The 972959-nt window shown below is 44.1% G+C and overlaps 4 protein-coding genes across 8 annotated transcripts; 1 reads left to right on the top strand and 3 right to left on the bottom strand.

The window, feature by feature from the left end:
* Positions 1–166116: 166116 nt before the first annotated feature.
* MAD1L1 (mitotic arrest deficient 1 like 1) lies at positions 166117–880764 on the bottom strand. The gene is made up of 18 exons (XM_066576313.1): positions 880706–880764; positions 876603–876767; positions 875328–875468; positions 873280–873459; positions 869474–869598; positions 866919–867000; positions 866508–866638; positions 863578–863692; positions 863093–863154; positions 813786–813872; positions 724209–724353; positions 643832–643972; positions 596025–596081; positions 514490–514578; positions 497201–497291; positions 438025–438235; positions 352920–353110; positions 166117–167288 (listed from the first exon to the last, which is right to left on the bottom strand). Exons 2-18 carry the CDS (start codon positions 876744–876746, stop codon positions 167130–167132), a joined length of 2151 nt encoding a protein of 716 aa, XP_066432410.1. The 5' UTR covers positions 876747–876767; positions 880706–880764; the 3' UTR covers positions 166117–167129.
* Positions 880765–903365: 22601 nt separating this feature from the next.
* MRM2 (mitochondrial rRNA methyltransferase 2) lies at positions 903366–909866 on the bottom strand. Its single transcript, XM_066576308.1, has 3 exons — positions 909586–909866; positions 905644–905933; positions 903366–903902 (listed from the first exon to the last, which is right to left on the bottom strand). Exons 1-3 carry the CDS (start codon positions 909603–909605, stop codon positions 903466–903468), a joined length of 747 nt encoding a protein of 248 aa, XP_066432405.1. The 5' UTR covers positions 909606–909866; the 3' UTR covers positions 903366–903465.
* NUDT1 (nudix hydrolase 1) lies at positions 909785–918851 on the top strand. Of its 4 annotated transcripts, none has more exons than XM_066576312.1 (4): positions 909785–909805; positions 913072–913231; positions 916062–916207; positions 918355–918851. In XM_066576312.1, the coding sequence occupies exons 2-4, from the start codon at positions 913080–913082 to the stop codon at positions 918525–918527; spliced, it is 471 nt and encodes a 156-aa protein (XP_066432409.1). In that variant the 5' UTR covers positions 909785–909805; positions 913072–913079; the 3' UTR covers positions 918528–918851. The 4 variants fall into 4 exon arrangements, with proteins under 4 accessions (XP_066432409.1, XP_066432406.1, XP_066432407.1 ...); XM_066576309.1 differs by lacking the exon at positions 909785–909805 and adding an exon at positions 909978–910060; XM_066576310.1 differs by lacking the exon at positions 909785–909805 and adding an exon at positions 911449–911512.
* A 9712-nt stretch (positions 918852–928563) lies between these two features.
* Positions 928564–953049, bottom strand: SNX8 (sorting nexin 8). Of its 2 annotated transcripts, none has more exons than XM_066576306.1 (11): positions 952966–953049; positions 946152–946321; positions 944448–944565; positions 939156–939277; positions 938110–938190; positions 935377–935537; positions 934615–934741; positions 931891–931959; positions 931657–931806; positions 931237–931386; positions 928564–930152 (listed from the first exon to the last, which is right to left on the bottom strand). In XM_066576306.1, exons 2-11 carry the CDS (start codon positions 946293–946295, stop codon positions 930039–930041), a joined length of 1236 nt encoding a protein of 411 aa, XP_066432403.1. In that variant the 5' UTR covers positions 946296–946321; positions 952966–953049; the 3' UTR covers positions 928564–930038. The 2 variants fall into 2 exon arrangements, with proteins under 2 accessions (XP_066432403.1, XP_066432404.1); XM_066576307.1 differs by having other exon boundaries at positions 952905–953016.
* Between the last annotated feature and the right edge of the window lie 19910 nt (positions 953050–972959).

Below are 972959 nucleotides of genomic sequence, written 5' to 3'. Positions count from 1 at the left end.
GTGGAACTAGAGAAGAAGAGACAGGGGAGGAGAATATAGCATGCACATGCTGCCACATGACACCCACCTTAGGGAGATAAGCAGTCCACAGTACAGTTAGCCTTAGAGCATGTTCACATAGTGGTGTAGTGGTGTAGTAACTACAGTGGCTGCAGTTGCAACCAGGCCCCTTAGCCGGGGGGGGGCCAAAGGCCCCCTAACTATATTAGGGGTGTGTTCACATGGCGGAATCCAATGCAAATTTTTCCATGTGGATCCTGTCTCTAAAAATTGCAGCAGAAATCTACTATCAAGCCGTGTATTTCTGCTGTGTATTTTGCCCTGGATCCAAACGTGAATTTAGACCCGCGAATAGGCAAAATCCGCATGCAGAATTTCTGATGCAATTCCACGTTAAGAAATGACATGTCACTTCTTAACGTGAATCTGCGTGGAATCGCATTGAAAATTTCACACATGGATTTCGCCCATTCACAGGGCTAAATCTGCATAGAAGTCGGTTGCAAAATATATGGCAGAAATTTGCAGCTTAGCCGTATATTTCTGCCGCAGTTTTTAGATTTTGGCGCAGATTGGATTCTGCCATGTGAATATAACTCTTTGTGTGGTTAGAGGGCTAATGGGCGCCCTGGCTAAGAGGCCCGCCGGTTACAGCTGCAACCCCCATATCGACTGACACTACGGGAGAGTGGGACTTTTTCTACACAGATTATATATTATCACCAGATCCTGTCGATCTTAGCAATTACACGTATGGCCCACATAATCTATCCCTGCGTTACAGGGCTGAGTTAAGGGGTAGGGGCTCACACAAAACCTTTGTCCCACAAAAAGCCTTCCATCAGCCTTGACCCAGTCCATTATAAGTTATAGCTTATAACCCCATGGGTTATATTTTTAGTATTGTACAGGTGATATAAGTAGAGATGAGCGAGTATACTCGCTAAGGCACATTACTTGAGCGAGTAGTGCCTTAGCCGAGTATCTCCCCGCTCGTCTCTAAAGATTCGGGGGCCGGCGCGGGTGACAGGTGAGTTGCGGCGGGGAGTGGGGGGGAGAGAGGGATCTCCCCTCCGTTCCTCCCCGCTCTTCCCTGCCGCTCCCCGCCCACCGCCTGCCCCCGAATCTTTAGAGACGAGCGGGGAGATACTCGGCTAAGGCACTACTCACTTGATAATGTGCCTTAGCGAGTATACTCACTCATCTCTAGATATAAGTATTGTCAAGGTATCAGGATTTGCCATGGGTGTTTTTTTCACTATTGATGATCCTCAAATCATGAACATTTAGAGGTACCAGAAGTCTGAGATTGAGAAACATTGCTGTAGTTGCCTATACATTCAGATGTATCATATATTACAAGCCTGTATGGGCAGATTTCAGCCACTAGGTGTAAAAACTACGAAAAAGGTTTCCTTTCACTGACAGCAAGTAGAGTTCTTTACAACTGTTACACAAAGTTCATCGGAAAGCTCCATTTAAATTCTGCTGGAGATGCCTGAAATGCGACTAATAAGGTATTTGAGAAATTAGTTTTATAGATACCAGATGTGAGCAGGTAAGGCGACAGTCTCCAGGATGCCGACCATCGCAGATAGTAGGAATAAGGTTATTACCTGCAAAATGGCTGACAGCTGCGAATAAAATAGAGACTCTTGACAAAATTGTGAAGCCTTCTATCATCAGCTATCAAGACTATGAAGAGCCTTCCCATCCCTTTAACCCTTTGCTATCCAATTTTGGATTCAGGGTTTCCTAGGGGGTTTTCTTTTTCAGCCATTATACAATAGCGCCATCTGCTGGCTAGAGCCAGTACTGCCGTATGGGACATGCTGGAGAGACCCTGACAACAGAGCCAGTAATTAACAGTAAGAATACCCTGCCGGACATCTTCCGACATCGGAGCTGTACAGCCTTCAATCAGAATGTCTTCAGACGTCAGACAGTGGATTGGAAATGGTTAACTGGTTGTGTGCGTTGATATTACACTAGGAATTTTCATGTCTGTGTTTAAGGCCATATGCAAATGGAAATATATGAACTGCACTTAAGAAACGAGGACACATCTTGCATTGGACAGCATGCAGGTACCCATCTGTGTGCTGTCTGATATACACTGACCTGCACATCGCATACACCATTCTCATCTGCAAAAACGAATGAGAATAGGACATGCAGCAATCAGCATGTGAATAGCCTTCTAGGCTACTATGGGGTCATTTGCTGTCCATGGAATACCCAGATAGCATGCAACCCAAAACCCACACCATCTGAATGGTCACTTAGTTTGAAATATTCTATTATTTATTTGAGATTTTGTTACAGTTCTGATTTTTTTAAATCTGAGCCACAGTCATTAGAAAAACTAAGTACACCCTGTTTGAATTCCTTTGTTTTATTTTTCAGGACATAATGATAAAACGTCTAGTCTTTAGAAGTTCTTAAAATGAGGTAAATGCAACCTCAGATAAACAAGAACACATGACAAATGACACCGTGCCATTGTTTATTTAACGAAAGCTAGGCTAAAATGCAGAAGCAGTGTGTGAAAATTAAGTAAACTCCCTTGAATCAATGGTTTATAGAACCACTTTTAGCAGTAATAACTTGAAGTCACCGTTTTCCGTATGAGTTGATCAGCCTCTCACATCACTCTGGAGGAACTTTAGCCCACTCTTCTTTACAACGTTGCTTCCCTGTTTTACTGTTTATATATAGACTTAATTTCCAGTTGCAACAAATATCCCATATCTACAGGATCGGGGATAACCAGCTAATTGTCTGGGAACCCCACTAGTTCATTTAGGTCCCTAAATGAAGGAGTAGAGGTCATGCCGGTACACCGCTGCTCAATTGATTCCAAGGAAAAGGCCAGAGATTGAGTGCTTGAACTCGGCAGTCTCTGATGCTCTTACTGAAGTGAATAGAGTCGGGATGCACCTGCATGACCTCTATGCCATGCATTTGGGGACCCTTGTAACGGGAATACCCATTTAAAGTATGACTAACTGGGGGTCTGGGTGCTGAAACTTCCAGTGATTGCTGAAATGAAGGGGTATAGGCACTCGGGCAAGTGTTGTCCCTCTTCCACGATGATCGTTCAGCAATTTGGAGGCTCATAGACTTTCTATTGATGCCTGTACGTTGCTCAGAGCAAGAACAAAAAGAGAACAACCAGCACAGCGTTCAGGTGAACATTTCTGCTGATTTATTTTAGCAATTGGTGGGGGGCTCACCTCCCAGACCCTACTAGTCAGACTTCTGACATGTCACTATAACATCTCAGAAATTTTTCAAAAGTTCATGTACTCTGCATAAAAAGTGGGGTTACTCTGTATATACTGTACATTAGGGTGGCCCATAGAGATATGGCAAAAAATAAAGTGGCAGCTATACATTAAGACACCTTCCCAATTTGTTCCATCTGCTAATAGTAATGTAAGGGTATAGTTTTAGCTTTAAAATTCAACTGCAAGATGGTGCTCAAAACTGATGTATATTATGAGAAATGGTGCTTATGTGCAAGATTTCCAATTACACGAGCTACGGCACTAATATTAACAATTTGCTTTTGCAATAGAACCGCTATACTTTAAAACATTGAGTATTGACCATGGTATTTGTGCTGACAATCTACACATTTGTGCTGTTCCTGCAAAAATACCTCCAAATCTATGAAAATAGTCAAAATTACGACACAAATACTTGTCAGTCTGCGCTTAAGGACCAGACAGCGGACGTCTTGGGAAACTGTGTTAGAACAGCCTTGCAATTTGCTTCCACGACTTGAAGCAACAGTTGTTTTTCTTCTTCGTCGTTAGTAAAAAGTCTGAAAATTCATGGTCTTTGAGCGTAAGCTTGTCGTAGACATAAGAACCTGAAACTGACCCAGATAAAGGTTTGCCAAAAGGAAAATAATTAAAGGGTGTCTTGCTTTGTAGTTGAAAGTTGAGTTTTTTCAGCCACCCTGCTGTACATTGCTTTACACGTCTTGTACTGATCCAGTTACAACCTGTATTAAAGAGGTTCTGTCAAGATAGATTTTCATCGCCTATCCAAAGGGGTCTTGCTGTTGAGAACCCCACAGATCCAGAGAACAGGAGTATTTTCTCCCCATACATCCCCACTGTAGGCTCACTGCACCCCTGCAGTGAGGAGGAGATTGAAGGGAGCTATAGCCACACGTGTGTGGTGCATTAATTTTCAATGGGGTTGCCGAAGATAACTGAGTACAAGCACTGGGCTATTTTCATCAGCCCCCTTGATATTGAATGGAGCAGTCACGCATGTGCGGCCATCACTGCATTCTATCTGATGTCACTGTGGGTGAGAGAAGCATCCCTGCAGAGACAGAAGAGGGAAACATAGGACTGCTGTTCTCAGGATAAGTGCGTGTTTCACTGCTGAGACCCTCACTGATTAGACTAAAAGTCTATCTTAGTACAACTCCTTTAAAGCAACGGGAGGGGGAGGGGAATATATTACCTGCTGCCCCCCTCCCCCGATCCACCAGTTTTAGATCTTTTTTCGGCCATTGGCTGACTGCAGCAATTTTCTTACTACTTAGTGCACACTGTGCACTGCTTTCTAAATGGCCAGTGCTGGTCACATGAACAGTTTTGACCAATCAGAGAGCAGGTATAGTGCATTGGTAGTCTAACACTACCAATGCACAGTGGGAATTAGTTGGCCTGAAGATTTCGTCACCCATGTTGGACAGCTGAAAATAAGACCCAAATCCGGCAGATCGGAGGGATGGCAGAGAATAAATGCAGCTACTATACTCCCCTCCCCTGCGGTTCCAGGACAGAATTTTGTCCTTAAGCTGTAGGGTCACTTACATGGCAAGAGCAGTATTCACAATTCTGCATGCTACAGAGAAATCTCCCAGTATTCCTTGCTACCTCAGTGTCTGCTGATAAATTTCCTCTTCACCCATGTGATGTAGAATATAGTAATTACTCCCCTGCATTGTACAAGCCTAGCTAAGATCTTAGGACAAACTTGTTAATTGTTTCCAATAACAACCAGCAGAATTGTGAATACAGAATTGGAGTATAACATAGGCTGTACATCAGGATCAGTAGAAGATATGTACTGTGATGTATATACAAAGTTACTCAAGTCTTAATGTATATAATATTCAAATATAAATTGGAAAGTGATTTTCAAAGGTGGACATATACTATGAAATAATAAGTGGTAGAGAAAGCTATCAGATGTGGAGCCGCCCCATCCGCTCAGTTGCTCTTCCTCTAATAGCAAGAGCTTTACACACTGAGAAACTGCAGCTTCATCCCCTTCCTCCCCTCCTTCTCCAATCTCTGGTATCTTCTGTTACAATGTTACTGAAAATTACATTTTACTGATGGGGGTGGTTTTACTGAGAATAGACATTTAATAATAGATTTTATAGCACAACAAGAATATTATTTGCATAGTCAAAAAAAAAAATCTTTGAATGAAGGATTACGTACGATGAAGCGCCACTGATCAGAGCTATTAATCCTTTAAACGCCGCGGTCAATTCTGACAGCAGCATTTAAATGTCACGATTGATGTTTTGTGGTCCCGCACTCCCCCCGTTATAAGATCACGGGTAGCCATGCAGTTGCCATGGCAGCCAGGGCCCTTCTGGATGGCCACAGGGCTGCCATTGCAGATTACCTATCAAGCCATGCCTGTGCCTGTCAGATAGCGGTATAATGCAATGTTTTGTCATTACATCATACTGCAAGAGCGATCAAAGCATCGTAGGTTCTTGCTCCCTATGGAAGCTAAAAGAAAATGTAAAAAGTTTTATTAAATATTAAAAAAATAAGAGGTAATAAAAGTTTTTAAAAAACGTTTGCCATATTTATAATAAAGGAATCTAAATAATAAAACCTCAAAAGATATTTTGTATCGCTGCATCTGTAAAAGTCCAATCTATCAAAGCAATGCATTATTTATAGTGCTCCATGAAAATCATCAGAAAAAAAAACACCAGAATTGCGCTTTTTTGGTCAACATGTCTCCAAGAAAAAATGTAATGAAAAGCAATCAAAAAGTTGTATATACTCCAAAATGGTATCAATAAGAACTGTAGGACATCCTGTAAGAAATGGCAAACAAATTTTTTTTCCTATTTCACTCCACTTAGAATTTTTTTTTAAGTTTTTCAGTACATTATATGGTACATTAAGTAGTGTCATTAAAACTACAACTTGTCCCACAAAAAACAAGCCCTCATACGGTTACGTCAACGGATAAATAAAAGAGCTGTGATTTTTTTTTTTTTTAAAAGGGGGAGGAAAAACAGAAAATGGAAAAATAAGGGCGGGTGGTAAAGGGGTTAAACAAGCAGAAATTCAGGGCAGGCGGCATTCAGGGCAATACGCGGGCAATACAACGGGCCAAGGTTACATCAGGCAGAGTTTGGGAAATGCGAAAAAGAAAAATGTATAAGAGCTCACATCACAGGTGAAAGTGGTGGATGCCCAGATGGAGACGCTGAGCCGGTATTCAGGAATACATCCACATGTAGAAGAAGATGGGAACTCCAGCCCCGAATAAAGCAGGCTATTTTATTTAGACATAGTTTAAAAAAAAGCCACCAGAGTGCTGACACATTTCAGCTTCTATAAGCCTTAATCATAGTATGACAATAATGAACCGAGAAGAAGGAAATGATGCGGTAACAATGTGGCAGCGCCATCAATGATGTTTGATGTCCAAATGTCTACTCTGTCACTCATTGAATTACAAAATGCTTCATCTTCAGGGAAGAATGAAATTACCACCACTATGAACTTTCAAAGGATTCCCAATCCATATTTTTATCGTACTCAATTCAGAGTACCAGCAATGGATTCTTTCCAGGTGGAGAAAGAATGAACAGCTTTATATCACCAACAATGCACTACACCCTCCAAGCTTACATCAAATGAGCAAAAAGCTTTTCAAGATCCAAAAAATCAATCCATAGACCATCATACGTCCGGCTGACACGGGAGGCGCCATGGTGATTCTGGACAAGCAACTCTATGAACAACTAATCAATACAATGTTATCAGATGGCACCACATACAAACGTTATCTTCTGATCCTACTCATGGTGTTAAATATATATTTTCCAACCTTTTGTAGGAAGGTCTAGTCTTGGACACAATTGATTCTAAACAACAGGAATATTTTTTACCTGATTTTCTAGTTTATCCAGTACTACATGCCTTTCCTAGAAATTCATAAAAATTGCTTTCCACCTCCATTATGTCCAATTATTGCCAGCAACAATTCCCTCCCAGAATGTCTGAGTATCTGGCTGGACAAGATCCTTCAACCACTCGTACTTCTGGTTATATAAAGGACGCATTGCTCCAAATGATGAATTATTCACATTAGAGAGACCAGTCTTCATGAATGACTTTAGATGTCACGTCTCTCTATACCATTATACCGCATGATAGAGCCATTACAGCATTGGGACAGCATTTGGACAAATACAGTAATTGTTCTTTGATCTCAAAGTGTTCATCAAAACAATTGCTACTTTTGAAATATCACATAATTTTTTCATGTCGAATAACCATTATTATTTACAGCATTGTGGATGCCCAATGGGCACTAGTTTTTCTCCATTTTTAGCCAACTGATATATGTCCTCTAGAGATGAGCGAGTATACTCGCTAAGGCACATTACTCGAGCGAGTATCTCCCCGCTCGTCTCTAAAGATTCGTGGGCCGGCGGGGGAGAGTGGGGAGATCTCTCTCTCCCTCTCTTTCCCCCGCTCCCCACCGCAACTCACCTGTCACCGGTGCAGGCCCCCGAATCTTTAGAGACGAGCAGGGAGATACTCGGCTAAGGCACTACTCGATCGAGTAATGTGCCTTAGCGAGTATACTCGCTCATCTCTAATGTCCTCACATATATGGACTCTCATCTATATAGTCCGCATAACCATTTCCAATATTGCATTGGGTGGTATGGGAGGTATATAGATGATCTAAGGTTGGCAAGGAACCTTCAGGAGCATACCAGAATTCATTAATTATCTTAATTCCAACAAGGACAATTTATCTTTTGTACCCCCTACACACCCAAATACCATTGCTGGTTTAGATGTTTCCCTTACCGGTGATTCTACACACTGATACTCTTCTACACACTACTAACTGCCAACCATCTCACATTATTAAAGACATTCCTATTGGTGAGTTCATTCGTGCCAAATGCGCCTGTTCATTTGTAATAGATTATGAAAATAAATCTCATATTATTTCTTGTCGCCTCAAACAATGAGGTTACAACAAACATCTTATTAATGGAGCTAAATGTATCACAGATTCTGAAACCTGTTCATATTACTTGCTCCCAAAATCTGCTAGTGAAATAGATGGATCATACCTTGTTTTTTCCACAGCATATAGTGCTCAATTTACCCAAATTAAGTGTACTATACAAAATAACTAATCTAGTCTATTTTAACCACCGAAGTTTTCAGGTTTTTTTTATTATTGCATACCTAGAGCCATAATTATTAAATTTTTCCATCGACATAGCTGTATGAGGGCTTGTTTTGTGGGACAAGTTGTATTTTTAATTACATCATTTTGGCGTACATATAATATATTATACAACTTTTATAATTTTTTTAGGGGGAGTGGGGGGAAAAAGCAATTCTGATATTTTTTTTTGTATTTCATTTTTACAGTGTTCATAGGGGAAAAAGTGGGGTTTTGACTTTTTTAAATTTTGTTAATACTTTTTTAACTTTTTATTTTTGTCCCACTAGGGGACTTGAATATCATCATCTTTTATCATTCTTATAAAGCACTGCTATACTTTAGAATAGCAGTTTATTATAAAATCTATAAAGTTCAGCCAGAGACTGAACCTCATAGACCAACATAACTGGTAGATCCAGAGGCCATATTCAAGCCTCTGGATGCCAAAGAAACCCATCGGGACCCTGCAATTACATTGTGGGAATCCGATGGCTGACAGAGATCAAATTGACTGTGGCATATAAAAAGTTTTAAACAGCAAGGATCGGAAGTTTCTCAAGTCCCCGCTATTTGAGCGAGCGTGACACGGGAGACTTATGCCAGGCGTCTTATGCAGCGTCGCAAAAAGGTGATTGCATCAGAATAATTTTACGCTCAGGGCTCAGATTTTTTTTAAAAAGTCTCCTGCGTTAGCCCAGTCCTTATCACCTAGTTTGTATTCCAAACCACTAGCACCTCATTCACGTTGGTTAGATTTTAACGGATTGTATAAATGCACTTTACCGCGATGTAGGCTTTTGCAAACACATTAGTCAAGGTAAAGTCCAACTATGCGAATAGAACTTTTCATAGAAATACTTTTATAAACTACAGCAGTAATTATGTAGTTTATTTAGTAGAATGTACTTTATGCCATGAACAATATGTCAGCTGCACGTCTCATAGGTTAAAAATCTGTATTGTAGAACACATAACAGGTGCTTCTACTACCACCAATGACCTGTCAGGACGGGCCCTCTCCAGGCATTCCCATCATTTTTTAGATGCACATAAGTCTGATGTTACATACCTACAACAGCAGTTGAAAGCATTAGTCTACCCATTAGAGATTGGCACAAAAAGCTTCTATCCAGAAAAGCTTTCTGAATAATGCAACTAAGTACTCAATTTCCAACTGCATTAAATCTGCGTTCTGACTTAATGTTTATCTATTAGTGTTCATGTATTTTCACTTTATTTACTTTGCACACTAATTATTCTGTATATGATAATGAAAGGAGGCGTCGATGCCACACTGTCACCAAGTTTTCCTTCCACACCTGCAATCAGTTTATTATTGTTATACTATGATTAAGGATTATAGTAGCTAAAACGCGTCAGTCATGTAGAATTCGAGAAAACTGGATAAATAGGCAAAAGGCTCAAACTGGAAAACAAGCAGAATCAGATACATGACCACTACGAGCCTATTACTCAGGCACCTCCCAGTGGAAGAAGGTGCCTTAAAGGGGTTGTCTCGCGAAAGCAAGTGGGGGTATACACTTCTGTAAGGCCATATTAATGCACTTTGTAATATACATCGTGCATTAAATATGAGCCATACAGAAGTTATTCACTTACCTGCTCCGTTGCTAGCGTCCCCGTCTCCATGGCTCCGTCTAATTTCGCTGGCTTCTTGTTTTTTTTAGACGCGCTTGCGCTGTGGTCTTCTGCCTGGTGAATGGGGCCGCTCGTGCCGGAGAGCTGCTCACCACGTCGTCATCGTAGCTCCGCCCCGTCACGTGTGCCGATTCCAGCCAATCAGGAGGCTGGAATCGGCAATGGAACGCAAGGAAGGAGAAGAAAATCCACGGTGCACCATGGGAGAAGACCCGCGGTGCACCGTGGGAGGAGACCAGCGGCGCCATCTTTAAAAGAAGAATAGAAGAAGCTGCAGAACGCTGATGCAGGTAAGTGCAATGTGCTTTTTAAAAACTAACCTATGCTTTCTTTTTAACAGGGCAGAATGCAAGGGAAAGTGAAAAAAAAATTTTTTCGCTTTCGCCGCGAGACAACCCCTTTAAATAAAATGGGAAGAGCTGGGATATGTGGGAATAGGAAAGCTGGATGCACTCACTCACTGGCTCTTTAAAGGGAACTTATCATCACCATTTCATACTATTTGGGTATGGGGCTGAAAGATGAGAAAACAGGGAGCGTTAGGAGCAGTGTTTCATTCGCACTGGGCACCCTATTTCAGTGCTGTGTCCCCACGAAGTTGTTGCACGCACACAGCGTTACTCTTTAGCTGGTCTGTGCATGCGCTTCCATTCATCTTTATTGTAGAGCGTGCACACACAGCCAGCTGAAAAGAGTCAACTTCCCCATGACACAGAGCTGGAACAGGGTGCCCAGTGAGTATGAAAAATAGCTCCCCAGATCCCTTGTTCCCTCAACTTTGAGCCCCATAACGTAGTTTGTGGGGCTCAAAGCTAATGCCAGGTTCCCTTTAAGAGGTAAGCTAAACAGGCATGTGCACCCTATAGGCCAAGGCAGCAGCTGGAGAAAGGTGTTTGCTACCTAGAAGATGGAGAGCAAGAGGATGCCGATGGCCATGACCTATAGGTGAGAGCAGAGGCGTAACTTGAAGCTCCCGGGCCCCGATGCAAAACTTGTAACAGGGCCCCCAACTGTAATGCTTTACTCATAGTACTGGGTTCCCTATATGGAGAAGAGAGGCCTTATGGGCCCCCTAAGGCTTCTGGGCCTAGGTGCAACCGCATCCCCTGCATCCTCTATAATTACACCCCTGGGTGAGAGAGGTGAGAGGAGGTACTGCCTGCTGTGCCCAGAGGCCATACAGCCATGGTGTAAACATAATATAGTATTTGGCCTCCTGGACTATAGAACAGAGGAGCCTAGATCTGATTGGTAGATAATGCTAAAGTCTGTCATGTCCGCTGGGCGCACCTCACCATGGCACGGACGCAGGGTGATGTTCACGCAGAGCGCAAAGAGAAAACACCAAAACTATGCTGAACAGTGAACACCTCTCCAGGAATAATAAGATGGAAAAACCTGTCCCTTACCTAACAGGGAAGTGAGGAACCCCTGCCTGCAAGCAGAGTAATTGTTCAGATAAGGACAGCCCTGCTGGGCTCTGACTATACCTTGTAGGAACCCCTGGAGAGATGGACTGACACTGCAAAACAAAATAATAAAGGTAACAAAAAAACAACAGAAATAACCACCAGTACTTATCTGTATTCGGAAGTATTTCACCCCGCATAGAGGCACCAACCAACTCGAGTCACTACTTAAAAGCAGGGGTCCCCAACTCCAGTCCTCAGCGACTTGTTTTCAGGGTATCCTATGGTAAGAACAGCTGTAGCAATGTCTGAGGGGCCAACAATAATTACATCACCTGTGCAATACTGAGGAAATCCTGAAAACATGACCTGTTGGCAGTCCCTGAGGACTGGAGTTGGGGAACCCTGCTCTAAAGAACTGAAATCAACAGCAAGGGGAAGAGGGCGTGGTAGGAATTCAAAGCTCTCCACACCTGCTGATAGGTAGAGCAGCTAGCAATCTCTGCACAATGTGCATTAACCCTTGTCTTACATAGTACCATGGTGACAGGTCAGACCCTCTGTCGTGGCCACCATGCCATGATGTCGTCGCGACTGACAAGCCGCGACAAAGACCATATAAATATTCTCCACCCCTTTATATTTCATCTTCTTTAAGGTGTCATCTTTTAGGTTGGCAGTCATCCAAAAGAGATCAGTATAGATGGCAGCAGGAATCTGGTGTACAAGTTACAAAAACCTTTATTCTTCCATCTTCAATAAAATCACCGAGCGGAGTGGTCACTCCCACAAAGACTCCTCCTCCAAGGTGTTCCCACACAGACATTTATGATTAGCATAAATCACATACCATCTTACTGCTATTTGACTCCATCCGAGCTCCAGGGGCACATAGCTGCAGTCAATACGCCTCTCTATGTCTAACTGACCTCATGTGCTTGTCACTGACGTCACCATCCATCTTAGTCTCAAGGTGCATGCATCAACCTCCTACATCGCACCGCTACATCATTGTATTGCATGGGGCTCGGCACTTGTGTATATTGCGCATGTCCATCCGCCCATAGCATATACAATGCAGCGCATGTGCTGGTGTCCCTGACAACCATCCTAAGACCACAATCTTCTTTATAATAGCACATGCGCAGGCGTTCCTGGCAACCATGTTATCCCAGCAAGCTTTGATAGGACTGCGTCTATATACACCATGTTATCCCAGCAAGCTTCTATAGGACTGTGTCTATACACACGTCCTTTGCTGGGATCAATCCACTGAAGTACCAGCGTTTCTGATGTTGAATTTACACCATTAACCATACTGTGCAAATCTATGCCACTTAATGTATTGTATCGGTGCTCAATCAAAAGTAGGTATACGTGCAACACCTCCCACATTGTATACCTCACTACCTGCCCGTGCAGACTGGGTTATGTGGGGGAACGATACAGGAGGTGAAGGCAAGAATTACAAAGCATAAGAGTACGATTCACACGGGGGATACAGAATTGCCTGTCCCCCGACCATTTCGCTGAGAATTTAGTCTCATCGATCATGTGCCTGCGTTACCAAGGAAGGGGGTGGGGGGTACCGTATGCTACGTCTTAAGTGTAAAGAATTGAAATGGATCCATACATTGGATACTATGGCCCCAAGGGGCCTAAACTTGGAATATAATTAATTACCTTCTGCATATTTGATGTTAGATGCTTGGGCTCTCTAAGTGTTGCTGTTGTTTTTAATTGCCTGCATTGTAATGTTATGGTGGTTGATGGTCCTTCATACAAAAATAGTCAAGATTTGTTTTTTTGTAGATCACTGACACATGTGACTTCTGGGTGTTTCAATGAAAACTATCAGAATAGTTCTAAAAGGAAAGAGTGGCTCTGATGAAGAGTTATACAGATGGATATTGGATTGTGCTGCAGATTATAAATGACTGTATGCTATTGTCACTGACTTCATTAATAAATAAAGATCGTTAGATTTGCGCAAATGATGGTATGCATTAATTGGGTAATTGTAAGGAGTTCGAGCCTTGTGGTTGCATGCATTTGAGGGCAGGCTAGGTTGAAAAGGTAGTCATTATAGACACTTTTTGAAACATTAAAGAAAAGGTCATTTGTGATATAAAGAGAGTGCAGAGCACCGATACAATAAATGAAGTGGCATATATGAGCAAGGTATGGTTAATGGTGTAAGTTCAACATTAGAAACGCCGGTACTTCAGTGGATGGATCACAGCAAAGGACGTATGTATAGACGCAGTCCTATAGAAGCTTGCTGGGGTAACATGGTGTATATAGACGCAGTCCTATAGAAGCTTTGCTGGGGTAACATGGTGTACATAGACGCAGTCCTATAGAAGCTTGCTGGGGTAACATGGTGTATATAGACGCAGTCCTATAGAAGCTTGCTGGGGTAACATGGTGTATATAGACGCAGTCCTATAGAAGCTTGCTGGGGTAACATGGTGTATATAGACGCAGTCCTATAGAAGCTTGCTGGGGTAACATGGTGTATATAGACGCAGTCCTATAGAAGCTTGCTGGGATAACATGGTGTATATAGACACAGTCCTATAGAAGCTTGCTGGGGTAACATGGTGTATATAGATGCAGTCCTATAGAAGCTTGCTGGGGTAACATGGTGTATATAGACGCAGTCCTATAGAAGCTTGCTGGGGTAACATGGTGTATATAGACGCAGTCCTATAGAAGCTTGCTGGGGTAACATGGTGTATATAGACGCAGTCCTATAGAAGCTTGCTGGGGTAACATGGTGTATATAGACGCAGTCCTATAGAAGCTTGCTGGGGTAACATGGTGTATATAGACGCAGTCCTATAGAAGCTTGCTGGGATAACATGGTGTATATAGACGCAGTCCTATAGAAGCTTGCTAGGATAACATGGTTGCCGGGGACACCTGCGTATGCGCTATTAAAAAGAAGATCATGGTTTTAGGAGGGTTGTCAGAGATGCCAGCGCATGCCCATGCCTGGTATATGCTATGGGCGGATGGACATGCTCGATATACACAAGTGCCGAGCCCCACACGATACAATGATGTAGCGGTGCGATGTAGGAGGTTGACGCATGCACCGTGAGACTAAGATGGATGGTGACGTCTGTGACAAGCGCAGGAGGTCAGTTAGACGCTGAGAGGCCTATTGACCGCAGCTCTGTGTACCTGGAGCTCGGATGGGGTCAAATAGCAGTAAGATGGTATGTGATCTATGCTAATCATAAATGTCTGTGTGGGAACACCTTGGAGGGGGAGTCTTTGTCGGTGTGATCACTCCGCTCGGCAGCAATGCTATGTATTTTACTATTTAAGGGGGGTAAGTTATGTGGTTACTCATGCTTGATGAAGGCCATTTGACAGTCAAAACGTCGCTGTGATTTTATTGAAGATGGACGAATAAAGGTTTTTGTAACTTGTACACCACATTCCTGCTGCCGTTTATACTGATCTCTTTTGGGTGACTGCTTGATTGGGGCGTTATAGTCCATTATCCCTCAAACGGCTATACACTTTTCCTGCCTCCCCTGAAGAGGGTCCTATACAGAGGGTGCTGTTGGTGATTTCTTCTTGATCTTCTAGGTTAGCGTCTGAAAAATTAAGCAACTTGAATAAAGACGGGGGAATGACACAAATGCGAGCTCTCTGTTTAGGATCTGAAGAATATTCACATGGGAGACACGTTTTAAGTCTTTCAAGTATTTGATATATGACTCCCGAAGTTGCCAGGAGCAGCCACACTGTTAACATTCATCACATTAAAGGGGTTTTTCCATCTTATATAGTGATGGTAAATCACTAGCATTTGCTGTCATTTTGTGATTGGTGGTGATCTGAGCCCCGGGACCCCCATGATACTGAAAATAACAGGGCCATAGTACTGGTTTAGGGCGAGCACCCACTGGCGTTTTTTACCTGCGTTTTGCGTTTTGCGTTTTGCGTTTTTCCTGCACAGGCATAGAGATAACATGTGTTCCTGTCCACTGGCGTTTTTTTTGCGTTGCGTTTGCGTTTTTAACATAGGAGCTGTCAGTTGCATATGTGTCCTTATTTTTCTCCATGGAAATTAATGGAAAAGCCGCGAAAACGCAGCGAAAACGCCGCGAAAAACGCCGCGGAAAACGGGCGGAAAACCCGCGGGAAACGCTGCGAAAACGCTGCGTTTTTTCCCGCGGAAAACGCAAACGCCAGTGGGTGCTCGCCCTTAGTGTTGCATCCCCTTCTCACTTCTTGCTATAATAATGGCAACCTGCTCACCCGTTATGCAGGGAAATGCAGTGAACGAGCGATATGCTATCACTTTATTTGATGGGAATAACCCTTTGAAGACCAGGTCATAGCAGGTGACCAGTGCCTTTGCATGACCTGCATCATCTGCAGACAGGAACAGACAGCTGACTGCTGAGTTTTTGTAAAAAAAAAAGAATATCCACCAAGAGACTTAAATTAACTGTTCCACTATCAGGCTGGTGCTAAATGGTGATGTTGGCTATGTCAAAATCACTATATACTGTAGCCATGTAACAGCACAAACCAATGGTGGTGAATACATTGTACACGCAAGTTAATGTGAAAGCTAGGGGCGCATCTAGACGGTTTTCAATTGCCCAAAACATTACTCTCCTGGTCTTTAAAGGGGTTGTATCAAAATATCAAGTGATCTCCATTTCCTAGGGGATACCTTGCTGATCGGTGGGGATCTCACTGTGGAGAATCCTGCCATTCTGGAGAATGGAACTCTGGTGTCCAGCTCTCCTGTCACTGCAGGTGTCGCTTCTCCCCCTGCAGTGACATCATTCTGAATGGAGTGATGGCTGAGCATGCGCAGTCTGCAATCCATTCATTTCATTGAGAGTGATAGAAATACTCAAGTGGGTTACTACTCAGGTACTCGGCTGACCCATAGAAAGTGAATGGAGCGTGACCAGTGTTCCGTTCAATCTCCTCCTCACTGCGCGGGGGGGGGGCAGGAACCCTGTGTACCAACCACTGGCTTGTTTCCTGACTGTGTCTATGCTTAAATCCTCTGTACTGTATCGCCCTTTCTGTGTACCACCCCCTGCCTTGCCTGACCATGCTGTCCATTTTTGCTTGCTACGACCTCCGATCTAGTGCCAGAATGTGACAGTATTGCTAATTATATATTCAGGGGACACTGTCTATGGCACTATTAAGAGTGTCTCTTAATATAGGAGTTAAGACGTGTAAAAAAAAAAAATGAGCCAAAGACATCTGCATGGCAAACGCTACAGAGACAAGTCATCACTGGGAGAAATTGTCATGGCGGTCTGGACCAGATGGAAACAAAAAGAAAATGAGAAATGTCACCTGTTAATCACTAAATGGCACATTTTTATTCTACCACTCATTATCTCTGATCAGTACTGTAGTCACTGTATGCTCTGCAGAGTGATCATGGGTGATAGCAATCTTGTTTGTGAAATAACAACTCCCAGCATGTATTTATCATTGCTTAGGTCATCTTGGAGCTGTTATTTCATAGGGTACAAATACTGTATATCAGAGCATAACTTCACTTTTCAATTTATTCATCTTACTTCTGGTGCTAAATGTATGCTATGAGCTAGGTTCAGGTGCCATGTATATGTCATAGCAGGAAAAGGTGCTGTAAAGGGGCACTTTTACTGTGTGGGGGTATAAAGAGGAGTAGGTGGGGTTAAATAAAATTGGTACTGTGTGCTATGTGTGCTACATATATTGTCCCTATTTGGGAACCACACTTTAGATATCCTGATTTTTGGCCAGGAAAGCAACCCAACAATTGCAAGACTAGTAAAATATGGCACATAGATGTCATAGAATGGGTCCCCGGCTTGGGACCCCCTTCTGTGTATGAAAGGTACTGATATCTGGCTCGGGACTTCCCCATCTGACTATGGGGCCATCCTTTGATAGTCCACCAGAGAATCAGCCTCCAAGACCAGTTGTGTATTATTAATCTCAGAGAGCCTGGTCATCATGCTCTGGTCCTCCTAGCTGGATAAAAAGGCTTAACAGTGACTTGTGTTCTGGCTTCACCCATACCAGTTTGGAAGAGGGCTTGGTCTAGAAATGAGTCTTGTTAATTCCAGTGGCACACAGAGTCTGTTGTAGGGGCCCGGAGTTAGCGGGGCCCCTCCATAATGTATGCATGCATTTGTCTTGTGCCTATGTGTTGTCAGTGTCTTCTATGTTGTATGAATATGATGTGTATTACATAGCTGTAGCACTGAATGGCTCAACTGTCTGGTATATGAGATGTCTGGAAAATGTATCTTGTTGTTTGTCATGTGATTGTGCTTCATATATGTGATTGCAAGGTGTTTTGCAAGGAATTCTGTTTTGAGCTTGCAAAAGAGAAGGAAGGAGCGTTTGGAGTTCTGCAAGTGAGCCACACAGACACCATCTGCTCTGTGTGGTCCGGAATAGAAGAGGCTGAGAGGTATCCAGCAGCCTGCTCTGGGCCTACTTCATTCAGGAGATTCCAGTGTTACCCCTAAACACTGTGAGGGAGAGAGAAAGAGGAACCGCCATGCAGTGTGGAGTGTCTGTCTTCCCAATGTGAGTGCTGACCGGTAGAGAGCTGGGAAGAGTAATAGAGTTTGGCCGGGAACAGAACCCAACAGATGACATGGACTGTGAATTCTTCTGCTATCCTGTGATTTTTCGCATCACTTTGTGTTCCTGCATTATTTTCCTGCTGGAGTGCGTTTGTACCATTGTTGGACTGTACCCAGTTATTCTTCAAGTAAACGAGCATTGCCAGCCATTCTCGGCTTTGCTCTTTAAACATTTTACCTGTTTGGACTGCTTATTTCTGCTATCTGGATTCACCGCAGAGGAAGGAACGGTGGCGTCACGAGTGACAGGACTGTTAAGGTAATCTACAAATCTTGGGTTACCTCTGTGAAAGTTCCCCCAGCGGTAACTTGGACTGATCTCGTGCTACCTCCAGAGGAGGAGATGGTAGAGTCCCGTGACATGCCCCAAATCTACCCCACTACATCCTTATCTGTGGACCCGCTCTTCGGACGTGGCACTGTCAGTAGCTAAATATAGTTTGAGAGTTGAAATCTTTATACAGATAACTGTAAACTTTAAGAACAGAAAGGCAATTCCACATTTGTTGATCAAATCAGCCCTCTTTCAGAGATTTCTACACTCCGGTTTTACCATGTTAGCACCCATGTACTGAGCTTTCAAGTCCTTACTTGGTAACAGGGCTCGAGAGTCCTTCGCGCAAAACTGTCTAACATGGTAGGGAAGGAGAGACAGACTCTGAGCTCTGTCAATCCTCTATTCTGTCAACAAACTTTACGTGGCATCGTGTCCAGAGGGCAATTTACTGCGTCACTGTCAAATCTCTGAGAGACTTCACAGCTCGACCTCTCACCTGCAGCATAGCTGCGTACTCACTCCACTCTATCCATTATGATTCTCGCTCAGAATCTCTCTACTTCGCTCCTGCCCCTTTTAAAGCCATAGCACTACAGAGCAACACCATAACACAATAACAAAGAATTACAAGAAAACATGTACCCCCAGTTACATATGCACAGAAGAGCCTATGAGCCTATAAAAGCAGCATTCATTCCTGCGGACTTGAACCATCCATGGCCACCATGTCACGCTACATTTCTGAAACCTTTAGCTGACAACGACTTTCGTTGGCACAATCAGCTGTTCATCTGGGATGCTTGGGGCTGGACCCACAGCGTCAGATGATCACCATGGCAGCTCCATGTCATGCAAATAAAAAGAACTACTCTTTCAGTCTAACAAAACCCTTAGCTCTTCAAAACCATGACCTCCCAACATAGCCCAACAGTGGGAGCTACTGTATTTCCTATAACTGCTTTTTTTTTTTTTTAACTCGTTTTATTGAACAGTGTGTATTCCATATAAAACATGAATAAACAACTTTGGTTACATCATAGGCTCCATGTGGTCATACAGTTGCTCTTAAATACGTCACATTAACATATGCAGATTTTGTGTACATTGTATCAGTACATTTACTCGTGGTTTCAGTAGAGGGCAGTAATGTTTACTTGTTTTATGGGTTCATTCTAGGTACAGTTGCTCTCATCAGGCTTTGGAATCGGTCTTGCGTGAATACTGTGTTAGTTGACCCACACCATCTTTCCCATACCTTATTAAATTTTTCATGGCACTTTCTGTTTTTGTAAACTATTTTTTCATACGGTAGTATGGCGTTGATTATATTCTGCCATTTTGAGAGTGTCGGGGGGCGTCTATCCATCCACCGCACGGCCACTGTTTTACGGGCATAAAATAGCACCTTGGTGAGAAATATCTTGTCGTGATATTGCCATTGTTCTTCATCTAAGATACCCAGGAGGCATATCGCTGGATCGTATGACACCGGAACGCCCATCAGTTGAGTTAAGAATTCAGTAACATCTCCCCAGTATGTGGCAATGTTTGGGCAGTTCCATATTAGATGGTTGAAGTTTGCGTTAGGTGCTCTGCACCGATGGCATTGGTTTGTAGGTGTCCTATTCATTTTGTGGAGTCTGGTCGGTGTCAAGTAGCATTGGTGCAGTATATATAATTGTGTTAATTTATTATTTGCGGCTGGTGATACCGCGGTGTACGTGGACATCGCAGTTTCCCAGTCCTCATTAGTAAGGGTGGGGATGAGATCTTTCCATCTCTCTACTACTGTCATGGGCGTATCGGGGATCTTAGATCGTAGTAGGTGGGTATATAGTACCGATATCAGGCCTTTGGGTCCCTGGGTGAGCAGTATACCTATTAATGGGTAATGGGAGAAGGGCTGTCTGGGTTCTGGAAATTGTGCTGTTAGGGCGTGCCTGAGTTGTAGATATCTGAAGAAACTGGATCTTGGGATTTGGTATAGTTGCTGTAACTGTTCAAAGGAAACTAGTACTTGATCGATGTATAAATGTTCTAGAGTAGTGATTCCCAGGTTTACCCAAAATTGTTTGTCTGGTAAATTTATCAGATGTGGTAGCTCTCTGTTGTCCCATAGGGGGGTCTCCAGAGGGGTGTCTTCCCGTTTGGTTAAACGCTTGCACGCCTGCCACACATTGGTTGCGAGTCTATGTATGGGGAGCATCTGCTTGGTCAATAGTCTCTGTTTTTCTAGGAGGATCCAGAGCGATGCCTCTGAGAGAAAGAACATCAGGTGGTGCTCGGAGTTTGGGAGAGGAGAGCCTGATAACCAATGTCGGATGTATCTTACTTGTCCTGCTAGGTAGTAGATTTTGAAGTCTGGTAATGCCATTCCTGCCATTTCTTTAGGCCGCTGTAGAGTATCCTTACGAATTTTGGCTCTAGAGTTCCCCCATATAAATGGTGTTATTAGGGAGTTGGTTTTTTGGAAAAATTTCTGTGGTATGAGTGCTTCTGCATGCTCTAAGCAGTATAAGTACTTGGGGAGTATTATCATTGTAATGAGGTTAATTCTACCTACTACAGACAGTGGCAGGGAGCTCCAGGACTTTAGTTTTTGTTGTAGGGTTGTCAGTAAGGGGGTGATGTTTAGGTCTAGGCTTTGCGTGTGATCTCTAGTAATCCAGATCCCTAGGTATTTAAATTGGGGGGTAACTTGCAGCTTACAAAATATGTCTCCCATCTGCCATCCTTCTGGTTTTAGGGGCATAAAAACGGATTTCTGCCAATTTATATGTAGTCCTGAAAAATTTCCAAATCCGTCTATTAGGAAGATGGCTAACGGGAGGGTGTTTTTGGGGTCCGACATATACAGTATTATGTCGTCTGCGTATAACCCGACTCTGTCCTCTCTGGGTCCTATCAAGATGCCTCTGCATGCGGTGTGTTGTCGGATCTTCAGGGCCAGGGGTTCGATTGCGATCGCAAACAGGAGGGGAGAGAGGGGGCAACACTGTCGGGTCCCCCTATGTAGTTGGAAGGAGGCGGAGGTCAGGTCATTTACCACTACTTTAGCGGTCGGGGATTTATAGAGTATAGAGATCAACTTAATAAATGATTCTCCCAGTCCAAACCTCTGTAAGATCTCCATCAGATATGGCCACTCGACTGAGTCAAATGCTTTGGCCGCGTCTAATGAGGCCAGGGCCCAGTCTGACCTCCACCCCACCTGCATGATTACTTGCGTCCTTCTAATGTTGTCTGATGTAGACATTTCGGGGATAAAGCCTGTTTGGTCGGGGTGAATAATGTCCTAATGGCGAGCGGCCAATATTTTCGTCAGGATTTTATAGTCTGTGTTTAACAATGATATAGGCCTATATGAGCCACAGTCGTCTGGGTTTTTATCTGGCTTTAAAATGAGGACTATATTGGCTTCCAGCATCGATTCTGGTAGCTGCTTTTTATCAAATATATGTTCATATAGGGAGAGCAAGTGTGGTATTATTTCTGTCTTGTATTGCATATAGACTTCTATCTGCAGGCCATCTGTGCCCGGGGTTTTGTTTTTTTGCCATGTCATTTAATGCTTCCTCAATCTCCTCTTCTGTAATTGGGGAGTCTAGTAGGGACTTATGGGTGTCCTGCAGTTCTGGGAATGTTATGTCTGTCAGGTATGATTCCAGTTCTTCTGGTAAATAATCAGTCCGTATTTGATATAGGTTATCGTAGAATTGTTGGAATCTACTTAGAATCTCTTTTGGGTCTGTGAGTGTTTCTCCTTGGGCTGATTTTATTCTTAGGACGGATGGGGGGGCGGTCTCCTGTCGGGCCATAAAGGCTACTAGTTTGCTGGATTGGTTTCCCAGCTCAAAAAAGGATTATCGAGTGTAAAAGAGGTTACTCTGGGCTTTTTCTCTCAAATATAATAAGTAACCTCTACCGGTGTGGAGCCATCTGTCTCTTTTGATGTCTGATGAGTCAGCAATAAACTCTTTCTCTAGTAGTTGACATCGCTCTGCTAAGAGCTCTCCTTCTCGCGCAGAGGCTTTTTTTAATAAAGGAGATTGAGGATCTGAAGCAGCCTCTAAAATAGGACTTAAATGTCTCCCACACTAACATTTTGTCTGTATGCGCCTCAAAATAAATTTGGATTTGGTCTGGTATGCGGTCATTGGGACCGAGCAGTGAAAGCCAGAATGGGTGTACTTTTATTCTCTTGATAGTGGCCAGGCCTTGGTTTTTGAGGATCATGCGGATTGGTGTATGATCCGAGATCCCTCGAGGCAGAAACTCTATGGAGCTGATTTTGGGGAATAGTGAAGGGGACCCGAAAATATAATCTATTCGGCTGAGTGCATGGTTGTGGGCTGCGTGACAGGTGAATTCCTGCTTTTGTGGGTGAGATACGCGCCATAGGTCCAACCAACCCGTCACTGAAATGATAGAGGCCAGGCGAGTCCTGCTCGTGTCCCCCTCCCTCCGAGCACCACCACCGAATCTGTCCATAAAGGGATCCATCACCAAATTCATATCTCCCATACAAATAATTGTTGCGTCTGGTGAGAATGCTGCAAATTGGACGCCATCTGCTAGAATAGCTGTTGTTGCTTGTGGCGGATTATAGCAACACAGGAGGACATATGGGTCGTAATTGATTTTTGATCTTACGAAAATGTATCTACCTTCTGGGTCTCTCTTAATTTGTTCTACTTCCCATCTTAATGACCTTCCTATCAACAGGGACACCCCCCTGGAGTAGGATGTATGACATGAGTGAGCGGACCACTGTACCCATGGCTTCAACAAAACTTTTGTAGTTTCAGGTGTGAGGTGGGTCTCCTGCAGGCATAGTACATGTGGTCGCCAGGAGCGTATTAGAGAATTTATCGATTATCGCTTCCTGGTTGACCCCATTCCCCTGACGTTCCAGGACACGAAGGTTACCTCCGCCATAAGCAAGGACAGGTCAATCGGGTCCGGAAAAATTTCTTTGTAACATTCTGCCTGTCAGGAGTCCCCCCGTGACACACAATTACATCTTTAACATACGTCATGCAACAGTATTTCAATACATTTTTACCGATGATATGGAGCTCTTGATGCACACAATTCGTTAACATTACGGTAGTATAGTACCAACTTGGAACTCAGGTAACTTGTTTTCAACAAACTTTAAATGCTTCCTCTGCTGAGATAGCATTCGTGGCCGACTAATATTTGGGGGAACCTACATAGTATAGCTATATCCTAGGCTATACTTGAGGTATTATTGGATTAATGTGGTAATAGTAAAAGCCATTACTACGGTAGCCTAGTGGGCTTATACTGGGTGGGCCCCCTTGGGGGAGGTGGGGGGGAGGGGTTTGGGAAAGTGGGGGGGGGTTCCTCCCTCCCTGGATACTCCCATTTCAATGTTTCTCTATATAGGTATTAAGTTGTAATTTTCCCAGAGAAGGGGGGGTGGAGAAACGGGAAAAGGAAGGGGTTAGGGGGAAATATGGTAGTGCGGGGAGAAGAAGTTATTAGCGTTGTTACTAATACTGGGGGAGAGGGTGGTCCACCATCATTTATGGGGGGGGAGGGGGGTAGACTGGATAATAGTAGTGTACAGTAGGGATCTCAGTCCCGTGTCTCAGTCTCGTATATGGGCAGGGTGTAGCTAGGGTATAACTTCTAGCGAGCATTGGGGTACCTTTTGTTGCGTATTTACTTGTTTACATTTGAGACCCGGTACCTGTAGGGGAAAAGGAAGGCAGTTATATATACATTACAGTCCTTCTGGTGGACATCTGGTGGCCAGCCACTCTTCTGCTTCGGTTGGTGTAGAGAAGAAACGCGTGCGATCTCCATCTATCACCCGTAGTCGCGCCGGATACATCATGGAGTATGGAAGTTGCAGGTCTCGTAGCTGCCTTTTAATTCCGGTGAATGAAGCCCGTTGTTTCTGGAGGTCTGCTGAGAAATCAGGGAAAATGGATATTGCAGCGTTGTCGTAGCGCAGGGGGCCTCCTTTTCTGGCAGCTTGTAGGATTATATCTCTATCTCGGGAGTTGAGTAGTTTCGCCAGCAAGGGTCTAGGCGGTGCTCCTGGTATAGGCAGCCTCATAGGCACCCGGTGGGCTCTTTCAATCACGAAGACTTGTGATAGTCCGGCGTTGGGGAGGAGTTCACGGAGCCATCTTTCCATAAATTCTTCAGGTCTCTGCCTTTCAGCTCGTTCTGGTAGACCCACTATGCGCAAATTATTCCGTCGTGAGCGGTTTTCGAGGTCGTCCGCTTTTTGTCTCCAGTATTCAGCTTTTTGCGTGAGGTCACGTATTGCGGCCGACATTGGTGGGACGGTGTCATTTAGCGTAGAGATTCTGTCTTCAGTACTTTTAACTCGTTCTCTCAAGTTTTGAAGGTCTTGCCTTAATAGGCTTACGTCCATTTTTACTTCGTCGATTTTCCCCGTGAGAGTGGTCGTAGATGTCTGTATTGCGGATAGGAGCTGCTCAGATAGCTGCTGTAAAGTTTGAACTGTGCCCTCGGGTGGACCTGGGCTGGCGTCTTTCGCCGGTGATGTTCCTGCTGTGGCGGGTTCAGGGCCAGAGTCTTTGCGGGACTCCCCTCTAGCAAACATTTTTAGTTTGTCAACTGACGGGTTCTGCCTAGTGGGTCCCATGATGGGTCTTTTTGCTGTTTCGTTTTTCTTATAGTGGATGGTTCTGCAGGGTATTAAGTTCCCAGTAGGGGGTCTATAAACGGCTTTGCTCTGCTGTGTGATCTCTTTGGAGCATGCACCTTATGGTGTCTTTGTCTGGTGTTTCACAGCCTAGGGGGTTGCTGTGGCTGCCTATTAGTGCTTGTTGTGCCTTCAGTAGCACCTTTAGTTTAGACGTGTGATGCACCACAAGGCTCGTTTCTTTATTTTCCCCTTTCTTCCCTCCTGGGTGATTGCTGCTTGTGCTGCCCCCTTTGTATCTCAGAGGTTAATAGCTGTGCACTTTGGGGATGTCTGCAGTGTAATGGTGCCAGCGGTTGTCCCTTTCCAGGGGTATGCGCACTGTTTTCTGCCTCTGCTTTAAGCGTGCAGCTTCCCCCTCGACCCCCCCGCGGTTTGTGGCGAGAAGGAGCGCAGCTCTCATTCTTAGCGCTGTGTGGGGGCTCCGGTTCAGCCTCTCTCTCCTCTGTTCTGCCGCTCACCCTGCCCGGATCTCGGTGCTGCCTTCTCTGCTTGGGAGTCTCCTCCGTTTCTTCCCCCGGTCTCCTTCCCCCCAGTGGTCGGCGCCGCTCTCAGAATGGCGGCGGCAGCAGTCGTGGTGGCACGGATCTGCTGCCGGCGTTACCTCTGTTGTGGATGCCGCGCGGGTGTTACAGGTGACTCCGTCTGCTCTCCCTCTACTTCAGGAGGTGTTTGGGTGGATTTGGGGACCCTCAGGATTCGTTCAGGATAGCTGGTAAGTCGGCTTGTCCGGGAGCTCCTCTTACATGCGACCGGTCTCCTCGGCTGCTTGGCCACGCCCCCCCTATAACTGCTTTTGACTTCAGAGTTGAATCCCTCAGTCCTATCTTATAGAGATGAGCGAACCTACTCGTTTCGAGTAATTACTCGATCGAGCACCGCGATTTTCGAGTACTTCCGTACTCGGGTGAAAAGATTCGGGGGGCGGGGGGAGGCGTGGCGGAGCGGGGGGTAGCAGTGGGGAAGGAACAGGGGGAGCCCTCTCCCACCCCCACTCCCCGCTGCAACACCCCACTCACCCACAGCGCCCCCCGAATCTTTTCGCCCGAGTACGGAAGTACTCGAAAATCGCAGCGCCCGGGCGAAAAAGGGGCGTGGCCGAGTACGCTCGCTCATCTCTACTCTCTTAGCATTATTGACATGTACACATCCACTTTAATTACATGATGATTTTTTGTAGCTCATCCCACAAGAAAAAGATGCTAGTCAGAAGTGATTGCTCCAAGTTCAACTTCAAATGAGATTGTCTTCTGCTGGAGCTTTTTTTTTTTTTTTTTAAATCTTATTATTTGTATAGCGCCAATTTATTTAACAGCACTTTCAGGTAATTTATTTATTACCCCCCAGCTAGCTGGGTACTCATTACACCAACCTCGAAGGATGGAATGCTGAGTCAACCTTGAGCCGGCAACCTGAACCATGAGACTTATTGTTCAAGAACCTGGGACATCAGCGGTTCCTCTGGTGCTCTGCTGAGCCAGTCTGACCCAAGTCTATCATGGATTTATGGGATGTACCATCATGGATTTGTGGTTTGAGGTTTACATCAATGGATGCTTATGAGAACATTGTCTTCTACTTTTATATCGTTCTAGTGTTTTGATAGGTTGTATTATCATAGAATGTAATCTAATTCAACCCTCTCAGCTACTTTATCCTACAACACAATATACACAGTGAGTATAAGTGCACTCACTTTCTGTAGCCAAAAAACAATTATCTACATTATCTTTCTGATGGCAAAATACACTTTCGGGATGGCTACATGTAGTATTACCTGGCACATTAGATGCAATCTGCAGCATGGTTCCTTTCCAGCATGCCAAACTAATTTACTATCATTGGCAATGAAAACAGAGAACATGAGAAGAGCGAACTAGACTAACCATAGTCATAGCAAATTATCCCTGTGGGTAAATTAGGAAAGAAAAGCACCCTGTAAAGAACAAGCAAGCCAATTATAGTATGACCATTCACTTCATGCTACTAAACAGATGGCCATGTACTTGAAGAGCCCCTGTCTGTTGTGCTCACATGTCTGTTTTATTACATACTTGCATTCCCCATAAAATAACAATTCTGAAGCAACTTTTTTTTTCCAATTCTACTTTTTTGTCATAACATTCAATATACTGTATATCACATTACTGCTGCTAATGCATGACATTTTCAAATTCTCCATGTCCCATCTGTGTAGCAGTTGCCACATTGTTCTGTCTTCTGCCAGAGCTGCCCTTAGGGTGCACCCTTGCAGCCGATCTGCCTCTCAAAGGACCCAACTTTCATGAGCTCAACCAATCGGAGTGTCTTCTGGGTTATTTAAGGCACCACCCCCCACTGCAGATTGTCATTGACTCTTTCAAAACATTCCACTCTTTACCTTCTAGCTCCGAATGACGAACAGCTATCCCACTCAAGGATTGAATGAAATTTGACATCTTTGACTTAACTATTTTTCTGACCCGAACAATGGCCTCCAGATTCCTTGCTCCTCTCCAAAAACTCTTCTTGTCACAATGTCGGACCAGACCAGCACCACTTCTTTAAAGCAATCCCAAAATCGCAGTATGTCCTGTTTCATTAAAACCAAAAGTTCTCCCATCTTCATGCTTCCAAGGTCGTTTCCACCTGCATGGATCAGCAGGATCACTTTCTGTTGGGTCCATCTGCCAATGCACCGTCACTCCGTCCAGGCCCAGATCTCTTCCAACTGGCCATACCGCCACACGTTTTGCAGCCCGATGCACGCAAAAGTGACACGTTTCACCAACTGCAACAAAATAACCGACACGAAAGACCCCAATCCAACAAAACAACATTAGCATACCCAAAAACTGAATTATAACCAACATAACCATCAAATCTGGCTGCACATATACCTTGCATGTCTCCGACTTCCATCTCTCCAACTGCTTAAAGGGGTTGTCTCGCGAAAACAAGTGGGGTTATACACTTCTGTATGGCCATATTAATGCACTTTGTAATATACATCGTGCATTAAATATGAGCCATACAGAAGTTATTCACTTACCTGCTCCGTTGCTGGCGTCCCCGTCTCCATGGCTCCGTCTAATTTCGGTGTCTTCTTGCTTTTTTAGACGCGCTTGCGCAGATGGGTCTTCTCCCTTCGGCCCGGCCCGGCAGCAGCGGCGTTTTGGCTCCGCCCCCTTGTACGCGTCATCACGTAGCTCCGCCCCCGTCACATATGCCGATTCCAGCCAATCAGAAGGCTGGAGGTAACTGCTTCTCACCGGCGTTTCTGCACTGCCGGAAGCTCCCACCGAGGCGGAAGCTCTCTTGTGCCGGAACTTGCACTTTGTATAAAATCCATGTCCCTTGTTGAATAACCAACAGGAGCCATTTTGTCTAGAGGCTGCATCCAGCCACTGCGTCTCTCCATGGAAAAGGAATCTTTTGAGGATGCCAGAATTAGTTGTATCCAAACGTTGTGGCTTTCGAAGCTCAATTAATGTGCCGAGCACCTGACACCCCTTGCCTAAAGTCCTCATCGTAGCACCACTAAACTGCATCACCGTGCAACTTGTATGCACTGTAAATTGTGTTGATGTATACCATCAATTCTGGGCCCTTGCTAGGTTGATGCTGACACATTATGTGCGCCAACACCAAAAAAGCCTAAAACTAATTACCGAGCATCTTTGAGACCTTAGGTTTTTTATCCGCGCCGTGTTCAGCAAAACGCTCCTTGTCGACTGCAACGTGCTTGACCAATAGCAATGACCAGATATCCACAAATACACCTTTCCTAATCTTCTCAACTGTTTCCTCTGGTAAACCTCACCCTAATGGGGCCACTCCACAGAACATGGAATCCACGAATTTTAAACCTTCCATCATGGATCCCCTGTTAGGTGGGCTAACCAAACCCCCAGGTGAACCACAAGGCACTAAAAGCCCTTTTTCCGTTCGAATTTATTCAATAGCGATTTCAAAGCCAAAACAAAATCTCCTTCACTCGCGTCCTTTGCGGGATCCACCACGTTTTTCCACGCATCATGACATAGAAACTCATCAGCCTGACCGACCTCTAGCTCTGCCAAGGTTGGGGTCAGCGCCAACTCGCCGTGATGCCTCCTGCTTTGTCCAGATGAGTGCTGCACACTGCTCTCTGGCGAAGCACCTTGTGACTGGTCACTCCGATGATCTGCAGCCTGGCCCTGCACTGGCCGCAATAACACACGCATTCCTCTCCAGTGACAGATGTGCCCCATGCCCGAGGAAGATGAAGAAGAGATCAACAGCAGACGGTGATGCCCTGCGTGGTAAGGCTGTACTTGACACCTTCTCTGCACATAACCGCTACCTGCCTTGTGTGCCACTGCACTCTTCCTCCCGTCCTCCAACCTCCTCCTCACTTCCTCCTTCAATGGAAATAGGATAAAATGCATTGTGCTCATCCTACCACCCACTTCCACGACCAAGTGAAGGCAGCCAAAACTTCACAATATTTGTACAATAAAGAAAAAAAAATGTCAGCACCACCCAATGGAAATATATCCCAATAGAAATATATAGGTGCATGTTATTATTTGTAGGCTTAGTCCCAAGAGAGGAGCATTCTGAGAGGTAGGAACCCAACTTTCCAAGGTGGAGATTATGCCGCCTGGTTTTAGCATTAGGACCCAGCTTGGTCACCTGGACGTTGGTAGATGGGCCAATGTAATTCGATCAAATTATATACCAAGAACCTGGCATTATTCAATGTGGTTAGAGTATGGATTATAGGTATGTATACCTCTGATAGTAAATTTATTTTGCTTGCTGTTGCCATTTTTGGTTTCTGCTACCACTGTACGTTGCAGCCATGGTTTAACATGCATCTATACATTTCTATTGGGATATATTTCTATTGGGTAGTGCTGATTTTTTTTTTTTTATACAAATATTGTGAAGTTTTGGCTGCCTTCACCTGGTTGTGCACACCTGCCGCCTATTTACCTTCTGTCCCTCCTACTGGAACATGTAAATGGTATCCTACCTTCCCTGGTTTTATTTGTAGGCTTAGTCCCAAGAGAGGAGCATTCTGAGAGGTAGGAACTCAGCTTTCCCAGGTTGAGATTATACCACCTGGTTTTAGTGTTAGGAGCCATCTGAGAGCTTGGTCACCTGGACGTTGGTAGATGGGCCAATGTAACTTAATCAAATTATATACCAAGAACCTTGCACTATTTAATGTGGTTAGAGTATTGATTATAGGTATATATACCTCTGATAGTAAATATATTTTGCGTGCTGTTGTCATTTTTGGTTTCTACTCTTGGGGTAATGACTTGGGGGTTAAAACCAAATCCCAATTGGTGGGGGTTAAAGGGTGAATACCAGAGAACTTCTAGGGGCTGTCCTCAGAACTAGCCCAAAGACAAATTGGTCAGTGGCACAGTGTATCCACACCTGCTGTGTGACATTCCCAGACAGGGGCTCCCCTATCATGAGGCAAGATGAGCCTCCTATCTCAGATGACACCTAGTGGAAAGTGGAGATTGGCATGGCGCAGAAGTCAGAAATGAAGCAGATGAGCCATGATGGGTAGATTAAAACTAATAATGTCATCAGGCAGCGGAGCTCAGCAGTGGAGACTTGTATGCTCGGTAGTGGAGACTGAAGGACTTGTGATGATGTCATCAGGTGGCTGAGGTCAGCAGTGGAGAGTGAAGATCTTGTAATGATGGATGTTTGGGTGAGATCTTATAGCCAGGGAAACACTCTCTCCTCTTATACCAACTGAACATGTCATAACAAGAGCCTGGATGTGCTGTGACTGTGAGTTATAAGTCCTTGAAATGTGCCTGTAATGTCCTCTAACAACATAGTGACAATGTGGGTTTGCTGGGACTTGTAGTCCCCATGTTTATACTCTCCCCTTGTAATTTTCTCTGGTAACACATAATATCCTGGATATGCTGGTACACCTTCTTTAGGTTATGTTTACACATGGCAAATATGCTGTGCATTTTCTGCAGAAAAGTGCATGAGAAATCATGTTCACATGCTGCTGAAAGGTATCTGTAGTGTAAATTGCCCTGCAGTGCAGATTTTTATATCTTAAATTTTTGCTCAGGATTTTTAGTGTGGATATCACCTCTTTAAATACTGGGTTGAAATGTGCATCAAAACCTGTGCTGAAAATCGTGTGGAACATGTAGATTTTGGTGCGGATTTGACATGCATCTGCACCAAAATCCGCCATGTAGCCTTACTGAGGTTGTTCAATAGTTAAAAAAAAACAGAGAATATCCTAGAATTAAAAAACCAAAATATAACAGTGCTCACCTCCTCAGTCTCCCTCCGATCCCATGCAGATGTTCCGGTGACTGCCCGTTGTTTTTTATTTACAGACTGCCAACAATGATGTGCTGCAGCAGCATGTGGAACGTGCGACAAGCAGGAAGAGGTCTGCACTCTCTGAGCAGTTTCTATAGGGTCGGCCACTTAGTTACTGCGTCTATCTTTTCCTTCTGCACTGACAATATGCCCCAAACAGCGAACTTGTTTCTGCAGGAAATTACACTTGGAAGGTTTTACTTTCAACCTATGCATGATTAGGATCTTGAACACCTCATCCCAATGTTCCAGATGTTCCTCGTCTAAGTACAGCAGAATGCTTTCAAAATTCTTATGGCTCAAACATTGTTCCATAAGTCTCTGAAACATTCTTGGAGCGTTACATAGACTAAAAGGTATGCAGTTGAACTCAAATAAACCCATAGGTGTAGTGAATGCAGTATTCTCATGATCTAGTTCTTCCATTGGAACCTGCCAATACCTGCTGGTAAGATCAAGAGTGGAAAAATAAGCAGCAGAGTCCAAAACATTAAGGGTTTCTTCGATTCACGGTAGTGGATATGGGTAATGTTATTGAGTTTACGTTAGTCCACGCAAAATCTGATTCCTCCATCCTTTTTGTTAACTAATACTAAGGGAGACGCCCATGGACAATAGCTATCCCTGATCACATTAGCATCTTTCATGTCTTGAATCATCATTTTTACAGTCTGATATGAAGAAGGGGTCAGGGGTCGATATCTCTCTTTGATGAGAGGATGACCATTTGTGGGGATAGTGTGAGAGATGTGTCTCACTTGACCAAGTCTGCGGTATGCTTGCTGAAGGCTGTATGGTTTTGGTAAGCTACATCTAGTACTCCTTCTCATTGTTTCGTGAGGGTATCAGGAGTACCCACATGAAGATTAGACCACCAGGGTGCTTCAGTGAAAGAAAAGGCCTTCTTCACCTGCTGGGAAGATTGTAGAAGTGTAAGCTGGTCAGAATCTAGGACATTCTCTGGCTGGAGCAATGACACACCCTGCACAATTTCTGCCAGTTGTTTCTGCATTGTTCCCAGTTTCTGGCTCTGCGGAACTTTATGCTCCTCAAATTCAGTTGCTTGGGTGGCATAGAATAAAATCCAAGGTTTGGCACATCGAAAGGGGTATGATTTATCCTAGTAAGGAGTTACCATCTCTGTAACTGTAGGTTTGGTATCTATCACCCAAATGGCTAACTCCTTAAAATGTAGAAAACTGTCATCTGGGTGTTGGTGTGCTAACATTCTCAATGGCCTCTGGAGGTCTTCAGAGGTCACCCTTTCAATAAATTGCTCCCATAGCATTTGGTTAGTAGTGTCAGCCTCTCACGGATGATCATGAATTACGGCTTTCATCCCTTCCTGAAGGGAGAGGACATAGTCCCAAAGGGGTTCTTATTAAAAAATCTTTTTCCGTTCTGAAGCAGCACAGGTCTCAAAAATATTTTGGAGTCTCTCAAATATCTGTTTTACAGTTCTTTCTAAAACTAAGGCTAGGTCTTAACTTCCCTTGTAGTTGCTCCGTCCAACTGTCCTATCAGTATTTCCACCTGCTGTTCCATGGCTGAACATCACTAACATTTGTCTTCAAAACTCTCTCAGGCTGTGTAATTCTCCTTTGTAGTAGGGTAATCAAGGAGCACCTGGATAATAGGGTAGAGTTAGAGGCATCGTAGCGAAAGTTGCAGTTGAGGAGTTTGAACCACTGGGGACTGCTGGTTCCTCTGAATCTAACATTTTCAAGGTGCCAGGGGGCTCTACTAACCTCCAGAAGGATGGGAGCAGATTTTTTTTTTTTAAGTCACGCTGGCCTTTTAAATTTTCAAAATTTTACAAAAAAGGTAATAGAAGTATGGATTCTGTTCATGATGCCAAAACCCTACAACATGCAGCAAGCAGGAAGAGGCCTGCATTCTCTGAGCAGTTTCTAAGGGGTGACTGAGGAGCCATGTCATGTGATGGCGATGAGTGCAGCGCTCTCTCTATATAATATTGCGCACAGATGAAGGTAAGCAACAGGATATGGACGACTAATGGAATTAAGTGAATGTGATGCCAGTGCCTGACTTAAAAGGTTTTGGCAGAGAAATAAGACTAATACATGTATTTGAGTAAACTGCAGGCAAACAATTTACTTTTGAATGTGGCAATCTGCAAGAATATTAAACAATAGAACTTACATATGCACAGTTTAAACCTTGATACACAGATAAAGCAGCCCTGGGGAGGCAGCACTTGAGATAAGAGAAAGCTATAGAGAGACTGACTAAGACTGAAACAAAACCCCTATCATCCGACTTAATTTGCCTGCCTGAAACACGGGCTAACAATTCTCCAGTACTCACTCCACAGGATCCTCTGGAGGATGTCTCTTCTCTGCAGCTGGCAATGCTGTGCCCTTGCAGGCTATTTGGTGAAAGTGGGGATGGAAGGCACGGCTTAGAAGCATTTCAGGTCTTGAAGACAGGAGCAGGCTGCTCTCAACATAGTGGGTGATCAGCTGCACACAGGGTTTCTTACAGTTGTAAGGAAGCTTCTCTAATTACAGGACAGGGAGGGAAACCAGTGACGGCTTCACCCGGCTGCCGACATTCTCTCCCTTCCTTCTGCCTCACTCTATCTCTCCACACTGACGATCTTGTTCCTGCCTCTCAATGCTTTTATAATTATCTAGTACAACACAGATCTGGGGAGAGGAAAAAACTCCACTTTACTCTACTCAGGGCTCTTGTTTCAGCTTGACTGCGGTTAGCTCTACCCCTCAAACAATCAGCTTCTTTCTTCTGCTGAGTCAGGTGATTCACAGGTCCTGTTGCTACATACTGAAAATTTTACCCAGGTCCTCAAATGATTGTTTTACAGTGAAATTGCTAATTTAAATTAACTATTTAGTTCCCTATCCTGACTCCATCTTCTTATTAAACAAATTCCAGCATCACTGCCCTTTGCTAACTGAGCTGTAGTTAAGACAGTTGCTCTAGACTTGCAGTTAAGTACTTTTATACTGTAGTGCCACACTTCAGGTCACTACACATGTGAGTACTGCAGCCGATCACTGGCCTCAGTGGTTACCTGCTGTTCTAACTACCACTAATGCACAGCAGCTGATCACTGTCCTCAGCCATTACATGCTGTTCTTACTGCCATCACCACATATCAAGCAGGAGTTTTTTTTCATTTCATGACAATTTTTCTGCTGATTCATTGAACTACTGGACAACAACTTTACAAGAAAGCACCAGAGCATCAAAGTCTGCGCCCAGACACCAAGCTGCAGTGTATAGTTAGAATACAGGTTACCGAGTGCTCCCTGGGCATTATTCTGGGAGTATAGCGCCACCCTAAACCCTCACCTGATTGCGCACTAAGCAAGAAGCCGGGAGGAGGTAAACATAATTGCCACCGGGTCAGCCAAAAAAACAAAAGGGTCAACTGCTCAGTAAGTCTGCCTATGTGCGTGTGTGTACCATGTTTACCTGAAAATAAGACCCCGTCTTATATTAATTTTGGCCCCAAAAGAGGCACAGGGTCTTATTTTCGGGGGATGCCTTATAATACTTACCTAGCAGGCGACGTCCTGGTCTCTCCCACTTGTTCTCCGCAGTTCCGGCTGGCTTCCTTGCAGTTCTCAGCCAGAACATCGCTTGCTGGTAACAGGGTTTGTAAACCCTGCCTCCAGTGAGTGATTGCTCTGATTGGTTCATCGAGCGCCACATTGGTTGGCTGAGCCGCGGGGCTCGAGAGCCAATCAGAGCAATCGCTCAGGCAGCAGAAGGGTTAGACACACCCCTGCTCCCAAAGTAACGTCAGCAAAGTGTCTTGGCAAGAAGTGCACAGGTGTCCTCAGAGACAGACAGAAATGGCCCCTATTGCAAGAACAGTACATGGACCTCTTGCTCTCAAATAACTGATCATATAGCATCCACCTTAAGGAGATGTTTACACGTTCTGGACAATCCACACCAAATTCCACATCAAAACAGCGGCTGAAAAGACGTCAAAATCAGCGCCATTGAAAGGGCGAAATCTGCTGTACATCCACTCCAAAGGCGCAGATTTTGACATGTTTTCCGTTGCAGTTTTGATGTGGAATTTGGTACAGATCGCATACTGTGGATAACCCACACCATTTTCCGGTACATGTAAACAAGCCCTAAAGAAACTAAGCTCTCAGCAACAATCCACCAGCAACTCATTAGCTCAGTCCCTTACATGCAATGCGATCTAATAGACTGTACAAAGTTTCCCCCCCTACCCCGCCTGAACCTCCATTACTGTCTGGACTGTATTTGTCCTATTGTTTTGATCACATCTCCACTGTAAACTAACTGTGAAACATTCAAAGCCGTACATCAATCTGTCAGTATGTATATTTGAAAGACAGTACATCGTGCAAAATGAACAAAGGCCAACCCAAATCAAGTTCACAGCTTGTCAAAGTTTTTGCTAAGAACAATTTAAGAACGCCCGGAATGCAGCCGGATCCGGGGAGGAATTTTGAAAACAGTGAATATTTTATGCGCATTCTGTCAGTTCTTCGCATTTTGCTATTTTTGCTTCGGCTGGAAAATAAGGTAGAACGACTAGTACAAGCCTGTAACAGGAAGACTCCCACCATCTCACAATGATGGACATGTTGAAGCTAGAACTGTAATTTTTTCACATAAATGAAAAAAAATGCAGTAGGCTATAAAATATAGATTGAACTTAGTCATGAACTTGCAGTATACAAAAACTGTTATGCAATATTTCCCACTGAATGTCTAACAAAATTCAACTACAGAGTTCTGTAACCTTAGAGTCCTACAACAGCATCCTTAACAATAGAAGCATTGTCAGACCTTGTGTGGAGGACATGACCTTGTGTTCCTGGGTAATGTTGTCATTTTATTTCTTGGGTTAATTGCTCTTTAACCATTCTATAAAACCCACTTATCAAGTTTGTGAATTCTTGATTGATTACCTACAGTTCAACATTTCCAGACTTTTTACCCAAAGTGGGTAATTCAAATACTTGCAATCCTACGGAACTTATTGAGAAATGCTCCCTTTTCATATTACTGTACCTACTGAGCGGCACCTATGAGTTACAGTCTAGGTACCCTAACGCATAAAAATCACCAGCCCTTGTGGTGAACAGTACAATTCCAAGACTAAAGTAATATATACTAATTTTTGGATATTTTTTTTGGGGGGGGGGGGATATACTTTAGCCCAGTTTTATACAAAGTATTACAGCCATATTTATGTGCCCATAATACAAATGAGTGCCCCAACCCAACCATACTTCTACTAACCTGAACTTTCAGCATCATAGCAACGATGTTGTGGGTTCAGGCCAGTACACTCGTAGTCAGATAATGAGTGGGTGACTTCAGTGAGTCACCCGGCCTGTGAGTTCCTCATCTGGAAGCTGACAAAGTAAATCTGCTCTTTGGTTTTGGAATTCGTGTAGAGCTCTGTGGACTGATCACTGCCTTGTTTACACAGGGCAATAATTGATAATGAGTGTTCATGATCACTCGGCCAATTATCTGCCTGTGTAAGGGAATGAACGACTGTTTGTCCTCCATACAGATTGCATCAAGCCTTATGGTAGTTTTACATGGGCCAAATATTGGCCAAAATTGATTCAAATGAATGATTTTAAGTGATAGTTGTTGTGTGTAACAGGGTACTGAGCAAGAAATCACTCATTAGTCACTAGTTGCTTTGTTTCAACTCAATGTAAAGATGCAACTAATGAGCAACTTTTTTCTTGCTCAATATAAACAGGCAGTCATTCATCTTTGAATGACTGCCTGTTCACAGTGAATGGAGGCAGGTGGCTGAAAAAGGTTGAACAATTATTGCACTTCTGCACCCAACATTCGTCTTGTGTAAAAATACCCTTAAACGAGCACCTCGTCATTGACCCATGTTTCAGCTTTGTCCCGTTTTAAGTTGAAGCAGTGACCCAGTTTGGTCCGTATGGGAAATTACACACTGGAATCAGTATATTTTGGATCAGCTAAAACTTTTTTTTCCAAAACTTTTTACATTTTTTTTTATTTTCAAAGGTGCAGGACAACAAAATATACTAATCATGTATTTGTGACTAGTATAGTGTAACAGACTAAATCGTACACATAAGTAATAGCACAATATTAATATGTGAACGGTTCTACCCACTTAGTAGTAAGCACTAACGGAGCACTCCCTATAAGGCTAAATAGAAAACAACACTTCTCATCCTCATCTCGAATAGAAAAGTTAATTTTACTGATTTTATGTGTGGCAGTCATTTTGAAACTCTTTTTGTAATGTTAATAAGGCCAGTAATTGACATTATTACATTAATACAAAGGATAATGGCTCCCGAACCATGAATAATAGAGATGTAATTGCATGTAATAGTCGGAGTGACCTATTCACGTTACTACCAGATACAATGCCAGATCTACAAAATGCAATTACATAAGAATCATCTCCAGGCTGGATATTGCTGGAATTAAGAAATAAACATAAAATGGATACTGCATACAGTATAAGAATATACTTCCCATGTAATGTAAGAGAAAGGAACTGTCTTTATAGCATCAGAGCAGAATTATTGCTGTTGAAGTGCAGATAAGATGTACTCAGCCCGGCACTTGAAATCCTGTTCACGATTGCGGAATGAAATCCCTGCAAAATGAACTATAGGGTATGATGTTTTAGAGAGAGAATTTGAAGAACCATTTTTTTCTACTTCTATATGTCTTTCACTTAAGAGCTACATCGTGTTGCTGATTTTGAACATCTTGAAATCACGTATTTTTGCTTATCAGACTGTCAAAAAGTTCATACAAAGTTAATATAGGGGCATACAGTTCCTCGAAGCTCCTGGGCGCTAATGAAAAATCTGTACCACAGCACTCACCTACCATGAGCCATATATAATACTGGTGTCTTTGGCACAGTGATCTTTGGGTATGTTTTACCTCTGCACCTCTGTAGCTCTACCCCTTCATTAATGAACATTTATATTTAGGGCTAGGTTAAGGATAGCAGAGACCCTTTGGTATTTAGGAGCCATTCCTTATCAAGCAATGGCCACATTATTCGGTCATTGGTAGTAAACAGTATGTTGGCACACTCATGGTCAACAGCACTCTTAATTAGTCACTCTCACTCAGACGTGAATGAGTAAGTGGGTGATGGGGAGTGGTACACTGCAGAAGCCACATTTATCACCAACAGCCCAGAAACAAAATTAGAAGTAGGGAATGGGGCAAACTTAACTGTTGAAAACGTAGGACCAATTTCCCCTTTCTCCTCTCAATTTAATTTGTTTATATCATAGTTTCTGTCAAGACAACCAAAAACAAGTCTATTGGTCAAATCTACCAGTTTCGGCAAATCCAAGACATACTTTTAGACACTACCGACTCTGAATATGTTTTTAATATCAATTTCCTAAGTTATATATTTTTGACAGCCTTCAAAGAAAAGAGGAGTGAATAGTAAAATCAAAATGTTGCCCCCTGCTTGTATCAATGATGAGCAGCACTTGCTCCTTCATCCTAAAAGGCCATCCCTATTGGCTATCCCTCCGTCTGATCAATTTACTCTTTGGGAGATTTCTACAGTGCAGAAATTATTGAACTGTAAGGATGGAGAAAGGAAGGGATGACCTGAGGGTGAAACGTACATTCATAAAGCCTAAAGGTCCCCATACACTAGGGAAACGTTGTCCAAGCTTGCTAATTTTGGCGTGATCGGCTAAATATTATGTGTATGGGGGCCGTCCGACTTTCCCCTATGGATGATGCTGGGAAACAGAAGGATTGGCCATGCCGAATATCAACGCCCAATCCTTTACTTTCCCTAGAGATAAGCTGCCACTAGAGCTTACTTTCCTTTGCCTATGGAAAACAAATGAATTCTCAGCCGTACTGAGAATTAATTAGGAAGTTGATAGAAATAACATTCTGTTGTTCGGCGGACAGCTATTGAAGGTCTATGGGCACCTTTAGCTCTTTGTACTATGGTTTCCTATAAAGATAAGCCAATGCTGGATGTATCAGGCTATTCTCTACTCTCCAGCTTGCATAGACATGAATATGTAATGCAATATAACCATGTATGTACTGCATATAGGATGATCTTTCAGATGAGAATGATGCCATCTAATGTATATACAGTATAATAGACTAACTTCTCCCTAAACTTTTTAAGTTCCCAATAATTTACATATCAACCAGTAGTAGAATATCTGTGCAGAAGTTCAGTTTGTAGAACATTCTGGTATACCTTTTCTTTCAAATCAGCCTCGGTCCTTCACAAAGTCTCTGAAGGCCAAAAGTAATATTTTAAAGCACTGTCTTACCAAGTCATTAATCATGCAGACACACTGAACTAGCTTTTTGCTTCCAGCTATGAGCGATTGCTGGAGAATATTTTTGCTGCCAAAGATATTGAAAGGGAAAAATAACCAAAATCCAAGAAACTTCAGGCAGCTTCCTAATCTCAGTGCAGTCAATGAATAGAAGAGTGCAGACAAGTAAGCGTAACTCTTATAGCTACAACAGGTGGGGGCTTCACTGTCACGGACCCTACAGTGGTCTACTGTCTGTTAAAGTGAACCCTATAAAAGACAGGGCATTATAATATACTAGTAGAAAGGCCATCCCTAAACAGCAACTGTAATTTATATATATAAACCTCCTGGTTCAGGAAAATTACATAGTGGAATTGTGAATAATACACAAAATACTCAAGACGAACTAATATACCTCAGTGTTGTCTCAACCGCTGCTTGTGTGGATGTAGAAGATGTGAGGCATGAAGCTTGTTGTAGATGCTATGGTGATGATGAGTGAATAGTGTGTGAGACATACAGTACTATGCAAAAGTTTTAGGCAAGTATAGAAAAAATGCTTTCAAAACTAGAAGTGTTATTAGTTTCTTTTGCCAATTAACAAAATCCCAAGAAATGAACAAAAGAGAAATCTAAGTCGGCAGGGAGGTTGTTCCAAACATCTTGGAAAACTAACTATAGATCTTCTGTGGATATCGGCTTGCTCAAATCCTTCTGTTTCTTCATGTAATCCCAGACTGATTCTATGATGTTGATATCAGGGCTCTGTGGGGCCATATCATCACTTCCAGGAATCCTTGTTCTTCTTTACACTGAAAATATTTCTTAATGACATTGGCTGGATGTTGGGGGTTGATGTCCTGCTGCAAAATAAATTTGGAGTCAGTCAGACACCTCACCTTCAATGTTTTCTCTTGAAATAGAACTCACATTTGCTACTTTTTGGGCAAAACACCAAGACAGCAATAGTAAAAATAAATATTTCATATTTTTTTTAGCTTGTTTTCTCCCAACCAGTATATGTGATGTAGAGGCAGCAAGACATCAGAAAATATGTATAAATTCAAATTCAGAGATCCCCATCTGGTAGCTCTTTAGTCCCTCCTTTGGCCTTCAGAACTGCAGCACTTCATTGAATCGGGCATCTATAGGTATTAGAGGACCCTGAGTATGCCAAGAAAATATTTCCTCCAGAGTATTACTCCACCTTCACCTGCCAGAACTGTTGATGTCTGACAGGAAGGATTCATCGATTCATGCTGCTTCTACCAAATTCTGACCTCCTATCAGCACGGTGCAACAGAAATCTGCATTCATCTGACCGGGAGATGTTTTTCCACTGCTCAGTGATACCACTTTTGTGCTTATTTGCCCACTGAAGTTTTTCCTTTCTGTTTCAGCTAGACAACAATGGTGCTGGAACTGGTTGTCTGCTGTTATAGTCCATCCGTGCTACAGAACAATAAGTTATGCATCTAGGCACATTAGTTGGAACACCAGCATTGTATTTACTTGCAATTTCCATAACTGTGCAGTGCCTATTTGTCATAATAATTTCTTAGATGAGTTGTTTCTATCCACAAGATCTGCTTTCGCTGGATATTTTTCTTGATCACGCCATTCTTGGTATACTCTCCACACTGCAGGATGAGAAAACCCCAGAAAACTGACTTTGAAATCTTGTCCCCGACTAGTCTAGCACCAATGACCAGGCCTTGTTGGAAATGACTCAGATCACTGGACCTTCCCATCTTAACCCCTTAAAGACCCAGAGTGGTAAAGATACAATGCTTGGTCCTGGTCTTTAATCCTGGCCAACAGCAAAAGTATGGCATGGGATTAAAGCCTCTGTTCCTGCAATCAAGCAGGAATAGGTCTGGTCCTTGGCCGTTAAACACAACCAAGGACCCGGACAAAAGAGAAGCAGTTTTTAACCATTTCTGCCTTCTCCTTTTCATGCTACATAGCACTCAATGAGCGCTATGTACTAAAGAATGAGAGTGGAATTATTAATTCCACTATGCAAACCCAGCGATCATATGACCGTTGGGTGCCCCTTTTTACAGCAGAGCTGCAGGGTCCTAGCAGATTCTGATCAGCTCTTCAAGCGACTACAGTCACTACAGGTCAGATGCTGCTCCTATAGATGTCCCAACTACAGTGGAAAAGTGTGAAATTAGTACGAAAAATAGGTTTAAAAAATTACAGAATATAATAAAAATACATACATAAAAAAAAAAACGACCCACCGCTGACGCCAATCAAAACAGTCGCCATATATACAAATTATGTATCAAAATATCCAAAACAAAAGGAGAAACCTGTTCCCTTACTTTTTATACTCATTTTAAAATAAACTATAATTTTAAAAAAAAATCATTTTTAGCTTTTTACCCCTAATAAAACTAAAAAATGGGGAAAAAGTCAGTGATGAAAAAGTTATAAAAAAATAGCCCTATATGTCACGAAAAAAAAAACGCAACAAAAATAATTTTGGTAGCTGAAAAAAAAAAATAGGGCAGTAAAACCACCACATGGGTAAAAATCCCTCAAGTCTCTGGTCTTTAAGGTACAAAACAACCTGGTCCTTAAGGGTTTAATGTGGACTCACACTGAGACCGATCCACAGAAAATGTGTGTTGTGATTTTGAGCTGCATTCCGGGGTCATGGGTCTAATTTCCATACAGCAAAATGCCAATCACGAAATGGCTAGGGGGTCTATAATAGTGACCACTTACTTTACTCCATTCTATAATAGTTGATGCTGAATAATAAGGTATTACTGTCTAGTTTCAGCTGCAGGATACTACACTTGGGAACTACAGATTTTTCCGGCCATTTTGGAGAAGCTAAAACACATAGATTAATAAATCATATATTTTTTACAATTTTGGCACGTTATCATGTAAGGTCTGGGAAGATGAAGCCCACCAGGAGAACAAACTGAGCAGCTAGACTGGATTAATAATAGTAGAAGCATTGGCTGTGATGGAATAAGGTGCGCTGAAGCCGCTGACAGGATTATTAAGTACACTTTTGATCCATTAAGGCTGAAACAGAAGGACAACCAGGCTTTGATATACGAGATAAATATTGTCTTGTCAGTTCTATGATTCTGCGCTAATACCATTTGCTTCAGCTATAAATACTTGAAAAGATGTTATTTTGGAGGATTATCCTATTCTAAAATATTGTCATGCTTATGAAAATGTAGTACGAAATTTTTGTGCATCAATCAAATGGATCATGAGTGATAGCATTACATAGCACAATACTTTAAAGGAAACGGGCACCAAAATGTTGTGCTGATTTAGTTCTTAAAGGGGTCATCTAGTTTAAAAATTGACATGAAAAAATCTACCACATGGCACTACTTTCCGTGCCCACAAAGCTAATCAACTAAATGAACGGGTTACTGAGTCCTACAAGATCAACATACTCATTTCTTGCCACTGTCATCAATCCGGTGTCCTGAATGCCTACAGAACACTGTCCTCCCACTATGGCCCTGCTGCTTTTGTATGGTCTTAATTTCTGTCCTCACTAACTCCATCAAATGAATGGACAGGTCACTACTTCCTGTAAGATCAACACATTCATATTTTGCTGTCATTAATCCAATGGCCTGATCATGGGCAGACATATTGCCTGTGCATCCGGCTCAGCTCCACAGAGGTTCAGAAGGTGAATGGAGCCCTGGGCCAAATAGCTCTGACCCTTGACTAGGGTTGCCACCGAGCCAGTAAACCATCGGCGTGGCCAGTAATTTGTTCTTGAGGCCAGTCTGGTATTTATTTTTTACCATCTAGGTAGCAACCAATATGCACTTTAACTAACTTAACCCCTTAACGACCAGCCCATAGTGTTTTTACGTCCTCCCGAAGTGGGCTTTATTCTCTGAGGACGTAAAAACATGTGTCCTGCAGAGAATAAAGCCCCTCGGGCTGTGGACGTGACAGCTCCATGCTGTCGGTATCCGCAGGTAGCTGACAGCATGGAGCTGTCATCCCGGGCTGTTCGGACCCCCCCCCCCCGGCATTGCGATCGGCGCTATCCAATTGATAGTGCCGATCGCAAAAAAGTAAATAAAACTGCAATAAAAGTTAAAGATTCAGCTGCTCTAATGGATCGGATCCATCGGAGCAGCTGAAATTACTCACCGAGGTCCGCGGCACGGCTCCCCGCTGTCCCGATGCTTCGGGCCCCGTAGCCGTCCTTCTGCGCATGCGCGCCAGGCGGCATTACGTCAGCCGCATGCGCAGAAGGCCCGGCGGCGTGGGAAATTTAAAATCTCCTGGCTCTCGGCTCCTGTAGGTAGCCGGGAGGCAGGAGATGTCAGCGGGGACCGCGGTGAGCGGTCCCCGGTACCGCGATTGCCGTTATACAATGGATAACGGCGATCGCGGAAAAGTGAAAAAAAGTGTAAAAAAAGAAAAGTTTCACCTCCCCTCATGGATCGGATCCATGAGGGGAGGTGAAAATACTCACCTCAGGTCCGCCGATGTCCTCCGGCCGGTGTCGGGATCCCCCGCTGGCTTCTGCGATGTGCCGATGTGGCGCGCAAGCGCAGAAGCCGGCGAGCCCGGCAAATTCAAAATCTCCCTGCACCCGGCTGTCACAGATAGCCGAGTGCAGGGAGATATGACTGGGGACCGCTGTAGGCGGTTTCCAGTCATATGATCACCGTTATCCATCAGATAACGGTGATCATATAAAGTTAAAAAGTAAAAAAAAAAAAAGTTAAAAGTTAAAAAATGTTTAATAAGTTAAAGTTTCATCTCCCCTTACGGATCGTATCCGTAAGGGGGGATGAAATTACGTACCCAAGGTCCCGGATTTGTTCCCTGATGGGATGTTCATCCGTGGACCTTACCCCAGCTTCGGCGCATGCGCCCGTCAGCATGATGGCGGACGCATGCGCAAAAGTGAAAGATTGCCCAAGAAATTTAAACTCTCCCTGCTGCTGGCTACCAAAGGTAGCCAAGAGCCTGGAGATGTCATGGGGAGCTGCGGTATGCGGTTACTGGTCACGTGATCGCCGTTATCCAATGCATAATGGCTATCACGTAAAAGTTCTTTAAAAAGTGGCAGTTTCATCTCCCCTCACCGATGTGATCAGTGAGAGGAGATGAAACATCTTCTCGGAGGCTTCCGCATTTGAATCGAGATGCGATTATCCTCCATGGATCCTGCCAGCTACTGGGTATGTGCCCGCCAGCAAAACGCCGGACACATTCGCAGGAGCCGGGGAGCCCAGGAAATTTTAAATCTCCTTGCTCCCAGCGACCAACGGTCGCTGAGTGCTTGGAGCAGTGACCGGTGGCCACGCTGAGCGGTCCCTGGTCACGTGATAAAGTAGCGAACTAACATTAGGCCGGTCACGCATGACCGGAGAGGAATTACGGGTTCTGCATGCGCTTGATCAGCGGTAATCCACGGATCAATCGCATGCTTTGGACTACACAATTCCCCCCAATTAGCGGGTCGGAATTACGTAATCCACTCGCAGAAACAGAACACGGCATGCTATATTTTACCGCGGATATCCGCGACCTAGAGCCCATTGTGCTCTATGACCGCGGATATACCAGCAGCCCATATGCAAACACATTGTGTACGGGCTGCGGGTACCCGGGTCATCTCTAAGCGACGGCACGGGAAATATAAACACAAAACCGCCTGTGTGAATACGCAGTTATGCGCAGTACATTACGCGGCCGTACGCAGGGTCACAGCCGGGCTCACAGCTGGGATCCGCTGCAGGCCTCCGAAAGCAGATTCCGCCTACGGCTACGTGAGCCCGGCGTTATTCAGACCGCTACCTGTAATACGTAATTTACAAGAAGCCCCTGGAACGTTCGCCTTCCTGCAGTTCCAGGAGCAGCTTGTTGAGCGCCTTCTCTGTGAGACCGCCGCACCGCAGCAAAATTACAAAGCCTCACAGAGTGCCAGTTTTTACACCCCATACCCGCCGCTGAGGTTACGAAATACCCCCCAAAATACATGAGAGGAGGGGGGGGATACCCGGCTTTCTTGCCCCATGTGCCCATCCCAAGCAGCCTCCTTAATTACCCCTGTCTTCGGACATAAAACGCAGTTTATATTATTACCTTTATCTAATATTTAGGGAAGGCCAAAAAAATGGGGATGGCGGGGGTGGGGTGGGGATTATTTTTAGGAAGTCAATTTTTTTCCCGTATAAGTGAACAATGGGGCCTGGAATTTATTCAGTTTTGCCCTGAAATCCAGCGGGCATTCCCTCCATTATGGGCCTAGCCATGTGTCCTGTAAGTAGATTAGGGCCACAATGGGTATGTTTCTGAACACGGGACAAATGGGGATATCCATTTTGGGGTGAACGTCTTCATTCCTATGTACACTGTACAAAAAAAACAGTTTCTAAATTGACAAAATTGCTAAACAAATGAAAATCGTAATTTTTTCCTTTTGCTTTGCTTAGATTAATTCAAATACTTTGGGGTAAAAATATGCAGTACACCCCTAGATGAATTTGTTAAGGGTTCTAGTTTTCAAAATGGGGTCATTCGTGGGGGTTCTCTATCGTTTTGGCCGCTCAATGGCTCTACAAGTGGGCAATGGGGACTGGAATTTATTCAGTTGTACCCTGAAATCCAATGGGTGCCCTTCCATTATAGGCCTAGCTATGTTTCCTTTAAGTAGATTAGGGCCACAATGGGTATGTTTCTGAACACGAGACAAACGGGGGTATCCATTTTGGGGTGAACGTCTTCATTCCTATGTACACTGTACAAAAAAAACAGTTTTTAAATTGACAAAATTGCCAAACAAATGAAAATCGTAATTTTTTCCTTTTGCTTTGCTTAGATTAATTCAAATACTTTGGGGTCAAAATATGCAGTACACCCCTAGATGAATTTGTTAAGGGTTCTAGTTTTCAAAATGGGGTCATTTGTGGGGGTTCTCTATCGTTTTGGCCGCTCAATGGCTCTACAAGTGGGCAATGGGGACTGGAATTTATTCAGTTGTACCCTGAAATCCAATGGGTGCCCTTCCATTATAGGCCTAGCTATGTTTCTTTTAAGTAGATTAGGGCCACAATGGGTATGTTTCTGAACACGGGACAAACGGGGGTATCCATTTTGGGGTGAACATCTTCATTCCTATGTACACTGTCCAAAAAAAACAGTTTTTAAATTGACACAATTGCCAAAAAAATGAAAATCATAATTTTTTCCTTCTGCTTGGCTTAGATTCATTCAAAAACTGTGAAGTCAAAAAAGTCATCGTACCCCTAGATAAATTCGTTAAGGGTTCTACTTTTCAAAATGGGGTCACTTGTGGGCGTTCTCCATCATTTTGGTCACTCAAGGGCTCTACAAGTGGGCAATGGGGACTAAATCTCCTTCAAGCAAAATTTCTGCTCCGAAAACCACTGGTTGCTCCTTTCATTTTGGGCCCCATTGTGCATCCAGACATAAGATTAGGGCCACAATGGGTATGTTTCTGAGCACAGGAGAAACAGGGGTATCCATTTTGGGGTGCAAGTCTTCATTCATATATGTGCTGTACAAAAAACTGCTTTTAAAATGACAGAATTACCAAAAAAATTAAAATCGTAATTTTCTTCCTTCGGCTTGGCTTAGATTCATTCAAAAACCGTGAAGTCAAAAAAGTCATCGTACCCCTAGATAAATTCGTTAAGGGGTCTACTTTTCAAAATGGAGTCACTTGTGGGCATTCTCCATCGTTTTAGTCACTCAATGGCTCTACAAGTGTGCAATAGGACCTAAATCTCCTTCAAGCAAAATTTCTGTTCCGAAAGCCACCGGTTGCTCCTTTCATTTTGGGCCCCATTGTGCATCCAGACGTAAGATTAGGGCCACAATGAGTATGTTTCTGAGCACGGGACAAACAGGGGTATCCATTCTGGGGTGCAAATCCTCATTTTCATGTGTACTATAGAAAAAAGTCCTGTCTTTAAAATGACATATTTGCAAAAATATGAAATTTTAGTTTTTCTCTTCTAAATTGCATTGACTCCTGAAAAAAAACTGTGGGGTTAAAATACTCATGACACCCCTCAGTGAATACGTTAAAGGGTGTAGTTTTTAAAATGGGGTCACTTGTGGGGGTATCTATCATTTTGACTCCTATGAGCCTTTCCAATCTTGGATTGGTGTAGGAAAACAAAGTGTTCCTCAAAATGCTGAAAAGTAATGTTACATTTGTACGTCTCCTAAATGGTTAAAAAAAAAACGAAAGTTTTTCCAATGTACGCCCAAAATAAAGTAAACGGATGGAAATATAAATCTTAGCAAAAATTTCTATATTATGTTTACACATATTTGAGATATCGCAGTTGGAAATGTGAAAAAATGATTTTTTCCAAATTTTCCCAATTTTGGCGTTTTTAATAAATACACACAAATTCTATCGGTCTTTTTTTTTCCACCTAAATGAAGTACAACATGTGGCGAAAAAACAATGTCAGAATCGCTTGGATATGCAAAACCTTTCTGGTGTTTTTCCATGCTAAAGTGACACGTGTCAGATTTGCAAAATTTGGCCTGGTCATTAAGGCGCAAACAGGCTTGGTCACTAAGGGGTTAAGCTTCATCTCTGACGCTGGTCCAGATGCTGCTGTAGTTAAACAATGCAGTACAGATGCTAACGGAGAAGAGTTAAGGCCTTCACTGAATATAACAGTGGAATCTGGACAAGTGTCAGAGGCAGAGCTTAAGTGAGTGAAAGCACTAGAGGTCCAATCAGAGGTTCACTATTACCCCCGATGCCATTAAAGGGGTTGTCTCGTGGCAGCAAGTGGGGTTATACACTTCTGTATGGCCATATTAATGCCCTTTGTAATGTACATCGTGCATTAAATATGAGCCATACAGAAGTTATTCACTTACCTGCTCCGTTGCTGGCGTCCCCGTCTCCATGGCTCCGTCTAATTTCGGTGTCTTCTGCCTTTTTAGACGCGCTTGCGCAGTCCGTGCTTCTGCCTGGTGAATGGGGCCGCTCGCGCCGGAGAGCTGGTCTGCGCGTCGTCATCGTAGCTCCGCCTCCGTCACGTGGTGCCGATCAGCCAATTAGGTGGCTGTATCGGCAGTGGAACGCAAGGAAGGAGAAGAAAATCCATGGTGCACCATGGGAGAAGACCCGCGGTGCACCGTGGGAGAAGACCAGCGACGCCATCTTTAAAAGAAGAAAAGAAGAAGCTGCAGAACGCTGATGCAGGTAAGCGAAATGTTATTTTTAAAAACTAACCAATACTTTCTTTTTAACAGGGCAGAAGGCGGGGGTAAGTGGAAAAAAAAAATTTCGATTTCGCCGCGGACAACCCCTTTAATGAGGACAGTATTATGATTGGAGCCACCGAGAGTGGCCACTACTACTATTAGGGCTTCTAACACTGCTAAGGCCACTGAAGGGGCACTATTACTATTGAAGCCACTAATACTGAGCTCTACTACAATTGGTTCCACTAAGGGGAGGTACAATTAATAGGAGCCACTAAGGGGGAACTATTACTATTGGAGCCACTAAGAGAGGGCCACTATTACAATTGGGGCCAATAAGGGGAAATACTATTTCTACTTAGGCCACTAAGAAGGACACTACTACTATTGTTGGCACTATTACTACTTGGGGCCACTGAGGGAGCACTATTACTTTGTGGGGACACCAAAAGAATGGGGAACTATTACTTGATGGGGGTACTGAGAGGAGGAGAGAGTGGCAGGATGGGGGGTCTGTGCAGAGCCGAGTAATGACTGGAAGACATTTCTATGGTGGTCTGGGCCCAGATCGAGAATTAAGAAAAAAGTCACCAATCAGAGACGACATCTGTGATCACTGGAGGTAACTGCACTGTAATCACTATCACTGTGAAAAGCTGGTATTTATTATTTGGGTCTGCATTATTTAAATGCATACTAGACCTGAGCTGCTGTATCTAAATCTGTCCCCATGTTGTCTTAAAATGTGTGTGTTTGTGTATATAATGTTTTTTGGTTGGGAGGGAAGGACAGGCACATTTTTCCAACAAGGACCCAGTGCACTCTGCATCCGCCCCAACAGAATGCTTTATTCCCGCCCATGTCATGGCACTACTTTAATGGCTAGTGCCTATCATCACTTATCAAATCACATGAATGGACTGGTCACTTCTTCCTGCAAGATCAATACACTCATCTCTTGCTGCTGTCATCATTCCAATTATACGATTGTTTGAAATGTTTCTTTTCGCACCCATTAATATGTTGGCTACACAAAGAGAGGAGATGATGAATGATAACGATTTAGTACAAGGTATAAAGGAACTGTCGTGTCGTAGGTCCTTCCACACCTGTCGCACTCCGCTGACATACACTCGCACTTCTGAGTCTGACATCACACAGTTGTTGTAGCGGAATTTTCTAAACATCATTTTATTACCGAGGAAATAAATCTGATTTTAATGATCAGAGAGTGAATTAGCAGACAGGAATGGCGATAATGTGATAAACATTTTAACAAATGATTGGAAACTTAATGAAAAATATAAATAAATTAACATCCCCTTCTATTAATTCTATTAAGTCATTATGGGCCGTCTGATGCATGTCATGGGAGCTTCTATCCTGCCGTAACTTGAATACCAATATATTCTGGCTGTAATCAATGACTCCTTGTGTCAGGGGGGAACAGTACACATTGCTGAGGAGTAGTTTGCATGCTAATGTGCTGAACGTTTTGCAAATTGCAAAATTACTGAGATACATGCTGCATAATTGACATCCAAGGTGCTATTGCATGATGAAATAAGCGGGTAGAAAACATTTACAATCATGGCTATGGGAGATTGACAGGAAAGTCATGATTGGGGTGATAATTGGTGTAGAGAAAATTACTTTTCAAAAGAGACAACTTTATTAGGAAAGAGTTGGTGAACACTGAATGGCCACTTTACTAGAGACCTCTGTCTTGGAGGACCTCTTTTGGGCCTTCAGACTAGCATCAATTTCTTGTGACTTCAGGAAGAGCCTTGTGTGGCACAGTGTGTTATGGCATTAGAAATGCTCTTGTTCATGACCTGAGGGTTGGCAGTTCAATCCATGCTTGGTTCGGGTAGCCGGTAAAATGAGTACCCAACTTGCTGGAGGGTAAAAGATGACTGGGGAAGGCAATGGAAAACCACCCCACAAAAACAGTCTGCCAAGAAAATATCACAATGTGACATCACCCTAGGAGTCAGTAACTTTTACCTTGTGAGTTCCATCCAGAGGTATCAGAGGACATTCCCCATACCATTACTGCACCTCTACAAATCTGTACTGCTGACACCTGACGGGAAGGGTTTATCGATTCATGCTGCTTTTGCCAAATTCGGACCTCCCATGAGTATGGTGCAACAAAATTTTGGATTCATCTGACCAGCTGATGTTTTCCCACTGCTCAGTGATCCAATTTGTGTGCTCTTTTGCCCACTGGAGTTTTACCTTTCTGTTTCTCTTAGACAGCAATGGCTCTAGAACTGGTCATCTGCACTTATAGTGTAATGTCCCGCAGCAACCAAGACACAAGGCCCACGCTGAGGAGCTGGTGGGGTAGAGATGGTACTTGTCACGGTGGCTCTACCAGACTCTTCCCCGGAGGGACGTATGTAACCTCGGCCAAGGTACTGCTAGGCCTCTTCCAGGCAGTACTGGGACAGCGGTTGCCTGTATAAGTGTAGTGGACTTGAAGATGTCACATGTGACGCCACCATTCTTTTTCACACCGACAAATCCTCGGTGGTAGAAATAATTACAGTCCACACACTGATTAACTCGTAAACCTCAATCACTGGGAACAGGCAGTGACTGGAAACTTTACTGTGTACTTGAAGAAATATAGCTTACTCGCACGTGCAGAAAGGAAAGTGTTTCAGTAGATGGTCAGGGAGGTGAACACAGGAGGAAACCCAGCCCACAGTCTAAGTTATCTGTAGTGCTCCGCTCCTGGACACACACACACTCCGGGACTCTGAATACTTCTGGAGGGGAACACAACACTCCACTGACACTCACTAAGAACTTGCTTGTAGAACACTGCACGGCGGACTCCTTCACTCCTTGCACTCCTCAGAGGTGATTCCTAGAATGGTGGTAATCTAGATACATCTCCTCTTCTTCCATACTTCACCACATGAGGGTTGAAGGTACCCCCATGTGGCCGGCACTCTTCCTCCTCTCCCAGCTGTTGAAGTAGAAGGACTTCACCTTGCTCTCAATCACTCATGACACTTTGCACAGTGCATGGACATAAAAGACATGACATATATGACAATTATGGAGGGGCCAGATATATATATTTTGGGCCACTACAATAGCCCATCTGTGCTAAGGAACAATACACTGTGCATTCAGAGATGTTAGCTGTGTTCACTTAAATGTGCACTGCCTGTTTTTTAGAGGGATTCTTGACATCCTCCTCTGACCCCTTTTGTCGAACGTTGTTTATATCCACAGGATCTCCTTTCGTTGGATATTTTTCCTCAATTACACAATTCTCAGTATACTCTTGACAGTTTTGCATCCCACAGGGATTACGCTGCACTTCGGGGTCATATGTCCGGTTTCCATACAGTGAAACAACAATCATGAAAGGGTGGATGTCTCAAATAAAGTGACCATTCATTGTATAGTGTGTATTTACTAGAGGAGTATCGGACTGTGAATCCTTGGTCTCTCCAGAGGAGGTGATTCTGAGGTCCACCATCTATACAGTAGTAGTGATGTAGTAGTGACTTTTAATTGCATTGTAATTTGTGTTGTTGTCATTGTACACACAGGACATGTCAACAATAAGAGCTAATAGGTTAATTGTGAATTATCCCATAAAACATAAACCCTAGGGGCAAGTGATTGGCTTCAAAGTCTTCTGCTGGAGCTTTGGTGCCATTGCTATGTCTACTGTAGGATTCTCCGATACTCTGGGTAAGTTCAGCCTTGGACAATATGGGTAGACAAAACTGCCATACTTTGGGACTTTTCACCATTTTAAAGAGTGTTTTCAAGGAATCACTGGGTAAAAAATATATGTTCTTAAAGAACTGCAAACCTGTATGTAGTTTGATCCTACAGTCTTGTGTTACTTCACTCCATCTGTTCCCTCTTCATGCTAACCTACAGGCAGGAGAATAGGGGGCATGAAGAAAGAGTAACATGTGACTACAGGATCAGACGATCCATGGGACTTGTCATGAAGACACAAATCTGCATAGAATCTTTATATGTCAAAAAGAAAAATATATGATTTAGCGATCCTGCACTGAGCAGGGGGTTGGACCCGATGACCCTGGAGGTCCCTACCAACTCTACCATTCTATGATTCTATGTTGTGTAATGAAGTTAGTTACTCTACCTATTTTACATGGAGCAGATTTATAAAAATGCAGAAAAACTGTTTTATTTGCCTTTAGCAACCAATCACAGCACTGCTTTCATTTTACCAGAATACAAAATGAAAGCTACTCTGTATTTAGCTGCTAGAGGCTCCTAAGATAGTTTTTCTTTTAGACAGTTTCATAAATCTCCCCATTATGTGGAACCTCTAAAGATATACTTCTCTCAGTCTGGATGGTTCAACATGGCCTCCTGTTATTGTTATGTAACACTGTATACTACATACAGTAGCAGTCTAAAGTTTGGGCACAACTTTTTAGATCATGTTTTTTTTTTTGAACTTTCTACATTGTAGATTCTTATTGAAGAAGTGAAAACCATGAAGGAACACATGGAAATAAGTAGTAAACAAAGTAGTGTTAAACCACAATATGTTACATTTTAGAGTCTTTGAAGTAGCCTCCCTTTGCTTTGCTGACCCCTAGAAGAAGCCATCTTTTGGGAGAAACACTGTGTTGGGGTGTGCATCTAGGTCGATACTAAATATGGTATAAGTATGTTCATTTATTTTGCGTGGTAACATGTGACTGCTATTAATGTATTGTGATTAGAGATGAGCGAAAGTACTCGTAATGAGTTCTTACGCACCCGAGTACCGCCATTTTCGAGTACTTCAGTACTCGCGCGTAAAGATTCGGGGGGCGCCGGGGGGCGGGGAGAGGCGCGGCGGTGCGGGGGGTAGCAGCGGGGAACAGGGGGGAGCCCTCTCTCTCTCCCTCTCCCCCCCACTCCCTGCTGCAACCCCCCGCGCCGCCACGGCGCCCTCCGAATTTTTTCGCCCGAGTACGGAAGTACTCGAAAATCGCGGTACTCGGGCGAAAAAGGGGCGGGGCCGAGCACGTTCGCTCATCTCTAATTGTGATATAATGCTTGTTATACATTGTATCACGCATATGGGATATCAACCATTATACTAATGCAGATTTGACTGATGATGTACTGATGTAAAATAGAAATATTTTATTATGATTGGTAAATAAAGAATTTTTTATATATTTCTAATCTGTGTATTGAGACTATTTTTTGGGGTTGTTTTAACTCTAATGAAGTTATCCTCTGCAGCAGAAGTAACTCTTGGTCTTACTTTCTGGGGGTGGTCCTCATGAGAGCAAGCTTCAGCAGTGTTTGATGGTTTTCATGACTGCACTTGAAGATGCTTTCAAAATTCTTGAAATGTTCTGGACTTACTGACCTTAATGTACTGAAGTAATGATGGGCTGTCATTTCTCTTTACTTATTTGAATGGTTCTTACTATAATGTGGATTGCAACACTAGTTGAATAGGACTAAACATCATGAGTCTAGGTAAATTGGACATTGTGAAACGCGAAATGACAAGACTTAACATTGATGTTCTTGGGATTAGCGAATTGCACTGGACAGGTAATGGATATTTTTTTTGAGTCCGATGACTTCACATTGCACTATGCCGGACATGAGGAAATCAAGAGGAATGGAGTAGCCTTTATTACAAACAAACAGACCTCAAATATTTACATGTGCTTCATTGACTACATCAAGGCCTTTGACTGCGTCGACCATGACAAGCTATGGCAGGCCCTACAAGAGTTGGGCATATCGGCACATCTAGTCAAGCTAATAAAATCACTTTATACCAATCAAGAAGCCACTGTGAGAACACAGTATGGGGACACAGATTGGTTTGTGATCGGCAATGGCGTCCAAAAGGGCAGCTTCCTCTTACCCTTCTTGTTTAACCTATATGCGGAAGTGATCATGCGTAAAATGGGCCTAGACGAATTGGAAATCGGGGTAAAAATAGGTGGAAGAAACATCAACAATCTCCATTATGCGGATGACACAACTCTGCTTGCAGAAACATAAGCAGGTCTGAAGCAGCTAATATATAAGATTAAAACTGAAAGCGAAAAAATGGGCTTCTACCTGAATTTAAAGAAGAAGAAAATTATGACAACTGCAAAAAATGGCCAAATTCAAATCAAAATCGACAATGAGGTCATAGAATGATAGCATTGGGGCGAAGCGCAATGCTAAATGCGTACAAAATCTGGAAAAATAGGGATATTGGTATAGTAACTAAATGCAGGATAGTGCAAACCGCTGTTTTCCCCAAAGCCATGTATGGATGTGAAAGATGGGCTGCGAAAAAAACTGAGGGGCGAATTGATGCGTTCGAGCTGTGGTGCTAGCGAAAGCTGCTATGTATGCCCTGGCTTAGACAGATCAGTGGCAAAATAAGACCCGGCCACCAAAGGACATGATGGCTGATACTGTCAAAGCTGATACTGGCATGGATATTACACAACTGAACGAAGCAGTGCAAAACCAAAAAACATGGAGGGAGCTCACCTTTAGGGTCGCCGAGGGTCACGAATGACTAAACAGCTAACAACAACAATCACTGTATGAAACTGTGTACCAAGCCAACCTCTGCACAAGAAAATTGATGGTCTCAAACACACGAAGAAGGGGTACTGGTGTATCTTGACGCCACCAAGATACACCAGTGACACCAGGAGTGAACGCCCCTGTCACGCCCCTAGCTTACGATTGGCTGTGAAGATACAGCAGTCATGGGCACCGGCAGAAGCGCAGACTGCAGCAGTGATCTGGCATCCCTGCACGGGAAGGGCAGACAGCAGGTGACTGAAACGCACACAGCGGCTGACTGAATAGGAAATCTCCAGTGATCTGTGGAATGGACTCACCACCCCGCGCCACTGAGCTGTGCTGACACTCCAATCCTCCGTTGTGGAACTGCTGTGTTCCTGCGATGATGAAAGTGAACACCCCCTGCGCTGGGCACTGGTGACATTTTCTACTATTGCAAGATGGGGTCCAGTGCTGCGTCTACCTGGTGATCGCCGACGTTCTCCACTCCTCCGTTTACTAGTCTCAGCATCTTGAGGCGCTTTGCATCGCTGACACTCTCCCCACCTATAGCACCACCTGCTGTGCTGAAACGTCTCTCCTCCTCGGGACACTGACAACGGCACATGTCAGCCGACAGCACAGCAGCGGGGACAGCCAACGAGCGGCCCCTGAAGGGCAAATCACAGCCGACACTACACTGTTCTATCTGCGGGGTGCAGCCGACACACTACAGCACAGACAGCCATAGCAGCTGAAATGGCACTGTCTGCGCTTCTAGTGCTGCCCATCACTGCTGTATTTTCACAGCCAATCGTAAGCTATGGGCATGACAGCGCCATTCAGCTTCCGGTGGCGTCAAGATACACCAGTAGCTGAAGAAGGTAATAAATTCCACAAACTGTTGAAAAGGCATCCCTGTTAATTGAAAACCATTCCAGGTGACGACCTCATGAAGCTGATTAAGAGAATACAAGAGTGTGCAAAGCTGTCATCAAAGCAAAAGGGGGCTACTTTGAAGAATCTAAAGTCTGAAACATTCTGGTCTATGTAATGCTTTTTTGTTTACTACTTAATTCTATATGTGTTCCTTCATAGTTTTCATACCTTCAATATGAATCTGCAATGTAGAAAAAAAAAAACAAGGACTGAAAAGAAGTGCAAGCTTTTGACTGGTACTGTACTTCAATATATAAAGGGGTTGTCAATAATTTTGCCCAAAGAAGATCCAATTTACTTGTACATGAAAGTCTGCCATTCTGGAAGATGAGATCACTAGCTGTAAATTGGATTTTATATACTGGAAGCCATGAGGCCCTAGAAATTTTATTTTCAGAACAACTTTTAAATTTGTGTAAGACTGGACTGGTAAGCCCATGACCAGGCTGCGTGCACCAAAGCTGGAATGGAACCGTGGCCAAGAAAATTTTTGGAACCTACCATACCTATCTCCTCTGATATGAGTTACAGTGAGGAGTTAATATAATAATCTTTTGTGCAAAAATAGTATTGTCTGAATAAGATATCTAAGGCTTATTTGTGTGATCGCATGCACTTGTAGTTTTATAAGCCGATGTTATTATAACTAATAGTTTTTTTATTTGATGTAATAATCTCTGTTTCAAAATTAGCTTTCCATGCACTGAGAAGATAGAAGCTTCTAAAGTTTCTGTCTAACCTTGTTATATCGCATATGGATGACTCTCCTACTGTGAGTGTTTTGCTTATTTAAGAACGAGAACATATAAATCTGCTGTTGCTAATTGTATAGGTCTCAAATTAACACCTGAATTTCAAAGAATTAGGTATCAGTAGGATCTACACAGATGTAATATGAAGGCAAAAATTATTCTGCTCTACACATCCTGTAATGTTGGTTCTCTGAGGTCCCTTCCATCTACATATCCCGTAGACTTGTAATTACTAATTAAAGGGGCTGTACAAATCAGCCCCAATCACTTCAATGGAATTAAGCTGCAGTACCAACACAACCCATCAACAGACATGGCGCCATTTCTGGAAGAAAGCAGCCAAGTCTTTCTAATCCTGAACAACCCCTTAATATTTAATAGTTTGTACATAACACTAAGCAAGTAGTGATAATGGAATGACTCCTTTGATTTGAGAATTGCTACCTTAATAATCTGTATGAGATACAGAACAGGTTATTACCATTGTATTTATCACCATTGTCAATTATTTTATTTTCCTTTTTTTATGACTCATTATTTTAAGCTTGCTTGCCTTGCTCTAAATATTTCATGCTAACTCTGATTACTGGGACTTGAGTGCAAACTTGGTTTGGGAGCAAATTTGTATATTCTGGTTAAGCATCACAGGATATAGTAACATAGTATGATAGGCTGAATGAAAACAATGTCCATCTGGTTTAGCGTGTTTCAAACCCTAGTCGATACAGAAGAAGGCAAAAACTCCAAGAGGCAGAAGCCAGTTAGCCCATTTGGGGAAAAATGTCTTCCCGACTCTGTAATAGCAGTCAGAATAATCCCTGGATAAACCTTTGATAGTTCCTACCTAAATGTAAGGCCCGGAGCTACAAACCCACTGGTCACCTAATGTCTATATCCCATAATATCCTTCTCCTCAAGAAAGACATCTAGTCCCCTCTTAAACTCCTCAATGGATTTTGCCATCACCACGTCCTCAGGCAGAGAGTTCCACAGTCTCACTTCTGTGTTGGTGATAAAACCTGCTTTCTTCTAGACGTAGAGGATGCCCTCTTGTTACCGTCACAGTCCTGGGTATAAACAGATCATGGTAGAGATCCTTGTATTGTCCCCTAATGTATTTATACATAGTTATTTATCGCCCCTTAACCATCTTTTTTCCAGGGTGAAAAGTCCTACTGTTGACAGCCTCTCTGGGTATTCCAGTCCTCTCATTCCATTTATTAATTTAGTTGCCCTTCTTTAAACCCCCTCCAGCACCGTAACATCTTTTCTGAGCACCGGTGTCCAGAACTGTACACAGTATTCCATGTGGGGCCTGACAAGTGCCTTATATAGTGGGAGGATAATGTTCTCATCCTTCGCACCTATACCTCTTTTAATGCACTCCAAGACTCTATTAGCTTTTGCAGCAGCTGACTGGCGTTGATTGCTCCAGTTAAATCTACAGTCCACTAATACCCCCAGATCCTTTTCCATATCACTTTTCCCTAGCAGTACCCCATTTAGTGTATATTGGTGACATCCGTTTCTCCTGCCCATGTGCATAACCTTACATTTATCAACATTCACCTTCATTTGCCATTTTTCTGCCCAAGCCCCCAGCTTATCTAAAATTTTTTTCCCAGTTTACGCCTAAGAGATTTTTTTGATGATTGTTTGTATGTTTGTTTTGTATTGTCTGTCAATTAGCTCTGTTTTTAGTATTATATAATAAATAAAATTATTTTAGGGTGTCTTCTGTGAAGGTTATCTTAAATATTAGAGTCCACAAGTCTCCTAAATGGCCTTAATAGTGTCACTGAATTGACTTGTCACCATCTGAACATAGATAACATCATTTGGACCTTCTCATTGGAACACTGAGGTCCATGAGTATTATTATAAGTATTTTGAACTTCTCTACACTAATGGTATCCAAGGATCTGCATTATATCCCATAGATGTTTCTCATGCAGTTACTATGCAGCTCTTGTACATAAGAACTGGCTGTCATGGTGCAGCCAACTCTAGAGAGAGGGAGCAAGAGCAGGTCCAGGCTAGCGTCAGAGTGTCGTCCCGAATCACATGATGGCAAATGCTCAATTTGATTCGGTGCTGTATACTGAGGAATGAACAGCTCCCTTCTGTCTTTTGACTGATTGGCTAGCTGAACTGTCTGGTTTGCCAGCCAGCCTATCAGTATCTTGGTTTAGATATTTCTACCACTGTGCAGAGAATGCCGGTTATACAATTCAGTTTCCTGGTATTCCTGGTCTTGTTAAATAGTGGTTTGGAGCGGTTATTTTTGGTCAGTGTAGTGTGCTATTTGTTGTTCAGCATCAGTTTGTACCCTTATATCCTTGGGTATTAGTGTTTCTTGACACCACCAGGGAATGCCCCTCTCACACCCCTAGCTCCCCATTGGCTGACATACCAAAAGTCCTAGCAGCACACTGTATATAGTTTGTTGCCTGCCATGGATGGTTAGGGTTAGAGATTATGTTTCTTTTAGCCTTATAATGTTACGGTAAATGGAACATAATCCCTAACCCTAACTGTCCACGTCAAGCAACAAGCAATATACAGAGGCAGCAGCTGTCATGTAGCACTGCCCTGGATATGCTTCCGCCGTGCAGGACACAACAGAGACGTGGGGAGACGCAGACAGGAGCCGGGACAGCAGATGTGACGTGTCCTGTGAGCGGGGAGAAGGAAGATCAGTGTCCAACGCTCGCTTTCCCTTACTCCATCTAGGGTCATTTCAGGGAAGCCCCCAAGTTCCTAGTGCAGAGTTGTCTTTTTCAGGGCAGGTACTCCACTCATTAGGCGGGTTCGGTCACTTTAAGATCAGGAATAGATCCCAACTCTTTCTCATTCTTTGCCATGGTGTGTACCCTGTCTTCCTGTTCAACCTATTCCTTGTAGTTTCCATGTCATTCTTGTTAGACATGACACTGGCTTGACACATGACATCCTTCTCTCCTTTATGAAACTGAAAACAATTAAAGGGGACTACAAGACCTGTCTAAACCAGGATGAGGATTGAACCAACTCTATTTTGATTTGTGCTGTGAGGTCCTGTGTGTCCTTGTACTTTTTCCAGCTAGCCCTTTGAGGGCTAATAATGTGTCAGAGCCTAAGCCAACTGGCGACACCCTCTTGCAGTTTGATGTACCAGTCCTATCTTGTATGCAAACCCAAATATGAACCACTACTCTAATGATTACTGAACCCCCTGACAAATACCAAAAAGACCAGGCAATCCAAACTGGACACCAAAATGCAATCACTATTAATTTGATGACACTGGGAATTTACTGTCATTGTATTCATTGAAAAGTTTTCTGTTCTAAAAATACTCTCAGCTGCACTAGATAAATATTCCTCTTCATACCTGCATCTCTGTGGACCTTTGTTTCGAAAAATCTATTTCCAGTTTCTTCAGCAACTGTCCCTTGAGCCAAATACCTAAGGTTGCAAGTGAAACCTAGTAGTATGACTGCCCGGGGACCTATTGTACAGTCTTCTCTTACTGAAGGATTCTATTCTAAAATGAGACAAATGAAACATAAACTTGAGTAAATCTTAAAATATTACTGTACTGATTCCTCACGCGAGAGAGAATTAGACCAACTGAACAGAAGTAGGAAAAGAGAGCACAGATGTTTCTTCACTATGAGAACATCTCCAGAGATCTCAGACCACAGAATATCTAGCCAGAGAGACGAAACAGAGAGACAGAACAGTTGTTTCCTTTCAGCTATTACAGAGAGAGCTCGGAGACAGGACGATCCCTGGTGACTTCTGCTTTGGAATCATCTGAACTTACATGGGACACAGCTGAGGTATGTTCCTCAAACACTTGGCAGATGTATGTTTCAATTGGTGTAAGGGGAAACAATCTACTAACTAGTCTAAATAATTTAGAGCACTTCATGATTGTGCACACTGGGAAACCTGAGCTAAATTAGGAAAGCTCCTCTCTCAGAAATCAAACTGTAGCAATACTTTTTTTTCCTATAGTAGCACTTTGCCTAGAAAATGCATGGCTTTCTGATAACTTTGCAACTTCTCAGCCATCTCCTGAGCACCTAGTATCTTCTCAAGCATATTCTGAGCATCTAGCACCTTCACATCCATCTCCTGAGAACTTAGCACCTTCTTAACCATTTCCTCAGAACCTAACACCTTCTTGTCTGTTTCCTGAGCACCTAGCACCTTCTCAGCCATGTCCTGAGCTCATAGTTACCTTCTTAGCCATCTTCTGAGCGCTAAGCACTATCTAATCCATATGTTGAACACCTACCACCATCTTAATTATTTCCTAAGCACCTAACACCTTTTCAACAATCTTCTGAGCACCTAGCACCTTCTCAGCCATCATTTGAACACCTAGAATCTTCTTAACCATTTGTTGAGAAACTAGTACCTTCTCAACCATGTCTTGAGAACCTAGCACCTCCTCAAACATCTCTTGGGAATTTAGCATTTTCCTAAGCATCTCCTGAGCACCTAGCATCTTCTCAGCCCTCACTTTTGTACGTTCTAAACCATTTCCTGAGAATTTAGCACCTTCTCAACCACTTTTGAAAAACTAATACCTTCTCAACCATCTCCTGCAAAACTAATACATTCTCGAACATTTCCTTACAACGTAGCACCTTTTCAACTATCTCCTGCGAACCTAGCATCTCCTCAGTTATATCCTAACAATCTAGCAACTTCTAAGCCATGCCATGAGAATCTAGCATCTTCTCAATCTTCTTCTGAGAACCAAGCACCCTATTAACTATCTTCTGAGAAACTAGTACAATCTTAGCAACCTCTTGAGAACCCACTCAGGCTATTACTTAGCAGAACAACCTTATCCTATAAAAATAAAGTCTCTTGGAGTACGTTTCTGCCAACCTTACACAGTGTTTGGTAATAACTAAGCCAATTCAGAGCTTTCACTGTTTTGGTGTTTCACTACTCCCAAGCTGCTTTTGGCCAGTGCTTGGAATCATTGTCCTGTTGAAATATAAACATTATCCCAAACTTTAGATTTTTGGCAAACACAAGCAGGTTATCTTGCTATAGCTCTAAAGATTTGGCCTCATTCATCTGTCCTTCACTTTTTAAAAAAGATACTCAGGCCCAACTGGTAAAGTATTCCCACAATATGATGCTACAACCTTATACTTCACTGTTGCAATGGTGTTTGCCAAGGACTGGGCAGGACGAAGTTCTCACCACACATGGCATTCAGAGTTTGGGGCAAAAAGCTTCATTTCTATCATCTAACCACAAAACTTTCTCCCATATTGGCAGTTTTCATTTGACTCTTACAGCTCACTTTCCAGATCTTCAATGCATCCTGTCTGTGCATTAATGTCAATAGGCCCCATGTGATGCTTAATTTTCCCTGTGGTAGTGCAATAGGGAAACATAATACCCGCTGTAATTCTTCCTTGAGAGAAAGTAGGTAATTGCTGGGGGTCCCAACAGCCCTGTGATAAGATTTTCATTGGTGGGCCCTAATAACAAAAAGGGAATTTCCAAAAGTGGATAAACTGTTTAAATATGTCTTATATAGCTAGGACTGGTTGCTATTAGTGGGTGAAGCTTCTGGCATGGGTCAGAGGAGTGTTTTGGTCTGCAAGGAGAGAAGGTGTCCAGATGTTGAGCAGATCCTCTGTATGTGCGACAGCTCCAGGTGAATCAGCTGGTGAACGGGAGGCACCAAACAGATAAAGACACTGTAATACCCTAGCAGCTTCAGTGGGCAAAGCACCACGCAGAACAGAGACATCATCCAAGGATGATGCTCATCCTATCTATTGACCGCGATAAACATTTATTCAGACAGGGTTGAAGTATTACTTCTGAAGTGTGTTCTCTAGGCCGGGGTCATACAGGTATATTTGCGCTCACAATTTTCTGAGCACAATACAAAGAGAATAGAACCCCCTGATTTCAATGAGTTCATTCACATTTCCGTATTTTGTATGCGCATTTCAGTTGTGCAAAAAAAAAGAACATGCTTTATTTTTCTGCGTATTTGCGCACCAATAGGTCCCCATTGAAGTCATTTAAGGATGCGCAATATGCAAGGAGATGCGTGAAACACTGTGTAATTCCTTTGGAAAAATAACTCATCTGAAACTAATTAGCCATTTCCTATCTATGTTTGTCGCACGTAAATGAAAATGGCTAGCGGGGGGGAAATACGCCGATGTTCGCGCAAAAAAGCCTTGTTCATTCTACAAATACGCAGTGTTGAGGCACGCGCAAATACTTATACTCTCGTGTGAATATAGTTTTATAGTATATATGGGCATTGCTAAGTTATCCCTGACACCCAGCCTGCTAAAAATACATAAAGGATACAGAATGTAAGTATGATTAGGAAGATATGCAACATTCATTTTATCACTTTGCAACTATTCAACCTATGAATCATGCTTTATATAAAAGGAGTATTCAAGCGCGTAGAATAAAACAGATAATGTAGGGAGATGAGGAGCTGTCACATAACCTTTGTAATCACGGGCACCTTCATGCAACTTAACATCTAGCATTTCCGCACATAAAAAACTGTCAAAATCCGTACCGTTGGTGCAGATTTTGACTGGAAATACTGAGGGGCGCACCACCTCACCTTCACCAAAGGCTTCCCAACCTGTAGTAGCCTCACCTGACCAGCAGCAGCACACCTGACCAGGCCACTGGGAACCGGAAGTCAGGGAGTGCTGACTGCAAGAAGCTTTCGAAGTAGGTGAGGGCAAGCATCGCATAATATGAAATCAGCTGCGAATGCAAAGCCTTTTTATTTCAAAACTGCCTCGCATCACTTCAAAAGAATGGGGTTCATATTCGCGCGAGATCTGTGTGTCTCACAATGCACAAATCTCGAACGTTTTTTTTGGCCATGTGAAAACTGCCTGGCTATATGGTATGAAGCTGAGCTCACTCCATACATGGTGGGTGACAGCTATCTTTGACAGCTGATAACCGTCCCACAACAGACACGATTGGATATAACTCCCAGAGCTGACATGTATTTCTCCAGAAATACAGTATATTGTAATACTGTAGCATTGCAGTATATTGTACAAGCCAGTACAAGTCCCCTATGAGGGCTAAAAAAATAAAAATAAGTTGAATAAAGTTTTTTAACTATTACAAAAGCGTAAAAGTTTTAAAATTCCTGCTTTTCCCATTTTTTACCAAAGAAAGTAAAAATAAAAAAAAATCATATGGCTTCCAAATAGAGATGAGCGAGCCTACTCAGTAAGGCAGTTACTCGAGTTAGCATCGCTCTTCTCGAGTAACTGCTTAGTGATCTGAGCAGGCTCGGGTGGGCTGCAGGTGAACGGGGGAGAGTGGAGCGGAAGGAAGAGTGAGAGAGATCTCTCTCTCTTCCCCCCGCTCCCCCCCCCCCCCGCAGCCCACCCGAGCCTGCTCGGATCACTAAGCAGTTACTAGAGAAGAGCGATGCTCGCTCGAGTAACTGCCTTACCGAGTAGGCTCGCTCATCTCTACTTTCAACCTGTCCACAAAAGTCAAATCTATTAAACTAATCTATTTATTTATCCTTCAGAGTGAACAGCAAGAGAAAAAAAATACACAACCCCAAATTGCGCTTTTTTAGTCACTCCGTCTCCAAGAAATAAAATTACAAAATCAATCTAAAAATCATGTGTATGCCAAAATGGTGCAGCAAAAAAACTATTTAATTTTGGTATTTCCATAATCGTACTGATCGACAGAATAAAGGTCATGTATAATTTCTGCCATCCCCCTCCACCCCTTAGAAATGTTTTCAGTACACTATAAGGTACATTAAGTAGTACCATTGGAAAATACAACTTCTTTGCAAAAAGAAACCAACAGATGACTACGTTGATGGTAAAATAAAAAAGTTATGATTTTTTTTGAAAGTAGGGAGAGAAAAACAAAAAGGGAAACACAAAAAATGTCAGCGTCTCTAAGGGGTTAAGGTCATAACATATTAAATATGTCCATGGTAGTAGAAAATTTAAAGAGTTTGTCCTCAATCAGACCACTTTTGCCCATTTAATTAGACTTTATTTGGTTTTTATGGATTCGTCAATCACAGTGCTGGTCACATGACTCTGCCTTCTGGTGATTTCAGGATTTCTGCTGATGTTCCGTTGCTTCTCTTGCTGGTTGCCTTAAAGCCCGGCTAATGTACACCATATAAATAGTGATATCACGTACATTGCCTTGCCGAATGTGTGGCTAACAGATTCGCAGGCATGCACAGTCCCTACTTTTGCACTGACTTGCCCTCACTGATACACTGTGCTGGTGCTAGGAAGCAGAGGGATGACCTACACAGGCCCCGGAAGGTGATAACAGCAGGAGTGATATGGAGGAGGTAGAAATCATACCGCAGGATGCTGGGGTCAATTGGGGGAATCATCTTGGACGCTAGAAGCACTTTAAAAAGTCAGAAAAAAACTTTAAAGAAGCAAGTCCAGCTGGAAAGGAAATTATAGAGGAGAATCATGAGGAAAGTCCTGTCTGTCAGCTGAGATCACTCCCAACAATGCTCATTGGCTGAAATCAGGTAATTGACAGAATGCTCCTCACAATGCCCTTCCTTCATGTCCCTTTCAGCTGGAGCTATTCACAATGGGGGTTTTAATCTTCGTGTGTTTTATCTTATGTAATGCAATATTTTTCTGTTCGATTTCATTTTTTATAATTTAATGATTACGAGAGAGAAACCAAACTAAAAGATATCCTTGTAACTAAGGAAAATTGTCACCATGTGCCCGTAAGAAAGACAAAAATTGCATTTTTATAGCACTTCTACTACTTTTTATTTTTCTATTATTAATACTGTTACGATTAGTTTTGTTGTAAACCATTAAAGGCTTTTCTGACAAATTAAAGATAATAAATATACACCTCCGTGACATCTCCTTGTGTGAAGTGATGCAATAGGTTATTCAGCTATTTCCAAACTTATTCCTATTACAAGACAAGGAGATGTCAGGTGATATTAATTAAAGGGAACCTGTCACCAGTTTTCATTGTTGGAAACCAATAGCTGGGCACAGGGGGGGCAACACACACCAAAATCTGACTGTAGGTCTCTGCAGGAGCCGAATCCCATATTCTCTTGCTACATACTCCAGACCTCCACCTATCGTGTCCATCTTTTTATACCAGTGTGGACAAATAGTCCCTTAACATTTGTTATCCAAATGGCGGGCAGTGTCGAGCAGTATTACTCTGTGGGGAAACGAGGGGGCAGTTTTACTTTAGGTGACACTGTGAGGGGCATTGGGGGTAGTGGCAGGATGGAGATATTGTGCAGAGATGAGCTTAAAGAAATCTTTATGGCTATCTGGACCTAATAAAGAAGAAAAGGGAAAGTGGATGACACCAATCAAAGAAGACGTTATTTGTGATCAGTGGAGGTGACTGCACTGTGAACACTATCACTTGTATATGACTATTACGTGGGAGTTGCACTATTTAGAGGTCACTAGAGCTGAGCTGCTGTATCTTAGCTGTTGTGTTATAAATGTTCTCCTATGAATATGTAGATATTCTGTCAGTAAATGGATTATATATGTACTTTTGGGGGTGGACTGCCATCAGTAGCTCTCCCAAGTAGCTGTGGAGTGCAGTAGGGGGGCCCAAGCCAAAATTTTTCACCTAGGTCCATAAGCCTTTAGCTGCCTCCCTTGGTTAAACTAACTGAACATGCACCAGTCCCTGGGAGCGTGGCACATGTACAAAATTAAGATGGGATTGTGAATGGCGTTGGAGAAGCCATCCATGTCATTCAATAGCAGAAGGGCAGGATTAGATGGCATACTCCAAGCTGCAGAAACAATCTCTCTTGGTCATATTTTGCCTTAATACCTCATTATAAAGTCTGTCAGTCTTTAGCTCATGTATCCACCTATCAATTAGACCAATATATGCTCCAACCACATGGTCATCACATGGTAAATGGAATGCGCTTTTAGTCTAAAGGATCTAAACAATTTCTGCAGATCAATCTCCAGACAGAACCAATAAGTTCAAGGATAGTCCTTTATTAACCCTTTCCAATCCACTGTCTGACCTCTGAAGACATTATGATTTAAGGCTCTACAGCTCCGATGTTGGAAGACGTCCGTTGGGGTTCTCTTACTGTATATTGCCATCCTCTCTGCTGTCGGAGCCTATCCAACATGTCATCTTATGCAGTACTACCTTTAGCCAGCAGATCGCGCTATTGTATAATGGCAGAAAGAGTAAGCCCCCTGGAAAACCAGGATCGAAATTGGATTGGAAAGGGTTAAATGCACTCAATTCAATGTCCAACAAAAAAGAAGAAATATTTAATCGTCTCTCACTTTCTGTGTTAGGATGGCTATCTCTTGTGGTCGCATCTGATCTACTTCCCATCTCAGCTTTAGTATCCTTTTACGCTAAACAACTACGATTCAAATAATTGTGATAATCGTTCAGTGTAAACACGGCCAACGTTAGAACGCCGAACAATAATTAGTTTGCTGATCGTTCATTTTACTTAGGCATACAAATCATTATTCACTGTTTGCCGGTTATCCTGTGTAAAAGGCGATTGTTCAGTCGTTCGCAGACCATTCCCAGACAGATTAACCATGGACCGAACGAGAAAATTATGATACAATGTAAACGATATCTATGCCTGTAAAAAGGACGCCATTGTTTGCTCACTCTAAAGATGAATGTAAAAAAACACGCACCGATACTCTGAAATAGCCAATTAGTATAATGAGTCCCCAGATGTGTTCTTTTTCTGCGGAGGATAATAGAAGATGCTGCAGTTTGTTTTGTGCGACAGAATTGTGCCCGCCAAATATGCGCATGTGATCGAACCCTTTGAAATCAATGTTCTATCTTCTGCGTATTGCGCTAGCAAATTTTTTCGTGCGCAAATACGCCCAAGTCAGTCCGGCCTTAAAGTACCTTTTACACGGAGCGATTATTGAAACAGCAATTTTTGGCTATAGTCGAGTCGTGTACACACAGCCTCCCGCCAGATATGAGCTCACTGAAAAAAGCGATAAGGGAGCTCAATGTGAAGAGGAGTCAGTCAATATTTGAAAGACTACCTATTTTCAGTGAATGGAGGCGGGCGGCCAGATGTGATCTCCAGTGTGCTCCGCCTCCATTCACTGAACGACTATCATTCTTTATGCACCTGACAGTTGACTTCCTCTGCTTCCTTCCCATTCCCATGCTTATAGAAGTCGCCACGCAGCTTCTCATAGGCCCTCAATGACATTATTACGCAGGTTAAAATCTGCCCTTCTCCTTCTCCTACTGTTTGTTTTGTGTCAGTTTTCACTGTAGTTCCGACATTCTATTTATGAATCCAGATGCCCAGGGCTGTAAGACCCCAACTTATAGGAGTGTTCAAAAAGTAAAATTTCCTATGGATTTTGTCAGACGAGTATATATATATATATATATATATATATATATATACTGTATATATATATATATTGTATATATATATATATATATATATTTGATTTATATATATATATATTACACTATGTATTTATCTTGTGTCAGAAGTGTTGCATTTTGTCTGCATCCTACGAGTGTCTTTAGGAATAGCACCTTATCTTTAAGCACCATTTACCCCTTTTGAATACCTGATTTTGACAGGTTTACTTTACAAAAGAAATGCTTGAGACTTGGACCATGTCTCAGAAGATCTGCAAATACACAGATGGAATCCTGGGATTCAGGCCTTTGAGAATAAATGCAGTTAAACTGTCATTAAAATGACATTTATTCTGCTCCAATGCTACTTTGTTCCAGATTCCTAAGGACACTGTAGTATGTATTCTGCTGTCCAAGGGGAATATTGGCTCCATGTAAATATTTCAAGCGTGTTAGACAGCTGCTGCTGCTCCAGTAATCAGAGCAGGGACCCTTTAATCCCTCACCCCTCAGTGCAAAAGGGAATACGATAGGATAGAGAAGAACAAAGACAAACGACAATACACGTCAGACCCGGGATGGATGGTTGGAAATCACTTAAAGAGGGTGTATAGCTTTAAAAAAATAAAATTGCGTTTCTCTTGATTTTCAGAAAGCCCTATATAGTCATTGGTAAAAAATCGAAAGCTGTAGCCATCCTCTGCCAGTGTTATGACAAATTGCTCGACTTACATGGAAAACTCAAGTATAGATTTTTTTTCACATTGAAAAGGTTTTTGCAACTTTGGAACTTTACAATTACTTTTTTCTCTGGATGCGCCGTTATGTCATAGCTTTACCATTGATTCTTTTCTAGATTTTCCAGAAAGTTGCTTAAAGGTTATGTACACCTTTGAACTTGTTTTTTTTTAACCTTTTTCAATGTGTTTTTGGAAATAAAGACTTTTTGTAATTGTTTTTCATTAAAAAAAATGTCTTACTGTTTGGTTTTCTATGCTTGTACGGCACTGCAGATTGTAGGACTGTCAGATTAACTAAATCTGCCAGAGAATGTAAACTGAGGGCTGCTTTTCAGCCCCCAACCTAGCCTGCTCTCCTGCATGTTGTGAGGGGGCACATTAAACTGTGAGGGATTTGTGAGACACCACAACTCAGGAAGTGTTGGAAGTGATAGGAAGAAATCAGCACATAGTCATTTGTAAATTCATGTGAGTCTTCCACACATATGTCATTGTTTATTACAGCTGCTCCAAGTTATAACTGTGATATGTCTGGAGGGAGAAACCTTATTATAGAGAGCTGTATGACAGTGTAGAGAGATGCTGATCATTTTACCAGCCCCCATGCCCCAGCATGCTTAATCTTCTAGTTCTGTTTTGTTATGCTCTTTTCTCCATCCAAATCACAATACAATTAGGCTTTGTTTTCCCATAACCTTGTCATTTAATCTAATCTTGTTACATTGTATTCTAATTAACTGCATCTTGCTTATCTGTTCCACCACCACCAATCTCTTCCCCAGTAAGGCCGCTTGCACACGGACAGGTTGGACCCCGCATGCAGGATTCCCGCAGCGCAGTTCGATCCGGTGCCCGGCCAGTGACCCCAGCTTACCTCTCTGGCATCTTTTGCTCTGCTGCAATGTGCCTGCAACCATTCTGCAATGATGATTGTAGAATGACCGTGGGACGGACGGCTTTTATTGACTTCAATGGAAGCTGGCCGTGCGTAGCCCGCACAAAATCGCAACATGCTGTGATTTCTCCCCTGCTCGTGAGCAGGAAATCACATTTTCTCATAGCATGCTATGGACTGGATTTGCTGCAGAATCTGAAGGCGGAATCCCGCTCTGGATTTTGCATTGCAAATCCACCCTTGTGCAGGAGGCCTAAGCAATGTATTCCTAAGTAGGCAATAGTAAACAGAGAGATAGCTATGTGACATTAAGTGGCTACTCAGCCTCTAACAGAGGCATAACTTTAAGCTCCTGGATCCCAATGCAAAATCTGGAACGGGGCCCCCAACTATAATGCTTTATTCATAGTACTGGGCTCCCTATATGGAAAAGAGAGGCCTTATGGGCCCCCCAAGGCTCCTGGGCCCGGGTGCAACCGCATCCCCTGCATCCTCTATAGTTACGCCCTTGGCCTCTAACAGAGGTGTGGGGAACTGAGCTTGTGCTGATCAGTGCTGCGAATGCTCCCAGCCACAAATCTCAATGAAGGACTTAAGGCATTGCAAGAGTAAGGCTTTCTAAGTGCATGACCAGGAAGACTCAATGAAAAAAACAGATAGGTGCATTATTTTTTTCTGCAGGGACTTGGTAACAGAAGTGTGTATTGATTTTTCATGCACAAAGGTTTCCATAACCCTTTGAAGTAATTCTCTGCATTGGACAATCTCTGGTTGCTAGAACGCTCCCTAAGCAATATGCTGACTACAAAAAGTTGTGCAGCTGAGACCTTCCATGTTATCTGCAAGAAAAACAGCAAAAAGTTAAATTTCTATGCAGCGCCCCTATAGGGAAAATTAAGTATTATATGGTTATCATTGAAATCGATGCGTTTTCCAGGGGTGAAACAACTTCTGGCGCAGCTACAGTAGCTCGCAGCCCTGGAGGGGGTTGCCTGGTCCTACCCACACACATGTGTCAGTACCCCCCAGTCCTGGCCCAGGCAAGCAACATGAAGGGGGCCTGAACAGATCAGCTCACACATGTGTCAGGACACCACACCACACCACACTTTTCCACAGTAGCACTGGCATGTCTTGTCCCCATGGAGACATCTGAAAGAGAGATGAGGAGGAGCTGTGCCTGCACTACTGTCAGTGTAGTGGTGTCAGCATACTCCGTCTGTGCATGTGTCATACACAGCAATGTTCCTAGGTGTCCAGCCACCACCCACCAGCATCTTCTTAAGCACTGCCCAAGGACTGAACTGAGTGAACAGTAACTGCAGTAGGAACCAAGGTCGGGGCTTGCACTGCAAAAGGCCCAAACCGAATGAGCAGTGACTGCAGTAGGAGCCAGGGTTGGGGCTAGGCAGCAAGCAGAACAGTCTGAATTTTGGAGACATTGAGCTCAGGCAGGCAGCACAGACAGATATCACGCTCAAACATGTAAGTGAACCCACAGCAGAATCAGGCTGCATTCACACTTTGTGGTTTGGGGTGCAGTTTTGTTCCCATATAATTCGAACATCCAATATTATCATTGGCCTTGTCCCTTGTGCACATGAGTTCCTCCAGATTCTCGAAATCTTTTGATGATATTATGTACTACAGACTGTGGGATACTCAAAGCCTTCGCAATTTTAGGTTGAGGAACACTGTTCAGTAGGTTGTTCCACAATTTTTAGACACAGCTTCTCACAGATTGGTGAAAAACCATTTTGCTTCTGAGAGACTCTGCCTCTCTAACATGCTTTTTTTATATACAGTCATGTGACTTCATAGAAAGTTGACCCTTTAGCTGTTTTTTATTAGTACCACTTACCAAGGTGAGAGGTGCTCAGTGTAGCCATTTTCCACACTGGATAATGAATGAAGGTTCCCAATGGAGACCCTCCTCTACTTACTAAGAAGTTCCTTACACGGTTTTTGAAAATGTTTTTTTTATAGCAGAAAACCCCTTTCAAGGGTGGAAAATGAGGTTGAACATTTGCCATTTCTTAAATGAGATAAGATTGGATCACCTTTCCATTTTGTGAATTTATGACCCTCATCTTAAACTCTATAATGAGTCTCATAGGTAGAGGTGGCCTCCGGTCCCATAGTCGATGAATCAATGAGAGTGATTGAAGGCTGCTTTGCACTACGTATAACATTTATTTATAGAGAAGCCATCAGTGAGGGATTGTGCAGACAGAATGTATTTACATTACTGAGTACCTGTCATGATGACGGATGGCTGGGCACCGCAGACAGCTCCATTACTCCACCCATCATCCAAACTGTGACATTTTCGCTGCAAAGTGCGCACTCAAAGGATTATACAGGATGAACTACCACTAGTGTTATATGAGGTCACACATGTTGAGAGATTCGCCTTTCCCCTAGTAACACCAATGTTTTCCACTGTCTCTATATTTTTTAACTTTGTGACAAAGCCTTAAAGGGCAATTGACTATTTTTGTTTTTAAAAATTAATCATTTACTAAGACGGACGATTATCCTAATGGAGTTTTCTCATCAAGGCAATCCCTTTTAAACGGAACTGGCCTGAAATTCCTAGCGATCAGCTGCTATTCTGAGGATAAACTATAGATGACTATAGAGTGGAAGCTCCAGGGAAAATGTAGTATTACATGGCAGCCATTTAAATGAATAACTAACTTGTAATATATAAACTGGAGTGTCCAACAGAAAGAGAGAGTTTTCTTAGGGCATTTTTGCTATGACTAAGGCCGTCTGCACATGGCCAGGTCGGATTCTGCATGCGGGATCCTGCTGCGGAATCCGACCCTGTGCCCAGCTGGTGACCCTAGGATACCTGTCCGCTGTATTCATATCTGTGCTGCGGTTATGCCGTCCAGCGCACCACCGCACATGCGCAGTACAGATTATGCCACGCCCTCGCTAGGTGAGGACGCCGATCCCGCGACCATTCCACAATGATGATTACAGAAGGGTCGCGGGGTGGACAGCTTTCATTGACTTCAATGGAAGCCATCTGCACGGAAGCCGCACGGAATCACAGCATGCTGCGATTTCTCCTCCACGAGCAGAAAATCGCAATCGATTTCCACTCGTGGGCAGAATCGCATTTTGCCATTGCATGGTATGGGTGTCATTGCAGATGCCCGCTCCTGATTCCACAGTGCAAATCCCACTGTGTGCAGGCGGCCTAATAGAGTGGGCTCCAGAATGAGAAACCCCACTATAATATTTATATGCCCTTATAATACATATATAATATATATATATATATACACTGAATAGCCACTTCATTACAAACTTCCATCTAGGAGCACATTGACTTCCTTTGGCTTTCAGAGCCGCAGCAATTCATCATGGCATAGATCCCACTAGGTGTTGAAGTTGATTTCCAAGAATATTGGCCCATGCGTGCAAGAAGCTTCTTGTGGTTGCAGCAAATTACATGGAAATACTGAGATGCTTTGAACAGGAAGGGGTCATCGATTCATGCTGCTTGTGGCAAATTCTGACCTCCCATGCAGCAAAAATCTGGATTCATCTGACCAGGAGATGTTTTTCCACGACTCTGTGATCCAATTTTGCACTCTTTTGCCTTTCTGTTCCTCTTAGGCAGCAATGGCACTGAAACTGATTGTCTGCTGTTATACCCCTCCATGCTAAGGAACGATGACTTGTGCATTTGGTTATGTTAGCTGCAGCATCACAGTTTATGCATCTGCAATTTGCTTGACTGTAAAGCACCTGTTAATCAGAATGATTTCTGGCATTCTCCTCTGAGCCCTGTCACTGACAACTTGTTTCCATCCACAGGATCCCCTTTTGCTAGATGTTTTTCTTTGATCACATCATTCTCTGTATACTCTACACACCGCTGCGCGAGAAAACCCCACAATGTTGGCTGTGTATCCTGGCCCCGGCTAGTCAAGCAGAGATATCCAGGCCTTGGTGGAAGTCTATCAAATCACTGGATTTTCCCATCTAATGTGGATTCACACTGAAACTGATCCACAGAAAACTTGTCACATGATTTTATGCCGCACTCCGGGGTCACGGGGATCATTTCCATACAGAGAAGCTCCAATCGTAAAAGGGCCGGTGTTTGTAATAAAGTGGTCATTCCCTGTATATAAGTGGGTGTCTCGGTAATAAAACAACTTAAGGCCCCCTGTCCACGGCCGTTATTTCACCGGCAGTAAATCGCCAGCGAACCACACCGGCTGAAGCTTTCTATAGCATTGCTATGGAAAGCACCTGCCCCCTGTCCATGAGTGAAGAATCATTGCGATTCTCCGTTCGCGGCCGGCAATTCGCAGCATGCTGCGAATTGCCCCGATTCACCGCGGTCAGCCTATCTGTCAGATAGGCTGACCTGCGGAGAACCGTGTGTCGGCTCCTGCTCCCGCACCTGAGATCAGCCCTGGGATGCCACAACGCTCGTGGACAGGGGGCCTAAGGTGGTCTACCAGAGTTTCCTAATACATCATATTTTCCAAGATGTCAGAAAAACATTATCAAGCCTTGCCAATATACTGTATATAAAATTACTAAAAATGCTCTTCTAGATCCTGGAATATCTAGATGGAAAGCAAAGCTCCAAGAATATTTCCCTAATAATGCAATTTTCATTCTGTAACTGTTTTTTAATGGCTAATTGTAAAAAGTCAGAATATGTCCTCCAGGACCATTACTGTTCTAGGGTACAAATGCCCACCTGTTCCCGACACGAACTGACAGCAGCTCTTAATCCTTATTTACTGTTATCTTACTGATGGCCCAGCAGATGAAACGTAAAAGAGAAAAAACTGAACTTTACTGCACTTTCCATATATCAAAAGAAAATAAGAGTAATAAGTCACTGACATCTTTACTCTCTGACTCTGGATGTATAAAAAGCGGGTGAACTTGCACATCCATTAACTCTAGTTCATACCATGGGCAGATGGTGGTGAGAGGAAAACCTTAAATTCATATTAAAATACTTCAAGCTGAAGTAAATGCCATTAACACCGGTGACTTCGGTCTTAAATTTTATTGAAATTAATTGTGTTTCGGGTTGAAGCGAGCGTCGTTCTACAGGAAGAAAGAACTGAATTATTTGCAATTAATCTAGACATTTTCTCCCTAAATGGGCTTGGGAATACAGCAAGGTCAACATCTGATATAAAGTCAATGATCATATACAGTTTTTGCTTATTACAGAATCACAATGTGGAGTTTTTTGGCCCTTTGACACCGTAAGCAATTTACATTTTTTAAAATTATAAAATCTGAGGCTCTTGGAAGAGCTTGCTCATACGAATCCCCCATCTTGGTGTCATTCAACCATACAACTATGGAACATTGATTAAAGAAATAGAAAACTTTGAGTTGATTGCAGCCGGAGCAGTTAACAGTCACGTCTAATATAAAAAAGCCTACAGGATTTTTCTTGCACCACCCTTTGACCCCTTCGCCTGACCTTTGGTGGATGATTTTGGTGTCTTTAGATTTGTGACATCCTCCCCACCGCCATAAAATCATAAAATTTGAGATTGATACATTGAGTGACCTGTCAGGTAAGGTCAAAGCTTATATGTTAAGTCTAGTGGTGCTGTTGTGCTTCAGCCAACAGCGCCACTAGGGAGAGTCAGGGCTCCTTCACACTGGCGAGGGCGATATCGGGTCGTGAATCACAGCCCGATATCGTCCTCGCAATCCATGTGGAAACCCCTGGATGCATTTTGGAAACAGCTTTGCATACATGCGGGGCTGAAGGAGTCCACCGGCGTGGTTGTTACAGCCGTGGCATGGGGTCCGCGATGTTCTCCCATTGTTTTCAATGCGACCAACACTGCTGGCACTGGCCCAATTGAAAATAATGGGTTATATAGAAAAAGAAAGGACATGTTGTGATTGCTTCCCTGCATTGCCTCGCAACACAATGCCATGCAGGAAAACATCGCAAATGTGAATGAACCCATTTTTTGTTCAGGTAGCAAACATTGCATCAATCTAGTAGGGCAAATGCTATGAAGATCACCAACAAAATGATATACTGACTCATTTCCTGATATATCTTTCTAGGGGTCAGATATTGTTTTTCTGATACAGAACTCCCAATCCCAGCCTTTTCTACATATAGCCACGCAGTTGAGGGGGTTTTACCGCCTTTAAAAAAACTTGCCCGGGAATGACATAAAAAATAGCCATTACTCACCCTTTCATTGTGTCTTCAATCTAATGCTGCCAACCTAGTCCTTTCCACTTTGGTCTTCTCTGAAACAGGAGCCAGTGATATCACTTTTTTATTGCCCACATGATCGCTGAATCAAATCTCTTACCTTAGCGGTCATGTCTTCTGTAGAGAAGTAACGCTCATTGAGTGCTAACGTGTTTCCCCGAAAATAAGGCACCCCCTGAAATTTGCAGAAGTCCCAAATATAAGGCATCCCTTGATAGTAAGGCATAGTTAAGTGTGCAGGCAAGTCAAGAGGCCTATCCCCTGCTGCCATCCCCGTTGTCTCCTACCTCCAGATGTATAGGTAGATCTGCAGACAGTGTGCTGTTATCCTGTCCCTGCTGTGCTGTACGAGTGTGCTGTTGTGAGCTCCCCTTGTTGGCTGGAAAAGTCCATACTGTACGTTCTGTTCCTGCTGTACACGTCTGCTGTGATGAGCTCCCCCTGGTGGCCGGAAGCTGCAATACCATCCCTGCTTACAAGTGGTACAGGAACTTTTGTCTGCAGACAGGTACGTTACTTTTCAGCCCTTATTTTTTTTATGGCTCTGTGTGTGAGTCAGGCAACCTGTGTGTGATTCTTAAGGCTGGGTTCTCACAGAGCGTATTTCCAGCAGAAATCTCGCAGTTTGGCCACAGTGATAAACAGCGAGATTTCCGCCGGGAAAGCGCTGCTACAAAACTCACGGCGCTCAGCTGCTTGTTTTGAAGCGACCTGGCTGCACACTTTTCCGTTTCTGTGGCCGGTGAATCCGCACCACAACACTGGCTTCTCCCAGCATTGCCGTGACAGATTAGCTGTCCCATGTGGACGAGATTTCTGAGAAATTTCGTCCACAAAGCGGGCCAATTGAGGGATTAGCGGCCACAGACGGATTTGCCACGGCGAAATAAGACACCCCATGAAAATAAGATGTAGCGCATATTTGGGAGCAAAAATTAATATAAGATGCGTCTTATTTTCAGGGAACAGGGTATGTACCCGGGAAAGGAGAGGGTAGAAATGGTTAAAAACTGCTTCTCCCTTCTCCTCCTGGTTCTCAACTGTAACTAACAGCCAATGAGCTGACCTGCCCCTGCTTGATTGCAGCAGTGGAGGCTTCAATCCCATGCTGTATTTTTGTTATCAGGATTGAAGCCCAGGAACAAGCATTGTACATTTACTGTGCTTGGTCCTTAAGGGGTTAAGTTTATTATAATGTATTTACTATCAAACAGACTCCTAAAATGAATAACCAGAGGATGTCCTGTATCAGAACTATGAAATGTGTAGGAGAGTGTGATAACTGAAATGTGTTACTGGTTAAATTCCCGATGTGTGGATTTTAAAATCTGATTTCCAGTAAGTACCAGAAGCTTTGAACATAGATATGTGCCGTGCTGGAAGTTTTTTGCTCCGTCTCAGAGAAAAGTAGATGCATTTGGAGCATTCATTTTTTATTCCATTGGATAGCTTTCAAGTGCCCAAAGCCAGGATATCAAGGATGGCAGAGACCTCAGAACAGCATGAGGCCTGAATTCGAAAAGAGAGGGGAAGTGCCAATGCATGAAGGACGTCAGAAACCACGGGACAACGTTGGCCCAACTTCAAGTAATGCAGGAAAGAGCCACTACATCAAGGGCTGCAGAGACCCCAGAACAGCATCAGGCCCAAATGCTAAAAGACAAAAACAGAGCCAGTACATCAAGGGCAGCAAGGCATTCCAATTTGTTGCTGGAAGGCTTTCAATACGATCCTCACAAGGACTACGATCAACAGCCAAATGTTATTATTGGGCGAATGGACAAAATATGTCACACCAGGAAATTTAAAACGGAGGCTCCTGGAATGTGCTGTAGGAGCGGAAAGCCGGGCAATGCCAGGTTTATAAGCTAGTAGATGTATAATCTGGAACGTATTTTCACATACATTTAAAATAACAGTATCCATATTTCAAAGGCAAAATCTGTCACCATTCTCCAAAAGAGGAATTATCATCTTTTATTACTATTTGTTAAAGAAAAAAAGGGGGACTTTTTTTTTTTAATTTTAAACATTTATTTGATTGACTGAATTCTTCTAGGGTCATCGCATGAAGGGCAAATCATATGACAATCTGTATTATATTGGCCAAAGGCTAAAAAATCTCGAGGATTTTTAATTGGCAGTTCACAGATGTCACTCACACAAAGCCTTACAGGCTGCCTACAGTGTAGTGACATCAGGGAATGTCAGAAATCATAAAATGCCTTGAGAAAAACTGTATTTTTCCAGTACACACCAGCTGTTATAAGTCAGCCCAGGAACATGGATAACAGAAGCCATTAACCCTTTGCAACCCAGTTTTAGATTTAGGGTTTCCTAGGGAACTTTCTCTTTGTGCCATTATACAATGGCGCCACCTGCTGGCTAGAGCTGCTCACTGTAGTATGTGACATGACGGAGAGGCCCCTGACAACAGAGCAGCTGGCAATATACAGTAAGAATACCCTGCCGGACATCTTCCGACATCAGAGCTGCACAGGCTTCAATCAGAATGTAGGAAGACGTCAGACAGTGGATTGGAAAGGGTTAAATGGTCAACAGATTAGTGGTCAGAGATACTCTGTTGCCCAGCTCTCCTGATCACTTTTCTGCTGCCTGGGTGCGACAGCTTGGGGATTGCAAGTTGGAAGAAAAGATACTAAGAAGATGGAAGGTGCTCTATGATAAATGATGTGTGAACGGACACTCATTATAGAATTACGCATGAAGCGATTTTTTTGCTTTTCACTTACCTGAGACTCACACAGAGGCTGACTAGACGGGTCAGTTGCCCAAAATGTCAGGAATATAAAACAGAATTGTTCCATGGTGTCTATGGCTGCAGTAAAGTTGAACTATAATGAGCTCAAATAAATGATCCATAGACTGTGGGACCTTTCAGTACCCTTCAACCAGGTATCTTAGCTTTTCCATTGTGACAAGAAACTGTTATATCAAATAAAAAAGCAGTCTTCACTATTTTACCAAAAGTAATCGAACAGCTGAGAAAGGATCGAAAGTATTTATTTACATATAATAATACTTAGTGTGGCCTCCTTTGCCCTAATGACATTGGATACTCTGTGACATACTTTCTACTAACAGATGTACTGTCCGATACACTTTAGCTGGCATTTCCCTCCATTCATCCTGAAAATGTCTGGCGGGTTCTCTCAAAGAAAATGCATTCGCCCTTATACAATAGTGCAAGGAGTATCATCATTGGACAGTTGAGCAATGGAAGAACGTTCTATGCAGTGCCAGATCACACTACTCCATCGTCAAATGAGGCTTAGACGATGCCCAGGGAATGCTTTCTGTCTGAATGTGTTGTGCCAGCAGTTAAGTACAGCTGTGTTTTATGTGGCATGGTCTCGGTCCATTGGTTGTAGTGACAAGAGTCATGAACATGGAGGTGTACTCTGACGTTTTAGACAATAATGTGCTGCTGCCAATGTGGTAATACTCTGGGAATGGTCAGTAATACTTTCAACAAGACGATGTGCCTCATCACAAATCCAACAATGCTTTATGTTGGTTTGAGGATATGGATGTTCCACGATTGGACCAGCTGCACAGAGTCCTGACCTCAACCCTACTGAACATCTTTGGGGCAAACTGGAACGTTAGCTCAAGAAATAGGAGCAGCATCATTTTCTTTGAGTGAATTCGACAGACATTTGCAGGATGAATGGAGGGAAATACCAATTGAAGTGTATCAGATGTTAGTAGAAAGAATACCATGGAGAGTATTCAATGTCATTAGGGTCAAAGGAGTCCCACTAAGTATTAATATATAGAAATAAATACTACTTTTGATTCTTGCTCAGGGATCCAATTACTTTGGGTAGGAAAGTGTACATCGCCTTTTTCCTGCTCTACCTGCCTTGTTGCAAAGAGATGCCTACTATAACAGTGGCTGCAGCCCACAACACCTATCGTCCATGATAGTAAAGCAGCTGAAAAGGTTAATATCTGTAGAACATATAGACGGAAAGAGTAAAGACAAATACACAAAGCACTTCTTTAATACATGTAAAGCTTTTATTATGCATTTCCCTACGGATGAGGAGGTAGAGCAATGGATGACACCTTTTACCCTTACAGAATGGAATCTGACAGAAAACATATAAGCCAATCTGAGTCGACTAAAAATGTCTTGATGCACTAAGATGTGTGTGCCATAACATGTCGTTATGTTATAATGTGCTAATGCAGCACCCGAGCGAGGCACACCAAAGTGGGGAGGCCACGGGGTAGTCAAGATGGCTGTCACAGGTGGCTCTGCAATTGCACCCGACAATGGCGGCAAGGTGCCTCCTTGGTCGCACACAGTGGCAAGATGGGTTAAGCGGTCTATCGCTGGAAGCGATGGGATTTTGTGTTGTCACGGTGACGCTAGTATCTCTAACACGATGGACCCTCAGTGTGTGCATAAACAATTGACATGAGTCCTGGAAGCTTGGTGATGCAAACTGGAGATACACAGTTTACCTCAGCTTTTGCATAAATGTAGAAAAATAACAATTACAGTCCTTCAAACATTTGCAGTAGACTCTGGAGTTACAGGAGATGAGAACGTTGTTCCATACACTTAGTTCTGATGCAAAGACAATTAAACACTTCAATGTTTCTCGCCGCGGGACCCGACCCGAGCGCCTGCAGAGAGCAGCTCGTACTCACCCGCGCCCCGCAGCTCCGGGCAGCCGGCGCATGCGCAGATCGGAGCCGTCTGCGGGTGAGTGACGTTTCTGTGTGAGCCCCGCACAGAAATAGAACATGCTGCGGTTTGTTTGCCGCACAAGATTTCGCTCGGACAAACCGCAGCCGTCTGCCTAGGATTGCGTTTGCTAACGCAGTCCTATGGCAGCTTCCAAGGGCGGAAATTCCGCGGGAATTTCCGCCCGTCTGCAGGCAGCCCCTCTCAGAGGTTTCTCAGACACATACCCTTGCATAAACGGTACTCTCAGACTCTCTTTGGCAAGACTCAGAAACATACTGACTTGCACATAATTCTTGCAAAAACACATATACATAGCACAATCACATGACTAACAAAAAGATACATTGTCAGACAGACATCTCCCATACCAGACAGTTAACTCTTGAGCTGCTGCAGCTATGCAACACGCGTTCAAAGCTGATTCATGCTACAATTACAAATGCACAAGACACAAATAGATCACTCAGGCACATTCTAGAAACTTCTGGAAAGGTCAAATTTAACTTCAGGACTCTACACTAACACTTTTTCTTTCTTTGAGAAATCAATATCAAGGTTTTGATTGTTTGACTTTCCTTGAGGGCCTGCACACCCACCTTTTCTGATATGTTTTGTCCGTTTATTGAAGGCAGCTTTCTTCCCACTGTTTGTTAAAAAATTATTTTGCAAAACAAATAGAAATTTGTTTAAAAAAATGGTCAACGACCAATGAGATGCATTTAGTATCTCCAAAAGTAATAAACAGCAATGATAAATCAGGATTCAGAGAAGAACAATAATACAAAGGGACTCATATATGAAAGAGTTAATGGCAAATGTTCAGCGGAGCTCATGAGAGATTTTATGGAGATGTTATATGCCTGGGCTTTCCAAAACTGCCATGGAACCAACACTTCTTATACATGAGGCTCATAGGGTTTACACTTGTGGGTCAGTAAACCTTCTGTAATTCATCATTGAAATGCAATGAGTACAAAACAGATTTCAAAAAAATCATTAAAAGGGATTAGGAAAAAACACAGAGGACTTGTCAATCAACCGAATGATATTTCTTCATTGCCTACTGGAACCTCATCAATAGCTCTGGAACTGGTTGTCTACTGCAGTGTTTTTTAACTCCTGTCCTCAGTGACCCCCAACAGGTCATGTTTTCAGGATATCCTATAGTAAGAACACCTTTGGCAATGTCTGAGGCACCGACAATAATTACATCACCTGTGCAACACTGAGGAAATCCTGAAAACATGACCTGTTGGGGGTCCCTGAGGACTGAAGTTGAGAAACACTGGTCTACTGTTATAGCCCATCTGCAATTAGGAATAACACATTGTGCATTCAGATACATCAGTTGGCACACCAGCATTGTATTAGGCTGCAATTTGCTTGACTGTGCACAGTCTGTTCATCAAAATGATTCATCTTCTCTGACATCCTTTGTTGCTGAGAAGAATTTGGGAGTACAAACTTATAACAACTTTTGACACTTACATCAGAGGATTAAATTCCTCAAGAGGATTCATGTGTGTATGGGAAGTATGAGAAATCTATAGCACAGATAACACTGCTGGACTGGTGACCCCCTAACACTAACTCAGAGACCATAAAACCTTCAGATCTTCATCAGTGGACTTTTTAAGTATGTTTTTATTTCTCTACTCATCCTGTTGTAGTATCCAAATGAATCACATCTATGTCTGTGCCTTGTCATACGTATATATATATATATATATATATATATATATATATATATATATATATATATGAAGTTGGCAGTAAAATTCTGGCCCCGGCTAGTCTAGCACCAATGACCAGGCCTCGTTGGATTTTCCTATTACAATGTGGATTACAATGAAACTGATCTACGGAAAACTTGTCTCATGATTTTATGCTGCATTACAGGGTCACGGATCTAATTTCCATACAGGGAAGCTCCAATCATGAACGCGCTGGAGTCTATACAAAAGTGAATATTCAGTGTAGGTCTGCATAAGAGCTGCATGCACAAAACAGTAGGATGATTTTAATTAAGCATATTTGCAAGCTTGCTGCATTTTCATCTTCGATGCATCGGGGCACTACAATTATGGACAAACCTTTTAACCTTCAATAGATAATTCAGAAAAATTCTAAATGTAAGTTTTTTAATGTAACATCACCGTAAATCTAAAGGAATGCTAATAGAAGAGGTAAAAAATTAGGAAGAATCTCACCAGATATTTTCAAAACCATTAAACAAATCTATAATTGCAGTAAAAGCGTTAAGGAAGAACTGAGAACCATACTACGATTTCATATGTTCATTTTACTGCAGCTTAATTGATGCTGCTAATTTAAAACTGAAAAACCTCAAATGAGAGATTAACTAGTTCACGCAAAAGAAGCATAAGGAGCAGCAATAACAGTCACATGGAGAATACAGCACATAAGGAAGACAATATAAGAAAAAGCAAAAAAATGCTAAATAAAATGTGGAAAGAATGGGAAAAGGAACTATGGGAAGCATTCATATTGGCCATTGTCCAAGAACATTGTATGTCAGCTCCTAACAGAACATTTATTTAGGTCTCATGTACATGGTGCTATAAAAGTACATCACCGCAACCCTCAGCCGCCATTCTGGCTTTGACAGCCGTATGGTCATGTAGCCATGTAAGACATTAAACCCCTCTGGAGTGCCTGTCTGTGCATGGATGCACTTGTATATGCTCGTGGACCTTCAGAAAGAGATGGACCTTACCACACCTTTGGTCACTTCCTACATGCTTTAACCTGGAGTGTTGTGCCTCCTCCATTGCCAGATTTTATTCCTATTTTCTTGTCATATAAATACAGAGAACTGCGCCATAGTAAGTGATACAGCTCAGTGGCGCAGGTACAAAAGAGATCACAGCAGAGATAGTTTAAAAAAACTGCAGCAGGTGGTGAAGACAGTTTGGTGAGAGTGTAGCACCCAGGCAGTTTCCCCAGGCTGGGGAGCTGCCAAGAAAGAAACCACCACAGGGCTCTGATGAACTGAGGGCTGAAGAGAAGATGAAGCAGTCAGACCACTAGGTGAAGGACCCCGCAGAACATAGGAGGAGAGGGAGTCTCCCCCTCTGTAGATGCATAATACTGAGGTATTGGTGCTGAAGCTGAAGTGCGACCGAACCGTCAACATGTACCAAGCACCGCGGAAGGGCCGATATTTGCCAAATGTATGCTTTCCTTTGGGGCTGATAAGTATAAGTCCCTGGTCAGGGTGGGAGATGTGGGCTTTATGGGAGTGTGTCAGCATTAGCAAAGAAGGTGGAGTCTTGCTTCATTGTTTAATAAAAGGCCTTACAGGGTTAATAGTTACTTTGTAATTTATATGAGTGATAGAGTGAAGCACTGAGCGGGGACCATTTACACAGAACGAGAAGACATGCTAAATGACTTTTGAGTGATAATCATCCCTTGTTAATGGCCTATAACTCTCCTCTCTGGTTCTGGGCTCAGAAGTCAGACAGCAGTTGCTAATTAGCTAAAAAAAGGCAGGCTAAATAACCCAAATTTAACAGGATCCTCTTCCCAGTCATTGTGTCTTCTTAGTGTACCTGGTGCAATTAATGTGGATTGTTTTTTTTGGATACTTGACCCAATTTATCTTTTACCTTTCTTCTGGATTAATCTTGTCTTTGAATATTCGGTTTCTGACCCTGACCTGCCTGACCTGCTTAGATCTGTAGTTTTTCCACTGTGTTCTAACTCCACTTGTTTCTGACCTAGCTTCCGTCTTCCGATTTGGCCTGTATGAATATTCTGTATTCACCCCTGGCTTGCCTCAGTTAACACTTTTTTCCATTTGCCCAGTTGGTCAATGGTCGCTCTGTGGACATAACCAGGAAGCTCCTTGCAGCCAAGTTTAACCCTTCCGTGAGAGGGCAATGGTGATGACCAGGTGCTCTCAAAGACTCTATAAAGTAGAATGACCAATTGCAAGTCTGACCACTTTGGCCTTTTGGGATGGATAAGCTAGAGCTCTCCGTAAAACATGGCAGAGCTGTGCACATAAAGCCCATAAGGAGTGTTGTGCTTTCATATAGAAAAGGTCACATTTACCTACTTGCCAACACTTAAAGGACTTGTACCAAAATTATAAATTATCCATAGGATAGGGAATAACTTTTTGATCATGGGGTCTCAGCGTTGAGACCCTCGCTGATCTCAATGAAGAGGGTCCTGTATCCCTTATTCTTTTCAATATGGGGTTAGTGCACCCACACAGTTAGGAGAAGACTGAATGGAGCACTGGTCACAAAAGTGCACTGCCGCTTCATTCACCTTCAATAGGACTGCCAGAGATAGACGAACAGCAAGCACTCGGTAATTTCCGTTAGCAACATCAAAATGAATGAACCGCGCATACTCAGCTGGCGCTCCATTGGGGGTTTGGGCAGTGAGCCTACCACCAATCAGAAAGTTGTTCCTTTTTCCTATTGATAGAGTATTTTTACATGGGACGACCATTGGGCACATAAACGTCTGACAGCTGTCTCAGCGATTATCGCTCACTAAATGGAGACCTATAGTGCCTGAGATTTCTTCTGGCCGCCCACCTCCATTCTGGGTAAACTGGTAGTTGTTCATGGATGAACTCCTGCATGCTTTCACAGGCCAATAGTCCCTTTGTTTTCAGGTGAGCTGAAAACCAAGTGACTGCAACAAGTGAATGATTCTCACTCACTTGTCCTGTCTGGTCCAGAGTATACACAGATTGACAGTCACCCATAATAGCTCTTTCGAGCAATTACTTGGGCAGAAGTTGGTCTGTGTAAAAGGGCCATTAGTTGAACAAATATCCTTTTCAGAGGACTGATATATTACTAACATAACTGAATACTAGAAAGACAGAGAGAAATACAAACCTATTAGTATCATATAAAAGGTTACACTGCAATAAAAGTAAAGCCTGAAGAACACTATGGGCACAAAAAGAAAGGTGCTTATTAATCCTGATCACCAACCAGGTGGTGAAGTTTTCCTGTAACCTCTCAGGAACACGGTGTATTTTGTGGATTTTCATCTTCACATTTTAAAAGCCATAATTTTTTTTATTTTCCATTAACATGGCCATATGAGGACTTCGTTTTTATTGGTACCTATTTCTGGGTACATATAATGCATTGCATAACTTTTATTAAGTTTTTTTGGAGGGGACAATTTTGCAATTGTTTTTAGGTTTCCTTTTTACAGTATTAATTATGCAACATAAATGACATGATAGGCTTTTTTCTGCATGCTGGTACAATAACGATGATACGAAAATTCATATTTCTTTTATTTTTTTTTCACTTTTGCACAATAAAAAATGTTTTTGTTTTTTTTTAGAAATTACTATCTTTGGCATTGCTGCATTAAAAAACCCATAACAATGATACTTCCCAGACATATATATATATACACACACATTTTATATATATATATATATATATACACATACATACACACACACACATATATATATATATATATATATATATATATATATATATATATATATATATAATAGTATGATCACTGTACTAGAGACCCTAGCAGTGTATTTGACCTCCTTTGGTCTTCAGGAACACAATTATTTGTTGTGGCATAGTTTCCACAAGGTGCTGAAATCCGTCCGCATGAATATTGGCCCAGGCAGACAGGAAGCTTCTTGTAGTTGCTTCAAATTAGATGGTGGTCCTGACATGTTCTGAAAAGCCGTCAAGAAGGGGTCATCGATTCATGCTGCTTGCACCAAATTCTGACCTCCCATCAGCATGGTGCAACAGGAATCTGGATTCATCTGAGCAGGTGATCTTTTTCCGCTGCTTAGTGATCTTGCGCTCTTTTGTCAACTGGAGTCTCACCTTTTTGTTCCTTTTAGACAGATGTAGAAAACGTTTAACTTGACTCCTAACATATTTACATAACTTTCTGCACTACAGTTTATTTGGCCTTTCAATAGCTTAACAATAGATTTTGTTATGTTAAGCTATGAGAATAACTTTTCAATAGCTTAAGATAACTTGTCTCAGAAAGCTCACACAGTCAAATTAAACTTTGCTACATCTGCAGCCGATCTGTGCTAAGAAATGATAAGTTGCGGATTCAAATTCAATAGTTGGAGCATCAGCGTTGCATTTGGCTGCAGTTTGCTTGACTGTCCACTGTCCGCTAAGCAGGATGATTCCTGACATGCTCCTCTCACCACTTTTGTCTACGAGTTGTTTATGTTTTGTCCTCTGACTCCTTTGCCTACAGGGTTCTTTTTCATTGGGTGTGTTCCTCTATTAGTTTTTGGTGGTTATAGTCCCTCCCTCTGGAGTATGTGGCATAGTGCAGGTCTTTCTAGTGAGAAGGAGCTTCAGGAGTTGAAGTAAAGGGTGTGCGAGAGCAGTATATCCGTATCCATTTTGTCTTCAGTATCCATTCTATATGCTTCAGTATGTTTTATCATATTTTTGTCACTTTCCTTTGCGAGAACTTAGCTGACATACTGGACAACTTTAATTGTTGAGCAACTTGAGACATGGAAACCAGACTGACGACCCTGACGTTATCAGTACCAGTTTGCCAAGAATATGTTCTGTTTTACTTTACCCTATAAATTGAGATACCACACTAATAAAGAGGAGATGACTTCCTTTCACATTCAAAGTTAGTGTGTTTTGTAAGCTTCTTCAGGCTCGAAATATTAACAGTTAATTTGGATACCTGAATCATGGAATCATAGAATGGTAGAGTTGGAAGGGACCTCCAGGGTATCGGGTCCAACCCCCTGCTCAGTGCAGGATTTTACTAAATCATCCCAGACAGATATTTGTCCAGCCTTTGTTTGTACACTTCCATTGAAGGAGAACACACCACCTCCTGTGGTAACCTGTTCCACTCATTGATCCCCCTCACTGTCAGAAAGTTTTTTCTAATATCTAATTTGTGTCTCCTCCCCTTCAGTTTCATCCCATTGCTTCTAGTCTTTCCTTGTGCAAATGAGAATAGGGCTGATCACTCTGCACTGTGTCAGCCCTTCAGATATTTGTAGACTGCTATTAAGTCTCCCCTCAGCCTTCTTTTTTACAAGCTAAACATTTCCAGATCCTTTAACCGTTCCTCCGTTCCTCATAGGACATGATTTACAGACCACTCACAATCTTGGTAACTCTTCTCTGAACTTGCTCTAGTTTGCCTATGTCTTTTTTAAAGTGGGGTGTCCAGAACTGGACACAGTATTCCAGATGAGGTCTGACTAAGGAAAAGTAGAGGGGGATAATTACCCCCACGTGATCTAGACTCTATGCTTCTCTTAATACATCCCAGAATTGTGTTTGCCTTTTTGGCTGCTGCATCACATTGTTGACTCATGTTCAGTCTGTGATCTATTAGTATACCCAAATCTTATTCACTTGTGCTGCTGCTTAGCCCAACTTTCTCTCATCCTGTATGTGCTTTTTTCATTTTTCTTGCCCAGATGTAGGACTTTGCATTTCTCCTTGTTAAATACCATTCTGTTAGTCGCTGCCCACTGTTCAAGCTTTTCTAGATCTTTTTGAATACTCTCTCTCTCTTCCCTAGTATTAGCTGTCCCTCCTAGCTTTGTGTCGTCAGCAAATTTGATCAGTTTCCTATCATTTCCCTCCTCCAGATCATTTATAAAAATGTTGAACAACACTGGGCCTAGGACAGAGCCTTGTGGTACCCCACTTGATACATTCTTCCACTTGGATGTGCAGCCATTTTTGACCACTCTTTGAGTATAATCACTCAGCCAGTTGTGAATCTACCTAACAGTTGCCTTCTCAATCCCATATTTGGTCATTTTTTCAATAAGTATGGTATGAGATAGCTAAAAACATACCAAGTAGTGAATATTTCGCTAACAGGTGAAACTCACTTTTATTTGTAGATATGACAACTTTCAATACAGGTCCAATTTTCATCCACAGCAATCCAGAGTTTGGCGACTGGAGATACCGCCCTTGGAACAATGCGTTGTATCTGGCCCTCGAGATACTGCTCTCTATATCTAGCACCTTTTCTCATACTCAGGGGAATTGCTCAGTCTCTTAAATGTCCTGATTTCCAGCATGTTGTAGCCCCCCAGGGAAAGGAGGGAAAAGTACTGCAAACGCCACCTAGCTTGATGAAGACCAGTTCTTGGTCGAAATGTTGTGATTTTTCTTGTATGAAGGAATAAAATTTATACTTTTATATACATCGTTTGCTGCCATGGACTTTGTATACTGCTCCATAGCAAAGAATTGAGACGCTCACCCTGAGGTCTTCAGACACGAACATGGCCGTCAGTGTCCAAAATAACCCGGATTAAACGCTGAAGACAACCCTGTTCCACTCTGTGGCAGAGGTGATGGTGGGCGGGTGTTAAAGACAGTACACGCAATAGGCGCCATGAGACCAAATGTCCTTTAGCCAAGCACCCGGAAATGGTCCCAACAGACACAGGGGCCTGTAACGATGGTGCCACCTGTCTATGTATGGTGAACAACACAACAGTTGGAGCTGCTCATGGTTGTTGAACAATCTGATGATCATCTCTACTGGTTCTCTGTCGAGGGTGCCTGAGCCCGGTCACCTTGCATACGTGCCCTCATGCATCCACTGGTCCCAACACCTCCTAACAGTCTGCTTAGAATGGCCAAGTTGGCGGACAATTTATCGATACGACCATCCAGCTTCTCATATTCCAATAATGCGCCCCTCTCAAACTTTGCTAACTGGGTGAAATCTCTTGTCTGTGTTGTAGAGGCATCTAGTGGTCAACAAGCTCTACACAAGTGGTAAAAGAGGTCAACTACACACAAGGAGCCTCTGAGGGCCTATATAAAGGTGGAACCACTTTTAGGACCTCAGATAGGAAGATCGCTCGTCTAATCACGCCACAACTCTGATCATTTGCATATCCGCCTGAGATGTAACTGCATGCTGAGTTTTGCAGCAGAATGACAACTTCTTCTAGGTATTTGATTTTTTGACAGTAAGTGTATGTATATCCCAACACTTTTCTAATGTGTGGATATGTCTTGCCTTCACTGACTGCGGGGCATTGCATAAGCCGTGATTAAAAAATGAGTCACGAGTCACGTAGCTGGTGAAGTTTGTTTATTGAGAGTGAAGAAAATTCATCTGCAGAAACTTTTATTTCCTAAATGCCAGGTTTCATTTGAAATCCATTTAAAGCAGTCGCCTGGCAATGAAAGGAATCAGTGATTCACTTTTGTGCCCTATGAATCTCTTATCCCATCTGTCGGGGCTGAATTCAACTCTACTTATAATAAGTCAAGTGAAAAATGGAAGAGCGAAGTGTAATGTAAAAGGTGCCTGTGGTAGGCGAACGCTGGCGTAGTCTGCATCTCTACATCTGGTTTGCAGATTCTTCATTATTGTGCGATTGTCTTTTTAAAGTTTAAGTTTCTTAGCCCTGACCAGAACCGTGACAGCCAAGCTATGTCCCAAGGGTATACATTATTAATTCTATTTCACTTGGGCGCTGAGGAAGCAGGATAGAGGTAGGAAGAGCCAGAGGCAGGCAGAGCAGGGAACTCGGCTGCTTACTTAATCAAACATGGATACGCATTTAGAAAAGAAAATATGTTTTATTATGTTTCTTTTTCAAGTAATTCTAAGGTACAGATTGCTACTTGCAGGATGTGTACTACACTCACAGCTTTCTTTTTTCCATTACCCAGTGGAGCGTCACCTGCTTTATGGCTTTTCTGCAGGTATAATGTGACAGGTGACATTGTACAACATGAAACTTTTGCTTTATGGCTTGGATAACTTTGACTCACTCTAAACTGTAGATAAAAGCTGTTTAAAGTTCTATTGTTGCGATCTGACTCAATAGAAGTGTCATATGAAGTTTTTTCTTCATTTTACACAAATTTAAGCCCCTGCAATTTTTTTTTCTCATGTCCCGAAAAACCCTTTAACATTGAAACACGCACTGGCTGCATGCAGCAGGGTTTTAGCTACAGATGATCAAGCACCCAAATGCTCGGGTTCCCATTATTCAAGTCGAGCTTTTCATAAAATTCGAGAGATCTACTCGAGTAACGAACCCCATTGACTACAATGGGAGACTCGAGCATTTTTGTATGTGGGACGCCGCGTCTCCAGATTTTCTTTTTTTTTTCTAGGTTTGTCTCTCTCTCTCTCTCTCTCTCTCTCTCTCTCTCTCCCCTGCCTGCCAGACAAAAAATTTGCCATAGACATGCGCTGCGTCGCAAGCGGGGAGGGGCCAAAACAGGCATGTCATAGCAGGAAGGAGCCAAAAACTGGGGCGGGGTTGAACGCGGCTTGATGCTCATTCGAGTAACGAGCACCATTGAGTATGCTAATACTCGAACGAGCATCAAGCTCAGCAGAGTATGTTCGCTCAACTCTAGTTTTAGCCATCTTAAGCAAAAGAAGATGGTAATTGCTGTGGGAGTCACTACTGAAAACCTACTAATCAATAAACTTGTAAGAGCCTCAGCCCCAGCTCCCGAAGCAATCGTCTTTCTTCTTTTGCTGAAAGCGGCTCAACCGCTGCTGGATCCAGCTAGTGTATCCCCACTTTCCCCAATGCTTTTGGCTTTCCGACATTATTTCATTGAAATCAACCGTGGGAATTACAGTTGGATCTAGAATAGAGTTGCTCCTAGCAGGTCCTTCCTTTTGCAAATCCACTCTAGACATTTCACAACTGAATTGATTAGAATGGAATTGTTTCTGGTAGATCGTACCACCAGCAACTCCATTCTGCTCAGCTTAATCGTGAAGTGTCTATAGAGTGGAGTTCCTGAATGGAGGTCCTGCAGACAGTAACTCCATTCAGAGCAAGAATCAAAAGTAGTATTTGTTTCCATATGTTAATACTTAGTGAGGCTCCTTTGGCTCTAATGACATTGGATGCTCTCCGTGGTATACTTTCTACTAACATCTGATACACTTCACCTGGTATTTCCCTCCATTCATCCTGCAAACATCTGGCGAGTCCTCTTAAAAAAGATACATCGGCCCATCTATATTGGTGCATGGAACATCATCATTGGACAGTTATGCAATGAAAGGACATTCTATGGAGCGCTAAATCATGCTACTCCATCTTTAAATAAGATGGAGGTACCTGGGTGTGGTGGACACCTGGGTAAGTCTTTTGCCTGAGTGTGTTGTGCCAACAATTAAGTACGGCGAAGGACCTGTTATGATCTGGGGATCTCTTATGTGGTATTGTCTCAGTTGGTTGTAGTGACAAGAACCATGAACATGCAGGTGTACCCTGACATTCTAGATAATAATGACAATCTTGCAATACTCTGGGAATGGTCAGCAATACTTCCAACAAGACAAGCCTTGTCACAAATCCGACCTGAACCCTACTGAACATCTTTGGGACGAACTGGAACGTCAGGTCAGGAAATATAAGCAGTATCCATCTTCTTTGAGCGAACTCAGATGTTTGCAGGATGAATGGAGGGAAATACCAGCTAAGTTGTATCAGATGTTGTTGTGACATGCTGAGAATTGCACTGTTCAAAACAAACTTGCAGCATCTATTCAGAGTCTAGATCATGCTGGGAGTTGTAGTTTCCCAACAGATCGTTAGCAAAAGTTATCCGTTCAGTTGTTGTAGAGGAGGTAAGACCGGTGAGACCCACGGGAGGAAGGAGACAAGCCCTTCTGCACCAATACGAAAGGTCACCTCTGCCTTCCATAGTGCAACTAATAGAGTAAACTGGATAGTATATTAAACTAAACTTTAATAAACTACAATCTCTAACAAACAACACAGTTTTTATATGATGCATTAGCAACTGAGATATCAATGAAGCAGGATGTAATGTGTGCTGCATGTGTGTGTGTGGGGGGGGGGGGGGGGGGGTAAGCAGCTTGCTGCCAGCAATTATAGAGAGTTTTGATTGATAGAAGAGAGTCACAACTTCTTGGTTCTGAGATTCTTCGGGGGATTCACCGTTTCCCTGATGTGCTAATCCAAGTCTGATAACATAGTTGTTACAGCAGCTAACATGAGGGCCAACTCCTGCCAACCTCTGGAGCAATATTTAAAGACAATGTTTCATAAAAACAACTCTTTTAAAAAGAAGGTGGCATAGTGATCAACTAATCACCATGGGAAACAACAGGCAGCCACACATTTCCCCTTCAAGAACTGTAGGGAAGATTTAGCATTACATTCTGGTCCTTCAAATGAATAGCTCTCCATGCTTGTGTTGGGCCTACCAAAGTGGGGGCAGCTTTTAGAGACCAGCTCTCTGTTATGGCACATAGAGACCATACTGGACATTGGTCCTAGCCCTTTTCCTTGAAGAGCTTGTCAAACTAATTACTTCTTTCTTAACTGTCTTGTTTTTAGTACAGCTAGAGTTCAACAGATACAATATTTAAGATTCATTGCTTGTTTTCATGAGGTTTTATCATTTTCTGATTTTTCATGAAAGAACATCAGTGGCCAACCAGAAGGACCCAATCAGATGATCATGGCAAGTAGGGCCCAATAGTTGACAAAATCCCATAACCTTTCTTTAGGGCAACTCCATAGAGCAGAAGGAGCACCACAGAAGTCTACACTTTTCAGTAGAGCTTTTGGGTCGTCTTTGCTCCTGTAACGATGCTGGTTCTTAGGTCCAGAATCCAATAGAAGAAGCAGCTGTACTCAGATTTAAAGGAGTATGGTGCACGGGGTTGGAGGTCAGCCGTAATAAAATATAAGCAGACTTTGGTGCACAGAGTTTGGTGGTCAGGAATAGCAGTGAGCACAATGCACTAAACAGCCAGAACACTCAGGCACCGGAAGCCTCAAGCTGAGGGTTTCAATAAAGCAGCAACAACTGTGATTATTTACAAAACAGGTGGAGTCCATAATTAATCTCAGGATACATTAAGCACACAAGTAAATGGCTGAGGACAGCAAGGTTTTGGATAGCATCATGGCAGGGGTACTAACTACAATAAGAAAAATCATGGTTTAACTCTCATCATGTTCAGTTTCAAACACTCATGTGGTGCAGAGTGTTAAGGCAGCAGAAATGCAACCTGAAGGTTGTGATCAATCCACGCTTGGTTCAGGTAGCCGGCTTATGGTTGACTCATCCTTTCATCCTTCCGAGGTCGGTAAAATGAGTACACAGCTTGGTGGGGTAAATTACCTGAAATTACATAAATTACCTGAAAGCTACGGAATAAGTTGGTGCTATACAAATAACAAGGCATTGATTTTCTATGGTTGGATGTTCCAGGCTTTGGAAATTTCCAAGTGAATGGGACTGGAAGTTTTCTTTGTGGCTATGATCCAATCTGTGGAATTTGATATGGTGAATAAATCAAGATCAATTGTTAATAATCTCCCATGTAACGCGTTTCGGGCATTGTACTCCTTCAAAGTAAGTATTTATATCACTCTTCTCCAACAGTAATCAGAGTAGACTCATTTCTAACTGGGGATTCTACAACGTGAAGTCCGATGAACTTTTAAGATCTTTTAACTCAACCTCTGCAAAACCTAAAGCACAAGTACGGTAAGCATTATGTAATCATTCATTTCACTAACAAACATTCATAAACCAGATTGGGTTTGAGAAGAGTTAAGCAACATAATCTATAAGATTCATTCATTACTCAGAATGTGTTTTTTTACCATCTAATTCATAACACCTGCTAACACACAATATCGCAATTGCAGAAAATGGATCATTTATCATCAAGCTCCATTCTATACCTCACTTTCCTAAACAAAGAGCCAGATATCCCATATGTTTTGTTGCATGATGCTAAGGGAGAGCAAAGGGAATTTTTCTACCAGGTACTAATTTGTATGTGGGAGTCGGAAGATCAAAATTTGTCAGGCAGCTCTTGAAAGTGTTCATGTTATTTTCCAAAGGGAGTGTGAACAGATGAGTGATGCACAAATAAAAGTAATGTTTCATCTCGAAATATGGAGATGTTTTATGGAACAACATCTGTGTTATGTCAACATTTTTGTTAACCGAGATAATGGCGGAGAAACCAAGAAGTAATATAATCACTGTTGTCTGTGCAAAAGTACTGCGTTCACACGTTAGGGAAATGCTGCAAATTTGTTGCAGAATCTCCGCAGGTTAGAGTTATAGTACATTTACAGTAGAAAAGCCATAGCATTTTTTCCTCTACATGTGAACAGGATTTGCTTTAGTCCCATTCAAGTTTATAGTAAATGTATCCACTGTGGTTTTTCCACAGCGTGTTCGCAATGTATAACTGCACCTCAAAGGGGTTTCCCAACAACTGTTATGTTTGTGCAGTGCGCAACTACGATGCCCTGCACAGATGTCCCCAGAACATCATACCAAAACATAATAATGTCCACAATGGACCAACATATACATATATTAAGATACTAACACATAGAACCACATCCTGAACCTAAGGAATCTAGCCTGTCCCTAGATGGAGGATAGGAAAGGATGTACAGCAGATGGAAATGCCAACAGGGATAAGAAAAGGCACATGCAGACAGTGTTCTCCATGTTGTTTCAAGTCCCGTATTGTTTGTTCTGCTTAAATTCTGTTCCCTCCATCTGATAGTACGTGTCTACGGTATATGTCTTGTTGGAATCTCCTCCATTTGTCGGTGTGTGGATACTTCAATTGCCCCCATCCGTCCAGTGTGCAGATGCTTCAATCGCCTCCAGCCATCAGTGTACGCATGCTTCAATTCCCTCCATCCGGCGGTGTACGCATGCTTCAATCCCCTCCATCCAGCAGTGTACACAAGATTCAATCCCCTCTGTCCATCAGTGTACGCATGCTTCAATCCCCTCTGTCCATCAGTGTACGCATGCTTCAATCCCCTCTGTCCATCAGTGTACGCATGCTTCAATCCCCTCTGTCCGTCTATGTACACATGCTTCAATCCCCTCTGTCCGTCTATGTACACATGCTTCAATCCCCTCTGTCCGTCTATGTACACATGCTTCAATCCCCTCTGTCTGTCAGTGCGTGGATGCCTGAAATGTCTGTTTGTTTTATGTGGTGTGGCTACAGATTGCAGTTAATTGCGCGAGATCTAATTAGTAGAAAAACCTGGGATCTGCCTATCTTTGGGAGGCTTGTCTGACAAAGATTGTTGAAAACAAGAAACTCATTTAAAGCTTCTCAGGCTACTGTAACACATGGCATCGGTAAAACGCAACGATTTTGATAGCAGCGTTTTACTGCAAGTTTTAGTGGCGTTTTTGAACGCAGGTTACTGTGTTTGAAAGCGTTCTTTAATGCATCCTATCATTCTGATGGTTGATGAGGTGAGTTAAAAAGCATGAAAATGCACCAAAATAGAGACAGTGCAGGGCCCCATCATAATCAATTGGAGCGTTGTACCACGATTAGTGCGGCATTCAAAACTCTGCGGTAAAAAAACGCATGTGTGAGAGTGGCCAAAGTGTAACATTCTGCTCACCTGAAGTTATGTCCAGGCAGGCTTGGACTATCCCACAGGGGAACAGGTGAATCCCCCGTTGGACTTTGAGCCAGAAGTGGCCTCCCCAGCCACCCACACAAGCGATGAGTGGTGCAGTACACTCAATGCACTACATACATATAGCAATATCTCAGTCAGCCTATAATTCCATATAATGAACTGGATAGTTTATCTACTTATATGGATACTTAATCTGCCTGAGATGATATATCCCCGCCTTCCTGATAGCACTGCACGGGTCCTCTTTACCGATCATCTTACAGCCCCTTGCTGCTGCCTGTGGCCTGGCACTGTGTGACAATGTATGCATGGCTTACAGAACTGAAAGGATCACTAGTCCAAAACTAAAACCAGACAGCAGACTACTGAAGGAGCTACCAGGATTGGTAAGGTCCAAGGCAAAGGCTAGAGAGCCAAGAATCTGCTGCAAAAGACAGGGAGATATGTATTATTGGCATCTAGCTGTAGAGTGGGCCTCAAAATATTTTTTTTCGGTGTGCCCTAGTACCCCAGTCCAATACTGCATTCAAGTAACCACAGGTAACTTGATGAAAGTTATCCAGGGACACAGAGTCAAAGGGAATGACTTTCATCTTTGCCTTTGTACCACCAGCATGTCTTGTCATGTGATATGCTAGAGACTATAAGTATGAGTGCCAGAGAGCAGGAAGTTGTTGTTGTGTGTGGAATTCAGTCCATCATCTTCTGGATTTCTGAGTGAGAGTGCCGGCCACATGGGGGTACCTTCAACTCTCATGCGGTGAAGTGATGGAGGAAGAGGACCCCAATGCCAGGAGCCAATAGAGAGTGAGGATAAAGAGAGATTGAGAGAGAGCATGAGTAAAGAAAGCAAGACCACCGTGCAGAAGTCTTGTGTTACAAGAGTGTCTATGAAATGACCCTACCCCTATCCTCCTCTGAGAAGTTTCCCTTCCAGGAGTGTTACCTGACAGATAACACAGGCCTGCAGGACCGGTGTCATCCTGAGTTTTTTTCCCTGACCTCCAACTGTCTGTTCTTACCTACACTAGTGTGTTCCTGATTTGTGTAATATTGAAGTTTCCAAGTAAAGTTTTGCCAGACCCTGACTGTTCCTAGGGACTGAGGTACTTCAACCTTATATTGTGTGTGAATTCTCTTTATTACAGCCGAGGGTCATACCAGTGGGTAGAAGGAACGGTGGCATCACGCATGACAGAAATGTATTCCTGTTCAATCTATATTGGCCAAGGCTACATGTGTCCCTCCGGAAGGGAGCCTGGTAAGTGCCACCATGACAAGTCACCACTCTACCTTCCCAGATCCCCAGCGTATGCCCCCTGTCCTGAGTTACCCTTTGGGACACTGCAGATGTGCTGCTATGAATATCTTTTAGGCTGCACAGAAGATATGATCACCCTATGAATGAGCATTGGCTCGTTTGCCAGCTGATTGCTACACTTAATGTAGTGACCCAGAACTGCCACTTCATGGGAGAATTAATAGTTCTGGGGAGACTGTGAATATATGCCTGAAAATGTATTATGTACTTTATTACTGTCTTGCCTTGAAAGTGGTGGCTTAAGCAGAGTGTAGTTCAGAGAGGGATAGAACAGCCCAGTGACACAGCTTCCCACAGTTCAGCCAATCAACATTAGGCTGGTGAGAGGAGCAAAAGTTATAAAAGTTCCTGTAGTAGGCTAGAAAGTTCAGAAGAGAATCAAGAGTGAAATGTAACGAACTAAACGGTATCTCACAGCATTCCTGGATCTAGCTCCCAGAAAGAAGTGCTATATGCACAGAGAGGCTACATACTCCAAGAACATGGTGAAAATCCACAACAGGCAGTGCAGTGTGGCAAGGTAGCAAGGGCTAAAACCATCATCCTTGACTTGAAAGTTTTGTATCTTAATCGATTGAATGTTGAACTGACAAGTTCCTGAGTGGAGTAAACATGAGTTGAACTGTTTCCCCTGTCTCCTTGGACTCTTGTTTATCAGGCATGCACTACACTACCACACCAAGGAGCAGAGACAAGTGTTTACGCTCCCCCGATCTTTCACTGTACTGTAGTCGATTATGGGGTAGCTCTCACTTAACGGCCACCATGGGCTTGCTATATTTACACAAGGCAATGGTCAGGTAAATGATCAATCTAACAAATGTTCGTTTACAACTAGAGATGAGCGAGTACACTCGCTAAGGACAATTGCTCGAGCGAGCATTGCCCTTAGCGAGTACCTGCCCGCTCAGGAGCAAAGATTCGGCGGCGGGGAGCTGCGGGGGAGAGCGGGGAGGAACGGAGGGGAGTTCTCTCTCTCCCCCCCGCTCCCCCCTGCTGACTGCCGCAACTCACCTGTCACCCGCGCCGGCAGCCGAACCTTCTCTGCCGGGCGGGCAGATACTCTCTAAGGACAATGCTCGCTCGAGCAATTGTCCTTAGCGAGTATACTCGCTCATCTCTATTTACAATCATTATGCAAGGGCCTTTAGGTGGTTGTCTGACATTTATATTGACTTCTGCTGGAATGCAATAGAGAATACATAACAAACACTGTCATGTTAATATATACTAATGTAATTTGATCCAATGCTCAGATGATAACAAATTAAACCAGATGAAGAGTAAATATTATAAATCTCAGAAGGTGTCATTATAAAAAATCAAGCTGAATTTACAATCTCAGATCTTCTCACGTGACTAGAAGCACTGCGAGGTTCACATATTTTCCGTTTCTAACAAAGAACAAAGTACATCCTGCAGTCTGATGTCGGCGGGGGACATTTATAAATATAATTTGAGAATAAAAGCATTTGAAAAGATGATGATCAAAATACAACTGTACTTTGAATTAGGATACACAGGAAATTTACATTTCATGCGCCACCTGTGGCTCAACGTAGCAAATGTATGATGTCTACTGCAGCCGAATGGGGCGAAGTTTATTAGGATTAGATTATACGTGATAGATTTTAAAATATTATCTTGTTTTGGTCAAATTGTGGGGAAAACAAAGTCTTTGGATTAGAAGTGAAGTGAAAAAAGGATGATTAGCAACAAGATGGATAGACAAGACTAGTGGGGTAACTTAAAGCTCCTGGGCATCAATGATGCAACATCTGCCCCCACCTACCATGTGACTTTTAAACTCTGTGTGAAAAGAAAAAAGCTAGAAGAAGTTGTCGTCTTGCTGAAAAACTTGGCATGCAGTTACATCTCAGTCAGATATGCAAATGATTTTGTTGTGTCATGATTAGATGAATGGTCTTGCCGCTTGAAGGGCCTAGAAGTGGTTCTACCCTTGGCCTATAAAAAGGCTCTCAGAGGCTACATGTGTGTAGGGAACCTCTTTTTACACTTGTGTAGATCTTGTTGCCCACTAGACATGCATCTAGAACACAACTGAAGAGATTTCACCCAGTTAACAGAGTTTTGGAGGGCATGCCTTATTGCACTGTGAGAAGCTGGATGATTGTATCACAGAATTGGCCGTTCCTGAGCCATTCTGTCCAGACTGTAAGGAGGTGTTGGGAATAGTGGTTATGTGTGTTCATTTACACAATGCAACCAAGCTCAGGATTGCATGCGTGTCGGACCATCCAGAGACAGGTGACACCATCGTTAAAGACTCCTGTGTCTTTCGGAATAATTTCCAGGCGCTTGGATGAAGGACATTTGATCTCAAGCCGCCCATTACATGTACTGACTTTGACACCCACCATTGCCTCCGTTTGCAGTAGTGTCATGAATGACAAACCTTGACTGCATTGAGGTGGAACCAGGTTTTCTTCAGGGGCAAATTTAGGTTTATTTAGGGCACTGATGACGGTTGTGTTTGTGTTCGGAGACCTCGGGATGAGCACCTCAATCCTGCTTTTGCTGTAGAGCGGCAAACTGCCCCCACAGCTTGTGTGACGGTCTGACTCATATACGACAGTTGGTCCCCCATAGTAGTGGTATCATGGACAATGACAGCTTAGCGATATGTTCAGGACATCCTGCAACCACATGTATTCCTCTCATGTTGGCTTCCAAGAGGCATTTTCCAGCAGGATAATGCTCGGACGCACACACAAGGGGATCACAGGAATGTCTCCACGACATTGTCGCACTTATGTGGCTGCTCAGTCACCAGATTTATCGCCAATAGAACATGTATGGGACCATCTGAAACACCAACTTCGACAGTCTATGAGTTTGCAAAATCTAGAAGCTCAGTTACAGCAAATGTGGATCAGTTTACCGCAAGATATCATACGAAACCTGTATGCCTCCATGTCCGCCTGTATCACATGTTGTATACAAGCTAGAGGTGGCCTAACAGGGTACTAGAGCCTCCATACCTAACTGTATCATATCTTCCTTCCAAACTAGAGGTCGGCCAAACCAGGTATTAAAGTCTCCCTTCAAGTGTTCAGTTTTCTGCAATAAATTCAACTTAGGCTTTGATATTTAATCACTTACTTATATCAACCTTACAATCACACATGGAATTGAATGAAACTTTCTAACAACTGCTTCTTGGTGCTTGATTTATTTTGATAAGGACTATAAAATATTGCTGTCTTCATATGTGGCAGAGGGGCCCGAATACAGCTGTTTTCTCTGTGTTGTGAGTGGTGATGTTGCAAAGCCGATTCAGGATATGATGGAGTAGAAGGTATTAATAAAATATAGAATATTTATTAAACAACAGAGAAATGCAAGGAGATAGAAGTATATTCACAAGTAAACATTTAACTCTTACTGTAGATTTACCGTATTTTCTGGCGTATAAGATGACTTTTTAACCAAGGAAAATCTTCTTCAAAGTCGGGGGTCGCCTTATACGCTGGGAATACGCTGTAGTAAAAAAAAAATCAATCCCGCGGCGCTGCTGCAGGCTGTCGTTTCCTCCTCCACGCCAACAGAGCATTGCTTTTTGGAGGCGGGGCTTGAATGCCCCGCCTCCAGAAAGCTAATGCTCTGATTGGTTAACTCAGCGCGGCGTCAGGCAATGAAAGTCGGCGCTGTGTTAACCAATCACAGCCATTCAATGACATCATTGAATGGCTGTGAGTGGTTAATGCAGATATTACATGCAGATATTACCCATTGATATGACATTTCCTGTGTGCAGATCCGTGCCAAAAACTGCAGCAGAAAGTCATGGAATTTTACACATTTTTTTGAGGCAGAATTCACAGTGAAAATTCTGTGTCAAATTCCACCATGTGAACATATCCTCACATTGTCAGAACATTATCAATAACACTGTGTTATCAGAACCCCAATGGGTCCCTCTGATTTCACCGTCCATTGCAAATTGGTTCTTGAGAAGTGCGTGCACACTGACAGCTGACACTGGACACAGGTTGTGTGTATCAAAGGCAGTGTACTTCTGCTTTATTAATAGCATCATGGTACATGTACACTAAATGGACAAAAGTATTTGGACACAGCAGAAATTCAGCAAATATTAAGTTTGCCGAACGGTATGCCGGGAAGGGCATGGGTAAAATAAAAGGCTGCTCTTTTTGTAATAACTATTCATTCATCCGATGGAGCACTTGTGGGACGAACTATAGCGATGGGTACAGCACCGCCACCCACGCCCATCTTCACAACAATCTCCTTTCACAGCCTTGCACAAGGAATGACGAGCTATTCCTGCCCAGGCTTACAGAGAACTTGTGGAAAGTATGCCTAGACGTATTGCTACTGTAATAAGCAAAAGGAGGGCTTACACATTACTAAATAAAATAAAGCACTTTTTCTGAAGAACATGCAGTGTCCAAATACTTTTGTCCATATAGTGTATACTCCAAATGACATAGCAATAGAAATACATGCCCATAAAGTCATAAGAACTCATGGTAGGCTCTAGCTTTTAATGATTAACATATGTTAATGCCTTAAAGGGGTTGTCCCGCGCCGAAACGGTTTTTTTTTTTTTTTCAACCCCCCCCCCCCCCCCCCCCCCCGTTCGGCGCGAGACAACCCCGATGCAGGGGTTAAAAAAGAACGCCGGAGAGTGCTTACCTGAATCCCCGCGCTCCGGTGACTTCTTACTTACCTGCTGAAGATGGCCGCCGGGATCTTCTCCCTCCGTGGACCGCAGGGCTTCTGTGCGGTCCATTGCCGATTCCAGCCTCCTGATTGGCTGGAATCGGCACGTGACAGGGCGGAGCTACACGGAGCTACACGGAGCCCCATTGAGAACAGAAGAAGACCCGGACTGCGCAAGCGCGGCTAATTTGGCCATTAGACGGCGAAAATTAGTCGGCTCCATGGGAACGAGGACGCTAGCAACGGAACAGGTAAGTGAAAAACTTCTTATAACTTCTGTATGGCTCATAATTAATGCACAATGTACATTACAAAGTGCATTAATATGGCCATACAGAAGTGTATAGACCCACTTGCTGCCGCGGGACAACCCCTTTAAGGCAGGGGTGTCAAACTCATTTTCACGGAGGGCCTTATGGTTGCCTTCAAAGGGCCGATTCTAATTGTAAGACAGTATAGTAAAAGTGAACCCCATAGTGGCCCGATTGGTAAAAATGTCCCCAGTGGTGCCCACTATTATACATATATATATACACACACACACACACACACACACAGACGCACACTATTCTGCATATATAGGAACTATTCTATGCATATAGCACAGACGCACACTATGCTGCGCATATCCGCACAGACGAACACTGTGCTGCGCATACACGCACACTATGTTGCACGTACACATACAGATGCACACTATGTTGCACGTACACGGGCAGACGCACACTATGCTGGGCGTACACGCACACTATGCTGTGTGTACACAGACAGACGCACACTATGCTGCGTGTACATGGACAGACGAACACTATGCTGCGTGCACACGCGCAGACGTATACTATGCTGCGCGTACACGCACAGACACACACTATGCTGCGCGTACATTCGCAGATGCACACTATGCTGCGCATACGCGCACAGACGCACACTATGCTGCATGTACACGCACAGACGCACACTATGCTGCGTGTACATGGACAGACGAACACTATGCTGCGTGCACACGCGCAGACGTATACTATGCTGCGCGTACACGCACAGACACACACTATGCTGCGCGTACATTCGCAGATGCACACTATGCTGCGCATACGCGCACAGACGCACACTATGCTGCATGTACACGCACAGACGCACACTATGCTGCATGTACACGCACAGACGCACACTATGCTGCATGTACACGCACAGACGCACACTATGCTGCACGTACTCGCACAAACGCACACTATGCTGCATGTACACGCACAGACGCACACTATGCTGCATGTACACGCACAGACGCACACTATGCTGCACGTACACGCACAAACGCACACTATGCTGCACGTATACACAGACATACATACATACATACATATGCACACAAGGACACTTTTGCATTTTTATACTTACCTGCATCCAATGTGGTCCCACTGGCAGGTATACCGGCTGCTCTCAGTCCTTCTTGTGGCCCTTCTGCATACTTGGGCCCCTGATGTCTTCCCAGGCCTGCAGCCATAAATAGAGTTAGGGCCGGTGAGAGGAGTTCAGCACTGACCAGGCTCTCACCCTGCAGCTGCTCCTCCTCAGCGCTGCTCTGCTCGCTTCAGAAATCATATCTTCTGCAGTCTTCTTCCCTCCTCCGCGGCTGTTGTCATGGTGATATTGGCACTCTTCTATTACTGTCTGCACTAGACAAAACAAGCCGATAGAAGATTGCCTACTGACAATGGAGGGTGAGGGAACTTGCTACACAGCCGGCGGGCCACAGAAAATGAGGTGGCGGGCCTTGTGTTTGACACCTGTGCCTTAAGGTGTGTGTTATGACTAAAACACTTGATTTCCAAGAAACAGGGAGAAACTAAACTTACAGGAGGATAAACTTATCAATATCACTGCTTGGCCCGAGAAATGCAAAGGTGGGGGAGGGGAGAGGGAGAATGAGCAGCTCCTCTTATCAATATATAGGTCTCTCTTGTGAGAAAAGCCTGTGGGAGGTAAGTACAAGAATCTAATACATTCCATTGTATAATATAAACAATTTAACCATTTAGCTGCTGCTATTTACTAAGAAGGACAATATACCTATAAATATATATATATATATATATATATATATATATATATAGATATAGATACGCGCATGTTCGCATAGGGTGATATGAGAAACATATGAAAAGATACATACAACAGGATACATATATTATTACTATAACGACTGTACAAAGATTTGTCCTGTAAAACAGAAATATAACTCACATAACGTAATACACAGATCATCATGAAAACGGTTAACACTCTGCTATTATCCAGGTTGTCTATTACAAAAACAGCATTCATACTCTGATTTTAAAAAAGCACATAAAGAATGGGAGTAATTGAGCTAAGTAACAGCACATGGGAAAATACTTGGGTATACTAGTAGATCATAGACTGAACATGAGTCCACAGTGTGATGCAGTAGCAATAAAAGCAAACACAATTCTGGGATGTATTAAGAGAAGCGTAGAGTCCAGATCATGTGAGGTAATTATCCCCCTCTACTCTTCCTTAGTCAAACCTCATCTGGAATACTGTGTCCAGTTCTGGGCATCCCAATTTTAAAAATACATCGACAAATTGGAGCAAGTTCAGAGAAGAGTTAGTAGGATGGTGAGCAGTCCGCAAATCATGTCCTAAGAGGGACGGTTAAAGGATCTGGGTGTGTTTAGCTTGCAAAAAAGAAGGCTGAGAGGAGACTTAATAGCTGTCTACAAATATAGGAAGGGCTGTCACATTGCAGAGGGATCATCCCTAGTCTCATTTGTACAAGGAAAGACTAGAAGCAATGGGATGAAACTAAAAGGGAGGAGACACAGATTAGACATTAGAAAAAACAATCATTGAGTGGAACAGGTTGCTAGGGAGGTGGGAAGTTCTTCTTCAATGGAAGTGTTTAAACAAAGGCTGGACAAATATCTGTCTGGGATGAGTTAGTGATCCTGCATTGAGCAGGGGGTTGGACCCAATGACCCAGGAGGTCCCTTCCAACTCTCTGATTCTAAGACAGTAACTTGCTACTGCTCTTTGCAGTCATCTCAGTCCAGCCAGTCCAACCAGGTTGGGTCTCCCTCTGTTGGTTTCTAACACAACAGCAGATCTTTGGGTTTTCTTCACAGTCAAGCACTCGGCTTATCTTGGCCCATTCTCTGTCCTCCAGAAGCCTTCTGTTTACCAGGGGACTAGGCTCCGAATGCCTTTTTCTCTTCCTCTCACCATAAGCAGCTTCCCAGCAGCATCTCAACTCACTCACTTGGTCCTTGCATTTCTCCTGTGGCGCAGGATAAATTATCCTCTTATTTGTGGAGCCTTAGCCAATCAGTAAGCGTCCTTCAAGCATGCTCTGTTCAACCATGCCAAAATTTGACACAACTTTTGCACGAACAATTGCACAAATTTTGGCACAATTGTTGGCATGTCTCTCAGTGCATTGCCATGGCAACACTTTAACCCTTTACGGTTGCCCCTTACATCTGCACCCCCAATGGCTACACCCATGGATAGTACAATAAACACTTGACTGAGAACTGTATTGTGCTGAACAGAAGCTGGAGAACCTCGAGTCTTAAAGGGGTTGTCTCGCGAAAGCAAGTGGGGTTCAGAACTTCTGTATGGCCATATCAATGCACTTTGTAATATAGATCATGCATTAAATATGAGCCATACAGAAGTTATTCACTTACCTTCCCTGCGCTGGCGTCACCGTCTCCATGGCTCCGTCTAACTTCAGCGTCTAATCGCCCGATTAGACGCGTTTGCGCAGAAGGGTCTTCTGCCTTCGGCTCGGTCCGGCAGCAGCGGCGTTCTGGCTCCGCCCCCTTCTACGCGGCATAGCGTAGCTCCGCCCCGTCACATGTGCCGATTCCAGCCTCCTGATTGGCTGGAATCGGCACACGTAATGGGGCGGAGCTACGCGATGATGCGTAGAAGGGGGCGGAGCCAGAACGCCGCTCGTTCCAGACCGAGCCGAAGGCAGAAGACCCTTCTGCGCAAGCGCGTCTAATCGGGCGATTAGACGCTGAAGTTAGACGGAGCCATGGAGACAGGGACGCCAGCGCAGGGAAGGTAAGTGAATAACTTCTGTATGGCTCATATTTAATGCATGATCTATATTACAAAGTGCATTGATATGGCCATACAGAAGTGCTTAACCCCACTTGCTTTCGCGAGACAACCCCTTTAAATGGGTTTTCTGAATTACTTCAAATATTGATGGTAGTGGGTGGGATGTTGTAAAATAAAATAAAAACACATTACTTACCATTTAATTGCAGCTGCTCCCTGCCAACGCCCCCCTCTCCTGGCTGATCTTTCTTTACATTCTCTGCAGCAGTGACAGTGTTTGTATATAAACACTATAATTAATAGGAAATTATAGCACTAGTGTTTCTGGTGGCGCAAAGCGCTACACAGCTGTGTTACATGGTACAACCATTATGATCCCCACACATCACACACACAGCTCTACTACATGCATCCTTATTCATACACAGCTGTGATACATCTTCATCCATGCTGATTTCCAGACATCACTAGCTCAGCAGACTCCGGGATACAGTGATCAGCCCCTGGTCATGTGATCCCTGACTCCCCCCACATAGGTGATCACATGATGGTGACATCATCAGCAGTCCTTGTGGCTGCTGTCGGCTTATCCAGTATACAGCACTTTCTACCAAACTGCAAAATGGCTCCTACCACAGCAATGTCGTCAGTGCAGGTCCTTCAGCCCACCGGATCTCTTTTACCAAACTACACAATAGCTCCTCCCACAGTAGTGATGTCACCGCAGGTCCTTCAGCCCATCAGATCTCTTTTACCAAACTTCACAGTGACTCCTCCCACAGCAGTGACGTCACTGCAGGTCCTTCAGTCCACTGGATCTCTGTGGTGGTGGTAGGTCAGTGTCTTCTGTCAGGGCTCCTGAGTTGTGCCTGAGGTAATAACGGCTTAGTTGTATTCTCATTTTGTTATTTTTGTCCTCCCCTTCCAAGAGCCCTAATTTTGTTGTTCTTCTATCGGTCAGGCTTTGTGTTTTATATATGATGTAGGACCTGTGATAACATCACCAGGGGCAAAGCAATGATGCACACACAAACATACATACATACTCATGGTCAAGTGGTCATTAGTAGTTTGATTATAGTACCAGTGTTTCTGGTGGCGCAATGCACCACACAGCTGTGCTACATCGTACATCCATTATGATCCCCACACATCACACACACAGCTCTATTGCATGCATTCGGATTCACACACACACACACACACTACATCCATGCTGATTGTCAGACATCACCAGCTCAGCAGACTCCTGGATACAGTGATTAGTCCCTGGTCATGTGATCCTTGACTCCACCCACACAGGTGATCACATGACTTTGACTTCATCACAGGTCCTGGTGGCTGCTGTTGGCTTATCCAGTATACAGTACTTTCTACCAAACTTCACAATAGCTTTTCTCACAGCAGTGACGTCACCGTAGGTCCTTTAGCCCACCAGATCTCTGTGGGGGTGGTAGATTGGTGTCTTCTGTCAGGACCGCTGAGTTGTGTCTATGGTAATAATGGCTTAGTAGTATTCTCATTTTGTTATTTTTGTCCTCCCTTTCCAAGAGCCCTAACTTTGATGTTCTTCTATTGGCCAGGCTCTGTGTCTTATATATGTTGTAGGACCTGTGATAACGTCACCAGGAACGGGGTAATGACGTCCCCAGGGGCAAAGCATGAGAAGCACCCACACACAAACCTACATACAGACGGTCAAGTGGTTGTTAGTAGGGTACTATTATACCTTGACGCCACCGGAAGCTAGGGGTTTGCAAAGAGGAACACCCCTAGCTCCAGATTGGCTGCATTCTCTAAGGTCCTAGCAGCGTCTGTATGGATGTCTTCCTGGGCTGGAGGGTTAGGGTTGGCTTTCCTGTTAGGTTGCCTGTCCACGAGTGTATATTCATTGCCTTACCTGCGGTGATAATCCAGCCGCGGGGACCGCAGTGAAAGCTTTCCATAGCATTGCTATGGAAAGCGCTTCCCCCCTGTCCACGAGCGGAGAATCACAGCGATTCTCGGCTCGCGGGCGGCAATTCGCAGCATGTTGCGAAATTACTGCAATTCTCTGTAGTCAGCCAATCTGTCAGATAGGCTGACAGCAGAGATGCATCTGCCGACTCCTGCTCCCAGGAGTCGGTATCCCGCGGCGGATACCGCAACGCCCGTGAACAGGCAGCCTTAGGCTTACATTTTATGTAAGCCTAACAGGAAAAGTAACCCTAACTCTCCAGCCCAGGCAAAAATCCATACAGACGCTGCTGCTACTGGCTCTCGTCCTGCCGCCGCCGCTTCTCATGGCGCCAGGTCTCTTCCTGCCACCACTGCCTAAGGGTCTCCTCCTGCTGCCGTGGATCTCATGCTGCCGTTGACTTGGGCAATTATACACACCCCCAGCCAATCAGAAGCTAGGGGCGTTCAAAAATGTGTAGACAGCTGTATAATATTGCCAGCGCTAAATTCCGGTGGCGATATAATACAACAGTAACCGTTAGTAGTTTGGTGTGATTGCTGCAGCTGTCCTCCTAGAAGCTGCTTGCCCGAAATAGGATGTAGGGCAACGAGTATAAGCCCTACTGCATAGTTATGGTATAGGCCTGTCTGCGGACCAGGATCAGACCCAGACTCACAATTTGGTCAACTGCTCATGGCAGCTGCAAAGGGGGCTGCCTCCATAATCTTTTTTCTTCTATTCACCTTGTGTGCAGCAGCCCTAGAGCAAAGTCCCACTGATGTGTGATTACCAGCCACTTCCTCCCTTCAGTAGGCACACAGCAAGACTCGGTTATCGGCTTAGCTTCCTTCCGCAGAGCTCTCCTAGGTCTTGTGTCATGTGACCAGAACAGAAGATGAACGAGCTCCAGGGAAGAGCAGCTGATGACCGAGTCTTGCCAGAAAAGAGAGGGCCGACTGAAGGGTACGCTGACTCCTAGGGGCACATACTGTATATGCAAAGGAGAAAGACATGTATGAGGGGGGAGAAAGTACTGGTATGAAGGATATATACTCAGGGGGAGATACTGTATATACTGTGGGGGCAGTGATATAGACTGCTTGTTATATAATATGGAGGAGAATCTACTGGGTGGATTTATATACAGTGGGGAGAGATATATACTGTAGGGTGGACATATTGGTAGCAGTTAAAGGGGTTGTCCCGCGCCGAAACGGGGTTTTTTTTTTTTTTCAATAGCCCCCCCGTTCGGCGCGAGACAAACCCGATGCAGGGTTTAAAAAAGAAAACGGGATAGTGCTTACCCGAATCCCCGCGCTCCGGTGACTTCTTACTTACCTGGTGAAGATGGCCGCTGGGATCTTCTCCCTCGGTGGACCGCAGGTCTTCTGTGCAGTCCATTGCCGATTCCAGCCTCCTGATTGGCTGGAATCGGCACGTGACGGGGCGGAGCTACAAGGAGCCGCTCTCCGGCACGAGCGGCCCCATTCAGAAAAGAAGAAGACCGGACTGCGCAAGCGCGTCTAATCCGGCGATTAGACGCTGAAAATTAGACGGCACCATGGAGACGAGGACGCTAGCAACGGAACAGGTAAGTGAATAACTTCTGATAACTTCTGTATGGCTCATAATTAATGCACAATGTACATTACAAAGTGCATTAATATGGCCATACAGAAGTGTATAGACCCACTTGCTTTTGCGGGACAACCCCTTTAAGGTTTCAGGCCTGGGGTCTGAATTCATGTAGGAGTCTGGGGTTAAATTAAGGGACCTTTCACATGACTGTATGCGCAAAAACACTCATATTTGTGCTGCGAATGAGTTTGGCCAAGGTAGTTTTGCACGCACTATACTTTTTGCGCACGGTGGGACAGTTCACACGAGGGTCACCCCTTTCTGAGTATTTAAAGGCTGTTAGCCTAATGAGATCCAGATGTGTCCTTTTTTGCGGTTTTGCGCAACGTTTGACGCATCACCTTCCATATTTATGCACCTTCCATAGACTTCTGTGGGACTTTTGGTGCACAAATACACACAAAATTAGAGCATGCAAAGTTTTTTCCAAGTGCGCAAACTGTGTGCGTAAAAAAGTGTGAGAATGAATACGTTGAAATCAGTAGGGTCTATTCTCTGCATATTGTGTGCGCAAAAATAAACGCAATCACGGTCGTGTGTAGCCGACCCAATTTGAGGGTTTTGTCTACAGTCTGACGTTATTTGTGTTGTAATGTTCCTGGACATGTTTGCCTAAAGCCGGGTCCACATTGAGATATTTGGGGACGTAACTAATTCACTTTATAGAACTAGAGCTGCAGTACAAAGCAGCGCACTGTATGTGTTACATCGCATGTCCGGCCTGCGATACAAACCAACCACCTCTGAGCAGTGCTGTCGTTAACGATGAAACTGGATGCTATAAAGTGGAACCGGGTTGTCTTCAGCGATAAATCCAGGTTTAGTTTGGGTACTGATGACCGCCATGTTCGTATCTGGAGACCTCGGGGTAAGCGCCTGAATCCTGCCTTTGCTGTGGAGAGGCACACTGCCCCCTGCTGGTTTGATGGTCTGGGGCGTCCATCACATATAACAGTCGGTCCCCCGTAGTAGTAGTATGAGGGACAATGACAGCTCAGCAATAAGTACAGGGCCGCACACACACAAGCGGGTCACAGGAATGTCTCTACAACATTGTCACACTTCTGCGGCCACTTGGTCACCAGATTTATCACCAATAGAACATGTATGGGACCACCGGGGATGCCAGCTTCAATAGTCTATGGGTTTGCACGATCTGTAGGCTCAATTACAGCAAATGTGGGTCGATGACCAACAGGATACCATAAGGAACCTGTAGGCCTCCATGCCAGCCGTATCACATCTTGTATCCAAGCTAGAGGTGGTCCAACAGGGTACTAGAACCTCCATGCCTGCCTGTATCACATCATGTATCCAAGGTAGAGGTTGTACAATAGGGTACTAGAGCCTCCATGCCCGCCTGTATCACATCTTGTATCTAAGCTAGAGGTGGTACAACAGAGTACTAGAGCCTCCATGCCTGCCTGTATCACATCTTGCATCTAAGCTAGAGGCGGTACAACAGGGTACTAGAGCCTCCATGACCACCTGTATCACATCTTGTATCTAAGCTAGAGATGGTACAACAGGGTACTAGAGCCTCCATGCCTGCCCGCATAACATCTTGTATGCATGCTAGAGGTGGTACAACAGGGTACTAGAGCCTCCATGCCTGCCCGTATCACTTCTTGTATCTAAGCTAGAGGTGGTACAACGGGGTACTAGAGCCTCCATGCCTGCCCGTATCACATCTTGTATGCAAGCTAAAGGTGATACAACAGGGTACTAGAGCCTCCATGCCCACTCATATCACATCTTGTATCCAAGCTAGAGGTGGTACAACAGGGTACTAGAACCTCCATGCCTGCCTGTATCACATCATGTATCCAAGCTAGAGGTTGTAAAACAGGGTACTAGAGCCTCCATGCCCACCTGTATCACATCTTGTATGCAAGCTAGAGGCGGTACAACAGGGTACTAGAGCCTCCATGCCTGCCCACATAACATCTTGTATGCAAGCTAGAGGCGGTACAACAGGGTACTAGAGCCTCCATGCCCGCCTGTATCACATCTTGTATCTGAGCTAGAGATGGTACAACAGGGTACTAGAGCCTCCATGCCTGCCCGTATCACTTCTTGTATCTAAGCTAGAGGCAGTACAACAGGGTACTAGAGCCTCCATGCCTGCCTGTATCACATCTTGTATGCAAGCTAGAGGTGGTACAACAGGGTACTAGAGCCTCCATGCCTGCCCGCATAACATCTTGTATGCAAGCTAGAGGCGGTACAACAGGGTACTAGAGCCTCCATGCCCGCCTGTATCACATCTTGTATCTAAGCTAGAGGTGGTACAACAGGGTACTAGAGCCTCCATGCCTGACCGCATAACATCTTGTATTCAAGTCAGAGGTGGTACAACAGGGTACTAGAACCTCCATGTCTGACCGCATCACATCTTGTATCTAAGCTAGAGGTGGTACCACAGGGTACTAGAGCCTCCATGACCGCTCGTATCACATCTTGTATCCAAGCTAGAGGCAGCACAACAGGGTACTACTAGAGCCTCCATGGCTGCCCGTATCACATATTGCATCCAAGCTAGAGGCAGTACAACAGGGTACTAGAGCCTCCATGCCTGCTCGTATCACATCTTGTATCCAAGCTAGAGGCAGTACAAGAGGGTACTAGAGCCTCCATGCCCGCTCGTATCACATCTTGTATCCAAGCTAGAGGTGGTACAACAGAGTGCTAGAGCCTTCATGCTCCCGCATCACATCTTGTATGCAAGCTAGAGGTGGTACAACAGGGTACTAGAGCCTCCATGCCTGCCCGCATAACATCTTGTATGCAAGCTAGAGGCGGTACAACAGGGTACTAGAGCCTCCATGCCCGCCTGTATCACATCTTGTATCTGAGCTAGAGATGGTACAACAGGGTACTAGAGCCTCCATGCCTGCCCGTATCACTTCTTGTATCTAAGCTAGAGGCAGTACAACAGGGTACTAGAGCCTCCATGCCTGCCTGTATCACATCTTGTATGCAAGCTAGAGGTGGTACAACAGGGTACTAGAGCCTCCATGCCTGCCCACATAACATCTTGTATGCAAGCTAGAGGCGGTACAACAGGGTACTAGAGCCTCCATGCCCGCCTGTATCACATCTTGTATCTAAGCTAGAGGTGGTACAACAGGTACTAGAGCCTCCATGCCTGACCGCATAACATCTTGTATTCAAGTCAGAGGTGGTACAACAGGGTACTAGAGCCTCCATGCCTGCCTGTATCACATCTTGTATCTAAGCTAGAGGTGGTACAACAGGGTACTAGAACCTCCATGACCGCTCGTATCACATCTTGTATCCCAGCTAGAGGCAGCACAACAGGGTACTAGAGCCTCCATGGCTGCTTGTATCACATATTGCATCCAAGCTAGAGGCAGTACAACAGGGTGCTAGAGCCTCCATGCCTGCTCGTATCACATCTTGTATCCAAGCTAGAGGCAGTACAAGAGGGTACTAGAGCCTCCATGCCCGCTCGTATCACATCTTGTATCCAAGCTAGAGGCAGTACAACAGGGTACTAGAGCCTTCATGTCTGCTCATATCACATCTTGTATCTTTTTGTTAAAACCCTGTTCCTCATGCAGTAACATAACTAACCGGCATATACTCACCTCACCCCACTGTGTCCTGTTCTGCTGCTCCAGGTCTCCCCTTTGACATCATGTTTACAGGCTGCCCTGCCTGTTTATGGGACATTACAGGCTGCTGTAGCCAATGACAGAGCTCAATGTTCAATCGCTGAGCTCTGTCATTGGCTGCTGCAGTCTGTGACAACCCTTGAACAGGTGAGATTGCAGCTTGTAAATAAACAACGGTAGCGAGGACCGAGCGGCAGCATTGGACACAGCGGGGAGATGAGTATATGCCGGTTAGTTATCTTACTGCGTGAGGAACCGGCTTTTAACCAAGAAAAAAGTCGGACAACCCCTTTTAAGCATCTGCTGCCAATTCCTTCATACAGCAGATGATTGATAGATGTCTCAGCAGTAGGCTACCCTGTGCAGCTGATTATTGGAGAAGTCGTCTAACAAAAAGCAGTCGTTATAGGCACAATAACCCCATTAACAATTCAGTTATACGATAAAGTAACACAAATCTGCACTTCAGAATAGAGTGGGTGGTCAGAGACAACATAGGTGCCTAACCAGACTGTTCTGATTTTGCAATATAGTGATTTACTATTTGCACATAAGTAGATGGAAAATACCTCTACAGCGCCACCTATGAGAAGGCAGCATTCCTGCAAGTTAATGTCAGACAACAAGCCTTGTAACAATGACTGGGAATGTAAGCCGAAGCCAAAGTCTTCTTCAGAAAGAAAAGATTACCATGTACAAACTGACTGTTTAATGGTTTTCTGCCTTCCAACAGGTGGCGCTGTAGAGGCATTGTACTATCTTCCTATTTGCATAAATTTCCCAGAGCAACATGCACGGCCTTATAAGTCTCCTTGCACTTTCTAGGTGCTCTCCCTAAGGAAAAACCTTACCGCTCCCAACCAGGTAACACTATTCAAGCTTGTCGACAGTGAAAATCACCCTGCACCCCATTATCTGTTAAATATAAGGTCAGATATGCTGATACAAATGGTGACTAGACTCGTCCCTGTGACTACTAAACCAGCAGCACAGCAGGGACATTGATACTGGGGATAGGCTGCACATACCTCCCCCACCACTCATACATCATCAGATGTCCACTTTTGATATTGCTGCATTCCATATGCAAATGAGGCTTGAACATGGCGGTCCATTACTAGAGAGCGGTCCTGGGCTTTCACCTCTTGATCGATGGCTCAACTATGACACTAGCAGACGTCCTTACAGAAATCAATTTCCTTTCTACGTGAAACCCAGCAAAGCCGTCTAAATATCCTGCAAAACACGTAGAACCCAATGATTTCCTTCATTGACGTCTGCAGATTTGTTTCCACGCTGCGATCATCCCGGATGTGTCACGAGGCCCCATAATGGATTACTGCAGAAAGAAACATTCATTACGGAGCGTTTAAAGGAGCTATGTATAGTCAATGCTGCATTAATTCAGTGTAATGTGATTAGATGGCCAGCGCAGCTCCGACTATTTTTAGATGACCTGTGATGCAGACTCTATTATTAGCAGCCGCGCTGAACGCCGCCGTCTATACGGAGCAGGAAGATTGCCAGCTGTATGCAGATGTGCCTTGTACTCTATAGATAAGCAAATACTAGAAAACCCTCAGCAAAACCTGTTTCATTACTGTGTGACCTTTACTAATCCTAGCTAGTCATCCGTGCGGGTCAGAAACGTACAGTAGGTCTCCATTGAAGCGTAGGTAGACTGCTCACATACAACTAAAGTAATAAAATGACAAACAGCAAGTTGATTAATACATTTTATACCTTGTGGTAAATCAATCGCAGCCTCCCTGGTGGTCTAGTGGAGTGGTGATGCTAATGCCAACTTCCATGTTATTCGACTAATACGGGCGTAGTAAAGAGATTAATTCCAGCTTTCCTGGTAGTCCACAGTATTGAAGTGGTTAAAGGGGTATTTGCTCCTCAGACTTTTATGGCATGTCCAAAGGATAAGTGCAGTCCATCTCTGAGACCCTTCCCGATCTCTAGTTCCCATTGTTCGTGCCCAGGCTGTCTGAGGTCGCTGGGGGTGGTTGAAATTACAAAAACAGCCAAGCGGTCTGTATTGTTTCTACTACTCCTATAGAGGTCAATGGCAGTTAGGCAAACAACATACTACAGCAAACTACGCTGTTTTTGTAATGTCACCATTTAATGGCATTGATCTCTATAGGAGTTACGGAAATGGTGTTAGCCAAGCCACACTCTACTGTTTTTGTAAGCCTGACCACCTAGTCACCTCTTACATAGTGGTATTCCTGTTGCGGTCATGTTTGGCCGAGATGGGACACCCCTTTAGTGTCAGCCTTTCTAGTTTTCTAGAGTAGTGGAAAAGTTAATGTAAACATCCTTGGTGGTCTAGGGCATTGAAAGGGATTATTTCCCTATTGGTAAAGGGTATTGTAAGCGTTAATGTCAACTTCCCTATTGGACTAGGCTAGTAAAAGGATTAGCCCTTTCAGTGGCAGGTTTATAATTACCATGTCAGCGCAGCAAGCCCTGGAGAGTTTCCTGAGGTAATTTGAAGTGGCAAATGTGTACAGTGGCACAATAACTGTGTCCTAGCCAGCATTTCATCACTAGAGCTGTCCACGGAAATATTCCGGGGTTTAACTGCATGGTCAGTGCAGCAAGCCCCAGAGATTTTCCTGGCGGTCCACTAAAGGGGTTAAAGCAACCCTCCAGGTTTGGATAAAGGTGGACAATCTACTTCTCTGACTACCTGATGCACACTGTACATTAGTATGCATCGGTAGCTTAAGACATGCTGCACTGACTGAGACGAAGACAGCACTGGTCAATCAAAGCAGGTGTAATGTCTTAGATGAATGATGCTTACTATTGCACAGTGTGCCTCAGGTAGTCAGAGAAGCTGGTGTGGCCATCTTTGTTTGTCCAGGACCGAAGGGTCACATTAAGGTCAACTTTTCTGGTCTTTTAGAGTAGTGGAGTGGTTAAAGGGTTATTCTGGGCAGTATTGCTGATCTATCCTCAGGATAGGTCATTAATAGTTGATCATCAGGGGTCAAGACCTCTGGCAATCAGCTGATCTCAGCCCCTGTACAGGGCCTGAGATTAAAGTGACCCCTGGCCCTGTTAAATCAATGGGAGTGATGCCTTCTATTGCACTTTCAGCTCCAACTTCAATATGGGCAGAGCTGTCAACATCTGGCCCACTGCAATAAGTGCATGGTCTGAAATCAGCTGATCCTCGGGAGTCCTAAACAGCACACCCCAGCGATCAGTTATTGATGAGCCAGAATACTCTTTTAATGTGAATGTCCCTGGTGATCTGTGGTAAGGAAGGGTACATACACAAACAGCAAAGAGAGGAGAAGGAAGCAAGCACAGAAGACTCTGTACATACGTGCATGCACCCTGAGTGACTGGATGGCTACTCCACACAATAATTGAGTTAGGCCTCATGCCCACGGCCCGGTTGGATTCTGCCTGCGAAATATCACAGCAGAATCAGACCCGACGCCCCCCAGAAACCCTATACTCACCTGTCCTGATCCACCGCAAGTGTCTCCCCGGCACACGTGAGCAACGCATGATTCACCGGCGTTGGCTGGTGACGTGGATTCTCGCAATATTTCAGCAGTGCTCACAGCAGAGGTATCGCGGGACGGATGGCTTCCATTGACTGCAATAGAAGCCGTCCGCAAATAATAGTACATGCTGCGATTGTTTTCCTCGTGAGCGGAAAATCGCAGTTGATTTCTGCTCGTGGGCAGGGGACAATCGTTTACCACAGCATGTCAATGGATGGACATTGCTGCGGAATTTGCGGCAGGTGTCTGACTGCGAATTTGGCAGCGATAAGCCGTCTGTGGGCATTCGGCCTTAGAGTAGAAAAAGCAGATCTGGAGCTCCAACTGCTGCCCAGACATGCTGTACTGAGGAAAGGACAGAAACTGAACCGTAAGTTTATTTTCCTCAAGTATGTTGTATAACAAAAGTAGATTATCACAAAATGCTGTAATATATTTTCCATTTTTTTTAGCATTCACATGCTAGAATTAGATTATGTTATTATCAATTTTGCCATCATTTCAGATGTATGTAATCTACCAGACACAGAATATTGTGTTTTTACACAATATGGATAAAAGTTTCTGTAGTTACTTAGCAACTTGCAGTCACAGTGCTGAGGAAGCATCTCATCTTATTTGGGCTGTGTAATTTAATTTTAGGCTTGTTAGCCATTTTCATGTTCAGCTGTAGTCGCTTGGTACGCATCACACAATTAACTTTTTATCACATATTTCTGCGTGGGCTTTGCATTAAAATATGTTGTATATTTCAGGACTATTGAAGCTTGGAGAGGATCCTGTAACAGGTGTCATAGAGTGCTACAGCTGTCCATTTGGTTAGCACTGTGCACTGAATGAGCACTTTAATAGAGACACCCATCTAGTAGCACGTTTGACCACTTTTGGCCTTCAGAACCGTAGTAATTTGTCATGATGACCATCCACTGGTATCAGAGGACCCAGGATGTGCTTAGAAAACATTCCCCTCCCCACCATTACTCCACCCCCCACCAGCCTGACCTGCTGACACCTGGCAGGAAGGGGTCATCGTTCCATGCTGCTTGTGCCAAATCTTGACCTGCCATCTGCATGGTGCAACGGAAATCTGAATTAATCTGAGCAGCTGATGTTTTTTTAATGCACAGTGATCCAATTTTTGTGCTCTTTTGCCCATTAGAGTCTTGTCTTTCTGTTTCTCTTAGCAATGACGCAGGAACTGGTCATCTGCTGTTAAAGCCCAACCATGCTAAGGAGTGACAAGTTGTGTGTCTGGTCACATTAGTTGGAGCACCAGTGTTGTATTCAGAAACAATTTCCTTGATTGTGCACCGCCTGTTTGTCAGAATGATTCTTGGCATCCTCTTGTGACAAGTTGTTTCCATCCACAGGATCCGCTTTCGCTGGATGTTTTTCCTTGATCACACCATTCTCTCTATATACTCCCGACACTTTTTGTACAAGAAAACCCCACAAGGTTGGCAGTGAAATCCTGGCCCCGGCTAGTCTAACACCAATGACCAGGCCTTGTTGGAAGTCACTCAGATCGCTGGATTTTCCCATCTAATGGGAATTCACACTGAAACTGATCCACGAAAAACTTGTTATGTGATTTTACGCTGCACTCGAGGGTTACGGGTCTAATTTTATACAGGGAAGCTCCAATCATGAAAGGACCAGTGTCTCCAGTAAAGTGACCTAATTCAGTCTTTCATTGTCAAACTACTAACGACCACTTGTCTGTATGTATGTGTGTGAGTGCTTCTCATGCTGCGCCCCTGCTGACGTCATTGCTCCATCCCCTGGTGACACCATCAAAGGTCCTATAACATATATAAAACACAGAGTCTGACTGACAGAAGAACAACACAGTTAGGGCTCTTGGAAGGGGAGGACAAAAATAACACACTGAGAATACAACTAAGCTGTATTATCTCAGAAAACACAACTCATCATTCCTGACAGAACACACTGACCTACCACCACCACAGGGATCTGGTGGGCTAAAGGACCTGTGGTGATGTCACTGCTGTGGAAGGAGCCAAGCTGTGTGTGTGATGTGTGGGGTGTAGTTGAGCGGTGTGTTTGCATGCACCATGTTCCAGAGCTGTGTGGCGCATTGCACCACCAGAAACACTGGTACTATAATTTCCTATACAGCTCAGCAGTCCTGATAGCACACATTGACCTACCACAGAGATCCAGTGGGCTGAAGGACCTGTTGTGATGTCAATGCTGTTGCAGGAGCCAAGCTGTGTTTTTTTTTTTTTTTGATAATCAAGCTACTGTGAGTGTGATGTGCCACCAGAAACACTGCTACTATATTGTCCTAATAATTACTAGTCATGTAATATCCAGTAAGGGCATTTGATATGTTGCTGAGTTATGAGAAATTCTGGAGTCTGGACGGCCATAGAATTATGTATAAAACTTGCTTGTTGGGGTGGAGAACATTATTAGAGGCAGTATTGCTTTCTGTAACACTAGGGGGCACTATAAGCTTGTGGAGTCATAAAGAGAGCTCTATTACTTTCTGTTATCTTTGTTGTTTATTCGTTAAGTTGTTTCCGACTCTTCGTGACTTAATGGACCAGCCCATGCCAGAGCTTCCTGTCGGCTGTCGCCACCCCGACTCCACCAAGGTCCAGTTCATCACCTGAAGGATATTATCTATCTATCTTGCCATTGGTCGGCCCCTCTTCTTTTTGCCTTCAACTTTGCTCAACATCAGCATCTTCTCCAAGGTTACCTTTAGGGGGCACTATGACCTTGTTGGGAGACTATTATTTAGTAAGGACACAAAGGATGGTACTATTTGGGGGCACAAAGGGAGACACTATTACTTTCTGTGACACTAAGGGGCACTATTTGCTTATGTGGGCACAAAAGTGTCACTTTTACCTTCTGAGGCACTATTTGTAGGCAGCACAAAAGAGCAAATATCTTGTGGGGAGTCAGAAGATACGGGACAAAGGGGGCGCTACTGCTTTGTGGAAGTACTATAACTGTGGGGCACTGAGAGAGCATTTTTACATTGTGGAGGCACAATGGGAAAATCATTTTGTGGTGCACTAGAGGGGACATTGTACTGTTTCAAGATTAAAGCGCTGTGGAATAAGTTGACTCTTTACAAATAAAGATTATTATAATTATTTAAGGGGGCACTATTACAGTATACAGAGCATTGAGAGGGACATTGTGGGACATGATGGCTAGAGTGTGTAGAGATGAATCTTGGCTGGAAGTAGTCTTCATGGTGGTCTGAGCCCATATACAGAGGAAAACATATGTTGTTTGGAGTGTGCCCAGGAACTTTTAAGACTTGGGCAATGTCCCTGCCACCTAGTGCTGCAAAAAATATATGTCACCTGAGATTCTGAGTGATACAGATGAAGGTTATGGAACAGCCATGGCAGTAAAGAAAAGATGGTGGGGTTGGGCCAAGCGGAACTTTTGCACAAGTGCCCATGAGCATCTCGCTATATGCCTGTATTCAATTAATTTCATGGAGGATCTGCTCTGTAATTCAGACAGTGTGAATTTTTTTCACCCTGAAATATCGTTTTCGATCATCCTGTCATCCAAATGCTACTAAACAAAAGTACATAATGATGCAGTCCACACAAGCCCATTCCAAAAGTAGAACCCCCAGCCTTCAGAGTAAGAATCCCTTGCAAGGCTTAAAGTAATTTGACCATACTTCATCAAAGCTTAGGGAATATGGGCTGTGCTCTGGCATCTGATACCCATGCATACTTTGGGGTTCAAAATCCTGGATGTTTGCTTGAGTTGTGCAGTTGTGATGATGATCTTATTTCTCCTTTCCCATTGGATGGAGTCAGGATGATGCCCACATTCAGCACTGAATTTTAATAATGTCTAGCACTAAGTATTCCCAAAACAATACAGCTGAACGCTTTTATTCACAATTTTGCTTTGGGCTACTCCTAATGGCAGCCCTGTGGTACATTAGTTTTTACCCTTTAACCCCTCTAGTTGGGATATGCTCTTGGCTGCAGGAAACCCAAACCATTAGCCTAAGAGTAATCTTGAGTTCTATTACAGCTAACAGAGACAGGTCAAAATCACCGCAGTGCGATACAAAAGGGTTTGGTAGAGATGTGATCGATATACAAAGTCGAGGTCAGGACAGGGGGGGGTTCTTGCATTAAGGTGAGTGCAGGCATTAGCCAGATATAATGTAGTCAGAGTACAAGTTGAGGTCAGGACAGAAAAAGATGGGAAAGCTGGGTGAAACATGCAAGCGTTAAACCAGGAATCAGTTGGGGGTGGAAAAGCCAGATGCATGGGCTGGCCCTTTAAGAGTGTGTGCACCTTACAGACACCAGTGACAGAAGCCCTGACATGACAGATAATGTCTGCTGCATCTGACAGCAGACAAAGGTCTGGGGCCATAACTAGTGGAAGAGGGAGGTAGCAGGAGCCAGTGGCTGCAATCATTGACCGTGGTACACACATGTTGGTTCCATGTTATTGCTGGTGGTATTACTGTATAATTACACAAGAAAGTGAAATTCTTAGTTCTCGACCAAACAATATGCAGTTTCTAAAATAGACTACATCTGTGACAAGTCAATATAGCAGCCTGCATTTGTATTTATCCTTGGGAGTTCAAAGGGTACAGTACTTCACAGAGGATATTCGCTGATCTTGCAGACATAGGAACAAAATGCTCAAGAACAAATTGTGCACGTGACCCATGAACTCACCTTCTGGTAGATAAAAATATATGATTATCTTATCATCTATGTGCAATAGACGTGGATGGAACTGATGTGGTATTATCACATGTACCACATTTAAATGGGTCATCACAATCAGAGAGCTGCCCTTATGATCACTGCAGTTCGGGCTTCTGGAAACCATGAAGATCTGTTTTGATTGGGGAAAGTTGGCCAACCATACTTTTCTTTCGGAAATGTAGTACTGTATCACATGTATTTCCATTCTTTTAACCCTTTCAATCCAATTTGTATCCTGGTTTTCCTAGAGGGCTTACTCTTTTTTTTTTCTGCCGTTATACAACGGCACTATCTGCTGTCTAAAGTCAGTACTGCATGAGTTTATGCGTTGGATAGGCTCTGACAGCAGAGAGGCTGGCAATATACAGGAAGAGAACCCGGACAGATGTCTTCCAACATCGGAGCTGTACAGCCTCAAATCATAATGTCTTCAGAGGTCAGACAGTGGAATGGAAAGGGTTAAATCAGAGAACATGTAATATTTTACATGGCTGGGTCCACAGCTTCAGAGCAGAACCACTTTCTTAGCAGCTCTTCAGAAACCAGTCAGTAGACAGCAGTATCAATGCACTTGCTAGAGCTGCGTCAGAGGGTCCATGTCTAGCCAACCAGTACCCTGCGAGTTCCGTGACAGGGGTCAAGAACCTCAAAACTGCTGTCTACAGATGGGATTCTGGTTTGACTCAAAGGAAAGCTACCTCCAATTTCCTCCAGTTTTCCTCTTCTGGAGGAGAGCTAATTTGGAAACATTTTTTCCCATGGAGCATAGCCTGTAAGCGGAATTCTCCATGGGACAAAAAGCATGCAGAGTAAAAGCCCACGAATGGTGAGATAAGGACAGAAGTCATATTTATCTTTAGATTCCCTCTTGGTTATTTTATTAATTGGAAACCTAGCATTAACATAATTTAAATGGGGTTGTATCAAGAGCACAACCCCCGTTCACATGCCCTATCAGGGCACATGAATGTTGTACAGTGGAATCCCCCCCACCCCGCTCAGGACCCCTTTCTCCCTCTATACCATAAAATAGTGAGAAGTAAGAGTAACTCTTGTTCTGGTGGAGCTAAATGGTCATCTTGTAATATTATATTTCCTGTGGGGGAAACTTGTGTATGGCAAAATCAACGAATCAACCCAGGGCGATGAGCTGGGAGGGGTTGTGTAAGTCAACACAACCCCTTTAATAATTCTCTGTTCAACTAGCAGAGCTCCAAAATTAAGTGGAAACATTTTATTCATGAATGAGCCTTAGAACCTACATTAATTACTCAATCAGTAGCTCTTTTGGCCTATTGGACCATGTCAGCACAAACCAGGAATTTTGGGTTATTGACTTATAAGATATACCTATAGGTGGCACTAGACAGTTTATTCCCTTTCGAAGAGAAGAATTCATATATTGTAAGAGTGAGCTTTTTACCATGCAGTGTTAATCAGTTACCTAAAAAACATTGGAGTCCATGTCCAAAAGTCCCACACCAGTTGTAAGGGAGAAGCCGCTCACTGTGCACATTAGAATGATATGTTTAAATATTCATCATCTATTTGAATGAAAATTCATAGCTTGGATGTTGACATGGAGCTATAATGAAGATGAGATGATCGTAGCCACTAAAGGGTCCTTAGTGAGTTTCGTGAAATATTTTTGGATCACAACACTCAACAAATAATTTTGCCTGCCTCAGTTTAAACAGTGAATTAAGTAGACTGCTTTCTTGCATGCACTGCTGAGCCATCAAACGCTAAAGAGGTCAATATTAAATATGCTGACCACTCTCCTCCCTGGGTCTTCATGAAGATAATGAGATCCAAACAGAAGCACTCTCGGGATGAGGCCGGAAGTCCAGGTGTCACCTGAAGACAAAGAGAATGCACTTGCTGCAGCTGAATTTCTTCACATACAAGGAGTAGAACGATATTACGATTATACAGCGCTAAGCTTCGCCTGTGGCTGCCAGCCAGAAGGAAACACAGCCGATTCCCCGCTGTGAGCCCTCACAATAATATGCAGTAACCCGGGCCGCAGGCAGTCATACAGACACCTCTGCTTCAACTGGAGTCTTTTCACACTTAACCTGATCTTAAGGTTTCCAAAAAAAACTGCTTCTGGTAATCAGCGCTCCTTTTCCCTATAAAAATAGTTGTCGGTTAAAGGGGAAATATAAAGAATGCAGAGATTCTGGTCTACATCTTGTTTTTTTTATGCATGACTTTTCATAGGTTTTCTTCTATTGTTGACCTGTGTGCTATCAAGGGCCAGTCATTTATACCTTAAAAGTCAGGCAAGGAGGCCAAGCGGGTTCTTGTCTTCATCAGGCTGATAGTTTTTATGGATGAGAGGGCTCACAGGTTTCAATAACTCCTTTTTACTGTAGAATGGTTCGGTTTGGCTGGGTGGCTGCCTTATAACAGAAGGATCATGACTTAGGTATTCACTAACCAGACTCCTCTGTCATATTGCCTGCAAGAAGGCTAGTATCCAAGGCGGTGATTGAGGGGACAGGGGACAACAGCCAGTAGCAGGGCAGCATCCGCTCAGGCACTTCAGGTTAAATCACCTGCTCTGTTAAGCCATGCCCCAAACCACACCCATTTTTTTTTTACCTTGCTTAGTAAAAAATGTGGCATCCTTAACCATCATACTGTACAGGCCATGTATAAAGGAAATATACACTATGGAAAAGAGAGATATACCTGTATGGGTATAAGTGTAGTATGTCTCCACCGGAAGTATGGGTTGGATGGGCTCATCTACAGGTAATGCCCACACGAGCTTCGAACCGACAAGCAATCAGCCCCGAGGCCACAGCCACCTTCGAGTTCACAACTGGCTAGCATACGTTTTCTTTGCTGCTGAAACTAGGCCTGCACATCCAATTGTTTCGAGAAGGCATCATAAAAGCTGCTAAGCAGAAAGCAGTAGTGCTCGTGAGCTCGGAGGTAGGCGTGGTGACCGCTCGTTATCTCGGGTTTGGAGCTTCGAAGTTGGCGTGGCTGTAACCTTGGGGCTGATTGCTCGCTCAGCAGTTCAGCTCGAAGGTTGGCGTGGCTGTAGCCTTGGGGCTGATCGCTCGTTCAAGAGCTCAGCTCGGAGCTCTGGAATCTGTGAAGCTGTGTGTGCGGGAGCCAATCTGGAGTTTTTGGCAGCTTTGGGACTGACCTGGGCATTAACTGTAGCTGAGCCCGACCAACCCATACTTCTGGTGGAGACATACTACACTAATACCCAAGGTATGTGTGGCACTATAAAAGTCAAAATGGCAGAATCAGCTCTCTACACCTGCACAGAGATACAGATGTAGCAATTGTTAACGTGTGGGGGGGGGGCGCTCTGGTATTTTTGGGTATAGGGACAAAACAGAAAACTTGCGGCTTGTACTCCAAACTAGCTTCAAGTTCTGCAATATCCAATGATGCATAGCTGAAAGTCACAGGTGGGCTGTGGGCCTAAACCTCAGATGTCCAGATTCACAATGTGTAAAAATAAATTGTTGAATTAATTGATCGGTGTAAGGGGTGCAGCAAAGTGAATTAAAGGGGTTATTCCAGAATCTAATCCACAGGCTAGATTATAAAGGTCTGATTGGTGGGGGTCTTACTGCTTATACTGCTATCTCCAGCATTCCCACTGAAGTGAATGGAGCGATCGATTCAAGCTCCTCAATGTGAGGGTGTGCAGTGAGAAGCCGGAGACAAAAAACACCCCTCTTCTTGAGTTCGATGGGGGTCTCAGCAGTGAAAACAGTCAATTCTGGGATATCCCTTTTAAGCTTTAAACAAGGGGCCAGCTCCAAACTGAAACATTGCCCCAGGTGCTGGAAAACCTAGTTATACCTTTGGGGCAAAGAAAGGGGTGTCATATCATATGAGCCAGTGTCGAAACCAAGCCATAAGTGAAGAATCCACCACACAGCTCTGTGTAAGTATTTAAACTCCCTGGGTAACCCTTTTAATTGTAACATTTGTTGTTATCACTGTACACACAGGATATATCATCAGTAAGGTTGGATAAATTATTTGTAACTCATCCCATAAGAAGTAGACCTTCCTGGTAAGCGATTTAATAATAATAATAATAATAATAATAATAATCTTTATTTGTATAGCGCCAACTTATTCCACAGCTCTTTCAGGCATGGATAAATGCAAAACAATACAATTGCAACAATTACAATGTGAGATACATTGGGTTAGACACAAATGGGGTGGGGGTGGTACAGGAGGTGCAGGGGTTGGGGAACACAGGCAATAGGAAATTTTATGTACAGATCATTTATCAGAAGGCAAACAGGGTGGAGCACCATAGGGAGGGGCGAGGGACTAGGTCAGGAGATTTGGTATGCTTCCCTGAAGAGGTGCGTTTTTAAGGCACGTCTGAAATTTCGTACATCGGGAATTGTCCGGATGCCTTGGGGTAGAGCATTCCAGAGGATGGGTGCTGCTCTAGTGAAGTCCTGTAGGCGAGCATGTGAGGTTCGTATTTCAGGGGTGTTTAGTCTGAGGGTGTTAGCCGATCGGAGTGAGCGCGCTGGGTGGTGTACTGACAGTAGGGAGGCATTGTATGGTGGCGCAGCGCCATGCAGAGCTTTGTGAGTGAGGTAGAGGAGTTTAAATTTAGTTCTGCAGTGGATGGGCGGCCAATGCAGCGACTGGCATAATGCAGAGGCGTCTGAATAACGACTGGATAGAAAAATGAGTCTAGCTGCTGCATTTAGTATGGATTGGAGTGAGTCTAGTGCGGGGGAGGCCAATGAGTATCGAGTTGCAGTAGTCAAGCCGGGAGTGGATAAGCGCAACCACGAGCGTCTTTAGCGTGTCCGTGGTTAGGAACGGACGTATTTTAGCAATATTTCTGAGGTGCATGTGGCATGCTTGGGCCAGAGATTAGATATGGGGGGCAAAGAAGAGGTCAGAGTCCAGTGTGACCCCAAGGCATCGGGCATGCCATCTAGGGGTTATGATGGTGCCAGACACTGGAATGGAGATGTTGAGGGGAGGTCGGTTAGAAGGTGGAAAGACAAGGAGGTCAGTTTTAGAAAGATTTAGTTTGAGAAAAAGGGAGGACATAGTGTTAGAGACAGCAGACAGACAGTCGGTGATATTTTGGAGGAATGGTCCAGAGATCTCACGAGAGGAAGTGTATAGTTGGGTGTCATCAGCGTAGAGATGGTATTGGAGGCCAAATCTGTGGATGGTTTGTCCAATTGGGGCAGTATAGATAGAGAAAAGAAGGGGACCAAGGACCGAGCCCTGGGGTACCCCGACAGCGAGAGGAAGGGGAGCAGAGATAGAACCAGCAAAGGAAACACTGAAAGAGCGGTCAGAGAGGTAGGAAGAGAACCAGGAGAGAGCAGTATCCTTTAGACCAATAGAGTGGAGCATAGTGAGAAGGAGATTATGGTCGACAGTGTCAAATGCAGCAGACAGGTCAAGGAGGATTAGTAGGGAGTAATCACCTCTCGACTTTGCAGTCATCAGGTCATTTGTTACTTTTGTAAGGGCAGTCTCGGTCGACTGTAGAGAGCGGAAGCCAGACTGGAGGGGGTCGAGGAGCGAGTTGTCAGAGAGAAAGCGAGTAAGGCGGGAGTAGACCAGGCGTTCCAGTAATTTGGAGATAAAGGGGAGGTTTGAGACGGGTCGGTAGTTGGCAGCATTAGTCGGGTCCAGGGTTGGTTTTTTAAGCAGAGGGGATATAATGGAGTGTTTGAATGAGGAGGGAAAAGTGCCAGAGGTTAGGGAGAGGTTGCAGATTGTGGTGAGGTGAGTAATGAGAGCTGGGGAAAGGGAGCGGAGGAGGTGAGAGGGGAAAGGGTCGCTCGCGCAGGTGGTGGGGCGGGCAGCGGAAAGGAGCCTGGAGACTTCTTCCTCTGTCGTTGGTTCTAGCGTAGATAGTGAGTAGGTGCTGGGTGCAGTGCTGATGAAACTGGGGTCAGGGCTAACCATGCAGCTTTCAGAGATTTCTTTTCGAATGTGGTCGATTTTTTTTTTTTTTCTTTGAAATAGGCAACTAGTTCTCCAGCAGTCAGGTCTGTCACAGGGGCCTGTTCCTTGGGGCTGAGGAGGGAGTGAAAGGTCTCAAAAAGTTGTTTGGGGTTGTGGGATAGTGAGGAGACAAGGGAGGTGAAATAAACTTGTTTGGCATGGTGAAGGGCTAGGTTATACATTTTAAGCATGAATTTGAAGTGGAGGAAGTCTGCTGGCAGCTTTGACTTTCCCCACAGCCGCTCGGCGCACCTAGAGCACCGCTGGATGAAGCGCGTTTGGGACGTGAGCCAGGGTTGCCGTGGTCTGCGTTTGACGGCTCGCGTCACGGGCGGTGCCACTTCATCCAGGGCACGGCTGAGGGTGGTGTGGTAGTATTCGGCTGCCCGGTTAGGGCAGGGGAGGCGAGACATAGGCGATAGGGAGGACTGAATAGTTTCGGCAAACTGTTTAGTGCAGACAGACTGGAGGTTCCTAGAGGTTCGATAGATAGGAGGGTCAGGAGAGATGCTAGGGTGCCTGATGGAGAAAGAGAGAAGGTTGTGATCTGAGAGTGGAAGTGGGGAGTTAGTAAAGTGAGAAGCAGAGCAGAGACGGAGGAAAACTAAATCGAGAGTGTTACCATCTCTATGAGTGGGGGAGTCAGAGATTAGTGATAAGCCAAGGGAGGAGGTAAGTGTTAAAAGCCGGGAGGCAGATGAGGAGCTAGAGTCGTTAGTAGGAATGTTAAAATCACCAAGGATGAGGGTTTACTCCAAAGATATCTCCAAATGGGGCTGTCTACTGCTGGACCATTATTGTGTCAAAGCATAAACCTACTGGAGGATCCTCTGGTACTTCGCTGTGTCAGTCCAACTCTACATGTTCATTAAAGGTTGAGAAATGATCTGTAAGATACAGTATATTAGGCAATTAGATATTTATTAACTCCCCCAATTTTGCAGCCCCCACTTGCATGCCTAAGGAAAGATGATGTCCTGATTTAGGCGGGACAGTCCCCCTTTGAAACCCTGTGTCCTGCTTTCCTCAGGATCCCAGATGGAACAGCCATTTGTCCTGCTTTCGGGACGTCTGTCCTACTTTCGGGAAGTGGGGTAAGCATTAAAGTGATTACTAGCTGAGGTGCTGCAGCTCCCTGGCCAGTAATCACTCTGCACCGCTGCAGCCAGATGCACATACTGGGGGTCACTATTACCACTGAGGCCACTGTGGCAGGCACTATTACTAATGGGGCCAATATAGGGAACACAATTACTATACAGGCTATTCTGCAGCTGGCAGCATACTTAGGGTATGTTTACATGTGGCAGAAATGCTCTAGAATGGCCGTGGCAAAAACTTTTGCAGCAAATTCTGCAGCATTTCCGCATTCAAAAACATTTGAAATCTGTACCACTCGTACAGAATTTGACTGAACATCAGCCGCGATCTGCAGTTGATTTCATACTATGCGGTGCTCCCCCTCTCTTCCTCCGAAGGCTTCACGCTGTCAGCACTCCCCGGATTCCGGTACTGGCCTGGTCAGGTGCGGCACCGCTAGTCAGGTGATGCAGGCAACAGCAACCAGAACCGGAAGTCGGGGAGCAGTGACAGCAGGAGGCCTTTGGAGGAAGAGAGGGGGAGCACCGCATAGTATGAAATCGGCTGCAGATACACAGCTGATATCCAGTTAAAATCTACACAAATGGTACAGATTTTTACTGTTTTTGGATACAGAAATAATTCGGTATTTGCCCCCTGTCTTTTTTTAAACGGCCCTGTACATATTATAATAATGGAGGTAAAATCGTGTTGTGATAAGCCCCACCCCCTGACCACACCCCTCTGTCTGTTTTAACCCTGAGAAAATCTGGTCACCTTAGAATGCCACCAGCATAAAGTACGACACCATTTAGATTTACACTGATCCACAATAAGGTTCATACTACAACTTCTGCACAGTCCACTCCCTTGTGGGTATAACATAAATGATTCATTTAGACACCTTGGGATTTGTTGCCATTTATATGAATTTGATGCAATGAGAATATAAAATGTATATACACCCCCTAAGCATATTGATTTAATTTTCCCGTATCTCGGCTGCACATCGTTCCTCGGCTGCATTAAAAGAGACGGATATTATGAATATGTATAGTGCACCTTTTTTGTTTCTGATTTGTGTGGCCTTTGCGCTACCCTGATTATTCCCCCGCTTGTCAGCAGCCTGTAGACTGAGAATTTCCATTTTTAAGTTGGAAAAACAAGTCTGCAGGTAATTGCTGCAATTATAACAGTATCATAATAAGGAGACAAAAAGAGGCCCCTATTGTGACGCCTGTCAACTTTAAATGACAGAACAAGACGACTGAGTGACGAACGTAAATGCAGGTGGCAAACTGCGGCCGGTTACTTCCCAGTGCTAAAACGATACAATAGTCTGGAGAATGTGTCACGGTTAATTAAATGTTATTAAATATTTTTCATTGATATAGTTTAGTGAATCGTGTCAGTGGGAACTAAAATGAAGGAATCTGACTTTATTAAATATGTAAATCTCCTTGCTCGGTAGTTTGTAGAGAATAGGAAGAGACATAAGGTGCTGGCGGCTATTGAATGTCGCTTATTACATGAAAATTTTAACTAAAAATACAACTTGCAAGGTCATACATAGAGGAAAAGTGTGATGCAACACTAAGGAGTCCTCTAGTTTTTACTCATTTACCCTTTTTGAGAGATCTGGTCTTCATGGCAGGAAACCCCCAGGCCACTTCCCCAAGAGTAGTCTCAATACAGTGACAACTGGTACCAAAGGGACAGGGAAAGATGTACTCAGTATATTAGGCAAGTGTAGGACAAATGGAGTTCATAAAATATGGTAAATCAGGCTGGAGATCAAGGATGCAGTCAGCAAGTGGAGGTCAGGACAGGCAGAGTTCATGAAAGCTGGGTATACAAGGCAAGCACGGATCAAACCAGGTAGCAGGCAGAGTACTGGAACACCTTTACTTGAAACACTAGGAAACTTTTGCTCATGGACCTTCTAGTGAATGTGCGTTAAATAACCAAGGATCGGTTGGGATAGGCTGAGGACCCTCTAGTTTCACATCTGTGGCAGTTTGGAGAGCAGGAAAAGGGAATTCCCGTGGATGAACGGTTCCATCTCTGGGCGGAACTGAACAGAGCCTCACGGACGCAATACATTATGATGGGGTCCACACACTTTCCGCTCAGATGCATGGCTTTTGAATGGAAGAAAAAGTGCTGCACGCAACCGGTTCTGTAAAGAACCCAATGGCCAGAGGTTCTGATGCAAATGTGAAACCAGCCTAAACTTCCTTTCTTGCTGTGAATTTATAGTGGACTGTATTAAATGCTGAGCACAACCAAATGAATTGGGAGTCCCATCATTGGCTAAAAAGTACTTGTAAAACAGTTCTGAATTATCCTCTGTACAGTGACAGATTGCAATCCCTCACATCTGTCCTTGTGACCAATCCAGTTCACAATCTAGAAATCTATTGCAACTAACTTAATGTTTTTGGATTTGGTTTTGGAAATCAGAGCTAGGAATATCTGCCCCGTACATGCTGTCCATTTCCATTTTACATCCCCTTGGTAATGCCGCAAAACTTAACGATAATCCTTCAGTTTGAACGCAGCGCACGACTGAACGACTAATGAGAATCGTGCGCTTCTTGTCCGTTGTTCAGTTTCGTTCGTGCACGAGAAGTGCACGATTGTCGTTGACCTCACCACCCCGGGCAACTGAGAGTTGTGAGATTCTCGGCCCGTGTAAAAGGAGCATAACAAGATTTTTGACATTTTTCCCCATAAAACCTACTTTTTCAGTTTACCTTCTTAGGCAGAACCCGGGCAGTTCTAAGCATTTCCGAGCAACACAGGAGAAACCCACTGTGTTGGGAAATATCAGACTTCGTCCTTTCCTAAAGCATAATTAAAAACACGAACTCCTGTTATAAACTGTTAATTATGGTTTACAACAGCAGTAATCCCCTCAAATCAGTCATTAGCAGCAATTTTGTGCATCAAATAGTTTAATGAGTCGGCGTACTTAACGATTGTGTAGCCGAAAAGCTAATCCTTTCAACATCACCTTACAGCCGCTAACTAGCCAATGGCACATATAATTATCCAGTGATAAGCATGGCTGTGTTTACAGCAAGTCTACTACATAAAAACAACAAAAATACCGTAGGCCATGCATCCAAGTGTAAAACGTGCACAAAAAGGCGGTTTGTCAGCATTAGGCTGCAGACAAGCTTATGTTTATCAGCATCAAGTTAAAACACTTCTGACATTTAAATCGAGTCATTGTTATCCAAACGAGTGTCACGTACCGCTCACCGCCGCCCCTCATTCTAGGCCTCCCTCAAATTGTTTCATTTCCATTCAGTTTGGCAGCGCAAAAGAAAGGGAATTTGACAAAGAACGGCAGGTTTATTAAATCAACCCAGAAGAGAGATGTTATCTGGGGAACTTTTATCAGCCTTCCCAGATACAGCATTTCCGTCACTAGCTTTCTTTTAAAGTGAAGGGGAAGAAGGAGAAAACAAGAAAATGAGAGATTAAGTGAGTTTGGGTCTCTGTCGCTTCCTGGGCTGCCAATCAAAGACATCAGAGTTCTCGGCCTTATCAGACAGGGAGATTCTGAAAGATGGAGGCAGAGGAAGCGGGAGGGGGGGGGGATGTGGCCTTGACTTGATATGTAAGATGCTACCGGAGTAAAAGATCACAAAAAGGTTTTGCTTTTTTAATAGGGTGCCATCCGCAGCACGCACATGCGCACCTCCGATGACAGGGTGCCCTCAGGCAATCACCTTTGGCACCATAATGTCCTCAGCAGCATGTACGCACCTTCGACAACAGAGCACCCTCAGAGTCACACATGCACCTCAGACGACAGGGCGCCCTCAGGCATGCACCTCCGGTGACATAGCGTCCTCAGCAGCAAGTACGCACCTCCGGCAACAGGGCACTCTCAGAGGCACACACTGACGCACCTCCGACGGCAGGGCGCCCTCAGGCATGCACCACCGGCGACATAGCATTCTCACCAGCATGTACGCACCTCCGGCAACAGAGCACCCTCAGAGGCACACACTTGCGCACCTCCGATGATAGGGTGCACTCACGCATGCACCTCCAGTGACATAGCGTCCTCTCCAGCATGTATGCACCTCCGGCAACAGAGTACTCTCAGAGGCACACATACCCGTGCACCTCCGATGACAGGGTGCCCTCAGGCATGCACCTTCGGCAACACAGCATCCTCAGCAGCAAGTATGCACCTCCAGCAACAGAGCACTCTCAGAGGCACACATACTCGCGCACCTCCGATGACAGGGTGCACTCACGCATGCACCTCCGGCGACATAGCATCCTCACCAGCATGTGCGCACCTCCGGCAACAGAGCACCCTCAGAGGCACATACTCCCGCACCTCTGGCAACAGGGTGCTCACAGCGGAATGAATGCACCTCCAGCGACATAGCGCCCTTAGCAGCATGCACGTACCTCCAGCTGTAGAGCACCCTCAGCAGCACGTGCCTGTGCTCTCAGCAAGGCGCTCACAGCAGCAGGCACTCACCTCCAGCAACAGAGCACCCTCAGCAGTACGCACTTCTGATGACAGAGCGCACTCAGCAGCCCGCATGCATCTGTAACAACCTGTACAATAAATTGAACACACTTTTTAACCTTCACAGCAAACGCTATAAATAAAAAAAAGACCCAAAATGCTCCTTTGGTTCACCTTGCCTTCTGAAAAATGTAATAAAAATGCCATATGTATCCCAAATTGGTATCAATACAAAATACACTTTGTCACACAAAAAAACAAGCCATCACAGAGGTCCGTCGATGAAAAAATAAAGTTATGGGCCTTTGAATGTAGCAAAAGTGGAAAACCTAAAAAAATATAATTTTGGTATTTGTAATTTTACCAAATTACCAATTTTGTACAGTATTTTCACTGCTGAGGAACTGAATAGAGATGTGTATGGATTGTGAAGAGTTTGTGATTGTGTTCCCCTTCTGAATAGCAGAGTCAGAACTTAAAACATGGATTTTTTTATGCTGCGTGTACACGAGATTTGTTAACATTTCACCCACTTTACTGCTACTCTAAATGCTGTGAAATTTCCACATGCAAATCTGCTACAGATAAACATAGCGTATCCACCCCATGTGGCCTTACACTTTGCTGCTTCTTATTTAAAAGTTTGATGTTGTTCCTTTTTTTACGTTAAATACGTTTATGAAGTTAGAAAAACATGGCTGGTTTTTTTTCTAGCAACAGCACCACTCTTGTCCATGTGTCTATGTCTGGGACTACACGTGAATAAGGCAGACACAGCTCATGGACAAAAGTGGTGCTGTTTGTAGAAAAAAAAGCCATCTTTTTTTCTAATTCCTAAACTCCTTTAAATATTGGTCATAACAGTGCAGGACATGCTACTATATTGTTCAACAAGTTGTGGATAGAAAGACTGAGGTGTGATAAATCCAAATGTTTAGTAGACAGAAGAGTCCAATGTGTCCACTGCTAATCTAAAAGGGATGAGGGACCATGGAAAATCACACCCAAAGCTAAATAACATACAGTTAGTAGGAATTTAACTCAAATGAGAATTACACTCATTGACCCCAAAAATAAAGCACCAAGAAGGAGTTGCTAGAATAGAATGAAACTTTATATGTGTGAATGTAATGGTGATATATCTAAGTGATTACAGTATTAAGATGAAAGTAGGCTCTAGTACCCTGTTGGGCGACCTCTAGCATGGATGCATGATGAGATTGGGCATGGAGGCATACATGATTCATATGTTGTCCTGCAGGACATTTGCCCACAGATGTTATAACTGGGCCTCTAAATCCTGCATGCTCATAGGCTGAAGTTGGCATCCCAGATGGTCCCATAAATGCTTGATTGGCGATAAATCTGCCGACCACGTAGGCCAAGGAGAATGAGAACCTGTCGGAGGCGTTCCTGGGAAATCCCTGCTTTGTGGGCAAGCATTATCTTGCTGAAAAATGACTGTTGGAAGCCCAGCATTAAAGGCAATAAATGTTGTTGCAAGATGTCTTGAGCATTTCGTCGAGCTCTTAAGTGTCCCTTGATCACAACTAGGGGTGACCAACTGTTGCATTCAATAGCTCTCTAGATCATCACACCAGCAGTTAAGGCAGTGTGTTGCTCTGCTACAAAGGCAAGATTGAAGCGCTGACCCCAAGGCCTCCATACTCTAACATGACTATCATCGGCTCCCAGACAGAACCTGGAGTCGTTGCTAAAGATAGTATGGTTCCAGTCCATAGGACTCCACATTTCTCAGTCATGACACTATTGCAAACAAAGATAATGGTGTTGAGGTGTTAATGGCAGGACACATAATGGGCCAGGACACCAAATTTCCTACTGCTAAACGCCTGGAAATGGTCTGGGCAGAGAAAGAGTTCATTAATGAAGGTGTTACCTGTGGACAAAAAAATCTGTTAGATCTGTTCCTCCTTGTTAGAAGATCAAATGATGATCTCTGCTGGTGGTCTGTTCCGGTCATCCAGAGCCTGTTTACTATGTAAGCATGACCTAATGTAACCATTACTCCCAACACCTCTTCACAGCTTAGTCAGAATGGCCTAAATGGCCAGTAATTCGTCAAAATGAGCAGCCTACTTTTCTCATTCCAATTTTGTGCCCCCTCTCAAAGTCTGTTAACTGGGAAAAAAGTCTTCAAATGCGTCGTAGAGTCACGTCTAGTGGTCAACGATCTCTCAACAAGCTATACTACATAAAAGTAGCCTCTGAGAGCCTTTTTATGGGGCAGCGGGGAAGCACTTTTACAGTCACTGATGGCAAGACCCAGTGTCTAACCAAACCCCAATTGTAATCATTTACATATCTGCCTGAGACATAATTGCATGCTAAGTTTTATAGCAATCAAAGATTTTTATCTTAGTGCTTTTTTTTGTCAATGAACGTAAAAATGTTTGTTTTTGAAATTTAAATGTTAAAAAACACATTCATGTAGAAGAGACATGCTTGCCTCTTAAACATTAGGTTAATTTCATGAATTTTTCCAATATTATGAAACCTACCAGACTTTCGAGACCAATGAATTCCGGATCAAAATAATTTTAATATACTATGGGGAAAATATTTTACAGTTGCCAAAGTTTATCCTTGTACACATTTAATATAATCAATAACGCCTTGCATTAGAAATAGACCTTAGTGATAAGTGATTGGCTCCAAAGTCATCTCCAAATGGGGTTGTCTTCTGCTGGAGCTCTGGGGCCCATTGTTGTGTCAGCTCCTCTGGTGGGCTAGTCCAGCCTTGGTTATACATGCACAGGACACAAACAATATAAAGTTTTTATATAGCTTTTTGAGCGATTTTTCTCTTTGTGACATTAACATTTCTTCATCAGACGAAATATCAAAAACTTCAACATACTGTAGGGTACCAAGCAAAAGATAAAATATACAGAGCGGAGAAGATCTAGTAGAGCAGTTCGAGAAATAATCTTACCAAACTATATATTCTTCTGACAACTAGAATGGCTCTGAAGTCACCAATGAAAATTTACTGTATTTCAGCTCTGCACTCCTGAAAACCGTAGGTAATGACCTTACTCAACTTTACCCAATGTCCTCTCTGCGGCACTGAGCTGCATAACAATCTTTAGAAGCCTAACAATTTAGGATTTCAATTCCCGTGGCTCAATGAAGCCGTGTCCTCATTTTCCACCATGTTGATAATGTTCTGTGTGCTGCGAATGCTGATACTCGTTCCCTCCTTTCGCTGTCCTTCCAAGCCATAGGTCTGAAGAGGTTCAAAGTTACCTTGAAAAGGGCATAAGATAACGAAAATCTACAGGGATGCAGAAAAGAACACATTTTGTCAAGAAGTTGTTAAGGAGACGATGGAGCTGATACATCATGCAGTAGACGATGCCACAAAGTGATCAGTGTTATAACAAGCGACAGGCAAATATGATAATTGCAGTCAATGTAATTGCAACCAAACTAAGTTCACTAGTGGATATAGCAATGATGTCCATTCAGAGAGCACAAAGTATAATATACCTAATGTACAGAAGTAGCAGAGCTGGGTCTAATCACAGCTCATTTTGGTGTATTTTAACATAGGACTGCAGAGAGTCTAATGTGTAATCGGGTCATAGACACTATATACAAATGATTTAGCAGCGTAAAACTGAGTAAGAGAGTTAATGTTTCTCCTTGCGGTGAGTACATGATGGTGTAGGGAGTCTTATAGAGCTGACAGGAGCCCCAAAACAGCTGTTTATACATGGGTGTTGAAATCTCTAGTCATGTCATAAGGCCTGTTAAAAGGTCAGCTATTGACTCATACGGTACCTACCTCCAATAGGTGGGGCTGTAGAGACATAATTTCATCACTGATTTGCATGTTTTTTTTCCCAGGGAGCATTGCATGGCCTATAAGACACCCAGCACCCCGCTGATCATGCAGTTATAAAGTCTGGACCACCAACAATTACACATCATCTGAAGGATGGGTCATCAAGGTTATATTCTGAAACCCCTTCAAAGATTTAATAGCATTGAGTCATAGTGGATATGTTTAGACTTTTTTAGACACTGATCAACAGAAAGCTATGTATATAAGACACACCAAGGGAGTAATAACTTTTTATTGACACAGTATGAACACTTTTTCTGCAGAACATCTTTATATCCAATGTCCTACAACTGTATCATTTGCAGTCAATATGTGAAGTGGAAGGACTATTTTTTCCTAGTTTAAAGGGGTCTCCAAGACTTCAACATTACAAGTCTATTCATATTGAATCGGACGAGCTGCAGTACCAGACATGGTCGACCACATGGATGGCATGTTGTGCTAGTGTATATAATGAAGAAGACTATGGGCATCATGGCCCCCTTCAGTGTGCTGATCAGTGGGGGTCTACGAAGTTAGACCCCACTTGTTTAATATTGATCGTCAATCCTAAAGATGGGCCATTAATATTAACAGAGCCTGAACAGACATCTGTCTGGGATGATTTAGTGATCCTGCATTGAGCAGGGGGTTGGACACGATGAACCTGGAGGTCCCTTTCAACTCTACTATTTTGTGAAGTCCAAAAAAACTAATTTAATCGCCTTTATTTGAAAAAATATGTGTCCACCAGGTACTATAGTCTAAGAATTACATTATGGAGAATCAATGAAGAGCAGGATTTTAAAAAATCTGCCCATTTCTGTCCCATCCCTTATATCTGGAGATTAGTAGTACAAGGTGGATCATATATGTATTTGTAGGTTTCACGTGAATCCTCCCTCCCTCTGACCTCTTCAGCCATCTCATCACAGAATATGGGTTTTTAAATGAAAGGAAACCAGAGTGCAACCGTAATAATGCACATTTACCGGATCTATCGTAAGGATGAAAGAATGTAGAATGGCAAGTCCATTGTTCGAGTCATTAAAGTGCTCGGACCTCACATGACTTCTTGAGCAGTGGACTCATTGGTAAGTTTCTCATATGTTACCATAGCAACAATAAGAATAAATGGTGGCCCTGAAAGAATGTTTTTCCCTGTCTTTTATCACCTTGGTAACGAAGTGCTAACCAACTCTGCACCCATCTTTATTTTTCTATTGCTTTGCAACAGACCCAGGTCCTAAACACATACATTATCTGATGTGAGAAAGAATGAAAGTGACGGAAACAAATCATGCATTTGAGCAGGACTACAAAACTGGATCCAGATATCTCTGTGTGGCTGCACACATGTGGTTTTCTTGTCAGGCTGAGGAGGAGTGATACATAGGATAACAAGTACTAAGGATGCACTGTGTAGTCATGTCTGGGTCGGCTATATATTAGGACAAGTACTAAGGGTGCACTGTGTAGTCATGTCTGGGTCGGCTATATATTAGGACAAGTACTAAGGGTGCCCTGTGTAGCCATGTCTGGGTCGGCTATATATTAGGACAAGTACTAAGGGTGCACTGTGTGGTCATGTCTGGGTCGGCTATATATTAGGACAAGTACTAAGGGTGCACTGTGTAGCCATGTTTGGGTTCACTATATTTTAAGGCAAATACTAAGGGTGCACTGTGTAGCCATTTCTGGGACCCTTATATTTTAGGAGAAGTTCTAAGGGTGCACTGTGTAGTCATGCCTGGTCTCCTGTATATTAGGACAAGTACTAAGGGTGCACTATGTAGCCATATCTGGGCCCCCTATATATTAGGACAAGTACTAAGGGTGCACTATGTAGTCATGTCTGAGTCCTGTATATATTAGGACCAGTACTAAGGGTGCACTGTGCAACCATGTCTGGGTCCACTATATATTAGGACAACTACTAAGGGTGCAGTGTGTAGCCATATGTGGGTCCGCTATATATTAGGACAAGTACTAAGGGTGCACTGTGTAGCCATATGTGGGTCCCCTATATATTAGGACAAGTACTAAGGGTGCACTGTGTAGCCATGTCTGGATCCCCTATATATTAGTAGTACTAAGGGTGCACTGTGTAGCCATGTCTGGATCCCCTATATATTAGAAGTACTAAGAGTGCATTGTGTAGCCATGTTTGCGTCCACTATATATTAGGACTAGAGATGAGCGAGCACACTCGTCCGAGCTTGCTGCTCGTTTGAGCATTAAGGTACTCGAGATGCTCGTTACTCGAGTCGAACACCACGCGGTACTCAAGTCAATTGCATTTCTTTCCCCGCATGTTTAGAACCATTTTCTAACCAATAGACATGCGGGGAAGGCATTACCTTTCCTGCTATGACGTGCCAGCCCTATCCCACCCCACAGCAGTGAGTGACTGGTGAGATCAGGTGACCGTGGAGTACTTAAAGTGGTCCAGCCCGTGGCTCGCCTCAGACACACGCTGACAGAGGTTAGGGAAAGTGCTGCTGTTCATTCAGGGATAGTGTTAGTGTAGGATTCTGTCTTCAAGAACCCCCAACGATCCTTCTTAGGGCTACATCTGACCGTGTGCATTACTGTTGTGGCTGGCTGGGAGCAGTAGTGCACCATTTTTATTTTTTTTTCATCTTGGGCTGTGCAGGCCATTTCATCTATAGCGTTCTCAATCTGCAGTGTATTACGCAGAGTTTAGGGAAAGAGCTGCTGCTGATATAGGCAAAGTGTTAGAGTAGGATCCTGTCTTCAAGAACCCCAAAGCTCCTTCTTAGGGCTACATCTGACCGTTTGCATTATACTTGTGACTGGCTGGGAGTTTCAGTGCATCCATTTTTGATTTACGCATCTAGGCCTGTTCCCAGCCTTTCAGTAATAGTTTTTTCAGGCTGCAGTGCCGTACAACCAGCTCTCACCGGGAAACTGCACTCAAATAATTCCTAGCTTGCTGCGAACGACTTCATTTATACTGTTCTGTGTCTGGAGTGCATAACACAGAGTGTTGGGGCACAGCCACTTCTATAGGGAAAGTTATATACACTATACAGTCCGTATCCTCTGTGCAAAACCCCAAAGCTCCTTCGTAGGGCTACAATGGACCGTGTGCATTATACTTTTTGCTTGTCTGGAGTTGTATTGCATCTATTTTTGTATTACGCATCTAGGCCTGTTCCCAGCCTTTCGGCAATCGTTTTATCAGGCTGCAGTGCCGTACAACCAGCTCTCACCGTGAAACTGCACTTAAATAATTCCTAGCCTGCTGCGAACGACTTCATTTATAACGTTCTGTGTCTGCAGTGAATTAGACAGAGGTCTCACTGCTAAACAGTACTGTAATATTACCTGGGCCACTGCAAAGTATTTCAGCTCTGCTGCTGTGCAGAGCGTCTCACTATACCCTTTTCTTGGGGGGGGGGGGGGGGGTGTTGAGATAGCCGCAGTTACCAGCATTATCCACTGGCTTTAGAGTCTTCTCCCACTCCATACAGCCTCTATGATCTACAAGTCTCTGCAGGCAATAAATTACCCCTACGTATCAGCGCAAGACAGCGCATTAATTTTTTCAAGTCACAGCATAGAGCCTACGCTATCTACAAGTCTCTGTGTGCGGTGAATTAAGCCACAGTTGTCATTGCTGTACAGTGGGGTAATTTATTTGGGCCCTGCTCTATTCTTAATCCGCCATGATGAGGAGTAGGGGTAAGGCTCGAGGACGTGGACGCGGACGTCCAAGTGAGGATGTGGGCACAGGCTGAGTTCCTGGTCCAGGTGAATCACAGCCACCTGCTGCGGAATTAGGAGAGAGGCAAGTTTCTGGGCACCCCAGCTTCATATCACAATTTATGGGTCTGCGTGGTAGACCTTTATTACAAACAGAGCAGTGTGAGCAGGTCCTGTCGTGGATGGCAGAAAATGCGTCCAGCAATGTATCGACCACCCAGTCTTCTACGCAGTCCACTACTCCCGGCCTAGTGACTGCAACTGAATCCTCTGGCTGCTGCTCCTCCTTAGCCTCCTCACTTGATGAAAATGACATATTCTGATGAGCAGGCAGACTCCCAGGAACTGTTCTTGGGTCCCTGCCATGAGTTGGAAAAAATGGTTCCTCTCTCACCTGAGGAGTTTGTCATGATCGATGCCCATCCTTTGGAAAGTTCCCGGAGTCCGGGTGATGAGGCTGGGAACTTCCGGCAACTGTCTCAAGAGCTTTTTGTGGGTGAGGATGATGATGAGACACAGTTGTCTGTCAGTGAGGTAGTAGTAAGGGCAGTAAGTCCGAGGGAGGAGCGCACAGAGGATTCGGAGGAAGAGCAGCTGGACAATGAGGTGACTCACCCCACCTGGTTTGCTAAGCCTACTGAGGACAGGGATTCAGAGGGGGAGGCAAGTGAAGCAGCAGGACAGGTTGGAAGAGGCAGTGGAGTGGCCAGGGGTAGAGGCAGGGCCAGAGCGAAGAATCCCCCAACTGTTTCCCAAAGCACCCCCTCGCTGCAAGTCTCCGTGCAGAGGTCTAGGTGTTCAAAGGTGTGGGTGTTTTTAGTGAGAGCGCGGACGACCGACGAACAGTTCTGTGCAACCTGTGTCGCACCAAGATCAGCTGGGGAGCCACCAGTACCATCCTCACCACCACCAGCATGCGCATGGCATATGATGGCCAAGCACCCCACAAGGTGGGAGAAAGGCCATTCACCGCCTCCAGGTCACACCACTGCCTCTTCCCCTATGCCCCAACGTGCCACACAGATCCAATCCCCCTCCCAGGACACAGGCACGAGCGCCTCCCGGCCTGCACCCACACCCTCACCTCCACCGTCCTCCACTCCATCCAGCAATGTCTCTCAGCGCAGCGTTCAGCTGTCGCTAACACAAGCGTTGGAGCGAAAGTGAAAATACGCCGCCACCCACCCGCACACACAAGCTTTAAATGTGCACATTGCCAGCCAAATTAATCAGCCTGGAGATGCTGCCGTACAGGCTTGTGGAAACAGAGGCTTTCAAAAAGATGATGGCGGCGGCGGTCCCACGCTACTCGGTCCCCAGTCGCCACTACTTTTCCCAGTGTGCCGTCCCAGCCCTACACCAGCACGTCTCCCGCAACTTAAATCGTGCCCTCACCAACGCGGTTACTGGCAAGGTCCACTTAACCATGGACACGTGGACAAGTATTGGCGGGCAGGGCCACTATATCTCACTGATGGCACATTGGGTGAATTTGGTGGAGGCTGGGACCGAGTTAGAGCGTGAGACTGCTCACGTCCTACCCACCCCCAGAATAGCGGGTCCTACGTCGGTGCTGGTATCTGCAGTGTTTTATGCCACCTCCTCCAAACCCTCCCCCTCCTCCGCAACCTCTACCTCTCAATTAAGACGTGTGAGCACGTCCACAGCAGTCTGTATTGCGGCGCGGCAGCACAGCAGTGGGCAAGCATCAGCAAGCCGTGCTGAAACTAATTAGCTTAGGTGACAAGAGGCACATGGCCCCTGAGCTGTTGCAGGGTCTGACAGAGCAGACCGACCTCTGGCTTTCGCCGCTGAGCCTCCAACCGGGCATATTCGTGTGTGACAATGGCCATAAACTGGTGGCAGCTCTGCAGCTCGGCAGCCTCACACACGTGCCATGTCTGGCCCACGTCTTCAATCTGGTGGTTCAGCGGTTTCTGAAAAACTACCCCCACTTGTCTGACCTGCTCGGCAAGGTGCGCTGCGTCTGCGCACATTTCCGCAAGTCCACCATGGACGCTGCCACCCTGAGGAGCCTGCAATATCAGTTTCAGCTGCCAGAGCACCGACTGCTGTGCGACGTGCCCACACGCTGGAGTTCTACGCTGCACATGTTGGCCAGGCTGTACGAGCAGCGTTGAGCAATAGTGGAATACCAGCTGCAACATGGGCGGCGTAGTGGTAGTCAGCCTTCTCAATTCTTTACTGAGGAGTGGGCATGGATGGAAGATATCTGCCAGGTCCTTGGAAACTTTGAGGAGTCTACCCAGATGGTGAGCGGCGATGCTGCAATCATTAGCATTACCATCCCGCTGCTTTGCCTGCTGAGACGTTCGCTGCAAAGCATAAAGGCCGACGCTTTGCAGTTGGAACAGGAGACGGGGGATGCCAGTATGTCGCTTGATAGCCAGACCACCCTCCTGTCTATATCTTAGCGCGTTTTGGAGGAGGAGGAGGGGGAGGAGGAGGGGGAAGAGACAGCTGTGCACACTGCAGAGGGTACACATGCTGCTTGCCTGTCATTTGTTCAGCGTGTATGGGCTGTAGAGGAGGATGAGGAGGATCCTGAAAGTCATCTTCCTAGTGAGGACAGTGATGTGTTGCGTACTGGTACCCTGGCACACATGGCTGACTTCATGTTAGGCTGCCTTTTCCGTGACCCTCGCGTTAGACGCATTCTGGCCAACATGGATTACTGGGTGTACACCCTTCTCGACCCACGGTATAAGGAGAACCTTTCCACTCTTATTCCCAGAGAGGAAAGGGGTACGAGAGTGATGCAATACCACAGTCCCTGGTGGAAAAAGTGATGCTAAAGTTCCAATCTGACAGCGCTAGTGGCAGAAGACGCAGTTCTGAGAGCCAAGTAGCAGGGGAGGCACAGGGATCAGGCAGCATGTCCAGCGCAGGCAGGGGAACACTCTCCAAGGCTCCCCAGCAAGACTGTGTCACCACTCCCCAGTCAAGGCTGAGTCGGAGGGAGCACTGTAAAAAGATGGTGAGGGAGTAGGTAGCCGATCGTACCACTGTCCTCCGTGACGCTTCTGCTCCATACAACTATGGGCTTTCAAAGCTGGACACGTGGCACAAACTTGCGCTGTACGCCCTGGAGGTGCTGGCCTGCCCTGCCGCTAGCGTATTGTCAGAGAGGGTGTTTAGTGCAGCTGGGGGAATCATCACGGATACGCATACCTGCCTGTCAACTGCCAGTGCCGACATGCTTATACTCATAAAGATGAACAAAGGCTGGATTTCCCCAGACTTCTCTTCTCCACCGGCGGAGAGCAACGGAACCTAATGATTCTTTTTGCTGCAACCGGAGAAAAAAGCATTCTCTATCACCGGGAAAAAAGGGCGGAATTAGCTTTGTCAATCATTCTCGGATATTATTACTCCTCCTCCTCCTAAAACAGCATGTCATCACGCTGAACTGCCAATTTTTCTGAGGCCCAAAAGGCTCTGCTTACAATTTTTTTTACAATTTTTCAAAGTTTCAAAAGTATTGATACTTTAACAGACACCAATTTTTTTCAAAGGACAGCCTCCAGGCTCTGTTCTAATTAAGCAACAGCGAACTGCAGCTTTAAAAAATGTTTATGGGTTTCACCTGCCCTCGTGGTTGAGCAATTTTTCAGGGGTACACTTGTACTCTTGGTACACAAGTTTTTCTGGCTCTCGCCTATACTTTTATCTAACTAATTTTTCCGGCCTTCGCCTACACTCATAGTACACTAATGTTTCAGGGGTTCGCCTATACTCTTGCTACTGAAATGTTTCAGGGGTTCGCCTATACTCTTGCTACTGAAATGTTTCAGGGGTTCGCTTATACTCTTGCTACTGAAATGTTTCAGGGGTCTGCCTATACTTCTGCTACAGAAATGTTACTGGGGTCTGCCTATACCTTTGCTACAGGAATGTTACAGGAGTCTGCCTATACTTCTGCTACAGAAATGTTACAGGGGTCTGCCTATACTTCTGCTACAGAAATGTTACAGGGGTCTGCCTATACTTCTGCTACAGAAATGTTATTGGAGCTGCCTATACCTTTGCTACAGGAATGTTACAGCTGTCTGCCTATACTTCTGCTACAGAAATGTTACAGCCGTCTGCCTATACTTCTGCTACAGCGATGTTACTGGGGTCTGTCTATACTTCTGCTACAGAAATGTTACTGGGGTCTGTCTATATTTCTGCTACAGAAATGTTACTGGGGTCTGCCTATACTTCTGCTGCAGAAATGTTACTGGGGTCTGCCTATACCTTTGCTACAGGAATGTTACAGCCGTCTGCCTATACTTCTGCTACAGAAATGTTACAGGGGTCTGCCTATACTTCTGCTACAGAGATGTTACTGGGGTCTGTCTATATTTCTGCTACAGAAATGTTACTGGGGTCTGCCTATACTTCTGCTACAGAAATGTTACTGGGGTCTACCTATACTTCTGCTACAGGAATGTTACAGGGGTCTGCCTATACTTCTGCTACAGGAATGTTACAGGGGTCTGCCAATACGTCTGCTACAGGAATGTTACAGGGGTCTGCCAATACTTCTGCTACAGAGATGTTACTGGGGTCTGCCTATACGTCTGCTACAGAGATGTTACTGGGGTCTGCCTATACTTCTGCTACAGAGATGTTACTGGGGTCTGCCTATACTTCTGCTACAGAGATGTTACTGGGGTCTGCCAATACTTCTGCTACAGAGATGTTACTGGGGTCTGCCTATACTTCTGCTACAGAGATGTTACTGGGGTCTGCCTATACTTCTGCTACAGAGATGTTACTGGGGTCTGCCTATACTTCTGCTACAGAGATGTTACTGGGGTCTGCCTATACTTCTGCTACAGAGATGTTACTGGGGTCTGCCTATACTTCTGCTACAGAGATGTTACTGGGGTCTGCCTATACTTCTGCTACAGAGATGTTACTGGGGTCTGCCTATACTTCTGCTACAGAGATGTTACTGGGGTCTGCCTATACTTCTGCTACAGAGATGTTACTGGGGTCTGCCTATACTTCTGCTACAGAGATGTTACAGGGGTCTGCCTATACTTCTGCTACAGAAATGTTACAGGGGTCTGCTTATACTTCTGCTACAGAAATGTTACAGGGGTCTGCCTATACTTCTGCTACAGGAATGTTACAGGGGTCTGCCTATACTTCTGCTACAGGAATGTTACATGGGTCTGCCTACACCTTTACTACAGAAATGTTACAGGGGTTTGCCTATACTGTTGGTGCACAAAGACTTCCCATCACAGTGTTTTACCTATCTGGCACAAATACACTGACTGACTAGGGCAGAAATGTGGGCCGAGGCCTAGGTTCTTTGGGGGGTGAAACTCTCCCATGTTTGGGCACTCTGATTTCTTCCTGTGTAATACCATCTTTGTGCACTGACAGCATAGGCGAGCCCAAGAAACTCAAAGACTTCCCCTTGCGGTGTTGAGCTATCTGACATCTACACAGAATCAATTGTGTGGGGACACATGGATTTCCCATTGCTATGTAACTCAGGGCACCTTGGGTCACACAAGGTGGAGGCTGGGACCGAGCCTGACCCTGGGCCCGCTCACATACTTCTCACACAGACTATTGCAAGTCCTACCTCGGTCACGGTTTTTTGGCCTTGTTATGCCACCTCCTCCTCCTGCTTGGGGTCAGGGGATCAGCACTGGGCAACATGTATTTTCTCTAGTGTTACCACAGTTATCTGAGACACTGGTTTGGGCCAAACAAAAGGAGCGTTACTGCATTAATGAGATGTTCACAGCTGTACTAACATCGGAGTCCGCTTTATGCCCATGATTGCTAAGGGTGTGGGCAGAGGCCGAAGTCCTGGGGGAAATGCAACTACGCCAGGTTTGGCCCGTGGAACTTCTTCCTGGTTCATCTAGTCTTTGGAGAGATGAAAGCAACCGCAACTAATTAAATGAGACGTTCACAGCTGTACTAGCATTGGAGCCCGCTTTATGCCCATGATTGCTAAGGGTGTGGGCAGAGGCCGAAGTTCTGGGGGAAATGCAACTGCGCCTGGTTTGGCCTGTGGAACTTCTTCCTGGTTCATCCAGTCTTTGGAGAGATGAAAGCAACCGCAACTAATTAAATGAGACGTTCACAGCTGTACTAGCATTGGAGCCCGCTTTATGCCCATGATTGCTGAGGGTTTGTGCAGAGGCCGAGGTCCTCGGCGGAGTGAAAGTCTGCCATGTTTGGGCACTGTAATTGCTTCATATTTAATACTTTCCTTGGGTTCCTTTGGCTTGCCTATGCTGTGAGTGCCCAAAGACTTCCCATAGCGGTGTTTTACCTGTCTGACACAAATACACGGACTGACTAGGGCAGAAAAGTAGGCCGAGGCAGGGTGAAACTCTACCATATTTGGGCACTCTGATTTCCTCATGTGTAATACCATGCTTGAGTTCCTTGGGCTTTCCAATGCTGTGAGTGCACAAAGACTTCCCATTGCGTTGTTTTACCTGTCTGGCACAAATACACTGACTCACTAGGGTAGAAATGTGTGCCGAGGTCCTTGGTGGGGTGAAACTCTGCCATGTTTAGGCGCTCTGATTTCTTCTTGTGTAATACGATCTTTGTGCACCGACAGCATAGGCAAGCCTAAGGAACTCAAAGACTTTCCATTGCAGTGTTGAGCTATCTAACACATACACAGAATGAATTGTGTGGGGACACATGGATTTCCCATTGCTATGTAACTCACGGCACCTTGGGTCACACAAGGTGGAGGCTGGGACCGAGCCTGACCCTGGGCCTGCTGACGTGCTTCCCACACAGAGTATTGCTGCATTGTGGAGATGTGTAGAAGTGCTGGCACCTGAGTCCCCTTTATGCCCACGTTTGCGGCTCCTGCCTATTTTGTGACAGAGGTGGCACGGGATTGGAATGATGATCGTATGTCAATTTATCATCAATTCTCAACAGCATTGTGGGCTATCGCCCACACTTTCAAAGAGGGTCGCTGCCTGGCCCTGCCAACCCTCTGCAGTGTGTGCCTCCGATTCCTCCTCATCCAGTACGTGCTTATAAATAGACATGAGCGTGGTGTGGCTATGAAGCGAGCGTGTGGCATGAGGGCAGCTGAACGCTGCTCTGGGAAACTTTTGGGTGCGCTGTGGACGCAGGATCGTGCGGGGGGTTGGACAGTAATGCCAGCATGTAACCCAGGAGGAGAGGCAGCGGTGTCACCCACATGCAGTGATTGTCCTTCGTTGCAGGTAGTGTGGTGCTTAGCTAAGGTGTGCCTTGCTAATGAGGGTTTGTCCGAAGTAAAAATTGTTAGGGGGCGAGGAAAGACTCTTGCCCCCATTTTCGCTTACTAGTGGGACCTGGGAGCCTCAGATGCAGCTATGCATGCTGCCCCTGTCCTTCCCTATCAGTTTCTGTGGTGTTTCCATGACTTTCTGATGTTTTCTGGTGTTCGACAAGTCATCAGCTATGCGGAGCATCGGTCCCATACAAAAATGCTCGAGTCGACCATTGACTTCAATGGGGTCCGTTACTCGAAATGAGCTCTCAAGTATTGCGGAAAGTTCGACTTGAACAACGAGCACCCGAGCATTTTGGTGCTCGCTCATCTCTAATTAGGACAAGTACTAAGGGTGCACTGTGTAGCCATGTCTGGGTCCCTTATATATTAGGACAGGTACTAAGGGTGCAGTGTGTAGCCATGTCTGGTCTCCTATATATTAGGACAAGTACTAGGCGGGCATTGTGTAACCCTGCCTGGGTCCCTTATATATGAAGACAAGTACTAAGGGTGTAGCAATGTCTGAGCCCCCTATGTATTAGGACGAGTATTAAGGGTGCACTGTGCAACCATGCCTGGGCTCCCTATATATTAGGACAAGTACCAAGGATGCACTGTGTAGTCAAGTCTGGGTCCCCTATATATTAAGACAAGTACTAAGGGTGCACTGTGTAGTCATGTCTGGGCCCCCTATATATTAGGACACGTATTAAGGGTGCACTGTACAACCATGCCTGGGCTCCCTATATATTAGGACAAGTACCAAGGATGCACTGTGTAGTCATGTCTGGGTCCCCTATATATTTGGACAAGTATTAAGGGTGCACTGTGTAGCCATGTCTGGGTCGGCTATATATTAGGATAACTACTAAGGGTGCACTGTGTAGTCATGTCTGGATCCAGTATATATTAGAAGTACTAAGGGTGCACTGTGTAGTCATGTCTGGTGTCCTGTATATTAGGGCGAGTACTAAGCGTGCACTGTGTAGCCATGTATGGTCTCCTATATATTAGGACAAGTACTAGGGGGGCACTGTGTAGCCATGTCTGGGTCGGCTATATATTAGGACCAATACTAGGGGTGCACTGTGTAGCCATGTCTAGGTCCACTATATATTAGGACAAGTACTAAGGGTGCACTGTGTAGCCATGTATGGTCTCCTATATATTAGGACAAGTACTAGGGGGGCACTGTGTAACCCTGTCTGGGCCCCCTATATATTAGGACAAGTATTAAGGGTGCACTGTGCAACCATGTCTGGGCTCCCTATATATTAGGACAAGTACCAAAGATGCACTGTGTAGTCATGTCTGGGGCCCCTATATATTAGGACACGTATTAAGGTTGCACTGTGCAACCATGCCTGGGCTCCCTATATATTAGGACAAGTACCAAGGATGCACTGTGTAGTCATATCTGGGCCCCCTACATATTTGGACAAGTACTAAGGGCGCACTGTGTAGCCATGTCTGGTGTCCTGTATATTAGGGCGAGTACTAAGAGTGCACTGTGTAGCCATGTTTGGGTCCACTATATATTAGAACAAGTACTAAGGGTGCACTGTGTAGCCATGTTTGGGTCGGCTATATATTAGGACCAGTACTAAGGGTGCACTGTGTAGCCATGTCTAGGTCCTCTATATATTAGGACAAGTACTAAAGGTTCCCTGTGTAGTCATGTATGGTCTCCTATATATTAGGACAAGTACTAGGGAAGCACTGTGTTACCCTGTCTGGGTCCCCTATATATTAGGACAAGTATTAAGGGTGCACTGTGCAACCATGTCTGGGCTCCCTATATATTAGGACAAGTACCAAAGATGCACTGTGTAGTCATGTCTGGGGCCCCTATATATTAGGACACGTATTAAGGTTGCACTGTGCAACCATGCCTGGGCTCCCTATATATTAGGACAAGTACCAAGGATGCACTGTGTAGTCATATCTGGGTCCCCTATCTATTAGGACAAGTATTAAGGGTGCACTGTGCAACCATGCCTGGGCTCCCTATATATTAAGACAAGTACCAAGGATGCACTGTGTAGTCATGTCTGGGTCCCCTATATATTAAGACAAGTACTAAGGGTGCACTGTGTAGTCATGTCTGGGCCCCCTATATATTAGGACAACTACTAAGGGTGCACTGTGTAGCCATGTCTGGATCCCCTATATATTAGAAGTACTAAGGATGCACTGTGTAGTCATGTCTGGTGTCCTGTATATTAGGGCGAGTACTAAGAGTGCACTGTGTAGCCATGTCTGGGTCGGCTATATATTAGGACCAGTACTAAGGGTGCACTGTGTAGCCATGTCTAGGTCCACTATATATTAGGACAACTACTAAGGGTGCACTGTGTAGCCATGTCTGGGTCCCCTATATATTAGGACAAGTACTAAGGGTGCACTGTGTAGCCATGTCTGGGTGCCCTATATATTAGGACAAGTACTAAGGGTGCACTGTGTAGCCATGTCTGGATCCCCTATATATTAGAAGTACTAAGGGTGCACTGTGTGGTCATGTCTGGTGTCCTGTATATTAGGGCGAGTACTAAGGGTGCACTGTGTAGCCATGTCTAGGTCCACTATATATTAGGACAACTACTAAGGGTGCACTGTGTAGCCATGTCTGGGTCCCTTATATATTAGGACAGTTACTAAGGGTGCACTGTGTAGTCATGTCTGGTCTCCTATATATTAGGACAAGTACTAGGGGGGCATTGTGTAACCCTGTCTGGGTCCCTTATATATAAAGACAAGTACTAAGGGTGTAGTCATGTCTGGGCCCCCTATATATTAGGACGAGTATTAAGGGTGCACTGTGCAACCATGCCTGGGCTCCCTATATATTAGGACAAGTACCAAGGATGCACTGTGTAGCCATGTCTGGGTCCCCTATATATTAAGACGAGTACTAAGGGTGCACTGTGTAGTCATGTCTGGGCCCCCTATATATTAGGACACATATTAAGGGTGCTCTGTACAACCATGCCTGGGCTCCCTATATATTAGGACAAGTACCAAGGATGCACTGTGTAGTCATGTCTGGGTCCCCTATATATTAGGACAAGTACTAAGGGTGCACTGTGTAGCCATGTCTTGGTCCCCTATATATTTGCACAAGTACTAAGGGTGCACTGTGTAGTCATATCTGGTCTCCTATATATTAGGACAAGTACTAGGGGGGCACTGTGTAGTCATGTCTGTTTTCCTGTATATTAAGACAAGTACTAAGGGTGCACTGTGCAACCATGTCTGGGCCCCCTATATTTTATGACAAGTACCTAGGGTGCACTGCATTGCCATCTCTCTGTCCATATATATTAGAACAAGTACTAAAGGTGTCCTGTGTAGCCATGTCTGGGTCCTCTATATATTAGGACAAGTACTAAGGGTGCACTGTGTAGCCATGTCTTGGTCCCCTATATATTAGGACAAGTACTAAAGGGGCACTGTGTAGCCATGTCTGATCCCCTATATATTAGGACAAGTACTAAGGGTGCACGGTGTAGTCATGTCTGGGTCTCCTATATATTAGGACAAGTACTAAGGGTGCACTGTGTAGCCATGTCTGGTTCCTCTATATATTAGGACAAGTACTAATGGTGCACTGTGTAGCCATGTCTGGGTCCCCTATATATTAGGACAAGTACTAAGGGTGCACCGTGTAGCCATGTCTGGGTCACCTATATATTAGGACAAGTACTAAGGGTGCGCTGTGTAGTCATGTCTGGTTTCCTGTATATTAAGACAAGTACTAAGGGTGCACTGTGCAAACATGTCTGTGCCCCCTTTATATTATGACACGTACTTAGGGTACACTATGTCGCCATCTCTCTATCCACTATATATTAGGACCACTACTAAATATGCACTGTGTAAGCATGTCTGGGCCCCTATATATTAGGACAAGTACTAATGGTGTACTGTGTATCCATGTCTGGTCTCTTATATATTAGGACCAGTACTAAGGGTGCACTGTGTAGCCATGTCTGGGCCCCTATATATTAGGACAAGTACTAATGGTGTACTGTGTATCCATGTCTGGTCTCTTATATATTAGGACAAGTACTAAGGGTGCACTGTGTAGCCATGTCTGGGTCTCCTATATATTAGGACAAGTACTAAGGGTGCACTGTGTAGCCATTCTGGGCTCCCTATCTATTGGGACAAGTACTAATTGTGCACTGTGTGGCCATGTCTGATCCCCCTATATATTAGGACAAGTAGTAAGGGTGCACTGTGTAGCCATGTCTGGGTTCCCTTTATATTAGGACAAGTCATAAGGATGCACTGTGTAGCCATGTCTGGGTCCCGTATATATTAGGACAAGTACTAAGGGTGCACTGTGTAACCATGTCTGGGTCCCCTATATATTAGGACAAATACTAAGGGTGCACTGAGTAGCCATGTCTGGGCCCCCTATATGTTGGGAGAATTAAGTCTCTTTCTGTGTTTGGTACTCTAGAAAAGTGTATATGAGTTAGAGGCATGTACATACGATGCCTCTATCTCCATTGTAGTTCATTGGACTTCTGAAATGCCAGATCGTTACCACGACATCTACCATCCACAATGGAGAGAGCCACATCCAATGTCTCGTCCTCTCTGGAGTGCTGATTGGGGGTGAAGGTGGCCCCTATTCTCCCAATAGGTCAGAGTCTTGGATGTGGAATGTACTTCGACTTATAGCATATACTAAGCGTATACTATATATGTCTCAGATGGGAACACTCTTGGAAGTGGTATAGTGTGGCAATGTGGTACTCAGAACCGAAAAAACGTACATCCTTGAATTTGAAGAATATTGGTAGAGAAGATCAAGGTGGTCGTTGCATAATAGTAACCAGCAAACCTTGTTAGCTGAACCTGCACTCCATCATCTTCATGACTATGGAGCTGTTGCATGGGACGCCTCTCTTATCATGTGGACATTCACTTGCTTTTTCACATTTTTCGGAGATCAATATTAGTAAAGCTAATGACCTAATGTCTCCCAAAACTGACTAGCTGTCTTTATCTGGTGCTTAACCCTTTCCAATCCACTATCTGACCTCTGAAGACATTATGATTTAAGGCTGTACAGCTCCGATGTTGGAAGACGTCCTTCGGGGTTCTCTTACTGTATATTTCCAGCCTCTCTGCTGTCGGAGCCTATCCAACTTGTAACCTCATGCAGTACTGGCTTTAGCCAGCATATAGCGCCGTTGTATAATGGCAGAAAAAGAGTAAGCCCCATAGGAAAACTAGGATACAACTTGGATTGGAAAGGGTTAACCTTCTGTGAAGAGTCAATCACTGTTTTGGACTATTTTTGAGCATACACTATGGAATCAGCACCCCCACAGTGCGGAGGAGATTCATTTGCGGCACTCCATTCATCTACAATAGGACTGCCAGAGACAGCAGAGTGCTTATACTTGGCTGTTTTGTGAGCCGCATTGAAATGGCAGCTAATGTGCAGCAAGTGTGATTAGTACTTGTGGCTACTATCAGTATTATGGTTCAGTTCTGTCGATTTACCAAATTTTCGTAAATAGTTATGTTCTTTCGGTTCAGTCCAACCAAACCGGAACTTTACCAATTGCCCTAAATTGGGAGCAGGAGGAAGAGGAGAAAAAAAGGAGAACTTTTAGCAAAGGAACAGGATTGGACTGCTTAGCTTCCTTTAACACTTATGGAGATTTCGTGTGGCAAGACTTTCCAATTCTAAATAAGAAGCTGCAGCCGCAGTCCAGGGGAATCCTGTGAGCTGCAATGAACTGATTGCACTTCTGGGAACAGCTGTCACTCAGTAGTCACACTACAAAGTCTCCATATAACCCCAGCCTTATGGTGACACATGGGCACCTAAAAGCTTGCATGTAAGGGCCCCATAATCTATGAGGTTGGCCACTACTATTGACATGAAACAAGTATCTACCAATTAGCAAATACATTTTTATTACATGTCATGTTCAAGTGGATTAATGGCTGGCTGACATTTATCTGCATACACAGCAACCCATCAATAGTTGTACAGAATGAATACACCACACTCATACTATGTATTCTCTGATCACTTCTTTTATCGAAGTGGCACAGTTTTTTGGTGTTGTTTTGGTTAATAGGAGAGCATGCAAGAGGGGTGAACCAAGTTCCCTTTTCTCCAGATAGTAGACTGCTATGTACACTATCCTACCAAAAGTAATTGGACACCTGAACAAAAATCAAAAGTATTTATTTCCACCCTAATGACATTGGATACTCTCTGTGGCATACTTTCTACTAACATCTAATATACTTCAGCTGGTATTTCCCTCCATTCATCCTACAAACATCTAGTGAGTTCTCTCAAAGAAGATGGATGCTGATCATATTTCTTGACCCAACATTCCAGTTCATCCCAGAGAAGCTCAGTAGGGTTAAGGTCTGGACTCTCTGCAGCCGATCCAATCATGGAACATTCATGTCCTCAAACCAACGTAAAGCAGTGTTGGATTTGTGACAAGGCGCGTTGTCTTGTTGGAAGTATGGCCGACCATTCCCAGAGTATTGTCTAGAATGTCAAGGTACACCTCCGTGTTCATGGTTCTTGTCACTACAACAAGCAGACTGAGGCCATGTCATGTAAATCATCCCCAGACCATAATGGAATCTCTGCCGTACTTAACTGTAGGCACAGTTGTGGCACAGATGATGCTTCCTGCGCCATTGTAGACTGGCCAATGTATGTGCAGGAAAATGGGAGAATTCTGGGAAACAGTTACAGCAGAGGTTTGGAGCTGAGCTATGTCCAGAAAGAGCCTTGGCTGGCAGACGGAGCATGCTGATGCATGGTGATGCCCCAATGCTGGTAAGAGAGAGCCTTTAAAAAGAGAGGCATTGACACCATTACAAAGTGCGGACTAGAGGTGCATTTACACCAATTAGTAGCATGTGAGCTGCTGGGAGCTGTATTCAGGGAACAGACCACCCGCTGTTCCCTGATTACATTGCCTTTGTTCTGCTCAAGGGGCTGACAGCTGAGAACAGCTGAGACAATGCAATCAGCTGTTATCAGCGGTCCCCAGAGTGTGGTCGCTTATCAGCTGTTCTGCTGAACGACAGATTTCAGGCACAACTGAAATTCATCATTCGGCAGAACAGTGAAATATGGGCACATTTACACACAACAATTATTGCTCAAAAAATGGCTTTTGAGCAAATTCTGAGCGATAATCATTGTGTCTAAATGGGCCTTCATTGTGTGAGGTGCTGAAAGTATCTGTTCAGAGCCTGTGCAGAGTTAGGCCAGGATCTGGTCATCTATAGGAGCAGTCTTGTCGCCCTGTGGTGGGTTGGGGAAAGACTGGATGTTGGGCTGAGGAGGGGGCGATCTGGAGGTCAGGAGTCTGGACAGATGACTGAGGGCCTGCACAAACCTGAGAAGGAGATTGCTATAAAAAGTGATCAGATCCTTAAAATGTGGGGGCACAGTGGCCTTGCTAAGCAAGAACCAGGAACGTGGGTCACAGAGTAGGCAGTGAGCTAACTTGTGACCATTTGTGGTCTGAAAGCGGACAGTGGGGCGTCATGTGGAAAGTGGGCCTAGCAGCATTCCATGTTTTTGCATTTTAGATGTTGGTGACTGAAGCTTAACATCAGCTCTATGTTATAGTCTTGGAGAGTCCATTGGGACCTTAGAAATAGCATGGTGTGGGTACCAGTGTTGCCGGCAAGCTAGACAATGCTCAAACTCGAAGGAGGCAGTACTTGAGTCCAGAGTACAACTGGTAGGTCAGTTTGGCTCTTTCTGTAGTTCCGAACTCTTTAGACAAGGGGTGAGCGGAGATGGTGTAACTCTTCTCGTTAGATGCAGGACCCACATCTGTTAGACAATTATTGCACATCCTGCAGATATGCCAGATAGGAATACTCCTTTAAGGGAATGTCGGACAATAAACTTGCTGGCAATTACCAATGATGACCAATAGAATTTTTAATGAAGTTCTGAGATAATAGTACAAGCTGTTACTCTGGATTAGTACAAGATAAGTAAAGTATATATTTACTTGTGTAGATGTTTATATAATATATAAATGTTATTAGATGGCGGTTTTAGAGGGATGTGTCATTACAGACAGGAACATGCTGCAAGATAACCTCATCACTCAAACTCGCCTGTCATCTCAAAGTCTTAGGGCCTATTTAAAGACTAGGACTGTTGCAGTGCTCCTGTGTCCCTTTAATGGAAAAATAAAAGTATATTCATTCACAACTCTCCTAGTGGGTGAATTAATTATATAAAGACCAGAGATGTGGGTCTTATTCAGAATAGAATAATCCTATTAAAAATGCACAGGGATCTCAGATCATTGCTGTTTGTGATTAGTTGATGCCTGAAGTGAATTTCTTACAGATCACAAGAAAGAGAATTTCACACTGCAATGGGATTAGTGAATTTTTGTTAAATCCATCAGAGGGAAAAAAAGAGTACCTTGGAAAACCAAAAGATGCGGCATCTGTGCTCAGTTTAGAGATTTCCTTAGAGCTGAATGGCTCGGAAGCACTAGTTTTGCTGACCATTTGATAAAGTATATTAGTTAATTATGTTTTATTAAATGACTAGCTTACCCGTCACGCGTTGCTGCGAAGACATACATACTAGAGATGAGCGAGCGTACTCGGAAAAGCACTACTCGCTCGAGTAATTTGCTTTATCCGAGTACCGCTGTGCTCGCGTCTGAAGATTCGGGTGCCGGCACGGAGCGGGGAGCTGCAGAGGAGAGCGGGGAGGAACGGAGGTAAGATCTTTCTCTCCCTCTCTCCCGCCCGCTCTCCCCTGCTCCCCGCTGCGACTCACCTGTCAGCCGCAGCGGCACCCGAATCTTCAGACCCGAGCACAGCGATACTCGGATAAAGCAAATTACTCGAGCGAGTAGTGCTTATCCGAGTACGCTCGCTCATCTCTAATACATACATACATTCGTTTTTATATATCTAGATAACAACCAATCACAGCGCAGCTTTCAAGTTACCTCAGCGGTATAATATATAACAACCAATCACAGCGCAGCTTTCATGTTACCTCAGTGGTATAATATATAACAACCAATCGCAGCGCAGCTTTCATGTAACCTCAGTAGTATAAGAAGTAGCAACCAATCACAGCACAGCTTTCATGTTGCCTCAGCAGTATAATATATAGCAACCAATCACAGCACAGCTTTCATGTTACCTCAGCAGTATAAGAAATAGCAACCAATCACAGCACAGCTTTCATGTTACCTCAGCAGTATAAGAAATAGCAACCAATCACAGCACAGCTTTCATTTTACCTCAGCATTCTCAATATCCAGCAATTGTCAAGCGAAACGTTCGGCGGATGCATCATTTTGTAGTTGAACACGCCTCCCGTTGCTCGTAATGCCTTTTGCTTTCGTGCTTGAGATGGAAATCAAACTGGGGGGCATAACTGTCGATAATGCTCACACGCGCGCAACCTATCGTAGGATAGTTGTACTATGCCAGTAATCTTCCCAGGAGTGTACTCAACAACTTCCCAAAGTTTCATGACGATTGGATGAATGGTGTAGTAATGCATAAAGGACAGACAGACATACATTCATTTATATATATATAGATGACATCAGGAAGTGAGAGAATTAGATTCCGTACTACGTAAAATGTGGACGCTAATTCTTTTGTGCTTAGAATTGAATAATCGAGTTGGGACCCATTAACTTTTCCTATTTATGACATAATCAATGCTCGTGCAAAATTTCATGTTTCTATGACAACGGGAAGTGAGAAAATTAGAGTCCGTACGTAAAATTTGGACGCTAATTCTTTGGCGCTTAGAATTGAATAATCGAGTTGGGACCCATTAGCTTTTCCTATTTATGACATTCAATGCTCGTGCCAAATTTCAAGTTTCTGTGACATTGGGAAGCAATGGAATTAGATTCCGTACGTAAAATTTAGACGCTATGAAATGCTCATGCCAAATTTCATGTTTCTATGACATCACGAAGTGAGAAAATTAGATTCCGTACGTAAAATTTGGACGCTAATTTTTTGGTGCTTAGAATTGAATAATCGAGTTGGGACCCTTGAATGTTTCCTATTTATGACATAATCAATGCTCGTGCCAAATTTCAAGTTTCTACAATATTGGAAAGTGATGGAATTAGATTCCGTACGTAAAATTTGGACGCTAATTCTTTTGCGCTTAGAATTGAATAATCGCGTTGGGACCCTTTAACTTTTCCTATTTATGACATAATCAATGCTTGTGCCAAATTTCAAGTTTCTATGACATCGCGAAGTGAGAAAATTAGATTCCGTACGTAAAATTTGGACACTAATTCTTTTGCCCTTAGAATTAAATAATCGAGTTGGGACCCATTAACCTTTCCTATTTATGACATAATCAATGCTTGTGCCAAATTTCATGTTTCTATGACATTGGGAAGTGAGAGAATTGGTGGCAATGATGGAAATCAAACGATCTACGTGGGGGGGGGCGTAACTGTCGACGCTCGCACGCGCGCCATTTATCTTAGGATAGTTGTACTATGCCTATAATCTTCCCAGGAGTGTACTCAACAACTTCCCAAAGTTTAATGGCGATCGGATGAATGGTGTAGTAGCGCATAAAGGACAAACAGACAGACACACATGCATACATTCAATTTTATATATATAGATGGTGGGAGGAGGAGGAGGAGGGATGGGAAACCAGAGCAGCAAAACAACAAAAGATTTGGCTGAATTTCAGCACCAATATCTCAACTTTGTATCTTGGGTTTCTATGGAGATCAAAGTTCAGGTCAGTAGAAATGTTAAATGCAGTGGCATTACTAAAATTCACCAAACAACACACAGGGAGATTAGGAAATGACAATTGAGCTCTGATTGGTTATTATGGACAGGAAAGCCAGTTATTCTCAAAGACCGTGTTGATAAATACGGCTGTGTTCACACAGCGGAGTGCGTGCGTGGATTTCACTCTGAGATCTGCATCAGGATCAGTATCCCATTATTTTCAATGGGAATCTGCACTGTAGTCTATCCGGGCGAAAAATAACTGACATGTCAACTCTTGCCACAGTTTCTGCAGTGGGCGGCCACATACGGATTTGCCTCATTGAATGCGGCCAAGTCTGTATGTGGACGTGCAGCATTTTAAAATGAACATTTGTGACAGAAATCCGAGGTGCAGCGAGCCAGGGGTAGCTGGTGGCAGATTACACTTGGTCACAGTAGCAGCTACTCTGACAGATATGGCGACTTGCGCAGCAGGCGGTTGGTAAGAGTCTCTGCATAGTTTGTGTATTCATTGCTGATATCTGTATGTGATGCCAGTGCCTTTATATGAGAAAAATCTTACTTATGGTAATGAAATAACAAGACCAGTAAACTGAAGGCACACAGTTTACTATGTAACATAGGGTCACAGAAAGAGTTCACTCGTGGATTTGGAAGTAATGATAACAACAACAACAGGTACATTTGTATCCACATTGACAGTGTCAGATTTCTTACTTCTCTCAGGGTGAAGGTTATTTGGATACAATAAAGATTTTCCCTTTACTTTGTCCGGGAATGTCAGCAGTGAGAGGGTGGAAGGGCTCATGCAGGGTAGATTATATTCCACTGTTAGCTAACTGTGCAAGGAGAGGTAACACTCACTATTATGATCACCTCTCTTTCTGACTGGCTCCGATATCCTTACTTAGGATGGAGGAGAAACTCCACTACTCTCCGTGCTTCCTCCCTCTATCTCTTCTGATGACACACTCGCTGTCTCACCGCACTATATCCCTCTCATGCTCGTCTTTGCTTCTGCCCTCTTCTGCTCCCAAACACCAACTGACAACGTACGCACACTTAAAATTACCTTTTCCATGCGGCCTCTGGTGTTGCTAGGCAGCTAAAACACCAATCAGTAAGCTGCAGCTAAACCACCAATCAGTAAGCTGTTGCTGGGATAACTTTCAGGAATAACAGCTTCTATCTCAGGTGGGGCATCTCCCATGTCCCCTTGAGGCTCATAGTGAGATCCCAGGAAGTTAACTCTTTGACTACTTTGTAGGCCCTCCGACTCACTACAGAGGGTCGGCCATGGAATTCTGCTGTGGATTCTACAGTGGATTTTACTCAGCATTGTTGTTGGCAGTTGGAGAAATGATACAATGTGATCTATGGGATGATATGGGCATTACTTTCAAACTTTGTTAATTTGTGGCTTGGTACTGATGCTAGGGAAATCGAAACAGCTTTATATCGAATGCACCCCAAGTGGTGGCCATTGACCCACCAATATTTTGAGAAGCAAGTTAGAGTGGTTGTGAGATGTAAAGATATGCAAGAAGAGGGAGGAACATGTCTGCCCCTCCGACACTCCACCACAATGACAGTGGCACCGAGCACTGCGCTAAGCCCCTTTCCCTCCAGCCAGTGATGCAGTCTGGAGTTGGGAGAGGCAGAGACATATAGATCAAAGGTGCTCTGAGCCCTGGATGGAAGTTCTGTCCCTTGAGTGTGATGCAACCAGTCAGGAGGACAGGAAGAGAAGTGCCATGTAAAAGAGTCTCTGCCTGTAGCTAGTGCATCATAGCTGAGAGACAGCCCCATCTATTGACAGTGTATAGAGGCTAAGCCCCACTCACCACCCAAATGTTCAGGAAAGTTTTTGGTGCCTCAGGAGCTTGATATAAAAGAGTATGAGCTGCGTCACAGGGATTGAGTAGTGATGCAGCACCTAAGTAAAGAGCAGTGACCACCAGTACAGCAACAAAGAGTGAGCCAGCGCACAAATAGCAAGATTTAAAGTGGCGGAGGCCATCTGTAAGAAAGGCAGTGTAAGCCGCAGGTGCAGTGCTGCCCTCATGCTGGGGAGCAGCACGGAGACTGAGAGGCCTGGAGAAGGCCTGCGTAGCACAGTTGAAGTCAGCAGCTTCCAACAAATGTGAAGGAGCAGCCAGACCAACAGGGCAAAGAACCCTGCAGCATATAGGAGGGGAGGAAGTCTCCCCACTGCAGTTCCTGACTCCAAGCTGTAAGTGTCAAAGATGGAAAGGCTGATACTCAGCTAAGTGAAGTTCAGCCGCTGTGTTAGTGCATGTGTTCCTATGGAACTCCATTACGTAAGATCCCTATTCGAGTTGGGGGTTGTGGACTTTGTTGTGCCCTTAAGGGACACTCAAAAAGAGTTAACGCTAGCATATAAGGTAAAGGTTGGTACCACAGTTAATGTAAGACCAAGGGTTAATATAATGTATGTTATACGTCCATGATTTAACATGATATGTATATGGCATTTGTAATGGTGCAGCAAGGCACCTGATATAAGGGGGCAGTGCATACGTAAGGTCAAAGATGGTGACCTCAGTGGATATAGCATCTACGATGTTGTGCATCCTCTGGGCTACGGACATTGTCTCTACGGAGTGTTGAAGGTTAGGTCTTCCGATGTGGAATCCCAGTTTAACGGTAACAGGCATAGTTGGGAGAGGCCAGAATACTCATGTCACTTGGGAGTGATGTAAACAATGTTTCTGTCTGTAGTAAATTGTTGATAACTGTCACTTTAAGAGAATGGTAACAAGAGTTATGATGTAACATCTAAGTATGAGACCCCCCCCCCCCATATGGAACGGCATAATGTAAATATGGGTTTTGTTCAGTAAAGTTATTTTTGATTTTATAAAAGTAGCGCCCCCATCTGTAATCCCCGTACCATCCACCCGTTTGTTAAGAAATGTTTTATTGATGTGTATCACTCATAAGGATGGGAGTCAAGTCCCACAGGATCCCGAGGCCGATCCGGTCTTGGCCCACAATTGCTTTACCTATTAGAATCCATTTACTGCAGTGCTAACTACATTAAAGCACCACCTCCGGCTCCGGCTCTCTGATTGTGAACAAGTTATATAATACAGGTTATTCCACGGGGAATGACTTTACTTTAAATCTCAGCCGTGCACCTGATTCTGTATGTGCTAGATAGGGGGCTTCGTTGTAAAGCTATTAATTACCCAATTTACCGTTTGCAGCAAAGTGGGAGACAATATACGTCTGTCAGCCAGACTATTGTGACTGGCAAGTAGAGCGACTCTTACGTCACCCTGTGGATAACCATGAATGATGAAGCTGGTACTCAGTAGTCCTTAATGATTGCGAATCAGACCCTTCTGTCAGCAAGCAGTGGGTGAATACATGATACATTGAAGCTTCAGAAGGCAAAACTAACTCTTTAATTGTAAATTTCCTTTTCAGTGTCTCTCACGCGCATTAGTGCGGCATTCTAGTTACTGCTAATCTTCTCATTCTCTCTCTATAATCATGAAATTACTATGCAGGATGTTTGAAGTTATGTATAATTTGGGAAGGCGGGGAATATGATCAGAAGTGCTTTAGCACAGTAAGGTACATTGTGACACAGGAAGGAACCAAGCTCAGTCTAGAACTCTTAATTCATATCACATAGTTCGTATACAGTCGTTACTGTATGCGTTGCAAGCTGGGATTTAGTTAAAATGGATTTTCTCATTTCCAGCTGCTTTGCTGCAGGAAGCAGACAGCTCCATACATTGTGCAGTGGCATGGATTGGTATTGCAGGTCGAGTTCTATTCACTTCAATAGAACTTGGCATGCAGTAACAACCAAGTGGGACAACCCCCTAAGGCCTTGTGTACTGTACCTGGCTATGTAAAATTACCCAGCCTAATGCATCCATAATACATCTCCAATAGAAGTGTATGGAAGTTTCTTGTGACAGATTCCATATGTACAGTAACAGAAGCATTGCTTCAAGGAGGATAAGGCCGTGCCAGAGGGAAGTACCGTAGTGCTTCCAACTATAGAACTGACTGTTGCATGACATCTAAATTCCATCCTAAGACCAAGAACACAACCAGCAATAACTTGGTGGCATTATGTACACAATGTAGAAGCTGGTGGTGGTCTCCAAAGATCTGTTATATTGACTCAGATTTACTATTCTAATACACCTCCTATTAAAGGGGTTTTGTGTGCTTTTACTATCCTCAAGATGTCATCGGTAGTTGATCTACAGGGGTTTACCACTCTCTGGCCAGAGATGATCAGCGGTATACAGGGCCAGAAGTGTAATAGACAGCTTCACTGCCATTGAAATAAGTGGGAATTATGCCTCCTATAACAGTTCCAGCTCTTCATTGCAGTCAGAGTTGGAAGTGTAATAGAAGGCATTGCTCTCATTGATTTCAATAGCAGTGAAGTTATCTATGTTATTACACTTCCGGCCCTGAACATCGATGACGACGTGCAGCCCGATGCACTGACAATGGCCTGGAAGATCAGCTGATTGGCAGGGATCCCAAGTGGCGGATCACTGCTGATCAGCTATTGATGACCTATCCAGAGGGTAGGTCATCAACTGTAAACGCCAGGAATATCCCTTTAAGACAGCAGAAATGAGGCATCATCATATATAACTCTTCTATGCATCAGCAACTGCAGCTTGTCACGTCTCATACCAGATATTCACCACTGTTTTAGTGTCTGAAGCTGTGTTACACTGTAAGGTCCCACGTAATAGTGCAGTCACAATCCATCATATCAATTAAACTAATATATTCAATTGTGGCATAACTGCAGTAAACCCCAAATTTCATCTTTCCACCATGCCATATTCACAATGGTCCAGGAAGCAAAGCAAAATATGGGTCACTGAGGGTCAAAAAACTACTATTGTATTAGTAATGGAAAGAAGAACATTGGCGACCACACTGTTACCACCACATCAAATGTAGAAAGTGTAAGGACCCAATCAAACTTCTCTTTATGTCTCAGCTTCCTGTGACTGCTTGAGTGTGACATGGGATGGCAGGGGCAGAGGAATATTAGTGGTAAAGCAACCCTCTGGTTTCGAGAAAAAAAAACGTATCCTGGCAACGGAGAAGACAGTTATAGTACCTGCTGTTGGTCTTCTGTGCCGATGCCCCCTGATCTTCTGGGTCCCATTTTCAGCTGTTCAAGATGGCCAACGCAATCTTCAGACAATTTAATCCTATAGCGCATTGGTAGTGTTAGACTATAATGCACTTTTTCCTTCTCTCTGATTGGCTAACACGTGGTCAGTGTTGGCCGATCAAACAAGAGTGCAGAGTTTGGACTAGGTGCCATTTTGGACAGCTGAATACAAGATCTTGAACCAGTGGTTCGGTGGGAGATTTGTGCAGAAGAGCAGCAATAGGTCTCATATCTCCCGCCCCCTCCCCTATCTCAAGTCGTAAGGCAGAAATCTATCTCAGAATAGAAGTGTTGCTTTAACAGAGATCACATGAGAAACCATTGAATGCAAGACAAGTGGGGGTCCGATCACTGATGCTTTGTGTAAGCTTGAATCACACAGCATGGAAACTTGAGAGGGAAAGTGTGCGCCCCCCATGAAGGCTTCCTGAGCTCTCACCTAAGAGATAGGGCAGAACATTCATGGAACAATCTGCCCATTCATAGTTACAGCTGCACAGTCCTCTCTGTGATCAGTGCATGGGAATACACGATAAGTACAGGAAGCTGAACAATCAGCCTTCAGTTACAGCCAGGACAATGCTGGAGACCTGAGGGGAGAAAATCCACCGGTCTACAGGTATGAAGAATCAAAGGGGTATTCAGGGTACTTCAGGGATTTTAGTTTCAAGTTTTCACTCATTCACTGGATGAGTGAAAACTGTTAAGATAGGTGGAGGTCCAACCACCGGGACCCCTACCAATCCCGAGAACAGGGGACCCTTGTTCACAAGATCAGTGGGAGTTTCGATTCCAGATTCCTCCTAACTTCCGGGTGGCTTCTTCCACCCTCAGTGACGTCATTGATTGGAGCGCCAATTGCGCTTGCATGGCCACTGCTCCATTAATTTTGATGGAGCTGATAGCCATCTCTAGCAGTTCCATTGAAAATGAAGACAGCAGCACTGCACTTGTTCGACTGGCACTCGATTTGGTCTCCTCCTCACTGTGGGGGCCACATCCCTTTGTCGATCTTGGGATCGACAAAGGGATAACGTTTCACAACCAGAATACCCCTTTAACCCTATGCACTGACCCAAACCACCAGGGATACTGCTATTAACCCCTTTTCTGCCCTAGACCACCAGCATCCTGCCAGTAACCCCTTCTCTGCTGTAGAATACTAGAGACACAGACAATAACCCATTCACTGCTCTAGATCCCATGGGTTACAGACATTAACCTCTTTTCTGCCCTAAACCCCAGGAATGTTACCATAATTCTATTAACTACTTTCTGGAATACCCCTTTAAAAACTAAATGAGAACACTGTGACATAGAAAATTGCTTTTATTGGTTACAACGGACATAACAGCTCAATAATAGTCAGGAATGTTACAGTAAAAGGTCTGAATTGATGAATAGATAGTTTAATAATCATCATTATCAGCAGAAACTAAAGAAAGAAGTCAGCAAGGTCAATTTCTCCATGTGACACCGAAATACCATGATAAGAAGTCAAGCTGTTGTATACGTGCCTTTGGTAACATAAGATACAGCTCAAATGCCATAATGAATGGGTGCACGGTAACCTTTTCAATTATTGATGCAGTGAAAGGCTACAGTCAAATGAAGTCTATTCTGTACCCGAGGGACCAGCATTTCACTTTACAGAGTGCATGCTAGTCGGTCCGGAGAGCCTTGCCGCATTGTCATTGCTGGTAATACACAATGTTTTGAATATTTCATTGTTAATATACTGTACAATTATTCAATTACAGGGCAGAATTTTATCTTCACTTCTAGCCAAACTAATACATTGACTGGATCAGTCAACAAAGATCTAACATCTACGGCCACCTTCAAGATGGGGCTGATAACTAACAGGCATACAAAGGGAAGGACTTCGATCAGAAACTAATTTTCAAGGACTCTTTATGCACACACCATTGGAAAGAAGGTGTAAAACTAACGCATGGCAGTCACATCACATACCATTACAGGTCAATGGAAGGGGGCCTTTATCACAAGTTATTGTCTTCTCCAAACTAAATGGGTCATTCTGTATAGGCCCCTGTAGCTGTAGAATGTCCATTATGCATCCTTTATCTAAAAATATACTATCCCTGGCAAAAATATATTTAATATAAAATATTGCTTGACCCCGAAATAGTAAATTAGACACAAATATAGTGGAAAATAATCAACATTCATAGCCTAAAACCCAGTGAACACCCCCATTACTTCTATATGAAACACCCGTGTTGGTAGAAGTTGTGCAAAACCTATTGCACCTTTTTTTGCATGTGCCGAGGTCTAGGAGTGGTAAGGGACAGGTTCTAGATGTCTGTTAGGCTAAAGTTTGACGGCTGAAGAGGTCAAGTGTGACAGAACTCAAGAAGACTGGGATACTGTTCTGGTGATGGAGGTGAAGATCAATGAAGTCCGTCAAGGTCCTTGAGAAGTTTGTTTCCAGCAGTTGTAACTTCACTCCGGACGGACTTGTTGACTGTGAAATAATAAAGAAAAGGTTAAAATGACTTCCGTTATCAATTTACATCATATATTAGTGGTGTGCATAATATATAGCCACATGTAATTGTAATCATAGTAAAAACCCTATTAGGGCCACCTTCGTCATGTCATCACAAGGTAACATTCAGGGACATGGGAATGGGGTAGCAAGACCTGGGCCCCCATCACTTGTACAGTAAGAGGGCAGCATTGGCCACCTCCCATAGTAGCTGCATGGTCTACCTTGACTTTGATAAAACTGATAAAGATTTTGCTACTGGGAGCAAAACATGCTATTTACATTAAATCGAGTGCTCTAAATCTGAAGTCAAAATAGGTGTAGGACGTCTAGATCTTAAGTTATAGGCCAACTACAGGTTGGCGACATCTTGGTAGATTAGCCACGTACTGATGCATGGCAACATAACTGCTGCACCATTACCTGCTGACACATTCAGATCCAAATTGTGCATGCTTGATCTCACCGCTTGGAATGCATTTATGCTAGTTGTGCAAAACTTTCTTGTCAACCATTGGGATGACAACCATGTCGAACTTGTAAGCAACATGTTAGCAGCGTATCTGCAACTCGGCTGCCGTATGACACTCAAAATTCATTTCTTACATTCTCATCTGGATTTTTTGGGTCATATGAGTGATGAACATGGGGAAAGATTCCACCAGGATATTGCCACCATGGAAAATAATATATCAGGGCCACTTCAATACCAACATGATGGGCGATCACTGCTGATTTCTGCAGCGGTTAACAACAGACACATGCGCCAAAGCAAGTGCCTAAAGCACTTCTGTACAGTGTATGTGCATTGTGTAAGGACTTTAACAAACGTGTAAATAAAAAGTTCATTTATGTGAAGAAGTTTTTGTAATCTCTCAGGTTTGAAGTACAATAGAGTTCTGTACAGTGGCTGGATAACTAACCTAAAATCAGTTTCTCATATCAGTATGAATAGCCAATGATACAGTGTATAACTTTAGAACCCAATGTCCTAGGCAAAGTCAGAGTACAGATTTGGACTCTACAGACTCGGTTTAGTAGGAAATACTCCAAGTAGCAGACAAATGTTTTTTCCTGGGATCCAGTGTAATAGTACATACAAGATGAATCAAATCCTCCCAAATCTTTTAAATGGGAGATCCAGTTGAGTAAAGTCTTCTAAGACCTGCAAGGTGTTGCTCAACAAGGCTATTTTTGTGTGAGACCAAAAGCCTTTTACTTTTTCAACATCAAGAGGGTGCAGGGTTAGATAAAGCATTATAGTTTGGGTGAAGTGTCAGTCAGGGGATTAGAAGTACACTGGAGTCAAAATTGTCATGAAGTGTGTCATTTGACCGACAGTATTTTGGCTCTAATCAATGTCTAATAGGGATCAAAGCGGGGAAGAACATACAGGTATATCAAAAGATATATTCCGGCCTTGGGGAGGCTGGTTAGTAGGTTGAATTGCACCCTATAGTTTGGCAGTATTAGGGCATCTTTAAAGAGGCTGTCCAGGTGTAATTTACTGATGGCCTATCTGTAGTATGAATCATCAATAGTGGATCTGTGGGGGTCTGCTGTCTGGGACCCCTGTCAATCAACTATTCTCTTTGGCCGATTTCTGCAGGAAGCAGGCAGCTCTGTTCCCACTGCAGCGGCTAGGCTTGGTATTGCAGGCAAAATTCCCATTGAAGTAAAAAGCCTGTAATACCATTGTAGTTGAAACGGGGCTGTATGCTTCATGTAGAAATGTAGAAATTGGCTTAGTGCATTAGACTAGTGAACAGCTGATTATCGAGGGTCCTGGGAGGCAGATGCCTGCTGATCTAATATTAATGACTTATCCTATGGGTGGGCCATCAATACTTTACAACCCCTTTAAGAGGAGCCAATGACGATCCAAGAAAACTTTCATTATGATTTTCTTTAGTGGAGATAGAAAAAGAGAATAAGTCTCCCACCATTTCTCAGCTCATGTAGAAGTTTGAGGGATGCCATATAACTGCTGGAAACTTCGTAACCTTCCTTTTATTAGATGTCACCCTGACGTATTACACTATTCAGGGAGAGGAAAGTCAATCACAACACATTTTTTGCCTCCTCTGTTTTTTTTCTCTTTTTTGAGCAAGGTCATAGATGAATACAACAAAACAATACAGGAAGATCTTACATGGGAGACAAAAGAAATGCTGGTGTGCAACATAACTGCTTTGTGAGAGGAAGACAATTAGCATAGAAATGGCATCTCATGAAGATCAAAGAGGAGACAGGAAGCGAATGCTCTGGAAGATAAAGGAGCATCCACACTGTAGGAATCTAACCTGCCGTAGTAATGAGCTTCATACCTTAAGCAACACCGTAAAACTCTGAAATTCCAATGATCCTGAGTATAATAGTACAGAACAAGCAATATCTTACTACTGCCGAACAACAACGTGAAAACAGGCTTTTTGAGGAACTTTCAAGGGGAACCAGGAATCGGAACAGTTTTTGCGAGACTATAAGACTGATAGCCTATCATTAGGATAGGTCATCAATGATTAAGTGCTGGAGTTCTGACCTCTGAGACCACTGGTGATCTGCACAATAATGGGAGAATAGTGCTCACAAGAACGCAGCGTCCTCTTCAATGTTTACATAGACACAACGCCACCAGTGGCTGCCCCTAGTACTGTAGTCTAAAGGCCCACCTCGACACAATGATTTTCGCTCAAAATCAGCTCAAAAGCCATCTTTTGAGCGATAATCGTTGTGTCTAAATGCGCTGCCATCATGCACTATTCGTTCATCGATGATTTCTAGCTAGCTATCATCAGCGCCTCACGCTGATTTTCTCAGCAGGCGGTGCTGATGGCATTTTTTCAGCTGGTGTCCCGCTGGCAGTTCTCAGCGGGACACCAGCTGAAAGGTCCAAGAACAATGCAGCTGTTTGCATATAAAACAGCTGCATTGTTTTCAGAGCTATCATGGCTGTATCGTGCTCCGCCTGCATAAACTCTTAAGTAGCTAATTAGCTACTTAGAGTTATGCAAAGATGATCGCTCAAAACTGTCACTTAAACTGTCATTTGAGTGATTATCTTTCAGTGTAAATGGGCCTTAAGAATAATAAGTAACCAGAACTGGATATGCAGCACAACCTTCCATAGAACTAGAGGATGAGAGAGTAAAACCAACTTCTCATTTAATAATATTTCAGCAACCAGCAAAAAAAAAAAAATTGTTTTGTAGCACCACCTCCTTTACTCATTTGCCCCCCTCCTTTTAGGTTCCTCTGGCTACGACTAAACCCTATCGTGGTTTCTAACTGTGCCTATCAGCCAAACTGATGAAGGGGTCTTACGCCCTGAAACGTGGTTTTATTGCTGGTTGTTGAAATAATAAAAGAAGATGGATTTTACTCTCTCTCGTCCTCTTGTTCTTTGGAAGGTTGTGTCATGTAACCAGTTTTTGTTGCTTATGATTCTTACTTTAGTTCACACCCATGTCATGGAGTGGCTATCTGGTTGGCAGCACCTCCACATACTGTCTTGAATTATTTTCATTCTACGGCCTCTGACAAATATTTGGGCCCACCTGCATTATGGGTTTGCTCCATTAGTTTTTCTTCTTTACCTAGTGCTGCAATTTGGCCTCTTCACTCTACTGATCGACTGAGGTCTTGGAGATTTTACAGATACGTCATGAGTGTTATAGTCTGGAAAGCCACATTACCGTCATCTAGACAAAGTCCTAAAGGGCTAGTATGAGGTTGCAGAATCATAGCTACTCTTGTTGATGGCAAGGGTCTATGGAGGGAATTCATAAATATATTTATGCCAAAATTCTAGCATAGAAAAGTCACACATTTTTGCATAAATCCAACTTATGCAAAATCTGCAAAATACCCTTGACACACTTTAAAAAATGGGCAGGGGTATAAAATTTATTATGCTTTACGCCAAAAACTGGCTTAAATTTTATCAGAAACCTACGGCAGGTTTCATCTGTCATAGAGTTCAGTAAGTCACAATACGACACACGGCTCATGTACAAGAGTGGCGCCATTCCTGGAAAAAAGTATCAGCACTTCAGGAAGCAGTTTAATGAGCAAGTGCCCTTTATTAGGACATCTAATGTAAAGGAGAACGATCCAGTCTATAAAGCATTACCCTTCCCCCTTGATCTGACCCCACATATCTTTATAATGGTGGCACTAAGACTAGAACTACCAAGGTTCTCGTTTTTAAATTTCCATTCCTATAATACTTCGCATAAAGAACAGACATTTGTGCTTAGGAGAGAGAAATGGAAAAAGATGGCACGGCCGCCGTCCTCGCAAGTATAAATCAGAAATTATCACCTTAAGTAATTACATGGTGCGGAAAAGTGGTTTAATTACATCAGAATCAGTAATTCCAGGTACTGCAGGTCCTGGAATTACTCTGCTCGCGACGCTGAAGACAAACTTCCAAGAAGAAACCTCGGGTGTCGTGAGATTTGTGTTCGATTAATGCCAACTCCTCCTCCCTAAACCTGTAATTTTTTTTCTTCTGCCTTAACATTGCTCACTTTTTGCCTTTAGCGGTGACTGTGCTGTAAACCAATCTGCAATCATCGGCACGTAGCAGCTGCAGACAACTATAGGAACAATTATTGAATTATTTATGACGGGTTATTACACCAGTCTCTTTCCAAAGCTTTAACATTTTTAATCACTTCAGAACCTAAAAAAATGTAAGTGTTTAATCAGCGGGAAGGAACAAGCATAGATTTTTATATAAAGACAACTAAGCTGTAAAGCCGCACATCGCAAGGACTGGTGCAATAAGTAACTGAGGTCTAGGCTCATTGTAGGAAGCCATTTTGGGGGTCTGAGATAACATTTACAACAGCCGGGGGGGAAACACAGGAAGCTACTGCTCCAAGTTTTTGGATCCTCCATAGTTGATTGTGCATAAACAGATCCCTTAGTGATCCCATATGACAGACCTTGGAACAGAGGGTTGCTAACCTTGCATTGGAGACTGTATAATTGTAATTCCTCGAAGAAAAATCCACAACACACAAGATGATCTTGATGCAATTAATGATTTAATTTATTGGCACAGATGAATGAGTCCAAGTTATTCGTTGAATTCATGGGTTCGGATAGTTACATGCGCTGTCATGCACATTTCAGTCAAAGGACCTTTTACAACACAATGGCTGTTGTCTGTAGAGGAGGGAGTTAGACAGCTGTTGGACTCCGATCTTACTGAACAGACTTACTAAGCCCAGCATTTCCTGCGCCGAGCTTAATAAAACGTCCTGCGCGCGCCTCTTTATGTTTAAGGCTGGTTTTTAACTAGTGTACATTTTTTAGTTTAATTTACAACAGTTTTTGGTGTAAATTATACATATGTGTTGCTCCGAGGTGGTCACGCCCGCTCCTGACAAACCCCACACTTTTTGATAAAAGTGTAAGGGTCGGTGCAAAAAGAAGAACACACATTTGCATAAAAATGTGCAACTTTTTAATGCCAGAAACTAGCATAAAAAATGTATAAAGGTGCCGCATTGTGCTGAAAAAGTTCTTTGATCGAAACATCCACATTAGTGGATGAGCAGACTTTTTAACAGCTAAAGTTTAAAGGGGTTCTGACACGAATCAGATTTTTATGCTTTAGCAGCCATTGTTCCCTGGTCTGCCTAATGGACACAAGGAACCCACGATCAATGGCTGGTAAAGCCCTCCGGGAATCCGCGCATGCACAGTGGAGAGGTGCCCTCTGACAGCACCCAGGACGGGCCACGTCTCCACTGCGCACGCGCAGAACTCTGACTTCAGCCAGGACGGACGGGCCGCCCACAGAAAGCACTGCTTGTGACGCACTTGCTGTGGGCGGCCTGTCTGTTCACTTCGGAAGTGGCTGACGGACGGAGCAGAGCAGGAAGCGGTCATTTTGACCGCTCCTGCTCTGCTTCTAGAAGCCACTGAAGAAGATGCCTGATGGAGGGGACATGCCTTGCGATCGGTCCTGGCCAGGCAAGGTGAGTAAAAATGTATTTTTTCGGATCAGAACCCCTTTAACAGAGTCGCTGAACTTTTGCAAAAAGTTTAGTTCAGTCTGAATTTCAAACTGAACCGGAAATTCTAATTAAAACTCCTAAAACCGATGTATAACTGGGGTATAACACTGTCTAACTGCCTTAAAACCCTGTTTAACCCTTAGGGTATTATACAGGGGCTTTAATGGCTTTTAGACAGGCATACACCAGTATTCTGTGTTAATGTTGAGTGAACCGAACCAGTAGAATCCTTTTTCAGATAGAACTTTGCTAAGCGCTTGGCTTGGGTTTGTGCTGAACCGAGCTTTTAGAAAAGTTCAACCAGAAACAGGGTTCTACTGGTTTGATTCGCTCAACAGTAGTCCACATATTAACATCTGGCTGTTATCAGTGGATTCAACTAATGCCTTGGACAATCATATTTGTCAAATGATATCATTAATTGCATCAAGAATATCTTGTGTGCTGTGGATTTTCCTTCTACATGTTTGTTGGGCTGTTTCCAGGCTTTTCATTAACACCTTAAACAGAGTGCTGGAGCAATTATTGAGAGGCTAACTGTCATTCCTTACCATTAGTGTGTTTAGCATTTTTCACTGTTACTGTACCTTTAAGGGTCTTGGTTGCAAGTATATAGAAAAATATGCAGGTTCTCATGTGAAATGTAGTAAGGGGTTGCAATGCTATAAAAACACATCTAGAATTTATTCAGCCTGGCAGAAGCTTGATGTATTAATTTCCAAGGGCTGCCTTGGGCACGTGCCAAAGACCAAGTGTACCAGCCTCATATAAGGTGCTAACGCAAAAGGGAACTGTAGGGAATGGACGGGCGAAGGAACCAGTCCAGTCAGATGACAAGCCACTCTACCGAGAGTCTGCCCTTTAAGTGTGGAAGCCTGGTGCCGGACCACTAGTGCACTATGATATTGACATCGGAGTTTGTACTATCTACTTGCCAAATCCAGATTCAAGTTTTATTGCAAGTTGTTAAAGACTCGTGCTGTGGTCACGACCCTTGACTACACCTCTCCACCAGCCGATGATTCAGAACCACGGCTCCGGTGACTTATCAGCAGAATGCTGCACACATCTACCTGTTCAAGGTAAGCTCCCAGATGGAAGAAGGCCCCTCCATGATACCTCCTGAGCCAGGCGTAGCCCTTGTCTCTTATAACACCATCATTATTATTACTGCATTATATTTGTGATGGATCTTCCAAGACAAATATGAACAAGAACCATCATAACGATGATGTCCATCTGACATATATGATAACCATCATACATAGCAACAGTTTCACCCTCAAAAAAGTACAATGAAACCTCTATGAAATAGCACTACAAACTGCAGAAAAACAACGGTCGTCTAGATAAGGGGCAGAGACCAGAAAATGAAAATCCTAGATACTGCGCTCCGCATTTAGATAGTCAATAACTGTGTAAGGCTCGTTTACACGCAAAGACAATCTTTCAAATGATTGAAAGATTGACAGTTCTAGAAATCATTTTGCATAAAGTACTAATGTGGACTAATGCCCATTAGCACTTCAGCTTCATTTCCATGTAAGTGAGCCTCCAGGCAGCTGTTTGCAAATCCCAGCATGTGGTCTGGACTTTGCACTCAGCTGCATTGTCTTCACATGGGCTGCCATGAGCTGTCAGCTAAATACAATGTAATCAGCTGCACCTGTTGAGAACACAGTGTGCAGTCCATACTATCTCTGGCTGAATGATGGATTTTATGCTCACCTAAAAATCATCGTTCAGCCAAAGAGTAAAAGATGGAGGCATTTATACACAACGATTATCACTCAAAAGCCATCGTTTAAACGAATTTTGAGCGATAATCGTTGCGTGTAAATGAGGCTTTAGAAGAACAGTGCAATGATCATTAATCTATTATTGACAATTTGTCAGACAATACGCATGGCAGAGAATGAAGTATTGGCTGACCCGATCCAATTTAACAAAAATCGTCCTGAATTTACCTGCCAGACAACTACAATAAGTAACACTAATCTGCAGCCAGTGGCTCGCAAACCCCAGCTTAGTGGCTCTCCATAGAATCCCTAAGTTATGTCTGAACGCACTGATTAAAATGCAGCATCCATACTGGCAATATTCAAACATATCCGACCCCCTGAACAGTGATAAAGTGGATGTTAGAATTCCAGTAAATATTAACAAATTGGTTTCTTAGGTCTCCATGTTTCAATGTGTTTCTTTTATTTTTTTTTCTAAGATAAACGAGGCTCCTGGTCACCACTGGAAGTTGAATGTGGCTCACATGGTACAAAAAGTTGGAGACCTCTCAGCTAGTATATTTATGAATGACTCAATAATAGGGATGAGCAAGTATACTCGCTAAAGCACTACTCGCTCGAGTAATGTGCTTTAGCCGAGTATCTCCCTGCTCGTCCCTGAAGATTCGGGGGGCCGTCGCGGGGAGCTGCAGGGGAGAGCGGGGAGGAACGGAGGGGAGATCTCTCTCTCTCCCGCCCGCTCTCCCCTGCTCCCCGCCGCAACGCACCTGTCAGCTGCGGCAGCTCCCGAATCTTCAGGGACGAGCGGGGAGGTACTCGGCTAAAGCACATTACTCGAGCGAGTAGTGCTTTAACGAGTATACTCGCTCATCCCTTCTCAATAACAAATGTTGACTGCATCATCCATATAAAATTAAAAAACAAACGTTATATCCCTCATGACACGAAGCAAAAGGTGAAGGACCAGAGAAGATCGAGTCGTATCATCTTGCTGCTAATTAATTTTAAAACGTCCTAAAGTTCATTAGATACCAGTAAACTCCTTTACTTTAGACATAAGGAGTGGCAGCGATAATAAAGGCCTGTTCACATCATGTTTCAGGTTCCGTCCGAGTGTTCTGTTCCAGAAAACTGGACTGGGATGGAACCCCTGGAAGAAGCCATCTCTGCCATTGTAGAAAGCTGCTGAAATGGAAACCAATCGATTTCTGTGCAGGAAAAAAATAATGGTGGCCCACCATGCTATTCTTTCCGGTGCCTGCCTATTGGGCTTAGATTCAGCAGGTTTCTTAGATGCAGAGATAACTTCTATCCTGATCCCATTTGTAAGATTTTAGACATAACCCAGGAAGGAACCCCTGGACAGAACCTGAAATGTGATGTGAGCACACCATAATGAATAATGGACAAGGTTGAAGCCACTTTCAAAAAGTAATTTGTAAGTTGATTGGTTGATAACACTCATAGTTTCCCCGAGCAGCCTTGTATATTTTTCATTCTGGTATTTGTGCACTATGTAGACATCACCTTGTATTACGGTAAATTTTGCCCTTTGATCTTGTTTTAAGTTACTGTTAATGTATCACCATAAGAGTAATTGTGCTCAGAACAAGAGGCACCACAGTTTCAGGCGTTTGGTTGAGAAGTCAATGGGCAGAACATATCTGTTAGATTACGACTGAGGAGCTTATAGTCAACGTACGAATACAAGAAAATTGATAGATGTGGTGGTTCTTTTCTCAACAGGATGGGCAAGATGTGTCAAAATGGGTGCAGTGGAGGCTTACATTTTCCAAACCGTCTTTGAACAATGAGAGACCGTATCAAACTGTCTGCTGTGTGCAATAAAAATGATTTTTACTCTGCATCAGTTTTAATAAATCTTCCCCCAAAATATACATTTTCACTCATCTCAAAAACCTTGACTCTATGGCAGAAGCCCTACTGGATTCCAAAAAATTCACCTTCAGCCAGAAGATATGTTCAGACACAGCACAGTACCTTCGTTAAGAACTTGTGACATCACTGAGGCCAAGAAATGTTGTGTTTCGGCTGACAGTGAACCAATGTATCAAAACTGCTCAAAAAAGAGTAATTCGAAAAAAACTTAGAAACCTAAAAAATTCTAAAATTTCAGTTGATAGTCATTAGAGATGAGCGAGCATACTCGTTAAGGCGATTTACTCGAGAGAGCATCGCCTTTTTCGAGTACCTGCTGGCTCGTCCCTGAAGATGCAGGGGTGAGCGGGGGGTTGAGGAGGGGATCGAGAGGGAAAGAGATCTCTCTCTCTCACTCTCCACGCCGCTGCTCCGCGCAGCCCCCTCAAAATCTTCAGGGACGAGCCAGAAGGTACTCGAAAAAAGGCGATGCTTTCTCGAGTAAATCGCCTTAACGAGTATGCTCGCTCATCTCTAATCGTTATATACTTTTGTATTCAGGCCTTTACATTTTACTAATTATCCTGCTTTCTTACTGCTTTTTTCCATGATAATTTCTAAATGTTAGAATTCCAACTCTTTACCTGACAGTGCAGGAACTACTGAAAAGGAGCCACAGAAAGAAACCTCGTGGAAGGAATAGGTAAGCAGCAGATAATGAAGAGCGAGCTTGTACATTTACATGATGTAAGGTACTTGTTCTGAAGACAGGTGAAATATAATGACATCTCCCATCAAAGCAAGAAACCGAAGCATCACAGCATAATCAAGCATCAGGGACTGATGGGAAACTGTACACCGACTGCTTGAGTACACTCTTCGAAACGTCTTAATTATATGGACTCTACGTGACAACTTCGCACCAGAAAGAATCGGATGATTTACGTTCCGCCATTATAGACACAGTGGATCCTATGTCTGTACGCAAGTTAAATGCATAGGCAAACGAGGTCGATTTTTCATGATGATGATCATCTTCGACGATAATAGGCTTTTAAGTAAAACTTTTATTTCTACATTACCGAACTTATGTTGGACCACGTCACGACCAACATTGCTTCTACTAGGAATCATGGGAGAATTCAGTTTGCTTCAATTTTTGGGATAATTACCGTCATCTCCTCAAGCAGTTTTTACAGTAAATTTTTACCCTTCATACGGGCATATTTGCGCACACAATAGGTGGATGGAACCCATTAATGCATTGCTGTTTCTCACATTTAAATGAATTGCCGATGCCGCCCACAAAATAGGACATGCTGTGGTTTTCCGATCTCCCACTATTACATACATTAACCTACTGTAGATAATGGATTATTACAAAGTGCAAGTTATGTGCATCTCACAATCGCATGTTTTTCTTGCTGGTGTACATGCGGCATAAAACAAATTCTTTCCTGTCCGTAGGGTAGCTCATACATTCTCTCATGTTATTATCACTAAAGGAGTTGCTAAAGATTCTAAAAATATGGCTGACTTTTTTTCTCTTTATACACAGCACCAGTGTTGTTCACAGGCTGTGCTAGGTACTGCAACTTTGTACCATGTAAGTGCATGAAACTCCACTCCATACCAGACATGGGTCATGGACAAGAGTGCTACTGTTTCTGGGAATAAAAAACAAACAAACTAACAGAAACAGCTGCCTGTGTATGGATTCTGGCTTGGTTTTCAAATCTCAGTCATTGTTATAAGGCTTGTTTAAAGAGTCTTACACTGACTTGCAGGAATGCTGCCTTACAATAGGTGGCACTGCAGAGGTATTGTTCCATCGTCCCTATTTGTACATTGAGGTTGACATGGCAATTGGATTTCAACCCAAGTTCCCAAAGTTGCAGGACAGCCAATAAGCCACCGTGCTGCTCCCTACTGATGGACACAGATGCATTATTAACGTGTTTTAGTGTCCCCGACATTGACCCAGTCATCCAATGTTAAAGCTAGATTACATCTCCCGCTATCTTTATGTAGTTCCTATTGAGTGATTCAACCGAAGGCTTCACTTTAGGCTACAATCTATATAATCAATAGAACAAACTAATCCACAGGCACCCAAGTGTGAAATAAAACTCCATCTCCGCACCACACCCCAGGGAAGTCTAAAAAGGCAATTTATTATTAAGCAGTGAGATCCAGAACACCATTAAAATTTTCAGAAACCTTAAGGCGAATATTACACCCAGAGGCGAAAGCTCCTCATACATTTATGAATATTTATTTATCTCTAGGTGTTAAAGAAACATAAGTTGCATTTACTGGAACCATCTATCTGTATTCATAGGAGTACGCAGCGGTAAATTAAATGCATTAGATAACCTAATGTATTATTCAACAGTCGTTAACTAGAGGATGAAAGTGGCACTTCCAAAAGGAGCCCCAATGTATGAAGCTATGAACCCTTCCCATCAGGTGTCAAGAGCTCAGGCTGGTGGAGGTGGGAGTAATGGTGGTGGTGGTGGTGGGGGATGTTTCCTTGGCACACCCTGGGTCCTCTGAAACCTGTGGATGGACTCCATGACATATTGCTATAGTTTTGAATGTCAAAAGAGCCCCAATATATGAAACGATGAACCCTTCCCTTCCCATCAAGTGTCGAGCTCAGGCTGGAGGAGTAATGGTGTGGGGAATGTTTCCTTGGCACACCTTTGGTCCTCTGATACCTACGGATGGACGCCATGACTTATTGCTGTAGTTTTGAAGGCCAGAAGAGCCCCAATATATGAAACGATGAACCCTTCCCATCAAGTGTCAAGAGTTCAGGCTGGTGGAGGTGCAGTAATAGTGTGGGGAAGATTTCCTCGGCAAGGACATCATGACTTATGGCTGTAGTTGTGAAGGCCAAAGGAGGTCCAACGAGCTACTAAATAGGGGTCTTTAACAAAGTGGGCGTTCTGTCTATTTTGGAACGGAGTTCATCACTGCTGCAGAGCTGGATCGATCATTCAACACCACACATGGTAACAATACGAAGTACTATCTGTGGTATTCTATAGTCCTACAGTCTCTCTCTCCAAGGCGTCTATATTTATGATGCACCATGTATCCAGCTCACATCTTTATTCTCCTGGTTTTGAGAACATTTTATATGTTCATATCACAGAGATGAGAGTGGAGCGGTTGTGTCAGTACATGAAGGCAATTTTATGATGCATAATGGGGCTTTGTGCCAGTCTAGTACATGAAAATACCCATGGATTGGACAGCAGGGCAGGAAGCAATCTGATATCGGAAAAGCAGTTTTCGGTTGAGACCCCTACTGAGTGATTTATATTTTCCTTTCTTATTCTGACACGGCAATTCATTTGCTTTACTTTTCAGCTGTAATGGGAGAGGAGCCTATAAAAGCAGCTCAGTTGTGAATTCATTATATGGCCAATGCTGTATGCCAAGCCGTTCATACTGAGCAATCCAAAGTGTTTAGATTTAGAGATCAAAAAAATGTATCCGTACGGGTGTATGCACATGGGCAGCGCGACTCACATTGCACAGGGCACGGACCCGGTGTGCCTTGTAATGGGCAGGAGACCGCACATCCACACCTTCTATTATGTGAGACTCGCATGAAAATAGAACATGCTGCGATATTTCCAGCTCGCCCATGTAACTAGACCGACTGAAAAGAATGGGTTCTACTTTCATGTGAGCTTTGTGCATCTCACAACACACAAGATTTTATCGCCTAAGTGAATGCACCCTATAAGGGTATATTCACATAGGCGAGTTTCACGGATGGTTAAATCCCATAGCGATATGGATGGAATTTGCACCGGATAATAAAATCGCTGCATGCCCTATTTTTGGGCAATTCCTCATAAGGAATCACCTATCACTTCCTATATGATCTGGAGTTTTCCGCATTTCATACATGGCACATTCAACTGTTTCCGTAACTCCACTCCGTTCTTCCCATAGGCAGCCACATCTGGTTACCTTGTTTTGCCGAACATGATTTAGAGGGCACTTTTTCTCCTGAGAGATGGGCACTTTTGGCATGCCATGTGGTCCTGACGGAAGACCCCAGAGGGAAAGGAACAGAACGATTCCCTTGCATTAGAGAAACCGACACCACTTTGGTGTCCGTTTTCAAGGAAAACATAGCAGGCAGCCATACCTACTGATATAATGGTATACAAAAACAAGGGCTGGTGAAAACTTCACTCCCCAGCACCGTGCAGAACAGGCAAAAGCTATATGAAGGAGCATCGTACAGGTGCAGTATAGTGATGAACAGCTACTCACATCTACTATAAAATGGGGGTGTGAGGGGCTACTGAGTATTATGCTTGCACACCGATAAGGCATACAAAGGGTTTCAGCCACAGACAGATACATGTAGTGCAATATGGAGGCATTTTAAAGTCAGACTGTTTACTACGACGATAACAATAAATATGAAGTATTAGTTTTTGGCCAAAATATGCAAGCTCTCAACTCAGTCTAGGCCCTTCGTTGTCTTGCAACTTGCTACACAAACTCTATAAAATAACATTCCAACATTTCTGTTATTCTTGGAGTATAGAAAACGCAGTCAACTGCTTATTCTATACTTCAAATACAAGGGAAGTGTTATCCTTGTAATACCACGTAGCTTATAGCTTGCATGAGCAGGGTCTAGAGTGAGGGACTATCACTAGAATGTCCATATACCCTAATAAGCCTAAGAATAGGTTCGTCTTCAGGTCTCTTTAAAAGGGTTTCCTTCTTCAATGCCTTTAAAGGGGTTTCCTTCTTCAATGCCTTTAAAGGGGGTTCCTTCAATACACACATAGGTGTATTAAAAAACTTCAGGAGCTTTCAGAAGGGTTTTTCAGGAGTGCATCCTTAGAATGGGCCATCAATGTTTGATCGGTGTGGGTTCAACTCTTTGGACCGCCACTGATTAGAGAATCTTTCAATATACTACTTTGCAACTTCCCAGTTAGCGTGGTCTCTAAAGTTGCACATGAGAAAAAAAAAGGTCAGCTGAAATGGAAAATTTTGACCATTTCGGCCAACCATCATTTAACAATTATTCACCATGGCCAAAGGCAAATTGCTGTCTGCCAAAATGGATTTTTTTCACCCGTGATTGCCACTTGGCGCAAACCCACTGTTTAAGTTTCACCTTTATTGGCCATTTTATTGCTGGTAGGAACGATTGTATGAATAATCCCATAAATGATCGATTGACCGCAAAATCTTATGCATGAGTAGCTCTGCACAAGAGTGACCATCAATGATAATAGTCATAGCCGTTCCCATTGACAGACCCATAGCACTATTTTTTATTAGGATGGCCATAGCTGCCTTATTCAGAATGGCATTCCTCCAGCAGGAGTAATGCAAACCTGACATTATATTTCTGGGAGTCTGATAGATCAGTGTGGTTATTGCTACAAGTCATTCCGGCCTATTGGTGGAGTGTTTAGTATAGGAAGACACAGAAAAAACATGGCTTACAATGCAACTACTGTCAATAAGCAATGCAGCCTTGGTAACTGCAATCCCTGTGGGCCTCTCTGTATACCTCCTGCTCACATTACTATGTAAATTATAGGGAGGGGTCTTATTTAACAAAACTATAGTCATTAGAAAGATGATTCTCCTCAGTCAGAGAGCACTAGACTGGCAATCACAAAACTTATTGTCTATTTAATGCCTTTAATCCGATTTAATTGACTCTGAATAGAAGAATCTGATCATCGTACTTTAGTTCGTCACATCTAGATGCATCCCTGTTTGATGAATAAAGGACAAAGATGCAATTGGATGGAAATTATACCTGCATTTAAGTGTTGAGATTGTTCATTTCTTGGGTGAATGCCAGGGCTTTGGAGCTCATTGTGTGGCGAGAATACTTTTGTCTTTGTGAAAAATCTCAATTAAAGGTGAAGTTGGGTTAATTGGTTCAATGAGCATTAGTGAGTCAATAATGCTCCATAAAAGATGGCCTGCCCAGGCTGTGACTTTTTTTTTTGTCTTTCTGTGAAAAAGTCATTGCATGAAATAGTTTAGTAAAGTATATCCTCATACATGAAATTAAAGGGGTTATTCATTTATGGACAACTGCTCACCACATGCCCTGTAGTGAGATGAAACACCAATTTTGGTGGTAGTCAAACAGGAAAACCCAATGAGAAGAGAGGGACAGCTCAATAAGAATATGGTCCAACATAGACAAGCCTCGAAGACACGAAAACTGTCTCTTTCATTGAGATTCTTGGGCAGCACTACTCAACAGAAACGGCTTGGTTCTTACAGTGGATGATAATACGGTATAGGAGTTGTCTGAGTTGCAAGATCTCGGTACAACTCCTTGCCTACGCAGTAATACAAGAAATAGTCATATACTCGCCTGTCCCTGCTCCCAATATGTCCTGCTCCGGTGCAGTCACCCACTCCGGCCTGTGTTCACAGCTGCAGTCCCGCCCACTTTAAGGGACGTCACATGGGCTCCAGCCAATTCCAGAGCTTAGGGATTGATTGCTGATCTCCGTTATTGCAGCAGTCCATGTGATGTCCCGTAAACTGGGTGGGACTGCAGCTGTAAACACAGACCGGAGCGGGGGACTGAGCACCGACACAGGCCACAGTGGGACCCGGGAGAGGCGAGTATATGACTACTCTTATGTTACTGCATGAGGAAGGGGTTGTACTGAGATCCTACAACTCAGACGAGCGAATGTTTTCAGACAAGTTATGTTTTGATGGCATCTACTATTCATTGACAAAATCAGTTTGCCATGTCTGAGATTCACTTCTGATGAATATAAAGGATCAATAAAGCCCTTTGTTCGTAATTTCTTTCATTTTCATGAAATATTAAAACACAAAATGCTGAAGCGTTTACAGGATAGTAATTCTCCAAGGCAAACAGACGTGGACCCGCTTCTGCACATGGCTCCGTGGTTTTTATTAGGTTTCTTGCTTTCGTTATAGTTTTATATTTTGGGTTTTTTATGGGTTTTTTTGCAGGTGATTCAGTGCAGATTTCATTCAGAGGGTGCCATCTGCAGCAACTCTGTGTTTCGGCACCAAAATCCACTGTGGATTCACCACAAATTTTCTGTGGGTTTTACTATTGTAAAAGATCTGCAATGTTCAGAAATGAGCCGTCACCGACACATCGGAAACCTTTTTATGTGTTATAATACTAAAGCCGTTTGTACAAAAAACAAGCAGCTCTAGAAAAATGTTGTCGCTCAGTTGTTTCATTTTTCATCTTAAAAATCCATTGTGGAGTTTCGTGTCAAAATCTGCATGTAACATGCTGTGGATCTGCACCATACACCGCATGTAACATGCTGTGGATCCGCACCATACACCGCATGTAACATGCTGTGGATCCGCACCATACACCGCATGTAACATGCTGTGGATCCGCACCATACACCGCATGTAACATGCTGTGGATCCGCACCATACACCGCATGTAACATGCTGTGGATCCGAACCACATACCGCATGTAACATGCTGTGAATCCGCACCATACACCGCATGTAACATGCTGTGGATCCCCACCATACACCGCATGTAACGTGCTGTGGATCCGCACCATACACCGCATGTAACGTGCTGTGGATCCGCACCATACACCGCATGTAACGTGCTGTGGATCCGCACCATACATCGCATGTAACATGTTGTGGATCCGCACCATACACCGCATGTAACATGTTGTGGATCCGCACCATACACCGCATGTAACATGCTGTGGATCTGCACCATACACCGCATGTAACATGCTGTGGATCCGCACCATACACCGCATGTAACATGCTGTGGATCCGCACCATACACCGCATGTAACATGATGCGTGAGACATTGTGCTCATTGAAATGTATAGAGAACCAAGGGGAGAGAGGACGAGGGTAGGAGAGACTCACAGACACTGTTGGCAGCTCATAGCAAGTCACTGTTTACTACCGTATGTTTTAGCTACAGAGATCACATCTCCACTACTCCCTCTTGCTGTACACTGTCCTATATAATGATTTTATGTCTATGTGTGTTACAGACATTTAAAGACTAGAATCTCTGCAGTTCTCTGTGTACCATTTACAGAACACAGCAGAGCAGGCAGGCTCCTCCAACCAGTCCTGCGAGGTCTGAGAATCAGATTTACAACCCGCAGAAGAGAAAATCAGGAAAATGCAAGATTCAAGATATGTAATGACAAGAAATAGTGCATACAGTTTGTAGCAGCTTATTCTGAAAAATCATCTGAAAATATGGGATTGCTTTACGCATTCCTACAGGGCATAAAGTAAATGCAACTGGTTCACAATACATGAACAACCTTGTTTTTTGTGTTGTATTTGGGGATGGTTTGTATTGTTGTCCTATAAGGGGATTCAGGCCATTATGTTCTTCAGATAACATGGTGTGTATATGAAGCAGACCACAGCCAAGATTAAAGAAGATTAAACCAGGGGAAATGACAGAGGAAACAACAAAATCTGTGAGCATCGAGGAATGAAAAAAACAGATTTGCATAAGATACCAAGGGCAATGATCTTGGGAGGTGAACACTGTAGTGGACTGTCACTGCAGCTGAAAGGAAGGAAGAACACAATAGAGAAATGTTATTTTATATTAAAAAAAATTTGTGAGTCAATGCTGACACCAGAACAAGAGATTTAGATCTAAGTAGAGAACATTGAGCTCTGACACCAATGTTCCTTTTTTACTAAGACTCTGGCATTACAATCTGCAAAGAACTTAATTGGTCTCCCATTGTTACTTAGTTTCTGCATAGAACTGGGAACTCCAAGCTGAAAAGTGCCAGTGACACCTATAGTTCTGCAATGAGGAGATGTGACATTAACAATAATGGTGAACTGGCAAATGAGACTAGTATCATCTTCCACTGGTGAAGAGAACAAAAACGTCATACCTTCAAAAAGTCACATCGCAAAATGAAAATTAAATTGCTGTTCATTCGTCGGGCAATTCACATGAAACCAGATTAAGGAACTCATATAAGTTCTTATTGTAATCAGTATTTGGAGGAACGCAATATAAAAACTTTCTGGAGGAATTTATGTTCATAGTTGCAAGAAAAAGTAAGTGAACCCTTTTTGAATTACGTCGATTTCTTCATTGATTAGTAATAAAATGTGGTCTGAATGTGTTGGTCAATGGCGGTGATTTAGATAATCTAACCAATAACATACAAGCAGTTGTACTGTTCATGTCTTTCATTGTGCACACTGAGTAAACATCTACAGTGCAAGGAGAAAAGGTAAGTGAACCTCTAAAGTGATAACTTTTACAAGAGCTAATTGGCAAAGGGTGCTTCAATTAAGGAGTTGAGATTAAAAGTGTGGGTTTCACAGGTGGTTTGCCATGAAATAAAACTACACAAAGCCTGGTTACTGATAAATATGTTCTACTGAAGAAAAAAGTTATTATGAACCATGCCACAACGTAAGCAACTTTCAGAACTCATGTTATACTTAACACATGCAGCTGGAAAAAGCTACAAAAACATTGCTAAAGACTTGGGTGTATATCAATCCATGGTTAAACAAAATCTACAAATTGGCAAAGCACCTGTAAAACCCACACTTCCATTCCTATTTCCTTAACTGAACCACCCTTTGCAAATTAGCTTCTAGAGAAGTTATTAACACAGAGGGTCACTTACTGTTTTCCCTGTACTGTGGATGTGTGCTGAATAAGAGACATGAATAGTACAACTGTTTGTGTGTAATTAGCATATCAAGAAAAAACACAATTGATAATTATCAATTACATTAGAACATGATCAGACAACACCAATCAAGATGTCACTCACTGACAGTGAGCAGTGGGAACAATTGACAGCGCCAGGAACTGGACCTAAAAAAAGAGCCTGTCTGGGTGAAAGGAAGGGTGTATATAAAAAAAGAAGCAAAAACCTGCAATAGACTCGTGGACGTTGGGGGCACAGCGATGCAGCCAGCTCCACTGATTTATCCCATGACAGGACCTTTTTAAGTCAAATCTGACAGCACACAGACCCCTCAATGCAACCACCCAAAACACCCATGGAGCCAAATTAATATGTGTGTATTAGGGCTCATTCACATAGGCATATGCAATTTTGTTCCTTAAAAGATGCACTGTTTTTGCTGCATGTTACATGCGTTGTTACTGCGTATGTGCGCTTAATGAGCGATTTTGGTCCATGAATACAGACCATAATAGGACATGCTGACATAATGGAGATTGTAAATATTGGTGCTGCCCGGTCTAGTGATGCTGGTCAACCAAAGCTCACGTTAGCAAAGAATGCTGATGTAGAGGGTGGTGAAGAAAAACTAAAGGTTAGAGATGAGCGAACGTACTCGTCCGAGCTTGATATTCGTGCGAATATTAGGGTGTTCGGGATGCTCGTTACTCGTAACGAGTACCACGCGGTGTTCCGGTTACTTTCAGTTTCCTCTCTGAGACGTTAGCGCGCTTTTCTGGCCAATTGAAAGACAGGGAAGGCATTACAACTTCCCCCTGTGACGTTCAAGCCCTATACCACCCCCCTGCTGTGAGTGGCTGGGGCGATCAGATGTCACCCGAGTATAAAAGTCGGCCCCTCCCGCGGCTCGCCACACATGCCTTGTGAGTTAGCTGAGGGAAAGTACTATCGTGCTGGTGCTGCTGTAGGGAGAGCGTTAGGAGTCAGTGTAGGCTTCAAGAACCCCAAAGGTCCTTCTTAGGGCCACATCTACCTGTGTGCAGGCTGCTGCTAGCAGTGTTTTTTTTTTTTTTTTTCTCAAAATCGGCAGTGCAGAGCATTGCACCCGGCATTAGGGACAGAAGTGATGCATAGGCAGGGAGAGTGTTAGGAGTGAGTGTAGCCTTCAAGAATCTCAACGGTCCTTTCTAGGGCCACATTTAACTGTGTGGAGTACTGTGCTGGCTGCTGTTAGCAGTGTTGCATTTTTTTTTTTTTCTAAAAATCGCCTCTGCAGAGCATTGCACCCTCCATTGATACTACAGGGACAGAATTGTGTAGGCAGGGCCACAACACAGTTATTGTTCATTGAATATACGCAGTGGGGCCCTCCCTTTGCAAAAAAGGAAAAGAAATTATATTTGGCCTGCCTGTGTCAGTCCTAAGGTCTCCGTGTACGTGTGTGCTGCGTGGACAACGTACAAAAATCAGACGCAACCAGCTACGGTTTACTGCAGGCTTGCGCCATTGTCTTTCCTGACTGGCAAATACCTGCTCTGCTAGAGTTAATAACTCTGCTACACTAAAGTTGTGTGTCACTTTTTCAGGGCCACACTACAGTTCTAAAAGTTATTGTTCATTGAATATACGCAGTGGGTCCTTCCCTTTGCAAAAAAGGAAAAGAAATTGTATTTGGCCTGCCTGTGTCAGTCCTAAGGTCTCCGTGTACGTGTGTGCTGCGTGGAGAACGTACAAAAATCAGACGCAACCAGCTACGGTTTACTGCAGGCTTGCGCCATTGTCTTTCCTGACTGGCAAATACCTGCTCTGCTAGAGTTAATAACTCTGCTACACTAAAGTTGTGTGTCACTTTTTCAGGGCCACACTACAGTTCTAAAAGTTATTGTTCATTGAATATACGCAGTGGGTCCTTCCCTTTGCAAAAAAGCGAAAACATTATATTTGGCCTGCAGGCTTGCGCCAATTTATTTCCTGCCTGGGAAATCAAATCACTGGTAATACAGCATGCTGAGGGGTAGGGGTAAGCCTAGAGGACGTGGACGTGGCCGAGGACGCGTAGGCCCAAGTGAGGGTGTGGGCACAGGCCGAGCTCCTGATCCAGGTGTGTCGCAGCCGACTGCTGCGCGATTAGGAGAGAGGCACGTTTCTGGCGTCCCCACATTCATCGCCCAATTAATGGGTCCACGCGGTAGACCTTTATTAGAAAATGAGCAGTGTGAGCAGGTCCTATCCTGGATGGCAAAAAGTGCTTCGAGCAACCTATCGTCCAGCCACAGTTCTGCGCCGTCCACTGCTGCAAATCCGAATCCTCTGTCTGCTGCTCCTCCTTCCTCCCAGCCTCCTCACTCCAGTACAATGACACATGCTCAGGAGCGGGAACACTCCCAGGAACTGTTCTCGGGCCCCTGCTCAGATTGGGCAGCAGTGGTTCCTCTCCCACCAGAGGAGTTTATCGTCACTGATGCCCAACCATTCGAAAGTTCCCGGGGTCCGGGGGAAGAGGCTGGGGACTTCCGCCAACTGTCTCAAGAACTTTCTGTGTATGAGGAGGACGATGACGATGAGACACAGTTGTCTTGCAGTGAGGTAGTAGTAAGGGCAGTAAGTCCGAGGGAGCAGCGCACAGAGGATTCGGAGGAAGAGCAGCAGGACGATGAGGTGACTGACCCCACCTGGTGTGCAACGCCTACACAGGACAGGTCTTCAGAGGGGGAGGCACGGGCAGCAGCAAGGCAGGTTGCAAGAGGCAGTGCGGTGGCCAGGGGTAGAGGCAGGGCCAGACCGAATAATCCACCAAGTGTTTCCCAAAGCGCCCCCTCGCGCCATGCCACCCTGCAGAGGCCGAGGTGCTCTAAGGTCTGGCAGTTTTTCACCGAGACGCCTGACGACCGACGAACAGTGGTGTGCAACCTTTGTCGCGCCAAGATCAGCCGGGGAGCCACCACCAACAGCCTCACCACCACCAGCATGCGCAGACATATGATGGCCAAGCACCCCACAAGGTGGGACGAAGGCCGTTCACCGCCTCCGGTTTGCACCGCTGCCTCTCCCCCTGTGCCCCAACCTGCCACTGAGATACAACCCCCCTCTCAGGACACAGGCACGACCGTCTCATGGCCTGCACCCACACCCTCACCTCCGCTGTCCTCGGCCCCATCCACCAATGTCTCGCACCGCACAGTCCAGCCGTCGCTAGCGCAACTGTTGGAGCGCAAGCGCAAGTACGCCGCCACGCACCCGCACGCTCAATCGTTAACCGTCCACATAGCCAAATTTATCAGCCTTGAGATGCTGCCGTATAGGGTTGTGGAAACGGAGTCCTTCAAAGCTATGATGGCGGCGGCGGCCCCGCGCTACTCAGTTCCCAGTCGCCACTACTTTTCCCGATGTGCCATCCCAGCCCTGCACGACCACGTCTCCCGCAACATTGTACGCGCCCTCACCAATGTGGTTAGTGGCAAGGTCCACTTAACTACGGACACGTGGACAAGCACAGGCGGGCAGGGCCACTACATCTCCCTGACGGCACATTGGGTGAATTTAGTGGAGGCTGGGACAGAGTCAGAGCCTGGGACCGCTAACGTCCTACCCACCCCCAGAATTGCGGGCCCCAGCTCGGTGGTGGTATGTTCGGCGGTGTATGCTTCCTCCACTAAAGCACCCCCCTCCTCCTCCTCCTCCTCCTCCTCAACCTCTGCCTCGCAATCTAGATGTGTCAGCAGCAGCAGGACGTCGCCAGCAGTCGGTGTCGCGCGGCGTGGCAGCACAGCGGTGGGCAAGCGTCAGCAGGCCGTGCTGAAACTACTCAGCTTAGAAGATAGGAGGCACACGGCCCACGAACTGCTGCAGGGTCTGACAGAGCAGACCGACCGTTGGCTTGCGCCGCTGAGCCTCCAACCGGGCATGGTCGTGTGTGACAACGGCCGTAACCTGGTGGCGGCTCTGCAGCTCGGCAGCCTCACGCACGTGCCATGCCTGGCCCACGTCTTTAATTTGGTGGTTCAGCGCTTTCTGAAAAGCTACCCACGCTTGTCAGACCTGCTCGTAAAGGTGCGCCGGCTCTGCGCACATTTCCGCAAGTCCCACACGGACGCTGCCACCCTGCGCACCCTGCAACATCGTTTCAATCTGCCAGTGCACCGACTGCTGTGCGACGTGCCCACACGGTGGAACTCTACGCTCCACATGTTGGCTAGGCTCTATGAGCAGCGTAGAGCTATAGTGGAATACCAACTCCAACATGGGCGGCGCAGTGGGAGTTAGCCTCCTCAATTCTTTTCAGAAGAGTGGGCCTGGTTGGCAGACATCTGCCAGGTCCTTCGAAACTTTGATCAGTCTACCCAGGTGGTGAGCGGCGATGCTGCAATCATTAGCGTCACCATTCCTCTGCTATGCATCTTGAGAAGTTCCCTGCAAACCATAAAGGCAGCCGCTTTGCGCTCGGAAACAGAGCCGGGGGAAGACAGTATGTCGCTGGATAGTCAGAGCACCCTCCTGTCTATATCTCAGCGCGTTCAGGAGGAGGAGGATGAGGAGGATGAGGAGGAGGGGGAAGAGACAGCTTGGCCCACTGCTGACGGTACCCATGCTGCTTGCCTGTCATCATTTCAGCGTGTATGGCCTGAGGAGGAGGAGGAGGAGGATCCTGAAAGTGATCTTCCTAGTGCGGACAGCCATGTGTTGCGTACAGGTACCCTGGCACACATGGCTGACTTCATGTTAGGATGCCTTTCTCGTGACCCTCGCATTCAACGCATTCTGGCCACTACGGATTACTGGGTGTACACACTGCTCGACCCACGCTATAAGGAGAACCTTCCCAGTCTCATTCCCGAAGAGGAAAGGGGTTCGAGAGTGTTGCTATACCACAGGACCCTGGCGGACAAGCTGATGGTAAAATTCCCATCCGACAGCGCTAGTGGCAGAAGGCGCAGTTCCGAGGGCCAGGTAGCAGGGGAGGTGCGTAGATCGAGCAGCATGTACAGCCCAGACAGTGCAACAGTCTTTAAGGGCCGGCCAGCTTTATGGCTCCCCAGCAAGACTGTGTCACCGCTCCCCAGTCAAGGCTGAGTCGGCGGGAGCACTGTAAAAGGATGGTGAGGGAGTACGTAGCGGATCGCACGACCATCCTCGGTGACGCCTCTGCCCCCTACAACTACTGGGTGTCGAAGCTGGACACGTGGCCTGAACTAGCGCTGTATGCCCTGGAGGTGCTTGCTTGTCCTGCGGCTAGCGTCTTGTCGGAGAGGGTGTTTAGTGCGGCTGGGGGAATCATCACAGATAAGCGTACCCGCCTGTCAACCGACAGTGCCGACAGGCTAACACTCATCAAGATGAACAAAGCCTGGATTTCCCCAGACTTCTCTTCTCCACCAGTGGACAGCAGCGATACGTAAGCAATACGTAGGCTGCACCCGCGGATGGAAGCTACGTTCTCTCTCACCATCCAAAACGGGGACATTTCTGCTTCATCAATCTGTGTCTAATATTCCTCCTCCTCCTCCTGCTCCTCCTCCTGAAACCTCACGTAATCACGCTGAACGGGCAATTTTTCTTAGGGCCACAAGGCTCACTCATCTAATTTTTCTAAACAATTTTTATATGTTTCAATGCTCTTAAAAGCGTTGAAACTTTAACTTGAACCAATTTTTCGTTAAACTGGGCTGCCTCCAGGCCTAGTTACCACTTAAGCCACATTAACCAAAGCGATTAATGGGTTTCACCTGCCATCTTGGTTGGGCATGGCCAATTTTTACTGAGGTACATTAGTACTGTTGGTACACCAATTTTTTGGGGCCCTCACCTACAGTGTAATCATAGCAATTTGTATGTTCTTCGCCTGCACTCATGGTACAGAAGTGTGTGTGGGGTTGGCCTACACTTTAGCTACATAAATGTAACTTGGGCCTTGGCTATACTGCAGCTACTGAAATGGAACTAAGACTGCGCTCCCGCTATACTGCTGCTTCGGAATTGTTACTGGGGCCTGTCTTGAGTGCTACTATTGCTGACATGGAACGAAGACTGCGCTCCCGCTATACTGCTGCTTCGGAATTGTTACTGGGGCTTGTCTTGAGTGCTACTATTGCTGACATGGAACGAAGACTGCGCTCCCGCTATACTGCTGCTTCGGAATTGTTACTGGGGCCTGTCTTGAGTGCTACTATTGCTGACATGGAACGAAGACTGCGCTCCCGCTATACTGCTGCTTCGGAATTGTTACTGGGGCCTGTCTTGAGTGCTACTATTGCTGACATGGAACGAAGACTGCGCTCCCGCTATAATGCTGCTAGTGATATGTTAGTGGGGCCTGTCCTAATGCTACGGCTGAAATGTTACGAATTGTGGGCTCTGCCTATACCGCTGCTAATGGTATGTCTCTGGGGTGTGGAAACAGAGGCTTCCCAAAGACATGATGGCGGCGAGGCCATTTCCCACCAACGCGGTTACTGTTAAGGTGCATATAACCACGGACACGTGGAGAGGACACGTAGTGCCTCAAAAACATCCCCCTCCTCCTCCAACAGGGAAAACATTCTTGGCAAATGCCTTTGCATTGGTTCGTCTGGTGCCAGTCCAAGAATTTCACCTTTACCGACACTACAAGAGAGCCCCCCCACCATCCCCCCGCCACGGCCCACTTAATCCTGGCCACATTCCGAAAACCAACAAAATAAAACCGCGCTACTAGGTCCGCAGTCACCACCACATTACCACCAACGTGGTTACTGTTAAGGTACATATTACCAGTCTGACTGGGGCATGCAGACACCTTGACAGAATGAATAGTGTGTGGCACATAGGTTCCCCATTGCTATGCCCACGTGTGCAGCTCCTGATGGCGGTGGCACAGGATTCTATTTCTCATTGCTTCTGTACAGCATTGTGGGCTATCGCCCCACCACTTTTAAAGAGGGTCGCTGCCTAGCCGTGCCAACCCCTCTGCAGTGTGTGCCTGCGGTTCCTCGTCATGGCAGACGCACTTCTAAATAGACATGAGGGTGGTGTGGCATGAGGGCAGCTGAAGACTGCGCAGGGACACTTTGGTGTGCGCTGTGGGGGGGAGGGGGGGCGGTTGGTCAGCATGTAAGCCAGGAGAAGTGGCAGTGGAGTGTCATGCAGGCAGTGATTGTGCTTTGTTGGAGGTAGTGTGGTGCTTAGCTAAGGTATGCCATGCTAATGAGGGCTTTTCAGAAGTAAAAGTTGTTGGGAGGGGGGGGGGGCCCACTCTTGCCGCTATTGTGGCTTAATAGTGGGACCTGTGAATTTGAGATGCAGCCCAACACGTAGCCCCTCGCCTGCCCTATCCGTTGCTGTGTCGTTCCCATCACTTTCTTGAATTGCCCAGATTTTCACACATGAAAACCTTAGCGAGCATCGGCGATATACAAAAATGCTCGGGTCGCCCATTGACTTCAATGGGGTTCGTTATTCGAAACGAACCCTCGAGCATCGCGAAAAGTTCGTTCCGAGTAACGAGCACCCGAGCATTTTGGTGCTCGCTCATCTCTACTAAAGGTCCATTTACTCGCAAAGATAATCATCATTTTGAGCGATTGTTTTTACATAAACTGCTAGCTAATGGACTCTAATGTCCATTAGGGCTTATCACCTTCATTTGCATGTAAATGAGCCTCCAGGAGCTGTATGCAGAGAACAGAGGGTGGTCTGTTCTCTGCATTCAGTTCCTTTGTTCTGCTGTGGGCTTTTTGCTGAATACAATGTAATCAACAGCTCCCGTAGAGAATACAGCACCATGGAGAGCAAACACAGCATGCGGTCTGTGTGATCTTCTCTCCGGCTGAACGATGGATTTTATGCTCACCCAAAAATCATTGTTTAGCCGAAGAGTGAAAGCTTGGAGCATTTACACACAATGATTATCACTCAAACGATGGCTTTTGAGCAAATTTTAAGCGATAATCGTTTTGTGTAAAAGGGCCTTAAGGCTCTCGTGCAACCTAATAGCAGGTCTTTACTCTAAATAGAATAAAGCCAATGGTGTTAAATCAAAGAAACAATTTATTTAGAACCAGCAGGGTTTTTTCGATTGATACCATCGGCTTCACTCTATCTAAAGCAACCACCCGCTAAAAGGTTGCACCAGAGCCTTATTAGTTATTCCCTGCTGCCTACTTCATATTAATACATGGACAGACCAGCTATGTCCTAGCAAGAGCCACTGTTTGTTGTTGTCTCTCTAGGGGTCCTGAATGAGGGGTATCCATAGGTCTTTACGGGTCACATGGAAAGGAATTATTGAGATGATACAACCTACTGAAGACAGACATCAGAGGTCATCATCCTGTAAACTCTGCTAATTTCTTTTTTGATGCATTTAGGATTCCCTCTGCACTGTTATTTCTAAAAATGCACAGTTTTTTCATGTTTGGCTTATTAGTTTGCAGCGGAAAAAGCTGTTTTTGGAGATGCAAAGTCATCAGTAATCACAGTATCTCCAGCGTTACCCCAGAAACTGTCACAACATCATGTTCTGTTTAATTCTCCCAGCGCTCAAAAATAATCTGAAACAGGTTGATGTGCGGCAGCTTAAGCGATTTCCATACTTTAAGAAAAGCCTTATTTAACCCATGCTTCCCTACATCCTCATAACATTCAACAGATGCTCTCTTGTCTGCATTGTACGCTCTTGAGATTATAGTAGTTTGATCAAAACTAACGATTCAAACTATTAAAAGGTAATAGATTTTTATAACTGCAAATTGCTTGGATAAATTGCCTTAAAAGGGTAGTCCAGACGTTTAACCCCTTGTACTATTTATCGGCAGGGGTATGCCGCTCGGGCTCCCCAGCGATCAGTTGATTTCAGACTCTGCACTTACTGCAGTGGGCCAAATGTTGACAGCTCCATTCGCATTGGGGCTGGATTTTAAGGTGCAATGGAATATTTCCCTCTCATTGAAATCAATAGGAGCTATACCTTCAATAATAGCATGTAGAGGCAGCACTCCAGACAGAAAAGTTGAATATAGTCAAGAGACTTATTTTAGCCCATGGCACAAGCCCAGCAGCGACGTTACGACCCTATGGGTCTCTGTAAAGCTTGACAAAGACCCATAGGGTTGAAACGTCACTGCTGGGCTTGTGCCATGGGCTAAAATAAAAGCCTGTTGACTATATTCAACTTTTCTGTCTGCAGTGCTGCCTCTACATGCTATTAATAGACTATTCTTGGAACCAAGGATCCAGTTCCTTTAGGCGTGCACCGATCCAGTTTTAAAAAAACTCCTACCAATTATATTGGTCTTGGTGAGTGCTGCTAATATTTCTCTGCTATCTAAAGGAGCTATACCTTTGATTGCACTTCTTGAGGATAAGTCATCAATACTACGAGGGGTTAAATGCCCAAAAAAGCCCTTTAAGGTAAAAGCATAATAAAGTTCATCTTCATGGATGTTCCATTTAGCGTTTGGAAGGAGCAGTTCAGAGCTGTTGCCCATCTCTTCCACACATCCACTGAGTAGAGCTGTCCATGGTGCTGATATCTTCGACACATCCATTGAGCTGTCCAAGGTGCTGATATCTTAGACATATCCATTGAGCTATCCAAGGTGCTGATAACTTTGACACATCCGTTGAGCTGTCCAAGGTGCTGATTTCTTCGACATAACCACTGAGCTGCCCAAGGTGCTGATATTCTTGACATATCTATTCAGCTAAATACATTTATGACATATCTAGGTATTGGCATAAATATCTGATAGGAGAGGACCACACCTTTAGGGACCCAATACATATTTTGACAATGGATGTCCCTCCTTTGCAATTCAAGCAAGCTGGTAGGAAAGTGAGAAGCCATAAAAAGTTGCATTGGGTCACACTAGGCTGGAGACTTGTGTATCACTGCACAGCGGATGTGAATGTCATCTAGCTGCAGGCCAGAGAAAACATGTGTGGTCTCCCACATTCACATTGTAAATGAGATTTTCCTTTCTTACTCAGATCTCTGTGTGTTGGATTCCTCGTGTTGAGAGGGAGAGCTAGTAGATGTATGTAGGAGCGTGGGAAGCTGGTGGGTGGACACAAGCTTCGGGAATGAAGAAATTTAAAAAAAATGCCTGCAAGGCATATCTCGGCGAGAATGATTGTTACTTTACAACTGTACAGACACCAGCTTGTGATTAATTATATCTTCCCAGTTTATCGGCGCTAAAATGTGTTTCCATGTACCGCGTGTTTACAATAAAATACGGATTTAATGAATTAAAATGTCATGACAGACGTACCGGGTCAAGACCAGCCGGAGTCAAATTATTCTGCAGCACACCCTTTCCACTAAGCCTGCAAATCTCATTCATCTCACTTAAAAAGTCTTCCCTCCTCAATTGCTTTACATTTCAAGAAGGTGAAGGATGTAAGGCCAAGACTCCAAAAGTCTCAAGGAAAAAAAAAGAAGAAGGAACAATTAAGATTGTTTTTCTTCATCAACACCCAGGGAAATAGCTCAAGTTGCAAACACTAGAGTTAATTCCTCACATTTCTGTCTACAAACCCAACGAAAAAACCATAGCCGCTATGTGTTTAAGAAAGCAAACAATTACAATCACACTTGCTGGGCTCATTAAAGATAGTAGGGATTAAGATGTGTCTTGGAGCTTCATTTTCCTATATTATTCCGAACGCTAATGGTTTTTATAATATTTGTGATGTAAAGGCCCCTGGCGACAGTAGGAGGATTAATGTTATTTACTTGGAATGTTTAAAAGTTGCACAAAAGTTTGAGGACTAAGCCTGAGCAAGAAAGTTTCATTTGGAAGTTCTATCATATTCGATTAGAAATGCAAAAGCCTAAACCAGATTTAGAACTTGAAAAAAAAGCTCCACCAACAGCAGCTAATCTGCTGGTGGATCATTTCATGTTAATACTAGACGCAGGTCCACGACCGGGCATAATTAGCCTACAGGAATTGCTGTTCATTGCTACAGCATGTAGGGAAGGGTCACACAACTCGAAGGTTGCAAGAGGTGAAAAAGTTCCTAGTTGCTTCTTCCTTTAATAATTAAAAACATGTTAAATTAAAAAAAAAACATTTATTCTCTAAGAATGGGGACAGGGCAACATCTATAATCATTGGAATCAATGGAGATTGCAACTTTTTAACCACTATCAGTCCTTCCAACCTTTGTCTGTCAGTGCCATAGACCCTGAATGCAGCAGCACGGCACATGCTTGATGGCCGCTCCGTTTAGACTCGTTCTGGTCATGGGTGTCCAGTTCTGCCGATCGGTTGGGGTCCCAGCTGTAGAACCAGTACCAATCTAGCAGTTACCATGTGTTCGTAAGTGCTGATTCTTTTTGACCAAATGAGAAAATTGCGGTAATAAGAATTTAACCCGAAAGGCCAGAGACATCGAGACCAGATTGTGCTACAGATTAGCTGCATCGTGGGAAGCGAAGAGACCAACCGTGTATTACGTTACGTAGGCTAGATTTTTGACCGTTTTGGTTACATTTCCGATACTGTTTTGCCGGCGCTGTTGTGCTAAATACAAAGCATTATTGTTCCTTATTGTGAATAAAGTATTAATAATCCTGGGATTTAGTCAGCCGTAGCCGGCGACGGGCGATTCTATGGTAGCAGCTTAATTGCTTATTATAACGTTACTCATTTTCATTACTTTGTATCCCGAATCTGCACTGCAACACTACCCAACCTGTGACAGGGTTACAAAAACTGCGCCTGCCTATGCATAGGTTGGATCACGTGTAATGCTGTTTTTTTGGGGAAAAAAAGCAGTTATGGTTTTCTTATCCTGAAAAAACTCCCTTAAATAGATAAGTACTGTAGGTATACTGCAGCAGGTTTACCCTGGCCGATCCCACAAATTACGATTACATTTCTTGATTAGATCAAGAAAAGCATAAATTTCCAATTGGAATCTTTTTTACAAAAATGCAACCCCGTGTGTAGATATTGCTGTTACGTAATTGCTATGGTGCCCTCTTGTTCTTTAGATTCCGTCTCGGACTGCCCACCTAATGCATCCACTGCTGGTGGTCACACATGCTCAGTAGCTCGGTCCCACGGCCTGGGTCCTCTTGTACATGGGTGTCGGAGTGATTCCTGCCAATAAGGGGCAGTGCACCAGGAGCAACGCGCAAAAGTACAGTAAAATACGTCGATGCACACGCAAAAAGCAAAGTTCCTTCTGGAAATACGCAGCGCTCGTATGAAGCCGGCCTTATACTTCATGACAGGTACCTCTTTGCAGTTTCTGCATCCATTTCTATTGCTACAGAACTGTCCATCCAGGATAAACTGCATAAGAGTTTTTGCACTGGGCACTGCCATCTTGGTGCTCTGCTTTCAACTCTGTGGGCTGTGTAGTAATCATGAATGTGCTCCAGAGATGCTCCTGGCATTGATGAACAGCCAGAGCATGTGTTCTATACTCTGAGCAAGCTCAAAATGTAAAAATGAATATGTGTACATTCTGAGGGGGAATCAAAAGAATGTTAGTGGGCACCATAAGCAGTGTGTAACAATATCATCTACACACAGGAGCAGTTTGTTAAATTTACTGTAGAAGTGATTTAATTGAAAAATAGCTGTTTAAAGGGGTACGGTCAACATTGAAAGTTATCCCCTATCTACAAGATATTGGCTAACCTACTAATCGGTAGTGGTTCAACCGCTCCGATCCCCATCAATCCTGTAACCGGGGTCATCAAGGTCCCCACATGAATGGAGCGGCAGTAGAGGATGCAAGCTACCACACTCTGTATTTCAGTGGGACTGCTGGAAATAAAAGAGTTCAAGCCCCGCTGTGAAGAACATTATTTCAGTCCTGTGGATATGGGATAACCTTCAATGTTGTCACAATATCTTTAATATCACTTTTTGCAAAAAATGTCCCCATTCCATTCTGCTATTATGTAATATATCTTATGTATTCTTGACTTACAATGCTGTAAGCATCGCCCTGCCGTCTTTCTCGTACTATTAATGACAAAAGCAAAGTTCTAGAAATAAAAAACCTATAAATCTCCCTTTTCAGGTGGAGAACGAGCCACTATTTTTTTTTTCTTACGTCGGCTACATGTCAGACTTTTGACAAGACTAGAAGAAGCTAAGGCCTTTTAGAGCGTGTTATTTTGACATCTTTTCTTCCTTCGTGTCGTGTCTCCCAGCTGAATGTCTCGGTGCATTCAGTTATTGCCTGAGGTTCAGCAGAGAGACGATTTATGCAGACACCATCTCCACAATTATCAAAACAGAGGAGGAAACACCCCGATATCAAACAAATTGATGCATTTTGCCAGTAGGCCCATGTGCACAGCCGGGTAACAGCTGTCAGCCTTGCAAACAAACTCCCTGCTCTCAGGAATACATCACAATCATCATTCTTCCTTTCTGTCTTCACCTGTTTTTACTTTTTTTCCCCTCATCTAAAAATTGCCCAAAAGTTGCATCTATTACAAATGGATTCTAATGCAGATGTTTACGACTTTGGGCAGTAGACGGCTAATTAGGATTGACCTCCGATCGGTCCTGGTGTCCCCAGGCAGTTTATTAGTACATGCTCTCACTGACGACTGGAACCTTGAAGTATTCTCCCCCAGAGACCAGAGGGTCAGCTATATGACAGGGAGTGATTTGTACAAGCTAACCATATACTTCATTTTGTGACATAGAGTCTTGTGTCCAAGTCAGTGGAACTGAAAGGTGATGGACAGGCCTGCCAAGGGTTACGCAGAAATTTGCAAACTATTAGAATATCAGGACATTTGGGGAATGACAGGACATGTTTTTTTGTATTCTAATCAGTAAGAAGTAACAGAAGGAGTAACAGATAAGACAATGACAGATTAAAGTGGCGATGAAGACTTTAAAGTTTAGGTAAAAGATTCTACATATCTAAAATAGGCATAGAATGGTGAAGTTGGAAGGGACGTCCAGGGTCATTGGGTCCAACTACCTGCTCAGTGTAGGGTTCACTAAATCATCCCAGACAGATGTCTGTCCAGCCTTTGTTTGAACACTTCCATTGAAGAACTGACCACCTCTCATGGCAACCTGTTCCACTCATTCATCACCCTCAATGGGCAGCAGAGGTTCAAGGCACGTTCAGGAATAGGACAATCCACTCATCTGTCCAAATGTGTAGTGGAGTAGTCTACGGCTGGACATACACAATTTGGTCCCAACTAGAGATGAGCGAACGTACTCGTCCGAGCTTGATACTCGTTAGAGTATTAGCGTGTTCGGGATGCTCGTTACTCGTGACGAGTACCACGCGATGTTCGAGTTACTTTCACTTTCATCTCTGAGACGTTAGCGCGCTTTTCTGGCCAATAGAAAGACAGGGAAGGCATTACAACTTCCCCCTGCAACGTTCCAGCCCTATACCACCCCACTGCAGTGAGTGGCTGGCGAGATCAGGTGTCACCCGAGTATATAAATCGGCCCCTCCCGCGGCTCGCCTCAGATGCATTCTGACATAGCTCAGGGAAAGTGCTGCTGATGGTGGAGCAGCTATAGGGAGAGTGTTAGGAGTGATTTTAGGCTTCAAGAACCCCAACGGTCCTTCTTAGGGCCACATCTGACTGTGTGCAGTACTGTTGAGGCTGCTTTTTGCAGTGTTGCACATTTATTTTTTTTTTTGTATATCGGCCGTGCAGAGCATTGCGTCCTCAGTCTGCAGTAATTTTACATAGTCCAGGGCCAGTAGTGGTGAGGCAGGGACAGTGAAAAAGGTGAAAGACGTATACTGTCTATATAGGCAGTGGGCTTTTCCCAAAAAATTTGGGAAAAAACATTCTATTTGGGCTGACTGTGACCGTCCTGAGTGTACTGCGTCTCTGCTGGGGGTAGTAGTCCTAATTAATACGCAGCCAGCTAAGTGTTACAGCAGGCTTGCGCAAAATTCTTTCCTGGCTCTGCGTTGGCCGTTACATCACCGCTGTCATCCTGTCCAGAGGGAAACAGTCTGCAGTAATTTTACATAGTCCAGGGCCAGTAGTGGTGAGGCAGGGACAGTGAAAAAGGTGAAAGACGTATACTGTCTATATAGGCAGTGGGCTTTTCCAAAAAAATTTGGGACAAAAAAATATATTTGGGCTGCCTGTGACCGTCCTGACTGTACTGCGTCTCTGCTGGGGGTAGTAGTCCTAATTAATACGCAGCCAGCTAAGTGTTACAGCAGGCTTGCGCAAAATTCTTTCCTGGCTCTGTTGTGCGTTCCGTAAGCGAAGTCAGCCTCCAACCACAGGCCAATAAGCGGCACATTTAATTACAGCATTCTGTTTCTGCACTACTGGTAATACACCATGCTAAGGGGTAGGCCTAGAGGACGTGGACTCGGGCGAGGACGCGGAGGCCCAAGTCAGGGTGTGGGCACAGGCCGAGCTACTGATCCAGGTGTATCGCAGCCGACTGCTGCGGGATTAGGAGAGAGGCACGTTTCTGGCGTCCCCAGATTAATCTCACAATTAATGGGTCCACGCGGTAGACCTTTATTAGAAAATGAGCAGTGTGAGCAGGTCCTGTCGTGGATGGCAGAAAGTGCATCCAGCAATCTATCGACCACCCAGAGTTCTGCGCCGTCCACTGCTGCAACTCTGAATCCTCTAGCTGCTGCTCCTCCTTCCTCCCAGCCTCCTCACTCCATTACAATGACACATTCTGAGGAGCAGGCAGACTCCCAGGAACTGTTCTCGGGCCCCTGCCCAGAATGGGCAGCAATGGTTCCGAATCCTCTCCCACTGGAGGAGTTTGTCGTGACCGATGCCCAACCTTTGGAAAGTTCCCGGGGTCCGGGGGATGAGGCTGGGGACTTCCGGCAACTGTCTCAAGAGCTTTCAGTGGGTGAGGAGGACGATGACGATGAGACACAGTTGTCTATCACTCAGGTAGTAGTAATTGGAGTAAGTCCAAGGGAGGAGCGCACAGAGGATTCGGAGGAAGAGCAGCAGGACGATGAGGTGACTGACCCCACCTGGTTTGCTAAGCCTACTGAGGACAGGTCTTCAGAGGGGGAGGCAAGTGCAGCAGCAGGGCAGGTTGGAAGAGCCAGTGCGGTGGCCAGGGGTAGAGGCAGGGCCAGACCGAATAATCCACCAACTGTTTCCCAAAGCGCCCCCTCGCGCCATGCCACCCTGCAGAGGCCGAGGTGCTCAAAGGTCTGGCAGTTTTTCACTGAGAGTGCAGACGACCGACGAACAGTGGTGTGCAACCTTTGTCGCGCCAAGATCAGCCGGGGAGCCACCACCACCAGCCTCACCACTACCAGCATGCGCAGACATATGATGGCCAAGCACCCCACAAGGTGGGACAAAGGCCGTTCACCGCCTCCAGTTTGCACCACTGCCTCTCCCCCTGTGCCCCAACCTGCCACTGAAATCCAACCCCCCTCTCAGGACACAGGCACTACCGTCTCCTGGCCTGCACCCACACCCTCACCTCCGCTGTCCTCGGCCCCATCCACCAATGTCTCTCAGCGCAGCGTCCAGTCGTCGCTAGCGCAAGTGTTTGAGCGCAAGCGCAAGTACGCCGCCACGCACCTGCACGCTCAAGCGTTAAACGTGCACATAGCCAAATTGATCAGCCTGGAGATGCTGCCGTATAGGCTTGTGGAAACGGAGGCTTTCAAAAGCACGATGGCGGCGGCGGCCCAGCGCTACTCGGTTCCCAGTCGCCACTACTTTTCCCGATGTGCCGTCCCAGCCCTGCACGACCACGTCTCCCGCAACATTGTACGCGCCCTCACCAACGCGGTTACTGCCAAGGTCCACTTAACAACGGACACGTGGACAAGCACAGGCGGGCAGGGCCACTATATCTCCCTGATGGCACATTGGGTGAATTTAGTGGAGGCTGGGACAGAGTCAGAGCCTGGGACCGCTCACGTCCTACCCACCCCCAGAATTGCGGGCCCCAGCTCGGTGGTGGTATCTGCGGGGGTGTATGCTTCCTCCACTAAACCACCCTCCTCCTCAACCTCTGTCTCGCAATCAAGATGTGTCAGCAGCAGCACGTCGCCAGCAGTCGGTGTCACGCGGCGTGGCAGCACAGCGGTGGGCAAGCGTCAGCAGGCCGTGCTGAAACTACTCAGCTTAGGAGAGAAGAGGCACAAGGCCCACGAACTGCTGCAGGGTCTGACAGAGCAGACCGACCGCTGGCTTGCGCTGCTGAGCCTCCAACCGGGCATGGTCGTGTGTGACAACGGCCGTAACCTGGTGGCGGCTCTGCAGCTCGGCAGCCTCACGCACGTGCCATGCCTGGCCCACGTCTTTAATTTGGTGGTCCAGCGATTCTGAAAAGCTACCCACGCTTGTCAGACCTGCTCGGAAAGGTGCGCCGGCTCTGCGCACATTTCCGCAAGTCCCACACGGACGCTGCCACCCTGCAACATCGGTTTAATCTGCCAGTGCAACGACTGCTGTGCGACGTGCCCACACGGTGGAACTCTACGCTCCACATGTTGGCCAGGCTCTATGAGTAGCGTAGAGCTATAGTGGAATACCAACTCCAACATGGGCGGCGCAGTGGGAGTCAGCCTCCTCAATTCTTTACAGAAGAGTGGGCCTGGTTGGCAGACATCTGCCAGGTCCTTGGAAACTTTGAGGAGTCTACCCAGATGGTGAGCGGCGAGGCTGCAATCATTAGCGTCACCATTCCTCTGCTATGCCTCTTGAGAAGTTCCCTGCAAAGCATAAAGGCAGACGCTTTGCGCTCGGAAACAGAGCCGGGGGAAGACAGTATGTCGCTGGATAGTCAGAGCACCCTCCTGTCTATATCTCAGCGCGTTGAGGAGGAGGAGAATGACAAGGAGGGGGAAGAGACAGCTCAGCCCACTGCTGAGGGTACCCATGCTGCTTGCCTGTCATCTTTTCAGCGTGTATGGCCTGAGGAGGAGAAGGAGGAGGAGGATCCTGAAAGTGATCTTCCTAGTGAGGACAGCCATGTGTTGCGTACAGGTACCCTGGCACACATGGCTGACCATGTTAGGATGCCTTTCTCGTGACCCTCGCGTTAAACGCATTCTGGCCACTACGGATTACTGGGTGTACACACTGCTCGACCCATGGTATAAGGAGAACCTTTCCACTCTCATACCCGAAGAGGAAAGGGGTTGGAGAGTGATGCTATACCACAGGACCCTGGCGGACAAGCTGATGGTAAAATTCCCATCCAACAGCGCTAGTGGCAGAAGGCGCAGTTCCGAGGGCCAGGTAGCAGGGGAGGCGCGGAGATCAGGCAGCATGTACAGCACAGGCAGGGGAACACTCTCTAAGACCTTTGACAGCTTTCTGGCTCCCCAGCAAGACTGTGTCACCGCTCCCCAGTCAAGGCTGAGTCGGCGGGAGCACTGTAAAAGGATGGTGAGGGAGTACGTAGCCGATCGCACGACCGTCCTCCGTGACGCCTCTGCCCCCTACAACTACTGGGTGTCGAAGCTGGACACGTGGCCTGAACTCGCGCTCTATGCCCGGGAGGTGCTTGCTTGTCCTACAGCTAGCGTCTTGTCAGAGAGGGTGTTTAGTGCGGCTGGGGGAATCATCACAGATAAGCGTACCCACCTGTCAACCGACAGTGCCGACAGGCTTACACTCATAAAGATGAACAAAGCCTGGATTTCCCCAGACTTCTCTTCTCCACCAGCGGACAGCAGCAATACCTAAACAATACGTAGGCTGCACCCGCGGATGGAAGCATCGTTCTCTATCACCATCCAAAACGGGGACCTTTTTGCTTCATCAATCTGTGTATAATATTCCTCCTCCTGCTCCTCCTCCTGAAACCTCACATAATCACGCCAAACGGGCAATTTTTCTTAGGCCCACAAGGCTCAGTCATATAATTTTTGTAAACAATTTTTCTACGTTTCAATGCTCATTAAAGCGTTGAAACTTTCACCTCAACCAATTTTTATTTTAACTGGGCTGCCTCCAGGCCTAGTTACAAATTAAGCCACATTAACCAAAGCGATTAATGGGTTTCACCTGCCCTCTTGGTTGGGCATGGGCAATTTTTCTGACGTACATTAGTACTGTTGGTACACCAATTTTTTGGGGCCCTCGCCTACAGTGTAATCCAATTAATTTTTTGCCCACCTGCATTAAAGCTGACGTTACATCAGCTGTCCTGGGCACTGCAATGGGATATATTTATGTACCGCCGGTGGGTTCCAGGGAGCCACCCATGCTGTCGGTCCACACGGAGTTGTAACTGCATGTGTCCACTTCTAAAGAACCCCAGTCTGACTCGGGCATGCAGTGTAGGCCGAAGCCCACCTGCATTAAACATGACATTACCTCAGCTGTGATGGGCAATGCAATGGGATATATTTATGTACAGCCGGTGGGTTCCAGGGAGCCACCCATGCTGTGGGTGCACACGGAATTCCCATTGCGGAGTTGTACCTGCCTGTGACTATTTATAAAAAAACGCGGTCTGACTGGGGCATGCAGACACCTTGACAGAATGAATAGTGTGTGGCACATAGGTTCCCCATTGCTATGTCCACGTGTGCAGCTCCAGATGGAGGTGGCACAGGATTGGATTTCTCATTGCTTTTGTACAGCATTGTGGGCTATCGCCCCGCCCCTTTTAAAGAGGGTCGCTGCCTAGCCGTGCCAACCCTCTGCAGTGTGTGCCTGCGGTTTCTCCTCAAGGCAGACGCACTTATAAATAGACATGAGGGTGGTGTGGCATGAGTGCAGCTGAAGGCTGCGCAGGAACAATTTGGTGTGCGCTGTGGACACTGGGTCGTGCAGGGGGGGGGGTGTTGGGCAGCATGTAACCCAGGAGAAGTGGCAGCAGAGTGTCATGCAGGCAGTGATTGTGCTTTGTTGGAGGTAGTGTGGTGCTTAGCTAAGGTATGCATTGCTAATGAGGGCTTTTCAGAAGTAAAAATTGTTGGGAGGGGGGGGGTGGCCCACTCTTGCCGCTATTGTGGCTTAATAGTGGGACCTGGGAACTTGAGATGCAGCCCAACATGTAGCCCCTCGCTTGCCCTATCCGTTTCTGTGTCGTTCCCATCACTTTCTTGAATTGCCCAGATTTTCACAAATGGAAACCTTAGCGAGCATCGGCGATATACAAAAATGCTCGGGTCGCCCATTGACTTCAATAGGGTTCGTTACTCGAAACGAACCCTCGAGCATCACGAAAATTTTGTCCCGAGTAACGAGCACCCGAGCATTTTGGTGCTCGCTCATCTCTAGTCCCAACCTATAGTGTCACGTGGAATGGCACCAAGTTGAGGTATAATACAGGGCAGAAGTTTTACCCCCATTTGCCACAACCCAAGATAACTCAGATTGTGGCTTTTAATCCTTTAAATGCAGCAGTATTTAAATGTCCTGGACAGCCTTACCACAATAAGATCGCAAGGTTGCTGACTGAGCATCATGGCAGCTTAAGGTATTCTGAAGGTCCCCAAAGCTGCCATAATTGTTTGACAATTAAAATATGCCTTTAGTAGGCAGCCTGTAATACAGTATACTTTCTCCCCCCCCCCACCCCATACACACAAAAATGAGCCCTCACACAACCGCATCGACACAAAAATAAAAAAGCTATGATTCTTTTAAAGTGGGAATGCAAGAGCTGCAGAATATGACCTGGGCACAGGAGCATGAATGATCCCTGGTCATGAAAGAGTTAAACTTCCCCGTTATGTTTAGAAAGGATAATGCAAGGTGTGTCCAATTTCTTTTAAAAGAACCTATCGCCAGGTTTTACCTTTTTGAGCATTTGTAGCAGGATGTCAGTCATCATGAGCTATCCACAGGATAGGTTATCAATATCAGATCGGCAGTGATCTGACAACTGGAACCCTCGCTGATCAGCGGCTTTTCTGAATACCTGTGCACCTAGAACTAGCACAGCTCCAAATACTGCGCAGTGGTCAGGAATGGAACTGCAAGCTTTGTCCGATTCACTTGATAGTCATATGTAATCCAATGAAAAAAGGAACTAAAAGGACTGCCTTCTAGAAGTATATCAAAGCTGTTCCAAGCCCACGCTGGTCACCTTCATGCCAAAATGAGATGAGAAAAGAGGCAATAACAGGGTTTCCCTCTCACATTACAAACAGACTTGAAATCTACAGGATTTCCTTGAAGATGAAGAGTCTATAAGAAAGAGCATACAGGATGGGAACCCATGCCATTTGGTACTGATGACTCTTTAATAGCCAAGTCATCACAGACCATTAAAGGGGGCACCTGTTTACTTTAAAAAAATGTAATGTTAGGTGCAGATGTGTGGAAACAATAAGTACAGCAGTACTTACCTGTCCTGAGTCCCCGTGACCAGTGCCTGCCTGCCAAACAGAGGCCGCAGCATCACCACCCTTTCCCCTGGCATCAGCACTCACATCCTGGCATCATAATATGAGGCGGTCTGAACAGTGATGCCGCAGCCGCTGATAGGCAGGCAGTGGTCACCTGACTTGCGCTGTCAACACACCGGGAGAACCGATGGGTAAATACCACTCTATTTGTTGTTTTCACAAATCTATACCTGACATTATTTCAAGAAGTAACCAGACAAACCCTTTAAGTAAGAGTTGGTTAAAGAAGTTGTCAGGTAATCGGACAACATCCCTGCAATATGGCTGACTGTAGTCAAATAAACTGAGCATTACTTACCCCTCTGCCTGGATCCAGCCCTGCTGCAATCCCAGCATTTGTTGTGACAGCTCATGTCACCGGTAGTCAGGTGACCGCTACAGCCAATGAGAGGCTGCTGTGTCACGCTTCCAAACTCCTGGCATCATGGCGCTCAGGATGTGAGCGCCAATACCAAGAGAATGATCAGTGATGCTGCAGCCTCTGATAGGCTGCATTAATCACCTGACTTCCTATGATGACAGCTGTCACAACCAACACTGGGACCACAGTGGGCCTATAGCAATGGATTCCAGCAGAGGAGTAAGTAATGCTCAGTTTATTATTTTACTACAGTCAGCCATATTGAAGGGATGTTGTCTGATAGCCGCACCACCCTTTAAATCACATTATATATATGACCTCTTCTTAAAGGGTCCATCCAGGATTAGAAAAAGAGGACTTTCTTCCAAAAAACAACCTCACAACTATTCACAAGTTGTGGGTGGTGTTACATCCAGTGAATGGTGTTGCTCCATTCACTTCAGTGGAGTTGAGCTGCAATACTAGTCACGACCCATCAACAGCTATGGCGCTATTGCTGGAGGAGTACAGCCATGTTTTTATGATCCTGTACAGGACCTCTATGTTAGTACTAGGACTGTTGATTTCCTATTGTTTCCTTTATTAAGAAAATTTTCCACCATTGTACACTGAGGCGGCAACAAGTACCGCTGTGGTAGAATTAGACATGTTAGCTGTGGGTCAAAGGATCACGTCCCGGGCAAGCAGAGGAAGAAGATGAAGCCGAGCTATTTGTTTTCTTTCCCTTTTATTTCCATTCCGGGGACAGAATATTTATTTCCTTGTTTTGATCTTGCTGCCTGTTCTCTGTGCTGACATACTGCTGCCGATATTTTGTGCGCTAGACCCGGTGAGAATCAATATTTTTCTTGAGTCGATTATAATGATGGTTGTTTTCAAAGCTACACTGCTTGCAATTAAGCCCACTAAAAGTCAGTATCATGGAAATAGAGAAACCAGCAGAAAAATCTATTTTAGTGATGACCAAGTAGAGGGAAGATATAAATGAGAAAGGCTGGCAATCGGAGAAATAGGACATTAATATATTTTACACTTGGTCTATAAAGTGCAAAGGTGTCAGAAAGATGTTTAATTAGTTCTTTGATTACAAAGTAAGGTTTCGCAGTGGGCAAGGAAACATATCAATCTTCTAGCCTCATGAAGAAGAAGATTTCGAGAAATGTTGCACATTGTTGTAAGGAGTTGATCTTCTAAAAATACTAAGGGTCGTGACTAACCTAAAAGCCCAGTCAGTATAAAGGCAAAGAAAAGGATAAAAGGAAAAGAATGAAGAAGTACTGTAGTAATCAGAATATCCTTCTCAATGGAAATCTAGAGGATACGCAGCACTCTTCATAAAAAACTACTAGTAGAATTATCGCTCTTTGATATTCTTGTGGTCCCAGGTTCAAGGAGGATGTAGTTACATTACCTGAAGTCTTTCCTCTGGATTCACTGGTTCCTGAACCTCTTTTCACTCTTCCATGATGCCCCAACCTTCTATAATCTGTCTCACGAAGAGAATGCAGCGACATTGAGTGCATCACTCCACCGTTTGTGGTTGGAGGATTGGCCACCCATAATAAACATCACTGGTGCCGATCATGTGACCGTCTCTGTTGATCGGAAGAGAGGCGTTGCCTATTCACTTACTATAATACACGGCAGAGTGATACACTCAATGCTGCCGCTTCGTTAGACAGACTATAGCCAACTAACACACACTTGTCTGAGGCATTTCATACTGCTCTCCGATTGTCCAATGCAGATCATGTGACCAATACTGGCCAATCAGAAACAAGGTTACTGCATCAGTAGTCCAACACTATCAATGCACAGTTTGTATTTGCCAGTCAGAAGATTGCAGTAGCCATCTTTGAATAGTGAAAACGGGGCCTAGAACCTGTAGATCTGAGGAACAATGGTGCAGAGGGCAGGTAATATAACTCCTCCTGCAATCCCTGGACAGAATTGTCCCAGAAATGGAAGGTTGCTATAAACTGAATATATGGAAAACCCATTTAAAATACCTAATCAGGAAATTCTGAGTTACCACAAGAGAGTCCCCTGTTGAAAACCCTCATCTATTAGCCAGTGTGGTTACAAAAAGTGTCTCTGGAGGACCTGGCATGTCCATGAATTCCATGAACAGTCCATTGATTTAAATGGGAGAGCTGTGTAACACTTTTTTATCTCATGCAGAGGTGCTGTAAGATAAGTGAATACTTGATGATGGGTTCCCACACAGGTTCCACGACCTACCATAAAGAAATGAGAACCAATAAGGCAACACTTCCTTTTCCAAAAATGGCCACTACACCAAAATAGAAAAAGGTCAGTATCTTGGTATGGAAATATAACATAATTACCAAATTTTGGCTACTACTCTAACTCCAGATTTACTAACACATGGGCAATTATTTTGCTTTGAGCAGAAATCCCCTTGGAAGAGTGAAAGTTTTTTTGGTACAGTATATAAACTAAGCATGCTGCAAGTGATGTTAAAATAGGATATCAATAAGAAATGATGAACTTTGGCATATTTGTCTGTTAATCAGGTGGATGGGTGTCATTATATGTATTGCTTTGTTTTTCCTGTATTGCTGAGTATACATAAATGAAAAAAGTTTAATTTTATGGACTTACTCTCCAGTTTTGGAGTGAAGTATAGAGATATAATTATACATTATTCAGCTCACTGAATCAAAATATTGCTGTTTCTTCCCAAAATTATTACCCATAGGAGTTAAAATTGAGAGATAAAATATTTCTATAACTTCATTCTCCGTTCCTCAATAAGACTTGGGTTGGAATTCAGCATATTTGACTGAAAGAAAAGGGGGCTGGTATTAAGATGAGATATATATAATAAAGATTCAGCTCACCCTAGTAAATTCATAGTGACAGTTCGGCTTTGATCAGCACTTTGTATGTATGAAGATTTTTCTGGCACTTTATGGTGGAATAGCATTTGTTGATTTCTTTTGACACCTAGCTGAAGAGGTCGGGGAACTTTTTGCTTTTTTGTATGCCAATGAAATTCAATGCAACACTGTTGGATGCTGAAAATTAACAGAGTTGGGATGTGCATGACATACAGTGCCACCATGTTCTTCACAGTGCCAGTTGGAAGCCATTCTGTTTGCCAAGAAATATGTTTGGACCATGCTCTATGAATAGGGACAATGAAAAAAAAAGATTAGACAATGACACCAGGGTAGTGATTATGGGGTGACGACATTGTCCTAGGTGAACCTCTTTAATGGTTGAGGTCATAGGAGTAACTAAAGTTATAGGAGCCATAGTAATCGTTGTGGGGTCCTGAGAAAGGTCTCAAAATACTGTCTCTTTTTGACAAAAACAGTATTAGCTTTCTTATATCACTCCTATGTGCACATGATATAGCATATGGCAGGATTATTTTCTGATCATAGTAAGAGATTATTCAATTGGTAGCTAAAAGTATTTAAAGTATATCCAAAGTGACTAGTCATGTACTTGTTTTTCCATTTCCATTCTATGGACTTAAAGGGGTTGTCTCGTGAAAGCAAGTGGGTCTATACACTTCTGTATGGCCATATTAATGCACTTTGTAATGTACATCGTGCATTAAATATGAGCCATACAGAAGTTATTCACTTACCTGCTCCATTGCTAGCATCCCCGTTGCCATGGTTCCGTCTAACTTCGGTGTCTTCTTGCTTTTTTAGACGCGCTTGCGCAGATTGATCTTCTCCCTTCGGCTGGTCTCGGAAGCATCGGCGTTTTGGCTCCGCCCCCTTGTACGCGTCATCGCGTAGCTCCGCCCCATGACGCGTGCCGGTTCCAGCCTCCTGATTGGCTGGAATAGGCACATGATGGGGGCGGAGCTACGCGATGATGCGTACAAGGGGGCGGAGCCAAAACGCCGATGCTTCCGAGACCAGCCGAAGGGAGAAGATTGATCTGCGCAAGCGCGTCTAAAAAAGCAAGAAGACACCGAAGTTAGACGGAACCATGGCGACGGGGACGCTAGCAACGGAGCAGGTAAGTGAATAACTTCTGTATGGCTCATATTTAATGCACGATGTATATTACAAAGTGCATTAATATGGCCATACAGAAGTGTATAACCCCACTTGCTTTCACGAGACAACCCCTTTAAGCATTTTTGGTCAACATAGTGCCATACAAAGAACTTCTTCCTCCAGCCATGGTCAGCTTTTGGAGGTTGAATGCTAATAGCAACGTACAAGAAAAATCGGGCATGTGCTATTTTCTGTTATTCAAGCTACAGTATATAAGTGTATGACCAGAAGAACCTATTAATAAAGATATAGCAATAAAAATAAATGCCCCCTCTCTCTCAAGCTTTGAGGGATTACTTTTATCAGACTCACAAGGACTGCAAAGTAGTTGAGTCATCCTACTAAAAAGTTTGGGCAACAAACCTCAACGCCCATTAGCCATTATGATTACAATCAGAAACTTACCTTGCTGTGTTACTAGTGGTCGCCATTCTGGCCAGTGCGTGTATCAGTTGTAAGATCGTGGGCCCATCTGATCCTGATGACCTGTTTGGCTCTGCTGTTCATTCTGCTATCCTAACTACATTTGCCCACACCCAGTAGTCGCAGCTTAGAAAGCAATAAAGGGGTTACTTTATAAAGCATGATGTTTTTCCACAGGATAGCTGATAACTTTATGATTGGTGGAGGTCCAACCACTGGGACCCCCACAGATCCCAAGAATGGGGGTCCAGTTGGTCTCCAAATTAAGCAGTGGCGCGCTTGAATGACCAATCCTCCATTCATTCGGGGACCAACCAGATTCTCCCTTTCTGGGATAGTGGATAACTTTATAACGCTGAACAACCCCTTTAACTCTCATCTCTGGTTCTGGGGTCAGAAACCATGCAGTAGTTGCCCATTAACTAATCCAGTGCTATATAACTCAGATTTTCCAGGACCCTGTGCCGGTTATTCTCTCTTCTGAGTGCTACTCTGGTGTGAGCGCTGTGTTTCTATTCTGGATATAGGACCCAGCTAAGTTTGACCTTTCTTCTGGATAAACCAAGTCTTTGATTCTTTATATTTGCTCGATTCTGCTGCTGCCTATCATGCTTTGATTTGTAGTTCCTCCTCTGCATTCTGACATGACTTATACCTTACCTGGATTTCATCTACTAATTTCACTTCTACTATATTCTGTATACCCGGTACATACCCCTGGCTTCCTTCAATTTACACTCTTCCTGCCTGTCGAGTCAGCCAACAGTCACTCTGCAGATGTAACCATGAGGCTCCTTGAAGCAAAGTCTAAGCACCTTGAGGGGTGCAAGGCTGAAGATCAGGAGCCTCAAAACACTAATGAGTAGAATGCCAAGGCTGACCCACTGGATGAGTCAGACCAGTCCTTGACTATTACAGACTCTTACTAATAACTACTAAATGAAGCTCTATTTACGTGCACAACTAGAAAATAAGATTTCTGTTATTTTTCTTAATATAGGTGGCTTTAAAGACGACTAGTATTGAAAAGAGCAATATTAGCATCTTCTTGGAGTCATCTCGCTGATTTCATTTCTTGGCTGTCATGGAGCTGCTAGACGTTTGCAGGGTAGAACACAAGTATGTTTTCCTATACCAGTATCTACCGGTGATGCTGAGCAGCCCCTTTTGCCCAGGGTTTATTTTGTTCTTTATAAATGAAACAAGATGAGACAGCTCCGAGACGGTGTTTTGTCAGCAAGTGTCATCGCAGCCTACTGCTGATGGAAAACATGGAAGCAAATACCTGAGGCTCCGCACATCAGCCTCTGGAGACCTTGTGTTCCCATGATAGCATCTGTCGCAAGGTGTGAAAATTCAGGGAGTCGTCATGTTGTAGGCTACCTTTCAGCTTCAGCTCAATGTAGTTGTTCTACATGGTGCCTGCATCTTAGATTATAAAAAAAACTGTGTCCCTTTCTCAAGCTCAAGGACACCAACTCAAAGCTTCTCAAAAAGAAGCACAAACTACCAGGTCTTGTTGGCTCATTGAGCTTGTCGGTAACAGTCTATATTAGAAGATATAACCGCAGGAATAAACATCCACAGTCAACAAAACTAAAAAGTAAACTAAAGAAGTCATAACCCCATACAGAACAAGAATTGTATTTTCCAAACCAGAAAAATGTAACGCCCAAGGCCAACCTGAGTCTCTAGGTCGAGGGAAAAAAAATGTTTCATTTATTGGATGCAGTTTTCTCGGCGGTTCTCAGTCTCAAAGTGTTTAAAAGATGGACAGGGGAAGCATGAAGGAGAGGCCGACTGGAAGAACACATTTGCAATGCACTACAGTTGCTGCAAGGCATGTAGGTTAGAGGCTGCACAGCTTGGGGAGCGCCATTCACAGTTCACTTAGAGCACATATCTTGGGTGCTCTTCATCCATCATTTCCTACGCGGGTCGTAGTAACAGGCACAAGGTATACAGTATGTCCTGTAAGCAGAGTAGTGAAGTTTAACCGTGATAAGCCATATGACTAAGAGGTACAGTGGTGTGTGTACCTGCAACATACATACAACCCATGGGCAGGTGTGATGCTGTTTTGGAAAAAAGCGGCCATGTTTTTTTTTAACCCCAAGAAACTCATTTAGGAAAAAAAAGTAATTGGGTGCCAACTGCTAAATGTGAACAGATCTCATATAGTAATTTGTGGGAAGGGCATACCCTACAAGCAACCTGTGCATCGTGAGTCCACTATTAGCTAGAAAATTACTAATAATAGTGTTCCATTGTGTCTATTAGATCACAAGTAAGGGCTTATGCACATTCCCAATCCATGTCTCACCATTACCAGTGGATTGATACACCAGTGGAGGAAATTTTGGCAAATAAAATGGTTTATGACTACCATCACACGGTCATTAAATTGCCAGCTGAAAAATAAGAAGCCCAAATAATCATCTCGTACAGGGGTCCTTGGGTTAACCCATTAATGTTCTGCCCCGACACTGACTTTGGGTAAAGTTCTCTGTAACCCCTCATTCAGATCATGTTCCCATTCAGGGAATGTCAGGGTCTCTTTTTTTTAATCTGGCTATCCCCTCCACCTACAGTGAATTACCAAAAATTGTGTTTTCACGATTAGTCTCTCCTCCAATCCGGTTTCTGGAGATCTCTACTATTAGACTGCCAGGAAGTAGAAGAAATCCCTGATCTCGGGACTAGATGAGGTTGATTGCTGAAAAATCCTTTCATATGTGACTTTTCCATTATTGGGTGAAGTTTTCTTTTAAGTCCAACTCTTGCTACAAAAAAGGGCCAGCAAAAGTCAATGTGCAAGCGGCCATTTTGAACTTGGAACTGCGGTGATGTTGATAATGGTTTGTGGGCTTCAGAGTTCATTGTCCAGATTATCAGTGGGCTACAGTGGTCAGGCTGATCTATAGATCTAGACTACAATTGTTTACAGCGCTGAGTACACTACACGGCTAGTCAGAGGTGATTTGATTTTAAGCAGAATTCTCTGTCCTCTTTATATTCCTGACTTATATTTTTTTCAAGGCACAAACTTTTATGCTCAAGCAAGTCAACTGGCCTTGAAATAAAAGGATAATAAATTGCAATGCACAGTGTGGATATACTTTCACTAGATGCTACTTGTAAGTAAACTTCATTTTTATTATATTCAGGCTATGCTGGCTGGAAAATGATTTGTTGTTAAAGCCTTGTCTTGCAGATCACAAATCTGCATTTATAGCTTTACCAGCAAGCTTGTTTAAGCAAGTCACTTCCAACACCTTTATATTCCCCGATGACTGTAAATCCCATCTGTATAGCGCTACCGGCAGCTAGATATGACAGTGCAATGCAATGAAACTTAAGCCACATAATGCTCAGCGGTCGTAAAGCACATGGACCCGGACTCTAAATAGGCCTAACATAATAGTAAATCTTAAATAGTATTACTAATGGCAGGTGAGAAAAGAACGATTCTAACAGATTCACTCATGTCATCAAGCATTACAATTAACACCCAAGGTGCCTAAACCATGGACCCGATTTAGGATAGAGCCAGTAAGTAACTATTAAAGCACAGGGAAGATGATAATTATTTCTGCCATTGTAACAAAACATTGACGTACGTAGAAAAGAGAGGGACCGACAGCAAAACTCAAATTAGGGCCCTCTGCTGGCGCTGCTTGACATCCCAACCATCAGGTACAGGAGTAATCCTTCCAGTGTTGTGCTGGTTAGGATTCTTCTCGTGTCCACTGATCAAAATTTGTCCTTAAAAAGGTGTAAGACAAGGGGTCATCTACAAGCAGACAACTCTGATGGATTTACCAAGGCCAGCACAGGCGAGAGGAGGAGATGCTGAGCTTTGGAGTATGCACCGAATGGCCAGTTTATCAAGAAACACCCATCTAGTAGCAGGTTGGTCTCATTTGGCTTTAAGAAATGCTGCAATTCTTTGTCAGAGTGATTCTTGACATCCTCCACTGACCCCTTTTCATTGACAAGTTGCGTCCACAGAATCCTTTTTTGCTCGATATACTCTGCACAATGTTGCATAAGACCCCTACAACATTGGCAGTGAAATCCTGACCCCGGCTGGTCTAGCACCGATGACCAGGCCTCCTTGGAAAACAGTCAGATTGCTGGATTTTCCCATCTAATCTGGAATCATGCTGAAACTGATCCAAGGAAAACTTGTCACTTGACTTTATGCTGCACTCTGGGGTCACGGCGCTAATTGTGAAAGGGCTGGTGAAGCTAATAAAGTGGCCAATAAGTGTATGTATAGCTTTTTACCATTTGCTATTTGTATTTTCTTAGAAAAAGCTGCTAAATTGCTGCCAGGATTTAGAGAGAGAGTCCGCGAGTCGTGCTTCCCCACCCACACACAACGGTTGTATACAGACTCACACAGGAAGATCTGTCCAAGAGATGTGTCCATCGCTGTAGGTAAGCAGGAGAAGCAGGACTCTCAAACTTTTCTATGAGTCCTGGCAGCAGTTAAAGAGCTTTCGGCAAGAAAACACTAACAAACTATGTATTTCCAAGCTCAGCATCTCCCTTTATATCCTGTGCTATCTGATAAAGGAGACCTGAGATCCCTTTAGAGTTCAGATTCATAACGACCGTACAAGAGGGTGTTGGTGCTCCAATACAATCAATATCATTATAGCTGATGAAGCTGCTAACAAACAGTTGGGTCTTTCTCCACAAAATGGTAATATATACCGTACATGTAAATTCAAGGTTTTTAAAAAAAATTTGGTGCCTATTACTTCGCTTTAACAAAAAAAAAAAAGTGAAAACCAGACAGATAAAAGAACCAGAATAACCTTGTGTGATGGCACGGAGTGAGTCATTGAAGAAACCATTGTAGAAACGTGCTACTTTTCTGTACAGATGCAATAATCTGGGTTAACTTAGATATGCAAAGGCTCCGCTGTGTTCCGAGACGCTTGCATTAATCCAGTATAGCCGTAGGTAATTTCTAATGTCTGACAACAATGCATAAAGATACAGTTTAGCAGATAGATGCTGCGGGCTGTTCCAGAACAGAATGTTCTTGACCCTACATTAATAAAAGGATTAAACATGCCTCTTCGAAACACATCATCATTTACCAACACCTCCATCCCCACTGGGATCCTAGTGCTCAGCAGTGGATGGACAAAGTCAGCCAATGCTTACAGCCGCCTCCAATACTCAACTGTATATAAATGAAGGCTGCATTAAGTTAAAGAGAACCTGTCATGTCCTGTAAGCGCCATAAACTGTAAATTATTGTGCTTATTAGACAGCAAACGAGGGATCCGGAATGTGCTTTTAACCCTTTCCAATCCACTGTCTGACCTCTGAAGACACTATGATTTAAGGCTGTACAGCTTCGATGTTAGAAGACATCCGTCGGGGTTCTCTTTCTGTATATTGGTAGCCTCTCTGCTATCCAACATGTCACCTCATGCAGTACTGGCTTTAGCCAGCATATAGCGCCGTTGTATAATGGTAGAAAGAGTAAGCCCCTTAGGAAAACCAGGATACAAATTGGATTGGAAAGGGTTAATACTTGCCTAGATCGCCGTTCCTGCAGTGTGGAAGTTGGCGCTTGGTTAGTCAGTTTGACTCTTTTGGGCACTCTTGTGTGCACACTCCCATTGTTCTCTAAAGGAAGCGTGCATGCGGCCTGAAGAAGAAACTCAAACTGACTGACCAAGTGTGAACTTCCATGGGTGGCAGCATGGAAACAGGGAGCGAGGTGAGTATAAAAAGCACATTACTGTATTCCTCGTTTCCTGTCCTATAACTTACTTTATGGTACTTATAGGATCCGACGGGTTCCCTTTAAAACAGAATTGATTGAGCAGTTCTTCTAATGAAAAGGTTTTCCCATCTTTAAAAATAATGGCATATCACCAGGTTCTCTGGGACGCTCACCGATTCCGGAAATGAAGGGCACATGGCACTGGTGTAATGCTCTTTTTTACCTGTACAGCGGTCCCTGGTCAACCAACTGTGTGAAGAGAATTAGTGGAGGGGCCACAGCACTGACTTACTGATGTGGCCCCTTCTTTCTCAAGATGTCAGGATAGCAAACATAGCAAGTACCACCTTAATGATGCCTATGTCAGCCAGCCATGGCCACACTATGTAAATATCGAATATTGTGGCATGCCTACCCTTTTACGTTTGCAGGCCAGTGATGTTGGTTGGCATTGCTACAGCTGTATGCGATTATCTGTTACATCTGTATGGGAAAATTCCCATAAGGTCATTATATAGACCAATTGCTTAAAAAAACATAGAAGAACACCACCTCCTGTATACGCCCTGCCAAACTTACCCCTATTCAAACTTGCTCACAAAGGAAGTATCCAAACTTAGAGCCACAACGTAAAGCAACTGCCTGGACCAGAAACAAAGATGGCCACACCAGCTCCTCTGACTACCTGATGCGCACTGTACATTAGAATGCATCCTTAGTCTAAGACACTGCACCTGCTTTGATTGACCAGGTGAGTAGCACTGGCCAGTCACATCAGCATGTAGTGTCTTAGACTAATGATGCATACTAATGTCTATAAGGTAGTCAGAGAAGCGGTTCAGCCATCTTTGTTTCTCCAGGACTGGAGGGTCACTTTAAAGCGCCTGGGCCTCAATGCAAAATCTGTTAACAGAGCCCCTCCCCTACCATGCCCCTTTTATAATACAGGAGGCATCCCATTTTGACAATAGGTGTTTTGGGCCCTTTCAGACACCAGGGCCCAGGTGCTATTGCTACCTCTGCACCCTCTTATACCTACAATGTTGGTATATCTATTTATTCCTTCCAAAAACACAAATAAAAATTTAAGAACTCAGGTGCAGTGTCTTCTAAAATTCTGCTCTTTGTCGAAATTATACACTACAACAAAAAGGAACTAAATACACTATATTTATAGAATATCTCCGGTCCAAAGGGAGGGATGTGTGATCATTGTCCCATGTGAAAAGTGGATGTGCTGGGGTCACATCATTACAAAAGCATCACCAATACTGGTGCAATACAGCAGGTGACATTGCAGGGTACCCAAAGACCATGAAGAACCAATGTAGTCACCAAGATCTGTTTGTGACAGATACACCACTTTGCTTATCACCATAGACTACGAAACCTACTGAGGTCTCTTCCAACAAACTTATTCGTGCAGCAGTCATGGAATCATAGCGTTGGAAGGGACCTCCAGGGTCATCTGGTCCAATCCCCTGCTCAATGCAAGATCACTATATCATCCCAGACAGGTGTCTGTCCAGCCTTTGTTTGAACACTTCCATCGGAGGAGAACTCACCACCTCCCGTGGCAACCTGTTCGGTAGCATGAGTGAGATCAATACACTCTCATTGCATGTCCTTTACTACACTGACCACTCTGGCAGCTGTGCTGCTTTTGTCTCTTCTCCTTATCTTCCATTCCTGTTAGCAAAATCTAGAGTCCCCTACATGTCACTGATATAGTCAACTATGCAAATTGTGGCAAAGCAGTAATGAGTAGCCCCAATAATAATAAAGTGCTCCTAATAGTAATGATGTGCCCTCTTAATAGCCCAAAAGTAATAGTGGCCTGAGGAAGGTACCATCCCGGGACTGAAACGTGCTGTTTTTCTCAATACAGTTCTTTGAAGTTAACCTGGTCGCCTTGGGACCCATCTGTCTACCCTGTGTCAGCGCGTCCTGACCCTCCACTCTTCACCTTCTTCTGCAGTAATGTACGAGGTGGCTGCTGCGAAGGCTATTGTAGTATGTGGTCTGCTTCTTGTGTGCTCCCCATAGAGTGTAACATTTCGGCAGGCACAGTATGGGTGAATTCAAGTACACGTGCTTCTAAAAGGTTAGTGTGCCATTCATGTGCAGGTTTTTCTACAGTGTGCCAGAAGGTGTTGTATTGTACAGACCACAAGGGAGACCAGAGCCCGGCTAGAAGTCAAGGAGCATGTTAGAATGACCTGTCATCTGTAGACTCTCTAGACAAGTCCCTGTCATCTGACTTCTGGCTGCTGAGCAGAAAATGAGTAGCTGCAGGACTTCTAGAGAAGAAGACGAAAAATAACCACATGTTCAATGTCTAATAGTTAAGGGTGTAAATCCAATCAGAGACGCTTCAGGATGAACTGGGCACCCAAGGAGGACCAACAGGAGATGAGGCGGCAGCCCCTGTGGGGGGCGAATCACTTGGTTGGATCCCCACCGATGATACGTTTACAGTATATCCACATACGTTATGCTTCTTTCCTATTTTTTATTGTCAGTATCTAAAAAGGATAAGTCCCTTCTTAAAGGTGTTACTTACCTCGAAGAAGGGACTAATCCAGTCCTATACTACACCTTGTAGATATGGATGCAGTCCGATACTATAATATATGCTGTATAATACATAGAAAAGCAGTCGTACTATATAGTACATATGGGAGTAGTCCTATGCTATACCCTGTAATATACAGTCTAATACAGATGGGAGCAGCCCTATACTATACCCTGTATATAATGCATATAGGAGCAGTCCATTACTATATCCTGTACTATATAATACACATTCCACCGGTTTGATGCTTTATCCTTTACTACTGCATATAATACGTATGGGGTAATATACCTTGTACTTCAACATATTTTCCAACTCTTCTAAGTCGACATAAGATGGCACAAACAGTTAATTATTTGGCATAGAAGACAATTTCATATAAATTGCTGGGTACAATTTCTTTTGTGAGCTGATTGAACAGGAAAAAAATTAATTGTGTAATGAACACCGGCTACAACGGCCAACAAATCCCAGAGTCTGAGGTATTCATGCAAATAGGAACAATTTCTCTATGATTAAAAAGGCAATTAACGAAGAAAAAAGTGCAGCAATTTATTTCATCCGTCCGGGTGTCATGGAGTCCGGCGTGTAATAAGTTGAGCTGCTGTCCTGTCAATGAGGATTGGGATGCGGATGTGTCCGGCACAAGCTCCATTATGCAATGATTATGTGTCGCCCCCGTTATCCATCGCTACCAATTTCCGTCCTAGTGTAGAGCAATGTATACCGGGGTGCACGCTTACAATGGTGATATGAATAATAGGCTCTGCCCTTCTCTCATTTAATTCCTTACATAAATCATGCAGATTAGAAACCATAAATCTATACAATGACTTCAACATAAAATGCTTAAGGGGTATTTCAAGCATTGCAAATGAGATCATATTGCCAGGATGTGCTGCCCGTTACTGATCACAAGAATGAAGGGACATAAGGGGATCAGCAGTGGCGGCGCGGTGCCTGGATGGCGGTGATTCTGCAGTGACAACTTCAGCAACTACCCTTATGTAGCATGGCCTCCTCATTCTAGCAATCGGTGAGGCTTATGATCGGATATCCTGGCAATAGGTCATCAATTCCCCTTTAAGTATTTTCCGTAACACCCGGCCTCACAGTGAAAAAAAAAGGAATTCTATAAATTCAAGGAGTGTTATGTAATTTCCAGGTGACACCCCAGACTTAAAAATTGATGATACATACTTAGGTCATCAATAGCAGATAAGGAGTCTGACTCCTGATACCCCCCCCTATCAATTAGCTGTTTCAATAGCTTGCAGCGCTTCCCTCTTCCTGTGTCGTCATGTTCATGGCCTTTGTGCAGCTCAGTCCCATTCAAGTGAATGGGACTGAGCTGCAATACCAGGCATTACCACTACAGAATGTATAGCGCTGTGCAAGGAATACAAAGATGATGCTACAGCACCTCAGCCTGTTCAGCTCTGATACAAGTGACCCATTTATTCCGAAGTATAGATCATAAATATTTGAGCCATATTTAGAAAGAAAAAGGAGCCCATCCAGGCAAAAGAAGGCGAGTACGGGAAGGGGGGGGGGACTAGAATAGAGACAGCGAGGTAGGAGCTGCAACCCAATGCAGCCCGCCCTGCTGACTTTTTCCAGTGACAGGTCCTCTTCGGGGATCCGCAATGAAGTTGACTTACTGACCTAGAGAACTAATGTGCAACCCTCTCCCAGTCTGCATATATAACAGCAATCAATTCCAGTGATGCAAAGGTTAAACTACTAGAAATAAGGGCTCTTATGGACACGCAGGGGATTGGTAAGAGCTCTCGAGAAGATCTGAAATTTAAATAATTCTCCCACTCCTCCCCCCAAAAAAAAAAAGTTGAGCGTTGAGTATGTTAACAAGCATAAATTGCTGCCATGAGCGGTTGTTGTACATCTCAAGGTTACAAAGGGAGTACTGGGGAATTTTAATGTAAGAATTATAAGCAGATGATCTAATTGTAGTCAATTAAAGCCATCCTGCTGTCACCCCAGGTCACACATGCAGCTCCAAGGGGGCAGTAAATGCTGCGTAATTGTGCCGGGGTCAAGCTGCGCTCATCCTCTACCTATTGATTCGCTCCGCAGACCTGCGCAAAGTTGCAGCTGAAAGTTTCATGATAGACAACAGCAGCCTATTCACAGCAAGGACACATCAGTGTCAATTCATCTGCGGTAAGTCACTCAGAAAGGGGATTTAGCTCCTTGCGAATTATGCACTGAAGTCAAGATCAGTGAAAACAGACAGATGTTCAACATTTCTTTAAAGGACGTCAGAAGGTTTGAAGTAAATCAGATTCATCATAATGAATCATCACTTCTCTGACATTGTAGAGCGTGGCAGGAAAGAGGCAGCGAGGAAAGGAAACGGAGATTTCGATACGTAACTATTACAAGAATCTCCAGGCAATCTGATGGCAAGGATGAAAGATTCACAAACAATTAAACAATTGTACACTATTGCAAGCAGTTTATTGCTCCAGTGCACCTGCAAGAAATAAGGAGGCAGCTTTTAAAACATGTCTTAATTAGAGACGCTCTACCGTTTTGTGTACACAGATGCTACGCAGAACAATGCGTCTGCATAGCTACAAATAAGGGAGATGGAATTATACCTCCACAGTGCTACTCATTGGAAGGCAGCATTCCTTCAAGCCAAAGTTACACTCTTTATACAAGCCTTGTAACAATGACCGGGAATTAAAAGCAAAGCCAGACTGCTACAGACATACCCTGCCATTAGTTTGCTCCTGCAGTCATGTGTTGCTCTGTTCGCTCTTTGTTTTTTACCTTGAGACAGTTAAAGTGGTGGTAGATAGAAGGGAGTAGTAGCACATGGTGTGACTACTGTACACATTGGGGCAGATTTACTTTTCAAAATAAGACGGTTTTCAAGTGCAAATTGCGCCAGAAAAAACGGTCTTATATGCTTTGCACCACATTTACTATGTGTTTTTAGACATTTTTGAACAATTTTTCAGACTCATTTAAAAAGGGGGCATAGCCTAGTGTAAAGGGGGCATAGCCTAAATTGTGCCACAACTAATAGATGGTATAAACTCAGACTAGGCAGTCTTAAAGGGGTATTCTGAGACTAACTAATGATGGCCTATCTTCAGGACATGTCATCAACCGCCGTACCTATGCAGAAAACACCTTACTAGTACCGACAGGCTAGGCCGAAAGAATAGATCAACATGACAGGAAAACCACAGAACACCTGGTACAAACAGGGAACAGGTCAAAGTACCAGAGCCAGAACTCAGCAGGTCTGAGCACAGGACTGCTCAGGGATCACTGGAGAATAATCGACCACTCCCAGGCTGCAAATGCTGAATCATATAGGGAGGCGGGAGAAGCTGGTTGGCAGACAGAAATGTCAATCACCAGCACCCCTCTCAGACAGTAGCAGGGTAATTAACCTAGACTAGAAGGCACAGGAGCTGTTAACCGTGGCTTGTCTGGACAGAACCTACAGAAACAAGGTGTGCTGGCAAATAATTACACATGTACTGACTGAGACGTGACAGCTACTTTCACACGGGCTACAAAATCGTACGATTTTGTAGAAATATGACAGCACTACAATCGCATATATGTGAAGCCCATGCTTTCCAATGGGTTCTTTCACATTAGCGATGTTTTGTAGGCTGCTACATTGCGAGCCTACAAAATCATGGCATGCTTTATAGTAGTCCATGTTTTCCTATGGAGCCTTCATGTTTATCGCATTACATAGCACGAACTTACGATTTTTGTGCAATGCAATTTTAATATTAGAAACGCCTGTTAACTTTTGCGCGAGAAAATAGCGAGTAGTAGCGATGTAAGGTTTTTTCACAAGAAAAATCATCACTGATGCTACAAAATCGTGTGTACATAGCAGTGATATCGCAGCAATTTTGTAGCGCCGATATCGCTGTTGCCTGTGTGAAAGAGGCCTAAGGGGCAGAAATATTTGAACAAAGGATTTGAATCAAAATTTGCAACTTTTTTTCCATCAGAAAAGTGGAGCCTTTGATAAATTCTACCTTAGACTCTGCTCATCAAAGTATGTAGTCATATATGGCTTTAAAATGAAGAACACTCAGTGCCCTCTGTAGCCATCCTGTTGCCCCTTCCTAGGTGTCCTCCACAGCAGCACTATCAGCTGCCTTTCCCTTAGAACAACCAACAGGCGCAGTAAGCCTGGTAAATTCAGCCATGCTGCTGCCCCAAACTTTTGGCTTTGGGTAAAAAAAAAAATCTCACATTTATGGGACCATCATATAACCAAGGACTTGTAAAAAAAAAAAAAAAAATAGGGGGATGATAATGAGTGATTATTAGAGATGAGCGAGCATACTCGCCAAGGCAAACTACTCGAGCGAGTAGTGCCTTATTCGAGTACCTGCCCACATGTCTCTGAAGATTTGGCTGCCGGCGCGGGTGAGCGGTGAGTTGCGGGAGTGAGCAGGGGAGAGCGGGGGGGAGAGAGAGATCTCCCCTCCGTTCCTCCCCACTCTCCCCCGCCGCTCCCCACCCCCCGCCGGCAGCCAAATCTTTAGAGACGAGCGGGCAGGTACTCGAATAAGGCACTACTCACTCAAGTAGTTTGCCTTAGCGAGTATGCTCGCTCATCTCTACTGAATATGGGTTTTCGGTCAAAAAAAAAAAAACATTCTCCCCTTTGTGTACCTAGAATGTTGAGGAAATTGCTTTGCACAGACAATATTTCTGTAGTCTGCCTATCCGGACGTATTCCAGGCCTATAGCTACATGATACAGTACATGCAGCTATATTATAATTTACACTCATAAACTGCTGCTACAGAGACTGTCTGCATATAAGGTGTCCATGGACAAGCAATGTCTGTAGATGAGCGAGTGAGCCGCCCGTACAAGAGTTGCAAAAAGTGAGCGCTCTTCAAGAAAACATATTTACACATTCCTGGAAACGCAAGCTCTTGTCAATAAACCTTATGTATCACAACATAGAAAAGTAAGGTCTTGTCCAGAATTGATACAAACCGGGAAAAGCAAGCTCTCTTCAATCAACTTTATTTATAGACTCTTGGAAAAAAAACTTTTTCTATAATCTTTAGCGGAAATGTACCTGTGATCGTACATCAGTCGTTAGTAGCAGTTTGGTGGAGTAAGATGCCCCAAATGTATTAAGAGCTGCATGCCTCTTAAAGGGGTTGTCCCGCGCCGAAACGGGTTTTTTTTTTTTTCAACCCCCCCCCCGTTCGGCGCGAGACAACCCCGATGCAGGGAGGTAAAGAAAGCTCACCGGAGCGCTTACCTGAATCCCCGCGCTCCGGTGACTTCTCTACTCACCGCTGAAGATGGCCTCTTCCTCCGTGGACCGCAGGGCTTCTGTGCGGTCCATTGCCGATTCCAGCCTCCTGATTGGCTGGAATCGGCACGTGACGGGGCGGAGCTACACGGAGCTACACGGAGCCCCATAGAAGACTGCAGAAGACCCGGACTGCGCAAGCGCGGCTAATTTGGCCATCGGAGGGCGAAAATTAGTCGGCACCATGGAGACGAGGACGCCAGCAACGGAACAGGTAAGTATAAAACTTTTTATAACTTCTGCATGGCTCATAATTAATGCACAATGTACATTACAAAGTGCATTATTATGGCCATGCAGAAGTGTACAGACCCACTTGCTGCCTCGGGACAATCCCCCTTTAATAAATCTGGCCCATCTTTGGCGAGTTTGTGAGCCAGAAAAGAAATCTGACACATGTTTTGCCAGCCCATGAGCCAAAAAAGCAAATGCACCCCAGCCATAAGCTGGTATACGTTTGGGCTTCAATTTACACCCGTTTCTGGCACAAAGTATATTAAATCTTTCGGGACAATAAAAGATCATATGCCTCTCGGCTGAGTCTTGCCCACCTTTCCATAAAATTGCCGAGAGTAGTACAAAAATTAGCAAATTTTTGCAGAAATGCGGCATGTGTCAAAATTTGCAACCCTTTTCTGCCATAATTCAGAAGCAATTGCATAGATAAATATTCCTCTGATGTATTCCGTTTTGAGACGCCAGGTTCCATTAAGTCCAGGAAACTTCCCTTGAAATGTCCCAGGCCTTACGTACAACATAAAGCACACAATTAAGGCTTCGCTCCCGCTGTGCATATTCTGCTGGAAACCAGCCCGGCGGGAGCGCAGCCTAGGCATTCCAATGATGCTTTGAACTCTATTTATACAGATATATGTCGCTAATTAAGAGATGGAAGCAGATTGTCAAATATTGAACACAAGCCCCATTGGTCACTGTACAAAACCTGCTTTCTTCTTGTCGCGTTTTGTAGAACAAGTGCAAATGTGCTGGCATGCTATTAAAAAGCACAAGCCTGTTGTTATAGCAGGAGCGACAATCCTGGGGAATATTGGGTACAGCTAAACATATGTATAATTCAAAAGATAAATGCCTGCCAGATCCCTGTTCAAAAGTAGCGTATTCACTGCGAAAGGGAAAAAAAAGCGTAAACAGATGGGGTGACAAGCAAATTCGGCATTTACGAAAAGCGATGAAATGGAGGAAACAGAGGGAGATAAGCTATTTCACTGCAAAATACAGACTAATTTCACAGATAATGCAGGGACTGCGTATCACACGGCACCGCACATAATCTCTCAGCTTTTAGGATGAATCATATTGCAGGAAGCAACTTCCAGTTAATCTACTGCCACTAGACCTCTAATGTAAACTATAGACACAAGCATCCATGCATAAACCTTCACATCTCCTCGGGCACGTTGTAGGCTTTCAATGGGCCGAACAAGTGTTCATCCTTCTAGAAGTGTTGGCGGCTGATTTATTCTTTACTGGTAACCACTCATGAGTCAATAGCATTTGTAGACCTATAGAAGCACAGTGCAATCACTTCCTCTCTACTGACTAGGAGCACAGCTGCCAAGTGTGTTTTCCCGGACAGCCTCAGTAGAATGATATCACATGCCCTCAAGCAGTTGGAGTATTTATCTGTAGTTACTATGTGTAGTTGTACTAGGACAGTCAGCAAGATATTGATCTCTTACCTGTAAGGTCTTCGGTAACCAAAGCACAAGATGAACCGAGAACACCATAATTGGTTGTGCCCACCAGAAGACAATTGAACACCCCCAGAAAGGGATATCCACTTAGTAGCAGGAACCTTTCTAGGCAATGTAGTGAAGTCATCCCACCTCAGATTTCAAAAATGGAAATCCCCTTTAAGTAAAAAATATTGTATAATAGAACTTCTCCTATTGGTGCAGTTTGGGGGACATCAAGAATGTGCATTCTTTATAGTCATCAGAAAAGCATATCTGCCTACTTATACAAGGATCAATACTTTACTTGCCTATAGATGCTTGGCGCCTGGAAAGAACTTGGTTAACAATCCCTTTTGGAGCAGTAATGGTGGCCATATCAGTTGTCAACCAATAAACAGATGCGGTAACTGAAATTTTATTTGAGGACTTAAATTTACTGGTGATTTTAAGAGGTAAGGTTCTCCAATAGCAGTGTTACTTGAGAATTCACAAAAGGGAATCCTGTAGTTTTCACCATTTGTTTGATAAATGTCTCTGATACACCAGATACTCATAAATCCATTATAGGTCATCATTTATAGATCATTGACATTCGTAGGTAAGACCGGAGATCAAATATTCTGACCAGCATCTCACCATTCTTGACTAATGTGACATAACTCCAGCCTTAAAGTCACCCCATAGCGACCTCATCTATGGTTGCCAATTTAATGGTGGATAACTAGCCAATGGGCATTAGGGAAAGAAAAAACTTACCACCACTCTCCTCTCATACTGACGAAAAGTGATTGTTGAGAAGTCAACAAGCACCACCTCCCCTGTCACTTCCAAATGGTTCACATTGGAAAGGCGGACATCTAGCTATCTATCCATCCATCAGTAATGGTCAATGACTGTTCCTATCGGAAAGCAGCAGACTCCTGGCTCAGTGGGAGACTTTTCTGCTCTATCAGAAGTCCAAGGGGTCTCCTCATAGTTTGTGAGCTCCTTGACATTCTGGTAAAGTAGGTAAATATAATCAAAATGTTATCAAAAGAAAAAGATGGCCTTGCTGCTTACAACAAAATCATAGCTGCTTTCCTCCAAAAGCACTACATCCTTCCATAGGTTGCGTCTTGAGTGAATGGACCACAGTTGTGATACCAGAAGAAAACAGCTGTATTTTCCAATCCTGTACAACTGCTTTAAAAGGTTTGCCCCACTTCTAGATGTTTTGCTGCCGAAAGTAGACAGCTCTGCACATAGAGCAGTGGCCCGGGTTAGGACTACAGGCTGAGTTCTATTAAAGTGACTGGGACTTAACCTGCAGTACCAACTTTGGCCACTACACAATACAGCTAGAAATGGGACATTTATGCCATATCCATAGTAATACCATAAAATGCCTGCACCTATCAGAAGAAAAGGGGTGTACTAATGCACACTTTTTGATGCAACAGAGCCACCAGTTACATCACCTCCAATCAAGAGGTGGCCACCCCTCCAATGAAGCCAAAGCAACAAGACTTCCTAATTAGAAAAAAAAACAAACCTACCGGTTGGAAGCCAATGATGTTTTGCAAACATTACATTTACCACACAGCAAATAACATAATTACCGACCTGCTCAGCTGTAACCAACTCGCAACTCATTCAGGATTTTCAACATTTATGACATTGTTATTGACGGTGACAGGTTTTATAACCATTTACACAGCTGAGGGGAATGACAGGGCCGCACATGATCTCTCCAGAGAACAAGTCAACAAAGCATTTCCTCAAAACACCAGTGAAAACATAGGGGCCCGTGAGCAAGAATTAGAAGTGGCAAGCCAAACACTGCTTATTATGAGTCAGACACTTGAGTTAGAGGGATCTGAAGGACATTAAATGATTTAAAAGTTAATTAAATCAAATGGTATAAAGTCTATCAGCCCCAGGTGTTTATTACACAAGAGTATGCTTCGTACAGTGCTCGGCAAAGAAAGACCAAGGATTCCAATAGTAAGAACAGAAATCCTTGTCAAGTGATATATTACGAGTTAATCCTGCTGCTAAATCAGTTCAGTTCCGGCACCCGTGTTTTGCTAATCTGCTAGGCTCACTAGAGCTGACTCATTTACATCGTACTGTTTTCACCAAATTAGAAGACGACGGGTATTTTTGTTAGAAGGAACCTCACAGGCTCTGGCACAAAAAGGGGAAAAAACACAGAAAACCCAAAATTTCAGATCGGTGAAAATTGCAGCGCTGGTAGTTCTGTTTCGGGGCAAGAGTTCAGATGTTGGAAAGCAGGATTGGAGGATGTTGGCCCATAAAAAAAGAAATCAGAAAAACATGGCTACTTACTTAAAAAAAAGTACAAAAAAAACCTCTACCACACCTGTCTACAGGTTGTGTCTTGTATTACATCTCTGTTCAATTCACTTCAATAGAGCTGAGCTGCCATACCAAACCCACAGACAGAAGTAGTCATGTTTTTCTAATCCAGGAAAACCTGTTTAAAGGGGTTGTTTCATCAGACAACACCTTTCGAAATGTGGCCACTGTGTTAATCAGTTGATTATGTGTGGCCGGTCAAGCATCTCCTCTCCAGCAGCTGCTGTTGTGAAATGTAGTATATGGCAGCCACTCAAAAGTGAATGGCTTCCATGTAATACAAAGTTGGGTCAAGTCCACCAAAACTGGAACCGCTTCTATAGAGCAGCTCTCTGGTTCAGAAGAGCATTCCAAATGAGGGACCCCATTCGATAATGTCTGTATGCACATACAAGGTGTATAAAAATGATTTTTTTTCATTAGACAACCCCTTTCAAGTCCAGAAGGGTCACTATGGGGGTAAATTATTCAAATGTAAATAATCTGGAAAAATTATTGACTCGAGTCCTTTCTCTGCTGCGTCTTCAGAGTATTCTTCGACCCCACACTCCTCAAGTCTAAATCATTACTCAACCAAAAGCAAAACCAAAGAATCTAGCTGGTAAATAGAGCAAGCCATAAGCAAATCATCCAGTGAATTTCCAAGTCTTGTGCTCTTACCAGAAGCGTAGTGCCACATAAATGGGCAATTTTTTGCTAATCCATTATCTTTGAGGAGTGTCAAATTATGCAACTCAGTAGGCTACATTTCAGTACACATAATTAGCCAGTCTGAGTATGTAGCTACTGCCCAAAGGAGAGCCTAGCAGGACACCCACGCACCTTCACTGTCTTTGTGCCACAACAGTGGTTCTGTGGTTAGCACTGTTACTTCGCAGCACTGGGTTTCTGGGTAGAAATGTAATAAAAGGGCAAATATCTGTATGGAGTTTGTATGTTCTCCCTATGTTTGCATGGGTTTCAACCAAGTAAGCTGGTTTCTTCTCACAGTCCAAAAACGTACTAACAAGCGAGTATAGGTTGTAAGTAGTGATGAGTGAACTTTTCATAAGTTTGGTTCAGTTGGTTTGCCCTGAATTCAAACTGATCTTTCACCGATGATGGAGAAATTTTTGTGGGTTCGGTGAAGATGAAACTAACCAAGGTTTGGTTTCACGCCAAACTGAACTTCTAGAAAAGGTCAACCTGATACAAGGTTCGACTGTTTCGGTTCGCTCCACACTAGTTGTGAGCACCTCTTGGGAGCAAGGCCCTGTGTACAGCTCTATGCAATACCTATGCAGTATGCATACAGTGAGTAACAAATCATTAATCATGACTGATGAGATGAACAGAGGAGCACAATGGTTAGTACTGTCGCCTTATGGTAGGGTTCTGGTTTCAAAACTGACCATGGGTTACATCTTCATGTGTTTGCGTGGGTTTCCTTCCACACTCCAAAAATATACTGATCAGTTAAGACTCCATAAGGAATTGACCCTAATATACACATATGCATAATAGCAATTCAGATTGGGAGCCCCATGGGGGACAGGGACTGATGTGGTGCGCTGCAAGTTCAGGATGGAGAAGGAACAAAGTCCTTTGCTGCGCTTATTGTGAAGTTACCTTGAAGAAGTGGCCGCCAGTTGATATGATCCACAAACAAAATGTATTGACATAAAAGCACAGAGGTCATAGAACCTCTTTTTGAGATCATATACACAAAAAAAAGAATGCAACGCGTTTCGGCAAACCTTGGATACAAGATGTGATACAGGCGGGCATGCAGGCTCAAGTACCCTGTTGTACCACCTCTAGCTGGGATACAGGATATGATACGGGCAAGCATGGAGGCTCCAGTACCCTGGTGTACCGCCTCTAGCTTGGATACAAGATGTGATACTGGTGGACATGGAGGCTCTAGTACCCTGTTGTACCACCTCTAGCTTGGATACAAGATGTGATAAAGATGGGCATGGAGGCTCTAGTACCCTGTTGTACCGCCTCTAGCTTGGATACAAGATGTGATGCGGGTGGGCATGGAGGCTCTAATACCCTGATGTACCACCACTACCTTGGATACAAGATGTGATACTGGTGGGCATGGTGGCTCTAGTACCCTGTTGTACCGCCTCTAGCTTGGATACAAGATGTGATGCGGGTGGGCATGGAGGCTCTAGTACCCTGTTGTACCGCCTCTAGCTTGGGTACAAGATGTGTGACAATGTTGTAGGGACATTCCTGTGACCCCCTTGTGCGTGCAGCTGAGCATTATTCTACTACAACAAAATGCCTCTTGGAAGCCGCCATGAGAGGAACACATGTGGCTGCAGGATGTCCTGAACATATCGCTGAGCTGTCATTGTCCCTTGTACAACTACTAGGGGAGACCGACTGTCGTATGTCATGGATCCCCAGACCATCAAACCTGCAGGGGGCAGTGTGCCGCTCCACAGTAAGGGCAGGATTAGGGCGCTCACCACGAGGTCTCCAGACACGAACACGGCTGACGTCAGTGTCCAAACTAAACCTAGATTCGTCACTGAAGACAACCCGGCTACACTCCGTAGCATTCAGTTTCATCATTCACGACACAAGCGCAAATTGAGGCAATGGTTGGTGGGTGTTAGAGGCAGTACATGTAATGGGTACTGCGGGACCAAATGTCCTTCATTATTTCAGGCCCCTGTATCTGTCCTGTTCGACCATCCAGTCTATCGCGCTCCAATAATGCGCTCCCTGTCAAACCCTTAACATCATGGCCTCAGTGCACCATAGTTGCCAACATCAGTGTATAATACAGACTGTTAGGGCAGGCTCAAAGGAGCGTAATTCGATCATGTATTATGCACGCACAATACCATAATGGTTCCAATGAACCTGCATGGATTTTCATTGATTCATTCACATTTGTGTATATACATTGCCTACAATATGCGAGTTAAAAAGAAAGCAGCATGTTCTATTTTACAGCGCATTATGCAAAATAGTACCCTATTGTTCCCTATGGGTGCGTAATAAACGTTGTATATAAGCAATTAAAGTGCATATGTGTGGCACTTATATGCATCGCTGCTAAGCAACAAAGTGGAATTTTTTTATTTTTTTTTTAAAAAAAGCAAAAACAGGAAGACTGCACATAGCAGCGTGCGTGAGATACGCTGTCATGTGCTGTCCAAAATTGCTGCCGTACGCAATATAACACGGGCTCACACAGCGGTAAAATTCTGCATTATACACCTAGCGTTTTACGCATACGCTTGTGTGACCTGGGCCTAACTTTTGTGTAGTTTTAGAGCCCCGTCTACTCGTTGACTCACCGCACCATAGGTGCATAAAGCACTAAACGCGGTAGATCACTTCCATCACATAACTTGTCTATGGCACATAGCGCCTCCGTGAAGTGCCCTACCAAACCAGTACATCTCACTCAGCACATCACTAACCCCCCGCATACCCAGTACACTATATTACCCTAAAGTGTACTCAAAACTGACAATTAACTCCAAGACAACCAGCACACATATCAACTAACCGTGTCCGTCCGTCATAGTCTGCTAAGTGTCAGTCAAGTGTGCACAAACTTAGTCCTTGTAGGCCGGCTTCACATATCTGACAGCTCTCGATATTCCGGATCGATTTAGCTGTCATCTACTTTGGGACCCGAGCCGCTTTCTCCTTCCGCGGTCAGTGTTTTTCTTGTTTGGACTTGGTCATCGGGCCCTTTCAGGGTCTTGCACCCTCTCTTTGTCTGCCCTCCACAGCTGTGACTGACTGAGAAGACCTCTACACATTGCCACAGCGCTCCCCAGGCCAATGATGGCAAGCGCCAGCCTCCTATTTTTCCCCCTAGCCAGGAGGGCCAAGGCTTAAGGCACAGTCGTCAACCGCAGATTCTGATAGGCTGAGTCCCTTACATTGTAACGCCGGACTCACACAAACAAGTTGGATTCCGCATGCAGGAGGCCCGCACCGGATTCCGGCCTGTGCGCCAGGCTGGTGACCCGGCGTATGGACTAACCTGTATTGCGAATGACAGCAGAGGATCGCAGGCAGTCATGTGCAGTACAGTTTTTTTTTTTCTTTGTTTGTATTTTCCGCGCCGTTGCTTAGCGATGACGCGGGTGCCCGCAGCCCATACACAATGTGTATGCAATACCAGACACAACCCTATGGTGCCATACCAGACACAACCCTATGGTGCCATACCAGACACAACGCTACGGTGCAATACCAGACACGACGCTACGGTGCAATACCAGACACGACGCTACGGTGCAATACCAGACACGACGCTACGACGGTGCAATACCAGACACGACGCTACGGTGCAATACCAGACACAACGCTACGGTGCAATACCAGACACAACGCTACGGTGCAATACCAGACACAACGCTACGGTGCAATACCAGACACAACGCTACGGTGCAATACCAGACACAACGCTACGGTGCAATACCAGACACAACGCTACGGTGCAATACCAGACACAGCCCTACGGTGCAATACCAGACACAACGCTACGGTGCAATACCAGACACAACGCTACGGTGCAATACCAGACACAACGCTACGGTGCAATACCAGACACAGCCCTACGGTGCAATACCAGACACAACGCTACGGTGCAATACCAGACACAACGCTACGGTGCAATACCAGACACAACCCTATAGTGCCATACCAGACACAACGCTATGGTGCAATACCAGACACAACCCTATAGTGGCATACCAGACAATGCTATGGTGCAATACCAGACACCACCCTACGTACAGGATGTGGTGCTGTTTCTGGAAACCATGTTTTCCTTATCGTTTTCTGCATTGCAGCTGAGTCTGGAGTGCTGCCCCACTGATTCTTGTTGTCAAACTCTCTTGAAAACATGTCCAGCAGATCCGTTATGGGCGGAAGCCATGATTCCAGTGTGTACAGAGCCTTATTCCAAAGCTTCTTTGGCCCCGGGTCTTCTGTATATAGGCTGCCCTGTATATATGTAGCATATCGCTTTCCTGTTCATGACATCCGTGCACAGATTACAGTAATTACAATGACACTGCTCTGAGATAACGCTGTGAATGAAAGGTTGTAATGTAACACATTAAAATTAATTGTGATTTCATGGTAATTTAGTACAATATTTTCCTGGGCATTTAAGCAGTCCCTGATTTATGTCACAATAATCGAGCAAGTACATACACCCCGTACCTATCAGTAATTTTCCTGTGGATTTCACTCCAATGCACAAAATATGAGCTGGCTGCATAGATCTTTCATGCTTCTCGACTGTTAAATAGTATAATTGTCTTCTCTATCTTCAAGGAGCTTCATTTTAGATGCTAATTGCATTCAATTTATTACTCGCGAGCTTTCCTGCACAATGCCAGGTATTCTGGGTGCATGATGGATGGCATTGTAAAAGCGGAATGGATGAGCATGTTGTGCGGGGTCACTCTAAACAAATGAATATTAAAACCAGTCGCTTCCTCCTTCATTTTCAGGTGCAAAGTTGTTTTCTATTATGATTTAGCCGCCATGCTTATTGAGCAGTAATTAAAAATGGAGTGTACATAAATTATAATTAGGCCAAATAGTGATCAAAACACCAAGTGCTGAAAATCATTTTTTTTAAAGAAATTGGACAAGATTTAAGAAAAAAAAAATGGCTGCTTTCTTCCAGAAAAATCTCTACTTCCGCCTATGAATTGTTTTGTAGATCATGGTTGTTCACCGAAAGGACCAATAAAAATAAAATATAACCTTTATTTCAAATTTCTAAAAAATGGCGTACCCACAGACAACATAAAAGAGTTGAGTTTATATAGGACAATTTAATGTCTCTATATTTGCTCAACACGATAGATGTTAAAGTACCAGATGTGTCACTATTCTGTACCTGGGCCTGATTGGTAAACAATGCCAACAGGACAGATAGTATATGTATTTACGTTGTTTTTTGATAGGTAAAGGTTTTTAAACACATTTGTGCCCTATCAAAGCACACACTTATCGGCACTTCTAATTTACTGCACACTCATGGAGCAATATCCTCAATTCCGCTCCAAATGAATGTAATTAGAGCCTGATATAAATATTATCAGCTGGTATTGAAGCCTATGATCAGGCACAATACTAAGGTTAGTGGTAACACCCCTCAAGGGATCCACCAACGCTAAACAACTGATAGTAGGTGTGCCAAAGTCTAACATCACCTGATTTGTGTGGTAGACACTGTTACAAACTGGTAACTATAACCTAGTACGATCTAAAGCCCAGTAAGGAGGATTTTATTTCTGTAGCTTAGCCTCTATCTAATAGTAGGTACGATTCTCAATCCTAACTATCTGGCTGCTATTGTAATTTTAGGGTGTATGTTACATAATTCCCCTAATCCCCATCGACGCGTTTCAACAATCCTTTACACGGATTGTATCATCAGGATGGTATGCCGCTAATGATGAGCGACGTACAGCCTGGTCGGCTGTCGGTTAACAAATGAGCATAGATGGTATGCCCGCTCTTACGTTGGGCTTATGTATCCGTAGCCCCGCCTACCACTTGGAGGCTTGTCCTGACCTGCTCCAATCATCTAGCTATAGGGCGGTTCATCCTGTCACTCCCGTAATCCCGCGATAGTATAGAATTTTCGCGCATGCGCTTATTAGTGTATGAGGCCATTGCCCTTACTATAATAAGATATCCCATTGATTGGCACCCAGGCGCCGTCAGACTAGCAGCGCTAGGTGATTAGCGCATGCGTAATGTGTTAAATTGAGCACTTGGTAAAACTTTCTTCTTAAGCCATAGTATACTTAGATTCTCTCTTGACTTTATGCGCATGCGCTCTCTACCTACTTCTAGACTTAGCGCTGTTTCAGCAATCGCATATTCTGACATACAAACTGTGCTAAGTAAATCGCGCATGCGCTGTATATTCGAGTCAAGACTTGGTAGAATTTAACCGTAGTATATAGTTTATACGCTCTTTGCATCACATAGATTATGCGCATGCGCTGACTCACTATTTTGGGACTTAGTACTATCTCATCAGTAATGCATTGTGATATTCTATTAGCGCTTAGTGAATCACGCATGCGCTATATATTAGTAAGATATACTCCTCTCAAGCACGATATATAGTGCGCTTATTCTATCGCATAGAATATGCGCGTGTGTTGCCTCGCTATCACAGGACTTAAATCTATGATGTAAGGGTTGCATAAGGTAAGAGATGCATATTTCCCAATTGCAACCTATTCACTAAAGGAATATGTTTGATCATAGTTCATATATATATTCCTATGTTATCCATGCCGTATGTAATAGGGAATATTATAACTAGATCCCTGTTTTTTAATATATTATCTACTATGGATAGCGAGATATAAACTAAAAAAAAAAAAAATTTTTTTTCGGGAAATATACGGGGTAACGGAAGAATCGCTATCAGGACCAATATAGCCCCTTAGGGGTGATATCGTTAAGCCAATGAGTCAATATCTGATTCGATTTATGGCATATAGTCATCGCCACACCTATTAGATACAGTATTTATACCATCATTACTGAAAGGGTCTTAAAAAAGAGGCAACTTCAGCATTATTATAGTCCCCATATATTACTAGAGACGTTCATATCAGTTGTACAAGTTTTATCAAAGGAAGGTATTATATAGTTCCTACAGCCAGATAATATACATTTATTAATCACATAGGGGTAATGTCTCATAAGTTCACGTGACGTACATTCAGTACACCTCATTATATGAGTTAATTGACTGGAAAAGACATATATCAGAATTTTAATGTGATGAAGAGTGTTAGATGAATGACGTAAAAGATAAACACTCGTTCAGACCTTTAGGGGAGCAGGATTCTAGTCTAAAGATCCAGGCGCATTCTTTCTGCAATAACTTGCGATCCAAGTCGCCTCTCCTTGTGTTGTTCCTAATCACCTCTATGCCCTGGAACCGGATCACATCCGGATTGTTATCATGCTTCTCCTTGATGTGTTTCGCTATCGAGGTGTTTTCATTGCGGTTGATATTCCCTATGTGGGACAAGACTCTCCTCCTGTGCCCATCAACATTAAGGGCACAGGACGATGGAATAACGTTTCTTCCTGCAGAATCTACATCTATTACCCCACAAGTGAACCATAATGAACCCACCACCTCATGTGTTGAAGAGGAACTACAGATTATCAATTTATCACCAAAAGTTCTATCGGTTGATGAAAAATCAGTACTCAAAAAAGGTTTGTCATTCATCCCCACTAACAAATATGATTGCTTTGGCTGGACAAAAGATATCTCATTGTTCTTACGAAAGTTACGTTGGAAGAAATTTTTCTCAATTAAAGACCGTAAGAAATGTGCTGAACTAGGCCTAGAGATGGAAGATTTGGAAGCTATTAACATGCTGGAAGAATTGGAACAGGAAAATATGAGGGACCCAGCAAAGGGACCATTCACAGAATTGAAACCAAAGAATTCCAGTATGCCTCCTTCAGGGGAATCACCCTACATAGATATCTTCGAGGCCCTAGTCAATAGGGAACTGTTAGATCTATCCCGACGCAAAACTTACCGATATCAAAATCTTTCGGCAAGAGAGAAAAAAGCCTTGGTGTCTCTGGAGAATGATACAACTATCATCATAAAGCCCTCCGACAAGGGGGGCAACATCGTAGGGATGAGCAGGGAGACTTACCGAGAAATGTGTCATAACATCTTGAGTGACAATAGTAACTATGAGATATTGCCTGGAGATCCTACTAACGAATTCACCAGAGAATTGACAAACATTCTATTACCGGCCAAAGAACATCAACTCATAGGGGATAAGGAATTCCTATTCTGTCTACCACAAAATCCACAGATAGCCACGTTTTACAGCCTTCCGAAGGTACATAAAGGTTTATCACCATTGCGAGGGAGGCCTATAGTATCAGGTATTGATAGTCTCACGCAAGGGATAAGCAAATACCTTGATCAATTGTTGAGACCATTTGTGGAGGCTTTACCGGCTTACATAAAAGACACTACTGACGTTCTACGTAAGCTGGAAGGATTATCTATCTCTGCTGACACCAAATTAGCCAGCTTAGACGTAGAAGCGTTGTATAGCTCTATCCCCCATGAGGGGGGACTTAATGCCGCAGGATACTATCTCAAACAGAGAGGTATCCAGTTGAAGCCACACAATGATTTCCTATTAGACCTTCTCTCGTTTGTTTTGCACAGAAATTATTTTCTATTTGAGGATAAGTACTTCCACCAGCTCAGGGGTACGGCTATGGGGAGCCCATGTGCCCCCAGCTATGCCAATTTGTACCTGGGCTGGTGGGAGGAAAAATCCGTTTTCTGTGAAAAAAATGAGATCTGGACGTCCCATATAGACCTATGGATCAGGTTTATAGACGACGTTCTTATTCTTTGGAATGGCTCGGTGGAGGAATTTTCCAATTTTGTTAAACAACTGAATAAGAACAAACTGGGCTTATTCTTTACGGCCGAAATTGATCCTACAACCATTACATTTTTGGATCTTGAAATTCACAAATCTGAAAAGGGGACTCTTGAGACCACCATACATCGTAAAACCACTGCGACCAACTCTCTTCTGCATTGGACTAGCCATCACCCCTTTACATTGAAAAAGGGAATACCTAAAGGTCAGCTAATAAGAACCAGGAGAAACTGTTCCCAGGATACAGATTTCAAAGTAAAAGCTGACCAAATGTCTCGACGCTTTAAAAATCGTGGTTACCCTGGAGAAGTAATACAAATAGCTACTGATTTTGTCAAGGACAAAAACCGTGAGGATTTTTTGAAAAACCAACCCCAGAGGGTGAATGATGGTAAAGTCCGCATAATAGGTACTTACGATGATAATAACAAAGAAGTAAGGCGCATTATTGAAAATCATTGGCATATTCTACAAAAAGATAATGACTTGAGCAAATATTTGGCGGAAAAACCCTTAATTACATATAAACGGGGTAGGAACTTATATGACCGATTGATTCATAGCCATTTTTCATTAATTTCTGAACCAACGACATGGCTACCGAGGAACCCCCCAAAAGGGAATTTCCAATGCTCTGGATGCAAGGCCTGCAGATTCATGAAGAAGACCTCACTATTTGTAAGCTCAGTCACCGGAAAACAATATAGGATAAGGGACTTTATAAACTGCAGGACCAGTGGTGTCATCTATCTGGCCTCATGTCCTTGCCCAATGGACTATGTGGGCAAGACAAGACAGCAATTGCGGAGGAGAGTCTTGTCCCACATAGGGAATATCAACCGCAATGAAAACACCTCGATAGCGAAACACATCAAGGAGAAGCATGATAACAATCCGGATGTGATCCGGTTCCAGGGCATAGAGGTGATTAGGAACAACACAAGGAGAGGCGACTTGGATCGCAAGTTATTGCAGAAAGAATGCGCCTGGATCTTTAGACTAGAATCCTGCTCCCCTAAAGGTCTGAACGAGTGTTTATCTTTTACGTCATTCATCTAACACTCTTCATCACATTAAAATTCTGATATATGTCTTTTCCAGTCAATTAACTCATATAATGAGGTGTACTGAATGTACGTCACGTGAACTTATGAGACATTACCCCTATGTGATTAATAAATGTATATTATCTGGCTGTAGGAACTATATAATACCTTCCTTTGATAAAACTTGTACAACTGATATGAACGTCTCTAGTAATATATGGGGACTATAATAATGCTGAAGTTGCCTCTTTTTTAAGACCCTTTCAGTAATGATGGTATAAATACTGTATCTAATAGGTGTGGCGATGACTATATGCCATAAATCGAATCAGATATTGACTCATTGGCTTAACGATATCACCCCTAAGGGGCTATATTGGTCCTGATAGCGATTCTTCCGTTACCCCGTATATTTCCCGAAAAAAAATTTTTTTTTTTTTAGTTTATATCTCGCTATCCATAGTAGATAATATATTAAAAAACAGGGATCTAGTTATAATATTCCCTATTACATACGGCATGGATAACATAGGAATATATATATGAACTATGATCAAACATATTCCTTTAGTGAATAGGTTGCAATTGGGAAATATGCATCTCTTACCTTATGCAACCCTTACATCATAGATTTAAGTCCTGTGATAGCGAGGCAACACACGCGCATATTCTATGCGATAGAATAAGCGCACTATATATCGTGCTTGAGAGGAGTATATCTTACTAATATATAGCGCATGCGTGATTCACTAAGCGCTAATAGAATATCACAATGCATTACTGATGAGATAGTACTAAGTCCCAAAATAGTGAGTCAGCGCATGCGCATAATCTATGTGATGCAAAGAGCGTATAAACTATATACTACGGTTAAATTCTACCAAGTCTTGACTCGAATATACAGCGCATGCGCGATTTACTTAGCACAGTTTGTATGTCAGAATATGCGATTGCTGAAACAGCGCTAAGTCTAGAAGTAGGTAGAGAGCGCATGCGCATAAAGTCAAGAGAGAATCTAAGTATACTATGGCTTAAGAAGAAAGTTTTACCAAGTGCTCAATTTAACACATTACGCATGCGCTAATCACCTAGCGCTGCTAGTCTGACGGCGCCTGGGTGCCAATCAATGGGATATCTTATTATAGTAAGGGCAATGGCCTCATACACTAATAAGCGCATGCGCGAAAATTCTATACTATCGCGGGATTACGGGAGTGACAGGATGAACCGCCCTATAGCTAGATGATTGGAGCAGGTCAGGACGAGCCTCCAAGTGGTAGGCGGGGCTACGGATACATAAGCCCAACGTAAGAGCGGGCATACCATCTATGCTCATTTGTTAACCGACAGCCGACCAGGCTGTACGTCGCTCATCATTAGCGGCATACCATCCTGATGATACAATCCGTGTAAAGGATTGTTGAAACGCGTCGATGGGGATTAGGGGAATTATGTAACATACACCCTAAAATTACAATAGCAGCCAGATAGTTAGGATTGAGAATCGTACCTACTATTAGATAGAGGCTAAGCTACAGAAATAAAATCCTCCTTACTGGGCTTTAGATCGTACTAGGTTATAGTTACCAGTTTGTAACAGTGTCTACCACACAAATCAGGTGATGTTAGACTTTGGCACACCTACTATCAGTTGTTTAGCGTTGGTGGATCCCTTGAGGGGTGTTACCACTAACCTTAGTATTGTGCCTGATCATAGGCTTCAATACCAGCTGATAATATTTATATCAGGCTCTAATTACATTCATTTGGAGCGGAATTGAGGATATTGCTCCATGAGTGTGCAGTAAATTAGAAGTGCCGATAAGTGTGTGCTTTGATAGGGCACAAATGTGTTTAAAAACCTTTACCTATCAAAAAACAACGTAAATACATATACTATCTGTCCTGTTGGCATTGTTTACCAATCAGGCCCAGGTACAGAATAGTGACACATCTGGTACTTTAACATCTATCGTGTTGAGCAAATATAGAGACATTAAATTGTCCTATATAAACTCAACTCTTTTATGTTGTCTGTGGGTACGCCATTTTTTAGAAATTTGAAATAAAGGTTATATTTTATTTTTATTGGTCCTTTCGGTGAACAATTGTTTTGATAAAAGGACATCACTGCCTCGGTGATACAGTCTTTATAGAATTATGGCAGGCTTTCTAACAGGGGGAATAGATACTACCCCCTGGTTGGCAGAAGCCAAATCAGTCTTCTCAAATAAAGATATGGATACAAATAGTCAAGCCACCTCAATTAATCAGGCATTTAGAAATATCACAAAGTTCTATAAGGACTTTATCAAGTCATGGTGGGAAGTTCAAGGGTTGAATAATTATTTGGAGAGTAAGATCGTCCCTCGTGGCCTGCGTATACAAATCTTACCCCCGCCTAAATTAAGAACTAATGCATTTATGGAAAAGTGGGAGAGGGAAGTAACTGATTGCTCTCTTAAACTTATGCAATTGCTGTTGGAAGAGGAGAAACAAATTTTAGAAAAAAATGGTAAGATCTTGGATGAGTCCATTAAGGACATACAAAAATTCTCAAGTGAAGTTGAATTTAATAAGAAGGAACATACTCTCAAATTGACTCTTGATAAATATACGGGTTTCCTAAAAGAAAGGAAACATTTCTTATTTAATAGAGATTTGCGGGACTTCAATGAGAAGAAAGCGTATGAGGCCCGATCCTTTACCGAATCGGAACTTAGCTCCTCAGAGGGTGAAACCTCAGGGGGAGAGACCATATTTAAGAGAGGCTCTTACCCCAACCGTATAAAGGGGAGAGGGGGCTCTCGTTATAAGACCCGTGGGAGAGGTAGAGGATTTCCTAATGAAGGCCATTTTTTAGGACAGCCGATCATCCAATATATGACTCGGAATCGGAGTGTACCGTCCACGGCCCATCAACATTAAGGGCACAGGACGATGGAATAACGTTTCTTCCTGCAGAATCTACATCTATTACCCCACAAGTGAACCATAATGAACCCACCACCTCATGTGTTGAAGAGGAACTACAGATTATCAATTTATCACCAAAAGTTCTATCGGTTGATGAAAAATCAGTACTCAAAAAAGGTTTGTCATTCATCCCCACTAACAAATATGATTGCTTTGGCTGGACAAAAGATATCTCATTGTTCTTACGAAAGTTACGTTGGAAGAAATTTTTCTCAATTAAAGACCGTAAGAAATGTGCTGAACTAGGCCTAGAGATGGAAGATTTGGAAGCTATTAACATGCTGGAAGAATTGGAACAGGAAAATATGAGGGACCCAGCAAAGGGACCATTCACAGAATTGAAACCAAAGAATTCCAGTATGCCTCCTTCAGGGGAATCACCCTACATAGATATCTTCGAGGCCCTAGTCAATAGGGAACTGTTAGATCTATCCCGACGCAAAACTTACCGATATCAAAATCTTTCGGCAAGAGAGAAAAAAGCCTTGGTGTCTCTGGAGAATGATACAACTATCATCATAAAGCCCTCCGACAAGGGGGGCAACATCGTAGGGATGAGCAGGGAGACTTACCGAGAAATGTGTCATAACATCTTGAGTGACAATAGTAACTATGAGATATTGCCTGGAGATCCTACTAACGAATTCACCAGAGAATTGACAAACATTCTATTACCGGCCAAAGAACATCAACTCATAGGGGATAAGGAATTCCTATTCTGTCTACCACAAAATCCACAGATAGCCACGTTTTACAGCCTTCCGAAGGTACATAAAGGTTTATCACCATTGCGAGGGAGGCCTATAGTATCAGGTATTGATAGTCTCACGCAAGGGATAAGCAAATACCTTGATCAATTGTTGAGACCATTTGTGGAGGCTTTACCGGCTTACATAAAAGACACTACTGACGTTCTACGTAAGCTGGAAGGATTATCTATCTCTGCTGACACCAAATTAGCCAGCTTAGACGTAGAAGCGTTGTATAGCTCTATCCCCCATGAGGGGGGACTTAATGCCGCAGGATACTATCTCAAACAGAGAGGTATCCAGTTGAAGCCACACAATGATTTCCTATTAGACCTTCTCTCGTTTGTTTTGCACAGAAATTATTTTCTATTTGAGGATAAGTACTTCCACCAGCTCAGGGGTACGGCTATGGGGAGCCCATGTGCCCCCAGCTATGCCAATTTGTACCTGGGCTGGTGGGAGGAAAAATCCGTTTTCTGTGAAAAAAATGAGATCTGGACGTCCCATATAGACCTATGGATCAGGTTTATAGACGACGTTCTTATTCTTTGGAATGGCTCGGTGGAGGAATTTTCCAATTTTGTTAAACAACTGAATAAGAACAAACTGGGCTTATTCTTTACGGCCGAAATTGATCCTACAACCATTACATTTTTGGATCTTGAAATTCACAAATCTGAAAAGGGGACTCTTGAGACCACCATACATCGTAAAACCACTGCGACCAACTCTCTTCTGCATTGGACTAGCCATCACCCCTTTACATTGAAAAAGGGAATACCTAAAGGTCAGCTAATAAGAACCAGGAGAAACTGTTCCCAGGATACAGATTTCAAAGTAAAAGCTGACCAAATGTCTCGACGCTTTAAAAATCGTGGTTACCCTGGAGAAGTAATACAAATAGCTACTGATTTTGTCAAGGACAAAAACCGTGAGGATTTTTTGAAAAACCAACCCCAGAGGGTGAATGATGGTAAAGTCCGCATAATAGGTACTTACGATGATAATAACAAAGAAGTAAGGCGCATTATTGAAAATCATTGGCATATTCTACAAAAAGATAATGACTTGAGCAAATATTTGGCGGAAAAACCCTTAATTACATATAAACGGGGTAGGAACTTATATGACCGATTGATTCATAGCCATTTTTCATTAATTTCTGAACCAACGACATGGCTACCGAGGAACCCCCCAAAAGGGAATTTCCAATGCTCTGGATGCAAGGCCTGCAGATTCATGAAGAAGACCTCACTATTTGTAAGCTCAGTCACCGGAAAACAATATAGGATAAGGGACTTTATAAACTGCAGGACCAGTGGTGTCATCTATCTGGCCTCATGTCCTTGCCCAATGGACTATGTGGGCAAGACAAGACAGCAATTGCGGAGGAGAGTCTTGTCCCACATAGGGAATATCAACCGCAATGAAAACACCTCGATAGCGAAACACATCAAGGAGAAGCATGATAACAATCCGGATGTGATCCGGTTCCAGGGCATAGAGGTGATTAGGAACAACACAAGGAGAGGCGACTTGGATCGCAAGTTATTGCAGAAAGAATGCGCCTGGATCTTTAGACTAGAATCCTGCTCCCCTAAAGGTCTGAACGAGTGTTTATCTTTTACGTCATTCATCTAACACTCTTCATCACATTAAAATTCTGATATATGTCTTTTCCAGTCAATTAACTCATATAATGAGGTGTACTGAATGTACGTCACGTGAACTTATGAGACATTACCCCTATGTGATTAATAAATGTATATTATCTGGCTGTAGGAACTATATAATACCTTCCTTTGATAAAACTTGTACAACTGATATGAACGTCTCTAGTAATATATGGGGACTATAATAATGCTGAAGTTGCCTCTTTTTTAAGACCCTTTCAGTAATGATGGTATAAATACTGTATCTAATAGGTGTGGCGATGACTATATGCCATAAATCGAATCAGATATTGACTCATTGGCTTAACGATATCACCCCTAAGGGGCTATATTGGTCCTGATAGCGATTCTTCCGTTACCCCGTATATTTCCCGAAAAAAAATTTTTTTTTTTTTAGTTTATATCTCGCTATCCATAGTAGATAATATATTAAAAAACAGGGATCTAGTTATAATATTCCCTATTACATACGGCATGGATAACATAGGAATATATATATGAACTATGATCAAACATATTCCTTTAGTGAATAGGTTGCAATTGGGAAATATGCATCTCTTACCTTATGCAACCCTTACATCATAGATTTAAGTCCTGTGATAGCGAGGCAACACACGCGCATATTCTATGCGATAGAATAAGCGCACTATATATCGTGCTTGAGAGGAGTATATCTTACTAATATATAGCGCATGCGTGATTCACTAAGCGCTAATAGAATATCACAATGCATTACTGATGAGATAGTACTAAGTCCCAAAATAGTGAGTCAGCGCATGCGCATAATCTATGTGATGCAAAGAGCGTATAAACTATATACTACGGTTAAATTCTACCAAGTCTTGACTCGAATATACAGCGCATGCGCGATTTACTTAGCACAGTTTGTATGTCAGAATATGCGATTGCTGAAACAGCGCTAAGTCTAGAAGTAGGTAGAGAGCGCATGCGCATAAAGTCAAGAGAGAATCTAAGTATACTATGGCTTAAGAAGAAAGTTTTACCAAGTGCTCAATTTAACACATTACGCATGCGCTAATCACCTAGCGCTGCTAGTCTGACGGCGCCTGGGTGCCAATCAATGGGATATCTTATTATAGTAAGGGCAATGGCCTCATACACTAATAAGCGCATGCGCGAAAATTCTATACTATCGCGGGATTACGGGAGTGACAGGATGAACCGCCCTATAGCTAGATGATTGGAGCAGGTCAGGACGAGCCTCCAAGTGGTAGGCGGGGCTACGGATACATAAGCCCAACGTAAGAGCGGGCATACCATCTATGCTCATTTGTTAACCGACAGCCGACCAGGCTGTACGTCGCTCATCATTAGCGGCATACCATCCTGATGATACAATCCGTGTAAAGGATTGTTGAAACGCGTCGATGGGGATTAGGGGAATTATGTAACATACACCCTAAAATTACAATAGCAGCCAGATAGTTAGGATTGAGAATCGTACCTACTATTAGATAGAGGCTAAGCTACAGAAATAAAATCCTCCTTACTGGGCTTTAGATCGTACTAGGTTATAGTTACCAGTTTGTAACAGTGTCTACCACACAAATCAGGTGATGTTAGACTTTGGCACACCTACTATCAGTTGTTTAGCGTTGGTGGATCCCTTGAGGGGTGTTACCACTAACCTTAGTATTGTGCCTGATCATAGGCTTCAATACCAGCTGATAATATTTATATCAGGCTCTAATTACATTCATTTGGAGCGGAATTGAGGATATTGCTCCATGAGTGTGCAGTAAATTAGAAGTGCCGATAAGTGTGTGCTTTGATAGGGCACAAATGTGTTTAAAAACCTTTACCTATCAAAAAACAACGTAAATACATATACTATCTGTCCTGTTGGCATTGTTTACCAATCAGGCCCAGGTACAGAATAGTGACACATCTGGTACTTTAACATCTATCGTGTTGAGCAAATATAGAGACATTAAATTGTCCTATATAAACTCAACTCTTTTATGTTGTCTGTGGGTACGCCATTTTTTAGAAATTTGAAATAAAGGTTATATTTTATTTTTATTGGTCCTTTCGGTGAACAATTGTTTTGATAAAAGGACATCACTGCCTCGGTGATACAGTCTTTATAGAATTATGGCAGGCTTTCTAACAGGGGGAATAGATACTACCCCCTGGTTGGCAGAAGCCAAATCAGTCTTCTCAAATAAAGATATGGATACAAATAGTCAAGCCACCTCAATTAATCAGGCATTTAGAAATATCACAAAGTTCTATAAGGACTTTATCAAGTCATGGTGGGAAGTTCAAGGGTTGAATAATTATTTGGAGAGTAAGATCGTCCCTCGTGGCCTGCGTATACAAATCTTACCCCCGCCTAAATTAAGAACTAATGCATTTATGGAAAAGTGGGAGAGGGAAGTAACTGATTGCTCTCTTAAACTTATGCAATTGCTGTTGGAAGAGGAGAAACAAATTTTAGAAAAAAATGGTAAGATCTTGGATGAGTCCATTAAGGACATACAAAAATTCTCAAGTGAAGTTGAATTTAATAAGAAGGAACATACTCTCAAATTGACTCTTGATAAATATACGGGTTTCCTAAAAGAAAGGAAACATTTCTTATTTAATAGAGATTTGCGGGACTTCAATGAGAAGAAAGCGTATGAGGCCCGATCCTTTACCGAATCGGAACTTAGCTCCTCAGAGGGTGAAACCTCAGGGGGAGAGACCATATTTAAGAGAGGCTCTTACCCCAACCGTATAAAGGGGAGAGGGGGCTCTCGTTATAAGACCCGTGGGAGAGGTAGAGGATTTCCTAATGAAGGCCATTTTTTAGGACAGCCGATCATCCAATATATGACTCGGAATCGGAGTGTACCGTCCACGGCCCATCAACATTAAGGGCACAGGACGATGGAATAACGTTTCTTCCTGCAGAATCTACATCTATTACCCCACAAGTGAACCATAATGAACCCACCACCTCATGTGTTGAAGAGGAACTACAGATTATCAATTTATCACCAAAAGTTCTATCGGTTGATGAAAAATCAGTACTCAAAAAAGGTTTGTCATTCATCCCCACTAACAAATATGATTGCTTTGGCTGGACAAAAGATATCTCATTGTTCTTACGAAAGTTACGTTGGAAGAAATTTTTCTCAATTAAAGACCGTAAGAAATGTGCTGAACTAGGCCTAGAGATGGAAGATTTGGAAGCTATTAACATGCTGGAAGAATTGGAACAGGAAAATATGAGGGACCCAGCAAAGGGACCATTCACAGAATTGAAACCAAAGAATTCCAGTATGCCTCCTTCAGGGGAATCACCCTACATAGATATCTTCGAGGCCCTAGTCAATAGGGAACTGTTAGATCTATCCCGACGCAAAACTTACCGATATCAAAATCTTTCGGCAAGAGAGAAAAAAGCCTTGGTGTCTCTGGAGAATGATACAACTATCATCATAAAGCCCTCCGACAAGGGGGGCAACATCGTAGTGATGAGCAGGGAGACTTACCGAGAAATGTGTCATAACATCTTGAGTGACAATAGTAACTATGAGATATTGCCTGGAGATCCTACTAACGAATTCACCAGAGAATTGACAAACATTCTATTACCGGCCAAAGAACATCAACTCATAGGGGATAAGGAATTCCTATTCTGTCTACCACAAAATCCACAGATAGCCACGTTTTACAGCCTTCCGAAGGTACATAAAGGTTTATCACCATTGCGAGGGAGGCCTATAGTATCAGGTATTGATAGTCTCACGCAAGGGATAAGCAAATACCTTGATCAATTGTTGAGACCATTTGTGGAGGCTTTACCGGCTTACATAAAAGACACTACTGACGTTCTACGTAAGCTGGAAGGATTATCTATCTCTGCTGACACCAAATTAGCCAGCTTAGACGTAGAAGCGTTGTATAGCTCTATCCCCCATGAGGGGGGACTTAATGCCGCAGGATACTATCTCAAACAGAGAGGTATCCAGTTGAAGCCACACAATGATTTCCTATTAGACCTTCTCTCGTTTGTTTTGCACAGAAATTATTTTCTATTTGAGGATAAGTACTTCCACCAGCTCAGGGGTACGGCTATGGGGAGCCCATGTGCCCCCAGCTATGCCAATTTGTACCTGGGCTGGTGGGAGGAAAAATCCGTTTTCTGTGAAAAAAATGAGATCTGGACGTCCCATATAGACCTATGGATCAGGTTTATAGACGACGTTCTTATTCTTTGGAATGGCTCGGTGGAGGAATTTTCCAATTTTGTTAAACAACTGAATAAGAACAAACTGGGCTTATTCTTTACGGCCGAAATTGATCCTACAACCATTACATTTTTGGATCTTGAAATTCACAAATCTGAAAAGGGGACTCTTGAGACCACCATACATCGTAAAACCACTGCGACCAACTCTCTTCTGCATTGGACTAGCCATCACCCCTTTACATTGAAAAAGGGAATACCTAAAGGTCAGCTAATAAGAACCAGGAGAAACTGTTCCCAGGATACAGATTTCAAAGTAAAAGCTGACCAAATGTCTCGACGCTTTAAAAATCGTGGTTACCCTGGAGAAGTAATACAAATAGCTACTGATTTTGTCAAGGACAAAAACCGTGAGGATTTTTTGAAAAACCAACCCCAGAGGGTGAATGATGGTAAAGTCCGCATAATAGGTACTTACGATGATAATAACAAAGAAGTAAGGCGCATTATTGAAAATCATTGGCATATTCTACAAAAAGATAATGACTTGAGCAAATATTTGGCGGAAAAACCCTTAATTACATATAAACGGGGTAGGAACTTATATGACCGATTGATTCATAGCCATTTTTCATTAATTTCTGAACCAACGACATGGCTACCGAGGAACCCCCCAAAAGGGAATTTCCAATGCTCTGGATGCAAGGCCTGCAGATTCATGAAGAAGACCTCACTATTTGTAAGCTCAGTCACCGGAAAACAATATAGGATAAGGGACTTTATAAACTGCAGGACCAGTGGTGTCATCTATCTGGCCTCATGTCCTTGCCCAATGGACTATGTGGGCAAGACAAGACAGCAATTGCGGAGGAGAGTCTTGTCCCACATAGGGAATATCAACCGCAATGAAAACACCTCGATAGCGAAACACATCAAGGAGAAGCATGATAACAATCCGGATGTGATCCGGTTCCAGGGCATAGAGGTGATTAGGAACAACACAAGGAGAGGCGACTTGGATCGCAAGTTATTGCAGAAAGAATGCGCCTGGATCTTTAGACTAGAATCCTGCTCCCCTAAAGGTCTGAACGAGTGTTTATCTTTTACGTCATTCATCTAACACTCTTCATCACATTAAAATTCTGATATATGTCTTTTCCAGTCAATTAACTCATATAATGAGGTGTACTGAATGTACGTCACGTGAACTTATGAGACATTACCCCTATGTGATTAATAAATGTATATTATCTGGCTGTAGGAACTATATAATACCTTCCTTTGATAAAACTTGTACAACTGATATGAACGTCTCTAGTAATATATGGGGACTATAATAATGCTGAAGTTGCCTCTTTTTTAAGACCCTTTCAGTAATGATGGTATAAATACTGTATCTAATAGGTGTGGCGATGACTATATGCCATAAATCGAATCAGATATTGACTCATTGGCTTAACGATATCACCCCTAAGGGGCTATATTGGTCCTGATAGCGATTCTTCCGTTACCCCGTATATTTCCCGAAAAAAAATTTTTTTTTTTTTTAGTTTATATCTCGCTATCCATAGTAGATAATATATTAAAAAACAGGGATCTAGTTATAATATTCCCTATTACATACGGCATGGATAACATAGGAATATATATATGAACTATGATCAAACATATTCCTTTAGTGAATAGGTTGCAATTGGGAAATATGCATCTCTTACCTTATGCAACCCTTACATCATAGATTTAAGTCCTGTGATAGCGAGGCAACACACGCGCATATTCTATGCGATAGAATAAGCGCACTATATATCGTGCTTGAGAGGAGTATATCTTACTAATATATAGCGCATGCGTGATTCACTAAGCGCTAATAGAATATCACAATGCATTACTGATGAGATAGTACTAAGTCCCAAAATAGTGAGTCAGCGCATGCGCATAATCTATGTGATGCAAAGAGCGTATAAACTATATACTACGGTTAAATTCTACCAAGTCTTGACTCGAATATACAGCGCATGCGCGATTTACTTAGCACAGTTTGTATGTCAGAATATGCGATTGCTGAAACAGCGCTAAGTCTAGAAGTAGGTAGAGAGCGCATGCGCATAAAGTCAAGAGAGAATCTAAGTATACTATGGCTTAAGAAGAAAGTTTTACCAAGTGCTCAATTTAACACATTACGCATGCGCTAATCACCTAGCGCTGCTAGTCTGACGGCGCCTGGGTGCCAATCAATGGGATATCTTATTATAGTAAGGGCAATGGCCTCATACACTAATAAGCGCATGCGCGAAAATTCTATACTATCGCGGGATTACGGGAGTGACAGGATGAACCGCCCTATAGCTAGATGATTGGAGCAGGTCAGGACGAGCCTCCAAGTGGTAGGCGGGGCTACGGATACATAAGCCCAACGTAAGAGCGGGCATACCATCTATGCTCATTTGTTAACCGACAGCCGACCAGGCTGTACGTCGCTCATCATTAGCGGCATACCATCCTGATGATACAATCCGTGTAAAGGATTGTTGAAACGCGTCGATGGGGATTAGGGGAATTATGTAACATACACCCTAAAATTACAATAGCAGCCAGATAGTTAGGATTGAGAATCGTACCTACTATTAGATAGAGGCTAAGCTACAGAAATAAAATCCTCCTTACTGGGCTTTAGATCGTACTAGGTTATAGTTACCAGTTTGTAACAGTGTCTACCACACAAATCAGGTGATGTTAGACTTTGGCACACCTACTATCAGTTGTTTAGCGTTGGTGGATCCCTTGAGGGGTGTTACCACTAACCTTAGTATTGTGCCTGATCATAGGCTTCAATACCAGCTGATAATATTTATATCAGGCTCTAATTACATTCATTTGGAGCGGAATTGAGGATATTGCTCCATGAGTGTGCAGTAAATTAGAAGTGCCGATAAGTGTGTGCTTTGATAGGGCACAAATGTGTTTAAAAACCTTTACCTATCAAAAAACAACGTAAATACATATACTATCTGTCCTGTTGGCATTGTTTACCAATCAGGCCCAGGTACAGAATAGTGACACATCTGGTACTTTAACATCTATCGTGTTGAGCAAATATAGAGACATTAAATTGTCCTATATAAACTCAACTCTTTTATGTTGTCTGTGGGTACGCCATTTTTTAGAAATTTGAAATAAAGGTTATATTTTATTTTTATTGGTCCTTTCGGTGAACAATTGTTTTGATAAAAGGACATCACTGCCTCGGTGATACAGTCTTTTGTAGATCATGGAAATCATTGGAAACCCCAAATGCAAGTTATTTCCTGGGTGGCTTGGTTTATACCAGTGTTATGGCTTCCAGTTTCAACCAGGATCCCTGACTCATATGATGGAACAATTATGAACCATTTGTTGGAAGTGCCATAATCAATGCTCCAATTGATTGGTCCAAGTAACTTCCAAGGAAGCCTGGTAATCGCTGCTAGACTAGCCGGGGCAAAGATGTCATAACCAGCCAAGCTTGTGGGGTTTTCTCATGCAGTGGTGTGGAGAGTATACCGAGGAAAAACATCCAGCAAAAGGGGATCCTGTGGAAGTAAGCAACTCGCCACCAAAGGGGTCAAAGGAGAATGTCAAGAATTGTTCTGATGAACAGATGCGGCAAAGTTAACCCTTTGCAATCCAATTTTGGATTTAGGGTTTCCTAGGGTGCTTTCTCTTTCTGCCATTATACAATGACGCCGTCTGCTGGCTAGAGCCAGTACTGCGGTATGGGGCATGCTGGAGAGACCCCTGACAACAAAGCAGCCAGTAATCTACAGTAAGAATACCCTGTCGGACGTCTTCCGACATTGGAGCTGTACAGCCTTCAATCAGAATGTCCCTTTAGACGTCAGACAGTGGATTGGAAAGGGTTAAGAATACTGCAGCAGAATACAAAGCCGACTCCAACAAGCATATCTGAACACACAGGTCACCATTTCTTTGTACGGATAGGCTAAGCAGGCGATCAGTTTCAGCACCACTGCTGTCTAAGGGAAATAGAAAAGCGGGACTCCCAGAGAGAAGAAAAATTTGGAAGACTAGACAGGAGGAAAACATAGCCTGATCAGAAGAATTCAGATTTTTGATGAAAGGGGCTGAATTTGGTGCAAGCAGCATGAATCGATGAACCGTTCCTGTCAGCTGTTCAGGACACGTCAAACCCACCGTCTAATTAGCAAGAAGCTTACTGTCCTCATGGGCTGATATTCATACAAAACAATTTCTTCACCCAGTGGAGTCTATGCCATGACACATCGCTGTGGTTGTGAAGGCCAAAGAAGGTCCAACACGCTACTGGATGGCGCTCTCCAATAAAGTGGCCATTTAGTTCATATACCAATATACTGTAATAAATCCTTATTCTATATTTTGGTTTTTTTTAAAGTAAACTTTTTTTTTAGGAAGAAAACTAAGATACGTCGATGTTTTCTGTAGAGTTTATTGCTTTACAGTACATAATTTTCTAGATCAACTGCTGTGTAGAAGTATGTGAACCCCTCTGGAGTCTGAATCGATTTACAGCTTTCTCAGAATTCTCTGCAAAAAAAATTATAAATGACCTAAAAATACATTCTTACATGTTAAATATTCTATTTTGCCTTTTCAGAGGTTTTTTTCATTCTATCTGAAGAAAGGCCGGGCAGCGACCGATAACAACTGTTATTACAGTACCCGTGAGTGTTGTCTCTCACCCCACCCGAACTTCTGCACATGCCAAAATCTTCACTATTATTTTTCCATCTATTCATGATCCAAGAAGCTTAGGATGAATAGTGCAATAGTCTCTTACTAAATAGTTTAGAAATCCCACTGGTTCATCGTGGGCTTAAGCCTGGGAGCAAAATCATCAGATAAATGGGATTCTAATTTTGGGTATCTTCGTGTCTGTACCGCAGGAAAATAATTCTCCAATTCTTACATTTCACATGCTTCAGTATGATCTACTGCAAACTGTTCTTGCTGTACCCATTATTCAGCTAGCAAAACTAGACATTTAATTATGGCCTACATCCTACGCTAGGAAAGGCAACTTCATTTCTGAACACAATGCCAATGTTTTTTATGCAGGCCCGTAAATATGGTACCATGGGATATGGCCTCTGAGAGTACACCGATAAGGATTATAGAAATAACAGTCTTTGGCTGGCAGGGCAATTGTGTGCATATCCTCTAGCCGTGAATGAGTTAATCAAATGCCTCTTGAAGACCTTCAAAAGTCAGAAGCTTGAGTATTGTCGGGATGCCTCCCCTCACTATTAATAAGGCTCATTGTGAAAAGTAATTACAGTCTCTATCATGCGGCGTCAGGCACTTTTATCCACGCAGAACATTCGCTGACTTCAAACTCTATCATTCAACAAGCTGCCAACTATGTATGGGTCACTCGAAAGTTTTCTCATGTGAAGAATTAATAAACTACGAAGATTTTCCTAAAGAATTAGGTCATCAATTGTGCTATTAAGTTACAGCACAAGGCATAATATACGGCTACCCAGATGATGACCTTGCCAGAATCAATGAATGGTCTTATAGCCCCATGTGAATTCTGGAAACCGTGGTAACTTGCAAAAAGTCAAAGACTTACTCATATTGGTCTGTTTAAAATATGTCCCCAATCATGTATTATAGATATGAAGCAGCAGCTCTTAGCTGTCTAATCGTACCAGAGGGAGTAATATGACGACCAAAACGTTTGGCTGTTTGGGATTTAAATACTTTTTTGGGAAAAAAAGGGATAAAATATGGATACGGTCTCAACTCCAAATTGTGATATTATAAAAAATCCGAGTGGTTGCTACCAAGTTTCTAGGTTGTTACCAGAAGCCCCAATATCAAAGACCAGCAGTATATGCCACAAAGCAGAATAGTCACCATTGGGTTCACGTATGTGGGCATGTCCTGGGTGCAGGGAAACATGACAACATCATTACGGTCAAGGACAGATTCGGAACTTCAAGTGGTCTCGGAAAAAGAAATCTAAGGCTGGATGCACACTATCATATTTGAGACTATGTACTGTCCGTATTAATTCACCACCCCATTATAGCACCGAGGTTATACACATTAACTTTTTCCACATTGACTGATGGTCTACAGGGGGAAAAAAAACTCATGGCATGTCCATTTCATGGACAAGAAATAGGATATGGCAATTCATGTCAATGTGCATTGTCCTTGTAAATGGGACAACACACGAACTGTTGTCCATGTACTGTCTGATGCGAGCTGTTGAGGCCTAAAACTGGCCTCATCTTGAAGATGAGCACACTGCAGCAATTTTTTTAGGTTAAACCATGCCTCTAGGACCACACCTAAAGGGGTAACACATTTTGGGAAAACTACAACTCCTAGTATGCCCTAGAGGTCTGCAGCTGTCAGTGCATACTTATAGTTTCCCAAAAGAATCAATGGAGAGCCACTTGTATCAATCTAACCACACATCTACCTAGCCACTTTTCTATCTATCCATTGATGTCCACCCACCATCTCTCCATCTTTCTCTCTCTTTTAGTGTCTAACTACCCATCCATCCAATTTCTAGATAGAGGAACAGACAAACTGAATCGCACAGGGATTGGTGACTTATCTGTGACATATGCCAGTCCTGGAGGTCTTGTATCAATCTAACCACACATTATCTACCTAGCCACTTTTCTATCTATCCATCGATGTCCACCCACCATCTCTCTATCTTTCTCTCTCTTTTTGTGCATAACTACCCATCCATCCAATTTGTAGATAGAGGAACAGACAACCGTGCCCGTGCCAGTGACTGACATATGCCAGTCCTGTAGGTCATTGGAGGAAACTCTACGCCTGTCTCATGACGTCTTGATCTAACCGGTGACTTCTCCTAGTAGAGCCAATACCCAATCTGCCAGTGATCCAGGATTGCAACACAGCGATTGACTGGATCTCCCAGGGACGCATGTACTAACAAGAGGGAATCTACAGGTTCAAGATAGCAGGCTGAAAAAGCTGAAGAATTCAAACATTTTTTGTTTTTCGAACACTTCTTGAATGTATATTCATCTGATGATACTTTGTAGATGTTAATACTACATAAACCACAGCAATGGCTCATCAGAAGCACTGATAATGCGTAATATAAGTTACAGTATAATACATTTTTGCATGTTTCAGTTCATTACATCTGGACCTAAACTAAAGGAATCTATAGCTATAAAAAGGCAAGTGCAAAGCAAATTGATGGAACAGGGAAATACTGGCATGTCCTCTATATTCTTCACTATTGTATCTAATGTCCAAAAAAAGGAAACATTGAGAACATGTTTGATGACATTTGCATGCTTTATTACCTCTGTGAGCTGGAATTCGGACAACTATTCAAAAAGACAGCTGGAAAGCTAAGCTACTAAAACTCTCAGTGGGTTGTATGAGATTGGAAGAACAGGTTTACATTTTTTTTCCCATCAACCGTGTTCTCTTTTTAATGACCTGTGACTGGTATTCACTGGAATGGAGTGAGCTGCAATACCAGACACAACCAATGGGCAAAAGGGTTGTACTGTTTCCTGGAAGCAAAACTAGACCTTTTTTCTAATTTCATACAACCTTTTTAAGCTAGTCATTAATGACCCAATAATTCCAACACTCATGAAGAGAACTGCACAGTACATGCTTGGTGACAGAATGGGTTATGAGGGTCTCACATAGACTATTAACCTAGTTGTTGCATGACTAGGGATATGGAATGAAGCTTATTGACCACTGACCAAATGTCTCCATGACTCCTCAGTTTCCAAGCAAATATAATAATTGTCCACAAAAAATTAAGAAAATTGTCAACAATAAAACTATTATCACTGATCTCCATTAAAAATAATATTAATTACAGGTGGCACGGTTATTACATGACATTTGTAGCAACGTCTCTAAAAAAAACCCCAAAACAATGGAGTTGGGCAGTAGTTTTTTTCCCCTTAAATGAGGAAAAGTGTCTTCTACCTCATTGTTTTTTTTTTTACTTCCTCTGGATCAACATTGGGGGTAATAGACTGAACTGGATGGACATATGTCTTTTTTCGGCCTTACATACTAAGAATAATGACGCTCTTCATCTAGCAGGGAGGAGGCAGGAAATATCCATCATACCCTTGGCAATGGTCTTTAAGACCACTGATTTCTCATTTAATGTTGACTATATATTGTCATCATGATTTCTATGCTGTACACAGAATGCCATCACTATTACGATCAGCAGGAATCCTGCTGTAGCATTATCTCTTGTCTTCTAATTTGTTGTTTGGGCAGTTGCTATGTAACTGTCCTACTGCAGATCCATTAACATGGGTCTGCTGACTACACTGCTGCAACCCATCTCTGTTTGGGAAGGATTCCAGAGTCTCGCTTTATATTCCTGGCTTCTGCATGATTGCTGGTTATAGTGCAAGCTGTGTGTTTAAATCCAGGATCTTGCTCCTAGTCAGTGTAGCCTGACTCCTGTGGCTATTTTTAGTCCAGTCCTTGCTTCTTAGCCTTGTAGTTTTTGTTGCTCTTTCCCTTTTTGTATCTGCCTCATACTGTAGTTCAGCTTTGCTCACATTTGGTTTTCTAGTCTCTGGGTCTTAGTGCTCTCCCATTGTTTGTGAGGGTCAGTTTTTAATATTGGGTTTCCAACAGATTTCATGGGAACCCATGGTTATATTTAGGAAAATACAGATGCTCCCTTGTTATTATCTGTATTAAGGGAGTGTTAATTGTTTTTTACGCTGTGTGTCCAGCATTATAATGATAAAGCAAATGACTGGGTGGACTACAGCTGGTGTGGTATCTTGAGTAAGCGTGTCAGTACGGAGGGGTGTAGTCATAAACCCCGGTTTCTGCACAGGTTGGCATGTAACATAATAGCTGACTGTGACAGATGTACTTAGAAGACCTAGTGGCTATAGCCCTGAAGAGTTTTACCAGTCTCTGTATGAATATTCACAGTATTCCTGTCTAGAGAAAGCTGACTACGGAAAAGTTCAGTGAGTAGTGTCGTTGCGCCATTCGGAAAAGACTGGTCAGTTGCCATCATGGATGGCTTTACTGGCTATGTGCAACCCATATGGTTGCAAAGGGCACCGGCCAGCAAATTATACAGGGGCACCTACAACCCCCACAAAGCGGCAAACGCAGACTGAAATGCAGAACTGAGAAATCGACTTCATACTCGCAACTGACAACCCACGAACTGATGAACTCAGACCGAACAGCAGGACTGCAAGACCGACGACATACACAACGACAGGCGAAATCATACAAAACCGCAGAACTGTTAAACGAACTGCATGCCAACAGACAAACTCAGATGGTAACACAGACCTGCTAAATAGACTTCATACACGCCGATAGGCGAAACCTCAGAACTGCGAACGGACATAACTGAGAAAAAGACATAAATCAAACACTGACAAGCACTCAAAACACTTACCTGCATAACTGCACACATAGCCAGATGGAACAACTATAGGATGTACGAGGTATTCGTTTATATTTTGGGCAAGATACTTAAGCCCGCAAGCCCACTTCAGCGGTCCTCATGGTCTTGCTGGTCCCTCCTCTAACGAGACAACTAACCCCAGGAAAACCTGCCTGCATATGGAGCGATTGATCCAACAGCGATGACCCCGCGCTAGAACTTAGGAAACCTACCTAATCCTAGACGATAAAGGACCCACAGTTCACACTACACATACCGAAAACTGCACAGATATGCAGTGACATGACCCTGTTCACATCTAAGGACACTGAACATGACCGCTCACACCTCATGTCCGGCCACATGCACAGACATGCAGAAACATTACACTGTTCACACTGAAGTAACTGAAAGCTGCACAGAAATGCAGGAACATGACACTGTTCAAACTGAAAGCTATACCATGCACAGACACGCAGGAACATGACACGGTTTACACTGAATATGCCCGCTCACATCGCATGTCCAGCCACATGCACAGACATGCAGGAACATGACACTGTTCACACTGAACAAACAGGGCAAAAGCCAGCAGCCACTAGCAAAGGAGCTGGTATATATGAGCAGCAGACCTGGGGGATTGGCAGACTGGAGCAAACCACACGCAGCCAACCACTACCTGTGGAGCTGTGCTGCTGGAAGCCTACGTAGAACAACAGATCCCAGCAGAATGCTCTAACAGCCTACAGGCAATTGTCCCTCTTAGGACCTCCTTCTTCCTCCTTTGTGGCAAAGTGGAGCTACATGAATCATTCTCCTCCTGGCTCTGCCTACACCGCTCTGATTATTTACTGTCTGCCCATACAACGCAACTGCTTGGGTCTGTTGCTGTATTTATGTTATGAGTTTGGTTCTAGTACAGCCAGTATTTATTCACTTAGCTGTTGGTGTGGGTTTGCTGCTTTCGGCACAAGCAGAATACAAACAGACAGCCTATCAATCCAATACATTTTTTTTTTCTTATGATAGTGGGGAACCAGAAAAAAAGTCTGCACAGAGTGCCATGTAACCTAAGGCTGGCTCTACTTGCCATATCGGGCCCAAATGAACCAGGTTATTTGTGCTTACCACCAATAAAGTATATCGCCAGACTTACCGCCTGAACAAATTGCGTACAGAACTCTTTCTGTGGTCTCACCTTTCTTACTCCTTAGTAAGCACTATCTCTGATCGTCAAAGTGAATCTTAGTACTTGTATAGCGCCAACTTATTCTGCAGCGCTTTCAGGTAATTATTATTTATTACCCCCCACCAAGCTGGCTTCTCATTTCTCAGGATGGAAGGCTGAGTCAACCTTGAGCCGGCTACCTGAATCAAGCGGGGATTGAACTTGCAACCTTCAGGTCATAGCAAAAGCTTACACAATTGTCCACAAGAGGCTCTGATGATGAATCTGCCACTTTACCCAAGTTTCTGGAGAACGGAGAAGACTCCTGAAACCACATTGAATCCTAGGACCCCAGTCCTATAGGGTAACAGTACAAAACACTGAACCACTGCGCTGCCGTAGTGCGATACTGTGTATAGGACATACAACAGAAAGATGCAAAAAAGAGGACAGCAGTAAAATATTAGCAACAATGTCCCAAAGCAAGAAAAACCTAAAACAATATTTAGTCTGAAATGCAATAAGCGACACGGAGGCAATTAAATTAGAGATTTGCATGCCTTTAAGAATTTCCCAATGTTTCACACTTTACAACATTTTGTAATCGCTTTGCTCGCTGCCAGTTGGTTATTTGGCTTTCGGTAGATTGGAAAGAACATAACTTGCTCTTTTATCTGCTCGGCGATTAAATGAATCCTTTCACTGTAGATACTGAATAATTACACACACTTTATCGCTGCATATTAGACAGTGATATAAAACATGCAAATAGCATTCATCGCTCAAGTCCAGCTTTGCTAAGCATAGTAATATTGTAGAACCCCCAAGTGACTCATATCTCCTTCTGCCGTGCCACAGACAGAGCCCCATAACTCATAACTGTTTGCACTAAACCATCCAGCAGACAGCTCTGAAGTCTGACGACGTGCCCTGTGTTTCCACGGGACTTCCTGCGGGGAATACGCAGCCGCCGACAAAATGGGATATGATAGACGTCTACTTAAAATATATAGAAAGATTTGTTTTGGATCCATCTGTTGGGGCTAATTTGTTAATTATTAAGTAGATCATTTATCATCTCTGCCTGCTTGATCTGTTTTATTACTCTGCTGTCTGCGGAATAGGGGAATGATTGGAGAATGAAGGCGGAATTCATTAAGGGAGGAGAGTCCGGAATGAGAGCTGTGCTGCGAAGATTAAGGAACACTCGTAACATGAACATGGCTCTGACACCAGTGGAGGCTTGTTATCTGCGCAAATGTTAGTGCAGAACGGTCTGTGAAGTCTTTGAGAGGACAGTCGTCGGAGCGCAGCTGATAAATTCGCTCATAAATACGGACATCAATGAGAAATGAGGCATGCAGTTCAGCTATGAAAGGGGTTTTCCCAGAAATTAGTTTTATGACATGTCAATCAGACATGTCGTAGGGATTGAAGGACTTGTTTGATTTTAGAAAAAAAGCATCAGGATTTTTTTTTTTTCCTTCAAGAAACAGCGCCACTCTTGTTCGTAGGCTGCGTCTGGTATTGCAGTATTCAAGTCAATAGGGTTATGTTACAGTACCAGACATAGCCTTCAGTGGTACAGTTTATGGAAACCGACCCCCCCCCCCCCCTTTTTTTTTTAAACTAACACCTGACAATGCCTTTAAATCAATGATGGAGCAAGCAGTTGGTTCCTCCACTGATGCTGGAAAACAATGAATCCATTTCCCTATTTTTAGTGGACAGTTGGCCACATAATGCACTCGTAGGTTTCAGTACAGAATAGCTAGGCATGCATGGCTAGCTCTTTACTCAAAAGGGTTGTCCCACTTCTAGCTGTTTTGCTACAGGAAGCAGGCAGCTCTGTATATTGTGCAGTGGACCAGGTTGGTACTGCATGCATGACCATCTCTTTATTCAAAAGGCTTATCCTACTTCTAGCTGTTTGCTGCAGCAAGTAGGCAGTTCTGTACATTGCGTAGTGGCTTGGGTTGGTACTGCATGTTGAGTCCGATTCACTGCACCAGGGCTCAACATGCAGTACCTACCTGCGCCACTGCACAATGTATGGAGCTGTCTACTCCCTGCAGCAAAACTGCCCGAAGTGGGACAATGCCTTTAAAGAGGACCTCTGTCAGCACTTCTGAAGGCTCGTTCACATCAGTGCTTGCTACAGTTAGTGCCCTGCAAATGCCTATAACGAAGCAGAACATGGACGATAACAGCAGTGTCAGATCCAGCATAGGCAGGAGACCAACAGCAGCGGATGGACTGCAGCAACTACAGTGTCAGGCATCTTACCAGAAAGAATTATCGTTGTATCCTGTGCTATAGTTTGCATTAAGTTAACAGAATCTGGGACAGAGCATCCGAAATGAATCTCCAATGCAAAGGTGAATAAGTCCTTATATGTAGATCCTTCAAAATAATTGAATTTCCCTTGAAATAACAATTCAGGAGCATCTTTTCTCATGACTCTGCATTGTGCCATTCCTCTGTTATTCCTTCTAGAAATGCATGAATAAACAGACAATTAATTGGGTGTTACCATTCCACTTGTCAAAGGGGCATATCTCTACTCAGTCTGGCAATGTCGGTGCTGATTGGACATTGTCAGCATGTGTAGGGACACCCCCTCATTTGGTAACACCCAGTTGTCAATTTATTCATACAGTTTGCAGAGGAATAACTGAGGAGCGGCACAATGTAAAGATCTAAGAAAACATGTTCCAGAGTTTCTGTTTCATGAAGAATACAAGTAATGACTACAACAGACATGGCACCAGAGCCCACAGGTCCACTTTAAAGATATTCCCATTTAATACTACGGCATACCCGCAGGGTGTCCGATCTCTGTGACCCACACCAATCACAAAAATGAATCGAGAGTTCAAAAATGCACAGAGTTACTAACACTCTTGTGATGGTCGCATCCACTCTTACCCTTCAAATCCCCCAGGCACATTATAATACAGTCATCAGACCATGCTAATTTTGGTGGGATCGGATGAAACTCGTACGAGTATAGGGATCTCCAGATTTTTCCCTGACAGTTGATATTGGCGGAAAGAAAGATCGGGCGTGTTGAATTTCAATGCCTAGAGATAAGCTGCCACTGGAAGTGTCTGTCTGCGACGCTCTCCTCTCTCCCCATATAGAATACATGAACGCTTGGTTAAACTGAGCATTCATGTGTATTGGGGGTTCGGGAAAAAAACTGTCAACTGACTTACTGTTCAGCTGACAGTTTTTGAAAGTGCATAGAAGTCTTAAAGGGAGCCAGTCTTGACCATTGAGCCCAATAAACTATGTTATGGGACTCAAAAGGTTAGAGAATGAGGAGTCCAGTGCTTTATACTCGCCGGGTGCGCTGTTCCAGCGCCGTGGCCCCACAAAGTTGGTGCGCACACACAGCATGATTCTTTTCAGCCCGCTATCCCATTCATCTCTATGAGAGAGCATAAGCACAAAGCGAGATGAAAAGAGTTGCGTTGACGGAGAGCGTTGAACTTCGTGGGGTCACAGTGATGGAACATGGTGCCCAGTAAGTATAAAACCGCTCCCCAGATTCCCTGTTTACTGACCTTTCAGCCCAATAATGTAGTTTATGGGGCTCAATGATCACGACAGGTTCTCTTTAAATGTTGAGATATCGAAATACCCCTCAATGCCACCATCAGATGCTACTGGAACAATGAATTAGCTCTTCCAGTAGTACAAGCTTACAGCATTGCTGAAATGACAAGACAATTACCACCGTTCTATATTATACTGGATATGACAGTCAATGAAATTTCCATGAGTTTCTATAGCTAAGGTATGATACATAATGAGGTATGTCCTTCTGTGATCAAAGAGCCTTTGCTGTGGTTATCAGGCCTGAATTGGCAATTCCAACTTACCAATCTTTTTGCTACAAATGACAGCAAAAGCGACCTTACAGCCCTGAGCCAAATTTTATTCAGATTAGGGGTGAGAGTAATACTACTTAGATCTCTTCCTACTTAGATCCTCCGTTTCCCATGGCCCCTCATCAATCTTGACACTACAATACAGACACTCATGTGAACATTATTGGCCAATCAGAGCAGCGTGAAGTGCCCAAGACTTCTGTTGCACAGTGTGCACTTGGTAGTGACAGCAGTAGGGCTGCCATCTTGAAAAATGGAAGATGGCAATGCGAGCTGGCAGGAACAACAGCACAAAGGAAGAGTGCCAACATTACGCTCCTTCCCCATATGGTCGTGGAGCAAATTCTGTCCCGACACCAGAGGGTTGTTATAAAAGATGGCAAAATTCATGTCTTACATGTGGATTTTGAAGTTGATAGCTGCAGATTTCTTATCATTACTTGAAAAGCCCCTGAAGAGGTTAATAAGAAAGTTATAAAACTATAAATTTTGTAAAGGCCGCACATCTACATTAAGCCTTGGCACTTAGGAGGAACGAGAATAAAAAAATCAGCACCAACCCTGAACAAACAAAAGACCGTACGCGGAATAAATTAATTATGACAAATTAAACAAAACCTTTTTAAAGATGCATCTTTCCGTGTGATTGCTTTTTTAATGGCTTAGTTTAACATTTAAAATTTGATTCAATTTAAACTTGATTTTCTTCACCACTGGGTCAGCCCAACAGCAAACATGATATGAAGGAGAGTCTCCAAGGACTCTTACCTCAAGGGATGTTCTTGCTTAAGTTATATTTTGTATATCAGTTACGCAAGGCTTGAAGTGATTTCAGTCATGAGAACATAAAGGTTCCAAAGGGTGCCGAAATTATAGTGTCAGGGAACAGCCATGTTGAGAAGTCAAGGCTTTCAGTATCACGAGGTGCATTCAAGTTCGAAGATCTCCAAATTTTTTTTCTAAAAAAGCTACTTAAACCAGAAAGCTGCAAGTATTGTTTCTTCTCAACATAATCTCCTTGTTGCTGTACACATTTTTTACAATGTCGGCGCATTGAATGCATGGCCGCTGCAAATGCTTCTTCAGGGGTCTATTTTGCCCACTGAAAAATTGCTAACGCAAGAGCAGCATGACTGCCAAACATGCAACCATGGAGAGTGTCCTTCATCCACATCTCATCCATTGTCACAATAGACGGAATGAAGGCAACGTTCATGCCGTCATTGTGTGTCAAGATCGCCTGACACACTGCCACCCGTGCAGCCTTGTGATCGTTGGTCAAGATTCGCAACATGCACCTGGAGGAAACCTTCCACATCTTCAGGTCTTCATACAGGATGGGGGGCAGAGATCCTATGGAAATGCCAACTTTGCAGGGAATCTTTCCACAGTTAATCGGCGGTCCTCCATAACCACTTGGCCCACTCACGCAATCATGTTGTTGAAAGTCTCGTGCATGGCTGAGGCTCATATGACTCATTCTCAAACAATACCCAACCTTCTTTGACCTGTCGCAATCATGAACACACATTTTTCACCATGGCCTATATAACAGGTGATTGTCGAGGGTCCCAATTTGGTGTACCTTCAGTGATCAACTATTGATGACCTATCCTAAGGATAGGTCATGAATAGTTTAGACCTGGACAACTGCTTTAACTGTAGCGGTCACAGTGCCTGCCTAAGTGTAGTGGCCTCTTCAAAAAGCCGACCGACATGGGGCCGAGAGTTGGTCCCGCACTGATCTGATCTTGATGGCCAATCCTAAGGATAGGTCATTAATATCTAAACCCTGGATAATCCCTTTAAAGCATAAAAAAAGATTTGAAGATGCCACCAGAAGCCAAAGGCCTGCTATATTTACCAGAATAAACCATTGAGCCCTGGCTTTAATTATAATATTACACATAATGCCGTTCAATCACTAGCATTCCAGCTTAAAAACCAAGACACTCACGGCTTGTCAAAACGTTGTCATTCTCCGACAACGGATAAAGGGGTGTGAACAATCCAGGAGATTTCCGAGAGGAGTTTTGGCAGGACAGCTATTATTTTCAACCTTGAGCAGAAGGACTAACGTGCTGCTTTCATAGATATAAACAGGGTTTTTTATATTCCGGATTCTTCCCTCTCAGCAGCCTTAGAGAATATTTGCCGTGCCTACTGAAGCAGCCAGTTCCTCACTCTAGATTCATTTACCATTAATCATCTCTCTTCACTTCACGAACAGAGTGCAATTGCAGGCATATTTTGATTTGCTCTAAATTGACTAGTAATGGTGGGTCCAGACATCAAAAATGATTGTAATTATGTCTATGTCATCTTGGTACACTTGCGTGCCGGGTATGACAGAAAGGCAACAATGAGAAAATGTCCCGGGAAGGCATTAAGGGAAGAAACAAACAAAAAAAAGTCCAAGATATGAGAGATATGAGCCTGTAAATTCACGTTGAGTCTTCAATTAGAATATCAAGTGTCTGGAAGGCAGATTTATGGTTGAGCGAGTAGGTGATCCACACAAAAAGCAAAATATACTGGAACATTTGCCGTTTTATTCCCTCTTTACAGGCAATCATGTTCATTTGAGAGAATATACAAATGAGTATTAAAATGTTTTTACCAAAAAGAGATGATTTTCTGAAATAGATCTATTGAGCTTCTGACTCAGAATGACGATGTTGTCTCACCGGTCACAGTACCAAATGTTATGACTAGATATGAGCGAGTATACTCGCTAAGGCACATTACTCGAGCGAATAATGCCTTAGCCGAGTATCTCCCCGCTCGTCTCTAAAGATTCGGGGGCCGGCGGGGGGCGGGGAGGAACGGAGGGGAGATCTCTCTCTCCCTCCCCCGCAACTCACCTGTCACCGGCGCCAGCCCCCGAATCTTTAGATACGAGCGGGGAGATACTCGGCTAAGGCACTACTCGCTCGAGTAATGTGCCTTAGCGAGTATACTCGCTCATATCTAGTTATGACGTTAGAAACTATAAGACATGGCTATGAATAGGCAAAAGTTAAGGACAGATGCCAAATCATGGTGGTTGGACCTGTCATAGAGAATGCTGTATGTGGTATGTCTGGATTGGTGACCACAAGAAAGGGCTTTTCTCAACAATTCCATTACACAATAAAGCAGGCCTGGAGGTATCAGCTTATTGCTGCTTGTCAAGCTTCTGAAACATCCATTGACAAGCTGTTGTGGACGGACAACCATATGAAGGGGAAATGTAGTACTAAATAATGACCATTCAATGACCAGACTGACCATGCAATACATCACAGGGTGAAGCCCACTATGTGTTAAACAGCAGAGGTCTTGAATGGAAGGTCTCGGATGGGACTGGTTGAGCAGTTGATCTCAAGAGGAACTGATCACATACTTTCAAGTATCTGCATAGATTACAGCTTATCCTTGTGGGTCCCAGCATGGGGGACAACCTGCGATGAGCTTAACATTTGGGAACTGAACTGTTCACAATGCAAACAAACAGATTACTGTAACCTCCAATTTGTTTCTTTTTTGTGCAACCCCAACGTAAGCTATATTGGAGCTACATGGCAATGTATATGGAAGCCCATTGGAAAGCCATGCACTGTCCATTTCTGCCAGAGATCCTACATAATTGTCAGGCTGTTGCAAGGAACTTGCCATAATTTCAAATGGCTAAGACTAAGTTTACACATGGAGTATTTGACTCAGATATTCACACTGAAATCTGCATGAAATCCAATCTCAATTTGCCTCTCATGCAACTGAATGGACATTGATTCGACTATCATATCAACTGGAAATTCACATAGTCATAAAACAACCCCATTGACGACAAAACCTCATGACATGTGAGTGTAGAAATGTCTGACAAAGCTACCATAGCCACTTTAGTGAAAGCCACATTAGACCCTCAGCTCATAAGCCGATACGAAAAACAATAATCAGGTTGATACAATGGATTGAGAAGCAAAGGCGCTAGAAATCACCATTGAGGTATCCATCATCTGCTTATGTACATGTGCTGGTCAGCTTCCCCAATTACACCATTCACAACCATGAAAGCGATTGCCATCACCATAGCACTGACTGCACAGAGTATAATGCAATGGCCCACTGCCAAGAGCACATGAAACGACTTGGCTGATTAGCACAAGAGCAAAGACTTCTGCAAGCAGTACAAAGCCCCCGGAACAAAGCAGGCTTGAAAGGGTTACCCTACTCACCTGGAACAGTGCTCACACTTTGTACACTCAAGAAAGGAAGAAGAAAGTTGAAATGCAGCAATGACCTTTTTAACAACTCAGTGTGGGTTGTGTATTTTAGCCCGGAGAGTATACAATTTCCTAAATTATGCATAATTATCTGTCATTACTACTGAAGTTTTTTTTTTTTCTTAACCACCTCGTTATTTAATTACGTCTTATTCACTCAAAGATTTTCCAGGACACGCCGTGATTAAATGAAAGGAAAAGACGGTGGACAGTCATGAATGCCGCAGATAAATCACACAGATTGCTGGCTTCAATGCACCTCAAAGGAATAAAATACATTAATACATAAAAGGGGTGCTTAGGTCCCAGTCGAGAGAGATCGGAGATACAAATGTCAGAAGAGTACACAAAAGTAAAGACTGGCAGAGTTATCGAGGGGCTTCAGTCTGCAAGGAAAAGGCTCAACAAAAATGGATTTTTGGTAGGGGGATGGATCTACCAAGACCTATTCAAGACCAACAGTTCCTTGAGGAGATAACCCTGCAATGCATGATGTAATATGTTTTCCATAGTGGGTCTTAAGAACATTAATGTATCAAAAACATTTCCATACAACATCAGACGTGAGGTCTTGATTATGGTGGTTTAAGGTGCTGAGATCCCATTCTATTGTTGAAACCAAGGGGCAGAAGTGTTCCCCAGCTGACAACTCCCACCTCTTAATTTTAGCAATTGGAGGGGTCTCATCACACAGAACCCACCATTCAAATCTTCACGTCAAAAGTTTTATGAAAGTGTAGTTAAAAATTATGCTTCAGATATAGACCCAAAGTGAAAAATACAGTACATCATGTAATGTAGGGTCATCAATCGAAGGAATTGTTGATTGGGGTTCCTTGGGTTCACTGAAAAGAAGTGATTATGAGGGACATTCTACAGTTGCAAAAAAAAGTTAGTGAACCATTTGGAATTCTCTGGACTTCTGCATTGACTACAAGTAAGATGTAGCCTGATTGCTATCCAAGTCATAATTATAGACAAAACACAAACAGTTGCACTGTTGCACTGTTCATATCTTTTAATGAGCACACGGAGTAACCATTCACAGTGCAGGGAGAAAAAGTGATTCCTTGAATTTAATAACCTGTATATTCCCATTAGCAGTAGTCTTTCCTGCAGCTGCAATTAAGATTTGTAAAACGTTGAAGATACATTTTGAACTGTTCCTCCCCTAAAATGTGATTCAGTTAATCAATATTTCTGGGATGTCTTGTGTGGACAGTCATTTTCAAGTTGTGCCTCATAATTTCCATAGAGTTAAAGGGGTTGTCTCGCGCCGAAACGTTGTTTTTTTTTTCAATAGGCCCCCCGTTCGGCGCCAGACAAACCCAAGGGATGGGTTAAAAAAAAATATTACTTACCCGAATCCCCGCTCTGCGACGACTTCTTTCTTCTCCAAGATGGCCGCCGGGATCTTCACCCACGATGCACCGCGGGTCTTCTCCCATGGTGCACCGTGGGCTCTGTGCGGTCCATTGCCGATTCCAGCCTCCTGATTGGCTGGAATCGGCACACGTGACGAGGCGGAGCTACGATGACGACGCGGGACCAGCTCTCCGGCACGAGCGGCCCCATTCAACAGGCAGAAGACCGGACTGCGCAAGCGCGTCTAAAAACGCCAGAAGACAGCGAATTTAGACGGCGCCATGGCGATGGGGACGCTAGCAACGGAGCAGGTAAGTGAATAACTTCTGTATGGCTCATAATTAATGCACGATGTATATTACAAAGTGCATTAATATGGCCATACAGAAGTGTATAACCCCACTTGCTGCCGCGAGACAACCCCTTTAATGTCAGGTCTTGGCCACTTCAAAACACAAATCTTTTTCAACAATTCTTAGTTGATTTACTTGTGTGCTTTGGGTCATTGTCTTTATGAATCCCCCCATAAGAAATAGCTGCTAGAGGCGAGCAATTGGCTACAAAGTCAGCTCTAGGTGGGGTTGTCTCCAGCTGGACTTTTGCATCTCATTAGTATGTCAAAGCCTGAGCTCACCAGATGATCCTCAGATATTTTTGTGGGCCTGACTGACCTTTGTACCTTTTTCACAAATTTGTGGACTATTGGACAATTTAGCCTGGGTTCACACGGGGCGGATTTGCCGCAGTTTTGCCGTGCGGAAATTCGCCGCGGCAAATCCGCCCACAGCCGCTAATCTCGGGATTAGCCAGCCATGTGGACGAGATTTCTCAGAAATCTCGTCCATACGGGGCGGCCAATCCGCTGAGGTAAGTCCGGCTGAAACCGCGGCTGTGGCCGCCGCAGCCGTGGTTTCAAAAGATGCAGCATGTGTATTTACTTTTATTTTTTTGTTGACTTACGTCGCGGCCGCGCTCTCCTCTATGGGAGCGCCGGCCGCAGCGGAAAAGTGAGCGGCCAGGCCGCTTCAAAGCCGCCGCGGCTTCTTCCGCGGTGGTTCTCCCGGCGGAAATCTCGCGGTTTTTGCTGCGGCCAAACCGCGAGATTTCCGACGGGAATACGCCCCGTGTGAACCCAGCCTCATCAATGTTCCGGATGATCAGATTTCAGAACAGATTAACTAGAACCAAATTTCTGGTATTTCCAATATTAAACCACTGACGACTTCCAGGATTCATTAATATGTTTTTCATCTCTCCCTTGCATAGTACGCTTCTGTTTCAGCATCTATTAAGCAAGTTAAACTGCTTAGATTACCGACCTAAATAAAGTGACATCCAAAAGAAAAACTATTCTCGCTCCCTTCCCCACCCATCATCACTGGGGAGATGTGCGATAACTGCATTACTTCAGCTGTTTGCTAAAATCTCCCTGTGGAAGACTTAACATTGTAGCCCTAACAAGACAGCTACTCAAGTGTACAGAACGAGGAGTCTGAGCAGCACGGCAGATGGGGTGGAACAAAAATGAAAGGAGGGACGGATTGGGGATGTCAGACACTTTCTACTCAACCATGGACTGTCATTTTTTATTTTTTTTTGCAGGAGTGATAAGCGAGGCGAGTCATCACCAGGAGAGCATATGTATACAGGGCTACGGAAGTGAGGAGTTTAGGAACATTACACTGAATGCAAAGGTGGACTATGCACCTTGGAATTTTTTTCTCAAGTACTATATTTATAATGTATATACAGTACTGTGTTATAGTAGAAGGTTATTGTTTACACAAGAGGTCCCCAACATTTTGTACCTTTGAAGCCACATCCAACTTTATGTGATAGTTGGGAGTTCCATTAAATTCAAAACTGGAGACAAGACATATTTTAAGCGACTCTTCGGTTCCGGGACAAAATGAGGAGGAGAGAGTTATATTACCTGTCGTTCGTCTTCTGTGCCGATAGAAAATATTGTCAGCCATCTGATGATTTAAAGTGAGATCAGAGGGACAATGGCACAGAAGAGCAACAGCAGGAAATGTAAAAGGAACTAAATTTTGTCCTGGGACAGGAGGGTTGCTTTAAGGGCTAATTCAGACGGGCGTATCTTGGTCAGGTTTTCACGCCCAGCCGATATACGCCGCCTCTCTCTGCAAGGGGAGGAGGCGGGGTGGGACAGGAGCTAGTGCACTGAGCTCCCACCCCCAGCTACTGTTTGCAAACAGTGGTGAAAGGCGGTGAGGGGGTGGGAGCTCAGTGCACTAGCTCCTGTCCCACCCCGCCTCCTCCCCTTGCAGAGAGGGGCGGCATATATCGGCTGGGCGTGAAGACCCGACCAATATACGCCCGTCTGAATAAGCCCTTAAAGTGGTAAAACAAAAAATTGTGTTTGTAAACAATTGATGCTCAAAATTTGCTACTAGTGTGCTTCCTTCACGCACACGGACACTTTTGTGTGCTTTTTTTTAACCCTAAAAAAGACATAAAATAGGCCAGCAGTTTTCTACATGCATAAAAGCTAAAAAAAAAAAACATAAAGAAAAGCTAGTCAAACTAACAGCCTGCTGCAATTAGAAAAAAATTCCACTTTTTTTTTAGTGCATTTAATATTTTCTCATTGACTTCATCAAAACATTGCAAAAAAAGCAAGAAAAAATGCTACTAAAAATGTGCAGTTTTCTCTAAAAATGCTGTATGTGAAACCACCTTCAATATGGCATCCAAATTGGCACTGTTTGGTGGTTTGTATGTGATCGGAATAATTTTTATCGCCAGTGCATATGGTATATAACCCAGGATGCACATGGAGAGTCTCAAAGCAGGGGGCTGTGAGCCATATGTGGTTTCTAGGCCACTGGTTGTGCACTACTGGCTTCCAGAATATCCATCCCTATGGGTATGATGTTACTGGACAAATGATTATGCACTGAATGGACAGCACAAAAAAGGAGAAAATGAAAACAGAAAAATGTAGCTAGAAAACTAAAAATAAGTTTTTAAATATCAAAGAAAAATTTAATATAAAAATCTAAAACAAAACTTTGACACATGGCATGCTAAAATGACAAGTCAACGAATGGTGTTCAAAATAAATTATATATATATATATATATGTGATAATATGATATATAACTACAGAACATGAGATTAAAGGGGTTGTTCAGCTTTAAACTACAGATGGTCTATTCTTAGGATAGTGGATCAGTTGGATTGAGTGATTGATCAGTTGATCACTAGACAAGTGACCTTGTGCACAAAGGGAATGTGTGCAGGAAGCAAACAGCTCCACACCCACTGCAGTGGCCCAGCGTGGTATTACAGGAAAAATTCCCATTCACTTCAACGCCTGTAATACAAAGCCAGACCACTACCGAGGAAATGGAGGAGCCTGCTGCCTGCACACATCAGCTCCATGTACGAGTGCGATGGCTCGGCGAACAGCTGATCAGCGGAGCTCCCACACAATGGACCCCTACCGATCTACTATTGATGGCCTATCCTGAGGATACGCCTTCAATACTTCAATTCCTTTCATGACAAAAACAACCCTGTAAGTAATACAAAGTGATGTTTGAATGCAGTCGATGATTCAGCTTGTGCACAGACACTATTCATCACCCATGTACAAAACAAAATTATAATCTCAAAACAGCGATGAAGAAATGAATAAATAACCCATCATTTTACAGCATTAATGGGATCCGACGTCCCACCTGCCTCTCCTAGTGCAGGGCAGGAAAGAAGAAAAAAAACCAAGTACGGTATTTGTCTAATGAAAGGTCAATCCATTAGTTGCCACGTATTTGCAAACTGAAGAGCCAATGTCTCTCGCTAGAAATTGCTGCTTTTGATTTTGGAATTACTGTAATTAAAAGGCAAGTTGCGCTTGGATTGGTGCCAATCACTGTGAAGCCTTAGGCTCGACCCATCATGCTTGGTGATGGGCAAAATCGCTCCATTAACTCCTGGGGAAATTAGCCGTCATTAACAAGGAGATGCCTGCTCCTTCGTGTTGTCAAACTGCAATCATGACGGGGTCACAGGTGAAGAGTAAATACCTTCAATACAAGCCCAATTACACCACTTACATTTCATTACAGAACCTGCCTGCTTTAATGGCGGGCCCTCGCTGTTCTTGTTTGCAGGTTCTTTTGCCTAAATGAACAGGACTGGGAAGGGTTAAAGTCTGGAAGGTGCAAAATGAAAGGAAAAACATTTTGCAGCAGTTAAAATGGAAACCACCTACATATCAGCATGTAGAAGTCTGCTGCTCACTGCATCTGACTAATCGGATTACATATTTCATTCCATCTCAGTTCATTTACAAAGTATAGGACTTCTCTCTTTTGAAACATCAGAAGAATAAAAGAGAAATTTGGGGATCAATATCCCCATTTATGTTACTTACGGTCCTGTAACACAAATATACACAGTCGAGTCACATTATTATGGCCACCAACTACTTTCGACGTTGGTAGCGCATAGCCCATAGCATGCTGCTGTAGTGAAAGTGTCTAGTGAGTGGGCAAATGGCACCATTGGCAATAACCGAGGTGGAAACTGTGGAGGACCACCTGCCACTGATGTGAGAGGTGAACATCGGCTATGAAGGTGTGTGAGGGTCAACTGATACGCTACAATGGAGCAGCTCACCATGAAGATGAACTAGGGGGCTACCAGATGGGTCTAAACAACAGTTTAGTGAACCCTACTGTGTATCAGGGTTTCGAAGCAGATGGATGGTTACTGCACCAATGCTAACAAAGGTGCATGGGAAGAAAAGGCTGCAATTTACATGGCAGTATCAGAACTGGACCACCGTTGATTGGCAAAGGGTTGCCTTTTCTGATGACTCACATTTTTTGCTTCATCGTATAGATGGATGTTGGTGGGTCAGGTGAGAAACATCAGAGAACAAACGCCCTGCAGCCATTGCCGGAAGAACACAAGTCGGTGGTAGAAGTGTTATGTTCTGGGGAATGTTTTTGCGGCATTCTCTGGGCTGCTCATTCATGTGGACGTCACTCTGAACTGATTTGGTTATGAATCCATCCTTGCCGATCACGTCCACCCATACATACGGTTTGTCTTCCCTGGGACAGATGGGATCTTCCAACATGACAATCTGGCTTGTCACATGGCTAGAAATGTCCAATAGTGGTTGGAAGAGTATGAACAAGACTTCCAAGTACTTCCTTGGCCCACTAATTTCCCAGACTTGAACCCAAGTGAGCATCTGTGGGACCATCTCGATCGTGTTTGCTCCATGGATTACCCCCACGCACCCGTCAGCGACAGTGAGATGCACTGCTGTCAGCATTGCTCTAAATACCTGAGACCACCTACCAGCCCATCTAGCTGCTGTCCATGTGGCACAGAGCAGTTACTCTGGATAGTAGCTGGTGGTTATAATAATGTGACTTGACTCTTATCTCAAGAGGCTCCTTGGCTGCACCGTCTGCTGAAATCCAACCTGGGTATCATCATGTACTGTCAATAGGGAGGTTTGTAGATAGAAAGGTGACCCATCCAGATTCATAGATGAATACTGTGGCCAGTGTATACCTTACTTCAGACAAAAAATTTTTTTTAAAAACCTACGTGACTTATGAAGCTCTATTTGCTTCTTAACCCTTTCACGGTGTGTCCCTTTTTTGTTTTTTTCATTATCAACCCCCACCCCACATACGTTTTAAAAAAAAGTTATCCATATTTTTTTTATCCTTTTGGTAACAGGAGGGCTAGTTTTTTGAGAGACTAGCTGTATTTTTCAAATGTGCAATTTAAAGGATCATATATTGGACTCTTTATAAAGTCACTCTCACAGAGACGGTAATGCGTTTCCGTTTTTTTTTAATTAGCTGCTACAGTGATGTTCGATCTACATATGACTGCTGCAGCAATTCACTGGTCTTGATCCAATGATTGGCTATAGTGGGCACTTGTATACATAACTTGGCAGCTGCATTCAATAATAGAATCATAGACTGGTAGAGTTGGAAGGGACCTCCAGGGTCATCGGGTCCAACCCCCTGCTCAATGCAGGATCACTAAATCATCCCAGACAGATATTTGTCCAGCCTTTGATGGAACGCTTCCATTGTAAACAAGCAACTCTGAAAAGTTAGTGACAGAGCTGGCCATGATAATGGAGTACTACTAGCATACAGTAAACCATTTGGGGTTCAACATATAAAATATTATAGCTCCCACCATGACAATATAACTGAGCAATGCTACCATAAGACAATGGGGAGATAGTGTAGGAAAATACGTCACGACCATTGACCACGACTAGCATGTCTATTATGTGTATACTCACTGTGGTCACCAATATAGGAAGTTATTAAAACAAGATTAGTAAGGCATGACTGCTTTCTTTCAAAAGCAGCATTATACTTATGTCTATGAGTTGTATCTGGTACTGCAGCTCAGCTCCATTGAAGTGAATTGGACTACAGCAACATTCAGGCGGCTATATCCGAGTTGCGCCTGAGAATCTTAGGCACAACTTGCATCGGGCCTGTGTGCTGTCAGATCTGTGGGGACAGTGGACATTGCATGTTCTACTCTTATCTGTGATGCTGACCAGAATAAGACATACAGGAATTTTTTTCACATGGACCATCAGTCAGTGTGAAAATGTACCCATGTGAATAGCCTCATAGGCTATAATGTGTCTGTGTGCCGTTTGTGAAGTACATGGATAGCACAAGGACAGAAAATAGGGCTGTCCTCAAGACCAGACACCACTGCCTCTAAGTGGCCCTCAGCTGTTTCTACTGGCGTTCCTGTCTGAAACACTATCCCTGAGAACAAGAGGGCACTAGGACCCAGACAAGAATCTATAAAGCAATGCTAAAATATGAACCAAGGCAGAAAGAAACAAACATGAAATGATAGGACAAACCACAGACTAGGACATATAGACTGGACTAGGAATAACCAGAAGTCAGGACTCTTATTGTCTCTCCTAGGAGTCCTGTCTAGATATATTCAGTTTTAGTTTTTGGGTTTTTTTAACGCAGAAGTCCTACAACAAACCACATAAACCCCTTTATCACTGCGCTCAGCGTCTCTCCCTCTATCAAATCCTTCTCTAAGGGCGGCTGAAATCACTGACAAGTTCACTTTAAGATACAAGAGAAAGTAACTACAACTACTACCGAGGCACATATAAATATGTATGGATACTAACACATAACATGGGCAAAACAAACCTCTCCTCAGTAGCAGTCTCCTGATTTAATATGCTTTTGGCATAAAATATTCATTTGCCATTTCACTATGTAAGAATGAAAAATCTCACGGTATCGGTGACAAATACAAATCAGCTCTCCTATTCTAAAAAATCAGATAACGAAAACAGTCTTTAGACTGTTCCTGAAAATACGCGACTGGAAAATGTGAAATGTAAATTCTTAAAGTACAATTTTATAAGTAGCTGAAAACTCTAAAATTAACAGTACAGATCAAGTAAAAGCTACCGGCAGCGTACCCAGAGTAACCTTAAAGGGAACCTGCCACCAACTATAAGCACCATAAGCTAAGTTATAGCACTTCTAGTTGAGGTGATGTGGGGTCCAGGGAGCTTCTTTTCATACACACCTGGTCCCCCCTACGAAGTCCCCTGATGAAGTCATGGCACAACAGCAAGCATGACTATTTTCAGAAGGTAGTGCATATTCCCCGCCATAGAGATGAATGGAAATATGTGCGCACTACCTGGGGGGGGGGGGGGGGGCTGCTGTGGGGTGTCACTATTACTACTGGGGCTGATATAGGGGATACTATTAGTAATAGTGTCCCCTATATCGGCCCCAGTAGTAATAGTATTACTCCTGGGGGGCCGCTGTGGGGTGTCACTATTACTACTGGGGCTGATATAAGGGATACTATTAGTAATAGTGTCCCCTATATCGGCCCAGTAGTAATAGTATTACTACTGAAGCCACTTAAGCCCCACCCCCATATGACCAAAGACCCGCCCCTGCCCTACCCTATCCCCAACCCACCGGGTTATGGAAAGATGGTTGTGCTTAAAGCCGGTCCCTGGTACAAAAAAGGTTGGAGACCACTTGTATAAACCATGGATGCAGACCATGCAGGCGCTATGGGGTTCTTGGAGAGAAAGTGTACAGGTCTAGTTGGTTGCAAGAGTGGTACAACTATCAGGACTCCCTGTTAATAAAGGAACTACACTGTTAGAAAACAAGAAGTGGGGAATTAGACCAAAATGGGATTACAGCTGTAACCGACTGCCACTGTCCCGCTGCAACTGCTGGAAACAAGGCTAGCTCCAATCCTGTAATTTAACCCTATAAATGCCACAGTCAATACATTCAGAGGCATCTATGGAGTTTGGAGAGGAAGGGGCTCCCTCCTTTACCTCATTGGTATCCCTTTAATCAGGTCGTGGGGTGCTAATGGTTGTCATTGCAGTTGTAGGCCAAATGATGTTCTCCAGGTCTGCCATGTTCTTCACTGACAGTAGATGTTCTTTGCAAAATACTTTATGTGGTGTGAATATCTTACAAACAATGAAAATCAATGATTGAAAATTACAAATTTTTCAAAGTTTTCTGTAAATTTAGGATTTTTTTAAATAAACACAAGATTTATTGACCGAAATGAACCACTAACAAAGCACAATGTATCCCCCCCCCCCCCCCTCCCCAAAACAAATCTCAGAATATTTTCTGCAACTGACTTTTATAACAGTAAAAGTAGGGCATCTTGCAGCTGGAGTGAGCCCTGCACTTACTATTTAAAAGAGCTATACAAGATTAGAAATATGTTGCTTTCTTCCAAAAATAGCTCCACATCGGTCCACAGCTTGTGTGTGGTATTGCAGCTCACCTCTATAGAAGTGACAAGTTTGTGCTTATCCCTAATATGCTTTCATGTGTCTCCTGCTTGGCTGCATTTCCGAGGTCCAAGGATGGCTGCTGGCCGACTGCCAAAGAACATCAAATGAAAAGGAGAAAGTCTAGAACTTCTGGGTAAAACAACCACTTTATCACAAATATTAACCCTTTCCAATCCACTGTCTGACTTCTTCCTACATTCTGATTGAAGCTTGTACAGCTCCAATGTCAGAAGACATCCGACAGGGTATTCTTACCGTCTATTACCAGCCACTCGCTGTCAGAGTCTCTTTGGTGCGCACACACTGGCTTTAGCCAGCAGATGGCACCATTGTATAACAGCAAAAAGAGAAAGCCTTTTAGAAAACCCTGAATCCAAAATCGGATTGGAAAGGGTTAAAGCCAAGTTAAGACATTGTCTACCAAACAACATGCATGTTAGTGAGCATATTATTTGGCAGAGCAGATCTTAAATTAGTTTTAATATTTCTAATAAAGTGGTTGCTTCACGCAGAAATGCCGGACGTCCTCTTTTCCATGAAGTGAATGGAGTTGAGCTACAATACCAATTGTGGACAGGTGTGGCGCTGTTCTTGTAAAATAGAAGTCATGCTCTTCCAATCCTGAGCAACCTCTTTAAAAGGCCACTTTGTTGAAATTTTGTTTCATTCATTCAGTAGCTATCCCCCACCAGTATATATGTTGGCTAGTGTTACCTTAGTTATTCCTTTCTATCTGAAATGTTCTCCTCAGATAGTCATGTGACCAGCTCAGATCTACTTAAGTTTATGTGTTAAAGGGGTTTTGGAATTAGAACAAAACCCCATCCCCCAGCTGGGGCCAGCCTGAAATAAAAAAAAAAAATGAGGGTATACTCACCTCTTTTGAAGTCCCGGGTTGCAGCTGACAGCTACTGCCATGTGGAAGCACATGACTGTTGTGGCCAATCAGTGGCCGGAACGTCATATCCCCAAACCCCTGGCATTATGGCACCCAGGTTATGATTGCTGATGCCAGGAGCACCGAAGGTGATGCTGCAGCCTCTGACTGTAGTGGTCACGTGCTTCCGCCTGGTACCGAAAGTAACCATCGATACCAGCAGTGGATGTCAGCTGGGCCCTGAGGCTCCAGGAGAGGGGAGCACACCCTCATTTTTTATTTTAGGCAGGGCCCATCTGGGGGATGGGGTTTTGTTCTGATGTCAAAACCCCTTTAAGTTTTTAGTCCATCTATATTGCTGCAGTGGTTGGTTGGTAACGCAGGTAATGAGATACAAACTGGGCACCGGAGTTACAAAAATAAATATTGTTTTAACCAATGAATCAGGAAAGAGTAAGTTGATGCAATCAGGGAAAAGGTTCAAACACAAATCACTGGTAGCGGCACGGTAAATAAGCCTGACCACCTCTAACTATGCCGAACAGTCTTTGTACATGTATCGTAGAATAACAATGTTTTGTATCTTGTAGCGAACAATAACTGTGTTAGCCTCATGCAGTAGTGATGAACCGTTTTACACTTCAATGGGAAATAACGGAACAGTCAATATTGAGCTCCCACACAGCGTCCGGGAATAATGATGCATACACCGCGGATTTCTGATGAAATAGGAAGAAACGGTTATGTGGTTTCTCAGGATTTTCGGGCTGGAAGGACTAGGAAGTTCCCAATAACAGCTTGTTAGCAGCTGTCAGAGCCCCACGCCTCACCTAGAGTCTCCAGTAACTAGCGTGATTGCAGACCTGCTAACTTTCCGATAGTCTCTGCGAGTGCACAAGCCGCTGACTTTTTCTGAGGCAAAATTTATGATTACTAAAGGAATAAAGCTTTTTTTCCTATTTTTGCAATGAATATGCTGTCACGTCTTCTCTCTATTTTATTATAAGATTGGATGCTGGGATTCCGATTCCCGGTGACTGTGCACCCAATTGCCCCACTGCATTAGTGGTCAGGATAATACTGCTGGCCCCACGTTTATTTCTACTAGATCACAAAGCTCCTGTCACACAGTTATAATAGAGGAGATCCCAGCTCATTTTCCTAACTGTATACTTATTTAGGGGACTATAGAAGGTAAAAATTATTAAAATATCCCCCTCCTCTCATCCTCACTCCTAATTTTCCTAGGTCTGTGCCCCGCCCCCACCCCACCCCCTCTTCCTCCCAACTAGTTGCTTTTAGAATAAGAACAGTGGTCTCACAGTAGTGAAAAGTTTAGGTTCCTGGACAGGTTTATTTAAATCACAAGTTGGAAATAAGGCAGCAGAACACGAATTCTATCTTACTGTTATGTGTGCTGCTGAGACCTGTATTACTATTGTCTCTAGCAGCACAGCTCCACAGGTGGTTGAGGGTTAATTGAGCTAGCTGGGTGCGGTGATCTCCTGCTAGCCAATCCCCTGGGTCTGAGCTCACATATAAACCCAGCTCCTGTCAGTGTCTATCTGGGTTCCAGAGTGAGCAGTCAGGATTCCTTGTCTGTTGCAGCTTGCGGTGTGATCTGTGTTTTGCTGGTTCATGTCCGTTTATTTTCAGTTTTGTGTTAGCTTACTGTCTGACCTGCAATCTGTGTCCTGTTGCAGCTTGCTGTGTGAACTGCGTCCGGTTCTGCTGGACTCCTGGTTAGTGTAGGGACTAGTGGTATAGCCAGGAGCTGTGAAGTGGCCCACTAGCTTCCATGTTTTGATCAAAATATCAACTAATACCTGGTATTTACATTCTGTTACTAGTGGTTGCATTTTGGCTGCTGTATGCTGTGTTCTCTGTTCTGTGTATCCTGTTGTTTTGTCCCTGTTATGTGGCATGTGAATGTGTCCTGTTCTGGTGCGTGGTTCCTAGGATCAGCTAGGGCCCAGTTCCGAAGACCGCTGGGCAGTCATTTTATTGGGGCTTTGTCCCCGCTTAGGTAGGGCCATGTCATCCTCCCCAGTAGCACAGGGCAAGTTTGTCTGAAACAGTTGTGCAGCCATTTCTTTCTCATTTGGTCACGATCGTGTGGGCCACTTTCTTAGTTTGCCCACAAGGTTCCCAACACTTACTAGGGTCCACCTTCCAATACTTATACTGCAGGACCTGTTAGGGGGCTTACATGGCCCATACGTGACTCTACTCCGCTTGATTGGTTCATTGGATGAGATTGAATCTGGTCCGTTTGGCCAAGAATTATGTTGAACTTAAGTAATGCAAAATCTTTATTATTACCAATTTTGTTTAGATTTATTTCCTTTACATGACCCAACAATGTCAACCATGATGTTTGAAAAAAGAGAAAACATTTATAAATAAAGAATTTATAAAAGAATATCCCCCTCCTGACAGGAAGAAATGGTACAGCATCTAGTTAGACAGGAAATCAGGTGAGGAGGGCAGGGATGGTAAAATGTCTTTCCGCTGGAGTGGCCCTTTAAGCGACTCTAGTATACTTGCACAAGTCCTATCCTAAATTAAAAGACCATTTACAACACCATGTCTTTTTCCAAGTCTGTAGCTTATATCATGAATAATATCATGGAACGAAGATCTCCAAGGCACCTAAAATGGGCAACTTTTTCTGATCAAATAAAATGTAGCTAAAACATAAAAACAAAAAAAAACTGCACAAAAAAGACACAAACAATGTATCAAAAGTTGCCAGAAGGCATCTACAAGGCAATAAAGTTATATAATCAACAGAGTTCAGAAACTGAATTGCGCAACGTACGGCTTGTGCTGCAGGAGGATGCTGGCTATAAATATGTGTACATCAACAATAAGAATACTCTCTAGATGCTGATTGATGGCATGTGTGTGACCAGGACGGACGCTGTGCCCCAGGCTTTGCTTCCCTGCTAGGATGCACCAAACAGACAGACCACGCTGGGCTTGTGCATTTGGATCATATTTTTTGTGACAGCTGGCATCGGGTACCTGAGCTTGAGATTTTCCATCTCACTAATAAGCAGTGAATGTTGGAATGCCACGTCTCCTGCTGGTCGTCCATTTAAGTCATGCACACATCCAGCTAAGAAATCAGATTGTACCTGACTTCTCCCTACACCAAACACCAGGGCTGCCCTCTTTCTCCAAGAATGCCATGCAGTCGCCTGCCAACAAGTACATGGCACAGCTTTATTGCAATGTACGTTACACCATCAGAGATGTCCTATGACCATAGAATTTAATATTTGAACAAGCTGCTCTTTACAAGGTCTGAATCCGCCGGCTATCACGTGGAACCGCGCAGACAATCCGTGGAGGATTATTTCCAGAAACTTTGGTGATAGCTAATTAAGTGTGCATAGTTAATAAGATCCGGGTGTCTAAAACAGCCTACAGAAAACAAAGTCATAATGAAGGAACAGATAGCGTTTGAATTTCAGGCTTCTACATCTGTTGCTTTTCTCTATTCGATTCCCATCGCAACCATTCTGTACTTTCCTCAATGGCCCCAACAGCATGGACCAGAAGTTCATTAATGAGAATGGTGGAAGCTATCTCCAAATGACTGACTAATGGCATGCTTCAAGGTCAAGACGCATGAAAAGTAATGAAGACTTTTAGCGTTGACTATTAAACATAACACTAAAATAAACCTGTGTGATTAAATAAAAAGTTAAGGGGATATCAGGGAATACATAAGTAGCATTGAAATAACAGCCTGGCTGTGGAGATTCTTTACGGATATTGGAGAAGCCAAGAGTTTACTGGTTTAGAAAAGACCTTACTAAGTAATTCAGAGTTAATAGAGTGGGGATTCTCTGTTTGGGACCCTCATTTATTAGCCAGAGCATCTTCAAAGAACACCTCTTATTGCGGATCATCAGGCATTACACATTGAGAACCTGTTGATTTCAATTGGAAATATGTAATACCTCATTTCACCTGCGGACATGCTGCAGGAAAATTGAATACCTGCTGCTAGCTCTCCCAACAGAGTGCAATCAATTGCTGAATAGAAGCTTATTGGAAGAAGGCCTTCTGAACAAAAATGGATTGACTAAAGTCGACAACTCCTCTAAATATAGGATGATTCGAGATGTTGGATAAGTTTCCACTACAGCCAAAAGTCCCCAAGATCTTAACTTGGGACCATATTTTAAAACAGAGCACATTACATCAAAATAGACCCACTGCTCAGTCATTGAAATTTTACCTAAAAGTGTATAAGGAGAATTTTAGTTTTGCAAAATGCTTATATAGGTTTCACACAAAAGCTCAGATAGTTAACGCAAGAGAACAAAATTGTCCTTTAAATGAAATGACAACAATGACAGAATATCACTCAGTTTATCTAGAATTAGATAAATTACCATAAACTGTATGAAGAATAAAACCTATTCACTAATCACAATAGAGACCAATAGTGCGGAACCGAGGTTGATGACAATGTATTCCATCATTGAATTAAAGGGAACCAGGTTCACGCTACCTGAACCACAGCCAGGATGAACCTGGGACAGGTATGCACACTGAGTCTGTGTATGTCTTAGGGTGGTTTCCCATTTGAGTCAACGGTTCTTGTTTCCTGCTCCATTCGCGGAGTAGGAAAGGGGAATTCCCTGGCTAAACAGATCCGTCTTATGGTGGAACTAAATAGCGCCGAACAGATCCCAGTGACAATAATGGGATCCGTTCACTGTTTACTCAACTGTCCAGCTTTTGCAGATAGCGCTTTTTCTTCCAGCATTTTGTGCAGGATCTGCGACGGAACCTCCAACCGAAGGTTCCAGCACAGATGTGAAACCACACATATTCTAAAACACAGTAATGTATCAGGATAAACAGACTGTGAAGGTTGACTCAGAATGCAGCTCCGAGTCACAGGGGTGGTCACACCAGCTTCTCCCCGTCAGCACCATATAGAGTGACATATCTCTTTCTATACACAAAAGGGGAGAGATCTGTCACTCTACATGGTGCGGACAGGGAGAGGGCGATGGGATCTCTCTTTCCCAGGTTATAATTAAACCATATGCCTGTATTAGTGTAAGGACACATCAGAAAACATGGTCACCTGGACATAGGTGGATGGGCCAATATACTATGATCAAACTATATACTAAGAACCTTGCATTTTCTAATGTGGTTAGTATATATATTACAGATATATATTTCTTCTGGTAAAAAATGTATTTAGGTGTTGTTGCTAAGTGTTTTTACTGTCCAGCATTAGTGGCTGCCATGAATCTGGTGCATTTTAAGGCTGTCTATCTTAGCTTGCACAGTCTACCTAGCTTGCACAGTCTACCTTTTAGACATTATTAATAAATGTGCCCCAATGAAGGTACAAGTAACACAAACTAATATTCTGGACTGGGGACAAAATGGCAATATCTATAATAAGTAGCCAATGGGCATTTGAAGGATCTAGTGTGAGTGCCTCTTCGCACCATTTCCATGACCCTTAAGACCAATTCCTTACTACCCCGTTTAGTAACAATGCAGTTTGTCTTAAGGTGTCCTCCTGAGCAGGTTCTTGCCAACCAACAGCAAGAGGGTTGGAACAACCACAGCAGAGATCCCATTATCAAAAGCGCTATAGTAGCCATACCTCCATGATGTACAGTAGGTCCCTTGGGGAGGGCCAGTTGGCTATGGAAGAAAAATGTTTTGTCATGTCAACATTTTATGGAAGGTTTTCAAGATCACTAGCTACCTAGATATGTAAGGTTCTCATCCATCAACTTCTATTCCTTTGGTCGAACACATTAGGCTAGTTGGGACATCACTGAAAAGACCCCTGACAAATATCTTTCTTTATGTATGTACAAAGCTGTTCCAAAGATGAAAACCATGTGCTCCCCATATGCTTCTATACTATTACATTACACATGAAGATTTTCTATCTCTCTGGTAATGTAGTAGAAAATTTACTTTACGCTGGACTGTAACCCACTGGCCATGATCTGCCCATTTGGTCTACTCCGGTTACCTTTGATCCTGCATTCTTCTTTAGAGAAGACAATGAGGCTTAAGACTTTGCGGGAATGCTGTTCCTTTCCATATCTCATTCCTGCACACGGGGATTCATTAAGCATTAAGTCACTCAAACAACGAGACCAGAAATAAGCTTTTCAGATTTCACCGAGAGAAGAGATCCTACTATTTTCTGTTATCTGGAGCAGGAGTCCATACAATTCACTTATTTAGTATCCGCACCTCCTGGGCTGACACATAGTCAAGTACCAAGCTTCTTCCAGCCTCCAGAAGAACAGTCCATGATAATGTCCGTGCCACAGGCCCCTGCACAGGTGAGATGTTCTGTCTCAGATAAGACAAGAGGAGCAGGGCTGCTCGTTCCTATCATAGCAACTGCCGGGAAACAGCTTCATATTAGAGGCGCAAAATTGCTGAGCCAGCGGTACCCATGTGAACAAACATAGAACTTGGTGTATATTCACTGCATTACATGAGCATGAACAAATAATAAGATTTCTATGTACATCCACAGCTGCAAATCTGTAACTGCATTTATGTTTACCGGGTACACCGCCTACTATTGTTCTCTGATATCAGCTATTTTTAGCTATGGATTTTTGGAGTGGTTAGTGCATTTGTCAGTATCCCATATTCAAAAACTGACTGGCCATTAGGATGCTACATATAAAATACAGTGAGTGACTTAAGTTAACTACTGAATCATATGTGACTAAGGGTTCATGCCCACAGCCGGGTCGCAGCGGAATCAGACCCGGCGCCCCGCAGAGACCCTATTGCTCACCTCTCCGGATCCGCTGCGAGTGTCTCGCCCGGCGAGCATGTGCAGTGCCTAGTGGTGACGCGGATTCTCGCGGTACTTCCGTTGTGCTCACAGCGATACGCATGACGGACAGCTTCCATTGACGGCAGTGGAAGCCGTCCGCACGATTTTCTGCACAGAATAGAACATGCTGCGATTCTTCCCCTGCGAGGGGGAAAAAAAATCACAGTTGATTTCTACTCGTGGGCATGGGAGAATCGTCTACCACAGCAGGTCTATAGACGGACATTGCTGCAGAATTTGCAAACAGGTGTCTGACCGCGAATTCTGCAGCGATAATCCGTCCGTGGTCATTAGCCCTAACTCATTCCTAAAGAGTGTTTAAACGATTTTATTAGGGTTTTGCAAATTAAATCTACCATATCCAAGAGGTTTCACCGGACCATATAATGAAGAACAATAAAAACATGACATTTACATAAGTAACTTTGAACCATCACTTGTAGGTTACGACCTGTTTGTTTCTGATATATTAGTATTCAACAGCATGTGTAAACCGTATACCGTGTTCAAAATTATAGTATTAATTCAACATTTATGTAGCAGGCAGGGGTGCTCTCAGCGACCTCAGATAGGCAAGAGTGATTAAGTGATAGTTAACTGTGAGCTTCTCCGAGCCGGAACTGTAGAAGGAGACCTCTGGGGATCCTAACATCAATGCAATCTCAATGTCCATTGTCTTGTGTCGTGTCATATGACACGGATTACTATTAAACACTTCGATATTTCAGCCATGGTTTATCTATGTAGAAGGAGAGGTATAGCAGAGAGACAAACGTAACAAAAGAAAGGAAGAGGTTAAAGGGGGAGAGAGGGTAGGAAGGTGAGGGGAAGAGGGATGGGGCTCATTCCTAAAGTTTATGTATTGTAGCTACCGTGTTTCCTCGAAAATAAGACATCATTTTTGCTCCAAAATATTTCTTTTTTACATGTATAACGGCCTGGACACTATTTAAAAATCATGCTATGGCTTATTTTGGGGTTAGGTATTATTTTCAGGGAAACGGGGTGTATATACACTTAATGGCCACTTAGAGACATTGGCCCTTTCATGATTGGAGCTTACCTGTATAGAAATTAGACCCCTGACCCTGGAGTGAGCATAAAGTCAAATAAGAAAGTTTTCTGTGGATCAGTTTCAGCATTAATCCACATTAGATGGGGAAATCTAGCAATCTGAGCGACTTCCGAGATCTGGTCATCGGTGCTTGACTGGCCAGGGACAGGATTTCACTTCCTGGAGTAGAGTATACAGAGAATGGTATAACTGAGGAAAAACATCCAACGAAAGGGAATCCTGTGGATGTAAAGAACTCACTGACAAAAGGAGTCAGAGGAGGATGTCAAAAATCGTTCTGATGCCCAGGTGATGTACAGTCAAGGAAATTGCAGCTGAATACAATGCTGGTGGCTATTGTGTTCAAATGAATAACTCATTGAGCCATTGTTGTCTAAGAGAAACAGAAATGCCAAACCCCCGTAGGCAAAAGAGGCAAAAAATTGGCTCACTGATCAGATAAATGCAGATTTCTGTTGCACCAAGTTGATGGGAAGGTCAGAATTTGGCACAAGCAGAATCTAAAAACCCTTCCATCGGTTGTTCAGAACATCTCATGAACACCTCTATTTACACAACGAATTACTGAGGTTTCCAAGGCCAAATTAGGTCCATTGCGCTTATAGATGGGGGTCCCTAATAATGTGGCCAGTCAGAGTATACAGATAAAAAACACAAAAACACAGTTCTATCTAAGTGATGTGTTCTTCTGAAGATCCTAAATGGGTATCAAAGATTACACAGGTTTGTTTTTTTTTAACCCCAGACACAATGGCACCAGCCCATGTGGTTGTATCTGGTATTACGGCTAGCCCCATTTAAGGAGGTTCTTCATTATTAGAAAAACATGCCATTATCTTCCAAAATGAGTGGCACATCTGTTCTCAGGTTGCAGCTCAGCCCCGGTCCATTCAATGGAGCTGAGCTGTAATATCAGACACACCCTATGGACAGGTGTGGTGCTGATTATAGAAGAAAGCAGCCATTTTCCTCTAATTCTGTATAACCCCTGGAGTATGTTGCATTGTAATGGTACAAGGGATCAGAGCAGCGAGGGCAATGATGGGTTAAACAACCCATATCTCCAGCTATAGATCACAACAAAGCAATTCTGCACATTTGCCGTCCATAGTCTGTAAATGGATATCTCAGATAGGGCTTCCTTCTGATAAAGACATCGGCAATATCATCGGATATAAACCATAGCCAAGTATCACTACTGCTTATATTATATAGGAGTGACTCACAATGCAACTCCCTAAAATACTTGCACAAACTGAAGCTCACTTTATGGCTGCTTTCACACGCAGCATTTTGCAGCACAGTTTCATTTTACTGCAGCAGCAATAGTCATAATGTTAGTGAATGTCAATTTATACATTCACATTCAAGCAATGAGGTTTTGAAGTTTTAGAGCAGTGGTCTCCAACGGTTGCAAAACTAGAGAGTTGGGTCACATTATTATAACCACCAACTAACATTGAGACTAACCACAGTTTGCCACATGGACAGCAGCAAGACGGGCCGGGAGGTACTCAGTAAGGTCCTGGTAGGTGGTCTTGGGTATTTGGAGCCATGCTGACAGCAGTGCATCTCACAGTTGTTGGTGGGTGCGTGGGGGAGGATCCATAGAGTGAACATGAGTGAGGTGGTCCCACAGATGCTCAATTGGGTTCAATTCTGGGGAATAAGTGGGCTAGGGAAGTACTTGGAAGTCCTTGTCATACTCTTCCAACCACTGTTGGACATTTCTAGCCTTGTGAGATCTCGCTTCATCCTGCTGGCTGTAGATGATCTGCAAGGATGGATTTATAACTAAATCGGCTCAGAGCGCCGATCACACGGATGAGCGGCCTAGAGAATGCCATGAACAAATTCCCCAGACCATAATGTTGCCCTCACCATCTTGTGTTCTTCCAGAAGTGCTTGCAGGGTTTGTTCTCTGAGGTTTCTCACCAGACACGCCAAAATCCATCCCTACGATGAAGCAGAAAATGTGACTTCTCAGAGAAGGCAACCCCATGCCAATCAGTGGTGGTCCAATTCGGGTACTGCCGTGCAAATTGAAGCCCATGTATCTTTGTTAGCATCGGTGCAGTGACCATCCGTCTGTTTCGGGGTCCATATGCAGTTGGGTTCACTGGACTGTTTTAGACACGCCTTGTAGCCCCCTGGTACATCTTCATGGCGAGCTGCTCCACTGTAGTGTATCGCTTTGGTCCTCGCGCACCTTCATAGCCGATGTTCACCTCTCACATCAGTGGCACATGGTGGTCTACAGTTTCCTCGTTGGTTATTTCCAATGGTGCCATTTGTTCACTGATGATACACTTCCACCAGCATGCAAACAGTTAAACTACGTTGTTTGAGAAATACAGTCACTTGTGTCCCGAAATGCCAATAATCATCCCTTATTGCAACTCTGATAAATTGCCCATTTTACCAATGATAACGAGTGATATACGAGCAGACGGCTTATTGCATACCTTATATCCCCAACAAGCCATCCCATGACACATCACTTCCTTCATGGGCTATGTGCCACCAACATCGAAAGTAGGAGGTGGTCATAATAATGTGACTTGACTTTGTACAACCCCCAGTTTGCCCTGGACATGACGACTCACTGCTTGGCATGCAGTTGGCCACCTTTAATTCATGTAGTATCACCTTCCTACACCTGCATGTTCTTCTTGAGTGAAAAGTCATGTCTGCTTTGTGTTTGGCTTTACTAATGAACAGATTGCAATTAAAGAAAGCCAAGGCCTGGGGGATGACGAATATATGGGCATGTAGTGAGGCATGAAGACATCACAACCCCAGAGCTCACATGGGTTTCAGTATCTTCCCACGGTGCAAAAACCTGCTGATAGGTTAATTACCTTCTCGTGATGGTGATGGGCACATGTGCACTAGTGGTTGGCATCGCCCTCTATACCTAAAGCTTGCAAGAGGGAAACTCTCCATCCCATAGATCATGCCGGAAATTTTTTTTTCTTGCCAGATGCATACGGTAAAAAGACTCTGAAATCGTAGTTGTGTGGAGGTCCAATATAGGGAGTCCCCGTAGTCTAAGAGTGCGCCGGAACAGCTCCGTACAACTAGCAGAATACAGCATGAGCAACTGCTGGCATCTACAAAGTCGATCTTTTACTTCATACTTGGAAGTGATGATTGGACACAACGTGCCGCAGCCGACGCGAGGGAGATTAGGCAGATGTATTCGGCAGCGGTAGGAAGTAGTTGCGCACGTTTTATCTTGATTAAGCATTTCTTGTGACGCTGTTAATGTAGCAGACTTCTCTCCACGAAGAACATGAAGAGCCTGAAAGAATGAGGTGTCTGCTGCGACACGGAGAGTTCCACTCACAGAATATTAAATAACTTCAGGAATTGCAAATAATTCATCAACAAGATGCAGCGTCGCCCGCGCCTTCCGTCTACACGAATAAATTGGTATGTTAATCGCAAGAGAAAACATCAAATCAACAGAACTTATTATCGCATTATTACGAGGGGAAAAAAGGGAAGCTCCACCTTTCATGAGATCGTCATCTCTGTGATATATCTTCATTACTTCATTTGTGGTAATCACCCAATGCAGGGGGGAAGGACAATATTTGTTTTGCTATGAGGAAACAGTCAAAATGCAGCTGTGGGTGGTTTTTCATATTTTTTTAACAGGATCGGTCCTCATGCCTGACTTCTCAGTTTTAATAAATATTTGTATAGCCCCCTAATATAATAATATTGGAGTATCTTTTCTTAGAACTCTTTTTGCACTCTTCCCCTGTTTTTCCGACTTATTAACCCTTTCCAATCCAATTTATATCCTGGTTTTCCTAGGGGGCTTACTCTTTTTCTGCTGTTATACAACAGCGCTATATACTGGCTAAAGCCAGTACTGCATGAGGTGACACGGATAGGCTCTGACAAAGAGAGGCTGGCAATGTACAGTAAGAGAACCCCGACGGGCATCTTCTAACATCGGAGCTGTACAGCCTTAGATCATAATGTCTTAAGACGTCAGACAGTGGATTGGAAAGGGTTAATATGACGGTACATGTTGCGCGTACACAATTCGTGCATGCAATACGCAGTGAATAGAACCCATTGATTTCAATAGGTTTGTTTAAATTAGCGTATTTTGCGCACGTATTTCGTCAATGCAAAAAAAAATATGCAGTATGTTCTATTTTTGTTTGTATCGGACATCAATATAGCACATATTAAACTAATTTAACTTAATTACTAGAGATAAGCGAGTATACTCGCTAAGGCACATTACTCAAGCGAGTAGTGCCTCAACCGAGTATCTCCCCGCTCATCTCTAAAGATTCGGAGGCCGGCGGGGGGCGGTGAGCAGTCGGGGGAGAGCGGGGAGGAACGGAGGGGAGATCTCTTTCTCCCTCTCTCCCCCCCGCTCCCCGCCGCAACTCACCTGTCACCCGCGCCGGTCCCCGAATCTTTAGAGACGAGCGGGCAGATACTCAGCTAAGGCACTACTCGCTCGAGTAATGTGCCTTAGCGAGTATACTCGCTCATCTCTATTAATTGCCCATTGAAATCGATAGCAGCAGGCCGTCCTCTGAGAAATGTATGAATGGATTAATCACTGTGTGTTACCATCCCTCTTGTTGTAGCCAGTGTACTTGCATAGCACTGATTGCACATTATCACCCCCCCCCCCACCCCCTGGTAATGTTTAATTGTCAAGTTATCCAGAGATTTCCAGGAGGAACAACAAGGGAACCACTAAAGGCAACGTTCTAACAAAAAATGCTCTGAAACTGTAAATTTAAGGAGAATACAAATATGTTTTACTAAAACAAACATGATAGGAAAGATGACAGGTCCTGCTTAAAGGGGATGTATCATCCGAAAAGGACCTAATCAATAGATTATATTTGTGTGTTAAGTCGGACTCGCACGGGCAGATTTGGATTGTGGACTCCGCAATAGACTTCCGCGCAGTAAAATGGGGAATTAAAAGGCACGCATTTTCACTCACGGGTATGAATTGCATATTCCACGAAAAGAAGAAAAATTGTGAAATGCTCTATTCTGCCACAGAATCCACACAACAGCCTTCATTGCAGTCAATGGAGGCTGTTTGACCCGCAGTCTATATGTAAACAACATGGCATATGGGCTGCGGTCCCCACGTCATTGCTAAGTGAAAGCGTGGCAAATACATACAAATCCCCCCTTGCGGTACTGTGTATGACTGCCGGTGAGCCGCTGCGGTCATTCATAAAACAGTGGAAACAGGTACGCAGGGTGAACAGCTGGGCGTGCAGCCGGAATCTGTAGAGTGCTTCCCGAATACAGAATCCTGTGCGCCCACGTGAGCCCCGTCTTCATCATATTTTTTAAAGAATTGTTGGTAACTTTTCAATAGAAATCGATATTTGAAAAGAAAAACTAAATGTATGCATTTTTCACACTAAGCACAGACCCTAATATCAGTTTGTCACTTCCTGATCTGTAGAGAAACCTTTGTCATAGTCATCTCACCAACATCACAGGCAGGGTTACACTGATAGGTAACACCTCTATGTAGATAACAGGATCCACCAGTCACAATAGGTGATGTGCTGTGACTACCTCCTCCCCCTCCCTGCACAATGAACTCTACACAGGTCACAGAGCATGCCTAATAGAGTCTCCCATACAAGTCAATGCGTCCAGATCCTGTCCACTGTGTGAATAGCCCACAAGGCAGCCATAAAGCATACCTCTAAATGCTGTTAAATATAGCTCAGGAAAGACGGCCGCCCCCATAGTCAAGTATAGACAGCAGAATAAAAAAAATGTACACTCAGAAAATAAAAACATTAGAAAAATGTGTTTATATCTGGTTTTAATTGATAAAAAATAGTGATTTACGGTAGCCCCTTTAAGTACTTTGAATGTACATGATGTCTTACTGTGCACCCTTAAATTCACAGACTGTATTGAATACATGGCTTACAGGGGCATTCTGGTGATATGAATTTATCCGCTATTTGATGACAGCCACCGATCGCTAGAATGGGAATCCGTGTCCACTGAGAGACTGGCAAAATCAATGGAGCAACAGCACACACGCTCCACCACCTCTCCATTCATTTCAATGGAAGAGCCGAAAGTAGCCGAGTTCAAGCGATACGCAATCTCCTGTGCTCTCATTGAAATAAATGGCGCAGTGGCCAATCAGGTGTGCTGCCACTCCATTCATTTTGCCACTCTCTCAGGGGACATTGATTGGACCCTCATGCTAACGAATGGTGGGTGTTTCATCAGATGGTGGATAACGTAATGTCACCGAGATACCACTTTAAATGTAAATCATTTATTTGTATGATCACCTTGCAGTGAATCGGGCTGTCCCAAATAGCAGCACAAGCTAGAATTAGAATACAAATAATAGGATCCATCAACAGCAGTTGACCCTGCTTGGTGATGGTTTCCAAGTGTCAACGGATTTTTCCTTACTGCGAAGCATAAAAACACAGAAAATTAAGATATATTACAAAAAGGTGATAGATGTATTGTTACCCACTGATAGTATCATATAAAGTGCTGAAATTAGTGTTTATTAGAGATCATGTACTACTTGGCTGATGGGGCAGATAACGGGGTGTTCTGTTCGCCTATTTCAGACCCCATTCCAAACTTTCCCAATCCATAGTGACTTCCAGGGAGCTCATAGGCTGCAAATGCTCCCACCCAGGTTAGGTTTATTAGGACATCGCATTAAAGGAAGGCTGTTATACTGCGACTTCTTTTAATCATCTGTTCAAGCTGAGAATCAACCAAGAGAATTGTTGGAGGATCGGCTATGATGGAACTTCAAATGATTTGATTGTAATCGTGCTTCACTGTACATACATTGTAAAGTAATGAAATACTGCAACATTAACAATTTACCCCACAACACCCCGTGTAATCCCTTTGTTGCTACCTGGTTGCCCTGAGTAATATGTCATTTGTAGTTCTGCGTTTGTAGCTGGTTGAGAATTGGCAGAACAGAATGGCTGCTTCGCTATAGTAGAGCTCCTTCTCTCCGTGTGCTGTGCATACGCGCCTTGTGGAGTGAAATCGCGCATGCTCAGTTGTGGCAGGTTCAGAGCTTGCTTCCACCCTGTCTTCCTCAGGCATAAGCAGATGGGCATCTAGGCCTTGGGTTCTTACCTTCAGCTCCGATGCAGCAGGTAGCCGCTTTGTCTTCACCCAAGTCTATACATGGTGAATGGCTTATAAGTGTTGGAAAAACTCTAGGTTGCAGTCTGAGTGCTTGGCTCTGGCAGACAAGAATTCATGCCAGTTCCACAATATGCAGGACATGGCAGCTGTATACAGTCTCTGGCTGCAAGTCCAATATTCATTGGAGTCTTACCCTTTTAGATATTAGCACTAGGCACACTCAAGGTGGCCTGGTGCTCAGGGAATGAAAGCTTCAGCAGCCTTTGTTAAATCCTGGAGTGACTTTCTTCACCAATATGCATCACCGGTCTGTAGTAGTACTGTCATAGCCAGGGGCGCAACTATAGGGGATGCGGTTGCACCCGGGCCCAAGAGCCTTAGGGGGCCCATAAGGCCTCTCTTCTCCATATAGGGAGCACAGTACTATGAAGAAAGCATTATAGTTGGGGGGCCCTGTTACAGGTTTTGTATTGGGGCCCAGGAGCTTCAAGTTGCGCCTCTGGTCATAGCCCACAAGGCGGTTACGACCAGGCCTCTTCAACAATTGGGGAGGAGCACTCTTTATTACATGCAGTCAGCTCAGCTTCTCACGACCAACTTTGCCACGCACTATGGCACTATGGCTATTTTGCTTGTGGTGCACCCATCTTAAAGGGGTGGTCTCGCGAAACCAAGTGGGGGTATACACTTCCGTATGGCCATATTAATGCACTTTGTAATATACATCGTGCATTAAATATGAGCCATACAGAAGTTATTCCACTTACCTGCTCCGTTGCTAGCGTCCTCGTCTCCATGGTTCCGTCTAAATTCGCTGGCAGCTTGCTTTTTTAGACGCGCTTGCGCAGTCCGGTCTTCTCCATTCAGCACGAGCCGCTTCAGTGTGCTCCCCGCTACAGCTCTTCTGCGCATGCGCAGATGAGCTGTCACTGCTCGGGAGCGCGCTGAAGCGGCCATTCTGCACCTTCCTCTGTTAGAGGAAGGTGCAGAGCCGCCCAGCTGTCCTGCCGTCCAGGTAAGTGATGGGCCGGGGGGGGCTGTCGTCGCTGCGATGGGGGGGGGCTGCCGCTGCGCCGGGGGGGGGGCTGTCGTCGCTGTCGCTGCGATGGGGGGGCTGTCGCTAGGCCGGGGGGGGGCTGTCGCTGCGATGGGGGGGCTGTCGCTAGGCCGGGGGGGGCTGCCGCTGCGATGGGGGGGGCTGTCGCTAGGCCGGGGGGGGGCTGCCGCTGCGATGGGGGGCTGTTGCTAGGCCGGGGGGGGGGCTGTCGCTGCGATGGGGGGGCTGTCGCTAGGCCGGGGGGGGGCTGTCGCTGCGATGGGGGGGCTGTCGCTAGGCCGGGGGGGGCTGTCGCTAGGCCGGGGGAACTAGCGCTGGGCCGGGGGGGTAAGTGATGGGTCGGGGGTGATGTTCACTGACAGGTGAAGGCCCCGGAGCCCAGCGCTGGGCTCCGGGGCCTTCACCTGGGCTCCGGAACCTAGCGCTGGGCTCCGGAACCTAGCGCTGGGCTCCGGGGCCTTCACCTGGGCTGAGGGTCTAGCGCTGGGGAGCCGGGAGCGTAGCGCTGGGGAGCCGGGGGCTAGCGCCGGTTACCTGCTGCCTGGCGGTGGGTGACTGGTCGGCGGCTGCAGGGCGTCCGGTTGCCATGGAGACACAGCTGGCAGCTTCTCGGGAGCGCGCACGTCGGGCTGCAGCGAGCGACGGGGAAAGAGCCGGCGGCCATCTTGGGGAAACTTTTATAAGTTGCTGGAACGGTAAGTACGAACCAGCTAGGAAAGTCATTTACAGGGGTAATTAGTAATGTATGCTTAATTAGGGGGACTGGGCAAAAAAAAAAAAATCACTGCTTCCTCGAGACATCTCCTTTAATGTGACATTACTCACATAATTGCAATTAAAAAGATAAAAAAAGCAATATTGGGGTACAACCGGTTACACAGTCACACAGAAAAGATGCGCAGGAGAGTGCAGAAAGTCCAGAGGGTCAAGAGAATTAAAGCTTACAACTCTAAAACAGTGATCATCAGTGACTCTCTCTCAAAGACTGCCCAGTGAAGAGAACGATCCCAAAAATGGAACGGAGCAACAGATGCTCAACAATGAAAAAAGACATAGTAATTGTCACAGGGCATGAAACAATATGTATTCCTGAGTAAGAGGGTACTTAGCTGTCTGTATAAAAAGCAGATTGTGGGACAACTCCTTTAAGTCTTAGAACTGTAAGCACTGTAGAAGAAAGCCTGGGATTGCTCGAGTCGATGGATGAGGATGCAACTATGATGCTGTATTTTCAATCTAAGACTATAAGTCTTTTATAAGGGTTGTAGATAGTTAAAGTCCTTCATATAGCGAACATCTAATAAGACTCTAAGACCCATGAATATGCTCTCACCTGCAAGGTGTACGCCGGTTCACTTCTCCATCACTAAGCAAAACCTCATTATTATATCTAGGCACTCATTTTATTGGACTCATCTAAATAAAGCATCACCTTTCCCTTAACTTTACAACTGTTTCACTGGGACAAAATTCTAATTGCTGCCATTAAATGGAAGTACTATAAAGGTTGTCAGCGAGTCAGCAGAAGAATTTCCATATCTGAGTAGAGTTGCAAAAGCCCAGAGAAAAAGTAATGATGGGGAAACCGAAGTTCTGCTTTCCCGAGGAGACGAAAGTTCAGAGAGGACACTGCTGGAAGGAGGAGAGTATCTGCCGCGGCACAGAGATAATCAGCTACATCTAGTGTGTTCATGTTCAGGTGTGTTAACCCCTTTAGAACCCTTAATGGAGCCTAGGTAATGATTAGCTTTTTTTGTTTTTTTTCCAAGTATAGGATCAATGCCAAAAAATCTGCAAAAGCATCTAATTAGTGGAGAGCCACACGGGACATGACCTCTATGCACTTCATCATTATTCTTGGCAGTCTTGGAAGCCATAGGATGCCGATCTATGCTGCAGCTATGAAACATTCAGTGACTTCGAAGAGTGCAGCCTAAGGGGAGTCATAATCCAGCCTCCTTGCATCATAACTAATGGCCATTAAACCTTGGAACAGTCACAAATCGATGGCCCGTAGAGTGATTTACTTATGGCTGCACCAAAGCAAAGGGTCAGTGCTATGAATTTATCGCAGAAGAGGGAGGTTATGTGTAGAGCAGACACATCTCCCATCCTCATGGGCCATTTTTTAGAAGAATGAATGGGAACTATTTTTGGCAGTCAGTTTTAAGGCTCAATCATACTGAAGCTATGGATTACATGTAGGAGTCAATCATGGCGATGCTAAAGGTGGTTTTCTTATCTGAAACTAAACTGAGATTAAGATGATTTGTCAGTGGCTCTAGAGAAATAGCTGGGCTAGGGTCAACAAAGAAGTCAAGGTTAGGGAGGAATTTGTGGCCCTCAACATTATAATTTGAACAAGACTTGGATTACAGGGAAGATCAAACTGCGGATAGATGTGAACAAGCCTTAAGTGTCTTAGTAAACTTCAAGCCGGCCTCCTGCTGCGGGTTACAGTACATGGGGTAAGGATAAACCTAGAAGACCAAGAATATGACCTCTAAAGCTTTAAATCTTAGATATGGATAGAGATGAGCAAGCATACTCGTTAAGGCGATTTCGAGAGAGCATCGCCTTTTTCGAGTAACTGCTGGCTCGTCCCTGAAGATTCTGGGGGGCCGTGGGGAAATCGGGAGGGAGAGAGAGATCTCTCTCACTCTCCACCCCACTCCCCTCTGCCACCCCCCCCCCCCCTGAATCTTCAGGGACGAGCCAGCAGGTACTCAAAAAAGGCGACGCTCTCTCGAGTAAATCATCTTAACGAGTATGCTCGCTCATCTCTAGATATGGACTTATTACTGTGGACCATTCCATTCAGGGTGGGAATATAAACCGTACAACATGAAACAAAGACCAGTACCAAGTAGATGAGAAATAAGACTGGTAACATTGCATGAAAAAAAAACATTTGGAATCCTTATAGCGGATATCTCTTACATTAAACACATTTAGGATGAAAATAATCAAAGCTTAAAATATGATCTGCATGCTTAATAGGAGCCAAGTTGTGGACATCATCAGCTAGAGTTGATTTTCAGTTTCTATGTATCATTATTAGAGATGAGCGAACGTACTCGGTAAGGCCAAATTCGCAATCGAGCGCCGCGATTTTCGAGTACTTCACTACTCGGGTGAAAAGATTCGGGGGGCGCCGTGGGTGAGCGGGGGGTTGCAGAGGGGAGTGGGGGTAGAGGGAGAGAGAGCTCCCCCCTGTTCCGCGCTGCTACCCCCCCGCTCCACCACGCCACGCCCCTCGGCGACCCCCGAATCTTTTCACCCGAGTAGTGAAGTACTCAAAAATCGCGGTGCTCGATTGCGAAATCAGCCTTACCGAGTATGTTTGCTCATCTCTAATCATTATACAAAAAAGGGCCACTTTTTTAGACACACTGGTCCTTTCACGATTGGTGCTTCCCCGTGTAGAAATTAGACCCACCTGAAGTGCAAGTATTTGGTGGATTAGTGTCAGTGTGAATCTGCATTAGATGGGAAAACTGAGCAAGTTCCAATGGGGCCTGGTCATTGGTTTTCGACTAGCCAGGGCCAGGATATTAGAAACTCAACCGCAGTCTCAAATTGCCCCTTACACATAACTGAAGTTTGTTTCTCGCTTTTGTCAGGAACTGCTGAACCGCACTGAAGCCTCTCTCACCTAAGTACATAGGTGGAAAAGCTAACATGAGCAACTTAACTTCCCGCCACAGGATAGGATAGGAATTCTTCACTTTCACCCAAAAACATTCATAGCCACATTGTTGGAAAATTGCTTGGGCTTCGCTATCATGTTTCAAGTCGATCGACTGCTCTTGCAGTCTGGGATGAAATTCTCCTGTGCCTGTGGAAAACGGATTGAGTACTCACGTTGGTATTTCAAGGGTACATAGATCAAGAAACCTAGTTTGCATGTCTTCTTTGGGTTGTTTGAGGTATGAGCAAAAAACGTCTAAGTCTGTATCTTGAAGTTTGTCTCAGTCTTCGCGTGCAATTTCTTGAAGACTCAGAAACTGACAAAGCTCGCGATGACTCAGGTTATTGGTATAAAGGTCCAGTTTGGCAATGAAGGAAGAGAGTATAACTTTAGCCTTAATGAAATTTATTTTGTCTCCTTGTAGTTTTGTGTTAACCTCATTGAGTTTGTCAAATATGTCTGCCAGATAGGCAACGTCAAGACATTGTAGTTGAATTTCATCACAATGGCTTGGGTCAATCGGCCGAAGAAACTTGACTACTGTGTTAAAAAGTTCGTAGAAGCGTCGTAAGCACTTTCCTCTTGACAGCCACCTCACTTCAGTGTGTAGGAGTAGACGTTTGAATTCTTCGTCATGGTCTTGACAGAGCTTGCGGAAAAGGTGTCGTTCAAAGAGTACGCTTTTATCTTAACAGTAATAATTACATATTGCAGAGAATCATACAATCTCTTACATAAATGTTTAGCACCAGGGTGCTGTCGATGGATGACAGTGGACTGCCATTATGCCAGGTACAGCAGATTTTAAATGGGCTAAAAATCCACGATATCGAACAATCAGGGATGAAGCTCCTTCGGTTGCACAAGCTTGTACATTTGTTAAAGGGATGTTTTTTTCTTCCATTTTTCTGTAAATAGAGGAGCCTTTCGTGTCGGTGGTTAAATTTCTGGTAAATAACAGTTCCTCCACTAACTCCTCATTCTAATGAAACGAACATAAGCTAGCAGCAGTGCTTCGTTGTCTCTAACCGTTGACTCATCAATTTGCATTACAAATTATGTGTTCTTTAACATGTCCAAAAGTGTTTCTTCCACATTAGCAGCCCTCTCGTCAATTCTTCTTGAAATGCTCTCATTACTCAAAGGAATCAATTTCACCATGGCACACGTCAGGTCCCAGCATAGTACTGACAATCTCTTTAATTGCGGGTAACAGGTGTTTCCCCAATAGTATGTGATTTGCCACATTGCACTATTAAAGAAAGAGATTTTATATGAAGCAAGGAGGTCTTTGTCAGCATTGAGAGCAGATTTTCCAAATAGCTCGCCTACAGTGCTGCGGTTCTCAAACTTTGACTTTAAACCTTGGAAAAATGAAATAGGCTTACCCACTTTGTCTGAATACATTTTTGCAAGGTGATCACTCAAAGGCTTCATAGCTTCATTTGAAAATGCCTTTTCACAAATGAGGCATAAGGGAAGTGTCCGTTTGTAGGAGAAGGGATTAATCGGTATTTCAAGTATTCATTTGAATATTGACAGCATTTTTTCTTCTCAGCCATTTTTATAAAGTATCCTTTAAGACTGCACTACTTATGTCGCTCTATCATATAATGATGTATGACTTTTATAACTCCATGACTCTGCTACAGATCAATCACACTGGAAAACCTAAAGAACAACCTAACCTGCTGTATTCTATAAAGCCGCTGATTGGCTGGAACTTTCAATTGTGTGGGTCTCTGGGAGTTGCAGTTTATATCTGTGTTCTGAAGACTCTTGGTGTCCACTAAGACTACAACTCCCAGAGACCCACACGAGTGAAAGCTTGAAGCGGTTCCAGCCAATCAGCGGCATTATGGAATACAGCGGGTTAGGTTGTGCTGTAGGTTATCCAGTGTTATGAAGTGTGATTGATCTGTAGCGAAGTCATGAAGTTATAAACGTCATATATTATATGATAGAGGCGCGCAGGCTGCACACAACTCCCATTACATGTACGTAATTCATATGGAAATAATTGCCTCGGTTTTCGTCGGTTTCGAATGGATCAATGAAAGCCGAGGTATCACTACTAATTTTTAGAAAAAGGAAGTTACTAGATGAAAAAAATAAATAAAATTAACAAAGCAAACACAGAACGCCCCCTACTGCCCTCTTTATGCTCCAACACTCCCTGCCACCCCTTTTAGTTCCTCTGCACCCTTGAGAAGTAAAAACATCCCCAAGGGGGCAATAATGCCCACGTTAAGAATCACTGCTCTAGACCACCAGGGATGTTAATATTACTTCATCCTAAGTCACCAGAGATTCTTAACTTTATTCACTTTAGTGCCTTAGGCAACCAGGGCTTTAATTATTAACCTTTTCAATGCTGTAGACCACTAGGGATGGGACTGTTAACCCCTTCCCTCCATATGACACAAAGGTACGTCCTGGAGGTGGGGTACTTCCCGCAACTGGACGTACCCTTACGTCATGTGGATAGCACGTAATTATAAGAGATCTTGCGCTATCCGGCAGCAGGAGCCAGCTGTCACTGATATCCGGCCTCCCGCTGCAACAGCGGGGGTGCATCGGAGATGCCCCCCCGCTGTTAACCCCTTTCCTGACGCGATCAATGTAGATTGCAGCATGGGAAGGGTTCAGAGAGGAAGCGTGCTCCCTCTGTGATGTTATTGGGCTCTCGTAATATAATCGCAGAGAATCCAGCAGGTTGCCATAGTAACAAGACGCCACCTACAGGCGTCCTGTATTACCATTGCCTATGATCGCTGTAATAAGCGATTAGGATGCAGGAGAGAAGTCCTGCAATGCCTTATCATAGCGATCATCAGTGGTATGATGTAGATCCCCCAGAAGGACACAAATGGGGTTAAAAAAAACGATAATAAAAATGTAGAAGAAATAAAAATGTAAAAAAAAAACACATTTTTTGGGCTTACAATACAATAGTTACAATAAGTTGAATACGCTTTTTATCTTGCACGGCAAAAAGCGTAAAAAAAAATGATACAAAACTGAGGTAAAATGCTAATTTTTAGCATTTTGCCTCCCAAAAAACGCAATAACAGTGATCAAAAAAGCCTTATGGTGCCAATAAAAACTACAGCTTATCTTGCAAAAACAAGCCCTCACAGAGCTCCGTCCATGGAAAAATAAAAAAGTTATAGGACTTTGAATGCAGCGATTTAGAAAAAAAAAAAAAAAGGATTTTTCCAAAAAAGGGGTTTTATTAAAGTGGAAAAGCCTAAAAAAATATAAGAATTTTGGTATCGGTGTAACCGTACCGGCTCGCAGAAAAATTGTATTGTGTCATTTATGCTGCATAATTAACGCTTTAAAAAAAACAAACCCAAAAATCTATGGCAGAATTGATGCTTTTCTTTCCCTGCAATCATAAAAAAAAATAATAAAAGTTTTACAATATAGTCAATGTACCCAAAAATGGCACCGATAAAAACTACAGTTCGCCACGCAAAAAACAAGCCCTTGTACGGCCGCGTCGACAGAGAAATAAAGTTATGGCTTTTGAAAAATGGAGATTAAAATCCGCCAAAAATCGTTGCGTTCTTAAGCCCAAAATAGGCCGTGTCCTTAAGGTGTTAATGTAACATTTCTGGAAATCTACAGTAATAATCATAAACCACTTTACTATTGTAGATATCAAATACACTATCGTAACAAAAGTAATTAGAAACCTGAGCAAGACCCAAAATAGTATATATTTTCAAATACTAATGCTTAGTAGAGCCTGCTTTGGCCCTAATGACATTGGATACTCTCTGTGGTAGACTTTCTACTAACGTCTGATACACTTGAGCTGGTATTTCCCTCCATTCATCCTGCAAACATCTGTTGAGTTCTCTCAAAAAAGATGGTCACTGTTCACGTGTCCTGACCCGACGTTCCAGTTCATCCCAAAGATGTTCAGTAGCGTTCAGGTTGGACTCTGTGCAGCCGGTCAAATCGTGGAACATCCATATCCTCATATTACATAAATAAGCATTGGATTTTTGAGAAGGCGAGTTGTCTTGTTGGAAGTATTACTGACCATTCCCAGAGTATTACCAGGCTGCCAGCAGCACATTATTTCTAGAACGTCAAGGTCCACCTTCATGTTCATGGTTTATGCCACTACAACCAACAGACCGAAACCATGCCACGTAAAACATCCGCAGACCATAATAGAACCTCTGCTGTACTTAACTGTTGACACAACACACTCAGTGAAAGGCGTTCCCCAGACGTTCTCCACACGCAGATGGAGCAGCACGATTAGTCACTCCATAGAATGTTCTTCCATTGCTTAACTGTCCGATTATGGTGCTCCTCGCAGCACTGTAAACAGGCTGATACGTCATCTTTGAGAGAACTCACCAGACATTTGCTGGATGAATGGAGGGAAATACCAGCTGACGTGTATCAGACATTAGAAAGTACACCATGGAGAGTATCCGATGTCATTTGGGCCAAAGGAGCCCCATTTAGTGGTAACATATGGAAATAAATACTACTTTTGATTCTTGCTCAGGTGTCCAATTACATTTGGTAGGATAATGCATTTAATCTAATGCTTTAAATTGACCCTTTAATCTAGACAGTTACACAGAAGCAGATTGCTTGGTAAAGCAACCACTTATCTCCATAATTCATATAAATTGCTTAACAAATAAGTTCAATGATCTCATCTCTCTATGAATGCTGCACAGCAGACTGCAGCAGGGCAGCCATGCTGTAATGTTATACACATGTTAGTATCAGGAGACACAAGGAAATGTGTTAAAAACACTTTCACAAGGCTTTTCATTTCTCCAATTTCATTAAAATTCATTGATCTTAAACACAGCGTTTTCACTGACCGGGCATTGCTAGGGGAAATAAGTGTATCTCATGCTAGTCATCATCACGGAGGCCCCATGTCTTGTCAATACGAGACAAGATTCATTATAATTAGTGTATGCCCTCTGGCTCCGACATAGTATATTAATGAACATTTATCTGCACGGGCTGCATAGCTCTCAATTTTTATGACACAGGCCGATCATTAGAAATATCTGTGTGACAAGCTAAAATGGCTACCAATCAAGCCGAATGTATATACACTGCCGAGAAAGAGCAGAGAACCTCGCGCCAGAGCAGAGAGCTGAAATTGTCAAATTTGTCTGATAGTCCGAAAATTCACAAGGCCAGACGGTGGCTGAGAGGAAGCAAATAATTACGAGACTCTTAACCCTTTCCAATCCATTTATTTTTTCTCACCCATTCTCCCCAGCTCCAAATAAATTGTAGCTGGGGAAAATGGGTGAGAAAAAATAAATTTTCCCTGCACGCTCCTGAACTGACAGAGTTCAGGAGGGTGCAGGTGCTCACTGCACCGTGGAGGGACCTGCTTACTGTCAGGCGTCTTCCGCATTCTCCTTCTGCCCCCCGGCTCGGCGATCATGTGACCGCTGGGGTCAGGTGGCACCTGGCGGTCGCATGATCGCCGGGCCGGGAGACAGAAGGAGAATGCGCAAGACGCCGGTCAGGTAAGCAGGTCCCACAGTGCAGGCTCCCGGCTCGGTGTTATTGTGACCGCCGGGGGTCAGGTAACACCGGTGGTCACATGATCGCCGGCCGGCCGGAATCTCTATGCATTACATAGTGCTAATTGAGTGCTATGTAATGTGTAAAGGAGAAGGCAGAAAGGTTTAAAAGCCCTTTCTGCCTTCTCCTAGGGAGTCCTCGATGGGGACCAGTGCACAAGTGTATCTGCACCCGATGTGTCTGCCGATCGGGTGCAGATGCACTCCTGCACTGCAGTGTTGGGCCTGCCCCGACATTGGAACTGTGGAGGGAAATGATGATGTCGGGGCAGGCCCGACATTGGATTGGAAAGGGTTAATCTAGTAATTCAGAATATTTAAAGGGGTTGTCTCGCGCCGAAACGTTTTTTTTTTTTTTCCATAGGCCCTCCGTTCGGTGCAGGACAACCCCAAAGGATGTGTTAGAAAAAAATAATTTTTTATTACTTACCCGAATCCCTGCTCTGCGACGTCTTTCTTCTTCTTCCTTCACCAAGATGGCTGCTGGGATCTTCACCCACGATGCACCGCGGGTCTTCTTCCATGGTGCACCGTGGGCTCTGTGCGGTCCATTGCCGATTCCAGCCTCCTGATTGGCTGGAATCGGCACACGTGACGGGGCGGAGCTACGAGGACCAGCTCTCCGGCACGAGCGGCCCCATTCACCAGGAAGAAGACCGCACAGCGCAAGCGCGTCTAACAAAGCAAGAAGACATCAGAATTAGACGGATCCATGGCGACGGGGACGCTAGCAACGGAGCAGGTAAGTGAATAACTTCTGTATGGCTCATATTTAATGCACGATGTACATTACAAAGTGCATTAATATGGCCATACAGAAGTGTATAACCCCACTTGCTGCCGTGAGACAACCCCTTTAAGAATTGGTACCTACAATTCTGGTTAAATGCATTTTTACCGATTCCAGTTGAGTTCAGGTGATTGAATTTCGATGCTAAAACCCAAGAATCTTCAAGATGAGATAATTCTTGCCAAGTCAGAATCATAAAGGAGAAGCCGATCCATTTATTTCTGAACTAAAGGGACAACATACTGGAACGGTTAGGCCCATCAGACAGAGTTTGGACTCTCCACATAACGGAAAGTCCTTGATAAACTGATCACGTTCTAAGGTCTCCTATAATTTTTTTCTCGGGAATAGAAGAAGATAGTAACATGGGACACATTTTAGAAGACTTTGGCGTTCTTTGGGAATTGTGTGAGACAGATGGAGCATCGTCTGATGCACAGAACTTACAGGACAGCTGCTGGGGTTAGTAATGCTTTCAATACTTAGAACGGCAAAGTTCTGATTCATAGAATAGCGGTAATTTTCAGTTTTCTTCACCTGCGTTCAATGACACCCAACAACATTCATAATCAGTTCAGTGTTACATTTGGAGAAAGTGTCATGGATGTGAAAAATGTGCGTTCATGGATGTGACAGTTCAATGACGGACGAATGTTATGTAAGAACCTATCAAGAGGAGCCTTGGCCATGCACTAGCAGGTCCGAAGAGTGGCAAGGATCGCCGATTGACTCTGGAAGAGATTGCCTGCAAAGTCAGCATTGCCGTAAGATCTGTGCACACCATCCTGTATGAAAACCTGAAGATGAGGAAAGTTTCCTCCAGGTGGGTGCCGTGAATGTTGATTGACGACTACAAGGTTGTGTGTGTGGCAAAGTATGAGGCAATCTTGACATGTGATGATGGCATGAATGGTATCTTCATTGCATCTAATGTCACAGTGAATGAAGGACACTCTTCATTCTCAAACAATTCCCAGTCATGGCACACTTGCATAAGTGATTTGCCAGTGGGCAAAACAGACCCATAAAGTAGCGTTCGCAGCAGGCATACAATCATGGCGTCGACGTTGTAAAAAAATGTGTACGTCAAGAGGGAGATTACGTTGAGAAGCGACAATACTTTCAGATTTCCGGGGAAAGTAGTTTTTTTTAGAAAAAAATTAGGAGACCTTAGAACAAAAATGTACCTCGTATTTACAAAAATCTTTAAAGAGGAGGTCCACTCGGATGCCCAAAAGTAGACTCCTTAGACACATGCAGACCCAGGTACATTAGGACTTGCCAAGTTCTTGCTTCTTTGCATCAACACTGTGGACCCCCCCACTACAAATCAGAGTTACTCAGTACTGAGACCCTAAAATCAGCAACTACCATCAGGCCTTTGATGCTCGGCTCTTAAAAGAAACTAATCAACATTGAGAGGGACTTGCCCTGAATGCACAGCACAAACCCCTGTATTAAAAGAGCAGAGACCCTTAAAATTACATGAAGTGAGACGACTTCTTTAAATCTAGCAAAAGCACCCTAAACATTCAATAGATACTGAATCGGAAATCATGCAACATTAGAACAGTATAAATACACAACTGAAAAACACCAGCTGCGAAGGGGGAAAAAAAGTAGAAATTGACTTAACGGTTTGTGTTGTCAGCAATGAATAGTGCGGCGGTACAATTATCACACCTGGCTGGATGTATACGCTGTTTGTCACATCGCAATTATATATTTGGAAACCATCAAAAGCAGAGCAGTTGCCACCTGGATTTCTTCCCCGACTTATACAGGTCTCCCACATTAACAAACTAGAAGAGAGCACCTACTAGATATCCCCTGTAGGTGACAAATATCTTGTTAGGTAGACTAGTTATAACTAGAGATGAGCGAGCATACTCACTAAGGCAAACTACTCGAGCGAGTAGTGCCTTATGCGAGTACCTGCCAGCTCGTCTCTAAAGATTCGGGTGCCGGCGGGGAAGAGCGGAGGTGGGGAGGATCTCTCTGTCACTCTCTCCCCCCTGCTTCTCCCTGCTCACTTCCGCAACTCACCGCTCTCCCCTGCCGGCACCCGAATCTTTAGAGACGAGCGGGCAGGTACTCGCATAAGGCACTACTCGCTCGAGTAGTTTGCCTTAGTGAGTATGCTCGCTCATCTCTAGTTATAACCAACATATTACACCCTAGGAAATGAATATACAAGACGTCTTACAAATGCAAAGGACAGATCACTCTGCAAATGAACCCTGCTCAGTTGGTACACCACAGGTTGGGTGTTGATCACTATGTTTAGTGACCATTAATTATATAAAGAATGTAGAAGCATTGATAAAGACCAGGATAGGTCGAAACGTTGTGCGTTTCTGCTTTAACATGGAAGAATAACATTTTGTGGTTTTTAAATTCACCATTTATGCCGCCACATTATTTAATGTATATAATTGATGGATTGCTGATGGGATCTAAAACATTCTAGTTCCTGGATTTTCTTTCATCTCATTCCTTGTGGATTTCTTTACTGTGAGTGCTGCTGGACCCCATACCTCTACATTGAGTTTAGTGACCATTGTCACATCTTCTTAAAAGGGACGGTATACAGGAAGTCTCACTGCTAGGGGCTGCTGTGACCTTAACTCTTTTTGCCATTGCTCATTTTCTCAACAGCACTACTACAGGGAGAACACAGTATTACAGGACACCCAAATTTGATGGAGGCCAGATGGCCTACAGTGTGACTTTGGATCTAGGAACTTGCAGCTATGGTAGACCATTTGTGGAGCTTTCTCCACATAGATGTCCATGACAGAAGTGGGACTCCTAGTTGAGGCCAGAGATTGAATAGATTTTTTTTAACCCATAATATGTTGTTGAGGAGCCCAAGAAGGTGGGTAGGATGGTGCAAACCACTTCCAATGGATCCCGTTGATACTAGTATAGGTTATAAGGCAAGGAACCTAAACTAGTGACATAGCCCACTCTTTAACTCATTGGCCAAGAGTTGATGGATTTCACAATGGAAAGCGCCCTATGCAACCTCCTGCCCCATACGTGAAGGAAGACATGTTGTGTCAGAGATATAAAGAAGGACTGTAGAGCTAGCAGAAATAAGCAGATTGGGCGTATCTGCCTCAACTCTAAAATGAATTACTCCAGACAACAGGAATCCCTCCGGACAAGGATCTTTACAACGGGATTTCAGGTGCACGGCGAATGTAAAACAGTAAATCAATATCCATTGTACAATAGAGAGTGACGAGGACGGCTTATAGGGAAAATTCAAACATGCTCAGATGGTCAGAGCCGAGAATTGAGCACATCTCGAATCTTAAAGGTATAGAAAGGCAACTCTACTCAGTCTAGCATACAGCACAAAGCAGCTGCTAACACAGGCAGAGTCCATGTTACTGGAGAAAACGGAAACCTGCTGTCAAAGAGTTTTGGTTAAAAACATCCTATTATTTGGGTATGCCGCTGACCTACGTATGTCTTCATGGTGATGCAAATGGGAAGATGGAACAACGCTTCTGCGGCGCTGCCTATTTTTGCCCCTCATCAGTGTGCAGTAGGTTGCTGGCTTGGTTGGGTGAGAAGCCTATAGATGTGGGTCAGGAAGGGTGTAGTTTCTCCTTAGGGAGAACACCTAAAAATGCGCAGAGACTTATATAAGGGGCCATGTATGCTCTTCCCGGAAATCTATGCAAATGGAAAGATGGAACAATGCCTCTAAAGCATCTCCTATTAGAAGGCAGCAAACCCCCTGCAGTCAGTCTGTACATGGTTATCTTTTCCTTCTGGAGAAGACACTGCCTTATATTCCCAATCATTGTCACAAGGCTTGTTAAAAGGCCAGACATTGACTGGCAGTAATGCTGCCTTCTGTAGACATGCATGGCCTTATAAATCTCCTCACACTTTCTAGGTGTTCTCCCTAAGGATTGACTATAACCTTCCTGATCTTCATGGCTATAGACTACAAACAGGCACTGAGTGGTTTGATGCTGGTTAATGTTACTCGACGCCTTCTGCCCCCTTTTCTTGCTGATCTACAGACAGAGGAGGGGGAGCCAGATGGAAGATAATAAGATCAAACTTCACATAGGGTTTGTATAACGCGTTCGTAATATTTGTAGAGTTTATTAAAAGGGTATCACGTCTGGGACTTATCCACAGGATATGCCATAACAGTCTGATAGATGCGGGTTTCATCGCTGGGACCCGCACCCATCTGCAGAATTGGTTACTTCTGGCGATGGTGTACAGAGGGTATTACCGTCTTGAACATGATGGGGTGAGATGAAAACACCTCTTTAATCTAACCAGTTGCCTCAATGCACAAACATTACAGCTGTGGATTTAAAGGCTATGAACGCCTGGGGGGGGGGGGATTTTTCACTTAAATGGATGTATTTTGGGATATTTTTGCAATAGGGTTTCATAAAATTTTTTTTAACTGTTTGTCTTCTGTAGTTTGTACATATTACTGTATATAGACACTGCAGTCTAAAAATTATAATCTTTATTTATGTAGTGCCAACATATTCTGCAGCCCTTACAAGACAGGGGGAAGAGAAACAAAACCACAGTTATGTGAAGTAATCAATTTATGTAAGCAGTGTGGGTGAGGGTCCTGCTCCAACGAGCTTACATACTACAGATAATGGGGTGATACAGAAGGTAAAGCTTATCAGGCTTTGTTTAGGAGATGCGGTATGCCTCCCTGAAGAGGTGCATTTTTAGAGCATACCTTTAGTTTAGTGTGTCAGTGAGTGCCCGGATAGTTTTGGGTAGCGCACTCCAGAGAACTGGTGCTGCTCTGGAGAAATCTTGTAGGCGGGAATGAGAGGGGTGCTTAATCTTTTGTTAGCAGATTGGAGGGTGCGGGCTGGGTGGTGGATTGAGGTGAGGGAAGCGATATAGCGGGGCGCTGCGCTGTGGAGGGCTTTGTGGATGAGGTTGGTGAGTTTAAATTGAATTCAGTATTTGACGGGCAGCCGATGCAGTGACCGGCACAGGGCAGAGGCGTCCGAGTAGTGGCTGTCCAGGAAGATGAGCCTGGCTGCTGCGTTCAGGATCGATTGGAGAGGGTAGAGTCTGGTGCGGGGGAGGCCGATCAGCAGCGAGTTGCAATAATTGAGCCGAGAGTGGATGAGGGCAACAGTAAGCGTTTTTAGTGTGTCCACGGTCAGAAAAGGGAGGATTCTTGCGATGTTCTTGAGGTGCAGCTGACATGTTCAGCAAGAGATTGGATGTAGGGCTAAAGAAGAGATCAGAATCAAATATAACATTAAGGCAGCGGGCATGCTGGGAGTTATGGTGGTGCCACACACTGAGATGGAGATGTCAGGATGAGGTCAGTTAGGGCGGAAACAACGGTAGGTCAGTTTTGAGAGGTTTTAGGCAGAGAGAGGACATATTGTTAGAGACAGCGAACAGACAGCCGGTGGCGTTCTGGAGGAATGTTGCTGTGATCTCACAAGAGGAGGTGTATAACTGGGTTTCGTCAGCATAGAGATGGTACTGAAAGCCAAATCTCCTGATGGTTTGTCCAATAGGGGCTGTGTAAGTGGAGAATGGGGGAGAGGACCGAGCCCAGGGGGACCCCAAAAGCAAGGGGAAGAGGAGGGGAGGTAGAGACAGAAAATGAGACGCTGAATGAGCGGTCAGATAGGTAGGAGGAGATCCAGGAGAGGGCAGTGTCCTTTAGGCCGATGGAGCAAAGCATACTGAGGAGGAGTTTGTGGTCAACAGATGTCGAGGAGAATCAGTAGGGAGTAGTCACCCCTCGATTTAGTCATCAGGAGATCGTTTGACACTTTTGTAAGAGCAGTTCCTGGGAGGACTAAACTTCAATAGGAGATCCATCAGTGACCCTCGACTGATGCCTTAGTTTTTAACTCTTGAAGTGGCTTTTCAGGGTGAGAACGGAAGCCCCTGAATAGTGGCCAGCGCTTATAATTGCAGGCACAGCTCTCCTTGAAATCAAGGGGAGTTGCTACTACAATTACAAGCACAGCTTCCATTGATTTCAATGTCAACTATGAGCACAGGCCGCTACACAGGGATCGGAGCAGTGGCTTCTGCTCTGACACCGGTGAATTCCAGCACTGACAGCGGAAAACCCCTCTAAGTCTTCTCTCCTGCATGTTCTTTACAGCAATTCATGACCATAACAAAAGATGGACTTTGCTATTGTCATAAATTAATCTATAAGAACACAGAGAGGAGAGTGCAGAAAAAAATTAAGCCGTCAGTCCAGCCTCAATGACAGATTTCCTACTGAGACTTGGATTGCAGTTTCTACACATAGTGCTAAGCAGAAACTGCAGAAGACAAAACGGTGCAAAATTTTTAATAAAACCCTGTTGCAGAAATGATTTATCCATCCAAAATACATGCATTTAAGTGAACAAAAATGTCCTCAAGGGTGTCTATAGCCTTTAAGATTATACTGTAGGACGGACTGCAGTCTTATGTAAAACACAGATAACCTATTGTAATATCGGGAGGAGCTAAGGCAGGTAGCACATACAGCTCTGCTACACCTGTGCATCATTTAATGTATAGAAAATAAACAAAATCAACAACTTTTCGTGAGTTGAGAACACAAACAACTGCGGTCAGGTCTTGCAATTCAATAATGCAGCACTGAAGGAACAAACAGATTAGTGGGTTTAATCCTTGGAAGGGTCTGAACAGGAGAAGGGCTTAACAAAATAGTATCCGTGTAAATTTCTCTTCAGGGTGTCAAGGACAAGTGAGTTACGAGTTAATCTGGAGCCTAGGGTGGCCCAGGAGACCTATAAAGCAGCAGGACAGTGTCAATGGGAGGAGAGCTGAGGCGGCACAAGGGCACCACCATCAAATTAATATGGTTTTAATTCCATATATCCCAGCAGCCATTCTAACGTGTCGTTCTCTCTCGCATCAATTCGCAGGGTCCGACACCTGTGAGCCAAACTGCAGATGAAGCGAGGATTTGTGGATTAATAGCAACATCAAGCATGTTTTACAGGCTCAGTCCTGAAATATCCTTGTATTGCACAGAAAGGACAATGATACTATCAAAAAAAAATCGTGCTGAGCCAATCCCATTTTAGCAGAAAAATATGGACAAGAATATGAAGCATGAAAACAGCCATGTGAATGATCGCTAAGCGACACTCTTCTTTTAGGTTTTATGTTTCAAAACTTTTCAAACTTTCAATAAACATTACAAAAAAAGTAAATCTAGCTGTCATGTCTGCACAGCAATTCTGGCAGTCTATTCACCAACCAGGAAAATCTGGTGCAGCCGGGAAATTTACAATATGGTTTGTAATAGTAGCAGAATTTGCTTTAACCTTTTTTCACTTCTGTGAATTTTAAGAGGGGGGGTTTGTCACAATGTAGTTATTAAAGGCACTTATTAATCCATATTAACCCCTTCCCGCTCCAGGGCGTAAGTTTATGTCCTGGCAGCGGGGTACTTCCCGCAACAGGGCGTAAACTTACGTCCTGGGGATAGCGCAAGATCATAAATGATCTTGCGCTATCCCACTGTGGGAGCCGGCTATCAGTCATAGCCAGCCTCCCGCTGTAACAGCGGGGGTGCACCGGAAGAAATGCCCCCCCCCCCACGTTAACCCCTTCCCTGCCGCGATCTATCTAGTGACGTCACCGGGCTCTGGCAATATAATCGCAGAGAGCCCGGCTGGTTGCCATGGCAACAGGATGCCAGATACTGCAGTGCCTTATCACAGCAATCATCAGTGCTGTACTGTAAGTCCCCCAGAGGGACCCAAATAGTGTAAAAGAAGATAATAAAAATGAACAAAAAAGAAAAATGAAAAAAAAAAAGATAAAAAAAACTTTATGCTTTTTCTCATATTAGCTTAAAAAAAAAATAAAAAAATCTCACATATTTGGTATTGTCGCGTCTGTAACGATGCGTACAATAAGTTGCACATGTTATTGACTGTGCACGGAAGAAAGCATTAAAAAAGCACTAAAAACTGAGGCAAAATGCTAATTTTTAGCATTTTGCCTCCCTAAAAACGCAATAAAAGTGATCAGAAATGCCGTATGTATCCCAAAATGGTACCAATGAAAACTACAGCTCGTCTCGCAAAAAATAAGCCCTCATAGAGCTCAGTACATAGAAAAATAAAAAAGTTACAGGACTTTGAATGCAGCGATTTAGAAAAAAAAAAAGATTTCCAAAAAAGGGTTTTTATTGCAGAAAAGTGGAAAAACCTAAAAAACAATGTAAGAATTTTGGTATTGTTGTAATCGCACCGCAGAAAAAAAGGGTTGTCTCATTTATGCTGCATGATTAACGCTGTAAAATAAAAAATATATAGCAGAATTGATGCGTTTCCTCTCCCTGTTATAAAAAAATTATAAAAGTTTTACAATATAGTCTATGTACCCAAAAATGACGCCGATAAAAACTACAGTTCGCCTCGCAAAAAACAAGCCCTTATACGGCCGCGTCGACGGAAAAGTAAAAAAGTTATGACTTTTGAAAAATGGAGAAGAAAATTTGCCAAAAATTGTTGCATCCTTAAAGGGGTTTTCCCGCGCCGAAACGGGTTTGTTTTTTTTCAATAGCCCCCCCGTTTGGCGCGAGACAAACCCGATGCAGGGGTTAAAAAATAAAACCGGATAGTGCTTACCTGAATCCCCGCGCTCCGGTGACTTCTTACTTACCTGCTGAAGATGGCCGCCGGGATCTTCACCCTCGGTGGACCGCAGGTCTTCTGTGCGGTCCATTGCCGATTCCAGCCTCCTGATTGGCTGGAATCGGCACGTGACGGGGCGGAGCTACCAGGAGCCGCTCTCCGACACGAGCGGCCCCATTCAGAAAAGAAGAAGACCGGACTGCGCAAGCGCGTCTAATCCGGCGATTAGACGCTGAAAATTAGACGGCACCATGGCGACGGGGACGCTAGCAACGGAACAGGTAAGTGAATAACTTCTGTATGGCTCATAATTAATGCACGATGTACATTACAAAGTGCATTAATATGGCCATACAGAAGTGTATACCCCCACTTTGTTTCGCGGGACAACCCCTTTAAGCCCAAAATCGGCCATGTCCTTATGGGGTTAAAGGGATATACCCATTGTTATAGTAATAATAAATGTGTTTCTTAAATCACAAGTCAAAGTCGTATATATTCATATATCGATCTTCATAGGAAATAGCCAGTAGTTAAATGATTAACAAGCTCAATATTATACCCTGGTATGTGCAAACAGAATGTTGAGCTATACACCCCTACACATCTTTCTCGCAGGAAACTTATCTAGGGGAGCGGCTTCTTATCTTCTCTCTCGCATTCCTATGGTTCAGGCAGGGTTTTTAATAAAGCCTGTGCTACTTGAGTCTTAGAAATTGCGTGTTTGGTAGCGGCATACACCTGGGGCATTAACATATGTTAATCATTAGAGTCATCATATACTAAGCCAATCATAAGTTGTTATGATGTTGGGGGCGTACATGGGTATCAATGTGTCAAGTTCAAATATATCTGTACCGTTATGATCTGAATAAACCTAAAGTGTATTAGAGAATGACCAACATAGGCTCAGACTCAAATACACCTGCATGCATGCAACTTCTCATTATAACCATTTTGGAGCAGACGGTGAACTCATCTGGAATAAGACATTATTCCCATAACCCCATGATAATAAGTGGTGAAATAAGAGCCCATGTGGAAAACAGTGTCCTGATACCACAAGTGCAGAGATGAGGTCCTGCATAGCACACAGCTGGGGTACCTGGGGAAAGTTTGATGGAGACCACTAGGCAAAAAATGTGATGGGCCCTCCTCAGTAGCCACGTCATGTAATGGGTGGAAAAGTCCTATGTCTTGCTGTATAGAAGGGCAGGTTGGAATTAGTTGTCAGAGGTTCCTGGGCAATTGCCGCTGGCAGCCCACACAGGTTGTAGGACCACCACTGACTATAATAGACTATGGTTTTTATAATGGATCAAGTTATACAATGCTATAGACACAGATGCCATATATTTGTACGCTCACTATAAATACAATACCCTTCTGCTGAAGCTGATTAGTATTAGCCCTACGAATATATTTTTTATACTACAAGATAAATCCCCGTTTCTGCTCTACATTTAATTGATGTATCCATATGGTGAATGGCTACTAAGACCTTCGTTGTCTCCTCTGGTAATACCCATATACCATGCTCTACTGGAGAGCAATTGAGACATTTACATTGATAATCAGTTTACTAACCTCCATATAAGCTGGAGGACATACCAGAAGTAATTGGACATCTGAGAAAGAATGAGTAGTAGTATTTATTTCCATATGTTAATACTGAGTGGGGCTTGCTTTGGCCTTGATGACATCAGATACTCCCCATGGCGTACTTTTTACTAATGTCCGATGCACTTCAGCAGGTCTTCCCTCCATTCATCCTGCAAACATCTGCCGAGTTCTCTCAAAGAAGATGGACGCTGTTCATATTTCCTGACTAGACATTCCAGTTCGTCCCAAAAAAGTTGAGTGCAGGCCGGTCCAATTATTGGCAGCACATGATTGTCCAGCATGTCAGAGTCCACCTCCATGTTCATGGTTCTTGTCACTACAACCAGTGGATCAAGACTATGCCACATAACACATCCGCAGACCATGACAGAACCTCCACTGTACTTAAATGTTGGCACAACACACTCAGGTAAAAGGCGTTCTCTCAGGATCCTCCACACCTGATTTGAAGATGGAATACCGCCATTCATCATCCCTTCATAGAATTTTCTACCATTGCTCAATCATTCAATGACAATACTCCTTGCAGCATTGTAGACCAGTCGATACATTTTTCTGACAGAACTAACCAGACTTTGCAGGATGAATGGAGGGAAATACCAGCTGAAGTGTATCAGACGTCAGAGTCTGACCACATTCTATGTTGCATTTTTTCTTCTGGGTTGATGAAGGGCTTTAACTGGAGGCCTCCTAACACATTTAGGCCCCATAGACAACTATCAAGGCTTTTTGACTTGGGATATTGTGCAAGGCAATCACCAGGTTTGAATAGGAGAAATGAGGTGTTACAATAATTTTATTTATCAGCCCAACATTCAGCATCACACAACTATACCGCAACATCTCCGTCCTGAAGGGAAAATCAGATGTGACGAGTCACATCGGAGAATTTAATGTATCTGCTGAAGTTGTACTATATTACATGTGACAAGGATCAAACCTCACTGCTGAGATTGAATATCACAACTTTTTATATACCAATAATATATATCTGTGCAGAGTTTATTAAGATGCGGCAGAGCCGAGTTGGTCATCGACATTAACCCATCATTTACATGTTAGTTTCACATCTGACTGTATTAGGGCTTATTAAAGCCCACCTAAGGCGGCTTAAAGCAACCCTCCAGCCAGGAAGTCAAAATTGAAATCTAAGTCAGTACTTGCAGAGACACCTATGGCTCAGATCTTGCTCCTTAGCTTCTTTTTAGCTCATCTCTCTTAGGACAGAGCTGTGATGTATGACTGTAGTTCAGCTACAGTGAAGTAGTCTGGGACACACCCCCTTGCTTCATCCTTGTACAGGAGGCGAGGGGTGTGTCTCCCTGAACCAATGATGAGGCAGTGTATTAAAGGAACTCTCTGGTTTCGGGACAAAATTCTGTTCTGGGACTGGAGAGGATATATTACCTGTAGATGATCTTGTTCTGTGTGCTATTTTCAGGTGACCAAGATAGCTTCCGTCTCCTTCTAACTACACTGTGCATTGCTATGTGACTAGCCAACACTGATCACCTGATCAGCACTGGCGAATCAATAAGGAGGTATAGTAAATTGTTAGTTCTAACACTACTAATGCACTACGTCTGAAAATGGCAGTGTCTGTCTTGGCCGCCCCAAAACGGCACCCAGAAGCAGCAGAATAAAGAGACAGGTGAGCAGATAATCTACAAGTAATATACCCCCCTCCACCCCCCTGTCCCAGTAGAGAATATTGTCTTGAAACCGGAGTGATGCTTTAAATCTGCCCGTTATTGAAAAGTCATTGTCAATATATTTAAATAAATCTATTCACGTTTATGTTTTTATAAGCACTTTTTTAGAGCACTTTTTTCTATTTTTTTTAATCTGCAGCATCTTCCAAGAGATCCATATGGGTACTTTTTGATAGGATGAATTTAAAAATGCATATTTTGTGTTTTCTTAGTTCACATGTGCGGATTTTATTTTTTTTAACATACATATTAGGGCTTATTTAGACGACCGTGTATCGGCCGCGTATTCACGCCGGCCCTCTCTGCAGGGCGAGGAGGCTGGAAGAGCCGGGAGAAGTGCTCCGAGCTCCTGCCCCCTCTCTGCCAATTCTCCCCCCCCCCCCCTCTGCACTATTTACAATGAGGGGAGGTGGGGCAGGGGCGGAGCTAATTCATGGAACTTAGCCCCGCCCCATCCTGTCTCTCTCATAGCAAATAGTGCACAGGGGCGGAGAGGGGGTGGAGAGGAGGCAGAAAGGAGGCGGGAGCTCAGAGCACTGCTCCCAACTCTTCCAGCCTCCTCGTCCTGTAGAGAGGAACGCCGTATATCGGCCGGCGTGAATACCCGGCTGATATACGGTTGTCTGAATAAGTCCTTATAGCAACATTACAAAGACAAACAATAAGTTGAAGAGTGTTTTCCGCTCGGGGAGCAGGAAAGGGGAACCTCTGCGGCCGAACAGTTCTGTCTCTGGACAGAACCGAACATCGCTGAATAGACCCCATTGACTATTATGGGGTGCGTCTACTTTCCGCCCAGCTGCCTGGCTTTTGGACGGAAGAAAAAGTGCTGCATGCAGCTCTTTCTTCTGATATTTTCAACCGCATCTGCAACGGAACCTTCATCTGGAGGTTCCTACGTAGATGTAAAACTACATAAACAAGGATGAAAAAACAAGAAAACTCAATTTATTTGGGGACAAAAGTAGATAAAATACTACAATAAAAAAACAACAATGTAACAAACACAAACATCCATATGCATCAACCCCTAGGCTGGTTCAAGATGGCCATACAAGTTATATGGCAATTTAATGTTCATTCGGTACCGTGGCACTGTTGTTGTCCATATGGGTGTAGGGAAGACCCCCAAATAGCAATAACAAATCTAGCTCTGCTACATCTGCGTAAATCAACTCTTTCGCCTCCACAATCCTCAATAAGTAGAGTACAAAGCAGTGACATAGGAAATTACCATTAATTAGCTATTCCCCTATTGCAGGGGTGAACTCAGGTGACGAGATGAGCTGGAAGTCCTCGTCTGACCCCGGGCCTGCTCATTATTTGGCGTTTCATTACTGGCCCCAGGGATGGGTGATAGAGAAGCTGCAAGTAATCAGTAGCCGGAATGAAGGTTGTAACCCCCCTGACTCACTCCCATTTGATGAGCCTCCATTGAGTGAGGAAGGTGCCTGGATGTGATGATCACTGACCTCAATACTCGGCACTATGGAAGTATCTATGGGATTAGCAGTTATTTTCATCTACAGCTGCAAAAAGCACATTGGAAATTCCGATAATCCAGAATGAACTGGACCATGTATTAAAACTTTCATGCGCCAACAGACAGAGACTATGTTCTGTACACAGCCCCGGAGGTGACACAGTCCTCTCTGCTACACCTGCATTAGAACAGTCATAACTCGGCTACCGCTTTCAGGAATTCCTGCTGTATCAGTATATACGTAAATTGCAATTTTTGGATACATTTTCCAGTTCTTGAGGTTCATCACATCACATACAAAAACATGGCTGTTTGCAAAAGTTCGTGACCCAGCGTGATTGGCGAGTGGCAGCGGCACAGAGTAAGTGGAAGAAAGTTGCAGATTGAGACAGAATTTACAGAAAAGCGATAGTAACAAGAGCATTTCCAAAGGACGCCTCTCAGCAGCTGACCGCAAAATCATTAAGATCCTGTCAAACTCCTTAGAGGAGATTTATTTTAACTGCTGTTGACTTCTAGAGCAGAAGCCACCAGTCCTGCATAAACAGAAGCTGTTCCAGTGTCACCCAGCTTTCTACAGGCACTGAATGTAATCTGCACAGTTATATCCCCTGACTCTCTGCTCTATATGTGCCTGTGTCAGTCTTCACTGAACCTTTGGCATTCAGTTCAAGAACTAGGAAGCTCAGGATGGATAAATAGACAGATTCTGATTTAAAGGAATAGACACAGTGCCTAAATTCTATTTAGCGGTCTAGGTCTCCGGCATGAGTAATAAATTATGGGTGATGACAACCAAAAACAGTAGCCAACAACTTCCACCCTACTTTCTACAGACATAAAAAACAAAATAAATATACTTTGTTAACCCACACTCCAATTTCTGCTATGTAAGTGCAAGTGTCAGTCTTCACTGTATCTCTGGCATTCTATTTACGAACAGAGCTAAACAGGGCTGGAAATTGGGGAATGACAAAAAAAGATGGAATGTAGTTGGTGAGATAAAGTGAATTCAATGTTCCCTTTCATCTGGATGATCTGAAGTCCTCTGCGCTGCCGCTAACTTCCATCAGGACCGCTGCTGGTACGTTGTTTGGGGAGAAACCAGATGTCTAGAGGACTGCAGGAGCGAGAAGAGAGTAACAGTTTGTATTAGCTTAGGGGAGCTGTGTTTAAGGACCATATTGCCTATATTTAAGTGGTCTCATATGGGGTCTATATTAAATTAGGGGATCTGGCCTAGGTCCATATGTACTCGGGAGATTTGGACTAATGACTGTTTAAAGAGGGTATTCTTCCTGTTTACGGTTTCTGTTCTAAGTCCTATCTACTGAGGGGGGTCTGGTCTGGAGTCTGTTTATTTAGAGGGTCTGGTCTGGGGTTTGTATCTATTTGGGAGGTCTGGTCTTAGATGCCGTTTAAAGGGTCTTCTCTCTGTGTTTACAGTTTCTGGTATGGAATTTTTTCTACTTAGGGGGTCTAGTCTGGGTTCTGCCTACTATTCTGTCTACGAAGGGAGTCTAAAGCCCCATTTACACGCAAAGATGATCACTCAAAATTCGTTCAAGTGATAGGGATAATGACAGTTTGAGTGATCATTTTGCATAAATTGCTAATGGGCACTAATGCCTATTAGTAGCTTAAGAGCTTCATTTGCTGTATGCTGTTCTGCCTCGGGACTGCAGCTGAAAACAGTGTTATCAGCGCTCCCGTGGAGAATCACAGCCTGTGGTCTCTGCTATCAGCTGCCCAGCCAAACAAAGGATTTAAAACTCAACATAAAGTCATCGTTTGGCCAAAGAACAAACGATGGGTATCATTTACACGTAACGATTATCACTCACAAGACATCGTTTAAGCGAATTTTGAGTGACAATCGTTCCCGTGTAAATGGGGCTTAAAAGTCTGTTTGCTCGGGGAGTCTGGGGTTCATATCTATTTAGGTCTGGAGACTTTGTTAAATGGGTCTTCTTTCTGTTTCTGGTCATGGAGTCTGTTTACTTATGCGGTCTGGTCTAGATTCTGTCTACTTAGGAGTCTGATCTGGAGCCTGTTTACCTAGGGGGTCTGGTCTGCGGTTTGTATCTATTTGGAAAGTCTGGTCTGAAGACTTAGTTTAAAGGGCCTTTTCTCTGTGTTCACAGTTTATGGTCTAGGGTCTGTATTTACATAGCTGATCTGGTCTGGAGTCTAGAGGGTCTAGTCAGTGGTCTGTATTTACTTAAAGGGTCTGGTCTTGAAACATTGTTTAAAGGGTCTTCTCTATGTGTTAAAGGTTTTTGGTCTGCAGTCTGTTTTCAAGTGGGTCTGGTCTGGGGTCTATGCTCATTTAGGGCGTTTGCGATCTTAATTTTTTTAGGGTGTCTATTTAGAGGATTTACGGTCTGTGTATATGGGTTTTGTCTGGGCTCTGCATTCATTTATGGCGACTTGTTTGGTGTCTATTCAGTGGTCTGAGCCTGTACTTATCTAGAGGGTCTTCCTTATTTTGGGGTGTGATGTAGGGGTCATATGCATTACCTGTTATTAAATAACAGATTTAATAGTCCTCTTCTTGGAATCTTCGGGTTATCACTAATTTCTCTCAGTTCCACCGGATTTTGAGTCTATTCCAGGGGTTAACCAGGGCGGAAAGCCGCACAAAGGAGGACGGAGCTAATCTCCGATACAAGGCGGCTGTTCTTCCCCTTTATTTTGCTGTGATCTAGAAAACAAGTTCTTCCAAGTAGCAATTAAGGAGGGGTGAGCCGCCTGGCAGCGAAGCATCATGTTTGTGTGGGGCGAGTGGCTTAGACACGTAGCAGACCTTTGTGTGCAGTCCTCAGTAAGGGACTGTGTTTACCAACAGGATAAATGCGGACAAGTCGCAGCTTATTCCGGCTTACAGTCGCGCTTTCTATTAAGAGGTTTGTAGTATCCTCAGGTCTTCAATTTTATTAGTCTTATCTTCATGGTGCATTCCTCCAGCAATCAAACTGTAGTAATGCGCAGTCAGAGTCATTCCGCTATTCAGCAGCAGAATATACAGTATTACTAAATGCGGGTGAGAAACGGCTGGAGGATTGGAGCGGGGAACACATGGAAATTTAATTGACCCAGAACAACATACCAATGCGAGATGAAGGAAATGCATGACATTACATTATACAGCAGTCGCACAAGAGGACCTGGCAGTTTTTTGGGCAGCGGCAATAAAAATGTTTATTGCTAGAATGTATCATATTCTTTTATATCTACAGATGTAGCAGAGCTGAACCAGTTATTGGCATCCCCAGAATTACATTATTATCTGCAGTCCCATGTAAATCCACCGATAAACTTCGGTCAGTTATAGGGGAATGTGTGTGGTCATGACGGCTCTTCAGTGGCCCCTACATAGCCGGGAGCACATAGTACAAGCTGTAATGTTACATCACTTATGGACAATGTACCAAGATGTTCTCTTAGGGTAAAGGGTCGGCAAATTATTCTCCTCTGCGGTATGTTAGAACATATTGAATGGCCTTTAGTGTACATTAAATAAGTGAAAACTATTTTTCACTATATTCATTCTGTACTGAGGACCTGTAATTTCCCCCCCAAAAATCCTGAGGCTGCACTGCTGACACATTCTAGGGACACTAAAGAACCACTCTGATGAAATTATTTCTTCATTATCTAACTATTCCCCCCAGTATATATAAGTTGGCTACTATCACTTGGTTTAGTTATTCCTTTCTACCTGAATATTCCTGGAGTCGTCCTCAGGTGGGTTATGTGATCACCTGGGGATTACTTGTCTCTCTGTTCTCCCCAGGAGTCACTACTTCAGTCACTAGAATTCATGTATGATGAAACTGCATGGACTGTACTACACAGGATCTTCACAGGGAGTAGGGTTGCCACCTTTGTCACCAAAACTATTGACCAAGATAAAAGAAAAGGGTGTGTGGTTTAGGGGTGCAGCTAAGATGCATGGCCTATCACAAGAAGAAAGGTTTCTATCTTGGCTATTTCAGTGGCCCCAGTAATAATAGTGCTCCCCCTCAGTTATCCCAGTAGTAATACTGCCCTCTCTCAGTGGACCCAATAGTAACAGAGCCCCCTTCTCAGTGACCTTAGTAGTAATAGTGCCCCCTCGCCGTGGCCCCAATACTAATAATGCCCCTTCTGAGGGGCCCCAGCCATAATAGTGCCCACCTTACTGGCTGCAGCAGTAATAGTGCTTCTCCCCATTAGTGGCCCCAGCAATAATAGTACCTCCGCTTGGTGCCCTCCCTAACCCTGAACCTTCAGCGGAGCAGCAAGCACATCAACAAGCACTTCACTGCTCACAGAACATTACTGCACATACATTCTTTGTCAAAAGAAGTCAAGCACCTAGAAGGAGTTTTGCTGTTCAACTTCACACAGCCGAGAATCTCGTGACATTTTGGTGCGTTACAAGACTCACAAAACTAGCGTGAATATAAATTCCAATCTATAGAATGGAGTCATAAATATAAGCGCTGTGGGAAAAGGTCGTGGCATGCCCTATCTTTTCACATGCCTCGGAAAACACATCGACCATTGTTTTCAATGGGACATTAAAATACATTGCACGCCGTGTGATGTGCATGCGCGTGCAATGCAAGGTTTCCCATTGGAAACAATTGTCAATCCTGTAGCACACCTGAAAATAGCGTCGGAGGTTCACTACTTCACAGAAGTGATGGGAGGCATTGCCAGAAAAATGTCTCGCATCGGTGTGAAAACACACGATGATAAAGGTTTCTCGGCTCGATATCGCACTAACCCGTGTATAGGAAGCCTCAGGCGGATATACAAATGATTAGTGTTGTGTGATTCGATGAGCGGTCTTGTCATCTGAGGCTTTAAAATTGGTTCCCAACCTTGGCCTATAAAAGGCTCTCAAAGGCCCCTTGTGTGTAGTGACCTCTTCTTCCGCTTGTTGGCCACTAGACGCCTCTACGACACAGAGAAGAGATTTTACCTGTTACCAGAGTCAGAGAGGGGGGCATTATAGGGATGTGAGAAGCTAGACAGTTGTATCAACAAATTGCCGCCACTGGGCCGTTGTGAAGAGACTCATAGGGGGTGTTGGGAAAAGCAGAGGTGTAAGGGCACACACACAAGGCGACCGGGTCAGGATGCCCTCGACAGACCACCAGTTGAGAGGATCATCTGCTCGTCCAACGAATGGTCAAGAAAATTACTTTCATTTACACCAGAAATTGTTGAAGCGATAGCGCAAACCTATGCTAGCTCAAAGCTGTCAGAGAAGGGACAATGATGCACAAAATTTACAAAGAGGCTTGAAGCTCTTAGTAAATTTGGTACATACTACTCCAGTGCACTGCTAATTGATGGGCTGCCCATCATTGAATAAGAGGAGAACATTAGCAGCAATCTCTGCCCTACTAAGGCATATGAATGTCACTATGTCGCAGAACAGGGAACTACTCAGCAAGAGCGGCTCCCGTCCTGCCCGATCTTCTGCCATTCTGCAGAAAGGTAAGGCTAGCTATGGCTTCTCCTAGCAAAATCAGCTTTTTGCCAGGGCATTAGGACTGGGGGCATTCAACTGATCACCCTGAGCCCCACATCCTCAAAGGGCTTGTGCACCATCATTGTGGTTATACCTTTGAAAATTAGATCAAATGACAAATACAGGTTACTCCAGCCTCCGATTGACGGCCAGCGGCCTCCTGACTTCCTCTATCAATAGAGACTGAGAATTGCAGCGCTGTTTCAACGGGGCTGAGGCCAGGTAACTAATAGAGATGAGTGAGTATACTCGCTAAGGCAAACTACTAAAGCGAGTAGTGCCTTATTCGAGTACCTGCCCGCTCGTCTCTAAAGATTCGGGTGCTGGCGGGGGGCGGTGGGGAAGAGCGGGGAGGAACGATTTCTCTCTTCCTCTCTCCCCCCCCCCTCAAGCTGCAACTCACCTTTCACCCGCGCCGGCAGCCGAATCTTTAGAGATGAGCAGGCAGATACTCGGCTAAGGCACTACTCGCTCGAGTAGTTTGCCTTAGCGAGTATGCTCGCTCATCTCTAGTAACTATCCTTTACTTTATTGTTTTCACTTATTATTTAGTTCGTTTTTAACCAATCACTTTAACTTTGAAGTCCCTAATAGAGTATTTGGGTCTTCTTTTCCAACAAGCCCTTTAAACAAGACAAGTGAGTTGTGACTAGTACATTTACCGCAGCACAGTGCAGAGCGGGGCCAGCACCACTTTCACATTTTTTAAGCGCTGAAATATTTAGGTTTATTTAATGTAAGAGGTCCCCTTCCCCAGTTTGGGCGTTCATCCCTGTACAAGGTAAATTATTTATCTGGAAACATCCGCCTAAACTGTAACAGCATTTCAATAAAATGTGAAATATTTAATTTTACCCAGAGTGACAACATTTCTCAAGCTTTCTAAAAGTGTGTCCAAAACACATTTGCTAACCTTCCTCTTCTTCCTGTAATGTTATTATTCACGGCATCCATTATTAATGCCAGCTGGCAGGAAAAAATTCTACTCTGGTTCCTGTAAAATTAATTCAATGATTAAAATTTAAGTCCCTCGGAGGCAGAGGGAGCTCCAACAATCTGTGGATGTCCTTATGGTTTGGGGGACTTTGGCACACAGTCAAATTCCTCCCTGTAAGGTAACTTCCATCTAGGAACTATTGGAAGTTGCTCTAGAAGTTGGCAAATAGTGCGAAAGCCCTGTACTTATGCCAGGAAGGGCATCAAAGAGCAGACAGCTAAGTTTGTGAAAGGGTTCATGTGAATGAATATCCCCTTAGGTGTAGCAGAGTTGAACCTGTCATAAACCTGGCATAAGGTAGGGTTATCTGCAGTCCTATGATAGGCCTTACATGAAGAAATAACACTATAACTCCTATCAATCAATGTATTTGCGAAAGTTTTTGTCATATACTGTCGTAAGAGTTAAAACGGGAACCCGGCCACTATGAAATGCACATGGTCTCCATGGTTAAAGGCATTATCCCACTAAAACTGTTAGCACCTATCCACTGGATAGGTGATGAATGTATGATTGCTGGATCCAAGCACTGGGACCACCACCAATCATGAGAATGACAGATCCCCACGTGAATGTAGCAGTAGGGTGCACGTGCTTGGTTAACTCTTTCGGTCCCATAGAAGTAAATGGAATGGTGGCCACCTCTGAACAAAAACTGTTCCATTCAGTAGGAGGACTCTGAGACCGCTGCTGTTTTGTGGTCAGGCCCAGCAATCACAACTTTTTATCACCTATCCTGTGGATAGGTGGAGTTCACTATGGACATTACCTCCGCACTGTGACGTCACTAAGGACATTTATCCCTGCACTGCGTACATCATCACCGCACTGTGACGTCACTGTGTACATCATCTCCGCACTGTGACGTCACTGTGGACATTATCCCCGCACTGTGGCCATCATCTCCGCTCTGTGACGTCACTGTGGACATTAGCCCCACACTGTGGGCATCATCTCAGTACTGTGACGTCACTGCGTCCATCATCTCCGCACTGTGACATCACTGTGGACATTATCCCTGCACTGTGACGTCACTGTGGATATCATATCCACACTGTGACATCACTGTGGCCATCATCCGCACACTGTGATGTCACTGTGGCCATCATCTCCACACTGTGGCGTCACTGTGGCCATCATCTCCACACTGTGGCGTCACTGTGGCCATCATCTCCACACTGTGGCGTCACTGTGGCCATCATCTCCACACTGTGGCGTCACTGTGGCCATCATCTCCACACTGTGGCGTCACTGTGGCCATCATCTCCACACTGTGGCGTCACTGTGGCCATCATCTCCACACTGTGGCGTCACTGTGGCCATCATCTCCACACTGTGGCGTCACTGTGGCCATCATCTCCACACTGTGGCGTCACTGTGGCCATCATCTCCACACTGTGGCGTCACTGTGGCCATCATCTCCACACTGTGGCGTCACTGTGGCCATCATCTCCACACTGTGGCGTCACTGTGGCCATCATCTCCACACTGTGGCGTCACTGTGGCCATCATCTCCACACTGTGGCGTCACTGTGGCCATCATCTCCACACTGTGGCATCACTGTGGCCATCATCTCCACACTGTGGCCATCATCGTGGCCATCATCTCCACACTGTGGCCATCTCCACACTGTGGCATCACTGTGGCCATCATCTCCACACTGTGGCATCATTGTGGACGTCATTCCCACACTGTGAGGTCACTGTGGATATCATCCCCACAGCGTGACGTCACTGTACCCGATTCCAGCAGCATGACGTCACTCCGTACATGATCCCCGCAGCGTGATGTCATCGTATACATGATCCCCACAGCGCTACATCACTGTGTACATGATCCCCTCAGCTTGACGTCACTGTGGACATGATTCCAACAGCATGACGTCACTGTGTATATGATGCCCGCAGCATGATGTCACTGCTTTTATCTGTTTACTGTGACATCACTGTGTTTATTATCCTTGTTCGTTGACATCTCTGTATCTATTATCTCTATTCTTTAACCTCTCTGGGATGGGATACTGTTGTATTATCCATTTTTCATGTGCAGTGACATTACTACATACATTATACTGTAATTGCAGTGCTTAGAGGGAACCTATCACCGGCCTTACCTATGGTGCTGTTATGGCAGGTGACAGGGAGCCGGGGGATGTATTATTCATAATTATCGGCTTCCTGGTTCCTGCTGTTGAACCCCGTCTGCCGACCACAGAGTCCTGTGTGCATGCTCTCCCATAGATTGTATAGCAGCGCACATGCAAAGTTTGGACTGACGCACATACTTCAGCAGCAAGAATCAAGAAGTGGTGGATTCTGAAAAATACATCCCCCGATTCGCTGTCACCTGCCCTAACAGTACCATAAGTTAGTTTATAGTGAGTTAGGCCGGTGACAAGTTCCCTTTAACCAAATTGGAGGTAAAGTAAGCCTTGACACAAAGGTTGTAGCTGCATCTGAGAGCTGGCGCCTAAGGTGACCCATTGCTGTGTCTGCCACATGAGGGGACACCGATACTATGAATTGCATGGAAGGTTGGGGGCCCTGCTATAGATTTCACAGAAGGACCCAGGAAATTTAAGTTACGCCTCTGCTAGATAGTCTACTAACACGAAGCCATGTTTAGTTAAGGATATAAAATAATTTTTAAAAATCCTCTTTATATATAATAGCGCACTTTTGCCCCTATTTAACAAAGGTTCATTATGTGACATCATCAGGATGCCAGTCAGTCATGTGTATTGTCATTGGCTCAGCACATCTGTACATAGACCTATACTGTAGGGACAGTGCTGTTAAGTTATTAAAGGACAGGGAAGGCAAGTTAGCAGCCATTACTGATGGGGGCAGATGTGAAATATAGGCAGTTACCAAAGATTACCTTACAAGATGAAATACTGGACACAATGCATGGATAAGAGTTTCTCTTGCTATAAGACTCCCATATCGTATTGATATTGCTCAAAGGGGTGCTTCAGGGCTATACTTGAACTCAATTGAACATCTCTGGATAGACCTGAAAATGGCGTCCACAGACGGCCTCCATCCAACCTGAAGGAACTTGAGAGGATCTGCAGAGAATAATGGCAGAGAATCCCCAAATCCGGGTGTGCAAACCTTGTGGCATCAGACCCAAGAAGACTAGTGACTGAAATAGCTGTGAAAGGTGCTTCCACTAAGTACTGAGTACCGGGTGTTAATACTAATGTCAACGCAAAATGGTAGATTTTCCTTTTCTTTTAATTTAATTTACAAAGATTTCAATTTTTTTTCTTTCACTTTGTCATTATGGGGTACTGAGTACAGAATGATGGAGATTTTTTCATGATTTGCCCAAAGCCACAACATAAAATATTAAAACAAATTAAGGGGTCTGAAGACTTTCTGGACCCTCTGTAGTTGTATTGATATTGCTCACAGCTCAAAGGGATACTTTAGGATCATACTAATAGGGATAAAAGTGATAAGCATGTCTAGTGCTCCAACACACTGATATACATATTTAAGTCATATCATTATGACCACCTCCTACTTTCGACGTTGGCAGCACCTAGCCCATGAAGTGATGTGTTGTAGTCTGGCTTGGTAGGTATCTAAGATGTGCAATAGGCCGTCTGCTCACATATCGCTCATTGTTGTCATGGGTAAAAGGGGCGATTTATCAGAGTTGCAAAAAGGGTTGATTATTGCCTTTTGGGACAAGGGTGGTGGTATTTCTCAGCGCAGTTTGTGAATTGCCCGCGTGCTGCTGCGGTAAAAGTGTCTAGTGAGTGGGCAAATGGCACCATTGACAATAACTGAGGTGGAAACTGCGGAGGACCACCTGCCACTGATGTGAGAGGTGAACATTGGCTATGAAGGATACGCTACAGTGTAGCAGCTCACCATGAAGATAAACCAGGGGGCTACAAGACGTGTTTAAAACAACAGTTCAATGAACCCTACTGTGTATCGGGCTCCAAAGCAGATGGATGGTCACTGCACCAAAGCTAAGAAAGGTGCATGGGAAGAAAAGGCTGTAATTTACACGGTAGTATCAGAATTCGACCACCGCTGATTGGCATAGGGTTGCCTTCTCCAATGACTCGCATTTTCTGCTTCATCGTATGGATAGATGTTGGTGGTTAGGGGAGAAACATCAGAGAACAAACACCCTGCAACCATTGCTGGAGGAACACAAGCCGGTGGTGGCGGCTGCGTTATGGTCTGGGTAATTTGTTAATGGCATTCTCTGGGCTGCTGATCCGTGTGGACAGCATTCTGAGTGGATTTGGTTATGAATCCATCCTTGCAGATCACATAGACCCATACATGCTGTTTGTCTTCTCTGGGGCAGATGTGATCTTCCAACAAGACAATATGACATGTCAGACAGCTTGAAATGTCCAATAGTGGTTGGAAGAGCATGACCAGGACCTCCAAGTACTTCCCTGGCCCACTAATTCGCCAGACTTGAACCCAATTGAGCTATGTGGAACTGCCTTGATCATCATGGTCGCTCTATGGATTCTCCCTCATGCACGGTTCCAGCAACTGTGAAATGCACTGCAGTCAGCATGGCTCCAAATACCTGAGACCACCTACCAGCACCTCATTGAGTCATTCCCGGCCCATCTAGCTGCTGTCCATATGGCAAACTGTGATTGCTCTGTATAATATCTGGTGGTCATAATAATGTGACTGGACTGTATATTCTGCATGTTACAGAACAGTCATGGCCAAATGATTTTGGAGTGACTACTTGTCCAAAGTTCGGAGAAGACATAATAGCAAGGTGAAGATCCCAAATATGCATGTATCCCAGTTCATGTATCCAGGTAATGGAAATCTACAGTGAACACTAATTATTACTAAATGAGCAATTATGTAACCACTAACAATGTCCACCGAGTATTGTACTATATAAAGCCCCAAATGGGAATCTCTGCAATCTGTTCTTCTAAAGAAACTATGAACGAAGGCAAAATACACCACGCTGCGACTAAATGTTCCAAGTGCAGGGCGGTATGTGACTAGCAATGAATGAGAACACTATCATACTTATATCCATGCTCCTGATTATGTGCTATTAACCCTGTGGAGTTATACAGAAACAGATACAATCCCAGCACTTTTGTATTGCTATTTGTATATTCAAGTCTTTACCTATAACAATCCCCCCAAAAAAGCCAATCAGGAGGCTGGAACCGGCACACGTCATGGGGCGGAGCTACGCGATGACGCGTACAAGGGGGCGGAGCCAAAACGCCGATGCTGCTGAGCAGAGCCGAAGGGAGAAGACCCATCTGTGCAAGCGCGTCTAAAAAAGCAAGAAGACACCGAAATTAGACGGAGCCATGGAGACGGGGACGCTAGCAACGGAGCAGGTAAGTGAATAACTTCTGTATGGCTCATATTTAATGCACGATGTATATTACAAAGTGCATTAATATGGCCTATACAGAAGTGTATAACCCCACTTGATTTCGCGAGACAACCCATTTAACTGTTCCCCAGGAATCTCCACACCCCGGTACCGTCTTCTGATTTGAAGATGGAGTAGCATGATTCGTCACTCCACAAAATGTTCTTTCATTGCTCAACTGTCCAATGACGACGCACTATTGTAGAAGGGCCAATGCATCTTCTTGAAGAGAACTCAACAGGCGTTTGCAGGATGAATGGAGGGAAATACAAGCTGAATGGCATCAGATGTTAGTAAAAAGTATTCCTAGGACAGTATCTGGTGTCATTAGGACCAAAGGAGTCCCACTAAGTATTAACATATGGAAATAAATACTACTTCCCATTCTTGCGTAGATGTATAATTACTTTTCGTAGAATAGTGTAGTTTTACACAGCGGCCATTCAGAAATACTTTCTGTTCCAGCTCACGGAGATGGAACGTGCGTGGGGGCGACTGAATGTCTCTGTGTGTATCTGGGGGAAGATACTTTCATCATATAGAATATGCCATGCATAGATGTTAGATGTTAATTGCCTCTTACACCATACAAGCCAATCTGCAGAATATAAATGTCTGTTCTCATCTAAATCTGACATGCTTCCTGGGCAGTGTAATATATTTTGGTCTCATGGTTACCGAGCCCTTTTTTTTTTTTAACCCTTCTGTTGGGTATGAGAACACTAACCTGGCAGCTCTCCCCCCAAGACGCGTCATCGGTGTTCTACATTCACCCGATGAAATGTCTTCCAGAAATATATCACATTTTTCCCTGAGAGAGTAAACTTTCCGCCCCCACGTTGTGAGCAGACTTTACTATTCAGCTGTCATCCTCGGTGGGAAAAACAAAGATGTTCCATGTGGATGTGGTATATTAGATTCAAAATGACAGCTGTTTACATGAGCGGTACCTTACACTGCTTAAAGCGATCCCCCTAATTTGCCTCTCGTCTTTTCACATCGCTGCGTAGCGGCAACTCTGTTGACTTTTAACATTTAAAAAACAAGGTTTAGTAATAAAAAAAAAAAAGTCTGTGGTATTTAGGATAGAAGTCGCATAGAAAACCTTTCATCTATGTCATGAGGAGCTGAGGATGAAGCTCAAACCCAACCTGTCCTATTGGGATGACAGCTCCCCCAACACCATGCGACAACTAAGGCAAAATAGACCCGCCAGGAACGAGCCAAATGTTACATAACTGTATTAAGCCATACGTGGGACTAGCCGATTCACAGCCTTCTAGAACATGGCAGATGATCTTCTTCAAGTGCCACTAAGAGCTGCAATACACATTAAATATAGTCCAAGTCCGCTGATTTCAGTGGGAGTGGCCATAGATCTCATGTATATGGTGGCCTGCTGACTCTTCCTCCACAGTGGATGTAGGGGAAGGTAAGTGATCAGGCATTGGGCTATCAACTGCCCGTTTTTTTGTTCTCTGGATATTAGCCGCCACCAGAAATTTTTTCTCCGCTCATTACATATGTATGGTGGGTTTTGGAAAGATAGCTGTTGGCCTAACTAGGATTCAGCTGACAGCAACCTCATGTGTATGGGCAACTTCAGGGAATTGTCCTCAGGACAGGTCATCAATAATAGATTGGTGGGGATTCATTGCCAGAGACCCCCGCCGATCAGCTGTTCTCTGGGCCAGTGTACTAATACACTGAGCTGATTTCTTCAGGGAAGTAAACAGCTCCATTTCCACTGCAGTGGCCAATTTTGGTATTGCAGGCACTGTAATGAATGGAAACTTGGCTTGCAATACCAAGTCTGGCCAATGCAGAGGGAACAGACTGTTTCCGGTAGAAATAAGCTTGATGCGTGAGCACATCTGTCCAACGAACAGTTGATCAGTGGAAATCCTGAGCGATGGACGCCCATCGATCTATTGCTGATGATCTAACCGGAGGATAGGTTATCAAACGTTTACAACTGAACCACACATTTAAGAAGCAGTAACAGAGGCACTAAGTGACCTTGGTTCATGGTGACCGGGTGTGGTACACACTAAGCAGTGAACAATGAGTTATTATGTATGTAAATCTGCCCTGTTGGAGGACCCAACATCTCCATGCATTACACAGACAGCCTACTGATTTCAATAAGAGCTCTGTAATGCTTCTTTTCCCCTGTGGAGGTGCTGCAGGGCAACTGAACACTTGCTACAGGTTTCCCCCACAGATCACAGCTGACTGCTGAAGGTCTAAGCAACGAGACACATTGGGGATTATTTATGAAGTCTTTTCCACCAAACTACTGGTATAACTTGTGCCTGAATAACGGCATACTATTTTTACGACTGATTTGCGCCAAAAAGAATAAAAAATTATGAATGGCTCTGAATTTTTTTTTTAACGAATGTAGGATGTTTTAGACAAATTTATGAAGCTGAATGTCAGAAAATAGGTGCAAGTAACACTTGGTCTAAATACCATAGGTAACAGGTTGCGCATTTTATGACGCTAGCTGTGCATGTCCAGATTTTTGGGCAGCCTCTAAGGTAAATTTTGAGCGCAGTCAGAAAAGCGCTTTAATTATGGCATATCTGTGTGATGTTTGGTGCAACTAAGCATATTTTGGGGCTTAGGACTCACCCGGTGCGGGTCCCCCATCGCAAAACAGGCCGCCACTCCACTGGTCCTATAGTTCGCTTTTAAGGTTATATGGCACTCGTGTGGGTGGGTACAGTCTGTATATGCTACAGGTGGCAGTAGTGAGCGCTTATAGCAGTGCTGGGCTGATGGAGTTCCCAGAATGTAACACTAGGCTTGTGCAGTATACATGTATAATGCATCACTCAGGGAGGATAAAGGGATGCAGTCAATATATGAAGTGGAGCACTGTAAAGAATAGGAATAAGAATTTAGACACATTCAGAGAAAACATTCCTGTGCGCGGAATAAAAAAACAACCTATCCTTCGGAAAACATTTTTCAATTTTACCACTTAGAATGTGTCAGTCATAACTCTTGCAAACAGCCAATAAAGTCTGGGGATGTGACATGCAAGTACTTCACAGCACATGTAAGGGGCCCGATACCATGCTGGGTAACGCTATATATCATGCAGTCTATTTAATGGCTTCGGAGAATGTAAACCTCATCTTTAGGGTTCAGGACCCCCATTTCATACATCAATAAAGCAATCTGATGGACTGCAAAGTAAAATGTAAAGGTGGTTTGAAAAAACAGTAAATAATACTATGAAATATGAGAAATATATAGGGCTAGCTAGACGCTTCGCAACATCTACACAAGTTTAAAGGGGTTTATCGAGTTAATTGTACATAGTTTTGGGGCCCCCAGTGCCCAAAACTATATAAAAGTAATGTAATCAGCCGGATTGCCACTTCGGCACCACGGTACCTGATGGATGATGTCCCGTAAATCTGTCACATGGGTTTCTAATATAGAAGCCCCAAGGCAGGTTTACAGGACGTCCCAGCTGTCCTCCCATTGGTAAACAACCCACATCACCGCTGAAGCCGATGTAAATAGTAGGCTTGAGCAGCGGTGAAAGGCAATGGGGGAGCAGCGCACGGCAGGAGTTGAGTTTTTTTTTACCCCTTAAGCTGCGCTAACATGAGGAATACCACTATATCTGGTCATTAATTGACTTGTATCCTGTATTTAATCACAAGTTTTCCCTTCTGCAGACTCAAACTCTAATTTTCAGTTCACCCTGAGCAGGTGAGTGGAAACTACTGTTCTGATGTATTCTATACACTGGTATTGCTGCTGAGCTGCAGAAAGGCCATGCCAACGATGGACGGGATACCACAAGCCAAGAAAGAGGTTGTAGTGCTCTCCTGAGCGCTGTGGCCCCTTTAAAAAGAGGATTGTCAGGGGTGCTGAACGCACCAATCTTATATTGATGACCTATCCAGAAAATGGGTTTCTTAGGGTCAAATAGGTAATTAATTTATAGATCCTATTCACTTCAATGGAGTCAAACTGCAATACTAGACACAACAGATGTGATGAGGAATCTAGATGAAAGTTGCCATGTTTTTCTAATCCTGGACAACCTCTTTAAATAAAAATATTTGAGGGGTTTCCCAGACATTTGGGACCTTTTCTATTGATGACCTATCCTCAGAAATGAGAATGAATTCAATGGCAGCTGTGCCTGCAGCACCCATCCGAACTGCCGCAATGCAGACCTCACTATCAATACTTACAGCAGTACCAGAAGTCAGCTGATTGGCGGGAATCTCTGCCATTCATGTACTAAAGACCTATCCTGATGATAGCTGATCAATAGAAAAAAGTATAAAATTGTATGCCAATTCTACATGGTCAGATGTGCTGAGGCAATCAAAACCATTGGTGGCCATCAGTTGTGTATGAGCAGCCAAGAGCAGTAAACAGAAACGTATGCATTATCTTTATGAGAATCAGGAAGCTGCAGTCAAGACTGCCTTTGGTAATATGGACTGGTTTGAAATCAGGAAAGGCGCCCGACAAGGCTGCATTCTATCCCCAGCCCTGTTCAACTTGTATGCTGAAATGATCATAAGGCGATGCAATCTGGATGAACCCGCTATTGGAATGAAAATTGGTGAAAAAAAAAAACAATCTTCGATATGCTGACGACACAACTCTACTTGCAGACAATGAGAAGGACCTTGAATACCCAATTTGAAGAGCCAAAGAAGAAACCGAAAACATGGGACAGTATCTCAATATTAAGAAAACAAAGCTGCTGACAACGGCAAGCAATGTTGTACCACGCTTTGAACAATTGACAATGAGCAAATTGAATCAGTATAAGATTTGACTTTCTTGGATCCAAGATCGACTGCAGTGGTGAATCGTGGCTTGAAATCAAATGAAGAATCAGCCTTGGCCATAGTGCAATGCAAGGAATGGCGAAGATATGGAAGAGCAAAGACATCAGCATTACAACAAAGATCTGAATCAATGCCATCATTTTCCCAATAACTACATAGGCATACGAAAGCTAGACGCTCAAGAAAGTAGACAGAAGAAGGATAGAGGCCTTTGAGCTGTAGTGCTGGGAGAGTATGCTGCATATACCATGGACAGAGATGGTCACAAATAAGGTGATCCCAGACCATGTCAGACCAAAAGTATCACTAGAAAGCAAAATCACACAATGGCTTTCATACTTTGGTCATGTCATAAGAGCCAATTCTCTCGAAACCACATTAATGCTTGGCAGTCAATGGGGCCAGAAGAAGAGGACGCCAAAGAACACGCTGGCTAGACACAATCAAGGTTGACACGACCATGACTGTGGGAAATCTGAAGGAAGAGGCCAAAGACGGGGAAGCATGGCATATGCTGATCCACAAGATGACCGAAAGTTGGCAACGACTGAACGGATAAGTAATCATCATGCATTATCTGCTGGTTTGAAATAAAAGCTGATGTTCATCTAATTCCTTGGCTTCGAGTCAATATAATTGCCAATGGGTTCCACCAGTGCCTCCGTCTTTTTGACTTTCTTTCAAATCAACAGAAACCTCCCCAAAGTCCTGGACAATCCCTTTAAATGATAACACATATAAGAGGCTATAGACCGATAACTTCCACCATGCACATCGTAATCCTGTAATGCTCCATCTCATTGTATCGTAGCTCATTCACTTTGATACAGATACCGGAGATATTTTGTTGCCATAGTCCTGTATATTCTCTTCTAACACTATAGCCTTTGATGATTTCTTGTATAATGTGGGAAGAGATGGATTGTCTGATTGTCTCCAATGAGCTGCTTTAATAGGGGAAGAAAATGGATTTACAACAAGATGTTAACGAATGAATAGGAGAGCGGCAGCGGAGGGATAGACTCATTGCACATGATTGCACTGATAGTCGAGGAGAGCCATTTATGTGACCCGTTGCTATTACAGCTGCAATTTCACTCATTTATTCTTTGATATCTATTGATCTTGTACAAAGCTTCTGATAGAGAGAAGGGGGTGAAGAAGAGACGATGAAAGGAGGGTAGAGAAAACCTGCAACATGCCGACATTTTGGAAAATTTCAACAATTCATCTAGCATCTCTGCAGCATCTGCATTGTCATATAGACGCCATGGACTCTCTTAGTCCCATTAATTCAGGACAGATTTCTGAATTTCCGTTACGATAATTACATTAAACTATAAAAAAAAAAAAACTTCCTGAAGTTGCAATCACCTATTCATGGTATATCCCGATTAAAAGACCATAAAAGTGGCAAGTGTAGTCATTAGAGATGAGCAAGCATACTCGCTAAGGACAATTGCTCAATCGAGCATTGTCCTTAGCGTGTATCTCCCCGCTCGGGAGAAAAGGTTCGGCTGCCGGCGCGGGTGACAGCTGAGTTGCGGCAGTCAGCAGGGGGGAGCAGGGGGGGGGGTAGAGGGAGAGAGAGATCTCCCCTCCGTTTCTCCTCGCTCTCTCCTGCCGCTCCTCGCCCGCCGCCGGCAGCCAAATCTTTGCTCCGCTAAGGGCAATGCTCGCTCATCTCTATTAGTCATGATCCGTCTTGTGGTATGAGTTCTTAAGAGTGTCATGACAGCCATGATGGATTTGTTTTCAAACAGATCTTTTTTTTTTTTTAGTATTTTTGGCGGCAAAAGTACCGCTTTATCGTAAAATATTCTTGCCTAAAAAGTAACAAAACCCCAACTGGACAGGAACACAACCCGATGAGTAGACCTCCCTTCTACAGATACTGCCTTTAAAGAGGACGTGCTGGCTCTCCTGACTTGTCTACTTAAAGGCTCATTCACATGAGTGTAATATCAGTCCATATGTAATGCACCACCTTCACAGCGTGTGGATGTTACATATGTCTTTGGTGTGTATGTAGGGGGTCTTTTTTAAATCTACAAGTTTTATTGGATTTTCTAAAGTTTTACAGCTACACAACATTCCCCAATCACAGTACGTGTATGCGGCATACGAGCAACAAATAAGTAGAGAAAAAGTGTCAAAACCAAACCAGTTTCCTATGGGCCATTGATTGCTATGGGAGTACATGTGCAACGTGTTCAGCCAGCGGTCTGCGCTGACTTTCGGGGGTGACCGCACCGGATCGGAGAGCCAGGTAAGTATAAGAAATACCCCCCTAGACTCCAGGGAACCTGCTGTATGACAGTATAACTTAGTTTATGGTGACAGGTTCCCTTTAAGAACTTGTCTTCCATATATTTTTTTTTATAACTCTGTGCTGTGCCGTCACTCTGTTATTCCTCCTGGAAACACATAAATAAATTGACCACTGCGTATTATAACTCCATTGTCAATGGTGTGTGTCCTTACACAGCCTGGTAGTGCCAGCACTGATTGGGCAGTGTCAGAGTACATAGCGGAACAGCAGTTAGTTTAGTCATACATTTTCAGGAGGAATAACAGAGGAATGAAACAGAGTTCTAAGAAAAGATGATCCTAAGTTGTTACTTAATTGAGAATACAAAACTTACTCACAGAGAAATATCAGGAGAGCCAACAGGTCCTTTTTAATTTATGTGCTATAGGGCATGATATGTGCAGTTCGTTCTCTGCATCATTAGTGGTGGCCCACTGGTGTTTACTCATAAAGCTAGTTGATTGGATGGTTGGCTGTACGGCTATAAAACGGAGAAAACCTCCCTAAAGCTCAATGAAACCCAACATTGTGACTAAAGTATGAATAAGATAGTGCTATTCATTCATGAATAACTAAGCACTATCTGTAATTGGCTGAGCGCTCAGCCAATAGCTAAGCACTAGCTGTTATTGGCTGAGCGCTCAGCCAATCAGCACAGCCCTTTCAGGAGGCGGGGAATTTTTAAATCCCCCGCTGCTGAAAGTGCTGGATAGCAGTGTCGGGGAGCCAACTGGAGGATGCGTGTGAGCAGCGGAGAGGTGAGTACTTTTTATTTTATCTTTTTAACCACTTATTGATGATTTTCAGGGAAGGGCTTATATTTCAAGCCCTTCCTCGAAAATCATACTGCAGGGTTTGCCAAAAACCACTGTTTTCAATGGGATCGGCAGCAGCGCCGATCCCATTGAAAGCAATGGGATAGCATGCTGCACTTCTTCCACATCTGTCACAGCTGTGACAGCTGTGGCAGAAGTCCGCGGTATTCTCCATATCTTTTCAATGGGGGCTAGCGCTGCTGCCGCTGGCCCCATTGAAGAGACTGGCGATATCCTGGTCTCATTCCGGTGTCTTTCTTGCGCTGCGAGGCGAGTGTTTTCACTTGCTCTCGCAGCCCAAGATAGAAAATATTGCCAGTGGGTGTCCGCCCGTATGGATTGATAGGCAGCTTCTTAAAGGTAATCTGTCAGCTCGGCCATGCTGTTCAGACTTCAGGCATCATGTTATAGAGCCAGAGGAGCTGAGCAGATTGATATATAGTTTTATAGGGAAAGATTCAGTAGAACTTGTATTTTATTCATTTATATCTCTGCTCATTCTGAGCTGAAGAGTCCAGTGGGCAGTCCTATCAGCTACTGAATTAGTTACTATAACTGATAGCTCCGCCCACTGGACTGCTCAGCTCAGAATGAGCATAGGTTTAAATGAATAAAATACAAATTCTACTATAACTATATATCAATCTGCTCAGCTCCTCCCCTGCTCTATAACATGCTGCCTGCAGTTTGGACAGCATGGTCGAGCTGACAGATTCTCTTTAAAAACTCAACCTTCAACGAGAACCTTACTTCATCTCGCCTTCACAGGAAGAACATGATAGGTATGCTAAGCAGCGCACCTGGTAGTAGCAGAATGAGAGTAGTGACTAAAACCTGCGGACTATGTCGGAGACAGCGGCAGGCAGCAGTAGAGTTAAATTGTGCTTTCATTCCTTGTTGTCTCACGCAGTGAGGAGAAAAAGCATGATGAGTAATAAAACAAGGAGGAACAACACGTGTGAATGTGTTTTAGCAATAGGCAGCTCTCTTTATACTTCTAAGGGACATAATTGGTTCTGTCAACATGCAGAGCACAATCAAATACATCTGTACCTGTCGGAGAGCCGTTCTCACATCCCCAGAGCCGGAATTACAGACAAGTCTTGTCTTACAAATAACGCAAAAAGAGACAAAACAATGGCGGTCAGCTGATTTTTTTTTTCTTTTCTGGCATGAGGTACCAATTATAGTCTTAAGAGCGCCAATCCCGTCATAAAAGATCACAGAAGCCACAGGCAGTCTGCAAAGGAGAGAGATTTGTGTTTTATCCCTCTCCTCAAAGATGTGAGCAGTGCAATTAGCAGGAGGATTTCCAGGTCAGATCAAGAGCCATGTTTTCTGAAGTCGGATGCAAATGTTTTATACATATCTACAGCCATGAAAGAGTGAAATAATCTCTGCAGAACTTCTCGTTCTTCACCTGTGGCTCCTAATGAGTCTAAAACTACATAATGGAGGAAAGTCTAAAACAAAAGATGGTCTTGTGGCTCATTACAAGTCCCGAGCTGTATGTGGCCACCGGCGGTGGTAATGTTATCCTATGGCGGGTTTGCGTACCTTCATGTGCCATTGTATGTTTTTAAGGAGGTGTTTATATATCACTACGTGCCAACACAAGAAAGTAAAAATCGTGCCATGCTCCATCTGATGACTTATTGTCATCAGTGTTCTCCCCGAAACTGTTGGTGAGGTTGACTCGATTTTAATCAAATCATCAGAACTTATAGGGTACCAGTACAAAACCCCTTCGTACAGAAGTATACAGAACCTGTACACAACACCATATAGGAACATACGGTGGAAAATGCAGTACTATATGATACTGCACAAGTCTTTCAAACCATACAGGGTGTAGTAGGATACAGGTTTTTTATACAGACCATAGCAGAAGTACTTAGCTGGTGCAAAACGTGCACTCGTTTCATCTAACCGTCTACTGAACAGCACCTTGATGGATGTGAAATGGCATTCAGCATCAACTTGGTGACTTCTCCAGTAGTTACTCAGCAACAGAAGACAAAGGGACACTTTTTTTTTATAAAAAGACATACAGAGAAAGTGCCAGTTTCCTATCAGCTGCTGAGAAGCTAATCTGAAGGTGACAGCCAATAGAGGACCAGATCCTTTTGTCACTTTGCAAAAATGTACAATGCAACAGAATCTAAAGGTTCCCATTACAACACATCTTGGCTAACTGAACACATTTATATCGATCCCAGAGCTTTACAGTTAAAACGATACCAATCAAATTTTTATATACATATTAGTCTTAAAGGGTTTTTTCAAGACTAGGTTTTTTGGATAGGTCATCAATATCAGATTGGTGGGGGTTCACTGAATCAGCTGATTGAGGAGGCTGCGAATGCCATGGCCTCTTCTCAAGCATATGAACTCACAGGGGTCAGCGCTATCTGCTTCCGCTCTGTACGCCTTGGGTTTTGCCAGTGACAGTGGGCACCCAAACAGCTGATCGATTGTGATCCCGAGGGACGGACCCCTGCCGATCAACGTTTGATGACTAATCCTAAGGATACATCATCATTAAAAATTGCCTGGAAAACCCCTTTAACTCTAATTGGTGATTTATATTACTCAAGTGGTTGTCTTCCGCTGCTTATTGCTTGATGTTATTAGGCTTAGTGGTCAGTATGAAAACTGCAGGATTTTAGGATTTTTTTTAAAATTTAGATTGTGAAAAAAAAAATCATTAAAAGTCCTTAAAAAATATGTTTAACATAAAAAACTTTCACACTACAAATAACTTTCAAATGACACATTCCCTTAACTTTACGGCCAAACAGCAGATTTGGAGCCCTGCAGCAAAAAAAACAGAGCAGTGACCAATATAAAAGATAAGAGATGAGCGAGCACCCAAATGCTCGGGTCCGCGTTATTCGAGTCGAGCTTTTCGTAAAATTCGAGAGCTCTACTCGAGTAACGAACCCCATTGACTACAATGGGAGACTGGAGCATTTTTGTATGTGGGACGCCAGGTGCCAAGCTTTTTTTTTCTCGGTCTCTCGGTCTCTCTCTCTCTCGGTCTCTCTCTCTCTCGGTCTCTCTCTCTCTCGGTCTCTCTCTCTCTCTCTCAAAAAAATTGCCATTGACACGCGCTGCGTCGCGGCGGGGAGGGGCCAAAACAGGCACGTCACAGCGGGAAGGAGCCAAAAACTGGGGCGGGGTTGAACTCGGCTTGATGCTCGTTCGAGTAACGAGCACCATCGAGTACACTAATACTTGAACGAACATCAAGCTCGGCAGAGTATGTTCGCTCAACTCTAATAAAGATGTATTATGAAATAATCATTACACAATGTTTGATTTAAAGATGTGATGTTCAAACCACAGAACAGATGACGACGTGTAATAACCCTGCGTATAACACAAACATACTGTATAATCAGTCCTGTGGCAGCAAAATACTACTATACACCCAGTTTCCATATGGTAAAGTACTAGAGGTTTACCTAGTGCAGCAATGTAGTGGGGAGTGTGTGGGGAATCAATACACAAAAATTAGTTTAAGATACCAGACTCCGAAAAATTAAAATAACTCGCCTTTTATATCTGCAACATATTGGCTGGCTGGACACTGGCATGGTTTGATTATTGTTAAAAGGCGAACTGCCAAAATGCCGCCGACGGATCGTCTGATGATGGATGCTTTGCTGCTTCATCTTTTATTTTCTGGCTAAAGTCCTGGGAAGGAGGATCAAAGCAACACTGCAGAATTTACACGAAGGGAACGAACAGGTAGAAAAACGAACAATTTTTTTTGCCAATTAAATAACCACAATAATGAGGTTGGGAGCGCGGCCGGGTCCAGGCGTCTAAGGGAAAGGTGGATGCTCACTTTGGTAAGTCTATTCATACTAGATGACAGAAATCTCTAAAGCAGGGAAAGAACGAGTATCCACGGGCCTGTAAGAAAACTTTAACGTTAATGCCCAACCTAACCTTGAACAGCGATTTACATGGCATTTGTTTAACGCCTTCCAGACCACCCAAGGTATATATACATCATTTGATAGTGAAGGGTGTATGGAGCAGGCTCGGAGTTATCAGCTGCTTTTGACAGCAGCTGCCGCAATTAGAGCTAGCCATGATAGAGGTAACTATATAGAAGCCATGGTCAAAGCTAATCATGCATCTAAACAGTCAACCTCATTGATGGGGGGGAGCTTCCCCGGCAATCACGGAATGCAAATGGGCTAGGATGGCAGCCCAGAGCCTAGTGAAAACTCCCAGAGTTGCCATGCATTGATGACAGTTAAGCAACATTAAAAATCACCAAATAGTGTAATACTGAAGTATGATCGAATGATCAGAAGTTCAAGTTCCCTATGGGGACTAAATAAAAATGTAGAAAAAAGTTTTTTAAACAGTCCAAAAAAATCCCCCTTTCCCCAGAAAAACCCCCACATATGTGATACATATTGGTATGCAGTGGATACCTCCTGAACCCCCACCAGTCTCAAAAACAGGGGTCTGGTTGGTCCCCGACTGAATGCAGCAGAGGCTGCACAGGTGTGTCGCCACTCCATTCACGTTATGAAAGTGCCAGAAATTACAGAGAGCTTTGGCAATCTCCAACACCATCACTGAAATGATTGGAGCAGTCATGTGCCTGTGTGATCTCCACTCCCTTCAGTTGGGGACCTACTAAACATCCATTCTTGAGATCAGTGGGGATCCCAGCAGTTGGACCCCACCAATCATAAAGCTATTCCCTATGTTATAGGTGGGGGGTAACTTCAGATCTTAGCACAACCCATTTAAAGAAGCTATTTGTGCAAAATAGAATAGGTTCCTCACTCAAACATCCCAAATCTGAATCTCAAGATATTCTTTGTTATAGGATCAAGAGGGTGAGGAACTTCTATTACGCACTCCTTGGTAAACAAGTCTTCATGCACAACTCCTGTGGGCTTTGCAGAAAGAAGGGATGATTTAAGTACTAATTGAACCTGCCTTACCGAGGAGCTGAACTGCTCCCATAAGTACAGTTAACGTCAGGTTCTTTTCCTGCAGCTAGAGTCTGGGGCGTTATTGCTCAGCAATTCCAGGCAGCATCTGGGACATTAGCCACGGCCTGCATTAATCCATACATTTTTAATGAAATAATTTTCTACCGTGGAGCAGAAAGAGAATGCGAGAAATGTTAGGGCCCGCCAAGCTTTAATGCTGAGATTGGGGACATGGATGAGCTTGCCTTTATGTCATCTGGGAACACGAGGCCCCTGGGACGCGCAGCTATCACGAGTAAAGACAGAGTAAGAAAAGGAGCTTAGTACCATAGAACAGCATTTTAAGTAGCCCTTCTTAATAAAAAGGAATATTTCATGAGTATCCATTTCACCCCCCACCAGTACAGAATGAGTATGTTCTACTCAGCCATATTCATTAGGGCTAGTAGACTGGACCATTAAAATGGTAGAGAACACGGGAGACTTATGACTTTATTAAAATGCTTTGGTTGGCGCAAAAATAAAATTACAGAAAAGTCACATAAAACTAAATTATATAGGGAAGAATAGGCAAGGCATGCAGCTCCCAAAGTCCTGTTGCCAATGATCATACTGGAGTTAGTGTCTTTGTTACCAGTATTTAAAGATTTACAACATTTGGATTGGAGTTTTATCCTATCGAGTGACCATCATCCCATCAAGGTAGCCCCTGGTCTGAATTTCCCTGCCCATGATCAGCTTATCACAGCAGTGCACACGCTACTGGAGCCCCTTAAAATCAGCCATAATTGCTAAGTCAAGTTTTGTCCAGTCATACACTTTTCCTGCAGTCCCTACTACATGAGAAGTGCTGTATGGCACCCACTCAGCAGGGAATGTGCAGGGATCAAAGTGAGTTAAACTGGTTTGCAATGGAGAAGGCACATTAAAAAAATCCAACTTGGACAACTCCTTTAAGAAGCAGGACAGAAAAAGTATTGACACTAACCAATGTTTGTGGTCAAACTACTGAATACTGAAGGAAACCAAAGAAATGGATCCAGGTCAAGCATAAATGTCTTCTTGACTTACAAATGAACAAACTAATGCCATCTTGTCCTGCACATATTATGAGAAGACCAAGTTCATTCAAATTCTAAGAAGTTATGAATGTGCCATTAATACGTTTGTACACCAGAAAAAGTAGTCAGAACTTTCCAGATATACATGACTCGCAGCTGTCAAGACCCAAAACAGATTTGAGGGCACCTAAAGTAGAGAGGCATCAGAACAGTCAAGAAGTAGTAGCAACCATACTGCCAGTGGTTCAGAGAATGTTCATCATCATGGATCCCATATTTTGAAAGAGAAACTATGTGAACTGAGTTTCCATGTTGTCTGGGTATTTTGGGGGGTTCTCCAGTATCTTCCTGGAATCCAAAAACACGACAGATCAGAAGACTTCTAGACCTGGTATTTGTTATAAGCCAAGTCCATTGTAGCTTGAGTTCACATATATTGTAAAAGATGGTAATGCATGTTGTGAAGATGTACGTACTCAGAGGTAAGCTTGTGCTCCCCAGCAGCTCCCTATATTTTAATGTGGTCTCCATCTTCTCCTTCATAGCTCCACAGTAAGTCTAATATAATACATTTCACAAACTCATGTATAATACAGGGTGGTATCCGGATATCATCAGGGATGAATATTGCAGCTTCCTATTCCAGGTAATTTCAAGTACATAAGCAATATAAGAAATCAGCAGGAAGAGCCAGCAGGAGACATGGTCGAGAAGGAAGAGATTATGGAACCGGGATGAGAGTTATTATTACCACTTTGCAGATCATGGCAACAAGAACTTCACATCAATTTCTCAAATGCACATTTCCTGAATGACAAAATTATGAGGACTGACTTAAGGTCTGTTTAGACCTGTCGATTCCTCGATCAAACGAGGCAACCATGTCAGAGTTCGCTTGGGTAGCCTATTATACAGGTAGATACACTGTTGGCTTGTTCAAGTGAGAAATTGATGTAAAGCTGCTTTATTTCTAATCAACTCACTTAAAATCTGACCCCTATAAAAAATAACAAACTATGGATTCAGGTAGATATTCATATTCACACCTTCACAGCCATTCTTCTTGTTGATTTCACGGTTCTGTAATGCATGCTGGGAAAACCATGGCTTTCCCCAGCTTTACAAGAATGTATAATAAAAATGAAATCGTATTTATATCTGGTGGTTTTCTTTGTGTGACTAACTCCTATAACATTCCAGTTTTCACATTTACCTTTGCAGAACACACAAGAATTAGAAATATTTAGTTTTCTGCAGATCAATTGCCAGCTTTGTTGTAACGACTGGAACGTGATCAGCAGGGTTATCTCATGATATCAGTAGAAGAAAGCAACAGTTGATAGCCCTAGTGTGCAGGATATCAACATTACGCACAGATATAAATAAGGCTCTGAATGCAGCTAATCTTGCACTCCCTGGTTATTGGAGGAGGAGCAGTCCTCTATCTTCCAAGAGATTGTATTAATCTACGAACACTTTCCTATCCATTTAAGAGATTGCCTCATGACAGGTTTTTAGCTGTCATGCAAACACCCCAGCCATGGCTCATCCCAAAGTGTTGGAAAGCAGATGGTTGCACGTGCACACCACCGTTCTATCCACTTCAATTGAACCACTAGAAGTGACATAGTTTGCCATCTCTGGCGAACTTATTGAAGTGAATGGAGCTGTGGTGCGCTTGCGCGACCACCCACTACCGCACACTTCAGGATGAGACACTGCTGGGGAGTTTGCCTGACAGGTAAAAGCTAATGTGAGACAATCCCTTTAACTCTCATCCATTTGAGATGCCATAAAGTAGACGCATTCTGCTGTGCTGTCTATACAGAAAGGAAGTATGTGCCTTCAATGATGGAACACCGAATGGCTCCCGAGGCACAGTATGTAAATTAATGTATGATGGGTTGAGTAAAAGAGTTAAATGCAAGAGAAAAATAAGTTGGAAAACTCCTTTTCACTCTACAGAAGTGCATATGACAGTCATGGTTGTGGAAAATGAGCTGACAGCCCCCTTAGGCACTGCAATGACTGCTAATATTGACTGTCAACTGTAGGTTAAATTCACACATCACCGATCTTGAATTCAAATTAAAGAATGAAATCTTCTGCAGATCTGCACCAAAATCTGCATCAAATCAGTGATGTGTACCAGTTTTAAAAAACAGAAAAAAAAAAGTTTTTCCAGAAAAAGCGCCGCACACTTACACAAGCTGTGTCTGGTACTGCGGCTCAGTCCAATTCATATGAATGGAAATATGCTGCACTGCAATACCCGATGCAGCCCACGGACAAGAGTGGCGGTGGTAAACCAAGATGGCTAAACAACGGAAAAAGAACAACTAAAACATTTCTTTTTTTTTTTCAAGCAATACGTACACGCTCTCTTATGCGACTCTGAAAGGAAGGCAGCAATCACTTGGCCGGTTGTTCTTAAACCGAGTAATCTCCGTTGCGGAGGCAGAGAGATTTATTCTTCAAAGTTTTTAACATTTCCATTGTAAATGTGGTGTTATTGAGGGCACATAAAGTAGTTGCAGTAAGGAGTCTGTGTAGGTTTATTAGACAAATTCTGTATGTGCTTATAAAGGGCATATTTTTCTGCTTTTACTACGCTTATTCATTCCTTCCCTACTGTGCGAGGTTCAAAAGCAAACTCATAAAAGCTGAATTCGGAATTTTGACAACACTCCTGCAGAATAAAACTTCACCTCTTCAGATGGAAAGTTATTTGGAAGAAGCACAGAGAAGCATCACAAATAACTGCATACAAAGAGCTATAGAGCAATGGCCAACGCCGCCGCTGTCAGTATAATGGAAAGAATGGCTATGTAGATATAGATTCAACATAGCAGCAAGTAACACACAATAGCATGGATTAAATACAGCCTTGTGTTACATCCGCTTCTCTGTGAACCTTTACCATAGAAATACAGGTCCTGCAAAGCATGCTGAGCTGTAAGATATAGTGGGACATGACAAATTCTCCTATATTGTACAACAGCCTTAGCATCGGCCTCCGCCGCTTGAAAGAAAACAAAAAGACAAAAGTGTACCCAGATAAGTTCTTATATACTGCTGGAAAAGATGATGATTTATTGATAATATGCAGAAAGTTGCAAAACAAAATCTAGTACCTTTATTTATACCTTTAAAAAGGTTGTCGGGTTTGCAAAAATCAATTTTCAAACATTGTATTAGGTAACCGAGTTAAAAGATGGGACGTTCAGTACTGTTATCTATTACCTAGAGAGTAAAGAGTGGCTATAAGTGAGTGTACTTCACTTTGAAGGACCTCCAGCATATCCATGCATTAGATGGAAAGCCTACTGATTTCAATGGGAAGTATGCAATACTTCATTCCGCCTGTGATGGCGCTGCAGGGGCAATAAAGGCTTGTTAATGGATTGTTGCATTGATTGCAGGTGATTGCTGCGACCTGCTGCATTCAGCGGATCTTTCTAACTAAAAAATGGATTTACAAAGAGCATAACAAGTTATGCAGAAACCTGGATTAAGAGATGGCCATGGAAATAGCAGATTTGGATTTCTGCTTAAAGGGAACCTGTCATTAATTATAAGCACCATCATAAACAAAGTTATGGTACTTATAGTTTAGGTCAAATAGAGTCTGGGGAGCTGGGTCTTATACACACCCAATTCCCTGTTCCTGGTCTTTTTTCCAGGCAAAGTTAGCATACGCACAGCTAGAGTGACATTTTTCAGAAGGTTGAGCATGCGCATTCCCATTCTTTTCTATCAGAGTGCTGAGCATGCGCATTCCCATTCTTTTCTATCAGAGTGCTGAGCATGCGCATTCCCATTCTTTTCTATGAGAGTGCATGCACACGGCCTTCACACAAGAGTGAAGCTTTCTATGCGTGCGCTGACTTTGCCGGGGGGACACCGCAGGAACAGAGGACCAGATTTAGTTTATGGTGCTTATTGGTTGATGACAGCTTCCCTTTAAGGAGTATTAACCTGTTGAGGACAACGCAATTTTTTGAGCTTGTCATTTTCATCTCCGACTTGCAAGAGTCATAACTTTTTCATTTTTCCGAGATCTATTTTTTTCTTTAAAGGAAGTCAGTCATGTGAAATTAGCCCTAGTAACCATGAGCGCTATCAGATCAGCGCCCAGACGTGAAGGAGCATCATACTGGTATATGTTCTTAGAGAGCTTCCATCAGTGAGAAATCTTCATGCCTCTGCCCCGCGCACAGTATGCAAACGGGCCTGAGACCGTCCGAAGGGGGCGAGCCGCTCGTCTCAGACTGGTCCTGTGCGTCTCTGCCCTCAGATTCCCCAGAATAGGTCATCAATATTTGTATCCCTGCCAATCAGTTGTTCGCCTGGCCCACCGTCATTGCAGACAGAGCCGGAGCATATAGCACGGCCAACATTGCAGCAACTCAGGTTGGTATTGTAGGCACAGCTCCCAATGAATTCAATGGAAGCTGTGCCTGCAGTACCAACCTGGGCCTCAACAGTATGGTTAGAGTTATCTACTCGCACTGACAGCGGGCTGGGCGAACATCTGATTCTGAGGGATTCTGAATAGCGGAAATATCCTGAAAATAGGTCATCAATAGCAAAGTCCTGTAAAACCCCTTTAAATGGCCAAAACGTTTTGAGATGATACAGTGGTGAGAATGGGCAGCATTAGGATGAAGCCCCCCGCGCGGAGGTTGTACTCGAGTGGACACGGTTAAATCAGTTTCACTTGGTGGATTACAGAGTCCTGCAGAGAGGAACGCTTTACAGTTGTATGTTTTTAAGAATGCATGGCTTTAAGGTGCGAGGAACATTACACATCCGCAGTGCTGCACAACAGTAGGTCAATGAACACGATGTGTGTAAGTGAAAGTGCATGTCTGCAGTTAAGTCCCATTCGCTGTCGTCGAGCTGCCGTCACGCTGTGTCCTCCGCTATGCTGAACTATACGTAACCGACGTGAGTAAAATACACATCTTTCAGACTCAGCTTGAGTTAAACAACAGGTTTCTTTTAGGGTCTTTACTTATTGAGATCCTTGAACCAGCGCTGAGAGCTCCTCATTCTACAGGTGGGGACACAATTTATCAGGGGGGTAAATTGCAGTGTGTCACAAAAATATACTTTATGTTTTTGCCTGAGCGTGTTTGATAGAAATACTTGGTAATCAAGACATACAAAGCTGAAGCCTGCTCAGGCTCTGACCCCATGTCACATTGCTTGGGACTGAAATTACGTGCTGACTAGTTTACAAATTAGTGACCTGTGCTTGACATGGTTTTCTCTTCCCTTCCATCTCCATGAGCTATTCACTTCTACTTCACTATGTCTCTAGTCTCTGTCGCAAATGAAGATAACAAAATAAATTGGGTTCCTCCATTAAATACTGTATCGCACTGTACTTACAATAGATCCGTGTAACACAAGCAGGAGCTGGAAAAAATATGGAGCTTGGCAAAATTAAGTTATATGTTAGAATCTCTCAGCTGACCACTAATGGTAATAAATAGGTTTCAGTGAGTGGGATAGATTAAAGGTGTTTTCCAAGACTAGGGTATTGGAGAAATGATGCGTTTGAGCTGTGGTGCTGGCGAAAGCTGCTGCGTATGCCCTGGAGGGCGAGAGTAACAGACAGAGAAGTCCTGAAACATGTAAGACCTGATATATGACTGGAGGCCAAGATGACCGGACTCAGACTCACGGATTTTGGCCGTGTGATGCGAGCAAAGTTGCTGGAAAAATCTATAATGCTTGGACAGATCAGTGGCAAAAGAAGACCCGGCCGCCAAAGAACACGATGGCTGATACTGTCAGAGCTGATCTGACATGGATATCAGACAACTGAAAGAAGCAGTACGAAACCAAAAAACATGGAGGGAGGGAGCCTTTAGGATCACCAAGGGTCGTGAACGACTAAACGGCTAACAACAACAACAACAGGGTATTGGTGATCTCTCCTCAGGATAGGTCATCAATATCACATCGGTGGGGGTCCATTCCCTGAGAACCCAGCTGATCAGTTGTTTGAAGAGACTGTGGCACTTCAAACAACTTCACTACAAATTAGGCACAGCGCTGTACATTTAATAGAAACTCAATCTCCTTTACTTGAATGAGACTAAGCTGCACTTAGGCCCCATGACGAACAAACATGATGTCACTGGACTGGAAAGAGGTCAGCGCCATCCACCAGAGTGCTGCAGCCTCTTCAAACAGCTGACTGGTGAGGGTCCCATACAACGGACCTCCACTGATAGGATATTGATGACCTATTCTGAGAATAGGCCATGAATTTCCTAGTCCCAAAAAACCCTTTAATCAAACTGACGGATGGCACTTAAAAGGGGTCTCCAGGAAACAAATGTCTACTGTCCATGCCATCCATCCTGGCATGTAATTAGGATGGGTTGAATAGAGTTCTAGACTAGAGGGCTAAGGGGGCAGGGCCGTGGAGCCTAATACCACACTGTAGTTCGTTCCTGTCAGACTAAGTGCAAATCAGCCCGACAGGGATGTAGTGGTAGACTCTGTGACCCGTCGTCCCCTTCCTATCTAGAGCTTTATTCAATCCATCCAAGTTGCATTCTACGATGGGTTATTCACGGGTTGCATGGAAGGCAATTTTTTCTTTTTATTGCCAGTGAACTCCTTTAAATGGTTGTTGCAATATGATAACCCCCTAATAGAGCACATGGATGTCGTAGAGAGTTCCCTCTTTTTTGGGAGCGGAGTAGGATATATGTAAAATGATGAGTTGTACCTTGAAAAGCAAGTTATCATCCTTATGTTCAGCATACATGGAGGTAAGCCGGTACTGGTTCTCAGTAGTGATGTCAATGCGGTATCCGGTCAGCATGTAGCATACGGTACGGAACTCATGGATTTTGGTTTGAAATACTTCTCGGAGTCGTTGGTTCTTTAGTTCTGCACTCTCCACCTGTTTCTTCAACTCTGTGACAAAAAAAAATTAAATTAAAACATACAAATTCTATAAATCAAATATTAAAAGGAAGCATTGCAACAGTTACAGCATGTGAAGCTTCACCATAAATGAACATTCGTTAATGAAAGTAAATGCTATCATCTTTCAGATATATATTCATTATTTTTTATGGTCTCACTTATTTAGTCCTTTTTAGGTACTGTAGTAAAGGAAGCATCTCATGTGGCTACCTGGAAACTATGAACAGGCAAGTTGTGTACTAGAAATGGATCTTATAGCAGTTTTTAATTCTTGCACTGGCTTTACCAGCAGCTTATTGACTTTTTCCAGATTCTCATATGATTTTTTTTTCTACACTGAATAACTAAAAATAAGTGTCAAAAACAAACAAAACAGTTAGAACTTTAAATTGAAGCCTCCTCCTAGTATCGAAAACAAAAGCAGCAAAGCAGTAGTAATAGTGGACAGTTTATATGGCTGCTTGCGAATTCTGTACAAGACATTACATGCTATGACTGCGTGTTAATGAGATTACTTGAAAAAATCCAGTTTTCATTATTAGGTGATAGAATGGAGACCATGTTTAATATAAAATAAGGAAAACCCATAAAAACTCAGAATTTGACAATCTGCAAATCACTTTCCATGCAGGAGTCTTCGGTAACATCAAGCAAGCTGAACAACGGTGCCAGATAATGATATCTGGTGACTTTTACACTTCAGTGTTACGAAGAAGAAATTCTGCAAGTTCCTTCTAAACAGCGCTATTCACTTCACGTGCCGCTGTTGTACAAGTGGATACATTGTAATTACAATGAGCTTATTACTAATGTGTCCTTGTAGCAATTAAACATCTGCTTAATTCATCATTTAAGATGCAGGAAACGACCTCCAGGTTTGTCACTTGACATGGAGCTCTTATTACTTGGCATTCAATCTAGAGCTGGTCATACCCAGCAAATAAGTGCCAGTCAAATGAACTTCTGGTGGGTGACTAACACACAAGAGGTGAGGAGCAACCATACATCTGGTGCCTCGGTTCTAAGGAGGATCAACATAAATGGCAATGACAGTCTACAACTGTCGCCACCCCCCCTCCCCTCCCTTTGGTACGCTTCACCAAAGCCCCGAACTCAAGGGCAGATGACCGGAAACTGGTTTACCTCATCCCTTGTGGAGGAACACTCCATAACTGTTAGCTGGTAGATCCCACTTGTTTAGTAGCATTGAGGCAACAGCTCAAGCTGAATCCCCCTCTTCATGATGCAATTGTTTGGTCTTAGATAACCTGCTTAAAAAGGGGTTGGCCAGAGGGGGAAAAAAGCAATAGAAGTTGAGTAGGAAAGGTCCTACCACTTCCCTTTCCATACAACCAGGTGTTACTGTTGGAGAACCCCAACATTAATAATTTTACCTTTGGGGAAACCAAACCCTTATATAAGACCCATTTGATGCCACGTTTGGTTCGGGCAAATTACATATTGGATTCTAATGAATGGACCCACTCTACTACCCCAAGATCACCTTCCAGGGCATAGGAGGTTGTAGAGCACAAAAAAGCATGGCCTAGATGGTTTAGTGAAATGTAGCAATGCTAAAGTAGCCATTTGGATATAGCACAACTGTTGTTTTTGGCTTGATCAAAAAGAAGATGGAAAGAAACGACAATCGCATTAACTAAATATTATATGTGGTTATAGGTATTCTGGAGCAGTACAGTGAGGCATCACAAATTCAGTTGAGGAACAGCATATGCCCAAAATGCCTCAAGTTCACGAGGATTTTCCCAGGACATGATGGCTCTCTTCCAGCAGAGGTGCTCTATAACAGATCACTTTATCTTGGAAGTGTCAGCAAGGTAAAAGGGGAAAGTGCTGTGCTAATGGCACAATGGCTATTACCTAGGGCATTGGGGAACTTGTGGATAGCATTATGGTTGGCATTGATATGTGGACACCATAGGACCTGCTGCACACTCTCCATAGAACATCTACATGCCCCTCTTTTGGTATGGATGACAAAAGCTGGTGAGACCCAAGGCATCAACATAACTAGTAGGGCTTCAGGAGCTAAAGTTTGAAAAGTCTTGTTTTAGAGGATCTGAATAAATCATTACATGACGACTACTGCTGGTAAGAATAGCAATTTTATTTCTTCTCATTTACTAGCCAATTCAGAATGTGACATCCCACTTTAATTAAGAGCCTGTTACAGAGATGGAAATTAATTGTTCATTAGACAGATGCATGTATCACTTACTCTGCAGCAGGAATCCTGGGAATCAATCTCACCGTACAATAGGCAGAAAATCATTGAGATTTGAAGAATATTTATTAGCTTTTTGTGTATGTGGAAAGTGGTCTCACGGGGGCTCTTTAAATATACAGATGTGGGAACATATAATGCCACCTTTCCTGCTAGGAACTAGATGGGGGTGGTTCGTCACAAGATACTGAAGATTACGCTGACAATGGGCACCTGATTGCAGTACAGAAAAAGGCATATTCTGCGCTTTTGTCACAGTAGCAGATGAGCGTTGCAAATGGTAATAATTGTATGGAAGATGTAGATTTAGTCATCCTTTTCACTGCTGTCCTTAAAATTAACTAGACCCATCAAATGGTAATAATAAACACCCTACCTAATCTTTATGGTTATTGGCAGACACATTCACGATTCATCTAACCAGCCACATGTTCATGTTGTAAACAGCACAATGGCTGTTAAATCTAAAGATCAGGCATCAATTTTGAGTATAGGTTCTTTTTAAAGTCGCACATCAGAATATTTTCAAAACTGCAAATATACCGTATTAGCCGACCTGAGTATAAGCTAAGTCAATAAGTGTTACCACAAAAAATTGGTAAAACTTATTGACTTGAGTATAAGCCTACCGGTAGCTATACTGGAGTATATGGTAGGTAAAAAAAGCAATACTCACCTATCAGCTGGCGCCTGTGTCCCCGGAGCGATGCTCTCCCTGGCGGTGCGGCCAGCTGCTGTAGTCTTCTCCCCGCCGTCTTCTCGCTGTTTGCTTTTGAAATCCCTGCCGTCAGTGCTGTGATTGGATCAGAATGACATCACTGAATGGCTGTGATTGGTTTATCGAGCGCCGGATGTGATTGGCTGGCGCTTGATCCAATCACAGCGCTGATGGCGGGCATTTCAAAAGCAAGCCAGGGAGAAGACAACGGGGAGAAGACTGCAGCAGCTGGCCACACCGCTGCGGACAACATCGCACTGGGGACACAGACGCCGGCTGATAGGTCAGTATTGAGGTTTTTTGGTTTTTTTTACCTCACTTGAGTATAAGCCGAGGGGGTCTTTTTTAGCACTTTTTTTGTGCTGAAAAACTCGGCTTATACTCGAGTATATACAGTAAATCTAATATTTCAGAATCCTTCGTTTAGCTACAGAAGTGTTCTAATACCAGAGCTCTACCACAGCGTACATATTATGGCCAACTCCACTGGTTCTACTGAACCCTATAGTGATCTACTTGTAGGTTCAGTTCAGTAGAATCTCTTGTGCTTCTGAGGCTATAACTAAAATATGGATGCTAAAAAGCAACTATATTGGTGCATAGTTGACTTATCTGTGAATCAAAATGAAAAAGGAGGGAGGGTTGTGCTAATTTGCAAATAAAGGGTTGGTTTTTGGCAATTTTGGTGTCATTGGTGCCTCAAATACCCAGTAATCCCAGCAATTTGGAACTCAAATGTTGATAAATATGCTAAAGTTGCGTGAAACTGACTATGCCACTAAAGAAATCAAGGGCTTTTCCAACCAGGTTCCCTGATATATACATCTCCTCTAGTGTTAAAGGGATTTTCCAAGATTCAACTGTTGATTACCTATCCTCAGATAGGTTACCATAGTAGTTTGGCAGGGGTCTGACACTCAGCACCATGGCTGATCAGCCGGAGCCACTGCGGAAAGGAAATATACAGCTCCGTACACTGTGCAGCAGCCAAAAATGGCACTACAGGTTCAGTCCCATACAGCTGAATGGTGGAGGTGTCGGGTGTTGGACTTCGTCGATGTGATACTGATGACTTGTCCTGAAGATAAATCATCAGCGGTTAAATTTTGGTAAGCTCCTTTAGAGTGTTGTTTGGACAAATAACAAAGCTCTGCAACTACTTTATTCTGAGCAGGAGTTCAGTCAGAGTGGCTTCAGTCAGAGGAGTAACAAGTTAACCATGGGTACCCCATAGCAAAGTTTGGAGCCTTACTTTACCATGGCTACAGTAACTTCAGCATCAAGTCAGTTTGGGAACTGAACACATAATCCTTATTTTGGTCCCCCTTGTCTTTTCCTTTTTTCCTTGGTTTCATAGTCATTACTGACGGCATCTGACTTCCGAATGGAAAAGGCCCTCTTGGTTGCTAGACCCCGTAGAGTCATGAAATAGAAGTAGTGCAAAAAATCTAGGTGCAAACTACACATGGAAGATAGATGTGAAGGTAGTGGATGGTGAGATTGACTGTCTTGTCCACTGACTACCAATGGTATTGCATTCAGCTGATGTATACTATGCTTTTATGACTCTTAGGAAACCCATCTAGAATTGGATTCCAGCCATTTGAAAGAGTTTCATCCCTCTCGAAAGGAATCACTTGCTGACTACAAATAAAGTTAATCTCACCATCTATTATCTCCATGTCTATCTTTCATGTGTGGTCTACATCTTTTGCACTTCTCCTTTTTCATGTATTTGACACCACTATAGCCTCTGACTCATCAGTATCACTAGGACGGCAGCAACCCTCTTGCAATATTATTCATGTCCTTTCCATGGTCGTCTGACATGGACTTCTGCCCACTTAATTTCTTCTTTGCGTTCCCATAACTTCATGGCTTCAGTCTACAGAAATAGACCTCCAAAAGATATCTGCTGATGTGCCTTCATGACATCTCAGAAGGCTTTTTAAAGCCCACTTTCCCTTTAATTGCTTCTGAAAGATGTCTTAGGAAGACCTAGTTATTTTCTAAACCATAGCTTTTCTGTTCCAGAGCTACAAATGGAACCAAAGCTCCCATAAACATTGCCTTTCATTCCGTGTAGCTGCATGATTTCCAATACAACTGTGCAAATTCCTATTTCTGTACAAGCTCCAAGCCAATCAATACATTTATACGCTTTACTAACTTCCCAGGGCCTTTCTACTGACCACGCTAAAGCTGTGTAATCTTAAAACAAAAGAAGGGAATTAAAAGCAAAGGATTGCCGTAAAACACAATGGCCATATTGGAGTAAGTAATATTTCACAGCTGTCATCCACTGGACTGGATTTAATAGATCTCAAACAGCTGACGGTATACAATTACATTTTTTTAAAGGCAATGTAACAGGGTAGAAGTAAATAGTTTCTCTCCAGCAACTGAAGAACTAAAGCACATAAACCCATCACTGAAGGATACATACCTACAGAGGACTTAGGTGACTATGCATGGCTGAGTCAAGCTCACCTCTAGCCTGGTCTCCTAAAGTAGATGCCCCTTTTTCAGCACCCTTGTTGTTTCTGTAAGTACACATTAAAGAGATTCTCCTATCAGAAAAGACCCGTCCGAATTTCGTATTAGCTGTTTGGGACTCGCCTCTATGAACCAGAGTGGAAAGCAGTCTTGGTGGCCTCAACATAAACATGTATTATAGGGTAACTTGTTCGAACGGGCACCTTATAAGAAAGAACAATGCGTGTCTAATTGGTGGTCTGACTCGCATGAATTTAATATAGATTTTAGGTTATGGCTAACTATTATCTAGAGAGATGCCAGTCAACTGATCAAAATATTAACAAATCGCCTGTTGGTTATTTGCTTTGTGTGTGCTAAAGAATATGGCCATTGAATGGACAAACTCCATGAGGAACAGTAGGAATTGTACTTTTTGTCCAATAGGTCATGTTTTTGGTTGGTTTAAAGGGGTCCATTGGTACATTGGTGGCCTATCCTTAGGTCCTACCTATTAGTCAAAAATTATTCAGCAGTGGTGGTTGATTGTTGAATTTGTATAAATGCCTCTCATAGGTTGAGGAAAGGAAGATTGGGCAGGTCGAATTTTAACGTCCGACTCTTTTATCCAACCTGGAGACAGGCTGCTGCCAAGGCTGCGGCTTTATTCCCTTTCCCCATAGAAAACACATGAACAGTTGTCCAGATTGGGCTTTCATGTGTATGGAGGACTTAAAGGGGTTGTCTCGCGGCAGCAAGTGGGGTTATACACTTCTGTATGGCCATATTAATGCACTTTGTAATATACATCGTGCATTAAATATGAGCCATACAGAAGTTATACACTTACCTGCTCCGTTGCTGGCGTCCTCATCTCCATGGTGCTGTCTAACGCTGTCTTCTCCTTCCATTTAGACGCGCTTGTGCTGTGTGGTCTTCTGCTGTGTTCAATGGAGGCGCTCCGGCGTGCTCGCGCCGGAGAGCTGGTCTGCGCATGCGCAGAAGACCTCGGCGGCGCGAGCACGCCGGAGCGGCCATACAGAAGTGTATAACCCCACTTGCTGCCGCGGGACAACCCCTTTAAGAAAAATAGCTACTGATGATGTCAAAAAGGCTATTAAAAGTGTATGGTGGCCAAGAATTAGTACTCCCTGGAAACCCCCTTTGAGAATGAATAGTGGGAATCACCGTAGAACTTATGAATAATCTGAATGGAAGTGAACTGAAAGATACCAGATACAACAACAATCACATGAACCCTTTCATTTACTGAAATAACACTTCTGCCCGCAGTTCTTCGTTGTGAGACTCTTCAGATGTAGAGGTGGTTTCACTTCTTCCACTTGAAAACGTCAAGTGTGTAAGGAGCGCACATTATGTTTTCATTTATATGTTGCCTCGCTAGTATAACCGCATTGATCGTTCGTAGTCATCAATGTATTGACTGTTGTTTATATGACCGCACTGAGAATAGCATTGTCCTCATTAGATCGCTTCCTTAATTGTAAGCTATTGACATTATTACCGTGCGTGAGTGAGCGTCTAATTTTGTATACGGCTTAACTGCCCACATTAATTTGTGTACAATGTGTATAAGATATGAAAAGTGAACACTGAAAAGGGACAAACATGTGATGACGGTTTACTTCATCGTCTTTAAGTGGACATATTGGTTTCTCAATGGCACACTTGTCAAGTTCTGCCATAGTATAGCTTACCAAGCTTCAATGCCAGGGAAACCAATTAGATTACAACATATGACTATACGGTCACCCACTTGAAGTCTGCCAAATAATGTTTGTCCAATTGTTCGAACAGCTTTGTTTTTATGTTAGGCAAATAAATTTAAGGAGTAGTCCGATGAGGTTAAATGGACATAACGAAGGGACACCAGTCAATGCCTCGCTCTGGTAGACTTAACACTGCATTTCAGCCGCTAGCATCAGCCCATGGCAAAAACAGCTGCAATGGGATGAGGCTAGCCCCGTGGGTCTTGGGAACTAAATACATGACAGCTCTCAGTTTGAAGGGGATTGAAAGTATTAGAATCTATAAGACTATTTAAAAATTTGCAGCAGGAAGATATGCTTGCTTAGGTGGATATCGGCTTTAATTTTCAAAAGGTACATAAAAGGGAATACGTTATCGGAAAACGTGTTAAACATAGTAGAATCGGTCTTCTCCTATCCACTGTGAATGGCTAATGACTTCTACCATGAAGCATATCTTTAAAGCTTCTGAAAAGCATATCTCTGCAGCTCATGCAAGATGGCCGCCCACATAGTCTGGTACAGAAAATAGAATACAAAAAAATCTACATGTTTTGGAAGCTCCCTGGCGTCATCAGGGGAATAGGCCACTTAACCCCTTAGTGACCAAGCCTGTTTGCGCCTTAATGACCAGGCCACATTTTGGAAATCTGACATGTGTCACTTTAACATAGAATAACTCCGTAAAGGTTTTGCATATCCAAGTGATTCCAACATTGTTTTATCGCCACATGTTGTACTTCATTTAGGCGGTAAAAAAAATAGTCAGATAGAATTTGTGTATATTTATTAAATGCCAAAATTGTGAAAATTTTGAAGAAAATTGTCATTTTTTTCACATTTTCAATTGCAATATCTCAAATATGTGCAAACATACTGTACACATTTTTGATTATATATATTTCCATCTGTTTACTTTATTCTGGATGCAGATTTAAAAAAAAAAAAAAAGGTTTTCCAACCATTTAAGAGACGTACAAATTTAACATTGACCATCAACATTTTGGGGAACACTTTGTTTTCCTACACAAAGCCGAGACTGCAAAGGCTCATACCGGTAGATGTCAGAATGATAGATACCCCCACAAATGACCCTATTTTAAAAGCTACACCCCTTAATATATTCACTGAGGGGTGTCGGGAGTATTTTGAGCCCACATTTTGTTTTTAGGAGCGAACGCAATTTATAGGAGGAAAAAAAAAATTCATATTTTCGAAAATATGTCATTTTAGAGGCAGTTTTTTTTTCTATAGTGCACATGAAAATGAGAATTTACTCCCCAAAATGGATATCCCTGTTTGTCCTGTGTTTAGAAATATACCCATTGTGGCCCTAATCTTATGTCTGCATGCACAATGGGGCCTAAAACTAAAGGAGCAGCTGGTGGCTTTCAGAACAGAAATTTTGCTTGAAGGTGATTTAGGCCCCGTAGGACACTTGTAGAGCTCTTGAGCAGCCAAAACAACAGAGAACCCCAACAAATGACCCCATTTTGAAAACCTGACCCCGTAACAAATTCATCTAGGGGTGTACTGTGTAATTTAATCCAACAGTTTTTGAATGAATCTAAGCAAAGGAGAAAGAAAAAATTACTATTTTCATTTTTTTGGCAATTGTGTAAATTTAAAAACAGTTTTTTTGTACAGCACACATATGAATGAAGACTTGCATACCAAAATGGATGTTTGTTCCCTGTTTGTTCTGTGTTCAGAAACATACCTATTGTGGCTCTAATCTACTTACAGGACATATGGCTAGGCCTACAATGGAGGGAACACTCATTTCAGGGCATAACTGAATAAATTCCGGTCCCCATTGCCCACTTGTGCAAAAAAAATAAAAAATCACTCCCTAAAAATAACCCCCCCCCCCACGCCCTTTTTGGCATTCCACAAATCTTAGATAAAAGTAATAATGTAAACTGTGTGGTATTTCCGAAGACAGGGGTAATTACGGAGGCTGGTTGGGATGGGTACATGGGGCAATAAAACCGTGTATACCTCCTCCTCTCATGCTTTTTTTGGGGGTATTGGGCAGGGATGGGGTGTAAAAAGTGGTGGTTTTTGAGGCTTCGTAAGCTTGCCGAGGTGCGGCGGTCTCAAACAGAAGGCATACAACAAGTTGCTCCTGGAACTGCAGGAAGGCGAGCGTTCCCGTGAATTTCTTGTAAGTTACGTATTACAAGTAGCGATCTGAATAATGCTGGGTCCACACGGTCGTATGTGGAATCTGCTTGCAGAGGCCCGCAGCGGAACCCAGCTGTGAGCCCGGCCGTGGCGCTGCGTATGGCCGTGTAATGCACTGCGCATAACTGCCTACTCACGCAGGCCGTCATGCGCAGCACACCTTTTTTTTTAATATTTCCTGTACCGTCGTTTAGTGATGACACAGGTACCTTCAGTCCATACACAATGTAGTTGCGTATGGGCTGCAGGTATATCCGTGACCATGGAGCACAATGGGCTCTATGTTGCGGTTCTCCACGGTAAAATAGAACATGCTGTGTTCTGTTTTCTACGAGTGGATTACGTCATTCTGACCCGCTAATATGGGCAGAATTCTGTGATCCAGTGCATTTGATTGGTCCACGTATTACCGCAGATGAAACGCATGTGGAATCCGCATTTTCTATCTGGTCATGTGAGACCAGCCTAAGGTAGATTGTTACCTTTTTATCACATGACCGGGGACCGCTCAATGAGGCCACCGATCACTGCTCCAGGCTCTCCGTGATCTTTGGTAGCTGGGAGCAAGGGGATTTTATATTTCCTGAGCTCCCTGGCGCCTGTAAATGTTTCTGGCATTTTGCCGGTGGGTGCATGCGCAGAAGCCAGAGAAGGTCCGTGGAGGAATATTGCATCGGGGTTCAAATGTGGAGACCTCTGGTAAGACGTTTCATCTCCTCTCACTGATCGCATCGATGAGGGAAGATGAAACCAACTTTTTTTTTTACATTTTTTCGTGATCGCTGTTATCCATTGGATAACGGCGATTACGTGACCAGGAACCACATACCCGCGCCCCCCATGACATCTCCAGGCTCTCTCCAGGCTTTTATCTCCCCTGATGGATACAATCCAATGGATAACGGTGATCATGTGACCGGGAACAGCATACAGCAGTCCCCAGTCAATCTTACTTAAGCTTCACTCGGTTATCTTTGACAGCCAGGTGCAGAAAGATCTTAAATTTTCCGGGCTCTCCGGCCTTCTGTGCATGCATGCCACATTGGTCCATGCGCAGAATCCCGTGGTAGTGTAGATCGCCGCGGTACATCACGGAGGACGGGAGTGAGCATTTTCAGATGCCCATGAGTGAAGCTGAATCTTTAACTTTTGAAAAACTTTTTTACACTTGAATGCGATGGGCGCTATGCACCGGATAGCGCCGATCGCGTGACTTGGAAGAAAGGGGCTTACCACGGTCCCCCATGACAGCTCCAGGTTGTCTGCTACCTCTGGTAACTGATAGCATGGAGTTGTTACGTCCACAGCCCACGTGGCTTTAATCCCCAGAGGAAACATGTTTTTTGTCCCAGGGGATTAAAACCCACTAAGGCAGGACGTAAAAAGGCAATGGGGTGGGAACTAATGGGTTAATAGCCTTATTTCACTGATGACGCTAGAGAGCTGGCAAAACACATTTGGGGGTGCTATAGTGTTTCTATTTTAGATTGGCTATGTGCTCATCTATTGAAATTATAGGGATTGTGAGTCCGCAGCTGCATCCATTTATATTAGTGTTACTATAGAATATAGTATGAATATAGAATATATAAAGGAGATACATCCAAAGCTTCACTAGCGAGCCATTACATTATTAGAGACTACTTTATCCTGTTTATCTCTTATAGTATTAGATTGTCATTACTGGTCCTGATGGGTTTTAATATATATATAAAATAAAGGTTAGGTTTTATTTTATTCTGTAATGCAACATATGAGCTGCAATTTTTAATAGAACCTAAGGGCAGAGTTGGCACCGTTTCTCTAATCATGGACAACCCCTTTAAACAACCCTACTGTTGACCTATTGAATACCCATCTGTCAAGCTCCCAGCAGTGTACAGAATATGGGCAGACTGAGAACTGGATGGACAAGCTCTTTCCTCTCTAGACTTTTTCACTGCAAAGATTGGAAATTTTTGAGAAAATGGTTACAAAAAGACTTGTGTAGCGATTTGCTGCCCCGGAGAGCTGTGTGCCTGCATACACGGTGGCCATAAGGCACCTTCACCTCTTTTTTTTTCTGGCTCAAATACAATTATGCTTTAAACAATTTCCCATTTCAGAAGATGAAAAGCTGAACTTGACAGTCAACCTCTGGTATCAACCGCAAGAACTAAACAAGAAACACAATAGATTGTTTTTCTTCTTTGAAGGAACGCAAAAATATAAAGTCAATGACGGAGAGAAGACGAACATTGTGTCCCAACACCAATAAAGAGCGCTGGTTTGCTGCGCTCTCATCGTGTCTGGGTCACTAAGTCATCACCCAAGACCACCAATCTTTCTTCTACAAGTAATCTCGCAGCAACAAACAGTTTGGTCTTCCGCTCCGGCTTCTTGGATACAACACAGAAATTGGAATCTGAATGCGTCCATGTTTCTTTTATCTCCTTTAACATGGGCTCCTCTGATCTGGTGCCTATAAAATAAAGCTGGCAGCAGGAGAGTAACAGAAACGTATGCCCAGAGAATACGAGGAAACGTGCTTCAACACTTCACTTTTGGTCTTCGTCAACAGAAAGAAATTGTAAAACAAAGTGAACTGTAACTAACTAGTCATCATCGCTGTTTTAATTCATAGGTTTCCTTACAGGTGTAGCAGTGCCGAGTTGGTAATTTAAAAAGATTAACCACTTTTACTTAATTTTCTCCAATAGGACTCTTCCAACTTTTCTGGAACCCCAACCAGTTGCAAGTCATTTCTCCTTTGTACTTGCATTTACTATTTGCATCCTGTATATGGACAGGTTTTTATTCCAGTTCATTAATACGTATCTCTGCTTTGGACGATCTCTCAGTAACTTTTTGCAAATTGTGTCTTTATAAATCCAACTTCTCTTCTTTCCTCGTCATCACAACTCGTTTAGGTGACAGACAGGCAACACGTCGGAGCAGCCTCAGCCAGAACTGTGGTACATCACAACCAAAGGCCCAGCGACCAGCAAGGCAGCTAAGCACAGCAGAATCAAAAACAGTCCCAGGTTTTATTCCCACGAGCGCATAAACACTGCGTTTTCACGCCCGGGCGCATATACGGCATCCATGTGAACCATTGGTTTCCACTGTAGCCATTCACATGGGCAAATATACGGCGCTTTATTACACCGTCAGCGTGAAAATTAGAACATATACGCAGCCGGCACATATACGCCCAGCCAAAACATAGTTCTGGAACTATGTTTTGGCTAATATACGCCGGCGGTCACATAGACTACAATGGAAGCAGGGAAAGAGAAGGGAGGGGGAGGCATTTTTGCAGCGTCCAATGCTGCGAAAAGCTTACAGGTGTCTCTATATAGGCACTGGAAAGCATCCTGAGGATTTTGGCAGGTCGAGGGTTTTCAGGGGTGCGGCTTATTTTTTCGCTAAAAATGACGCTTGCGGTCGTGTGAATGGATGAGAAAACGCTTGCCATGATCGCTGAAAAACACCCATTCAGCCGCTTATACGGAGCAAGCGTGGAAACGTAAAATGCTGTTGTCGTTTATGCGCTCATGTGAAAGAGCCCTTTAGGAAAAGAACCAAGCTAGCATAATACATGGGAGATCTGCTGGTGTGTCTCCACTGCTCACATCCCGCTATAGGCCACACACTCCTCAGCCAGCAGAGTTCAGGGGTGTATTTAAGTGCACAAAAGAGAAACATGCACAGTTCGGTCATGTACATACGTTGCATATTTACATGACCGAAAATGCATACACTCATGTCAGTGAGCCTACAGACATAATATCAACATGAGGGACATTAAACAACAGTACTGAGCAGTGGAGATAGGAGTTTAGTAGCTGTGAGTAAATTACTCACCATTAGCTGCTACAGCCGCATCTGTGAGTCTCTCTCCCCCCTCCACCTCTCTATAGATTTCTTTAGGCAGTATGAGTAATCACTTCCTCTTATCTGACTTATCTCTTTTACTAGAGATTGAATTCACTTAACACACAGTGGGCCACAAATTAGAAGGAAGGAAGGGAGACTCATAGTGGCCAGCACTTGAGAGGAATTTTTTGCACAAAAAAAATCATCATTTAAGGTAATTAAAGTGATTTGCGTTTAGTAGTTATGACATTATCTTCTATGCGGAAGTGATCATTAGGTGGGTATTGGGTTGAAAATAGGTGAAAGAACCATTACTAATCTAAGATGCAGACGATATGACCCTGGTAGCAGAGACCATGAAGCATCTGAAAATGCTGATCCTGAAGCTAAGAGAAGAAAGTGAGAAGATGGGACTTCACCTGGACATCAAAAAGACAATGATTATGACCACTGCCAACTAGGAAGTCCACAGAAAGGTCAACAACAAGGAAATTGAAGTGGTTGATATTTTTGTATTCCTTGGGTCCCTCATCGATTATAGTGGGACAACAACGGGTGAAATAAAGCTTTGATTACCACTGGGGTGTACAGACATGGTGAGCATGGACCCAATATGAAAGTGCAAGGATGTCTCCGTGACCATTAAACAAAGGTTAATCAAAGCCAACATCTTCCCAATTGCAACATATGACTGTGAGGGTGAATTCACACGAACGTATATCGGCTCGGTTTTCACGCCGAGCCGATATACGCCGTCCTCGTGTGCGGGGGGAAGGCTGGAAGAGCCAGGAGCAGAAACTGAGCTCCCGCCCCCTCTCTGCCCCTCTGCACTATTTGCAATGGGGAGAGGCGGGCGGGGGAGGAAGCTCAGTTCCTGCTCCTGGCTCTTCCATCCTCCCCCCCCCCCCCCCTTGCACATGAGGACAACGTTTATCGGCTCGGCGTAAAAACCGAGCCGATATACGTTTGTGTGAATTCACCCTGGGACGTAGACATCGAGGATAACAAACAGAAGAAAAATTGCGGTTTTCAAGCTGTGGTATTGGAAAACACTTCTACGAATCCTCTGGACAGTTAGGGTCACCAACTAAATGGTCCTGGACCATATCAACCCAGAGACTGAGACTGACTTGGCCTTGGACACGTGATGAGAGCCAATTCGCTGGAAAGAGAGATGCTACTTGGAATTGTCAGTGGTGAAAAGAAATAGGGAGGACCAAAGACACGTTGGCTGGACATCATCAAGGAGGACATGGGAATGGACATCAGGAATTGAAAGCAGCTGTAGAGAATAGAGAATTAATACAAGATGCCTTGAAGCGTACAGACCATTTAAATTATATAATTAAAATGTATTAGCGCTCTGATATACAAGACATGGTCATTCAGTTCATGGATGTTCTCAAAATCGCTGCTGCTTGGCAGTAAGTGAAAAGATTTCAGTTTATAACGAGAGGCTGGAAACTCATTTTGATCATGTGCAGCTCATGACTGGGACAAATGTATCCAAACCTGGGTAACTCTCTATGAGCCAAGGCCTCCTGCACACGGCAGAGCCGGATTCCACATGCAGAATCCCGTAGCAGAATGCGGTCCTGGGAGCAGCGCTGCCTGCGTGTACCTGGTACTACTTTCGTTTTCATCTGTACTCCTTTTTTTTTTTAAACTCCTGATTTTCCCAAGACCTTTCCGCAACGTCAATTGCGGAATGGCCGTGGATCGGACGACTTCCATTGACTTCATTGGAAGCCATCCGTGCAAAAATAGAGCATGCTGCAATTATTCCTCCACTGGAAGAATTGATTTCCCATAGCATGTTATGGGGGGTATTTGCTGCGGATCTACGGCGTGGACGCCCGCCGTGGATTCCGCAGCAAATATCTGCCCGCGTGCAGGAGGCTGATATGTACACTGATACATTATAGCAAAGTATCAGCACAAAAGAGAAATCTGTTGTTTCCCTTGATGAGATTTGAACCTAAGACCCCAGGATTGCAAGGCAACAGAACTAACTACTGACCACACTCATTGTAGAGATGCCACTACCGCCAACCTCTTTCTTTTAAATGCTGAAAAATGGATGCAAGCAGAAAGCTGACAGGTGCTTTCCATTCCACTTCAGTCAAAAAATATGTAAGTGTGAACAGAGTCTATCAGAGGATTAACTAGCCTACATACACTTGTGGAAACAGTCAGCGGTGATATTTATGAGGTCAAGACAGGTTTTCAGCTTCTGCATGCAAGTAAGACTGTTCATTCACTCACAGCAAGCAAAGATCTTAAAACTGGTTGCAGGGGTTAACTTGTTTGGTGTGGTGGCAAATAACAAAAATAAAAAAAAGACCTGTACACCTCACCTGCCAATCTGGTTGTGAGGGTCCTTGATTCCTGAGCTGCAGCAATAACACCAGGGACACATGGCTGCTGATGCCAATGATTAAAGGGGTGGCACCAAGTAACACTCATCACCCTAGGATAGGTGATAAGTCAGTTCATTGGGGGTCTTAGCGCGTAGACCACCACGGAGCATATGAACAGAGATCCCATGTCCACCTTTTCTCATCACTGTGGGGTCACATCTCTCCCCAGCAGTGATGTCGGAATGAATAAAGCTGTGGCTGTGCATACACCCCAGCCTCTCCATTCAATTCAATAGGGCTGACGGATATAGCCAAGTGCTTGTACTCTACTTCCAGTGGTTCCACTGAATATGAATGGAGTGGCACTGCGCAGGTGCGACCACAGTTCTATTCAATCTACTCTGCACTGCAAAGTGTGCAGTGAGCATGCAGCGATGAGGACAGGGTAAAAATGCCGCCTGTTCCCGTGAACAGTGGTGATATCAGCAACGAGACCCCAACTGATCAGACGGTTATCACCTATCTAGTGATAATTGATAAAAGTGTATCTTGGTACAACCCTTTTAACTGCAGTGGTCACATGTCCCCGTGTCAGGATATCATTGCTGCTGCTGCAGAAAGTAGAGGGCAGGAGGGAACGGGGTACCATGAAACCGGGAGCATTGGGGAAATCGAGTGAGGAAAGTATGGCTGGGTTCCCACATGGCATATTCCCGGCGAAAATCTCGTGGCTTGGCCGCAGTGAAAAACCGCGAGATTTCCACCAGGAAAGCACTGCTTCAAACCCGTGGCACATAGCTTTTCCATTGTGGCCAGCGCTCCAATAGTGGAGAGCGTGTCCACAACGGAGAAAAAAAAGAATGGACATGATGCGGCCAGTGAATCCGCGCCGCAACGCTGGCTTTTGACGGCTTTGACGTCCCGTGTGGATGAGATTTCTGAGAAATCTCGTCCACATGGCTGGCGAATCACGGGATTAGCGGCTGCACGCGGATTTGCCGCAGCGAAATTCTGAACGGAATTTCCGTGGCAAATTCCCCCTGTGTGAACCCAGCCTATGTCTTCTTTTATGTATTCCCAACACCCTGGGCAGAATTTAAAAAATTAGGAACTGGATAAGAATTTACACAAAGTATATTACTCTGTTTCCCCCAAAATAAGACTGTCTTATTCTCAGGGAATATCTCATTATACTTAGATAGCAGACTCGGTTCGGGTCCTCCCGCTGCTCTCCATGGCTCCAGCGCGCTTGCTGCAGTCCTCGGCCACCCACAAAAGATGGCTTCTTGGTTACGGGATTTTTAAATCCCGCCTCCAGGAAGCGATGGCTGTGATTGGTTTTGGAGCGCTGCTCAGGCAATTAACGCAGCGCTAGATGAATTAATGCGATGGCTGTGATTGGTTCATCGAGTGCTGCATGGATTGGCCGAGCAGCATTCGATAACCAATCACAGCCATCGCTTCCTGGAGGCGGGATTTATGAATCCCGTAACCAGGAAGCGATTTTCTGTGTGTGGCCAAGGACTGCAGCAAGCGCACTAGAGCTCCGGAGAGCAACAGGAGGACCCAGACCAAGCCATACCTGCTAAGTAATATATTGCTTTTTTTAAGGTAATACAGTGAGGGCTTATTTTTGGCGAAGGGCTTATATTTCAAGCCTACCCAAAAATTCCAAAAAATCAAGGTAGAGCTTATTTTCGGGGTAGGCCTTATTTTCAGGGAAACAAGGTAGCTGCAGAACTTTGCATTACACAATGATTTTTATGAAGCTTTATTCACATAACAGTAGCACAGCTAGTAGGGTGCAGCAACTATACTATAAAAGTCGCTCCAAAGGCATATGTGAAGAAGGCTGCTGGGAGTAGTAGTTTCCCAACAGCTGGGAAGCCATGGGTTGGAGACCAGGATGTAAAGGATAGCACCTATACCAATATGTGAGCAATCAGCATTTCCTAACAAAACCATTCTCAAATGTATTACACCCCCTTATTGTACGGTACAATAGAAAGCAAATCAGATGCAAGCGCAAGATCCATGACCTGTATATAAAGTGATCCCCCTCCTGCCGTGAGAGCACAGGGCTCAGGAATACGTAATGTATTATCCTTTATTGCTACAATTCGACATCAGTATACTGGAATTCAATGCTCACGTTTGGCGTTGTGTTACATGCCTCATTTAATATTCTAGAACACTACCCACACTTCTGTGCAACCCTAGGTTATATTTTGCGCTGCCAGATGTTTAATTACATGTTGGAACCCAGTGTTTTGGAAACGGAGTGTCTTGCATTATAAGATCCACACAAACACATGAATAACAAAATATGGTTAATGGACCAGATGAGCAAAAACCACTCAAATATTTGGAAACTTCTTGGATAAAAACAAAACTTGTTCCAAGATGGCTGACAGCAACATGATTTCATAAAAGAGCATTTCCACCAAATTACAACGATGAAAGATAGGTCCTTGACCCATCAAAGTCACGAGAAAACTGAAATTAGAGGCACAAAGTTCGGAGCTGAGTAATCTCATATTATCTTCATAGGGATCGGAGATCCATTTTCTCATACTCCGCTTCAGATCTCCCCCTTACCTCAACACAGCCAGGGGGCTACGTCCTCATATCAGTGGGGCTCGCTGCCTAGCTTTGTAGCCGCGGTACAAAAAAAAATCAAACAGCGATTGGCTTATGTAAAGGGGCAGTTGTTCATCCACGAATGACTTCCTGTTTACTGTGAATGAATCCATCCAAAACGATCTCTGTCCCGCTCAGCCTCCATTCACTCAGCGATCCTTGCTCCTGTGTGAAAGCACTGGAGGGAATATTGCTGGGAGGACCGTTGGGTGCTGAAGCGCTGCGCCCAACAGTCTTCCCAAGTAGAAGAACCCTCAAATTTGAGTTCTGGAACTGTAAATGTGTCAAGGGGGTGGTCCCCACTGCTCACTGTCAATGAATGATGTCAAATGTGTTAGACAGCAACAGTGGGGACCCCTCAATTAACAGGTTCACAGTGCCAGGAGACACATCTATTAAGAGCCCATACAGGGGAACGGAGTAGAAACAGGGGTATAAATGAAAGAAACAGACTGTTGGGGTCAATGGGGCCGCAGCTGTGAAGCGATGGGGCTGTCCAAGTTGACATAACTCCTCTTCAAATGATAAAAGTCTGGCTACACATAACAACCAATGGGGACAGACAACCCTCTGAGAATGAGGCCAGAGCAACAATCAACTGACCACTGTGGGTGAAACAACCGATAGTGCCAAGGAAAGCTGCGACTAGCAAGGCATTTGTCCTGGCTCATTCTGACTCACTGCAGTGAGAGGGAGCTTGAATGGAGCTGCGGCTAAGCATGTGTACAACCAATCCATTCAGCTGCATGGGACTGCGGGAGCAAGTCGAGCGCTGCACTGAGCCTCCCTTTGGCAATCTCATAAACCACAGGTGTCAAACACAAGGCCCGTGGGCCGAATCCGGCCAGCCACCTCATTTTCTGTGGCCCGCCGGCTGTGCACAAAGTTCCCTCACCTCAGTGCTGCTGTCAGTAGGCGATCTTCTATCGGCATGTACTGTCTAGTGCAGACAGTAATAGAGGAGTGCCGATAGACTGACAACAGCCGCGGAGGAGGGAAGAAGACTGCAGAACATTTGATTTCTGCAGCAAGGAGAGCGACGCTGAGGAAGAGCAGCTGGAGAGTTAGAGCCTGGTCAGCGCTGACCTTCTGTCACTGGCCCTTCCTCTGTTCATGGCTGCAGGCCTGGGAAACATCAGGGGCCCAAATATGCAGGAGGGCCCCAAGAAGGACTGAGGGCAGCCAGTACACCTGCCGGTGGGACCACATTGAATGCAGGTAAGTATAAAAATGTGTATACAGAAATGCCCATATATATAGTCTGTGTGTATGTATATATATATATATATATATAATGTGTGTGCACCTGTGCATATATATGTATAATAGTGTGCGTCTGCGAGCGTAATAGTGTGCGCCTGTGCGCATAATCGTGTGCGCCTGTGTGCGTAAGGGTGTGCGGCTGTGTTATATGTGCGCGTAATAATGTGCGCTTGTTATATGTGTGCGTAATAGTGTGCGCCTGTGTTATATTTGTGTGTAATAGTGTGCATATGCATATAATATAGTGTGTGCGCCACTGGCCACTATGGAGGACCTTATTACCAATCGGTCCACTGTGGGGTTCAGTTTTACTATACAGTCTTACAATTAGAATCGGCCCTTTGACGGCAACCATAAGGCTGATATGGCCCTCGGTGAAAATGAGTTTAACACCCCTGCCATAGACTATGAATAAATCAGCTGCGAGAATGATCAGCTATACCGCTAATCACCTTCCTTTTTACTGTGGGGGTGCAGAGGGGAAGAAAGAGGGGCACGTGACCCTGTTCTTGTGATAGGTTGTGGGGGTTCGATATATATATGTATACCCTGTGGATAGGTGATAAATGTTAATTCTGGGAAGTCCTCTAAATATTCAAAATGTTTTTTAAAGTTGGACAATAGGCAACATGTTTTCCAATTGTGTTCTAGTCTAGCAAATCTGGCGAAGTGGTCAACTCCAGTTCTCACACACTTTTAGTGAATGGCACACTGTGATACATTGTTACCCCTCATCACTTCATTACTAGGCAGATATCCATGAAGGCTGGGGCATAACAACCCGTGGGGAAGCTTTAATAGTGTCCATAATAGTGAACATCCATCTTGGCCAGAAACCAATAAACAACTCAACACAATTTCTAACAACTTGCCCGAAGAGAACACTTCATGGATTTGAGTTACTAACGATTTGATAGATTTTAGGCAAGAATGCTCTTTAAAGAGTAAATGTTCCTGAATGATTAAGGATGATGATATAAAACTATATGTTTGTCTAGCCTAGGTTAACTAAAAAGCACTTACTGGAGGTGCAGTGACATAGAAGCCTGAGAAATACTTACTGTCAGTCACCAGTTATTGCTCATGGTAGATCGGAAGAAATTGTATTTCCTGTGTTCTACATGAAATCACTTATATTGTTTTAAAGGAAGCCATAAAGTGATAGACGAGTACATCTTCCTGACGGACATGAGTTTTCGAGATACAGCATTCGCCGATTAGCCGTCTCTTAGCCAATTCTCATGAACAGGTGGGAAGAACGTGTCAGGAGACCAAATAGATGCCGTCCTGCCCACGATTCCAAGTCCTTACCATCTGATGTCTGATATGCAGAGATTATCTACAGTTGTAGCTAAATTTAATTTGATATTTAGCACTTTAACCCATTAAAAACCAGTTACTGTAATACAAGGTTCTCGGTCCTGGGCTTTATTTCCTGTGGGCAGTAAAAATATGGCACAGGCTTAAAGCTCCGTCAGTCTAGCAAGAGCAGGTCAGATACCTGAAGGAAAAGGCAGAAGAGGTTTATAAATGCTTCTGCCTTCTTTTTTCCAGCTCCCTCTATCCACTACAAAGAGCAGTATGTAGTGAATAGAGGAAGCTGCTGGGACGTTTCCTCTATGGACCCAGCAATCACATGATTGCTGGTGACCCCGGTTTAGCAGAACCCAGCCGAGCTCTCACAGTGACTATTGTCACACAAAGCAGATGTTTCCCCCTGCAATCGGGGCTCCATTTGAAAACTGTGAAATAGGGAAAAAATATGATGGTGTGACTGTCCCCTAGGGGTCTTATATGAGGTCATGGGGGCATAAAGTATAATAAAATATATTAAAACTACCACCCGCGTCAATCTAAACCATCATCATAGCCGCCCTGTAATCTGAGACTATACAAATCATATATCCAAAACTAAATGCGGAACCCACTCCTGTACTTTATTTTTGCATAAATTTGCTAATTTTTAAAGTAAAGATCATTTAAAAAAAAAAATTTAAAAGGGGTTGTCCCGCGGCAGCAAGTGGGTCTATACACTTCTGTATGGCCATATTAATGCACTTTGTAATGTACATTGTGCATTAATTATGAGCCATACAGAAGTTATAAGAAGTTTTTCACTTACCTGTTCCGTTGCTGGCGTCCTCGTTTCCATGGAGCCGACTAATTTTCGCCGTCTAATGGCCAAATTAGCCGCGCTTGCGCAGTCCGGGTCTTCTTCTTTTCTCAATGGGGCCGCTCGTGCAGGATGCCGGCTCCGTGTAGCTCCGCCCCGTCACGTGCCGATTCCAGCCAATCAGGAGGCTGGAATCGGCAATGGACCGCACAGAAGCCCTGCGGTCCACCGAGGGAGAGGATCCCGGCGGCCATCTTCAGCAGGTAAGTAAGAAGTCACCGGAGCGCGGGGATTCAGGTAAGCACTCTCCGGTGTTCTTTTTTAACCCCTGCATTGGGGTTGTCTCGCGCCAAACGGGGGGGGGGGGGGGGGGGGGGGTTGAAAAAAAAAAACAACCCGTTTCGGCGCGGGACAATCCCTTTAACTTTTTGTACACATTATGCTTAATAAAGCTAAACAATTGGATGAACATTCTGTGAAAAAAGTATTAAAAAATATCTCTACCTGTGAATGAATACATTTCCTTGTAGTCTTGTGCCGCTATACTTTGTACAGTCAAAAAATCATTGACCGCTCAGTGGTTACAAGCTATTCATGCACACAACTACTGAGGCCTTCAATTGGCTGCATGCTGTTCATGCACACATGACTAGTGAGGCCTGCAATTGGCTGCAGCAGTCATGTGAGTAAAGATCGTGACTAGAGATGAGCGAATATACTCGTTTCGAGTAATTACTCAATCGAGCACAGTGATTTTCGAGTACTTCCGAAGCGGGGAACAGGGAGGAGCCCTCTCTCTCCCTCTCCCCGCTGTAACCCCCCACTCACCCGACTCACACGGTGCCCCCGAATCTTTTCACCCGAGTACGGAAGTACTCGAAAATCGCGGCGCTCGGGCGAAAAAGGGGCGTGGCCGAGTAGGTTCGCTCATCTCTAATCGTGACGTCATTACCTTTTTCTATGTCCCTATTGGAGACTTGAATCTGTGATCCCATGATCTCTAAGATAATGATATATAGCTCTCAGGTATTATAGTACGCTGCAATAATTATGTACTGCAGTGTATAATCCCATATCTTTCAACGTTACAAACCATGGCAGACACAGAAGCCACTGTCAGGCATCCAGTTTTCATGGCAACCGATCGACTATGTATGGACTAATGACGTCCCAGAGGAAGCTCCCTTTTAACTGCTTACATGCTACAGCCAACACGGATTACGACTTGCAAAGGGTTAACGGCAAGGATTGTCCTAATTCTCATCCATGATACAGAGAACAACAGGACATGTGGTATGTTTTTTCATGTGGACCAGCAAAAGGCAGTATGCATAGTTCTATAAGTTATAATGGGTCTGTGTGCTGTCCGTGAATTAACATGGATAGCACATTGACCCAAAAACACTAGCGCGCTGGAATAATGGGCAAGGCATATTAAATATAATTCAATTCCTAAGGCACGTTATTTGGCAACGTGGCAATGGCAACCCTTCTTCCCCAAGTCCTGGTTGGACTCCCTGCTCTTCACATCATTGCAGATCTATGTCAAAATATATATATTGCGAAATAGCTCCCCTGCCCCTCTCCAAAAAATTGTATCTAACCAACATATAAAAGGCAAGACACTCACGATGACTCAGCAGGATATAAATCCTGCTGCTACTAATGGGAGGAATTGGGCTAAGCAGGAGCACATGTGAAAAAGACTTGGGTATACTAATAGATCATAGACTGAACATGAGTCAACAATGTGATGCAGCAACCAAAAAGGTAAACACAATTCTGGGATGTATTAAGAGACCTACAGAGTCTAGATCATGTGAGGTAATTATATCCCCCTCTACTCTTCCTTAGTCAGATCTCACCTGCAATACTGTGTCCAGTTCTGGGCACCCCACTTTAAAAAAAAGACAGACAAATCGGAGCAAGTTCAGAGAAGAGTTACCAAGATGGTGAGCGGTCTGCAAATCATGTCCTATGAGGAACGGTTAAAGGATCTGGGAATGTTTAGCTTGCAAAAAAGAAGGTGAAGAGGAAACTTAATAGCTGTCTACAAATATCTGAAGGGCTGTCACAGTGCAGAGGGATCAACCCTATTCTCATTTACACAAGGAAAGACTAGAAGCAATGGGATGAAACTGAAAGGGAGGAGACACAAATTAGATATTAGAAAAAACTTTCCGACAGTGAGGGTGATCAATGAGTGGAACAGGTTACCACGAGAGGTGGTGAGTTCTCCTTCAATGGTAGCCAGGGGGTTGGACCAGATGACCCTAGAGGTCCCTACCAACTCTACAATTGTATGATTCTATTTCTCCCAATCCTGATACACCCTCTAGTGCCCCTGGTACCCCCCACCTGCTTCACTGAGACACCCTTCAAGCCCAACCACAAGTCCATGCATACCCACCCCGGTTTCCTTTCAATGTGCACTCTAGACTTGCCAGTTTGCATGCAAAAAGTTCCCCACTATCCACAACTTTTTGACTGCTTAATCCCTAAGCCAAGCCACGCTGAAACTGACATGCCATGTGGAATTCAAAGCTGCGGCACGGCAATTGTATCGCCGTTTCCACTGCAGGCTCTCCCCTCTCTACGGAGAGAGATGGCCGCATCGGAATAAGCCGCTTTCTAAACCTGCGCCAAAATGTCTCGGGACTTCAGCTGCGTAAATCTCACAGAATTTCTGTGTGGTCCTACTGCGGGTGTGAACCCAGCCTAATTTCTTTATGCGGATTCTGCATCACGGAATCCACATCTAAATTTGTCCCATTGCAAAGGGCAAAATCCATATGTGGAGTAAACTCAAGTGCTCAGCTGTGGATTTTGCAGCAGAATTCACTTGAAAAATATTCTTTCTGGAACCTCTTATATTTTTTTTTTTCCAACATATTTTTATTGGTTTTATGTTGCATATATAACATTACTTTAACATTTTATGAAAGTGGTGTGATATACACATCACCGGCTTAATGCTGCAACTAATAAAGAAGAAACAAGAAAAACATTATGAAAAGCAATAGGTTAATATGTGCGTTATGTTCTGATAGTTAACAGACAAGGGGAGGTATGAGATACGGGGTGGGCGGGGAAGGGGGGGGTGTCGAGGGGGGGGATCCAGGCTAGTGCCTTTTGGTTGTCCCACTACTCGAGATATGAGTTGGCTACTCACAGTTGCCGTCTTGTAGCCACCTGGTGATTAGAGGAGAGTTACGTGCATCTATCCAGACTGCCCAGGTGCGGTAGAAATTCTCGGCTCCGGTTGTGTCTTCCTGTGATCTTATTCTCTCTAATCTTTCGATCTCGTCTAAGGCCCCCACCCATGCGCATCTAGGGATTTCTGTGTCCTTTTTCCAGAATCTGGGTATCACTTGCCTCGTGGCCATAATGAAATATTTCAGCAGGCCTTTTTTGAGTGATTGGGCGCCTAGTGGAGGGAAGGATAGAAGTGCCACCTCAGGTGTCAGGGTCAGTGATTCCCTGCACACTTTCTCGTATAGTTTTCTCATGTCTCGCCAGATGGGTCTGATCATGGGGCACTCCCACCATATATGTAGCATCGAGCCCACTTCTCTGTGGCATCGCCAGCACATATTTGAAGCCGATGGGAATAGGGCGTGGAGCCTCTCTGGTGTCATGTACCATCTTGACAAAATCTTAAAGTTCAGCTCCTGCAGCCTACTTGCCACCGACATCTTATGGGTGTGCTGGAAAGCTTTGCTCCAGAGCTCTCCGGGAAAGGATCTACCCAGGACCTCTTCCCATGCGGCAACCCACCTGGGGGTGTGACCACCCAGCTTCTCCTCCAGTAGCTGGCTATATAATATTGACACGGTATGCTTGGGCGCCTCCCTTCTGCTGCATAGTTCCTCAAACGGGGTAAGGTTTAGGCTCCACCCCCGTTCCGGCCTCACTTTTCCTAGGTAGCTACGAACCTGCAAATATTGCATCCATGAGCCCGGGGGAATGCCTCCTGTCCCCTGTATAGTCGCCAGGTCTCGCATGCCCCGGGCGTCCACCACCTCCCCTATCCTAGCTTCCGTTCCATTGGGCAGGAATCCCAGGCTACGAGTGCCCATTGTTGCTGGAATTTGTGGGTTTCCAGTTAAGGGGGTTAGGGGACCCGGAACCGTTGTCTGGCAGCCCCCCTTCCATGCCCCCAGCAGGGTGATCATCAGGCCCGATGCCTCCGCCCTCTCCCAATTGACCCCCTTCGGGATCCAGAATGCTCCTTTTGGTGAGAAGGTATTATTCTCGTTTTCGATTTGTACCCATATTTTATCTGATTCATGGTGGTGCAGGTCTAGTATTAGGGTGGAACCTCTTATATTTTTGAACACACCAGGGTTCATTGATAGTAAGATATAAACAGTATCTGGGCCAACATTTTGTTCACTTCACTCCCAAAACCATGTGCATCCCACAAGCCTCCTCTCAATCAGTACACCTTTAAGACCGGTGGAAGAAAGAAAAACAAACAAACAGCAAAAACCTTCCAAAAAATAGGATCTTAAAAAAAAAGAAAAGCGCCTGCAGGAACACCGTGATGAGGATGATACATTTTCTATTTTGGGTGCACATTTGACGTGAAGTAAAAGCATTTCTGTTCCATTTTATTTACTGCTAAGCACTTTCCGTAAACTAGACAATAATAGGAAAATGATAAATACTTTAATAAAACTCTTACTTTAGGAGCAAATATGGAAAACAAACGGAAATCTAAAAAGCTGAAAGGGAAAGGGGAGAAAAAAAAAACATGAAAAATAATCTTCCAAGTATCGCTTCAGAGAATCAAAGGGATAAATGATATACTCAAAATTCAGCTTCCAGGAACAAAGTTTCAGCTGGAACATCGGCTGAAAAATGAGTGTGTCAAAAATCAATATCTGCGCAATATGGAGGTTCTAAAAGGAAAATCCAGGCGCCTCTCCCTACCAGCTTGTAATCTGAAACACTTACTGTACATTAACGTCAATGAATAATTCACACCATTTTGTATAAATAAAATATAGAACAAGCTCCGTTTCCTGGTGAATAATGTCCCAGTGTTTTCTCCCGCTGCGTTCCAGCTCCTTCTGTTTATAGTGAGGAGGAAATAGATTTATCTTGACTGTCCATGTCGCCTCAGCTTATTCCACAAAGCTACGGATCTCAATCATGTCAACGGACGGAAGAGCGGATTTCAGCCATAAAGCGATATAGATTGCTCATGATATAGGAAGGCAAAAAGTTCAGAGTTTGCGGCCAACTGGTTGACAGCCAGTATGTCGGTCGCTTGCTGTGTTTGCTTATGAAGTGGGTATGCATTCTAAATCAGTCGTGTGTACATGAGAAATACTGAGGCTCGGTGGTTAGCACAACCGTCTTAGGGTCCTGGGTAGGAATCGGACCAGGGGCAACATTGGCATGAAGCTTGTGTCTTCTTCCTCTGTTCAAGTTGGTTTCATGCAGGACGGGTTTTTTTTTTCAACACCTCAAAACAGTGTGGTGGGTAAATGAGCAAGATATGACACCGATAACTGACAAGTATGACCCTCATGAATTACGATCAGCACCCAATGGGATGTCCCAGTGGTTGCCGAAGGAAAAGAGGCGTGAACCCACAAGAAAGAAAATGACACACATGACCAATGAGGTCTACAATTGGCTGCAACAGTCATGTTAGTGATGATCGTGATGTCATTATCTTTTTCTATGCCACAGTAGGCAACTCGAAAAGCTTGTGTAGAACCATCTCCCCTATTCTTCATATGTCTGGGCTGTGGGGTAGAATGGCAAAACGGAAGCCTTTTCTAACAAAGAAAACATCCAAGCCCGGATATGTTTTGCCAAAACCTACATCAAGTCTGCCAAAAGTATGTGTGAGATCCTATGGTTGCTCAAATAATATATTGCAACACTTCTGTACTGCGGTATATGATCTTTTATCTTTCAGCATTACAAGCTATGGGAGACCTGGGGGTCCCATGACATCCTACTGACCATGAATGGTACAGGGCTAATGAAGTCACAGATGGAAACGAATGATGCTAAATGCATGCAGACTTTAATGGGTCCATTCAACTTCCGTTATGCCCTCCTGTATTTTCCCAGACAAATTAGTGCTGAATGAGGTGCTATTTTATTCTGATTTTCTTCCAAGACATTTTATTGCTTTTTCATAAACATAACACGTAAGATTATAACACATAAAGGAAGGCTTTCTGATATTGTACACCTCAATCATATAAAAAAGCAACCTTTAACGTTTTCAGATATCTTGTACAAAATCACCAATAAACCTTCTTGAACTGAATAAACTTCCTATGTGTATTGATACTCATAATTAACAATAACAAAGGGGGGTTGGGTACACACCGACGGGTGGAAGACAACAAAGGAAAAGGGGAGAAGGGTAAGGAGGGGGGGGGGGGGGAGGCCATCCAGGATCCATTCTTAATTGTATCAGCTGTTATATACATGTACTGTATGTATACCACACGTTCACTCACAATTGCCTGTTGCTAGCCATCTCGAAAACCTAGGTGTATTTCGTATATCTATCCAGGTTGCCCAAGTACGATAGAACTTATCATATCCTGTTGGATCTTCCGCCACTCTGAGTCTCTCCAATCTCTCAATCTCATCCATCGCTCCCACCCATGCACTTCTGGGAATCTCTACACTCTGTTTCCAAAATCTAGGAATCACCTGCCTTGTGGCTATGATAAAGAATTTTAGCAAACTGTTTTGAACAAATGAACTTTCTCGTGAGCGATGGACAAAAGTGCCAACTCGGGTGTCAGGGAAAATGACTCTCTACACACTCTCTCGTATAGGTGTTTCACGTCCTGCCATATGGGTGTGACCATGCTATTTTATTCTGATTTTAACGAGAATCTAAGACAGAGGCTCCAAACAGAACCTCTGATGCAGATGTGGATGAGTAACTACTAGAGATGAGCGAGCATACTCGCTAAGGACAATTACTCGATCGAGCATTGCCCTTAGTTTGTACCTGCCCGCTCGGAAGAAAAGGTTTGGCTGCTGGCGGGGAGCGGTGGGGGAGAGCGGGGAGCAACGGAGGAGAGATCTCTCTCTCTCCCCCCTGCTCACTGCCGCAACTCACCTCTCACCCGCGCCGGCAGCCGAACCTTTACTTCCGAGCGGGTAGGTACTCGCTAAGGACAATGCTCGATCGAGTAATTGTCCTTAGCGAGCATGCTCGCTCATCTCTAGTAACTACATTAGATGATCAGTAAAACTTGTGCGCTTTTGAAATACAAAAGAAAAGGAAAAATATTTGGAGATCCCAAGACTTCACCTTCTCCTTACCAGGAATAAAGCGCAGACCTGAAGCCCATAGTTTAACTTGTCAAGGATAAATTAGGAACAGGAGGTGACCCGTGAAATGGAAAGGCCTCCACTGCTGCGGAACGTAGGGAAACAGAGCTGTCAAGCACAGTTCTGCCTCGCAACCTCCTGCTCTCTGATCCAGAACGCTGACTGACAGCTCCTCCCCAGGTATTTCAGTGGCAGCTGTGCAGCTAGTCTCTCTGGTGGACTAGTGGCTGGTAATGGTGGCTTTGAGTCATTCACTTCACCTCCATCCTGGCACTATACATACTGCCTGCCAGAGCAAAGTCATGGAAAGAGTGTACGAGACATTAAATATTCACCTCTATATCATCAGTGGTCCATGAAATGGTAAATCAGTTGCAAATAATGACATCCTTGATTGAACAGGCATCAAAAGTAGAAGACATGTCCTTATACACGTTATTTGCATAATGCAAAAAGGCTTCTCCTTCAGAGAATAGTTAATGCTGTTATGGAAATGTCCCGGCCTCATAAACAGCTGCTTCCTGACTGCTTCCAAAAATAATGATTACATGTTTGCATTCTAAAATGCTCTTGTATAAAAATAGGCGCAAGTTCAATTAAAATATCAAGTTTATACGGAAAAACATTATATTATATACACACATATATACACACACATATATATATATATGTGCATACACACACCTATATTAATGTGGTTTACCATCATGTAAATCGCTGCTGTACGTTACTTGGCTTTCTGGATTGCCTACACTTTCTGAACGCTGCCCCTATTGGTTAGTTTTGGTACTCTAATCTTTCAAGTACTGAGACATGGAAAAATTAAAGGGATATTCCGATTACACAAAGCTGCTGTCAAATGAATCCTAACCAAAAGTTATTAAAGTTTGCAATGTGGTTCTGCTTTGGATTTTGTCTTTAGCTCTATAAACCATCACCTTCTCCGAGCATGTCAGAAGGCTTTATTCACAGGACGGCCCGATACGTGTAGGCATTCCAGCGCTACAGCTCAGACATGCTCAGTAGGAACGATCGGGGACAGCTTTTTTTTCTTTCTTACTATTCAGCTTACATGATCAGATTGCTGACCAATAGAAGAAAAACATGGAAGGGAATTGTGGGAAATGTAGTTTTCCGCTACATATCGGCAAGGGTGAGGCAGCCATCTTGGAAAATAGTGATGCAGGGAAACATCAGAAATGGACAATAGGATAAGAAGGCAATGGCTGCGCGATTTATACCCATAAGCAATCCAAAAAGTATATAAACTCAGCAGCACTGTATACACAACACAAACAAAGTGCGGGAGTACTAAACTGTGCTCGCCCAATCCAGGATCCGGACAACACGAAGTCAGAAAAAAGGAAGGCAGGCAGCACCAAGCAATCAGATGAATGACCAAGCCCCGGTCAAGAAAACGTCATACTTTATTCCAAAAGATCCGACATGTTCACAGTCTGCTGTGAAGCGGGGCTTGGTCATTCATCTGATTCCTTGGTGCTGCCTGCCTTCCTTTTACCCATAAGCAGCTGTGCATAAACATGGCACAAAGACCTTTCACATCTGGAAGTCTTGACAATGTACTTCACAACCAGAATAAAGGGGTTTTTGAAGTTCTAAAAAAATCTGTCAGATAGCCTGAAATGCTTAAAAATAAAGTATCCTCAATTGCTGCCCCCATGCCGGTGAAGCGCTGCCACACACACAGGCCATACGTACAGTGGATAGAAAAACTCTACACACCCCTGTTAAAATACCACGTTTTTGTCATGTTAAAAACTCTGGCAAAAATGAATCATCTCAGATTCATTTCCACCTTCAAGGCGACCCGTTATCTGTATACTTCCATTCAAAAAGAAAATGAAATCTGGTGGAAAAGTGAAAAAAAAAAAAAAAGATAGTGTGGATGCATAAATATACAAACCCTAAAACTAATACTTTGTTGGCGTACTCTTTGACTTTATGACAGCATTCAGTCTTTTTGGGTCGGTGTCTATCAGCATGCCACATCTTGACTTGGCAATCTTTTCCCACTCTTTCTTATAAAAACGCTCCAAATCTGTCAGATTGTGAGGGCATCTCGTGTGTAGCGCCCTCTTCAGGTCAACCCACAAATCTTCAATAAGAATCAGGTTTGTGGTCTGGCTGGACCATTCCAAAACTTAGATGTTCTTCTGGCGGAGCCATTCTTTTGGTGAGTTAGAGGTATGCTTCTGCCACTCTGAAAGGGGAAATTCCTCTCCATCTTCAGCTTTTTGGCAGAGGTCTGAAGGTTTTGTACCAGAATGGACTGATATTTGGAACAGATTATGATTCCCTCCACCTTGACTAAAACCCCAGTCCCCACAACATAAAAACAGCCCCAAAACATAACGCTGCCCCCACCATCTTCACTGTGGGTCTGGTGTTCTCTCGGTGATGCGCAGTGTTGGCTTTGTGCCAAACATTCTTTTTGGAATTATGGCCAAAAAGTTCCCTCTCGGTCTCATCAGGCCATAATATGTTCTCCCACATACTTTTGGCAGACTTAATGTAGGTTTTGGTAAAACATAGCTGGTTTGGATGTTCTTCTTTGTTAGAAAAGGCTTCCATTTTGCCAACCCACCCCACAACCCAGACATATGAAGAATTTGGGAGATGGCTGTCACATACACCGGCTCCGGCTGCAGCGGTCACATGGTCGTTTACCCATGAGAATGCTAAGAGGCCAGGACACAGGACGTCATCAGCTACATCCCCTACACCCGCCAGGGCTTCTGCATTAGAAATCCACGTGACTGGTTTACCGGACATCACTGGGCTTGAAGACCCAGTAATGACAGAGGTCAGATGCTGTGGCATTAATGCCCTGAAACGGTGCTCTGACACCACAGGAAGTAAATTGCTATTACAAAAAAAGTAAGTTGGACAACCACTTTAATTGAATTAATTTAATTAATCACCATTTTGTTGAGGCACAATTCTAACTTTCGACACAACTGACAAATTGAAATTAGCACTGCCCCCCTATAGGTGGGGCTAATATAAGACTTAGGGGGAAGTGGAGTACGCAGGATCCCTGGGAATGGGGCTGTGATGACTGGGGGAAGGATAGTATATGGAGGCTGTGATGGGGGTGTGCATAGTACATAGGGGCCAGGATGACTAGGGGGTGTTGGGCCCCATCCTTCATGCGTGTATAACTAAAGTAAATACCTCATCCTTTAACATAAAAGAATTGCATAAACTTCACACTCCTTGATAAGTACTGATTATCAGCATTGTCCCATCAAATTCTGAAAATCAGTATATGTTAAAGGGGTTGTCTGCCCTCTTTTCCACAGATGACCTATCCTCTGGATCAGGTCACTGGTAGTTCATGGACATGGGATCCACTGCTTGGGACCCCTGTCCATCAGATAATTGTGCAGCCTTGTGTCCAGTACAGCGGGCCAGAAGTTGTCATCAGCAGCCAGCACAGGAATTGCGGGCATTGGAACTCCCATTGAACTCCTCCCCTTCCTACTTCTCTCCTGGTCAGGACATCACATCCAGTCCTGACCACAAAAGGAGCAGTGCAGCTCTCCCATTGATTTCAATGGGAGTTAAACTGGCGCCTGCACTTCCTCCTCTGTCAACTGATGACAAGGTCCAGGCTCACTGTACAGTACAGATAATAGACGGTGGTCTTGAGTGGCGGAGCTCCATCCATCAACTACCGATGACCAATTCAAAGGACCAGTCACCAGTGCAAAAGAGCGCAGAAAATCTCTTTAGAGGAAATGCTGTGTATGGGATTTCCTTACGTAAAAAATAGGTGTCTTGGTATTTTTAGTTGTTTAGCAAAAAAAAAAAAAAAAAACATTTGAAATGAAAAACAAAATAAAATAAAAAATTTGTTAAGAGATTTAAAAAAAATAAAAAATTATATATCTATAACTATATATATATATCTATACATATATATATATATATAGATATCTATACATATGCATATATCAGGATTTTAATTTTTGGCCAAATTGCCCATTCCTACCCATTAGGTAACTGCACTATAGTTCACATCCGAATGACCTGAAACGTGATGGTAAATATATATGAGAAAACAACTGGATAACATGTCCTACTGGGATATCGGCTCTCGTGACATTGAACATTAGGTGAGATGTGATGGTTACCCGCGAGAAAGCTGCACCTTTAATTGAGTAAAAATCTATCCCTGGCATTCGGGGCTGTGGCAACGTTCTTGACATTTGCTTTGCACTAAGTACTAGGACTAATGGCGTCACCCCCACCGAGAGCACCGAGAGGCTGTGAAATGAAAGGACAAGCGCTCCCGCCTGTGTGTGCAAACAGCGACAGCACAGTGGGGACCTGCTTTTCTTTTCCGACTTCTGACGCCTACATGTCTCATCAATAGCTGCTGCAGCTCGTAGAAAGGAGGCCTGCTGCTGGAGCCGTACTGAAGTGTGAACGGAAAGCATAAGATGATTTAGAGTCTGTGTTCCTCTCAACCTTTCCTTGGCGAAGCCACTCTTTGCTCCCATTAGGTAGTCGCACATTACTACACAAAGAGCTTCACACAGTTGGCTCCTAGGTCACAGTATACAACTTCCTGACGGCTTCTGAGAGCTTTATCCGTATTGTCAGTCGCCGCTTCGCATGGTGCATGCAACTTAGAGGAAGAAGCAGCCAACGCGGCTCACACAAGCGTGCGGCGACAATCTTCCCCGCAAATAATGAGCAGGATCAATTATACGGCAGGCAGCGACCGTTCACTTCTCCTGCATTTAAGAAGTTTTGCTTTGATGGTAACTAGTAACATTTAACGAAGGTGTCCCTGGTGACGGCACGCTCCTCATGTGTGTGATTAAAAAAGCTAGCGAAAATTAAAAAATAAATAAATAAAAACCCATCAGAATACACATTGATTGTTTTATATACTGCCGCATTATGGTGAAAAAGTCATTCTATGATTGCCATTTTCAAGATCTCTGCTTGCCATCAGTGAATGGGGTATTCTAGCTTACAACCAAAGACTGAAACACAGCCTTTATATACTGTACACAGAGCTAATATCTATTTTCAAATAACTATTTAGGGAATTTGGAGTTACAGGGGTTTTCCACGACTAAGCTAAACTCAGCATGCTTCATGAATATTAGATCGGTGGGGGTTCGCTCTTTGGGACGCCCACCAATCAGCTGTTTGAAATGGTTGTGGCACTTGAGTCAGCACTTAGAGATGAGCAAGCATGCTCGGTTAAGGAAATTACTCAAGCGAGCATCGGCATTTTCGAGTAACTGCCTGCTCGTCCGAAAAGACTGGGGGGGGGGGGGGGGGGGGTGGCCAGGGTAGTGGGGTAGGGGAGGGATCTCCCCCCTCGTTACCCCCCTGAATCTTTTCGGATGAGCAGGCAGTTACTCGAAAATGCCGACGCTCGCTCGATTTATTTCCTTAACCGAGCATGCTCGTTCATCTCTAGCTCAGCACCACAGCCACTTCACAGTACGTTTCTTGGAGACTATGTCTGGTATAGCAGCCCAATCCCATTCACTTGAATGGACTTAATCTACTCTTAGGCCATGTGACCACTGAACGCGAGTTCCCTAGCCTGAGAAGAGGACGTGGCGCTCACCTGAGTGCCATTGCCCTTTTTGAGTACCTGATCAGCAGGGGTCCCACAAGCAGTAAACCCCACCCATCTGATGTTGCTAACTTATTCTGAGGATAGGCCATCAATCTCTTAGTCTTAGAAAACACCTTTAATAAATGGTAGTCTTCCAGTTAAGACCCTTCTCATATGCCTCAAATTTTATTGGAAACGTTCATATATTTGGAGTAGGAATTTTTGCATGCACAGCCAGCTTTATAAGGTTTGTGGTAATACTCTAGGAATGGTCGGCCATACTTCCAACAAGACAAGGTGCCTTGTCACAGATTAAACGCTGGTTTGATGATATGAATGTTCCACAATTGGACTGGCTGACCTGAATCCTACTGAGCTTCTCCAGGATAAACTGCATCATCAGACCAGGAAATATGAACAGCATCCATCTTCTGTGAGAGAACATGACAGACGTTTGCAGGATGAATGGAGGGAAAAACAAGCTAAAAAGTGTATCAGATGTTAGTAGAACATATGCCATAGAGCATCTGATGTCATTAGGGCCAAATGAGCCCCACTAAGTATTAACATATGGAAATAAACACTACTTTTGATTCTTCCTCAGGTGTCCAATTACTTTTGGAAGGATAGTGTATACTATTCCATAGCAAGATAAAGAAAAAAGTGTACCATGTGGTATTTTTTTTTAAACCATGGGACCCTGTGGATAATGTACCCCACTGTATGTGTGAACAGTAGATACATTGCAGCCATTGGAGGTATATGCCTATTTCAGGCTGTGTGTGTCAGAGAGCAATAACTTGATGGGAACAGACACTTCTATTTTCCAGTATTGGAGACGAGTGAAAGAAATTGTGGAGCAGAAAGTGCTAATAATGTCACAATAGGAAACACCAAAGTTTCTTTAGAGGGGTGACTGTCGAACCCCACATTAACAAGTCTATCCGGGCAGCCACTTGCTAAGAACAGCCCTTAAATATTTTTGACACTGTCTAGCAAAAACAGGGCATAAAGGTCTTTATTAAGTCTAATGAGTCATTACAACAGGAATCTGATAAAGGACATGACGGTGACAACCAAAGTTGTATCTGATAAACCACTTGGGTACTGCCAAACAACCATGGCAAAAAAGGCAACCAGCCTCTGTAGAAGAGCCGAAACGTATTCCAAAACGATACATTATTCATGCCTTGCTAATTACCAAACTATTTCAGTTTTGTAAGGGTAAATAATTAATATTTGACATTAAATATGGATGCAATTTTATTAGAAATTTTGGAAGCCGGGCAGTATTGTTTAATTGTTAAGGTTCATCATGGGAAACTAATTATGATTTAAGCACTGATCTTTGCTTTCATTTTGTTAGAAAGCCAAACCATAACGTCTGACGGGAGACCACAAGTGCGGGCATTAAATGTGCACAGGCAATTAAAGCAATGTTCTATCCAGGAAGAGACATCTGAGGCGACGCAATGGACATCATGTCTACTGGTTTTATGCCAAGTAGTGTGTTAGGGATGGAAGAGTATGGTCACCTGGGACATTTGGTTAAACATTAGATATATATGAATCTTCATACAGTAATTGTCACGATTTTACGACTTGCCCCTAGATATTCCACAAAACCTCTTCAAAAGACAAACTCTTTGAGAACAATAAGAATAAGATTAGCAAGGGACCTCCATGGGTTTACTGTTCTCTGAGCCAATGCTCTCATGTACTGAGCTGATGTAAGCACAAAGAAGACAGCTCGGTTCTCACTACAGTGGCCAGGCTTATTAGGTATTCTTGTATCTTGATGGAAAACGGTGATCACGTGACCAGGGACCGCATACTGCGGGCCCCCGTGAAGTCTCCAGGCTCTCGGCTTTGTTTTGTAGCCAGGAGAAGGGAGATTTTGAATTACTCTGGCAATATGAGGCTTTTGTAGATGCGTCCACCATTTTGGCAGCAGGCGCGTGCACACAAGTCTTGGTGTAGTCCATGGAGGAATCCAGGGGCCTTTGGTACTTAATGTCATTTCCCCTCATGGATATGATCTGTGAGAGGAGATGAAACTTAAACTTTCTTTTTTTTTTTTTAACTTATTTTAAAAACTTTTTTTTTAACTTTACATGATCGCTGTTATTCATTGGATAACAGCGATCATGTAACCGGGAACAGCATACAGTGGCTCCTGGTGACATCTCTGCTCTCGGCTACACATGGGAGCCGGGAGCCATAGAGATTTTAAATTTCTAGGACCACATGCTCAACATAGGACGTCTGGCGCGCATGCGCAGAAGGCCCCTTCAGGACCTGGGAGGCCAGGACACAGTGGGACATCACAGAGGAGGCGAATGAGTACTTTCAGTTGTCCTGATGGATTCAATCCATCAGGGCAGCCGAATCTTTAACTTCTTTTTACTTTTTATTAACTTTTGTATGATCGCTGGCATTTACTGAATGCCGGATATCATGTGACCGGGTTGGAGGTCCCACGGCCCAGGATGACAGCTCCAGGTTGCCGGCTACCTACAGGAGTTGACAGGATGGAGCTGTCCCATCCTCAGCTTGCAGAGCCTTAATCCCTGCAGGAAGCATGTTTCTACATCCTCAGGGATTCAGGCCCAGCAAGCTAGGACATAAAAAGGCAATGGGCTAGTCACTAAGGGGGTTAATGGGAATTAGGGCTACAATACCAAGCCTCGCCACTGCAGTGGGAATGGAGTTTTCTACAGAAATTTGCTCAGTGATTGAGCGCACTAGCTTGGCAAACAGCAGATTGGTGTGGGTCATGGGCCTATCTACTATAAATGACCTACCATTTGAATTGGCCAACAATCGTTCAACTTGTCATCCTCTTCAAGACAGATGCTATTATCCTCCATTGTATCCTCTTCCCACAGCATTATGAAGACAGTGGTGGATTAAGGAGGCGGCAACCAGTAAAATTAGAGCAGCAGAATGGTGTTCAATATCAGTTTTAATTAGGTCCACCCTTTTGGCACTTTTTATTGAGTGGGACAACCAAGTCGAGCCCATCTTCATCTCTCGACTCATTTTCCTCTTGATGGAATTAGACACTATATTGTATGCTATGAGTTGTAGTACACAAACAATGGGATAGTAGTGAACATAGGAAGACCTCTGTAATCAATCGTGCTTTACACATCACTCCCTTTATTAAACAATTAATAGATATCAGCCTGGGAAGCTCCAGACCAAAGGCCTGTCTTAGTTGCCTTAGGATGTGGTATTCTAAGAAGTATTGATAGATTAACAACAATTTAGTACTTTAAATTGGTTTATGCCCAATGGGCTACCGAGTCATTTGGTGACATTCCCCATGTAAGCACCAGAGATTTGTTCACATATACATTGAATGGCTTCTCTTCTGTTCAGTGATCAGTGGAAACAGCGGAGCCTTCAGCTTCTGTCGTCATGTCAAGGTGACCTTTTTCTGAAATGCCAATCACATGGTTCTAAACAAATATTGTGTTCTGATTCAAGCTGTGTGAACAAAGCTATTACTTTTATATTTGCTTAAAGGGCAACATCTGACAATCATTCATTAGGCTATAATTGCAAGTCTTGCTTTTATCAATGCCAATTTTTTAGGATAAAATGTTCATCTTTTGATGAAAATAGAAAAAAAAAGTTTAGTTATTTTAGGACCTGCATTTGGAGATCTCGTCAGTTCTTATGCTTGCTCTAATTCCTTACAACATAGCCAGTTTATTGTGAACACCCTCTTTCTGCTGACCCTGTAGTAGGTGTGAGGGGGTGGTGTACTTTGGAATCACTTTTTTTAAAGGGTCATCTAAGAATCAGCTCCTCACAGGGTGTCTCATTGGTGGAACTCTCAGTGATCAGCTGTAATTTACTGGAGAACCTGGCAGGAACTGTTTGATTACCCTGCAGCGCCACCACAGGTATACCGAAGAATTGCTCAGTGTCCATTGAAATAAATGGACTGCCCATATAAAACCATGGATGTTCCAGGTCCTCCAGAGTGAAGATACTATTTGTACAGTAACTAGTCTTTGCCCCAGCTAATTGATAGAGGTCATGAATGGGGACCAATATTCCACGTAAGATAGTCAACCAATGTATTAAAATGAGATCAACTGACCAAGTACAGAGGTAATATGTAGTGATGAGTGAACTTTTGAAACGTTTGGCTCAGTCCAAATTTGTTTGAACCAAACCAGAAATTCACATCAACATTACCCGAGAACCATAAAAGCCCTGAATAATACTCTAAGAGTATTACACAGGGCTTTTATGGCTCTTAGGCCGCGTTATACACCAGTGTTTAAGAGTAGTGTTGAGCGAACCACAACAGTAGAACCCTGTTCTGGGTAGAAATTTGCCAAAATCTCAGGTCAGGTTAGGTTCATGCCAAATCGAGCTGTTAGCAAAGTTCAATTCAAACAGGGTTCTACTGGTTCGGTTTGCTCAAAACTAGTAATATGTATCTCCAGTCCAAAGCGGAGTGTTGAGGTGGACACATTCTTAGAGAGGTAAGGCTACCGATATTACGCCGAGGGCACATAGTATGACTTACAGTATCATCTTTGTCTGTCTTATTTGAGCTGTATCCCCCACTGTTTGGAAAATTGCAGGGTTTAGTCAAAAAATGACAACACAGCCCTAGAATTACATGGAAATGAGCAGATTCCCCTCCATCCTCTTCACATCTCCGTATTAGAGAACAGACTTCTCAATAAGTCAAGTGGGAAGCTTCTATAGCATCTTTCAAACAGGAGGCGTCACCGGATAATTATTGCTTCATTCTGACAAACAGGTTGGCATTTTTTACAAAAATGATATTAAAAGACACCAGCAATTATGCCCCGGCAGATTATTAGTTAGAGCCGTTGCTGGCATGATTGCTAGGAGCTGGAGTGACATCACATTCCTTGCAGGATCTCCTTTTCTGTGTCTAACACGCTATAAAAATAATATGTTACGCAAAGCCAAATTTACGTAGAGGAGCTTGGCACTATTATTTTAGGAAGCTGGAAGTCGGAGGGAAATAAAAAGGCTTTCATTATCTAGGGAGTAAAACAAAGCGCAGATACAGACGTAACGTACGAGCTCTAACTTGGTAGGAGAGTTCCCTTCTCAGTGTCCACTTGTGACCATGCAAATTCAGAGCCGTAAACTGACCCGCGCCAAAGAAACCAAGCATGTGAATGGCAATTTACAACTAAATGGCATACGGTTTCTCTCCTTGGGCAATATACAGCTTTCTGATGTACTCTGCACATTATTTCCTCACCTTCTTCAAGCTCTATGATTGCTGTTTGTGGATGGAAGCATTCTTCTTTATATTTAGAGACCGAGAACATCTCCTGATCATGTGCTGCTCACGAAGGTGTTGGGTCTGTTAAAGGGATACCCCACAAAAACTATTTATCACCTAGTCACATGATTGAGGATAAATGATGTATCAGTGGAGGTCCGATTGCTGGTACCTCCCTCAATCATAAGAACAGCACAACTGACACCAGCGGACGAATACAGAAGCAGTGTGCATGTGTGACCACCACTCTATTCTGTGTCATGGAATAATCCCTTTAAGTATGTACTGACTTTTAGATATGCGTGAGCAAGACTTAATGAAGGTTAGGTTTTCAGCAATGAAAAATGAACAGGTGTTCACTTTCAGCAAACAGGGATTTTGAAAACTGAAGATATCTGGTTGTGTAAATCCTCAATGAACAAGTTTGTTATTTCAACAATGGAAAACCTCTAAAAAGAGTGTTTCCATGGAAATACTATTGATGACGAATAATCAGAATGGGTCATTAATAGCTGATTGGCTGAGGTTTTGCACCCGGGACTGCGGCCAAACAGCTGAGCGGGAACCTGCTGTCAGAGCTGCTACACACAGAGATATGGAACTGTAGCTACTACTCCGTCACATGAGTAGTGGCCGAGACTTGTAATGACAGGTGCAGCTCTCATTGATTTCAATGCTAACTGTGCCTACAGTTACAAGCGTCGGCCACTACACAGGGGTCACAGCAATCTGATTTTGCTCCTACTTCTGTGTATTATTGAGCTGATAGAATGTGCCCAGGCAGCTGATTGGCCAGATTCCAAAGCAGCAGTCCCTCCCAGCCAATCAACTATTGATGACCTATCCTGGGAGTTTTAAATCATGACAATTGGGCACTTTCCAATTTTTTAATGCGCAAAAAAATTGCCCCCCAAAATAGATGACAGTTATGAGTGAAAAAAGCAAAAACAGATGAAAAACACACGAAAATTGCACAAAAAATGGACACAGATCACAATCACACTCGCCCATGTGAATAAGGTCTAATGCAGTTTTTTTCTAGCTTGTAAGAAAAATGTTATGAATTTTATATGGTTTTCTTTACATATTTTTGATTGAGAATTTTTTTTTTTTTTAAACACAAATGTATTTTTCAGCTTTTCTCATAGAGAGGGTACTAGGGGGGAAACACCTGAAAAAACATCAAACCTAGAGCATGCCGTCATTAGAAAAGAAAACCACCAAGGGTGCAGAAAGTGAAACCAAAGTGAGAAAAAGTCACAAAAATATCTAATCTTTCATGGCTGCCACATTTTTGATGCAAAGAATGCAGTATTTTGATGTAAACCGCTAGATGTGAAACCAATCTAAAAGATTCAGACATTTGAAAATGTTACCACTTCTTATGTACAAATGTGCACCGATAAACTGATCTACTTTTTGGTAGAACCTGATCTGACCACACGTGGTCAATTGCCCTGCAGCACTGCCACAGGAGCATTGTACAGTTTATATTTAATACAGTGGGCAGGTCCTCCACAGCGAGACGCGCTCTTTGTAGCTATTCTAAACACATTCACTGAAAAAGCCAAAAATACCTGAAGGTCTGCAAAGCAGACACGGTCGCCATAGGCACGATCGCCATAAGGCAGGCACAATCGCCACCGGCACAATCGCCAATATCCTGTATGGTGGGTCACCACCTATCTATGGCTGACATCTTTGGTATCGTTCACATGTGCAGGCTTTTAGTATATGCAGTCACTCCTCCCCATTCTGGGCTGGGCTGAGTGGGTGATTGCATATTAGCTTGCCAGGAACAAGTTGCTCCTCCACACATTATTGTCTGGCTGACTACATATCCTCAGGGCTTAAGGCCATTGCGCCTGCCCTACGGCGATTGTGCCGGTGGCGATTGTGCCTGCCTTATGGCGATCGTGCCTATGGCGACCGTGTCTGCTTTGCAGACCTTCAGGTATTTTTGGCTTTTTCAGTGAATGTGTTTGTTTTTTTTCTTTTTCCTCACCTCTGTGATTTTTTGTAGCTATTCTATGCTTAAAACAAGAATCAGGTCATCGAAAAGGGGCATTAGTTTCCTTCTACAGGTTCTTAGCAAATTGATGAACGCAGTAACTTCTATCTTTATCTGAATGATAATCCATTCATTTAGGCTGCTTACACACGGGCAACAAAATCGCACGATTTTCTTGTGATGCGATGGTGCGACAAATCACATGCATGTGGAGCCCATGCTTTCCTTGTGAATGGAGACAGGCCTCCAGAAGTGATCTTCAGCCTGCTCTGCCTCACCTCCATTCACAAGAACGGCTATTGTTGAGACAGTTTAGAAGGGCCCCTAGACTGCAGTGTCTGTATACAATGATATGTAGAAGCTGCAGAAGACAAACTGCACAAAGTTTTTAATTAAACTCTATTGCAAAAATGGTTTTCAGTCCTATAAAATACATGCGAGTAAAAAAAAAAAATTCCCACCAAAGTTGTGTATGGCCTTTCAGTGATTCACTTGCATAGACCCTCCCCACTTGCTAGGTTATGAGTAGTACTTTAGATAGTGTTAATAGTGGGGAGGTCTCTCCTACAGTATGCACTATGGCAGAAAGTTTCAACCCACCTAATGATCTCAGATAAGGAATGCTGCTCTATTCACCATCTTCAGTTTCCAATGACATGAAAATTATATCAAGGCACTCGAATGAACTTCCTTTCATAAGCCCTACAATGACATGATAAGCCCCAGGCATTTTGAAAGTACGGGTAAAGACCAAGAGAAGCACTTGATAAACTTTTGTCCTCAGGCAAAGGCAGCTTCTATGGTGCTCTATAGTAGAAGCACGCATACAGTACGTTTCAGGAGGGGAAAAAAAGCATTTTTAACATGTATCCTGTGTGTATAATGTAACGCACACAAGACAAAGTGAATGTAGATAGCTTTGAGTCCCCTGTGAAAGGCCACACGCTTACAAGCTCAAGTGGAGATATTGAGAAGCTTCCAGGAGACTTATTATGAAACTTTATCTTATGACTGATTATTTATCTAATGCGCCTTTATCATAGAATCAAACTCCTTAAGAAAGGCACTTATCTTGCTCCTCAAATGCATCTAATCTTTCAGAGGTTGATCTCTAGCTTGAGGTGGCCTTCATCAAGCACTGGTAACATCTGACCAGACCGTTGACTTTTATTTGAAGCCAATATGCTTTATTAGGTTCTATAGGAGATATAGCATGTACCTAATGTAATCATCGAAAGTGTAAAGGCTAGAGATGAGCAAGCACCAAAATGCTCGGGTGCTTGTTACTCGAGCAGAGCTTTATGTAATGCTCAAGAGCTCAGCTCCAGTAACGAACCACATTGAAGTCAATGGGAGACTCGAGCATTTTTCAAGGTGCCCAATGCTCTGCATTGTTTTCAATGGAGCCCCGGCTGCCACATTGAAAACAATGGTCGGCCGGCAACCCTTAAATTGTTTTTCATGGAAGGGTTTTACATATAAATACATTTTAAAAAATTAACCTTCGCTGCTGCCATGTCCCCCGCGGGGATGAAAAACACATCTGCCGCATGCGGCAGATGTTTCCTTCATCCCCGCTGTTATTTATTCGCCGAGAGCTGCCTGTGATTGGCTGAGCGCCTCAGCCAATCACAACCAGCTCTTTCAGTAGGCGGGGATTTTAAATCCCCGGCTGCTAATAGATCAGCACTACAGAGCCAGGGACAGCGCAGAGAAGACATGGCTAAGCCCCAGCAGCTGAAGGGAGGTGAGTGTCTATTTTTTTTTATTTTTTACACTATTTCCTGTTTTTTCAGGGAAGGGCTTAAATTTAAAGTCCTTCCCTGAAATCCAATTACTAGGGGGCTGGCGGCAGGATCCTCTACCGCAGCTGTCATGTGTGACAGCTGCGGTAGGGAATTGAAGAAGTCCTCTGCTGCATCTGTCACAGATGTGGCAGATGTAGCAGCAGGGAATTCTTTTTACTAGCGGGGATGAAGGAAACATGTTCTTTATCCCCGCGGGGGACACGACAGCGGCGGAGGCAATTTTTTTTTTTCTAAACTAAAATTATTGTTTTTCAGGGAAGGGCTTATATGTAAAGTCCTTCCATGAAAAACAATTCAGGAGTGCCGGCAGACCATTGTTTTCAATCGAGCCGCCAGCAGCAGCATGTGGGGAGGAGAGGGTGAAATTTTCTCGAGCACTGCGTGGTGCTTGGCTCGAGTAACAAGTACATTCGAGAATGCTAATGCTCGAACGAGCATGCTCGCTCATCGCTAGTAGAAGCCCATTTACACAAAACGATTACCTCTCCAAATTCGTTCAAACGATGTCTTTTGAGTGATAATCGTTGCGTGTAAATCCTACCATCGTTAGCTTTTCGGTCAAATGATGATTTTTTGTTCAGCATAAAATCCATCATAGTGGTGCCTGATAGCAGGTACCGCACGGTGTGATTCTCCTCGGGAGCACTGATAACATTGTTTTCAGAAGCTGTCTCATGGGAGAACAATGGAGATGTATGCAGATAACAGACCACCCACTGTTATCTGTATACAGCCAAGGGAGGCTCATTTAAATGCAAATGAAGCTAATAAGCTACTAATAGGCAGTAGTGCCCATGATTAGCTATGCAAAATGATTGCTCAAAACTGTCATTCAAACTGTCTTTTGAGCGAATTTTGAGTGATCATCTTTGCGTATAAATGGGGCTTAAGGATGAAGATAAGAATTATATGGTAGCTATAGCTGGGCAAACAAAATTAAAAAAAATCTAGTTGGTGCAGGCAGTAGTTACATGATCCCACCCTTATACCAAAGGTGAGCAACCCCTCGGTGATGTCCTTCACCCATGAGATGAAAAATCTTGACATGCAATAACAGTCTATATTGTATTGTAATGTTATTATTACAATTCTCTCGTAGGATCCTGAACACACTAGAGTCCACCAAGTCTTACCATTTAAAAGGGAAAATAAATCACAATCATCTTCTGATTTTGACTTGGTTTACTTGGACCAGCATTGATTTTCAGCATGAGGCGCTCGATTGAAGACAAACTCCTTTGGCAATACTCAGAGATTTCTATTACAGGAAATCTGACAACATTATAAGCATGGTCATGGATATAGATTGCTAGTCTTTATAATGTTTTCAGATTTCCAATGTTAGAAAGCTGTCAGGGTCTTGAGTACTCCATAGAGCCCTTTCGCTCTGGGAATTCCTGGTGATATTCTAAGACTTCGCCAATATAAACTTCTCAATTGTGTCTGACATATTAGGAGGTACATAACATTGAAATACAGGACTGCAGCCATGGGCAAGTTAGCAAACCAAAGGGTAGTTTTTTAAAACCTAGAGAAATATGTAATATATTCAGGTAATTTTCTTCAAATGTACACTGAATGGACACTTTATTAGGAGCACCCATTTAGTAGTGCATTGGAACTCCTTTGATCTCCAGAACCGCAGCATTCAATGTGGCATCCATCCACATGCATGAGAGGACCCACAGTGTGCTAAGAAAACATTTTCCACATTATGCCACCTCCACCAGCCTGAACTGTTGACCCATCACAGGAAGGGATCATCGTTTCATGTTGCTTAGGGCAAATTCTGACTCTCCCATCATATGGGTTACTGCTAGAGATGAGCGAGCGTACTTGCTAAGGGCAAATACTCAAGCGAGTATTGCCTTTTGCGAGTACCTGCCCGCTCGTCTCAAAAGATTTGTGTGCCAGCGGGGGGTGAGAGGTGAGTTGCAGGAGTGAGCAGGGGGTAGCGGGGGGAGCGAGAGAGAGATCTCCCCCCTGTTCCTCCCCGCTCTCCCCCGCCGGCACCCGAATCTTTTGAGATGAGCGGGCAGGTACTCGCAAAAGGCAATACTCGCTCGAGTATTTGCCCTTAGTGAGTACGCTCGCTCATCTCTAGTTACTGCCTGTAATGGTCACTCAACCTCAATTTTTTTCAAATGTGGAAAAAATTAAGGAAAACCTGCGATGGTCTTGCAACTTTTTTCTGCATGGAAAAACCTTTTTAGATAAACTTGATGGTTGGTGAAATATTGTACAGCTTTGTACATATATGTTACTCTATTGGACATGTAGAAATGTAACGTATGGGGCATGTCTAAATAAACCCGCACGTTCTCCCACTGAGATGATCTACTTTATACAAAGTCCCCAGCAAAGTTGAGTCACATTTAAAAAGTCAAGCTCATGTTTGTGTAAGATTTTGGAGAGATGAATCAATTTTACATGTCGCATGCATTATTAATATGTGACAGTGGTAGCACAGCAGCCCTATTCCCAGGACATGCGCCTGGCTTGACAGTAGGAGAACCTTTCCTACACTCATGCTTTATTGACTCAGTCAATTTCTGACTCAAATCTGTCGTTTCCAAGACAAATCTCTTTGCCGCTTCCGCAGCCGCCGTTTTATTTTGGAGTGGTGGCAGCCTATTAAAAGCTGCTAATCTATGCAGCAAGCATGTCCTTTCCAGCTGTAATGAATTCTTCTAATGGAAGAACATTAGCCGCGAGAAGAAAAATGCAAGTTTTAGAAGATGTAATAATCGAGAGAAACTTTTTTTTTTCTCCCTCCCAGAAACACGACGCTGTAACCTACATGATGATACGAAGCTGAGGAAATGCTGGGCTTAATGTAAAAACTGTTATCATACTTTCTTGATTCAGTCGACGGGATAAAAGTGGTTTTGATGTTCTACATTTAAATCCATCACTCTCTGGGTTGTATATAGCAATGAGGTGAACAACATCTTTCCCTGGACCTTAAAGGAGGTCTTTGATCCTAAGTCAACAGTTTTCATACTGCAGTGGATGGAAAGAAAAGTTACAAATAAGAGCCCAGCAGGAGAAAAGGAGAGGCAGAATAAATCGTACATAAAACAGACAAAATAAGAAACTAAAGTAAGGCTGCAGATAAAACTTTTGAAGACCAATCATGGTCGAATGTGGTCAAGAACATAAACCATATTTGATCTGCCTTGCTCGTGAGGGATACTGCCACTCCTTGAAGAGACTGCCTGCCGGAGTCTTGCAGAAAATGTTCCCTGGGCAAAGTTATGCAAATTAGCTCTCCTCCAAAAGTAATAAAATGGTTTACCTTTAAGGAGGGTTTCACACACAGCGCGTTTGGAAAAGTTACAGTTTTTGTGGCAGTTTTTTCAGCCAAAGCCACAAGTAAATTCAGCGTTTTTCAAAAAAATGCTGTGTGTAAAATCACCCTAAACCCACCTATAGGTAGATTCCGTTTCATGGCTTTCCAATTAGTCGGACACTGACCGCAGGGTGGCTACCTATAGTTGGCTATAAAGAGACAGGTCTCTTTCTTCAGGAGGAGATATAGCAATTGAACCTATTTGGAGACAGCACAACAGTATTGATAAGATGGACACGTCAGACCTTTGTGTTTTATATATGGTGAAGGTTGCGGAGTGTTGAAATAAGTTCTAAAGATCCTGGTCCAGCGATATGCTTGCAGGCTAGAAGGACATACACTTTCCGACCAAAAGTAATTGGATACCAGAGCAATAATTAAAAGTAGTATTTATTTCCATATGTGAATACTTAGTGGAACTCCTTTGGCCCAAATTACATTGGATACTCTCCGTGGCGTACTTTCTGTCTGATACAACTGAGCTAGTATTTCCATCCATTTATCCTGCTAACATCTGAGGTCTTTCAAAAAAGATAGACGCTGTTCATATTTCCTGACCCCCACGTTCCAGTATGTCCCAAAGATGTTCACAGGGGGTCTGGTTGGAACATTGTGCAGCCGGTCCAATCCTGCAACATCCATATCCTCCAACCAACATAAAACAGTGTTGGATTTGAGACAAGGCACATTATCTTGTTAGAAGTATGGCTGACCATTCCCAGAGTATTACCACATTGTCAGCATTATCACATTATAATAGAATGGTAGAGTTGGAAGGGACCTCCAGGGTCATCTGGGCCAACCCCCTGCTGAGTGAAGGCTTTATTGTCTAGAATGTCAGGGTACACCTCCTTGTTCATGGGTCTTGTCACTACAACCAACGGACCAAGACCATGCCACATAACACATCCCCAGACCATAACGGATGATAGGAGATAGCACCACTCCTATTTTTCTATCCCAGTGGAGGTTAGGTGCACTAGGAATTAATGTATCCTTGTCCTACTTGCATATCTTGATGGTGGAATGGCAAGAGTGATATATGCATGTGCTGGATGCAGCCAACCCAGGATCATGCAACCCAAAAACTGAGAATAAGGCGCGACCCTTTGATGAACATGCATACACAAATGTTGTCAGATTAATTTCTCAGTTTTTATTGATAATACCAGCTTTAGGCCTCCTTCCCACGAATGGATTTACGCCGCGTAAATTCGCTGCAAAAATCCGCTGCGTTGCCCCCTGCTATTAGGTTCTATTGAACCTAATAGCACAATGCTCACGATGCGTAATTCCACCGCGGAATTTCGCACCGTGAAATCTCCCGTCCTCACCCGCAGCTATATTTCCACGGCATGCTCTATTTGCCGCGGGTGTACGCGCTGACGGCTTCCATTGCAGTCAATGGAAGCCGTCCGTTCACGCTATCTCCCGCTGTAACACAGCAGAAGATAGCGTGAAAAAACGCTTCCCCGCCTACCGCCGCGCGTCATATGACGCGGCCGGCGCGTCACATGACGCGACGGCGGGGAAGCGTCTTCACGCTATCTTCCGCTGGTAAGTATGGGGTCTCTGGGGGGCGCCGTGACGGGCTTCACTGCGGAATATTCCGCAGCGGAGCCCGTCACGCTCGTGTGAAGCCGGCCTTAAAAGAGGCATTTCAAAGCAACACAATACTTTTTCTTCAGCATTGCTGTGGACACATGCAACTTTGTGCAGAGCAGGGGCTGGACATGTGTGTACAAGAAATTGCCAGACCATAATAGAACCTCCATCGTAATGAACTCTTTGCACAACACACTTGGGCAAAAAAGTGTTCCCCAGCATCCTCCACACCCAGGTACATACATCTGATCTGAAGATGGAATAGCTTGATTTGTCATTGCATAAGACGTTCTTCCATTGTTCAACTGTCCAATGATGACGTTCCTTGCACCGCTGTAGAAGGACTGATGCATTGTCCTTTGTGATGCACTGCTTATGTGCCACAGCATAACCCCTATATCCAATAGCGTGCAGTTCCTGGGTCTGCATGTTATGTAGATGATTTAGGACACGTGACATGCTAATAAGACAATAAGTTCTACTGATAGGGGGGTCCAAATATTTTTGGTAGGATGGTATATTGTGATTAGGAGTGGAAAAAAAGCACCATCATTAATCCCGATAATCGAAGACCTTAGGAAACTTTCTAAGAGAGACAATGGGTAAATATTTCAACCAAAGCTAAAAAGTTTCAATTTTGGGTAGATTCCCTTTAAATGTAACACGCCTATATAATATTCCAAGTACCAAAATCCAGAATAAACCCTCGCCATGTCGAATGAGAGAGATGACAAAGCTTATAAGAATCTGTAGAGCTGATGTCAAAGGGTATTAACCAGTCCCGTGTTCTGATCATCAAATTAATTAACGGAAAGGAGCTGAGCCTCTAATCATCATCACTTAAGATATGTGTCAGATGGTGCTTAAGCCATTTCTACACACTACTGAAATTTGATTAGTTTTGATTAACATTTTAGTCCTGAGAATTTGCCCTCATTTGCGATTGTTCTTTTGGAACAAGAGTGTCAGGCAGATTCACGTAACCTCTCTAATATCTCCGGAGTTGGGAGATGAAATTAATATCCTGAGACGGTTGTGGTCCCGTACGGACGAGTGTTCTACTCGGCTTCATTACATACCCTGCAACCATATCGGAGTACAGGATCGATGCTCTGTTTAATCACAGACTACACAGAATCTGCTCACCCACCAGGTATACATCAGACCCAGGAAGAAATAAAGGAAAGAACTTTAGGCCAAGAAGAAAAAAAACACAAAAAAGAAATATTTTGTGTCAATGTACTCTTAGCAATAGTTACTATAGAAGGTAACAAACTGCAGATTTAGCAGAGCTGTCATGAAGACAGAGCCATTTAAGCAAAAACATATACTAGATTTCCATATGCAAATTCTGAACGGTGCCCTCAAGTGGTAAGAGGGTTGAATCTAGAGCACATAACTGGCCTCACATATTAACCCTTTCCAATCCAATTTGTATCCTGGTTTTCCTAGAGGGTTTACTCTTTTTCTGCTGTTATACAACGGCGCTATCTGCTGGCTAAAGCCAGTACTGCATGAGGTGACACGTTGGATAGGCTCCGACAGCAGAGAGGCTGGCAATATGCAGTAAGAGAACCCCGACGGATGTCTTCCAACATCGGAGCTGTATAGCCTTAAATCATAATGTCTTTAGACGTCAGACAGTGGATTGAAAAGGGTTAATCCCTTCCTGCAGCAGCCTTTTGTAGTTTTTTTTTTATTTTCTTTCATCCTTCCCATTATAAACTTTTTTTTTATTTCTCCGGAGACACGCTAACACAATATTACACTGTGTGTTTTGCAGTGGTACCATTTAACATACTACAAATTATAATGGAAAACTTTAAAAATTGGAAAAAACTTTTAAAGTGGGGTAAATGAAAAAAAACCCAAAAAACCAAAAACATTATTTCACCAATTTTAGTGTTTGCTTTTATAGAGTTCATGTTATATTTATTCTGTGGGTCAGTGCAATATGGCGATACTAAATCTATATAGTTTCCTTATGTTGTACTAGGCCGCTCACACACAATTGGCATTGCGTGTCACAATTTTCCTGCACGCGACACTTAATGCCAATAGCTCATTGATTTGTAATGCACCACTTATACCGGCGTTCTTTTTGTGCATGTATTACTTGCGCAAAAGAAATCACAGCGTGCACTATCTTGGCGTGTGTTACATGCGTATGCATGCAGAGATAGCGCATGGGGATTGGCGGCACGCAGCAAGTACACGTGTCATTGTGAATTGGCTGTGCCGATGTGCAGGAGATTCGTGTGTGGCACACCAGCGCTCACGGACGTGTAAGCCCAGCTTTGCTAAAACAAAAGTAAACGAACCTTTAAAAAAAACTACATTCTATCACTATCCTTTGACCACGGCAATCGTTTTTTTTGTCTCCTGTCGGTAGCGCTGTGTGAGGGCTCGTTTTTAAGCGAGTAACCTGTATCATTTTGGGGAGCAAACAACTTTTTGATCACTTTTATTCTTTTTTTTTCCAGGTATTGCATTTTTTTACGGTGTTTACTGTGTGGGTTTAATAATGTGATATTTTATTACATTGGATTTTTATGGACGTGGCGTTACCAATTTTTTATTTTTTTTTATGTGACAAATGGGAAAAGGAAGTGGGGCTCCCTAAATGTAATATTCTTTGTAATTAAAAAAAAAAAGCTTCAAATTTTATTTTATTTTTACTATTTTTGGAACTGGCAATTGCCTGATTGTTTATAGAATATACTGCAATACTTTCAGCATTGCACTATACAGTATTTTGACAGGTTTTCTAATAGGTCATGCCACAGGCATGGCTTTTTTAGCTAAACATTCATGGCAGCCATGTGGTCCTTCACAAGGCCCTTAGGCTGCCTTAACACCCAAATGGCCACCCGGGATCCCAGTCTGGGTGAGCAGTTTGGGACATTTAAATGTTTCTGTTAGAACTGGTAGTGGCATTTAATTAACAGATGTAATCAGAGTTATCTCTGATCGTGGTTGTTGTCACGGATGAGTGTCAGCTATCAAGGGCTGATGACGCCTGCCGTGTAAGTTCCTACTCAATACAATGACACCTGACATGCAGTGCACATACATGGCGCACATCAAAAAGGGGTTAAAGTGCTTGTCTAATCAGATACAACCTCTTACAAATTGACAAAATGCAAGGTCTAGGACAAATAGCTGTATGTCCCGCTCCTAACACCCTTGGCAAAAAGTTGATTTTGCCAGAGAAAGCCATGACCAGCTACAAATTTCCTCTGAATCGGCCTATTGCACGGGAAATAGGACATATGAATGCACTAGAAGGACCGCTCACCGCCCAACCAAAAGGGAGCTGCGTTGTTCTGGGTCATAGAAGGAGGTCCTGAGCAGGGGAACTCCCTCTATGACATTCATATTCCTTAACCCTTTCCAATCCACTGTCTGACGTCTAAAGACATTATGATTTAAGGCTGTACAGCTCCGATGTTGGTAGACATCCATCAGGGTTCTCTTACTGCATATTGCCAGCCTCTCTGCTGTCTGAGCCTATCCAACGTGTCACCTCATGCAGTACTGGCTTTAGCCAGCATATAGCGCTGTTGTATAATGGCATAAAAAGAGTAAGCCCCCTAGGAAAACCAGGATACAAATTGGATTGGAAAGGGTTAATAGGGTGCATTAACGGGTGCTGTGATCTTGGCACAACCGCATTACATCCTGGACACTGCAGTGTTAAGAAGGCTCACTCTATTGATTTGTAAAGGCTCTCCGAAATGGAATGATTCTTGCAGAGATGCAGTTTGTAGAGTCTTTAGGGTAACGCTCTCCTCCCGAACGTAGAAAAACTGACTCTGCACTGACACCTATAGATAACTACAGTGAAACTCAATGTCCAGCCCTGTAAACATCCTTTAGAGTTGTGTTCTGGTTGACACCTATGACACCTATAGGGGGCACTAGAGAGACTAATTAGAATCTATCCAGAGCTATAAGTGAGCCAAGCAGAAATCTACTTACAGGCGTCATTCCCACAGCCGTATGAGTAAACCACTGCATGTATCACGGAGCGTTTTACCATCATGTCAGCCGGCTATCACTGCGTAAGGCGGCGAATGTGCACTGTGTACGACAACGTATCTCATGCACGCTGTAATGGGCAGTGCGACTAGTTTCTTTTTTTAATTCCTCACTCTGTTTCATAGCAGCATTGCGTATTCAACACCACACACACGCAGTGCATTGCGCATGTACAGCATTGATTAGGCAATCCAAAGAAAACAATAGGGCTGTACACACGTAATACGCGGTAAAATAGAACAGGCTGCGTTCTTTTTTTTTTTTTGTGCATATTACATACAATGAATATTTGTAAGTGTGAATGGTTCAATGAAAAGCAATGTACTTTCGTTGACTCCATTCACTGCATAACATGCTGTGAAAATATGTTCATGGGAATGAGCCCTTAAAGTCTCGCAATGAGGAGGGGTGCAGGAGTGGCCCTTCCACTTGAGCCTTGGAGTCTAAGTGAACCAAAGCAAAAACCAGTAATCTAAATGGCACATAATAGCGGTTTGAGGGGATACTTGTTACAGAATTTGCATTGGGGACCAGAAGACTCAAACTACATCACTACACATGAGCCCTTGTGATGCTATAAGCCAGGTGGCTCAATGGAAGGTGGTACTTGCTATTTACCTAGTCTCTTCTGGATTTCTGTTCCCTGGTCAACTTTTCACTCACACCTTGAATAGATAATCTTATAGATACCATAATTTATATGTGATTGTCCCAGTGACAGAGGTTCTTATTCTACCTTTTAAATATTAGAAATTCTATCTAATTATCTACCAACTGATCAACTTTATCCTTATTCTATCAATGGAGTCCTGACTTCTGTATGAACCTGACCATCTGCCCAGTTGGCTGCCCCGACTCGGTTGGCCACCCCGTTCCAACCCAGTTGGCCGCCCCATCCGTCAGTCTGTCCCGTCAGCCTGACCGATTTGATGGTCTGATGGTGACTGCCTAGCTGCCTGCCTAGCTGTTTGCCTGAGACTGCCTAGCTGCCTGCCTGAGGCTGCCTAGCTGCCTGCCTGAGGCTGCCTCGCTGCCTGCCTGAGGCTGCCTCGCTGCCTGCCTGAGGCTGCCTCGCTGCCTGCCTGAGGCTGCCTCGCTGCCTGCCTGAGACTGCCTCGCTGCCTGCCTGAGACTGCCTCGCTGCCTGCCTGTCTGTCTTGTCTACGAGTGTGTCTGACTACCTGTCTGTTTTGACTGCCTGAATCTGTCTGCCAACCTCTCTGTCTGACTACCTCTCTGTCTGACTGTAAGATTGACTGCTGACTGTCTGTGTACCTATCTGTTTGTCAGGGGGGTAGACCGACCTAACCTACCTGTCTACCAATTATACAGAATGCAAAAATCAGGCAATTTAGTCTCCATTTGTAAATCTCTTAATTTCCACAAACTAAGATTAAGTAGACATGACTTTTGCAGAATTTCTTCCAAGGTCAAACACACAATTGATCTGGTGGGTTCTCACAATGCATGGCGACGGCCGCACTTCGAAACGGGTGACAATTGTGGCCATCAATACCTGTAAAAGCTAATGATGCGATGGCAAACACTACAACATCAGGCTGCGGACATCCTTATTTTCCTCTTTTCCTAAAGCCACAGTAACAGCAGCAAAATACATTATCACAAATGCATCACTCTGATGAATTCCAATCCTTACCGCCAGCATTTATTTATATAGACGCGCCAGTCGGCCCGGTGATGGTAAACATGTTCACTGTGATTGAAAAAGAGAAAAACACTGATGCAGACCGACGGGAATACTCCATGGAAAAAGCAGACTTATTTCTCCGAGCGGCGATGTACCTCAGCGCGGCCCCCTCTCTCAGCCATGGGTCAGGGGTTCATTCTTTTTCTTGCAATTTTTTAAATTTTTTTTCCACTTTTTCAATAACTCGTTCGCCTGAGCACAACCGCGAGTCTCGTACCGCATACACGAAAGGTAAGAAAATATAAAGCTTTAAAAAAAAATGTAATCTGATAGAAGTGAACGCTGATGTCCAATATTTCCTGCAGGAGGCACTCATTCACAGGACTACAGACTACCTACCAGCAGAAGGGGGCAGGGATTTGGGGCCCCTGGTTCATGGCCATCGCTGGGGACCCAAAGGACAGTGTTCTTTAACCATCATTTTTAGTAGGTATTATGCACAGATATAAATTCTGTGTTTGGGTCAAAAACTGGAACAGTGCCCCCCCCCCTTCCCCCTCAAAAAAAAAAGCATCAATGGTGCACAACTTATCCCACTATGAACTATAGGCTCATCTGACATTTTGAACATCTTTACATTACTGCGGTCTGCACTTGCAGGATTTATGCTAATGTCAGGCAGCTGCTAAAAAGCCGATCAGAATTAAAGTGACCTTCCGATTCGGGGAAAAAAATTGGTCCTAAGATCAGAGCGGGTGGAGGTTATATTAGCTGCTCATTTTCTTATCTGCAGTCTGTCCGATCTACCAGTTTTAGGTCTTCTTTTTGGCTGTCCAACTTGGCCGATTCAATCTTCAGACTATCCAATCCCCATAGTGCATTGGTAGTGTTAGGGTGCTTTTACAAGGAACGAAGAAATCGCTGGATCGATCGAACGATGAACGATAATTCATTCACTTATCGTTCATTTCACGCATGCATGAAAATCATCGTTGGCTCATTTGCTAATTGCTCAGTTTAAATATCGATCGTTCAGTCTCTCTCATTCACTGGTACAGTGATAAATCTCTCAGTGTAAAAGCACCCTTACACTACTAATGCACTATACTTACTCTTTGATTGGCCAGTGCTGCTCACATGGTCAGCCATGCATAATTAGTACTAGCCAGATAAAAAATTGTAGTGGTCAACTTAGATGACCGAAAAACTGTGCCAGAACCGAAAGATTGGACGGACGGCAGAGACAAATTTTTGTCCCAAAACCAGAGGGCTCTTTAATATACCACTTTATATTTTAAAAAGTTGCCCCACAATAAAATGTTATACTCTATCTATAGCTGTCCCAGTAGTCGGACCATCACCGATCTGCACAAGAGGGATCCCGAAGGTCCCCAAATAAATGGAATACGTGCACAGCCATCATCAGCAAGGCAAATGAAATAAATGGAGCCGTGGTGAGCATGTGTGATCACAACTCTGTTCATTCCGAGACCGTCTTGTGATCAGTGGGGGTCTCAGTAGTCGGACCCCCACTGATCAGATACCTAACCCATATCCTGTGGAAATGGGATAGCCGCTTTAAAGGGACCGTACGCAGATACAGGTTTGGTGATAGAAGTCTGATCAGTGGTGGTCTCACTACACAGGCGGCCATCAATCCCGAGAATGGGGCTCTTGTTTTCCACATCCTCCTCACTGCTGGCTCAGTGTAACCCCCACATCGAGGAGGAGATTTAGTAGAGCTGTTGCCCCACATGCATGGTGCCGCACCATTCATTTTAAATGAGACTGCTGGAAATAGCGGAGAACAAGTGCTTAACTATTTCCATCAGTCCCATTGACATTAATGGAGCACATGTGCAGACAGAGCTACATTCATTCTGATGTCACCGCAGGTGGGGGAAGCATCCCCACAGCGATGAGAAAAGAGGGACATGAGTCCCCAGTTATTGGTGGACATCTCAGCAGTTGGACCCGCCACCAATCAGACTTTTAGGGTAGGCGATAAAAGTGTATCTTGGTACACCCCAAGGTGATCACACCATGTTAATGCACAGCTGGTTATGGGTATACGGACACGCTTACACGTAGCGGAAATGCTGTGGAATTTCCACTGTGAAAAACTCTGTGGCAAATTCCGAATCCAAAAAAAGTGAAAATCAGCACAATTGGTGGGGATTTTGACTTGAAACCAGCTATGGAAACGTGATCTGATGGTGCAGACTGTCTCTTTTGCGGAAATGCTACAGATCTCGACGCAGAATTTTCCGCTGCCGCAGAATTTCAACTATCTCTGCTATCACTTTTTTTTTTATCTTGTCCTCTGTTTCTGATGCTTACCCGCATCACTATTCCCCAAGACGATTAACGCATCCCTGCCTAAACTATATTTCCCACAATTCCCCGCTCTGTAGTTCCTTCCTGTCTATGCCCCTACTAAGTGCGGCCCTGTTATTGGTCAGCAATCCAGTCCTGAGAGCTTATGGGGGAAAAAAGCCGACCCTGGTTGTTCTTACTGACAAGTCTGATCTGTAGCGCTGGAATGCCTACAGATTGTATTCAAGCCAACCTGTGAATAAACCCTTCTGACATGCCGGGAGAAGGTGATGCTTTATAGAGCTAAAGACACAAAATCCAAAGCAGAACCACATTGCAAACTTTAATAACGTTTGATTAGGATTCATTTGACAGAAATGGATGAAACTGAAAGGGAGGAGACACAGATTATATATTAGAAAATACTTTCTGACAGTGAGGGTGATCAATGAGTGGAACAGGTTACCACGGGAGGTGGTGAGTTCTCCTTCAATGGAAGTGTTCAAACAAAGGCTGAACAAATATCTGTCTGGGATGATTTAGTGAATCCTGCATTGAGCCGGGGGTTGGACTCGATGACCCTGGAGGTCCCTTCCAAGTCTACCATTCTAGGATTCTATGACAGCAACTTTACATAACCAGAATGCCCCTTTAATTTTTCCAGGTCTCTGTACTTGAAAGATCTGACTACCTAAACTAACCAAGAGGGACGGCATTCACAAAATGTAGGTCTAAGACCCCATTTACACTGACAGATGATCACTGAAAAGTCGCTCCAATGCGGGACACAGCCGTGGCCCCGCTAACAGAACAATACAACTGTTTTGCATAAGCAAACAGCTGTATTGTTCTGCAGGCTTACAGACCGTGCCCCACTGTGAATTCACAGCAGGACACAGGCACAGAGAATCTTCTCAGTGCAGCCAGCTGTGATAACAGCCAGCTGTGCTGATAACAGCTGATCCTTCAATTCAAGAAAACCTGAAGTGAGCAAGGAATGACTCGTACACGAAAACAACACAATGTCAGTGCATTTGGATGCAACAAGAATCCTTAAAAAGACGATTTTGAGCGATTTTTGACCGATTCTCGTTGTGTCTAAATGGGCCTTTAGACCAGTGTTCCCCAACATCAGTCCTCATGGACTGCCAACAGGTCATGTTTTCAGGATTTCCTCAGTGTTGCACAGGTGATATCATTATTGCCTGTGCCTCAGACATTGCCACAGGTGTTCTTACCATAGGATATCCTGAAAACATGACCTGTTGGTGGTCCCTGAGGACTGGAGTTGGGGACCCATGCTTTAGATGATCTAGAAACCCAAGGCCCGTACAGCTGTTACTTACATAATAGTAAACCAAATTATAATAGATTTAACGATTTACCTTAGAGGATGTATTCCAAAAGAAATCCCAGCCACTTGTCACAGCTCACATTTCAGAATGAAAACTTTCAACAGTCACATTTTGCTTTCCAGCCACATCACAGTCTTAGAAAATATTATTGCAACAGGTCAGTTGGCTTCAAAAGATTCAGAGTGGAAGAAAGATTTTATTCATTGGCGAGTGCAGTCTCAGTTCTATAAAGGCCTGTTTTATGAGCTGGGAAAATAAATTGAATGTTCCTGGTAGGAGAGTTAGTGAGTTATTTGTGCAGCAAAACCAGAAAGAAAGATTGAGAGTGATGTGCAGAGCCGAGACCGCAGACTGGAAATGACTGATCCGGCCTGTTCCCTATTAACAAGTCAGGTTAGAGGAGCTGTGGAGTAGATGCTCAATTCTGCTGCACAAAATACGGCTCTCCACCTCTGCTGCTTTATTCATCTCATATTTTCTGATGGAGGGCCTAGTCAAGACTGCCCTATAAGCCCAGTGACCCTATGATAACACTGAGCGGTCAGAATACAAGGAAAAGTGTTGTCATAAAGACAGGGGCTTTTCTAATAGAAGACCTGTAACTCAGCGGAGGACTATGGTATTGCAGGAGTATTCCTATCACGCATTTATCACATAGCCACAAGTCACAACTCTGAAACGGGGACACCTGTTTTGGAGATAGTTTGCGACCCAAACCCATAATTTATGGCATGATCTGCAGATATGACAAACACTTATAATGGTAATACCCCTTTAAAAGAGCCTTAAAATATAAAAAGTTCAAAGGGGGGATTTAAAGGGTTCGTAGACGGTTGTAAAAAATGTGGTTTTATTACCAAAACATTAAAAAAGGGTACTACTGTAAAAAGTTAAAAAGTGACACACACCCCGTCCCCCTCCTTAGAATTCTAGACAAGATTTGTCCAAGATTCGAGTGGAGATGGGCTAGTTATTTAACCTTTCTCCCAGTTTGGTCACTAATGGGTCTGTTCTCGGAGCTCTTCTCTGCTCTTCCAAATGGCCGAGGTAAATTTTAGACTCCTCAATGCATACTGATCAGTACTGGTGCGCTGGTAATCTAGGACATTGTAAGATCACCAAATAACCAAAATCTAGATAAGGCTGCCTTCACATCTGCATTGAGGATTCCTGTTTCATTCGGGGAGCAGGAAAAATGTATTCCCTGGCCGAACGGATCCATCTTATGATGGAACCAAACCGCAGCAAACAGACCCATTGACTATAATGGGGTACATTCGGTTTCCGTTCAGCTGCCTGACATTTTACCAGATGAAACAGTGCTGCACGAGAGCTATTTCTTCCTGTGTTTTGTGCCGGATCTGCAAAGGATACTCTGAGCGGAGGTTCAAGCGTAGATGTAAACCCACCCTAAGGCAGTGTGTTCCACATAGTCACGCTGTAGTGACGCGGCTAGAGAACATGTGCTGTGCGTTGGTATCCCCTGTGATAATGGCTGACCACTACCCCAAGTTTCCGGTCTGGAGAAGAGAGACGCCTGAACCCTTACAGACAGTCGAGAAAGGAGGTGCAACTGGACTTTCTTGGGCCTTTCTTTTGTGAAGGTCCTTTCACTTTTGGAGAATAGTACCACGCTGCCTTACCCGACCACCACCTTTCGAGCCGGTGAACCCTGTGGATTTAACCAACTGACACATTTGATTCTGTTCAACAAAATGTTTGGTGAAGAACTGTCTGCCATGACGTGGTCTGTGCGCCGAGAGATCCCAACCTACCGGCTAAATCCTGGTAAGCCTTGCTAAGTGCTCTGTGCCTACGGCTTTCCTGTCCCGGTAACCTACTATTCAGAGACTTCTCTATGTTGCGCTGCGGAATAAGTTGGCGCTATACAAATAAAGGTTATTATATTATTATTATAAGGCCTTCCCCGTGGTAAGGCAATGCCATAACCTCCTCAAGGTCTCCTTTCATGACTACGAATTCTAAGTGTACACCGAGTATAGGCAGGAGTGCTACAACCATCTTGGACCACCGCATATGGGCCCCAGCAAGAAGTGGATCAGTGGCAGGACAAGGATAAAGGACAACACCAGGTAATATAATTCCACCTGTCTAGTCTCTGGACTGGCCACTTTATTTCAGACCCCCATTTAGTAGCGCGTTGTACCTCCTTTGGCCTTCAGAACTGCAGCAATTTGTCATGATATAGAAATCATCACTAGGTGATGAAATCGCTCTACAGGAATATTGACCTAGGTGGACAGAAGAGTTCCTTTGTAGTTACTCCAAATTAGATGGAGGTGCTGACATATTCTGAACGGCTGACAGGAAGGGGTCATCAATTCATGCTGCTTGTGCCAAATTCTGACCTCCTATCAGCACGGAGCAACAGAAATCTGGATTCATCTGACCAGGTGATGTTTTTCCACTGCTCAGGTCATCCAATTTTTGGGCTCTGCAGTTTCGCCTTTCTGTTTCTCTTAGACACAACATCGCTGAAACATTAAAGCACCAGCATCGTATTTGAGTGCAATTTGCTTGACTGCACATTGCCAGTTCATCATTACGATTCTTGATATCCTCCTTTGATCCTTTTTGTCAACAAGTTGTTTAGGTCTACAGGACTACACTAGATCAGTGTTCCCCAACTCCAGTCCTCAGGGACCCCCAACAGGCCATGTTTTCAGGTGATGTAATTATTGTCAGTCCCTCAGACATTGCCACAGGTGTTCTTACCATAGGATATCCTGAAAACATGACCTGTACTAGAGAACCCCACAAGACTGGCAGTGATATCCTGACCCCGGCTAGTCTAGCACCGATGACCAGACCTCATTGGAAGTCCCACAGATAGTTGGATTTCCCCATCTGATGTAGATTTACACTGAAACTGATCCATGCAAAACCAGTGACTTGATTTTATGTTGCTCTCTGGGGCCAGATTTCCATAGAGGGTGCTTCAATTGTGAAAGGAACGATGCCTCTAATGAAGTGACCACTCGGCGTAGAAGTTCTAGAACTTCTGGAAGAGAACGATCTACTCCTTACAAGGAGGAACACTATAGTTTAACATTACAATTCTGTAGACTTGATGTGAAACCATTCGGTGATGTCCAGGATAAGGTATTCTTGGTCATGTGATCACCGACTAATCTTCTGTATATTATATTATTATGGAAGCAGATAACGGGATCTGTCATTCTGTCTAAATGCCAAATCTCAGTCTCTCTAAATTACTTCATCCTTCTGTGGTATTTAGCCGGAGATTTTTGCATTACGCCATGACTGGATGTCGAAGAGCTATTAAAGCACCGAATGAAGTAGCCTTTAACTCGCCTTGTGCCGGGGTGAATACCCCTGTGCTCAGATAAACAGCTGCACCCCCTCACCACTTCTCTCGATACCTGCCTTTGTTGGCACTTGATTTGCAAGTATTGCAGGAGAATTTGCAGTGACAGGGGTTTCATTGTGTTGGTCGGAATGCCTGATAGATTTTAGAAGAGAAGGGACTCAATTCAGGGGCTGCTGATTCATTCGGTGTACTGCTGAGCTGTGGCTTCGGATCCGCTGATATGTAAATACAACGCTGGAAAACGCTTTACATTATCGCAGTTTGTGTTGTCTATTTTGTAATGATTGAGGAGCCACAAGATAACTGCCTCTTCAGTAGCCGCTTCTGTAAATTCACCGAAGTGATTGTTCGGGTCGGCTCTAGTTAGGATTTGGAATGCGAAAAGCTAAATGACATTTGAAGCCACAAAAACTTCTTCCATGGATGCAATCAGCATATTTGTACGGATACAGCGTTAGGAACGAGGACAAGGACAAGTTCTGCCAGGGAAGGGACTTTTCTCCTATTTAAATGGATACATCCGAATCTATGTGCTGATTAATTGCTTAATATGTCTTAATAATGGTAGGAGCTTTGTTTTTCTAGTATAGAACTCTAAATCCCTTACAGAAACGTAGACATAAAATGAAGAGGAGGGAGCGAAGAAGCTAACTGCATACCGTTACATCAATGGGTTCCAATGTCTTTAGCACAGAGGGGCCCTACCATTTAAGACTGGATCCAAGCACAGAGGAAAACTTGCGCCACACATATATTCTTTGGAAAAAATAAAAAAAAATTCTAGCACCTAGAAGTTGTCGTTTTGCTGCAAAACTCGTTCTGCAGTTCCATCTCAGGCAGATATACAAATGATAAGAGTTGTGGTGATTGGATGAACGGTCTTGTCACCAGAGGTCCTAAAAGTAGTTCCACCCTTGGCTTATAAAAAAAAGGCTCTCAGAGGCTCCTTGTGTGTAGTGACCTCTTCTTCCGCTTGTGTAGAGCTTGTTGACCACTAGACGCCTCTACGATGCAGAGAAGACATCTCACTCCGTTACCAGAGTCTGAGACTGGCGCATTATTATATAAGTGAATTGCTAGGAGGTTTTGGGACTAGTAAATGCATGAGGGCACATACACAAGGAGAGTACCAGGGACAATGACAGCGCAGTGATATGTTCAGGACATCCTGCAGCCACATGTGTTCCTCTCATGGCGGCTTCCAAGAGACAGCAGGATAATGCTCAGCCGCACACACAAAGGGGTCACAGGAATGTCTCCCCAACAGTGTCACACTTTCGTGGCTGTCTGGTCACCAGATTTATCACCAATAGAACACGTATGGGACCATCTGGGACACCAACTTCGACAGCCTACGAGTTTATACAATCTAGAGGTGTAGTTACAGTAAATGTGGACTGATATGTCACAGGATACCATACAGAACTTGTATGCCCCTATGCCCGCTTGTTTCACATCTTGTATCCAAGCTAGAGGCAGTACAACAGGGTACTAGAGCCTCCATGCCTGTCCGCATCACATCTTGTATCCAAGCTAGAGGCGGCACAAAAGAGTACTAGAGCCTCCATGCCCACCTGTATCACATCTTGTATCCAAGCTAGAGGCGGCCCAACAGAATACTAGAGCCTCCATGCCCCCGCATCACATCTTGTATCCAAGCTAAAGGTGGCCAAACCGGATACTAGAGCCTCCATATCTGCTCGCATCACATCTTGTATCCAAGCTATAGACGGTACAGCAGGGTACTAGAGTCTCCATGTCCCCTGTATCACATCTTGTATCCAAGCTAGAGGGGGTAAAACAGGGTACTAGAGCCTCCATGCCTGCCTGTATCACATCTTGTATACAAGCTAGAGGCAGTACAACAGGGTACTAGAGCCTCCATGCCTGCCTGTATCACTTCTTATATCCAAGTTAGAGGTGGTACAACAGGGTACTAGAGTCTCCATATCCGCCCGTATCACATCTTGTATCCAAGCTACAGATGGTACAACAGGGTACTAGAGCCTCTATGCCTGCCCATATGACCTCTTGTATTCAAGCTAGAGGTGGTACAACAGGGTACTAGAGCCTCCATGCCTGCCCATATGACCTCTTGTATTCAAGCTAGAGGGGGTACAACAGGGTACTAGAGTCTCCATGTCCACCCGTATCACATCTTGTATCCAAGCTAGAGGGGGTACACAACAGGGTTCTAGAGCCTTCATGCCCCCCGTATCACATTGTGTATCCAAGCTTGAGGAGGTACAACAGGGTACCAGAGCCTCCATGCTGCCCGTATCACATCTTGTATCCAAGCTTGTGGAGGTACAACAGGGTACTAGAGCCTCCCTACAAGTGCTCAGTTTTCTACAATACATTATCCTTTTGCTCCGATATTGTAATCACATACCAATGTTACCATCACATAGAAAGTTTCACTTGATTCCGACAACTATTTCTAGGTGCTTAATACTTTTTGACAATGAGAGCACGTGGCAGATGTGTGACAAACCTGCTGCAATGCGCTACTGGTGGATTTTGTTGTGGTTCTTCCTATGGAATGTAAAGAGTGAAATCAGCAGCATTTGCACAATGGAATGAATCATGTTCTGATTTCTATGAGAAAAATGTCATGTTCATGTTGGGACTTCTAAAACTGTCAATTTCCGTGAATTCTTCACACCTGGACCCGGCCTCAGGCCACCTGCACATTTGCGGAAACGAATTGCGGTTTCTGCGAGCGGAGGAAAAATCGCAGCATGCTCTATTTTTGTGCGGTGTCCGCAAGAAAAGCTTCCATTGAAGTCAATGTAAGCCATCTGACCTACGGCCCTTCCATAATTGACATTGTGAAAAGGTCGCGGATTCAGTATCATCGCTTAGCAAAGGCGCAGGAAAAATAAACATTAAAAAAAACCTCAGAATGTCCAAAGGCAGCTGACCACGACCATCCACAGCACAGGTGAAAAGAGAAAAAGACAGGTACGCGCGGACGCCAGCTGGGCACTGGGTTGGATTCCGCTGGGGGCTCCCGCATGCGGAAATCGTCCCATTTGTGTGTAGGCGGCCTAAAAATGCTGTCATTTTTTATAATGTTTTATCTAAAAAATTTTAAAAAAAAGCCTAAAGCAAACGCAGAAAACACAGCAAAATTAACTCAGACCTCAGAGGTCACCACAACTAATTCACATGTCACACCACACAATAAAATCAGACTCCAAAGCCCAAAATTAAATTGACTGCATGAGAATTAACTTTTATCACCTCTCCATTGTCTAATCATTGAGGGGGTGGAGCAAGACCCCACCAATCCCGAGAGCACGGGTCCCGTATTACTTCTACACACTGTACAAGATTGAATGGAGCGATGCCGCACATGCATTTCAGAATAGCAATCCCAGTACATGTGCGACTGTCGCTCCATTCAATCTCTCTCCTCACTGCGTGCTCACTGTACCACCATACAGTGAGAAGGGTAAAAAGGGCCACCTGTTCTCCACCCAACAACAAGCAGTGGATTGCAGTGGGGCTGCCGCTTTCATACAAGCTTAACTCAGCTGCATTTTTGCACTTTTCAGCCTAACCATGATCCTAGAGAGCTGAACCACATAAACATGAATCACATAACAAGCTGTCAGATTGAATCAAGAAATCCAGAATAAGGGTGACTACCCACTAGCGTTTGCGAATTTGCTGCGTTTTTTTCAGGTGTCTATGGGGCTTTCTAATGTTAAAAACTCATTGCGGCGAAATCGCAATTTACTGCGAAATCGCGATTTTGCGCGATTTTAACATTAACAAGTCCAATAGACCCCTGGAGGAAAAAAAAAACGCTGCAAATTTCGCTGTGAAAAACCCAGTTAAATACTACCATTCTGCAGCCACCACTAGGGGGAGCTCACAAGTTCAATAGCAGCTGTACCACCGTAATCAGTATGCAGTATACTCCCATAGTGATAGCTCCTAACACTTTAAAAGGGACGTCCAATCAGGACAAGCCCTGTTGAAAATGCAAGCAGCATGCAGATTTGCAAAAATATCATGGATCTGGTGTAAACCCCCTCTCTCAGCAATACCATATTATAGGGGTGCAGTGGGTGAGGGGAGGGGGTAAGGTTTGTAAATGTCTGTAAAAAATTAACCACTGATTAACTTTCTGACTTTCAGGGATGTAGCAATAGGGGTTGGAAAATTCAGTAGCGCCTATGCTAAATAAGAAAACCACAGGCCTGGGTCTTTCAGCTCGCTCTCTGATGCCCTTATGGGGTCGTCAGGAAGATTATCCTCCACTTCCATAGCAGGAAATCGCTCTACAGCGCATTCACTGCGTTCTTGCAAACACTGGACTCGCACGTCCGCAGCAGATTCCACTTTATGTGCCGCATAAATCCCCATTTGTTGCTGGCGTATATGATTTATCCTCATCTTCCTCGGAGGTGATGGAAAGCTGTTGAGAAGTTCATCTTCAGCAGAGTTAACACGTACATAAACTTTATGAGTTTACTTAACTGTACATTAAAAACATTTTAAACAGCAGCTCATTAACTTGCAATTAGATGAGAAACTAGTAAAGAAAAAAAACATGGCAGAAGTGCATAAAGCCGCTTGGCAATAAAGCAGGCCATTTTATTTATAGATAATTATACCAGACTTGGAGATTCAGGCCCCGGAATTTTACGAACCAGCAATAACTGCGCTCTGCATACGGCTCGGGGTCAAGGACACACAATTGGAACATGGCCGACGTCCAGAAGTCAATGACTGAGTGATGGCTGCAATGTATTATTCATTTAAGGACACTGCCCATGGGCTATCATACGATAATCAGCATGTACAGCCAAAGCTGTGAGTGTGGATTAGCAGCGATACAAGCTTCTGTTTCCCAGGGTAGGGGAAAAAAAAAAAGGACATTGTCAGGATCATAAGCCGAGAGGCACTGGAGGGCACGGAGGAGCTCAGAGCAGGCAGCAGGCACGCGAGCGGAGGAAAAACACACAAACCAGCAGCGCAAACCTACGGAGCCAGGTAAAACACCGCGTCAACAGCCGCCGAGGTGCTACAATTACTACACCGCGGCGCGTCAATAAGAGGCTTTCTTCTAAATCAATAGCGGATGAAGAAGGAAAAAAAACATTCAATTAACCTCTGATTATACGAAGTGCATTCAAGTTCTAAGGTCTTTTTTTTTTTTCCTAAAAAACTACCTACCCCAAAAATCTGAAAGTGCCGTCACTTGTCAGCATAATTTCCCCCTCCTTGTAGACATTTTTCACAACGTCTACACCATGATTGCTGCTGTGAATGCTTCTTTAAGGGTCCGTCTGGTTCACTGGAAAATCGCTGATGCAAGAGTAGAACGACTGGAAAACACGCGCCCGCGGAAAGCGTCTTTCTGAAAAACGGGATCCGTGTCTCATCCATGGTGACAGGATGAAGGCACCATTTATGCCGGCATCACATATCAAGATCGTCTGACACATTGCCCTGCGCACAGCCTTGTGATTGTTGGTCAATGTTCGCAGCACCCACTTGGAGGAAACGTTCTGCATCTTCAGATCTTCACGCAAGATGGTGTGCACAGATCCTACGGATGTTCGGACTGTAAGGTATCTCTAGTAAAGTCAATCAGCGGTCCTCCATAACCACTTGGTCCACTCGCACAATCATGTTGTCGGACCGACTGGTGTATTGCCGAAGCTCCTTTGGATCATTATCCCACGCCGTTTAGCGTCCACGAACGCACATTTTTCACGTCTGTGACACCTTCGCTGTAAGTCACACTCAACTGACGATGAATGTGAATGGGTGTCATTCCACGCAAGTGAAGAAAACGGAAGATTACCGCTCTTCTTGGAACGTGAACGTCGCCATTTTAAGTATTGAAAGTGTTTCTAATTCCAGCCGCCGTCACACGGGTTTCGTGCAGCGGACGATGCTGCCATCTGTCTCACTCATCCCCAGGGTATGCCCATATCTACTAGAATGTGCCCATGTTTTTATCTGCTCCTATTCCCGAGAAAAAATGAGGAGACCTTAGAATGTGAATGTACCTCGTATAAGGATGGATTTAAGAGGTCGGAGAGGGTGCAAAAAAAAGAAAGAAACATGGCTGAAGTCTTCTAGAAACAGCAGCGATCTGGTTCCTTGGCTGTCTGCGGTATTGCAGCTCAGCTCCAATCAAATTAAGAAGCAATACCAGACACAACCCGTGGACAAGAGCGGTGATGCTTCTGGGGAAGCATGAAGGATATTCGGCTTGCTTCCCTTCCATTAAAATTCCTCTTGTATTGCTAATAAAACTTGAATATGCTAATCAAGATTAGCGTTACTTTAGTTTGCATCATAGTTTACTCGCAAGAACAGCAGTTTGTGGTCACTGGAAGAACCACCTTAGGGTAATGCCCACGGACGGATTTATGCAGTGTTCCCTATGGCGTAAATCCGCGGTAGAACATAGCTATCAGGCACATTCTGCCACGGATTTACGCAGCGGGAAACAAATTGCGACATGTTCTATTTTACCGCATTTCTCTGCGGCAGGAGGTCTCCACTAATATAGTATTAATGGGGACCGCGGAAAAACCCGGTAAAAAGTGCGTTTTTCCGCGATCACTAGTGGGGACTTTACTGCTTATCCCCGCGGGATTCCCGCTCCGTTCATGGGCATGAGTCCTTAAAGAGAACCTATCAGCTCTCCAGTCATTTCCATTTTAGTAAATATTTCCATAAGGAACAATTCTGGAACATCTTTCCTTAAACATGTTGTACTGTTCCCCTGTGATTCCTCCTGGAAATATTTGAATAATTTGCAATTGAGTGTTAGCAGTTCCCACACTCCCAAACATTGTCAAATTGGAAAATTCATTAGCCGGGGCCAGGATTTCACGGCCAGCTTTGTGGGGTTTGGTTGTGCAGCAGTGTGCGGAGTATACTAAAAAAGTGGGATCAAGGAAAAGCATCCAGGAAAGGTTATCCTGTGGATATAAACAACTCACTGAAAGGAGTCAGAGGAGGATGTCAAGAATCAATCATTCTGATGAACAGGCGCTGTACAGTCAAGCAAATTGCAGCCAAATACCACGCTGGTATTCCGACTAATGTGTCTGAATGCACAACTTGTCGTTCCTTAGCGCGGATGGTCTATTATAGCGGACGACCAGTTCCAGCACTATTACTGTCTAAGAGAAACAAAAAGACGCCAGTGGACAAAAGAGCAGAAAATATGGATCACTGAACAGTGGAAAACATCTCCTGGTCAGATGGATCCAGATTTCAGTTGCACTGTGCTGATGGATGGTCAGAATTTGGCACAAGCAGCATGAATCGATGAACCCTTCCTATTAGCTGTATAGCTGGTATAGGTGGCATTATAGTGTAGGGAAGGTTTTCTTGGTACACCCGAGTCCTCCAATATCTGAGGATGGCCAACCACAATAAATTTCTGCAGTCTTGAAGGATAAAGACTGACCAATGTGCTACTAGATGGGCATCTCTAATAAAGTAGCCATTCACCCTAAGTAATGCAACTCTTTAATCCGGCATCCGATTATCCAGAAAGTCTAATAAATATCATTTTATAGTGAACTTTAAAAGCAAAGTTTTCCTTTACATCGAGCCGATTCTTGCCGAATACACTCAGGACTGGATAACTAGAAACCCTCGATCATGCAGGGGTCATTTATCAGACGTCCTATTCCCTTATTAAGACTTATAGCTGCTGGCAGGTAATCAACTTAATGTTCGACCAATCAGGACAAAGCCTGGTATCTCCTAGTGGGCGACGTCTCCTCCTAACGGCTCAGCGGAGGGCATATTAATCTTGCTTTACAAAAGCCTCTTGGCGTTCTCTCCATGCCAGGCAGACGCTACCCTACAGCTAAATGATGACATAAATATCGCCTGCAGTGTAACCTCTACGTCCGCCATGTACGGCACGCACCGGAGGGGCTTGTTACTCCGCTCCTGATTACACAAGACGTCTCCTGCACACACTTAATTGAATCTTTTGGAGATCTTTACCATTCAAGATCCATATGCCTCTAATTTTGTTTCTCCCCTAAAGCCTCTGCATGGAGTCTCTCCTAATAAGACGTCTCGCTATACTGCGGGAAGAAAGGGACACGCAGATCACAGCGCATTTAGCAACGTGGATTAATCCTCTCGGTTTTAAAGTTCAGCTGAAAGGACGCTCCTCGTTCCTCCGCGACGTACGGCCGCCTGATTAGAACAGTGAACTGTGCAATAAAAGGCAGATTTTCTATTGACAGCAGCGGATGTGGCAGCCTCTGAGGCTTCTTTTCGCTCCGGGGCACAGCTGTCCTCATAGTCTGCTTTTTTTTCCCCTAGTCACCAAGTCCTATGAACAGTATTCCCGTTTTATTATAGTCATAGGTATTATATATTTAACCCCTTAAACTCAGAACTCTGCTTTGTACTGTTCCCTCCATTATTCCTCCTGGAAATGTTGGAGCAAATTGAAACGTGGGTGTCACAATTCACCTTTGCAACAAGGTTATTAAACTAAGATATGCCCCAGTGACGGCAAGCACTGATTGGACGGTATATAGGGACGTGCCCCTAGCTGGTAACACTCACTTTTCTATTGATTCATACATTTCCAGGAAGAATAACAGAGGAATGACACAACATAGAGTTCTAAGAAAAGAAGCTTCCGAAGTTTATGGGGAATGTATGTATTTACTAAAACTGACATGTCATTAGAGTCTATGGGGAAAATTTATTAAGAGTGGCATTTCACATTAAGGTAAAGGGCACTGCAATAGGGTATGCAAAATTGATTAAGAGGTGCAGATTGTTGCACAAATTTGGGAATTTTTTCTGCCAGAGAACTGGAGTAAATTGATTGATAAATTGCATACAATAGGGAAAACTTACTGCACGCAGCTTTTAATACTATTTCTCCAGTGCACAGTGCGCTAAATATATTAACCCTCTCCAATCCACTGTCTGACGTCTAAAGACATTATAGTTTAAGGCTGTACAGCTTTGATGTTGGAAGACGTCCGTCGGGGTTCTCTTACTGTATATTGCCGGCTGTCGGAGCCTATCCAATGTGTCACCTCATGCAGTACTGACTTTAGCCAGCATATAGTGCCGTTGTATAATGGCAGAAAAAGAGTAAGCCCCTAGGGGCTTGGATTGGGAAGGGTTAAGAGATGCAGGCTTATTTGTGTAGTCAGCATATTCCTGGCTCATCCACGTGCTTTCTAAGAAATGCATGCCTGGTTCCAATGGTCTCTGTCCGCTGCTTGTAGTGAACACAGAGGTGGACCCTGACATTCTAGACAATAATGTGCCGCCGACAATGTGGTAATACTCTAGAAATGGTCAGTTATACTTCCCACAAGACAACGAGCCTCGTCATAGATCCAACTCTGTCTTACATTGGTTTGAGGATATGGATGTTCCACGATTAGACCGGCTGCACAGAGTCCCGACCTGAACATCTTTGGGATAAACTGGACTTTCGGGTCAGAAAATATGAACAGTATCCATCTTCTTTGAGAGAACTCATCAGACATTTGCAGGATGAATGAAGGGAAATACCAGCTGAAGTGTATCAAGCTTTATAAGAAAGTAGAGTATCCAAAGTCATTAGGGCTATAGGAGCCCCACTAAGAATTAACATATGTAAAAAAAAAAAACTACAACTTTTGATTCTTGCTCAGGTGTCCATTTTCTTTAGGTAGGAAAGTGTATGTTGCTCAAAGGCGCAGTTCATGATCTCTGTATATACCTAAAGGGTGAGTAAGCAAATTGCTCATCCCAATCTGCCAGAAACTGACGGATAGATCCCAAGTGGACATCAGGCTGGTTTTTAATACGCTCCGAGAATTACCACCCAGCAACAGCTACTACAGGGAGAAATGTAGTATTACCAGTGCCAATTCAAGGCTGTCTGTGATATACATGGACAGGCTGATTTTACCATTACTGCTACTTGTTAGTTATTGTGGCGGGCACCCAATCAGGACTTATGGCATCCATATACCCTAGTAAGGTGTGTGTGTGTGTGTATGTATGTATGTATGTATGTATGTATGTATATATGTGTGTGTGTATGTATATCGTTTAGACAAGACAACCCCTTTAATGAATAAAGAGAAAATAAAGACAAATCCTTTTCTTGTTTTCCGTTTCATCCGAGCGCTGATGCATCACCTGCTTTTTTCGAACACCATCAAATCAGTGGAGTTACATCAGGTTTCAGAACGTCCTCTGTCCGTGGAAGAAAAACACTAATTTATGCTTCAGCGCTGCACAAGAGGAAGACGGACGTGACAGCTCAGTTATTACAGAACGTGTACTATCACCACCCAGATGCGGGTCACAGATACATTACTGCCCGAGTATGAAAGATGCTGCAATACTTGAAACCCCGATGGCCGGGATACTGAGCGGAGGAGACGGGGAGCAGCTTGAGACGTCTCACGTCCGCACTCTATAGGATGTGTTCCTTCAGATTCCTGCTGCTGCTCTGTGATCTATGCAGAGAAAACCTCCATGGGCCACGTTCTGTGCGTCAGACTGTGTGCGTCTACTTGCATCACACCCCAGCCGGGCATGAAATACTAATATATAGCACATGTACTGGGCTCTGCACATATATCAGAGGGATGAAGGGGTTAAATACAGATCCACACTGACTGCTAACCAGCAGGTCCTGATATCTACACCCTATACTATAATAAAGCACGCTGTGGTCTGAGGTTATGGTGGACCGCATTCTAACTAGGTATAGAAATAGATCTACCATGAATGGCAAATGTATCAAGGGATTCCGTCATTTCTCAATTAAAGGGGCTGCCCAGGGTTCAAAAAAGATGGCTGCTTTCTTCCAAACAGAGTGCCACCCTTGTTTGTGGGCTGTATCCGGTATTGCAGCTCAGCTCCCATTCACAATAGAGCTGAGCTGCAATACCCCACACAACCCTATGGACAAGGGGGGCACTGTGTTTGGAAGAAAGTAGCCATGTTTTTCTAACCACGGAAAACCGCTTTAATGAGTCTGACTTAATTATTAAAAGCGCCTTGCGGCTGAGGACCTGGTAGCAATCAGCGGCTGTTGTGGAGAGAGGATGACGGAGCTGCTCATTTCTCCTTCAGTGGTCATGTGCATGGCTCCTACTCCAATAAATACAGTGCTGCAAGAAAAAGTAAGTGAACCCTTTGGAATTACCTGGATTTCTGCACGGATTACTAATAAATGTGGTCTGATTGCTATCTGGTTGAAAAAAATGATTTGGTATGACCAAGTCAGAGTCCTGAACTTAACCCTATCAGGTCACTGGGCCGTGACCTGAAGACGGCGGTGCATGCAAGGCCTCAAGACATATCGATGACCTGAAGGACATTTGCAGGGAGCAATGGTCCAAAATTTCTTCTCAACTTGTACTAATCTTCTCTTCAGCTGCACGAAATGTTTGATGGGGCTGACTGCTGCTAAAGGGAGCTCTATGGGTTAATAAATTCAAGGGTTCACTTACTTTTTCTCCCTGAACTGTAGATAATTACTCGATGTGCTCAATAAAAGACAAAAGTGATACAAATGTTTGTGTGCTATTAGTCTGTGTTTGTCTATAACTTTGACAAGCGGAACCCATTTTACTAGTAATTTATGCAGAATGCCAGGTCATTCCAAAGGGTTCACTTACTTTTCTTGCAACTGTGGCGCAATATTTGGTCACACTGAGTATTTTAGCATCTTCCTTTGCAGTGGTTTTCCATTCTGGCTGATAGGAGGTGGTCCACAGTAGGGATATGATAGAGGAGGGGTGGTTCTCATGCTTGGGACACCATCTATCAGCCAGAGGGGGGATGATGCAACCATATATCACCACTTATGCACCAAAAGGCATTTTAGCCAAAAGAGTTGCACTTGAAGAGTTCTTTTTTTAATTATACTTATAATTTTGAGAACTGCATACAGAACATCATCCAACAACACTAAATTTACCTGTAACCTGTTTGCACTCATTAGGAACATGAATGACCTCCTAATAGTGCAGGGTGGCTGTTCTCGCCGCCAGTACTCATCAGACCCAACATCATATACTGGCTTTATAAATCTAAACCTAAAAGTAGCGTATACTTTTACAACCAATCCGTCGCTCCAGTGCATTCACAATACAAAAAAATCAGCAAATCTTCATGAAAAGTGTTCTCTAGGCTTTTTGGTACACAGCTCCTCTGCAGACCGGAGTGTCTCCATGGCTACAGACTACCAGCAGACCCTGTGCAGCCTATACCTGCAGCCATCTACAGCATTCCTTCACTTCCTCCTCCTACTAACCTACAGACGAGGTTTTCTACAGCCGCTCCCATAACAATATATAATTAAGAAACTGCTGAAGATAATATAATACTTAACCCCTTAAGGACCAGAGTGTCTTAGTGCTAAACTAGCAGACATTTTTTAGCTATTTTAACCACTTGGTGTTTTGTTTTTTTTAACTATAATTTTTTAATGCAAATTTTTGCACTTCGTTTTCTAATTAGTTTTTTTTTTTAACTTATATGCCCCCCATGACATCATATAAGACCTCTGGGAGATATTCACACATTTTTTTCTTATTTCACAGTTTTCCATTGTAATTGCCGCATCCATAGGAGCCCCAGTTACAGGGAAAAATATCCCCCCTATAGTGACAATAATCACTAGCAGAGCTGGACTGGGGTCTGCTAACCTCTATCCAATGGACAAGGGTTAGACTATTGAGTGTCCAACCATTCAGACCACTGCCAATCATGAGAACAGGGCTTCATGTCCCAGTGTATAAATGGAGCAGAGGTTGGGCATGACCGATGCGCCATTCATCTGTATGGGACCGACAAAGCCCTGCATTGTGTTATCGTTGGCGGTCCCACAGTGTTGAATGGAGTGGAGGCGGTCCTGTGCAACCTTTGCTCCTTCCAAACAGGACCTTTATCCTTGTGAGCTATTGGGGTCCCGGCGGTCGGACCACCACCACCGATCAGACACTTCTACTCTATCCCGTGAATAGGGGTAAGCTTAAACCTTGGCACGGCCCCCCTTTAACTTGCAATTCCCTAATAGGGTATTAAAAATAAAGTTTTCTAAACCAGTGAACACTAGTTTTATCACAAGAGGACGGATCAGGGACTTCTATTTACATTGTTTTCTTCATTTTCGGTCGAACGTCCTTTAACTAATGTATATTATCATGTAATAAACGGGGACTAATAGAGAGAAAAGCAGCAGCTGTCACACCAAATCCAAAAACCTATAAATGATTCCTTGCCTCCATTAATATTATAAGGCTATTACGCTCACCTCTGCTGTGACCATGAACAGTCCAGTCCGCCGGGCTTATTTCCTACACGTTTTAATAGGTTATTATTAAACAAATGAGACCACCGCAACTAGTGGCGAGAAGCCAAGATGTTATCATGCCTCCCGTGGTTATGCTCAAATAGATTTAAAGCCCGGTGTAACCTTGATTTTTTTTTTTTTTGCTTTTAATGGAGTCACACTTAATGATCTTTAGCGCATGAAGTAATAATTCCATTATTATGGTATCTAACAAGATATTTGAAGAGAAACAGCATTATGTGTCGACAAGATGAACGGGCCCGGAGCATAATATATTAATGGCAGCGTTTTAATACAAAATCCATCTAAATCAAACCCTTTAATGTCATTTTGAGCTATTTGAACTCGGCGGATTATGAAAGAGGTGTTATGGCTTTCATATCGGAGGTGCCAGCTGTTTGCCACAAAGCTGAATTATCATCTCTTATTCGTCACCCGCAGCTTCGCTAATGTGCAGCATGGTGTCCATTAAACATGTGCGCGCCGGCAGAGCGAGAGGGCAAACAATGCAGCCGCCGTTCTAACCGGGTCTGATTATACCCCGGTAATGATAGGTTCATGCTGTACAAGTGAAATGACTCCTGCTTACATGGATATAGCGGATATTGCCGTTTTCATCATCTACCATATCCTGTAATCCTGCAGCTTTTAGATACCACAACGAGTAGAATCGTGTGGTGGCGAATGGGCTTTATTTCAAGATCACCTAGTGTAAATGGCTTTCACTATAGGGTGTCGTTACATAATATTAGACGTGACAGCCTGCAATATGTAGAACATTAACCACAGTGATGCTTTAATGTCCATTTATGTGAAATCTCCACATTTCAACAGGCTTTAAAGGGGCTGCCCACTTGGTAAGCCATTGTTGACCTACTCTCAGGATCAGCATGGGGTCCGGCGCCTAGGACCCAAACCAATCTTCTGTCTGTCAAGGCTGGTGCGTCCATACACCAAGCTGATTTCTTCAGGAAACAGACAGCTTAATTTCCACTGCAATGGCTATGCTTGGTATTACATTCCAAATTTCTATTCATTTAAAGGTAACTTGGCCTGCAATGTTAAGCCTGGCCACTGCAGTGTGAACGGAGCTGTTTGCTTCCTGAGAAAATTAGCTCAATGCGTGAGCGCATAAACCCAGCGAACAATTTATTTCTTATACTTCGTGACTATTGAGATCAGGGTTGTACCTCTGAATTGGCACAAAAGGGGACTAGATGTCTTTCTAGAGCACTACAACCTTACAGGATATAGACATCAAATAACAAGAAGGGTTGTTGATCTCAAATGTGGATTCAGGGATTATTTTGACTGCCATTAGGGAGTTGGGAATTATTGTTTCCCCCCAGAATGTGGGAAAATTGGCTTCTGCCTCGTTTTTTTTTTTTGTCTTCCTCTGGATCGACAAGGGAAGGGGGTGGAGACAGGCTGAACATTTGTCATTTTTCCACCTAGCATACTATGTTACATGCAATGGGCTCTCACTGATATACTTTTGGTAACCAGTCCTAAGAATAGGTCATCAGTAGTTTACAACCAAATAGCCCCTTTAAGACTTGTGCAGGTGATACACTGATTTCTCTGAGATACAACTATCAGGACCCAAGTACGGAGCATTGGATAGTGTAGGACAGGGGTCCCCAACTCCAGTCCTCAGGGACCGCCAACAGGTCATGTTTTCAGGATTTCCTCAGTATAGCACAGGTGATGTAATTATTGTCGGTCCTCAGACATTGCCACAGGTGTTCTTACCATAGGATATCCTGAAAACATGACCTGTTGGTGGTCCCTGAGGACTGGAGTTGGGGACCTCTGGTGTAGGGAGCCAGTGTTGAACTACAGTGAAAGGTTTCTGCCACCAACCAGAGGACTTGATTCTGAGGTTCACCCTATACAGAGCATCCACACAATCACTTTTCTGCATTGTAATCTTTGTTAGTGCACAGAGGACATATCATCAATAACATCTTACAGGTGATTTGTGATCCATCCTATTATAAGTAACTATGCACCCCAAAATATTCAACTAATCTCAGGAGTCTGGGTGCAGGGACATTTTCCTCAATGGCAGAACCAGGAAAAGGTCCTCCGTGCCAGGAAGCCGCTCAGCCTTGGGTAGGGCACTTACATACAAAGCTAGAGCAGGAAACAATCTTGCCCTATGTGACGCAAAGTTTACTTACAATTCTGTCTTCCCCTAATTGGTCACTACATACAGTAGTAACATAGTATGCAAGGCCCAAAAAAACACATCCATCCAGATCAGCCTAGTATTTTGTTGATCCAGAGAAAGGCAAAAACCCCAATGGGGTAGAAGCCAATTTCCCTCATTTTAGGTACAAAAAAAATCCTTCTCAACTCCAATCTGACATTCAGAATAAACCCCGGATCATCGACCCTTCTGAAGTAATCAGTGATACGATAACATGTAATATTCTAATGCTCAAGAATGACATCCAGGCCCCTCTTGAACTCTTTCAGTGAGTTCGCCATCACCACATCCTCAGGCAGAGAGTTCCATAGTCTCACTGCACTTACAGTAAAGAACGCCATTCTACGTCAGTGTAGAAACCTTCTTTTCTCTAGACGTAGAGGGCGCCCCCTTTTCACAATCACAGTCCTCGGTATAAACAGACCTTGGAACCAACTTATAGATAGATATACATACATACACACACTAGGCACAGGTGTTTACCTGTTGTTTGCACGAAAAATTTTCATGAAGTCATGGTTACTTCAGAGGAACTGGGGAATACAATATGTATACATATAGAGGAGTATTACATTCTCCTCAGACTGCATGTACCGATATCCCTCTGCAGAATGTGTCACCCCTCCAACTCTCCTTACTTTTTACCCTTAAAGATAACACCCCTTTTATTCAAATTTAACCCCAGACTGGATGTTGCAGCCCTTTCTTAGTCTTAAAGGCAAGCTCCATCCCTGCAGTCCATGGCTTAAAAAAATCTGTTGGACAATGGTTAAGTTTTGGAAAAGCTATGGGAATAAGAATGTGACATAAACTAAAAACACCAGACATGATAATGTATTAAAAAAAACTATTTCTTACTCCAGGCATTGCACAAGAGGGGAGATGAAGTTCTCTACAAAGTGAAGATGTAACAGACTATTAAATAACAGACTATTAAGTATTATGCCTGGAGCAGAACAATCCCTTCTCAAAGTCCATTAAAGAAGTACTTCAGACAAGTTCTTCAAGTAAACACTCCAAACAACAGTGACTCTGCTCATTTTAGAGTACAGACCACTGTCGGAGAGCGAAAAGCTGAACATCTCAAGTCTACGGGGAGACAGACCTTTATCGCCTTTTCAAGTCTGGATGACATAAATGAACAGTTCTACCGAAGATCCACCAAGAAATTACTAAATATGAGCTCCTCAGTCACATTCTTCTATAAAAGGTGTAAAAAATTCTAAACTAAGGTGCATTTACACGAGCCGGTTATTGGGCCCAAACATTTGTTTTGATAAGTGCAAACCTGAAAAAGATGGGCAGACGTACGAGAAAACACTAAATTTTTTGACTGAACTGCTTGTTTACACAAGCATAAAAATGCTTATCGGTTGGCTGTATATCTTCCTGTGTGAAAGTAGAGACGTACAGCCAACCTAATGATGGATCTATGCCGACAAGCAATCCTATGAACCATCATTCATCCCCATAAAGCCAGTCATCTGTCATGCGCGAACAGCAGCGAATGAGCGCCGGTTAACATGCTTTGTCGATTGTCACTTGTTACAATGGGCCAATTCTTGGTCCATGTAAATGGGCTCTTAGTTGCAAGGTAGGTCACTACATTCCGCCCACAATTCCTACACAGTTTTGACCACCATAATCCTACAGCTTCCTGGATGGCTGCTCATTATTAGATTCCCACTCCTGTATGGTAATAGACAATTTGGGGAACACTGTGTCAGCCATATTAATTGTCAATAGGGCTAGATTATGGCATAGGAAAAGGGGCCTACTGACTGAGGAGTTTCACCCCATCCCCACTATGGTCTGCTTTATTTGAGCCTTATATAGCATTCTTATATGCCCATGTATTATGTTGGTGGTGTATGATATAGATATTTGGCACTGTGTGGTGGTATTATTTAGGTCCAATAAGGCTCTGCTATTATGGCAGTACTATTGTAGAATTTTCTTCCCTTCAAAAAAAATTACCAGGGTTCCTATAGGGCCAAAGGCCTCTACAGACATTGACCAAGCCTTGCTTGTCCCCCAACTATCAAATAAAGAATAATTCAAGGATGTATTACGGTACTTGTCGAGGCTTACATTTTGAGGTGTAATGTTCATTTTCAGGGGGACATTATTTCTTTTTTGTGGCGACTGCCAGGTCTTATAGACCGGGCAATGCTGCCTGAGAAAAAGGGTATGTAAATAAGCTCTCATCCTGGAGGAAGGAAGTGGGCTCTGTATTGTCACTTATTGGATAGCAATTATCTAAGTCAGTGTCCAACCCTTTAAAGGGACTCTGTCAACGGGGTTATGCTGCCTGAATCACGGGCAGCATGAACCCGGAACAGGGTTGTCTGTTGTCTCTATATAGGTTATATTCCGAAATGCTGCAGCAATTCAGAATAACTACATTTTAAAGTTTAACCCTGAGCTAAGCTCCGAGTCACGAGGGCGGGCCGCGCTGCTCTCTCCGTGCCAGCTGCATGCAGTGAAAGCTCTCTGCCTTTACATAAAGGGAGTTGTTACCTTGCATGAAATGGGCAGGAAGAGGCCGGTGCGGTCCGACCCCCGTGACTCAGAGCTCAGTTCCAAGTCAAACTTCAAAGTCTACTTATTCTGCATCCGCAGCATTTCAGATGAAAACATCCACAGGGGCATCAGACATTCCTGTCCCGGGTTCATGCTGCCCAAACCAAGTGTAAGAATCCCTTTAACAGGCCTTGCAACATGTAGGACAAACCAAAGTCTCCTCCTGAAGGAAACCATGCCATTCTGCGGACTCTCATCAGAGTAGAGCAGGGTGCTGGTTGGCTTTAATGTGGTTCTAGGGGTGGCGCAGATTCAGCAAGTTGTAATTTATGCAATGCTTTAATGAGAATACGTTTATTCTGATTACAGTGCACTAGTCAGGTGCAGACGAGGCTTTCGGCTACAAAATAACCTTTACTTGTGTGCGACTGTAGGTTTCATGTGACTATGATGAATGGAGGCCTGCTGACAGCACATAAGCTCAGAGGGTATGACAAAAATACGGTCTCCTTTTTTCATCCTTTGTTGCACACGCAGCAAGTCTGCGCTCTAATCCCTGGCTGACGTCACACAAACCAGGATAGATGGAGAGTTTGCAGATACAATAGAACCAAGTTCTGGCTCATTAAATATATACATACACATACATGGCCAAGTCGAAATTCATTAAAAAGGCAAATGAGGAACGTGCCTTGCATGGCAATGGGCTTATAGTCATTTTCATTCATTATTTCAGTACTTGCCTTATTTCATCCGTAAACCAGTGAATAGTGGGCACATTCATGCATAGTGCTTGGACAGCACCATCTGTGAAGTCAATACAGAATATCTGTGTGCATGGTCATGCGTTCGATTTACTGACCTTAGTTCAGTTTCCGAATGACCAACATCACCAGACTTTAGTGTATAATATAGACATATGACTGACCGGATAAGGATAAACTTTAGATTGCTGGTAAAAAAGGGAGAGGGGTGGAAGAGAGGGAGAAAGTCTTGGTCTGTTATTCACTTAAAGGGGTTGTCCCGCGCCGAAACGTTTTTGTTTTTTTTTCAACCCCCCCCCCCCCCCCCCGTTCGGCGCGAGACAACCCCGATGCAGGGGTTAAAAAAGAACACCGCACAGCGCTTACCTGAATCCCCGCGCTCCGGTGACTTCTTACTTACCTGCTGAAGATGGCCGCCGGGATCTTCTCCCTCGGTGGACCGCAGGGCTTCTGTGCGGTCCATTGCCGATTCCAGCCTCCTGATTGGCTGGAATCGGCACGTGACGGGGCGGAGCTACACGGAGCCAGCATCCTGCACGAGCGGCCCCATTGAGAAAAGAAGAAGACCCGGACTGCGCAAGCGCGTCTAATTTGGCCATTAGATGCCGAAAATTAGACGGCAACCATGGAAACGAGGACGCTAGCAACGGAGCAGGTAAGTGAAAAACTTCTTATAACTTCTGTATGGCTCATAATTAATGCACAATGTACATTACAAAGTGCATTAATATGGCCATACAGAAGTGTATAGACCCACTTGCTGCCGCGGGACAACCCCTTTAAATTGGTTGCCTTGGACTTAACTATTGATGTGCTATCCCCTGGACCCAGTCATTTGCCGGGTCTGCTTTGATTTTTCTTGGATCTGTCTGTAATGATATTGTCATCTTGAGTGGTGGAGCTTCATCAATCATCTGAGGATAGGTCATCAATTGTATAGTCCTGGACAACCTCTTTAAAGTAAACACCCACCCTAAACTTTTTTTTTTAATTCTAGGTTGCTTAATGTGTTACTGTCAATTCATTAAACTTTTGACATGTCATGATAATGTGAGTTCTGCTAGATGGGGTCAAAGTGGTGAGACCCCCACTGAAGGGGCAAAAGTGTGCAGCAGAGCCCTTCTCAGACAACTGAGCATATGGTGTATGGAGCCATACAAAGTATATGGTCTACACACTACTCTCATTGCTCCGACTGAAACCGGGCAAAGACAGTCACAGCTGAAAGAGCAAAGTATTCTATTAACTGCTTCTGAATCTTTGTTTCAACAATCGGTAAAGGTCTCATCACACAGACCCCCAAAGATCAAAACTTCTCATATGTTGTACGACGTGTCCAAGTTTTAGGAAATGATAGGCCCCTTGTTTGACACACTCAGTCTCTGGTCATAACAGAAGTATTCATAGGACTTTGATAAGTCCACAGCACAGTCTTCCTCTCCAAGTAATGGCCTGAAAGTGGCCAGATACTTCCAATTAGCAGTCAACCCCAGTCCCATTAGACATTGGCAAGACCTCAGCTAACATGGGTCAAGAGGACATGGAAGCGCATTACCACCCAACATGATCTCAGGATCAACAATTCTAGTGTGGCCCACTGGCTGGACACAACTCTACTGTTATAGCCCAATCCAGAAGATACTAGCAAATTGTGTAGGCGACACAGCCATACCTTACACTATGTGTACTCTCTACTGTCAAGTACATCACAACACACCACAAGGTACATCAGACAATCCTATACATAGTCTCTGACTCGGCCCTAAACAGCACCTATGTAGTGCCACACTCAGAATTGCCCACGAGACATGCCTCGAACTACTACACCATGAATCTATTTTACAATGTGTATCAGGTCCTAAAACAATCAGCAGGTGCCGCTAAGTAAATGTTTAGTAATTACTTTTGTAATGCTTTTACATCTCTAATACAGATGTTGCCACAACTGCTGACAGCAACATGATGGATGATTCTCTTGCAAACATAACACAGCCACAATATAACCATCAATAATGAATTAGCTTATTTGTTCACTGAAATGTGTTATCTGTGCAGAACGTATATCCACACTGTGCAATTCAAGACATTTGGACAAAAACTGCTGCAGGTTTGCGTACCCGGACATGCTATAAAGCTGTTGCTTTGGTTAATAAATCCATGTTTCATGACATTGTAGAAGGAAAAGCTGTATTAACTGACAGTGAGACCTGACAGAGGCAAAATCAAAAATGCTTTAATGACTAGGTTCTGGGAAGAGCCAGGGCAGTGATTACGTCTAGTAAAATGTAACATGATTGTTTTCTCAGTCACAATGAAGTCAGATTTGTCAGTAACCAGGCTTTGCGCGCCTTTATTTAATGGGTAAAGCATCTGTAAAACCTTTATTTCCAATCTCATTGCCTTAAAGGCATTTGCTAGGACTAATCTACTATACTGATCACCTATCCTCAGAACAGTTTATCAATAGCTGATCTGTGGGTGTCCACCACTCTGCATCCAGCACTCTGCTGACCCCCACAGCTGCTTCAGTTCATAAGACACAGCACTGTACATTGTATATTGGCCGTGCATGGTATAGCGGCATAAATCCATTTACTTGAATGGGAGTGAGCAGCTCTCAGGCCACATGAGTGATGAGCGTGATATTACATGGCTGAGAAGAGGCCATGGCACTAACATAAGCACAGCGGCCTCCTCAATCAGCCAACAGCCAAGGACCCTGAGCGGTGGACACCTGCTGATCAAATATTGATGGCCTATCCTGAAGAGAGGTCAATAGTTTTAGTTTAATTGAAAGACTTTTTGCCAATAAGCTCTTCGAGAAGTCATTAACGCAGAGGTTCACTTAGTTTTCCCCCCTGCAGTATGGATGATTATTCAAGTTCTTCAATAAAATACATACATGGTACAAATTGTTGGTAGTTATTAGATTGCGTCGTCTATAGTTGTAACTTGGAAAACAATCAGACTGCCCATTTGATTAGTAATCCATACAGAAATCCAAGTCATTTCAAAGGGTTCACTAACTTTTCTTGCAACTGTCTAGAGCACAAATAGTTGAGCTTATATGAGAAAGACTGGATATAAAAATAGAGCAGCTTTCCTTTTTATCTGCATGCCGGCTGTAAAGTGTCCGTCCGCTTCAATCTATCTTCCTGCATGTTATAAGATAGGACTGGAGGGGGTCAGTAAATGGGGACCACTACTGATCACAAAATAACTTAGCTGCTGCCCTCTGTAACCTCAATAACAGATTTCTGTATCTCCAGACGTGTTTACTGTACATCGCTCCCATTTAAAAAAACAGGATTGCAATGTGCATTCGCCATAAACTATAAAATATGATCGATCAGGTCATTTTAAAGGGTCGTGTATAACGCTGGACATGAAAAATTATACTGCACTAACAATAAAAGAAAATTATAAATCAGGTATTAAAAGTACAGTCTATGGTGAGGTATAAATAAGTTATATGTGATACTCCCGCTCGCTTTAACCTCCAAAATTCAACCTGTAAAGAGGATCATGAAAATCTCCCTTTAATCTCATATCTCAGACCTCCAGATTATAGGACCTTTATACAATGCTTTGACCAAAGGGGTTTTCCAGGCAAGTTTTATTGATGACCTATCCTCAGGATAGGTTATCAATAGTTGATCAACTGGGGTCCACCACTCAGGACCCTTGCTGATCAGCTGTTTGGACATCCACTGTCAGTGCCACAACACAGCACACAGAGCCAAAGCAGTTAGCGCTTCCACCCCGGTCTAGTAGCTAACGCTGGTAAGTGCAGGCTGGGGTCCCATTAAAATCAGTGAGAGCTGCTCCTGTAATTTTCAGGGCTGGACATTACACAGGGGTCAAATCCATTTGCTGCGACTCTGTACACGGTGTTCTGGCACTGACAGCGGGCGCCTGAACAGCTGATCAGCCTGGGTTCGGAGCGGCAGACCCTCGCCCATCAACTATTGATAACCTATCCTGAGGATAGGTCATCAACACTAATTGTCCGGAAAACCCCTTTAATGTCTCCAACGATCAATTAGTTGCAAACTTAAGTATTTCCAACAGCGCCACCACAGGAAAAAGTAAGCATTACAAGGTATATATATATTAAAATCAATGTACAGTCCGTATAACATATAGGTCCACCAGACAGCTCTCTAAGTAGGGTATTTCAAAATGACTTTTTTAAGGCAAAGTCTTTAAGATTTGAATGGAGACTGGCATTAAGGTATTGTATATACCCAGCAGCACAATGTATATATAGTTCTAAGCACTAAGCCACATGGCCTATAGCATCCAAAATGAAAAACAAACACCATTTCCCTGCTGACCTCAGCCCTGGAAATAGAGTTTATTCTCTTCTGCTAAACTAACAAAAGTGACCTGAAATGTAGTAGGGTAAAGATTATCATAAGCCTGTGCTCCATGCCAAGTCTCCGCACGTTAATGTGACACTGGCATTACTCAGGAGACCGTCCGTACATCCTACTTCTGCAGGGTGCCAATGTACAGAGCAACATATTATTTAATGGAAATGATTGAAAAGTGTAGGCGTTGCTTTCAACCAATCAGAAATCAGATGTAATTAAAACATAGAACCCATACAGCCACATTCGACAGTCAAGGGAACCAATGTACTGATCCAGAGTGTCCCTTTTTAATCTACCTGATGCAGAGTTTTCATGTTTATCTATTATACATCATTGAATATAATACACACTTACCTGTAACATCCTGAGTAGGCATCTGGCTACTTCCAGCTACATCAAGTTTCTCAGGCACTTCGATGCCCCCCTCCAAAATGCGGACGAGTTCCCTCAGTTTCTTGCACTCGTCCTGGAGGTTCTGGACTTCTTCCCTGCGCTGCTGTTGGGCCATAGTAGCAGGATTCATACTAAAATGGATCACTTTTACTTTGCTTGGATCATAGGAACCCTGAAAACAAAATACACATTTCTAATTACTTCCGCCAACTTATCTACAGTGCTTAGTGGTAAAAATGTACCTCTTCAGTAATTTCTGATGACACTTAAATGGTCACTAACTTTTCAATAAACTTGTGTTTTTTCGATAACTAGCAAACGTATACCTTATTTTATGTGCCTAAATGATGTTTTTGTGCTGAAAAATACCTTTAAAAGTAATGTTTATTAGTGGTCTCCCATCCTCCTAACTTGCTATCCACTGCCTGTTGTCTAGTGATATATGGCTGCAAATAGATCTGGATAAGTTAGGGGCTTGGGTAGAAAAGTGGCAATGAGGTTTAACACTGATAAATTTAAGGTTCTGCACATGGGCAGGGCACACTAAATGGGAAACCACTGAGAAACACTGACATGAAAAAGGACTTGGGGATTTAATTAACTGTAAGCTTAACTGGAGCAACCAGTGTCAGGCAGCTGCTGCCAAGGCAAATAGGATCATGTGGTGCATCAAAAGAGGTCTAGGGGCACATGATGAGAACATTGTTCTTCCTCTTTACAAGTCACTGGTTAGACCACACATGGAATATTGTGGATAGTTTTGGGCACCTGTACTCAAGAAAGATATATTGGAATTGGAGCTGGCTTAAAGGCGAGTAACTGAAGTAATAAATGGAATGGGTGGACTCCAACATCCAGACAGATCAAAATTAGGGTTATTAAGATCAGAAAAATGACCGTTAAATATGTCAGAGATCAATATAAATGATGGGAGAGATCTCTGCTTATACCAAGAACTGGGACTGTAACAAGGGGGGGCATCCTCCATGTTTAAAGCCTCGTGTGCCCAATTTGGCCCACCACCTCTTTTTATGTGGCCCACCGGCCATGCAGCAACTCAACAGGCATTCCACTCATTTACCCTGCAGCTCTGATCATTGGCAGCAGTGCAGAGACTTGTGACTCTCTTCCCTCTGGTGTCTGTGTGCGCCGTACTGTACACAGCACAGAGGGGAGAAGTTGGCGGTATCAGAGTCTGCACTGCCGCTGGAACTGAGCTGCAGGCTTGGCGAATGGAATGCCTGCAGGGATGCTGTCTGGCTAGAAACCAATAGGGGAGGGGCCCTATTACTACTGAAGCTACTATAGGGGTCACTATTACTACAGAGGCCAATATAGGGTATACTATTACTACTGAAGCCACTATAGGGGGTGGTTGGGGGGGGGCATCATGTCTCCTGGGAACACCAATATAGGGGGCACTCACTACTGGGGCCACTATATGGGGTCACTACTACTACTTGGGCCGCTACAGGGGTCACTAATACTACTGGAGCCACTATGGAGGTCACTAATACTATTGGGCTATGGGGGGGGACCCTATTATGTCTATGAACACTATGAGGGTCACTATTGGGTACTATTACTACTGGGTTTACAATGGGGGTCACTATTACTACTTGGGTCAATATAGGGGAAAGTATTATTCCTGGAGCCACTATGGGTTTACTTTTACTACTGGGGTCAATATGGGGTTCAATACTACTGGGGTTACTATAGAGTTCACTAAGGACACTATTAGTACTGAGGTTAATTTAGGGCACACTATTCGTAGTGAAGTCACTATGGATGACACTAGGCATATTGGAGTCACTATGGTGGGCACTATTTCTACTGGGGCTACCAATATAGGGAACATTTACTACTGCATCTGCATTGGGGGGGGGGTCACTTACTAATGTTACCACAATAATGGGGGTCACTAATACTACTGTACTAGGGCCACTATGGGGGTCTAAAATACTACTGGGGCCACTGTAGGGGTCTAAAACACTACTGGGGCCACTGTAGGGGTCTAAAATACTACTAGGGCCACTATTGGGGTCTAAAATATTACTGGGGCCACAATGACGGTCACTAATACTACTGGGGCCACAATGGGGATCACTAATACTATTGGGCCCACAATGGGATACCTTAGTACTAGTGGGTCACTATGGGAACACTCGTTACTACTGAGGACTCTATGGGGGGGTCACTATTCTTACTGGGATCACTATGGAGGAACTCGTATTAAAAATCTTACAATTACAATCAGGCCTTTGAAGGCTCCCGTAAGGCTGATGTGACCCTTGGTGAAAAGCCGTTTAACACCACTGGTCTAGATGAAAGAAGGTTTCTACATCAACATAGAAGGGGGTTCTTTACTGTAAGAGCAGTGAGATTATGGAACTCTCTACCAGAGGATGTGATGATGGCAAACTCACTAAAAGAGTGACCTAGAAATTTACAAGCCATCTCTCACCTGAAGGGGCTCCTTTAATTTTCACTCAGTTTTTAATGAATCGATTTGAAATTTCCATAATTAAAGGGGTTGACAGGTTGTAAACTATTGATGGCCTATCTGCAGGATAGACCATCAGTAGTAGATCAGCGAAGGTCCATTGCCTTGGACTACCACTGATCAGCTGTTTGCCGAATGCATACAACTCTGTTCTCACTGCCGTAATCTTGCTTGGTATTACTGGCAAGTTCCCATTGAGGCAGCTGGGCCACTCAAGTGGTAACAGAGCTGTCTGCTTCCTGCAGAAATCCACGTAGTGCGTGCACTGGCCCGGCAAATAGCTGATCACTGGGAGTCCTGGACGGCGCCCCCTCAACCTACTATTGATGGCTTATTTGACAATTAAGCCATCAATAGTCTACAACTATTTGACAACCCCTTTAATAACCATGAGATGCAAAATGTGAGAAATACATAACTACACCTTTAAAAACTGGTGAAGCAGGCTCAAAAGGCAACGAATAGACAAAATAGTCCAACTTTTTATCTGGATCATATCTTTTAGCTGCAACACTGTGTTCAGAGTTGAACTTGCACTTTAAATCATGTACTTCATTGAAATGCAACTTGCTTGGCTTTCCAAGGAAAGATAGCATAATTTAGATCAAGCCAAGTCATCTCGACCAAAGTGCTCAGCCAAGAGGTCACTCTTATTCGAGGAAATCCAAATTCTGTTACATCTTACAGTAAATACAGTGCAGTAACAGAGCGTTGGCCATCCAGAGCCTCATTATCTTTCTTTCTTAAGTCTGTTAAGATTTCTGTCCTAATACACACAAGTCAGGCTGACATCTTACATTTAATTCTACTGTTTCCAAAAAGTTTTTATAAGGAAGTTGCCCTAAATTGCCTATTAAAATGCACTGTCCCAGACAGGGTTTGCATGAGATTAAGAAATATATTTTCTTCCAGATGCAGCAGCACTATTATTCTTAGGCAGGCAGGTTGCATCGTACATAGGCCATAGACAAAAGTGGTGCTATGTCTGGCTATGGACGCCTCGAAAGGATACCGTCTATTGGCCAGTCGTCAACAATTAGATTCATATTATTAAATGTTACATCTACAGATACAATCGGGATGAAAGACCCGTGGCCGCAGGAGTATCCCGGATGGAGTTGACCCAGAGTTTGGAAATAAAATCCATAAACAAGACTCAGACTAAATATATGATATGGTATAAATGATGAGACGCGCTATACTAAAAGTGAATCATCTTTACACCCAGAGAGCAGTAAATGTTCAAAGGCATTAATAAAAGAATGATCATCTTGCAATGCATAGCTCAGGATATAAAACCAGATCTCTGTACACCTTCAAACACAACATCCCAGGAACACACAACGCATCAATCTTTCAAGTCTCTCCAAGCATGAAAGCCAACAAAATCTTTGCAATGTCTCTGCAGCAGCAAATGTTAATAATTATGGGCACTGCGCCTGGCACAACAACCACGGGTAAATAGTAACCATCCATGTTATTGTAAAATGATAGTTTATATGACACTAGAGGAAGCAGCGCAACTTACTATAACTGCTAGGGTTGGTGTGGACGGGGACAATGCACTGGAAAAAGGGATAAAATCCGCACAAGTCCCAGGAAAATGGCAATGAAAAGAACTGAAAAATGTGCGTTTGAGGGATTGTTCAACAGTATTTTGCACCTGTCTTGCTGCTGGGAACTGGCGCTTGTACCTGCCCTTGAACCTTTGCATTAGCAAGTATGGCCATTTTTCAGTGATTTTCATATTGCAATATTGTCACAAAGATATTATAGGGAAGATTAAATAGATAGGGGTTGTAAACATAGTAGACAAAGGAGGGAGACTGGAACCACGAGGGGCGACTGGGACCACGAGGGGCGACTGGGACCACGAGGGGCGACTGGGACCACGAGGGGCGACTGGGACCACGAGGGGCGACTGGGACCACGAGGGGCGACTGGGACCACGAGGGGCGACTGGGACCACGAGGGGCGACTGGGACCACGAGGGGCGACTGGGACCACGAGGGGCGACTGGGACCACGAGGGGCGACTGGGACCACGATTGGCGACTGGGACCACGATTGGCGACTGGGACCACGATTGGCGACTGGGACCACGATTGGCGACTGGGACCACAATTGGCGACTGGGACCACGAGGGGCGACTGGGACCACGAGGGGCGACTGGGACCACGAGGGGCGACTGGGACCACGAGGGGCGACTGGGACCACGAGGGGCGACTGGGACCACGGAAGACTGGAAAGAACAAAAATAGATGATAGACAAGACCAAAAGAAGGGAGGGTGGGAAGGATAGGAAATTGGGAGGAAGGAAAGAAGTTAGAAGGAAAGAAGTTAGAAGGAAAGAAAGATCCAACACTGAAAACAAAAGTAAGAAAGGAAGAGTGGGAAGGACAAAAAAGGAGGGTAGAAAAGAAAAAAAATGGGAGGGCAGGTAGGATGGAAGGAGAAAAGCAAGGGTGGAGATGGAGATAATGAAGGATGAGCAGAAGAGCAGAAATGGTGGAAGGGGCAAGAGAGAAAAGTAGAGGTCGGTAGCCAAAAAGTAAGAATGTGAAGGCATTATGATTAGCCATTAGCTTTAGTGAAAGGGTATTTAGAATGATGTGAATATATGCCTACAACTTAGGACCAAAGTAATATGCTTGAAAATGGGTAGCTTGCTGCTAAAGCCATTATGTAGAGGAGTACAACATATTTAACATGCAACTGTGCCAATGACCGATACACAGTCAAAATTATAGGGAGGCAAATAGTCTGAAATATAGGGCTCCATTTTTTTTTTTTTTTTTTTTTTTAATGAGTCAAAACGTTTAACCATAAAAACACACCTTAACCCCTCTAAGCCAACATAAACCAATTGTTGCTGCCGTTAGCTGTTTAGTCATTTACGGCTTTTAAGGGTCCCTCCATGTTTTTCAGTTTTGCACTGCTTTTTTCAGTTGCGTGATATCCATGCCAGTATCTGCTCTGACACTATCAGCCACCGTGTTCTTTGGCGGCCGGGTCTTCTTTTGCCCTTGATCTGTCTACGCATTATAGATTTTTTGAGCAACTCTGCTCGCATTACATGGCCAAAATCCGTGAGTCTGGCCATCTTGCCATCCAGTGATATTTCGGGTCTTATATGATTCAGAACTTCTCTGTCTGTTACTCTCAACATCCAGGGTATACGCAGCAGGTTTTGAGCGAAGGAAGATGAAGTCTCACATGCATTCTATGACCTTATTGTTGATTATTTTGATTTGAATTTGGCCATTTTTTGCAGCTGTCATAATTTTAGTCTTCTCTACATTCAGGTGGAGGCTAATTTTCTTTTTTACTTCCAGTTTTAATCTTACATATCAACTGCTTCAGACCTGTATCTGTAAGTAGAGTTGTGCAATCCACATAACGGAGATTGTTGATGTTTCTTCCACCTATTTTCACCCCGATTTCCAATTCGTGTAGATCCATTTTACGCATGATCACTTCCGCATATAGGTTAAACAAAAAGGGTGACCAATCTGTATCCCCATACTGTGTTCTCACAGTGGCTTCTTGATTAGTATAATATGATTTTATTGATGACCAGAGAGGCCTTTTGGCAGGCTCTGGGCCTCCCTTAATAAGTACTAAAACAGGCTAATACAAATCAAGTTCCTTCATAAAGTCTATTATACTCGTACCCGTCTAAATGCTATGGACTTATCTCCTAGCTCAGACTGCCGAAGGTGTTTAATGGATACATACACAAATATGCATATGTTCTGGGAGTGTCATGTTTTACAAGCTTATTCGAGGGATGTTCCTGAGTTCATGGAGATGCATCTGGGAGCACCACGTATCCTACACCCCAAGATCTGTCTCTTTGGCCTTGCGGAAGACATTTTGGTCAATGCGGCAGCACACAACCTATACAAATAGTTTTTTTTCTTTGCTAAAAATGTATTATTACTTAATTAGAAACATCACAAAAAAAACCACAAGAGCTGCCTGGCTGAGTGAGTTAACAAGTGATGCCCTTCTATATAAATTGACATATACGGCTAGGGGATGCCCTGCCAAGTTCACCAAGATATGGAGTCGGTGGGTTGACTGCCCCAACACTGTGCTGGAAGTATCTGACTAACTCCTCTTTTTCTGGAAATCCTGAAGGTCTTTTCTCTATTGGTTGTTGTGACTCGCATGCACAATAGGTATATACAATAATGGTAGTGGAGCTGTTGGTTTAGTTTATAGTTGCTTGTTCCATTTGTTACGATTCCCCAAGTTGGGAGTCTTGGTCTACTTTGTTACAACAGCCAAAGTTCTTTAAAATAAAAAAGGGGTATTATAAACTCTTAAAGGAGCGAGAAAATTATAATGTTCTAATTTTGTGAAGTATTCTTGATAACTCTCCCTTGTTGTTTTGTATTGTGATGTATGACATGCCCAATAAACGTTCCTTTAAAAAAAAAAAAGTGATTTTATTAGCTTGACTAAATTTGCTGATACGCCCAGCTCTTGTAGGGCCTGCCATAGCTTGTCATGGTCAATGCAGTCAAAGGCCTTGATGTAGTTGGTAAAGCACATGTAAATATTCTTTTGGCATGCTCAAGCTTTTTCATGGTCCATTACAGGTTTGCAATATGGTCGTGACTCGTGAGTGCCGCATCTTCGCCGGAATGCTGGCTGCGTATCAGGGAGTGCTCCTTCAACTACTGATCTCAGTCTTTCCTGTATAATTTTGAGAAGGCTCTTGCTTGCCTGCGGAATGAGGGCTATTGTTCGGTAGTTGGAGCAATTCTAGGAGTCTCCTTTCTTTGGTGGAGGGATGAAGACAGATCTTTTCCAGTCCTGTGGTCATTGTCTGGATGCCCATATTGCCTGACATAGCGCTGCAATGGTTTTCACATCTTAACCCCTCTGTTATGGGAATAAATCATATTCCCAAAGATTTCCCTGGTTTGCTCGAGATTGGTTATAATGAGAAGCTTAATGCATGAATATATGTATTTGAACTCACAGATGCTATCCGTCAGCCCCCATACCCTTCTGGTTTATTGAAAGGAAGTACAATACAGATATACTGAATATGACGCACCAATTACATGCATACCCCTCCCAACATCATAACAACTCATGATTGGCCTAGTATGTAATGATGCTGATGATTAACATATGTTTACACCCCAGGTGTATGTCGCTATGTGAACACGTAATTCCTATATACCCCACTAGCACAGACCTAATTAATATTCCAATCTCGACCGAAAGTATGCAGTCAGAGATAAGAAGTTCCTCCCCTTGCCAGCGAGCTATGGGAACCATACGTGGGAGCTTCAACTTCTACTTGTACATACCAACCTATAATATTAAGGTTGTTAACAATTTAACTTTCCTTTGAAGGTGGATATATATATATTTGCACAGGCTGATTTAAGAAACACATTTATATTATTATTACTACAACACCTCTAAGCCAACATAAGCCAATCATTAATAATTAAGGGAGAGTGACAGCATGGTCACCTCCTCCTCAGCCCTGTAATAGAACAAGTGGTAGGTGAATCACCGATCCATCTTTAAGATTCTAATATCCTTCACTGTTCGGAAACCATTGGGAGCAGTGCCTGTCTAGCTGTGGACATCAGAAGTTACTCCAGCTTATTCAGATTCTTATCTTCATCTGTTCCCTTTTCCATTATCCTTGTTGTACCAGGCAGTGATTCTAACAACATCAACCGCATAAAATGTTATTACTTTGGTCTCTTGCTTTCTTGAGTACATTGCCTGGTAAAGTTTGTCATTTTTACAACTGCAGAGCAACCAAATACACAGTTGACACAGAGCGTTTACACCTTCCACTTGTTGGGAGCGGACATTAAGATTTATAGGGAACAACTTACCAGGAGACTGGACTTCAGGCCTCCAAATTAGAGTGTAAACAGCTCTAACAAGCTGAGCTCGGCTGGATACTTCTGCAATGACAGGACCTGAGCGTCCACATCTAATTCTAGCAGAATGGAGCTGAAGGTAAAATGAAGCCGGTGATTACAGGTTGGGGGAGATTTATATGTCCCATCATAAAGCAAAACAGCTACCACTAATAATACAGAAGGTAAAGGTCGTCCTCTAGGACTATCACACAATGTGTAAAGCACAAACATAAAAGTACTGCTTCCCTCTGTCCCCAAACTATGAAAGTGGCAACAATTCAATAATGTCGTCTTCTCTAACTTCAAACACATACAGAGTTTAATTGGCTTCCTCTGTAGCTGCTTCCAGTGTGTCCATCTCCCAAATATAGGGACAAATTATTAGAAGTGTTACTATATACAAGGCTAGATGTGTGGAAATACAAATAAGTCCACCCTCACATTGCAGCAAATTTCATAAGACTAATTTCTCACACTAAAAGTTTGATACATTCTTATGTGGTGTGGCAAGTGGGGTTACTCGCCTGTGGGATCGACGACCTCTCGGTCCGGAAATGGGCACCACACATGTAGAAATGGCTCCAGAGACAGGATTTCCTTTTAAAATTGACTTCCACCAGCATTTATCTTCAGAACAACATAAACGCAGCATACAAAAGTCCAGGGTTCACTGTCCAGTCCCCATCACTAACCCCACCCGGGGCGTTCTCCTCCTTTAAAATATCGTGACGGTCCCAGAACTGGTCCAAAAAGGACCTAAGGCTCTAAGTCCCTGATGTGGCTCCTTCACAACTTCCCTAGCTAGCAACCAGCCTTCTATCTCATGAGTATGATCTTTTATCTTACTTCCTGGCACACACAGGTGTTTTTTTTTCTGCATGTACCAGAATGCCTGTCTAACCCCATAGGCCGCATCACAGCTTTTACCCCTCTGAGGTGAAAACTCCAAGCTCTGGAGACATACAGCATACACAACGACCAACAGAGCAATGTAACTTTTTTCCAAAGCTGGTCATCTCACATTACTCTTTACCAGGATATGGCAAGACAAGATGAAAGTTAAGAAAGAGCATGTCTGTATATTAGAGATAATCAAAGAAATGGTGTAGAGGATAATTTGGTGTTCAAGGACTGATGCACATAATGGGTCATATTTGACTTCCTCAATCTCTCGCACACTCATGCCATCTGCACCTCAAAAAAAATCTCCAGAATTCACACTTTTCTTTTTGTGGAAACAATTAAAATTGTTACAGTCGCTCTTATCCATTCTTGGCTTGAATACTATAACTTGCTACTAATCTGTCTTGCCCTCACCAAACTCTCCCCTCTCCAATCTACCCTGAATGCAGCAGCCAGGCTGTTCTTTATGTTTTACACCGATGCCAGTCACTGCGCTGGTTGCCCATCCACTACAGGATTTAAATTAATCAATTTCACCAATAAAGCTCTCCACAGTGCTGCACCTCCAGAGATCTCCTCTCTTATCTGTCTATCACCCTACCCGTGCTCTCTGTTCTACTAAATTCCTCCATAATCTAAACCTCCTACTTCCGCCTCCAAGATTCTTCTTGAGCTGCCCCAGTTCTCTGGAATAAACTACCCCAGGCAATCAGGTTAATCCCCAACACCTACAGTTTTAAGCAGGGCCCTAAAAACACATCTCTTTAACCCCTTAACGCTACAGAAGGTGAATTTATGTTCTGCAGGTTTGGGATATATATGGAGGGAGATCGCGGGTCAATCCCACTCCAAACAATGCAGTTTCCGGCTGTTTCTTACAGCTAACACCCTCCCACAACAGCTTCGATTACCAGTTGATCAGAGCTGTCAACTCTTTAAATACCCTGATAGATGTTTGGGGGTCCCACACTGTCCCCCGTGATAAGATTGTGGGTTGCCATTGCAGCCGGGGGACTTCTGAAAGGCCATGCCTGTAGTGTAGCTTAATATATCGCTTTTCAGATCATGGTATAGTGTAATGCTATGCCATTACATCATACTGCAAGAGTGATCAAAGCATCGCAAGTTCTTATCCCTATGGGGGCTAAATAAAAACTGCAAAAATTAGTTTAAAAAAGTTTTATTAAATATTAAAAATATAAAATGTAATAAAAGTTTAAAAAAAAACCAAAACACAAACCGTTTGCCATATTTACAATAAAACTAGCTGATTTTTTTTTAGACATGCAAAAAATTCAAATGAGTGTGTGTATATAGCGCCCTTCTGGCACCCCCCCCCCCCCCCCTCCTGACTCCCTCCCAGGGTAGTGGGGCTGTCTTATTCCCACCAAATTTGTCTCCATGGGATGAGTTATATAAGTACCAAGTTTGATTGAAATTGCTCTAGGCGTTCGTGAGTTATGGTGGTACATACATACAAATTCATATATATATATATATATATATATATAGATAATCTAAATAATAAAACAAAAATACATATTTAGTATCGCAGCGTCCGTAAAAGTCTGATCTATCAAAGTAACATATTTTTTACCCTGCACGGTGAACGTTGTCAGAAAAAACAAAGCCAGAATTGCGGGTATTTTGGTCACCCTGTCTCCAAGAAAAAAATGTAATAAAAAGCAATCAAAAAGTAGTATGTCCTCCAAAATCATACCAATAGAAACTACAGGCCGTCCGGCAAAAAAATTGCCCTCACAACTATGTAGACGGAAAAATGAAAAAAAAGTTTTGGCTGACAGAAGATGGCAGCAGATAATATAAAGAAAATTAAACATCTTTCAGAAAAATAAAAGTATTTCAGGGTTTGTTTGTTTTTTAATGGGAGAGGAAAAACTGAAAATGTATTAAAAACAAAACAAAACAGACATTCTTTTTTTTCTTCTCATTTACAGACAGCACCTAGTTTTCAGATTTGGCCAAAAAACAGCCAGCCAACTACCATACAGCTATGAGAGGTCATATATTGGCATTTTAGAAAGAAAAAAACTATATGTATGATTTTTATGTCTGTCATTTCTCTTTGGGTATGGTATAGATTAGATGAAATCTGCTCCAAAAAATATATCTATGTTTCCCAGTTTGTGTACAGCGCTGCAGAGAATGATGGCGCTAAATAGATAATGCATAATGAGTAGAGTTGAGCAAACGTACTCTTCTGAGCTTGATGCTCGTTCGAGTATTAGCACACTCGATGGTGCTCGCTCCTCGAGCAAGCATCACGCCGTGTTCAACCCCTCCCCGAGAGAGAGAGAAAACACGAACAGAGGAAAAACGCTCCGCAACCGGCAGGTCCTATACAAAAATGCTTGAGTCTCCCATTGTAGTCAATGGGGTTCGTTATTCGAATAGAGCTCTCGAATTTTACGAAAAGCTCGACTCGAACAACGAGAACCCGAGCATTTGGGTGCTCGCTCACCTCCAATAATGAGCTATAAAGTCTCTAAAGAGGGCAATAAAATGCTGCATACCGGTTACAGCACGGCTCTAACGCATATCAATTACCTTGTGTTAATCTTAATGGATACATAATTCAGAATTACAAGCTATATAGAATGTACGCTGCAGGTTCAACAGCCAAAACTGTTATCGGTTTGGTCAGAACAGTGTGTATAGGACATGATGCCCATCAGGATCAGCAGATTGCCGGATGCTAAGATTTTCCAATACCAAATTGAACTAAAGAGGTAAAAACAAAAAAAAAAAAAAAGAGGCAGATTTATTTTCATAAGGCCGCCTGCAGACGAGCGGGTCGGATCAGGCAGCGAGAATTCTCGCCGCGTGATCCGACCCGAGCGCCTGCAGGGACGAACGCGTACTCACCCGCGCCTGGCGGCCCCCGGCTCTTTCATGTGCCGGCTGCCGCGCAGCCGGCGCATGCGCAGACCGGAGCGGCGGCCGGGTGAGTGCGTGCCCCGCAGAAAATTAGGACAAGCCGCGGTTTGTTTGCCGCGCGAGATTTCGCGCGGCCAAACCGCGGCCGTCTGCATAGGAGTACGTATTTTAATGCACTCCTATACAAACTTTCAGCGGCGGGATTTCCGCTCGTGTGCAGGCGGCCTATGTGTAAGAAAAAGATTGTTGGAGTGAACTGCACCAAACGTATTAAAAGATGCCCGCTTCTTAATAAATTTGTCATATTCTGGACTGTCCTAAGGTTAAGACATGAAATCTACATCTGCTACGAGCAGGTGTTGGACTTACTCCATTTTCTGGGGTTGTCACTACTGATTTACGGGATCTCCCGCTTACGCTGCCAGCCGATCAGCAGTTCCCCTGAGCCGCTGATCTAATGGACAGAGCTGCTGTGCTGGCGTAAGCATATGGCTTTGTACATTGGGCAGTGACCTGGAGAGATACTGCAGGCTCAGTCCCACTGACGTGAACAGGACTCCCACCAATCAGTTACTGATGACCTATCCTGACGATAGGCCATCAATAACTGCTAGAAGTGGGACAAACTAACAAATCTGTCCTGGTAAACTACACCGACCGTTCAATTTTAAAAAGAACAGAGAAAAAATTAGGATTTTGCACAAGTAACAACTTTTGGAGGCTCAGTTAATAAATGTGACCCAAAGATGTGGATAGTATTACTGATGCCGTTTTTTTTAACTTGGGGGGGGGGGGGGGGGGAGGGGGGACAAATTCGTGAGCAGTTGCAACCTTAACCCTTTGCAATCCAATTTTGGATTCAGGGTTTCCTAGGGAGCTTTCTCTTTCTGCCATTATACAATGGCGCCATCTGCTGGCTAGAGCCAGTACTGCGTTATGGGACATGCTAAAGAGGCCCCCGATAACAGAGCGGCCAGTAATATACAATAAGAATACCCTGCCGGACGTCTTCCGCCATCAGAGCTGTACAGCCTTCAATCAGAATGTCTGAAGACGTCTGACAGTGGATTGGAAAAAGTTAAACTCACAGAAGACTCTCTAAAACTAATTTCAAACAGGCGCGCGCGATATCGGGTCGTGAAATGTGATATCACACTCGGGAACGTGCACTTTTCCTGTGGATGTGAGGCATTTTTGTTTCAAAAACACTTTGCATCGCTTTACGGAAGTAGTGCTCCTCCGAAAGATCGGCAAGGGTTTCCCACTGTTTTTGATGGGAAACCTCACATCTAAGGATGAGCGAGTATACTCGCTAAGGCACTACTTGTTCGAGTAATGTGCCTTAGACGAGTATCTCCCTGCTCGTCCTTAAAGATTCGGTGGCCGCCGCGGGGCGGGGAGCTGCGGAGGAGAGTGGGGAGGAACGGAGGGGAGATCTCTCTCTCCCGCCCGCTCTCCCTTGCGACTCACCTGTCAGCCGCGGTGGTCCCCGAATCTTTATGACCGAGCAGGGAGATACTCGTCTAAGGCACATTACTCGGACGAGTAGTGCCTTAGCGAGTATACTCGCTCATCCTTACTCACATCGCATTCACACATGCCTCAATTGCCGTGCAATGCTTTTCCTGGCCCCATTGAAAACAATGAGCGATGCGTTCTGAGGGAACACCCAAAAATAGGGCAAACCGCGATTTTTTACTGCTCATGTATACGACTTGATTCATGATTTCGAGATTTGTGTGTCTCGCAATGGGCAAATCTTGTGTGATTTTCTCGGCCGTGTGAAAGCAGCCCAAGGTTGTTTTCACATATTGCGGATTTATTGCTAGAGTCACTGTGCAGTTACAGGAGAAAGTCCACAGCAGTTTGTTTCCTCTACATGTGAACTGGATATGCGTTAATGCCTTTTTACTTTAAATAGTAAACTTTTTTCGCTGCATTTTTTTTTGTCTTTTTTTACTAAGGCGCGCAGGATAGCACTAAGTGGGTTTTGGAGCATTTCTATTGTGCATTTTGGTCAGTTTTGGTCTACAAGATTTTAACATTTTTTCAGGAGAGGTCATCAATAGCTGATCAATGAGGTCCCACTGCTGGGGAGCATGATCCAGGGCCATGGCAATGTGTATGAAGCGGGTAGCTCTGTACACACTGCAGCTATCCAGGTTGGTAATGTAGGAACTGTTCACAATGCAAATCTGTCTGTACGCTCTACATACTGACACTAGAAGAACCGCTGATCAACTGGGGTCCCAAAGGACCCCTGCCGATCAACTATTGATGACCTATAACGAGGATAGGTCATCCATCGTGTAGAGGTGGACAAGCCCTCTTCCATCTACCATTAATAATACTGGTACCACCTTATGCAGCAGAGACCTTTCAGCCTCCTCAGAACTCTGCTGTGAAAACTATTTCTGTACCCCCAACGCCTTGGCTTCTTGACTATTAAGTGATTTGGCATCGTGCCCATTTTCATACATGGCTGGGCATCAGATGCCAGACTAATGGCCACTGTAATGTATACGAAAGCTGCGGCTGAATGCCTATATGTAAATATCCTATCCCGCAAAGAAACTTTCTTGGAAAAATTATCTCAACATTAACATGACTTCCACCTTAACTTTAGGTTTACGTTTCAGCACATTTAGGATTAAAAGAAGGAAAAAGTCCCAGCCAGCAGGAGCGAACTGCCCTGCATATCAAATTCATTTCCCAGATGAATTTGCACTGTAAGAAGAAGGGAAAAAGAAAAAAAAAGCACAGATAAGACTAAATCCTAATGCATATTTATAAACTAGACGGCATACAAAAATAAATCAATATTCTCTCACTAAATGTATACGGCTTGAATAACTATGAGTTTGCAACTTACAATTGGTTCACCTACGTCTTGGCAGATCTCTGAAAGCCTCTCTGTGCATACTAAAAATTCTAATTAGTTATGTGCTTGACGAGCGGAAGTCTAGAGTGTTCCCATCTACAGCTTAGAGGCTTCAAAGCTTCACGCATCAAATTGAAACACTTCTGGATACAAAGTACATTTGCTCATAATAGAGCAGATACCATATCTTCAGCACGTGCATATCTAATAAAGGGGTTATATTTGGGGATGTGAGAGAGCATTTGCACTTATCGTATCAGTAGTGGAGGGGAAGGAGCAGAATAAGGCTTAATGAGCTCTATGTTCAACATATAAGCCGAAAAAAGCTCCCAGCATATATGTTAAATGTACCCATAGGCCCCATCCAGCAGGTCTTTTTGCCTCCATAAGTTCAGTAAATGTTGATACATTGTTTTTCTTCCAGCTGTATAGGATAGAGTACCAGAGAGCACTTTCCAGTACAAAAGTGCTTCTATTCATTTGTTTTAGTGATTGTGGAGCTCTCAGCACCCGAAACCACACTGTTCAATATGTCAGAATTTTTTTTCATTCATTTTTTTACGTTTAGTTACCCCGCGGGATAAATAACACGGTGATTTTATACTTTAGGTCAATAAAGATGTGGAAATACTCATCTGATACTCAACTATCTCTGTCAGTCTCACAGACAGTGTAAAGTGGAAGTGCACATGTGTGACCACCACTCCATTCACACAGGGGGCTCAAGACCCCCTTTCTGGTGATCAGTGGAGGTCCGAGTTATTATAGATTTATCACTTATGTGGAAAAGTGATACATGCTATCTGTGGGCCAAACCACTTTACCAAGCAGAGAGCTACAAGGAGAAGGCAGATAACCCATAATAGTCATAAACCATATAGAAAAATGGTAATCCATATGTCTATAGTATATAGAGTGGAGGGGAAACATTCATCTTGTTGAGCTCTAACCCTCATAACATGCTCTGTGGTAACAGACAAAAATGGCCACTTTGTGCAGCTCCATTGAGATCAGTAATGGTGGATCCTTGTATGCTACAAATTTAACTTACAGGACCTTAAATACCTGAAAACTCAATCGCAGTTTCAAAATACTTGTCCTTCAATATGATTTGCCTGTAGCCGATCACATGACACCTGTGCCCTGTTCCCACTCTCCATCTGTACCACTATTTATTCCTCTATGCCTCCCCCTAACTTCCTATGCCACCATTCATTCATCAGCCCTCTCCCTGCACCACCTCTTGTCCCTCCTTGCTGTCCCTGTACTTGCCCATCTGTGCCCTCCCCTCTGCGCTTAAAAACCTAAGTTTCATTATGTGTGTACACAACAGCCAATCCATAAACACCACAAAGCAGTGATTGGCGTAGGGCCAATCAAATGTGGAATACCACTGATAACTCACCGAATAGTCAAGAATCCGTAGGTTAAGCCCACCCAAGAGAGTTTTTGTCATTGGACCTCCCAAGCATACTTGGTTCACCAAGGTTTTGTTTCAGAAGTAGTCTTGGGAGATTCTGGAGTGGCCGTTACAGTCGTCTGACTAGAAAATCTTTGGAGGGATGTGCAGAAGCTGGTTGCAACACAAAGAATATTAGTGAAGTGAAGGTCACTGCCCATGAGGAATGGGTGAAGATTCCTAAGGAACGCTGTCAGAAGCGGGTGTCTTGCTATGTCTCACGTATGCAGCAGGTCATAACAGCAGAAGGCTGCTCTAAGTATTAATGACACTTGTCATTATAAATCGGCATTATGTGATGGATTTGGGGAAAAACTCTTGTTATATTAGTTGGGTTGACCTATAGATTATAATGGTCAGGGCCCCCGGAGTTCCATCACGCCTCATTTTTCCTTCTGGTACCCTATTATACATATTTGGTGGGCATCTGAGGAAGGTGGAAATAACATTTTTGAATTAATATACCCCTTTCTATGCAAAATTTGGTGTACCCCTCCGGACGGAATGTAAGAGAATAATATGGTCTTTAGGTTTCCTTTTAGTGGCCGTGCCATAAAGTTTGTGGATCCCTGGGGAACAGAGTAGAAAAATGGACCATATACTTGGACAGTATCACCTATTAAATGAAAGTCATTTATGTAATACAAGTGTGACGCATACAGTGAATTTTGGAGGGTGGGTTGCAGAAGACATTCTTATGTGTTCCTCTTTTTGGTACGCGTTAGCCTGAGCTGCTGACTACAGAACCACCTATACTGGCCTATTGGTGACCCTGGTGTGAACACATCCGAACACAATCTAAGATGCGTTGATGTCAGAATTGTGCCAAACATCGGACTGCGTCCAAACAGGTTTACACACTTCAGTTACATAATGCTCAGTCTCGCCTCCTCGCTGCTCCACCGGGTTGTGGGGGGATCCTGGTGTGATGAGCGGCTGATTCAGAAGCTGCAACGTCTTCTCTGCTCATCAGAAGAGATGCTGAGCTATTGTAATCTCACTGTCCCAATCTCGGACTACAGATACAGCATCTGTGCTGACAAGCAGAGACTATGCTGGGGCTTCAAAAGTAGTAGCTCACCAAACCAGCGATCCCTTCACATACCTAGAGGAGAAGAGAAAAACAAGGCTGAACATGTGTGACCACCTTGGAACAATTACTGATGTGGACAAAGTATAAAAACAGCAGGTGGCGCTATTCTAACATGGGCCCTGGAATACCTGGGGATAGAAACATTTTTTTAGTAAGTGTTTAATCCTCCCTAATATTTACACACTAGACAAGATAATCTTAAAATCTGCAACATTTATCGCAGTGGCTCATGGTGGATGAGAAATCTGACATTTTTAGAGACCTCTGTGTAACTTTATACCACCAATTAGTTGACTTAGCTTCTACCAGAGTTTTCAGAATTCTGGCGCCATTTCTTGAGCATTGCATCACACTGGTACCACTCCCCTTACCCGGATAGCTACACCTCTTTCAACAAACACACATGCGGCAGCATAGAGATGTCTGAAAGTGTCTAAAACATCGTAAACATGGTGCAAAGCATGTAAGACCGTTTTATGGTACATTATATTGGAGAAAATATTGTATTCATGAGATAAATCCCTTAAAAGGGTTGTTTGCGCCGAAACGTTTTTTGGTTTTTTTTCATAGGCCCCCCGTTCGGCGCAGGACAACCCCAAGGGATGGGTTAAAAAAAACAAAAAACATATTACTTACCCGAATCCCCGCTCTGCGACGTCTTCCTTCTTCTTCCTTCACCAAGATGGCCGCCGGAATCTTCACCCACGATGCACCGCGGGTCCTTTCCCATGGTGCACCGTGGGCTCTGTGCGGTCCATTGCCGATTCCAGCCTCCTGATTGGCTGGAATCGGCACACGTGGCGGGGCGGAGCTACGCGATGACGCGTAGAAGGGGGCGGAGCCAGAACGCAGCTCGTGCCGAACCGAGCAGAAGGGGAGAAGACCGCACAGCGCAAGCGCGTCTAAAAAAGCAAGAAGACATCAGAATTAGATGGATCCATGGAGACGTGGACGCCAGCAACGGAGCAGGTAAGTGAATAACTTCTGTATGGCTCATAATTAATGCACGATGTACATTACAAAGTGCATTAATATGGCCATACAGAAGTGCTGAACCCCACTTGCTGCCGCGGGACAACCCCTTTAAATACAGGTCGGTATATGCATAGAGAAAGATCAATTGTATTTTCAATTGTACCTTTTCTGGGTTCTTATACGTTGCATGTTTCTAGGAATTTATCGGGAATTGGGCGTAGTTAATGGAAAAGAAAACTGCAATTTCACGGCTGTTTACGGGTTTTGTTTTTGTAGCGTTCACCATCTGGTATGAATAACTGGGACGCCAGAATTACAGCACTAAAAAATTTACGGAACCTTATTCTGATTTGTTTTCTAAAACATTTTAAAAAACTAAGATTTGGTTTTGTGTTGCATATTCCGATCCATAAACCGCTCTATGATGGCTTATTTGGTACTCAGTGACATGCAGTCTTCATTGGAATCACTTTGGGATACATAAGACTTTTCAATTACCGTATATACTCGAGTATTAGCAGACCCGAGTATGAGCCGAGTCAATGAGTTTTACCACAAAAAAAATGGTAAAACTTATTGACTCGAGCATACTCACCTCTCAGCTGGCGTCTGTGTCCCCAGCGCGATGGTCTCCCCGGTGGTGCAGCAAGCTGCTTGAGAATTCTCCCCGCTGTCATCTCCCTGCTCGGCTTTGAGTGCCAGCCAATCACAGCCAGTGCTTGATAAACCAATCACAGCCATTCAGTAATGTCATCCACTGAATGGCTGTGAATGATCGAGCGCCGGCTGTGACTGGCTGGCGCTCGATCCAATCACAGCGCTTACCTACACAGCGCTGACGGCAGGGGAATTCAAAGCTGAGCAGGGAGAGGACAGTGAGAAGAGTTCACAAGCAGCTTGCCGCACCGCTGGGGAGACCATCGCGCCAGGCTCAGACGCTGGCTGGGAGGTGCAACAGAAAGAATTAGGTAGGAGAAGCAGCACTACCAGTTGATTTAAATCCAGGCATATAAAACAGCCTATGGTGCACGATCCCAGTTGGTGATCCAGACCCTACGATCAGAAAAGCAGTAATCCGTATAGATGTAGCCAGGCCAGCACTCAGGAGTTGTTTCTTTTAAATAAAAATCATCTTTATTCCTCAATACAATGAAAGCGATGTTTCGATCCTCAGATCTTTGTCAAGCAGGCTGGGAGGTGAGTATTGCGGGTTTTTTGTTGCCGTTTTGTTTTTACCTCACTCAAGTATAAGCCGAGGGGGGCTTTTTTAGCATAAAAAATGTGCTGTAAAACTAGGCTTACACTCGAGTATATAAGGTACTTTGTTATTCTACTTTTAAAAAACTGCATTGCCAGCATTGGCTTTAAATGGTGTAGACCTTATGGGATAAATGACATAGTAATTTTAGAGCAGAGGTCAATATGGATGTGACCATACTAATTATATGGTACTTGGCGATAGTCTGTTATCTTCATTATTGTCACAGATAGTGAATGAAGTGGTAGTGCACACTCCCCATTCATATAGAGGACTCAAGATGCCCTTTCTAGTGATCAGTGGGATCCCAGCAATCATATATTCATCACCGATCCTGTGGAAAGGTCATAAATTATAATCGGTGGGCCAAATGACTTTACCAAGCAACACACAAATAATGTATATGTATTGATGTGTATAAACTGTGCTAGGAAAATGAATGTAATCCCAATAGAGATTCCTGGTGCGATGTGCAAATTACAGATGTAGCAAAATGTAACCTAAAGTTGATACTTTACTGCAACAAGTTATCTTATTTTAGCACAACAACGGTCATTGAAAAAGTATTGAAAAAGTTACATGCTAAAATGTATTTACTATACTAAGTCTCAAGCTAAACTTTGCTACATCTGTAATATCTGTATCTCGGAGGGTCCGGACGATTGTATCAGGTCAATCAAGACAAACAGTTTTATCTACCTGGATTAAAAAAAAGGATAATGTACACCTAAACAGATATACTGCAATGAAGCTCAGTAAATGACAGAGTGCATTATGTACTCTGTAATATAGCGCTGATTGTATCTGCACTGATGGGCTGTGTCATTTTTGCTGATACCAAGATTTGGTTTCACTGATATATTGGACATTAATCAGGCTGTGTCCGCTAACATCTATTTTTCAAGTCTTCTAGTTTGGGGTCCATGTTCATTTTATAAATCCGCATTATGCTGAATCCTGTTGTAGCAACAGAATTGCGGATTACCTTTCTATGTCAAAGAGGTTGTCCAGGACTTTTACTATTGATAAGTCATCAATAGTTAATCGTCACTGTCACAGAACATAAACTATTACGTTTCAGAATGCAATAAGTATGTATTTCTTATCTGATTGGACTGTTGACCCTTTTATAGAAGACTAAAATCTATGCATTGTAGTGGCGGTGACAAGGATTAAAAGGATAAGAGGAGTCACTAGGAAGAATGCAATACTAAATAATGTTAACATAAAGAAATAGTCAACAGAAATAGGGTATAATGAGATAACAAGACCCTGGTTGTAGCAGTTTTCTTGTCTAGACGAATCATAAGAGCTTTGAGACTATTTTGTAGATGTCAATAAGCCTTCTGATCAATAATCTTTGTAACCTTTGTAATAGTAACCTTTGTATGACAACGCCCTCTCTCTCTCTGTATAAAAACTGGCAATGTCTTCAATTAAAACAGAATTCCCTGTGTGTTCTCATGAGATATGTCTAGATGTAACACGGATCACTTTCGTATTAATAGATATTGATAGCAATCGTCTCATTACGGGCTTCCATATCTACCAATTTGCAACCTGGCAACCAGGTCATCAGATTGGTACCAGTGTGGTCTGATAATAGTCACAGATCCACTGATCAGCTGATATCAGTGTACACAGGTTATCAATAGCTGATCGCAGGGCTCCATTGCTTGAGATCATCATCAATCAACTTATCCCTGGGCCTGCTGTTAGCGCTGTCAACATTGCAGCTTACCGGTTTGGTACTACATGCTCAGCGCCTATTGAATTCAATGGAGCTGTGTCTGCAGTACCAAACGGAGCCGCTGCAACATGGATAGCACTGTGCACACTGACATCAGGTCCGAGAATCAGACTAGATTAACTATTGAATGATAAACAATCCTAAGGATAGGTTATCAATAGTAAAAGTCCCAGACACACACACACACATATATATATATATATATATATATATATATACATACATACACACACACCATTCTTGGCTGGCTTATCATTGGTCTGCTGCACGAAACCCTTAATATTACAGGAGGAGCTACGGAGAGGTGTACAATGCCTTCGATGCTTACACCCTGCGCCCCCTTTTCTAGATTTAAATGAGCTCACCCAGCGTTACACCATCAAGTCCCTCACCTGCCTCAGCTCTGCCCTTCATCATGGCCAAGATGCTGGCTAACAAGAGAAGCTGCTTGCAGACCACCAGGGAGGCTACGGAACAGCAGGTGCTGGGCTCCATCCAGTCCTCCATGATGGATGTATAAGCAGGTGGAGTGCACGGTATGGGCCTTCACCCAAAACCTGGTCAGTGAGTCAAGTCCTAGGACTTATACAGAGTGCATTACATTTGCAAAGCCATGCACTACATACGCAACGACTGAACATGCTGTGTGACTACTGATGGAGTGCAAGAGAAATACATAAATTAGCAACAAGTGTCTGGAAGTGGTCAGCTATCAAACTCCATGACATGACCTTCGCCCGGATGATGTGACCAGCTGCAGTGGTTTTGAAATAGCAACCAGTGTGACAGCTACCACTGTGTTAATTGACCAACAGCTTACTAAAGTGCTGACAAATGGCTTTACCTTTTCAACTCTAGTGCAAACTTTGGAGCAGAATAGCAAAGTCTAGCAAGTTTTCTGCATGAGTCCTGTTCTAATTAATAGGACTTCATAATTACTGACCATTATTTGGTTGCCTCGGCAGCTGTACCACTCAGCAGACATTTGCACCTCTGCACACCTCATCTAAAGTTCAGGCAAGATGTTGCCTGTCCTGACTTTTCTCCTATTTCAGTCAATCCTTGTATTGCTCATGAAACAACACCCAGATGTCAATGTATTCACTCATTTCTAGTAGGAATAGCAGAACTGATCCAGCGTCAAGTTGGCAGCGGATTGCTTCCAAGTTGCTGCTTCATCTAGAATACAAGCATTTACTACCACAGACATGTTGGGGGCGCCGACGCTCCTCTTTAGGGTAGATTTCCACAGGGTGTAAACGCTGCGGATCTTCTCAGCAGAATTTGCACAAGGAAAATCCCTAATATTTACAGCAACCGCGACGAGAAGGAGATTTAAAGAAATGTCATCCACACGCTGGACAAATCCTCATGAAATCCGCAGCATTCAATCCACAAGCCATGTGGATGAGGGTTTTACAAATCTGCAGTAAAATTGACACGCAGTACAGAGTTTAACCCCTCCGCCCCATGTAAACTATATGTACATCACTGAGGTGCAGGGTATGGATATGAAATGGGCCCGGGAGGCGATAGCCAACACCAAGCAGCTATTTGACATTCTACATGCCCAATCAGTACTGACTGCGGCATGTTAAGTGTGTAGGTCCATTTACACGCAAAGATGATTGCTCAAAATTCGCCAGAAACTGACAGTTTTGAGCGATCATTTTGCATTAGGTACCAATGGGCTAATCAGCCCATTAGTAGCTAACTAGCTTCATTTGCATGTATTTAGAGAACAGAGGGTGGATGTTCTCTAAATACATAGATTTTGTTCTTCCGCAGGCAGCAGGATACATACAATGCTACCAGCACTGCCCGTGGAGAACACAGCATGCAGTCCTTTCCTATCAGGGCCAACAAATTTTATGCGGAGCTGAACTCAGCGATGGACGAAGAGAGTACGGCAAGTGTACAATGGGCACACATTTATATACAATGGCTATTGCTCAAAAGCCATCCTTTGGACGAAATTTGAGCAATAATCATTGTGTGTAAATCAGCCTTAAGCTGGAAGCCTAGTGTCCACCACTGACTCACCAGGTAATCATTATGTCAGAAGGACAGTCAATGGCCGAGTGAATGTCCAGTAATCCAGAATATCTGATCATGTGGCACTGACCAGGCCCCACTGACAATGTATATAAAGGAATACCCTGCATTATTATGCCTACACCAAATCCGAGTGAATGTCCAGTAATCCAGAATATCTGATCATGTGGCACTGACCAGGCCCCACTGACAATGTATATAAAAGAATACCCTGCATTATCATGCCTACACCAAATCCCAATGTGATCACAATAACTGTTTCTACTACTACTGCCCATAAGGAAGAGAACAATAATGGAGAAGTAGTGCCTGAACATATTAATACGATTGGCCTCATCAATATTCACTATTTCCGGAGGAGAAGAAACATTTATTATCCCATTATTATTTATAATAATTATCCTTTAATTAGTAATCAATTAAGGTTCTTACATTGTTAACATCTGTGTCCCAAGCAGGCGGAGAGGGGGGTTAGCCTGTAGCAATCATAAAAGCTGATGAGAGAAATGCCGAGCAAGCGATGAGCGTGAGATAGCATTACCAGGATTGCTAGGCACCTGCTGTGACAAGTAGATAGGACGCTGGAGCTTCAGAGCTGCTGCTCACCACACCAGGTGGAGCAGAGAGAAAGACGACCGGCCATGTGTGACTATGCACAAATAGTCTACCTTAGACCATTTACTATGCTGGATACATACTGGACGTGCTAGATGCTACTCTAACATTAGTCCTGGGATACAAAACTTTTTCTTTTATTTTTTTCCCCAGTGAGTGCAAATGCAAAAAATGTTTATAATTATGGACTGGATTTAACTAGAACTATATTTTTCATGGGGCAAACTCTTTAAAGTTACCCTCTGGTCCAGGACAAACCAAGATGTCTTCACTGCTTCTCTGACTACCTGATGCAAGCTGTATGTTGGTAGTCCTTCAAGATTTAGTTTCAAAATATTTTATTGAGATTTTGCAATAAAACATAAAAAATTGCTTTAGTGAGTTCCCCACGCAGGGGGCATCTTAAGATCATTGACAATACAGAAAAAGAAGAAAAAAAATAATAAATACCGGAGAGAGATAAATGAAAAGAAAGAAAAAAGAAAAGTAAATAACTAAGATTCCACACAGATTGTTAAGTCTTGTGATGTTAGCCGTCAAACTCCAAGTCTTCTCCTTCTCCTCACTCCCCCCTACTTCCGAACATGAATTGTGTGTTGTGTGGGTTCCTTGTTGTCCCTCTCCTCTCTCACCTCTGCGTTCCCAGACAGTCCCCCCTCCAACCCACAACCCCTCCAATGCTGTTGCTTCATCGTATAACTAGATCCGCCTCCCTCCTTCTACCACCGGGACGCCAGGGGGAATCGGCCATCAGTCCCGGTCCGATGTCTTATGGGCTAAGAGGCCTGGAAATGCCCGGTATGTCTAGATAATCTGCCCAAGGTTTCCAAGTCTTGAGGAACAGTTCCATACTGTCTTCCCTCATGGCCGACAGTTTTTCATAGAGCGTCCTTCAGTATTTTAAGACACTGCATGTTACTTTTATTGGCCAGAACTGCTTACATGATCCCGATTGCTGCCTACTAGAGATGAGCGAACGTGTTCTTAAAGAGTACTTACGCACCCGGACACCGGCTTTTCCGAGGACTTCAGTGTTCGCGCGTAAAGGTTCGGGGGGCGGGGAGAGGTGCGGCGGCGCGGGCGGCAGCAGCGGGGAACAGGGGGGAGCCCTCTCTCTCTCCCTCTCCCCCCCACTCCCCGCCGCACCCCCCCGCGCTGCCACGGCAACCCCCGAACTTTTTTCGCCCGAGCACAGAATTCCTCGCAAAGTTCGGTGTTCGGGCGAAAAGGGGCGGGGCCGAACACGTTCGCTCATCTCTACTGCCTACCCATCCTGACCTCCGACCTGATTTACCGTATTGTCTCAACACCGCCTGCCCTGACTTTAGTCCCTTATACTGATGACTATGTCCTTGCCTGTTCTGTTGGTATCTTGTTCCAGGGCCTTTGAGTTGCCCGAGTCAGTGTCACTGCACTGAGACTACTTCTGGAAATATGATCCCTGCTGCGAAGACTAAGTCCTTTGAAAAGGAATTAAAGGGTAAACATCAGGGAAACCTTTAGTGCAGCCCTTAGAAGTCGCTTAAAGCCAAAGAAATCAGCAACAGAGTGGATCTTATACTTTGGTTCATTAGAACATCTGAGGGCTCAAAACATCTGAAGTTAACATCACTCCTCACTAAGCATTAAGTACAGAAATACAGAAGAACACATTCGACTAAATGGAAAAGGCTGAGTTGGAAAGGACTTACATCAAAACTTCATTGATGAGCACAATATGACAATAATCCCTGTTACAGAAAGATTTATTTTTATTTTACACACTTATGTGATAGAGTAAGCCTACAAAACCCTCCTAAATATCAGACCCCCACCCAACATTTACAGCTTACCGATGACCAGCTCTCCAACTTCTATGTATAGCCTGTGAGAGGATAGATTTCATATCTTAAGCCCTCAGGTGGTGTAAAGAAAAGGAGAAAAAAAAAAACCTTCACACTGAGGACTCTTGAAATATACCATCTGTGTAGCAAAAAGGGATAACCACGTTCTGCCGGGTCCATTGAGGAACCTCAAATCCTTTGTGCCTCAGGAGTCTGCCAGTCATCCTTGACATAAATCTGGCTCTTAGGCAAACTGAAATCTATGCAAACATACGTAAGTAGAGCGCTATGTAATCCTTAGAATTGTATGTGCACGCTCAGCTCTGGAAGCAGCAATCTGAACAGCAGACAGAAGGCCTCCAAGGACCAGCACAGACCTACCTGGGAGCAATTAGTGATGACACTAAGCTAGATAGTGCAAGCAATCATCAGTCAAGGATTCAGTGTACTCTATGCAACTGTTACTGGCCCTGCGATATCACACCAGATATTTGAGGTACTGTAGAGAAGCTGGGCTTATCATATAGATTCACACTTGGGAATACACTCTGTGTTGGTTAATGATAAAATTCCGCCTTCTAATTAAGAGGTAGTTAATTAAAGTGTGCCTACATCAAGCAGAGTGGTGATGCAGAACCGCTGCTGAGGAGATCCATGGCTGGGTCAAGATTCCTTCTTCTTTTCTGGTTAGCCTTCATTGAGAATTAGAAAAGTTAACTTACTCTAATGCTTATTACAAAAATCGGTGAAAAAAATATATCTGATCGCTCGGAATATTTTGCAGCGATTGTATTTTGTAGGCTAAAAATGATAGATTCTCAACAAGTGTAAAATCAAGAAGAAGGCTTGTTTTATGATAGATGTGCCACCCTTTAGTACAAATTCCAAACATCTAACAATATAAAAATTCAGGAACTGCTAGATTACAAGGACCGGCACACACACCAATTCTCAGCATACGGAAAGATAAAATGCTATATGGGGGATGTGGCATAGGTGCCTAATACGAATGAACAGCTTCTCACAGATCTACCATTCATTGCAGGCAGGGGTGGCTACTTCGTATTATACTTGCACACAGGTAAGGCATAGGTGCCAGTCAGACAGGTACGAGCAGTGCACCATGCAGGCTTACTGCCTATTACTTACATCCATACTATTAGATCAGGCCAACAAATGTTGGTGGAGGCAAGGTGTCAGTTCTTAGTGAGTGTAGTGCAATTGGAAGGTGCGCTACAGCACGCCTGATTCAACCTTAAATACCATATGCTCCCTGGTACTTGCCATATACTAATAATTCACTGGATAGGAAAAGTATGGGCACAACTAATAGCTGTGAGCATACTACCCATAACCATGTGACTGTTATCCTATACAAGTCTTATCTATGTGCAAGCATAAAGCCAAAAACATGCGAAAAAAATCATGGCATATCCTATTCTAATCTATTTGCATGGATAAGTATAGGACATGCAATGTGCAGAGTTTGTGTCCATGTGCTATCCAAGATAGGCATATAGAGAGACTATTCAAATGCATACAGAGCCTCAGTACATGCTCCACCTGAGTATTGCCTCTATATGCTCCGTAAACATCTGACTTCTTCACCTTTTGTATATAAAAGTACAGAAGGACAGAAGAGGTCAGTGGGTGACTAAACGTCCTTTTACATGGTCTAATGATCAGGCAAGTTCGTAGAAATGTTCATTTGTTTGATCATTGTGCCATGTGATGCTGCACCAATCAGGTGATGAACGCGCAAGTGCTTAAGTCATCAATTGATTGCATGTGTCCAAAAAAAAAAAACACGGTCGGCAGTAAATACCCTTACGTGCATGGGAAATGTGTTGCGGACAATGATGAAACCATATATTCTGAGCGCCATGGTGCCAGGAGTTCGGGAACATAAAACTGCAGCACCTCATTGGCTGCAGGAGTTACCTGACATCCAGTGCTGCCATTTTCAAACAAACACTAGGATCACAGAAGGGGTGAAGCAGGAGCCGGCGCAGGGGCAACCTCTCTAATATCCTATTTGGTCATCATCATAGGCTATCGCTCGTGGTCGAGCATGATTGCCCTCCAAGTATGGGGTCTTTGAGGTGGGTCTGTAGGTGACTATAGAGACCTATTCTTGATCCGCAGATCCTTTTGCATTGGGGACGTCTGTTTCCAAGTGTAAGATAGTCCTGACAAGACTTTCCTCTTGATCTGTTTTCTCCCTTTCTCCCCACCACCCCCACTCCCCACCATATGTGCCTCTTGAAATTCACAGTGCTGTTGGTAATGGCTGACCACCAAATTGAGCGCTTCAGGGCCAGGGCTTCCCTGTTCATGATGTCTATGCCTCAGTTTTTAAGGTTCGCTTTAAGCCTATCTTTAAATCTCTTTTGCTGTCCACCAACACTCTGCTTTCAGTCATTGAGTTGAGAGTATAGTAATTGCTTTGGGAGACAATAATGGGGCATTCGCACAACGTGGCCAGTCCAGCGAAGTTAATGGCGAAGGATCATCGCTTCAATGCTGGTGGTCTTTACTTCTTCCAGTACGCTGACATTTGTCCGTCTGTCTTCCCAAGAGATTTTCAGGATTTTTCGAAGACAGCACTGACGGAATTGTTCCATAAGTTGAAAGTGATGTTTGTAGACTGTCCACGTTTCACAGGCATATACCAGGGATATATATTCTATTCGGTAACCTAGCCATCATTATTCTCCTACTAGATTGATACCGCTTACACTTTCCACAGCTCTCGAGTCGAGAAGAACCTGACATGCGGTACTTTTTGTTTTATTAAGTACTTATTACTATATCAATATACATCCAGCTCTACTGCTGCCCTTCAACACTTCCATTCGGTGCCCCCTCCTAGAGAACACGTTCATTTGGCAGGTGGTATAAAGCTGGAAGCAACAATACCCGTAGAGTACAAAAACCAAAAGGAATTTGTCTTTCTACAAACTTTAAATACATACAGTAGCTTAATTACTTTGACTATCGTTCTTAGGCGAAGTCACAGGGGTATTGAAAAAATTTGAGTTTGCAATGTACTTTGAGAACTTTATAAAAAAAATATGATGTGTATAGTATTTTCCGCATACCTCAAACTCCCCCTTTTCTTGTGTTCCTAAATTCAATTACCTGGCAGCAGCCACTGAAAACCATTAATGATAATTTTATTCTGCGTTTGCTGTTGAAACTCCAAGGCAGATTCTTATCTGATGTTGCATTTTGGAATTCCGATGCTTTGTGCCTAGGCTGAATGGTGCAGGCCTGGCAGCAAGAGGGAGAGTTCAGAGAGGAGGAAAAAAGGCTTTTCTTAAATAGAAAATGTCCTATCTTCATTTACAGTTCAAAGACAGAAGCAAAAAATGGAGATTTGGAGATAAAGGGAAATTATACAGGGTTTTTCTCTGGAGCAAAAGATGTTTAAAAGCAAAGTTTCACAATGGCCTGATCCTCCATATAGCCATTTCCATCCACAACGCGGAGAATAAGTAAAGGGAGATTGAGCGGGTTCCAAATAAATGACATGCTTTATTAGAAAAAACATTTATTTTTGAAGGGGTTTTTATTAAGAACATAAAATGTTTAAAAGAGAAATTATTGTTAAAATGCACAAAGTATTTATATGCAAAAAGGACTGATAAAGTGTGACTGGGTAATGAAGGCTACAGATGCAATTGGGGATATGAAGGGGGCACTGGGGGAGAAAGTTTGATGCAAATACAGAGTCCATGGCTGCTGAAATGTCTTACCAAACATGAGCGTGATCAGTGGGCCATCTCCGTGCTGAGCAAGGATAACCCCAATGTGCCATTTCTCAACTGGAAATAGGACGAACTTCATCAGTGCCCTCCAAACTTTAATTCTAGAGTTGTTACAAACCCGCAATTTTTGGCATCCTCTGTTACCATCCTACATAATCTAAAGATTTTCTAACATTTGGGAAAAAAACAAAAAACTCCTCTAAAGCAATGAGTAACTTGCCACAGAAATTTTTGGGAGTCACAGAAAGTGCATAGTAGCAGCCATTCTCATAGCCAAGTACATCGCCACCTTTCCATTGAACTCTGAAGAGAATGCACCAGTCAGGAAAAGCTGAGCGGGTCGGATTCCCTTTCTTCCACTAGGCGAGTCTCCAAAGAGTAGTTTCCATATCCATTCATGGAATAGCCAGAGGATAAGATGGTTATACCTCTTCATTACCAGTTCCTCATAGTAGGCCATAGACGGACCAATCAACAGCCACAATGTTCTTGAAATATTACAAATGACTTTATGCTCAAAACAACTGTTCACACCAAACAGAATGCCACTGCCATACTGATAAGGCCAGCTAATGAGAAATATCCCGTTGTAACATTTAATCTATAACGAAATCCTAGACAATTAGGAGCTATCTTTGTATGCACTAGAGGTTGGGTGAGAGGAGCGATCAGGGGGCGGCAAGCGTGGACATAATTCTTACATAATAACGTACTACTGTTACAAGGTATGGTAGAAACAGAACGATTATGGCTTCTAACTAGATAGAATAAGCCTACTATCATTGAAATGGAGCTTAGAAACTGATCAGCTGGTACCAATTAGCTTTTAGCTGCTGGTTTGTAGTTCAAGACTCAGAACAGAAGAACAAATGAGACAAGCTCACATTTTAGTATATACCCAATAAGCCACGGTAAAAAAAAAAAAAAGAAAAAAAACCTCACTACACAGCTACCGCCAAGATGGTGGGCATTTTAGGATCTACGCCATACTTGCAAGAGATAAATATGTAAGTTGGACAACAAAAACAGGATTGAATACCATCAGGACAAAGCAGGGAAAACCTTCCCAAGGAACATCTTTACTTATCTCTTAACCCTTTCACAACCATGGGTGTTTTAAGCCTTCCTGCCAACAGCAAATGTTCCTCTTTTAGGGTGCATTCACACGGACGTATATCGGCTCGGTTTTCACGCCGAGCCGATATACGTTGTCCTCGCGTTCAGGGGGGGGTGGGGGGGAGGATGAAAGAGCCAGGAGCGGGAACTGAGCTCCCGCCCCCCCTCTGCCTCCTCTCCACCCCTCTGCACTATTTGCAGTGGGGAAAGGTGGGACGGGGGCGGGGCTAATTCATGGCCCTTAGCCCCGCCCCCTCTTATTGCAAATAGTGCAGAGGGGCGGAGAGGAGGCAGAGAGGGGGCGGGAGCTCAGTTCCTGCTTCTGGCTCTTCCATTCTCTCCCCACTGCAGAGAGAGACAACGTATATCGGCTCGGCGTGAAAACCAAGCCGATATACGTTCGTGTGACTTCACCCTTAGAACGATGCATTCTAAATGTGAGAAAGTTTGGTGGTTTCTGAAGACCCATTTACACGGGCGTATGCGAGTTTTGCTTCAGAATCCAATACAACTTGAATCACACAGCATACAGACACATATGTGTGCTGTCCGATATCTGCAGGCAGTAGACATTACATGTTTGATTCTGGTCCGTGAGATGCGGACGGGTTCCTTTTACGTCTGATGAAGAGGAGATACTTCACTCTCCAGACAATAAATGCTTTTTTCAATACAAGCTGCTCTTTGCTTCCACTGGAATTAGCACTTTAGTGGCAAACTTCACCATTACTGTCATATATGCTACTTTTAACAGACTTCTAATTTCTACCATTATTCATTTTTGCATCTTCCATAAACAGCTCCACCCTCATCTAATGACTAGAATTGGTATTGCAGTTAAACCCCATGCATTTAAATCCTAGAAACAAGCCATGACAAGATTGTAATGATGTGTTGTTCCCAAACCAACCAGCTCCTTTACGCCAACGGCACTTTCAATCTACTTATATGTAAATGGAATGGCAGGTTGCTCGGGCTAACCTGCCCTCCTCTCCATCTAACTTTGTAGGAAGCCCCTTTCACTTCATGGTTCGTTGTATGAGCTGCACCAAGATGTAAAAAGTGGGAGAGGAGATGCTATCTTTCCGCTGTGCTGCCCTCCTCCCCTCTCTCAGATTAGAGATTAGACATGAGACGGAGGGCAAAACAGCCAGCAGTATTTAATAAAGAGCTGCAAGGAGCTAAAAGAGCTGACTACATCACTACATGAATGGTACCATTGTCGGGATAAAAAAAAAAAAAATCTGAATTGTACATGTGTCAAGGTTGCGGAATTCTTCGCCCTTAGTGAAATGTTTAGCTTGTAAATGGACTTCCCCTCTAATGATAAAGATATATATGGATATCTGCAGCCCCTACTCCTACGTTCTGGACAGTGTAATTTACAATTGTGCTAATTCTGAAAATGAACATTAACAAATGATAATAAATACAAACAGATCAACTGCAAAAGATTAAAGGTTTTGCATCCTAATCTACACAACTGATGTCTTCATCACCTTTCTATTCATTAGTGTATTGATTGACTAATTGCTTTCCAGGATGTTCCTTATTGGAATAAGATTGAACTCTTAATATGGAGATTTTATCTGTGTTTTTGATTGTGGACCAGGTAGCAAGGGTAAGAACATTAGGAAGGTGAAGGGGTGGGGAGGAGATAGAAATCCTCAGGGATTTGCAACACAAGGTCCGTTTCTCACATACCTACAACTCTGGTTCTTATATGTGCACAAAAACTATAGTCAAATAAAATAAAAATAAAAAGCTAAAGCTATTCAACTTACTGCAGAGCATGTTCTCCTAAAATAACCAGCACTGGCCTAGGTGGATACAAATGGCCTAGAATTCTTCAGTGGTTTTCTTGGCAACCACTAATGACCACCATTATAAATAAGGTATAGGTACTCACCCAGGTTTCCTTGATTAGATATGTAGTAAGACAGAGGCAGGGTATACACTGCTATACCTCTAATGGCCGGTTCACATGGTCGCATGCAAGATGCTCCCAAAATTCTCAGGCACAACTTGCATCAGACAGCACACAGATCCGATTCCAGGTGCAGTGGACATTGCATGTTCAATCCTTATCCAGGACATGGACTAGAATAGCGCATGGTGTGACTTTATCTATACAGGCGGCCTGTCTGTGTGAAAAACCACCCGTGTGAATAGCTTAATTGGCTACAATGGACCTGTGTGTTGTCCGTGAAATGCACAGACATCACAGGGATAGAAAATACACCCATGTGAATAGGCCCTAAGCAGAGGCTGAGACACATATGAAAAGTTAACCTGTAAGTATAAAAATCTGAACCTAAAAATGTTGTGAGGGAGCAGAAAAAAGAAAGCAGAAAGGAAAACAGGAGAGAAAAAAACTATAAAGGGAGAGTGAGTGAGGAGAATGAAAGTAATGATAAAGGGAAGAGGAGAAAGGAGAAGAAGAAGAATAGAAAGACGGAGAAAAGAGAAGAGGGAAGAGAAAAGATGAGAAAGAGGAGATACAATAAAAAGTATACAGGAAACAACAGGAGAGAAAACAGAGAAGTGAGGGAAAAGAGAGATAGTCAAGAAAATAGAGAAGAAGAATAGAATGAGAAAAGAGACAGAAGAAAAAGCAGAGAGGAAAGAGGAAGAAAGAATGTGTGTGAGAGAAGAAAGATGAGGCAGAAAGAAAAGACTGAAAGCAGAGAAGAGAAAATATGCAAAACAAACAAGAGCAGCCAGTAAAAAAAAAAGACAAGCGAAAAGCAAAGAAAAAAGAGGAAGAACAAGAGTGGAATGTAGCGAGAATACCGAGAAGGAACAAGATACTGTGGAAATGAGATTACGCAGAGTATCTGATGACAAGGCAGTGACGTTATAATGTAATCCATTGATTTATTATATCCTGTATGTGGATTTCAATCTACTTTACAATGTGCCCACTATAACAAGATTCTGAGTTAACAAAGACGTCCTGACATCCTAACAAATACAAATCACTTCCCCTGTGCCCTGAAAAAGGAAACAACTATTTATCTTTGTATCCATAAACCCCCTCTGTGACAATGTAACCAATTACTTTACGATAGGTGCTGTGTCTTCAATAGGAATGAGATAAGAGGCTAGTGTTTTAGTAAAAGGCTGCTATCTATAGCGCAGGTTAATGTATGAACGTCATATACAATGTTAATATATAGAATGTCATATTACCTGGTTTAATTTATTTCTACTGACCTTGAATTAAAACAGAAATTATTCTATAACACACAGTTCTACTCATTTCCTGTTAGGCAGTAGAAGCTCACATAGTGCTGCAGCTCTGCTGGTTCAGTGTCTGCACAGAACATGCTCTGCTGTGCAGCACTGTGGGAACTCCGCCATTATACTGATATCTCAAGTGTCCTCCATCAGATTGCTGGGCGATAATAAATGGTGTTGTCATTGAGTTCAACCATTATAAAGTATAGATGTTAACATTTTGAAGGCCACCAGTAGAATTGTAAACGCAGCTTTGGATGTGAATGTAGTACAGGATATGGCGCTTCTTAAGTACAGTAAAAGTAAGTCTTTCTCAGCTAAATTGGGAGTTAACAGCAAAATGGCATAAAGACATCGGGGCCTGTAGTTCATTAAATAGTATATCATTTTGTGCACAGCTCTTAAGTAAACCTGTGTGTCTCGCTAGAAGAGGAAACCATAAAAGTACTTCAGGCTTTATTAAATTCCAGTGTTTAGAACCAGGGACACACAGGAGCTTGCTGCTAACACATTTCAGGCTTACAGCCTTTAAATCATAGCATATAAATTGACACCAACCAGTGATTTAAAAAGGCAAAACCAACAGCAAACAAAGAAAACAATTAATTTACGGCAAGAAGGTAAACCACCAGTTAAAGGGGTTGCCGACTAAAAAAAATAATTAAAAAACAGCTGCCCATGCAATAAAAAAGTAAGAAGCAATACTCCCCTTTCTTCTGCCTCCGTGGTCCTGACATCAGTGTTCACATTCCGGGTGCCGTGATGCCAGCAGTTCAGAACCATGACGCTGTGGCCTCTGATTGGCTGCAGTAGTCCTCTGACTTCTGCTGTCAATACAGACTGCGAACTTTGCACCATTTCTTGGGGGAATTAGAGATTAGAGTATTGTTTATTTTATTGCATGGGCAGCTGTTAAAAAAAAAAAAACGTTTTTAAAGGTCAGACATCCCCTTTAATAAGTAATCAGATTGGCGTGACAAAGTTGAACACAAAGATTCTTAATTACATGATATATTTATGAACGTAGGTCTACATATTTGTTATGTATTGTTCAGATCTTTTTTTGTTTTTAACTGGTGGTTTAGTTGTTTTTTCTTCAACCTATGCAACTAGTTGTTTTTGCCTTTTAACCCCTTCCTGACATTCACTGTACATGTGCGGCGAGCGTCAGTGTCAAATGTCACAGTATGGCACGGGCTCAGAAGCCGAGCCCACACCATATGGGGTGGATGCAGGCTGTCTTTAACAACACTTCTGAAACTCCTGGTTGCCGCGTCTTCTGCTATACACTTACTAACTTAAGTCACACCTTGTTGAAATGGGGTGTTTAATGGAACTGTGATGCTTCTGCTCACCATGCTGTGATCAAGAAGACTTAGAGCTTTCAAACCCGTATGCTGCGGGGGCATAAAGTTATGAGCGGATACATTTTATCATGATGTTGTAACGAAGATATACATAAAAGAGAAGATTCTTTTAGAAGCTGGCCAGGCATTACTGGATTATTTGCTGCTGGACTCGCAGCAGGACCTAGCTTTGCAGAGAGATTGTCTGGTTACTGGCTTACTACCGTATTAAGGAGCGGTGAGCACTGAATGTCATTTACCTGGCAGCAACAACTGGGAGCCGAAATAACTCTGATCCTAGCCACCTAACCAATCAGATAGCGGCATTAAACTGCTATGACAGAGGGAGGGGCTTCCTCTATCTCCCAAATGGCCACACCCCTTCGATGAGATTGCCGAGTGCCATTCAATTACCATGGTCTAGTGAAGACTCCCAAACCTGTGACCAGGCTTAACAGGAAGAGATTAAATGTGCAATAGATTTAAATGCATAAGCATGTGGCTAATTCTCCGCACAAATTGAAAAAAAGGTTTATGGGGTTTTTTGGAAGTGGAGAAGAAAAAATGAAAATAGGGGAAAAAAAAGCTGGGAGGAGGGGGGAAGGGTTAAATCACCTGTTCGTAGCAATCTGTGTGCTACAACTAAGGGCTATAAAAGCCTGAAACGTGTTAGCAGCAATCTCCAGTGTGTTCCTGGGTTTTATCCAAGGAATTTAATAAAGCCTTAAGTATTTTTAAGGATGTCGGATTCTTTTGTGTTGTCTTCTGCACAGCGTGTTCCAGCATTTCGGCGCATCCACACCTGTCAGGTGAGCTGGGATGTTCTGTGTTCTCCTCCACCTTGGGATTATGGGTCTCCCTAGTTGCACTAGAAGCAAACTGTATATTCAATAAGTTTGTAAGAAGAAAGAGATAGATGGAATGGGGTATGACCAAAGGAACACACCAGGTTTGTTTGCAGTCTGTAACCGTAGACACATAGGGCTGCATACACAAAACGGTATTTTTTTAAGAAACCAAGACTATTTAAAAAATTAATTTCATCCTTTATTTTAGACACAGTGGAGCAATGTAAAAGGTGCATATCTTTCTTTAAATTGAATAGGCTAGAAATGTACCCAGGTTATCTATGGTGAACAGAGCCCTCCGGTCATATTCAAATGTTACTTTGACTAATTTCCGCACTGTGAGATACGTTGATAAATTCTAATTAAAACGGGCTATTTTTCCTTCCACATGACTGATTCCATTTTTACTGCCCAATTAAGATAACAAACATCACTTATAAATTATGTATTTTCCCCACTTAAAACAGAAGTCTAGGTGACCTGGGCTTTACGGTTAAGATCCATTACATTAAGGAATGTAATAGACGCAACGCACAGCTCCTGATTGTGGACGAAGAGCACAAGGCTGATGTCTCCCGTCATTCGGTTTTTGGGATCGTGTGTGCAGTGACTGATACATTCACAGTAGTACAGGGGAAGGTTTCAAGCAGAGTTCCCAAGAAGACAGTAAGAGAATCCCCTGCAGATTCTGTACAAAGTCAAGTTCTGCTCCCGGTGGAGAACAGTCCATGCTGGAGGGTGTTAGGGATGCTGAGTCTAGAAAGTAAGGACAGAGAGAAAACTTATGTATGGTGACTCTGGTGGACATTAGAGGTCACAACACAATGACACACAGCATGCTCCACATCACACTTAGGCGTAAAGTACTTTTACAAGGGCCAAGTATTGATTAAAAAAAAAATAAATTAAAAACAGCACTTTAAGCGATAGTTGTCCCGTATAAATACGGGACCAGACAGGGTACTGAGTGAGAAATCGCTTATTAGTTGCTTCGCTCACCAAAATGAAGTGACCAGTGGGCAACTTCTCGCTCGGTGTAAACAGGCAGTTCTTCATCTTTGAACGACTGCTTATTCCCAATGGATGGAGGCGAGTGGCTGGAAGAGATCCCAAGCCAGCTCCACCTCCATTCACTGACAAACTATCACTCCGGTTGGAGAGCACAGAAGCAATAGTCATTGGGAAGACCGCCAGGCACTTCTTCACCCGACAGTCTCCCATGTAAAAGTAGCCTTATTTGGACCAGTCGTGTGGGAACCTCCGCTTCAGTCTGGTTTGACACTGGATGACGTGGTATGGATCTTCTCTGTGCCCGGGATATCATCTCAGGGAGAAGGTTGTTTAGCACATTTTAATAATTAAACCAGCCCCCTACTACACATGGGCTGATGCAGAGATAGAGCACAGGACTGGCTTTATTATTAGTTAAAGGAGATGTCCCGCGCCGAAACGGGTTTTTTTTTTTTTTAAACCCCCCCCCCGTTCGGCGCGAGACAACCCCGATGCAGGGGTTAAAAAACCCACCTGCACAGCGCTTACCTGAATCCCGGCGGTCCGGCGTCTTCATACTCACCTGCTGAAGATGGCCGCCGGGATCCTCTATCTTCATGGACCGCAGGGCTTCTGTGCGGTCCATTGCCGATTCCAGCCTCCTGATTGGCTGGAATCGGCACGTGACGGGGCGGAGCTACACGGAGCTACACGGAGCCCCATAGAGAAGAGGAGAAGACCCGGACTGCGCAAGCGCGGCTAATTTGGCCATCGGAGGGCGAAAATTAGTCGGCACCATGGAGACGAGGACGCCAGCAACGGAGCAGGTAAGTATAAAACTTTTTATAACTTCTGTATGGCTCATAATTAATGCACAATGTACATTACAAAGTGCATTATTATGGCCATACAGAAGTGTATAGACCCACTTGCTGCCTCGGGACATCTCCTTTAAACAGTTCGCCCCCTGTGATGACGCCACGGCCACAGAGAATGTAAGTGATTCGTTGTCAAAAGTGAACCATAATTGGAGGTTCTTACACCATTGGTGCAGGCAAGTATTTCTACTCCCTGGACATCCTTTTCAACATTAGCTCGGTTTTACGGATAGGCTACAGATGAAAACTAAGCTTAAGTAAAACGAGCCTAAGGTTATGTTCAAATGTAGAGGAAATGCTGCAGATCTTCTACAGCAGATTTACCCACGGCATTTCCATATCAAAAGCTGAGTCAAAATCCACACCATTGGTGTACAATTTCACTTAGTTTCAGTTGCAGAACCGCAGCTGACTTTAGCCTGCAACGCCGCTCCTTTCACGCCACTGGTCAGGTGATGTGGAAGCAGGCGCATCAATTAACCAATGGCAGCAGAGGACTCTGTAGAGGCAGATGGGTGGGGAAGACATGCAAGTGCTCAGCATGGTTAGAGGAGTGGGGCTACAGGCTAAAATCAGCTGCAATTCTGCAACTGAAGACCACTTAAATTGTGCACCAATTGTGTGGATTTTGACTCCAGAAATGCTGTGCATTTTGCAGCCGATTTTTAGGCTGCAGAAAATCGGCAACGTTTTCGCTGTGTGTGAACATACCCCAATACTGTCTCCCCCTTTTCAGTGTACATACAGCAAACTGCTTACAATCCTACTTCATCCTGAACATTGCAGGCTTAATTCTATACTGTTCCTACTCCCAATTTCCTAAATTTTCATGGCAGCACCTTGTTTGTACAGTCTAACATCTCTACTGAATCTGGAAATTTAAAGCACACATCTCTTCCTTGACAAGAATCGTCTAACACCATTTTACAATATATTAGGCTTACACTCTAAAGAGTTATGTCCAATGCTAACATAATAATTCACTTGGAGTTGGAACATTGTTCTAACCACATGAATTGTTCCAGAACAAAATGTGTTCTAACCCCTGGTCTTAGTTTACTATGCGATATGATGACTTCAATAAGGACATTCCCTTCAGCGCTGAAAGATCTAAATCGGAAAAAGATAACTTCTGCACACAAACATCGTGTTTATACACGGCTACACAATTATTACCAATAATGTTAACTGGAAAGTAACACTACGTAACTGTAATCCATGTTCACTTTAGAGGATCTTCCTCCTTTTATCACAACCATTTGTATAGTTTTTTAGAGGGGTTGGCTGCCATTTTTTTCACTGATGACCTATCCTCTAGATAAGTCATCAGTAGCTGATGGAAGTGTGTGTGAGGGATGCCTATCCATCAGCGGATTGTCCATTTCCAATGTGCAGTGCAGCGTCCCGGACGATATCATTAGAGGACAGGAGAGGAAGTGCCGATTGCTGGCTTCACATCCATTGAAATCAATGGGAGAGCAGTGCTGCTACGGCACTTCCTGCTTCTCTCCCGGTCAGGACTGGATGTGATGCCATGGCAAGCAGAGAAACAGGACGTGCCGTAGAAGCATGGAGTGGAGTAAAACAGTGTGGAACTAAGGCCTCTATCCCACTAGGATACTTGGGTCCGTGTGTTGCCTTTGTTAATTTACGGACAGCACACGGACCCATTATAGTTTATGCCTCAATGGTCCACGTGAATTAACTAATCACTTGTCCTATTCTCGTCTGAGATGCATTTGTATGTACTAATTCTCGACTGTGATACAATGTATATTGGAAAGCACACAGAGGTCTGATGAGAGTTGCGTCCAAACCTTTCGGATGCAATGCACACACACGGTAAGGCTGGGTTCATACAGGGCGGATTTGCCGGGGTTTTGCTCATCTCGGGATTAGTCAGCTATGTGGACGAGATTTCTCAGAAAAGATGCAGCATGTCTGTTTATTATTTACTTTCGTCGCGGCCGCGCTCTCCTCTATGGGAGCGCCGGCCGCAATGGAAAAGCGAGCGGCCGGGCCGCTTCAAAGCTGCCGTGGCTTTTTCCGCGGCGGTTTTCCCAGCGGAAATCTCGCGGTTTTTGCTGCGGCCAAACCGCGAGATTTCCGACGGGAATACGCCCTGTGTGAACCCAGCCTAAGTGTGCCCCATTCTAAGGCAGCTAAATTTCAACCCATATTTTGGATATTCTTATCCTGAAAGTACATGCATTCTGCTGCCTAAAACAAATCTGTGTTGTGTGAAGAGTCTCTTGTGCAGCAGATAGGACCTGCTCTTATCACATAGTATTCATTGAACGGAATGCTAGAAGCAGTTTGTCAGGATGTTTCTAGTTACTTAACCACTTTTAGATCAGGTGGGGTTCCCTGCAATGAGTTGAATTTGCTTTGAGAAGCCAGAGTCAACTAGACATTGACCGTGTGGTTCCTTATAATGGGTCATAGAGGGGGGCTTTGTAAGACTAATATACATGTGGACAGGAGCGGTCTCATGTTGACAACCCCTTTACGTTTTTACACTATATGTTTTAAGAAAACAAAACTGTGATGGCAATCGTTCTGCGCATGGCCTTCTACCCTCCTCCCCAGTCGGTGCAATGTATAGGACACCTCCACACTGCACCAACAGCGTTCTCTGCTGTAGTCGTGCCCTCCTGAGTTACTAGTGATACAGCCACAGCAGAAGGTTTTAGTCCCATGATGGCCATATTGTAATTTTTGCTGCAATTGTTACAAAATTACACCCCAATGAATGCATGTTGCTGCAATTTCCATGACAACGGTGTCAAAATTTGTGATATAACCCCAATGTGTGAACACATCTCAAGAGTGAGATGAACAAATATTATAGCCTAGAATAGCAAGAAGGGGTAGGAAATGTAAGGGTGGGAGGGAGGGGTAGGAAATGTAAGGGTGGGAGGGAGGGGTAGGAAATGTAAGGGTGGGCGGGAGGGGTAGGAAATGTAAGGGTGGGCGGGAGGGGTAGGAAATGTAAGGGTGGGCCGGAGGGGTAGGAAATGTAAGGGTGGGCGGGAGGGGTAGGAAATGTAAGGGTGGGCGGGAGGGGTAGGAAATGTAAGGGTGGGCGGGAGGGGTAGGAAATGTAAGGGTGGGCGGGAGGGGTAGGAAATGTAAGGGTGGGAGGGAGGGGTAGGAAATGTAAGGGTGGGAGGGAGGGGTAGGAAATGTAAGGGTGGGAGGGAGGGGTAGGAAATGTAAGGGTGGGAGGGAGGGGTAGGAAATGTAAGGGTGGGAGGGAGGGGTAGGAAATGTAAGGGTGGGAGGGAGGGGTAGGAAATGTAAGGGTGGGAGGGAGGGGTAGGAAATGTAAGGGTGGGAGGGAGGGGTAGGAAATGTAAGGGTGGGAGGGAGGGGTAGGAAATGTAAGGGTGGGAGGGAGGGGTAGGAAATGTAAGGGTGGGAGGGAGGGGTAGGAAATGTAAGGGTGGGAGGGAGGGGTAGGAAATGTAAGGGTGGGAGGGAGGGGTAGGAAATGTAAGGGTGGGAGGGAGGGGTAGGAAATGTAAGGGTGGGAGGGAGGGGTAGGAAATGTAAGGGTGGGAGGGAGGGGTAGGAAATGTAAGGGTGGGAGGGAGGGGTAGGAAATGTAAGGGTGGGAGGGAGGGGTAGGAAATGTAAGGGTGGGAGGGAGGGGTAGGAAATGTAAGGGTGGGAGGGAGGGGTAGGAAATGTAAGGGTGGGAGGGAGGGGTAGGAAATGTAAGGGTGGGAGGGAGGGGTAGGAAATGTAAGGGTGGGAGGGAGGGGTAGGAAATGTAAGGGTGGGAGGGAGGGGAGTTTTTGCATAACAGATTTAAAAAAAAAAAATAAAGTTTATATATAGATATATAAATAAAACCTGCAGCACTAAATAAAGCAGACCATTGGACTTTGTTTCCATATACATATGTGTGTGTATATATATATATATATATTACACACACACATACATACATACACATATACATACATACACATATACAAACACATGTATATGGAAACAAAGCCCAATTGGTCTACTGCTTTCTTTAGTGCTGCAGCTTTCATATAACCTACCCAATCATAAAACCTTTCAATGTAAGATTGAACCTTCACGTTGAATATTAGTGTACACTCCCAACAATTGTATTTTTTTTTTTTTCCAACAGGTAAGGATTGTGATCGCAGGGCAGCTATGACGCTCTTAAAAAAGTAGTCTGGTGCACTTTCTTTAAAGATCTCCTTGTCTGAACAGTAAATGGAGTTCTGCGTCTCACCAACCAGCTGTGAACTAATTACGAAAACTTCCAACTAGTCAAGCTTTCTCTCAAAGCATATGGATCCAATTAACTCAAAGTGTTGCTGATTTTAATCAATCTTTCTTTGAGCACTAAACTTGGGAGATGCTTCTGTTAATGCAGCGACTGGAGCATGGACAAACATACATTACACTACAGTCCAGTAAATAAAGACAAGTGTCGGCTCTGTGGAGGTGTTCCCATCTGTCACAGTGCAAGGATTTCTAATTCGACTTTCGTAAAACTGAAGTAACAATGTGACAGACGAGCTGCAAGTCGAGGATCTACAGACGTAAAGGTACAAGATCCGAGTTAATAATGAATAATTAGCGCTACTAAAAGGTATTAGTGCTACTGGAATGTATTAGTGCACGCAGCAGAGCCCTGTGCACCAAGCCGTACAGGGTCCATCATGCACTGCAAGTGTGGAGATATTCTTCTATAGAAGCAATATGTACAATGGAGAAAACCCTATACATGACGACTCTGATCGTCCATTCTTTTTACGATATTGCTCATTGTTTCCAATGGGGCCGGTGGCAGTAGCGACGCCCCATTGAAATCGATGGGGAAGATCGCAATCTCCTGCCGCAGCTGTGACAGCTGCAGCAGGGGATTCCTTCCTTTGTTGGACCCCGTATGAAAGAAAAAAAACCCCACTATGCTACCATATGAAATTTGTGACTTATAGAGGATACAGTAGAAGCCTCATGTACTTTTATGGCAGCTCCAATATGTCTGAGTGCATGAGGCCTTACTAAGACTTAAAGAGAACCTGTTGCGGGCTCTGGTAAGCATGGCGGGCTGCATACCTTTACAAAAGCATCCAGGTTGATTCCTGGGGTGTTATTTTTGCTTAACTATCCCCTCCTGTTCATTTGAAAGGGTTCCCATTATGTTTAGAGCCAAATATTAATCTATTGCCAAGTTGTCGGTCTCCATTTCCCAGTATCAAAGGCTGGAGTGATGTCTGATCGACGATAGGCGGAGAAGGCGACTTACTTGGTAGTGCACCAATGTAGGACTCCGAAAATAATGGGAGTCATTGAGGTGAAAAGGGAGAAGGGCCATAGCAAAAACTAACACTGGAGGAATGAGCGGAGATACGTCTGTAAAGGTATATAGCTCTTCCTATTCTCAGAGGACATGACAGGTCCCCTTTAAGAAGGATGTACAGATGACTGTACCTTACTTAAAGGAGTTGTCTAGTTACAATATAATTTTTAATGACAGGTATGTATGTTTAAAAATAACAAAACCAGCAGTGATTACCCGTCTTCAGTCCCGGCGATCCAATGCTGAGGCCCTGCGGTCATCTCGGTCTTTGCTTTGAAACAGCAACCACTTGACAGCAGCCAATCAGAGGCCACATTACCTAAGTGCCGTTCTACTGGCATATCCGCTCCCAGCATCCGAGCAGACATATCAGGAGAATGGCACCTGATCAATGTGGCCTCTGATTGGCTGCAGCGGTCAGGTAGTAGTGGATGTAAAAGAAAGACCAGAAGGACATTGGGGCTGCAGCACTGGATCGCTGGGGCTGAGGATGGGCAAGTATCTCCGGTTTTGTTATTTTTAACCATTCCCACCCATCATTGAAAAAAATTCACATTGTAACCCCTTTAACTCTGCTAGTGCTCTCCAACAACAAGGCCAGAATCAAATAATGGACACACGCATAACATTATATGCTCGGATACATGGGTATGCACCCCTGTATGTATTAAAAGCATCAGCTTAAAGAGTGGATATGGCGCCTCATGGTGAAACCATATGGCAGTACGTCTACTAGACTCATGAAATAGTTCAAAAAACAAACATTTACAAAATCTACATGGTTTTCCTAGACCTCATGCACACAGCAGTATTTACAAACTATGCTGTAATGCGTAATACAGATGCGTAATACAGGAACTATAGCGCACTGTAAAAAAAAATCCCAAAAGTTGTGCCACTGTATGCCATATTACAGAGCTGTTCTCCCTACAAGCATCACCTCTAGTGGAAACAATTGAGCCACTAAGGGGGCTCTCTGTACTGTCATACAGGGCTTATATAGAGTGCTAACCATATAAGGGGGATATATGCAAACAAACACCAAAACTGGGGTATACTGCAAAGTAAGGACCAAAAAATGGCAGAAGACCACTTCATAAGAGTCTGGCCTGAGGGTCCGGAAAACAGCAAATGACTAAATGCCCATTTCCATATACCAGTAATACAATGTGATACGTGACACAATGCATATGTTTCTCAGCGATCATAATGATTGTGCTGAAAAAATGTGCAAAACAAACTTTTTTCTACACAAGTATATTGCAAGAGTGATCAAATTTGTGTTCCAAAATCGTGACAGGTGTAATACAGGTTGGCAAAATTTCAAGTTTAGGACATTGTACTTTTAGAGAAATTGACCTATTAAGTGCTTATGCGGGGGAAAAAATAGGTATTTTCAGATTCAACTTAGAATTCCTAAGCCAATAAAAGGGCAGATTATTATGCCTATTTCATGACTATTCATTTGCTGTAAATCAAGCTTTCTGCCCATTGCTATAGACCACCACAGAGCCGCTCATTCAAGTCACTCAGCGTGGCGCTCAGTAAGGTCCGGAGACTTTTTATCACACAAATAAAAATGTATTCAAAATCAGATGAAGCATAAATATAGTCATTCACACAGCAATTCATGACACCGGGGAAGGTTCAGACAAAGACTGATGAAGACAGAGCTGTGCTAGGATAGATCATTTAGATTATGGAGAGTGTTTAGTAGAAGCAATGCATGCTGGGAGGGAGGACCTGAGTGGCTTCATCAGAAAAGCTATAAATAAGAGCATGCTAATACTCCCTATGCTGATTGGCATCCCACAATGTTATATAGCAGCTGAGATTCCCTTTTTTGAAGTGTCCTTGTGGTCAACCATTAGGATGGCTGACCAATGGGATACTTCAAAGAGCAAAACGCACCTACTATATAATATGAGATGAAAACAGATCTAAGATAGAGGAGAAGGAGAAGAAAAAGCTTCCACCTGGTTAACTCACATTGAGTCTACATCTGCGGAATTGTCACGGAATGTAAGGTACTTTGACATGGGCCGGTAGTCACCCGAGCAATTGCTAAAAAGAGCGATTGCTGTGCCATGTAAACATGGGACCTGAGAGGACAGGTGAGAATTGTTCATTTTTTAGAGTAGCTTGGTTTTCAGCCCACCCGTGTAAAAAGTCAGGCGTTCATCTATGAATGACTGCCTGTTTACTGTGAATGGAGGTGGCCCGGAAGTAATCTCCGGAGCGCTCCACCTCCATTCACTAAGCAATCACTGTATAGGAGTCGTTGGGACGACTATCGGGCACTTAGTCTAAAAGTTACCCCATGTAATAGTACGCATGTATGTACAATGTGGAGCTCACCCTAGCCTTTTAATCCTACTAGAAACCCAACAGCTAAAGGTAGTTTTCCATGGGCACATACTTTGCCTGTTAATGAGCGCCAATCGACAATATATCGTGTTGATTACTGCTCATTATTGCTGTTTATATATGGAAGATAATCGCTAGTGTGGGGGCAAATAATTATTACAACTGTTCAACCCCTGCTTGTTTGTCGGCTGACCATGGGTTAAATCACACAGGCCGATGAATGGAAAAATGAACTTTCATGCCCAATCACTGGCTCATGTAAAAGAGTCTTAAAGCGACCCTCCAGTTTCCAGGAAAAATTGTGACCCAGGACTGGAAAGGGGTATATTACCTGTAGTTGTTGTTCTTTGCTGCCCCCCCAATCTGCTGGTCTCAGCCTGTTTTCAGGCCCCGTTTCAGCCTCCCAAGAAGGTTGCAGCACTTTCCTAACTACCTAATGCACACTGTGCACCGCTCTCTGATTGAGCAGCGCTGATCACATGAACAGCTCTGGCCAATTAGAGAGCAGGCATCGTGCCTTAGTAGTCCAAAGTTACCTTTAAACGGGACTACTGTCCGATGCATTACTGCCTGACAGCCACCCCAATGACTATCGCCCTTGTGCTTTCACACAAGAGCGATAGTCATTGGGTGAATGATGGCGGGGGGCACAGAGATAGTTTCCATCCGCCCACCCCATTCACGGAAAACAGGCAGTTGATTCAAGGATTGAGTAACTTGTGCTTACACCGAGCGCAAAGTCGCTTGTCAGTTGCTTCTCTTCAGTAAGCTAAAACAAAGCAACTACAGAGCAATTTCTCGCTCATTGCCCTGTCCGCGGTTCCATGCAAACAGGATGACTGTTGCCGAAAATGGCTGTTTAAAGCTATTATCCGGACGATAAGGTACTGGACCCGAAACCGGTGAATCAGAAGAATTGCGGTTAATAAACCCTACTCGGGTCTTGTGGTAAAATGCTGTCCCAAAACCGGTGGGCCACATTCACATACAGTACAGTGCTTATAGGAAACGTGATGAGCAATTGCAAATATTAATTAACCCCTGCCTTCTGGAGAAGAGCATGCATTGTATCAGACACCTCTGTATTGCTTATAGCAGCCAAAGAGGCCGCTTCATCTTTAACAAGACTTTTACGCTCAGGGATTGCTCTTACCCCGCCTAGTAATATTTAAGCCCCTGCAGGGACCATCAATGGGAGGCTTTTGAAAAAGTCAGCGGGGTGTTCTGCAGAGCGCAGTCAGGGATACATAGAAATAATATTGTCACTATCAGCAGATTGAACACAGATTAAATTCAGTTATGTAAAGATAAGGGAGAAAAAAGCCCTTACATATACTTTATATTTGTCACATCTCTCAGAAGAATCCTACTATACCTACTGTGCACTTTCTGAAAGAGGTGTTTTCCTCTAACCAAGTTCTGTCATCGTCCTCCCTTAAGAGCAAGAATTTTCTATGATGATAGTCACAAATTGCTGGAGAAATCTAAATTGCTGATCAAAATCTGTCATTTTGGTGCATACTTCCCTAAATTCTTGGTAATTAATACAGTCGCTTGCAGTACAGTTTTTGAAAGCTGGTATAGAAAAAAAAAGCTTTTGATTGAAACTAAAGTAAGAGCGCCGTCTAGTAAGGTAAGTACTGCAATGAAGAGTCAGGGGCAACACAGAAAAACCTATAAGGTCCCTGTCCTTGATTGCTGCCAATAGTGATTTGACCGGATGATGAACAATTTCAAGACTTCAGATGTTTCTCAATCCGCTTGCTAACACCAATACCTCCTCCACTGCCGATTACTTGGGAAACTTCTTTAGAGGTGTGTTCATGAGAGGAACACATGTGGCTGCAGGATGTCCTGAAAATATCGCTGAGCTGTCATTGTCCCTCGTACCACTACTAGGAGTGACCGACTGTTGTATGTGATGGACCCCCTGAGCATCACACCAGCAGTGGAGGCAGTGTGCTGCACCGCAAAAAGGCTGGACTGAGGCGCTCACCCCAAGGTCTCCAGACACGAACATGGCCATTGGCAGTGCCCAAACTAAACCTGGATTCATAGCTGAAGACAACCCGGTTCCACTCCGTAGCACTCCAGTTTCATCGTTCACGACACCACTGCAAACATAGGCGACGGTGGGTGTCAAAGGAACAACACTTAAATGGAAGCTGGGAGACCAACTGTCCTTCAGCCAAGCACCTAGAATTGGTTCCAACAGACACGGGATATGTAATAATGATGCCACCTGTCTCTGGATGGCTGACAACGAAACAGTTGGATGATCCGTTGATCCTCTCTACAGACGATCTGTCAAAGGTGCGGTCGCCTTGTGTGCATGCCTCCACTAGTCCCAACATCTTCTAACAGGCTGGTCAGAATAGGCTAGGTGGCAGAGAATTTGTCGATTTGCCCATCTCCCTCTCAGACGCTGGTAACGGGGTGAAATCCCTTCTCTGCGTTGTAGGGGCGTCTAGTGGTCAACAAGCGAAAGAAGAGGTCACTACATACAAGGAGCCTCCGAGAGCCTTTTATAGGCCATGGGGGAACTACTTTTAGGGCCTCGGGTCGCAAGACCGTTCATCTAATCACCACAACTCTAAATCATTTGTATATCTGCCTGAGATGGAACTGCATGCAGAGTTTTGCAGCAAAACGACTGCTCCTAGGTGCTAGATTTTTTTTTGAACAAGAGTGTAAAAAATAAAAAAGAATGAAAAATGACAAATGCGTCTCTGTAATCTAAAAATCCTTATATAGTAAAAGGCCGTCAGTATGATGGGCTAAATGAAAAGTCTCTCGAGTCTCCTACAAGTGTGGCATTTCCCTCTATTCTCTGCCAGCATGAACAGTAAATGAAACAAATGTATAATTACCCGTTGTGGGCAGCATTATTACCTTATCCATAATTGAAAAATAAGTGGTTGGTTTCATTGTTTCCTCGAGCTGAATTCAGGATCTGCGCTGCAGAGTGGAAACTATAACTATCAGCTTCAAGATGTTCTCATTCTGCTGCTCTGTCTAAATGGCAAATCGTGCCGTGATTTATTGTGTTCTGCTCCTGGGGAAAGCAAGCCATGCTTCTACGAATATAGGGGAAATCAGGGGGACGGCACCCAGACCTTACGCTGGAAATGGAGCTCATCTATCCCTATTCACAGCTATAGTCTAACGATGACCAATGGGATAAGCAGTCAGTCTTAAAGAGCCCTTCTCATATAAAACAATGATTTTTAATTCTCTTGTTCCATTAAATTTATCATCTTTAATCTATTTGAGTTATTTTGCACTAAATAATGGCGGCCATTACAGCACCCTATCATTCCACAAACTTCAAGTGGCCTATAGATTGAATGGTCACTTTATTAGAGACTCCGGCCCTATCTCAATTGGAGCTTTCCTGTATAGACGTTAGACTTGTGACCCCGAAATGCAGCATAAAATCATGTAACAAGGTTTTCGTAGATCAGTTTCACTGTGAATCTACATTGTGATGAGAAAATCCTGCAATCCATTGAGGCCTGGTCACCAGTGCTAGACTAGTCGGGGGCCAGGACTTCTCTTCCAACCTTGTGGGGTTTTGTCATGTAATAGTGTGGATCATACAAAGAATTGTGTGATTGATGAAAAATATCCAGCGAAAGTGGATCATGTGGCCAAAAAAAACCCCTAATCGACGAAAGGGGTCAGAGGAGGATGTCAAGAATCCTTCTGATGAAAAGGAGCTGCACAGCCAAGCAAACTGCAGCTGAATACAATGCTGGTGTTCAAACTAATGTGTTTCACTGCTCAACTCGTTATTCTTTAGCACGGAGGGTCCATAACAGCAGATGACCGGTTCTAGCATCATTGCTGTCTAAGAGAAACCAAAAGGAAAAACTCCACTTGGTAAGAGAACACAAAAGTTGGATCGCTGAGCAGTGAAAAACATCACCTGGTTAGATGAATACAGATTTCTGTTGCGCCGTGCTGATGGGAGGTCAGAATTTGGCGCAAGCCGCATGAATTGTTCCTGTCAGCTGGTCAGAGCGCAGGTCAGTGCTTCCATCTAATGTGCAGCAACTACAAGAAGCTTGGGCCAATATTCAATATGCTGACCAATTCCAACACCTAGTAGAATCTATGCTATGATGTACTGCTGCAGTTCTGAAGGCCAAAGAAGGTCCAACACGCTACTAGATGAGGTCTCTAATAAAGTGGCTGTTCCTTTTGTACACATCATCACTGCCGGGGGCGCTATTACTGTAACTATTGCTGCTACATTAAACTTACTCTGTTCAGTCCATCAGATTGCTATGTATTTTCTAACTTGCACGAGAATGCCAATTCCAACACCATGTGCTGTATTTGAAAAATTAAATGAACAATGTTATGGGCATGCTCTGTGCAGGAAGGGGGAGGAGGTGAGCTGTGACCATCACCTATTGTGAATGGTGGATCCCATGTAATCTATGTGGAGATGGAATCTCTCATTATACACCTACCTGCTAACAGAATAAGCTGAAAAGTGACAGTAGGCATCAGCATCTTGTGACGGCTCAATGGTCAATGTGAAAACTGCACTATTTCAGAATTTTTCTTAAGGGGTTGTCCAGTTACCGGACAGCATTGCAGCAATCGCCCCAATGGTCTTAAAATAATGAACAAAGCAGTAGTCACCTGTCCTCGGGGATCCAGCGGTGTTGCCGCTACCGTCCTCCAGATGATTGTTGTGGAAGATTCCGTCACCTGACTGCTGCGGCGTCTCCATTCTGAACTCCTGGCATCATGGATGTGTGCGGTGATGTTTGGACGACAGGCGGTTACACTGCAGTCGCTGATTAGCTGCAGCAATTAGGTGACTTCCACTGAGGTCATCTCACACAATAATCACCTGGAGGACGGCGGGGAAACATCGCTGGATCCCCGCGGCAGAGCATGGGCAAGTACTGCTCTGTTATTGCAAGACAGTTGGAGCTATTCTTCAATGTTGTCTGGAAACCGGACAACCCCTTGAGTATATATAGAGACATTGAAAAATATGTTTTTGTTTTAAGTTTTATGACGCATTTAACATAAAAATCCGATTTAAGCCATTTCAGTTACTTTGCGACAACAGATTCAACAGCAGACATAAACCTTCATCTGATCTCTGAGAGGATTATTACCCTCTATCAGCCAGGGAACACAAAAGGAATTCCGCAAAAAGGTCCATGCTGCATATTATTCAGATGCTTATCCACATCCAACAAATGGACAGACTATCCGTCAGTGCCATCCTCTGCCAACCTTTTATAGGAGCTTTTCCGACAACATGTCTCTGCAGACAAGCGCCATACAGCAGCCCGGCTGCAATGAAATGAGATATAAAGCCCAGTATTAAGTTTAACAATGCGCCCATGTTTACCTGACAATACCAAAGAGGGGGGAAATAGTCCTTCCACAAAACTGTCGCATTTCACATTCATGGCATAACTCAATGTTATTTCAAACCTGCAGTTGCCTTGGCATGAAGCTATTTACGCTGCGGAAGAGAAAAGGCAGGAAGTAGATGATAAAGAATGACTGTCTACTAAACACGGGATTGTATTATCCGATATATAAAGCACAGAGTTGGGAGAAGCCAATATGGTTGAAGCCATCGAGGGTATAGAAGTGATCAAGGACAGCTTTTGGAAGCAATATCCTAACTGCTCGTATGCAGGTGCTCCACTAAAAAGAGCCTAATAAGGAACATAACCAAATCCCATCTATAAACGGTACGGTCTAAAGAGGGGGTCTACGGTTATGGTTAGGGTCTAACCCTGTCGTGGTCTGTAGACCTGCTTTCTTCTGGCTTGTGCTTCTTTTCCACAGGGTTCTTGCAAACTATTATTGGCCACTTAATGCATCAACACTAGAGATGAGCAAGCGTTGTCCTTAGCGAGTACCTGCCCACTCGGAAGAAAAGGTTCGGTTGGCGGTGCGGGTGATAGGCGAGTTGCGTCAGTGAGCAGGGGGGGAACAGGGGGGGGGGAGGAGAGAGAGATCTCCCCTCAGTTCCTCCCTGCTCTCCCCCGCAGCTCCCCGCCTGCCGAACCTTTTCTCTCGAGCGGGCAGGTACTCGCTAAGGACAATGCTCACTCATCTCTAATCAACACCTTTTGAAATAACTGATTTACGACCCCCCCATGGTGTCTTTTTAAACTAATGTAGCTGCATCACTTGTGTAACGTAGTCTTAGAGTTAAAGGGGTGTTTCAGCATTTACTATTGCTAAGCTATCCTCTGGATAGATCATCACCAATTGATCAGCGGAGATCTATCACTCTGGATCTCTGATGATTAGCTGATCATTTGGTCCGCTGTCAATGGGGTCAGACTTCTGCATCGGTGGTCAGAGCCAGACGTGTAATACAAGGCTTCGTTCATATTGCTTTCAATGGGCTTAAAGCTGTCTATTACAATCTTGGCACTGATCACCGATGCAGGGTCTGTCCTGCTGCACTGGCAGTGGGCTAGAGGATCAGTTGCTCAGATGGGATTGTGAGCAGTGGACCCCTACTAATGAAGCATTGTTGCCCTATCCTGAGGATAGGTGATCAATAGTAAATGGATGGAATAAGCCTTTAAGATAATGTACTACGTTGAGCTGCAGTCCTAACTAAATTGAAATCCAGGTTTAGAAGAAAATAACCTGCTTTAATAGAATCTGTTGTCTGGTTTGGAGGTGGGTATAGTGTAATGTTCTATTTCCCCTATGGTGGCTCTTCAGGGTAAGTGAACATGTAGTGCTGGGTTCCCCCAAACGATTACATTTGATTAGTGGTGGTCTTGACTCTTGAACACCTTGTGGCTTACATCTGGGGACCAAACTAACTAAAAGCTGTTTTTCCAAACAGACAGAAACCTGGATGATACATTAACATGAGACACATCCTAATTAGGGGGAATATGTCAGAAACAGACTTGTCAATGAAACGGAGCTTACCAGAGACATGCCAGAGTGAAGCCGCCCAGCGGACACTTTCCATCGAGCACAGACCTTTTTAATACAGTTTTCTCTAATGTATAGTGTTTCAAAGAAAAGACATTTGTGCTATAAGGTTATTGGTAAAGTGTCTCCCAACTATCCATAGCAACTCGCCGCACAAGATACGGGGAAAGATGAATTCAATGTTTTAATCTCCCCTTCCTCCCTCACTCACATCTGAAAGGCCTCTGATGTGCACTGGGCTTCGGGAAGTCTTTTGATCGTGATTAATAATCATAAAATTAGCCAGGGACAGGGGGGTAATAATTACCCCCTGCCAGTGAGGATCATCACTTCTGTTATTTCCCATAGACAGGCCGACTCCAAGGCAGATTAGTGAAAAAAGTTTTAATAAGGGTTATTAGTTGTGCGAAGATCCTATCCCGATAGTTATATTTTTGGAATCGAGCGGGCCATCTGAATGAGGGCTCAGTCACACGGGCGTTTGTACGCGCGTCAGACAGCTGCATTTGCGATCCACATCTATATAGACCCAATGCTTTGCAATGGGAGTGGTCACATGTGCGAATTTTTCATGCGCACAAACGCATGCGGCGAAAATTATAGGAGACAACGATTCGCAGAACGCATGTAACTGTGTTCTGTGGCAAATCAGTGTTCTGTGTATGTGGAACCCCTGGATGATGTTGCATCCAGGGGTTTCACCGTGCGCTCAATGGGGCCAACGGCAGCAGTGCCGACCCCGTTGAGAACTTATACTGAAGATCGTGATCCTTTGTCAAAGCTGTCACAGCTGTGGCAGAAGAGAACGATGTTCTCTCATTGAATTCAATGGAGCCAATCAGAGGCAGCTCTCAACTATTGAATGACAGCTGAGAGCTGACTCTGATTGGTCCCTGCGCTCAGCCAATCAGAGGCAGCACTCACCCATTCATGAATTCAGCTGCAGAGAGGTGAGTATACATTTTTTTTAACACACTTTCTTAGGATGGTTTTCAGGGAAGAGCTTAGATTTTAAGCCCTTCCCCGAAAATTACTACAGCGCTGGCCGGCAGCCCATTGCTTTCAATGGAGTCGGCTGTATTGCCGTCCCCACTGAATTCAATGGGAGAACATTGTTCTCTTCTGCCACAGAGCGTCAAAACACCCATGTGGCCGAGCCCTTTTGTGCGGATTAACACTGCTAGCAGCTTTTTTTCCGCCGTGACGCCAGCTTTGGTCACGCAATTTTTTGAGAGCATCAGTTATGCGCACAAAAAATCCTGCGGAAAAACGCCTGTGTGACTGAGCCCTGATACGCATCTACGCGTTGTGGTACGAGCTCAGTATCACCACCAAACAGGGTATTCGCGTACCTGGTTAGAATTTAAGTGCCATGCTTGATATCGCTGAATAGATAAAATCATGACTAGAAATATGTCTAAATTCTCAATCAGAGGACCTCCTGCCAAGATTTAGCCAAAATGGGGAATTATGTTTTTTTCTACAAGCCCGACACATACACCCCTTCCTTCTCTGAATGACATCAGAGAGGGTAGGGGTGGTGTTCAGGGGGAAAACCTTTAAGAACTAGAGACTCAGAGACTGGTTGTCAGATTTCGGAGAAACACTTTGGCATAAGGCTTTCCCATTTGCTTCCATAACTCTACACAAATCAGAACCTTGGGCCGAGTAACCCAAATCTGTTTTTTTTCTTTATTTTCACCTTGTTTTATTTTAAAATACTGTTTCTTGTGTATGCCTGTATACCTTATCTCCATTGTAACATCATTTTCTGTATATTCTTGTATACTTATAAATATTTAGCACTGCTAGTCTTTATTAGAATAAATCTGCAATTTATTAGTCAATCCTTGTCCATTTTAAAACAAACCATAACTTCGAAGATTGTGTTCATAATTCATAGGCCTTGGTTCCAGCTTACCTGTAAAAGCGAGTGTGTGTGTGGATACTGTAGAGTGTGGTGGCCGTTAGACTGGATCAGGTGGTGATTTGAGCTCTCACTCTGCGTGCGTGCAGGAGCCTGGGATAGCTGGGTACAAATCCACTTGTATTCTAACGACTCTGTACTTACAACCCTGCTAGAGTGATCGTTTAAGGCTCTGCCATGACAATTAGTGTGCTCGAAATAGTCAATCCATGACATATCGGCGATAGAGGTGGAATCAGTCGGGCCCCCCCTCTCTCCTTGACATCATTCATAAAACCTTTTATGCTAGTTTCTAGTGTAAAATAACTGCACATTTTACAATAAGTGGGTATCTCAGAAAAATGTGTGACTATAAAAAGAAAAACAAAAAGGGCCATGTCTTGTAGAGAAGGGTCATGGCTGTCCATGAACGGTCACATTTCTGTATAGTTTACACCAATAACTAGAGTGAAGTATACCAAAAATTAACTCCACATTGGATGTAGTGAACATATCTGTGTGGGTGGGCGGTGGAGCCGCGATATGCCTAATACATAAAGAGCCATGCAACTCTCCATGTATTAGGAGCACAGCGGGTTTTTGAAATGCTGTTCTTAATAAATTTCCTCTATAGTTTTTTGTAATGTGGGAGCCCATTAATACTTCATGGTTAGGACAACATGGTTAGGACAACAAGGTTCTGACAGGTTCCCTGCAATGAAGTAGTCCAATTCCATGAGATTTTTGGAAATTTAATGAAAAATATTTTCCAAAAACTCTTATCCTCATGTGCCCCTTTTCCCCTCTAAGAGGTTATCAAGTCATGTTTTCAGGATATCCTATAGAGAGCTTATGCGGCAGTGTCTGAGGCACCGGCAATAACTATATTAGCTGGGGAAAATAGAGGAAATCCTAAAAACATGACCGGTTGGGGGCAAGGACTAGAGTTTGGGAAGCACTAGTGTACAATATAAGGAGTCCCCTTATCGCTCCTCTGCCAATGTTTTGCCATTTCCTGCCAGTCTCTGCCCTTGTGACCACTGCAGCCAATCACTAGCTGCAGCAGTGATGTGTTGACACCCCTGAGGTCACTGCTGATTGAATACAGCCGTCATGTTGTGTCAAGACATCGTTAGGGAGAACAGAGGCAGGCAGGGGACTGAAGAAGCATGGGCACCAGAGCGGCAGGAGACTGGTAAGGTAGGTATTACTGCTTTTGTTGCTTATCACCACTGTAAGCAGTATAAAAAAAATTCATGAGACTGGACAACTCCATTCAAGAGCAGCTATCCCCCAAAATACCGCATGTGACAGGTAATATTACTTAAAAGTGAAAAAAAGCCTGCATTAGGTCTTCTAGTATACAATTATAATGCAATAAGAACTGTCAACAAGATCCCAACGAGCTCACCAGTGTTGATTATTACAATATCATTCTAAGTACAGGAGCACAGATTAATGAGATAGGTCACCAAAGTAAAAGATCATCTCTCCTGAATAAATTAAGAGGCGTGACCTCTGATCCCCAGTGTTTAAATGAGCAATTAAAAGCAATCTATCATCACAACATTCCTATGGTATCTTTAATGTATGGCAGAGGTTGGCGGCATAATGGTACCCATTTATAAAATTGCTAAGGTAACGCTGTAAGTTTATCTATCTGAAATTGATCTTTGCCTACAAGAAGCCTCTGTGCATCTCTTTGACTTCACCACTTCGTGATGGTTTTAGATTGAAGCCATAAATGAGTAACTCTTTGCAATGCGGAAAAAAGTGTTCTGTATCTTTGTAAAGTGCGGTATAAGGACAGCTTGTATACTTGCCCTGAATCCAACTGAAATGGACATAAGGGAGGAGCATAATGGGGATAGCGTGATCTGAGAGCTGCTTTCAGCCAGTCAAATACTCAGAACACGCCCTATGATGGCTAAGAGCTAGTGATTGGACGGGTCTTAACGCTCCTCCCCGATGTCCTGTTTAGTTGGATAGACGCTCAAGACTGATTCTGTTGCACCGTCAAGTAGTATATGGCCAACATAATAAAGCAAACATGTTAAGAGTTTGAAGATGACACCCATTAGGTATCAAAGTACTTCAACATACTTGTAGGATTTACAATGCTAATAGTTTTTATTCCTGCTTTAACTTTAGTCTATATATCTGACTAAACCCCAGTCGTAATTAGTCTGAGATTAGCAGGTTCCCCTGCTTGCGAAGAGGTAGATGACTTTGCCTTCTAATAGCCAACGTTACACATGTTGCTATGGCCATAGCCTAGGCACTCCATCTTATTACTCCTTTTTTTGGCTTGATGATACTGGTATTTATTATACAGGCAAAACTCCTTGGATTCAGTCTTGGCGAGGTGAAGAGTTTGTGGACTTCACCTGAGGGACAGAATTATTAAGTGTGAGAGTTTAGGGCACTTAAGGACAGTACGCTACTGGGAATTGTGCATCTCCTTACACAAGCTGATATAGTACATTTAGCTTATATTTTTGACACTCACCCTAAACCACTGTACCAATGAAGGTGTATATGAAGCTTTTTTTAAAATGTCACTTTCAATGGGATTTCCGAGGTTTAAAAAAAGGCAGATACTAGATAAAGATGTAAAATAAAGATAAAACTACTCGTTGCCAGATGGCCTAGCCTGTCCAGGGCAGCCACTTTGGTCCTCTCTAGTCCAAGCCAGGAAGTGGCTGCTGAGGTTAAGTAACGTTCACAGGCCTCATCGGGCATCTGTGCATGTATGGTACATGACCACTTTGGTCAGTGACTGGATAGCGGTCATGTGAGTGCACGTGACCACAGCAGTTACTTTCAGAACCGGAGTGGTGGTGCTGGATAAGGAAAGGCCATTGGAAAAGGCGAATATGGCTTTTTTTTATTTACACGTTTACCTGCTCCTTGTCATTTTTTTTTTAATCTCAAAAACCCCTTCAATCGTAATAATAAAGGTAAAGAAGCCATTTTGGTATTAGTGTTTCTGTAAGAAAATAGGGATGTTTTTGTTCTACCACATTGGTCTATGAATTGTATCTGGTACTGCAGTTATTGAGCTGCAATATTAGACATAACCTATGGATAGGTGTGGCTCTGCTTTTAGAACTGCTATGTTTTTCTAATCCTGGACATCCCTTTAAAGCGGTTGCACCTGAATTGACTTATAACTTATCCATTGGCTCTCACCATTGAGACCCCTCAACAATGGTGCCCTGTGCCCCCTTCTCTTCTACACTGAATCCCCCATAGTGCGGAGGAGACTGAATGGAGCAGCGGTTACGCATACAGGATGCCTCTCCAACTTCAATTGCACTGCCAGATAGAGCTGAGTGCTTGGATTTGGTTATTTCCGTCAGCCCCACTGAAATGAAAGGAGCAGTACTGTTCATGTGCAACCATCGCTCCATTCAGCCTTCATCTTACTATCGGTGGGTGCAGCAAGCCATAGTGATGGAGAGGACGACACAGGATTGGTAGGGGTCTCAGCAGCGAGAAGCTTAAACAAACTAACTTCAATCACTTCGACTGGATAAGTGATAGAGGCCTTTTTTGGAATACCCCTTTAAGTCTTAGTAGTGAAATTTCCAATCTGACCAGGTCAGTACCCATAAGGGGTTTGTATATTCCACCTATACTTGTGTAGGTTTCCTTTAGACACTTTCAGTTCCTCCAACACTCCAAAAACATCCTGAAAAGTCAACTGAGGTCTTACAAATGGGCCCAAGATTGCATGTTCATATAACTATGTGTGCTTGATATAGGAACAATTAGATTGGCTTCTCAGGCCAGGAATAGAATGCATTCTCTATAGAATATGGAATAGCCTAGTGCTATATAAAGTACACATCAGTTGAATGAATGGATATATAAGGATAACCTCCGCAGTAGGCTCCACCGCTTGAACATTAAGTACATGATGATTACTAGCTGCATCATATTGGTAAAAGAAAAAATTCAACTTTTGCCTAATCATTGCTGTAAAGTTTACTACTGCTGCTTTAGCCACTTCCATGAGATGGGAAACTTGGCGCGAGGCCAGAGGCATAGCAGTCGTTTCTGTATCAGTGTTGGTGACAGGAGGTACCGTTGTAAGTTGCTGTAAGCAGACTCTGGAGAGAGTGGACATTATAACATTATTTGTATATGACCTCCTTCTCCAGCTGCCAGTCAGCATTACTTCATATTGGAGAGTAATGACAGAGTTTGATGGCCAAAGACCTGAGTGTCAAGAGGATCTGATTACAAAAACACAAAAGCCTCTTCCTTACTTACCTGAAGACTCAGTCTCTCCAGCCTCATCTCCAGGATTTTATTCTCCTCCTCTAACCGGCCACGTTCGGCTTCAAGCTCCTCAATTTTCAACCTGCAAGACAAACAGAGCATGGAGAATACAATATGAAGTGACATGTTTGGAATAATAATACACTAAAGGGCATTTCCATTTCTGCAATTCTCTCCCCGAAGACTGTTTGTCTCCTTGCATCCTCCATTACTAGACTAGAAATGAAAATGCTCCCTTTTACACCCGGTTCTTGTCAGCTTGGACCTGCTCTGATCATTGCAGCTAATGAACATTTGGCTTAAATGCTGTGATCGTGTATTATGATCCATTAGTCAATGATGTTTAGGAAGGCAGCACAAAAAAAAAACAAAAAGAGGAATGTTTTAATAAACGCAATTGTAGCTTTCTCTGTTTTGTGCTTTATATGAATTTTTGTTTTACATTTTAAAGGGGTATTCCAGCTTTTCCTATTTAAGAGCTATCCTCAGGATAGGGCATCATCAGCTGATCGGTAGGAGTCTGCTGCTTAGGATCCCCACAGGTGATCTGAACTTCTGGTACGCTGTCAGTGCAGCCAGGCCGGACGTCCACATTGGGGCAAGACATAAACGAGAATCAGAATCGTTAAGATGGGAGGGACCCCCAGGGTCATCTGGTCCAACCCCCTGCTCAGTGCAGGATCACTAAATCATCCCAGACAGATGTCTGTCCAGCCTTTGTTTGAACACTTCCATTGAAGGAGAACTTACCACCTCCCGTGGTAACCTGTTCCACTCATTGATCACCCTTAATGTCAGAAATCAAAGGGAGCAAAGTCTTCTATTACACTCCTGGCTGGAACCTCAATGCGGACGTCTGGCTCAGCTGCACAGACAGCGGAGATCCTGAGTGGCGGACGCCTACCAATCAACTAATGATGACCTACCCTGAGGATAGCTCATCAATAGGAATAGCCAGGAATACTACTTTTAATACCCTTTATTATTTAACGTGAATGTAATTGGATCTAGAATTCTATACCGATTCCTTCCTTAAAGGGGTTATGTCATGAAAACAGTGTATCACCGATCCGCATAATAGCTAATAAGCCTCTGAGTTGTGAGGATTCCAACCACGGGGACCCCTCTTGGATCATGATAACAGGGTTCCCATGTTGTCCTGAGTGAATGAAGTGGTGGTCATGCATTGGCATTGCTGTTCCAGTCATCTGTATGAACTGCAGGAGATACTCCAGTACAAACACTTCAAGTTGCTTTTGGATTGGCCAGCGCTGGTCACATGAGCAGGTATAGTGCACTGGAAGTGTAAGACATTGACTAGTCTGCGAACTAGTGCAACCAACTTGGAAGATTGAAGAATGGCCTGGGAACTAGCGTATGGGGCAGCAGACCACCACAAAGGAAGAGTAAATGTAACATTACTACTAGGATTGGAGGGCTGCTTAAAAGTAACAAATATTTTGATCTGAAGCCAGTGCATTTTATGGATTGACAACACCCTCCATTAAAGGGGTTGTACAACTTTTAGCTGTTATGCTGCAGGAAGTAGACAGCTCTGTATGTTGCGCAGTGGCCCAGATTGGTATTGCACTTTTACTTCTATTACAGTGAATCATGCTCTGCCTGCAGTACTATCACAGGCCACTATGCAAAGTGCGGAGCTGTCTGCTTCCTGCCATGAATCAGCTAAGAGTGGGACATCCATCTTAAAGGAGATGTCCCGCGCCGAAACGGGTTTTTTTTTTTTTTAAACCCCCCCCCCGTTCGGCGCGAGACAACCCCGATGCAGGGGTTAAAAAAACCACCCGCACAGCGCTTACCTGAATCCCGGCGGTCCGGCGTCTTCATACTCACCTGCTGAAGATGGCCGCCGGGATCCTCTGTCTTCATGGACCGCAGGGCTTCTGTGCGGTCCATTGCCGATTCCAGCCTCCTGATTGGCTGGAATCGGCACGTGACGGGGCGGAGCTACACGAAGCTACACGGAGCCCCATAGAGAAGAGGAGAAGACCCGGACTGCGCAAGCGCGGCTAATTTGCCCATCGGAGGGCGAAAATTAGTCGGCACCATGGAGACGAGGACGCCAGCAACGGAGCAGGTAAGTATAAAACTTTTTATAACTTCTGTATGGCTCATAATTAATGCACAATGTACATTACAAAGTGCATTAATATGGCCATACAGAAGTGTATAGACCCACTTGCTGCCTCGGGACAACCCCTTTAACTAACATCTTTAGCCTATATTTCCAAAATAACCAGGATAACGTTGAGGCATGACCTAAATAGTGGTGCACAACTGGAGGCTAAGGTTACAGGGGACCCTTCCTGTGTACCTCTGGCAACCATGTTTTATTTGAGCACTGTCTGTGTACTATATAATCCTCCAGCTGACATCTTTATTAGGTATAGACACTCAAAGTGACTTAATGAAAAAACATAATTTATAATTTATATTTTTTTTCTTTAACGTTTGATTCATGGGACCGTGCCTCACTGCCATAAGCTGCAGACAGTGACCAGGTACATAGGGTAGGCATCTTTGAGCTGAAGATTGCAGCAAGCAGGTCAGGTGGCTTGTGCCATGTTCTGATTCAGTCCAGTACCTAAAGCTCACATAAATCTTAGTACAGTAATATGCATTTGGTTCTCACTAGGAGCAAGAGCTCTAGGATTAGTAAGAAGCTATGGTGGTCATCGGAGTCTTCTCAGCAGTATCTGAGGTCTTGCGTTGCAGGATTAAAAATGACTCTTCTGGTTTGTCACCTTTAATACCGATAGAACTGTCATTAATACTTGGCAATGCACTAATGTTATGTAAAACAAAAATAGGCAAATTAAGCATAGAAGAAACAAATAACAGATGGCCGCCTTCTATTTTAGCGTGCCAAATGCCATCTGTGGCATCAAATATTTCTTTCCAATGTATGTATTTAAGCTGTGCTCAGTTCTAAAGCATATGTCAGCAATCCAATCCCCATTATTTACTACACCCGCCGCGTTTCGCATTTCGGTTTATCCATCAACCATCTTTTATCAGAGATCTTTTTGCAGGCTGGATCAAAGTTCCTCGGAAGAGTTAAGTTTCACAATGCGATTTGCACAGGCGACTCTGTGACATGGGACGTCTAGTAGCAAACTTTTGGAAATTTTTTTTTTTCCCCCCCTAAAACAGCATCTTAGGGCTTATTCAGACAAGCATGACCCATTTTGAAAAACAGACCGTTTTTAACTGTTTATGACCATGGAAGATTTGTAGGCCCATATGTTGTGCATGTTTGTAACTACATGTGCTATTTTGTAGTGCACTAACTGATATCCAGAAATCGGACCAGAATAGGGCATGCTTGACTCCCTCCCCCCCCCCCCCCCTCCACAAGGTCTTTGTGCAAAACAACGCCAAAAAAATGCATGTTTGCATAGCCCCATTGATTATAATGGGTCAGTGTGTTTATGAGAGCAGTGATTGCAAACATGGACAGCACATGGATATGAAAATTCCCCATGTGAATAAGCCCTTGTACAATGCACACAGCCTCGGCACTGTGTGGGTTAAGCCACTTTGGAGTCCAATAAGATGAGAATCAATCAGCTGAGAGTTTAATTTACATTTCTGCTCTGCAATTTTTTATTTTTTTCCACCTTTTTGCTGCCGTTTAATTAAATTGAATGCCTGGTTTCTAAAACCCTTTTTGCTAGTAAGCAGGTATAAATCTTAGTGCCCACCTATGGCCATCAGGGTGACGTTGCTTCCTTCAATCGTTAATCACAATTAGAGAAAATCAAGCTTCGCCTCCAGTGTTTTCTGGACTCTTCCCCCCGCGGTAACAAAGTATGTTGTCTCGCTGCACTTTTCATTACACGAGCCACAGAATGAAGGAAATCCAATTTGTGCATGTACGGAGGTTAGTGTGACAGATGTGCAGAAGGACTTGATAATATCAAGTTCCATCACCTTCCTGAAAGTGGCCATCAAAGAATGGCAGGTTTAAAGAATTACTAAGAAAATCGGTGTAAACGGAATGGAGAGCTTATTAAAAAAAAAAACTTTCCAGAATTTAAGTCTGCATGGATCATAGCTGATAGATTCAGCTTCATCGTTCAGGTTCTCCCTGCCGGGCTTTGTTTATGTGGCTGCAACAGTGATGTCATGTCAACACCACAATCGAATGCTAGTCTCAGTGGTGTGCCAATTGGCCACCAACTGGTTTGGTGTTGAAAACAGATAGACCATTCAAATAGGTCATCATAAGTCATTTAGTCCTAGAGAATCTCTCTTCAGGATAGGTCATTTATAGTCGATCGGTGGGGGTTCGCCATTCGGAATCCCTGCCAATCAGCTGTCTGAAGAGACCGTGGCCTCTTCTCAGTCTTGTGACATTACGTTAATCAGTTACATGGCTAGTGAGCAGCACAGTTCTAATCAAGTGAATGGGATTAAGCTGCTATACTAGGCACAGGCACTATACAACGTATGGTGTTTTGCACTGTATAGGTTGAAGCTATTTGTCACTTCAATCAACTGATCAGTTGGTATCCCAAGTGGCAGAACCCTACCCACCAACCACCTCTTGAGGATAGGTCATCAATAGTTTAGTCCCAGGAAAAACTCCTTTAACGACCAGGCTTTGAATGCATCATTGAAAGTCCGACAACCCGGACCCCTGTCAACCAGAAGGAGCTGCAGTCCAAAGACAGCTGCCTGTGAGGTTCAGTGGGTGTCTCAGAGGTTGAACCCTTACCAATACAACAATGATTCGTTATCCTAGGGACAGACCATAAATATTCAGAAACCATTTAATGTATAGCCTAATATAGGACACGTTACAAAACCGGTAATGCAAAAAAAAAGTATTGAGGAGTGAAAAGAAAACTATGTTTCTAAAAAGTGGATATCTACTGTCAGTGGCTTATCCCATACCTGCAAATTAAAGAAGTTCTTCACTTTGAAAAATCCCTACTTGTTGGAAGGATTTCTTGACAATATGCTGATCACAACATGTTCAGCTGTGATGTGTGTGGAAACATTTCAGTAAGTGTTCGATTTCACTGCAGCGCCACCACAGGGGAAAGTTAGGCATTACAGAATGCCCATACGAACCTATGGGTTCGTATACGTCACCATGGATCCGTCTAATTCTGATGTCTTCTTGCTTTTTTAGACGCGCTTGCGCTGTGCGGTCTTCTCCCCTTCTGCTCAGTCCAGGCACGAGCGGCGTTCTGGCTCTGCCCCCTTCTACACGTCATCGAGTAGCTCCGCCCCGTGTGCCGATTCCAGCCAATCAGGAGGCTGGAATCGGCAATGGAACGCACAGAGCCCATGGTGCACCATGGGAGAAGACCCACGGTGCACCATGGGAGAAAACAGCAGTGCATCCCTGGGAAAGGACCGGCGGCCATCTTGGGGAGAAGATCTTTTAAAGTTCATATTTCGTCGGATCGGTGAGTAGCAAGCGGCTTAAAAACCGCTTTACTTTGCTATTTTATGCCAGGGGGGTGACAGGGGGAATGGTGTAAGGTAAAATTTTGAGGTTTGCCGCGAGACAACCCCTTTAAGATCAATAGTCAAAGAAATGGGTAAATGATAGAGGAAAAAAACAAACAACTATTTAAATCTATGGTGTCATCTAGTGGATATTTTTATCTTATTGGAAGTATTAGAACACTTTTCCTCGGGCACAATAAGTAAGTTTGTGTAGACTGACTTGACCGAGCAGGGTTAATGCACTTCTCCATAGTGAGGGCTGGTCTTGCTACAGGCGCTATCTCAATCAGTCTGTCAAGGGATAAGTTCTGGTGACTTAAATTTGATATAATAGGGCAGGGAGCACAGCAGCTCCACACAATGATGCCTTGGCCTTCTTAATGACGAGTGCACCCGGTAGCTGGAGTACATACGGTACAGAGGGGAAGAAATGACTTGGTGTCTCTAGTTTATAATTACAAGATGATAATATCTACAGTCTGATTGATACAATGTAACACTTCAGCTTTCCGCTAAGAAACCATTTGTCCTGATACGGTGTTGCTGATCATTCGCACTGCTGATCTTATCCTGTTATTGTTCTTAAAGAAACACTCCCCAAAAAAAAAAAAAAGATCCACCATCTTATACCTAGCTCTGGGCATAAGGGGGTAGTGTACGACTTGGGGATACAAAGAACATGCAAGAAAGGGGTTATGCACTGCCACATTTAGAACTACAATAGCTATAACATGGCATCACTTTGCATGGAGCGTTTCTTTAACTCAAGATTTATCATCAACAGGCCACCAAGAACATCATGCTACTGGAAAAGCCTTCTATGCCCTAGTCTATAGCTGGTTTCGAGAGTCTGTAAAGGTTAGCCATACTTTATGGCTAGAGAGCAAATAACTGTATGAAAGACAGAAAAAAGTCCCATCACTCCGATCTCCAGAACTCCTGAAGAAGCCCCTCATCATTCAGGTAACTGCAGCAGCCAATCACTGGCCTCAGCGGCACATACCATTCATGCACACATGGTGAATGAGGCCAGTGATTGGCTGCAGTAGCTATATGCAGGAGCTTTTGGGGCCAAAGCAGTGGGGGGGGGGGGGGGGGGGAGTGGTGGCGTTGGAGCAGAGGGGGAATTAAAAGGTCAGTAATGTTTTTATTTTGCTTTTCTTTCTTTTATACCTATATGCTTTGTAGTAATTTTTTTATGCTGTCAGACAATAGAATAGCATCATTCAGAAACCTAACTATAGAGAGGAGGAGTACAAGAGCTGCAGTGACTCTCTGGCCCAAGTGAGTGAGGAGGCCCAATGATGTGTCTGGTAATTAAGGGAACAGGCAGTACTACAAAAAAAAAAAAAAAGATATGATGGATAGGGTCTCCGTTAGAAACTTTGCCATGGAGCCCTTCTGAATTAAAGAAAATATCTGGCACCATCAGAGTAAGGTCTCCTGCACACGGGCTGATTTTAATTGTGGAATCCGCGGCGGGCGTCTGCCTCCGGATTCCGAACCAAATACCGCCCATTGCATGCTATGGAAAAGTGATTCTTCATGCACCTGAGCGGAAAACAATTTTTGTTAATGCTCACAGATGAAAAATCGCAGCATGCTCCATTTTTGCGTGGCTGGCTTTCATTGAAGTCAATGGAAGCAGTCCGATCCACAGCCCTTCTGCAATTGACAGCAGGAGTTGGGCAAAAGAAACAAAAAACTGTTCTGCGCATATCCGACGGCGAGCCGAGAAGCCGGAAAATGACAAGTACGCAGCATCGTCGGCTGCATTCTGTGCGGCATTCGGCAGCCGGAATCCGGACGTGCCGTGTGCATGTACCCTAAGGGCTCATGTCCACGGGCAAAATGACATTTAAAATCCGCAGCGGATCTCCCGCGCGTGGATCCGCACCCCATAGGGATGCATTGACCACCTGCGGGTACATAAATACCCGCGGATCGTCAATAAAAGTGATTTTAAAAAAAATGGAGCATGAAAAAATCTGGACCATGCTCCATTTTCATGCGGGTCTCCCGCGGGGACGGCTCCCGCGGGCTTCTATTGAAGCCTATGGAAGCCGTCCGGATCCGCGGGAGACCTAAAATAGGAATTTAAAGCATTTACTCACCCGCAGCGGGCCGCGAAGCTCTGCTCTTCCTCACGGCTGCATCTCCCTTGCTTCGGCTCGGCGGATGTGCCCGGCGCATGCGCGCGGCACGTCGACGACGTGCTGGCGATGTGCCGCCGGCGTCAGGAATTCATCCGCCGGCCGAAAATGAAGATCCGGCCGTGAGGAACAGCTGATCTTCGCCGTCCGCTACGGAAAGGTAAATGCTTTTAAATTCCTATTTTCAGCCCTCATGTCCGCGGGGCAGGAGGGACCCGCTGCAGATTCTACATGGAGAATCTGCAGCGGATCTGATTTTCCCCGTGGACATGAGGCCTAAGGCTGTATTATTTTTCCTTTATTACAAAGGTCGAGAAGCGATGAGTAAGGCTGTATTTACACGGACAAGTGCGATATAGGTTAAAAAAAAAATTAAAAAAAAAAGCGGACTTACATCACACTCACTTTTCTGCGATTTTTCAGCGACTGCGATGCATTTTGGCTGTAAAAATTAATCACATCACGGTATATGTAATTTTCACACATGCGGGAAAAAAAGGAAAAATCGTATGTTGTTCCTATAGTTAAAATGGAAAAAAAAAGCATCACACTCGCATGAAAATCACATAGCATGCAACTGTGAGGTAATTTTTTCAATCACCCACTGTAAATAATGGGCGGTTCTTTTACAAGAATTGCCCAAAACGAAGATATTCTGCGAATTTTCCATCTGGGACCCTCGGTCTGAGAGAAAAATCACCCAGGTCTATAGACTCATTGAAAGTAATGGTTTTTTTAATTGCAAGTTCCATCCGTATTGTCGTGAATTGAACTCACATGCGTCTCTCACCCATGTAAAATGCAGCCTAAGGCCCAATGTCCACAAGCGGGACAGATTTCAGCACGGAATCGAGCCCTGCCCGCGGCCAGTGAGCCCTGCGTATCTGTATTATTCCAGCGGCGGCATCCACGCGGACGGCTCCACTTCCACGTTCGCTGTACTGGGCACGGTCCTCATGGCCCGCCGTCAGACATGTGCAGTACAATTTGTTATTTTTCAATCTCCTGCTTTCACGCGGATCTGCCCGCCCGTAGCATCAGCTGCGGGTGTGCCGCGGATCGGACGACTTCCATTGATTTCAATGGAAGCCGCCCGTGTGGGAACCGCACAAATATGGAAATGCTGCAATTTGTTTTCTCAGACCAAAAGGTCCGCAAAACACATCTGTAAACTTCAATCTATTTGCGGACGCCATCTCTATGGGCTTGAATTGCAGATGCCCCAAACAGATTCTGCTAATCAAATTTGCCCGTGGACACTGGGTAAAGAAAAAAAAAGGCCTCAGAGGTCTCTCCCAGGCCTCAATGCAAAATCTGTAGCAGCGCCCCACAATGTGTTGCTATAATACTGGTGTTCTCTTCTGTGACAGAGGAACCTTTAGGCCCCACAAGCTCCAAAGCCCCGAATGCCACTGCTACCTCTCAACCCCTAAATGGAATCAAAGTGTCTACTGTTGGGAGTCTGAAAATCAGTTGTTTTACTCAAAAATACATAGTTTTAGGGCTTTCTCAAGCCTCCAGTTTGAGAAAGATCACATGGCGTGATCGAAACCTTGCTGTTTCTCTATGGAAGAATAAAGACTTCTATTATATCTTTTTGCACCCGTGTATGCTGCTGCAGAACCTCTTTTATAGGCAATGTCCCTTAGACTGAATACCTTTATAAGTCAGTATATTCATCCAGACCAGGTTGGTTTTATCCCTGGTCAGCAAGCTACTGATCAGATAAGACGGACAATTGATATTGTCTCGGTGGTGCGGTCTGACTGGGACGGGGATAAAACTAGGAAAGGGCTTCTCCTTAGCCTTGACTTGCGAAAGGCTTTTGACTCAGTCTCCTGGCAATATTTATTCTTTATTCTTGAGGAAATGGGATTGGGAACAAGGCTGATTCAGGCTCTCTATTCCTTCCCCTCTGCATCAGTTCGCACCCAAGGCTTCGAGTCCGACACAGCAGCAATTGAAAGGGGGAGTAGACAGGACTGCCCCCTATCGCCTCTTCTTTTCGCACTGGCAATTGAGCCATTGGCATCTATGCTCAGAGCAAATGTGAATGTCAGGGGTATCCACATTGGGGGGCAGGAACATAAATGTGCTCTTTATGCAGATGATGTGTTGTTATTTGTTTCTTCTCCCCTCACTTCTCTCCCTAACATATATCAGATTCTACATAAATTTGGAACGATAATCAGGCCATGATACTAAATTGTTGGCTCTAATTTTAAATTTACCTCCCTTAATGCTTAAAGGGGTTGTCCCGCGGCAGCAAGTGGGTCTATACACTTCTGTATGGCCATATTAATGCACTTTGTAATGTACATTGTCCATTAATTATGAGCCATACAGAAGTTATAAGAAGTTTTTCACTTACCTGCTCCGTTGCTAGCGTCCTCGTTTCCATGGAGCCGACTAATTTTCGCCGTCTAATGGCCAAATTAGCCGCGCTTGCGCAGTCCGGGTCTTCTTCTTTCCTCAATGAAGCCGCTCGTGCTGGATGCCGGCTCCTTGTAGCTCCGCCCCGTCACGTGCCGATTCCAGCCAATCAGGAGGCTGGAATCAGCAATGGACCGCACAGAAGCCCTGCGGTCCACCGAGGGTGAAGATCCCAGCAGCCATCTTCAGCAGGTAAGTAAGGAAGAAGTCACCGGAGCGCGGGGATTCAGGTAAGCACTCTCCGGTGTTCTTTTTTAACCCCTGCATCGGGGTTGTCTCGCGCCGAACGGGGGGGGGGGGTTGGGAAAAAAAAAAAACCGTTTCGGCGCGGGACAACCCCTTTGAACTCTTTAGGTATATATCTTACAAACTCTTTTGAGGCCCCATACCAAGACAACCATCCCTCCTTAAATAGGAATCTAGAGCAACACCTAAATACTTGGGGATCATAGAATGTATTCTACCTAGCCAGGATAAATTGTATCAAAATGTCATGGCTCCCAAAAATTCTATATCTCCTCCATGCTTTGCCCATTCCTATCCCGACTGTAGATTTGAAAAGCTTACAATCCAAACTTTTGGCTTTCATTTGGTCTAACAAATCTAGACGCATTCAGCAGTCTACCCTATACGCGCCTCGGAGACTTGGTGGTCCCCAATATCATAAAATATTATCATGCAGCCCAATTAGCTCAATTAGTCTCCATCTTCTCCCGTCATGATAAACCACTTTGGGTATTAATTGAGGCACAGGCAGTCTTTCCCCTACCTGTAGAAGAAATCTTTTGGCACAGGATGGAACATAAAAAAGCAATCATGAATCCCACCCTTTCTTCCTCCCTGGCTCTCTGGGATGGACTCTCTAAAAGATAGAAACTGATATCTAGGCACCTCCCCATATCTGGTATCTTTGGTAATGCCATCTTTCCCCGGGTATGAACAAAAATGAGTTTGGATGGTGGATAGAGCGACCTCACCAGAATAGTGGATTTTGTGGATAGACTTGGCTTCAGACAGCTTGAGTTTTTCCGGGCTGTTTACTCTATTCCAGGATCGGACATATTTTGTCTTCAAAAAATTAAACGCCGTTTTAGCACTCACGGAGAATAGACGAGACCTTTCCGAATGAACTAGTTTTGAGAGGGGTCCTGGGAAAATCGCCAAATTGTACTCCCACTTTACAACACCCACGGATAAACTCCAATATATGAGGAGATGGGAGGAAGAGCCGGGCAAGGAATTGCCTATTGCCTATCTCGGACGGGCATAAAAGGGAGTGAATTTCTTACCGAAAATTCCTTTTTCCCGAGTCATCCTGACGGCAGACATGGAGGTTGCACCTTGACCTCGTAGGGACAGGAAGCAAGAGACTTTAAAAGGCTCCTCCCGTCTCCCATTCACCAGTGTCTTCTAAATTACTTACATGGACATGTCGTGGTTAACCAAGGAAGATATTTATTTGCTCCGAAAAAAATAACATGGTTAGTTTCATTTGAACATAAACAAAAAGAGGGTAGCTTACCCAGACTTAAACACAGGAAATATGCACAAATTTACCGCATGAAGGGAAATGTCCAACATAGGAGCCTCTGGGCTACAGATTCGTGCCCGCATAAACGTTAATATAAACGTGTGAATTTTTGGGAGGGAAATACGTGCCGTCAGGATGACTCGGGAAAAAGGAATTTTCGGTAAGAAATTCACTCCCTTTTCCCGGCGTCATCCTGACGGCAGACATGGAGTATACCAAATTAACTCTTAGGGAGGGACCACTGCTTGCAGGACCTCTCTCCCGAAAGAGAGAGATCGGAGGAGAGGTCCGCATTCGGCCTGTAATGTTTTGCGAATGTGTGCAGGTTGGACCATGTGGCTGCCTTACAGATTTGGTCCGGCGTCGCCATAGCCCTCTCTGCCCAGGAGCAGGATACTGCCCTGGTAGAATGGGCCTTGAGTCCTTCCGGGATAGCGCTGTTGCAGGACGGAGTAGGCCTGCTGGATGGTGGATTTTATCCGGCGGCTAATGGATCTCCTAGAAGCCGCTCTTCCTCTGCCTGGCCCCTGAAATTGAACAAAAGACAGTCAGCCTTCCTAAAAGGATAATGTCTGCTCTGGGTAGCATAGAATGGCCTTCCTTGCATCCAGGCTATGGTAGTCTCTTTCCCTATCGTTTTGGGGATTTTGACAGAAGGATGGGAGAATAATTTCTTGCTGTCTGTGGAATTTTGAGGCTACCTTTGGAAGAAAAACGGGGGTCTGTTTTTTTTGTATGACTCTATCGTCCTGGCTTAATAGGCAAGACGTCTTACAAGATAGGGCCTGGGGATCGCTTACGTGCCTTGCTGCTGGGATAGCTACCAGGAACACAGTTTTAAACGTGAGGAACCTAATCGGAATCTGATCAATAGGTTGAGGGGGTTTTTGCAGAGGCTTTGGAGAACTAGGTTCAGGTCCCATGGGGGGGGAACTGTACTACGGCTAACTGACCTCATTCTTTCCGCCGCTTTCATGAACCTGCGGATCAGTCTATGATCCGCCAAAGGTTGGTCTAGAATGGCTGAGAGCGCTGCTACCTGTACTTCCAGGGTTCGTGGTCTCAGGTTTTTATCGCAAACAGGTCCACCTGTGGACTGCCCCAGGTTTCTGTAATGAGACGAAATTCCTCTTGATTCAGAGACCATTCCCAGGGTCTAGGCCTCTTTGACTTAGAAAGTCGGCTGTCAGGATCTGGGATCCTTTGAGATGGACCGCTGTCAGGACTGTACCGTGGACTCGGCCCATCAGAAAATCGGGGCTGTTAATTTCAGCAGGTGAAAGTTTCTGGTGCCTCCCTGGTGGTGAATAAGTGAAACGGCGGTCCCGTTATCCGAGAAGATCCTAACATGCTCCCAGATGGCCCTAAGCTCTCTGGAATTTGAGGTCTAGGCATGCAATGTCGGACCCCATTTGCCCTGGAGAAAACGCTGCCCCACTTGCGCTCCCCAGCCGGGCTGGCTTGCGTTGGTGACTACGGAGATGAAGGGCTCTGTCACCCATGGGGACTCCGCCTCTAGGTTGCCAGTTGACCGCCACCAGCGGAGGGACCTTGTGACCGCTGATGACACAGGCATTCTGCGGTCCAGAGAGGTTGTTGCCCCGTCCCAGTTGCCCAGGGTGGCTCTCTGTAGCGTCCTTGAGTGAGCCTGGGCCCAAGGAATAATGCCGATACAGGAGGTCATGAGGCCCAGGAGCCTCGTTGCGTCCCTAATCGTTATTTGTTTCTTCTGGCCGCATTTCTGCACTGCCAGCCTAAGGTTTTCCTGCCTGGGTGGAGGCAAAGACAAGATCTGAGACACTGAGTCTATCTGTACCCCCAGGAGGTCTTTCGCGTCTCGGGGAGAAGACTAGATTTAGGGAAGTTAACTATCCACCCCAGTCTCTGAAATAGGGAGATGATTCGGCTGGTATCCTCTTTGAGGATCTTCGGCGAGGATGCCATTACCAGCAAATCGTCCAGGTATGGGACAATGTTTATGCCTGCCACATGGAGATGCGCCACCATCTCCGCCACTATTTTAGAGAATATCCTGGGTGCCGTTGAAACTCCGAGGGGTAGGCACTGGAATTGAAAATGGTGTACACGGCTGCCCATCCTGATGGCAGACCGCAGGTACTTGTGATGTTCCGACAGGACTGGGACGTGGTAGTACGCGTCCTTTAGATCGACGGTACTCATAAAGTCCCCTCTTTTGATCAGAGTTACTGCAGACCTGATGGTTAAACCTTTTGTAGGTAATCAACCTGTTCAGGCCCTTCAGATTAAGGATCGTCCGAAACTGTCGTTCGTTTTTTTGATCAGAAATAGGGGTAGAACCCCAAGCCCTGTTCTACTGCGGGGACCTGGACTACCGCCCCCATCTGTAGCACCTTAGAAATTTCGTTTCTAAAGATACCCTGCAGGGCGGGGGATCGCGTGGGGGCCAGGAAAGCTCAACAGTCTATCCCCCACCTGGTACTCGCCTACAGGGGAAGGGGTTATTTTTGTTTTACTCCTGCCTCCTTTGGGGTAGGACCAGCACCCCGTCTTTCCTTTGCCTCGGTATGGCTTGAAGGATGGCTGAGGTTTGTGGGGAAATCCCGTTCTTGCTTGGTCCGGGAAACTGCGGGTCCTGTCGGTAGCTCCTTTTAGGATCTCCTCCAAGTCCGCGCCAAACATGTGCTGGCCATGAAACAGAGATGTTACACGGCCTTCCTTTGGAAGCCGTATCTGCTTTCCATGTTTTCAGCCAGACCGCCTGTTGCTGATCTAAGTAGAGGCATGCATTCCAGTAACACATCTCTAGAGGCCTTCTGTTTAATCTGGTCGTCGAGTTCCCCCAATCAGAGGAACATCGACCTTGCCACAGAAGTCGCTGCGACCTTGGACTTCAGCATATAGGCCGTTGTTTGCCAGGCCCGTTTCATCAAGGCGTCGACCCTGTCCATCGGGTTTTTAAGATGAGAGGAGTCCTTGAATGGCAGGGCTGTCTTTTTGGCCATTATGGCCACCTGTGCCCGACGCCGCGCGCGGCCGCACCGGCATGCCTGGAGGAGAGAGGCATCTGAGCCTATGGCCCGCCGCTCTCCCCAGCTGAAACCACTGCGCCGAGCTGTGGCAGGGGAAGGAGGGGACCCAAGGACCTCTGGTCCGCCGCTCCGACTGCTGCGGTGGTGAACCCTGGGCGGTCAGACCCGTGGCCCGCCGTGCTCCCGGACCGTGCGTAGATGCTCACGTCTTTCTCCGCAAAGCGGAGTCTCTCTTTATATTCGCGGGACAAATAGAGGTGTTTGTCCGCGCAGCCCACTCATACGTGATTACTTTCTTCAGGGTATCATTAACCGGAAACACTGTGCGGTTCCTTGGTCTGAGCCCGCCGGACACGGCGTCCTGTATGGACCTTGGCTCGACCACATCCTCGACCTTCCTTGTATCCCTGACTGCTTTGATCAGGTCAACCAGGTCCCCAGATGAGAAATAGTACTTTTTATTCTCATCCCTGGCATCAGGGGGACGGTCAAAGAGTTCGCCATTTGACAAGTCGCCCCGGGATTGCTCAAACTGTGAGCTCGTTAGCGGTATGTGGCTCGCCCTTTTAGCGGCCCTTCCTTCCGCTGAGCTGGGGGGGGGCGGATAGAGGGGGGGGGGGGGGGGGGAGACTGGAAATTGATGCCCGGACCTCCTCTCTAACCAGGGATATAATATCTTCCCTGAATGCAGCCTGTTCATCCGTAAGGATCTTGGAGGTACAATCGGGGCATAGCGGCTTTTTTATACGCCTCGTCCAGTTTTTTTTGTTTGTTTTTTTTAAAGACACAGAGCGCCTTTCCTGTGTTTTTTCTTTAGGTCCTGTTTAGACCGAGTGGATTCCCTGTCCTGCAGAATATATATGCATGCACATAAGGGAAAACCCCCACACAATGCTAAATTCCTGAGCATAACATTCCTGCAACAAGTAACACTTACAGTTTGCAGGGCTTCCATCTCTGGTTCCTTTGTAGTCATGATGCAGAAACGCAGACAGAACCAGGTAGACAGATAAATCCTTCTCTGAAGATGTGCTGTCAGTGGAAGCTTGTCGGGGGGTCTCCATTTTCAAATCTCCCGCTGCTCCGCGTCAGCTGACGGCGTCTGACGTCACCACGTCACGCCGCGTCATTGGCTCCGCCCCCCCCCCGACGCCGCGCACGGCCGCGCCGGCATGCCTGGAGGAGAGAGGCATCTGAGCCTGTGGCCCGCCGCTCTCCCCGGCTGAAAAACAACTCCGAGCTGGAGGAGGAAGGAGGGGACTCAAGGACCTCTGGTCCGCCGCTCCGACCGTTGCGGTGGTGAACCCCGGGCGGTCAGACCTGTGGCCCGCCGTGCTCCCGGACCGCGCTGACTCTCCGGAGGGGAGATGAGAAGGGAAGCAGCCCTGTGGACCGTCAAACCCTCCGGTCAGCCTGCTTGGAAAAGGGTGAGGGGGGAAAACAGCCCTATGGACCGTTCCCCCAGCTGTCATCCTGCAGCTTCCTGGAGGGAGCTCCTCTTGCATGTCCCTGTAGGGACAGGAAGCACTGGAGAATGGGAGACGGGAGGAGCCTTTTAAAGTCTCTTGCTTCCTGTCCCTACGAGGTCAAGGTGCAACCTCCATGTCTGCCGTCAGGATGACGCCGGGAAAATAGCCATTTCAACCGCAAAGCTTTTCATTAATGTAACAATATAGAGTCGGGCTATAAAATTTTAATGCAATGGTATATGGTTCCGAGACGACTGGCCAGTATGTTCCCTGGGATGTCAGGCTTATGCTTCAGAGGATGTGGAGGTGAGGGTTCCTTCCTACACATTTGGTGGAATTGCCCAAGGCTTCGTAGGTTCTGGATCCAGGTATATAATTTAATATTTTCCATTACAAACCTGTCACTACAAAAATCGCCCTGGGAAGCTGTACTAACATCCCCAAACACACCCACAAATGGATATCCTATTGCTTCCTAGCTTCACAGATCGCAATCGCCTGCTCTGGAGGAAAACCTCAGTTAGTATGGACTTTCTGAAAACTAAATTATCTTGGATCATGGTCAACGAGAAACTGGCAGCTATTCTTATGGATCGGGAAGGGTTGAACAAATAAAATGGTCATCCTGGTATCATTATTTGCGGATTATGCACCTATGGAACCCAACTGCAGAGCTTTGACCCTTCCAGGGCAGTCTAGTTTACCATCAAGCATTTCATCTACTCCCCCAACAGATGTATGAGGAGCATGGCTCCAGCCAGGTTAATAGAAAAAAAATCAATTTTTATTTTTCCTTTTCAGGCTCACCTACATAATAATCATATTACAGCCTCATCCCTCTCTTCTCTTTTGTTTTTCCCTTATGAGTTCCTCTTGTGTTCCCCCACTCGTTACTCTCATTTATGGTTCTCTAATGCTTATTCTGACTTATCTGATTAGTAGTTGCAGTAATTGAAGAAGTGGAAATTGGCACTTTCCTTTTATTTTACTTTGTATGTTTATTAGAAATGACATCTGGCAATGTACCTCCTGATTTATCTGTTCAATCTCCTTGCCGCTGGACTTTACACATGACTGTAATGTAATTCTTGATTGATATATTTTGGAACATCATAAAACCAATAAATATTTTGTTAAACTAAATAGTAACCCAAAGAAACAAAGATCGGTGTCAGAACTTGCAAACTTTTCTCACTGACCTGAGAGAGTTGACGGCCTCGCTGGTGATGGAGGTGCTCTGGTCCTTCGTGCCCATCTGTGACTTCAAGAGACTGAGTTCTGCAGCCAGCTACAGGAAGACATACGGAATATATTAACATTACTGCATAAGCTCAGCGGCAGTACATACGGAAGGACAACAAAGCAGCATTTTGGATTCAAGGTAATTACTGAAGAATAATTAATTCAAGGTGACTGCTAATCCTATAGAGCCCAGGATATTTATAGGTGAAATAATTAACAGCCATAAAGTATTGATTGGAGGAAGCAGAGAAGATGAACATGACAGAAGCTACAGGTGGATGGATAGATGGCACTGCAGCAAGGGACGAGGAACAAGAGGCTTACTTCATTCCTTTTACTTAAAGGCTTTTTAAAGGGTATTTCTTTCTCTAAAAAACTGTCGACCTATCCTTGAGATAGGTAATGGATAGGTGAATGCTGCGGGTCCAACACTCGGGACCCCTGACTGGGATCAGCTGTTCGCTGGGCCGCAGTCACGATGTATGGAGTGGGAAGCCGATAGCTTTGTACATTTGGCCTGGCATGTTATTTGCAAGTACAGCTCCCACTGTACTGAATGGGTGACAGACCCTTGCAGAGCAGCTATTGGTGGCCTGTCCTGAGGATACGAGTGCAGGAAGGACATAGTGCTGCTGAAGATAGGGAGTCCAGAAATGGATAGAATATTGGCAAGGCATTTCAGTGCCAGAGTGGCACCTTCTTCAGGCCTATCTTTTCTGCACTTGTGACTCCAGACAAAGGTGGCAGCGGAGGATTCCTGCGCATGCGGTGCAGTCAGCTGCTTCAGACGAGTGCATTTCTGCACAATATCGCTGATCTTATTGAAGTTTCCTTCACATGGAACGCTCCTTCTTGCTATAGGCTGTCCTGAGATAGGTCATCAATCTTTTAGAGCTGAAAACACCCTTTAAAATCACTTTTTTTTGTAAGTCACTGGCTAGAAAAAGAGGGCTGTCTCTTGAAGGGCACTCCTGTCCATTCTGTATGCCCCATTTGGATAAATTCACATAGGGGTGAAATGTTGCGGACATCTGTGCTGCGAAAATTTGCAGTAAAGCTAACCAAATCACATCCACATGCTGCGAAAAGGTTTCTGCACGGATATCAGCCTACAATAAAATTTGCAGCATGTCAATTTCTGGCACATATTGTTCATGAATTGAACTTGACTTGAACGAGAAAGTCGAACGATGCAACAAAATCTATTTTTTTTGTTTGCATAAACTGCACTGAAATCAACAGGAGAAAATTTACCGCCAATCCACATTATTGGAGCTTGTGGGTTTTCCAGATCTCCATGAATATCGTTTGTAAATGTAAATTTACAGTAGAAACCATCTGAAGTAAATTGGAGCTTATTGAGTTCAACGAGAGAGGTCTGCTGCCAGAGTAGACGGAGGAGCTTATGGTACTGTATATCGACCAGCCCGATATATAATAATACACTTGACCATTTCCCTTGTGACAAAAACGGATTGCCAGGGGTTTTAGGAGCTCAATATTTGATTGTCAAAGTGGCTGGCTTTTCAGAAACTAGCTATGGGCAGAGAATGGGGGGGGGGGGGGGGAGGAAAAAAACCTAACTTTGCAGTGCTGCTCACCCATTTAATATCCTACTGCTCCAATGTAACTGCCCTGCTCCCTGCCACTCCAGTACCAGGAGTTCCTGCAGCAGTCACGTGTATGAACGGCACTAGACCGAAAAGACCACTTGACTGCTACAGGGGGTATGGGACCAAAGCGCTTGCACTGTGGCAGGGGCCTGTTTAACGGGCGAGTACTGCATAGGTTATTATTTTATCCCATACCCTTACCAACTTTTTGAAAAACTCTTGGAAAACTTTTTCAACCCAGTGCCAGCCTTCAAGTTAACCTCCAGCTTATATTACCTGCTGCTGCTGTTCTATGCCAATTTTCAGAATCCTGTCTTCACCTGGCTATGGAGGCTACTACAATTTTCTAGTTACCTATCTACCTAATACACATCGCTCTCTGATTGGTCAGCACTGATCAAGTGAGCAGTGCTGGCCAATCACAGAGTAAGAATAGTGCACTGGTAGTCTAAGACTACCAATGCACTGCGGGAATTAGCTGGTCTGAAGATTGCGTTGGCCATACAGCTGAAAATGGAACCCAGAAGCAGCGGATTAGAGGAGCATGAGTACAGAATACAAACCGCAGGTGATATAACTGCCCACAGGGCAAAACCCGAAACCAGAGGGTTTAATAACTCTACGACTATACTGGGGATTCGTTATTTCTATATTAAGACATGAATATGCACATAATGTTGGATCTTAATGCAGCATGGCACACAGTCAAACTAACTCAGAGCTGTGACACTGAAGAGTCTTTGTTTTTCGAATTTGCCTCTAATACATGGAAATGACTGCGTTCTCCTGCACTCCAATGGGATCAGGCCAGGCCTCAGCTTTCATCTCTTAACAAAGTGATATAAGAAAGAAGCCGGCCTGTCAATTCACACCAAGCGAGGAGATGCCTGTCTCAATGATTGCTCAGGGGCCCTGACTAACCCTGGAAAACACAACCAATTTGAATTCATGAGATTTCCCGTCGGAGTCTTCAGAGACCAAGAGAGCCGTCACCACATACAGGGGTCTGACAACACCTGTTAGAGGCCAAATCTTTTGGTCCTGTGAACAAAGACAAGAAGGACTGTGGGAGCAGCGATGCCTGCACGGTGCGGGCGAGATTACCGGCGTGGTCGGTGCGGTCAGTAATGAAGAATATTGTACCGCTTCCTACAGGGAGGCAGGCGCCTTTATCTAAAATCCATGCTGTAGCTTCAGAGCTTCAAAGCGGCCTTAATTAAACGTCAGAGCTTGATCGTAATGACACATTAAGTGTTTTATCTTCCAGTTATTGTTACATGGTGAATGGAGAAAATTGCTTTAGTTGCACTTGGGGTCAATTCCTCCATTGCAATTTGACAAATAAGCTCCACGTTTTAATCAAATGTGTATTATGGGAAATCCTATTAATATTATTGTCAGAAGCACTTAATTTATACATTGATACGGCCATCTGTAGATGCCAATTAAAAAAAGACACACAACATGCCATGGCAGACCTGGCATCAATGGAAATTAATTACAAGGAAGGTCCTTATTTCTTCCACTAGAAATGGCCCTGGGGGTAAATAGTGCTCTAGTAGTTACTTTCTTAGGGTAACTCTGAATGTTAACGGGATCATCCAGAATTGTAAGAAAAATGGTAGAATTGTCTAGCAGGATTTGATACAGATAATCTGTACTTTACCCACTGGGTCAAGCGCCACCTTTCCAATCCCTGCTGATCCTGCAGCGATTTCTAACAAGACCCCATCACACCAAGGGCACGGCATCCTTCTCTAGTGCTACTTGTTGTAGTCCGATAGTTTAAGGAAAGTCTGGGATTAGGCTGAACCATTATTTTACATTTGTGGATTGCCTTAATACATTTTCTTCCATCTGAGCATCACTTTTCGAGGGCCATGTTCTTTTTGGAAATGGTTGCAAGTAGTAGGCTCCTACCTGCTGACCACAGAGTGCCGCACAATCGCTATATAATATAGGTCCTGCAGTGATGATAATATGTACATCATTCATGTGGCCAATGTGGCCAACCACGGGCCTTAGCAGGAACAGGCTTTTCATGGTAAGTATCACCACTGAGGCCAGGGATTGCTTGCAGCAGTCACATGAGTGATGTACATGATGTCATGGATGCAAGACCGATTCGGCAGGGCTAGAACCACTGGGGATTTAACTGGCGAGTATAGGTTATTTATTTTTTAAAATTCTTTTCCTCATTAAGCATTTCTAAAAATATAACAAATGTAGACACGTGGGCCGAACAAGATGACAAACTGTAGTGTAATGTGTTCAAAAAGTTTTTTGGGTGTAGACACATGCAGCTAGAGTGGCGTGGGATTTGGTGCACGCTTTTAGGCGACCTTAATGCACACGCTTGGATTTTTTCCTGCCTGCAGAAGCTGACGGTCGCCGGCAGACAGCCGATGAGTGAGGAAGCGTAATTGAGCGCCGTCTGATTTTCTTTTTTGACAAAATGACAGAAAAACTTGAACGCTGCTTCTTCACTAAATTTTGTGTAAAGCTTGGCAATTCCCAAGTGGAAACAATCTGCAAGATTCAAAGGACCTTCAGGAATGAAGCAATGGGCACCCCACAGATAAAGGAGTGGTACAACCATTTCAAAGATGGGCGCACATCAGTCGAGAGTCCGGCTCCATGTGACTTCTGGCTTTTCACCAAGCTGAAAATGCCCCTGAAAGGAGCCAGATGTCAGTCCAGAGCAGACGACGTGCAGAATGTGATGGACCAGCTACGCGGCATCTCAAAAGAGGCGTTCCAGCACTGCTTCCGACAGTGGCAGAAGTGTTGGGTAAAGTGTGTGGCTGCCCAAGGGGACGACTTTGAAGGAGATTAGTGTAAGATTGTTGCATCGGAATGCAAATATTTTTTTCTGTAATAAGGTTGGATACTTTTTGAACATACATATGGACCTACAATTACTACACCACCCCAGACACCAAGGGAGACAGGGGGAAAAAAAGAGCATGATATCCAACCCTGTTAACAAGTCATAAAGAACCTAATCAGGGTAAAAATGTTTCTATAGTCGAGAGAGTCCTGGAACTCAATCCCATTGAACCAAGAATTTAAAGACTTATCGCATATACCCTTGAGCACTGCAGTCAGCTTCTCCAGCCTCGGGAATACTGGACTTTATTGAACCACTGTAGATGGGGGAGAGGTCTTGCTCCATAAAACAGGAATACAGGCCCTCACCGAGTTTTACCAAATGTCGAACTACCGAGCTTCTACATACCGAGAAGGGTATGTTACGGAGTTGTAGCAAAAAAAAGTGCAGGTGATTAAGGCAGAGGGCCATCTGTAAACCTGGAGGTTTATTTTAGACCATATCCTTGCTCATGGTCAGTTATCTTAATCCACAGCAATCCCTTTAAATGGAGTAAATTAAGAAAAACTGATTCACTGTGTTACACCTAGCACAAGGCCAGAGGCAGCAGAGCCTGACACAGAGATCTCTTAAAGGGGAAATATTAATGATGACTTACCCTCAGGACAGGTCATCAATAGTTAATCAGCTGGGGTCCGCTGCTCAGGACCCCGGCCGATTAGACACCCGTGGTCAGTGCAGCAACACAAAGGCCTCATATGTCCACTAGCAAAATTAAATTGCGGATTTCTGCGTTCAATTTTGTCCATAGGGCATCATTGGCCATCCGCGGTCAATTAAATTGAATTTTGCACCCGCGGATGGCATTTTAATAGATTTGCGTTTTTCACGCACGGGAGAAAAAACGTGGCATGCTCCATTTTTCCGCGGATTCCACGTGGATCGGCCACATTGCTAGCAATGGGTGCGGATATCCACATTAGAAAAAATACTGCTCCAGATTCTGCTCGGATTGTATTTTTCTAGTGGACATGAGGCCAAAGGGGTATGGAATGAAAGCTGCTGCTCCAACTCATATATAGTGTCCAGCACTTCCAACTGTAGGTGCGGCTACCATTTATTTTCATGAAACCCCAAACTGCAATTACACATGCCGAACACTACAGAGCAGTGGCACTGACAGTGGGAACCCAATCAGCTTATCAGCGGGGTCCCAAGTGGCCGACCCTAGACAATCAGCTATTGATGACCTAACCTCCTTAAGTGTTTTAGGAGAACCAGCGTGTTGCTTAACCATCTCAGGTCCTGCATTAGGCATAGCATAATTCACCCATTTTTCTTAGGAGTGTTTTCCATTGGTTTTCTCAACACAGACATTTAGGCCCTCTGCACACGGGCGGAAATTCCGCAGCAGAATTTCCACCCGTGGAAGCTGCCATAGGATTACGTTAGAAAACGCAATCCTAGGCAGACGGTCGCGATTTGTCCCAGTGAAATCACATGCGGAAAACAAATCGCGGCATGTTCTATTTCTGTGCGGGTCTCGCTGAAGCCCGCACAGAAATGTCACTGGTGGGCCGCCGGCTCCGCTCTGCGCATGGGTCGGCTGGCCGACAGCCGGCACATCACAGAGCCGAAACCGTGGGAGCAGGTGAGCGCCGCACTTGTCCCTGCAGGGGCTCGGGTAGGGTCCTGCTGCGAGAATTCTCGCAGCAAAATTCGAAACGGCCGCCTGCAGGCAGCCTTAACCCTTTGCAATCCAATTTTGGATTCAGGGCTTCCTAGGGGGCTCTTTCTGACATTACACAATGGCGCCATCTGCTGGCTAGAGCCAGTACTGCGTTATGGGACATGCTGGAGAGGCCCCCCGACAACAGAGCGGCCAGTAATCTACAGTAAGACTACCCTGACGGACATCTTCTGACATCGTAGCTGTACAACCTTTAATCAGAATGTCTTTAGACGTCAGACAGTGGATTGGAAAGGGTTAAACTATAGCCACAAGATAGATGTCTGATATTGTAGGTGCCACCACTGAAGGAGTATCCAAAAGGTGATGCAGCGTATGTGTAAGGCCCTCTTGATTCAGGTTCATAGAGCTGCCGAAAACACATCCCTGTAAGTGACCTTGGGACACAAACTACTCCAGGACCAAAAACGAAAGATTAAAGTAGTTGTCCAGTTGGAAAATCATGGCTGGTCTATCCTTAGGATAATCCGTCAAGAGTAGATAGGAGGTGGTTGAACCTCTGACGTTCAGCTGTTCATCGAGAGACTGAGCTCTTGCATTGAGCTGATGTTTGCAGAAAGCAGACAGCGCCGTTCCTAGTGCAGTGGCCTAGCTTGGCATTACAGGCAAGCTTCCCATTGAAGTGAAAAAGAACTTTACCTGTAATGCCAAATCTGGCTACTATACTGGGAACAGAGCTGTCTGCTTCCTGCAGAAATCAGCTCAGTGCATTAGTCTCCCCACCAATCTACTTTGGCCTTTCGATAGACAATAGTTTATCGCTGGAAACCCCTTTAATTCCAACCAAAATTGTTAGACCTAACCATGCTCCCCTCTTAAGCTTCCAATACCTTCTCTGTTACAATATTCTAATGTATCTGCAGAAAAAAAACAACAAACCCTATGGGTCCATTTTCTATTGTGCAGCAAAATATGTTGCAACTATATAACAAATTTTAAACAAAACCCTGAAACTAACAATTTTAGGTTAGAAAATAGCAAGTCCTCGGGATAATATGTGCAAACATTCCGAAAATTACAGCAAATTCAAAAGAGAAAATTTCAGCTTCCCAATCGGCAATTCTCAAACAATTTATCTGATGCTAAAACAAATATCCTAAGCAAAATGTTCTCGAAAATAGGAAAGTAAATAAATACTGGACCCAATGCGCAAAACCCATTCAGATCAATCCCATCACATAACCCCAGCCTGACGGAGAGGAACCAAGGTGCTCGCCGTTATAGCGGTACTTTTCAACACCAGTGTTTATTCAGAAACTGATAAGATTATCATAGCAAAAAATGTTTCCCTCAATTTTCTGATTAGTCCTCTTATCGGCGACTCGGCTCAGTCTATCAAAGCCTGCTGGGAGGAGAGGAGAGCCGAGCCATTCACACAAGCACAGAACTGCAAATGGAAGGTAGGCTGTCTGCGGCTCGCTGCTGCACACAGATTCATTATTCTCCTTCTTCCAGACGTCTTCAGATCTACAGAGACATCGGCTCAGGAGAGAAGGATGGGAGGAAATGGTACAGGAGAAATGCCATCACAAGCTCGCATGTTCTCAGCATTTCCTTACAATTTAGATCGGCTGATACTACAACAAATTTAGTTACCAGTTTATTTTATATTACATTTACCGATTGGGAGCAGGGGCTACAAACAGGTTTGGCGGACCATACCTATAGAGCAGGCTCCTTTACAGAACACTGCTACATGTGACCAGTGTGGAGTAGACATGACATAAGCTAATGGGTGAGAACGTAGTCATGGTTGATGGAGCGATCAGTCCAGAACAAGTAATTCATCTTTTTACCATACATCTAGACCGAATGGCCACTGCATTAAAGACCCCATCGAGTAGTGTGCTGGATCTCCTTTGGCCTCACAGTAATTTGTTGCGGCATAGATCCCACTAGATGTTTAATGGGTTCTGCAGGACTATTGGCCCAGATGGACAGAAAGCTTCTTGTAGTTGCTGTAAATTAGATGGAGGTGCTTAGTGCTTACATGTTCTGAACAGCAGACTGGAAGGGTTCATAGAGTCATGCTGCTTGTGCCAAATTCCCCCCCACACACACACTCCCATCAGCATGGTGCAACAGGAATCTGGATTCATCTCACCAGGTGTTTTCCACTGCGCAGTGATCCTATCTTTGCACCCTTTTGTCCCACTTGGTTTCTCAGAGAGCAATGGCGCTGTAATTGGCTGTCTACTGTTCCAATCCATCTCTGCTAAGGGCCCTTTCACACACCGTGAATATTTCTGCAAGGCACACCTAAAGACACCGTCTAATCTGCTGCTGCAGTTTGTTGATCTATAAGCCAAATATATAAATGCCGATTTGTGATGCAGAATTTTCTGCTTCTTTAGGCTAACTTCATACGGGCGAGTGCGATATCAGGCCGTGATTCGCGGTCTGATAATGCGCTTGCCAACATCCGATTTTCTTGTGTACGCGCAGTGTTTTTGTATCAGAAACGTCTTGTATCATCACAGGGAAGTAGCGATCCTCCACCGCAGCAGAGGATCGTGGAGTTTATCCCATAGTTCAAAGGGGGAAAACTTGCATCGCATGGCTAGCAAAGCACAAATGTTGCATAGAACTATCGCCCACGTGAAGCCGGCCTTAGGTGTGTCTTGCAGAAACATTTAGCGCGTGTGAATGGTCTCCTAGGAACAAGTTGTGCATTTCTACACATTAATTAGAGCACCAGCACCGTATTTGTCTGCAATTTGCAGCATCTAAAATCGTCAGAATAATTTTTGACATCCCCTATGACCCCTTTCATCAACGAGTTCTTTACATCCACAGGGTCCCCTTGTGTTGGATATTTTCCCACCATTCTCTGTATACTCTCCACACTGTCATATGAGAACACCCACGTGGTCAGCATTGACATCCTGGCCCCGGCTAGTCCAGCACCGATGACCAGACCTCGTTCGAAGTCGCTCAGATTGCTGGATTTCCCCATCTAATCTGGAGTCGCACTGAAACTGATCCACGGAAAACGTGTCACCTATTTTGATGCCGCACTCTGGGTATAATTTCCAAACAGGGAATGAAAGGGCCGGGGCTCTAATGAAGTGGTCATTCAGTGTAGCTCAGTAGGTAGCGATGTGGAAAGGCGGCTAAATCTTTATTAACTGAATTTGCAGGTTTAACCCTACGCTCCCCCTATGCAAGTTCCTACTGCACATAGGGCAAGAGTGCGGCTCTGTACAACTGTCTGCTGGTCAACTCAGATGATCCCATGAAGTGTAAACCGTACTGAGAAAGTTCACGCAACCGATCAGCATGGGTATAATTTTCACATGTGTAAATCTTCTTTGATGCCAAAAAGTCATTAGCACAAATTAGATGAAAAAGTATTGCTGCTTTCTATTCAACCAAAGCCCGATCTGTGCCAGGAACTCCTGACGTCGAGGTAATGTGTCTTGCATTGTTCCTTAGATTAAAGAATGCCACCTACCGGATGATATTCTGGTTTTTTTATGCTATAACATAATGAGTTTGAGTACAACATGATTAATACATGAGAGATACCATCAGGAGTCCTTATTAAATTCAGCAAAGCCCCACTGGAAGTCAATGAAATTTCCAGAGTTTATGGGGAGTGTAAAGTTAGTGTCTCACGCTCGCTTTATGGAATCGTTTATCAAACGCTTACAAAATGAATACACGGTGCTGCAAAATAAACAGTCCTAGTAATAAAAGCTTATTTAACAGAACCGGATTAATCTTGTATGCCACGCGGCACACTGATGGGTGCTGAGGGGTTGGAAATGATCGGAAATGGGAGAAGCTGTAACTCACCGATTTGGAGTTAGACAGAGGAATGTATTGACGGACTCCCGCTTAGCAGACTAAATCATATACAGCTTGCTTTCTGATGATGTCAAGAATGAAAGCAGGCAGTTCCGGGGATGTGTAGGGGGTTCGAACTGATGGTTTCTCACTCAGCCAACTTTCATAATGTCATTGAAGTGCTTCACCGAGATATATCTAGCCTGCAGGGCAATGGGTGCTACGAGTGACGTAGTGTTCACTGCCTAGCAGGGAATGCTGATCTTCGGCAGCCTGCCTTAGCACTCATGCGCGATATCTCGCCGCTAGTGTTCGTATAGTATATGAAACACTACCACGAGACATTGCACATGCACAGTCGCACTAAAGCAGGCTGCCGAGGATTCGGCATTCCCTGCTAGGCAGTGAACGCTGTGTCACTAGTGATGTAGCATACATTGCCCTGCAGGAAGTAGAATGCCGGCAACGTATGCTTTGTCACAGGAAGTAGAGGATCCAGCCAGCTGGAGGTGAGGTGACCCGGGGGACTGGAGGAGCCAGCAAAAGATCGAGGAGTTAAAGATGCAGTAAGAAGGCTGCCGGTGGAAGGATAGGTAAGTAAAGATTGTTTGTTTTTGTTTTTTTTTAGTAACAGAACCCCTTTAACTGATGAACTTACCTTCCTCTGAAACTGGAGTGTGCCTGAATGCTCAGTACATAACACCATTGTATGTTATACAGTATACAGCACCTCAAAAGACAGAAGGTGACTAGAGCGGAGTGGAGATAGCAGGATGCATGATATTCAAGAAGGAGAGAAAACCCTATGTTCAGAGGAATTAATACCATGTCACTGCATGGTGAGATCATCTTATATAGGTGTCAGCTATAGACCGTACATTAGTAGGGAAGACTCAATATATTTAAAAGCTCCTTTAACCCTTTGCAATCCAATTTTGGATTCAGGGTTTCCTAGGGGGCTTTCTCTTTCTGGCATTTTACAATGGCACCATCTGCTGGCTAGAGCCAGTACTGCGGTATGTGACATGCTGGAGAGTTCCCCGACAACAGAGCGGCCAGTAATATACAGTAAGAATACCCTGCCGGACGTCTTCCGACATCGGAGCTGTACAGCCCTCAATCAAAATGTCTTCAGACGTCAGACAGTGGATTGGAAAGGGTTAATGTTACTGCAGAAGGTTTGGAGCTCTGACCACTAAAGAAATATCAGAAATTCATCAGCACAACAACCTGAAATGATATGGGCTGCTAACGAGACTCGGCACAACACTACTAATATTAGTGCGCGGCAGGTATAACCAGAGTAAATGTATTTCTTACTTTTCATTGTTTTTGCAGTCAATGCACTGGAATATTCCCGCTGACATTAAAAGCTGATCTAGCTCAGTGTGTGCTATAATTATACCTAAAATATACTGGGATATTTCAGCAAAAAAATGAAAGTACCACCTGCTCTTCTCCTGGGTGCTGCCGCTATTTGTTTTGCCGGATGCCCCCTGCCTGTATGACAGGCGTATAGCACAACATATTGTTTTGGAAATCGCATATCAAACACGAAGATGAATAGGAACTGGCCTTGATTCCATATGCTTCCTACGTCTCGTCCGCTAGAAGGTTTACAGACTAGAATCACAGGCGGTTACAAAGAATCATCAGACCCCTGCGGCTGCGGGACTTGAGATCAGCAGTTTCGGGCAGATCTAGAGTGTTATTTATCAAATCTCAAATTAATAATTCAATGTTTTCTGTAAGATATATGCACACCGGCAACATTAGCATAAAGGACAAGTAAAAGTTGCAGTAGGGTTTCACTGTTGTGTCTACAGAACAAGAAGAGGTAAACTTGAAAATATACTGCTTTGCTTTGGTCATGCATTATATAGCATGTCTCACACGTTGAGGATTTGCCTATGGCAACTCTGGCCTGTGTTTTACTAGAGGACGCCCGGTGGAAATCTGAGGCTGGCAACCTTGGATGTACCTTGGATTTGAAATAGCATAAACCCCATTATCATTCAGTGGGGCCAATCCATGCGTTCCCATGAAAAAGCTGGAAGAATAGTGAACACAATTATTTTTCGCATATGGTGGAGCAGACGAAACTCCATGTGAAATGTTGCAAATTAATGTTGTTACAGGAATTCCATTGACTTGCCTGGGAGGCGGACTGAGTGTGGACTTCGGTGAGACAATCAGACGCTTTAATCCACAGCAGAAGATTTAGGGGAAGCCTTGGTGTTCGGTTGTGGATTTTCATCTGGATATGCACACACATCTAGTCCCAGGTCAATGGGGCAAATACACATGCGGTAACCCAATGTGGATTTTACATGGAAACAGTACCAAGAACAGACACGTCAGGTTTTTCTTGTGTGTCTCTTCTTGACGCAGTTTTCACTGGTAGGAACAAGGCCTTATAATCCAGCGTTGCATTCACAACACTACATGCAGCAAAGCTGAAATGTCCTAGCATCCCTTGCTGGTTAAATGGCTGCACAGGTGTTGTAATATGAATTCTGGGAAGTTTGGGTGACAGGAAGGCAATCGTTAAGGCCAGGCAAGACGAGGCCGTGGCTAGGCTAGGCAAGACGAGACGAGGCCGTGGCTAGCGTGGGGAAGGGAAGCAAGGGGAAGGAAAGCCAGGGGAAGGGAAGCCAGGGGAAGGGAAGCCAGGGGAAGGGAAGCCAGGGGAAGGGAAGCCAGGGGAAGGGAAGCCAGGGGAAGGGAAGCCAGGGGAAGGGAAGCCAGGGGAAGGGAAGCCAGGGGAAGGGAAGCCAGGGGAAGGGAAGCCAGGGGAAGGGAAGCAAGGGGAAGGGAAGCAAGGGGAAGGGAAGCAAGGGGAAGGGAAGCAGGGAGAAGGGAAGCAAGGGGAAGGGAAGCAAGGTAAACAAGAAAATGAAGAAAGAAAAGGGAGGAAGAATGAAACAGAATGAAAGAAAACCAAATAAAGAATGAAAGAACAAATAAAAGAAGGAAGGAAAGAAATTGAAGAAAAGGAGCTAGAGCAAATATTTGTAAGACAGCAAAAGAGCAAGTAAGAAAGCAGGCAAACATAACAAGTGGAAGGAAATCACAAGAGAAAAGAGGAAGGCCGCTAGCGGGATCCGATGCCCAGGCAGAGACCCATACTCACCTGTCTCAGCTGGCAAGCATGTGCAGCGCAGGGCATGCCGCTTCTGGCGCGTTGGCGATGACTGAGATCTGCGGCAATTTCAAAACAGACATTTTGACATCGCCGCAAATCGGACGGCTTCCATTGACTGCAATGGAAGCCGTCTGTGCGATTTTCCGCACAAAATAGAGCATGCTGCGATTCTTCCCCGCGAGCGGAAAATCGCAGTTCATTTCCACTCGTGGGTATGGGAGAATCTTTTAACATGGCATGCTATGGACAGACACTGCTGCAGAATGCGCGGTTGGCGCCTGGCCGCGAATTCTGCAGCGGTAATCCGTCCGTGGGCATTCAGCTAAAGAGTGAGAAAGAGAGATGCATTTCTAAAACAGGAAATATAGATTTTTAAACAAATGAGGACAGGGGCTCGTTACAATCAGTGTACAGACACAGCGGGACATGCTGTTGCTATTTAATATGTAATGTATCACTGGGAGCTATGGTAAAATGCTAGCTCTATAAACCTGGGTAAACAGTCAGCAGGTGCTCATACATCTCTACGGTTAAATAACATTTCAGAGAAATAATAAAGAACATCTCCATTAGAAAACATCTCAAAAGAAATAATAGTGATCAGATTGGCACATTCTAAGACTTCATGGCAGAGCACATCAGAAAGTAAGGACACTTCAACCAAGTATCAGGAGGGTTGTCCTCAATCGCTGATGTGTGAAGTTTACAGTAAATCAAAGCCGAGATCCCAGAAGCATGACAACAAATATCACAATAAAAGCACAAAATGACAGGGTTGACGGCTATTAGAATGACGAGCACCTGGAGGACACTCCGAATACAGTTGTATCGGCTTAGCATGTCTATGACGGGTGGTCTGTCATTTTACAGGCTCCAGAGCTTGGTGCAAGGAGCCCTTCCTTGGATGTGTATTACATCACATGGACCTCAGCACAAAGTGGTTTATCGACAGAGAAGGGTTGTCTACGACTCTGCTTTGTACATGAGAAAAACTAGAAGTTGCCCATGGGCGATTCTTTCATCAATGCCATAAATTTTCATGTTGCAGTTCACAATTTAGTATCGAGTATAAGCCGAGTTTTTCACCACTTTTTTTTTTTGTGAAAAAGCCCCCGTCGGCTTATACTTGAATGAGGTTTAAAAAAACAAAAAACGCAATACTCACCTCCCACCGGCATCTGTGTCCCCGACGCGATGGTCTCCCCGGCGGTGCGGCAAGCTGCTTGAGAATTCTCCCTGCTCGGCTTTGAATTCCACAGCTGTCAGCATTGTGTAAGTAAGCGCTGTGATTGGGTCGAGCGTCAGCCAATCACAGGCAGCACTCGATCATTGACAGCCATTCAGTGTATGACATCACTGAATGGCTGCGATTGGTTTATCAAGCGCCGCCTGTGATTGGTTGGCACTCGATCCAATCACAGCGCTTACTTAGACGGCGGAGAAATTCAAAGCCGAGCAGTGACATGATAGCCGGGAGAATTCTTAAGCAGGTGAGAACTGCATTTTCTGAGGTTTTTTTTAACCTAGTATATACTTGAGTTAATAAGTTTTACCAGTTTTTTGTGGTAAAACTTAATGACTCTGCTCGGCTAATACTCGAGTATATATGGTATTTAAAGCTTGGCAAAAGATAAAAGATACGTTTTACGGTACATGCACATGGACGTTTTTACATACAATTTTCCGGGCTTCTTTTTTAATACAGCATGTCCCATTTGTGTACAATTGTCGTACAAAACTAGTACACATTAATGTGTGGTACCCCGCACTTTGAGGATAGAACATGGACAGGATTTCTTTGTGCTGTTCAACAGTGATGCGCCCAAGAAACTCGGGTGCAAATTTTTACAAGCCCGTGTGCATGTACCCTTAAAGGACAAAACACAACACCTTAAAAGGGATTGTCTATTTTGGTTAACCCCGTTTATTAGCAGGGTCTCCCAAAGTTAAATTAATCACAGGTTGTTTTGCTACTGGATTCCCCAGCAATCAGCTGAACTCTGCAAGTATTACCTGGCAGCAAGTTTTCAATGGCTCTACAGTGCCACCACAGGTGAAACGAGGCATTACACAGTCTTTATTGAAATTAATGGTCTGTCTATGTAAACATGGGAATCCCAAGTTCTCTGAAGAGATCGAGTGAGACAATGTACTTGCATCTATTAAAGAGAGGGGTGCTGAATGGAGGATCTCCAATTTTAGAAGTCCCTAATAAGGTATTTTAGAATGGGTTTGATAAACTAAATACCTCCTTTAAAGGAAGTCTGTCATGTAGTTTTTGGCCTACCACCTAATATACTGGTAAATGTGCGATAATATGAGGATTGCATTGTGTTTCACTGCGTCTCCAGATATAGCTCGTTAATTGTGCCATGCGCTACATGCAAATTAGTGAGTGGTCCACCTCTGCATGCGGTCCTGGCTCTCTCACTGCTCATTGTTAAAAAAAAAATAAAAAAAACTGCCAATTCCATGCTTCGTGACGTCTCCACCTCCATCCGCTTGGGACCCCATGCGTTCCACCATCATTGCGCGAGCAAACGCACATTTTTTGACTCTGAGGCATACACTGTCAGAGCAGCGCAAATGGGATTACAGTGCAATGCATGACGTCCCCAGCAGATGGAGCTGGAGACATCACTAAGCACTGAACGTCACCGAAGGGACAAAAGGTTTCAATAATGACTAATGAATAACCCTATGAACCCTCCATGTAGCTGGCAAATCAAGTTCATAAGGAAGCAGGTTTACTACCCGCGTGATGACAAAGGGACCCACGTAACGCGGCGCCAGTTTCAAAGACGGAACCTTCAATTTGAGATTTCTAGAAGACAAATATACCTTCTGTCCCATCCTGTAATGTTCAGATACTGACAGACTCCTCCCACTACGCAACTGCATACGAGCCTCCGTTGCTTCCAGGTTCTTCTCTACTTCTTTCCATACCCCCTGCAGCGCATCTGTGGCGACATCAGCTGCAGACGGAGTAGAAATAGCTGTAAGGAAGCGAGGATGCTGACCATATACACAACGGAATGGAGATACCCCAGTGGAAGAACAAGTAGGGTTGTTTAGCGCAAACTCTGCCAACGACAGGAATTCTGCCCACTGATGAGCCTTTTCGCTAGAAAACAACTGTAAATATTGCACTAAATCCCGGTTCTTCTGCTCAGTCTGACCATTAGTTTGCGGGTGGAATGCTGAGGAGAAGGAAAGCGACGTTCCCAGGTTTCTAAAGAAGGCTCGCCAAAATTGCGCAAAAAACTGAACACCGCGATCAGATACGACGTTCTCGGGAACCCCATGTAGACAAATGATTTCTTTTACAAAAATCTTGGAAAATTCTATCGCAGAAGGTAGCTTCTTTAACGCCACAAAATGTGCCATCTTTGAGAAACGGTCTACAACAACTAGGATAGTGGTGAACTTCTGAGACTCAGGTAGATTGGTGATAAAATCTACTGATAAATGTGACCACGGACGAAAAGGCACCGGTAATGGTCTCAGAGGCCCCTCCGGACGCCGTCGCCAACTTTTACTGCGTGCACAGACAGTGCATCCCTTAACAAAGTCGCGGATCTCCCGAGACATGCCTGGCCACCAGTAGTGTCTAGTACAAAGATCCAGAGTCCCCTGAGCCCCCGGATGGCCTGCGAGAACAGATGAGTGAGACTCTTCAATGACTCTGAGACGCAAGGTCTCCGGCACAAACCATCTGCCTTCTCACACCCCCGAGGGGGCGTCCTGCTGACAATTTTGTAGATGAGGAACGAGATCAGAATCTACAGCTGCCACCACCACCCCAGGTGCCAAGATATTCTCGGGAGCCACTGTCTCACTTTCCGGCGAACCCAAACTCCATGAGAGGGCATCTGCCTTTACGTTCTTCTCCCCTGGAATATATGTAACGAGGTTAAACCTGGCGAACAACAACGCCCACCTGGCCTGACGAGCAGCGAGTCTCTTAGCATTGGCGAGATATACCAAGTTTTTATAATCAGTATACATGGTTATGGGATGCCTTACCCCCTCAAGATGGTGATGCCACTCTTCTAGAGACCACTTAATCGCCAATAACTCATGATTACCCACGTCGTAGTTACGTTCCACCGAACTGAACTTCAGCGAGAAGAACGCACATGGACTATACCCAGGTCTCCCGTTGACTTCCTGAGACAATACAGCCCTTGCCCCCACCTCAGACGCATCGACCTCAATGAAGAACGGTCGCCACGCATCAGGCTGTACTAGCACCGGGGCAGCAGTAAACGCCCTTTTGAGACGAATAAAAGCCTCTAGGGCCTCAGGCGACCATCTAACCAAGTTGGCACCCTTCTTGGTAAGATTAGTCAGGGATTGAGCAATAACAGAATAATTCTTAATGAATCTACGGTAGAAATTTGCGAAACCTAAAAACCGCTGGAGAGCTTTCAGGTTATCTGGTCTGACCCATTGGGAGATTGCTGCCACTTTATCAGACTCCATTTGAATCTCCGTGAGTGAAATCACATAACCAAGGAAAGACACTTGTTTAGTACCAAAAATGCATTTCTCCAACTTGACAAAAAGTGGGTACTCACGCAAACGGGTCAGAACCAGCCTCAGGTGCCGCACAGGTGAGTCCCAGTCTGGGGAGTACACCAGAATGTTATCAAGATATATGACCAAGAATACCCCCAGGAAGTCGTGGTAGACCGTGTTCATAATTCCCTGGAACACAGCGGGGGCATTTCAAAGTCCGAAGGGCATAAAAAGACATTCAAAATGTCCAAACGAGGTGTTGAACGCGGTCTTCCTTTCGGATGCAAATTAAATTGTAAGCCCCCCTTAAGTCCAATTTGGAAAACCATTGGGCCCCTACCACCTGATTCAATAAATCAGGAATCAGGGGCAAGGAGCACTGGTTCTTCACTGTAATTTTAGTCACAGCCCGATAATCCACACAAGGCCTCAATGTCCCATCCTTCTTCTCTACAAGGAGACCTGCCCCGGCAAGGGAACTGGACGGCCTGATATGTCGTTTGGCCAGAGACTCTGAGATATAGGACTTAAGGGCTTCATGCTCACGCCCAGACAAATTGAAAATGGCTCCCTTAGGGATAGGACTGTCGGGGATCAAATCAATACCACAGTCCCACTCCCTATGGGGAGGCAAAGTCTCAGACAGTCTCTTGGAAAATACATCATGATAATCGGACAAATACTCAGGAATAAGTTCGGTATCTGCTGAACACACGGATATAGTAGCTAAGTGACTATGACAGGACAACCCCCAATGTGTCAATTCCCGAGTGGACCAATCAAATGGGGGATTGTGCAGTGCCAACCAGGGCATACCAAGCACTACATCAACGGACATCCTTTCTATTACCAAGAATGACAGATTCTCAGAATGGAGAACACCCACAGTGAACTGTAACATGGGAGTTCTCCATTGTACAACCCTGCAGACAGAGGGGTAGAATCAATACTAGTGAAGGGTATGGTAATCTTTAACGCCGAGAATTCAGTCATCAGAGGTCTGACAAAACTTAAACTAATCAAATTGGCGGCAGCACCCGAGTCAATAAAAGCTTGACCGGACAGAGTGAAATTCCGGAAGCCAATCTGACAAGGCACCCACAACTTAGGAGTACCTGTGATCCTAGGCGATCCTCCCAAAGATCGCCTAGGATCTGAAGTTTTCCACCGGTTCAGACTGATGTTGTAGACGCTTCATAGGACAGGTCAATACACGATGTCCGCCTTTCCCACAATAGAGGCAGAGGCCATGAGTCATCCGAAACCGTCGCCGTTCCTCAGGACTTAGCTGATCCACTTCCATAGGCTCGGCACCAGAAGTTACCATTGGAGAAGGGGGAGCGGGTCTGCCGGATTCCCTAGCTTTAGGGGCCTGACATTCCTCTTTTCTAGATCTTAGCCTCCTGTCAGCTTTGACCACCAATTCCATCGCATCATTGAGTGTCACGGGAGCGGGATGAGAAATGAGTAGGTCCTTTACAGCGTCAGAACGACTCAACAAAAACACCTCTTTAAGGGCACTATCGTTCCAAGAGGTTTCACCTGCATACTGTCTAAATTTAGAGCAATAGTCCTCTACCCACTGCTGCTCCTGACGTAGAGACATGAGATGAGATACCGCCAACCCCGCACGGTCCGGCTCATCAAAAATACCTCCACGTTCCCGAAAAAAACAAATTAACTGACTGCAGGCAAGCCGAACTCTTGGACAAGGAGTAGGGGGAACCCCGAAGTAAGGACATAATCAATCCCACTTTCTGGGATTCTGAGCCGGAGGAGCGGGGCCGCATCCGAAAATACAATCTACTTGCCTGCTGAAAAACAAAAAACTTGCTCCTCTCCCCTGAAAATACCTCAGGAAGGGGACATTTAGGCTCTGGAATAGAAGGGGCAGTAAAAGCATGCACTAACTACCACTGCTCCTGGGCCACCATACGACCGGACAGGTCTTGGATCATGACAACTAAATCCTGCAACTGACTTGCGAGGGTACTCATGGCCTCCATTGGAGAGCAATTTTAAGGGACAGTTATTATGTTACGATATACTACCCTTGATAGGCATGCCTGGGTGTCCTAGATCTCACCCACAACCCCTGTCCCTGCCTGCTTGCTTCCACTCCTGGCTAACCCCAGGCGGGCAACTGGGCGGCGGTCCCTACTCTCACTAGGGACCGAAAAGGGACGCTGGCGTACCTGGATGGAAAGGGTAGAATACCGTCAGAAAAGGCAGATGTAAATAACCAACAATACTAAGCAGAACTGAGGCAGAAGGAAAAACCTAGCGGACAATAGCAAAGTATAGTAGACAAGATGACAGAGGCAGGAGACCAACCGAGGCAGACTAGGTAGCACACTGAGGGAAACCAATAACTGGCAGTGATTGCAAGTCTCTGCCCAAACTTTAAACAAAAGCCTCCAGCCAGGGGCAGAGAGAGGGAGACAGCCAATTCCCAACAGAACATAATAAAAGGGAGCTTGTGCACGGCAGCTGCACTCACAGGTGCGCGCGCCACCAACACCAAGCCACCCAGGCACCCGCGCCCCCGGCAGCCAGACAACAAGCTGGGGAAACGCGCCCCGACCGCGGGACCCTGCACACCGCCACCCCGGGAGGACCAGCAATCGCCGCATGGTAACACCGTCGCCCACTGGCAGGCACAGGAAGATATCATTTTATCACTATGGCTCTATTCTCCTAAGCCACCTGCACTGTTGTAAACCAAGCCAACGCTCCATAAATATACTATGACAGTAACTTCCATAAACATTGTTTAGCTCCCTATAAGCATAGAGACCATTTCTGAAAAGGTGTCAAGCAGTGACCAATAGCTTTCCACTCAAAATGTGCAGGATCCTGGCTTTTAGTCATGATGCTACCTATATGCTTGCAAGGTTCCACCAATTTGTCAAGAATGTTTTAAGGACGTTACATCAGAACTGGGCCAAGATGGTAAATTAGAGCTCAAGGTGATTTAAACTCCACTTAAGTAGTTACTAAACAAGGTCATTACCGAATCATTAGGATTAAACCTTTGTAAAACCCAGGAGATTTTATCTTGAGCTGTAAATTCACTTAAAAGAAAATGGCTACTTTATTTCTTGTGACTGTAAACTTTGAAGTCGGAGAATTCCAACATGCAGGAAATGAAGGTAAATCCCAACGCTACTTGTGAATACGTGACATCCCCTCTTTCCAGGTTCACTGGGTACCTTGACATACCAAGCCATGAGGTCCCCACCACATAACTGTATGTCACCAGCCCACTATAGCCATCATGTTGCCGGTGATACGTCGTCTTGGTTATATAACAAGGCATTTGCAAGGCTCATTAAACAAGTGACTTATATAAAGTTTTTTTTAGGGCTCCTTCACCCACTTCATGATAGGCATAAAAGGCTAGGATAAATACAGTGTGAATTGTAAGTAGAAGGCACATAAAAAAGGTGAAAGTCAAGAACAAATCTCAGAGCAATAGAATAAAGTAATTTAAATACATAAATATTTAAAGGAAAGAAAGAAAAAAAGCTACTGAGGAGGCAGCCGCCGGCACCGAAGGCAAGGACGGGACTCTAGACCTTTATACCACACCTAGGCTTCTAAAGCTCCAATATAATATTTATAGTAGAAAAGTAATTATAATGGAGATCACAGCCACGGCTAACGAAAAATAAAAGTGAGGAAAATGGCAGAAGAAGCAACAAAGTCAAGGAACTTTTCAAGGGTACAAAATCACAATAGTATTTGTACTGTAGAGGTTGTCGCTGCAAGTGCGAAAGAACCCTTGGAGAACCCAAGGTGGTGCCATTCATGCTCCACGTGGACATTAAGGGTCGACACTTTTCTTTTTTTCCATAACGAAACAAAATGGTAACAAAGCATTATCGACCAAAGAAAGGAAAGCTGGGCCAAGGGTCACATCAACCTTCTCTCTTACAATGCAGGAGACAGAGGGAAGGAGCTTGGTATAAGTGTTCCTTATGTCCCAGGTCTAGGGCGTCGCAAGAAACAGCAGTGGCAAGGAGAAGGAAAATCTGATGTTTGGCAGTAATGGTGTGACATTTCAATGATGTTCGATCAGCTTTCCATTTTTGGACATCAGAGGACACAGTCTGTGCCCTTGGCATCATGTAGCAAATAGACTTTTTGAAACTGAGCCATTGTGGTCATTGTTCATTGAAAGAGTCCATTATAGTGTTAAAATGGCCCAGACGTTTACCATAATGAACCACAGTAGGTCTTTTGAAGTTTGGGGAGTATATTCAGTGTTAAAATGCTATTTTATCACAAAACAACCCCTTGACCCACCTAAGACCAGAGAATTTTCGCTATTTCATCCTCAATTTCCAAGAGCCATAAGTTTATTTTTCCAGCAATGTAGCTGAAAAGGGCTTGATTTTTGCGAGATAGGTTATTTTTCAATGGTACCATTTAATGTACTTTATAATGTTCTGCAAAACGTAAAAAAATGTGCACCTTTTTTTGTTTTTTTTTATTTGGGGGGGGGGGTAGTTATTATGGCATTCATGGTGCTGTAAAAAAAAATTATTCTAGGAGTCAGTATGATTAAGGCGATATCAAATTTTAATATTTTAATGTTTTACTACTTTTACAGAGTAAAATAACTTCTGTTTTTTGTTTAATTAGAAATAGCTTCTGACACCCAGAACGTTTTTTCAATCGATCAGGCTGTGTGCATGCTCATTTTTTGCAGGTTGAGCTGTAGTTTTTAGGACATTATAGTCCCAGTGTTTCTGGTGACATCACACTTACAGTAGCTTGATTACCACAAAAGACAAACACAGCTTTGCCTCTCCCTGAGCAGTGACATCACCACAGGTCCTTCGGCCCACTGGATCTCTGTGGTAGGTCAATGTGTTTTGGCAGGACTGTTGAGTTGTGTAGGAAATTATAGTACCAGTGTTTCTGATAGTGCAGTGCGCCACACAGCTCTGCTACATGGTGCATGCACACACACAGCTCTACTACACCCCACACATCACACAGCTTGGCTCCTCCCACAGCAGTGACATCACTACAGGTCCTTCAGCCCACTGGATCTCTGTGGTGGCAGTAGGTCTGTGTTTTCTGTCAGGACTGCTGAGTTGTGTCTGACATAATAGCGGCTTAGTTGTATTCTCAATGTGTTATTTTTGTCCTCCCCTTCCAATAGCCCTAACTGTGTTGTTCTTCTGTCGGTCAGACTCTGTGTTTTATATATGGTGTAGGACCTTCGATGGCATCACTAGAGGGCAGTGTGATGACGTTACCAGGGGCGGAGCATCAGAAGCACTCACTCACATACTACAGACAAGTGGTCGTCAGTACAGTTTGATTTCTGGGTAAATTAATCGCTTGATCACCTTTCATTAGGAGTTAAGGTACAAGGGTTGTCCTTTTGCAAACTATTATTGGCCTATCCTTAGGTTAGGCTATGAATAGTTGGCCGGTGGTGCTCTTCTGCAGGACCCATGTCTAGATAAGGGAATTCCTTTAAGTGCCGCCAGAAATTTAAGGTGGCCATACACTCAAAGTGTAAGTGTCATTTTGAAAAACTTTTGAGATGTCAGAGATGTTTCAGAGGTTTGATTGTGGGGCATTGGGGAGCCTGGTTATGGGACGGTTCACTGAAATAAGGTGGTATAAGCAATCATCAATTGCGGTCTCTGATCACTAACTAAAGATTAAAGTCTACGCACTGGATCCCATAGATCACAACTTCTTATGTTTCTCAATGCTATGTCAGAAACTTTTTAAACTCTCACACCTTAAAATAACTGGTGGCTGAATGCTAGTTCATCCAGCAACTATAGTTATTGACTTCCTGAAATTAAACTGAGCAAACCTTTTTCTTTTAATAGATAAAGGAAGCCAAGACATTGTCAGACTTCAATGGCAATGGCTTATCGCCTGCTTATGCCCTCAACATCTGCTATTGGGCAGAGCTGGGAAGCTCCAATACTGAAGAAAAATGGCGGGTTTGGTCAACAAAAAGAACATGGACTAACTTTAGAGATTAGGCACTTTTAGATAGTCTGATAACCGGGAAGAAATGTTCATTCACTCAATCATCATCCCATGTGAAGGGCTGACAAACGCACACTTACATATATACATAGTTACATAGTTCGTTAGGCTGAATGAAGACAATGTCCATCTAGTCCAGCCTGTCTATCCTCCTGTGTTGATCCAGAGGAAGGCAAAAAACCCCAAGAGCAGAAGCCAATTAGCCCTTTTGGGGAAAAAATTCCTTCCCGACTCCCTAATGGCAATCAGACTAATCCCTGGATCAACCCCTAATAGTTCCTACCTGCCTGTATACCCGGATTAACAATTAACCTAAGATTTATAACCTATAATATCCTTCCTCTCCAGAAAGACATCAAATCCCCTTTAAAACTCCTATATGGATTTTGCCATCACCACTTCCTCAGGCAGAGAGTTCCACAGTCTCACTGCTCTTACAGTAAAGAACCCTTTCTATGTTGGTGATGAAACCTGCTTTCCTCTAAACGTAGCGGATGCCCTTCTGTTACCGTCGCAGTCCTGGGTATAAACAGATCATGGAAGAGATCCTTGTATTGTCCCCTAATGTACTTATACATGGTTATTTGATCACCCATTAGCCGTCTTTTTTCTAGGGTAAATAATCCCAATTTGGATAGCCTCTCTGGGTATTCCAGTCCCGTCATTCCATGTATCAGTTTAGTTGCTCTTCTTCTGTGTTGGGTGATCGCATTTTTTGTGTGGCACCAAAAATGATCTATCAACAGCCCTTTGCCCCATGTAAATAAGGACATGCTGTCGACAGCAACGGAACAATCACTCAGGCATATAGATTAGTGCCGATTGCTCCATGTCAATGAATCTGATTTGCCTTGCAAAAACATCAATCCGCACTCATTTATGGCAGAAAGTCTGCCGCTGTAAAAGGTCATTGATAATATGCAACAAATCTAACTCCTCGTCAAGGGTAAATCATAAGAGTAAAGTGTAGGGCAGCAGCCCAGGTCTCCAGAAAAAAAAAAGTCCCATAAATGCCATATTAAAATCCCGCCGTGTCCACAACAAAACATGAAATGAGCTCTGAGAGTGGGATTTTGTGAAACAAAGAATTCTTGCTGTTCTGTTGCAATTACTTTGTACATGAGGCTTACTGTGTAAAATTATAATGAATCAAAGGGGATATTAAAGAAGTGTCACAGTGGGTGATCCGACTAGAAACATATGAACGAAGGATTGCGTAGCTTCAACATTACCAAGGGGCAAGGTAAATTTAATTTTCTATACACTTAACAGAAAAAGAAGAGACTGTGTGCAGCGGTAATTTTCTGACTTCAACAATCCTTTAAACTCTGCCTAATAAACCAAGAGATAGAAGACAACAGGGGGGTGTTTAATAAGGTGCACCGCGAACGTAACCAAGGAACGGCCATATATTTTGTACAGTACCATCATGCTCACAGACCTAAAAAGGGTTTTATGCATAGAAAAATGTCCAGTCTTTAGTCACACGCATTTGTCAAAAAACATAAAAAAATCATCTAGAGTTCCGACAACGTGTCCAAAAAAAAGTATCCACCGGTTCTTCATCTGAGAGAACTTTATAGATGTGTAAAGAGGGTTTAAGAAACAGCCAGCACCCGCATTGTATGGAGCGGGATCAGCTCCCGATTCCCAAACCCCAACGCACGGGACATAACCATACGTCCTGTGTGATTAAGGGGTTAATAGTCTGTTCTAAGGCTTACAACTGCACAATACCTTTACTCATCACTCTCATTTCCTATTTGTCCAGTGCCGTTGTTCCCATCTTTACTGTTGGCCCTTAGAGAGGTTTTCTTGCCATTTCCTATTGATGAGCCATCTTCAGGACAGATCATCAACAAATACCCACTATTTGGGATCTCCACCGATCAGCCGATTCCCTGCACCACTGTCATTACGGTGGCCCAGGTTGGTATTGCAGGCATGGCTCATATTTAATTCAATAGGATCATTTAATACTAACAAAGTTCCATTAACAGATATAAGTGTTGCCAGTCAATGGTAAACTGATCATAGATTACTCTTGTATAGTCCCCGGATTGAGTCAGGCTTACCCGAAAAGCTTAGGCTCTGTCCACACTAGCGGTACAGACAAAATCTATGGCAGTAACGATAGCTATGCCGATTCTCATTTCACACGGATACCAAGGAAAGCCATTGACTTTAATGGGGTCCATGGGAGGGGTGGGGGTGCCGCAGACTATGCTATGACTGCTATCAAAAACAACTCAAAAGTTAACAGAGGCTCTGGCGCAAATGTAACTGATCCCTGCAATACTTTAAGGCCGTCGCTTTTCATAGCAAATTTGTAAACGTCTTATTTACAGCTGCGCCGCCACCAACCAGACCTTAAAACCCTCCGAAGTTTAAATTGGCCACTGCTAGCGTCAGCATGTGAAATGATTCAGGCAGGATCCGCCATCTGTTCTTTTATTAGCTTTAAAATAAAAGGTACGGCCATAACGAAACTTCAGCAATACAGCGACCTGCTGGAAATTGGGAAGGGACATCGACGGTCCGAATGAGTTTGGCAACTCAATATTAAATGCGATATAAAAATGGAGAACAGCATTTAAACTGAGCACATAAAAAGTATATGGGGAGCAGCGCAAGGGGAAAAAAATGGCCCTATTAAAGCAGACAAATGACATCCCCGGGCCCATTACAGCATATTGATACACTGTGATAGATTAAATGTGGCTGGCAAATAATAAGGAAATCTTTTGGATACACAGACGCATTTATACCTTCAGACAGAGGTAGGATATTGTACGAGGCACAGCAGATTAATGGCAATTGGCTAGAAAGCAGAACAAAAATGATGTATTAAGCGCGGCTCCTAAGCAGAAGGATTGCCTTGCTATATCTTTAGGTGTAATTGGAAAATTCAAGAGGTAAATATACAAACCTCTCTGTATTCGGTAGATGGAAATTCACCATGGCATATTAAAAATTATAGCCCCGCGAAGAGCAGAGCTGCGCAAAATGGCCATAACTTGGCGTTCCTTCAGGAAAAAGACCCTATTCAAATTCATTTAACGCTGTATGTACATGCGGTGACATCCAAAGCCCGTTTTAAAGGAAACGCCGCCCGGTTATCGGGCAAAATACCCCCTCACCATTTTTAGAGAACAGTATTCGTATATTGGAAAAGTGTATATACTAAAATTAATACCGTCATACAGTGCGTAAAGCGACGTTTGGGACAACATTTACTTCCGGGACTGCAGGGGTTAGATTGCCTGCAGTTGTTCTGACATCCCTCTCATCGATCGGTTCCAGGTCCAAGATGGTTGATACGATATTCAGACTACTTAATCTCCCCAAAGCTTCCGTCCACGTATGGGGCATTTGTATATGAGAAAAAATTGGGTAACACACAACTGGGCGGTCTTCTATTGCCCCTTGTGAAAATGAAAAATTTAGGGCCAAAACTGTGCTTTCTAAGAAAAAACTAATTATTTATGTTGAATTCTAAAAACACCCATCGGGACAAAACACTTTATATAACCCCTTAAAGGGGTTGTCCCGCACCGAAACGGGTATTTTTTTTTTTTTGCATAGGCCCCCCATTCAGCGCAGGACAAACCCAAGGGATGTGTTGAAATAAAAATAAAAAATTTTTACTTACCCAAATCCCCTCTCTGCAACTTCTTCCTTCTTTTCCTCCAAGATGGCCGCCGGGATCTTCACCCACGATGCACCGCGGGTCTTCTCCCATGGTGCACCGTGGGGTCCATTGCCGATTCCAGCCTCCTGATTGGCTGGAATCGGCACACGTGATGGGGCGGAGCTACGCGATGATGCGTAGAAGGGGGCGGAGCCAGAACGCCGCTCGTGCCCGGCCTGACCAGAAGTGAGAAGACCCTTCCGCGCAAGCGCGTCTAATCGGGCGATTAGACGCTGAAATTAGACGGCACCATGGAGACGGGGACGCCAGCGCAGGGAAGGTGAGTATATAACTTCTGTATGGCACATATTTCATGCACGATGTATATTACAAAGTGCATGTATATGGCCATACAGAAGTGTTTAACTTAACTTGTCATCGCGGGACAACCCCTTTAATGAATTGCTTGAGAGGTCTATTTTCCGAAATAGGGTCTTATGAGGCTTTTTTTTTTTTTTAATCTCTTGGCACCTCAAGAACTTTGCAAACCTGAAATGATGGCTGGAAAATCTCCCAGTAAAAGTGATGCCCCAAAATTCACAAGGTTTTCCTACATTTCTAAGACGTGTGTTTGAGTCATGCTGTATATTGAAGCCCCATGTGGGATAGTTCTAAACATTGCAGATTCAGGCCTCCTGCAGACGGCCAGGTCGGATCCCTCTGCGAGAATTCTCACAGCGGGATGCGACCCTTGCCCCTGCAGTGACACTGCGGCTCACCTGCTCCCAACGTCTCCCTGCTCTGCTATGTGCCGGTTGTCGCCCAGCCGGCACATGCACATAGCGGAGCCGGTGCGTCACCAGTGACTTGCACAGAGCTTGCACAGAAATAGGTCATGCCGCGATTTGTTTACCGCGCAAGATTTCACATGGTCAAATCGCGGCTGTCTGCATAGGATTGCATTAGCTAATGCAATCCTATGGCAGCGGGCACAGGTGGAAATTCTGCGGGAAATCCCGCTGCAGAATCTCGGCCCGTGTGCATTTGGCCTCAAGGTAGTTAATGTATGTTGAGTTTAGTTTATTTGCTAATGTAGCTGTATTGCAGAAAATTATAATTAAAATCAAAATCTGCAAGAAAAATGAAATTTTTGAATTTATCCTCCACTTTGCTTTAATTCCTGTGAAACAACTATAGAGTTAAAGAGGTATTCAAGCCATTTACTATAGATGAACTACCTACCGATCAACTGTTGATAGGTATCAATAGTTGATTGGCAGGGTCTGCCGCTTGGCATCCCCACCAATCCTCTGATTCTCCATCCCGCTGTCAGTGCAGCAGGGCCAGACGTAGTCATCAGTGGTCAGGGCTGGAAGTGTAGTAGGTGGCTTCACTCCCATTAAAATCAGTGTGAGTAATGCTGTCCATTACATTTCAGGCTCCTGATTGCAGTCAGAACTGGAAGTGTAATAGAAGACATCACTCACGTTGATTTAAATGGGAGTGAAGCCATCTATTACACTTCCGGCCCTGACCACCTATTATCTTAAGGATAGGTCATCAATAGTAAATACCCAGAGCACCCCTTTAACAGACTTCGTAAATGTAGTTTTGAAAACTTTGAGGAGGTGCAGATTTTTAAAATGGGGCGATTTAAGGTCGTTTCTAATCTATAGGCTTTTTAAAAAATAGGTTTTGGATATGGTTTTCAAACTTAAAAAGTTAATAAATATAGGGGCAATTTTTCTGACATCCAAAATAAATAAAAGGACCCATCATTACAAAATGATGGTAACATCCAGTGGTTATATGGTGATTATTATTAACCATTTTCTGAGAACCTTACGAGTTTGGAAATTTCTAATTTTTCAAAAGGGTCTGTAAGTTCAGATTGTTTTGTAATAAACCTGCATCAACCAAAATTGAGCCCTAATAAAAGTATGAATGTGTCATGAAAAAATGTTAGAATTACCATATATACTTTAGTATAAGCAGAGTTTTTCAGCACATTTTTTGTGCTGAAAAAGCCCCTCTCAGCTTATACTCAAGTCAGGGAAGGGTTAAAAAAAAAACACAAAAAACACTCCATACTCACCTCCCAGCCGACGTCTGTCTCTCTGGCGGTGTTGGAGAAAGCCGCTTCTATTTTGGAGTTTCCGTCCGTGGTGCGGAAAGCTGCTTGAATCCTCCCCGCTGTCATGCCCTGCCATCCTCTCTGCTCAGCTTTGTCATTCCCCGCTGTCAGGCTGTGATTGGCTGTGAATGATCGAGCGCCGGCTGTGATTGGCTGGCGATCGATCCAATCACAGCGCTTACTTCCACAGCGCTGATGGCGGGGGATTTGAAAGCAGAGCAGAGAGGATGGCAGGGGATGACAGCAACCGGGAACACAGAAATTGAAGCAGCTTTCCGCACCGCTGCCGGGGACACAGACGTCGGCTGGGAGGGGAGTATGGATTTTTTTTTTACCTAGTATATACTTGGTATAGCTCAGCTTATACTCGAGTCAATAAGTTTTGCCAGTTTTATGTGGTGAAACATTGATTCGGCTTATACTCGAGTATATACGGTACTTGGATACATACAAAAAGCGTTCCAAAGTTACTATCAAATAATATGCTTCTCAGATTTGAAAAAATGGGGCTAGGTCAGAATGGCCAAAAGTAGCCGCAGAGGAAAAGGGTTAACGGGCGTTTCTTCAGGATTAGAAAATCACATCTGCTTTTTTCCAAAAACAGTGCCACTCCTGTCCACAGGTTGTGTGCGGTGTTGCAGCTCAGCCCAATTCCCTTCAATAGACCTGATCTATAATACCAAACAATTCTGTGTACAGCTAAAGCGCCGTTTCTTAAAAAAATAAAAATGGCTATGTGCTAACGTCCTTTATAGCCTTTCTAATGTTTATCACCTAACCTTATGTTAAGTGATAACTGCTAGGGCAGCTTCACATGGGTGTAACTCACTGCATGCTGCGCGCGAGGCGGTACACAGAAAATACACAATGGCATTGTGTACTGGCAGCGTTCTGCTGACCGCCATGCATTATCGCGGCATGTATTTGCGCATATGTGCCAGGATAGAACATGCTGCGATCTTTCCTGCGTGCGTATTTCGCGCAGTGTGTGTAAGCGGCAGACTGGTACAGCGTCATACCCAGTCACAACGCGCCCGTGGGAAGAAGCCCTTTGACTGGTGGTGGGATATTAGGAGTCTGTCTGAGACCTCACTGATAAAGTCCGAACTGTTGAATGTGTGAAGCTAATTAGGTGAAATCTTATGAGAATCTAAACTCCAACCTCGTCTAATTGCTTTACGAAAACAAAAGCTTTTCTATTTTTAGCCATTCCAAAAAAAATGGATTTATTTCAGGCCGAACAAACAAAACAGAGCCGACATCCAAGGTCAAGCAAATAAAAGATGAAACATTTTGGTTTCCTTCCGTCTTTTCCCGGCCGGACCCGCTTCCCATTTTTCGTTAAAGAGAGCAATTTTTCAGGTTTATGTGGAATGTCACCATTTCATTCTAAAACATCATCTCGGAGAGGAGAAGGTTCACTGTCCCCGCTTTCAATCTCTAAAGCTAATACAGAGATTTATATTCTTCACTCCTACCATGCTCTCTTAAATTAAGAGGCGTAATTACCAGCAGCGCTTGCTGCAAACGAATAAAACACCAAGGGAGAGGAGACTGTCAATGCCAGGCGTAGACACACCGATGCGCCCCCTCCCAAGCCCCTCTCGCTGGAGGGGTCTGCGTACGCAGGAGGCAGCTGCTATCTTCTTTTCCATTAGCAACAATTGTTTTGCAAGTAACATCTCCAGCCAGACGCCTGCGTGGAGAGACACATATACCCACACGCAGAAATCAACTTTTTTACAGGATGGCGCCGGTAGAGATGCCATGCTTTCTTGCCAACTTTTTGTTTCGTTTGAGGCCTTTGAAAATATTCTCAAGCTTAATTCATCTGGGAACGCAAAAATATAGGCTGGCACCACTAGATAACCATTCGCAGCAAACACGGCTGCACAACCTACAACGCAAATACCGAAGAGTCGGGAAAGTGCACTACTCGTCGGAATTAGCAAAAATGACAATCTTTATTAAGACGAACGCTCCAAACACTTGTTTAAGAACATTTAAAATGGCTTACAAGAGCCAAGTGCTTACCAATACGTAACAACGACCCGAAATAGTTCACAATGTATCAATAGTACAAAATAGCAACCTTTTGACCCCCTCAGAACGGACATTAAATGTACAAAATTAGAGAAACACAGTTGCAAAGTGCTACTCAAACTGAATGGTGCATTCACATCCCTAATAGGAACATGCAGAGAGCTAGATCCTGTGTGTGTGGCGGGTGCTGGAGAAGAGGTGGAGTGGGGGGAAGAGTTGATTTCCGCTCGTGGGCAAGGGAGATTCTGTTAACATAGCACGTCTTGGGTAGAATGCCCATGGACGGATTACCGCTGCGGAAATCGTGGTCAGTCCCCCGCCACGATTTCCGCCAATAGACATGTTGTGGTAACACATTCTGCCCTGCCCACGAGTGGAAATCAGCTGCAATTTTCTGCTCGTGGGGGGAGACTCGCAGAATGTTCTAATTTGTACAGAAAAACACATGGGCAGCTTTTATGACAGTCAACGGAAGCCGCCTGTCCTGCGCTACTCCTCGCTGTGGGCACAGTGGAAGTATCGCGGGAATCAGCGTCACACCCCAGTGCCGGCATGTCATGCGCGCTGGCCGACACTCTCGCGGTGGATTCCAGACTGGTGAGTATAGGGTCCCTAAGGGGCGCCGGGTCTGATTCAGCTGCGAGATTTTGCAGGATGAATCCGGCCCGGCTGTGGGCATGAGCCCTTATAAGCCAGGTAAAAAAAAAATATATATATGTTTGGAGCATTCGTGTTAAAAAAAGAATGTCATTTTTGCTCATTCGGGTGAGTAGTGCACATCTGACTCTCTTGTTTTTGGGTTTAGTTTAATTAATCTGTAACAAGCAAAAACTGGCAATTTCTGATAGATAACCAACAATGGGGATCTACAGAGATCTATAGAGGACTGAAGACACCAGCTTATAACAAAGGAGCTTATGTCATGAAGAGACAGTCATCGGGCCGCAGGCTTCGTGGTGTTGACCATGCTGAACCCATCTTGTTTCGAATGGAGAGATGCATATTGAAATTGACAAAAATGGATTTTACAGCAAAAGAAAAAAAAAACAACAGAATCAAAAGTATTCTCCAGACCAAGAAATAATCTATTGTTACATGTGAATGAAAGCATGAATGTAACTTTCATCTAAGTATTTCAGAGGCAACATAATTGTGGACAATCTTTTTGTTAGACGGGTTTCCTGATGATAAACTGATCATAATGTGTCCTGTTGCTTGGATCCCCATAGATTAACGGGAATGTGTGGAAAAACCTGGCAGCAACTGATTAATTTTCATGCAGTGCCTCCACAGGTGAAATGAAGCATTGCAGGATGCCAATTGAAATCAATGTGTTGACCATGTAAGACAGTTGTATTGAACTGGGTCCTCCAGAGATGTGTTTTGTTACCCAAGATGCAGATTTTGAGGGTAGTGATGTGTGAAATTTCTTTATGTTTAATCTGTTTATTACATTTTAAATATAACATACAAAGGTAAACCGAGGTCCAGTTATAGATTTTTAAGGCATGACCTTGAATTCTACAGCAAGAGTTGTGCCAAATAGTTCTTAAAGTCAGTCTTTGTAACTTTTTTGCAGCTTTTCTCACAGTCCTTCCAATACCATAACAGCATATATGTAACAACTGAAAAGCAGTCGGTTAAGGGTTCTCAGCCATTTCTTTGGTAACAGGCTGTAGAGTTACTTTTATGCTAGGAGTCTTTTTGTTGAGGCAAATTGCTCATCCTAAGGTTATTGTGTGAAATGTCTTTAGGTAAGGAACTTCCTGAGACCGAAGAGTGTTTACAGGAAAGATCCACATCTGTAGACATTATAGGGGGCTCTTAGCCCCTTAGTGATGGCCCCATTGCCTTTTTATGTCCTGGTGTTGTCGGCTTTAATCCTCACGGATGTAAAAGCATGCATCCCCTGAGGATTAAAGTCCCGTGGGCTGTGGACGCAACAGCTCCATGCTGTCGGTTCCTGAAGGACCCATGAGGGGAGGTGAAGTTACTTACGTAAGGCCTCTCGCGATGTCTCGCAGCGGGATACTTATCTGCTGCCTCGCAGCGGGATACTTATCTGCTGACCTTTCCCTAACTTCGGTGCATGCGCCCATTGGCAAAGTGGCGGACGCAAGCACAGAAGCTGGGGGTGTCTGGAAAATTTAAAATCTCCTTGCTCCTGGCTACTAAAGGTATCCGAGAGGCTGGAGCAGTGACCGAGGGCCGCGGTGAGAATGGTCCCCAGTCATGTGATCGCCATTGCGATCATGTAAAAGTTAACGACGGTTAAACTTCAATGCTTCTTTTAGTTTTGGCTCCGTTGTGCATACAGACATAAGATTAGGACCACAATGGGTATGTCTCTGAACACAGGACATACGGGGGTATTCATTTTGGGGTAAAAGTCTTCATTCATGTGTGTGCTGTACAAAGAAAAAAAAAACCCTGTTTTTAAAATGACATAATTGCCAAAAAAAAAAATCAAAAAAGTTATATTTTCCTTCTGCTTTGCTTCGATTCCTTCAAAACCGGTGCAGTCAAAATACGCAGTACACCCCTAAATGAATTCGTTAAGGGGTCTAGTTTTCAAAATGGGCTTATTTGTGGGGGTTCTCTGTCGTTTTGGATGCTCAAGGGCTCTACAAGTGGGCAATGGGGCCTAATTCACCTTCAAGCAAAATGTCTGTTCTGAAAAACACTGGCTGCTTCTTTAAGTTTGGGCCCCGTTGTGCATACAGACATGAGATTAGGGCCACAACGGATATATTTCTGAACATTGGACTAACGGGGGTATCCATTTCATGTGCACTATATAAAATGACAATCGCAAAAATATGAATTTTTATTTTTTCTCCTCTAAATTGCATTAATTGCTGAAAAGTGGGGTCAAAATGCTCCTGACATCCCTAAGTGAATACATTAAGGGGTGTAGTTTTTAAAATGGGGTCATTTCTGAGAGTATCTATCATTCTGACACCTACGAGACTTTGCAATCTTGGCTTGGTGTAGGAAAACAAACTGTTCCTCAAAATGTTAAGTAATGTAAAATTTGTACGTCTCCTAAATGGTTCAAAAAACAAAGTTTTTCAAATGTGAGCCCAGAATAAAGTAAACAGATGGTAATATATATTTTAGCAAAAAATTGTACGGTATGTTTGCACAAATTTGAGATATTACAATTGAAAATGTGAAGAACAGTTTCCAAAATTTTCCCAAATTTGGCACTTTTAATAAACAAAAATATATACACACATATATATATATATATATATATATACACACACATAGACAAATTCTGTCGATCTATTTTTACTGCCTAAATGAAGTACAATATGTCGCGAAAAAACAGTGTCAGAATCACTTGGATATGCAAAATCTTTACTGAGTTATTCTATGTTAAAGTGACATCAGATTTCCTAAATTTGGCTTAGTCATTAAGGCACAAACAGGCTTGGTCACTTAAGAGTTAAAGAGCTTTTCCTACTAACATCATTTACCTCCTATCCACAGGATAGGGGAGAAATGTCTGATCACTAGGGATCCAACCGTTGGGACTCACAATGATCTTTACATCCATGCACCACGAGTTCCCCATGTGAATCAAACAGTGGTGCACATTTGTGACCACTGCTCCATTCACTTCTACATGAGAAAAGAAGATTGCCGAATGCATCGATCATCTTCCATACCGTATAAATAAACGGAGAGAGGGTCAAGCATGTGCACCACCTATCCATTCACATGGGGAACTCGGTATGTGCAGAATCAGGTTTGCTGGGGTTCCAGTGGTCAGACATTTATCCCATCCTGTGGATAAATGCAATTAGTGGGGAACACCTTTTAACAGACCAACCTCTATTTCCATACTCATCATTCAACTAGCTTGATTAAGACAGTGTTGCCCTGCCTGCACCCCAATCAATGTAAGTGATCGGGGTAGCATTACAGCTCTCGTGTTGCAACAGGCTTGGATTTCTTGTGACTATTGTGTTGTACAACTTGCTTGCCGCAAAGTTAACCCATTTAATTATATTACTGGTAAAGCAGGCAGGGCAGTATGCGTATCGAAATCAAAGTTGCCAAGTAGCCCTAGCTTAAAGGGGTGGTTTCATCAAGACAACTTTTTTTGGAATCAAGCCAGTCTACTGATCACCACAGACTTGACGTCTGAAATCCTTAGAAATGTGGTATTAAATGGCGGTCATACTTATAATACTATGGCAGGTCAGGTCCAGCCGAATGAGAGTTGATTATACTTAGCAGTTCTCACCTCTAGGATGTCCTGGGGAAAAAAAACTACCTCTATGAATTACATATGTCCTATTAGGGCATATGGAAAGGGGTTGACTTAATGAGACAACCCCTTTAAAGGAACGCACTGTTAAATATAGGTCAAAGCAATGCTAAAAGAAGGGATGTGTGACCTGATCATGGACCGGGATAGCAGCGTCTCTGTGCGCTCCGCTTGTTTCCCCTCTACAAGTAGCGATGTTATAGCGGACCTACAGGTGCTGCATCTTCCTGCTTCCTTACTCCAGCCTTGGGAAGTCCGAAGTCTCAGCACACCATACCACAAAGCTTCTAAAGTGCAGCCAAAGTGGCTGACGGAGTTATTTGCAACCCGTGACCCCAGGCAAGACTCTGAAGCTGGTGCTACAGCCTGCAACTCCTCTCCTGGTGACTCACAGAGCAGTGATGGAGCTCCGTACAACTCTATCCCTGAGCCTGAGAGGACGCCTCATGAACCTGTACAGATGCAGAGTGCTACAGCCTTTGCAGGTATGGGGGACGATGCAGGGAGTACAAGCTCCATTGATAATATAGCTCATTCTCCCAAGATGGTGTCTTAGCATACGGCAAGGCCTGTTATTAAGCCTTCTCCCACTAACAACCCTGAAAAACAGAGACCCAGAATGGAGGTTTCCCATTCTTACCAGTTCACATTAACTGTTAATGATGAGAGAGAGAGGGAGAGAGAGGGAGAGAGGGAGAGAGGGAGAGAGGGAGAGAGGGAGAGAGACCGAGACGAACCTAGGAAAAAAAAAAAAAAAACCTCGGCACCCGGCGTCACACATACAAAAATGCTCGACTCTCCCATTGTAGTCAATGGGGTTCGTTACTCGACTCAAATAACGCGGACTTGAGCATTTGGGTGCCCGCTCATCTCTAATGCTCACTGCTGTAACTGAAAAAAGTTGACTATTAAGAATAAACTTGCAGACCTTGAGTATCGCAGTAGAAGAAATAATATAACATTGAGAAATTTTTGAAAAAATATCCCCCTCAGAACTAAAGAATTATCTACTACAACCAAAACATTCACTACATAAATGTATTATTGATAGAGGCCATAGATTGCCGAAACCAAAGTTCCTACCAGACAATGCACTACGTGACATCACAGCCAGCAAATATGTCTTTCACAACAGAGCAGCACTGGTGTTTGCAGCCCATAAAAGCGGCAAACTTTCAAATCCATATACATTCTACTTTTCAATGACCTTTCGCCAGCAACAATCCAGGATAGAGAAGCCTTCACTACTAGGACCTCCAGTCAACGTGAATCCAAGATCTTTTACAAACTGGGATTCTCTAAACATTTAATCCTAAAAAATGGGCACACTCACGTGATTCTGAAACCAGAGACTGTCTAACGTCTTCCAACATTCTGATTGAAGCCTGTACAACTCCGATGTCGGAAGACGCCCAGCCGGGTTTTCTTACTGTATATTACTGGCTGCTTTGTCGTCGGGGGCCACTTCAGCATGTCACATACCACAGTACTGGCTAGCTACCAGATGGCCCCATTGTATAATGGCAGAAAGAGAAAGCCCCCTAGGAAACCTTGAATCCAAAATTGGATTGCAAAGGGTTACAATTTTGCCATCATGGAGTATACAACCGCCACAAACGTCACACCATCATCCAAAAAAATCCTCAAGTAAACCTAAAGAAAAAGCAGGACTGGATCTAAAAGTCTTCTACTTGCTGAGGTAACTATGTATAGTTACCCTTTCTGCAGAGGTGCATAAGGATAAGCAGGATAAGTGTTCTTCTGTAACTTTATTTACTGTTGATTTCTATGTTCTATACTCTGTTTACTTGGAAGTCGTAATTAGTTGGGCCCCTGCCATGGCTGGGGGGCTTATTGACCTGAATTATGACTTTTACTGTTTATGGAGTTCTGTTTTTTATCTACATTACTTCTTGTTTCACTCCAAGGTTCTACTTACATAAACTTCTTTCTTACCAAGTATCTTAAAATATTGTCTTGAAATGTAAAACGGGCTACATCCCCCCTTCAAGAGATCCCTGGCATTGGAAAGACGGTATAAATAAACAAATAAGATATTTTGTACTTAAAGAAACATATTATTCCACGACTGCGTGTCCTATTGTATCTCATATGAAATACCCCAAAATATTTGCCTTTAATGAGAATGTTGACTTCAACCTCACATATATGCTCCAAACTGCTGCCAGATTAGATTCCTAAAGAAAACCATTAAAACAATTTGTAAACAACAAAAAGGAAAACTTATGTGGCGACTTCACCATTGTACCAGATAAAAAACTAGAGTCAACTGGCATCACTAGTAGGCTCTATCCTACTCTTACCCCGTGGCTAAATAAAGAAGCCTTCTATGATACATTTAGATGTCCAATTCCCTCCTACTCCACTCGCCAAAGATCCTTTTCCCGTTTGGATCTATTTCTGGTAGATAAATGGACACTTTCTTCTATTAGCTCTTCACAAATTGGTACCACTACATGTTCAGATCATTCTCCTATCTCATTGACCCTGTCATTAGGCATGTCCCTCCAAAATGCCAGGCCATGGGGGGAATAACATTCTCCTTATGAAAATCTCCCGTTACCAGCATCTTATATCCTCAGAACTTAATGAATATTTTTTTCACAATGCTAACCATGAAACTGATACATTTTAAGTCTGGAATGCTTATAAGGCATTCATATGGGGGACTCAAGACAAAAATATAAACAAACACGCATCAATGACCTTCTCGCACAACTAGACCAGAGTCTACAAACTACTCTCTCAGATACTTTACATATCAATCTTCTTACGGCCAGAAATTATCTAGGAGCGGTGCTTTTAAGGAATATGATAATGATTTGATATTGTTTTGCTCAGCCTATTACTCATGCTTCAACAAACCCTCAAAGCTAATGAGTATCACTGTTAAACAAAAACAAATTAAAGTTCTATACCATTTCAAATCTGACGGTCCTGGTACTAAAATTACCCATTCTCAGCACATTGCTAATGATTTCAGTCTGTATTACTCTAAACTCTATAACCTAAGAGAGGACGAATACTCCCCCAGCCCACCATATCTTTAATTAATAAACTTTCTCCAAAAAGTCAATTTACTAACTATATCTTCTTCACATCTCAAAACTCTTAATGCTCCTATCACCCTTGCTGAAGTCATGGGTCTAATTAAATCCCTTAAATGTCATAAATCTCTGGGCCCAGATGGATTTTCTAATAAATACTGTAGGTTATTGAATACTATTCTCTCCCCCCACTTGGCTAAGAGATTTAACAGAGCAATTTCCTTCGTCTATATGAAGAAATGCTCCATGCCACTATTCTAACTATTCCAAAACCTGGAAAATCACTGGACTCCCCATCTAACTTTAGACCAATTTCATTGCTTAACTGACACTAATATCTACTCGAAGGTATTGGCACAAAAAATTCTTTCAATTCTTCCTGGCATCATTCACGATGATCAGTTGGGTTTTATAAAGGGAAGACAGGCCTCAGATGTCACCAGACGAATGATAAATCTTCACAGAAGCAGGACTCTCTCGAATGCCTTCTCTGCTCCTGGCCCTGGGTGTGGAGAAGGCATTCGACAAACTTCATAGGGATTTTGCTAAACTACATAAATCTGGCTTACATGGCAACATATTTCAAAGCAATCCAATCCTATACACAGCCCCCTCTGCAAAGGTCCTTGTTGATGGAGTTCTCTCCAAATCACTAATGGGACCCCACAAGGGTGTCCTTTGTCTCCATTGCTGTTTGCATTGGTGATGGAGGCTCTTGTGGAAATAATTACGATGAGCTAACAGTAAGGGTATATCAGCAGGCCTCAGACAGCGTAAAATAGGTTTATTCCCAGACCATGTCATTTTGACTCTTTCAAATCTAGTAGATGTTCTTCAGGTGAGTCAGGTCTCATAATCATTGCTATAAATATCTCTGCTTCCCTGATAGTGTCTCTTTAGTGAGAATTTCCCTTTCACTTACAGCAGGAATAATAGTCCTTACCTAGGAATCAGAAATCCAAATAACGAATAGTCCCAGCGTCACCACAAAAAACAGGATCTGCCTGTGGGAGTAATAAACCATGCACACTCCCCTAGGACCAGGGCTTTGAAGATCCTTCAAGTAGCAAGACACAACATGTAGTGGTAGAGCAGCATACAGGAATCCAAGAAGTTCTTCAGAGAAGTTTCATGACAAAGGCCATAGTGCAATGGCCGAAACGTTGTGTATGTGTCTGTGTTGGATCTAATCATGAAACTTCCCTGAAAAACCTTTTGGATTCCTGTATGCTGCTCTACCACTACATGTTGTGTCTTACCTAGGAATCAAACTTTGTTTTCCTCTATCAGAAATGATCTCAACCAATTTCTTGCCTCTTTCGTCAACCCTCCAGAAGGAAATAGATGTCAAAAACATAAACTTTCCTGGTTGGGTCACACAGTTCTATACAAAATGCAAATTCTGCCAAAAAATGTTATGCGATTTTCGTACCATAGCTTTTCCTGTGCTTCATTCTATCATAGCTAAATTTCGAAGGCCGCTATCACAATTTATCTGGAATGGTAGGAGACCTAGAGTTGCTGCATCACCTATCCCCAAAGCAAACCAGGTGGTTTGGGAGAACCAAACCTTTGGTCCAACTATCATTCTGTCACTCCTTACCAACTAGAACTTTAATTCTCCTAATTCCAGCTGGCCTTCCATTGAATACTACATAAAGTGAAATCATTGAAATCACCACTATTAGCACATGCCTTAGCCAATAAGAATACAAATTTAAATCTTCATACTAATCTGCAACATCTGTCCCCCACCATGGTGGCCTTAATTCACTCCTGGAACGTCTGCCTCCATAAAGGTTCATTTGTCCCTAGAAAGGTGTCAGTTGAGCTCCCGGTGGAGGTTCTAGAATACTTTATTCCTCATCTGCTTTCTGTGGGTTGGTCAAGGTGAGAGATCTCTTTTTTTTATCAGATTTAATGCATGAGGGTTAAGTAAAGTCATTCTCTACGTTAATGGCAGAATATGAAGTTCCTCTTAAGGACACTTAGAAATGCCCAAATCTATTCTTTCCGCAAATCCCTACATGTTTATCAATCCCACTCAAATTGTATTCACCATTATTTCCTAAAACAAAAACAAAAAAACATTCATATGGTTCTTATGATTTACAACTTATCGGGAGATATGGGGGAATACAAAAAATAGCACATTTTTTTAATTGGGAAACAGATCTGGCTAATGGTTTCTCCTTACATCAATGGTTCTCAGCGCTCAACTGGACTAATAGATCGTCTCTATGTTCCTCTCTTAGGGCTTATTTAGACGACCATATATCGGCTCGGTTTTCACGCCGAGCTGATATACGGTGTCCTTGTCTGCAGGGGGGGGGATGGAAGAGCCAGGAGCAGGAACTGAGCTCCCGCCCCTTCCCCGCCCCTATTTGCAATGGGAGGGGTGGGATGGGGGCAGAGCTAAGCGTGTCTTAGCTCCGCCCCCATCTTGCCCTCTCCTATTGCAAATAGTGACAAGGGGCAGAGAGGGGGTGGGAGCTCAGTTCCTGCTCCTGGCTCTTCCACCCCCACCCCCCCACACACACACACACACCTGCAGACAAGGACACCGTATATTGGCTCGGCGTGAAAACCGAGCCGATATACGGTCCTCTAAATAAGCCCTTATAGAGGTTTATTACAAATTACTGTCCAGATGGTACTTCACCCCTTTGGGTTTATGTTTTCAAGTTTGTACTTTATCGTTGCCGTTAGGAACTTCAGTAACACTTCTGGCAACCACAGATAACTTAAGCAATGCATGTTTGACGTATTCTGTAAATCCCTTATTTTTGTATGCAGATCATTTTTTCTTCAATAAAGATTCTTATTGATAAAAAAAAAAAACAATGCTAAAAAGGTCATACTAGGAATCAACATGAAAACATGGCTCAATAATATAATCCTTCATGGCTCCAGATGAAAACTTCAAAAGCCTTTTTTTTTTTTGCACATTACTTCATGGAGAGAAATTTTTCACAAACCAAATTAAAATGCATTTCCTAATCAAATGAAAAAAAGAAAAAACTGTGTGTTTTGATAATGCACAGGTTATGGAGCACACTGAGATGAAGTAGGTGGCACTTCCTACATTATCCTGCTGTTTCCAGGATGCTTTTAAGACCTTGGAGATGCTTAATTATCAGATTAGCTTAAAGGTCACACCTGCCCGTTATCAAAGCTCCTCGGAGAGAAGGATGACATGGAAGTTCTAGCTGATACAGAAGTGTTATATAACACAACTCATAATACACCACAGGAGTCGTCATCTCCAGACAAGCGACAACGTATTGAATTATAGGCAAAAGACAAATTGGTGACTGTTTCCTCTGATTGGAATGGTTGGTCTAGATGTAGCACCATACAGTGCAGTGTGTGTAGTCAGAAGGAAAAACACACTAGGAAGAGTAGCCATTAGAAATGATTCCAGAAAGGAAGCATGTGGTCTATGACGACTAGAAACACATGTACAGTAATTGTCGTAGACTGATGTAAAAATTATCCTATGACCAGGTCTATGTTTAAAGCCATGAGTGAAGCAGAATTTTCTTCCATCTACCAGAAGGAAGTCACAGCAGAATCAAAGGAGTTGTATGAGATTGGAAAAAAGTATTTGCCTTCCTCTTAAAATTGCACCGCCATTTCTGGAAATAAAAGTCAAGGAGAGCGCCAGACAACTTTAGAGGCAATCAATAATAAAATCAAATGACTCATCTGGTGCCAGACATGTCACCCTAAGGTGATCATGTTAGCACCCAGTGTCCCGGTAGGCGTGTAGCATTTACTTTACAAATGAATCCAAAATCCACTGAATTGATATCACTGGAGAGCTGCAGATTTCACCAAAACTCCATTCCTCATAAGAGGTCGGATAGTACAAAGATAAAGTAAGAAAAAAACGGTAATCCTGCGCTGCTTCTCATTAAAGAGGACCGGTCAACTTCGGATTAGAGACAAAACATTTATTAGTACAATAAGAGGTCACAGGCTCATATACAAAAACAGGCAATACTTGCGGAACAATATGCATATGCATGTACTAATAAATGTTTTGTCTCTAATCCGAAGTTGACCGTTGAAATTTTTTTTAAAAATCGGTCCTCTTTAATGAGAAGCAGCGCAGGATTACCATTTTTTTTCTTACTTTATCACCGCCATATCTGGAGCAATTGTTTGAATGGTCTGAGCTGTAATACCATAGAAGCAGAAACCAAAAAGAGTGGCAACAGCACACAAAATACCTTTACTATCAGAGGTATACATACCTATAATCAATACTCTAACCACATCAAATAATGCAAGGTTCTTGGTATATAATTTGATCAAATCATATTGACCCATCTACCAAGGTCCATCTGGAGCAATAGTTTGAATGGTCTGAGCTGTAATACCAGACACAAGTGATGGTAAAAAGTGTAGTTGTTTCTAAAAAAAGTAACCATATTTTTGTAATCTCATACAATTGTTTAAAGCCAACCAATCATCATATTTGGGCCCCATAAACTTATGTGATTGAAAAGATAAGGCGACAGAGTCCGGAGAGTTGGGTTTCATACTCATTGGGTGCCCCGTTCCTGTGCGGTGTCCCTTTGAAGTGTGTGTGTGTACACACGTGGTGACTATTTAGAAAGCTCTGCACATGCGCTCTCCCATTCCTCTCTATGGGAAAGCGCTTGCACAGAGCCATCTGAAGAGAGTCCCACTGGGTGTATTCGTCAGTTTCACGGGGACACAGGAATGGGGCACCCGGTGAGTATAAAACACAGCTGTCTGGAATTGCTAGAATTGAGAATCAATACCAATCAGGTTGCTGGAATTGCTGCATAGGGCCGAAGTGGTGATGAAGATGTTAATATGCCTCCTAAGGCCACTCTCACACAAGCTTTTTACCATGATTACCGCTGCATTCAAAATGCTGAGATAATCGCAGTACAACACTCTTATTAATTTCAATGCCCCTCGCAGACCTGTGCTCGAAAGCAGCGTTTTCTAAAGCTGTGATTTTTAAGCGCTGTCTGATTTATTTTAGCGTGTTTTCATGCTTTTTAAGGCACCTCATCACCGATTGGGTGCATTAAAAAAAACACTGTCGAACGCAGTTCCCTGCATTCGAAACTGCCATTAGAAATCACGGTAAAACTCTGCAATCAAAATCGCTGCATTTTACCAATGCCGTGTGTGAGAGTGGCCTGACTATAGCTCAGAAACGGAGTTAAGTCCTTTACCACTGTTCACTACACCTAAGTTCACACGTAAGGCTGTCTGCACATGGCCAAGCCGGATTCCGGCTCTGACTGTGGCCGGCGATCCTACATAGCGGTCTTCATTCTTTTCTGTACCGCGGATGGATGCGGCAAGCCGCTGTCGGACATGCGTAGTATATATATATATATATATATATATATATATATATATATATATATATATATATATATATATATATATATATATATATATAGGAAGCGGTCCTTGCGAACAAGGCAGGAAAATAGAGCATGCTGCGATTTCTCCTCCGCAGCGAGAATCCACCTGTGTGCAGGCAGCCTAATAGTGTGTCACGTCGTCAAGAATCACCGGTACTTTACTACAGACTGCCACGGTTTTGAGATGCAGTTATGGCCGGCGCATATTTTACAAGTGAAGCGCTATCCTACTTCATCTGTAAAACCTACACAGCCCATGTCTACATTACAAAACAACAGGAATCGGGGATAAACCGTATGTATTATTTTTGCATGCAGATCACAGTGCCAGAAGCGGTGAACACAACCTAAAACTATGCAAGCCCTGGCATCAGTCTGCTGGATGCATTCGACAGAAAACTATTTTAGCCTACACTTTTTGCCTTGTCTGTCTGGAAGCGCTCGAGCCACAGGTGGATTGCTAATTCAGAGGAAGCAAATGAACAAAATGAGAAAAGCAACAGTCCGAGAAACACAAGCTTAATTTGCCTGGGAGATAACGACAGATTGCCGTGCTGCGAACCCCAAAACAGACTGCGATGACAGATCTGCCTCCTGTTAGATGAGAAAACTTTTTTTTTTTTCTTCCATTGGAAAAACAAACCGTGTGACATTTCCAAAGTTGTGAAAGAGAACTCTGCGAATACAAAGGATTGGCAAAGAGTGTCTATATATCCTCTAATGAACGGCGCCAACAGCCGTTCTCCTGTGATACACACATCATGTCATTTGGTATCTGCCGGTCTAGAACAGCAGCGGTGTGTTCCGACGCCTGGTACCTAACCCCGAAAAGAAAGAGGCTTGTATTATCAATAGCCTCTTTTTCATTTCTAGGTTTAGACTCCTTGGAAACATAAGGTTTTAGTTTTCATTAATTTTAATTAGTAATTTTGTCAGCAAGTAGGGAACTTACAATCTGTAGTTGTCTACTCTGGAGGAACCGCAGATGTAGCGAGCCAAAGCTGGGATTTGTCATTTACCAGCAGCAAGTATTTGTCAATCTATGCATGAATCTAATGGGGCATTGTGTGGCCAATATGAACACAAGTACTTAATGGGAGGATTCGCTCATATTGTAGGTTATTGGCAAATTGTTTTCCAAGACGAATAATGAGTTAATAGAGGGGGGGTCCATCGTCGGCATAAAGAAAATTGACTTAGGTTGAAAACTTTAGGAAGCAAATAAAGTTTTATTTAATTAATGCTATAATATTTACTGTGCATAGTGCCTCGTATCTCCCCATCCTGTGGTTATAATTACATTTAGCGCCCCCTCCCAGGAGTATATTACATTCAGTTCCTTTAGTCTCTTCCCCCACCCGCCATCCATAGACAAGCCACTCAAGTCTCACTCTACCCACTTTGAAAGGAGCTGCAAGTCGTGTAGCTTGTCTTACTTACCTCAGCAGGTGGGCAGCCAAGAACGAGGTAAGTAAGACAAAAATACAGACGTAGCGTGAATGCTTTTACTTCTTGAGCCCTGGGCCAGCAGCATGTCAGGAAGTGGGTCCAGTAGACATGTGTGGCACGTCTGCTAGATGCAGAAGAAACCTTCCTTTTATTACAACCACATGGCAATGCAGCTGATCATATATGGTGACAGGATTGAAAAATCTTGTCGCCATTTGCAAAATCTCAGGTAAACTATTTAAACTGCCATCTAGACTCCTTAGGAACAGCAACATAGAACATCTTTTCCTTGAGAGGACCCAGCTCTATAAGGTCAGTGTATTGATTTCAATGGGCACCATGCAATGCTTTATTTCGCCTGTGGTGGCACTGTGGGAAAACTCAACACTTGGTGCCAGGTTCTCTGCAGGCTACAGCCGACTGCTAGTGGCCCCAAGAGTAGAACAATCAGTGAAGAACTTATACTTGGGGATCCTTCTGACAAAATGGACTGTAATGAGAGAATGAGAGAGAGAGAGAGAAAGAAAGAAGCATTTATGATCTACTTCTAAACCCCCACACTGCCCACTGATCATTATGACCATCAAGAATGGATCCCAGATGTCTACACAGAGCAGCTTTTTATATGCAATAGCCCTGAAAACATCATTGTTGCTGTTCCAGAAGAAAAAACATTCCTATAACCTGCTAATACATATGAAACTTGCATTGGAAACAAATTCCACATTTAATAAAGATGGATGGATCACTTACGCTAATGCATGTAGCTAGTAATGACCACCCATATCATTTTTATACCTAGCGCCTCTGAGCTGTACGGGAGCAAAAGATTTATAATAATGATTCGCGGTAATAAAACTTCCATTTTTCTAAGGGTTTACACTAATCGGTAAAGATGTAAGCAAAGCAAATGAAAACGGAAAAGGTCAAGGAAGAGAGAAGTCTTTATTTCGAGACTATGTATGGATTCTCCAGTGGATAGCTGTATCTCATTAGTATGCAATAGTTGTGGGTGGAGTTTCCAAAACGTCATTCAGATGTAGCAGGGAAAAAAATTCAAATTTTTTAGTGAATATCACAGACTTTACACATTGCAATGTAGGGGTGAAATTTGCTGCAAAATTCATATATAATGCTGCAGTTTTGCATAAAAATCTGTGTAGGTGTGTCCCCCCCCCCCCCCCCCATTGTGACCTATGGCTATCTAGTTTTTGACAATCCAGATGCAAACCTATGATGAAACCTGAGAATGACAGCCTGAAGATGGTGTGAACAAGCCCTTAGTCTCCATTCACACTGCTGCCATGGCTTTCAATTTAAAACAGAATGTGAGTCCGGTGGTAATGTATCTCCTGTTAGAGAACCCCACGAAGGTGTAGCAAGCGTCGTATGGGCTGTGCAATGCTGCCTGGGAAAAAGTTATGCAAATAAGCGATAGCACAACCTTTCACAGCGGCAGCTATTGAAATGGTAGCCACCCTATGAGTCAACAGCCGACCTTTAGCAGAACTGAACTATACAGAATAGTATCCCATTAATTGTCTGCTGGAACTCTGCTGGAACCTGGAGCTTTAGGTTGGATTCATGAAGTCGTAAAGTGGCTACAATTTCTGCATTTCTATTGCAGCCACAATGCCCGAATCCCCTGTGGTTCTACTCAACTGGACTTGGATCACTTTAGATCCTATGAGGACCTAAATCTATGCAGAAGAAAAATTGTGTAGGCATTTAGACAAGACACTCTAATGCAATAGCATGATGGCTGTCTGAAACTCTAAGCAAGTGTAGATGTAAACATACCAAAAACGAGAAAATAGCATCAGTTTAGGATAACAGTACTACAAAACCTGGAAAATAAATGTATTGTAATATAATTAGGTTTTTGGAATGTTTTGTTGACTGTGGATGGTAAATATAACTCCCAAGGCGTTAAAAAATGAGCGTGCCATATGCTCCTGATCTAGCTGAAGGATGAGAACCTGTCAGGTTTCAGATACGTCAGATGTCTTGGTTAATTGACAAATAATCTGCATTGCAAATGAACGGAGTGAAAACAATGGCTGTCAATCATCAAGCATGATGAGGTATGTCGGGAAAGTTATGAATGGACAATGGGATCATTTGTGTGGTCCTGCTGAAGCAACAAGTCATGTGACCAGACTGGAGGGGTCTCAGGAGACCGCCAATGGGGAGCTGTAGGGGCCAAAGGTAACGGAGACTGCTGTGATAAAACTCCAGAAGATTAATCTGCATGAGATTAACATTTGTTGCATGTCAAACGCCTTCTTCTCTGTGTGCCGGCTGCCAGATTGCCCGCTCCATTACCATGACGTTGATTTATATGTGTGTGTTTTTTGCTATAAGTCGAACTGTAATTCCATTATTGTGAAGCATCTGGTGTTTTAACCAACTATTTAAAGAGCTAATGACTGGGACAAAGTAAACTATGTAGTACTCAACAAAGCATCACTAAAAGGATATGACCAATCTGAAGGATCTTACTTCTAGATATGAAACTGCAAGGCTATGGAAGAAATTCCAAAATATCCATGGTCACTGTTGTTTGCCAACATGTGCCATCCTACTCTCATGCCATTGCTTAAACCCAGTAACGTCATTCCACTCGAAGATAAAGATTTTAAATCATTGTCCAGGAATTCTTATTTTTTAATCTATAAACTGCTTTTTATCCCCAAACAGTGCCACTCTTTCCCATAGGTGGTATCTGGTACTGTAACCCCACTCATTTATTTAAAGGGGTTGAGCCAAGATTGCAACCTTTGTCCATGTCTAGTGGAATGGAGAGTCGCTCTGTAAAAGTGGCTCCCATTTTGAGAGGCTTTGAGCCATTCTTGTATTACAGGGCAGCCAATCATCTTGTAATACTACATTTTTGCAGCCACTGCAAGGAAGTTGTTTGGCTGGCCTTAGCTTTCCCAAGGAAGGATAATCCCACATGGTCAGCTGTTTGTCCTTCAATGCTGCATCCTTAAACTCAGATGGCCTCACCGCTTTTATGACAACCTGCATTGGTAGTCTAAGACACTACACACTACTCCAATTGGCCAGCACTGCTCCGTAGTAAGTCAAAAATGTAGTGTGGCCATATTGGTTTTCCCAGGACTAAGAGGTTACTTTTAATACCAAATACAGCCCAAGTTATGCCAATTTCACATCTGCGTTGGAACCTCTTATAAAAGTTTCCCCAAGATGGCCGCCGGCTCTTTCCCCGTCGCTCGCTGCAGCCCGACGTGCGCGCTCCCGAGACGCTGCCAGCTGTGTCTCCATGGCAACCGGACGCCCCGCAGCCGCCGACCAGACGCCCCGTAGCCGCCGACCAGACGCCCCGCAGCCGCCGACCAGACGCCCCGCACCGCCAGGCAGCAGGTAACCGGCGCTAGCCCCCGGCTCCCCAGCGCTACGCTCCCGGCTCCCCAGCGCTAGACCCTCAGCCCAGGTGAAGGCCCCGGAGCCCAGCGCTGGGCTCCGGGGCCTTCACCTGTCAGTGAACATCACCCCCGGCCTAGCGGCAGCCCCCCCCCGGCCTAGCGGCAGCCCCCCCATCGCAGCGGCAGCCCCCCCCCGGCGCAGCGACAGCCCCCCCCGGCCCATCACTTACCTGGACAGCTGGACGGCAGGACAGCTGGGCGGCTTCTCCGGCAGCTCGGCAGCTCTGCACCTTCCTCTAACAGAGGAAGGTACAGAATGGCCGCTCCAGCGCGCTCCCGAGCAGTGACAGCTCATCTGCGCATGCGCAGAAGAGCTGTAGCGGGGAGCACACTGAAGCGGCTCGTGCTGAATGGAGAAGACCGGACTGCGCAAGCGCGTCTAAAAAAGCAAGCTGCCGGCGAATTTAGACGGAACCATGGAGACGGGGACGCTAGCAACGGAGCAGGTAAGTGAATAACTTCTGTATGGCTCATATTTAATGCACGATGTATATTACAAAGTGCATTAATATGGCCATACGGAAGTGTATAACCCCACTTTGTTTCGCGAGACCACCCCTTTAAATAACTCATCAAAAAGTTGACTTAAATAAGCACAAAGGTCCAATGGGGCATACTTACTTAGAAGGGCATGTGAAACTCCAGTCATAGATAAACTATGCACTTGCACCAGTGCAACAAAAATATGATAAAGGGGTTGTCTAGGAACTTTTGAAATTTTTCCATTAATGACCTGTCCTCTAGGCAGGTCACCAATAGATTATCAGCGGGGTCTGCCATTCAAGATCCCTGTTGATCACTATGAACAGTGCAGGAAGCAGATTGCGCTGACCACAGCACTACGGCCCAGGATGGTATTGCAGGTGCAGCCCCCATTGAATTAATGACGTCAGGTGATCAACGGAAAAAATCCAAAAAGTCCAGGACAACACCTTTAAGAGGAACAAGACTCTTTATACATTTGTTATATCTGGTGACACCTCCATGCACCAAACTGAAACCTACAACAGCCAGTTATAATTTGCACCAGTTTCAATTGAAACTTTTGGCCACCAGAATGACAAACATGCCCCAAAGTTCCCAAGGGTTTTTATCTGAAACTCATCAAGCAGGTAAAGCTCGCTCTTGAAGGGAATCGGTAATGAGGTGTGTTCGTAAGAGCTAAGGAGAAATGCTGGGTTGGCATTCACATAAAACAAAGCTAATTGCTCCTCTACATTCAATCAGGCTTCTAACCAAATGTTTGATTGGTAAATTGACCCTTGTCAACAATTTAATGGAAACCATTAGGCTCCAGCCCTTTCAGATTCTTATGGCTGCCTTTCCGATGTCTGCAGTTAAAAGTGCACTTGTCCGGTGTGAACTGCACTTAAGATCTCCGCTGTTTTCAAAGACAACGAGCTGCGCTCTCGAGATGTTGCAGGGAGCCGTCTCAGGTTATAGTGTTTAACATTGTGTAAACTGTAGAGTTTTCAGCCTCTTATAGAAAATAGGCTATTAATGAAAAGTGGCTTGTATTATTGAAAAAAAAAACTGTAAGAGAGCTGCAACATCATCAAACTAGAATTAGATTATTCAGATTATGTCAAGAGGAGATGCTACCCGAATCAACACTGCCAGAGAGCGAAATGAAAAGGAGGAAAATAGAAGATTTGGAAAAAAGCTCTTAAAAACATCATCAAGGGGCAACTTACTGCTAACAAAAGCGGGCCGAGGATGACAACATGACTTTCGGAGATTGCTCTTCTTTCAGTAAAGCCTGCTTTGGGAAGCTGAAGATTGTTTTGAGAGTTTGCATTCGTGATCTGTAGTGAAACGTTGAACGCGCTTCGCCAAGTTCATTCCCTTTCGTTTTAATCTATACTATTGTGTTTGATATAATAGGTTGGTAAGAAATACAGAAGTGCACAAATGTCAACTCATCCAGTTTTACAGGGAGTCAAACCATTTTAGCCTCCCTCACCCAGTGATATTTCTCACATGGAGACTAAAATAGAGTGAAAAGGGCAGCAAAAAAACCCAAATCTGGCATTATCTAATGGATTAACGCAATAAAGACTGGACTGTATATGTAAGCACCTTCTACACAAGCAGAAGACAACCGATTGTTCGTCCGACCAAACATTCACTTGATCTTCTGTCCATGTGAAAGTGCTGCCGATCACCCGATGAACGAGCAACCGTTCACTTGTCGGGTGACTGCAAAATTTAGACAGCATCAAAAACTCTTGTTGCTGGTGGCACACCACCCCTTGTAAATGGGGGGTATGCTGCTGACAGCATTGGACCGTTATGAACAATCGCTCATTCCACATAGTGGAGCTTATTTATCAATGAAGGTAAAGTTTTCGCTGGTTTTACATCACTTCCCGAAAGATGTAATCTATGCCATAATTATGAAAGAGGTGAATGGTGCTTGTATATGTGGTGAATATTTAGAAAAACTAGTAAATGTGCCGAAAAGTTTTGAAATGCACCAAATTTTGACGAAGTTTATCAAACAGGAAACTTTTACTTGGTCTAATCTGTGCTTACACTCATTCCCACATTCGTAAGTCAAAAACAATTATCAGAGACATTCGTAATTTTTTATTCTTTTTGGCGCAAATCACGTCAGGTCGTAAAAATAGAACGCCGTTATTCTGACACAAATTACACCACAAATCGGGCGGAAAAGGCTTAATAAATAAGACCAACTTTCTTAATGAGCCTGTGTAAAGGTCAGACGATTGAGTGCCGATATTGTTGATCGGCACTCGTTATACGGTTAAGATCAAGCTATCTAAAAGGACGATCACTCACCTTTTGTTCAGCTCTGGGAACTGCTGCACTTATTCCTGATGCCATCCTCCATGAGGATGTAGTGTGTAGGTTCACACAACACCCTAATGATGGATGGCAACAGGACCAAGCCCAGTAGTGTCCAGTGCAGAACAAAAGGTGGGATCATGTAGGGTAAGCAATAAGTGATTTTTTTTTGCCTGATCTGGGGTCTGAATGAGTAGTTGGGTCTGAGGTCTGACATCTGAACAACTTTAGGTGTCTGGGGTCTAAATATATTTAGAGAGTTTGATCTAGGGTTTGGATTAGGTTGAGCGTCTTGGGTCCAAATATATGTCTGGCGTCTGTGTTTTGTTGAGTTATTAAAGCGACCCTCTATACAAAATTCTGTCTTGGGACCAGAGGGTAGAGGGGTGACTTATCTTCTCTTCCTGGCTCTTCATTCCACAAGTTTCGATTTGGTTTTCAAGCCGCCAAGATGACCACCACTATCTTTAAACTTGTGGAGCATACATAGTGCACTGAAAGTGTTAGGACTACCAATGCACTGTAGCTACTCTCTGATTGACCAACTTTGCTCACATGATCAGCACTGGCCAATCACACAGAAGCTCACAGTGCCTATTAGAAAATGATCGTAGGCAACCTGGCAGCTCGGAAACGAAGAGCTGAATGAGTTGAAGGAAGAGGCTTGGAAGAGAAGCTCAAGTACAGGTTTTATACCACTCAACCCTCTGGTCTTGGAACAGACTTTTGTCCCAAAACTAGAGGGTCCCTTTAATAGAAAGGGTCCGGTCTGGCGTCTGAATATATTTAGGGGTGTGTGAAATTAATTCAGAAGGTTGATCTGGTGATTGATAGCAATATACAGTTAGGGCCAGAAATATTTGGACAGTGACACAAGTTTTGTTATTTTAGCTGTTTACAAAAACATGTTCAGAAATACAATTATATATATAATATGGGCTGAAAGTGCACACTCCCAGCTGCAATATGAGAGTTTCCACATCCAAATCGGAGAAAGGGTTTAGGAATCATAGCTCTGTAATGCATAGCCTCCTCTTTTTCAAGGGACCAAAAGTAATTGGACAATGGACTCTAAGGGCTGCAATTAACTCAGAAGGCGTCTCCTCGTTAACCTGTAATCAATTAAGTAGTTAAAAGGTCTGGGGTTGATTCCAGGTGTGTGGTTTTGGATTTGGAAGCTGTTGCTGTGACCAGACAACATGCGGTCAAAGGAACTCTCAATTGAGATGAAGCAGAACATCCTGAGGCTGAAAAAAAGAAAAAATCCATCAGAGAGATAGCAGACATGCTTGGAGTAGCAAAATCAACAGTCGGGTACATTCTGAGAAAAAAGGAATTCACTGGTGAGCTTGGGAACTCAAAAAGGCCTGGGCGTCCACGGAAGACAACGGTGGTGGATGATCGCCGCATACTTTCTTTGGTGAAGAAGAACCCGTTCACAACATCAACTGAAGTCCAGAACACTCTCAGGGAAGTAGGTGTATCTGTCTCTAAGTCAACAGTAAAGAGAAGACTCCATGAAAGTAAATACAAAGGGTTCACATCTAGATGCAAACCATTCATCAATTCCAAAAATAGACAGGCCAGAGTTAAATTGGCTGAAAAACACCTCAAGAAGCCAGCCCAGTTCTGGAAAAGTATTCTATGGACAGATGAGACAAAGATCAACCTGTACCAGAATGATGGGAAGAAAAAAGTTTGGAGAAGAAAGGGAACGGCACATGATCCAAGGCACACCACATCCTCTTTAACCCTATCCTTTAAAGGGGTTGTCCCGCAGCAGCAAGTGGGTCTATACACTTCTGTATGGCCATATTAATGCACTTTGTAATGTACATTGTGCATTAATTATGAGCCATACAGAAGTTATAAAAAGTTTTATACTTACCTGCTCCGTTGCTAGCGTCCTCGTTTCCATGGAGCCGACTAATTTTCGCCCTCCGATGGCCAAATTAGCCGCGCTTGCGCAGTCCGGGTCTTCTTATCTTCTCAATGGGGCTCCGTGTAGCTCCGTGTAGCTCCGCCCCGTCACGTGCCGATTCCAGCCAATCAGGAGGCTGGAATCGGCAATGGACCGCACAGAAGCCCTGCGGTCCACGGAGACAGAGGATCCCGGCGGCCATCTTCAGCAGGTAAGTATGAAGACGCCGGACCGCCGGGATTCAGGTAAGCGCTGTGCGGGTTGTTTTTTTAACCCCTGCATCAGGGTTGTCTCGCGCCGAACGGGGGGGGGGGGGTTAAAAAAAAAAAAAAACCCGTTTCGGCGCGGGACAACCCCTTTAATATAAGCCACACACCTTGGAAAGGCCACTCCCATTTTTGCAATGACCTGCTGCTCCAGTATCACCCTGGAAAGGGCTCTTGAAGCGTAACATGCATATGAGTCACTATATACAGTATGTATATTGCATTTCTTACTTTCCTCGTATAACAAAAAAGTACATAGACTGCCCCTTGGTAACTTTTTTCCCCTCTTTCGAGTCTGCATATAAATGTGTATGGGGTGATCCTCTGCAAGCCACACAGATACTGTACATATTACATCTAGATATAGCTCCACCAAAAGGAAAAAATAAATAAAATTAAAAGCGTTTTGAGCGCGGTGGTGAAGAAGAAAAATAAAATATTGAAGAGACAAATATAACATTCGCTTAGATGTTAATTCCCGTAGAGCAAATTTAGGACATAAATCCCAGAACTGTTGTACGCATAATAAATTAGTGTGATTCCTAAACATAATCATAAACACAAACAAAAGAACGGCCCGTGGATTTTTTTGTAGACATCGGTGTTTACATTAACCACCAGAGGTAACGTCGGTGCGCTGAAGTACTGTGTAGGACCCTCGGGGGAATTACTAGTCAAACAGAACATAAACAAAACAAAAGCGCACAATCCACGGGAAAAAAGGGTTTCGGCTAATTTAATTATCTCTCTCAGTAGGACGCGGCGTTTATAAAATCATCTTTCTCCAGCTAAGAATCAAAATTTCAGATAAAGATCTCCTAATGCGCCCCTTAGAACTATTCCCAACACAGTGAGGGGCGCAGGTAACACACAGCAGAGATGCAGACTGGTAGCATCAGACCAACAACAAGTGGGGGACGCAAAGAGGGAACTGTGTCAATGGTTATTAACTAGACCCAACCCTGAGCTAAGTGGCATCAGAGGTGACACAAGCTTCATGCGTTACTAGATATTATTCTGCACGGCTCATGGATTAGGCATAATGAAAATTTATATTCATACATTTGATGTCCAGGAACTTATATGGACAATCTACGTATACTCAGCATTGGGGTTTTAAAGTGAGTTTTTTACACGATGGATGTTCCTCAAAGATTAATCAAGTAGATGGAAATGGTTTGCTATGACTGGCTTAAAGACAGGAAGCGAGCAAAAGCACGCCAGAAAGACAGGAAGCGAGCAAAAAGAGAGAGAGCGAGCACAAGCACGCCAGAAAGAGAGAGCGAGCACAAGCACGCCAGAAAGAGAGAGCGAGCAAAAGCACGCCAAAAAAGAGAGAGCGAGCAAAAGCACGCCAAAAAAGAGAGCGAGCAAAAGCACGCCAAAAAAGAGAGAGCGAGCAGAAGCACTCCAGAGAGAGAGAGAGAGAGAGAGAGAGAGAGAGAGCGAGCGCAAAGGAACGCCCGAGAGAGAGAGCAAAGTGAGTTTTTACACAATGGATGTTCCTCAAAAATTAATCAAGTAGATGGAAATGGTTTGCTATGACTGGCTTAAAGACAGGAAGCGAGCACAAGCACGCCAGAAAGAGAGAGCGAGCACAAGCACGCCAGAAAGAGAGAGCGAGCACAAGCACGCCAGAAAGAGAGAGCGAGCACAAGCACGCCAGAAAGAGAGAGCGAGCACAAGCACGCCAGAAAGAGAGAGCGAGCACAAGCACGCCAGAAAGAGAGAGCGAGCACAAGCACGCCAGAAAGAGAGAGCGAGCACAAGCACGCCAGAAAGAGAGAGCGAGCACAAGCACGCCAGAAAGAGAGAGCGAGCAAAAGCACGCCAGAAAGAGAGAGCGAGCAAAAGCACGCCAGAAAGAGAGAGCGAGCAAAAGCACGCCAGAAAGAGAGAGCGAGCAAAAGCACGCCAGAAAGAGAGAGCGAGCAAAAGCACGCCAGAAAGAGAGAGCGAGCAAAAGCACGCCAGAAAGAGAGAGCGAGCAAAAGCACGCCAGAAAGAGAAAGCGAGCAAAAGCACGCCAGAAAGAGAAAGCGAGCAAAAGCACGCCAGAAAGAGAAAGCGAGCAAAAGCACGCCAGAAAGAGAGAGCGAGCAAAAGCACGCCAGAAAGAGAGAGCGAGCAAAAGCACGCCAGAAAGAGAGAGCGAGCAAAAGCACGCCAGAAAGAGAGAGCGAGCAAAAGCACGCGAGAAAGAGAGAGCGAGCAAAAGCACGCGAGAAAGAGAGAGCGAGCAAAAGCACGCGAGAGAGAGCGAGCAAAAGCACGCCAGAAAGAGAGAGCGAGCAAAAGCACGCCAGAAAGAGAGAGCGAGCAAAAGCACGCCAAAAAAGAGAGAGCGAGCAAAAGCACGCCAAAAAAGAGAGAGCAAGCAAAAGCACGCCAAAAAAGAGAGAGCAAGCAAAAGCACGCCAAAAAAGAGAGAGCGAGCAGAAGCACTCCAGAGAGAGAGAGAGAGAGAGAAAGGGAGCGAGCACAACAAAGAAACAGAGCAGCAAGGAGAAAGAGAAGGGGTGAGGCAGACAAAGAGAAACACAGATTAAGAGAACATGAAAGAGACAAAGTGACAGATACTCAGGTCTCCCTCACACAGGTGCTTTTTTCCCCCGAGATTAATGCAGCGTTTTCAGTGCCGTGCTAATCGCAGTATAACGCTTCCATTGCTTTCAGTGGAGTCTCTCGGACAGGCGCTCGGTCTATCTTTGACCCTTAGTGCACCTCATCTCTCAGAAGATAAAGCAGAATGGGGGAAATGAGATCTTTTCTGCTCCTTCAATGTCACGGGTCTATAAAGACATAACCTCTTAGCGCCAACTGCTCAAGTTTCATAACCAATTTCATCCCCATGCTGTTCGTCATCTCCTCGATGTTATCGCCAACATGACTTTCTGCAATTAACCATTCCTGAATGTATTTGTGACCTATGGCAGACTATGCTGAATAAATCTGTAAGTTCTAAAGCATTTCCTACATTTCCCAAGGAAGGGTTAGTGAACTTTTACAGTTTGTTAACAAATAACCTCCCAAGTGGGACTGTAATCATTGCTCACAGCGTACCGAGATATAACTCAAAGAACCTGACATTTTAATTTCATACAAAGACCTACACAATGGGGCCATGGATGTATTGTACACAGTATCTAATGCTCAGACTCATAAATTAAACAGGATGATATAACCTATCAAGCCTGAGAAGCTCAAGGTCTTTGTTTTATGATGCCTCACTTTATATGGAAGAGAAAAATTACCAGCACTATTCAAGTTATTTCGGATAAGGTATTATAATATATGGATGTTTTTCTACAGTCTGTGCAAAAATCACAAGAACACATCATATAACTGCCCAGTAAAGAAACTGTATATTGCCAGTGGTGGATCAGTACTACTAAAATGTAAGGACAAAGACTCATTTGTGAGGAGAAGTCAAGGCAAGTTGCAATTTCTTTCTATAGAGTTTTGTATTTAGGTCTATATCTGTGTATCCAATCTGAGTATGTAGAGATTTATGTACACTGACTGGACACTTTAATATACAGACACCCATCTAGTAGCAAGTTGGACCAACTTTGGCCTTCAGAATCACAGCAATTCGAGATGGTGTCCATCCACGGGTATCGGAAGACTGGGGTGTGCCAAGGAAACATTCTCCACCGGCTCGAACGCTTGACAGGAAGAGTTCAAGTCATGCTGTTTGTGTCAAATTCTGACCTCACATCAGCATGGTGCAGCAAAAACCTGGATTCATCCAAAAAGGCATTTTTCCACAGCACAGTGATCCAATTTTTGCGCTCTTTTGCCAATGCATTCAGACATGTTAGTCGGAGAACCAGCATTGTTTTTGGCTTCAAATTTCCTTGACTGTGTAGTGTCAAAACGACTCAACAGCCTCCCCTAACCCTTTACATCAACAAGCTGTTTCCATCCACAGGATCTCCTTTTGCTGGATGCATTTCCTTGATCATTCTCCATCATATTATCCATACTGTTACATGAGAAAGACCCTAAAAAACTGCCAGTGAAACAAGAGGAGCTGGCTAGTCTAGTGACAATGACCAGGCCTCGTTGGAAGTCGCTCAGATTGCTTAATTTCCCATTGCAAAGTCAATCGACTCTGAAACAGATCCACAGAAAACGGGCTCACGTGATTTTATGGAACACTCTGGGGTCACAGGTCTAATTTCCATATAGTAAAACTCCAATGAGGAAAGGGCCAAGGACTCTAATAAAGTGGCAATTCAGTGAGTCAGCATGGTTGCCTCTGGCAAAGTCCCTATGTACAGTATGAATCCATAATTGACAACACCCGGAGAATAAACGTGCTACCGAGCAAACTTGGGCTAGAACATCTTGGAAGGATAGAGGTTTATGTTAAAGCAATAGAGTACTCAAGAACATAAGCAATGATGAACTGATCTTAGAGAAGGTTAGAAGAATAGAGCAGGTCATGTATTCACTATGACACACCTGAGATTATTATCGATTAGCAAGCATTTGTTTTTCTCAGATGGCCAACATTGCACAAAACTTTTCTCTTTTACATATTAGTATGCACAGATACTATTAATAACTGCTGAGTGACTGTTTCTGTATAGGCCTCAGGGTGCAGTACCAACCTAGGCCACTACACAATGGACAGAGCTGTCAGCTTCTTGCAGCAAAATGGCTAGGCATGGGACAACCCATTTAGGCAGAGGCCTTAAGGAATTTCCACGAAAGCGGAAGGGATGTAATATGGATATCATCAATCTTTATAGCAATATGTAGCACCAAAGCATATGGGCAAGAAGGGTCATCAGATCATATAGATTCCCTGTACCTAGATAGTAGTGAATCACAAGCGTCTGTGTGCATAAAGCCAAAATATCTATTTAATATACTTTTGTTTATTTTTCAATGTGGGATAAGGAGTCCAGATAGTGACGTGACTCAATGTCTGACATCCTCTTCTTCACCCCCCCCCCCCCCCCCGTATGAGTGTGCCTATAGAAGCAGCTGTCAATTATCGAGTGGGACCGCCTGCTGGACTCCTGAACCAAGAGATTTAGTTGGATGAAGTTGTCCTGATGCTAATTCCCACAAAACTATATATCAATTTTCTCTGTTCCTTCTGTTTTATACCAGGCTGCCAGCAGACAGAGCAGCATTTCAAGATGTGACAGGACCCTTTTAAAGAGACACTCCTATGATTATTTTTTCATTCATTCATTAAATAAGTGGGCCGGTATTACCTGGGTTTGTTATTCCTTTTTATCTGAAACTCCTGGAGGTGTTCATGTCATCTAAATTCTGACCACCTGAAATTTACTTGGGTTTATGTGCTCTCAAAATAGTCAATTTATCAGTCAGCATAACTCCTATGTAGTGGATCTTACCACACAAGCTATTCAAAAAGGGATAGATACTCCTATAAAAGATTTACTGCTGATGATCACACAGCTGTTGTCACACAGTTATAATAGAGGACATCACAGCTCATCCTTCTGACTTAATGCTCAGTAGAGGTTGCTCATGTGATTATGCAGTTACACCATAGAACAGAATAGGGAAAAAGAAGGCAAGCCATATTTCTGCTTCAAGATGATCCTAATAAGCATCAGACAGGAGGCTACACTGCATGGAAGTGACATCCAAAGTGTGACAATCAGAGAACGGTTGCAGGGATGAAAAAAAAAATAGTTTTTGCTGGAGTGTCCCTTTAAGCTACAATGTTAAAAGCTGTGAAAATATTGTGTAAGCTTAATTGTTAATACAAATATTTGCAGGAAATTCAATGCTCCTGAGCGGATTATCCCCTTTAATAATGGAAGAGATAAGTGCTGCGGCCTCACTGAACTTGGCAACAATTTAAAGGGCATCTTCCCTCTGAAGTACCGTATTGACCATTTCAATTTAACAAGAAAAAAATAAATAAGCGGAGATGAGACGATAAATTACTGCATGAGTTATTTTAATGGCTTGGTTTTTATTTGTGTAACGGATTGTGGCTTTCCATAAATTCCAATGAAATCATCAAAGGCCGGAGAAGAATGAGGAAATCGTGATGCATTATCAGCCTCATGCAGCAGCTCAGAAACCGTAAATTGACATTTTGGAGGATTATTGTCTGTCGTGTTGATTAAGTTACTGGCCTGCCTTTATTTGTTGGCACTAATGATCATTTCAGGAGTTATTTGTGAAAAACAATTAGTAAGAGTACAAATCATTGACATAAGCAGTTCAGGGCCTGCATTTGTTAAGGAAGCGGCTGAAGACAAAACAGAAAAGCAGCCAGGAGAACTGGAGACAAACTGTTCTCCTGCCAACAATGACTGTTGTAATGCGATCATTCAGATATCCGTATTTATAGCATCTGCCACCCATCCATGAAATTGTACATCATCATCTTAGTGGTGTCTCCTAAAATCCTCACATAATCACATTTTGTTTTTCTGATGACCCATCATGGGTCAAGAGCATCCAATGCTTGCTTGTTCCGCCTCTCTACTGCCACAAGGGTTGTGGTAATCTGTCCTGGTTTGTTTTCACAACAGTCTATGTTCAAGCTCTCTCCATCCATTCTGGAAAAGATCATCTAGGCCCCCATTCATGTGGCCAAATGGTACACGATTGGTTGCTTTTTAGCATCTGTTGTTCAAGACAAAGACTGTCAGGAATCAAACACTGGATCTCCAGCACTCCAGCCGGCAGCTCTCCCTGTTGAGCTGCCCAGCCTGTGGATAGTTCCCTTGCATGACTCTCAGCCTTGCTCCATGATCCTGGTTATCCAGTCCCTGCCTCCTGGTCCTGACTCTGATTACGCTTACTATATAAACCTGGCCCTGATCCCTCCTTCCTTGCGTGATTATACTGCGCCACAGCACCATTTGAGCAAGCTCCACTTGCCTGTTTTTTGGCAGTTTCTGCAAGACCTCCTGTTTCTGTCTTCCCTTCTGAATACGCTACTCACCTCATCCATCTGTACGGCAAACCGAGACCCCCTGATACTGACTTCTGGCTTCCCTTCCGACTAGGCTACCTGCCTCATCCATCTGCATTGCAAACAGAGACCTCCCGTTGCTGAATCCTGGCTCTTCCTTGACTACTCACCAGACTTGCAGCTATTACAACTGAGGCTTCAACCCAGTGCCTGAAATCGCTACACTTTAATTATCAATCCATCAAGTAGTACACAAAAATGGTCCAAAACAGTCATCAGTAAGAAAACATTGGGCAAGTAATACTTATTCCAGCAGTGTTGGAAATTCCATTTCCAGCATGGTTTGGATACCGAGTCACATGGTGTGGCCCCTTCAGATTCCGGTAAGGTCATTGCATGGGGCTGGCTGCTCAGCTCATTTCAAAAACAAAACCAGCCCTCTTTCTCGATTACAAAATTAAAATCACAGACTTGAGAGCAAGAAACATACAAAGACATAACTCACAGAAAAAGAAGCCAAACACGCACCACCTGATACACTCCATGGCAGACTCAATCACCATATTCCCTAGTAGCATGCAGAAAGCCAGTGTTAGGGATTTGATGTGGATCCACTGTGTCGCCAAACCAGTAGATGGAACAGACCGGTAGTGGAGACAGCCGACTCGGAATGCAAGGTGACCAGGGGATCTAGCTCTATGCTGGAAGCAGGAGATGCAAGGGCGGCCCTGCACAGGAGCCTAGGTGCTGATGAACCCTGTCAGGACTGATCACCAGGAAGCCAGGAAGTAGGATTATACCACGTTGTCTGCAGAACCAAGGAGTAAGCAAGTTCAGGACCAAGCTGGAAGTTCTTGAGCAAACTGGAGACCAAGCATAAAATGCAAACACTGGAACAAAACAGGGGCAGCTATGACACATGCATATATGAAGGCTCATACATCAACACTGCAGCAGGGGCTATAAGGTCTGATGCCTCTATATAGTAGTGAAGAGATGACAGACAATCTGCAGCTGGGTAGAAGAGGCAGAACCAATTTAACCATGGCAGTGCTGGAAAAAAGGCAATCACAGATTCAGAGAACGACGCCCACGTCTTCCAGACCTAACAGTCAGATTGCAATATGGAGGAGCTAAAGGTTTATGTACAGACTAATGTGCAGCCACTCAACCCAGCCCAGATTTGGGGAGGGGTGACTGCTGACAAACAATCTGTAAATGTGAACTGATACCAAGGATGCTAGTCATAAGTGCACTAAACAATAGACAAATGCAACCCCTACTGGCAAAGCAGTGGATTGCCCTGTATCACCACAGTGCGCCAAACTGGCATGACATCCTGGGTTTCCCCAGCATCTATAGCAGACTGCATGCAACAAAACACTGATAAATGTGGGTGTTAGTTTGCATTTTGGCCAAAACATGTGAGCTGACGGGCCGCGGCAAGGTCACCAAGCCTATGTCAGAACCTACCCCATCTCACAAATAACTAAATTAAAATCCCAGGAGGTGAGAAAAAAATGTACAGAGACATAATTCACAGAAAAAGAAGCCAAATACGCATCACCTGATAAAGTGCAGGTCAGGCTGAATCACCATATACCCTAGTAGCAGTTGATCAGGTGATGCATATTTGGATTCTTTTTCAGTAAGAGATGTCTTTGTACAGTTTTTATCTCATCTCTGTGATTTCAATGTAGTTACTACTGAGACAGCGTAGGTTCTGACATACGCATGGTGGCCTTGCCGTGGCCCATCATTTACATGTTTTGGCCAAAATGCAAACTAACACTCACAATTATCAGTATTTTTACATGCATGCAGTGTGCTATGGATGCTGGGGGAGCCCAAGATGCTCTGCCAGTGTGGCGCACTGTGGTGATACAGGGTAATCCACTGCTTTGCAAGTATGTGCTGCAGTCCTGCATTGTGTTGTGCACTTATCTATGGCTGGCATCCTTGGTATCGGTTCATATGTGTAGACTATGCTTGTCAACAGTCACCCCTCCCCCAATCTGGGTTGAGTTGAGTGGCTGAACATTAGTCTGCACATGAACCTTTAGCTCCTCCATATTGCAATCTGGCTTTTTGCATGCTACTAAGGAATATGGCGAATGAGCCTGCCCTGCAGTTTATCAGGTGGTTCGTATTTGGCTTCTTTTCCTGTGAGTTATGTCTTTCTCTGTTAGACCTGATGCACAGACGAAGAAGGGCCTGGCTAAGCATTTCCATCTAGTACAATATGATGTCTGTATCAGTGGTCAGAGCCAGAGGTGTAATAGAAGGTATCACCCCTATTGAGGGCCAGAGAATCAAGTAATAGTCGAGGATCCAAAATGGCGGACCCCACTGATAAACTATTGATGACCTAACATGAGGATAAGTTATCAAGAGTAAATGCCTAGCAAACATCTTCAAAGAGGTTGTTTAACTTTAAACTCCTGATGGCTCATCCTCAGGATAGGCCATCAATACTCGATCAGCTGTGGTCTGCCACCCAGTGGTCAGCTGTTCATCAGGCCAATGCACTTGTGCACAAAGCTCATTTCTGCCGGAAGCAGAGGGCTCCATTCCCACTGCAATGGCAAAGCTTGGTATTACATACATCGGTGGTTGACCCCCACCGATCAGCTACTGATGGCCTATCAGTCATACTCCTACTCCTTGTCAGTGAGTATGTGAGTGCTTCTCATGTTCCACCCCTGGTGATGTCATCGAAGGTCCTACAACATACATAAAGCACAGAGCCTGACCGACAGAAGAACAACAAAGTTAGGGCTCTCGAAAAGGGGAGGACAAAAATAACACAATGATAATACAACTAAGCTGTTATTATCTCATACACAACTCAGCGGTCCTGACAGAAGACCCCAACCTACCTCCACCACAGAGATCTGGTGAGTTCAAGGACCTGTAGTGACGTCACTGCTGTGGGGGGAGCCAAGCTGTGTTTGTCTTGTGTGGGAATCAAGATGCATGTAGTAGAGCTGTGTGTGTGTGATGTGTGGGGATCATAATGAATGTACCATGTAACAGAGCTGTATGTCGCATTGCGCCACCTATAACACTGGTACTATAAATTCCTAATAATTACTAGTATATTTTTAATCTATTTTGTGAATAAAGGATCAGATAGACTAATGGCTCCTGTAACAGTCTCCAAATCTAATTCCTTATTATATGTAATCTATTAACAATTATTCCAAACGGCCTCTAAGATCTAAGAACGCAATAAAAAAAAAGAAAAAAAAAAAAGAGACCAATTTTAAGCAGATAACTTATTAGAAGATTTGCCATTGTGTGAGACCATCAACCCTAACCTGGCAGATGTAACAACATAATGAAAAACCACTAATACCGCTCTAAAACTGCAAGAGCCATATCAATCCTTCCACAGTAAAAGGAACCTAGCAACAGATTTTCAATGTAATTCACAATTCCTTCCCAATCAGGGCAATACTGTCACACGCCGACACCAACCTATTCCCAGAATGCGGTCAGAGAGCCAGGCTGACAAATTAAGGGTTATCGGTCATGTACTATCAGTATCATTCAATTATACTGGCCGACAGTACCTGATTCATCAAACTGATTAACTGCCCACAGACCCCAAGGGTTCTGTAACAATCCGGAGGAAGAAGAAGAAAATAATAAAATAACACACTCACGACACAAAAAATAGCCCGAGCCTATGCGGCTTTACTCTAGCTCTTAAAGGCCCACGAATGCAGAGCCGGCTGTGCACAGGCGACATATCAGCTAGTGTACCTGGGCAGTAGAACCAGCAAACACAAAAGGAGACCGTGTTACCCTTCTGATGCAATTGCCTTGGCTCTATGTATTCTACTGTAAAGTGCAAGACCATGAAATACGAAAAATGTGTGATATGGTATAGCATGAACGCAGCAAGCGCCTATAGAAATAGATACACCGCCGTGTCATTCACTTAGACAATTATGTAGGTTATATCCCTTGCTTACCAATGTAAAGAGATTGAATTTAGCACTGCACTTTGGGCAGACTGGCCAAAATATGGTGGAAATGGCCATTTTGAATTTTAAACCAAAGGGGGGGGGGGGGGGGGGACGACGACTCCTAAATAGTTACTTAAAAAAGCTGCAGCAATCTGGTAAGCACCGCTTCTTCGGCTACATGGTTTTTGCACAACTCTCCCCCATTGAAGTGAATGGGACAAAGCTGCAATACCAGGCACAGACAAAGTGAAATAGCTGGGTCTGGTATATAATGAAAAGGCCACAGCTCTGCAGTCCCATCAACCAACCAATAAGAGTGGGGGCCAGGAGCCGAACTCCCACCTATCTGATATTAATGATAAATCATCCATAATTTAAGGGGATGTATCGAAATTAGAAGTCATTGCCCATCCACAGGGAAAGGGAATAATTTGCTGATTGGTGGGGGCTCTCTGGTGATCTTGATAACGGGGGGTTCTATGTGCCCCTCTGCCTATCACTGTGGGCATCGCCCGCCCCCCCCCCCCCCCCCCACCACACACAGTAACATCAAAATGAACATGCTTGATCGGTGCTCCATTCATTTCAGTGGGGCTGAAGGAAATAAAGCTTGCAGTTCCATTTAAAGCGAATGTAGTGTATGCAAAACCAGCACTCCATCTCCTCCACAGTGAGGATGACAGAATATGGGACCCCTGTTCGAGATTGACAAGGGTCTCAGTGGTAAGACCCCCACCAATCAGCTAGTCCCCCCTATCCTATGGATAGGGAATAACTTTTAACCCCTTTATGTCCTTTAAGACCCCCTTTAAAAGGGTAGTTCATGACTTGATCATGTTTAATCAGATGTGTCTAGTATTTGGGGAAAAACTGCAATACCAGTCAGTCAATCAGCGCCTGAACAACGGTGGTACTGTTTAGAGAAGGAAAACCAGGCAACTGGAATGAAGACTCTACTCATCTTCTAGTGGATAGGGACAATGTGATTTGGTAGTCTGCACATACTGTAGTACTCCAAGACCCACGGCAATGGCAACATGCAACTAGAAGGATAACTGATACCACCACCATTTTTTGGTACCTCTGTTCTCGGTCTGCAATTTGACTTCTCTTCGTATCATTAATACGTATAGGCCACATAAATAAAAGGTCCCTGTAACTTCAGAACGCAACCTCTGGGGAGAGCAAGGGCAGCTGGGATACTCCAATACGATTAATTGTGAGTATTAACATTAAAAGTCTAAACTACCTTCTAAGTCTAAAAATACCTTCTCATACTAATGGCAGACAAAATAGGTAAAACTTTAAAGGGGTTATCCCAATATATAAAGTTATCCCCTTATGCACATGAAAGGGGATAACTTTATGATCAGTGGGGGTCACACCGCTGAGACCCCCAGCAATCCTAATAAAAAGGCAATCCCGCGTTCCTGCTTTTTCGACATGTCCGGGTGCTTCTCCCACTTGCGGTGATGTTAGACTGATTAGTGTGCGGGCTGCACATGTGAGGCTGATGGTCCTTAAATTTTAAAAGGGCTGACAAATACCCAGGTGCTTAGCCAGCAGTCTTATTGAAAAAGTGAATGGAGCAGCCATCGCTCCATCCAACCCCCTCCTCATTGTGGAGAGTGCAGTAAGGAGGGGAGGGGGCACAGGACCCTCATTTTTAAGATTGGTGAGGGTCTCACTGTTGAGACCTCCACCAATCATAAACATATCCATGTACTGTAGATAAGGAATAACTTTAGATTTTGGGACAATCTGTTTAAGAATAAACAATGATAAAAGTTGCCATAATATCCTGATATTATTAAAGATCACAAGTAAACCAATCATCCTATCAGGAGTGAAGCAAACCATCCATTGGGTCACCATGGATATAAACCATTGGCTATAGCTCTGTCCACACTTGGTTTGGGGGCTCCATGGACCTCTTTGATAAAAAGAATAGCTCCTTCTTTCAAACCTTTCTTGCTGCTAAAAATATTGGAACCCTGACAAAACCATTAAAGTCCATCATCCGTGTCCATTTGGGTCCAGATGCTTCATTATAAATGAAAGCCATGATGCTAGTGCGAACGCAGCCCATCAAGGACAACTCACTCTTGGATCCCTAGGGAGTGGCTCTCCTAAACGGAATTACTAGTATCTGCTTAGCTCTATACTACTAGGTATGTTTTGATAAATACGTAACTAGGTCCACTCTATGGGCAGGTCCGCCAACCTACCTATGATGTAAGGGAGAATAGGGAATGTATAGTAATATAGCTAGTGACATGCATTGATTTTTGCCCCAAATCTATTTGACACTCCCCTCCACCCCTCCTCTCCTTTCATAAAGTTGTCTTTAACCGTATCTGGAAGCAACGAACCTATTCTTCCACCATAATCTATATGCTGTTTATAATATACGGCCGGCATCTCCTAAAGCAATTGTTTGTAGATCCTCTGCCGATAGAGGTGCATTAAGGCAGAAGTTACCTATCCAATCTCATTGATGAATAGGTCAGGCTGATTGGAAGTTCATAAAGCAGGCAAGAAAAAAAAAAGGAGACGACATCCTGCAGTCGAGGGGAAAAAAAATAGCCAGAGTTCAATGAAACTTTAATGAGAATGGCTACAGCGGCGGCTCATTTCTGTAATTGAACTTTTAAACAGACAGTTTATTTCTTTTTAATTTGAGGAGAATGTAGTGCTGGCTCCCACGGGTCCAACTAGCATTATAATATGGCTGTAGCCGTTACGTATCCGTGTGTACTGCCTTCCACTCCTAAGCCATGCCCCACCACTTGTGTTCCAAACTTACCCTCCCAGTTACACTTTTACAGTCGAAAACCGCCTGAAGGTTCCGGATTTCCCTACTGGCCTTCAAAAACTTGAGCAGATGTTTGTATGACTATTTGTTGTCAATGCGGCTATGTCGTAGGGAAACTGCTGGAGGTGCAGTACATCACCGCCAAGCATAACACAGCTGGGACTGAGGATTAGGGAAAATGCAAATGATCCTCGCAGGGTAGCAGGTAAAAAGCTGCAATATGTCAAATAATATATATTCCATGAGCAAACTAGACACCCACTGGAGGAGGTGCGCAAAACAGAGAGACTTGATGGACATGAGGGGTCTTAACTCTTTTCAAAAACGAGGTTTGCTGGATTACAGTATACTGCAGCTGCTGAAGAATCTCTTAAAAAAAACAAACAAAAAAAAAACGAGCGGGAACACTATATTAACCAGTCTCACCTTTCTGTTTCTCTCAGGGTGCATTCACACGGGTGAGATCCTCGCATGAGCTTTGTAGTTGCGAGTCACACAATACTCACACTGAAATAGACCTCATTGTTTCCAATAGGTCTATCTACACGGAAGATATTTCTCTCGCAGAATGTCCAAGTTTCTCAGATAGATCTCACGCTCATCAGCCTTAGACAGAATTGGTGCTGGAACCGGTTCATTTGTTGTTGTAGCCCATCCGAGTTCATGGAAGACGACTTTGGTGTCCGGACACGTTAGAGGGAGCTGTATTCAACGGCAACCTGCTCAACATTGCACTGCCTTTTCATCAGAATGAATCTTTGCATCCTCCTCTGACCCCTTCATCAATTAATGTTGACGCCCACAAGATTCCCTTTCGCTAGACATTTTTGGGTATGCTGTCCATACCGCTGCATGGAAAACCTCACAAATCCTGGCCCCGGTTATTCTAGAACGGGTGGACAGGTCTCGTTGAAAGTTGATGGATCTTCGTATTCTAACAAACCGATCCACGGAAAACTTGCTGCTTGGTTTTATGCTCCACTTCGGGGTTTCGGGTCTAATTTCCATACAGGGAAGCTCAAATTGTGAAAGGGCTAGTGTCTCTAATAAAGTGGCCACTCGGTGTATATTATAAAAGGTGTGTGTTTATGTACTAAGAGACTTTTGGATCATTTCGGAGGGCTCGCTATGTACGATGCTCAGTAATACCTGTGCGCTGCCGCCAGGTCCTTCATGCAAGCGAAGCAGTCAGCATTTCAGTTCAATAAAACATATGACAAGGTTGACACATATATAAGAGATACATATAATACCGGAAAGGTCATTTGTAACATTTTTCAATAGATAACATATTCCTTGCTGACTATATTCAATGCATGCTGCCCTGTTGTGCCTGCTTATTAGAGGGATGATTCAGTAGTGACATTACCCTACATCTTATTAACTTGTGTGCAAGTCACATTCAATCAGTTCTCTACCCTTTCGGCAATTGCGTGTGCCTCAGCGCAATGTATTTGCGTATTAAACAAAAACGCGTATTTTACTGCACTTTTTCAACTCAAAGGGACACAAAGACGTACCAACTGAAATGACTAATTTGTGTAATGAGTTCAAGATGTGTTCTTTTTCCTGTGCAAATAAGGGAGATGGAACAATACCTATGCAGCGCCACCTATTGGAAGGCGGCATGAGGGGCACACACTCCAAACCAGCTGTCTGCATATGGATTCTGGCTTGGCTTTTAATTCCCAGTCATTGTTACAAGGCTTGTATAAAGAGTCTAACACTGACCTGCAGGAATGCTGCCTTCCAATAAGTGGTGCTGCAGAGGTATTGTTTCATCTCCCTTATTTGCATATTACCCAGATGAGCATGAATGGCATTATAAGTCTCCTCACTTACCCACCTTCTAGGAGTTCTCCCTAAGGAGAAAAGATAGCGTTCCTTGTCCTGTGCAATCCCCGCAGCATAGTACACATCTCCTTGCGTATTGTGCATGCATTTGCACCCGCCGACATTGAAATCTATGGGACCTTTGGGGCACTAATATGCACAAAAATAGAACATGTTCTATTTATTTTTTGCGCAACCAAAATGTGCGTGCAAAATACGGAAATGTGAACAAACCCACTGAAATGAATGAGTTCTATTCTCTGCATATTGCATGAGCAAATAAGTCCGTGTGAAGCCGGCCTTACAAGCAAGTTTTATATTCCTTTCTATGATCATGATTAATATACACAGACCCATTAATTAAAACTAAAGTCTCTAAAGTGTCCTCTTCTGGCAGTTGTTTAAATTGCTACTCAGCCGTTTCCTAAGAAGGAAAATTGCAGTTTGACGGTTTTGAGTGGTTTTTCTTTGTTGAGAAATAGCAAAGGTGGGACCAAAAGATGAAAAAATATATAAAACTAGTAGTAGTTCAGGAGTGAGAACAGTGCTGGTAGTCATAGGAGTTATCTGGCATCTCAACACAAACTCAATCACTAAAACAGTTCCAAACTTTTAGTCAAACATTTCTCAGCTGACGATGACTGAAGAAGTACGGCTAACGGGCTAGCTAACGAATCTAAGAGATGTCACATTCAGTGCGAGTAATACAAAAGAAATATACAAAAGGCACATGCATCAAAGAGGAGGGGGGAGGGGGACTAAAAACATCATTGCTCTGCTCTTAAGAGTTACTGGACATCTGCCCATCACATGTGCTGCGCAGTGGGCCGCAGACTACCTTAAAGATGTAGGGAAGTTTAACTTGAGACTTAATGCATTGAGATCGGTGCCACACTTTGTTCGCCCGTCAATAGCTGTTTAATAGCTTTTGCCATTAAAACACATTTTCAATGGATTAAGATAACGTTAAAAGTTAAATCAAAGTACTAACAACCACTTGTCCGTGAGTGACTGAGTTACATGCTCCGCCCCTGATCACGTGACAGTGACGTCATCAAAGGCCCTTCATCGAGAGAGTGAGTTACATGTTCTTCCCTTGATCACATGACGGTGACGTCATCACAGGCCCTTCAATAGTTTGACCAACTTCAGTGTGTTACATGTGATGTCATTCACTATATTATAATTGGTGCATTGCGCCACCAGAAACCCTGATACTATAATTAATACTAATAACTAGTATCCTTATACACACTGAACGTCTGGTTTATTAGATACAAGGGCCCTTTCATGATTGGAGCTTCCCGATGTAGAAAATAAACCCTTGACCCCGGAGTGAGCATAAAGAGAAAAGTTTTTGTGGAACATTTCAAGTATGAATCCACATTAGATGGGAAAGTCCAACAATCTGAGCGACTTTCAACAGGGTCCGATTAGGGGCGTAACTATAGAGGATGCAGGGGATGCGGTTGCACCCGGGCCCAGGAGCCTTAGGGGCCCCATAAGGCCTCTCTTCTCCATATAGGGAACCCAGTACTATGAGTAAAGCATTATAGTTGGGGGCCCTGTTACAAGTTTTGCATTGGGGCCCGTGAGCTTCAAGTTACGCCTCTGGGTCTGGTCATCAGTGCTAGACTAGCCAGGATTCCACTACCAACCAACACTATGGTGTTTTCTCATGCAGTGGTGTGGAGAGTATACAGAGAATTGTGTGATCAAGGAAAAACATTCAGTGAAAGGGGTTCCTGTGGATGGAAACTACTCATCAATGAAAGGCTTCAAAGAAGGATGTCAAAAACTATTCTGATAACCAGGCACGGCACAGTCACGTACATTGCAGCTGAATACAACACTGGTGCTGCAACTAATGTGTACGGACACACATCTAGCCATTTCTTATCATAGAGGGGATAGAACAGCAGAAGAACCGTTCTAGAGTAATTGCTGCCTAAAATAAACTGAAAGGCGAGACTCTAGAGGGCAAAAGAGCACAAAAACTGGATGACCGAGTCGTGGAAAAACATTCCCTGGTCAGATGAATCCAGATTCCTGTTGCACCATGCTGATGGGAGTTCCGAATTTGACACAAGCAGCATGAATCGATGAACCCTTCCTGTCAGCCGTTCAGAATATCTCAGCATCGCCATCAAATTTGTAACGACTACAAGATAGCGATTTGAACACCTACTGGGTTCAATGCCACAATGAATTGCTGCATATCTCCAGACTAAAAGAGGTCCAAAGCACTACTAAAGGGGGGTGTCAGATAAAGGGGTCATTCAGTGTATATTCACGGATAATCTCATATCTACTGCAGTGGTTTAATAAATAGTTGTACCCCCTGTAGTAACCCAACTGGATCTCTGGATTGGCATGGATAGCATCCTAGGCATATTGGATGTGTCCATGTTATGCACCCTCCTGGTGCATCTGTCTTATTGGTTGGACATTGTTAGGCCTCATGCACATACGTGGATTTTCACTGCGGAATCTGCAGCGGGTGTCCGCCTCCGGATTCCGTGGCAATAACTCTCCACAGCATGCCATGCAAAAAATATTCTTCATGTACATGAGCGGAAACCAATTGCGGATGAAAAATCACAGCATGCTCCATTTTCCTGCGGTTCCCGCACGGACGGCTTCCGTTAAAGTCAGTTGAAGCCATCTGACCCGCAGCCCGGCCGAAAATGACATTGCAGACTGAATCCGCGGGAAAAACAGGAGTTTACAAATAAAATCTGTACAGCGCATGTCCGTCGGCGAGTCGTGTAGAACAGCCACAGTACAGAGAAGCCGGAAGAAGAGTGGTCCATGCAGACGCGGCCTACACACACAGTTACGCAGGGTCACCTGCCGCGGTCAGGGTTGGTTTCCGTGTGGGCTTCTGCAGGCAGAATTCAGACCTGCCATGTGCATGAGGACTCACGGTTATGACTGGTTCCTATCGATGAACTGGTTGATTTTTCCGGAGAGGATAACAAATTTTTATGACCTTTTCAGAGACCATCTGCAGGGATATTTATTTTTCCACCACCTGTTACTTAAGCAAGTAAGTGCTCGTTCACATCACACTTTTCATTTCGGTTTTGAATGGATCCTTAAAAAAAATGGAACGGAGAAAAACAAAACGGAATTCAAGCAGAAACAAACTGAAACAATAGATTTTCTTTTAAGGATCCAATAGCTTCTCTATTCAGCTCTGTCACCTATTGACCAGAATGCAAAAAAAAAAAAAATGGATCCATTTGATTTTTGTTTCTTAAAACGGAAATACCAGAGCAGGCGGCTGCGCCATTTTTTCTCCAAAGGAAATCAAATGGAACAGAACTGAGCGAAACTGAAGCTCAGAAAATTCCACCGACATCAAAGTGACTTAAGCGGTGCCATTTTTTTTCTCCGTTTATGCAGCTCCTTTGATGAAAATGCAAAACAGAAATCAAAAATAGTGATGTGAACGAGCCCTAATAAAGGAGAGTTTACAAAAAGGACTCCATTCAACCCAGATTGTTTGTTCAAGTAACATTTCCATATGATTGTAAAGTCGCTCATGATCTGACCGCAATCTTAAAAGATCTCATTGATGTTTTTTCCTAAAAAGAGCCCTTTTCCGACCTCCAATAATTCCTCCACGTTACTTCATCTCCATTTCTGAAGCCGGTCTCGGGCTCTACAGAAATTCCTTCAGAAACCGATCGTGTTAAAGAATGTTGGCTGTAATACTTGGCAAATTGGAGATGAATGAGTCTACATCTCTTCGCTAAGTGACTCCTTGGGGTGACTCTCCAACGTTTAGTAACACCACAGGCATATCAATTACAGAACAAATGAATCAAAAACAAATAAGCAAGAGGTCACCTAGCAAAAACAAAGTGATAATTATAACTCCGGTATAATTGCTGCTGTCATTTCTCGGAGATCAGAAAATGTATCCTTTTTTCCATTAATACTTCCGAGGATTCAAGACATTAGATGATTTTGTGTAGTTGCTATCAAACTCATTTTTACAGCCACTCCTAGCCGTGGCTAATTAGGGTGAAGTATGTTAATGATAGAGCAGTGTGGCCTACAGACGCTGAGAGTTCCCATATTAATTGTGTTTGGGGAAAGAAGCATGAGTTGTGCTCATTCAAGGTAATTAGTGATGGATTTGTTAATTAATACTAGAAAGTCGAACTGCCTTTGTCTTGTCTAGTCTAATTAGCTAAAAAAGTTGAAACTTTTTTTTATCTTAGAGTAAACTGACTAGATGAACGTCACCACTTGAGATGTAAATTATGGTACAACACTCATTAACAGAGACCCATCAGTCCATGCAGTCATAGACTGGTAGAGTTGGAAGGGACCTCTGGTCCGACCCCCTGCTCAGTGCAGGATTCACTAAATCATCCCAGACAGAGATCTGTCCAGCCTTTGTTTGAACACTTCAATTGAAGGAGAACTCACCGCCTCCCGTGGTAACCTGTTCCACTCATTGATCACCCTGTCAGAAAATTGTTTCTAATATCTAATCTGTGTCTCCTCCCTTTCAGTTTCATCCAATTGCTTCTAGTCTTTCCTTGTACAAATGAGAATAGGGCTGATCCCTCTGCACTATGACAGCCCTTCAGATATTTGTAGATAGCTATTAAGTCTCCTCTCAGTCTTTTTTGCAAGCTAAACACTCCCAGATCCTTTAACCGTTCCTCATAGGACATAATTTGCAGAGCGCTCACCATCTTGGTAACTTCTCTGAACTTGCTCCAGTTTGTCTATGTCTTTTTTTAAAGTGGGGTGCCCAGAACTGGACACAGTATTCCAGATAAGGTCTGACTAAGGAAGAGTAGAGGGGGACAATGACCTCATGTGATCTAGACTCTATGCTTCTCTTAATACATCCCAGAATTGGGGTTGCCTTTTTTTGCTGTTGCATCACGTTGTTGACTCATGTTCAGTCAATCTATTAGTATACACAAGATTTCGATAATAGGGTGGAGACCTTAAAGGGGTTGTCCCGCGAAACAAAGTTGGGGTATACACTTCTGTATGGCCATATTAATGCACTTTGTAATGTACATTGTGCATTAATTATGAGCCATACAGAAGTTATTCACTTACCTGTTCCGTTGCTAGCGTCCTCGTCTCCATGGTGCCGTCTAATTTTCAGTGTCTAATCGCCCAATTAGACGCGCTTGCGCAGTCCGGTCTTCTCCCTTCTAAATGGGGCCGCTCGTGCCAGAGAGCTGCTCCTCGTAGCTCCGCCTCGTCACGTGTGCCGATTCCAGCCAATCAGGAGGCTGGAATCGGCAACGGACCGCACAGAAGACCTGCGATCCACCGAGGGTGAAGATCCCGGCGGCCATCTTCGCAAGGTAAGTAAGAAGTCACCGGAGCGCGGGGATTCGGGTAAGTACTATCCGTTTGGTTTTTTTTAAACCCCTGCATCGGGTTTGTCTCGCGCCGAACGGGGGGGCTATTGAAAAAAAAAAAAACCGTTTCGGCGCGGGACAACCCCTCTAATAGTAATAGCTTCCCAAGATGGCAACCAGGCCAGATAGCTGATCAAGATTTTCAAGCACTCCTATGGAAAATAGATACAGTTCAGATACAGATCATTCCATTATGCTACCAGAATTCACAGACAATCCCCCCAACCCTGGTCCTAGTGCAGCAAAAAATGATAAAAGAAAAGAAATAGAAGCAAGGCTGCCAGCCCTGATGGGATGATCTGTATCTGAACTGGCCTTTTGAAATACAGCAGATGGGGGCACTCTATTTTCCATTATCCTATTATTGATGGTGATTTAATATAGCCCCCTGTATGCACAACTTTAAGGCGGTCCTTGGGTTGTCCCAGGTACTCTTACTAGACGGCCATACGTCACTTCTAGGTGTAGTAGTCTTTTGTACCTTTGGACTAAGTGAGAGATTTCACCACTGCCACAGTGGATACCTGCTTTGGGCATAGGTGGAATATTATTTCTTAGCCCACTCTATTCCTGATACAGTGCAGCTTCAAGAAGTCTAGTATTCAGTATCCCGCTAGTATTTACCACTTCACATTCTATTAGTTGGTCTTACAGGATTGGCTGCTTGTCCGATTGTTTACGACTCTGTGCTACAGGGCACGAGTTGTTTCTCTGAAGGTTTAGGGACCAATGCCTGTTCTCCCTTATAACCTGACCACCTGGTTCCTGAAGAGTTGTTAGGTCCAACTGAAATGCATCAAAGCATATGAATTACATGAAATCTATGAACATATTATATAAATCTATTAGTGGTATACAATGAATACCAACTCGGTACTAATCCATTATGGATGAGCCAATCTGTTTTGAAAACTAGACCCTAGAGATAGAGTTATTTTTCTATTTTTTGTATCTAAAGCCTACCTGTTATAGGCTATACCCTTAGGGTGGGAGTCTGTTATATAAGGTAATCCCCAACATCTAGAGGGATCCCTTGAGTCTCACATAGCTGGATCGGTGTCTATGTGTGTGTTTGTCTGGTCTTGCTGATCCTCTGTCCTTAGGACTTCTTAATGGTTTATTAAGAAAGAAATTATTTTTAGAGTTCTTTTTCTGTGAAAATACTTAGTTTACAAGTTCCCTCTGCCTCAGTGAATTGGTTCTCCTTCAATGGAAGTCTTCAAACAAAGGCTGGACAGACATCGGTCTGAGATGATTTAGTGAATCCTGCAATGAGCAGAGGATTGGACCCGATGACCCTGGAGGTCCCTTCCAAATCTGCCACTCTAGGATTCTATAACAAGCATTTGTTCTGGGACGTGTAAAAGGACCTTTAATGTTTACAGCTTGGAGATTTTAATTTTCTCAAGCTATGTTGCTGGACTCTCCTCCTTCATGGGAAGATTACCAAGTACACCACCATGTCCAACAAGCTAATATAGCCTGTATAAGTCCAGCAACGCCTTATCGGATTATATTCTATACCTGGAAGGCTTCTCCACCAATGAGTAACCAATGCTTTGGCCATCTAAAATCACCATACACATATATAGTGTAGCTGACCCCCGCTCAACAATTTTAGACTCTGTTCCTTTAGTTGATCTAAATGATGACCTCTATTAAGGTCCCAAGTATGCTGGAGGTCCTGCTCCTTAACATGCACCCTGTTGGTTTCTCATGATATAAGTAGCCATTCCTCTGGTATCTTCTTCAGGCAGCTATACATGTCACCCCTTGACATTGGAAAAGTGAAAATTCTTCTACCTTAAAGGAATGGTTCAATGAGAAAGCTCGAATAGGACAGAGGAGTTGAAAGTAGACACTCGGGAAGTGTTAGATCATTCCTCCTCTACCTGGTGGGCTTGTCTTGAGTTTCAAAGTTCTAATTCCAATAGATCCTTGCCGAATACGCCATGTTTGTGTGATTCTCCTCTTTGTGCCTGTACTGTTTTGCTCTACCTCGATTTGGCTTGCTCCCACCCCCCTGCCGGTAAGTCCTTGCTCCACATTTTGGTATGATTACTCATATATTGCTTGTTATGATAGGTCCACCTTTCTGGTTCTCCTTTGTTATGACCTGTCATTTTTCTTGCTGAAAGCCATTTGTTTGAATGTGTGACTTTGTGCTTTGTTCCTTTGTGTATGCCCAGGTTTACCCTGATCCGTTTCTTGCCGCTTGCCTTTGTTTTCAAAAACAATAAAAACATTAAATGAAAGTAAAAGTCACAATGCAACCCAAAACAAAGAAGATGTGTAATGGATGAAACTCGAAATATCAAAGTGTCTTATCTTCTAGACTCCATCCACCTACATAGACACAAGGCAGGCTTACTTGCCCCCTTCACCCCCTGGTAGCCAATTCTTAGGATTGCTAAAGTGAATATCTTATTGTATACTCGTAAAAGCAAAAAATAAAAATTCTTTCAGCTTCAACTGCAATGTATCACAAAAAAAACATTAAGTTGAATTCCATGACACATATTTTCCAACAAACTTAGTGAAATTACAGGAAAACATTGTTTGTGAAAAGGTACAGATGTCTGCGTGATGCCCAAGGAGGTGGGAGAGAACAGAAATTGGAAACTGGTCTAAATTAGACATTTTCTGCCAATTTAGCCGGTGAGAGCACTTCATTTGTTTGACGGCAGTGTATGAAGTGCGGGCCTGAATATTCAGCTAACAGTACGAGCGCACTGTGAATGGGATATAAGAGCAGACGATTTGTTTCCTTCACAATGTAAATAGCACCATTTGACGGCACTTACATAGAACAAAAAAACAGAGAATATGCAACTAACACCCTTATTGCCCAATTCCCACAATGTTTTCCGTTCTGCTAGCAGCTAGCTGAAACATTCTGATGGATTATTCTCTCTATGTCTGTAATAGGATAATTTGTATATATTTCTAGAATGATACAAGAAAAACAACACTTAAAAAAACACAATTGCTTAAAGACGACAACTTTATATAGAAAAGTATGTGCAGGCAGTCCAAACTACATCAGTAATGTGAACTGCAACCATCTTGGTAACTGCGCTTGGGCACTTGTGTTGGAACGTTTTTTTATAAATTTTCTTATAGATCACTGCCAAGACGAAAGCTTCAAAGCAAGAAAACCAAAAGACTTTTCTGCAAAGATTTCATTGTGTCTCTAAGAGCTTGCCATCATCAAAGCCTCCTGTACAGATAAGCCATAGAAACCTGGACCTGCTTCGCTATTTGTCTCAGGAAAGTGCCGCGTGGTACGACAGCAGCCCAATGGACGCTATTAGGCCTCATGCCCACGGGGAAAATCAGGCCAGCAGCGGATTCTTCATGCAGAATCTCGCAGTGGGTCCCTGCTTTCCCGCGGACATGAGGCCTTTAAAGAAGATTTACTTATCTGTCCGGACGCTGCGGAGCCAAAGATTTTATCATAAGTGCTAATGGCTTAATTTGCCTCTTAAAGGGGTTGTCCAGGTGCCATATTTTCTTTTTAAACTAGATCCAATCCTGTTAAAACTATAAAACAGAGCACTTACACCCATACTCACCCTTGATGATCTGGCGCTGCAGCCTTGTGGTCCTCCCAGTCTTTGTTTTGGAATGGATACCACTTGAGTTCATCAATGGCTGCAGCGCCAACCTGACATTCTCTTGGCATCAAAGCTCCTGGCATCTGGGCAGTGATGCCAGGAGAATGGACCTTGACCGTTGCAATTTCTGATTGGCTGCCTCGATCAGGTGGTAGTCATTCCAAAACAATGTCTGGTGGGGCTGCAGTGCTGGATAGCTGGGGGCAGAGGACAGGCAGGTACCACTGCCTTTATTGCTTTAACAGATTTGGATAAAGTTTGCTTTTTTTTTAAAATCATAAATCACTCCGGGACAATCCCTTTAAAGTTGTTTTACCACAGCCGGACGAGTAGGTGCTTTAAATTAGCACCTATCAATGAGATTGGCACTTATTTCATATCATTCTACAGGCCAATGTTTCCAATATAGCATCATTAGTGCCAGCAGCACAACCCCGTTCACAGGAAGATGTGCTGCCTTGAATGATGATTTTTTTTTTGCACAGCATAAATGACCCAATCCGTTGATGAACGAGGGTTTGCTCTTTTGTAGGCTGATTGTTGCGCTGTTTACACGGGGTAATGTTGGAACACTTGTTCACACAATCAAACACCTGATCCGCATGTGTAAAAGGGCAGTTATATTTGGCCTACATTAAATTCCCATACAGTGCCTGGTGTAAAGTCTAAATGACACAGAATGCAAATCCTTGGGAAGAGGGGGGCCCACAGCGGGGCAGAGAGGGGGGGCCCACAGCAGGGCAGAGAGGGGGGCCCACAGCGGGGCAGAGAGGGGGGCCCACAGCGGGGCAGAGAGGGGGGCCCACAGCGGCAGAAAGCTATAACAATGTAGCTTTCCCAAGTACTACTTAATGATTTATTTTACATTCCATACCACAAGTGTATCACAATACACCTGGATGAAAGATACAGGGCTGCACAGGTCATTATATTCTCAGAAAAGATAGACTAGTTATTCATCTGAAAGTCTAATTGCCTAACTCAAATTTGTATGTCATGTATATTAAGTTGCGAGGCAGAATTTTTCTTCTTTCTAACAAATTAAAGTTATATTTCAGGAAACCGAATCCCTGCTTTCCCCCTGGGGCACACGGGCCATTAGCAAAGAAGCAAATCCCAAAGGATAGCCACAAACCTTAAGCTAAATGAGAGACAATGAAAACATGACAGACTGTACAATCTATAAGGATCTGCATCTCAATCTCTTCCCCCGCACGGCTAAGAAGCCCCTAGGGCAGCCCTTCATCAAACCTCGCTGAATTACACTAAACTAACAGGGCCTCCTTCCGTCACAAAAACAGGAGAAATTTGAGATAGATTGGTTAGGTTATATTTGGAACGGTGAGATGTTACATGTCAGTAATTCATGCAGGTTACAACCACTGAGACTCACCGGCTGAAACTAAATTGTAGAGCGCAAGGTGTAGAAAGTGGATGAAAAAAACAACTCATCAAGGCTGCATATGAACACGGACGGTTTAAAAGTTGGGCCCAAGATCCTCAGGTGCAACTCGAATTAGACCCCCATCATGTGCTGCCCGATGCGCGGGACATCACACATGTGCATGTACTACTCTCATCCAAGCATCAGACAACAATGGGACACCCTTTAAATTTTTTTAAAGAAAGCTAAGGGGAATACGCCTATTAAGCAAATGGGTTCTATTTCCATCCAAAAAGACTGCGAAAAAAATAATATGTGCGCATATAGCCTTATCCTTACAAGTTTAGGGGAAACAATTGGGCCCCATGAAGTGTAGGATTCATTGGTGTAGAAGTAACCCCATTTTTTGTAGGATAAAAAAAGAAGAAAGGCAAAGAGGCAAGTACACCTAAACATTGTAAAAATAATACACATACATACACACACACCTATATCTATCTAAACACACATATAGTGGAGGGATGGATGGATAGATACACACGTACACTGACTACAATAGACCTAAAAGAACAATTTACACTGGCCACTTCTTGCAGTAATTCACTAATTTCTGATCGATCACAATGATAGCTGGTCAATGTGAATGTACAAAACCAACAATACCAACAACAAAGCTGTAATATATTTTAATACATTATATATATATATATCTGCATTAATCTCTATGAGCAGCATGATCAGTAAATGCCGCCTGTAGAGAGGTTTACATTGACACAGGGCGTTACTGCCTAACATGGGGCTCTTATGATGATGCTCACCATATGAGCACTGACACTTGGAAATGACCATCAGACCCAATGTCACAATTTTGGAAACCACTGATCATTTCTTACAAATGAAGTACAAAGGGATTGTCCCACAAAAACAAGTTATTACGTATATTACCTGCAGTAGTAGTTCTCCTCTGCCCTCTGATCCGCCAGTTCCAGATTCCATTTTTGGCTATCCAAGATGGCTGATGCAATCTTCAGACTACCTAATCACCCAGAGCTCATTGGTAGCATTAGACTACTAATGCACTATACCTGGTCTCTGATTGGCCAGGGCTGCTCATTTGATTAGTGACAAACAGAGTAGTACAAAGTGTGGAAAATTGTGGTGGCCATTTTGGATGACTGAAAATGGGATCCAGAACCAGCGGATTGGAGAACAACAAATCAAGCGACCCAAAACCAGGGGGTCGCTTTAAATGGGGCTACTATAAGAACCAATGGGAATAATGTACGTACATATATCATGGATTTACTGAGAAATCTTGAAGATGTTTCACTAATCATTTTTTCAGATAAATGAACAGGAATAAAAAAAATTATATGGCTCAATGTCCACAATTAACACTTACCAGTTCCGCTCTTTGCTTTTGCAAACCACTTTCTTCCAGAGCCTGAGACAGCTGAGCCTGGAATATCAACAGAAAACGTACATAAGAGAAGCATCGCTGTACATTGTTCTTCCACTATCAAACTCCAGTGTTAAAAAACGATTTCTAACGTACGAGGGGTCGTCTTCTGAAGACAATGCCGTTTCATAGGCCCTACTAGGGGGCATACAGTCATCCCAGATGAAGGTCCATGCTCAGAACGTCCCAGAGTGGAGGGTCTAACAAAGAGTATCTCTTACATAATACAAGGTTAACCATTCGGTTGAATAGCTACAAATCGATGACTAGCTAAACTAAGCTCAAGTCAGTGCCACACATGAAAGGGACTTGGTGTTTGTATAACGCTAACTTATTCTGCAGCGCTTTCCGGTAATTTTTTTTTTTATTTATTACCCCCCAGCAAGCTGGGTACTCATTTTACCGAACTCGGAAGGATGAGTCAACCTTGAACCAGCTACCTGAACCAAGGTCAAGAGCGAGAGCTTAAACTGCATACTGCTGCCTTAACACTCTGTGCCACACGATTTTACATGGACCGATTCCCAGCCAAAATGCATTAAGCGCAAATCCACAAAGTATGTGAGTCGGTGGAGAATTACTTGCATAGAGAAGAACCATCAAAACGAAGATAATTTGTCCCCATAAAGCAGTCATTGGTTAGCTGTACATGTACAGCCAACCAGAAAGCACTTTTATGCTTGCCAAAAACCACAGTCAGTCGATGAAGAAGTGTTTGCTCATTTTTTGACTGATCGCAGTCCTTTTTACATGGATTGATGCCTGGGTGAACGTTCAAGCCCCAAAATCGGGCTATACAAAATAGTCTTTAAAACAGGCTGTCCAACCAAAACAACTTATTAGCTATCTACAGAATAGGTGACAGTTCTCTCATCAGTGGAAGCCCATCCCCTGGAATTCCCAATGATCAGGAACAGGTGTCCTTAGTGTCCCCATATGAATGGAGAGGTGGTTGATCATCCGTAGTCGCACTTCATTCATTTTCATGGTACTGCTAAAGGCAGCAGTGTTTGGCTATCTCCGGTGGTCCCAATGAAAGTTACAGAGCAGAAGTTCATGCGCCTGACGACCACTTCATGCATGCAGGGACCTTTGGGATCCCCATTCTCAGGATCGGTGGTACTTCCAGTGGTTAGTTTCCCAATGATCAGAAAATTATACACTATATTATGGATGGGAGTTATCTTTTAATCCTCTTACAACCCCATTAAGGACCAAAACAATGAGTAATGACACCCTTTACAGATCAGGACACACTAACTTAAAAATATATAACTGAAAGTTGTATCAATGATGGCTTTAGAGAAACTGTAGACAAAATCATGCCAGGCTCTAGTCATTCAGTCCAATCATTGATCCGTCAGGTTCCTTTCAGAAAGCGAAATAAAAGACACAATCATTGACCAGTACGGTAATGAATTTTTTTTATAGTGGATTCAATGACTATCTGGTTATTTTTTTTCCTCCAGCCACATATCAAACAAAAAGAAAAAAGAAGTAACTTGCATTCATTCTGCAAACTTAAGACAAAACAGCTGATATCAGAAAAATCATTCTATGGTTTTCTTTAGGTATTTCAACTTTATTTTTTGCCTAATTGAGGCTTTATTTTAAAGATTGTAAGCCTTGCATATAAATAAGAGCCTTTGCAAATGAATTTTCATTATCGTGCATTTAAACAGTCAATTTATCTTTTAAGTAGGATTGCTAATGCGGGAAGATTTCAGTCTAATGAGGATTTTGAACTACACATAAAAGAAGAGGCTTCTATCGATACAGAAAGAAACACAACAGTTTTGGGACAATTACCAACTCTCTGAAATAGTCACAAATACTCTTTGAGTTTGCTTCATTTGAACGTTAATTTCTGGCAGTAGACAATAGAAGCTAATAAAGCGTTATCATCAGTTTCAGATGGGGATATTTCCATTCTGCGTTCCCAGTTTATCTAAACCTCCCTGATAGCAAACTGCAGTACAGCAGAGAAGAGCGGCGGACACATAATAATGCATGGAATTGTTCCTAAGAGCCCTGGCAGCCGCAGACATTGAAGTATGGCATTCACTGGGTTGTCTTCAAAATGAAATGATAGACTGATACACAGAATATACAATGAACGGCCAGTTTATTAGACACACAAAACCCTTCCTTGTTTGGAAATTAGACCCGTGAACCCGGGGTGCAGCATAAAATCAAGTGCGCACATTTTCCATGCCCCAGTTTCAGTGTGAACCAACATTAGAATAGGAAAATCAAGATATTCGAGTGACTTCCAATGAGGCCTGGTCATCGGTGCTAGACTATCCGGGGCCAGAATTTCACTCCGAACCTTCTAGGGCTCTCTCGTGCAGCGATGTGAAGAGTATGCTAAGAATGGTGTGATTGACAAAAACATCAAGCGAAAGGGCATCCTATGGATGTAACCAGCTAGTCCCCGAAGGATGCCAGAAGAGGATGTCAAGAATTGTTCTGCCTAAGGCTTCTCTCACACAGCCCACTTTTTACCGCGGTTAGCAAAGAGCTTCTAATGCCACACTAGCCAAGGTACAATGTTCCCATTAATTTCAATGGTGCCTTGTAACGCCACAATTTTTGGGCGCTGTCTTCTCTATTTCAGCGTGTTTTAGCTCTTAAAGCACTTCATCATCCATCATAATGATGGAGTGCATTAAATAAACACTGTCAAACGCTGGGAAAGAGGCCACATGAAATTGCAGTAAAACACTGCGGTTTCAGATGCGGCGTTTTGTGAACACGTGTGAGAATAGCCCAAGTCACTGCACAGTCAAGCAAATTGCAGCCAAATACAATGTTGGTGCTCCAAATGCACAACTCATCGCTCCTTAGCACAGATGGGCTACCAGAGCATGCAACCAGTTCTAGCACCATTGCTGTCCAAAAGAAACAGTAACCAGCGACTACAGTGGACAAAAGAACCCAAAATTTGGATAACTGAGTAGCAAAAAAAAATACCACCTGGTCAGATGAATTTAAATTTTTGTTGAACCATTTTTGCTAATGGGACTGTAAGAATTTGGTGCAAGTAGCATGAATTGATGAATACTTCCTGTCAGGTGTCAACAGCACAGGCCGGTAGAAGTGGAGTAACGGTGTGGGGTGGTTTTCTTGGCACATCCTGGGATCCATTTCTCCTGCAGAACGCTTCCAACACCTAGTGGAACCTAGTGGAAAAACTGCTGAGGTTTTGAAGGGCAAAGGAGGTACTACTAGAGGAATCTAATAAAGTGACCAGTGTGGATACTACTAGTCCGAATAGAACAATTGGGGGAGGTCACAACTAATAAAATCTATAATGAAGATGCATTAGAAAACATGAAAGTAAATATGTCAAGCTTAAAGGAGATGTCCCGCGCCGAAACGGGTTTTTTTTTTTTTTAAACCCCCCCCCCGTTCGGCGCGAGACAACCCCGATGCAGGGGTTAAAAAAACCACCCGCACAGCGCTTACCTGAATCCCGGCGGTCCGGTGACTTCAATACTTACCGCTGAAGATGGCCGCCGGGATCCTCTATCTTCGTGGACCGCAGCTCTTCTGTGCGGTCCACTGCCGATTCCAGCCTCCTGATTGGCTGGAATCGGCACGTGACGGGGCGGAGCTACACGGAGCTACACGGAGCCCCATAGAGAACAGCAGAAGACCCGGACTGCGCAAGCGCGGCTAATTTGGCCATCGGAGGCCAAAAATTAGTCGGCACCATGGAGACCAGGACGCTAGCAACGGAGCAGGTAAGTAAAAAACTTTTTATAACTTCTGTATGGCTCATAATTAATGCACAATGTACATTACAAAGTGCATTATTATGGCCATACAGAAGTGTATAACCCCACTTGCTGCCTCGGGACATCTCCTTTAATCAATTCCATAGGACTATTACCACATGTAGCAATGTGCTCCACTCCTTTGCAAAGAGAACACACCAAATCTGGCTGTGTGCCTACAGCTAAAATACTGAGGAAGGGGTGCAACGGCTCCCAAATACGGCTATTATATGCTGGATTAATTCTTAATAAAAACACAGGAGGCGAGCTTAAAAACACGCCTTGTGCCTCTTTTTTCCTACATTTATTACATGTAGCAATCAGGCCAGTTGACTTTGCCTCCTTTGCCAATTTAGAGAAACTAGAGGCTCAAGGGAAAAGCGTATAGGGCCAAATGAAGTTGGGTCCACCCTACTTACACTGGCCCAATGGCATCTGCTTGGGCGACCCCTACAGCTTTCAGGTTTTGTCTTTAGGACCGAATATCAGTGAATACATCTCCCTAGTAGACTTATTTTACATTTTGAGACATCCGCCAAAACATGTTATAAGTAGTTACAGGAAGTAATTTTATAAGGAACTATGCCAATCGGTAATAAAAAAATGACTGCGCAGATTGCCGATATGTGACCACGGTTTAGCAGAAGTCTCTCAAGGCACTAGGCAAACATCTTTTCCTGAGATGCAATGCAACTGAGGACAATGTCCAAGATGCAAGATGGGAGTGTGGCATTGCATTCTATTGGGTCTCCACTGTACAATGCTATGATTGCCATGGCATTCTTTGTTGGTCATGACATCATGCCTCATTTAGTTAGATCAGGAGTGTTTAACGTTAGAAGTGTGATTTACACAATAATGATTTTGCCTGTGGAGAAGCAATGAACCCCTGAAGTTCACCCACATAGCCCAAACCTACAACAATTAAATTTGTACCAGGTGCAATCAAGTTCTAAAGGAATCTTATTTTTTTTCTTGGGAATAGTAGCAGATAGGAACATAGGACACATTTTAGAACAGGGGTCCCCAACCACCGGTCCGCGGACCGGGCCGTTAGGTGCTTAGTGCCGGTCCGTGGCACCGCCGGGAACTTTTCTGCTAAACACAAGGCCCGCGGGCCTCGTGTTATGTGGCCCGCGGGGTGCCGATGCCGCTCACCACTGAAGCGATTACCAGCGGGGGCGCCGCAGCTCCCCGCTGGTAATCGCGCTGATCCCGGCGCACACTGACGTCAGTGTGCAGCCAGGATCCTCCTCCTCGAGTCCTCTGCTCATTAGCTCCACAGGAAAGGACTTGGGGAGGAAGCGTGCCGGGCTACACACTGACGTCAGGGCTGTGGGGGGGGGGGGGGGGGGGAGATTATTACTGGTGGGGGCTGCCTGTTACTGGGGGGGGGGGGCTGCTAATTACAGGGGGAGGGGCTGCTAATTACAGGGTATGGGGCTGCTAATTACAGGGTATGGGGCTGCTAATTACAGGGTGAGGGGCTGCTAATTACTGGGGGGTCTGGCTGCTTATTTCGGGGGGGTCTGGCTGCTTATTTTGGGGGGGTCTGGCTGCTTATTTCGGGGGGGTCTGGCTGCTTATTTCGGGGGGGGGGGGGTCTATTACTGGGGGGGGGAGATAAATTATATGCTGCCCTATGTGTGTGCTGGGGGGGAATAGATTATATACTGCCCTATGTGTGTGCTGCCAGGCGGGAGGGGGGGGGGATATATTATACTGCCCTATGTGTGTACTGCCAGGACATTCTAAATGTCATAATTAAATAAGTATGCACTAAACTCCAACCCCCTTTATAACCTCGCCCCATATAACCAAAGCCCCGCCCACCCTGCCAGGCCTTATAAAAATGTTCTTGCTTGAAGCCGATCCCTGGTGCCAAAAAGGTTGGGAACCACTGTTTTAGAAGACCTGGGAATTCTTCAGGGATGAGTATGAGGCAGATGGTAGCTCGAAGCTTCAGCAATGCACCAGCTAGTCCATCAACATGATTGCTCTTCTTGATTGGGTTTCATTCTAACAACTTTAAAGAGGTTCCTCACGCTGCCTACTCACCTGACCCTGCACCTAGCAATTTTTGGCTTTTTCCAATGATGGACGCTCTTCTTGGTTGCACATTTTCCAGACATGCCGCTCGCTCTTGCATAAGCAATTGTCTAACGGGCAAAATACATCCTTAAAGAAGAGTTCACATCGGCCATGCAATCATGGTGTTGACGTTGTGAAAAACATATATGTCAGGAGGGAGATTATGTTGAGAAGTGATAATACTTTCAAGTTTTCTGGTGTAAGTACAGTAATTAAAAAAAATAAAAAATTAGAAGCCCTTCGAACTTGAATGCACCTCATAGAAAACCCAAGAACTGTGGAAAACAGATGTAATACAATTACATGCAGTTCCATTCCCACATATGGGCATAAAGCAAGAATAAAAAGCGTATACTATAATAAAACTAAAGCACTGAGGCATTAACATTCACAGTTCCTACCAGTCTGAGATGTAAAGAAATCATTCCGATATTCAATATTCAATAGCTTTTAATGGACCGGAGAAATAAGTCAGCACAGAAGCCATCATAAAACATTTAGTGCACTGTAAATCTGAAGCGCAGGTCCGATTTGTGATGGGGATTCATAATGAGGTATCACCATTCCTTCCATGTCTGCTTCCAACACGCAGTACCAAGGTTCTTCAAAAGCCAGCTATTTTAAAGCACATGCACATATGCAAATAGTAAGCAATTAATGCCCAGCGCGGGGCGTTCTACCAGACTATTGATGAATATTTAGGACGAGCTTTCCGGAGCACAATTTCCTTGTCACTTTAGATCATTACCGTTCGATGACGCTGACGTGTTTGTCGACCTGCCTGAATATAGGTAATGACTTGTGATTGAACTGAGAAGGTAATCAAAAAACATTATAATTTACTATTTTAATATAACCGACATGTCTTACAACTAACGAGAAAATATTTCTCTTTCTGTTACAGCTTAGAGAACAACGAATTAAAGGGGCTTTCCAGGAATGTATCATCATGATAGGTCATCAATAGTTGATTGACGGGGGTCCGCTGCCTAGGATCCCTAGAATACCAGCTGATATCGTGTTAGCTGTCAATGGGGATGGAGCCGGAAGCTGACAACTCTGTCTGCATTCCAGTGGCCCAGGTTGGTAACTGAAGGTACATCTCCCACATTCAGTGGGAGCCATACCAACCTAGACTAGCTCCATCCGCAGTGATAGCAGCGCCGAAGCCCTCCAACGGTCAACTACTGATGACCTATCCTGAGAATGGATTAGCAATAGAAAAGTTCCAGAAAATCCCTTTAAGAGAGGTAATTGCCTCTATTGCATGACCTATTCTCATTTTTAAGCGGATATATTACCTGCAGTTGTTCCTCTCTGCTGCTCCTCCGATCTGCCAGATTCGGGCCCTGTTTTTGGTTGTCCAGGATGACTACAGCAGTTTTCTTACTAGCTAAGGTACAATGCGTACTGTTCTCTAATTGGTCAGCGCTGATCATAAACAGCTCTGGCCAATCAAAAAGCAAGTATTGTGCACTGGTAGTCTAAGACTAACAATGTACTATGGGGATTAAGTAGTCTGAAGATTATGTCTGCCATCTTGGATGGACGAAAACAGGAGCTGAAACTGGTGGATAGGAGAAATGATGGAGATTATTATTTGTATCCTAATGAAATCAACAACTACTTAATCTGTGACTTCATCCAACTAGCTCAGACTGTGGGAGACTAGTTTATCATGCCATGTCAAAATGTGAGCCATTAACAGGAACTAGCTTCGACCATGGCCATTGTGGGTGGATGTCAGCTATCATAGAATCATAGAATAGTAGAGTTGGAAGGGACGTCGAGGGTCATCGGGTCCAACCCCCTGCTCCATGCATAATTCACTAAATCATCCCATACAGATATTTGTCCAGCCTTTGTTTGAACACTTCCATTGAAGGAGAACTCACCACCTCCCTTGGTAACGTGTTCCACTCATTGACCACCCTCACTGTCTAATATCTAATTTGTGTCTCCTCCCTTTCAATTTCATCCCATTGCTTCTAGTCTTTCCTTGTCCATTTGAGAATAGGGCTGATCCCTCTGCACTGTGACAGCCCTTCAGATATTTGTAGACAGCTATTAAAGGGGTTGTCCCGCGGCAGCAAGTGGGTCTATACACTTCTGTATGGCCATATTAATGCACTTTGTAATGTACATTGTGCATTAATTATGAGCCATACAGAAGTTATCAAAAGTTATTCACTTACCTGTTCCGTTGCTGGCGTCCTCGTCTCCATGGTTGCCGTCTAATTTTCGCCGTCTAATGGCCAAATTAGACGCGCTTGCGCAGTCCGGGTCGTCTGCTTTTCTCAATGGGGCTCCGTGTAGCTCCGCCCCGTCACGTGCCGATTCCAGCCAATCAGGAGGCTGGAATCGGCAATGGACCGCACAGAAGCCCTGCGGTCCACCGAGGGAGAAGATGCCGGCGGCCATCTTCAGCAGGTAAGTAAGAAGTCACCGGAGCGCGGGGATTCAGGTAAGCACTGTCCGGTGTTCTTTTTTTAACCCCTGCATCGGGGTTGTCTCGCGCCGAACGGGGGGGGGGGGGGGGGGGGGGGGTTGGAAAAAAAACCGTTTCGGCTCGGGACAACCCCCTTAAGTCTCCTCTCGGCCTTCTTTTTTGCAAGCTAAACATTCCCAGATCCTTTAACCATTCTTCATAGGACATGGTTTGTAGACCACTCACCATCTGGGTAACTCTTCTCTGAACTTGCTTCAGTTTGTCTATATCTTTTTTTAAAAGTGGGGTGCGCAGAACTGTATTTCAGATTAGGTCTGACTAAGGAAGAGTAGAGGGGGATAATGACCTCATGTGATCTAGACTCTATGCTTCTCTTAATACATCCCAGAATTGTGTTTGTCTTTTTGGCTGCTGCATCACATTGTTGACTCATGTTCAGTCTATGATCTATTAGGATACCCAAGTCTTTTTCACATGTGCTGCTGCTTAGCCCAATTCCTCCCATTCTGTATGTGTTTTTTTCATTTTCTTACCCAGATGTAGGACTTTGCATTTCTCCTTGTTAAATGCCATTGTTACTTGCTGCCCACTGTGCAAGCTTTTCTAGTTCTTTTTGAATGTAGCTATGTTACAATGCCAGCTCCAACAATGTATCGAGTAAGCTCGGCTCCCAGTGACCACCACCAGGCGACCAATGATGTAAATGTACATCAATGGTAGTCGAGAGGTTAAAGAGGTATTTCCGTCAGAAACATATCATGTGAAGAGGTGATGAATATTACAATGGAGCTAGACGTGCACATGTGCAGCCAATGTTGCATTCAATGTGATGCCAAAGCAGGTGGAAAAAGAGACAGACAACGCAGTCATGAGAATAGAGGGAGAAGACACCCATCTTTGGGATCAGTGGGAATCCCAAGCGGCGAGACTCCCACTGATCAGTCTTTTATAACCTACTTGTAGATGAACAGGTGATAAAAGTCTGTCTTGGTACCCACCCCCCTCCCTTTAAATGGGAAGTACCAAGGAGCCTCATCTGTCGAAAAAGTGTTAAGGCAACAGAAATGCAGTCCTAAGCTCTTGCTCACGACTTGAAAGTTGCAGGTACAATCCCTGCAGGGTCCAGGTAGCCGGTTCAAGGTTGACTCAGCCTTCCATCATTCTGAGGTCTGTAAATGAGGACTGGGGAAGGCAATAGCAGACCACCTCACAAAAACAGTCTGCCGAGAAAACATCATGATGTGACGTCACCCTAGGAGTGGGTCATGACTTGGTACTTGTAACAGGGGACTTTACCTTTACCTTAAAGGAATATATTACAAGTTCTACTGAATGTTTTCCCATAAAGCGACAGAACAATCCACTCAGTTACTTCTGCTCTATAACATAATAAAATGAAACCCAAAGGTTTATTAAATAATGAAACTAGTCTTATACGATACCTAGTGACAACACGTATGTGCATTCCAGCATGATAAAGTCTTCCTTTCAAAGACTTCTCTTCACATTTTTCTTTTAAAACAAAAATAAAAAAAACTATGGTCTTTAAACAGAATATATAATTGAAATTGAGGATTAAAGAACTTATTTTCATGTATTATAGATGATTCTGTCATTACGCACAGGGACACATCTTAAATTCAGATCTGGCAAAGATGGAGCTGTCAACATCAGACTGAATTGGCAATTAGTGATTATAATTATGGGCTTGAAATTCTAAAACCTCCGTGACCTGCGACTTTACAAACTGATCGGTAGTTAGCGCCTAACCTGAAGGCAGAGAGGAAAGTTTGTTTGGCTATGTACTAGACATAAGTGCGACGTCAGGAAGCCACAACTGAGACATTTTGCAAACATTTGTTCTCTTACTGCGGGCGCTGTCAACGCTTTTCACGTAAAGAGCAGGAGAGAAGTTAGAAATTAATGTTTGCAGCCCAGACTCCATTAGTAACAAATCTCACAGTTCCAGAAGCTCGTAGAGATGCGATGCCAATATTAATCACAACGGTGTAAATGTTTTTCTGTTTCCTCTTTGTTGTCTACGGATGGGTGTCTTAGGTTTGGCTAATATCCCTACTCATGTTTCAAGGCTCTTTAATGGGTCGGACATCAGACTAACAATACAGAATTTTCTCCCTTTTTGGAGGAGAGCAAATTTGCATACATTTTCTCATTACATGTAAGACTCGCTAAACTAACTAGATGTTACCATGCGGTGGTTGCGGTCCTCCCGGGATGGCAGTGTAAGGGGGCCTGGAGTCGGGGCGCGTCCCTCTGGCTTGTTGTACGGCTGCCTGGCCGGCGTGCCGAGCTCCCTTTTGTTGTGTTCTGTTGGGAGTTGGCTGTCTCCCTCTCTCCGCCCGTGGGCAGAGGCTTTTGTTTAAAGGTCGGGCAGAGACTGGCAATCACTGCCAGTTATTGGTTTCCCTCAGTGTGCTAGCTAGTCTGCCTCTGTTGGTCTCCGGCTTCTGTCATCTTGTCTGCTATACTTTGCTATTATCCGCCAGGTTTTTCCATCTGCCTCAGTTCTTCTTCGTATTGTTCATGTTGGTTATTTTCATCTGCCTTTTCTGTCGGTATTCTACCCTTTCCATCCAGGTACGCCAGCGTCCCTTTTTCGGTCCCTAGTGAGAATATACCGTAACACTAGATCTCTGTAAGGAGCAATAGTGGCCCAAGAACAGCATTTTCCCCCACACTTACAGCCTCTGGCACACTTGCGCATTTGGGGCCATGTGCTGTCCATGTTAATTAATGGGCAATAAAATACCCCATTATAGCGTATGGAGCTCTACAAATTAACCCTTTTAGTGGCATGTGTGGAAAATCTCTGGGGCTTGCTGCACTGACCATGCAGTTAAACCCCGGAAGATTTCCGTGGTCAGCCCTAGTGCTGAAATGTGCAGAGCACTGAGCAGTCATTTGAAATCTTCTGGGGTTTTTCACTGCATATTAAGCGCAGCAATCCCCGAAGATTTGGTAATAATGACACGGTAATAATAAACCTGCCACTGCAGGGGTTAACACTTGGAAAAAAAAAAACCTAAAAATATGCCATATTCCTTTCCATATCATGAGAAATAGGGCATGCTAATACATATGTGTGCGCTGTATCTATGTGAAGCGGACAGCATACGGACAAGGTTTTTGCGTGCTATCTCATGTGAGTTGCACCCAAGCCTCTCAGGCGCAACTTGCAAACTTCGCAAGTGTGCATCAAGCCTAGGGGCTCCTTCACATGGGCTTATTTGCATGTGCAATATGCAGAAAGCAGAACCCATGGATTTCAATTGGTTTGTTCACTAGCATGTATTTTGCGTGCTCAATTGTGTCACGCAAAACGAAAGCATCATTCTCCATTTTCCTGTGCATTTGTGCAGGAGAAAAGAACACGTCTGGCACTCATTAAAGAATTGGGTCATTTCAATGACTTAGAGCATCAGTGCGTTTTTTTTTTGCATGCGCTATGGCACACAGCTGCAGCTGCACATGCAAATACACAATTTTCCTTCCGCAAAGACGCGCTCAAATACGCTTACGCTCGTGTGAAGAGTTATGAAAACCAGCTGGCATGATCAGCTTAAAAAAAAATAAGTACAGTGGAGCTGGCCGTACAGTTTAGACCTTAGTGGGCGGCTGAACCTGCCAAGTCTGACTACATGGCGGCAAACTGACAGTCTCACAACGGCAGATAACCACAGGAGATAAGAAGAGTCAGTCAACAGCTTATTACCCATTTAAATAAACACAGATGCTCGGAGCAGAAGCGCTAGGCTATCCCCGAATCACCTGCTGAAGTGAATGGAGCAGTAGTGGGCATGACCACCCTTCATTCATTCAAGAACACCCAAGACTCCCACTCATGTTTCTGGGGGGTCCCAACAGTTGAATCCCCTCGGTTCAAATTGTTATTTATTACCCTGTGGGTAGGTGATCATTTCTTTCATGGGGCAGCCTTTTTCAGTGTACTTGATATTGATCATGTCCCATTGACAAAAGTTGTAGTGTTTGATACAAGGTATGGCCCCACATAGCGATCCCTCTGTAGTGCAGCTGAGTGATGGCAGAGATTCAGCCAAGCCGTGAAGGAAACTGTGTGGGGGACCCTAACTTTAGAAACCCCTGTTGGAACAGATTATCCTGTTGTATCAACTAGACATGATCAGAAGGGGTTGTCAGCCTCTGAATTTAAAGGGGTTTTCCAGGACTACAATATTGACAACCTTAGGACAAGACAGGTGACCAATTTCCAAAACATGTGGGACCACCGGCTCCGGACCATTGCCAAGCAGCTCTTTGAAGAGGTGGCAGTACTTGGACAAACCTTGCACCCTGTATTCAAGCCAGTGTCATCACATTCATCCATTATGTGGCCTGAGAGCCACAGGACTGAGCTGCTAGACCAGGCACAGCCACTATGAAATGTACGGCACTGTGCCTGGCATGTAGTGATGAGACCGTGGCGCTAACTGAGGCTTTTCAAACTACTGATCGGCGGGAATCTCAAGTGGCAGTGCCCTACTCATGGGATATTGATGACCTATATTGAGGATAGGTGATCAATATTTTAGTTACGGGACCATCCCTTTAAACAAAAATATTTGCATTCACTTACAGCAAGTAGAGATTATGAAAACAAAAAGAAACTGAAACACATTGTATAATCAGAAAGTTCTAGAACTTTTCACTATAATATACTACTCACATACAAGCGCAAGACCCCTTTAGCGGTAATCCAACCCCGTGAACACAGAGTACTACACAAAACTGACAATGAAGCAATGCGCTAAAGATGATCTGTAACACAACAATCTGTAAAAATAATCCAAGCATGACAAGGAATTGCACCAGAGTGATTTCTTGATGGTAATAAATCCCACATTACACTACATTAGTTGCTTTGGTAATTGAATACATATTAATTTAGTGGAAGCTGAAAGTGAACCATTTAATTGATTTCATAGAGGGTAGTGTAGTCATTAAGTAAAGTTTCATTTGTTGTGGGAAGTCACGAATCACTCGGAGAGCCTGAACAAATACTGCTACCCTCAGCACCGGGGCTAAGTGCGGTGATTTAACTGAGCAGTCAGGATATGACATCAGCACTAAATGAAACTGATTACCTTCATGCTGGAGATGTAATTAGTGCTCAATTACATAGTTAATTATTCTATTTGCTAATTGACTGCCACAATAAAAATAATGCTTGGTCAATTAATTGAGGCATTTGACAACTCTGCAATCTCAGTTTCGGTTTATTCTTATTAGCATGTATTCACATGGCGCTGTCAAATTTAGGTTTTGGATATAACTATGGCGGCAAAAAAATGCTATTTTGTAGCACTGTGTGAATATACCCTTAACCCTTTCCAATCCACTGTCTGACATCTTCCTACATTCTGATTGAAGCTTATACAGCTGCAATGTCAGAAGACGTCTGACAGGGTATTCTTACCGTCTATTGCCAGCCACTCCACTGTCTGAGACTCTCTGGTGCACACACACAGACTTTAGCCAGCAGATGGCACCGTTGTACAACAGCAAAAAGAGAAAGCCTTTTAGGAACTCCTGAATCCAAAATTGGATTGGGAAGGGTTATGGTCTTGTACTGTAAAGAAAGGTGTTTTCCAGGATTAATACTATTGATGAGGTATCCTCACAACAGGTTAATAGTTGATGGGCCGGCACCCGCTGTCAGGTATGGAATGGAACCTGCTGCTCATACCCCTGTGCAGCATCCAGCCGTGGTCACTGCAGGCGCAGCTCAATGCCGGCCACTACACAGGGCTCGGCGTTAGCTGCTTCTGCTCTGTACCGTGTGTTGCAGCACTGATCAGTTAGGGTGACGCGCTAAGCAACTATTGATGATCTATCCTGAGGTGGACGCCGGTAGTCCATGCGGGCAAAGCTTTATTGGCCAAGCACAAAGCACTGTACCCCAGCGACGTAACGGCTCAGCATTCTGCCTTTTTCAAGCAATCAACAATGGCAAAAATGAAAACTATGCATAGCATAAATAAACATACATCATAAGTGCATGACCAATCATATCACCTGACTATAATACAAAGCACAATCACCTAATGCTCATACACAGATATAATACGATCGGATTAGCACCCCGTCTTGGCATCCTCTTCTCTCCAACCACATGCTTGCACTCGCGCCACTTACTTCCGAGTCTCCCATCATGATGCTTCCACCATCTCTTCCCTCAAGTTCATCGATCACAATTGTGCAGGTTCTGCCCCGAAATTTAATTGAATCATAACCCTCAACGTCTACATCTACAACAAACACATTGAATACTATTTAATATTGCTATTTAAAGTCCACATCCTACAAGAATCTAATGGCCAATTAACTTAACTCCTTAAGGACAAGGCTGTTTTGGTCCTAAAAGAGCAGAGACGTTTTAGGGATTTTACCCATGTGGTGGTTTTACAGTTTTTTTTCCTCTCCGGCTACCAAAATTATTTTTGCTGCGTTTTTTTCTGTGACAAATAAGGCTGTTTTTGTTTGTTTGTTTTTTTTTTAAATCTTTCTTCATTAACTTTTTTTCCCATTTTTTTTAGTTTCATTGGGTGTAAAAAGGTTTAAAAAAAAAATTTTTTTTTAAATTTCTAGTTGTATTTTTATTAAATTAGAATATTTACGTTAAAATAAAGTATGGGGATAGATTCATCATCATCATTTTGTTTCACATGTTATAATATGTATAGTTTTGGATTAAAGGGCACATACGGCGGCTGTTTCGGTTAGTGTCGGTGGTATATACAGTATAAGATATATATACAGTATAATATATATTTTATTTTTTTTAGTATGTATTTTTTTTACTTATTTTTGAAACTTTTTTTACCATCTGTGTCCCCCATGATGTCATATTTTTATTATTATTTCACACTTTTTCACTATAGGAATCCCAGGTACAGGGAAAAACACCCCTCTGTAGTGACAATATTCACTAACAGAGCTGATCAGGGTCTGCTAGTACCCTGCAGTTCTGCTGTGACAGAGGGGCACCTGGTGGCCACATGATTGCTGAGTCACAGTGGAAATAAGAATAAAAACAGCTTCTCCATTCTCCTCTGGATCCTCTGTTGTGTCTGACAGCTGTGGACCCAACTTGCTCCTACTTGACTGCAGGAGTAGAGGCTTTACTTATCTATCGGTGGCGATTAAAGCCCAGGACCAAGAGCCATATATTTTCTGCGCTTGGTCCTTAAGGGACTAAATAAACAAAATATGCACTATATATCCACTTCTATATAAAAAAGGGGGGGTTGGGTGCTGTTGGCGCTTTGTTGAGGAGGTCTTCCTCATTTGGATAGGTACATTGGAAGATCTGAATATTTTCCATGAGATGTTGATAGCTGTGTGGATGGAATACGCTTTACTCCAGTAACACCTGGAGAGTCATTCCAGTTTTTGGCACAGAGGTGTATGTAAGAGATGGTAAACTGTAAACTTATTGGTTTGCCAAATCCATGAATGGTAACATTCTTCTGTGCCTTGAAAGTCATCCCCCAAAGCATATGTCTGACTTCTTACCATGCATTAGCTGAATAGGGTCAATCGAATTGCCACTAATGTAATGTGTTTTGATAAAAGGGTACATCAGATGTATAAAACATTTTTAGACAGAAGATAACCGAAAAACCTACTGGAGAAATGTAAGAAGAGAATTAGGAGGGGGGGGGGGGGTTTGCTGCTGAACCTCATGTTGTGCAATGAATTCCACTTCTGCAAATTTTCAGACTCAAGTAAAGATCTTGGGAGGTTTACTGGAGATGAATTAGAATTGATAATAGGGGAGGTGTGGAAGAAACATTACCAGGTGCCTTCTGCTTACACTGTTCTATCACGGATTCACCAAGCTCCCGGCACCACTTCTGCCTTCCAAGATGGCTGCAGCACATCATAAGTCTGAGACACTAATTCAACTCTCCAACTGGCTCACGCAGTTTAAGCAGGCAGTACTGGCGAATCAGAGAGCAGCAATAGTGTCTTCGGCTCCCAATACACAGTGTGCACCAAATAGTGGGAGGAGCGCTGTGGACATCTTGGAAGACAGAAGAGAGGCCCAAAAAACTGGCAGATCCACACCAAAATGGCCCAAGCACAGAACACCAAGTAATATTACTCCCCGCAGTGTATCTTCAAATGCTGTCCCAGAACCAGAGGGTTGCTTTACCATTTACTTGTGTATAATGTAAGGCCATTTACTGCCTGTCAGCTCTGCTCCAACTCCCTACAGAGGTCTATTATGAGGTCATTCTTACTTGTATAATGGGAACAATTCTAATATTTGTCATTCATGCAACTTCCTAACATAACAGTTTTGGTTCACCAAATAAGAATCTACCCTCGCAGGGATATATCCGTTTGCATCATCTCCAGTCCTCGAGTACCCCGTGCAGGTCATGATGTGAGAATATCCTATACAGTATTGCAATGTCTGAGGCGCTGACAATAATTACATCAGCTGTGCAATACTGGGGAAATCCAGAAAACATGACTTGTTGGGGTCTGTGAGGACTGCAGCTGAGATCTGATATACGGTATAGCACAGGAGCTGTCCGTGGTGCTCACGCGAGTCCTACAGAACTATACTAAGAGTTCTGCTTTAGTAGCAACTACATTCCAACACTACAGTAATAGACAATATAAGACGATCCGAGTCTACAAGGATTCAGTCTATGGGGTCAAACCGTCTTGATTATCCAGAGCTTTTATTTTTCACATTGAGGGAAGGAAAATAATTGCTGACCACTGTGTTCCCTCATGTCACAGGCAGGTGGCTCAGCGCATAGCACTGCTAGGCTGGGGTTCAAATCTGACTAAGGACAATATCTGCATAGAGCTTGTATTTATCTGTTTGAATGGGTTTCTTGCACATACTCTGGTTTCCTCCCACACTCCAAAAGTGTACAGATAGGAGAATGTAGTTTGTGAGTCCCAATGAGGACAGAAGCCAATATTTAGTGATATACAGCATTGCGTAATATCCATGTGCTATATAAACGGGATTATTATTAGGAGACACGTAAAGCAACTATTAAGAGACCCTATCAAACAGCTCCCATATCTCAGCTTTCCGGTAAGCTGCACGCTGCTAATTGTCTGCTTACACCACTACCTAGAGGACTGGCAGCAGATGAAGCAAAGGGCTGCAGAAGTGGAAACAGTGTTGAGGTTTCCCCTATGTACAGCTCCGAAAGATACTGCGGTATAGGCATTTTTCTCCCATCTGCACGCAATAGCAAAAAAAATAATATTAAATATACATACATATAACGCAAGGTATACTTTTTGTGCTGGATGTGTCTGTATGGGAGAGCACAGTCTGTGCCGTAATTCCATAAGGCAAGAAAATAAGTTATGCCAACGTGTACTGGCAAAGTGGAGGCTTTAAGGACACCCTGTTTGCCTCCATTGGGTGAATGGGGAACTACTGGTACGTGTGATGTATGTTCCAGGAGCTCGGCCTGTGTGCACCCAATAAATGTGCACTGCTGAAATTAGTGAATCCATTTATGATCGACATCCCAGGGCTCCGTCACATATGGCGAAAAAAGCATTGAAATGGAAGCATAGGCTATCATTACTAAAATGGGGCTGCAAGTCTTGGTGCCAAGAGATTTTCAGCATTTGTGTGAACAAACTAATGCAGTCATGTATGCAATGAGGTTTTGCTAAAATGCTGGAAAGGAATGTAAAGATAGAACCCTGGGACCTTAGGCCTGGTTTATATTGGTCAAGTAACTGGCCCTGCTCACTGGGCCCAGTAACTGGGGTCAGTACTTGACTTGCCCACATATGTTCATGCTGGTGATTATATCAGCCAACCTAGTGAACCGGGCCCAGAAAAACCAACAATGCTTTCTACTGATCTTCAACTAGGTCTGCAATATCATGTCAGTTTACACAGGGACAGTGCTAGGCAAGTTCAAAGTAGAATGGGTAAGGAGAGGGCGAGTAACTACATTGTATATTTTACCAATTCAGTCTCCTAAGTCCTTGACTGTAATGTAAAAGAAAAATAAACTCTTGGTAAGTAAAAAAAAAATCCCGCTCCTAGGAGGAGCAGCCGTTTTGCTACAAAACTGGGCATGCAGTTACATCTCAGGCAGATATGATTAGAGTTGTGGGGTATTAGTGTATCTTGACGCCACCAGAAGTGTGGATGGTGACAAGATACACTCAGGTTGTCAGCTCGGTCACTCCCCCTCTCAGGTCCTGCAATTCAGTAAAGTGTGCTTACCAAGCAAGGGAACGTCGGCGGCACAGCGCCTTCCCCGCCGGGCTGCCTGCACTCGGCAGCGGTGGCGGACAGTAACGGAGTGGTGGTGCAAGTTGTCGCCGGCATCCTGCCTCTACTGGTCTGTGGCTGTGGACTGTGAGCGGTGCGGGAAAGTGGCGGAGCGGCGGCACACACCTTTCCCCACCGACCTGGCTGTACTGGGCTGTGGCGGCGAACATTGAGGGAGCGGCACAGCGCCTTCCCTGTCACCCTCCCTGCACTCTGCATTGGCGACTGACAATGAGGAAGTGCCGGCGGCACAGCGCATTCCACAGCCGCCTCAAAGTAGCTACCATGGGGAGCATCAGCTGAAGAGTACTCTGCCCGTGCTGCGTGAACGGGAACAGGGCATACCAGTGGGAACGCCACTGACAGCGTTCCCAGCTGCTTCGGCTGCAGGGGAAGCGGGCGCGGGACTATACTGGGCCAGGGAAGGAAGGGGGGGCTGTCAGCTGTGAGGCATAGGCAAAGCACTGACCAACAATTTATGCCCGGGATGGAGGGTTAGGGTTACATGTAACAGTTAGCTTTATATTATATCTATAAGACTAACTGTTACACTTTGCCCTCATCCTAATCCTCCATCCCTCTCAGAAATCACTGCAGCTGCTGCTTGGTTTAGTGAGCTGCCAGGACCTGCGGCCCATCGAGCTCTGCAGCCAATCACGTACAGGGTTGTCACGCCCTGTCAATCTTGACTCCACCAGTTCTTTCTGGTGGCGTCAAGATACACTAATACCGAGTTCTGGCGTGATTAGATGAACAATCTTGTCATCAGAGGCCCTAAAAGTGGTTCCCCCCTTGGCCTGTAGAAAGGTTCTCGGAGGCTCCTTGTGTGTAGTGACCTCTTCTTCTGCTTATGTAGAGCTTGTTGACCACTAAACGCCTCTACGACACGGAAAAGAGATGTCACCCCATTACCAGAGTCTGAGAGGGGTGCATTATTGGGATGTGAGAAGCTAGATAGTTGTATCAATGAATTGCCGCCACCGTCCGTTCTGACCGGATTCTTAGGAGGTGTTGGGACCAGTGGATGCATGGGGCTATGCAAACAAAGTGACTTGTCTCAAGACACCCTCAATAGACCACCAGTATCATCTCATCGTCCGACAGGTACAAGCAGCTCCAGCTGTTTCATTGTCTGCCATCCAGAGACAGGTGGCACTATCGTTACAGCCCTATGTCTGTCACAACCATTTCCAGGCTCTTGGCTGAAGGACATTTGGTCTCACGGTGCCCATTACATGAACTGCCTTTAACACCCACCCACCATCGTATCAGTTTGCAGTGGTATCATGAACAATGAAACTGGACTGCTATTAAGTGGAACCAGGTAGTCTTTAGTGACGAATTCAGGTTTAATTTGGGCACTGATGACGGCTGTGTTCATATCTGGAGAACTTGGGATGAACGCCTCAATCCTACCTTTGCTGTGGAGCAGCACACTGCCCCCTGCTGGTGTGATCGCATACAACAGTTGGTCACCCCTAGTGGTGGTACGAGGGACAATGACAGCTCAGTGATATGTTCAGGACATCCTGCAGCCACATGTGTTCCTCTCATGGCGGCTTCCAAGAACAGCAGGATAATGCTTGTCCGCACACACAAGGGGGTCACAGGAATACCTCCAGACTATTGTCACACTTCTGTGGCCACCCGGTCACCATATTTATAGCCAATAGCACATGTATGGGACCATCTAGAAAACCAACTTTGACAGCCTACAAGGTTGCACAATCCAGAGGCTCGGTTACAGCAAAAGTGGAGCAATATGCTGAAGGATACCATACGGAACCTGTATGCCTTCAAGCCCGTCCATACTACATCTTGTATCCAAGCTGGAGGCAGTACAACAGGGTACTAGATTCTCCATGCCCACCCATAACACATTATATCCAAGCTAGAGGTGGCCCAACAGGGTACTAGAGCCTCCATACCCCCGTATCACATCTTGGATCCAAGCTAGAGGCAGCCCAACAGGGTACTAGATTCTCCATGCTCGTCCGTATCACATCTTGTATCCAAGTTACAGACTGTACAACAGGGTACTAAAGCCTCCATGCCTGCCCGTATCACATTTTGTATTCAAGCTAAAGACAATACAACAGGGTACTAGAGACCCCATGCCAGCCCAAATTACATCTTACATTCAAGCAAGAGACGCTACAACAGGGTACTGGAGCCTCCATGCCCCCTGTATCACATCTTGTATCCAAGCTAGAGGTGGTAGAACAGGGTACTAGAGCCTCCATGCCCTCCTGTATCACATCTGGCATCCAAGCTAGAGGCGGTACAACAGGGTACTAGAGCCTCCATGCCCTCCTGTATCACATCTTGTATCCAAGCTAGAGGCGGTACAACAGGGTACTAGAGCCTCCATGCCCTCCTGTATCACATCTGGCATCCAAGCTAGAGGCGGTACAACAGAGTACTAGAGCCTCCATGCCCTCCTGTATCACATCTTGTATCCAAGCTAGAGGCGGTACAACAGGGTACTAGAGCCTCCATGCCCTCCTGTATCACATCTGGCATCCAAGCTAGAGGCGGTACAACAGGGTACTAGAGCCTCCATGCCCTCCTGTATCACATCTTGTATCCAAGCTAGAGGCGGTACAACAGGGTACTAGAGCCTCCATGCCCTCCTGTATCACATCTGGCATCCAAGCTAGAGGCGGTACAACAGGGTACTAAAGCTTCCATGCCCTCCTGTATCACATCTTGTATCCAAGCTAGAGGCGGTACAACAGGGTACTAGAGCCTCCATGCCCTCCTGTATCACATCTGGCATCCAAGCTAGAGGCGGTACAACAGGGTACTAGAGCCTCCATGCCCTCCTGTATCACATCTGGCATCCAAGCTAGAGGCGGTACAACAGGGTACTAAAGCTTCCATGCCCTCCTGTATCACATCTGGCATCCAAGCTAGAGGCGGTACAACAGGGTACTAAAGCTTCCATGCCTGCCCGTATCACATTTTGTATTCAAGCTAAAGACAATACAACAGGGTACTAGAGACCCCATGCCAGCCCAAATTACATCTTACATTCAAGCAAGAGACGCTACAACAGGGTACTAGAGCCTCCATGCCCCCTGTATCACATCTTGTATCCAAGCTAGAGGTGGTAGAACAGGGTGCTAGAGCCTCCATGCCCTCCTGTATCACATCTTGTATCCAAGCTAGAGGCGGTACAACAGGGTACTAGAGCCTCCATGCCCTCCTGTATCACATCTGGCATCCAAGCTAGAGGCGGTACAACAGGGTACTAGAGCCTCCATGCCCAAGATAGAAGCAGGCACTTTAGCACTACATTTGGAAATTCTGTATTTAGAATGAAAATGTAAAAAAAAATGTTTTCAAACATACAAGAAAACATACTTAAAAGAGATGTTCAATAGACAGCTAAAATATGGAATGAACAGCCCTCTACATTCAGGAGAATAAAGGGAAATTTCAGAAATTCACGTAGATTCAGATAGAAATCCTAACAGCACTGAGCAAAGATACAGCCCAACCTGTATATCAAAAGCGCACGCTGCTATGTACTGTATGTGTGTAATCCACACAGGCACAAACCGTACGAAGGGAGAAATCATCACATCTCTGAGCATGTCTATAAATGTTGCAGATCATTAAAGTAAGTGTTGGAAAACCAACTAAATTGCAGTCTTGGGTCTTAGCATAAAGTGTTCTGTCCCAATTCCCCAGTAAACATAGCAATTATAGGCCGGCTGCCTGAGTCCACATCAGCTCAAGTACAGAGCGAGGAGCCGGGGTTACAAATCATAACTGTGATACTGCTGTAATGATGCCTTTATTAACCTACCGCTTCTTCTGGGCAAAGTTTTTTTTTTTTAGTTTTTTGAAATTTTTTTATAGATGGAAACATGGGACGTTTTGTGCAGAGAGAATACATCCACTCATTATAGAAGTCCAGGTCTGGCCGGAGAACAGCGCATAGTTGAGATGATAGCTAGAAGACAATGACCGGTGTAACTTCTACGGAGGTGGTCAACATTTATCTCCAATTCTTCATTATGTCTATGAGTGTAATGAGGAGAGATGTCAGCATAACAATGTCAGCTAACATACCAAAGGGTCGAGTACGGACATCCTGCACCTATTATATAGGGGTTTCGAGAACTTGTATAAAGTAGGAGCCACATGTGAGTAAAAGCCTCACAAGCCCAGATACACAATTAACTCCCTAACAACTCCCTTAACCCCTTAAAAAAAGGGTTGTTTGTGGTAACTTTTACTATTAATGACCTATCTCTAAGATAGGTCATCAATAGTTGACTGGTGGGGGTCGGCTGCTTGGGATTCCAGCCAATCAGCTGTTTCTGGGCCCGCTGTCAGTGTTGATGTCACTGATGGTGGTGCAATGCAGGATTCAGGATACAATGCAGCAGATGGAGTAACCAAAATTTACAATATTTATTGATAAGCATAGAAATGAGCAATACTAGTATAATAATAGTTCCCAATTAAACCTTTTACTCAGAATCACCTGTCATTAATTACGGATAACCAGATCCTAATAATAGTCCATGTACAAAAGGGGATAATTCCAAAAGAACAATATCAATACTACTCAACTATTATGAGCACATTCTGTCCAGTTATGGAATATATGGGACAGCGACACTGCTTCCCCTTAGGAGTTCAACTTTTCTAAGAGATTGTATTAAAAGGTTGTTTCCTTATTCACATATAATGTACTTTTAAGGCCTCGTTCACACGGGCGACATGGCATCGCCACGAGAAAAATCGCAGTAATATCACATCGCTGGTCCGTGCGATATCCCAGCGGTTTCTCTCCGTGATACCGCGATTTTGTAGTGCTACAAAGTCACGTGTGCTGCTAAAAAAATAAACATTTTTTCTTAAAAGTATCTGTCACCTTAGAAGCGCACAGTTTTTCATCTCTTCTGGCTAGAGATTGAAAAATCCTCACCTCCTGGAAGCCTTGGCTGTGATTGGCTGACGCTTAGCCAATTAGAGCCAGCGTTCGATGAATGGCTGTGATTGGTTCATCGAGCGCTGGCTGCGATTGGCTAAGCGTCAGCCAATCAGAAGCAACGCTTCCAAGAGGCAGGGATTTTTCAACGCCCGGCTAGAAGAGATGAAGGAGAATAGTGACGGGGAAAAGACGCGCCGGAGATGACAGTGCTTCTAAGGTAATGTATATTTTTATTTTTTTTCTCCTGCAGCTAGGGCTTAAGTTGGCTTTGAGAGTAGGATTTCCTACTGTCAAAGTTGCATCGCACCGCATGTAAATCGCGTTTTCGTGCGATGCGATAGGGAGGAAGGCTCCATAGGGAAACCTGGGCTACAAAACCTCATGAGTCGTGTGCATATTGCGGGAACCGCAAGGTTTTTGTGTCGGGATGTCGCATGCTACAAAGCATCGCCCATGTGAATTAACCCATAGGAAAGCATGAGCTTTACATACATGCGATTTGTAGAATTGTAGCAATCTGACAAAATTGCGCAACTGTCGCTCGTGTGAACAAGGCCTAAAGAACAGTCAATAACCTGGTTCAAGCATCAGAAACTCGCATGATATTCATGTCCACAATATGAGCCCTATCTCTTATAGTAAGCCTGCTAACAGTCTTTAACCCTTTCCTCAGTGTGCACACCTATTGTCAAGATTGAGGCTAGCCTCACTTACATAAGTTGCATGGCAAGACTCCCTTCTACTGAGCCAAGCTAGTCCAAGGTCTTGGGCACTCCATCACAATTTCTATAGATCCTTCTTGCTGTCCAAGTGTCACACTGGTTTGCAGACTCAACACTGACTCAATCTCGGCTCCAGGCAGTCTCTGGTCACTGTCCTTTATCAGCAGCAACTGCAGCTTCCTCTTACATGCAGCAGCTCCTCAGCTCCCTCAGGCCCAGCTTCAGCAGCACCTCCAGCTCACTCTGCCCAGCAAACAAAAGTCCCTTTTATAACTAAGACTCCACTCTCTAGAAAGTTCTTACTGAGTATGAGCACAATGTGATTTGGGTGCAATTTTCAGCAGAAAAACAGTCCATCTTCAAGGGAACATTTTAACCCTATAGGATAACCCCTTACACTTAGAGCACTGCAAGCAGATAAAGCTGTCCATAATGCAACGGCCTGCGTTGGTGTTGCAGGAGCTGTGAAGCAGTGCCTGCAGCACCAACCCAGGTGGCTGCAATGCTGACAGCACTGTATGCTTTCAGCGCTGAAAGCATTAACAGTAGACCTAAGGAACAGCTGATCATCATGGATCTCAAGTCGCAGATCGCCCCCCACTGGTCAACTATTGATGACCTATCCTGTAGCAAAAGACCCCAACACCTTTAATTTTGCCAAATCTCTAAAAATGAAAAACATGTAATATCAGAATAGTCACTAGGGGCGCTGTCTCACTGCCATCTACACACCTCACTGCTCTATCTAGTCCCATCCATATTCCAGCATCTTGTGCAGTCTCTGTGCAGTAAAGATTTATGCCCCTCTGTCTTCTTACACACACAACAAGATGAAGTTACAAAATATCCATCCATATAAATTAAGACGCCTTTCATTTTTAAAGGAGAGATATTTAATGCATCTCAGAGAGCGTAAAGCAGCACATTTTCTATTTACTGACTCTGGTAGGTTTCATTTGCATCTCATTAATCAGTCCTACAGTAAAAGGTTATGATATAATTAGCAGGAGACATTGTCTTAATCATAAAACATCATTTACAACCGTATGAGCGCGCAGATCAAACGGAACCTCAAAACTTTCATTTTAGAGTTTCCGCACCAATCAATGCAATGTGCAGCGGAGACATGACAGCAGCCCTAATCATGGAGCCCTGTGATCAGAGGCGAGGGGGCTCGTACGGCGTGGCTTCTACCTCTATACTGCAGCACTGCGCTCATCCTGTGTGGATGATTACTACCTATTAGACCATGTCCTGCTCCGGATATATAGCCGACAACCAAGATGCTCAAAAGTTACAGGAAATGTATCACTTATTTGTATTTATTTTTTAACTAAATAAACCAGATAGTGAAACACTTTTTTTTTTTTTTTTTTTAATCTAAGTTTATTTTAGGATTGTAAACTTTTTTATTCTATTGTCCGTATATAACTATGGGGGGCGGTCAGTTTGCCCAAGCAGGAGTTACATAGTAACATAGTATGCTATGCCGAATGAAGACAATGTCCATCTGGTCAGCCTGTTTCAGCCTCCTTGTTGATCCAGAGGAAGGCAAAAAAAAACCCAAGAGGCAGAAGCCAATTAGCCCTTTTGGGGGGAAAATTTCTTCCCGACTCCTTAATAGCAGTCAGACTAATCCCTGGATCAACCTCTAATAGTTCCTACCTGTCTGTAAGACCCGGATCAATAACCCGCTGGTCACCTAATATTTATATCCTGCAATATCCTTTCGCTCAAGAAAAACATCTAGTTCCCTTTTAAATTCCTCTATGGATTTTGCCATCATTGTGTTCTCAGCCAGAGAGTTCCTGTCTCACTGCTCTTACCGTAAAGAACCCTTTTCTGTGTTCAGTTAACTGTATCTGAAGATATGCTTTACAGTAAAAGTCATGGGTGATTCAAACATTGTGCAGGAGGGGGACCCGTTGACTTCTATGGGAAAGTGCTGTGTGCATGGGGGGTAACAGGCTGAACTGAATGGACATAGGTCTCTTTCCAGCCTTAGGCTGGATTCAGACGAACGTATATCTGCTGGGTTTTCATGCACAGTCGATACACGGTGTGTCTCTCTGCAGGGGAGGGGGGGGAGGCTGGAAGAGCCAGGAGCAGTGCTCTGAGCTCCCGCCCCCTCTCTGCCCCTCGCCACTATTTGCAATGAGGAGAGGCGGGACGGGGGCAGGGCTAATTCGCTGAACTTAGCCCAGCCCCGTCCCACCTTCTTTCATTGCAAATAGTGCAGAGGGGCGGAGAGGGGGCGGGAGCTCGTTCCTGCTCCTGGCTCTTCCATCCTCCCCACCCCCCCCCCCCACCCCACCCCTGCAGATGAGGACACCGTATATCGGCTCGGCGTGAAAACCGAGCCGATATACGGTCGTCTGAAACCACCCTTACATACTATATTGTTATTGCTTTTGCTCAGACTGTTAGTCGGATTTTTTTTTTTAAATGTCGCTGTGAATCTAACTATTTAAAACACTGCACTTTATTTCCATCAGAATTCGGTCCGATTTAATTGGACAGAAAAATTGGGCGGAAAAAACTTGCCTATGTGAATATAACATTAGATGAAATATGAAGAGCAGGGAGATTTCTCCATCCCTGGACGGCGGGGAGGTTTATGTCACAGTTACTTCACTGAAAAGATGAGACGATCATTTAGCCGTCTTATCAATTTCCTACTTGAGAAAAAAATAAAATGAAAACCACAACAGCAGCGCTGAAGGTTATCTCAAGGGAAATCCAGCTCACTGTGCGACTTGTTTTATGACATTTCAGCAGTTTGACTCCTCAAAGTAGAGACATCCGTGTAACAGAGAAGCAAACAGTCTTCAGAAAGATCCTTGTCTAATTAGGAAGGATTCTCAATCATCTTTGCACACAGGCGCACCTGCAGATAAAATGAAATTGGCAGCAAGAAGAAAAAAGAAAACAGGAAACTAGAAAAAGCGAAAAAACTATGTGCTGTAAAATGTAAGTGACTGAAGTGCAGCCTCCATTTACGCCATTGTGTCACATCAGTCAGCTGACAATGTAGCACAAATACATATAAAACTTTGTGATATATCTTAAAGGAGCAAAAATAGTGCGGTGCTGTCTTAGAGAATCACAGAAAAGCGTATTGTACCCTTTAAGATTAAAATTTCAAGTTAGCGTATATAAAGAAAAAAAAACCCTTAGGGCTCATGTCCACGGGCAAAATATGATTTAGGATCCGCAGCGGATTACCTGCACGCGGATCCGCACCCCATAGGGATGGATTGACCACCCGCGGGTAGATAAATACCCGCGGATCGTCAATAAAATGGATTTTAAAAAAAATGGAGCATGAAAAAATCTGGACCATGCTCCATTTTCGTGCGGGTCTCCCGCGGGGACGGCTCCCGCGGGCTTCTATTGAAGCCTATGGAAGCTGTCCGGATCCGCGGGAGACCTAAAATAGGAATTTAAAGCATTTACTCACCCGCAGCGGGCCGGGAAGCTCTTCTCTTCCTCACGGCCGCATCTCCCTTGCTTCGGCTCGGCGGATGTGCCCGGCGCATGCGCGCGGCACGTCGACGACGTGCCGGCGACGTGCCGCCGGCGTCAGGAATTCATCCGCCGGCTGAAAAAGAAGATCCGGCCGTGAGGAAGAGCAGAGCTTCGCCGCCCGCTACGGATAGGTAAATTCTTATTTATTTGTATTTTCAGCGCTCATGTCCGCGGGGCAGGAGGGACCCGCTGCAGATTCTACATGTAGAATCCGTAGCGGGCCCGATTTTCCCCGTGGACATGAGGCCTTAGTGTACCCGATAATATCCAAAACTATAATATCTAAGTGGAGGAACCGCCCCGAAAAAGGGCGACCCGCACTGGAACCTGACCTGTTTTTCTCTAATTAAAAAAAGGGAGGGAGTAATAAAAGGGGACGGTATTGAATACCCAAGGTCAGGAAGAAGAGAGACCGGATACAAAAACTAAAAATATTAATAAATCCAAAAAAATAGTAGGAAAAAAAAAAACACCAAAATGAAAATAACCCCTGACCCACCTGCCTCCATTCGTTAGTGCTGCTCATTCCTGGAACGATTATCGCCGAGGCGACCTGTCGGGCATCTGTTTGCTGACATGGTCAATTTAAACGGAACAAGCTGTCTGGCCAATGATGTCTGGCACTAATTCCAGTGATGCTCGCTCCTCTGCTGTTAGACAGTAGTGACTATCGCTGGCATCGCTCACAGCACTTCTCATTCAGTCGGTAAGTCTCTGCACGCATTTACACGGGATGATTATCGTTCAAATTCTCACGCTCCAAGTTCTGAACGATAATCGCCCCGTGTAAAGGGGCCATTCGTTTCAATCCTTATGTTAATGACTGGAAAGTCCTTACCAGTTTGAGTTGACAGATTTCTCTTTGTTGTGGTGATGCCAATGGCAGGTAGGGAAAAATACATTAGAGTGGCAGAGAGTTTTATTACTTAAATGCAGTAATTCCCAGATACCTTGTAACGGTGAGGCTTAATCCTTAGCACGCTGTATGGTAATGACTCCTAAATGGTCCGGCAGGTGAGGCCAGTCTCTGCTGCCCGCTGTGCCCTCCATTCTCTCTGTGATTGATAGGAGATGGCATTCACATCACCTATGTCCTCCACAGTCCCACCAAAAGCTTACGAATGCGCAAAAGAGTCGAATGTGCAAACTAGACGATGCGCTGGTCTGTGTTGTGTGAGATTTATAAGAGTCCGAGGATGACATAGGAGACATCCTCCATAGCAATCATGGAGAAACTGTTCAGGGATTGGAGAGCACTGCCGGTAGCAGAGGCGTCCTGGGACCACCTACCAGACTCTTCGGGATTTTGCTATGCAGCGTGGGGAGGATTAAACTTAACTTTTCGGCTCAAGCACACTAGCGTATTTTGGACCGGGCATTGTCTGTGCTGATACACAGACAGCACACAACCCCATTAGATGCCTATGTGGACATGCACATTGGACATTTCTTCATGCGGACGTATGGTCCATGTTTAAAAAAGTTCCTGACGTGACTTATTCCTGCCTGTTTCGCAGATGAAAAATAGGACATGGGAACGCATGTCAATGTGCGGCCTCACTGTAAACCAGAGAAGACGTGCTGTCTGAGCCTCTCAGGTGCAATTCACATTCACGGCTAGTGTGCACCTACCTTACAAGGTATTTGGGCAATAGTCACTTTCATTGAAAAAAAAACAAAAACCTTTGGCACGGTCTCTAATGTATTGTTCCCTACGTGCCATTGGTGTCACCATCTCCAAAGTGGTTAACAGGTACCCTGTAAAATGACCCTTCAAACTTAAGACCCGTTATATGGTGGTCTCACAGTAAGATATGTTTTCCTACAGTCCCACCCAGCTTCTTTAATGTACTTCCATCCTGAATTGTAGTTTCTGTATGCCTTCAGGACACCTTATTTATCATATCATGTGCACCATATTGGAGGATACACACGAGGAAGCATGAGTGATCTCATAGCCCCGTGTGTTGGGTACGTGCGCTGTGCCTGTTGGTGGGATCTGGGCCAGCAGCATGCCTGTCGTTGCCCTTCCCTTGCCTGCGGACTCCCTCTAACTTCTCATTCTCACTTCGGTAAGAATATTGCATCAGCATTTTGAAGCCAAAACCAAAAAGTAGAGCCTGTAGGGAAAAGGGATAATGGAGAGATCTGCATGTCTTGTGTGCTTTGGTTTACGAATACAGATGCAAAATACTGACCACCCAATGGCATGTCCACAAGTAGTGTAGATGTGAAGGACAGTCAATGTGGATGAGATTCCAAGAAATGGAACATTTACCTCTGGCGAGGGTTTATAATCAGCAGCATGTCAGTTTACACTGTGAATTTGCAGAAAATCTACAACATTCTTGCATTGAAATCTGCACAGACAATGCACTCCTCAGAGGGGTTTGTGCTGCTGCAGAGAATCAGCAGTGGATCACATGTGGTCAACACTAGTAGTGCAGGACCTGCACTGCTCACCCCCTAACAAAGTGATGTAGTACATAGAAGACTAGGAGGAGGAAAGGGAAGGGGGAAGCAGCTGCAGATATCCTATCTGTGTTAGAAGGGAGGAGAAGAAGGGGATTGGCTAAGAGCTAGCATCACACTAGAAATACCCTCTTTGTGCATTTTACGTGTGCATTATTTAAGGACGAGCCGAGGAAATAATCAGCCCTGAAATTCTATAAAGGGGTTGTCTGAGAAATGTCTAATGTAAAAACAGATCCTCCATGCTGCAAAATAACAAACATGCCTATATTCACCTCTTCCGGCTTCCAACATGTCCCCCACCGACAACTCTGGGTCATCACTGTTTGTTGGCTTTTACAGCCAATCACAGGGCTCACCGATCAATCAGCTCTGTGATTACAGGCTGCAGCAGCCTGTGACATCCAGACCACAGGCTGCTGCAGCCTGTAAACCATGCATCACCCAGAGCTGTTGGCGGAGGAGGTGGATATTAGATTGTTTGTTATTTTGCAGCCTGTTTTTACAATTCTCAAATCTCAGATGACCTCCTTAAGTACCCTGTAAGCTGTATCAGTGCTGCTCATGCAGGAAGGTTTCCTTGAGGCTTTTCCACAACAAAACAATTCTTCAGACTCATTTCAATTTTGTGTTATAAAATCTAAGGGTTTTCTTTTACCCAGCATTCACAACTCAATAGACTTCAGAGCTGAAATCTTACAGCATTCCTCATTAGCACCCTTTTTGCTCTGGTGATTTGCATTCTGAGAGGTAGCCATCTTGACACCAGGCACTCTATAGCACTCTACTGGAGCGAAAACCTAATAGCTTTCTGCCTTTCAATGTTCACACTGCAGAATTCTACCATGAAATTCCGCAGCGCAAAAGAAATCGCGGAATGTTCTAGTTGCCACAGAAAAACACGAGGCTGGCTTCCATTGTACTCAATGGAAGTCGTCCGTCACGCGACACTTCCGCTGTGAACACAGCGGAATTACACGTCACCGCCCACCGCCGCCACGTCATGCCCTGCACTGCGCATGTGCGCTGGCTCGCCAGACGGGACTCACGCGGCGGATCCAGAGAGGCGAGTATGGGGTCTTTGGGGTGTGCAGTGTCGGACTCCACTGTGATATTCCGTTGGCAGAGTCCGACATGGTCGTCGGCATGAGCATGTCAGGAAACAAGCTTGTTGACGGTTTTCAATAACAACCAGCAGAATTGTGAATGCAGCTCTGGACTACAACATAGACAGCAACTCAGGATCAATACAAGAAAAGTAAGGTAATGTATTTACAAAATTACTCAACTTATGTAGAATTACTGTATGTAAACTAATGCTGCTTTTAGGCATCATGTCCACAGGCGGGTCGGATTCCACAGGAGCCCACAACAGAATCCAAACCTGCCCACGGCCAAGGACCGTGTGTACCTGTCTGGGCCTTTTTTTTTTACTGCTTTCCTGTGTAATCCACGGCCAGCCTGCAATGTCAATTGCAGACAGGATGCTGATCCAATGGCTTCCATTGACTTCAATGGAAGCCGTCCGTGCGGGAACTGCACTGAAATGGAGCATGCTGCAGTTTGATTTCTGCATCGAAAGATCCGCAAATCAAATCTGCATGCTTTAATTCAGGTGCGGACACCCATGCTTCCCTATGGGCGGCTTGAACTGTGGATCGTCCATACAAGTGTCCCGCACAGATTCCGCAATTCAAATCCGCCCATGCACATTGGGCCTTAAAGACGGGACGAACAGGAGCGTGGAATCTGAACCATTCTGAACGATAATCGTCCTATGTAAAAGGGCCATTAGAATGTATTCTACCATGAACATTAGCCACAAGGATAATATATAGCTTTAGTGTATTGCCCATGTACAAGTGCAGACTATCACGTTGTTCCTCATCAACTGAGAAAGGGCACCATTACACGAGTGCCATTAACATCCGTGATTTAAAGCCAAGTCCAAGCTGCACCTGGACTTCCAAGTTCAGCCCGGTAATCAGCTCTAAACGGCAATCGCTAGCACACATGTAGTAGCGCCCGACAATTTCCAATCAGGAGTTAATGTATGTAATATATGAGAATTACACAACTCACGGTGTGACGTCAGGAAATCGTGACTGGAGAAGGTTTCGCACAAATCTCGTTACATTCAGAAAATTTTATTTCCCGTCTACATTTCTTCCCAACACCCAGACCAATTTTATGGAACCGAATAGAGTAAACAAGTGAAGTCTGATTGGGTGTGGGAGGAAAGAAAAAAACCCTCAAAAACAGGGCTGGCATGTAAAGCGAGACGTTTCCTAAGGATCTATTATTCTCTCCAACAGCCGCACAAATCTGAAACTAATATTTGCACATGAAAATGTTATTATTGTGGAGCATCTGCGGCTTAAAGGTAAAATAAGTCATCGCTGAATAAACTTCCAGGTATTCCTCTGCACAGAAGCTAATCAGGCGGCTTTAAAGAAAGTTTGGTTGAAAAAGAAAAACACAAAATTCTGGGAAAAAAATAACTTTTATTCAGTTTTTGAGCAACCAACTTTTCCCGTGGAGTAAAAGTACGCACAGCAGCGTCTTCTAACAGCCACTTTCTAGGACTAGGTATAAATACAGAAATACTCCTGATAATCAATCTTACTTCAAAATCAATCATAATATTAGAAATTAAAACCCGGCCAACTCAGATTCCTACATCCCCATCAAGATAGCGTGACATTACTCACCACCCCAGCATCCGGCAGGAATGTGCTTTACGTCACTCCAGCCAACGCTTGGCATCATCCGTGGTGATCCGTGCACAGCTGCCCATCCATGAAGAACAATGTCATGGAGCTTCTGACGCACAACCTCGTGCCGATGTCCCTTCTACCGGCATTTTAGAGCTCTGCAGTCGGGATAGGCGAATTGTCAGCACCATGCGCTTCAACACTTGGTGAGTTAGAATGGTCTGAGGCTTCATGACTGAATAACAATCCCAAATGTTATCCCCATAGTACAAAATGGTAGCACATCGCTAGAATTTTGCATCACTTCATAATCTGGGACCCCATTGATCCTGGGAAAGGGGATGCCTCATGAAAGGGAATGCATTTTCCTACACAGTAACGCTTCAGGGAGCCCAGCTGTGAAGGGGACTGTATTGACTACGATGGGACACCGGTGACGGCAAATCCTAGTTGCATACTATCACTTTTCTGGAAGGCAATAACCCTTTTATGGGGTGGATTTGCTGTGGGTTGTCCGCGGTGGACATTTTGCATCAAATTTAGAGCTGAAAGTCAGCATCAAGACCTGCGCCATTTGATACAGATTTTGACATGGTTTTGAATGCAGAATTCAGTGTGGAATTCACCATCCCACTGACAACAGGTGGATTCCGCAGTGTATCCGGTGCTAAAATGGACATGATGATTTATCCATTCAGTCGTTGCCGACTTTCAGTCACCTTGGGGATCAGCATATGCCATGCTTCCACGTCTTTGGCCCCTTCCTTCAGATTTTCCACAGTCATGTTCATGTCAACTTTGATTGTGTCTATCCAGTGTGTTCTTTGGCGTCTTCTTCTGGACCCACGGACTGTGTCGAGCATTAATGTGGTTTCCAGAGAATTGGCTCGTATGACATGACCAAAGTACTAAAGCCATTGTTTGGTGATGTTGCTTCTAGTGATACTTTTGGTCTGACATGGTCTGGGATCACCTTATTTGTGACCATCTCTGTCCCAGGTATGCACAGCATACGCCGCCAGCACCACAGCTCAAAGATCTCCATCCTTCTTCTGTCTACTTTCTTGAGTGTCCAGCTTTCCTATGCCTATGTAGTTATTGGGAAAATGATGGCATTGATTATTGAGATCTTTGTTCTTCCATATCTGCGCCATTCCTTGCATTGCACTACGGCCAAGGCTGATTCTTCATTTGATTTCAAAATTGACATACTGAGGACTTAAATGTCAATTTCCGCAGGGGTTTTATGTAGATTTTCTCCTGCAGCTTGTGGAAGAGGTTTTGAAAATCTCATCCACTTTGCTGCTATTGTAAATGCTGTAGACTTTCCGTTTGGAGGGTCCACATGGAAAATCAGCGACAAATCCGCGCCGTTTGAACATGCCCTTAGGTTAAGCTCACATGTAGTTGTAATGGTGCAGGAAAAAGGTTTCAGTATGTAATTGGCTGTGGAAACTGCGCAGCATTTTACAGTTCTAGCAGTGTAGGGGAGATTTTAAGAAAGCTGATCCACATGCTGGGGAAAAAATCTGCACTGTTAACCAACCGGCGGTGTGGATGGTACATCTGCAGCATGTCAATTTATGTTGTAGGCTTTCATAGTAGATGTCATGTATCTAAATGAGAGTAAAATCTCTGGTGAACCTGCAACAAAATCCACTTGTAACACATGCAGATTTTCATGTGCATCGCACCAAAAACTGTAGTGGAAGATCTGCTACATGTGGAGGTGGCCTCAAGGTTACTGAGCTTCTGAGTACACTCTCCAACCAAAAGGAATTAGACATTGAGCAAGAATCAAAAGTAGTATTAATTTCCGTATGTTAATAATTAATGGGGCTCCTTTGGCCCTAATGACATCGGATACTCTCCGTGGCATATTTTCTACTAACGACTGATACACTTCAGCTGGCATTTCCTTCCATTCATCCTGCAAACAGCTGGTGAGAGCTTTCAAAAAGGATGCATTGGTGCATTTACAATGGTGCAAGATGCGTCATCATTGGACTCGTACTACTCCATCTCAGATCAGATGCATGTGCCTTGTTGTGGAGGATGCCTGGGGAACACCTTTTGCCTGAGTGTGCGGTTCTGTTATGGTCTGGGGAGGTTTTACGTGGCATGGTTTCAGTCCGCTGGTTGTATTGGCAAGAACCATGAACACGGAGGTGGACCCCGACATTCTACACAATAATGTGCTGTTAACAATGTGGTAATAGTCTGGGAATGGTCAACAATACTTCCAACAAGACAACGGGCCTGGTCTCAAATCAACGCTGCTTTACGTATGTTTGAGGATATAGAAGTTCCACAATTGGACTGGCCACACACAGTCCCGACCTGAACCCGACTGGACATCTTTAGGATGAACTGGAATGTTAGGTCAGGAAATATGAGCCGCGTCATTTTCTTTGAGAGAACTCGCCAGACGTTTGCAGGATGAATGGAGGGAATACTAGCTGAAATGTATCAGGTATTATTAGAATGTATACCACAGAGAGTATTTGATGTTATTAGGCCCAAGGGAGCCCAACTAAGTATTAACATATGGAAATAAATACTACTTGCTCAGGTGTCCAATTACTTTTGGTAAGACAATACAGTCTATCCCCTATTCTATTACCAATGTTTGTCTATGAAGGCCGATTGGCTGTGTGCTTGATGCTATGTACCTGTTTACAATGGCTGTGGACAAAATACCCGAAGGGTTCATATACTTTTTGCCACATACAGTATTGCACATCCAGTCTGGTCAGAAAACTGGTGGTTATAGGATTCAGAACTTTTTTAATAAAAGGTAAAAGTTTGCACAGTCCTCCTGACTCATAAGACAAATCCCGGGTGAACAGTGCCCAAATTAGCCATTTGTGAAATTACCGGAAGGACGGCGGTGTTGGCTTCCTTAAACGTGGATTCAAATGTCAGTTGGATTAGAAAATAAAACTGTAAGACAAGTACATAAGGGTTTCATTTAACATTTCATTTTGGAGCGCTTTTTAATATGCTCTAAAATGGTCGTGTCTACCTTAGGTGATATTACACAGCCTGATTTTAATAACGCAGCATTTGTAAGCCGGCCGTGCAATTGGTAACTGCCTACATAATTCCCTTATAAATCAGGCTCAGTAATTTAACAGATATGATGGGAGAAATTTTGCTGGAGCTTTAGTGTAAATGAGGCGACTGGAGGAAGGAAGGGAGGAGAGGAAGGATGCTGAGAAATACCCACCGCTACAGTCTCTGCACCTCGCATCAGCAACGGAGAAACAGATCTTACCATACTTTAATAGCATAAGACATATCAATATATCCTACAAATTAGGTGATGGGCCTCAGCTGAGATCCGAGGGACCATATAACGACAATATACCATCACATATACCCTCCAGTATCTTATTCACATAATGAATGGGGCCGCGTTGCATGTCACTGGCACAATCAATGCCCACAGTACTGCATGGAGAACAAGTGGCGATGTGTCGTGCTGCCAAGATTGATCCTAGAAGAAGAGTAAAACGGCTATCTAAACACTACAGGCATGCAACATGGACATATATTGTAGACATTACAGAACCTACACTGTTCTACCCAAAGTAATTGGACAACTAAGCAAAAATCAAGAATTCTATTTATTTCCATATGTTAATAAATAGTGGGGCTCCTTTAGTCCTAATGACATTGGATACTCTCTGTGGTAGACTTTCTACTAACATCTGATACAATTGAGCTAGTATTTCCCTCCATTCATCCTTCAAATGTCTGGCGAGTCCTCTCAGAGAAAATGCATCGTCTCATCGACAATGGTGCAAGGAGTGTCATCATTGGGCAGTTGAGCAATGGGAGAACTTTCTATGGATTGATGAATCAAGCTACTCCATCTTCACATCAGGTGGATGTACCAGAGTGTGGAGGATGCCTGGGGAATGACTTCTGCCTGAGTGTGTTGTGACTACAGTTACATATGGTGTGGAAATGCTTTACATAGTCTTGGTCCGTTGGTTATAGTGACAAGAACCAAGAACATGGAGGTGGACCCTGACATTCTAGACAATAATGTGCTGCTGACAACCTGGTAATAGTTTGGGAATGGCCAGCCATACTTCTAACAAGATAACGTGCTTTGTGACAAATCAAACAATATGGATGTTATACGATTGGGCCAGGTCAGTACCACGATTGGTCCCGACCTGAACTCTACTGAATATTTTTGGGATGAATTGAACATCAGGTCAGGATATATGAACAGCATCTCTCTTCTTTCCCCACAGGATAGGGGATAACTTGCTCATCGGTGTGGGTCTCAACACTGAAACCCCCGCCAATCTCAAGAGCGGGACTCATGTCCCACTCTCCAGTCGCTGCGGGGGTCACTTCACCCTCTACAGTGACATCAACATAAAGGAAGCACTGGCTAAGCATGCATGCTCTGCACTTCCATATATTTTAATGTGGCTGATGGAAATACTTGCATGGCTGCCACTTGGGTATCTCCGCAGTCCCATTTAAAGTGAATAGAACGCTAGTGTGATCAGTGCTCCATTCAGCATCCTCCTCACTGGGGGGGGGGGGGGAACAGTAACCCGCAATGAAAAGAATTGGGGATGCCAGTTCTCAATATTAGCAGGTTCTCAGCGGTGAGCCCCTCACCAATCTTGCTGCAACCCCCTTTAACATATGTAAATAAATACTCCTTTTGATTCTCTCTCAGGTGTTCAGTTATGTTTAGTAGGATAGTGTACAATCAAAACCTAAGGCCCGTCCGACTGTTCCCACAGCTTCATGCAAACTGTGCTGCCGGAGAGGGATGGCCATCAACACTGACATTGTGACAAGTAATTCAAAGCCTAATCACCAAGCTGGAGCCCCGTGACTTAATCCTGCCGGGGAACCCCTGTAAGTGCTGGGGTCTATGGATCAAATCAGACCAGGGGCAACATCTGCATGGAGTTTATATGTTCTCTGTGGGCTTCTTCCAGTTTTATCCCACATTCCTAAACATACCTATAAGCAAATCTAGATTGTGAGCTGCCATGGGGAAAGACCCAATGTAGGCGATGCCAATCTGTGTACAGCACTGCGGTACATGTAAATGAGTAAAATAGGTAGTGCATTACAAGGCACCTGGTGAAGATCGGCGTGAGGCCAGTTAACACTGCCAGCGCTAATCCTAAACTGAAGAACAAGGATTCCAATAGAGGCTACCAAGGTAGGCGCATCTCTAGCAGGCGAATCTACACCATCTACGATCTGGCGCATGGTCATACTATAATGTATGCTGGTTTCTGACATAATTGTAGTATGTATGAGTCGGGCTGCGGGAGTCCACAGCCCTTCACTAAACCAACATGTAAAAAAAAAAAGTTGCTAGACGTTGCATAAAGAAGCAACATTTTGCATATAACCCCATCTGTGCCTAAAAATGCAACTTTTTTGACGCCAGAATTCTATCATAACTGAGTTTATAAATTTCCTTGCACCGTCTTTAATCTGAGTATATGACAATACATACATTTTGCTTTACTATCCGTGCCTACTTTCAAAGATCTGCTGGTTGCCTTTAGGAAGCAGACAATGGTTTAGTGGCATCCTGCTGTCAGACATAGGATGTTCTTCATTCTACAGTATTGGCCATCTTCGCTCCCACAGTGTTATGCAGGATCACTAAGAGACGGCGTGCTAAAAAACAACTTTACATGTGAATGTGGAAGAAATCATTTAGAACACCGAAAACTGTTGATTGAAAGCAAACCTTTAAGCCCCCGTCTCTGATGGCACGGCGATATGGACTTCTATATAGACCTTCGAAGGGGTTTTCTGAGACCTCACTCTTCATGACCTATCCTCAGCATAGGTCATCAATAGTTGATTAGTGGTGGGCCGCTGTTCGGGATTCCCTGCCGATCTACTGTTAGCTAGCTCTATCAACACTGCGGTGGCCCAGGCTGGTAATGCATGCATAGCTCCCACTGCAGTATCAACCTGGCCGTTGCAACATGGAGGGCTGATCGGCAGGGAATCTGAGGAGCGGACCCCAGCCAATCAACTATAGATGACCTATCCTATAGATAGGTCATCAATAAGGAAGTACTGGAAAACCCCTTTAATTGCTGTCTTGGCGACATTGCACAGAAGTGGCGTGACATGGGCAGGTCTCATTAGCTGAGCAACTAGTGCTGTGTTCCTGGCCATTTAAGCAGATGTTCAAACAACAATTAGAGAAAAGTCACAGACCGTAGAAGCCTTTGCTTACTTATTTGTGGTTCTAATCTATTTTTCTTAATCTCATTAGTAACAAGTGCATGGTGACATTAGGCATCAGCTACCTGGTAAATAAGCAGAGACAAGCGTTGGTAGAAATGCAGGTTAAATGCAGAAACCGTTGCAATTAAATCAACTTCACTGGAAAGAAACTCCAATTTTAAGGGCAAATGACAGGTGTTTGATCAAACCCACTTTAATTCTGCTAGATGCGGAGGCTCTGCTTCAACAAGTCATCCCTGTTAGGATATTTACCCCTCTAGCTGCGTTTTCTGCAATTCCTAAATTACAGGAACAGCAACGTAAGGCTTCTTTCACAGCCGGCCAATATATGCTACGTTGGGGGTGAAAAATCTGGTGAACGGGCGCAGAAATCAAACGTTTGTGTGCCCGTTCATATGACCTGGTGAGGCTGGCGCAAATTCGCCGAGCTCACCAGGCTATCGCCCATTTCCCATTCCTCCCCATCACAGGCTCACCTCGCGTTCCTCTCCACTCGTCCTGCGCAATGGGAGGGGGCAGAGCTAAGCGCCGGTCCGCTCCGCCTCCTCACATTGATGGCTATGGACAAGGGTTCCATGCTTAACTCCTCCCACCCTCGGCCGCTGTCACTGGTTCCCAAAGGAGCCCATGCAACGGCCGACATGTTCCGGCGCAAAAGATAGTTCCAGGACTAACTTTTGGGCCTGACGTAAAAACGCCCAGCGCTAGATTGGCTTGGCCGGGCGTTTTTATGTTTCAGAAATACGTCCATGTGATCTGATACATTGGAATCCAATGCATCAGATCACAGCACATATCGTCTGTCCGTGAAATGGACGGCCGATATGCGCTCATGTGAAAGAAGCCTAAGGCCGCCTGCAGACGGCCAGTTTGGATCCGGGTGCAAGAATTCTCGCAGCGGGACCCGACCCGAGCCCCTGCAGAGACCAGCGCGGCACTCACCTGCTCCGGCTGCTCTGGCTCTTTGATGCGAGCCCCGCACAGAAATAGAGCGTGCCGCGATTTGTTTTCTGCGCATGATTTCGCACAGACAAATCGCGGCTGTCTGCATAGGATTGCGTTTTCTAATGCAATCCTATGGCAGCTTCCACGTGCGGAAATTCTGCAGCAAATCCCGCCGCGGAGTTTCCGCCCGTGTGCACGGGGCCTAAGGGTGAAGTGCTTACAAGGTTTGGCGGATGTTAGAGATCACCAATAAACACTAGATGCATCCTAGTCCCAAGACAGGAATATGTACCATAGATGCACTATTTAATCGAGTAACACAGTCTATGGACAGAGAAATAAACTGGTCACCGCACTTTGAGACAACCTGTATTTATGTGATGGTCAATGTGATAAGTAGCAAAAATACAAGTCACTGTATTTACCTAAATACAAGTTTTTGTGCTGAAAAAAAAAACCCTCCATAGTGCTAGCCACTAGGGATCTACTTTCCTTCTAATATGTCTTTCACTACCTGTTGCCACGAGAAGCTTGACACTAGTAACGAAGACAAAGTGCAGGATGTGGGGGAGTGGGGTTGTTTCATGCTGCCAATAGAAGTCTATGGAGAGTGGAGGAAGCTGCTATAGAGGCAGAGAGATTTCAGACAGACATTACTGCCGGAATTACATCTCCACTGCTCAGTAATGCTGTATAATGTACTCCATGATGACATTTCTCTGTGTGTACTACATAGAGTTAGGGAGCAGAATCTTCTGTTTTCTCTGTGTGCAGGGTGTAGAAGACAACATAGCATATAATCTTTCACAAGTGCAGAGAGAAGTAAGAATCAAATCCACAGCCTGCTGAGAGGAAAACTGGTGAAAAATGCAGGACACAAGCCATATAATGGCAAGATACAGTGTTATTCCTCATTGGAAGAGCCATTTGAAAGTGGGAACACAGGAGCTAGGATCATGAAAACATGGCTACCTTTTTCCCAAAACAGTGCTACACTAAAGCACAGCACAGACTGAGTGTAGTATTTGATGTCAGCCCAATTTACTTCAAATTGAGCTGCAATACCAGATACAACCTTTGGACTTAAGAGGCGTTTTTTCAGAGCTAAGGTAACCACATTTTTCTACTCCTCTACAACCCAAGTGGTCCTCTATTCCTGGGACAAGGAATGTGTCTAATTAACAGTGTCTGATTGCTGGAACACCCAGCGATCACACCTCCACAACCGGTCCCATGTTCCCCTCTTCTCATCACTGTGGGGTACTTGCACCCACTTGCAGTGATGCCATATTGAATGCAGCAGCAGTCACACACATACAGCTCAATCTCACTAATTTCAAGCACTTGGCCATCTCCAGCAATTCCACAGAAAATGAATGAAGCAGTGATGCGCATGCACGACCATTGCTCCATTTAATTTCCTTCTCACTGCAGGGAATGCAGTGAACCCACAGTAAAAAAAAAAAAAAAAAAAAAAAGAAGACGACACACAGAGCCCCAACTTTCAGGATTGGTAGGGGGTCTCAGCAGTGAGAACTCCACTGATCAGACTTATCACATATCCACAGGATAAGTGATAAGGTATTCTTGGTACAACCCCTGAATACGGTTTTATTATTGAGATCATTGTATAACCAGTATGCAGTAAGCTCCCCCTAGTGGTGGCTAAAGGAAGAACAAACGTTAATATGTAACTCAATGTCTTTGCAGGGGATTTGGAGCTCCGTTTCAGAAAAAAACTGAGCTTTGACAATTTTAAAGATATATTAAGAAACTATGAGGCCAGAACTTTGGATTTGGAATATTAAAAAAAAATTAAAAAGCCAACAAAATGCTGCTTGAGGGTGGCCGGCCATCTTTATTAATCAGTACCCTACCACTCAACTTCAAACATCTCCATTGCAGGTCAGAGTCCTGCATTCTCCATAAATCAAACACAAGTGTCAGGAGGCATTACCGCATTAGCAAAGGGCATGATGGAGAGTAAAGCTGCAATCTTTTCCCAAGCAACCATATGGTAACAGGATCACACAATGCCTGATCAATACTGGTTTAATTTCAATTTTGTTTTGTGCCAATCAGCTGCTTTGCAGGAAACAGACCAAAGAGAATACAATGGAGGTCCGCTGCATAGGAGAAATGCTGCCATATTCCGCTATTAACACCTGAATAGCCAAAGACCAGGACTGGAAAAGCAATAACACTCTGCAGCTGGCAGGGCCAGAGCTGCAATCCATTACTGCTTGCTGCAATTAAAATATAAAAACACGAGGGGATTATTGAGGAAGCTGTCCAGGGGAGATCCGCACTAAATAAATAGGTATAGGACGTGCGCAATGCTACGCGTGACTAGAGCCGACGCCAAATAAATGACGGCGGACGCCTAAGCTTTCAATAAAAGTGTAGAGAAGGCGGAATCTTAGCAAACAGAAAATGAATGCAAAGAAATAAACAGAAGAGAAGGTTAGCAGCATATCCTACAGAAGCATGCGTCATGCAAAAGGGCACGAAGTCCAGACCCTGAGCGTGTGCTCTATACAATGTATTCAGCAACACTATTACATGCTGATGCCAACTCTCCGCCGGGCAGCCAGCAACCTCTATCCTGTGGAATTACAAAGACAACAAGGGGAAGGAGTGGACAAAGTGCTGACATCAGCAGATTTCACGCTGGAAGCGTCTGATCTTATTTTAGCGCATTTTATCAAGGCGAGATACTAGTAGAAACATGCCGGCATGCAACAGGAAGTAGTCTGCATCATTTTACTGGACTGACATTACGAATGTCTTCTTTCATGGTTCTCTGAAAAGTTTCATAGGAAGTAACGAAAGTTGCATTGCTGAAGGAGGGATACTTACTAGGATAGCCGATGCATCCACAAAACACAATATGATATATGGCACTTGATGCCGCCATGTGCCACCATCTGACGGAGTCTGCATAGCCCAGCACTAGAGAGGCGGCAGATTTATTCCTGTCCATTATACAAAATCATTTAAAAGCCTGGCTGTAATTAGACGAGTAGAGAGTCATTTGTAAATACCCAATTAAAAATGGAGAAGAGAGGAACAGATAATTGCTAAAGAGTCTCTCTGGAATTGTATCTGTAGCTCATTGCTCATATAGCACCAACGTATTGCACAGCGCAGCACGGAGATAGTCATCAGCAATCTTCGATTCCGATTCACAACCAGTAGGGTTAATGTCATTGCAAGCCAATTAACTAATCAGTGGGACATGAAAAAGGGTGCTGTCTGTACACACCATGGATCCCTGCTGTAGATGTGCGTGGACCTTCGCTGATTGTCAAGGACAATAAGTCCAGGAACTGGACGGATGGCGGCAGAGGTCTGAATGCATTTACAGCAGAGGTCCACAGTGCATACGGGCACCATAATGCCGCGTGCACACTGGGCCGATTTATGCGGACCCGCCGCATGGAATATTTACAGTAGCAGCAAAGCAGATAAGAGTTTCAAAATTACTTTTTTAGCCACACTGCTAAACTCCCTCCCACCTACAGCCGCTGCCATGGGCACCCATAGAAGCCCATGCAGCGCAGATGTATTCCGGGCCAAAAGATAGTTCTTGGACTATCTTTTGGGCCTGACTTAAAAACGCCGACCACTATATTGGTTTGGCCGGGCGGTTTTACGTCTCAGAAATACGTTCCTGTGATCTGATGTATTGGAATCCAATGCATCAGATCACAGCGCATATCGGCTGGCCGATATGCGCTCATGTGAAAGAAGCCTAAGGGTGCATTCACATGTTGCTGATTTGCTGAGCATCTGCAGCAGATTTTCAACTGAACTCAAATTGAAGGAGTTGAATCCGCTGCAGCTCTGCACCAAAACCTGTGACGAAATCTGCCACAAATTAGCGACACATAATCAATTTACATATGATCAGTTTACCTGCTACACGTTTACTGGCAAACACTTTGGGACATATAAAAAAAAAAATCCGGACTGCTGGCTGCTTTCCATCCCAGATGCTAGGAGGTCATTGGCCACCTGATCAGTAGGCGAAAAACCAAGACGTTGTTTCATGCTGAATGTCTAATGTGCACCCTGAAGAGATGCCTGGATACAGCGATACTCCTTTAGTTCGTAGAATTTATATTAAACAAGGTATTTGCTTCTGAAAGTGTTAAAGTATAAAAGCCATATAATGCTTAAAAACAATATTTGCTGCCACCTTGTGGACAGTCCTGGTAAGACGGACAGACAAGAAATTTAACTGCATGCAATGTTAAAATGTATATACTTAAAATATATATGTTTCACTCATATTAAGTAATAGGATACGCTTTAAATAAAACACAACTCAGACTATTCTATTAAGCTTTTTTTGCTTTTCTAGCTGACTACAGATCTGGGGGCTTCTTCAATTTTGAGGATGCCTTAGGAGGTTTTCCGAACAGGATAAAGCAGAATTGTGGGGGTAGGGATCTTTCTTGACACGTTTCTGTAAAGAGTCCCATTGAAGGGCTCTAGAGGGAAACGCAACCAAGTATGAGATGGCTGATAGAAGTAAACAATAGAGCACAATTACAGACTAAAGGTACCTTTTACATAGGTGGGCGCAAAAACCCCCAAGAGTCGCCCCAGTGACTAAGCTCTTGTGCTTTCACACATTAGCGGCTGATTAAAACCGGATAGAACGATGCACTTTATATCCCCCTCCTCTACTGGAGAGGCAGAGATCAGAGCGGAGACAGGCCAGAATACGATAAACCACCAGGGTCGCGGTGCTCTTACTTTGCGTTGGTTGATGTGACTGGTATTGACAATACAAAGTGTCTTATTTTTACGCTTCGCTCTGTATTTGCCCACAGGGGAGCCGGGGTCAGGAGCTCTATTTTTCCTTCCTGCCAAACTCATTGACATGGGTGACAGTACAATGAAACCAACTCAGCGGACTGGCAGCTATCTGCCATGGAAGGAATAGGACTAAAGTCCCATAGAGGCAGCAGTGATAGACAGGCCCATACAGCGGGAAGAGCCACGTCAGGACAGAGGCTGGAGAGAAGAGACAGATCCCACACAGGTAACTCAAATCAAGGCGGCCATCCCGGCCATCACAAGGCTTCCCTGCACAGCTCTGTGCCTTCCTAGTGCCTCAGTGGATGAGGGACAGACAGGGGCAGCTGCTGTGGACCCAACAACAAGAGGGCCATGTTCACTCAAAGTACAGTTAGTGAGGGGTATGAAAAAAGGGTGTGGAGAACAGAATGCATTGGGGGAACCGCCCCGCCACAGCACCATCCCCCGGGGGCGCACCGGCCCCGCCACAGCGCCATCCCCCGGGGGCGCACCGGCCCCGCCACAGCGCCATCCCCCGAGGGCGCACCCGCCCCGCCACAGCGCCATCCCCCGGGGGCGCACCCGCCCCGCCACAGCGCCATCCCCCGGGGGCGCACCCGCCCCGCCACAGCGCCATCCCCCGGGGGCGCACCCGCCCCGCCACAGCGCCATCCCCCGGGGGCGCACCCGCCCCGCCACAGCGCCATCCCCCGGGGGCGCACCGCCCCGCCACAGCGCCATCCCCCGGGGGCGCACCGCCCCGCCACAGCGCCATTCTCAGGGTCATTGTTAGGGCTACAGCGACATTCTCGAGCGAATCGTCCCAAAGCCGCGACATCGCTGTGTGCATATTCCCATTTTCCCTGCACTGTGATGCCACTGCGCGCGGCCACCCCTGCACTGTGATGCCACTGCGCGCGGCCACCCCTGCACTGTGATGCCACTGCGCGCGGCCACCCCTGCACTGTGATGCCACTGCGCGCGGCCACCCCTGCACTGTGATGCCACTGCGCGCGGCCCACCCCTGCACTGTGATGCCACTGCGCGCGGCCACCCCTGCACTGTGATGCCACTGCGCGCGGCCACCCCTGTACATTGACATCACAGTGTGCATTATCCATATGCCTTCAATCAAAAAGTCTTCAATAAATAGCCGTGTCACAATGCTTGCCTGTGCAAACAAGGAGAATATGGCTGCGTGGCGACAAAACGACCCCATAACGAATAGGGTAATAATTACTGGTCAAGGAGTTAACAGGTTTCCATTTTAGCCTTTGGTCTAACTGGCAAACAATGCGTGAACATATGTGCGTAGATGTGCCAGAATTGTCAGCCTCATAATTAACGGATTAGAATACATATGGTGATCTCCGTCGCTAAATCACTAAAAACGCTGGGAACTACTGAACGAGCTCGCGTGTCTTCCCTTCATTAAAGTATCATATAGAGCCAAATGTCTTGTAATAAAATAGCTGTTAATGTTGTTGTATTTATGGAGATGTTGCCGTCTGCGCAGATGAGGCTTGATGGAAGCGCTCTGCCGCGGCGCGCCGGGTATGAAGCACTGGGGATTGAGAGATGAGGCCGAGGGATCAGTATGACATCCCCGGCGTGCCAGCACAGATCACAAGAACACAAGTTCACACATGGACACTTCAAATGTCTGCTTTCCATAGAGTGAATGTAACGGATACCGTACAAGTCATCCTATCCACAATGATGGGACCTGACAAGTGCCAGATTACCAGGCATACACTGGATACTCAGGAACGGGTGTATGAAACTCACTTGGAACCGTAAAAAAAGCTTCAAGAAAGCCCAAAACAAAAATCTGTGACCTGAAGGGTGTACCGGCAGTGCTTTGGCAGTATACATGTAGTTAGTGCGCTGGCATACACGTCAAATGTATCCATGAGGCCTCATTCACCCGATGTGAAGCCAAAAACATGCAATTATGGCATTGGTCAGGCTGGCATATACCAGTGCACTACTATTCTTTGCTGCATAAAACAGCATAATGGACTGCACATTTTTTATTACATACATAGTATGTTAGGCTGAAAAAAGACAAATTTCCATTCAGTTCAGGCTGTTTGCAACCCCCATGTTGATCCAGAGGAAGGCAAAAAAAAGTTCCTTCCTCATTCCAAGTCTGGCAGTTGGAAGATCGCCGGATCAACAACCTTCTGGTTATGTAGTGTCTATATCCTGTAATAACATAGCGCTCTAAAAATACATCTAGTCCCCTCGTTAACTCCTCTGTCGATCTTACCATCACCATATCCTCAGGCAGAGAGTTCCACAGTCTCACTGCTCTTACAGTAAAGAACCCCTGGAGGCGTTCTACTTGCGATAAATGCCATTGTATGCCCATACAGTCCTCGTGTTTTGCTTTCCAGCAGTATCCACGGCCCGTCCTCAGTGTCAGCTGCGGGCGGGCCAGTCGCGGATCAGATGGCTTGGAAGCCGTCCATGCGGAATTTTGCAGCAAAATAGAGCATGCTATGATTTGTTTTCCGGACTAAAAGGTCCATAAAACAAATCTGCATACTTTAACGCATTTGCGGACACCCATGTATTCCTATGGGCAGCTTGATTTATGGATCTTCTGCGCGGATTCTGCAAATCAGATCCGCTCATGGAGATTGGGCCTTAATGAATGATGAAACAGGATCGTGGCTGTCCCTATAGCGCCCTTATCCCGCAGCAATTACCTCCATCTCGGCATTGTGTGCATGCACTCTCTGCAAGTTCTCTTCCACCTCGCGCAGACGCCGACTGAGCTGTGGCGTGTGCTCCGATGGAGTCAGCTCACTGTCGTAGGAATCCAGGATCGCCCTCATTCCATCTCGCTCCTGTACGCAAAAGAAAGGAAAACAGATCAGATATATAGCCAGAAGTGGAAATACAAACCTCTGGAAGTGTCATACATAATACATGCAGAGACCCTGCAGATGCCCAATAATGCTTACTGATCATAGATGGATTTCTAGAATGCGTTAACTCCATGCACTGCATAACTATATGAGAAAGTCTTGCTCATCCTGATCTTCCAGGTTCATGAGAACTCTAATATAGCCATAAAGCTCCACAATAACAGCAGATTAGTAAGGAAAATAGATCAAGAGGACCTTTGCACCATTGCAGATATAAAGGCAGTAAATACAGATGATGATAGTTTGTCTCATATTAAAGAATATACTCAACTTACTTTAATTTGCCTCCCCCAAACACACAAATACAATTCCATTCACCACAGCACAATGTACAATATGAGCAGATCCCATATCACTCTTTACCAGGTTGATGAACAAAATGCAAGAAATACAGTGAAGACTGACACAGACACAACAGAGTAGGATGGAAAAGTAGAATGGAGCTCTGTATAGCGATACAGATATAAGGCCTCATTCACACGGGCAACACAGTATCGCCGCGAGAAAAATCGAAGCAATATCGCTTCGTCTTCTCACGCGATTTTGTAGCACCATATGCAAGGATTTTTGGGGGGGAGGAAGCTTGAAATATAAGCCCTACCCCGAAAATCAGCCATAGCGGAAGAAAAATTTTTTCTAAAAAAAAGTATACATTACCTCTCCAGCGCTATCCGGGGCTCCGCTGCATCTTCTTCTTGAGTCCCGGCACTGATCATCCTCTCCTCTGGACGGGGATTGCAAAATCCACACCTCCTGGAAGCGCTGACTAATTGGCTGATGCTTAGCCAATCACAGCTAGCACTCACAGCCACTCATTCAATCACAGCCACTCATGGAGCGCCGGCTGTGATTGGCTGATGGTTAACCAATCACAGCCAGCGCTTTCAGAAGGCGGGAAATTTCTCAATCTCCAGCCAGTATTTGATGGAGAAGCAGTGCCAGGACTCGGGGTGAAGCTGCGGCGGCGTCAGAGAGCGCTTGCAAAGTGATGTATGTGGATAGGGCTTAGTTTAGGGCTTTGACAGTAGGATTTCCTACTGTCAAAGTTGCATCGCACCACATGAACATCACGTTTTTGTGCAATGCGATGCAACATAGAGGAAGGCTCCATAAAGAAACATGGGCTACAAAACCTCACGAGTCGCGGGCATATCAACAGACGCGTGAGGTTTTAGTGTTGGGTTGTCGCATGCTACAAAACATCGCATGTGTGAAGGACCCCATAGGAAAGCATGGGCTTTACACATACATGCGATTTGTAGCATTGTAGCAACGCGACTGTCACCCGTGTGAAGGAGGCCCAAATGCCACTTAGGATCTTATGAAAAGCTGGATGACAGATTCTATGACCTTCCTAATGGTTATCAACCAAAATAATTCAGAAGTGGCTGAGTATACCATAAGGACGGGAATTTGCTGCTATTTCTATTTATTGGATGGGAAAGAGAACTTTAAAAAACTGGAACTTTTCTAGGTGGTTTTACACGGGCAGACCGAACTAATCAACAATGAGTGTGTCGGTCAGCGCTTGTTGCTTTTATCTACAGGAGCTGCATGAGGACGAATGAGCGTTACTACGACCAATCCACCCCGTACCGCTATTAGCCATACATCTCCATATTTAAATGGAGCCTGCCAGTGTATGAAAGCAGTTTAAAGGGGTAGTCCAGGTATTTACTACTTATGACCTATCCACAGTATAAGTCATCAACAGCTGATCGGCGGTGTCACAGATAAGAAACAGAGAAACTAGACAATCGGCAAAAAAAAAAAAAAGTGTTAAGCAACTTATGTAGCTGGAGAACTTTTAATATGTTTAGTGTACAACATTTCTATCAATTAGTATACGGCATTGTGACTCCCCAGCAGCAGTATATTATGTGCACCTATTTAAAGAGTGACTGCACCTTCGTAAAGCTTTTGACTTGTCCTAGAGCCATATCTAAAGCTTGATCAGTGCTGAGACCCCCCACTGATCGCTCTAATCAAGGGGACGCAGCGATCACTGAGCGCCTATAGCTGTATTTGTTAAAGTTTAGTTGCTCCTGGCAGCTGAATAAGGGGGCTAGAAGTCTATGGACTTTTTTTTTTTTTAGACTTCAATGAGCCTGTCTTTACCTGTCAGGAACATCCGAAGAGTAACAAACACACCCGGAAAGGCTCAGCTGAGTGCTGTAGCCTCTTCATTTGAGCAACCAGTAAAGGTCTCGGCACCTAGATCCCCACTGATTAAAACTTTTGACATTTCTTTAAAAAGTTTTAGGAAAGTGCAGTTACTTTTTACCATCTGAGGCTTATAGGTCCCGCTTCATCACCACCAGGGGGGCCCAGTAGTAATTGCAGGGGAATAACTAGTTGGGTGGAGCTTGCCCCCTTAGAGTTGGTACCACTCTGCCTTGGATAGGGAATTTGGATACAAGGCTAGGGCGGTGAACGGAGTCTTTCCCCCATAAGAAAGGAAGACTATCCAGGACTCCGCACATACCTGGGTAAATGGGGCAGAATATTGCAGGGCCACCTCCACGGCTGCCACCAGTTCACTCTGGTCTTCGTTCATCCAGCTATCACTTTACCAGTCAGTATGGAACAATTTCAGAACGGTTTAAATCTGCATTGTCAGATATTACACATTGATATTGCCAAGAGCCGCGCAGAATGTCAGTTCGATTTAGCGTAGACGAAATGTGCTGCATGAGTCTTGTTGCTGTTTGGACTGAGCCCGGAGAACGTAGGCGCAGGACTTATTATTCCTGCAGCCCTTGTCCTACATTATGAGATACTTCCTGGCCCCTCTCCAGACACAGGCTGCTTTACAGCTTCCGAATATCACGCTGGCAATAGATTAGCTCTAGATTGGGCCTATTTAACAAATGAGCCCTACTAACATTTTACCGTTACTTAGCTTTACAATCTGTCATTTGCTAAAGCTGCGGCTCTGGAATCCCACCAAACGTCTCCTGCATTCCTTTAATCTGCACTGCATCATGCCCGCTGCCAAATGAGATTTCCGCAACGTAATCTTTGAAAAACGGTCACCTGCGCTGCTACTTAGAGCCGCCGTGACACCGAGACCCTGTCAACCATCTTAGCAGAACGGAAGGAGCCTACAGCTGTATTCCAAATAAGTTATCATCATGATGAATGGGACTCTTATGCTTTCTACTACAAAAAGGGAAGGAAAAAAAAACATTGCACAGGTTCTGCTGCATCAACAAGGTGGAAGGAATATTCCGAAGGCTGCCAAGACGGAGAGAGACTGCCAAAAGATTGCTCCGGCCTGTCTGCGGTTAGCGATGACTTGGATGATCTAAGCTGGGAGAAATCTGTCAGATAAGTGACATTATCAAACTTGTTTACACATAGGAGGCCTGGTGTTACATCGCTGATACATCTCCGCATCCCTGGTGGATTGCACTCCTTCATTTATCTGGGGGGTTTTCACAGCCGAGGGGGATCATGCAGCAGATGTAATCTGAAGGGAAGAGGCAATTTTCCTGGTTAATAATACAAGATCTACTGTCATCAGCCGGATGGGGGAAAAACATAAGTCTTGCTGCTTCTAAAAGCAAATCATGAGCTCTTACAAAGAAACTTCTGTCGGAGCTTAAACCGCAGGGAAGCACGGTTAAAGGAATCTGAGCATCTCCGAGGTCTATCTGATGAAAGCAGGAGATTTGTCTGCTAGATACTGCAAGTCCTGTAAACGTCTTTATTAAAAGGGGTTGTGACAAAATGTAAAAAATGTCCATAATGCACAGTATAGGGGATAAATGCCTGGTCGGCGGCGGTCTGACCCTTAGGATCCCCACCGATCATGAGAATGGGGCTCCTTTGTCCCCCACATGAAAGGATCAGTGGCTGCTACTGCTCCATTTATTCCTATGGGACTGTGAAAGAGAAGACAATAGAACGCTTGACTATCTCCATCAGTCCAATAGAGAGGAGCTGAGTACGGGATGGCATGCATGGCTGCTTCTCCATTTATATAGGGGAACACAGGTGGCCCCCTTCTCGTGATTCAAAGGGGTCCCAGTGGTTAGATCCTCCCACCACTACTGATAAGGTAATTAATCCCTATCCTATAGATAGGGTGTAAGTTTATATTTTGGGAAACCCCTCTAAGGTCTAACCTTAGGCCTCCAACAGTCTAGCTGTGCGTAAAAGTTGCACCCAAGTGGGCACAACTTACATCAGACAGCACACGCACACCAGTCCCTGTGCTGTCCAATATAAATGGGCGATGGACATTAACATGCATTACCATGAAACAAACGGGAATAGGAAATGCCAAGAGTATTTCATGCATACCAGCGGTCCGCCAGAAAAAAAAACACATCCATGTGCATAGCGCATAGGCCTATAATGGGGCTGTGAACAGTCCATGGATTCACACGACAGTCCCAATACAATAGAGTGCACCTAGTCTTAGGGTAACACTACACGTGGCCAATCCACAGCAAAATTTTGTGTCCCATTAATTTCCCAATATATCTCCGTGTTTAGCAGTCCATTTTTCATATACACAGTTCTAAATCATCGGTATATGCTTAGCTTTATATTCCCATATTATAAAGTATGACAAATATCACTAGGATATGCCATCACTTTATGATCAGTGGGGGTCTTATGTCTGAGACCCCCCACCACCACCACTGATCCTGAGAATGAAGGGACTGCAGCATTATTGCAGGGCTACATCCCATTAAACATTTTCCTTGTACAGTGACGCCCCGGTCACTCGGAGTCCCAGATATTAGAACCCCGCTGATCATAAAGTAATAATAATAAACTTTATTTGTATAGCGCCAACATATTCCGCAGCGCTTACATAGACAGGGGGATACAGAAAGACAAATAATACAAACATTACAGAACCACGGTTACATAGTAATCAGTTGATGGAAACAATAGGGGTGAGGGTCCTGCTCCAACGAGCTTACATACTACAAGTAATGGGGTGATACAGAGGGTAAAGGGGCTGGAGATGTGCACGGTATGGCGAAGTGTGAGCGATGTTATACACAGACAATGGTCAGACATTTAGCCGTGTGACGGCAGAAACGGTGTGACTGCAGGAGCGGTTTATGATGGCTAGCAGGGATTGCAGTCAGTAGGTCAGGGAGCATGTTATCAGGCGGAGTACAGAGAGGTTTTTTTCTTAGGGAATGCGGTATGCCTCCCTGAAGAGGTGCGTTTTTAGAGCACGCCTGAAGTTCTGCGAGTCCTGGATTGCTCGGGTAGCCTTTGGTAATGCGTTCCAGAGGACAGGTGCTGCTCTGGAGAAGTCTTGGAGGCGGGAATGAGAAGTTTGAATGAAAGGGGCACTCAGTCTGGTTTCATTAGCAGAGCGGAGAGCCCGGGCTGGTTGATGGATTGAGATGAGGGAGGCGATATAGGGGGGTGCTGCACTGTGGAGGGCTTTGTGGATGAAGGTAGCGAGTTTGAATTGAATTCTGTATTTAACGGGCAGCCAGTGCAGTGACTGGCACAGGGCAGAGGCGTCCGTGTAGCGGCTGGACAGGAAGATGAGCCTGGCTGCCGCATTCAGGATGGACTGGAGAGGGTAAAGTCTGGTGCAGGGGAGGCCGATCAGCAACGAGTAGCAGTAATCGAGCCAGGAGTGGATGAGGGCGACAATAAGCGTTTTTAACGTCTCCACAGTGAGAAAAGAGCGGATTCTTGCGATGTTCTTGAGGTGCAGCTGACATGTTCGGGCCAGAGATTGGATGTAGGGGGCAAAAGAGAGATCAGAGTCAAATATGACCCCAAGGCAGCGGGCGTGTTGTCTAGGAGTATAAAGTGATGACATAGCCTAACATATATGCCATAACCTTTTGGGAAATGATGGGAACACCACTTAAATGGAAAAATCTATCATTTGCGATTCTTGGAGTACCTTTTTAAAAAAGCCAGGTGAAGTTCAGGAGGATCGCAGTGTAAGGTGATTAAGAAATGTATAATATATAATATCAGAAATTGACACATTGCCAGTAGATGCTCCTTTAAGTCATCTGCCTTAGACAAATCACTTTTTGCCTAAAGGAATAACCTGGCAATAAGTTGATCACAAAATGCTCTGCTAGGAGTCTTAGCGATCACCTAGAGGAACCTAGCAGCAAGTGTATAATTCCCTATAGCACCCCCACAGGGAAAACAATGCATTACACAGTGCCTAATCATATCCCTGACCTGCCATGTGATACCAGGCCCTCCAAAGACAGACAAGCCGTTTAACGGTTTCCATCTCTGCTTAATAGAGGATCCTGAGAAGTGGACACCCCTCTATTAATTTAGAGCGACCTACAGTATAAAAGATTTTTGAGAAAGCCCTTTCCAAACTCCTTTATCTTATCACACTTTAACAAAGATGCTAGAAGAAATGTGGCAAGTAGGCATACCCTTTAAAACTAAAGTCAACGATAAGCAAATTTCAACGGGAATCTACATCTGACCCGCTTTTATCGTTGCATCGGTCGTCAGCATCTACTCTATACCATACAGGAAGTAATTGCCTAATAATTTATAGCAAGGGCAAGGAAAACGGGCACTTTAGCGTATGTAGCAGAAGTTAACAAGCCGTGCACAGAACATGACCTGTAGTAAAAAGTCAACGGCCTGCACTGCTCATAACCAGCAGACATGTCCTATGCATTGTTCCTTCAGTTCTGCAGGGGTCAAGCGGTCAAATTTACACCAGACTTGACCCAAGTGCGGAGTCAAAACTCCTGGCACCGGAGGCTCACAGCTACCTCAAGTCTTATTCTCAGTTATTGCAATCCCAAGTCCCTATAAAAGCAATAGTTATGGTTTACTGTGTGCTAAAATGCCCCTTCAAGGCAGAGTGAAAGGCGAGAAAAGCAAATTTATCATAGAAATAAACTGAGTGTACAACGTGGACTGCCATCATTCAAAGACGGGGCATAGCCGTAAGAAGAATGTTCACGGGAGGCAATGACTTTACATTTGTAGCATACTGCCACAGGGGCAAGGTCAAGAAGTCTGCTACGGCAATCATTTCTAGTTTAAATACGTTTTTACTATATTAAAAAAGCTCAGAGAAATATAAAACTATAAAATGTGCCCTGTTCTGCACAAAATAATCATAAAAAACCCACAAGCTGCATCTTCAATAAATTGCTCGAGTACTAGAATGTACACTAGTGCATTGTGGAGGACTATTATTTCTTCTTCATCCCAGACTGCTGCACCGTACTAACATCACATAGAAGCAGCAGCAGACACTGATCCAGCAGGGCGCTACAGCTAATGGGAGCGCCTGAGAGCCAACAGAAAGGCAGTAGCATCTTACATTTACAACTGGATCTGAAGGAGTTGACAAACGAGTTGAGAGATCACTTCAAGTAACGGCGGATCCGGAGAGGTGAGTATGGGGTCTTTGGGGGGCGCCGTGACGGACTCCGCTGCGATATTCCGCTGGCGGAGTCCGTCACGGCCGTGGGCATGAGGCCTTAGTGGTACAAGTCTTAAATGCTAAGACTTGATTTGCAGGAGTTCTATCTTCCAATAGGTGGCGCCGTACTATTTTCCTTATGCATATTAAGTTTCCTAGAGGAGCATGCATGGCTTTATACATCTCCTCGCACCTTTTAGGTGCTCTCCATAAGGAAAGCTGTACCCCTCCTGACCCACGCCATTGGTTTATCACCCAGCCAGCAACCTACTGTACGCGGATGAGGGACAAAACCCCCAAAATAGCTGTCTGTACATGGTTACCTTCAAGAGAAGATTCTGGCTTTGGCTTATATTTTCAAGCATTGTTACAAGGCTTGCTAAATGAGAGCTGACACTGACTTGCAGGAATGCTGCCTTTGATAGGTGGCGCTGTAGCGGCATTGTTTCATCTTCCATTTGCATAGCCACTTCATCAGGCATAAAGTACATTGCTCTAATTTGATCCATGCGGTAGAGAACAGCTCCGGCGGTATATGAAAGGTTATTTTGAACAGTGAGTATCGGCTATAACGATTATGACATCAGTGTGAAAACTCGGAGTCACAAATCATTAATGACAGAAATGACTCCGGCACCTGGTCTAAAGATATCAGAAAAGGATTTCCATCTAAAAATCAGAAAAATCCCTATGGTACAAGCTTTTGAGTTGTCTCATTGTCTTCTGTGAGATTGTGGACAATCGTATTCAGTGCAATGTGGGCCAGCAGGATGAAACCACTTGTTGGAGTTGTAGGGTCAGTAACAATCACTGATAGGACCGCCCACTGGACTCCTGAGCATAGACAGAGCAGGGATTTAAACGGGTAAAGTAAAGTTCAGACAAATGCACGTGGCTGTATTTTTAGGCCGTGTGCTGTCCACGTAATCCACATACAGCATTCAGACTCAAAGGGGTTTATGTGAAGAGCCTCGTAGAGTTTACATATGGATCCTTAGTCTACAAGAAAATATCATGGCATGTCCTGTTCTCATCCGTTTCCTTAGACTAGAATAGGACATGCAATTTGCAGGGTCCATGTAAATCAGACAGAACACAGATGGGTTACCTTTTAGCACAATTTGTATTATGTTTGTGTGCCTTTGACCCAAAACTGAAACTTCACCCACAAAGCCATATATCTATGTGCTCATCTCCTTCTACTGTGCATCATACTGTCCCAGATAGAACAGTATGTACAAAGTGATGGGTTCCCCTTTAACCACATAAGGACCAAGCACGGAAAATATACGGCGCTTGGTCCTGGGCTTTAATCACATCCGATAGCAAAAATACAGTATGGCGTTGAAGCCTTTGCTCCTACAATCAAGTAGGAGCAGGTCCGGTCCTCGGCTGTTAGTCACAGTTGAGAACCTGGAGGAGAAGGGATAAGCAGTTTTTAACTACCTCTGCCTTCTTTCCCGAGTACATAGCCCTCAATGAGCGCTACGTGCTAAGTGGAGGTGTTTGTTCCACTACGCGACACGTCGATCACAAGACCGCCGGGTCCCCTGTTACAGCACAGCTGCAGGGTCCTAGCAGACCCTGATCAGCTCTGCCAGTCACTATTGTCAGTACAGGGGGGTGTTTCCTCCTGTAACGGAGGCTCCTATGAATGCTGCTCCTATGCATGTCCCAGCTACAAATCGAAAAGTATAATTAAAAAAAAAATAGGCAATGTGAATGATGTCATGGGGGTCATAGATAGTAAAAAGAAATCATTACAAAACAAAGTAAAACAAATATAAACTACAGAATAAAATAAAAAAATACACATAAAAATGAAAATGACCCAAAGCCGTCGCCAAACAAAACAGTCATTGTATGCGCCCTGTAATCCATACATATTATATATCACCATGTCCCAAACAAAGTGGGGAACCCATTCCCACTTTATTTTAGCGTAAATATACTAAATAAAAAAAAAAAACTATATCTATAAATATTTTAAAAAACACTTTATTTTTATCCACAATTAAACTAAAAAAAAAAAACACGGGAAAAAATTATTTTTAAAAAACAGCCCTATATGTCACAGAAAAAAAAAAAATAATTTTGGTAGCTGAAGGGGGGAAAAATAGGGCAGTAAAAGCACAACATGGGTAAAAAGTGTCTCGTCCTATAGGTATAAAACAGCCTGGCCCTTAAGGAGTAATCCCCCTAGGGGACCACAACCTGCGATGCTTTGATCGCTCCTGCAGTATAATGTAATGCCACAGCATTACATCATACTACAATCTGACAGACAGTCTATCAGGCCACCCCACGAGGATGGCTTGATAGGCATACTGCCAAGACAGCCCTGGGGCCTTTCAGAAAAATACTTAAAAATGAACGACATTCCGCCGTTTTTTGGTTTTCACATCTAACCTGTGAAACGATGTGGTATGACCTTGGAAAAAATGGGTATATCACTTAAAGGGGTTTTCTAAGACTAAGAAAAAAAAGAGAGGTAAAGGTCACATGAGAACAGAGGCCGGTTACACTTTTTTTTCTAATTCTTGGAAAACCACACACAAAAATGTAGTGCCTAATAAAATACATTACTAAAATCAATATCATTCCATATTATTCTACAAACACAAAAAACCTCCATTGGTGACCATTTTCTTTTCAGTCTGGACAGTAAGGCCTCCTGCACATGGGCGGGTCGGACCCCAGTGCGGGATTCCCGCAGTGGAGTTCGACCCGATACCCGGCCGGTGACCCCAGCTTACCGATCTGCCGTCTTCCTCCCCTGCTGCGAATGTGCCTCCGGTGCACATGCGTAGTACAGAGGATGTCGGGCCATCGCTATGGCGATGGTCATGGGAGCTGTGTCATTCTGCAAAATGGCCGCGAGACGGATGGCTTCCATTGACTTCAATGGAAGCCAGCCGTGCGCAGCCCACACAAAATCGGAGCATGCTGCGATTTCCCCCCTCGCAAGCGGAAAATCGCAAAGGATTTCCGCTCGTGGGCATGAAATCGCGTTCTGCCATAGCATTCTATGGGCGAGACTAGTTGCACAACCCGGAGGTGGAATCCTGCTCTGGATTTCACAATGCAAACCCGCCCGTGTGCGTGAGGCCTAAGGGGTGATCAAAATCGTGGCTGTCTGCATAGGGTTGCATAAACCAATACAATCCTATGGCAGCGTGCAACGGCAGAACTTCGTGGTGAAATCCTGCTGCGTAATTTCCGCCCATCTGCATTCGGCCCAAACCTGCACTTTAACTGCTGCTGATGCTCAACTTTGGTTTAAGACATTGTTTTACGCTAATGAGGTCACAAAGTCTCCTAATAATCACTGATGACACTTAAGGCTTGACGTGAGGGACAACGCATAGCAAGTACAACATTTAGACAGATGGAAAATGCAAAGGAAAGGAAAAAAAAAAAGAGCAAGCACGAACGAGGAGCAAAGGGGCAATGCGTAATGACAAAGAAAGTGGGAATCAGAGACGTATTTTAATTGAAGTGGCTTTAGAGTTGGACTGCGGGAAGGAAACTTGGCCTATAGAGAATACAAAGCAGAAAGTCGCAATGTGCTGGAGGGTCGCTATCTGTTACAGCTCATCTAAACAAGACTAAAAAGGGCCTGCAGATGGAACGATCACCGTTAAAAAAAAAAAAAATTCAAGAGCAAAAGTTATAGACAACTGTTTAGTCTAAACGCGAGCCAACGACGAACGATCATCATTCACTGCTCATTAGTCGCTCATTATCTGCAGGCATAAAAATCATCGTTGGCTCGTTGAGTCGTCGTTCAGTTTAAAAAGCGCTCGTTTAGTCCTTCTCAGTCACATAGGGTTTAACTGGGGGGGGGGGGGGGGGGGAGAATCCCCAGCGCGGCTGTCAAAGCCACTGCAAAGGATCATAGAAAGCAGGCTTATACAGCGAATGTGAAAGACTGAGCGATTCTGAACGATTCTCGTTTGAACGAGTGAACAATGTATCTGCCTGTCTAAACAGGCTGCATGAGAGCGAACGAGCTAGCGATGACGTCACTCTCTCGTTCAAACGATAATCGGCTCGTCTAAAAGGACCCCGAGTCTAGAATGCAAAAAAAAAAACCTTTTCTGGCATATATTTAACCTGCATGCCTATGTGACAGGACACAAGGACAGGACAAGTTACACAAGCATTATGTTGTGGGGTTGGAATAGTACAGCAAGCACAGTCTCATTCAAGAAAATGGTGCTGAGCTTGTTGTACCATTTTAGGCCACTACATAGTAGACAGAGCTGTGCTAGTAGAAGCGTACATCGGTTGCAGTGTAAGTGAATTAATTCATTACCTGGAGTCATGAAAGAGGGGGGGGGGTGCCAAGCTGTGAAGTCATAGCTTGTATATCACACACATTCCTGTGTGCTTTATACTCCACTCTTGCCGCTTACTGGGCATGCTCCCATGGAATTTTAGCTACTTCACTAGCTATGACATTAGGAGGCATGAGGGTTGTCAATAACACAAGAATGGGTGTTATTTGCAAGCCATGTCTTGTCTTTGTGACTGGTCATTGCTGCACCTCCCCATTGACACCACATGGTTAATTTACATATATTTGGTTTCCTTTAAAAACACAAACCTTAAGATTTTAGCAAAGATATGGTTGAAATAGTGTTCAAGAGTCCCATTCCACCATGTGCTTGGTGTAATGCTGCAAAAACAAATGCCAAGTTCTCTCTAAATTAACCCTGCAGTCCCAGGACTAAATTAGTCCAGAGACCATTCGAGGTTTTGGGATAGTTATATCACCTCCTGCTGTTCTGCTCCCCACTCTTCCACTAATTTGCTTGTTTCTGGGGAACTCTTCCTTCATTCTTCAAATATGGACGCAGAGTTTCTTAGACTATCAATGTACACTGATCACTGGTTGGGCATCAGTAGTCTAAGACGCCACAGGCTGCTCTGACTGGCCAGCACTGTTCACATGACCAGCACTAGCCAATCCAAATGCAGAACTCATGTGTCTCACTACCGATGCACTGTGTGCATCTAGTACCGACAGGACTGTTGTGGCCATGCTCTAAGAATGAAGAGAAGTCCCAGTTGGAAGCAGAGCTGCAGCAAGTAAAATAACTCCCCCATCTCCAGTCTCTGGATGATTTTTTGTAATGGGACTAAAGAGTCACTTTAATTTACTTCAGTAACCATGATAGCTCTTAAGGGGTACTGCTTCTCCTTGTGGAGACTACAGGCATTGCTCTCTGGGAAAAAAAATATGCAAATTAGCTTTCTACAGGAAAGAAGAAAACAATCTAAAGCCGCCTATAAGATAGTTAACCTGTATTTTAAGGTCTGATACAGAAAAGGGTCTTGAAACAGGACTTGAGAATTTAGACAGACCAGAGTCTCCACCAAAAGAAAGACCTCCCATCTGTAGACGGTTTTGTGAATTTTGCCCCTTGCCAGTACACAGAAGACGACTGACATACCGTAAGCTCTCGGAGGTGCGTTTCCTCAGTACGTCCATTAGATGTATAAAGTCTTACAGTCCAAGAAATTAAGATTTCTAGACTGCAGACAACTATACTAATTAACACCACTTTACATAGAACAGTACTGATATAGTTCAATTTCCCTCCTCATAGAATATAATGCAAAATAGACTAATTCTTCCTTTAAGGGGACCCCTAGGATTATCAGTAGGTCAGAACTATATTAAAAGCTACACATAGCCCGATCTAAGGAACACAAATATTTGAAAATGTGCCTGAAAAGCAATTACAATGGGAAATCTTTGCGGCTCCTATTCTCCAGGCCAGTCTGCAGAAATACAGCTGCTGGAGTGCGCTTCAATGGGGTATTTAATTGTTGCGTAAGTGTCTTTCTGAGACACACGACTCCCTTTCCTTTGCTTAAAGAATCCGGCTAATTAGCAGCAAAGCGGAGAAAAGCATGCAAAATCAATAAGGGAAAAATTAAAGTTACAAATCTAAGTGAAGCCTGGCGCGATCCCTGGCGAGAAGCTCTTCCTGGGGTAAAGTTTATCTAGTGTCATAATTTTATTGAAATCCTATATCTTGCTATTGACTTTTATGGTTTCAAGCAAGATACCAGGGTTATCATTATTGGAAGCTCAATGCTGCTCTGAGGGACACGAAGAGGGCCTCTCTCTACCCGGCCCTCTAAACAAGCTGTAATTGCCTGCTTTATTGATCAATAAATCTCCAAAGTGCCTCCATTCACCGGCATTATGCTTCATTCAGTCCACCGCTCTGTATTCAAGGGAGGTGGGGGGGCTTTAAGACAAAATAAAGGGATGGGGCGGGGGGGAAAGAATTGTTTTGTCATTAGCCCGTATGGCGGCAGGACAGCACAATCTGCTTCTGGTAATGGATTTTCACTTTCTTTATTTCTGAAGGAAGGAAAAACAAATTCTAAGTTGCTGTTCTGAATCATGCGCACCTCACTCCAGAGAGTCCGTCTGTATTACAGCGCGGCTTCCAACATCCAGGGGTCCTTTTACGGAAAAACAATTTCTTCCAGATGACGAGAGCCGATCAAAGAGATTGGCGCTACTTGGTGTGGCTGTCACACAGGGTGATTCAGACTATTAGGGCACAAACGATTATTCGTCCCCCATAGAGTTTTATCACAGTTGGCAGCATGTCTCGCGTTCCCAAGGGAACGTCTTCTACCAATAATGACTTTTTTGGTGGTGCTGCATAAAAGATACGATCAGACGAACAAGCATTTGCGTCACCTTCACGTGTCTCAATGGGAACATTCTTGCTTAAGAATCACGGCTGTGTAAAAGAACCTTAAAGATGGCCATAGATATAACATAGGTATGTTCTCCAACACTTCAATTAACTCATCAAAAGCGGGATTCCCATCTTGGACTTTTACTACATAGAATGTGCACAGGTTAGGCCGTAAAAGTCAAATAAAGGTGGCTTCATGTTTGGGATCCACACCTATTCTCTAGTTGTGGACCCCACCGCCCCGGCAGAGTTATAGGAGGTGGTCGGGATGATGGAAAGACAAGTAGGCTTAATAGTAGTCTATGGCTGAAGCGGTTCAGAATAAACACACTTTGAAGTTTGCTCGTTTGCCTTAGGTATGGAGCTCTTAAGTTAACGAGGCAGACCATGCCTGACTGACAGCGCTTTCCTTGCTTGTTCATAGGGACAGAGCAATCTGTCTACATGCTACGGACGGGTTGAGGTTAGTGTGACCGGCCTCTAACTCAAGAGCCCCGTTCCCAAGGCACTCGACCAAACTTCAAGGTGTGTTTATTCAGAAACGTCATGTCATTTCAGAACATTACATACTAGCAGGCACTGTGCATACGTGCGGTTCGGGCAGCATGAACCCGGTGACAGGTTCCCTTTAAACGGAACTTTGAATCATTTTTTTACGTTGCATTTTACATAAAACATTTTCTAAAGTTAAAAAAAAAAAAAAAAAGTTGTGTTTTTTCCTTTTTGAATATTATTATAGAACAATTTTATATCCTTTATCTGATTGCTTATATAATATACCATAAGACTGGGCTTCCATGCTGTGGAAACGGCGCACAGTCCAAATCTGAGCCACCCGTGTTTGCCACTGGCAGCACATCTTTGCCGGTAATACTGCCAGGATCTTGACTGCATGTGGCTTCCCCAGCATGGAAACCCTGCCTAATTCTTTAGTATTGGCTGGCAACGTGTATGACCACCTTTAGGGCATGGACACACGGATTAAAAAGTACAAGCAACTGAGTGAAAAAAAATGAACGCTCAAGTAACTGCTGCTCATCGACTAAGAAAATGATCTCCAAAAAGGAGAGGGCCTAGAATTCCACTTTATAGATGAAGGGAAATAAGCAGTTATCGAACTATGTTGGTGGCGCTTATTTTAGAAGGCATAGAAGTCTATAGGATCTAAACGATTTTCTGTTGTCTCCTATGAACATATGGTAAAACATTGCCTTTTTGATTTCATGACCCTACAGATATGATGAAGGAAGGACAATAACTGATGACCAAATGGGCAGGCATATGGATACCTAAAGCAGATCTTCAATATGAGGACCTCCAACAGACAACTTCTCATAGCTATGCTTCCTAGCCATCGTGATTAACAATGGACTGCTTCTGGGGGTACTGCCTAAAAAAACACCTCATCTTAACATCTCCCTTCCCAGGCCTTGGCAATGAGAAGCTAAAGAAATTATTAATCAATGCTGGCAGTCAGTTTTAATGAATTCTCTGCAGTGCTTGAAATATCAACTTTTTCTCTCATTAGGCTCGGAAAAGCTCTGATAATTAATAAAAGGAAAATAGACGTATAAGGCAGTATGATGGGGGGCGGGGGGGGATGCGGGAAGTGTTTGCAAACCAGATGTGACTTTTATATCAATCAGCCATTATTCTCTATTCTGCGGTTTCTCCACTCAAATAATTACTTCAATAAGTGCACAATAGAAAGACCCAAAATACAAATATAAAAATAAAAGGCATCATCTCTCTGTGTGCGACATAATCTGCACTTGTGAACACAATACGCTTCTGAGAAAATGCTTCTCTTTTATTGAAAGCTATTGATCTAATCTCGGAGAAAGACGTTACCCGGCGGTGCTATGTATGTAGAACACAATGTGTGGTGGGAGTGATGTAGGACAATCAGACAAGGCGTACATAAGTTTAAGGGAATGTAGACGACTACAAAAAGACCATAAAGAGGGTCAAACATCTACTTCACTTCCGTACGAAAATAATTCAAAGTTATATTATTGTACTTTACAAATCCTTCTATAGATGTGACAAGACTGAAAAGTACAGGCTTCAGATTAGCTATTCAATGACGCAATTGTTTCTGTAGGTTTTTTTATGTTGAGAGGACAGAGTTAACCCCTTTGCATTGTAAGATGATGGTCTCATGGGCTCCATTTTTAAAATAGACACATAATGCAAGAGAAAAGTTTGATGCGGTGTAATCTCACATTTAAAAGTTATCCAAGTCCCCCAAATTTTGATAGAGCAGGCCAACTATTGTATGTGCATAAGGGCTCCCAACACCCATCATTTGTTGGGAAAGATAGCGAGCAGGCAGGTTGAATTCCAACGGCCAATCCTTTTGCTCTCCTTTGAGAAAGGCTACTGCCAGAACTATTGGGTTGCGTCTTTCTTCTCTCCCTGCATGGAAAACACATGAATGCTTGGCCAAATCAAGCGTTCATATGTATGTCGGAGTTGGCAAAGGACTACTCAACAGCTATTGAAGGTACAGTGTTTCCACCAAAACAAGAGACAGTCTTCTATTAATCTGTGCCCCCAAAAAGGTGGTAAGGCTTATTTTTGGATGGTCTTATTTTACTTACTTACCTAGAAGGCTGGGTCCAGGTCCCCTTCCTCTGCTCTCCAGAGTCTCGGCGTGGTTCCTGCAGTCCTTGGCCGCCCACACAAGATCCTGGTTACAGGGTTCATTAATCCCGCCTTCACGAAGAGATGGCTGTGATTAGTTCATCGAGCGCTGTATTGTTTGGTTCATTGAGCACTGCCCAGCCAATCACAATCACCACTTTGTGGAAGCGGGAAGTATGATTTGGCTGATCCTCAGACTCAGCCAATTCATAAATTCGCCTCCACCATTTTTGATGGCTGCGTTTGGCATTCCGCATTAAGCAGCTAGGCTAATCAATGCAGAAATCGAAGAACCAATCACAGGGTTTATTTTCAGGGTAGGACTTATATTTCAAGCACACCTCCTACCCCAATTTTATTACAGATGTCTGGATAAGTCCAACCCACCATTAATTCAGGCTCTTGGATCAGCGCCCAGTTTATTCCATAGTTAATGCAGACCTAAGACCAGACCAAAAAAACTAAATGACTTACCTCTCTCTCCTATTCCAGGCACCAGCCCCACTTTCCCTGCACTGGGTTCCGGCAAGGTAGCAGTAATGTAAAGAGGAAGAGGAGCTGGCAGCAGTCTCCTGCTAGTGGTGCTGCACTTCACCCTGACAATGGGAGGAGTCAAGACACAATGCATTGTGGGCATTGGGACTTAGCGCAGCTGCGAGTAATATGGCAGAACATGTCCATTGTAACCGCTCTTAGAGCCTCTTCTAGTAATGAACTCTTCCATCACTGATGGAAGCACTTATTGTAAGTCAAGCTAAGCTATGGAGAAACTTTTTTTTTTCCAATAAAACTGCGCACCCTTCTCAGCCGTAAGAAGGTGACGCTCTAGGTGGGTGCTGACCTTTGCCTTCCCTTATCCGAGCAGTGAAGAAACCTTTAAGAACAGGCTGAAGGTTCAGTGCTAGCATAGATGCCTACACTGGCTCCAAGATCAACATGGCCACATGGTGAAGTGATACTAGAACCATGGCCTAACCAGCTACGGTATATAGCACATTTATACATGTGAATATAATAAACACTCAATACAAATCGGCAGATAACAGCTCATAATTTGTATGGGGTTGCATTTATGTACATTACTTAGGATCCCTTCCTGTCCCCTCAGTAAACCAAAGAATCTAAAGTCAACTTTTGTTAAAATACTACACAGCAAAATTGGTAAATTTAGTTTGCACCAATAATTTGTATCCCAAAAACTGGGACCCTGGTCGAATGGCCAATTTAATATCCTCTAAACCCAGCCAAGAATTTTACAGCTTATTTTCTCTACGAGTTATTTCAGTAGTATCATGCCGCGCACAATCTCCACTCTAACTTGGAGTCTTCCGTCATGATAGAATATTATATCCGGCCTGTCAACCATCCTCCATACAGCTGTCCAGAGCATGCCACTAACTTTATTGGCTCTCCAAAGAGAAAAGTGCTCTCCGTTCAATCATGCTGCTTGGTTAACTCTGCTAAAACAAGCACCCTCGCATATAATACATATTTATTACTATTTATCGAAGCGTTCTGCTCCAATAATAATTGCTTCATTATGGACAGCGGCAGAAATCTTTCTGATGAAGAGCCGTCTGCTCTGGAATGCACAAGCAGCCTCCTATCTCCTTTCCAATCTACGGAGGCTCAAGCCTGGATAATTCTAGCTTTTTAGGATGCCTTAGAATGACTCTATTACAAATTAAGCATTTTATTCTGAAATATATACATTTAAAATAATTGACAATCTAAGAACAAATTGGGATGTGTCCACCTTTGTTTCGGGAATGCATCAATATACAGAGAAGGAAATTGGTTACAGCACTAAAAAAAAAAAAAATTTGAATCCTACTCAGCGCTGCTATAGATGTGTGTTATATGTAGTGGAACTAGGCGTGTTGTGTAAAGGTCGTTCTCTCTATGCCGTTCCTGGTAGGATGTCAGAGCTGTGGTGGATGCTCTGCCAATCAGATGTATCCCTATGAGGTAGAAGACAATTTTCCTAATTTTAGGGGAAAAAAACTTCCTTCCCGACTCCAATCTGGCAATCAGAAAAATCCCTGGATCACCGACCCTCTCGAGTAATCAGTGACTATAACATGTAATATTGTATCACTCAAGAAAGGTGTCCACCACATCCTCAGGCAGAGAGTTCCATAGTCTCACTGCTCTGACAGTAAAGAACCCCCTTCTATGTTGGTGTAGAAACCTTCTTTCCTCTAGATGTAGAGGGCGCCCCCTTATTACAGTCACAGTCCTGAGTATAAATAGATGATGGGAGAGATCCTTGTATTGTCTCCTGATATATTTATACATAGTTATTAGGTCTCCCCTCAGCTGTCTTTTTCTAAACTAAATAACCCTAATTTTGATATCCTCTCTGGGTATTGTAGTCCGCCCGTTCTATTTCTTAGTTGTCACCTTTGAACCCGCTCAAGCTCTGCTATCTCCTTCTTAAGTATTAGTGCCCAAAACTGTCCCCAATATTCCATGTGTGGTCTGACCAGTGACTTGTAAAAAGTAAGAACAATGTTCTCGTCATGTGCCCCCCTAGACCTCTTTTAATGCACCTCATAATCCTATTTGCCTTGGCGGCAGCTGCCTGACACTGGTTGCTCCAGTTAAGTTTACAGTTAATCAAAGCAAATCCTCTGGGCAGGAGAAACAAAGATGACCACACCAACTTCTCTGACTCAGAACAGTAGAGTTGGAAGGGACCTTCAGGGTCATAGGGTCCAACCTCCTGCTCAATGCAAGATTCACTAAATCATCCCAGACAGATATCTGTCCAGCCTTTGTGTGAACACTTCCATTGAAGGAGAACACACCACCTCCTGTGGCAGCCTGTTCTACTCATTGATCACCCTTCACTGTCAGAAAGTGTTTTCTAATATCTAATCTGTGTCTCCTCCCTTTCAGTTTCATCCCATTGCTTCTAGTCTTTCCTTGTGTAAATGTGAATAGGGCTGATCCCTTTACACTGTGACAGCCCTTCAAATATTTGTAGACAGCTATTAAGTCTCCTCTCAGCCTTCTTTTTTGCAAGCTAAAGATTCCCGGATCCTTTAAGCGTTCCTCATAGGACATGATTTGCAGACCGCTCACCATCCTGGTAACTCTACTCTGAACTTGCCCAGTTTGTCTATGTCTTTTTTTAAAGGGGTTGTCCCGCGCCGAAACGTTTTTTTTTTTTTCAATAGCCCCCCCCCCCGTTCGGCGCGAGACAAACCCGATGCAGGGGTTTAAAAAAAAAAATCGGATAGTACTTACCCGAATCCCCGCGCTCCGGTGACTTCTTACTTACCTTGCGAAGATGGCCGCCGGGGTCTTCACCCACGGTGGACCGCAGGTCTTCTCCCATGGTGCACCGTGGGCTCTGTGCGTTCCATTGCCGATTCCAGCCTCCTGATTGGCTGGAATCGGCACACGTGATGGGGCGGAGCTACGAGGAGCAGCTCTCCGGCACGAGCGGCCCCATTCAGAAGGGAGAAGACCGGACTGCGCAAGCGCATCTAATCGGGCGATTAGACGCTGAAATTAGACGGCACCATGGAGACGAGGACGCTAGCAACGGAACAGGTAAGTGAATAACTTCTGTATGGCTCATAATTAATGCACAATGTACATTACAAAGTGCATTAATATGGCCATACAGAAGTGCTGAACCCCACTTGCTTTCGCGGGACAACCCCTTTAAGGTGGTCTAGAGGGTCATTTTAAGATTCCAAAGTCCTTTTTCATGTAACTTTTACCCTGTAGTTTCCCATTTAGAATGTAACAATGACCTGTATTTTCCTGCCCATGGGAATAACCTTACATTCATCAGTGTTAAACCTCATATGCCACTTTTCTGCCTAAGCCTCCAAGTTCTCCAAGTCCATGTTTAACAATATGTTCTCTTTCGTGTTAACTAGCTTACATTCTCATATCATCCGTAAATATTGATATTTAATTTACATTTTCTCTCTGGGGTCTATAATAGAGATGAGCGAACGTATTCGTCCGAGCTTGATATCCGTGCGAATATTAGGGTGTTCGGGATGTTCGTTATTCGTAACGAACACCATGCGGTATTCGGGTTACTTTCACTTCCTTCCCTGAGACGTTAGCGCGCTTTTCTGGCCAATTGAAAGACAGGGAAGGCATTACAACTTCCCCCTGTGACGTTCAAGCCCTATACCACCCCCCTGCTGTGAGTGGCTGGGAGATCAGATGTCACCCGAACATAAAAGTCGGCCCCTCCCGCGGCTCGCCTCAGATGCCTTGTGAGTTAGATGAGGGACAGTGCTGCTGGTACCGGAGCTGCTGTAGGGAGAGAAATAGCAGTTAGTGTAGGCTTCAAGAACCCCAAAGGTCCTTATTAGGGCCACTGATAGCTGTGTGTTGGCTGCTGTTAGCAGTGCCTTTTTTTTTTTCTTCTCAAAATCGCCTCTGCAGAGCGTTGCACCCGGCATTAGGGACAGAAGTGTTGGATAGGCAGGGAGAGTGTTAGGAGTGAGTGTAGCCTTCAAGAACCTCAACGGTCCTTTCTAGGGCCATATTTAACCGTGTGCAGTACTGTCCAGGCTGCTGTTAGCAGTGCTGCATTTTATTTTTTTTCTCAAAATCGCCTCTGCAGAGCATTGCACCCTCCATTGATACTGCAGGGAAAGAATTGTGTAGGCAGGGCCACAACACAGTTATTATTCATTGAATATACGCAGTGGGTCCTTTTGTTGTAAAAAAAGGGAAAAGAAATCTATTTGTCCTGCCTCTGTCCGTCCTAAGGGCTGTGGACACGTGTGAGCTGCGTGTACAACGTTAAAAAATCAGACGCACCCAGCTACGGTTTACTGCTGGCTTCGCCATTTGCTTTCCTTAATTGGAAAAAAAATACCTGCTCTGCCAGAGTTAATAACTCTGCTACCCTCAAGTTCTGTGACACATTAGCAGGGCCACAGCACAGTTATTAAACTTAGATTATTCATTCACTAGAGGCAGTGGGGCGTTTCGTTTTCAAAAAAGGGAAAAAATTATATTTGGCCTGCAGTCTTGCGCCAATTTATTTCCTGCCTGTGAAATCAAATCACTGGTAATACAGCATGCTGAGGGGTAGGGGTAGGCCTAGAGGACGTGGACGCGGCCGAGGACGCGGAGGGCCAAGTCAGGGTGTGGGCACAGGCCGAACTCCTGTTCTAGGTGTATCGCAGCCGTCTGCTGCGCGATTAGTAGACAGGCACGTTTCTGGCGTCCCGACAGTCATCGCACAATTCATGGGTCCACGCGGGAGACGGTTATTAGAAAATGAGCAGTGTGAGCAGGTCCTGTCGTGGATGGCAGAAAGTGCTTCGAGCAACCTATCGTCCAGCCACAGTTCTGCGCCGTCCACTGCTGCAAATCCGAATCCTCTGTCTGCTGCTCCTCCTTCCTCCCAGCCTCCTCACTCCACTACAATGACACATGCTCAGGAGCGGGAACACTCCCAGGAACTGTTCTCGGGCCCCTGCTCAGATTGGGCAGCAGTGGTTCCTCTCCCACCAGAGGAGTTTATCGTCACTGATGCCCAACCATTCGAAAGTTCCCGGGGTCCGGGGGAAGAGGCTGGGGACTTCCGCCAACTGTCTCAAGAACTTTCTGTGGGTGAGGAGGACGATGACGATGAGACACAGTTGTCTTGCAGTGAGGTAGTAGTAAGGGCAGTAAGTCCGAGGGAGCAGCGCACAGAGGATTCGGAGGAAGAGCAGCAGGACGATGAGGTGACTGACCCCACCTGGTGTGCAACGCCTACACAGGACAAGTCTTCAGAGGGGGAGGCACGGGCAGCAGCAGGGCAGGTTGCAAGAGGCAGTGCGGTGGCCAGGGGTAGAGGCAGGGCCAGACCGAATAATCCACCAACTGTTTCCCAAGGCGCCCCCTCGCGCCATGCCACCCTGCAGAGGCCGAGGTGCTCTAAGGTCTGGCAGTTTTTCACAGAGACGCCTGACGACCGACGAACAGTGGTGTGCAACCTTTGTCGCGCAAAGCTCAGCCGGGGAGCCAACACCAACAGCCTCACCACCACCAGCATGCGCAGACATATGGTGGCCAAGCACCCCACAAGGTGGGACGAAGGCCGTTCACCGCCTCCGGTTTGCACCCCTGCCTCTCCCCGTGCCCCAACCTGCCACTGAGATCCAACCCCCCTCTCAAGACACGGGCACTACCGCCTCATGGCCTGCACCCACACCCTCACCTCCGCTGTCCTCGGCCCCATCCACCAGTGTAGTTCAGCGCACCGTCCAGCCGTCGCTTGCGCAACTGTTGGAGCGCAAGCGCAAGTACGCCGCCACGCACCCGCACGCTCAAACGTTAACCGTCCGCATAGCAAAATTCATCAGCCTTGAGATGCTGCCGTTTAGGGTTGTGGAAACGGAGTCCTTCAAAAGTATCATGGAGGCGCGCTACTCAGTTCCCAGTCGCCACTACTTTTCCCGATGTGCCGTCCCAGCCCTGCACGACCACGTCTCCCGCAACATTGTACGCGCCCTCACCAATGCGGTTAGTGGCAAGGTCCACTTAACAACAGACACGTGGACAAGCACAGGCGGGCAGGGCCACTACATCTCCCTGACGGCACATTGGGTGAATTTAGTGGAGGCTGGGACAGAGTCAGAGCCTGGGACCGCTCACGTCCTACCCACCCCCAGAATTGCGGGCCACAGCTCGGTGGTGGTATCTGCGGAGGTGTATGCTTCCTCCACTAAAGCACCCTCCTCCTCCTCCTCCGCAACCTCTGTCTCGCAATCAAGATGTGTTAGCAGCAGTGTGTCGCGCGGTGTGGCAGCACAGCGGTGGGCAAGCGTCAGCAGGCCGTGCTGAAACTACTCAGCTTAGGAGATAAGAGGCACACGGCCCACGAACTGCTGCAGGGTCTGACACAGCAGACCGACCGCTGGCTTGCGCCGCTGAGCCTCCAACCGGGCATGGTCGTGTGTGACAACGGCCGTAACCTGGTGGCGGCTCTGCAGCTCGGCAGCCTCACGCACGTGCCATGCCTGGCCCACGTCTTTAATTTGGTGGTTCAGCGCTTTCTGAAAAGCTACCCACGCTTGTCAGACCTGCTCGTAAAGGCGCGCCGGCTCTGCGCACATTTCCGCAAGTCCCACACGGACGCTGCCACCCTGCAACATCGCTTTAAGCTGCCAGTGCACCGACTGCTGTGCGACGTGCCCACACGGTGGAACTCTACGCTCCACATGTTGGCCAGACTCTATGAACAGCGTAGAGCTATAGTCGAATACCAACTCCAACATGGGCGGCGCAGTGGGAGTCAGCCTCCTCAATTCTTTTCAGAAGAGTGGGCCTGGTTGGCAGACATCTGCCATGTCCTTGGTAATTTTGAGGAGTCTACCCAGGTGGTGAGCGGCGATGCTGCAATCATTAGCGTCACCATTCCTCTGCTATGCATCTTGAGAAATTCCCTGCAAACCATAAAGGCAGCTGCTTTGCGCTCGGAAACGGGGGCGGGGGAAGACAGTATGCCGCTGGATAGTCAGGGCACCCTCCTGTCTATTTCTCAGCGCGTACAGGAGGAGGAGAAGGAGCATGAGGAGGATGAGGAGGAGGGGGAAGAGACAGCTTTGCCCGCTGCTGACAGTACACCGGCTGATTGCCTGTCATCCTTTCAGCGTGTATGGCCTGAGGAGGAGGAGGAGGATCCTGCAAGTGATCTTCCTAGTGAAGACAGCCATGTGTTGCGTACAGGTACCCTGGCACACATGGCTGACTTCATGTTAGGATGCCTTTCTCGTGACCCTCGCGTTGCACGCATTCTGGCCACAACGGATTACTGGGTGTACACACTGCTCGACCCACGCTATAAGGAGAACCTGCCCACTCTCATTCGCGAAGAGGAAAGGGGTTCGAGAGTGTTGCTATACCACAGGACCCTTGCGGACAAGCTGATGGTAAAATTCCCAGCCGACAGCGCTAGTGGCAGAAGGCGCAGTACCGAGGGCAAGGTAGCAGGGGAGGTGCGGAGATCGAGCAGCATGTACATCCCAGGCAGTGCAACAGTCTTTAAGGGCCTGGACAGCTTTATGGCTCCCCACCAAGACTGTCACCGCTCCCCAGTCAAGGCTGAGTCGGCGGGAGCACTGTAAAAGGATGGTGAGGGAGTACGTAGCCGATCGCACGACCATCCTCGGTGACGCCTCTGCCACCTACAACTACTGGGTGTCGAAGTTGGACACGTGGCCTGAACTAGCGCTGTATGCCCTGGAGGTGCTTGCTTGTCCTGCGGCTAGCGTCTTGTCGGAGAGGGTGTTTAGTGCGGCTGGGGGAATCATCACAGATAAGCGTACCCGCTTGTCAACCGACAGTGCCGACAGGCTTACACTCATCAAGATGAACAAAGCCTGGATTTCTCCAGACTTCTCTTCTCCACCAGCGGACAGCAAGGATACGTAAGCAATACGTAGGCTGCACCCGCGGATGGAAGCTACGTTCTCTCTCACCATCCAAAACGGGGACATTTCTGCTTCATCAATCTGTGTCTAATATTCCTCCTCCTCCTCCTCCGGCTCCTCCTCCTGAAACCTCATGCAATCACGCTGAACGGGCAATTTTTCTTAGGGCCACAAGGCTCACTCAAATAATTTTTCTGAACAATTTTTTAAAGTTTCAATGCGCTTAAAAGCGTTGGAACTTTAACTTGAACCAATTTTTCGTTAAACTGAGCTGCCTCCAGGCCTAGTTACCACTTAAGCCACATTAACCAAAGCGATTAATGGGTTTCACCTGCCCTCTTGGCTGGCCATGGCCAATTTTTGGGATGTACATTAGTACTGTTGATACAGCAATTTGTGGGCCCTCGCCTACAGTGTAATCAAATGAATTTTTAGCCCACCTGCATTACAGCTGACGTTACATCCGCTGTGTTGGGCAATGCAATGGGATATTTTTGTGTATCGCCGGTGGGTTCCAGGGAGCCACCCATGCTGTAGGTGCACACGGAGTGTAACCTACATGTGTCCACTTGTAAAGAACCCCAGTCTGACTGGGGCATGCAGTGTGGGCCGAAGCCCACCTGCATTAAGCACGACATTACTACCTCAGCTGTGTTGGGCAATGCAATGGGATATTTCTATGTACCGCCGGTGGCTTCCTGGCACCCACCCATGCTGTGGGTCCACAGGGAATTATAAATGCATCTGTTTCCACTTGTAAAGAACCCCAGTCTGACTGGGGCATGCAGTGTGGGCCGAAGCCCACCTGCATTAAGCACGACATTACTACCTCAGCTGTGTTGGGCAATGCAATGGGATATTTTTATGTACCGCCGGTGGGTTCCAGGGAGCCACCCATGCTGTCGGTCCACAGGGACTTCACAATAGGGGGTTGTACCTGCCTGTGTCTATGAATTAAAAAGCCCGGTCTGACTGGGGCATGCAGACACCTTGACAGAATGAATAGTGTGTGGCACATAGGTTCCCAATTGCTATGCCCACGTGTGCAGCTCCTGATGGCGGTGGCACAGGATTATATTTCTCATTGCTTCTGTACAGCATTGTGGGCTATCGCCCCGCCCCTTTTAAAGAGGGTCGCTGCCTAGCCGTGCCAACCCTCTGCAGTGTGTGCCTGCAGTTCCTCCTCATGGCAGACGCACTTATAAATAGACATGAGTGTGGCGTGGCATGAGGGCAGCTGAAGGCTGCGCAGGGACAACTTGGTGTGCGCTGTGGACACTGGGTCGTGCGGGGGGGTTGGTCAGCATGTAACCCAGGAGAAGTGGCAGCGGAGTGTCATGCAGGCAGTGATTGTGCTTTGTTGGAGGTAGTGTGGTGCTTAGCTAAGGTATGCCATGCTAATGAGGGCTTTTCAGAAGTAAAAGTTGTTGGGAGGGGGCCCACTCTTGCCGGTATTGTGGCTTAATAGTGGGACCTGTGAACTTGAGATGCAGCCCAACATGTAGCCCCTCGCCTGCCCTATCCGTTGCTGTGTCGTTCCCATCACTTTCTTGAATTGCCCAGATTTTCACACATGAAAACCTTAGCGAGCATCGGCGAAATACAAAAATGCTCCGGTCGCCCATCGAACATCGCGGGAAGTTCGTTTCAAATAACGAACACCCGAGCATTTTGGTGTTCGCTCATCTTTAGTCTATAATTAATATTAAGGATAATAGAACCCAAAATTGACCTCTGCGGTACACCATTGGTAACAGTGAAACAATCGGAGTTTTACTATTTATGGTTTTATGCTTTGTTAGTGACTGAAGAGATTGAACATTTAAAGGAGTCTACAGGCAGAAAAAAATACCGGCTGCTGGACGTGAGCAGATGATAACATGATACAAAGTTTTACATATTCACATGTACTACTGATTTGTGAAAAAATGATGCTATGCATGCCATCACACAGCATCCTGGTGTTAGTAGATTGCTAAAACAAAGACACAAATGTGTTGATACTGATGGTTTACCACCATCAGTGCCAATATTGATCAGCGCCAAAAGTGGTAAAAACAACACTGGAAAGCGTAGGATCTATTTTGCTAATTTAGATCTAACAAAGTCAACATCATCTTCCTACGCATGCATATCGCTTATGAGACATTGGCAGCATTCCCTTCAGCTACAGATCATTTTCACTATCTGCAATGCCGAATTAAAAAACAAATATCTTCTTAATAAATGTAATAACCTTCTACAAAACACCTCTTCTCAGTAACACGACTCTCTCCAACACCCACCATATTCCTTCCTAGACGTCTAGAACAAATAAGTCTGCTAGATAAATAAAAAACTTAAAACGCACAGCACAATGAAGTACGACAGACCGATCCATCTGCTAGTGCAGGCCGTTGCTGCTTCTTCAATAGAAAACAATTTACCCACGGCTTTAAAGAATGTTCAGAAGTCGCGTTGCCATTTTTAAGGGTTACAGTACTTTTGACATCACCAAGTGACATTACTTGGGCATAGCGTCTCAAAAAAGAACGGAAGGGGCAAGAGGGAAGCGCCGGGACAAAAGAGGGAAGCGCCGGGACAAAAGAGGGAAGCGCCGGGACAAAAGAGGGAAGCGCCGGGACAAAAGAGGGAAGCGCCGGGACAAAAGAGGGAAGCGCCGGGACAAAAGAGGGAAGCGCCGGGACAAAAGAGGGAAGCGCCGGGACAAAAGAGGGAAGCGCCGGGACAAAAGAGGGAAGCGCCGGGACAAAAGAGGGAAGCGCCGGGACAAAAGAGGGAAGCGCCGGGACAAAAGAGGGAAGCGCCGGGACAAAGAGGGAAGCGCCGGGACAAAGAGGGAAGCGCCGGGACAAAGAGGGAAAGGTGGAAAGAAAGACGTAAAAGGTAGGATCAGATATTGAAAAAACAACAATAGGGGAGAGTCAAGCTGTCTTCATACACGTGTGTGGATCTTGTTGACACGTACACTCGGTGTCAAAAAAAAAATCCCACCCCTAGAAGGAGCTGTCATTTAGCTGTAAACGTTGTATCAGGCAGATATGCAACTGATTAGATTCAGGTTCCACCCTTGGCCTACAAAAAGACTCAGAGGCTCCTTGTGTGTAGTGACCTCTTTGTCCGCTCATATAGAGCTTGTTTACCACTAGACGCCTCTGTGATACAATCAAAGAGATGTTGCCTAGTTAACATAGCTTGAGAGGGGTACATTATTAGAATCCAGGAAGCTGCATGGTCATATCAACAAATTGCCTTCCACCTGGGTCGTTCTGACCAGATTGTTAGGAGGTGGTGGGAGAAGTGGATCTTTGAGGGCACAACAAAAGGCAACCAGGCTCAGGATGCCTTCAATAATTCACCCATAAAGAGGATCATCTGATCTTCCAACAAAAACGAGCAGTTCCAACTGTTATGTTGTTCACCAACTAGAGACAGGTGGCGCCATCATTAGAGATGCGTGTGTCAGTCTGAACCATTTTTAGGCACTTGGCTAAAGGACATTTGGTCCCACAGTGCCCATTACATGTACTGCTTTTAACACCCACTGCTGCCTCCGTCTGCAGCGGTGTGATGAATGACAAAACTAGATTGCTATAGAGTGGAGGTTGTCTTAAGCAACAAATCTATGTTTCGTTTGGGCATCGACAATGGGTGTGTTTGCATCTAGAGACCTAGGGGTGAGTGCCTTAATCCTGCCTGTGTTGTAGAACACCACACTGCCCCCACTGCTAGGGTCTGGGGGTCACTCGCATAAGACAGTCTGTCACCCCTGATAGTGGTACGAGGGACAGCTCAGCTATATGTTCAGGATATCCTGTACCCATTTGTGTTGCCTCTCATGGCAGCTTCCAAAAGGCATTTTCCAGTAGGATAATGCTCAGCTGCACACAAGGGTGTCCCAGGAATGTCTCCACAACATTACCATACTCCCATGGCCTGCGCGGTTGTCAGATTTATCGCCAATAGAACAATTATAGGACCATCTGGGACATCAACTTCAACAGACAAGTTTGCATGATCTAGAGGCTCAGTTTTAATAAAAGTATAACAATATGCCGCAGGACACCATATGGAACCAGTAGGCCTCCATGTTTGCACATATCACATCTAGCATTCAAGCTAGAGGCAGTACTACAGGTTACTAGAACCTCCCTTCAAGTGTTCATTTTTCTGCAATAAATGATGCTTTTGCTCTGATATTGTAATCACTTACTTATATCAACGTTACAATCACATATAGAAGGTTTCATTCTATTCCGACAACTCCTTTTTGGTGCTCAATACTTGTGTTTTTCTTACAATGGGGAGTAATTACATTAGGCTGATTAGAATTTTTAAGGTCGGCTGCACACGGCCGGGTCGGATTCCGGATGCATAATCCCGAAGCGGAATTCAACCCTGTACCAGGTCGGTGACCCCATGTACTGGTCTGCTTTTCTGTACTGCAGATGGTCCAGACGGCAAGCCGTTGGACATGCGCAATACAGATTTTCCCACGCCATTCATAGGTGATGACGCGGAATCCGCGACCTGTTCGCAATGTTGACTGCAGACAAGTCGGACAGAAACTGCACTACATAGAGCATGCTGCGATTTTTCCTCATCGAGCGGAAAATCGCAATTGATTTCCATTTGTGTGCAGGAAAAAGCTCTTTTCCATTGCATGCTATGGGTGCCCGCTCCAGATACCACAATGCAAATATGCCCTGTACAGCCGGCCTTACCCGTCACACCTTCAAATGATCACCTCCATGATGAATGCTCTATGCTTTTTAAACAAGTCCAATTGTTTTTGACATACCAGTGAACAATGTTTACATTTTGTATCAATACAGTTTTTATTAAGTCTGTAATCTTCATGGACTTTGCAAAACACAGAAGATGTGAAAATACCAATTATGAAGGGAGCCCTAGTGGCCATTATGTCATGCGAGATCACTTGCCCCCCACCCCCACCCCCACCCCTCCCTCCCCCAAATACCTTCTTTACCTAATGCTTTATAGAAATACATTCAACATTTCTCCTGTCATACAAAACTGGTAATAACCCTTTGGGTTCTTATACACAAAGCAATTAATCAATGGCATGAGCGAATGGATCGCTTGCTTTCAAACAACGTCCGTTTAAACATGCGGAAAATAGTTGACATTTTTCGCCATTTTTTCATCATAGCTCATTCAGTCCATCGTTGGTCTGTCAGAGAAGTCTGGAAATGACTGGGAATGGTTTGCGAATGACTATTGCTCATTTTCGCAAGATTTGACGATTCGAACGATACTTGTTCCATGTGAAAGAGCCCTTAGAAAGAAGTTTGCTCTAATTTTTAATCTTTTTACAGCGCGCAAGAAGCCAATTTTTGGTTGTATATCCACAATCCTTCCTTTATCCATGCTTGATGCCCTGGAAAAGCTGAATTAAGGCCATTTAACAGCTTTTGAGAAAAAAAAAGACTCATAACTGCCAAGTTTTAAGTTCAACTAAAGAAAGTTATCAGCGGTATCATTTTCTGGCAGGTACTCCAAGACCGCTTTGAAATCATTAAGAGCGCAGAGCCGGTATGATCTATACTGCGCCGAATGGAGCGCGGTAAACACTTGTAACTTGGCTTGACTAAGAGAGATGTTCACACGGGAATAAAAAATTACCTTATAAAAAGTACAAGCACTTAAATATTGGTGTAATCAATACATCGCTGTAAAAATGAAAGCTCGCAAGAGACTAAAGCAAACTAAGTGCATAATCTCCGGAGCTGTTAATTAACAGACAAAATTATTGTACTTCTATTAACAGCATAAAGTAAAGTTTCTCGCGCAAATAATCAACTTTTAAACTTTAAAGGGCCATCAAATCTAAAGGACTAAGTCTTTGTAAAAAGTGCATCTTAAAACAGGAAGAGGGGTTCGCTTTTTCTTCTCCCAAAAAATAGCGCTACCGTTATCCTTGAGCTGCATTCATTTTTTTGGGAATGAGCAGCAATGTCCGACGCAGCCCATGGACAGGATTGTTGCCGACTGTTGTGTATGCAAATATTTTCGGAAGTCTTTGAATGGAGTATAGTTGGGATAAAAGTAGTGATCACAGGGATAGCAAGTTCCCTGAATGTCTTGTCACATTGATGGGTGTGACAACAAGCTTCTGCCTAACTTCATCTGGCGGGTAACTAGTAATAGACAGATAAGATCGTTTGTCTATTCCAGTCTCCCACAGTGGGCAGTAGTGGTCATTTTTCCTTAAAGGGGTTGTCCCGCGCCGAAACGGGTTTTGTTTTTTTTTCAACAGCCCCCCCGTTCGGCACGAGACAACCCCGATGCAGGGGTTAAACAAGAACACCGGACAGCGCTTACCTGAATCCCCGCGCTCCGGTGACTTCTTACTTACCTACTGAAGATGGTCGCCGGGATCTTCTCCCTTGGTGGACCGCAGGACTTCTGTGCGGTCCATTGCCGATTCCAGCCTCCTGATTGGCTGGAATCGGCACGTGACGGGGCGGAGCTACACGGAGCCCCATTGAGAAAAGAAGAAGACCCGGACTGCGCAAGCGCGTCTAATTTGGCCATTAGACGCTGAAAATTAGACGGGCTCCATGGAAACAAGGACGCTAGCAACGGAACAGGTAAGTGAAAAACTTCTTATAACTTCTGTATGGCTCATAATTAATGCACAATGTACATTACAAAGTGCATTAATATGGCCATACAGAAGTGTATAGACCCACTTTGTTTCACGGGACAACCCCTTTAAGTCTGTTGTCAGCTGAATATAGCATATTACAGATCCGTTGTTCTTTTAATCAAAAATGTATGAGATTTGGCCAATGAGAAAGATGAAAAAGTATGACGAATATGCTACAGACCATAAGTCATGGTGAAGAGGGGTAGGCTAGAGCATAACACTCAAATACAACAGTGCTTCTGATGTCACCGTTATTCCATTAGTTCAGCTAATGTGACAACAGACCTGCATCTGTACTATGCTGCTCTTATATATTCAGCTGACTGATCTAGGGTAGAGGTTCAAGTAGCCAATCGTAAACTTGCTGTCATGGCACCGCTAGCGCCGATTAGTTCCTGGAACATGCATGGGTCTAGTTTCACAATATCAGCACTTGACTGTGTGATGCGCCTCTGGACAAAGGACATCAGTAATACTTTTGTATGCTGGTCCTGTGGTGGTGCTTGGTATTTGGAGATAGTGATTTTGGTGACTGACTTCCTGTGTATGACTCTGGACTTCTGACTATGGTTTTTGTCTCCTCTCTCTGGTACGGACTTTATCCTTTTTTGGACTATGACCCCGGAAACTTAGATTTTCGGCTACTCTTTTGTCTGCGCTATTCTGCCTTCTTCTGTTCTACCCTTCTGCATTTCCTCTGTGTCATATATTGTGTCTATGGATGTTTAGAGAATCCAGTAAGGCTTCTGCTATAGAGTCAACATTTTCGAGATGGGTGCTTCACTCCACACCCCTGTAAAGTTCAGTTAGGGCAGATCTAGGGAAAGATCCTAGACTCCTCTCCTCTCCCACACCCAACTCTTTCTCTGGTACTGTTTCAGACATCTAGTACCTAGTTATCGCCTGTGTTTTACATGGCAGTCAGTCTGTCTCTGCCCTGTGTCAGGACTAAATGGATGTGACACATGCACTCTAAGAAATTCTGTAGAATGTCAGATGTGGGCAAGGGTCAAGCACATTTTGTGTATAAAGATCAGCCATTATGTAAAAAAAAGGATAGGGTTTAAGGCACTTCCTTAAAAGTTCAACTTTATTGCTAATCCATAAAATGCAAGAGCGGTAACACTTGAAACGCGACGGTACTGTTGTGTGCAGTCACTAACTTTGCCTTTTATGAATTAACAATAAAGTTGAATTTTTAAAGAAGTGCTAGGATTTTTATGTTATTTTTTAGATCACTATATATCCAAGAGGGTCCATCGGAGCATCTCTGTGCCCTCCTATAAGCAACATTCAGGTTGAGAGCGACATTTGCCAGATTGGATGAGCTGACCTTTCTGCTTTTTGAGTTTAAATAAGTTGTCCAACCAAATGAAGCTATTCCCTCTATCCACAGGATAGGAGATAACTAACTGATCAGTGATGGCCCGACTTGCTGGGACCCCAGCCGATCTATCTAGATCCTGTAGACAGAGGAGAACTTCATTTCATAGAACAAACCCTTTAAGGGGTTGTCCAACAGTGATTTTTTTTTTTTTATTTTTTATTTTTCATTTTTGCAAATAGTAATTCAATAACAACTGGATTACAACTTTCGAGTTCAATCTTACTTGCGTTTCCAGACAATCTCGATATTGGGTGATTGGGGAATTAGAGAACTTTTCAAATAATCATATAAAACATGGTCATTAAGGTGCATTATAATAAATCCGAACTTGCCACACTTCACGGCTCCGTCTGTAGTCCTTTCCATTGTGCACCGTGTGGGGCTTCAAACCTATATTCACTGTATGATATATTCAATAGCATCTAGCAAAACAAACAGGACACAAGAGGGGTATACAACAATGGTTGCAGGTGAGTATGTTTCTGATAGTATCAGAGAAAGTGAAGAATGCAGTTGGGTAAGAAAACTATCCAATGATACCATGTTCCACAGTGATTTTTTTCAAGCAGTCCAGAGTGTGTTGCAAAAGGGGGAAAAAGTCTTAATCACCTTATGGATTCTCCATCAAATCAATGTTTCCAACACTTTGAGGTCCCCACGGATCTCTGTACTGCCCTGCAGCTTATCAATTTCCATCTAAGCACCACTGCAGTCAAATTGCAGTGGCTCAACACTGCAGCCAGTGATTGGTTGCCGCAGTCATGTGGTTAGATGGAACGTGATCAGTTGCAGGGTGGTACAAAGATGAGTGAGGATTGGAAAGAATCAAAACTGGAACAGCAGGAAAATCGGTAAGAAAACGATGACTTTATTTTATAACACTAAACTGTTAAAATAAATAATAGAAAATCAATGCTGATCAACCTATTTAAAGTAAGGGGGTTTGGATGTGTCATAATAAAAAAAAAAAAAGATACATTAGTAGACTTATAACTTCATCATTAGACTAAAAATATGGCTTGGGCTATTCTTTGTAATCTCTACAGTCACAATGGTAGCTGTTAGTGAAGAAGAGATCAGCAGTCGGAACAAGAGCAAGAAGTTGAAGACAGATGGCTTGCTCAAATTAAAGTAGGTAACAACATGATTAAAGACTGAACTTCTGTAGAGCTAAAGTGCAATGCTAATTATTACCACATTATTCCACTCATGATACAACTCCCCTCATCCGGAGAGTACCCCCGTGCATCTTCTTATGTTCTGTGATCGTACATAGAGGAGCAGGTGCGCCGTAATGTGTTCTCAGTATTGATCTGCAGTAAGAAACAGACCTGGAAAAACTTCCTGTTGAGTGATTTGTTGGCGCTATGAATTATACAGGAGATGCAACAGCTGCCTTTACTTCTGGAAGCCGTACACGGGATGTTTCACTCCAAGCGCAACCCTTATTTTGGCTTGTAATTTGTGAAGAACTGTACTTATTTTCACGTGTCTAGGTTTGACTGATGACTCGAGTTCCGTTTCCCCGCCACAGGTGTATTATTTGTCAGGGGCAGCACCTGCCGGCATGGAGACCAACTTTTGGAAAAAGTGGGGCTCACTTATCAAAACTGTATAACAGTAAGGCTGTCCTTGTTGTGGGTTCAGAAGCGTTGGGTGGCCATTTTGAAAATCTTCGGCAATGAGTTTGAGCTTACCAAGAAGCAAGGTAGGCATTAGTATTTACTCTTGTGAGATATCACTGCCCGAATACAAAATACGCAAAATTACTGAGTTTTGCTTCAAATTTAACACCCTCTACTTGCCTACTTTTTTGTAGATATGGGGAAAATGATAAACTGGACACAGCTATAGGGACTGCAGCGATGGCCGTTCCACTCGGTGTCTGAGGGCTCCATAGGCTGTTCTATAGCATAGGCAATACATCAAATTACAGAAAAATCCTGTTTTTAAGGGGTTAATCAGCTCTTAAAAACGGATTCATGCACAGGCCAGGGCTCATTAGTTGATTGACAGGGTTCTGTTGCCCAAACCCCAGCCGAACAGCAATTGGTCAAGACACTGTCCCTGCTTACGGAGGTGGAAGCAGACAGCTCCGTACATTGCACAGTGGTCTAAGCATGGCATAGCAGGCACAGCTCCAATTGATTTTAGTGGGAAAAGTGCCTGTTTTATCAACCTGTGCCATTGCAATCTGTACAGAGCCATCCCTTTCTTTCTCTGTACACACAGAAAGTGGCACACAGAACAGTTGATCAATGGGGTTCCTGCTCAGCAGACCCCCACGATCAACTTTTGATGACCTTTCCTGAGTATAATGTAGGTCAACAAGTGAAGAGATGGACAACCTCTAACATTATATAGCATACAAAAGCCCAATTCTAAGCTGAACCCAACAAGTCTCCAAAATTTTTGAAAAATGAACTTGTGTTGTGCAAAGGCTGGCAAAATCACTTAGATTTGAACTGGTTCTAAATATCAATGCTACATTTTAGCCAATGATGGCGGATCTTACAGTTTTCAGCTGGAACAGCCGGCTACCTAATGAGGATTACCCAACCTCCATGGGTGTCTTCCATCAGGTAAAGGGTGGATTGACCAGTATGAGGTTTTAGCTGATATTTTTGCTTTCTTCGCCTGAGATAAACCGCACCAGAGTAGCTATTTCCCCTCCTTTCCTATATGTCAGATATGCACTTTAAAAGGAGAGGTGCAATTCCTGCCAGCAAAAACCCTTTCATCTGGCAGTTGTCTAATGCATATGGCCAGTTTCATCTCCAGTGGTGCAGGAGAAAAGGTTCAGGTAAGCGCTTCCCGCGCACACTTTTTAGCATGCAAACCTTTGTAGGCAGCTTTCCAAATACAAATTGAGACAGGCGGGAGGTATGACTGTAAAACACGCAAATTGTGACTAAATAGGCCAAGCAGAAATTAACTGAATTTCAAACTGTGAGTAAGTGAAGTAACCCTGACGGAATAAACGTTCTTCCTTGCACTTCCTTTCCAAGAACTATGCAGACCTCAAGCAAAGCAAATTACAGCCGAGTGGGGAGAGACTTTACTTACAGAGCAATACATTTTTCATACATCAACTAGAGAATGTTACCAATTATTGAAGCGTTTTAGTGACAATGCATTTCAGCAACTTACTAAGTGGTATTCTTATCCACGAACTTCTGTAAAGTCAGATGTCCTAAAGCATCAGACAGGATGCACACTGATCGCCCCACTGTGCTCAGGACCACAATTTTCATGGAAGCCCACATATTATAAAATACAGGTAGATGGATGAATCAGTGATACACCAAAATCCCCCCTAAAAACTACGTCTATATATATACAGAGGAAAATGAGGGAAGAGAAGACACCTGAGATGAGGCAGAAACAATGGGACTTAGGTACTAATAATCTGACAGTGCAAATGAATGGTCCTTTTACACGGGACGAGCCGTCAGGCGAACGATGCCCAAAAGCTCGTACCAGTGATGCTCGCTCTTGTGCTGTTACACAGAAGAGAGTATAGATGGCATTGCTTACAGAGCTGCCCACATGGAGGCGGTGCGGCCGGAGAGCGTTCTCCCCCCCCCCCCTCCCCCCGGCTCGATTTACAGTAAGCTGGCAGTTGTTCAGAAGTGAACGACTGCTATTTACACGGAACGGCGCATTGTTCAGTGTTCTGCAAGCAAAAAGTGGATGACTGAACAATTCTTGTTCAGTCGCTGCATGTATTTACACGGGACGATTATCGTAAGTAAGCCCAATAGCGTTTTGCTCCATTTTGCTCTGGCCTTTTTTTTTCACAATTCTCTAATGTTATCTTTTTATACAGGACAGGCAGCGCACAGGCTATAACTCCTCTGCTTTACCGATAGTCGTTTAGGGAATGAAGGCAGAGTGGACGGAGATCTCCACCGGCTTGCTGCCTCCCTTCACGGCAAACAGGCAGTCATTCATAGACGAACGACTGCCTGTTTACAAGGGACGAAAGTCACCTGGTTTTTAGGAGAGCCAAAAATCAAAAGACTCCAACAAGTGAGTGATTAATCAGTCACTCAGTGTATTGTCGGGGGGCGCTTGTACATAAGACGACTATTGCCTGAATTCAGAGTTTTATTCAACTACCTGTGGTTTTTTGGGGGTCTTTTTTTTTTTTTTTTTCCAATGCAGAATATTATAGCAGTGTTACCTTTTCAGCAAATCTCTGACATTTTTCTTGTACAGGCATCCATTTTTTAATGTAGGAACAAAAAAAAAAATTCTAAATGTGTATTGCATGTTTTTTTACAATGTTTTTCATATTAATCACCATAGAAATCACATGATTTACTTTAAACACACCAATTTTTTGAAAAAGCCAGAAAAAAATTGCAGGTACTAAAACACGTTATATGTTGCAAAAACGCTCCAAAAAGTGAAAATGCCAGAAAAGTGTTTTTACATGCTTTTTTTCCCCTTCAAAATACGGTTTCTTTTCCCCCCTCAAACAAAAAAACTTAAATCTGAAGTTACCCTTCGGATTCGTTGACACTGCCATTCAGGAATTCCCTTTCCCAGGCTGCAAGAGATCCATATGAAGACAGAATGGAACAAATCTCATTAGCTTTATTGGGACCTGTTCAGTTTCTGTTACGTCCTCTGGCATTTTTCCAGATTTCTTCCTGGATTTTAACGGAAAACTCAGACACAGGCTCCGAACTGAACCTCCAACCTCCTACTCCTATTTTACAAAACAAACACTGCAATGCTTCTAAAAATGTTCGTTGCTACCCTTAATGAAAACTAGGACATTTGAGTATGAAAAGTGTATTACAAATGTTCCATGCTCACAGCAAGCTGTAAAGAGAAACAGTTTTCCTTTACCTCTCCCTGCTGTAGTGACATCTACTGGCCAAAAGTGAAATATGTATTTAATGAATGTTTCCTGTCAAAACTTAAAATATCTTACCAATTAAAAATATACAGTATGATTTATGAGAAAAAACACATTACCTGAATAAAATATAATTAATCTCTATTAAGGTTCCAATTAATAGGATGATACATTACTATAACATGCAAAGAGACTAAAGAGGACATTTCCACGTGGGACCTTCTCGTTGCCTGCGAATGATGATTCCCACTATCACCCGGAAGCCCTGGATACATTTCAAACCTCCGTGAAAGGAAGATACAAGATAATGAAGCTCTGTCAGTGCAAAGAGCAGAGTTTAGAAAACAAATTGAATCTCTATCGCTGCCTCCCTTCAAGGGTGATGAAGATCCTTGTGTCTGCTCTGGATAACAGGCTTGTGTATCCTCAGAAGAGAGAAAAGATGGTGACAGATTCGGTCTCCTCGGAGAACTTGACATACAGGGGTATAGTAATAACATACTGCTGATGGAAGGAAGTGCTTGGTAAGATGGGAGGGAGGGGTGTCATCCTTTACACATCCCGTATCTAGTTTATAAACTGCATTGGGAGCTATAATTAGTGCCAGTTAACAATGACTTCCAGGGTCGGGGGGGGGGGGGGGGGGTATCACCACTGCTTAAAGAGAGAACCTAGGAGGTGTGTAAGGAGACCTAAAGGGCATGCATGCTCCTCTGGGAAATATATGCAAATAAAGAAGATGGAACAATACCTCTGCAGCGCCACCTATTGGATGGCAGCATTCCTGTAAATCAATGTTCGACCCTTTATACAGGTCTTGTATAACAATGATTCGAAATTGAAAACCAAGCCAGAATCCAAAACACAGACAGCTGTTTCAGGGGTTTTGTGCCTCATCAGTGTGCAGTAGGTTTCTGGCTTAGCTAGGCCTGGAGTTATTACTCCATCTTCCTTATCTGCATATATATCCCAGAGGAGCATGCATGACCTTATATTTCACTCACCTCCTAGGCGTACTAGCTGTCTTCTCACTCACCTTCTAGGTGCTCTGCATAAGGAGATGACATCCTTCCCGACACACGTCACAGGCATCTCACTAGCCAAGCCAGAAACCTACTGCACACTGATGAGGGGAAATCACCCTGAAACAGCTGTCTGTGTATAGATTCTGGTTTAGTTTTCAATTCCCAATTATTGTCATAAAGAGTCGAATATTTATTTTGCAGGAATGCTGCCATCCAATAGGTGGCACTGCAGAGGTATTACTCCATCTTCCTTATTTGCATAATGACTTCCAGTAACTGGTTAGGCAGCTTGTTAAAAGTGACAAAATAGTAACATAAATAAGAACCAGAGTGTTCACCTCCCCTTCCATCACCGAGCCCAATATGGCGCAATTGTTTCTCTTTTCTGTCACTGCATTCAGAGAGCCATAACATTTTCATTTGTCGACTTAGACCTCAATAGAAGCAGTCAGTGCAGAATCCGCACAAAAATGGAGTATGCCGTGATTTTTCCTCCACTGGCGGTAACCGCAATTGGTTTCCACAAGTGTGCAGAAAAAGAATCTATTTCCCGGATCCGCGGTGCAGAGGCGCACCACGGATTTCGCAGCAAATATCTGTCTGTAGGCAGGAGCCCTTAGGGTGTACCACCTTTTGTCAATGCAAGTAGGTGGTTACAACTCATACACACTGTTTATACGTGCGTATGAGTTGGGTTTTAATAATATTTAATATGCAAGTAGGGGAATGGAAAAGTACCTCAACAGCACCACCTATTGGAAGGTGACTTTCCTATATTTCAGTGTTCAACCTTACAATAAACCTTGCAACAGGATTAAAGAAATAAGCCAAAAGTCTTCTCCAGGAGGAAAAACAATCCATTTATACCTGCAGACAGGGTGTTTGCTCCTTGTCAATGCAGAGCAGGGTACCAGTGGGTTGGGTGAGAGGCTTTTAAATTAAGTTTTGGGGAGGTGGTGGGAGAACATTTCTCCTTGAGGAGAGCACACATTTGGTATGTTACATAGACCATGCAATGCTCCCTGGGAAAAATATGCAAATAGAGGATGACAAAGTAACTCCACAACACTACCTCCTTCTCAAAAGAGCACCTTTTAACAGGTGAAGCTGTGCAGGTACTTTTCCATCAACTATTTAAACTTTCCTTCACACGGAGCATTGCATAGCTTAAACAAGACTCCTTATAATAACTTGGAACTCTCCTCAAAGAGAATCGTTATCCCCCCCAGAATAGAATTTAAAAATGTATATTTTAATTAGGGTTTAATTTGCAGTGACAAGCTAGATATCTCAGACTTTATTAGATTTTTAAGTTTCAATACCAAGTTTAAACTTCTAAAGCCTCACTTGCAGAATGTCTAAGCTTTTCAGCAGCTCATAGACACCAGTGCTGCAGTGATCCTTCTAGTTCACTTGCGATAACATGAAGAGTGATTTCGTGCTGAATGTGCTCATCTACAAAATATACTGTATAAACATTAGAAATAATACAAGTAACCTGGCGCTAAGATTGGGTTCGACAGCCATCACCTGTATTCAGTTTGCCCTGACCTAAGAGCATCCGTTCCTGAACACCAAATATCCCTGAGTAGTTGCTATTACTGTGAGATACAATACGAATTATAATTACAAGTGAAATTGCTCTTAAAGAATTAAAACTTGCCAATTATCAGAAATGATACGAGAGGCAAAATTGTATAAAGACATTATTTATAGGCGTTTATAGATATAGTCACATTAGTGCTAATTTATATAGACCTACTCAAGAAGAATTTACTACTTTGCGGAAAATGAACAGAACTATGTTAATCATGTCCAATTTACACAGAAGAGGAGAAGGGAAGAAAAGGAGAAAAGATTATTCTGGCGTTTGATGAATAATTGTTAATAGCTCAGACAGACAGAAGAGAAAAAAAAAACTTCACTATATCCTGTAATAAAACTTTTAAGCGCGGGGGCGGGGGGGGGGGGGGGGATAGTGAACTTTTAAGTGGACTGCAAACTTGGTAAATTGTCTAATCAGTAGTGCATAATCTTTTCTGATCAGAGGGCCATCTAGTCATACTGAGCCACTTCCAAGGGCTGCGATAAAACTTAAAGAGGTATTACCACCGGAGACATCTATGGTATATCAAAAGTATATAACACAAAGGTACTGTTAGTGCAGGTTACACTTTCAAGACCCCCACCTAGCGGGATAATGGGTAACCCTTCTTCCCCAATCAACACTTCAGATGAGGATAATCATAAATAATAATCTTTATTTGTGTAGCACCAACTTATTCTGCTGGACTTTTAAACATAGGATAAATGCAAACAATTACAATGTGAGGTACAACCAGTTTGAAACAAATGGGGTGGGGGTGTTACAGGAGGTACAAGGGGAAGGAGAGCGAGGCATGGGGAACACAGGCAGTAAGGGACTTCATGTGGAAATTAGTTAATAGAAAGCAAACGAAGAGGGGCGGTAAGGAGGTGCAGGGGGTACTGATCGTATGTGATAGGCAGGGTGGAAGGTGTGGGGAGCCGTAGGGAGGGGCGGAAGACTAGGTCAGGGTATGCCTCCCTGAAGAAGTGCGTTTTTAAGGCACAGCTGAAATTTCGTGCATCGGGAATTGTCCGGATGCCTTGGGGTAGAGCGTTCCAGAGGATGGGTGCTGCTCTGGTGAAGTTCTGTGACTTAAGCGGGAATGTGAGGTTCGTATTACAGGGGTGTTTAGTCTGAGTGTGTTAGCGGATCGGAGTGAGCGGGCTGGGTGGTGTACGGACAGGGGGGAGGCGATGTATGGTGGCGCAGCGGCATGCAGAGCTTTGTGGGTGAGGTTAAGGAGTTTAAATTTAGTTCTGCAGTAGATGGGCAGCCAATGCAGCGACTGGCATAGTGCAGAGGCGTCTGGGTAACGGCTGGATAGAAAAGGGAGCCTAGCTGCCGCATTTAGTATGGATTGGAGTGGAGCGAGTCTGGTGCGGGGGAGGCCGATGAATATCAAGTTGCAGTAGTCCAGTTGGGAGTGGATGAGGGCGACCAAGAGTGTCTTTAGCGTGTCTTTAGAGGGGACTATGCTCGTGGCCGTCTTCACTGTAGATCATAGGTGTCATCGCCTATACACTACAATAAAAAGAGCAGCACATAAATAGCCAGGTCTAACTCATATACTCCTTTCTGGAGTGCCAAAAAAGGGTTAAGGGACCTCATTCTCTTTATATACGGGAGACCCAGAGACAGACATGTGCACCATAGGTACCTTCCCATCCTGAACTATGTGCTACTTGTCTTCTCTCCAACATCGAAGCTACATGACAGCAACCAAACAAAAACAAGCATTATTGTGCCCAATTGATTGGGGGCCACACAAAAAGGCATTATGGGCAGCTGGTTGTGCACCCCTGGACTAAATCCCTCCTTTACTATATATGCCATCACTAACTCTTCCCCAGGTTTTTTTATACTGCAGCTCGGCTTGTTCAGATTTGTTGCTGTAGATAAGCACAAGCCCAGCACCAAGGCAGTGCATAATGAGATGGTTTACCAGGAGCTACCACATTCTGGGGCAATTTGATCTCACTACCAGCTTCTTCACATGGGTCCATTCACAGAACAGCTTCTGTTACGTGTGGGAGTGATCCCTTGCCATATTAAAGGGCCAGAGGGACAGTGTTTTCCATGCAGCAAAGAGGTGCAACGTCCAGGGGGCCTCACTCAATGATGCCCACATGCCCCAATAGTACACAGTGTCTGTGCGAAATTCATCTCAGGTTGGTGTTTTTTGGGGAGAGATTATCAAGGTAAACACCCCTGTAGTTTGACCTACATTAGATGACCGCAAATTTTAATTAAAAGGCAGGTAAAACTTTTCCAAATGTTAATCAAGCTTATTTTACGTCAACTATAAAGTCTAGCCCCCATCCACAAAAAGAAAAACATGACAGCCCTCTCTGGCAAGTCCACAAAGGAGATGATAAATGCAAGAGCTAATTCTATTCTCGAATAACCACTGTTATGGTGACAAGTTTTCCAGACTCTGCAGCAAGTCAAGCAGAAATATCCCATTTCCAACAGCACATTCTAGCATTCTTCTAAATCAGTTCACCATGGCGCCGCTTGAAATCTGTCCTTCGAGATAAGGCTTAAATCCGGCATGGTGCAAAGTTTATTAAAAATTAAAATTTGATTATGGCTGAAAATGCCTTCATTACTTAAAACTGTGAAAATAAAAAAGGGAGAAAAATGGAATATTCAAGTCATGGAGGCTGTTTCAGACTGGCCCAGCAGCAGGAATACAATTATTGATTACTGCATATCACACTGATACAAATATGTACACGTAGTTCTGTCTACATACGGATAGGAGGACACTGATTTACATGGTCAGTATGTTCTCAGATACAGTCTGCATACTGTTCCTCGCCTCATCACTAACAACCTATTTAATATTTTAGCTACAGGTTTGGCTTCCAAAACCCATAGAAAGCAGTCAATTTTTAATAAAAGTGGGTGCCGTCAGCTGCTCATTTTTCCTGCAATATGCACTAGAGGGGAAACACAGTATTACATGCAGCCATTCATATAAATGGCTAGACCAAGTCCATGAGAGCCGCTCGTGTGTATACCCATTCAAATTAATGGATGCTATTCACATTCGATTTTCGTAACGATTTTTCAGTCTGCGAATCGGACAGAAAACACGCCTGTGCGCATGTACCCTAACAGTATACATATAGTATGAATTTACATAAAAAGTATCTTTGTAGGTACATTCCTTATTTTGTACTGATGCAAAGTTAAAAGGGGTTGTCCAATTGGAAACGATCATTCATATAGATCAACAAAATGAGATCAGCAGGGGTATGCTATCTGGGATCCCTGCTGATTAAATCTTCGCTGGGGTTGTGTGAACATTTATGAAGCCAATGTCTGCAGGAAGCAAACAGCTCCATTCCCACTGTTGTGGTCAGGCTTGGTATTACAAGCAAAGTTCCCACTGAATTGAATGGAAATTTAACGTGTAATCCCAATCTAGGCCACTGCAGTGACAATGGAGCTGTTTCCTGGAGAAATCAGCTCATGAGCGCACTGACCAGCAAACAGCTGATCAAAGAAAGTTAATGGATGGCAGACCTTGCCAATCTAATTTTGATGACCTATACTAAGGATAGGCCATTAGTAGTTTCCAAATGGACAACCAATTACAAACTGGTAATTCAGTGTGCCTATTTCAGACCTGGAATTTGCTAGTAGTCCTTCCTGGCTCACTATCTGGAGAGACCTTGTTCTATTTTAAGAAAACCTGATTTTTTTTTCACCTATACAGTAATACAGTAACAGTGAAAAGACATATGTCCAATCCAGTTCAGCCTATTAACCCACAATGTTGATCCAGAGGAAGGCAAAAAAAAAAATGAGGTAGAAGCAAATTTTCATCATTTAAGGGGAAAGAAATTCCTTCCTAACGCCAACCTTGAAATTAGAATAATCCCCGGATCATCGACCCTTCTGAATTAATCAGTGACTGTAACATGTAATATTTTGACGCTTGAGAAAAGCATCCAGGCCCCTCTTGAACTCTTAATGACTTCGCCATCACCACTTCCTCAGAGCAGAGAGTTCCATAGTCTCATGGCTCTTACAGTAAAGAATCCCCTTCTATGTCGGTGTAGAAACCCTCTTTCCTCTGGATGTAGAGGGCACCCCCTTGTTACAGTAGAATCAGAACTCGATTGGCTTATAAACAAAGTGGTAGACTGGGAGCACAGATCATGCAATAATGTTAACTCCCGAGGGATCCCTAAAACAGTGTCAGCCATTGAGCTGATGCAATATTTTACTAAATCTGATGAAAACGCTGCTACTGGAGTGCCCCTTACATGACTTTATTATAGATAGGTCAAACAGACTTCCTAGTCCTAAACATTTGGCGGACCATGTGCCAATAGACGTTTTGCAGTGAATCCACTTCATCCATGTAGAAGAGAAGCTTCTGGAAGCCGTCAGGAAACTAGGTTCAATACCGGCGCCATACCAAGTGCTGTCTCTATTTACAGGCCTGTCTGCAGCAACTCTTGCCCAGAGACGACAACTGCTTCCTGTCAACACACTTCGAGATAACAAAATTGCATATAAGGGAGGTTGTCCTATGTGTCTTCCGATTACCTACAGCAACACTATTTTTGGTTAAATCACTCGATGACTGCATTAACTTCTGTGCCATTGGAATTTAAAGGTCTCCAACCTGTAAATGACTCTAAACAGTCCATCCAACAAGTGTCAGAAGAGAGGCAGATGTTGAAATCTCGCAAGCAAGCTCATCGCTAACGGACATATCTGCCCTGATGGTGTGAAACACTGGAGCAGTAAGAAAATTCGGAGCCGCCGGAGAACTTTTACCCCCATACTTTATGCCCAGCTTCATTTTAGTTGCTACTTTGTTCTTCTAACTCACAGCTATGTGAAGGACTGTTTACAGTTATCGTTGTCTTCTTCGATTTCTTTCCTCTTGGTGTATACCAGGTACAACCAAGGGCGTGCTTGGCATGGAAAAGGTGCTCCTATAATGACAACTCTGTACATCTTTGAGCGTAAGAGCCAACAAAATTATGCTTCTTTACTTACTGTTAACTATGGTGATTAGGGCAGTGTCGATGAAAAGTTAAGACGTCCAATAGCCCCCAAAACGTGCATTTATGTTGAAAAATGTAAAAAAGTTGACCCCAGATGTTCTTTCTGCACAGGACATGCATACACTATCAAAGGGTGTCTTAGATGTTAAACATCCTAGCCACCATATAATATTCCAACCCCACTTTATCTCCAAATCAAGAGGTGTGATAAGAAATTTCAGAGCATTCCAGCTTATTCAGGAGGAGTAGATCTATCCACAAGGCAGATATGTTATTTTAGTCTATTCTATAACTAATTTCATATATAACTTGGCTTCCATTTATGCCGCAAACAAAAAACAAACAAAAGGTATTTTGTTCATCAAATTTTATGTATATTTTCTAAATGCCAACAAGGCAAATTACTTATTTGCAATGATTTTAATGCTATCTCAAACGCCGGCACAGACACCACCCCCAGCTTACGTAGTCATGCTCAATCTTTAAGTGACATAAGGTGCAAAGAGGAACTTTTTGATATCTGGCGAATAATACATAGTTCTGCGAGGGACTAGATCTACTACTCAAATGTTCACAATATCAATTTGCGGAAATGACATGTTCATAGTAGACCAAAACATACTACTGCATTCTTAAAGGGGTTGTCCCGCGAAAGCAAGTGGGTCTATACACTTCTGTATGGCCATATTAATGCACTTTGTAATGTACATTGTGCATTAATTATGAGCCATACAGAAGTTATCAGAAGTTTTTCACTTACCTGTTCCGTTGCTAGCGTCCTCGTTTCCATGGAGCCGTCTAATTTTCAGCGTCTAATCACCGGATTAGACGCGCTTGCGCAGTCCGGTCTTCTTGTTTTCTGAATGGGGCCGCTCGTGCCGGAGACCGGCTCCTGGTAGCTCCGCCCCGTGCCGATTTCAGCCAATCAGGAGGCTGGAATCGGCAATGGACCGCACAGAAGCCCTGCAGTCCACCGAGGGAGAAGATCCCGGCGGCCATCTTCAGCAGGTAAGTAAGAAGTCACCGGAGCGCGGGGATTCAGGTAAGCGCTGTGCGGTGTTCTTTTTTAACCCCTGCATCGGGTTTGTCTCGCGCCGAACGGGGGGGCTGTTGAAAAAAAAAAAACCGTTTCGGCGCGGGACAACCCCTTTAAAAGGCGGCAGTCGAGATGATCACCTGGTCTGTCCATGTTACAACCTTGCTGGCTCTAGCAGAACAATATAACCAATCACCAACAAACTTATAATGAAATGATAACTTCCTGCTATCGCAGGTGGGGCATAGGTCTAATTTGGAGAGAAATGTAAAGGAATATTTCAATTTTTAATGCATCTCCCTGACGTCAACCCTCATGTTTTGTAGAATGCCCATAAGGCGCACATAAGAGGCTTGTTTATAAGGGTAGGACATTATGTGAAAAAAGTAAAGTGCCAAAATTCTAAATGAGCTACTTGATAAAATTAAAGCTCTTGAAATACAAAATAAACGACAGCAGACAACCCAACTTGCTGAAGAGCTTTTTCAATGCGCACAAACTTCAAAACTACTTACTTCAAAATTATGAGAGGAAATGAAAAATAATCAAGGCCCACTATTACTCTGGAAAACTTTTGGCTTCTTGCCTGAAAGCCCAGCATCTCAAATCACAGATCCCATACTTGCTAGTTCGAAATAATAGAGGGAATCTTACAACCCTATAGATATAGCAAACAGTTTTAAGGACTACCACTTGGCATTATAGAATTTAAAAAAGATGATCCCTTTATGTTTCCTACCCAACATACTCGTAGCAGATTAAAAAATGTATACAAAATATTAATCTACCTGCTCTTTCTGACACTCAGAAGTAAATCCTCCATGCCTGAGGCCGGGTCCACACAACAGTGTTTGCCGGCAGGCGGCACACACATCTCTGGCACACGAGCATGCAGCAAGTGCACAACATGATACACGTTAGCCACTAGAGATGAGCGAGCGTACTCGCTAAGGGCAAATACTTGAGCGAGTATTGCCTTTTGCGAGTACCTGCCAGCTCATCTAAAAAAAAAAATTTGGGTGCAGGCGGGGTGCGGCGGTGGAGAGCGGGGAGGAACTGGGGGGGGGGGGGGGGTTCTTCCCCCCCCCCCCCCCCCCCGCTCACTCCTGCAACTCACCGCTCACCCCCGCCAGCACCCAAATCTTTTGAGACGAGCGGGCAGGTACTCCTAAAAGGCAATACTCGCTCGAGTATTTGCCCTTAGCGAGTACGCTTGCTCATCTCTATTAGCCACCAATCCCTATGCACTATTTTGGCATGTATGCGCGTGTAATATGCTCCGAGATAGTACATGCCACAATTTTTATTTTTTTTTGCATGGCTCGTGTTAGCGACCCAATTAAAGTCTTTGGGATTTTGCCAGTGCTCAACAGCCACGCAAAAACTGAGCGGGTATAATGCAGTGAGCGTATGTCCCTGTGGGCCCGACCCAACTTACAGTAGCGGAAGTGCTCAGAGAAATCAACTCCTTACCGCCCAGCAAATTCACCAGGCCGGGATGGGCTTACAAATACTTACTACAAAACTTACTACAAACCATTTGCGCCAGCCCTTAGAGAGAGTACTTTAATCAAAGGAATACAACTTGGAGATCTCTCACATTTAATATCACTGTATGCAGATATTATTTTGACCCTAACAGACCCCATATCTTCTCTAGAAAACTCATTAGAGGTAATAGTAAGAGTTTGGACAAATCCCTCATTACAAGATAAACTTACAGAAATCTCACATCTTGCCTATGAATCCCTCTACTGACAGATCTATAAAACCAACACTCTTGATTCTCAACACGAATATATAAAATACTTGAGTATAACTATATCCGCTTTACACAAAAAACTATCAATATCATTTCGAAACCTATGCTAAAGATATTGGAGGAAGAACACCACAAATTATCTACATTCAAGATTTTGTGGGTGCGAAGAGTTACTTCTTTAAAAATGCTTTTATTGCCAAAATTACTATATTTATTCCACGCGCTCCCTATAGAACCACCACGATTTTTCTTTAAAGATATGAATAAGATCTTGTCTCAGTTAGCCTGGACACAACACAGACTGTAGCTAGCACAATACTCAAAAGATAGCTTGGTGGGAAGCCTAGCTCTCCAGACATTCAAGATTATCTAATCACAAGTCTCCCAAATAGCCCTATGGTGGAGATCCTATATCCAGAAACATTTGGTACATATAGATTATTTTCTAGCCTCTCCTGCCCCAACCAAAACTATACTATACTTGGAATTCCATTATGAAATTTTCTTCTACCCTCCCACTTTTCCCTGTTGACTCAAATATCCTTAAAAGGCATGGAAATATTTCATGACTATGTGAAACCCCAGGGTGCACTTTCGCAGGATTACATTTTTTTTTTTCTCCAATATACTATCCCGTACTTGAATAGGTCAGAGTGGAACTCGCTGAACACTTCTATCCTCACACAGTTCTTGCAAGAGGAATTTTTTTTTTACTCCAGGGAACTATTACAAGTACCTGCAAGTACAACATTTTCTACATACATACACATACATTTCTATTATTGAGAGATAACCCAACTATATCCAAAATATTCTGTAAAGGAATTAAAGGGTTAAAGCCTATATATACTTTATTACATGAACATGCCAGTTTTCAAAAAATGTATCCGTTAAAGTGGGAGAGTCTTGTCCCAAAAATGTAGTGATAAAGAGTGGAAGCAGACTCTCTCTACCCCACAAAGCACTTAAATGTAGCACGCATGTTGAGTAGAAATGAGCGAACGTACTCGTTTAGGGCGATTTCGCAATCGAGCACCGCTTTTTTCGAGTAACTGACTACTCGGGCGAAAAGATTCGGGGAGTGGCAGGGTAGAGCGGGGGTAGCAGTGGGGAACAGGGGGGAGCTCTCTCTCTCCCCCCCACACTCCCCTCTGCAACCCCCCCGCTCACCCCCGCATCTTTTCGCCCGAGTAGTCAGCTACTGGAAAAAAGCGGTGCTCGATTGCGAAATCGCCCTAAACGAGTACGTTTGCTCATCTCTAATGTTAAGACATTAATGAAGATTACAATAAAATGGTATTCTACTCCGGTACACTTAGCCCAAATGCACCCCAATTTCTCGGTGGACTGCTGGAGGAATTGTGGCAACAAGAGAATGCTACTACATATATAGTGGCGCTGCGCTTTTCTCCAACAGAACTGGGACTTTGCGTTTAGGTTATCGTTGTCTCTGGTTGGCTATACAGTCCAGAAATCCCCAGCTTTAGCATCAATAAACATTGGATTACATGTAACCCTACCGATATACCAAATGTTGGGAAGTAGAGTGCTTGCATTACCAAACTGAGACATTGGAAAAGTGTTGACATCCTCAGAATTACAGAAACTATTAGGTTGAGCAACCAGATCGATAATAATAATAATTATATATATGTATATATATCACACACACATATACATCCATACATAAACACACTAGCTTTTTACTTGCAACTTTGCCTGCATGGAATTTTTATTATTTTAATCTAATTTGTGTTTATTGAAACGTCCTTCCATTTTAGCGCTTCGCGATGCGCACATTTTTTTTATTCAGAAGAAGGGTTACCAGCAGCACTCATTTCAACCCAGTCTAGGTGGGACTGGAAAATCTAACAGCCACATGAAAGAGAACCTAGACTGTTGTTCCCAGGAAAAGTACATGCATAACTAAAAAGGCTTGTGGCAACATGTAAAAGGTGAAAGATATATCCAGGAATGATCTAAATACCGGCAGCACAACCAAAGAAATCCACAGCAGTGGGGGAGCAATGGAAGTGTTGTGCACGCTGCAATTAGGAGCTGGACTTCCTAGATCCACTTGTATAATCCATAAAGTAGTAAGACAGCAGAACAACTCCAAAGTATCTTCTTATTGCTTAAAATGCATCTTTTATTGAATCCACAGGTTAAAAGAACGACATTTCGACCGTCTAAGCAGTCTTTGTCAAGCTTGACGACAGTCCGGCGGCCCTGAGATTTCTCCATTGTCTCTGTAGCTCTAAGAGATGCGTGACGCTCACAATCTAAAGTCTGACGGGCCTCAGGCTGCTCCGGGGTCCCTACTGCTCTAAGAGCAGCTTGTCTTTCAGATTGTTGATGCCCTCTTGCCTCAGTGTGGTCATCAGATTCTTGGGTTCTAGTGATTTTCGCAGCTCTGCTAGAGCTACACGCTAGATCTGACTTGCGCGGCATTATTAAGAGATGACCAAAATATGGATAGGAAATACGAGCAAAAGGAAACCATTCCTTACACAGCTGAGGTAACGACGTCTGCCTATTTGTATAGGCATAGCTTATGATGTGCGTCGCCTTCACCTCCGCCTCATGGCACAGCAAAGATGCGCCTGTGTATCACCAAATAAATCTGTCTTGTCGCGCTCCCTAGAGAACAATACATTTTCGGGATAAATCCTAGCCTACGTCCTTCCTCATGATGCAAGCCATCTCCCTGCCAAATTTCAACAAAATCACTGCAGCGGTTTAGCTGTAAAAAGTTAACAGACAGAGAAACAGAGTTACTTTCACATTTATAATATTAGAATGGAGATATATAAAAATATATTAATATATCCATCCGTCCCACAGGCCGAATCTGGCCCGCCGGCCGTGCACCAGCCTACGATCAACTATTGATGACCTATCCTAAAAAAAAAAATCATCAATACTGTAAACCTGGAAAACCATCCTTTAAGCTCCAACTTCAGGACAGACACCCCCCTTGCCCAGCTTTCCAGGACGCCTTTAAGACCAGTATAAAGCACCTTCCATGCTTCGACGCTCGTCGTAGTCAGTGACAGATACTCCGATGATGAATGTGTTGCCGAGCCTCTCTAGTATACAAACACTTTGCAGAAGAGCAAATGAACAAGAAAACGCAAATCTGCTTTGATAGTTTTGTCACAGATGAAAACATCCAATTTGATGTGACTGGCATACAGTAGATTTACTCAATCCTATTAATTTAAAAATCACAACTTAAACCAATAATTTACTACACGGGCAGACAGCGCAATTCTAAACATCTCATTAAAACACGATTAAGGGGAAGGCATACGGAAAACAAGTACAACTGACTAATCCTCCCCTCGCTGATAGCATCATCCCGCTGCACAACAGGGCATCAGGCGGCATTAGAGCACTTCTTTCAGGAATAACTGGGACTACCTACCCCATGATGACTTTGTAGTAGAGTATTAATATAATCATTTACTGATAGACAAAAGGGTCAGCCAACGCCAAGAACTTGGATCTTAATACAATAAAAACTTAAAAAGCCATTGAAAAGGCAGGAAAAAAATTCTGATTGTACCAATATTATAAGTTATCCCCTATACACAATATAGGAGATAACTTGCTGATCAGTGGGGGTCTCACTGCAGAGCCCTGTACAGGGATCCTGTCTCCCACCTCCCACCACACAGTGGGCTTACTGCACCACCTGCAGTGAGGAGGATGCTGAATGGAGCATTGGTTACACAAGGCTGCTGCTGCTCCATCCAATTTTTAATGGGCCAAGTGCTCAGATATTTCTGTCAGCCCCAATGAAATGAATAAAGCGGCAGCTGTGCATGCTTGGCCAGCGCGCCATTCATTCTAACGTCACTGCAGGGGAAGCAACCCTGCAGTGACAGGCCGAGGAGGGCATGGGACTACTGTTTTAGATCGGTGGGGATCGCAGCAGTGAGGTATCCACCAATCAGCAAGTTATCCCCTATCCTGTGATCCTTGTATAATCTCTTTAACAGGTTAACTGTATAAGGCCATGACTAGCTTGGCCTTAATAGAGCGGCTAACATGTAACAAAACTGTAAAACCCGACAGAAGATGCGCAAGTCAAGCCGTCCATAGGGAAACATAGGCGCCAGCACATGAATTAAATCATGCGTATTGTGGATGTACGGGGCAGGTACCGGGCAGGTGCGCAGAAGACGCAGGGGGCAGGTACGCAGAAGACGCGGGGGGCAGGTACGCAGAAGACGCGGGGGGCAGGTACGCAGAAGACGCGGGGGGCAGGTACGCAGAAGACGCGGGGGGCAGGTACGCAGAAGACGCGGGGGGCAGGTACGCAGAAGACGCGGGGGGCAGGTACGCAGAAGACGCGGGCAGGTACGCAGAAGACCCGGACAGGTACGCAGGGTCGGATTCGGAATCTGATCTGCCTGTGGACATGAGTACTTACAACAGGACAATGAACTACTGGCAGAATGGTAGGCTTGCAACAAGCCCCCTGTTTTGAAAGTGTACTGCAAACAGCGGTCAACAAAAAAATGTGGAAAACAACCTTATAATTAAAAAACTTAAAAATACGAAACAGGCTGCTAACAGCGGAAAGTGAGAGGGTAAGCAGGGCCTGGTATATTTTAGAAAAAGTGTAAAAAATCTCAGATATGCTTTATTAATGATCTACACTTGGAATAAAGCAAAATCGGTGGGGGGTTGACCCAGGGCACCATGGTGGATCAGCTGTTTGAAGGCAATGGTGCTTGGGCAAGTACTGTAGTCTCTTCACTGTATACTAAGCACAGTGACGTACATCTTATAGTGGTTATGCCGGGTATTGCAGCCGAGTCCTATTCATCTAATGGACTGAGCTGCAGAAAGGCCACAAGACGAATAGACTGGTCATTACTGCTGGGTCTTTGTCAAGCAAGATAAGGAACTGTATGATAGTAAATCCTGCCAAATGATAAGATCTGCTTTGCTACATCCTTCTAAAGGAAAAAACATGACCGCAGCAAGCAAATCTCAGCCCATAAAGCAAAACAATTACCAAAACTTGCATGGGGAACGGTAGGGGATGTTTTGCATTAACAATCAAATTGAAATACAGTAAAATAAATGAAATTCGCCCTGTCGTTTACGTGGCACAGTGCTTGAAGATTTCCAATTAATTGTGGAAGAAAGAAGAAGAGAAGAGATAGATGCCGTGGCAGGCTGGTGCCCTCCTGTGTGCCAGAGCCTGGCATCTGAAAATAGATCCTACTACAGAACATGATGAATTATTAGTGACCGGTTTCTATATGCAGAAGAAACGATAAAATAACTGGAAAGGTGTCATTCGTTACTGGATGCTGGCAGAGAACTTGCTCGGTGTCATAACAAGTCTGTCAATGAGAGGCAGTCACAGGGCTGCGGCAGAACAGACACGCCGCACTTGTTGGGAGTCTTAAGGCTCCATTTTCAGCTCCTAGAAGCTATTGAAAAAGGTGATGGAATTCAATCAGGCCTCACTCAGTGAATCTCACATCGTCCACACAAAACACATTGTCATATGCGGGTGATGGATGGAAACGTCTGACAGACTGTCCGGTAGCCTACTATTATAGCTACACAATCCTGATAAGTATCAACAGCATAAAATTGGATCCAACACAGGTACAATAAAGGCCTGACAAGGCAGCGGGTCCATTACCCCCTCAGTGCAGACAATCAGGAGGGGCAGGGATGCTGATGGAGTGCAGAGCTTTGTGGCGGAAGAGCTTTTTTTCTTTCTTTCATAAGTAAGGAAACCGGTGGTCAACGCATTGTAGGAAAAATTATTTGCTAAGAGTTGAAAGGAAAGATATCAGAGGTGCAAAAGATGTAGGGAAGAGAAGTGGAGACCCTGAACCAAGGCAGTCTTGGCTTTAAAGAATTACACCATCTAAAGTCAGCAGCTTAGCTGGTAAATCCTCATTCACACAACAGATTGTGGTGCAAAAGCCATGCATATCACGCATCAAAATCCATGCCAAATCCACCTCCGATTGACTTCAATGGGAATTCTGCATTGCTGTTTATAGGATCTTACGGCACACTAGAATTCTATTTTGCAGGAAAAATTTAAAAAGGGAGGAGTCATTTCTTGATGTGGATTACAACAACATTTTAAAAAAAATTTTTTAAATTGGAGACCATGGGTGAATGAAAGGCCAGGCCAAAATCTGCATCAAAACCTATGTGCAAGTTTGAAGACCATGTTCAAAATCCGCAAGTTAAGGGGGTTTTCAGACTTACAGGGGTTTTCCAGGGAAATCCTATTAATGACCCATCCTCAGGATGGGTCATCAATAGTTGATCGGCTGGGGTCCGTCGCTGGGGACCCTGACCGATCAGCTGAGCAGGCACATGCAGTTAGTGCCATAACAGCTGCTCAAATCCTGGGAGCCATGATGCCAGGAGATCCGGGCGGTGACGGTGCAGCATCTGATTGACTGTAGTGGTCACCTGACTTCCGCTGCACGTACATACAAGAGAGCTGCCGAAGATGCTTAGCAGTTTCCGTAGGGGCTGACGGGAGGTGAGTATTGTATATTTTTGTTATTTTATTAATTGCACTATATCTTTTTTTTCTGACGCGCCTCTATATGTTGTATTCATCAGCTTCTAGCTACCCAACCTTCCTGCTTCCCTCCTCAGCCTTTGACGCTCTACACAAAAAGCAGCAGGTTTCATCATTTAGATCTTCTTGGATAGAGCAGGCGATAGATAGAGCAGAGGGCCGTTTTGACAGGAACACGGAAAATTAATTACATTTGTGTTACGGACAAGAAACTGCTCTCATTTTAGCTTTATGACAAGCTGACTGGCTCTGAGAATGAACCTTCCTATGCTCAACGCCTAAACATGATTTGGTTGCAGCCAACGAGATCGCTCACGTTTCTTTAGAAGAAGGTTAACTAAAAACAAGAAAAAATAAACCTCAACATAAAAGAGGTACACAAAACAGTGCTGCACACAGGACAGCTAAAGCACTCTGCGGGTCTCCACCAATGTAGATGGAGCTGCGTTTGGTTAACTGAACATTTTGTGGGCTGTGCTAGAAATTCTAAATTTCAAGGGTATGCATACTAATGCAACCATTTTTTTTTTTAAATTACAAAGACAAAAATAAAGCCGTTTTACCATAGTCAATGCAAAAGGAAACCTATAAATAAAAGATTATATAAATGTTACAAAGCACAAAAAAAAAAATAAAAATAAAAAAAAAATAAAATAAAAACTAATATATATATATATATATATATATATATATATATATATATATATATATATATATATATATATTTATTTTACACACACACCTTGGCTTATGAGTGCCTCAGCTTGCGAGTTTTTTGACTTGCGAGCAGGCTCTCTTGCGAATTTTTGCTCTGATTTAAGTTGAGAAGCTCGCAAGCTTATGCTGAGTGGGGGTCTAATACTCACCTACCGCCTGCGTTCCGATCCTCGCGATGGCCTGCAGCACTCTTGCAGGCCGCCGCGTCCTCCTCCACGCCGGCAGAGCATTTCTGCCTGGAAGCGGGGCTTGAATAACGCACCTCCAGCAAGCTAATGCTCTAATAGGCTGACGCAGCACTGGATTAACCAATGAAAACCGGCGCTCGGTTAACCAATCACAGCCATTCAATGATGTCATTGAATGGCTGTAATTGGTTAACCCAGCGCCGGTTTTCATTGGCTGACGTGGTGCTGAATTAACCAATCAAAGCACTAGGGTGCTGGAGGCGGGGAATTCCAGCCCCGCTTCCAGGAAAAAATGCTCTGTCAGCGTGAAGGAGGACAGGCAGCCTGCAGCAGCTACAGAGACCAGTGTGAGGACCAGAACGCTGGTGGTAGGCGAGTATTGATGTTTTGTTTTTTTTTTTACATGTAATGTAGTTAGGGCTTTGGGGAGGTCCGGAACGCATTCATCTAAATGGGGAAAAATGATTTGACTTACAAGTGTTTTGAGTTAAGAGCTCCGTTATGAACCGAATAACACTCTTAACCCAAGGCACCACTGTGTGTGTATGCATGTGTGTGTGATATATATATTTTTAATTTTTTTTTACATAAACATCCTTTAAAAAAAACCACGAAACCCTGGCCTCTGGAGCGCAGAAAATAAGCTTATTTTATTTTTCCTTCAATTCGCTTTTCCTCTTTGCTATGTAGAATTGGAGAGAGTCATCATTAGAGGGCGGAGGTATGATGACAACTCTATTGTAGTCTTCGAGGACTAAATAAAGCAGGGTAGCAAAGCTGTACATGCAGATAAGGGTCTCTCAGCTCCTCTTCTACTCCTCTGTTACTCTGGGAGGGGCTGTATCACTTCCTGCGCACTCTATTAAATTGTCCTTGTATCTTCAATAGTATATATGCGGTTCCAATAGAGAGACGAGTGTAACACTACGCATACACATAAGTCAGCCAAACACCCATTCAGTCACCAACCTTCTAGTTCAACACCCCTATACACCTGTACGTTCGGCGAGCGTGTAGGTATTATCAATGCAGAGAAGGAAGAAAGCTGCCAGAACAGCTTTATCTAGAAGAAAAGGATCAGGGAGCTCAAACCCAACAGCTTGATACTTATCTCTGCCGCTGGAGGTGCTTCGGGAGGTTTCTATACACAATGAACAAATTAACAAGAGCCTCCGAAATAGCAGGTTTGGACAATTGTAATATAATGTGAAAGACCATTCTTATCCGCTGTCAGACAGCTCGGACATTGGCTTACCTGTGGTGAGAAAAGGATCGGGCATATAAAATTCAACATGCCCAATCCGTCCTTTCCCAGACAAATGTTGGGAGTGCCTCTATATACAATAGAGTTGTTCTGTCCCATTGAAATTGTCTGGCTCAGTTAGGGTGCCTTCATACTTGCGATAAAAAATTGCACGATGCGAGAGTGAGTGAAGACGCAGATTCTGAAACCAATACCCATTTGTGATATTTTCACTCATGCGACATGAAGTGAAAATAAAATTGCAGCATGTCCTATCTTTCTGCGTTTTGCTTTTGTTTCTTTTTATCTCCCATGTTTTCCTATGGAGCTTCCTTTTTATCGCAACGCATGAACTTCGATTTTCGTGCGATGCAATTTTTAACATTAGAAACGTCTAGTGTCCATCACGAGAAAAACATGCGAGAAAATCACAAGCGGCAGCAATGTTTTTGCAAGAAAAAGCAAAGCTGATGTTCTGACATCTCATGAGTAAAATCGCGATCCCCATTCCTTTTATTTACTAGATTGACGCGATTTTCACTACGCGAACATAAAATGGATTCATTCACATTTGGGATATTTCCCTGCATGGCACCGCAATATCGCCCATTGTTGTCAATGGGGTTGGAGACAGTAGAGCTGCCCCATTGCGATGCACTGCTGCAGCTGTGACAGCCACGTCGGGGGTTTCCTTCAGCCCCGCAGGGATGCAAGGCTGTTTCCATGTGAAAACGCCTCGCATCCAGGGGTTTCCACATGGATTGTGAGGGCAATATCAGTCTGTTATTCACAGCCCGATGTCGCCCTCGCCAGTGTGAAGGAGCCCTGACTCTCCCTAGCGGTGTCGGCTGAAGCACAATAGCACCGATAGACTTAACATAGGAGCTTTGCCCTGGCCTGACGGGTCACTCAATGTATCATTCTCAAATGTTATGATTAGAGATGAGCGAGCACCAAAATGCTCGGGTGCTCGTTACTCGGGATGAAATTATCGCGATGCTCGAGGGTTCGTTTCGAGTAACGAACCCCATTGAAGTCAATGGGCGACCCGAGCATTTTTGTATATCGCCGATGCTCGCTAAGGTTTCCATTTGTGAAAATCTGGGCAATTCAAGAAAGTGATGGGAACGACACAGAAACGGATAGGGCAGGCGAGGGGCTACATGTTGGGCTGCATCTCAAGTTCACAGGTCCCACTATTAAGCCACAATAGCGGCAAGAGTGCCCCCCCCCCCCAACAACTTTTACTTCTGAAAAACCCTCATTAGCAATGCAAACCTTAGCTAAGCACCACACTACCTCCAACAAAGCACAATCACTGCCTGCATGACAATCACTGCACGGAGTTCAGCGCGGCCTACAGTGGGTGTGAAGGGGGTGTGAGTCAGACCTGCCCCCTGATTGGCTTAGCCTGAGCCAATCAGAGGCAGGTCTGACTCACACCCCCGTCACACCCACTGCCGGCCGCCGCGGCTGAACTCCTTCTGCCGGGACAAGGTAAGTATATATATTGTTTTTATTTTAACACATTTCTGGATGAATTGCAGGGAAGGGCTTCTATATTTAAGCCCTTCCCGACAATTCATCCCGCGCACGCCGGCAGCCCATTGCTTTCAGTGGAACCTGTTGTATTGCCGGCTCCATTGAATTCAATGGGCAAACATCGTTCTTCTCTGCCACAGCTGTTACAGCTATGGCAGAGAAGAATGATTTGTCTTCTATATGTTCTCAATGGGGTCGGCGCTGCTGCCGCCGGCCCCATTGAGCGCATATAGAGAAGAGAACAGGAATCGCAGATCGCAGATAGGTGCGATCTGCGATTTCTGACTATGGCCCTAAGAAGGACCGTTGGAGTTCTTGAAGCCTAAAATCACTCCTAATGCTCTCCCTATAGCAGCTCCACCATCAGCAGCACTGTCCCTGATCTCTGTCAGAATGCATCTGTGGCGAGCCGCGGGCGGGCAGATTTTAATACTCGGGTGACACCTGATCTCGCCAGCCACTCACTGCAGGGGGGTGGTATAGGGCTGGAACATCACAGGAGGAAGTTGTAATGCCTTCCCTGTCTTTCTATTGTTCAGAAAAGCGCGCAAATTTCTCAGGGAAGAAAGTGAAAGTAACTCGAACATCGCGTGGTACTCGTCTCGAGTAACGAGCATCTCGAACACCCTAATACTCGAACGAGTATCAAGCTCAGACGAGTACGTTCGCTCATCTCTAGTTATGATTTTACGGCGGTGGTGAGGAAGTCCCAAATCTAAAGACACCAAACTCATCCACCAAAGGTCACGCAAAGGGGTCAAAGTGTGGTGCAAGAAAAAGCATGTAGGCTTTATTATATTCAATACTGTAAGGAGATCTTTAGTCTAGACTCTATAGACACTCTTCTATTACAGCTGTTATAAAGTAGTGATAAAGATGTTGCCTTTGATGGTACCAGCCCCAGTGACTAACAATATAGCTCCAATTTTACATCTGATACATTTACATTACTTAAAGATAATATGCAGCTGACTCGGATAGTAATAGAAATGTTCGTTTATGAAGGAGGCCTCTTCGGCTGAGAACACCATTAGATTATAAGGTCTCAGCAGTAGGGTGGCTATGCTGATTTATTACACTGGATCATACCCCATGCACATATAACTAACATGTTACTGTAAAATGACAATCCCAGAAGTCGCTCTTCCATCTCCCGTACATTGTTTTCATATACAGTGTTTATAGAGCATGCCCTGTTGCCATTTGTCCGTGTATAATGTATTATGCTGCACCGTTTATTATTCAGCCTTAATGGGGTGAATTATTTTCAGTTGGATCGCACACAACAAAAACACACAAACTACCGAGCAACCAACGTTCAATTGAGTTTTTTTTCTTCCCCCTGAAATAAATTGCTCATCTCATTATTTTCCGCTGTCTCCTGGTATGATAATATGCCCATTGCTGACACCTCTCCGATTCTCCATGGCAGGCCGAACATTAGCATGTAAATAGCTGACAGATAGTGGCAAATAAAAGAAAAGAACAGTTCTTTAATTAACTTTAATCCATAGCAAATCCATGCAGCAATCTGCTAGGCCGGAGCGGTGCACAGGGCTCTTCTTAGGAGGTTCCTAAATGCTGCCTCCATATGCCCATCAGACCAGAACGGTGAGTGGGAGGGGTACACCGCCATACAGAAAGAGTAATAGAAAAACAGGCGCTCATGTTGTAACAAGACTAGCTAATTTATGCCAACAACACAAATATGCTAAGTAAAGTCTAGTCACTGGGTGGAAAGTAATTTTCTTTATCTAAAGATTACATGCTCAAGTAGGTAAAATACAGTAAAACGGGCGCCGTGCGTTCCCAAGCTACAGGACACGCGAGTACTTTATGTAGCTTAGAAGAATTCTAATGAAATGAAGATATTGGTCCCGTCTCAACGACATACTCTTTCTACATGACAATAAGAAAGGTGCCTTGCAATGCTTCCTGGGGAAATTATTTAAATGGCTGTCCTTTGAATTGGCTTGATTGAGTCCGGTATTACAGAAAAGCCGTATACATACTTACACAGAGCAGAAGTCCGAAAGAGATGAGAGGGTTAAAAAAACATGGACATTCTTTGCACAGTGTTCATATACATTGAATAGCCCATTTATTATAGGACATCGCCTTTTCACAACTGGAGCTTTACTGTATAGAAATTAGACCCCGGAGTGCAGCATAAAGTCAAGTGACTAGTTTCCCGTGGATCAGTTTCAGTGCGAATCCACTATAGATTGGAAAACCCAACGATCTGAGACTTCCAATGAGGTCTAGTCATCGGTGCTAGATTTGACAAGGCCAAGATTTCATACAATGACAACCTTGTGGGGTTTTCACATGCGGCGGTGTGGAGAGTATGCCGAGAATGGTGTGATAAAGAGAAACCATCCAGTGAAAGGGCATCTGGTGGATGGAAACAAGTAATCAGCAACAGGATTCAGAGGAGGATGTCAAGAATCTGATGAACGGGTGGTGAAGAAAACGGCAGCTATACACAATGGTCCTGCTCCTCCAACTAACTTGCCCGAATGCACAACTTGTTGGTCCTTAGCACAGATGGACTAGAATAGTTGACGACCAGTTCCAGCGCCATTACGGTCTAGGAGGAATAGAAAGGCGAGACACCAGTGGGCAAGAGGGTCAGGATCTGGTGCAAGCAGAATGAATTGATGACCCCTTGCTGCCAGCTGTCAACAAGTCAGGCTTGTGGAGTAATGGTGTGGGGAATGTTTTCTTATTTTTGCTTTTAGGAGGAGAAACAAAATCTTGCAGATATTTTAATGGCTAACCAACAGAAATATTACAGCTAGCTTTCAGGACTATTTAGGGCTCTTCATCAGACTGGCATAACAAAATATCTGAAGAAACACATTGCTGAAAGCAACAATATTTTGTTCTACTGGCTAATGCTGTACCAAACTTTTCATCAAATGTTTTCTTGGCACACCCTGGGTACATGGATACCTGTGGGTGGAAGCCATGACAGATTACTGGGGTTCTGAATGTCAAATTAGATCCAATATACTACTAGACGGGGCTCTCTAATAAAGTGGTCATTCACTGTATAAGCACAACTTCCAGGTATTTACCAATTTAGCTTCATTACCAACACATGTACTTTATGTAGTCCACAAGTTTTAGGCGGTGTTCACATCAATATTTCCCTACCGTCAGTCTAAAATTGGCAAATCTTTCCACAGCTATACAAGATTGCAAATGTGTCCATGTTCATAATGGGCCCAACTTATATAATGCAAGTCAATGAGTGACAAACGATTAGTCGGCATGCAAGCCGAACAAGGGGGAAAAAAATCACCAGGGGCAAGACATTTAATCAAGTGAGATGGGGGTGATCAATACTTAGGAAATAAATAATGGCCAAATATACTAATAAACGATTTGAAAATATCCAATTAAGGTCATTATGTCTTAATGATTAATTAATATGAATAATTACATAATGGTCGATTACGATGTATAAAGCCCATCGTCTGCTTGAGAATGGCCGGCACCGATGGGGTTATGCAGCCAATATAAACAGTTCAAATACATTATTTCTCCCCAAGCACACTTACATAAAGCCTATCTTAATAAACATCTTCCCACCAGAAAAAAGGCATTTTTGTTTTGATTTCATTACATTTTCTGAAATTGCTTTTCTAGATGTTGCTGCTCATACATGCAATGCGCTCGCTGCCAAGACTCCCGTTAATGCACCGATATCTCTGACAAGGTCAGCACGCTAATAATTTCATAAAAGGTCATTTCTCCACCCTGTATATGGAAACCTGAGCTGGGAAACATGACACAAAATAATGTCAGCTCACAAAAGATAAGAGACAAAGGCCAAGGTGCCACTCCAGACTATCATTTACCCCCTCTGGCAGGGACATTTGCCACACAAAGTGTTAAACGGTTCGGTTGGGTTAACTCCTTTCGCTCAAGTGGGGGCAAAAGGCTTAAAGTTAAGCAAAACTTCAGGGGGAAAAAGATTATTTCTTTGAAGGACACACAGTATATTTTTCGATGTCTCCTTACTGGTGGCCAATATAAGGGATGGTCGTTACTACACTTATCTTATGACTGAAGATATAATAGGATTCAGTGCTAAAACTCACAAGAAACCCTCAGACAAATCTAAAGAACATAGAAACACAAATGATAGTATGATGAGAACAGACAGACACGCTGAATGACGACATTATTAGACACGGGATCCTTCACGATTGGAGCTTCCCTGTATGGAAATTATCCCGGTAACCCTGGAGTGTGGCGTAAAATCATGTGACAAGTTTTTGTGGATCAGTTTCAGTGTAAGTCCACATTAGATGGGAAAATCCAGCAATCTGAATGACTTTCAACGAAGCCGGGTCATCGGTGCTAGACTAGCCGGGCCAGGATTTCACTGCCAACCTTGTGGGGCTTTTCCTGTACAAAAGATGTTGGAAGTATATGGAGAGACTGGTGCGATTGAGAAAAAGCATTCAGTGAAAGGGGATCCTGTGGATAGAAACAACTCATTGACGAAAGGGATCAAAAGAAAATCTCATGACGACGAACAGGCAGTGCACAGTCAAGCAACTTGCAGCTGACTACAGCTCTGGTGCTCCAACTAAAGTGTCCAAATTCACAATTCGTCATTCCTTATTATGGATTAGCTATAATAGCAGATGACCAGTTCCGGTGCCATTGCTGTCTAAGAGAAACAAAAAGGCAAAAAGAGTGCAAAAACCGGATCACTGAGCAGTAGAGGGACAACGCCTGGTCAGATGAAACAAGATTTCTGCTCACCATGCTGTCGGGATTGTCTGAATAACACTCTTGTCAGGTGTCAACAAATATGGGCTGGTAAGATGTGGAATAACAGTGTGGAGAACGTTTGGTTGGCACTCCTCTGAAACCTGTGTGTAGATGCCAACAATGAATGCAGTTCTGAAGGCCAAAGGACATCAATGCGTTACCAGATGGAGATCTCTAAGACGACGGTCATTCAACGTATGGCGAATGGAGGGAGAATTGAATACGGTATGGTAACTTTTGCAACCAATTCTTGTACCAATGCTCTAATGTACTACCATTTAGAATATAAAGCTGCTTTGCAGATGTACAGAGGTGTTCACCGTTACTGTAACTTGACTTTCATGAACGACTCCATTTCTATGGGAAAAAAGTTAGGAAGCCCCTATACACATTAGATAGTCATCCAGTCTCACCGAAATGGTCAGGTTCGGTCAATATACACCTAACTTGTCCATGGGTCACGTCTGCTATTGTAGCTCAGCTCCCATTCACTACAGTAGTGCTGAGCTGCACTACCACACACAACCTCATGGACAAGGGTGGTGCTGTGTTAGAAAGAAAGCAATCAGTTTTTTTTCTAATCATGCACAACCCCTTTAACCCTTTCCAATCCAATGTCGGGCCTGCCCCGACATCATAATTTCCCTCCACAGCTCCGATGTCGGGGCAGGCCCGACACTGCAGTGCAGGAGTGGATCTGCACCCGATCGTCAGACACATCAGGTGCAGATACACTTCTGCACTGGTCCTCATCGAGGACCCCCGAGGAGAAGGCAGAAAGAGTTTTTAACCCTTTCTGCCTTCTCCTTTACACATTACATAGCGCTCAATTAGCGCTATGCAATGCATAGATTCCGGCCGGCGATCATGTGACCGCCGGTGTTACCTGACCTCCAGCGGTCACATGAACGCCGAGACGGGAGCCTGCACTGTGGGAGGACCTGCTTACCTGTCCGGTGTCTTCCGCATTCTCCCTTCTGTCTCCCGGCTCGGCGATCCTGTGACCGCTGGATGCCACCTGACCCCAGCGGTCACATGATCGCCGAGCCAGGAGGCAGAGGGAGAATGAGGAAGACGCCGGACAGGTAAGCAGGATCCCCCATAGTGCAGTGAGCACCTGCACCCTCCTGAACTCTGTCAGTTCAGGAGGGTGCAGGGAAATGTATTTTTTCTCACCCATTCTCCCCAGCTCCTTTTTGTTTGGAGCTGGGGAGAATGGGTGAGAAAAAATAAATGGATTGGAAAGGGTTAAATTGCTTATAAGAGTGCGACCAAAACAACCCAACTCATCAAGTGTTTAATTCATCGTTACAGCATTGCTCGTCCCTCGTTTTGCAGCAGTTTTCTTCTCCTCTGTCCTAAGTGATGAGTTTGCTCTGAAAAGAACAATAATCAGTTGAGCATTTCTTTTGTGTTATCATAAATTTGCAAGACAAAAAAAATTCTGGAAATGTCTTGCTTATTTTACCGAGCCCTAGGATATGTATGTAATCACGGCTTGTGCCCAACTCGGCGAAACAAGATCAATGCATCTCAACAAAAACAATTCAAGTGGAGATCCCATTCACTTTGATTGTAAAGTGTGCTATCATTTTCTTTCCAATGTTTGCATTTCAGACACTTCAGAAACTAGAAAATCTACTTGCAATTTGTATTGGAGGACGATACGGGGAAAAACCGTTAGAGAGCAATTTCCATTTGCTTAATATAGCAGCAATATTTTAATTATCCTCTTTCGGAGAGTAAGAGACAATGCAATTGAACGCACATTTCAGGTTGTGAATTGCAGACTGTAAAAAGCTCTTAAACAATTACATAATTAAGCAAATATTACACTAATCGAATTTACGGATCAAAGACGACAGAGGACTTTTCTATACGACAGAGGAAATTTTGGTTTGGATTTAAACAGGTTGTATCATCAGAAAATAACAGATCAATCAGATTAATATATACATTTTTTTATATTTTTATTATTTTTATGTGAAGAACGACGAAAAACTGAACAATTTCAGTTTTACCACGGGTTTCTAAAAATACACTATATGTACATTTCCTTTTTTCTGCAGCTTTACTGTATAGCATGGGACAGAGTCATCTCATTATCACTACAGGGAAAAAGAAATGAATGACAAAAGCCACTGTACTGCTAGAGGCCAAGATAAGGTAAGATGGCAATACTATAGATTACCGGCACAAATAAAGCTCTATGTGTACTTCTGTAACTCTCTGGGAGAGGGGCTATGTTCCATCTCCTCCTAAAGATTGTATTAATATTGACACCTTTGCAGACCATTAGCTCTCATTGCAGCTGGTATCAAGCATGAACAGCATGCTGTTCTGTCAATACAAGTATGCCTCCAACATGGCAGTCTCCAATCCATGAACAGAATTGCACGACTTAAAGAGAAAATATTGGCTTCTTTCATAGGGTTTTCAAGGCGAAGTTTTTCAAGGGTAGGTCGCCAGGTCTTTCCTTAATCCTCCCCATTTATCCGGGCATGGGACTGGTGTATATGGATGACTCCTGCGTGGCTAGGTATGCCCTGGACGGTGAGAGTAACAAACAGAGAAGTCCTGAATTGAATAAGACCCGATTTATCACTGGAGGACATGATGAACAGACTCAGACTCACGGATTTTGGCCATGTAATGTGAGCAGAGTCACTAGAAAAATACTGTCAGAGCTAATACTGACATGGATATCAGACAACTGAAAGAAGCAGTGCAAAACCAAAAGACATGGGAGGGAGCTTTTAGAGTCCCCGAGGGTCATGAACGACTAAAAGGCTAACAACAACATTAGCTTCTACGATCCCCATAAAGTAAAGTTATGAACTTAAAGGCACTGAAGCAGGGAATAGGACTATTATACTTGCTTTCCTTGGTGTTTCTTGTTAACTTGCAAAGAAGTCACAGCAGCATGCATTCCTCGCACAACATAAGCACATGCACATAATGACAAGACTAGTTCTCTCATTGTGTGTGGGTGTGTCGGTCTAAGAAGGAGGGGGGGGGGAGAGCGCGTAAATGTAAATGCATTTGCAAATCTTTGTATGCCTCAGTGAACAATTATTTGCACAAATGAAGTTTTTCACGGAACTGAGACTTCCCAAGGAAGGGAAAGCGTGAGATGAGCGTGCCAGTGTGAGGAGAGGACTAGTAATTATTAGGCAATTATAGTACCAGTGTTTCTGGTGGCGCAATTCGCCACACAGCTCTGCTACATGCACGTCACACACACAGCTCTGCTACATGGGCGTGTGACAGACAGACACAGCTCTGCTACATGGGCGTGTGACAGACAGACACAGCTCTGCTACATGGGCGTGTGACAGACAGACACAGCTCTGCTACATGGGCGTGTGACAGACAGACACAGCTCTGCTACATGGGCGTGTGACAGACAGACACAGCTCCGCTACATGGGCGTGTGACAGACAGACACAGCTCCGCTACATGGGCGTGTGACAGACAGACACAGCTCCGCTACATGGCATGAGCCTGACAGACACAGCTCTGCTACATGGCATGAGCCTGACAGACACAGCTCTGCTACATGGCATGAGCCTGACAGACACAGCTCTGCTACATGGCATGAGCGGTTTACCATATCTGCCAGAGGTTGCAATCATTAGTTAGTGATAATGAGGCATTATCACTAAACGTTAAAGTGTTGCCAGTGTGAGCATCATATACTGAACCTTGCATTATCTATCACCGTTACACGCACAAATAGTCCACTGAATGCATGCAACCGTGGATTTGGAAGAAGATAGTGGGGAACCATGAGGAAGGAAAGCACAATACTCAACATCCCAGATTCAGCACTTCAGCTCCAGTGAGCCCATAATTTAAAGTTTATAAGGCTCATGGGACTGGTTCCCTTTAAGACAAATGGAGGGTGAATTTCAGTATACCAATTGCACCCTCTATAACTACCACGATTGTTTGTCAGCCAGCATCGGTAAGTCTACCACGACATGCCATAATTTTTCAAAGTTGCAGAGCTCTTTTCTGAACTATTGTATTACACAACATTGCCAATTGGTGCCACATGCGGAATCCGATCTATCCGTGGACACGAGACCTTGGACCCAAAGTCCAAGGGCGGGTTCGAAATGCGGAATCCGGGCCAGATTGTCTCAAGTTATAACGTACTCAGCTCTTTTCTGAACTATTGTATTACACAACATTGCCAATCGGTGCCACATGTGGAATCCGACCTACCCGTGGACATGAGGCCTTGGACCCAAAGTCCAAGGCCGGGTTCGAAATGCGGAATCCGGGCCAGATTGTCTCAAGTTATAATGTACTCAGCTTACAATGGTCATCCCAGAACCAATTAATACTGTAACTTGAGGGACCACTGTAGACAGATGAATAATAGGTACATAGATGACAGAGAGAAAACAAAAACCTGGCCATCCAGTTCATTAAGACCCTAACCACGCAGGCCAGTTTGATTGTGATGCATGAGAAAGGGACAGATTTTAAGTTTTAGATGAGATTATTTGTCTGAGTAAAGAAAAACATGTGTGTGATTAGAACCATTGAAATCAATGTGTTCTACTCCTAAAGGAGATCGGTCCGATTAAAAATTGGACTGCACTCACAGAAAGAACGCCCATGTAAATAAACTGCTCAGCACTTCAAAACAGCAGTGTCTATCACCATAGTGTTCATGACTCCTCAGGCTTGGCATAGCCTATATCTTCTTCCAGGAAGTGGAGCAACTTAGACCTTACTTAGAGGGGTTGCCCAGGAAGCCAACAAAATAAATGGATGTTGTCCGTACAGCCTGTGGAAAGCTGTCTGGGAATGGCTGAATTCATCTCTAGACCAGATGGGAAAGAGGCTAAGCCCCCACCCCCCAATTGTTGGGACCCCTACCAATCATGACAAAGGTGGTCCCATTTCCTTCCACCTATATGAATGGAGTGTCAGCTGATCGAGAGATTGACAAGCACTGCACTCTTGGTCTTCAGCAGTCCCATAGAGATTTACAGAGTAGCAGTGCCCAGCCACCACTCCCCATTGATATGGAAATGTGTGTAGTGAGTGGGCGCTGTACACAACACTGGACCACTATTCTCATAACTAGTAAGGGGTCTCAACAGTCAGATCCCCAGCAATTAGACAAATCTTCTATCCTGTGGATAGGGAGTGACTTAAGACTAACTTTTCTGAACTTTTTTAGTCCTACCCAGTTATCTCAGACTGTCTCTGATGATTGATAAAGTTTTAGAATATCCTATCACAATATAGATTACCAGCAGCACAAAGCTCAGGGTTATCAACATGTTTCTTTTACAATTTTCTCATGCAAAGCGGAAAAAAAAGGCTTAAATGAAGAAATGACAAGAAGGTATTCTAATTTCAAACTTGTTGAAAGTTGACACAGACTATTAACTCCGGGGTCAGCCGTGATGTATAATGATTCCGCTTTCTTATTACTGTAAAAATTGCATTCATAGACCTACTGTTTTATCTGTCACAAGAAGAAAACCAATATTAGAAGTGTGAGGAGAGGCGCAGCGGCTGCATTCTGAGCACAAACGGAAGAAAGACAGAGTTTTTTATTAATCTTTTGTTCTATACTCTGGTATTCACATTCAAGAACAATAAATCCGCTCGGGAAGTCTTGGCTTTCTAAGTGCGCGGTGAAACAGTTTCCGCTTTTAGATGAGGGGGAAAAAAAACAGTGTTTGATTTCATTCTCTTTTCTTGATATGATTACGATAAAAATCTAAGATTTGTGTTCAGCAATCTCTAAGTAATAGATAAAAAAACAAAAAACACAAAAATGTCCCAATCATAGGTAAAATAAAAAATATGAAGCATCTAAAGGTTTTGTTCCCGGGTTAAGCCATGTTGACAAGAGATAAAGTGGCATGGCGCTTTTTTTTTAACAATTGGTGGAGTCACATTGGTCAGACACCCATGGGCCTAGTAAATGGCCACCAAGATCCAACCTCAGACAACCCCTATAAAAAAATGCTTTAAAAAGGGGGTACTACATCTAGAGAGCTCGTGAGAGGGTTTTGATGGGACCACAACGAGCTGCACACTCTTGCATTGGATAAGTGTGACCTAAACTGTAAGCGGTGACTGTAATTTGGTGGACCTAGTGACAATGAAGACATTACATAATGAACTGTGCTGACTGTGGCCTTGTGTGGGACAGCTAGCCCAAAGCAAAACCTCAACTACAAGAGTTCCTAGATAAGTGGGAGCAGGTCCTAGATAAGTGGGAGCAGGTCCTAGATACGTGGGAGCAGGTCCTAGATACGTGGGAGCAGGTCCTATACGGCTATTTTGAAGTCTACATTCTAGGTTAGTTGAGCCCTGTAAGAACTGCCAAGTAGACCAAAGTTTTTCTGAGCATAACCTGTTGCCCTGTGTTCTATTCAAGTGAGTGCCCTGTGGATTAAGAGAGACTGTGTGCCCTGCAAAGAGGCAAGACAAAAGAGTAGATTGGCGTTTCACGTGAAATCCCGCTGTGCTAATAAACACCTATCAGGGGAGCTGCTTATCTGATTACATGTGTATCACAGCACAACATGTGCTTAACACAACGTGGTTGCTGCTTTCTGTGCCAAGACAGTTCACTGGAACCCAAAGACTCATCTGAGCAGCCAGCGTCGCATTGTGCTCCTAGGACCTGTAGTTCTATGGGTTTCCAAAACCACCCTGCTGCAGGTGGGGTTGATTTGGCTGGCTGATAGGCTGGTTGGAGAACTCCACACTATCACTATCAGTCTGTGCATATACCAGCCCCTGTTACTAGAGGGTGCTGGTCATTTTGCCATTTATCCATTTCCATCTCAGAACTCGGGTTCTTGTGAGTCATGCATGGTCTGTTTCTGTGTAAGTTTCTTACATGAGGTTCTGGGTGGGATTCCTTGTGTCTCTTTGTTGATTTCGACAGTGACTTGTTCGGTGTCTGTTTACAGGTGTTCAGACATTAGGTGTGAACAATGTCTTGCTCTGTGTCTGTATGCATAGTTGATTTTCTGTGTGGTGAGGTATGTAGGTGTGCAGACACCTGTTGAGTTTGTAATTGAGCAGACACCTGTTGAATTATTTCTCTTGTCTTGTGTTCCTGCCTGTTACCATCTAGGGTGAGCCAGGCCCTTAGTTTCCAGTGTGGGGCCGTCCCTATTGGAACAATCGCTCGACTTGTAGGCAGGTTCCCTTGTTGTGGTTTAATGTCTTGCTAGAATAGGAATTCACAATACAATGAGGACCCTTGACGTGAGCTTGTGAGCTTACGTGTTCTGGCCAAAAATACAAGCCAATACATCATACGTACTTAGATATTTCCACTTGTCTGGTAGTTCAGTATATTGACAAGTATTTTGGCATCTGGCTTTGTGGTTGTTTGTATGCATGTTCGGCCTATGTTTGGTGTAAGACTGGTGAGGGTTTGAGTGCTGTGACTGCTGTAATTGCTAGAACAAAGTAGCTCTGTAAAAAAAAGTTAGCAGTCACCAGAAAAAAGTTTTGTTTTCCTGTTTCAGACACTATTAAGAAAATCTATCCAGTGGCTACATGAGGGATTACAGGAAAAACGGCACATCGCATCATTAGTAGATAAACTGATATTTATGACTTCTATAAATTTAGCCAGATCTCCACTATCTAGAAATCGGCATCATATATTGATCACATTTTGAATGAGGAAGTGGGAGGCTGTCAGCATATAAGAAGACAGAAGGCTGCGGACCTCATCAGCCTGGTGCAAGGAGGAGAAGCCATGAGAAGTGCCTGACATTCACAGAACGGTTTAATCATGGCATGCTTCGTTGCAGGGAGCTCAGCGGCTATGGGCCGCAGCGAGTCACTTATATGATTAGTATTGATTGTCTGAAAGACACCTAAGAAACACAATCGTTTCAGGCAATCAGTCGACTTTAATCAATGTTCACCTAACTCGCCACCTTGAGACCCCACTGGAGAAAAAAAATCATTACATCTAAGATTTAAGGGCGACCGTACAACTGCTAATCAAACCCACACAGTCCTAACTCAAGGCAATTCTCTGAGAGACAAGTACAGAAGCAGCACAAATCTTCTCTAATATCAATGGTAGCAAACCCTCAGCAGTGAGAAACAGAAGCTACATGTATATACATGAAGCAAATGTATTAAATCAAAACTTTTATGGCCTTTGGGCCCATGCTTTTTGTGCTCACATGACAACTTCAGTGCATGCTCTCCACTTGTATATGTGACCACATCCACCAACAGAGCTGGCAAGGCGGTCCATCAGCACCGGTTCTACGGCTTATCTATTATGAGGCAACTGTCTAGAAAGGAGGCTTTTACAGACCCTTCTGCACCAGTATGGTGGAAGGGCATATACAGGATAAGCCACAGTTACACATGGAAGAGGGCATAGAAGTTGAAGAGCACAAAGACTTAAAGCAATCCTCCAGTTTTTGAATAAAATTCTGATGCAGGACCAAAGAGGGTGGGGAGTTTATTACCTGCATTTGTTTTCTTCTGCCAGTCCTCCGATCTACCAGTTCCGGGTCAGTTTTCAGCCATCCAAGATGGCCACCACAATCTTCTGACTGCCTTATTCCCCCAGCATGTTAGACTACCAACGGACTATGCCCACTCTACGATTGGACAAGTCTACTTATGTGATCAGTACTGGCCAATCAGTGGACAGTGTGCATTAGGTTGTTAGAAAATTGCAACAGCCATCTTGGACAGTTAAAAATGAGAGTCGGAACCAGCGGATCAGAGGGAGGAGACCTGCAGGTAGTAACCATACACACCCATCCCTTTGGCCCTCTATAAAATGGTTTGGCAGATAGTGATCCAATTTTCCATACAAGCTGCAGGGGAAGGGGAAAACCCGTTATGCCATGTCACCAACATGACAGTCATTTTGAATGCTGCCATCTTGGATTAAACTCAAATTTTTCCAATAGTAAAGTAGGTGTGTGATTCATCATGTTGGCAGAGAATTTCACTACAAAAAGAACGGTGCGCTTAATCTTAACATAACTTTATTCATTCTCATTTTGACAGAGTGATTTTGTCTTCATTACAGACAAATGTGAACGGCGTTATGTCAAGCAGAACATGTTAAGATTGTCCTCATGTCAGATGAACAAAGCACATGCGTCATCGTAGAAGAATTCAACCAGCACCACCCAAAAAAGCCTCCCATTACCCACAGTAGAGCTGTCAAACTTCTTGCCAAATCTGCCTTATCATCGCACAGCACCCGATGAGGAAGATGAGGGTTTATCTAAAGTTGTTGTGTCACCCATTCTGGATATTCTGCCGGTCTGGGTCGTCCTCCATCAGGTGTTGCAGCATCTTAACTTTGTAAAGGTGAGATTTATGCATAGACAAAATACGCTGTACGGAAGGTTTTTCATTTTTTGGTTTAATGGCCACAAAACCGGTTTCTCAGAATTTGGCAAGAGGTTTGGCGATTGCACTGTGGGCAATGGGAGGTCAATTTGGGTGGCATTGGTTGAAATCATCTCCAATGACTCGTGTTTTGTTCATCATCGCATGGCCTGTAATGATAGAAAAAAAAAATCACTGTGTTAGGCCGGCTTCCCATGTCCGAGAAAATCGTGCAAGATTTGTGGGTTCTGAGATGCACAAATATGAGTGATTTATTTCCTGCATCGCACCGGGATGCTATGTGAGAAACTAATCGCACCATGTTCTATCTAGCTGCGTGATCTTGCATTGCAAACACACCTTATTCAATGGGGACAGGGGCAGAAGCGTCGGCCCCATTGAAAGCAATGGGAGAACTCTGTTATCCTCTGCCGTGGCTGTGACAGCTGCAGTGGGGGATTCCCTTCTATCATGAAGTGATGCGAGGCTGTTTTCATATGAAAAGCACCTCGCATCCACGGGGCTTTTACATGGATGGCGAGGGTAATAATGGGCCGTTTTTCACAGCCCGATATCGCCTTTGCGAAGCTAACCTTAACATGCTAATGAATAAGGTTATCTTAAAATAAAGCACACTATTGTTTTTCTGGTAAAATTCTCTGCCAGTTGGATAGATCTCACATCTACCTGTTAATTAGAAAAAAAAATTGAGTTGAATCCAAGATGGAGGTATTCAAAATGGCCGTCATCTTGGTGACATGGCCTAACAAGTTTCCCCCTTCCGCCACAGCTTGTATGAAAAACTGGATCACAGTCTGACCAACTGTTTTATTTTATATGGGTCTTTCCACACCTTTGAGACCCCCAATATAATGCAATGTTTCCTGATCATTGTCGGGAGGACCTATATTATCTGTTCTCGAGGACTGTCATGGCTCACTAAGTGCTACAGTTTTACAACAGCTGGAAAGCCACAGGTTGAAGACCAGTACTTTAGGCTATTTCTATAGAGTGTCACACAAAATAGGTGCCCACCATTTCACCTGGCGCTATGCCACCTTGTAGGAGGAGTACATTGCCCGAACACAATACTACACGAAGGCTCATTTCAGCGCCTTCCAACGACATTGCAAGCCACCGACCTAGCGATCGAGATTTCATTACACACAGACTGAGTCCTCCATAAACCGATATACTGTCTGTTCACTCATTCCCCATAAACCTACAAATGCAGCAGAACTAAACTGCTACTGTAAAACATACAGAGAAGTGAAGCCGGCACGGTAATGTGTCTGGTCTAAGTGCCCGCGGCTGTCACTGCCCTCCTCCTCATACTCACAGGGGGTCCGTTATCCCATATATCTCTGATAACTAGTGACAAAGCACAATATCTCAGCAGTGACAATTTTAGAGCAGGCCTCATCTAAGAAAGGGAATGACAAATGTAATACACTTCACACTCCATGATCTGTGATCTATCACTTGCACGCAGTCTGCCTTAGTGGAAAGGTTTCGCTCATGATGCTCGCTTCCCTAAAATCCATAGGGTTACGTGTACCGTGTGCAATCACTGAGATGGGGTACTAAAACTAGTCCATTCCTCCGGCCTCTAAAAGACATCAGCATTCTAAAATTGTTAAGTTATGGCGCCTCTGTCATCTCCTTGTACACAGCTCTTTACTTTTGCAAGTGAATCTGACATACTTTATATAATTTTCATTCAATAATTCTCAATAAATAATGAGCGCCAGATCCCCAGAGATCAAGACAGAACAAGCGTTAGATCCTCCTAGAGGGCGAAACCCCGAGATCCCCAGAGATCAAGACAGAACGAGCGCAAAATCCCCCTAGAAGGCAAGATCCCCCTAGAGGGTGAAACCCTGACACCCGCAGAGATCCTTATAAGCAATGAACTGGCAGCATAGGTGGATGTAAGAAAATACAAAAAACACTTTATTACCCCATTACATAGAGACGCAACGTTTCGGCCTTGCTTGAAGGCCAGCAAGGCTGAAACGTCGCGTCTCTATGTAATGGGGTAATAAAGCGGTTTTTGTATTTTCTTACATCCGCCTATGCTGCCAGTTCATTGCTTATATGGACATAGAGAGCAAAACCCTGAGACTCCCCGAGATCAAGACAGAACGAGCACGAAATACCCCTAGAAGGCAAAACCCTGATACCGACAGATCAAGACAGAACAAGAGCGAGATCCTCCTAGAGGGCGAAACTTCGAGACCCCCAGAGATCAAGACAGAACAAGCACGAAATCCCCCTAGAAGGCGAAACCCTGACACCGACAGATCAAGACAGAACAAGAGCGAGATCCTTCTAGAAGGCGAAACCCTGACACAGACATATCAAGACAGAACCCCTAGAAGGCGAAAGCCTGACACCGACAGATCAAGACAGAACAAGAGTGAGATCCTGCTAGAGGGCGAAACTTCGAGACCACCAGAGATCAAAACAGAACAAGCACGTAATTCCCCTAGAAGGCAAAACCCTGAGACACGCAGAGATCAAGACAGAACAAGCGCGAGATCTCCATCGAGGGCGAAACCCTGACACCCCCAGAGATCAAGACAGAGCGAGCACAAGATAGATTCCCTAGAACAAAACCTTGAGACCCCCAGAGAACAAATGCCACGCTAAGAGCAAGCACTTGCCCAGAAAGCGAGATCCCCACAGACAGCGAGACCCACCTAGAGGGCGAAACCCAGAGACCCCCAGAGATCAAGACAGAACAAGCACAAGATCCCCCTAGAGGGTGAAACCCCGAGACCCCCAGAGATCAAGACAGAGCGAGTGCAAGATCTCCTAGAGAGCAAAACGCTGAGACCCCCAGAGATCAAGACAGAATAAGCGCAAAATACCCTATAGGGTGAAACCCTGAGATCCTCAGAGAACGAGCGCCACTCAGAGAACAAGCACATACCCCAGAAAGCAAGACCCCCACAGAGAGCGAGCTGAAAACCCTACGTGACCTCTTCCACAACTGTGATGTCATTAGGCTCCGCCACAATATTGCCCATTGAAGCATCTGCGGTCACCGCGACATTCCCTCTAAACCATCACAGAAAAGTTTCATATCACCGATTCATAAAGGAGAAGATTTTCAGACAGGATAAGAAGCGGAGAATAACTGGACACAATCTGCCGTCTACCACCCACCCGGAGATAAGAGAATCCTCAGATCCTACAATTAACCTCCACTCCATGAAATACTATTATTACTATGATTATTCTTATTATTGTGGGAGCTTCTCTCATTGTGATGGAGCGGGCCACGGGCGGCTATGTAAATCAGTTGTATCTCAATTATTCTTCCCTCCGCTTCTTCCCGAGCGATGAAATGACACCGTGCAGCACTATAACAAGCAATTTCACTATTCATTTCCAGAGCCGGCCTGCCCGTATATTGCCATTTACCTAAACTGCTGTGATACAACATGTGTCTGGGATACAGGAGAAAGCTTGTTGTTCTGCATCTCTGCAATTCCGACACAAGACGAGAATGAATTTACAGCTCACAAAGTCACCCAAAATCCACTGAAGAGTCAAAATATTAAAGAGGTTAAAGATCCATATTCCAGGAGGCCCCGGTAGACCGCTGCCTTACACGCATCATTGCAGACGGATTTATATTCCTGCGTCCCGGTCTTTTATGCACAGATTTCTAACAGCAAGCGCCGTAGTTCTGTTCTTTCTGGGCTGCAGATGGCGCTGGCAAGGAAATAGTAGATACTATAGCAGATAATACACTGAATGGCCACTTTATTAGAACTTTCCTTCCGTATCTAGTAGAGTGTTGACCTCCTTTGGCCTTTTTTAAGAACCGCAGTAATTTACTGTGGCGTAGATTCCACTAGCAGTAGAAATCGTCCTGCAGGAATATCAGCCCATATGGACAGGAAATATATCGCAGATGCAGCCCATCAGATGGAAGTACTGACATGCTCTGAACAGCTGACAGGAAGGGGTCATCAATGCATGCTGCTTGTGCCAAATTCTAACCTCCCATTAGCATGGTGCAACAGAAATCTGGATACACCTGAACAGGAAAGGTTTTCCCACTGCTCAGTGATCCAGTTTTTGTGGTTTTTTTGCCCACTGGAGTCTTGCCTGTTTCTTTTAAACAGCAATGGCGCTTGAACTGGTCATCTGCGGTTATTGCCCATCTGTGCTAAAGAGTTGTGCAGTCAGACACATTATATGGAGCACCAACCTTGTATCTGGCTACAATCTGCTTGATTGTGCACCACCTGTTTGTCAGAATGATTCTTGACATCCCCCTCTGACCCCTTTTATCAATGAGTTGTTTCCCTCCACTGGATCCCCTTTCACTGCATGTTTTCCTTGATCTCACCAGTCTCAGTATACTTTGCACACTGGTTAGCAGGCTATAAATCTTGGCCCCGACTAGTATAGCACCGATGACCAGGCCTTGTTGGAAGTCACTTAGATCGCTGGCTTTTTTCCCCCCATTCACACTGAAACTGATCCACAGAAAACTTGTCACTTGATTTTACATGTTGCACTCCGTGGTCACGGGTCTAAATTCCATGTAGGGAGGCTCAAACTGTGAAAGAGCGGTATCTCTGATAATGTGACCATACTATGTATAATAGTATAGTATATGTAGGAATATACAGTGGCTAAACAAACTCACTTGGAAGGGGAGTAAACTTTCAGCATGAAGGCGAAAAAATTGTATAAATTGGTAACACAAAATAAACTGCCAGAACCGCGCTTTGTGATTTGATTATCCCGGCTCAGTCTTCCATATTATATTGGAGCTCTGTGGGCCAGATAATTGTACGCTGTAGTATATTGGATGTCCGAGTACAGAGCCGTCTTATAAAGATTACTGTGTTACTAAATGATTATCACTGTAGCTCTGGATTCAAATGGTGCAATCAAAGTATTCTGGACTCTGTAAGATGTCAGATCTGCTAGCATCTAGAATGGTGAACTATCAGACATTGCTACAGGGAATGAAAGCCATAAGAAATGTACAAATTGCAGCAGTAACACTGTTCTGTTTCACACAGATCTAGTTTACACAAGGGTAAAAAAAAAAACAAAAAAAAACCTAATTAAATATTTATTAATATAGAAGTGGATTAAGAGTGGTTTCACACCTACATCCAGGATTCCGCTTTCCAGCTCTGACTTAGGACTGAACCATACAGCGCCAAAACGAACACCATTGACTATAATGATCAGAGCCCGCCCTTACTTTGGCACGAGATCAGAGCCCGCCCTTACTTTGGCACGAGATCAGAGCCCGCCCTTACTTCGGCACGAGATCAGAGCCCGCCCTTACTTCGGCACATTACGGCTTTTGCTCCATCATCTGACCCTGTTTGGTTCTGAAATTTGCCACATACAAACCAGAGGTTGTGTACTTTATGGGCACAATTACACAGAACACAATGCTATTGTGTATTCTTAATGTGGTGCCAAGACTTTACAACTCAGCTGATGGAACTGAAAGGTGAATATTTACTGTGTATTTTAATATATTGCATTATACAAGAGCCGTGTATTCTTCTTTCATACCCCACTTCAGTGGAGTCTGTGCCTAGGAGGACGGCAGTTTTATTAAAGTTTTTCAGTAACACATGGACTGTTTTTTCTTCCTTCCATGTTGGTGAATGAAGCGATGCACACATTTACAGGATGACCTAAAGCTCCTGCGATTTTATAGCATCAGCTATGGCTTTTCTTGAGAATAATCTCGCATCACATCGCTACTGCCCGCAATGAAATCGCATCTTTTTTTTTATCGCAGAGGTCAATAGAAGCTTCTAATGTTAAAAATGCATCGCATAGCACAAAAATCGTAAGTTCGTGCTATGCGATGCGATAAACAAGGAGGCTCCATAGGGAAGCATGGACTACAAAAAATAGCACATTGCAGAAAGATAGGGCATGCCACGCTTTCTTTTTTCCCTCACAACATAGCCTCAGTGAAAACATCGCTAATGTGAAGGAACCCATTGAAAAGCATGGGTTTCACAAACATGCGTTTTTGTAGCGCTGTCCCATCACCAGAAAATCGCAGGATTTTGTAGCTCATATATATATATTTAAAGTCAGACAACCTCTTTAAAAACCAAGGGTCACATCCTTTCCTTCTCCCGACATATTTCACCAGACCAACAGTATCCTCAGGAGTAATGGGGCAAACTGTGCTGGAAATTCGGCCTCTTTAGGGCTCAGTCACACGGGAGTTTTTATGCTCGTTTATTACGCGTAAAAAAAGCCCGCACTGCGTGTGTTTAAAAAGCCGCGTGATCACATCCATTGCCACCCATATGTTCTATCTTTTGTCCGTTTGAATTTTATGCGCATGTAAAATTCGCACATGTGACCGCTACCATTGGAAAGCATTGGTTCTATATAGTGCGATTGTTTTTAACGCGTGAATAATCTGACGTTAAAACGCCCATGTGACTGAGCCCTTAGAGATAAGGGAATGTGTCGAAAAAGGGTTTATTAGTTTTTAACATACAGTAGTACAGTTTAATCTGTAGCTACCTTTCCAATCACAATACATTCTACTATGAAGCTCAGCAACTGGGTAAACAGTTACGTAACCCATTTAAATTGGCCATCTTCTTTATTTGCATATTACCCAGAGGAGCATGAATGGCCTTTTGAGTTTCCTCACTCACCGTCTAGGCGCTCTCCCTAAGGAGAAAAGATAAGTGTTTCTGACCCCCGTCCGAGGCCTCTCACTTGGAAAGCCAGACTCCTACTGTACACTTATGAAGGGCAAATACCCTGAAACAGCTGTCTGCACATGGAGTCTGGCTTTGGTTTTAATTCCCAGTCATTGTTACAAGGCTTGTATAAAGAGTGTAACTTTGGCTTGAAGGAATGCTGCCTTCCAATAGGTGACACTGTGGAGGTATTATTCCATCTCCCTTATTTGCAATTCTACTTGTGAAGGTGCGATATAGCTCAGGGAGGAACTTTGAATTGTTCATAACTAAACTCAAAGGGGATTTAAAAACACAGAGGTATTACCCTTTCCAAAAATTGTTGTCAAAGTATATTAGTTAAAAGACAATAACATTTAAAAAGTTCTCCCTGCCAATCATTCAATCCTATATCAAACACATACTCCTGGAGCGCAGCACTTACCTTACTGAAAAGTAGCACCCTCTTCTGCAGACGTCTCACCAGCGCTTCGTTCTGCTCCCTTTTCTTCTTCTCTTCAAGGAAATTGTTCTGAGTCTTCAGGAGCTCGTCCTGCAGCTTCTGGCGGGAACTCTCCAGCATCCGGGCGCTACAAGAAAGCAAAAAAGTCTTTTAGTTATCAACAAACAATTACTACCTGAAAATGTGAGAAGGAATTGGGACATAGCATGATCATCAAGAAAGGCATCTACTGCTTAATACCACCTCTATAAGCCTGAACACAAAAGCCAACAGAAACCTGCTTTGGAGGTCCCAGCATGAGCAGGTAATACACTGTCAGTCATTCATTTGGATGGGCCCAGTGTAAAACCACTTGTGTTGCACCGATACGTCACTCACTTCCGCACTACTATATACCTACACCGGTTTACAATTCAAGTATCAAGGAAAGTTGAGACAACTTGTATGGCTGTTAATACTTTTTTATATATATTTAGGGGGTAAATGTCCTTTTAAGATTCCAACCATAAGATAAAAATCACTAAAAAATAAAAGTTCCACAACTGAAAAAAAAATTATATTAATCAGAAAAACCTTAAAAATGAGTATTCCCAACTCAGGCAATCATGGCCATGATGTGAATACACCTCAGGTTGACCAGCAGTATGGAAACCATCAAGTAGGGCTGTGCTACACTGTTTCCGTAATTCTCATAGAAGTGAAGGAGAGTTCCAGAGTTCCAAAGTGTAGCACGGTTCATTCAACTGTTTCTATACTCCTAAACACCACTGGCTACCACATACAGCCAGGGCAGGGTCATAGGGGCCTTGTTATAGAAATAAGTGAGAGTCCCTATAAGACTTTCATGGCATATCTACAGGATAGGATCCATATATGCATAGGAATACCCCTTTAAGACCATGTTAACATTTACATGAGTTACCACAACCAACTCTGTCAGAGTTGATGGCAGGAATACTAGTGCATGCAGTGGTATTCTTAGAGTCAAAATCCAGATTAATTTTACTATAAGTCAAGTGGGTCCATTGGGCGACAGTGTGGTCAACAGCTTGTAAAAATCTTGTCAAATTCTCTTGCACCAGGTCAGAAGTTTCCATCTGGATTGCCGAAAACAGCATTCAAACAGAAACCTGGGTGGTGGGGGGGAACCACTGGTTTCTCTTGCTGAAACGAAGACCAAAGCTGCAAGGTCTTCAGCAATAGAAGCCTATGAAAACTGCATCCAGATTGGATCCAGAGCAGGACCAGCTATCCAGACAGAAACCTGTGAAAGAGCCCGGGGACGGAGGTCTTGACAAGATATGATCAGGCCCTAAAATTGATTGATAGATCATGCAGAGTATTGTAAATAGAAACTAGCATGTACTGGATGTGTGAACAGAACGCAAGTTGCACAACATACACAAAACAAAAAATAAATATCCAATTAACGTTTATACTCAAAAAAATGTGCTAAAAAAAGCCCCCTAGGCTTATACTTGAGTGAGGTGGAAAAAACAAACAAACCCAATACTCATCTCTCAGCCGGCGTCTATGTCCCCGGCGTGATGCTCTCCCTGGCGATGCGGCAAGCTGTTTCAGACTTCTCCTGAATGACATCACTGGATGGCTCTGATTGGTTTATCGAACTCCGGCTGTGATTGTCTGGCGCTCGATTTAATCACATCGCTTCCTTACACAGTGTTGATGGCGGGGGAATTGAAAACTGAGTCGGGAAGAAGTCTGAAACAGCTTGTTGCACCGCTGGGGATACAGACGCTGGCTGAGAGGTGAGCATTGAGTTTTTGTTTTTTTTTACCTAGTATATACTCGGTATAGCTCGGCTTATACTCGAGTCAGTAAGTTTTACCAGTTTTTTGTGGTAAAACTTATTGACTCGGCTTATACTCGAGTATATACGGTATCTTATTTCTTCATGCCATTTCATTTAGTCTTTTTTGCTTTCCTAAACTATACAATAAAGGAGGATTAACTGTGAAGCCTAGAAATATGACGTTTCCGGAGTTAAATGTAATTATCACTATGCCCTGTCTAATAGTATATTTAAGTGGCATTACTGCCCAATGTGACTCGTCCTCTGGGCGTAAGTGATTAAAAAGTACAAAGCTAAACTAACAATGTGTTACTGTTGATAAATTGAAAAGCAATTTTAAGATACAGTTTAATTTCAAACTCTTTATAGTTCAATGTTATAATCAGCAGCTGTGAAATCGAGTCTTTTCAGCGACACATTCAGGTGGGAAGGTTCACTGTTCAGGCTCTACATCTTGCCATGAAAACAGATCATTTAATTGCATAAACTCCACCACTGATTCTGCTCGCTGCTTTAATTAGTTTACAAAGAAGAAAATTTTTGAAAGAAATTAAAGAAAAAAAATTCCCCAGTGGAACAAACATGTTACATAAAGGCATATGAATCTGAGCGCCATCATTCACTTGTTATCTGAACACATACGAAGTGACAGATCTATTCAGATGTATTTCTTATGAAAGGACCTGAAACTATCATGATCTCTTTATCAGCAAGAAGAATGCTTTGTCTACTGAAATCAGGCATCAGTACCCTGCTCCCATTAAGACCAAGCAAGAGACCTCAATGGTGTCTAAAGGGAGGGATGAGGGACAGACAGCTAAAGGGACCGGGGCAGAGAGATGGGAACAGACAGACGGAGGGATAGAGAGAGAGAGTTACCAAATACAAAAGTAGAGTGAGGTCGAGAGAGGAAAACTAAAAGGAAAGAGGCAGAGAACTAAAGCAATGGGAAAAAAAAGTGGAAGATAGGCGGTCAACGAAAGGAAAAAAAGAGAGAAAGACAAGCGGAAAGGGCAAAAAGGAAAGAGGAAAAGGCAAAAAGGAAAGAGGAAAAGGCAAAAAGGAAAGAGGAAAAGGCAAAAAGGAAAGAGGAAAAGGCAAAAAGGAAAGAGGAAAAGGCAAAAAGGAAAGAGGAAAAGGCAAAAAGGAAAGAGGAAAAGGCAAAAAGGAAAGAGGAAAAGGCAAAAAGGAAAGAGGAAAAGGCAAAAAGGAAAGAGAAAGGCAAAAAGGAAAGAGAAAGGCAAAAAGGAAAGAGAAAGGCAAAAAGGAAAGAGAAAGGCAAAAAGGAAAGAGAAAGGCAAAAAGGAAAGAGAAAGGCAAAAAGGAAAGAGAAAGGCAAAAAGGAAAGAGAAAGGCAAAAAGGAAAGAGAAAGGCAAAAAGGAAAGAGAAAGGCAAAAAGGAAAGAGAAAGGCAAAAAGGAAAGAGAAAAAAGAAATAGACAAAAAGGAAAGAGAAAAAAAGAAAAAGACAAGAAGGAAAGCGAAAAAGGAAAAAAGAGGGGGGGGGGAGAAATCTACTAGAGATGAGTGAACGTGCTCATTTAGGACAATTACTGGATCGAGCAGCGCTTTTTTCGAGTAACTGCCTACTCAGACGAAAAGATTCGGGGGGCGGCGGAGTGGAGCGGCAGGGTGGAGGAGCGGGGGGACACTCTTTCCCCCCATAACTACCCCCGTAACCCCGCGCTCACCCCGGCGCCACCCGAATCTTTTCGCCCGATTAGGCAGTTATTTAAAAAAAGCGATGCTCGATCGAGTAATTGCTCTAAACGAGCACGTTCGCTCTTCTCTAAAACCTACCGATCATATTGCATCTACCCAGGTCATATACACCTCTCTTGAACCACATATACAACTATGGTCTATTTTCAATAAGTAGAATTTTTTTTTTTTTTGCATTACTAAACTGCGAATCTCTATAAATGACAGTAAGAAATAAACAGGGCAGCGCTTATAAATAGCCGCCGTCTTCCCCGGTAGCGCACTAGACCTGGGCCGGCTCGCTCTGCAAGCACCGTGGCATTTTCAAAGCTCTTAAATTTCAAAACAAATCATCTTCAGAAGTAAATGTTATGTTCCCGTCCCCACACCACCGCTCCTCAAACTGACTGGACGCCATGTTCATGCTTACATTTACATTGCGAGCCAAGTATCAAAATAAGCAAAGAAAACCCGTAACCCCCGCTCATAGACATGAAATAGAAGGTAAAGCCATGGGGGGGGGGGGGGGGTCTTAACCTCCCGGGAAATCTGCTTAGAGTGCTAGCGAACAGATATTCATTTTCAGCCATAATTAGCATTTTATTGCAAACCGCTTAAACACGTCTTGTCATCTTCCTTCAAGTACGCAGGCTGTTAACAAATAGTTCAGTGTATTTACATCTCCTTATGGCTGAGCAACACATAAGCAAATGACTGCGGTAATGATGTAGGGCTATGTAGACACTCCAAGTTGTTACATTTCTGACGTGGATTCTCTTCCATTGCGTTCCGAGTCATTCTCCGAAGAGACAGGAAAGGAAGAAAAAAGTTCTATCGGAGATTGGAATCTCAAACATTAAACAATTTCCACAGCCGCTTTGGGCCTTAATCTCGATGATAGCTGTCATTTATCAGGCTCCAATGAAGACTATTTTCCAGCAAGCATCACTGGGAACAGCCAGAGGCAAAATAATAGGGCTGTGCCATTGATTAGATATTGTGCGAACAAAGAGGCTTGCCGTGCATAATCTGTCTTTTCGCTACTTTTTTTTCCTTTTTTTACAAGCCTCGAGGGGGGCGCACATCCATTCCAGTAAAAACATTTCAGATATGATTAACCATAAAGTACAAACATTACATCTACAATTCAGGGTAAAAGGAGGACAAGGTGGAAATAAAGATATTCTGGGTCCTATTGATTACTTGTGACCCGCTCGCAACGGAGAAGCCACAATTCATAACTCTGCAAAATATGACGCAACGTTCCAATATGTAGTTAACACCCCATTACCGGAGCAAAATGTGATCCACTCTAGTGACCGGGTGGCCTTGGATATCAGGGGCAGAGTTATGAAGCGGTCTAAAAGAAAAAGTTCCCTACAGCAACCAATCGCAGCACAACTTTTATTTTAGCTGTGCTGTGATTGGTTGCAATGGGCAACAAAGATTTTCTTTTAGACCACTTTCACAAATTTGTCCCATTTTGCCTAAATATCTTTGTTTCCAACAGCCCCCATTACAGATCTGCTCCTCCTGTGCATCTGATTACCGAAGAGAACTAGATATAAAAATTGACACTTCAATTAGGCACCCTGACAGACGGTACAGGTTGGGAAAACAATACCGGTTTATCTCCAAGGTCTGTGGAAATTAGATAACCTTTAAAAGTCACTGCAGCGGCTACCATTAATGGGCGCCACAGGACATCTGTCACCCATATCAGAGACTAAAATAACTCCTAAATGGCTGAACCTAACAGGATGGCCCACGGAAATGTAGCCCGGCACCACCCTCTTACAAAAGCGGTCGAAGAATGCGTTCATAAGGCGCAGAAACATCCAAAACACATTCAAAATCTGCACCAAAATTTAGGCAGATACAGCACTCGCCTCACTTCCCAATGCGTGGCATCACCCGACCGGCGGCGCGGCTCCTTTCAGACAGCTCTGTGTGTGTGCCCGCCATAGAGATTAATGAGAGCGCCAACTGAAAAGAGTCACATTGTGTCAGAGCTCCAACTTTACGGAAACACAGCGCAGGAACACTAACCTTGGAGTCCCATAAAGTTTAAGAAACTCAAAAAAGGTGATAACAGGTTACCTTCTAAGTCTCGTTCACATGGTGCATTCAAATATCAGATCCACGCCAGACTTTTCTGACATGAATCGGACACATAATCTAAGCCTAAGCCTCAAGGTTCTGCCGCGGAACTGCATGCAAGTGCGCACACAGATAGAACTCCGGGTACAGCCACCCAGCGCAAAAACTGCATCAAGAATGAGGTCAATTCTTTAACATGACACAGAATCATAGAATGGTAGAGTTGGAAGGGACCTCCAGGGTCATCGGGTCCAACCCCCTGCTCAGTACAGGATCACTAAATCATCCCAGACAGATGTCTGTCCAGCCTTTGTTTGAACACTTCCATTGAAGGAGAACTCACCACCTCCTGTGGTAACTTGTTCCACTCATTGATCACCTCCTAATCCACTCTCAGAAAAACACGCGTTATGAACTGAGCCTAGTTCACCCAGCACGGTTTTCCATAGCATTCAAAGTAATGCTATAATGGCGTGCATTACAACTTGGATTATTGGCGCAGAACATGCACCATAACGTCCTGTGAACAGGGCCTAATAATTTAGACAAGCAGAAACTGTACAAAAATGTATCACAGTGGTGCACGCTGTGTGATAACTTTGAGGTATCACACGTTTCTATTCTATATACCCCACCTCTTGACTGGCTTAATTCACACTAATATTTTGCGCCAAAATAATGCTGCACGCTATTACTAAATATGTGTCATGTGCCCCCCTTTGGACAAGGCATGCTACATCACATTGGTTTGGAGTGTTGCTTTAATTACTTCTACAATAACAAAGCCCTTACAGTAATAGCAATCACGCAAAAGGGGGAGAGGAAAAAAAAAACGGAAAGCAAATAAAGCTGAAAAGCAGGTGTCGCGGAAGAAATCCATCTTACACGGTCTAATTGCCCGCTTATAGTTCAGTGTTCATCAAAACACATAATATTGATTTTAAAGCCGCAAATGAGAAAAACAATAGACATAAATAATTAGCAATCACAGCAGAAGACTGGCACGGGCAGCTGAAGCGCGGCATCCGCGCCGAGCCAGCCATCTCTCTACAAGTCGTCTTTGATGAGTTTTATATTTCCAGCCTTTCCTTCAATTTGAATCACCAAATTCAATTTGCATTCTCAAATAAACAGAAGGCAAACAGTAAAACACTTCACTGTGACCTTGAAGAAAATTACACTCAAGTTTAATTCAATCTGAGTAGTAATGAAGAGTCACATTTGTCCTCACGGTTACCGGCTTGTCACCAGAACTCAGCTCGAAATACACCAGCACCTTCAGCTTCGGGGGAAAGACGACAGCAAGAAAGCGAAGGGAGGGGGGGAGCGCAAACTAAAGATTATCTGTCTCTAAATATACAGGTGTCCGCACAGCCGTGAATCCCGCTCTCCTCTGCGGCTTTACCCCTCTTAGGTAATTTACTTGCATGTTCCAAGCCTAGATAACGTTATGGATTCATACCGCTAACGATGCATTATTGACTGGCCGTGAATAAAGTTCATTTACTGCATCAGCAATTATGTGATTGACCGCCTGTTCTCCATACATCACGTCAGTCTCAAGCAAGATGGATGAATTAAATCAATTAGAACAAACTTAGGCAGTCCGCAGACTTTCTTTGAGCCTTAAACTTGGTGTAGAAGCCAGGAAAAGTTTCTGGCAGATACATCAAATGTATCCGTGCGGCTCTATTCTTCCGATAGAAGCCAACAGACTGCGCTTTCCTATACGAGAGGCCGTCGCAGTAAACATACTGTGCAGCAGAGGGTTTCTGGTTGGTTGTCTATGTGTTTTTCTTTAATGAAGTCACTATCTGTCCACCATATACATTGATAGGGAACTTTTTTTTCTTAATTTTAAAGACCCCCATCTAGTAGAGCATTGGACCAACTCTGACTTTCAGAGCTGCAGCTAATCGTTGTGGCATAGATATCACTGGGTGTTGGAATCATTCTGCAGAAATACTGGCCCAGAAAGTTTCTTGTAGTTGCCACAAATGGAGGTCCTGAACAAGTCTTAACGTCCTCTTCTGACCCCTTTCATTGACGAGCTGTTTACGTCCCCATTCACTGGATGTTTATCTCAACTGCACCATTCTTGGTATATGCTCCACAAAAATACACAAGTTTAGCAGTGTATGAAATCACTTTAATTGGACTGAACTGCTTTTAGGCCATGAACCTGATGAATGTAGTGTCACAGGCCTGAGAAGAGGCTGCAGTCCTCACCCAAGCACCGTGGTCCATTTAATTAGCTGATTAAAGAGGGTTCCGAGAAGCAGACCCCACAGATCTGATATTGATGCCCTATCATGAGGACAAGCCATCAACATCTTTAAAAAAAACTTGAATATTTTTATTCAGAGTTTGTCTCAGCACATTTCTACAGACTCCACGGCCATTCATCTCAGTTAAAGGGGCTTTTAATGAGTCCCCCATGTTGTAAAATATCTGATACCTCTTCCGTGTAGCAGCTTGTTTGTGGATGGGCACAGGTTGGCTGCAGCCTGGAAAGTGGTGTCGGCCAGAAGACCAGAGCCAATGGCAGGGAACAACGGGGAAGCATAGAAGATGAGAGTATGAGCTGATTGTTATTTTACAGCACTGGGTACTCGTTAAAGGCACTTTATACAACTCAGACAACCCCTTTAAGTGCTTGATCCCAAACTTCCACTATTTTCGTTGCATGGCTCCTATGCAACAGCTGAATCACAGAAACCCTAGCAGAAGTGTGAATAAAACCCAAACCACACCCCCTCATGCTTAGTCATGCACCTTTTCCTCTATGTAGCACCCCTTTGTCAAGCAAGGTACAGTAGAATATTCTTTTTGGTGCATTTGCTTCAGAAATAGATTGAAAATGTTGACACATTTTGCAACAAAGTTTAAATGCAATCACATTGGTAAATCTGCCACAATATTGCATGGCTTTTCACTACACAAGAATTAACTGTGCAAATCTTTTTGTGGCAAGGACTCCATGCAGGGGACAGTGAAGGCCCATTTACAAGCAAAGATAAACTATCAAACAATTGAAAGATTGAAAGCTTTAGCAATCGTTTTGCATAAAGTGTAAATGGACACTAATGTCCATTAACACTTTATCATCTTAATTTGCGTGTAAAATGGACATCCGAGAGCTGTTTGCAGAGCCCAGAATGTGACTAATCACACGCCCTGCTGTGGAAACCGCTGCACTGTTTTCTTTGGGGCTGCCGGTAGAATACAATGTAGGCTGACTTCCGCTAAGAACACAGCATGCGGTCTGTTGAGAAATACTTTATCTATCTGTGGCTGAATGATGGATTTTGAATTCACCTTAAAATCATCATTCAGATAAAAAGTGCATGATGGCAGAGTAGTTTACACGTAACGATTATCGCTCATTTTAAGCGTTTGAGTGATAATCGTTACGTGTAAATGGGCCTTAACACTGTGGGATCACTGCAACCATAACTTCAAAAGGATTTATCTTAGCAAAGACATTTTTTGACCGATCCACAGGATAGGTAATAACTTTTTCATCACTGTAGGCTGTCAGCTGGGACCCAGAGGGATCATGTGAACGCAGGTCTCTAATTCTCCCTGGGTAATTGGAGAATCCATACATACAGGATCAAGGCTCCATTGCCTTTCTATGGAGATTGCCAAGTCCCATGTAAGTGACAAGAGTGTTGGACTGGCATGTTCACATCACTGTATTCCCCCCAGGGTGCACCTTTCTTGGGATCCTTGGATGTCCCAACAGTCTTACCCTCAGCAATCAAACATTTATTATCTATGGTGTAGATTGGTCAGAAGTGTTTTGGATGGACTGACCCTTTCACGCCCCAGGACGAACATATACATATTAGATGCGTGGGATTAGTATGGAGCAGCAACAAGAGCTCTACACGTTCCATACATGGCCAATGTAAGCCGTCTTAGACAGTTAACACCCAGCTGCAACAGCCCCGATCAGCATTCACACCAATCGTGACAGTTAACCCTTTGAATGCTGCTGTAAATTCTGACAATGGCATTTAAATGCCCCAATAGGCATTATGGGGTCCCGAACGCGCTGCTACTACTATGAGATCATGAGGTGCCATCCAAGTGTAATGGCAGCCGAGGGCCTTCTGAAGGTCCCCAGTGTTACTATGCTTTTCTTCCTGGTCCATCTTAGTACAATGTCAAAAGAAATACTATATGCTGCAATACTGAAGTATTGCAGTATAAGGTATAATCGATCAACCAACTTCAAGTCCTGTTAGGGAACTGAAGAAAAAAAAGTTAAAATGAGTTAAATTTGTGTTACTGTAAAAAAAAAAAAAAAGTTTGCCCTCTTCTATATTTATAACAAAGTGAAGACAATAAAAAAAACTTAAACATTTGTTAATTCTGTTTGAAGTAATGGATTAATTTATCCCAAACAGTGAATGGCATTAGAAAAAATATAAATTTATATACACAACGCCATAATAAAAAAAAGAGAAAAGAGAAAAAGAGTTATGATTTCTTGAAACTAGGTAGAAAAAAAAAAAAATAAAAAATGGCGGGGAGAAGAGTCATTAAGGTTCATGGTTCCATTGGGAAAGGAAACTATATCGATAGCCTGCAGGAGTGCAGAGAAGGAGGTAACATCCCAAATGGATGAAGGAAAAAAAATCCTTGTGATGCTGAGGTTTATTACCACTTTGTCGCAACCAGCAACTACTCCGAATTGACCTTTCACAATCAGACATCATTTCTAAAAGCTGCATTACTGTTCCCGGCATGAAATTAACATTTTATGGCACTGCATGCTTCCTATTCTTTGACCAGAATGCATTTTTTTCCCTACCACCGAAATATACTTTTATAGCTGCTGTTCTGTGAATTACTGCTGATAAGAAGTAATGGAATAAAAGCCAGCGTCCAAGAGGCTGGAGGGTCTCAATGAGGGGGGCTGGAGGAGAGAAGTACAAAAATGTGATTAAAAGAAACATGCAAAAATCAGCTAAGGTAAAACTATACTTATTGGCTGGTTTAAAAGGACATCTCTTGCGTATCATCAACCATCACTGGGGGAGGTGGGTACTGTGAGGACTATCAGATGTCAAAAAGTAGTCACAACCAATATAGGTCCAAAAGACAAGCAAAGATAAGTAATGTTAGGGTACTTTCAATCACAAAAACAAGTGAATGGGGTTCACAATGGTGCGCGATTGTATCGGACGTATGAAAGCGGCCTTAGTAATATAAGAAACCGTGAAGGTAAGAACACTTTAAATGCAGGGAGCCATGGAAGGTAGGAGGGGTTGAGCCTGCAAGTGCACAGAAATTCCTGCTTGGTAGTTTGACCATGATAGGAATATAGAGGTTGCCAGTTTAGACTGGTATCACATCTGTGATGGAATCTCAGGCCGGAGGTTCCGCCACAAATCCAAATCAAAATAGCAGAAAATAAGGTGCTGCATGCGGCACTTTTTTTTTTTTGCATCCAAAACCCGGGCAGCTGGGTGGAAAGCGGGTCCAAATAGGGTCTGTCTGCTGCTGTTCGGTTCCAGAAAGAATCGTTTGGCCATGGGTATCCAATAAAAATTAAACTAAAAACTGGTGTAGAAAAGTCTTAAGTTTTGACGTAAGGCTAGCTTGTGCAAAAAAAAAAGTTTTCTGAAAAGAGGGTGCAACTTGTCAGGAGGGGGCGTGATAGTCCCAGACCAGGTCATTTATGTATAATTTACGCCACAAACTGGGGTAAATTATATTCGAAATCTCCTACAGCTCCTAGCTGGAGTAGATTATTGTGTAGGCACAGGGGCGGACTGAGAGGTGCCTATTATTTGAAGCATCATGTGCTAGCAGGGATCATATTAAGACCAATACTTGAAATGCTGGTCTTAATAAATCTTCCCCTGTGTTGTAATATTTAATTTCTTCCTGCAATTTGCCACGATTCCTCAAAAATGGTTTAAAAACAAGTTAGATGGCAATTTGTAAATAGGAGTATACAGATGGACACATCGTGAAATTACAACAACTCTTGTAAATATATTGAGGGCTCCAGATGTACACAGAGTTAGCAATGTTTTAGACTAGTGACCCTTTATCGAGCTATAAGAGAAACAGCTCGATAAAGGGCCACTAGTCTGAAACATTGCTACCTCTGTGTACATCTGGAATCCTCAACATATTTACAAGAGTTTTTGCAATATAATGGTGTGTTCTATCCATCTCTGTGTACTCCTCATAATTGTGGTCCTGGGCAGGCGATTCTGCACCACATTCTCTCAGTCTTAAGAGTGTGTTGCCATTCATTATTAGCAATGTGTGAATATAGCCTAAATGTCTAAGGGCTGACTCTCACCGGTATACGTGTCCCGTGTATTACACACCGATTACACACACACACACACACACACACACACACACACACACACACACACACAGACACAGACACACACAGACACACACACACACAGACACACACACACACACACACACACACAGACACACACACAGACACACACACACACAGACACACACACACAGACACACACACAGACACACACACACAGACACACACACACAGACACACACACACAGACACACACACACAGACAGACACACACAGACAGACACACACAGACAGACACACACAGACAGACACACACACAGACAGACACACACACAGACAGACACACACAGACAGAGACACACACACAGACAGACACACACAGACACACACACAGACAGACACACACAGACACACACACAGACACACACACAGACACACACACAGACACACACACAGACACACACACAGACACACACACAGACACACACACACACAGACACACACACAGACACACACACAGACACACACACAGACACACACACAGACACACACACAGACACACACACAGACACACACACAGACACACACACAGACACACACACAGACACACACACAGACACACACACGCATTTTTGCGGCATATGCTAAATCCCCATAGCCTATATTGGTGTGTAATTATGTATTGCACATGTGAAAAAAACCAACAGATGTCAGTGGTCCAATAGAAATCAATGGACCTTTAGCACCGCGTTATACCCTGGCAACACAAGCCCATGTGAGTGAGCCCTCACTCATCTTAAAGCCACCTCGTCAGAGCTATACGTCATCCCACCATCACTGTTACCTGACAACTGAGTGACGCTATTAACAGACATGAAGATACAGGATATTCTGGCTAGTAGGTATAAGGGAGCATTTCCTAGGCAGATTGCCAAGAGGTTCATAAAGATGGAACTGCAGCAGAAAGTACAGCATCTGCTCTAGATTAGGAAAAAGGTCTACAGTGTTGTAGCGAAGGCCTGAAACTCTGAAGAGACACGTTACAAGGTAGCAACAATAGTAAGGCTGGGTTCACACAAGGTGGAATAGCCGCAGAATTTCCGTGCGGAAAGTCCGCACGGCAATTCCGCCCATGGCTCCTAATCCCAGGATTAGCCAGCAAAGTGGATGAGATTTTGCAAAACTCGCGTCCACATGCTGCAGCCAAGCCAAATGAAAACTGACATGCGGCGCGGAATTACATTCCGCAGCATGTCGATTGTTTTCTTGTTTCTGCAGCGGCCTCTCTCTTCTCTATGGGGAAAGAAAGACGCAGTGGAATGCCGACGGTGAAACAGCTCCAAAACCCGTGGCTAAGGCCGCAGGTTTTGAAGCTGCGCTTATCCCGTCTCGCGGTTTTCCGGTGCGGCTGTTCCGCGAGAATTCCGCTGAAATTTCGTCTCGTGTGACCCCAGTCTTATAATACCTATCTGTAAGGAGAATTTATGTGTTTATCAAAGAGAAGATGATCCCAGATCCCGTGCAGAAGTCTGGGCCCAGGAGAAACACATCACACCAGCCTGTGCGGTATCAAGTGATTTCTAATTTATTCTAAGGTGGTCAAAGATTATATACTATAAATGACATCACAGCAAAAGTATATACCTCCAAGGTGAATAAGGATACATAATAGGCTAAAATAAAAGTGATTAACATAAGTTACACCTCCTTAAGTGTATCTATTACATACAATAAGACCGTCATAAATTCAGGAGAAAGGAAGGCCTGGGAAGGCGCCATACAGTCTATTCTGCTTCTCCCTGTATATGTTATTCTATAAACATACATGAGTGATTTAGTAGACTGTCTTATCTTCTAATCTTTCTTCCTCAGAAGACATGCAGGCCTATAGAAGAGTTTCGTTTAACCCCTTCACTGCTATATATTCCTAATGTACAATGCAATATAGAATAATTAACTGATACATTGATCTACAATTTTCTTAACACTATCACAAATATTACTAACATTGTAAGTAACAAAAGCCAAAAAAGCTAAGGTTTGCCCTGGTCTGCATTGTGCTGTTCCCCACATATTCCTCTAGGAATTCATCTATAATAGACCTACAATTACAATAAAGTTTGAAACATTACTCTAAAGGTTCACACCTTCAAGAGCCGTTAGCCAAATGCACATCTAGCCAACAGTAATTTCTCCTTAACACCCCCCACCCCCTTCCCCCTCAAACGCATGACTACTCGGCTCGGCCAAACGTTCATGTGTCTCCTTGAGGAAAGTGGAGAATGCCATTCAGACAGCTCTGGTGGTGGCTTATCTCTAAAAACAACAAAAGGATTCAGCATGGCAATCCAACATGCCCGATCCTTCTTTCCACCCGACATCAAGTGTTCGGGAAAGTTTGGAGGCGTCGATACACATGACACCAAAATACATGGGTTGGGATGACTTTTCACCATCTATGAAGCCCCTTAACTCTCAATATACACAACAGACCACTCATATAGGTATACTCTCAAGCAATCTGAGATACGGACCACAGTAAAGTTGAAATGGAAAACTTTACTCTGCAGTTCAGCCTAAATACTTTTGAGCAAAAGTAAGACATTATTAGAAGAAACTAAAAGAAAATAGTAATTGCATTCAATTTTATCGCTCTGGTTGCCCAAGGTTTTTCTACGAGTTGACATAACTTGAGAAATGTCACTCGGGAGTAGTTTATGTGTAGATGAACTTTAAAAAACTAGCTGCAACACAGCTGACCTTTAAAAAGGCAAGGGTTATGGACGGGGCCGGCGGAAAGAGGCAATTTGTGCTTATTCAGCTCTTTCATGTTACACACAAAAAAGAGAAATAGAGGGAATAATTTATTTTAGGAACAAAAACAATTTCATTTTTTATTAAAATCTGATATTTGTTTAACTACCTGATAAAAAAAAATAATGGTTGGGGAAAATAGAGACAAACAGGCAGTGATAATACCTGGAGTGATAAGCGCAATGGCTATGTACCATACAGCATGTTCATCTATTTATCAAATATCGAACAAAAATGCATATATAGAATGCCTTCGGATTATCTATCAGTCTCTACACTCCCATCTCCTCCTGGTTGCTACCCCTTTTGAGGTCTGTCGGGTTTTTCTAAAAGTTGACATGACTTAAGAAATCTCACCCAGGACTAGTTGAGGAGTAGATAAACTTTGTAATAGCTATCAAATGTGCTTCTATAGAATGTCTTTAGAGTATCGGTCAGTCTCTATACTCCCATCTCTTACGGTCATTCACTTTTAACCCTTTTGCAATCCAATTTGTATCCTGGTTTTCCTAGGGGGCTTACTCTTTTACTGCCGTTATACAACGCCGCTATCTGCTGGCTAAAGGCAGTACTGCATGCGGTGACACATTGGATAGGCTCCGACAGCAGAGAGGCTGGCAATATACAGTAAGAGAACAACGGAGCTGTAAAGCCTTAAAGGGGTTGTCCCGCGCCGAAACGGCTTTTTTTTTTCAATAGGCCCCCCGTTCGGCGCGAGACAAACACAAGGGATGGGTTAAAAAAAAAAAAGTTTGGTACTTACCTGAATCCCCGCTCTGCGGCGACTTCTTACTTACCTTACCAAGACGGCCGCCGGGATCTTCACCCATGATGCACCGCGGGTCTTCTCCCATGGTGCACCGTGGGCTCTGTGCGGTCCATTGCCAATTCCAGCCTCTTGATTGGCTGGAATCGGCACACGTGACGGGGCGGAGCTACGCGATGACGCGTAGAAGGGGGCGGAGCCAGAACGCTGCTCGTGCCGAGACCCAAGAGAAGGGAGAAGACCCTTCTGGCAAGCGCGTCTAATCGGGAGATTAGATGCTGAAATTAGACGGCACCATGGAGACGGGGACGCCAGCAACGGAGCAGGTAAGTGAATAACTTCTGTATGGCTCATATTTAATGCACGATGTATATTACAAAGTGCATTAATATGGCCATACAGAAGTGCTTACCCCCACTTGCTTTCTCGGGACAACCCCTTTAAATCATAATGTCTTCAGAGGTCAGACAGTGGATTGGAAAGGGTTAAGATCTGTCAAGTGTCTTGCTTGGCCATCATGAATGTCTACATATCTGAATGTAGGCATCATTTGTCTTGATATATGTGCCATGTCCATCAGGAAGAATACTATCAAGACACCTAATAAGTTCACAAATAAATGTTAGGAGCCAATTAGATCACTCTAGAAGCAAATTTGAAGCCAGACAAAAATAACTTAACATAAAAGAACGCAAGAAGTAAAACGTCAATAGTAAATTTGGTTCCTCCGATCTGCTAGCCCTCAACCTCCCTACCTACATTTTAACCTATCTGAATTCGACTGATTGACATACCTTTCAATCATACTAATCACACAGACTAAGGGTACCAGACTATTCTTCAAGAAGCCTTAAAGGAACCTTAGTTTACATTTGGATCTGGAGGCCGCCACGTCTTCAGCAAGTTTTCGGCTATCAACATAAAAGGGTTTATCATAAACAAAGCTGGCCAAGTTCAGATGATTCAATGGTTGCCCAGCTTGATTTTTAAGTAAGGCAAGGCATTCTACTACTAATCCAATACTAGAAAATTGCAACCCAGCATGTATTACTGGACTGGAGGTAATATATGGTCTGTGGCAACCTACACTTTCATAAATGACTGGAATCTATAGAAAGTAGTACTGGTTCCAGGTTGACCTTGGAGTCAATCAGCAAATAAGAGTCTTCCATTTATGGTATAATGCTAAACTAGGAATAATAGATATTGCAAGTCCCTAAAATAGGAGCCCAAGTACCTCAAACCTACAGTTATACCATAACCCCTTAATCACGAGACCCTTTTTTTACTTTTTCTTCGCTTTTAGCCTTTCCTCCCCACTTTCAAAGAGTCATAACTCTTATTTATCCATCGACATATCTGTGTGAGGGCTTGTGTTTTGCATGACAAGTTGTATTTTTAAAATGGTACCATTAAATTTACCGTACAATGTACTAAGAAACTTTAAAAAATTTCTAAGTGGAGTGAAATGGAAAAAAGAAAATGCAATTCCGCCATCTTTAGGGGGTCTTGCTTTTACAACATACATATTAAAGCAAAAATTACACAATAATAGAGCTGAGCGAACGTACTCTGTCGAGCTTGATGCTCGTTCAAATATTAGCGTACTCGATGGTGCTCGTTACTCGAATGAGCATCAAGCCGTGTTCGACCCCGCCCCAGTTTTTGGCTCCTTCCCACCGAGCGCGCATCAATGGCAAATTTTTTTGTCTGGCAGGGCAGAAGGGGAGACAGATGAACCTGGGAAGAAAAGAAGAAAAAAAAGCTTGGCGCCCGGCGTCCCACATACAAAAATGCTTGAGTCTCCCATTGTAGCCAATGGGGTTCGTTACTTGAGTAGAGCTCTCGAATTTTACGAAAAGCTCGACTCGAATAACGTGGACCTGAGCAATTGGGTGCTCGCTCATCTCTACACAATAACTTTAATTTATGGGTCAGCACAATGATAACAACTTTTGGGTGCGTTCACACGTTGCAAAAGTATTACAGAATTTCCACAGTGGATCTGCCACAAATCCGTAGGCTAGCATTTTTTCCCCTCTACATGTAAATAGGATTTGCTTTAATCCCATTCACTTTGATGGGAATCTTTTTTGCTGCCGATTTTCAACAGTGCTTCCGCAACATCTAAACACATCCTTAGGGTGGATTCAGACGACCGTATATCGGCTCAGTTTTCACGTTGAGCCAATATACGGTGTCCTTGTCTGCAAGGGGGGGGGGGGATGGAAGAGCCAGGAGCAGGAACTAAGCTCCCGCCCCCTCTCCACCCCTTGCCACTATTTGCAATGGGAGGCGGCGAGATGAGGGTGGAGCCAAGTCCCAGCACTTAGCTCTGCCCCCACCCCTCCCATTGTAAATAGTGTCGAGGGGCGGGAGCTCAGTTCCTGTTCCTGGCTCTTCCATCCCCCCCCCCCCCCCCCCTGCAGACAAGGACACCGTATATCGGCTTGGCGTGAAAACCGAGCAGATATACGTTCGTCTGAATCCACCCTTATATAGTTTGCTTTTTGCTGAAACTACTATCTTCTGACAGTCATAGGTTTATTTATTTTCCATCAACACAGTTGTGTGAGAGCTCGTTTGTTTTCTGGGATGTCCTGCAGTTTCTATTAGTACCATTTTGGGGTACATACAACTCTTTGATCACATTTTATTACATTTTTTCTGACAACATTCTCTATGTAAAATACATAATGTGTTACTTTGCTAGATCAGAGCCCCTTAACTATCAATATACACTACAGACCTCTCATTAAAAGGTATAATCTCAAGTAATCTGATATACGGACCACAGTAAAGTTGAAATGAAAAACTTTACTCTGCAGTTCAGCCTACATACTTTAGAGAAAAAGTAAGACGTTATTAGAAGAAACAAAAAAAATAGATCAGACTTTTACAGATGCAGATATACCAAAATGTGTTTTTGGTTTCTTTGTTTAGTTTTTTTTAAAATTATAAATATGGGGAAACGTTTTAAAACTTCTAATACCTTTTAATTTGTTTTAAATAAAAAGAAAAAAATGCATTTTTTTTAATTTTTTTTAGTCCTTATTTGGGACTTGAACTTGCAATTGTTTGATCACCTATAAACTATAATGCAATACTATAGTAATGCATTATACCACATTCTGACAAGCAGTTTATCAAGCCACGCCACTTGCAGCAGCTAATACGCAATCAGTCATGGCAGCCCTGGAGGGCCTTTAGAAGGCCCCAGGCTGCCATGGCAAGTAAACGGCACCTTGTGATCTCAGAGTACCAATATGGGCATTGACAGCAGCATTTAAAGGGTTAACAGCTGCAATCAGCATTCACGCTGATTGCAGCTGTTGCGGGCGGGTGACAGCTGTCAAAGACAGCCTGTCCCCGATCCTGCTCACCTCAAATCCCACACACCTAGGACATAAATGTACATCATGGGGCATGGAGGGGGTTAAAGAGATTCCAATAGTCTGGGATAAGGACCTGAGGCAAACAGTTGATTTTGCCAGGCAAAGCCACAGCCAGTCGGTCAGGCATTTGGAAAAATCTAATATTACAGGATGTCCATTCACATGAATGCACAAGAATGGCTCAAAGTCTGCCAGAACATGAGCTGCTCTAAAGTCTTATTCATACAGGCAGGTGCGATCTTGACCAGTATAGAGCTGACCAATTTCACTGCGACTACATGTGCATTTTATATCAGTCTTTGTTCGGTTTTGGCATTAAATGTGTAAGAGTCAGACACTGACTTGCAGCAATGCTGCCTTCCAGTAGGTGGCGCTGCAGAGGTATTGTTTCATCTCCCTTATTTGTATATTTTCCAGAGGAGCACGAGTGGCCTTAGGCTGCGTTCTCACAGGGCAGAATCACGCCAGAAATCTTGCGGTTTTGTCACAGCGGAAAAAACGCAAGATTTCCGCGGGAAAGTGCAGCTTCAAAACCCATGGCACTTAGCCGTATGCTTTTCCATTGCGGCCGGCGCTCCCATAGAGAAGAGCGCGGCTGCAACTGGGAAAAAAACAACAACATGCTGCGGTAGGGGAATCCGCTCCACAGCACCGGCTTTGCCGTGACGAATTGGCCATCCTGTGTGGACGAGATTTTTGACAAATTCCCGAATTAGTGGCCGCAGGCGGATTTGCTGCAGCAAATCCGCCCTGCCTGAACCTAGCCTTATAAGTCTACCAACTCACTCTCTAGGTGAGAAAAGATAGCGTTCCTGACCCACATCACAGGCCTCTAGCTAGCCAAGCCAGAAACCTACTGCACACTGATGAGGGCCAAACATCCCAAAACAGCTGTCTGTGTATAGATTCTGGCTTGGCTTTCAATTCCCGGTCATTGTTACAAGGCTTGTATAAAGAGTCTAACATTGTCTTGCAGGAATGCTGCCTTCCAATAGGTGGAGCTGCAGAGGTATTGTTCCATCTGCCTTGTTTGCAGTGTCATCCAAGTATTATCTGTTTTTCATGTGTGTCAAAAAAGGAAGGTGGCCTAAATTATGTTATGTAAAACTCCCATTGAAGTCAATGGGTAACTGAAAAAAAAAGTATGCATAAGCATGCCACGAGAATGCATTCCAAATTTTGAAAACACACCCACTGACTTGAATGGGCGATGCTGGTACAAGGGGTCAAGTTCTGTGAATAAGTCCTTACAGAGCAGCTTTCCGTTCTGGGTTATAAAAGGAAGTACCAAACTCTATGATGCCCACATTCTCGAATAGTGTATATGAACTGATGGACTGCCAATTATGCATCAGATATCTAGGTAAGAGAACATATTAAAGGGATTGAACAAGATTAGAAAACCTTGAGAGCTTTCTTCTATAAACAGCACCACATCCGCCCACAGGTTGTATGCGGTATGGCAGTTCAACCTCATTCATTTCCATGGAACTGAGCTGCCACACCATACACAACCAATGGCCATGAGCGGCGGCGTTTCTTGAAGAAGGCAGCCATGTTTTCCTAATCCTGTACAACCTTTTTAAACATTTACAGAATCTTCAAATTAAATATGCCCGGTGATTTTTAAGTATCACTTCATTGCTTATTCACAAAGATGCCCACTGTAAAAAGTCACCAATGCCATATGGGCTGTGAAAGCCGATGGTAAAGCGCGTTGAGCGAATACTAAGAAGCCTTTTCCCTTTAATACATAACTTGAATAAAAGTAAAGACATCATTTCAATAACCTAGTTTAAGCTCCAGATAAATCCTTCGTCAGATAAACTGCAGAAAATAAGGAGGGAGAGAGACAGCCTAATCCACTGAACCTCCTGCCCAAACTTCAATTCCTTTCATGAGTCTCCCAGGTGGATCTTTCATGAGAGATCAATCTCAAGTTCTTAATTGTAGCTGTTCTCACCAGAAGAAGAAACATGTGATGAGCAAACTGAAGGACACAAAGAAAAGCTGAAGAGTAAAACTATTCTGCATCTGAACTGGAATTCACCCCGTATCTTTCATTTACCTTTTCATTTCAGAATTAGTTAAAGGTTGATGATCTGTTCTTAGGATATTCAATCATGGGGTCCGACACCTAGGACCCCATGGTCAGCAGGGTGGAGGGTCCCCTTTACTCTTTGCACAGGCACGATCGTGGCTGTTACTGCTCCTCAAGTTACCAGGACTGTGCTGCAGTACTAGGCATCGCCACACTATTACTCTACACCGGTCAGACAAAAAGGCGGACAACCCAAAAATGGGTCATCAATGCTTAAGGCTAGACACACATTGGGCTAAGTTCACACCGCTGTTTGACTATTCCATTGTGGTTTTCATCATAAATGCCGGAAAATAGTGCAGCATACAGCGTCATTTTATGTTACAAAGTGGCAGAGACCTTGATGGTAACTGGACGGAGCCCATTATAATCAAAGGGGTTCTGTCAGACCCCGCTGGCTTTCATCATTTGTTGGATCAAGCGTGCAATGTTTTTTTCGTTGTTCTGTTTCATTATGGAACAGGAAGAAAAAATAGCAGAAATGTGACGGAGCCTAAGGATAGTTGTCAGAACAGCTAGTCCTACTGTCTCACCTGTAGACATTCGGTCCACCAATAGGGAGAGGGAAGTAGGCCGCAGTCAGACATCTCTGACAAGGGTCCAACTCATTTAAGAACAAAGCTATCAGGTATGTTGAAAGCCATGTGTCCCACCCTTCTTTCCTCGGATATCGGGAGAGAGTTGGGAGGCCCTAATGCATATTAAATGGCCCTCTGGTCCCACCACCATTCATCTCATTTGCATGGCCATCTTAAAGATGGATTGTTCTATTTCTAGCTGTACCCTAGGTTGATACTGCAGACTGAGTCCTATACTGAAGTGAATGGGGCTGAGCCTGCACTACCAATCCCGGCCACTGTGAAGTGTAAGGCACTGTCAGCTTCCTGCAGCAAAACAGCTAGATGTGGGAGAAGGCCAAGAAAGTTCTTCAAACTAGAGAGGTTGCCTTTAGAGCGCATTCAGACGACCGTATATTGGCCGGGTTTTCACGCCCAGCCGATATACGGCGTCTCTCTCTGCAGGGGGAGGAGGCCGGAAGAGCCAGGAGCAGTGCTCTGAGCTCCTTCCCCCTCTCCACCCCCCTGCACTATTTTCAATGAGGAGAGGCGGGACGGGGCTAAATACTGAAACTTAGCCCCGCCCAATCCCGCCTCCTCTCATTGCAAATAGTGCAGAGGGGCGGAGAGGGGGCAGAGAGGGGGCGGGAGCTCAGAGCACTGCTCCCGGCTCTTCCAGCCTCCTCCCCCTGCAGAGAGAGACGCCGTATATCGGCCGGCGTGAATACCCGGCCGATATACAGTCATCTGAATGCACCCTTATTTATATACCTCATAGCGAATACGCCAAACATATCCGTAGGTCCCATTCAACACAGATGTCGGGCTTTCTTATATAAGCCATGTAGAACAGTGTCAACTACACTAATCTATATAAAGGCATCCAGTAAAAAAAAAGGAAAAAAAAAACACTGTGCGGTATACATTTTTTTTTGTACTTCGATGGGAGCCAATGAGCCCTGTAGCCATGTACTGTAGACCTATAGTGGCATGCATAAAAGCCTCTTAATGTAAAGCTGTGTGGAAGCTGTTAGAGCAGCACGTGAAATCCCTGCAGCTCCATACTATAGAGCTGTAGGCACGGTGCGCCACCATATATAGTGCCATATAGTGCTGTAGTACAAAGTGAAGGTCCTTGTAGATGAGCCAATTATTTGAAACCGCTAACGAGCGAGTTATACAGGCAGATACATTTGCTGTGACTGAGAACGACTGAACAATCGCTATTTAAACTGAACGATGAGGGAACGAGCCAACGATGGTTTTTATGCCTGCATAAAAGTGAGCGATGAACAAAAAGTGAACAATTATCGTTTGGTCGTTGGCTCGTGTTTAGACTCAACTTTCGCTCATTTGAATGATTTTTTCAACGATAATAGTTACATCTAAAAGCACCTTTAGGCCGGCTGTCCACGGGCGATGTGGTGTCCGGAAGCAGGAGCCACCACCGAATCTCCGCCGGTCAGCCCTATCTAATAGATAGGCTGACCGCGGAGAATCGGGGCAATTCGCGGCATGCTGCGAATTGCCCGCCGCGAGCGGAGAATCGCAATGTTTCTCCACTCATGGGCAGGTGCCGGAGCTTTCCATAGCAATGCTATGGGAGGAGTCGTCCGGCGTGATTCGCCGGCGGAAATCACTGCCGTGGACAGGGGGCCTTATTCTTCCTGTAGCTTAGCATAGCTGTGAAGTACAGCAGCTGATGCAGCAGTCACTGGATTTGTTTCGCTACCTTTATTCGGATACCAAGAGAAGAAAAAAATTGTGCAAATCATCAAATGAAATTAGAAGCACTTAGCGGTCCAGTAATGCTTCACTAGAGTCTACTTAGTGACCTGAATAGATGTTAGAGCTTAACTATTCATCAGGAACCGATATCATCAACAAAAAGTAAGGGCACAGCGCCAAAAAGAACGCACAACAGTGATGTATCATAACAAAAAAATCCCCCTTCCCTACATACGAATGCTAGATAAAAACTTAAAAAAGGTGTTATCCACTACTCGGGCATTATTTCCAGCTAAGCTGATTACAGGGTGCCCTACTGCTGGGACCTCAGGTTATCAGCCATCATCTAACAGGTTGCAGGGTACATTCTCCCTACAGCACCACCACAGGCGAAAGGAGAAATTGCACTCTTCTCATTAATATTAATGGGCTGTCAGTGTAATAAATGCCTGTGCCAGGTCTTCCAGACAAAAACAAGGCTCTTTGCTGCCGCTCTTGATTCAGGCCAATATATGAAGGTCTCAAATGACAACCTCCCTCTATTAACTTAAAGGTTATGTCCACAATTGACCTGTGGACTTTTTTTTAAATCAAGTAATGTGTTTTCGGAAATAAAGCCTTTTTTAAATTAATTTCTAGGCTTGTATTGTTTTCCAAGGCTCTACAGACTACAGGACTGAAATATTAGCAAATTCTCTTAGAGTATACTGATACTTGTTTCTCAACTCCTCCCCTAGCCCAATTCACTGCCTTTCCGCTGAGCTACTACAGAGGATGGTGGATGCGATCAGGGGGACAGAAAGCAGAGAAAACTACTACTACAGAGGGCTGTAATTCATTCCAGGTTAATTATCTGCTCTTAGCAGTGAGGAGGAACAGGACCAGAAGCTACTCAGAGAGAACGAGATGGACAGAGACAGCTGTGTAGTACTGAGTAGGCATGCTTATGCTACACAGCCTCTGAAAAAGGAGCAAAGTTTGTGTATATTCTTAAGAGAAACAAGCTGATCAGTGCTTGGAACATCGCTAAGCTAGAAACCTGAGGCCTCATGCACACAGGGCAAATTGAGCAGCGGATTCCGCGCTTGTCAGCAGGGGCGAGCGATCCACTGCTCAATGTCCCCATTGATGTTTGTGGAGATTCTGCTCTCCACACACCAGATTTTATTTGCGGGCGCTGAAGTCAATGGAAGCCGGCACTTCTGCAATAAGCATTGCAGAAGTGTCGCTGATCCTTGTCATCGCCTTGGCAACGGCACAGCGACCTCTGTACTGCGCATGCGCGCCGGCGGCACATCAGAATACAAAAAGAAGACAACTTCTGACAGATACGCAGGGTCGCAGGCAGTGGGCACGGGAGGATTCCGTGCGGGATTTTCTACACGGAATCTGTGTGTGTCCGTGTGCATGAGGCCTGAATGTAGGACAGACTACAAGCCAAGTATGAAGCTTTCTAAATGCATCAGAAGAAAAACTCAATGCAAAAAACCCCAAAACCAATAAGTGCATAATTTTTCATGCAGGGAATCCATAAGACACGCGGGTATAGAATTTTTTCTTATTCACAAAATGTTTCCATAGCTTTCAAAGGGATATTTCCATCTCAGGTGCCATTAAAGTCTGATAGGTGCAGGTCCCAGAGGTTGAACCCGAACCTATCTCTAGTTCTGCCCCAAACGCAGTTGTATGTGGTGGCTGGGGCTTGCCATAAGGGCATCACTAAGCAGTTTCCATAACTTCCACAGAAGCCAAAAGGAGTTACACAAACAGCACAGTGAGCTATGCAGTTTCCTTGACCCGCATGCATCAATCATTCATGGCACATCCTGTGGCTATGCCATGGGAAGTCTTAGATGGGAATACCCATTTCAAAACACCCTACACAGGCTAGCTCTTAAAGAAACTCTGTCAGCTAGTTTGAGATCCATAAGCTAAGTTAATGGGCTCTAAGAAGCCAACATGCTGAGCCCAGGGATGTAAGCTTTATTCTTACCTTCCCCACTTTTCCCCTCGGTTGGCTCTCAAACATGCCACTGTAATGCATTCCATGGACTACATAGGTACGAGCCATGTAGTTCTCTTGTTCTATGCACATACCTATGAAGTCCATTGAACAATCAGCAGTGTGTTTGACAGCTGACACCAAAGGGAACGGCGGTGAAGGTAAGTATAAAACGGACATCCCAAGACTCAGCGTGTCTGATTACATTTAGCCCATAACCTTAGCTTTTAGTGCTCAGAATAGTTGACAGATTACCTTTAAAGGGGTTCTGTCACTAAAAAAGAAAAATGCTATACTTATCTATTCCTCCCCCATCATTCTGCTTACCAGATCTTCACCTCCCTTATCTTCTCCTGTCTCCTGCAGTCCAGGGGGTCACTTCCCCTCCAGCTGCCTGATTCTTCTCCTTCCTGTGAGGTTGCGTACATTTGGTTGGCAGTCTTACATCACGTTACATCACAGCTCACAGGAGGACTACCTATCTTCTTCAGAGATTGCTCATGCGAGCTGTCTCTGAAATAGATTGCAATTCCTTCCTAGGCAGTGAAGCTACAGCACAGGGATGTGACCTTCACTGACCCAACCGGAAGGAATTTCTGATAAGCAGCCCTCATAACAAGCTGGGCCCAGCCTGCAGTGAGCTGACCTGGGGCACTGGAGAAGCTCAACCAGGAGAAGATGTGATAAGGAGACAGACTGGAAAGGAATAGGTAAGTTTAGATAATTTTTTTTTTATGACAAAACCCTTTAATAATAGGATAGATTATATATAATTAATAATGTTCCAATAACTGTGTATAGGTTAAAAGAGGACACTTTACTATAGAAGCATAAATGGCTTATCATTCATTTTCATCGGGCAATCTACAGAAAAGAGAAAAAGCAAAAACATTGATTTCTGGAGTCCGCAAGCATTTTAGTGACTGTTTTAAACAAAATAATTGACGATCATCTAAACTGTGTTTACATGGAGTGATTGATGTGGATTTTCTAATCTTGCAGCCAGATAGTGTCCCAACGTTGGGTTGGCCACTATGCACAGAGCATAAGGCTGGGACAGGTGTTCAGTGTTTGCGGCAGCTGTCGAGCGTTTTTGTTAGCCTCACCCTTAATGTAGGAAATTCACAAATAAACAAAAAGCCCACAGACAACGATGCGTGTTTGATCAAATGATCCAAAGCTTGTTTTAATGAATATGTGGAGCAGAAACATCCCTATGAAGCGTTCGCAGCAAGATGGCTGTCTCAGAAGAGCCGCATGGTTTGTTCCCAACTAAACAGAGAATCATCCGACACAGAAGACGGCGAAAAAAAAAAACAAAGCCAATGAGCCGTTGATGCTCTGGTGCGCCGTGCGGATACAGAACAGCAAATATTCTATGCAAGTCCAAATTCCAATGCCCCTCATGATCTCCATGCAGAACACGTACTTAAAGGAATTAAATGGGCTTAAAGGAATTGTCTCACCATAGACAACCCCTCGCACATGACAGGTTCCGCTCCTGACATCTCCAGCAAGCACCTGCTTTGATACAAGTAGAGACCATAATGTTTTCTCTGTAGCAGAAAAGTAGTGTTATATGCTAGCTGTTCAGCTGAATGCCAATATAAGTCATACATGGACAACTTGAGACCACCAGAGTGGACGAGAAGAGGAGGACTGCTGTTCTTGAGATCAGCGGTGAGACCCCCAATCAATCAGACTTCTATCACCAGTTGTGAGACAGCCCCTTTAATCAAGACTTAAGGTCCTTTTACACTGGGAATTGTGGGGAAAGAACAGCATGATCAATGAGAGTTTACAACTTACAGTCGTTCGTGTGCTCGATGGGGGTCCGCCACCAATCAGCTGATTGAAATGCAGAGGCGCTCGGACAAGCACAGCCTCCCCTTCCCTTGTAACATCAGATTGATCACATTGCCCAATAGCAGCTCAGTTTGTTCACGATCAGCAATGCATGGTATGCACTTACGTGATAACTGATCAGTGGGGTCTTGGGCAGTGGATCCCCACCAGTCTGATATTGATGACCCATACTCAGAATACCTCCTTTAATGGGTTTTCTGGCAGATGATATATCCTCAGCATAGGTCATCAGTAGTTGCTAAGGGCTCACCACTCAGGACCCCTGACAATCAGCTGATCTTAGCCCCTGCATTCACTGAAGCAGGGCCGGACATCTGCACTGAGGTCAGAGCTGGAAGTAAGTAGCCAGAAGGTATAGCTCCCACTGATTTCAACAGAAATTAAGTCATCTGTTAACACCTCCAGCTCTGACCCCAATGCGGACGGAGAGGTCAACATTCAGCCGATGTTTGTGCAAAAAAAGCTTGGTTAATTCTGTAAATACTCATACGCTCGTGTGAAGGCGGTCCAAGTCTCTCAGCTCCCCTTAGTAATGGCTACAAACAGTCCAAATTAATTCTACGGTTGTGTGAGGAGGAGCAACTTGTCCAACCATATTGTTTTTAATAATATATATCTCATTCAGCAGCACGGAAGCTTGGAACTAATAATGAAATTACGTAGGAAACACTTGAAGGGTGTTTTTTTTGTATTTTTATTTCTTCTTTTCCAAAATGGGCACATTCCTAATATTAGGGAATCCCTGGCAAAGCGAAAAAGCCGAATGAGAACTTCCAGTAGCAAAAATCTGGGAGGTCAATCTGCAAGCAGAAAAAAAGTGAGTCTATAATGAAGAATTGCTTTAAAGCAAACAGGCAGCTCCTCCAACTACTCCTTGGCTTCTATTAAACAGGCAGTTGACCCTCGCTGACATTTTCTAGAGTCTGCTCTTCCATCTGTTCTGTGGTACGGCTACCCTTGCATAAGACACAGAGTTGCTCATTGGATCCAGTGGAATGTAATTACAAGGCGTCTGAAGACAAAAGAACGAGCTGCTAAACAACTTTGATAGAAAACCATAAAAATAAAACTTTATATGATTTTCGGTGACTAATAATGTTGGAGGGAGACATTTCCAAGCCATCAGATGGCTGACAACCGGGTAAAATGAGCAGCCTCCGCTGTCTGCCACCCCGGCGTTGAATATAGTACACGTTTTAGAATAGACTGAAGTGCTGATTTCCCTTATCCTGCAATTCTTAAATAGCAGCTAACACCTGTCTCAACAGGAGAAGCACGAGAGATAATGTGCTGTAATTATGATTTATGGAATACCAGGTTAAAAGAGAGGCAAAGGGGGAAAAAGAGAAAGCCGCGTGTCAGCTGCTGGACCGAGGCGCTTCTATCATGTCGGTGCCAGGCACAGCTTGGCACGGGGTTGATTAACCCTGGAGCAGGCACATACTTTTCTACGGTTTATATATATATAATTTTTTTTATTTATTTTTTTTAAATCAAGGACAGAACATTTCAGCTTCCAATCTATAAGAGCGCGGTGCAAGAAGATGACCAGACATCAGTAGTTACGGGAGAACCATCCATGCTGCCAAGACAGCCAGATGGAGAAGGAAGGGAGATCAGCGTGAAAGCTTCAACTTCATGCAGATAGACAGGCAAGGGGAAAGGGAATACCCCTTTAATTCTAATGGGGGATTTGGGTCCAGCGTGTGAAAATACAGCTCACACCCATTATTGTGTTATACTATGAATTTATTGCGGATATTAATTAAAAAAGAAAAGAAAAATAGTAAATTTTGCAGAGCTCCCTGCGCATTGGGGAAGGAATTTAAAATTCTGCTTATGGTCCTTCTGATTTGTGTGAATGCACGCACACATGTAAAAACACCAATCAGCCAGAACATTACAACAACGGACAAAGTAAAGCAAATAACTTTATTATCTGCTGACAATTACGCCTGTCGGGAAACACACATCATTAAGCTTCCAGCACATCAACTTCAAGAACTCACTGATGACTTGCAGCTTAAGGATCTGAGACGACTGGGTCACAGCATCTCCGTAATGGCCAGCCTTGTTGGGTATTCCCAGTATGCAGTGGTTAGCCCCTACCAGCAGTGGTCCGCCCCTACCAGCAGTGGTCCAGGCAAGGACAACCACTGAATTGGCAACAGGGTTATAGGTGTCCAAGGCTCACTGATGGACATGCGGAGCAAAGACTAGCCCGTCATGTCGGAACCCTCAGAAGAGCGACTATAGGACGGAGTGCTGAAAACATTACTGCCAACGGTGATAGAAAAGGACACACAGGGCATCTCAGCTCGTCGTGTATGGGGCTGCATATCGATCAGTGCCAATTCTACACATAAAAGTGCAAACATTGGGCAGGAGAACATCAGAACTGGACTGTGGAACAATGGAAGATAATGGCCTAGTCTGATGAATTACGTTTTCTTTCACATCATGGTAAATGTGTGACCTGGGGAAGAGATGCTACCAAGACCTACTATGGTCAGGAGACAAGCCGATGGAGGCGGTGTGATGTTCTTTGCAATGTTCTGCTGGATCCCGGCATTCATGTGAAAGTTACTATGACTTGTTCCATCTACCCAACTATTGTACAGTCCTTCATGGCAACGGTGTGGCGTTTTTTAGCAGTATTGTGTGTCCAGCCATATTGCAGAAAACGCTTTAAAAGGAACATGACGAAGAGTTCAAGGCAATGATGTATCCACCGAAATTACCAGGTTGCAATCTGACCGATCTGTGAGATGTGCTGGGAAGAAAAGTCCGATCCATGGAGGGCACAACTTACATTTTACAGGACTGATAGGATCTGCTGCTAACATCTTGGTGCCGGATGCTAAAGGACACCTTCAGAGGTCTTGTAGAGTCCATGGAGGTTTGGTGACTCGAGGCGGACCTACACAGTACTAGGGTGGTTTAACACCTGCGTTGGGGATTCTGCTTTCTTTCTCCGTTCGGGGAGCAGGAAAGGCTCCATCTCCAGACGGATCCTATTGACTATAATGGGGACCGCCCGCTTTCCACCCAACTGGCCGTCTTTTGGATAAGAAAACCCGTTGCATGCAGCGCTTTCCCTTCCAGTATTTTCAGCCGGATCTGCGACGGAACCTCCGTCTGGAAGTTCCGCCCCAGCTGTGAAGCCGGCCTTGGGCAGGTGGTTTTTAAATGTTCTGGCTGATCAGTTTACTCATAAACACACAATTCGGCCAGTCACTCCATCCACCCACAAGAGAATTAAATAGGAGCGGAGGCAATCATTTTAATGCATATGTATGAAATGTGCAGAGAGTGTATTAAAGAAAGATGCAATTTACCTTGAAGTGGTATAAAAGACGACAAAATTCATATTGGTATTTAGTCAGTAAGTAAACCATAATAGAGACCCAGAGGTAGAACACATTAAAACAGTGTGAAATTTCATGGCATATTTAAAAGCCCCCCTCGGCCTCCGGGGAGTTTTATGTAGATAAACATTTTTTTTTCCCCCTTTGCATATAAACAGGCTGAGCCGAGGAAAGGTTTTTGCTTTAATTGAAGAGGTGCCGTGAAAATTTAAGACACATCAGGTGGAAAACATTGAGGATCTCGGGTGAAGTGAGAACAGATGGTTGACACAGACTGTTAGACGCTTAAAACGGGAACCGCAAAAGGTGGTGCGGTGGTTATTATGCAGCAAATTACGAAGTCACAAAGCATTTGACGGTGCTTGGGTTAGCTTGTCTTTTTCTGTACCTTACAAATCAGAGCTCAGAATATGCCACCTTGCACTAAGCTATTTAATTCAGCCTTCAAGGGGGTGTGGGGGTGGGGGGGATTAACTCTCTGAGCCCCACGTACTGCTCTCCGTGTGTCACTTGAACGGTGAAGAAAGGATGCGGAATAATTTTTCATCTGCTATTATCATAAAGCCAGTCGCACACAGAATGAAGAGCCTTTTCTAGTGGTAATGCGGGATGCCCACTGGGTTGATGTAAGATATAATAGAGCAGGCATAGCTGCTGATTTCGGCCGACTACTTAACACCACAAATGGCCTCTGTCATTAAAGCTTCTGTAGTGGTTTGCAGAGGACACAAATCACTCGCTAGTGAGGCTGCTGATGTGGGACACCACTGCGTGGCATAAAAGCGGACTGGATATGCCGGCATACAGCGGGGTATGCTTTTAAAGAAGCAGTGCCAATCAATTTAACCCAGACGCTACATGGCAAGATTGTGCAAACCCTCTGGGATAGGTGTGACAGTTGTTACCTGCATTTCATTGTATTAAGAATAGCAGGTAGACAGCTTACGGGGTCACGAGAGTAAGGAAAGGATATAAGGGGAATCCACCTACGTAGACCCCATGCCCGGTCATGCCATCCTGGGAATCCTCTATTACATCTGTCTTGGGAAAAACTGACAACCGTAAGCATGGTTGCCATTACAACATACGCAGGGGCTTGTTACCCAGCTTTTACCCAAATGCAAACACCTGTGTGCCTGGCATCAATACTAGAAGTGTGGGATGCACCGTTGCATAGGTTTTGCAGAAATTTCTTGCTACAAATATGGCAGCATCCTTCTCCAACTGCCTGATGCACGCTGTGCATTGTGGTGCATCAGTAGTCTATATGTTACCCGACTGGTCAGCACTGGCCAATCTCAAAGCAGCGTGTAGGGTCTTAGACTAATGATGCATAATGATTACTAATGCTCAGTGTGCAGTAGGTAAATCAGAGACATGGCACGGCCATCTTTGTTTGTTCAAGACCAGAGGGTCACTTTAAAGACATGTTTAAGATGCTCCAGCAAATAGGAGGCAAGTTTTAGCAAGTAAAACACACCCAAGACGTTTCAACTAATAGCGTATTGTGAGAGAAATCAAGTGCTGGCTTCCTCCATGCCAAGACTTGATCTAAAGATCAATCGAGAGGTTAGTGGATGCACCTTTCCCTAATTGGGAAGGGGGTGCACTTCGGTACTCATAATCCATTCATGCATTTTTCTCATCTCTAAGAATGGGTCATGGCGCACCATTTCACTGACCTGTCTGGATACCTATCAACAAGGATTGAAGTGCAAGTTTGCATGCCTCTGGAAACATAGGTTTATCCATGCACTAACATGGTGTGAGAATACTTATAAGCCATGCAACGCTGCTCTAGGAAATAAGGTATACAAAAGGAATATGGTATAATGCATTTGCAGCACCACGTATTGGAAAATAGCTTCCATAGAAATCAGTCTCTGGCCTTTTAACAGGCGTTAAACACTATAGAAACCTTTGTGCAGGAAAAATCAATACACATGTATCTTACTAAGTCCGTTCAGGAAAAAATATGCACTTGTCTGCTTTTTGCATTGAGTTTCCCTTCTCATGCATTTAGAAAGCCTTATACTTGGATAGCAGGCTCTCCTACATTGAGATTTCTAGTTCGGTGAAGGTGATGTTCCCAACACTCAGTAGCTGGTCTCTCTCATGAACATGCACAAGCTCAACTCTCCCTCCCCTATCCTCCTTTGGAGGCTGTGTAGCATAACCACACCCACTCAATACTACACAGCTATCTCTCCAGACTGAGTAGCTGCTGGTCCAATTCATCCTCATTGCTGATAAGAGCAGAAAAATCACCCGGAGTGAATTACAGCACTCTGTAATGGTAGTTTTTTCTGCTCCTTCTCCTCTACCATTCCCCAGAACTGTCATACAGCTCTCTAATAGCTCCGTGGAAAGGCAGTAAAGGCATGTTCACAATAGGAGAGCAGGCTAGGGGAGGAGCTGTCAGTTTACTCTGACAGAGTTTTCTAAGATTTCAGTCCTCTAGTTTGCAGTGCCTGGGAAAATACAAACATAAAAATGAAACAATCTGAAATGTTTAATGAAAATCAATTGCAAAAAGTCTTCATTTAAAAAAAACAAATGGAATAATAAAAGGGCAAAAGGTGTGCATAGCCTTTAAAAAGTTGGACGATGAGTTACACGGAAAATGGATTTTCCACCTAATTAACACCTCAAATCAAAATAAAACACTCCCAAGCCGTTTATCGGCACAAGTCCCGTAACATATATGTATGCTGGTATTAGTGTTTGTTGACACCACCAGGAAGTCTTGGTGGAGTCAAGTTTGACAGGGCGTGGCGCCCCCTGTACCTGATTGACTGCACAGCAGCCTGCCACACAGGTCCTGGAAGGGCACTACAGTTGCTGATGCTGCACCACAGGCACCCACAAACGCAGCGAGTTCCACCTCGCGGGCCCAGCACACCTCATGCGGCTTTCCCGCCGCCGGACCATCACCGCTGAGGCCAGCAGCTGCCACATATGTCACCGTCACGTCGGCGGTGGACAAGAAGTGGCATCTGTCAGTGGGGGGGGGCGCCGTGCACGGACGTCACAGTGGCGGCGAGGCGGTACAGTAAATGTGAGCGACGCAGCTGCGAGCGTCATACACAGACGTGACCATCCACGATGTGCAGAGGCTGGCAAATGTGAGCGGGGGACCTTAGGGTCTGGTTAACATGTGCTATTAAGGCTGCAGACAACCCAATCATTTCACCACTGTCTTCAGCTACGACCTGCAAGCCTTGACCCTATCAGGAGCTGGAGGTGTGACAGGGGTGTTCCCCCTGTCAAACCCCTAGCTTTCGGTGGCGTCAAGATACACGAATGCCATGGAGTGGCATGTACAAAGTTAATATTGTTTAAAAGGTTCTTAATCTTCCATAGGAGAACGAAGATAAATTTCTATAACTCCTTCAAAGACATAGTTTACTGCTCTACAAGTGCCACCAGAAAGTAGAGGAGGGCATCCGCTGTCTTATGCATAAATATTGGCTTAACAACTCAGATTTGTGTTTATGAGAGTTTGCATAGCAGCCAACTCCATGCAGACAGAAAGATGGGAAACTAATCCACAATATCTGGCAGCTGAATATCCCTCCCACTCCATAAATCTCAGTTTTATAACAAAGCTCCTCATTCTGTCCGAAAATATAATGCAAACACAACAAAGACATAAATTATTTATATGACATCCACGCTCGATAACAGGCATCAGTTAGCCGTGTCAATCAGGAACAGAACAGACCCAGGTAACTACCATACCACTGTACATAAAGTTGTAAATGGACACAAATCTGCATGTAGAGAAGTTCTTTTACTCTGAGAGGCGGTACATTGTTCTTGTGACATTTGGGCATTGTAATTTAGTTTTCAGAAAGTTGCATAGGCATTTTCTTTACGAAGGTGGCATTAAATGGACAACTTCTGCTTATATGATGGCCACTGTGATAGCAGTTTTACTATTTACTGTACTTAAAAGGACATTTATGTGCTGATAAATCCCTCTAAAGTGACCCACCACTACTGGGCTCCTTTCCTTCTAGCATGCTGTCGACCGAATGACAGGAGACGTCCTAGAGACATTAGAAAAGGGATGGGGGTACGAGTTACCATGGTCAATGAAACATATAGAGAACAGAGGGGAGGAGGGGAGGAGGGGAGAGAAAATGCACATAGATGCTGCCTGCAAGCTAATAGCAAGTCCCTTTTTAATACATTTCCACTGCTCATTCTTGCTGTATACTGTCATACAACATTGTTTTATGGCTCATATGTTACATTTAGAGATCAGAATCTCTGCAATTCTCTGCGCACAGTGTATAGAACACAGCACAGCAGCCAGGCTTCTCCAACTCGCCCTGAGAGGATTGAGAATCAGAAAATGCGAAAAATACAGGATACAAGTCATACAATTGGCCAAACATAGGGCTATTTTTAATGTACACATAAGTTAGCTTATTCTTAAATGTCACCTAAAAAGTTAGGTACACTTTAAGTTATATGGTTTATGAAACAAAAAAAAAACTACTTTTGTTATTCAAGAACGTGGATTCCACATGCATTTCTGATTGAAGGGACTTTTAAAATAGTCCAAGAATCTCCTACAGTTTTGAGTATACAGCTGCAACGTGCACGAGATCAAGACAACTCTACTTTTAATCCTCAAATTCACAGTTTACTGAAAGAGAAAGTGAGGACACAGGCTAAAGCACTGAAAGAAGGGGTGGAAGCAAAGCTCGCTTCACAGGGTATACCAACTGAGCTCTGAACTTGCAGCTCTACAAGCAGTAATGTCAGAGGAAGGAAGTCTTGAAAACTTACAGAAGCAATACTGAAAAAAGCCAGCAACATAATGCAACTTCAAGCTGTCTGATGGGGGTTTGACTGCTGCGGATTGTGAGAAAGAGGGCCCAAAAATCTCCCAACGAATGCAGTAGCGGCTCAGTGCAGTGAGAAAAAGCTTAAACGGAGCGGCAGCAAAGTACGCACACATTGCTGTTCTATTCCATTGAATAGAACCACCAGACACAGCAGGGTTCGAGGACTGCCCTTCTGCATCTCTGGCGGCCCCACCAAATGGAATACATAACATGCATATCCATCACTGTATTTATTCAAGGACCTTCGGGATTCCTGTTCTCATGGCGTGTGAGGGTTACACTCCCACTGATCATTTAGTTATCCCCTACCTTTTAGCTAGGAGATAACCTTATTTTGTAACAGCTATAACATTAATAAGCCCCCCTTCCACTGCCTGTCACATTCAGAGAGTTGATGAAGCAGAGGAGCACTGGTGGCAATTTCCTCTCTCCGACTAAATAACTGCTTTACAAGAAGTAGCAATATCCTTAGCCACTGATTTTAAGTGACATACAGTACTTCTCATAGGAATGCATTTAACGCGGAGTTTATAACATTCATTGGGACAACTTGACTACCAACAGTCCTTTGACGGAAATCATCAGTATTGAAGCCATAGTGTTGAAGACACAAGTACCGTACTCTGGGCAGGACATATTCCCAAAATGGAAAATCACTGTCTGCCCAAGCCTGTCTGATAAGCTTAGAAACGGCCACTGTATTAGAGGGGCAGCAAAGAAAAGGTATAAGAATTCTCTTAAAGACGGGATAGCGTCACAGATAGAAAATGTCAGATATAGGGAAAAAAATGACTTGCCTGGTGTGGACATCAGGATCCCCAACAAATGGGGCCAGACCTCCACACCTGTAGTCCCAGCTCGATAAATGACCAGTCTTCCTATGCCATCAAAGGCATCCACACCAAGAGAGTCGCAGAGGAATCCAATGAACTCTCAAAGAGTTTTCGAAACATAGAAATAAAATATAGGTTTATCAGTATTCCTGTAAGTAGAGAGTTTTTTTTACATTTGAAAACATTAAGTCATTCCTTGAAACCTACCATATTGATTATGAGTGGTCTACTCTAGCCTCCGATTGCAGAGCTTGAAGGCACATTTCGTACGAAGCTGCCTGCTCTTTGGACATTTGCTTGGCCACTCTTGAGGAGAATAGGAAATGGAAGAAAAAAACAGGACACTCCAGCACCGAATTCAGGACAAATTTTCCTCTATAAATCGCTATGGCCAGTTCTGCGTATTCCGAACTGGACTCTTCAGCCACTAGTAAGCCTGTAGTAGACATTAACAGCCCCCTACTTAAAACTGCGTTCATGAAGCCAAGCTATGGCACAATGTGCCGTGGAATCTGCTCAGATTCTCAGTTGATTCCCTGCCCCATACCTTGAAAATTGAGCAAAACTTTGAGAAGAGTCATTTGGCGGTATAATGGCAGTCTGGATATACACAAGGTCCCTTTCACAAAGTTATCTAAGGGCAGAGAAAAGGCAGGCAGTATTGTCATGAGCATGCAGAAGCAGACATGCAGTAGACCTTGGTCCATTAACGCCAAGCACTAATAAAAAGGAGATGTTTGCATAGCTGCATGCCGCCAATCACCATGCACTATCCTGTCGTGTATATATGAGTTTTTTTGTTTTTTTTTTGGGGGGGGGGGGGGGGGGGGTTAGTACTGTGTACTCTGCAGCAGCTAAGGCTTGTGTGAGACAGCCCTTATGCCAAATTCAAAAAATTACCATTTTTTTTCTTTTCCACTTCTGGAGGAGCAGTGTTAACATTATGCGGTCATCACTTCACCTCCTTCAAGTGTTGTTTTAATAACATAAATCTTTACAGGTGGCATTCTAGTAAAACTTTATAAGTTTGTAGATACAAAAATGTTAAAGATCACACACAGAAAAAGTAAAAAAAAAAAATTGCATGTACACTTTTTTTCCGCCATCGCACTGAAATACATTTAATGCAGATGGGGTTAGTACAGATCCTCCCCAAAAAGTGTCTGGGAGGCACTCCTCTAAGAAAGAATTACAGAGCAGCGCATATGCAGTCAGCATCTTGAAAGCACAAGATAAAGATGGGAATTTATCTTGCTGGCCGCCTCCAGCAATACGCTTCCTGCTAGATAAGTAATGATCATAGCACCAAAGCACAAATGCACTGCTCAGCAGGCAATATCTGTTATTAAAGTCCCTGATGTTTGGTAACCACAGTCCTGCGCTGAAACAAATAAGCACCATTATGCAATTGAAACCACTTTGCGGCTGGGGAGGGGGGCACGTATAAAGATGTGCCAGGGTTTAGTAATGATCAGGAACTAGAACGGAAAGACTAGTTTAAAAAAGGGCCAAAAAGCCGGGAGTGGAGAATTGTGGATTAAATAAGGATTTCCGTTTCTCTTGTAAGAAAAGTTGAAAATCTTGTAGACTGTTACATTGCAAGGAAGGGGTCTTAGGGCTCAGGTCTGTGTTTGCACCGTGCCTCACGCATGTGTTGCACAGGCATGTGATACGCGGTGAATGGAGTCAATAAAAGTCAATGGACTTTCCATGCACACCGGCTATTGCACTGCATATCGATACACAATAGACATGAATCGCAGCATGCTCTGTTTCTCTGGGTACGCAGCGTGAGCCCTATACACTTGTATGGGCAGCGTTTTCATACATATCTCCGCTCTAAAACGGTGTCAGGATTCAAACCTACGGCTTCCTGCACTCAGAGCGGTTGCCCTACCCTGTGTCTTGTAACTTCCCCAATTAGACTTCTATATGAACCTGGTCCTGTCCTCTCCTTCCTTGTGTGTTTATTCTGCTTTGTGCATGTGATCAAGCTTCCTCCTTGCATACCTGCCCCTGTACCAACTGATCGTCCTCCCGTATTAACAGACCTCGGGTACTTCCTGACAACTCTACTGCCTGAACCGCCATCTTGTGTACCAGAACCTGGCTACTCCTTGACCACGCTACCCTCCAGTAGTGACTACAACATGATTCCAGTCCCGCGCTGGACCCATGACAGCGGGGAATTAAAAAAATAATAATAAATTATATATATATCAAATCACACTGCGCATGTCCGTGTGATACGCGGGCCAGGCATGCAGTGCCATACGCGTTCTCTGCTGACTCTCTGCCGGCAGAGCGTATGGCTGCAAAATGGGTAAACCGCTGCGGGTAGACCCATTGCATTTTACACATACGCCCTTGAGCATGAGCCCTTACTGAGAGAAGAATTGCTAATTAACAGGGTTATCTTGTGTAGACATTTATACATTATTATGCACTTTTTCCCATTAGAGACACCCATATAGAAGCAATAGTGCATGATGAATTCATCCGGTATCCCTTGGAAAGTCCCTTTTTTATGCAGCGATTTCTTAAATTGAGTTTTATATATTACAGTGGTCCCTGAAGTTACAATGGCCTCAGGATAAAATATTTCCAACATACAATGGTCTTTCCACGGCTCCTCTGACTTGAAACCAGATCAATACACAATACCACACATAGTCCGTATGCTGGCTGGATATTTTACTGGTAAAGCCCCTGTATTACTGAGCTGTGTGTGCTGATTGGCTGTCTAGTAGCGCCTCTCCACAGTCCAGTGTGTTTCTAAGAGTTCTGTGCCAGGAAGAGTTGCTCCTGTGGACACCAGGTCAAGTTGCTCAAAGTTATTTTTCTATACACTAGAGAAATTGTCAGCAAAACCATCCTTATTGTACTCCACGCTACCGATTGCACAGGAGCAGAGTACCACTACTGGAAAAAAATGGAAGAAAATGAAACTCTGGCAGTATAAAAGACTTCTTTTATTAGAGGAAGAACATGGATTTAAAAAAAACCAAAAAACACAGTATGGGTATTTAAACACCTGCCTGTTTCAAGCAGGAATTCTTAGACTTATGCCATGACTAAGCGCTCCTGCTCAAAACATGTAGGCATTTAAGTACCCATACTGGGAAGGAAGGAACCAATGTTCTTCCTGAAATAAAGAAGTCTTTTATATCACCCAAGTTGCTGGAAAACTTTCATTTTCCTCCAAGTCATTTTTTCGGTACTCAATGTTCTGTATAGGACCCTAAAGAAGTTCCTGTTGTCTACAAAGAAAGTGATTACAGCATCCACCAGCTCTGACTGTTACATGTAAAGACTGGCTTCAATCTGTAGGTCATCTTAAATTTTTCAGTCATCCTTTTTTATTGCACGGGAACCAATAAGCGGTTTTCCATAGTGCTCTGGTTTCAAGGGTATTCCACAGGTCATAATAAATCAAAGTGAATTCTACTTCCTGGACTCCTACCTGTTGGAGGAATGGGGGTCACTTTCCTCCCCAACCAGCACTCTAGAGAGGATGAGACCATACATGTGGTTCTCTCCATTATAGATGACGGATGTCGCGTTAACAGCCAAGCCTTTCAATAGTCCCATAAGCAATACAGATGGCTGCATGCATTTAGGATGCCTCTAACTCATACATATACTCATTTCTAGAGAGCCAAACAGGTCAAAAGACTTTATTCTCCTAATATATAGGGGACCCAGACATGGCTACACAGTGCATCCTTATGACTTATCCTAATATAAAGGGAATCAGACATGGCTACACAGTGCACCATTAGTACTTGTCCTAATACATAGGAGACCCAGACATGACTACACAGTGCACCCTTAGTACTTGTCCTAATATATAGAGGACCCAGACATGGCTACACAGTGCACCCTTAGTACTTGTCCTAATATATAGGCGACCCAGACATGACTACACAGTGCACCCTTAGTACTTGTCCTAATATATAGGCGACCCAGACATGGCTACACAGTGCATCCTTATGACTTATCCTAATATAAAGGGAATCAGACATGGCTACACAGTGCACCCTTAGTACTTGTCCTAATACATAGGAGACCAGACATGCCTGCACAGTGCAACCTTAGTACTTGTCCTAATACATAGGAGACCAGACATGCCTGCACAGTGCAACCTTAGTACTTGTCCTAATATATAGGGTACCCAGACATGGCTACACAGTGCACCCTTAGTACTGGTCCTAAAATATAGGAGACCCAGACATGGCTACACAGTGCACCCTTAGTACTTGTCCTAATATATAGGGGACCCAGACATGGCTACATAGTGCACCCTTAGTACTTATCCTATTATATAGGGGACCCAGACATGGCTACACAGTGCACCCTTAGTACTTGTCCTAATATATAGGCGACCCAGACATGGCTACACAGTGCATCCTTATGACTTATCCTAATATAAAGGGAATCAGACATGGCTACACAGTGCACCCTTAGTACTTGTCCTAATACATAGGAGACCAGACATGCCTGCACAGTGCAACCTTAGTACTTGTCCTAATACATAGGAGACCAGACATGCCTGCACAGTGCAACCTTAGTACTTGTCCTAATATATAGGGTACCCAGACATGGCTACACAGTGCACCCTTAGTACTGGTCCTAAAATATAGGAGACCCAGACATGGCTACACAGTGCACCCTTAGTACTTGTCCTAATATATAGGGGACCCAGACATGGCTACATAGTGCACCCTTAGTACTTATCCTATTATATAGGGGACCCAGACATGGCTACACAGTGCACCCTTAGTACTGGTCCTAATATATAGGAGACCCAGACATGACTACACCATGCACCCTTAGTACTTGTCCTAATATATAGGGCACCCAGACATGGCTACACAGTGCACCCTTAGTACTTGTCCTAATACTGTATATAGGGGACCAGACATGGCTACACAGTGCACCCTTAGTACTTGTCCTAATATATGGGGGACCCAAACATGACTACACAGTACACCCTTAGTACTTGTCCTAATATATAGAGGACCCAGACCTGACTACACAGTGCACCCTTAGTACTTGTCCTAATATATAGGGGACCCAGACATGGCTACACAGTGCACCCTAAGTACTTGTCCTAATATAAAGGGGACCCAGACATGACTACACAGTACACCCTTAGTACTTGTCCTAATATATAGGAGGACCCAGACATGACTACACAGTGCGCCCTTAGTACTTGTCCTAATATAAAGGGGACCCAGACATGGCTACACAGTGCACCCTTAGTACTTGTCCTAATATAAAGGGGACCCAGACATGGCTACACAGTGCACCCTTAGGACATGTCCTAATATAAAGGGGACCCAGACATGGCTACACAGTGCACCCTTAGTACTTGTCCTAATATATAGGGGACCCAGACATGGCTACACAGTGCACCCTTAGTACTTGTCCTAATATATAGGGGACCCAGACATGACTACACAGTGCATCCTTAGTACTTGTCCTAATATATAGGGGACCCAGACATGACTACACAATGCAACCTTAGTACTTGTTCTAATATATAGAGGACCCAGACATGACTACACAGTTCATCCTTAGTACTTGTCCTAATATATAGGGGACCCAGACATGACTACACAGTGCGCCCTTAGTACTTGTCCTAATATAAAGGGGACCCAGACATGGCTACACAGTGCGCCCTTAGTACTTGTCCTAATATAAAGGGGACCCAGACATGGCTACACAGTGCACCCTTAGTACTTGTCCTAATATAAAGGGGACCCAGACATGGCTACACAGTGCACCCTTAGGACATGTCCTAATATAAAGGGGACCCAGACATGGCTACACAGTGCACCCTTAGTACTTGTCCTAATATAAAGGGGACCCAGACATGACTACACAGTGCACCCTTAGTACTTGTCCTAATATATAGGGGACCCTGAAATTACTACACAGTGTACCCCCTTAGTACTTGTCTGTTCCTGTAGCCCTGCTATGTGCCACTCCTCTTCACCTTGACATGGAAACTACACTGGCAGCCATGCATAGTTATTTCTGTGCCCAGATGAATGGGGGCAGCACAGAATGGCATTGAGGGCCACCCCTGGTATAGTGTATTCTTTGAAGGAGGATTTCAAACCATGCATTAACCAAATACAAGAGAAAAAAACGGGAGAGAAGAAAAAATGCAGAAAGGGGAATAAGAACACTTTAAACCCTGATGTAAATTTCTAATTTATGGCCCTTGAAAAGGGCATCCTCATTCATCCAGATGTCACGTCGTTTGTTCTATTGAACGGCTGCATGTAATATTAGATCTTCCCTCTAGAGGTTGCTGCAGGTAAAATGTGCAGCCGGAGGCATAGGCCACGTTGGAATTGGCTGTTTACCTGGAGTTTTAGAAGCTGGAACACAGTTCTCATACTAATGGGATTGCCTGCGATGAGCCAACCTCTTTAAGGCTTATTAAACAGTATTTTCCATTAAAAATCAAGCAAATTAAAGCCCTTGGGTTATGATCTTAAATCAGACCATTAAAAAATCTATTTCTGGGAAAACTGGTTGAAAAATGTAGCTGTCGTTACAAGGGTTGTTAGCCAGCGTTCGGCTGCAGTCCAGGGAAATACTTTTAGCAGCACACAACCCCTGTGGACTGCGGCTGTCAATCAACAGCCCTGCTACAAAAAAAAAAGTCTCCCTGAAGCCCCGGGCTAATCGAGGCCTTGCTGACCGTCACCCAGCTACCTGCAAACAGATATAACAGAAGAGCAGAACATTTTCCTTAAAGGGGTTGTCCCGTGAAAGCAAGTGGGGTTATACACTTCTGTATGGCCATATTAATGCACTTTGTAATGTACATTGTGCATTAAATATGAGCCATACAGAAGTTATTCACTTACCTGTTCCGTTGCTAGCGTCCTCGTCTCCATGGTGCCGTCTAATTTTCAGCGTCTAATCGCCCGATTAGACGCGCTTGCGCAGTCCGGTCTTCTCCGTGTTGAATGGGGCGCTCGTGCTGGAGAGCTGCTCCTTGTAGCTCCGCCCCGTCACGTGTGCCGATTCCAGCCAATCAGGAGGCTGGAATCGGCAATGGACCGCACAGAAGACCTGCGGTCCACCGAGGGTGAAGATCCCGGCGGCCATCTTCACAAGGTAAGTAAGAAGTCACCGGAGCGCGGGGATTCGGGTAAGTACTATCCGTTTTGGTTTTTTTTCAACACATGCATCGGGTTTGTCCCGCGCCGAACGGGGGGGCTATTGAAAAAAAAAAAAACCCGTTTCGGCGCGGGACAACCCCTTTAATTTAGCAGTATTTACAGTTTCTATCGCATTTAGGAAGTTACATATATCACGTCCTCCTCTGCTTAGGCCTCTTTCACATCTGCGTTTCGGCTTCCTGTTCCGTTATGGCAACAGGAAAACCGAACCCCTGCCCAAACAAATACATCCTATGATGGAATCAAGTGGTGAACAAAACCATTGTCTATGGCGTCCCGTGTGACTTTTGTCATAGCCTCTAGCATTTTATAGCATGAAGTAGCGCAGCATGCTGTACTATTATGTCCAGGATTCTATGCCGGATGTGCGCCAAAGGAAGATATCAATGCGGCCTTATTTTCAGGAACGAAAAAGGCAAAATCACAACAGATGGCAAAAGGGGAGGTATTCTAGAATCAATGAGGCATGCCCTACTTTGGCCAACTTACTGCTAGTATAAAAGACTGGGGGTTGGTAAGGGGAAATAATTTAAAGGGTTATGCCAAAGTGTTAACTTATTCCCCATCCTGTGGATAAGAGATAAGTGTCGGATTATAAAGGGGGTCAAACAACTGTGAGAATGGGAGTACTGTGTCCCTCCCCCCCCCCCCCCCCCCCGTAAGAATTGGTAATCTCCCATAGCCCCACAGAGATGAATGGAGTTGGCAATGTGTATGCTCGACCCCTGTTCCATTCATACAACGAGACACAGGATCTCCATTCTCAGGATCAGGGAGGGTTCCAGCTGTCAGACTAAACCAATCAGACACTTACGCTATATCCACAGGATAGGGTGTAAGTTAAAATTTTGGGTTAGCTCCTTGAATTGCTTCGCATGTAGCAGCCGATTCAATAATTAACACTCTTCAATGGATTTGTCCACTCTGGGCAATACCTTTTTACAACAAGGGTTCCCAGAAAATATGCTGGACACACACTTTTTTTTTCCAGAAACCACATTGTTAAGTCGCAATCTACAGAGAAACTTTTTAGCAAGTGTTTTAATTTTCCAGCAGCGCCAGCCCAAGTGCACTAAACTATTACATGGTGTGTATGGAAATCAATGGACTAGCAGCACAACAGCGGACAGTCTAGCTCCTCCAAAGTTAGACTCTTTGTAGTCACTTTCTACTCTGACTTATTCAAGTAGCTCCTGAATATATATCCCTAACGGAGCATTTTAAAATCAGTTTTGTTAACCAGACAACTCATTTTACTGTATCAGAGATTAAAGTCCAACACGCTTTGGTTAATACAGACATGCAGCTCTCCATGAGCTGAACCATTTCTGCTGTCTGGTCTATGTGATTCCGTACATTCTAGTAAGTCGACCAATTAATGCACTTAGAATAAATTGATGGACTCTATAAATAAGGGAATTTACAGACTCAGACTAAACCCTAGAAGCTACAAGTTATCTAGGCCTGATAAAAAAAAAGTAAGCAAAAAGTAAATGGCCAAGATCGTTAGACATAGAAGCACAGCAATTTGGCAGTGCCTATCCAAATATCAAGTTTCCCTCAATGGTTTTGGACAAGGAACACTTGAAGAAAACTCATTCTACTGGATCTGGAAAGGATATTAAATCAAATGAGACACCGGAGACATCTTGAGCTTCTGATAGTCGGGGGGTGGCTGAAAGATTTATTGACAGCAGAAATTAAAGAAGCCGAGACTGGCATAAAAAGATGAGAAAGAATCGGAGCGAGTTAAGATGTAACAATCTAATCAAGTCGTCTCGGAGAGGGATCACTTACAAGCAGTGTCTACACTGTTTAACACAAGATTTGAGAGGCTGCAATGAAATCTTCGTGGTGACATGAGCAGAAGAGAAAGAGGACATCCTCGTACTTAAGAAGAGAGAAAATTACCCCAACCTCTGATCTGGGGGCTAGCGAAGCTCTGCCGCAATAAGAGAGACAATCATTTCTTTCTTCACAAGCCATCACCCTGAGAAGCCAGACAAGGACAGGATGATTCTGAATTGTTCCAGTGTCTCCAGCTATTCCATTCACTGACATTTAAGAAAAAGTTCTTTTGTGATCTAAAAAGTGTACAGCTGTCATGTAAAAGCTAAAGAAAAAAAACTTTCCTAAGAAGTCGTCTTTAAGGAAAATTAAACAACTGCCTAAGGTGTCCATGCAAATATTTCCCTTTGTGCACAATAGGACCTGCTTTAATTAACATGGTCTTGAAAATGAATGAAGGAATAACAAACTAGTACCCTAAAGGGGTTTTTGCCTTTTACGATAACTTTTTGTTGAAAGGGCCCCACAAAAATAGGCTGATTACAGGCGGTTCCAATGCTGGTACTCTTTGCAATCTATGACCTTCAATTTCTCTGCATCACCTCCACAGGAGAAATAAAGCATTACATGGTGTCCATTGAACTCATAATGGACATAGCAGGATGTAACGGGCCCTCCAAAAAGAGAGAGACTCTGCAATCACTCACTGCTCTGGATGATTGATTGCAGTCCAGAACTAACGATTACCCTTATTTGAAGGGTTTTCCCATCTCTAAGTGACGATATATATCGTTGAGATATCCCACGATCGGGGAGTCTGACATCTTGGACCCTATTCCCCCCCGAAACAAAGGCATATGTACTATAGAGGAAGGCCATATGGCTATGGGACCAATGGAGAGAGGGGTCCAGCAATGTTTGTCCCATCCCTTTTCTACTGGCCTGACTGGAACCAGTGGAGATCAAGGTGGTTGGGAATGCTCTTAAAGGAGTTGTCCTTTTTAAAATTAGGTCAAAATCAGTTAAAATAATAAAACAAATGCTGCCTACCCAATCTCATCTCCAGTACTGGAGCCTATAATTCTCCCAGTCTGTATTGACAGCGAAAGTCAGGTGACCGCTGCCCACCAATCAGAGCCCGCAGAAACACTGTCCCGAACTCCGGGCATCATGACACCTAGGATGTGAGTATTGGTGCCAGGAGAATGAATGGGGATACTACCACCTCCGATTGGCAGTCAGCGGTACCTGACTTCCATTGTCAACACAGGACGGGAAAGTCATGGGGCTGCAGCACTGAATTGTCGGGGTTAAGGACAGGAAAGCACAATTTGCTTTATTGTTTTCACTCATTTGTAACCAGTTTTAAAAAGTCCGCATAATCAAACAATCCCCTTAAGGGTCATAAAAAGGGAATGGAAGGAAAAGCAAATACAACTGGGTGCCAAATCTAGCACCTTAAAGCCCCCCCCCCCCCCCCCTCTCCGTCTACGGCCGAGGCGGAATATCGCTATGTATATCTTTTCTATGTATATAATTGCCCACCAATCCCTAAAATAAAGGGGACTGCAGCACTGATTTAGTACTATATACCCTTATAAGTGTTCACTGCACAGTGCCGCTCATGGCCAACCGTCTATGCAGGTAACTGCAGTCAACCCCATTAAGTCAACAAGTGGCCGATGAGGCGCTCTGCAGGCAAAAACCAATGAATGGGACATAGTGCTACATTAGTGTCATGGCCCCTTCATTCCCAGAATCGGTCAAGGTCCTAGAGGTCAAACCCGACCAATCGTAAAGTTATTTCAATATGCCATTAAAATCCCATCAACACGGAAATCTCTAAATAGATATTTCAAAATAGGTTTTCTACACAAGAACCCGTTTGGTCAGACGATCAATATTGAAGGTCTGACCATAGATGAAGCCATGAGACTATAGCTCTGCACATATACTGTATGTATTCAGCTGCACGTGAATGAATGCTAACTTCTCCATCCATTCACTAACTGTTGACCAGCTCACCCAAGCCTGTGTATATAAGCACAGAGTGTTGGCCCAAGTGCATCATTCCCTGAAGTCTCCTCACTGACCCATCAAGTCCAGGGGGAATCTTGTTGACCCAGCGCTAAGGATAATATCATTGCAAGATAGAACATAAAGTACAGAAAGGGATATTCTAGGAGTTCGCCAAAACTTATTTGGACATTTCTGCTTTCCAAAACAGAAAGTTAAAGGGGTTCTGTCACTAAAAAAGAAAAATGCTCTACTTATCTATTCCTCCCCCATCAGTCTACTTACCAGATCTTCACCTCCCTTATCTTCTCCTGTCTCCTGCAGTCCGGGGGCTCACTTCACCTACACTTGCCTGATTCTGCTCCTTACTGTGAGGTTACGTACATTTGGTTGGCAGTCTGCCAATGTAGGTTATGTCACAGCTCACAGGCCAGCAGGAGGACTGCCTATCTTCTTCAGAGATTCCTCATGCGAGCTATCTCTGAAATAGATTACAATTCCTTCCTAGGCAGTGAAGCTACAACACAGAGATGTGACCTTCACTGACCCAGCAGGAAGGAGTTTGTGATAAAGCAACCTTCATAACAAGCTGGGCCCAGCCTGCAGTGAGCTGACCTGGGGCACTGGAGAAGCTCAACCAGGAGAAAATGTGATAAGCAGACAGACAGGGAAGGAATAGGTAAGTTTAGATAATTTTTTTTTTTAATGACAAAACCCCTTTAAAGTCTAAGTTAACAAACTGCCGCCTTTTCCTCAATGGCAGCGCTTAGTGTTAACAGTTCCCTATTCAGTACGAGGCACTCTTTCGTTTAATTCACAAAGTGTGACTTGAATTTACGTTCTTCTAAAAAGGGAGTAAACCGCGTTCAGCTGCATAAACGAACGCTCTTTGATCACAGAGATACAGGTTTCCTTTATGTTTTTTCTTTCCTTTTTCTGTTTTTCTCTGCAATATAAATAGGAAAAATTGAGACCTGATGCCCCCTACATTTCTCGCTTTCAGAAACGCCATCGTTTTCTTAGTAATCAAGTGTTTACAGAGTGCCGCTTTGTTCAATCCCCTTCCGGGCTCTGTATGCCTAAACAAAGAAGGTTGGCTTCAACACAGCTGTTCATTTGAAAGGGAAAATATAGTGGATGGGGGGGGGGGGGGATCAAAATGAGCCATTCCGGCTTTGAGATCTGAAATATTTGTCATCACATGAAAACAAAGCAAAAGAGCGAAAAAAAACACAATCCTCTGTACTGTAAAGTCAAATAAAATATACTGTCTGTTCCCCCGTTGGATGTTTGTTTGCGATGGGGTGAGTGAAATATAAAGTGGAGTCGTTATGTTCTTGGCGCAGAGGAACATCTGCGTCTATTTTTGTGGGACGTGAATGAGACCGATTGAGGAGGGGGGGGAAAAAAAGTTGGAAAAAAAAAAAATCATCTCTTTTACATAATTATACCTTGTTAGTTTCAGAGATACAATGCAGGGATGAAACGCCAATTAAGATGAATATGTTAATGAACTCGTCTTTGAAAGTTGGGATTAAAGTGGTCAGAAATCCTCACGGGAACAGACGTGATTTAATCCCCAAAGTTTGTTTGCATTTTTACGGAGATGTTACCATAGATGTTTACTTTTCTTTTGCCTTTCAAGGAGAATGTAAGACGCTTTCCAGTGTCATCTTCAGGGAAATGGATTGTAGCTCACATGACATGCCTAACTTTCTGTAGCTCAGGAGTTACATTCACATATAAGTCAGGTGCCTTTATGTCTCAAGACATGATCACTGGGTATCTTGTTGCTGGGACCCCCGAGCAATCATCTGTGATCTACGGTGGTAGACGTATGGAATGTTGAGGTTTTCTGCAGCGCCTCTGCAGGGGAGAGGAACACAGTTATCCCCAAAATCGATGGACTGTATCTAATACAAGGGCATGCCAGGCAGTCTAGAGCAAAGAGAAGCTATTGAAGCTACTTCCGCTCTGGCTAGGCTGAGGGGATGATGATTCAGTTGACTTCTAAGTTTTTACTAAAAACAGAATACCCCCTTTAGAGCTCCTGTACACGGGCGGATTTGATTAGCGGAATCCGGGGCTGGCGGCTGCTGCCCCTGGATTCAGCAGCAAAAACTGCCCACAGCCTTCTATGGAGAACTGCTGCTTCCTGCACACGAGCAGAAATCAACTGTGATTTCCGCTTGTGACAGAAAAATCGCAGCAAGCTCCAATTCAGTGTGGCTTCCACCTGGACAGCTTGTGTTGAAGTTAATGGAAACCGTCCGTCCCGCGGCCCTTCCGCAAACATCATTGCGAAAAGTTACGGGATCCACGTCATCGCCTAGCGACGGCGCAGCATAATCTGCACTGCGCATGTGCGCCGGCCGGCGCTTCTGCAGTACAGATAAAGAAGAATCCGGTAAGCAGGGTCACTAGCGGAGTACAGGGTAGGATCCCACTGCGGGATCCCGCATGCCGGTTCCGATCCGGTCGTGTGCAGGAGGCCTTAAGGGAACCTTTCACCAGTTTTGCTCTCATAAACCAGTGGCCATGTGTTGTCTGTCAGTAGGGTAGCTTTTTAAACATGGACAGACGGATAAAGGTGCTTCAAAACGGGACGATTACCGTTAAAAAAAAAAAGAAAGTTCAAACAAGCAAGATTGATAATCGTTCAGTCTAAAAATGCGGGCGCACAACTGAATGTGGAACGATAATCGTTCACATTTAATTTGTCGTTCATTTTCATAAAATCATCGTTTATACAGAACGCATTAACTCCTCATTCACTTGTACAGCGAATGTGACAGACTGAACGAGTCAGAACGATTTCTCATTTGAATGAGCCAACGAAAAAAGTGGGAGAGCGAAAGATAAATCGGCTCGTCTAAAAAGGACCCTTACGGTGCTATTAAATGTAATGGTTATCGGTCAAACGAGTGGAAGTGAACAGTAATCGTTCAGTCTAAATGCAGGCCCATAACCTCACGATTCTCGCTCGCCATTCAGTCATTCTCTCACATTAACCTGAACAATGATCACTCAGTTTTGCCAATTTGAACGATTTTCTGAACGATGATTGTTCCCGTCTAAACGGGGCATTACTCTATCTCAATCCAATATGTGTTGGCTATCAGGGCGATTTATTTACAATTTTAATTTACGTTACAAAGGGTTTTGTTGTATTAGGCCGGCTTCACACGAGCGTGACAGGCTCCGCAGCGGAATATTCCGCAGTGAAGCCCGTCACGGCGCCCCCCAGAGACCCCATACTTACCAGCGGAAGATAGCGTGAAGACGCTTCCCCGCCCCCCGCCGTCGCGTCATGTGACATGCCCACCGTGTCACGTGACGCGCCGGCCGCGTCATATGACGCGGGGGCGGTAGGCGGGGAAGCGTTTTCACGCTATCTTCCGCTGTGTTACAGCGGGAGATAGCGTGAACGGACGGCTTCCATTGACTGCAATGGAAGCCGTCAGCACGTACACCCGCGGCAAATAGAGCATGCCGCGGGGGAGGACGGGAGATTTCACGGTGCGAAATTCCGCGGTGGAATTCCGCATCGTGAGCATTGTGCTATTAGGTTCAATAGAACCTAATAGCAAGGGGCAACACAGCGGATTTTTGCCGCGAATTTACGCGGCATAAATCCGTTCGTGGGAAGGAGGCCTTAAGGTAAGAGAACAATAGCTTTTTAATGGGTTAAGATAACTTTCTGCACCATTCTGTCCCATTTGTCCGATCTGTAGACTTTATGCCTCATCAGCCCATCTCACCTTTGAAAAACTTTCTAAAAATCCCATGCCATATGCAAAGTAGGTTCAAATGGTCAGGTAGGAGATATAAAGGCCTTTCCAGGAACCAGCAGTGTAAGTGCGCCTACCCACTTGCGTTGCCGATTTTCGCGCGTGAAAAACGCGGCGTTTTTGCGCGGTTTTTTTGCGCGTTTTCCGAGGCGTTTTTGCAGCCCTCCATTGACAATCATGGGTGCATTAAGAGAAAAATAAGGACACATATGCAACTGACAGTTCCTATGTGAAAAAAACCCACGAAACGGAAAAAAAAAACCCAGATGGACAAGAACACATTCTATACTAATTGCTCTTGAGAAAAAATGCAAAACATCACAGGAAAAAAAAAAAAAAAAAAAAAATCGCAAGTGGGTAGGCACCCTAACTCATCCTCTCTGTTGGACACGGATGACTACTCACAGACTAGTGCAAATGATGATGTCCTGGAAGTCAGAGCGGGGGCCAGCACATGTGCAAAGAAGGCTGACCCATCAGGTTCTTCTGTGCATGCACCAGTCCTACTGTGACTTTTAGGACATCAGTGTCTACACTGGCCTGTGGACAATGTAGGCGGCATCTTCCACATCACTCAAGAGGGGCTGGATCACACTGAACACTGCAGGGGGTTGGAATGGTCCGTGTATGTCCATCAGACCATTTGACTCTAATTTGCATGTGATAATGGATGTTTGAAAAGTTAATTTCCAAAAGGTATAGTTAGCTAATGGGAAAAAACGTACATGTGTTTAGAAAGCTATCTGAGTGACTGATAACATTGTTATTAGGGTTAATCCCGGTGATGGGTTCCCTTTCCAAAATCAATTTGGCAAGCCAACAGAGTTTATTTTACCGCACTTGGTTGCAAAAATACATAGTTAATAAATGCAAAAAAGCCACACACAAGCCAGAAGCCAGGCCATGTCTGCAGGGCCTCACACAACATCTGACATACGAATGTTCTGCATGACATTTTATACATGGCAAGCTAAATCGGATGCCAGAACTCAATCCCAGATGACCTTTAATGGTCTAGATACCAAGTACGAGTCAAATGACTGTTTAATCCTCTTTTCCCGGGTGAACAAGTGTGTACCCCCTCGAGTGCAGAAATAAAATAGTGATCGAGAAGAGGAGGAAAAAAATATAATAAATGTCAATAGTATTACAAGAGCAAACAAAAAAAACTACTATTTTCTTCATTTATCCCCCAGCCTTACAATGTAACAGAGATTTGAAGGGCTCAGCATATCCGTTCCCATTGTCTATACAGCGAGGACAAACCGCTAGAACAAGCTTTGAGTTAGATAGCATGGTACCTGAGGTTCGAGTGCAGATACCCTAAACCAATTCAGGTCCATGGTGAGAGGTCCTCCTGGAGGTGAAGTACTGCGGACCCTCATCTTTAAGGTCTCCAAAGCATGAGATGGATAGTACTAGCAGATATTTAACGACAACATAAGTGTACGCCATTATCAGCACCTCCATATTCAGCATCAGCGTTTCTTTTGGTGCTCTACAGAATGAACTGGATTCCTGGACAATGAAGACCTCCTTAACCCTTAACTCTTCCAAGGAGGTAAGTGCATTCTGTAGTTCTAAATTCCCCAATTTTTTCCCCTTTTTTTGGTTTTTAAGCATTGCATCACTCTTTATGTTGTGATATGCAGAGAGCCCATGGCCAGTTTAGCTTTAACCCTTTCCAATCCACTGTCTGACGTCTAAAGACATGATTATTTAAGGCTGTACAGCTCCGATGTTGGAAGACGGCCGTCGGGGTTCTCTTACTGTATATTGCCAGCCTCTCTGCTGTTGGAGCCTATTCAATGTGTCACCTCATGCAGTACTGGCTTTAGCCAGCAGATAGCATCATTGTATAATGACAGAAAAAGAGTAGGCCCCCTAGGAAAACCAGGATACAAATTGGAATAGAAAGGGTTTATACTGAGAAGGATTTAAGGTACATCTAACCAGGAAAGAATTTACAGCAAAAGAAAAAGAAAAAAAAAATCAGATGAGGATTTGTGGTAAAAGCTGGAACAGATTCTCAGCAAAACTCCACATCTTTTAGGCTCTCTTCACACGGGCATATTTGTGCGTGCTATACGCAGAGGATAGAACCCAATGATTTCAATGGATTTGTTTATATGCGCACAATTTTCCTGCTCATTTCAATCACGTAAAAGAAGAGAAAAAGAAAAAAAAACACAATGCACACTCTAATTTCCAGTGCATTTGCGCACCCAAAGTCTGTATATACGTCAAAGAGAATGTGCGTGCAGTATGGTACGAGATGCGTGAAACACTGCATAATTCTGCCGGGAAAAAAAAGAACACATCTGGAACACAGCCTAATTAGACATTATAATTGGGGCATATTCGTTTGCCGCACGCACATGAACATGCCTTGCTGACGCAAAAAAGTACAGAAAAATACACTGATGAGCGCACAAATACACACTGTTCATTCTGCAAAAGCGCATAGGCTAGAGTGAGGGGGGCCTGAGGCCTTATATCACTGAGATAAAACAACAGACGGAAACCGCAACCATCTGAAGCATTGGATTCTCATGCATTTGCTCAGGTGGGCGATTTAACGGTGCCGGCTAGGAAAGATGGCGAATACGCTGTGCATTCTGGCTGGCCACTTTTACGCGCGTCCGAAAAAGATAGGTCTTGTCCTATCTTGGCCACAATCAGCCTGCAGCTCCCACAGAAGCCTATGGGACCTGCCAGCAAGAGGAGCAGGAGAAGTTTAACACGACTAGCGCTGCTACACTCCCTCCCCCTTCCACCCTTTCCCCTTGTGGATAGCTCCTATAGGCTTCTATGAGAGCTTCTATTGCTGCGATCAGCCAGCAAAGGGAGGGTGAGAGAGTTTAGCATGGCTAAACTTTGTTCCCCCCCGGGCCGATGGCATTCCGGGCTGCGGCATATATACACCACACCCAGCTGTCTGAAAGGGTGAGAAAACGCGTGATTCAGCCGCGAATTGGTCCCAGCCTTCTCTGGCTCATGTGATTTTCACCCGCGAGGCAGGCAGCCGAAAATCACAACACCCATGTGAATAAAGCCTCAGCATGCGCATTCTACTGCAGGTATTACACTGAAAGGGGTGAGAGCAAATATCAGTCCCGTTCATAAAACAGCTACAAGAAAGCGACTACCACAATGTAATGCCACCCTAGGGTTTGGAAGTGACATATAAAGTTGCAAAATACATTAGTGACTTGTAATTAGGATCCCAAGCTGCTGATTTTCTATAGATTGTGACAATGTCAATGACAACATTAACTATAAATCCAATAGGAAATAAATTGGTTGAGGGGAAGTTAGTAAAGCCCAACCATTTGTTAAATGATTCAATATTATCTGCTACAATACAATTAAGAATATTAGGAACTGACTACTAGTAGATCCAAGGAACAATTAGAAAATCCCTAGTTCTATATAGCAGCATGTTACTGATCAATCAAGCAATTTAGTTGCCTCGTGCAATCAACGCGGTTTACAATTTCTGAAAAATAAAAAATGAAGTCCAAATCCTCAGAGCGCCTTCATTTGTGACGAGACGGTAAAGATCAGAAATTAAAAGCTTGCTTGTACCTGAAGCTAATCAATGTGCTTAATAAAGAGTAAACACCTTAAGACAAAAGTGCCTCTGATTTCCAGACCTGACTAGTCCCGGCCTCGGATGACGGGCATGAAACAGTAAGTTACTATACTGTCACTTATTGGCCATTTCCACGGGATGATTATCGCTTTTAGGTGTTCGAGAGGTGACCATGTAAACCTCTGTCTTTTAACTATGAGTCACCGGTACTTTAGTATGTAGTCAAAGACCCTGGGGCATGTGCACAAGGGCTTTTTAATGCTATATTCACATTGCATCTCCTCCTCTCATCCGGAATCCCATCTCTGCTCCTGTCTGAAATCATGAAAACGAGATCAGGACTGCATCCCTGGATGAAATCTAACTTGGCCAATATTGACAGATGCTGAAAAGGAGACCAATAGGTCTGTGTTTCGGCAGGTTTACAATTGTTTCTACCTTTTTATGCCATAAAGAATAGCATGGATTTCGTGCAGAAACCGTGCTAAGAATTAACGTGCACAGAAAATAAAAAAAGAAATGACAACATAGATTTCCATAACATTCAATGCAATGCCAAAATGCTGCGGAATTCAACACAGAATTAGCTCCCTAACCCGCATTGAAATCTTGTCATGTGAATGAGGCCTGATGCGAATTGCACATGCTATATTCTTTCTGTTGCAGATCTCACAAAAACATCCTTACCGAAACCACATGCGTACTTTGATTTCACTTTTTACAGTGCATCGGATGAAATCTGCATCAAAGACAAATCTGATTGGGTCTGATAGGGGTAGTGTGCTCTAAATTGTGTCAGATTTAAAGTGTAGAATCCACAGCAATTTCATAATGTGTGAATCCCCCTATAGCTGCTTTCACAGGGCCAAGAAAATTGCGCAAAATTTGTGCATTGCCAGGCGCACCAATCTTGTGTGAATATGAATCGGGTCATACACATGAGAGATGTTTTCCTGCATTGCGAGGTGATGTCTAAAACAAATCACGGCACGTCTTATCCTTGGGTGCGCCCTCGCTTTGCCCATTGCTTTCAATGGGGCCACCGGCAGCAGGGCTCCGCGTGTTAGGTGCATGCTGTGCGATGTTTCTCTATTGGAAACAATGAGAGTAACTCAGCCATCCTCCACCATGGCTGACAACTGCGCCGGAGGATCGCTACGTCCGGAGTGATGCGAGGCGGTTTTGAGATAAACGCCTTGCATTCGCGAGGATATCGCATGCTGGAGAGAGCAATATCTGACCGTGATTTTACGCTGAATGATTATGGTTCAGATTTACGCTAGATTGTGAGAATTGGAACAATAATTGCTCAATGTAAATGTTGCCAGTGACGGGACGATGAATGATAATTCGCTAGTTTATAATTTGCCATTCGGTTTTTGTAGTCAGAAACCAAACGACGATCGCCCTGTATAATCAGGCAGCCATTCACCTATGAGCGGACCGCCTGTTTATGGTGAATGGAGGCGGGCGGCTGGAACGATCCCCGGCCGGCTCAGTCTCCATCCACTGCGTGATCCTCTCTCCGATGAACAAAAGTGATTATCACTAGGACAACTGTCAGGGGCTGAAGTGTCGACAGTCGTCCCGTGTAAACCGACCCTAAGGAAGAACGTTCTGCAAGTGGTGCAGTTTTGGCCACATGGCAGGTGCAAAAATATGAACACAGTCAAAATATGAGAAGCCCCAGCAAACAGATGATATTGCTGGAGGAGGTTTCCACCAACTACTAACTTACTAACCTGCTGCACCAGTGCAAATATTGTATTTCATTCAGCTATTAAAATTAAGGGCAGTCAACGTAAGGGTGGTTGCACATTCCTGTCGGAACCTCAGACCGGGGGTCCCATCGCAGATCGGCCTGAAAATACTGGAAGAAGCAGCGCTGCATGCAAAGGCCGGGCAGCGGGGCTGAAAGCAGACAGACCCCATTATAGTCGATGGGGTCCACCTGGCGCTGTTCGGAGATGGAGCCATTCGGTCATGGGGATTCCCTGAACGGAGCAGAAAAGCGGAATCCCCATCGCAAGTGTGAAAGCGCCACAACACTGAGGAGGAGCATCTGCTTCTTTGTGACATCCATATCTTTAATGCAGCATATGGAAAGGGGTTGTCAACATGGGAATCCCTTTAAAGACGCCTTAAAGGTTGGAATAGAGACAGTCTCTTTAAGGCATGCGTCTACATCCACCAGCGTGCCCCTACAATTTCCACAAGTGCTATATTATGAACAAACGCATGAAATGATCAAGCTGTACAAGAAGCTCGATGAAGACGGCGTGAAAAACAGAATCTTCGCCTTGACCAAATCACAGCTCCGAAAGTGAAAAAACTAAATTCAGATCACAACGTGTGAGGGGAAAAGAAATCCTATTTGTACTCTGCGAAGGTCTAAGGAGGAGCGGGTTATATTTATGAAGCATTTTTCATGTGGTAAAGCAATTACAGTGAAAAATGAGCGAGGTTATCCGAGGCTGCGCTTACCTTGGTATCACACCTTGATTCATTAGACCGGCCATAATAAGGCACAAGCTGCTTCTTACTTAGCAAATTCATTCACATTCATAAGGAACTTCTGTTATCTTTATTGGGCTTTCGCCAAAGAAACTTAGAACGGCATGTTTACAAACACCATCGGGAACGTCTCTTTATTCACCGCTACCAGGCTCTGTCCGGAATTTGCGTAAGGTCTTCATCACTTACGCAAAAACAACAAAAATGCAGCCAACAGTTATTGGTGGGGTTTCCACATTTTTCTTCTTTATTTGAACTGCTAAATGCAGTTTTGCCAGAATTCGTTAATTTCCCCCATTCAAGGAAGATGCTGGCACGCTGCGGAAATTAAAACGAACTGTCCTAAACAGCACTACGGATAACATTGAGCTGATAGACACAGTGAAGGAAGTGGGTTCTTCTCAGACTGGTTACTTAAAGGGATTACAAAAACATGGCGGTTTTCATCCAGAAGAGCGCCACACTTATATATAGTTTGTGCCCAATATTGCCGCTCAGTTCATTAAAGTGAATGGGGATGTGCCTAAATACCAAAACACAAACTGTGGACATGATGGCATGTTGCAGTTTTTGGAAGAAGGTAACTCCATATTCCTTATCCGGTACAATCTCCTTTGAATTTGTACAGCTCTTGAGGCACAGTACATACCTACATCCGAGGCTCCGGCGCAGATCTGGGACATGCTGCATTACTTTGTCCGGTAAGATGTGTGTGGCATGCCAGAAGCCCAATGGACTCCGTTATAGCCACAGGGGTCAACTGGGTGCTGTCCATGTCAGTGAAGTGCTGGATCAGCAGTAGAGATGAGCAAGTACCAAAATGCTCGGGTCCTTATTATTCGAGTCAAGCTTTTCGTAATATTCAAGAGCTCTATTCGAGTCACAAACCCTATTGACTACAATGGGAGACTCAAGCATTTTTGTATTGGATCCGCCGGGTGCCGAGCATTCTCTCTCTTTCTCGTAACGAGCATCATAGAGTATGCTAATACTCGAATGAGCATCAAGCTCGGACGAGCATGTTCGCTCAACTCTAATCAGCACCTTTGTTGCTTGGCTCCTATGATGGAGCCATACAACATAGTAGATTAACAGATGTCTGCCAAACACGTAAGGGAAAAGTCAGCTAAATCAGTTGACTTTGATGGACCTGTCCAATAACCGAATGAGCATGGGGGCCTGTTGACTGTTCTCTGATGGCAGATGTCAGAGTCAAGAGCACTCTCAAACATTCGTGTTCAACTTAAGGAGTATCTAAAACCTCTTGAAGACCCAGTCAATTTTGGCCTTGAAGACCATAAAAGAATTTCCTTCTTCAGTTTCAGTCAGTGCATTCCAGAAGTCATAACTTTTTTTTTTTATCTTGCAAAGTCTGCAGTGTGACCACCCATTCTCCTGACATCAGCGATTCATATCCTGGGTGTCATGATGCCATGATTTCAGGAAAAGTGACGCTACGGCCTCTGATTAGCTGCAGCGGTCAAGTGACCTCTGATGACATCATCAGCAACAAACACAGGGACGGCGGCAAATCTACACAGTGCGGGATCTCAACGGCAGAGGAAAAATAAGCAATTTTTGTTATTTTAGTGTGGTTGGACCTAGAGGGGCATCATTATCCTGTAACTGGACCGCTCCTTTAATGTACATGTTGCTATGGTTGTGACAAAACTCAATACAATGTGTATTATTTTTGGGTCCAGTATTTAACAAAGCTTATTTATTGTGAAGCACATGTATTTTACAAGAATCACCTTGGGGCTTACTTATTAATACGGTCTAAAAGTTAGAAAATCTATCCAATTTTAAAACTGTTTAGTCCAAGTTTAGACCATCTATTAGTTGGCGGAGTGTACACCAAAAACTGTGGCAAAATCTTGGTTTCATTTAGTGCAATTCGGGGTGCAACATAGGCCATGCTCCTTTTTGGAAAAGTCAGAAAATGTGTCAGAAAGTGCCTAACACAACGTAAATGAAGTACAAAGCATGTAAGCAGTTTTCTGCTGTACTTTGCGGAAGAAAATAGTCATATTTTGAATAGTAAATAAGTCCCATTGTCCCCAAACTGCAATATAGTCGCTCGCAATTTTCGAATTCCATTTTTTTTTTTCAATTGCATCTTCAACCTTGACGTGTAAATATACTCCAACTACATATGTTTGAGCTATATATTGGCTGGATTGGATACATATACGCAACCTTACTGTATACAGCAGCAATTGCCATATATAGGGACGTCAGGATAACACTCACTCTCCTGCTGTCAGCTATTAAATTGAGCCGTCACAGTCTTTGCTATGAGTAATCTGTACAAATATAAGCAGAACATCCAAGCCTGGCATCCCCCTAGTCTAGTAGTCCATAGTGCCAATGCATACGCCACTGCCAATGTGCAGAAAACAAGCTCCTAATAAAGACTACCCAGAGGCTTCCTCTCTTTACAGATGATGCCTCCAGCTTACAGCCTGCAGACAAATCCGAATACTACAGATCTCATGCAGATTTTAATAACTGTCCCGGATATAGTCAAGTCTTCGCTTTGCCGCCATTCTCAGCTTTTAGCGTACATTTCTTATATTTTTTTCGTTTTGTATCCATGAAAAGTAACGGACGGCTAACTGACCTCACTGCAGGACAGCGATGCACTGTCATAGGATATCGCTGCAGTTCATAACTGAATAGCTTCTTACATTGGTTCCTTAGCAGAAGTCATTGTTGTGCAAAAGTTCCTTAAAAACAGTCGAATGCCACTTAAATCTGTTATGCAACTCTAGAACCCATCTTAAAGAGGTTATCCCAAGATTAAGTTATTCCCTATCCACATGATAAGTGTTTTGATCAGTGGGGTCTGACTGCTGGGAATCCAACCAATTACAAAAATGGGGGTCCCATGTTCCCCTATGTGAATGGAATGGTGGTCAAACACGTGGTCTATGGGAGTGCCGAAGGGAAGCCAAGTACAGCGCTCGGCAATCTCCAGCAGATCCATGTAGATGAATGGAGCATCAGTGCACAGGCTCGACTGCCTCCATAAATTGCAGCTAAACTATGAGGGTCCCAGCGGAGGAACGTTCTAGGTCTATGGGACCCCTCTGATAAAGAGGTATTGCCCAAAGTGGACAAATTCTTTGATGACTATTGATGACAATTCAATAGGTTATTCAAATATTTTAACTTATCCTATATCCAGAGGATATGGTTTAAAGGGGTTGTCCCGCGACAGCAAGTGGGGTTATGCACTTCTGTATAGTATGGCCATATTAATGCATCGTGCATTAAATATTGGCCATACAGAACACATACCCCCTCCTGGTGCTGGCGTCCCCGTCTCCATGGCGACGAGCAAACTGCTTCTCTGGTCGCCGGAACAGTCGCGTTGCGCTGACAGGAATCCCCTTCTGGAAGGTCTTTGCTCACGAGCTGCGTCCTGGCTCCTCTCCCTTCTCAGCGACATCGAGTAGCTCCGCCCCCGTCACATGGTGCCAATCAGCCAATGGAGAAGAACATCCACGGTGCACCATGGGGAGAAGACCCGCAGTGCACCATAGGAGAAGACCAGCGGTGCACCTTGGGAAATAATGGCGGCCATCTTGGAAGAAGAATTTTTATAACTTCATGAAACGATCCAATGGTGAGTAGAAACTCTTTAAAATCGCTTTCCACGGGTAGATTATCATGTTTGCTTTAGGAGGGGGACTGGGCAGAGAGAAAAAATCTACAATTTTGGCGCGGGGCAACCCCTTTAAGTGTCTAGTGGGGGTTGGACTGCTAGGACCCCCGCCAATACTGAGAAAGGAGGTTACTTATCCTCCTTGTATGAATGGAGCGTAGAACCTGCCGCTCAGTTCATCTTTTTAGGACTGTCAAAGATTGCTGGACCCTCGGCCTCTCTTTGGCAGTCCCATAGATATGAACAGAGAGTGAGCATGTTTGCTTCACCACCATCTATTCAAGGGTACACAAGACTCGAGCTGTCATGATAAGTGGGGGTCTTTGCGGGCTGCACTAGGAATGATATAGACCTTTTTGAGGGATCTGGGGGCATTGAAAAGTATTGGCTCCATGTATCCAAAAATGGCCTAAGGCAAGGTTAAAGGTAAGTAATTGACTAAGTGTGTTAATGTGAAGGATTTTCCTTGTTTTTAGAACGTTGTATATAAAGACCTCCCCAGAAACCATGATAAAGGTCTGCCTCCAGTTCTGTACATTTAGGGACAAGCAGAGAAAAGGAATCTACCCATCAAGTGATTTCTCTTAGGCAATAGAAGCTCTATGGGTAATTGTAAGTACATATCCTGATGGGAGACTGATGGAAGGTGCTGCACTGCTTTGTGCAGGCCGTCTAGAAAGCTTTTCACTGTCCTTTCTGGACAGTGTTGCAACCAGTACAGCACTCCCATGGGGCTAAAGGCATAGCCTGCGGGGATCTGAGAGAGTTATACTACTAAGATATCTTTGGAGAAGTGTTTTTTTATTTTCTCAGTAGATTTGTCATCATATCTTGGGTATGGGTGACAGCTGAGCCAAGATTATGCTGTTGTCATTGACCATTCAGACAACATGACACAGTCCAAGTTAATGAAGACATCGCTCACGCGGATAGACATTCTTTCTGATTTCAGGGAGTTAAAGCCATCAAGACAAATTAAGTGCATAGAAGAAAAAAAAAAAAAAAAGAGGGGAGGGGGGATAGGAAGTCCTATTACATTGCTCCTATTAAATTAATCTACCAATGGTCATTAACAACAAAGCCTTTTACAGACAACTAGTTATAAAAAGTGTGCAGAGTCTATGGTGAAATTTTACCGTTAAAGGGGTTCTGACATGAATAATGTTTTTATGCTTTAGCAGCCATTGTTCCCTGGTCTGCCTAATGGACCCAGGGAAGCCATGGGTTAATGGCTGCTAAAGCATAAAAATCTTATACTTACCTGTTCATCTGTTGTTGTTGACATCGGGGGGTCATCTCCCGGCAGCATATTAGCACTTTCTGCTTAGGTTAAGCAGCCTGACTAGAGCCACCTGATTGGTGCACGCTGTGCAGTCACGTGGTGCCGAAGAGCCAATCAGGTGGCTCTAATCAGCAGCGCTGCTTAACCTAAGCAGAAAGTGCTAGTATGCCTCCCGGCAGGCAGTCTTCTTCCTCCAGCAGCCGCGCCGCTCCGGGATCGCGCGCATGCGCAGTGGAGAGGTGCCCTCTGACAGGAGTCAGGACGGGCTGCGTCTCCACTGCGCATGCTCAGCACTCCGGAGTTCAACCAGGACGGACGGGCCGCCCACAGCAAGCACTGCTTGTGACGTGCTTGCTGTGGCGGTCCGTCCGTTGACCTCGGAAGTGCCTGACGGACGGACCAGAGCAGGAAGCGGTCTTTTTGACAGCTCCTGCTCTGCTTTAAAGGCACAGAAGAAGATGCCGGCTGGAGGGGACATGCCTGGCGATCGGGCCAGGCCAGGCAAGGTGAGTACAAATTTTTTTTTTTCATGTCAGAACCCCTTTAAAGGAGCTTCTGACTATTAGGTGAACCCACAGTAAAGTTAAGGTCGCCATATGACTTCAATAATGGTCAGCCTAATGTTTGTTGAGCTGATGGTCATTTCTCTCGACCCACCCCATATATATTTGGGGTGGGTCGAGAGAAATGATACATACTTGCCTCAACCAAGTGTTCATGTGTTCTCGATACAAAGAGGAGAACCTCTGGCAGCGGCTGATCTCCCGAGTGAATTCAACATATCCAATCTTTCTTTCCCCAGACATAAAACGTAAGATTGGTGGCTGCCGAAATGATGAGCCAACATGTTATTCATAAGCTGTATGATGTTCTTTATGTAGCTAGAGGACCAAGACAGGAAATGGTGACCGATTGGCGTTTTTGTTTTGTTTTTTTCGGTGAAAGTGAGGAGACCAGAGGCATCTGGTGTTGGTAAATCAAATATACTCCTCATTCCTCTCTTGCCACACCTTGTGAATATTGTGTTTGGATTTTCCTTTTGGAATTGAGGGTTGCCCAAGAATGGCAATTCTTATTAAGACGTGCAGCACTTAAATAATTGAGGAGAGAAGAGGGTGGAGGCGCATCTCCTCTGGGAGCTTTTCCTTAAAGACATGGAAGATGTATAATGAGTTCTGTTGTGCAAATTGTGAATTAAGTAAGTAGTCTGAACGCTGAGGTTCTGAAAATCCAATCATTGAGTGTTTGCACAGGGACTATTGTGTATATCTGGGAAAGCGATTCCCCCATGGGGTTTAGTTTGTTGAAGGCTAGAGATGAGCGAATATACTCGTTTCGAGTAATTACTCGATCGAGCGCCGCGATTTTCGAGTATTTTCGTACTCGGGTGAAAAGATTTGGGGGGCGGCGTGGCGGAGCGGGGGGGGGGAGGGGTAGCAGCGGGGAACAAGGGGGAGCCCTCTCTCCCCCCCCCCCCCCTACTCCCTGCTGCAACCCCCCACTCACCCACGGCGCCCCCCGAATCTTTTCGACCGAGTACAGAAGTACTCGAAAATCGCGGCGCTCGGGCAAAAAAGGGGCGTGGCCGAGTAGGTTCGCTCATCTCTATTAAAGGTTCTTCAGTGTTATTTTAGAGCAAACATTATTGTAGATACATTTTCTGTACATGGTCAATATTAGCCTTGGGGGTTTAAGGTTTAATATATAGGGAGTGTTGGAAGAGGTATAATAGTTTAAAGAATGCTATTAGATTTAGAAGGTTGGCCTTAGCAGATAATAAGGTTTGCCAGGTTTGGAGCAGAGGTTTGTAGAGGATTGAAAGAATAGGTGATATTTTCAGTATAGACTTTACTCAGGTTTTGGTTATTCTGACTCCCAGGTAATTAATATGTGAGCGTGACCATGCAAGTTGGATATTGGCCCAGGTTGAGGGGGGCGGGCCTTTTATGAGGAAGAGTGCTTTGGTTTCAACGGATAACTAAGTCTTGACACAACCCATTGGACCCACTGTATTCGATCTATGCATGTGTCAGACTAGTATTATATTTATGAACCAGGAAGATCAGTATGACTGGTGTTAAAGTTCCCATACACAACAGATCTTCGGCCAAACCTATATTGGCACTACTGCGAACAATAATAGTGCGTCAGGGTGTCCTGACTCTCCACCGACTCTAGATGTTGGTGAAAGAAATAATCAAGCATGCTGGATTTCAAGAGGCCTGACTCTTTGTTCTCAAGAGAGATAAACCTCCACCAGTGGTTTCCTTATTGCCTGCCTGCATGGCTGGGCCCAAAGCGCATGCATATTGGAGGGTCGGGAACAATACAAGACCGTCACGGATTGCTTTTCCATTATAGGAGTTTTACCAAAATGAGGGTAAATTGGCTTCTGCCTCACTAGGGGTTTTTTTGGCCTTTCTCTGGATCCACAAAAGGGGGTTGAAAAAGAGCCTGAACTGGATAGACATTTGTCTTTTTTCAGCCTAGCATACTGTTACTATGTTACCAAGATCACAAGTTATTTCCTATCCACAGGATAGGGAATAACTTACTGATTACAGGGGTCTCACCATTGAGACCCCCACCGATCTCAAGAACGTGGGTCCCACGTCTCCCGCTGTTTGTCACTGCGGGGGTTGCTTCTCACCCCACAGTGACATCAGAATGACTGGAGAGCTGGCTGCTCGGCTATCCCGCAGTCCTTGTAAAAGTGAATAGAGCGTCAGCTTGCTTGAACAGTGTTCCATTCAGTATCCTCCCCACTGTGGGGGAGTGTCAAGTTGCAGTAAGCCTGTATTGAGGAGACCAGGGTCTTCATTTACCCCCATTCTTGGGATCAATGGTGAGACCCCAACCAATCAGCAAGTTAACCTGTGCATAGCGTGTAAGTTGTGATCTTGCCATTACCCCTTTAAATTCAAAGTTGACTTGTCGCTGCACTGGACGCAAAGGAGGAAGGACCACTTAGCAGTGATCACATCATGTCATTCCCAACCTCCCCCTACACTATTAGGGCATGTTCACACACCGCTGTGGATTTTGGCACATATCTGCAGCAGATTTCACCCTTTCAATGTCAATTAAATTGAAAGAGTGAAATCTGCTGCAGATCTTCACCCAAATCTGTGACAAAATCTGAATGTCCTGGCCGACCGTGGGCCTACTGACCCTCAACTTACATCATCATTGATCCCTATGATGCTCCAAGTTCTGGTCACTAGACCCAAAGTCAGGCTGGAATACTTGGCTGAAATACACTAGCGTTAAATCGGCTTTAAATCATATTTTTTCCAACGTTTATCCGAATAATCTACGGTGGAGAACACATCTTACAAGAGTCTATGAGACCGTAAAAACTCGTGACCTTCAGGAAATCCTAGAGCAGAACAGTTCCTGCGCCTTGCAGGTATTACAGCGGCTTTAGGCCAAATTACTGAAATTTGCTGCTTTTCGTTGGTAACGAGGAAAAAAAAAAAATATTCAAGAGGTTATTTCTCTCAGCTGAACGATCGGGGAGTTTTAACAAGACAGAACATCTCCAGAATAACACATTATGCTTCGCAGAATACACCGCACGGTTCTTGATGAGCGAGGTCAAGGTTACACAAAGAATATTACCATAATGTAAATAGTAATCACTTATGAGCCGAGATTATGCTGTTGTCATTGACCATTCAAACAACATGACACAGCCCGAGTTAATGAAGACATCGCTCACGCGGATAGACATTCTTTCTGGTTTCAGAAAGTTAAAGCCGGCAGGACAAATGACGTGCGTAGAAAAAGGAGGTGGTGTAGGGGGATAGGAAGTCCTATTACATTGGTTCCCTGCTTCAATGATGAGGCAAAATCTACCAATGGTCATTAAAAACCAAAGCCTTTTACAGGCAGCTGGTTATGAAGTGTCCCGACTCTATGGCGAAAGTCTACCTTTGTTATACAAGAAACCAGGAGGAGCTTTTGACTATTAGGTGGACATGTTGTCTACAACCCGTAGACCAATAGTGATCTTCAGTTGACCGTACACCTACGGTAATTGTCAGCCGAATGCTTGTTCATATACATGAACACTTGCCTTAGCATTCGCGTGTTCTCAATACAGAGAGGAAAACCTCTGGCAGCGGCTTATCTACCCTGAGAACAAAGGATGGCACATGTTGGAATTCAACATGTCCAATCCTTCTTTCCCCGAAGCAGAGTTGGCACAACCCCATAAACAAGAGATAGTTGGCTGCCGAAATGATAAGCAAACATATTATTCAAAGGCTTAAAGGGTTCTCTTATGAAGATACCCCAGCTGATTGAAGGAGCCGCAGTGCTCCCCTTGATTGTTTACCAGGTATCACTCCATACTTTTAGTAGTGGTGGTGCTGGTATCGCAGCACATACAAGCTAAATAAGGCTCCGTTATCAAAGATGGTCTAGTTGTATCTGCTCATTTTAGGACATTTTGCATTTTCTTCATCTTTTTAATATATAGTATAGCAGGACAGTATCATTCACCTGAATAGTACCGAGCCGCAATACCAGGGACAGCCACTATTAAAGTAAAAGCAGTACAAGGTAAAGAATGAAGGGGAGCTCCGAAGCCTCTTCAATCAGCTGATCGGCAGGATACCCTTATAAGTCAACCCCTCGTAGCCTATGAATAAAATATTCACTTATCATTCTGATTTAACTGGTCTTAAAGGAAGTCTGTCATTACATATGAAGCCCGTAAATGAGTCCCAGCAATAGATAATTGCTAAGGAGAGAAGAGTAATCATACCTTATATCTACCAGATACTGCAGCCTCCACTGAGTGACTTGTTTGTCGGACTGCATTCTAAGGAGTTACAGAACGTCCGATGGGTGGTCTTGCAGTTCATACTGGTCGTGGCTTTCTCCTCCAAATCTCCTCCAGCCCCTCACCTAAAAACTGACATTTACAAGGCAGGGAGGACTAAGCAGAGAGCCAAGACTAGCCTATGTATTGCTGGGGCTGATTAATGGGCTTTGTATATTATGACAGCCATCCTTTACCCTTATAATCGTATGATTAGTGGACACTCACTTGGCATCAACAGACCTTTCCGTCCAGTTACAACTTGATTTGCAAGTTCAAGGAAACAAGAAAAAAAGTTTTACCCTTAAACTTATTTTCTACTTTTCAGGCAAATGCAGCAGTCTTTTCATTTAAAACCCAACAACAAAGAAAACATTAAGACTGGGAGGAAGAACTATTTACCATACCGTGAAGTCAGCAGATACAGCCTCCCTGTATAAGAAGCCATTAACCAAAAAAGACTTGGTTGACTGCAGTCGAATATACTGTATTTAGAAGACACAGAATAAAGGAACATAGATCATCCAACAATTGCAAGACTTCACAAACTACTTGCGTGCAGAAGAGTGGAGGAGGTAATATTCGGTCTCAGCTGTGGAAAGTTCTCCTCGGGAATAGGAACTCAAACCATTAAAAAGAGCTTAAAGGGGTGGTCTCGCGAAAGCAAGTGGGGTTATACACTTCTGTATGGCCATATTAATGCACTTTGTAATATACATCGTGCATTAAATATGAGCCATACAGAAGTTATTCCACTTACCTGCTCCGTTGCTAGCGTCCTCGTCTCCATGGTTCCGTCTAAATTCGCTGGCAGCTTGCTTTTTTAGACGCGCATGCGCAGTCCGGTCTTCTCCTTTCAGCACGAGCCGCTTCAGTGTGCTCCCCGCTACAGCTCTTCTGCGCATGCGCAGATGAGCTGTCACTGCTCGGGAGCGGCCATTCTGTACCTTCCTCTGTTAGAGGAAGGTGCAGAAACTGGAGCTGCCGTCCGGAGAAGCCGCCCAGCTGTCCTGCCGTCCAGCTGTCCTGCCATCCAGGTAAGTGATGGGCCGGGGGGGGGGGGGGGGCTGTCGCCGCTGTCGCTGTGATGCGCCGGGGGGGGCTGTCGCTGCGATGGGGGGGCTGTCGCTAGGCCGGGGGGGCTGTCGCTGCGATGGGGGGGCTGTCGCTAGGCCGGGGGGAACTAGCACTGGGCCAGGGGGGTAAGTGATGGGTCGGGGGTGATGTTCACTGACAGGTGAAGGCCCCGGAGCCCAGCGCTGGGCTCCGGGGCCTTCACCTGGGCTGAGGGTCTAGCGCTGGGGAGCCGGGGGCTAGCGCCGGTTACCTGCTGCCTGGCGGTGGGTGACTGGTCGGCGGCTGCGGGGCGTCTGGTCGGCGGCTGCGGGGCGTCCGGTTGCCATGGAGACACAGCTGGCAGCGTCTCGGGAGCGCGCACGTCGGGCTGCAGCGAGCGACGGGGAAAGAGCCGGCGGCCATCTTGGGGAAACTTTTATAAGTTGCTGAAACGCTGGAACGGTAAGTACAAACCAGCTAGGAAAGTCATTTACAGGGGGGCTTAGTAATGTATGTTTAATTAGGGGGATTGGGCAAAAAAAAAAAATCACTGCTTCCTCGAGACATCTCCTTTAAGTACAAGAATATCCAAATAATCCATTTATCAATGGAATTTCCGGTAGGAAAGCAGTCACCTTAGAAACAGTTACCTACTGTCTATTAGAGTGCATGTAAAAGGACTGAGTTAGGCCGCCTGCACACGAGCGGGTCGGATCCGGCAGCGAGAATTCTCGCCGCGGGACCCGTCCCGAGAGCCTGCAGGGACGAGCGCGTACTCACCCGCGCCTAGCGGCCCCGGCTCTTTCATGTGCCGGCTGCCGCGCAGCCGGCGCATGCGCAGACCGGAGCCGGCGGCCGGGTGAGTGCGTGCCCCGCACAAAAATAGGACATGCCGCGGTTTGTTTGCCGCGCGAGATTTCGCGCGGCCAAACCGTGGCCGTCTGCATAGGAGTGCGTATTGTAATGCACTCCTATGCAGACTTTCAGTGGCGGAAATCCCGCGGCGGGATTTCCGCCCGTGTGCAGGCGGCCTTAATGTATTTCACGAGTCACAATTACTAGAGGACTGGAACGGAAAGAGCCCATGGTAAAGAGCTGCATGCTTCCAAAACCCTACCCCACTGTCTTGACCAATTATGTACAATTCTACCCCAAAATCAGGCAGCCATTGGTCACTATTGGTGGACATGGTTTGACATTGTCTAGCCAGTCATGCCATGTGGTTCCACTCTCAGGGGAATACTGACAAGATATTGGGGTATCCAAGGCATCGTACACTTTTTTTGCTCAGGGGTCTTCTGCTTTCTCTGTCCAATAGGGAAATTACCTGTAGACCTTGAAAGCCAGTTGGAGCACTAGCAAGGAACCAGCCTAATTTTTTAAGCTGCCGGACAATTAAAATTCATACTCCTTCATGGAATACAACCCAAAATGTTAGGCACCAGTAGCCCATCTCTATTGAGCTGTGGAGGTTTACCCTGCACTGTCTTAGTGACACCATAATAAAGTTTACACCAAGTTTAATTTGAAATAATCTGTTTTCAGATCCAATTGGTTGCATTTTGTATTGATAAAGCATTTTTGGATTTGCAACCTGGTCCATGTAAAGTGTCATTATGGGTGTAAATGTAACTTCACCAAATTGTAACTTAAAGGGGTTGTCTCGCGAAAGCAAGTGGGGTTAAGCACTTCTGTATGGCCATATTAATGCACTTTGTAATATACATCGTGCATTAAATATGAGCCATACAGAAGTTATTCACTTACCTGCTCCGTTGCTGGCGTCCCCGTTGCCATGGCTCCGTCTAACTTCGGTGTCTTCTTGCTTTTTTAGACGCGCTTGCGCAGATCTATCTTCTCCATTCGGCTCGTCTCGGCATCACCGGCATTTTGGCACCGCCCCCTTGTACGCGTCATCGCGAAGCTCCGCCCCCGTCACATGTGCCGATTCCAGCCTCTGATTGGCTGGAATCGGCACATGTGACGGGGGCGGAGCTTCGCGATGACGCGTACAAGGGGGCGGTGCCAAAATGCCGGTGATGCCGAGACGAGCCGAATGGAGAAGATAGATCTGCGCAAGCGCGTCTAAAAAAGCAAGAAGACACCGAAGTTAGACGGAGCCATGGCAACGGGGACGCCAGCAACGGAGCAGGTAAGTGAATAACTTCTGTATGGCTCATATTTAATGCACGATGTATATTACAAAGTGCATTAATATGGCCATACAGAAGTGCTTAACCCCACTTGCTTTCGCGAGACAACCCCTTTAACATTTTGCTAAACGGGTAGCTAATACAAAGTCATCCAGTCAACAAGTTTTGATGCGCTTCGGAGACTTCAGGATGTTCACAGGCCTTGTAATGCAAAACACTGAGCAGTGAGAATTATTGTAGTCAAGGCCAACGCCATGAGGAATCATAGAATGGTAGAGTTGGAAGGGACCTCCAGGGTCATCAGGTCCAACCCCCTGCTCAGTGCAGGATTCACTAAATCATCCCAGACAGATGTCTGTCCAGCCTTTGTTTGAACACTTCCATTGAAGGAGAACTCACCACCCCCGTGGTAACCTGTTCCACTCATTGATCATCCTCACTGTCAGAAAGTTTTTTCTAATATCTAATCTGTGTCTCCTCCCTTTCAGTTTCATCCAATTGCTTCTAGTCTATCCTTGTACAAATGAGAATAGGGCTGATCCCTCTACACTGTGACAACCCTTCAGATATTTGTAGACAGCTATTAAGTTTCCTCTTAGGAAACGCGTAAGCCTCTGAAAAAGGTCTACTAGACGTTAGCTGACTATATATAATTAGGACAACTCTTGAAAATCCACCAAAGATCTCAACACTTCAAACTTCATTATTAAAATCACTGGATGAAGAGTTATATCAAAGGCCAATAAAAAGTTGGATTCCATCACCAAGGCATCAAACATCTTACTTCTCGCTATCACTAATGGATCTCACCGTTAGCTGAACCCACAAGCTTAGAGCTCTGCTAGGTGAAGATGATAGATTTGCCTTTACATTATGTATAACTAGTCTTCTTATTGTACCATAAGCAAAACCAAGTCTCCGATCCTTAAGGACTGATTGATGGCACGAGAAGCCAGTTAGAAAAACATCGTTCAAGTGCCGAATGCTTTCAGGTAAATGCAATACAAGTAAAGTTTATGCGCCATGAGAGTCTAATTAGCTCCTGACAAACCAGACTACAGGGAAACACTGGGGATATAAATCACAGTAACCACTAGAGTTACGAAGTCGCACCTTCAGGGGTCCAATTATCTGCAAGACAGCAAGAAGGTGGTGGTAACTCCATAATACATACTCTCCAGACAAGCAGCCATGTCCGTGCAACTGTGCACCCCCCGCTCTAGCTATCCGTCACACGGTAAGCTGTACGTTTGAATCCAAAAGGAACCTATTGCTTAATTTACGGAAAGGCTAGAACAGGAACAAACATGGTTCAAAAGTGTAGACTTACCTACGACTGACCTCCCTTACAGTTGTATACTTTGCTGTTCCATAGAATAGCGTAGCATACCACTTTGTTTGACAACTACAGTTTTCTTACTGTACAGTCAACAGACGACCTATGGAAACCTAAAGCTTTAGGGTCTATTCATATGGCCAACTCCACCGCCAAAACAGAGGAAGAAATCTGCAGCAAACCCACAAATTCCCGCTGTGGATTTGCTCCTTTGTATGCTGTGAATCCACATGCAGCTTTATTCTTTGTGAAGGGGCAAAGTCCATGTGTGGAATATTCGAGGAGGAAATTAAGAAATGAGGGAATTTCCTTTTATTTTCTCTCCGCAACACGGATTTGAAATCCAAGGCGGAAAAATGTACATTGTGAAAACAGCGATGCAAATGTCCCATTTAAATGAATGAGCTGCCCCTTGCTAGAAGATTCTGATGTGGATTCCACACTGAAATGCACTGTGTGAACATACCCTTACGGTTTCATAAGTTTGATGGATACTTTTTTTTGTTCTGAAATGCCTGAAAACAAAGCAAGTTTTATAAGCCACTCAGGTGATTTTTTTTCATTAATTAATAGAGATGAGCGAGCGTACTCGGCCACGCCCCTTTTTCGCCCCGAGCGGCGAAAAAATTCGGGGGGCGCCTCCCCCCGCCGCCCCCGAATCTTTTCACCTGAGTACGGAAGTACTCGAAAATCGCGGTGCTCGATTGAGTAATTACTCGAAACGAGTAGGTTCGCTCATCTCTATTAATTAACATAATTATTAACATATATACAGGAGGGATAGATATAATTATCTATTCCTCAATATATATGCAAGCTAGTGAACCCTGGGTTAAATATTCCTTTCTATCTGAAACTCCTGGAGTCCTCCTCCGTTCTGACCAGCTACGATCTACTTGGGGTTATGCACTCTGAAACTATGCAATTTCTCAGTCTGTATTCTGCTGTTGAATGAATCCTACCACAAAAACTGTCTAGAGGAGAACAGAGGCACTCCTATCACAGTTACTGATGGTGATCACACAGTTATAATAGAGGAGATCACCGCTCATCCTCCGGACTGTATACTTATGGACTATAGATTATTTAGGTGAATATAGAAGGTGAGGTTAATAACCCCCCCCCCCCCCCCCCGCTGATGCATAATGGGATAGATTTGAAAGTAAGAAATCTTACTGTCAGGATAGTGCCTGATAAGCATCAGACAGAAGGTAGAGTGCATGCAAGTGACTGCAAAACAGAGACCTCCAGAGCATGAGAGGCAATCAGGTGAGGGGAGCATGGATGGCTTTGCTGGAGTAGCCCTTTAAAATAAACACATTTAACCTAAATGCTAAAAAAATGTACATATATGCTTAAAATTTCATTTTTGTAGAAGTTTTTACCATGCACATTTAATGTATACACTAAAGACGTGCCTCTAAGAGGAGGTTCATGTGCCATTAGCCAAAAAAAAAAAAAATCACAAGCGGATCTGCCACATAATCCATGGGGGCAATTTGAGGCCGAGTCTTGGATATCTGCTAGCAAATTTGCATTTACATATGCTGCAGATCTGCCGGCAGATTATCTCTAAGTCCTCAGGTGGATGCCCCTACGCAGAATCTATGCCCAGACGTAACGTCACTTTTTTTTACCACGATACAGAATTTCAAGTGGCACCATATAACCAATGGCACAAATTCTCATTCACAGAAATGGGATGTAGATTTGACATGGATTCTGCATCCGTTTCCGCAGTGTGAACAAAGCCTAGCGGGAAATCCAGTCCATCATTGGATCTGCCATAGTTAAATGTAGGAAATAGCATTAGTAAAGTCTATTGCCTCATACTACCACTGATAGTCACAATGAATGGGCTCTATTAAAAATAAAATGACTCAAGTCCCTTTGGCACTGCACAGAGATTTCTGATACTGGAAGTCTATAGATCCTTCTTACCACATTGTCATATAGTTAAATGCATGTTGCACCATGTACAAGCTAAAGACATTACATTAAAAATATGGAGCCTATATACAAAAGCAGCGCAGAAATGCAGACAGGAGTGGAACCACCACCGTGATTAGTAGAGCAAATGTACCTTTTTGCTCTATTAACCAGTGAGGTCTCAGCACTGGTACCGCCACCTCTAAAGTTTCCAACAGGTCTCTAGAATGGTCATACTTTTCTTTTCATTCACAATCACCCTTTAAATGACAAATTCAGCTCTGCTACATCTGCAATACAAAAATCAATGAATCCTTGGAAGGCATTGTGCGATATCCCTTTGTATAATAGTAGAAAGAGGATCAAAGTACTAGAAAATGGAAAGTATTCAATTCCTTTTAAAACTTTACAGAAATAACAGCAGGATTGAAGTATTCCATCAAACAGAAAGGAAATAAATAAGTTGTAATGGAAGACGGATGTATGGTTTAAGAAATGCAGAAATCAAACACGTATGAATGGCACCATAATATATTATACAAACACATGGGCGAACAGACTTCAGGGAAAAAAAGGCTTTAAAAAAGTGTTGCGCAGTTTACTAAAACACAAAACTGTTGGAAAAAAAGCTCAACACTGCCTGTAGCCATGCTGCAGGCGCCATCTTCTGGCACAATATTGGTACTACAAGAGAAGCAACAAGTGACTGAAAAAACAGGTTGAGGAAAGTTTAGACTTGAAAATAGATTAGGTAAATGACTAAAGGCATCAAACATGAGAGCAGTATGTATAATAAAGGATGTTTATGATGGTTTATAGTACTATATTAAAGTGCAATACAAAGCCCACGGCCTTCTAAAAAAATCAACAATGGCTGGCATTTCAGTAGAGTCTAAGCTGAAGGCTAATCTGAAACATTATGCAGAGGTGAGCAAAGCAAGTTGACCCAACTATGGGCTAAAGTTAGCAGGACTGGATGCAGCACTCAGCAGCTGCGGCCCAGCTACTAGGGTTTGGGGTTTTTTTTCATGCTCTCTTTCCTTCACCTGGAAGGTCTCTTCTTAGATCTGGCTGCCACTACTGTCAATCTGTCAAGTGGGCAGTCCCCACATAGAGGAGATCAGACTGTCAATCAATCAGACATCACCCATTGACAGTGAGTGGTGGGGGACCGCCCACTTAAGTTTACCCCACGGCAGGTCCTCTTTAGGAGCGCAATGATAAAAATCTGTCTAAGCTTAAAGATTACGTTCGGTTTTTAGCTCCATAGCTTTTTCTTGTTTAAAATTGACAATGAAAACCTACACCAGCTATGAGCTGCAGGTGTTTTTTTTCTACTATGCTCTATGCCAGTTTCTGGCATTAGATTATATGATGGGCGGTACCCAGCCACACCCCCTAGAGCTGGGTCCCAACCACATTGTAAACTTGACGGAGCATGGCGTACAGATCATAAAAGTTGCAATTTTGGGGCACTTGCCAAAACTGCAACTTTTAACCAAGATTCTGGCGTAAGAAATAGGTCTCTCTGCCTTCAATGGGAAAGTGTTGTACACATGCTGTGTGACCTGTGTAGAGATAATTCTGCAGGGAGGAGGGGGAGGCGAGCTGTGATTATCACCTATTGTGAATGGTGGATCCTGCGTTATCTATATATATAGGTGTCACATTTCACTGCCTGTGATGAACATGATAAACTGACTGTTGGAAAGATCTCTCTACAGAGAGTGTCAACCTATTAGGCTGGGTTCACACTGGGCGGATTTTCCGCTGAAATTCCATCCAGAATTGCGCCGCAGCAGTTCCACCTGCGGCCGCTAATCCCGGGGTTATCCAGCCATGTGGACGAGATTTCTCAGAAATCTCATCCACACGGGACGGCAAAGCTGGCGCTGCGGCGCGGATTCGCCTGGCCGCAGCATGTTCATTTTTTTTAGTCTATCGCTGCGGCTGCGCTCTCCTCTATGGGAGCGCCGGCCGCAGCGGAAAAGCGAGTGGCCAGGCCACTTCAAAACCCACGCTAAGTGCCGCGGGTTTTGAAGCAGCACTTCTCCTGGCGGAAATCTCACATTTTTTCGCTGCGGCCAAACCGCGAGGTTTCCGCTTAGAATCCGGTGTGTGAGAACCCAGGCTAAGGGTGCGTTCACATATGCAGGTCTGGTTCAGGTTTTTTATGCAGTTTTGGAAGCTATAACCAGGTGAGGATCATAAAAGGAGGGAAAGAATAAAAGGACAGATACAACTTTTCTCTTTTGGATGGTTTTGACTTCGTGATCAGCGTGAAGACTGCAAGAGGTTAGCATATTTTTTTTTATATAAATGACATGGAAAATAAAAAATAAAAAAAATTCCTAAAAAGAAGTTTAACATAAAAATGTGATTTATATATCTGTAATAGGTCATTTTCTGACCATATTCCCTTCAAGCTGCTTTAATGTCTGTGACTAAACAATGGGAAACTACAGAAAATATGAAATGTTCCAGGTAAAAAAAAAAAAAAGTTAAATATAAAAAAAACACGTAATTAAAAAAAGTAAAGCTTTAACGAGGCACCAGCATGCTTCAACTGCTATGAACAGGTGCTAAAAAGCCAGCAAGTCCTACAGTATTTGTGCTTGTGTCTACATATAAAACAAAAGCCATTAAAGCAATTAACAAGGTTCTTCCATTTCCTATGAAGCATGTCAACAAGTGGACAGAAAACATTCACCACCTATATAGGCAATTAGAAACAAAGTGTTTGCTGCAGTGTGTCATCAAAAGCAAATTGGAATTCCCATCATTAGCCGGCAAGATGAGGGCTGCAAATCATGAAAGCGGCAAGAAATGAACATTGGCCATAGTCTGGTTAGCTTAACAGAAGCATAATTATGTAGATCACACACTCGCTCCCAAGGGGCCGTTCATGGCTTGGCATTAGATTAATACTTGGAAAGGACTAGCTCTTGGGTACAGAGGCCGCTTATATTGCCAGAATGAAGTCTCATCTGCGATTATTGAGACATGGCAGGAGGAATCAGCAGCGGGCAGGAAGACGCCATACTAATAAAAGTTAGCGAACAAGTGTTTAGAAATGAAATCCCAGTAAATTTGGGCCCCCACAGTGAACGACTTCACTTCAATAGATGCATCAACAGCGGGATTCAATTTTCTCTTAATTAATGGATTTAATATGCATTAAATAGATGAATCACTGATGGCAATCTGAGATCGTCATTTACAGTGAAAAGCAGACATGAATTAAAGAAAACTTCTTCCGTCAACTAACTCTTAAAGAACACAACTCATTATTATATAATTAAAATGCAATCATAATGGCAGCCATATGCTGCACTTAATGGGACGAGGAGGCACCAAATTACTCAAATGTGCTCTGCTATAAGTAAAGCGCTTGTGTCGTACAGATTATGTGTATTCGGGCATACGGACATCATGGAGCTCGCGACCCCTCCTTAAGCCGCAGTGAAGAGATGTTAACAAGCAACTAGTCTTGCTCTGGAGGACTCCGTCCATCCATCCATTTCAATGACCACACGCAATACTACATATGCCCTGTAGTGGCCGCTGAAGAAAAAAAAAACCATGTGCAGCCGACTCCAATCTCTTGTTCTATGACAGGACAACCTGCTTACAAGGTTTTGTGGTTCATATAAATATAATGGAGTAATAGAACATAAGAACAACTCTCAATGACCAAGATACTTGGGGGATCTACAAGCACAATTTTTGGGAGTTCAGCATAAACCAGCGGTGGGGTGGAGGGTGCCTAGAGAAAGAGTGGCAATTAGACATATTTAGGTCCCTATGTAACTTATGTGCATGATTCATGTATGTACCCAAAAAGAATTGTAGCTTGATTTATTCTGTTGCCTGTATATGACCAAGCCTTCAACATGGAAGGAGATGCCACAAAAGTATCGCAGGTTGCAGACGTTTCATGTAAACTAATCATCAGTGATCAGGGAACTTTTGCAAGCTTTGGTCCAGCCAGTTTGCCAAATTTTGGCAAAAAGTTTGGTTCAGTTCGTATTCATTCAATCTAAACGGCACCTAAAACTGTTGTATAACACAAAGAGACCTAATAAAACCCTGTATACCACTCGCTGGTCACCTAGGAGTGTATCCAAGTACTTTTGAGCTATTTTAAAGGAAAAAAGGAGAAGGCAACGAAAGAAGGGTGGATGAGAATTTTAATGGGTTTGGCCAAGATGAACTGACCGAGGTTCGAGTTTGCACCAAACCAAACTTTTAGCAAAGTTCAACCTGAAACAGGGTTCAACTATTTCAGGTCACTCAACACTACTAGAGACACTATTGCATGTGGTTTTCCATAATTGTAGAAGTAGGTTTATTTGCTAGCATTGCTTCCATATTTACATGTGGCGTTTAAATGGGCTGCCTAGGCTTAGAAAAATATGTCTGTTTTCTTCCAAACAACGCCACTCCGAGTTGTGCCTGGTATTGCAGATCAGTTCCCATTCACTCCAATGGAGCCGAGCTGCAATATCACATACAACCCTTATAGACAAAAGTGGAACTGTGTTTGGAAGCTAGCAGCCATGTTTTTGAAGCCTGGACACCCCAACCTCTTTATGGTATGGTATTGGTGTGATTTCCCACTGCTCCCCCAAAGACATATGCAATCCTATTTATGGTATCTTACACACTGGCACACTTTTGGGACTTATTGAAAATGACGACAGATAAAGCGTACAATATCTGCAGTGATCAACCAGGACTTTTTTCTTACTGATCTGTTGCTACAGTCAAAGATTCAACTAGACAGGTCTACATATCATCTGAGGAAATAAAGAGTGTTGTCAGGAATGAATGGTCAAATGGAAGGTAAAGAAAATATGTATGTTCAGCACCCCAACCCTATTCAAAGAAATGCGTCTGAGCTGCAGTACCAAAATAAGCCACATGAGTGCGAGAAGCACTGCGCTGGACACTGCAGAAAGGGCCATAGCTCTGTCAAACTTTTATGAATTAAAGCTAAATAGTGAAATTAAATGTTCTAGGTTTTTATTTTCTGATTGTAGCTTCTTTTAGTTTATTGTCTATACATGACTATAAGGGCAGTCAGCTTGCATGCGCTGCAGTTAGCGGTATATAGAGAGATGCTTTACAGCAGCCTCAAAGGCCTTAAACAGGCTCACTAACTTCTAGGGGAGAGCATTGTTGACATGGGTAGAGGTCATTGTGCAGAGGGGGAGGAGGTGAGCTGTAATCATCACCTATTGTGAATGTGTGATGCTTTGAAAGGTTTTCTCTACAGAACAGGAAGTGTCAATTATTAGGCCTAGTGTTCAGTGTGAAAACTGAAGGAATTCAGAAATTTTTTTTTTTTTTAATATAGGATTCAAATATCCAAAAAACATAAGAAAAAAAAAAGAAAAAGTTACCAAAAATTCTCAGCTATAGGCCTCCTGCACGCGGGCGGATTTGCATTGTGGAGTCTGCAGCTGGTGTCCCCCTCCAGGCTCTGCAGCAAATACCACCCCATAGCATGCAATGGCAAAACACCATTTCATCTCTATGAGCGGAAGTCGATTGTGATTTTCCGCTCGTGGAGAAGAAATCAGAGCATGCTGCGATTTTGTGTGGGCTACGAACGGCCGGCTTCCATTAAAGTTCATGGAAACCGTCTGTCCCGCAGCACTTCCGCAATGAGCACTGCAGACGTATTGTGGGATCTGCATCATCGCAGAGTGCGGCCGGCACATCCACAGCGCTGAACAGAAGACACCGGACAGGTACGCAGGGGTCACCGTTCGGGCACCGGGTCGAACTCCGCTGCAGGCTCCAACCAGCCCGTGTGCAGGAGGCCATACAATAAGTTATTTTCGGTTTATACATTCCCTTAAAATGTGAAAACCTGGAAAACTCTTAAAACAGATACAATGTAGTCAATGTAGATTGAAGCTGGGAGAAAAATAAATAAATAAAAGTTGCCAGCTGTTTACATAGAGATATGTGAAGCAGATTGACGCTCTCCCTTCCACGGAACGTGACGGATACATACAAAGGTGAATGAATCTAGTCATTACCGTAAAAGGGACAATCTCCAGAAAACAGGTCTGGAGCTCAGCGGGCGCAGCAGTCAGTCTGCACGCCGGGGTGGGCTGATGGCATCGACACCCAGGAACACAAAATAGGTTTAGAGAAAATTAATTCTGCGTTTGGAAGGGAGATTACAATAAGGCCGGGACTAATAGCAGCAGCTAAACAGGAGCACTCATTAAGCTCATCCTTTCATTACCTACATGCAGCTTTCGAGTGTGGCCAATTTCCCGAGGACTGCAGTGCAGGTAGGTCCCTTACCATACAAGTGATCACGAAGCCTCCTTCATTATACAGTTATCTATAAGGTCTCCCATCATCCTCTCTGAAGTCCCCCGCACCTCACTTGTATTGATGTTCTCAAAGCTGAAGTTCTATTTTTTGCAAGCTGTGAAGCAGATTCCATCCCCCCCATTAAGGAATCGCCTCGTGTCATTACTTCCAAGAAGTTGAGCGGTGTTTATGGCCATTAGATCGGTGGTGGTGACCCTCATCATCTCACCTCGGGAGAACAACAGGTCTCCCTCCCCTGCCCGTCACATGCTGGAGACCATCATTAAGGCAAGACACAGACATTTAGGGAGAAAATAACAGAAGGTAAGAGGATGTAATAACAGTGCAGCTCATCAAGAGGAACAGCCATCAATGCAAGAAATAGGCTTCTTGTCTTCTGCCCTTGTCCGATTAAGTTTAAATATCTACAAGAAATAGTGATTTGTGTGTATAAACGTAGCTTACAGGGTGGCGCTTGACACCAGAATTTTCCTCCACCGGAATGATATTTCTCCAAGCAGTCTACAGACAATTTCATTTCTGACAGGGCCTTCTACGCAAAAGAATCAGAACCTCTACTCTACAAGGTCAAATAGACGACAGAGGGGGGTCTACCACTGTAACATCCATATACCTAGTTTTCCTAGAACCGCTCTTCCTCTAGAAGACTCTGACTTGTCCATGTGTTAAATGGACAGCCATTTATCTGACCGCCTCCATGTAATACTACATTTCCTGCCATGCTATCTGTAGGAGATCCCATATAAAAAAAGAGCAGTCTATGATGAGTCCACCAGGGGTCGCCCACAGCCAGGGGCCCCGCTGGTCCACCAGGGGTCGCCCACAGCCAGGGGCCCCGCTGGTCCACCAGGGGTCGCCCACAGCCAGGGGCCCCGCTGGTCCACCAGGGGTCGCCCACAGCCAGGGGCCCCGCTGGTCCACCAGGGGTCGCCCACAGCCAGGGGCCCCGCTGGTCCACCAGGGTCGCCCACAGCCAGGGGCCCCGCTGGTCCACCAGGGGTACCCATAGTCAAGGCCCCACAACTGAAGATATTACAACCATTGCCAAAGATTTTCACCATAGTTTATGTGGCCTTGTATGCCTCAAACATGACCCCTTATCCATCTGTAATCATATACCTGTAGTTCCTGGATGTGTATTAGTGCAACAATTATACTATTGGCCTGAACACCAAAGCCCATTCTTTCCCTATTACTACAGTCATGGTTCATGATTCAGCTATCGGTACTGCATGGCTTCCTGCGTTTGTATAAATTCCACTCCTTCCTTATATTTATGTCAGTACTCAGTTTATAGGATTGAAGATCCAATCCCGCTTTAGATCAGTGTTTCCTAAACTTAATTCCACAAAAAGTCCCCCAACAGGTCATGTTTTTAGGATTTCCATAGTACTGCAATGGTGTTCTCTCTATAGGATACCCTCAAATTATGACCTGTTTGGGGGTTGTGAGAACTGAAGCTTGGGAAACATTGCATTAGGGTACCTTTACACAGACCGACTATAGGCCAAAAAGTGTTCCAACGAGTGATTTTGACATATAGCCATCCCGGGAGCTGATGCAGATTAGCGTGATAGTTTATGGCAATTTCTGGAGTACCATATAATACATTTGTCATGGCAGCGGGTGGCACGCCACATCCACCACTTCCTGCCGACTTCTTAGAAAAGTGGCGAGGATGACAGAAAATAATCAAAAAGTTGCAATTTTTTTGGTAGAAGCCGGCTTGCACAGAACTGTGCACCTTTTTGCCCTGCCAGGAATACTGTATGTTGTAATTAAATCTTGCTTCTAGGTTCTGTCAATTTTTTGTTTTCCCCCCAAATATTTCCGTCCCATTTTCCATAAACTTTTGTTTTCCCTGCATTCTCTCTGGCACGAAGTCTCACCAAGTCAGGATACATATGAGGTGAACACAACAAGAACTGCCAGCGCAGCAGGGAGATTAAAGGGAAAATTAAATCATATTTCAACTTTTCAAAGTCTGTTTCTGTGTAAACAGCCTTTGAATCTTACAGTCTTGGCAGCGTAATTATGGCAAGTCCCCGCTATTTAGTGGAAGAATTAGGTTTTTTATTTTTGCAAAATAAAATATGAATCGCGGCTTCTTTTATTTAAGTTGTAAACACTTTGTTGGCTCGCGAGGCTGAAGGTATATGGCGGTAAATCACACGGATATTATTTTCTTCCTGAATGTCAAATTGAAAGACATTTCCAAAATTTAAAGAGACATCAGGGTAATCGGATTTATAAAGCTGGGGCAGCGAGATCAGTGCATGAGGACCAGGAGTGGCATCTTATGGAGAACGTATACGACTTCAGTAACGATAGTAGTAGTAATCTGTACAACCCCATAACACCATTAGGAATGGATTTGGTTGCACTTCGATACGGCACATTCACCGCGTTGTGACAATCGCCCCATAAAATGTTACTTATGAATATCATACTGTTAATTAGACACCAAGTATGAAGCTCTAAACTACGAGCCGGCTTTATTTTCCATAGACTATATCAAAAATAGCTCCATCAAGACTTCACATCATGTGACCACTGCAAAGGGGAGGGTTTATCATGTGCTTTTTTGTGACAAATAGAGAGTTTTTTAAAAAGTCATATTTGCTAAAGGAGTTGTCCAGTTGGAAATGATTGATTGCCTATACTTAGGATAGGCCATCAATAGTAGGGTCTGCCGAGCCGGAGCTTCTCTGAATAGCTGTTCTCTGCGCTGGTAGGCTCAAGTACTGTATCGATTTCTACAAGAAGCAGACAGCTCCGTTCTTGCTGGAGTGGCCAGGCATGATATTACAGGTAATGTTCCCGTTCACTTCAATTAGAAAAAAACCTTGCCTGTAATAACCAAGCCTGGCCACTGTAGTGTGAATGGTGCCGTCTTCTTCCTTCAGAAGGCAATACACAAGGACACCAGTGAAGCCAATAGCTACGGCCACAGGGTTGTGGATGGTCACTGATCTACCACTGATAGTCTATTCTGTGGATAGGCCCATAATAGTTTACAAGTGGAGAACCCCTTTAAACTTGTCTAAAATCCTCACTCCAATTAAATCCTGCCACTTTTCCTAGACACTTTGGATACGTGGACTGAGAGGCATCCGGCAGCTGCAAGTCACAAAATTTTTGAGCAAAACTCTACTCGCGCAAGATAATTTTTGTATTTGGGAGTTGTGGTCAGCGACTATGACTATTTCCTACAACTTATTAGATGACAGATAACAGCTCCTCAATGCGTGCCCTTGGTGAACCAGGAACGGACCCCTTTTTTTCCTTTTTAATCTAACTACTTAATCTGTTCACCTATCGTTAGTTTTAAAAATACACCTCAACCCAGGTTGGAAATCTTGAAATCCAGCTATAAAATGCCACTACACCACCATACTTCCCTATACAGTTATAGACATCTGGTAAATGTGGTGGATCCCATGCAAGGGTTGTCCAAGAGTAGGAAAAAAAAATGTTACGTCTTCCCCTTCCCCCACCCCTAACCCCCTCCAAAAAAGCACCACGCTTGTCTAAAGGCTGGGTCTGGTACTGCAGTTCAGCCAGCCCCACTCACTTGAATGGATCTGAGTTGGAATATCAGACGGCACATGGGCAAAAGTGGCGCTGTTTAAAGAAACAAACCTGTCTGTTTTCTAACCTGAAACAACCCCCTTATCAGCAGTCATGTGGCTAAAGAAAAGGATCCTTTGGGGGTACTCCGAATGAGAAGAGGTTGGCTTTTACCAAACTAAGTTCTGATTAATGTAAACTTGAGTAAAGCACTGCTAATTCAGAGGTTATCAAGTTTGGAAAAAAAATAATTTCTGTATTTCCCACTCGTGAATTTTAATAGTGAGGTCCTCTGTTCAGGATCCTCATCTCTTGGCCATAGTGGAGAGCAATACAATGACAATCCAATGAATGGTATGGAAAGTGTGAAATTCTCAAATTAACCTGTGGAGGCGCTGCATTCAAATGGTCATTAACTGCCAAGTTTACTCACAGATTACTGCCGATTGCTAGGAGTGCCAGGAGGGGTCACTTTGGGATCTGATTATCAAGAGACCCTTGTGACAAGTAATGATTGTCCAAAGTGGAGAACCCCCTTATAGAGCACACATAATTCTCTTAAATAAATCTATGGGGGCTCCAACGGCCATGGTGTAATGCACTACTGGCAGGTTATGAGTTAAAGGGGTTGTCCCGCGCCGAAACGGATTTTTTTTTCAAACCCCCCCCCCCCCCCCCCCCCCCCGGTTTGGCGCGAGACAACCCCGATAGAGGGGTTAAAAAAAGAACACCGCACAGCGCTTACCTGAATCCCCGCGCTCCGGTGACTTCTTACTTACCTGCTGAAGATGGCCGCCGGGATCTTCTCCCTCGGTGGACCGCAGGGCTTCTGTGCGGTCCATTGCCGATTCCAGCCTCCTGATTGGCTGGAATCGGCACGTGACGGGGCGGAGCTACACGGAGTCGGCATCCTGCACGAGTGGCCCCATTGAGAAAAGAAGAAGACCCGGACTGCACAAGCGCGTCTAATTTGGCCATTAGACGCCGAAAATTAGGCGGGCTCCATGGAAACGAGGACGCTAGCAACGGAGCAGGTAAGTGAAAAACTTCTTATAACTTCTGTATGGCTCATAATTAATGCACAATGTACATTACAAAGTGCATTAATATGGCCATACAGAAGTGTATAGACCCACTTGCTGCCGCGGGACAACCCCTTTAAGGAAGACAGACTCCTTTCCAAAACTGGAAGGGTGCCTTCACACTTGCGAGAAAATTGTGCGTTTTTTCGGACGATGCCAGAATGCTTGAAAACGCAGAATTACAAAACCAATGATTTTTAATGGTTTTACTGCTGTGATGTGAAAAAATAAAAATAAAAAAAATCACAGCATGTTCTCTTTCTGCATTTTGCCTTTTTCTTTTTAAATCTCCCGTGTTTTCCTATGGAGTCTCCTTTTTATCGCACGAACTTGTGATTTTCATGCAATGCGTTTTTAACTTTAGAAACTCCTATTGCCTTTTTTTGCAGGAAAATCGTGGCAACATCACAAGAGATTTGCAAGAAAAAGTATTGCTGACGCTCAAAACTCACGGAAAAAAGTAGCGACTTTGCCGCGGCGATATTGCGATCGCCAGTGTGAAGGACCCCTATAGGAGAGAACCTGGTCAGAGTTTATCCCACTTGATGAAGTTCTCTGTAGGTGAACAGTGAACATTAAAGGTTAGACCATCCACGTTAAAGGTGAAGGTCCGACCTCCAACAAGCCCACCAATAGGCACAATGAAGTGGCTGCAAGGTTTGTGCAAGACCCCTGTAAAACGATTCTCGGCAGTTCCTTCACACAGGAGGTTTTATAAGCAAACTGCTTCCATCATAAAGGGTTTTCTTTCTGTCACCAGCTCTCCTAGACCAGAACTACAAGGCAGCCATCAGGTAGGATTAAAGAGTAGATGGAAACGTAGTGTTACAATAGCAAAAAAAAAAAAAACACACATAAAAGATTCTTGATTTGCTCGTGGGCGCAGCAGCAGCGACTAGGCAAAACAGCTTTTCACATTTCATAGAAATCAATCTGAGATTGGATTCATAGAGAGTTCCTCTGCGCCATAGGAAGCGGGGGAATTCACATTAATGAAGCCCGATCGTGTTTCAGCCAGAAACACTGGTTACGAAGAGTGTAGCACATCGTGGCAGCATGAAAACAAATTGACTGGGTCCCATTCCAATCCCGTCTATTTCAGCGATGTAATTAATCCTTCCATCTCCCGCCATCAGACGCTTGTTTGCTAATTCAGGCAACTTTGCTAAAGTAAAAGTAAGCAGAAATAGTCATATTTTGTTACCGTCAACACTGAACCTATTAAAAGAGACTGCTCCGTCTCAATCAATGTATCATGGAAACTTACTCAACGGCTTCAATCTCTCACCTTGTCTGCTTGCAGTCAATGAATGGAACTTGAATTGTTTCAATTTGGAGAATGGAAATGCATAGAGGCCAAGAGATCGGGCCCTTCATTCAGATTTGCGCATCTAGCGAGCGGGAACCTGAATGCTTATCGTTCAGTGTAAATGCACTAAAACTTTCTTAGGCCCCAGTTTAAAAGGGGTTAAAATGGGGTTTAATTTGCAAAATAACAACTTTCATATTATATTACCATAGGTTAGGGCAGATGGACATATTGGAGTTCAGTGCCTGGCACACAACTCTATAGACCAATGAAGAGACTCGTTGACCGTAACAGGATCATCCCTAATCCTCTCTTCAATCAACAGTTCTATTCGGATAGCGGAGGACCCTTTTACATGGAACAACCGCCGTACAGGATCCTGTGATCCAGCGAGAATCTGAAGGATTATCTTTTAGTGTAAATGCCCTGATTGGATGACGGATCGGCCGGTGTATACAGTCAGTCGGTCACTCATGAACTGCCTGTCTGCTTACTGTGAACGAAGGCAGCCGGGCTGGAACGATCCTGGTTTGCTGACCGATGCTGGTTCCTGTGTATTGATGGACCTTTGCGGCAGATTTCACCCCCTCATTTGAAAGGGTTAAATCCATAGTGAGAATCATCAGCATAAATTCATGAGTATCGTTCAAAAAAATTGTTTAAATGAGTGAAAATGAACGATAATCATTCAGTGTAAACACAGTAAACGATCGGATGATGAAGGATGGTTCGTTCGCTTATCGTTCACTTCATGCGAACATAAAAATCATACTTGCCCTGTTTGCTAATCATTCAGTTTAAACAGCGATCATTCAGTCATTCCCATTCACTGGTACAACGAACTGAATGAGTGAAAAAAAAAAAATGATGAGGATTTATCTTTTTGTCTCAACCTACCGCACGAGCGTACGAGAAAACGGTCACATCGATTGCTCAGGCGGACGATAGTTATTCCTTGTTAAGCCACCCTAAGATGGGTACTGAGCTAATGCCCACATTACCAAAAACTGGCACCTTAGAAAAGGGACTGTCTGGATTAGAAAAGCCATTGTTTTTGAATCAATAGATGTGGGTCTCAAATCTTAGCACCCTCACTTACCAGCCAGAGGGGAAAGCAGGTACCAGGGGCATTTCTCTCGCTCTGGAGAACCTGGCCTACGCATTAGGCTGGTTTCACATCTGTGTTGGAGCCTGAGGCTGGAGGTCCTGGCACAGATCCGGCTTCAAATAGCAGAAGAAAAAGTGATGCATGCAGTGCTTTCTCTTCCGTCCAACAGCCGGCCAGCTGGGCAGAAAGCGTACGGACGCCATTATAGTCAATGGAGTCTGTCTGGCACTTTCAGTTCCGTCCAGTGAAGGACCCGTTCAGCCTCAAGAAATCCCCTTTCCTGCTCCCCAAACAGATCAGGAAAAGGGAATCCCCAGGTGTGAACTACCCCCTTACACATCCCAATGAATTCAATGGAGATTATGTTGAGTTTCATTTCCCGTACGGTGGAGTTACAGGGAGATTCAACATTTGCTGGAAGATTCTCCTCCAAATTATTAGTATTGGAAAAAGAGTCCAAAAACAGGACACCCTTTGATCAATATATTGTATGGGGAACCCTTTGAACGAAGAGGCATCGTCCAAAAAGGGCAACCCTCTTTAAAAAAGTTCAAAAATTTTATCTAAAATTTGTGGAACCGAGTTCTTCACCATCGAACATCACGCAACTAGAGTCAAGAACCAATGTATACTTCTCGTCCAACCACCCTTATAAATAGCAGGCTGTAGCAAGGACATATATTTACATGAAGGGGAAGACTTCACTTGACATTTACAAATCAAACAAATGCTCATCAAACAGATTTTTCACCTCATTCTTCAGCACTGAAGATGACTCAAGTATGTAAAAGATCAGTCATTTCAGCACTAGAGTGCACTTTACTGTAGCTGCTGGCAATGCCAAAAACTATTTTTGCTATTCTCAGGGGCTCAGAAGACGTTGAAATGTCAAGAGAAGCAGCAAAGTGTTTAACCAACTGTGCCACTCAGCCCCGAGGCATCAGACACAAGACTTCACACGCTGGGAATAGAGGACGTAAAGCTCTACAAGCTCTTCAAGTGCTACTGAATACCAGATTAAAGCTTATAAATAATGGGGGGAGAAACAGGCCTTGTGAGCGGCAAACACAGGAGGGGCCAGATAATGGGTTGCAAAAGAAAAAACATGACTGTGGGGGTAATTTATTAAAACTGGTCAACAGAAATTGGAGCAGTTGCCCCAAGAGATCCACTTTTGATTTTGGAAACTTAAAACTGCATTTTAACGGTCTGCCGTGGGCAACTTCTGTGATCCACTTTTCCTTTGCACCAGTCGTGATCCATCAGGCTCATTGCATCCATGTAGAATGGAGATGACACATGCAAGGCAGAAGCAGCCTCTGTGTGTTCGGTATTGGACCTGCACCCATGTATTAGGGGAAGTCATAAAGAGCAATTCCATTATACACACTTTTTAGAATCTGCCCCTTTACAGTCGTGATGTCATAATAGAAATAACTGGAGGGGGTACACTGTGTTACTCTGTAAAGCCTCCCATAGACTGATGTTTAGGGTACGTGCATATGGCAGATATTTCAAGTAGGTTTGCAGTAGAATCCAAGCAAACCGTATCAGCAAGCAGATTAGCCTCAATCATTGGGGCTAATCCACATGTGGCTGGCTACCTGAGATCAAAAAGTAATACGTTGCTTATTTTATTTCCAAGACACGAATTTCAAAGCATCCATACAGTTGGAATTCTCCTTGTATTCAAGGGAACACTAAAACATAGACAGATTTCAGAAGAGAATCAACACAAAATTGGATAAACCCTTATAGTACCCTCTATCAGTCTTCAGATCCTTGTGATGTGCCAATGGGATGCTATGACATTTGGAAGCTTGCCAATTGCCACAAGATCTGCTATCTATGGTGGGCTATAAGGCCCAGCCAGAGACCCATGTAATACACTGCAATACTTGAAATACAAGAACTGAAGTGTATTATAGCAACAATCATTCCTTATGAAATACAAGTCCCATTGTGGGAAAACGAAGAAAAAAGAAGACAAAAGTGAAAAGAATTGTCAAAAGTACAATTTATCCTACATAAAGCCCCCTATGCAGCACCAAAATAAAAATGTTAGGGGGCTTTGAATGCGATATAGGCAAAAATAAATGCATTTTTCTTAAAAAGTGTGAAAAAGTGGCAACCCCCCCCCTTCAAAAAAAAAAACCACTGTATAAACTTGGTATCAACATAATCATACTGACCTGCGGAATTAATTTGACATATCTTTATCACACGGTGAACACCGTAGAGAGAAAAAAAAAAATCAATGCCAAAATTACAGCTCTAGAATAAATTGAATAAAGGGTGATCAAAATGTTTTATGCTCCCAAAAAGGAGATGAAGGAAGACCAGAGCTCATCCCGCAAAAAAGAGGCACTCCTAGAGCTGCGATGATGGAAAAATGAAAACATTATGGCTCATGGAACATGGAGTAATTCATTCTGCATGCCGAATGCCGAAACATGAAATCCAAAAGACAATGGCGGAATTCATTTTCCCAATCCACCCCCCCCCCCCCCCCCGCCAAAAAAAAATAACTTACACATTATATGTACCCCAAAACAAAGCCATTACAAAGTACAACTCGTCTATCAAAAAACAAGCCCACATATGGGTATGTCGACAGGACAAATCAAAAAGTTATGGCTCTAATAGAGCGCTGAAGAGAAAATAATTTAAAGAAAAATGCAGAAAAATGTACAGCAAGTTTTACACTCTGCAAGTTATTGCATGAGGCGGCAATCATCAGTCCCCTACCTGTTGGTAACGCTGAGGTTCTCCTCCTTCAGCTTAATCTCCCGCTGCTGTAGGGTAAGTATTTGTCTAGAGAGATCATCTGGAGTCCTGGAGGAGAAAAAGAAGTCTTTAATGAGAACTCTAAAACAGCCAACTTCAGCCGGTAAAGAATACGGATTTATTACATGAAGAGGCGACAGTAACACGACAGCAATCGCACTGCTACAGTAATTATTCCAGCCCTTGGAAATTCATTAAGACGAATGATAGATTGGTTACAAACAGTAGAGATCTGCGCTACCCGACTCCTCGCATTATTTCAGATTTGTGTCATTACCAAAAACCTACCTTAGACATAGTCAACCTGGCCAGACACGCAAAGAAAAAAGAGGTCCGGTTATATCCAATACTAAAACAGCCAAAGTATCCATTAGACCAGTGTTTCCTAACTCCAGTCCTCAGGGACCCCACAGGTCATGTTTTCAGGATATCCTATGGTAAGAACACCTGTGGCAATGTCTGAGGCACCGGCAATAATTACATCACCTGTGGTATACTGAGGAAATCCTAAAAACACGATCTATTGGGGGTCCGTGAGGACTGGAGTTGGGAAACACTGGTTTAGAGCAATATTTCCCAACACCAGTCCTCAAAACCCGCCAGCAGGTCATGTTTTTGGGATATCCCATAGTAGGAACACCTGCGGCAAGGTCGGAGGCACTGAGAATACTTACATCACCCATGCAATGCTACGGAAATCCTGAAAGTTTGACCTGTTGGGGAGGAGGTGGGGTGTTGAGTGCAGTTGGGAAACGTTACTTTGCATGTTTGGCTCAGGATGTACGTTTGAGGTACAGTAGTAGGATATGCTAGCAACATGCGATGACTAAAATAACATGGCATCAGAACTAGGAATGCGTTGTCCAACTTCATCTCAAGTCGGATCCTCTAGGTTTTTTCAGGCAGCCACATGTTTGGTCATTGACGGTAATGGTCCAACCATGCAGCCTCCAGAGAATGCCAAGCATAGCCGATAGAGAGAGAGACCCAATGATCAACCAGGGCTCAGTGGTAGGACTCCTGCTAATCAGACACCATATGTATATTTTAGTGATAGGTCTATTCTTGGGTGAACACCTTTCTGATTAGTAAGTATTAAAAGAAGTATTCCTTTTTTTTTTTTTTTTACAAATCGCACAGTGAAATATATTTACCATATATACTCGAGTTTAAGCCTAGTTTTTCAGCACATTTTTAATGCTGAAAAAGCCCCCCTTGGCTTATACTCGAGTAAGGTAAAAAAAAAAAAACAAAATACCCGCAATGCTCACCTCCCAGCCAGCGTCTGTGTCCCCGGCATGATGGCCTCCCCGACGGAGCGGCAAGCTGCTTCAGAATTCTTCCCGCTCTCATCTCCCTGCTCAGCTTTGAATTCCCCCGCTGTCAACGCTGTGTAGGTAAGCACTGTGATTGGATCGAGCGCCAGCCAATCTCAGTCGGCACCCAATCATTTACAGCCATTCAGTGGATGACATCACTGAATGGCTGTGATTGGTTTATCGAGCACCTTTTTATAACATGACGCAATAGTTCTTGATTTTTACTTCACACTACTTTTCGTGCCTTTGGGTTTACTGTGGGGGTTTGGAGGTCCACGATCCCCGGACGGTGACGGTGCATGGATTAATACTTTTACCTCCTTTGGAACTATATTTGAGTGCTGCTGGATACTTGGTGACGAAGCAGGGATTGGCTAGCACTCGATCCAATCACAGCGCTTACCTACACAGCGCTGATGGCGGGGAATTCAAAGCCGAGCAGGGGGATGACAGCGGGGAGAATTCTCAAGCAGCTTACTGCACCAACGGGGTGACCATCGCGCTGGGGACACAGACGCCGGCTGAGAGGTGAGTATTGCATTTTTTCTTTACCTAGTATACACTCGGTATAGCTCGGCTTATACTCAAGTCAATAAGTTTTCTCAGTTTTTTGTGGTAAAATGTATTGACTCGGCTTATACTCGGGTCGGCTAATACTCCAGTATATACGGTAATTTTCTAATCAGTCTTTAGTTTTTGCTTCTAGATTTTATTATTTAATGTCTATACATAACTATGAAGCTGATCATCTTTCCTGAGCTGCAATTAACAGCATTTAGCCATATGATTTACAGCAACTTTGTAAGCCATAGACAGGAGGGGACTATACCTACTATGGGAGAGAGTTGTGGGCATGCTCTGAGACTTGTGCAAGGAGGGGAGGAGGTGAGCTGTGAACATCACATATTATGAATGATAAATCCTGTGTTATTTTTAGAGAAGTATTACCTTTCATTGTAATCCTGCCTGTGATGATGAGCCAACTACTGAAGTTTTAGCTACAGCAGAGCTGTGGAGTCTGTAAGCCAAAAACTCCCAACTCCACAATATTCTCAGACCGACTCAAGTGATAAATGTACTATGTTAAAAAAGTACCATCGGGTTTTCATCACCATTATGATAAAATAATGAAGCTACGTCCTATCTTCCACATCCTAGTTATCCATCTTTTTTCATAAATAGGGGGTTCAGATGAATAGAAAATTTCAAAAAAACTTTCCTAAATTCCTATGAAAAACAATATGCCTCAATTATGGCATTCTACACATACACACACACACACACACACACACACATATATATTATAGAGACACACACACACACACACACACACACACACACACACACACACAGATACATATATATACACACATACATATATTATAGAGACACACACACACATACATACACACACACACACAGATCAGGTGGTATAAGGCTTTTGGAAATCTGACATGTCACTTTAACATAGAATAACTCAGTAAAGGTTTTGCATATGCAAGTGATTCTGACATTGTTTTTTGCTACATATTGTACTTCATTTAGGTGGTAAAAATAGACCAATAGAATGTGTGTATATTTATTAAAAATGCCAAAAGTGGGAACATTTTGAAAAAATTATTTTTTTCACATTTTTGCAATTGCAATATGTACAAACATACCGTACGCATTTTTGATAAGATATACATTTCCATCTGTTTACTTTATTCTGGAAGTACATTTGAAAAACCTTTTTTTTTTTTTTTTTTTTACCATTAAGGAGACGTACAAATTTAACATTAATTTTCAACACTTTGTTTTTCTACACCAAGCCATGAATAAAGACTTGCACCCCAAAATGGATGCCCCTGCTTGTCCCGTGTTCAGAAACATACCCATTGTGGCCCCAATCTGCTTACTGGACACCTGGCTCAGCCTATACTGGAGGGAGCACCCGTTGAAATTTAGGGCACAACTGAATAAATTCCAGGGAAAAAAATGGACTCCCTAAAAATAAGCCTTGTCCCTTTTCAGCATTCCCTAAATCTTAGGTAAAAGTAATAATGTAAAATATGTGGTGTGTCTAAAAAATATGGGGTAATTACGGGGGCCTGTTTGGGATGAGCACATTGGGCAATAAAACTGGCAATTCCTTCTCCCCTCTGTACTCACACAGGTGGTCATGCGCAGTACACCATTTTTTGTTTGCATCCTCCGCCCCGTCACTTAGTGATCACGCGGGTACCCGCAGCCCGTTCACAATGTAGTGGCGTATGCGCTGCGGGAATATCCGTGACCATGGAGCACAATGGGCTCTATTTTGTGGATATCCACAGTAAAATAGAACCTGCTCTATTCGGTTCACTGCAAATGGATTACGTAACTCCAACCAGCTAATGTGAACGGAATTGTGCAATTCAAGTCATTTAATTGATCCATGTATTATTGAAAATCAAATGCATGCGGAATCCACAATTCCTATCCGGTCACGTGAGACCGGCCTGAGGTAGATCGCTACTTTTTGATCATGTGAACAGGGAACGCTGAACAAGGCCATCGGTCACTGCTCTGGGCTTTCAGGTACCTTTGGTAGCCGGGAGCAAGGAGATTACGTTTCCTGGGCTCCCTGGCTGCTGCGCGTGTGTTCGTCATTTTACCGGCGGGCGCATGCACAGAAGCCGGGGAAGGTCCGTGGAGGAGGATCACGTCGGGGTCCAAATGTGCAGGCCTACGGTAAGAAGATTCATCTCCCTCACCTATGCGATCGATAAGGGGAGATTGAACTTCAACTTTTTTTTACTTTAAATGATCGCCATTATCTATTGGATAACGGTAATCACATGACCATGGACGGCTCACTGCGGCCCTCGGTCACTGCTCCAGGCTTTTGACTACCTTTAGTAGCAAGGAGATTTTAAAATTACCCCAGCAATCCGAAGCTTTTGCACATGCATCCGCCGTTTTGGCGACGGGTGTGTGCGCAGAAGCCGGGGTAAAGGCTGCGGATAAATCTGGGGGGCTTTAGGTACGTAATTATCTCCCCTCTCACGGACAAACTTTTAAAACTTTTTTTTCCTGTTTACTTTACATTATCGCCGTTATCCTTTGGATAACGTTGATCATGTGACCGGGAACAGCATACAGCGGCTCCCAGTGATATCTCACTGCTCTCGGCTACTCATGCTAGCTGGGAGCAGGGAGATTTTAAATCTTAGGGTTTGTACTTGGGGTTAATCCCCTCGTTCTTACTTTGTAGTCGTTGTGTCTTTCGGGGGTATAAGGTGCGTGTGTCGGTTGTGACCGATATAGCATGGGTGCTCCCCGCCTGTGCCAGCCTCCGCGCCGGTTCCAACGTCCGGGGCCTCTTTCCCGGCAATGCCCGGGTGTTTGTTTCAGTGTTTTAGGTGTGGCTGTGAGTGGGAATACTCCGCCTTTAGACCCATGGGTCTCCCATCATCTCACGTCTTGGTCCAGGGGGACTCCAGAGATTGTGGGCTGAGCTACTCTAAGGTATTCTTTTCCACAGCTCCCATTCCTTTATGAATTTGTCTCGAGTGTTGGTTTTCCAACTCGTTAGTTCCTCCAGGTTGTATAATAAGTCCACCCTGTCTCTCCACTGTGCTGCGGTTGGGGGGGATTTTTGTAGCCACATGGTCGGGATTAGGGCCTTCGCGACGTCTAACAGTAGGGCAATGAGTTTGTCTTTGAGGGGGTGGAAATTGTCTGACGGTTTCCATAGGAGTACCAATTCTGGTGTTAGTTTTAGATTTGGTTTTACGGTTTTGATTAATTCCTCAATGTCCTTCCAGAACGGGCCTAGTGCTGGGCAATCCCACCAGATGTGTTTGTATGAGCCTGTCGCGGCGTCACACCTCCAACACCTCTCGTGGGGGGCTAGTTTATGTGTGTATAGCCATTGAGGAGTTCTATACCACCTTGCTAGTATCTTGTAGTGGCTTTCTTGTAGGAGCACACAGGGGGATAGTCCAAAGGCTAGTCTAAGTATGATTTTTGTGTCCTCCGCCGAGATTGTGGTGTTAAGTTCGCGTTCCCAAGAGCTAAGGTAGGCAGGCTTGTACCCCTTGGAGGGTGAGATGTATTTTTTTTGGAGGTTCGCGATGACCTTGATTTTTGGTGCCCCTTCTAGGTAGAATTTTTCGAACGGTGTTGCGGGTCTGGTTGATCTGTAGTTTTTAGCGAAGTCCTCTATTGTTTTAGTGACCTGGACTTTTTGTAGAAAAGGGATATTTAGGTCGGGGGCTAAGAGGTGGATGGCCTCTCCGGCTCCTCGATGCACTATGGGTTGCAGGTCGCCCAATTTCACACTGGGCGTATTTGCCGCGGAAATTCCATCCAGAATTTCGCCGCGGCAAATCCGCCTGTGGCTGCTAATCCCGGGATTAGCCAGCCATGTGGACAAGATTTCTCAGAAATCTCGTCCACACGGAACGGCGAATCAGCCGCGGCAAAGCCGGCAGAAGCCGGCCGCAGCACATTCGTTTTTTTTTTCTTCTTCCGCTGTGGCCATACTCTCCTGTATGGGAGCGCCGGCCACAACGGAAGAGCGTGCGGCCAGCCTACTTCAAAACCTGCGGTTAAGTGCCGCGGGTTTTGAAGCGGCGGATATCTCGCTGTTTTTCGCTGCGGCCAAACCGTAAGATTTCCGCCCTGATTCCGCCCAGTGTGAATCCAGCCTCAAAGTTGCATCGCACCGCACGAAAATCACGTTTTCATGCAATGCGATGCAACAGAGAAGGCGGCTCCATGGGGAAACATGGGCTACAAAACCTCATGAGTCGCGGGCATATCGCCCTACCCGCGCGATTTTTGTGTCGGGATGTCGCATGCTACAAAACATCGCACGTGTGAAGAAACCCATAGGAAAGCATGGGCCTCACATACATGCGATTTGTAGCATTGTCGCAATGCTACTTTGTCGCCCGTGTGAAGGAGGCCTAAAGGAGTTGTTCAGTTGTAAACGATTGGTGGTCTATCCTCAGGATAGGTTGTCAATAGCAGATTGACAGAGGTCCAACACGCAGGATCCCTGATGATCACCTGTTTCTGGGATAGTGCACTGAGCTGATTTCTCCTGGTAGCAGACAGCTTGCGTTCTCATTGCATTGGCCGGGATTTGTATTGCAGCATTCCAAGTTTCCATTCATTTCAATACCTGCAATACCAAGCCTGGCCACTACAGTGAGAAGAGAGCTACCTGCTGCTTGCAGAAGCCAGCTTAGTTCACAAGCGGCACCAGTCCTGCAAATAGCCGATTGATTAGTGGGGGGCCCTGCCAAGCTACTACTGATTATCTATCCTGAGGACAGGTCATCAATTGTTCACAAATGTACAAACCCTTTAACAACTAGCAGAAATCATTTCAACTTCTTCAAAGACAAGGGAATGGGTCTTATGAGAGCCCTAGACATAAGTCACAGCTACCCATGGAAGACGCTTCTGAGAACATACATCCTTGGATGACCTTTTCATACATGTATCTGCTTCAGTGGGCAATAATGTAATCAGTTATCTTGTACAAACTACGCCCATGCACTTAATATAGTTGCTATTTCCATTAAAACTAAATTTTAGAAGAGTCTAATGGCAGCCACTAATGATCTAGTCTGCAGCCATCTAATCCCTATACATACTGCTTCACTGCCGAAAGGGAAAAACAAAAAAAGTTTTTAAGTATCACAATCATTTCTGGCAAAACTATGATGAAGCCTCAAACTGGTCATCACTGAGCAATGAGTATATGGTGACCTACATGCAGCGACTGATTTTAGAAAAATCAAAGAAAAAAAGTATTAAGAACTAAAACAAGACCAGCAATTCCGAGTCACTTTACTCCCATCCGGAAAAGAGGGCTGTAATGAGAGGCACTTCTAAGGGACTTCTGTGTAGACACAAAAAGCTAAAGCTCCATCTGTGCACAGAGAACAAACAGAAGGAGTTGTTAAAACTTTCCTTAGGAAATTGTCGTGATCTGGAAATAAACACAAGGTTTTACTCACTTCTGTTGACTTTGTACACTCTTGTTATGACCAACGGAGATCTAATTATTGTGGATAAAACTGAAGAGCCAGGGAAAAGGAAAAATCAATATCACAGCGACCGGGTCCCTATTTATCTGCCTTATCGGACAAAACTAAAGCTGCCCATTCTCTTTAGACAGCCATCAGTCAAACACTGGCTGACAGCTATTCCTTCTCCATTGAGAACTGAAGGATCACAGGGACATGTTAGAATCCAACTGCCGAGCTCTTCTCTTGCCAGTCATCTGCCATTGGAGAAGAGTGAAGGCCCATTTAGACACAACGATTATTGCTCAAAATTCGCTCAAGAGCCATCTTTTGAGCGATAATCGTTGTGTCTAAATGTGCCAATCTTTCAGTTTTCTGCCGAACAACAGTTTTCAGTTCTGCTTGAAAACCATCATTCAGCAGAACAGCTGATAAGCACTCTGTGTCTACTGTCCATGGTGCTGAATTCTCCACGGGGAGTTAGAGATTACATTGTTTTCTCTTAGCAGCCCATGGCTGAATAGAGCTAATTACAGAGCTCAGACCTCCTGCTGAGTTCTGCAACAGCTCCCAGAAGCTCCTTTGCATGCAAATGAAGCTGATAAAGTACTAATAGCAATTAGTGCCTATTAGTACTTTATGCAAAACGATCGCTGATCTTTCAATCCTTTGATGACTAAAAGACTGAAAGTTTTTGCGATCTATTGCCACAAAGTGCCAATGGCCATTAACAATATCATCTTCATTTGCATGTAAAAGGGCCTCCAGGAGCTGTTTGCAGAGCCCAGCTGTGTGCATAGCTGCACTGTTCTCCTAGCTCCCAGCAGAATATAAATGTCATCTGCCAGCTACTGCGAAGATAACAGCCAGCAGTCTACTGTGAGATACTTTATCTCTCACTAGCTGAACAATCCCCACATTTACATGTTACGATTAGCGCTCATTTTCGGTCATTTAAACAAATTTTGAGTGATAATCGTTAGGTGTAAATGGACCATTGGTTTTCATACAGGACACTCTGGTGAGTGTATAGTACATGTTTGGGAAACCAATGCCTGGATAACATGTTTTCCAACTAGCGCCGAGCAAGTCCATCTATGGTATGACATACTGCACAAACTTGTACGTCTGAGGAGGGTCTTATGACTGAAAAAGATTCACCCACTTGTGGACTGTCTGGATGTCTTGTGAATTAAAAAAAAAAAAAGTCTTTCATGAAAAAAGTCCAGAGATTTTTGTTTGTCTAGTAAAATTACGCCCACTAAGAAAAAGGTTAGTGCTAAGGAGGACACTTAAGACGCAGTTTGTCTCATGGGAGGTCTCAATTCAGGCAAGTGCTCCGGTACTCACTCGGAAGCCTACCCAGCACCTCCCCATTTGGCCAAATTGACAGCACCAGCCTTTGTGGTCATTACTGTTCTTGTCTTTGAAATGTCTCAGACGCGTTGTACGTTCCCAGCCTGAGGTATGCCACTGATGGTGTGAACGAAGAGAGTTGAGGGAAAAACTAGCCAGAGGCAAAAGGATTGTGTGCGCACTGTGACCGATAAGAATAATTCATGATCATCACTGCATATACAGTTCCAACATAAAAGAACCCCAAATAATAATTAGACATTTTCCTTCGTTTGAAGCCTCTACACAGAAATTAGTAGGAACAAAGATGAACATCCAAGTGTGCCAGATGCGATCTGGTGGTTCTCTTTCTTCGTAACAGTGAGGGTTCCATAAGTCAAATTCCTACCTTTAGGCCCCCTGTCCACAGCCATGACGGAATATCGCTGGCGATATTCCGCCGCCCGAGAGCAGGGGAGAGAACTGACAGATAGGCTCACCGCGAAGAATCTCAGCATGCCGCAATTTAAGTCCCGTGAGCGGAGAATCGCTATGATTCTTCGCTCGTTGACAGAAGGCTGTGCTTTCCATAGCAACGCTATGGAAAGAGTGCACTGCATTACTCAGGGCCGGATTATCGCCGTGAAAAACGCAATGCACTGTCGCCCGGGGACAGAAGCCCTTACTTTTATGTTCTGCCTATTAGGCCATTCCGGAGCAGATCAGCAGCGAAAAACCTGCTTCCACACCTGAACTGTTTGATGCGAGTTTTATCGCATATTTCTGCGCAGAATTCACCCCCTCATTGAGAAGAGGTGAATTCTGCAGCGGAAACTACGATAAAATTGATGTTACAGAATTAAATTCTGCACTGCATGTCAATTTCTGCACCGATTTTCAAAATCTCATCCACTTTGCTGCTTCTGTAAATGCCGCAGAATCCCTGTATGGAGGGTCTGCACGGACATCCCACGACAAATCTGCCCCGTCTTGACCCGCCCCTAAGAATCCTCAGATTGATAAGTAAATTTCATGTTCGCATTTTCGCACCAGCCGTTTTCCTGCAGTCGCTCTACCCTTGCATTTAGCCTCAATACACTTTTCTATGGCGAATTGATAATCCAGAATATTTGATAATCCAAGTTCTGTTAATGCCAGAAAGTTACTTTGCTGCACACACATCTATGCAGTAATATACATGTAGACTTTCTCATTGCCTTGAAACATTATACATTAAAAATGACATCAAAGAAATCATATCTCCAATTAGAAAAATGTGACAACCCAAGGGAACCCACGGTTGCACTCTTTGAAATCTTATACTTCATAAATTCGGAGGAGACATGAAAACTCGCTTCCTGCAGTCGCTCTAATTTGTCTTTTTTGCCATTTTCTTATTTTTGCTTGTTTTTTTTTTTCTTTTTAATAATCAGATCATGTTGAATTTGTGTCCAACGCCAGTAAGATCACAAGCAGTGGCTTTCATATTCCGCTGCACAAATATACCCCAACACAAAAGGCAGCAGACAACGGGAACGACATATTGTTTATTGTACGCTCATCCTCAAAGAAGTTCCTCCCAAAGGATTGGATGGAAATTTTACTATTACTACTGTGCGTATGTGCCCTCAAGGATGCAGAATGTTCACTACACCGTCAAAGTAAAATTATACAATTCTTATTGCGTGCAGCCACCACTAGAGGGAGCTTAGCAACCTAATATATACTGGTTATGCAGTAAACCAAATAATAAAATAATAGCTATTAAGCCCCCTCCCCCCCCCCCCCCCCCCCTCTATAGCCGAGAAGGCCCAATCATGTCCCCCGGGCTGGTAATATAGAAGTCACCGCCTAGTTCCAGGATGTCATCCGTGACATCCTTGTCAGGCTTTCCATTGGCTGCAGCAGTCACGTGGTTAAACAACCCAAGTAATAACTGCAGCACTAGTAAACATACCAGAACGCAGCCAGCGGTGTCTGGAAGAAGCATCAGGACAGCGATAGGTGAGAATTAGTTTTCAATGGGACTGACAGAGACAGCCAAGTACAAGCACGCGTGCAACCTTTACAGTGAAGAGAAGAAGGGGATACGGGTCCCTTGTTCTCTGGATCATCGATTGGTGGGGATCTCAGCGGTGAGAATCCCACCCATCAGACTTTTAGCACCTCCTGTGAATAGACAATAAAGGTTAATTCTAGTAAAACCCCTTAAATAATCGTACGCCTACGGCCTCATGTCCACGGGCACGCACAAATTCCAAGTGTAGAATCCCGCAGCAGATTCTACCCGTGCCCGCAGGCATGGGAAATTTTAGGACATTTTCTTACCTGTTCAGCTGCGGTGCTGGTCTTCTCTATCCCTAACAGATCTTCTTTCTTCTGCACGGCGGATGCGCTCGGCACACCGTCCAACGTGTCGCACACATTTTTTTTTCAAATCTCCTGCTTTCTCACAAATTTGCAGCATGTCCACAATGTCAGCTGCGGGTGTGCCACGGATTGGACAGCTTCCATTGACTTCAATGGAAGCAGTCTGTGCGGAAATCCACAGAAAATGGAGCATGCTGCGATCTTTCCCCGCGCCTGTGATCCGCACGCCAGGAAACTAAAATGACATTCACATGCTTTTGTTTTGCGGACGCTAAAGCATCCCTACGGGCAATTTGATTTGTGGATCTCCCGCGCAGGTTCCGCAAATCAAATCCGCCAGTGGACATTGGGCCTAAGAGTTTTAAAACATTGTGATCGCTAAAAGTTGTTGTCAAATACAGCGTGCTCCATCTTGATAAATCTGGCAAAGTTTCAGCCTATCTGATCTGGTTTCATTTTGTTTACCTTTCAGATAGCGTTAAAGATGCCAACATTCACTTTAACCCTTCCCAATCCAATTTGTATCCTGGTTTTCCTAGGGGGGCTTACTCTTTTTCTGCTGTTATACAACGGCGCTATCTGCTGTCTAAAGCCAGTACTGCATGAGGTGACACATTGGATAGGCCGAGATAGCAGAGAGGCTGGTAATACACAATAAGAGAACCCCGCCGGACGTCTTCGAACATCAAAGCTGTACAGCCTTAAATCATAATGTCTTCAGAGGTCAGACAATGGATTGGAAAGGGTTATTAGCTATATTCCAGCAGCCTAATGGAACTCATGCAAACGCCATTCAATCCATATCCTCCTATCATTTCTGAGAACAGATAATAGGACATGCAGTGATCATTTTCTTCACACAGGCTATCGGTCTGTGTGAAAAAAAAAACATTTTCCCGAATACCCCAAATTGGTTATACTGGGTCCGTGTGCTGTCTTTGGGATGCAAGGAACCCAACTGAGCCCATCTGAATGGGACCTACGGTTCATCTTTCCTGCAGTAATCATATCTGCTGTAATATTACATTTAGAAGCAAACTTGATTCTGATGGTTGAGTTATGAAATAGTCTACAAGAAACTGTCTATAGCAGCCAATCGCAGCTCAGTTTTCATTCTTACAAGGCAGAATATGAAATGAAGGCAGTGCTGTGATTGGTTGCTATAGGCAATAAAGTCAGTTCCTCTTCTAGACACCATCATAAATCTGCACCATATATTTGGATATGTAAACGTAAATTAAAGGGGATGTACCGAGATTAACTTTTATCCCTACCCACATGGTAGGTGACAAGTCTGATTTCGCCGCGGAGACCCTGACTGATCCTAAGAACAGGGGTCCTGGGTCACCCTCTCCTCACTCAGCTAGGAGGAGATTTTATGGAGTGGTGGTCCCACCCGTTTTTAATGGGACTGAGGTTTGTACTTGTCCATTTCCATCAGCCCCGTTAAAATTAATAGAGCGGCATCATGCATGTGCAACCGCAGCTCCATTCAATCTGACATTACCGTGGGTGCAGCAAGGCCACAGTGGCAGTCGAGGGGGGCGCTGGACCCCCATTCTTGAGATTGGTGAAGTTTCTGCAGGGAGACCCCCACAGATCAGGCTTTTAATCACATATCCTGTAGCTAGGTCATAAAAGTTAATCTTGGTACAACCCCTTTAACATCCAATTAGAGGCTGCAATTCCATCTACTAAATGGAAACCCAAAGTCCCACATAAGCCCTTCTGGTCCATGAGCCCTGCCAATGTCAAGTTGGGCTAGATCACCTACAACCCCTATTTCTTCCAAACAAGAAGTGCATATGTCCGATACGTCTGGGGTCTACAAAGTGCAACTGTACCCACCTTGGACACTTATATTCAACTGAAGGCTGATTAATTCAAAAAGCAATCAGTCCTAGTGAGATGTTGCTTTAAAACACTATTTCAGATTTTATTTTTGCCTATTCTTAACCTAAAGTTTGGAAAAGGTGCAAAAACAATGAAAGCAATAAACCTGGGGCTGTCAGTCTGCAAACATTTCCTCGCCTGACAAATGTCTCCCTCCTGGCGCTGAACTATCATCTCTGTAGCTGCACTTTCTGATAATACACCAAATGGACCAGATGGTTTATTGAGCGTGTCCCCTGTGCATGTTTCCGCGCAGCGCTGTTGGATGCAGCGTGCCTTTACCTCAGACCCAGCACAGTCATTTATTAAATGGTACATGTGGTGCCTTTAAAAAAATTAAAATTGGCCCCCGATCCCTCATCAGGAGATGGCCGAGCTACAAACCGTTATTGGACCACCAGGAACTTTTAGCAAGATTAAAAGCAGAATTCATTTTCTGGCTGTGGTCAGTGCAGAAATCCCAGCATGTCTACGTAAGTCAGATGAGGACAGGTTGTATAGAATTCCAAAAAACATGTCTGTTTTCTACCAAATAAGGAAGATTGAACAAGACCTCTGTTGCGCCACCTATTGGATGGCAGCATTCCTGCAACTCAATGTCCAACCCTTTATCCAGGTCTTTACAACAATGATTGGGAAATTGAGAACGAAGTCAGAAACCATACATATACAGCTGTTCCGGGTGTATTCTGGCTTGGTTTTCAATCAGTGTTGCAAAGACCTGTATAAAAAGGTCAGACATTGAGTTGCAGGAATGCTGCCATCCAATAGGTGGCGCTGCAGAGGTATTGTTCCATCTTCCCTATTTGCATATATTTCCCAGAGGATCAAGCATGGTCTAATAAGTCTCCTCACTCGCCTTCCAGGTACTATCCTTAAGGAGTGATGATACCCCTCCCAACCCGTTATCTACCAGAAACTGTGACACACTTATCCATAGGCCTTGTGTGGTATTGCAGGTCAGCCTCTGTGATATGTAGGATTTTAGAAGTAGTATTACACATGGCATATGTACAAGCTTGGCCCTGTTTCACACATCCGCCATTTTATCTCAGACAACTCTTAGGCCTCATGTCTACGAGGACAGATCCGCACGTGTGATCCGTGCCCCAAAGGGATGCATTGGACACCCGCATGTAATTAAATACCTGCGGATGTCATTTCAGTGCGGGTCTCCCGCAGGCGCCTATGGAAGCCATCCGGATCCGTGAAACACCCGTACCTGAATTTCTGCTCTCCGCGCACGGGAGAGCAGGAGTTAAAAAAAAAAAGAGTGCACGGCAAATGCGCGCGGCACGCTGCTGGCGTGCCAAGCACATCCGCCGGGCCAAAGAAAGAAGACCCAGCCGCGATGGAGGGAAGTTCCGCAGAGTGCGCACAGGTAAGTAATGCTTACTTTTTAGCCTCATGTCCGTGGAAAAATTGGGACCCGCTGCAGGATTCTGCATGAAGAATCCACGGCGGGCCTGATTTTCCCTGTGGACATGAGGCCTTAGGGTATGTCACATTGCAGTCATGCTCCCCAATATCTGTCCTCTGATTATTGCAAACGTCAGGCAGTAAGACGAGAAGACGTAAAGAAAAGATGAAAGTAGGCAGTTATGTCCGTTACCACGTAGACATAGATCTGCAAAGGAGCTTCCGATAAAAGAGGAGATCTTTAAATAAAGCTGCTAAATCCAATCACTAGAACAGGTGCTCCTCCCCACATCCCTTGTCCTGGAGACATTTGACTAGATGGAATAGGAGATATGTTGCTGATGGGTGAGGGTCCGACCGCTGGGACCAGCATCGATTCCAAGAATGGTGGTCCGCAGCATGCCTGCAATGAAGGCAGCAGTGATCACGCATGCCCACTACTACTCCGTTCATTTTAAAGGCGTCATCAGAGATAGCAGAGTTCAAGTGCTCTGCTGTGTTTTTAGGAGTGAGGGGGTATTTTTTGACAGATTTTTGTGGGTCAGTACAATTATGGAGATACCAAATTTATATAGTTTTTTCCTTGTATTACTTAAAAAGAAAAAGGTTATAAATCTTTTATACATAAGAAAAAAAATAACTTCTCACCATGTTGTGACTCCTATAGCTATTGGTCTGTCAATGGAATGGAGTCAGCTCTTGTTTTTTGGGTGGCAAGCTGTAGTTTCTATTGGTACCATTTTGGGGTATGTACGAATTATTACATTTCTTCTTAGAGATTGAGTGACCCCCCCCAAAAAAAACCCCAATTCAGACGCTCACCGTGCAGGATAAATAATGCATTATTTTAAACAGATCAGCCTCTTACTGACAAGACGACTGGTTGTCAGCTGTCATAGACGGCCAACACAAATCGCATATGGAGTGTACTCCGTTCAATGCACACCCCGCACCCAGTCAACGTTTATGTCGGATTGCGTAAAAGGGTTAAAGAGTCTTATTATAACCAAGACATTCCGTTTAAACCCTTTTGCCTGCAAATAGCAAGATACTTCTGGTGACAGATGCATTTTCCAAAAAAAATCCAATAAACTTGTTTTTACTTCTCCAAAAAACTTAGAATGCAATTTTCTCAGAATTTCGTAAACTTGTAGTTATGGGCAATAAAAACCGAGCTGTGAGATTAGAAGGAAGAAGAATATAAAAACTGCACTGCACATTAGATCTGTACAATAAGCATATCCAGTGGAAAATTTACAATTTTGGACAACATGCTGTTTAAAGACGGATCTCTATGCTGAAGCGGTTCATTCAGCTGTGAAGGAAGGATGTTTTTCCTTGAGATGGCACATTTGATCAGAGAAGATGCATTGTCTGGGTGGTTTGATAAATTCACATAGGAGGATGAGAGCCTGAGGAATGGCGTCGGATGTAATCTCCAGAGTTCGGACAATTTTGCTGCTCAATAACATGTACGCCCAGAAGGCAGCACTGACAGCACTTGTCCAGCTATCAGGATACAAAGTGAAGCATCTCGTGGTTCCACTATGCTTTATAGTATCTAAGGGACAAGATAACACACTTTTAGACTTATTAAATCTTAAAGTGTCGACATTCAATTTGTTTCAGACACAGAACTACTGCACGAAGCAATACCAATCTCTTTACCATACACCCGCAACTGAAGAAGCCTCATTACTTAAAGGACCACGAAACTCAGAAGTGAATGATCTGATTCTACGGAATCAGGAGAGATAAACTTGCTCCTGTTGTCCGTCAGCCTGTAGACTTGTAAAAAATCCTGCAGAGAATACAGGGTTAATCTGCTGATCGGTTCCATTTTCAGCTGGGGGGAGGCTCCTGCTGCAGCTGTCTCATAGCCCCACCCTGAGGAGGAGGAGGAGAAGGGACATGTCTAGCCTCCTTGGAGACAGAAGATTTTGTTATAGATTTTCAGCTTTTATTGTAATAGGACACAAAATTGGAGGAACGAAGAGGAAATTATGGGAGGATTTGCTGGGATATTTATGTTAATTTTAGGACTTTTTCTAGGTTTAATGTTCCTATGAAGGAATACACCAGTTAAACCTGATATGCCATGTTGTGCCAAGTGCTATACTGAAAAAGATTGATCTAACCTCACAACCTCCGTTCATATGACCTAATAGTGCCCGGGCTGTTCTTGCATTATAGGACAGTCATTAACCTTTTCCAATCCACTGTCTGACGTCTTCCTACATTCTGATTGAAGCTTGTACAGCTCCAATGTCAGAAGACGTCCAACAGGGTATTCTTACCAGTCTATTAATGCCAGCCACTCTGCTGTCGGAGCCTCTCTGGCGCACACACACTTGCTTTAGCCAGCAGATGGCACCGTTGTAAAACAGCAAAAAGAGAAAGCCTTTAAGGAAACCCTGAATCCAAAATTGGATTGGAAAGGGTTAATCTGAATGGGCATCCTACACTTTCCCTGCACAGAAATTCATAGCCAACAGCATACTTTCCCCAGCAAAATCCACAGTTTCTAAGGGAAGCCAGACCCTGCGGAACCAGCTGATTGCCCTGGGCTCTGCATTGTGAAAGCGCTGGTGTATGATGGCACAAACCCTTGAATGGGAGTGCAGCACACTGGTAATCTAAGAGTACCAACTATATGTGTTATGCCCTGCCCCATTACCCGCTACACTGGGCACAGAGGGGATTTTCCCTGCAGTGCTCCTTTAATTTACAAGGACACTAAATAATAGTGGGGCGACCTCTCTGCATAGACAGCGCGGCTGTCAGCTGTCAATTCTGACAGCAGCATTTAAATCCCCGGAACAATGTTCGGGGGTCCCGGTGAGATCGGGGGAGCCGTGCAGGTGTCATGGCAGCCGGGGGCCTTGTCTATTAAGCAATCCCCGTGGGGGTGGCTTGATAGACTGCCTATCAAATGGCAGTATGACGTAATGCTGGAGTATAAAAAAACGCAATAAAAAGTGAATAAAAAGTCGTATATATTTCAAATTGGTACTAATCGGAAACTACAGGACATCCTGCAAAAAATGAGCCCTCGCTCAACTACGTTGATGGAAAAATAAAAAAGTTATTGCGCGCACAAGATGACGGCAGAAAATAATTGAAAAAAATTAAATGTCTTTGAAAAAAAAGTGTAGTATAGTAGTAGATGGCGGAATGTCGTTTTTTCCCCATTTCTCTCCACTTATAATTTTTTTTAAAGTTTTTTAGTACATTATATGGTACTTTAAAAACCACAACTCGTGCCGCAAAAAAACAAGCCTTCATACAGCGACGTCGATGGATAAAGAAAGGAGTTACGATTTTTTTTTTTAAAGGGGGAGAGGAGAAAACGAAAATAGAAAAAAAGAGCCGCATCATGAAGGGGTTAAATCAGCAGCTTATATACGTAAGTGAAGCTTATTCAATGAGCATATACATTCATGCATATCAGTATTGAGGGTCTCAGAATTGGAGAGGTCAGATAAAGTGATTATGGAGGCAGACATGCTCCCATCATCAATCCAAGTGAGGAACATTATTGTCATCTTTCTCCTAGCTTCAAAACGACTAATATAATGCACAAAAAGAGAATTTCCAACTCCAGAAAACAGAGAATGTTTAGTGTCCCTTAAAGGGAACCTGTCACCTGCCTAAAGCACCATAAACTAACTTAAGGGGAAGGTGACTTTTTTCATACTTATCCGCTTCCTGGTTCCCATCTGTAAAGTCCGCACACTGGCCAAAAATCTGATTATTTTTAAAGTACTGTTCGCACGCACCCACATAGACCTATAAAGGACAGCGTGCAAACGGGATTCTTGAAAGAGTCAGATTTTCTATCAGCATTCGCTCTTCACAGGCAGGCACTGCAGGAACCAGGAACCGGGTAAAGAGGTCAGCAGTCACAGACTTGGCATTGCTGCCACCAGAATATAAAGGACACTTTTTACTGGAGCCACTATGGGAGTTATAATTACTACTGGGGCCACTCTAGTTTGACACCCCTGGTCTATAAGGGCTCGTGCCGACAGCCGTATGCGTAACCGCTGCAAAACCTTAAAATAGTAAAGTTTTTTAAAAGTGTCTTTTTTGTCTTTGTTTTTATGAGGGTGAATCAAAAAAAGGGTCGGTGTCTATCAGCATGGTACATCTTGACTTGGCAATCTTTTCCCACTCTACCTTGCAGAAGTCCTCCAAAGCTCCAAGTTGTGAGGGCATCTCGTGTAGTGGGGCGCCGTCTTCAAGTCAACCCACAGATCTTCAAATAGGATTCAAGCCTGGCCTCTGGCTGGGCCATCCCAAAACTTGGATCTCCTGGTGAAGCCGTTCTTTTGTTGATTTGAAGGTAAAATTCCTATTTATCTTTTTAGGCCTAAAGTTTTTGTGCCAGAATGGACTTCTATTTGGAACAGTTTACGATTTCCTCCACCTTGACTAAAGCCCCAGTTCCAGCAGCATAAAAACAGCCCCACACAATGTTGCCTCCATCATTATCACTGTGGGTTTGCTGGTCTTTGGGTGATGCGCAGTGTAGGCTTTGCACCAAACATACATCTTGGAATTATGGCCCAAAACGTTCCCCCTCGGTCTCATCAGGCCATAATACGTTCTCTCACATACTTTCGGTAGACTTTATATAGGTTTTGGTAAAACACAGCCAGCTTGGATGTTTTTCTTTGTTAGAAAAGTCTTCCTTCTTGCCCCCCCATTCCACAGCCCAGATATATGAAGAATACGGGAGATGGTTGTCACATGTATTACACAACCAGTACTTGCCAGACATTCCTGCAGCTCCTTTAATGTTGCTGTAGGTCTCTTGGCAGCCTCCTGAACCAATGTTCTTTTGGTCTTTTCATCAATTTTGGAGTGACGTCCAGTTCTTGGTAATATCACTGTTGTGCCAAATGTAATCCACTTCTTAATGACCGTCTTCACTGTGTTCCATGGTATATGTAATGTCTTGGAATCGTTTTGGTCCCCTTCTCCTGACTGATCCCTTCCAAAAATCAGATCCCTTTGATGTGCTGTCAGCGCTTTACGGCTTTTGCTGAAAAATGCAACTAAGAAAATGATGGCAAAATCCTACTAGAAGAGCCGAGCTATATATGGGGTAAACCAGAATCCCTATAAATAATGGCAGCGGAGTGCTGACTACTATTTATCATGAGTTCAAACGTGATTGGCTAATTCTGAGTACAACTACATCCCCAAATATAAGACAGTGCTCCCACTTATACAAACCACATTATTATAGTTTTGTTATCTGTCCACCCTAAATCATTACAGTTTGTTTTTTAATGGAATTATACAGATAATGAGTCACACTGAAGGTGGAAATAAACCTGAAATCATTCATCTTTGTCGGATGTTTTTAATATCACCAAAAATGGCATTCTAAACAGGGGTGCGTAGACTTTACTGTAAAAGTTCAGGCCCAACTATTGCCTGTACCCCCAGAGCCTTTAATAGCATTTCTTCCACTTTTTAATATAACCTAGCAGCAAACATAGGAGTTAATCGCAGCAGGTTTAGCTGGGTCTTGGGAAAAAAAGAAGACAAAGAGCAGCAATCTGAACAATCGTAAACTTTTTCCCTGTTCCAATCGGCAAAATAGCCATTAATTCCCACAACCTCCTGGAGGAATACAGATATATACGTGTGAAAACTATGAATATCCGAGGAAGCGCATTGCTGTATACCGCAAGCATATGAAAAGACATCAATTATCCAAATTGATTCAGCGGCGGAGTAATGGGGGGGAAGGGAGATGTAGAGATAATTTAGAGCTTAATTCTTGAATGAATAAGAAGGATGGAGGAACGTGAGGGAGGAGGTAAAGGTGTGCGATGGAAGGAGAACGGTGGAATACATGGCTTCATGGGGTCTCATTTATCACCGTCGAATGCGGTGTAAGAAGATTTCATTAATAAAATTTATTTTCACTTTTTCAATGGCAGTGGAATAAAAAATTATGCAAATCTGCTCCTAATTAGGTTTAAAAATTCCATTTCATGGGATAATCAGACTTCAAAAAACTCAATTTTACTTCTAATCAGATTTTAACAAGGATATTAAGTCCACTTCGTACAGGAGAAGGGGGAAACGGCGAATTGAACACAAAATGTATTCAAGCTTAGCCCTGGGAGATAATTAAATAAAATTAATTTGGCACAGGGTTGCCTGTAGATGGAGGCGCTCCAGTCGGAGCATTGCCGAGGCTGAAAGAAACAAAAGTGTGTTCATTATTTTATAAACAGATACAAGGCTTATTGTTTGGAGGGCAGGGAATTAGAGCTATTCAGCCCCAGCCAGACTCCAGTTTGTGGTCATAAAGGAAAAGGCAAAGAATGTGTGTAGAATACGAGGATGGATTTCATGTCAACAGAGAGAATGGAAGAAGAAACCCCCAGAAATGTAACAGACAAAGGAATACTACTAATACCTCCGCTGCTACATACAGCCGTGGAGAGACTGGGCTGTATTTACTGCAGTCACTGACATTAACCTAATGAGGCCATTAACAAACTACTAAAACTTTTTTCAGCAGGCCCCCCCTAAAAATCACAAAAGTCCTGAAAATTTAGTTTTTCCGGTTCTGTGAAAAAAATGTATTTTTTAAATTTAATTATAGTGTAAGTGAAAAGGTCAAGAAATGTTGAATACATTGTGTATTTCAAATTCCTCACCATTTTCGAGATATGCCTCTGCTGTCCGTGAATGAGAACACTCTTGTTTGTATTCATAGGCTGCAAACATGTAGCAAAATATCAGAGAAAGTGTTAGCCACTAAGGATCTCACGTCCTTCCAATTAGCTGTCCACTGCCAGTTGTTAGGCGATATCAGAAACACCAAGATGGATTACAGGAAGAGTGCATCTGTGCTTGCTGCTGTCTCATGATGCCCATAGAAATCTAAGAAGAGGGGAAAGGAGGAGGGAGACAGAGAAACTCACTCTGAGACATGGCTAACACCTCATGTCCACTGGCATGTGGGAGTCCACAGCGGAATATGACCCTGACTGCGGCCAAGGATGCCCTTGGGTCTACCTGGCCGTGTTTTCTTTTTTCTGTACTGCAGATGTGTGCAAAAGTGCCGTCCGGCGCACTACCACACATGCACAGTACTTTATTTTATTTTCAAACTCCTGGTTTCCCGCGGAATCTGCGGCCTGTCCGTACTTCACACAACAGACAGGCCGCTGATCGGACGGCTTCCATTGACCTTAATGGAAGCAGTCTGTGAGGGAACCGCAGCAAAATGGAGCATGCTGCGATTTCATATGCGCGAGCAAAAACGGCAATTGGTTTAAGTTAAAAAAGTTAACCATTGTTTGAATCACTTTAATGAAAACTTCTTTAAATTGCTGGAAACGTATTTTGGAGAATATCTATCTATATTTCTCTCTTTCTTTCTTAATCCCAGAATTATTAAGCTTTCACACTGATCATTACACCTAACAGTCTGACACTTGCATCTACATGGACCTTAAAGAACAGCAACGGTTATCGCTCAAAATTCGTTTAAGCGATCAAAAGTGAGCGATGGTTTTGCTTCTAAAGACGAACGTTTAAACGTGACGCTTATCATTGGAAAATGGACGATAAATGATAATTAAACAATAGTTTGTTTGAACGGCGTGTGCATGAGTGAAGGGGAAAAAAATGAGGAAAAAATCGTTACACGACTGAACGATTTTCATTTAAACCAAACGATAAGCGAACTACTAATCGATGGCTTTCAAGTGGACTGAAAGACAACGGTGAATGAAAAGTGCACGATGGGCGTGCGTTTACGCGTAATGATTATCCCTCACTTTCAACACTTAACGAATTTTGAGCGATAATCGTTGCGTCTAAACAGCCCTTTCGAAAAAACGTCTCATTAGTCATCTCATTATCACAGGCAGGCTTACAAGGATACTAAGGATCCACCATTCACATTTGGTGATTGTCACAGCTCACCTCCCCCTCCCTACACCGGTTACAGAGCATGCCCACGTTTTCCAATATTAATCAACGAGTCTTCCGCATACTGCAGGATCTTCTAGTCCGTGTGGCTACTATAAAGAATCTCTCTAAAAGCCGTTAACTGCACCTCAGGCAAGATGGCTGCCCCTACAGTCGCGAATAGAAAAAATATAATTAAAAAAATAAAAACTACAAATCAAAAGAGAAAAACAGATTAGAGAAAAATGTATGTCATTAGAGTATTTTAATTAGTAATTGACTAGCGATACTGTACATTCCCTTTAAATAATGAGCTCGATAAGACGCCCATAAAGAGTTAACACCTACCGTAATAATGAGAATAAACAAAATTAGCCCCTTGCTCAGCACTAAACCCAATCAAAAATAGGATCTGGCCCATAAATACACTGTAAAATCAATGCAGAGAGACGGGTAATTAGAAAGTAGAGCCTTCAGGTACAATGACATTGGCTATAACCTTGTTGCCATCTACCTCTCAGCAAGCTATTTGAAGTTCTAAATGGTTCCCTGTAGTGTCCCTCCGCAGAGTCATGCGTCTGAGTGAACATTTTAGATTTAAAGTGTGTTTAGTAGACATATTTTTGCATGTAATTATGCTGTTTATTTTCATATAAACACACAGGTTATTAACTTCAACGAGCTTGGAAGAGCCGCTGAGTAGTGATAAAACCAGTAATCCTGTTTGCCTAGTCATTTGACTCTAAGTGAAAAGATTTGTGAAAAGAAACTTACTCCGTAAGCAAAAAGTTATATAAAAGACAGAAGCGAGACAGAGAACATAAATGAAATATATGTTGGAGGACTCGAAAGCTTTTAAAATAAGGCAGAAGCACCTCTGCAACTAATCTTCATGAAAGGGATTCGGTCATCAGGTTCATGCTGCGCAAACGATGGGCAGCTTGAACTCGGGTCAAGGATACCTACTGCCCCCGTGTTTTATACTAAATGACAGCTCTCTCCCTGCTTGTGTATAGGGAGAAAGCTGTCAATCTTCATTCTATGGGCGTGGAGAAGCCAATGTGGCCCACCCCTGTGACTTGGAGTCCAACTTCAAATCCCATCTGGGATTTATAGCATATCCCGCAGGGTATACCATAAAAGTCTGATAGATGCAGGGCCGAGCTCTAGGACCGGCATCTATCTCCAGAACCAAGCCGACCTTCCTTGGGCTGGCTATAGATGTTGGACGGAAATTACAGAAGCAACAATACAGACAATTCCCATTGTGGCCATAACTGGCCTAGAAGAGAATATAGGTTTAAGTGGTCTTTCAAACATCACTCCTGACTGACACTATTATTTCCAATGCTGGAGGGTGTAAGATGCCCCCTCAAGGCTTGCACTAGACATTACACAATGTTATGTGGGACAGAAAAAAAAAGGCCTTGTTACCCACAGCAACCAATTACAGAGCAGCTTTCAGTGTTCTCACTCCAGAAAAAATAAAATAAAATAAAAACCTGATCAACTGTGTTAAGGTCCATTTAGACAATGATTATCGCTCAAAAGCCATCTTTTGAGCTATAACCGTTGTGTCTAAATGTGCCCATCTTTCAGTTTTCTGCCGAACGACGGTTTTCAGTTCTGCTTGAAAACCATCCTTTGGCAGAACAGTTGATAAGCAGGACCGCACTCTGTCTTCTGCCAGGGAAGAGCTGATTATAGCTGCAGGCTGTGTCTGTCATCCATGGTGCTGAATTCTCCACCAGGGAGCTAGAGATTACATTGTTTTTTCTTAGCAGCCAATGGCTGAACAATAGAGCTAATTACAGAGCTCAGACCTCCTGCTAAGTTCTGCAGCAGCTTCCAGAAGCTCATTTGCATGCAAATGAAGCTGATAAAGAACTAATAGCAATTAGTGAGTATTAGTACTTTATGCAAAACGATTGTTGATTTTTCAATCTTTTGAAAGATTACCTGTGTGTGTAAATGGGCCTTTATACCTAGAGCAAGACCTGAGGGGTGGAGAATGACCTTAAAAGAACCTTCAAAATAGACATTTTGCTCCTCCTCCTCCTCCTCCTCCTCAGGTCCTGTGCTACACATAGGAATCTTTTTTCAAGAGCAAAAGCTTTAGCTTCTTTAGAAAAACCCTAAAGCAGAGAGGCATTATTACATAAAACTACACTTGTAAAAAACACTTTTATATATAAAAAAAAACTCCAATTCATTTTCCCCCCTGCGGATATTAACATGGCTGGCCTTAGCTACCTGTGAACCGTGTGGTCACACAGGGCACCAGGCGTATGTAGAGTGGAGCGATCTCTCCCCCTTAGGTCTGCTTGGTCAGATAAACTCCTTGCTCTTTGCAGCAGCATCTTGTGATGCAACATGAATCATCCTTCTCCTAGCATTGTCTCCTCCCCTTTGACGTTTCAAGGCACCACTGTCAGCCCACCAATTGGCACCCCCACAACACAGCGTACTGCATTTATGTTACAAGCATGGTTCTATGGCAGTTTTTACGTTACAAGTTTGGTTCGGGTATTCTATCTGTGTACGGATCTTGATTCTAGTGCAGTTTTAAGTTATTAGCTTGGTACTGGTACTGTATGTATGCACTTAGCTGTGCTGGTGTGGATATGGTGCCTTCTTGCTGCTTTCTGCATAGTGCAGGCAAATTGCCTTTTGGTCCAATATGTATCTTTTTCTTATGACAGGGGATGCCAAAAATAATTATGCACGGGGTTCCATCTAGTTTAAGAGGGTCACTGGACATAAACCCACCAAACAAAACCAGGAAGTAAACTGAAAGCCAAACGTTTAGTAAATCTGAGGAAAACATTCAGTTTCCAAAAGCACAATATATATTTTTATAATCCCTGTTGAATACAGACAAATGTTGATTTACGCGTCTTAAAAAATACTTAGACCACTTCTTGCATATTTCTTGCTAATGAATGGAAGAAATAAAGCTGCACAAATTGGAAGTGGAAAAAAATGCGCATTATCAATCAACGGGTCTGTTCATGCTTCACCGCTCAAGATTTTCACAATTTGTTTTCAATACATAATTGTCGAAGAATAAAAAGAAAATTCTAATAAATTGCAGAAAAAGAAAAAAAAAAAAGAACTAAAAAATGCAGAACCTCCGATCAGCACACGGGTACTTGTGGGATTTATTAAGGGTCCAGGAAAAAAAAGGTTCATTAAAACGTCCTTGAAAGTTTTGAAAAGCTAGAATAAGTTATTTAGATCAGCATTTTCAGAACTTTTTTCTTTCATTAATTCCTCTTTTTATTGATGTTTGGCAACTTTAACCAAGGTGAATTTTTTTTTCTTCAAAAGCCTTGCTTAGTCTGCTGTGAAGAGGGGCCGGTCACATACTTAAACATTTCAATAAAGGAACATGAATAAATGTAGACATTTGCACCAACTGTCAGCAGCATAATTATCATATATACAGCATTGGCTAATCAGAGACGGGGCTCACGCTTCCGGAAAATTAGACACTTAAACAAGAAAAAATAGCTGAACATATTAAGTGCAGACATTTAGAATGTTCAATCGCCATGACATAACCTATACACAGCTTTCATTTTTTTTGCATAATGTCGAATTTTACATCAGATGGGATTTTTTTTTTTTTTTTAAACACAAAACCTTGAAGAGGTTCTGGCACACATTCAGAGGATCTGAACTGGGGATACATCCCTTCTCCTGTTGTGCCCATGTGACCTAATAATGCATATGGACAGGGTTTGTCTTTAATGTTCCCTATAAGGCTGGGTTCACACGGGACGGATGTGCCACGGAAATTCTGTGCGGCAAATCCGCCCGCGTCTCCTAATCCCGGGATTAGCCAGCTATGTGGATGAGATTTTGCAAAAAATCTCGTCCACGTGAGGCAGCCAATCCGTTGCGGCAAAGCTGGGCGGAACAGCTATGCGGCGTGGAATTTACAGCCGCAGCATGCCAATTTTTTTTCCCTCCGTTGCGCCCTCACTTCTTTCTATGGGGAGAGAAAACCACAATGGAGTGCCAGCGCCCGAACCACTCCAAAACCCGTGGCAAAATGGCACGGGTTTTGAAGCTGTGGCTCTCTTGCGGAAATCTTGCGGCTTTTTGGTGCAGCCAAGCCGCGGGATTTCTGTCCCGTGGGAACCCAGCCTAAGTCTTTGTAGCTAGTGAGTAAGTAAATTAGTGACCTGGGCAATCTGAAGCAAAAGCAAATCAATACTGCTGTACAGTGCCAAATTATAATCGGCATTGCTGGTGATCTAGGGTAGTGATGAGATTAATATCAGCTACCCTGGTGGCCCAGGGAAGAGAAAGGGCTAATGTCTGCATCCCTGGTGGTCTAGGTAGAGAAAGGATTAAGGTGTGCACTCTTGGTGGTATATGACAGTTAATGATTTAATGGTCATATCCCTAGTGGTCTAGGACAGAGAAAGTATTTAATATTCCATATCTGGTACCCAATGGCTTACTCGATCCCTCCAGACTCCAGTGCTGTCCCTGTTGCAGGAAAGCTGAGAGCAGAATGGACAGACATTCCCTGTGTTCCTTATGGTTCCATCTCTCTCAGACTTTTCCCTATGCCCCCTTCTTTTACACAGACTGCTGCCCATACCCCCTTTTTACTGGCTTCTCTCTATGCAGGACTGCTCCACAACCCTCCTTTTTATACACAGACTGCTCTCCACAGCCCCCTACACACAGCCTGCTCCCTCTTCCAGCATCTATACTCCGCCCTATGTCTGCCTCTTTCACACTACCTTCCAGCCACTGCACTGCAGGAATCTGAACACCGATAGTTTAGCTTTCTATTTCCAAAGGCAAAAGGAATTGTAAAATTTTATTTACCAATTCCTGAAGTTATTAATTTAATGAGTAATATGATGACAATATAGGGGGAAAAAAACAGCACCGGGTCTTAAATCACAAAATTGCTGCGCCTCAAAGGAAAAACTGCAGTAGTAATATTTCATAATGAACAGATTAGTGAACAGACATTAATGAGCGCAATTAGGTTTACGTTACCCAGATGCGGCTCTGATTTAAGAACACATATACAATATTTATGAGTGCTAAACTCTGAATTGTCCCGCTGCGTGAAGGAATAAATAATGCTTTAAGATCAAGCCCGGCAACGGCAATCTGAGGGAATGTAACAAAGCGAGTACAAGGTTGTATCCTAACTGCTTTCAACTCCACACATATTTGGGAAGTCAGATAAACTAGAGGGTGAACTAAGAAAACTTTAAACTGACACTGACAGATCGCATTGCGTCTCTGCACGTATTACACATGCATCCGTCTTCCTGGGTTCATTGCTATAATATGGTTCTACAACTTGAAGCTCGTAAGGCCAAATGCAAAAACTGTAATCGGGCCCCTCATCTACCATGTGCCATTTATAATACCTGCAACTTCATTTGCAGCAAAGGGGTCTTTGACTCTACCCCAGGCACCAGGGCCCTGGTGTGACTACCATCTCTGCACTAATGAGAAGTGTGCCTCAGTAATGGCCTTTACTATCCTTAGGATAGGGGATAGGTTTGACTAGTGGGGGTCTCACCGCTGAACCCCAAACTGATCCAGAGGAGTCCCATGTCCCCCTTCCTCCTCACCGAGGGCTCCCCCAGCCCCAGTGAGGAGACTGAATGGAACGGCACTTGCACATGCGCTGTGCCACTATTAGTTTCTTAGGCCACGGGGAAAAGAAGAATTAAAATCCGCAGCGGATCACCTGCATGCGGATCCGCACCCCATAGGGATGCATTGACCAACCACGGGTAGATAAATACCCGCGGATGGTCAATAAAAGGGAATTTAAAAAATATGGAGCATGAAAAAAAATGAACATGCTCCATTTAGGTGTGGGTCTCCCGCGGGGACAGCTCCCGCAGGCTTCTATTAAAGCCTATGGAAGCCGTCCGGATCCGCGGGAGACCTAAAATAAGAATAAACTTACCCGCAGCGAACCGTGCAGATCTTCTCTTCTTCCCGGCCAGATCTTCTTTCTTCGGCCTGGCGGATGTGCCCGGCCGAAGAAAGAAGATCTGCCCGGTCCGCTGCGGGTGAGTTTATTCTTATTTTCAGCGCTCGTGTCCGCAGGGCAGGAGGGACCCCATGGAGAATCCGTAGCGGGCCTGATTTTTCCCGTGGACATGAGGCCTAAGTACTTGAGCTATTTCCATCAACTGCATTGAAATGAATGGAGCAGCGTAGCACATGTGCAACCACTATTCCATTCAATCTGACATTAGTGTACGTGGGTACTGCAAGTCCGCAAGGATGAAAAGAAGAGTGTCATGGGGTCTTTGTAGGTCCCAGCAATGAGACCCCCACTATCCAGACTTCTCACCTATCCTATGGTTGGTGATGAAAGTCCATTCTGGTTCAACCCCTTTAAACAATGATCAATCCTTCCACATTACTAGGAAGATTTACCACTCAGGGGTCCAGGAAAGAATGACAAGAGTTGTGGCCGTATTGGTTGTCAGCCAGATTTTACTAAAAGAAACTTAAAAGAAGTTTTCTAAGTTACTGAAAAAAAAAAAAAAAAAATCAGAAGAGGGCAGGAAAGCGTTAAAAATAAAATAAGATATACCCATTGCTCCAACTCCCCGCCGCCGTTCCAGCACAATCGCTCCTGTTCTCCTAGCCAGTCTGTGTTTACTTACTGTGTTTAAGTTCTATATACACACGACCGCTGCAGTCAATCATCGATCTCAGTGGTATACGGCTGGAGACCGCTAAAGGTCAGTGAGTGGCTGCAGCGGTCATGTGTTTACAGACATGTCACCACTGCAGTGTGTCAACAAAGACTATTGAGGGAGATGGGGTCAGCGGTGCCGAGCTGATGAGGGATCAGAGAGGACAGTATGACGCAGTTTGTTTTTACATTATATTTAACCCTTTCCCGCCCTTTCCAAAAAGAAATTTTTTTTTTGAAAAACCCCTTTAAGAAATGGGTTTATAAATACAAAAATTTGATATGAAAAAGGAACAAAAAGGTAAGGAATTATACTTACCAATCGCCTAAACCGCCCTTATTATAATCCGCCATTGGAGGTACTCACCCAGCTTTCCTAGTTTCCTGAACGGGAGAGCTGCAGTTACGCATCCACAACTCCTATACTTGCTTCTTAAATAGTCATATCGGCCATTCAGGAGACCAGAAATGCTGAGTGACAGCACTGCATTGGCGGCCATGTTGTCTATTGCCCAGTTCTCCCATCAACCACTAAGAAAAGGATGGCTACAGCTTGCAGCAACATGACACAGGAATTATGTTGAGCGACCCGGTCACTTTTAAAAGGAAAATACCATTTAACAGACGTCAGCCTCCTTCCTTCATCTAGGAGAGCAGCTCTATGAAAAAGACCCTGGCACTTTAAAATTCTTCTAGAGAACATAGAAGAATTTCATGTACGCCTCTAGCAGAGCTTTACTTGAAAGAATATTAAAAACGGGGGGAAATACCCATAGTAGGAACATGTCGTAGTTGATTAGCTGTCTAGAAATTCCATGTTCTGAAAAAGATTGTCGGAGCAGCGTGCCTTACCTTCTCCTAGGATTATTTAAAAGAGCAGGAGATGAAGGAGAAGGAAACGTTGCCTGGGGTAACCAGCTCAAATTAATGTAGACAGAATTGGGCCATTCGGGGGAATTGAGCCTTAGATATTGAGCTAAGATCTCTTCTCGGAAAGAAAGGACGGCTACTGATGAGGCCCTGGTGACTCTTAACACATGTAAGAGCAAATGCCCGATGACAATTGGTCCCAGCACAGAAAGTGCTGACCTGGTCTTCTGTAAAGGCGTCCTCGAGACGTCTGAAGATGATGTTATTGCTCAGAGGCTCTCACCGCTACATTCTACCTTCAAAATGGTTTTTCCCAAAACACTAGGCGGATAGTCGAACTCAAAAACTAAGCGGCCTTTTAATTTAGAACTTTTTGAAAAGTTTTTCTTGGTAGAAATAAGTTACTACTTTTTGCTAAAAGTATAAAAGATTTTCTTAGGCCAGCTGCACACCGGCGGGTCGGATTCCGCATGCAAATCAGACCCTGTGCCCAGCTGGCATCCGTGCGTACCTGCCTTTCTTTAACCTTTTCTGTACTGTGGATGGTCCACACGGCGAGCAGTCGGACATGCGCAATACAGATTTTATTTACTGTTAAATCCTCTGCGGATGGGACGCGGATCGGACGGCTTCCATTGACTTCATAAGTAGAACATGCTGCAACTTTTCCTCCGCGAGCGGAAAACCGCAGTTGATTTCTGCACGTGTGCAGGAAAAAGCGTATTGCCACAGCATGTTATGGGCAGTATTTGCTGCGGAATACGGAGGCAGACGCCCGCTCTGGATTCCGCAATGCAAATCTGCTCATGTGCAGGCGGCCTTAAAGGGGACTTGGCATATCTTTTGATCAGTGGAGATTGCTGCTTAACTAGTGGTTAGCACTGTTGCCCTGTAGGGCTGTGGTCCTGGGTTCAAATCCTGCCAAGGACTACATCTGCATAGTTTTTCATAGTTCTCCCCATTTTTGCATGCGTTTCCTACGGGTTACTCCCGTTTCCGCCCACATACCAAAAGTATACAGATGCCAAATCCCCAATGGAGACCGAACACATTACTAAGAAGTGTAATGTGCTGCCTAATATGCATGTGCTATATAAATAAAGGTGATTATAGCCATGTCCGCATTATTCCAACCTCAGTTTTCCTTTTTGCCGTACATCCCTCCATCCACCCAGCACTATTCTGTCACATGAGCAATTCAGTGTCAATGGATGACGTTGGGGTTACCTACATTGAGAGCTGGAAACCGCCCATATAACAGAATACTAGGTCCACATCTAATGGAACCCAGTGTGATTAAACAATATAAATAGAAGCTGCGCGTGGCTGCAGTTAGGTCCAAGGTGTACTTTGTCTTATTCAGATCTTATTCGCATTCATTTTTTTATCGCGGCTATTTTGACCCGATAAAACGTTGGCCAAAAGTCTTGGCCATCTGAAGCATTGGATGCCAATGCATTTGTTCAGTTGGGCGATTTTCCAGCGCGTAATATCGTACATCTGAACAAGATAGCACATGCGCTGCAGATTCCCACCGGACGTTTTTACACGCGTCCGGAAAAGATAGGTCTTGTTCTATAAAAGCCTATGGGAGCTGGCGGCAAGGAGAGGGCGAGGTGTTTAGCACAACTAGCGATGCTAAACTCCCTCACCTTTCCACCCACTCCCCTTGCTGGCAGCTCCCATAGGCTTCTATGGGAGCTTATATTGCCGCAATCAGCTGGCAAAGGGAGGGGGAGGTAGTATAGCAGCTCTATTTGTGCTAAACTCCTTCCCATCCCCTTGCCGGCAGCTCCCATAGGCTTCTAGGGGAGCTGCAGGCTGAGTGCGGCCAAGATAGGACAAGATCTATCTTTTCCGGCCTTGCGTAAATGTGGCCGTCCAGAATCCGCAGTGTATGTGCTGTATCTGGCTGTCTGAATGAGCGAGAAAACTTGAGATTTAGCCCCGAGTCGTTTGCGGCTTTCTCGCGTAAATACGATTTTCAGCTGCGATGTGGGCGGCTGAAAATCGCAACGGTCCAGTCTGTACTTCTTACTGATTAAATATGAACAGCTCTGCGGACTCGCTGAATTAAAACTGGAGTATTCAGACGTGTGTTTTTTATGCAGACCACTGTTGTGCTTTAAAAAAAATAAAAATAAATTTAAAAAAAAAATCACAGCATGTCCTATTTTAGTGCACATTGATGGAATCATGTCTCCCATTAAAGCCTGTGGGTGCATACAAAATATGCAATAAACACGCATCATCATCTTTATTTACCTTTTTTTTGTTTGTTTTACACGCACCGAGCTTTCTGTGGGTTGACAGAACTGGCATCACAAACCTTTTTGCGTCTTTATTTTTGTGCGCGTGCAAATTAGCGAACACGGATGTAATACAGACATTTTTTAAAAATGCACAATACTGACAGAAACACACATTGATAATGGCGAGTTTTTCTTACAGACCAAAATTGCATACACTTGTGTGAATGAGTCCTAATGCAGCTACCCACGATGATCTCAGGACGTAAGTGGTCCTCATTAGGTGGGCGTGTATGTTTTTTAGAAAATCTATTCTCAAATAACCTATTGGTGAATCCACCGATCGGGTCCCGTCTATATGCCAGAGCGGAGATCATCTACAAAGACGATGGCTCTCCAGCAAATTCATTACACCGCTGACTCCCAACCTTATTACTGCAGGAGAACCCCCGAAAAGGGTTTCCACTCCTGAGGAGCCCAAATGCCATTCAGAACAGATGTGCCATTTCTTTTATAAACTTCATCCAAATATCATGCATCTATTAGTTTCTCTGGCATTTCTAAATATTTATCACATCCACAAGCGCCATTCACCGCTTTCAAAAATATGACGAAGATTACACCTGTGGGGAACTAATCTAAAACACCTTTATTGATAAATAAGCCCCAACATTGTTCAGGTCTGAGAACTTCTGACCAGGCTTCAAGGACCTTAGGATTCTTGGGAACTCTGGTTAGGAAACACTGCATTATACAGACAGTCCACTGATTTCAATGTGAACTGTGTAATGCCTCATTTTACCTGCAGGGGTGCTGCAGGATAATCAAAAACTGTCCATGTTTTTCCACAGATTACAGCTGTCCAGAGGTGGGGAAGGGGGATGAGGGAGGTCTCAGCACTAGGTGACCCCGTGATCAGCTTATTATCGAGGAGCCTTCTAACAGTGGAATTGTCCATGTGGACAACTATTCTATTAAAGAGTGCTGTTCTTTTTAAGCCACTGATGGGAGAAAACGGAACTGTCAGCCTTGATTTGATAATGGATGTTTATTACATAATTTATCGTATGTAGATTAGAAGACTCTGGCCCTCAACCAATTGGCAACATCCTGTTCTGCATCTCACCATACGATGACCTTTTTGAAGGATATCAGGTATAGCAACGCTGCTTTCTATTAACATTTAATACTTACATGATTATGATAAGCTGATGAAGCAGCATCTGTAAAGTAGAAGCATTTTTACTAACCCAGGCTTTACTATAAAAGCAAGAGTGTTTACGGTATAGAAGGATTTCGGTCCGAGACTACCCAAAATATCAGAAAAGTCTTCGTCTAAACATGCACGCTCCGTGGGGCATGTTGGCATTCACCATGCCACAATCCTCATTTTCCCTTACATCTATCTTCGAGAGACATTTGTGAGCGCCAATATGTATAAGATTGTTAGTGGGATTGTAATCTAATGGATATGGGCACCTTAACCCTTTGCAATCCAATTTTGGATTCAGGGTTTCCTAGGGGGCTCTCTCTTTCTGCCATTATACAAGGGCGCCACCTGCTGGCTAGAGCCAGTACTGTGGAATGGGACATGCTGGAGAGGCCCTGACAACAGAGCAACCAGTAATATACAGTAATACCACCCTGTCGGACGTCTTCCGACATCGGAGCTGTACAGCCTTCAATCAGAATGTCTTCAGGCGTCAGACAGAGGATTGGAAAGGGTTAAGAGGGTATTCTGGGAATTTAAAAAAAAAAAAAGCTATTGAACAGTGGGGATCTGTCACTCGGATCCCCAACAATCAGCTGACTCCCAGAGCTGTGGCCCCTGCGGTCAGCGCAGGAAACAGAAAGCGGCAACCAAAGCGCAGCAGTCTGGGTTAGTATTGCAGGCACAGTTACTACTGAATTCAGTGGCAGCTGCACCTGCAATACCAATCCAGGCCACTGCGATATGGTCAGCACCATCTGCTTCCTGCATTGACCATAGTGACAGCGGGGGATCCAAGAGGCGGCTTCTGCCAGTCATCAATAGCAAAAAAAAATAAAAGTTAAAAGTCTTGAAATACCCCTTTAAAAGGGATTATCTCAAAAGACCAACCTTGAACATAAGCCCCATTAAGGCCCCCTTCAATGAGCCAGAACAGAGAGCCACACAAGTGGCTCCCATTCTGGCAGCATCAAGCCATCCTTGCATTACATAAACAGCCATTTATCTGAATAGCCGCCACAAGATGCTACATTTTCCCTGTAGCAGCGACTACAGAAAAAAATAATGGCACCATAGGAAATACCATAAATATCTGATACGTATGGATCTCACCATTAGGACCCTCACCCATCTGCAGAGTGTGGGTCTCCCCATTCATTTTAGTACAGATCTCTCCTTTCACGGTAATAGCTGAGCAAGTGGGGTCGCCCGTCTCCGTGACTTCCATAGAGGTGAATGGAGACAGGGGACATGCACAGCCACCGCTACACTCATTCGTCACCCACATGTGGTAGCCGTCAGCGGGATGACAAATGGGAGGACCCCTGTTAAGTAGATGGTGCGGGTCCCAGAAGCAGGTCATTCATGGTATATCCTGTGGATATGCCATTCATACCCAAGTTGGGTATGCCACTTGAAAGCACAAATCATTTTAAGCCACAATAGGTTAAACCGCTTCATAAAAAATTAACTTCTCATTAATAAAGCATCTATTAAACATTTTGTAATTATTTTGGTTGTGATTGTTTCGTATCAGAGAGCGAGATGCCGACTCTTTGAAGTGTGGAGAGAAAATTCTAATAGGGTTATTTTTTATATACGCAGCACACTGTATATCTTCCTTATCTCCTGGCACTGCTGACCTTAAATAACTTCCTATCCATCTACTGTCTATAGTGAAAATCACCCCCCCCCCCCTCCTTTGCAGGTTCTCCACTGCTTTTATGCAGTAAACTCCTTTAGTTAACAGAGCAATCAAGGCTAGACACAGCCGGCAAATTGCCGTGATACCATCTATTGATAAAACGTTAGCGCAGTGCTGAAGGCATAAGAATCTGCAATACCTGCCTACTCCGGCAAGCTCCAGGTTCTGTTCTGAACACTGCCGGCGCCTTTGATTAAATAATTGATTTCTCATTCTTTCAGCTTTTAAGCAAAATATTAAAAAAGAAGCATCACCCTGATGTTCTAGGTGCCCCTCAATATAATTAAGTCTATATAACCATGTCAATTTCAATGGCCATTCTACGCGACTTGATAACAGAAGCCTGACAAGAACCAATCAATGACCTCAGCACTTGTTTAATTGGCTCAGGTGGCTGGGTACACTACTGTACAGGTAAGGCCCTATTTACGACAGTTTGAGTAACAGTTTTCAGCGATCATTTTTGCACAGTCTATAGTAGCTAAGTAGCTACTAAAGAGCTATGCAGGCGGAGTGGGACACGCTTGGCGAACAATACAGCTGTTCCGTACCAGCGGGACACGAGCTGTAAGAATCTTATCAGCGCTGTTGACTGTGATAGCAGCCTGCACCGCTGATAAGAATTCATCGCTCAATTCTAGAAAACTAGAAATCGAGCGAGGGACGACTCAGGCACGAAAACTGCATGATGTCCATGCATTTAGACCCAACGATTCTCGCTCAAAAGACGTCTTTAACCAATTTTTGAGTGAGAATCCTTGGGTGTAAATGGGCCTAAAAACACTAAACGTTTAGGGTACCTTTATACGGGGTGACTGTCAGTGCCCGACTATCAATCATAATAATGTTTATTTGTATTGCATCAACTTATTCTGCAGCGCTATACTCCTGTGCTGTATACAGGAGCGATAGCCCTCCAAGTGAATGAGCTGGGGATTATTGCAGCCCACCGGCCTTCTATCATACTAAACAGAAGTCGATCAAACATTAAGTGGATCCGGTTTGCAAAGCCCGATAGTCGCTTGGTTTACAAGTGACTGGCAGGTGAACGATTTTCTCACTCGGTGCCCTGTTGGTGGCCGCATAACTGCCCCGTGTAACCGTACCTTTAAAATGATAATGTAGTAACTGCTCACCATACTAATTCCCTGCCGCTCCTAATCTGATGTTTTCTGGGGTACCCCGCTGGCCTCTGTACTTCCTGGTCTCTACTGACACAGACATCAGCCAATAAGTGACCACGGAGGTGAGCTGCTACAGCCACTGATTGGTTGCAGGAGTCACATGTCCATATCAAAGGGTATAGAAGTACAGAAACCAATAGGCAACCCTGGTAAGTACACTATATGCACAAAAGTATTTGGACATTGCATGTTTTTCAGAAAAAGTGCTTTGTTATCCTATTTAGTGACGTGTCGGCCCTCCTTTTGCTTGTATTACAGCAGTAACACATCGAGGAATACTTTCCACAAGTTCTCTAAGTCTGGACAGGAACAGTTCGCCATTCCTCGTACAAGGCTGTGAGAAGAGATTGTTGTGAGGATGGGCGTGGGTGGCGGTGCTGTACCCATCGCTCCAGTTCGTCTCACAAGTGCTCGATCGGATGAATGAATAGTTATTACAAAATGAGCAGCTTTTTGTTTAACCTATGCCCTTCCCAGCATACCCTTCAGCAAACTCAGTATTTGCACATTTGCTGATTGTCAAAATACTTTTGCCCATATAGTGTATAAGAGGGGGAGAGTTGGGGGATCGGTAAGGTGGGTATTATTCCATTTATCATTTTAAAGCATTCTGAATTGTTTACTTTAAGTGGTCCAAGACCCCTGCTGATCAGCTGTTCCTTGGAGTTGCTGTGTGGCGGAAACACACAACTCCGTACACTGTTCAGCGGCTCAGAAACTTACAGCAGCACAGTTCTCATTCAAGTGTATAATCCCAGGACCCCCGCTGATCAACTATTGATGATCTATCCTGAGGATAAGCCATGAACGGTTTAGAGCTGAAAAACCTTTTAGAAACCATATCATGAGTCAATATTATTCCAATAACCAGATCTTCTCTTTTACATACAAAGTACATATTACAAAGAGGAAAAAGTTGTCTTAAGTCATACAACTCAGCTTCCTTGAGAAAGGAGCCTTTCAACTAACCTCCGGCCTTTAATCTTCAGGTCACACAGGTCATTTGCTAGTCTAAAGACGAAATAAAAGGAGAGAAAAAGGCATCTAATAATAGACCAGTCTTGTCCCCATTTAGCTTTCTCGGTGCTGAGCAAAATCAGCAGGCTCAAGCTTGATCTGCGTAGCCCCGGGCAGTAGGGCCGTCGCAAAGTGTCATCTGGCTGCAGCAAGCAACTATAAGAGATGTGGCAACAAAATCAATCCTTCAGTGGATGGTCTAGATGCAATGCACTTGTTACTTCAATGCCAAAACCTAAGCGGCCCAGAGGGTAAGGCAGCCAGGAAGAGAATATGAAGCACACACTTATGTATGTTATACAATTCACATAGATGGGTTTTTCTTTAGCTTGACTCTTAGCATGGCACACCGGGATACGATGTCACATTATATGGGTGGTTTATATACAGTCTGAATTACTATACAATGGGTTTTCTTGTGTTAAGATATAAGAACAATAGTTTTAATGGGATAACAACTTTCTGCTCCATCACAATTCATGCAAAATTTCTACTATAGATATTTTATGGAAACACACCTATACATATAGCCAAATTATACATTCAATTCTTCAGGCTGAATTGGTTCGCATCAGAAGAAGTGAAAATGTAAAACTTTCCAATTCGGACATGCAGTCCAGCTGCGTTCTTCATACCCCGCTTGGAGCGCTCGACTCTATACCAGCCAAGCGCTCCAAGTAGAGAACAGCTGGGTGCAGAAGACAAGCGGCCCTGCTTGTCTTCTGCATCCCCCACTTGGAGTGTTCAGCTGTAGAACAGCCAGGCGCTCCGAGCAGAGAACAGCTGGATGCAGAAGACAAGCGGCCCCGCTTATCTTCTGCATTCCCTGCTCGGAGGGCTCGGCTGTATAACAGCCGGGCGCTCAGAGCAGTGAACAGCTAGATGCAGAAGACAAGCGACCCTGCTTGTCTTCTGCCTTTCCCCTTAGGAGTGCAAGGTGATCGCTCAACATTTGAGTGACCACCTTGCGCTGTATATGGACACAACGATTATCGCTCAAAAGACATCTTTTGAGCAATAGTTGTTGTGTCTAAATAGGCCTTTACATACTTGTGCCACATTGATCGTAAATCTGATAAATCAGGCACATTTTAAGGCTGTCTAGTCTAATGCTCCATTTACACGGGACAACTGTTGTCTAAATGAGCGGGTGACATCACCGCTAGTTGTTCGCACTCATGCAGAATGTTTAGACAGGCAGATCCTTGTTGAGAATCACTAACTTCTCGCTCAGTGCTTCACGTTCTATGTGACACACTGAGCGGGGAATGTTCACACACCCCAAGAAGTGAGCAAACCAGCAATAATTTTTATGAAGGCTGAAACGGAGCGTCAAACGAAAACTAAAAACGAATAGCTTCACGATGGCTTTGCGTTTAGACGTAACGCTTATCGTGCATTTTCATTCGTTTGAACGAATTTTAGTGAACAATCCTTATGTGTAAATAGGCCATAAGTTTTTAACTTTTAAACAGTATTAGTAAATAAGCCCCAATATTTCTACAAGCCTCCTCACTCACATCACACTCCGACTTAGTAGTTAAGGTACCTTTACATGGGAAGACTGCTGGGTGCATATGCAGCCAACAGCGGTCCCACCAACTATCGCTCCAACCGCCTCCAATCACAGTATATAGGTAATTTTGAGCAGCTCCTGTTTACAGAGGCCAACAGTTGCTCGTTTTTAAGTTCTTCTAAAATAAAAAAAACAAGCAACTACGACAAGTGGGCGATTTGTTGCTCAGTGCCTTGTCAGCGGATGATTATACATGGGAAGACCAGCGCCCAAATTCGCTGTTTCCAGCAATTATTCGGTCGATAATTGCCCCACGTAAAAGGTACCTTTAGTAATCAACAACATACTGCTTGGATTACTGCTGATGCTGCTGCAATTACAGGACTGTATTAAATAGCTAGACGCCTGTACAAGCAGCTTGCAATTCCTTGTTTGAGTAAGGGTCCTTTTAAAACAGGACAACCTTTTGGGCACAGATGTCCATCAGGTCATCACAGTGATGATGGTTGCCATTACACAGGTACAATCATTACTAAGCTAATGGAGGCAAAGGGGGCTGGAGATCATTCGGGCCGGCCGCCTCCATTCACAGTAAACAGGCAGTTGTTCATAGAATAACGTCTGCCTGTTTACACTGGCCGATTCAGCGTTTGTTTTTAAGGCATGGGTAAGTGCATGCTTTTACACTAAGTGCATGCTTTTACATTAAAGCGACAATCATTTAGATTCTTACTGATCGCAGGAATCAGCAACCTGACAGGCATTTGCCCCTAAATGTAATATTACATGGTGATTGCTGTCCATGTAATAAAAGGAAGGCTCAAGCCTAATAAAGCAGCTCTCCATTTTGGCTACTAGAAGAGGTTCCCAAGACGGAGTCCCCTTTATAAAGTCCATATGCCCTAATTGAGTGTATGGACAGCAGTTGTCTTCATAAGACAACTCCTTTAAAAGAGTTTCACCAAGACCTAAAGTTATTGCCTATCTGTGGGAGTCCGAATGCTGGGACCCTTATCAATCTCGAGAACAGGGAACCCAACAGTTCGCACATGAATGGAGTGGAGGTCGCACATGCACGCTGCTGCTCAATTCATTTCAAAGTCCATGCTGGAGATTGCCGAGTACGAGCGCTTGGCAATTTCTGGTGCTGCTCATTTCATGGGACCCCTATTCTCGGGATAGATGGGAGCCCCACCACTGGGACCCCCAACAATCCAGAGAACAGGGGGGGGGGGTCCCCGAGGATAATTTTAGAACTTTTTGAGCATTTTCTCTGGAATGAGGTTGAGCTGCAGTAGTAGATACAACCAAAAAAGAGGGGCACTAATTAATGCTGTCAACTCAAACACCCGATATATAAACATAGAGAGTATATATTTAATTTACATAGTATTTATATAGTAACAATGGAAAATTAAAAAGGGACAGTCCGGGGAGAAAAAAAACAAAAAACAGAAATCTGCTCAGCATTGTATAAAAGCGCAAGACCCCTACCCCGCTGCACTCTTTTTCTGGTCCCATTAATGACGCCCATAATAGATCCCAAGTCACATACAGGCAGTAATTGGTTGCAACGTGATGTCATTATTTGAGTCGGAGGAAGAGTGAGCGGTGGACTTTTTATAAAAGTTTTATGGGGGAGGGGGGGGGGGGAACGTGACAGGTCCCCCTTAACTAAATTACGGTGCTGTTAGGGGTTGCAGAGAGCTTGGTGATGTAATTTTATATTTGCCAGCTCCCACAATCCAGCGCTGTCAGCCACTGAAGTCGACCTGCTGCATGAAAATCCAACTCTTTTCAAAGTCCCAAGCACGCACTCTCCCATACACTTATTTTACAGAAGAGAACTGCATGCGATTCCATAATATATAATCAGAATTGCCCCTTGGGTTCCATTTATGATGATATAGATATATAATAAAGTGGAATGGGAGTTGGCGTGAAGCCGCCATCGACCAGAGGGCGAATCGGGCCGGCATGCCGATGCTGTCTTCTACCAGAGGGGGAGTCGATGGAATAATGCTGCCACCATCTACTAGAGTGGGAGTGGACAATATAACAAATGACACCATCTACTGGAGTGGGAGTTGACCGTATAATTAAGCCATCTATTACAAGAGGAGGGGTGGTTTAATGACACTATATACTAAAAGGGAATAGGCCCTATAATATGTAATCATAATGTTGCCGGTTGCATTTGTGTCACACTTAACTCCAATCTGCAATTTCAGCAATCATAGAGAAAGTAGCTGCATGGCATGCTGAGCCTTGTAGTTCACTATAGAGGATAAAAGGTAGGAAATACACAGTTCGGCTGGCTGCATGCAGCCAGGTCACAATCACCCCCAATAACCAATGGCAGCATGGTGTATCAGCAAAATAATATGCTCATTGGCAGCGGTGGGCAGGCATACTCTGGCCGCATGCAGCCAGCCGGACCCTGTATTTCTAGTTCATGTGAGCTAAATGTTCTTCTCTAGGATGTGCAGGGGGGTCCAGGCTTTGCAGCAGTCAGGCTGTAGATAGGCGTTTCCCCTTAGCACCGGGTCCCGCATGGACTATAAGAGGAAGCCTATGAAGTTACTGTAGGCTTCCTCCCGTGCCCTCGCCTGCGCACGATTTTAGCCATACCTATGGGGCGGGGCTAAAATCGGTTTTACAATGTATGCAAAAATATGAGTCGTAGGGGACTGAAATGGCGAATTAATCATATTAATTCAATTAATCACCCAGCCCTAGTTACAAACCAACTGTATCATGTGTTACCCATTGTGATGGGAAGGAAAAAAAAAAACACAAAAGTTACAACCAAAAAAGAAAATATTCTTTTGAGGAGAACAATTTAATTCAGCTAAGGCTTGTAATGAGCAGCAATGCAATTATTAGTGAAAGCCCCATCACTGGAAAGTTGGCAGGAAACAAGTGTTAGTCCGTGTTAGACATTTGGATGCAGTCCACAAATCTCTTCTGAGTATCCAGATGCCTTCATGGCAACGGTCCACACGGGCAGCGAAAGCAGCCATTATTACGGTGTGCATACGGCCAGACGTCTTACAATCCGTCACCGCTCGTGAAGTAATCAATCAAGGCAAGCATCAAATGTGTCGCGTTTCATTTATAGGGTCAAATAGACAGGAAGTGGCATTGCCGGCAGTACGGTTAATCATGAAGTGATCTGACTGTCGAGGCTTAACCGATAAATCATAGAAAGTACTACAACATTCTTATAGGCTGGGCTTCAATTTCGCACCAGTTTCAGGATTTATGCTTGCTGTCAGTGAATGAGAAAAACAGACTGAAAAACTCTCCTACTTGCGTCCAACTGGCAGTATATAGGGTAATCTTGTAACGAGACTTGCAGTTTTAGCCCGTAGAGGTAAATGAGATTGTTTTCAATCACCGACAGCAAAGACTTAAAAAGATGTCCTATTCAGTGAATAGGACATAACTTTCTGATTGGAAGGGGTCCGACCGCTGGCATTCCTACCAATGACAAGAACGGGGGTCCTGTGTCTTTCCGTATGAATGGAGTGGTGGCCAAGCAAGCACACTGCTTCACCCTTCATCTTTACAGGACTGATGGACATAGTGTTGTCCATCTCCTCAGCAGTCCCATAAAGATAAATAGAGTAGCAGTGTGCATGCTTACTAGAGGACCCCAATTCTTGTGAGCAATGGGGGTCCCAGCAGTCCATTCCCGACTAATTAGACACCTCAGGATAGGTCATGAATAGAATATTGGCAGGGAACCGCCGCTCTGGATTCCCGTTGATCACCTGATCCTTCAGCCCACTGTCAGTGCAGCAGGGCCAGACATCCCCATCGGTGGTCCGGGCCAGAAATGTAATAGATGGCTTTACTCCCATTGAAATTAATGAACGTAAAGCTATCCATTAAGGCCCATTTACAGCACTGCAAGTCAGCTGACGAATATGGCGGCCATCTATGAATAGCCGTCTTAGGTAAAATAATATTACAGGCTCAAAAGGGGGAGGGTGGGGGAATTACCTGCAAGTCATGTCTGTCTGGGGTTGTGAGATTTAACTCAATTTCTGCATATGAATCATATGGAAGGATATGAATATCCCAAGTTCATCCTAACATCCGAATGTCTACCAGTATAATTTAAATGTCTGGACCAAAATAAGCTTGGATTGCAAATGTATTAGCCAGCAGAGCTATCGCCACCTGGTGGAGAATGCAAGAAAACATTTCTAGCACTGCACACCAGATTTTTCAAATATTGTTCCTATAGTCACAGTTGGGAAGTTTCAGTGTAGATCAAATTTGGGCCCCCTTTACAAATGCTGGGCTGTCTCGCTTGCACGAATCTGATGCCAGAGACGATGCCATGCTTTCTCACGGGGGCAGTTTTGGCATCTTTTGCATCAGCTGTAAAGCTGGACTGCTGCAAAATTACACAAAAACTGTATCAGTTGTGTCCGGGGTTAAAATATATATATATTAAAAAAAACAAACAAAAAAAAAAAAACACACAAACTATACACAACCGTAATACGCGAGCACAAAAGTTCTGTCACCGCTCTTGACTTGTCCGTTTTGCACTTTCACGCTGTCTTATGCAGTGTCTGTTTTCCATATTCACAGGGAGAAAAAAATCCTGCATATACAGTGTGTCCGAGTTAATATTGCGATAGGCTAAATAGTGAAGCAGGCGTCCCCGAATTACTGAAGTGTAACACTAGGAGACTATATGTATGGAGAGCTGTGCATGAAGCATGCATTGGTGCTCTGCAGCAATTACATCGCCTGGTGTTAGTTGCCCAACCGTGCCCGTTATTCTTTGGCACAGGGTGACTATGTCGAGCACAGGTGTAGCGTAAACTGATCAAAATCAAGTGGCGGAAGGAAACTTAAGGAGGTATTTTATACCCCACCTGCGATCGGCATCATTACCCTGCGTCTACGAAGAACGGGCACAGTTGGGCAAATGACGCTGGAATTTGTAATTCCTGCCGAGTGCCAATGCATCCTTCATGCACAGCTTGGCATCGCAACAGAAAGACAACATATTGAGAAATTCCTGAGCTAAAACATTTGCTCTTCCTGCACTTCAATCATGCAATTACAAAGTAAAACGTATTCGGCGCTTACATTGATTTTCACCCTGATTTCCATGTGTAGTTGCCTAGCATTACAAATCAGCAGGATAGTGCCAACCACCGTGTTCCCCAGAGCCATGTATGGATGTGAAAGCTGGACTGCAAAAAAAAGCTGATAGGAGGATTGATGGGTTTGAGCTGTGATGCTAGTGAAAGCTGCTACGTATACTCTGGACGGCGAGAGTAACAGACAGAGAAGTCCTGAACCGTATAAGACCCGATAGATTTGCCTTATTGCAACATTAACTGGAATGCCCTGTATTTAAAATGTATCCACAATGTAACACCACAAAGGTCAATAGAATATCATTTTGGCCTCCATCGGACCGGTATATCAATACACTCTTTCCTATGCTGTAGAAATGGCGCATTCTGCTGTGCTATCCCATGCAGAAGAAAAACCTATACTGCATGGTACATGTACTCTTTACTATATATAGGCATATATGCCACTGCACCTATACCATGGCATCCATATGGAAACCATTGCAACATACACAGCAAAACACCCTTAGCTACAATTCCTCCACGAGTAATAAACAAAATAAGTGGACTACAATACCCAGAGAGGTTATCAAAATTGGGGTTATTTAGTTTAGAAAAAAAGACAGCTGAGGGGCGACCTAATAACTATGTATAATATATCAGCTATATATTAGTATAATATATGAGGGGACAATACAGAGATCTCTCCCATCATCCATTTATACCCCGGACTGTGACTGTAACAAGAGGGCATCCTCTACATCTAAAGGAAAGAAGGTTTCTACACCGACATAGAAGGGGGTTCTTTACTGTAAGAGCAGTGAGACTATGAAACTCCCTGCCTGAGGACATGGTGATGGTGAACTTGAGTACAAGAGGGGTCTGGACGCCTTTCTTGAGCAATACAATATTATATGCTATAATCACTGATTACTCAGAGGGGTTGGTGATCCAGGGATTATACCGATTGCCAGATTGGAGTCAGGAAGGAATTTTTTTCCCTTAAATGGGGAAAATTGGTTTCTACCTCATTGTTTTTTTGCCTTCCTCTGGATCAACATTGGGGGTTAATAGGCGGAAGTGGATGTACATATGCCCCTTTTTGGCCTTACATACTGTTACACCAAAGGCAATTTGTACCTTCAATACAGCCTTCCGTCAATCACAGCATCTTCCGCTCTCCTGTGCCCAGAGGCCCCCAGACCCCAATCTTCCATTAACATTTTACAATTTTTTTTTTTACCTTAAAATTAGAAACAGCGTGAAATCTGCTCAAGGCAAATTATTAAAAGCATGACCCTAAATGGTTTCCTTGGGCGCAATAAATTTTGTTTCCCCCCCCTTCCCCGCCATTCTTTAATAAATACATATTCTCTCTCTCAGAAAGATTGCTGGATGCTATGTGGTTTAATCAAAATCTCGCTGCTTCCACCAAATAGTCTAATTTTAAATGAAGATGTTATTAGAATGAAGCAAAAAGGAAAAAAAAAACGTCACTCATTTTCATTTGTCTCCTGCTGCTAAATTACTTCATTAAACATGAACAGCTTGAGGTAAGTAAAAGCTATTTTTTTTTTCCTCACCAACCAGAAAGTCACTTAGGTGGAATAGCAAGGAAGGACAGTAGCGAGGCGAGGAGGGGAGGCGTACCGGCGGCGCCCGCGATCTGACGGCATCCTACAAGAAGCGGCACCTCACATCATGCAGGAAGTAAAGGGAAGGGTAGAGTGACAGATGCTGGTGATTACGAGGGAGATCGCAAACACATATGGAACCATTATAATTGGATTTCATTATGAGCAGAATACAGGCAAAAGTAATTTACTGGTAAATCAGCGGCTCTTCATATTCCCATTTAGGAATAAATAAGTATTCGAGGAAATACGCCATGTTCTGTCTTTATTATTTCTTTAAGATACAAAGTGTCCCATTTCCTTCATAGACTGGCAGTAAAATCGCGGTGAATCGGCAGCAGTCAGGTGCGCACTCTTATCTTCCAGGTTTATTATTATCATTGCCTTAATAAAATAGATATTTTCTCCATAAACGCAGCTGTAAAATCATTGTGAATCAGTCAGTATTTACTACCGCTGAAGAATATTGGTCTCCGCAGAGCTCCTCGGCCCCGATGCAAAGTCTGCAACAGGATCCCCAACTACAGTATAATAAATTAGTATATTTATGATAAAATAAAGTATGGTAATAGGTTCCTCATTTTGTTTCGGATGTTTTGATATATAATATGTACGGTTTCGGATTACAGGATGCATACAGTGATGGTTTAGGTTGGCGTCAGCTTGGGGTTATTTTATGTATATATTTATTTTATTCTGTAACCTTTTTTACTTATTTTTGTAACTATTTTTATTACCATCTATGTCCCCCATGACATCATATAAAACCTCTGGGGTCAGTCACATGGCCGTTTTTATTTTTTTATTACACACTTTTCCACTGTAGCTGGGGCATCCATAGGAGCAACATCCATAGGAGCCCCAGTTACAGGGGAAACACCCGCCTATAGTGACAATAGTCACTGGCAGAGGTGATCCGAGTCTGGTAGGACCCTCTAGATCTGCTGTGTCAGGGGATCCTGGCGGTCACGTAACCGCCAGCTCGCATAAATGAAGAAACACTTCCACTTCTTAGTACATAGCGCTCGTTGAATGCTATGTACCTGGCAAAGGAGAAGGCAGAAGCGGTTCAAAACTACTTCTTCCTTCTCCTCTGGGTTCTCAGCTGTGTGACATCTGACAACCCAATCTGCTCCTGCTTGATTGCAGAAGCAGTGGCTTTTATCCTGTGCCTTATTTTTGCTTTTGGCTGGGATTAAAGCCCAGGACCAAGTGCCGCATATTTACCGCGATTGGTCCTTAAGGCCTCATGTCCACGGGGAAAATCAGGCCCGCTACGGATTCTCCATGTAGAATCTGCAGCGGGTCCCTCCTGCCCCACGGACATGAGGGCTGAAAATAGGAATAAATCAGAATTAACTTACCTCTCACACGCTCCGGATACTTCCTTCGCTGCGGCGTCATCTTCTCTCGTCGCGGCCGGATCTTCTTTCTTCGGCTCGGCGGATGTGCATGATGACGTCGGTGACGTGCCCCGCGCATGCGCCGGGCCGAAGCAAAATGATCCGGCCGCGGATGAGAGAAGATGGCGCCGCGGCGAAGAGAAGAACCGGAGCGTGTGAGTAAAATCAGATTTTTGTGTCCCGCGGATCCGGACGGCTTCCATAGGCTTCAATAGAAGCCCGCAGGAGCCGTCCCCGCGGGAGACCCGCATGAAAATGGAGCATGGTCCAGATTTTTTCATGCTCCATTTTTTTTAAAAAACACTTTTATTGACGATCCGCGGGTATTTATCTACCCGCGGGTGGTCAATGCATCCCTATGGGGTGTGGATCCGCGGGCAGGAGAAGAGTTAAAATCCGCTGCGGATTTTAATTCTTATTTTGCCCGTGGACATGAGCCCTAAGGGGTTAAAGGCAACCTGTCACTAGGTTCACACTTTATGAGCCACAGGCAGCAGAGAGTCCAGACAGGAGCCCATGTTACTGGGAGGTCTGATTTATTCTGAAACACTGCAGCTTTTTAGAAAAAACATTTTAACCCCTTCTTGTTGCAGGACTTCTATGCATTGGGTTTGTATGGAGCAGGTTTGGAAGTGGATCATGCTCCATACACGGCCAGTGTACGCTGTCTTTGACAGCTGACACCCGTCTGCAACAACCGTGATTGGAGGTTACCCTTTAAATGCCATTGTCAATACTGAAATTGCTGGTGCCATCCAGGCAGCACCACAATACACAGTTGTACGGAGCTGCTGCTCTGACCTGCATAGTGACCAGGACTTGTAATTGCAGGTGCAGCTCTTACTAAAATCAATGGGAGCAGCACCTATAATTACAAGTCTCAGCCACTACACAGGAGTTGGAGGGATCTGCTTCTACTACGTACTCCTGTGCACTGTGACGATCCTAAGGATAGTTCATCAATACCATTTCCTTGGAAATCTCCTTTAACTTGTGGCCCCAAAGGCAACCAATTATCCTCATGCAATACACATTCACGCTTTCAGCAGTTATTTGAGTTCAACACAAAAACAAACCCCACTAAATACAGCGTTACTGTAATTCCCAACCATGTAGACAAACCCATCAGTTATTCTACATTGCACTATTATAAGTTACCATTAATATCTATAGAAACAAAAAGTGAAACTACCAAATTTCCACGTTTAGGCCGCCTGCACATGGGCAGATTTGCATTGCAGAATCCGCGGCCGGTTTCCACACCACAAATCCACAGCAAATACAGTTTGTTACAGCCAATGGAGAACCGCTGCTTCCTGCACACAAGCGGAAATCAATTACGATTTCTGCTTGCGGAAAAAAAATAAAAATCGCAGCATGTTCTATTTTTGTGCAGATTCTGCGTGGACAGCTTCCATCGAAGTCAATGGAAGCTGTCCGACCCGCGGCCCGTCTCCAATTGACATCGCGGAATTGTCGCAGGATCCTCGTCACCGCGGGAAAAATAAACATTTTGAGAAAAAAAACCTGTACTTCACATGTTCGATGTTTCACCGTCTGGGGTCATCCGCAGTACAGATGAAAACTACAAATGACAGGTAAGAGGGGTCCCCAGCCGGGGTCAGAGCTGGATTCTGCTGCGGGCTCCCGCATGTGGAGTCAGGCTCTGCTGTGTGCAGGCGGCCTTAATCTTCTAGTCTTCATTAGAAAATAAAAACAACTGATTGTTTGGGAAGGGCAGGGATATTTTACCTAAAAATGAAAATGAATGGGTCACTTCTGGCACTGATACATATACTGTGACCACAGGGACCAAAATGGTGAAATTAAACCCTTTACTGATTACTTTGCACTGCACACAAGCAGCATTTGCTGCTGCAACACGTAGTAATTAATAAATAGATTTAATGTCATCACTTTGATCCGTGCATCCGGACCCATCACTGTCAGTGCTGACCAAGGTTTGATATCTCTATGACTGACTTGGATAGCAGGCTGTGCAGCGGTGGCTTTGAAACTAAAGGTCCTTTTACACGGACCAACAAGCAGGCGTTTTAAGCAAGCGACAATCAATGAGACCATTGCCCTGTTTACATGGGACAATGATCAGGTGAACAAGCATTCTAATGAATGCTCATGCACAATCATTGGCCTGTGTAGAAGGGCCTTCAGGCGCCGTACTAAACTTGCAGCAATCTCATGAGGTGCACACAACTTTGTCTGTGTGTCTTTTCATTATCCGCACAGTGTACACGATGGGGCGCTGTATCTTTCTGTTTGCTCCAGTGACTACTTTACATGGGCGTCAGTTTTTATATGCGTTTCAGATCCTCAGCTCCTTCAGGACAAGAGAAAAGACACCATAAACATTAAGCACCTACTTGATGCTCAGGCCAGTCGTTTGCTCTATGTTCTCCCAGGTCTTCAGTTTCTTAAGTAGTTTCTATGATATAAAAGAATGACATTCAAAATAAATCTATCAAAGATTTCATTTTTCTCTGGTTTCATCTGTAGACTATATAGCATTGCAAGCCCACCCACTGGCCTCCATTGAGCAGCCCGCCTCATCACAGCCAACCCTTTCAATATAAGAACAATCAGCCCAGAAGCTGCTGACTGCCAGGCTACGCCTCCGTCTGCATCTTATTTTAATTGCAACAGGCACTACAGGGGAAATATAGTATAGCATGCGGCCATTTACAGGTATGGTCGTCCATGTAATACATGGGTATACCGGGTCAACGATGAGATGCTAACTTATAGAGGGGGGGTCTGGAGCAATAGACCCTCTCTGACATTCATATGCCTTAAAAAAATACAAGGAAAGGGATTGCTGACACTACTGCGCTAACCAATCGTCACTTACCTCCTTGTCCAGCTCTAAAGCTACTAGCTCTTCCTTCATTCGGTCATAGCGTTCAGCCGCTCTACGCAGCGATTCCACCTCTTCCTTCAGTAACGCATTGTTTTCTCTCATCTCCCTGAATAAAGCAGGATAAAAGCATTCACGTCATAAAATCATCTTAAACAATAATCCGCAGTGGTTCCATCTAATCAAGGACCAGAACATAATGTTCATCTACATACTTAAAAGCAGCCCCAAGCGAAGGAAACCGTACAATATTGGAGATTTAGCTAAACGAGCGAAATGGAGACAGGAACAGTGGAGAATAACAGGAGATGGAATGTGATTATTTTGCACCAATTATTTTAACCCCTTAAGGACACGGCCTAATATTGCCATAAGGACGCGACTATTCAAAAGCCATAATTTGTAAATCTTTCCATGAACATGGCCGGATGAAGGCTTGTTTTTTGCGTGGCAAACTGTAGTTTTTATTGGAACCATTTTTTGGGTTCACATTATTTATTTTTTTTGGAGGGTGGGGAGAAGAAAAAAAAAAATCAATTCTGCCTCTTACTGCAATGCATTATCGCTCACAATAGCGATCACAAGACATGGCAGGCCCAGGCAGCAGTGTCTGGCGTCATATTGCCATGGCAACCCATTGGCCCGCCTCGATTGCATAGCAGAGGGTCAATGACGTCACAAAGGAAGCATGTTCCCTGTGTGAGCCATTTGCATGCCACTAGCTTCATTGATCGCAGCATTAAGGGGTCAACCGCGGGGATTGGTGTTCACAGCCAGCTCCCACTGCGGGATGGTGCAGGCTCACGTCCGAGCCCGTGCCATGCACAGGACATAAAATTATGTCCTGTTGCATTAACTACCACTCTGCCAGGACATAAACTTACATCCTGTGACATTAAGGGGTTAAATTAATTCTTTACTACTGCTACACTGCTGTAAAAATCCATTAGTCTTCCACTGATCGTGTCCTATGAGGCAAAGAAAGTGCCTGCATATTGAACACTGGCACTTAAACATCAGCCTTTTACTCCCTATGCAGTTAACATGCAATCTACCACAATGTACTGCATATCAGCTCAAAAAGATTGGCTGAGAGGGAGCAAGGAGACTGCTGGGCTCATGAGTGTTATTTTTTCTGAGCTATTCTATATAGAATACATTTCTGGGGGCCCTTCGTTCATCAGGTCTCGTCATTATATGATGCTGCCCCTAAAGAGGCCTTGTCATTTCTGCAGACATGTCAAGAGAGTCAACAGGTCCTCACTGAAAAAGATTTTTATTACAGATTCACCTTAAAAGGGGATTTCCATAGGATGGGAACAACTCGATGACAGGGGGAAGTTCGAACACTGGGACCCCCACTAATCCTAAAGGCTCGGGTTCCAAAGGTTTCCAAATAAATGTAGGGGTGATTGAGAATGTGCTTGAACTATGTTATCTCGGGCAGTCCCACTGAAAAGAATGATCAAGCCATGCACATGCTTGACCATCAGTTCATTCATTTGGGGACCTCCATTCTTGGGATCAGTGTAGGTCACAGCAGTCGGACCCCTGCCTATTAGTAGTTATGCCGTATCCTGTAGGATAATGTGTTTTCATGGGACAACCCTATTAATGGCTAATTCAACTCCATTTAGGAGTTGCTTCCAAGATTCTTGAGTGCAACTTGCATATGACAATGCACGAATTTCCTTTGAACTGCCCATGTTAGGAGGAGGGGAGGGGGGAGGGGGAAGAGCAATCACATCTTAAAAGCCCCGTTTAAGGCCTCATGTCCACGGGGAAAATCAGATCCGCTGCGGATTTGTAACGCAGATTTGGCCTGCGGATGCACTGTAATTGTCTTTTATTTTTCATGCGGGAGATCAATGTAGCTATGTGCTCTATGAGCTCCCGCACGCGTGATCCGCACTAAAATGGAGCATGTCCTTTTTTTTTCATGCTCCAGAAATTTTTTAATTCACTTTTATTGACCATCCGCGGGTATTTATCTACCCGCGGGTGGTCAATGCATTCCTATGGGGCGCTGATCCGTGTGCAGGAAAAACGCTGCGGATTTTAATTTTTATTTTCCCCGTGGACATGAGGCCTGAGTCAATGGATCCACGAACTTTCCACGCGGAGCCTGAACACTGACAAAATATCCAGATACAAATCTAAGCTGTAACTGGCAAAAATTTCATCAACCTGCTAACACCAGGGGGCAGCAGTTAGGGTCTTTTCAAACGATTAAAGCGAGTGACATTACCTCTAACTAGTTTGTTTAGACAGGCAAATGCATTGTTGGCTTGTTCAAACAAAAATCGTTCAGAATCGTTCAGTCCTTGTATAAGCGAATAAGAGGGACTGAGCGATTGCTATTTAAACTGAACGATAAGCTAACGAGCCAACGACAGTTTTTATGCCTGCATAAGGCTGCATTCCCACGAACGTATATCGGCTTGGTTTTCACGCCGAGCCGATATACGTCGTCCTCGTCTGCAGGGGGGGGGGGGGGAATTGAGCTCCCGCCCCCTCTCTGCCTCCTCTCCGCCCCTCTGCACTATTTGCAATGGGGAGAGACGGGACGGGGCTAATTATCCCCCACTTAGCCACGCCCCCGTCTCACCTCCTTTCATTGCAAATAGTGCAGAGGGGCGGAGAGGAGGCAGAGAGGGGGCGGGAGCTCAGTTCCTGCTCCTGGCTCTTCCATCCTCCCCCCCTGCAGATGAGGACAAAGTATATCGGCTCGGCGTGAAAACCGAGACGATATACGTTCGTGGGAATGCAGCCCACAATCGAAGCACGAACAACAAACAATGCTTTATCTTTGTTCAGTCGTTAGTTCATATTTAGACCAAACGATTATCGTTCACTTCCGCTCGTTTGAATGATAATTGCTCTGTCTAAAAGCACCCTTCCGGTGACAATTCCCAATATTTTACCTGTGGTAAGAATTCTCTTCCCTCAACTGCTGCAACTCCCTCTCAATCTTTGGTAACTTTTCCAGATCAGACTTCATGCTCTTCACAATGGCGGCATCCTGCTCCTGAGAGGACAGTTTTTGCTCTAAGTTCTGTGCAAGAGAAAACAAGTTATTAACAACCAAGTTGATTGCGCTTCCATGGAACATCTCTACAAGCAAGTACATAAAGGGGAAGCGGACTGAAATGCATTTCCCTTTGACTTATTAGAAGGTTCCAACCGTTGAGATCCTGACATTTTTACTGAACGCACTGCTGTGCTTCACAAAGGCGGATAATTGAAGGACAGCTGTTTCGGCAAGTTGCATATACATTTTCTGGATAACAAAAGTGCCATTAGCGGCAATTACAAACAACTGTGGATTTACCAACCTTTATCTTTAATTCATAGTCGGCATTTAACACCTGATGTTCCTGCAATGCTTGTGTTGTCTGATTGCCATCCTGCAGCTTCCTGGAAAACACAAAGCATTATTCAGTAGATACATAACAAAGGTTTATTTAATTTTACTCTCTACTCTATACAAGCTTTAACTAGGTCTTGTGGATGGAGACTGTAAAGGCCCATTTAGACACAAAAATTATCGCTGAGAAGATGGTCTTTGAGCGATCGTTTTGCATAATCTACTAATTGGTACTAATGGCTATTAGTACCAATTAGTAGCCTGTGAGCTTCTGGGAGCTAAGGGCTCATGTCCACGGGCAAAATATGATTTAAGATCCGCAGCGGATATCCCGCATGCGGATCCGCATCCCATAGGGATGCATTGACCACCCGCGGGTAGATAAATACCCGCGGATCGTCAATAAAAGGGATTTAAAAAAAAATGGAGCATGGAAAAATCCGGACCATGCTCCATTTTCGTGCGGGTCTCCCGCGGGGACGGCTCCCGCGGGCTTCTATTGAAGCCTATGGAAGCCGTCCGGATCCGCGGGAGACCTAAAATAGAAATTTAAAGTATTTACCATCCGGCGCGGGCGGGGAAGGTCAGCTGTTCCTCACGGCCGCATCTTCCTTGCTTCGGCTCGGCGGATGTGCCCGGCGCATGCGCGCGGCACGTCGGCGACGTGCCGGCGACGTGCCGCCGGCGTCAGGAATTCATCCGCCGGCCGAAAATGAAGATCCGGCCGTGAGGAACAGCTGATCTTCTCCGCCCGCGCCGGATGGTAAATACTTTTAAATTCTTATTTTCGGCGCTCATGTCCGCGGGGCAGGAGGGACCCGCTGCAGATTCTACATGTAGAATCTGCAGCGGATCTGATTTTCCCCGTGGACATGAGGCCTAAATGTTTTCAGGGGACCACCCGTTCTCTGAATAAATTCCTTTTGTTCTGCCGGCGGGGCTGACAGCTGAGACAATGCAATCAGCTGTTATCAGCGATCCCCAGGCAGAGCACAGAATGCGGTCCATCTTAGCTGTTCTACTGAACTATGGATTTCAAGACGAACTGAAATCTGTCGTTCAGCAGAAAACTGAAAGATGGGCACATTTACACTCAAAGATTATCGCTCAAAGATGGCTTTTGAGCAATAATCGTTGTGTCTAAAGGGATCTTTACAAGCATAGTAATTAGGCTATGTGTACACGGCCATTGCTGCAAAGTGTACCCAAAAGACTCTGGCGCAGCCTGCATTGGACGGCACACAGACACTTATCTGTGTGCTGCCCCAGTTACACAGAAGGTGCACATTCAGGGAAGCTGTATGTCCTGTTTCTCATCTGTGAACTGGACAGAAATTGAACATGCTGTTAGTTTCTTCACACGGACCATGGTTCTGTGTGAAGGAAAAACGACCACGTCAGTCGCCTCATAGGCTATAGTTAGGGCGTGTGTGCTATCCATGGAATTACACAAACAGCGCACGACATGAAACTACGGCTGTCTACATCTAGCGTTAGGGTGCATTCACATATCCTGGATCGGTCAAGTATGTGATTTTACTGTTTGCTTAATGGTAAATATTTCCCCCAAAATAAAATCAAGCATAAGATACACCAAAACCAGGTTTAGAGATGATCAAGATTAAGGTTTTCATTTACCACCTTAGAAACCCTGCCCAGTTTGGTGCTCACTGACGCAGTGATATTTTTCCACCATCTCCAACTCCGGATTTCAAAAGCTGCAGCTTTTTCTATTTTTCATTAGCACAGCCATATTTTCCATGTTTTGCAGCAGTACAAGTTCCAGTTTTTAATGGTATCATGTTGGGAGTACGTAATACACAAGTTCATTTTATTGGATACGTTCCTAAAGATGTTGCTATAGCAGTAATTTATCTTATTTAGGCTACCTACACACGAGCGAGCGTGCTATTTGGCAGAGAAACGCAGCCAGATATCGCACTCGGCAATGTGTGTTTTACCCGCGGATGTGAGGCGATTTTTGGACAAAAACATAACATTGCGAGAGCAATGCGATGTAGTTATGGTCTGTTGAAATCCATGGGCTGTGTGTTTCAAGGAGTACGAAAAAAAATAGAATACCACCTCTGCAGCACCACCTATTGGAAGGCAGCATTCCAGCAAGTCAACGTTAGACTATTTATACAAGCCTTGTAACAATGACTGCTACAAGGCTTGAATAAAGAGTCTAACTGACTTGCAGGAATGCTGCCTTTCAATAGGTGGCGCTGCAGAGGTATTGTTCCATCTCCCTTATTTGCATATTACTCAGAGGAGCATGAATGGCCTTATAAGTCTTCTCAGTCACCTTCTAGGTGCTCTCCCCAAGGAGAAAAGATAGCATTTCTGAGCCACGATTTTTTTCCTTGCAGCATCACTGAGGGAAAACATCGCTCATGTGTATGACTCCATTCAACAGAATGAAGTTCACAGTCGCACGTCTTTTTTTGCATCTTGCAACTTGCAAGATACTCTAGTTTTTTTTTTGCTCTAGTACAGGATACGCTTATGGATAACACTTACTTGCGCAGAATTTCCAACTGTTCACTCTGTTCCTGCTTCTCTGACTCTTGTGTTTTTAGCTGCATTTCTAGATTCATAATCTTCAATTGGAGTTCAGATACTTTCCCCTTTAACACACTGATAGCCTAGAAAAATAATTTGTAGATGCAAAAGCATAACTAACAAAGCTTCATCACTGTCCAAAAGCTCTTCCTGCATATTAACATTATTGATGAGCACTTAGATCAACTGCCCTCATAGCTGGATAAAAGTCAGGACAAAATGTATAGGAGTGCGAGTTTATTGCTAGGCATTACACTGAACATACACATAAGGGCTCATTCACACGAACGTGGTTTTAGCGTAGTCTAGGTGCGTGAAAAAATTCACGGCTACACTGCACTAAAAATAGCGTGAACGGCGATTTCCAGCTATTAAGTCTCGAGCTTATATAGCAGCGAAATTGCCCGTTCACGTGATCGGGAGGTGTATGTTGCGTGTTATCCTGCTCCCATAGAAGTCTATGGAAATGCCTGCGCAGCTCGCGCCAAAGATAGGTCAGGTCCTATCTTATCACACAGCACAGATCTTAGATGCAAGCTTCACACACGTACGTACGATCTTGGTTAGTTGCAAGCTTAATGCGCATCTTAAATTCTTTCATGTGAACGCTTCCATAGGAAACCATTCGTTCTATTAGACGCAAGCTTTTCACAGGCCTAATCTGTGCTAAAACCACACACGTGTGAACGAGGCCTAATGGTGCTTTCAGACTGTCTGTAGTGTATAAATCAGCTTTGTGTGGGAAAACCTGTGATGAATATGTTAAACATATCCACAGGCCTCGAATCACCCAACGAAGAGTGTACTTTTGGCCTGTCTGACCGGTATGGATGGGAACACCTTAATTAGCTGTATAGAAAAGGGCAGTCAACTACGCTATTGTATACAGAGGCATCCCGTGAAAAGAGAAAATGTGGTATGCGCTTGTTTTGCAACAAACAGAAGGTAAAGCAAAAAGGTATAAGGTGTAAATCCTTTGTCACCGTGCGTGAAGCTTTCAGATAGCAAGAATGTATGTGAACAGTAACATCAAGCATGGAACTATAATCTGAACACAGGCGTAGAAGGATGAATCGGCAACAGTCAAAAAACTATAGGACAAGTGCGCTGAGGGAGCAAGACACAATCAAACATCCATCCAACCGAATGCATTCCATCACAAAACTTTCACCATCTTGAAGGATTAGATTCAAGAAGTAAAAACAAAACAAAATAATAATATCCAGGGGGTTAGTTAGCAGAAGCCTGGATTATGATACGATTAAAAGTGGATCATACACATCTTCCCAAATTTACACAATCACTTCCTATTCATACGCAGGATCTTACATAGTGGATCATCATCATTAAAGGGAATCCGTCACGTCCCCACAGCACTATAAACTAAGTTATGGTGCTGTCAGGGGACATAACAGTGACCCAGGTGATGTATTTTTTATACTCACCTGCTCCCATAATCCAGCCGTGGTCCTCCACTGAAGTCTGCATGCAAAGCAAAAATCGGACACGTCTCAGAGTCCCATACACGCTCCCTCAATGACTTTTATAGCAGAGCATGTGCACAGGACTCTGGAAAGAGTCAGATTTTCCTGCTGACTGCCAACTTCAGCAGGGGACGGTGCTGGAATGCAGGAGCGGGTAAGTATAAAAAAAAACAAAAAAAACACACATCACCCAGCTTCGTCACGTTCACTAACAGCACCATAACTTAGGTTTTTTTTAAAGTTTTTACCCTTCCAATAGGTGAAAACTGATACGTCGGTGGGGGTCTGACTGCTGAGGCATTTCAACATCCAGTCTCCCATTTCTGTAGTGTAGTGGGGAATGCAGCTGCTGGTCGCACAGCAGTGACTCCATTGCTCACAATGGCGCAAGCAGATTCCAAGCTGTGAGGCTAGGCCCATCAGTTTTTCCCTGAAAAACCCGTTTACCTTTTTCAGTATAGGATATATGCCCAATGGCATTTATTAGAGGCATACATTGGAAAATCCTCCCAACATATGCTGCAAACACGGTCTGAAAACAGCCTTATCCGTATATTTAATGACAGCCACACTATACACATGCAAGCTTGGATAAGCAAAAATTGCACAATACAATAGGGAGAGGAGGACGAGTTCATGGCAGGCACCACTTATCGCAAGGGAAAAGCAAAGGGGGGCACTGAAACCCAACATGTCAGATCTCTACTTTCCCTAGAAGACAGGTGGGCTTCCCGCACAGAAGATGGCGAGCAGATGCAGCAACATTTGTCTATATGACCCGCTTTAGTTCCTTCTCTTCATGATGTTACTGCCCGCTATGGTACTGAATGCGATGGTTTCTGTACCACCTGTTGATTACAGCAGATAGCGCCCATGCATACATGACCATCTCTTTGCCAACCAGGGACAAGGATTTGCAAGGGTCAGAATCCCATCATGTGGTGGTGAGAGAACCCCAATAGGAATTTCCATGTGTCAAGGACCTTTTATGCAAACAAACATACATCTAAGGTGCTCAATGAACAAGCAACCTCTCACTCGTTGGGTGGTAGCATAACAAAATAGCAGCACATCTCCCCATGTGATCATGTGTCGCTGACAATGATTAAACTATGAAAGATGATTAATCATATGAATGGTGGTTTATCCTCTACAGAGTCAGAACTGGCTTAAGCCCCGTTTACACGCAAAGATGATCACTCAAAATTCACTCAAAAGACAGTTTGAGTGACAGTTTTGAGCAATCATTTTGCATAGTTACTAATGAGCACTAATATCCATTAGCGGCGAATTAACATAATTTGCATATAAATGAGCCGATGGGAGATTTATTTACAGAACAGCAGGTAGTCTGTTCTTTAAATACATGTCCTTTGGTCTGCCATGAGATGCAGCTAAAAATATTATCAGTGCTGCACACAGAGAATTCAGCATGAAATCCATCGCTCAGCAGAAAAGCAAACAATGGTAGGACTAAAGGCCCTTTTACACACAACGTTGATCGCTCAAAAGCTATCTTTTGAGCGATACTCGTAGCGTGTAAATGTGCCCATCTTTCATGTTTCTGCCAAACGATGATTTTATGCGCGGCATAAAATCCATTGCTCGGCAGAAGAGCTGATAGCAGGGACTTCACGCAGTGTTCTCCGCGGAGAGCGCTGATAAGATTGTCTCAGCTGTCAGCCCCGCGGCAGAACAAAGGGAATGTAATCAGAGAACAGACCACCCGCTGTTCTCTGAGTATAGCTCCTGGCAGTTTACACGTATTAATAAGCTACTAATTGGCATTAGTACCAATTAGTAGTTTATGCAAAACGATCGCTCAAAAGCCATCTTTTGAGCGATTATCTTTGTGTGTAAAAGGGCCTTTAGACGCAATGATTATCACTTAACCATTTGCAATCCAATTTTGGATTCAGGGTTTCCTAGGGGGCTTTCTCTTTCTGCCATTATACAATGGCACCATCTGCTGGCTAGAGCCAGTACTGTGGTATGGGACATGCTAGTGAGGCCCCCCCGACAACAGAGCGGCCAGTAATATACAGTAAGAATACCCTGCCGGACGTCTTCCGGCATCGGAGCTGTACAGCCTTCAATCAGAATGACGTCAGACAGTGGATTGGAAAGGGCTAAAAGCCATCGTTTGGACATATTTTGAGCGATAATCGTTGTGTCTAAATGGGCCTTCAAGTAAAGGCCTGGCAGATAAGTGCCAATCTTCATCGGAGCTCATCTGCAGTGAATGGCTCTGCATAAAAGGACCCTCACTATGTATTGTACCTCATTAGCCTCGGAATGTTTGTCCTCTTTCTCTAGCAGTTTCTTGCTCTGCATTTCAATCGTCTTCTTATAGGACTTGTTCATTTCACACTGTTCTTGCAGTTTACTTTGAAAATCCATTTCCTTCTCCTCCAGAGCTTTGATGCGCGTCAGAAGCTCCTGGTTCCTGTCCGCTTCCCGCTGGAAAGAAGAGTGAAACTGTTCATAGTGTCAATATCTCATCACTTATTATGCTAACAGTTCTGAAAGCTTTCATTCTGCTATTCGGGGCCGTGTAACTAGGACAAGGACTATAATTACATGATCGTATACTCATACCTGATCAAGCATCTCGATTAACATATATTAAACAGGGATAATAAGAAACCGAATAGGAAAAACTGTCACATGAATGAAAATGTCGTAGTCAGAAAGAATTGGCATTTTACATGTTTTTATTATGACTGACAGTTTTTGGCTGCAGCAGTCAAATGTGTCGCCATAATGTCATTGATGCAGCAGAGTAGTGACGGTGAGCCCCATGCTGGATTGGCAGGGGATTTAACAGCTACGGCCTAATGTCCACAGGCGGATATGATTTGCAGAATCCGCACAGGTTACCTGCACGGAAGATACGCAAATCAAGCAACCCATATGGATACATGGGCGTGCACAAATGAAATAAAGCATGGGGATTTGATTTGCAAACCTCAGACTTATCGACGAGGTGATACCAACTATGTTTTGGGTTTTTATTTAGATTATAAATGTGGCAATTTTTTTATTTTTTTTTTAACATTACCCTTTTTTAATAATTCATAAAACTTTGTTAAACTGATTTTTGATTAGCATCACTGCCGATCAGAACTGTTACTGATAGGCGTCTACTCTAAGAAACAGCCAGCACCCGCATTGTATGGAGTAGGATTGGCTATCGATGCCCCTCCCTACATACCCCAAACCACCATGATGCAACTAGAGTGTTAAGGGGTTAATGTTCGGGCCGATATATACGTGATATTTTGAATCTAAATGGATATGCTTTGCACAAATTTAGGAAAATTTCACGAAATCACTAATAACTTGCTGCAACAAGCTATTTTAACAACTATTTTGAAATAAAAGCCACGAAAAAATTTCTGTGCCTCAGTTTAGTGTTAAGTGTCAAGTTAAACTTTGCTACATCAGTAACTACAGCATATAGTAGCCACCTTACAATCAAAAGCTTGCCGTTTTATATCGAAAATCTTCTAGCTTCTACAAGCCAGCAGAACACTTAAAGGGGTTCTCCTACTTCAAAAGGGGAGAATCCCTTTAAGATCCCCAATATCCTACATGACTTTGGAAAATTGTAGGAAGACAGTTAAGGTCCTTTTACACGGAACGATTATTATCGTTAGTAGTAGTTCAAAACCCCACGCCCCTGCGGGTTTTGGACGATAGTCATCCCATGTAAAAGGGCCTTAACTGTCTAAACGACTGAGCGAGAGTCGTCCAGTTTCTACATGCTGAAAACTGAATGACTAGCCATTCAGTACTGAACGACTGCTGCTTACAGTGAATGGAGGCGGACGGGGGAAGAACGTCGGGAGAACGGCCCCCCAGCCGCCCTGCTGGCCGCGTTGTGAGCGATCCAGCTATACTCACTCCTGCGTAACAGCATAGGAGTGAGCTGCACAGGGACGCACTGTTGGGCATCATTTGCCCAACAGTTGGCCCGTGTAAATGGGCCTTAAAGGGCTACTAAGGTCATCTCACAGAGAAGTGAAGGGCCATTAGCATAGCACACTGCTCAGGTTGGCCCAGTCTGTCATCAATGAAGCGTAGGCACTTCTGCGTGAATATACAATCACACCAGGTCCAACCTGGCATACATTTCCGGTATAATTTACACCAGCTTCATGCATAAATTATACATAAATGCGTCAGCCGGGCAGCCTTGTCCCCCTTTCAGCAAAGGGGCAGATGGTAGTGCAGACCGACAAAAGCTGCAAAAGTTTTTTACAACAGAAACTGGCATAAACCATTCTATGAACGTCCCCCAAAGAGGTTCTAGGCACTAATCAAACCTCATAGTTCCTGGCATTTGTGCTGGCTTCCTTTTCAAGCTCGATACGAGCCCGCTTGTGGCTTAGATCCATCTGAATCTTCTCTCTCTCCACCTGAATAAGGTGTGACTTGGAGCGGATCTGTGCGGCTTGGTCCTCCAGCTGTACAACACGAAGCAAAGGACAGAACAGTCAAATACTCATTTTTACGAGAGATACATTGCATGTATACCTAGTGCTTGCACAATTATTTACTTTAGGCAACCCCTTCTAATTGCCCTATTAGGACCCCTGGCCCTCTGTAAGTCAGAGCGAAGTGACACAAAGTAAGAGCTGCTACCGCTGTAGTGGACCCAGTGCATTAGAACAGTCAGCCACTGGTTTGAATGGCTGGCAGGTAACACAACATATAATGTATAGGCAGCTGTGGCTATCCCTGCTGATAACGGCTCATTGTTGGGGTTGACCTGATGAGACAACTCTCTAACCCCTTAAGGATCAAGCACGGTAAATATACGGCGCTTGGTCCTGGGCTTTAATCCCCGCCGATAGCAGATGTAGGGCTTAAAGACTCTGCTCCAGCAGTCAGGCAGTAGAAAGTCCTCAGCTGTCGAACACAGCAGAGGACCAAGAGGAGAAAATAGAAGCAGTTTTTAGCTCCTTTCCCAGGTATATAGTAGACCCTGATTAGCTCTGCCAGTGACTATTGTCACTGTAACTGGAGCGCCTATGGATGCCCCAACTACAGTGGAAAAACGTGGAAAAAAAAGAAAGAAAATGTGAATGACCCTCTTATATGATGTAATGGGGGTCATAGATAGTAAAGAAAAAAAAATTACACAATAAAATAAAAATATATACATATTGCGGGACAGCACGGAAATTCCGCAAGATTTCCATTGTGGAAAGGCTGCTTCAAAACCCACGCCATTTGGCGCTGTTTTGAAGCGGCTGTACAGCCTGTATTCTGTTGCGTAAATCTCTCCCCATAGAGAGAAGAGAATCCGCAGCGGAAATGGCGCCAAAATTGACATATCTCAGATGTGAATTTCGTGCCCTGTGTCAGTTTCGGCGCGGCTTGTCCGCAGCGTACTAACGACAGCATGTGAACGAGATCTTTGCAATTCGCGTCCACTTTGCTGCTTAGTCTTAGGTTTAAAAATGCATGCAGAATTTACAGAGCGGAAAGTCCATAGCAATTCTACCCCGAGTGACCCCGGCCTAAAGAATAACATCTGCTTCTGGATACACACGTACCCCAGCTGGCGGCCATTTACCAACGTACAACACATTTACCAGAAATCTCTGCTGAAACTGCGCCTGTAAGGAACCTCCGGTGGTGCTGGAGCTGGATGGACCGCCATCGATCGACTGAGAGAGGAATTTATTGAAAGATCGGAGAGTGGAAAGAACCACGGTGTTTTCTTCATTTTCATCCATCTTGACCGTTTCCAAAAAGGCCTGAAATTTAAGAGCACAAAAGCGTCAAGACAACAGTTCACACAGCGACACTCGTTTATTGGCCGAAACGGGAAAGACTTCCAGGGACGTTCATGATTCTCTCACTCAGTGCTCATATACATTGCGCCACAGGGAAAAACTGAATGAACTCCAAGGTTAGACGGCTGTAGCTGACGAAGTGCGATTCTCTGGGCTTCTACAACTTCGTGTTCGCTTGGCTTTCTTTGGAGGCTGCAGGGTCGGCTCATCAGTGTTCAATGAGCAGCAGATGCATGAAGCCAAGTGGGGTCAGCAGGAGATAAAGTGGCACGGCTCTTTTTTAACTATATTTCCCAAGTGATCGGCAGAGGCCAGAACTTCATAAACCGGACACTAGGGGCATCTCCACAGTCTATCCTGAAACAGCCTCCATAAATGAGCATTCACGCTGCTGCCCCACAACCAGCTCCATTTCTATTACAGACAAATCAGCGTATTTCCCTTTTAAACACCGACGCACCAAAAGTCATGGGATAGCGGTATATAAATTGTAAGTGGTGTGACCTCAGGGGACGCCTGTATAAGTTGTGAGGCGTTACCTTGTGACTGAGGTTCAACACGGGCCAGCAGGCTCATGGCAAGGCGACAGAGTTGGAATGAGGCGCGATAGTGGGTGCCAGACGGATGGGGCATTCCATTTCTGAAGTTGGGCATTTAGCATTCTAGGATTCATAGTGTTACATGTGTACCAGGAACACGTCAGAGAAGGCATTACCACGCACAGCGGGCAGCACATTGGCCACCCACAGGCGCTTAGTGATTGCAGTTGGCGATGTCTGGCTAGAATTATCCGTGTGGACAGAAAAGCGACTCTGGCAGAAGTCATATCCACATTCAGCGCAGGAGGCCCCGCGAGCGCATATCTCCCCCCCCCCCCGCTGGTCTGCGCAGGAGGCCCGACACGCGCATACCTCCGCCGGTCTGCGCAGGAGGCCCCACACACACATACCTCCCCAGCCCCGCTGGTGTGCACAGGAGGCCCCCCACACACATACCTCCCCCACCTCCCCCCCCCCCGCCGGTGTGCGCAGGAAGGCCCACGCACACCTCGCCACCCCCCCCCCCCCGCCGGTGTGCGCAGGAAGGCCCACGCACGCATACCTCGCCACCCCCCCGCCGGTGTGCGCAGGAGGCCCCACGCACGCATACCTCGCCACCCCCCCACCCCCCCGCCGGTGTGCGCAGGAGGCCCCACGCACGCATACCTCCCCACCGGTGTGCGCAGGAGGCCCCACGCACGCATACCCCCCCACCGGTGTGCGCAGGAGGCCCCACGCACGCATACCCCCCCACCGGTGTGCGCAGGAGGCCCCACGCACGCATACCTCCCCACCCCCCCCACCGGTGTGCGCAGGAGGCCCCACGCACGCATACCTCCCCACCCCCCCCACCGGTGTGCGCAGGAGGCCCCACGCACGCATACCTCCCCACCCCCCCACCGGTGTGCGCAGGAGGCCCCACGCACGCATACCTCCCCACCCCCCCACCGGTGTGCGCAGGAGGCCCCACGCACACATACCTCCCCACCCCCCCACCGGTGTGCGCAGGAGGCCCCACGCACACATACCTCCCCACCCCCCCACCGGTGTGCGCAGGAGGCCCCACGCACGCATATCCCCCCCCCCCCCCCCCCCCCCCCCCCCCAGTCTGCGCAGGAGGCCCCATGCCCGCATACCTTCCCCCCGCCGGTCTGCGCATATGTGCAGCTGGCACGTTCATCCAACATGAGCATTCATGGGAAGTGGTGATGAGGTCCATTTTGCACCAGAGATCCTGCACCTACAAATATCATAGAGCTGTAGATGGCCATTCAAACAGCATTACTGAATGTCCCTCCACATGGCTAGCTACACTTTGCTGGGCTAGAGGGGGTCCTACATGACAGTAGTTCTTGTCCCATGACTTTAGGCGCATCAGTGTAAAAGGCTTGCACTTCAATAGGCTATACCTTCCCTTTATGATCAGTTGTGGTCTGACTTCTGGGATCCACACCAAACCTGATAGTACAGGGGTGATAGATCTGGTTTAGCACTGCACCCCTCTGCACAGCGCTGCCCGCAGACACTGGGCTGAGCAGAGAACGGCCGCCAACACCACTCACTTCAGTGAAGGAGCCGCAGCACCAATGCAGCTCTGCCGGCTTCCATCTCAGGGACTGCAGTGGTCTATACCGGCATTGCCATTACTGAACTATGTGTCCATGTATATTGCAGTGTAGTATTGCACTTTATACAGTATAACGGGCTCTTCACATTACACCTTATGTACATTTACTGTATGCGCCGGCAACACATACAAGGATCCATAGACCATAATTAACCCAACCGGGGCCAATGTGGCTCCTATATGTTATACAGCATGGGTAGTGCAGCGACTGGAAAGCCACAACATGACATCCTACGGGCAGCGGACGCCACTAAGTGCACCCGCTGGGCAAGCTGCAGCTGAGATTCTGGATCGCAATTCGCATTCGTGTGATGTCGGACGTGCGGAAAAGTGAGCCCCGTGACCCTCCATTACACTAGGAACGGCAGTGCATTCACTACGGCGTGCTGACCGCGCCGGATCATCCCGGTATTAGACGAAAAATTAAATTGCTAAACGTTTTCAAAATTTGGGCTTTTTGTGTCCTTTACATTCATCCCACAGATGGGAGTTTCCTGCACCCCTCTCCAGTCCTACATTCACACGAATGAGCGTAATATTGGCGGATATCATACAGGCTAACGCGTGATATCGTGGTGATGCAAAGCATTCTTAACTTAAAAAAAGAAAAAAAAAAACCTGGCGTTGAAGCATTTCGCATTGACTTCAAGTGGGGGACACAGGACCCCCGGTTCTCACGTTGGTGGGGGTCTCAATGGCGTGGATAGGGGATAACTTCAGATTTTGTGCTAAGCCCTTCAGGCCTCGGACACCCCCCACAGAGCCACCGCTCACTGTATGCAGCGGACTACTTCTGCGCACTTGTAACGCAGGGGACTATGATCCTGTAAACCAGTAATCAGCTGCACACAAGAAGCGGCGCCTTTGCATGTAGATGACGACAAGTATGACAGCGACTCCCCGCGACAGCACCCCCATCTCTACCAGCTTCCTGGGGTCACAGGAGCGGACGGGCCCTTTAAACTGCCATGCGGACATCTGTTCATGTAGAGCGGTCTGTGTCGGAAAATCAGCCCCGGACTGCAAGACAAATCTGCGCAAAATACGTGCATTTTATTATGTGGTTATCCAGGTTTTTGTTGGTTTTTTGTGGTTTTTTTTAGGGGGGGGGGGGGGGGGGGGGGGTTTTAACCAAGGATTTGCAATGGAATCCTCATCTCATAAATGGCGCGCCAATTTTTTCAGCAACTCTCTGTGCCTTCAGCGCTGAATCCACACTAAAATCCGAAATGCGTCACGTGAAAATCCCTGCAGGTCACGGCAGGCTGTCAGCCGCTAGGTGTACGAAACTGCTTCTATTCACAGACAGCAAGCAGAAATCTTGAAAACATTGCAGACCTTTCAAAGCGTTGCGGTCATTTACGTAGCCGTGCTTGTCGTGTCCGCGAAGCCTCCAAGAGTCGCACGGAGCGCACCGCTCGCAGCTTGGCGTATGCTTACTATTTGTCATTTTAATGCAATGTCAGACCTTACAGATAAGGAGCAGCCGGGCACCTGGACCCAAGAGCTTACAATCTGGAAGAAAGCGGAAGGCAGTATAGACAATGTTTGGGTAGAAAAGCCAACCAGTATAACAGAACATGTGACCAAGTTGGGAAACTACAAGTCCCAGCATTCTTTGCCTGCCACTTGTAGTCCCACACATGTGCACTACACATAGGACACCAAATAACTGCACACATTACTACTACTCCCATCGTCCATTATCATGCTGTTATTATGGAGTCACTCACCGCCTCCTCCACACACTGCCGGGAACTGAAGGTCCCGCTCACTGCTGCTTCTCACCAACTCTCGCGAGAGGAGCCCTTACCTTGGATCTCGTTGTATGGGAGCACTACCGTAGTGACTGGATGTGCAGGGCTCCTCCAGCCTCTTACATGCAGTATATGAGTTTGTGATGGTTTTTCTTCCTATTGAAGTCGTTTATAGATTTTTTTACGCTTTCTCATGTTTTATTCAGCGCTGTTTTCCAACCTGTACTTGGCTTAAATAGGAATATACACTCTTTGTTAAAATAAAATAATCGCGCCCCTAGAGGGAGTTGTAGATTTGCAGCGAAACTCGTCCTGCAGTTACATCTCAGGCAGATATGCAAATGATGAGAGTTGTGGTGATTAGATGAACGGTCTTGTCACCTGAGACCCTAAAAGTGTTTTCCCCCCTTGTTCTATAAAAGGCTCTCGGAGGCTTCTTGTATGTAGTGACTAGAGATGAGCGAGCATTGCCCTTAGCGAGTACCTGCCCGTTCGGGAGCAAAGATTCGGCTCTCTCTCCCCCCTGCTCATGGCCGCAACTCACCTGTCACCTCCGCCGGCAGCCGAACCTTTTCTTCCGAGCGGGCAGGTACTCGCTAAGGACAATGCTCGATCGAGTAATTGCCCTTAGCAAGTATGCTCGCTCATCTCTAGTAGTGACCTCTTCTTCCACTTGTGTAGAGCTTGTTGACCACTAGACGCAGAGAAGAGATTTCACCCCGTTACCAGAGTCTGAGAGGGGCGCATTATTGGGATGTGAGAAGCTGGATGGTCGTATCAACAATTCCCTCCCCCCCCCCCACCAGGCCGTTCTGGCCAGACTGTTATGGGGTGTTGGGAGCAGTGGATGTGTGAGAACACACAAGGTCACCGGGCTCAGGACGCCCCCTACAGACCACCAGTAGAGAGGAGCATCTGACCAGACTGTTAGGAGGTGTTGAGACCAGTGAATGTGTGAGGGCACACAAGGCAACCAGCTTAGGACACCCTCGACAAACCCCAGTAGAGAGGATCATCTGATTGTCCAACAAGCCTGAGCAGCTCCAACTGTTTCGTTGTCCGCCATCCAGAGACAAGTGGCGCCATTGTTATAGGCCCTGTGTCTGTTGGAACCATTTCCAGGCACTTGGCTGAAGGACATTTGGTCTCACGGCCCCCATTACATGTACGGCCTTTGACACCCACCGACTGTCACCTCTGTGTGCAATGATGTCGTGAACAATGAAACTGGACGCTACAAAGTGGAACCGGGTTGTCTTCAGCAACAGATCCAGGTTTAGTTTGGGCACTGACGGCCATGTTCGTGTCTGGAGACTTCAGGCTGAGCGCCTCAATCCTGTCTTTGCTATGGAGCAGCACACTGCCCCCTGCTGGTGTGATGGTATGAGGGTGCTATCGCCCCTAGTAGTGCTACGAGGGACAATGACAGCTCAGCGATATGTTCAGGACATCGTGCAGCCACATGTGTTCCTCTCATGGCGGCTTCCAAGAGACAGCAGGATAATGCTCAGCCGCACACACAAGGGGTCACAGGCATGTCTCCACAACATTGTCACACCTCCGTGGCTGCCCGGTCACCAGATATATTGCCGATAGAACATGTATGGGACCATCTAAGATGCCAACTACAACAGTCTACAAGTTTGCACAATCTAGAGGTTCAGTTACAGTAAATGTGGAGCGATATGTTGCAGGATACCATCCGGGACCTGTATGGCTCCATGCCTGCCCGTATCACATCTTGTATCCAAGCTAGAGGCAGTACAACAGGGTACTAAAGCCTCCATGCCCACCCGTGTCACATCTTGTATACAAGCTAGAGGTGGTGCAGTAGGGTACTAGAGCCTCCATGCCTGCCCATATCACATCTTGTATCCAAGCTAGAGGCGATACAACAGGGTACTAAAGCCTCCATGCCCACCCATGTCACATCTTGTATACAAGCTAGAGGCAGTACAACAGGGTACTAGAGCCTCCATGCCTGCTCGTATCACCTCTTGTATCCAAGCTAGAGGCGGTACAACAGGGTACTAGAGCCTCGATGCCCGCTCGTATCACATCTTATATCCAAGCTAGAGGTGGTGCAGTAGGGTACTAGAGCCTCCATGCCCACCCGTGTCACATCTTGTATACAAGCTAGAGGTGGTGCAGTAGGGTACTAGAGCCTCCATGCCTGCCCATATCACATCTTGTATCCAAGCTAGAGGCGATACAACAGGGTACTAAAGCCTCCATGCCCACCCGTGTCACATCTTGTATACAAGCTAGAGGCAGTACAACAGGGTACTAGAGCCTCCATGCCTGCTCGTATCACCTCTTGTATCCAAGCTAGAGGCGGTACAACAGGGTACTAGAGCCTCCATGCCCGCTCGTATCACATCTTGTATCCAAGCTAGAGGTGGTGCAGTAGGGTACTAGAGCCTCCATGCCTGCCCGTATCACATCTTGTATCCAAGCTAGAGGTGGTGGAGTTGGGGAACTAGAGCCTCCATGCCCGCCCGTATCACATCTTGTATCCAAGCTAGAGGCAGTACAACAGGGTACTAAAGCCTCCATGCCCACCCGTGTCACATCTTGTATACAAGCTAGAGGCGGTACAACAGGGTACTAGAGCCTCCATGCCTGCTCGTATCACCTCTTGTATCCAAGCTAGAGGTGGTACAACAGGGTACTAGAGCCTCCATGCCCACCCATGTCACATCTTGTATACAAGCTAGAGGCGGTACAACAGGGTACTAGAGCCTCCATGCCTGCTCGTATCACATCTTGTATCCAAGCTAGAGGTGGTGCAGTAGGGTACTAGAGCCTCCATGCCTGCTCGTATCACATCTTGTATCCAAACTAGAGGAGGTACAGCAGGGTACTAGAGCCTCCCTACGAAGGGTCAGTTTTCCACAATAAATGATGCTTTTGCTCTGATATTGTAATCAGTTAAGCACCATTTGAACGCAAATATGATCGCTCAAAACTCGTTCCAAAGATAGGATTATTGACAGTTTGAACGATCATTTTGCATAAGCTGCTAATAGGCACTAATGCACATTAGTAGCTTATTAGCTTCATTTGCATATAAAAGAGCCTCCCTGCACTGTATGCAGATAACAGCAGGTGGTCTGTTATCTTCATTCAGCTCTTTTGTTCTCCCCCAGGACTGCAGCTGAATACAATGTTATCAGCGCTCCTGTGGAGAAACACAGGGTAGGGTCCCTGCTATCAGCCCTCCAGCCAAAGTATGAATTTTAAGCTGAACTAAAAATGATTGTTCGGCTGAAAAGCAAACAATGGTAGCATTTACACTCAACGATTATCACTTAAAAGACCATGTTTGAGCGAATTTTGAGTGATAATCGTTGCGTGTAAATGGGGCTCTACTTATATCAACGTTACAATCACACACAGAAAGTTTCATTCAATTCCAACAACTTCTAGGGGAGGGATTGTGTTTCTTTTTTTACAATGAGTGAACATAATAATAGGACCTCTGGGTAAACCTACAGTATACATACTAATCCACACAAAGGTATCATATAATCAGCAATATAGCATTTTACTGAACATGTATCAAACATGATAACAAACACTGGAATTTATGGACAGGTCTTAATCCCTTAAGGCCGCCTGCAGACGAGCGGAAATCCCGCGGCGGGATTTCCCGCGGGATTTCTGCCGCTCAAAGCCTGCATAGGATTGCGTTAACAAACACAATCCTATGCAGACGGCCGCGGTTTGGCCGCGCGAAATCTCGCGCGGCAAACAAACCGCGGCATGTCCTATTTTTGTGTGGGGCTCGCAGAGCCTCGCACAGAAACGTCACTCACGCAGCCGGCGGCTCCGGTCTGCGCATGCGCCGGCTGCCCGGCAGCCGGCACATGAAAGAGCCGGGGCCGCCGGGCGCGGGTGAGTACGCGCTCCTCCCTGCAGGCGCTCGGGCCGGGTCCGACCCGCTCGCCGCCGGATCCGACCCGCTCGTCTGCAGGCGGCCTAAGGACCAGAGTGTATCAGGCCTGTGGTGGTTTTATGGCCTTATGGGTTTGTTTTATCTTGGGCTGTGAAAACTAATCTTTGTGTTTTTTGTGACATATAGGGCTATTTTTCAATGTCTTTTTCACTGACATTTTTTCAATTTTTTTTCTCTTACTAGTAGTAATGTGAACAAAAGGAAAAAAAGCATTTTATGTAATTTCATAGTCCTTTATGTTTTAAATTAATATATTTATGCTAAATTAAAGCACAGGAATGTGTTCCTCATTTTGTTTCAGATGTTCTGATATACAATGTGTAGAGTCTTCAATTATAGGGTGGATATGGCGATACGGCAAAATTAGGTTGGATGGTCGGTTGTTTTCTTGTTTTTTTTTTAATATAATTGTATTTTAGGCCAGATGCTAACCGACTGCATGTGCGAGTTGTACCCAAGAGGCTCAGGTATAACTGGTATCAGACACCTATATATCTGCTGTCTCCAATACACGGACTGCCATGAGTTTTTTCACACAGTCTGTGTCTACATGAAAAAACTAGTGTGTGCTGCCTCATTGAATATTATGGGTTCACATGCTGTCCGTGTGTTGTCCTATTTTTTTCATGTCCAACACATGGATAAAATAAAACTCAATTGTGTCAAAGGCCTTATTCTGTAACTTATTTTTTCACTTTCTTTTATAACATTTATGCATTTATTTCAGTTTTCACTACAACTGGGGCATCCACAGGGCCAGCATCCATTGGAGCTCCAGTTACTGAGAAACATCCCCCCCATAGTGATAATAGTCACTGGAAGAGTTGAGTTGGGATCTGCTAAGACCCAGCAGCTCTACCATGTTGGGGGTCACCAGCGATTATGTGATCGCGAGGTCCAGTAGATGAAACAGCACTGCTGCATCCTCTCTTCTTTATATAGTGCTTATTAGGTGCTATATGGGCTCGAAGCAGGGCCGTAAGTAAAGGCTCAGGGGCCCGGGTGCAAAAGTTCAGCTTGGGCCCCGATCCCCCCCCCCCCCCTCACCTATACCCATACTTAAACCATGCTGCATACACTCAAAATGACTCTACATACATTATCCAGCCCCTTGGCATAAGCTTTCAAAACATGACTAATTTCCTGGACTACATGACAATGTGTTTGTAGCCCCTTAGGCTGTTCATGTTTTTGGTTGCATTTTTGAACCACAATTAAAAAAAAAACACATCCAAAAATTTAAAAACCACATGTAGATTTAAACAATACAGCATTTTTTTTTAACCACATGAAAGTTTTCAATGCATTTTTTAATTATGTGTAAACTGTGCAATCACATACGGGAGATACCCAAGTTATACCATCATGGTCCATACCACTTTATACTGGATGTATAACATATACCAGCTGCACATATAGAATTATATATATATATATATATATATATATATATATACACACAAGCTAAAGGCAGTACAACAGGGTAGTTGAGCCTCCATACCCATCAATATCACATCTTGCATCCAAGCTAGAGGCAGTACATCAGGATACTAGAGCCTCTATGCCTGCCCATAGCACATCTTGTACCCAAGATAGAGGTGATACAACAGGGTACTAGAGCCTCCATGCCCCCCATATCACATCTTGCCTCCAAACTAGAGGTGGTACAACATGGTGCTAGAGCCTTCATGCTCACCTATATCACATCTTGTAGCTAAGTAGAGATGAGCGAACGTACTCGGTAAGGCCGAATTCGCAATCGAGCACCGCGATTTTCGAGTACTTCACTACTCGGGTGAAAAGTACTCGGGGGCGCTGTGGGTGAGCGGGGGGTTGCAGAGGGGAGTGGGGGGAAGAGGGAGAGAGCTCCCACCTGTTCCGCGCTGCTACCCCCCGCTCCACCACGCCACGTCACGCCCCACAGCGCTCCCGAGTACTTTTCACCCGACTGACATCTGACATCTCTCTTTGCTGTATGTTAAGATAGAACTGCAGATTTATTGGACTTTGTCTTCTCTTCCTTCTTCTTTAGCTCCCTGAGAACATGAGCATCATCTGGAATAAGAGGCTAACAATGACCTCTGCTTATTGCCATGTGAAAAGCGAGGGTGACGAGCATTACTGCATCATCAATCTATCAGATAAAGTCTGCGATTCTGCAGGTAGGTTTCACATCAGATCCTTCTGTACATCTTTATATACGGGGTAAGAAGCTGCCAGGAAATGCCCAGAAGTAATAGGCCGGTACTGGGGATGGGATACGTCTTTTATGCTCATTGTACTTATAAATGCTTTTCAATTTAGAGCGATTGAGGGACACATTAGTCCACGAAATGTGCCATGCTGCCTGCTGGATAATTGATAGGAAATTGGAAAGCGATCCCCACGGTCCATTGTGGATGGCACATGCAGCAAAAGTCTCCAATATACATCCTGAGCTGCCAGAGGTGCAGGCCTACCATGACTACAACATCAACTACCCGTTCACCTACTGGTGCAGTTTGTGCCAATGCAGGTAAGACTGCTCAACATTTGTGGCTGATACAATCCATTCCTATCCTGTAATGATTTGTGTCCTTCTCCGTTTCCTGTCTATTAACCAGTATTTTCTCTGTCTCTACAGTTTCGGCCGCTACAGAAAGATCGCTGACAAAAAAGTTTACTGCAGTTCCTGTAAGATCAGGCAAAATCCAATGACCACCAGCAAAAAGGATAAAGCTCCATCATCATCCTCCATCTGCTGACAGCTAAAGCTGTATCCCTACCCCAACCACTACCCTTACCCCTAACCAATACCCCTACCCTAACCCCCATCCCCCCCCCCTCCATGGATACCCCCTTGTCGTGGGGGAGGGGCTTGCGTGCTCCAATAAGGCTGAAAGCTATGCTGGTGGTAGTGTATTCTGCCGGTAGGGTCACCCATGCCAGACAGGTTTCAACCGGGGAGCCAGACAAAGCGTATCCACCGAGATAGTGTAATATACATATATAATATTAACTGACCTTGTTTTTAAAAATGCTAATAAAATCATCCTGACATCATTTTTATGTGTTTCTGTTGAGTAATTCCAAAGAGTCCACAAAGCGCTTTCCCACCTAAAATAAGAGCCAGGGAGGGTGCGGGCGGCAGGGAGGTTGGGCTGGAAAGGGTTAATGATCAGAAGCTGCTGACTTGCTTCACTGCTGCCTGATCAGAGTATTATCTATCTCTCCTCTCTGCTGCCCCTCGATGGACAGAGGGCAACATGTTCCTGAGCAGTGGGACTTCTGGTTTGGAAGTAGTGCGCTGTGACACGGCCCTCCTTTGGCGCCACGTGGCACGTTTTATACTCGTAGGACATGGCTGCTTCTGAAAGTCTAAAGAGAGCTTGCATCCATGGTAGGGCGGTTTGGGTGGGCATGGGCCCTAGATGGCCACCCAAACCACCCCTATTATAACCAATCATTACTGGCAGTTAGGAGAAAACTCAAAATTCAGCATATTAACCCTACACTATCAGTTACAGCAAGTAATGCTTTCTATTTCCATATTCTCTCATATTACTCTACAGGCGAACACGACCGCCGGAGGCTGGAAAGGACCGAACAACAAATACAAGTAACCTCAATCATACACCACCCCAGTGCAAAGATGGGCCTTCGGATACTGATATTGCTCTACTGCTTCCAAGAAAGATGGCGGAATGTCATTTTTTTTCCATTTTTCTCCACTTAGAATTTTTTTTTTATTATCAATATGTTTTATTGGTCATTTCAAAGGTAAGTGTTACAGCAATAGTATACATGTTCCATTCATTGTAAAAGTTACCTGGATATAGGCTGATATTGAACAAGATTGGAGAACATATGTAATGTGAAAAAGCAGTAATTATTTTTAACTGAAATAGGCGTATAGAAAAATGTGAAAAAACAGTAATTACAATTTGGGTGTTGAAGGGACAGGGAGGGGGGGAGAGTGTGAAGGAATGGGAGGAAGGGGGGGGGGGGGAGGGTAAGGCTAGAGGGAAGGAATATATTGATAGAAGAGAGCATAAGTAAAACATTTTACTCTTATAACTGAACATTTAACTGAGATTTTTGTCTACCTGGAAGATTCCTAAGGAGGAAATAGACGAAACCATGGATTCCATATCTCATTAAAGCTATAGATTGTGTTGTTACGTATGGCTATTTTTTTTTCGAACACACCATGTTGTGAGATCAGGTGGGAGAGATCTAGGATATTAGGGATTATTTCTGATTTCCATTTTTTAGCGATTAGAAATTTAGCGCCTAATAGAATATGTCCTATTAGTTTTTTCAGGGGAGATTGGATTTTGCCGGGGTTTATCAATAGTATAGCTGTTTTTGGATTAAATGGTAGGTGGAGCCCCGATATTTTATAGATAAGACTGAACACATCTTTCCAGAAGCTGAGTAGAAGTGGATACGACCAAAATATGTGGATCAAGGATCCTCGGCCCTCACATTTCCTCCAACAATGGTCGCTCGTGGCTAGACCTCTTGTGTTTAACAAAGATGGTGTCAAATACCATTGTGTCAAAGTCTTGAGATGAGTTTCAATTAAGTTAGCTCCCTGGGAAGCTTGTCTAGCCCAGCTAAAAGCCTTAAGCCATTGGTCTATTGTTGTCTTTTGGTTTATGTCTTTTTCCCAATTTAATAGATGGCACTTTTTTTGCCGGTCTTAGCAATCCAGTAAAATTGTCATAGAAAGATCGAGTGGATATTTTGGTCTGTGTATGGTTGAGTATGGTTTGGGCAATTTTGTGAATTTTAATGTTTAGAGGGTTAATTCCGTGTAGAAAGGAACTTATTTGTGTATGTTTATATAAGTCAACGTTTGTTAGATGATATTTAGGCCTTAGAAGATGAAAGGGGGTGGGACCATCTTTGTTGCAAATGTCTGAAATGAATCTGATCCCTTTTTCTACCCACGTGTTTAGTTGGAGGTCTGGAATGAAGTATTCTAGAGTTTTTAACGGTATGTTTGGAAGCGGTTGATTGGTACTTTTTTCAGCAGTTTGTAATAAGTTGTTCCATGCCTCTAGCGTAGCATTCATAGGTGGGGAGAGGTTAAGAGCCTTTATGCATTTGGAAAGTGTGGTAGAATTAGAGGCTAAAGTTGAGGCGTATAGAAGGAGTTTGAGAGGTTTTTGCTTATTGAGTTCTAATTCAATAGAGGGCCAGCTTAGATTTGGGTTACTCTGTGTCCATGGGTGCAATTGGCTTAGAATAGTTGATTTTCGGTAGGATTCCAGGTTAGAAAGGCCTAATCCGCCTTGGGATCTATTTAGTGAGAGAATGGATGGCGATATTCTAGTTTTTTTGTTTTGCCAGATGTAGTTAGAGAGTTGTCTCTGAAATCCCACAATGGTTGATTTAGGGATTTTAATAGGGAGGGTGCGGAAAAAATGGAGAATTTTTGGTAAGGTTATCATTTTGTATATAACTACTCGGCCTAACCATGAGGTGGAGCGTAAGCTGAAGGAATCTAATTCTTTTAGGATTTTGGCCAGGAGTGAAGGAAAGTTAACTGATATTAGCTCTGAGGAGGGGTGGCATAGTTTTATCCCCAAGTAAGGGATGTTTTTCTTTTGCCATTGGAAGGGAAATTCTTCTCCTATTATTTCTTGTTTGAGTTCTTTTGGTATATGTAGGCCTAGGATTTGTGATTTGGTTGTGTTTAATTTATAAAAGGAAGCTTCCGCAAATTTGGTCATGGTGTGGTAGGTCGTTCTGAGGGATCTAATGGGATTAGTAAGTGTAAGTAAGATATCATCAGCAAATAGGCTGATTTTGTGTTGTCTTAGACCTGCGTTTATGCCTTGTATATCTGGGTTGTTTCTAATATGTTCGGCTAGAGGTTCCATGACCAGTGATAATAGTAAGGGAGATAGAGGACAGCCTTGGTGTGTGCCATTGGTAAAGGGAAATGGTTTGGACAGTGAACCGTCGACCTGGACTTTTGCTGATGGGGATGTATAAAGTGCATTAATAGCTTTGAAGATATTACCACAGAAGCCAAATTTGTCTAGGGTAGAGAAAGTGAATTTCCAGTGAAGCCAATCGAAAGCTTTTTCAGCATCGAGGGCAATTAAAATCGATGGGGACCCAGAGTGTTCTATTTTGTGTATGAGGTTTAAAATTCTTCTCGTCCCGTCTGAGGCCTGCCTACCTTTTGTGAAGCCAACCTGATCCGAGTGAACGATTTCTGGCAATATCTTTAGTAATCTGAGGGCTAGAATTTTTGCATATATTTTTATGTCACAATTTAGAAGTTAGATCGGTCTAAAATTTGAAGGAGATACGGGGTCTTTACCTGGCTTCGGAATTGTTATGATTGTGGCCTCTAGCATCTCTGGTGGGAAGGAGCTTTGTTCAATTCCTTGATTAAAGGCATGGGTTATATGTGGGGCTAGATGGGCTGAGAAGAGCTTATAATAGTCATTTGAGAAACCATCTGGACCTGGAGCTTTATGGGACTTCAAAGTGTTAATAGTATTTATAATTTCTATGGATGATATGGGAGTGTTTAAAAGATCGAGCTGCTTTTGGGAGAGGGACGAAAGATTTATTTCTTTTAAGAAATTTTCTATGATTTGGGGTGACGGTTGAGGCGTGTTTGTGTCTTCTTTTAGGTTGTAAAGTTTCTTATAGTATTGGCGAAAGGCTTCTGTGATTTGTTCTGGGTGGAAAAGTTTCATATCTTGGTTGTGAGAATCTAAGATATAGGGAATGATCTTTGTAGTTTCTTTTTGACTAGTTTAGCCATCATACTTGATGGTTTGTTGTTTGAAATGTAAAAAGTTGATTTTAGAGATCTCAATTCTCTGTCATAATTGTCTACTAGTAGGTTTCTAAGTTTTTGTCTTAGATTAAAGAGGAGATTGTGTAGGGAGTCAGAGGGAGATTCACGTAGCGCTATTCTGTTTGTTCTATTTGTGCTAGAAGGGAGTTGAGTTGGGAGTTTTTTTCTTTTTTATAGTGGGCGCTATTTTTAATGAGAACACCCCTAATGAACACCTTATGGGCATTCCAGATAGTAATTGGAGAAACATCTGGAGTAGCGTTGATTGTGAAGTAGTTTTTTAAATGCAATATAATACTACTGTGATATTTTGGATGTTTCATGAGAAACACATTGTTTCTCCATGTCTTAGCTTTTTCTTTGGTGCCCTCAAAGGTTATAGATATAAATGCAGGGGCATGATCAGACCACGTTATAGATCCTAGTTGGGCGTCTGTGATTAAAGGGAGAGCTTCTTTCTTGTCTTGTCACTTTCTCTCTGCTCCCGTACAGAGGGCTCCTGGTCCCTCATTGGGCTATACTGGCCGCCATCAACGTCAATGACAATTATAATGTCAATCGCAGGCTGCAGCAATCACACTGGTTAAGGTGTCATCGCTGTCAGCCAGAGGAGACCAGAAGAAGACAAGGCTAGCTTCTGTACTGGAGCAGTGAGAAACTGGAGAAGATAAGTATATATTTTTAATACCAACATACACAGGCAAATCTGAACTAAGGTTCTGCAGACTTGCCACTGCAGAATTCCCGACGAATTTGTTCCAGCCTGTTTGACCTTACCCTAATGACAATCATCCACTTTTCATTCATCATTCATTTTATGCAGGCATTAAAATACTCGTTGGCTCATTTAATCATATAATCGTTCAGTTTAAATAGCTCTCGTTCAGTCATTCTCATTCACCATAACAGCGAATGCCTTCTGCATCCAGCTGTTCCCCACTGGGAGCGCCCGGCTGTTATACAGCCGAGCGCTCAGAGCGGAGGATGCAGAAGACAAATGGGGTGTCCCCGCTTGTCTTCTGCATACAGCTGTTCTCAGCTCCGAGCGCCTGACTGTTATGCAGCTGAGCGCTCGGAACGGAGGATGCAGAAGACAAGCAGGGTGTCCCCACTGTTGTACAGCCAAGCGCTCCGTGCAGGGTATGGAGAACAGAGCTCTGTTCTTCATATCCAGCCCTTTATCAGGGAGCAGGATACAGCTAAATACAATGGTATTAGCTGTATCCCGCTGTGAATCCCTAATAAGGATCATCGTCGTCTTTCAGAACGCTGAAAGATGACGATGAGCGATGGGATAACGAAAACTGCGCGGTCAGTGCAGTTACACACAACGATTATCACTCAAATGACGGCTTTTGGGCGAATTTTAAGCGATAATCGTTGTGTCTAAATAGGTCTTAACTTAAAACCAGATTTAACACACAATGCCACAATCAGCATGAGCATCTCACTTGGCTGTCTTGTATCGCCTCTTTATGGTATGGTATCGTATTACATGTCCTGTACTATCCTTTACGTGTGCTAAGTTGAGCGGCTCCTTTGGACACCATGTGAGGATAACTGTTATTCTGTACATGACCCTGAAGAAGCTGCTGTCATCACCATAGAAAGTGATTTACAGCTTCCAGCAGCTATTCATATAACCGTTATATGTATATAAGAACTTGCTTTATTAATATTAGTTATCTGCTTAATTTCCTTTAATCTGTATTTTCTATTACTTTTAGTTAGCATTTTGGGGGCATCTGAACAAATTACCAATTTTCTATAGAGAAAGGCCTTATTCTAATGGGCAAGTATGATTTAGGTCCATAAAAAAATGACTGATTTCTCTGTGAATGTATGTGCGTTACATTTTTGTATTTTGAACGTACAAGTGTCATCCGAGTGCAATCTGTTTTTCACACACATGAAAAGAAAAACAAAAAGTAATCCAAATGATGTCATTTAAAACTCTCAGTGAAGTCAATGGGGGCATGAAAACATATCATGTGAGTGCATGCTGTTTTTTTAGTAGCTGTTGGGTATTTTTTATGGTCTCCGGCAACAATCTGTAAAGCAAATTGTTTCTCAGTTTCATCTTTTGTGAGAATGTTCTTGTAATCCTGAATGAGTTTGACGCCTTTTTCTACAACGTCCTTCACAACAACTTTCTTCTCAAGTTTCCTTGGATCATCCTTCCATTAAGTGCAGTGATAAAGTCTAATAACGTTCCCTACGTATAACATAGACCAAAAGTGCACAGCGTTAGACATAGGGAACCATGTTAAAAGTGATGCCGCCGTTAATAGTGACGTTACTTTTAACGCAAGATAAGTACTGCATGCAACGTTATTGTGCAATGTGCGTATCACATAACATAGTTCACACATAACATAATTGTATATTAAATCAATTATAGCGCCGGCTTAACTTAGCGATAGTGATGCTAAATAAATGAATGAAAACTCGCATTAATTTCCATTACTAGTGCTAACAAGTGATTATAAATGAAATAACTAAAAAAAAAAATTTTATCTGAAAAAACGAATTTCTGGCCCAAAATTTCAAAACTTCATGGTCGATGAGGGTCGCCTCTCAGTTCTCCGATTGAGCTAAAATTTTGCACAGATCATTGTTTTGCTGATTAGAACAAGATAGGGGGGTGGGAGCTAAACTTTTAGAAAGTTGAAAAATAAGGGCCACCCTAAGGCTTCTTTCCCATGAGCGTATATCGGCCACTGTTTTCACGATTGGCTGATATATGCTACCATCTGTGGCGTTAGAGATCCTAACGTTTAACGTTTGTGTGCACGTTCACACGGCATGGGCCCAGGCGCATATACGCCAAGGCTACCATGCCGTCGCCCCTTTCCCCTTCCTCCCCCTCGCAGGCTCACCTCTGCTCTCCTCCCACCTTTGACCGCGGTCATTGGCTCCCACAGGAGCCCATGAAGCGGCTGACGTATTCCGGCCCAAAAGATTCTAGGATTATCTTTTGGGCCCGATGTAAAAAACGCCTGGCGCTATATTGGCCTGCCGGGCGCTTTTACGTCACGAGAATACGGCGGTGTGATCTGATGCATTGGAATCCAATGCATCAGATCACAGCGTATATCGGCCAGCCGTGAAAACGGCGGCCCGATATATGCTCGTGGGAAAGAAGCCTAACAAACACATTGACTTTAATGGGTCTAAATTCTGTCTGTTTCAAATTTGGACAGAAGTTGGATGTTAAAATTGTCCATGTGAATAAGCCCTTATGGTTACAACATACAATGGTCGTCCCAGTACCAATTAAAGGGGTTGTCCGAGATAGAAAAAATAGTTTTTAAAAAATAATAAAAGCTCATAGAAATCATACTTACCTCTCCTTGCTCCCCATTCATCCCCTGCCTGTGGCTCTGGGTCTCCTCTGTGTTGTTGGTTTACAGGCTGCTGCAGCCATTGACAGAGCTCAATGACGATTGCTGAGCCTTGTCATTAGCTGCAGCAGTTGTTTGGAGATGGCTCAGGCTGACTACAGTCTGCAAAGATGATGTCAGCAGGGAGACCAGAGCTGCCGGCATGGGATGAGTGGGAGCGGGGAGAGGGGAGTAGGAGTTCTTTATTATGTTTACACACTGGGAAAGCAATTTCAAAAAAAGAATTAAAAAGAACCAAAACTTCTCCATTTACCATGCATGAGGTCAAAACAGATTCATGTATTCTATTAATAATGCACTCGATGAAAAGATGATGAGTACCAGAAATCTGAATTGCTTCGTCCATAGAGTTGAGGAGAACCCACAGCACCTATTACTGCTGTTGTACTGTTATTTAGAAAGATAAATCTGCAATAACATAAGCCCAGCGATCCCGAACTGTAAAATGCCAGACAAACAGGACGGGAAACAAATGGATTATATCTGATATTTGTTCCCTAACCTTTCATCATGCCTGTATGTTCTAGCAGTGGACAACACCAGCTGATGAGAGGGAGAATATTTTGCTTTAAAAGGTTATTTCAGTCTATTTACCGGTTTAGAATTTCCTACAGTGATGAGACAGTCGAGGCAACTTATTCTAAAATTGTATATCCTACCATATTGTTACAGCCTCAACACCTCTATCCTTCCCTCTCCAGTTTTACTTCTCCCCTTAAGGACCAGACACTTTTTAGGTATTTTGTATATACACATTTTTATATAGAATTTAGTCTCGGATTACAGGGCGCATATAGCGATGGTTTTGGTTGGTCTCGACGGTTGGTTATATATATATATATATATTTTTAAAATTTTATTCTGTAATTATTTTTGTAACTATTTTTTTAACATCTGTGTCCCCCATGATGTCATATAAGAGCTCTGGGAGTCAATCACATTTTTTTTTTTTTTCACACTTTTCCACTGGAGCTAGGGCATCCATTGGAGCAGCATCCATAGGAGTCCCAGTTACAAGAAAAAACATCCCCCTGTAGTGACAGTAATAACTAACAGAGCTGATCTGGATCTACTGGGACCCTGCAGCTCTGGGTGACCACTTGGTTAAATAGCAGAAGTGACACCTCCGTTTTCACTCTTTACTACAGAGCGCTCATTGAGTGCTATGTAGCCCACAGCTTCTTCCTTCTCCTCCAGGTCCTCAGCTGTGCCTAACAGGCAAAGACCAGACCTGCTCCTTTACAATGCAGTAGCAGGAGTTTTAGGCCACTTTCACACGGGCAACAAAAATTGCGTGATTCTCTCGCGATGCAACAGTGCTACAAATCGCACGTATGTGAAGCCCATGCTTTCCTATGCGTTCCTCCACATTGGTGATGTTTTGTTCGTTGCTACATTGCGAGAAAAAAAATCATGGCGTGCGGTATATTGCCGCAATTTGCGATGTTTTGTAACCCATGTTTCCCTATGGAGTCTTCCTTTGTGTTGCATCGCATTGCATGAAAATGTGGTTTTCGTGTCGTGCGATGCAACTTTAACAGTAGGAAGTTCTACAGTTTTCCCTAAAATAAGCCCTAGCTGCCTTTAAAAATATTTTAAAAAACAATACATTACTTAATAGGCACTGTCCGGCTCCACTGTATTTCTCTTCCCGAAGCTCTGGCACACTTGTCTGCAGTCTTCGGCTGCCGATTCCTGGTCAGGGGGTTCGTAAATCCCGCCTCCAGTAAGCGCTGGCTCTGATTGGTTCTCGAGCGCCACGGCTTAGCCAATCAATGCAGAGCTCGATGAACCAATCACAGCCATTCAATGCAATGGCTGCGATTGGTTCATCAAGCGCTGCATTGATTGGTTCTCGAGCGCCGCGGCTCAGCCAATCAATGCAGCATTCGATAAAGCAAATGTTTGTATTTCTGTGGTAGTATTCTTTTAAGTGTAAATTATTCACATGCATATCTGTGCCATATCATAAGTATGTGTGTATATATATGCATGCCTCTTCGGATCTATTTCATTTAAGCCTGAAGCAGGACCCTGCACTGGTTCGGAAGCTCGTAATAACATCATGTATTTCTGGTAGCCATTAAAAGGTACAAGATTACGTAGTTTCTCTTGCTGGGAACAATCACACATGCACGTCACACATACAGCACTGCTACATATATTCTTTATCCTATACAAAAGGAATCGCAAGCGGCACAGCAGAGTCCTGCACACACTGATCACGTGACCCTGGACTCCTTCCACACAGGTGACTGATAATATAACAGTGTCATCATTACAGGTCCGGTAAGCACACGGCTGCTGTAGGTGTTCGTTAGTATTCCATCCCCTATGAACCCCCATGGTCTGAGTTGCTATGGAATACTAACACCTAGCCGGATAGCAGCCGTGTGCGTACAGGTCCTATGATGATGTCACCGTCATGGGATCAGGGGCGCAGCATGTAACTCACTCACACATGCATGGACAGGTGGTTGTTAGTATTTCGATTCGTTTTTTAAATGCAGCTCGGGCTTATTTTCGGCATAGGGCTTAAATTTCAAGTCTCCACACGAAAATCCAGGCAAAAGAGTGCTAAAAAGTCACGCTACTTTGTAGTGCAACTAAATCACGATATCACCTTTAAGAAAATGAAGCAATATCGTACACAAATCACGGGAACACAGCTGCGATAGCGCTCCGATTTTCTCGTGGTGATAACAAGATTTGGTAAGAACTTACCGTAAAATCTCTTTCTCGTCTTGTTCATTGGGGGACACAGCTCTGACCTGGGGTATAGCTTCTGCCACTAGGAGGCGACACTAGGCACAAAAGTGTTAACTCCTCCCACTAGCTATACCCCTCCTGCAAGCAGCATGCCAGCTCAGTTTGTATGCAAGCAGTAGGAGCAGCCAGTAGGATACAACAATAATAGATAACAACCATACTCACGAACTGTAACTCATTCCAACACCGCGTGCGACTGCACCGAGGACCCTCCCCTAGGGAGTATACGTCACAGTTCCAATACCAGACTGGGTGGGTGCTGTGTCCCCCAATGAACAAGACGAGAAAGAGATTTTACGGTAAGTTCTTACCAAATCATTGGGGGACACAGCTCTGACCTTGGGACGTTCTAGAGCAGTACCAAAGGGGGCGGGAAAATATAAGGAGTCGCATGTGTAAGGAAGCAATCCGCCCTTCAACTGCGACCAGCGTTAATGGATGGCTAGGTATCCCGCATGCTCAGACAGAGCCTAAAGGGGCCTAAATAATGGCCCCATCCACCCTCTGAGGGAAGAAAAAAAACCCAAAACCCAGACAAGGAGCTTCCGACGAGGCACACGCCTTCCAAATAATACGGCCTGAGAATATGACCCTGCTGGCATAGTAACCCTGAATTGCTGCAAGGCAGAGTCATTGTAAGGAGTCCACTCTGGAAACGCAGGGATCCAGTCGGAGTTGCCGGGATTACCGGCAGCACGCCAGCGTGACTGAAGCATGCTACCTGCACGAGGTACTCTGGCGTAGTCAACCGAGAAACCTGCCCTGGAGCGTTCTTTGGAACTACCGAGAAGGTGCCCACCGATACCTCACTGAAGTGGATCCTGATACCGGTGGTAGGCCATATAGCGGGTAGATAACGACCGTTTCCTGTACCATCCGTACACAATAGGCATCCGAAGATGGAGCTGTGGAGCCATAGGCGCCGAAACATCAGGGTTGTGGGCCTTCTACCGGGCGACTTAGTTGTAAGTCAGGTCCCGTATCCTCCAGGTATTCGATCCCATCTTCACCGTCCCTCCGTGATGAAGGGACATTCGACTCCAGACGCCAGTGGAGAAACGACCTGTTGAGATATGCAACCGTCTCATGCTGGAGTCCCGTGTGGACCACGGTTGGAAGGCCTGCCGTATGACCTTGATGCTGTATATGCTGACAGCCTCTGTCCATGGCATCAGCTGTCTGATTAGCTGTAACTTGTAAAGGGGCATGAGAGGAAAAAGTTTGGTTCCATGATCCTGCAGCAATGCCTACGGCGTCCGCCTCTGCATGGCCCCATGGGCTTCCGAGGACATCTGCCCATTTCGTGATCAACTAGGGCTGGCCCCATCCTGGGATGCAATGTAACCGTGTGGATCCACTGGGTACAGAGAAATTGACCGCACAAGGCAGCAAGGGTACCCTGGTACGAGACTCACTGATCCCTTTGAGGAAACTTCCACAGTAGGGATGGAGGAACCCTAAAATTGCAGACAGTACAAGTATGGACTGTCTTATGCTGTCCTGCAAGTCATAATGCAGGGAGAGCAATGCAGGAGGGTCGCAGCGAGTCGCTGCGTCTTAACCCCATTGGACGTTTTACCTTCCTATACAATCAGTCTCGCAAGCGACTAGGAGGGCCTAGTTTGCTGAGGATCAGGGCCCTACACCTGAACCGACACTTGCGACCATTTAGAATACAGAGCACTCCTGCGGTCAGTCTCCCCATCCCCAATCGGAGAAACGTGGCCTGTTCTGCACCCCACCAGGGTCCGCAGGAGCTCTGTCTCCTGCAGAGAGCTATCCACGTCCTACTGACACGGCTGTAGAACTAGCAGTCCATCATTCCTAGAGAGTACACATGCCTTGTAGTTCAGAGAATGCCCGAAAGAAACGAACTCAGCATTACCAAGCGCCGCCGGAGGGGCGCCCCACGTGAACTCCGTCTGTGGCGGGGACATAAAAAGTATGCGGCTCTTCTGTCATCGTAGATCGCCCTAAGTTGCTTGTAGGAAGCTGCAGGTGGTAACTCCAGGGAGGCTAGCCATTATGAAAAACGTCTGGAGCGTAAGCTTCTGTGGGGTGGAGGCGAATACGACGTGTTCACAGAATTCCTGAGAATAATATATATTCCTCAGAAGAGTACCACAAGACTTAGCCAGACCAAAGGAAGACCAACGGCTGTTCAACGTCCTTATGGGTTTTGGGCTGTATACTGCTGCCTTAACACCTTTCTCCACACAAGGCCCAATACATGTTGTCCATAAGGTGACTAATTTTTGGGGGAATGCAACTCTCGTACAATAGCGAGACCCCATACCGATGTGGTACTAGCCGGGCCCTGTCTGCTTGCTATCCCGGCATCGGACCTTGCGGTCTGGTTGTCTGCAGGGAAAAGCGGGGGGCTAGCTCTAAAGCCAGGGCAACCCGGTCAGGCCTAACATCAAGGCCGGGGTACCGCTGATAATCAGCTTGTAGACCAGTACGGCAGCAGACAGTGCACTTGATATGCGGCTCTGTCCCGAACTGCGACCCACGGTGCAGAAACTACTGAGGGGACAAAGCTGACCCCTGCTCAAACCAGTGTATGCGCTGCTTCGGGCATGGAAGTACCACCGGTCTCAGCCGCCTGGGGTACCGCCGACAAGCAGCTTGAACCCTGTTGTACGTAGGGCAAGATATTCTCAGGCTGGATGTAGTCTCGTTCCTTAACGAGAGCGCACCTAGTATGTGACCCTTGCCGGCCGCTGTCATCGTGTCCTCCTGGACACGGACACTGTGGTGCGATTGTCTGTAGAGGAGTTCAACCGGATTCAGGACAGACATGAAGAAAAATGAGTCCAGAGACTCCCTGTGTGAGTACTGACAAGAGATCGCATACTGCTATCTGTAAGATGAGATTCTTTCTGCTTAATCTCGAACTACAGCGAGAGCGCACTTGGTATGTGGCTCTGACCGCCCCGCCAGCATGTCCTCCTGGACGCGGACACTATGAGCGACGGGCGAGCGCGGGATAAACATCGGTGCTGAGGGTGTAACAGCGCAGCAGGCGGCTAACAAGCAGCGCAGCGGAAAACAAGCGGCGCAGCAGGCGGCACAGCAAAAGCAGCGCAACGCACATCGGGCGGCAATAACAAAATAAACCCACATACTTACCTCCTTCCTGAGGTAGGGTGGCTCCCGGGCTCCAGCAGAGCTTCTCCCCACCATCGCCTGACTTTGATGGGGCAGTGGATGCCGGACCATAAATAAGGGGGGCTCTATGGCTGGCGGGTCACACTCAGTTTGGTGGCCGAGTGTGCCTCCTTTTCTTCAGAGGGGGCCCGGCAGACAACAGAGGGCTGCATATCACCTCTGTTCACCGCCCTCGGTGGGTTAACGGGGAGAGTCCTGCCTCCCTGTTATGCCCTGGGCTTCCGGAGAAAAAACTGATAAAAATAAATTAAAAATTGTCTCTGTAGGAGAGACATTCCTGCCTCCTAGACACTAAGCTAAAAACTGAGCTGGCATGCTGCTTGCAGGAGGGGTATAGCTAGTGGGAGGAGTTAACACTTTTGTGCTTAGTGTCGCCTCCTAGTGGCAGAAGCTATACCCCAAAGGTCAGAGCTGTGTCCCCCAATGATAACAGACGAGAAATAGCCGTCGCCTGTGTGAAAGAGGCCTAAATCCCGTATTCTTAGTATCAGCAGGGATTAAAGCCCAGAACCAAGCCCAGTAAATTTATTGTGCTTGTTTCTTAATGGGTTAAAAAGGATCGATCACGTCTGTTGTAGTAAATATTTGCATCCTTCATGAAATAACAACTCTGGGATATTATTTCTGTATTGTACTGTTCTGCTGTTGTTCTTCCTGAAAATATATTACTAGATTGACAATGGAGTGTGGCCCTTAATAATCTGACATTACAGGCACTGATTCGACCATATGAGACTGTGTATGCATGTACCCCATTGATGAAGGGTATGGGAACACCCAATTGTCAATTAATTCATATATTTGCAAGAGAAATTATTGAGGATGGTCACAACATAGACAGTGGAAGAAACAAAGTTATTTTATGGGAAATGAAAGTATTTATTCAGGCTCTGTTCACACCTGCATTCAGCTGTCGTAGGAGCAGAACAGAAGTGTCTGGCAGTGGCTTACTCTCCTCTCTTCACACTTGGATGAGCCGAGAGTGCACGTTTGCGGGATTGGCCACCATTTATCTGAAGGTACCACCACATTGCACTGTGATTGTGAATGGCAGTCATTGCCATGTGTGAATAGGGCAGCGAGCAGCTGACCAAACACTTGTTCATCAGCTGACAACTGTTGGGCAGCCAGAAATCCTCATGTTCAGCAGCACATCTCTCCATGTAAATGGGGAATGTGCAGCTGACAGCAATGAAAGTGCGTGGGGGATGAATGATCATGTTCCTTCCCCATAGAGTCTAATTGCTCCCCTGTAACGGCCAGGTAAATGGCGCTGATCTTAGGGTGCCTTCACATGAGCGTTTGTTCACTGCACTTTTTGCGCACATAATACGCAGGACTTATATCCCATAGACTGTCATTGTGCTGCTCACAAAACAAACGGGGCATCTCCTATCTTGGCGGGTACACTGCAAGTCAGGCCATGGGATTGAACGTACGCAGCAAGGATGCATGTAAATGCGTACTTGCTGCATACACATGCATGAAAACAAACATGCATAATACACACTTACACACGCTCGCGTGAGTGAGACCTTGAAGGGACACGGTTACCACGCAATAGCATCATAAACTAAGTTATGGTACTGTTCCAGTTGATGATGGGGAGTTGGGGGATGTATCTTTTATACTCACCGGTTTTCCGGTTCCCACGGTAATACTGAGATTTACGCAATATGGAATCCACAGTATAGGTGATAACTTGCTAATCAAGAAGCGACCCCACAGTAATAAGCATAAGGGAAAGCGAGGACAACCACTTTAATGGCTGGAGAACAGTGAGGTTTGCGCAATATGAACATCCCAGTAAAAACCTGGAGAGGGGGGGGTCTGAATTTGAATTTTTAACCCCAGATTTAATTTAAAGTGACCCTCCAATTTTGTGACAAACTTTTGTTTTGGGCCAGAGTAGGTAGTTGTACTGCCTATTGTTGGTCTTCTGCGTAGATGCCCTCTGATCTGTTGGCTCTGGGTCCTGTTTTCAGCCATCAAAGATGGTTGATGCAATCTTCAGTCTACTTAATTCCCACAGTGCATTGGTAGTGTTAGACTACCAATGCACTGTACTTGCTCTCTGATTGGCCAGCACTGCTCACATGATCAGCACTGGCCAATCAGAGAGCAGTATACAGTGTTCATTAGGCAGCTAGAAAATTGCAGCTGTCATCTGGGATAGCAGGAGAATGGGATCCCGAACCAAAGAGACATTGGCAGAGAAGAACTATATACTCCAGGACAGAAGTTTGTCCCAGAGGGTTGCTATGACTGCTTTCCTGCAGCACCACTCTTGAACATGGTTGTGCCTGGTATTGGATCTAGCCCCATGCAGTCTTCACAATGGTAAAATAGGGCTGAGCTACAATACTGGACATGGCATATGAGCAAGTGCGGTGCCTTTTTTTTTTTTTTTAAAGAACAAATAACAATCATGTTTTTCTAAATATTAACAACCCCTGTAAAGTTTTAGGGAACCTCCAACACCATCTATTTTGTATACGTTATAATAAAAAGGATTAACATTTCACCTTAGTTCGTAAAATTTTAATATCTATAAAAGTATTCTGCATAATTCTGGCCCACATAGAAAGTACAGATGTATAATATATAGGATATATAAGCAGCTGCCTCAATTCGAGGCTTTTTCTTTTTTGTGTGATTTTGCCAGCAAATATATCTCGGCAGACTCCGTTCTGCTGGCTTTAGGCTTCACAATCCTCACATGCTGAAATCTCTGCTGTAGTTTGTCCCTTATTAGGTTGCTTTTCCCTCCGTCCCAGATCTTACACAAGAAGTTCCCCCCGGGTCTGAGAACTGTGTCGGAGACGTCCAGGAGAGACAGACACATGCTGACAAGTCTCTGGTGATCCAGTTCTTTTATGCCGCTAGCGTTAGGAGCCATGTCACTCAGAATGACATCTGCCTGTCCTGAAGGGAGGAGATCGATAATCTTCCTATGGGTGGTGGGTTCTGTAAGGTCACATCTACAGAGGAAAGTTGCTCCTTCCAGCGGCGTGATGTGAAGAAGATCAACTCCCAGCACGAATCCGACACTCACTGCAGGGTCTAGGGCAAAACAGAGAAGAGTGAATGGAGGCAGGACAGAAGATATCACCCAGGTCAGCAATGTCTCTGTACTGTATATTAGAAGCGTACGTTAGAAATAGTGAAAAAACACGTATTCGTATATTCTGCAGATATGGTTTATTCACAAGTGCATATATTTGATCCATGTGCTATCTGTGTAACTGACTACACACGGACCCATTCAAGTCAATGGTGCAATTTACACGTGTGATTTTTTTTTTGTACATGGACTGATGTTCTATGGAAAAATATAGTAGCATGTTCTATTCTGGTGCGTTATCATGGGCCAAAATCGGCCATTCAAGCCAATGGGGGTGAAAACAAAATGGAGTGCACACATAAGACATCCGTGTGCATTCAGTTTTTCACTAGCAATTCTAGAAAAAAAAAAAAGATTGGCCTCCAGCAGTTTTTTTTTGGTGCACGAGAAAAAACCCCCCCAAAAAACGGATGACAAATGGATGTAAAAAAGGAAACACGAAACACATATAAATATAACACAGAGAAACGCTGCATTAAAATTGGTACAATTTTCACACACCAAAATCAAACATACTAGTGTGAATAACGCCATTCCAATGAGCACATGCGAGTATCTTGGGTGCAACGCGTATTGGACAGCACCCAGGCACACATTCATTACGGTCAGGCCTACCATTCAACATAACAGGAAGGAACAGTCTGCTGTCAGGCTTTGCCCTACACCCACAGCATCGCTCCCTTCCGTACCATTCCAGAGAGGCATGCACCCATCCAGTCTTAGTTACATCTTAGGACAGGCTGGACAGATGGAGCCCATGTTTTCTCAATTCTTGAACAAGCCCTTTAAAGGGGATGTTTTAGTTCATTTTTCTTTAAAGGGGTTCTCTCACTTTTAGCAGTTTTCAGACAGCTCATTACATTGCACAGTGGCCCAGGCTGTTACTGCAGGCTGGATCCTATTGAAGTGAAGGGGACTCAACCTGCTGTACCAACCCAAGCCACTGCGGATTTTACAGAGCAGTCTGAAAACAGTTAGAAATGGGAGAACCCCTTTAAATTCCTATTACCCATGCCAAAAAAAAATAAACGATTGTACACTCACCTATCCCGCGCCCCACCAGCTCAAGGTCCATGGCTCTATTCTCCATGCCAGGTCTTTGTTGACAAGCTGCAGCCAGCCGGAAGACGCGTCTGAGCGGTGGAGAGGTAAGTAATTTTTTAAAACCTTTTTTTTTACCACTTAATGGTGATTTTCAGGGAAGGGCTTATATTTCAAGCCCTTCCCCGAAAATCATACAGCAGGGTTTGCCACAGACCACTGCTTTCAATGGGACCAGCAGCAGTGCTGATCCCATTTAAAGCAATGGGAAAGCATGCTGCACTTCTGCCATAGCAGCTGTGGCAGAGGATTCCTTCATCCCCGTGGTGATGAAGGAAACTCCTGCCACAGCTCTCACAGCTGTGACAGAAGTTCGTGGTATTCTCCCTATCTTTTCAATGAGGCTAGCGCTGCTGCCGCTGGCCCCATTGAAAAGGCTGGCGATATCCGGGCGTCATCCCGTCTTTTTTCTCGCACTGCGAGGTGAGTGTTTTCACTTGCTCTCGCAGCGCAATAGAGAAAAAAAACACCAGTGGGTGTGAGCCCTAACTTGTATAAAAATCTTCAACTTTTTCATGCCAGAATTTTGGCGTAAACATGTTTCTGAACTCCCCTCCACACTTCTTACATTCTCCTTACCTTGTCCCAAGGCATTTACTTTGTCCACCAGCACCTGACTCCAGGCCCCGGGGGCCGCACCGCAATCTACAACACGATTTCCCGGCTGCAGGATTTTATGCTCCTTGTTGATTTCTATCAGTTTAAAGGCGCTGCGGCAACGGTAATTTTGAACATGTGCTGCCTTTACATAGGGGTCCTTGTGCTGCCTGGTAAGCCATATCTGCTCTGCCCCCGTCTTGGCCTTCTGTACCCTTGGAGTGATGTGCAGGCTGCGGCGCTGCGCTAGGGAAGACGATCTCCGCCAAAGGCTGCAAATACAAGAAACACTCCATTATTATTATGCAATACCTGTGCTACAATGTTCCATAAGCGCTCTCTCACACGAGTGTATTTCGCAGCGTGCCAAGCATGTATCTTGCACGTTGGAGCACGCAGCAAGTCTGCAATGACGTACGGTAGGTATCCGCTTACACAATGTTGGCATGTATGCGCACATAATACGCGCCAAGTTAGTGCATGCCGCAATCTTTTTTGCATGCTTTGTGGGAGAGGCACAATTGAAAGTCAATGTAAGATTGGTACTGTGTATCACATGTATAAACCCGTCTCTACCATAGCCGGCGAGCCCACGTACCTGTCAAATCTTTACTGCTGATGACCACAGATGCTCGCCGTCGTTCATGTGCAGTAGAGATTTAAAAAAAATATATTTGTATTCTCTGCGCCATCGCTAGGTGATGACACAGGTAATCGCGGCCTATCCGCAATGTCAATTGCGGATGGGCTACGGGTCAGACAGCTTCCATTAATTTCAACAGAAGCTGTCCGTGCGGAGTCCACACAGAAATAGTACATGCTGCGATTTTATTTCTGCTCGCGTAAATCTCAATAGATATCTGCTCATCTGAGAGGATATGCGAATGTTCTATTCTATTAAAGTGTGTGTGGAATACCATGGACCGTCTATGCGGGTGACGATCGCGGATTCCACAATTCAAATCATAACGTAAGACTGAGCTAACTTTGCATTACTTTCAACGGCGCCTCTCACACACACGTAGCACGCAAAATATGTGCGCAAAAATGCACTTAACATCCACTATCCTTGCTCGTGTTATGCACACATACATGCCAAGATAGTGCATGCGGATTTGACGGTACGCAATGGATTGTGGAATGCTTGTGTTCCCTGCGCAGGAAATAAGCCCACAGTCAGAGTACCCCCATAATATAGCCAGCCACAGCGCCCCACAATAATGACAACGGATACCCCTTTTATCAGTGCAATTACAACAGTCATCTAGCAGAATTGCATTGATAACTCTCCCCCTAAAGTCCTGATGCCAGTAATTGTTGTCATAGGGACACAAGGATATAGGAACTGATACACGCAGTAGTAACCTAGAAATACAATTTGCACGTTTCATGTAGATTAGGGGAGTTTTCTGTAAAACACTTTGGTTATTCTTTTATTTTTGCCATGATGTTGGATCAAATGAATAGTTCTACTTCTCAGGATCCAGCCCTCCAAGACTCCGCGCTGCGGCTACAGAACGTCACTTTAATGACAAGACAAGGACTTCCAAGCGCTGGATATATAGAATTATTCTTCTCCCCATTGAGACATTTTCTTATAAAAACATTATTGCACATTTATAGCGGCTTTAAATCGCAGGTAATATGGGAGCGATGTATGTGGTAATGAATGGCCTCCGAGGCGCCATTCCTCCATTATGGCTGTCAGATCAGTCTATACGCTCATAAATGTTTCATCTGGTGCAATGAATATTCTCCAATATTGGCCAGGGATTTACAAATACTATCATAGCAGTTGTTTTCAGTAATAATAGAAACTAATGCAGTTAGTGGCGGTTGGTTTTAGCTCACAATCGGCACTTCCGTTGGCGGTGCAGACTTTAAACCATTTCCCCCATCGCAGTTGCATCATAATTCTCAACTAGTAAGAAACTCTAACATCTTCCCTGAACTCGGCCGAGTGTCTCAAGTGTCCCAGACGTAACAGACTTCTAATACCGTCAATAGTTTCCCATCCCCCATTCTGATTAGGGCCGGCAAATGGGAAAAGTACTGAAAGAAATAGAATTCTACTGGGGTACCATTTATCCATAAGGAGACCACCAGCTGCTGTAGAGAGTATTACAGGCAATGCTACCTGGGAAAGGTTATGCAAATTAGCTCTCCTCCAGAAGAAAACCATCTATAATTAAGCACCTTACAAGTCAACGTCCAACCGATTAACCCATTCCCAACGTACATGTCGGATGGCACTGTATAAAGTGGGCCCAGGAGCTAAGACCGCTCAATATACGGCAGATGGTACCAATTTTTATACATCCACAGTCGGAGATTACTTAGATTGCGGCTGTTAACCCTTTAAATGCCCGAACAGTTCCACCCTGCGATGAGATTGTGGAATGCTGTCTGGGTATCCTAACAGGTGGGGGCATTCTGAAGGCCCCCAAGGCTGTCATGAATGATTGATATTTAAGATGTGCCTGTGGTATTGCCTTATACTTTATAAGGGACCAAGTGATTGCAAGTTCAAATCCCTTGTGGGGACTAAAAAAATGTAAAATTAAATAAAATAAAGATTTTTCAGTTATGAGAAAAATAAATATGTTTAAAAAAAAACCCTTTGACCCCCCCCTCCCCCCAAAAAAATTGGCTAACTGTAATGCAGGGTGCCACACGGGGCGGAATCCCGACGGAAATCTTGCAGTTTTTCCGGGATAAGCGCTGCTTCAAAACCCGCGGCCCTTAGCTGTGGGTTTTGAGGCGGCTTGGCTGCATACTTTTCCGTTGCGGCTGGCGCTCACATAGAAAAGAGCGCAGCTGCAACGGAAAAAAAAATTGACAAGCTGCAGCCAGGGAATCCGCACTGCAGCACCGGCTTTGACGCAACGGATTCGCCGCCCCATGTGGACAAGATTTTTGACAAATCTCGTCACACGGCTGGCTAAACCCAGGATTAGCGGCTGCAGGTGGATTTGCTGCAGCGAAATTCCAGACGGAATTTCCTCGGCAAATCCGCCCCGTGTGAACCCGGCCTAAAAGTTCAATTTATTGAAATATCACATTATTGTCTTGCAAATACAGATCCCAGCCTGTGAAAGATTGGCCAGGTCAAGGGTGTGATTACAGACTGGACTATAGGACTATTCATTAAGAGACGGCACCGCCCAGATGACTATTCAGGGAGGAATTACAATTAGAATTCAATATAGATTTTTTACATACTTCCAAAAATGGTAGTTTATACCGAGTAGAATAAGGGCTCCTTCACACGCGTGTATGCGCAATTGCAGACACTTCAGCCCAACGTATTTGCGTTATGAACGAGGTAGATTTGTGTGCGTATTGGAGCATTTTACTGTACTTTTTTGCGCATCCAGGGCGTGTTCACATGAGGCGTGGGGCACACCCCTGTCCTGATTTAACAGGCTATTTAGCCTTATGAGGTCCAGATGTGTTCTTTTGTGCTGTATTTTGCATATTGCATGAGCACTTGTGCACCCCCCATAGACTTCTACGGGGCTCTTAGCTGTGCAAATGCACACAAAATAGAGCGTGTTCTCTCTGGTTTTGTGTGCGCAAATATGCCCGATCTGACCACAATATGGCGGTGTGTGGGGACTCCGGCTCTCTGTGGACTTAGTACTGTATTCTATGGACAGGGTTTGTCAGCATGTGACACTATGTATAAGGGCAATTCATGGCACTAGAAAATATATATATATATATATATATATATCAGTGTATTGTATGCTGTGGGTGCAGCATGGGCACTGCATGGCACTATGTGCTGGCAACACTAGGGCAGTGTCTTTATATATAAACATAGGCCACCAACGTCTGGCACAACCCACAAAGGACACCTCTATCCCCTCTGTCTTTCCTACGTGTAACTGATCACTCAGTCCTTCTAGACGGCACACTCACCGGGTCACAGCAGCCGCCATACTTATTTCTCCATGGTAACCCCGACCGGCCGGGAATCACGACGCCGCGTCCGCCATATTTGTTTAGGGAAAAGCCATATCTGAAAAACATCAAAACTCCGATAGAAGAAGCACCTCTATGTCCGCTAATCCAGAAAATCGTAATTTGTGAGCAAAGCGCGCTGTCCAGCCTCACATTTCGGTAGTGTTGATGAGCTGAGGTAACGTCCGCCATATTTGTAAGGGAAAACGACAAGTTAACAAGTGAAAATTACGCAAAATTGTATGTAAATCATAGTTTCTATTATTTTAACGGCGTATGGATATTACAAATGTTAGTAATATAGGAAATGGGAAGAGCTGCCCATATCTAACATGTCTGCCGGGGAAGGACTGTCGGGTCATGTGACCGGGTCTCTGAAGTTACCGCGGTGAAGCACACGTGTGAGCGGTCAGGACTAGAGAATCCTGCAGAGGTAAGATGAGCAGCGAGGGATCGGAGCCGTGCACGGAGCATCCCTATGTACTGTGCTTGTGTGTGCGTGTGCGTGCGTGTCCACCCCCATGTAATGCACTTACTATATGTATACGGACCATTCCCGTGTACTGTGCTCACTACTGAGTGTATATGTACATATATGTGTACTCAATAGTGCCATCTAGAAGCCCCTCCCAGCTGTGTTTGCATCACATTTTGCCTTTCAATAGGTGGCACTGTGCAGGTTTCATTCCATCTCCCTTATTTGCATATTACCCAGAGGAGCGTGCGTGGCCATTTGAGGCTCCTCACTTAGTTTATAGTTGCTCTCCCTAAGGAGAAAAGAGCGTTCCTGACCCCCATCACATTTGGGTCATACAGATCCGATATCTGAATTTTTTTTTTTCTATATTCAGCATCTTAAAGGGGTTTTCCTGGACATTAAAAATAATTCTGCAATCTTAAGGCCGGTCTCTCACAGGCGGAAGCCGGCCCTGATCCCGCCCAAGCGAGCCAGCGTACCTTCGCTTTTCTGTATTGCCGATGACTGCAAACGCTTGCCGTCTGTTATGCGCAATGCAGATTTTTTTTTTAAATATTTGTTTTTCTGGTGCGGTCGCTAGGCGACGATGCGGGTATCCATGGCCCGTTCACAATGTCAATTGCAGATGGGCTGCAGGTCGGACGGCTTTCATTGACTTTAATGGAAGCTGTCCGTGGGGATTCCACAGAAAAATAGAACATGCTGCGATTTTAAATCTGCTTGCGGAAATTGCTATCCGCTGATTTGGGCGGATACGCGAATGTTCTATTCCTTCAATGTGTGCGGAATACCGCGGATTCCGTAATTGATTTTCGGTCATGTGAGACCGGCCTAAGGCTGGTGTCACACGGACATAAGCGTGTTTACGTGTGCGTGTCCTACTGCACTTTTTGCTAATGCAAAAAAACATGCAACAATTCACTCTTTCGTTGAAATGGGCAATTAAATTAATTAGTTCAATATGTACTATTTTTGTGCGCAAATGCACAGGGAGCTACAGCATGCTGCATATTTTTTTGCGTGAACTAAATGTTCCCCCCCAAATACGTTTATGTACCCATTAAAATCAATGGGCGCTATTCACTGCGTATTGCGTTTGCAAAATGCTGCACAAATACTTTTGTGTGATACACATTTAAATGTGTGGAAAAAAATGTGGAGGCGGTATTTATGAATTGGCCAATCAATGCCGCGTCTCAGTCAATTTATAAATCCCGCCTCCACAACGCGAGGGCTGTGATTAGTTTTTGAACACCGCTCAGCCAATCAATGCAGTACTTGATGAGCCAATCACAGCCTTAGCTTACTGGAGGTGGGATTTATTAATCTACTGTAGGTGGCCGAGTTCTGCAGCAAGTGCGCTGGATCTCCAGAGAGCAACGAGAGGACTCGGACTGAGCCTACGAAGTGGGTATAATAAGACCTAGTGCCTCTTTTGGGGCAAAAATTAATATACGACAGGGTCTTACTTTCAGGGAAACAGTATTGATGACCTATTCTAAGAATGGTCCATTTAATAGTATTTTCGTGGAAAACTCCTTACGCTGTGCCAATAATAAGCTTGCAGAAATAGAATTTACTGCAATACTGAAGTATTGCAGAATATTGTATAAGCGATCAAACAATTTTGTAGTTGAAGTCCTCTTTGGGGTCGAAAAAATAGACTAAAAAAAGGAAAAGGCTTGTTTTGTAATTATTTAAAAAAAATAATTAAAAAAACCAACGTTTTTTACCATTTTTAACATAAAAACATATTTGTTATTACTGATTCTGTAAAGAATAATTTTAACAAAAGTGATCAAAAAGCTGTATGCAGCCCAAAACAGTAGCAACAGAAACTGCAGGTTGCCCCACAAAAAACAAGCTGTCACACAGCTGCATTGACGGAAAAATAATGTTATGGGGGTCAAAACGTTATCTCAGGAATTTTTTTTCTCTTAAAAGCAGTACAAACCCCCCCCCTAGAAATTTAGTATCGCTGTAGTCATACTGATCCACAGAATAAATGTAACGTCATTCTTTCCTTCATCGTGTACATCATGAAAACAAGACCCCCTAAAAACAGCGCAATTGTAATTTTTTTTTCTATTCTATCCCATTTACAATTTTTTAAAAGTTTTTTATGGTAGTGTTGAAAAATACAACTTGTCCTGCATAAAAACAAGCCCTTAGGTGACCATGTCGACAGGAAGATTAAAGTTATAATTTTTTGAAAGTGGGGAGGAAAAAAAAAACAAGACTGAAAAATTGCTCAAGAGTGAAATTATGATAACTAGAGATGAGCGAGCACCCAAATGCTCGGGTCCGCGTTATTCGAGTCACGCTTTTCGTAAAATTCGAGAGCTCTACTCGAGTAACGAAGCCCATTGACTACAATGGGAGACTCGAGCATTTTTGTATGTGGGACGCTGGGTGCCGAGCTTTTTTTTTTTTTTTTTTTGTAGGTCTCTCCCCCTCCCCCTGCCAGACAAAAAAATTGCCATTGAAGCGCGCCGTGGCAGGGAGGGGCACGTCACAGGAGGGATGAGCCAAAAACTGGGACGGGGTCGAACACGGCTTGATGCTCGTTCGAGTAATGAGCACCATCGAGTATGCTAATACTCGAACGAGCATCAAGCTCACTAGAGTATGTTCGCTCAACTTTAATGATAACCAGTGTACTGACCTGCCGGGTCCTCCAAAGAAGATGATTTTTGTCATTGCTTTTCAAGTGGTTGGTAGCCCGAGGTCCTGAAACAGGAAGTGCCTCTTAATTCAAATTTACTTATTTCGAAAATCCATTCAGTGTCTTCCTGGCTGCTGATGTGGACTTGGAGTGGGGGTCGGGGTCCTATCAGTTGAACCTCCATTAATGTAACACAATGCTGAATGCATTAGGCTAGAATATCCCTTTAAAACTGCTAATTCACAACATGAGAGTTTTGTCTCATTCATAAAATTTAAACTTTTTTTTTTTTTAAATTTAGGAGACGCCATGTTCACATCAAAGCTGTTGACCCTCGTTCTAGTGGTCCAACCAGAACGCATTTTGCTGGGCATGAAGAAACGTGGCTTTGGTGCCGGCCTGTGGAATGGGTTTGGTGGTAAACTACAGGAAGGAGAAACAATCGAGGAGGCTGCAAAGCGGTGAATATAGGGTCTGGATTAAAATTACTTCCTAACATACAACGTCCATTGAAAGGATGACCATGCAATGTACCATCAGACAGAGCAATCCAATCCTGAGGCTTCAATTACTAGAGGAGAGGCTCAACCCTCATTTCTGAAACCTAATAAGTCATTTGAAAATGATTATCCTGATGGAAATACCCTTCTATAAAAGGGGGAGCTTCACATGGTTAGCCAAGGTAAAGGCACCTTCAATAGTTGCCTCAGCTGACAGCTATTTCTCCTGACTCCCCAATGCGCGATTGCTCATCTGTTTTCAGTGGGTGGTGGGAGGTAAGCAGCTGCCAGACTCTACTGGTGGTGGCTTATCTTCAGGTAGAACAAAAGAAACAGGCGTTGAAATTCAACGTGCCCGATCCTTCTTTCTCCCACCATCATACGTTAGGGGAAATTTTGTGAGGTCCCCATTAAAAAAAAAAAAAGTCATCCATTCCGACTGAAATTAGCAGGTCTGGATGTCTTCTCACATATATATATGGGGGCCTAAGGGCTCATGTCCACGGACGGGTTTGAATTCCGGGATCTGCGTGGTGTACCTTCGCGGATGATCCGGAGTTCAAGCCGCCCATAGACTATTCATGGGCGCCCGTAGCTTACCTAAAGCATGCGCGTTTGTTTTCCACACCAATGGAAGCCGTCCGATTTGTGGCACACCCGGAACTGTCACTTTAGGTGTGCTGTGGGAAAGCAGGAGATTTAAAAAAAAAAAAAGCTGCCCACATGCACTGAGGAGACACTGGACGATCCTGCCCATGGAACCCGCCCTGCCTGTGGACATGAGGCCTTAAAGGGATTTTCCTGGCTAATGTTATGGATCCTCAGGATATGTCATTAATACTTGATTGGCTGTGGTCCATTGTTGGGGACCCGACTCATTAGCTGTTGAAGCATGTGCTGTCAGCACAACACACAGGGTACGGAGCAGAAGCAGATCCCTCCGAGCCTTTGTTAGTGGCTGGCGCTGTTAATTGCAGGCGCAGCTCTCATTCTGTTCAATAGGAGGTGCATCTGTAATTATCAGAGCCATCTATTACATGGGCCGGAGCGATCTGCTTCCAGTCTGTTCCATGTGTTGGGGCACTAACAACTGGCACCAGAACAGCTGATCAGTCGGGGTCCCGAGTGACGGATCCCAGCCAATCAACTATCGATAACATATCCTGAGGATAAGTTATCAATACCAGTTGCCTGGAAAACCCCTTTAAGGAGGCACTGGTATCAAACACTTGGGCCTCATGTCCACGAGGAAAATCAGATCCGCTGCGGATTTGTAACGCGGATTTGGGCTGCGGATGCACTGTAATTGTCTTTTATTTTTCATGCGGGAGATCAATTGAGCTATGTGCTCTATGAGCTCCCGCACGCGTGATCCGCACCTAAATGGAGCATGTCCATTTTTTTTCATGCTCCAAAAATTTTTAAATTCACTTTTATTGACTATCCACGGGTATTTATCTACCCACGGGTGGTCAATGCATTCCTATGGGGCGCGGATCTGCGTGGGGGAAAAACGCTCCGGATTTTAATTCTTAATTTGCCCGTGGACATGAGGCCTTAGGGGCCTCCAGCTAGTCACTGGACCCAGATTAACAGTTTAAGGTGAACAATACTTTAAGGCTAGTTGGCACACTAGCTTTTGCAGTTTGTCTGCTGTCAGAGTAAAAAAACTGACTACACTTAGCCCACTCTCACACAGGCCGTTGGCAAAACGCTGCAATTTTATTCTTGTTTTCGGAGGCAGCGTTTCTGCCTCTGACAGTGGCTTTAGCACACCCCATCATTGATGAGGTGCACTAAACACCGAAAAATAAAACAGACAGCGCTCGGAAATCGCAGCACTGGAAAGCATCGCATTTGAGCACGTCTGCGAGGCTTCATTGAAATCAGTGGGAGCGTTATATCGCGATTACCGCGGCGTTTAAATGTCTGTGTGAGAGTGGCCTTAGACCGCGTAGAGCCCTACATTAGTAAGTGTGGCAAGACACATTAGTTTTTTTACATGGATTGTAAGAGACTCCTGACTTTCACTATATTGATGCGACTTGTGGACAAGACTTGCTCATCATTCAATGGGGGATACAAAAGAGAATGGACAGCACTCAGATGCTATTCAAGTTCTGTCCATATTTTATATAAGATATGCAGAAAAAAAGGAATCGGGACGCCTTTTTTTTTTACGTGAAAACGGATGGCATACTGAAGTAAAAAAAAAAAGACACGTAGACTGCATACGTATGGCATTGCACACGAATAGAAAAATGGCAGTCTTATATGCATACATTTTTATTTACGCTGATGTGCCACTTGTCTTAAGATGATTTGTTAGCTATGCTAATTCGGCGCCCGCAAGGCATATTCATTTGCGCGCGGCAAACAGACGTATTGAGTGAAATATCAAATTAGTTCCAGATGTCTTCTTTTTCCAGCGGAATTACGCATTGTTTCACGCATCTCCTTGGGTACAGCACATGCATTTGCATCCCCCAATTGCCTTCTGTGGGGACCTTTGATGCGCAGATACGCAGAAAAATAGAGCATGTCCTTTTTTTCTTGCGTGACTGAAATGTATGTGCAAAATAAAAAAATGTGAACGAACCCACTGAAATCAACGGATTCTTTTCTCTGCGCGTGCCACTATGCCCATGTGAAGCCACCCTAAAACTCCAAACACACACAGGGTGTTCCAGTAGCGCTCTGTACCTTGGATTACATCGGAGATGATTAATACTACACACAACTAGAGATATCGGGATTGTAATAGTTGTCTTCATTATATTTCTCTGTGCAGGGAACTCTGGGAAGAAAGTGGCCTGACTGTCGGCGCCCTCCAGAAAATCGGAAACATAAAGTTTGAGTTTGTCGGTAGCACAGAGTTGCTGGATGTCCACATCTTCCGAGCAGATGAGTTTAAGGGGGAACCAACGGAAAGTGAAGGTCAGTTACAACACAAGAAACCAGCATGATTTCCCCCAGCCCCCCACAAATCTAGAGAATGTTCCTTAGGTTCGGTGCCCACTAACATTACTGGCATGTCATTTCTCATCCGTGAAGCGGACAGGAATAGGACATGCAGCCAGTTTATTTTTCCATGGAGCATAGGTGAGTTCAAAAAGTTTCTATGTGTATAGTGTCATCGGCTGCATGCACAAGGCAGAGACGGATTCTGCATGCTGAATCCGTCCCTGGCAGCAGCGCCATCCGTGTGTACCTGCTTTCTTGATCTTCATCTGTACTGCAGGTGGTCCGCCCGGCTCGCTGTCAGAGATGTGCAGTACAGATTTTTTTTTTAAACTCCTTTTCCTGTGGAATCCATGGCCCGTCCGCAAGTTGGATGGCTTCCATTGACTTCAATGGGAGCCGTCCGTGTGGAACCGCTGGAAAATGGAGCATGCTATGACTTTTCACCCACAAGCGGAAACCACAATTGGTTTCTACTCATGTGCATGAAGAATCACTTTTGCATAGTATGCTATGGGCAGTATTTGCAGCGGAATCTGGAAGCATTCACCCACTCCAGATTTTGCATTCACCCTTATTATTATATCTGCTCCTCACAACATGTCTGTGTTACCTCCTTAAAGGAAACCTGTCATGTCCCCGCAGCACCATATACTAACTTCTGTTGCTGTTAGGGAATGTGACAGGGAGTCTGGTGATATATTTTTTATATTCGCCTACTCCCATGGTCCAGCGCTGCCACCTGTTGAAGTTTGCACGGCACAAAAAACTGAGTGCCGTATGCACGATCTTCCATTTAAGTCGATGGCAGAGCATGTGCGCAGGACTCTGAAAAGTGCCAGGTTTTTGAGCACCATGTGATCTTCAGAGGGAAACACCTCTGGATCCAGGGAGCAGGGGAGTATAAAAAAAAACAACAATTACCCGGCCCCCTGTCACCTCCTATAGCAGCAACATAACTTAGTTTAGGGATCTTTCACACAGGACAGAATTTCCGTTGCAGAATTAAGGACGTCTTATGGAATTGTTAAGCTCTGCAGAAAACACAATCTGAACCAATTGATAAACTCTGCAACTGTACTGCAGACAATTCCATCCCCTGTTGAAAGTCCCTTATGGTGCTGTGGGGACAGGACAGATTTCTTTTATTGACCACTGTATTGCCTTTTTATGGTAGCATTTTGGAAAAAGCTACTTGCGTCAGGTTTCTTGTTCTGAAACCTATGCTGTTGCTGTGGCCATTAAAAGGGTTCGGTCGGCAAAATAAAAAAAAAATTATACTCACCTGCATCCCTGTAGAGTCTAACCTGTGGAAAGAAGAGTTTAAAAAAAAAAAGAAGCAAACTCACCTAATCCCGTTGTACTTGGTCCGTCCGTTGTTGCTCACGACGACCTGGCTGCGTCAAACTTCTGACGTCCACGGAAAGTGCATAAGCGCACCGGTAAGGGGGAGGGGGGGGGGGGGTCGCATGCGCACGAGGACAGCAGAGGCTAGACACGGCCAGGCTAATCAGTGAGCGACGTGTCACTTAAGATGTGTCGACCACTGACCCCGGCGGCAGGACTTGCGGTCCGATAGTGGTCAGAGCAGCGGCAGAAGCTGAAATTTTGCCAGCTTCTGCCCTGCGATCAGACAGCTGCCAGAGGTAGAGAAGATGACCAGCAGGTTCCCAGTGACCGGCCCCGTAAGGCACAGTATGATTTTTTATTTTTTTTCCCCCCTCTGACAGAACCCCTTTAAGGCAGCGTTCAGAGTCCAATACAATTAATGTTTGATCATTTTGGTGGCTGTGGTAACCAATCACAATACACACAAAAATATGCAATTTACCAGAATACCCCTTTAAAGGGGTTGTGCCAAGGTAGCATTCCCTGTTCATATGTGCTATTAGGATATATGAATGTCAGAGTGGGGTTCCTTGCTTTATGTCCCAGAATAGAGAGCCGCTCTGTAAGAATGGCTCCCATCCTGGGGACTTTCTGCATTCCTGCAATACTGCTATCCTGCTGCATGGGGAATGTCAAACTGGCTGTGGCTTCCTCTTTCAAAATCAGCTGTTTGCTAGGGGTGCTGAAAGCAGGACTCGGTAATTGGAGTAATATATATTTTTTTTAATTTTCAGAAATGCGTCCCGAGTGGTTCTCACTAGACAAGATTCCTTATGACAGCATGTGGCCGGATGACTACATATGGCTGCCCCTGCTCTTACAGAAGAAGAAATTCCTGGCTTACTTTAAGTTTGAAGGACATGATAAAATTGTGGACTACACACTGGAAGAAGTAGAAGACATATGAAAAGGAATATGATAAAAGCGTTAGAAGTTTATTTTATAGATCTTTTCTATTGCACTATTGGGGCAGTTTCACTGAGTGCACTATGGACAGAGTCGTGGGTCTTGGCAGGTACTCTCAGTGCTGACGGCTACTGCCTAAAAACAGATTAGATTTTTCTCTATAGTTCATCTGTATGGTTTTTTTTACGGCTGACTTTAGTAAACTGATTAGAGGGGATCATATTGTATTGGTTTTCTTAAGTGCCCATTCTCCATGAAAGGCTATGCATACACCCGCACAACCACTAAGTTCTATAGAACTGTAATATGGCATCTATAGGAGTGCATGGGGTCTTACTTTACCTAATTCCCAATGAAGGGATACAGAGTTTTATTCTGACAAATTCTGTACAAACTTGAAGTAAAAAATTATGCTGTGCTTCATATTTACAGCATTATTTCACCCTACATGATACCATATGTTCCCAAAGTATTGCACCTAGGCGAGCCCAACTAGTGCAGTTTATGTAAAAACTGTCTTTCCTGGATTGCAGACCCGGCCAACAACAGCATTTAAGGGCCCATGATCAGGCATTGAATTAAGTAAGCCATTATTATGCAAAAATCCTGCATGCGCCTCTCTATAGTATCAGGGCCACTTGCAGGTAGTCTGGGCTACAGCTGTATATGGATGTGTTCACACATAGTGGATTTGGTTTAGATTTTCTGCAGTAGAAAATTTGCGCCATTGGTGCGGGTTTTGACACATGGTCACAGACTTCACTCTTAACTGAAAGGTTGAAATCTGCTGCCGATCTGCATCAAAATCTTAAGGCCTCCCTCAGAAGACCCCGTCTCCAGCAAGAGACTGCTTTGATTGACTAATCCAGCACCAATCACAGCCATTCAGTGAATGAATGGCTCGCGGCTCAGCCAATCAGGGCAATCTCTTGCTGGAGGCGTGGTCTTGAAACTCAGTTGCCAGCAAGAGATGCTCTACAGACACCGACAAGTACCTGAAAGCCTGCAGGGACGGCGCCTACTAGGTGAGTATTTGATTTTTTTTTTTTAAGCTTCCTTGGCTGTGTTATTAGCTGTGCTGAAAACGCAGCCAAAACTCTGGCATAACGCACGCCAGCGCTGCTGAAATCACAGTAAATGCGGCACTAAAAACCGCTGCATTTACTGCAAACGCCTGTGTGAGGGAGGCCTTAAGTATTTATACAACTACAATCTATAATATGGTTGTATGCATGCGTCTGTTTCCAAATAGTGTGTGTGTGTGTAAACCTAGCATAAAACTAATTATTCGCATTATATTAGAAATCAGCTGATTTCAGACAGTTATCTGGCGTATAAGGAAACCCGTCATCACATTTCAGCTCAATAAACTGCATTATGCAGAGTTGAGAGGTCCAGTGGGCAGTAATATCATTAACAGCTGTTTCTGTATGCACAGTCATTCACAGATAGGACCGCCCACTGAACCTCTATCAATAATTGGTAGTTGGCTGTAAATCACTGATAGGACCGCCCACTGGACATAAACAGATGGAAATCATAAAATACAGGTTATACTGAATAGTTCCCCATTAAACTGTATATCCATCTGCTCAGCTCCTCCTGCTCTATAATATCCTGGCTGTAGAATGGACAGCATTTTGGGGCTAACAGGTTCCCTGTATTCGATCCTGTTCCTGTGTAGCAGCAGTTAGTTAATGCATTAAAAATATTCCAAATAATACAATATGACTATTAGTTATCAAAACCCGCTAAGGCCAGACCAAAGGAATGAACCCTAAGCACATGTCACCTTTAGGCTGGCTGCACACGGACGGATTTGCATTGCAGAATCCAGAGCGGGCGTCTGCCTCCAGATTCCGCAGCAAATACCTTCCATAGCGTGCTATGCAAAAGTGTTTTTTCCTGTACATGAGCGGAAATAAATTGTGATTTTTTTTTTTTTTTTTTTTTTTTTTAAATTTATTTTTTTTTTCTGCTTGCGAAAGAAAATTCGCAGCATGCTCTATTTTAGTGCGGATTCCACACGGACGGCTTCCATTGAACTCAGTGGAAGCCGTCCGACCCTCGGCATTGATATTGCGGAAAGGTCACAGGTGCCTGCATCATTGCCTAGCGACTGAGGGGAAAAGCAGGGCTTTAAAATCAACCAAGCCGACCATCCACAGAAGAGAAGAAGAAAAGGCAGGTACGCATGGATGCTGGCTGGGCACAGGGTCAGATTTCGCTGCGGGCTCCAGCATGCGGAATCCGCCCAGGTCGTGTGCAGCCGGCCTTACAAACGTAAAAAACAAGCAATCCACCACGTCAGTCTGAATTGTCATATTTTAATATACTTTATACATGCATTTCTTACAAATATTTTATACACATGAATATTTCATTAGCTTATATAGGCCCGGCAGTTTCAGATATTTCTTCCTCTTTGGAATGTAACAACTAAACTGAATCTAGCAATTCTAAGAAATAGTGCAGCAGTCAGCAGATCCCCTGCCGCTTCTGGAAATACTTAGTATCTGAAGTAAAATGTCCTGCACTGTAATATCTTCCAATGGCCTCACGTTAACCCGTGCTTACCTCACTTCACAATAAAGGCACATTATATATATAGTATATAAATCCTCTTTACATATAGAAATACTGTAGAAAATAGATTTTGCATCACTGGGATTTTATATATGTAGTCTATGATAATAGAATATATTTTCTTACTGTGCATTACTTTTCTTCAAAATACAAAAATTAAATATATACAGACAGCCAGCAAAAATTAAAGAATTTGTTCAGGATGAGGAACAAGCATCTACTATGTTCCCAAAAGGCAGCACCATTCTTGCCCCTGGGCTGTGTCCAGAGTGCAGTGTTCACTTGAATGGGGACGAGCTGCAATACCAGAGACAACAGATGGGAAAGAAGAGCGCCATTTCTGGGGGAAAAAAAATAGCCCCTTGTTTCTAATTCCAGAAAACCCCTTTCAGGTCTTTATTTTCACAAGGTTACTTTAGGCCGGGTTCACATGTGCATTGGGACGTTCTGTTCACATGAAATACTGGTCAGAAGCTAGATGGGGTCCATTTAGTGCTCTTCAGGCCCAGTCTGTACCAGATCTGGCGGTTCTGGTTTAGACATTCAGCTCCAAGGAGTCAAACAAAGGAAATAGTCCAGGACCGTTGGCACAGGTATGAAGGTGCCCTTAGGCTACTTTAAGGTCTGTGGTCTTAAGACATTTGTTAGATTTATTTTTTAACCCCCTCTTTACATTTAAAATAAGTGATGCAAACTGAAGTCAGCACATCTGGTATTTTGGCAGATGTATGAACAAAGAGGCTAATTTCACACAAGCGATTGCAATATTGGGCTGTGAAACTCTGCCCAATTTCGCACTCTCCAACGTGATGTCCCCACGGTTGTGAGGCATTTGTGTCAAAACCGCCTCACATCACTTCAGTAATGTAGCAATCTTCCGCCGCAGCTGAGGATCACGGAGTGTTTCCCATAGTTTTCAATGGGAGATACTGCACTCGCACTCCGTGCCATGCTTTGCTGGCTGTATTGAATACAATGGACGGGGTGTTCTGAAGACAGGATGTGGTGCCATTTTTTTCCCCTGCGCTGCTGGAGATAAAAGAGAAAAAGAAAATTGCTCATGTGTATGACCCCATTCAAAAGAATGGGGTTCATATTCATGCATCTTGTAAATTTGTCCACACAGCTTCTCAGACTACCTGATGCATCCTGTACATTAGTAAGCATCGTTAGGCTAAGACATTACACCTGCTTTGATTGACCGGCACCACGTGAGCAGTATTCGCCAGTCAGAGCCGCATGTACTGTCATATTACCAATGCTTTCTAATGCACAGCGTACATCAGGTAGCCAGAGAAATTGTACGGCCATCTTTGTCCAGGGCTGGAGGATCGCTTTAAAAGAGCGTTCCGGGACTTTTATATTGGTTAACTTATCTCTGTCAGATCACTAGGGGCCTGGGTCCCGGCCTCGTCGCCAATCAGGCGTTTGAAAAGGGTTGCGGCACACAGTTCATCATATTATGGCATGGCTTCCCTGCCTAGGGGCACAGTCATACAATCCCATTTTGATCCATAGGCATTTTTTCCCCATTTGCACAGTGCTCAGAGGAGATGACAGATGTCCTTTAAACGAGTTATGGGCCCACAGGATCTGAAACACTGAATTCAGGGATGGGAGTCTTAAGGCTCATTCAAAAGAGCATAAATACACTCTTCACTCCGTGCGATACACAGTGCATAGAGCCCATTCATTTCAATGGGATCATTCATAGCTGCATCGGTTTCACACAAATTTCGGTCATATAAAAAAAACTAAACGCAGCATATTGTATCTTGGTACGTATCACACAGCGAAATAGCCTATTAAAATCAATGGGCTTGTGTGTGGTATTTCTTGTGGGGATTTTTTTTTTCATATGCAAAAACAAACAAAAAAAAAAGTGGATTGATCAAAAGTACAGAGGGTAAAGACCGTTTTTCTAGTCCATAAATACGCAGTGTATTTACATGATCAAAAACCACTTACACCCGTGTGAAAGGGCCCTTTCGGTATTTGCATACAGAGCTAAGAAAAGTCCATGCCAAAATCTGCGCTCTGACTTTGATGCAGATTTTGACAACACCGTTCATTCGCTTAAAATGAATGAATTTAAAGATGAAAATCCGTACCATATCAGCAACAAAACACTTCTACTGCAGATTTTTTCCGCATTAAAGGGGTTATCCAAGAAGCGGCCGCTGGGAAACACTGCTCCGACCCGTGTAGCAACCGGAACTCGTAATTGTAAGTGCAACTCTCATTGCAATTAATGAGAGCTGCGCCTGCAGTTACAGATGCAGCTCCTATTGCTTGCAGTGAGAGCTGGACTTGCAATTACAAGCACTGGAGCGGAAGCACTGCTCCGACCCTGGTGTATCTGGGCGGCCACGTCTTGGATAACCTTTGTATGTGAACGAGGTTTGTTAAAACCCTATTGATTTACATTGTACTGCACATTGCTATAGCATCTCTGCGTGAAAACCACAGCAATTCTACGCAGTGTGAACTCACCTTTAGGGCTTATTCACACGAGCGTATATCGGCCAGCGTTTTCACGGCCGGACAATATACGCTACCATCTGATGCATTAGATTCCAATGCATCAGATCACAGACATATTCCTGCAGTATATGCCAGGTAGGAAACTATTTTCCTGGTTGGACTACGGCTGCTGTCATTGACTCCTATGGGAGACAATGCCACCGGCCAGAGAAGGGAGGTAGTTTAGCAGCGTGACTGCTCAACTTCCTCCCCCTTGCCGCTGTTTGCAATGGGGTGGAGCTAAGCTCCACCCCCTCCCATTGCTGGCTGCAAGGGAGGGTGCAGAAGCTTAGCTCCGCCCCATCCCACCCAATCCTATTGCAAACAGCCAAAGCTAAACTGTCCCCCCCCCCACCCACCCAATGGCATTGTGGCATATACACCGAGCCCATGCATCACATGGTAGCGTATATCAGGCGGCTGTGAAAACGGCGGCCGATATACGCTCATGTGAATAAGCCCTTATACTTAAACATTCCCCCACTATCCTCTCGCAAAGTTGTGGCTGTATGCACTAGTCCTCTTATTCTGCGCATCAGCTTATGTAGTGCAAAGGATACATGCAACAGCAGCTGCAAGAGTGGACCGCAAGGAAATTCCAAAGAAAGTCCGTTGAAAGAGCGAATAACATCAAAGTTCACTTGTTTAGCCTGTTTATACAGAAGATACATCATTGGCTCGTTCGAACAAGAAATTGTTGAGATTGTTAATTTTTGTCCGTTTGAACGATAATCGTTCTGAGTAAAAGGGCTTTAATTTTAAGAGTCATCCCCCCGAATTCAGCATTTCAGAACCCATTTCTTTATGGGGCACATAGTATCTGACAGATTCCCCCAGCTGCTATATGTAATAATGGGAAGAATACATCCCTATCCCATGAAGGAAAAGAAGTTCTGCTATAATACTAGATATGCTACAGTCTCTTATAGAGAACCTAACACCGAATTACTCAACACTTAGCTTCTTGCTTGTTTTTTCTCTTTAGTCAGTTTTATAAGGCACCATTAATGTTCATTTTCTGTGTATTATGGATATATATTTGTAGCAGCCTTTACTGCAAGCGCTGAAATTATCATTTAGAAATCAGGTTTAAGTCAATGCTTTTAAGAGCTGATGCATATTAATAGGACATGTATACTTTTGCAGCCATTTTTTTTTTATTGCTGTAATGCATCTAAAATAAAAATTCTCCTGCTGCGAGTCTGCAGATTTCTGTATCGCCATGGTTACAGACTACAAACAAATCCTGGTTGTAGTCAGTTCCTGTAGTCACGCGATACTCCATTGCCACTGTGTGAAGAGCAGAATTAGAGTACCAAGTTGGTAGTATAACCATAGAAGCACAGTTAGGTTCACAAGTTTTTTTTTCCTTAATAGAGACTACTCGTAAAGTTGCTTCATTTTCTTTCCATGTTTTTAGATGCGTTTCAACAATTAAAAGAACAAAAAACACTCTTTTTAAACTGTGCCTTGTTCCACACACATACTGAATGTAGAAGACATACATCAAGGTAATACTGAAGCAGTAATAGACTATATAAAAATGCAGGATAAACTGGCAGGGTTAGATAACAACTGCTCCATTAATGTGAATGGACTGCAATATCACACATACCCTGTGAACAGGTGTGGCGCCATTTTTTTTAATGCTGTACAACCCGATTAAAGACTGCATAGTTTCTAAATGATGGAAGTAAAACGCATTACTGGCAGATAATACTGTGGAGATAGCATAAGCTGTGCTTGCATTGACAGTGACACAGAGGGTTATAAACTTGCATTAAATTCCTGCTCCATGGAAGGTGGCAGAAAATTGGCACAACTATCAAGTTATGAAAAGCAAGATGCTACATATACAACACCATTTCTTGTAATACTGCCTATAAGATCCATCACGTTGACTTCTCGGGGGGTTACAGAAGTGTTCATCTCCTTACCAGTACTGCTAACACTATTAGTGGGGGTCAAATTCAAATTGATTCACTTACGCTCAATATTTGGTCCCAAGAAGAAAAAAAACATCATCTATGTACCTGGTTAGCCCCCAGAATGACTACTATAGCCTACTATGTCAATGTAGACTAAGGATATAGTGTTATTAATAGAGATGAGCGAGCGTACTCGGAAAAGCACTACTCGCTCGAGTAATTTGCTTTATCCGAGTATCGCTGTGCTCGTCCCTGAAGATTCGGGTGCCGGCACGGAGCGGGGAGCTGCAGGGGAGAGCGGGGAGGAACGGAGGGGAGATCTTTCTCTCCCTCTCTCCTGCCCGCTCTCCCCTGCTCCCCGCTGCGACTCACCTGTCAGCCGCAGCGGCACCCGAATCTTCAGGGACGAGCACAGCGATACTCGGATAAAGCAAATTACTCGAGCGAGTAGTGCTTTTCCGAGTACGCTCGCTCATCTCTAGTTATTAACATGGACAGCTGCCATGTATATTCACTACGAATAGCAATACAAACACTGGAATAGAGACTGTACAGTAAAACAGAACTCCTATTAGTGCATACATCAGCCTTGTGATGATCCTACACCCCCAAGAGCCTAATACTAAGTGCAATATAAAGCAATGGCATCAAGTTTCCAGCATAGAGATTAACATATGTTAAACATTTGGAATAAATCATGTTATTTCTCTTCAAATAGATAAAACCCTTCATAGTAACTAAATTACGTATAGTGCTCAAATATAAAAAGGCAGTAGATTCATCCTATACGTCATGCCTGCCTACATTTATGATCAGGCAGACATATTGGAGTCCTACACTTTATATTGTAGTATAGGTAAGAAAAAAAATTCTCTAGTTACAAAATCTAAGCATAGTTTATATGACTGCTTGCTCTGGGCTTGCCATGGTAGCATCAAGCTGCAGGAGCATTTGGCATGTGACTTTCACTCATAATTACACAGTCATTGAAAGGGGAACAGGAAGCCATGTCCGGTAGAATTAGTCTGCTAAGGTTACCGTGCCACCCCCAGAGCAAGCAAAATGGGTAGATTGCTGCTGGGGTGCCAATGCAATTCATGCTGCATAACTTCACCTATTACCAAAATGACAGATTACATTTGCAATCAACATATTTATCTGAATATTCCATAGAAAAACACGGAAATGCGACAAAAGTTTTCATATTTAAAGGGGTTTTTGCAATTGTTAAAAAAAAAAATAAATTATATATATAATTTTTTTTTTCACCAACGCATACAAATGCAAAGTACTCATATCATTTGTGAAAGATACACAAACCAGAAATCGACAAAATGGCCAGAAGAAAATGTATTGCCATGTGACCATAAGATTCTTGTTCCTGTGTACTACAGATCACCTCTCTCGCTCCACGACCTGCTGCAGTAAAATGACAGTCTAATCTGTGCACAGACTTCTTGACTTGTTCATAGACTTCTTGTCATGTGGCCTGACCAGACTGCTGATGCCATCATGGCAACCCCAAAGCAAGCAATATATTCACATTACTGAAATGGTACAGAGATCAGGAGGAGAGAGAGAGAGAGAGAGAGAGAGAGATCAGGAGGAGAGAGAGAGAGAGAGAGAGAGAGAGAGAGAGATCAGGAGGAGAGAGAGAGAGAGAGAGAGAGAGATCAGGAGGAGAGAGAGAGAGAGAGAGAGAGATCAGGAGGAGAGAGAGAGAGAGAGAGAGAGAGATCAGGAGGAGAGAGAGAGAGAGAGAGAGAGAGATCAGGAGGAGAGAGAGAGAGAGAGAGAGAGAGAGAGATCAGGAGGAGAGAGAGAGAGAGAGAGAGAGAGAGAGAGATCAGGAGGAGAGAGAGAGAGAGAGAGAGAGAGAGAGATCAGGAGGAGAGAGAGAGAGAGAGAGAGAGATCAGGAGGAGAGAGAGAGAGAGAGAGAGAGAGATCAGGAGGAGAGAGAGAGAGAGAGAGAGAGATCAGGAGGAGAGAGAGGAGAGAGAGAGAGAGAGAGATCAGGAGGAGAGAGAGAGAGAGAGAGAGAGAGAGATCAGGAGGAGAGAGAGAGAGAGAGAGAGAGATCAGGAGGAGAGAGAGAGAGAGAGAGAGAGATCAGGAGGAGAGAGAGAGAGAGAGAGAGAGATCAGGAGGAGAGAGAGAGAGAGAGAGAGAGATCAGGAGGAGAGAGAGAGAGAGAGAGAGAGATCAGGAGGAGAGAGAGAGAGAGAGAGAGATCAGGAGGAGAGAGAGAGAGAGAGAGAGAGATCAGGAGGAGAGAGAGAGAGAGAGAGAGATCAGGAGGAGAGAGAGAGAGAGAGAGAGAGATCAGGAGGAGAGAGAGAGAGAGAGAGAGATCAGGAGGAGAGAGAGAGAGAGAGAGAGAGATCAGGAGGAGAGAGAGAGAGAGAGAGAGAGATCAGGAGGAGAGAGAGAGAGAGAGAGAGATCAGGAGGAGAGAGAGAGAGAGATCAGGAGGAGAGAGAGAGAGAGAGAGAGAGAGAGAGAGAGAGAGAGAGAGATCAGGAGGAGAGAGAGAGATCAGGAGGAGAGAGAGAGAGAGAGAGAGAGAGAGAGAGAGAGAGATCAGGAGGAGAGAGAGAGAGAGAGAGAGAGAGAGAGAGAGAGAGAGAGATCAGGAGGAGAGAGAGAGAGAGAGAGAGAGAGAGAGAGAGAGAGAGAGAGATCAGGAGGAGGAGAGAGAGAGAGAGAGAGAGAGAGAGATCAGGAGGAGAGAGAGAGAGAGAGAGAGAGAGAGAGAGATCAGGAGGAGAGAGAGAGAGAGAGAGAGAGAGAGATCAGGAGGAGAGAGAGAGAGAGAGAGAGAGAGAGAGAGATCAGGAGGAGAGAGAGAGAGAGAGAGAGAGAGAGAGAGAGAGAGATCAGGAGGAGAGAGAGAGAGAGAGAGAGAGAGAGAGAGAGAGAGATCAGGAGGAGAGAGAGAGAGAGAGATCTCTCTCACTTTCCTCCCTGCTCCCCCTCGCTGCCCTGCGCCGCCCCCGACCCCCCGAATCTTCAGGGACGAGCCAGCTGGTACTCGGAAAAGGCAATGCTCTCTCGAGTATATCGCCTTACCGAGTATGCTCGCTCATCTCTATTATCCACCCTTCCGCCCCAGTATATATATAAGTGGGCTAGTGTTACCTTGCTTCCTTTCCATCTGAAACTCCCTTTTTCTCAGATGGTCATGACCAGCTGAGATTTACTTGGGCTTATGTGTTTAGTTTAGAGTCAGTATGATGTTTTTACATAGAATCTACCAAGAAACTGCCTAGAGGAGGACACAGACACTCCTATCACAGTTACTATGATTACATGGCTCCTGTCACACAGTTATAGTAGAGCAGATCACAGCTCATCCTCCCATCCATGGTCTATAGATAATTATCATTCCCTCCTATATTCTCCTAATGAAATGGTATAGTCTCTAGTAGTGATGAGCGAGCATACTCGCTAAGGGCAATTGCTCGAGCGAGCATTGCCCTTAGCGAGTAACTTCCCTGCTCGAGAGAAAAGGTTCAGGTGCCGGCGGCGGGCATGGAGCTACGGGGAAGAGCGGGGAGGAACGGAGGGGAGATCTCCCCCCCCGACTGCCGCAACTCGAGGGGGCAGGTACTCGCTAAAGGCAATGCTCACTCGATCAATTACCCTTAGCGAGTATGCTCGCTCATCTCTAGTCTCTCCCAAATCTATCATGGGATAGATTTGAAAGTAAAAAATCTCAGCATCATGATGATGCTTGAGACAGAAAGCGGCATTGCATCGCAGTGACAGGAGGTCTCTGTATATTGTAGATTTTGACAGGTAAAGCAGGTGAGGGTGGCGCGGATAAAGAAATGTGTTTTTGCCAGGGTGGCCATTTAAATTGTATATTAGAAAGTGTCATTTTCCATTCAAGATCTATTCAGCTGAGTTTTCCATCTCATAGTGGTGGCATATCACTGGGATTTGCCACCACTTTATGATCAGTTCGGAGGATGGGGGGGGGGGGGGGGGAATCCAAACACTGCGATCCCCACGGTTCCTAAGAAAGAAGTGTATATGGCACTGGGGTAGAGCTGCATCCTCTTCGAATTTTACACTGCAGCCCTTCTAACCATGCAAGGACCTGCAGCAAGCCCCATTCACATTGCAAGGGCACTGCTGTGCAAGACAAAACAGTAAAGGGTACAGTATACTATAGCACAGAGCGGCATCTCCTCCTTTCTTGGCATTGGTGAGGGTCCCACAGACTGGACCGATATGCTAACTGTATGCCATCACTTTAGGAGATGGAAAAAACCCATAACTTTTCAGAATCTATTTTAAAAATTTGGAAACACCCTTTAAGTATGGCGCGAGCATGAATTGCTGAAGTGCTTTTTGCATTTAACCACCAACACCCTGCTGTACCTACGGTAGGTGGGCACGTGGATTACATACTCCATTGAATGGCCTTAGGCAAACATCCCTTTTATATAAATCATATAACAAATTATACTAGCGAGAAAAGAAGTGCCTCTCCTCCGGGGACAACGGTGGAGTAGCCAGGCTGCTGGATCCCACAAACAGACAATTGAGCTTTGGCTTCAGTTCATTCCAGACTTGGTTCATCTGCAAAGAAACAAAGCAGGCAATATTCAGAATGCGGAAGAAAAAAGTGGCAGTCTACAGCAGCAATGGGGGAAGCACTTTCTGCCAAGGTAATGTATTAAAGGGGTTTTCTAGTTAAGTACTATTGATGACCTATCAACAGGATAGGTCTTTAACCCTTTCCAATACAGTTTGTAGCCTGGTTTTCCTAGGCGGCTTACTCTTTTTCTGCTGTTACAACAGCGCTATATGCTGGCTAAAGCCAGTACTGCATGAGGTGACATGTTGGATAGGCTCCAGCAGCAGAGAGGGTGGCAATATACAATAAGAGAACCCTGATGGACATCTTCCAACATCGGAGCTGTACAGCCTTAAATCATGATGTCTTCAGGAGGTTAGACAGTGGATTGGAAAGGGTTAATATAGTCGATCTGCTGGGGTCCGTCGCTGGAGATGCTGACCAATCAGCTGTGCGGGCGCAAGCTGTCAGCGCCACAAATACACAGAGGTCAGTGCAGAAGCCTCCACGCCGACCTCTGTAGTGGCTGGCGCAGCTCTCACTGAAATCAATGGGAGTCATGCCTGCAGTTACAAGCACCGGCCACTACATGGGAAGTCAGCACGGGAGACTTCCGTTGCAATAACACAGAGGCCGGAGTGGAAAGCTCCGCGCTGACCTCCCATGCAGTTACAAGCGCTAGCCCCTACACAGAGGTCGGCACAGAGACTTTTACTCCGACCTCTGTTTTATTGCAGCATGGACAGCATGAGTCTGCACAGCAAATCGGTCAGGGTCTCCAGCGACGAAACCCAGCCAATCAACTATTGATGACCTATCCTGATGATAGGTCATCAATAGTATTTAAATGGAAAACCCCTTTAAAAGGGGATGTACAGGATTAAAAAACACGGCAGCTTTCTTCTGAAAAGAGCACCACACCTTTCCACAGGTTGTGTGTGGTATTGCAGCAAAGTCCCAATTCACGTCAAGGGAGCCAGGCTGCAATATCAGGCACAACTCACAGACAGATGTTGCACTGTTTCCAGAAGAAAGCGAACATGTTTTTCTGAGCTGGTAGAACTAGAATATCATTATAAAACTAACCTCTTTGTGTCCCTGAATCTGTGAATTCACAAATGCCCCAAGGATGTGGGAGGTGAGAGGCAGATAGATGTGGATTAGCTGGGTTTCTTGATGCAAACAAAACAAGGAAAAGTAATTCCTTAACTCCATGACCATGATGGCGTTCTCTTGCTAGGAAAAAAAAAAAATTAGAAGCGAAGGTAAGTAAAACGGCAAAAGTATGCATGAAAAAGTAACATTAAAAAAAAAAAAAAAAAAAGCAACCATACCATGTTCCTATCAGTAGGGGGCAGTATTACAGTATCAGAACAATTACTTTGTTGCAGTGATGTTATGAGCAACAACCGTACTCAATAAGCAAAAAAAAAAAATCCCTTTTCTATATGTTACCAACATTTATATTCAGATACCCTTGCTTCAGAAACACTTAAGAAGGCTTACCTCAACGATGCGAGACTCCAGCTGCTCCACCGACTCGGCCTCCTTATTCTGCACCGTGGCGCTGATCATCTGCCTCTTCATAAGACTGTACTTGTGTAAGGCCTTCTGGTGCTTGTGTAAAACCCCTTTCTCGTGCCGCTCACACAGATCCTGCACAAAGCAATGAGACCTCATGTATTATATACAACCATCATAGAGGAAGATGTAGTGTACTAGTAGGCTGATGTCACCAACCTTGTAGGACTGAAGAAGATCCAGGAATAGATTCAACTTGTCTACCACGTCAATTTCTTCCAGTTTACCCTAGAAATGAGAAAGTAAGAATAAATACATTACAGGGGTTTTCAGAGTTATTGATTTTATATAGTTTTGCCCCTCCAAAATTATATAAAATCAATATACTCACCTTAACACAAGACCACCGATTTGGCGGTCTGCCAAAACTGCATCTGACAGCTGACGTCTTGAAGACCTTTAGAAGCACTGAGGCAAGTTTATGGGCTGTCATTGATGACGTCCCTGTGCAGCCTCCTATTGGCTGCAGTGGTCATGTGGATAAACAACCCACGTGACTGCTGCAATCCGGAGTAAACAGAAATCGCGAGTGTGGTGGGGAAGCAGCACACAGCGGGAGGTGATTTTTGTTTTTTAATTAGCTTATGTGCCCCTAGGTGATGGTGCTACTGTATATCACTAGTGTATGAGAACGAAGGGACCACAGCACTCAGGATCAGTGGGGGACCAGAGAACAGACCGCTATCGATCATAAAGTGATAGAATATTTTTGTGATATGCCAGCATTTTATGCGATAGGACTATCCCTTTAAAGAGGTACACTATCTTACCAAAGTAATTGGACACCTGAGCAAAAATCAAAAAGTAGTATTTCTTTACATTTATTAATACTTAGCAGGGCCTCCTTTATCCCTAATGACATTGGATATTCTCGTGGTATACTTTTTTTTTGGGGGGGTATATAATGTGGGCTTGTCTGTGTATGTATTAGGACTTGATAAAGACTCTCAGGAGAGAGTTGAAACGTTGTGTGGGCAATAAAATTTCTACTTTATTTAAAATCCCTGGAGTGCTGCTCATCTATACCCTGTGCTCGTGGTATACTTTATATGAACATCAGATATGCTTCAGCGGCCATTTCCCTCCATTCATCCTGCAAACATTTGTCGAGTTCTCTCAAAGAAGATGGATATTGTTCATATTTCTCCTGACCAGTTCATCCCAAAGATGTTCAATAGGGTTCAGGTTGTGCAGCCAGTCTTATCGTGGAACATCTATATCACAGAAAAGGGTTCTTTACTGTAAGAGCAGTGAGACTGTTGAACTCTCTGCCTGAGGAAGTGGTGATGGCAAAATCCATAGAGGAGTTTAAAAGGGGACTTGATGTCTTTCTGGAGCGGAAGGATATTACAGGATATAAATCTTACGTTAATTGTTAATCCGAGTATACAGGCAGGTAGGAACTATTAGGGGTTGATCCAGGGAACAGTCTGATTGCCATTAGGGAGTCGGGAAATATTCCCCCAAATGGGCTAATAGGCTACTGCCTCTTGGGGTTTTTGCCTTCCTCTGGATCAACAACATAGGAGGATAAACAGGCTGGACTAGATGGACATGGTCTTCATTCAGCCTTACATACTATGTTACTATATCCTCAGACCAATGTAAAACAGCATTGGATTTGTGACAAGTTGGAAGTATTGCTGACCATTCCCAGAGTATTACCACATTGTTGGCAGTATGATATTGTCTAGAAAGGCAAGGTACACCTCTGTGTCACTACAACCAACGGACCGAGACCGTGCCATGTTAACCTTTTCCAATCCACTGTTTGACGTCTGAAGACATTCTGATTGAAGGCTGTACAGCACTGACGTCGGAAGATGTCCGGCAGGGTATTCTTACTGTATATTACTGGCTGCTCTGTTGTTGGGAGCCTCTCCAGCATGTCCTATACCGCAGTACTGGCTCTAGCTAGCAGATGGCGCCATTGTATAATGGCCGAAAGAGAAAGCCCCCTAGGAAACTCTAAATCGAAAATTGGATTGCAAAGGGTTAAACATCCCCAGAACATTAGAGACTCTACCCTACTTAACTGTTGGCCAACATAATCAAGTAAAAGGTGTTCCCCCTGCTCCTCCACACCCAGGTATGCCCATCTGATTTGAAGATGGAATAGCACAATTAGTCACTCCATAGAACCTTCTTCCATTGTTGTCCAATGATGACGCTCCTAGCACCGTTGTAAATGGGGTGATGCATTGTACTCTGTGATAGACGGCTTCTGTGCAGCGGTATAACCCGTATATCCAAAAGCATGCAGTTCCTGTCAAAACAATGGCTGTCACCACCAAAGGTCTACACCTTATCTAGCATGGTTTAGGACGCGTGACATGCTAATAGGACACGATCCATTCTACTGATAGGGGCGTCCAAATACTTTTTGTAGGATAGAGTACATAGAGTTTTAGTAAAAAAAAAAAAAAAAAAAAAGTTTCTTTATGATAGAATGAAACTTTATTCATTTTTTAACACACTTCAATTCCATTTAAAAGATCTCTGCTTGCAGTCAGAAAATAGGAAGCTTTACTATTTACTTGGAAAAAAACCTCTCCTCATCATGTGATAATTGCCATGCCACAGGGCACTTGGTTCATTACAGTAGTGATCAGATTTGTCTTGTGACAAGACTGTATGAGCAGCAGCTATCCCCAGGGAAAGCAAAGTCTGGCTATGTGCTCTCCTGCTCATACTAACCATTCAAATAAACAACCAGCCAGGTAATGCCTGAATGGGCCAGGTCTGCCAAAGGGAGAGCCGCTGTCCATTCTTGCTCATAGAATGGGGAGCAGCTTCCGTTCTGGCAGAGCTAGTCCTAATAGGACATGTATTTATGAAACAACTCCTTTAAGATTATCTTAGAGACACCTTTGTTTAATGTACCTGTTGTGCCGCCTTGTCAGCAAGTACAGTAAACTCCACAGAGAGGCCTTTAAGTGCTTGCTTCAATGCACCCCAAGAGCTGTGAGCTGCCCAGGAAGGCAGAGGAGTAGTGTCAGAGCCCAAGGCACTAAAGAGGAAGAGAAAGTTGAAAAACAAATGATCACTGACAGAACTGTACATTATGATCTAGAACAATGTGTCAGTGCAATGCACTATAAATCACCATACTCCGCAGACTCTACTAGAAACATGCAGACTTATTTCAAAATGTGTATAAGCCAGTAGATGACAGGTATACAAAGAAATCATAAGCTCCATAGAAAAACCCAATATGGGACCTCTACTCATCACTGAGAGCTGAATCAAAACGTACTTCACCTTTTTTTAAGACCTTCTAAGGACTGGATGCTATTTTTTTCCTAATATTATGTCCCAATACATAAAACCATAGAATTCAAAGAGGGTGTACTTAGTCTTTCTTATAACTGTATGTAGAAGAGCGAACGAAAAAGTATATAATTTTGCCTAAGTGCAGCCACCACTAGGGGGAGCTAACTACTGTCATTAAATCCATATGTAAGTCTGTATGCAAGGAGCTCCTCCTAGTGGGGACTGCAGACGCAAGCTGCGACTGGGAGCAGTTCAGCGTTTGGCCTCTCCCATAGAGAGCGGCATAGCAGTCAACTTCCCTGCCTATATAGTAGCTTCTCCTCTGACCTGAGTGTCATACTGAAAGATACCTCTTACTTTACACTGCTCTACCTTAGTTCTTTTCCAAAGCCCATTAGGTCAGTAGCATTATCGATGGCCCGCGCCGCCATCCTCTCTGCACGATCCCGGAGTTTGTAGAAGCTGTTGAAGATGTTTCTGATCAGTTCTCTGCTGGCAGCAAACTGAACTTGGATATCAGCAGGGAGGAAATCCTGACGAAGGCAGAAACACAGGAAATAAGGAGATGTACAAAACATGATGATATGTGGGTCGTAAAAATACATCCGCCATATTCATGGCCTCAGCTAGAACCCATCGAGAGATAGACTGCATGCTTGACGTCCAGCAAACCATTGGCACTTGTACGGGTCTGGCCCTTGAAATGTGCATCCTACTGATGTGTTCTTACTATCAGGTTACCGTCACATGAAGGAGATACAGTCTGTCACCTCTGCATATGGCACGGTTATGTCTGAGCTAATCTAACAGGAAACTAATATTTACACAGCCTACCGGGTCATATGGAGGGAGTTATACAAACCATACCAGACTATTAAAGGGTTTCTACAGCATTATGGCTTCCTGCCCCCTACCCACAGCAAATGACTGGGAAGAAACCTCTCATCACCTATAAGCACCATAAACTAAGTTTATGGACTTCTAGACAGGGGCATTTTTATGCTTACCTGGCTCTCCGTTCTCTCAGTCATCCCAGGGGACTGTCTCTAGTGTCAGTGTACACATACACACATTGTTTCTATGGATATACGTGTGCACCAACTGTAGAGATTGAGTCCAATACACAGACGACTCACTAGCTTCCAAAGCGGACAGCAAGGAAACAAGGTGCTAGGTAAGTAGAAAAAGTACATCCCTGTCCTATAAGCCCACAGGTTTAGTAATGATGAGAGGGAGTCCATTCAGTGGACCTATAACCGGGTTTGCAGGCGGACAGCGAACGAACAAAGAGGCAGGCGAGTATGAAAGTCACAACCCTAGATTCAGCACCCCATCGGATGAGCCCATAAACTCAGGTTCACTTTAAGAAGTACCTACCAGCACTCTCCATAAAATAGGAACATCCTAGAATATCTTTTTTTTTAGAAATTTGCGTTGTGCCGTTCCTCTCTTATTCCTCCTGGAAATGTATGAATACTGCGACAAGTGTTCCTTTCCCCTCATCAAAAAAGCCTGCCTTAAATATTCTGGCACCATCCAATAAGAACTAACGGGGTCAGAATGTGTTTTCTCTCTGCAATTGCATGCACAATGGTGTTTTATGCAAAACTGTGCATAAAAACCACATGCGGTTTTTACCAGAGAAATGTGAAAATAAAATGTGTTTTTTTTTTTTAAGTAAAAAAACCCCACAAACACTGTGTTGCCAATAACCTCTTCGCAAAAACTGCGTCAATTTGCAGTGCATTTTTTGGTCAGGAGGCGCACTTGCACAGTGTGAGTACAGCCTCAAGCTGCTTAGAGGCTTACTTATAAGACAAGTGAGATGGCAATACCCAGTTGTCAATGTAATCAGATTTCCAGGAGGAATAACTGAGGACTGCTCCAGAATAACTATCTTAAAGGGGTTGTCCCGCGCCGAAACGGGTTTTTTTTTTCTTCAACCCCCCCCCCCGGTCGGCGCGAGACAACCCCGATGCAGGGAGGTAAAAAAAGCGCTTACCTTAATCCCCGCGCTCCGGTGACTTCAATACTTACCGCTGAAGATGGCCGCCGGGATCCTCTGTCTCCGTGGACCGCAGCTCTTCTGTGCGGTCCATTGCCGATTCCAGCCTCCTGATTGGCTGGAATCGGCACGTGACGGGGCGGAGCTACACGGAGCCTGCATTCTGCACGAGCGGCTCCATAGAAGACTGCAGAAGACCCGGACTGCGCAAGCGCGGCTAATTTGGCCATCGGAGGGCGAAAATTAGTCGGCTCCATGGGAACGAGGACGCTAGCAACGGAGCAGGTAAGTATAAAACTTTTTATAACTTCTGTATGGCTCATAATTAATGCACAATGTACATTACAAAGTGCATTAATATGGCCATACAGAAGTGTATAGACCCACTTGCTGCCGCGGGACAACCCCTTTAAGGTTATGTTCCCACAGCGGAATCAGACATTTTTTTCCCATGCGGAATCCAACATAGCAGAAATCCTTAGCTATTCCGCTGCGGATTCACACATGGATTTAGCCCTGATAATGCACAAAACCCAAATGTAAATTTTCCGATGCGATTCCACGCAAGGAATTAACATGTCACTTCTTGACGCGGATCCATAGCAGAAATACTGCACATGGATTTTTCCCAGTCACAGGGATAAATCTGTGGCTCAGCTGTGGATTTCTGCCGCGGTTTTGGAGGCGGAATCTGCACAAAAATCTGACTCCGCTGTGTGAACATATCCTTATACAAGTATTTACGTAAACAAACACTACCCGTAAATTTTGCTAACTGGCTCACGCTGCAATCGATGGCGCTGTAATGGGCACTAAAGATGAGCGAGTACCTGCCCGCTCGAGAGGAAAGGTTCGGGTGCCGGAGCGGGGGAGCGGTGAGTAGCGGCAGTCAGCAGGGGGGAGCGGGGGGGAGAGATCTCCCCTCCATTCCTCCCCGTTCTCCCCCACAGCTCCCTGCCCGCCGCCGGCACCCGAACCTTTCCTCTCGAGCGGGCAGGTACTCGCTAAGGGCAATGCTCTCTCGAGCAATTGCCCTTAGCAAGAATACTCGCTCATCTCTAATGGGCACAGATTATACACAGAGTGAGGATCACACATACCTTGGCTTGTGCAGCAAATGTAGTCGTCAGGTACTCATCTCCGACCCCACGGATGGATTCACGCATTTTATTTTGCACATCCTGGAGCAGAAAAACACAAACTCCTGTAACTCAGAAACAGACATGTATTTAAAAAGGGTTGACCCAGGAAAATAAGTTATTCCCTATCTGATCGGTGGGGTTTGACCGCTGGGACCCCTATCATGAGAACGGGAGCCTCGAGGGTCCCAGAATACATGGAGCAGCAGTCGAGCACACCACAGCTCCATTCATTCAAGTGCTCATATCTAGCAGTCTGGTTGCAATGAACGGCACGGTGTTGCACATGCTCGACCACTGCTCCATTACTTGGAAGGACCTTTGGTACTCCTGTTCTTGTGACTAGTGCAGGTCCCCACTGATCAAATGGTCATCCCCTTTTCTGCGGATAGGTAATAACTTATTTTCTTGGCACGACCGCTTTAAAGGGACGGTCCTGGTGTACATCACTAGTGAGGTCATGGGCCATATAGGCTTGGGGCCATTGCCACTAATCGCTGGCCTTATCATTGGTAACGCTTAGGCCATTGTTTGGCTGTAGTGGTCACAACTCTGAACAGCAACGTTTCGGCCGTAGTGGCCTTTTTCAAGTTTGAAGAAGGCCACTACGGCCGAAACGTTGCTGTCATGGTGATGGGGCAATAAAGTTTTGTTCACTTCATCCGCTTAGGTTTCCAGTTATCCTTCTTACTGGATGACTTACAAATTGGAACTTGTCTGGTTTGAGTTCCCTTTCTGGCTCCTGCATGACCCAGCCTGACCCAGAGTGGGATGACTTTGGTGCTGCTAGTTGGACTCTGCATATTTTGGACTCTAGACAACACGAGACATCGCTACTGGGAAATATACGGAGGCCGGAACAGTCGAGAGATGAAACGGGTTAGAATGGCTTAGCTTATTATTTTACACCTGTGCCAACCTGAAGAAAAAAAAATGAAGTACCACCGGACAATCCCTTTAATTGTGCGTTCTAGCTGACACTTTCAGGATGTATCATTTGTACTCACCTGGCTGTTATAGGACAGGAATATATTCACAAGGATATCATCCCAGAAAGAGGGGTGTCTGGCAACTAAATTGATGAACCTCTTTAATGCTCGCCTCCGAGATTCTATGAACTCACGGTCCGCTGAAAGACAAAGAAATCTTGATTCAGCCATATATCTGGAAAGCTTCAAGCATCTTGTGATTATAGTAGTGTACACATCTTATCTTCTTCAATGGGAAGGGTCTGCCACAATCATTTCCATTAGCAGCCATATGGTGTGACGGATATTCACTATCAGAGCAGAGGGTAACATTTTATATTTCATGTTACCGTTTTTAACCCAATGAAGGCCAGCCATACATAACTTTCATTCTTCCATGTCTATAGTAATATGAGGACTTTTATTTTGATAGCATGAATTGTACTTTTTCTTTAGCGAAGCCATCTTATGTATCTAAGGGCCATCTCCTAACTCATATTACGCGAACACGATACTTATCTCACATTCACTTTCAACTGTGCCTCTCAGAAACCATGCACAAAAAAAGTACACGACATCCATTATCTTGGCGCGTATTACATGCCAAGATAGTGTGTGAGGATTGTCTGCACACAGCGAGTACATGTTTCAATGTGTATTTGCTGCATGCTCCCACACGGGAAATACTCTGCAAAAAAACACGTGTTAGAGAGTCCTTATAGTGTAGTGAAAAACCATTTTATAAACTAAGTGAGGTGAAATAGGAAAAAATAAAACATAATTGAGTCATGACTTTCGTTTTCATGTGAAAAATAGGGAAGTTTAAAAAAATATAAAAATACATTCAATTAAACTTATTGATATGTTTTTCTCCTAAGTTCCACTAGGGGACTTGAACATACAATTATTTGATTGCTTGTACAATATACTGCAATACTTCTGCATTGCAGTATACTGTCATTTTCCCCAGAAGCTTATTAAGGGCATAATGAACTTGAATCCATGGCAGGTCTGGGAGCCTTCACTAGGCCCTGGACTGCCATGGCAATCCGTGATCACATTTAAGGGGGCTGATGATGTGCAAGAGGAGGGTCTCCAGTAGTAGCCTAAATGTTGTAATCAGCATTGACTGCAGCATCTAAGTGGCCATAATTACAGCTTGCTCCATTCGCAGGGAATGAACTATGCTCAGGCCACGCAATGAATGAGCGCAAAATAACTGGCCTGAGTAAAGCCCACAGCACTCACGCGAGTCAGCCCACAGCTGAATCAGCAGAGTCCCAGAGCAGCAGACCCCCACCAATCTGATATCAATGACCTATCCCGAGGAAAGGTCATCCATATCTTAATCCTGGAAAACCCCTTTAAGAAAAAAAAAAGTTAAATCACTAAAATTCTCCATGTTCATTTACTTTCTAACATCAGGCTACCAGAAAGTTTAGTTAGTAATTACTAAGGGTTCGTTCTTAGTCACCAAAATCCCCACTAACAGCGAGTTCCTCTTTTTTTAGATTTTTTTTCTGTATATAGAATCCCCTTCTAGTCATTTAAGGTTAAAGATATGTGATGCGTTTGGGGTTTGTAGGCTTTTTTCCTTAAACTTTGGGCAAAAATGTGTTATGCTCAGTGAGGGACCCGAGAGGAGGCGTAGGACAATGGGATGCAAATAGCACAAAATGTCCTTTAGATTTAACGACAAACCAACAAATTATTGTTTGCCATTCAGCCGCTGACTGAATTATCCCACGATAATCTGAATGATAGTCGCTCAGTGTAAAAGAGCCCTTGGGGCACCATCAAACATAGTGGTATTGGTGCAGATCTTGCACAGTGAAAGATCAGCATCGAAATCCATGTAAAAAAAACTGTCAAAATCCGAACCGCTAGTGCAGACTTTGGCGTGGTTCCACAGCAAACTTCATATCTTCCATTGGCAGAGTGAAATCTGCTGCAGATCTGCATCAAAATTTGCACCAATGAAGTGGAACATGGATCCCCTTTTTCACAGGGTTCCTCTTCCCCCTTTCTCAGGGTCGGTAAAGTTGGTCCTTGCGTATTACGCATATTATTTTCAGGATGCTACATTCTCATTGTTTTATTCCCAATTGTACATTGACAACCACGTTGTATTGAAAATTAAATAAAATGTACAAAAGGAAAAAAAAACCACCCCACCCTTCTCCCCCCAAAAAAACATTTGCACCAATGGTGTGGATTTTCCACGGCGCAAAATCTGCCCCAATTCTACCACACGTGAAAGTTCCCTTAATCCGTTTTTTTTGTGGCTGTTGTTCCTAGTTACATAGGCACGTGTGAGCCTAACCAGTCTGATCAACCAGTACTCCTCAATAGCGGAAACCCCTATCTTCACTATGCAAGAACAAAGGGTTAAATCCCATTTCCACTAATTAAGGTTCTGTGATCCTCAGAAAAGGAGTCCTCTAAGAATCTGACATTCTGCCTTGAAGTGCTAGAAAATAAACTGTTGTTATCTTTTTGAGGCCGCTGTAATTTAGCACTTTACAACTATCTGCCTTCACATCAGCCTTGATCAAAGGAGGAGAAGCAGCGACTGTGACAGTCCCATCACAGTCCCATCAGCGCTCGTCTCAGAATACAGTCTGCATATCCTTCCTAACAAATCTATGCTGTTTCATAAAGGACAAAAATAACTTCCACTCTTCCCAGAAAGAGCTTCATCTCATTGAAAGGAACACAGACCTTCACAGATATGAAGCCGTGTCACTCCAGGCGCTGCTTTGAAAAAAAAAAGTATATTTAGACTACCTCTGACAAGGTTTTTTTATTTTTTTTTCACCACTATGAAAACTGTAATATATGACAACGATAGTAACATATACGTACAAGTCTGTATGGGATCCAAAAGGATTCTAAGCTAACTTTAGTTTCAAGGAGGGGACCAAAAAAAAAATAAATGAAAACTTTATATCTTGAAATATCTGATTTTGGGCTCATGCCCACGAGCGTCGCAGAATTCTACTGCGGATTTCCGGATACATTAAGGGCTAATGCCCACGGGCGGATTTCTGTTGCATTTCCCACAGCGGAAATCCGCAGCTATTAAGTTCTATTGAGCCTAATAGCTTTCCTGCTGTCATTGCTCACATGCGAAATTCTGCCACGTATTTCTGCTGCGGGAAAAAAAAAATCACGGCATGTTCTATTTCACAGCGGATTTCCGCAGTAGGAGGTCTTAATATAGTATTAATGGAAACCATGGAAATCTGCGGTGGAATTCCACGATAATTCGCGTTTTTAAATGCAGTACTCCAGCAGCGGAAATCCGTGGCAGAATTCCCTGAAGCTCATGGGCATGAGCCCTACTGGAGACCTTCCGCTGTGGAAATCTGCGATGAAATAGAACAGGCCGCGATTTTATTTTTCCCGCAGCAAAAATCTGCGGCAGAATTCCGCATGTGAGCATTGGCAGCAGGAAAGCTATTAGGCTCAATAGAACCTAATAGCTGCGGAATTCCGCCGTGGGAAACGCAGCAGAAATCCGTCTGTGGGCATTAGCCCTGTCACAGGAAGTTGCCATTGCTGAATTATCACGGGAAACGGTGAAGTTGGGTGATAAACATCTCATGCACGTGCAGCCGCCAATGGGGTATTAAGTGGCAAATTGCTCACGTCAGAGCCGCAGAACTTAAACCCAATCGACTGTCGGACCGTGTAAACAGGAGTCTCTCAAGCTTTGAGCAACTCCCGTTTGCTCACTTACTACGCCTTAATAGGGCTGCATGAGGTTAGGGTTAAAAGGGCAGAGGGGGACTTCCACCAATTTTTAAGATGGTGACACTCGTCCATAAGATGTATCTGCTACAGCTTTCACTTGAATGGGAATAAGCTGCAGTACCAAACACCGCCTCTGGACAAAAATGGCAGTGTTTAGGTGGAAAGTGACCATATTTTCTATGCATACAACCTATTTGGCTACTTTTACGCTTACCCCTCTGGCGTCTTCTCTCTCTGCTCTGGGATGTGTCGGCTGGCGCACAGCCGCACATGCGCAGTGCAGAGCTGGCGCGTCAGCGATGACACGGCAGTGCGAGGCTCGCACTGAAATAGGACATGCCGTGATTTTGTTACCACACGAGTTTTCAAATCGCGGCTGTCTGCATAGGATTGCATAAACCAATAAACTATGTCAGCGTGCAAAGGCGGAAATTCTGCGCGAAATCTCGCTGCGGAATTTCCCCCAAAAAGTGCCTTCAGCCTAATATGTAGTGTGTGAGACCGGTCTTCAGGGACCAATATATATTCATACAGCTGCAAGTGAATTGAACCCAGTTCGCCTAGATTTCTGAATGGTAAAACTACCTAGCTGTGCATCCCCGGCTCCTTTATCGCTGTGTATCTAGTAAATGTAGCATTCAAAAACCAAGATTAGATAAAAGATCCCTTGGAGAGTAAACGAGAGCCGATTCAAGAAGAAAAAAATTCCCGCAGATCTTTACTTCTCTAAACCACAGAGTAATATTTGCACAAGTCGCTGTTCTGGAACAAAGTCTGAACATACAGGGTATTACGACCCCGGGCAGCTGTATATATACACATTTAGGTGCCCCTCCAGTCAGGAGCTCAAAATTAATATTTAATGGTACCTTTAAAACGGAACGACTGTTGGGTGTGTAAGTGCCAACAGCCATCCTACAAGATACCGCCTGACTATTATCCTGTTTTACACAGCAGCGGTAGTCGCTCACAGGATTGGAGGCAGAGTGGGCTGGGGATCATTCCGGCCGTCCGCCTCCATTCACAGTAAACAGAAGTCGCTCAAAGAGTGAGACAGTCTCTTGGGTTTTAGTTCTATTGAAAACCAAGGGTCTCGGCAAGTAAGCGAGTTTTCGCTCAGTGCCCTGTCAGCGACCGCGTGTACACGGGAAGATTATCGCCTGAATTTGCAGTTTCCATTGAGAATTTGGGCGATAATCACCCGGTATAAAAGGTGCCTTAAGTCAGTACCTATGGGGGTCGATTACCCGCCATTTACTTGTCCCTAGATCATGCTCATTGGCTGCTTTATCTGAATTAGTCTAGGACACACCCCTACCTAATCATTGCTCAGGTGGTAGAGGCGGCAAAGTATGTGTCTACCTGAAACGGGAAAGGGGGTCCCTGACTACTTCAGATTAGGCAGTGTAGATAAACTTTAGTCACAAACCACAGTTCTGTCTTAATAGAGCAGAGCTAAAAAGCAGCCAAGGATCAAGATCTGAGTTTTAATTCCTAGAATTAAGGCTTGCTTTAATAAGCGCTACATGTAATAATACAATCAGCGAGGGCAAAGGAAAGGATAAATAATAAGACCTCCAAGCATTCTTTTTGGTGGCAGCCCTGGTACCATCCGGTAGGGGTATTTCTGTAACAGCATCTCCTGGAACATGACAAAGTCGTTGTATCTTCTGTACACGGAAGATTTAAAGAACTGAAAAGTGACAGAACAAATGTTAAAGCTGATAGAAGTCTAAATCACAAAGAGACAGAAACTTTGCTGACCTAGTGCTGCGTACATTGGAATCCCCGAGCCCCCAGTGTGAAGTGCTTCGTGCAGATTCGCTATGTAGCCACCACAAATTAAACCCATATACATTTTTATTGTAAAATCAGGTTTCCTATGCTGGAAAATAAACTTATATTCACCTTTCTTGGCTGCCTGCATGTCTCCCCGCGGACAGCTCTGAGTCTCCACTGTGACGTACCATTTAGAGGCTACAGCAGCCTAAGGCCCAATGCACATGGGCAGATATGTGCTGTGGAATCCGCGGCTGGGTTCCGTAGCAATAACCATGCATAGCATGCAATGGAAAAATGATTCTTCATGCACACGAGCGGAAACCAATTACAGTTGTGGATGGAAAAAAATAAATAAATAATCGCAACATGCTCCATTTTCCCGCACGGATGGCTTCCAGGAAAAAAGCAGGAGTTTAAAAAGAAAAAAAAATAAATCTGTTTTACGCATGTCAAAACCGCGAGCCGTACAGAGAAGCCGGAGGAAGACAGGTCCGCATGGACACTGTTGAAGAAGACGACAGGTATGCAAAGTAACTCGCAGTGGTCAGGGCTGGAATTCTGTGCGGGATTCCGCAGTCGGAATCCAAACCTGCCATGTGCATGAGGCCTATGTAAGGGATGTCACAGGCTGATGCAGCCAATCACAGAGCCAAGTGATCGAGAACTGAACACGGTGATTGGCTGCAGCAGCCTGTAAACAGTACATCACAGCAGAGACCCAGAGCTGTTGTGGCGGACATGTGGGGAGAGGTCAAGATCATTTGTTAATTTCAAGCATGGAGAACCTGTTTTTGCAAAAACATATTTATCTTGGACAGCCCCTTTAATGGAAGCCCCATATTTGTGCAGATCTCAGAATCACACGGCCCCATAATTGTGCAATGCTGAATCACACGGCGTTGCCAAGAAAACAAATTTGGGTACTTAGGGGGGGGGGGGGTCATATAATGAGTGCGCAATCAAGCTTTCAGGAAAACAATAATTAAAGGGCCATTCCTATCTTATAATGTGATGGCATATCGCTCAAATATTCCATTATATTATGACTGGTGACTGTCTCACCTCTGGGACACCCATGATTCCGAGGATGAAAGGGCCCTCAGCCCCGATTTATCCCTGCATCCCCTTTACTATTTTTCCCTGCACAATGGCCCCCGGACACCTAACACAGCCCTGCTTAGGAGTATGGAGTCAGCTGCAGTTCCGCACATAGCCAGGTGACCGTGAGCGCTGCTGTGCAGGAAGAACATAAAGGTGAACACAGAACTAAATCAGCACAGGGTCTCAGAGCTCAGATCTTTATGGGATGGGAACTGCCCTTTAGGTTATAATACAGTGAAATATAAGCTGTATATAATATTACAACAACTAGATGCAGAAGAAGCTTTGAAATTAATATCTAGTAGATCCACAGCTCTAATAGGATTTACAATGAAACACGATGCTTTACCGAAAGCTCTACACTAGCGTCAGGGGCCATGCAACGACATCTCCTACCTGGCTTGACACCTCATACTCCACATGTTTAAGAAACAAGCCTTTCTTCTCAGGGATGAGCTCCACCTGCACCGTATCATGACCCAAGAGCTCCTGCAAAGTATGTGGCAGCATCAGAGGACTTCCCTGGGTCACCTCCATCATGCAGCATTCACGACGACTCTTCAAACCTGCAAGACGACACCATTTCATTCCAGCGTAATAATTCTATAAAACACATTCTCAGATATCAGGTCACTGCAAGCATGTAATATAATATTCTGATACTACGCTGGTAACGAGCTTAGAATTAAACAGTTGATCCTTTGTAGTCTGACGAAAGTCATCCACAAACAGCACCATGACAGAAGAAATGGACTACCGCTATCCTTTTCTGGACTGTGCGAGTTCCTGTATCTGGAGGCGATCCATGAGAATTTTATGACAGATTTTACCGCTGCATTCCAGCAAGCGGACGTCCGCAGCGTGCGAATGGGGATTTGAAAAACTTCATAAAGGCATATGAACTGAAATGGTCATGAAACAACTCCCAAAAGAGACAATAAATGACTGAAGCAGAATCAACTTGTCATAATGAAAAAAGACTTTAAAAAGTCCTTTGATCACTTAAAAAAACTAATAGATTTTATGTTGATATTTTATCAATCAAGAGACAAAAATATTACATCAGTGCAAGCGAGAAAAAAAAAAAAAAAAGACTAATGTCTAAGAGGGGTTTCTGACATAAAGGTTGTCCCAGAGCAGGTAATGGCATTAAAAACAAAAAACGCAACAAAAAATAGCAAAAAAAAAAAAAACCAAGACACATTACTCCCCCTCTCATGGTGCCTCCAGCCCAGCTGAAACAGAAAGAGATGGCAAACTTCTTGCTCCCATGACTGCTCAAGCCAGTCGCTGGTCTCAGCGGTCACATGACAGGACCGCTGAAACCCGTGATTGGCCACAGCTCTCATGTTACAGATGAATGTGACGTCATTACATCCTGTTTAATGGGGGTCTGGAACAGAGGTGACTGAGTCAGCTGGAGTGGAGGAAATATGAGAGGGCGACTAATCTTTTTTTTCTTTTCTTATGTGATTACCTGTTCTAGGGCCATTTTTTGTAATTCTTGGACAAGCCCTTTAAGGCAGCATTCACACGATCATATGCACATTTAAACATTTCTGCCACAGTTTTGAGCATCAGATGTTGCATTTTTGAATGCACCACTGCACATTTTTTTTTTTTAAATTGTACTTTTTTGGGGCGCAAAACAATACGCAACCACAGTCCCAGCAATTGAAATGGCCTATTAGTGTAATTTGTTCCAAATGTTCTACTTCCCTGTGTAAATGCGTAGGAAAATAGAACATGCAGCATATTTTTTTGCGCACACAAGATAGTGCTTGTGAACAAACCCATTGATATCAATGGATTCTATTCACTGCGTATTGTGCACGCAAATTTTGCATAAGTAAATACACGTGCAAATATGGTTGTGTGAATCTGGCCTAACGGGACACTTCCAAAATGAATATTCGTCACCTGCCCACAGAATAAATGTTAAAGGGGTTGTCTTGCGAAAGCAAGTGGGGTTAAGCACTTCTGTATGGCCATATTAATGCACTTTGTAATATACATCATGCATTAAATATGAGCCATACAGAAGTTATTCACTTACCTTCCCTGCGCTGGCGTCCCCGTCTCCATGGCTCCGTCTAATTTCAGCGTCTAATCTCCCGATTAGATGCGCTTGCGCAGAAGGGTCTTCTCCCATCTGTTCGGTCCGGCACGAGCGGCATTCTGGCTCCGCCCCCTGATTGGCTGGAATCGGCACATGTGGCGGGGGCGGAGCTACGCGATGACGTAGAAGGGGGCGGAGCCAGAATGCCGCTCGTGCCGGACTGATTAGATGGGAGAAGACCCTTCTGCGCAAGCGCATCTAATCGGGAGATTACACGCTGAAATTAGACGGAGCCATGGAGACGGGGACGCCAGCAACGGAGCAGGTAAGTGAATAACTTCTGTATGGCTCATATTTAATGCACGATGTATATTACAAAGTGCATTAATATGGCCATACAGAAGTACTTAACCCCACTTGCTTTCGCGAGACAACCCCTTTAAGTCCCCCTTCCCTGCTAACTGCACGCCTGCATTGTCAAGGAGTTGGCAGGAAGCGGCAGTCCATTTAACTACATAGGAATGCGGGGATAGCCGACGCTGTACTCGAATTCTCTTTGGCAATGCCTTAGAGTTGAGTGGGGATAAAATTGGCATGGGATCCCAGTTTTTGTGCTGGGTGGGGCATCTTATATGGATGACAAACATTAAAAGTGGAAATCCCCATTTTAAAGGATTTTCGCTTTTTTTGAAGCGCTGGCATGTCTCAAGAATATGCCATCATTTTATGAATAGTGGTGGTCTGACCTCTGCCAATCCTGGCTGCAGCACCGATTTAACATTGTGCCCTCTTCCAAGTTCTCCCTGCACTGCAGCGCACCGGTCACTCGGCTTTCACTTGAATAGGTCTGCGCAAAAAAAAAGCCAAAGGAGTGTAATGCTACATCGATGCTACAGCCCCAGAAGTCAGACCCCAAAGATCGTTCAGCGATTGAGTATCTAAGTGATATTTTATACTTTAGAAGATGGGAAAACCTCTTCAAGTTTGCAAATTAATTAAATTACAAGTTTCCATGAATCATGAGATCAAATTGCCTTTTATATGGATGGAGGTGAGGAACTTTTCAAAAAGTACCACAAATATCCCTCAAGAAAACCAGGGCAGTTTCCACCTTCTTCCGGAGAATTTTGGCACAAACTCCCAGCAATGAGTCAGAGGTAGGAAAGTCTCAGGGAGATTCCAACCAGCAGTCCTGAAGGAGATTTGGGTTGCTGCCATCAACTACTGGGTAGTAGCATGATAACATATGTGACACAGATAACCTCCAAATAAGGGTGATGAAACAATACCGCCATCTCCCTCATTTGCATATTACCCAGAGGAGCATAAATGGCCTTTTAAGTCTTCCCACTCACATCTAGGTACTCTCCCCAAGGAGAAAGGATGGCGTTTCTGACAGATGACCTCCTTAACAAATAAACATCTAGAATCTTCTCCAGGACCAGGCAGGCTGACCGACCGTCAATCAAATCAGACAAAAGTACACATACTAGCTCCCCTCCAGCCATTAACCCTTAAAACACCATATCCCCGTCACAATGTTATCATGGACCTCTGATGTTGAGGTGCTTTTAGATGTAACAATTAGCATTAAAAAAATTTTTTTTCCAAAATCAGTGAAAGTGAAGGATAATTAATCGTCCGGTCTAAACGCGAGCCAACGACGAACGATAATCGTTCACTTGTCGTCCGTTTTCTGCAGACATGAAAACCATCGTTAGCTCATTCACTTATTGTTCGGTTTAAACTGCGCTCGTTAGGTCGTTCTCATCACTTATACAGCGAATCTGAACGACTCATGTTGAACGAGCCAACGATGTATCTGCTATATAAACAGGCAGAATGACAGCGAATGGAGCTAGCGGCGAGGTCACTCGCTCGTTCAAATGATATCAGCCTGTCTAGAAGGAGTGAAACACACGAAGGCCTTTCATTAATGAGGGAATGGATGGATGAAGCCACCATGCGGCTGGACATGTGACGGCAGAATACTTATAGGTAGCCGTGAAATCCTTCCTCCTATAGATTTGCGCTATTAATTAAGTCGTCCGCACAATTCCATTAGTAGTCTTCTAGGCAGCTCCTAAGGCCGGGCTCTCACAAGCGTATGCGTATTTAAAGACATTTGTGGAACGGGCATTGTGTCTTTAACTGCGCAATTTTGATCTTTACAGTACTTTTTGCGCACACCCCAAAAAAAACGCAACTATGCTTTCAGCCATTGAAATGGCCAAGTAGTGCAAGAGGTTCAATATGTTCTCAGGAAAAATAGATCATGCTACATATTTTTTTGTACAACCAAAATGTACGCGCAAAATCCGTGCATCTGAATGAACCCATTGAAATCAATGGACTCTAGATTCTGCGTATTGCACATTTTGCACACAAAAAGGTGAAAAAATACGGTCATGTCAATCCGGCCTAAACGTTACTGCATTACGTCCGTCTCCAAGTGATGCCTTCTTATTTTGGGCTTGGTGCTACAACTTCTGGAAACCGCCTCATCCTGAAAGCGAAGCTCTCCGGCATTGGCGGTTATTACAGCTGCGGTCATGTTCATCCCGTGATCGCTTCCTCCGGACTATGAAGAAATGGTTGCAGATGAGTAAGCCTGCTATGGTAGAAGATAATTAGTATCCACGGCTCCTTCCATGCAAGGTGCTCGGTATCTGTAGTGACAGCAGATATCTTCTATAGGTTGTGCAAGAAGAAGGCGCAGAGTGGCGCAACTAGAAGGGATGACTAACGCTTCCTCGCACACCTGCCATAACATCGTATTATCCACCCACTCTTATTACTAAACAGGGTTAAGCTGGACATCAATTACAGGTGAAAGTCAGCCAAAATGGCGGACTTCTATGTTGTTTACCTGCAGTTTTTCTCTCCTGTCCCTCCAATCTGCAGGTTCCCCCGTTCTGCTTCTGACTATTCAAAATGGCCGACACAATCTCCAGACTTCCTAATCTCCATGGCGTATTGGTAGTATTAGACTGCCAATGCACTATACTTGCTCTCCGATTGGCCAGAGCTGCTCATGTGATTAGTACTGGCCAATCAGAAAGCAGTCGCATTTTGGTTTAGTTAGTTAGGAAATTGCTGCAGCCATCTTGGATTCTTGAATGGCTAAAAACGTCCCGAAATCGGCCGTTCGGAGGGGCGGCTGAAAAGTACAGCTGCAGGCAATATATCCGTTTATCCCTCCTGTCCAGGAACAGAATTCGGAGAGTTGCTTTAGGGTGCATTCCCACGAACGTATATCGGCTCGGTTTTCACGCCGAGCCGATATACGTCATCCTCATCTGCAGGGGGGAGGATGGAAGAGCCAGGAGCAGGAACTGAGCTCCCGCCCCCTCTCCGCCCCTCTGCACTATTGAGGACAGGCGGGACGGGGGGGGGGGGGGGGGGGCGGCTAATTCGGCACACCTGGCCCCACCCCCGTCCCGCCTCCTTTCATTGCAAATAGTGCAGAGGGGCGGAGAGGGGGTCGAGAGGAGGCGGAGAGGGGGCGAGAGCTCAGTTCCTGCTCCTGGCTCTTCCATCCCCCCCACCCTGCAGATGAGGACGACGTATATCGGCTCGGCATGAATACCGAGCTGATACACGTTCGTGTGAATGCAGCCTTGAAAACATTCTACACGGGCAGGCGATCAGGATGATTGGGTACAAACGCACATTCCCTGATCATCAGCCCAAGTGATTACAGCTGTGACCAATGGACAAAAAAGTGCTTGTTTGTGGGTGATGGCATGCCCGGCGACCCCGCTTACCTGTCCGTGTCTTCTTTCTTCTGGACTGCGGATGTGTGCAGACGTACCAGCTGTCACAATACAGATTTTTTTAAAAGTCTCCTGCTCTTCACGCGGAATCCGCAGTGTCCACTACGGACAGGCTGCGGGTCGGACGGCTTCCATTGACTTCAATGGAAGCCGTCAGTGCGGGAACTGTAGTAAAACGGAGCATGCTGCGATTTTTCTTCTGCGAGAGAAAACCACAATTGGTTTCCGCTTGTGGGAAGGAAGAATTGTTTTTCCATAGCGTGCTAAGGAGGGTAACTGCTGCGCAATCCGGAGGCGGATTTGTTTTATATGTTGTGCATATAAAAAAAATTAAAATAAATTTAAAAGGGGACATCAATTAGTCCTTCCTGCTTTATTTTTCCTTTCTCTTTTCTTTTGCACGCACACGAAAAGGAACAGAGGGTCGCAAAAAAATAAGAAACATATCAAATACGCAACAGACATACACAATATACATAAAGTGAAATTGTTCTGTTTTCACGGACCAAGTTGCGTACACCCGTGTGAACGAGCCCTTAGTGCGCCCTTTTATCCCTGCAAAGAACTGTGTCCACTAAAGGGTTAAAATCTAAAGCAGCCGCTGCACATTAGTCTATACAGCGAGTACATTTATCTATCCGCTCTATTGCCCCTTGCACAGCTGCGTTAGGGCTTGCCGCTTCTTTGCTCCATTTTTGCATCGGGAAAACTGAAATTTAAATGGATCCATTTTCTTCCCATTAAAGTCAACGATAGAAAAACACAAGGAATGTTTCCATCTAAAAATCTGTTCTGTTTGACTTCAGCTTTTTTACAGGACCAAAAAAAAAAAAATTTAATCGCAGTCTGCAGCGTTATTGGTCCTGGAAAAAAAACAAACACTCAACAGATCCATTTCAATTCGGTTTAACTTTAGTTAAAGTCTACTTTCCCACCTGCGTTAGGGGTCAGTTCTGGGTGGGAACGCTGCCTTTCACTCTTCCAAAAACCAAACAAAAAAAGACAGAAAGCCCTAATGCAGCCGTGAAAGGGGGCGAACACACGTATAGCCCAGATCTGATAAGCATGTTCCACTCTCAGGCGGCGCTGATCTTTAAAGGGACACACACCGCTATATATCTGCAAGGACAGGAATGAGTTCAAGCTGACAAAGTTTTCTCCTCTTGCACACGTGACTTCCATCCGCTGCTGCACATGAATCCCAACCAGCAGGTTACCCACACAGACCGATTCTCCACCACCAGATCGTCACTGATCCTGGAAAACTTTTAAGACCTTTGCACCCCCATGAGCCCCCCTCTCTGGCACACTCACATGCAGTACTGAAGAGGTTAATGTAGCCGATGACGTCAGCGCCTCTAGATCGGGGTCTCACCTGTTGACAGTCTCTGCCCGCTGCTCACTCTCTACCAGCATTGCGCTCCGGGCCCCGTCATGTGATGACTTCCCTCCCGCCTCCTCTGTACCATGTGACTTCCTACCCTAGTAACGGCCCAAACAGGCTTAGAGCTGGCGGAAGCGGCTTCTTGCCAGGAGATGTCAGCGGTCATGACGTGCGAGAGTTTTGCGCATGCGCAGTTATAACGAAGTGGAGCTTTGGAATGTATGCAAGGAGTCAGGCTGTATATACACGGGCGAGTGCGGTATCAAGGAACTCAGAATGATATTGTGCTTGTATGGGCTAATGCCCACGAAAGGATTTCTGACGCGTCATCCTACAGCTATTAGGTTCTACGAAACCTAATAGCTCAATGTTCATGCTGCAGAATTCCGCAGCATGCTCTATTTGCCGCGGGAAAACGCGCGTTGGCTTCCATTGTAGTCAATGGAAACCGTCCATCGCGCGATACTTTCAGTGTGAGCACAGTGCAAGTATTGGGTGATTATGCATCACCACCGGCTGCGTGTTCGCCCCCAGGGGTGGCGCGTCATGTGCTGTACCACGCATGTGCGCCGACTTGCCAGACGGGACTCGTGCGGTGGATCTGGAGAGGTATGGGGTCTCTGGGGGGGGCGCCGTGTCAGACTCTGCAGTGATATTCCGCTGGCGGAGTCCGACACGGCCGTGGGCATGAGGCCTAAGGACGCCTGTTCATGGGCGGTGTGATATGCCGCCGCCGGGGAGCTCTTTGTCATTGCGATTTTCTGCAATGAACCTATATAATGATAGTTTTAGATGCGAGCGAGTGTACGTTGGGCTGCGCTTTCCATAGTTATCCTATTACCTGCGGCAAATTATCGCCACAGGTAATGCAGTGAAATATCGCCCGTGGATCGGAGGCCTAAAAATGAGATTTTCTATGCGAGTGCCAGTTTTAAAAAACACTTCAGCAAATAATGGGCGGGTTTTCTGCAATATGACAGAAAAATAGAACATGCTGCAAATTTTGAGCTTTGTTGGTCACCCAATCTACAAGAAAAAATGTGATAAAAAGTGATCAAAAAGTCCTTGAAATCAAGGTCGGCGCAGAGACTTCCACTGCGACCTCTGTATTTGTGACGCTGACACTATGCGCCCACTCAGCAGCCGAGCAACGGCTCCCAGCCGATTAACTATTGATGACCTATCCTGAGGATACGTCATCAGTAGAGATGAGCGAACCTACTCGGACACGCCCCTTTCTCGCCCGAGCGCCGCGATTTTCGAGTACTTCCGTACTTGGGTGAAAAGATTCGGGGGGCGCCGTGGGTGAGTGGGGGGGGGGGGGGGGGGGAGAGAGAGAGCTCCCCCCTGTTCCCCGCTGCTACCCTCCGCCACGCCTCCCGGCGCCCCCCGAATCTTTTCACCCGAGTACGGAAGTACTCGAAAATCACGGTGCTCGCTCGAGTAATTACTCGAAACGAGTATATTCGCTCATCTCTAGTCATCAGTAGTATTTCACTGGAAAACCGCCTTAACTATCTTTGGAAAAAAATAAAAGTAGTACAGCAAAAAACCAAACTATACAAGTTTGGTATTGTAGTAATCGTACTGACCGACAGAATAAAGTCATGTCATTTCTGTTGCAGTGTGTACACCGTAGAAACAAGATCGCTCCCCTCTCATAGATGGCGGAAGTTCATTTTTTCTCCATTTCACTCCACAATACAACTTGTCTTGCAAAAAACAAGCCTCAGACAGCGGCGGCGATGGATCAATAAAAGAGTTATGATTTTTTAAAAGGGGGGAGGAAAAAAAATGTGGGAAAAAAAAGGGCGGTGTCCTTAAGGGGTTAAAAAGAATGGGTGTTTTTGCTGTGCGATTACTGTGTGTCTCGCAGAAATCGTGCAGGAGAATCCTCCAGGTAATCACCAGTGACAATGCTGGATCTGTGAAGGAACGTCTGAATGGAGTCTGGAAGAAGAAGTCATGCATGAAGGACAGCTGAACAGAGGCACTGCGGACCCCATTATAGTCAGTGGGTTCTGCTCTACGCCGTTCGGTTCCGTGGTCAGACAGATCATATTCAGCCAGGGGATCCCTCTTCTCTGTTCCAATAACAGAGTCATCGTACATGGGTGTAAGCAGCCTAAATGCTTCAGTTCGGGGGTTCTGTCTCAATGCTGTGTTCTCGAGAAGGAATGCCCACCAGCCTCAAAACACAAGTGTGAATGGACCCTCTCAAATGCCGGAGCCCACGGTTCCCAGCTATGTCCATTGCTCAGCTCTGTCCTCTGCCGAACCATGAAAATACCGAAACCACTGGTCCCGGCACATGCCAGGATCAAATGGCACTAAACATTGACTATAATGGGGTTCATCCGGCTGCCAGTTTTCCAACGGGCATTTTAATGGGTAAAATAGCACAGCATTTCCTATCTGCGCCAGAGGCACCAAACGGAACTATTGATGCAGATGGGTGAGAATCCCGCCTCAATGAGGCCTAGGCTTTGTTCATAATTTGTATAAGATTTGCGCTGGAGGTACACAGATGTGAACATAGGCCTTAGGGCTGTTTCAGACGACCGTATAATGGTCGGGTATTCACGCCGGCCAATATACGGCGTCTCTCTCTGCAGGGGGAGGAGGCTGGAAGCTCGGGAAGCAGTGCTCTGTGCTCCCGCCCCTTCTCTGCCTCCTCTCCACCCCTCTGCACTATTTTCAATGAGGGGTGGCTGGACGGGGGCGGAGCTAATTCCCAGGAACTTAGCCCCGCCTCATCCTGGCTCCTCTCATTGCTATAGTACAGAGTACCCAGCCGATATACGCATGTCTGAATAAGCCCTAAGTCAGCGTGCTCCCATGTGGGCAAGGGGCCCCTGCAACCTTCACGTTCATCTGAATAAGCTGCTGATAGCGGTTTCTCCTAAAAAGAAATTATTGTTTGATGCCGGTCTGTGATTAGAGAACTTTTTTAAGCATCAATGGAAGGATACTAGTGTCATATCATTATATCCGCTCACTTTTTAGAGCCCTTCTACAAATGATGATTGCAGGTGCTGTCGTCCCAACACTCTTAGGCTGCATTCACACGAATGTATATCGGCTCGGTTTTCACGCCGAGCCGATATACGTTGTCCTCATCTGCAGGGGGGGGGAGGATGGAAGAGCCTGGAGCAGGAACTAAGCTCCCGCCCCCTCTCTGCCTCCTCTCCGCCCCTCTGCACTATTTGCAATGAAAGGAGGCGGAACGGGGGCTGGGCTAAGTTCCGAGAAGTAGCCCCACCCCGTTCCGCCTCTCCTCATTGCAAATAGTGCAGAGGGGCGGAGAGGAGGCAGAGAGGGGGCGGGAGCTCAGTGCCTGCTCCTGGCTCTTCCATCCTCCCCCCCCTGCAGATGAGGACGACGTATATCGGCTCGGCGTTAAAACCGAGCCCATATATGTTCGTGGGAATGCAGCCCTATGCATTCACACAGAAGCAATGATCGCTCAGTGAATGGAGACGGAGAGGGTTGGAGACGTCCGCCTCCATTCACAGTAAAGTCGATCATACGGTAGATGAACAACTGCCTGTTTACACGGATTGACAGTTATTTTATTTTTATTCCTGTACAATCCGATCGATGAACAATAAGCAAATGAATTATCGTTTGTTGTTCCGATTGTGCACACATTTACACTAAATGATCTTTCAGATTCCTGAAATTATCTGTACGATAATTGTTCCATGTGAAAGGGCCCTCATTAAAATGGTCCCTGACATTAAAAGAGGTGTCTGATGAAATTAAGTATTCTTGTATTGCAAGGATAGGGAATAACTAGCTGATCGGTGAGGTTCTAACCGCTGGGACCCTCGCCGATCCCAAGAACGTTCTGCAATTAATGCAGCTGTGTTTGCATATGTGCGCCACTTCTCATTTCAGTGGGATTGCTGAAGACAATGGAGAGGTTGAATTTAAATGTTAGATATAGCAGACAGGTCTGCTGCTCTGCCCTGTCTGTTATCTAAGGGTGCATTCAGACAACCGACCGTATATCGGCTGATTTCACGCCCAGCCGATATACAGCGTCTCTGCAGGGGGAGGAGGCTGGAAGAGCCGGGAGCAGTGCTCTGAGCTCCCTCCCCCTCTCTGCCTCCTCTCCACCCCCTCTCTGCCCTGCTGCACTATTTGTAATTAGAGGAGGCGGGGCGGGGCTAAGTTTTGAGAATTCGCTCCGCCCCTAGCCCGCCTCTCCTCAGTAAAATAGTGCAGGAGGGTGGAGAGGAGACAGAGAGGGGGTGGGAGCTCAGAGCACTGCTCCCGACTCTTCCAGCCTTCTCCGCCTGCAGAAAGAGACGTTGTAAATCGGCTGGGCGTGAAAACTCAGCCGATATACGGTCATCTGAATGCAGCCTAAGGGCTTATTTAGACGACCGTATATCGGCTCAGTTTTCACGCCGAGCCAATATACGGTGTCCTTGTCTGCAGGGGGGGGGGGTGAGGATGGCAGAGCCAGGAGCAGGAACTGAGCTTCCACCACCTCTCCGCCCCTTGCCACTATTTGCAATAGGAGGAAGCGAGACGGGGCGGACGTCTAAATAAGCCCTAAGGCTGCATTCACACAAACGTATATCGGCTCGGTTTTCACGCCGAGCCGATATACGTCGGTCTCATCTGCAGGGGGGAGGATGGAAGAGCCAGGAGAAGGAACTGAGCTCCCGCCCGTTCTCTGCCTCCTCTCCGCCCCTCTGCACTATTTGCAATGGGGAGAGGCGGGATGGGGCGGGGCTAATTCAACGTGACTTAGCCCCGCCCCATCCCGCCTCCTTTAATTGCAAATAGTGTAGAGGGGCGGGGAGAAGGCCGAGAGGGGGCGGGAGCTCAGTTCCTGCTCCTCGCTCTTCCACCCCCCCCTGCAGATGAGGACGACGTATATCGGCTCGGCGTGAAAACCGAGCCGATATACGTTCGTGTGAATGCAGCCCACATTTGTATTTATTTTGCTCCAGCATCTCTGGAGTTAACAGCTCCTGACTCCTGCACCCAGCTAGAGGCTGTTTGCCAATCACTCCACTATATAGCTCCCTCAGATCTGGTATTCAGTGCTTCCGGGTTGTTGGTCTTCTATGACAGGCCGTGGCTGCTGCTCCTCCTGCAGTAGCTCTGTGACAACTGATCTCAAGTCTGCTGTAAGCTACTTGTGTTTTACTCAGATCTTCTGTTACTGCTCATTTCCTCGGTTCCTGTTTCTGCTTGGTACGTCTTGTTCCGGTTAGGGTCTTGACAGGGTTATTCAGTGCCCAGGTTCCTGCTCGGTGCCATCCTTACTGGGATGATTACTCTGCTCTGTTAAACAGGGACTTCATTACCACATTCCAGCTCAGGGCTAGCTCAGTCCCAGTCTCTGCCTCATACCTAGCTACACGCCAAGGAGTGAGCATCTGGTCTCTGGGTCACCTGTCAGTCCTTCCAGGTAGTTTCCTCTGCTTGGAGGGATGACACAGTGGTTTGACATGCAAATATGTAACATCAGATATCTCCAGTAGTCCTATTGAAATGAATAGAGCAGTGGTGCACATATACAACCACTGCTACATTCATCGTGGAATGCTCCTGTTATCACTATCATTAATGGTCTCAGCATTCAGACCTCCACCAATCCCCTAGTTATACCATATCTTCTGGATAGGGGATAATTTATAGGGAATCTATTACCTACTTTCAGTCCTATAAACTAAGATTGTTGGCTCAGATTAGCTGACCCACTGAGTTCAAGGATGTAAGTGTTATACTTCCCTCCCCCGTCATTACTCCGGTGTCAGCGCTGAAAGCCGCTGCTCAATGCATTGAGCAGTGCGCTAAGTAGTCTGCCCATTCTAATTTTATTATGTAAGTGTTATACTTGCCTCCCCCGTCGGTCTAATTTTAAAATGGAAGGACTACCTAGCAGCACTGCTCAATGCATGAGTGGCAGCTTCCAGCGGTGACTCCTGGAGAATGGCAAAAGAACCAAGTATAACGCTTATATCCCAGGACTGAGCAAGTCACTTACTTTCAGCTCATAAGCTTAGCCGTTAGGGCTAAAAGTAGGTAACGGAGTCTCTTTAATATCGAGGGGCAACCCCTTTTTGTTGACCACAGGGTGTCCTACTGCTGGGAACCCCCAGTGATTAACTCTGCTGATCAACATGAAGCTGTAGGGAACCAGGGAGCAAGAGTTCAGTTCTCAGCGCCACCACAGGCAAGATGAAGCATTACATGATACCTGTAAATCACAGACAACTCTGGTCCTCCAGAAAGAGAGATAGTCTTTGAATCTGCTCTCCGTCCAGTGTAGTGGCCCAGTACGTACTATCCTGGCCCCCTCCATAAATGTCATACATGTCATGTCTTTTGCAGGTGCGCTTTGCAAAAGTGTCTAGTCATTCTGTTATGTGCATTGCACAGCTACAGCAAGTGATGGGTTAAGTGTTTGCAAAAGTGTGGGTGATGCATGCACTGTATCAATTTGTCAGTCACCTAGTGTGAGTGAGATTATAAATGTGAGTGTTTTGGGTACGACTAAAGAGTCTTTTGTGATTCCATTGTTTCTGGGTTCCTGGAGTTTCAGCCACATGCGGGTACCATTAACTCCAGTGTGGTGAAGAATGGAGGAGGAAGAGGAGTTCCCCGCGTGTGTATGTACTACGGATGAAGAAAAAGTGAGTTCCTATTTATGAGAGAGAGAGTGTGAGCAATTTGAGGTGCATACGGCCAGGCCTGGTGCAGAGGTCTTCCTACGCAGCCGTCCTGTACCGCGTAGAGGTACACCAACTGATTTGCACACCCGGACATCCTGGGAGGAGATACTCTCAAGTCTGTTTTTTTTACCTGCACTGCCAAATCTTGTATAAATTGTATTTTATGTCCAGGACTTGTTTAAGTAAAGTTTTGCCAGGCCCTGACTATTCGAAGGTAAACAAGGTTCTAAGCAATCGAAACGTGTTCTCAATGGATCCTGATATGTGAGCACTAATTGTCAATAAAACAGGAAACATTTCTCACAGCCTGTGTTCCTAAGCTGTTTGTGTCTTATTTGTAAGTATGGCCACTAGGACGGAGTGGTGAAGGGCATGAGTATGTGCCTGCTAGTGGAAAAAGAGTGAGAGCATGGCCATTTACTGTGAGGTGAGACTGTTCTTTTTGACCCGACCGTTCCCAGGGACCTGAGTTACCTTACTTCTGTCTGCGGCCCCCTTTATTTACCGCTGAGGGTCATAGCGGTGGGTAACGGAATGGTGGCGTCACCCGTGACAACCCTCTCCTAGAGGTGTCTGGAAGAGCCCAGGGCTGCTGAGGCTGCTTGTGTCTCTCCGGGAGGTAGCCTAGCAAGTGCTGCCATAACAAGCGCACATCTTACCCTCTCTGCTCCTCAACGTACGCCCTGTGTCCAGGGTCAGCCTATGGGATACTGCACCAGAATGATTGATGAAGGTTCCTGATAAATGACTGTTCTCTATTAATTCTGAATGCCCTAATAGGGACACTTTTAGGGTGCTTTAACCAAGAGCAATTAAAGGGGTTTTCCATGGAAATACTATTGATGGACCTATCATCAGAGTACGGCATCAATAGTTAATTGGCTGGGGTCTGTTGCTCGGGACCCCGACCTATCAGCTGTGCGGGCGCATGTTGTCAGCACCGCAATAACACAAGCGCTGACCTCCGTATAGTGGCTGGCGCTTGTAACTGCAGGCAGGGCTCTTATTGAAATCAATACCCTTCAATGGAAGCCATCCATGCGTAGTCCGCACTAAAAAAAAAAAAAAGAACGTGCTGTGATTTTATTTCCGCTGGCAGAAATCGCAATTGCTGCTCACTCATGTGAGCGGAATGTTCTATTCTTTGAATGGATGTGGAATACCGTGGGTTGTTCACACGTAAGGGATTATCCAAGTTTTTTTTCTTTTAGACCTGATTACAGCTTTGAAAAAAGATAACATAAGCCCCCTTTTACATGCAACGATTATTGCTCAAAATTCATCCAAACGACGACTTTTGACCAATAGCCCTTGTGTGTAAATGACATTGTGCATTTACCATACACTCTAAGTTCATTGCTGACTTCAAGTCGGCATAAAATTCTTTGTCCCGATAACGGGGACAGCGTGCTGTAATCTCTACGGGCAACGCTGATAGCATTGAATGCAGCCAGCAGCCTGCGGCAGAACAAAGCAGTTGTATTTAGAGAACAGACCATTAGTACCTATGCAAAATAACCGCTCAAAACTGTCAGTTTCTCACTAATTTTGAGCGATCATTTTTGAGTGTAAATGGGGCTTAAAACAAATATGCCCCACCAGCTCCCCTTATCTACCCATAGTATCACGTTTTGTCATTTTTACTCCCCTGCTGAAGATAAGATGACATCGCTGATAAAACATTACAATGAGCTGGAAAGTGAGATGTCACAGGGGTGTTGTACTGACATCTAGTGGACAGTAGGAAAGTTTCAGTATTTTCTTTTTCTTCCATGCAAAAGTACAAAATAACACGAAATAAACGATTTTAACACATACTTCAGACTCCTTAAGGGCTCCTGCCCACAAGCATGTTTTCACCACCTATTAGACGTGCGTTGCTTAAACGCATGGCACGCGGTTAGTGGACTTTCATTGATCCATGCACACTGGCGTTTAGACACTGCGTATCAATATGCAAGAGTAATAAATCACAGCATGCTTCATTTCTCTGCTTACCAATGCAGCGTATGATATGCTGTCCATACGGAATACATTGTAAAAAAAAAAAAAAATTACACTTCGCATCTCGGTGTGCGTGTGATACGTGAGATTGCACAGTACCATATGCAGCCATACGTGATCTCTGCCGGCAGAGCCTATAGTCCCAAAATGGGTGAAACGCTGTGGGGAGACCACGCGATTTACGGATACGCCTGTGGGCATGAGCCCTTAAGGTGAGTTCAGACATGGGATATTTTTTAGTTGTGATTTTGCCAGAAATCCATGGCAAATCTACACCAAATCCATGGCGAAATCAAAGTATTGTTCAGTGAACACAGACGGAACACGCTGGAGATCTCTTCTGGCTGCCCCCCTTCACAGTAAGGACAATTGCCTCTTCACACCAGCTAATTGTCATTTGGTCTTTTTATGCCAAGGGAGTAAAAAATATATAAAAAGGCTCTGCCCTCTAGGACTAGGAGTAATCTTAAAACCCATGGGTCTAATGGTTAAATAACCGTATTTATTTAGATTTACTTGCGCAACGCGTTTCGGGGGACCTCTGCGCCTTTTTTCAAGCATAAAAATAACATCCACAGTGTACATTTATATAAGCACAATCTATTCGAGAACTTACAATCCTGATTCCCACTCCGGACGCCGAGATGGTCATCAAGATGTCACCATGAAGGCTTGGACTTTCGTTATGCACGTAAGTCACATGATCAGCCTTCGTGGAACTCTGCGCTCCATTCCCCGTTTTCACTCATAAAGAAGGATGTAAAGGAAACTCATTCATAGTTTCCTAATAAAGATTTGTTAATCACCTCCCCTCTGACCATATCAGGTCCGTAAGGCATTGGTTAAACTCAGTCTAACATCAATGTTTCATATTAAAAATTCATTAAAACAATAAATATATTCATTTAAAAGCTTGATTTTGTATATATAAACAATGCAAAATCAATTATAAAGAAATCCATTAATCCACAGTGAGTCCACAGCAGTGATAAGTGGAGGACATGGGACTTCCATTCTCAGGATCAGTGGGGATCTGAGCAATGACCAATTGCGGTTCAACCCCTTTAATTCTAAGTAATCCTGACTGTCCATAGATATCAGGTAACGGTTGACCAAACATAATTTTCTGTATACTTAGCGGTTTTATATCATACAGCTGCATGATGTCTTGTATAGTGTTATCAGTCCTCCAGTTGCTAAGGATACACAATAGGGAGTTTCTCAAGAGTTTTGTGCCAGTATAATGGTATAAAGTCACAAATCTCAGCCGACACCGTTTTTTCACTGAAATCTGTAAGTTTTTACTTCTTTTGTCACTTTTGAAAAGTGGCTAGAAAAATAAACAGCATTGAGTAGGATACCAGAGTCCTCACCGTAACACTATTGAGATGTAGAGCCATCAAGAGGGCTGTGCATGTAAAGCATCCCAGAAATATTAATGAGCTGAAACACATTTGCAGGAGGAATAGTCCCAATTATCTCCTTGAGATTGTATAAATACTATTTGCATTATTTGGAGATGATTGCTGCTAAATAGGGATCTACAAATTATGATCACTTACTTTTTCTTCCTAAGCTGTGGATGTTTACTCATTGTGCTCAATACAATATATGGACGGTACAAATGTTTGTGTGTTATTAGCTTATTTAGATTGTTCTCTAATAAAGGGCCTTTTACACACAACGATTATCGCTCAAAATTTGCTCAAAAGTTATCTTTAGAGCGATTATTATTGCTTGTAAATGTGTGCCCACCTCGCACTTACCGTGCACTTTTCGTCCATTGCTGAGTTCAGCTCAGCTTAAAATCTGTTGTCCCTGATAACAGGGACCATATGCTGAGTTGACCATGGGCAGCGCTGATAACATTCTTTCAGCTGCTGTCCCACTGGAGAACAATAGCTATGTATTTAGGGAACAGACCATCCGCTGTTCTCTAAATACATGCCAATGAAGCTAGTTAGCTACTAATGGGCTGTTTAGCCCATTAGTAGCTAATGCAAAAAGATCGTTTAAAACTGTCAGTTTCTGATGATGTTTGAGTGATCATCTGTGTGTGTAAATGGGGCTTTGTCTCAGCAATGTCTTTTGTTTTATCATATCTGTTGTTGAAAGCACCGTATTTGTTAGATGGTGGTTAAACTCCAATTTCTATAATTGAATTTCTAGATATGTAGTAAATGTATTGTGCAACTATAGAGTACATCTCTAAGTAATATGAACAGTACCCCCTGTGAAGCATTCTAAAACGGCAATAAAAAATAAGTGAACCCTTTGGAATTACCTGGATTTTTGCATAAAATATGGTCTGATTGTGATTGACTTAAAGACATATCTGGTTACCAAATCTGTAGAACTGTAAGTGATTGCTAGGCATTAATCTCGTATAACCTTACCACCCTACTAGCTAACAGAACTGGTACAGCACTATTAGGATTAAGTTGCTTATCCTGCAGCTTAATCTTTATGCAGAATCTTGCATGGTCATTATAAGTAAAGCAGAATCAACGGGTGACATTATGGAATTTTTTAGACATCAGAAGCTTCTGGAGTTGAAAAGCAGATGAAAAAGACACCTACGTGGGCTCAACAGCGATAAACATTGGACGTTTATAGAAAATCAACAAATGGGAATCCAGTCATGACGAAGCTTGTAGGATATGCAGACAGAGAGTAAGAAAATGGGAGAGGAGTAAAGGCCCATTAACACCAAAGATAATCGTTCAAAAGAAAGGTTTTGAGCAATTGTTTTGCATAAACTGCTAATGGACACTAATGTCCATTAGCAGCTTATCACCTTCATTTGCTTGTAAATAAGCCTCATGAAGCTGTATGCAGAGATCAGCAGGTGGTCTATTCTCTGCATTGAGCTCCTTTGTTCTGTTGCGGGGATGCAAGCTGAATACAGTGTAATCAGTGCTCCCGTGGAGAATACAGCACCATGGCCAGCGAACACAGCATGTGGTCTGTGTTATCTTCTCTACCACTGAACGATGGATTTTATGCTCACCTAAAAATCATCGTTCAGCCAAAGAGTGAAAGATGGGAAGATATACACATAACGATTATTCCTCAAACAATGGCTTTTGAGCAATAATCGTTGCGCGTAAATGAGCCTTAAGAAATAGGTGATAGCGATTGGATAAAGAAACCAAGGAGTAGGGAATAAGTGTGAGGGTATATGTATATATTGCCATATGTTTTTTATGCTTTATACCTATATGCAAGTTCTATTCAATTCCAAATGAGAAAAAAAACTTATATGTCGCCTTACATCAGATATTCCAAAGGCCTTGCGAGACAAAGACAAAATGTATCTTAAAACCCAGCAAAGGAAGAACCAGACACAAGGACGCGTACTTGGCTGTTTTTCCAGAGGCGCCGTAGCAAGATAACAAATGTTCAATTATGCATCTGAACTTTCACTGTCTCAGGCCGGAAATCCGGACTTCCCATTTATGGTTATGAGCCCATCACCCATTCCTGGTGATGAGACAAAGGGTATAAGATCTCATGTAATCTGTAATAAAGCGCGAAGCGCAGTCATGTCCCCGTGTGAGAAACTATACCAGACCTCTGTGTGGTGTCTCTTCTTACCGCCGGCAGCGGGGCAAGTGGGGTGGGCCTGATTGGTGCTGTACTTAGAATTTTACCCTGACAATTTGGCGCCCGAATGTGGGGCGGTAAAACACCGGAGCTTACAACGCACTCCACCCGGATCCACGCCACAGAGAAGCCGTCCTGCTGCAAACCGAGCCTGATCAACTCACAGAACTCCAGGTAAGACCAGCATATATTTATGTTGTGTTTTATGCTGAGTCTTGCAGCAGGAGGGACTATCTGTGGTTTGTGACCGGACGGGTTGGGTTAAGAGTTCTACACGGTAACTCGTGTGGGCTTCGGGTTTGCCGTCATGGACCACTGACCGTGATATGCGCACCGATCGCTCACCCAGAAACTAGTCTGTAGTCTATTTGTACTTTGAAGTCCGTAGTGTTTTAACGATAGTGAAGGTTGTTTGTTGTATCTGCAGAAGTTTTTTTTCTCTTTCTTTTCTTTTAGTCTCACAAGAGAAGGGACCCTCTGTTGTTTTTCCAGTATATAAGGGGCTAATAATTTGAAAATTAAGAGGGATGCACTTTTTGAGACAGGCTTCATAGGAGAAGGGACTCTCGGTTGTTTTGCCTTATATATGGGGCTAACGATTTGATTTCAGAGAGATGCATTCTGTGAGGCTGGTTCCATAGGAGAAGGGACCCTCGGTTGTTTTGCCGGTATATAAGGGGCTGACAATTTGAAAATTAAGAGGGATGCATTCTATGGAGCGTGTTATTATTATTGTTGTTGTTGTTCTAATATGCGAAGATCTTATTAAAGAAGATAGAGCCCCTCAAGGGCTGCCGCCGTGCGGATCAATTGATGGCGAAGAGACAAGAGTTCCAATCTGTAAACTGTAAGAAAACTCTAATGAAAATGTGTGACATCGACCTGCACGGTAGATTACAGAATGGTGTCTGGGAGGAGGTTTTTAGGACCAAGAGGCGCCTTGAAAGACCAAGGTTTGCTAGAAAGTGCTGGAGTGAGAAGCAGAGAGACAGTCAGAGAAAGTTAGATATGTACACATTATTTGTTTAAGAAAGTATCCGTAAGTGAAATGTTGAAAAGTACAGTAAGTGATCAAGAGGGCGTCAGGAGGTTATATTGGCAGCTAGGTAGGGAGAAAGTGCTGAAGGAACAAGCAAAGGCGAGCAGAAAGTTACAATGCATGTGATTTGTTGGCAGAGAGAAAGAAGAAAAGGTGTATAATACAAGATAGATAATAGATATATATGTGTGTATATATGTATATACTGTATGTGCAAATAGTTAACTGAGCTTGCTTTTAGAAGAGAAGGTTTTGTTGACATGTAGCTGCAGTCTGTGTAAGCTTTTCAAGGTCAAGAAGATAACAAAGCGAGAGAAAATGCAATAATAACCCTGGATAATATCTTTGCTTGCTGTAAAGGAATGAAGGCTTGAAATGAATTTAATTAATTATACTGTCTTAGTAGGCAGGAAATATAGCAATTTCTAAGGTATATTCTTACTTATACAGGGGTTGAAAATGAATGTTGCAAGGTCCCAGCATATGTGTTAATTATGAGTTCAAATGCAGGGAATAGTTAAGCTAAAACAATTCAGTCTGTGTTTCATATTCCTAGAGAGATAACAGATGTTTTGAAAAGGTGGGGGCTTTCAGACTTGACTCAAACTCAGGGTCACGTATTCTAAAATACTTCAGCGTTTAATACAGCATATAATAGCTTCAGTAAATAAAGAACCGCCGGAGCCGGAAGCCCGCAGAGCGGTAGGCGGGAGGCGGCATGAAAGGGTGAACGGGGAGGAGTGACGTCATCGGGCGCAACGGATTATGGGAGGGGGCGGGGCCTCCGTCGGGAGGCCCTATATAAGAGCGAACAAGCAGGAGAGAAGTCAGAGCGGCGAAAAGAAGGAGAACAAACAAGAGTAAAAAGAGCTGAAGACAACCGAAGAATCCCAGCGGAGTTCGGAGAGGAAGGGCGGCAGCGAAGGCAGCGGAGCGACGAGCGCTGAAGAAGAGTGTGGCAGCAAAGCGGCGAGAGCAGGAGAAGTCCGAGGTGCGCTGAAGCAAAGAAGGAAGAGAGGAAGGTCTGCAGCGGAGCGGCGAGCGCTGCAGAAGAGTGTGACAGCAAAGCGGCGAGAGCAGTAGAAGTCCGAGGTTCGCTGAAGTCGGCAGTGTCGGGAGAACAGAAGGAAGACAGCAGAGCGCAGAAGTAACAGCAAGCTGCGGCGATCAGAACACGGCAAGCAACATACCGGCCACGTTGCAACGATACTACAACTGAAGGAGTCCTGAGGAGGCGGAGCCTGGGCGATTAACAGGAAGTCACTGAAGAAAGAAGTAAAGGCCGAATTCTCACCAGCTGAAGAAATGGAGGCGGTCCTAGAACGAATTCGGGCAGCAGCGGAGGAGAGAGGCCTGGAATGGTTAGTACAACTATCAACACAAGGACTCATCGCAGGGGAAGTAACTACTTCAAGGTCTGCCGACATGAGGAACGCTGCAGCCCAGGACATGACGGCAGGTAGAGTACAGCCTTCAGGATCAATTCCTATGGAGGGAAGGAGTTCGGCAAAGGGTGCGGGGCCGGCGGCGGCAGCACCAGCGGGGCACACAAAAGAGCTAAGACCGCGGAGGGCCCGTGCACCAGAAAGGTTTAGCCCCGAGCACGGACCCTCGCGGGGCAAAAGGAGGCGGAGTGGCTCCCCGGCCCCCCCACATAACACGCTTCCCCTGGCAACACCAACAGGCAGGGGAAGCAAGGCGGGGAGAACTCCAGCGAGGCAAAGGAGGGCGGCAGGCAGCGTGGAGTCCCGTGCTGAGAGGGGGACGGGACCTACCGCTAGTCGCCAGGCAAAGAGCAGGAGGAGAGTAGGAGGCGGCGCTGCAGGACAGGAGCAACCCTGCAGCGAGTCTGGAGCACAGCGGCCCGGTACATCGACGGGTCAGACGGCAGGAAGAAATGAGGCGTCTGCAGGGCCAGCAGAGCGGTCGCAGCACAGCGGGGGTCAAGAGGAATCTCGATCGGGAGGTCCGGCGGCTGGTGGGCCCACAGCTCTCACGCGGCCAGGTGAGTCACACTCCATGTACAGTATGTCTTGTAATTTGAGTAATACAGAAAATGTACGTAATATGTATACGAGGTTTAGTAATGGTAATAATGCAGATAATGTAGGGGATATATATAACATGCATAGTAATGTTAACATGAATGAAAATGCAGGGGATATGTTTTCTATGTCTAGTCATGCTAATATCAGTGAAAATGTGGGGGATATGTGCGGGATGCCCAGTAATATTAATCGGGGGGTACTGGCTGGTAGCAATTTTGTGCAACAATTGGGGACTAGTGGATCTGCACCTAGCATATGCAACGATGCATCGGCAATGCTGGGTTTCATTGTAGAATTCTTGAGACGTCAGGGGGGGGGTGGTAATCCATCGCCTGTCACAGCATGGAGCTCACCATGCGCGGCGTCATCCAGTATAGAGGAAGGTCAGTTGCGACCCCTAGCTGGGGGGACTGGGGCAGGACAGGCGATTGGAAGCATCCAACACTTTTTCAGGAGAAAGAGGAGTCGTGGCGACATCTGCTGTCGCCGGGGTAAACCTACAGACGGAGGCAGTAACGGGGGCTTCAGAGGCAGGGGCAGCAGCAGGTGTTACGGTGTCAGTACAGACAGAAAGAGATGGGGAGGGAGTAAGGTTAGACGACAGAGCAAAGGGCGAAGTATACGTCTGCTTTGAGGGACCTCTGGGGGCGCATCTCAAAAAAGAGGTTAGGGAAAAGATTTGGAAGGACGAATATGTGGAGATATTCTCCCTCCTCCCCTTGGAAAAATTTAATTTGGACAAGGGGAAGAGAACGGACTTTAAAAAAGAGGAGGAAGAGAAGAGGAGATGGCGCTTGATTCCCCAGACGTTTGCTAATTGGCTACAAGCGTTTGCCATTTTAGCCAGCGTGATTGGTGAAAAAGCGCCGGAAAATTGTTCCGGCCTTTTTTGCTACATGGACTCAATAGGGGAGGCTTATAGGGTATACGGGGGCCAAACATGGATACGTTACGATGAGCAATTTAGACAGCGTAAGGCAGTGCGCCCATCTATCAGATGGGAGCACAAAGATATAGGCCTATGGTTGAGAGTAATGGCCCCCGCACGATTTGGACAGCCCTTTCAGGGAAATGCCGGGTCTTTCAGCCTGGCCAATAGTTCAGCGGGGGGCCAAGGCAGCACAGCGGGAGGGAGCAGGCTCGGGTACTGTTGGCAATACAATGAGGGACAGTGTAAGTATGGGGCAACATGCAAATTCCGGCATGCCTGCTCCCATTGCAGTGCAGGCTCCCACGGAGCGGCACGGTGCTTTAAAAAGGGTAAGGGTAAAGCCCATGGCGGTTTTACAAAAAGGGACGACCCCGGTGATTTTGGAAGAGATGTTACATCATCTAAGTAGGTATCCTAATAGAGAGAAGGCGGATTTGCTGTATAAGGGTTTCAGGGATGGGTTTCACATCCCTGCCCCGTCGCATGCGGTCCCCTTTTCGTTAAAAAACTTGCGGTCAGCATTAGAGTTCCCGGAGGTGGTGTCAGAAAAGATAAGAAAGGAGGTAAGGTTGGGGCGTATGGCAGGGCCATTTAAAGAACCGCCTGTGCCACATTTCGTGGTGTCTCCTTTGGGGGTGGTCCCAAAGAAGGAGCCGAAAAAATTTCGGCTTATACACCACTTATCTTATCCTAAGGGAGCATCGGTGAACGATGGAATAGACCAGGAGCTTTGTTCGGTTGTGTATACCTCGTTCGATGCGGCGTTGCAATGGATACGTAGGTACGGGAAGGGAGCATTAATGGCAAAGGCGGATGTAGAATCCGCGTTTCGACTGCTCCCAGTTTCAAAGGAAAGCGTTAGATTGTTGGGGTGCTATTGGGAAGGGGATTACTTTGCGGATCGTTGTTTACCCATGGGATGCTCCATCTCGTGTGCATACTTCGAGGCTTTCAGTTCCTTTCTAGAATGGGTGGTAAAGGACACGGCTGCGGTGCAGTCGATCATTCATTACCTAGACGATTTTTTGTGTGTGGGCCCTGGGGGATCGCCCGTGTGTGCGAGCCTGCTGGGCACTTTACAATGTGTGTCAAGGCGGTTCGGGGTGCCGTTGGCTCCCGATAAGACGGAGGGCCCAACTACGTGTTTAAGCTTTCTGGGCATCACCATCGATTCCATTGCGATGGTCTGTCGCTTACCTAAGAAAAAATTGGAGGACTTACGGGAGGAGGTGCGCGCTGCGCTAGGAAGTAAGAAAATTACGCTAAGAGGGCTGCAGTCACTGTTGGGCAAACTTAACTTTGCATGCAGGATTATGCCCATGGGTCGGGTGTTTTGCAGACGGCTGGCGTTAGCAACAGCAGGCATCCGGGCACCCCACCATTTCATTCGTTTGCTGGCCAGCCACAAGGCAGACCTAACGATATGGGCTACCTTCCTTGAAAAATATAATGGCAGGTCGGTAATCATGGGCGAGGTTAGTAATAATATAGACTGGGAGCTATATACTGACGCAGCGGGCAGCACGGGATTCGGGGCCTATTTCCAAGGGAAATGGTGCGCGGGGGAGTGGCCGGAGAAGTGGAAGCAGGAAGGCTTGATACGGAACTTAGTGCTATTGGAGTTATTTCCAATAGTGATGGCCATCATGCTATGGGGGGAATACTTTCGGGACAAAAAAGTGAAATTTCACTGTGACAACTTGGGGGTAGTGCAGGTGATTAACACCCTGTCGGCATCATCCCCCCCGGTGGTAAACTTGCTGCGTCACTTAGTGCTCGAAGCATTGTCGTTAAACATGTGGATAGTGGCGGCTCATGTACCCGGTGTTGACAATTCTATTGCGGATGCTCTCTCTCGGTTTCAGTGGGAGCGGTTCCGGACACTGGCGCCGGGGGCAGAGAGGAAGGGGAGAGAGTGCCCGGATCGAATTTGGAACATGGTAAGCGAGCAGTGAGGGGCCTGTTAGAGCGGTCATTGGCTCGGCGAACCAGGGTAGCGTATAGCGCAGCGTGGAACGAATGGGAAGAATGGGTGAGAAAGGAGGGGGGCACGGACTCAGAAGAAGACAGAGTAGGTATGCTACTGAGCTGGTTGGGTAGAAGTGCGGAAAGTGGTAGGTCAGTGGCGCAAGTAAACCAATTTATAGCAGGGCTGGCATTTGGGTTCAAGTTAAGGGGAATGGGGGACGTGACAAAAAAGTTTTTAGTAACACAGGCGCTGAAGGGGTTCAGGAGAGGTAAGGAGAGTGTAGACACTAGGCGACCAGTTTCCTTTGACATATTAGAAAAATTGGGTACAGCTTTGGATACGGTGTGCAGAAGTGATTTTGAGATACGGTTGTTCAGGTCAGCTTTTTCTCTGGCATTCTTTGGAGCATTCAGGATAAATGAATTGGTGTCTCCAAGCAAAAAGACCGGGGGAGGGTTGCAGGTAGAGGACGTAAGGTTAGTTGAAGGGAGGCTGGAGTTGCGGATCCGCCGGTCAAAGACAGATCAGCAAGGTCGGGGAAAGATTATTAAATTGGGCGAGGTGCCGGGGGCGCTCATGTGCCCTAAGAGGACTTGGGAGCAGTATAGGGGAGGGTTAGAGTCTGGAACAGGCCCCCTGCTGTGCCATGAGAATGGCCAATTTTTATCTCGCTTCCAATTCATAACTATATTTAAGCGGACACTGGAAGCGGCAGGGTTTGATAAAGAACAATTTGGGTCACACTCATTTAGGGTGGGAGCAGCGACAGAGGCATCGGTGAGGGGTATGGGGGTGGAAGCTATAAAAAGAATAGGTCGCTGGGAATCCAGACGTTTCAGATCCTATGTACGCCCTCACCTACTTTAAAGAAAAGGTCAGGGTGAGGGTGGGGGGGGGTGGGGGGGGAGTAAAATAGTAGGAGCAACCGTTACTAAATTATGCCGGTAATTTTGTTTTACAGATGAGCATCCAGCGTTAGTGTGGATCTTAGGCCACTCTTATGTCTTTTGGGGGGCGGAGAGAGCGGGAGCACGACCCAACGGCAGGCAATTACGGTTCCCTAACAGCGAAGCAAGGATAAAGTGGATGGGCATTAGAGGCATGTCCTGGGGCGCGGTTTTGGAGGAGGTAGAAAGGAGGGTGAGAGGGGATAGAGCGCCGGACGTATTAGTCATTCATGCAGGGGGTAATGACCTGGGGAAGAGGAGATTTAGGGACCTATCGAGGGATATTCGGTATGACTTCCTTAGGTTACAGGAGTCATACCCGGGAATAGTCGTGGTATGGTCAGAGCTAGTGCCGAGAAAAGTATGGAGGGGAGCACGGTCAGAAAAGGGGCTGAACAGGGCGAGAGTTAAACTAAACAAAGAAGTCTCTCGTTTTGTGGGCGGAAAAGGGGGCATAGCAGTGCGGCACATAGACCTAGAAAAAGGCACGGGTAACTATTGGAGGTCAGACGGCGTTCATCTGAACGACATAGGGATGGACCTATGGATGGAAGGATTGCAAGAAGGCATCGAGCGAGCGCTGGCAGTGTGGAGGGCGGCGCAGGCTCAAGAGGGTCGAGCCTCGCTTGCGGTGGCGGGGGATGGAGAGGGAACCTTGGAGCCCGTGTAGAAGGTAGTAAGGGGAATGGTGGGGGCTAACTAGCCTCCCCCGTTCCTCTCCTTTTTCGAGTTGGGGACCTGTC

This window comes from Eleutherodactylus coqui, chromosome 8 (assembly GCF_035609145.1).
Source record: "Eleutherodactylus coqui strain aEleCoq1 chromosome 8, aEleCoq1.hap1, whole genome shotgun sequence".
Taxonomy (NCBI): Eukaryota; Metazoa; Chordata; class Amphibia; order Anura; family Eleutherodactylidae; genus Eleutherodactylus; species Eleutherodactylus coqui.
This window is presented reverse-complemented; position numbering and strand designations above follow the sequence as displayed.

Bases quoted from the DNA above. Each gene is read 5' to 3' on its own strand.
- MAD1L1 (XM_066576313.1), bottom strand. From the start codon at position 876,746: ATGGATGAAAATGAAGAAAACACCGTGGTTCTTTCCACTCTCCGATCT. The intron at 873,460-875,327 runs GTTTGATTAGTG...TCTTCTTTCCAG, and splicing joins CAAATGCCAGGAACTATGAG to CGGGAAGCGGACAGGAACCA. The intron at 869,599-873,279 runs GTACAATACATA...TTATTTTTCTAG, and splicing joins AACATTCCGAGGCTAATGAG to GCTATCAGTGTGTTAAAGGG.
- MRM2 (XM_066576308.1), bottom strand. From the start codon at position 909,605: ATGGCGGCTGCTGTGACCCG. The intron at 905,934-909,585 runs GTGAGTGTGCCG...TTGTATTTGCAG, and splicing joins ATGGCGGCTGCTGTGACCCG to CCTTTGGCGGAGATCGTCTT. The intron at 903,903-905,643 runs GTAAGGAGAATG...GTTTTGCCCTAG, and splicing joins AGTAAATGCCTTGGGACAAG to ACCCTGCAGTGAGTGTCGGA.
- NUDT1 (XM_066576312.1), top strand. From the start codon at position 913,080: ATGTTCACATCAAAGCTGTTGACCCTCGTTCTAGTGGTCCAACCAGAA. The intron at 913,232-916,061 runs GTGAATATAGGG...TTCTCTGTGCAG, and splicing joins ATCGAGGAGGCTGCAAAGCG to GGAACTCTGGGAAGAAAGTG. The intron at 916,208-918,354 runs GTCAGTTACAAC...TTTAATTTTCAG, and splicing joins GGAACCAACGGAAAGTGAAG to AAATGCGTCCCGAGTGGTTC.
- SNX8 (XM_066576306.1), bottom strand. From the start codon at position 946,295: ATGATGGAGGTGACCCAGGGAAGTCCTCTGATGCTGCCACATACTTTG. The intron at 944,566-946,151 runs GTAGGAGATGTC...GTCACTTTTCAG, and splicing joins AGTATGAGGTGTCAAGCCAG to TTCTTTAAATCTTCCGTGTA. The intron at 931,387-931,656 runs GTAAGCCTTCTT...TTTTTTTCCTAG, and splicing joins TGGAGTCTCGCATCGTTGAG to CAAGAGAACGCCATCATGGT.